At 33.4% G+C, this 1102507-nt stretch overlaps 7 protein-coding genes and 1 long non-coding RNA gene across 25 annotated transcripts; 5 read left to right on the top strand and 3 right to left on the bottom strand.

Annotated features, from left to right (window-relative positions):
* Window positions 1-2614: 2614 nt before the first annotated feature.
* Window positions 2615-136951, bottom strand: ncm (pre-mRNA-splicing factor nucampholin). Of its 2 annotated transcripts, XM_085810576.1 has the most exons (20): window positions 136823-136951; window positions 131924-131967; window positions 121940-122046; window positions 115824-115875; window positions 109863-110680; window positions 78787-78915; window positions 74621-74714; window positions 72363-72491; window positions 69525-69660; window positions 52717-52820; window positions 38330-38432; window positions 36897-36959; window positions 29219-29299; window positions 26310-26455; window positions 23193-23270; window positions 22899-23051; window positions 20297-20424; window positions 20044-20145; window positions 13200-13372; window positions 2615-2714 (listed from the first exon to the last, which is right to left on the bottom strand). In XM_085810576.1, the coding sequence occupies exons 2-20, from the start codon at window positions 131924-131926 to the stop codon at window positions 2677-2679; spliced, it is 2637 nt and encodes an 878-aa protein (XP_085666702.1). In that variant the 5' UTR covers window positions 131927-131967; window positions 136823-136951; the 3' UTR covers window positions 2615-2676. The 2 variants fall into 2 exon arrangements, with proteins under 2 accessions (XP_085666702.1, XP_085666703.1); XM_085810577.1 differs by lacking the exons at window positions 115824-115875; window positions 131924-131967; window positions 136823-136951.
* Window positions 136952-137325: 374 nt separating this feature from the next.
* Window positions 137326-250168, top strand: snama (something that sticks like glue). Of its 3 annotated transcripts, none has more exons than XM_085810573.1 (16): window positions 137326-137575; window positions 167759-168137; window positions 204604-204691; window positions 207653-207686; window positions 212388-212426; window positions 213272-213360; window positions 214214-214316; window positions 214424-214542; window positions 221522-221691; window positions 222582-223020; window positions 225843-226095; window positions 226214-226262; window positions 228951-229092; window positions 229812-230029; window positions 235418-235577; window positions 245921-250168. In XM_085810573.1, the coding sequence occupies exons 2-16, from the start codon at window positions 167972-167974 to the stop codon at window positions 249096-249098; spliced, it is 5247 nt and encodes a 1748-aa protein (XP_085666699.1). In that variant the 5' UTR covers window positions 137326-137575; window positions 167759-167971; the 3' UTR covers window positions 249099-250168. The 3 variants fall into 3 exon arrangements, with proteins under 3 accessions (XP_085666699.1, XP_085666700.1, XP_085666701.1); XM_085810574.1 differs by having other exon boundaries at window positions 229893-230029; XM_085810575.1 differs by lacking the exons at window positions 214214-214316; window positions 214424-214542.
* A 21816-nt stretch (window positions 250169-271984) lies between these two features.
* Window positions 271985-273100, bottom strand: LOC146998379 (zinc finger BED domain-containing protein 5-like). Its single transcript, XM_085809807.1, has 2 exons — window positions 272597-273100; window positions 271985-272506 (listed from the first exon to the last, which is right to left on the bottom strand). Exons 1-2 carry the CDS (start codon window positions 273098-273100, stop codon window positions 271985-271987), a joined length of 1026 nt encoding a protein of 341 aa, XP_085665933.1.
* Window positions 273101-305388: 32288 nt separating this feature from the next.
* SNF4Agamma (SNF4/AMP-activated protein kinase gamma subunit) lies at window positions 305389-865254 on the top strand. 12 transcript variants are annotated; one of them, XM_085810578.1, is made up of 20 exons: window positions 305389-305571; window positions 375599-375778; window positions 573630-573928; window positions 589197-589416; window positions 694596-694650; window positions 784678-784787; window positions 824573-824624; window positions 829684-829787; window positions 837237-837270; window positions 837539-837586; window positions 839760-839818; window positions 839949-839994; window positions 840125-840176; window positions 848502-848628; window positions 851073-851153; window positions 855607-855729; window positions 861519-861590; window positions 862565-862639; window positions 862728-862821; window positions 863898-865254. In XM_085810578.1, the coding sequence occupies exons 2-20, from the start codon at window positions 375623-375625 to the stop codon at window positions 863975-863977; spliced, it is 1887 nt and encodes a 628-aa protein (XP_085666704.1). In that variant the 5' UTR covers window positions 305389-305571; window positions 375599-375622; the 3' UTR covers window positions 863978-865254. The 12 variants fall into 12 exon arrangements, with proteins under 12 accessions (XP_085666704.1, XP_085666709.1, XP_085666706.1 ...); XM_085810580.1 differs by lacking the exon at window positions 305389-305571 and adding an exon at window positions 305629-305812; XM_085810579.1 differs by lacking the exon at window positions 305389-305571 and adding an exon at window positions 349719-350147.
* A 27452-nt stretch (window positions 865255-892706) lies between these two features.
* On the bottom strand, window positions 892707-1002423 carry LOC118180361 (polycomb complex protein BMI-1-A-like). Of its 2 annotated transcripts, none has more exons than XM_085810590.1 (12): window positions 1002365-1002423; window positions 1000804-1000909; window positions 1000586-1000720; window positions 983334-983430; window positions 975130-975185; window positions 972645-972692; window positions 968254-968365; window positions 966865-966910; window positions 964286-964318; window positions 948028-948123; window positions 922427-922507; window positions 892707-898502 (listed from the first exon to the last, which is right to left on the bottom strand). In XM_085810590.1, the coding sequence occupies exons 3-12, from the start codon at window positions 1000695-1000697 to the stop codon at window positions 897816-897818; spliced, it is 1368 nt and encodes a 455-aa protein (XP_085666716.1). In that variant the 5' UTR covers window positions 1000698-1000720; window positions 1000804-1000909; window positions 1002365-1002423; the 3' UTR covers window positions 892707-897815. The 2 variants fall into 2 exon arrangements, with proteins under 2 accessions (XP_085666716.1, XP_085666717.1); XM_085810591.1 differs by lacking the exon at window positions 1002365-1002423 and adding an exon at window positions 1002236-1002364.
* A 647-nt stretch (window positions 1002424-1003070) lies between these two features.
* LOC118179486 (splicing factor 45-like) lies at window positions 1003071-1078275 on the top strand. Of its 3 annotated transcripts, none has more exons than XM_085810592.1 (11): window positions 1003071-1003314; window positions 1016292-1016381; window positions 1016840-1016922; window positions 1023071-1023181; window positions 1023784-1024013; window positions 1046841-1046950; window positions 1069719-1069818; window positions 1073015-1073166; window positions 1073880-1074022; window positions 1077179-1077356; window positions 1078014-1078275. In XM_085810592.1, exons 2-11 carry the CDS (start codon window positions 1016312-1016314, stop codon window positions 1078109-1078111), a joined length of 1275 nt encoding a protein of 424 aa, XP_085666718.1. In that variant the 5' UTR covers window positions 1003071-1003314; window positions 1016292-1016311; the 3' UTR covers window positions 1078112-1078275. The 3 variants fall into 3 exon arrangements, with proteins under 3 accessions (XP_085666718.1, XP_085666719.1, XP_085666720.1); XM_085810593.1 differs by having other exon boundaries at window positions 1016840-1016913; XM_085810594.1 differs by lacking the exon at window positions 1016840-1016922 and having other exon boundaries at window positions 1003072-1003314.
* On the top strand, window positions 1032899-1038989 carry LOC146998380 (uncharacterized). The gene is made up of 3 exons (XR_015039404.1): window positions 1032899-1033234; window positions 1035768-1035857; window positions 1038857-1038989. It is a non-coding gene; the product is annotated as an uncharacterized LOC146998380 (long non-coding RNA).
* A 14558-nt stretch (window positions 1078276-1092833) lies between the features above and the next one.
* Window positions 1092834-1101953, top strand: LOC118195356 (uncharacterized). The gene is made up of 5 exons (XM_035366658.2): window positions 1092834-1092960; window positions 1093039-1093165; window positions 1097502-1097644; window positions 1099727-1099835; window positions 1101297-1101953. Exons 1-5 carry the CDS (start codon window positions 1092930-1092932, stop codon window positions 1101793-1101795), a joined length of 909 nt encoding a protein of 302 aa, XP_035222549.1. The 5' UTR covers window positions 1092834-1092929; the 3' UTR covers window positions 1101796-1101953.
* The last annotated feature ends 554 nt before the right edge of the window (window positions 1101954-1102507 follow it).

A 1102507-nucleotide genomic window follows, 5' to 3' on the forward strand; every position in this document is an offset into this window, starting at 1 on the left:
AAAGTTATAAACAAATCTTCATGAGCCAATTCCAAGCTCCGCCTTGATGGACCAAAAATGTTTTGTTAATTGCATACTGCATTATAGAACAAGGTGATAATGTCTTTCGTAGTTTTATTTAAAAATACAATAATAATATATACGGTACATTAGAATCAAAGTTCTTGTCAACGGATACCAATGCAGTTTGGTGCCAGCAACTAATGAACTGATACTTTTTCCTGCCTAGTTGGCGTTGTTTGAATCCAAAGTGCAAGGTCACCAAGTTTGGCACAATTGCCGTTTTTACATGTGCAGCAACTCGCACCAGTTATTTGAAAATGATTTTGAACTTAACACATGAGAAATATCTTCTTGCTTTTTGATGTTTCATCACAAGACATGAATTACGCAAAGTTGTAACCAGCAATAATAGACATACTTTTAAACGAGTAGAATATGATCATCAAAGATTATGGAATTCAGTTACAGATGAACAGATTGTGAATTATTATAGTAGAAAAGGGACTAAATTTAAATATATAATAGAAAAGGCTGTTTGGTGGGGAAGATTTTGGGAGAAGCTACAAATAAAAATTTGTATGAGGAAAACTACAGGAAAGGCTTTATTATGGCATGAAGAACTATAAACTACAATAACAGAAACTGAAGCTATCATTAATTTTCAGTTAATAACTTGTGTGCATAATGATCCTTTAGAACCATCTCCTCATTTTTTAGTAGGTAAAAGGCTGACATCTGTATCTATTCTAGCTAGATCTATCTAAAAAATTAGCTGCATCAAAAATGACATACTGAAATGGTACCTACATCACCATGGTCAACTGAATAATTTTTGGACCAAAGAATATCTACTACAATTAAAAGGTGCTCATTGTGTAACGTCTATCTATATGGAACATAAACTGAAAACTGATGTCATGTTAATACAAGACGACAAGTTGCTTTGCCATATGTGGTGGAAGAGGTAGAGAAAAAGGTTGTCAACAGAAATTTTTTCGTTTTCAATAAACTCTCTGCCACTGTCTTCACTATCGGAAGTGGTATTTTCTGGCTCTAGAACCATACTACAGATTTCACCGTCCATTAATTGATTGATGATTGGGCGTAATCTTTTTGACATAATCAAAAGTTCAAGCTTAATTTTTATAAAATTGCTCTAACAGTCTGCAAAAAATAATAAGCCGGATCCAATTAGAAGATTAAGGAACAGTGCAATCTGCAACATTAACTGAAATGCCTTAGAATCAGTAAAGATAATTTTAGCCTAGCTTATACTGTCCGTTATACATTAAATGCACATGCATAAAGCATACAAAAAAAAAAGTTTGTGGCTTTGAGGTCCGGATTATAGATTATTCCGGATAATGGACATCTAGATTATGGACTTTGTACTGTATAAACACCAAATATACACCATATATATTGAATTATCAGTACAGATGATAAACATCCTGGGAGTGTAATTTAACAACTGCCCCCCCCAGACAGCTTCACTATAATCAAAATGATTTTCTAAAATATATAAAGCTCTTGGTTTATCAATCGACAAACTTTTTTTAACCATAATGAAGATACTAATTCATAAGTCAAACAACAAAAATCAGCGTTATATTTACAAAATTTTCACAGGACTAGTTTCGATGGTTTTACCGAACCACCATCCTTAGCTGCAAAACCTCAAATGGAATCGAAATTTTTTCGTTTTCAATAAACTCTCTGTAACTGTCTTCACTACCGGAAGTAATATTTTCTGGCTCTAGAACCATACTACAGATTTTGCTGTCCATTAATTGATTGATGATTGGGCGTAATTTTTTTGACATAATCGAAAGTTCAAGCTTAATTTTTATAAAATTGCTCTAACAGTCTGCAAAAAACAATAAGCCAGATTCAATTAGAAGATTAAGGAACAGTGCAATCTGCAACATTAACTGAAATGCCTTATTTGCGGTTTTGCAGCTGAGGATGGTGGTTCGGTAAAACCATCAAAACTAGTCCTGTGAAAATTTTGTAAATATAACGCTGATTTTTGTTGTTTGACTTATGAATTAGTAATTATTCGGCGTGTTATTGTGTCTTAATCATAATGAAGATGTTTTATATATGATTTTTAGGTAAGAGGCTAAAAAGCAAATTAGACATTTGTATGGAAAGAAAAAAATGAGATTATTGGTGTTTAAAAATTCCAAATGGAAGACTAAAGTGAATTATTATAGTACTTGTACTAATGAACTTACAACACATACTCGTAACTTTTCTGTACATTATCCCATCTAGGAAAAAATTAGCAACAAATTTTAGTACATAAAAATATATACAACTCTGATATAGATGAATTTAAGAGTAATTTTCAAAATGGTGTAAGGAATGGCAATTTATATGAGTATCACAATGTTACAATTTTTCATTTAAGTACACATTTAATGCCACTTTTTCTGATAAATAAATTCTAGTTCTGTAAATTTAAAATTATTCAATATTTCTCATAATTTGTTATATATAATAATAATAATATTTAACATTTTTAAAATGTCATTTTTTTTTAGTAAAAGAAAATTTAAATAATGTAAGGGGTTTTTCTCCAATCTAAGGAAAAAGAAGTTCAACAAAGTTCAATAAAAAAATATTTCTTTTCACTTCTTAAGTCTATATACAAAATAAAAATTATACAGTTCATTTTTTCTTCTTCTGTGATTTCTTTTTTCTTTTACCTACAAACAGAATTAATAAAAATTTATAAATTATTAAAAAAATAAAATTATTTTCATTTTTTTCTTTTTAATATATTTTTCAAAATTAATTTCACTGTAAATTAAGCTACTCATAAGTTCAATATGACTAAAGTTGCTGCATAGTAACAGCAAATATAGCTATTAAATCCATGAATTCAGATTTCTAGCTACAGTTTCAATCACTGTTATTCGATTCATGCATATAGGATGCAGCTACCTTCAGTAACAGCAGGCGTGTAGCCAGGGTGGGGGTACCCTGGCAGCTCGGGCACCCTCCAGCTTTACCAGTACGTATACTGAAAAAAGTGCTAATTAATTTTCAATAGATAAGACTCAAGTTTTTAAATGCTTTCCAGCTTCCCCAAAAAATTCATGTGATTAATGCGGACCGAATGAATGGAACGAAGTCTACGATTTTCCATTTAGAAGTAAGATCAGGAAAAGTCATCCTTCCTCAGCAAACAAGTGGTGGGAAAATATTTCGAAGGTTAGGTGATACTTTCAAGTCGTAAAACTTTTGTTCTCTTACAGTTTTGACTACCCTTCCAGTTTTAAATACACGGATAGTTCATTTACTGCCAAGTAGTTTATTTTATTTTATTATTAGCCCAAAGAGGTAAATTGCCCAGAAGGGCTATTAATTTCATTTTGGCACTTTGCGTTGGTTCGCTATAAACGGCATGTTGCTTTTCAAATTGTTAAAATATTACATTAATTAAAATATTACCAAAATATTACAGTCCAGCATTATATTTAAAGAAATTAAATAATGAAGAATCTGTGAATGTACTTGTATGTATGCTTCTCGCATTGTGAAAAAATAAAGGTATTTAAAGACATCAAATTTTGAGGAACGTATGCCTTCATTTGAATATGAGCATCTGAAAGCCCCTATTTGGAGTTTAGAATTTGTTTTATTACCTATTTCATATTTTGTAAAACGTTAATGAATTTTTGATTTAACAAACTCATCGATTTCAAGGGAAATTCTAAAGATATGCTCTTTTTAATTTATTTTGTGGTATTGCTGTTGAATTTTATGGTGTAAGTGTGAAGAACATGATATTTAATAAATAAAGGTAACACATAAAACGTTAAAAAAAGGCCCTTTTGGGTGTAATATAAAATCTGAAAACTTTCACATTTAATTATTTTGTGTGCATCTGTGTTTGGAACAAATAATCAGATAATTTTTCAATTAAAAGGAAGCATAAAACAAGAGAATTTAAATAGAATGAAAAAGGTACGTAGCCCATTAGTGGGCAAAATGCTGAATAGTGGTAGTTTGACGTGGGTTAGAATATCAGGGAATGAGCTTTTATTGTTTTTCTCGTTTATAAGTTTTAAATACAATCCAGTTTCCCTTAGAAAGTCCTCCACAAATGGAATTGCATCCCTTCCCATAGACAGATAACCTTTGCATGCTTTTCCGTACTGATTTAAATAAACAGTAGCAAGTCTATATGAAATACTAATTATAATGATAAAAAATTGATATAATTGTAAGATCATATACATCATCGACATTAAGCCGAAACAACGAATCAACAACATCCCTTTCCAAGGGAAATAATTTTATTAGCATGGGCTTTTTTTTGCAAAAATCAATGTTCTACGCTATAGTTCTAACATGTTTAGAAAGAACAAATACATTTTACTTTTTGATCATAATAGTAATGCAAAACAGAAAAATAACATAAACAATATTAATATTAATGACTATCACTATTATCCTTGGGTGGGAATATGAAAATATTGTTCATTTTTTTTCTGGTTCATTTACATCAAAAAATTAGATTCACGGCCTAAAATTTTAAAGTGATAGTTATTCATTTTTAAATTCTATAGTGTAGAACATCGATTTTTGCAAATTTCTTAAAATTGGTTCTTTTTTTTTTTTTCCAGCTTTAAAGCTTCTATTGCTTTTTACGCAAAAAAGTAAAAATAACACAAAACCTTGGCACATACTCTTTGCTCTCTTCCTGTGAAGAATAAAGGCGTGTCGATGAATAGAACCGAGGCATTTTACTAAACTGCAGAAATCCCTATTAGAAGGTCCAATTAGCTCTTAGGGATAAACTATGAGGGATCTGGCCAATTTGATCAACAGAAAGTTAAAAGTAACGGATCATATCTAAACTTTTTGAAAGTTACTATGTTTTTCCTACAAATTTTGTTGTGTGTTGTGTTACCAGAAATAATGCTTTATCTTGTATTGAGTTAATATAAATCACTTAATATGGAAAAAGAAAGCATACATTAAGAAAAATGTGTTAACAAATTGAGTTTCTTTTCTCCAAATAACGAAGTGAACTCTACCAGAAGCATTTCTGTTGTGGAATAAGGTAAACAGTCTTTCCCCTTCAATTGAATATTCTGGCTATTATATAATTAAAACTATTATAATAATAGATATGATTATAATAAATAAAATGAATGTTTAATGAATTCAATATTCATGCAGTATGTGCTTTTGTGTGTTTAAATGCATTTATCTACACTGAAAATTTCGGTAAGTGGTAAAATTTTTCAATCTTTAATTACCTGCAGTTATGAACTGTATTCCAAACATTAGTTTAATTTGCAATAATCTTAATTTTATTTAACTATACTATTCAGAGATATCATACACATAGTTAATGCTTCCAAGTCGCACAGTTAGAAGAAATAATTATCACAATGAAATTATTTCTTTAATGTATGGTATTAAATGACTGAAAGTTATTTTAATTCTTATTTGAAGTTTTTCTTCCAAGAGCAACACTGATCACAAAGGAATGACTAGATTAAAATTTGCTACTAATGTCTTAACTTCACAGATTTTATAGAGCTGTAAAAGGAAAATGTCTTATCTGTATGCTGTGACATATTCCTTGCTCCTACATAAAAGAATTAAATTATTTAATCTTTTATGCTATATTAAGAATTCTACAGAATGTGAGAATCATTCATTTAGTGACAGGAGAAAAAGTACAACGGTCTCTTTCTAACTCTTTTACATTGAAGAATCAACTATAAATATGTTAACTTGTGCTGCTTCTGTCTATTAAAAATACTGAGTCAATATGTAATTTGACTTATTGCTTATGAAAAAGTTTAAATGTGAGCAAGCATATGTAAAGTGTTATTGAAGCTTTCATAAAATTCTAATCCATAAACAAATAAACTCAGAATTAAAATAAAAGTTTAGAAATAATTTTATACTTGTTAAGTTAGAATATAGCGCCACCTATTGGATAGGGAGAGAAACTCTCACTTGGCCATCTGGATTCGGCTAAGCAACATGCCAGAGCATGTATTAGATCTGAATAGTTAATTACTGTAAATAAATTAGTTAGTTCTTTTGCTATACAGTCCACTTATTAGTTTAGAATCATAGTACATGGTCAGCAGAACCGGAGAAATGAACAGCATGCTGGCATTAGATAGAAATAAAACTTCGTTAAAAGCGAAACTAACTAGGTTAGAAAATGTAGTGAAGGCGTATGATGATAGTTCGAATAAGAACAAAATTCAAATAAAGTATAGATCGCTACAAAGCATTCAAATGGATATTAGAAACTTGAGGATTAGATATATCGAAAGCGTTGATGAAAAAGATGTCACAGTTATTGATGAAGAAATCGCCGAAATGGAAGATAGAACTGAAGTTCTGGAGGAAAGAATTATGGAAATTCTATCATCTATCGCACATTCTGAAAATGAAAATGATTGTAATAAATTTGATCCTAAAGTACAAATACGTTTGCCAGAATTACCAATTCCTAAGTTTTCTGGTAAATATACCGAATGGAATAATTTTAAGCTTCAATTCGAAAACATCATAGCGAATAACACTCAACTTACAGAAGTTCAGAAACTCTACTATTTAAAGGCTGCATTAACAGATGAAGCAAAAAATCTTGAAACTGTTGATGATACTATTAATTCTCTATTTAAAGCTCTTCAAGATAGGTATGAAAATGAAAGAATATTAGTTGAGACGCATATAAAGTCAATAATGGATTTAAGTACTTTAACATTTGAATCGTCTAAAGGAATAAGATATGTAATAGATAATGTTACTAAAAACGTTAGGACTTTGAATGTTTTAAAATATGAGAAAAATAATTTATCGGATATTCTGTTATTAAATATCGTACTTCAGAAAATAAATTTCGAAACGCGCAAACAATTTGAACTAAGCATTAATGCTACGGAAGTTCCTACGTTTGATGAATTAATTTCGTTTTTAGAGAAAAGATGTCAGTTATTGGATAACATTAACCGTAGTATTAATAAAATGAAATATCCGTTAGAAAAAAGTTCGAAATCAAAGGCTCTGATGGTTAAAACCGATAGTGTTTCGATTTGTGTTATATGTAAAAATAATAATCATCCACTGCATAAATGTGATTCATTTTTAAAATTAAATCCAAATCAAAGATATGAAATAGTTAAAAGACATAAATTGTGTCTAAACTGTCTCAGTAACGAACATTTAATTGCAAATTACAATTCTAAGTTCAGGTGTTCGGAATGCCATAAAAAACACCATTCATTAATACATCGCCTGCTCAGAAATGGCGCCATCCAACATAAGTTAGACAAAACAAAAACGGAATCAGGGAGTGACGAAATTATAAACAAGAACGCAGATGTCTCTAATAAATATCAATCAAGTTGTCTTTTGACACGCAGAAAAACGACTTATTGGCGACTGCAATAATATATATTTGCAATTCCGAAGGAAAAAGAATCCCAGTTCGCGCAATACTTGATAACGGCAGCATAAGTTGTTTCTTGTGTGAAGGAGTTGCTAATTTGTTAAATTTAAAGAAGGAAAGAATTTTTGCATCTGTATCCGGAATTAATGAGAACGTTATAAATATTAATTATCAACTAGATGTACAGATTTCGAAAAAGGATTTAACATATGTAAGATCAGTTAATTGCTTGGTTATTTCTAAAATAACCAGTGTAACTCCATCAAGGAGTTTAGATGTACAGTCATTAAATATTCCCATTGATACTGAATTGGCGGATCCGCAATTTGGAACACCTAACAAAATAGATATGTTATTAGAGGCCGAATTGTTCTTTGAGATTTTAAAACAAGGAAAATTTCAATTAGAAAATCAACCGTTGATATTCCAAGAAACAGTTTTTTGGATATATCGCGTCTGGTGAGTCCAAAAGTGTAAATTATTGTGGTTTAGTTCTAAATAGTGAAGAAAGAGTTGAAGAAATTTTGCAAAGATTTTGGGAAGTTGAATCCATTGAAAATATCGAGGATGCTTTGAGTGAAGAAGAAAAATACTGTGAAGAACATTTCAAGCGTACTCACTATAGACAAAATCATGGAAGATATGTAGTTCAGTTACCCATAAGGGAAGGCGTAGAATTAGGAGAATCGAAAACGCTGGCTGAGAAAAGATTGCATCAAGTGTGGAATCGACTTGAAAGTGATTCGAATATGAAAACATTATATAAGAATTTTATTAAAGAATATAAGGATCTAAATCACATGGAAGAAGTTCAAGAAATTGAAACATCGACTTGCAGTTATCTTAGTCATCATGGAGCTTATCGGCCAGAGAAAGCCTCTACCAAGCTTCGCGTTGTGTTTAATGCATCCGCGGTTACTAGCAATGGAAAGTCACTGAACTCAATATTAATGAAAGGGAGAATACCTCAAGAAGATTTATTTTCTATTATTATTAGATTTCGAAAATACAACTATGCATTAAGAGCTGATGTTCAGAAGATGTACAGACAAATACTTATTGAACCATCTCAACAAAACCTGCAGTTGATCTTGTGGAAGGAATCAGTTGGTAGTCCTGTGCAGACTTACCGTCTAAGGACTGTAACATACGGAACAGCAAGTGCACCATTCCTTGCAACAAGGGTCCTGAAGCAGTTAGCAATGGATGAAGCGACAGACTTTCCTCATGCCTCAAGAGCCATACTGAAGGACTGTTACATGGACGACATTATTACTGGAGCTAATACGATGCAAGAAGCCAAGGAGTTGCAGACACAGTTGACCTGTCTTCTAGAACGTGGTGGAATGCAGTTACACAAATGGTGTTCAAACAATCCAGAATTATTGAAGAATAAAGAAAGTGCTACTCAGGATTACTCCTTTCAAGTTACCAGTAAGCCTTAGATTACAAAAGCCTTAGGAATGTCATGGAATACGTCTACAGACTGTTTTTCTTACGATTTAAAGGTACTTGACATTGAAGAAACTAGAACGAAAAGAGATGTCTTATCAATGATAGGTCGCCTCTTTGATCCGTTAGGTTTAATTGGACCTGTTACAACAAAAGCTAAAATATTCTACAAAACCTCTGGCTTCTAAAATTAAATTGGAATACACCTCTAACTAAAAATTACTCTGAAGAATGGAAGGCATTTCTGCATAGTCTAAAAATAGTCAATGATTATCGCATCTCCAGATTTGTTCTAACCAATACACCTCTAACTAAAAATTACTCTGAAGAATGGAAGGCATTTCTGCATAGTCTAAAAATAGTCAATGATTATCGCATCTCCAGATTTGTTCTAACCAAAGGATTACAACAAATAGAAATTATAGGATTCTGTGATAATTTAATAGGTTCTCTAACAGTTAAAGAATTGGATGACGCTGAGAAAATCATGATCAGGTATGTACAGTTCCAACATTTTAGAAAGGATATTTTATCTTTAAAAAATAAGAATTGTGTTTCTTCCAAAAGTAAGTTAAAATTTTTATGTCCATTTTTTAGATAATGATTCTCTTCTGAGAGTAGGAGGCAGACTTGCCAATAGTAATCTTAATTACAACCAAAAGTTTCCTTATATAATGCCAAAAGATAATATTATATAATGCCAAAATGCGCGTCGCGGCGCGCAATGAACTGGAAGTTGATCTGTCAACACTATCGTTATCTTCAGGGCAGATGTTTTTATTTTAGTCGGCTTATAATTCCTTACTAAATGTAGTATTTAATTTCGATGTACTCCGTCTTTGATATGATTTAAATCAAATTCCTCGTCATTATAAATATCACGAATACAAATCACATAGTTTTCTGGTTGCAATTTTCTAATTTCGGCTATAAGTAAGGTATGCTTTACGCATCCGCGCGTTAAAAGAAATGTTTAATAAAGTAAACAAATAAATATTAGGCTTCTTTTTTGGTAAATTTGGATACCCTTTAGATCATAATTGCTCATTATTTTATAAATTACGATTTCATATTTTTAGTTTTATAATTTCTGCATGCCATCTTACCAGATTTAAACTGATGATCTATAATCCGGAAAAATCGATAATCCGGAATCGCCGAAGTCCCGACGAGTCCGGATTAAAGACTTTTGACTGTACTATTTATTAAGGGGAAAATATGTGTTCCATTTTCTGTTTTAGAAACAAATTAAATCCATGGAATCCTATAAAGGTAATCGGTATTTTTGAGAACGATGAATATTTACTTAGCAGATCAAAATTGTCTACAATAAAAGATTATCGTTTTAAAAAAACAACTCGCAGTATTTAATGCATTCAAATTTCACAAAGATAAAATAGTTGAATGATACAGATAAAATAATTAAATTTTATATTTCAATAATATATTCCAATAAATCGTTTAAATGAAAATTGCTAATAGAAAAATTGTAAATGCCTCAGGATATTGACTAGAACATAAAAAGCACAAAATCGTATTCTGTAACTTAGCAGTCGTTTAACTCTTATCTTGCAGATGAAGCATTGCCTGAAATCCATTTTTTCAAATTAAAAATATTATTACTTATATTGAGATAAAAACTGTGAAATGAATCTATCATACAATAAGTTTTAAACAGTGTTTTCAGTATTCTTATGCTGTTATGAATACATTTGCTCTTCTCTGAATTATGATTAAATGGCTAAGTTTAAATATAAGTCTATTTGTACTTTATAGTTTCTTACGTTTTAGTGGCTAATAAATTTGCATTTTTGGTTACATTAAACTCATATAATCGAGTCTCCCTATATGATTTAGGTTGACGAAAATAATATTAGAGCTTTGCTGGACAAGATGAGCCATGCAGTATAAGGCATACCAGTATTTTTATCAGAGCTTTTTGTATATAATTGAAGCCCTAGGGCACATTGTGTGTTTAACCAAACCAGATGCTTATGTGCATAATCAGTGAAATGCGCAATGTAAGCATGATGCTATGATACTGCTGAATTCAATCATTTCATCTGATTTCATTGTAACAGCATATCATTATCTATCTCGTTTAAAAGGAATTACAGTTAAACTTTAGGGACGACCTGTTGATACTGTGGAAGCCTATAACATTGTCCAGGAAATAATTGAGTTTATATTTCTGAGCGAGAAAATGTAGATAAGAGTTTTGAAAGTATATTTGTTCATGGTGGACAAATTTGTAAACAATTAGATGTAGAGTTTCAAATACCACTCATCATTTGAAAGCAAGTCTATCAAAATAATGCTCATTGGGATTAGTGTTTAATACTTGACTTAATAAATACCGATCTTTACTTGATTATCTCATTTTCCATTAAAAATCTCAATTTTCAAATTTAGAAAAGAATGAATCATCCCTGTTTTGCATACAACTATCAGTTTGCGCTGATCGTGTAAATGAAATTGCTGTAAATGAATTGAAGGGTACATTAAAGATGATTTAACCTCATCGGAACTTCTAAAAGAAGCGACGAAACGTTGGCGATGGTATTATATGTCTATTCCCAAAGCAAAGCTTACAGACACACCAGTTTTGGCTTTAAAAGCTTCGAATAAAATCTTTTTACCAAATGCTGATGTGCTTTTGCACAGAGCAGCTGCTGATAACATCTTGCGAATGTGAACGTTCCCGAAGTGCTTTAAAATGGTTAGAAAATTATAATAGACATACTATGATGGAGATCGCAGAAATTCTTTGGCATTAATGCACATTCATTATAGCAAAGAAATATCAAATGACAAAGTTATTGATATATTTGCCAGTTTACAGCCATGTAAAATGAAATTCAGAAATATTTTAATTGCGGAACCAAAATGAAAGGACAGAAAAATGTTTGCTTTTTTAAAATTTTTATTTGCAAGTTAATTTCATGTCCAAAATAAATGATTATTTACAACTTTGATGGATTTAATTCAATATCTTTATTATTTATAATTATACAGAATAGAAATATGGATTTTATACATTTATTTATCTTTATAGTTGTATTATGAAACCAAAGTAAGATGAATTTCAAAATTCTTTTAATATTTTAATAATAATTTTTAATTAATCAAAAAATATTGAGTTAGGCATTTAATATGTTTGTAAGGTAATAATTTTAAATATGATAATTAAATGCAATATATCCATAATTATGTTATATAATTTTATTTATATTACGATAACTGCCATTAACATAATATATTAATCACAGAAAAATTACCTATATACTGTAATAGGTAAAACAATAACAATGATACATGCTCGGTTTCCAGAATTCTGGATTCTCCATTGAATGTTGCATCCACAAACCAGGGGGTGCAAATGGGAAGAGCCATAAATTCTAGCACTCTGAACCTTATTCTGTGATCTTAACTAATGTTTAATAACATACATTTCAACTGCTGCTTTTCCCTGAGTGTTTTCCCTTCCCAATAACATCACTTGACAACAGCTGATCATAGCTTAAATTTAATCAATTGATATGTTGCAAAAACAAAAATATCATAAAAATCAAGATCTTCATTCTACTTCAACTTATATTTAATAAAAATTCATGAAAAATGGTAAACTGCATGCACTTTTTAATAACAGTCTGAATTTTTTTTTTTTTTTTTTGGATATATCACCGTAAACTGTTAAGAAATGGGGAACAAGATATTTTTGGTTATAGACTTGGAGAAAGCTACAATGGACTGCTGATGGTTCTTTGCATTGTAATAACTTGGAGAGGATGTATTGTGTGATTAGAAAGACGTCATTTACAGACAGACATAGCCATAAATTCAGCACGTAACTTTATTCCTTGATAACAAATTCTTAGGACACATATTCTTTTTCATTGCACATCATTACTATGCACCTCACAATTTTATACAGATTATATTTTTAGAACAATGGGCAGTACCTAGCACAGGCTAAGCAAGTGAAGTAGCATCTTAACAGGAGGAGAGCAAAACACAAAAGTGCAATCCAATATGGCAGCCTATTTTAAAAGAAAAATTCAATTCTCAAACTTTTGATTTCAAGTTCCGAATTAGTTATGTCAAAGTTTCAATTTAGATTCAGCATTAGTTGTGTCATCAGCAATAGTACATCATATGTATGGGTTGATCTAAAAATGATGTAATCAAGAGAAATTTTGATGCATCGTAGATGCTAGGAGAGGGGTATAGAAAAATCTGAAGATATATATATAAAGATGTAAGTAATTTATTAGATATTTTTTTATTTTATATTTTACATACATACCAGTATTTTCTTCTGAATCTGAGTCAGAAGATGTGGATGAAGAGAATGATGATGAGGAGGAGGAGGATGAAGAGGAAGAGTCTGAGGAAGATGTTTTTTCAGATGGTTCAACAACGGGTACTAGAGGTAATGGATTTTTTGGTAAGTTTTTCAAGTGTTCCCGTAACTCATCACTGGAAAAAAAAAAAAAAAAAAAAAGGTGGAATGAATAATACACACCTAAATGCTTTTTCAAGTACCTCCTATTTACATAACTGTAAATAACTGTTAAGCAAAAAGGATGACAGGCTACACAGGAGTATACAAACAACATAACTATTTTATGATTTTTGATACAATATGATAAATTAACTACTACAGTCAAAAGTTGTTAATCCAGACTCGTCGGGGCTTCGGCAATTCCGGATTATCGATTTTTCCGGATTATAGATCATCAGCTTAAATCTGGTAGGATGGCATGCAGAAATTATAAAATTAAAAATATGAAACCATAATTTATGAAATAAAGAACAATTATGATATAAAAGGTATCAAAATTAAAAAAAAAAAAAAAAAAAAAAAAAATTATTTGTTTACTTTGTTAAACATTTCTTTCAATGTAAGTTGTTTAAGTTGCTTCGTTTTTCATGTGATAATACATTCTCTTTAATTCTATAAACAGACATAATTTCTTGTTCAGTTACAAAGTTCCACTGTTCAAGTCCTATAATTGCTGTGTCGAGAATACCGACAAATTTGTCAATCGAAATTTTTTCGTTTTCTATAACCTCTGTCACTTTCTTCGCTATCGGACGTGAATTATAATGACGAGGAATTTGATTTAAATCATATCAAAGACAGAGTACATCGAGATGAAATACTACATTTAGTAAGGAATTATAAGCCAAATAAAATAAAAACATCTGCCCTGAAGATAAGGATAGTGCTGACAGATCAACTTCCAATTCATTGCGCACCGCGGAGTTAAAGATAAACAAACGTTCAAGTTTAGATAAACAAAGGATATGCCTTTATCCATTTTTTGCAGCAATTCCACTTTTTGTTTAATGGACTTCGAAACATACTTTCGCTTTGTAGATCCTTTACATATTAGTAAATATATATCAGAAATTCTATTTGACATAATCGAAAGTTCAAGCTTACTTTTATAAAATTGCTCTAACAGTCTGCAAAAAATAATAAGCCAAATCCAATTCGAACAACGCAATCTGCAACATTAAGTGAATTAGATAATTTTAGCTTAGCTTATACCGTCCGTTATACATTAAACACGCATTCGTAAACGTATTTTGTGCACGCGTACACGCATATTCGCAGCCGTAAAGGTCTTACGCCCATGCGTCAAAGTGACGCATGCGCAGAAAGTTTGTAGCTTTGAGGTCCAGATTTTGGGTGTCCGAATTAACAACTTTTGACTGTAATTTGAATTCAAAAGCATTTTATTAATTTATCAAAAGGCAACCAGCAGACAAAATTTAACTCGGAGAACCTTCAGAGTGACCTTCATATATGCAATATTTCCAGGTTTTTAAAAAGTTTATATTTATTTTCGAAAACATGAAGCCAAATGGAAAAACAAAAGAATTTATAGATGAAAAGTACATTCCTTCCAAAATTTGGGATTTTACAAAGCATCATATCATACATTAATCTACCAATACGTAGAATTTATTAAAATTAATATTTATAGTGTTTTTATAGTCAGAAGTGGCTGAATTAGAAGAACTACGATTAGAAGAAATGCTCTCATATACAATTTCAGAATAGCCACTGACAATTTCCTAATGATGGCTATTATGTAATCAGATCTACAGAGTTATTTAGCATCGAATATTGGCTATTTTTGTCTGAGAAAATATTTAGATTTCGATTAAATGGTTAATTTGCCCCCCCCCCCAATGTCATTAGATTCACAGACTGCATGCCTCATCATCATGTACTGTTTTATGATGAGCTTTGTCTTCATTGAACAGGCTGATCAGTATCTTTTAGAAAATTAAAAAAATATTAGCTTAAAGAATCAGTACAAAATGAATTTTCCTCAAAATAATAATAATTAAGGATTTTAAAATTTTCTTGTTGAATAGGCAAAAAACAACATAAAATCACTGACAAACTGATCTCTCTAAGTAATATTCAGAATTCAGAATCTGCATTTATTTCAAGCTTATTATCACACAGATTTATCATTGGATGGTTTCAAGCCAGCAGGATTGACAAACAGCCTTTTCATGACCAAATTATCAGAAATTATTCCACATTATAATTTAAGGCAATTTAATAAATTCCAGGAAATAAAAATTCCACACAGAATGAAAAACAACAACAACCAAAGAAAAAAAAAAAAAATCTTTATTAAGAAAACAGGATCTTGAGCTTATGAGAAAACAAACAAAATAAATAAAATGGACTGCAGACTGGCATATGAAAAGTTGATGCATCAACATAAAGTTTTTCATCAATGGTCATCAACTAAAGATTCCTAGCCACTGATGCCAAAATTCAATGTTAATCAACAATAGGCATTGCTTTGTCTTGATGCTTTAGTTTTGAGTATCAAATGATACCACAACTGGATTTATCATCTATCATCAATCTATCAGTGCACTATAATTATTGTGATAATTTTATTGCAAGAAAAGAAAATATGAAATCCATAATATAGTAAAGAGAGAATAAACTGTGAAAACTAGGAAAAATTTTGTGACCTACGATATTAAAATAAAAATTTTTAGGAAAAATTAGAAACCTAGGATTTTTATTAATCTGAAAATCTGCAGAAAGGATAAAACATGACTTTAGAAGTCCACTTACTCAATGCACTTGCTTCAGTTACAGCCACTATCAATTAACAGAAAAGTCCAGCTTAAAACAAGGGGTATATATATATATATACATATATAAGCAAGAAAGTGATAGGTAGAGACTGGGAACTTTTCTTCTATCTCCCATTTTGTCTAGATATTACACTTTTGGACTAACTTCATTTATCAGAAAGCTATCATTTAGAAATCAGCAATTCCCAGATCTTGAATATATAAACATTAGAAATTCGAAGTTCTTTTTCAAGCAAGACAGCAGGATAACTTTTATATAAAAGAAACAAGAAAGCTTTTCGAGGACTAATAGTAGACACTTAAGCTTTTTATTATTATTTTTAAAATATTGTTTAATCCGCTCTTGATATCATCTTCCTTTACTAACTAAAACAGCATGAACTTCCTTCCTTACTGTAATGGAAGCAGACTATTCGACTAACTGAGAAACTGAAAAATCCAAAATCAAAATAATTCTCAAATGTGAGAAATAAGGCTTTTGCCATCAAATCACTGCAATACATAGACTCAAACCTACAGCAAAAATCGTCAGTAATCAACACACAAATAACCATTTTGACAACTTTGAAAACATGCATGTAAGGCATATTTTTTAAATTAACTATTTGTCAATTCGTAATTAACAATTAAATATTGGGTTTTAATGAAAGTTTCCCGCTACTGGAAATATCATCTGCACAAACAGCTTGCGTCGCCGTGTTTAATCATATTTTGTCAAAATATTTTTGGCATTTACCAGGAAAAGCCTTGGTTTAAAACACTGTGCTGTGAAATTTGCAAAAAAACATCATTATCATTAAGTTCAAGATGTCTGAAATGGAACTATCATGCTACGAGATTAGAACCATCATTTACTTCCAGTCTGTTACAAAAAGTTAGCCACAGAATGTCACCAAATCATGTGTAGGTTTAGGTACTAATGTTGTATCATATGACACTGTGAAGTTTTGGTACCGAAAGTTCAAAAACAACGACAATGACATTCAAGAATCAGAGCACTCTGGCCAGTCTGCGAGAACTTGTGGAAGAAGATCAGTATGCAACCACTTGAGAGCTTGCTATAAGGAGTTAGACATTAGTGCCATGTCTATTACTCATGCTATGCATTGCATAAACTTGATGTACACGTTCAATTGCTGAGCTGACTCAAGCTGATAAGGACAGACATGTTCAGGCCTGCACTAATCTGCTTGAATATTAATTCAAGGACAAAATTGTATTTAAGGCAATTTAATAAATTCCAGGAAATAAAAATTCCACACAGAATGAAAAACAACAACAACCAAAGAAAAAAAAAAAAAATCTTTATTAAGAAAACAGGATCTTGAGCTTATGAGAAAACAAACAAAATAAACAAAATAAATAAAATAATTCTGGACCGGATCATCACTTGCGATGAAAAGTGGATTTATTTTAACAACACAGGCTGAAAAGAGGTTTCACCGCAAAGCACAATTTGACTAACAAAAAGATCATGATTTGCATATGGTGGGATTGCCATAGTATTATCCACAAAGTATATCTGGAAAAAGGTAAAACCCTCAACAGTAAGGTGTACAGCAAGATGCTAGTCCGTGTTGATGATGCTATCAAGGAAAAACATCGAAATGAATTCCGGCGCAAAAAGGTAATGTTCCAGCAAGATAATGCAAGACCACATGTGTCTGCATTCACCAGACTCTATATGAACTCAAATGGATCTTTTGCTACACGCATCATACAGCTCCGACATCACTCCTTCGGACGTCTACTTTTTTTTCCCACTTTCAGCTACATCTTGCTGGTACTATCTTCCATTCTGCACAGGACATTTGCATTGAGGTGTATCTGCTTTTGGAGTAGCGGCTACCAAGTTTCTGAGCCGAAAGCGTTTGAAAAAGTACCGAACTGTTGACAAAAAAATCATAGGTTTGAGTAGATATTACTACCCGCAGTAAAGGTACTACTTTCACGTTTTTTTCTAACTTTAGTTAGAACATTTTTGGGCGGAAAAATTTCGTTACAACCACATAGTTCATTTTTAGTTAGATTTTTAATTACAAATTTAATGGTTACTTTTAATTAACCATTAAATTTAAGTAAGTTTAACTTAAATCCAAAAATATAAAACACTGATTAATTAAAAATATTTGTATATTATATGCATTTCAACTGAAAGTTTTATTTTTAATACTCAAACAGATACATTATTGAAGCAAATATTTTAAAGCATAAATAAGCATAGATGATATTATTAGAATTCTATAAACCATATATCTCTGAGATTTATGTAATCTGATTTATACATGGAAATAATAATAAAATAAATAAAGTAAATTTTATATAGAAACAAGAAATATACATATAATCATCATCAAAAATACTTATAATTCATTTAGTAAGTTGCATGCTTTGCAAGCTTACATTCTATATTAGATAATATTTTATAAGAGGCTCTTCATTTACCTACATGTTTACTTTTTCAATGAGAATAGCTTCAGGAGCTTTCATACTTAAATTTGGTGGAATTATAGTCTTTGTTTTTCCATTTAACTTTTTATTTTCTTACGACTTCTGTCCATGTGCATATCTGAGAAACTGTTTTAGCTTTAAAAAAGATTAAAGAACTGCACATATTAATTTCATGGAATGCATATTCCTGCATTTTCTACTAGTATGCAAAATGCCATATTTCTGAAAATTTTCAAAATTTTTCCATTAGCAGGTACACACTGGCATTCCTATTTGTTACAAGGAAAAAAAAAAAAAAAAAAAAAACCCATACACTAATCCCAACAAACAGAAACTACAAATATAACCCTCGAATTTTAGAACCACATAAATTACGGCCACTACTACTGACAGAGATGGCAGCATCACGAACTGCCATAATGCACACACAACTATATGTCAATTGCTAGATAAATACACCTTCATAAAATTCTGGGCTTGTTTACTTTGGTGATACTGCACTTGATTTTAGTTAAGGTCAGGTGGATAATATGATAGCACCGAAATGTTTCTCGTAGGATATATTTCAATCAGGGTTACTTTTTTTTGGCTATAAATCATCTAAACAGAATTCAGAAACATTACATTTAAAAGATGCTTCAAATAGTCCAAAACTAAAACCAGAAGGTTTACATTTAATTAAAAATCGAATTAAATAGCATTTGGCTTTTATAACATCTTTTTCGTAATCTTTTATGAAGAAATTTGATGTTTCTTTCGATTTTATAGCACTAATTTCTATATGCCTTTGAGAAAATAAGTATCATTTACAGTCATCTTTTATAATATGGTAACTGAAGAGTCTTTTTTGCTGATGCAAAGTACATGATTTGCATAAGCTTCATCTTTTAATACATCATAATTTTGCAGAATATGAATTTTAATTTCTGGCTTGGTAATTTTAACCTCTTCTCCTGAGATGGTATAATTCACAAACTTGAAAAAATTTCAATTTAATTATTAATTAACTTCATAATTACAAATTGCTAGAAACATGTGCTACATTTTCTCACTATAATATAACCAAACAAGCTTTTCACTCCAGAGTACTTGATTGAAAAGATAAGGATGGGAAGTTGCTAAACTACAACTGGTTACTCTTCAAATTAGAAAACCATCCCACTATAATTTTTTCAAAGAAAAACCAAAGTTTTTTTGACATTTTCCAAAGTTCATAGTTTCTAAGGAATTTCCATAAAAACTATGGAGAATTTGCAGTTGGAGTCTATATTAATACTTTTCAAAACTGAATATTATTATTATTTTTTTTTTTTTTTTTTTTTTTTGAATTGACAAATAAATAAATCATCTAAACAGGCAAGATTTTTCTCAATATTATCATAGTAAGATATTTCTTGACTGTTACAGTTAAAATATACTGGTTTTAAAAAATTCAGATCAAGTGAAAATTAAAATTTTTATTTGTATTGTTATTTTTTAATAGTTATAAATGCAATTTGAAAAATATGACACCAATTACAAAATTGATAAAGATAATAAATTATTTATTTACTTACGTTAAGCCTCCTAAACCAATAGATGTGAAAAAATTGACAGCAAATCTAGTATTATGAGGATGATCTCTTGGAAAAAGGCCATCAAAAGCTTCCTGGAGAGTTCTAGAGGAAATAAATATTTAATTAAAAATTTGGTACTCTTATTTATTAATAAAATGAACTTCATAAATGATAAACAATCATTAACTATGTTAAAACTTTTCATAAGCTAGTTTAAACTATAATTAATTAAAATTTTAATTAAAGTACTCACACATCTTTAACACGTGCATTTAAATTTGTAAGTCCCATATATTCACACAGTTCTTGAAATAAAATTTTAATAAATATTCGACTTGAAGATGTAGTATCCTCTTCATTTAATTTTATAATGGATAAAACCTATAAAAATGATGAAATTTTGCTTAGGTTACATACAAACTTACATGACAATTTGAAATTATAAGCATTTTTTATTGGGATTAATCTGATGGCAACAAAATTAAAATAGCTTATGAAACCATTTTAACTTTGTTGGTTCATGGAACACTGATAATTAAAAAGAATATTGCATAGATATATTCTCAATTTAACCCTCTGAGCATTATGGCCGGCTTTATCCGGTTATCAGAAGTTTTGCTACTTGGCATATATTAACTTACAGTTTAAGATATTTTGCTTTTTTACTTTCTTTAATAATGTAAATATCATTTTAATGAATGTAAGTTTATGAAAATACAGACTAAAATAAGTAATTAGTACAAACTCAATTAATAAATGCTGTTTAAATACAGGTCTTCATGACGGATCTAAAATCCTGTGCCACTCAGAGGATTAAGTACTAATAATAAGTAATGTTTGTCTTAATACATTTCTGTATTTTGACTTATTTTTAGCTTTTGTTCATACACAATAATATGTATATTACTTAAATACATAACACAGCTGCTAGCTAAAAATATATTAACACATTTATATTAAACAGGTAAAAACCATAATATATTAAGTCAGAACTTTTTATTGAATATTATGGATACATTTATAATAGTATATTAGCATTCATGTAGGTCACATTTTATTCTATTAACTGAAAGAATCATCTTATATGGTAGTCAGAAAGTATTATATAGTATTTAACTTTAAATGTTTTCCTATTACTTGACTGCTAACAAAAATTTAATGACTAAAATTCAAGTGAACATACTTAGTATCCTGCATGTAGACTGATGCAGATTCTGCCATATGACATATGTCTTCTGGAAAATTCTGTCCATTTGAGAAACGAAAAAATAATACACTGATATGTTTTCATACCTTTATTTATTGTACAGTATACTTTCCGCCATTGCTTATGACTTCTTACTAGTGCAATGGTAATTTGCAGATACCATTAAAAATTTTGCAGGGACAGAAACAAGTGATAATCAGAGCGTCCAAGGTCTAAGGAATATGGTGGATAAGGCAGAATTTCCCAGCCTAGTTCTCAGATTTTCTGATGAGTCACCAAATGAGCATGTGGTCTGGCATTATCATGATGAATTATTATGTGATTCATTATTATGAACACAGCCAGCCTCTTTTCTTTGAATACTTTGTTTAAATCGTCTTTACAGTATCTCTCTGAACTGAGACTTCTTTAGGTTTCAAAAGCTTGTAATGTACTGGTCCTTGGGCATCCCACCATATGCACATGCTCTTATTCAGGCTCAGACTTGGTTTAGAGGCAAAGGGGGCAGGTTGCCTGGCTCAAAGTATGCTCTTTTCATAACAATGTTTTCATTCATAATCAATTTTTCATTTTCAGTTATAATCTGGTCCAAAAAGTGTTCGTTTCTGCTCTCAGCAAGCAAAGATGTGCATATGATGATCTGATCATGCAAAATTTTTTCACTTAAGTCATGAGGCATCCATCCAAAATATATATAGACTAATCCTAATTTCCAATTATGGCTCAAAAAGGTTTGTTGAGCTGAATTAAGCTTTTCTGCAGTCTGCTGTGTTGTCAAAAAAGGATCTTGCTCTATCAAGATCTTGACAGTATTATCATGGATTAAAGATGGTAGTCCAGCCATGGCTTTTCATTAAGCTCAAAATCATCTGCTTCAAATTTTTCGAGCCATCTCCTGCACACTATATCCAAAACTGTATCTCCACTAAAAGCTGTCAATAAATTTTGACATGTTTTTGTAGCATTTCTTTTTGTTGGAATTCATACAAAATACAGTGTTGTAAATTAACTTTATTCATAGTCATGTCTACAAGATTGCATCTCATTTAATAATGACAAGATATTTTCCTTTCAATTAATTTAAAAGACTGGATATTTACAAATGCAGTAATAAAGAGAGACAGCCATATACGTTCAAATGAATACTTGCATGTACATTGAAACTTGAAATAACATTATTCGACAGATAGGCATGCAGTAACACTCAGAATAACACAGTTTGCTAAACAAATATTTAAAAAAATGCTAAATAAATGCTAAACAATTTAAGAATTTAAACATTTAAAGAATCTATAACAGATCATTGAATAGGCATTTCATTCAATGATAATGTAATGCACCACACAAAAGAACTTTTAGACTTTACTGGCAATGTATCAACTTTACCTGGCATGAGGACGACTGTTTAGATATGCATATGAAATTGATTAAAAAATTCTTATTAACATTTATGTACATGTATTATTTATAATGACCAGTAAAAAATAAAAATTTTTCAACTGTTAAAATATCAAAGGGAAAAAAAAATTATTTGACAAGAAACAAATACATTTTACTATAATAATAGTATCCTTGAACATTACTTCCCAGCAACAAAACATGTCAAACATTTTATTTAACTTTATAACTGATATATAAAAATTTTTACCATCCATGAAATGGCATCAGTGTAGAGTAAATGGGCAAAAAATTTTGCAACATTTCTCAATTTATTCGTCTCTAAGCGATGGATAGTCTTATATGAATTTTCAAAGATTTCTGTAAAAGGCTCGACGTACACCTTGTTTAATTGGCAGAAGCGCTGAAAAACAATCATAAGACAATTAACCATTTACAAGTTAAAATTATAAAAGAATTCTGAACACTATTTTATACAAATAATGGCTTGCTTTTGATTACTACTACCTACCAAAAAGAGAACTAAATACAACTTGTATCATACCTGTGCAAGTAATCCAAAAAATTTCTCATAAGTTCTTTGCTGGGCACAACAATCAAGAATCATGTAACACATTTCAAGCTAAAGCAAAATTTAAAATGTTAATAACTTATATGACAGAGACATAATTGATGCTTGACATAATGATGCAAATATTCATTTAACAAACATTAAAATGAAGTTGAAAATATTTTATGCAGAACATAGATATTACTTATAATGAAAAGTTAATAGTGCTATTTCTGTAAATGGTCAAGAAAAATCTAAATAATTGTGATTATAAACAATAAAAAGACCAAATTAAAGGATTTGAACAAAAGAACTAAATATAATAATTACAAGGGGCATGTCTCCCACATGGATTTGTGACAAAAAATTAGCTGTTAATATGGTAGCAATATAAATCAAATGTTTAAATTATTGATGATTTTGCTTATTAATTTATAATACTATCTTGAAATCCTCCCAATTTTGTTACAATTCTTAAACAAAACTACTTACTTACTTTTATATGAAAATGTGCATTAGATTTCTTTTTCACATCAGTCAGTCTTTGTTCATAAATTGATCAGTATGGAAATCTTTTCATAATAGAATTTCATAATAGCATTTTCATTTTTTTTGCACATGATGGGAATAACATTTTATATAATATCTTGCTGTTACATAATTATTTTAATTTTTAAATTGGATTAGGTTACTTATGAAAAAGCACACAAGAAAATTATGGTAAAGCATAATTATAAGCATCAGGAAAAGAATGCTTTTTGGGAGTATAAGAAAACACAATGTAGCCAGCCGATTCTTTTGCATAAAATCAGTGCCAAATTATCACTGTTTTACTGCTTTATTCAATGTTAAATCTTTTAAATTTTTGCTTTTATTAATCAAACTAAACATTAAAAACGAGGTTCTTCTTTTGATAATTTAAACTCCTATCTTCCTATTCTCCTAATACTAAGATATATAATATCAAATTCATCATTTTTCAGTGTCTTTTTTCTCCATTTTAAGAACTTTTGCTTTTGATTACCTATAACTTAACTGCATATGCTTCATTCCATTATGCATTATCTTATGCTTGCAATCAATTATGCACTTTTATTTTTAAAAGTATTACAGTACACTTAATAATTAAACAGTAACATAATACTTGAAATTTTATGAGAATGCAAAATCTATTTCAGATTACAATACCACAATACATGAAATGGTTTATAATTTTTTCTCCCAATAATGGCATTGGCCATTCCTAAGGCCAGAAATGGTGGCCATTTTATTGTGGAGGCACCTATAAGTGGCCATCATCACCTTCTATGAAGAGACAGACAATTTTACATTCATGCCTTCTCCGGGATTCAGACCCGGGAACTTCGGTATCTCAGTCAGGCTCCCCTAATCCATCTATCCGAGCAGCAATTTCTAAAAATACGAAAAATACTTTAATTCATATAAAAGTTTGCAAGGATAGCAAGGCGGGCTTGTTAATTATAAAAACTTGCTCAATTTCAACAAAAAACAGTTCTCAATAGTAGCCTGTTTTATACTTTACAAAGACTTAATCCTTTGCACTCTAGGCCTTTTTTCACTTGGGCGAACCAGCAATTCGAGATATTTTCCATCATATTTGGTGAATATCTTACAGCTAACTTAAGATGTTTTCATAGAAAACTAATAATTCTTTTTATGCTAGAAAATGGCTGGCTATTTCGCCCAATACAAACAGTATTATTTGCAGTATTTCTTCAGATTCTGTGCATGTTATCCATTCTGAATTCTCTTATCTCTTCTGTGGAATCACTGTCACTTTCACATTCATTACTTATAGTACCAACTTTTTGCCTTCTCACATCTCTTACTTCATTGCTATCTTCATCACTGTGTACCTCTTCTCTGTCATCAAGTATTCTATACATAGGCATAACTTCATTCTTCATCGAGGAAAAATTGAACTCATTTTCACTTGAACTAATTCCCTCATAATATTCCATGCTTACTGGGCTCAAGAACTTTGAAAATAATATTCCTAAAATGTCAAGTTTAAACTACTTGTCAAGATGTGGCCATAATTTAAATAAGGTATTTAAGATTAAAGATTGGAAATCATTTTATACATGCTTTGTTGAATACACTCATGAAGTGATACTGCCCAAACTAATATATAAATATCTCCACTACTTGAATTACCACGTCAAACCGAGAAGTGACTGTCAGTCACAGCATCAAATCAAGTGGTGACTGAGAGTCACCTCAAGCAACAAATCAAGCTATCTCTTGATGCAAAGGCTTAAGCAAAGCATTTTAAATGGCATAATTTTATATACAATATAACATTAAAATGGTTCTTTGATTAACTTTGCACTATCCCATGATTCTTGGTCACATACTTTTATATTTGTACTGATTTCTTTATAATCAGGTTTTCAAATGGCACAACAAAGGCTTCAAAAAATGCTATGATACTTTCATTAAACATTTTAAAATTGTGCTTTCTTTTGTTCTGTGATTGTAAATGTCTGGCTTGTGCACATGTGCACAAGTAAAGAAGAGCTTCAAAAACTAAAAATGGTAATCAATATATTGTAAGATTTACTACTAACACGCAACATATAATTTTGGCAAACATTTAAAGTGGTTATCTACAGTTCTTTCAATGAGGATATTAAACAATAACAGTTCTTTTATTCAGGCTCAAAAATGATATATGAATAGATGTCTATTATCTACCCATATAGTTGAGAAAAATATAAGGCAGGAGAACATACTTTGTTAAACTAATAAAAAAAGTTCTATTTTCATTCATATTAAAGACCTGTAATCCCTGGAGTCCAAGTTAACATCAATTTAGTCTCTAATAATCACTTGTCTTATTGGTAAAAATGCTTAAAAGCTAAAAAAAAAATTCAATAAAAGCAGAAATATAGAATTATGCTATTTAGGGTACTGAAAATTTACATTATTAATACCATTAACTATAAAATAATGTTATTGATACAGAAGATGAAATTTAATAAGACAGTCACTTTATTTGATAAAAAATATGATCTTCCACTGCATGAAAAATGAATTAATTATTTGATATTCAATAAATTTTAAATAGGAGGAGAAAACCAGACTTACTATTTGCCCTGGTTTCAATTCTAATTTCAGAAGTTTATGAGCACATTCTTCAAAATCTAAACTAGATTGTATGGTGAGATAAATTTTTCTTCTCAAACACACAATATTAGTTTCAGTCATGTCAATGATCTGTTGACTTTCATCATCTGTAAAAAAGATTCAGCACAATTAGCAAAAGAGCTAGTTTTAATTTTATAATAAAAAATGTACTTTTTATTATGCTTAAAAATATACAAAATGTTATAATAAAAGGTAAATTCTGGGTGGGTATATTACATGTAAACAAAACATAATGCCGAAAAAAGCATTTTACTTCTCTATTAGCACAGCTACCTTGGTGCAATTTAGCGATTTTTTATGGAAGAAAAAGAATGAAGATTTATAATTGAAAAAAAGAATATTACATAATATATATTTTACTTTTTAATTAAGTAGTTAAGTTCTTATCATTCACACCTCTCTTCAAAAAGTGTTCATGATGCAATACACTATGTCATCAAACAAGTTATGTGACAACCCATGACATCATCAAAATGCGTTTATGTAGCAAATCAGATATGCACAAGCGTGCACCAGATGCATGTTTTAGTATATGTGGATTTCTACCTTCTAAATTCAATGGTCATTTATTTCATTATTATATATCTCTGGAATGACTATATTTTTTCCCCTTATAACAAATCATAATGGGACTAGAGAGTTTACTGGCAGATGAAAGAGAAAGTGTAAGTCTGACTAATGAGAAAGCATATTTTTTTTTTAAAAAAGCAAAAACAGATTGCTGTATATGTGGGGAGTAAACCAGCAATCACAATGACAATTTTCTGCATGATGCTTAATTTGTGCAATACTCTTCTGCTTTTCTTAAGAGAAAACAGATTACTGCGCACATGAAGAGAACAGTGTGTGTGTGTGTGGGAGGGGGGAAATTACAAAAGATTGGATTAGATTATTCAAGTATGGCAAAGCACACAAGGGCTATCTGCCTAAAGGGAGGGATGCCTTTGTGGAGGACTTTCTAAGGGAACTGGCTCGTATACAAGTTACACATGGAGAAAACATGAAAACGCCCATGCAGCCAGCCCGTTCGCGGGATTCGAACCTCAGACTGAACTACCAGTGTTCAGCGTCTTTACCGCTCGGCTGCTGGTGGGCCGGAAACTACAAAAGAATTTCTTGAAAAAGCTAAGAATTTTATTATGAATATTGCTTGCTTTTCTTTATGTTTATCTTTCTATTGATTGATTGCTCTTTCTTGGAATTCTTAGTGCACTGCCATTTAATATACAGAAGGCTGTTCTCTTTTGTACATTAGCTTGGTGAAAAATCAGTCATCAACATCAGGAGATGATGCAGATAATCCGAAAGTACCAGTATTATTTCAAAAATCAGTTAACAAATCTACGAGTGGGTTTTTGTTTCTTTTTCTCTGGTGGAAACTTTTTGGTAATCACCTTAAAAAACAAATTTAAATCAACTGTTCCTTTTTGAGATTTTGCGGAAAAATATGGTATTCCTGCAGAAATTTTATCACCATTTCTTCTATCGCAGGCAAATCCCACAAGCACATATTTTAAAGTTGACAAACACAAAAGTATAACAGTTCAATTACAAAAATTGTTGAAATATGACAAAATGAATGCATACAAGAATGGCAGCACTGTTTGTTAAACTGATGAATTCTTATATGCATGATTATATGGTTACCAATATTTGACACATTGTGAAAATTTTATATTTCTATTAAGGTTATTCCATTAACACAATTGCAAGTACCATAAAAAGAATAATAGTAGTGAGTGCTTTTCATAGAAGAAAACATGCATGAATGCAATTAGAATTATAAGGATTTGTATTACCTATACAGTATCAAGTCTGAAATCTGCAGGTCCAATATCCTTAAGAACCTCTGAACTTAAATATATAAATATAATTAAATTAACAAGATAAATTCCGTTTTCCCCTTACCATATAGTTGAGAAAAATATAAGTCTAGGAAAAGAGAATATAATATTCAGCAAAAGAAGGCAAGTGTGGCATAAATATCATTTTACTCCCTACTAACCAAGATTCCCTGCAGGCATGTCTTTTTCAAACACCTGCTGGCTAGAGAGTGGTACCCTGGACAATTACAATGAATTGATTGACATATTAATGCTCATCAGGGTAATAATTTTAGAAATTGATTGTGATTGTGAGGGGGTTAGCATTTTTCTGTTAGACCTAAACAATAAGCTAAAATCTAGCCATGGCTACATATCACTTTACTAGTTTAAACTGATGATCTAAAATCCTGAATCACCAAGATTTAGGTGAATCCAAATCTCAGACTTTGTGCTGTAAATAGAAAAATCTATTATACAGCAGCATAGCAGTAAATTTAGTAAAGAATCTGAAAAAGAAGAAAACTATGTCAAATTAAGTTAGGTATTCATGGCAGCGTTTTTTATTAAGTTTGTGTTCAAAATTACTAAAAATATACTATTTTATTTTTATAACTGTCAAAAAATTAATTTTCATTCAAACAATAATAAATGATAGTACATATAATATGGAACTAGAAGTGTAACCTCCTTGAGGCTCTGGCAACCATTCTTCCGTGAAATACATGAACAAACAACAACAATATGTATACTGAATTTTTATTAAAAGTGTGAAAAATAAACTTGTAAGTAAGGTGTTAAAATGCTTTAATATTATTTGCTTTAATTATGCTTCTATTACCATTAGGCTGATACTCATGAGTTTTATTAAAACATAAATTAAACTCATGACTCAGATTTTATTACACAAAATTTTAAATGAGTTTTTCTAAAATCATTATGAAGACAAAAATCAATCTTGAACTTTGTTTCCTTTTAACAATACACAGAGCAAGGGGGGAAATAATTAATTTAATTTAATCTTACCTTTAGTTTCTTCATCCTCCTCCTCATCATCATCAGAATCATCACCAGATCCTTCTTCATCACTAGAGTCACCAAGTATTTCTAAAATACATAGGAAAACAAATTATTAGATCTAAATTAAACTTATACCCATTTACACACTTTTATACAAACATTTGCCAAAATAATTTTAACTGTTTTAATTTCCAATGAATGATAAATGCATACATGCAGCTATTTATATGGTATTTCAAGAAAAAGTAGCTTTCTCTACAGTATATCATTTTAATTTAAAAACAGGATATCGGAACTTACTTTCATTATATTGTTACGAAATGCCCAGCTGCGGTAAGATAGCTTAACTGCAAAGCAGGGTTAGGGTTGCTAGAAAGTGACAGAGAAAGGCAGTGTTATCAGATTTGGCACAAAATTGCCCATTTGGCAACAAAATTGGCAATATGCCATGGATGCAGCAAGAACATTCTAGCGGTTTCCTCAAGAATGCTCTCGAAGGTGGATAAAAAGCTATATATACCCTGCCTGTTTGTAGAGAGAGGAGTATATTGAGAAGTATGTTGAGTTCAGTAGCAGTGTTTTGAGTTCAGAGAATAGCTTGAAAACGACCAAACCCTGTTGGCAGCTCTGCTTTAGTGCTTTGCCATGAAGCTGTCTTCACCATTATAGCCTGAAGGTTGTGTTGCTGATTGTTTCTGCATGCTCATTATATTTTTTTGATGACTGTAAGCATGTCTTTGGAACTCTGCTGTGTAATACTGGTAAATAAATTGTCAAGTGTTGTCATCAATCGCTCCAAATCCACGAACCCGTAGAATGCAACAATATGAATATTAAAGGGAAAACTATGGAAGCTGTTCATAAATTTCTAAAAATTGTTTACATTTATTTTTGCATTGCATGCTAACAAGTGTCAATGTAATAATATGAAAGCTGAACTCATGATGCATTCCAATTTTATTGCAATGCATCATTAGAATGGTAACTCAAAAGGCTCTACCAAATATATAACTTTTCTTTCACAGTTGCTCTTCCAATTCGTTCATATACAGAAAACAAAAAATTCTGAACCAGGGTGCACATTTTTATGCGGCATTGGTAAGCTAATTAAAAATATAATTAGTTAATTTGTAGAGACATTAGGTATTTTTGGAAGCAAGCCAGATGAAAAATTAGCAATGCCTTTGCCGGGAATCAAACCGCAGACCTCTCAATTATGCGCTGAGCGTGCAAACCACTACACCACGAAGGCTCGTTAAGAAGGCAGGAGAAATACCTTATATACTACCTGTTTTAAAGGGCGACTGGAGTTTGTTAGGGCACCCAATGGCCTAATCATGGGTGAGGAGAATCATCATCCAACACCCTTTTAGTTTGGGTGCCACTGTAGAGACATTAGGTATTTTTGGAAGGAGGCAAGATGAAAAATTAGCAATGCCTTCGCCAGAATTCGAACCACAGACCCCTCAATTACGTGCTGAGTGTGCAAACCACTATACCACGAAGGCAGGAGAAATACCTTATAAATTGATTATAGCAAAATATATAGGGGCTACATTCCTCATGATGATGCCTTTATTAAGAAGGTTTTCTGTCAGTGTTCAGCATCTTAACAACTTGGCTAATTGTGAACTGACAACAAAATTAGAGCAAAACATACAAAATACAGGTGTATCTACTTAAAACATAAAAACAGATACCTCATGAATTACACAAAGTCCAATTCATGACATATGCATTAAATGGAAATCCTTACATGGTAAGCAGTCACTAAATTCAACAAATTTAATAACCATAATTGCTGATGGTTAAACTGATAGTCTCATCACTGACCACCAGTTTGACCCTTTTGGTAAACACTCTTCATTCAAAAGCTTTAGAAATTGGCTGAAACTACCAATTGAATGGTATGATTAAAAGATGGGGAAAAAAAAAAAAAAAAAAAAAAAAATTAGGGATGTATAAACAAGTCTTGCTCTGGAGCACTGTGGAGTATTTCAAATCAAGAAAATAGATTAACTTGATTTCTGTTTTCACATTGCATGAAGAGTTATTTTATTCAATGATTAAGAAAAAATTCTAAATTCAAAACAAAATAGTAGGAATTTATTCTTTAAAGCTTAATAAATAAATTACATACATGATTAAAATTTTATGTGAACAGAAATTATACTGAATGACAATACAGAAAATCTATTCATTAATCACAAAAAGTAGCACAAACAAAAATATAATATGACACACAGGCACGCACGTACCCCCCCCAAAAAAACCCCCCTCTATTTCAAATACAGAAACAGCTCAAGAAATGCCATACGCCGGATAAAAGAAAATTCTGGATAGTTCAGCATATAAAAATGCAATTCATAATACAAAAGCCAAATAAATGGCAAAAGCACTCTAAAATTTAAAAAAAAAAAAAAAAAAAAAAAAAAACAATCTTCTTAACTGTTAGCTCAAATACCAACTACATTTAAAATTATATAAAATTTTGAAAAATTGCATTTCAGACATTAAAAGGTGAGGTATTTTCATAGACTTTAAACATATGAAAGTAAAACATATTATCCATTTCTGAAATCCCATTGACCATGAAAGTTAGCAAACTTGGGGGTATTATCCCATTAGAAGTTTGAAAAAAAAAATATTCCTCTTTAGTTAGTCGAATAATAAAGAGATACAAATTACCGACAGAGCATACAAACAGCTTAAATCACTTCTCAGAAATTTCCCTTTCCCATTGCACTGTTCATTCATTTTCAAATAAAGTTGCATATCCTGCCCATTAACACACACTTCAAAATGCAAGGGGGAAAAAAAAAAAAAACAGAGAAATATGCATACACTTATAATTTAATGAAGAAATATAAAAAATACTTAAAATAAAAAGCAAAAAATTAAGAACGTAATGTTTATAATTCTAACTTGTGCATCAAATCCTGATGTGAATCCATAACTATTATTCAAGGTGGTAAATTGAGCTTTTTAAAACAAAATTTCTGAAGCTTTTAATTCAGAAATGATACATATATATTCAGGATCACCAATTATGTTTTTCATCAAAGTGAGGCAGTTATTTAAATATGCTATAATTTGAGGTGGTAATGTTTATGAAATGAAAAATTGTTTATTATGAAAAGTATATTCTGGTAAATTGGGTGCTGAGCTTTGAGTGCTTGTCTGTGCCTCAAATTATATAACACTTCTACAGAATACCATTTAGCTCCACTGCAATTACACAAACGTATTGGGTATTTTATTTGTAAGGAGAATAACTATTTTATTCAAAGCTTCTTTTCAGCCTATTCTTAAAGATCAGATTTAATAGCTGGGATGATAAAAATACCAAAATAGCAGATTTAATGGCCCATGACATAAAACCAACAGGTTATTCATTAAATCTCACTTAATGCTGTATTTAATGTTTAATTTTGAATGCAAGCGTGCATGCATTGTGTCGTATAGGTGTCGAATGTCACTTTGTGGTATGGAGTTCCATGCTTATTGCACTCGTTCTGCCAATACTGGGATGGTCAGTGATGGCTGTGGATTATGCTGGAGTAGTCGTCCAATGATATCTTATACATGCACAACTGGAGACAGATCTGGTATCTCGCAGGCCAAGGTAATATGTAAACACTCTGTAGAGCATGTTGTGTTACAACAGCAGTATAAGGGTGATTGTTATCTTGTTGGAAAGTTCCCCTTGAATGCTGTTTACAAATGGCAGCACTACAGGTTGAATTACCAGACTGGCATACAAATTCGCAGTTAGTGTGTTTGGGATAACCATAAGAGTACTCCTGCTGACATAGAAAACTGCTCCCCAGCCCATGACTCCAGGTGTAAGTCCAGTGTGTCTAGGCCACAGACAGTTTGGTTGTAGGTGTTCCCTTGGCCTCCTTCTGACCAACACACGGCCTTCATTGGCATCAAGGCAGAGCCTGATTTCATCAGAACATACAACAGAACATACAATTGATTTCATCAGAACATACCACTACTCCTTCCTCCAATGAGCTTTGATTTGACACCACTGGAGTAGCAAATGGCAATGGCTTGGAGTCAGTGGAAGGCAAATTACAAGGCACCTGGCTTGGAGCTGTTCTTGGAGTAACCGATTTGTAACAGTTCGCTGTGTCACTGTGGTACTACTCAAATTTCTGTTGCAGACACAGTACGATGCACTACAACTATATGCTGATCTTCCCTATCAGTAGTTTCACATGGCTGCCCAGAGCCCGGTCTTTTTAAAGCAATACCCTCATTTGACCACTGCTCCCAACAATCATGCAGAGCAGATATATTCTGGCCAAGTCTTTCTGCAATATCACGGAAAGAAAATCCACCTTCTCGTAGCCCTATTACATGACCTCGTTCAAACTCGGTGATTTTTGGATAATGGTTTCTTAGTCTTCTTATAGGCAATCTTGGCTGACATCAACTCAATACATCAAATTTCAGAGATAAAGAAGTCTCACAAACTTTGCAGCATGCATTTAAAGCAAACCTGATTTGGAAGTTCTGAATGGCGCTACTAGCGCCACACTTACCTGCGAAATTTGAATTGATGTCATCTTTCAAATATATAAATATGCCTACCAAATTTTGTTTATCTAACACAAGTCTTTCTTGACGTTGGGATTCTTTTTTTTCTGTCAGTGTATATTCTGCTGTATTCATATCTTAAAAAAAAAAAAATCTTGAATGTATTTACTTGAGTCTGTAGAAATAATTTACTTCAATGTACTTGAGTTAAATTGGCTGAGTACATTCAGAATTTTATTGCTTCCTTGTATGAGGTAAAGGAAATATTTTAATCACAAAAAATTCTGGGTATCATATTTCAATGAAAATATCCATTTTGACCACTATCAAATGCAATTTAAAGATGTTTTTGTGTGACATCTGTACATAAGGACAGAATAAATAATTTTTTTTCCCAAACGAATTACAAAAATGACTTAAAATGGATTCAGAAGAGTTAGTTTTTTTTTGTGGCATCTTTACATGTATCTCGCATAACTCAAACACGAGTAGCTTCAGAACGTTGAAACTGTGTGTATAGGACTGGTATAACATGCAGTTGTGCACCTCCTTTTTTGGTTGCAAGCAGCTGGACCAAAAGCATATACCCACTCTGTTACTCGGCTCATTGAGCTCAGTTTTTTATTCTTATATGTTGGTAAATTGTGCATTTTTTGTTTTAAAATGATTGAATTATGTTGTTTGTATCTTATACTTAAAGTTTTTATGCCTTTAGTTAATCTGCATGCAATAGTTGTTGAATAATTAACAATTAAAAAGTCTAGACTAGAAGAGATACACGCTAATGTGACAATCAAAATCGTAAAAATGATTTATATTATATGATGATGATGAATTTTGATTATGATTTTGATAATTAAAAAGTCGTTTAAATGTGGCTAAGCCTAATTCTTTTCTACCACAGCGGCCATATTTGTTTACATTTGAAACTTAGCAGAATAGCGAACTAAGTCTTTCTGCACATTCAGTGTCTTTTTGCAGAGTAGGACCAAAAGGAAACTTTTAGTTTTGTGCACCAAAAAATCTTCCTTCTTGTCCACTGGCCACATTGCTTGTTTTTTCTTAGAAACTCTGATTTTAAAAATTTTAGCCCAAAGGGGCAATTTCCCCAGAAGGGCTATTAATTTCGTTTTGGCATTTTGCATTGATTCACTTTTAAAACTGCTGAAAATAAAATTATCATGTGAACTCTGGCGATCGTGTGTTCGCAGTTGTCTGATCTGATACCTTTTCCTGGCAGGTCTTGTGATAATTGTTTATGTAAACAAATATTTAGAATTCGGAATGTAATGGATATTCTTTGCTTACTGGTTTTGTTTACTTTCTTTCTCGATAACCTGATTAATTATACTTGGATTATATATCAGTCTAATATATTTATGTATTGTTGTGAATAAAAATAAGAAAAACATGGACAACACGGTCTTCATGCGAGAATCACGTTTATTCTTTAGTGTGATATATTATTATTTTCTATGATATTGTTGTTGAAATAAATTTTAAGGTTTAAGTGCAAAGAACAATATACTTAATAAATAAAGGTAACACACAAAATGTTAAAAAAAGCCTCTTTGGGCATAATATAAAATCTGAGGGCTTTTAGATCCCCCCCCCCCAGTTGTTTTAACTGTATTTAGTGTTTTATATTTTTCAATTTTCAATACAGATATTTTGAGGTTTTATGTGTCTTCGTCTTGCCGCGAATTACGAACTGAATTAATTGAATGAGAAATACATCTCTAATAAAATTCGTTCGAGAAAATAAGTTTAAATGAAATGCAGCAAAATTCCATACAAGGAAGTCATGTGGTGTACACATCAGATTTTTTTTTCAAAGATAAGCCTGAAGAGAAACCTAAATACAATAGTTTGTAAAAACTATATTAATAGTTAATTAACAGTTTATAGTTGCGTTAATAGCTTTTAGAGAAGTAATGTAAAATTTAATTTTAAAATGTTCAATGTATTTAATTTATATTCAAAAACATCAATATACTCACTATAATTTAGTTTATATTCGGTATCTATCAACGTTCTTACCATTAACTGACACATGTCTATATATCTTGGATTGATGTCTTACTCAGACATCAATACAAACTTATAATACTTCATATATTTCTCAAAGAAAAACACATTATTATTTTGTTATTACTAATCTCGCTCATCTAGCAATAGTTAGCACAAGCCCATGACATTCATTGTGGCAAGGAGTCAAATGCACCTATCATTGGCAAGAGCATTGAGCACCATATAGGTGACAGCCCAACTTTAGCTCAGTTCTGCCCTCAATTTTGAGAGGCAGCATCCCAAGGAGATGGGTCCGAGGATCTCTCACACCTTTTCGTGTACCACCAACCTCTCCTGAGGACCACTGGAGGACATATTTAGAATGTCCGCGACATACAGACACTGTACATTTACAAATATCCATGCTTCTTCGGGATTTGAACGCGGCCCTCCAGTACAGCAGTTAGAGTCACTAACCACTATCCACTATCCACTGGGCAGCATAGTTTTTACGGAAGTAACTCAAAATTTTATTTCCAGAATAAAAAGTAACTCAAAATTCCTTATCGTTATTTCACAGCAGCTTAAAGAATTTCAAATTTTTTAACTACCTATATATGTGACTTTTACCTGCATAGGTCTAATTGATCCAAATTATTAATATTTATATAAATGAACCACACATCAGAATAATTTTTTTCATGTTTTTATACATTCAAACTGAAATAGCATAAGACTGTAGATATCTATGCAGCAAATGCTGTAGTAAGATATTTTTTCAGATGTTTTGCTACATATTTCATTCATAGTTTCAGGACACATCACCATAAACAAGTTTTAATTTCTCATGATAAATACTCTTTTAAACTATATTTATCAAAGAAAAATGAATGACTATGGTTGATACCTCAAGTCAAAACAACTTATATTTATATCTTTGAAATATTTACTAGAAAGTCTAAGGAACTTTAAATTAAAAAAGGGTGCTACATATATTGTCATGGCTGACTTCTTAAAGTTATTGAAGAAAAGGTCAATTATTCAAAATTTATTATTCAAACCATTATTCAAAATTTATATGAAGAGGAGAAGAAAGTTTCAGTAGTTTTATGTTATAATAGCCTACCTTTAACAACAGATTTATACTTTTCTTCATTTTCTTGATAATCAGGATCAAATTTGAAGACATCTGCAACACAAAAAAGAAGTAAATTTTTTAGGGGGAAATTAAATAATAATTTCAGATATAAAAAATACTTATGATTCTTTAATTTTTGAAAAACAAATATATAACCATAAAAACCAGCATATTTTTGCAAGAATTAAAATAAAAAGTAATAAAAACAATACTCATATCGAAAAGTAATAAATTCCTAATACTCAGAATTTAAAACCAAATAGATCAGTATGATTTTTTACAGAATATTTTCCCAAATAGTCATAGTCTGAACAGGTTCCTGGGTTGTTATTTCTGAAAATCATCATTAATTTTAATTTTAATTAAGAATAAATTATTTCCACTTGCATACTGATTAACTAATAAAGTAGGCAGTATGTTAATTAAAAATACATAACACAGATATAGATTTATTATTAGATACCATATAAACAATCAGTCTGCATTGGAGTACATAATATACAACTTTAGGAACACCTTTCATAGATTAAAGTAATGATGTAGAGTCATTAGGATTTTTTTTTAAACTGGAGGTGTGAAAAATGTGCAATGCCCTCGCTGGGACTCGAACCCTGGACCTCTCGAATATGTACCAAGTATGCTTCCAATTAACACTACAAAGGCATGTGGAAAGGATTAAGAAAATACCTTATATACTCCCCCTTTTAAAGAGCAACTAGGTATTAGGGAACCAATTGCCAAATTCTGGTGGTGATTAATTATCGTCCACCACCTTTTAGTTCAGGTGCCACTGTAGAATCATTAAGTTTTTCCTCTTGAATATATGTCAATTATGCTTCCAGTTACAACATAAATGCATGTGGAAAGGAGGAAGAAAATACCTTAAATTTGCTATATATCAAATAAATTAGATGTACTATAATATCGGTTAGAGATCAGCAAATAACATCAGTTAGAGATTTACCAGGAAATAAAAGAAAGAAAGAAAGAAATCATTATGAAGCAGTACAGTGCTTTTTAACCACTTGGTTTAGTGATGTACTATTTTAAGTTGAAAGATACAGTAAATGTATTCCAGAAGGTAATAAATACTTCTGATAATTGGCAATTTATCAGATCATTTGATAATAAATAGAAAATCTTATGTCTCTTGAAATAGAAGTCCTAGGTCACAAGATGACAAATATCCTGGTAGTACAATACAACTTAGCATGATGGGGGGGGATGGAAAAACTAAACTATAAGCATTTGTGTTATCAAAACATAAACTATAAGCCTTTCTGTTATCAAAACAAAATGCTATTAACATGAAATTATTCGTTCAACTTTTACAAGAATGTTATTAATCAGAAGATAAAGTTTTACATTTGGCAGAAAACATTACTTATTTTTCTTAATTATAAAATGAACAAGTAACTTACTTAGCATTTCTTGCCCATCCAATTCATCATCTAGATTAAGGAGATGGGTGTATTTATCCTCCTCTTCTACTAAATCTAGTTCCTTTGGAACTGTTTCAAAATCCTAGGTAACACATAAACATACTATAGTTGTTGAAGAAATAGTTCTAATTTGACAGTTATATTTATGACAGCAACATATGGAAAAAGTTAAAGACATGAAGTTTTAAGTTAAAACCATATAATTTATTTGCGGTACCATGTTTGTCCATTTTAACTTTTTTCTTTCTCTGTGCATCTGCCTCAATACTAGATGAAACAGATGATCTGTGTGCGGAAAAAAACAAAACATGCATTTTTTTCTTTTTGTGAATGAGTTTTTATCAATTTCTATGATTTTCTTGCATTCATCAATTCTGACATTAAGACAACAAGGAAGGGACACATATCTCTTTAATGAAATTATTCTAATCAACAATCAATGCTATGATTCATTTGATGCATGCTTTGCTTTACAAAACTCAATAGATGGTAACTCCTGACACAATAAGTAAATTAAGTGTACAGCAGTAATGAAAGGAATGAGTATCCAGCAAATAACACTTGTGTTTAGACACCTTTCCCTTTGCAATATGAATGAAAACTGCATAGTTTGAGTTATATTTCTCTCTTGAAGAAATAAGATAACCACTTTACCTTGTGACAAATTCTAATCTTCAGTCATAAAATGTATTATGGTTAAAAAAAAAAAGAAAGAAAGATTAAATGAAAAACATGAATATGCAAGCAATGGTTAAACAGATTCCTTTTATCAATAAAAAAAGCGAAACCAAACTACAGACAGCTACAGCTGAGAACATTTGAAAAAAAAAAAAAAAAAAAGGTATGGCTTTAACAAAAAAGGCACTGAAGAAGTAATTTTAAGTAGAAGAAGTAATTTTAAGTATTAAAGTAATATGACAACTTGCATTGCCGATTTACATATCAACCAGTTTTTATATCACCTACAACAAACAGTAGAAAAGGAATATTAAAAAATAATTTTTTGCATAAACTTGATGTACAAGTTCAATTGCCAGGCGTCGCATGAGCTGACTTAAGCAGATAAGGTTAGATGTGTTTGAGCCTACACTAACCTGCTCGAATATCAATGCAAGGACCAAATTCTGGACTGGACCATCATTTGCCATGAAAAGTGGATTTATTTTAACAACACAGGCTGAAAAGAGGTTTCGTTGCAAAAACACAATTTGACTAACAAAAAAGATCATGCTTTATATCTGGTGGGATTGCCGTAGTATTATCCACAAAGAGTATATAGAAAAAGGTAAAACCCTCAACAGTAAGGTGTACAGCGAGATGCTAGTCCATGCTGATGCTGCTATCAAAGATAAAAGTCGAAATGAGGCACAAAAAGGTAATGTTCCATCAAAATAAGAATAGCACCGATACAGACACATGTGTCGGGTGAGTCAAAGAAAGTCTATGTAAAGAAGGAAAGGCTCCATAGACGTAATGTGACCGTCGAACCTGTTTGAACTTCGACATCAACTTCGAGCTTTGGCGCTTTTTGGCAAAAGATATTTCACCCATGCACAAAATAATTATAGCAGATGTAGGAAAAGTTATGTGTGTCTAGACCTTTATCCGGGCTAAAAATAGCATTCAGTATTGAAAGTTAACCTGTGTCTTTTATGCAGGTAAACTTTTTTGAGACCAAATTTAGGAAAAAATAGAGTGTCTTATATGCTGTCAAATACGGTAATTTCCCTTTTCTATTCTAAAAATAATAACCTCTCTCTGCACTGCATCATTTCTAGAAAAATCGATGTCATATGACGTAGTTATCATGATGTAAGTGGAACTAAAACCCAACCAGCCAATAGTAATTTTAGAGCAATATTAACTGTCCAATCAGAATGCTTTGAAAACCAAAACTAACTCAGTCTGACTTGAGATTTCATCCTGAACACACTTGCTTTCCAAGCTTTGGCCTAGCTAGCTACACTGCTGTCTGTCTGCTCTGCTTTCTCGCTACAAAATTATCAAAAATGTAAGTCTTTTGGAACAAGCACATTTAATGTGCCGATTTGTGTGTAGCCACAACATGTTGCCGAAAATAAAACTGAAGATTTAATCTGCCTTCACCTCCAATTTCCTACTCATTACGGATACAACCGCTTGTATTTTATTCCTGCTCCTGTTTTTATTACATATATATATATATAAATACTTTTGGTGTGGCCGATTGCAACCAAAAATGGCAGTGCACAACTATATATTATAGCAGTCAAATATACAAAATTTCAAAGTTTTTAGGCTACTCATTTTTCAGTTATGCGAGGTACGTACGTACACACGCCATGAAAAAATCTCTTCTGAATCCATTTTAAATCAGTTTTATAATTCATTTGGGGAGGGCTTTTATTCTGTCCTTACACACAGATGTCATGCAAAAACATCTTTAAATTGTATTCGATGAAATTCGATAGCTGTCAAAATGAATATTTTCATTGAAATATGATACCTGGAATTTTTCGTGATTACAATTGAAAATACAATAACAAAAGGAAAAAAGTTTACTGAAAAAATGATTTTTTTTTTCCAGACTAACTGAGATTCCTGTATATCACTTCTAAACAGCTGTAGGGTAGGAAGTCCCATAATGGCTAATAACAATGCATAGAATCATGTTATATTGATGCTAATATGACACTTTCAGTCCTTAAGTGAAATGGTGGTGAGGTCATTTTGCTGTCACCTAGAGCAATCTCTATCTCTCTGTGTGTGGGAAGGGGTAACCATTTTTCTATCCAATGTAAACGATAAATGAAGCCCTAAAGTTCACACATCTACAGGTTATCTTATTAGATTTAAATTAATAACCAAAAATTCAGAACGACCTAAGTCCCGACGATTATTGGTCACGGTATCATGCAGGGTTTTATTTGATGTGTACTGTTAATTAGCCCTCAAACCCTAATTGTATAAACTTTGTGTTTAAACAAAATTTAGAACATAAACACCATCTCTTGTGCCAAAATATCAGCCAAAGCTTGTTGTGATGCATCAAAACAGAACAGTCAAATTTAAACCAAACACAGAACAGTATTTAAAGTCTAGCTTTATCAAAGCATCAAAATCAAATCCATAGCGATAGAACACAATGCTGATCAATTACAACTATCAGATTACATGGCAGGAAACTAAATTGTAGCATGCACATGAAGCCAGAAAAAAGCTATCTTAAAATCCAAAAGTAGCACTTTAAATACTAACTCATTTGCATTCTGGTGAGGAATACGGAATGGAGTAGTTATGGTAAAGACTGAAATCAGAAAACTAGTTAATTTAAATAATAAACTCACAATTGCATAAAAGTTACCATATTTTTTTTCCAATACTAGAAAAAATTTGTTACATTAACATGTAGCTTAAACATATTCAAACTGTTTTAACACTAATAAAGCAAGGTAAGTCTTTATAACACTTGAGAAGACTGAAAGGTTTTATCCACTACCTATTACAAGAATGCTTCAAAAATAGAGAAGTGGGCATTTTTATATACAGTGTTAATAGTAGAACTAATTAGTGTACCAAGAGAGAATTAGCATCTTTGATCTCTGCACATCGAGACAGATCCAAGTTTCTTTATCTGATGAAATTCTGACTAGTGGTTCGCAAATTACTTTTTTTTTTTTTTTTTTTTAAAGCTTAATTATTGATCTTAGTGTGTTACATCAGTTCTCACAGCGTAGTGTGTGTCATGGTGAGTGTGTTGACATCAGTTATTACAGTGTAGTGCTCATTAGTGCGTTATAGTGATCTGTTCTAATTGTGTTGTGCCTTCACTTTTGGATTACCTAATTCAACAGATGAAATACACAGAAGATAAACGACCAAGGATTTCCTCGCTGAAAAGAGCAATCCACATAGCAGTGTGACGTAGCAGTACGAATTAGGAACTTAAGACTCAGAATTTGGAAAAGTCTGCCGGATTGTACGTTTTCTATAACTTTTCTCACTAGTTCTTTAAACTTCGGTTTTCTCAGCTGAAACCAACAATTAACATAGTAGCGTGAGCTAATTAGTGATACAATGATAGTGTTGTGCGAATACAGTGTTCTACAGTGTGTGTGCAGTACTCAGCATTACTAGTGCTTAATAAATATTATTGTGTTTACTTCATAGAGAACAAAGGAAGCGCAGAAGAAGCCCTGCAATAAAGGTAGGATTGTTTTAATTATCCGGTAAACAAAATATTCGATAATCCTATGACCAATAATTAAGATTGCATTACATTTACACAATCGCAGTCACCTAAATAGCATTAGGGTAATAATAGCTGTTTAAAAATTATGATTTTGTGTTTTCAATTAGGAGCTGGTAAATTAGCTGCGTATTCATTCCTTAATCCTGTATACCACCCTCCTAAATATTAGCAGTTTTGCAAGGATTCGTTTCAGTGATCGTATCTTGTATATTTTCCTGTTGTATACATTTAACTACACTTATATTTGTGAGTGTTTATATATCAGTAAGTGCTAGTATCTTGTAAAATATATTTCTAGCTTAAAAATAATAATAATTAATTAAGTTTTTTCCTCTTAATGTGTGTTGTATAATTATATAATTCTGGCTTACAATAATTTAACTAATTAAGTATTTATGCTGATATTTTGTGTTATATACTTCTAGCTAATAATAATAATTTAATTGATTTAGTTTTTATACAGAGAATAGTTTCAGTGCTTGTATTCTGTGTGATATCATGTTTTATACTTTTATTATACGTCCCATAGACTTATTAATTGACCTTTACTAATTAAGCAGTGTACAGCTCTACTGCTACTGTATTAATTGAGCAGTGCGTTACCTGTCATATTTGATTGAGCAGAGTATTACTTGCATTACTTGTCACTTTCCCAGATTGAGCAGAGTATTCCCACTATCCTGATTGAGCAGTGTATGACCAGTGCTTATGTATACTCATACAACTTACATGCAACTTATCTAGTGGCATTTCTACACTGGTAAATACACCAAAATACTCCTTGATTGCTATACTCAACTTCATCATCACCCATATTCCTTCCAGCACAAACCAGCACTATGCCTGATGCAGAAGCGTCAGTGCGCCTTTGCAAATTTGATGCAGCAACGATCGTAGTAACTGAAAGTCTTAATTACGAACAAAAGATTAATATACTTTATGAGAAAGTCAAAGACATTGGCACCAGTACAAAAAGTAACAAGTACCTGTTAAGGACAGAGCAAAGAAAGAAACTCTTGACCATTTTAGAGGCCTTCTGGACTCTAGCCACCAGAGGACCTGCTGCCACTCCACCTCCAGCTAAAATCAACACAGGTGTTAATACTGATTCAGGACTCTCCTACTCTCCACCTCAACCAACAATACACCCAGCAGCAGCTCCGGTTATCGGGCGTTCCTACATGCAAGTGGCATCACATTCTACGAAACACACACTTCTTATTTACCCAAAAGAAGACTCGAACGCCACAAGGAAAGAACTAAAGGAACACCTGAATGCCAAATTCCCTCTCCCATCACTAGGTGTAAAAATACACTCAGTTAGAAATATCCAGAGGGAGGGGATTGCTGTTGACTGCGCCACCAAAAAGGATCTTACCCACCTCACAAAAACACTAGAAAGCAGGCAAGGCAAATAATTTGCCAAAACAAAATTGCCAGCAGTCAGACTACCTAGAGTCGCAATCCACGACATAAAATTAGACGTCATCAAGGAGGACATTGAACGGGCACTAAGCTCTGAATACAACCTTACCAGCAGCATTACAAAAATCTTATACCGGCTAAAAGATAAAGCAAATGGCGTCAAATGGGTGCTGGAATGTCAGCCATCAGCCTTCCACCGCATCATGCAACACCCCAGATTGTATCTTGGCTGGAGAATTGCGGAATTCTTCAAAATCAGACGATGCTTCCAGTGCCAGGAATTCGGGCACACGCAGCAAGACTGCAAGAACAAAGTCTACTGTGCTTACTGCTCCGGAAGCGACAACGTCAAGAACTGCAAATCCGGGATGGCCCCCTGCACCAACTGTGCAGACTATAACTACAGAAGTAATTACAAAATATCCTGCGCTCCCCCACCTATGATATCTCCTGTCCCACCTACAGGAGATACGTTGAAAGAATCAAACGCAGCACAACCTATGATTATAGCGGATATTCATCAATCTACGCCTACAGACCACAACAACCAAGTAACATTTAGCCCCATAAAATGCATCCAGATTAATCTGCAAACAGCGCAGGCAGTGACATCTCAAGCAGTCACTCATGCAACATCCCACGATGCAGATCTACTCCTGATACAGGAACCTTATTGTAGAGAGGGTCAAGTAGCAAGCCTTCCCATATCGTGGAAAGTCTATTAACGTAAAGCAGAAACTAATGAACAATCCCCCATAGCCGCAATAGCATGCATCAATCCATCCTGGTCTCTACTAGTCATCAAGCAAGAACGAGACTTTGTTGCCATCTTACTAACATTCAATAACACACAGTACATAATAGCTTCAATTTACTCTTCCCCAATGGACAGTATCACTGGCACCACTTCAAACATTCTTGACACCATACAACGATGCCCTTCAACCCCTCTGCTTCTTAGTGGTGATTTTAATGCACATAACACCATATGGGTATATGCAGATACTATGACGAAGGGACAGGAGCTCGACTTTCTGGCAGCCAATAACATTCATCTATTAAATAAACCCGATTTCCCACCTACATTTGATAATACCTATCATGTGGGCTGGCCAGATCTCACCCTCTGTTCAAGCAGCATCACAAACCTAGTGCAGGACTGGACTGTGGTCAATGATGAGAGCTGCTCCGATCACAAATACCTTCACTTTCTCATAAACTGTGACACGAAAATCCAGTCCTATGTAGGTACAGGCTTCCAGGCAACAAGATCTGCCCCCTCAGTCGCTCCTCCACACGCATCTTAAGTAATGAGGAAAACAAACTTGTGCTTCACAATAGCCCAGAAGGCATAGAGATTTTCACAGACCGACTACTTGAAAACCTTACAGCTGTTGGCTTTAGTTTTCCACATGCAAATTTTGATCGGAGGTCGATCAGCGGTAAGCTAACGTGGTTGCCGCTGATTGGCTGATGACGTCAAGATCGGTGGGTTGGCCGAGTATATATATATATGTACGCCGGTATTGGCAAATGCTTCTTGTTTCTTGTTCTCTTGTGTGATTATCAGTTAGCATTATGCTAGTTTGCTTTCAATCAAATGATTTTAAAATGTAAAGGCTACAGTGTTAGCTCTTTTAATTTATTTACGGAATAAAGCAAGAATTTTATTTAGTCTTAGCTTTATTTAAGGGAAGCAAAACATGCTTTGCCTTTATCACCACTGCCAACAGGGTTATGGGCCCAGCGCCAACAGCTAATCAGTCATCCAGTTTAACTCAGCATTAAAGGAATGTAGGTGAAGAGGGCCATTATCCACGAAAAGAAGCTGACCTATCTTAGAAGTTTGTTTAAGTCGTTGTGCTCACACTTAATTGAAGATGTCATTACTACCTGAAGGTTTTGAGTTGTTAAACCATGACAACTGGGATCGATGGAAAGTCGACATGAAAATGCTGTTACTGGATAGAAATTGTTGGAGCTTCATAGAGGACAAAGAAGAAGAATTAGATAAAAGTGCAACAAGGCGTGAAAAGCAGGAGTTCACACTGAGGGAGAACAGAGCCTTCACTACATTATATTACGGAATTAAAGCTGAGTTCAGGCCGCTGATACAAGAATGTTCAAGTGGTAAAGAAGCATGGGAAGTTCTACAGAAGCAATTCGAACCCAAAACAAGAGCAAGGATAATTCAGTTACTGGATGAATTTTTTAGTATTAGATATACGCTAAATGAAGAAATAGGATTATTCATCGCAAGAATAAGAATGACTGCAAAGAAGTTGGCTGAAGCTGGTCACAACTTGGCAGATCTTTTTAAAGGATTCCAGGCAATAAGGAGATTACCCCAGGAATACTCCGGCATTGTACAATTGATCTATAGGTGGAAGGACGAAGATTTTACGCTGGAAAGAATTGCTGAAGAGCTGGTAAGGGAAGAAAGCCGACTTCGCCAGGTAATTGCCGATTTAGAAGACAGCAAGGTAAGCGTGTTTAATACTATTAGTTTAAACGCAGGGAAAGATAAAGTTGAAAATAAAACTAAATCTAACAAAAAGATGGGGAATACGAGAATAGGACATTGTTTCAGATGTCATACATTTGGGTACTTAATCGCTCAATGTAAAGAAAATATAAGTAAAAGTCAGAAGTCTAAAATAGATGATAAAAATGGACAGTTTAAAGATAAAGAATTAATATTAGTAGAAAATTATGTACAGATAAAGGAGGTAATGCAGATAAATTTAATTGGGTCGTAGATACTGCAGCTACAACTCATTTCTGTAATAATAGAAATTTAATGACAAATTTTGAAGAAATAAACAATATACGTATGTCTTTAGCTGTAAGAAATTGTGAAAGTAAAGTACTAGGAAAGGGTACCGTCAAATTTGCAGTAAAAGTAGGCAATCGAATAAATTGGATTGAGTTAGATAATGTCTTATATAATCCAAATCTAAGAAGAAAATTATTATCGGGAGCAAGGTTAGAAAAGGCAGGTGCTCATTTTGTAATTTCAAAAGGGAAGATGTGGATATACTTTAATAATTGGGATAGAATATGCTACGTTAAGCGATATGACGGACTTTGTCATGTAAAACACGTACAGACAGATGGAACACGTACAGACATATATTATTATGTAGAGGGAACAGACACCCGTTTTAGATCCTATAATGATATTGAAAAGTATTGTGAGGCAAGAAATATTAAATATGAAAAAGATAAGTTCGATTTTAGTGGAAAAAACGAATACTCGGGGAAAGTTAATTTCGTAGAACAGGAGACTAGCTCTGTGTCTGAAGAGGCAAATTCTGTAGAAATAGTTATCCCACAAAATTTTAAAGAAGCACGAAAATCAGTAAATGCCGAAGAATGGGACAAGGCAATGAAAGAAGAAATCGACACAATAAAGAAAAGAAAGGTTTGGAAATTAGTCGAAAAGCCAGAAAATAAAACAATAATTGGAAACAAATGGGTCTATATGTTAAAAAGAAATGAAAAGAATCAAGTGGTTAGATACAAAGCACGTTTAGTAGCACAGGGATTCAGGCAAAAAAGAGGTGAAGATTTTGATGACGTTTACAGTCCTGTAGTAAATTTTTCAATCATAAGAATATTTTTCACTATCCTGATATGTTTATATGGATGGACTAATTGTCAGTTAGATGTAAAGAACGCATATTTATATGCAAATCTAAATGAGAAAATATATATGACCCAACCAGAGGAATTTATCGAAGAGAAAAATAAAGTGTGTTTATTACACAAGGCCATTTATGGTCTACATCAAAGCGGCTGTGAATGGTTTCAATATGCTAAAAAGAAATGAAAAGAATCAAGTGGTTAGATACAAAGCACGTTTAGTAGCACAGGGATTCAGGCAGAAAAGAGGTGAAGATTTTGATGACGTTTACAGTCCTGTAGTAAATTTTTCAATCATAAGAATATTTTTCACTATCCTGATATGTTTATATGGATGGACTAATTGTCAGTTAGATGTAAAAAACGCATATTTATATGCAAACCTAAATGAGAAAATATATATGACCCAACCAGAGGAATTTATCGAAGAGAAAAATAAAGTGTGTTTATTACACAAGGCCATTTATGGTCTACATCAAAGCGGCTGTGAATGGTTTTGTGAATTTGAAAGTACTTTAGAAAATCTACATTTTAAGAAAATACAATGGTGTAATTGTGTTTATAAGAGTTCAAATGTAATTCTCTTGTTATATGTAGATGATATTGTGATTTTTTGTAAAGATCAATATAGTATAGATAAAGTAATTTCACAGCTGAGTAAGTTTTTTGATCTTAAAGTATTAGGCAAAACTAAAACGTTACTTGGAATTGAATTCTTAGAGAATGAGAATGGGGTTTTTATACATCAGCAAAAATATATCGAAGAAATTTTTGAAAAATTTAAACATTTCCAGATACCAATAACTTTACTTCCCATAGCTAAGGGCACTATTCTTACAAAATTAGATTGTCCATCTACAAGTGCAGAAGTTGCAGAAATGCATACATTACCCTTTAGAAATCTGTTAGGATGTTTAGTTTTTATAGCTAACAGGACAAGGCCTGATATTACATATGCAGTGAATATCTTATCACAATTTCAGGAGAATCCTGGAATTAGGCATTGGAAAGCATTGTTGAAATTGCTTGGTTATCTCAATAGTACTAAATTATATAAGTTAAACTTATCGAAGATTAAACATCTAAATTTATATTGTTATTCAGATGCTGAATATGCAAGTAATAGAGATGACCGCGTGTCCATGGGAGGATTTATATTATATTTAGATGAAGTACCGGTAATCTGGAAAACTGTTAAACAAAAATGTGTAAGTTTATCAACCATGGAAGCGGAGTATATCGCTTTATCTGAAGCAGCGAAGGAATTAATGTGGACGAAAAATGTCTTACAAGATGAAATTTTAAAGTTTAATTTAAGAGCGTGTAAATTATTTTGTGATAACAAGCCTGCCATTGATTTTTCTAGATCGCCAATAGAAAATCGCCGAACTAAGCACATAGACGTAAAATATCACTTTGTTAGAAAACTAGTAAATGATGGAGTGTTTGACCTTGAATTTATCACCAGTAAATTAAATACTGTCAACTTATTTACAAAAGCAGCGACTGCTGTTAATTTAAGAAAGTTTTGTTTAGATGTTTTCAGTGTTTAAAGACAATAAGTGTTTTCGTATAATAGAATTGAACTATGAACTTCTGTGAAAGTTTTGTTTTTGTCTTTGCATGGGGAAAAGAGGGCCGTTTGTTGGCTTTAGTTTTCCACATGCAAATTTTGATCGGAGGTCAATCGGCGGTACGCTAACGTGGTTGCCGCTGATTGGCCGATGACGTCAAGATTGGCGGGTTGGCCGAGTATACATATATGTACGCCGGTATCGGCGAATGCTTCTTGTTTCTTGTTCTCTTGTGTGATTATCAGTTAGCATTATGCTAGTTTGCTTTCAATCAAATGATTTTAAAATGTAAAGGCTACAGTGTTAGCTCTTTTATTTTATTTACGGAATAAAGCAAGAATTTTATTTAGTTTAGTCTTAGCTTTATTTAAGGGAAGCAAAACATGCTTTGCCTTTATTCCCACTGCCAACCACAGCAGCCTGTAGTGAACTACTCCCCTCACGCGCAGCAAAGAAAATATAAGGAGTTAAATGGTGGACGAAAGAGCTCAGACAACAACGGCAAAAATGCAGAGCTATCAGACGCCGCATACGTACCACCACCAATGAAGATAGGAAAATCCAACTATTGGCGACATTACGCAAAGAGCACGCTCTTTACAAAAACAACATACTAGCGGCCAAAATTACCAGTTGGAGGAAATTTTGCACCAAAAACAGCAATCCGTATGGAATCCTCCACAAGCTAGCCTCAAGTGAAATATATCAGCCAGCTCAAATCTTCATGCAGCCACCAAATACAAGCAACGACAATCCAGTACAAAATACAGCCACCACAATCCTCAACGAAGTCTTCCCCACAGACAACGCGGAGGAAGATACACCAGCACGGAAAATTGTTCGCATGAATACCAACATCCCACCGACTCCACATGATATACCATTTAGTAACAAGGAAGTCAAGCAAATTTTCCGACACCTAGCCCTGAAAAAAGCCCCCGGTCCAGACGGCCTGAACTATAGCATCAAAGTTGCCTACAAAGCACGCCCCTCCTTTCTTCTACAAATTCTTTAATGAACTTTTTGACAAGCAAATATTCCCGCAGGCATTCAAGAAAGGACATGTTGTCCTATTCCTCAAAAAGAATAAAAGCCCGCAAGATCCGCGCTCTTTTCGCCCGATATGCCTTTTGCCAACCCTGGGCAAAATTTACGAGAAATTAATTGTTAACAGACTAAAATATCATCTCCATAGCAACAATCATCTCAGCCCCAGGCAGTATGGCTTTCACACTGGTCCGTCCACTACACATGCCCTCTGCAAAATTCATGAAACAATTCAACGCAATAGCACTACAGGTTTCCATACAGCTTTCATATCCATAGACCTCCAGAGTGCGTTTGACACACTCTGGTGGCCAGCGATAAGACAGGCCCTCCGAGACGCACAGTACCAACCTCTTCAGCGTTTTTAGTAGTTATCTAGAGAATCGTAGTCTTCTCATAGCCATCAACAACGACACTACCTTCAAAGTGCAAGAAAGAGGATGTCCTTAAGGCTCTTGTGCGAGACCAATTCTCTGGAATTTGACATTCAACGCTGTACTGGATGCAAACTGGCCACGACATACAAGTGTCATCGCCTACACAGACGACGCAGCTCTTCTTGTCAAAGGTCGCACTCGTGCGGAGCTCAAGAAAAACGGCACCGAAGTCTGCTCCCTCCTCGCCAATATCTGCAGCAACTTAAAGCTTACAATCTCTACCGCAAAGTCATCAGCAATATAATACCCAAAGCAGCTCCAACGCGCCGCCCCTGTATCAAACTACAAGGAGCCAACATAACGATTGTCCAAACGCTAAAATACCTAGGTGTAATCTGGGATAAAAAACTAACCTGGATCCCTCACATCCAAGAACTAAAGAACAAAACATCAGCTATAGCGAGAAAGGCGCGTGCATTCCGAGGTTGAAACTGGGGTCAGAATCATCATATTCAGAAGATCCTCTACCATGTGGTAGCTGAAAAAATAGTTTTGTATTCTGCTGCCGTATGGGCCCAATCGATGGGAGGACGAAAGATCAAACATCTTACATCTCTTCAATGACCATTCCCCCCTGAATCTCTGTAAAGTGTACCGCACCACAGCCACCAGCTCAGCGACAGTCCTTGGAGGGCTCATTCCACTCCACATATGGGCAGAACAAGAGGCAGTCTACACTACTTCATATACCTCTGCAAAGATGCAACATTTGGCAACATAACATACAGCCCTCTACAACTTCAAAGCCCAGGTAACACTCTTCACACTCATCCCACACGTAAAGGCACAGGAATAAGCATTAACATCTCACGGATACAGCCACTGTCAATGATGCGAGTTTCGAGGGATACACAAATATACACCGACGGCTCTAAGCAGGAAGATGGAGTAGGCAGCGCTTTTGCACACTATGACAAAGGAAGAATCATCCATGTATGGAAAGGATGCCTTGACTTAAACAACAGTGTGTTCCAGGTGGAGGTGCAGGCAATTATAAAGGCAGTACATTACACTTTCAATAATAATATAGAACGGGCGAAAATTTTCACAGACAGTATGTCAACACTTCTAGCACTAGATAATCACAACCACACCTCGCCCTTGATCATCAAATGACAACAACTTTTACAGCGCAACCCACAGAAACATCTCTCCTTAACATGGATCAAGGCACATGCAGAAAATGAAGGGAATGAAGCAGCTGATAGCCTGGCCAAGCAAGCAGCCACTGATCCAGAAGCTGAAAAAAATCATAATCCCAGCCCTTCCTTCCTACCTCAAAGGGCTATTACGGGGTCAAGGCCTAAATTTTTGGCAGGAAGACTGGACGCACTGCACAACTGGAAGACGTACATACAGCTACCTCCCGAAAGTCAGCACTGAACGCAACATTGCAATAGCTCCTCTTACGGCTCATATTACGGGACACGGCCCATTCCCGACCTAGTACTTCAATAGACATGGCATAACAACCACGGACATATGCCTTTTTCTCTATATGTATAATACTTTTTTTTTTTAAACCTATGAGCCTGTATTTTAATCCTATTATTTTGTAACTGTATTTTTGTATCTGTATATTTAATTTGTATTTTTATTTGAATTTTATTGTGAATATGCAAAATTACCATAGCAAATTGCAACAACAAATGTCAAAACGGTAAAATGAATGCAATCTGCCCTTGTATGGCCATGCAAATGCTCTTGTTAACATCCTAAAAAGCTCTCGAGGCGGCCTCTTGAGGCTTCAGGGTTCCTGGTTAGTGGAGGGTGCGGGACACATGCCTGTTTACCTCTGTTAGACATCCCCGTCCTCCGTTACCAACCAACCAACCAACCTGTTACATTAGCTTGGAACTTCATACAAAAACTTCAGATGGTTATAATATAAATAATAATAACAATGATAAAAATAAAGCAAGGTAAGCTTTTATAATGTATAAAAATACTGAAAATTATCACTTCCAAAGAAAAACAAAAGGAAAGAAAAGAAGAAAATATATTTACTTTAAAGCCATCCTTTTGAATTGCAAAGAATACTTCAATCATATAGCGAACACGGACATCAACTTGTCCTTGATGAAGAATATCTCGAACTCTATCACTTATTGCTATAAAATCAGTAACATAAGTCATAAGTGGAAGTTTATTTTATCAATCAAACAGCATGAAACACAGACTTTTCTAAAAAATAATTTAATATTTTAATACATTCAAATAATTCAATAAACTAATTTTATATTCATTTGCATAAAAAAATAATCACTCTATTTTTCTATAAATGCTTTCACAGCCTGAACTTATACATTAATTTATAAAATTTTATATTCATTGCTTAATTTTTAAATCAAGATTTTTCAGTTTTATCCTTACAGTTAGACATTTTTCTAAACTTAAGGTACTTTAGCTAACTTACCTAAAATAAATTAGCTAAAAGGACAAGTAGTTCAAAACTAATTCCAAAGAATTTGATGCAAAGTTACTTTACGTAATTTTGTTATGTGAATTCCATTTCAAGAAGTTTATAAACTTCACTAAAAAATAACATCAAAATAAATAAAGCTGAATATAAGATTTAGAATGAAAATAGAACAACATTAACTAGGAAAAGAAAGAAGATTAAGCAGAAATTAAGAATGTGAAAAGCAATAAATTACCCTTGAAATGGGGAAAGAAAGACAAGGAATCTGCCATAATTAGTCTCTTTGAACATTTAAATAGGTATAATAACAAACTGAATTTTACGCAAAATATTTTCACAGTTCTGATTCTTAAATGAAAATTAAGTTATTTTCTTAAATTTAAATTTATAAAGGTATTTGTAAAACGAAAAATTGTACATTTATGAGCACTATTAAGAGCAGAACTATTTAGTCTAAGGTAAATGTACAAAAACTTATTAAAATATCCCTGAATGCCGTTCAGCCTATAACAGGCACCAGCAACATTTCAACATATGATGGGTACTGTGATAAGGTCCAGCCTATAACAGGCACCAGCAACATTTCAACATATGATGGGTACTGTGATAAGGTCCATACTAGGAAAAAGTACTTTTATAAAAGGGCTGTTCAATAAGACCAAAATTATAAAAAATACAGAATACCTTTAATCGTCATCATTTACATGGTCTTTTTCAAAATAACTACCATGGCACGCAATGCATTTATCCCAACGTTCGGTCCACTTCTGAAAAACATGTAAAAGTCTGTTTTTTGAGAGCTTTTTCAAAACTGCCTCCGCAGCCTTTAAACATTCTTTGTTGCTTACAAAATGTTTGCCTCATAATGGTTTCTTAAGTTCAGGAAACAGCCAGAAATCACATGGAGCGAGATCAGGACTGTAGGGAGGGTGCGATAAAATCTCTATGTTGTTATGCTGCAAAACATCCTGTGCGCAACGAACAATATGTGGTCGAGCATTGCCATGATGCAATAGGAAGTTCATTTCGGAGCAATGGACATTTCCTTTGACCATGCTGTACCACTATTCGTAGGACATTAGCGTAGTACGAGCTGTTTATGGCATTGCCGGGCTCGACAGTGTGTAAATACACAATTCCTTCATAATAAAAAAAATTATGTTCATAACTTTCCCAGCGAATTTCACAGTTTTAGCTTTCTTGGGAGTAGGCGAAGATGGATGCTTCCATTCACTACTTTGTTGTTTCACAGTTGGGTCATAGCGATACAACCAAGCTTCATCTGCTGTGATGATATGCTTTAAGAAATTGTTGCCTTCTTGTTCCAGTCTTTCTTTACATTCTGTGCACTCAGGTGTCAACAATTTTGGAATCCTTCGCACACAAACACGTTTCAGTTGCAAATGTTCTGCCATGATTAAGTGAACACTTTCTTCAGAAATATTCAAGAGAGTATGCAGCTGACGTACTGTAATTCTGCGGTTCTCCTTAATGATAACCGCAAAGGAGAATCGCAGCTGTGTTAATCATTGTCTCTGTGACAGACATTGAAGACTGGAACAAGAAGGCGACAATTTCTTAAAACGCATCATCACAGCAGATGAAGCTTGGTTGTATCACTATGACCCAACTGTGAAACAACAAAGTAGTGAATGGAAGCATCCATCTTTGTCTACTTTGATGTTGAAAATTTACATGACAGACGTTGAAGGTCGTTCAATATCTTCCACATTTTGCCTGCCTTCCTTAAAAGCTTTATGCCAGTGAAAAACACTTGCCCTCGCTAATGCTTCATCATTAAAAGCTTCACGTATCATGTCCAAGGTCTCTGATGCTGATTTTTGCAGACGAACACAAAATTTAATCAATTTAATCACATAACGTTATTCTATCGATGCTTCCATTTTGACAACTGGCCACGTATTATAGGCTCCCGCAAACACGCTTCAGGTCAATCACGTGATATTCAGGAACACGAGCATTTACACGCCATTTATCGGTAGCTTTTGTTAATACAGATGACAGACTTTTTTTATGCCCCAGAAATTAACATTTCGATGAATGGTTTCGTTGCAGTAAAATTAGTCTTATAGAACAGCCTATGTACATCTCGACAATATCATTATTGCCATGCAAAAAATTGACCAACATGTTCAACATCTAGATGAAGTATTTTCTTTATTAAATGAAATTAGACTCAAAGCAAATGCCTTGAAATGCAGGTTTACCGCAAAGGAACATCAGTATCTTAAGTACAAAATTTCACAAAAAGGCATAAAAAACATTATCTGCCTCCAAACACAGCAAAAGAAGTAGCATCATTTTTGAGCATGTACTCATTTTATTGTTTGTTCAACTATTACTGGTTTTGAAAAGGTAAAAAAAAAAAAAAAAAATACATGGACTGCAGAAGTGAACACGGCATTTGAGCAACTGAAGCAAGCATTAACCAGTGCTCCAATACTGGAATTCTCGGAAGGGGATCAGAACTTGGAAATTGCTGCTGATGCTTTGGACTATGCAGCTGGTGCCATTCTATCTCAAAACGGCCGCCAGTAGCTTACATTGAACCCAATTCAAAGGAACTACACCGCAACAGAACGAGAAACTCTAGCCATTCTATCAGCAGTTTAAAAATTCTGAGTGTATTTTGGAAATGCCTTCAACAACATTTATTGAGACCATGCTGCCATCAGATATTTGTATTTAGGCAAAAATTTATCGCCAAAGCTCATACGATGGACTCTTAAATTACAAGAATATAATCTCATTATTAAACATACGCCAAGAAAAGAAAATGTCGTTGCTGATATACTATCAAGAATTTAGCTAGATGAGGAGGAGAACACGGTTAAATGTCCTATGTTAACCTCACAAATAACTGATTTCAACACAGTTATTTTTGAATTGAAAGCAGATCGAGAGTTTAAAAACATCTATGCTTAAAGATCCACAAAATTTTGAACATGTGGACATTAATGCAATAAGAAACAGAGCAGCACATTATCAAATTATCGATAAATTATTATTCCATATGATGGCAATTATGAAAATTATGAATTCAGACCAGTTTCTCCCAACTAGCTTAAGTATTCTACATAAGTTACATGATTCGCCTATTTCAGGCCACCTTGGAATCAGAAAAATGGTTCAGAATCTGCAAGGCGGTTTACCTTCTGCAATTACAGAAAGTTGTAAGTGCCTATGTCAGGTCCTGTTATATGTGTAAATTAATTAATGACATTAACCATAGCCTGGCCAGGTATCTAAACAGTATCAAAACTACCTTTCCTAATGAATTCGTAGGTAATGACTTGTTGGGTCCTTAGCTTAACATTAACCATAGCCTGGCCAGGTATCTAAACAGTATCAAAACTACCTTTCCTAATGAATTCGTAGGTAATGACTTGTTGGGTCCTTACCTTGAATTCAAATAAATAAAAATAGCTATCTCGATTATCATGCACCATTTTTTTAAATGGGTGGAGATAGTTTCCCTCAAAAGAACCTCCGCAAAAACTGTGTCTAACTCATTTTTAAATAAATATATATTAAAGTACGGGGCACCAGTAAAAGTAATTTCTGATAATGGCAAACAATTCATCAGATCCTTGTAAACTTATGCACAGACATATGGCATTTAAAGATGGTTTTGTATTGTCCACAGACTAACATAGCAGAATGAGTAAATAAAAATATAGTTAAAAATTATTCAAAGTTATGTAGAGAATTATCATAGTTGCTGAAAAGGCTACATCAATGGATTAACTTTTGCACTGAGAACAGCAAAACATGATAATACGGGCAAGACCACGCTGAATTATTTTTAGATAGAAAAATCAACTTTATTGGACAAATTATTTTTTGTGCAACAAAGAGAGACAGAGTTCAAACTGAGAGATATCCAACAAATAATCAGGCAATTAAAAGTTCAGATATTGCCAGGGAATTACCAAGCAGAAAATTTAGCACGATCAAAAGAGAAGGGAGATGGAATACAATGTAGGTTAAAAAGTATTAATAATAAAACATGCATTATCCACTGCTCCTGGTAATAAAATTACAAAGTTTGCTGAAAAATTTGAAGGACAATTCATGATAGAGAGAATAAAATATAACACTTTATATATAAAGGATAAAAATAGACAACAAAATGTGGCAAATATTGATCAAGTTAAGCCATACTATGAATGAAGTGATTTTCAAGTGCTAAAGGATCTTTTCCAAGAACCTGGAAGTGAACCAAGTAATAGCACTGCAAGAAACTTCATAACAGGTCATCCCAGAGAATAAAAGATTGGGAACTTTCACCCCAGATAAATGCCAGAAAAGAGCTAAAGTAGAAGCCAACAAGAAGAAAGGGCAGGCATCGCAAAAGAAAAGGAAACAACCTCCAAATGTTCTCGTAAAGCCAGCAAAACAAATTCCAAGTGAAGCAGAGAAAGGTCCGGCCCTGGCCAGCCAAGATTCTTTCAGAAGGAGTACTAGGTACAAGCACTTAGTTGAGTTCATCTCTTTGCCATAAATTAAAAAAATCAAACGCAAGAAGCTCCGTTCCTGCAAAGTTCCAGAGTTACAACCACGTGATATGACAAGGAGTTCGCAGTGCACAAAGAGGACAGACTTCCATTTCCCACAGACTAGGAGAAAGACTGGACATTTTGGTGCCAGAGGAACAAAAGAACCCCTGCTGCAAGCTAAAGGTCTGCCTTGAAGGAGAGTAAGAATCCAAAGTGTGAATTGTTTCCTTACTTGGTACGAGTTCTTTGAGAAAAGAATGTCGGAATGCATAAAGCAAAAAGTGAATTCTTTTCCCTCCTTCTTAACTGAAAATTCAGTTTAGTTTTATATCACATGCACAAAGTTGCTATGTAATTTAGTTTTTACCTCAAGCAAGGTCAAGCTATTAAAAGCAAGAAGCTTGTTTTTTTCCAGTTTATGATAATTTAATGTATTGTAATATTTTCTTATTTAACAAATATATATATTGGAGTGGCAACATCATATTTGTACTGTGTAACTGCTGCTGAGCAATGTCAGAAAATGTTTAAAAATGTTATTCTGAACATTTACCATTTTGTATAGGTGTGAAAATTTATCAAGAAAGAAATTGTAATAATAAGTTAGAGTGTGATTCTGTAATGGGTAGAACTGTATTTTAAATTATTCGCTTCCGATAAAATTTTTATTTTACCGAGAAGCTCATCTGTTATTTTATTAAATACCACTTCAAAAATGCTACAGTCATATAAAATTGGAGGTTCTACCATGATACTGGAAATTAGGAGTGTATTTATCAATTTCAATGGTGCTGGTCTCCTAATCCTAAAATAAAGCTGCTGAAATTTTGAGAACAAGTTTGTTTTTATTAATACCAGAAGATGTCAGAAGTCTACCATTTTAATGCCAGTTACTGAAGCTGATCATTCAAAGGTGATAATATATGTTTTATATAACTTGCGTTCCAGCAAAGAATTGTCAGAAGATGGTATTGCTGCTTTACGAAGAGAAGATAAACTTTTGGTTTACTTAAATAAGTGTTTATTGAATTTTAATATTTTACTTCAGAATTATACTTAAATGCCATAAGTTTTTGTTTAAAATAATTGACACTATAAATATTAAGCCTAAAATTATTGATATTTGTGATTACAAAAAGTATTTAAAAAATTACTATTTAGGATTTACTGATATTTATATTAATTTTTTTTTTTTTTTTTTTTTTTTTTTTTTTTTTTTTGTTTATGGAATAGTTGAATTTTTAATGCTGATAATTGACATGTGCAAATGAATTTTCAAGATTATGATTTATGCAAAATAAGGTAGAAACAAGTATTTAACATGGTGACGTCGGCGATGATATTTGTGTGTCTCACTGTGGGGCAGTGAGCGTATGTTGTTGTACAAATGTTAGGTTTATAATATTGAAATATGTCTTTTACAATCGAATTTTTATTAGTTACGCTTATAATATTACATTTAGTTAAGTTTATAGTACTGAACTGTACAGTTTATGGTATCAAATTTTTGTTAGTTATGTTTAGTTATATTCAAATAAAATATTCCTACTTCTTTCATTTAATATATGTTAAATTTTTATTATTTAAATTTGGAAGATTCAGGTGTGAACCTCGGGTGGTACACACCGCCTGATGGAGCATTCCTGTGTGAGCCACCGATGATATATGCCACCCAATAGAACATTCAAGTGTGAGCCACTGGTGGTAAACGCTGCTTGATGAGAGATTTGAGCATGAGCTACCAGTGGTACACGTTGACATAAACGTGTTAAGCTGAAGTCTGGGTTACTGCCATAGGAGAATGTGTTCTACCTTTCAGCCACATTGCAGTGGCGTAGCAAAGGGGGAGCAAGGGTGTGCATGATGCCCCAGGCGCCTCTCGTAGAGGGGCGCCAAATAGTCTCCAAAGAAGATTTTCCAGAAAATTTCAGTTTTTATTTTGATCGATTTCTGGAAAATATATTAAAAATTAACAAATAATAAATTAATTTTCTTAATTTGTCTGATAAAATGTGTAATAAAATGTTTGCAGTACATGAACCAAAACATTCTTTCGAACCACTTTATTTCTCCAAAGTAGAGATATATTTTAATTTTTTTAAACGAAATGCACATATATCTCCCCCTTTTTATTTTAAAATGATAACACGACCTTGTTCCGAATTTCTCAAACATATCCAGCTTCCAAAATACGATTCCATAATCTGGAAATGACATTTTGGAAAAGTCCTAACTCTTCCGCTACAATGGATTGCGTTTGACTCTCCTGTAAACGACTGATGGCCTTCCTGGCTACCGTTCAACTAAGTTATCTTGCTGAGACATCGTATGTTCACTGCTACGAAGCATTCAACGCATGTCAATTGTTTTTAATCTCCTATTACATATTAATACTGCAGGTCGCTCCTTACTCCTTATCTAAAACGCATAGTTTAAGATGTCAAAGACTAAATTTGCATATTCCCAACTTTGTAAATGTTATAATTTTCCTTTATAATCTCTTCTATTTATTTCATTTTGTTCAAAAAGGTTGTCAATTATATGGTTATTTCATACCGAACCCACAATATTCCCTAATTGTTTTGAGCAGTGAATGTGACGGCATGACGTTACTCCACAGTAGAAAAGAAAGGGAACCTAAAACTCCACTACAGATCTATAGAGAAAATGTTTTTCTAAACCTAAGAGTCGCACTTCAAATACTACTTACTATTTCATTATCAAATGCTAACTATGAACGTTCATTCAGCAAATTAAAATAAATTTTCACATATTTACAATCAACGATGGGACAAGATCCCCTAACTCATCAAGCATTTTTAAGTGTGGAAAGAGAAAAATTTGAAAGGATCGACTTAAGAAAAATGTATACATAGTAATTAATTGTATTCATGCATTATACTATTGATAATAAATATAAGTGACCGACCAAGTCGAGGTGCACGTGATTGAAGCGAAATGAGGGCAAATAAAAATTTTTAAGTTGGCTGGTGGTGTGCCTTACAATTTTAGATCTTTGGCACTCGAAGCACGAACGTGTCCAGTTGGCTATGTCCTTTCGCATGCTAGGCCATATGAAACGTTGCTGTATCAGTTTCCTCGAAGCCTTGATGCCAGGATGTGATAGAGGATGTAACTGACTAAAAATGGCATGGCAAAACCCGGAAGGAACATAAGGTCAAAATCTTGAATCCTGAACATCACAATAAAGTGATTTTCCAGGTGAGAACTGCATAAGTTGAGATAGGTGGAAGATTTGTAGTTCTGAATCCCGGTGTTGTTCATCCGCAAGGGCAGCAAAGTTTATTGGCGAAGGAACGGCTAGTTTTTCAATACGAGACAAAGCGTCTGCAACAATATTCTGCGAACCCTCAATATAACGGATATCTGTTGAAAATTGCCCTATGAAGTTTAGGTGTACCATTTGACGAGGAGAAGCTTTATCCGAATGCTGTTGAAAAGGATATCTTAAGGGTTTGTGACCTGTGAAGATCATGAAAACGCATCCCTTTAGCATATGTCGAAAATATTTGACAGCTTCATAAATTCCTAATAATTCGCGATCGTAAGTGCTGTATCTGGTTTGTGCTGGTGAGAGTTTTTTTAAAAATATATGAAAGTGGTCTCCGTAATTCTTGAGCTTTCTGTTGTAAAACTGCTCCTATACCTGTTGTTGATGCATCAATGTGTAGAAACATTAGGTAATTTTTTGGAAGCAGAAGAGATGAAAAATATGAAACGCCTTCACCAGGAATTGAGCCGCGGACCTCTGGAGTACCGGCACAGCATGCAGAACCACTACACAACGAACGCACCCTAGAAAAGCAGGAGAAATACCTTATATACTCCCCTTTTTAAAGGGCGACTAAAGTTTTTAGGGGACCCAATCGCCAAATTCTGGGTGTGGAGAATTCTCAACCCCTTTTAATTCAGGCGCTATTGTAGAGACATACTGATATTTGGAAGCAAGAGAGATTGAAAAATTAGCAACTGCCTTCCCCAGGAATTGAACCTCGGACCTCTGGAGTACCGGCTCAGCGTAAAGAACCACTACACCATGAAGGCACGCTAGGAAAGCGGGAGAAATACCTTATAAACCGTAGAGTGATAATGGTTTAGGTTCAGAAGGATACTGCAAATTCGTTGCATAAATTAAAACATTTTTGCATTTTTGGAACGCTTTGCGAGATTCTGTGGTCCAGGTTATAACACGTTTATCGTTTTTCTTTCTTCCAACCAAAAAAAGAATTTAGAGGTGCTTGTATGGTTGCTGCATGAGGTAAGAAATGTCGATAAAAATTGAGCATAGCAAGAAATCTTTTTAAGTCCTTCACTATAGATGGTTCGGGAATATCACGGATAGTGGTGACTCTATTTGTAAAGGTTCGAACGTCTTCAGTGGAAATTTCATGATCAAGAAATGATACTCTTGGTTGGCCAAAAACGCAATTGGGTGGATTAAGACTGACACCGTACCTTTGAAAACGTTCAAAAACTGTTCTCAAATGTGATAGGTGCTCTTGCTCTGAAGAGGAGGCGATTAAGACGTCATCAAAATAAGGTACACAAAAGTCGAGGCTGTTTAACACCTGATTCATGAAGTGTTGGAACGTTTGAGAAGCATTGCAAAAGCCGAAAGTCATGACCGGAAACTCAAATAGTCCAAAAGGCATAATAACTGCAGTTTTTGGAATATCAGCTAGGTTAATGGGCACTTGGTGATATGCCCGCTCAAGATCAAGGGTTGTAAAAATAGCTTTTCTCTCTAAAACTTGCATACAGTCTTGAATGTGCAGGACTGGCTAATGATCAGGAATTGTAGCTGCATTTAAGCGGCGATAATCGCCACTTACCATTGCATTTCCGAACTGGATGGAGCAAACTGGCCCATGAACTTTTTGAAGGATGGCAAATTCCCTGTTCCATCATGTACTGAAATTCCTTTTTAGCAGAAATTGGAAGTCTTGTAGTTTCAATATAATGTAGTCATCATGCTTGGGTTCGGAAATACAAATAACTGGGAGCATGATTGTAGGGAATTCTCTGAGAAGTTGATGCCATGGGGAGTTTCTCGAAATCAGTTTAATGCTCAAATCTTGACTATTGAGAATAACTCCCGGATAAGTTAAGTTGGTTGTGGAATCTATCAAACGGCGATTCTTAAGATCAACAAGCAAAGAAAACTTTTGTAAAAATTCAGTGCCAATAATAGGACTTGAAACAGTAGCAATAATGAATGGCCATTGGAAGTTGCGGTGCAATCCTACATCAAAATTTTGAATAGGAGTTCCATTTGCTACATAAAGTTGTAACTTGGTAAGGCATTTTTGTTCTTGAAAATGTGGTGGAACAACAGAAACATCAGCCTCAGTGTCTATAAGAAACCTTAAGCCCAAATTCTTCCCGATGACGAAAAGGCGTGCAAAATTCTGGCCATTGTCGTTCACGACTTTGAGCAACGGCCCTTCTCATTTCCCTGGTCATTATAACAACACAGAGGGTGGCATTTGTTTGCCTTGTTTCCAAATTTGTGGTGGTAAAAACAAATACTCAGAGGAGAGCTTTCTCATAATGTTTCCTCAGTGGGTTACGATGTGTATTTCGACCACATGATGTGGAGCGGTTGCGCTGAAAAGGTTCAGCTTGGATGGCTACTAACTGAGCAACCTGTTTGGACAAATCATCAATTTAAGCCTGTAACACCACAATACCTAGACCAGAAGCCTGCACTGCATGTATTTGCGCTGGAACGGCCAGTTCGTGAATTTTATCAGCGATTTCGGGAAGATTTTTAAGTGGCTCGCTGCTGGCCGCTAAAATGGTTTGCATGTTAGATGGGAGTCTATTCACCCATAATGTTTTAAGAATGTTATCCGTCAGGTTACCGGCGGCTAAGTCTGACATTTTATACAGCAATTGAGAAGTCCTTATTGATATGAGTAGTACAACTATAAATCGTGCAGCAGTTGCTTGATTTTAACTGTCTCGGATTCTTCATAAACAGAAATTAATTTTTTTAAAAGGATTTGTATTTGTCCGTCGTCGGTGGATTCAAAATTATTTCACGAGCTGATTGCAGTACCTCTGATTCTAAAGCGGCAATCACTGTATAAAATTGAGTTTTGTCGGCAGTAATGCAACACAATTTAAACTGTGCATCCAATTGAATGAACCATAACGATGGGTCTCAGCGACAAAAAGGCGGTGGCTTAACTGCCACTCGCGCCAATTGTGAAGCAGCATCGTTTTCAACCACTTTAGATCAATCAAATATGCAGAATAATAATATGTATAGAATATGCACAATAATATGTATAGAAAAATAATATGTATGTAGTGACACAGTTTCTTGGTTGAAATCAGAGAAATTGGCGGCTCAAATGCAGCAGAAGATACATATATCCGCTGAAATTATGACAGAAATATGTTGACTCACCGGAATGCAGCACAACGCCTGAAATTACAGGTGAAATATCTTACTTGCATCTCATCACAGTGGATAACTTACTGCTGCTCAGAATTTTGACAAACTCCATATTCGTGCAACATTGAAGGTTGCTATTCATAATAAACACGGGTCACCAATTATGGTAGTACAATTTTTTTAGACAGATCGTTAAATAATTATAACAATTGAATAGAATAAATATTTTTTTTTTTTGGTTGCTATGGGTTACCAGACTGGCAGAGTTGAGCTGTAGTAGGCAAGTTGCCACATATCTATTTATCTATAATGTATATTAAACTTTTGTTTAAAAATTGTACTTTTTAAAAACACTTATATAAATATGTAAAATAAATAACACCTCTTTAACCAAGGTCTAGATCATCGTATGTCTGATTTTTTCCGCCGACACAGATGCATTTCCGAATCCAAGGCTAGTGTAGTTAGGTAGTGACTATTCTTAATACAGTCAAAAGTCGTTAATCCGGACTCGTCGGAACTTCGGCGATTCCGGATTATCGGTTTTTCCGGATTATAGATCATCAGTTTAAATCTGGTAAGATGGCATGCAGAAATTCCAAAATTAAAAATATGAAATCGTAATTTATGAAATAAAGAACAATTATGATCTAAAGGGTATCAAAATTTGCAAAAAGAAAAAGCTTAATATTTATTTGTTTACTTTATTAAACATTTCTTTCGATGTAAGTTGTTTAAGTTTTGCTTCGTTTCATGTGATAATACTTTCTCTTTAATTCTATTAAACAGACATAATTTCTTGTTCAGTTACAAAGTTCCGCCGTTCAAGTCCTATAATTGCTGTGTCAAGAACACCGACTAATTTGTCAATCGAAATTTTTTTGTTTTCAATAACCTCTGTCACTTTCTTCGCTATCGGAAGCGAATTATAATGACGAGGCATTTGATTTAAATCATATCAAAGACGAGATGAAATACTACATTGAGTAAGCAATTATAAGCCAAATAAAATAAAAACATCTGCCCTTAAGATAAGGATAGTGCTGACAGATCAAACAAAGTTTAGATAAACAAACGTTAAAGTTTAGATAAATAAAGGATATGCTTTTATCCATATTTGCAGCAATTCCACTTTTTGTTTAATGGACTCCGAAAGATACTTTTGCTTTGTATATCCTTTACATATTAGTAAATATATATCGGAAATTCTATTTGACATAATCGAAAGTTCAAGCTTACTTTTATAAAATTGCTCTAACAGTCTGCAAAAAATAATAATCCGGATCCAATTCGAAGATTAAGGAACAACGCAATCTGCAACATTAACGAAAATAGATAATTAGATAATTTTAGCTTAGCTTATCCCGTCCGTTATACATAAAACGCGCATTCGTAAATGTATTTTGCGCACGCAAATTCGCAGCGGTAAAGGTCTCACGCGCATGCGTCAACGCGACGCATGCGCAGAAAGTTTGTAGCTTTGAGGTCCGGATTATAGATCATTCCGGATTATGGGTGTCCGAATTAACGACTTTTGACTGTATATTTTTGAGTATTTTATGGCAGATTCAGCATTTTATTATTATTTGCATTATTTTCTTATTACGAATATATTCTATATATTATATTACTGAAAGTTTTTTGTGGGGAGGGTGGCACCAAAAAGATTTTTTACCCCGGGTGCCAGTTATGGTTGCTACGCCACTGCCACATTGTCGCTATTAGTTTAAGTGTGCTATTTTACGGCCGTACCTAATATGTGCGTACGAGTATATGCCAGTTACCCTTAAAAGGAGCCAACTATATGAATAGATTCTGTGCAGCTTCGACTGAATAATTTTATTTAGTTAGCTTTATATTTTCTATTTTGAGTTAAAGCCCAAGTGGACCCTTCTTGTGCACCTGAGAGGGGTTATCTGTACATGCATTCTAAGTTGGAATAAAAGAGTAATTTAACCTTTTTTGGACTTCTTACTTGCACTACAACAACTCAGCATATAGTCGCTACATAGTTCTTCAGTATTTTAGCTTCCAAGGAATTCTATTTTAGCTAGGCAATTATAGTGTGATCAAAATGCCTTTTGGATTATTCAATGATATATTGTTTCAAAACACTTTAATAATAATAATACCTATTATTATCATTAAAAGGTTCTTCGCCAAGTTGTTTGTGAAGACATTAAGTCTCTGATATAAAGAATAAAACTGATTTTGCCATTGATTTAAAAATTAATAATTTTAACCTTAAAGAGAACAATTCAAGCAAACTGTACTTTGCTAAGAAACCTGAAGATACTCAGCCTTTACAACTCAATATAATATCTTCATCAGCTGCTCTTGTATTATTTATCACAGTTTTTACGTAGTTAACACAATCAATTACCTGTAAAAGTCTGTATGCTTAAATACACAATTCTACATTAATTCTCCTCCATCTTGAAAAGTCCTATACATCACAACATGTAAACAATGACATTTCAAAACATTTTACATTACAAATATGTACAGGGCTTGTACCCCCCCCTCCAAAAAAAACTCCTAAAGATATGTCATGCTTAAAAATTCAACAAAAAATCTATACATATAATAAAAGAAAGTCTGTCTGTGTGTGCGTCTTTCGTTCGGGCTGCGCATAAGCTAACAGACCCACAGCTACGAAATTTGGTACATAGGTGCATCTAGAAAAAAGGCAGTGCAACTAGAAGCGATTTTTTCGAAATTTGAATTTTTTTATTTTATGTTTTGTGACGAAATCGCGTCATTTTGAGACATAATGAGCTATAGAAAAACGAGATTACACACTCCATTTTCACATCGTCATGAAATGTAGGCACTTAGCTATTTTACAAACTTAAGATAAATTGCGTGTTTCAGTAAATCGATTAACTAAGAATTTATTTAACAAAGTGAGCTTAACACCTTTTCAACGAGATTTTTTCTAAAAAAGTTTATTTTTTTCTTTGATTTTTGGACATGTTAAACTTTTATCCTTGTGACAGCTTTTACAAAAAGAATTTCGGAAAAATAATAATATTTTATTATATATTTTAAAAAAAAATTAAAAAAATTTTTTTTTTTAAATGAAGCTTCCGAGTACACATCTTACATCTTTAAAAATGTGATTTTGGCAACAATTTTCCTTTCTTATTGTTGTTGATAGATTTTTGATGAAATCGCATCATTTTGAATAGTTTCATTCTTTTAGAAATATAGGTTTGGCAACAATTTTTCATCGTACTTCTTATGTCACTGTTTTTAAGAGACTGGCATAGTTCATTGTCACTTTTACTTCTTTGTACAAAGTAAAAAGGAAGTATTATAATCGCTAAAAGTTTCAGGCAGCATATTTCAAAGAAAATATCCATTTTGACCGCTATCGAATGCAATTTAATGATGTTTTTGCATGATATCCGTACATAAGAACAGAATAAAAGACTCGTTTCCTTCAAAAAAATTATAAAACTGCTTTAAAATTAATTCTGAAGAGAATTTTTCGTGGCGTCTGTACGTGCGTACGAACGTATCTCGCATAACTCAAAAACGAGCAACCTCAGAACGTTGAAATTTTGTATATAGGACTTCTATAACATGTAGATGTGCACCTCGTACTTTGGTTGCAATCGGCCGCACCAAACATATATAAATATATTTATATATATATCCACTCTATTACCCAGCTCAGTGATCTCAGTTTCTTTACACTTATATGTTGGTAAATTGTACATTTTTTGCTTTAAAAATGATTGAATTATGTTGTTTTTATCTTTCGGCTAAGGATTTTATGCCTTTAAGTAAATCCGTGTGTGATATTTTTAGAATTATCAGCAATTTTAAAGTTGTTTAATTGCCGCTAAGCCTTTTTTAATGGCGGCCATTGATGTTTACATTTGAAACAGGAGACTAGTGGATTTGTTGCCAATCTAGAGAAACTTAGCTTCGCAACAACAAAGATAACACATTCATTTATTATTGCCAATTAAATCATGCTTAATTCTTTCTGGAATCTTTTCGAGGAAATAGGTGTTTGAGATTTTCTTTTTTGTTTTGTTTGCTTAATTTCTTTTATACATCATTCTAGCTTTATTATAGTATTTGAATAGAACATGTGGCAACGATTAGATAATTCTATTCTTTAAATGATATAAATTTTGTGCATTATGTGTTATAATGTGAATGAAATATAATACTGTTGAGTGAATCTAGTGCCAGAGTGTCACTATGGTAAACAAAAATACTAGAGTGAATTTTAAAGAATGCATTTATTCTATTGTGGTTTATGCGCTGTCGGTGAAGTAGATTTAATTCAATCGAATAAGTTTAAATGAAATGCAAGAAAAAATGCGTATAATTTAATATTCCGTACAAGGAAGTCATGTGGTGTACACATCAGATTTTTTTTATATATATAATACTTTTTTTTTTTTTTTTTTTTTGATAAAGTTGTTCTGCAGAGTAAAATTCCATGCGGAATTTTTGTTTTTTGAGTTTCTTTCATGTTATTTTTTGCTTATTTTACTGTTTGTAAAATATTGAAAAGTTTTGCACGATTTTTTTTTTTTCAACGGAAAGTTGGTTAATTTTTTTATATGTAATATATTTTTTTAAAAATTTGTGTTTTTTTTCCAGAAGTTTTTTGCAGAGTAAAATTCTGTGCAGTTTTAAATTTAACATTTGGTGTTCCCTTCAGGCATTTTTACGGTACATTTAAAAGCCAGACAAAGGCTGGTAGCGTAGATGCTAGTAAAGTATAAAGTAAGTTTATTATTTTTTTCATAGTTATTTTCACATTCTTAAGGTTGTGTTTAAATATATTTTAACTTTAGATTTACAATAGTTCAAGGTGAGGCGACATTAAAAGTCCTTTTCGTTGCCATGCTAGTGGTATTAATTGTAAAGTTATTGAGAGTATCAAAGTACACTATTTAAAATCTTGGACAGCATATAATGGCCATATTGCCATGATTTTAAATAGTGACAGACAGAGAGACAAAAATGTGGAAATAAAAATTAAATGGACTTACAGAAAACTATTTAGCTGAGCAGATGCTGTCTCTCTCTCTGTCTGAAATTTCTGACCTTTTAAATGATAGTGTTTCACTTTATACAGCTGGAAATGCCCAGTCATGATTTGAAGAAAAGGAGAATGAAATTCTACACCTACTCTGGTTTCCACAATCACTAGACTTACCAATATTGAGTTACTAAGAGTTAGATTAGAAAACACAGTGAGAACTGAATACTCCAGCATCTGTTCAGAAAGTAGAGTGGTTTTGCATGAAGAAGGAAATAATATGTTAACTACCATCTTGAATTTGTATATGCCCATTCTTAATTGGATATAAATAGATTTAAGTGCCAAAGATTGTTCTATACAACGTGCAGATTTTCTCTTTCTTAAAGTGGTTACATGATTTTGCACAACTTCTCAGTGTACAGAACAAACTCTTACCTCTCATTCCTCTTGGTGTAAGCAATGTTAATTTTTGACCACACTCTTTTAATGTAGCAATAGCCACTTCAACAGAATCTTCTGTGGGGGTCTCTAGAAGATGAGTAACCATTTCCAAGATAAGAACTTCATGAGCCTAAAGAAAAATATTACAGCAGAAGTTTTTAAAATTGAATATTAATTATTATAACTGTTTAGCTACCAGTGGTCTGTTAGATTATTTAAAAAAAGTACTTAAATTAACTATTTTTCATAGTTTACATAATTCAATTACTTCAATTACTCTGTGGGACTGATTTTAAAAACAATTTGTTCAAGTGAAAAATAATTTATTATTATTTTTTGAAAATGCAACTTAAGGCCATATAAATTCTTGCCCCAAAAACCATTGCAGGTTTATTTATTTATTTATTTTTATTGTTCAGTTTGTTAAACTGCAATTCTAATTTGAAAGACAGAAAACATTTGCTAATTCAACAGCTCTAGAAAAAGGCAACACTCTGGAAACTAGTTGTTTACTATGCCATGGAAGATAAACTCACGTAATGGCAATACCTGCCAGGTTTGTGAGCAAGATAAATGACATGTTAGCGTAACATGTCATTTATCTTGCTCACAACACACATTATAATGGTTTAAAAATTTCAAGACTCTAAGATGTTTCTAATGAAAAAAAAAATTACAATTCTGACTGCAACTGAATTTAAGGTCAAGCTATTCTAAACAGATATACCAATTATACACAGCAAAAATCCTCAGAGGAAAAAAACTTCATTAAGACTAAAATCTACTAGTACTAAGCAATATAAGACTATTAAACATAATGCAAAGAAAAAGATAACCAATTTAAAAAGAATGTGAAAATTAAGAATCTCATTAACAGCAGAATTTTTAGAAATTCCTACCTATTTCCAGCCGAAAAGTTATTAAAAAATAATAAAATTCAAAATATTGCAACTACCAGAAAATAATAAAAATAAATAATAGAGGCAGTGAATTAGAGGTTTGGTTTAGTTTGTTAGATCACGGCAAAGCACTCGAGGCTATCTGCCTTAAGGGAGGGATGCCTTCATGGAGGACTTTCTAAGGAAAACTGGCTCATATACACGTTACACATGGGGAAAACCACAAAAACACCCATACCTCGGACTGAACTACCAATGTTCAGCGACGTTACCGCTCGGCCACTGGTGGGCCAGTGAATCAGAGATAAAATATTATAATTATATGCATCAGGCTCTTTTAAAGTTTTATATCTGAACAAGGCAACAGAAATTTCTCATGCTCTGACCAATGATACACACAAACAACACAAATGGTAAAAGAAATCTCTAATACAGGGTGTTATAATTAAAATGGTCACAAAAGGAAAGCTACTGGACCCATGTAAAGGAGTTCATGGGAACTGAGTCATAGGAATTCCGTGGAAGAAAAAATTAAAAAGCTCACCACCGGGGGGGGGATGGCGCTGTATACAATATTGTTAAACAAAATAAGACATGAAGACATAGTTTAAAATGTGTTTAATTGTTTCTGAAACCTGTTACAAAGCATGTTCAATGTGATGTCCACCATTTTCTGAAAGCAAGTTAAATCGTATTACTGCATTCTTAACAGCAGCTGTTGCTATATCAGGAGGAATGTTACGGACATGTTGGTGTATTGCATCTTTCAATACCAATAAATTTTAGATTATCACCAAAAATAGTGTTTTTGAGATAACGTCATAGCCAAAAGTCATAGGGGTTGAGATCTGGTGATCTGGTGAAAACTTTTGCCAAGAAGTAGGGAAGTGTTGGCCTATAATCCATCTGTTCATTCGTGAAAGTGACACATGTACCAATGTGCAGTGTGCTCCCATCTTGCATAAAAATCGTGGTGTCTAAAATGCCATGTTGCTGCAGTTCAGGTATCACAAAACGTCTCAACATTGACGTTAATCGAGCTGCAATCACAGTGTATATAACAGGTCCAGCTGTTGACTGCTCTTCAAACAAAAATGGTCCAATTATGAAAATCGCTGTCTTACCACACTAAATGGTGACTTTAGGAGAATGCAGTGGAACTGGGTAGATAACACCAGGGATTTGTTTGGTCCAAATCTTGCAGGTTATGGGCATTGACATCGCCATTTAGGTAAAAATGAACCTCATCTGTACACAAAATGTTCCACGGCCAATGCTTGTCCACTACCATCTGTCCAAGGACTTCCAAAGCGAAAGATTCTCTCGCAGCAGGATCGATAAGTTCAAGTTCTTGAACATGTTCGATTTTATATGGGTAACACTGCAGCACATTACGGACAATTTTAAACAATTGAAATGATTAAAAACGTTTTAAACCGATATCTTCATGTTACAGGGCCAAATTCAGGCTTAAAAACTTACAAATTAGCGATCCGTAAGAAAACGATTTCCAGAATGTGCGCACTTTTGTATCTCACATTTTCAAATTACCCAAGTGACGCACTCGACTTTTATCAGCTTTAATTGGTAATTTTGTTTAGGTCTATGTTTTTAAGGGTAAAGAACATGTTAAACCCATGTAATAAAAGGTTGAGTTAGAATCTGATCCTTATTTCGTTTAACAATATTGCATTCAGCGTCATTTCTTCCCTGGTGTTGAGTTTTTAAACTTTTTTCTATGGGAAATAAATTCCCATGAGCTCCTTCCTTTAGACGATTACCAAGTTTGATAACAGTTGGTCCAGTAGTTTTTCTTTTATGACCATTTTAAAGTGGAACTTTAAATATAACCACCCTGTATAAATATATCAGTAAACCATATTACTTTAAAACAGCAAAAACATATCTAATGCAATAAAAAATTAATACTTACCACTTCTTGATTTAACAAGTGAGCAAGAAAACGTGCAGCAGTCATACACACAGTTTTGTCATTTCTACGAAATCCTCTCTTGTACTGAATAATCAATCGTTTTAAAATAAGCTCACCAATTTCTGGAAACTAATAAAGAAAAAAATATAAAATGGTCCAAATTTTAACTGCTAGAGATGCTTTTGCAGCAACAATAAAAATTTTAAAAACCAAGCAAAAGAATATTTGAAAAACTGCTTTATCAACATTAGTCTTATCTTTTAATTTAAAATATATTTTTCTAAAATTAAAATAGTCTTCGGTAATTTAATAAAATATAATTTTAACAAAAATATTTTTCCTACAAACTAGCAAAATATGCAGTACAAAGTCATGGATCCGGACGTCCATAATCCGGAATGATCTATAATCCGGACCTCAAAAGCTACAAACTTTCTACGCATGCACGTTTAATGTATAACAAACGGTATAAGCTAGGCTAAAATTATCTATTTCAGTTAATGATGCAGATCGCGTTGTTCCTTAATCTTTTAATTGGATTTGGCTTATTATTTTTTTGCAGACTGTTAGAGCAATTTTATAAAAAATTAAGCTTGAACTTTCGATTATGTCAAAAAGAGTTTCCAATTCTGGAGCTGCCGAAGGATCTACAAAGCGAAAGCTTGTTTCTATGTCAATCAAACAAAAAGTGGAATTTCTGCAAAAAATGGATAAAGGCATGCAGAAAGTGACAGAGAGGTTAGTGAAAATGAAAAAATTTCGATTGACAAGTTAGTCGGCATTCTCGGCACAGCAATTACAGGACTTGAACAGTGGAACTTTGTAATTGAACACGAAATTATGTCTTTTGATAGAATTAAAGAGAAAGTATTAGCATATAAAATGAAGCAACTTAAAAAACTTACATTGAAAGAAATGCTTAACAAAGTAAACAAATAAATATTAAACTTTTTTTTTTTTGTAAATTTTGATACCCTTTAGATCATAATTGCTCTTTATTTCATAAATTATGGGTTCATATTTTTAATTTTATAATTTCTGCATGCCATCTTACCAGATTTAAATTGATGATCTATAATCCGGAAAAACCCCTAATCCGGAATCGCCTAAGTGCTGACGAGTACGGATTAAAGACTTTATACTGTAATTAAAAAATAAAATTGATAAAATAATACTAATAATCTCATTTAATTCTTTAATGAGTGTTTCATTCTGAGAAAATAGTTCAGAATAATCACATTTTAATTGAAAATAATTAAAATCTGAATAGTTCCTTCTTTGAAAATGATAATTTGAATACTTTCTGCTTCAACTCTTGACAAATTCATGAAAAGACTGCATATTTCTCAGCTATATATATTTACATAATTTACAATAGCAGAAAGTCACAAAATTTAATTCACAGCCTGATTTAGAGAAAGCAAAATGAGGCATATGCCTCAATCCCATAAATCCTTCTATAATATTTAAAATAAGTATAATAAAAAAAAATCAATTCTAAGTTTTAAAAATATGAAACTGGAAACAGAAACAAAATTTAAAATTTGTATTTTAGTTTTTTAGAGTCTTTTGTCAAAAATTCAACACTGTACTGCTGACTTGTACTATCACTCGCAACATATATCATTTGGTGAACTCTTGACTTGTAAACTAGCGTTTAACTTGCAAAACCAATTTCTGCTGCTTATATGACACTATACTTGAAGCTTATGATATCAAATGAATATGAGGATCTTTTGATTATTCTAAATATGTTCATATATTTGTTTATTAAATTGATGAGCAACTTAATTCCATTATCTTAGTTTTCAATCAACAATTTAATAAAGATTTGTAATAAAAGCATCAAGAATTTTTAGAGTCCAGCTTTCATGCTTGTTTATTTTAAGGCAAAAATAAGACCCTGGTTTAAAATGTTAAATACATGATACATAATACACTGAAGCCATGAGAATAAAACACAAAAATATAAAATGAACTTTTTATTTAAATAACTTTCAATGAAAAAATTGTAAATTATTTTACTTACAAGAAATATTTTATATAATTTGCATGGGTTATATCTACTATGTTGAAAAGAATTAATTGTGAAAGGGCCTCTAGTTTTGAAAACTAAGCCATGACCACAACCAGTCACAAGCACTAAGAGATTAATCACTATAATATTGAACAAGTCTTACACCAACACAAAATGCTTATTTTTAATCCAAAACTTTAAATATTATCATGTAAATAATTATTTATCATAAAATACTCACTTTTGTATTTATAATAGCAACAAGTGCAGCATACACACGGGTAAATGTTGGTGAAGCTGACTGTGCTTGCATTATAGCTCTCGCCAAAACACCTCTGAAAGAAAAAAAGAAATGGTCTTAGCATTACTTGATCGATCTTTAAAATGCAATAGATAACACTAGAGAACAATTTGTACCACAATTTCTGTTGAGTTTGATTTTTGAGCTGTTTTAGAGTTAAATACACATGCTTTTCCTACAGTGTCAAGTTTTTTTCCTGAATCTTATGTGAATGTGAACATTCTCCATGGCATACAGCAAGGATTATAGGAAGTACTACTGCTCTTCTATTGGCTGACATAAACCCTGTGATTAGCACCAGTTAAATAATGTGGTAGGAGACCAGTGACAGGTGCATACTTGTCTAAATTAGTTCAGTTATGCCTGAGATACTATAGTGAGATGTTGTGTATCACTCTGATATAGTGAAGTGCACTCCAAATTCTGAGTTATTGTTTTGGGACAAAATTTGGGACTATTCAAAAAAGCTTCAGAGCTGTTAGCATCAACACAGCATAAGAAAAAACTTGCTTGAAAAAGAAGCTCTTTTGCTCAAGAGAAAGTATGTTTCAGCAATACTTTCGAAGTAATGATGGGTTTGTATATTGGCATAATGTACAGGGTTTAATGGAAGAGTTGGGAATTTCAGCCTGTAACGCAACTAAATGGTGACTGTTCATTGATATGTCAAAGCGGAGCTTGAAGTGCATCCTCCTCCACAATGCAAATTTATTTCATGCAGCTTCAATAGGTCATTCAGTTCATTTGTGTGAAGAATATAAAGACATAAGAGATTGACTGATTTGATGCAATATCACATGCAACAATGGAGATCATCTGTGCTGACCTTCCTCTTTTGTCAACAATGCTATAGTAAGCATTCCTGTTTTTTGTGTATGTGGAAGCTCAAAAGAAGCATTGACTGCAGTCAAATTGGCTGCCAAGATCTGACCTGAAACCTAGTGATCAAACCAGTCTACAGCCACTTTTTGACAAAAAGGACTTTATATTTCCACCGTTGCATTGAAGTAATTCGTTAAAGCTTCGCCAACGAAAGGAGACTGTTTTAAGTCTCTTATCCTGGTATTTCCTAGAATGTCATTTGAAAAGATAAAACTGTGTTTAATGGTACACACATTCAGCAGCTCTTAAGATAAAAATTTCATTGGAACAATGACACAACTTCAAAAGAGTGCTTGGATGGCATTCAAAAATATTGTAAAAGACTTTATTAGAAATACATAAGCACAGAATTACAGCAAAATTATCCATCAACTTTTGGACAGCTTCAAAATGCTTGATCACAACACAAGCATCAGATTGCATTTTTTAGATAGCCATGAAAACTTCCTGAAAAATCTTGATGCAGTCAGTGATGAGAAGGGTGAGCAATTCTGTCAAGATTTTGTAAAAAGTCAGTCATGAAGGCATAGTACTAAGGTAGATGGTATGTACATTGCACGAAAAAAAAAAGGGGGGTACAGTTCTATATCTCTCATTCTACTGGGCCGATTGAAGAAATTCAAATCGAGTTTTTCATGTCTCGAAAGCATGACTTAGGATATATATTAGATTTATATATAGCATTATTCTAACATACCCATTTTGACACAAAATCCGACCTTTTTCTGAAATGACATGCCAATTTTTTTCCATATTTCGATTCTACGAGTCAAATTATGCCTAAATAATAAATTTTGTAAAATTTGGTGCAAAATTCACGGAGAAATTCAAAACTTTTATCTTGGCCCTTTTTTTTTCAGTTCACGCCAAGAATAATTTACTTGGCAACCTTCTTAATTTATAGCAATATATTTTTCATTGTAGACGAGTGGAAAAAAAATCATCCTTCATACTTTCTAATAATTTTAACAAAGGGCGTAAACCACATTTAGTGTTATTACAATTTGCCAGATGATGCCAAGTTTCAAAATGTGCCAATATGTAAATACATGTATATCTTACAAAATTTTGATAAAAAACTCCACTTTTTTGCAGGTGTGCCTAGAAACACATATACTTTAAGATGATATTAAAAATTCCATAGGTTACAATACAAAAACGTTTTCGAAAAATTTAAAAATACAAATTTAAAAAATTAAATCATAAAAAATGTGTGAATTATATTTAAGCCTAAATTTCGAATTTTGGAAGACGGAATCAAGTAAGTTTAATAAAAAAAAGAGACATTAATAAACATATATCAAATTGAACATGGAGGAGCTAAAATTTTGAGAGCTAATGTTTTGAAAACTACTCGTGTAATTTTTACAAAACTTGGCAGTTTGGTATAATTTGAGAATGGGAGATATAGAACTGTTCTCCACCTTTTTTACGCAGTGTACATATGATGGCTGAATATTGCTTGAGCATCAAGCAAGAATGTCCACAGATTTACCACTCCAGAAAAAGCCGTAAGCAAAAATGTTTAACTCAATATGTATGTTTACCATTTGGTAAAGAAACTTTTGTATTTGTATAATAAAATTTAACTTGCAGTAACTATATATAGCCTTTGTATGGAAAAAAAAATATTCTTTGTGATCAGTATATTAAGTTTTTCTCTTTTTCTTTATATGATTATTTTGTATGACTTTTGAAACAAACAGAGGGTATCCTGTAGCTTAAAAAAATTGATGTGATAGAAAAATACTGAGGTTATTTTTGGATTCAGAGGGCAAAATTTAGTCAAAAACAAGTGACAGAGCTAAGACAATGAAATTGCTGTTTCCCAGTATAATTATATAAATTCTGCATTATAAATTATTGTAAAGCTAGAGGAAAAATAATAAATATGAAATTAAAATCCAAATTTATTAACCACAGTGCAGAATAATGCAGTTTTTTGATAACATCAGTATATTTTAATATAATTACTTAAATATAAAAAAATACTAAAACTATTAAAAATTAGTTAACTGTAAAACAACACATTCACAAAATTTATTAGAAAATTTAAAAACTATAATATTAAAAATGTATATAAGGTAGATTAAAATTACACCTATTACAAATTATATTAATAAAACTGAAAAAGATAAAAAGAGGCAAAATAAGAAGTAAAATATTTTGAAATCAGAATTTCATGAAGAAATCTCTTAAAGCATAAGATACAAAACTCAATAGATGCCAGTAATAGCATTAAAGAAGAAAAGAGGGAAAAAATTTAATAACTGAAAGTAACACAAAAATAACTCTATTCTTCATAAAAATATATAGAAATCGATAGCAAAATATAATGTGAAAGTAAAACAATAGTAGTATGGAAAGCACAATAACTGTAACAAATTTCTTTGAAATACAACTTCTTCTTTGAATACTTGAATAACATTACTATATTTATTGATAAATGCTTTTTAATCTGCCAAGTTCTGCCTTCAACTCTTGTCATTAGGAACAACATACATTGCATTTTACTTTCTCTTTTGAATTTTCAAAATTTAAATTCATAAAATTAGAATGGCAAATACATGAATCGATATAATATATACTAGATATCTTAGAATAAAGTCATCAAATTACAGAAGTGCATTCTACTGCTGAAGAATAAAAAAAAGTATTATATGGACATATTGTTAAAAATACATAGCTTAAGAATTAAGAAGCACTGAAGATCTATGACAAGACAATAAAAAGGTTAAATGACTGGCCAATGCAAATTCAACATTGGCAATACAGTGCATTACAAAATTTTTGGTGGAATATAAAAAAATCTTTATTCTAAATTAAGTTGCAAATTGAAAATGGAAGGATTACAATAAATATTCAAACTGCAAACTATTAGCAATAGTACAAGCATTTGTCACGCAGAGGGATATATACATTCTAAAATGCCTATAGTGTTGTGGATTCATTTCATAGCATACTGCTACAGTTTATCTTGTGAAGTAACTGAATACATATAAACACTGGTTTTCAGCTTCCTGACACAAAATAATACAATGGCTTCAGTTCAGAAGAAGGAGTAGAACATTAGAGGAGATCACCTCCCAAATTTAACTATTTATTGATTTGTATTAATATCACAAATAATTTTATTCAATTTCTTAATTACAATCATATATATTTAATGAAAGTTTCATAATTGTAGCAGATCAGAGACTTATAATGAATAATACAGTTCTTACCTGCCCCTTATAATATTTTCTCTAAAAAGCTCTGGCACAATATTAGCAATGTTAGAACTGTTAACTTTGTTTGTCATTCCAACAATACTCTTCTTTAATGCTTCCCATGCTATTCTTTGGTATTCAGCACTAAAATGATATAAAAAAGAAAAATAAGTATTGCTTTTTTATATGGTTGCATGTGTACAGTTTTGTAATAAATTGAATGCACATAGAACCATGATAGCTTGATAAAATTTATTTTACAAAGAAACACTTCACAGTTTTGGAACTTTCCACAAAAATACTAAAACAGATCTCCACAGCATCATAGAATACAATTAGTATTTACACTTTAAACTACTAAGAACATTAAACACAATGCAATGCAAAGCACATGTAAGCAGCAAAGCTCACATGAAGATACTTCAATACTCCAAAATAACACAACAATTACTACTCAGAAACTGATGTTTTACCCAGTCTTAATTTTCTCTTGGCCACCGAGAGATTTCTAGCACCTTCCACATCTCAAAATTACTGAATGGCATATAAGAGACAGATATGATTACAGCTACATATAACATCAATTACAGTTATTCAATTACAATACCCATTACACTTGTACAGGGAACCAGACCAAAATGTCATCAAATGGTTGTTAAGTTGAGCAACAAAAATTAGCCACCAGTATCATCGGCAACTTGGCAATATCTTGCCAATTTAGCAAGATAGCCATTTAATCATAAAATTTCATATATAAAAAATCCTACAGTTTCCCATATAATTCCACTAAAATTATTACCAAATGTACAAAATTCATAACAATATTACAATACATTAAAAAGCAATGTTACAACATAAACCAAATCATGTTAAGTCAGGAAAACATGGAACAGCAAAAAGAACACTATTAGGTAAATATGCAGTGAAAAAATTTCAAAATTCCCCCTCCTCAAGAAACAGATACACATATCAATTAATTCTGAATAAAGGAAAACAAAATAGAAATTTATAATCAAATATTAACATTCAGACATCAGAAAAAATTATAAAATTTACAGTATACTTTAAGTAATATGGTAAATCTTGGGGTCATTATCTAATTTTAAAGGTATAAACTTCTAACAAAAGGTATTATATGGATGCTAAAGTTGAATAATCCTAAAAGAGGACCTGTTACCAAAGCACAAATTTTAATCAAATAATTGCTTGTAGTCACAAGTTTTAGACAAATAACTGTATGTAATGTATCTTTAATAATGTCACATGTGTGCATTTATAATTTTTGTAGCTAGTTTAAAAGTTCTGCTTAATAAAAATTAACTTCTTTCTTTAGTAAAGCTGAAGTGTCATTTATAGAAGTGAAAAGTGTCATATGTAAAAATCAAAAGTGAGTAAACATGTCCTTTCCAATTTCTTTTGCTATGGAATACTTAATTGTACTAGGACAGCAATAACTGAAATTTCAACAATCATCAACGGGTTTAATTTGATATTCATTGATATACAGAAATGCAACAGATATCAGGCAAATATCTGTTTATTTAACATAGTTAGGTGTCATCTATTCAGAATGCTCCCTTTGTTTTTTATTCAAAGCTTATTTTTCAGTTTTGCAAAATAACAAACACTTCAAACAAACACATTGTTTGGCACACGCTCTTTCGCAACACAAAAGATCTCTTATATATTCTCTATGTTATAAAAGTGCTGCTCATCAATTTCAAGAGCCTTTTTCAAATTTCAATAGAATAAATTTAACATTTGGCAGTCAAGTAGTCAAATGCATGGCTTAAAATCAAACTAATTCAATATCTTGGCAATATGATATCCACTGCATTCTTAGTGATGCATACATATACATATATGTGTAGTATGTATGTATATGTAAGATAGAATAAAATATGATGGCTATGCATCTAAATAATTGGCAATCTCAAAATTGATTATTCTAAACTTGATGCCCCCCCCCCCAAGTTCATTTGGTCTTCCAAATTCGAGATTTTTCCACGTTACATAACAACCTAAGATTAGCCAATCACAGCTTAACTATGTTTAAGTCATATTTTTAAAACTAGCATACATAAAAATTATTGTATTTAACTACGATTGAATAAATTTCTTGTCTGCAAAAATGATCAGATGTGAATTGCCATAAAATAAAAGTTTATTTCAAAATGGCCATGTCTGAAAGTTGTTGGTTTTATGCATCCATTTATCTAACTACGCCGACTTCAAGCTGCAGTGCATCAAAATATCCATCCTCAGCCATGATGATTGCCAGCCAAGGAATAAAATAGATCTAGAAGTAGAATGCACTATTATTAAACATAATTATAAAACAAATTTAAGAATAAAATCAGCTTTATCAAATTTATTGGGTAGCATTAAATATTTTACCCTTATAATAGTTGGACATAATTTGAAAGAACATTAGTGACGTTTTTATTACTAACTTATAGCTTTATGTTGATTTTTTCTTTTATGTCTCCTTTTGTCATGTACTTGCTCAGCTTAGAGCTTTAGTAAATAGCAAATAGATTTTATGTCAAATGGCATAGGTTAAAATGAGAAGTTAAATCATAATCAGCATGATTTGTTACAGAAGACTCGCTGTTACCACCGCTGCTGCTTGCCTAGAGAGGCCTGCTGATCAGAACAAACTTGAAAGCCTGATGTAGACACGGTACGCAAATTTTGAAAGTTAGTTGCCCTCTGCCTGTCTGAGAGAGTTATTGTCATAACTTCATGTTAAGTTTTCAGGGTTGTAACCCAGTTAAAATACTTTAAGGTTCCAATAAGCCACTAAAGCACCATAGGTGATAAGTTGTTTTGTATTATTTTTAGTCTCACTAGATGCAAAGAATTAAGTTTTACACTTAATTTTACATTTTTGTGCTATATCTTGTGACCACGATAAAGATTAATGAAAGGTAATAACTCTAATATGCAGAGACAACTTTTATGGGCGACCACTTAGTTCCAAATAATTAAATTAGCTAGTTATATACCCTTAGTCATTATAGATTTATATGGCCACTTTTAAATTTATTTTGAAAACATATTTTTTAAAAAAGCACTATTAAAACTGTAAGGCATATCTTAAATTTATAACAGTTATTTTAAGTTTATCATACTTTCCTATCTCTTCTAGCTTCAGCTTACAATTCCTTACCAGAGTGAGTTTTTAGAATCATGTTAAATGCAAATGAGTAGTAGAAAGTATTAAGTTCCACTGACTTCCGGAGAGAGAGTTAGAATTCCTGAATAGCACATGTTTGCCTTTTAGCTATGGCTTTTACTACACTTTGCCATATTACGTGCCTTTAGATAGCTTTGCTAGGTAATTTAATATTACGAGCCAACTAGGTTAGAATCTGTGTTAGCTTTGGTTAAATCTCTTTAGTTAGTCATTAGCTAGTTCTTATTTTTTATATTTTAAGTTAAGCCCAAGTGGAAGCTTTATTGTATGCCCTGAGAAAGGGGCCATCTGTGAATCTTTATTTTGAGCAATAAAGAGTAATTAATTCACTAGGTTTCTCAACACTTAGTTAATACGTAGATAAAAGGGAGGAACATTACATTGGCACCGAAAGTATTTTGACCAACCATGTCGTTACATAAAGGAAAATTTACGCTGACCCCTCCAACCTTTCAAATTCCTGTTTCATTGCAGAAACCATGCAAGCAGCTATGAAGCCAGCCACGACGTTTGATGGCAAAGGATCGGTGATGACCTTCCTAGAGTAGTTGGACCTGCATTTCACATTATATCCCGTAAATCAGCTGCAGAAAGTTACAATTGCTATGGCTAATTTAAAAGGCCAAGCCCTGAGTTGGTCTAAGTTCATTAGAAAATTCCTGTTGGGGGATCCAGGTTCCAAAACCTACACATGAGAACATCTTAAAAATGTGCTATTAAAAGTGTTTCCCTTATTTAGGGGTCTTTCAACCCGTGGCCTGCTGAAGGCATTTTAGTGGCCCACATTTGAATTTGAAGAAAAATTGAAGAATTTAAATTTCGATTTCAAGAAAAATTGCTTTGTCAGGTTTGTCGTAAGAAAAACTTTTTTTCTCTTATTCTTGATATTTAAAACATTTTATTGACATGCTTGATATTATTTGAAATAAAATTTTCTGAAAATGACGAATTTTTTTAAAAATTCAGTTTATCTTACATAATTTTAAAAATAAAAAATTTGACTATGCATAAAATCTCAATTCCATAAAAAGGGTAGGTTCTTATCTCTGTTGTAAAAGTGGTTAATTTCATTCGGTCTAAAGGATTTTATTACATGCAATTTCAACAGGTCTTGTGTGATTTGGAAGTTGAATATTGTGACATTGTGCATTACGCAGAAGTACATTGATTGTGGCGGGGAAATATGCTTCAGCGCCTGTTTTATTTGAAGAGTGAAGTTCAACAATTCATGGAATTTAAAGAGAAATCTCTTCATGAGTTCAGTGATGAGAAATGGTTGAGAGACTTTGCATTTCTTGTTAATATTACAGGTCATCTCAATGATTTGAACTTCTGCTTACTGGGGAAAGATCTACTTGTTCATAATCTTTATTACTTTGTGAAAGCTTTTTGAGACAAATTCAATCCTGTGGGAAAGTCAGTTGCTATATAAGAATTTCACTCACTTTCCAAAACTGATGGAGTGTGTGAAGAACTTAACAACATGAAATTAAAATAATTATGCATAATACATTTCAAATTTCAAAGAGGAATTTAAAAGCAGATTTTCCGATTTTCGTGAAAATGAAGTTTTTATGAGAATGTTCTCCTCGCCATTTTCAGTAGACGTTGGAAATGTTCCATCTGAAATTCAAATAGAATTTATAGATTTACAATGTGACTTTGTGGTAAAATGCAAGTTTCTTGAAAATCCTACATTAATTGATTTTATTCGAAATATGTGACCAAAGACAAGTATCCAGGAATTCGTAAACATGCACTCTTCATGTCTTCTAACTTTGACAGTAGCTACATATGTGAACAGCTTTTCAATGAAATGAAACTCGTAAAATCAAAAAACAAGAACACGGCTGACAGACAGACATTTGGAGACAACTTTACAAATTGCAACGACACAGATTAAAGCAGATATTGAAGCTTTAATCAAGCAAAAACAATGTCAACTTTTACATTAAAACTAAAGTAACTATCATTTCCTGCCCGTAATGTAAGTTCTTTTTTATTATTATTATTGTAAAAACATTTTGTAACATCATTCTGTACAATCATTTTTATACTTTTTTCTTTCATAGTTAAACAAAGTTGCTACTTTTTAATTCGATTTCCATTTGACTTTTTGGAACCAATGTATATATATATATATATATATTATTATAAGGTTGTAAGAACTAATAAAAAAAGACCAATTTAAGTCAAAATTTTGCACATTGTGCTGCAAAATTAAGGAAATTAGAAGATAAATTTTAGTAAGCACACCAAAAAGTTACCAAAAACTGTGGCTCCGAGAAAACTCCAACATAAGCATATTTAGTGACTATGAAAAGTGTGAAAGAGGAGAAAAAATATTTGAATATTTACAAGTTAAATTAATAGAAAAGCTAAATGCTAAACAAATTAGGAAATTTTAACACAGTAATTAACCATTTTCTGCTTCTTTATTTTAATATATTTTTTATATTTTACCTTGATCAATTGATTAGTATTTTACTGTGTTTTATAATCTACCTTTCTGATTAGCATATAGCCACTATCTTTATTTTACCTCATTTAATTGATTTGTTTTCCTACTGTGTTAAAATTTCCCAATTTGTTTAGCATTTAGCTTTTTTATTAATTTAACTTGTAAATATTCAAATATTTTTTCTCCTCTTTCACACTTTTCATAGTACTAACTATGCTTATGTTGGAGTTTTCTTGGAGCCACAGTTTTTGGTAAACTTTTAGCATGCTTACTAATATATATATATATATATATATATACACAAATGTGCAACACTATCTCTTTTCTTAGAATCAATTGTAGTCTTGCAAAACAAACCTCTTCTTTTTTATATAAATTTTCTGACTACACTATTTTTTTAACAGATATGTGGCCCACGGATCTTTGTGAATTAATTGATAAACCTCGGGCGTGAAAGGTTGAAGACCCCTACCTTAGTCAATGACCGAGCGAAGCTGAAGCCAGAACTTTCTAGTAAATATCAAACAAATATTGAAGATTTGACTAACTTTATCTTGAGAAAGATACAAATATTTAATTTATTGTATACAAAGAGGTTGGATAGCGAATTAATTGAAGTAATTTTGCTGCGTCTATGTCCATCGATTCAAGATTCCTGGAGGTAAGAAATCCATAGACTTTGGTAAACCTACTAAAGCTTGCCGTGAAATTCCAAAGCAAACGAACTGCTAAAATGTGCTTTCAGCAAATTTCTGCCAGTATTCGAGGTTTTAGCTTCAAAGTAAGCGGTATCCATATCGGCAAGCGGGGAAGATTGAAAAAGGAGATAACAAGAAGATGGGTCAGTCGAAAGCATTTGGAGATCACAAGAAGAAGCAACATAAGCAAGGAATGAAAAAAAAAAAAAAAGGATTTAAACTGATCAGGGTGTCCGAGAAGAAGGGCTGGTCACCTCTCAGAAATTATATTAAATACGGTAGTTGTAAAAAATTTATCATTACAGGAAATTCATATTTTATTGAACAACATCCCCTACTACGGCCTTACTTGACACTGGAGCACAATGCAGCTTTTTGTTGCAAGACTTCTTTAAAAGGAATTTTCGGTGTTACAGACTATTGAAAACCATGGGGCAGACAGTAATTGCCACCCAAGGAAAACAGAGTATCTGCATTGGAAAAGTAGGGTTGCATATGCAAATAAAGCACGAGACACAAAACATGAATTATCTGGTAGTGAAGGACCTACAATTTTCTTTATTTTTGGGGTCGACTTTCCATACACAGAAAGCACAAAATTAAATTTTAAGAACTTTACCTTATAGGTTCAGATGGATGCTGTAGAAGAAGAGGGGGCCATTCCAGACATGGACCTGAAACACATCCAACATGAGGAGAAAAAGAAAATCAAAATTTGGTAAGAAATTTTTGTAAATTTTTCACTGAGAAGCCAGGTTTCTATCAGCTGGTGCAGCATGAAAATAAGATCAGAAATGCCCCTCCCCCCCCAGTCCTGTCTAAGCCATATAGGTATGACCAGGTGAAGGAAGAAATTCTGGAACAGCATATTAAACAGGCACTGGCAAATGAAATAATTATTCCAAATAATAGCCCATAAGCAAGTCCGGTAGTTTTATGCAGAAAGAAAAACGGCCTCCCACCCTCAGATCTGAATTCATGGCGATTCGCCATTGATTACCCTAAATTAAATAGTATAACAAAATATCCCCCATATCCCCTGCTAATAACTGATGAGATAATAAGAAACAATGTGATCTAAGTATATGACTATGCTAGACCTAATGTCAGGATATTTTCAAATAACAGTAAAACTCGAGGTTGTCGAGAAAACAACTTTTATAATGAAGTCAGGCGTGTATGCCTTTTTGAGAATGCCATTTGGCTTATGCGGAGCTCTGGCTACATTCCAGGAAGTCATGGATATCGTATTAAGACCCGTCTTAGGCAAAAGTTCAGTCATCTACTTAGAAGACATAATAGTTACTAGTGAAACTATAGATGAACATGTTGAACATCTTGAGGAAGTTTTTTCATTATTAAATTAAGCCAGCCTCAAGGTGAATCTTAAGAAATGCAAATTAGCGGCAAAGGAACTTAGATATCTCTGGAATAAGATCTTAAAAAAAGGAATCAAAACTGATAATTTTAAAATCTTAGCAATCAGGAGTTATCCACCTCCTAATATAGCTAAAAAATTAGCATTTTTTTTTTGACATATGCTTGTATTATCGATCATTCATGAAAGACTTTACAAAGACAGTTGAACCCTTGCTGGTTCTCAAACGAAAAGAAAAAAGAAAAAAAAAAAAAAAGATTCATGTGGATCGCAGAGGCGAACACTGTGTTCGAAGAATTAAAGAACGCATTAATTAATGCCCCAGTTCATAAGTTCCTGGAAGGGGACCAGAGTTTCGAAATTGCAGAAGACACTTCTGATTTCGCAGTTGGCCCTGTCCTCTCCCAAAACGCGCAGCCATTTACCTACTTCAGTAAAACGCTGAATCAAACTCTCGCTGTCTTACTAGCAGTCCAGAAATTCTGAGTTTATTTTGGAAGCACCCCGGTAACAGTTGTCTGCTCAGATCATGTGGTAGTTGGTCACTTGTATTGGGGAAATCTTTCACCCTGGCTTATACATTGGACATTAAAGCTACATGAGTTTAACTCAAGATGAATCTTAAGAAATGCAAATTTGTGGCAAAGGAAGGCTATCTCGGGTATATGATCTTGAAAAAAGGAATCAAAACTGATATTTAAAATCTTTGTAATCAAGAGTTATCCACCTCCTAATATAGCTAAAAAACTAGCATCCTTTTTGGACATATGCTTGTATTATGGATCATTCATTAAAGACTTTGCAAAGACAGTTGAACCCTTGATGGTTCTCAAGCAAAAAAAAAAAAAGAAGACTCATGTGGATCGCAGAGGTGATCCACATGAATCTTCAAACTCAAACACTCTTTATCATCTGTGCCAGAAAATAAAAATAAAAAAAGTATTAAAACTCAAACACTCTTTATCATCTGTGCCAGAAAATAAAGTGACTAAGTTTGACCACAGGTTCAAAGGACCATTTGTCATCAAAAGAATTAAATTTATGACCTTTATATTTAAAGTCTACAAATGGCCAGGAAATAGTTGCTAATGTTGACCAAGTCAAACTGATTTTGAAATCCTAAAAGATCTCTTTCAGGATTGTAGAAGCGTGCCAAGAACTTCGGATGTTCAAACAACAAACTGGATTTCCCTAGCAGAGAAAAGGAAACAGGCACAATGTACAAATGAAAGGCCAGCAAAACAAATCCTGCTACAATGAGGTCCAGAACCAGCTGAAAAAAGAAAAAGTGCAATGAATGAAAAGCCAGTAAAGAAAGTCCCGCTGCAACAAGGTCCACAGCCAGCGGAAAAGAGAAAAAGTGCGACAAATGGAAGACCAATTAAACGAGTGGCACCACAGAGGGGTCCAGATGCAATGAAAGAAACCTTGGCAGACAGTAATCGTTATCCATTGACAACCACCCCAACGGAGATCGGAAAAGATCCAGGACAAAGAATTATCAGGGGTAAAAGGACAGCCGAGGTAGCATCCACACAGCTCCAACAGACAAGGAAGTCCAAAAGATTTAAAGACCTGTAGGAAAGGCATACCCCCCCCCCCAGGAAACCAAGCAAAAGGCCAAGAACCAGAATCTGTTAACCCACAAGAAAGTCAGCCCGATTCATCACCAAAGGGAAGAAAAGGAAAGAATTTCTGGCAGAAAATACAAGCCACCCGAGGAGGAAAATTAGAGCGCAGAACCTAGCATGTCCCACCTGGGAAGCATTCTGCCAGAAAAGAATGGACGATTAGAAAAATATAAGTGCAAATTTTCTTTCTTTTTTTTTTTTTTTTTTTAAATTTAGAATTAAAGTTCAATTTATATCATTTTGTTCAAAGTTGCTTTTCTCAAGTGAGAAGAAATGTTAAATGCTTTTAAAAGCAAGAATTTTGAATTCACAAGTTTGCGAGAAAGTATACTGTAAATATCTTTTAGTCGGAAAGACTTGAAATTACGTTGGAAACTGTTGTAAACTTGAATTTAATATTAAATTGTAGGAAAAGATTGTAAACTATGTACAGCAGCTGTGTAACCTGAGATGTATAATGAATTTAAAATTTTATATGTTTCATGTGAAAAAATGTTTGTGCTGAAAGTAAAATTTTAATTGTTGACTGTAAAAGTACTTAAAAGTTAAATTTTGTTTAAATGCAACACTTTGTTTAAATGAATGACTGGAGAGAAAGTATAAACTGAATTATGTATGTTAAAAGTTAGGCTCTCCAGCCAAAAGTTTAAATCATGCTCATTTTAGCACATTAGGCGCAGTTTTGTAAACAGGGAGCCCTTGAGATCTCGTGTGTCAAATTCTAATAACTCATAGATTCAAGTTAGTCGGGAGTGTTGTTCGTGGTAACACAACACTGAGACGCTCATTTCATAACAAAACAAATTTCTAGAGAGTTTAGGGGGAATGAAATAAAATGTATGTGAATGAAATCTGTTTGAGGGCCAAATAAATGCAATAAAATGTATTTAGAAGGGAAATTGGATATTTTTCTTAGAAACAAGTACTAATACTTTTTCCTTTCAGATATTTTGGAAAGGCCAAAGTATGTATCATAGTGATGTCAAGATCAAGAAGAGGTATATGCTGAGCAAGAATATCTGTAAAAATGATTTTATTTATCTTAAACTACATATAATGTATGATATTGACTCTTAAATGATATTAAAATAACTACACATTAAAAGCTATAAAACATTTGTATTTTGTAGCAACAACACTCAACAAAATACTTATACAACCTTTTAATTTGATGCTTTTCCAAACATTCTGACAAATCTATATCAATTTCCTTCTCTTTAAGCATCTTTTCTAACAATCAGAAATTTGTTTCAATATGCAAATTAATATTCCTACTACTTTCTCCATGTTTTATCTCCTAACTTGTCAATCTCTTGACTATGAACCTCTTATTTAACCTGTTCAGGACCAGCGTCGCATATACGCGACGCAACGATTCCACTTCTACCAGCCCAGCTTCCCGTATACGCGACACAACGATTCTACTCCTACGAGCCCCGCCTCGTGTATATGCGACATTAAAATGGAACGATTTGTTTGAATTTTTAAAAGCTGGTAAATGGAGCTAAGTGGTAATTGTTTTCACATAGGTTGATTCATACGGTATTTGACCTTCATGTACTGGCATTAGTGTCTGTTTTGTGCTTCTGGTTTTGAGAGATTTATTGAAATAAACAAACTGGAAATCACGGCTCTTTATAAGTGCGTCTGTGAATTAAAGGGGCACAGGCATTTTTGTTTATTTTGTTAGAATTTTTTTTTTCTATTTATTTTAAAACTCGACATAAGCTTTCTTAGTTAATTAAAAAGTAACATTACAATATTATAGAAGGGGAAAGACTATCAGCTTTCTCGACGCATAATGCATCTTGCTCACATTTCTCAGGAAAGAGCCAGTGTTTTTGTTTTTTTACTCAATTTAATAGGTCATTATATATAATGCCCCGAATAGTTATTATATATAATGACACAGGCATTATATTTTGTTATATAATGTATAATTTGACGTGATCAGTAATGGATATCCCGCCAGTGGGGGTCTTTCCTTGATCACTTTCTGGTCATCGTGGACACTTTTTTCAATTTAGAAAAACCGAAATTTTTCTAATATAAACCTGATGTCACACAGGGTTTGAGGATGAAATATTTCTGAGTGTCTTTTGAAGATGTTTTGGGACATGTGTTGGGGTTATATTCAGTTTCATTCCGTTAGCCATGGCTAAAAGACCTTACTTAAAAACTTAAAAATTTATCCAAAATAACCGCACGCTCCACCTTTCTGTCTAACTGGAAGACAGTTTCCGAAAATGTACGTTGACGGAAGAGGTAATAAAAGTAGGAGAAGATGCAATGTGTGCGCTAAAACCAAGGAAAAGCGAAATCAAACAACGTATTTTGAGTGCGAAATATGCAATGTAGGACTGTGTGTTGATCCTTGTTTTGAATTATTTGATACACAGCAGAATTTTTAAATTGGAATTTAATTACGTACAGATAACTCTTGTTCAGTTTTTTTTTTTTTTTTTTTTTTTTTATGTTTATAGTACTTATTTCTGTGTGTATAGTAATGATTTTAGTATTTTGCCTGTTTAATTAATTTCTATTAATGTGATATACAGTCAAACGTCGTTAATTCGGACTCGTCGGGATTTTAAGCGATTCCGTATTATCGATTTTTCCAGATTATAGATCATCAGTTTAAATCTGGTAAGATGGCATGCAGAAATTACAAAATTAAAAATATGAAAACGTAATTTATGAAATAAAGAGCAATTATGATCTAAAGGATATCAAAATTTACAAAAAAAAAAGTTTAATATTTATTTGTTTACTTTGTTAAACATTTCTTTCAACGCATGCATGCATAAAACACTACGCATAGTCGAAATTAGAAAATTGCAACCAGAAAACTATTTGATGTACACTCGTGATATTTATAATGATGAGGAATTTGATTTAAATCATATCATAGACGGAATACATCGAGATGAAATACTACATTTAGTACGGAATTATATGCTGAATAAAATAAAAACTTCTGTCCTGAAGATAAGGATAGTGCTGACAGATCAACTACCAGTTCATTGCGCGCCTCGATGTCCCCCCTCTCAGAGCAGCGTGAAATTGATAAAAAGATTTCGGAATGGTTAAGAAACAAAAGATATGCCTTTATCCATTTTTTGCAGTAATTCCACTTTTTGTTTAATGGACTACATATTAATTTTTGTCTAATGGATTACATAACATAATTTCGCTTTGTAGATCCTTTACATATTAGTAAATATGTATCTGAAATTCTATTTGACATAATCGAAAGTTCAAGCTTACTTTTATGAAATTGCTCTAACAGTCTGCAAAAAATAATAAGCCGGATCCAATTCGAACAACACAATCTGCAACATTAACTGAATTAGATAATTTTAGCTTAGCTTATACTTGTTGGCTTTAGTTTTCCACATGCAAATTTTGATCGGAGGTCAATTGGCGGTAAGCTAACGTGGTTGCCGTTGATTGACCGATGATGTCAAGATCGGAGGGTTGGCCGAGTATTATATATATGTACGCCGGTATCGGCGAATGACTTGTTCTCTTGTGTTATTATGAGTTAGCATAATGCTAGTTTGCTTTCAATCAAATGATTTTAAATGTAAAGGCTACAGTGTTAGCTCTTTTATTTTAATTTACGGAATAAAGCATGAATTTTATTTAGATTAGTCTTAGCTTTATTTAAGGGAAGCAAAATATGCTTTGCCTTTATCACCACTGCCAACAGGGTTATGGGCCCAGCGCCAACAGCTAATCGGTCATCCAGTTCAACTCAGCATTGAAGGAATGTAGTTGAAGAGGGCCGTTATCCACGAAAAGAAGCTGACCTGTCTTAGAAGTTTGTTCAAGTCGTTGTACTCACACTGAATTGAAGATGTCATTACTACCTGAAGGTTTTGAGCTGTTAAACCATGACAACTGAGATTGATGGAAAGTCGACATGAAAATGCTGTTACTGGGTGGAAATTGTTGGAGCTTCATAGAAGACAAAGAAGAAGAATTAGATAAAAGTGCAACAAGGCGTGAAAAGCACAATGAAAGAGAAGAGAGCCTTTTCACTACATTATATTATGGGCCGACCAGCGGCCGAGCGGTAAAGTCGCTGAACACTGGTAGTTCGGTCCGAGGTTCGAGTCCCGTGAACGGGCTGGCTGCATGGGTGTTTTCGTGGTTTTCCCCATGTGTAACGTGTATACGAGCAAGTTTCCCTTAGAAAGTCCTCCACGAAGGCATCCCTCCCCTTAGGCAGATAGCCCTAGTGTGCTTTGCCATAATCTCAATAAACCAAACCAACCATTATATTATGGAATTAAAGCTGAGTTCAGGCCGCTGATACAAGAATGTTCAAGTGGTAAAGAAGCATGGGAAGTTCTACAGAAGATATTCAAACCCAAAACAAGAGCAAGGATAATTCAGTTACTGGATGAATTTTTTAGTATTAGATACACGCTAAATGAAGAAATAGGATTATTCATCACAAGAATAAGAATGACTGCAAAGAAGTTGGCTGAAGCTGGTCACAACTTGGCAGATCTTTTTAAAGGATTCCAGGCAATAAGGAGATTACCCCAGGAATACTCCGGCATTGTACAATTGATCTATAGGTGGAAGGACGAAGATTTTACGCTGGAAAGAATTGCTGAAGAGCTGGTAAGGGAAGAAAGCCGACTTCGCCAGGTAATTGCCGATTTAGAAGACAGCAAGGTAAGCGTGTTTAATACTATTAGTTTAAACGCAGGGAAAGATAAAGTTGAAAATAAAACTAAATCTAACAAAAAGATGGGGAATACGAGAATAGGACATTGTTTCAGATGTCATAAATTTGGGCACTTAATCGCTCAATGTAAAGAAAATGTAAGTAAAAGTCAGAAGTTTAAAATAGATGATAAAAATGGACAGTTTAAAGATAAAGAATTAATATTAGTAGAAAATTATGTAACAACTACAGATAAAGGAGGTAATGCAGATAAATTTAATTGGGTCGTAGATACTGCAGCTACAACTCATTTCTGTAATAAAAGAAATTTAATGACAAATTTTGAAGAAATAAACAATATACGTATGTCTTTAGCTGCAAGAAATTGTGAAAGTAAAGTACTAGGAAAGGGTACCGTCAAATTTGCAGTAAAAGTAGGCAATCGAATAAATTGGATTGAGTTAGATAATGTCTTATATAATCCAAATCTAAGAAGAAAATTATTATCGGGAACAAGGTTAGAAAAGGCAGGTGCTCATTTTGTAATTTCAAAAGGGAAGATGTGGATATACTTTAAAAATTGGGATAGATTATGCTACGCTAAACGATATGACAGACTTTATCACGTAAAACCATTTAGATATGCAACAGGTAAAAGGGAAGCTGGTTACGGTACAGAAATTGGAAAGTTAAATAAAGTAGACGATGCAATGCTATGGCATCAGAGATTTAGCCACGTAAATTTTGATTATATCAAGAAAACTGAAAGGGTTACCAGAAATTGGAAAACCAATAGAGAGGTGTGAATCGTGTATTATTGTTAAATCTAGTAGAATAACTTTTAAAACTAATCCGAAGAGATCAGATAAACTATTGCAGTTGGTTTATTTAGACGTTTCTAGCCCACTACCAGTTCCATCTAAGGGTAGGAGTAAATATTTCCTTGCTATTGTAGATGACTATAGTAGATTAGTAACAGTGTATTGTATGAAAAATAAAAATGAATCGTTCTACAACTTTAAGAATTATCATAGGCAAATGGAAAGACTGACGAATAGAAAATTAATAAGTATACACACCGATAATGGTGGGGAATTCTGTAATAGGCAATTCGAAGGGTACTTAGCCAAAAATGGAATTAGTGTTGAACGCACGAATGTGTACACCCCAGAAGAGAACGGTGTGTGTGAACGTTTTGACCGAACGGCATTAGACGCAGTTAAAGCTATGCTTAGTGATGGTAAATTGGGAAAAAAAATGGTGGGCAGAAGCTCTTGGTTGTTTCGTACATACGTGGAACAGGGTATGTCATAAAAGCAACCGAACCCCTTATGAAATGTTTCTAAATAGAAACCCCAGTGTTGTTTATTTTAAAGTATTTGGTTGTAAAGCCTATGTTGGCGTGCCAAAACAGATTAGAAATAAATTACAAATGAGGTGCAAAGAAGGAATCATGGTAGGATATGCGAAGGAAACTAGGGGTTATAGGATATGGCTGCCAGAAGAACACAGATTAATAGAAAGCTGTAATGTGAAGTTCGATGAAAAACTGAATGCAGCAAATAGCATCCTGGAACAGAAATCAAAATCTAAATTTAAAAGACTAGAGGAATCTGAGCTATTAGCAGAATCAGATGAAGAACAGGAAATTCCTAGAGAAGAAATAAAGTTGTCAGATGACAAATCTACTCCGAAAGAAGTAACAGACTTAAACTGGCAAAGAAAAGCAGTTAAAAGGCCAGATGGAACACGTACAGACATATATTATTATGTAGAGGGAACAGACACCCGTTTTAGATCCTATAACGATATTGAAAAGTATTGTGAGGCAAGAAATATTAAATATGAAAAAGATAAGTTCGATTTTAGTGGAAAAAAACGAATACTCGGGGAAAGTTAATTTCGTAGAACAGTAGACTAGCTCCGTGTCTCAAGAGGCAAATTCCGTAGAAATAGTTATCCCAAAAAATTTTAAAGAAGCACGAAAATCAGTAAATGCCGAAGAATGGGATAAGGCAATGAAAGAAGAAATTGACACAATGAAAAAAAGGAAGGTTCGGGAATTAGTCGAAAAGCCAGAAAATAAAACTATGATAGGAAACAAATGGGTCTATACCAGTGGCAGCTTGTAATAAGCACTGTGGAACTGCAGCACCCCCTATTTCTACTTATTATTATTTTTAATATTTAATATAGTGTGCCCTTTAGTCTTTAATTCTTTCTTTATACCTTTACAATACATAATCCTTAAGCTTAATGTTGGTAGCCATCCCCTACTTTATGAAAAAGGTACGAAATTCTTTGATGGGAACTGCGCTCCACAGTTCCAGCGACGTGGTGTTTGGCTGTTCTGCACATGCGCACACAGAAAGCAGCACGCGAGCCGGGTAGAGAGAAGAGCACTGTCGCTCTTGCAGTGCCGAAATTCTGGCATGTTGTGGGAAACGTGGTTTCTTTATACTCCGCACGTGTGGTATTCTTCGAAAAGGTGGAACTTCACCATACGAACCATAAACAGAGTTGATGAAAATTTTCAACCTTTTAAAAATTGCCTTTCTGAAATTCAGTCAATGTCAAATGCAGATCAAACTATTGCAAAAGCAACACGAATTTTAAAATATCTAAATGATGATAATTTCAAGTTTTGGTTAGAGCTTTTTTATGAGATGCCTCATGGTGAAATAATATACAACTAAATGCAATCCAGAGGAATTAGTGTGTTTAAAGTTAACGAATATATAACATATTTCAAAACTGCTATTTTAAATTAAGAAACTCAAAATACTGGGAGATTTTTTCAAAGACACTGATGGCAGAAGCTAAGAAAATATGTGACTTTATACTATGTATTGATATAATGCACAGATATTCTTCCACTAAACACTGAGCAGCTGCTAAATTCTTAAACAAGAAATGCTTTGCTAGTTTTAGGAATGAGCATTCTACAGAAGAAATAGTACTGACCACTGAAGCATATCGAATGATTGACAAAGAAAAGCTTGAAACCGAACTAAAAGTATTCTATTGTAGGTCTGATATTCCTGAATGCTGCAAATTAATTGAGCTACTGAAATTTATTTTCGAAAATAACCTAGATGATGTTCTTAGTGAAATTATGAAACAGATAAAAATTCTCTTGAGAGTTTCCATGACTACACCAGAGGTAGAACGCTTCTTTTCAACATTGAAAAGAATGAAAAATTTTCTAAGAAGCACTAGGAATTCGGAAAGACTAAATGCGCTTGCATTGCTTTCAAAAAAGAAAAATTTCCTCAGTTGTCATCCAGAGATCAAGGAGAAAATTATTGATCTTTTCGCGCAAATTAAAACAAGAAAAATGGATTTCATTTTTAAATGAATAGACAAAGATTGAACTATAATAATTTTGGTTAAAGTAATTAGGCAGTGTTTAATTTTTTTCTTGCAAGTTTTCATGAAGTTTCAAAATTAATTTTCTTTTTATACATGTTTCTTTCCTTTTAGACAATTGTGCCCACCAGTGGCCGAGCGGTAAAGACTCTAAACATTGGTAGTTCCGTCCGAGGTTCGAATCCCGCAAATGGGCTGGCTGTATGGGCGTTTTCATGGTTTTCCCCATTGTAACGTGTATACGAGACAGTTCCCCTTAGAAAGTCCTCCACGAAGGCATCCCTCTAGGCAGATATCTCTCGTGTATCCTTTAGGCAGATAGCCCTCATGTGCTTTGCCATTAACTAAATAATCCAATCCAAACCTTTTAGACAATTTTTAAAGGTTACATTTTTTGGAACAGCACCCCCACTAATTTTAGCCACGAGCAGCCACTGGCCTATTCGCTAAAAAGAAATGAAAAGAATCAAGTGGTTAGATACAAAGCACGTTTAGTAGCACAGGGATTCAGGCAGAAAAGAGGTGAAGATTTTGATGACATTTACAGTCCTGTAGTAAATTTTTCAATCATAAGAATATTTTTCACTATCCTGGTATGTTTATATGGATGGACTAATTGTCAGTTAGATGTAAAGAACGTATATTTATATGCAAACCTAAATGAGAAAATATATATGACCCAACCAGAGGGATTTATCGAAGAGGAAAATAAAGTGTGTTTATTACACAAGGCCATTTACGGTCTACATCAAAGCGGCCGTGAATGGTTTTGTGAATTTGAAAGTACTTCAGAAAATCTACATTTTAAGAAAATACAATGGTGTAATTGTGTTTATAAGGGTTCAAATGTAATTCTCTTGTTATATGTCACTGATATTGTGATTTTTAATAAAGATCAATATAGTATAGATAAAGTAATTTCACAGCTGAGTAAGTTTTTTTAACTTAAAGTATTAGGCAAAACTAAAACGTTACTTGGAATTGAATTCTTAGAGAATGAGAATGGGGTTTTTATACATCAGCAAAAATATATCGAAGAAATTTTTGAAAAATTTAAACATTTCCAGATACCAATAACTTTACTTCCCATAGCTAAAGGCACTATTCTTACAAAATTAGATTGTCCATCTACAAGTGCAGAAATTGCAGAAATGTATACATTACCCTTTAGAAATCTGTTAGGATGTTTAGTTTTTGTAGCTAATAGGACAAGGCCTGATATTACATATGCAGTGAATGTAGTATGAATAATGTAGTTATTGCATAACAAATTCAAATATAAGCAGCAATAACGCAAAGATGAATAATTAAAAATTACCAGTGTTGGTAGCAGTGGCGGCTCGTGGCTAAAATTAGTGTGTGGGGGGGGCTGTTCCAAAAAAATTTAACCTTTGTTTTAAAATTCCCGAAAAGGAAACACATATGTATAAAAAGAAAATTTATTTGAAACTTCATGAAATCTTACAAGAAAAAAATTAACATTTTTTAATTACTTTAACCAAAATTGTTACAGTTCAAGCTTTGTCTATTCATTTAAAAATGAAATCCATTCTTCTTGTTTTAATTTGCGCGAAAAGATCAATAATTTTCTTCTTGATCTCTGAATGACAACTGAAGAATTTTTTCTTTATTGAAAGCAATGCAAGCGCATTTAGTCTTTCCGAATTCCTAGTGCTTCTTAGAAAAGTTTTCATTCTTTTCAATGTTGAAAAGCAGCATTCTGCCTCTGATGTAGTCATGGGAACTCTCAAGAGAATTTTTATCAGTTTCGTAATTTCACTAAGATCATTATCTAGATTATTTTCGGAGATAAATTTCAGCAGCTCAATTAATTTGCAGTATTCATGGATATCAGACCTACAATAGAATACTTTTAATCCAGTTTCAAGCTTTTCTTTGTCAATCATTGGATATGCTTCAGTGGTCAGTACTATTTCTTGCTTAACAATTTAGCAACCGCTAAATGTGTCGTGGAAGAATGTCTGTGCATTATATCAATACATAGTATAAAGTCACATATTTCCTTAGCTTCTGCCATCAGTGTCTTTGAAAAATTCTCACAGTACTTTGAGTTTCTTAATTCTAAAATTGCAGTTTTGAAATTTGTTATATATTTGTTAACTTTAAAAATTAATTTAACACACTAATTTCTCTGGATTACATTTAGTTGTGTATTATTTCAACATGAGGCATCTGATGAAAAAGATCTAACCAAAACTTGAAATTATCATCATTTAGATATTTTCAAATTCCTGTTGCTTTTGCAATAGTTTGATCAGTATTTGATGTTAATTGAATTTCAGTAACTTAATTTTTTAAAGGTTGCAAATTTTCATGAACTCTGTTTACGGCCCATATGATGAAGTTCTACCTTGTGGAGGAATACCACATGCACGGAGTAAAAAGAAATCATGTTTCCAACAACATGCCAGAATTTCGGCACTGCAAGAGTGACAGTGCTATTCTCTCTGCCCGGCTTGCATGCTGCTTTCTGTGTGCGCACGCGCAGAACAGCCATACACCACGGCGTTGGAACTGTGAAACGCGCAGTTCCAAAAGAATTAAAGACTAAAGGGCACACTATATAAAATATTACAAATAATAATAAGTGGAAATAGGGGGTGTTGCAGTTCCACAGTGCTTATTACGAGCCGCCACTGGTTGGTAGGAACTAATGCAGCGTAAGGCCAGAAATCTTAGTCTTACAACCCCAAAACCTTATTATAAAAACTATCTAAGTGATTTTCATTCTGGTGAGGATATGGAAAGGGAAAACTATAGCAAAAGCATTAAATTATAAACAACTACCTAATTTACATAATATAACTGTCATATCTTTGAAGAATAATTTTCTTTCTCTTTATGTATTTGGTTTTTTTCTTTAATATGCTTCCTCTTCATTTTAGAATTTTTGGATTTAATTAAAGATTTCTGTTATTCTAAAAAACTAAATGCATTTAGAATGTATAGGAAAAGGTGCTAATTTTATTTCTTCAGTAATATGGACATTCAAAATAAATATGAAATGATATATGGTATGGGCCGGTTACAAAGCCGGTATAGCACAATTTTTAGAATTTCGGTGACACAATCGAGCAACAAAATCTAGAAATGGCAAAATTTTAGAATTTAGAAAGGCACTAGGCAGCAGAATTTAGGATCCACAGGAGATTGCATCAGGTGAGAAATTGCAACAGCACTGTGTATGATGTGCAGAGCCGTAGCTAGGGTTTTCAGCACCCAGGAACAACTAAAGATTTTGTGCCCTCTTCTGCATGGCAAGAATGAAAAACATTTCATTCTAAAAACTTTGTAATATCAATTTGGCACCTCATGGATGCTGCATCCGAACATATGTTCCACCTTGCTCCACCCTATCTACACCACTGATGATGCACTGAGACATATAAGATGACTCTTAAATAGTTAGCTTTCATTTTCTTTATTAATGGAAAAATTCCCTTCTGTAAATGTCTGTCCATGTAATAAGATTGGAAGCATTTTTGATATTTTCCATGCTTGTGTCTAATGAAAAGTAGAGAAAACAAAGGGAAGATAAACATGTTAAAAAGACTCCTAATATCAGAAGTAAAACATTCAAATACAGTCAAAAGTCGTTAATTCGGACACCCATAATCCGGAATGATCTATAATCCGGACCTCAAAACTACAAACTTTCTGCGCATGCGTCGCGTTCACGCATGCGCACAGGCGTTTACGAGAGCGCGTAAGACCCTTACGGCTGCGAATATGTTTGTGCGCATGTGTAACGGAGTTAATGTGTAACGGAGTTATACGCTAAGCTAAAGTTATCTAATTCAGTTAATGTTGCAGATTGCTTTGTTCCTTAATCTTCGAATTGGATCCGGCTTATTATTTTTTGCAGACTGTTAGAGCAATTTTATAAAAGTAAGCTTGAACTTTCGCTTATGTCAAATAGAATTTCCGATATATATTTACTACAAAGCGAAAGTATGTTTTGAAATCCGAAATCTGTTCATCAATTTCACGCTGCTCTGCGGCAGAGAGGGGGGGCAGAAATGTCATTATTAGATTATGATAGATTAGAAAGATTATGTCAAATAGAATTTCCGATATATATTTACTAATATGTAATTTGTATCTACAAAGCGAAAGTATGTTTTGAAATCCGAAATCTGTTTATCAATTTCACGCAGGGGATTAGAAGTTGATCTGTCAGCACTATCCTTATCTTCAGGGCAGATGTTTTTATTTTATATGGTTTATAATTCCGTACTAAGTGTAGTATTTAATCTCGATGTACTCCGTCTTTGATATGATTTAAATCAAGTTCCTGGTCATTATAATTCGCTTCTGATAGTGAAGAAAGTGACCCAGAGGTTATTGAAAACGAAAACATTTCGATTGACAAATTAGTCGGTATTCTCAACACAGCAATTATAGGACTTGAACAGCGGAACTTTGTAACTAAACAAGAAATTATGTCTGTTTAATAGAATTAAAGAGAAAGTATTATCACATGAAACGAAGCAACTTACATTGAAGGAAATGTTTAATAAAGTAAACAAATAAATATTAAGCTTTTTCTTTTTGTAAATTTTGATACCCTGTATATCATAATTGTCCTCTTTTTCATAAATTACGGTTTCATATTTTTAATTTTGTAATTTCTGCATGCCATCCTACCAGATTTAAACTGATGATCTATAATCCGGAAAAATCGATAATCCGGAATCGCCGAAGTCCCGACGAGTCCGGATTAACGACTTTTGACTGTATTATGTTTTCATTGTTCTTCCGAAAATTCTCCAAAAAGTAAAAGTTCACCATAAACGTTCATTAAAATGCATCCATTATGTGTTAATTCTAAGAAGAAATTTTTCTGGAATCTTCTAGATTTGTGGGTCTATAAATCTTGCCTTTAAATCCTTCTAAACTTTCCAAGTTGCAATGCCTACAATTCTAAACAAAAATTACCCCTACCCATTCTGTAACAGGAAAAGCCAGAAATACAGGGTGTTTATACAGTCCCGGACCCATTTTGATGTTTAATAACTCTTAAAATAATAAAGATAGATTAAAATTAATAACATAAATGGTTAGATAGACTCAAAAAGTTTCATGACCCTTGTCAATGTACTTCCACATGTGCCCCCTTCGTAGCACGGAGAATATCAAGTCGATATTCAATTTCACGTTAGGTACCGGCAAGCATGTTGGCATCCACAGAGGCTATTGCGGTTGTAATTCTGGCTTTTAGGTCATCAATGTTGGACACTCTCCTGTAAACGTTGTCCTTTACAAATCCCCAAAGGAAAAGTCCATAACATTGCAATACAGTCAAAAGTCGTTAATTCGGACACCCATAATTCGGAATGATCTATAATCCGGACATCAAAACTAAAAACTTTCTGCGCATGCGCCGCGTTGACACATGCGCAAAGGCGTTCACGCGTGCGCGTAAGACCTTTTACGGCTGCGCATATGAGTGTGCGCAAGTGCAGAATACGTTTTCGCGTGCGCATTTTATGTATAATGGACGTATAAGCTAAATAATTATCTATTTCAGTTAATGTTGATGATTGCGTTGTTCCTTAATTTTCGAATTGCATCCGGCTTAGTATTTTTTGCAGACTGTAAGAGCAATTTTATAAAAGTAAGCTTAAACTTTCGATTATATCAAATAGAATTTCCGATATATATTTGTTAATATGTAAAGGATCTAAAGCGAAAGTATGTTTTGAAATCCGAAATCTGTTTATCATTTTCACGCTGCTCGGCGGCGGGCGCGTAATGAATTGGAAGTTGATTTGTCAGCACTATCCTTATCTTCAGCGCAGATGTTTTTACTTTATTTGGCTTATAATTCCTTACCAAATGTAGTATTTCATCTCGATATGCTCCGTCTTTGATATGATTTAAAACAAGTTCCTTGTCATTATAATTCGCTTCCGATAGCGAAGAAAAGTGACAGAGGTTATTGAAAACAAAAAAATTTCGATTGACAAATTAGTCGGTGTTCTTGACACAGCAATTATAGGACTTGAACGGCGGAACTTTGTAACTGAACAAGAAATTATGTCTGTTTAATAGAATTAAAGAGAAAGTATTATCACATGAAACGAAGCAAAACTTAAACAACTTACATCGAAAGAAATGTTTAATAAAGTAAACAAATAAATATTAAGCTTTTTCTTTTTGCAAATTTTGATACCCTTTAGATCATAATTGTTCTTTATTTCATAAATTACGATTTCATATTTTTAATTTTGGAATTTCTGCATGCCATCTTACCAGATTTAAACTGATGATCTATAATCCGGAAAAATCGATAATCCGGAATCGCCGAAGTCCCGACGAGTCCGGATTAACGACTTTTGACTGTAGTTGCCAAAAACAAAAGAGAGAAAAATGCAATTAATAAGCAGATGATGGAAAATGAAATTATCTGAAATTAACCACATGCGCAGATGATATTTACAAAAGTAAAGGTATTCAAACCTGAAAAGGAAAATATATAAGTTATTCCATCAATAAATGCCATAAGTTTGTTTATATCTTCATTATTTTATGAGTTATTAAACATCAAAATGGGTCCGGGACTTTATAAACACCTTGTATATTGAAAAAAAAAAAAATCAGAGGGAAAAAATGTAAAATTAATTTATAGAGAAAACTGAGGCATATTGAGACAATTACATGGGAAAAATTCTTACCATGAGAAAATTAAAGCAAAGGCATTTTTAATTAATTACTTAGCTATTTTGCTTTTGCTAAGAATTGCTTTGTAAACTGTGCTAAAGTGCAATTTATGCATTTATTGCTTTATTTTTCAAATTCAAAATATTGTATAATAAGTCACCAGAATGAAAAGTAATGTCAGTGAAAAAATAAAAATGTTTCATTTGAATGTTATTTCTTGAATACAATTTCAATATATGAGCATTACTTTAATGAAATCGATCAATGTTATAATGTTTTAAATAAATATCATCAAAAAATTCCCAGATTTCTAAATTTAAAATTTCTATAGAAACTGAGTTTAAAATTGCCAAAATGTTGATAAGTCGCCAAATTTGGAACCAATTAATAAAGAATTTACAATTCCAAAAGCAAAACAATGCTTAAAATTGTAAAAAGTTGTTGAGAAAAAATTAAATAATTTCGAAATGCTTATGTTTCACTTCTTGCTCAGAAACTTGAGTATCTCACTATTTATATTAGAAATAGGAATAAATTATAATCAATGAACCTATTCACCAGTTCAAAAGATAACTATATTTATCAATGAATTGACAAAAATATTTGTCCAAAATGTTAATTCACATTCAGAATGGAACTTGTGAAAACAAACAGAAATTTCAGATGATTAAAATTAGGGACCTCCTGTCGAATTTGACCGAAATTAAGGACTTTTAAGGACTGTACGATCCCTGTATTATATATATATGCATATGAAATAATAATAGCAAGGAAAAAGATGGAGCAGTATCGACGTGTATGTAGATCCATATTGAAAAATTCTGACTGCATATTATACTAATGTGTTGACTTCGCAGTATCTAACAAACTTGGCAGCTGAGGAAGTTTTAATTCCATTTTTATTTACAATTGATATTTGTGGCTATAATTCATTTGATACTCGAGTTGTGGCTACGCTTTTGATATTATTACAATAGGAAGCAGCATAGGGAAATTATGTCCAAGTAGACCAGAGACAGAAGCTGAAGTGCGTAGTTATGCAAGATGAAAGCACACAAAGAGAAAGGTTTTGGTTCGAGTTAAAAGTTTCAGTTCACAATTATTACGTCATCAGTGCTGTGCAGGCCATGCAAAAAGAAAAGATCTAGAAATGACATGATCGAGAGAAGTTATTACGAATTTTAGAACAGAGAGGAAGAATTAAGAGTTTCACTGTCAGTTATAATTTTGAATTACATATTTTTATCTTACATATTTATATAAAAGAAAAAGTAAAAAGCAGTTCAAAACTTGATCAAATCGTATACTGAAAGCAGCAACAAATAATGCAAAATAAATTTTAAAAATACTGCTATTCAGTTCACTTTTGAACTTGACTCTTCTGCTCCTCGACATTTTGGTCACACGTAACATATCTGACTTCAGTACTACTGTTTAACGTAAACCTTCATCGGTTTGCCTTCCACCACACTTCAAATCATGTCAACCAACAAAACAGAAGTTAGCTTCATTTTATTTCTTTGTTTTCCATGCACTTCAAGTTTGCTCCTCCAAATTACCTCTTGATCAAGAACTAAATTATTTAAAAGCAGTTGCTATTGACAGGAGCTTTTCACCCAACATTATTAACCATGCAGTTAAAACATTTTCATCGGAACATATCAAAAGGTGCAATCCTGTTTTGGGTGATTATAAGAATTCTGTTGTCAACACTTTCTTTCCGTCAATTAGCTATAAAATTGCACGCATTTTGCAGAAATTTAACTTTTGGGTTGTTTTCTCTCCTATAAATAAAATTCCTAGTCCCTTGCTTAAGGACTACGGATATGAATTCCTGGAGTATTTACAGGATTCCTTGCCAATGTGGTTTAGTTTACATTGGTCAAACAAAAAGAGCCTTAAAATTTCATGTTAAAGAACATAAGGCATGTTAGGAAAAAGGAAACATAGAAATCCGCTGTAGCTCAGCACTGATGGAATGAAAAATCACACTTTCCATTGTTCTGCTGCCGAAATTATTCAAAAAACATCCTCCATTGGTGATTTAGATTTTTTAGAAGCATTTCACATCCAAACAAACATTTCTGTTCTAGTTAATGACCTCAATTGCAATCCATCTTTACCTTCACCCTTTAAAGATATTTTGTTTTAGATGACAGCAGTAGCTTAACTTCTTTTCAACTTTTCTTTTCTTACCTCTATCCTTATCTTATAATCTTTCTATCCTTATCCCATCCTTTATTTGGTTCATTTGCACTTAAGTAGCCGAAGAAGATAGTTAAAAAAAAAACTATTGAAAGTAGTACTGCAAAAAATAAGAAAAAAATTTATGCTGATTCTTAATGTTGGACTTTTGTTTTTGATTGTTATTCAGCGTGATATTTAAACTAAATTAAGTGACAGAACATTTTATTTAAAACCATTCAGCAGCATATTTGATTTCTTTTCTTCTTTTAACCATTTGGTCTCGTATATAAATTGAATTTTTAATTAATTGAGATGTATTTTAATAAATTAAAGAGTTAAATTCCTATGGCATTCTACAGCAATAATAAACAATGTCAAAAAATGTAAGCAAACATTAGAAATCCACCAATTTGATTCATGTTTGTGACATTATTGCTCACAGTGGCTTATGGGTTAAGGGATAGAAGACAATGTGAATCTGAACCGATCCTGAAGGCGAAACTGCTTCATATCCCCGTTTCTCCCTAATACAAACGGTTGCTGTGCAAAAGAGTGTTGCATGTGAACGGGGCTTAAAAATCCAATAATTATAATTTTCAATCTGCAAGGACCGAGTCCAAAAAATATGTAGAACAGAAGCAATCATAAATATGAAAAAAAAAAAAAATAAATGGAAATTTGATCCAAAAAACATAAAACAAAAATAATAAATAAATAAAATGAAAAGTAAAAAAAAAGTTAAAATTTAAAGTCTGTAACTTTGGAACAACAAAAGTTTTGAAATGAAAAATATTAGAGCAACAAATAGTTTATAAATGAAAAAACATATTCAACATGTTTGAGTAGCTAAGCCTAAAATCTGGTAAGTAAGGAATTTAGATAAACAGGAACTTAAAATTATGAATTTAACTGATTAATACTAATTAATAACCGATTATTATTGAACATAATTAGAAAATCTCTAATGTAACATTAAATATTGTAAAACACAAATGAATAATTTCTAAAGGGAAAAAACATCGAATTACTTGGATTATTAAACTTAAAAGAAATCCAAAAGTATTCACCATAGAATTGAGTTTAGGTGAAGAATCAGCCGCTTCAGTTGAATGAGTGCTTACTTCAACGAATGGAATCAGCTGTAGTATTTAATACCAATTTTTTTTTTTTTTTTTTTTAATTTAACACCTTAAAATATTAAATATATATAAGATTCAAAATGATAGCCTAAATTAGCAATAGCCATGTAGTCCTTTAATTTACTTCACATATCTCTCCTTTTTATTCTAAAAGTACAAATTGTTCATATTAATTTTTGGAGACTGTGTCTTTTCATTTTAATCCACTTCATGCCAATTGATGTTAAGCAAAGTATTGCAGATATATTTTCACCAATCATATAAAAGAAACTTTTAATTATTTTCCTGAATGTGCACTTACCATTTGTCTCTGCACTTTCTAAGACGTGCTATTCATTTTTCTGCTGTTTAGGCCATTTTTATAGCTTATATAATAAGCTGTAAAAAATATAATCATTCATAGCACATCGGTATTGATGGCGTGCAAAAGATGAAAATGTTAGAATAAGAATTAGTTATCAAGGAATAAAATTACATGTTGAATTTATGGCCACATCTGTCTTCAAGTGTCATCCTTCTAACTATAGCATAAAGCCTCCAGATTCTAACATTTTAGCCTTAAAAGATGACAAAGGAATGCAGAGATCTCAGGTTTTAATGAAAGTTTCCAGCCAACGCAAATATTGTCTGTGCAAACAGTTCGCATTGGCATGTTTAATCATATTTTGTCAAATGATTTTTGGCATTTGAATGAAAGAGACTTTCTTTAGAACACTGTGCTGTGAAATTTGTACAAAAATATCATCATTAAGTACAAGGCATCTGAAAGGGAACTATCACACTATCAGATTAGAACTATAATTTACTTCCAGTTCTGTTGAAAAAAGTCAGCTACAAAACATCAACAAATCATGTGTACAACTTTATTAATGTTGTATCATATGACATTGTGAAGGTTTGGTACCAAAAGTTCAAAAACAAAGACTACGACATCCAAGATGCAGAGTGCATTGACCAGTCTACTGATATTGACGAGGCCTGCCTGCAAGAACTTACGGAAGAAGATTAGTATGCAACCACTCGAGAGCTTGCTAAGGGGTTAGATGCTAGTGCCATGTCTATTAGTCATGCTATATATTGCATTAACTTTATGTACAAGGACCAATTACTGGATGCCACATGAGCTGACTGCAGATAAGGACAGGTGTGTTTGGACCTGCACTGATCTGCTCGATTAAGAATGCAAGGACAAAATTCAGAACTGGATCATCATTTATGATAAAAAAGTGGATTTACTTCAACAACACAGGTCGAAAAGGAGATTAGTCTGCGCCTGGTGCCTGAAGAGCCCAATTGGCAGCGTTGCATGCTTTGTATCTGGTGGGGTTGCTGCAGTATTATTCATAAAGAGTACCTGGAAAAAGGTAAAACCCTTGACAGAGAGGTGCATAGCGACAAGGACAAAATTCAGAACTGGATCATCATTTATGATAAAAAAGTGGATTTACTTCAACAACACAGGTCGAAAAGGAGGTTAGTCTGCGCCTGGTGCCTGAAGAGCCCAATTGGCAGCGTTGCATGCTTTGTATCTGGTGGGATTGCTGCAGTATTATTCATAAAGAGTACCTGGAAAAAGGTAAAACCCTTGACAGAGAGGTGCATAGCGAGATGCTAGTCCATGTTGATGCTGTTATCAAGAAAAAATATCGACGTGAGTGAAAAAATATCGAAGTGAGTTCCGGCGAAAAAAGGTAATGTTCCATCAAGACAATGCAAGACCACATGGGTCTGCATTTACTGGCTGGACTCCGTAAAAATTCGAGTGGGATCTTTTGCCACTCCCACCACATAGCCCCGACATTGTTCCTTTTCCAACCTGCAGTATATCTTGCAGATGCTATCTTTTGCCACACCAACCATATAGCTTCGACATCGTTCCTTCGGACTTCTTTTTTCACACCTGCAGTATATCTTGGAGGTGCTATCTTCCATTCTATACAGGACGTCTGAAATGAGGTTAATCTGTTTTTGGACTTGCGGCCACCAAGTGCCTAAGCTGAAGGCTTTGAAAAACTACCAAAACGTTGGCAGAAAATCAGAGATTTGCATGGTGCACAGAAAATCAGATTGCATTACTATTTGCACTAAAGGTACTGGTTTCATTTTTTTCCTAACTTTATTAAGAACGTGTTTTGGCGGAATTTTTGTTACTTTTGTTAATTTTGTTTGTTAATTTTTGTTTTTTATCTAGATATAACACATTTTGCATACTAAACTTTACTGTTTAATGAAATGACAGAAATAAAAATAATTCTGTTCCCAACAAATGTGAACACTGAAACAACAAAAGATTGGATAAAGCTTGTACTTATGGGCTATTGCAACCACCTTCACAGAAGTTACCAAATTTTCAGAACGTGAGTAACTCTGGAATACCATGCACATAACTATTCTTCAGGCAACTGTGCTCATAAGAATCTTTTAATCAAGTAATGTCATTATTTTCATTCGTGTTCTATTTGTTGTATTCAAATTTCCAACAATTTTTATAAAAGAACCACGATATTTTTTCCCTTGAAAATATGCACTTCTAGAATATGCTAGCAATAGAAGAAACTGCATTAAAATTTCTGCAGGAATACAAAATTTTGTCATAAAATCTCTAAACAGAACAACAAGAGATTCATTTAGTAGACAGCCAGTGTTGCAGAAGTTTGTGCAATGCTTAGTCTCAGCAATTCTCGGATTTTTTTTTTTTTTTTTTTTTTTTTTTTTTGAAAGTGAAAACAGACTGCTGTGTACTTGAAGAAAAAAATAATGGAAAAAAATATAGAAAGATTTGGAGACAAACGTGTTTTATTTTTTGAATGTATCATGTAATCTTTATTAAATAATTAAAATTTCTACTTTAATTTGCTAAAGTATATTTTCTTTTCATATGTTGATAATATTTGCCATCTTATGATACATATTGATAGTTTGGAAATCCTTTTGAAAAAGTCATGAAACCACCAACGTGTACCCCATTAAATAACTTTTCACGTGTAAAATAGCAGCAAATTGTATCGAGGTGCTTGTGTTAATACATAAGTATCAATTATTTAACCATGTAATATAAGTAGTTGCTATTCCTTTCCCTTATATTTACATCACTAAACACGAATATTAGCAAAGAAAAGCATGCCTAAGGGTAACCTGCAACATGAGAACATACACAAGGTTCAGCATGGACTACTTTCACCTAATTATTTGGTTACATAATTAAAATTTGCATGTACATTTTCATGACTGCCTTGGGAAGAAAATGCTGGTATAGTTTCAAGTGCTGCAGTTTATTCCATTACATCCAGTTCTCAGTTAGACTATATTCTGAAAACTAAATGGTAGATTTTTCTTTCCCTCCTACTGTAAACCACGGATACTGCAGTGAGTACATGAGCATGACATACTAGCATAAAATTAATAATGCTAGAATTCTATAATAGGTGATTTTATAAATTAATTCTCAAAGTACATAGCACAGATTTTGTATCTGTTCTACATATTTCTGTTTTACATATTTTATATACAATACAATTTTGTAATTGTATTGTATACATGCTATTTCCCTCTCTTAGAAAAAAAAACTCTAAGAGAAACTATGCAAATTATATAGCATAGCAAATTAGGAAACAGATTTAAAAAATAAATAAATAATAAATACAATTTTACAAAAACTACTTACCTTCCTTTGTCTTTCATATTTTCTTGCATCATTCGCAATTTTGCGGGCGGAATATATGCACCTCCAGTTCGCATGTTCACATTCACAATTTTTTGTCGTTTCGAGAGAGGTTCTTCATTTTCCTCTTTCGAATCAGTTTTTCTTTTGTCTGAAGGAAGAGAATCAGATTCTGGAGGTTCTCTTTCATTATTCATATCATTTGCCTTTTCAGAATTCCATCTATCAGAATCTCCAATTCTTTTTCGAAAGGCAGAGTCATGAGAGTTTCTAGATTTAGACACTGGAAGGCTTTGTTCGTTTCTTTCATCTGAATCAGAATAATTTCTATCCCTTTTGTCTTTGGCAGTCCTTTCACTGTATTTTGATATTTTCCTTGAATCTTCAGAATTCCACCTATCTCTATCCTCAGGTCTTTTTTCTAAACGAAGATTTCCTGAACGTACAGGTTCACTCTCTGAATCAGAATAATCACTATTTCTTTTACTTTTCTCATGATTTCTATCCCTTCTATTTACTTTTTTTGAACTTCGATCCTCCCACCTATCATTATCTTTATTTTTTTCTCTTCTGTCACCAGAACTAGTAAACTCAGAATGCTTCTGAGATTCTCTACCTAATTTATTCCTAGGATTCGTTTTCTCAGAATAGTCTTTGTACTCATTTCTTTCATAATGTTTATCATTAATCTCTTTCTCTTTCTTTTTATTAGACTTTTCATCTGGTGTATCATAATAGTCTTTATACTCCTTTCTTTGATTTCTTTTATAGCGTTCCTCACTCATTTCTCTTTTTTTATTATGCTTTAAAGATTTTTTCTCCTAAAGAAAAGAAAAAAAATCAAAACTTGCTTTTTACTGTTCAGACTTATGAATGTAAATTTAATTAAATGCCTAAAAATTTATATCTTAACCAACTACACTACTGTTCCAAAAGAATAATGACTTGTGCAAACTTATCTGATATTTTAGGAAACAGAAAATAAAGATATAAATATCTGTTATGTGAAATTGAAATTGTAAAATTAAAAACAAATAAAAAATAACTATTAGCATATTTTGATTAATTTTAAAGAGAAATAATTTTTAAAAAAAGAGTGCTATTAAAATACATTCTCAATTCTACAACACATCAGTTTTCTTCCAGAACAGTTATATTTCTTTTGATAGTAAAAAGAAAATTTGTGCTTAAATTTAGTAATGCTTTTCTTTAAATACATGCTGTAAGATTTAATACATGAAAAAGTTTACAATAACTGAGTACTTTTGCTCAGACAAAACTGTGCTATAAATTAAGCAAAATTTTATAATTTGAATTATATACTGTATATTTTGAATAGTATTTATTTAAGAATAACATATCTTGTTTGTATAAATATTTATAACATTGAAAAAAAAAATGAAAAACTGATGCTACACAACATGCTTAAGAAAATAAAAGCCACATGAAGAATGCTTTAACAATAGGTGAAGTGATAGAAACTCGACAAATTAAAAGACTGAATAATACAATGTGAAATATTTAAAATAAAGCATAGAAATTTTCATAAAATTTATACTGAGAACATATAGCTAATTTTTAAAATCTGAAATTCTATGAATGAATTTTTCACAAAATGTTTGCTACTCTTACAGTTGTAGGTACTTTTCTGTTAAAAGGCTGAAATTCACCGAATACGGTAGCCTATTCATATCGCGTCATGAACAACTATGCAATAATAATAATAACGTTATATGCATATGGGTTTGCAACAGATTGAATGCACACAGGTCTGATGATAGGTTGATAAAATTTATATTATCAAATGAAACACTTCAGAAGATCTGGAATTTTCCACAAAGATAGTCGTACAACTCTTCACAATATCACAGTATAGAATTGGCGTTTCTGTGTGATGATCCCTTTCGGTGATGGATAGTAGTACCATACCCTTGGAGTCTGTATTCACCTGTCTATTTGGACTTCAGGATTCTTAAAATTTAAAAGGGCTTCAGTGGCTACCAGGCTCGTCATCAGGTGGTGGAGAGCCAGATGTCCTATATTATCTGACCGGATAGCTTTGAATAACAAATAAGGAGCCACGAATCCCCTCCTATAACCTTGGTGTTGTGCGACCCATGACTAGGATGAATGACACTGCGGTTATAGTGTCTTAATGGAGCCTCTAGAATGCCTGAGAACTTCTACAGTATTTAGCCTTACCCAGCAATAGGAAATATTGGGTGGACCTTTTTATCCTGCATTTCCTTTTCTAGTTTATATATGGCTGAAAATAACAATATAACTAGAAATTCAGCTTTTCAAGACAAAACCTCTGAGGTACACCTTTCTTCTCAAAAGAAGGAGACCTAGAGGAAATCAATCGAAGTAGCAGAAATGAAGCCTTCATCGACTGAGGTAGAAACGAGCTCTACTCAATCAACATCTGGAGAAGACAGGAAGCTATTAAAAGCATGACTGCCTCTTTAGATAAAATCAAAAAGAGAATGTCAGGAGTATTAAAAAAAAAAGTGCCCAAGAACTGAAAACTGCCAAAGGTACTTGGGTTGAAAAACCCAAGGGGAAATGTGAAAAAAAGCATTGAGTAAAATAAAGCCCCAAAGACAGCCAAAAGAGACAGACCTGAAGGTTATACCTTCAGGAAGGCTCTTAGGTGCTCAAGATGGCTGTACTAATTGAGGGACATACCTGAAAAACATTATCGGAGGAACTGAACTTCTGATAATGCTGACTACTTAAGGTATTGTCAACACTAAAGAGTTACACCTGAGCTCTATTAAGGGGGTATTATACTTTATAAACAAAGTGGATGATTTCAACAAATGGAACTAGGAAGCATTAGGTTTGGTGCAAAATGCTATTTAGCTGAGGTGGATGATACCTGACAAACTCAACCTGAAAAGAAAAGCTTGAAGAAAAATGGCAGGTCAAAGATGCATGGTCTATATGCAGCAGGAATTTTCTGCCATAGAAATAATGATGAAAATGTTTTAGGGCTTTAACTATGGCAAGTAACTCTTTCCTGGTAACCCTGTAATTCCTCTCCAGTATAGATAGACAACTTACTCTGGTATGCCATGCCACATTGTTGACCATTTATTTCCTGGGACAAAACAGTACTGACATTCATATTGCCCATCTGCATCAAGAATAAATGATTTGTCAAGCTAAGGATATGTCAGAATTGCAGCAGATGTTAAAGCTCCCTTCAGGTTGTTAAATGTATCCTCACATTCTTTTGCCAAGAGGAATATTTGCTTGCTCTCTGTCAGCTTACGAAGGGATTTTGTGAGGGAAGAAAAGTCCTTCAGAAATCTTATACAGTAGGTATAAAGCCCTAGGAAACTTCTCAGCTAATGGACATTTTGAAGTCTCCAGTCTTTAACAGCTGATGCTGTTTTTAGATTCATACCTTCGACTGAGATGACACGCCTGAGGTAAGTCATTTCCTGTCTGTATAGTTCACATTTAGCGAGACTCTACTGTAGAATGGCATCTTTCAGCTTCTAAAGCATCTTTCTATGAGTTTCTAGATGTTCTTCAAAATGCTTTCAGATGACGATGGTGATAATGGTGTCACCCAGGTATATCAGACAGGCTTTGTAGGAAAAACCTTTCAACATGATCTCCATCAGGTATTCAGATGTTGCCGGCATATTACATAATCCAAATGGCATCACCTTGAACAGTCAAAGTTCTTGCCCAGTAGTAAAAGCCATCTTTTCTCAGTTATCATGATGTATCTCTACCAGCCAATATCCACTCTTCAAATCAAGTGTGGAAAGACACCTACAGACTTTTTTAGTCAATTTCTGAATTCCCTGACTTCTTCCTTTTTTTTCAGGTTTCCCAGGTAGCATGGCAACCCCGGTTAAACTTAAAAAATACATATTCTTCAGCTGATAAATTACCAAAAAAAAAAAAAAAAAATACACATTTGGTTAAATACATAAATACATATCCTTTGCACAAGCATAAAGTATAAGAAATACATAAATACATATCCTTTGCACTAGCTACACTAGTTGTATTTCCATACTACCTTGTTCAACCAGTGATAGTCATTGCAAAATCTAGTTGAATCATCTTTCTTTCTTACCAGGACAATGGGAGAAGCCCAAGGACTAGCTGATGGTTCGATAACGTTGCTTTCTTGCATATTCATTAAAAGTTTTCCTACCTCCTCCTGTTTAGCAATTGACAGACATCTAGGATGCTGCTTTATTGATGGATGGATGGTCCTATGTATCAATTTTATGCTGTGTCAAACTGGTTTGACATATGTCAGAAAATGAGTATGAGAAAATATCTTGAAATTCTTGAATGACATGTTTGGCAGCATTCCCCTCTTTATCGCTTAGTTGTATATTCTGCAATATCTCCCATGTAATGCTCTCTGAAGACATGGATTCTGGAGGATTACTGTCATGTTTAACATTGGTCCCTGGAGTACATGGTACAACTACTTTACATTTTCTAACGATTTTTGCTTTATCACTGACACTGGCAACTCTCACCAGGATATCTATCATCGATAAGTCAATGAGTACTAAGGCTACTAGTACTCTTTGCGGGTTGTTACAGTTCTTGCGATATTCCAATACATTCTACCAAAAATTTCCGTTTTCAGCTATGGATCCCGGAAATAAAAATTCTGTTCTTGCTGGTACTGTGATATCATCTTGAGCTATGACTTGATGGACAGATTTAACTCCTTCCTCATTAATTCCGAATATGGTTATGTCCTCAGAGGCAGAATGCACCTTGTGACTTTTTTATAGTCCAAGGAAAAATTGTATTTCCTTAGAGTCCAATCTGAGTTTGCAAGGATCTGTAATATCTGCCACATATGCCATGCGATGGTAGGCAGCACTTCCAAATATGATGTTAATGTTTAATTTTCTGTCCATGTCGATTTTCTGCCCAGACACAGTCTGGGGGGTAACACAGGGCGCTGTCCAAATGAGTTCATCTTACAGTTCTTAAGCCAGAACTTTTCAGATGATAGAAACATTGGCTCCTGTATCAATGGTCATATTGCAAGGAATTCCATTGATATGTTCCATGATGATGAGTCCATTACTGCCACCACTCATTGCAGAAATATGAAGCACTTCGAAATGGGACTTTTCATTATCTAGCAATTTCTGTCCTGCGAGATGGCCATTAATTAGTTTCCCTCTTTCTCAATAGGCAAAGTCTTAACTTCTGTGCCCTGGGGTGTTCTGCAGTTCCGCCGTATGTGGCCTTCAGCACCACAGTTCGAACACTTTACAGTTCATTTCTGGCCACTCCCATTCCATCAGAGAGTAGGTGCTCTTAGCGACATTAGATAGTTTTTACCCGGCTACTGAGATATTTCTAGTACTTTCCGCTACTCAAACTTATTGGGAGGCAATATGAAGGTCGAATTATGATTACAGCTAATATAGTGATCAAGTACATTTATTCAATTACAATACCTACTACAGGGACTGGACCAAAATGTTGTCAAATGGTCACCACGTTTGGTGACTTTTTGTGATCTCTCACCAAATCTGGCAACAAAAATTAGTCAGCAACACTGTTGCCAGCTTAGCGATATCACGCCAAATTACTGTGATACCCAATTACACAATCTTATTGCCCCTGTATTCTTACTTTTTTGGCATAGCTTCTCTCTCTAGATTTTTTCCATGATACATCACACAGAAAAATACAACAATTTTACGTATAGTTGCAGTGAAATCATCTGTCTATGTATAAAATTCATAACAATAGATATCATGTTTATAGTGCGCAGCTTTTGTATTGCTTATATTAAACATTAAATATGAAATAGTTATTCTTTTCCTGAAGATTTATGCATCATCAAGATTGCTACCATCTGTTAGATTCCCCACCCATATTCATGTTTAGAGCGTTATATAGCACCATTTTAATAGAAAAGTACTCAATTTTATGATATAAAGAATTCCACCATACCTTTCGTATTTCATAATCCTCTCCAGTATCTTCATAATTGTTGTGCTTTTTACTGAAATTTAAAAAAAAAAAAAAAAATCTAAATATTAAGTGGGAGAAACTGATCAGTTATTGGTTGGTAAATCAGCATAAGAAATAAATACTGATCAGGAAAGCAAGAATTCATTTATCACAATAAGTAGCTAATTTAGGGTTGCCACTCAAACATGAGAATGAAATTCTCTGACTTTTCCAGGTTTTCCAGGTGTGTTTTAAGAAAATTCCAGTCTATCTGCGTAATGCACGTTGACTGTGCTGAGAGGTAAATTAATTACAGTACCACTTGAAAACACAAAATTTGCCAATTACATATGACAAAAACCACTTTCCCAAATCGCATTACTATTATAACTATAATCGTAGTTGTTTTCTCCACTGAAGATTGAGATTTCCAAGGAAAGTTGAAATGTTAGGAGTGATTATGAATAATATAATTAAACAATAATCGAAAATTAATTAATATATTAATTCAAATTAAAATCAAATTTATTGGTATTTATGTATTGTTAAATAAAATTTATGAACTGTAAAATAAAATTAATGTATTAAGCAGGCAACTAGTTTTCACAATAGCATCAAACCATAAAAGTTGCCAACTATTGTGCCAATCGGTCACACTTTTATCCACAGCTCTTAACAATAAACCATCAGTCTCTCTACACAATCAACCAAACAGCCACTACAGTGGAATTACTGCTTGTCCAAGCGAGAGAGACTGGGTTTGGCACGCTGTGAAGAAAATGGAACAAGCCAGGAGGGAGAAAGGAAGGTCTAGAGGGACGGAAAAATACACTTGCTTGGAATTTCCTTCAGTGATCTCAGAGTGTTCTTAGCTTCTCCCTTTTGCACTTGTTTAAATTTAGTTCTTTCCATCTCAAGATCGTTGTATCAGTCACAATTAATTATTGTCTAATACTTTTGTGTTTTTTGTTTGGTATTTTTGCTCATGGATTCCAAAGCATCATCGAATTCAAAAGGCAAGAACTTTTGAAGCTCGATCAAAGGAATTTTGCACAATGTTGTTACACTTTGTGATAATGAAGAAGATAAGGGTTCTGTATGTATCTTATTATCGCATGCTACTAAATGAGCTTCTGCTATCGCCGATGTATCAGAGAGCACCATCAGAAGAATTCGTAAAGAAGGCAACTGAAATGATCCCCCCAGTTTTCCTTCGCCTAAGAAGCGTACTGTAAAGAAAACGATAGAAAATGTGGCTTTTGATCTCGATGTAATAAGGAGAACTGTCCAGGAGTTTTATGTGATGGAGAAAAAGGTACCAACGGTTCCAAAATTATTGATAAAGTTAAAGGAAAAAATAAATTTTCCAAGAGAGAAAGAAACCCTACAAAAGATACTTCATGAAATCTGATTCCGTTGGAAAAATTGTAAAAATAAAAGAAAAGTCATCATGGAACGAAATGATATAGCACTTTCGCGAACGAGATATTTGAGAAATATTCACAGATTCAGAAAAGAGAAAAGGTTTCTTATTTTCATAGATGAAACTTGGATCGATAGTAATTTTACGGTTGGAAAATGTTGGCAGTTGGAGGAAGTATTCGGAGCTGTGGAGACGGGAGCAGCATCAAGGCGAATCATCGTTTTATGCCCAGGTGGGGAAATTGGATTTATTCCAAACACAAACTTAATTTATAAAGCTAATTGTAGCACAGGAGATTACCACGGGCAAATGAATTCGAATATATTTGAGAAATGGGCAACAGAAAAATTGATTCCGAATTTACCAAAGGATTCCGTTGTTGTAATAGACAATGCTCCCTACCATTCAGTGCAACTGAACAAGCCCCCAAATTCATCTCATAATAAGCAGAGTATAATGGATTGGCTTACTTCAAACAATATTGTGTACTCACCAAATATGTGAAAGATCGAACTGTTGAACATTGTTAAAGAACATTTGCCACCGAAAAAACATATAAATTTGATGTCATGTTAGAAGAACATGGATTCACAGCATTGAGACTGCCACCATATCACTGTGGCATAAATGCTATAGAGTATGTTTGGGCAGATATCAAACATTTTATTCGTGCACAAACATAACAGCAGATATAAACATGGAAAAACTCTTAAAGCTTACTGAACACACTATAGAAAATGTTACAATTGAAAAATGGAAGAACTATTGTGCACACGTAGAAAGTTTGGAAAACGCTTACTGGGAAAAAGATGGACTTGAAGAAATGTGCGACTCTTTAGTTATTTCCTTGGACGATGATGACGATTCAAAATGTTTTTTAGACAATTCGACAGAGAACGAAGGTTAAATTTCCAACTGAAATATTTTTATTATTGTTTTTGCATAATTGCTTAATGAAACCCAAAGTAAGAAATTCTTAAATTTTGTACTATTTTAAAGACTTCAATGCAAATAATTAATTTTTAATGCAAATAATTAGTGTAATTAATTTTTCAGACATGTTTACAGCAATTATTTTAGCTTACAATCGTTAAAATAAATTCTAAAAGTTTATTATAGATGTGTTTTTTATTCTGTGTGTGTGTATGTTATTCTCGTGATAATTTTAAACTGATTTTTGTTCAGTAATTTTCCATTTTATGCATCTCCCCTTTATACGTTGTTTGTTTTGATTTATTTTTGTCGGCATTTAAGCAAGAGACTCTTTGTATTGCACAACGGAACTCATCTGCAGCTACCCATCTTCCCCATTTTCACTCCGAGAAACAAATCAGAGCGATCAGTAAATCACGCGACCAGTCTCTTTCGGCTGGCAAAGCAGTATTTAAAACACTTTATTCTCATGCTTTGCAAAATGGCTTTCATTAATTTTTACTATTTTGTAGGTTATTCACTGTTACCGGAAACTCTGTTTAGAAAGGCAGAACACAAACTTCCAACAGGTGATTTTTCCAATCTAATACTGTTTCATCAGCCATATGCAATTGCTCATTTGCCCCTTTTAACACATGTTAATCCTTTCAACCAACTGTAAATAAAGTGACTAAAGTCAAAAGTCTTTAATCCAGACGTCCAGTCCATAATGCGGAATGATCTATAATCCGGACCTCAAAGCTACAAACTTTCTGCGCTTGCGTCAACGCATAATGCGTTAACGCATGCGCATAATACGTTTACGTATGCACGTTTAATGTATAACACACGGTATAAGCTAAGCTAAAATTATCTAATTATCTATTTGAGTTAATGTTGCAGATTGCGTTGTTCCTTAATCTTCTAATTGGATCCGGCTTGTTATTTTTTGCAGATTGTTAGAGCAATTTTATAAAAGTAAGCTTGAACTTTCGATTATGTCAAAAAGAATTTCCGATTCTGGAGCTACCAAAGGATCTACAAAGTGAAAGCATGTTTCAATGTCCATCAAACAAAAAGTGGAATTGCTGCAAAAAATGGATAAACACATATCCTTTGATTCTCTAACCATTCTGAAATATGTTTATCAATTTCACGCTGCTATGCAGGGGAGGGGGGGTTGACGCGGCTCACAACGAACTGGAAGTTGATCTGTCAGCACTATCCTTATCTTCAGGGCAGATGTTTTTATTTTATTTGGCTTACAATTCCTTACTAAATGTAGTATTTCATCTCGATGTACTCCATCTTTGATATGATTTAAATCAAATTCCTCGTCATTGTAAATATCACGAATACACATCAAATAGTTTTCTGGTTCCAATTTTCTAATTTCCACTATGCGTAATGTATGCTTTACCCATGCACACGTTGAAAGAAATGTTGAATAAAGTAAACAAATAAATATTAAGCTCCTTTTTTTTTTTTTTTTTTTTTTTTTTTTTTGTAAATTTTGTTACCCTTTAGATCATAATTGCTCTTTATTTCATAAATTATGGTTTCATATTTTTAATTTTATAATTTCTGCATGCCACTTTACCAGATTTAAACTGACGATCTATAATCCGGAATCGGCAAAGTCCCGAAGAGTCCGGATTAAAGACTTTTGACTGTATTTGTCTGTTTTATTTAAAGTTGAGTATAGTCACAAATGTGATTCTACTGCCCTTGAACTCATTTTCATCAAAATGCAGGAAAAACTATAGCGATAACAATTAATTTATATCTTTGATGACAAAAGGTGGATAATTGAGAATAAATAGGGATTATACCAGACAAAAGCAGAGATGTTATAATTGTGTTGCAAAGTCATGATTATCTCCAACCGGCGCTAAATCATGATTGGTGACAGTTTCACAGTCGATGAAATAATATGTAAGTAACAATTTTTTACTAGCACATTATTTCTTCAGTAAATCACAATCTTAATTCAATAATAAACATTATTTCAAAGTGTTGCAATTTAAGATTGTTAAATACAAAAAGCATAGCCAAAATTTTCAATATGATAATTTTTTTAACAACAGATATTTTTTAAATTACTAAAATTTAGAGTGGCACACATTTAAAAAAAATCCTTTAAATACAATTAATGAGAATTTATTAATAGTATTATTAATTAAAAAGTCTGATGTGTAACACCCCATGACTTCCTTGTAAGGAATATTAAATTATACGCATTTTTCCTACATTTTGTTTAAACTTATTTCCTTGAAATTCATTAGAGATATATTTCTCAGAATTTTCGGTCCACAAAACTGAAAGTTTACTTTTGGTTTCACTCGGCAAAAAGGCACTGAAGGCGTAGAAACTGACTTAATTTGCTGTGGATGCTATGCTGTGTCAATATATGGGATAACTAAATAACTTAAATGATAATTCCAGAATGGATTAAGCATGATTTCATTCACAATAATAAAAGATGATATTTTCATTGATGTGAAGCTTAGTTTCTGTAGACTGGCAACAAATATACTATTCTGCTAAGTTTCAAATGTAAATAAATATATAAAAACAATTAGGCTTAGCTACACTTAAACAACTTTTAAATTGCAGATAATTCTACAACTATTGCATGGAAGTTAATTAAAGGCACAAAATCCGTAACCAGAAGATAAGAACAACATAACTCAAGCTTTTTTAAAGCAAAAAAAAAAATGCATAATTTACCAACATAAAAGAACAAAAAAAACTGAGCTGAGTGAGCTGAGTAGCAGAGTGAGTATACATATATATATATATATAATTTATATATTTTTGGTGTGGCAATTGCCACCAAAAAGGGAGATGTACAAGTACATGCTATAGCAGTCCTATATACAAAATTGAAATGTTCTGAGGCTACTCGTTTTCAAGTTATGTCAGACACATACGTACGTACAAACACCATGAAAAAATCTCTTCTGAAGCCATTTTAAATTAGTTTTATAATTTGTTTTGAGAAAAAGAGTCCTTTATTCGGTCCTTACATACAGATGTCGTCCAAAAACATCATTAAATTGCCTTCAATAGTGGTCAAAATAGATATTTTCATTAAAATATAGTACCTGAAAGTTTTTGTGATTATAATATGTCCTTTACTTTGTACAAGGAAATAAAAATGGTACATAATTTAAAAGCAATTACATTAACAAATGTTTTAAATGCAACAAAAATAGGTCATTCCATTTGTTTAATTTCGAAAATCATAAAAATGTTCAACAGATGAATTTCACATTTCAATTGCATAACACATATATCAACTGTATAGTTTTACCTTTTAGCAATAAAAATTTACAATTCAAAAATATTCTGAAAATTGCCACTATAGAAATACTGAAATTTAAAGATAATAATATTAGGATATCACCATAAAAAAAGGTTAAATAATAGTTGCAATCTGAATTTCATTTATTATAAGGAATACAGATTTGATTTTCTTCCTAGGAAATATTATTAGTAATACAATTTATTCTGAATTATTCATTAAAACATATATAAAATACATGAGTGAAACTATCCCATTTTTAAAAAAAGGATAAGTCAATGGCTTAGTTTACAAAGAAAATAATAGATAATTTTGACAATTTACCATAACCATTAACTAAAAAAATGAACACTCACGATCATATCATCAGAGATCCAACACTGATTAATTCAACAACATCGGTTTGAACACTAATGCATTTACACAAATACAATTTTGAATTAACAATAAAAATTGCATTAATATATTACTTACTTTAATTTATCACTCCTGTGTTTATGTTTGTCATGTTTTTCTTCATGACACAGGTCATACTCACTTCCACTTTCATAAGATTTCCTCTTCTTTGAGGACTTTTTTACCTAATAAATAAATTGATTCAGCACTATTTATAAAGTTTATATACTTTTCATATATATTCAGCACTGATAGTTGAATAAAAATGTTTATATTGGCAGATTCATGAATCATAGTTATAAATAATTAGCAATTACAAAAGTTCCTTCTAATTCTTGCATTATAGAAATGTACCTTTACTTGTAACTGAAAGTTAAAGTTGTTAATTTCACTTACTTTCTGATATGAAATGCTACATAAATATGATTAGATATTTGGTATTTGTCAGTTACCAGGATATCACTTAACACTTTACCGACCGATCGCTTATTAATCAGCTTTTTATTGCCAATGCCTACTGGCCGACAACCTATTAATCGGCTTTTTATAGCAAACACCTACTGACCAACAACTCATTAATCGGCTTTCTTTCATCAATGCCCACCGATTGATAGCCTATTAATAATTTTTTTTGCCAACGCCTACCGACTGATAACGTATTAATCGCTTATTTCTCGGGGCTACCTAAAAATAGTCTATCAATCGGTAGTCATAGTGATAAACAATTGCTATTTGCTATATCATCTGCATTTTATTATTAGTATTGAGGTACATTGCTCACTTGCGTTCTGAGCATTGTTTCGTAACTCCACATTTTCACACCATTTAAAAAAATTTAACGCTTATGATGAATGAAAAAAATAGTGCTGAAGAGTTTTATTTAGAGGATTTATCAGATTCTCCTGACAGTTATTCAGGACAGGGAGAATTTGCGGCTGAGCGGCCGGTCGGATGTGCGTATGCTAGTGGTCGGTAAAGTGTTAACAAATGCTGGCATGGTATCCAACTACAGAAAGAAATAGAAACTTTCTTCATGAAAATTATATACAGTCAAAAGTCTTTAATCCAGACTCGTCGGAACTTCGGTGATTCCGGATTATCGGCTTTTCTGGATTATAGATCATCAGTTTGAATCTGGTAAGATGGCATGCAGAAATTATGAAATTAAAAATATGAAACCGTAATTTATGAAATAAAGAGCAATTATGATCTAAAAGGTATCAAAATTTACAAAAAAAAGCTTAATTTTTATTTGTTTACTTTATTAAACATTTCTTCCATCGTGCACATGCATAAAGCATACATTACGCATAGTCGAAATTAGAAAATTGCAACCAGAAAACTATTTGATGTGTATTCGTGATATTTATAATGACAAGGAATTTGATTTAAATCATATCAAAGATGTAGTACATCGAGATGAAATACTACATTTAGTAAGGAATTATAAGCCGAATAAAAAAAATCTGACCTGAAGATAAGGATAGTGCTGACAGATCAACTTCCAGTTCATTGTGCGCCGCGAGCAGAGCAGCAAAAAAATTGATAAACACATTTCGGACTGGTTAGAGAAACAAAGGCTATGCCTTTATCCATTTTTTGCAGCAATTCCACTTTTTGTTTGATGGACATCGAAACATTAGAAGATTAAGGAACAACGCAATATGCGACATTAACTGAAATAGATAATTAGATAATTTTAGCTTAGCTTATACTGTCCGTTATACATTAAAAGCGCATGTCTAAGCATATTATGCACATGAGACAGGTATTATGCACATGCGCAGAAAGTTGAAGTCCGGATTATAGATCATTCCAGATTATGGACGTCCGGATTAAAGACTTTTGACTGTATAGCTATTTCATGAAAAAAGTAACTATTTCAGAAAATGGAAAATAAATGTAAAAATTTACAAATAAAAGTACAAAATAGGTTTTGCCCATTAATTTCAGATTACACAGTATGTATAAAACTGTTAATTTCAATTAACACAAAAAATTGCATCTCCTCACACAATCAAACTAAATGAATCAAATTAAATAGAACTCCTCACCTAAATAATGATGACTAGTTCTGTTCACTTCTTTACTCTATATAGCCAAATTGTGTTCATTCCATAAAATTAATCAGCATTTAACAAAAAGCTAACATAAAACCTTAGAATGACAATTATTAGACTGATGCTCATTCCCACTCGTTCACAGTGGATCATTGCAAAGTTACACAGTTAGTGAAATAAACTGGTTCAAACACTTGCCACTTTGACACATCATTATTAACTGGCACCACATTAATGAAAAAGTATACTCCAGCATTTTTATATATACTCATTAAAAAATTAATAAACTCAATTTAAGTTTTTCCACCCTTGCAACTGCAACTAAAATTATTTTTATATACACGGTTTTTTACAACAATTCAAACTTTTAAACAACAATTCAAAACATGAGAACATTAACATTCTGGATTTTATAAGAGGGGGGATAGAAAAGAAAAAAACTGTCAGCTTGCACATCAATGCACGGCAATAACCTCTTACAGACAATCCTACACAACCACCTAAGAATGCAACCAGTATATCAGAAAACACAAATAAATACTACTGATAATGATTAATAGTCTCCAAGGCAACTACTTTCTAACACAACCAAGACCAAGATGACTACCAAGCATCTAATTTTAATATCAAAACTAAAATTTTTTTGCATTAATTTGCAACTGAACCCTTTGCAAATTATAAAATTTGTATAAAGATTAAATTCCAACAACAGCTAAATTACTTTATATCAAAAAAGTAATAAATTAGTTTTTATCATAATCCTCTCCCCATGTTCCACATAATTTCATTTGTATGGTACACTGCGCAAAAAAAGAGAGGGGGGCAGTTCTATATCTCCCATTCTACTGGGCCAATTGACGGAAATTCAAATTGTGCTTTCTGCAGTCGAAATGTACACCAAGATCTGACCTGAAACCTAGTGATTGAACCATTCTACAGCCGCTTTTTGACAAAAAGAATTTTATATTTCCACATCTGCATTGAAGCAATTCATTAAAGCCTTGCCAACTAAAGAAGGACTGTTTCAAGTCTCTTACTTTGGTATTTCCTAAACTGTCATTTGAAAAGATAAAACTGTGTTTAATGGTCCACATATTCAGAAACTCTTTAAAGATGAAAATTTTATTGGAACTATGACAGAACTTCAAAAGAGTGCTTGAATGGCATTAAAAAATACTGTCAAAGACTTTTTTGGAAATACATAAGCACAGAATTACAGCAAAATTATCCAGCAACTTTTGGACAGCTTCAAAATGCTTGATCACTACATAAGCAACAGATTGCATTTTTTAGATAGCCATGAAAACTTCCCGAAAAATCTTGGTGCAGTCAGTGATAAGAAGGGTGAGCAATTCTGTCAAGATTTTGTAAAAGTTCATGAAGGCATGGTACTAAGGTAGATGGCCTGCGTGATATTTTCATGGCCTGAATAGCAATTTAAAATTTAACTTTCTCAAGTTAAGAACTAAATTACTTGTTTAGAAGATTCTCATGAAAGCTGTCCTGTAGATCTTATGAGATCTATTCTAAGTCTTATAAGATCTCATCTGTTCTACTTATTAGAAGCTTGGGCACTGACTTTATATGATAAGGTGATGGTGGAGGTAATGGATTTCTAGTGCAAAGCTCTAAAGGCCATATGTGCCAAACACAGGTTATATGATAAGGAAGCTTTGGGGATTTTTGAAAGAAAGACATCACATTGTATACTTGGTCGGGTCCATGTGAATGGATCGTGGAGACAAAGATCTAATTTACAGTAATATAAGATCTATATTACTGTAAATTAGATTACTAATAATATTAGATATACTAACTAGACTTCCAGAATACATAGCCGTTACTAAGATTAACATGCGTTTTCACTAGCAAAATCATGCTCTAAAGAACCTTTTCATTCTAACAGTTTAAATACTTCATTTGCATCCTGGCAGCGAAATGCGAAGGGAAATATGAGAATTCAGGAAAGGTTCATAAATTAAAATAACTATTAGTAAAACTAAATAGGATCCTGCAATTTTACTGGATAATTTATTTCCCTGGTTCCAACCTGGCAAATCATTGTTTGTTATTAGACAATAACATTATAGACAACCTGATGTAGTAAAATTCCTCAAACTACAGAGACTTAAATAAGATGGTCATCTGGCCAGAATGATTAGGCAAAGCCCATGAGAATCAGACCTTGGAAACACCAGTGAGATGGAAAGATTGTGTTGAAAATGACCTAATTGTAAGTCGAAAACTGGAAAACAGTTGCCAAAAGCGAAGATGCTTGGAGAAGACTTCTGGAGAAGGTCAGGGCCCACACTGTGCTGCTGAGCTAATGAAGAAGAAGAGAAGAACCATACTACAGATTTTACAGTCTTTTAGTTGACTGATGATAGCGCACTGTCATTGTAATGGGAAAACTTATGTTAAATCATCTTTGTTTATAACCATGTTTCCACATTTCTTCACTAATTCCATTACATTAAAAATTTTACATTTTTCTTTTTTTCAATATCTGAAAATCTTCAAATTATCATAAATCTTAGCTAGTATCTGCTATACACTACTGCTGACATATAAGATTGGCGACTGAAGACAAGTTGTTGCATTCTATTGCACGCTGACAAAGTCAAGTCTAAATTTAGTTATTTATTACACTTATGCCTATTTCCTGCACACACTGAAAATTCATCTGAGTCCCAAATAAAATTAATTCTCACATATACTTAAGCCTTATCTTAGGCTGGTGCTACACATTTTGAGGGACCGGTGCAGTATCTGAGGGTCTGGGAAATTCTGCTATCAAGCACCTCCCTAAATTCTAAAAATTTTGCACCCCAGTACCTTCCCTCATCAGATTTTGCCACCTTTGAATTTTGTTGCTCGGTGCTTTTCTAAATTCTAAAAATTTTGCCTTCCCTAAATTCTATTGTCCAGTGCAGCTGCACCTGCTCTGGATCCGAGCCTGGGTTTATTTAAATAACAAATCAGTTATTTTCAATTCAAACAGCACTTAATGTCATCTTTTGGCCTATTAGTATCATTTATGATTTTTTGCATATTTTGTCAACACACTTAACACTTTGCAGTGGAGTTAGCTGAAGTCTGTAATCACCCAAAGCATTAATGTTAACATAAAAGGTTACCCTGCACTTTGGTATTCAATTATTAATATTTTTTAAAAAATATTGTTTAGATATCTCTACGCGAGACAATCCTTAAGCTGTCATGTGTTGACAATCACATGGTGATGAAAGCAAAAAAATAACAAACAATGATTTGCCAGGTTGGCACCACGGAAATAAATTATCCAGTTAAATTGCAAGATCCTATTTAGTTTTACTAATAGTTATTTTAATTTATGAACCTTTCCTGAATTCTCATATTTCCTTTTGCATTTCCCTGTCAGGATGCAAATGAAGTATTTAAACTGTTAGAATGAAAAGGTTATTTAGAGCATGATTTTGCTAGTGAAAACGCATGTTAATCTTAGTAACGGCTATGCATTCTGGAGGTCTAGTTAGTATATCATCGGTGTAGGTTCCAAGTCAGCTTGTTAGAATTAATTGAATTGTGTAGTCTAGCAATACATCGTCACCTTTTAAATTTATTACTACATTACATTATCATTATAAGTTCTCACCGCAAGTGGTCGGTGCTGTTTTGTATGCACGTAAGTTAGTGCCTTCTGTTAAACATTTTGTGATAAATAAAAAGGTCTTTTATGCCTTTTCCCTGTTGTGTTCATCTTCCCACCTCTGCAGGAATTACCAAGGTTTTAAAACTTCAGTAGATCTAGTTACGATTTCATGACAGAAAAACATATTAGATCTCAGAAAATCAACAGTTTCAATGTAGAATGCTTCAGTTTGAGATGTATGGATTCGGTCCTTCATCCTCGCGAGTGTAGGTTGCTCATCAGGAGCGCTTCGACTGCGACGAGTTAAACGAACGACGATGTCAATCTCTTGATGGATGTTAGCGCCCCTGCGGAGTTGCCTTCTATTAGGAAAAGCTGTGTTGGATTATTGCACGTGGATATTTTGGATACAAACGATAATGACTACTGGATTAATCTTCACAACGATTTGGAAGTCAAGATTGCTGCGATCAAGACTACGATTACGGAGTGCCAGAAGTTACGACCAGTTACGGATGCGGATACGACTACGGAACCACTTCAGAAAGCTCTACAAATGCTCCAGACTGCAGATATAAAAGGTAAGTGTAATCTTCCTTGTAATTCAGGCATTGCCTCCCAAAATGTTCTTACTCTTAAGAGAAAAAATAGTGATGTTAAGGTGAAACGTAAAATTAATACTAATTATAAGAAAACTGATGATGAAGGTTTTAAATTACTAACTAAAACTGCTAAGCTTCAAAAATTAGAAAAAGTACCTCTGAATGTAGAATGTAATATATTTAATGTGTTAAATGTTGATAATACTGAAATGGCTAGTAATGATACCCCCAGTCAACAGGCAATGCAGCAGCAGCCGACAAATACCCAGTCTCAGACTGTCCCACCCATAATGGTAAACCCGAGCAAATTTAAACATGAGGAATTTCTCAAAAATTTGGCTTTAATGACTGAATCTAAATTTCTCGGAAAAGTTAATGGTGAGCTGCTAAAAATTCTACCACGAACAGCTGAGGATCACAGAATGCTTAGTGCTCTATTTCAAGAAAATAGATCGAACATTATGTGACTAACGCGAACTATGCTCGACCCATTAAAGTAGTTTTCAGAGGATTGTCTAACACTACGAAAACTGATGACATAGCAAATGAACTGGCAGCCAAAGGATTCGCCATAAGCAAGGTGACTCAACTGACGAGATGGAGAACACGTGCCCCCATGCCATTATTTCTGGTGCAAGTGATGAAAAATGAAAAGTCTGATTAAATTTTTCATATTACTGAATTGCTACTGTTTGCTGTGACTGTGGAAAAGTACGTATCCAAGAACCAGGTGCCACAGTGCTATAATTGCCAAAAGTGGCACCATTCTTCGGAGAACTGCTTCTTCGCACCTAGATGTGTGAAATGCTTATTAGAACACAAGACTATGGACTGTCCAACTAAGGGACGCATTGAAGAGCCAAAATGCAGCAATTGTCAAAAAAATCATGTCGCATCGTATCGTGGATGCGAAAAGTTCCCTAAAAATAAGGGTAACCAACAGAAAAAAGATAGCACTGTAAAAAATGGAATCTCATATGCAGCTATGACAAGGACTCAAATTCCTAATTTTAAAGATAAAGCTAATATGCAAATCCCCAGCTCGGCTACTGCTGCAGCAAACCAATCAATTAAGAATAATGTACAATTCAATGTTGCTGATATTAGTAATGCTCTGAAAAATTTAAATGTTTCTAATGTAAACAGTGTTAAGCAAATCCCTTCTGAAAATAATGACTCCAGTTCTCCGCAGGAAAAAAATCAATGCTCAGAATTTGTAAATTTTGTTAAGAATGTAGCAGAATTTAATATTTTTGGAATTCATAACATAAATATAATGAATAATGTATTTAAAACTTTCATGCCTAAGCTGAGAGAATTAACGGATCCTGCGGATACACTGTTCTTATTTTTTGATATAGTTAATGAAATTCATAATGTATCAGTGTAGTCAAAGTATGTCTTTAACTATAATTACGTGGAATGCAAATGGATTGCTCCCGAAAGCTTACGAGCTCAAGGAGTTTATACATGAATTTGCCCCCAATATTCTACTCCTACAAGAACACATGCTTGGCCCTCAAAATTATTTTAGAGCCTGCAATTATGTCACGCACAGATGGGACAGATCAACTGTAGGCAGATATGCGCCTAGAGGTAATGCAGGAGGTGGATTACTTATTTTGATTAAGTGCTCCATTTCTCATTATGTCACACCATTACCACAGCTTTTAGCAATTGAAGCCCTAGCGCTATTACACTCCCCCCAAACACATCACGACCAATCACTATTATCTCCACCTATTTTCCTATACACACACCTACAAATACTGTTAAAACAGATTTGCAAACACTACTAAATATTAACAATCGAGTCATTATAGGTGGAGATTTCAACGCACACCACCACGAGTGGAATTGCTGGGATATTAATCAACATGGATGCATTATTAGTCAATTTGCCCAAGAGGCCAATATTAACCTAGCATTTCCAGATAAACCAACACACTGTGGGATTGGTAGACCATCGGTCATTGACTTTTTCATCCTAAAAAATATTAACTCACTGAGTTATATTGAAAGTTTGACTGAAATGTCATCTGACCACAATCCTGTGATAATGGAAACTAATACCAATGCCTACAGTACACCACACAAAAGAGCCCTTATTACAAACTGGGCAGGTTATGACAAAGCTCTAAACAACACCCAGTACCCAACACATACAGTACAAACGAGAGATGAGTTAGACGCCCTCACTGAAGAATTCACAGAAGAGCTGCATGATGCACTCGTTAAAAACAGCAAAACTGCAAGAGCAGACAAGAGATATAAAAACAGCAGAACTGCAAGAGCAGACAAGAGATATAAAAACAGTGACATCAGAGAACTGATTAGAAGAAGGAACCACACACGTAAGCAATGGCAAAAATTCAGATGTCCTTCTGATAAAATTTTATTAAACCAGCTAAATCAGCAAATCAGGACTCTAATAAAAAAACATGCACAACTTGACTGGGCCACACAATTAGAATCGCTTTCAGCGGATGATAATTCGATCTGGAATGCACTTTCTAAATTTAAGAGACACAACACCAATATTCCGCCCATTAACAGCCCCAATGGGATCGCATACACTGATTTTGAGAAAGCTGAGTCTATTGCAGAAAACTATGCTTCTCAATTTCGTACATACAACATCTCTCACCCACAAACAGAACACTTAGTCTTCCCCTCAATACACAATTCCAATCAAGAACACACACAAACAACACACCCTTAATCATGCCTTCAGAAGTTAGTAGTTATATCGAGAAGACGAAAAATCGTAAAAGTCCAGGACTGGATACAATTAGCAACAAAATGATAAAAGAAATGGGACCCAAGATGCTCTGTAAGTTTACGAAAATCATCAACATCATGCTTAAAATTCAGCACTTCCCGACCAATTGCACTGTATGTATTGGATGAGGTGGTCGAACTATATTTTATTTAATGCCGAAATGAAATCAGAAATTGGGATTCTTGACATTTTGTTATTAAAAAAATATCAGATGCATAAGCATAAACCATACAAAAAAAATTTTTTTTAAAGGTTACTAATGATTTGGAGGTCTGGATTTTAGATAATTCTGGATATAGGACGCACAGATTTCAGACTTTGCGCTGTACACGGAACTCATGGATATTCACATAATCAGACATTACTGAAATTAGTAAAAATTCTGAGAAATCTTTTCAGATGAGATTTCTGAAATTTAATTTATTGTGAATTCATTCAACAAGTAGAAGATTATTCCAAAAAATATACAACATTGTAAGATTATTTAATTCCCAGTCCATATTTCCTACTGGACAGATAAAAATATATTTTTAATACTTCTTGTTTTATGCTTTAATAACATGGATGAGGTTTCCTTATCCTAAAGCAAATTATTTCAGGTTTGACATAAGCTGAATACAGTTTTTGCTAAATAACATGCAGATGGAAAATAAGGGCATTTTCCTGTTTAGCTTATGCACCATGAGATATTGAATATATCAGTCGTTTCCATTTAAAAGCAAAATATGACTAGAAATATGAACAGCTAATCTAGCAATGCATTGTTCATTAAGTTCAGTAAGCTAAAATGATCCATTAATATTTATGAAAAAAATTGGCATGCATTTCAAATCACTAATCATCTTCTGCAGTATAACAAACTCTTACTTAAACATTCAATATTAATTATTCCAAATCCCAATTATTGAATAAATTTACCAGTTTTCAGAATAAATTTTACAGTATATTATTAAATGGTTAAAACAAAATTTTGCAATTATTTCATACCATTGTGAAATAAATGTCCTTCAGGTATTAACTTCAGTCAGCTTCTATTAAAGGGAGAAGAAAAATAAATTAGAATTTACATAATATATATATATAACCAAAAAAAAAAAAAATAAATAAAATAAAATATTTGGCTATTTTTAGCTAAAGTGAAGTATTAAGTGCACTCTAATCTAGCAATTCCATTGTTAGATAATGATTTTAATATCATAACATTACTTTATTCATTGTTAGCTTATGATGATCATATCCAGTTCACAATGCTAAGTCTGATTATTTTTTACGCAAAAACAGATTGCTGTGGGAAGAATAACAATAATGCATCATCACATAATATAGAATAATCACATAAAATACTATTCAATACTTATTTAATAATTAAAATTTGTATTTTAAATTGCTAAAGTATGTTTTTCTTTCTTTACATGTATGCTGATATTTTTTGCCTGATCAATTTTAATAGTTTGGAGACATTAAAAAAAAAAAAAAAAAAAAAAAAAAAAGGGGGGGGGGTCACCCAGAATTGCCAACATGCACCCAATACGTAATTTTTACCTATATATAGAGAAAGGGGAAAATGTTAAGATACAAGAACACAAAAATAATCGGAGACCTCATAATTAACATTCTAGGTTTGGTGATCTCCCCCTAAATTCCTCTGTTCTCCCAAATTCGAGTATCTTCTATCAGATGTTAACAACTTCAAATTAACCAATCACAGATTAGCTCTACTTATACTTCAGACTTAGTATAAATATCGTGGACGAGTTAATTACGATATTCTTCCCTTCCTTAACTGCTGCTCTGTCAACACCGCATCGCTTTACCTTTGCTTAAATGCCTATGTCATTTCTTTTAAAAGCCAATGTACATAGAAATTTATCCTATTTCATTATGATTCAGTCACAGAAATGTATCAGATTTCATTATGATTGGATAAATATCTACAGAGATAATTTTGTTCATCTTCCCAGCCTGCCACTCTGCCATCACGACTACGCTTCAAAATCATTCCATATATATTTGAAAGTACGTGGAATTAAATCCACAGCCCCGTAGTCAAGTTGTTTTTTCCACCTTTTCTACACGTACAGTTATAGAATGTTCTGGAAATATTTAAAGCAAACTGGATTGGCTGACGTCATTTCTTGGAAGCTACGCCTTTCCAGAGGCTTTCCAGAGGACTCGCAAAAGGAATATTGGGGCTTTTTCTTTAATGTCACGATGCAGTAAACTTCATACAAAAAATTATTAGTAATTCTTTTTATTTACTCCAGATATCTGATTTTGTAACTGCTATTTCTCCTGAATAATAATAAATGGATCCTGTTTTTTTTTAAACTTATCGTCTCATAATTTAAGCTACAACTAAAGTTGGTACATCATCCAGGTATAATGATTTAATAATTAAATCAAAATATTGGTGATTTAATAATCTGACAGGAGGAAAATGCATAGAAATTGAGAACAAATGAATATAAAAACATAATAAAAATGAAATAAAATAAATAAGTGAAAACTTTTGTTGACTTTTTCAAGGAATAGAAAACTTTTCAACTGAACCATGTTTCTGAATTACTTGTAGAGGATTATAAATCAAAAGATGTGACAAAATGAATTAAATTATTAATTAAAATAAATAAAGACTGTTAATTTTTTATAAAACAGATAAAGAATGGAATTTTAAAAATTGGTCAAATTAAGATCTGTGGTTCAAGAATAGTGTATAAATCTTAAACAGTACAAAATAATAAAGCATAATAAGCATCAACTGTCTCCACATCAATTTGGAAAAATATGGATGGAGGCATCAACAACCACTCTATTGTTTGTGCATGACACCCATTTTCGAGTTCTACAAATTCCACTTGTTCAAAGTCAGCATCTTACAATTTATCTGATTATATGCTTTCAATTGGTACAAATATTGTTTTACAGAAGTAAAATTTTCCTTCATGATATTCAATAAAAGTTTCACCAATTAATTTGGAACAGCAACCAAATAAACATTCATTTCTCTGAAAACTCATTTTGGTCGAAGAACATGCCCAATAGTTTTCTTTCTTCACTTGAAATGGCTTTCGTCTATTTCAATAATTTTATCACCTCTACAGATTTTCAAGATAAGCCAAGCAATTCAGCCTGTGGCACACATCTCATGCACGAAACTATTCCAGTCTGCAGTTGTATTGGTTCATCTTCAGTTGGAGTTCACAAAATTCAATAGACTGCATCGCCTAACACCAAAAATAGATGGACCCAACATCTACAAGGTAAAGGATTTTCAATTCTTTGAACCAATTTTTTGTTCTTAATCCTTTCTTCTCATTGTAGAATTGTTTCCTGCTGTGCCATTTTGCTGCATTTTTGATAAAATACAATTTCATTTCATGGTTCATAATTTTCTATCATGAATGATGCCTTTTCTTTAAAAAATAACTATTCCAAGCGATTAACAAATTGTTAATTCAAAGCATTATCTAAATAAATAAATAAGTAAAAAATTAAGTCAGTATTTCAATGCAAACTTTAAAATCTAGAACTATCTAAAGTGGCAATTAACAAACTGTTAGATCTATAGTTTTATCAAAAAATGGGGGGGGGACTAGTATTTCATCACTGACGTAAAAATCTAGAACTGTCTAAATCTGCATGCAGTCTAAATGCAGACACATTTAGAGAAATCTAAATTTATACACACTATGAATTTAGTAAATGGGTTTCTTTGCTAGATCTGGCTTTGCCTTCATATTTTCACTGCAGTTTCATATGGTCCCAAAAATAAAACTGAATATACTCAAGCAATGTAATTTATTATATTATTTACTGTATTGTTTCGCATCTGCCTATTTTAAATGAAATGTGAACTGCACACTAATCAATGTACTGTATACCACATTGTAACCTCATGTAATGTAATGTATCGTATTCTGTACTGTTTTATCATCTGCATAATTTAAATGCAATGTAAGTGCAGTGTTATGTGATGTAACTTCGCCTTTTAGGCAGCGCATTTTTATTGTAAGGAACATACATCAGCAAATTGTACACAGCATCACCATGCAAGATGTCTATGGTACTTAAGAGACAATCGTTACCTCAGTCTAAGTTACAAATGTCCGGTCCGACAGGATTTCTCAAAATTTCCTCTGAGCTGGTATTACTTCGCTTGGTTTGTCGTTAGGATGGAAGCCTTCTCAGAGGGTTTACCCTTTACCCTATTGAGCCCGTTTGGAGCATTATGGGCAGGGCCCTCCAACCAATACAGGATGTTTACGATCTAACACATCAGTTGGACAGAATTTGGCTCGATATCTCTCAGGAGGACATCTGCAACCTCTATCAACTGATGCCAAGTCAAATAACTGCTTGCATAAGGGCCAGAGGTGGACAAACGGGTTACTGACTTTTTCACTTTGTGAAGCTCTATCACTTCAATAAACCATCCAATTTTTCTCAAGCTGTAATCATTTTTTTCTGTACACGTGCATCACTTCTACCAATTTTCGTCCCATTCGGATAACTCCTTGGTGCGCTGTGTTTTTTGTCTAAGAGTGTATAAGTAACCATTTCCCGAAAAATAATATTTGCAAAAATGATCTTTTTGATAAGGTGTCATTGGTAAAAAGATATATTACTGAAGAAAAAATTAAACGTTGGTTGTCTGCAAATGTGGAAACAGACAAAAAATGGACGGAGTTATTCCTCTATTTTATCATAATTTTTTAAATAAAATTTTAAATTAAAAAGCATAATATTCAAATTATAGTTTTTTACAAATAGTTTTATAGTTACCAATAGTTAATAATAAATATATTTTTGTATATTTATAGACAAGTATATGAATGTATATAATAAAATATATCCTTTTTTGAATTATTGGTCTGCTTTTATAACTAAATTACAGTTCTTATTTCATTGCATTTGTCCCGCTTTGTCTTGATGAAAATGTGGTCACTTTAGTTTAAATGTCTCTTTGACAAAAAAAACTACTGTCAAATTGCATTCGTGGAAGAACTCAAAACACGAATGAAAGTTTTAATAATTGCATCTAGACATGCATACCAAAAATTGTCTGAGTGTCATTACATTAAAAGTAGGCTTATTAGATGTGATATGTTTTAATGATGGTGTACAGAGTAATGGAATTATTAGCAATACAACCTGGATTTTATATAGTAAGTCTTTGCGAAAATATATCGTGATAGAATTCATGAGGTGCATCTCGCTTACCAATAGCTTTTCAAGATTGCCAGAAAGATGCATAATTGAAAAAAAAAAAAAAAATTTAGATGCAGAAATGTCAATTCAAGATGATTATGGTACAGAAAAAGGAAGCACTTCTGCAGAGAACGCGGTAAATGCAAACATCGCCAAACAATTTTGGTTATATTAAAAATTTAATACCATTTTTTTTCTATGATATTCAAAACATTTTACTCATTAATTTTTAATATTTTTTCTTTTTAGTAAAATGTAAAATACTGCTTATTATTCTTAAATGATATGATTTTAACCATCGTGCAACATTTGAAAGAGTTTGGTGGAGTATTTTTTAAGAAAAGTGTACCAAATTAGCAAACTGTCACAGAAGATTCGTCAAAGGTAAGAAAATTAAACAACTGGTTTTTAAAAAAAATTACGCATTTAATTTATATTTTATGTGTTTTATATAACCTACAATCTGTGTATTGTCAATGAAAAAAGAATCCAGAGTATACGTTTATTTTAAGAAAAGTTACACTCTAATAACTTTTGTCTAGAAATAGTTACATTTCGCCAGTCGATATGTGACATGGCCCTTAAATTCAACAAACGCTAGTCCCTTTATACTGAAAACATAATAAATATCAATATTATTCAGAATAAAGAATAAACACTGAAATTTTTATAACATACTGGTGCGGTTTTTCAAGTTTCCATAAAAAAACGAGGTAAAAATTCCGTCAAATTAAAAATCGTAAAAATTTTACATAAACACACACATATTGGTTCACAGTTGCCAAATGACAAAAATTAATTTATCTCAAAAATCTCCTAAAACTATCTTGAAAAGTAATCTCCCAAAAGAATATTCTCTAATATGAAATATTTGCTAATTAATGTTCTCTAATGCTAATCTACAGGTTAACAATGCTCTCAGAAAGTTTTTTCTTTTCAGGGTTTCTTGCATGGAAGTTGGAATAGCAATATATTTTTCTTCTTTCAAAGTTCTGAGGCAAAAGCCGATCCGATAATTAATACCGTGAGTTAATAGGTTAATACAGAGTAAGTTCAAAGAGTAAATTATGTGTACTTTTAGTTGGAACTTCGTGGTTCAGTGAGCTATTACGAGGATCCAGGAACTTACAAGTAAAAGAACACAAAATTTATTCTTACTGTATCTGGCAACTTCGTAATCATATCCCAGGAATACACGTCTCATAACGAATGAAGACCCCGTAGTTGATAACTCTGCCAGAAGTGAGGCTGTGAATTTTTTTATTTTTGGTAATTTGCTTGGTGATTAATTTATCGTTGTGAAACTGATTTTTTGGCTGATCTACCGAGTCGTATAGAAGCTTGCTGTAATTTTCGTTGTAATGTAAAGGTGAAGAAATTTAAAAAACTGTTGGAGAAGTATTGACAAGAAAAGTGTTCTTCAATTAACAGGTCAGTAGTAATTTGGCGTTATCGTCACTATAGATTTGGCATTGTTTATTTCTGTTATGTTTAATTCGATTTAAACGCTAATGTTAGTTGAAATTCCTTGATGAAACATTGCAGTAGTGGACTAAATTTGATTTTTTTTAATAGTTTTTTTTTTTTTTTTTTAAATTTCATTCTTGCTCGTATAATACAGTTTTCTGTTTTAAATTATTTTGTAACTAGGGAGAGCTAAAAATCGTCTAAATTTTTAATCGTGTGGATAGTATTTACTAATCTGATATATTTGCTATGTAATATGTAATATATTTCTCGTTATATGCTAATGCCCAAAAAAAACTTTAGTTTTGAGTGCTTTTCTTTTTCCTCCTTGTTCCCATTTGCAGTGAGTTGGCAATTTATATTTCGGACAGGAAACTTTTTATTCATTTGATAACAAATTTATCGGACATTTCGTAGTTTAAATTTTAATCGCTCTTAGTTTTCACCTCAGTTTGTATAATAGTTTTCCATCTTATTACTGAAATTTCCTTTGTTTAAAAATTTAATTCCTTAACAGAAAATTTAGTATTTATCATGAAAACTTTTATTTTAATATGTGTTTGATAAATAAAGAAGCGCGCAGTTATATAGTAAGCCGAGCGAAGTTGCAGGAATATTATGATGGATATGTGGAATAATTCGGTTCCTGGTGTCTGGCCGTGAAAGGGGCGGAAGATGGAGACTGTACATATCGGTGATTTCAGTCCCAAAAGTCAATCCGACTATAATAAGTTTATAGCAGGTCCATCACATGAGGCATTTTCCTTGTTTAGGCATACTGTTGGGTTAAAAATGGAATAGTTTTATGTGATGATTATTTTGTCTTGCTGTTATGGCTGATAATGAGATATGTGTGTGAACTCAGCACAATGAATGTCACATGCACAGCTTCCATTTGCATTACTTGAAATATTACATATTAACATTACCAGGTGTTTCAAAGGAGCCTTCTGTTTTTTATATGCATATATGTAATCTCGTATATAAAATATCTTAAATTCGGGTTATGTGCAGTACCTGTTATGGAAACATCCCCCCTGTTTCCACTGTTTCATTGATGCAGCATGTCAGTATCTAGATTCCTAGATATTATTGTAAAAATATAAAACAATTGATAGGAGTTATGTAGTCGCTAACATTACAAATTTGACATTAAAGAAAAGAAAGTTTTACAAGTCACACAGTATCAGGTATTCAAAGCTGACCAGAATTGTAATTCTACAGATTTGTAATAATTGTTATGAAAATATTAGTCATAAGCTATGCTAATGCATCTAGTAGTGACTATAATTTTTCAGCAGTTATCAAGATATTTTTCATTTGATGAGATTCAGTGGCTGATCTTTGCAAAGAATTGGTATAGCTGCTAACTTCCTGTTTCTTGTTACTGCTTCCAAATTTCCTTTTAATTTTTACCCATTATGAAGTAAAATTCAATTACCTTTTTACCCCTGCAGTACACATTTGTAGAACTTTTTATGAGGATTCAGCTATTGCTTAATTTTTTTCAAGAATATATGATAAATTAGGTTAACCCACACAGTAGTCATATTCAATTATTAAATTCAAATGAAGTTTAATATTTGCTTTTAAATTTTATTTAAAATCAAAGTATGGTACATTATTGAGTTATCAATAATTATTTATTTTTCATTTTATTTAATAAGTTCGTTACATAAAAGCTTTTTATCTTTACTCAGAATTTTTCTTTAGTATAAAAGATGAAATTACACAAAAAATGAAAATTCAGAATATCTAATTAAATAATGTATAGAATTTCATTTTAAGTAATTTGGTTGTTAACTTTAATCTAGCATTATAAAAGGATTTTAAATCAATTTGGAATGGCATCATTGCATGACTGAAAAGTTTTATCATGTTTTCGAGGTTAACAGGTATGAATTAATGTCATAATTTATATGAGTATGAGAAGACTATATTTTTGTATTGGGTTAAAATAAGTACTGGAAGCTTTTCTTGAATATCATGTAGAAGTTATTTTGCATTTTTTTGTAAAGTAAAAATAGTTCTATGTTACAGATTGCCTTAACCTGATAATACATGAAAGGCAAATAATGAAATAGCAGCTATTTTATGCTGTGCATCAGTTACCAAATTTTAAATCTCCTTAGTAGACTAAATTTCTTTGAAGCATTTAATGTTATGAATATAACTCTCAAGGTTATTTGAAGGGGAAAGATGATTTGGTAGGGGTCACTACAATTCTGACTAAATTTCTTTGAAGCGTCATTTAATGTTATGAATATAACTCTCAAGGTTATTTGAAGGGGAAAGATGATTTGGTAGGGGTCACTACAATTCTGTCTGTTGATGAGACTTAAAGGGTTTCTTCATAAAGAACCCGTTGGTAAAAGTTAGTTTAGGGTACCCCTCAGCAAATTTTGGCGGTACATGGATACCGATTTTGTGCAATTCTTTGACTCGTTATTTTGGCTTGCAAAGCGCCGATTTTTGGAGCAAAAATTACCAAAATAACAAGACAAACAATTGCACAAACTCGGTATCCATGTGCACGACTTATTTTCACTTAAAAAAAATCCCCGAATTGCACAAAAATGGCATTGCGCACTTCTTTGACTTTATCCATGTACACGTCGACCTATTTTTACTTTAAAAAATCCCTGAATTGCACAAAAATGGCTTTGCACACTCTTTTAACTTTATCCATGTACACGTCGACCTATTTTCACTTTAAAAAAAATCCCAGAATTGCACAACCTTGCATTGCGCACTCCCTTTACTTTGTCCGGAGCTACTCTGATATGCGTCCTCAAGTCGCCAAATATTTTTGGCGAGAAACTTCATGCTGCCATATTACTATCTAAATTTTTTGTCTATATTTTGAACTTTTATTCTAAAATGTCTCCAAATACGCGGTTTTCGCACATGCAAAAACTACGTTTTGAACACACAATTTAACTAAAAATCCAAAACAAAAAATTTAGATAGCAAAAATGTAAAGTTTCTCACCAAAAATATTTGACAAGAATCCATGTACACAACGACATGCTTTAACTTAAAAAAACATCTACGAATGGCACGATGTAGGCAACAAACGAATCTACAAACTACGCACACCTCGCTTTAATAAATTAACATAACAACAATAAATTTTAAAGAATACCATGTACACAGCATCCTGTTTAAACTTTAAAAAAAAAAACTACAAATTGCACAATTTAGGCAAGGAAGGAATCTAAGATCTACGCACTCCTCGCTTTAATAAAATAACATAATAAATTTAAAATGATACCATGTACACAACGTTCTGTTTCAACTTTGAAAAACATTTACGAATTGCACAGTCTAGACACTAAACAACAAAATAAACTAAAATAAATTTCAAACAATTTTAAAAACAACAATAACGACAAAAATTCATGCTAAAGAACCAATGAACATAACATTTTACAAAATAAGAACAAGGATAAAATAAAATGCACTTACCATGAATTAATGCGTTTTTGAATAGCAGAAATATCAATTTCATACTGCCTTTAACATGCCGTCACGTAATCACTATCGTATTTACATGACAACCAGACACACTATCCAGAAAATTTATACTATGGTTCACAAATCCCTACTTCTATCATGCACTGCCATTAAAAATAATCTCCCAGACCCTTTTTCCACACTTCCAAATACCCACTACCCCTCAACAGGATAGCCACAATGATATTTCCTTTTGCCGAACTTCAATTCAACAACTACCATTTTATCTTTCCCTCCCATCTTCTCAGACACAGGCGAATCAACGAGCTCCAGCGAAAGTTTTTCAACGTCAACAGGGTTGCCATGGAACACGCAATCGTGCCAAAAACCAGCGCAGAACACATCTCCACATTTGGTGAAATTAGGGCGTATATTAGAGTTGTACCCTTTGTCCATGTACACATCGATATAGTTTCACTTAAAAAGTCAAAGGAGCTCCAAATTCTACAATATTGGGAAACAAACAATACATTTTAAATCAATCAATAAAATAACATAAAGAAGGAAAAACATGTTATACATTTAAGCACTACCAAAAGTAAATATTCACTTACCATGATTTTCAAGTTCGCTTCGTACACCCAGAGCCACGTAAAAATCAAAATATAAATCGTACTCAAATGACTTTTTTCAAACCAGGTACTCTTTCTGATCGAACGCTTCACATAGTGACCATCTGAAACTTTCTTCCTACAAACCCTTTCAAATCCATCTAAACGGTTTTTATGTTCAACTAGATGCATATAGTTCCTACATACAGGACACTTATAATGGCTACTTAAGTAAACCTTCATTTACACACCAGTCAATTAAAGCTCTTTTCCCCTTTTGCTCCAAATCGTACAGAAACTTCAAATTAATCTTACTACCTTCGGCCATTCTACCTTCTAAAGAATAAAAACACACATCACAAAAACGCTACAAAACATCCCATGATTCAAAATTTCCCAGAATCATGCACCCGATTACATCACAATAGGGTTTCCATAATATTAACTACTCAGGCTACCGTAAATGAAACAACTTGGTGATAAATCAAACAACACCTTCGCTATAATACAAGGGTTACCTTTATGTCTACTCTACCCAACCCGTTTGATGACAGTACTTTTTTTGTCACCAAGATCACCAGTGGTAATGGTTTTAAGGAATACACAGGTGAGTTTAGAAAGAAAACGTGATGTAGAGCGTAGTATATAAGTCAAATTTAATGTTTTAAACAATGTTTAGTGCGTAGTGTGATATGCGGGTTAACTTTAGCTAATAATTAGTTCATTAAACATATTGAGCACATGCAAATCAAATTTAGCATGTTAAACATGATAATTAGGACAATTAAATTTAATTAGGAGAAAAACATTTATTAAGCATATGCAGTTAACCCATTGTTGCATAATGTCCACTCTAGTGGACAAAGGTTAAAATTTTTACTTTTCTGTAAATGCCTTAACAGATTCCGTTCCCGTGTTTATTCATTGTATGTCATTAGAATTTTCAACTATCGGTAAAAGTTTACAATTGGGTGCCCCTTTTTTTTCGGCGATTCTTTTTGACACCAAGATCGGCGCCAGGAAGACACAATTTCAAGATGGCCGCTACACAAAACCTAAGTCAAAGAATTGCATAAACACCGTGTCCATGCACACATTGATCTGTTTTTACTTAAAAAACATCCCAGAATTGCACGAACTAGGCATTGCGAACTGCTTTAAATTTGACCATGTACACATCAATCAATTTTTATTTAAAAAAATCAGGAGGCTAAAGCAAAATTAAACTTATGGTAACCAGAAATGAGATTTCATCACCAAAATTTTAGAAAAAATTGTCGTTAATCGAAGGGGCACCCAATTCTAGGTACTTTTCCGTTTTGCCGGCGCAAACGATAAAGTCGCCAATAATGGTTTAACTGATGCCAGACGAAATATCTTCGCTGGTAACGAAATATCAGTTTCAAAACAAGTTGAAGCCATTTCTTATCAGATTGTTTCTTTCAATACTGGCATATAGAATTTTTACACGATATTTAAATTTTATCCCTTAAGACAGTTCACGGTAATAAGTCAATTAGAACGCAATTACACCGCTCATCCGAAGGCGAAATCAAGTGTTAAATTCATCAATTCTAATGAGAATGCACTAGCGAAGTAAAGCACTGCGGTTTTACATAATTTCTGAGTAAGCTATTCGTACGAATTGAAATAATTCTTGCATTTAAACTTGTATTCCAAATTAAGATTTAACTTGAAATTAATGTAGATAATTACTGAGCGAATTAGATTTTAGTAGCGTAGTTTACGTGAGATGAGATCACTTGGCGTCACGTGATACGAACCGGCGAATCAGGATTTTGAACCATGAAAGCATAGTAAATTCTTAAATTAATGTCTTTTTACAAATTTATTGGCTTTTTATAAAATTTTAAACCATATTAAAATGTTTATGCCTTCAAAATAAAAAAAAATTCTTAGAACTAACATTTTTTATGTGTATACTGTATGTTGTCGCCAACAAAGTCTGCTTGGCGAGATTTGTGCCGGCGAAACGGAAAAGTACCCAATTCTACACTAGAGCACATCTATCAATCATAGATGTCAACACAGCATCACTGAAAAAAAGGGAAGCACTTCCACAAAGGATCCATTAAATGTCAACATTGCCAAAAATAGCGATTAAAAGTCAAAGCTGGCAACCAGGCAAATTGAGCAACCTGGTTCTACAAGTGGCTTTGAGTAATTAGTCAAAGTTTGAATAAATCTTGAAAGATAACAAGATGTGTAATGTTTCTTCTAGTTTTATTTACAATGCTACTATAAAGGATTTGAATGTTATTAAAGATTCTTGGCATTTATTATGAAAAAGGCAGTTGTTTCAAAATAAAATATTTTAAGCTATCAGCAAGTAAATTAAAAAAAAAACAACTTTGAAAAATTGCTCGTGTAAAATTAATGTTTTAAATGTATTATTAAGTAATGAATATGTTTCATTTGTATGTCATTTAATTGCGATGCTAGTTCTCGTGTTACATAATACAGCGTGCGTCCTCCCAGCTTAATTATACACCGCTAAATGTCATTATTAAACTATTTATTTTACTTCTGTATGCTAAATATCTTATAACTTGACTGTACACCGCTAAAATCATTGCTTCCTTATGATAAACTAAACACCGCTAAATCAAAAATAAATCAAAGCCGTTGGCGAATAAATACGCACCGTCGCCAACGGATCCTTTGCGGAAGAAAACCTGAAAAAAGTATTGTTATTTGGAAAATGGCTGCTATTTTTGTTTCCAGATTAGTAAGATTTCTCGGTTGATCTTTACATTATGGTAACTTGGCGAAAATTTGGCAACCAACTCTCCTACAGCAACCTTCTATTTTTTTTTTCCCGCCGCCATTTTGTCTTCACGAAGTAAAGACCTGTTTCTTTTCTACTGAACACTTCTTCCAACAATCTACTAGCCGAATTACACTTATGCTAGAAATTTTATCAAACAAAACTGCTTAATCATGACAAATATTCACTGCAAAATTGGGAAAAAGTGCACAATACCATACTCCTTGCGCGTTTTTCAAAATAACACATACACATAAACCATGTACACGCCTACTTATTTTTACTTAAAAAAACATCCCAGAATTGCACAAAAATGGCATTGCGCACACTCTTCACTATATCCATGTACACTGCTTTTTTCTCATAAATTAGAAAAATTTCACGAAAATACATGACAATTTTCTCAATCTTTAAACCCGGTAAAAAGAACATATATGAAATTACCTGATCGCGAAAAAGTATTTGCCCTTTTCAAATATGAACATTTCCACATATAAAATAAATAAAATATCCAAAAACTTTTACCTCTAAATCATCTATTACATTATACACGTCACCAATGAATTCATACCGCAAGCATTACAAATACTTAGTATCAAATATTTAAATTATCTCCATGCACGTTTACTTCAACTTAAACGTATACCAAATTCCTACAAACATAAAATTCACAAAATAACTATCATTTAATTAAAATATCACTAAAACATGTACACGTCGACTTATTTTTACTTAAAAAAACATCCCAGAATTGCACAAAAATGGCATTGCGCACACTCTTCACTATATCCATGTACACTGCTTTTTTCTCATAAATTAGAAAAATTTCACGAAAATACATGATAATTTTCTCAATCTTTAAACCCGGTAAAAAGAACATATATGAAATTACCTGATCGCGAAAAAGTATTTACCCTTCCCAAATATGAACATTTCCACAGATAAAATAAATAAAATATCCAAAAACTTTTACCTCTAAATCATCTATTATATTATAAACGTCACCAACGAATTCATACCGCAACCATTACAAATACTTAGTGTCAGATATTTAAATTATTTCCATGCACGTTTACTTCAACTAAAACGTATACCAAATTCCTACAAACATAAAATTCACAAAATAACTATCATTTCATTAAAATATAATTAAATTCAAAAACAGTACTTAAAATATAAATGAGCACATACATTAAATTAATAAAAATTACCTTACAATCCTAATTACTTTAAACTAAATCATTGCTAATAACAATTTTCCCAATAATACCAAATTCCTTTCCACCTTACATTTAGAACAATGCATAAAAATAATATCCTCAAATAATTAAAAATACTAACTTACCTAATCTTCTTCAGAATCTTGATTACGTGTCCGATAAACTTTTCTTCTTTCTGTTTCAGGATCTTTAAAATCATACTTATATTTCACAGCAAGGTACCAGGTAAAATAAATAACTTAACATCTTTATTTCTATCTTGCACAACCTTAAACAAACATTTATTACTCCCCTTTTTAATACCACTAAATACCCATTTCGAATTCACTTTAGGGGCCCACCAGCGGCCGAGCGGTAAAGACGCTGAACACTGGTAGTTCGGTCTGAGGCTCGAATCCCGCGAACGGGCTGGCTGCATGGGCGTTTTCGTGGTTTTCCCCATGTGTAACGTGTATACGAGCCAGTTTCCCTTAGAAAGTCCTCCACGAAAGGCATCCCTCCCTTTAGGCAGATAGCCCTCGTGTGCTTTGCCATAATTAAATACACCACACCATCGAATTCACTTTAGTTACGGCCATGGGATCCAAAAATAAACCAAAACTGTTTCACACAACACAGAATAAAGCCAAATACAAAATTTCCAGATTTTTTCCCGATTTCCCCCCTTTTCCGATTAAAGAACCGTAATTCGTCCATTAATATCACATGACATATCCCATGATCTCTCATTTCCCTCACACAAAATAATGCATAATCGGAACTGAGTACTGCTCACATTATTACCAAAGTCCCAGGTAGTAACCTTTATCGCCTCCAAAATGTCGCCAAACTACCAGTTACCATATTGTAAAGATCAACCGATTTCTCTAGTAAACAGTATATAACATCGCTTAAAATTTCTTATACTGCCATTTTTTATTCATAATTAGTCATTTTAGACATATTACTTTAAATGCGAGTTTGAAAATTTGTTGAGAAACTAATTTTATTGAGATAAGGAAGCATTTTTTGTCCACTACAGTAGACGTAATGAATGCAAGCTAAAAGTTAAGGTAGTTTTACCCTGTCTACTGTAATGGACATCATGAACTAAATCTAATGCATTCTCATGGCTGGAACAATTTATTTTAAATTAATTTGATTTAAGCAAGCTATTAATTATATAATAAAACAAAGTGTATAAAAAAATAAAGTATGGCTAATCTTTGAAATATGGTAACAGGTAGTTTGGCGACATTTTGGTAAGGCGATAAAGGTTACTAGCTAGGACTTTAGCAGTGTACGTGGATAAAGTCAAGAGTGTGCGCAATGCCATTTTTGTGCAATTCTGGGATGTTTTTTTAAGTGAAAATAAGTCGACGTGTACCTGGATACCGTGTATGTGCAATTCTTAAAAATGCGGCAAGCAGTGGGCAATTCTGCACTTTCTTCCAATTTCGCACCTAATCTTAGTCATGATTAAGCACTTTTGTTCCATAAAATTTCTAGCATAAGCGTAATTCGGCTATGGGGAAAAATGTTGTGGAAACACTATTTAATAAAATTAAATTCAGGTTGGTAGAAATTCATGTTAAGCATATGTAAGTAAAGATTAGCGTAAAGCAATGTTCGAATTATTACTGAAATATATTAGTAATTCTGTTATCATAAAAGAGTAAACAATTTTTTATTTTTGTATCTAGCAATATTTCACTTCTTTTCTCAGACTGTTAGGGCCCTCCCTTTCTTTCAAAAACTATGCCATTTAGTAAATTTCCGGAAACATATCCTTTATTCTCTAATTGTGTTTAAAATTTCCAAGAATGGATATTGCCATTATGTTTAATAATATAGAAATAGGTATTCGAGGATGTGGCCTGATAGATTTTCCGCCTCTAGTGTAGAATTGGGTGCATCTTCGATTAACGACAATTTTTTAAAAATTTTGGCGATGAAAACCTCATTTCTGGTTACCATGATAGTTGTAACTTTGTTTTAGTTTCCTGATTTTATTTCAATGAAAATAGATTAATGTGTTCATGGACAAATTTAAAGCAGTGTGCAATGCCTAGTTTGTGCAATTCTAGGATGCTTTTTTAAGTGAAAACAAATCGGTGTGTACATGGACAGAGTTTGTGTAATTCTTTGACTTATTTTGGTTTTGTGTAGCGGCCATCTTGAAATCGTATCTTCCTGCCAAAAAAGAATCTCCAAAAAACAAGCTTTCATATAGCAAAGAAATAAAATAAAAACATTGCTATATAAATATTGCTCAACGTTTAATTGGCTTAAAATATTACTTAAATTCAAAATAAGTTTTGTAGGATATAATTATTTAACATTAAAACATAAGGCAGTAAATATCTCAGAAATTTTTGAAAACAGTGTATTTTTTAATAAAAATTGAAATATACAATTATAAAGAAACTTATGTACTTACATTCTTTTTAGTATTTAATCTGTTGTATATTGATAAGTACCATAAAAAAATCGGAATCCTAATTTAGATATAGATGGAAGAAATTTGCCGGTAAAAAAGGAGGAATGTCTAATACTTTTTTTACCGTTCTAGTGGTTATTTCTTCCTTGACCACAATACTGCGGTCCTCAAAATCTGCTCTTTTAGCGATCTTCATCTGTCATCTACATCTCTCGCACTTCATTGAAGAAGATCGAGTCAGGTTCCCTCCAAAAATTTAAAATAACCTCTGATTCTTGTAACAATTTATGAATAAATCTTTGATTAGGAAAGCCAGGTTGGCCAAAATAAGGTATCAAAGGACAATTTTGTTATTCCGATACCAATAATTCTTGGTGCTTAGCAATACAGTCAAAAGTCTTTAATCCGGACTCGTCGGGACTTCTGCGATTCCGGATTATCGGCTTTTCTGTATTATAGATCATCAGTTTAAATCTGGTAAAATGGCATGCAGAAATTATGAAATTCAAAATATGAAACCGTAATTTATGAAATAAAGAGCAATTATGATCTAAAAGGTATCAAAATTTACAAAAAAAGCTTAATTTTTATTTGTTTACTTTATTAAACATTTCTTCCATCGTGCACATGCATAAAGCATACATTACGCATAGTCGAAATTAGAAAATTGCAACCAGAAAACTATTTGATGTGTATTCGTGATATTTATAATGACAAGGAATTTGATTTAAATCATATCAAAGATGTAGTACATCGAGATGAAATACTACATTTAGTAAGGAATTATAAGCCGAATAAAAAAAATCTGACCTGAAGATAAGGATAGTGCTGACAGATCAACTTCCAGTTCATTGTGCGCCGCGAGCAGAGCAGCAAAAAAATTGATAAACACATTTCGGACTGGTTAGAGAAACAAAGGCTATGCCTTTATCCATTTTTTGCAGCAATTCCACTTTTTGTTTGATGGACATCAAAACATTAGAAGATTAAGGAACAACGCAATATGCGACATTAACTGAAATAGATAATTTTAGCTTAGCTTATACTGTCCGTTATACATTAAAAGCGCATGTCTAAGCATATTATGCACATGAGTAAAGGTATTATGCACATGCGCAGAAAGTTGAAGTCCGGATTATAGATCATTCCAGATTATGGACGTCCGGATTAAAGACTTTTGACTGTATAGCTATTTCATGAAAAAAGTAACTATTTCAGAAAATGGAAAATAAATGTAAAAATTTACAAATAAAAGTACAAAATAGGTTTTGCCCATTAATTTCAGATTACACAGTAAGTATAAAACTATTAATTTCAATTAACACAAAAAATTGCATCTCCTCACACAATCAAATTTTTTGCAGCAGTTCCACTTTTTGTTTGATGGACATTGAAACATGCTTTTGCTTTGTAGATCCTTTGGCAGCTCCAGAATCAATTTTTTTTTTTGACATAATTGAAAGGTCAAGCTTACTTTTTATAAAATTGCTCTTACAGTCTGCAAAAAATAATAAGCCAGAGAAGATTAAGGAACAACAGAATCTGCAACATTAACTGAAATAGATAATTTTAGCCTAGCTTATACTGTCCGTTATACATTAAACACGCATGCGTAAATGCATTAATGTGTTTACGCATGCACAAAAAGTTTGTAGCTTTGAGATCCGGATTAAAGACTTTGTACTGTATAGTGAAGTGTTATTTAATTGTAATATGTGTTTGTGGTTTTTTTTTTTTTTTTAACATGTTAGCTGTTGAAGCTTATATGATGCATCTCTTCACATGCATCAAGATTTTGTCTGCATTTTTTTTTAAATCACTTTCCGTTTTGATATATAAATATATATATATATGCATCAAGATTTTGTCTGCATTTTTGTTTTTAAATCATTTTCGGTTTTGTTATTTAAATATATATGTAACAAACTACTTGTAATGATAAATTCACGTGAGTGTACTTGGCATATGGAATATTTTTGCTTCCCGTGTCAATTGCAAAATAGCTCGAAACTGAGTAAGCAATACCCACCTGTTCTGTGGCATTCCCACAGATTTTGTCTGTGTGGTGATACATTATTTTCTATTAGTCTTGCACAAGTCACAGAACAAGAATTCCAAGCAGTCTGTTTGAAACATTTCCTAAGTGAATAACCCCTCTCCAATTCTTAAGTTATTGTATCTACACTTCAGGAAATTAGTGATCTATTTCAGCATACCAAGTGTACTATTAAGTCTCTTTGTGTATGCAAGCAACTACACATTGCATGCATATCCTATGTCAGAACTTGTATCGTGATTTAGGCAAAGTGATCAGTAATTAGATATCTTGCAGGTGACAAATAAACTCTTTGCTAGCTGTAGGGAATTTGTTAAGCTGTCTTATTGCATTGTCTATTTCTCCGTTTAATATTCCTGTGTGTTAAAATAGACCAACTTTTTAAAACCAGCTCAGGACAAGATAATTTTTGATAGAATTGTTTAAAGTGTGGTATTACTTCAAACTATTAACACATTTAGTGCATGTTTCAGTTGCCCTCATATAGCAGTAAAACCTCCCCCAAACAATCAAATGTTTTCAAGTTGTGATTATTTAATTATTGAATACTTTTATCACACAAACGTGTTTGTATAGTTGAATGGAGCTCCATTAATAAAATTCATGTTGACAAATAACAGTAAGTTACCTTACTATATACAAGGGGTGATCAAATGAAAAGGTACGTAACGGCGTAAAAACGTAATAGTTAAATATTTGCATATTCTGCCATGGGAGAACGTAGCGAGACATCCTGGGATGCAATTGGAATCTCTGACTGGGATGGGAGCATGCACTGGTGCCCGCAAGCGCAGGAGAGAGCAGAGCTCTTATCAAAAGCGGCGTCCAAATGATGCAGCAGTCCGTATAAGGACAGGATGGCGTTCGCGTTGCAAAATTCGACGACTGAAGAGCAGCGAGGTGTTATTCAATTTCTGACGGTGGAAGGTGAGAAACCGGCAGCTATTCATCGCCAGATGGTGACAGTTTACGGCAAGAAATTTGTCTGACAAGTCTGTCAGAAAATGGAGTGCCCATTTTCGTTTAGGCCGTGAGAGTGTGGGTGATGACCCGAGATCAGGCCAGGCAAACACTGTCATCGCGAGCGATCTCGACAAGGTGGACGACCTAGTGAGAAGTGATCAGGGTGTCACATTGCGAATGGTGAAAGTGGGTGTCAGCTATGGGACCATGTGGACACTTGTTCACGACAGGTTGCGATATTGGAAGGTGTGTGCCACTTGGGTTCCGAAGCAGCTCACCGACTAGCAAAAGGAACTGCGTATGGGGCTAGCACTGCAACATTTGTTTCGGTATCAGGAAGATCCAGCTTTCATGGAGCGGATCGTCACAGGTGATGAAACCTGGTGCCATCAGTACGAGCCAAGGACAAAGCGGGACAGCATGCAGTGGAAGCACGCATCGTCACCTCCCCCTAAAAAGTTCAAAGCCGTGCCGTCAGCAGGTAAGGTGTTGCTCACCGTCGTTTTCGACGTTCAAGGTTCGCTACTTGTGAAATTCCTCGAGCACAGAAAAACCATTAACTCCGGTGTGTACTGCGAGACACTTCGACACCTACGCAGGTCCATCAAGAAAAAAGACCAGGGCTGCTCACGTAGGGTGTGGTTCTGCTCCATGATAACGCGCGTCCACACATCTCCAGAGTCGCACACATGGAACTGGCCAAGTTCAAGTGGGAGACTTTGGACCATCCGCCCTACAGTCCGGACATGTCGCCCTGCGATTTCCATGTGTTTGGTCCACTGAAGAAACACCTGAAAGGGAAATGCTTCAACTCAGACGACGTACTCAAGGACGCTGTGAAGGACTGGGTCTCATCACGGCCACAGGAATTTTGGGAACAAGGAATCCTGCGGCTTTTTTATCAGTGGGATTTTTGTGCTCAGGCCTGTGGTGTATATTTTGAATAAAGTCTACATTTTTATCCACCGTGTCGTTTTGTACCTTTTCACTTGATCACCCCTTGTATGTCCTTAAGTAGTTTTAAATATATGAAAATTGTCTAGTATAATTTAATGGTGATTGTAAATTGTTTTTAACTTCTAATATTGCATGAACTATGTTTTATGTTAATGTCGTGCATTTATTAGCATGTGTAATTACCGGTATTGGGCCATTAGCATCTATTAAAATAGACTGAAGTATTTTAGTATGTAGAAGTATTTAAAAAGTTGATGCATTTGAAATGAAGGCATTTAGTAAAAGAAATTTTTAAAAAAATAGATATTCAGTGTCAAGACTAGATAAAGCAGTTAAAAGATTAATATAGTGTCTTCATTTGTATCTGGTAGCAGCTAACTGCTAATTAAGAAGTTGTATTCTGAGCTGTTAAATGCATACATTTTATTTTGATTTTATGAAATATGATTTCAACTTCAGCCTTGGTGGTTCAAGCCTCTCTCTACTAAATACCTATTTTTGCGACAAAATGCAAGATTAATTTCTTTTATTTCCGTGCTCTACAGGCCTGCAAAATTTGAATATTTTGAATTTTACTTGTGGAACTCAAAATTTGTTTTATTTAAAAATGTAGAACAAAAGTTTCATGAATCTTAAATAAAACTTGGATGAGAGATAATTCAAGCAGTCTGTAATTCTTAACCATTTCCTACTAGGAATTGTCCGCGCATGTGTGTATTAGCTAGATTGCTTTGAATGCGCAGGCTCAGTACTTTTTCTTTCAAGTCCATGCATACAGCTATTACAAAACAAAACAAAAAAAATTCCCTTTAAAATTTGAGAATGTCATTTTAAATTTAGGGATAATATCTATTGCTCGAACCCTAGTAATGTAATTTATTGATTCTTTAAGTATTGATAAGTTATTGGGATGTTTTTAATGTTTTTTCCCTGAACTATCTCTAAAATGCATGCTCTCACTGTAAAAAAGATAAAAAAAAATCAGTTATTAGAAGTGGCATAATCCACATAAAAAAAAGTTTATATAATTTAACATTCCTTCTGTGCAGTAATATTTTGCCTAAGGATTGCTTTTCTTATGTGGATTATAAAAGGGTGTGTAAAGAAAAACTTGGTAATAGTGTAAAGTTACTACTTTAACAGTGCACAGCAGTGCTATATTAGTAAGTGTACCTCAAAGATGGTTTTTACAAAAATACATCAAAGACCAAAAAAGGTTCCATTTTTAAAGAGTATGCATTTTGCAAAATTGAGAAAGACTGGAAAATCAGAAGAAACAGCGGAGAAATGTGCCTTGGAATGATGAAACAAAATATATTTTTTGAAATGGGAAACTGTTGACCATAATGGCCATCATGTAATCCAAAATAATCAAAAATCATTAAAGGTGGAGGTGTCAGTCCTTGGGGGGGGGGGTGCCAACTTGCATGAATTAGTGAGACTCCCAACTTTCAGGTACATTCCTGCTAACTGGTTTACAACATAATTCTCTGGCTTTCTGTTATTCCTAAAATTTCTCATGATTTTTATTAGTTCAGCTGGTGGCTTTGCAAATGCGGATAAGAGCAAGAGACTGACCTTAATTACAGAAGGGGAAAGTAAACGGCTGTGTCGGGGGATCCTAAGGGGAGATATATTTTAAAAGAAAAGTGTTTTTAGGTCTCATTCAGTACCAGTAGATCAGGAATAAAAACTTGAATGGACCTCTTCCCTGTTCTTCACCAAGTCAGTAACGTGTACAAGGATGCACACGGTACCGGAATGGAGACAAATTACATAGGATACGAAAAGTTTAGAAGTGCTCTTTTACGTATTTATTAAACAGCTTAATAATATTAGTATGCACTTTTTGGTTTATTAATAAATAAATAATATTAATAAACATGCTTTTTAATAAAATAATACATACACAATACATTTGGTTCCATTTATACATCCTATACATAGATATATATAACTTAAGGATTCGATATTTACTACATATAACAGTCCTTAGACGTGAAAAGGTTGAAAGCCATTTGGGTTGTGACTACTTTCTCAGGTACTCGGCTACTTCGCATACATGGAACATAGCATTCGAAATGAAAAACTCGATATTTACTACATATTCATGTTACAAATATCTGTCTTTTTACTCTTATGGCTTTAAAAAAAGATGTTATTTGTCTTACAGTTTATCATTCAATAATACATTTTCATTGTAAAAAAATGCATTCATTCGAAGAATTCAATTAGTATTTTCCTCTGTATAAAACTGAATGTAGAGAAGTTAGATGTTTAAACGACCCCCGCATTTTCTCAAGACCCCGAGCAAGATTATGCCCTCCTTGTCTGTCAGCTCTCCCACTGAAAAAAGGGGATTGTAAATTTACGACCTGACCGCATATAGGGGGATTTCGTTCAGCTCAGTATTTTGACCCAAAAGCATGATTCCTAGCAATGAAAATACTTGCTTTTTCTATTGATCATCCATTTTTCTCATTTATAAAGTTTCAAGAATTGTTACTGCCTTATATTTCAATCTAGATTTATCTGAAAGTGTTATGTGATCCAGTTTTTCATTTGAACATCAAATGCAGCTTGTGTAATGCACGTTAACCTGTGAGCATAAAGTAATTATCAGCATTTAGCATTACTAAAGTGGTTTGCAGCTTAGATTTGTGATCTTGGTAATATGAGTGAAAAAAGTAAACACTCTTGCAGTCTTAAAAAAATATGTGCAGATGCCTTTATTATTTCATTAAGAAAATGTCATATGTCCTTACTGTGTACTGGTTGACATTGCATTTTTACTTCCTTGTATTGTAATCGAGCAAAGTTCAGGATTTCATATTTCTTAGAAAACATCCAGGTAGACAGGCCACTTGAGAAAATGCAATTTAATGTGTTTGCATTGATGTTTTTGCATGACATCTGTATGTAAGAACAGAATAAAGGACTCTTTTTCCTCAAACAGGATTGTAAAACTAATTTAATTTGGATTCAGAAGAGATTTTTTTATGTCGTCTGTACATACATATGTATGTATCTCGCATAACTCAAAAACGAGTAGCATCAGCATTAATCAGAACATTGAAATTTTGTATATAGGACTGCTGTAGTATATAGTTGTGCACCAGTTTTTTTGGTTGCAATTGGCCGAACCAAAAGTTTGTATATATACACCTACTCAGTGAGCTCATTGTTTTCTTATATGTTGGTAAATTGTAGATTTGTTTCCTTTAAAAATGATTGAATTATGATCTTATCTTCTCGTTAAGGTTTTTATGCCTATCTGCCTATAATAGCTGTAGAATTATCAACAACTAGCAACTTCTCTGCCAGCCTTCGTCTGGCTGTTAATGTACCGGGAAAATGGCTGAAGGGAACACCAAACGTTAAATTTAAAAAATGCATGGAATTTTACTCTGCAGAACAACTTCATAAAAAAAATTATTACGTATAACAAAATTACAATAAAATAAGCAATATCCCTTAATACAAATATTAATTATCCTAATAAATAAGTTAACCAACTTTCCTTTGCAAAATCTTAAGAACTCAAATGGTATAAAGGAGGTTAAGAACTTTGTTTCCTAAAAAAAAAATCACTGAAAACTTTTCAGTATCTTTTCAGTAAAACAGTGAAATGAGCAATAAATAACATAAAAAAATACAAAAAACAAAAAATTTTGAAAAGCAAAGTATAATTAATGATATTTTATCTTATATTTTCAAGAGAAAAAAATTACAATGAAATAAGCTACATCCCTTAAGACAAATATTAAATATCCTAATAAATTAACCAACTTTCCATTAAAGAAAAATCATGCAGAAATTTTCAATATCTTACAAACAGTGAGATAAGCAAAAAATAACATGAAAGCAACTAAAAGAACATAAAATTCCGTGCAGAATTTTACTCTGCCGAACAACTTTATCGAAAAATCAATAAAAATGTACTATATATATAGAGAGAGAAATGACAATGAAATATGCCAATCTCTTAAACAGTGACATAAGAAATACAGTGAAAAATTGTTGTCAAACCCATATTTCTAAAAGAATGAAACAATTCAAAATGATGCAATTTCATTAAAAATCTATCAACAATAATACTGGAAAATTGTTGCCAAAATTACATTTTTAAAGATGTGAGAAGTGTACGCGGAAGCTTCATTTAAAAATTTTTTTAAAAATACAAAATATCATTTTTCCAAAATTCTTTTCGTAAAAGCAGTCGCAAGGATAAAAGTTTAATGTGTCCAAAAATCAAAGAAAAATAAACTTTTTTAGAAAAAATCCTGTTGAAAAGGTGTTAAGCTCTCTTTGTTAAATAAATTCGTATTTAATCGATTTATTGAAACACGAAATTTATTTTAAGTTCATAAAATAGCTAAGTGCCTACGTTTCATGACGATATGAAAGTAGAGTGTATAGAGTAAAATCTCGCTTTCCTATAGCTCATTATGTCTCAAAATGACACGATTTCGTCACAAAACATAAAATAAAAAAATTTCAAATTCGAATTTCGAAAAAGTCGCTTCGAGGTGAACTGGCTCTTGTCTAGATGCGCCTATGTACCAAATTTCGTAGCTGTGGGTCTATTAGCTTACATGCAGCGCTAATGAAAGACACATACAAACTCTTTTATTATATGTAGAGATTTAAAATTTTAAGTGTAGATAAGCCTATTTTTTACCATAGCAGCCATGTTTGTTTACATTTGAAAGCAGAATAGTGAATTAAGTCAATTTCTGCATCTTCAGTGTCCTTTTGTCGAGTTGGACCAAAAGTAAACTTAGTTTTGTGCACCGAAAAATCTGCGTTCTTGCCTGCTGGCCGAATTGCTTGTTTTTTTAAATGGAAACTAATTTTAATTGTAAATTTTTTGTTTTTCTATATCTTTCAATTTTTAATGAAGATATTTTGAGTTTTTATGTATTTTTCCCTTGCCACGATGTGAAAACTTGTAGTAATTGAATTAGAAGTACATCTAATGAAATTCAAGGAAATAAGTTTAAATGAAATGCATAAAAATTGTGGATAATTTAATATTCCGTACAAGGAAGTTGTGGTGTACACATCAAGTTTTTTTATTTTGTATAGTGGAACTTGTACGTATACAAAAGCAAAAGGACAGCTTAAGCTGGATTTACAAAAAAAAAAAAAAAAAAAAAGTTTTCTGTGGGCATGAAGGAAACATAAATTTTAAATTGTGGATTGAATTAAAATACTTCTTTCTGCCTTTTACATATTGATGCTGTAACACTAATATAGAAATGTCCAATTGTTGTTCTGAAATTAAATGTAGTTAATTTTAGGGGTCTCGCTTGGAAAGTTGATTTGATAGGCCTTGGCACAATTGAGTAATAAATATTGAAAAGTAGAAAATATGCATGTAGGGCTTAAGAGTATTATTGACATATGGAAGAAAAGAACTCAAGATTAGGATATATCCATTATCTATTAAATTTGTGTTAAAAAATGTGCAGCTTCATTACTAATAAACATAGACGAATTTATTGTTGATTATTTTTATCTTGAAATTAATTCTGAAATGGAAGAAAAAAACTTCATTACTAAAATGAAAGTTTTAAAGCATGCACATGCAGGTTATCCTTAGACAAATATTAATGTGGAATTCATGTTTTACATTGAAAAATAAGTGCTTTTAGAAGTAAGCTAAAAGTTTTAAAATACCTGATGTAAATGAAGAGGCAGCAACTATTTCAAGCAATTTTTTTAAATCATTAAATTTTTTGTACTATTGATGTTCTTAATGAGTTCTGCAGAAAAGAATTCCATTAATTAATATTTTGAAATAAACGGTTGGTGATTTTTTTAAAGGCATTTTATCAAATCCAGCTTTTGTTTTGTCTTTTCATTCTGTACAGCATGCGAGTTACAGCAGAATAAAATAAAAAAAGATACATAAAAGAGGATGATTGGATAACTTTGGCAGTAATTTGATAGAATTAGTTTTTCTATATTTTGCGTGAAAAATGTTTGACAGTAGCCCTGCACTACAGCTTTCTGCTGCCTTAACAGAGAAGGATTGGCCAACTTTGGCAGTAATTTGATACAATTAGTTCTTAATTGTGGATGGAAAATGTTTGGCAGTAGCCCTGCAATATAACTTTCTGCTGCCAGATGAACTACACTAAGACTTCAAATGGTGTCTTGCTGTATACCCCTATGTATCATGTTCTGCCATTTTTAAGAGCTCCATATCAGTTTCTTATTTTGTGTATGAACTGCAGAATATGGATCCACAGTGTTTCACTTTGAAAAGCTCAAAATCAGTTTTTTGGAATTCTTCTGTTTTAAGGATGGTTTGGGAATCAGACGTTTCCCCTTACCTTTTCTTGGTGTCAGTGTTTTCTTTGACTGCATTTAACAAAGTTGTGACTTTTAGGTTAGGCAATGTAACAAAAAAAGTTTCTTTAGTTTCCTCGCAAATACTGCAGAACATCTGAGGTGACAGAATGCGGCCAACATTTTTAAGAACAGGCTTTCAATAATCTCTGCAATTAAACCTTTACCTCCTTCTTCTTTCTTCTTATTATTTTATTTTCATTACTGCATCTTGTAGATGTATATTTGTCTCAGATGGTTGTTCCAATTTATAGTAGTAGTGACTGCCATTTTAAGTTCTTCCTTGCAAAGTTTTTGATGCCATTTCCTCAAGTAGATGCCAAAAGTATATTAATTTCATGACAGCAATAACTGGCAGTGTACTTGCTGCAATCCAGTAGCTGACTAGGATTCCCATTGATGCCATACTTTCGAACATGCACTGCTCTATTTAAGTAAAACTTTATTTCATGCAAATTGGCAGCATTCATTTACTTGGCGATATATTACTCTTGCAAGAAACTAATAGCATCACTTTCATTATTGGGTAGATCATATAGACCCATGATTGAACTGTGAACTCTTAGTGGGGGGAGACTGTTATGGGTTGAAGGGTGTTTTTAAAACTTAGTTATGTTATATGGTTGCAGTAGCAATTTATATTACGGTAACAAAGTTGACAACTATACTTCTTTGCAGCTTAATAGCGAAAAAGCTTTGAGATGAAGACTTATCTATGCATCGCGTATTTGATTAGATGTTTGTAAATGCTTCTACTGCAGCCGTATCTTTTTCTGATGCAACGTATTTTTACTTCCATGTATGAAGCATTATAATTGTGGGATATTTCAGTTATCAAATTTTATTGGAAATAAGCATTTTTACTTTTTTTTTTGCAGGACGTCTGTACACATGCAGATAGAATAAAGCACTATTCCAAAATATATTTTTTCCTGATGTCTTATATGTACTAATGTATGTATTTCGAATAATTTGAAAACAATTAGCCATAGAATATTGGAAATTTTGTATATGGGATTGCTATAACATCAAGTCAGCCTCTCATTTTTATTGTAGTCCGACAGCACCAATAATGTTTGTATATTTATATATGTATACTGATCTCCCATACGACCCAACTTTTATTTCTGTAATCCTTTATCATATTCATATACTTCTGATTAGTTTTAAATGATGATGATATTCATATTTTGGCAAGTTTCATAATTGTCGTTTGTAGTCATATACTTCCAGTTACAGAATTTTAAAGATGAAAGTATTAATGTTTGGCAGTGCCAAATAAAAAAAATTAATATTAGACAACAAAATATTTTATTTGTTGTTTTGTAGGTATAATCGTTTTTCTCAAGAGGTAAAGATAATTTATATTTTTAGTTATTTCTTTCACATCAACGATTCACTTTTTAACATAAAACCTATATCAAAACTTTCAATCATGTTTTTGAAATGCCTTTCGTTTTCTTTTCTTAGAAGTGTCGCACTAGTATGACATGTATAACACACATACATATAGGATTCACCATTGTGAAGAAAAACTGTTTTTCCCATTCTGTATCAAAATTGTATGTTTTGCTTTACTAAACACTTATTTCCAACATTGTAACCCCTTTTTTAAAATGTGACAGATTATTATTTTTACTACAAAATTACAAGTAGCATAAAATTGTCGAGTTGAATGCTTGAAGAACTTAGCGACTGCGGAGCATGGACATATTCAATGCAGCGAACATGCGTGAACCGATGAATCTGTAACCGACATTTGTACTTAAGCGTCACCGTTCGCTTCCAGTGAATGTATATGGGTGGTTGTCTGTACATTCATTGAATCATTTGCTTAAGTAAACGCAGTTGCATCAATAGTGAAAAGCCGATTCTGTGTCCCCGTTCCAAAAATATATTTCTTTTAGTCTGCATATCTTAGGTCTTAGAAAAGGCAGTTGCCCCAAAATGTCTTGGTGGTCCACTGGTCAATCGTGATCAACTTAACCCCTTCGAGCCGGGTAGCGAAAATGCGCGCTTATCGCAGAGGCCGGCAGTGTCTTACGCGTGCGTCTCTCCAGGGCCGGAGGCTTTTTTGCTACTAAGCCTAAATCCATGAAATTTCCGAAGTATCAACGCATTGTTTGATAATGCTCTATAGAGTATTTAAATGGCTTATGCTTTAGAGATATTTATTTATATATATATATATATATACTTACCTTATTTCTTGTTTAAATGCATATTTTACACATTTTATTTTAATTACTCACCATTTTATGACTTTTAACATTATAGATCTGAAAACTAAATATATTACTTAAAATTCTCTTTTTGTATGAAAAATTTGAAAACAGGGATCTATACACAGTCCTACGTTACATTCCTTGCACTCGTAATAACTAATTTGCCGTATTTGGAGGATTTTTCCAGGAATGTGAACAAACGAAGCATCGTCGTCTCATTTTCTTATCAGTCTCTTCCTAACAAAGTTTTGGAAAATGTCTTTCAATTAATCTTTCAGAATCAATATCTGAAATATTTTGCATCATTTCTGCTATTTCATGCTCTGTTAAACATTTTCGATGCTTCGACATTGCAACAATAAAAACAGAAAGAATTCACGTCTAACAAGATCTTATTATTTTCTAAAAACTGAACTGCAAACCGAAATACTCAACGCTTTAGCACATATAAAACTTCTACTTACAATAAACAACTACCAGGTGCAAATAAAGTGGGATTTAAAGAGAGGTCATAAATCATGCCATTCGGAAACATTTAGTTCCCCGTTTGTTTATATAATCAAAACCACTTGTATGTGAGTCATGCTTCTCTCATTTCGAGTAGAAGGTCTAATGTACATGTATCTGAAACCATATGGACATACGGTGCCATCTTGTGGCAGAAATTATAGTTTCTAAAACGTTCTAGGACACTGGCACAAATACGTGACAGTTGGTAGTAAATGGGAAAATGCTCTGGCACGCCTGCGTGTCGGCCGGGAGGTGAGTGTGTTCATTGCTGGCGCGTAGACGTGACAGTCGGCGCGAAGGGTTAATGTCTGCTCCTGGAGTAAAAGTTTAATTCAGGATATCAGTAGATTGATATATCAGATCTGATAAGGAAAAAAGGATCCTTACAGTTTACAAATTTATTGAATCAAATCACAAAAAGACTGATCAGCATTGTAACAGCTATCATGAGAAGTGAATAATAAGTCTAGCTTGAAAGAGTTGAGGAATAATTAGAATTATTACCTTCTCCAAATTTTTTTTCATTCAGTTTCACCATATGCTAATAATTTTAATGATAAATTACTTAAATGTAAAATTTGCAGATTAAACCTTCCCTTTCAAATTAGAAAATGACATTTTGTGATTTTTTTAATCAACCATTTTAGTGATCCTACTTCATTCTTATACTGGGCTTGGCTTTTTAAGTGTATTTCTCGTTTAATTTTTTTAGCACGATGGGTGGAAGTTCCTAAGTCCCGATTTTTCCATGTGCTACAAACTGTAGCTTTAGTTAAATGGGACTCCACATGTCAATTTGTCACTTTTTCAAATAATATTCACTTAAAATAAAAAAACTGCTCAGCATACAGATTAATTTTTGCCACTGAAAATTTCTACAGTAAAGAGTAGGGCAAAAGCATAAAATAATTTCATCACTAATCTGTTTTGTCCAATCAGAATGCATTTATTTCTCTCTAGGTATGTATAATAGCAAACTCCGGAAAGCAATGAGCAATGCACTAACGTAATGGGGGAAAGCAAGCAGGTTGAAAATGATTAAGGCGACATGTCAATGTCTGAATGGTCGGGCATTTTAGGCGACTGATACGAAAGAGTTAAGACTAACTATGGATACCAGGTTCTGGTGGTCTCAGACTCAGTTAGCATTTGGGTTGAATGCATGATCTGGAAACAGCTGACGTGCCCAGAATTTTTTTTAAGGAAAATGTAATGAATGACTAAATTTTAAAAAGAAAAGGAATTTTAAATTTCATTTACTAAATTTTTATCAAAACATACCTGAACAATAATATCGCAATTGGGGGGGAAACAAATTCACATTTATTTTCTATTTTTAAAGTTTTGAGGGGAAATTTACCATTTGGGACTAAGAGAATAAATAACAATTTAATCTCTTATTTAATAAATTTTTCTTCATAAACAAAAATACATACGTTTGTAAATAATTATAAACACATTTGATAGCATTTCAATTCTAATGAAGTGAAATTACTAGAAATTATCAACATCGTGGATAGTAGATACTCATTGGCGCCCACTGAGCGGTAAAGTCTTTGAACACTGGTAGTTTGGTCTGAGGTTCAAATCTCCTGAGCGGGCTGGTTGCATGGGCGTTTTCCCCATGTGTAACATGTATATGAGTCAGTTTCCTTTAAAAAGTCCTCCACGAAGGCATCCCTCCCCTTAGGCAGATAGCCCTAGTGTGCTTTGCTATAATTAAATAAACCAAACCAAAGTAGATACTTATTGGTCCATCACTTGTTAATTTTCAACTGTAGGGGGTGCTGTTCACCTATAAATATATTCTCAAACAATATGATTGTTCTTAAAGCGAAACGTTGTAAATTGTATTTATTTTTTGACAAATAGTAGAAAAGTTTACCGGATCTGTAGCTTCAGGTCTTTGAATGTGATTTATATCTTGTGAATTAATAAGCTGTATTTACAGATTTTCTGCTGCATTATTCATGTCCATTTGTAATAGAAATGAAAATAATATAAATTCTGATTTAAAATAATCAAAATCGTGACTATTTGTGATAATTGAAGAGTCTTCTTGGACCTGTAGAATTGCTTGGAAGATGCCTGCCATTTTGAGACCACTGTCCTAAGATATTGTGCATTTCAATTCTTGGAGACCTAGGTGTAATACTTGATACCCAGAGAAAAATAAGGCTGCATATAAAAGAAAAATAAATATTTTTTCACTATCCTTTTATACTTCAAAAGAATGTGGATTTTAACTTCTGCAACAGATTTATTTCAATTAAAATTTGTAAAAATTTTGGAGAAAAAATATGAAAAATGCTAATTGGAGATATCTGTAAAGTTCCTTTTATTCAATTTGGCTCCTTTCCGTCTCACACACAGACTTGCCAGCTAGTTCTCTAATGGAAAAGTACCTTCAGTTTTCATACAATTAAAGTTTTGCTATAGCTATATAAACTAACATCTAAGTGTACAGGAAATTGATCTGCACCACAGAGTTAATTCATTGTAAACTAATATTTTGTTTTCTTTAAATGATTTAAATATTTTAAGAAATGAAAGTTAACGGAAACAGTCAAAATTATACAAATTTAAAATGCTCAAAGGGTTAAGAAGGAAAAGTTGCTATCGTTGACAGTTATGTAAAAGTGGTTTTTTGAATAATTGGTACTTGACTGTTAACCGGTTTTTCTCAGAAAAGAGCTGTGAAATGGCTGTCTTAGAGCACTTTTAATGTTGGAAGAAACTATAGGATAGATTCATTTGATTAAAATTTGGTATTAACCTTTTGAAGACGGGATGGCCATTATAGTGGCCAGAGTCCTCTCTTTGAAAAGATGGGGTTGTCCACTTTAGTGGCCATGTCTTTTTCCCCCATTTTCCAGGCTGAAAAGTGGGGTGAAATGTCAAATTTGACGTCCCTAGGGTTTTAACCACTTATCTCTTTCAAAGGTCTTCCTTTCGTGACATAGATGCATCCCTCTGAGAATCCATTAAACTACACACAAGAATCATTGTTGCAAATATGAGGTGATTTCTTAAAGGGGGGAAAGCATTCGGTTCAAGATTCCCTGTCCTTTGGTAGTTTTTACTACTACGAAAACCCTGGCTTCAAAAGGTTAATTTTCACAAAATAAGTACATATATCCAATGATCTAGTAATTGCATTATGACCCATTTTAAGTTGCAGTGAGACAGTATGTTAAAACAGTACTAAAATATTTGTAATATAGTTCGACCACCTTATCTGCAACCATGAGTGCAAACATGCATGTGCCATTCAGAACGAATTATTCTCAAAATAGGGCGGAAGGATGGGGACTTTCTTTTCCTCCTCTCTTTCCCGCGAAGAGAAGATTTTTCATGTGACCTTTCCATGTTTAAAGTTTAGTTTTTATCTAAATAAAGAAGCTTACTTTTTAAATTTTTCACAAAAAAGTTTTATTACATTTATTTACTAGTAATAAGGAATTTTCTCTTAAGTTCTTGGTAAATTAGTTTCATTCAGTATTATAGTCAGTTATGTTATACAAGCAATCTAATAATGTACAAATATGAGATTTTATTCACCTGTTAACTTACTTGAAAGTCAGATCAATAGAAAAATTGATATCAAAATAGAAAGGTATGTTTATATTTTTATGCTTCACTAATCTAGATGATATAGCTTTTGAAAGGGGATTAAAGCAGATGTTTGTGAATTGTGTTAACTTTTAAAGGAATATTATTTCAGTAATTGCTTTTCATTATTTTAAAGCAGAATTATTTTTGTAGAAAAGTAGAGAAACAAAATGTGTAAATAAAGTATGAAACCTAAACAAGTACAGTACAAAGTCTGTAATCCAGACCTCAAAGCTACAAACTTTATGCGTATGCATAAACGCATAATGCGTTTACGTGTTTAATGTATAACGGATGGTATAAGCTAAGCTAAAGTTATCTAAGGCATTTCAGTTGATGTTGCAGATTGCGCTGTTCCTTAATCTTCTAATTGGATCCAGCTTATTATTTTTTGCAGACTCATAGAGCAATTTTATAAGATTAAGCTTGAACTTTCGATTATGTCAAAAGTTTCCAATTCTGGAGCTGTCAAAGGATCTACAAAACGAAAACATGTTTCGATGTCCATTAAACAAAAAGTGGAATTGCTGCAAAAATTGGATAAACGCTTATCTGTCTCAAAATTATGGGAGAAATATGGCATTGGAAAGTCCACTATATGACACAAGAAAAAGGAACTTTTTGAATATTTTGTGGAAGCATCTTAAACAACTTACATTAAAAGAAATGTTTAATACAGTAAACAAATAAATATTAAGCTTTTTTGTAAATTTTGATACCCTTTAGATCATAATTTTTCTTTATTTCATAAATTATGATTTCATATTTTTAATTGTTTAATTTCTGCATGCCATCTTACCAGATTTAAATTGATGATCTATAATTCGGAAAAACTCTTAATCCAGAATCGCCGAAGTCCCGACGAGTCCGAATTACAGACTTTGTATTGTAATAGATAATATTCTTGTTTAAGTGGTTAAGTTTAACTATTAGGTTTAACTAGCTCTTTTTGTGAGAAATATTTTGTCAGCAAGTAAAAAAAATATATTTAAAGAAAATTAAATTCTGTAGAGCAGTTTATTAAGAATTTGTTGTCAGTGTTAAATGATATTTGACATTTTGCTTATCAGTTACACCATTTGTAGTTCTGACGGTATTTACATGTTAAAAAGAAAATTGAAAATTTACCTGCAGCTGGTATGTTATGCAGTATTAGTGTGTCCATTATTAACATTGAAGTGTACAGAAAGTACACTCATGTCTATAAATTAAGGATAATGCAAAATCAGGCAAAGGAAGAGTTAAAAGCAAAACAAATTTGACTTATTTGTAAAGCCTATTTATTAAACAAAATGTAAAGAGCAAACAAAAATGCTATATGTTTGATATCCTAAAAAAAAAAATTACATGGTTGGTATAATTGTTAATATATTGTATGTCTCCCAGACGATGCAATACAGTCCGTACAACGCCTAGGCATTCTGAGTATCAAATTATCGATCTGATCTTGGGGGACTCAAAACACCACTCAAAAAGCAATGCCCTCCGAAGTTCCGGTAGACATGTAGGGCTGGCCAGTCCATACGGGTGATATCCTCCGAGTGAAGGCATTCGCTTACGATCTTACGACATTTGCATGGTGAGGATGGGCGTTGTCATCGATAAACACAAATTGTGCACCCCAAAACAAATGTACACGTTGTTCCAGGATGATGTCCCAATAGATTTGGTTTGTCATGGTTTCAATTTGAACATGCAGGTCAGTTCTGGAACCCAGAATAATTTCACCCAAAACGAGCATTCCTGCACCACCATAACAGTGCCGTTCAATGATGTTTTCTTGGTGGTAACGGGTACCTGGAGCTCTCCATATGAAAGTCCGTCGAGAATCAGACTGCAAGCTAAACCTGGACTCGTCGGAAAACATCACACAAGCCCACTGTTGCAGTATCCACAATGCATGCTCTCTACTCCAGGCTAACCACAGGCGACAGTGAGTTACAGTAAGTGGAACGCATCTGACAGGTCCATGAGCATATAGACCAATATGCCCTAAGCGTCTGTACACGGTCTCCCTTAAAATTGTTGTACCAGTGGCTGAAGAGAGCTGACAAGACAGGTCTGAGGCTGTGCTCTGCCTGTTTCTTTTGGCAGTAACTGCCAAATACCGGTCCTCATTCAGCATTGTAACTCTGGGTTGACCTGTGCTGTAACATCTACTTACATTACCATCATCTTGGAATCGTTGCCAAAGCTTGGAGATGACACTCGGTCAATTCCAAGTTCGTCTGATACTTCCAGTTGGGTACGCCCATATTCCAGACAGCCGATAATTCTACCACGTAAAAAATCATCCAAATGTGTCCTTTGTGTCATAACTATTCGGTTGTTGCACTGAAATGCTTATAAAGCGCCCGCGAACAATTTTACTTCTTTGCCTGTATTCTTTATATATATCTCTCTTACACTCTCGTCATTGTGACGTACCATCGGTGTCATCTGGTTACTTCCTGAAATTTGCATATGATTCTTGAAGATGTGTGTAGTGATTTTACAGGTGATATATTTATTTTAGAGTTCAATTTCCATGTGACTCCGAATTATCCTTAATTTATGAACATGAATGTATATATTGAGTTATACAAAAGTTTGCCTATCTTCCAGATTTGAAATGGATTTTTGATAAAATTGAAATTTAGTCTTTTTGAAAGTCAAAAGTTTCTTGTTAAATGCTTCAAATTATTTGGTATCGAATTTACCAGAAATTGCTTTAAAAAATTCATTCTTGCTTCATGTTTTAATAATATATTATCCAAGATTCAAAGCAAAATTGATTATTAGATTTATTTGTAATTAATCCAAGAAACAGGTTTCAAAAAGATATGTTAAATTGTCTGATTGTTAACATTTCTAACACGTTTTTTAAAATTTCTTTGTCGCTTAATCATCCTTTTTGTGATTTTTATGAATAAGATGTGCTTTTTAAATATGATGTTTCTAATGTAAGAGTACTAAAGTGTTCATTTTTTATAGGCCATAATAAAGGATTATAAATCTCATCTCGTCTCATGATCCATTGTGAAGCTGGAAACCTACATAAGTATGGGAGTATGAGCAGTCAACTTACCATGAAGCGTTGAGCTTCAAAGAGACTTGCATGCCCATAAGAAAAGCAGCTAGTCAACAGTCATCTCATTTGCCTCTGGACTGTTTTGTGATTTTATAGTGAATAGACTTTTTGTAAAAATGTCAGTTCATTATAAATTTAAAAGCAATTTGGATCATGATACTGTGACTTTTGATGGATTAAGTATATCTGTTGCGGACTTAAAAAAATCTATAATGCAACAGAAAAAGATAGGAAAGAGTTCTGATTTTGATCTACAAATTACTAATGCCCAAACCAAAGAAGGTGAGATTAAAAGACTATTCTGATGATTAATTCTCATGTAAAGATATCTAGTCTGTATATTGTTGAAAAACCAAGCAACAAATATATCAATGTTTTGTTGTTGCTTCAAAATAAACTTGAAAGTTACTGGGTATTTTTTTTTATTATTCTCTTACATTCGCAAAAATCATCACAGGTGGTGTTAAAGTTCTTGTTCCTTTAGTCAGAAGTTGTATATTGAAAAATATGGAATGCATATATATACTTCCTAGCATACGAAATTATTATTCCCCCTCTCTCTAAAACCTACTCTGAGCAGTATTGTCCATTTGCACAAAAAAGGGAGAGTATATGAACTTCAAGCAGTATTCAGTTCCCATAATGTATATTGCTAAGATAATGCTTTCCTTCTCCTTATATACAGGGTTCGTACGGTCTTTAAAAGTCCTTAATTTCGCCCAAAATCGGCAGAACGTCCTTAATTTTAATCATGTGAAATTTGTCTGTTTTTACAACTGCCATTGAGTGTGAATTAGCATTTTGGAGGTGATTCACTGATAAATGTGGTTTTCTTTTGAATGGGTTATAATTTGTTCCTATTTCTAATGTAAATGTGGGATACTCTAGTTTCTGAGCAGGAAATGAAACAAAAGCATTTCAAAATTATTTTACTTTTTCTAATGAAGAGATCTTGAACAACTTTTTGCTTTTGGATATGTGAATTCTTTTATCGAACGGCTCTAAATTTGGGGATTTATCAACATTTTGGTGATTTTTGAGATCAGTTTCTATAGTAAATTTTTAATTCCAAGATCTGGGAAATTTTTTAAGATTTTTTTTAAACATTGATAAATTTCATTAAAATAATAGTAATATATTGAAATTATATTTAAAAAATAACATTAAAATGTAACATTTTTATTTTTGCTGTCATATTATAAAGTTCTATTTTGGCCACTTATTATACAATGTTTTGAATCTGAAAAATAAACAAGATATAATGTTATAAAGCACAATTTACGAAACAGTTCTTAGCAAAAGCAAAATAGCTATGTGATTAATTAAAAATATCTTTTAAAAAATTTTCCATGATAAGAGTTTTCTCATGTTATTGTCTCAGAATATGCATCAGTTTTCTCTATAAAATTAATTTTACACATTTTTCCTTTGATTTTATTTTTTAAAAAATATTTCTGGCTGTTTGCTGTTACAAAATTGGTAGGGGTAATTTTGCTTCGAGACATTAGACATTACAACTTGAAGAAGGATGCAAGTTGGAAAGTTTAGAAGATTTGAAAGCAAAATTTATGGACCCACGATTCTAGAAAAATGTGACAAAATGAAAGATGTCTTGTCCATGGTGTTAACATGTAATGGATGTATTTTACAGAAAGTTTGCAATGAAGTTCTTACTTTTTGGAGATCATCTGGAAGAACAATGAAAACATAATATTTGAATGTTTTTCTTAATGTGTTCACCTTCTCTTTATTTTCTCTACTTTTCACTACATGGTAAATATTAAAAATGCTTCTAGTCTTATCACATGGACAGGCATTATAGAAAGGAATTTTTGATTAATAAAGAAATTAGAAACTGGCAATTTAAAAAATTAATCTAATATGTCTTAATGCATCATGCACTTGTCCTACCTGGTGCAATCACGTGGAACATTAAATTTATCTCTGTAGATCTAAAATTTTGCCGACTAGTGCCTTTCTAAATTCTGTTTTCAGTGCCTGCTTTAAATTCTAAAAGTTTTGCCATTTCTAGATTTTGTTGCTCAGTGTGTCACTTAATTTTAAGAATTCTGCCACACCAGCTCTGTAACCAGCCCTTAACTATATACATTTTGTATTTTTTCTAAATGTTCGTATTACTAAAGAAATAAAATTAGCAACTTTTTCTATACATCCTAAATCCATTTAGTTTTTTAAGAATAACAGAAATCTTTAATTAAATCCAAAAATTCTAAAATGAAAAGGAAGCTTGTTGAAGAAAGAGACCAAATATAATATTTACAAAGAAAGAAAATTATTCTTTAAATATATATGCAGTTATTATTATGTAAATTGCCTATTCATTTATAATTTCCCATTTCTATTTCCTCCCCAGAATGCAAATCACTTAGACATTTTTTAAACAGATTTTTGGTGTGTAAGGCAAAATGTGTTTTTATCTCCGCTTGCTTGCTGCATTATCGCTGCTGACATTTGACTTTATGACAGTAGAGTTACTGAGCCAGCTTAAATTAAAATTAAATTGTATAGTGTTTGACTAGTCCACATTTTTTGTTTGAATTTGACTGTTCTTGTTTAATTACGTCACTACAAGTTGCAATTGATTTGGTTGGCATAAGAACATGCTTTTAAGTTCTTTTTAAATAAGAGGCTTATTTAAACCTTTGCAGTTACTTTCAGACATAGCGATAATTTACTTGACGTATGTCACGGGGTTTGGACTATTTAACTTTTACCAGATCAAGTAAACCCTCATAGGTACATTGTGAAGAAGTTGACAAGCTAGGAGATAAAGCACGCAGAAATTAGTCAGAACAATAGTTTGCATATTGAGAGAAATTTCTAATTCTTAGAAAAGAATGCTTAAAGAAAAGGAAATCGATATAAATTATCCAAAATGTCTGGGCAGGTTTCAAATTAAAGACTCATAAGTATTTTGTTGAGTATTGTTGCTATAAAACATAAATCTTTTGTAGCTTTTAATGTATAATTATCCTAATATCGTTTAAGAAACAATGACATTAATTGCATGTATTTTAAACTGTGAAATTTTATTAGATTGTAATTTTAATAGGGCTTTTTAACAAACATTGTTAAAATAAAATTTAATATTTGTTAAATAAATAAAATTTAATAGTGGTCATGTAAATTCCATAATGACTAAGGTTATCTAACTGTATAATTATTTATAACTAGCTGCTAACCCTTAAAAATTGTCTCTACGTTTTAAAGCGAGTTATTGCCTTTCATTAATCCTTATCGTAGTACAAGATAAAACACAAAAATGTAAAAATTCATGTAAAACTTATTCTTCATATTTAGTGAAACCTGAAATAATACAAAGCAACTTAGTATCACCTGGTGCTTTAGGGCTTATTGAAACCTTTAAGTATATTAACTGGGTTACAATCCCTGGAAATCTACACGAAGCTACGACACTAACTGCATCAGACAGACCCCAACTAACTTTCAAAACATGCCAACCAGGCTTACATCAGGTCAGCAGCAGCAGTGTTCTGATCAGCAGGTCTCTCTCTCTAGGCAAGAGCAGTGGTCACAACAGCCAGTCTTTTGTTATAAATCATTCTGATTACGATTTTACTTCTCATTTTAACCTATGCCGCTTGACATAAAATCTACCTGCTATTTATTTAAACCTCCAGATTGAGCAAGTATATGTAACAAAATGAGACATTAAAAAATCAACATAAAACTAATTATTAGTAAAACATAAATAAAATGTCTCTTATCTTCTTTCAAATATGCCGAACTATTATAAGTGTAAAATATTTAATGCTATTTGAAAATTTCATAAAGTATATTTTATTCTCAAACTTAATAATTATGTTATGTTTAATAATAATGTAGCCTACTTAGATATATTTTATTTTTAGATGGTACAGTCAAAAGTCGTTAATCCGGACTCGTCGGGACTTCGGCGATTCCGGATTATAGATCATCAGTTTAAATCTCGTAAGATGGCATGCAGAAATTCTAAAATTAAAAATATGAAACCGTAATTTATGAAATAAAGAACAATTATGATCTAAAGGGTATCAAAATTTGCAAAAAGAAAAAGCTTAATATTTATTTGTTTACTTTATTAAACATTTCTTTCAATGTAAGTTGTTTAAGTTTTGCTTCGTTTCATGTGATAATACTTTCTCTTTAATTCTATTAAACAGACATAATTTCTTGTTCAGTTACAAAGTTCCGCTGTTCAAGTCCTATAATTGCTGTGTCGAGAACACCGACTAATTTGTCAATCGAAATTTTTCGTTTTCAATAACCTCTGTCACTTTTCTTCGATATCGGAAGCGAATTATAAGGACGAGGAACTTGTTTTAAATCATATCAAAGACGGAGCATATCGAGATGAAATACTACATTTGGTAAAGAAATTATAAGCCAAATAAAATAAAAACATCTGCGCTGAAGATAAGGATAGTGTTGACAGATCAACTTCCAATTCATTACGTCGCAGCGTTCCCCCCGCCGAGCAGCGTGAAATTGATAAACAGATTTTGGATTTCAAAACATACTTTCGCTTTAGATCCTTTACATATTAACAAATATATATCGGAAATTCTATTTGATATAAATCGAAAGTTTAAGCTTACTTTTATAAAATTGCTCTTACAGTCTGCAAAAAATAATAAGCCGGATCCAATTCGAAAATTAAGGAACAACGCAATCATCAACATTAACTGAAATAGATAATTTTACCTTATACGTCCATTATACATAAAACGCGCACGCGAAAACGTATTCTGCACTTGCGCACACTCATATGCGCAGTCATAAAAGATCTTATGCGCATCTGTCAACGCGGCGCATGCGCAGAAAGTTTTTAGTTTTGAGGTCCGGATTATAGATCATTCCGAATTATGGGTGTCCGAATTAACGACTTTTGACTGTATTACAAAAGTGAAGTTCAAGCATAGATAATATCAAACTAATTGAATTTATTAATTTGCTATTTGCTCATAGGTCCTTAATTTTTTCATTAATGGTCCTTTAAAGTACTTAATTTCCATGTGCAGAAATGTGTGCGAGCCCTGTTATTTACCATAGAGAAGTAGTAGCTTTTGAAGTAGCACCTTGTAAAGTTTCTCCTTTCAAAATGCTAAAAGATTGCTACTAAAATCTATTTTTTAAAGCTAAGTTATAACCAAAATGTGTGAAAGAAAATTTTAAATTGCTTACTTCCATAAGTTCAGTTTTACTCACCAGAAATTTTTTTAAAGCTTTTATACCTGAATATGTGTTGAGATTATAAAGTGCATTTAAATTCTTAAATGACTTCTCATATAACTAATATATAAATGGGTGAAGAAAACTCCCATATATTTGAATAATTTACTTTTCAAAATATACACAAAATTTTATTCTATTTTGCAATCATTTCATTTTTATTTATGCACAATATTTACACACTTTTCCTGTTTTATATTTCATGTATTCTTGCCATTTAATATGTCTTAATTGATGTTATTTAATTCTCCAAATATTTGCTGTGTAGTTAGTCTAAATGTTTTGTAAATTTCTTCCGTAGAAATTTTAATAAAAAGTCTGTTAGAACAAACACTATCACTCATATGTCTGTTTCGGACAAATAACTGTTCAAACCATTTTTCTGTCACTTTGATAGTTAAAAGAAAGATATGCAATTTTTCCTTCTGCAAAGTTACAAATTGTATGTTTTTCTGCTGGTCAGCTATTAGCATTGAAGAAAAGATCTCGAATAGGAGTTCTTTGTTGGTAATCACTAGGTGTGATGGAGTAACAGTTTTCTTATTGCATGGTAATTCAATAGTGATCTATGGTAGTTAGCTTTCTTATATCATATAACAAAGCAGAAAAACTGTACTAAACGTTTACTACTATGAAAGGCTTTTGTGTATTAACCTTAGAGGTTTTACTGTTGACATTTTTTCCATTTATAATTTCAATTTTTTCTGTGTCATTAGAACAAGGTGGATTTTTTAAGATCTTATCAACTATAGGATAACAGGGTTCGTAGTGGTCCTTATAAGTGCTTATAGTTCCTTATATTTGAAAATAAACTATAAAGGCCTTTATAGGTGCTTACTTTTTCTTTAAAGCCCTCCCCCCCTTTTTTTTTTAATGAAAGCGCTATTTTTCCCGGTACCAATGCCAAAACTAAATAAACAACTTTTCTTCCTAATATGGAATGTCAGATGGTCAATCATACTCCCGGAAATAGCTTTCCCCCCTTTCTCTGCATTAACATAACTTTTGGTGTGCACGAAGAGTACAGACAGGTGCCCGTCGCTCTATTGGTCAAAGAATTGCGAAAGCAGTAGAAAATTCCGGTACGTTCGGCATTCTTTTCTTCCCACCCAAATACTACACACGTTTGAATTTCTATCAAGATCTTAATAATTTGCATTCTCGTTCCGCTTGGTCAGTTCATATTCGTGTTTATTATCATCATTATGCTTATATTATGAGCATATGTATGAATGTTTATAATAACATAGTTGCAGTAACTGTTGAAGTATAGTAAACTTCTAAAAATGGTTGTGTTTTAACACAGATTAGCTTTCTAAGAAATAATATTCAGAATGGCTTAAATAAAGGGAAAGTAATCGAATAGTCAAAATAATTTCATTTTTTTGGCAATACATTATACAGTGCGAATATTGGGAGGTTCTCCCCTTTCTCCACAAAATCTCGAATATTGAAACTGTTACAGTTCGCTGCTTTTTTTTTTTTTTTTTTTTTTTTTTGTCACTTTCCAATCTGGATTGAATAGGACTAAAAGTTCTGCAGTCTACCAACCCAATGCTTGCTAAGCAGAATTTTTTTAGGTCCGTTGGTTTATTTTTATATGATGCACATATCAAAATGTTAAAACCATTTATTTAGCGGAAAAATCTAAAGAGCGGCTACAGTCTACTCCCTTCCGCTCCTCTTTTTCAAGTTATGCTCGTCTGTCCCAAAATTCGCCAATTTCCAAGTATGCGGGTTAGTTAAGCTTTTACTGTTAAAGGATGACTGCATGAAGCAAATTTCTGTCTTTTGATTTCAGAAATGTTCCTCTTTTTTACTTAAATTACTTTGCTTGCAATATCAGTTAAGGGAAAACTGATACACAATGAAAATTTAGAAAATGTTCAGAATTTAGATTTAAATTATTTAAATATCAATATGAGTGGAAAAATAAATTGTATTTATTATTAGGTTCCAAGCGAATACAATAAATATGCCTTATTATTATTTATTTTCTCTATTTTGAACTGAAATTTCATCATTAAATCTTGTAATATAGTTTAGTTCTGCATAGTTTTTTTTTCTCTCATTGAAAATTGTTCTGTAAATTGAACTGTTATTTAAAATCTAAAAAAAAAAAAAAAAGTAATTATTTTGCATGGTTGAGGTAATGCTTATTCTCTCTTAATAAATACTGCATTTTTCATATTTTAAATTACAAGTCTAATTTTTAAGGTTATGCAGTTGTGTATAATGTAATTAGACAGGTGCTTATTTTTTTCTTAAAATGTGCTTGAAAAGTGCTTATAAGTGCTTATTTTTTTAACTAAAATGTGGCTATGAACCCTGGATAATGATCAGCAAACAGTTTTCTGTGGATAAATGCTCCAAAATTAGCTGTTGACTATTGTTATATTAAATGTATTCTTATCTCGCCTAACAATGTTCTTGTTCTAGGAAAAAGTAGTCGGTAAAAAAAAATTCTATCTAAGACATGCATTTAAAACACTTGTTAGTTATAAGCCAAAAACAGAAGTGTTTCTCCCCCCCCCACACACACACACACAAAAAGTATCAAGCGCCAAAAACATGTTTGTTCTGTTAAGGAGAAAGTTCAGTTTTTGATTTGCTTATATGTATAATTTACAGCCACCAGCAATTAACAACAAACCTGAGATAGTTTCGATCTCCTCCCCCCCCTTCCAAACAGTGAGCTCTAGCTGTTTATGGGTATTAGCCACTACTAAAGTTTGGGAAGTGGTCTCTTTATTATGGAGGCACCTAATTAGGTGGCCACCATTGCCTTCTATGAAGAGATGGAGAAATTACATTTCCTCGGGCCCTTCAGCACTGCAGTCTATCATTAACCGCTTTTCCCGTTTGAGTAGCACTTTACTAGCTAAAGAGGAGTATTTGTATTGTATGTAATCTGTTGCATGCTGTTAACAGGATAAAGGTAAAATTGCAAAGATTTACCATTTTAATTAATGTAAAATTGAATATTAGAAGTAGGAACTGGAAAAAAGAATTTGAGATTAATTTAATGAACAAAGGCATGAGCATGTTTATCACATTGAAAACAAGTATTTTAAAAGAAATTAAAGGAAGAAGGGGCATAGCTACCAACTCTTTTAGCTTGTCATGTATCAGTAGTTCACAAAATCTCTTCATTTCTTTATTTTATTTTGTTTTCCCAGCAGAAAATTAAATTTATTTAAATTAATAAAACTTAAATAAATTGTAATAATTCTATTATCTCTCAATTAGACGTTTAGTATAATTTTAATTAAAATTTATTTTACCTGAATAATCTTAATCTACTGTAGACATCTGTAGAACTTTTATGAAGTCTCAACTAGTATTTAATTAGTTAATATCTGTATTTGATTTTTTCCAGCAATTTTTTATGGCCCATTACTAAGTTTATCCATATATTAATATGTATAATAATTTATTTTCATCATATTTAAAAGTACTGTAACTTTACTGTAAAACTTTCCTTCATAGCTATTCAGTATTTCCTCAGTATAAAAATGTAAGAAAATCAGGAAATGAATTAGTCTAAGAACATGAAATTCAATATATCTAATTAAATATTAATATATTTTACATCATTAATAGTTCAATAACCTGAATTCTGCATTATAAAGTAAATTTAAGTCGATTTGGATTTCTTTTGAAATGGTATCACACAGCACAAAATCCTTTGGATTTTCATATGTATGAATGAAAATGGAAGTAATGCTAGTAAATTTAAGAACTAGCAAAGAAAGTAAAAGGTAGTAGTAAACAAAAAACACATTAAATTAAAATATGTTTTTAGGTGTTCGATAAATTATGAATTAAATTTATCTTTAAAATAACTTGAAATAATATGGCTATGTTGAGAAAATATTAGTGAAAAGTAATGAAATAAATATTTGAATATGTGACATTAGGAACATTTTTCATTACTTAGAATAGTTTTGTAAATGATAACATAGTATTGATTATATGTTTTTCATTGTAAATATTATTTTAAAATAAATCTGAACTAGACTGAAAACTATATTTTTAGCAAACAATTATTAGTATTGAAGCATCTAATGAATAATTAGAAATACTTTTTTATATTTAAATTAAATGATCAGAATGTTGAAAAAGATTTTCTTTTAGATACATTTATTTAATGTGCGTGGTATATTAAAAAGTAAAAGTATATATTCATTGCTTTTAAATTGCTCAAAGAGTTCAAAAAAGTTTTAACTTGAAAAGTCAGACTTGCATCACATGTAATGGTAATACTGAGATCTCTGTTTTCCAAGCAGCATCAGTGATACATTAAAGATTTGAAACCTTGTGAAATGGCAGTACTTGTCATGCTCTGACTTTTAATGTCAGTATTGTAACTAACAAAACAGAAATACAGGATAGGCAGAAGAAAATATATATAAAAAAAAGGCCTAACATTTGTTAAGATTTGCAAGTTCATAATTGTTTTCCCAAATCATGAATTTTAATTGGAGTTAATGTGCTAAGATTTGTTAATGTTTATGTATAGAAGGATGAATAGTATAAACAACATAGCAAATTATGTCAATCTTTTCTCAAGTCAGGTAATTAATACATTGTAATATTAAACTGTTTGTCTTATTCTAAGTGCCATTTTAACCTTATTAAGCTGCTGTGTAAATGACCATCCTGTCTGTACTTTCAAAGCTAGAATTCTAGCAAGTAATAACAGAAAGAATATAAACTAAAATGGTTATTTGATGTGAAGTACCGAAAAAATTGAAAACATAACTCTCATTTTTTGTGAGCCTGACCGACAATTTAAATTATTTATGGATTGTAGTTCACAATCTAACAGCTTCGCCATCAAGTGACTGCTAGTGTAAATTTCATTCAAACTCATTTAACCAGGATGTATAGCACAGTGCTTAAAGGTAGGTAGCCACAGTGGATTTTTATCACAGGTTGAGATTGCCAACTCTACCTAGTTTTTCTATAGTTATTTAAACTCATTGCATTTATATATTCCGGCAGATTTTATGGAATAGTAGAAGTACAACAGATTCAGGTAAGAAATGTTAAAATTTTTATCTTGTAAGATTTTTTTAATATATATACAGTGGTGGCCAAAATTGTGTACACTTTTGGAAATTTTTGTTTTTGAACTTTGTATGCTTATAGAAAATGTTACGTTTCGCAAAATGCAAACTTGTATATATCATTTTAAAGAGAATTTATTACTGAATTCAATACAAAACACAAAATCCAATTATTTGCAATACAAAAAATGTTATATATACTTTAATATAAATAAAAAACACAGTTATAAAGTGGTTTGTAATGTCTATCTTTCCTGGCCAATCACTGTTCTTGTTCTGAGAACCAATCAAATGTTAGTAACTGCCAGTAGAAGCTGACATGTTTACACTTGAAACAATTCATTATTTTGTTTTGTTCTGTAGAAGGAGGACCTGTTCCTTATACACTGCAATTACAAGTAGGATTTTTTGTAAAATTTTTTAATATTTAGTCAAGAAGCAATGACATCAAATAAAAGAGTATATTGGACACCTAGAAAGATATGTAATATTATTGTGTTACGAGAAAGTGGTCTTTCCTATGCTGAAATTGCAAGACGGGTGGTTCAGCGACTACATCTGGAGTCCGAAAGTTTTGTTTACGATATCAGGAGACAAATTCAACAAAAAACAAAGAAGGAAAAGGCCGAAAAGGTGTACCACATTTATTGATGACAGAAGAATAAAAAGACTATGTCTCCAAGATAGAAAAATGTCATCAGCGACCATCAGAAGTGATCTGAATGATGCTGGTGTTCCTGTCAGTTCAAGAACAATCAGGAGAAGATTAACAGATGTTGGACTGAGAGGTAGAATTCCACGAAAAAAGCCTTATCTTAATTTTCAGCAACGAAAAAAAAAAAAAAGACTACAGTGGGCAAAGGAACACATTAATTGGACAGGTGATCAGTGGTCACAAGTTATATGGAGTGATGAAACTAAGATATCGTTATTCGGTAGTGATGGGCGAAAATATGTAAGATGTAGAATAGGAGAAGAGCTACATCCTGACTGCATTCAAGCAAATGTGAAGAACCCAGTTAGTGTTATGATTTGGTCATTCATGTCAGCAGATGGTATTGGTCGCCTGGCATTGACACTATTTCTAGAACCAAAACTTCTACCTTCCATCAGAGATCTCTTTTCCAACAATGCTTCGTTTATTTTTCAGCAGGATTTTTCTCCTTGCCACACGGTCAAAATATCGAAAGAGTGGTTTCGTACAAAGAGCATTAAATTGTTGTCACGGCCAGAAAACGGTTCTGACCTCAATCCTATCGAAAATTTGTAGCACCGTTTAAAAACTTGCCCGAAGGAGGCGCCCACCAAATAAAAGGGAACTAATTGAGACTATAATTGTTTCCTGGCGTCATGTAATAACGAAAGAAGAGCTTAAAACTCTTGTCAGCTCAATGAAACGCCGATGTGAAGCTGTAATCAAAAATAAAGGGTACCCTACTAAGTACTGATAACTCACTGCAATCATCAGTATCTAATGTATATCGATAATTATTATCGTTTAACTTTTTTGTATTGCAAATAATTGAATTTTGTGTTTTGTATTGAATTCAGTAATAAATTCTCTTTAAAATGATATATACAAGTTTGCATTTTGCGAAGCATAACATTTTGTATAAGCATGCAAAGTTCAAAAACATAAAAATTTCCAAAGTGTCCACAATTTTGGCCACCACTGTATGTACACTTCAGAATGTACAAGAGGTGACTTAAAACCTCTTGCTAGGTTTTTAAAACCCTGAATACCCTTGTCTTTACTATTATTAATTTTTACCATTATATTTTGTATGCAAACTTCGCACTCTCAAAAATTTAACACTTTAAGCACCTCACATATTTTTTAGGCAATCCCGTTCAGGCCACGTGCACTGCTTAAAAGTGCTTATATTGTAGGGCCAGAAAAAAGACTTAAGAAGAGTTGTCACATTTTGTAATAGCTATAATGAAGAACCGTTTTTATGTTTACCGTGTTTCAATGAAATCTATTAGTCCTGTAATGAATCAAAATTAAGTAAATTTTAAATAAATTTTTTGTAATTCCATAAAACAGTGTAAATTTTATAGTTATATATTATGTTACACGCTGTCAGCCACCGGCGGTCGACGTGGCCTAAACGGAAAGTCTAGTGTCAGCCACACATGGCTGACATGGCGCTCAACGTGTTAAACAACAAAATGTGCTCTGGTAGCAGTGGGCCTTTATCAATGTTTGCTTTCATTGGTATGGATATTTGTCACATGGGTAATGATTGTAGTGGGAGGGTTTTTTTTTTTGGTGTGTGTGTGTTGTCTGGTCATTGAAATTTTCTCATTCTTATATATATTAAACTGTAATATTAGTGTTTCTTTTGCATGCTTTCCTTGATGTAAAATATCTCTTATTTATTCTCCCTTTCCAGTTTGTTCTTTGAAATAATTTATTTTCCATTGTAAGTTTAAAAAGTAATTTTATGAAGCTAATATTTAATTCAAATGAAAACTTGTTTTCCTATCTGGCAAAATTAAGAATGATTTACACCATGCACAATTTTAGCTTACAAGTTAGAACCAGTCCTGGGGATAAATACTCTTCAGTATATACAGTCAAAAGTCTTTAATCCGGACTCGTCGGGACTTCGGCGATTCCGGATTATCGATTTTTCCAGATTATAGATCATCAGTTTAAATCTGGTAAGATGACATGCAGAAATTATAAAATTAAAAATATGAAATCGTAATTTGTGAAGTAAGAGCAATTATGATCTAAAGGGTATCAAAATTTGCAAAAAAAAGCTTAATATTTATTTGTTTAATTTATTAAACATTTCTTTCAACATGCGCATGCGTAAAGTAAAGTATACATTACGCATATTCGAAATTGGAAAAATGCAACCAGAAAACTACTTTATGTGTACTCGTGATATTTATAATGACGAGGAATTTGATTTAAATCATATCAAAGACGGAATACATCAAGATGAAATACTACATTTAGTAAGGAATTATAAAGTGAATAAAATAAAAACATCTGCCCTGAAGATAAGGGTAGTGCTGACAGATCAACTTCCAGTTCATTGTGTGCTGCAACATCCCCCCCCCCTCCCCGCAGAGCAACGTGAAATTGATAAACAGATTTTGGAATGATAAGAGAAACAAAGGACATGCTTTTATCCATTTTTTGCAGCAATTCCACTTTTTGTTTGATGGACATTGAAACATACTTTCGCTTTGGCAGCTCCAGCATCGGGAATTCTAGTTGACATAATCGAAAGTTCAAGCTTACTTTTAAAAAATTGCTCTACCAGTCTGCAAAAAATAAGCCGGATCCAATTCGAAGATTAAGGAACATCGCAATTTGCAACATTAACTGAAATAGATAATTTTAGCTTAGCTTATACCGTCCATTATACATTAAACACACATGCGTAAACGTATTATGCGCATGCGTTAACGCATTATGCGTTGACACATGCGCAGAAAGTTTGTAGCTTTAACACCTTTTGATTGTATTGTATATACAGGCTAGCTTCAGCTCTGAAGTGCATTGTTAAATAAGCATTCTAGGAAAGATGATATAGGAAATGGGAGGAACTTCGCACTTGTAGTGAAATGATATTGCTAATTAATTGTGATATCTAATGTTAAATATATATTTCCTTGCAGTTGTTACCTAATCTTGCAGAGGGCAATGATTTCTTAACCCAGTGTTACTCCCGCTTGGCTTACAAGGCCCGATCAATTTGTTAAAGCTATGTAAATCTACCCCTTAATACTGAAATGGACCCCACTCAGTCTAGCTGAGTTTAAGGTGACAAAGGGCACGTTTCCGGAATATTGTTTTACTCTGTTCAGAAAGAAAGACTGTTTTCCATTTCACTTACGCCCTGCGCAAGTAAACGTGTTTCTAATTTTGAGTTTGAAGACCATTGAGTTCGTAGTGCAGTATGGCTCAATTAACATATGGTGAAGCAATGGAATGCTTACGTACTTTGCTAGATGAATAGGTGAAGTATCGACTGATGACGAATGTATCGAAGATGATGATTTATTGTCTGATTGTGATGAAAGGTTTAGTGAGCATAATACGTCGTCTGATGAAGAGGACGCCACTGATTCTAATCCTGTTGATTTGTTTTATTGGAAAAGACAAAGAAAATTCAGAAGAAAACAAAATTTCCTCAAAATGTTTGAACTTTATCGGGAAATATTATTACAAAGCTGCCTGGAAATGTTGGAGAGGCAAAAAATGTAACTTGAGTCTCAAAGTTTATTTCTAGATGAAAATATCTTAAAAAGCTTTTATTTGGTTACTATATGTATGTGGTATGTATAAATCATCCCATGTGCATGTGAGAGATTATGCCGCATTGATGCAATGGGAATAGCTATATTTCATAGGATCATGTCCCATAAATGTTTTTTGTTTCTTATGAAATGCATAAGATTTTACGGTGTTAGAAACAGGCAAATGACAAAAGAAATGGGCAAACTTGCACCAATAAGGTATGTATTGTGCATAATTGTCAGAAGTTTTATAGAGCTGGATCTTATGTTTCGGTCGATGAAAAAGTGAAACCGTTTAGAGGACTTTATTTTGACAGTACATGCCAAAAGAGACAGCTAGGTATGGAATAAAGATTTTCGCAGTTGTTGATGCAAGAACTTTCTTTACAAGTAATTTAGAAGTTATACAGGTACTCAGCTGCAAGGTCCGTATCGTATAAATAAGTTAAAAAAGAAGCAAGTAAATAAGTCGGTCATCAATTGAAAAAGCAGCAGTCCTCAATAGGTTAACAGAAAAGTTAAATCCTAGGAGAAATGTAACAGTCGACAACTGGCAGACTAGCTAATAAACTTGCAAAATATCTCTTTCAGAAAGACATTACTCTAGTGGGCACCATAAGAAGAAAGAACAAGAGGGAAATGCCAAAAAAGTTTGTGAACTGCAAAAATTGCAAGATGTATTCATCCTTGTTTGCATTCCAAAAAGATGACTTTAGTGTTGTTCCTTAAAAAAAATTTTAACCTCTTATCTATAGTGCATAATGACGATGCTATTGACCAAACAGGTGAAGCATAAATAAAAACCTAAAATAACCTTTTGATTTGACAAAAGAAGCTGTGGACCAAGTGTCAGCAGCGTATTCAACTGCAAGAATCAGCAAAGGATGGCCAATGGTTCTGTTCTTTACACTGATAAATACTGCTGCAAGCAATACTTTATTATTACATCAATGCTCCAAACATCCATCCTTACAGCACGAGGAAATGCAGGACACAGCATAGTCAGTTTTTAGAGATCTTGTAACAGATTTGCTGAAACAACACACAGCAGAGAAGTGCACTGTACCATGTCTCCCTTGACTTAAGTTCAGTAAATCAAAAAGCTAAGATAAGTTGTATAAAATGTGAAAGAAATGTCTGTGGAAATCATTGTTTTTAATATGTGCCAATTGTAAATAAATTTGCTAAGTTTTTAAAAATTTCTGTACATATATTGAATAACATTAGAGCTCTTAACATTGTCTTAAATTATATTGTTAATAAATGCTTAATGTGGTATTTAATAAGGCATAAATATAATTCTATAAAATCCTAGATAAAAAAAGGGCTATATATATATATATATAATAAATCTATAAACAGGTCTCGCAGGCCTGGTGTGAGCACTTGTGTATGTATGATTAGCACGAGTAACTCTGGGTTAATATCTGCTTAGTGGAAAATATGTGAAATGTTTTTGTAATCATGAAAGACCATTTACATGTACTGATGCTATCACTCGGTTATAAAAGCAGGTTATTGCTAAAAATCTATGCTCCCTGTTAACTAGCTTAAGAGTATGAATGGCTGAGACTGAATCTGAGGTGTACAAGAATCGCCCTCCCTTTTTTTTTTTTTTTTTTTTTTTTTTAATTTAGTCTGAACTCTTAATGTGAAAGTATAATGCTGAGTATGTTGAAATAGGTTAATAAGTTTACAAACCTACTAATTGTGTTCGTTTTTTTTATTCAAAGTAAACCTCTAGTAGTTTACTCAGATAATTTTTCATATTATAAATTTCTCATATGCATCAATTTATAGCTGTTGCTTTTTATGTAATAGCTTTCCTTTATTGTTCATTGTTCTGTAGAACAAGTAGTTTTTTATTTAATTGATTGATATTGAGTTAAAATGCTTCCAGTTTGTAAATCTCTACACATCACAGACATGCAAACAGGAATACATCATGGACAATAGGAAAGGAAACATTTTGGTGTGCATGTTTGCAAATACTGACTAACATTGAACCATTTGCTTTTGTTTCACAATCCTTCATTATTTTTATGCTGAGTGTGATTTGAATAGCATATGTATATAATGTTCAGGATCAATTTTTGTGCAAAAGATGAGGATGCAGTGGTTATTGATGATGCAAGATGGAAAGAAACGATTTCAATCTTGCCATCATGAATCGATAAAATAGGACGAAATGTCGTAATGTTTTTCTCTGGGAGGGTGTAGAATCAATGTTTGTGAATGCAGAGTAGGTAGGTAATCTGTAGAATCTAATACTCTTCAAAGCATGGAAGGTGCAATTAGGCCTAATAAGCATCTCACATTGAAAGAAATGTATAAAATCACACTGGCATATGTATGGCAACTCTATAAGTCTGTGACTGATTAACATATAGGAAATTGTGTACAAACTAGTTATCAAAAATGTGAATAGAAAAACATGAAAGAAAAGGATATGGTTCGCACTTGATTTCCTAGCATGTTGTGCGGAAGTAGGTGCTGAGTATCTTAATGACATCATTATTGGTGGCAAGACATGGGTTTATCACCATACATCAAAATCCAAGCAACTGTGAATGAGAAGGCTCCATATGAATTTTTCAAAAGCTGAGAAATTCAAAATTTCAATTTCAACATAAAGGCTTCTGAGTTAACTTCGTGCTTCCTGGCATCATATTTAATGCTGATTTATATTGTTGGACTTTGAGATGTCATGTACGAGCAATTCAAAACAAACGAGAACGTGCTGCAAGTGGAATCTGTCTTCATGACGGTGCTGATTCTCACATAGGACTTCAAATAAAAAAACTACTCAATAGCTTCATTCAAAAGTTTAGGCCATCTACCATACAGCCTAGTCTTTGTACCCAGGGAATATCACTTATTCCTTTACCTGAAGAAGCAACTTGCAGGGCAAAGCTTCCATCACGATGATTAAATCAAAAATCTATTTGAAATGTGGTTTCAACAACAGGCTGTAAACTTCTGTTGTTAGCTACAAAACCTTGTATTCACACTAAACAGATGCTTGGGCCAATGGTCGCAATTTTATAAAAAGGTGTGCACCAATAAATAATTTGTACATTTTCTCGTTTAAAAGATTTTTTGAATGAGGATGAAGCACTGTCTTTACTTTTCAGAAACACCTTGTTTATTGGTAACTTTTAAATGTTTGAAATATTTTCTAAGATAGAGCAGCAGCCAGTAGGGAAGTAAGAGAATGTTATGTATTCAAGATGGAACCTCAGCTCAGTAAGATTTAATTTTATTCCCATTAGTTACTGTATTTCAGTTCCAAATTTGGAATTATAATTGGCTAAGCATTATGTAAAAATTATGTGCCAGAAATAAATTATGAAATGACATAGTTTAAAGAAATTATAAGCACTTAACTGTATTTAGAACTGATAGGAGGAATAAACAAAAAGGATGATTGATCATATGACAAAAGTCATTATGTCATATAGTGTCTTAAAGTAGTAGAATGTTGTGACTGTTTTTAAAATGCAAGATGGGTAAAAACGTGATTTTAAAGAAGAAAGTTATGTAAAGACTGAAGCAAGACAGTTTTACAAAGCATAATCATTTATTATGCTTTGTAAAGCATGTCATTCTGTGTCTCATTTTCTAGCATTTATTATTTAATAGGTTGGTTGTCAGTAGTATTTACATGCACTAGTTGAAAGAGCTAGCATTTTTTATTGTCATCACTTACTAAAGTATATATTCAGAGGGAAGAAAACTTATTTTCTGTTGTTAAAAAGCTAATTTAACACTTTTTTTTATTAGTCTGTGATAATCATTTTCAACAAATTTTCATTTATCGATTTTTTGTAAAAGGAAACTCGCATACAGTACTTTAAAGTCTATAATCCGGACCTCAAAGCTACAAACTTTCTGCACATGCGCATAATACCTTTATGCATGCTCGTTTAATGTGTAACGAACAGTATAAACTAGGCTAAAATTATCTATTTCAGTTAATGTTGCAGATTGTGTTGTTCCTTAATCTTCTAATTGGATCCACCTTATTATGTTTTGCAAACTGTTAGAGCAATTTTATAAAAACTGAGCTTGAACTTTCGATTATGTCAAAAAGAGTTTCCGATTCTGGAGCTGCCAAAGGATCTACAAAGCAAAAGCATGTTTCGATGTCCATCAAACAAAAAGTGGAATTATTGCAAAAAATGGATAAAGGCATGAAGAAAGTGACAGAGAGGTTAGTGAAAACGAAAAAATTTCGATTGACAAGTTAGTCAGTATACTCGGCATTTCAATTACAGGACTTGAACAGCGGAACTTTGTAAATGAACAAGAAATTATGTCTGTTTATAGAATTAAAGAGAAAGTATTGGCACATAAAACAAAACAACTTACATTGAAAGAAATGTTTAATAGAGTAAACAAATAAATATTAACCTTTTTTTTTTTTTTTTTTTTTGCAAATTTTGATACCCTTTAGGTCATAATTGCTCTTTATTTCATAAATTATGGTTTCATATTTTTAATTTTATAATTTCTGCATGCCAACTTAACAGATTTAAATTGATGATCTATAATCCAGGAAAACCCCTAATCCGGAATCGTCAAAGTCCTGACGAGTCCAGAATAAAGACTTTGCACTGTATTACATTTCTAGTTCCAGTATTAAATAGCATTAAAAGATAGTTGAATGAATATTTTAATTTTTTTCAATTTAGTAAGTTAAAAATGATAACAAATGTTATTCTTGAAAAGTTAGTTTACTATTCCATGCTGGTGACTGCCAACCTGTAGGTTGCAAGAGACATCAGTAGGCATTAGTATCCTTCAGTTTATTCTCTCAAACGTATTTTATTGTCTTGTGCCAATGACCTGCTGATTGACGTTCAACCTTTATAGATCTTTGGTGATTAGTTAACTTGATGGGTATCAGTGTCTTTCAGTTTAACCCCTTCCGGTAAAATGACGAGTCTAGCTCGTCATTGGTTTTTCATGCCATATCGCACAATGACGAGCTACACTTGTCATGTATACTGTTGAATATGATAATTAATTTAGTTTAAAATTTCTAGTGTACTGAATTTGGCAACACTTAATTTGTAACACTTTTATTAAGTAACTTAATAAAAATAAGTATGTATAATTAATTTAGTTTAAAATTTCTAGTGTACTGAATTTGGCAACACCTTTTTTACGTGTGGAAATATCACAGATCCCATCACATGTTGTTTACCGTTAGAATTTCTTGGTACAAGTCATGGCAGAATTGTTGTTAGTCTGTAAGATTTCATTCTTGTAAAAATTTAGTGTGAGCATCGGTCAATATATGTTTCTGTAAAGGAAAAACGCTACTTTTCCGTTTTGCCGGCGCAAACGATAGTTGTAGAGTGTTGACTTTCATGAAGTGTGTAAGATTTATTTATGGTTGGTGTGAAGAATTAACTTCAGTTAAATGGTGTGAAAGTTTTTTTCAATATTGTTCCAAAATTCAATATTTAAATATTTTTTATTTATGCATTTAAAATAAAAAAACCGGGGGGGTTCGTACTGGAAGGGGTTAATTTCATGTCATCTGCCTAAGTAAACTGTGCTGTTGCATATTATGGGTGATCTGTGATTGACTACAAGTAGCTATTAATGTATAGGTCAGCTGTGGCCTTTAATTTCAGTAGCCTTATATTTATTAATATATATCCCACTAAAGATGAATGCTGTGGATAGTCCCAGTGATCTTTGGTTTAATTTCATTTTAATAAAACAGTTTATTCCTTTGTGCCATATCATTCCACAGGTCATCAATGATCAACTGCATTGATGAGCAGTAATGTCCTTTGTTTTAATTTTATTTTAATAATTTCTAAATTTACTTCACTGTTCCACATTGGTGGCATTCCACGTGTAGGTCATTAATAGGGTAGTAGTAATTTTATAGACAGAAAGAAGGCAAATTTGCAGACTAAATGCTAGAAACTCAAAATGGTAGTCTCTCAACAGGTGGCATACCTTGTATTTGCATTTATGAGTTTTAATCACGTGATAGCCCCTCTTGACGCTTAATCAGAAATTATGTTATCCTGCTGTGGCACAAACTCTCAGACGATAGAATATCTATGAGGTTAACTTGAATAATTGGCCGGAATATTGCAGGGGGGGGAGAATACATGCCATGCTGTCCTCATTCATTACCTTGCTGAATTGTGATTATGATCTGTCAAAAATGGGCAGAAATTTCTGGCCATATCGAGAGACATCAGGACAGTGTTTGTACGAATAAAAAATATGGATGGCTATCAGCTTTATTTCATATTCGATTTTGGTCGTAAAATGGTAACTGTTGACAATTGTAAAATAAGACTCCTTCAATTGATAGATCAATTGAACAGCTTATTTATATCAATGGATATGTGTTGTCTATTATGTCAGTCATTCTTCAGGTAATGTTGCATAATTTAATATAATTTGGTAACTTAATAAAAGTATGTATGATTCTTTTATATTTATTTATGTAATGCTACTTTATCTATTGTTTAATATGGTAATGTTATCAGTTTCTACATTTTGATCATAGTTCACAGTGAGTCACATTTTGCCAGAATACCCTCAAAACTTTTGTGGTCTGAAATTTACTCAATCACAAAATCAATTACAAAATGAAAATTTTGTAATTGAGTATTTGCATTAGCATTTGGAGATGTGGAATTATATACCAGTAAAAAAAAAATTGGTGCAAATCTGTAAAATGTAAATCTGTAATCGTCTTAAGAATAGTTTTATTTAATAATCTCCCTAATTGATTTAATTTTAATATGTGTAGTTGGTAATTTTTTTAATGTATACTGCATTATTTTAATGATTTTCCTAATGACATGTTATACAAAATTGTTTGGATTGTTTTTCATAGTACATTTTATGTTAAAGTACATTATGTTTCTTGTGTGCATTTAAGTACTTCATTCTGGTGTTGAAATTTTTTAATAAATTTATTTCCAATTTTGTGTTTATCGGTCTGATGTGTAAAATAATTATATCTTTAATATTAGGTAGTTATTTGTAGAAGTTTCCTAACATTATTTTTTTATATCTTTTCCATTCATGATTTTAAAGTATTAAGAACTGTATTCAGATGCATCTTTAATTTGTTAAAAGTATTCTGATTGTTAATGGAAGTTTAAAATTCTATACAAGAATTAACTTCTTAATGGTTTTCATTCTATTTAGTGTCTTTTTACCAATGCAATTTTTAATAATAATTTTGCTGTGTTAGATATTTTAAATAAAAAAATTTTAATGTGTTATTTTTGAACTGTCAGTTGTTTATAATATATACAGTCAAAGCTCCTGTTAGCGGACCCTTTCGATTAGTGCGTTGCAAACTCGTAGCGTCATTGGGAGAAACACATGTGCAGACGGACGACTGTTTGCTCTACTGCGTTAGATTTCTGCTTACGGATGTTCGGTGGTCAATTGCATTCATTGCCACCAGATGTTTCTATATTTAACTTAACGGTATTTGGACTTAATTCGATACTTAAATTCAGTGTTATTGGAAATTTTTATTTCTGCTTATGAACTACGAAAGTAAAGCATGTTAGTAATTTTTAGTTAAGTAAGGTTATAATGCATATTATGAGCATCTCTAATTGCATAGAAGCTGAAGTAACTTAAAATTTTCTTTGCCTTTCTAAAAGAGTTAAATATTACTCAAATAATATATAATGAAAATTAAAATGTACTGTTACTGCAAAACAAATAAAATGTTGAACACATTTAAAAAATAGCTGGTACGTTAAAAATACTGAGCAACTGTAAAGAAATATTCACAAAATTGCCTATGCTTATATACTGCTGACTGCCACATGAGATTGTAAATTTTTTTACATAGAAATTCCATTTGTTTTAAAATGCATTATGTGCAGTTATATTTAATGCATAATCCATAATATATTATTTTTAATTTATAAATTTTAAATTCATCTCTTTATAGAAGTTATAAAGATAAGCTTTTTCTCTCACACATACATAAGGTAAAGAAAATATGAATATTTAATTTCTGCACTTCAGCTGGAGAGGACTGAATTTTAAAGCAATTATTATAATAAGTTTTTTAAAAAATGTTTAGGGTATTAATACTGTCTCATGTTAATTCGTAGTGAAGGTTTAGAACTGGAACATCCCATAGTTTCAGCACATGTAGGTACATTTACATAAAAGTGAAACAAAAACATATATATATACATGAAGTATGCTTTAAATTCATATTATAACTTTCTAAATAAATTCTTGTGGAAAAACTTAAATATATTTAATGCACATAATAATAGAAATAAATTATAAGACACAAATATGATCAAATTCGAACACAAAATTAAGGGATTCGAACTCATGGCACCAAAAGGCAAATCCTCTACTGTCAGCTTTACCACTAAGCTATCATTACATGCATGGGATTAGCAATTTTGGTTTATATAATAAAACTTATCAAGTAAGTGAATTCTTAAAACTAAATTTTTTGGTGTGCTGTAGTCTAAAAAGTTCACCAGAGTTTTTTCTTCAGCTTCTAGGGCATTTCTTACAAAAATATAATTTTAAAGTGGAGTTCCGATTGAAGTTAGATGGACTGCTAAAAATATATTCCAAGTGAAAGATGTGCTTACAAATATATGTTAACCATAAAGGTATATTGTTAAACAGAGAAATGCAAATTTACTATACTTTTAATGTAGTAGAATGTTTAAAAGGCTATCAAATTTAATTTATAAATAACATTATTAGGTTTTACCTGTTTCGAAAGAAAAAAAATCTTTAAATGCATTTTCCGATTTGCTATAGGAGTTTAATATAGTCTGACATTCATTTTCATTAAGAGTAAATGTGTTTGCAGAACTAGAAATTAATTTTTAGGACAAATTTTCTTTTTTCATGAACTTGGAATTATATTTTTTGTACCTGATTTTCTTGACAGTTATCACTGCTCTCTGCAAACTAGTACTGTAGTTGTAGTTATCTTATTCCCCCTTTTTTTAACTAAATCCAGTTGATTACTGTCTGTTTCAGCATGCAGATTTCTCACCGTGATGTTAATTCAGAAATAAGTATTTTTAGCGAAACGTTTTTTTTCCATGATCCAGCATTCATTGTTACTTCTGCTGCCATTATTTTTTGGTGACAACACCTAATTGTTCCTTTTTTACCACGTTACCCACAACTCTTCCGCAGACATATGGATAGAAGCTAAACTTTGTTGAACTTCATCCGTTTGTCACCGTACACCGACCGTATTGCAGATGTCAATCAAAGTGAATTCCCTCGCTGATTGGAGAACCGCATATGCACCACATTGCCTGGGCAGTAATGGAAATGGGCCTTGAGGCTCTTTTTCTTTTTTTCTATCAGAGTGCAGTGGTTTTTTTTATTATTATTTTGTAGTTAATGGATCCCAAGATAGAGAATCTGCCCATTAAAGGGCGAGTGTCCGTTAACTGAAGTTTGACTGTATATTTATGTATTCATAATTTCAACTATGTCCATTGCAATGACATTTTTTATTTAATTTGTGTGGGAAAATGTGTTGCCAAATTCTGTGATATGAGACTATAAGAGATCAGTTTATACACATTTTGTAGGTTGATTGCAAATTTGTGGAATAAATTGATTTTTGAAGATATTCAATTTGATTCCTTCTGATTACTTTTTCAATTAAAACTTAGTAATTAAGTCTGACATTTAGTGTGGAACAGTGTTCAGAAATTTATATAACTATGCCAAACATTTTTGTTTCAGACTGCAATTCCTTTTTTGGGCTGTGGTGTATTTTTATGCCACTAATAGCTCTAATATTAATGCTAGTTTTACGTTTGCCCTTGAATATTAAGCCAAGTTCTGTATTATGATTTTCTGATCTTATTTGAGCAGCATTTAATCTAATACCTGTAGTAACAAGTAAAATCTGCTTAATAATAATCATTATGCCATTCTTTAGCATTAGTTTTATAAAGTGTTTATAAGGATTTACGATATTAGAGCTATAAATCAATCCAAATGATCAGTTTTTATTGTTGACAGAAGTAGATGTGTATGTGTCAAGTATCAGTAGTTGCAGTTTTAAGTAATCTTTATTACAAGATAATTTTAGTGCTTAAATATAAGATTTACTCTTAATCAGAATGAAGTAAAACCTCTCTAAGATAATTATTAACAGTTCCATATGATGATAGTCGTATGAAGAAGTGATAGATAGCCTTAGAGGACATGATTAAAAAATTAACCAAAAAAGTAAAGTAGCTAGATTTTAAGTGTTTGTTGTAAAGCCAATATGCTAGGATAGAAATTAAAAAAAAAAAAAAAAACACCTGAATGTTTGATAATGATAAAAGGATTTTACCACGAAAAGTTAGGAAAGTTTATAAAGCTGCTGTTATGAGCTCTGTCAAATTCTGTAATAGATCCCTTTTCAATGGTACCTTAAGCGAGTTAAGGCTGACAGGACTTTACAAATGAAATATTGCGATAGTGCCATCAGGATTAACAGTATTTACAATGAAAACTCTTCCTCATGGAATGTCTGAAGAAGTAACTCCAAGACACACTTGGCAAATACAAGCACTTACAGCATCATTTCTGACCTACTGCAGAGGTAACACATCTCCAGAGCATCACCATAACATTCGCCATATGCAGATTTCAGTGAAACGAAGCACTATCAGATAGGTACAGCTAATTAATTCATCCAGATTCAGTAGAATAATCAGCCAAATTAAATGTTCTTGAATAGCATCGCATTCTTCATGCTTTTGGGTATTGCTGTGATAACATTGTCCCAAATGACTTTGTGAAGGCCGTGGCAGATCATATATATAAGGAACTGGTATAAAATGTTTTCTTTTTTAATCATTTAAAGTGTAACATTATGTTTGATATCAACTTTTTCTGATACGTTTCATGGTATGTGGCCATAACTTCCTATGTAATTAATTACATAATGTTTGTCTTCTTAATGGGTAACTGTTAATCCACTTATTTTGTTGAAACCGTTTATAGACACCATGTATAGGACAAATTATACATATATGTGTGTACACTGACAGTAGTAGGCTGAAAACTCTCCGAGCTGTTCTTATTTTTACTAGATGTCTTCATGTTTTGCAATAAGTTTGTTAGTCTGATACATGCTAAAAAAATAGTTTTTATTAAGCTAAGAAATTGTAGTAAAATTTCAATAATGTGAAACCTGAAAAGGAAAGTCTTAGTGGAAATAGTGTGTATGTTACGGTTAAATTAATGAATCTGACTAATCAATGGTTATTATTGTACGTTGAAATTTTGAATGTTGAACTGGTATAAGATGTAGTTGTACACCTCCCTTTTAGGTTGCAGTCGGCAGCACCAAAAGTATATAATATATACCCACTTTGTTACTCAGCTCAGTGAGTTCAGTTTTTTAATTGTTATATGTTGGTAAATGTGCATTGTTTGCTTTAAAAAGGATTTAAATCGTGTTGTTCGTATCTTCCAGTTAAGGTTTTTATGCGTTTCATTAATCTGCTGCAATAGTTGTAGAGTTATCAACAATTTAAAAGTTGTTTAAGTGTGGCTATGCTGATTTTTTTTTAACCATTGCAACATATTTGCTTACATTTGAAACTTAGCAGAATAGTGAATTAAGCCGTTCTGCACCTTCAATGTCTTTCTTAGTGTACCAAGTTAGACCAAAACAAAACTTAGTTTTATGTACTGTAAAATCTGTCTTCTTTCCTGCTGGCTGAATTGCTTTTTTCTGCTTAGAAACTAATTTTAATTGTAAGAATTGTTTAACTGTATTTAGTGTGTTTGTTTTTCTGTATCTTTAAATTGTTAATGAAGATATTTTGAGTTTTTATGTATTTTTGCCTTTTTGCAAAGTGAGAACTGAATTAATTGAGAAATATATCTCTAATGAAATTTGAGGAAATAAGTTTTAATGAAATGCAGAAAAAATTTATTTAATTTAATATTCTATATAAGGAAATCATGTGTACACATCAGATTTTTTTCAATTTTAAACATGCCCAAATGATTGTTAAAACATGACTTCATGAGTTCTAAATAATCTTCGATTGTGCTTAAATTACAGTAAAATTTGTGAAAATCTTAAGAGAACAAACACACATACCAAAAACTGGCAAAACAACTTTTGTCAAACTGGCAACAACACAAAAGCATCAAAACTGTCAAGCACAAGGTATTCATACAACAGAACTCGCACAAAGTGCAGATGTTCTATATCCAAAGTAAACAAACAACTGACATTGTCTAGATGTTTGCATGGGAAATTACCATTACACATGTACAGGGTAATCTTTTTTGAAGTGACAGTGTTTGTAGTCCCCTGTAGTGCGATCTAATAGCCGAAATGACACCAAACTTGGTATTTAGACTAATCAAGACATGGGGAAAAAGGATTCCGTGAAAAATAATTTAGTTAAAAAAATTTCCGCTAGAGAATTTTGTGGCACTGCTGTAGCTTAGAGAGAATTAGCATAAAACACGGGCATCAAAGAAAAATGCAAATGATGTGCAATGACAGTGCCAGTAATAGGGGCTATAAAAGCAGGTAGTAGACAGCTCTGACAAATAATTTCAGCTGAAGTAAACGAGCTCCAGTGGACATGCCAATCACGTTACCGGAACGTGCGTTACTGGTGAAGCTGTATTACATGAATCAATGTAATACATCCGCAGCTCTTCGGGAATTTCGAACCAGAAAAAAATTATGAAAGGGGCCTTTATCGCTGCATGGTCTTAAGAAAGTTATTAAGAAGTTCAAGGGGACCATTTGCGCTGGGAGAGGACGTAAACCAGTATCAGAAGATGCAATAACTGATGTGACAACTACAATTGTCGCAGGAAACTATTGCTGGTACTAGCAGCGCCCGGAGTGTAGCTCAACCATTGGACATGAATTATTCCAGGGTATAGAGAGTTTTTCGGCGCATTATTGGATTTTACCCCTACAAAATCAGCCGCTTGCACGAACTGAAACCAAGTGCAAGCGAGTAACATTTGCTCTATCATTTCTTGCCAGGGTAGAAATTGATGATGCTTTCAAATGGAACATTCTGTGGAAAGATAAGTGCCATTTTTATCTCAATGGGTCCGTAAACAGACAAAATAGCCAAATTTCCACACCCTGCACGAAATCTTTTTAAATTCCGCAAAAGTCACTGTTTGGTGTGGTTTCACAGCCGAATTCGTAATTGGAACATTCATTTTTGATACCATCACTCCGACAGGACTCCGAACGTGCATCTTTATGCAGGATGGGTGCTCCACACATTAGTAATAAGGTAAAGCAGCTGTTGTACCAAAACTTTACTGATGATACAGTCATAAGTCTCAGTTTTCCAGTTGCATTGCCGCCTCGTTCCCGACCTCAATCAATGTGATTTTTGGCTTTGGGGTTATTTGAAATCTCAAGTTTATGTTGGTTGAGTATCAAATTTGTCTATTTTAAAGGATAACATAACAAAGACAGGGCGGAATATTCCTCGTGATATGTTACATACAGCTTGGAGAACATTGTGCACAGAATGCACGGTGTTATTTCTGAGAACGGTGCTCACATTGAATGTGGTCTAATTCCTCACCGGGGAAGTTAATGTAGTAAATAAACATTAATAATTTAACTGTACGATTGTATGCCTTGATGTCACATGTCTTGATTAGTCTAAATACCAAGTTTGGTGCCATTTCAGCTATTAGATTGCGCTATAGGGCGCTCAAACACTGTCACTTTAAAAAAGATCACCCTGTATATTGGAAAGCCAAATGCTTTGAAAATTATTACATTGGCTAAATTTCATTAGTTATTATTAATATTAACCAGTAAATGTGATAATTGATTCACTTTACCTGTTTTAGTTGGTTATTAATTGCCACTTATTAATAATAACAGATTATATATCTGCTGTAAAATACTTGATGGTAGTAACATTTTTTCAAATCTCTGTCTGTGTGTTTACAAGTTTAATATTATTCCCAGCATCTTCATAGAGCATTCACTCATCTGTATTTAGGATGGCAGCGATGATGTTTTCAGGTTTCCAAAGGAGTGTATATTATTTATGCATGTAATGCAAGGTCTCCAAAAAATAGCACTTAAAATCTAGAGATCCAGATGGCTATAGTCTTTAGATATATGTCTGTCACCTAATAATAGTTACATCAGGAACCTCGTATTTGATCATTTTTGCTATGTTTCTTTAGGTGAAATCATGCCTTGTTTATGAAGAATACACAGTCAAAAAGGGGGATATAACCATACATTAAAATTTGGAATGTTTGAAAGAAACTGTTGTTCATGGTGTATTTGGTGGAATTGAGAAAAATGAAGCTCGCACGCACACACACAAAAAAAGAAAAAAAGAAAAACCCAAAATTGTGGTGTTAATATAAGTAATATTGATAAAAGTTTCTTCTGCAAGTTAGATGGTATGGAGCAACAATAAATTTGCATTTCTATACACAAAATTGGTAATTCCAGGATTATCATCAGTAAGCTCAAACAATCTGGTGTATTAATAAAAGATCTTTTGTATTAACATTGGCAAGACTGTGTGTTTTATGCTTTATAGGAGTGTTTCTAAAATTTTTCTCATCGTGAAACACTTTGTTTAAAATATTTAAGGAACATTAGAGTAAATTTAAGGTTTTAGTTATAATAAATGATAGACAGATATATGAACAAAATAAACATTTATTCCAATTTTTATATCATTTCCATAAGCAGTGTTTTCCAGTTTTTAATTTTCCATAAAGTGACATGCAAAACTAAATAAATGAAATAATAAAGTATTTTTCAATGATTTGTCAGATGCAGAATCAAATCCTTTTTTACATATGGATATTGTCACAGCATAATGTAAAAAATAACCCGTCTCGCACAAATACATTGTTGCAAAAGGAAGCAAAATATCAGTAGTTCATTTTGAAAAGTTCAAATATTCTTCTGACAGATGTGTATCCAAAATTCGTTTAACGTAGTTCTTTAAATTTTTTTATGCCGAAATCTTCATTTTTTCACAATCAGCCGTTCTTGTATCTATCAGCTTTACTTCCATCATGAAAGTATTTTGAATCTAAGAATTGTCTTTCTGATAATGTAGGAAATATTGACCAAGGGAAAGTCATGCAAATATTTCATTGTAAACTCTGTCTTTCTTTTTTAAACTTTTTTTCATTTAAAAATCATCTGAGGTAGGAAAACAAATTTATGCTCTTTTAATGAAAAAGTTCAGAATATCATCTTTCTCTGAAAGAAGTAATTTTACTTGTTTTAATAAAAATGGAAGTGGTTCTTCCTTGTAATTAGAATTTTTTCAAGGAACGCAATGTAGAAAATGCTGCTACTAGTATCAAACTGATAGTGTGACATGAAACAAAATATCACGGCAAAATAATAACTCATCAAACTTGCTTTTGGTTCCAAAGAACTTTTTCTTATTCCAGCAAACATGGCATAGCTGTCACAGTTGTCAGTCATACCCTACTTATTGGACAGAATTTGAGATATAGCAAGTCAAGAAAGGTACAGTTGCACATGTGTGAATATGGAGCTGAGTCAGAAAAATCAGTAACAAGATATCCGTTCATGTTAAAGTTCTAACATTTAATTTATACAAGTTTCATTGATGGCAAAATAGCTGGTCGCCTAGCAACAGAGGTTTTACTTATGCTATTTGCAACCATAAAACCATCATCTGAACACTTCTGGATGAAACAATATAGAAATGCAAACTAGTACAAACGAAATATGCCCCAAATTATATAGTTGACTATGAGTGGCTTGCCTTTTTGGGTGTGCATGCAAAGAGCTGTATTTGAACAGCATTTGTATCTCCCATAGTTTTCCTAGTTATGAATTCAGTAGGATGATATTTAAAATAATAAAATATTTTAAATTGCATAAGGGCCAATTCTTCTTGTTTTACTGGCAGACTTGGGTTTTTATAACACATCTCCTAGTTGACCACCAAATCTCCAAGTCTTTAATTTTTAGCCGTTACTAAGGAAAATATATAATAGCATTGAATGATATTTATTGAATTAATGAAACGTAAATTGTTGAGGTTCCGTTCTTCATCCGTAATGGTTTTATAATATTTTTCTATTATACTTATCAAGTTTTATTTGCATTAGTCGTATTTAAAAGTGTTTTGATACATAAAAACATTTGTGTATTTATGAATTTCTCACTATAAAAGTGTAATAATTTGTGTGTGTAAAATAAAAATATGTAAAGCAAACTTATATTTTTTAATTGGCTATTTCCTTTTATTCTGCATTTTAATTTGGGTGCTTTCTCTTTCTATCCTAAAAATACCAACTCTTCATACCATATCAATCCAAACTGTGTCATGCCAAAATTAATGCACATCATAGATCTTGCATAATGCTGTGATGCAGACACTTGAATGCATCATATACTTTCCCACTTGCCTGCATGAAAGTAACAAACACATTGTGGGGTGCATATTGTACTCATAATAATGTGTGTTAGATAATGTGTCTAAAGAACTATTATCCAGTAATAAAATTAGGTTAAATTTACAGCTATTCCAGCATTAAAAATTCTTATATTTATAGTCTTTCTTTAAAATAGGCATTTCGAGGTCATTGCAAGTGTCATCATTCTATCTGTTCTATCATACTTCTGTAGTGTATAACATCCATGCATATACATATATATACATATATGTATATTGGGCATTATAAAGTCAATTCAAGTCTATTTTGTCCAGCACGATAATATAAACATTTCACATGTGAAACGTGATAAAATGCTTCGTAGTAGTAGACTTCATGGGCTTATTAATTTTTATCTAATGATTCTCTGTTCTCACCAAAGATTTGGGTTAAATCATCTTGAAAGTTATTAATAATACATAATCTGTCATTTTTTCATTATCTTTAGAATTAATTGATTAGCTCAAATTCACATTGCATTGTGTCTAGCAATTTCACTTAATTTTTGTTTTGTAGTTGACGAATATAATCTTAATTAGAAATTATGATATTTTTGGCCATTTAAATAATGGTGTAGGATTAATTAACCTGTAAATTGTAATATGCATTCATAAGTAGATTGCTATTATAAATTTTAATACATCGAAGAAATGTTAATAATAGCATCACCTATAAGTTGCCAGTATAATTATCTGTAATACTTGTAATTGGTAGTTTTTAATACAGTTAAAAGTCGTTAATCCGGATTATCGATTTTTCCGGATTATAGATCATCAGTTTAAATCTTGCAAGATCGCATGCAGAAATTCTAAAATTAAAAATATGAAACCGTAATTTATGAAATAAAGAATAATTATGATCTAAAGGGTATCAAAATTTACAAAAAAAAAAAAAGAGCTTAATATGTATTTGTTTACTTTATTAAACATTTCTTTTAATGTAAGTTGTTTAAGTTGCTTTGTTTTATGTGATAATATTTTCTCTTTAATTCTATAAACAGACATAATTTCTTGTTCAATTACAAAGTTCCGCTGTTCAAGTCCCGTAATTGCTGTGCCGAGAATACCGACTAACTTGTCAATCGAAATTTTTTCGTTTTCACTAACCTCTCTGTCACCTTCTTCATGTCTTTATCCATTTTTTGCAGCAATTCCACTTTTTGTTTGATGGACAAACATACTTTCGTTTTGTAGATCCTTTGGGAGCTCCAGCATCGGAAATTCTATTTGACATAATCGAAAGTTCAAATTTACTTTTATAAAATTGCTCTTACACTCTAAAAAATAATAAGCCGGATCCAGTTTGAAGATTAAGGAACAACGCAATCATCAACATTAACTGAAATGGATAATTAGATAATTTTAGCTTATACCGTCCGTCATACATGAAACGCGCACGCGAAAACGTATTCTGCGCTTGCGCACACGCATATGCGCAGTCGTAACGGTCTTACGCGCACGCGTAAACGCCTATGCGCATGTGTCAACGCGGCACATGCGCAGAAAGTTTTTAGCTTTGAGGTCTGGATTATAGATCATTCCGGATTATGGGTGTCCGAATTAACGACTTTTGAGTGTATATATATCTTACTACTACTTATGCTATTCTTATCACTGCATGGGTATGAGGGTTTAAGTTTGGTAAATTCATATAGCATGAAGACAATTTATTAGCTGGTAGGTGTCACTGTTCAAACTAACGGGCAAATACTGGCTTGTAGAAATACATTGTTCGTATTTAACATATATCTAAAACAAGCATTGTATCAATGTTAACTATTATGTCATAATTATTACTTAGGTGATAGAAATTTGGTTTAAATAGTAGGTGTCAGATTAGCTGTGCTAGGTTGCTCTGTGGCCCAGTAGAGGTTAGAGTACATGAACATCTGTTTTACAAATTGTTTGATCATGCCCTTATTTATTTCCTCAGTTATTCTGCAACAGAATCGTTTGTTTTGCGATGTACATCACATTTTTTATCGCACATTCTGCTGTGCTGTTCTATTAATATTTTCTCAGCGTTTATTTCTGACAGTAGGTGTGATAAGGCCCTTATGAATATTATTTTCCTGCTTTTTAAAAATAGTAGATGAATTTTCCTTTTTAATTATATTCCTGACTCTACTTTCAGATGTTTGTCCGTGATAATATAAAATTTAAAATTATTATTAAAGTGGATGTCATCTGTTTATTCTTTAGCAGTTGTACATTATCAGAATTAAGCAATTGTCTTCAGTTTTGTTTCTTATGCTTAATTGTGGCATTTATTTTGCTTTATAATTTAATGGCAGAATTAAAAATACTTCTGCATTTTCTTTGAACAAACTTTTGAATGAAATTAATCAGTATTTGACCACATCAGTCATTTTTTTTAATTCTCTTTACAAGACAAATCATAGATTCACTGTACGAATTATCTAATTCTGTTGTAATAATTTGAATGTCCTAACTAAACACCATAGTTGTCTCATGAAAATTAAGAGAGAAGCATTTGTTATTATTTACCTCTATGAAGTATCTGTTTATCCTTAAGTACAGCTATAATCTAAGTATTAATTTTATATGTTAAAATGTGCTTTTAATGGAATTTTTTTTTCAAGAAATCCTGTTACAGGTGAAGTTTTGGGGAAGAGTAATATTTTAAGGAAAAACATTTGTAAAATGAACAGATACGTTATTTGTTATGTATAAAATTGTATAGAAAATGAGCTTCTATTATGCATTAATATGCTTTGGTCTTGCAAGTGCTTAAAATGTGTAATACAATATTTTCCACAAGCAACTAAAACTGGGAATCTTAAGTTATTGCTTTTATGCGATAAATAGCTCTAATGGTAATTTTTCTCTTTGTACATATTTTTTTCTTACTGATATTGGTAGAGAAAAATTTTTGAAATGAAAAACAAAAGTTTTTATTTTAATAGAAAAATTTATTAAATATATTCATTTAATGTAAAATTTATGTAAGTTTTTATAATTTCAAAGTAAAAATTTAGAAATAGCAGAATTTTAATATTTCCAATATAAGGAAAATTTTGAATCAAAATGATTATATTTTAATGCTAAGTAAAATTTATGTATTTATTAATTTTTTATAAGTTCTGGTACATTCCTGATTGGTTCTGGATTTACAAAGGTAGCACATGTCACTAATATAATGGTACCTTGGTATATATCATTATTCTTCCAGATATGTGGATTTACACCAAATGAACTTTTCCAATGATAAGTAAAGGGACAATAAGTTATCATTCTTTAAAAAAAAATCCTGTTATTATTATAACATTATTTAATGCTCAAATACAAATGAAGTGAAATATGTACTGTACATATAAATGAAAATTTGCTGCTATATTTGTTTATCTCTTATCTTCTATCAAGTCTGTGCTTGGACCTGGTTTAGGGTCAGCAAATTTGACCCTTACTAAAAATCTGTCCAAAGAGGTTTGCTTCTGATTTACCATCAGAGGCTGCTGTACATTTACTGTAGTGCTTTTGTGCAAAATTAGTTACAGCATTGTCTCTAAGCAAGGATAGTAAGCACAGTCAAACTCATTGAACATGAGTCATATTCCAAATAAAAGTTTCCCCTTCCAAACAGGACTTATTTAGAAACAGACTAGAACATGTAAAATAGTAGTATTGTACATGTAAAGTATCCTGTATTTTGTACATGTAATTCACTTCACATGTACAAAATACAGCTTTTTTTTTTTATTATTATTAATCTTTGATAGAAGAAACATGTTTTTATCAATTCTATTGTAATTATAAGAAAAGCAGAAATTATAATCTAAAACTAATGAAATTATTAGTTTTAAAACCATGGGATTGAGATGGACAGTTTCAAATGAGGAAAAACGATATTGTCACTTAAATTATTGTGCATTTACTACGATTTTTGTGTATCTTTTAGGCAGTTTTTCAGATGTCTTTTTGAGGAATTATGTACTGTGTTAATGTCCTTGCAAGCAGGAATGCTATAGCAACCTGAACTGTAAAAAGTGGAGGGAACAATATCTGACTTAATATTACTTAGGCAGATCAGTAAGATTTTTCCACTTTGTAGTCACTCTTGCATTATGTGGTTTAGCATTAATTTGCTAAGAAATCACATCAATTCTGTTGATTAATGCTAGTCCCTTGATTGTTAAAGACAATTTCAAACTATTCGAAACAGTAAATGTCTGCATTAATGGTTTATTTTCTAACAGTCAAGTTAAACCATGCTTTCTATACCCCACGCCATTCTGAGCAAAGCCTGCTTTCTCTTTTGAGCTAATCCACTATCTTTTTCTCCAGTCGCAAGCACCTCATGAAAGGCTCTACTCATTTCTTTTGAACAAAAGTGCAAATCCATGGATAATCCTTGCTCATGATTTCCAGCTGAATGTTCTCATGCAGTCAAAATGTTTGCATGAGAAACCTTTCATTTCAATTAATCTATGCGCTCTGAAGCTTTTTTTTTTTTTTTTTTTTCCTCTCTCTCTCTCTTCTTATTCTTGATTGCTAATACATAGGTTTAATATTATCAGCATCATTATCATTTTTCACCTTTCTCAATCTCTTACGTTTGGGCTGAACCAGATGATTAAAATTTATACTTTAAAACACATCTTTAACTTTCTTAATCCTTTCTTTAATTCACTGGTTGCAGCTTTGTGTCATTTTCACGCGAGTGAAACTTGTAAAGCATAATATCAAGAATGTATAGCGCATCATGAGATGTGATATACTTACTGATAAAATTAACTATAAATTTGAAATTTGGAGAGAAAATGCAGAATACAATAGAAGTTTAAAAAAATTCAATCACAAAATCACTTCAGTATTTTCTATATATACTTATGGCATGTAGTGTGTGTCCCATGTGTAGTTAATTCTTTTATCATTCTGAATCCAGTCTGATTTTCAGCTGGAAAAATGTCGCCTATAGTCTTCCTGCTCAGCTCAAAATTTTTTTTGTCTAATAGTATAATATATAATAGTAATAATAAGAGTCTAATAATAATACCAGAGCTTCTAATTATAGTTTATGGGCTAAATTTAAAGCGTATACAGCTTGATAAGTTGTTTTATGGGATTCAAATCAAATCATTTAAACTGTTTGTTTCCTTTGGTAATTTTGATATTTTCTGTACATGAAAGAAAAATTAAACTTTAAAATTTTTGTTCGTTATTAACATTAAAGATATCTTTAATGTTTGTATAGTAGTACTACTTGAAGTCATCATCAAAGATCGTATTTTTCCTTCTTCATCATCTTATATTTCTTCTTGAAAAAATGTCCATTGATAATATTTTTATGTATTAATATTTAATATTTTTGTTGTTGATAATATTTTTATTGATTGTAATAAAATGGCAAATTCTTGATGTGGGACTTCAATAATTCAATAACATCATTGAAGTGATCACGTTAAGTAATGACCGCTGTCGTATAGATCTTGATTTGATTACTTTTCTTCACATAATGAATTCAGATATGAAGTGCAGAATTTCTTTTTAGGCTTCTTTATCTGTTGTGTGCATTACTGTATGTTCTAAATATATTTAAACTTAAAAGAATAATTTTTATGCTTTATAAATTGTATTAAAATTTGTTTCTTACTTAAATTAATAGACTTATTTTAAAAAAATCGTGTGCTTAATTTTTTAACTGCAATTTCTACCTTTTTTTATTAGTTTATGACAATGATGAAATGTTAGTTCCTAAAAACACTTCTGTTATTGTGGCTCGAGTTCCGGTTGCTGCGGGAAACAAAAAAAGCTGGTAAGATATACTTATTTCTGATACTTTGTTTTTGTGGTCTTATCATTAAGTTTATTCAATGTGAAATTGTACAATGAGAAATTCATTATGTTGATATAACCAAGTATTTTTATGAAATTATGTGATATAATACAACAATTCAGAGAAGTCTAAGAGATACATTTTTCTGTTTTTCTCTTTTCATCAGTCAGACTTACTTGAAGAGAATTATTTTTGACAGTAGCACTGTGAGAAATGAAGGCTATACTTGAATACAGAAATTTTATTATTATGTTTTTTATTCCTTATAATTAAATATTTTTATTCCTGTATCTAAATCCATTTTACAAAATAACTGCAAATTACACTGCTTTTCCCCCTCTCAATAAAGCAGTTTATAGAATACATTTTACAAAAGAATAAAGTGTTCTCCCCTTTCAATTAAGTAGTTTATAGAAATCTATCAATACTTGCCATCCAAAAGTAAATATTTTGGATGGAAAATAACAAAACCTTAACCTGCAGATAAGAATTTAACTTTACGTTTTGGGAAAAAATTGTGTATGACTCAATATAAGTTAGAAATAGCAAATGAATATTACTGAGCCTATCTTTTTAGAAAACTAAGACTCCATCTTACAAGTCGCAGGATAAAGGAAAACTTGCATGAGAAGAAACTGAAGCTTCTGATAATTTGAAGGGGTTTTGCTAAAACATGCAAGAACAAATTAGCAGCAATATCTGCCATGTGTGCTCTTCAGAAATTCTCATTTTTTGCCCTACTCGCAAAGCCAGGTGATTAGAGAGTGGATTGCTCATGTGCATGTCGATTATGGGAAAACTGGATGTAAAACAGTAATGCTGGAAATGAATTTTTATGGAATTATTGTATTGTAAAATAATTATAGCATGAAGCAATTTATTCAAAGTTTCCAAGAAAAGTTTTTAAAAAAATATATATGAGCATAATATTTACACTGCTCGACATTGAAAATGCAACACCAAGAAGGAGTGGTCGGAAATATATGCAAAATGTAGAGTAGACGCACGTCACCGAGTTATGTGAATGATGTGAAATATGCAGCTCTCCGACGCACATGAAGTAAGATATAAGGGGAGGAGCGTGCAAAATGGGCAATATTCGTGTCGTTATTTCTGCCAGACGAATTATTGAAGAAAGTGGGTTTTTGTCCCGGAGGATACGTGTAATAGGAGAGAATGCCTGTCCGCCGTCAACGAAGGCACTTCCAGCAGATAGACAATTTTACGAGGGGTATGGTGATCAGACTGCGAAGTGCGGGTTGGTCCTTACGTCAAATCGCAGCTGATACCCACATGGATGCGAGCACGATGCATCGGCTATGGCAAACATGGTTGGAACAAGGAAATGTGGGAAGGAGGAGGGATGCAGGTGCAGCCAGAGTGAGGTCAGCACATGTGGATCAACGCATCTGCCAACAAGCGGCCCCGCAAGTCACTTGTACCACGATTCTGCAGCATGTGCAAGATACCCTGGATGTTGTTCCTGTGTCAATCAAAACCATTTCCCGTCGATTGGTTGAACGTGGCTTGCGTTCACGGTGTCCGTTAAGAAGACTGCCATTGGCCCCACAGCATAGACGCCAATGTTTAGAATGGTACTGGACTGGAGCGACGTGGATGACAGAACGGCGAAACGTCATGTTCTCAGATGAGTCACACTTCTGTTTATCCGTTGACAGTCGCCGCATGTGGCGTTGACGTGGAGACAGATCTAATACGGCAGCAACTGTAAAACGCCCCCATTGCGTGAATACGTGGCATAATGGTTTGGGGCGCTATTGCCTACAATTCCAGGTCACCTTTAGTTCGTATTCAGGGCACTATGATGGCCCAACGATTCTTGGATAATGTACTGCGGCCGGTGCCAATCCCCTACCTTCAAGGGCTGCCTAATGCAATTTTATTTAATATAAAATTCTAAAGCAGTTTTTCGAATCATTTCACATTTGGAACCATCTAAACCAGTCCTATCGAGTATTTCCTTTTTCGACTTTTTGTCTGAGAGTGGAAAACAGGCAGCCCCTTTCTGCCTTTCAACAAATTTTCTTTCTCATCAGCGATACTTCTGCAATGTTGCTGGCTCTTTTCATGGGCCATCAGATGGGAATACTAAGTTCTGCATTCTCAGCTTCCATGTCTCACAAAATGTTAAGAAAATAATAGTAAAAACTATCACCAAAGAAAATAGGGCCTGGAATAAATATTATTGAATGAATATTTATTTCTTGAATTTTATGAATATTTATTTCTTGGAGAGAACAAATTTTTGCTCTAGTAATGATTTCGTATTCATTAAGTGTTATGATTAATTAGCTTGTTAATGCATTATATTATATATCAGATTTTGTCATATTATATTTTTCATATGAAAAAAAGTTATGATGCAGATTTGATATTAAGAGTCTGGAAAATGGTTTCTACCTACGTATATTTTTTACATTTATACTTAAGAACAAGTTCTTTGAGTATCAGCATTGGTTTGTAATCCCTTCTATTCGCGGAAATGTTTGGCCTGACTAGAATTGCCGGTTTTGCTTTACCTTTTAACTCGAGTAAAGACGAAACACCTTCGTATTTACGCATTTTGATTAATTATTGTTCATTGAACGGGAGTTGATTTGTTCCCCTTGAAAAGTCAACTAATTTCCGATCAATGACAATGATTACATGTTTTTAATTTTTCCTTTTACAATTGAAATTTTGTTCTTCATGATGATTTAATTCCAGTCCCCGTTAAAACATTATTAACATTTTACTTTCAAGTTACTTCAAAACATCTTTCAAAATATAACTTACCAGTATGGATTCGCTCTTTTAAAATAATTCTACTTAATTAAACTTAGGAGATAATATAATCAATTAATCAATATTGATTAGGAAATAAATTTTATATATATATTGAGAAATTTTATTAATAATTATATTTAATTATTTTTACAGGGATAAACCTGATCTGCCTTTGCCAGTGGATGATGTAAGTATCGAATATTGAGAATTTATTGTATCGAGTTTTTCCATTTTTAAAAAAAAATTGTCGTTCTCCCTCTCCTAAGGCAAGGTTATAGCTCTTAGGTACAATCAGTCTGTGAGTGCTAGTGTTTTCTCTGTGGTAATTAACATCAATTTGTATGATTGGCAATAGAAATAGCATGTGAAAACAATTCCAGCATTGAGCATTTTATGAATATCGTTCAGGAAACTATGAAATTATAACAGCAGGGCAAAGTTTCAAAAGCTGTCCAGAAGCTTATAAATGTAAAGCAGTGTTAATTTCAGATGCAATTTTATTTTTAATTGTGTTCCAAAATCAGGTTGATGTTCATTTGTGTTAAAGAATGTCTTCAAACTGTAGATGAAAAAAATTTTGCTGTTAATACTAGAGGAGCTTCTAAGAACATAAGCTGTAACTTTGCTAGCAGACTTTTAGTTCCTTGCAGACAGAGAAAGGCAAACAGAGATACAGTAATTATTCCTCATACACGTAACAAGGATTATATACATCATTTAAATGTCTTCATTCAGTTTGTTGAGGATTTCCATCTGCAGGGGAAGGAACCATTTCATATGTCATGGTTTTATAGTATGAAAAGGAAAATGAAACATTATGTGAAAGTCTGAATGCAAATCTCTATAGCTGTCACTTGGTGATATTTCAGAAGTAAGATCTAAAATGTATATTGGACAAATGTTTAGTTATTTTGGGTAGGGGCTGAGGAATATAATTCAATACAAGTGTTATTAAACTCAGTGACACTTCTAAGGCAGTGATAAACATTTTCATTCCCAGTTTTCACTCAACCAACTTGCTACAGCCAGAGGGGGAAAAAAAACATACATCTTAATGATAAATGGTTTCTTATTTTACCAGGAAACAAGAAATAAAGGAGTTTGTTGGTATATTAAACTTTCAATTACTATTCATTAATTGAAATCCAGAGTTGCCAACTCTCCCGATTTCTGACCCTTCTCCCACCAATCCAATTTACAGTATGTTTCTCCCAACTTTCTCTTTTTCTTAAAATTTCACACAATTTTTATGTAGCTTTGTTATTTGCACCCCCCCCCCAAAAAAAAAAGTGGTTTTGTGCGACTGAAAGAACTTGGTTTTTCTCTAGATCACATATAAAAGAAAAAGTAGTTTCATCAGTGAGAAAATATGGCATGCTCCTGCTTTGTGAGTGAGAGCGTGTGTCCTAAGGCATAATGTTTCAATTCTCCGATGATCATCGAACGTCACTGCATGCCATCTGGCATATATTAGCCAATGGGCAGAAAACAAGATCAAAGTATTTTCATTCATCTTGTCGCTGAGGGGAGTGAGTGCATGTGCTTTTGAGAAATAGTTTTAAGAAATTACAATCTTTTGTTTTAGTTATGTCTGTGAAAAAATTTACTTTTCTAAAACCGTACACAGATGACTTTCCCTCTGTTTTTTCTTCAAGTAAGTGTAATACATTTGCAATGTGTACCCTTTTTTCACTGTGATTTTTCGATTTTGTACGGTGGAATAGCCAGTGTCTAAAACGTGCACAGGGCTGATCATAGTGGAAGGCAAGATGGTGCACAATACGTGGGCGGCAAAATGATTATCAAACATATATTCCTCTAAAAAAGGGGGGTCCAATTTTAATCTGTTACATGGGCACCTATCGGTCGGTACTGCACGTGCACACACAAAAACACAAGGGCAAAGTGAGTTCTATTGAAGAAAACGAAAAATTAAATTTTTCAACAAACAAACAAAGGACCATAAAATTATTAATGCAGAATGCCTGTTCTCTGCCTTTTTACTGGAGCACAACCTGCTCCTGAATGCATTGGATCATGCAGCAGCATTATTTAGAAAAGTGTTTCTAGATAGTGAAATCACTAAGAAATACTCAATTGCTAAGACCAAAACGGTTGCAATTTTTAAAGAAATGGGTATGAAAAATAAATTTTCAGTTATTGCATTAACCTTTTAAAGACGGGATGACCATTATAGTGGCCATAGAGTCCTCTCTTTGAAAAGACGGGGTTGTCCACTTTAGTGGCCATGTCTTTTTTCCCCCATTTTCCAGGCTGAAAAGTGGGGTTAAATGTCAAATTTGACTTTCCTAGGGTTTTAACCACTTATCTCTTTCAAAAGTCTTCCTTTTGCGACATAGATGCACCCCTCTGAGAATCCATTAAACTACACACAAGAATCTTTGTTGCAAATAGAAGGTGATTTCTTAAAGGGGGGAAAACATTCGGTTCAAAATTCCCCATCCTTTGGTAGCTTTTACTGCTACCAAAGCCCCGGTTAAAGCAGTTCCATTCTGCCTCTTTATGGATGGAAGCAAGAATATCGATTCAAAACTGTATCCAATTGTTGTTTCCTTTTTAATCCAATGTCTTCAGAAATTGAGTGTAGTTTACTTTATGTCCCTACTTTAGAAGGACATTTGACAGTAGAAGGACTTTAATGTATCATAGCTAATTATTAAAGAAGATGCAATTTCTCTGGCTACTTAGCACTTGGTGCTGATAATGTGGCAGTAATGATAGGCTTGAAGACTGGTGTTGCAGGCATTTTTTAAAAGGAAAATTCAGATTTGCAAATTATGAGGTGCACATGTCATCTCTTAAATTTAGTAGCTGGAAAAGGGCAAATAAGTGTGGATGAACACATTGTTGATATTTATTATTATCTTGAAAGGAGTTCTAAAAGGAAGGGCAATTTTAATTGGTATTTAAAAAAAAAAAATCAAAATGTACTTTTCTATGAATTCTTTGATCTTAATGCCATTTTTTAACACTAATGAATCATGATCATTATGTTGAAATTCTTCGATGCTTGTGTATCTCCATTGGTTGATACCAAGAAAAGTGCAAAAGCTTCAGTCAGTTTTGAATAAAATAATCTGGACTTTTAAGTCAGCCTACACTCCTGAAAGGAATATATCAATATATGAAAGCTTATTATTGTGGAAAGAAAGATTTGATTTCACTAATACATCCCTGCTAAACAATACCAATATGAAATTAAACTTTATAAATTAGATTATATATGTAACTCTATTGTTTATACAGGGAAAGAAAAATACTTAAAAGTAATTTCAGGATTATATGGGGAAAGATTTTTTAACTCTGTACTTGAAGAACTTTCTGGTCAAGGATACCTTTTAGGTATTTATCGTTTTTTCATTTCTCTATCATTGGCAGATCAATTTTTTTTAGACTTGGAACAAATACTTTTGGCGCACTGTAATGAGAAGAGAAAAAAAGAGGAATGCCTGAAAATTTTTCACTGCCCAAAATAAAAATTGGTGATTTGTTGGTTTTGGAGAAAAAGAATCTAAACTTAACTGCTTTCGAAGATAGATAGGAAGTACTAATTATTTTGACAATGCGGAATGCAAACAAATGTGAAAAGAAGATCAGACTACATGAAAATTCTATCCTGAAACCAGATTGCATTTTAGAATACAATAAAAATATGAGAAGAATAGACTTAAGTGATGCCATAATAAATCAATATCGGTCTTTCAGGAAAATTGTATTAAAAAAATAAACAGTATAAAAAATTGTTAATATCTTGGATATGGCTATTTTTAATGCTAAGATTCTTTAAAAAAAGTCAAAACAATCTTCCACTTCTTAACTATCGTCTTAACTTAGTTAATCAAATTATCTCACAGTTTTCCTCTAGAAACAGCAGTGTTAATGGTATACGAAAATCAACAAGAGCATTATAAGTCCTTTCAAACAAAATGAGAGTGCGATTTCAGGTTTTCATTTGTTTATATTCCCCTCAAAAATTCTTCAAAAAGCCAAATGAGCAATATGAATGCAAGGATAAGACACTGTGTGCAGGTCTGTGTTTTCAACTTTATCGCACATAATGTCAGATGTCACTAATAGGCAAGTAAATACTGAAAAAACAAAAGCGCAAAATTAAAACATTTAAACTAAAAGAAAAACCTAAGTATATGAAGTATGTAAATAAAATATATATATATATATATAAAACATATACTATATAGAAAATTGTTAAGCAATGTGTACATCTTTCTGTAATTTCATGGATTTAGACTTACTAGCATAAAACTAATAGTAGTAGGAAGCTTAGTAACGCGGGAAAATTGCTTGCAAAAATGCAGCTGGCCCTAGCAGTACGTCCTCATTTGTACCTTCTGTCCTTAAAAAAGGGTTAAGGAAAGTATTGAATATTATATTTCATCAGTCTGATTTTGTTTAGATGGTATTGATAATTTGCCGTAAGATGGGAAAGTTATAAATATGTTTGATGCTTATTATGTACTGATTAAATTCTTAACTATGAATTTATTTAATATTAAGATTTTATTTTAGTATTTAATGTATAATTTGTAACTGTTGTGAACACTGTACCTGTTGTTGCAAATTACACCAAATAATAAGTAGAGTTGGATTGCCATGAAGAATTAAAATGTCTTTTGCACTTACATTGTGTCAAAGTGCAAAACCATAGCAACTGATTTCTGTGAATTATAAAATTTAATCAGTTCTGCTACAAATTTTTACAGGTGTAGGATTTTAGTAATTTAAATAGAATTATTAGCCATGTGCCTGGGTTGTCTGTAAAAATTTTTAAAATAATTATTGCTTGAAATACTAATTGAAAGAAGATTAAAATAACAGTTAAGACTAATTAGCTGCTTTTTATTAATAGGATGATTTGGGACAAATACGTTATGACAGAATTGTTAAGGTAAGTTTTTCTAAATTTAATGTGATTTTAAAATAAATGCAATGTTTCATACATATTGAGTGACAGAAAATAAAATATAAATTCTTTGCCATGTATCATAGCATAGATACATGGCAAACCTTGCTTCCTAGAAAAAAATCTCATATTGCAACTCTTAGTAGTAGTGAACACAGTGTTTATCCCTTCCAATTAACTTATATTTTAGGCTTGATAATTTAATGTCAATATGTTTATCTAGTTCCAGCTAGGATAAAAACATTTTTTATACTTCAGATAGTATGTGTGCATACTTTTTATATCAATTTTTATTACCTGAAGAAAGATTTTTCGTACATTGATTAAGCAGTATTTTTTATAAATGTACTTTTTTCATTAGAATATCCTAATTGTAATTCTTCTAACTAGAGCTTCATATATATTTTATTAATATAATTTCTTCCCTGTCATGATGAGAAAATACAGGCTTAGTTTTTTCTACAACAGGCTAAAATAGATATATGCCTGATTGTAGTAATACAGATCTGAAAAATATGATTTTACATTTAATTTAATAAGCTCTAACAGGCACCAGTTTTATTTAATAATTTGAAAAATTTGCTGTTTTTGAAGAAGTCTTATGCAAATTAATTTTAACATTGTTCACTTGTAAACTCCTTTTGCATTTTTCGTTCCATTTCATTGAATAATTATAAATTGCATTTCTGTTTATGTTGGTTTTTTGTGGGATATTGTTGCTATTTTGAGGTAGAAATAAATACAATTGCTGCAATTAAAGAGCAAAATAAAAATAATCATATTTTTCTGCATTTTACGTAATTTTTACATTTTCTTGCCTCCACATTTAGAATGCTGATCTTGTCAATGCAAATGCAAGTGAAGACGATAAAGTAAAAGCAATGATTACACAGTCTAGTCAAGAATATGATCCTTCAAAGTAAGTGACATTTTACTAGTTTCTTTTCATTTATTGTGGTAAATCGTAACAATTTGAGAAAGGAGGAATCTGTATTTCTCCCAGTTTTTGTGAAATTGATTTTAATATAAATGGCTATTGCTATGTGATATCCCTGTTTTCGCTGCACTAAAGTTTGTGGTGTGGTGTGGTGTATTTAATTATAGCAAAGCACACGAGGGCTATCTGCCTAAGGGGAGGGATGCCTTCGTGGAGGACTTTCTAAGGCACTAAAGGTTGTAAGCTGCCATGAAAATATGAATACAATACCAATCCAGACTTCTGTTTATTTCTTCTATTCTTTTGCAGTGTAATTCAGATTTATGTTAAGAGGTGAAATCAAACATTAATTTTCACATGGAAGTAGTTTCATTAGAAAATTTGGGTTTGCATATAAATTTACTGGAGATGAAATACCTACCATAATTTTTATTGTAGCATATTTGATTTGCTGTATTTTTATGCAGATTGTTGCAGTCAGAATATGAACACTCATATATATATATATATATATAAATAAAGAAGTTGGACCTTTTGTGTTTGTTGTTGGTTTTCATGAAAACTGGTCAGTTAAATATTTAGAAAAATATGTGCTAGCTCATGCAGTTTTCCATGATTACTTCAGTTCTATATAGGTAGGCAAATGTACCATGCAAAAATTTACAACTGTTTAAATTTTGTTTCTCCAAATCCCAAAACAGTTTATCTGAAAATTTATTTTTTCATTTGGAATTATGTTAGTCTCTTTAATATTATTTCCATAAGGGAAGAATTTAATTTGTTTTCTAAATTATTCAAGCAACTCAGTTTTTTACATTTTCGTGCCCTAAATTAGATACGTGAAGAGCCGCAGTATGACAGGACCACTTCCCCCTACATATACATGTTACCGATGTGGCAAGCAGGGGCATTGGATTAAAAACTGCCCAACTAACAATGTAAGAAATTTTTCTTTTTTTATTTGATTATTTTTAGCATTTGGCATATTTTCGGAGACATAAATTGCTTAATACTTTTACGTTGATTTCTTTTTTATTTATTTTAGCCGGATGTGAAACGTAGTACAGGAATCCCTCGTAGTTTTATGGTTCCGGTAGATGGTCCTGAACATAAAGGGGCTCTTCTAACGAGCTCGGGAGATTATGCTGTTCCTTTAATTGATCAGTAAGTTAGCCTTGTTGGCCTCTTTGTTACATTTCTACTGATGTCAACAGGTATATTTTAATCTGTTACTGATCATGAAAAAAGCTGCCAGTCCTTCAGATGGGGGAGATGGTAGATTAAATGAAACCACTGTATTTTCTCCTGTACATTAATTTTATAAAATGTCAGTATCTGTGGTTTTTTTTTTTTTTTTTTCCCCAAATGTATGAAATCAAAGTCATAAAATAGTTCAAAATTTGTAATAATAGTAAACACTATTAAAAAAATAGGTTAAAATCTTTCAAATTTATGTCATTATTAAGTTATGATAGTTTTTCTGTAAAATTAGTACCTAAATGAAGTTGATTTTTGCCAGATTTTATATTTGTTATTAGTGTGCTTTTGTTCTAATATAAATCACTGTATTTTACTACCAATAAAGAGTATTTCTATGCAGCATTAAGTGTTAGGAAAGAATATAGAAATACCAAGGGAAAATTGGAAACTAATAAAATACATGTTAAAAAACTTATTTTGTGTTGTTTTAAATATACTAAATAGCCCCCTTGTTTTTTTATACAGCAGTTTTCTTCACGGGTCATATAAAGTAGAATAGGGGAGCTAATAAGAACAACAGATTTTAAATCAAAGCTATCAAATAGAAATTTAAAAAAATGTATGTCTTATGTAATTTTGGCAGTGTAACTTCTACTCCATGAAATTTTGTTACTTTCACAATACAGTTCTTACATTTGCTCTCCAGAATTTTATATTTAATCCCCTAAAGTTGTAGATGGTTTAAAAAAAAAAAAAAAAAAAAAAAAAAACTGTTCAAATTATTCAGTTCTCACTTTGTGACAAGGCAAAAATACATAAAAACTCAAAATATCTATATTAAAAATTGAAAGATGTAGAAAAACACCAAATACAGTTAAAACAATTTATACAATTAAAATTACAGTTTCTATGCTAAAAACAAGCAATTCGGCCAGTGAACAAGAAGACAGATTTTTGGTGCACAAAATTGGAAGTTTACTTTTGTTGTCACTCAGCAAAAAAACACTGAAGACATAGAAACTGAGTTAATGAAGACTACTTCATTGTTACAAAGCTTAGTTTCTTTAGACTGGCAACAAATCCACTGTTGTGCTAAGTTTCAAATGTAAACAAATATGTCTGCTATGGTAAAAGAAACTAGGCTTAGCCGCTCCTTAAACAATTTTTAAATTGTTGATAAATCTGCAACTATAACATGCAGGTTCTCATTAAACGCATAAAAACCTTAACCGAAAGATAAGAACAATATAATTCAATAATTTTTAAAGCAAAAAAAAAAAAACTGGGCAATTCATGAATATATAAGAATAAGAATTCTGAGCTCATGAAGCTGAGTAATAGAGTGGGTTTATATATATACTCTTTTGCAAAAAAAAAAAAAGAAGAAGAAGCACCGTGAAGGAAGTGGTTGTTTAGCTCGTACATGGATAATAAAATGATTAAAAAAATCAAGGTCATAGTGCCTGTTCACAGCTTACAATCACCCACTGAGTGTCAAATTAGTAGTTGGTCGAACTGCCCCTGGCGGCAATGTATGCTTGAATTCGTCAAGGCAAGAAGTGTTAGAGGTTTCTAATGTCATCCTGTGACACATTCTGCCAGTTGTCCCTCCAGATCTGCGATATTTTGGGGTGCACAAATTTGGCATCCTACCATGTCCCAGACATGCTCGATTGGTGAAAGGTCTGGTGATCTTGCTGGCCAAGGAAGAATATCAACCGCAGACAGTCCAGAGATATGCAAGCAATATGTGGCCTGACGTTATCTTGTTAGAAAATGGTCCCAGGATAACGTGCCATGAAGAGTAATGCAATCGGCCGCAGGATGGTGTCAACATATTGTTGAGCCGTTAAAGATATACGGAGGATGACTAAAGATGACCTGTTGTCATAAGAAATAGCATATCACACCAGAGGTCTGATTGGAACTCTGGCCTCCGTCCTCTCCAGACACGAACATGGTGGTCATCTGCTTCAAGAGTGAAGTGGGATTAATCGCTGAACACTATACGATGGCAGCCATGATGATCGGCTGCGACACCACTCCAGATGACTCCGCCGATGTTGTGGGGTTAACCCTCTGACTGCTCAATTTGTAGACCAAAATTGTGTGTAGTTTTTTTATTTCCCCCTATATTTTAAATCTCTCTATATATATTGGAGAATTTAAAAATGCACTTTTTCTTTCTAGAAAATATTTTTATATAGATTTTTATCATGAGAATTTTGAGTTGCCAGAAAAACCAATTTCAGATGTTATCACCAAAAAAAGATCTTTTTTAAATAAATTTCAAGCGAATTACAGTTAATTTATATATATTGCATAATGTAAAAAAGTAAAATGTATAAAATTTAAGAAAATATAAAGCGCTAAGGAAAAAATACCTTAGAAATTCAGTTTAGTAGAATAGAGTTCAAAAAAGGTTGAAGGCAAAGTCCAACTTCACAGTTTTTCCACCAGATTCAATAAATCTAATTAATAATTCAATAATTTAATTAAATAATTAAGATATCGCTGAATGTTTTCTAGCCGCCATTTCTGTAAGAAAAAAGCGCTAATACCACATGCCTTCAAATGCCGCAATTAGACAACTAACGATATCTGTTGGTCAAAACGTAACCTAAACGCTTAATACTCTATATAATTTATTTCAATGGTTAAACGGGAGGAAAAACGGGATGCGCTCCTCAATAAAGGAAGAAAAACATATGCCTGCGGAAATCACTGGATAAACAAATTTTAGCTACATTTGAGTTGTCCATGGAATTCATGGGAGCATCAGCCAGAGGGTTAAAGGCCTCTGTGAGGGTAACCCCGCCTCAGACAAGCACCGTGAGATGGTGTAAGGTACTACGGGAGGTATAGACGTGGCTGTAGTGCGTTGAATAGTCAACATTGATACCATTTGGGCAGTTCGGGTCTGGAAAACCATCCTCCTATCTTGCCTCACATTTATGCTCCTTGGCCTTCATTTTGTCAGCAATTTCCTTGTAGCTACCATTGCTGCCAACATCTTTGCACAGTCGTGTCTGTATGCTGCAGGTGGTAGCCTATTGCTCAGTATGACCACCCAGTTTGCAACCAGTTTACCAACCTTACAATGTGACCATGTTCGAAGTCGTTTAGTTGTCTTGTAGTTGTTTATTTGTCTTCGATATTCATTGTAATGGCATTTTTAGTTGCTTGTTTACAGAATTACATCGGCAGCAACAAAAATGATAAATTTTCAACCTTTGTTACTGGTTTTATACTTTGTGAATTGCACACTATGATCGTAATTCCTGTTCTTTTGCCTTGAAAGTTTGGTCATTTGCATGTTCAATCAAGATGTTTTTGTATACCAAATTTCGTCACAATCACAAAAGTCCTTCTTGGTGCTTCGATTTTTTTGTAAAAAAGTGTATAAGTATATATATGCATATACTTTTGGTGTGACTGGATTGCAACCAAAAAGGGAGATGAACAACTACACATTATAGCAGTCGTATACAAAAAAATTTCAATGTTCTGAGGCAACTCGTTTTTTTTATGCAAGATACGTATACAGACGCCTCGAAAAAAATTTTTCTGAATCCATTTCAAATCAGTTTTATAATTGGTTTGGGGAAAAAGTCTTTTATGCAATTGATAGCATTCAAAATGGGTATTTTTTCTGAAATATGATACTCAAAATTTTTTGTGATTACAATACTTCCTTTACTTTGTACAAAGAATTTAAAAAAAAAAAAGAATTACTTTTTGGTGGATTTAACTGAAATTTTAAAGTTTTTTAACATAATCAAAATACCACATTTCTTTCATGGGGTGCTTTTACATTTATCTTATTCTCTGTGAAAGTTAGTGGAGTTCCTGCTAAATTTCTGCCAGTCATTCTTGTGGAATACTGAGTTGCAGTTCTTTATTATAAAGCATTTGTTAGTCTCTCTGTTCACCAAATGGCAACTGCTGCAGAAGTATTCAACCTGCTTCTTCAAAAGGCTTTCTTTGGATGTTGTGTCGTGAATTTTTAAGTGTGTTCATGTTTTTTAAGTAATCTTTAATTAAGTATATTTATTTGAATTTCTTTAAATTTGAAAATGTAAAAAATGAAATTTTGTAAGTGTTACAAGCATCAGCGGCTTTTTTTTTTTTTTTTTCAATGGTAGGTTTTTGGAACTAAGACAGGTTGCTTTTCTTTTGAACTTTCTTTGAATGGGAATGACATCTGTTTAATGGCTTTTACTAGTGGTAGAACCGAGGGTAGCATAGTGTATTTTCGAATGTCTTTGCTAGGGGGTTTTTTGCCAATGGGCAGTGAAAGGAAGTCGTAAATTGGCTTTCTCGCTTTGGCATATTGCTATGATTGAATGAATCAGTTTCTTCTGGAATTGGCTGTTCTGTAAATTTCTGGCAATTTGATTCTTATCTGTTAGTTTTTCCATTGTTAGCTGGAGGGGGGGATCATTTGGTATTTCTCACACTGTTGGCTGCAGCTGGTCCAGAGTTTCTTTGCAGAATTGTCTTGATATTAATTCATTTGAAGTGGTGAAATTTCTCAGCTAAATAAGTGAAAGGTCTAGGGTTGATTTAAGTTAAATTTTACGAGACATGTTTTGACATATGGTCTCTAAGGGGCAGAGAAACTGAGATTTCTTTGGAATTTGCACGAGGTTAGAAGTCAGTGAGATTTGAGCAGCAGCACTGTAAAGTTTTATAAAAAGTGCATGGGGGGGTTCTTTTGTCCTGTGGCAGAGCTTGTCCTCTTGCAGGGGCCTGCGCCTGCAGTCTGGAGCGGTGTTTCTTTCGGCTTTTAGGTGATGAGAATTTTTTTCGTTGGAGCGATGACAAAGAGTAGTACACACAACTATTGCCTCGCCGCTTCTTAGCTATATAGTTTCCCGAGAAATTTAAGTAGACTTTTTGGGAGCTTTCCCGAAGAAGTATTTGTTATAGACAGAAGAGGTATCATGCACCCTTTGTTCTTGAAATCAGTAGACGCTTCCAAAGGTGTTCTTACTAGAAAACTGGTTTACCAACTTATTGGATTGGACACTAAAGATCCTTCTAATTTGGACAATTGTCTCCCACCTAATGAACATATTTAAGGAAGTTCCATGCAGTTTGAATAAGTATGTGTCTCTAGTATCCTGCTTTTGTAAGTCATAATAATAATGGACGCTTCAGAAAATGTTTGCCAGAAAAATGGTCTTTCCTTATTTCCAAGTGGATTGGTTCCTTCAGTCCGTAAAAATGGTCTCCCATAAGTGATTTATTTTCATTTGCTTTCTTTTAATAATTAGTTTAATTACTCAAGTATGAGCAGTCATTTTAATGATTTGATTTTTTAGTTTTGGGAGTAATTTACTGTAGAGAAATTCATTTGAAATTGAAAGGAATTGGTTGTGTCTTAATTAAAGTTTAAAATTATTGTGGCAAAAATATGTAAATCTTTAATTGTAATTTCATTTTTGTTAGAGATTTTTTTTTAAATAATTAAGTTTATGTATATAATCATTTGTTCTGTTAAAATGGGAATCTATTCTACAGTAATGACTTGAATGTAAAAATGAGAATTACTTACTGTTGTATGTAAGGGAGCTGATCAGTTACCCCGCTATCGGAATTAGATTTATTCAAGAAATTAATAAATATGTTGTTGTTATTCTTTTAAATTTTAATTGCATTTGTTTATTTTGTGTGTTAAATATTATGTTGAGAAGACATTGATCCTGAATGGTCCTTTGGATTCTTCACGCTGTTTAGCATTAGTACTCCTGTCTTTGAATATCTCTTGTATCTTTCTTGGCTAACGAAGTGTACAGTAAGTTGTTGAAGTATGACATCATTACAACCAACTAGATGCAACTCGTCTGTCTATCAGGTAGGTGAAAGCCTACCTGATAGACAGTAACCCAAGGCCTAAGTAACTAAAAGCCTAAGTAACCCAAGGCCTCAGTGCATGTTTGAAAAGTCTTTGCTGATTATGTCCTGCATTACATACCTAGTCTTGTAGTTAGGCTGCTTTCTGTCTTCCAGTTTGATATGCGTGTAATCTAAATTGATCTGTTTGCTACATTAAATGAATAGGTATGTGCAGGTTTCTTCATACAGGATGTTTAAAGAAAAGGGCTGCTGGCTTTTATATCTTTATTTACTGAAGTTCTATGCTTTTACATGTAAATTCACAAAGAATGGTCGATGGTATTAGAAAAAATTAACCAACAGTGATTTCCCCTAAGGCTAACAGTAAATTTATAATTAGTGCTGCTTTGCTTGATGTGAGTGAATGAAAGGATTATTGTTAAAAGAAGCAACTTTTGTCTTGTGATGTTTCTTTAAATTTTGTAGGGTGGAAAAAATTTTTATATCAAATTTTTCCCGTAATAAGATTTGTTAATTCCATCAATCTGCTTATGAATTTTTGCGGTTCTATCAGTCTGCTTATGAATTATTGCAGATAGATAGAAAACTTATATTCAACTTGTTAAAACAATATTTTATTATTTGGACATTTTGGTATGTATGGGACTGTATAAAAATGTGATTTAGATTCCCCCCTATCAAGTTCTGCTGGTTCTGTTAGCGGCATTGTAATAATCAATTATGTGTATCTCTTCTCAAAGCATTCTATTATTTTGGTTGTTAATAATATGATGTTTGCTTGAACTCAGCAGCTTTTATGTAGGATGGTATCCTTATTCATCAAGCTGTAGTTTTAACTATAATATTAGGGTAAACTGCCAGACATTACTTTTTGTTTTTATTCTCGGTGTATGCAGATTTTATAACAAATGCAGAATAATTATCAAAAGCATACTAAATGTGATATTAAAATATGGCTTTCTGTAATTCTGTTTGTCATTTTTACAGTTTAATTATAATATGTATGTAGTGCCATTTTGTTTTATTTTTATGTAATTTATATTTGTATGTAAGTATTTGTTCTTTCCTTCTTCCTATTTAGTCAAGCTTACAAAGAAGTAAAGAAGGAAAAACCTCCATTTGTTCCCCAAGAGGAACCAGCTACTGAGCCTGAAGCACAGATACCTGAGGAATTGCTCTGTATGGTGTGTAAAGACTTGCTCCAAGACGCTGTGCTCATCCCATGTTGTGGAAATAGTTTTTGTGATGAATGTAAGCCATTCTTTTACCTCAAAAACTTATGCTTTCCATTAGTCCCTTTTAAAATATTTATATATTTTTAGCAGCAATGATTATAGCTTTAAGGTTCTCAAAAGATTGTAAATATATGTGTGTAGTTTAATTTAAAATTCTGTGCTGTATATATTAGAAAAACTAATGCGAGTCGTAGGCTCTTCTACCTTTCTCCTTAAAATTATATTTTTGTTTATTGAGGTTCTTCTGTGATCTGGGAAACACTTTAAACTGGACTGCATTTTAATTTTTTGAGAAATTAATTCGCTGCATTTTAAGAATTTATTAGAAAGAATGTTTTATGTTATAAGTGTTATGCAAGTGCTTCACACTTTTTTTTTCCTCCCAATTGTTGTTACCTAATGATAATATCAAAAATTTAAAGCAAATTTCAACATTTTAACTCATTTATTATTTCTTGTAGGAGGGTATGCATTATGCCTTGTCAATATATCCAGAACAGTTGGGTTTTAGGGAATTTGCACTAATTTGTAATTTAAAAAAAAAAAAAAAAATTCTTGTTCAAATTTTATAGTAAAATTAAATGTAGGAACTAAATTAGATCTCATGAGTGTGTATATGAAATGTGCTTTGAAATTGCTATTCAGCTACACGTAAGCTATTTGATATGCTTTTCTGTATTAATGCCTGTGCTAATATTTAAAAAACTGGCACTGTTTTCAGATTATGGAAAATTGAGTTTTTTTAATAAAAAAAAAGTGTATTGCAAAATTACTGAATTACCATCATTTAGCTGTCAAATTTTTAGGTCTGTTAAGATTTGCCTTCTAGTACCAAATATACATTGTCTTTTATTATTAGTATTATTTGTAGTAAAATATATATATATATTATTATATTTTTATTAGGTGTGCGTCAAGTTCTTCTGGAATCTGACAATCATGAATGCCCTGTATGCCATGAGACAGAAGTGTCTCCAAACACATTAATTCCAAATCGTTTCTTAAGAACTGCAGTGCTCAACTTTAAAAATGAAACTGGTTATACACGGGTGAAAAAGGTTTTTGTTGCAAAGTCACCTCCTGGTGCATCACAGTCTGTAGATTCTCCACAGCCTTCTCCTGATTCAACTGTCGAGAATCAGCCGCAACAGCAGGCTGACACCGTGTCTGTAAATCAGTCTGAGAGTATTCCTCTTTCAGAAGAGAAAGAACAGTGTGATGATGTAAAAGAGAAAACAGATCCACCTGTTGAAAACGTTGATACAAGTTTACATTCTGTACCTGAAGGCAGTTTACATTCTGCACCTGAGGGCAGTCTGTCTCCTAAACAAAAGGCTGAGGAAGAGTATGTAGCTTTTTTGTTACTTTCGTAATAATTGTGTATGAATATTTTGCAATCAGTTTACTAAAGCTACTTTAAGTTTTCTATATAACAGTCATGGCTGAGCAGTCATAGTTTGAAGGTAAAAACTATGATGACACAGTTAACACTCTGAGCTTGAACAATTTTCAGTCTTTATTTCCACTCATATAAAACCATCTCAGTAGATATTTTGAATAATGATGTAATTAGCTCATCAGAGGTATTTATACCAAAGTAGGTGCGATTCTAGAGATAAGCTATGATTGGTTAATATTAGTTTTAGTTGCCCTTTTTCAGTAGTATTATATAACGTAGAAAGATCTCAAATTTGGGAGAATGGATGAATTTAGGGAGAGAGCATCAAATCTAGAATGTTAATTTTGAGATTGCCAATTATTTCTAAAGCAGCTATGTTAGATCTTACATATGTATTCGTTTCAGAATAGTCATCCTTAAAATTCTAATAATTTAAAAGGAAAGAGATGAATCTGCATGTTAGCTGCTACATTGTAAAATGATAAAAGAAATCAAAACATAAAAAAAAAGTGAATAAAATTCTTTTCCAGAAATACGAGAGCCTAATCTTTTTTCTCCAGGTAAAAGTATTCCAGGTACCAAACTGAATAAATACAAATTAAGGAAACTTTCAAAAACAAAATTGTTAAATGAAATTTATTTTTAAATGATACATAACTAAACAAATAACAAAGCAATTTTTTATTAATCTCCTCTGTTTATTGCTTCAAACAGAACTTGTCAAGGGAAAAGTGTTTTGAAGCATTCAAGTTGATTAATGAGTTCTGGATACATGTTTTATACCTCTGAACCATTTGGGACATAGAGTATTTTAAACTGAAATTTTGCTTTGTAGGTCTGAAATACTTAAGTTATTGGCATCGCTGCATGATTTATTGACATGTAAATTGAAAGTATCATTGTTCATAAATTTTAAGTCATTTTTCCACCCTGCTGATATTTTTATTCTGGTGTCTCTTTCAATACTTATACAATATATAGAATGTTAATGTATTTTTCTGCACCAATAAATAATTATTTAGATTTAATAAAATTAGTTGCCAAGTTTGCTTGAATGTAAATTTTATATTAATGTAATTTTCTAGTAAATTTATCATTATTTATTTAGTAGTAAGTACTAAAGTTCTGATTATAACAAAATATTAGTAAGAAAAAAAATTGGAGTTTTAAAAAGGTAAACTAATACAGCATAAAAGTCTTTAATTCGGACGTCCATAATCCGGAATGATCTATAATCTGCACCTCAAAGCTACAAACTTTATGCGCATGCATAAATGCATAATGCGTTTATGGATGCGCATAATACGTTTACGTGTGCACGTTTAATGTATTACGGACGGTATAAGCTAGGCTAAAATTATCTATTTCAGTTAATGTTGCAGATTGTGCTGTTCCTTAATTGGATCCGGCTTATTATTTTTTGCAGACTGTTAGAGCAATTTTATAAAAAATTAAGCTTGAACTTTCGATTATGTCAAAAAGAGTTTCCAATTCTGGAGCTGCCGAAGGATCTACAAAGCGAAAGCTTGTTTCTATGTCAATCAAACAAAAAGTGGAATTTCTGCAAAAAATGGATAAAGGCATGCAGAAAGTGACAGAGAGGTTAGTGAAAATGAAAAAATTTCGATTGACAAGTTAGTCGGTATTCTCGGCACAGCAATTACAGGACTTGAACAGTGGAACTTTGTAACTGAACAAGAAATTATGTCTGTTTATAGAATTAAAGAGAAAGTATTAGCAGAAAACAAAACAACTTACATTGAAAGAAATGTTTAATAAAGTAAACAAATAAATATTAAGTTTTTTGGTAAATTTTGATGCCCTTTAAATCATAATTGCTCTTTATTTCATAAATTATGGTTTCATATTTTAATTGTATAATTTCTGCATGCCATCTTACCAAATTTAAATTGATGATCTTTAATCCGGAATAAACCCTAATTCGGAATCGCCGAAGTCCCAACGAGTCCGGATTATGGACTTTGTACTGTAGCATTATGAGTCATATTTTAAATAGTTCTGTTACCCTTACGGATTTCAGATTGTATAAAGCAATATTAAACTGAGTTAATGTATGCATTTGTTACTTCTTCTGAATACTTAGATTTTAGTTTCAGGTACCAAATTATAATATCTATTTTGGATACCAAATTTTTGTGTGTGTTTATTTTGCTTTCTTTATCTAGATATGCACATTTGCATTAACAAGAATAGCATTAGAGAACTGCACAATATAAATTTTACGAAAGCAATAAAATAATTCAGTTTCTTCATGTTATTAGATTTGTTTCAAGGTCTGACATAAAGGTTTCGTAAATACCATTACTGAAAAACTGGATTAATTGAAAAAATGCAATTTTGCATTTTAAAATGTCTAATAAAATTGTAATGTCTCATTATTGAGAATGCTACAGCCATAGGATTTTTTCCTCTTGTGCAATATGGATACTTGAAAAAGTTAGTTATTGAAAGAGATGATAGTAATTAGATGTTGTCTGAAATGTTTCTGTATTTTAAAACTGAAATACTCGCCACCTGGAAGCCAACATGTAAACAAATTTTGTAAAACTTCCATGTAAGAATAAAATATTTTTATTAATTATTGAGTAAAAAATTTAAATTGCATTGTGTTTGCTTGTAAAGTAATGATATGCTTAAAAGAATTTAACCTATTCATTATGGATAGATAGTAAATTGATTATAGAAAATATGTGCATATTAAATTTTGTGTAGTCATATTAAATACCATCTAAAAATCCATGTTTTAGGCCTGAGGATACCCAGCCTGGAACCCCACTAGCTGATGAACCTCCAGTTGATGTGACAAGCCAGTCTTTACCAATACAAGCAATTGGTCAAGATTCATATCACTCAGAACAGTATGATTATTATCCTAGTTCTAAGCAAAGTCGCCATGATGCATACAATCGGTATAGGGAGGATTATTCACCGTCATCAGAACCGAGACCCATCAGCACTATAGAAACAATTACAAATATTCGTAAAACTAAATATGTTGGTGTAAGTATTCAGAAACAAAATACTCAATTTCCCAAATAAATTTATGCAGTTTGTTTATCTTCACACATTACAAATTGTTAATATCCTTTTAATTAAAAATTTTAAATCTGTGTTTTAGCGTTTGGCTCCAGTACGTCAGCAATTTCCGAATCAGAGACCACATCGTGGTAAGTTATATATATTTTTAATTTGCTCCCCCTTTTCGTAGAATGTTAATGTAATATAATTTTCTGTATCTGTTAGCCACTATTAAACAAGTAATACCAAAAACTGTACAAATAATTTGAAACGTATACCAATGAATTTTCTGTTTAAGATGAACAAAATTTAAACACCAATTTAAAATTAACCATAAATATTATTGTGCCAAAATTGTGATTTTCTTCTTGTGGAGGCATATAACATCAAATGTCTGCCTGCTTTCAAGATTATTTGGGATTTTCTCAGTATGAAAAGTGTAAGAAAATAAAAAAAAAAAATTAACCAAAAAGCATAAAATTTAGAATATCTAATTAAATGTTAATATATTTTACATCAGAATTGGATTACGAATAGTTTGCAATTCCTTTGAAATTGTGTCACCATGCAGCATGGAAACCTTTTGGTTTTTAAGATTTAAAGGTTGGCAGCTATGCCAAGAATGGCTAATAAAAGTATATCTAGATGCAAAAAGGTAGCAAACTTCCAGGGAAAGAATGATGGGATTTCATAAGCTCTGTGTGAAGTATATTATGTAAAATTTATCAAAAGTGCTTTTTGTGAGTAGTCAATCATAAAAAAATTTGTTGAAACACACCCACATAATATTTATGGGTAGTCATTCATAAATATTATGTGGGTGTTAAATGTTAATTCATAAATATTAAGGCACCAATGCACAATTTGGGGTGTCCCTAAACTTCGTGTACAAACTTGGGGAGGAGTAGAGAACATTGTTAGGAATCATAATCATATAGAAAAGCATGGGTGGAAATGGTTAGGTGGCGTATGTAGCTTTCTCATTTTAGATGCTGATTGCTAATTGGTTCGCGAACGCAGAGTTGATGAATATGCTGTTTATCTAAGGATTAGTTAATAGAAATGAACACATTGCTGCACGTTTTATATTGAAAAAGATATACAGTGAGGCACCAATCGAATCTCCATATGTTCCCTTGGATACATCAGCATCTTGCAGGATACCAGATAGCTGTGAATAGCACAAGCAATAGTATTAGAAGAGACACTGTTACATGCTGTGGAACAAAATCCCGAAATTATGTTGCCACTGAATTACCTTAGTCAACTGTCTGCTGTGTTCTGCACAGTGAGATTTTACATCTATATTATCATCAGAGGGTTCAGTTATTGCAGCTGGATCCATGACATGTCACATTTGCACAATGGTTTCTTCACCAAACTGCGGCCTGCCTGCAGTTGTCTAGTTCTGTTTTGTTCTGAAATGAAGCTAACTTTTCACATGAAGGATTTTTCAACAGGCACAATGTGTACATATGGGCCTTGGATAACCCATACTCAACCACATGCCGCACAACATCATTTCAATGATAATGTATGGAAAGGTATCGTGCAAAGTTTTGTATGCTCACCAATTTAAATTACTTGCAGTAATCAAAAGTGTATTTTATGCCATAGTTAACAGAACTTCCTAAATCACCTGTATGCAACATCCTTGGTTCAACTAAATGCAACAGTTTAATTTTATTGATATTATCTCAATATCTTATTCATACAAAGTTGATTTAGAGGGACTGTTGACAAGAAACGGACTTATTCTGAGCACTATCAACAATTTCATTTGGCAAGTATTTTTCATCCATTAGCGCCTCATGGTAAATGGTAAAAGAAATTCATATAATTTATACTTCCGAGAAAGTCAAACAGTTCAGAACTGTGAATAATTTGTTGTGTGACTAATAAAGGGGACTTTTGGGAGTTGGAAAAAAAAATTGGGAATTCAAGTTAGATTTTGAGTAAATTTTGCTTGGAAAACACCTAGGGCTGTGTGCAGATATGCATATATGTGTATATAACTTATGTAAAACCAACCAAAATTGAACTGTCACCATACATATTATGGTAATATTTTTTTAATTAAAAAAGTTGAAACTAATTAAACCACAAAACATTTATTTTTAGTCATTTGAGTTACTTTATAAAGTATCATATTTAATGGCCTATGGAGAATTAGGTAATGTAGAAACATATGAAAGTGTTCGTGAACTGTTATAATTCTTTTCATATGGCAATCATACCCCTTGTCCAAGATGAAAATATTCATGTAAATGGTATAACAGAAAACTGATTCTAAGACATATTACAAAGTTCAAGAGAAAATAAAAATGTATAATGTGTGAGTTATTTTTCATTATTCCAGATAAAAGTATTTAAGCATTTCTAAACTAGTTACAACTTTCTCCAAGTAGATTTTTAAATACTCAAAACAGCAAGAGTATTTATTTGTAAGGGTTAATAAGAGATCCAGAAAACAAAAATTGGTAGGGCAAATTATTTGTTGTTTAAAGGTTTGTAAAAAAGTAGTTTGAGAACAATATCAGACTTTGTCTTGTCAGAATTGAAGTGCACAGTAAACGATTTTAGCATTATATAAAAGAAGTTTGACATATTGAATATTTAGCAAAGTTAAAGAAATTTGATTTAGCAAAAAGTGAACTATAATTTTTTATTCATTTCACTGGTGGGGGTGCAATGACTATTAGTTCACATAATATAAAGCTCTATTATAATTCAGTTAAGTAATATTGCACTGATTGAGTACATTTCTTAATTTTTAAATATATTTAATACGAATTGTTGAAGTTAATTCCTTATATATGTTTATTCTTTTTATGCAGAGGAAAGATCTGATACATATACACATGAAAGGGACGATTATCATGGTAGATATGAAAGAAGACGGGGTGATAGAGGCTCTAGAACCTCTCATCAATCACATTATGACAGGTCTCCTCGGGAATCCAGATATCATATCTCAGAGTAAGGCTTCTTTATATTAATATTATTTAGTTAATTTGTTTCAAATTGTTATTTTTGCTTTAAACATACCATCTGTTAAATTTATTTTTAACTGCCTTTTCATATATTTATAATTAGAATAGAAATTTTATTGCTGGAAGAATTTTTAAAAAAGATTTTATGAACCTCTAATAACCCTCAAATTAAATTATTTTCTATTTTCTTTTATAATGATTGGATTATTTTTTATATTGAAATAAGCTAAATGTATGTTGACTTGCTTTATCTCAAGTTTATCTCAGAAACATATTACGTCATGCAAAAGCATAATATCATCAGAATTTGATTAATTTATAAAAGTTAACTCTCAAGACGTGTAATCTAAAAATGTGTATACTTTTAGATTATGCATGAAACAGTAATATGAATAATGAGCACATACTTAGTTATGTATTAATTATTTAAATTACTGTTACATATACTGACATTTTTTTAGAATGTTAACATAAATGCAAAATTTTCTTTAAGTTATTAATGTGATCCTAAATTGAGTTTTTTGTGCAGTTTGTGAAGTCGTATAAATGCTAGGCCACCAAATTTTTGCAGAATTGTATGGCAGACCTACTAGATTTGCCTTTTTCCCTTTTGCAGTAAAAATACTACGCTGTTTAAACGTAATCCAGATTTGTCATTTTATAGAACTTTTTAAGACTTGAATTTTTTAATTCTTTTTAATTTAGGGGACTTGATTATTCATCAAATGACTATGACCATCATGACACTCATTATAGTTCTCATTTACATGATGAAACTATTCCCAGGCATCAAGAAAGGTATAGAACTCCACCACTGCCAATTCCTCTTGCTCCTGCTGTTCCAACTCAAATTTATGCTGCACCCAGTGTTCCTCCACTTTTACCTACTCCTCAAGTATTTGCTCCTCAACCACCTCCTCCAGGTTTGTTAATGTTATTCTGTGTTTCCGTATTACCAGTTAACTAGAAATGTCGTGTAACATATGCAAGTATGATTGTAAACATTTATTGTACGAGGCGCATTCGGAAACTAAGTACTGTTTTGAAAAAAAAAAATAGTAAAACAATTTTTTCGAATCCAATTTTATTTTTACATGAAAATACATGTCTTAAACTATTTTGCAACATAGTTTCCGCCAATGATCAAACACTTGTCGTAGCAGTTGACCAGTTTTTGTATACCATCGTCAAAGAAACTTCCCACCAGTTTCGATAACCACGACTCCACAGCATTTTTCGTGTCATCGTCAGATCCAAAGCGCTTGCCACCAAGCTCGCACTTCATGTGCAGGAACAAGTGATAGTCGGACGGCGCCAAGTCTGAGCTGTACGGTGGGTGATCGAACTGCTCCCAATGAAACTGTCGAATTAACAATTGAGTGACACCAGCAGTATGGGGCCAAGCATTGTCATGGAGCAACACAATTCCTTTACTGAGCATTCCTCTTTGTTTGTTTTGAATGGCACGCCTTAGTTTTGTTAAAGTCTCACAATATCATGCCGCATTAATGGTTTCACCTCTGGGAAGAAATTCAGTAAGAAAAACGACTTTCCTATCCCAGAAGACAGTGCACGTGATTTTTTGTGATGTCATTGTCACTTTGAACTTTTGTTTTTTCGGAGAATGAGTGTGTCTCCACTCCATCGATTGTTGTTTCGATTCTGGTGTGAAATGACACACCTAAGTTTCATCACCTGTCACAATTTGGTTTAAAACGTTTTCTCCCTCATCACTGTACCGTGTGAGAAATGTCAGGGCACTACCAAGTCGCTTTGTTTTGTGAACATCAGTGAGCATTTTTGGAACCCATTGGGAACACAGTTTGCGATAATTCAAGCGGTCGGACACAATTTCGAACAAAACAGTACGTGAAATTTGTAGAAATGCCTCTGAAAGAGTTGTCGTTGTGAAGCATCTGTTCTCATGAATTGCTTCATCAACTTTCCTTACCAAATCATTCGGCTTGGACATTTGTTCGACCTGCATTAAACATTCTTACCCACTTTCGCACCATTCCATCACTTATCGCGTATTCACCGTAAACTTCTGTCACTTGACGATAAATTTCGGCTGGTTTAACATTCCTCGGGTTCAAAAATTTAATCACGGCACGAATCTCACAGTCAGTGGGAGAACTAATTGTCTTAAACATTTTGAATGTGCACAGCAAACTGAAAACACAACATAGAGCAACCAAAATGGCGACAATTGAAAGTCAGTGAACAAGAAAGACAGGTGCGCATGCACGGGGCGCCTACCACAGCGCTGCGACTGCTCTAGAATGAAACGGTACTTAGTTTCCGAATACGCTGCGTAGTTTAAAAGTATTGTAGGTCAATTAGAAGACATGAATTTCACATAGCAAATTAATCATTTTCTTTTCAAAAAAGACGCTTTTAAAAATACATGAAGAATTACGACTTTTACTAAAAAATTGTAAATTTTTCCTTTTTTAAACTTTTCCTTTGCCATTCTGAGCTTTCCTGCTGATAGGAAGGTTGACTCCCCTTTCTTCCAACTAAAAGGAACCCACCCCTTTACAAGGACACGTCAAATTGCAGCTTGACTGTTATTCATTTAAAATGAACTTTTTCGCATATGGTAACCTTTTTACACAGAGCTTTGTGGCAAAACTTCACTGCATTCAATTTTCAAGTTTTATTCTTTGCAAGGGTTAAGTAAGTTGACTTCAATTTCAGTTTCAGGCTGTTTCTTTAATCTTAGGCTATATCTGTAATTTTACAATTTGCTTTTTTCTTAGTAAAACTTTTTCATTGTTCACATGTTCTCTATTTGTATATTTTGAAAGCAAAACTTTTATAACGTGTTTTTGTAAAAATGTAAAATATTTCTATTTTCATTTTTGTGTTGGAAAGCTAAGACAAATAGGGAAGAGAGACAATTCAATGAGACTTCTAATTATACTAATTAATTGACTAATGATTAAGTATTGCGCTTCCAAGTCTCATTGAATAAGTCGGAACAAAATTTTTCTTAGCTCTCTTATTAATCGACCAAGTATGGAGCTTCAAAATACTTTTCTCTTGACAAGTTCTGTTATGAAGCTCCAAACAAGGGAGATTTTTGCAGAATTTCCTTCTTCTTTATTAATTACTTCATTCAGATCAGTTTCTTAGTATCTTATTTTGTTTTTATGTAGTTCATGTATTAATTTGCTTGGTAAAATTCATGTCTTCTAACTGATGAGTTGGATATACAATACTTTTAAACGTCAATTAAAATTTAGCAGCACTTTGAACTAATTTATTACTTTTAGTACTAGCGTACTTTCTTCCTTAACTGCTTCTTTCGTTGGCTACTTTTCTTCTCAGTAAACATTTATTGATATTTTTTAAATGATAATATAAACATAATTATACAAAAGCAATATTAATTATCATTTACATACTAAAATTAAATAAATTTCTGAGGAGTAGTACTGACTAAAATTATTGTAGTAATTATTATGATTATAAAAAATATTTATTATTATTTACATACTAAAATTAAATAAAATTTCTGAGGAGTAGTAATTCTGACTAAAATTACTGTAGTAATTTATTCCAACATTGTTTTCCATGTGAAAATTGTGAGGAATTTGTCATATTCTTATCAAATGTTTTTTCGTAAATTTTAGGATAGTAAATATTATATGGAATATCCTTTAAAAAATGTCTAAATTGCTAGCTTTTAAATGATTTATATATATGAATCTTAAGTAATTGTATAAATTGCTTATGTCTGATGGCTAACTATCTATATTAACACTTAAATGCTGAAGGGGCAAAAAAACCTTAGATTTTAAAAAATAAGATATGCTTGAAGACCTATACAGGGTATCAGTATCAGTAGCGGGTGCAGCCCGACCCGCCTAAACAAACAATTTGTCTTATGGTCATGACAGGCCATGCCCATTTCAACAAATGAAAAAATGAAACATAAAATATCTAAATGAGAATAATCATGTGTAAATAATAACGATAAGCATAAAAGTGAGGAAAAGGAACAAATACAAACATTTAGACAAGAGCAGACACTAAAGACAAAAACAAAAAAAGTGAATAACAAACACAAACAATGGTAACAACAAATTATTAAAATATACCAATTAGTGATGGCAATAAAATGCAAATATCATACACTGATTCCCACTGCCCGGCGCTCACCGTCAATAAATTTCATCACTGATATACATCACAGCTATACAGGGTGTATCAATACAGCAATGACTAACGTTCAGGAGAGCTGGATGATGGAAAGTTGCATAGCTATGCATGGTCGGAAAATCTTTCCTGGCGTGGTCCTGACAACATAAAAATCAAGAAAGGAAGGACATGAATGGGGTGAGAAAACATGTTTATTATTCAAAGTACAGGAACAATGCTGAGAATGCTTTGGCTGGTGTGTGCAACAGATGTCACTACACAAACTGAAGTATCAGATGACGCTGCATGTGGACATGGGGTTATTGCTATTGCGGTCACTGTGAAGCTTCGTTTCGGCTACTGAAAGAGTGGTAGTAGAATGGACATGGGGTTATTCTATTGCGGTCACTGTGAAGCTTCGTTTCGGCTACCGAAAGAGTGGTAGTAGAATGGAATGCTACAAAACCGGTGAACTCGCTGATATGCATCTACGCACCACAGCTGTGTTACATTTTCACAAGTCTGCTATAGTTGTTGATAGCAGTGGGATATATACAGCCTCCTTAACATAGCTCAACAAGAAAAGATCACATGGCGTGAAATCCGGAGATCTCTGTGGCCAGAAGTGTAGAGCCAAGTCTTGATTTCCCGTGCGATCTATCCATCACTGAGTAAGAGATTGATTTCAAAATCCTCAGACATCACGGTGCCAATGCAGCAGAGCTCCATCCTGTTTTAAATAAAAGTCATGTGAATCTTTGGTAAGCTGAGGGAAAAAACCCATTGTTCCAGCATGACGAAGTATGTTATATCATTGGCAGTGCTTTCTGCAAAAAGTAATATGCATGATACCACACAGAATACCCTTAGCTTTGCTGACTCAGTGTCATGTTGCAGTGTTGGAAGGGGATTGTTCGAACCCCATATGCAAACATTGTGTAGATTCACTAAGATGGAACATTGCTTCATTGCTAAAAATTAAATCTGGTTTGAAACATGTCATCCTCCATCATTTCTAGCATATCATCACAAAATTCAGTATGCTTATCATTCTCACTAATAGCTTAAATAAGTTGTAAGTGGTAGAGCTTGTACAGCAAACACTGTCTCAAAACAGACTTGGTTGTGGTATTCATGGTTCTTCTAGCTCTGTTAGTTGACTTTCTTGGACTACACACAAAACTGTCTTCTATTCGTCTAACGTCATCGTCTTACACACATGGACGGGCCAGGCTTTTTTCTTTGCAGAGACATCCAATTTCTTGAAATTGTGTAACCCAACATTTGTTGCTTTTCCTAGTGTGTGGGTTAATGTCGAATCAGAGTTTACAGTGCAGTGGTCGAATCCACTGCACTGTAACTGCCGACTCATGTCTTGTAAACTCGAGAATGCAGAGATCCTTATGCTGCATTTTAGCCATCTTGCTCACAACTGGTGCTGAAATGAAATTCCTGCATATTGGCACGAGTACCCTATCGGTCATTTATGCAACTATCACCTCATCAGAGGTAAACAAAACTTTGGGACTTCCTTTCCTTCATTATATACTAGACTGTTCATATCTATTTATACTTCATGAAATAAATAGTAATTGAATTGGGTCCATCTTTTTTTAATAGCCCTATATATGTTAGTTATATCTGGCTGATAAGCAAATGAGTGAGAAAATGCTGTTATTTGAAACTGAATTTTAATCTGTAGAATTTATTTCCCTACCTGAAAATTAGTCTTGCAATGATAAGCATAAAGATTATCATCATACGAATTCAGATATTCAGAAGCAATTTCTGTTTCTGTTTAGTTCCCATGACATATACATTTGTCATGGGAACTAAACAGAAACTTATATTGTACTAAGTAACTTGTATTTTCATAAATATTAACGGCAGCAATTAAAAGTTTGATTTTTGAAGGTATAAGTTATGATAAAGCTTATATATCTGCAGCTTTTAAAACTCATGGCTTAGAAAATGGCTTTCTAAAAAATTGTTGTGTATTCTCTTTAAGATATTTAATGTGTATTATAGTAAATGTTACGGTATTTATCTTACTGTGCCCAAGCCTTTTCCCCTCTAGAAAAAAGAAGCTAAAAGTACTCTTAAAATAAGTAAAAAATTGGAAAATTATTAGTTTTCCTTTTTATTAATTGAATTTTTTGCCTTAGGTGCCTCACCTATAGAAACATCTCACATGGCTGCTCAGCCTCCACCTCCTGGAGTTGGACCATTACTTCCACCTTCAGTTTCTGGTGATCCTACTTCATTCACTAATCGACCATATGATACTGAGGATCCTTTGAAAGAGACTAAAAAGATTGAAGAAAGGTAAAAATTAGCATAATTTTCAGGATATATACTTGGTTTTTGGAATTTATTTTAATTTTAAATCTAATAAAATCACATATAATTTTCATTTGCATAGCTTAGTAATTTACAGGCTAATTTGTAAATGTTTAGATGTATAAGTCTTTTGATGACTTCTAAATTCAAAATTTTAAGTGAATTATGCTTTATAAATTTCAAAATGATTATTCAGTAGCTTCAGTGTCGAGTTTAAAAACTTTAAAAAGTTAAAGTGAGGTTAAAACTGAGATAAAATACTTCCGTAATAAGTCAATGCACTGAACCATGTTTCAACATAAAATTTCAGGAGCTTTCTCAGGTGGTTCATCTGCTATACTTAGAATGAATCTAGTTTATCATATTTTATTCATTTTTGCAAATTTGCTGTACTCAGAATTGCCATCCAGAATTACAGAAAATTGCAAGGGAAGCTTTTGGTTGTGTCAAACTAGAATATTCCATTTCATTTTTATCCTTTAAAAAAATAAGTAAATCTACATGCTTTCAGATTTTCTATTATGCCCAAAGGGATGTTTTTTACCTTTTCATGATCTTGTTCTTTGCACTTAAACCATAAAATTCAGTTCAACAGCAATATCACAAAATATTTAAAAGAGCACATCTTTAGAATTTTCGATACACAGTCTCACATGCTGGGGATTTAATTTTTCCCCTCTTCAGTGTTGCCATTGCTGGCTTTGAAATTGTTGAGTATTTTAATCAGAAATCATAAATGCTTTACAAAATGTGAAATTAGACGAACAATAAATAAGGAATACAAAGCAAACAATTAAATAATAAACATAAACAAATTCGGGATTCCAGATGCCTATTCGGGTGGAGACGTACGTTATTCAAAATTTGATGGCTCTACGTAGCGTTGTGTTTCACAATGCGAGAAGCATATATACATTTATGCAAATTCTTCATTATATAATTTCTTTAAATGTAATGCAGGGGCTCTAATATTTAGTGGCAGCAATTTAAATAGTGATTCACCATTTATAGTGAATCAACGCAAAATGCGAAAACGAGATTATTAAGATACCTTTAATTAGATGACATAATAAGTTTTAACCCTGCAATATCAACTAGAAAAAAATCACCTTAATCCCACAGCTATTGCTAACTCATAGATTTCATTGTAGACTTCAATATGTACTGTTACCATCATAAGCATTATAATTTTTTCCAATATCTTCATGACTTATTTATTACAGATTATAAATTTCAAGATGATTATATGTAAGAAACAAAAGTTATCTGTTTTTATTTATTCAAAGTATCTATGTAAAGAAGTTAATGTGTTACCCAACAACATGTAAAATATGTTAATTCTAAGTTTATTTTAAGGTGAATCATGAAGTTTGTATTGGAATTGTCATGTAATTTGCTTCATCGAATTTCAACTGCAGAATTAACTGATTCTTCATTCTATATCATTGTTATAAATATTTTGTTCTCAATTTTAAACACAATACATGTAAAATAAACACTCTTATAAATTGAATCTATTTTGTATTCTAATAATGCATTTAAACTTTCTGTGGAATATAAAGCAAATTTAATATTCACAGATTATAATGTAGTTGTTTGTTGGCAGTACTTATTCTGGAAAGAACATTATGCTAAATTTGCGTTAATTGTTCATTAGTTTTGCTTTTTAATTTCATATAATGACCCATAAATCTCTCCTTTTAGCCTGGTAAAATGCTTCAATTTTACTTCCATATAGTGTATCTAATGGCTTCTGCCATGTAAATGGAATATACCCTTTAAAAAATTCCCCAAAGCTTTGGTGAAGCTAAGAATTGAAAACATTCCTACCAATTTTCTTTCTTCATTCATTACTAAATTTAGAGTATAAACAGCCAACAGAAAGAAGATCCTGGTTGTTCATATTTTTAAAGATTATATCGCTTTTCTACTGAAGTTTGGTTATTATTTCATGAAAATAATAATCTAGAGCAGCGATTCTCAGTCGGTGGTACATAAGAAAAAGTAGATGGTACACAAAGAAACAAAGTATTTTTAACATAAAATTAAAAAGTCTTATTAAAATGTAAAAATTTAATACCCCAACATCCTGTTTAAATTGTTTTCTCTAACTCTTTTAAATTTATGCAGTCTGAGCTTGTTCAAGGTCAATAGTCGCTCGTAGACTTTAGAAAAATAATCCATTTTTATTTTCACAAATATTTTTAGCCATAGACTAAAAAATTTGTCATAAATGATGTTTTTTAAAGGAGTAATAGAAATGTATGTTATATTTAAAAAGAAATAAAAAAAATAAGTTCCTGCGAAAAGATAATAGTATCTCATTAATTCTCTTAGAGTTGATTGCTTTATTAGCTTTTCCAAACTTTCATCGCCACTATTTCCAGATTCATGCTGCTCTTTCAAATAGAATAATTTTTTTACGTTAATTTGCTGTCTTGTCTTCTTGTTACTTTGTATTCCTTATTTTTCTACGCGATTTGCAAATATCATCATTTGTTTTTGAAGAATTCATAATATATTGTGCATTTAAATATTTTTAAAAAGTAATACAAAAACCTATATTTCAAAATGGAAAAATGACTAGGATAGCAGAAAAGGGACAATTCACAGGTGATGGATCCAGGATGAAAAGAAAAGAAAAATTGTTTATAGAAAATATAATGAATTTTATTTATCATTGGGGTTTATCAATGAAATGGACCCTTAACCTCAATGTGTTGTTTGCAGTAAACTGTTATCCAGTCAAAGCATTAAACCATCGTTTCTTAAAAGATCTTGGGCCCACCAGCGGCCGAGCGGTAAAGTCGCTGAACACTGGTAGTTCGGTCCGAGGTTCGAATCCCGCGAACGGGCTGGCTGCATGGGTGTTTTCGTGGTTTTCCCCATGTGTAACGTGTATACAAGCCAGTTTCCCTTAGAAAGTCCTCCACGAAAGGCATCCCTCCTCTTAGGCAGATAGCCCTAGTGTGCTTTGCCATAAATAAATACACCAACACCTTAAAAGATCTTGAATCTAAGCATGCTAATCTAAAGGAAAAATCTGAAGAATATTTTAAGAGGAAATTATCAGAGTTCAAATGTAGTAAACAAGTAATGAAAGGTTTTGTTAGTTCACGTGAGCAAGCTTTGGAAGCTATTTATACAGTAAGATTAAGAGTCGCCAAGACTAGGCAGGCTCTCACTATTGGAGAAAAACGTATATTTCCAGCAGCTAAAGGTATTGTTTTAACATTATTCAACGAAAAGGTGGCTGTGAACTTAATAATATTCCGTTATCAAATGATACAGTAAGTCTACAAATTCATGAAATGTCAAATTCCATAAAAGAGACACTTATTCAAAAAATAAAACAAAGTGAGTATTTCACATTGCAATCAGATGAAAGTACTGATATAACGAGCTTTGTTCAACGTTTTGAAGAAGATAAGCGAATTACCGAAGAGTATTTATGCAATTTATGTCTGAGAATGATATTCCTTGCCATTGCTGTATGCAGTGAGAGACCTCTAGTTTTAACAGGAAAAACATTCCAGTGTTATTTCTCAAATAAAGAAAGTAGCACCTGAAACTAAATTTACTTACTGAACCATTCATCGTAAAGCCTTTGTAGCCAAAACATTCCTGAAAACCTGAAAATCATTTTGAATCAAGCTGTGAAAATTGTAAATTTTATTAAAAGTCAGTTTTAAATTCAAAAATATTTATGATTTTATGGCAAGAGATGGGCAGTGAACATGAAATGCTTTTGTTACATTCCAAAGTGAGGTAGTTATCCAGGGGAGTCTTTTTGAACTTCAATCAGAAATTCAAATTTTCCTCTGCGATTCAAAATGTGAATTGCAAAAATTTTTATTTTGTGAATTATGGTTCACAGGTTTAGCATTATTTAGCTGTAATTTTTGGAATGTTAAATGAATTAAATTTAGGATAATAAGGACAAAGTGTTGGTTTCTTTACCATTAGAGATACAATAAATGCAGTGAGGAAAAAAAAAAAAAAAAACTCGAGCTAATGATCAAAGAATTGGATAATAAAAATATTAAGCTTTCCATCACTTTGTGAAAGTGTTCTAACCGAAAATAATTTGAAAATAAAAGAAGAATTAGCATCCCCATTAAAAATCAGTTTTTTTCATGGATAAATAAATAGTTTCAATATGTATTTTTTTTATGATTATGAAAAAGAAAATTGGATTAGAAATCAATTTTATTCAAATGTACCTGAAAATTTATCTTGTTAAGAAAAAGAAAAGTTGATAGAAATTTCCTGTGATCGAACTCTAACAGAAGATTTCAAAAATAGCACACTTGTTAATTTTTGTATGAACAAAAAAATAAATAAATAAAGATATTTCAAATAAAGCTACTAAAGTTTTATTGCCTTTTTGCACAACCTATTTCTGTAAACAATGATTTCTTCCATGTTATATTTGAAAAATAAATACAGAACAGAACTAAGAGTGGATCCTAATTTACGCTTAAAACTAAGTGAAATAACACCAGACATAAGGAAGTTGGACCTCTCTTAAATAGGCCCAAATTTCTCAGTAAATTTTGGAAAAGTATTATAACTTAAATTTTGATAATTAAAATGGTAACCAATTTTTAAGCTAATACTTTTTTATGTATGCATATTTTAATACAAATAGCCAATTGGTTGTGCAAATGGCAAAATATATATATGTATTTTAGTATTTTTCTTGAGAAATTGAAAAATAAATAATCATTGTCAAATGTAGTGGTGGTACAAAAATTCTTCAATTTTTGTTTAGATGGTACGCGTTAGTCAAAAGGTTGAGAACTGCTAATCTGGAGCATCAACTTGTAAACAGTGTGAGATTGAAGCTATCTGGAGACCTAGATAGACTGTTCTCTAAAGTGTCAATTTTGCTTCTCCTAAAGAAACAACGAATTATAAGTTTAACATTTTTTAAGAAATTATAAGATTATTTTGGGCGTATAAAACTTGGAGGCTTGTGTAGTAAACAGTCCTGACTAGTAAAAACGCACGGTCACTCCTTTCATGCTGTAAAACGCATTTGCTGATTTCAAATGCTTCATCAACATACATATTCAAGACCAATGATAGGAATATCGACTACTTTGTACTTTTTTATGAATATTTCAAAAGTATTTTTAAACTATATATGACTAGTTATATATAATGTTTAAGCATACTTGTAGCAGGTATTAAATCATCATGGCAAATGAAAATGTCATAAAACATGCTGTTTTTTGTTCATCCATTTTAATGAATATTTTAATTTGCGGTGTGGAAAAAAAATCTAATAAGTTAAGTTATTTTGCATTAAAAGTATTTTAATTAAATTCCATGTAAGAATAGCTGTTCTGTTATACAGTACAAAGTCCGAGCGTCCATTATCTGGAATGATCTAAAATCTGGACCTCAAAACCACCAACAAAGTTTTTCTCGTAGGCTTTACGTATATGCATTTGATTCTCCCCCGCATACACACAATAAAATACCTTGTTATTGAAGAAACAATCATTTTAGCATAAATTTGTACGAGTAGTGGTGTGGTGTATTTAATTATGGCAAAGCTCACTAGGGCTATCTGCCTAAGGGGAGGGATGCCTTCGTGGAGGACTTTCTAAGGGAAACTGGCTCGTATGCACGTTACACATGGGGAAACCCACGAAAACACCCATGCAGCCAGCCCGTTCGCGGGATTCGAACCTCGGACCGAACTACCAGTGTTCATCGACCTTACCGCTCGGCCGCTGGTGGGCCTTGTACCATGAGTAATTTGGCTCTGCTGCTGCGTATGTGCTTGGCACACATCTGAAACCGAAACATTCCACATAGGCACATCTTTGATCTGACGCCGAAGTGGCGAATCATTATTTATTATATTATACTTTCTTTTCATGCCCTCATGTTTATCAAAACATGACAACTTGAGTAATGACTCATGTAGCGATGCCTAAACAAGTTTGTTGTATTAGTAATTGAATAATAAAGGAGTATGGTAACCTTTTATGTTGCCGATGAGCATTTTTAATCGCCTGGCGATGATTACAGATTTAAGTTAAATGCACTAAAAAGTGTTCACGAGAAAAAATTTACCAAAAATTTCTTTCCATATGCTAAAAATAGATTTTGTTGATGATACTCATAGACCCAAAGATTACATTTAGGGCTATTTGAATTAAGAATAACTGATTTGTTGTTCACTTAAAACCCAGAACCAGCGCCAGGGCTCGCATGCCCTCACCGAGTTGCAGAATTTAGGACCCACAGACACTGCATCAGGCGGCAAGATATCTAGCGCCAGCCGTCAATAAGACTTAAGTATATGTGATTATTTATTTAGTCAGAACTCTGATAATCTTTAAGCATGTGCAAGAAATAGACATACTAATGCAATTCAGGCTAAATTGTTGTAGTGTGCGATAGAAGCAAGATAAAATTTAATGGAACAACTTGTCGTTAGTTGCCAAGCTCATGATGCATAGCCAAATGTGTATAGTGAAGGATAGCTAAATTTGATGATGATAGCCGCTAATTTTAAATGTTTTCGGATATTGTAAAGAAATGTGGAGAAGTAGTAATAAATGAAGATGATATAAAAGAAGTTTTTCATTGTGATGACAATGCTTCTCAATCATCAGTCAATTAATGAATGGCAAAATCTAGTATGGTTCTAGATCCAGAAAATACTGCTACTGATAGTGAAAAAAGTGGCAGAGAAGTTACAAAAAACGAGAAAATTTCGATTGACAAGTTAGTCCGAATTCCCCAAACAGCGGTTACAGGACTTCAACAATGTAACTGAACAAAAGATTGTCTGTCTACAAAATTAAAAAGAAAGTATTAGCACAAAAACGAAGCAACTTAAACAACTCACATTGAAAGAAATGTTTAATAAGGTAAACAACTAAATATTAAGTCCTTTTTTTTTTTGTAAATTTTGATACTCTTTAGATCATAAATACTTCATTATTTCATTAATAATGATTTCATATTTTTAATTTTATAATTTCTACATGCCATCTTAGTAGATTTAAACTGATGATCTAATATTCGGAATCGGCAAAGTCCCAACAAGTCTGGATGTCAGACTTTGTACTGTATACCATATTATCTTCTTTATTATTAAAATCTGTGCGTCTGTCTGTTTATGGCATTACCTCCTACGGAATGACATGGAGTTGAATTTCGAGAGTGGTAACCCCAAATTCTAAAAATTTGTGGGAAACCATTTTGACCATTCTCATCTTCGTATGATTTTAATTAGCAAAGATATTAATTAAAAAATGCTAATTTTCGCCCTCATTTTTCTGAGTGGCAACAGTCTCGCATGCTGGAGATAGAAATCTGTTTTATTTTTAGAAGTATTGCTACTGCTCGCTTTCAAATCATAGAATTTGTTAATAAAAAATTTCTGTGTTGTACAAAATATGAAATAAAAATAGTATTGCCCAACATTAAATATATTTATTATTCCAGATTCCAAAAATTTGTAGAAAGCCATTTCGACTGTTCCCATCTTTGTACGACTTAAATCAGCCGAGATATTAACACATCGTTCAATAAGTCCCAGGACTAACCGACAGATGGCGTAGTAATGTCAACTTGACTTCGTTGTCAACGTAACAGTCATGCAGTGTTTTGGGATGTGAGAGGCATAATTTAATCGACTACCTTCAAAAGGAAAAATCTATCAATAGTGCCTATTACAGTGAGTTATTGGTGCGACTGAAAGATGAAATCGCAAAAAAAAGACCACACATGAAGAAGAAAACAATCATCTTCTATCAAGATAATGCCCTGTGCCACAAGTCAATGCAAACACTGGTTACATTGAACAAGTTGAGCTTCACTCTTCTTCCCCACCCACCATACTCCCCAGATCTAGCCCCAATGACTACTGGCTGTTTGCTCATCTCAAAAAGATGCTTCAGGGGGAAAAGATTTGGCTCGAATGAGGAAGTCATCGCTGCCACTGAAGCTTATTTTGCTGACAAGGACAAATCGTTTTACAAGCATGGTATTGAAAAGTTAGAAAAGTGTTGGAGTGATTGCATAGCTCTTGATGGTGATTATGTTGATGAATGAATGTGAATTTTGTGAAATGGATGTTGTTTTCTTAGTTAGTCCTGGGACTTTTTGAACGATGTATTAAAAACTTTAAAAACACTCGTTTTTCTGAGTGGTAACAGTCTCTTTCGTTGGAGATAAAATTGCTTTATTTTGAAAAGTGTTACCTCGGCACGCTTTCAAATTGTTAATAAAAAATTGTAAGTTTTACAAAATATGAAATAACATATTATATGAGGTCATATTCTGATATTGAAGAGAGCACGTGATTGCGTGTGAAATCACTGTATGTCGAAAATTGTTCATTAATGTCAGCATTTTAAATAAATAGCTGCTGTTTTCAACTTGTTCAAATTAGTATAATTGACACAATATATTATTGCCACGTTAATTCTTTTGTTAATATTGAGAAAATGTTGCTATATTACATTAAATTTAAATCATGACATCATATGTATTTACCTCAAGTATCAAAAGTTTTTGTTTCCTGGTTCTACAATAAAAAAATTATTGGTGAATTGGCTGTTACTTAGAAGGAATGAACTAATTTCTTTTGTTTTGTAGTGTTTTCATATGTTTTCTTTTCAGGAGTATAGAGAACTTACAAATTTTGCTTTGGCTGCAGCCAGGTGATCTGGCGGGCTTGCCTTTGTAGTGCTTCCCTTTATTCATATTACTAAAGTAACCAAGATTAGACCCTTTTTTAGTGAAGCATGGAGCATTTTTTATTTTGCATCAGAAAGTTGCTAAGAGAAATAATTAGACAAAATTAGAAAAAAAATGTAATTAGTGAAGTATTTTTCTGAAGTTTATTATTACACTAACCAACTAGACTAAAAACTTTAGAACGATCAATCATCTTTTGTTATTGATAATCGTTCCATGCATGTGTACACAAGAAAATATCAATACTACTCCTCAACAAATACCTAATAATTACTTTCCATAAATTTAAGAAGATGGAGTTATTAAAATATGCAGAATATTCAGTTTTTGGAAGCACACCATTTCATACTACATATCATTATGAATTTGCATAGTTTTTGTAGCTATTGTTTCCTATTTCAACCTCTTTTTAGCTTCTTAGTGAGTAATACTCAACTATCTATTCTCTATCAACATCAATGAAAGCTGTGTTTGTGTTGTACTCTCATTTGCCCTTATGATCACCACTCAACATGGCAAATATGAAACTGCATGATGGGAGCCTGTTACGAGTACATGAAGGTTCTTTATTTAACTTTTATCTGTATTTATTAAGTTGTACTATAAACGTCCAAAGCCCTATTAATCATCAGAAGTACAAAGTGTGGTATGCTAATTGGATGTATTTTATTCACATTCATTAAATTAACCTTTTTTAGTCTTTAATAAAGTGAATTAAAAATAGCTTGCATTTCGCCAGATGGATAATTTATCTTTATTATACTGTTAAAGTATTGCATCATTTGGATTGATGGTCTGTATTTCCATGCTGAACGATTTGTTAGGTATAAAAGTATCCCAAAAATTATCACTATTTTATTTAAATTTCAGACATTACCAGTTTTAAAATGAATTGTGCACTGTATATATTTTATAAAAATTGATAAACAAAGTGAAGAGGAATTTTGTAAATCTTCTCATTTATTTGATAAAGAGAAAACTTAATACTGCGTGCTTGACTTTTTGAGAACATACAGATTTTGCATTCCCACACCCAAAGGCTTACCAGAAAAAACACTTGCACAATTCTCTTAATGGTGAGCTTTCAAGAAAAAAATTGAAGATGTTTATTTTTATATAATGTTAATCAGTCTTTCTTACAAGGAAAGGAATTTTTCATTTTTAAACTGATACATGTATTTTAGTTATCTGTATGAAATTTTTTCATTGTTGTATTTATACTTATTTTTTATTATTTTGAGCTATTTATGGAAAGTAATTATTAGGTATTTGTTGAGGAGTAGTATTGATATTTTCTTGTGTACACATGCATGGAACGATTATCAATAACAAAAGATGATTGATCGTTCTAAAGTTTTTAGTCTAGTTGGTTAGTGTAATAAAAATAACATACCAAAGAACCAGTATTGAAGATGCTAATTTTTTTCTGTAATATCTTTAAAATCTCGTGGCTATGTTTATTACTGCTGAGTTTTTAATTCATTTAAATTATTTTATAATGCTTATGTCATTGAAATTTCTTCCCCCTTCTTTGTTCATTTATTTGCTGTTTGTCAGATTCCATATGTTTTATACATTAGAACTTTTTTACTTCTTAGGAGCATTGACGACAGATTTGAAGCATTTCAAAGACAACTGGAAAAACGTGATCGAGAGAGAGAGTATTCTAGAGATCGTGGATCACGTAGCAGGAGTCTAAGTTCAGATAGAGAAAGATCTCGATCATCATCGAGGTCTCGTTCTTATTCTTCCAAATCATGGACCAGATCACCTTCACGAAGTTCGTCACGTTCACCCAGATCTAGATCACATACTCCTTTCTCCAGTAGATCTAGATCAAGATCGTATTCACCTTCAAGGTCTAGGTCTTGGTCAAAAGCTCGATCATATACTAGATCTCGCTCTCGTACTAGAACTGAATCTTCTAGATCTCGATCCAGATCTAGACCAGAATCAAGATTAAGACGCAGAGGTGTTTCTCGAGACAGACTGAGGTCACCTCGACCAAGAACACGTTCTCGTTCTTTTTCGCCTAAAGAATATCGACCTCCTTCTCACAGAGGTATGTCTTACTCAGGAAAACATAATTATACGCCTCCTCAGTATGGAGGAGGTGCATCATATCAGTCTCACTATGGCCCACCTCCATCACTACTTCCTCTGCCAGTTATGCGACCTCCAACTTTTGCAGCTCATCATATGCATTCTCTGCATCCACCTGCACAGCCTATTCACTCACGACCTATTGAACAGTACCCTGTTGAAAGACCACCAAAGTATCCTCCATCTTATAGTGATCAGTATCCGCCATATAATATGTATCAACCAAAATACCAGCATCAGAGATTTGAGCGAGATCCAAGAGGAATGAGGTATGATAAAAGGCAAGAGTATCAAAGACATCCTGAAGAGTTTTCTCACAGAATACCTGGTTTGGTTGGTGATAGATCACGTGAATACAAACCAAGATTCCGTCAGCCTAGGGATCAACAGAGAGGAAAAGAAATTAAAGAACTTCCTAAAGTACCAGAACCTGAAATTAAAATTGTGCATTCTAAAGACTCAGAAAATATAGCCAATAAAAAGAAAGAAGAAAAAGCTGTTTTAAAGCACAAAAAGCATCATCATCATCATAAGAATAAAGAACTAAAAAAGCAGGAAAATAAGATCCCAGTTATGATAGGTATTGAAAAACATGCTGAGGCTTCAAGAAACCTAATTAAAGTTGAAGTTGTTGAAAAAATAAATGAAAATAAACCTGTTTTGGAATCTTCTGCTAAAGTAGCAAAAAATGTTGAAAAAGTTAAAGACAAGAAACATAAGCATAAAAAGCATAAAGTTCCTGATCAACCAGGCAAAAAGAAAAAGTCTACTAAAAAAGAGAAATTGGAAGGGGCAGTAAACACGGATTCTGATCTTTCTACAAAAGTTAAGGTTAAAAAAAAGAAGAGTAAATTGAAAGCTGTTGCTGAAGAAAAAAATCCTCTTGACACCCAAGAACAGGTGTCATCTAAACCTGAGACTTCAGCTGCTGAAAATGAAAACTTGTCAAGTTCTAAAAGTGTGCCAGCTGAAGATTTACCAGCAAAAAGTAATGAGGATGAGTCTGTTAATGATACATTAAATTTATTTCCAGATGAAGCAGAGAGTGAAACAGTTATTTTAAATGCAGAAACCACATCTGTTGTAGATTCCAATGGTGAAGTTGTTTGTCAGCCTGGTGATAATGGAGAAATAATTGATACAGAAGAAATTGAAGTGGCTGTAAGTGAAGAAGAATTAGCTGAAAATGAAGAAAATGTCCTCCATGTTGATGTCCCTGGTCTTTCAAAATGGGAACGGGAAGAAATTGATGATGATTTTGTAACAAGGCCACAGCGAAAAAGTGCGGTTATTGTACCTAAAGATGAAAAAGGTGCATTATCCTCTGATATTATTCAACGAGCTGAACTAGTCATTCTTTCAAAACCTTTTAAACCTAGAATAGATACTAAAGAAAAAGATTCTAAGGATTCGAGTGAAGTATCTAGTCCTGAAACTGCTTCAAATAAGCATAAAGATGTTCCTGAATTGAAAAGTGTCGTAAATTCTGAACGATTGGCATCACCTACTTTACAGGTGACTATTTCTACAACCAAAGAGAAGCGTTCTGTTCATTCTAAACCTGAAGAAATTAGAAGTTCTAGAGATGGAAAGCAGAGGCAGTCAAGCCGCACAAAAGCAGAGCGAGCTAATCTCAGCAGCAAAGACGAGCATAAAGTTCATCGAACAATCACTGTACATTCATCAAAATCAGATGAAAAAGTTAAAGATAGGAAGAATAAAATATCAGATCGACAGGATAGGAGAGAAGTAAATTCAAGTAGCCGAAATTCATCTCGTGATCGAAGAGAGTATAGTCACAGAAATGAGAGAGAGAAGGAAAGCAGACGAGATGATATTGTGGATGAAGATATGCATATTCGAGAATCTAGAAAGCATAGGTTTGCTGAGCAAGAAAAGTACTCGAAAAATATGGATTACAGTCCCCATAGTGGGAGATCCGACCGAAGAAAACCATATAATGATTACATGTCGCAAGCTCGTAGCCGGCGGCATTATGAAAGAGATCCACCTCATTTGACAGAGAGATCCCGCAAACCTGGAACCTTCAAGAGGTCACATTCTAGAAGTTATGATTCTTCCGATAGTTATTATTCTAATAAAAGAAGACAAAATGATCAGCAGCGTATGGAACAGTCTGAAGATTACCATTCTCACAGAAGTAACAGAGAGCGACACCATACGAATTACAACGAAGTATCACACCGGAAACATTCCCCAGTGAAACCACCAGATAAGCATAATTCAAGTTCTGATCATTCCAAATCCCAACACAAAGATTTCCATGACGATTTAAAATTTGAGCCTGATTATGATGAATACAGTGATCCTGATGAGAAAATTATTGAGCATAAAGACAGGCCAAAACGAAAGAGCTTGTCTCCAGCTACAAGTCGCAAGCGACTAAAAACTGGAAAACTGTCCACAAATATTCCAGAATCAGCTATAAAAGAGGTACAAAAGACTGATAAATCTAGTTTAACTAGCAGTGCAAGTTCATCTGCTGCTAGTGAAAGTGACTCATCTGAATCAGATGATCAAAAGGGTAGTAAAAACAAGACCTCAGATACTGATCATAAGCAAAAGCACAAGAAATCTCGGCACAAGAAACATAAGAAGCATAAGCATAAACATAAAAAGAAGAAAAGTCACAAGTTAAAGCAAAGGGACTAGCATATTTTTCAATTTAAAGGGAAACTGTTAAGTTTGTTAGTTTTTTTTTGGCTTGATATGTCTAAATTTAAAAAAGCAAATTTGTCATTATATGATCTGCAGTTTGTTACAAAATTTTTTAGGAAGAGAAGGATAATCTGACATTTTCTGCAGTCTCATTTTTGTTCAAATGAACATTAGTTTGTTTTATACTTAGAATCCATTGCCAATGTTTTTTATACTTAAAATTTATTGTTAATGTATGTATTGCTTCCTCTCTGAAGAATGTTATTGCAAGAAATAAGGAATTCTGTTCTTGAACCACCACAAGCTGTGTTTTGTTTTCAGTGGCTAATCATAAACTTGCGACAAATTTTTGACATCATCCAATGGGTCAGGATCTCTTCTCACACCCTCTAATGAGGCAGAGAATGTTTTTCACTGTGGTAGTTGTACAGGCGAGATATGTGGAATTTGAAGAAGAGAAACGAGCATAATCCTTTCTCTCTCAATATCAGTAAAAATGCCAATTGGATATTTTTTATTGCAAAATGGTGTAAATATTTCCCTGTATAATAAAGCTATATTTAGTCCAGATTTACAATCCTGGCTTTTTTTGTGACCATATTAATGTGTATGGCTTTATTTATGCATACTTGATACTGTTTTACAATACAAATTATGTTTTCTTTGCTGATGCAGATAAGAGGAAAGAGACCACATTCATTTTTGCACTTGGAATTCCTAATAATACTGCTTCTTGTATAACATCTCTGGCAAAAAATGTCTCTCCCTTCATCAGAGGGTGTAAGAAGAAGTTCTTGAACCTGTCTCTGTAGCCAAAAGCAGGTAACTGTTGATAACATAAAAATAAGTATGGTCCAGCACAGTTATGTCCTATTCCTTGTCAACAATATTTTTAAGAAGGGAGTGACATCAAATATGTGACTGTAAGGGTGAACAAAATCACCTGTGTTAAAAATTTGCCTTCTCTTTTAAAAATTTGCAGATTTAAGATATATTTTTCATGTATGTATAAAACAACCTGTACATAAATTCAGCTCATTTGTATAATAAATGCATTATTCATATTTTGTGTAATTTTATTCTTATATTCCTGTTCACAAGGGAAAAAAGTGTTAAAATTGAAATGAAAAATAAAATGTCTGCTTTTTTCACTAAAAGTATAAATTACATTTTATAAGTTTTATATGGAACAAAGGATCATATTAAATTTTACACAAGAAGCAGAAAATATCAAATTTATTGTACACACCCACCTTTCCTTTCTCCAAAAATTTTAGGCTACTGTTTTGAGATTTAAAACTATGGCAGTCAGCCAGTGCTCACAAATCTGAAACAGTTGAAGTACTTAAATTCACCACAGAAGTGATGAGAAGTGAGTATTTCACTCCATCTAAATTCTGTCCTCCAAGGGCACTTGGGTCTCTTGCATCACACTTCTGATTTGACCCGCAGACTTTGCCATGAGTTGACCTCTGCTAAAATACCAAAATCCTGTGAACAACAATCATCACAATAACTGAATCAAGACTATCCCCACAGCTACTACAGAACATTACAAAATTTTGATGATTGTCTTCTTTTTAAAGCTTTGAATAACTGAAGTGGGTATTTGTTAGTGTGCAAAGCTTAATATCTCGAAATAAAGCATTAATTACTATTCCTGTGAAACATTTCATTGTAGAAATATTTTATTGTTAGTTAAGTTACTTAGATAAAATCACATTTGGAAGAATTTCTTATCAAAATTCATTTCAATTCATGTAAAAATAAAAGTCATTTGAAATATGCTTTTTTTTTATTGACTCAAAGTATGTAGAAATGATGATATAAATTTAAAATACTAATAGAAAAAGGAATTAATGAAAAGAAAAATTTTATAAATTGCTTAAGTTCAGATATTTATTAACTATTTAAAAATAAATGTGATCACATTTAAGACTAAAAATTTTTTCTGTAGGAGTCATTTTGATTGCCTTATGAAAACCTAACTTATGATATAGAGTCATATAAATTGATTTATGAATTTTACAATTGTAAATGTAAAATACTTGATGGCCAGATATATGCATATTTATTTTTTTATACATTTAAAGAAAAACCTAAATTGGTAACCAGTTCAAAGTAGAATTAGTTATTTTTAATATTTTATTATGTTAAATTAAGATGTAGAAATGAGAGGGGACTGTTATTCAAAAAGAGGTGCAGTATTTCTCAAATTAGAAGAAATACCCTGCGAAAATATATACAGACACTGCAACTTACGAATGAGTTTCAAACAGCCATTCATACCATAAATTTATTAACAAAGTATTACTAGATTTGATATGGATATCTCCTAAAATGCTATCAAATAAATATATTATAAATAAATACTTTACTATACCTTATTTACTTAGGTTGTCTTTAAGGCATGCGAGAATGAGGCGAGTGGATTTTTATATGGCTAGGAATAAGTCAATATATGACTCATTTTGAAGCCTCATTAATGAGAGAAATCATCATGAGAATGCTGTTATGAGAGGAATGAGTTATGGTAGTTTGATTACAAAAACCAATTTCTGAAGTGTATTTCTTGGGAAAATAAGTGTGTGAACAGATTTTCTTTCATCGTAGTAAGACGCTAGCACTGTTTGCCATCAAGTACAGCAAATTTTGCTCTTCTTTTTAATAAAGGAGGATATGACCTCTCTGAGGATAGGTTTGTTCATATCTGTTAGTAAGGTGAGGAGAATCTGTACTTTTAATTGGATAATTAGATTTTTGTACTCTCTTGTTTTATATATATTTTTGCAACTGTGATTGCAAAGAAAAAATGTCAATGTGATCTTTTTAATATTTTGCAACATCAGCTAATAAAAAAATATACTGTGAAACTATTATTCCTTAGCCACTAAGGTGAAATTAATCCATCTAAATAGCAAAGAAGGAAAAAAAATTACAAAACAAATTATTTCATTTAAAATAGACCATACATTATTTGTATGATAGTTTTATTGCATTTAAATAAAATGCTGTTTTAAAGAATACTATTGTGTGTTCATTAATTCTGTTTAAATAATCACTCAAGGAAGAAGAATCATACGCAACAAAATAATAAGCTCAAGGAGAGTACAGCTATTAATCAATTCCTACATAGCACAAGAGAAATATAAATTGCCAAACGATCGCAGTGTAAATTCTAAAATGCAATTGAGCTAATTCACTTTGAATCGTGCATCTAATTAATAACTCATCCTTGCTCTCTCAGCCATGTTTTAGTATAGTGTAACAAAAACTTTATAACTCAGCATGCACAAAAATTTTATCATCTGAAGAATTAACTGATCGTTTTTAACATTAATCCTTACCACATATTCTATTCAAATACTATAATAAATCTAAAATGATGCGTAAGAGAAATTAAACAAATAAAAAAGAAACACTTTTTCAGACGATGCAGCCCCGCTTACCTAATCTTTGAGATTTGCAAGAACTACCTGTTCTTTCTCCTAATAAACTTAAAATAACTTTACATATAAAATTCCATATCGTCATTTATTTTCAAAATCCGTAGAACTAAAAATCAGATGGTTGCCACTCTTACAGTGACAAAGTATGAAAAGAAAAATAACTGAGGGTGGGTTCTAACAATACTCCCACCTTTTGATTGATGACATATACTTAATCAATCAAAACAAAATATAAAAAAATGCTGTCCACATAAATATTAAGGTTAAATACAAGTGAACAAAAAAAAAAAAAAGTTCATAAATTTCTACTGTAAAATAACTCAATGTTCAGGTTAGAAATCTAGATGGAATTTTAATTTGTCGTCCACTTCTACTCACGACAGTCTTAATGTCCTTTGGTAAATCTGCAGCTGAATTATTTTTTGGTAGTTTTGAGACTAAACTGTCTTTATCCTGCATCTCAGTTTCATTTGCCTCATCTGACTCCAAAGATGAAGGTATTTTGAGAGGGAATATTCTCTGAATTGGTCGAACTAATTCTACAGACATGGTTTTGACACAAACTACTCGAATGTTGCCGTCTTTTCCGGGATATAGTTCAATCACTTTTGCTAGAGGCCACAACGGCTTGCGTTTGTCATCACATTCGATAATAACTATATCCCCGACTTTTATCTGTTGAGAAATCGGCACTGTAGATGGTCGTTGCACTAGCAGGCCGAGATATTCATTTCTAAATCTCTTTCTCCAAAGCTCTCGTAAATTCTGTGAATGTCTCAGTCTCTTGTCGAAATCAACTTTATCAAGATGATCCAAGTCAGGAACTCCAAAAACTGGAATTTCACCTAAAAACAAGGACGGTGTCAAAGGGATGAGAGCATCCGAGTCCTCTGACACATAAGTGAGTGGTCTGGCATTCACTAAATTAAATTAATTCACAGTTGCTTTGCAGTCGCACAGCACACTCATCAATTCTTCATAATTCAGACATGACTGGCCTAGGACTCGACGCAAAAGCTTCTTAATCATTTGAACAAGTCGTTCCCAAAAGCCACCCCACCATGGTGCTGCGGGTGGACTGAACTTCCAGTCGATCTTGTTTGTGGTGGCTTCTATCTCAATGGTATTCCAATTAATCGATCTCAAGAGATTATTGGATCCGACAAAATTGCTTCCCTTATCGCTATAAATTATCGATGGCCTCCCTCTACGGGCAATAAATCTTCTAAGACCAAGTAAACATCCTTGAGTTGAAAGGGACAAAATCAGTTCCAAATGGACCGCCCTGAAAACAGCACATGTGAAAAGTAAAATGCAAGCTTTTCTTTTATCCTTCAAAATTAATGGGCCAGCTAAATCAACGCCAACTATCTCGAAAACACGAGCCTCTCTAACTCTGTTTTCTGGTAGAGTAGCAGGCACAGTCTGTAGTCGTTAACCTCCATGCCTCCTGCACCTGACACATGCATATAAAGCTTTTCGAATCGTAGCTCTACTTTTCAGGATCGAAAACGTCTCTCTAAGTATTGACATCAGTACGTGAATTCCTGCATGAGACATAGAGAGATGTTTATCAATTATCAATTTCTCCACAATCTTATGATTCTTCGGAAGTAACATCGGATAAATAAAATTTTCATTGTCTTTCCTTTCAGTCAACCTAGACCTGACACGTAAAATGCCTTCGTCATCTTTGAACACACTTATTGACTTCAGCTTCTTAATATCATCAGATGAAAAAGAATCATGTTGAATAATCTTCACGAGATTTCTCAGCCCTTATCAATTCATAAACTTTTAACTCTCCTGATTCTCTTTCTTCTTTCCTCTTTCGGGTATTTCCTATGAATCTGTGTATCCACCCAATCATTCTAAGTATTTTCTTATACTTTGAAAAATAGCCAAAGAATTGTGAAGACATATCGCTAACATTGCTTAACGAAACTATAACTGCTTTACGTTTTTCAGTACTAACCTCTTCTTTATTATCCATTGGAATAGAACGAGGCCATTCTTCTTCTGGCAGTGCCAACCAAGGTGGGCCCTCCCACCATCTTGATTCAATGAGTTTCTGCACAGAACATCCTCTTGATGGTGTATCAGCTGGGTTTTCCGCACCTGGTACATGATGCTAATTTTCAGGATCCGATAGGATTCTAATTTCTGAAATTCTGTTATTCACAAAAGTGCTCCAAACTTCTACGTTCTTTATCCAGAATCAGTGGCGGCTCGTAATAAGCACTGTGGAACTGCAGCACTCCCAATTTCTACTTATTATTATTTTTAATATTTAATATAGTGTGCCCTTTAGTCTTTAATTCTTTCTTTATACTTTGACAATACATAATCCTTAAGCTTTATGTCAGTAGCCATTCCCCACTTTGTCAAAAAGGTACGAAAGTCTTTGGAACTGCGCGCTTCACAGTTACAGCGATGTGGTGTTTGGCTTTTCTGCGCATGCGCACACATAAAGCAGCACGCGAGCTGGGCAGAGAGAAGAGCACTGTCGCTCTTGCAGTGCCGAAATTCTGGCATGTTGTTCGAAAAGTGATTTCTTTTTACTCCGCGCGTGTGGTATTCCTCCACAAGGTGGAACTTCATCATACGGACCATAAACAGAGTTCATGAAAATTTGCAACCTTTTAAAAAATTGCCTTTCTGAAATTCAATCAGTGTCAAATGCAGAACAACAACAAATGAAACAACTGTTCCTATTGCAAAAGCAATAGGAATTTGAAATATCTAAATGATGATAATTTCAAGTTTGGGTTAGAGCTTTTTCTATCAGATGCCTCATGTTGAAATAATATACAATCAAATGCAACTCAGAGAAATTAGTGTGTTTAAAGTTAACGAATATATAACAAATTCCAAAACTGCTACCTTAGAATTAAGAAACTCAAAGTACTGTGAGAATTTTCTAAAGACACCGATGGCAGAAGAATAGAAGATGGAAATATGTGACTTTATACTATGAACTGATATAATGCAGAGATATTCTTCCATTAAACACTTAGCAGCTTCTAAATTGTTAAACAAGAAATGCTTCGCTAGTTTTTTTAGTTTTAGGAACATTTTACAGAAGAAATAGTACTGACCACTGAAGCATATCCAATGATTGACAAAGAAAAGCTTGAAACTGAACTAAAAGTATTCTATTGTAGGTCTGATATCCATGAATACTGCAAACTAAATGAGCTACTGAAATTTATCTTCGAAAATAATCTAGATGATGTTCTTAGTGGAATTACAAAACTGATAAAAATTCTCTTGAGAGTTCCCATGACTACATCAGAGGCAGAAGGCTGCTTTTCAACATTAAAAACTGTTCTAAGAAGCACTAGAATTCGGAAAGACTAAATGCGCTTGCGTTGCTTTCAATAAAGAAAAATCTCCTCAGTTGTCATCCAGAGAATCAAGGAGAAAATTATTGATTGTTTCGCGCAAAGTAAAACAAGAAGAATGGATTTCATTTTTAAATGAATAGACAAAGAGTGAACTGTAAAAATTTTGTTAAAGCAATTAAGAAATGGTTAATTTTTTTATTGTAAGGATTCCTGATGTTTCAAAATAAATTTTCTTTTTATACATGTTTGTTTCCTTTCAGACAATTTTAAAGCAAAGGTTAAATTTTTTTGGAACAGCACCTCCACTAAATTAGCCACGAGCCGCCACTGTCCAGAATAGTGCTGTTGAAGAATCGGTCTAGTAATATTCCTTTGAAACTTCGACCTTAAGGTTCTTCTTGACAAATGATGCTAATGGCACCCCAATAAGACAAGCAAGCAATTCAAGTCGTGGTATACTTATTTTTTTCAAGGGAGCCATTCGTGCTTTGGCTTGCACTAGGGTCACTTTGACTTCTTTAGTTTGACTTCTCAAATATACTGCACTTGCATAAGATCCCTCTGAGGCATCGGCAAACGTATGCAAACTAAAAGATTGTTCTTCTGTCAATGAAAGTAGTCTGGGAATCTTCACAGAGGATAACAAGGGCAACTCTTTGACCCACTTCAAGAATTTTCTTTTAATATCTTCAGGTACCTCTGCATCCCAGCTCAATTTAGTTTTCCAGCTTTTCTGCAAGTATAACTATAGAAGGAGTGTAAAAGGGCAGGTGAAACCTATTGGATCAAAAACTCTCTGTACAATTGATAGTACATTTCGTCTTGTCACTGAGAGATCAATTAAGTCGATATTAGGGATGTCACAAAACAATCTTCGGTGCTACTTTGGTAGACGGTTGCACGGATTTTTGGCGATTTACGTTGGCCGAATTGTTGGCGCGATTTTTACAAACGTCAGCCATCTTGAAAAACGCTGTTTTTACGCATAGTAAAGTATTCGAAACTTAAAAAATAAATAAATAAATATCGTTAAAAGTAATGGATTAATTTTTTGTTGAAAATGTCGTTTTTTAAGACGACAGGCAAGTGTAAATAAATACATTTACTATGAGTATAAAATACTAAAGTAAGGTTATTATTACTTTCATATAGCAAAGAAGAGAATAAAAACACCGCTATAAAAACATTGGGCCATCGTTTAATTAAATTAAAATATTACTGAAATTGAATATCGAATTAAAAACCATCATACCAACATTTAAAAGAATTAGAATATTATTAAATTCAAATACTTTAAAATACGTTATATAGAATATAATTAACATTAAAACATATGGACAATAATTATCTCAGCAATTTCTGAAAATAGTGTATTAATTTTTTTAACAAAAATTGAAGTATACAATTATAAAATAAAAGAAAAATATGTACTTACATTTTTTTGAGTGTTTAACCTGTTCTTTACTGATAAGTACCACAATAAAAAATAAGAATCATAATTTAGATAACATCTTTGAAGGAATTCGAAGATATAAATTAAATTTTAAAACGGCGCGGAAATGCACAAATTGTCAGTAACCAATCAGGGAGCTGATTACAGCTCGTTAATGCACAAATATTCTATAACCAATCAAAGAGTTTATTACATCACGGCTAGAATTCAAATTATTTAAAAATTCATACATAATAAAATAATTTTTTTAAAAATGCAAAAATAAATTGTATTTTATATTTAAGAGCCATAAATAATGTTTAAAACATTAGATTAAATTTATACATATTAAAACGAATTACTTTTAAAGTAAGGTGACGTCATTGATTACATCATCCACAACATAAAATTTCATAAAATATGATAAACAATAAAATTTTTATTTCAAATAAAAATGCAAAATTAAATTGATTTTTAATATTTAAAAGCCATAAATAATATTTTAAACACGGAATTTATGCACAATAAAACGCATTATTTTTAAATAAAATGACAACAAAGTATCGGTTACCATAAATAACTTATCCAGCAATGGGTTTACCATAAGTTGTATTACTCGCCAAAGGAAAATCGCCAAAACATCGCCAAAATCCGTGCAACCGTCTACCAAAGTAGCACCCAATCTTCATATTTATCCCACAGAAGACCAAGTACTTTCAATAATTCGCTGATTGTAGATTTTCTACTGTTTAGTTCTGTTTGTTCCCACCCTCTTAAGTCAAAGTTAGCACTTTTCATTAACTGAGTTGATTTTGCAATAAAGTATTCTGCTTCTTCATTCGAATTCACTGAAGTGACACAGTTGTCAACATAGAAGGAATTTTCAGTTTTGTAGGTACTTCCTTCAAAGATAGTTCACATTGGTCTAAATGAGAGTTAATCACTGCTCCTAAAAGAAACGAACTGCATTTTAGTCCGAAGACTACTCTGCAATGGCTAAATTTTCTTATTTCCTTTTGTTCCGAGTTTTCCACCATAGGAATCTTAGGAAATCACGATCAGATCTTTGATTTGATATTTGAAGAAAAGCTCTTTTGATATCTGAGATAATCCCTATTTTTCCTTGCCTAAATTCAAGAAGCAATCTAGGTATTAATTCAATTAAATTTTGACCTTTTGCTAAATAGTCATTAAGTGACAGGAAATCTTCTGCTTGCACGAAGCGTCAAATACAGGCCTTACTGCTGTTGTACAGTTATCTTTGAAGACCGGTCTGTGGGGAAGATAATGATTGTTAACTCATTCCTCTTCTTCTGTTACTTCTTCTATTACTCCGGATTCGAGCCATTCTTCGAACACTGCATTGTATGTTTCAAATTTATCTTTCAACACGAGCTTCTTTGTCGTGGAAATCAATCGCTTTTCAGCAACTTATCTGTTACTTGGTAAAGCTTCTTCATCGTTGATTCAAGGTAAACTGACTTCATAGCGACCATCCACCCTCTTCAGAGTCTTGTGAAAGTGATCCCACACTGCTTCTTCTAACTCTGAATCAGTTTTACTTTCTTTTGCATCTGTAATTCCCAGTGCTTCTAGCTTCCACAAGTTTTCTATGTCACTGCTGTGAGTCGACATCGACATTATTGTTGAAGACATGGACAAGGAGTTTCTTTCTGAAACGTTATATTTTATCTTTCCCATGATTGTCCATCCAAGTAGTAATTCCACGGCAGTCAACCCATTTTCTAATTTCTGAATTCTTCTGGTTAACAGAACACCTGTGACGTCAGCTCCAATAAGAACTTCTATTTTCAAATCCTTTTTTCCTACATCAGATGCATGGATATTTTTCTGCCTTAGTTCTTCTATCCATGGTCCAGGCTGTAAACTGACTACTGGTCCACAAATCTTCGACTGTTCCAACAAGATTAGTCGTCTAGAAATGCATTAAGTTCAACAGATAAACGTTCTAAAGTAACAAGTTTCGTTTTTATAAAATCTTCATCAGGAATTTCCTTTTCTAATTCCTGCAAAATTGCATTAATTGTTCTCGTAAAAGACGCTCTGACAGGTTTTCGTTTCTCAATTAACGATTCCATTTCAGTAAAAATAAATTCAATAAAGTCAAATGGAATTAAATTCGATATAACCAATAAAATTACCTTGACTTCTTTTACCGATCACTTCCGTCGTCACCAAAATTGTTCGAGATTTGCAAGAACTACTCGTTCTCCTTTCTCCTAATAAACTTAAAATAAAATAACTTTACATATAAAATTCTAAATCGTCATTTATTTTCAAAATGCGTAGAACTACAACAAAAATTAAATAGTTGCCACGCTTACAGTCACAAGCTATGAAAAGAAAAATAACAACTGAGGCTGGTTTCTAACACCTAATGCGCATGCGCTACTCGTAAACATTCTCTGACTGTCATGTCCGAGACAGACTGGCGACAATTTTTTTTTTCCTAATGCGAAAAACTTATTTCCTCAAATTTCATTAGAGGTATATTTCTCATTCAATTAATTCAGTTCTCGCTTTGCAGCAAGGCAAAAATGCTAAAACTCAAAATATTTTCATTAAAAATTGAAAGATATAGAAAAACGTAAAACACCAAGTACAGTTAAAACAGTTTTTACAATTAAAATTGCAATTTCTACGCAAAAAATTCAGATTTTTAAATGCATGAAACTAAAAGTTTCCTTTTGGTTCCACTCGGCAAAAAGACATTGACGATGCAGAAAGAATTAATTCACTATTCTGCTAAGTTTCAAATGTAAAGAAATATGGCTGTTATGTAAAAAAAAAAAAAAAAAAAAAAAAAAAAATCTGAAATTTTTCAGATTTTAAATTACGTCCAAAGGGGCGTTTTTTTAACGTTTTGAGTGTTACCTTTATTTATTAAATATCATGTTCTTTGCACTTAAACCATAAAATTCAGTTCAAGAGCAATATAGCAAAATAATGTTAAATTAAGCATATCTTTAGAATTTCCGATATACACAGTCTCGCGAGCTCGAGATAAAAGTATTTTTTTTTTTTTTTTTTTTATATATATATAAGGTTGCCATTTCTCGCTTTTAAAGCATTGAGTTTGTAAATCAAAAATTCGTTAAAGTTTTACAAAATATAAAATCTATAATAAAACAAATTCCAAATTTGGGATTTCAGATGCCCATATTCGCAGTAGGATTTCGTCATTCAAAATTCGATGGCTCTATGTACCATTGTTTTATCACAATGCGAGAAATAGACAATCATTTATGCAGATTTTTCATTATTAAACATTATAACTAAAAAAAAAAAAAAAAAAAAAAAAAAAAAAAAAAAAAACTAGGTGCCCTTAAACAACTTTTAATTTAATTTAGAAGTCAAACAAGAAAATTTTAAAAATATTACGCTGATTTTTGTTGTTTGACTTCTAAATTAATATTTCTTCGGCGTGCTTTTGTATCTTAACTTTTAAATTGTTGATAATTCTACAAATATTGCATACAGACTAAAGGCATGAAAATCTTAAGCGGAAGATACAAACAACATAATTCAATCATTTTTAAAGAAAAAAAAAGCACAATTTACCAACTTATAAAAATAAAAAAACTGAGCGGAGTAACAGAGTAGGTATGTGTATATATATATTTATATACTTTTTGGTGCGGCCGATTGCAACCAAAATGGGAGGTGCACATCTGCATGTTATAGCAGTCCTATAAACAAAATTTCAACGTTCTGAGTCTACTCGTTTTTGAGTTTTGCGAGATACTCGTACATACGCCACGGAAAAAAAAAATTCTTCTGAATACATTTTAAATCAGTTTTATAATTCCGTTTGGGCAGAGTCCTTTACTCTATCCTTACGTACAAATGTCCGCAAAAACATGGTTAAATTACATTCGATAGGAATCAAAATGGATATTTTCATTGCAATATGGTACTCAGAATTTTTCGTTATTACAATACTTCGTGCAGGGAAGTAAAAAGCAAAATAAAGTAATGCACATTATTGCAACAATAGTTAAAAACAACAGTTCAGTAGCAATACTATCAAATAAACCTAGGCGAAAAAAAAATTTCATTAAATCTTGTGGTGTAAGCTCTGTAGTTATAAGGTCAAGGCTTAATTTCTACGATTAGAAGTGCCGGAGCCCTATGGAAGACCGTCAGCAAAGAGGAGCAAGAGTAAATAAATAAATAAAATGACTATTAAACTCATTAATAATTTTTAAATTAAACAGTTAATTATTATCAAATTAATTAATAACTACTTAATTAATGTTTATAAATTGTTATTTAATCAATAATTATTAGATTATTAATTAATTGTAATTTAATTGATTATAAGATAATTAATTATTATTTATTGAAATAATTAAAGATTGAAGTAATTAAATAAAATGTAAAGAGATAAATTGAAATTTAATAAGCGATTTTTAATACAATTTTATTGTTTTTATTGTTAAAATAAAATTTTCGAGATAAAATTTCTACTGAAATTGTTATTCAGTTACATAAAAGAAGTGCAGCAGCCTTCTTATTCAGGGCTCTGGTGCGTTCCGGCTAGAATTATGATTTATTGCAAAAAGTAAGAAGCACCGGAACCGATATCCGGTGGGCTCCGGCCCAATTTAAACTCTGATCGTAGGGGTGGGGGGAAAACGTTCTTTTATCATCACAAAAATTATACTTAAAGTATAACTGATGAAAATTCCAGGGCGAAACAGAATGAGGGTATGAGTAGGTGGAAACAAAAAATGAGGGGAATGTTGGTGAGAGAGAACGTTCTGTTTGACCGCGGCTCTCTGCTGGTATAATTAAAGCCATCAAGCAGATGTGTGCCAGGGGTAAAACGAGTTTTGAATCTGACTCCTAAGGATGAATTAAAGTTGCTGGTTAAGTTTTTTCCCCCATTAGTGGATACTGTGGGAAGACGATGTATAGGACGTGCTTGAGCAGTTTTATCTCAGTATTTCACTCTTATTGTACTCGCTGTCACTTAAAGCACATTTAAGAACACATCCTTCCAGCGAGAAAACTAACTGTAAGCATCGATAGCAATATACTAGATACGATGGCATGGTGAGAAATTTACGCGTTCCTAAACAAACTCCCCCCAAATTTATTGCCCTTCTTAAAGGGAAAGGTTTCCGCATGTGAGTGAGGGGACTTCCGCATGAACGTCTCATGTTCTCACGAGTTCGTATTTCTAGGGAAATAGATCTGCAAGGTCAGTGTTAAAAATAAGTCACAAAAACAAAGGTAAGTGGACTGTAATTATCACTTATTTATTTTACATAACACTTTGAAATAGAAGGAATGCTGTGCACGTGACGACACAGCTCACATCACTCCAAGCACTGTAGCAATTAAAAAAAAAGAGTAGAATACAAATCACATAAATTATGAGTTGAAAGTTCGTTACCATAGCAACCAGAATTGAATCATCAGGCAGCAATGCCATCTATTGTTTCAAAGACATACTAGTAATTCGTTTGGTAACAAAAAATACTAAACATAGCCCCCCGGCCTTGAAACCTTCTAAGGGTTCGAAAAAGACAAATAGTTAAAGCATGCATAATAACATTAACAAAAAAATAATTAATTGAAAATATAACTAAATTTAAAGTTCAATAATATGAAAAAAGTCAATAGTTCATAGTTCATATTAGTCATGATTGGGGATAAGAAACAATTTAGTAACAGCTCGTTTGAAATCACCAGCGGCTGTATGGATTGTAGTCACTCGAACTTTTTATCACTACCTGGATAAATTAAGGCAATTCTTCCAATTTTCCATTGGTTTGGAGGCAGTTGTTCGTTTTTGATCAGAACTAAATCACCACATTTTAGATTTGGAGACGCACGAAACCACGTTGTTGAAGTGTTGTTAAATATTCTGCACACCATCGTTTCCAAAAATGTTGCACAGTCTGTTGAACAAGAGACCAACGTTCAAGTCGTGAAGATTTCATATCATTCAAGTCAGATTCCGGAATGGCAAGCAAAGGGGCTCCAATCATAAAATGACCTGGAGTCAATGCACTAAAGTCGTTTGAATCACTACACATCGCACAAAGAGGACGGGAATTCATACACGCTTCCACTTGTGTAAGCACTGTTAAAAATTCCTCGTAAGTTAGAAGTGTGGATCCTAATACTCGTTTAAGATGAAATTTCATGGATTTCACATTAGATTCCCACAAGCCACCGTAGTGAGGAGATGTCGGAGGATTAAATAACCAAGTTATACCTTCTGAGGTAAGGTAGTCACATAATTTCACTGCTTTTCTCAATGCGTGCTGCATTTTTATAAATTTCCTTCAGTTCCTTACTACCACCTTTGAAGTTAGTAGCACAGTCACTCGAAATTTTAGATGGTTTGCCTCGTCGGGCGATAAATCTTTTTGGAGCTGCTAAAAACGTTGAAGTTGATAGATCACTGACTAACTCCAAGTGTACAGCTTTTGTTGAGAAACACACAAAAATGGATACGTAACACTTGAAAGTTTTTGTTCTTCTCCCAGCTTGGGACTTAATAGAATATGGACCAGCATAATCAACACCGGTGACTGCAGAGGGTCTTGATGGTTGAACTCTGGGAGAGGGTAAATCACCCATTATCTGGTTCACAGTCTTGCCTCGATTTCTAATACAAGGAATACATCTGTGAATAATTTTTCTTACTACGCTTCTCACCGCAAGAATCCAAAACTGCATTCGTAAAGTGCTTATTAATAACTCTTGACTAGCATGCAAATAATTGACATGGTAATGAGTTACGATGAGATTAGTGACATGTCCTTCCTTTGGAAGCAAAATAGGATGTTTGCTATTTTCAGGAATGTTTGCATTTTTTAAGCGACCACCTACTCGAATGACGCCTTCTTCACCAAGGAAGGGAGTTAATTGTATTACTCGGCTGCTCACACCTTTTAATTCTCTCGATGTTTTTAAATAAGAGAGCTCTTGAGGAAAATATGATTCTTGGACATTTTTTATCACTGTTTTTGTAGCTAATCGAAGCTCATCGGTTGTCAGAAAACCTCTCAAACAATTTTCGGAGAAGTTTCGACAGTTGTAAATAAATCTTAGGCATAATGCAACTATACGACGTAATTTTGTCCAAGATGAATACCGTTTAAAAATGTCATTTTCCTTTACCGCACAAGATACTGAAATGCAAGTTTTTCTTTCTTCTCTACGAACTCCTTCATAATCTACATCAGCAAGATGTTCACTGTCAGGACATGGTTCGTAATCTTGTGAATATAACCAAGTAGGTCCAATGAACCATCGCTCACACTTCAGAAAATCTGCTGGAAACATTCCTCTTGTACCTGAATCAGCTGGGTTCCGCTTTCCATTGATATGGTTCCACCTTACATTAGGAATTGTGTTCTGTATTTTAGCAACGCGGTTAGCAACAAAGGGAACCCAACGATATGGTTCTGCAGAAATCCAGGACAGTACAACAGTTGAATCTGTCCAGGCGAAAACTTTACGTATAGGAAACTCTAAATGTTCTAACACTGATTTAAGCAAATTCACTAACAAAACTGCGGCACATAACTCTAATCGAGGTAATGATTGCACTTTCAGAGGGGCAACTCTTGTTTTTGATGTTAAGAGTGTTACTTTGATGTGCAAATTACGTGACATTGAACGCAAATAAATTGCTGCACACTAGCCTTTCTCGGAGGCATCACAAAAAGCACAGATATCAATATAGTTCACGTCAGGAATCAAAATAAATCTCGGTATTTTTAATTGTTGAATAAAATGTAAATCATTTCGGAAAATCTTCCATTTGTTAGCAATCTCATCACTAACAGGTTCATCCCACGATAAATGGAGTTTCCACATGTCTTGTATCAAGATTTTGACATAAATAATACAAGGAGCAAGCTATCCCAATGGGTCAAATATTTTCGCTAAATCAGAAAGGATATCTCTTTAAGAGTATTTAAACTTTTCACCAGAAATGGATACGGAAAAGTTAAAGTAGTCTTCACGGGGGTTCCAATTAATTCCTAAAACTTTGATTGAGCTATCGTCTTGAATTTTCATAGCCTCAGAATCATTTCTCAACTCCTGGGGTATATTCTCTAACACTGACAAGTCATTGGATGACCATTTACGCAGAAGTAATCCTCCACGTTCTAACATTTGCAAGAGTTGATTTACTAGATTTTTGCACTCTTCAGTGTTTTGAGCACCTACCAAACAATCATCTACAAAAAAGTTTTGAAGTACAGCCTTTTCTGCCCATCGTAGGCATGTTGGTATAAAGCACGAGTAGCCAAATATGGAGCCGAGGCAGTGCCGTATGTGACAGTATTAAGTCGAAATTCTTGAATAGGATCACTTGGACTGTCCCGCCAAAATATCCTTTGAAAGTTTCTATCCTCTTCATTAACTAGAATTTGTCTAAACATTTTCATATCAGCTGTGACAACTGCTGGGTAACATCTGAATTTGACCAAAACTGGAAACAGCTCTTGTTGTATTCTGGGACCTGTCATCAATATGTCGTTAAGAGATAGTCCTGATGAAGACTTACTAGTAGAATTAAATACCACACGTATTTTACTCGTAGAGCTAGATTCCTTAATTACTGCATGATGTGGCATGTAGTATGCCTGACTTGGGGACTCTGAACTACGGACTGGTTCCATGTGCCCGAGATCCAAGTATTCCTTCATGAAATGTTTATACATATCATATGTATCAGGAGATCTTAAGAGATTTTTCTCTAAAGATTTAAATCTTTGTAAAGCAAGATCTTTAGAATTACCCAACCTTGAAGGGTTATCTTTAAATAGAAGTTTCACTACATAACGACCATTTTGATCACGGAAGTGTGTTGTTTTAAAGAACTCTTCACATTTTTTATCTTCATTTGAAATACGTTTGACTTCCGCAATGGAGTCTAAAGACCAAAATCTTTCAACTAATTCGTTTGTATTCAACTGAAGATTATTCACTGTAAAAGTGTTAGTTAGATTCGAGTCATCAGTAATAGTGTTACCGGAAATGATCCAACACAACTGAGAACAAATTGCAAAGGGTAATGATTCTCCTCTCTTTATGATGTCTCCCTTAAGCATAGTAAAAAATACATTTACACCTAACAAAATATCTATAGGTTTTCTTTCATAGAACTTAGGATCAGCTAAGACTAGATCGTCAAAATGATTCGCAATTTTAGAAGGAAGCGACACGTTAGGCACATCTGAAGTTATCCTTGGATTCACGAATGCATATGTTCGAAATTTGAAATTTGACTCAAAGTGCGGGATAAAAATTAATTCCACTTCTCCACTTGTTACAGTGTTGAACGAACCAAGGCACGAAACTTCAATTTTTTGTTAAATCTACTAACTTTAGTTTTCTGACACACTCTTCACTTATAAAGCTGGCTTCACTGCCACAGTCTAGTAAAGACCTGCAAGGGATGGCTTTACCATTGGAATCACTAACTTTAATGAGAGCAGTACACAGTAATACACGTTTTGATTCACTTTCAGAATAACTAAATTGTCCTGTACATGTTGTGGCATTTGTAACGACTTCATTCTTTGGTAAGAACACTTCGGCTCACGAATGCGGGGGAGAGTGAGGACGTTTGTTTTGGTTTCTCATTTTCACTAGTTTTGATATTTCGATCAAAATGAAGAACAGTATGATGAGGTAACTTACACGTCATACATTTATGTAAACTACGACAGTTTTTCACTAAATGAGGCTGAGAAGATAAAAAATTGAAACAAAGTTTGTGTTTCTTAACAAATTCGATTCTTTTTTGGACACTTAAGTTTAAAAACTTACTACATTTGTGAAGAGAATGATCTTCATTGCACATTATACAACTGTTTTTACTCGACACTAAAGAAGTTTATTTGGAATTAGAAAATTTCCTAAAATCTTTAAATTGGTTTCTACTATTCTGAAGGGTTCTAGCATGGTCTTTTAGAAACTCGAGTAAATTATCTAAAGTACCTAATTCATCTTTTTTCAAAGTTCTTTCCCACCAAAATTTTATGTTTTTATCTAACTTCTCAGTTATCATATAAACAAAAAGAACATCAGAAAGATAAAAAAACTTCTAGCTTAAGAGATCTCAAAGAGCGTACACATTCATTCACTACATCAACACAATGTAAAATAGCTTGAGCTGAATCAGAAACATTTGGCAAATAAAACATTTTACGGATTAATGCATTAGTTAATTCTCTTTTATAAGAATAACGTTCCTGTAAAAGTTGCAACGCTATATCATAATTAGCATCAGAAATAGGAATTGACTCAATAATAGACAGAGCCTTTTTTTTACAAGAAGCCTTTAAATATTGAAACTTCTGACATTTAGAAATATTCGAATTGTTATCTACACTAGCCTTAAAAAGATCATAGAAACTAATCCACTCTTCTATATTTTCCCCTGTAAAGGTAGAAAGTTCTAATTTTGGTAATCGAACGTCAGACGAATTTACTTTTGCTACACTATTTGTTTCGATAACAGAGTCACTGGAAAGTTTCTGTAACTGTTTATTTATAGTTATCCATAATTCATCTAAAGTTTCTTGTATTGTTTGTTGTTCCGTAATGAATGTATCACAATCTTTTTCAGGACACAACAAAAATATTTCCTCATAAATAGAACGAAGCTCACTGTTAAAAGCATTTAGTTTCGTTTCGAACAACTTTACCTCTAAAATTTCTGCTTGTTCTAAATTCGAATTTACCTTGCCTTTAAACGTTGTTATATTGCTTTTTAGAACCTTCTTTTTAGTTAAAATTGGTTTCAAATCAGCCATTATGAATAACAATAAATATTATAATAACAACTCTAGCAAAAGAAGATGAAATATTGGAACGTACTCACCCCAATGTTGAGGTTTCTACGCTACACCATGCCACGGGAATATTTCACAAATCGAAACTGATTTCACCATAGATGCCACACGCATAATCCACAAATCGAATCGAAAGTACACATTATTAATCCACAAATCGAAAGTGATTTAACTTGCTAATATTTGAATAAATCACATCATATCCAAAGATCGCTAACTCTTCTCTCCGGTCGCTACGGACCAGGAATGTTAAGAATAAGTCACAAAAACAAAGGTAAGTGGACTGTAATTATCACTTATTTATTTTACATAACACTTTTAAATAGAAGGAATGCCGTGCACATGACGACACAGCTCACATCACTCCAAGCATTGTAGCAATTAAAAAAAACAAACAAAAAAGAGTAGAATTCAAATCACATAAATTATGAGTTGAAAGTTCGTTACCATAGCAACCAGAATTGAATCATCAGGCAGCAATGCCATCTATTGTTGCAAAGACACACTAGTAATTCGTTTGGTAACAAAAAAATACTAAACAGTCTGCTTACTGTTAAACTAAAACGTTAGGAATTCTATTTTTTTCTCTTTAAATTGTGGTTCAGTTTTATAAAAGGAAGTATCGGAGCTCATCTTATTTAGGGCTCCGGTGCGCTCCGGCTAAAATTGTAATTTATCTTAAAACTTGAGAAGTACCGGAGCCGCGCTCCGGCGCAATTTAAGCACTGTATAAGGTGTCATTTCTTTATGAATAAGTGCAATGCAAAATATTTTTGTATGGGATTGTCATTATAAACGTATGACAAACTTTATGTGGCATCGTAATACACACATAATTAATATGAAAAAATAACGTCATATACTAGACCGAGGTATAGAGAAAAATCAAGCAAGTCCCAATGATTATTAGAGAAAGGACCTATTCGTTGGCGCGTGAGAGGGAAGGTTGAATGTCGGAATTAAAGTTTTGGACGCACGTAATTCCTAATACAATTCGCGTCATCGACGCCAACAATGAAGGTGATGATATGCCGAGACCTGAGCTTCACACATGCAGATTTGAACATGAATTATGCACCTGTTAATCCAAATATTATGCCTACAGCTCTGGTCCTGGTGCCGATTCATATCTCCATTCCTTCTACGCGGACCATCGCCTATTGCAGCGGTTCTCAGCCTTCTGACTAATGCGTACCATCTAAACAGCAATTGAAGAACTTTGTACCACCACAACATTTGGCAATAGTTATTTTTCAATTTCTCAATAGAAATATTAAAAACTGTATACATTTTGCCATTCGCACAACCTATTGGCTATTTGTATTTAATATGCATACATAAAAATATTACATTAAAAATTAGTTACCATTTTAATTATCAAAATTTAAGTTATAATACTTTAATTCTAAAATTTAGTGTGAAATTTAGGCCTGTTTAAGAGAGATCAATTTCTTATGTCTGCTGTTATTTCACTTAGTTTCAACCGTAAATTAGGATCCACTTTTAGTTCTGTTCTGTATTTTATTTTTCAAATATAACATGGAAGAAAAATCCTTGTTCGCACAAATAGGTTGCACAGAAAAGCAATAACATCGTAATAGCTTTATTTGAAATGCCTTTAAATTCTTGTTTTCGGTTCAGTTAAAAGTTAAAAACTGAGTTATTTTTGAAATCTCCAGTTAAATTTCGATCACAGAAAATTTCTAACAATTGCTCTTTTCTTCATGAGATAAAATTTCAGGTACATTTGAACAAAATGGATTTCTAATCCAATTTTCTTTTCCATAATGCTCGGAAAAATACACGTTCAAATTATTTATCAATAAGAAAAAAAATTATTTGTAATGTCGGATAATTATTCTTTTATTTTCAAATTATTTTCAGTTAAAAAATTTCTAAAAGTGGTAAAAAAGTTTAAAATATTATTATCCAAATCTGTAATTAATAGATCCAGTTTTTTTATCATTGCATTGATTTTATCTCTAATGATAAACAAATTTTAACACTTTGTCCTCGTAATCCTAAATTTATATTCATTGAACTTTTCAAAAATATCAGCTAAATATGCTAAACGCGCCAACCGTAATTCACTAAATAAACAATTTTGCAATTCAAATTTTGAATCACGGAGGAAAATATGAGTTTCTGATCGAAGTTTAAAAAGACGATTTAAATTTATCTCTGGATAGCCACATTACTTCGAAACGTAACAAAAGCGTTTCATGTTCACTGCCCATCTCTTGGCATAAAATCGTAAATATTCTTGAATTTAATGCTCGGCATTTAATAAAATTACCAATTTTTACAGCTTGATTAAAAATAATTTTTAGGTTTTCGGGGATTGTATAGGCTACTAAAACTTCATGATGAATGGAGCATTGAGTAAATTTAGTTTCAGGTGCGACTTTCTATATTTGAGATATAACGCTGGAAAGTTTTCCTGTTAAAGCCCGAGCTCCGTCACTGCAATGTACTTATTCCAAAAAATATCATTATCAGACATAAAATTGTCAATTACTTTGAAAATTTCATTTGCAGTTGCTCTATCGTGAAGAGATTCACAAAATAAATACATTTCGGCAATTCGCTTATCATTTTCTAATAATTGAACAAATAAAGGCACAGTAACACGCCGAATTAGTAATTGAACAAAGTTCGTTATATCAGTACTTTTTCATCCAACAGCAATGCGAAATACTGTTTTATTTCTTGAATAAGTGTATCTTTTACGGAATTTGCCATTTCATGAATTCGCCGACTTATTGCATTATTTGATAACGGAATATTATTAAACTCATTAGCCATTTTTTCGTAGAATAATGTCAAAACGATATCTTTAGCTGCTGGCAATATAAGGTTTTCTCCAATAGTGTGAGCCTGCCCAGTCTTGGCAATTTCTTAGGCTTACTAGGTAACTAGCTCCCAAACTAGGTGACTAGCTTTTTCACTTAAAATAACAAAACCATTCATTACTTGTTTAGTGTTTTTGAACTCCGATAATTTCTTCTTAAAACAGTTTTCAGATTTATCCTTTAAATTATTGGCATGCTTAGATTCAAGAATTCTTTTAAGAAAAGATGGTTTCATACTTTGATTCAATAGTTCATCGCAAACAATACATTGAGGTTAAAGGTCCATTTTATCTCCAAGTAAACCCAAATGATAAATAACTTTCATTATATTTTCCATAAACAATTTTTCTTTTCTTCTCAGTATTCTTAGTGTTAGTAGATTGTCCTGGATCCATCACCTTTAAATCATGTTTCCGCTTAGTCAATCCTGAAACGAAACCTCTAGATAAAGTTCGAATCACTCATAATCCAAAATGAGATGCATGGCCTGGAGGATTTTACATAATTTTAATTAAACTTAATATTTACATATATAAAATGTAGCTAAAATGTCTGAATGGAATATTAAGGTTGAAAAAGCAAGAACTGAATATAGTTCCATCAAAGAATCTAAATCGAATTATATTGCGTAGTGCAGTGGCTTCCAACCTTTTTGTACCGGCGCCCCCCCTTTTAAAAAAAATTGGTGCGCCCCCTTTAAAAAACAAATTGTTGCGTCCTGTTAATTTATCTTAAAATCAAATTTCATAAATACTCAACTGATATTATAATTTATTTAATGGGCTACAAAATAATATACAATATTATGTAAAAATATAATATATTTATTATAAGAAATATAACAACAACAAAAAAAAAAAGAATATATAATTAATACTACTACAACATAAAAATTTAATGCGACGGTTGAGGTTTTTCAGCATAAATTTTCTCAAACTGTGGTATCATTGAAAAATCGCGGTTCTCAGTTCCTTTTCAATCATTAAGCGAGATCGATACTTTGATTTTAAGACAGCTACTGTAGAAAAACCAGTTTCACATAGGTAAGATGTTACAAATGGCAATAAAATTTCTAAAGCTTTGTTTGTCAAATTAGGAAAATCGTCCTTTACTCGTAGCCAAAACGTAACAATATTATTTTCATCTCGAAACATCTGCTTTAATGTACTATCACTAGATAAGTCAATTATCATTTCCTGCTCTGCTGTCGTAAGGCCAAAATCATCATATTTTTCAATCACAAATGGGTTTCTAATCCATTCATATTTAGACATGTCAAGATCTTTAAAGTACAACAAGAATTGCTTCCATAGACTGGTCAAATGATTATTAATAAGAACTTTACTTTCTTCTATTTCATCAGCAAGACAGGTAATTTTAAAAGTGGGAAACATGTCAAAGTTATTATTTTTCAAACTTATTATCCACAGTTCTAATTTTTTCATAAATGCAGTAATCTTGTCTTTCTGCGTAAAAGCATGAATTTGAGCCCCTTGCACTGATTTATTTAAAATACTGAGTCTTTGAAAAATATCAACTAAATACGCAAGTTTTACAAGGAATTTCGTGTCATAAAACAAGTGTGCTTCATCTCTATTATTATCACTAAGAAATATGGCGATCTCATCTTTTAGCTCAAACACCCTTTGAAGTACTTTGGCACGAGAAAGCCAACGTGCCTCGCAATAGTATAGAAGTGATCTATATTCTGAACCCATGTCATCACACAATTTTGCGAAAAGTCTTCTTCTTAATGGGCTATTTTTGATAAAATTTACAACTCTTGTAATAACTTCAAATACTGTTAGTACATCTTCACCCATATTTCTTGAAACAAGTGATTGTCTATGAATCATGCAATGCGTCCAAACTGCACGAGGAGCCACCTTTCGAACTAGTGCCTGTAGACCAGCATTTTTTCCTGCCATAGATGGAGCTCCATCTGTGCATAGTCCAACACAGTTCTCCCACAGAATGCCATTTTCATTAAAAAACTTATCAATGATTTTAAAAACTTCCCTTGCTGTAGTATTGAATTCAATAGGTTTACAGAATAACATGTCTTCTCTAACATCAGTTTCCACAACATATCTTACATATGTTATCAAGTGTGCATCCTTAAGAACATCGGTAACCTCATCTACTTGCAACGCGAAAGAAGATAGTTTTACTTTTTCTATTAATTGATCTCAAAGATCTTCGGATATATCGGATATTCGTCTTCCCACCATATTATCTGCAAGTGGAATGATTTTAAGTTGATCAGCATATGATTCACCGAGCATCGTTTCTATCATGTCAATAGCTGCAGGTAGCACCAAAGTTTCTCCTATTGAATGGGTTTTTTTGCATCTAGCAATTCTATGAGAAACTTTATATGACGCAAGCAATGCTTTTTGTGTTACAGACATGGTCTTTGAAAACATTTCTTGTTGTTTATTTAAATTCTCTAATTTTCTTTGGAAAAATTCTCTTGTCTTGCCAACGTGATCTGCATATACTTTTTCAAGATGTCGTTTTAATTTAGTTGGTTTCATGCTGTCTGAGGCCAAAGTATCCATACACAGCAAACACAATGGTCGTTCTTGGCCATTAATAACCTTATATGTAAATCCTAATGATAAGTACATTGGATCATATTTTCTATATTTAGGTTTACTATTTTGCGAAGATGTATTTCCGATATTTTCATCATCTTTTCTTTTGCCCTCTGCTTCTACTTCATTTAATTTTCTTTTCAAGCCAGTTACGTATTTATCCATCTAAAAGGGATATTATTTTAAATCAATGACTTTATATTAATTTAAAATACAATACAATTATATCAATATTTTCTTTTAAATTAAATATCAGTCTTAATTGGGATAATTTTTAAATGTAGAATTAAAAACATTTTTTGTCAAAATTAATTACTGGAATATAAACAACATAAAAATAACTTGCGCTCTTCTTACATAAACGTGAATTTTTCCAATAACAATATTCATATTACTCAATTAAAACGGTTACTGGTAAATTTACGAGAAAGTAAAAAAGCGCTAGTAGTGAAAAAATAGTATATTAACATTGGCCAGGATGTTATTTTATTGTTTCGGATGTTTATAACCCTGGCACTTCGCGTTCGTGCCGAAAAACTACCTCAACATTAAATTAACATTTCCTGGTTAATAAGGTACTATTATAACAGTTATGAAATTTACCTCAATGTTAATTTATTTAGAAGTTACTAAAACGAAGTGTTTCATTCTATATATCAACGTGGTTATCGCAAGCACTACTAACGAACTATAATTCTGTTCATAGAAAACAGAAACAATCAGATGCTTCTGTTTACTGAAGTTTGGCGCGAGTAAGCACGAGAATACCCGGAATATTGCGAGTGCTTATCTTTTGATTCCACGCCCCACCGGTGCTCGGCTCCAAACGTGAAAGCGAGATATTTCGTTCCAAGAAGAGTATGGATGGTGTAACAACAAAGTTCAAATGAATAAAGGTAAAAATATCTCTTACCTTTTCGAATCCGGGCGGCGAGTATTCCATCGACATGAAGATCGTCAAAACTGTAAACTAAATTTAAGGCACATCCTTCTATAGAGATTACAATAAAATTATTATTATTATTATTATATAGTACATATATACAGTCATAATTGATTTACACTTAACATCCATGATAATTAAACGCGCTTTCAGATACAAAGCGGTTCCAATTCTCCTACTGCGTAGCAGTTCGACTGTCTCCTCCTACGCAAATCGAGTTCAAAGATTTTTACTTAGGAATTAATTCTAAAGTTCGCTAGATGGCGCTGGGAGTTCAGAGTCCAGTTGTAACAGATGGGATGTTTTAGCATTTGTACCCGAAAAATTCGCGGCGAGGATTGTGGATTACGTATACTGCTGATTCATTTTTTTGACACCTATTCGACTTTTTTGGTTTGTATTCGAAAATGATATTTTGGAAACAGCTGCATGCCCCCCTTGCAACAGTCTCGCGCCTGGAAACCACTGGTGTAGTGCATCGAATTCTACCTTCAAGAAGAATAAAATTTCAAGTCACGTGTTCAGAAGGGGAAGGGTTAAGTAAGCCAATAGATGGACTTCTAACGCCATCTCTTGGCGATATCAAAGAATGTTCCTTAACACACTCCCCACCTGAACTCTGAGAAGAGTTCCTCTAACCTAAATTTTTAAAAAATATTTTTAACTTAACTAAGCAAACTTAACTAACTATATTCAATTTAATCATTAATAGGGGGGAAAAAAAGAAAAAAGAAAAATGCACAACAAAATCGTTAAAGTTCTTTTTTTTTTTTTTTAAAGTTCAAGAGGATATAGATGTTGAACAATACGGTCTTAACGTCCCATTACCAGTTATTAATTCGAATGATCGGACTTTATCATCACGTCCATAATAGTTTGTTTTTATTATCTCCTTCAATTAAAACAATATCTCCTTCCTTTAGTTCCGGTTGAAGTTACGGATTCTTCAAGAAATGGGCAGTTCTAAGATCTAATAAATATTGTTGCTTCCATTTGCAACACAACTGTTTTAACAGCAATTTTTGATAACGCTTTCTTTTTAACAGCGTTTCTCTTTCCGTTTCGCTACCGCTGATTCTAGCAAAAATCAAAGGATACTTCAAATCAGTTTGTTCAATGTTTTTAAGAAGCGCATTGGAGTCAAGGGTTGTGGCTCGTCATTGTCGTTGTAAACGTAACTTAGAGGTCATGAATTAAAAACTGACTCCACTTCGACAAGTAGTTTAGACATTTCTTCGAAAGTCAACAATGCTTTTCCTACGATTTTTCTTAAACATTCTTTAACAGATCTTAACTTTTATGAAAACGATACCCTGCTTTACCCACAATTCATGTAGTTGTCATCGAGTTACTATGCCATTCGTGAAGCTGCATGCTTGCTTTCTTAAGTATTTGGACCGATTCTAGATTCGTAGTTAATGCTTGATTGATCGTTTGTTGGCTTCCAATCACATCATCTTAGATATCTCCAAATATCTCCAAAGGGCAAAGTTTACGAATCGGTCGTACAAAAATTCCTGAAGAGGTTTTTACCTCTGCCATACGTGTACAACTATCTCTACTTGGAAACAATTTTGTGACTTTGCCTATTGGCCAGTTAGGTCTCTTTCGGTTATCTAGTTCAAATAGTACTACATCACCCGTCTGGATCACCTGAGTTCTCTTGATTTTTGAACGAGATTTGCCAAATATTCTTTTCGAAATCTATTTCTTAATTGATCTTTTATATTTTGGCATTTCCGGTATCTTTTTCGAAGTTTCTGGAAATTAATTTTCTCTAGATCAGGTATCCCAATTTCTTGGATGTCTTGAATAAAAGATGATGGAGTCAAAGGAATAAATTTGTCAGATTCTTCTGAAATATATGTAAGAGGTCGATTATTCATTACAGCTTTAACTTCACATAATACCGTTGAAAGGTCTTCAAAATTGAGTGATGATCTATCAAGTTTTCTTAGAAGAAGATTTTTTTACACTGCGAATGAGCCGTTCCCACCATCCACCCCACCCCGCAGCTGTTGGAGGAATGAACTTCCATTTAATGGGAGCTAGGTCTTCAGAATTTTTTATTTGACTCCAATTTAAAGATTTTAAAAGGTTGTAGGTACCCCTGTAGTTAGTTCCGTTGTCGCTGTGGATTGTTGAAATTCTTCCCCTTCTCGCTATAAATCTCCTGAGGGCATAGACGAAACCTTCTGTTGACAAAATAGTCACTAATTCCAAGTGTACGGTGCGATACACGGCTCATGTGAAAATGACAATCCATACCTTGGCTTTGTTCTTTAGAAAGAGAGGACCACATAAATCGATGCCCAGGACTTCAAAAACTTTCGAGTCTCTGACTCGGTCAAATGGAAGATGAATAGGCGGAGTGACAAACGGGTTTGAAGTAAATATTTTGTATCTCATGCATTTTGATAATTTACTTCGGATGTTACGCTTTGCAGAAATAATCCAAAAATTTTCTCGCAGGATGGAGCCAACAGTCTGGAGACCAGCATGGCAGTTCTTTAAATGGCAGTCTCGTATCAAACAATTTACTACGTGATGTTTTGATGGCAACAAAATTGGATATTTGAACGAAAATTCGTCATCACGTTCTAACTTGGTTTTCACTCGTATTATGTTATTTTGATCTTTCACAACAACAAGACCTTTGACAGAACCTGAGACATCACCAAAATCTTCTAACTGAATTCTTGACCAAAGGAACTTCTCTACCTCTTTCTTTTCTTCGATCGAGAGCTCAGATGAGAAAAAATGATTTCTATTTCTACATTTGGATATGAATATTTTCATCCAACAAATAATATTTACAAATCTGCAAAATTTCGAAATTCTCTCCTAATTCATAAATTGATCTACTTTTTGCACAGGTAAATAATGATATTGCAGTTTTCTTTCTTTCTGACATAACTAAATCTTCATTGGGAAACTGTTCCGATTTGGGCCAATTATTTTCTTCATCTTTTAACCATTTTGGTCCCTCCCACCATCTCGTCTCGATAAGATGTCTTGGACTACAACCACGAGATGGTAGGTCCGCCGGATTTAGATTACCTGGCACAAGACACCATTGGTATGATTCTGTGAGTTTGCATATTTCTCTGATTCTGTTACCCACAAAAGTACCCCAATGGTCATTTCTTCGTATCCATGCTATAACTGTTTAAGAGTCAGTCCAGTGATAAACTGGTACTGTAGGGACATTCAAAGCCTCACGAATATAGTTTACTAATCTGGCTCCCGAAACACAAGCAAGAAGCTCTAGACGCGGGATTGTCAAAAGTCTTTTTGGCGCAAGTCGAGATTTTGCTCTTAGAAGCTGTACCGAAATCCTATTATTATCTTCACAGCGCAGGAAAATTACTGTTGTATATGCATTCTGACTCGCGTCGCAAAAAACATGTATAGACCATTTTTCTTTATTTCCGTAACCTATACGTTTCTTTACCTTTAAGTTAGATAATTTTTTCAATTCACTATACTATTTCTGAAAGTCCTTTTGGATCTTATCTGGAAGCGGGGAATCCCATTCTGACTTAGCTGACTAGGCCTCCTGAATCATTAGCTTGGCTGGCAACAATGCTGGGACGAGAAAACCGATGGGATCGTAAACACCTTGTGTTATAGACAAGACCTTCCGTTTAGTAGGATTTTCTGTTTCAGCGTCAAATTCATTGCAGATCATTAAACAATCCTCCTTTCTATCCCATCTAATCCCCAAAACCGAAACTGGAGTTGTAAAATCACCTTTAAACAAACTTCTGTTCTCAGTTGATAACTTTTCTATTTCTTCTACCGAACCGAATTGCCGTAATCTCAAGTCCATCTTAGCTTCAGCCATAATTTCAGTTGACTTTGAGATAAATTCTTCTAATTCGGATGGACTGTCTACGGAGGTTACGCAGTTGTCGATATAGAAGGACTTCAAGAGTTTGTCAGTAACTGGTTTGAGTTGTTTTGGATACTTGTTCAAATGGTATCTTATACCGCGCTGAGTAAAAAAGGGCTACAATTAATTTAAATAATACTCTGTTATGTTGATAGACTTTAATTTTATTTGCCTTCTCCCACAATAAACATCTCAAAAATCGGCGATCTTGTTCCTTAACTTCAATTTGGAGGAAGGCTCTTCTAATGCCGGATACAACAGCAATAGCCTTCTCTCGGAATCTCAATAATATAGCGGGAATTTTTCTATCAAGTTTGGTCCTTTGAAGAGACAGTCATTTAGGGATGGTGCTCTTCCAACTTTGCACGAGGCGTCAAAAACTGGTCTTATAGACGTAGTAGCACTCTCTGGCTTAATAACCGGATGGTGGCACAAGTAATGACCTCCTACTTCTTCTAGTTCCTTTTTTGAGACTTCCTGTATGACATTCTCTTTTTGCCATTCTTTAAAGATTAGGTCATAATCTTCAAATTTACTTAACTTCTTCAGTCTTCCTGTAGTGCTAAACAACCTTCTTTCTGCTTCATTTCTATTTGAAGCAATGTTTAGGTTAATACCAGTCCATGTAAGACCAACACGGTAACGCCCGTCTTCACTTCTCGTAAGTTATTTGAGGAACAGATCATGGGCTAGCTCTTCTTCTTCGTTCTTAGACAACGTTTCAGCGGGATCATTAATTCCTATTGTTTCTAGCCGCCATAAATCTAGAATGTTAAGTTCTCTCAGAGATAAATTAGTCATCAATGTAGCTGTACCACTAGTCATGTAACCTTGGGATGAATTTTCTAACTCACTGCAAACTGTCCATCCAAGTTTTGTCTGAATTGCCGTTAGGCCATTGTTCAGCTGCTTGATTCGTCCTGTTAGGAGTTGACCATAAACATCCCTTCCAATTAAAATTTCTATTTCAGGACACCCAGTACCAATATCTGACATCCACAATCTATGTTTCTTAAGCTCTTCTAGAACAGACTCCTTTGGAATGCGTGGAATGTTCCCACATATCTTTTCTTAATCAAGGAATTCGGTTGTGATAACTGATTTGTGACCATTACCCGGTGCAATTAACTTAATTTTATATTTTCTATGAGGGTTAGCTTCTATTTCTTCACCTCCAAATACCGTGTGGGTAATCATTGCTGTAGTGAGAATCTTTCGCGGTGCTCTTTAAAATATAACTCCTTTGGGACCCACTGTTCAATAGTGCCTTAACCTTCTTAATTTTCTTATTATCCTTAATTAGTAATTCTAGTGTCATGAGAGCTACTTCTTTTGAACACTGCTGATTTGCAAGTGTGTTCTGGATATTCGCTAGGGGTTTACTTTTATCACTAATTTCTTTCTTTTTACCTATCTCAGGACAGAAAAGCTCTGTATGAAGTTTTGAGCAGACATGACAGTGTACAAAAACTTTACACATTTTGGTACGGTGGCCAAAGCGTAAACATTTCAGACAACAGTTCTTTTCGCTGACTTTCTTTATTTTTTCTTCCAGAGAGAACGATCTGGCTACTACGCAGTCCTTACTTTCATGCGACTTACCACAGAACAAACACGAAATATCTTTAGCAGCGAATAAACCAGCTGAAGTAGGTTATCCCTTTTCAGTATTTTCTCTTTTACTCTCTCTTTTGGGATAATACTTTCAAAGCCTGATCTGGCTAACTGTAATCTTTCTTCACCCGCTACCTCCCTCTTCAAAAAGTTCATTAACAACGTTAAACTCGACTTCGGAAAACTCGCTTCACTATCAGAATCTTTCTGTCCCCTAATATTGCATCTCTGCCATGCTCTTAAAATATCATCAGGTAAACAGGATTCTATCATGGGGTATAGCCAGGCTGAATTACTTTCTATATCAAGCGCCATGGATTCTAAAGACCTTAAATGTACTTCTACCTTGGTAAATAAGTCACACAATGATAATCTGTCTTTACCCCTAGCTTGAACATTTGCTGTAATTAATTTCAAAAATTCCCTGACATACACTTCGATAAGAATTTCTTTGTCCCCATAACGGTCTTGAAAAGCTCTCAAAGATTTTGAATAATTTTCTGAAGTTATCGGGTAACTTTCTAATAAATGCCTAGCACGAGTTCCAGGTTCTACAGCTTGTAGCAAATATTGGAACTTATCACAATCACCTAATTCTTTATCTTCATGTATCTTCTTAAACTGTGCCCAAAATGACAAATAATTAATTAACTGAGAATCAAAAGGTTTTACATTCAATTTAGGTAATTTATACCGTTTGACTTTAGAGTTACTACTTACTGACATCAGAATTACTAAAAAAACAGTGTCATTTGGAACTTTGTTTACATTTAGTAATTCATTAACTTTTCTTTCAATTGTGATGAATTCATCAGAATATTCCTCACAGCTTATAACTTCGGTTTCTAAATCATCTTCAGTGGCACTGCCCTTAATTAGTAAATCTAGTACCTCTGAATCATAAGATTTTAACTCAGCAGTTATCATTTGTAACTTCACAATTTTATCTTTTAATACAGCTTTATCTGCTTGAGCATTTTTACTAATTTCGTTCTTTAGAACTTTAACCGTTCTAGTGAAAGCACTGTGTGCCGTTGCACGTTTTTTCTTTATCATATCAACATTCATTTTTACTTTAAACTCCACTCAGATATTTTATCTTACATCTTAAAGTAATCCTTTTAACGTAATCTTATTTCCTCAATCCTTTATTGGTTTCTTACACATAAATTTGTTAATTACTTTTATTCAAAAATATAAAACTTATAATATATATTTTAAGTTGAAAATACTAAATATCTATTTTTATTCAACTTAAATATAAACATGCTTTCATTCAACAAAATGCATCTTCAGAAAGTAAACATATTTCAAGTACTTTCGTTTTCGAAAGCATAAATAACTAATTCTTCTTTAGGACAACACATCCTAATGGCGGACGCAAACTTTATTATATTACGTAATTGATCAACTGCTGTTGATTGAAGTTGTCAGAATCCACTGACGAATGAAGGTTCTACTTAAATAACTGATTTAAAAAACAAGAACAAAATTCATTTACCTTTTCAGATGCATTGTTGAATCTGACGTGATGTTTCAGCTGGCATTCTTCTTTACAAAAAAAAAAAAAAAAAAAAAAACCACAATTCTATTTCTTGACATCATATTTTATTTACATAAAACATTCAAAAAGAAAAAAATTAATATTTAAGTACATTTACTTGTACAGCCTCTCTTTTTCTCATGGTTGTACGAAACAATTTATCCCTCCATCACACGGATTCGAAAACGAAGTATTGTGGATTTGATGAATAAGCGAAATCGAAACTAATCAGCCAGAGCATTTCATAATTGAAATAAATGCTTATTTTGCTGTTAAAAGAAACAGCATATTTATTTTTTTAGTTTCCATTCTTGTTTGCAACATGTTACTTATTTTTACATAAAAATATAACAAAACTAAGAAATAAAGTTTACGCAACGCTTATCAACGAACGCTAGAAGTAACTACGTTTTTAGCTCGACTCGTTGTTCTCGTTGTTGCCACACGGCGAATCTTAATAACTATTCAAAACATTACATCATGTTTCCAGTTAGGAAATCTTAATAATTTTATGGAAACATTAAATTATGTTCCACTACATTACTCCCCCTCCAGTAACTGTGTTACGATTTAAGAGATTCTGGTAATGGAGTAATGTAGCGTAAGTTAACAGTAGAATTAAAAGTACTAAATACAATAAATAAATACAATTACATTTAAACATATTCAATAATAGAGGTTAGGAAAATATTCAACATTGTTACTAAAACGTAAAGGAAGTTTTATTAGTCGTCCACTTCGTGAGACTCGAGGTCGTTCATCATTGTTCTCAGATTTTAACAGAGTCTTGGGCTGGGTATCAGAAGTTTCTGGTTCCAGCCTTTGTTCACCTGATGTTAAACAATAGGTTGGCTTCAGCCTGTCAATCGAAATGTTTACTTCCTTACCTTTGATTTGTAACAAGAAGTATTTGTCCATTCTTTTAAGTACTTTGAAAGGTCCTTCATAACTAGGTTCTAATGGTTTCTTGACTCTATCAGTTCTTAGGAAAACATGAGTAAACACATTCAAATCTTTGTGGACAAAAACTTTAGGAATCATTTTTCGCTGTACCGCAGAGGGCTTGAACAATTCCATTTGTTTTTGCAATTTATGCAAAAATGTTTGAGGTGTTGTAAAAACTGTCGGTTTATCAAAAACTTCTCCAGGAAGTTTTATTGTTTTCCCGTAAACCATTTGTGCAATGGAATATCCAGAGTCTTCTTTTAAGGCTGCCCTAAGACCTAGAAGAATTGTTGGAATGGATTCGGACCACTTAATGGAATTATGACATTTAATAGCAGCTTTCAAAGTTCGATGAAATCTCTCAATTTTGCCGTTACACTGCGGATGATAAGAAGTTGTGTGTTGAATTCTGACTCCACATATAATTGCCAAGGTTCGAAACAGTTCAGAAGTAAACTGTGTTCCACGATCCGTAATAACTTGGTAAGGAACTCCAAAACGAGTGATCCAGTTTTCATAAAACGCTCTGGCAACGGTTTCTGCTGTTATATCACGCAAAGGAATGGCTTCCATCCAACCTGTATAACGATCAATGCAAGTTAAGCAATACACAAAATTATCAGATGGTGAATAAGGACCTATTAAGTCTATGTGAACTATAGTAAAACGTTCATCAGGCTGCTGATAAGTTCCTAATTCAGACTTTGTATGGCGTGAAACCTTATTTTTTGACAACCAATACAGGCACGACTCCATGTTTGTATATCGTTTTTGATATTTGGCCAAATAAATTTGGACGTCATTTCTTTAACGGTCGACTTGATTCCTGGATGAGCGAGGCCATGGATTTGTTGAAATATGTCCATTCTAAACTGCTTGGGTATAAATGGTCTAATGTTAGAAGAAGACGTATCACCCCACAGATTTTTACCAGATGGAAGTAAATAGCTTTTGAAAGTTAATGTTTTATTTTGAGCTTGTAAATCTTGTAATTCTATATCATTAACTTGTTTGTCAGCAATTTTATCATAATCAATGAGTGAAATAGAGACATCGGCTATTCTGGATAACTGATCTGCGACAATGTTTTCACTTCCACTAATATGGCATATATTAGTAGAAAATTGAGATATGTATTTCAATTGGCTCATTTGTCTTGGTGATGCCTTTTCGCTCTTTTGTCTGAAAGCATAAACTAGTGGTTTATGATCCGTAAAAATTTTGAAATCGCGACCTTCTTCTAACATATGTTTAAAATGTTTAATTGCAAGATATATTCCCAGTAACTCGCGATCATAAGTACTGTAATTTTTCTGAGTGCTATTTAATTTTTTTGAATAAAACGCTAAAGGTTTCCATGCTCTATTTTCAAAGTGTAGGAGAACTGCACCAATAGCCCAATCAGATGCATCCGTGCATAGTGACAAGGGCAAATCTGAATTGGGATAACTTAAAAGAGCTACGTTTGCCAAATCCTGTTTACATTTTTCAAAGTTAAATATAGCTTCATCTGACCATTTAATTTTTCTTCTGTCTGTTTTCTTAGCACCCTTTAGGTAGTCATAAAGTATTGCTTGTGTCTTAGCACCATCTTTCAGAAACGGTCGATAAAAATTAAGCATCCCTAAGAAAGTTCGCAAATCATGGATAGTCTCCGGTAATTTATAATTCAATATCGCTTCGACTTTTTCAGGTAGAGGACGAGATCCTTCTGGTGTTATAAGATATCCTAAAAATTCTAAGTTATCAACACCCATGATCGACTTAGAAATGTTGATTCTCAAACCGTATTTATTTAATCTATCGAAAACAAGTTCCAAGTGATGTCTGTGTTCTTCTTCTGAGGCAGAAGCAATTAATATGTCATCCAGATATGGAAAAGTAAAGTCCAAACCTTGAAATACTTCATGTATGAATCTTTGAAAAGTAGCTGGAGCATTTCGCAAACCGAAACTCATTGCATTAAATTCATAGAGGCCAAATGGCGTAATTATAGTGGTTTTCTGCTTGTCCTCTTCGGATATAGGAATTTGGAAATAGGCTTTGAAAAGATCAATTTTCGAAAATATTTTTTTTTGTCTTTTAAAATGTGGTTAAAATCAGTAATTCTAGGTATAGGGTATCTTTCAGGAATAGTTACAGCATTAAGTCTTCGATAGTCTCCACAGGAAGGAAAATTTCCATCTCTTTTAGAGACTAAGTGGAGAGGACTAGCCCATGGAGATGTAGACTGTCTTATTATATTGTTTTCCAACATATACTGAAATTCTTGTTTGGCAATCTGTAACTTTTTACTGTCGAGCTGCCTGGGCTTGGAATACACCGGTTGACCTTCAGTTAAAATGTGATGCTTAACACTGTGCTTAACATTTGTTATCAAAAGATTAGGTTTAGTAATATTCGGATACTTGGATAACAGATCATGATATTTTAACTTATCATGTACAAAACTTATATCATTCATTTTGGAGATGGATGTAATGTCACATTGAGTAGTAAGGTTAGTTACACCATCTATTAATCTTTTGTTGTTTAAATCAATTAATAACTTGAAATGGTCCAAAAAGTCTGCTCCGATTATGCCTTTATTAATTTTGGCAATAATGAATGGCCATCGAAAAGCTCGACGAAGGCCAAGATCAAGCGTTAAAAATTGTACCCCATAAGTGGGAATTTTTCAGTGCCATTGGCGGCATATAATTTGAAATCACTTTGAAGTTTATCTTTTTTTGTAGCAGGTAATAACGAAGCGTCTGCGCCGGAATCAATTAGAAAATGCAAACCCGTGTGTTTGTCAGTCACAAATATTCGGTGTTTGCGGCCATCCTGAACATAACCTGCAGCAAAATCAGCCGCTAATTCCACTGCTGGTTTAAGTTTTCCGGCTTTTTTTGACCCCAAGAGCAATTAGGTTGACACTTTTCAGGAATGCATTTTGAGCCAAACATGTAATGGTAATAACAATACTTTCCATTTGGATTAAATCGTTTACGTTTATTACTTCTACTTCGCTCTCTGTATCTATCGCTACTACGATTTCGAGACCGAGATTGGCGAGAAACACTTAAAGTTTCTATTTGTTTTTCCAGAGACGAAATTTTTAGCAGGAACTCATCGACCGAATTTAAATTTTTGCCAGAGGAATAAATTTCAGGCTTTGAATTCATTTCCATTATTTTGTCGGCCATTAAAGCTATTTTGTCTAACCCTTCATCGGAAACCAGTAAAATATTTTTATCGAGTCGGGCATTTTTCTAGCTACAATGTTTTGAGTACTTTATCTGAAACGCCATCAGTAGCGAGCGATCTCATTTTTTGAAGTAACTGACTGGGTTTCACATCCCCAAGGTCAAGGCCAGCGACTAAGCGTTTAATTCGCTTATTTTCGCTCTCTTTGAATGTGTTTAACAGTCTTTCTTTAACTAAAGCATATTTATTACCAGATGTTTTATCCGTAATTATATCCCAAATAATTTCAACATATTTTGGCTCTAGTTGAGAAACTACGTAATTAAATTTGGTACTATCAACAGTTATGGCATTAGTGTCGAATTGAGCTTCTATTTGAAGAAACAAAATTTCAGGCTTTTCTGGCCAAAAAGATGGAATTTTGACACTCACCTTGCAAGTTTCCAGCGTTGATGTTCCTTCCATAATCCAATGTTACGGTCACCAATCTTTTATTGTGGATTTGATGAATAAGCGAAATCGAACCTGATCAGCCAGAGCATTTCATAATTGAAATAAACGCTTATTTTGCTGTTAAAAGAAACAGCATATTAATTTTTTTTAGTTTCCATTCTTGTTTGCAACATGTTACTTATTTTTACACAAAAATATAACAAAACTTCTAAGAAATAAAGCTTACGCAACGCTTATCAACGAACGCTAGAAGTAACTACGTTTTTAGCTCGACTCGTTGTTGCCACACGGCGAATCTTAATAACTATTCAAAACATTACATCATGTTGCTACTTAGGAAATCTTAATAATTATATGGAAACATTAAATTATGTTCCACTACAGTATCTACTGGTTACAAAAAAGAAAAAAACAAGGTTTTAATTTCTCTCACAAGTGGAACCCCTGGCGCCCTCTAGTGAGGGAAAGAGACTTTAGATGAACATTTAACACTGATTTTTCCAAGCCCCAAAATGTTATTATTTATTTGGAAATCATATCTTCCCCTACAACTACATTGAAAGCTAAAGAAACATCATCATCCCCTTTTCGTCCATGTAGGCACCATCCGAAAATAGTTTCCACTGCAACAAGACTTTTGCTTAAGTATTTAGCGTGTCCCATTATTATGTTGTAATAATAATCTGCTCCAATCAGAATGGCAATGGGTTTTTTACAATCGGGAAAATCTGCGAGCATCAAATTCTTTAATTGATTGTTTTGCTTAATTTCTTCTGATTTAGGAGGAGGAATATCTGTACCTGATATATGATCAGTTACTAATAATTCAACTTCTATTCTAGAATGGGGAGATCTTCTATGTTCTAAAGTTAATTTAACTATGTCATAGTTTTTTTAGATGGGTGAGGTATTCCCAAAAGTGTAGACAGTCAATTTTTCTTTTCTTATGACTTCGAGGTTTAATCTGTCCGCTAACTCGCGAGCGCAAAAACTTTTCATACTTCCACTATCCAAGATAAGTCTGGCAAACACCTTTTCCTTAGCTGTTTTAACTTTTATTATGCAAGCCTGAAAAAAAAAATTGTGTTATTTACACTATGTGAAACGGCCGAAATAATTTCTTCTTTCTCTTCCTTAGTTTGTGTATCATTTCTCGAAATTGATATACTATCCTTTTTTTCATTTGGTGTATTTTTAACTATCAAACTGGATTTAAAACATATGGCTTCCGAATGTTTACCTTTGCAAATTTTACTAACTTTAGTTTGATGTTGCCGGCATTCTGAAATTTTGTGCTTAGGTGCAATACAAAGAAAACCCCGCGTTTGCTTCTTCAAAATCTCATGTTTCATAAATTCATTCAAAAAATCAAAATTCATAAATTACTTCTTGCTCTTCTCATTAACTGTGAAGCATAAACAGGACTCTGTGTCATGGTTTTGAAAACAAAAAATGCAGTTTCGATTTGATGTCACGGCTGCCATAAATTCATGTGTGGTGACAGTTTGTTTATGTTTAGGCGTCGTGGATATCTGTTAATAGTTTTCATTTCCGGTTTTGAATTGCATGGAAAGGATAAGGAATTAATTTTTTCTCAGGATTCTATTTCTAATCGGAGAAAGTCTCGAAATTTGTTTAAATCATAGGTTGAAGGATTTCCAGAATTTGTACGATGAAATGCTAACGTTATATCGTTCGGGACAATTTTCATAAAAATTGGAATAAACATGTTCGAATGTGTTTCTGGTTTCACACCGAATGCTAAAAGGCTTCTGACTTGAACGTTAATTGTATCATAAAGTTTTCGCAATTTTGCTACTTTATTTGAACTTTGAATGGGATTTAAATTTAAGAGGTTAGAAATGTGTGTATTGATAATAAGGTCACTTTGACCGAATCTGTTTTTAAGAATGTCTATAGCAGAGTCATAATTAGCCTCTGAAATTGAGAGACCCGCTATGGCTGATGCTGCATTTCCACATAAATAAGTTCTCAAACAATTAAATTTTTTGATATTCGAAAGCGTAACATTGTCATGAATAGTGACCTTGAATGAATTCAAAAAATTCACCCAATCGTTATAGTCTCCGGAAAATTTGTGAATTAAGAGTTTGGGCAATTTCACATTACCTTCAATCTGTCTTTTGGTTTCAACTTAAGTTCGTGTTGATATTTTGAGTATTGTATTTCTTTAAATATCGGTTGATTTTAGACTTCGTTATTATTATTTTATCGTTATATTCCATAGAAGTGTTAATATCTGACTCTAATTTTGATTCATCTTCAATCAAATTTTGTATTTTTTCATTTAAATCATGTAGTTTCGTTTCTTTACTGTTTAACAATTCCAAACAATTTTCTAACTCTTCTTGTTTTTCTTCTTTTAAATACTCATCTACATTTTAAATAATTTTGAGTTACAGAAGCACGTATATGTGCTCGATTCTTATTTAGTGTCTTCTGTTCCATTTTAATAAATTATCAAAGGAGACTTACCGTGAGCAGTCTTCGCTTACAAAGCTAACCCAAAAGACGGAAAACAGAAAATTTCAAATTAATCAGATTCTTTTTCGTTTCCCAGCGGACGCACCATTTGAAACGAAACTTCTAGATCAAGTTCGAATCACTCATAATAATCCAAAATGAGATGCATGACCTGGAGGGTTTTACATAATTTAATTAAACGTAACATTTACATATATACAATGTAGGCTAAAATGCCTGAATGGAATATTAAGGTTCAAAAAGCAAGAACTGGATAGTTCAATCAAAGAATCTAAATCGAATTATATTGCGTAGTGCATCGAATTCTACCTTCAAGAAGAATAAAATTTCAAGTCACGTGTTCAGAAGGGGAAGGGTTAAGTAAGCCGAACAGATGGACTTCTAACGCCATCTCTTGGCTATATCAAAGGATATTCCTTAAGAATCCTAACCGTTTTTTCATTTTGAAAAATCTAGGTTTGTTTTATTATTTTTTCACAAATATTTAAATGCGCAATATATTATTAGCTCTTCAGAAAGTAATGAGGATATTCTCAAACCGTGTAGAAAAGCAAGGTATACATAGGAACAAGGAGACAAAATACCTGCTGTTAAAGACTGTCGAAAATGTCTTCAACAAAATAGACATTTTTCAATCAAAATCGTAAAAAACAACCTTATATTTAGCGTAGGTATAATGAAACACTCAATCGATTTCGAGGGCAGCTAAAGGTCCCTCCTCATCAGGAGAAAGAAATACATAGAAAGAAGAAAATAGGAATCACAGAAACACGTGGTGCTTATCAGCACTGCACGTGGTTATAACTAGATTTTTAATCAGAGTTGCACTGGCCGCCTACTTTTACTGAGCCAGGCTGTCTGATCAAGCATAAAGAAATATTAGCGAAGTTAAAATAGGGAGCGAGGGGCAAATGCACATTACGCTCAAAATCTGAACTTCAAATAATGGAAAGCAACCACTGAACGGATTTTTATACCCTCTGGTAGTACCAAGTGCGAGGAGGTAACGCCATCTATCGGCAAAAATAATTGAATTAAGACAGTAGAATTTTAAAGGCATTAGGAAGGACTGGATTGGACTTCAAATCATTAACTAAACTTTCTAAATCTTTGTGAATGTGAAAAGCCTCATGAAAATCCAATTCGCCTATGGAAGAAGCCTTTTGGATGATTTTTGCAGACCCAAAATCAAAATTATGGTTAAAAGTCCAGCTATGATACGCTATTGAAGACTTGTTAATTTCCCCTTTTTTGACATAAGATTCATGTTCCTTGATACGAAACTTCAACGCTCTTTTTGTTTGGCCAATATATCTTAAACCACACTGACATGATATACTATAAATTCCCCAAGAATTCAAGACAGAAACGCAATCTTTTAGAATCGAAGGGTGAATTTTATTAATAGGGAAGAAACCGACTTGAAAATTGAATTTCTGGAGAATCCGTGCAATTTTATAGCTAACAGAAGGATAAAATGGAAGCACGACAAGGTCATTGATATTATTTCTAACAGTGGAATGTCTTCTTTGATGGGAATCTGAAAATTTTTTGACGGCTTTATCAATAATCACCGGAGAAAATCCACGGTCAATCGCAACTGCTCTCAAATAATTAAGTTCATTGGTAAGCAAAGATTCAGAGGAACAAACTTTTAGCGCGCGGAAAACATAATAGTAAAAAGAAGCCATTTTTTGCTTAGCAGGGTGGCATGACTTGGCATGGGGTGGTAAACAAACTGCAAAGGGTTTACGGTACACAGTGGTGCTAAAATCGGTTTCATTGCGGATTATAAGAATATCGAGGAAGGGGAGGGAATTGTTGGATTCAATTTCAAGAGTGAATTGGATGGCTGGATCAATTGAATTCATAATAGATAAAATCTCGGATAAAAGTGCGAAAGTGTCGTCAACATACCGAATCCAAAGACGAAAAGATAATTTATCAAATAATTTCATCTCAAAATAGTGCATATAAATGTCAGCAAGTACCGGACTGAGAGGATTACCCATAGCCAATCCTTCAACTTGACGAAAATATGCATTCTGGAAAACAAAGTGGGTTTGACTTAGAGAAACTTTAGTAAGCGAAACCAACTCATTAATTTCAGTATGTGTGAAGTGAAATTCCCGAAGCCTAGTTTCAAGACAATTTAGTGCTCCTTCGACCGGAACATTAGTAAGCACTAAATTGGGAAAGATTTATCCGAGATTCTATCTATTATGAATTCAATTGATCCAGCCATCCAATTCACTCTTGAAATTGAATCCAACAATTCCCTCCCCTTCCTCGATATTCTTAAAATCCGCAATGAAACCGATTTTAGCACCACTGTGTACCGTAAACCCTTTGCAGTTTGTTTACCACCCTATGCCAAGTCATGCCACCCTGTTAAGCAAAAAATGGCTTCTTTTTACTATTATGTTTTCCGCGCGCTAAAAGTTTGTTCCTCTGAATCTTTGCTTACCAATGAACTTAATTATTTGAGAGCAGTTGCGATTGACCGTGGATTTTCTCCCGTGATTATTGATAAAGCCGTCAAAAAATTTTCAGATTCCCATCAAAGAAGACATTCCACTGTTAGAAATAATATCAATGACCTTGTCGTGCTTCCAATTTATCCTTCTGTTAGCTATAAAATTGCACGGATTCTCCAGAAATTCAATTTTCAAGTCGGTTTCTCCCCTATTAATAAAATTCACCCTTCGATTCTAAAAGATTGCGTTTCTGTCTTGAATTCTTGGGGAATTTATAGTATATCATGTCAGTGTGGTTTAAGATATATTGGCCAAACAAAAAGAGCGTTGAAGTTTCGTATCAAGGAACATGAATCTTATGTCAAAAAAGGGGAAATTAACAAGTCTTCAATAGCGTATCATAGCTGGACTTTTAACCATAATTTTGATTTTGGGTCTGCAAAAATCATCCAAAAGGCTTCTTCCATAGGCGAATTGGATTTTCTTTAGGCTTTTCACATTCACAAAGATTTAGAAAGCTTAGTTAATGATTTGAAGTCCAATCCAGTCCTTCCTAATGCCTTTAAAATTCTACTGTCTTAATTCAATTATTTTTGCCGATAGATGGCGTTACCTCCTCGCACTTGGTACTACCAGAGGGTATAAAAATACGTTCAGTGGTTGCTTTCCATTATTTGAAGTTCAGATTTTGAGCGTAATGTGCATTTGCCCCTCGCTCCCTATTTTAACTTCGCTAATATTTCTTTGTGCTTGATCAGACAGCCTGGCTCAGTAAAAGTAGGCGGCCAGTGCAACTCTGATTAAAAATCTAGTTATAACCACGTGCAGTGCTGATAAGCACCACGTGTTTCTGTGATTCCTATTTTCTTCTTTCTATGTATTTCTTTCTCCTGATGAGGAGGGACCTTTAGCTGCCCTCGAAATCGATTGAGTGTTTCATTATACCTACGCTAAATATAAGGTTGTTTTTTACGATTTTGATTGTCACATTAGCGTGTTTCTCTTCTAGTATAGACATTTTTGTTTTTAACATTAGCAAAAGTAGTAAAGTTTAAAAAAAAAAAAAAAAAAACTTTTGACGTCGGCTGTAATTCTTTTAGTTTCATCTGTGATTTAGGCTAGATATATTGTGTTTTTGTAGCTACGTTTATTCTTGTGTTCATCGTAAGAATTATGAAAATAAAAGTGTTTTCTACAAAAAGTAATCTTCAAGTACTGTTTGATGATTTGTACCTATTAAGCTCCTCCCGAATTTTCGATCCTTTTGAAGGGAAAAGGGTAGGTGAAACAATTTTTCTAAAGTTTGAACTTTAGAAATTTCAAACTTTTTGAGATGAAAAATTTAGCTATAATTTTTCAACAGAGACAGCAAATTGACGTAAATAAATTAATTATATAATAGAACAATGTGAAAAGAATACAGCAATATAAGGCCAGAAATGGTTATGACATAAAGTACACATATGCTAATAAATCGATCAACTCTAAAAGAATTAATGAGATACTATTGTCTTTTATATCTTTTTATTGGAACTTATTTTTATTTTCTACTAAATACAACATCCATTTCTATTGCTCCTTTTAAAAACATAGTTTATCACAAATTTTGTTAGGTCTATGGCTAAAAAGAATATTTGGGAGACTAAAAACGGATTATTTTACTGAAGTCTATGAGCGGCTATTGACCTTGAACAAAGCTCAGATCGCATTAATTTACGAGTTTTAAGAGAAAAGCTTAAGCAGGATGTTGCGATATTTCATTTTTGAATTGAATAGTTAAAAATACTTTGTTTGCGTACCACCTATTTTTCTACTGCGTACCCAAACCACCAGTTGAGAAACCCTGGCCTAAGAACTAGAATCTAAGCTCTGAAGAGTGTCAATTTTAATTTATGTGTGTGGCCGTAGCGACGTGATTCATTCGGTTCTAAATCTTTAACCCAATGATGTGTAAATAACCCAACGCTGGCCAATCCATTCGAGTGATATCTTCACTTTTCAGTAGCTTCTGAATAGCAGGAGTCCGGTGTAGCCGTGCATTGTCATCCATAAAAATGAAGTCTGGTCCAATTGCACCTCGGAACAGACGCACATAGGGAAGGATCACCTCCTGACAATAGCGATCTCTGGTTACAGAACTTCTGTCGTAAACGTGGAGCGCTGTCCGCCCGTTCAGCATAATGCCTCCCCACACGAGATCTCCAGGACACCGTAATGGTCTCTTTCCGTAATGTTACTAAGATTTAACAGGGTCGTTACCTCTCTCCAAATAAGTTGGCGTTGAGAATCGCTTGGGGCACTAAAACGATTCTCATCCGTAAGGAGACCACAACTCCATTGATGAGATGCCTAGTTTTTGTGCTTCTTGCACCACTCTAAACGGTGGCCCCGATGGCCAACTTTCAAGGGGATGCAGTGTTCAGGACGGCGGGCGAATAGGCCATCTTTGTGAAGGTGCTTGGACACAGTAAACCACGACAATTGTCGCCGGTTGCTGAGCTGTGGAGCTTGCTGACTGGTTTTGAGCTCTTTTCGCCTGTAGAACGATATATCGGTTATCTGCTGCAGTTGTTGTCCTGCAGCGGCCACCACCCACCTTTCTAATAGCTATACCTATGGTTTTGAAGGCTTTCCAAGCCCGCGAAACGACACTTTTGTTGACTTCGAAATCTTCAGCCACACTGGTCTCACTACGCCCCTCCTCCAGCTTTCCGATCATTCTTCCACTCGTGAAGTCATCCAGATGATTTCTTCTAGCCATATTTCACTTGTACTTGCAGCGAATGTCTTTAATTGCGTCTTCGTCCTTCCTTTTATGGTAATCTCGAGTGGAGCGCACGCGTTTTGCGTACGATCACGTAGCCTGTGATGTTTTTTCCGGACATTTGCATATACATGACCTTTCTTCTGAATTGTGTGTTCTTTGTACCGATAGCAAGAACCCCTTTTCTGCAACTGCATGGTTATCTGATTAAAATTTGCATTGTTGCTTAAGTTTTGCACACCAGTGTAGTACATAACTCACATTCTTATGCAATATCACGGACACTATTATCCACATGTAAGTATTCATAATTAAAAAGATGCGTTTGCATATTCATGTACATGGTAAAGTACGTGATTCCTACCAACAGGACTCACCAACAGAATTATGGCTACAAGACATCTTGCTTACTCACCATGCTCCCCCCCGGGGGTCGACGTAGAGTACTCTGCGAAGTACTGGCTAGGATCTGTACCTAGACAGTCTCGGCCACGGGGGTATAAAATTTATGAACTTGGCGGTTCCCGATGGTCCATGGGGTGAGTATATACTTACTCTCTATGGGCCGGGAGGTGTTAATCCCCTCCACCAGGGTATTGGTAGCCAAATAGCAAACTGGACCATTGAGAGTCTGGTCATTGCTGTCCTTGGTATTCCATGTAAAGCCTAAGGAGAGGGCCATTCCGTGTAGTGCTGGCAGGTAGCCTCAATGACTGACTGTTGATTGTTGTTTTTGTTGTTGTTGGGCGATGACCAAGTTGTCATCGCCCACCTCACCGTGGTCTTGGTCCGGCCGGGACGGTGGTTCTGACTGGTCCGTGTTTAGCGGTGGGTTCGCTAAACGTTGAGCGTTTAGCAGAGGGAGCTGAATAATTTGCTGGATAACTCGGGGATGTGGGACCCCGGGCCCAGCAGGAGTGTCATAAGTCCTCTTTGTGTGACTACTTCTGGTATTTGTACCAGACCCCCGAATGTGATTGGGTTCACGCGCGGTGGTATAAATTCAGTTGGCAGTTACTCACCAGGCGCGACCAGCTCCTTGACTTAACGTCTTCTTACAGAAAAGACAATAATAGAAGCATAGTAAAAGAGCGTTTCGATTCGGTGCTAATGAAGCTCCGGAACCACTTCAAAAGAAATGCTGTAATTTCAACTAAATTGCCTTTGTAAATCCAGACACTTCACCAAGTAACTGTAAAGACCATCATGCATTCTCAATCAATCATCAATCTATCCAACTACATATTCACATCAATTTTTGCAGATTAAATTCTGTCATACGTATTATTTACCTGCAACATTACTAATTTCTGATTTTACATCCATATGACCAAAGAGCTATTAAACTTTGCCGCTTTTCATTAACTTCTGTCTTATTCATGTTACAAAATGTTAAAAATAAACACACACACACATATGTATATATGTTGTATTTTAAATACGTAGAAGGAAAAATCTGGTACTTTTTAGCATCTTTCGATATTCATAATGGCTGAGCAGACAGGAATGGTTGAATTTTAAAATGCGTAGATGGAAACATTGGAACTTTTAACAGTTTTCGATATAGCGTTATGGCTGAGAAGACCGTAGTGGCTGAAGGTAGGGCATGCAGGTAAAGTGGAAAAGCATGATGACGCATTTAGCACAACTGAGTTAAAGATTCACAATTTTTATTTTTTACACACATCAAATCATTGTTTTGCAGACAAGATATTTCTTAATTATAGTTGAATACAATAAGTTCCATTTTAAAGTATGACGTCAACTTAGGCAAATAAGCAGCAGCATCTTGCCAGCAGGGAAGCGTAAGCGAGAGAGAACGCAGCTGGTCAAAGGAAGAAGGGAGGGAGTCAAATAGTTTCAATTGGAGTTAGAAAAATTTTTGGTTTACAATTATTTAATTGGGCAGGAGATATCTGCATCAAGCGTTGCGTAACATGGAAGGATCTCGAATTTGGGAAAACAGATGAGTTTGGGGGAGAGCACCAAATCTAGGATATTAATTTTGAGGTTGCCAATTATTTTTTAACAGCTATCGTATTTTGTTATATCTTAAACACACACACACATGTATATATATATATATAATTGTTTCATAAGAATAAATTGAGTTTAATTAAAAAAATTAGAATTTAAATTTGTTTAAATTTAAATATATATATATATATATATATATATATATTAAATACAATAATAAGATCTTTCAGAAAGTTAGAGGAATTCCTATGGGAGCAAACAGTTCTACACAAATTTGTAACCTATTTTTTTTACATTTGAATATAAATTCCAACTCAGTTTAAATGAAAATGAATTAAAGCTATTTGCTCATACTTTTAGATACATAGATGATATTATAACTTTCAATAATAATTCTACTTTTGAGAAATTCAAAATTTACCCCAATAGTTTAACACTTAATAAAACGAATACGAATCAAGATACTATTGAATTCCTAGACCTGCAAATTATTAAACACAACAAAATTAAATTATTTGATAAAAGAAGGAATTTCCATTTTTCTACTATTAAACTAATTAATTGGAATTCTAATATCTCTAGAAAAGTAATAGAAAACACGTTTCATAGCCAAATTATCAGAATAAAAAATATATGTACTGAAAATGACGATTTAAAGGAAGAAATCATAAAACTAATTAATGTACAAGTTGATAACCAAGTACCACCAAAATTTATTAATTTATATATTAAAAAGGCAGGCCTTGACTTGACTTTATAATTTTTTGGCTCTTTTGGATATGATAACATTACCTTAAACCTTAACTGGAGGGTAATGAAGGATATAAAAGAGTAAAGAAATTATTGTAAATTTTTATTGTAAATATTTTGTAAATATGTATATTTAATCAATACTGGATTCTTTCCTTTTACTAATAAAGGGCCAACTCTTTTCAAAAGTCTCAATTATAGCCTGAATTGAGTGAAGATTTCAATCTTCTTCTAATTTTCCATACTTTAGCCAGTATTTAGTTACGTTTTGATATACCAATTAAATCAAGTTCATTAAATTTTAATATTTTCTTTCATCAAATTTAAGTTTTATTTAACTTCCTAAAGGAATTTTTGAGAAATTTCTGGGAATTTTTAGAGGTTTTTTAAGAACTTCATTTCAAAAAAATTTTGGGAAATTTTACTTTAAAACTTTAATATTAAAACATTTCAGTTTTTCTTAATTACTTTAATTTTTTTGCAATTTTCACACAAAATATCTTTCACTTAATTTTTTAACAATTTTCACAATTTTTCAACAGAACACACATTTCAAATTACAAACAGTTTACATTTTTTTCACGTACCACTTCACTTTAATTTCCTTCAAGCAAACATACATCTCTTGATTGGCTCAGTTACTTAACTCCCTAAATAATTGATATTGCTACCATTAGAATTTAAATTTAATTTAATTAATATTAATATTTACAAAAAATTTTTTACTATAACAAAGATAGCAGCTTGACACTCAACTTTACCTACATAAGCGCCATCTATATAATTTGAAGAACACACTTACTTCTCTTTCACAACACTTTTGCAGACCCCAACACTCATATAGTAGGTAAGTTAGAATTAAAACTTACTATTTACTTGCTTTAAGTATTTTTTTTAAAAAAATTTATGTAGTATCTAAGTATTTTCTAAATATGAAATTATTTTTAAATATATATTTATTTAAAAAATTGTGAATTAGTTCTTTTTGTTTTTTATTTCTTATTGGTTTATATGGATTATGTATAGTTCTTTTATAATTTCTTTTTATTGATATGCATATTCGTGTAGGGGAAGTTTCTGTAGTCAAGGATTTCTAAAATACATTGATTTCTAGATTTTTTTATTATTTTATAAAAAATTAATTTTTAAAAAATTTAATTTTTTAAGAAAAAGTTTAATTCTTGACTTTACTTGCTTGTTTCTCAAAAGACTTAATTAGTATTTTCCTTTTTGAACTTTAATTCTTTAATGTTAATACTTAAATGTTAATTTCTAAGAGTACCACTTTATTGGAATTACTTTTGGTTTTGACTTTTGCCCTTGCCTTCATGAATGACGAAACATGAATTGAATGATTAGAGAGCAAGGTTTGGAGGCAACTTTCCCTTGATAAGTCTGTCTCCTGCCTGCTCTACGATCATTCACATATGCATTTTTAAAAAAATTGTTTAATTTAATTTTAATTTATTAAATTACTAGATTTATTTTCATGGATAGATTTTACACTTGATTTACCTATGCTTCTGAATTTAAATGATATTGTAGATTAGTTCGAGAATTAAATCTTTTACATATTTTGCATATTTTTAAATTATTTTAAATTATTTTGGCTTTTTTCTTTTTTTAGAATTTAAATTTGCTTTTCTACTTTTTTACTTTTATACGTATTTGTTTAGAATTTAAATTTGTTTAAATATATATATATATATATGTCATAATAAAAGCACAAGGAAAAGACGGAACACTGTAGATGCGTGATTAGACCCATACTGAAGAAGAATTTTGATTGCGTAGTATTTAAAGAACTTGGCAGTCGAGGCAGTTTTAATTCCATTTTTATTTCCAATTGACATATGTGGCCACAGATCACTTGGCGCTCTAGTCGTGCCTTTCCACAGAAGATTTACATTTTAGATATTGTTGAAATAGAAAGCAAGCCAGCGAAATTCCATCTTAGCAAAGTAGAGAGCAAAAGCTGAAGTGCGTCGTTATGAAAGATGGAAGCACGCGAAGAGAAAAGTTTTGGTTTACAATTCGGTGATTGGTTGTCAAGAGGCATCTGTTACGGTTACGTAAGATCGCATGATTAATCTGAATGACGCAATGCAGATAAGTTATTACGATTTTAGAATAGAGAGGAAGAATTATGTTTATAGTTATATTATAATTCTGATTCATACATTTTTATCTTCCATATATATATATAGCGCGTTAGACTAAGTTTGCTTCTTTTCCCTTAACTTTCTCAAGTTATGATGACTCTTTTATTTCCCCTTTTCCTTAATATCTTTCATCTATTTTTTCCCCAATTCTGCTCACTATTTATGTTTATTGTGATATGAAACTGGTTGGCACTATAACAAAGGCACTCCGAAATAATTAATCCTCAAATCCTTAAATTTTGGACGTAGGTTTGGTTTTGGTTTAATTGATTATGGCAAAGGACACTGGGACTATCTACCTAAAGGGAGAGATGCCTTCGTGAAGGACTTTCTAAGGGAACTGGCTCGTATATACGTTACATATGAGGGAAAACGCCCGTACAGCCAGCGCGTTCGCCTGGAGTCAGAACTCCCAGTGTTCAGCGATTTTACAGTTCGGCCGCTGGTGGGCTTTTGGACGTAGAGACATGGAAATAAAATAAAAAAGGCTCGATAAAGAAACTTTTGCAAAGGAAAAGGAGTATATAGAAGGCCCTATGCGGTAAGGATCAATTCTGAGTCTCGAGTTAACAACAGCTCACTTCCACCATAAGAAACGGAACCTTCTCTCCTGCAGTAAGTTTCCAATTTTATAGTGTTACACTTTGAGAACTTGTGCAGTTCACATATGAATTCTAAAAAATCAATGTGATTTATTTCGCTGATCATATCGATTAATCATATCGATTCGGTTTTTTAAATTAAATTACGCACTTGATTTCACTGAGGTTAACCGCGTCTGCTTTCCAGCTTATAAGGTATTTCTCCCGCCTCCTTAGCATGCCTTCGTGATGTAGTGGTCAGCACGCTCGGCAAGTATTCGAGTGGTCCTGGTCCGTGGTGCGAGTTCCGGCAAGGGCATTTCTCATTGTCATCTCTCTTGCTCCGAATTAACCTAATGTCCCTACAGTGGTGCCCGAACTAACCAGGTGGGGATGGTGAATTATGATTCTTCACCACCAGGATTTGGTGATTAGGTCCTCTAAAACCCCAGTCGCCCTTTGGAAGGGGGAGTGTATGGGGTATTTCTTTCGCCCTCTTAGATGTGCCTTCGTAATGTAGTGGTCAGCACGCTCGACGCGAATTTGAGAGGCCCGTGGTTCGAGTCCCGGCGAAGGCGTTGCTCATTTTTCATATCTCCTTCTTTGAAATAATCCTAATGACTCTACAAACTTATGTTATATTCAGCCAGGAATCGCTTTAACTGTCCATTAGGTGGGAACCAATAGTCCAACTCAGAAGCATCTTTTATCTGTCCATTAGGTGGGAACCAATAGTCCAATTCAAAAGGATCTTTTTTCAATTCAATAACAGGTAGTTGAATATACACCAGTTTTAGCACAATCACGTGCATCATCGAAGCGGCGAGGCAGCATTTTATGCTGAATGTTTCGGAGAAAGGCTCTTGGAGATTAACCGGCGATTCAGGTGAAGAGAGAAAATCTGTGCTAAATTTTCTTGGTAGATTTTTCTCTATACATCTCAATGAGCTCTCAGTAAAAATGCTCTTTGTAGCTCGCGCACATTTCTTTAGACATCTCGCAGGAAAATGTTCCTTGCATCTCGCACAAAACTTTTAAACATCCCACAGAAAAAGAATTCTCTAGAGCAAAGAAAAACGCAACCCAAGTCCTCTTGCCTTGGCAACCGGCCGCACGGCAAAGCCGGCAGCAGGGCAAAACACCCCTCGTTCGCTTATTTTTTCTTTCACATCGCGGCTGCTCAAAATTCACTCAAATCAGACTCCGCTACAGCCATCACCGCAGCCCGCTTGGACAAGTCGCTCGCCCCGCAAAGGGGGAGCCCCGCAAAACTTTCTGCTTCTCCTTTTCCTTTTCGCTCAAAAATCTGAATCAGAATGATCTCTAGCCTAGTGCAAGCACCCAGGAAAACTCGGTTTCTCCGCCTCTATGAGTTCATAGGCTTTCAAAAAAATCATAAAATTAAATCTTACCAATCCCGGAATTTTATGTTATCTAAATTGAGAAAATGACACACCCATGACGAATCAAACACCAGAAAATCTGACAATGCAATCCGAAAAACATCTGTACTCACAACGTGAGAAAAAAAAAATAGACCCCCCAACTAACAAGCGAAACTAACTGTATGAGCATCCAATTACCTAACCCCCACTGTCTTGAAGTACGCAAAACTGCAAACTTTACAAAGCGACAGGAAGACAATTTCCGTTTCACACGCCATGAGTTAAAAGGACCCTACTGCCTCCAATGTTAGTAAAAGGCTATAACCAATAAACCAGATGTGTGTCCTCGCAACCGTCTCCCGCCTTTGTTACAATTCCTACTCAAGAATAACGAGTTAAATAGAGCCTTAAGAGCTTAAGAATACTTTTTTTTTTCAGATTAAAATACACATGAATATAAAAAATATTAGAGTAATAATAACTTAAAACACATATTAATAATTGAAATTCGCGACATAACACTTCATGTACATTCACTTTTCTTATTATATTTTTTATTTTTATATTATTTTTTATTTGTTTTTACAAAGTTTGCATTATTTATCTTATATTTTGTAATTTTCTAATGTTTATTTCAACTACTTTGAATTCTATTTCATAATGACAACTTCCAATGTTTAATTTTTACAAATAATATTGAACTCAAATGCATAAACACGAGGGTGTTGGGGGACGGTTACTCGAGCATTATCGAAATTTACTGCAGAAACTGCTTTTCACTCAAAATTAAATTGGCTAAAATGCTTAATAAGAATAAGTTCTTTGAATATCAGCATTGGTTCATAATCTCTTCTATTCACGGAAATATTTGGCCTGACTTGAATTGCAGGTTTGGCTTAGCCTTATTGCTCGAGTAAACACGAAACACCTTCGTATTTATTTATTAATTATTGTTCATTGAACGGGAGTTGGTTTGTTCCCCTTGAAAAGTCAACTAATTTCCGATCAGTGACAATGATTACATGCATTTAATTTAATTCTTACCTTTAATTTATTCCTTTTACAATTGAAATTTTGTTATTCATGAATTAATTCCAGTCCCCGTTAACACATTTTTAACATTTTAATTTCAAGTTACTTCAAAACATCTTTCAAAATATAACTTACTAGTATGGATTCACTCTTTTAAGATAATTCTACTATAATTAAACTTAGGAGATAATATAATCAATTAATCAATATTATTTAGTAAATAAATTATTATTAACTTACTTTGCAGCAATTGCGCAAGTAGTAGCAACTTGTTTTCGCACTAAATGAATTTAAGATCATACAACATTATGTATATATAATTGTTTCATAAGAAAAAAAAAATGGATTTAATTAAATAAATTTAATTTAAATTTGTATTTTAAATTAAATTTATTTAATTAAATTTTAACAAATTAACTTAATTAGTTCGAGAATTAAATCTTTTATATGTTTGCACATTTTTTAAAATTTTTAAAAATTATTTTGGCTTTAAATTTCCTTTTTTTTAATTTTGGCTTTAAATTTGCTTTTTTACTTTTATACGTGTTTGTTAAAATTTATTTGTTTAAATTATGCATATATATATATATATATAGTCACGAAACACATGCCTGCGGTGATTAGTCGCGCTTTGTTTTTAACCACGATATTTTGTGCGACGATGTTTGTAAATCTCCGAAGATTTTTCACCGTTTTATTCACTACCATAACGTTTTAGAACTGCGATATCTTTGCACAAATGCACAAATTTCATCATGGCGAAAAACACGGGATTGCGTCTGTCGTTGGCATTCTTCTTGAGTGTTATGGGAGTCAGTTGCACTCATACCATGAACAGCGAGTACAGCTACAACAGCCTCATGAGTACCTACAGAGGGGTGCTTTTGCTCAACAGTATCCACAGACGATTGTGGCTGACTCCTTTTCCCCACTTCTGTGTTATTCGCGGATGAGACACACTTCATCAAGGATGGTCGGTACAATTCACATAAATAGCCTTTATGGGAAAAGAATAGCTCTGCACTACACGGACATGCGCAGCACAACGCCAGTTTGCTGTTAGTGTTTGATTCGGCATTGTGAAGAACCACGGCATAGTCATATCTTTTGAACATTAGTTTGAACAAACGGTGTTATAAGTCTTTTCTGGAGGAAGTCGTGCTTGAACTGTAGACTGACTAACAGATCCAGTAGTCCCAGCGCCATGATATGTTTGTTGTCTTATCACACTTGTCTGACCTATTCAGAAGAAGTGCATGCATTTAATCGTGGAAAGGAGCTCAAAACTACATCTGTCGTTGGCATGGATCTTGAGCACTATATAGGTAATCGTAAGCTTCGCGTAGTTCCGTCCAAATTTTGAAGCAGAATCCCCAGAGAATGAATTCAGTGAATCTCCATTTCCACCTTCTCTACCATCAAAATACTTGAGAGGACATTCAGCTAGCTGTATTCTTTTAATACCCCCATGCTGCAAAGACACTGTACATTTGTAGAGCCTTGTTCGTTTAGAGAGCATAAAATGTAGACCCTACTGAAGACAAGATAGTGAATTATCGTTTTGTCTTGAAAAACAGATGACTGCCGACGAATATGTTATAACATGTCATTAAATATGTAATTTTATTGGAATGCAGGTTACTTTTAAATAAAAAGAAATAAAAACATTGTAATAGTTATTGGTAGTTTATTCAGGAGTACTTTTCATTTGTTATGTTCTTACTGCAATAGAGTTCTTTGAAATTAAATTATTTACATAATTTTCCCCTTTCGATTTTCTTACGATAAAATTAGTTAAAAAAAGGAGGGAGAGTATTTATGATAACTATATAAAATTATTTGGTCTGCTAACCATTGCGTTTTTAGTCAAATTAAATTGTATAATGGGATAAAAAATTACAATAAATGAAAAAAAAAAATCTGAAACCTTTCAGATATTATGTTAGGCACAAAGGGGCATTTTTTAACGTTTTGTGTTTTACCTTTATTTATTACATAATGTTCTGCAAAGACCATGATATTTAATAAACCTTAAACATGAACTTAAACCACAAAATTTACATGATATTTAATAAACCTTAACATGAAGATGATATTTAATAAACTTTAACCATGAACATGATATTTAATAAATCTTAACCATGAACTTAAACCACAGAATTTATTTCAACGGCAATATCGCAAAATATTTAAAAAGAGCATATCTTTAGAATTTCCGACATACAGTCTCGCAAGCTGTTCCCCTTTCGATTTTCAAAAATCTATTCTGGAATTTCCGTAAATATAGTCAAACGATCGAGCAATCTGCCTTCGGAGATAAATAAATAAATAAATAAATAAAAAAGCCTGCGGCGAGGTTTTTAACAGCGTTTTTGCTTTTGGCATCGAAGTCGTGGCAACCAGAGAACCTCACTTCAAATAATTTGTTTAGGTAAATTCGTTGCTGCTAGCTGGATCCGAGAATCTGCGGGATTAACATTTGCAATTTTAACATGATAACATGTTAACATGATATTTAATAAATCTTAACCATGAACTTAAACCACAAAATTTAGTTCAAAGGCAATATCACAAAATATTTAAAAATCTTTAGAATTTACGACATACAGTCTCGCGAACTAGAGATAATTTTTTTCCCTCGTACAGTGTTGTTACTGCTCACTTTGAAATCGTTGAGTTTGTTAATCAAAACTTCGTTAAAGTTTTACAAAATATGAAATAGTTAAAATATTCCAAATTTGGGCTTCTAGATGCCCATATTCGAGTGAAGGACAAATTGTCCCTACGTTGTTCAAAATTTGATGTCTCTAGGTGCCGTTGTTTTTTCACAGTGCGAGAAACATACATACATTCACGCAGATTCTTCATTATTTAATTTCTTTAAATATATTCCTGAGCTCTAATATTTGGTGGCAACACTTTGAAAAGTGAAACCTGTTTTATAAGGGACGACGTAAAATGCCAAAACGAAATTAATAGACTTTCTGGACAAATTGTCCCTTTGGGCTAGAAAGGAAAATATTTCAGTTATTTTTCAATTTTTTCATAACAACCGTTTAAGAGTTGAATGAGAAGACAATGATAGACACTTAAAAAGTTAAATAAAAATTATCGCCAGAAAATTAATTTAATTCACATTTATTATTTATTTTTCATTATATGAGAATAGGAACATTAAAGATATGAATGATTAGTTTGCATTGCATACTTCCATATAACGTATGTAAAATCAGAGGCTGGAGTTTAAAAAGTGAAAAAACAAATATTTAGATATGCGCAAATTTTCATTCATAAATCTATTCTGGAATTTCCGTAAATGCAGTCAAACGATCGAGCAATCTGTATTCGGAGATAAAGATATAAATAAAAAAAGCCCACGGCGAGATTTTTAACAGCGTTTTTGCTTTTGGCATCGAAGTCGTGGCAACCAGAGAGGCTCACTTCAAATAATCTGGTTAGGTAAAATCGTTGTTGCTAGCTGGATCCGAGAATCTGCGGGATTAACATTTGCAATTTTTTCTTGGTGAGCCTGCTTCGAAGTGTTATTAAAAAGGTGCTCTAAGATCAAGGAACCGTCTCTCATAGTGTAGAATTTAGTGACAGAGCGCCGCTGCGCCCCAACTCAGGTGGAAAGTTATTTACGTCGGGGTACCTTTTCAGCAACCGCCCTACTAGCCGCAAACGCAGCGCTGCTTGGATACGATACGCTGACGAGAGAGGTGAGTTCTTTTTTTGATTCTTTAAGCATGTAGGAATGAGTGGATGGCGGGAATGTTTCGGCAGCAACGCGCCGCCGGGAACTACGTTTTTAACACACGGTTCTAATAACTGTCATTGCAAATGTCTTGTTTCTTAGTTATTGACTTCGTAAACCTTTGGCTTTCCACTTAAATTTTAAATTTTTCGAACTGATCCAACGTCGGCATGCACAGCTAGTGCTGAGCTGAAGTGCAAGTGAAGGTAATGTGTCACTGAAGAAAAAATGATAAATACTTTTGTTTAACATTCTTAGAAAAAAATCACCATGATTCCCGGAATAACTACGGAGAATTAAAACATTTTCTGAACGATTTCTTGAAATATCAAAATGTTTGAAATTTATCTTTTCATGTCTTTAAATCTGTCTTAAATTTATCTTAGAATAAAATTCAGTTATTGTAGAGGGAAAGTAATGTGTTGTATCAAATGAAGCAAAATAGCATCTATTTCTAATACTAACCAAGTAACCAAGGCAACAAATCTCGAAATATTTAAGAAATTAATTATTTTAAATGTGAAAGGCTTTATTTTTTAATTCCGATAATATTAGAAAAACATTTTGTTTCAAAAGAATAAATTGAATTTATATACAAATTTAATTAATTCTTTGCGCCATTGCTGCAAGGAATGAAATTTAAATTTTAACAAACATGTGTATACGTAAAAAAGCAAATTTAAAGTTAAAATAATTAAAAAAATTTAAAGTTAAAATTTTAAAAAAATGTGCAAAGATATAAAAGTGAAAAATAAATACATTTTATGCTTATATTTATTAGCATATACAGTATTTCTTGCATAGATTAATTGTAATGTAGTTAGTTAGATATCGATCACATACAGGTTTAATTATAAACTCATAAATTCCTTTTGTATTTAATGAATTTTTTTAGCTCAAAAAGCTGCCAACCCGAATGGGCTTTTAGTCTCGAAATGTGATTTTGTGCCGTCCACTATAATTTGGTACTATTGTGAAGACCATCAGATTTTGAGTAACTTAGTCCTCCATCCGACGTGAGGTGCTCCTGGAAGCCCGAATTTTATATTTCATATTTTTTAAAACTTAAATGAATTTTTGATTAACAAACTCAGCGATTTCAAAGCGAGCAGTGACAACACTATACGGAATAAAACAATTTTATCTCCAGCGCGCGAGGCTCTGTATCGGAAATTCTAAAGATATGCTTAATTTAAAATTATTTTTCAGTACTGCTCTTGAACTCAATTTTATGGTTTAAGCGCGAAGAACGTGATATTTAATAAATAAAGGTAACAGACAGAATGTTAAAAAAACGCCCCTTTGGGCATAATTTAAAATCTGAAACCTTTCAGATTTTTATTTCTTTTTTTAATTTAGATTTTTATTTTTTATTTAGACTGAATATCGGAAATTCTAGAGATATGCTGTTTTTAAATATTTTATGATTTTGCGAGTGAAGTGAATTTTATGTGGCGTAAGTACGAAGAACGTGATATTTAATTAATAACTATATAAGGTATTTCTCGCACTTCCCTAGCGTGCCTTTGGTGTAGCGGTTCTGCATGCTGGGTCGGTATTACAGAGGTCCGTGGTTCGATTCCCGGCGAAGGCGCTTGCTTATTTTTCATCTTTCCTGCTTCCAAAAATATAAACCTAATGTCTCTACAGTGGCCCCCGAACTAAAAGGGTGTTGGATGATGATTCTCCTCACACAGGATTTGGCGATTGGGTCCCCTAAAAAACCCCAGTCGCTCTTTAAAAGGGGGAGTATATTTCTCCCGCCTTCGTGGTGTAGTGATTCTACACGCTGGGCCGGTATTTCAGAGGTCCGTGGTTCGATTCCCGGCGAAGGCGGTTGCTCATTTTTCATCTCTCCGGCTTTTCTCTACAACTGTAGTACACAAAACGTTAAAAAATGATAAAAAGACAAAAAAAAAAAAAAAAGTTTCCGAACCATCGTTTTAAGAAAACTAACATTGATATCATGAACTGACGAAAGACTAGGAGGAAAAAAAATCTATCCCAATACCTAAGACTGCATCGGGAACTCGAAACGTATACTGATGTGCTGCTTTTAAAATGTTTGTAATTTTGCTGTTGAATTGTATGTGGTGTAAGATTGCAGAAATTGATGCTTAGTAATAATTAAGCTAAAAAGATATGGGCTAGCACGAGTGAGTGCAACAACAGTTTGGTAGACTATGAGCTCAGTCAGAGTGTAAAAAAAATCTTAAACCCTTTTGGTTTAACCGTTACGACCATTAAAATCTGAGCCCTTACAGATTTCCTTTTTCATAATCCGCTGCTAGCCGTTGTGCAAGTATTATTCGCTTGTTTTTTTTTTTTTTTTTTTTTTTTAGGTCCAAAGGGATTTGAATCCCGAAGGACTATTAGTTTCGTTTTGGCATTTTGCGTCGGACGGATAAATGTTGGTTCACTTTTCAAACTGTTGCCATAAAATGTTAGAGTCCTGCATTATATTTGAAGAAATTAAATAATGAAAATCTGCGTAAATGTATGTATATTTCTCACATTGTCATAAAATAACGGTACATAGAGTCATCGAATTTTGAATAACGTAATCCTCCAACGAATATGAGCATGTGGAAGACCAAATTTGAAATTTGAAATTTGTTTTATGATCGATTTCCTATTTTTTAAAACTTTGACGAATTTTTGATTAACAAACTCAAGGATTTCAAAGCGAGCAATGGCAACGTTGTGCAGAAAAAACATTTTTATCTCCAGCCCGTGAGTCTCTGTATCGGAAATTCTAAAGATATGCTCGTTTTAAAACTATTTTGCGATATTGCTGTTGCATTGGATCTTATGGTTTAAGTGCGAGGAACATGATATTTAATAAAGAAAGGTAACACACAAAATGTTAAAAAACGCCCCTTTGGACGTAATTTAAAATCTGAAACATTTCAGATTTTTTTTTTTTTTAATTTATATTTGTATATCAAATGCTTAGTATTTTATTGGCAATCTGGTATAGAATATTTCAAAAATGGACTAAATATATAATTTATCGTCTCACTTTAATGTGCCATAGCTGGTCAAGTAGTGATTGAATTGAAGTTTAGATTTAAGACTCTCTCGAATAACACAAGAGAATTTACAGACATGAATACCGAAGATGAGCGGTAGAACAAGGTATTAAAAATAACCTTCTGATAAAAATCTACTCAGTATGCTACAATATGAAACACAGAAGAAAGTATCTAATCTTCAGTTTCAGAATTTATAAAGTTTAGGAAAGAAACGCTTCACCCACGTTTTTGCAAGCTTTTTTAAATTCATTCACAGTGTTTATTCAGTGTGGTCAAAACTTTGTCATCTATTTTTAAACTATTTTCTGATAAGCCACAGAGCTCAAATTTTTCATGGCATAGGGCATGTTTAATCTCTATATAAAGAATGCTGATCATTAAATAACGTTAAAAATTTCAGGCATTTGGCGTAAATTCATAAGCGATTAAATATTTCATTAGGGAGTAAGAGAAAAAATTTGAATATAATAGTATTTTTAAGTGGTACAGAGTAAGTAATAAGATTCAAATAATTCTATAATAAATGCCAAGTTTCTCTCTCCATGAAACGGTGTTTGGTACACCAGGGTACCTGAGCGACAATGTTCTACCCCTTGTAGAACAATTTGCGAATTTCGAATGGTATGATAAAAAAACCTAAAAAATATCTAAAGTAATGAAATGCGAAGTAAAAGCAGAAGTTGCTTTTATAAGCCAATAAAAGTATCGAAGTCTTTGAACGGTGTTGTGAGTTCCATAATTTATATTTGTTTAAGGATATTCCACAGCCGTTGTTTTCCTTTTATTTTAGACGGAGTTTTGTTTTTGTAGTTTGGCAACGGTAAGAAAGATTAGAATAACGTTATGGTTTCTTTGAGTGTGAAAGCGAATAAAGTTTGCCTTTCTTAAGCAAGAAAATGTAATTATTTATTTAAAATATTTCTTTTCAAGAGTTATGGAATGGAGTCAGTTTTAATTTAAAGGCGAGAACGACTGAATGGAATAATACTCAGGTAGATTCAACGCAAAAAAAAAAAAAAAAAAAAAAAAAAAAAACAGTTACAGCCATTTTTATAAAAATAATCAAGATGTGTGCTTAAAATGAGAAGGCAAAGAATGTAAAACTATATAAAAGTACAAAGGATAATTGCATGGGTAATTAATTTATGTCATCAAATAAAAACAAAAAGTAACCATGCAGTTAATTTGGTTTCTATGGAGATATTTTATTTATGATCATATATACCATTCTGCTTTATTCTTACAATTTCCTTTCTCTATTTATATTCTGTGTAGAGACATTATAGGTATTTTTTGGAAGCAGGGGAGATGAAAAACATGCAATGCTTTTGCCGGGAATCGAACCGCAGACCTTTCAATTACCACTACACTATGAATCAGACCACTACACCATTAATGCTCGCTAAGAAGGCGGGAGAAATACCTTATATCCGATTTATAATATATATATATATATATATATATGTGTGTGTGTGTGTGTGTAAAATATATCAAAGTACGAGGATTATTTTAAGAAATAATTGGCGACCTTAAAAATGACTATTCTAAATTTTGTGTTCTCCCTCTAAATTCATCTGGTCTCCCAAATACGAGATCTTTCCACAGCCAAACCCTGATGTATAGCAAGAGGAGAGGGATTAATAAATAAATAAACAAAATAAAGTTTAAAGAAACCGAAGCAGAATGAAGAAGAAATATAGTATGTCATAATGACATCGTAACCTTTAAACTGTGTTTTGAAACGAAGCCCAGTGAAGAACCGACGTTTTTCCCCCCTATTGCTTCAAACTGCAGCACATCATATATTCTTTTATATAGAAAATCGCCCAGTTAATATCCTTTTTATCATTTCTGTTTTAAAGACGATGAAGTAATTTTATTTTAATTACACCGCATAAATTTTTAAATTTTGGAATTTTCAAACAGTCGAAAAAAATCGAGATATTTTCGAAAATTCGCCAAAGGAATCAGTTTTTTGTCACCGCTCTAACAATAGTCTAAACAATGCAATAAAATGCTGTGATGTTTAGGTTTTTCGTTAACCGGTTATATGTGCAAAAAATTGTTTCAACGATGAATTTTAAAAAACTTGATGAAAGGGGAGAGGGGTGGGAGACCCCAAACCACCACCCCCGGAGTGCTGTCCCCCAATATTGTGATGGAAAATAGAAGTCCAACTTCTCTTTGGAGTAGGCTCTAGCAACCATTGTTCCATGCAATATGGACACTACAACAACAACCAACTTGTACGTCCACTCAGGGGAATAACTAGCTAGCAGACTAGCCCACAAACAAACTGGCAAGGACCTGTAGCATTTATTCTGATATTAAAAAATTTAGAAAAGCTTACAGCTAAATTCAACCATTACATATTGTTACGAATTTTGTACTTAGATAAGTAATTTTAGTGAAATTATAAGTACAATTTTTGTATAATGTAATATGAAAAATCTAGAGAGACAAAGTATGCCGGAAAAGTAAGGATACAGGGGCAAGTCTACTGAGTAAATGAGTATATCGGTAATTTGGCGAGATACCGCCAAGCTGGCAACGGTTTTGGCGACTAATATTTTGTCGTCAAATTTGGCTACAAATCGTCAAAAATCTACAAATTTGGCAACAATTTGGCGGCGTTTTGGTCCTCTCCCTGTATCACCGTAATAGATATTATAATAGAATAAATGTGGTTGATCACTATATTAGTTGTAACCATAATTCAATCCTCATACTGCCTTCCAGTAATTTCTAGAAGCAGAAATTACTAGAAATATCTCGACGGCCGGGGGAAAACCATATAAGGCCGGAGAGAACATCTGCTCTCAGTAGTGTTGTTAGCTGATAGCTGAGCGTGAGTTCTGAGTACTATCTCCGGTTTAGCTGCGCTTTGCATTGCGTTGTGTTTAATGTCCATACTAGTTTAAAATGTAACTACTCGATTGTACTCTGTGATATTGTGAAGAGTTGTACGACTATTTTTATGAAAAGTCCCAGATTTCTCATGTGTTTCTTTTGATAAGGTAAATTTTATCTACCTATCATCAGAGCTGGTGCATTCAATCTATTACGAACCCGTACGCACGCAACAATATGTATTAAATATTGAAAACGTAATCGTGAGCATGCTTGTTACGCTATTGACAATACCTAAAGAGAAAGAATCCGAGATTCTTCCACAATTCTTTACTGACCGTTAACCTCTCGAAAATATTATCTTGCCAATGGACTTTAAGTGCCTCTTTCTTGAAAGACGTTAGTCACAAACTTTCCTTCAATTCCTTTACCGAGGGAATGTTCTTCTCTGACTACCACAAGTTTTAAAAGATGCTCTCTTTCTCTCTCTCTCTCCTTTTTTTAAATTAATTTATTTATTTTACAAAATCTGTAATAGCTAATTTTGTTATTTGCACGCTACACCTGTTATCTTCTAACTGTTTACTCTTTCGTAACGAATTTTGCCTTGAAGTCGTTCATATACAGAAAAACTTGTTGAAAATTCGAAAAATGATACTTTCATTATTATTTAATTTCAAAAAATCAGTTATGGAACCTCATATTAGGCAAAACTTTGATTTTTCGTTAATCTTTTCATTTGAATTGAAAAATTTTATCTGGTGCATATCTCTCAGAATTTTATCTGTTCGGAAAATTCTTATCATATTTTGATTCGAATTTTGGAGTAACTTTCCCTTTATTTTTTTAATGAATGATAGATAAAACGTTTTTATTTTATTTTTTTCCAAAAAAAATCATATTAGAAGCCTAGAGATTGTAAAATTATTAGTTTTTTTTTATTTTTTTTTATTTATTTATTTTTATTTTTTTATTTTTATTTTTTATTATATATATATATATATATATATATATATATAAGCAGGAGACGTGAAATGCCCTCGCCGGGACAAGCACCTGGATTTCTCGAATACGCGCCGAGTGTGCTCTGTTACACCGCGAAGACATGCGGTAAGGAAAGAGAAAATACCTTCCCTTTTAAACGCTGACTGAGGAATAGGGAATTTAATTGCCAAATCCTGGTGGTGAGGAATTATCGTGTACCACCTTTTAGTTCGAGCGCCAATTTAGAGTCATTAGGTTATTTTGAACGTAAAATATGTGCAATGCTCTAGCTGGGACTCGAACCCTGAACCTCTCGATTACGCGTGGTGTATGCTTCCAATTATACTGCGGAGGTTTGCAGAAAGAACCTCATTAAGGTTAAGGACAATAATTTTGCCATTTCTGAAGTGTTTCTTTTTTTCCCCCTGCTTTTGTTTTAAACACATTTTAGAGAATTTTTGAGAGCTCGAATAAAGCTGTTCTCCTGTTAGTAACGTTCTATGTTTAAATACAGTGATATTGTGTGCCTGTTTTGCACGTGTAATTCAACGAAAGCCAATTTGGAGTACGAAATTCATACTGGAACTCTCAGACTCCACTGCCAGCGGGAAGGCGAATTTTGATGAAGAATTCATCATTATTCTTTTCACATCAGGTTAATGCATAGGACTATTTTTCTTGTCATCTCCTTCTGTTTAATGTAACTTCTTTAGGAATGCCATTCAGCTTTTTTCTAACCTTTCATAATTCTTCTACAAGTCGGTGTCCTTTGGCCTTTTCCGTCTAGGGCAGCGGTTCTCACATTGCCTCCTTATTCAGGAGGTCTTTCACATCTTCATATGTAAAAGGGAGTAGATCTTAATGAGGTCCGCACTGACCCCCATGGGGTTCAATAAAATTTTAAAGGAGGTTAATAATGGCCTAGGGGTTGATAGCCGAATATGCACGGGAAATTGTTCGGCATAATGAGATCCCATTGCCTTCAAAAAATGATTAATATCGTAAAAGTCATAATTAACTGTTTATTGATATAAAGTTCTGTCGTGTTGTAGGGAAGAAATTATATAAAATTATACAGAGTATTTTTACACATTTTTAGAACGGTTTCGGAGTTCTTTAATTAATGTTTAAAATGTAAAGAGTATTTTTTTAAATGTTCGATCTGATAGCCCTTTTTTTCTGGACTATAAGTCTGCATCGTGATTTCCATGACAAAATGGCTTAAAATTTGCAGGGGTATTTTTTTCTCTATTGCTCTTTCACTACTTTCGGGAGTTCGCCAATCGTGGTGAGTTTGTGCTTAGTAAGAGCTCTTTTCAAGAAACCAGAGGGATTATAACACTTCTAAATAAACTCGAGAAACTATTATCGGAAGAATTAAGTAAAAAACATCTAGAAGATTTAAATTCATCACAAAGAGTTGTTAATTGAATATCTTCAAGAGATTCTCCAAGATGAATATGCAATACCTGTATCATTCTTCATTTTTTTTCAAAGAATGCAGTGGTACTTTTCGAAGTGTGACTTTTTGTTTTGTCTTCATGAAGTTTTACTCTTTGAAAGTCACTGGGATTAAAAAAAATGGAGTTTCTTCCGTAAAATCGAATGTAAACCCTTTTCTTGATAGTACACTGTTTTGATTTTAACATATTTTCCTACTCTTTTCATTTTAAATTTATCAAAGTATGAGAATCTTGCGACCATCATAAAGCCCTTACTAAAACTTTATTTGTTCCCCCTAATTTTTTACTAAAACTTTTGAAGTCGTCTAGGTAAAAACCATGCTACACCAAGGTTTATAGTGTATTTCCATTTTTCTCCTGCTAAATAGTTTTCCTTCAGCGTTCTACAAATTGTTCTGCTTTGAACCACCTGCCTCGGCAAAAGCTGGTGAACATTGTGTTTCTTAACATTTTTAATTTTTAAATCGTGCTTTATGATTTCATTTATTGTTGCTACTGGTGTATTTAAAGACTTTGCAACTGATTTCAGCACCGGCGGATTTTCTGTCACTACTAAAGATTTAATTTTAGAAAAATTAGAAACAGTATGTACCTTTTTTGAGTATTCATTTGGGTTTTCTTTCCATTTATAAGTAATGACTGATGGTTTTTCCATTTCCGATCGTAATGTTACTTATTTTTCACTTAGAAATTTTAACACCATGAATTTCACAACGTTTTTGAATTATTGAATAGGAATATCTTTCGTCGGAAAGTTCAGAAATATATCCTTCAATCCAAAGCTTATTATTTACATGAAACATTTTGAAAGAAGAATAAAGTTAAAAGTAGCAGACGCTATTTCTCGTATGAAATAATAAGCTGTTTCCAAAAATTTTTATTTCCAAACATTTGCTTTTTTTTTTTTTTTTTTTTTTAGTAGTTCTTTATCGAAATCGTTTTATGATGTGCAAACATCCTCTGTATAAAGGAAAAAATAAATGGAAATTATTTAATGTATTTTAAAAATCAATAATACTTTTTTTAAATAATAAATATTTTATGCAAAAAGTGCAGTATAAAAAGAAGAATGCTGGAATACAAATATAAACACACACACAACACAAAAGTAAAAAAAATATATATATATACGAAGCGCGCAAAATTTTGTCAGAATGTATATTGTTATATGTTCGTCGCTTGCAAATTTAAGGGAAGAATTTAGCGTTCGCTTTCAAGTCAATTAAAATTTGAATGTGCCAGGATGGTTCATAGAACTGCTGATCTGCGATGCATATGATCTCGATACTACTGTGTGCGTACGTGTTCGTAGTGGATTGGATGCACACAGAACCGATGATTGCTTAATAAAATTTATTTTCCTCAAACAAACAATTTTCAGTTCTGGAACTTTCCACAGAAATACTCGTACAGCTATTATAAGTATCACAAAGCACAGTCGGTAGTTATATTTCAAACTACTAAGAGCGTTAAACACAACACAATGCAAAGCGCATCCAAATAGTTACGCCCTCACAAAAAGATATCGCAATACTACGAAATCGACTCTGACACCTTTACATTACGCTGCAGTGTAAATGATGCTGACTCTTCTTAGAAGGTGTTGCTACGGAGCAAAACGTACAGTATTTTATTTATCTTCCACGCGTATCTTTATATGCCCATTTCTCAAGATGTTGTCATTCCAGAAAACGTCAAATTTTTAATTTATGTTTGAAATTTAATCGATTTGTAGCTGGTTAAACTGAATGATTTAAAATCAATAAGAAAGCCTTCTTAATAATTAAACATCTTTATTTTATTTTTAATAATCTAGCTAATTGATGCAATTTTAAGTAAATTTAATGTAGTATAATATATCCAACGGTTAAATTTTATGAATAACTGCGAAATTATTTTAATTAATAAAAATGTTTTTAACGCGTTTTATTTTATGTGTAAATTATAAAGAAATCATTTCAGTTAAATTGTAATAGAAAATTACAGCTGAAAATTTGCATACTTGTTAAAACGAGAAGAGTTGAACACGTATTAATCTCGCATAATCTCGTTTGGAGATATAGTTCTGAAAATACTGTAAAACTTCAAACCTCAAAATTATGGAGAATGAGAGAATTTTATTTATTTTAAATAAAAAGTCTAATTAATGTAGCTTTCATTTTCATAAAATTCTCAAGCATTGCATTCCAGATTAAATAAGCTCTTACGTCGTATTCCCCCGATCTATTGATTCAGTATCTACAGTTCAAAGCGATTTAGAAGATAGAAGGGTGGAAGAAAAAAAAAACTGTAAGCTTTCGCGTGCACATGAAGCAAAAGTATTTATAACATAGCCAAAATGTGGCTAAACTTTATGTTTGTATTCTCAGGTTACAGAAAAACTTTCAGATTTAGAGCTAAACTTCGAAACTGATAGTAATAAATAGCTTGATGTGGAATCTCGGTTGTCAGCGGTCAGACTTTACTTGTCTTTGTTTCCGTATCCGTATTTTGCGTTTTGAATTTTCTTTCACTCTTGCTTCTAGTATTCACCGTAGTCTTATCAATAACGTGTTGTCACGGCTTTTCTGCTTTTAAAACTCTTATTTTGTACAACCCTCAGACCTCAGAATATAAGACTTCGCAATTGCAAATACTATAGTTTTGTTGCAAATGCTATAGTTTATTCTAAAGTAATAAACTATAGCATTTGCAAATACTATAGTTTATTACTTTAGAATAGACCAGTGTTTCTTAACCTTTCTAGCGAGTCGCACCCCATTGAATCTGAAAATATATCTCCCGCACCCCATTGAAAAATGTGTTTTAATTTTTTTAGTCTAGAAAAATACATTTTTTGCGAAACTTATTGTTTATTGAAAAACAATATACATTTTATATAAATACAAAACAATATTATTTTTATTAATGGCTAGTCTGTTGTTGTTTGTTCATTATTATACTGGCGAAGCGAGGTTCCTTTTTTGAAAGACATACGCTAAGTCACCACTTGCATTTAAGAGATTTCTCGCTTTAGATTTTATATGCAAAAGCGATGAAAATCCCATTTCGCACAAGTAGGTGGTAGCAAAGGGTAAGAGTAACTGCAGTGCTCCGTTCACCAATTCTGGATAACATTGTAACTGTGAACACTAGAACTGTTGCAATTCTAATTGTTCGAATTCCATTTGAAAATGTCCACTTGCTTGCATTTCAATAAGTTGATCTTTTTTCAGATCACTATCATCCATCAAATTTAAGTCAAATAGAAATGGATCCAGTTTCTATCTCTGAGTTTTGGTAAGTTTCTGAGTTTTGGTATTTCCGGTAGAAAAATATCCATTGAATGATTCTCTCAATCGTCTCAAATGTATTACAATGTCGGGTAATGTCGTCTCAAATGTATTGTATTCTTTTCATTTTTCGCAATAACAGAATCAAGCAAGGGAAAGTGTGAAAAATTCCCCTTTTCTACTCGACGTATCCAAATTTCTAATTTTGCGATAAATGAAGATAATTTTTCACTAGATATTATTATTATATTTATACCAAATCCTTGCATTGATAGATTCAATTCATTTAAATGGCTAAATATGTCTGTTACGCAGGCCAGCCTCAGCATTGCATCATTACTCTCAAATCTTTTACTAAATAACAATTTTGACTAGTCAGTAATTGAATAATTTCCTCACGCAATTCAAAAACTCTGTTAAGCATGCGACCCTAAGATAACCATCGTATTTCGGTGTGATATAGGAGCACGGTATGATCAGCACCGATTTCTTCGCAAAATGTACGAAAAATGCGATGATTAAGCGCTCGCCGTCGGATGTATTTTACTACATTTACTGCTGTAGTTAGATATTGTTTTAAACTTTCTGGCAATGCTTTCGACGCAAGTGCATGACGATGCAACATGCAATGCGTTATTATAACTTCCGGTAATTCTCTTTTCATGTGTGAAAAAAATCCTGAATTTTTGCCTAACATTGCTGGGGCTCCATCAGTGCATATTGAGCCAATCACATTCATTGGTAATTGATATTTAGTAAAAAAATCTTTGATGCGATTGAAAACATCAATTCCTCTCGTATTCACCTCCAGTGGCTCACAAAATAGAAATTCTTCTATCACCTCTTTTTCCTTCACATACCTGGCAAATACCAAAAGTTGGCTACAATTATCAACATCATTTGACTCATTCAGTTTCATGCTTATTTTTAGTGGACTGATTTTTATGCCTTCAATTACTGGCATTAAAATATCTTCAATGAGATCTTGTATTCACGATCGTATAATATCATTCGATAATGGAATCTGTTGGATTTTTTTATGTGCTTCCGAATCTAAAACTGTTTTAGCAATAATTAAAGCAACTCTTCAGCGATCGTGTGAGGTTTCTTTTTTTTTCCCATAAATATGCCACTTGATATGACGCTTCTAATAAAAGTTTTTGAATTGCTGGTCCGCACAATTTTAGGATAGTTCCACTGGTATCAAACCAAGCCTTCTTTGACTTCAAGCTGTTCATGCTATGCGCTTTTTCGCCACCATGCACATTGTTGAAATGCTCTAATAACTTTGATGGTTTGAGATTGCTGTTTGAAAATATTTTGGAACACAAGATGCATTGCGATCGTTGCATGCCATCTTTTTCGGTTGTGCAGGTAAATCCATAACCGGCATACTTATCATTCCATTGTCGTTTTTTTTTTTTTTTTTTTTTTTTTTTTTTTGACATAGTGGGCTTCACTATAATCGATTTAATTATTTAGAAATAATGTAATATAATATATATAATGTTCTTACATTTGTAATATCACTGAATTCTATTCGGCTTGAACGGGCAATTAAGAATCTATTAGTCTCAAGAGGTTTCTGGACAAGTCAGAATACACAATACACATGTCGCAGACACAATAGTTGACTCTAGCTAACACAGGCGCAGTAGATGCAGATACAAATCTGTGAATCGTAGATTTCATTGGAGTAGCACATGTTGAACTCAGCGCATGCGCAAGCTGGGATAACGTTCTCCGCTTGTATCGTCGTTTCGTGGCTATCGAGGTTTCTCGAAGGTCACGCTTGTATTCTCAAAAAGTTTTTTTTTTCTTTTCGCAGTCACCTAGCTGCCTGTTCGCGTTCATTTGTAGGGTTCCATGCCTTTTCGTAGCGTAGTGTATACGCCCATCGGCACCGGCTCTTTCCTGTGTCTTTTGCCGATAAGTGAGCTATGTACAAACCCTAGCGGGTCAGGCTTTGGTGGGTGGGAGGACCTAAGGTGAGTTTTTAATGATTTAGTGTTAGTAGTGGTACTAACGACACATGAGCATTTAAATTTTAATCTAAAGGAATTATTAAAAAATCGGGAAGGTCAACGACTGAAATAATAGGTGGCCTAAACATCTATTGTAACATTAATGGAAAAAATTAGTTTTAGTTGAAAAATTAGTACAAGATAAAAATATTGAGCGAAATATCAGGGTAGATTTAATCAAAAGATAAATGCTATTACTCTGATAATTTCAAAGAACATAAACATTTTATCTGTTGCATCAGTGAGCGTCCTAAGCTTGAGTAGGTGTTTTTTGATTATATTATTCATAATAGCAATTTTATTGGACCAAATATATCATTTAGCTCAGATACATTCTTAACGAGGCTTACAATGTCAGATACTTGGTTTTTATCCGTTGTATTAAGCATGGGATTTCTAGCACTATTATTAGCGTTGTTTTTTAACTTTAGATTTAACATTAGCAGAGCGAGTATCATCCTGATTAACATTAGGATGTGCAGCAGAAGATGACTGGGGAACCTTTTCGGTCGGTTTAGGGTAAAAATGCTCGGTTTGTCGTCTAGCCATTTCTTCAAAGGAAAGTCCATTTCTGATTTGGTTGTCTTTTCTTGGTTGAGAGGCCTTATTTTTGGGGAATCAGGGCATCCACGACAGGACACTGTGTGATTTTTAAAGTAGTTGCTGCACTTAGGATTTTCTATGCGTCCGGGCGTTGCGTAGTCCTTGGTTTTGTGTTCGATTGAACATTTTACACAGCGAGGTGTGAAGAAACGATTTTCAGAGGAATGGTGCCATCGCTGACGGTTAAAACATTGGGGCACTTGGTTTTTGGAGGTAAACTTTTCTACTTCCACAGAGAAAAGCAGAAGGTCCTTAAGGTGGAATATATTGTCAGAATTCTTGTTCCTAATGACTTAACCATGAATAACGGCATTGGAGTTCTTGTTCTTCTTCTGGTGAGCTGAGTCACTTTGGCTACTGCAAAACCTCTAGCATTCAAGGCGTTAATGATATTTTCTTTTTTGGCAGATGAAGCCATTCCTCTTATGACGAATTTAAAATTGGTCGATCCGTGCTTGGCATTAATTACATAATGCTCGATGTGCTTGCTTTTAAACAAGGTAGTGAGCTTCTGGGCTATGTGGTAGAATTTTGAGTAATTCCCCGTTTACCTCGTCTAAGAATTTTGCATCCGTAGTATTTGCGAGTTCTTTAAGAAAATCTTCGTGAGTTAATTCGCTTGGATTTACCATAATGGGGAACATCGCCTGCGGGCTGATGGTCGTCTGCTGCTGCATAGCTTGAGTATCAGCATTATTATCATCAGTGATCATTTTTTCATTTTACTGGTTTCAATAATTTTACTAACTTTTTTTAGTTTATCCTAGTTTCTAACTAGTTTTTTCTAGTTTAATGTTTTCTAGTTTTTAGTTTTAGTAGCCAAATGAAAGCCATCATTATCAGTCTTTTTAGGATAAGCACTTAATTTACGTTTACTATTTGCTTCAGAATTTTTTCCTTGCTTTTTACTTCCTTGTACGAAGTAAAAAGGAAGTATTGTAATCGCGAAACGTTTCAGACAGCATATTTCAACAAAATATCCATTTTGACCGCTTTCGAATACAATTTAACTATGTTTTTCCTTGACATCTGTACGTAAGGACAGAATAAACGACTCTCTTCCTCCAAAAAAATTATAAAACTACTTTAAAATGAATTCTGAAGAGAATTTTTCCTGGCATCTGTACGAACGTATGTACGTATCTCGCATAACTCAAAAACGAGTAGCCTCAGAACGTTGAAATTTTGTATATAGGACTGCTATAACATGTAGATATGCACCTCGTATTTTGGTTTCAATCGGCCGCACCAAACGTATATAAATATATTTATATATATATATATACCCACTTGGTTACCCGGCTCAGTGATCTCAGTTTCTTTACTCTTATATGTTTGTAAATTGTACATTTTTTGCTTTAAAAATGATTGAATTATGCTATTCTTATCTTCTGGTTAAGGCTTTTATGCCTTTAGTAAATCTGTATGCAATATTTTTAGAATTATCAACAATTCTAAAGTTGTTTAAGTGCCGCTAAGCCCAATAACTTTTTGATGGCGGCCATTGCATGTTTACATTTGAAACAGCAGAAGAGTGGATTTGTTGCCAGCTTCGCAACGGAACTAGAGAAACTTAGCTTCGCAGCAACAAAGATAACGCCTTCATTTATTATTGCGAATTCAATCATGCTTAATCCTTTCTGGAATTTTTTTGAGGAAATAAGTGTTTAGGATTTATTTCGTAATTTTTAATACAGATATTTTGAGTTTTTATGTATTTTTGCCTTGTCGCGAAGTGAGAACTGAATTAATTGAATGAGAAATACTCAATTGTCTGTAAAAAAGCTGTTTCTTTTTTTGTTTTGTTTGCTTAATTTCTTTTATACATCGTTCTATCTTTATTATAATATTAGAATAGAACATGTGGCAACGATAAGATAATTCTTTAAATGATATAAATTTTGTGCATTCTGAGTTATAATATGAAGTCAACTAAAATGCTTTTCATCTCTAATAATAGATGGCGCCACACGACGCCTCATTTGTTCAAAGTTTACTTACTCTACAGACAGAGGCGCAGGAGCCTCCGTCGCTAGTAATCTCTGAGTTCTAGCACAGCATGTGCACAAGAACATCCATATTATTGGGCACAACTTTCTCGATTCCTCAAGCATTTAAAAGTCAAGTATAATATATTGGTAAAGGCCGTTAATGATCGATTGCCTCTTGCTATGTGATAAGACATAGACATAGACATAGTTATAATATGAACGAAATATAATACTGTTAAGTGAACCTAGCGCCAGAGTGTCGCTATGGTAAACAAAGAGTGACTTTTAAAGAATGCATTTACTCTATTGTGGTTTATGCGCTGTCGGCGAAGTAGATTTAATTCAATCCAATAAAAATGAAATGCAAGAAAAAATGCGTATAATTTAATATTCCGTACAAGGAAGTCTTGTGGTGTACACATAAGATTTTTTTTTATTTAAGAGGAGGGTTAATGCCTGACGAAATAGGAAAATTGCACTTACCTCTTTGTTTCTCTGCTTCAGCTTTCAACTTCTGCAGTACTTTAATTATCGGGGCGGTAACAGTGTCCTCATCTGTAACAGAACGACGTTTCCGGTAATTCATGATAGAGGCTGGTAACGTCTCGATCTCATCTTCCAAATCCTTAAGTTTTTGTCGTTTAGTCTCCATTTTATAGTCCGTATTATCATTTTGCGTCAGTAATCCAGAAATAATGAGGGGCAAATCGACAGCTTTCACGAGGTTGAATTGCAGTTAGAAGGCGACTCGCGTCAACGTTGGGATAGCCATCGTTGCCGTTAGGTGTAGTAGCCAAAGAATATCTCTAAGGAGATATTCCTTAGATATTCTTTGCAGTAGCTTCCGGCTGTCTCTGACATAGTCGAGCAACCTACATCCACGGAGGATAAGGACTGAATGATTGCTCTTGAACTGAATTTTATGGTTTAAACCATAAAATTATTATTGCAAATTATATTATGTTTAATCCATTCTGGAATTATCATTTAAGTTATTAAATTATCCGATGTATTGACTGAGCATAGCGTTCACAACAAATTAAATCAGTTTCAATGTCTTTTTACTAAGTGAGACCAAAAGTAAGCCTTCAGTTTTGTGCACCGAAAAATCTGTACTCTCGCCCGTTTGTCGAATTGCTTGTTTTTGTGTAGAAACTGTAATTTTAATTGTAAAATTTTTTTTTCAATTTTTTTAATGTATTTGTTGTTTTATGTTTCTCTATAGCTTTAAATTTTTAATGAAGATATTTTGTGTTTTTATTATTTTTGCTTTGCCGCGAAGTGAGAACTGAATTAGTTGAATACGAAATACATCTTTAATGAAATTCGAGAAAATAATCTATGTATGAATCTACCTATGAACCTCTCTTTAGAGGATATTCGAGAACGTCCAGTGCCTTTCTGCAGGGTCAAGTTATTATGCCCTTCAATGTGGCTGGGTGACGCTTTTAATGCTAAGTCGTTTAAAAATTCCAAATTTAAGATTCGATTTAAAATACCTTTCTGTTTAATATTTGATGCTTATATAAGACTGGATAGCTCCTCCATACCGCAAAAGCTTTTTGTAAACTGCTTGCTGAATATCGTGATCCAAACATAATTTTTGAATTTTTCCGCACCTAGATCTTTGCCAGTCTCATGTAATTCTCGCTGATCTGGTGGCAAAAGTCATATAATTAATTAACCAAGAACTATTTCAAAATCTTTCATCTCATTAACGTGAATTTTCTAATGCTAATTTAAACACTGAGTTATGCAATGTTGCACTGCAACATTAGGAAATTTTTGTAGGAGTTTGATTGCATCTCTTAAATTTTTCTTTCTAATATTACACCAGCTCCATCGGAATAAAACACAATTAAACAATTTTTCTAAAAGCTTTCAGAAAATCAATAAAACTTAAGTCATTATTTATAGTGACATGTATATATCCAATAGTAGCACTTAGTGCCACATAAGAGAAACTAGAGGTTTGCAAATTAGGACACGAATTTATCAAATAGCTCACATTAGCCTTGTTGTTCCTTGTTGCTCACTACTGAGTGAGCAGTTAACTTTAACGCTTTGTGACAGTAAGGAAAGTGTGAATATCCTTTAGCCCAAAGGAGCGTTAGCCTAGAAGGGCTATTAATCGAAACGGCATTTTGCGTTGGTTCACTATAAACGGCGTATCACTTTTTAAATTCTTGCCGCCAAATATTATCGCCCTGTATTATACTGTATAATAATTAAAGAAATTAAATAATGAAGAATCTGCATGAGTGCATGTATATATGTTTCTCGCTCTGTGGAAAAAGAACGTTGCCTAGAGACATCAAATGTTGAATAACGCAGTCCTCCACTCGAATATGGGCATCTAAAAGCTCAAATTTGGAATTTGTTTTATTATCTATTTCATATATTGTAAAACTTTAAAGAATTTAAATTATAAACTCAAAGATTTCAAAGCGAGCAATGGCAAAACTGTACACGGAAAAAATTACCTTCAGGGCGCGAGACTGTGTACCGGAAATTCTAAAGATATGCTTTTTAAAATATTTTGTGATATTGCTTTGAATTTAATTTTATGTAGTTTAAGTGCAAAAAACGTAGTATTTAAAAATAAAGGTAACACACGAAACGCTAAAAAGATGCTCCCTTTGGGCGTAATATAAAATCTGAAAGCTTTCCGATTTTTTTTTAATTACTATTATTTTCTGCAATATCTAACAAATTTTTCAACAATGCATTAAACTGTGAACCGTGAGAAGTCGATATGTTTAAACGAAACTTAACTGCATCGCTTCACTGACGCTTCTTGATTTATGCAACTGGGACATTCATGTCAATTAAGTATTAACAACGCGTACATGCCCATATTATAAAATTGCAGGGGCACAAAAGAAATCCGTTATTTTTCTTTTTATATAAGCAAAGCTTCTTGCTGCCCAGTTTGTGATTGCGAATATCGTGGTTTCTATAGTTACCAGCAAACTGCTATGACAACAATGTGTACCGACTTCGCTTTAGACCCAATGAGTCGTCAAACTCCACATTCTTGGCCGAAGAATATTTTTTTTAATCTGAGATCAGAAGAACAATTATCGTGTAGCATTTCATATGTAGGGAAAATAATAATTTATTATTTGTTTGGTAATCTGCGAGTTAAAGGATAATTAATAAAATTTGATTTCTGTATTTTGTTTTAATAGCGGTAACTGTATATTATTTTTCATAAAATGTAAATTCTATATTCAATATTCTTTATTAAATTTAATAAAAATAGATGCAAATGTTTTCAAATCAATATGCAAAATAAATATTAATTTATTTTATAACATTTGAAGTAAATAAGTATATTAAAAATTAAGTTATTTTTTAATTGATAAATTATAACTTTTTGTTTTTATAAAAAATTAATAATTTTATTGATATCTATACTTACTCGCATGTGTTATTTAATTTCGATCGAATAATTTAAATAATTAAATAACTTTACTTAACTTACTAAATACTGAAATTAACGAAGCAAATTTTGAGTGGAATAACTCACATTGCTTTTACTTTTGTGTTATTGTTAAAACAACTGTGTAGAGTTTATTCCAGTTATTTTATGACAAGAACCTTCAGTGTTACTTCTCTCTTTCTGTTTTCTCGCCAGAACGCAAATTAGATCACGTGTATTTAAATGAGGGTTTGAGATTATTTAGACAGATTCCAGAGTCATGATCCGATCAACGGCAGTACATCAGCAGCACCTATTTAGATTTAGTTTTGCATTGAATTTCTATATTATGTTCTGTCCATAAATGTTGGCTGATGTTTGAGCACCAAGTGTACCTTCTGTTCATCTTACTTAGTTTTAAAATAAAGGATGTTTTACATCCTTCTCAAGTCTCTGTAACACTTTCGAAGACATAGCGATAAATTGCTTAGTAGAGACATTAGGTTAACTTGAACACGAAGAAGTGAAAAATGAGCAATGCTCTTGCCGGGACTCGAACCACGGACCTCTCGAATACGCGTCGAGCGTGCTGACCACTACATCACGAAGGCATGCTAAGAAGGCGGGAGAAATACCCTATAGCTTATATTCTTATTTAGCCACAAGTTACAATTAGTAAAAGGCTCATTCATTACAACTGTTATTGAATCAATAAACAGTTTATGTTCAAAGTGCTCGAAATAATGTGTCACATTTCATTTTAAGACATTTTAATTTAGTTTTAGTAATATAGGAGAAAGTGACTGTCTAGAGTTAGGTTGTTTTAAGCAGGAAATGCGGAAAAGGAGCAATGCTCTCGCCGGGACTAGAATCTTGACCTCTCGAATACACGCCGAGTGTGCTACCGTTACTGCTCATCTCTTGCCATTAGATCTTTAATATTTTTGAATTTAAAGTTCGACTTTTAATAAAATTTACAATTTTCACCGCTTGATTCAAAATGATTTTCAAGTTTTCGGGGATAGTTTAGGCTACTAAGGCTTTACGATGAATGAAGCAGTGAGTAAATTTAGTTTCAGGTGCGACATTCTTCATTTCAGAAATAACACTGGAATGTTTTTCCTTTTAAAATCAGAGCTCTGTCACTGCATACGGCAATGCACTTATTCCAAGGAATATTATTCTCAGGCATAAAATTGTCTATCAGTAATTTCATCTAATTGTAATGTTAAATACTCACTGTGTTTTATTTTTTGAATAAGGGTCTTTTATATGAATTTTGACATTTCATAAATTTGTCGACTTACTGTATTATTTGCTAACAGAATATTATTAAGTTCATAGCCGCCTTTTTGTTGAATAATGTTAAAACGTTATCTTTAGCCCTGCAGATAATATAAAGGTTTTTCCAATAGTGACAGCCTTCCCATCTTAGCAATTCTTAGGCTTACTGTGTAACTAGTTTCCAAAGGATTTTCACTTGAACCAAAAAAAAAAGGAAAAGCTTTCATTACCTGTTTACTACATTTGAACTCCGAGAATTTCCTCTTAAAATATTCTTCAGATTTATCCTTTAGATTAGCATGTTTAGGTTGAAGATGTCTTTAAAGAAACGATGATTTCATATTTTGATTGGATAATAGTTCACCGCAAACAATACATTGAGGTTGAGGGTCCATTTCATTGATAAACCTAAATGATAAACACAATTCATTATATTTTCTATAAACAATTTTTCTTCTCTTTTCATCCTGGATCCATCGCCTGTGAATTGTCACTTTTCTGCTTAGTCAATCCTAGCCGTTTTTCAGTTTTGAAAATATAGGTTTGTTTTATTATTTTTTTACAAATAGTTAAATGCGCAATATATTATGAATTCTTCAAAAACAAAGGACGATATTCGCAAATCTCGTAGAAAAATAAGGAATACAAAACAACAAGTAGATAAACCTGCTGTCGGAGACAGCAAATTGACGTAAAGAATGATTCTAATTAAAAGAGCAGTATGAATCCGGAAATGGTGGCGACGTAAAGTGTGGAAATGCTAATAAAGCGATCAACTCTAAAAGAATTAATGAGATACTATTATCTTTCTATAGGAACTTATTTTTATTTCCTATTAAATAGAACATTCATTTTTATTATTCGTTTGAAAAACATCATTTGTGACAAATATTTCAGGTCTATGGCTAAAAAGAATATTTGTGATTTCTAAAGTCTATGAGTGGCTATTAATCAGATTGCTCAGATTGCATAAATTTACGAGTGTTAGAGGAAAAATTTAAACAGGATGTTGGGGTTTCAAATTTTTCAATTTTAATAAGACTTTTGAATTTTAAGTACTTTTTTCTTCTCGTACTACCTACTTTTTCTTATGTACCACCAGTATTACGCGTACCACCGGTTGAGAATCGCTGGGCTAGATTGATTTGGATGATATGGTTGGGGAAAGTACGCAAATGCCATAAATGGCAGTCAAACCAGTGCAAAGTATTATTTGCCGACTATTGAAAGAATTTCATGAAAGACTGCATAACTTAAAAATTGCACTAATGGTTGTGAAAATTGTAATACCACGAAGGAATTATGTAAACTGAACGAAACTTACAGGAAATGTAAAATGAGGTAAAACATGCAAATCATTGGAATGAGAAGCGGCCGCTTGTTTCATGTACACTACCCTCCAACAGGAACAAGGGAACAGCATGTTTTTTGTGTCTGATTTGAGAATGAAGCAACATAGAAACAAAACATTTACAGGACATGTTCACTAAAGAGTTGTTAAATGAACGCAACATAGAATGTTTCTAAAGTTCAACACAAACATGAATTACAACTAAATATTACACTCTTGGCAGGGAAATCCAGTCTTAGAAAAACACTATTATCACAGTTTTTTTTAGGAAAAATGCGGTGGTCACATTACAAAAATGGGTTCTAATAAGGAATGTGTCCACCCCTAGCTACAATACATTGGCGGCAGCGATGTTCCATGCTGTCAATTAAGTTGACGTATTGCATACAGACCTGTATCGTGCAAGCATCTGCGCACTGAAGTAGCTGAGATTCTTGTTCCTGTTACCACTAAATGATCTGCCATGAGCTGAGGCACAGTAATGTTACTCCTCCTTCGGGCCGAAGGAGCTAAATAACGGTCTTTCGCAGGTTTTGTAACTCTAGGTCTGCCTGAAACATGTCTTCTAGACACAGAATCCTCGGATTCAAACTAATTAAATAGTCGGTGGAGCACACTACGAGAGACATTGAGACATTTAGCTGGTGACATTCCCATTTCCATCTATTGGATTGCCTGCCACCTCAAAGAATCGGGCATACTCTATATACTCTCCTGGATATTGTACACGAAATTGTAATAAGAACTGAAGATCAACACTTGTGAAAAATAATTACAATTTTTCGATTTTTTCCTCCAACTCCTATATAGTAGAGTCGCTCAAGCTCGACATAATGTGGACTGAGAGACTGTCGAGTTTCCAAAATAACGAATTTTACGGAATAAGGGTGTGTTTTTCAGAACACATAATATTTGCGATATTATTTGTATAACGTTTAAACTAAAAAACTCTAAAAATCGAATGTGAAAACTAGAGACAAATAATATATGAATTAAAAAAATCTGTTCTTACCCATTGATCTGTGGTCGGTGGTCGCACTGAAACAAGCGCGCGTCTAGGATTTTGAAACTTGCTGATATAGTAAGAAAAAACACTTAATTTTTTTTTCCGTGCGCATTTCCAATAAATGACGAAATTTACAAATTTAAAAAAAATGTATTTGAGAAATGTATTATATATAATTTTTTACATGATTTTACAAAGTAAATCGTCAGAAAGAATGAAAAAATAAACATTTATGTAATTTTTTTATAGCAGTGAAAACATAAGAAAGTAAGAAATAATGGCACATTGAGAAAACGGCAAAAATTACAGAAGAATAACCCTCAAATCTTTAAACAGAAGAGGAAAGGCATACGCATGAATAATAATTATATGTACTGTATGTAATATTTGCTCTGTTTGGCGTAGGGGTTCTCAATCGGTGGTACGCGTACCACTGGTGGTACGCAAGAGAAAAATAGGTGGTACGCAAAGAAGCAAAGTATTTTTAAGTATTAATTTCAAAAATAAAAACTCCAACATCCTGAGTTTTTTCTCTAACACTCGTAAATTTATGCGATCTGAACTTTGTTCAAGAATGGTGGTGGTAGTAGTACTTTGTAGTGGTGGTACTAAAGGTTTTCAATTTTTGTTTAGATGGTACGCGTTAGCCAAAATGTTGAGAACCGCTGGCTTAGAGATATCTTAAAAAAATTCCTAAAAAGTTGTCGAGTTATACGAAATGTCGAGTTTGCCTGACTATACTGTACAAGTATTCATTTCTATAAAATACAAGTAGTAACTATTGATTTTGCATATTTTTTCTCAAATTTAGTTCTGTCATGCATGTGAACTGCGAATTTAAACTTTACTGATAATTTTGTAATGGTGAGCTTTGAAAAACATGCTGTTCCTTAACTTTTGAAGAGCAGCGCCTATAAAGGACTGTAAAGTGGCGTTGAAATTTTTTATCGACCTCTGTTTGCGATAAACGTTTAATTAGTGGTCAATATGCCTAGTAAACAGCGGAAGGAGCCGCTGTTGACGAGTACAACCTGAATCACTCTCCGGTGTGAACCTCGACTCGTCTGAACAACTAACGGAGTTCGAACGAGGCCCGCATCGTCGGTATGCGAGAGGAAGGACTTTCATCTCGAGCAATCGCTACCCTCACGCAGCGGAATGCCATAACAGTGATGCATGTTTAGAAGAAATGGACACAGGAGAACCAAACAAGGCGAAATCATGCAGTGGGGCTTGAAATAACGCCACGGTATGGGACGACAGACAGCTCATCCGCATGGCTGTTACGGATGGTACATCGTCCTCTCGTCTGTTAGTACAACCGTTGGAGCACTGCTGCAAGTGTTGATTTGTCTAGCTCATGGTTTATCGGCGTCTTTTGATGCACGAATTGCGTGAAAGGTTTCCTCTACGCAGAATTTCCTTGTCGCTGAATCACAGACGCCTCCGACTGTAATGGGCACGGCTAGACAGTGAGTGAGTGAGCGCCACCAAGGAAGACCACTGACCTGCCCTTAGCCTCACAGTGAGATATCTTCCTGGCAGAAACCATCTACTCTCTGCTCCACCCTGCTCCGGGAACGCAGCCCAATAGAATAAGAGCCTCATAAAGTCTACATGTAAGCTTGGAAGTTGTACGGGGAAAGAGTATCCTGTTAGGAACTACTTAAAATTAAGCAAAGAAGCAATCAAAATACTGTTAAGAATCGCTGTTAGAATAGGCAGAAACTTGTGTTAGATAAAGTAAAGATAGGAGGACTCTGCCTGAAAAATTAACTGCCGTGGATTTTCTGGACTTGCTAAATGTCTACATGCGGGTGCTAATCCTGACACAATTGTTATATATTTATGGGGCTTTTGTAAAATCGTTGGTCCTGCATGGAGGAAAGACGTAACCTATTAAATTATTGCACATAGTAAACTAAAAAAAAAAAAAAAAGAGATTAAAAAATTATTAAAAAAAATCCTAGTGCCCAAACATAATTTAACGCAGATTACTTTCCATGTGCCTGACTCTTATGTAAGAACATTCAAAAGATTGTGTACCTGTTATCACTAAGATAACAAATTCCTGCATAATTTAGTTCTTTGTGCATACTTAAACTGTAGTTGTTTTACAAATTGAACCATTCACCTACATTTTCTTTCGTAGTACTTGTAGACAGGATAATACATACATAAGTACAAAACTGAATACTAAAGTGAAAAACTAACATGATGCTGAGTATAGAAATACAGAAAGCTGATCCCTAATGCCTGCATACATAACACTTAAAAATGCATACGTAATACATGACAACTAAAACTAAAACTGATAAACATAATACATAAAACTGCTCATTAAGTAATGCTATGTAGTCTAAATCCTAGCCAAGTACGAACTGACCTTCATAGTACATGCAGAGAAGGAATAAATACAGACTTGAGTACTTTAAAGTGAACATAAACAGAAAAGTACAGCACCATACTCAGTAAAACTGATATCTGATTCCAAACACTTAAATACATAATGCTGATACATAATTACAAAGAAAACCTTACCTACATTAATTACATAGTTATTTTTATCACCTAAGAACATGCACGTAATTTATAAAAAACATAATTAAGCACGTAATGCTGATCACTAGGGAAGAGATTCAAACATGCAATTGATCACATAAATACAGATATCTCTTCCCTAAAATTTACATAAAAAGTTGAATATTTATTAAAATTAAGAAGGCAAAAATGCCATACCAATAATAATATCATTCATAAACTTAAGTTGAGGTGATAACACAAGTTGACCTTGCCCTTCTTGAACCTACTTATCACAAACTTGTAATTTAAATACAAGATTAGTAAGTGTAGGAAAAACTCATTGCTGTTGAAGATTTTACTGGCTCAATCTGGTCTTGCGAGTCCTAGACCTGTACATCTTTCTGTGTCACTCAGGCTAAATCTATGCAGATAGGTCAGGAATGGGCCATGACCTGTATAAAACTGTGTCTGACTATCACTATTGCAATTTAATTGTGTGAGGTACCCTGTGGCAACATGTTGTTTTCTCCTATGAATCTCGCTACAATCTGGAGCACAATTTGGAAGAGTACGCATAAGGCCCATATCACACGACGTTTTTTTCACTCGAACAACTGTTTCGCACAATTGTTTTCAGTAGTTTGTAAGGATCCTAAGTTTTACTAACGTTTATTTTATTTTAAATCTTTACTATCACTTCTTATTTTCTACTTCCGGCCAGAATTAAAAGCTTTAACTTATTTATGCAAATTGTCTTGCTAACGCCAAGTACTTAAGTTGTGGCTTTTTGCCAAGCAAGAGGGAGGAAGGAGTTTTAGGAAGCAAGCCGCTTGCCATTGTAGTTTTACGAGTTTTCACTCTGTTGCTGGTTGCCGTCAAGGCCAGAGGTTTAGCCCTCTTGATAATTGCAGACGTATAGTAGTTTTAGCAACTCGGCGTACTACTTTCGTACCGTTCTTTAAATAAAGGCCAATCTTAGTGCGAGACACTTGTATACTAATTCAAAGTTAGTTTTTAGAGTTTTAGTTAGTAGTTTTTATATTCTTACGTTCAGACCACAAGTGGTTGGTCTCTGTATCCCGAAGTTCGGGAATACCTGTAAAGATAGAAAATAAAGGGTTTCGTATACCCTTCCTGCTTGTGTTGTCTATTTCACACCTTCCTGAACATAGCTTGAGTAAGCTCCCTGTTCTTATTCAGGACCATTCATGTTCCCAAAGCAAATCAAGAGGAATACAACTCCTGATAAGTTTACTATTGAAAGAAAGACGTGCGACGTTTTCCTTCCTTTCCAAAAAAATTGCAAGATGTTCATGTTCAACCAATCAGCTATCAGCTTGTTTGTAATGGGGAACCAATTTCCCCTGTGTTAACCCCAAAGAGATCTGTGGTGATTGGCTATTGTGACAAAGCAGAAAAAATTGTTCCAAACAGTTGTTCTTCCGAAACAAACTGCCGTATGATAGCAGCCTAAGACGTTACAGTGGGAATGTCTGCTCCTATAACCACAGTGTGCTATCCAGCGTCATACCGCGTAAACGCCTAACATCATGGTGTGGGGAGCTATTGGGTATAATTGTCGATACTATCTAATGCAGATTGCGCGCAACCTCAACAATGATGGTTCTATAAGGGAAATTGTGAAGTCAAAGGTCCTTCCCATTCTTCGACGCATTTCGGGTGCTGTATATCAGCTGTATATAATGCCCGTGCACATGTTTATCAGACTGCACAAGCCCTTCTTTAGAACACAACAGGTTTCGCTTTTTCCAGAGCTTCGGCGACTCGCTCGTACAGCTGGTAGGGAACACACTAAGACTGAAATCTGGCGTTAAGTCTAAGCCATATGGAATGCCATTCCCCAGGATTACATTCACAATCTATATGATTCAATGCCACGACGTATACAGGATCTCAACACTCAACGTGGCGGACATACAAAGTATTGATTTCCAGCTTTCGTTTTGTTTTTTCTCTTGTAAATGTGATCGTTTATTCATACCACTATCAGTTATATGTTGAATAAATTTCCTTCATTTCCGAGTATTCTTTCATGGTGTTGCATTAGTGTATAAAAGATTTGCTAAACATTATATCTGAATAAAATATTTCACGCTTAAAAATATTTTTGACTTAAAATAATTAATTTTTGCTTTTGAATAAATGATTTGTTTGATATTTTTTTTGTTTGGGGGGAGGAAGTTAGGGTAGTTTTTTTCCTTTGATTTTTGGCATGTATCTGTTATCCGAATTCTTCTGCTTCCATTCTTTTCAGATAATCAAGACAATATTGTAAAAGCCTAACTTCCTTATTGTAAAGCAAATTATATCAAAACATTTATCTTAGGGAAGAATTCGATACAGAAAATCTTTGTTTAGATAACCAGTTGACAGATTTCAAAAGCGAAGAGTGTTTGTCTATCTTTGATGGAAAAAAAAGGGGGCTGCGTATTTCCTTCTTTGGTATACTTTTCATCTTTGAGAAATTTTTCTGTCGGAAGATATCAAAGATATCATCAGGTTATATAATATTTATATTAGCCCTGTTGTTAACGCGCTGTCAGTCTCGGATAAAATAAATATTGAACCACCTAGGTAGTAGTTTCTGGACGATATGAAAGATAGCGTGGAGAGAGGAGAATAATTTTTTCGCTCTCGAACTAAATATTAAAAGACAGAAGTTTGCTTGCTAGAGTACGGCAAAACACAGTACAGCTATCTGTCTAAAGTGCTTTTCTTGTTTCTGAGGGAAAGCAACCCTTATGTATGCTATACAAGGGATAAACCACGAGAACACGCATGCAACAAACCCATATACTAGGATTCAAAGGCGGGTCAGATTAGCTGTATTCCGCAATCTTATCCACTTGGCTACTGGTGGAACCTATAGGATGAGAATAACCTATAGATGAATTAGTTGCAAATAGCAAATGTTCCGCCCATTTATATGTGAATTTTCCCTCTATTTAACCTAAATCTGCCATATAAATCTGATAGTAACATAACCCTAAACCCTACAGGCTCGAGCCTAAGATTCGAGATTTTAGAAGATCTCAAAACTATTCTATAGTTCGTTATAATCCTATTTTCTCTTTATAGACACAACGAAAATGAGCATTGGTTGATTTATGAAAGAGTGTTGTCTGTAGGTTCTCCTAACACTTTAAACTCTTACATTTTTACCAGTAAATTGGTATTATTTTTGCCAATAATTTGGTAAATATCATATATCAGTACGAGTCTTTTTAATTTCGTCACTGGTGTGTTAGAATGACGCTTGTAAAATTTATGTAAACTTAAAAATTTGGTATATATTTTGTAAGCAAAGACTTTACATTATTCTGTGATCAAATATTATCGTTACCAATGATAAAAATTGATGCTAAAACACTTTCTTATGAAACAGGTGGCCCTATATATCACCAAAGTTACACTGAAATTAATGATTTATGAACTTGTAAAGCAAAACAGAATTTTAAGTACGAAAATGCAGTCTTAAGAATGCTTAGAAGGATCGTTTGAAAGAAAGCTGAATTGTTTATTCTGAATTTTTGCAACATCTTTTCGGCCCTGATTTCAAAAACCAGAAAGACGAATATTACGGAATTTTTAATAAATCTTCTAAAATCATAGTTATGAAGAAAATTTTGGAAATAATTAAATTGAGTATGTATAACATCAAAACAGGTGTTTTTGTTGCTGTTACCAATCTCACTTGTCTGAAAAAGGTCAGCACAAGCCCACGACATTCATCGTGACAAGGAGTCAAATGCAACTGCCACTAGCAACAGCCTTGAATACTATGGGTGGCAGCCTGGTTTTAGATCCATTCTGCCTCCAAGTCTGACTTCCACCTCTCTTCATTTACCACCAATCTCTCGGGAGAGACTTTCGGCTCTCCGTATATTTAGACACTATACATTTACAAACGCCATGCCACACAGACATTATACATTTACAAGTATCAATGCCTTATCCGGGATTCGAACCCGGGCCTTTCGATATGGCAATCAGCGTCGCTAACCACTATCCCGGCTATAATAGGTGCTGGTAAATTATACATGCAATACCCATTCGTAAAATTTCCCAGGTCCCGAAATTTATTGCTCTGTAATCAGTTAAGGAAATTCTTTTATTTTTAATAAAAATCGAAATCGTTGTATAGCATGCGGAGTTCACTCTGACGAATAAATAATTTATAGAGATTGAAAAAAGGGGGGCTGGAGTATTTTAATTGCAAAAAAAAACTATAATAAGATAAAAATACATAAAAATAACATACGATTTCCTAATATTAAAAGATTAAGAATTTTTTCTCTTTCTATTTAAATGCTCAACCGTACATTTTCAGTAAATGTTTTCGAAAGAAAAAAATACCTGTAGATTACCGGTAAGCAGATTTTAATTGGCAATTTAACCGAGTTACCGATAATTGAAAAGTAGGTAAAATTACCATCTCTAATTTGTACGCCTAGAGATAAGAATGCGTTTTTGCGTCTTATCTCTTATGCCTTATCACGGCTGTACTTTAATTCTCTTTCTTCAGGTCTAAGTTTTAAGAGCTTTTCTTTTGCGCATCTTTAATTTTGCTTACAATTTCTATAGACATTTCTGAGAATGTCAGCGCTTCTGCTTAGTTACAGGCACTTGTTCTTTGATTGGTTATTTACTAGTGTAATTTTCTGTAGTTAATGACGTAGATGTTCAATAAAACAAATGGTTCTTTTATAGTCTTTCAGTTTAATTAGCGAATTATTTCAGATACCATCAATGCAGTATTTTGCGTCGAAAGTTAAAACTCATTCAGCCCGTTGCTTTAACAGTCTTAAACTCAAATCCTAAAGTGAGAAAAGTTAGGGCGGAACATGTTGAGATAATTTGTAAAATTAAATAAAAAAATTTCCAAACTAATACGAATAACAATTTATCCTAAATTCAAAAGCTAAATTTTTAAAATCGGTGATATAATCTGTAAAGTTTAACTCTGTTGGGTATCATCCCACTTTAAACACTGGGTAGACGTTAAGCGACTTATCGCTAAGTACCCCAGATACTTAAGAAGATTGTAAAAGACCCTTTTTTAAAACTGAATAAGATGAAACAGAAGACACTCTTGGTGCTCGCAACTCCGCCAGCATTTATGGCCAGAACTTAAAAGTAATAAGTCAAATGTAAAGCTAAATTTAAAAAGATTAATAGTCAAAGGCTGCACAGGGAAATTTAACGCGATGATGGCTCAGAATTTCACCCGCGTGAATTCAACTATCGGCAATTATAATGCCCGAAGACAGGAACTCTTGTCTAAAATAGCAACCCTAGTAATGTGGTCAAGAGTGGCAGAACACGCTCTAGCTTAACAATCTAAAAACACTTAATTGCAAGCGAACTAATTTTCATTCTGGCGGGAAAAGGGAAAGAGATAAGTGATATTACAACTTCAAAACATAAACTAGCTAGCTATTCAAATTCAAAGTACCTAACAAATCTGTAACAGTCTATAACGGAAATCTACAAGAGCATAATGCATAACTTGATACTGCATTCAGACACTATACATTTACAAACTAAATGAAATCAGTTTTCATGGGAATCCGTGTATTAATTCCTTCTAAAAAATGCCTACCAGCAGCCGAGCAACGCTGGTAGCTTGGTCCGAGTTCGAATCTCGGCTAACGGGTTGGCTGCATGGGCGTTTCCGTGGTTTTCCCAAAGTGTAATGCGAGCCATTTTTCCTTAAAAAGTCTTCCGCGAAGACATCAATCCTCTTAGACAGATAGCCATCGTGTGATTTGCCATAATCAAATAAACTAAACCAAACTTTCGACGAAATATTACATTAAAAAAATCTTATCATATTTTTTTATAATGTTAATTCTTTTAATTTTTCGTCTCTCAACTTGCCAGAGAATAACCACTAAGCACCTACAGTACGATCTGGAAAATGGTTTCGCTGCCAAGAAGCTTTCGTGGATTTTTCTCTATGTAACGTGAATACGAATCCGGCTTCTTTAGAAAATCCTCCACGAAGGCATTCCACCCTTTATGCAGACAGTCCAAGTATACTTTGTCATATAACGAGCTAATGAATCCAAATCCATTAATTTTCCCTACAGTTGTCTACTCTGACAATTTATTAATAACTAATATTGTAACTTTACTTCTTAGCCATTTTTAAACGTATTTTCACCTAACGATGCTTTGATAAGAGTTAGTTTTCGTGCTGAGAAAAGTCTTTTCGAGAGGTTGGTGGTAGAGATAGAGGGGTGGGCTCCTTCAAAATTGATTGCGGACCCGAGCTAATTCGCACTGTCATCTGTGCGAATTAGCTTCGTGTCGTTGTGAAGGCTGTTGCCAACGGCAGGCGCTAACTTGCACTACTTGCCAAGAGGAATTCCGTGGGCTTGGGCTGACTGTAGATCAGACAAATGAGCATTAGCAACAACAATTCTGAAGATCAAAAGTAATGAGTGTTGGTTGACTTGAAGTGAGTCTGACACAGTTGGATGCTCCAGAGCTGATTTTTCCTCAAAGATTCATATTGTGAACCTAGAACAGAATTTTGAGCATAGGAACAAGTTGATGAAAAAATACAATCATTACCTCATATACCAATTACTCAGATTTTTACCAATCGATATTAACTGCTGCAGGCTGTTACTGAAAGGCAGAGTTTGGGTTGAAATACCAAACTTGAAACTAATAAATAACATCAGAAAGCAAAAATATATATATATATATCGTTTATGCTTTCAACTTAAGTAAACCATTTTTATAAACACTGTTTTAACCTTGTGAGGGACTCACAGTGATAATAATTCATTCGGCGACTATTTGACAACAGGATGGCCAAGTTAAAAAACATGTTAACATCAAAGCATATCAGAAATCTATCGTAAACTTCATGGCAAGTTTCCAGATTACTGCAACGTTTTCTATAAATAGCAGACGAAAAAAATTAGCAGCATGTGCTTCATTATGTATGAAAATGCACCTCTAACTGAAAAATAAGCATGCGCTGTTCAATAATATTTCAAGGACAAAGCGATGGGCAGTTTTGTTTTGTACAGAAATTAAAAAAGTAGATCAGGAAAGTTATGAAGTATATTGTTATCATAAAAACAATATTTTCATTCAGGAACTTGTTTCGTAAGACGTCTCATCTGTTTAGTTATTCTTTTTCTTTTTACATTTGCTTTCTTTTTCTTTGTCTTATTCATAAATATGCATAGAATTTAGTCACATGTGGCTTATTTGCATGCATTCAAGACTTTTGCAAAATAAAACAATTTAGTTCTTTCCGCATGTTAAATTTTTCTCCCCCCTTTTTTCCTTTTACTTTAGTATCTTTGTAGTACTTTTTGATATTGTATTTTAACTTTTATTGGACGATGCAGTAAACTCCTTAATCTAAATTAAAAAGCCTTTTAGTTGAATTAATTAAAAACGTGATACCATAGAATATTCATAATTTGAAAGAAAGGGAGATACTTCCGGTTTTACTCTAAGCAGAATTTTCCATAAATGAAATACAGAAGTGATGAGTATTTACAAATTTGATTACTTGTATTTGATTAAGCTTCTTTAAATTTCGTCACTTCGGTATTTATAATTTGTATAGTCTGTTAGGATTTTTGGAAAGAGAGAATGCCCTTCCCGAAAGCTGAGTCATGGATCGTCTAATTGCTGACTGAACGTCTAAATCATTTACAATACAGAAACACTCAGGAGATTATTCCTTACATTCTCCCACAGGATGACTCAGAACGGCTGAAAGGAGGAGTGAGGAAAGCTAGAAGTTCCAGTTTGATTCCAGTGTAAACATAGGTATGACGATTTTTCGTCTTTCACATTTTATTTTGGATTCCATTTTAGAGATTATTAATATTTTCGTAATGAGGAACGGGAAAAATCGGCAGTGCTTTTGCCGGGATTCGGACCACGAAGCTTGCAAATATTAACTAAACACGTTAGCCACTTACGTAAGGAGCATACACAAAAGTGAATGTGATAATCTCTTAGAAGTTTATTTTTCCATAAGTCTGCATCGTAATCATAGATTATCATTATTATGCGAGTGTACCTTGTTAACAAGTTTCGCGAATTTTGGTGATCACGAAGGAAATATTGAGTGAAGCCTGAGACCTGATGTTATGATGAAGAGAAATGGGGTTTTGACATACAACGACGCTATAAGAAACTTTCCCGAGAAACGCGCTTCTTCCAACACTAGTGTAAACAGGACGTTTCTAGCCGAAATAGTTCACCTCAGGGATCTGTTTCCCATACATACCCGAGACATTTAATGTAACTGGAAAAAATGTTTTGCCGCCAGTTTTGTCTCGCGCAGGAAAGGAAGGAAAGAATATATTTCTGGGAAATCAACCACATTTGCAAATATTTCTGGAAATGTTTCTTCGATGCGCATTTGAGGGTAGCTAGCACATGTGATAGCGACATAAAGGTATGGGAATAATATTTCTTGTCCAAACAGCTGAAATTGCTGCCTGTTCCGTCTTACAGATAGCTTCTCTGCTCAGGTCTTCGCAGCGACCCAGTTGGATCCGCTACATATTTATGACTTTGAACTATGATGACGACAGACTTTGATGACAACGACTATAGACTATAACGAAATGTCAAAATTTTATTCATGGGCTGTTATTAGTCAGCGACATATTACCTTATGTAAAGCACATAATGTACAAAGAGGGAAAAGATTGTTCTAGGAAAGGTTTTATTTATTTTTTTAGCCCAAAGGGCGTTACAGCAGAAGGATTATTAATTTCATTTTGGGATTTTGAGGTCATTCACTATAAATGTCGGTCCTCTTTTCAAATTGTTACCACCAAATATTATCGCTCTGTGTTACATTTAAAGAAATTAAATAATGAAGAATCTGCATAAATGTATGTATGTTTCTCGCATTGTGATAAAACGACGGTACCTAGAGCCATCAAATTTTGAATAATGTATGTTTTCACCCTAATATGGGCATCTGGAAACCCAAATTTGGAATTTGTTTTATTATCTATTTCATATTTTGTAAAACTTTAACGAATTTTTGAGTACCAAACTCAGCGATGTAAAAGAGAGCAGTGGCAACACTCTACGGGAGGGGGGGGGAACCTTTTTATCTCCAGTCCTCGGAACTGTGTATCAGAAATTCTAAAGATATGCTCATTTAAAAATTATTTTGCGACATTGCTGTTGAACTGAATTTTATGGTATAAGTGCAAAGAACATGATATTTAATAAATAAAGTTAACACACAAAACGTTGAAAAAACTCCCCTTTGGACGTAATTTAAATTCTGAAACCAGTCAATTTTTTTTATATCTTTTTTCTGATTATGTTGTAAGGATCTTAAGTTTTACTAACGTTTATTTTATTTTAAATCTTTACTATCACTTCTTATTTTCTACTTCCGGCCAGAATTAAAAGCTTTAACTTATTTATGCAAATTTGTCTGGCGAACGCCAAGTACTTAAGTTGTGGCTTTTTGCCAAGCGAGAGAGAGGAAGGAGTTAGTCGAAGCAGGCCGCTTGCCTTAGCAGTTTTACTCGGTTGCTGGTTGCCTTCCAGGCCAGAGGTTTAATCCTCTTAATAATTTTAAACGTATTGTAGTGTTAACAGTTCTCTGTACTACATACGGCTTCCTGTTAATATACGGCCAATCTTCCACGTAGGCCCTTGTTTATTATTCCAAATTTAAGTTAGAGTTTAGTTAGTATTTTTATATTCTTACGTTCAGACCACAAGTAGTTGGTCTCTGTATTCCGAGGTACGGAAATTATTGTAAAGAGTGAAAAATAAAGGTTTCGTATACCCTTCCTGTGTATCTTGTCTACTTCCCACATTTATTGGACATAGCTTTAGTAAGCTCCCTGTTCAGAGTCAGGTTCATGAATGTTCCCCAAGCAAGTAAGGCGGAACACTGAACCTGATAATGTTACTTAGGCAGTCTGTCTGTTCTACCGGTGCGCGTCGTTGACTATAGTGGCTAGCAGGTGTTTCTTTGAGAAATGGCATTATTTCGTTTGGAAACCTTGTATCAATGGCGGTCGGTGGGTCAAATTAGATGACATTTTTCATGTAGTGTATGCATATATATTTGTTTTCTGCTGTTTTAAACACTCTAGTGAAATCAGTCTTTCAATAATTTGAATTATCACAGATAATTTTGAAGCATTTATTATGCATAATAAGCATAAAACTAAAGATTAATAAAGGGCAAGGGTAGCAAGGACAGGTTATTGAAAAACGCTTTCAAAAGAATTTAATTCATTTTCCGAGCCTTAACTGCGCATGTAAAATTAAAATGAGAAAAAATAAAATCGATGTCAAAAATCTGGGGGGGGGGATTTAAAAAAATTAAATGATAATAATAATAATAAAAAGAAAGAAAGGAAATCTGAAAGCTTTCAGATTTTATATTACACCCAAAAGGGCGTTTTTCTAGCGTTTTGTATTTTACCTTTATTTATTAAATATCATTATCTTCGCACTTAAACCATATAAAATTCAGTTCAACAGTAAAAAATATTTAAAAACAGCATATCTTTAAAATATCCGATACACAGTCTCGTTCGTTGGAAATAAAAATGTTTGTTTTCAGTGCAGTGTTACCATTGCTCGCTTTGAAATCGTCGAGCTTTGAAATAGGTAATAAAACAAATTCGAAATTCAAAATTCGGGCTTCCATGTGTCCATGTTTCCTTAGAGAATTATGTTATTCAAAATTTGATGACTCTAGGACTGAGTTGAAATTTGATGTTGTTTTTTCACAATGCGAGAAATATTTATGCATTCATGCAGAATCTTCATTATTTAGTTTCTATAAATGTAATACAGGGTTATAATATCTGGTGGCAACAGTTAGAAAAAGTGAATCATCGCAGAAAGTGAAACGACGCAAAATGCCGTTTTGAAAATATAGCTCTTTGGGTCTAACGCCCCTTTGGGTTAATAACTAGTATCTTATATTAGAAAAGGCGAAGAGGAAAATAAATGTGTGTGGCGTGGGCGCAGTCAACGGATCAATGTTCACGCTTGAGTTAACATTTGCCGTACTTTTTCTTTCGTCGTTTCGTCGTACTATTTATATTTGGGATGTAAATTGTTGAAAGTATCTGTATGATGTAAACAAGCTCCGAAACTTCGATTAATTGTTTTGATCTCCTTGCTTGTTTATTCACAAAGTTTACACTAACTGTTGACTATACTAACTTAGTATTTGAAAATACTAGAAAATATCAAAATGTTTAACTTAATTATTCTTTGTTTCGAAGCTGCGAATGGCAATGATTTTCTCTAAAATGGAATTCTAAGTTTTGAAACTTTGGAACCAGGTAAGGCGTGATTTTTGTATATTTAAAATTGTGAAGTTCAAGTTTACAATTAATGCAATCAGTAACATGTTTCAGAGTCATTAGGTTATATCCATGCCGCAGACATGAAAAATATGCAATGATTCCGGGATTCGAATTCAGAATTTCCCGATTACGCGTCAGACGTGCTTCCAATTAAACACGAAGGCACGCGGAAAGGAAGGAGAAAATACTTTTAATGTTATGAGGTCTTATTATGATGTTATAAGGTTTAATGTCTTATCATGATGATTGCAGTCTGCGAACTCTTTTGATGTTAGTTTTACGATACTATAAGATGAATGAGCTTTCAGGCATAAGTTGCCTACTTTAAGTATTGCTTGCTTTAGTTATTATTTATTGTTACTTATAATTTCCAGAATTAACAGCGACATCAGCATCTTGGTTAATATGATTCAGAAAGGCAAAGAGAAAAAAAAATTGTGTGTGGCAAGGGCACACTCATCCGATCTTTTATGTTTACATATACAGTGTTTTCGAAAATTAGAGTAATCTAAAACAGTCTGAGAGAGATCATTTAGCAATAAAAAAAATTCAGTTCTCTCCCTGCTGTCTATAAGTTAACGTGAACATTAAGCAGCCAAAAAATTAAGTTCTCTAGGAGACCTCGCCGAGTTAATATCAATATTAACACATCAAAAATATTATTAGGGACAGACCGTTCAGGGTTGAAAACAAGGGTTGAACGTTGGACTTATACAGGTAAGTTGATTGGTCATTTTAGTTTAAAACATTATTCGATTTGTTAGAGAATTGGTAGATTACTAGTATTCAAGACTTCTCAAACTATATAATTTTAAGATTCCAATATTCAAGTTTAAACTGCTTTAAATGTAACCGAATGTGTTATTGTTTATCAAGTGCCTTAAAAAATCCTTCGGTCTTAAAAAAATCGATACCTGTCAAAACGAATATTTTCGTTGAAATATGGTACCCGAAATTTTTCGTGATTACAAATTAGAGCTTTCTATTTTTACTTTACAAGGAAGTAAAAATAGAAAGCTCTAATTTGCATGTAGGTATATCTTAAGAAATTATGTACTGACCAAATGATGTTTTCTTTCGTGAAAGGAAAAATAATTCAATTGCATACAAAATAATGACAGGCCGTTATTATAGCTAATTACAATTCATTAATACTCGGGTATATTTTGAAATATAATTTCAAAGTATACCAGGGTATTAATAATCTGATGATTTTGCACTAACCCTTCTTGCACTCCTCAAAATTAGAGTAACACTGATATGTGAAGCTCGTTGTTGTTGCCGGGAAAATTAGAGAGAGAGAGAAATAAAAGGATGGTATCTTCTTGCGCAATCCTTCACATCTGCTTGGACGTTCGTAGCTCTGACACAATCTACCTTTGTATATCTTTTCTTGCCAAAGAATCCACTGGAATGCTTCAGAATGTAGTTTAAAATATATATCGTTACGTAATCAGTTTGTGAATTTTAACCAATTCTAAAAAGCTAGATTTTAACGAATTTGCCACTCTAATTTATTTCTTTAGTGACAAGTGTATCAATTTTTTTTAACTTTCTGAAATAGCATTTATTGGACATCTTCCCGTTATTGTGCATGATTGGCATAAAGCCACATCGCAGGAAGTTCTGAACTACACTGTATATTTAAACAGTTGTTACAAACCCGCAAACGATGTTCTCACAGAACTGCTGATGTTTTACGTTGAATGTTAAAAGTTTCCTTGGAACTGCTAGCTTAGCAATTTTTTATAACAATTGGAAAAAACTAATTAATTTTTTTGAAGGCGCGAAAATTTTAGAAGTTTGCCGTTTGCTCACTATTATTCAATGTTCGCCACTGAATACTGAATTTAATTTACTCAGGTAGCCTAAATTTAAGGCAAACAACTTTATGTTGATTACAGGTGACTTGTCAAGCCATATAACTTGTTAATCTTCAGAATGTGACACGAAAATGAATTTTACAGCACAAGCATATTTTTTATTCTAATACCTTTGAGTCATGAATTTGCTTGATGCTTTATCTCCCAGTTTCATCGCATTTCGTAAATAATATAGTAGGTGACAAAACTTTTTTTCGAAGTCTGAGTGCACGGACGTAAAGGTTTATTATATTTTGAAGAATATAACACAAACCTCAGTTACTTGCTGCACGAAAAGTCCGATTCGGCTTTGTTTATGCCATTGTTTGACTGAAAACTTCGTCTCAGCAAAGAATTATGAAGGAATGAAAATGAATGAAATTTTGTTGAAAATTTTTTGGAAAATAATTTTTTTTTTTCCGTAAAATAAGCTTTTATTTAAAAAAATTAGTGAATTAAAGTTAGACAAATAATTTACCACGTAATTAAACGGGAACAGGGAACTAAATTATTCTCTTTAAAACTTTATAAGGTATTTCTCCCGCCTTCGTAGTGTAATGGTCAGCACACTTGGCGCGTATTCAAGAGGTCCGTGGTTCGAGTCCCGGCGAGGGCATTGCTTATTTTTTAAGTCTCCTGCTTTCAAAATACCTAACGTCTCTACAACTTCATCTATAATTTTATATCCAGAATAATTAAAAGCATCTGCACCCTTGATAAAGGTATAAAGTTAATGCCTTGTACTTTTAACAATGCAATTTGATTAATGGATTTCGTTATTTGTGTACCCATACTTTTGTTATTCTTGATATAAAATTGTAGATGAACTTTGTAAAGAGAATAATTTAATATCTTGTTCAAACTTAAATACACGATAAATTATTTTTCTAGTTTTAGTTCATTAATTTGTTAAATAAAAGCTTATTTTATAGATTTTTTAAAAAATTTTCACCATTTTAGTCTCAATGACACGTTGTGAATCAAATTAATCAAATGAAAAATTATTTTTCGGAAATGAATAATTCCTTTTACTTTCAACAATTCTGTTGCATCAAATGGTCGAAAAGATTCAGTGATGTTTCCTCCAACGACAACAACAACAAAGTAATGAGGGGGGGGGGAGAGAAAGAAAAAGAAAAAAAGAAAACTGAAATTACGGTGAAATTTTATACAAAACTTTTTTTCTGCTCTATTCGATGGTGCAAACAGTGAAACTCTGAGATTTTTTTAATTTGTTTTGTTAAGCGAAGATATGGGCAAAAAATCGTTTTAACATTAAATTTAAAAAAAAAAAAATCTAAATCGAATTTAAAAAAATCGCTTCACTCGCATTGTATTCTCATTCCCAAACAATGCGTGTACAAAATGAACTCTGTAGCTTATAGGGAAGCAATTTAAAAATCAATGATAAACTTTTGGCTATGGCGACAAAAACCATGAATGGGATACACAATGCACAAATTTATTTTTAAAAAAATAAAGTACGGCGGAAGATTAGGATTATACTTGTCAACTTCTGCTGCACGATCCTGACTGACAACAAATGAAGCCCATTTTCATTTACAGTGGTTTTCTGCCTCTAGTAAATTTTGCCGCCGAATTTTACTCCTCTTAAATTTCTCCGTCCGGTGCTGATTGTTCAAAATAATGTAATATGATATTTTTACAAAGGTTACTGGCACGGTTGCGGTCGAGTTGGGAATAAAAAATAGAAAAATAATTTATCATGCAATTAATATAGCAACAAGAGAAAAATAATTTAACATGCAATTAAATAGCAACAAGAAAATGCAAGAGATTAAATAATTATATCTTCTTGCCATTTAATTGCATGATAAATTATGTTTATATTTTTAATATGAACTCTGTGTATCATAATCGTAATACTTTGCACTTTGCACTACTGAGAGAGCTTCCGACCTAAGGTGATACCTAACGGAAAAAGCCCTTCCGGTGGAAATTTTTTATTGAAAAGATTCTTTTCACAGAGTGTTTACAATGAATATTTTTGCATGATTGTGATAGTTTTACATGCCAGTGAAAATTATTTACAGTCTTCTTTGCATTTGCATGCTACGGTAGTTCAATGTTTCAGATGATCAATGTTACATTAGTTCAATGTTTCAGCTGATACTGGTTGAGGTCTTGATTGATTGATGAGAGGGTCTTGGTTGATTGATATAAACATCAGCTATAGTTTCAGTTTAGATCTTAGGCCAAATATTATAGTGCTTTTACTAAGTGATTATTGAATTAAGTTAATTTTGATATATACGAAATAAATACTAAAAATAAATAAAAAATTCCATTGCTTGATATTAGAATCCAAAAAAAGAAATTAGTCGATGAAAATAACTGTTGAGGTTATTTGTTAAGATTGATACAGTATTCTATTGTTTTTGAAAGTTTATTATATAAAGCAGGTTGTTTTAATAAATGTTGGGTCTATTCTTTCCAGTACTGATTTGAAGGTTTATTTAAGTGATGCTCTTTTGTATATTCACATTCAAAAGCATAATAGTCGGGACTTCCTATTTTACCACAATTGCAAATGTCAGTATCTTTGAGCTTGAATCTTTTTAAATATGTTAGAAATGGACCACGTCCAGTTAAAAATGTTGTAATAGCAAAGGACGATGATATCAATTTAGTTGAAACATTTGGTATAAATTTTAAAGTTCTTTGTCCTGTTTTAACATTAGTCTGTATTGATTGTTACTGTAATAATAGGTCTTTGAATGTGATATGTTTAAGATGTGGTTTTGGAAAGGGTATTGTAAATTCTGGTAGATTTAATCCTACTGCTGCTTGATTAGCAAGATAATCTACTAGTTCATTACCTGGTATACCTGTATGGGCTGAAACCCAATTTAGCATTGATCTCAGTACTATTGAAATATTAATTAAAAGTTTTTGAATTTCGTAGACTATAGGATTTCTGCAATAAATACCACTTATAGCTTCAAAGCTGGGTAAAAAATCTCTGTAGATATTAACTGGGCTATTAAATCTATTAGATAAGTTTATTGCTTTTTTAGAGCTATTAATTCAGATTGGAAGATTGAATTGTTATTATGTAGTCTTCTTCTCCATTTATAGATCGCTAGATTATCCCTATATATACATATACCAGAGCCTGTACCTGTTTTAGATCCGTCTGTGAATATAGAAATGCCAGTTGATAATATTGTTGTAAAGTGCGTATTAATATTTTCTTGAAGATTATTTATGCTTGGATGACAAGAGGGGAAAAAAAGAAGGGAAGAAGGGGGAAAATGGGGACGCTAGAAGAAAGGGAGAGCCTTTTCTTATGATTTGTTCGGGGTGGATTAAATATCTAACTTTCTCTGCATTCAGTTTTATAGATAGGAAAATGGAGCAAAGTTGTTGCATGGCAAAAAATGCTGTTTTGTATGACGAAAATTTTTTACTGGAAGATGACATCAAAACACTTTTTTTAAAAGGGCAGAGATAGAAAGACACATGTTTGTTTACGTCAATGAATTTTTGTTGTAAGTATATTGAGTATAGTTTGTATGTTGAATATTATGTTGTTTCAATATAGAATGCATGGGAAATACTCTTTACTAAAATGGCCTTTAATCATTTCAGATCTAAGGACCATTTTTCAAATTACAAGACCATTAAGGATCGTCAATATTTGGTTAATTTTGTAATGCCATGTAAACATTTAATTGTTTTTATTTTAAAAAAATATATGAGCAACTTATAAAGGAAATAAACATCTCTCAGTTAATGTGAGAGAAAAAGAACAATCACAAGTTACAAATGCCAATACACGATGAAAACAATAAGTTTTTTCCCCCAAACCGAGTTTGTATCGGAAAATGAAGATTTCTGTATTTCGAGACTGTAACATATCCATGAAAATATACGAATTTGATTCGAATAATAATTTATATGCATTCTGACCGTCAGAAAAATTTCCTAATTCTAATTTCAGTTTTCCGAAATTTATTTAAATACGCTTAACACTAGTCTTATAAATTACTTAAGTTGAACGTTCGTTTAATTCCTCTTGGGGTTGAAAATACACTTGCATGCAAATTTCTGCCATAAGCCAACTCCTTTTAAGATGGCCGTCAGTAAAGTATTATTTTTTAGCCCTCTGCGAAATTAAGAAGAAAAATATCAGACAAGAGATTCTTCGTCTGTGTGTGTGTTGACATTCAAGGAGACTTGAAAACACCTTTCTTTTAAAAAAATATATCCCCTTATAATCTCTAGCACACCCGTTTTTATTCCCCTTCGTAATTTACATGGAGGTAAGAAAGTACTTTTCTACCTCTATAGTAATTTCTGATATTTTTACGTACTTCCCCGGAACGACAACACTGGCACGTTTCGTCGATGGAACACTGGGAATAAAGTACTCCAAAGTTTAATCCGTGTGCTGCAGTACAGCTTACGTTATTTCTTGCAATCAAATTTTGAAAAGGCACTCTGATAGGCTTTATATGCACTGAAATGTGATAAAGTAGTCATTATGTTTATCATACTTTCCTTGTCCGATTTCGAGCAGAATGGAAACGTTATGATCCGGTCGATCTTTACATTTGATTTCTCGTATACATACCACACTTCATATACTTAACTCTTACACTATTGAACGAAATGTTTTCTGCTATCATCCCATATATTTACAAAACAAGTATTGCGGAAATTGGCAGTTTTCTGCATCAAGCTTGTAACAGAAGTAAACAACAATAACTTCGACTGAAGCTTGCTTTCACTGCAGCAAGATTTTAAATTTAATTTATTCTACGAATATTTCTTATTTTTTACAGAACGTTGAATGTCTCTAGAAAGATAAAACAAGTTATCATTCTTTTCTTTTCGAACCTTTTAGGGGAAAAAAAAGAAAAAAAAAAAAGATTTACTCATTTTTTATCGTGCCGATGAAACATCCTATTGTACTTCTGCTCTTTCAGTTGGCGAGAGCGCCGAATCGTTTTCTGTGCTTAAAATACGCCTACCTATCCACCTTTATAGCCATAACAACAGAAGCCACTACAGAAACTCGCTCCAGAGTGTTCTTGCTGTTCACGGTCGCCAGAGAGGATGAGAGAATTAAATAAACAAACCTGACGCTTTGGAACTTCCTCAAATGTACTTGCAAAACCGGATCTTTAGAGGTTATTCATAGATTGCATGTGAATTAAATTGACTGTCAAGATACCCCGATCGGAACCTCCCCACCGAACGCCCAGCTTCTTGTGAAGCGGTTTTTATTTCTTCCCGCAAGATGCAGAAAGGCAAAAAAAAAAAAAAAAAAAAAAAAAAAAAAAATCCTGAAAGGTGGAAGACATCTCTTTATCATCAATACAAACAGACATTTACTTGCGTGAGCTACGTTATCTGAACCTCTGTTTTGTCTACATAAATCCATGCACATCTGAAATGCAGTAAATCCTAGATTTAAACTGGACGTTTGGTTATCGAAGATGCAGGAGAGACAGAGTAATTTGCATTAGTGGTGAGCAAAATTCTCGATCGCTCTTTGCGAAGTAATCGTTAATTTAAGTTTTGTGTATGCAAAAATACTGATAATCATTACACTTATACTCGCATATCTTATTCTACTTCCTCAGTTTTGCTCTGGATGTATTCTTCATATTCAATGAGCTGTAAACTTTGCACCTAGAGCGGAAAGAAGAAAATATTTTGGCAGTATATTATATTCAATTATAATCTCTAAGCTCAAAACAGTTGTAGTTTTTATTAAAGCAGTTAAAAGTGTTGATAAAATGGGAATTATTTTAACAAAATATACTTAAAAAAACTCAGTTAAATTCATTTAAAAGTTAAGAAAAAAGTTTTTAGTTATAACACTTTTTCTCATTTGGTTTTAAGAATAAAAAAGTGAAGTTGCCAACAAAGACGTTCTTAAAATCAAATTTTCAAGTTAAATGAATTAAATGTAAGAGTTCTTTCGCACGTAATATTTGCAATATCACTTCTGCTGTTCCACAAAATTATGTTAATGAGCCATTGTAATTCTTGCATTAGTAGAATACATTTTTCAGTAGTTAATTTTTATTAGCCCAACGGGCAATTTGCCCAGAAGGACTATTACTCGTAATTTCGTTTCGGCATTTTGCGTCGATTCACTATAAACGGCGAATCACCTTTTAAATTGTTGCCACAAAATATTAGAGCCTTGTATTTTAGTTAAAGATGTTAAACAATGAAGAATTTGCATAAATGTATGTATGTTTCTCGCATTGTCATAAAACAACGGTATCTAAAATCATCAGATTTTAAGTAGCGTACGTCTCCACCCGAATATGGGCATCTGAAGCCCAAATCTGGAATTTTGAATTTGTGTTATTAATTAATTTATTATTGTTTTGAACTTGTTTGTCATTTTTATTTCTTTCTTTATTTATTTTTAAAATTTGGTGCTCTTAACTTGGCACGTAACTTGAAAAAAAATGTATGGTATTTTATTTTATACTGTTTTTAGTTCAAAGAAGGCAGAGGGTAAAATAAAGAAAGAAAAAATCACTGCTTCTGAATATAGAAAATTTAGAATTTTAGTATACCAAAGAAATATGAGACGTCACTTTGTAGAGTCATTAGGTTTATTGGAAGCAGGGGAGATGAAAAATGAGCAATCGCCGGGAATCGAACCACGGACCTCTCGAATGTGCGCCTAGTGTGCTGACCACTACACTACGAAGGCATGCTAAGAAGGCGAGAGAAATACCTTATATACTCCCCTTTTTAAAGGGCGAATGGGGTTTTTAGGGAATCAGTCGCCAAATCTTGGGTGTGGAGAATCATCATCCACCACCCTTCCCTTTTAGTTCGGGAGCGACTGTAGAGACATGTTATTTTTTGAAACAAGAAGAGGTGAAAAATGAGCAACGCCTTCGCCGGGAATCTAACCACAGACCTCTGGAATACGCGCCCAGCGTGCAGACCACTACACTACGAAGGCCTGCTAAGAAGTCGGGAGAAATACCTTATAACTTCTTTTTGTAGGTCTTCTGATCTATCCGATGATGTGAGATTACATTCCATTCATCTGTTTAAATTTCCATTTGATTTAATAATCCGATATCGTCTTCGCTTAAATCGTCTTCTAATAATGATTTATACAATCTTTGATTTAAAAATCCGTCATTGTATAAGGTTCTGACTTGTGTAATACAAACTTTAAAAGTTCCTTATATCCTACTAGACAGTCAAGCAAGTCCTCCTTCTGAAGAAAAGCCCTGTGAAGGTTTTAAATAACCTTTTCATTAAAACTTAAACTTAACATAAGGCACTCAATGAAATTATGCCACTTGCGGATGTTAAATAACACAAAATTGAAAATACAATTTAAAATGAATATGTTTAAAATGAAATTTACGTAACTAAACGTTGGCTCAAAACTTGTAATGGCGCGATTTAACTTCGGCTTGAAAAATGACTAATGTTGGAATGCTAACTGGCAGAGCCCTGTGAGAGAAAAATTAAAGGCGAGAGTTGTTACCTTAAGCTTCGTATATAAAGCATTCAAAAACCCTCGCCTCGCCGTTAACTCATTTGCATATTGGTGAGAGCTAACGAAAAGGAGAAATAGTACAAATATTCGGATTTGTTAATTAACATAAAATAAAATTTATAATTATGATAATAATTATAAATTTTATTTTATTATTATAATTATTATTATTTTTATAATTTTATTATCATAATAATTTAATTATTATATTATTATTATAATAATAGTAACCTCATTATAATTTAAAACGTTGGAGAATGTTTTTTAAAATTTAATAAATAATGATGGCAATTTAAAAAAAAAAAAAAAAGTTCTTTGGAATGTGACATATCAATAATCGATAGAAAAGCACCTTGAAATTAAAATAACTATTATAAAATTAAGATATACCTTACAAACTGATCAAACAAATGAAAGAGCTAAATAAAACCACGTGATAGGGTAAAACAACAAATGCTTTAGTTGCATAACTAACGCATTTGCTGCTAGCCGTAGCAGTCTACAACTGTAGGCATACTATGTTTATTTCCTGACTATATTTGTTTTGGAAATATACATAAAACTATAATACGATCTGTAATAAAACTGCCTTACATGTCGAGATTTCGGATATAGACAATGCTTTTCTCTAAAATCATGTATAAAAAATACGGTTCTGGAACAATGCACCTAATTAAAAAATTGTATCCCTTAAGCGTCAAAATTTATCCCTGTGAGCCCGGCAAGGGCCGAAAGATAAGAGTCCTGAACACTGGTAGTTCGGTTTGGTTTGTTTTGTTTAATAAACGGTAAAACACGCAAGTGGAAGACTTTCAAAAGGAAAAATGGCTCGTATACACATTACATATGGAGAAAACCACGAAAACGCCCATGGAGGCAGTCCGTTTACCTGGAATCGAATTCAGAGCGGAACTACCAGTGTTCAGCGACTTTACCGCTCAGTCGCTGGTTGTCTCACTCGTAGTTCAACTAAGGTTCAAAATCTCAGCGAACGGGTTGGTAGCGTGAGAGTTTTTATGAGTAACGTAAATACGAGTCAATTTTCCTTAAAAATCCCTCCATCAAGGCATCCCTTTCCCACAGGCAGATAGCCCTCAAGTCTCTTTACCTTAATTAATTAACTTAACTCAGTCTATCCGTCTGAGTAAAGGGAATCTTCATAGTCGGGCTTCTTGTATATTTTTTTATTTCTCTTTGTTACCAGAGACCTTAGTAATACTCCTCGGAATCTCACCCTGAAGCATCAGTAAAATGCTGTAATGTGTTTTATTTGATTTCTGATCTTCAGGTGTGTATATAACTGGCAAAAAATCACATACGGCAGATTTAACTAATATGCGACGTGTTCTCGTAGATGAGCAATTTGCTCAGACATAAAATGGCAAGTTAAATAAATAAATAAAAAGCAATCTAAAAACTTCAGGTTACAGCGTAATACCTCAAAGAAGAGTTTACTATTAAAATTTCAAAATGTTAAAAATTATAAAAAAATATAAAATCTGAAAGCTTTTACATTACGCCCGAAGGGGGTGTTTTTTAACGCTTTGTGTGTTACCTTTATTTATTAAATATCATGTTCTTCGCACGTAAACCACATAAAATTCAGTTCAACGGTAATATCCCAAAATATTTAAAAACAGCATATCTTTTCTCGCGCGCTGGAGATATTTTTTTTTTTTTTTTTTCTGTACAGCGTTGCCGTTGCTCGCTTTGAAATCATTGAGTATGTTAATCAAAAATTCGTTGTTACAGAATGGAAAGAGATAATAAAACAAATTGGAAATTCAAAATTCAGGCTTCCAGATGTCCATGTTCGGGTTGAGGATTACATTATTCAAAATTTGATGGCTCTAGGTACCGATGTTTTTCACAATACGAGAAACAGACCTGCATTCATGCACATTCTCCTTTATTTAATTTCTTTTAAAATAATACAGGACGATAATATGTGGTGGTAATTGTTTAAAACATGAATCAGCCTTTTACATAATTCAATACAAAATTTCGTTTCGAGACTAATAGCCCTTTTGAGCTAACTCTTCTTTGAGCTAAAAATAAAACCATAGCAGTTAGGTAACACATCGTGTTAGAAATATCTTTCGTTAATTAAAAAAAAGCTGCAAATATTTATAAAAATTATTAGTTAATATATTATGAATTAAGTGCATTTTAATTGAAATCAGTTAAATAAAGTAAAAAAGTTTGATGTGTACACCACATGATTTCCTTGTACGGAATATAAAATTATACGCATTTTTTCTTGCATTTTATTTAAACTTATTGGATTTAATTAAATCTACTTCGCCGACAGCGCATAAACCACAATAAAATAAATGCATTCTTTAAAATTCACTCTAGTATTTGTTTACCATAGCGACACTTTGGCGCTAGATTCACTTAACAGTATTATATTTCGTTCATATTATAACTCATAAATTTATATTATTTAAAGAATAGAATTATCTAATCATTGCCACATGTTCTATTCAAATACTATAATAAAGCTAGAACGATGTATAAAAGAAATTAAGCAAACAAAACAAAAAAGAAACAGTTTTTCACAGACGATTGAGTATTTCTCATTGAATTAATTCAGTTCTCAGTTCGCGAGAAGGCAAAAATACATAAAAAATCAAAATATATATGTGTTAAAAATTACGAAGTAAATCTTAAACACTTATTTCCTCGAAAAAATTCCAGAAAGGATTAAGCATGATTTAATTGGCAATAATAAATGAAGACGTTTTCTTTGTTGTTTCGAAGCTAAGTTTCTCTAGACTGGCAACAAATCCACTAGTCTGCTGTTTCAAATGTAAACAATAAATGGCCGCCATCAAAAAAAATTCTTAGTGGCACCTAAACAACTTTAAAATTGTTGATAATTCTAAAAATATTGCATACATATTTACTAAAGGCATAAAAACCTCAAGCGGAAGATAAAAACAACATAATTCAATCATTTTTAAAGCAATAAATGTACAATTTACAAACATATAAGAGTAAAGAAACTGAGATCACTGGGCCGGATAACAGAGTGGATATATATATAAATATATTTATATACGTTTGGTGCGGCCGATTGCAACCAAAATACGAGGTGCACATCTACATGTTATAGCCGTCCTATATACAAAATTTCAACGTTCTTTGAGGCTACTCGTTTTTGAGTTATGCGAGATACATACGTTCGTACAGACGCCACGAAAAATTCTCTTCAGAATTAATTTTAAAGCAGTTTTATAATTTTCTTGGAGTAAACGAGTCTTTTATTCTGTTCTTACGTACAGATATCACGCAAAAACATCGTTAAATTGCATTCGATAGCGGTCAAAATGGATATTTTCGTTGAAATATGCTGCCTGAAACCTTTCGCGGTTACAATACTTCCTTTTTTTTACTTCCTAGGAAGTAAAAAGGAAAATGTAAAATAAAATTTAAATAATTAAAACGTACGCTTGTTTTTAAATTGCTCCGTTTGTTAATCAATAATAAATTGATTAAACTTGAAAGTTAAAATTAATAATTTTACTTTTTACCGAATGGCAACATGCCTGGAATCCATAAAATGTGAATGAAGGTAACAGAGTGTGGAAGATAAAGTTTTCAGTCTTCAGCTCAGTGGCAATATTTGTCAAGGGCTGCTTCTGGGTTCTTTCGGTTATTCTGTTAATGTAAAATTTGAAATTTCAATTTTTGTAAAATGTATTACCTCTTTAAATATCAAATGAAAATTTAGATGTCAAAATATAAATAGGTAAAATTTTATTAAAAATCTGCCTAAAATTACGATGCAGGAAAAGCAAAATATTCCAGTGTGTGGAAACAATAAACAAAGTAGCAGTAAAGAAGATAAAATTAAGTCAAATTTAAAATAAAAAAATTGCTTAACAGAATCAGTTAGAATAAATATTCTATCTGAGGAATTTATAGAGAGAGGAGAAGTTATTAATTCCTATTATATAATACGATATGAAAAAAAAAATAGAATTTTCACACACGTTCGCGTTAATTTCTCGGCCAATGCTGTCAATTAAAATCTTCAATCATCTGTGATTTGATAAGATAGTTAACACAGCTTTAAGACTTCGTACTGAAAGCTTAAATATAACGAGCTAGTTTCCAGTATCTACTCATTCGTTAACAAGTGAAAAGAAAGCTGAAAGGCAGTCATCTAATTCTGTTCTTAGTCTCTTTATCAGTGTTAAAGATGCGTAACGATCGTTTCTTTTAATTGTGGAAATAATCCTTTTATCCTATGCAACAAGTGGGGTTTCTAGAGAAGTGAACAATGGTTGAAAAATTGAGAAAAATTAGAATTAGCACTAGATGAGATAAAATAAGGACAGTGTATGCAGTTATAAGAAATAAAAATAATGACGTAATGCTGCTAGAGATGGCGTACATAATATTAGGGGGAGTACATAATATCCCCTTGTTTGTTCTTGCGAAGGATATTTCCAGAGTACCAGGAATTTAGGTATATTTTATTTTTAATTTCATCAATTTTCATCAATGTTACAATGCAGTTTTTCAACGTAATTCTTATTTAATTGAATACACTTATAGAGCCACTACGTTTTTTGGGGCAGGAGAGTGAAAAATCACAGTTCCCTGGCCGGGACTCGAACCCTGGATCTCTCAAATACCCCTCAAGTATGCTTCCAATTACACCACGAAGGCATGCGGAAAGAAGGGAGAAAATACCTTATATACTCCCCCTTTTAAAGGGCGACTGAGAATTAGGGGACCTAATCACCAAATCATAGTGGTGAGGAATTATCTTCCACCATATTTTTTTTTAGTTCGGGTGCCACTGTAGAGTCTTTTGGCTTTTTTGAAGCAAAAGATGTGAAAAATGGGCAATGCCCTCGCAGGGCTTGAATTCTGGACCTCTTGAATACGCGTCGAGTATGCTGCCAATTACACCATGAAGTCTTGCGGAAAGAAGGGAGAAAATACCTTATACGTTTATCACAACGAAAAAGTTTTTTTTAGTCCGTCTTTAAAGAACATTTTCTGTGTCTTCTCAATCTACCTATTTATGATTAAACTCTCAAATCGGACACCTAATAATTTTTCAAATGTGCGAACAGAATATTCCTCACAAGCGTTGAACGGTTTCTGAAGTTTTCACTCTCTCTTTTCAAAAGAAGAAAATTATTGCTCATCGCATCTTCTACGGTTGCAAAAACAAAGCCGCAAAAGATGCGCCTGTAAAGTCAAACAACTGAATGAGACTAAACAATATACCACGTGATAACTGCATAAACATGTCAAGACTTGTCTCTGGCCGATAACATTGCCTTATAAGTTCCAGGAATTGAACTAGAGCTTAGTTACTAGAAATCTGGAAATACCCTGCGCACATATTATGATAGAAAAATTCTGCGCAACTTAAAAAATTGACGAAGCGATCGATCATGATGAAACTTGACATGAACAAAGAGGTGATAAAAATGAAAATATGATTATGAAAATAGATATAAGCCAATCCATTTACAGAGACTGTTCACACGTTTTTTAGGCGATATTCATTGTATTTACAAGGAATATTTTACCTAAAGTTTTTGTGTTCTAAATGTTCCATTTGATAATCCTTATTCTTCACTATCTTTCTACGCCGTAATTTTCAAGATAACTAAACCTTCTTCCTTGTACGAAGTAAAAAGGAAGTATTGTAATCGCGAAAAGTTTCAGGCAGCATATTTTCAACGAAAATATCCATTTTTATCGCTATCGAATGCAATTTAACGATGTTTTTGCGTGACATCTGTACGTAAAGACAGAATAAAAGCCTCTTTTCCACAAAAAAAAAAAAAAAAAAAAAAAAAAAAAAAAAATTATAAAACTGCTTTAAAATGAATTCTGAAGAGAATTTTTCGTGGCGTCTTTACGAACTTGTACGTATCTCGCATAACTCAAAAACGAGTAGCCTCAGAGCGTTGAAATTTTGTATATAGGACTGCAATAACATGTAGATGTGCACGTCGTATTGTGGTTGCAGTCGGCCGCGCCAAACGTATCTAAATATTATTTATACATATATCCACTCTTTTACTCGGCTCAGTGATTTCAGTTTCTTTACTCTTATATGTTTGTAAATTGTATAATTTTTGCTTTAAAAATGATTGAGTTATGTTGTTCTTATCTTCTGGTTAAACTTTTTAGGCCTTTCGTAAATCTGGAAACAATATTTATACAATTATCAACAATTGAAAAGCTGTTTAAGTGCGGTTAAGTTTTAAATAACATGGCGGACATATTTGTTTACATTTGAAACAGCAGAAAGGTAGATTTGTTGCCAATCTGGAGAGAATAAGCTTCGCAACAACAAAAATAACGCCTTCATTTGATTATTGCGAATTAAATCATGCTTAATCCTTTCTGGAATTTTTTTCGAGGAAATAAGTGTTTAAAGTTTACTTCGTAATTTTTAATACAGATATTTTGAGTTTTTATGTATTTTTGCCTTGTCGCGAAGTGAGAACTGAATTAATTCAATGAGAAATACTGAATCGTCTGTGAAAAAATGTTTCTTTTTGTTTTGTTTGCTTAATTTCTTTATACATTGTTTTAGATTTATTATAGTGTTTGAACAGAACATGTGGCAACGATTAGATAATTCTTACGATGATATAAATTTTGTGCATTCTTAGTTACAAATGAATGAAATGTAATGCTTTTAAGTAAACCTAGGGCCAGAGTGTCGCTGTGGTAAACAAATATAGTGAATTTTAAAGAGTGCATTTATTCTATTGTGGTTTATGCGCTATCGACTAAGTAGATTTAATTCAATCCAATAAGTTTAAATGAAATGCAAGAAAAAATGCGTATAATTTAATATTCCGTATAAGGAAGTCATGTGATGTACACATCAGATTTTTTAGTATTAAAAATCTTAGAAGAAATAAAAGAGGTATTTTATCCCTTTTCTCTTGAAAAACTTTCCGAAGTCCAAGGAGGATTGTAGGTCGACGCTTGGCAATCCGCTATTCAAAAGTCCAAAAATCCCTGTACGATATGTCTAGAAGATTTGGTAGAGATATGAGTGAAGGGTATGGCCTTGATACCTGTTTCTGGTTTCATTTTTTTTTTCAGCAAATTAACAGTGGAATTTGACTTGGGGCTGCTTGCTTTGTCTTCATACAGTTCTACTGATTGATAGCATTGTGGATAAAGAGAAGGTATTTCATATTTGAAAACTGAGTATAAAATATGTTCCTGATAATATGTGGAGCTGACCTTAACAGTTTTCTGCACTGTCTTTAATTTTTATTTGTCTTTATATCCAGGGGCGTAGCTAGAGGGGGGCAAGGGGGGCATCTGTTCCCGGGCGCAGAACCCAAGGGGCGCCAAACTGATGTTACGACATTTTAGAATTAAATGTTTTCCATCCTTGGCAAGCAGTAGGGGGCGCGAAATCTTCAGTTGTCCCTGAGCGCTGAAAACCCTAGCTACGACTCTGTTTATATCAATAGCCAACAACAATCATAAATCCCTTTGAAAAAGATTCTTTGAATCATGTTCTAAGATTTTTTTTCTTCTCTTTGATGATAATAAATGCATCTCTTTTTTATTGCGGTCGTTTAAATATACCCAAGATTCATCTATTGCGACAACATTTTTCGTTTTTTATTCGAATAATTGCGTTTCTTATAGAGAATTCTGCAGCGCGTTTTGCTTTTGGCGATATGTCGTAGAGAAAGACAACGCACACTACGTTTTTTTCCCTCATTCCTTTTTAAGATTCAAATCAACATTAATAACTTTGTTTAGAGTTGACGACACTGAGCATTTTAATGATTATTCAACTGTCCTTTGACTTCGTGGATTTTCGCTTAACACTAAAACGTCTTTGCAACATTCGAAACATTCCGGTTTTTCCTTGGATATACATTTTGTACAATTTTTCTCCTTTAAGCCAAACTCTGAATTTTTTTCCCTTTCCTTATTGACATTATTATCTACCATTGCTTTAGATACCAAAAAATCATTGTCTTCACAGCAGATTTTAATAATTAAATACGAATAATTTTCTTCGTAAATAGCACAAACATAACTTTCTGTGTATTTCTTCTTTAAAAGTGCCATTTGGCATGAAAACAAAATTTTCAAGAAGCGGATGATAATTTACACTTTGAGAAATATAACTGCAGTTAAAAAAATTTCCAGGCAGGCGATTTTTTTTTTATAGAGCAAAGTCGTCTAAAAAATGTGCAAACAGTCTCTGTAAGCAGGCGTAGGTCCAAAATTGTTGCTATAATTACGATGTACAGCATCCTCCAGTGGCAATACATGAAGATATTTGGTCTAGTATGTACTTATTTTAAATATCAAATATAGTCCTGAAGAATTTGATGTCAGGTGTTTTGTTACTGCACAGCAAGGTCACACATGTTTTGAGATGGCTGTAACTGGAGTCCTAACATATCTCACATACGAAAGGTTGAAGAATTGGAAGGTCAAGGAAGGAAGCGACAACACGCAGACGGCCTTTTTTGCATACGTTTTTCGTGCAGGAAGGTGCACTGGAAAAAAATTTTTTTTCTATATCTCCCGTTCTACTGGGCCAATTGAGGAAATTTAAATTGCGTTTTTTATGTCTCGAAAACGCGACGTAGGGGTTATATATTAGGTTTATATAAAGTATCGTTCTAACATAGGTATTTGGATACAAAATAGGACTTTCTCTGAAGTAACATGCCAATTTTTTCCATATTTCGACTCAAATTATGCCTAAATGTTAAATTTTATAAAATTTGGTGCGAAATTTACGGAGAAACTCAACTATTTCTCTTAGCGTATTTTTTCAGGTTTTTCGCCAAGAATTTACATGGCGAAGTTCTTAAGTTATAGCAACCTATTTTCCTTTTCTTTTTTTCATTTAGACGAGCGAAAAAAGAGTCATCGTTCCTACTTTCAAATTATTTTAACAAAGTGCGTAAATTACATTTTCGTTATTATCGCTTTCAACAAATATGCCAAATTTAAAAATGCGCCAGTATATGGATTCACGTATATCTTAGAAAATTTTGAATAAAAAAGCTCTAATTTTTTGCAGGTGTGCCTAGAAGTACATCTACTTTAAGACGATGTTAAAAATTTTATAGGTTATAATACAAAAATTTTTCGAAAAATTTATAAAAATAATTTTAAAATACAAATTTTAAAAATAAATCATAAGAAATGTGCGAATCTTATTTGGATTAAGCCTAAATTTTGAATTCTGGAAGAAGGACTCAAGTAAGTTTAATAAAAAAGAGCTATTAATAAATATATATCAAATTCAATTAACATTGAGGAGCTATAATTTTGAGAGCTATTGTTTTGAAACTACTCCTGCGATATTTATAAAACTATTACTTTGGTATAATTTGAGTCGTAGAATCGAAATATGGAAAAAAATTGCCATGTTATTTCAGTAAAAGTCCCATTTTGTGTCAAAATGCCTATATTAGAACAACGCTATATATAAATGTAATACATATTCTAAGTTGCGCTTTCGAGACATGAAAAACGCAAGTTGAATTTCGTCAATCCGCCCTGTAAAACGAGAGACAGTAGAACGATAGATCTCTTTTTTAGTCCAAAGGAGCTTTGTCCCTGAAGGACTATTGTTTTCGTTTTGCAATTTTGCCTTGGTTCACTATAAATGTCCGTTTCACTTTTCAAGCTGTTGCCACCAAATGCTAGAGTCCTGCATTGTATTTGACGAAATTAAATAATGTAAAATCTGCATAAATGTCTCGCATTATGATAAAACAACAGTACATAGAGCCATCGAATTTTGAATGACGTAATCAGTCTACGAATATGGGCACGTGGAAGACCAAATTTGAAATTTGGAATTTGCTTTATTAGTGATTTCATATTTTGTAAAATTTAACGAATGAGTAACAAACTCGACGATTTAAAAGCTAGCAATGGCAACTTTGTACAGAAGAAACATTTTTATCTCCAGCGCGCGAGACTGTGTATGGGAAATTCTAAAAATATGCTCAATTGAAAACTATTTTGCGATATTGCTCTTGAACTGAATTTTATAGTCTAAATGCGCGATATTTAATAAATAAAGGTAACAGACAAAATGTAAAAAAAAAACGCCCCTTTTTACGTAATTTAAAATTTGAAACCTTTCAGATTTTTTATTAGTCCAAAGGGGTTTAGCTCTGAAGGACTATTTTTTTTCCCGCAGTATACATTATTATTATCTTGCTGAAATACGATCCTACGGGTGAAACAGCAGCATTGGAAGTACGAAAGATTACAGGATGTGATTGAGGTTAGAAATATACTATACTGTTCATTCACGAACCGATTCAAAGAACCGATACTGTTTACTGAGCGAGTGAACGTTGACTCCTCAAAACAGAACAATAGCTGATTTAAGGTTCACTCAATGAAAGCTCTTGTTGGAAGTGTGCCTGGAAAATTCGTTTCCCATTTTAAAGAAAGCATATTTATCTTCCAGTGTTAAAAGTTATTTTTATTTATGCCATTTTATAAATTTTTGAAATGGTTTTTAATTTATAATTTTATTGTTAGTTCTGCATAAGACAGAGGTTTTAGGGAATCTCAAAACTAAAGTTGAAAGAAGTTTAGGGAGTTTGCGGTTTGACCGAGGCGATTCTTCCGATCGCAATGGTAGACCGTATGTAAGCAAAATTAACAGATCATTGAAATTAATCTATCATTTTAACAATTTTATGTCTACAGTATTATTTTCAGACGAAAGCAAATTCATTTCAACTCCTTGCAATGGACTGATCTCAGTTTGGTGAAAGTTCAGGATATAGATTGTAGAGTTCTTCACTCTTTTTGTACTGAAATGAACGTTGAAGAACCTAGTGAACTTGTTAGCTACTTTGGTTACTTGTTAGCTACTTCGCTGAGTTCAAACGACCAAAACGTAGACTCTTGAAGGGTTAACCCTTTATTTAACTCAAAATAAGATGAACAGTCGGCCCCTTTCTTCGGGCTTACAACAACAGGCATTCTTCACTTGGACTTAAACTCAAAAATAAGAAATAACAGCTAACTTAGAACTAACCAAAAGAGACTTAGCCGAAACTAACACAAATCTAACGTAGTTGGCCCTTAATTTAAACTAGCCGGCGAATATTAAAAGGCACGTAATATACGGCCAAGCGTAACCGCTTCTAGAGAGACTTAGCCCGAAGGCAAACGCGCGCTACTCCGGATTCCTAGCTCTCTCGTGCGAAGTAATGACTTGTGACTTACTTTTTTCTGGTCATTAACTACTAAAGAGTTTTCGCCAGTAGATCGCATTAAAATGCACTAGGCAAAGATATTTACAAATAAATGATACTAGGGAAGTACCAACACCCGTCGGCGAAGAAAATTCAGCTGCGTGAGCAGGCATATCTTAATACTTATGAAAGTAGGCGTTCATCATAAAAATTGTGCAGTGATAAGCAATGGCATTAAATTGAAGCATGCAGGCAGGTGCAGTAAGTTATATGGCAAATGCAGATGGTGAGTTCAATATAGCTAGTAAGAGTGCAGGATAGGCAGTAGTCACACATCATGAAAATAGCGCGAAGACAGTTTGAAGCTGTGAATGGCATAAGAGTTCAAAGTCTTTCAGAAGTATGCAGTAGCTAGAGAGGCCGTCAAAAGTTCGTAGAATCATACGATGAAGTAAAAACTCATACAAAATAATTTAAAAATGAAATAGTAACATAAAAATCTTGAATAAAAAAATTTCTTGATTAACATAAGTATAAGATGCAACACAAATAATAGTATTGCGTGCGTACGGGTTCGTTATGAAATGAATGCACAAGTCCGATGAAAAATGAACAAAAATTTATTATTATCACAACAAAAATGCTTACATTTTCTCAAATTATCATGCAGTATTACAATATCTCACAGTAGTTATCTTTTAACTACTCTGTCCAATAGAACGTAATTCAAAATAGCTAAAGAACGCTAATCCGCGAATTCGCTACAATCAACAAGAGCAGTTTTCTAAACAACAACAAACTAAGCAACTACTACAAACTGAGATGTTTTCCTCCTTTTATAAGACTTTAAAATCACGCGCTAGAATTTTCCAGTACTTTCTCGAAATCAAAAAGAAATATTTATTTATTTAATGCACGCGCTCTTGTATTTTCAATTTTCCGGCTTAGCTTTCTTTTAATATTCGTCACGCGCTGCACTGCGCGAGAAATAAAACCAATTAATTTATAATTGAACTAATATTAGCTTTTTAAATACCAAATTCGTAACACTGCCCCTTCCCAAGGACTGCACGTCCCGGGCAGTACAATCCCTGGACAGGAAGCTAAACTTATAACTGTGGCATAAATGCATTAATAAGCATTACATTACAATAATAAACAACATGAACAATAAATGCAATACATAAAACAAATCAAATGCTATCAAATTCAAATCAAATACTAAATGCAAATCAAATACTAAATACAAATCAAATCAAAGACACATTTAAAAACAAAATGGACCATGGTCTTATACTATTTACAATTATTTACATTATGTACTATGGCCATAGTAATGTGCTAACCGGTCGTAATGAACGACTTTAGGTTTAGAGTTCGAAGACTTACGAATCCGAACCACGACGTCATTCAGCCTGTTTAGGACTGTGTACGGGCCATCCCAAGGTGATTGTAATTTCGGACAAAGTCCTTTCCGTCGAGTCGGATTCCACAACCACACCTTGTCTCCTTCGTGGAATTGATGTTCAGTAGCTCTTATGTCGTATCGGGTCTTCATCTTCTCCGTCGCCAAGTTGACTCGCTCTCGTGCAAAGTTGTGCATCACTTCAAACCGAGCCTGGAGATCTTGAATATATTCCTCAGACGATGAAGGAGCATCCGGAGGGCGGCCAAACAATAGATCACAAGGCAGACGAAGATCACGACCGAAGAGCATTTGTGATGGAGAATAGCCGGTAGTCTCGTGGACAGCACTGCGGTAAGCCAGTAAAAAGAGTGGTAATTTCTTGTCCCAGTCCTGTTGGTTTCTGGAAACCACTAATGAGAGGTTATTAAGGATGGTTCGATTGAACCTCTCTACAATGCCGTCCGACTGGGGATGCAATGGCGTCGTTTGAGTTTTGTCAATGCCGAGTAGTTTGCATAGTTCTTTGATTACTGCCGAGGCAAAATTCCTTCCCTGATCGGAATGTAACTGAAGAGGCACTCCGAACCTGGAAATCCAGTGCTGTATCATTACCTCAGCTACTGTGACAGCCTCTTGATCAGGAACAGGGTACGCTTCAGGCCACTTGGTGAAATAATCAATGACAACGAGTATGTATTTGTTGCCATCAGCAGTTCGTGGCAGAGGTCCTAAGATGTCAAAGGCGATATGTTCAAAAGGCGCCCCTACGTTGTAACGTTTCAGCTTGCCTTGGCTGCGTCTCTTCGGTCCTTTCCGACCTGCACAGGCATCGCAGGATCGGCACCACTTTTGCACGTCATCCTTTGCATTATTCCAGTAAAAGCGCTCACGAACTCTCTGTAAGGTCTTCATTATTCCAAAGTGACCTCCCGTAGGGCTGTTATGTAGTTCTTTCAGGACATCAGGAATGCGGGATCTTGGAAGTATCAGCTGCCATCGGAACGTCTTCCCATCATCCGATTCAAATTTCCGGTATAAGACGCCGTTTCGAATGTGAAGTGAATCCCAGAGTGCCCAATACTGTTTGGTTGTAGGACTACAGATAGAAATGTCCTGCCAGGTAGGTTTTCTGGTTCATGACTCCATTAAATCAATTATCGGTTTAATGTCGCGGTCTTCCAGCTGGTCTTTCCTGACTTCATCATCACTCCACGGTTCTCGATCAGCCGATGTTGATGTTGTAATTTGTCTTGCGACTGGAGTCAGCAGCTCGTATTTCGCTTCCACCCTGGAACAATATCGGCAGCTTTCTTGGCAAGGTCTTCTAGACAGGGCGTCGGCGTTTCCGTGTGATGATCCCTTACGATGACGGATAGTGATGTCATATTCTTGGAGTCTCTGTATCCACCTGGCTATTTGACCCTCAGGATTCTTGAAATTTAAAAGCCAGGTCAATGATGCATGATCGGTGCGGAGCAGGAATTTTCTGCCATATAGATAGTGATGGAACTGTTCTACGGCTTTGACTATGGCGAGCAACTCTTTCCTGGTGACACAATAATTCCTCTCCGGTTTAGACAGGCACTTGCTCCAGTACGCCACTACACGTTCTTGGCCGTCTATTTCTTGGGACAAAACAGCACCGACACTTTCATTGCTCGCGTCGGTGTCAAGAATAAATGGTCGGTCGAGCTGAGGATATGTCAGGATTGGAGCAGATGTTAAAGCCTCCTTTAAGTTGTTAAATGCATCCTCGCATTCTTTTGTCCACAAGAATCTTTGCTTGCTCTCTGTCAGCTTGTGAAGGGGTCTTGCGATGGAAGAAAAGTCCTTCACGAATCTCCTATAGTAGGTGCAAAGCCCTAGGAAGCTTCTCAGCTGATGGACATTTTCAGGACGTTTCCAGGATTTAACCGCTGATACCTTTTCAGGATCCGTGCGCACACCTTCTGCAGAGATGACATGTCCCAGGTAAGTCACTTCCTTTCGGAACAATTTGCATTTAGCGGGACTCAGCTTCAGATTGGCTTCTTTCAGTTTCTGAAGCACCTTCCTAAGATTTTCTAAATGTTCTTCAAAACTCTTTCCGACGATGATGATGTCGTCCAGGTATATCAGGCAGGCTTCGTAGGAAAGACCTTTCAAAACAGTCTCCATAAGACGTTCGAATGTTGCCGGCGCATTACACAGTCCAAACGGCATCACCTTGAATTGCCAAAGCCCTTGTCCCGTAGTAAATGCCGTCTTTTCTCGATCTTCAGGCTGTATTTCTACCTGCCAATACCCACTCTTTAAATCAAGTGTTGAGAACCACTTGCTTCCAGAAAGAGTGTCTAGAATGTCGTCAATTCTAGGAAGAGGGTAACTGTCTTTCTTCGTAACCTCATTCAACCGGCGATAGTCAACGCAAAATCTTGTTGAGCCGTCTTTCTTTCTGACGAGAACGATGGGAGATGCCCATGGACTCGCTGAAGCCTCGATGACATCGCCTTCTTCCATATCTTTTAACAGTGTTCGCACCTCTTCCTGTTTAGCAAACGGTAGACGTCTTGGATGTTGCTTGATCGGGGGATGATCGCCGGTATCTATTCTATGTTGTGTCAAACTAGGTCGACCCACGTCAGAAGACGAGTGGGAGAAAACAACTTGAAGATCTTTGATGACGCGATCGGCAGCATTCTTCTCTTCATCGTTCAATTGCGCATTCTGCAATAACTCCGATGTAATGCTCTCTGATGAGGACACGGATTCTTGGATATTGCTCTTTCTTTCAACGCTGGTTACTGGAGTACATGCTGCAACCACGTCGCCTTTCTTAATAACTCTCGCCTTCTCAGTTACATTGGCAACTCTCACCGGGATAACCATTCTCGATAGGTCGACGAGTGTTGAGGCTACTAGTACTCCTTTCGGGCTATTACAGTTATTGGGATATTCTATGATGCCGTAGCGGAAATCTCTGTTTTCGGCTATAGATCCAGGGAGTAAAATTTCTGTTCTTGCCGGTATTGTGATATTGTCTTGTGCTATGATTCTGTGGACAGATTTAACTTCTTCATTATTAATTCCAAATAACGTTATGTCCTCAGACGCAGAATGCAATTCGTTATTTTTAAAGTCCAAGGAAAAATTGTATTTCCTTAGAAAGTCCAATCCGAGTATGCAAGAATCAGTGATCTCTGCTACATATGCCGTGTGATGGTAAGCGGCACTTCCAAACGTGATGTTAACATTTACTTTCCCATTGATGTCGATCTTCTCACCGGACACAGTCTGTAGGGTAACGCAGGGCGGCGTCCAGCTAAGTTTGCTTTCCAGTTGTTGAGCCAAATCTTTTCGGATGATGGTAACGTTGGCTCCTGTGTCTATCGTCATATTGCAGGGGACTCCGTTAATATGTCCTATTATGAAAAGTCCATTACTGCCGCCTCTCACTGCAGAAATCTGAAGCGCTTTAAACTGGGGCTTTTCATTATCTGGCAACCTCCGCCCCGCGAGATGGCCACTAATTAGTTTCCCTGCTGCTTGTTAGAAGCGGTCTTAACATCCGTACCCTGGGGTATTCTGCAGTTTCGTCGTATGTGTCCTTCAGCACCGCAGTTCCAGCACTTAACGGTCGGTTTCTTCTCACCAATATTCCGTCTCAAGGCGTTCAGTTGTCTAGTTAAATCGTCTAGACGAGCGGTGACTTGATCCCCTGGCTCCTGGACTTGAGCAGCTCTGACTGGGTGGCGGTCTCGACGAGTGGCTTGCTGGGCTGTCTCGAATTTCATGGCGTACACTAGAGCGCTTTTTAAATCTTTTACATCCGCCATTCGTAGAGCTTTTTGTATTTCAGTATCCCGGATGCCATCGATGAAATATTGCAGGGACAGGATTTCCCTTGTTTCTGTCGGGCACTCCGAAAAGGCGTGATGTGACAGCCTTTCAACATCCGTGGCGAGCTCCTGAAGTGATTCAGTGGGCTTCTGTTGACGGGATTTTAATTGAAGCCTGCTGTAGTCTTTTAAACATTTCTCGCCAAAGCGCAGCTCCAAGGCGCCGGACAGAGCTTCAAAATCTAACCTTTTGTTTTCGGGAAGAGTCTGAAGGATATCCGCTGCGTCGGCTCTTAAAGAAGCGGCGAGATGACAGGCCTTAGCTTGGGAATCCCATCCATTCGCATCCGCAACGATAGAAAACTGGGTCTTGTACACTTGCCAGGATGTCTTCCCATCATATGTGGATAGCTTCAGAAATGGACGAGCAGGCATCGGTAAGAATTTAAAATCATCATTCTTGCTTCCTGCCGTCGCTACGAATTTCTTTAAAGTTTCAATTTCTTTGGCAACTGCAGAAACTCTCTGATCAATTTGTTGTTCGACTTGGTGTTGGACGGCACAAACTATTCCTTCAATTCGTTCCTCCACAGCCGAAACTCTCCCTTCTATATGTTCTTTTACAGAAGAAACTTTTTTTTCTATTTCTTCTTTCACCGAAGAAACTCTTTCTTCAATTTGATCTTTTACGAAAGAAACTTTTTCTTCAATTTGTCCAACTTTATTTTCAACTGTGTCAATTCTGCCTTCCATAGCTTCAAATTTATTTTCTATTATGCAGGTAATTTCTCTTTTCATTTCTTCTTGACATGCTTCAATCTTTTCTTGACCAGCTTGAACGGCTTTCATTTCGTCCTTAACGGATTCCTGGCCCAATTTCATTTCTTCTTTAAATGAGGCAAAGGCTGATATTAACTGCCTTAATTGCTCTTCCATCGCTCTTGTTATTGGCATTCAAATCCCACCGCTGCCACCAAAAATTATTGCGTGCGTACGGGTTCGTTATGAAATGAATGCACAAGTCCGATGAAAAATGAACAAAAATTTATTATTATCACAACAAAAATGCTTAAATTTTCTCAAATTATCATGCAGTATTACAATATCTCACAGTAGTTATCTTTTAACTACTCAAATGTCCAATAGAACGTAATTCAAAATAGCTAAAGAACGCTAATCCGCGAATTCGCTACAATCAACAAGAGCAGTTTTCTAAACAACAACAAACTAAGCAACTACTACAAACTGAGATGTTTTCCTCCTTTTATAAGATTTTAAAATCACGCGCTAGAATTTTCCAGTACTTTCTCGAAATCAAAAAGAAATATTTATTTATTTAATGCACGCGCTCTTGTATTTTCAATTTTCCGGCTTAGCTTTCTTTTAATATTCGTCACGCGCTGCACTGCGCGAGAAATAAAACCAATTAATTTATAATTGAACTAATATTAGCTTTTTAAATACCAAATTCGTAACAATAGGATAGAGTCCAATTTCAGTGTTCAAGCAAATTTTAAAATTAAAATTTACAAGTTACCACCATGACGAATTGTGATGAATTTCCTTGGGCGTTTGACAGTGTATTCAATGGTTGGATTATAATCCAACATTTGTTTAATTGCGTTATACTGACTATGCTTCATCTTTTCGAAGAAATTGTGAGCTGTCATGAGTATAAAGTTATGCACAGATGGAATATCCAGGTCGTAATGAATTATAGAGTTTCTCACGTACCAAGGTGCATTCACAATGCTACGTAGAATTTTATTTTGAAAAATATCCAGTTTTTATGCGCTCAATTTTATTGGCAATTGCCCAGGCCGGCAATCCATATAGCATGATCGCTCGAATTAGAGATATGTAAAGCATTTTCTTTATTTTTAGACTGATCTTTGATATTTTGCCGATAATAAGATAAATTGCCATGTAGGCTGCATTTGCTTTGTTTAAGATGTAAAAAATATGATCTTTGAAGTTGAGAGACTTATCTATGTAAACACCTAAATATTTATAGAAATTAACTACAGGGATTAGAGTTCTATCTAAGTAGATATCAGTGTTGACTCTTAATCTTGTTTTGTATCTCCGATAGAGCACAATACAACATTTAGAGGCGTTGAGCTTAATTTTCCAAGTCTTGCACCAGTGATTGATCATATTGAGATGCATTTGTAAATTACTTACAGCGAGCTGGGGATTTCTGGATTCAGTCAGTACTACAGTGTCGTCAGCGTATTTGAGTATTTTCGTGTTGAATGGGTGCGGGAAATCATTGATATAAACATTATAGAGCCGGGGGGAAAGAACGGACCCTTGCGGAACCCCGCTATGAATTGTTTTTCTGACAGATAAGTCTCGCGAAGTAAGTTGAACTTTCCTTAACTACGCCTTCTAACTCATTTGCATTTAAAACTATTCCAAAAACTTATTCTGGTCGTAAATGGGAAACAAAAATTGATAAGAAAGGTTATCCAAATTAAAATAATTAGTATAAAATTCAAATATACATTACAAGCTTTAGCAGCTGTATCTTGGCAATTTTTGTATGTACTAGAATTGCCATGTCATTTTAAAGCAATTTAATACGCATGGTAATACGCGGTTGTAGATCAGTAAATGATGGTGTAAACACACTGCCCATTTATTATAAAAAGGACAAAAAAATGCATTTCCGTTTTCCCGGGGAGAAGTTTTTCTCAGAGTGTAAATGTTTAAATTTGGATATCGACTTTTACTTTGAAAAGAACATCAGTCAACAACTGTCTGTAGCTAATTTATCAGAGGCGGTCCCATATTCTGAACAATACTGAACAGTTCATTTCTTTGAATCATACTGAAAATATATTGGTATCAGATATAAAATATGAGGCACACTACCTGAATTACTTTTATTACCTTTTTTATCCCAAAGGAGCGTCAGCTCAGAAAGGCTGTTAGTCTCGATACGGGATTTTGCGTTGAATCACTGTAAAAGGCTGATTCACTTTTCAAATTGTTGTCACCAAATATTATCACCCTGTATTATTTTAAAAGAAATTAAATAAAGGAGAATGTGCATGAAGGTTGATACGTTTCTCGCATTGTGAAAAACCGACGGTACCTAGAGCCATCAAATTTTGAATAACGTAGTCCTCCACCAGAACATGAGCACCTGGAAGTCCGAAATTTGAATTCGACTTTCGAATTTTTTTTTATTATCTATTTCATATTTTGTAAAAGTATAATGAATTTTTGATTAACAATCTCAACGATTTTAAAGCAAGGAACAGCAACACTGCACAGAAGAAAACATTTTTATATCCAGCGCGCGAAACTGTCTATCGAAAATTCTAAAGGTATGCTGTTTTTAAATATTTTTTGATGTTGCTGTTGAATTGAATTTTATGTGGTTTAAGGTACATGATACTTAATGTATAAAGGTAACAAAAAAAAAAAAAAAAAAAAAAAGTTAAAAAAAACGCACCTTTGGACTTAATACAAAATTTGAAAGCTTTCAGATTTTTAGTCCAAAGGGACAATTTTCCCAGAAGGACTGTTAATTTCGCTTTGGCATTTTGCGTTGGTTCACTATAAATGTCCGTTTCACTTTTCAAACTGTTGCCACCAAATATTATCGCCCTGTATTACATTTAAAGAAATTAAATAATGAAGAATCTGCATAAATGTATGTATCTTTTTCGCATTGTGATAAAACAACGGTACCTAGAGCCATCCAGTTTTCAATAACGTAATCCTCCTGCGCATATGGGCATCTGGAAGCCCAAATTTAAAATTTGGAATTTATTTTATTATCGATTTCATATTTTGTAAAACTTTAGTGAATTTTTGAGTAACAAAGCGAACAATGGCAACGTTGTACAGAAAAAAAAACATTTTTTTTCTCCACCGCTCGAGACTGTGTATCGGAAATTCTAAAGATATGCTCAATTTAAAATTATTTTGCAATAGTGCTCTTGAACTGAATTTTAAAGTTTAAGAGCGAAGAACGTGATATTTAATAAATAAAGGTAACACACAAAGTGTTAAAAAAAATGGTCCTTTGGACGTAATTTAAAATCTGAAACCTTTCAAGTTTTAGTTTATTTTATTATTATTATTATTATTATTTATTTTTTTTAATTAAGCCTAACGGGGGCAGTAGCGTGAAGGTCAAAACGGCATTTTGTGGCTTTCACTACAAGCTGCGAATCACTTTTTAAATTGCTCGCACCAAATGTTATCGCCCTGAATTTCGAATTTGTTTTATTATCTATTTCACATTTTGTAAAATTTTAACGAATTTTTGATTAACAAACTCAACGATTTCAAAGCGAGCAATGGCAACACTGGACGAAAAAGAAAAAAAAATTATCTTCAGTGCTCGAGGTTGCCTATCGGAAATTCTAAAGATACGCTGTTTTTAAATATTTTGTGATATTGCTGTTGAATTCACCGGCCAGTCAGAGTTTTCACAATGCTCTTCGCTAAAATCTAATATTTACATCGAAGAAAACACGGCTCGAACAACAATATTTTGCATTTATTTTCAAGTTTTGCTTTTTATAGTACTAGAACTTTATTTCGCTTCTTAGCGAAGCGTGTAACAGGGTTGTATTCACCAGCTATCCGCCAGCGCCTTAAGGCAAAATTTCCATGATTAATTGTTAAAGCAGCATTCCGCCACATGCCATATATGTACTTACGTGTTCCAAATTCCAAGCTGTTGAATAGAATTTTTTGAGATTTAAGTGTGTAGAATATGATATTTAATGAATAAAGGTAACACACAAAACGTAAAAAAAAAAAAAAAAAAAAAAAAAAAAAACCTTTTTGGGCATAATGTAAAATCTTTTTTCCTTGAAGAAAGGTTAACCAACTTCTTACGTAATGATAGCTATGTTATTGACATCATTTTAAGCACGCACATTCGTATCGATCAACTAACTACATTCAGACAATAGGGTTGTTAACGCTGAAAGGCTCTTAAGTGTTGGTAACGGTTCCCTGACATGTAACAGTATTATCGCTGTAAACGAAAAAGTGACGTTATTAATAGAAATGTACTATAACGTTGGTTAGAGTGAAGGGCAATATTTTCCCATGGCGATATTTATCTACTCTTTAATGGTAAAATGCCAGAAATGTGCAGGAACCGTATGTGTTTTACATAACAAGCTAGATATAAGCTGAATTTTATTATCAGAAAATGGAAAAGGGATGAAATCTTGTTCCTGAATAGTAAATTAATTAATAAAATTTTAAAAATTAAATTTTTAACTTAAAATTTGCGTATGCGAATCATATTTTCATGCCATTAATTTAGATATACTTTTAAATACCCCTTTAATGTTAAACACTTAATACCTTTGTTATTTTGAAAGTTTCAAAAGCATAAGCTTTCATAAATGTGTTATTTAATGCAAAATTTGTTGCAACTTATAATTATTCACATTTAAGTAAACCAATAAATATTGCAAAACATCCAAAACCTTCTTTGTGCTTTCGATTTAAAATTTTCTCGTGTTGATTGTATTTCATATTACTTACTTACATTTTAACGATTGAAATTTATTATGTTTACCATGATAATTTGGTTAGAAAATATTGTTTCATTTTATAAGGAAGTGTTTATCTGTGTGTCTTTGTAAAAAAAGATCCGAGCCGTGTATAACCATACACGGCTCGGATCTTTTTGCAACGTACTTTGCAACGTTCATTCATTGCCTTCAGAATACATATTTTTTCCAATTGAAATTTTGGGAGGCATAGTTGCAGTATTAGAAATGTATTATAACATCTCAATATTTTTCGCAGCTGTCGAAGAATGTAAATAAAATCTTATTAGTTCATAAAGTTTAATTATTTAGTCTATAGAGCCATTAGGATATTTCGAAACAGGAGACGAAAAAAATGAGCAGTGGCCTCACGGAGACTCGAACCCTGGACCTCTCGAATACGCGCCGAGTGTGCTACCGTTACACCACGAAGGCATGCTGGAAGGAGGACGAAATTCCTTATATACTTTCCCTTTTAAAGAGGATTGAAGATTAGGGGACCTAGTCTCCAAATCTTGGTGGTGGCGAATTATCGTCAACCACGTTTTTAGTTAGGGCACCACTGTAGAGTCATTAGGTTATTTTGAAACAGGAGACGTGAAAAGTGAGGAATGGCCTCACCGAGATTTGAGTCTGGACCTCTGGAATACTCGCTGAGTATACTACCGTTACACCATTAATGGATGCTGGAAGGAGGGAGAAAATGCCTTATAAATATTTTAATTTAAATCAAGCTTTATTTTATTAATTTGTGTTTAATTATTATTATAATTTTTGAGTTAAGAATTATTATTATTTTAATTTCGTTGTATGCATTTAATTAATATTTGCCTGTTATTTAATTCATAAATGCTGACAATGAAACAGTTTCCTAATTTTACTAATTTAAAAGTTGCGTTCGCCCCCCCTTCTTTAACCAAAACTGAGTCTACAATGACCCTTGTAAAAGGTAATTTTTTTTTCTCAAGCTTTCATAAATTCATATTAAATGTCTTACTATTGAAGTCCAAGAAACTAAGAAATACGTTCAGACATTCACAAATTTTACTAACTAGTTCGTAATATATCAGAGGGGCTATTTTATCAGTTGTGCAGAAAGGCCTCCAGTATTTTATTCCTCCATCTGATTATTTTCAGAAATAAAACAGAAATGTTGAAAAATAGTTTGAATGTACATTCAAACCTCTAAACCACTGTGCATTAGATTTTACCTTCAACACACTACAGAAACTTTTCTTCTGCTTTCCAATCTAATCTTTCCTAAGTTGTCAGTATTTTGAATACAGTCACGTCAATGGCTAGTTTTCTATAACTCACGCTAAAATTTTTCAATCAAGTCTAAATACAAAGCATTAATGCTAGGTTAAGAAATACTGTTGTATCTAAAGAAAGAAGGTATTCTGGTCCTTATATTATTTAATTAATATAAATTTTTAAGTAAAGCATTTTGTCTTTCTTTCAGGTGGAAGCCTCACCCATTTCATGCATGTGTATTTCAGTACAACGCCATCTAATGAAGGAGTATTCTCCGATGAGTCTTCAGCTTGAACAGCTGCTTCCCCTGGCCGAGGAGGACGAGGACGATGAAGACCATAAGATTTTGTCTTTCGAACTCGACACTGTCGATGGACCTGCTAGAAGGGTAAGTACAATATTCCTTTGCCAGGATTTCTGAACGTTTGGAGATGAAAAGCATTTTACGTTATCCGATTGATATCCTCAAAGTAAAGAAATACGCCAGTATTACCATATTTTCTCCCAAGGTTTGCTGCAATGTTTGCTTTTCTCGATCAAGATCAACCAGTGTTGTGACATTTACGTCTATCTCCAAAGCAAGTGTTTCCCCAGTTTTGTGAGTAAAGTGACGTCTCTGAGCAGATAGATAAGATACGTCACTGTCTCAAGCGTCGGAAAGAGAAAGGTTTGACCTTGAAAGATGGTTTGAACTTGGCTGTTAATGACTTTGCCTTCTCCCTTTCCTCGTCATTTTCATTTGTTCAGAAAAACACAGGTCTACTGCCTGAAACCTTTCACAAGAAGAAATTATGGAATCACTGCTACATCTAAAAATTGTTGCTTTCCTGTTGTATCATTCTCAGTGTATGCAATTTATCCCATACAATTACTGCGATACTGGCGATACTGGGAAATTGAAAATTTTATTTCTAGTACAGGTTCGTGGGTTTCATATCACATCGAATATTACGAATATTGCAATAGGTACTGCATTTTATCGTGATCAAATACTGAATAATTATGCAAGTAAACACAATAGCATTTCATGGCTGTTAATTCACTATTCTAAACCAATATATAAAAGAAGCTTCTATGTTTAATGGCACGAGTCACTTTGGAATTATGCAATGAACACAAGCATAAGCACTTGATGGAATTCCAATTTAAAGTACAGACGCCTTTTAGTGTCCATTCTGTTCTATTCTATTGTCTACTGCTGTAGAGATACACGATGAAATTTTCAATTCATTGAAATATATTTATTTATTTATTGTTGATTAAAATTTGTTATATTCTGTAAGGAAGAGGTACGCTAATAATTCAGCTTAAATTTCTTAAAAATTGAAATGAGCCGGGAGGAAGAGAAAATTTAAAACTGGGAAATGAGAACTACCATCCTTTACTCTCCTTTATTACTATGATACTTCCTCTTTTTATACATATACTAGCAGCTTCACTGCCAGCCTTCGTCTGGCTTTTAAATGTACCGGAAAAATGGCTGAAGGAAACACCAAACGTTAAATTTAAAAACTGCGTAGAATTTTACTCTGCAGAACAACTTCATAAAGAAAAGTTATTTCGCATAAAATTACAATGAAATAAGCAATATCCCTTAATACAAATATTAATTATCCTAATAAATAAATTAACTAACTTCTCTTTGCAAAATCTTAAGAACTCAAATGGTATAAAATAGGTTAAGAACTTTGTTTCCTAAAAAAAATCACTCAAAACTTTTCAATATCTTAAAAACAGTGAAATGAGCAATAAATAACATAAAAGAATACAAAAAACAAAAAATTCTGAAAAGCAAAGTATAATTAATGATATTTTATCTTATATTTTCAAGAGAAAAAAAAATTACAATGAAATAAGCTATATTCCTTAATACAAATATTAATTATCCTAATAAAAAGATTAACCAATTTTCCGTTGAAGGAAAAAAAATCATGCAAAACTTTTCAATATCTTACAAACAGTGAAAGAAGCAAAAAATAATATGAAAGAAACTCAAAAAACAAAAAATTCCGCGCACAATTTTACTCTGCAGAACTTTATAAAAAAAATCAATAAAAATGTATTATATATATAAAAAATGACAATGAAATATGCCAATCTCTTAAAAACAGTGACACAAGAAATACGATGGAAAATTGTTGCCAAACCCATATTTCTAAAAGAAAAACTATTAAAAATGATGCGATTTCATCAAAAATCTATTAACAACAATAAGAAAGGAAAATTGTTGCCAAAATCATATTTTTAAAGATGCGAGATGTGAGAAATGTACTCGGAAGCTTCATTTAAAAATTTTTTAAAAATACAAAATATTATCATTTTTCCAAATTTCTTTTTGTAAAAGCAATCGCAAGGATGAAAGTTTAACGTGTCGAAAAATCAAAGAAAAATAAACTGTACATTTTTAAAAATAAACTTTTTTAGAAAAAATCCCGTTAAAAAAGGTGTTAAGCTCACTTTGTTAAATAAATTCGTATTTATTCGATTTATTGAAACACGAAATTTATTTTAAGTTTGTAAAATAGCTAAGTGACTACGTTTCATGACGATGTGAAAATGAAGTGTGTAGAGTAAAATCTCGCTTTCCTATAGCCCATTATGTCTCAAAATGACGCGATTTCGTCACAAAACCTAAAATAAAAAAAAATTCGAATTCGAATTTCAAAAAAATCGCTTCGAGGTGCACTGGATCTTGTCTAGATGCACCTATGCACCAAATTTCGTAGCCATGAGTCTATTAGCTTACGCGCAGCGCAAACGGAAGACATACACAGACTTTTTCTTTTATTATATGTAGATATATATATATATATATATATATATATTAAATTGTTACTTATATATAGCTTTTACACGTATTATTGGAATTATGTTCTTTTAAAATGTTGAATATTTTCTTCATTTAGAGAGCATGCGGCCGACGGACCGCAAGAAAAAAGCAATTTTATTCAGCTGGCGCGTATATTAGTCGTAAATTTGTTAGTATTTATTATGTCATGGACTTCCAGGAAAGGTTAAAATTTTAATGGAGTCAAATTTTACATTATTTAACTTGCGTTAAAAACAAACGTAAGTAATGCCCCAGAAAATCTACAAATGGAGCTAATTATTTACACCGACATAAATCATATTCAGAAACTGAAGATATGCCGGGTGGCCATAATTAAACTGACAGTGCTCACAGTGTTCTGTAGTGCGATCTGTTTGCAAGAATGACGCCACATTTTGTAGGAAGATTAAACAAGACGGGGGACGAAGGATTCCGCGAAAAAACAAATTAGTTCCAAAAGTCACCGCTAGGGGAATATTTGGCGCTGTGTAATAGAAAATAGAGTGTTAACAAATGCAAATCAATACGGAAATTACCTTTTATTTTGCATTCAAATGAGGTTCAATGTGGCTGCCGTTGTTGTGGACCACATATTGCATTCTGTGCACAGTATGCACAACAGCAGAAAGTAACATGAGTGCAGGAATCTCCCGTACAGTCCGTGATATGTTATCCTTCAACGTAGCCAGGTCCTGGACCACTCCTTGATAGACCTTGGACTTAACCTTTTGAGGCCGGGGCTATGGTAGCAGTAAAAGCTACCAAAGGACGGGGAATCTTGAACCGAATGCTTTCCCCCTTTAAGAAATCACTTCCTATTTGCAACAAAGATTCTTGTGTGTAGTTTAATGGATTCTCAGAGGGGTGCATCTATGTCGCAAAAGGAAGACCTTTGAAAGAGATAAGTGGTTAAAACCCCAGGAACGTCAAATTTGGAATTTCACACTACTTTTCAGCCTGGAAAATGGGGGAAAAAGACATGGCCACTAAAGTGGAGAACCCCGTCCTTTCAAAGAGAGGACTCTATGGCCACTATAATGGCCATCCCGTCTTCAAAAGGTTAAGGTAACCCCATAGCCAGAAGTCGCATGTGGTAAGATCAGGCGACCCAAGGTGGCCATGCAGTTGGAAAGTAGCGGCTAATGACTCTTTCTCTTGTGAATTTCTGTCGTAGCATCTGTTGCACCCGTACAGCAACGTGTGGAGGGGCTCCATCTTGCATGAAAATGATTTCCCCCAGGCATGACAAAGCTGTTCAACATGTGGCGATATTTCTCTCCGGTAACAGAACAGGTTTCCGGTCCTGTCGGTGTAGTGTTCTCATAGAAGAATGGACCTACGATAAATTCCGCTGTGAACCCACACCAAACAGTTACCTTTGGTGAATGTAAGGGAATTGCTGTGACTGCATGTGGTGGTTTGTCATCCCAAATTCGGCAGTTCCGGGTATTCACAGTTCTATTCAGGTAAAAGTGGGCCTCGTCTCCCCATAAGATTTTCCACAGCCAAGCATCATCCACCTCCATTCTGGCAAGAAAGGTGAGAGCAAAAGTCAATCGCTTATCATGGTCGGGGTACAGTAATTCCTGTACACGGCTGATCTTGTACGAATAGAAGTTGATAATCTTTCGTAAGATTTTCCATACCATAAAAGAATTTGACCAGTAACGCACGCTCGACTAAAGAAGGAGACATTGCACATAAACTTTCAATCCGATTGGTTCGAAACGTAACACATTGCCTTTTAAAACCCCAGCAGGTGGCACTGTGCGAATGGATGTAACGTGAAATTTGAATAAAGAACTTCTTCTGCTCAGCGTACGTGATATTGCAGATCACGAGACTTTATCGGTGTTTATGTAGATTTTACGCTTTTTTAAAAGTGTTGCCATATTTCACTTGAACTAAATCAGAAAATGTGCATAATAAAAGGTAATTTTATTCCGTATTAGTTTGCATTTATTATTACACTCTATTTTCTATTACACAGCGCCAAATATTCCCCTAGCGGTGACTTTTGTAACTAATTTGTTTTTTGAGGAATCTTTCGTCCCCCGTCTTCTTTAATCTTCCTACAAAATGTGACGTTATTCTCGCAAATAGATCGCGCTACAGAACACTGTGAGCACTGTCAGTTTAATTATGGCCACCCGGTAGATTTGGTGAAATTTGTTTTCGCATTTTCAAAGGACGAACATCCTCAGTTAGGAATTTTTCCAATAAGAATGATAGCTTTATGGGGGAGTTCATTTATATGTGAATGGTTTCTCTTTCGCATTGAAAATTAATAAATTTAAAAAAAAAAAAAAGAAGCGAAACTGATTGTCCGTTCAGTATCTACAATTCCTAAAGGAGATGGGTTATAGCAATTTTCTCCAAGCTTACGCACTTTATTAAAATCGAAACATTATCAGGTGTTGTAGCTGAAAGTTGTAAGAAATAGGGAAGTTTAATAATTATTTATTACATATCTTTTTACATTTATACATTTATACGAGTACATATCTTTTTTGTATACGTCGAAGAAAAATGTTTTTAACATTACATTGTCATTATTTATTTTCAAATTTTGTTCCACTCGGAAAGCTTTCGTAATTTGTTTGTTTTTAGTTTAAGTGAGTTATTTAGTAGTTTATTCAACATATTAGAATTATCTGAAATGCATTTCCGTCTGAAAATTTAATATTTAGCTGTTATCACGTTTGAATTACAAAAGTATAACCATCAGAAATTTCTTCTAGATACCAGCCTTTAGTTTTTAGATTTGTAAATATAAATTGGATTTTTTTTCGTCATTACTGTTGCTGTTTATATATGTTTTGAATTTTTTGTTTCATTAGAAAAACGTTTTCGTTTTGGTTTTTAAAAAAAAAAAAAAAAAAAAAAAAATTGGCCAGTCAACTGCTGTTAGATTGTGCATTCGGCCAACATGCAGTTTGAGTCTGAAATAACTGCATTAGAGGAAGGATCTTAATGAAACAAGGGGGCCCACCAGCGGCCGAGCGGTAAAGTCGCTGAACACTGGTAGTTCGGTCCGAGGTTCGAATCCCGCGAACGGGCTGGCTGCATGGGCGTTTTCGTGGTTTTCCCCATGTGTAACGTGTATACGAGCCAGTTTCCCTTAGAAAGTCCTCCACGAAGGCATCCCTCCCCTTAGGTAGATAGCCCTCGAGGCTTTGCCATAATCACACACACACTTAATGAAACACTGTATGAATATGACAATTTTGGCAAATAGTTAATATCACCGTTATGCGAAAAGAGATTGCTTGGATAAATATTCGGCACTGTATATAAATCCCACCAGCGTCCGAGCGGTAACGTCGCTGAACACTGGTAGTTCGGTCCGAGGTTCGAATGCCGCGAACGGGCCGGTTGCATGGGTGTTTTCGTGGTTTTCCCCATGTGTAACGTGTATACGAGACAGTTTCCCTTAAAACATCCTCCACGAAGGCATCCATCCCTTAAGGCAGATAGCCCTTGAGTGCTTTGCCGTAATCTAATAAACAAAACCATTAAATTTATACTAAAACGTTCCTATATAACATACCGGCATCAATTCAAATTAAATACGTGCTTTCTTAATGATGTCAGCACATTTTTGTCGGAGACCATTATGACCATTATGTTTTTTTTTATCATCTATATAATGGAATTACGTATAACTGGACGTTTTATTATCTGTTATTGCTGGGTCTAATATATAAATAAATTTAACTTTACGTATACAAAACCAGAAGAAATTCCAGTAGACTTTAACATCCAATACACGTGTTTTTTTTTTTTTTTTTTTTTTTTTTTTCAGGGGTGGGCAACTACAAAAATTCCAAAATTCGATTACTAAAAGCAAACGAACAAATATCATAGTACCCTTGCATAATCAAACTCAAACTGCATGCGGGCTGAATGATCTAAAAACAGCTGACGGACCAGAATTGTTTTAATAAAATGAAAATTTGTGATCAATAAAATAAAAAATATTTAAACAAAATTTTAAATTTTGCTTGCTGAATGTTTATCAAGAGATACCTGGACAATAATAATAACGCAAAGGGAAAATAATCAGATTTAGTATATATATTTTCTATCTGAAATCTAAAGTTTGGTATCTGTAGGACATTTTTATAGGTTATACTTTGTAATTCAAACATGTTGACAGCTAAATATTAATATTGCAGACCGTAATTTATTTCAAATAATTCTATTATTTTTAATTGATTATTAAATAACTTACTTTAAATAAAAATAAACAAATTCTCAAAACTTCTTAAGTGGGATTAAACGTGACTACAAATAATGACAATTTAACTGCTTTCTCATCTTATTTATTAAATTTTTCTTCGACACGTAAATTAAAATACACATGTTTGTATGTAAATACAAAACTTTTTGTATAATATCTGTGGACTGGAAAAAACTACTAGAAATTATCTTCATCACGGATTACTGATGCCATCAGTCAGTCAGCTTCTTTTCTTATAAATTTTGAGCTGTGAAAAAATACTTTCATACATAAATGTATTTCCAAACAAAGTGATTATTCATAGTTCAAAAGTTCGTAATTGTGCTTACTTATTTTTTCACAAGTGGGATTGAAAATTAATTAAATCTGTACCATCCAGTCTTTGAATAAGATTTATATCACATTGTAAATTACTTAAGTTTTCCGTCAATACAAATATTGTTTATTCAACAGTTCGCGTTGACGTGAACAATTTTTGGCATTTGAAAAAGACCTGCTTTAGAACACTGTGCTGTGAAATTTGCACAAAAAAAAAAAAAAAAAAAAAAAAAACATTATCATTAAGTACAAGGTATCTGAAATGGAACTATCACGCTACTAGATTAGAACCATCATTTACTTCTAGTTCTGTTGCAAAAAGTCAGCTACATAATGTTATCAAACCATGCGTACAGCTTTAAGTACTAATGTTGTATCATATGAAGATTTAGTACCGAAAGTTAAAAAACAAGGACTATGACATTCAAGAAGCAGGAGCGCTCTGGCCCGCCTGCTGATGTTGATGAGGCCATCATGCGAGAAATTGTGGAAAAAGATCAGTATGTAACCACTCGAGAGCTTGCTAAGGAGTTAGATGTTAGTGCCATGTTCACTAGTTGCGCTATGCATCGCATAAAGTGGATGTACAAGTTCAATCGCTGGGTGCCGCATGAGCTGACTTAGAGCAGATAAGCACAAACGTGTTCGGGCCTGCACTAATCTGCTCGAATACCAACAAAAAGATAAAATTCTGGACAGGGTCGTCACTTGTGATCAAAAGTGGGTTTATTTCAACAACACAGGCCGAAAAGCGGGTTGGTCTGCGCTCGGTAAGCCCGTCAGAAGCGTCACAAAGGGCAATTTGTCTAACAAAAATGGCATGCTTTGTATTTAGTGGGATTGCCGTGATGTTATCCACAGAGAGTATCTGGAAAAGGTAAAACCCTTTACAGTAAGGTGTACAGCGAAATGCTAGTCCGTTTGACGTTGCTATCAAGGAAAAACGTCGAAGTGAGATCCGGTGCAAAAACGTAATGTTCCATCAAGATAACAAGGCCACATGAGTCTGCATTCACCGCCGGCTGGACTCTGTACGGACTCGAAAGGGATCTTTTGCCACACCCACCATATTGCCCCGACATCGCTCCTTTCGGACTTCTACCTTTTTCCACACCAGCAGCTACATCCTGTTTGTGCTATCTTGCATCCTACACAGGACGTCCGACATGAGATTGATTTGTTTTTGGACTCGCGCCCACCAAGTTTCTCTGCCGAAGGCTTTGAAAACTACCAAAACTTAAGCAGAAAATCATAGATTTGGGTGGTGTTTACTACCCATATTAAAGGTAGTGCTTTCATGTTTTTTTCCCCTAACTTTATTAAGAATGTTTTAAGGTAAAAAACTTTCGTTGCATTGATAAAGATTTTAGTGGGTTATTAGTGTCTAACGGTAATGAAAATAATGTAAACTCAGATATAGAAAAAATAAAATCTTGAAATCTTTGCAACATATATATAATTCATATGGATTTAAGGGCAGCATAAAATTGCATCATGGATCAACGGGAGCCCCATGCGATCGAAATCGGGAGCCTCATGCGATTTGCGGTCCTCCAATTTTAGATTCTTGCCTTAGACCACTGTATCTTACCGGTACAGCAGTGCTTCAGGTAGAGCAATGAATTTACGGGAGAAATTTACGGGGAATTTAATTTAAGGCAGAATTTTCGGGAGGCAGAATTTTTAGAAGACCCGGTGGCTCAGGGGCTAGAGCATCGGTGAACAGCTTCACGAGTCCGGGGCTCGAGCCCTGGGAGTTGGCTAACCTTTTGTGCCTTGAATGGATCGATAAAATGAGTACCAAGCTCGCCTGTGACAAGCTGACCACTTATCCAGAGTATATGCTCCTGCCCACGGTCAAGAAAGCAGGGCCCATGGTCAAACACATGTAAGGGCACTGCAGGCCATAGGTCACTAAAGGCTTTTGAGCCACTGAGTTTAGTTTTAAAATTCTTAGAATGCCTCCCAGGCGGGAAAGTGTTTAGTGACTCTGCATGCCGTACCGAAGGACCTGGGTTCAAATCCTTGAGAAGGCATGAATGTAATTTGTCCTTCCCTTCATAGGAGGCAATGGTGGTCCACATATTAGGTTCATCGATAGTAAATAGAATAAGGCTTCCGGCCTTAGTAGTGGCCAAAAGAAAAAAAAAAAAAAAGTTTTAGAGTTTAGGGAAACTTCGAGTGACAGAATTTAGGGATAGCAAAATTTTTTGTATTTAGGGGAGGCACCGATCAGCAGATTTTATAGGTGGCAAAGTTTTTGAATTTAGAGAGGCATCTGGCAGCAGAATTTAGTACCACAGGAGATTGCAGCGAATGGTAAAATGTGTATCGACGACCCTGATTAGCATCTGAACCTTTTATGAGCAGCTTCTAATGATTACTGAGACTAGGGCCGTCGCTAAAAATCTGCGGCGGTAATTAGAGGCAGCAAAATACTATTTAGCTTTTAGAAAGGTACTGAGCGCCAGAATTTTAGGAATCTAAAAAAATTGTACTGGACATCAAAATGTTTAGCGCCGACCATAACTGAGATTTTTGTTATTGCTTTATTTTTTTTAATAAAATTTCTGGCATTAAAAAATTGAGATCATATGAAGGCTGAGTATATAAATATTAGGTCTCAAATGAATGTATCTATTTGGTGCTGCCATCTAGGGAGCATTTAGTGAAACTCATGCTAAAGTATTTCTGTTTGCGTTTTTTAAGATAAATAATTTAGTAGTCATAATTATACTACTCTTAATTTATTCTAATAATCAACTTATTATTTATTAATATCATCATAAACAATTTATTTTGCGTATCTTACAGAGTTCTAAAAATCAGCAGTATCGAGAACGTGAACGTAAAGTTTTTAATGGGAGACGTTCCACAGCAAATTTAGAAACATTTTAACTTTCACTGCAGTTTAAACCGAGAAAAAGAGGCCTTTAAAGTGAATTTATGAAACAAATTTATTTTCATTTGTTGTTAAATATGTAAATTATTAAATTCATTACACGAATCACTCTTAACACTGCTCGCATATGTTACATCAAAATAAACTAATTACCAAGATGTTCCTTTCAATTGTTATTACTTTTGTGGGTTCTTTTGCGATATTCAAGAGTCATCATCGGCACATGCGAAGATAAAGGAGAAACGATGAATTAATATACTCTGATTATATAATATTACACCGTCCGGATGAAGAACTGCTGACATTAAAAAAAAAGTTATTTTCTACGTTATTTCTAACATTAAAAAAATTATCTTAAATAAATTAGAAATTAATATTTCAATAAATATTACACACCAAACACTATAAGATATAAATTTTAAAAAATTAAACGTCGCTATGATAGAGCCCATTAGTCATGTAGCCGTCTCATGAACGAAAGCGTTGCCCAGGTTGAACCACAGAGGGTAACAGATTTGACATATACGGAAAATGAGAAGTAGTATTGCAGTTTCTATGGTGAACACCCCTGGGGAGGATGTGAAGGATCACCCATTCCTTTTCTTCTCCCATGAGCTTCCCGAAAGGCCTTTCAGCTCGATAGTATTAGTGCTTCCATGCTGTAAAAGCACTATGCACTTAAAAACATCCATGCCCTCTCTAGTAATCAAACACCTTACTCAGAAGTGTGGTAGCATGTTCCCCTACCACAATGTCAACAAAGCGGCATATTTTTAAATTTATTCAGTGATAAATAACTCCAGGATTTCCTGCGACCATCATCTTTCGTTTGAATCACGTATATTAAATAACAAAAGTAAATAAAAAATATGATAAATAAAAAGGAATGATAGGTTAAAAAAAGAATAAACTCATAATAGAAATGAAAATTAAAATAAATTGTAAACTAAGCTTTTATTTAGAACTTATAAAATAATTAATGAACTAAAAGGAGAAAAATAATTTATCATCTAATCTAATGAGAGTAAGGTATTAAATTATATGAATGAGTTAAATAGAAGCTTATAAAAGTACGGCCAGTTTTTAAAAATTTCTAGAAAGTCTCCTAATTAATACTTCTTGATCATTCTTGTTTTGAAAGAGTTTGATTTAAGGCCTTTGAAAATTTCATGTCCCTATAAGAGTTATATTTTTGGCTGTTAGAGTTTGAAAGTCCTTTAAAGAATATATTACGTACCACCATAAAAATTAGTGAAATCAGCTTTTAAACTGAAATGCTGAGAAAAATACATAACAATTTATGAAATGGGAAAAACAAAAAAATGGACAATATTTCATTGCGAATACGTTTAAACACTTAGTCCTTAAAGTATGTTTTTTTTTTTTTTTTTTTTTTTTAAAAAGTCCAAAGGGATTTGAATCCCGAAGGACTATTAGTTTCGTTTTGGCATTTTGCGTCGGACTCATAAATGTCGGTTCACTTTTCAAACTGTTGCCACAAAATGTTAGAGTCCTGCATTATATTTGAAGAAATTAAATAATGAAAAATCTGCATAAATGTATGTATATTTCTCGTATTGTGATAAAACAACGGTACATAGAGTCATCGAATTTTGAATAACGTAATCCTCCAACGAATATGAGCATGTGGAAGACCAAATTTGAAATTTGAAATTTGTTTTATGATCGATTTCCTATTTTTTAAAACTTTGACTAATTTTTGATTAACAAACTCAAGGATTTCAAAGCGAGCAATGGCAACGTTGTGCAGAAAAAACATTTTTATCTCCAGCGCGTGAATCTCTGTATCGGAAATTCTAAAGATATGCTCGTTTTAAAACTATTTTGCGATATTGCTGTTGCACTGGATCTTATGGTTTAAGTGCGAGGAACATGATATTTAATAAAGAAAGGTAACACACAAAATGTTAAAAAACGCCCCTTTGGACGTAATTTAAAATCTGAAACATTTCAGATTTTGTTTTTTAAATTTTTTTTTTAATTAGTTCAAGGGGAAGCCATTTGCCCAGAAGGACTATTAATTTCGCTTTGGCATTTTGCGTTGGTTCACTATAATTGTCGGTTCACTTTTCAAATTGTTGCCAATATTAGAGCCCTGATTATATTTAAAGAAATTAAATAATGAAGGATCTGCATAAATGCATGTATGTTTCTCGCATTGCGATCAAACAACGGTACAAAGAGCTATCGAATTTTGAATGACGTACATTACCACCCGAATATGGGGATCTGGAAGCCCGAATTTGGAATTTGGAGTTTGTTTTATTATTTATTTTTTGTTTTGTAAAACTTTAACGAATTTTTGATTAAAAAACTCAACGATTTCAAAGCGTGCAATGGCAACACTGTACGGGAAAAAAAAAAAAAAAATTTCCAGCGCGCGAGACTGTGTATCGGAAATTCTAAAGATATGCTCATTTTAAAATTATTTTGTGATATTGCTGTTGCACTGAATTTTAAGTGCGAAGAACATGATATTTAACAAACAAAGGTAACACACAAAATGTTTAAAAAAAGAGCCTCGTTAGACGTAATATAAAAGCTGAAACCTTTCAGATTTTATTCCTTCTGCATTCTCGCCCCGTTATCAGGCTTTAGATGTTAATTTTTTTCGTCGCGCGGTACTGAGCTGTGGCACTTCGGCTGAGAAGCTGCTATACGAGAGCAACAAAAATAGTGCAACATTAATGACATCATAACCTTGAAACTGTGTTTAATGAAACTGTGTTTCCCAGCAATGCGAACGGAAAAAAACGATACTGCTCCATCTGTTTCACATTCTAGGATATTTTTCTAATGCAAAAAATCGTCCAGATGGTACCTTTGTATCATTCTTGTTTTAAAAGAATATTTTATAATCTGTAAAAATTGAAAATTTTATAACCGATGCATTTTAGAATTTTAAAATCATGGATGTCAAATAGTGAGAAACATCGAGCGATTTTTCTAAAATTCGCCAAACAAATTCTAAATTACGTTCGAAACTTTATACAAATTTCACTTATTTATTTTTTCCCCCTTACTCCATCTGACGGTACAAAAGTTTGTTCGTTAAACGAAGATATGTGCGAAAAATCGTTTCAATATCAAAATTTTTAAAAATATAAGTCGAGTTTTGGAAAACTCGCTTCACCGCATTGTATTGTTATCCATAAACAGCGTATGTACAAAATTTGAATTCCATAGTTTAATCAGGAAGTAGTTTAAAAACTGATTACAAACTTATCATTATCGTGACAAACATCATAAGTGCACTGAAGAAGAGCTTATAATAAATAGCGAACAACATTTTCAATCACAGATGGTTATTATTTCTTTTATGAAAAATTTAAATGAAAATAAAAAAAATTGAAAGGAAAATTTTAAAGTTTATTTTTGCAAAATCTATTCGAAATGAACATTATTGACTTTAACAATGTGCATAATATAAACCAACCTGTTTATGGTTTATAAGTGTTTTCATACATGCTCCGTCCCAATTAGTTCGGATAAACAGAATTCTTCTACGTGCTGTCTCATATTAATATACTCTAGTGCAAAACTTTGAATTTATGCAACATTAATTACCTTAAGACACTTCCAGTGATATAAAAGCCCCCCCCCCCCTAAATGATGAGGATTATGTTTACTCGTGGACAAATAAATTTATTATAAAGTACAAAGTTCGAAATCCGGACATACAATATCCGGAATTATCTAATATCCGGACGCCCAGCCAGTAAATAAATAAATTAATTAATTTTAAAAATCAGCCCCCCCCCCATTTATAAGATCTAAGAATGGGGAGTATAATACTCAACGAAAGGAAGCAGGTGTGCAGTAAATGCGACTTTCCTTTCGGAGTGACCGAGATTCCTGCATGTCAAGCGTCGCATTGTAGCCAATAACGAAACAGGGACATGGAAAAGTGGACGGAGCACCAAGACTTAACGTGTGAATTTACAGGTTTCGCTCCGCCGCACTACATTTTTAGTACAACATTTATCACAGGGCTTATTGCTCCTCGTCTCGGAAGCCAGCTCAGCAAGGAATCCACAACGCAATATGCAGCGTTCTCACCTTTCTTCTGCTGAGCGACCCCTTCGGGCTGTCGGTCTCCGTCATGCATTCTGCATTTCTTTATAAACAATTATAATTTATTTTAAAATACCAGCTGATATTTTAATAATGCCTTGGAGTCTATTTTCATAGCGGATCCTTTTGGATGCGTGTATAAATATTTCATTTCATTACTTTGGGCATATTACTGTTCTGCCGTATGCCATGAGCTTTTTCGAGATTTTTCAATCTTGATATTTTCACACTCGGGATATATATATCTTCTGGTGCGGCTGGCTGCCTGGCTTTGCAGTGGTTTTCTTTTGTGTGTTGGCAGCTAAATGTATAATGCTTGGGATCACCCCTTTCCTCGCATATGCATATAGCTGTTTTGCTTAGGTTTCGAGCAAAATAGTATGTGGGAAAAGGGCCGTGTCCCGTTATGAATAGATTTATTAAGAAATTATATGAAATAGTGTCATGCGAGGGGAACGTAATACATGTTATACACTTTTCTTCCTTCCTATGTTTCATTTCCTTCCTTTTCCTGATCTGAAGTGTTTTTTTTTTTTTTTTTTTTTTCCTTAAGGAGTTCTTCATATGTATTCTTGGGAGTAGTATCTCTAGAGTAGGCAGTGATTCATTCCGTGCTGCTTCTTTGGCTAGTGTATAGCCCTGAGTGTATCTGCTGTAGCCAGTAACGATGCCTTGCTTGACATTGTACCGATATTGGGCAGGATCACACTTCCCATCCCCCCGTGAGTCATTTTAGGGGCGAGGGGGGCAGGGCTGCCTCTACGCATTTGCCGCTCAGTGGAATCTTTGCGAGTTCTGAATTCTGCTGCCCAGTATCTCCTCGAATTCTAAAAATTTTGCCATAATTTCTGCTGCTTGGTGCTACTCTATATTCTAAAGTTTTCGTTGCTGGCTGCAACCGCATCGTTTCCAGCGCCAACCCTATTTAGTGGTTAGTATTCTTCTGTCTGGCCTAAGTGATATGCGAAGCCTCAATGTTACCATATCTGCACGTCATCATACTAGATTTAAACTGATGATTTTGCCGCTCAGACGATGTAGTGGATAGGGGAGCCTACTGCGACAGCGAAGAGCCCGGGTTCGAACTCCGGGGAAGGCGTGGATGTTTGTAAATGTATAGTGTCATTGCGGCATGGGGGCACTCTAAATATATGGCGAGCTGAAAGTCTTCTTGTGTGATTTGGTGATAGGAGACCCTCGGAGCAGCTCACATGGTGCTCTCCCTCAAAATTGGGATGGAAGTAGAAGTCGAACCTCCTTGAGGCTCTGGCAACCATTCTTCCATGAAATATACAGACAAGACAACAACAACAATTGATCATCTTTAAATCGGGAAATTTCCGAAATCTGAAACCGCCGGAAGTCTCGATGATTCCGGATTTCGGACTTTGCACTGTATATTAAAATATTTTTCAAAAGAGTTAATTCTGATTATAAAAACAATTAAAAATCGTATAGCAAGCTTATTAAAAGGATAAGTATAGTGGTGTAGAAATCTGAAAATTACCTCAGAAAATTCAACGTTATTTAAGATACGTGAAAATGTATAGTTTACATAAACTTGAACAGTGTAGAGACATGTCATTTTTATTATAGCAGTAAAGTCATAAAAGAAACATACAAAATTATAAAAAGGGATAAATCATTTTCTGTCCATTATCTTGGATAGGAATAGTAACTATGAGGTATGATCGCAACAGCTTGAAATGCAGGCATCGCAATGTTTTCGAAGCTTCAATTCAATTATGAGAAAATGTAATTTCAATGATGACATAGTCAGTGGTAACCTAATCATGGCAAATCATTCAAACTCCATTTCAGTTTTGATCAAGAATAAATACTCTGAGGTTTTTCTGTGGAACTAAATTAGCCTTCTCTAAAAAGTTCTCTAGGAATATATTTATTCATGCGTTTACAAAAGCGGCTGTTGGAGAGGGGGGTCGGTAGCTGCAGCTTATACTGTAAAGATATTTTTCTTCAATTTTAATGCTGAAAAAAGAAAAGAACGAAAATAAAATTCTGTGTCAGCTCAGTAAAATGCTTTATGAATTTCTCGTTACTTTAACTTTCTTTGCCTAAGTCAGAATTTCATACCAGGAGTTATATAAAAATGGTAGATATGACCTTAAAAAAAGTATGCAAAAATGTTGTATTGCATGTCCATGCTACTGTTTCGAAGTTAAAAAATGGTTCAGATATTAATTTTCGTTTTCAGCAACCGTTTGAATGCTGTAACTATTTGTGTCATTGGGTCATGTCTGAAGAGGAAAATAAATTCAAATACAATAGAACATCTTTACTAGTTATCTTTTTCTCCCTCCTTTCTGCATGCCTTCATGGTGTAACAGTTAGCGCACTCGGCGTGTATTCGAGAGTTTAAGGTTTGAGTCCTGTCGAAGGCATTGCACATTTTTCACGTCTTCCTGCTTCAAAATAACCTATTATCTCTTCGGTGGCGCCCAAAGTAAAAAAGATGGTAGATGATGATTCTTCACCACCAGGATTTGGAGACTGGGTCCTCTAATCCCCAGTCGCCCTTTAAAAGAGGGAGCATATAAGGTACCGGAGGCGCAGCCCGACCCACCTAACTAAAAAGTTGGTCTTATAGTTATAACAGACCACGCTCAGGAGTATATAAAGTTACCAATATCCAATTCTTACGCTCAAGAGTGTTTAAGGTTACCAGCATCGGGAGAAGCCTAGTCCACCTAACCGTCTCAAGGATGGTTTTATGATTGTAACGGGCCCCACCTGGTCCAGCCGCGAACAAAGGTAATTAAATATAATTGAATATTAATAAAAAAGGTGTGTATTTTCTCCCTCCTTTCTGCATGCCTTGGTGGTGTAACGGTTAGCACACTCGGCGCGTGTTCGAGAGGTCCAGGTTCGAGTCCCGGCGAGGGCATCGCATATTTTTCGTCTCCCATAACAGAAGAAAAACCTAATGTCGCTACAACTTAATTTGAACGTCGTTTGAAAATAATTCAGGTTTTATGCAACAATGTCTCAAATTATGCTAATCTCTGACATTCTGAACATGCTGTAGAACACTGATTCCCAACGAGGTTGCTACTGATTTGTGAGGGTCGATCATATTTTAAAGGGGGTCAAACATGATCAAGGGGTGAATTAGGGGTTTGATAGCCAAATATGCTTTTGTAAATACTCCTCATACTCAAGATCTCGTTGATTATTTAAAAAAATTATTAAAAACTAAATAATTAATAGTATTGTGGGGTCTTTTAGAACATTTTGATGTCAGGAAACTGAAGAAATACGCTTTGCCTTCGCCTGGATTCGAACTCTGGACCTCCCGAATACGCGTCCAGCGTGCTTCCAGATAAATCACGAAGCCATGCGGAAAGGATGCGGAAAATATTTTATTTACTCCCTTTTTTAAAGGGCGACTGGGGATTAGAAGACCCAATCACCACATCCTAGTGGTGATGGATTATCGCCCACCACCTTTTATGTTAGTTCTGGTACCTCTTGTAGAGTAATTGAGAATTTTTCGATGTCAGGAAATTGAAAAAATTCGCAGTGCCCTTGCCGGGATTAGAACTCCGAACCTCTCGAGTACGCGTCGAGTGTGCTTGCAGTTGCACCACAAAGGCTTACAGAAAGCAAGGGGGAAAATACCTTATAGTTTATTGATATAAAGCTGCGTTATATAGTGAGAAAGAAATTATATAAAATAAATATAAGTGGGAAAATACACTAAAACTATTTAATATATTTTTAAATCAATATTTCTATAAACAATATAATTATTTTATGCGATAAGTGCAATATAAAAAAGTAAAGCTCAAGAACACGAGAAAACACAATTTAAAAAATACAAAGAACACAAAACTAGATTGGAAAACAATAAGTAGGTTGAATATTTTTGAACTTATCTTTAAGTTATTTATGTTCAATTATTTGTGATAGGATTATGTTAAATAATTTATTTTATTCAGAAAAATGTAAGAGGGTCGATGAAGAAGGCTATCTGTCCTAAGGGGAGGTTTGCCTTCGTCAAGGACTTTTTAAGGGAAACTGGCTCGTATGCACGTTACGCTTGGGAAACGGTTGGGAAAAAAAGCACGAAAACGCCCATGCAGCCAGCCCGAACTACCAATGTCCAGCCACTTTACCGCCTGGCCACTGATGGGCCCTCCTTTAAATTGGGAGCGATGCAAAAAAAAAAGATTGGCAATCCCTACTCTACAGCAAATATTATGGTTTTTTACTTTAGAATAGGCATTTCAGGGTTAATTTTCCTACCCGGCTTACGTCGCAACCATGATAACGGCATGGATCTTATAAGAAATAGACCAACCCAATTGGGTTTTCGCCCTTGCCCTGGTGCATTCCCGGCTATCACCTTGACCACATTCGGAGGAGTAGGGACGACTTGCAGACACTTAACAATAGTTGGCTATTGCAGCGCGTAAGATTTTCAAGAAAAAGCTGAGCGCCTCATTTCACAAATTAGAATTTTTAGATATTCTTATTTTTGAAACTGAGATTGATTTTTAAAAATTTAGCATATTTATCAAGCATAATTAATGTTCTAAATAATTATAAAGCTGTTGTATGCTTTCAGGTCTGGATATTTTTTTTTAGCTTTTCCTATGCTGTAAGGAAATTTTTATCTACTTCTTTTAAAAAATAATATTTTAAATCTGAACTAATAAAAAAATTCAAACAAACAATTTTCTCTTACAATTTTTATACTTTTTTTGGTGTAAATAAGTAAAAAATACTAAAATCCAAAAAATAGATTTTTGAATTTTGTTTAAACTTCTTAATTGTACTGCTTTTTTAAAATTATATCTGAATATTATAGCACAATATTCTACAAAGGAGTTTTATTTCAATAATATTTCATAATACATCATAATGATAAACACTTTTGACACTTTAATAATTTTATGCATTTATTCTAATGTTAAAAATTGTATTTAACTGTAATAATTAATTGTGCTAGTATTTTATACTGATTATTGTTTTAAATTTATTTCTAGTTCTTCATAAGTTTTCTTATTTATTGTGAATTTATTTTATTAGCCCAAAGGGGTGGCAGCTTAGAAAAGCTATTAGTTTCGAAACGGCATTTTGTTTTGTTTCACTATAAATGTCCGTTTCACTTTGCAAACTGTTGCCACAAAATATTATCGCCCTATATTATATTTAAAGAAATTAAATAATGAAGAATCTGCATGTATGTTCCTTTCGCACTGTGAAACAACGGAATTTAGAGCCATCAAATTTTGAATAACATAACCCTCTACCCGAACATGGGCACGTGGACGGTCTAATTTCGAATTTATTTTAATCCATTTCATATTTTATAACTTTAACGAAGTTTTGATTAACAAACTCAACGAGTTCAAAGCCAGCAATGGCAACTCTGTGTAGAAAATAACATTTTTATCTCCAGCGCGGAAATTCTAAAAATATGCCATTTTCAAATATTTTGTGATATTGCTCTTGAATTGAATTTTATGTGGTTTACTTGCGAAGAACATGATATTTAATAAATAAAGGTAACACACAAAACGTTACAAAAAACGCTCCTTTGGGCGTAATATAAAATCAAATCTGAGTGCTTCCATAGTTTATCTTTTTTTTTCCCCTGATTGCACTCAGAAAAATTTATGCTCCGAATTTTATGAATTACTAAAATAAATAATCATCTTGTAATGTTAATAATTAATGATCATATAATCAAATAAATGATCGTTTTGTTATGTTATAATAATTTTAAAAACTACTGCCTGAAAATGCTGTTAAAATCAAAGAAAATTATCAGATCTTGCTTAACTTTACCTTATATGTTTCAAAGCATCATGTGCTATCAATATTTTTTAATTTTACTTTAATTGTACAAAAAAATAAGTTCATAAGTTTTGCGTTTAGAATTTTTACCGTTGTACTAAAGTAAAGAAATTTATACAAGAATTACGCTTGAAAAAAATGCGCAAAAATGCAGTAAAAAGTGCTTTGAGATATATTAAATCTTATTTGCAAAAACTGTGACTTTCATAATCTCATCACTTATACAACGTATCACATTTAATAATTAAAAACAGTTATGTGATACAAACGCCATAGATTTCCGTGTTAACGTAAGCCAGATCGTTTTTACTCATTCTTGCGGACTTGTGGGTGACGCACGATCCGCTCCTGGGATAGTCTCTCTATTATAAGGTCCTTGGATAACGGTGGTTGGTCGCGTCTCCTAATTGTTTTTCTTCCCCACTTCATTTCCGTTTAGTGTGTTTCGCTTCGTGAAAATAGCGCAAATAAAGAAAAAGTGAAGACTGATCTGAAATAGAGTCTCAAACGAGGTGCAAAAAATATGCTTCACATTAATAACGACACGCGAAATGAAGGAAGGTGAAAAGCTCTTGAAGTGTCTACTTTAAAATAATAGACTATAGCCAAAAAAGAAAACAACAGCGATACAGCGTTAACCAGTAGCAATAGTCTTTATCTGATAAAGTTTTATAAAGGAGAGAGAAATATCAGTGCCGATAAGTTTTTAAAGAAAATCAATTAACTAATTTCAACAGTTATTACAAATAACAGCTGTATTTTCTATCAATTTTAGTCCACTTGCTAATCATCCTGGAAAATTAACGTAGGTAGGTAGCGTAGGTTTCATCATAAAGATGAAAATATTGATTCAGTTACTGATTCGCGGATATGCAGGCTAGGCAATATACATAGCTAGAGTTAAGTGACAATTACATACATATTAAGCTCACACGCACATCTACGTAACGCGCAACAGATGGCACGGTAACAAAAATCTTCAAACTGGGTTCAAGGAAAGTCAAAATGCACGATAATTCCAACCGCCTGGAATTCCTACTTTTTTTATGCTTCTTCTTTTCTACTAAGGCAATCCGCCGTAGTTGAATATAAAGGCAGTGGCATCTTTAAAGTGAAACAGAGAGGAAGCAGTTAGTATCTCTCGGGATATCTATATTAAGAATGAATGCAAATTAAGTTTCTGGCTCGTTAAAACAATGACAAACATATTCGGATCTGCGCCAACAAGAAAATAGCAACGAATGAAAATGTACTGTCTAACCCAACTCCTCTGAGAAAGAGTAAAATATTAAGTGCGACTTGAACACAGTAAAATTTCCGAAAGACCACCGATTCCTGACGATTTTGCTTTCTGTGAAAGTGACCGTGTTTAAGAAGATAACATTAAAATAAATGAAATAAATGAAAATTCTATCAAAAAAGTGAAATAAATAACAAATATTAAAAAAAAAAAAAATCTGAAAAATTTCATATTTTATATTACCCTCAAAGGAGCGTAATTTTTTCATTTACATGCACATACACTTTTTGAGAGGATTTGGGCTACTGTTCCTTTGAGGTAAAAATATTTATAAACAGCTTGTCTCTAGAATTTCCGATAGACGGTCTCGTGCGCTGGAGATAAGAATATTTTCTCCGTACCATGTTGTCATTTTTCGCTTTGAAATCCTTTAGTTCGTTACTCAAAAATTCGTTAAAGTTTTACAAAATCTTGAATACACACTAAAGCAAATCCGAAATTCAAAATTCGAGCTTCCAGATTTCCATATTCGGGTGGAAGACTAGGTTATTCAAATTGTGATGGCTCTAGATACCACGGTTTTTTTCACAATGCGAGAAACATGCATACATTCATGCAAATTCTTCATTATTTAATTTCTTTAAATATAGATAATGTTTGGTGGCAAATTTGAAAAGTAATTTAGACTTTTAAAGTGATTCAACGCAAAATCTTGTTTTGAGACTAATAGCCCTTCTGGGCTAATGCTCCTCTGGGCTATTCTTTTTTTTTTTTTTTTTTTTTTTTTTTTTTTTTTTTTTTTTTTAAGAGTATTTTCTTATGGTGAATATTGATTGGAAGGATTATTGATTGAAAGGAAAACTACTGAAATAAAAGGGCGATTTACCGATTAATAAATGTCGTTATGCTGATAATATTATGCAGAGTAGATGTGGCAAAACAAGAAGTCTTAAGAAGTGTTTATTTTCTCAAATACTTTAAGTGGCTAATATTTTAAAATTGCATTCGCTATTACAACAACAGTTTTAAATAAAATTTAGAAAAATGAAAAATTCGATCTATGTGCAAAATCTTCCTTCCCCCATAAAAAAAAAAAAAAAAAAAAGAGAAAAAGAAAGCAAATTTTGTTTTGTAATTTCAATAACACTCGGTATTTGTAAAATGAAATTTGCTTACTTGATTCCCGTCTTTGCTTCACTTTGTAAAGTTATTTGAGCTCCAAGAATAAATCAACCATCTCAGTATTTCCTGAATTAAAACTTCATTTTTATAACTTAGTTAATCGAATTTAGAGCTTAAAAATGACTGGCATACCATTCAAGGTTTAAAAATGACTGGCAAGTTTATTTCAGACATAATGACTTTGGGATATCGGGATATGTATAGGTATCGTGCCCTCTTCGAAACTCTTGCACTCTTGCAGAATATCATTTATCTTTCAGAATCAACTGTAAAAAGAAAATCCAGCTAGAGAAGTTTTGAATTTAAGAGCAATTTTCGTCTTTTTCAGTGCGTGCCTCAGAAATGCGTGTAATCGATAGCACATCCAGCTAGTAAGCGAAAGTCTGGAATTCGAATCCCAGCGAAGTCACAGCTGGTTTTTCGTGGTTTTTTCTTTGAAAATGCCTAAATGACTCTGCAAGTGGCACATGAATAAAATGTGATGGACGACAGACAATGCGTTACCTTTTAGACTGGAACGCTTTCTTCCCCACCATCCTTTAAGTGGGGAAGAATATAAGGCATTTCCTTCTTCCGCACTGTGTGCCTTCATAATGATCTAGGATATACAAATATAAAGACACAATAAACAAAATGAAAAATACGAGGAGGTATAAACATGCAATGAGAACAGAACCCGAAACTATATACAAATGTATATAAATACATCAGCAACAGAAAAATACATCATAACGCTAAAGCATCAAATAGCAATATCAAAGAAGGATAAATAACACATGTATCGAAGTGTTTGAGAATCTCGTTATTTGAGACGTTCACATCTCTTAATCTTTTATTAACATTGGTAACTGTTGTAACTAATCTACCAAAGCGCTCCGCGCAGGCATGAAAAGAAAAAAAAAAAAAAAGTATAAACAGTTCAGGAATGTAATTATTTAAAGTGGATTATGTCGCAAGCAACTCGGTAAGATAATTTATATTACACACAAATATATATTTAAAATTTATGCTCCCGAAAGGTATGAAAAAAATATTCTTTCTGATTGAAAGACATTCTTTAATATGTTTAGCAAGTGAATATATTTTAGTCTAACGAGATTAACACATTTTCGAATAAATGTTTTTGCGCTGTCGATCAAGTTAGGAATTAACGTTTTTAGGAAAGAGTATTACCCTTACCAATGCTTATTTATGTTTTTAGAAATACTGGTTACTTTTAGAAATGGTCATATTTAAGAAATGGTGATTCATTGTATTTTAAAAGTTTAGTGGATGATGATTAAAATGCTTTGCGTTTGTTGTTTATCCCGAGTCAAAAACTCAGCCGCATGGATAGACCTGATGAACTAGGAGGCAATTAATACTAGAGATGAACAGAATCGCTCATTTATAGTATCGGATCAAAACGATTCGCTCACTGAAATGAATTGGTTCTGTTTTATGACTAATCGCTCACGAATAATAAGCCTGATGAAAAAAATTCGGAACGAAGGGAGAATCAAGAGCGGTTAGCGAGGCTGGAGCGATGAGCGAAAATAATCGAAAGAGGAGGGGGATCGGAAGAATTTACTCAATCAAACGCTACCTCCCTGAACTGATTTCTTTTATTTGTAGTTTTGAGATTCCCTATATCCCCCTTTCTACACAGAATTTTTTTTTTCCAAAAATTTGGGAAACTATAAAAATTGAACTCTTTTTTATAAGGAAGGATAAACATTCTTTTCTTCCCTAAAATGGATATCGACTTTCCTGGCACACTTCCAACGACAGCTCCATTATTTTCCAGCCAATCAGGCGTAAGCTCGCTTAATAAAGTGAAATAGTTCATGAACGAAGAGCTGGTGTGTATTCCTGGCAAGCTTCCAACAAGAGTTCTCTGTGAACTGTAAAAGAGCTTCGACTCCGCTTTCCGGAAGCGGAATAGTAAATTCACTCAGAAAATGAATCGGTTCTTTGAAACAGTTCCGGAGCATTTCGTCCAGCTCTAATTAATGCACTTGTTTCCGATCTTAAGCAGTAAATGAGACAGTACTTCTTTCCTTAGCGTCTTCCCAGTTTTGGTCAAAGATTTGGAATCTAAGAAACTTTCTTACTTATTTTCCTTACTACCAAGCTATGTAGAGCTTTCTTGCTTAAGGTAGTCCAGCGTGTTCGAAAATTTAAAAGCTGTTGGCCTGAAAGTTGATGGCTTTGAAGCGTGCTTTTGCATTTCATCTCATACATATTATTATTACACATACCCATGCTTTACCTACAATTCGAACCCAGTCCTTCTGAATGAAAGGAGGTTACGCTTCCAGTGGAATAAGATATCCGATAATAAAATGTTGAAATTTAAAACATAGCACAATTGACTCTAAAAAAATGGGTTTGAATTGCGTAATATAGCTTACACACGGTCTTTTGAATAAGCGTACTATAAAATTTGTAAATTTGCAGCAGTTTGAAAAATTATATAAAATATAAAAATAACTTTATAAGGATCTTACGTTTTACTAACGTTTATTTTATTTTAAAACTTTACTGTCCTCTCTTATTTTTCACTTCCGGCCAGAATAAACGCGTTAGTTTTATTTATGCAAATTGTGCTTGCAAACTCTTAAGTATTTAGTTGTGGCTTTTCGCCAAGAAGAGTTAGAGAGAGAAAGTGAGACTTCTCGCCACTTCACTTCACGCGCGTTTCAAGACCAGACAGAGGTTTAGTCCTCTTGTTATTGAAGACGTATTGTAGCTTTCCCGAATTCTGCGTACTACATACGTAAAAAAAAAAAAAAAAAAATAGTTTAAAAGACCAATGTTAGTATTACTAGTCTGTGTAAAATATTTGAGTTTAACTCTTACTTAAATTTAGTTAGATTGTAGTTCTTATTTTCTTACGTTCAGGCCACAAGTCCTGGTCTTTGTATCCCGAAGTGCAGGAGCACCTGTAAATTGTGGAGAATAAAGGGTAATTAAACCCTTCCTTTCTTTGTCATCTCTTCTACCTTCTACAATTGAAAAGGACATAGTTTTCAGTAAACTCACTGTTCTACTCAGGACACTTACATGTTAGCAAAACAGATAAGAAGAAATAATAGTCCTGATAACTTAATATATTAATTATAGTATGACGAAACACGCATTTAATTTATTTTATTATATATATCATAAAATTTTCGAAGATAGTTGTTACGTTTTTCTTTTTTGACACCAGTTGTTAAGAAATTTTCTTCCTTCACATTTTTACGGGGTTCGTGTGGATTTGGAGTGAATAACGACGACACTACTTAATGAAATATCGAAACACACTTTGTTTAGCCAATATTAATCAGGACAGCTCCAAAGTCACTTTTTACAGTCGTCGAAGATCTTCTATAAACACTCTGGAACAATCAGCGACACACCCTTCACACTGTCAGGCAATAACGGTGGAGACAGCTTCTCTGCAAAGCACTGGAGTACAGCTCCCGACTCTGCTCGGTCGTTCTCGGAACTCCATGTACTCTCGAGACTCTCCACGCTACAACTCGCGATGCACTCGAGGGCACACAGAGCACAGCTCCCGACTCTTCGGTTCAGTCGTTCCCGGAGCTCAACACGCTCTCTCGGCGATGCACTAACCGCGATATACGAAGAGACTCTTTTGATGCACTCGACGACCCACTCGCCACTCGCTGCCTGGCTGTCAACTCGATCGACTCCGCACGGACTGACTCGCTAGACGAGAAACAAACTATCTCGCACTCTATGAGGCACACTGACTGACTGCGGATCAGCAGGGTTTATACAGCTTCCGGCTTGTGTTCGAGAACATTCTGGGCTAAACAGGTAAGAATTCGTTGAAGAAAGGTCTCCATCCGTCCACGGCATATCGCCAATTTTGTCACCAAATGTCGCCAAATGGGTGATTTCTCACCAAATATGGCAACCCTGCCTTCTTTGCTAATTTATGGCAACCCTAAAACTGCTTTGCGGGGAAGCCATCTTACCGCGCCTGTACATTTCGTAACAATATTAATTATAGTATGATTGAACACGCATTTAATTTATTTTATCATAAATTACATAAAAATTTCGAAGATGTCATCATACTTGTAGATTTTACTTGACACCATTGATAATAATAGATGGTTCAGGTTTAGTTGATTACGGCAAAGCACACTAGAGCTATCTGCCTATGGGGAGGGATGCCTTCGGGCAGCACCTTCTAAGGAAAACTGGCTTGTATACACGTTATACATGGGGAAAACTACGAAAAAACCAAGGCAGCTAGCCCGTTCGCCTACATACGAACCCAAGTCGGAAATACCAGTGTTCAGCGATTTTACTGCTAGACCGCTGGTGGGCCTTGCTAATGACGGCAGCATAAAGAAATGTCTCAACATAAAATTAGTAGTATTTTATTATATAATTTCTCCTGTTTCTAGAATTATGGGGAGCTCGGATGCTATCAGCCTCTTGCTGAAATTCCTGAAAACATCCTGTTCGTCCACATTTTCATTAAACCAGTAAACTGAGCATTACAGTTTAACATTATCTCTTTTTTCCCCTTTTGGGGTGGTGGAATTACTACGATATTATAAATCTAAGCAATGGTAAGTTCGTTTTCGAATTGTACTAGAATTCCTCAGAGAAAGCTTCAAGAAAAATTATGAAGAAAATGTTAACTTGCTTAAATTTTTACTAAAGATTTATAAATGTAACTGTTCTTTCAAGATTGCATTATGAATATGAATGTCCATACTGCATGTAATGAACTTTTTATGATGATTATAATGATTCATTCAATAAGTTAGAGTTAACGACACTATAATATCAATTGCGCTATCCTTTACCATCATAAAGCAACCATATTGCCATGGTTTTTCTTATAAATGCATAAAATATTATAACTTCCAAATAACAGTTTAATTTATTTCCTGTAAGTTAATAGTTTGTTTGTTAATCATTCACAGTATAAAGGAGCTCTTTCTGAATTATCTCTGTTTATTGGTTAACTAGGTGTACATCTGTGCATTAATTACCTGTGTAGGATGTCTTTCATCAGTCAAAAATTACTACACCAAAAGAAAAACCTCACTTTTCTCCATTCACGATTTGAGTTTACAAATACGCGAATTCATGAATAAGTACATGCTTCGTATTTTGTTCATGACTTCCTTAATCTGATAAGACTAAAAATATTTACAAAAACAACGAGTCATTGTTTGAAAGCCTCAAGTCGAGTGACTTTAAGCAAATATTTTTTCTTGCGTATAGTGGCGCAATTATAATATTGGGAAATCATTCTGAAGTTATGAAACCGATCAAAGGAAAAATATTTATATTTTATATGAGCATACTTGTGTTGGCGTAATTATAACATTGGGAAATCATTCTGAAGTAATGAAACTTGTTAAAGAAAGAGTCTTTATATTTTACACGCGCGTGAACCAAAATTATTTTGTACTTGTAAAAGTGCATTCATTTTCCCTGAGATATAAATAGGGTCAAATTCTTGACAGCTTAATTTTGTGTAATGGATCAGTAAATAATAATATTACAGTAAACAATAATGAATGGGAAAGTGTATTGCAATGAAGGTGCAAGAAATCTGTACACATCAAACGAAGACTTTTATTTTGGTAAAAAATCGTCTCTCCCCTTTCACCTACTTTATGCAATTAGTCTGATGTGTACAGAATTAAAGACCTGCCTTTAGCTCTTTAAGTTAGATTGTGAAATGAAAATGTCATATTCGCTTTAAAAAAAAGTCCAAGGTAACAACTGCGGGCTAAGAATGGGCTCCGAAATGGTTTAGAGTTGTATTTGGAAAACCAAGCGAGGCTAGTATGCAGTAAATGCCACTGATATACTCGAAGACACAATTTTTATTTGAGACATTATTTTATTGCTTTATTAGATGTGAGAAGGGACTGAATACACAACACGAAATTCAGACATCTGAAAGCAAAATACTCTATCATAAATGGCTAGAAATATATATGTAAATCAACTTTATAATTTAATTTAGTGATAACTAGTAATAGTTTAATTCCTCGTTTTCAATTTGGGTATTTCATGTCTGTATTCAAAGGACTGGCGTCATTTCTAAACTAATCTATGTCACATGGCCTGCGCAACGCTAATGACGTAGCTAATTCGGAACTTGGAATTCAAAATTTCGAGAACTAAATCTTTCTCTTAACCCTTTAACTGTCAAGTTATTTTGATGATTTGGGTACACAAATTGTCAAATTTTTTTATTGGAAAAACCAAATGTTTAGTACCAAATAAAATATACTTAAGTAGTCAAAAATTGATATTTTGAAGTACATGGGTAAAATTTTTAAAGTTTTGTAGCCACTGCATATTTGCTTGAGGCGGCTGCCAATCAACATGACGAGCATTATTTTCTAAAAATGAAAAAAATTAATTATTTTCTAAAAAATAAATAAATGAAAAAAAATAAATAAATAAAAGTAAATACCTTTTAGTAGTTCAGTAATTCAGTCTTGTGTGGTACAACTGGAAAAACTTTTCCAAGCACAAACCAACTCCACAATCACTACACCGGAGTCGTGTTTCCTTCCTTATCTTTTTCCCATTTTTATCCTTTTTCGAACAACACACTTTGCACTGTCTTGTAGGCTCACGTTTTACAGGAGTAGGAGAAATATGAGAAATAAAATGTCGTTCAGTAAGACGGGCAGGGTTATCCCTTGTAGAGGTCTGCCAACATTCTTTTGTCCAGAAGCTGCATCATCATATTTATGTAAAAGCTCTTCTACAACTTGGATTCGAAATTTTTAAAATGTAATACGTTTCTCAACTACATTTTTATAGAGCAAATATCAGTTCCAAAGTACCTTGTCTAGTAAATGTAAAAATATCTTTTTATAATATTTTTCTGACGTTTTCGGATTGTTGGATGAAAGGATATTTCCTAATCACAGTGATCTACACCACCCATAGTTAGACAGTAGTCAGAAACAATCTTCGGCTTGAGTATATCTTCATTTTTTTTATTTTATTTTTTTTTTTTATTTTTGAGGCTGACCATGGAAGTATCATAAATACTGCTCATCAAACACAGATTCTTCATCTTCGGTTGAAGAATCTAAATCATCTATATAACGTTTCAAAGAACTGGATGCCATTTTACAACAAAAAGATCCCGTGCACTTTGAACCAAAGAACTTATAACCTCCAACCTTTGAAATCTTCTTCAGTAAAGTGCTGTCATCTATTGAAATGAGCGCACATTAACTTTACCCGAGATACAGTCGGGTTTGACAAAGAGATGAAGCCGAAATAAACATCTCCTGATATATATTCGGGTATGACAATACGATGCACTCAAAAAAAATTACCCCGAGAAATACTCGGGCGTGACATTTTCGAACACCAGTGCTGTGCCCGAGATAATCTCGGGCATGACAGTTAAAAGGTTAATAAGCAACCTAAACCAAAACCTTCTCTTGGTGACCCTCTATCTTGGATAATTCCGCACTTTAGCCTCTACCTCTGTTGCTGCTTGGACGCTATTTCGCTGTGCTCTCTCCCTATGCCAACAGTATAAAAAATGTAAGCGTTCTTGAACAGTCGCAATTGGAGTGCCAAGTAAATTATGGCCGCAAATATCAGTTGAAATAAAAATTAATATTCCATCGTACCCGTTCCCCAGTCATAACGGATTCAACATTTTAACGCTTTACGCAATCAGAATTCTTTTTTATTCTTTAGTATTCTACATTCTATTCTGTCTTTTGTTCTATGCTATCTAGTTCTACGCCATCAACATTACTACATCCTTTTCATCACAATGTTGCTGTGTCTTTTTCTATTTTCATCACACACACACACACACACATATATATGTATCTAAAATATTACGCTCAAAGGTGGTGCTTTTTTTTTTTTTTTTTTTTTTTTCATTAACACGCACGTTTCGAGAGCATTTAGGCTAATGTCCGTTTGGACTAAAAATATTTAAAAACAGCATATCTTTAGAATTTCCGATAGACAGCCTCGTGCGCTGGGGATGATTTTTTTCGTACAGCGTTGCCACTTCTTGGTTTGAAACTGTTGAGTTATTAATCAAAAATTCGTTAAAGTTTTTACAAAATATGAAACAAATAATAAAACAAATTCGAAATTCAATTTCGTGCTTCTAGGTGCCCATGTTCGTTTGGAGGACTAAGTTATTCAAAATTTGATGGCTGTGGGTACCGTTGTTTTTTCCCAGCGCGAGAAACCTTCATACATTCATGCAGATTCTTCATTATTTAGTTTCTTTAAAAATAATACATTGTAACATTTGGTGGCAACAATTTGAAAAGTGATACAGACATTTAGATTGAGCCGACGCAAAAAGGCGTTTCGAGACTAATAGCCATTCTGGTCCTTTGGGCTGATTTTGTAAAACTTGACGGATTGGCAGATCTTCCTAAGAGGTCTCCAGTGTTCAATAAAGCAATATCTATAACTGAAAATTTTTAACACTGTCTACAGTTATTTACATGGCTGTTGCGAGTTTAGTTTCTAATTTATGTCCAGAAATATTATAGATTTTTAGGCGTTTTCGTAGGTGTTTTTTGTTAGGAAGGGCATATTGTAATAGGAGCTTGTAGCAGAACTGAATTCAATAAAGCTTCCGAAAAAACGTTTCGTATCAGTGCCTCTTAAAGAATCCATCCGAAATTTTTATGCCGTGGATCCTTTATAGCTGGAAAATATCTTTCAGTTCTAATTTCAAAAGAAAATGATTATTAGCCATCTCTACCATTAAATTTGACGTAGAATGTCTTAATTATACAGAATTTGATTTTGGACATAATTTTCAAAGGGCTGCTTGGCAGCACTTGATCCATTTTTATTTTACTGATGCAAGCAAGATAAGCCATTTTCTTGGCTGCTTAAAATAGACGCTAACTTTCGTTACTGTATTAAAAAAACTTTAAATATGGATAAAAAAGAAAGCGACGTAAGACTATAGTTATCATATCTCTAATAATATTAAATGATTACATACACCAAAGGTGGGCAATATGAAGTTCAATAGAAGGCGTATATTAAAAGAGTTCAGGAAAACTGAAGAGCGACAAGTAGATATTTATATCATTTTAGCGTAAGTAGTAAAACAATTTTTAAATAGGAAGAAATCGTCCAAATAATGTAAAAATGATATATTTCTTTTAAAACTGATGTGATTATTTAGCATAAAACGCAATTTTATTGCTCTTGCCATCTATTTAGGAAAGTATATTTCTATGAAACCACAAATTTTGAACTTCTTAAACGATGCTGGGAATGTTTTGTACCATACATTTGTCCACTTTATGCAATCTATTTATACGCATGTTGCTTTTGTGCGATGCATTTTTTTTAGATAGAAAATTAGCATTTTCTTCAGATTTCCGTTTTTTTTTTCCTAGCCCAAAGGAGCGTTAGTCCAGTAGCGCTATTTGTCTGAAAACGGGATTTTGCGTTGAATAACTATAAAAGTCTGAAACACTTTTTAAAATATTGTTGCCAAATATTATAGCCCTGCATTATATTTAAAGAAATTAATAATGAAAAATCTGCATTAATGTATGCATGTTTCTCGCATTGTGAAAAAACGACGGTATCAAAATTTAGAGCCATCAAAATTTCAATAACGTAATCATCCACTCGAACATGGGCGAATTTTGAATTTTTGTCTTTATTGTCTATGTCATATTTTGTAAAACTTTAAAGAATTTTTTTATTAATAAATTCAACGATTCCAAAGCGAGCAATGGCAACACTATACCCCCCCCCCAAAAAAAAATATCCCTAACGCGTGAGATTGTCAATCGGAAATTCTAAAGATATGCTGCGTTTAAATATATTTTTAGCCGAAATTAGCCCAAATGCTCTCGAAACGTGTGCGTAAATGAAGAGGGGGAATGCCCCTTTGCTCGGAATGTTTTCCGACAATCTTGTTATATTTGTAATCGACTTTAATAAGAATAAAAGACACTACGGTCTTTACTGTAAAAAGCATTTAATCTGAGTAAAGAATAATGCAATGATTTGAAGAAGGAAAAGAACAGAGGCTTTTAATTTACTCTTATTTCTAAAATACATAAGGCAAGAGAAACTGAAAGGAATAAACTGAAATTCAATATATTATAGTTATATAAAATAAACTAGCACATTTGCAAGGATTTTACATAAAAATAATAGTTTAGTTTCACACTTAACTAATTTTAGTGATAAATTCTAAAACTAAATAATTTAACTAACTCATTAAGTGCAAATTGTGTCATCGCATACATTTTATCTTTTCCGCTGCAAGTTACAAATAAACATGTTCGTAATGCCATTCCGAAAGATTTAATGCTGCGTACATCATCAATATTACGTATTGCACGTATAAACTTGCTTTTTCGCTGTCTCATTAATCCTTGGATATCACATTTGTTCCAAAATGAGATGTCCTTGAATATAAGATCCCCTTTACTTTGTCGGATAAATTTTAGAAAATAAAAATGTAGCTGATTATTTTATGAGCATATGATTCTCATTAGAATTCAGTTGTTTATGATTAGAATTAAAGGCAAACTACTGATTAAATACATTATTTTACTCTGGTATAGAAAGAAAAATTAGGAAACATTGATAACACAGGGCGCCCACGAAGGTCCATGAACAAGTTTACTCGATTTTTGTGACCACTCTGTAAGAGGTAATATTGTTTTGTGGTGTCATTACACTTATATCAATTTTTTCCGTAACAGTTTGTCTTGCTTTATTTAATATGAACATAAAGTGCACTTAAAATTTTTTCCTTGAGCAATTTGTTTTGGTTTAATATGAACATAAAGCGAAGATTTGAGAATCCGAAAATCCTCATGTAACCAGGGAGTTGAAGCAGAACATAACGAAAGTAAACGTGCGGTGAGGTATGCTGCATGAAAAGATTTTAGGACTATTTTCTTCCAAAAACATACAACAACACCTGAGTTCACCTTGATACATTGATTAAATAAATATGTTTTCCCCACAGCTGAAGACCGTTAACCAGAGCAACCAATAGTGCGCATGTCGAGATTGTCGAGACTTGTGTCACTTGTCATAAAAACTTTGAACTTTACTTGTGAAAGTGCGATAAGAATCAAAGATATAAGTTACTTCATTCCCAAGCAACCATTTTGAAGTTATTCGGGGACTTTGTGGGTACATCATTACCTTGAAGAGATATTATATGATTTTTGATGAAGCAGGAGGCGTGAAAAATGTGCAATGCCCTCGCCAGGACTCGAATCCTGGACCTCTCGAATACGCGTCGAGTATGTATCCAATTTTTAAACCCGTTTCCATTACTGCGTTGCGAATGCGGTTCTCCAATCAGCCAGCGCATTCACTTTGATTGACATCTGTAATTCGGTCGGTGTGCGGTAACGGACAACAGACCATGGACCTTAAGGTCCATGCAACGGACGGATGAAGTTCAACGATGTTCAACTTCAATCCGTGTGTCTGCGGTAGCGTTGGGGTCACGTGGTAAAAAAGGAGCAATCATATGTAGTCACCAAAAAATAATGGCGACAGAAGTAGTTATGAACGCTGGATCAAGGAAAGAATGTTTCGCTAAAAAATACTTATTTCAGAATTAACAGTATAGCGAGAAATCTGCAGAAAAAGACAGCAATCTACTAAATTTAGTTTAAAAAATAAATAAATAAATAAATAAATAAATAAATAAATCTGAAATTTTTCAGATTTTAAATTACGTCCAAAGGGGCGTTTTTTTAACGTTTTGAGTGTTACCTTTATTTATTAAATATCATGTTCTTTGCACTTAAACCATAAAATTCAGTTCAAGAGCAATATCGCAAAATAATGTTAAATTAAGCATATCTTTAGAATTTCCGATATACACAGTCTCGCGAGCTGGAGATAAAAGTACTTTTTTTTCTATATAACGCTGCCATTTCTCGCTTTTAAAGCATTGAGTTTGTAAATCAAAAATTCGTTAAAGTTTTACAAAATATAAAATCTATAATAAAACAAATTCTAAATTTGGGATTTCAGATGCCCATATTCGCAGTAGGATTTCGTCATTCAAAATTCGATGGCTCTATGTACCATTGTTATATCACAATGCGAGAAATAGACAATCATTTATGCAGATTTTTCATTATTTAATTTCTTCAAATATAATGCAGGACTCTAACATTTTGTGGCAACAGTTTGAAAAGTGAACCGACGTTTATGAGTCCGACGCAAAATGCCAAAACGAAAGCAATAGTCCTTCGGGACTGAAATCCCTTTGGACTAAAAAGAAAGAAAAGAAAGAAAAAACTACAACTACAGAACTAGTTCGTATACAACAGTGATAACCGTGAAGAAAATCAGGGGTAAACAATATAATTCCAAGTCTATGAAATAGCAAACTTTGTCCTGATAATTATTTCCCAGTCCTACTTCTGCATATACAATTATTTCTAATGAAAATAAACGTCTGACTGTATCAAAATGCTATAACAAATCAGATAAAGCATTAAAAGATCTTTTTTCTTCTGTAACAGGTAAAAAAAAAAAAAAAAAAAAAAAAAAAAAAACTAATAATGTGATTTATAAATTTAAATTTGATAGCCTTTTAAAGTATTCTACTGCATTAAAAAGTATGTTAAATTTGCATTTCTCTATTTTTAAATATGCTTTTTAGGCTAACATATATTTGTAAGCACATCTTTCACTTTCAAGCACATCCCTTTTTGTATAACCTATTTGTGTTAACAGAGATTTTTTTTCCATGTCATGCTTGCAAATTAAACGCAGAACAAAATTAAAAGTGAATCCTAATTTACGGTTTAAGTTAAGTGAAATAAGACCAGACATAAAGAAATTGATCTGTCTTAAACAGACCCAAATTTCACACTAAATGTTAGAATTAAAGTACTATAACTTCAACTTTCATAATTAAAATGGTAACCAATTTTTAATCTTATATTTTTTATGTGTTCATCTTTAATACAAATACCCAATAGGTTGTACAAATAGAAAATATATTTTTTAAAAATATTTCTATTGAGAAATTGAAAAATAATCATCGTAAAATATAGTGGTGGTATACTAAAATTTTATAGTTTTTGTTTAGATGGTACGCGTTAGTCAAAAGGTTGAGAACCGCTGATTTATAGTATTGCTTTAACATTGGTATACTAATACAAAATCGGACTTTTTATGAATTTTTCGATATTTCCATTGACTTTTTCCATATTTCGTTTCTGCTACTCAAGTTATGCCAAAGTGCTAAGTTTTGTAAAAGTCGCAAGTTTTTAAAAAATTAGCTCTCAAAATTTTATCTTTTCGATGTTAATTCAAAAAATTTGGTATATATTTATTAATATCTCTAATTTTTTTATTTCTCTAATTCTCTAAACTTACTTGATTCCTTCTTTCACAGTTCGAAATTAAGGTTCAATCCAATTAAAATTCGCAGATATTTTCTGATTTATTTTTTTAATTTGTATTTTAAAATGATTTTTATAAATTTTTGTTCAATTATAACCTATAAAATTTTACGATCAGCTTAAAGTAGATGTATTTCTAGGCATACCTGCAAAAATTAGAGTTTTTTATTCAGTTTCCCAAGATATGCCTGAATTTATGTATAGGCCAGTTTTGAAATTTGGCATATTTGTTATAAACTATAATAGCGCCAAATGTAGTTTACACCAGCGGTTCTCAACCTTTCGACTAACGCGTAGCATCTAAACAAAAATTGAAAACTTTTAGTACCACCACTACCACGACCATTCTTGAACAAAGCTCAGATCCCATAAATTTACAAGTCAGTCAGGATGTAGGGGGTTTTATTTTTTGAATTTAATCGTTAAAAATACTTTGCTTCTTTACATACCACCTATTTTTCTCTTGCGTACCACCAGTGGTACGCGTACCACCGGTTGAGAACCCCTGGTTTACGCTTTGTTAAAATTATTTGAAAAAAAATGAAAGATGCACCTTCTTCCCCCCGCTCGTGCACAACGAAAGGGAATGAAAATAGGTAACCATAAATTAAAAATTTCGTCATCTGAATTTATTTGGCACAAACTCAAAAAAGTGCGCCAAGATAAATTTTTACCAAATTTAATATTTGGATATAATTTGAGTCGTAGAATAGAAATACGGAAAAAAGATAGGCATGTTATCTCAGGAAAAGTTCAATTTTATGTCAAAATACCTACGTTAAAACAATGCTATGTAAAAATATAATATATATACAAAAAAATATATCAAATTTAACTTGCGGTTTACAAAATTTAACTTAAAAAACGCAAGTTAAATTTCGTCAGTCCGCCCAGTAGAATGGGAGATATAGAACTGCCCCATTTCTTTTGAACAGAGTGTACATAAATTTGGTTTTTTGTAATGACAAAATGCATTTAGACAATCCAATGACCTTCAGCAAAAATTTATTTCAGCTTTTGTCAGATTCGTGAAAAGCAAACAACCTACACGCAGTTTTTACTTTGGAGCAAATAAATCAAAACCAAATCAGCCATTTCTAAAGAAAGAGAATGCTATCAAAAGCAAGCAGAGTTAGTTACCCCTTCCATATTTATTTTTAGTAAAATTGTTTGAAGTTTATCTTCAGAAATATCCACATTTAGAAACCTATTACGATAACATACTCATCGAAACTGTTTGCTTGAGATCTTCGTGGATCTTGGTTCCGATGACAACAAAGCAATCGTCATCGCTATTTATAAGCCAGAGATGGTTTACTCTTTCGGTGGGTGATATAATATGTGTCATTCTGCACAAGGACGAGAGACGTAATATCAACAGAGTTCTGGCTGTACCTATCGGTGGTTGCTATAGGAACCTGTTCTGTGAATCTTATTCGAAAAACTGACCTATTTTGATTCTTTCTCGGAAAGTTATCAAATTCAGTAGCATATGGAGAAAAGACCCAAAATGTAGCGGTAAACATGGAGTTTGGTAAGCAAAGTAAGAATAACATAGTAAGCATTGAGATCCTACCTCCATGGTAGTAAGAGCCATTACTTCTGGCCAGCCCTTACTGCATTCGATGCCCTGGGCAGAAATCTTTTCGGCCTGCCCTATAAACCGAAAACGAGAATTATAATACCATGTTTCAAAGTTATTTTTTGGTGTTCTGAAAGAACCTTGATTATTCGGTGCGGCGACCCTTTGCACTTGGCACTCTGGAGGGTCACCCTATCCCTACCTTAAAAAGCCGCTTTTTATAACCTAGACCAGGGCTTCGTAACTTTTTTCAGTCGCGACCCCTTTTTATCACTGAGATTGTTTCGCGACCCCAGGACCCCATAATATTTAGCAAAATTTTAACCCCCATGAGCATTGCTCAAATCCGACATACGCGTGAGTGAAACCTTCAATTTTTTTCACTTGTACTGTAATATACTATTGCAGTTTTAGGTCATTAACTTTAATTTCTAATTTTAAGACATAGAACAATGTGACAATTTTAAATAAGTAACAGACGAAATGTCAGCGTCACGTGCAAAATAAGTAAAATGAACGTTTGTATTACAAAAAGAATGCTTCGAAACGTTTTCGTTTTTTCTTTGTCTGTACTGTCTTGTCGTTATCTGTTATCGGATAAATTGTGTAAAAATATTTGGTGATTGGAAAATTATTCTAATATGATAAAGAAATATAAAACTGCTAAAATTTTTGGCGACCCCCCAATTTAAGAAACTGACCTAGACTATAGTCCAGTCGGGTTATCATATATAACGACGCCTAAAGCTAGGAGGAACTTCTCGAGAAATGATCTTCTCTTATCGTTTCCATTGGAGGGTTTCTAGTCGAAATATGTTTCGCTGGCACCTTATAAGGTATTTCTCCCACTTTCCTAGCTTGCCTTCGTGGTGTAGTGGTTCTGCACGCTGGGCCGGTATTCCCGATGTACGTGGTTCGATTCCCGGCGAAGGCGATTCCTAATTTTTCATCTCTCCGGCCTCCCAAAAAATCCTAATGTCTCTACAGTGGCGGCTGAGCTAAAAGGGTGGTGGATGAGGATTTTTCTCCGACCAGGATTTGGCGTTCGAGCCCCCTAAAACCCCAGTCGCCCTTTAAAAAGGGGAATATATAAGGTATTTCTCCCGCTTTCCTAGCGTGCCTTCGTAGTGTAGTGGTCAGCACACTGAGCCGGTATTTCAGAGGTCCGTGGTTCGATTCCAGGCGAAGGCGTTGCTAATTTTTTAATCTCTCTTGTTCCAATATTAACCTAATGTCTCTACAGCCTATGCCCCGGTTTTACATTTTACAGGACATTTTACACAGGACATTTTGGAACTGAACCGAAAAATTTTCCACCTATAGCTCAGCTCTGTTCCTCGTAGGACTTCTCCAAAGGACAGGTTTACGGTACTCCAAAAATGAAAATTCAGAGAATTTTTTTTTTTTTTTTTTTTTTTCGAAGCACTGTGAAAGGCAGCTTTTAGACGTGATACCAGTTTTACTTTAGAATAGACACTTCAAGGTCATTCATCTATGTTTCATAACCATAGTAACAACTGCTACGGGGTGGGGAATAAGGTCAGATCCTCTAATTTGCTAAAATTCTGTAACTCTCTCTGAGCAGTGGTAACGACACGCATTAGGATCGCAAATGAGAAGAAGGTCGCCATGACCTTGAAGTGCCTGTTTTACTGAAACAGATCATAGATGTCAAGGGGAGAATCCCACTTCTCAAGAAAATTTTAAAAAGGTATTTCTAGACTTATTTTTTCTAAAGACAGCGTGGGACAAGACAATTTTGGCGACTATCGTCTTGCTTGTGTTATTACAACAAACAATTACTATGCTTAATTTTTTTTTTTTTTTTTTTGCAGTTGTTGCAATGAAACCATCTAAATAGTCCTCATGATTGCAAACGATTTCGATTTTCTGTAAAACGAAGCGATTAACGATACTAATGCGTAGTTCGAAAGGCGAGCATAACACTTGACGATTCTTGTTCTAACGCTATTTTTGTTTCGACGAGTTTGCATCAGTCTAATTTTGATCTTGATTTGGTATTCAAAAATACATGACGATATCTTTCGTTTATATGTAATGAAAACACCAAAATATATCACAGTAATACAGACACATCGCAACGGCGAACCTACAGTTACATAATGTAAACACACAGAATTCTTTCGGCGCAACAGCGCCCTCTATACTATCAAAAGTTCGAACAATGGTTATTTTATAGAATATGATTATTGGTGACGTTTAATGTCATCTCAGAAACACTGTCCACTTGTAGAAGTGGTAGTTATGAGGTGTTCCATTATATTCATTAATAAAATGTACTGCTATTAGTCCCAAGCCGAGTTTAGTATATAAAGTATTTTCTCCCTCCTTTCCGCATGCCTTCAGAGTGTAATTGAAAGTATTGAAAAGTGTATTCGAGCCGTCCGGGGTTCGAGTTTCAGAGAGGGCACTGCAAATTTTTCACGTCTCCTGCTTGAAAAACCCTAATGACTCTACAAGTGGCGCCCGAACTAAAAGGTGAGAGACGATAATTCGTCACCACCAGGATTTGACGATTGAGTCCCCCAATCCCCAGTGGCTCTTTAAAAGGGAAGTATACAACGTATTTTCTCCCTCCTTTCCGCATGCCTTCGTGGTGTAACTGAAAACATACTGGACGCGTATTCAAGAGATCCAGGATTCGAGTCTCGGCGAGGGCAGTGCACATATTTCACGTCATGCAGGGAAAAAAAAAAAAAAAAAAAACAAATGACTACTCAAGCTATTAAAGTTATGGATTTGAAAGAAACATGATCGTTCTGAATTGGAGAATAAAATCTCGTTTCTCAAATACAATATCTTTTCTCAAATACAACATTTCATTGAATAATTTCTTATCAGATAATTAAGTACTCTTCATGAAAACATTTTTCCGTTAAGTCTATAATTTCAGTACCACAAAAAGGGCTTCGAGTCTACACATTTAAAATATGTGTGATAAAATGCTTTGATATAGCTACCAATTTTTCTCTAGCAATTTACGTCAATTTATTAATAAAAACATTAGCCGCCCTCACCGGTATAGTGGTTAGTGATACTGACTGCCGTAACGATAGGTACGGGTTCTAATCTCAGAAACAGCATGGATATTTGTAAATGTATAGTATCTGTGCGGCATGGCGGCACTGAAAGTACTAGCCAGTCAAGCCTTTTTGAGTGGTTTGGTGACGGGGAAAGAGAGGCCGGATGACACTCGGAACGTCCTCTGGGGTGAAGGAAAAAAAGTTAAATTTAGAATCCAAGAAATTAAAAATTAACTGTTATCGTAAAAAATGTTAAACCTTGTCTCGGCTTAAGCAAGTTAGTGAAAACTTATTCAGATGTGCAACGTTTAATTAAGGAGTTATTTTGTCTTCTTATTACTCTACCTCCTTTTCATTTTATTCATCACTATTCCCCAAACATACACACAAAGCAACGCGTTTATACACAGTCCAGTCACATTAATGTGACCACCACGTACTTTCCATGTCAGAGTTAAATAACCAATCACAGAAGGCAGGTGGCAGCACAGTGCAGTTGAGCGTATATAAAGGGTGTGTGAGGGCTTCGGAAAACATTTCAATCGTTGGCGTAATGCAGAAACGAAGCGATTTATCCGACTTCCAAAAGGGCATGATCATTGGCTTTCGGGCCAAGGGTGGAAGCATTTCCGAAACGGCTGAGTTTGTGAACTGTTCGCGTGCCGCCGTGGTAAAAGTGTACCGTGAATGGCAAAATGGGACTGTCCAAAATCAGCGACGTGGCAAATGTGGTGCACCACGGGCCATAGATGACAGAAGCGAACGACGGTTGCGGAGATGCGTTCGGGCAGATAGACGGGCTACCGTTGAGCAACTGACCACCAAAATGAACCAAGGGGCTACCAAAAGTGTCTCCCAAAGTACTATTCAGCGAACATTGCTGCGTCTGGGCCTCCGAAGCAGACGCCTGGTTCGTGCACCTATGCTGACTGCTGTTCATCGACGGCGAAGGCTAGAATTTGCACGCCAGTACAGCAGCTGGACGTCCACTGAGTGGCGACAGGTTGCGTTTTCGGATGAATCGCGTTTTATGCAAGGAGGTTAGAATAGAAGGAGGGAAGGTTCAACTCAAACGGTGAAGCTTGGCGGCCATCTTCCTGTTATCACCGCGACTTGTGCAAGGAAGTCTGTCATTGCAACATTTTTTCTTTTCTTTTTGAAGCATGTCAGCTTGTATTGCATATGGATGCACATTTAGATTCTCGAAAAAAATTCCGGGCATTATTTTTAACACGTAAGTATTAATTTTCTTTTTTTATGTAATATGACAACTATGTCAAAAAATATCACAATGTCATGTGGTTTTCTTTCCAGATGTGAAAAAAGGACTTAAAATAGGTTATTTAATATAACTATAATCAAAATATATTAAATACATTTTAATGTTTCTGTTTATAGCTGGTATCTTCGTTCCTTAAGATACAATGCTATATGGTAGGATTTAAATTTTATAATTTGAACGTTTTAGTTAATTCGTTTTAGAACATTCATGAAAAGTAAGAAATCAATTGTTACTATTTTTATTAATTGTAAAGGTGTTAAATAAAGCAATGCTTTTCTTTATATATTAATTATTATTCATTTTTTTAAGTTAAGATAAACTGTTCTGTTGTTAAAATTTTTTTGCATGAACTTACAAATTTCTGGGCAGTATAGTGATAAAATTAAGCAAAATATTTACACAATTGAACATGGGGAAAGATGTATCCAAAAACTTATATTTCTGTGTATTTCTGTAATTCAACTTAATTAAAGGCAGTTTCTTTGAGATTAATAAATATGAAATGCGCATAAACTGAAATCAATGAATTCACATAAATCTGTTTTATTTTATTAAGATTTATTTTCTAACCTAAGCAAATCCGTGAAATATGCAGAAACATCATTTTTTAAAGGCTTTAATGTTATGCGCATGCATTTAGATTTCGAACTATTTCTTAATAATTTACTGTACATAGTAAATTATGGATATCATCTTTATTACTTTAAAACAAAAATTCAACAATAGCGAGGGATTTCATTATAAATTTAACATATTTTTACTGGAAAATAAATGCACGGAACAGGTTAGAAACACGTACATGTCACTGCCGTAATGCAATGTTTTGAAGTCACAAACATGGACGCCGCTTGTTCGGCGAAGTTTCATTCCCCGATAGTGGAGGAAACCGTGAACCCTCCCTCCTTCTATTCTAACCTCCTTGGTTTTATGCTCCATCGGACAGATTGACGTTGGCGTATAAAACGCGATTCGTAATCTAGCGCAGCTGGCCACGGCATTAGAGTCGGCATGGCTCAACATCCCAGAGAACACCTTCAGGGACCTATGTGACTCTCTTCCTGCACGTCTCGCAGCAGTCCGCTCTGCGAAAGGTGGTTATTCTGGCTTTTGACAGATGGTCACATTAATGTGACTGGACTGTGTATAAGAGAACGCAGTTGTGGTAAGCTTATTCTGACTTGTCAAGACTGAAGTAGTTAGCTTTAAGGCAAATTAGTCTGTTATTCTACTCCTTCCTCATTATATTGGGGATGATGAAAAGATACCTGAAAAGCTTGGAGAGGGGGACTTATTCAATACATACTGGTATAAAGAAACTGCCAAAGCTAGTGCTTCTAAATTGAAAGAAAGAGTATTTGTTGGGACTTAGATCCGGAGCAGTAATGGATGACGATGTCTTTGTTGACTTATCTAATGCCTCTGGAGCTAGGAGTACAAAAGGCTTTCATTTAGGTTTACTGAAAACTGCAGGGTAATCACAAATCTGACATCATAAAGGATGGGGTTGAGAAATAGTTTTACTGAAAACCAAAAATTCTGCTGTGGAATACAAAAATTTCCTGCGTTTACACTGTTTTTTTCCTTTCTTTCTTTCTCATTCTGTCTTTCCTTTAACTTGAGTGGAATAAATTTTATTATAATTCTGTGCATAAAATTCTGCCCTGGCAAAACTAACAAATTTAAAACATATATATATATATATATAAAAGCAGCTCTTGGCAACTGCAAAATAAAAGACCGATTTTTTACCTTCCACTGTCCACGCCTGTTGCGCTTACTCAGAGCGTTGCCATTCGGCAAGGGATAAAATCTTTGTCTTTCAAAATTGAATCAGTTTGTTACTGATTGAGTTATTTAAAAGACATAAAAGAATTCGTTAATTATTTAAAGCTTTTTTTTATTTTTCTAATAATGTATTTAATTGGTGTAAATTAAAAAAAAAAACTTTATTTAATAATACATATAAAATAAATAAATAAATACATGAAAAATCTGAAAGCTTTCAGATTTTATATTACGCCCAAAGGGGCCTTCTTTTAACGTTTTGTGTTTTACCCGTTATTAAATATCATGTTATTCGCATTTAAACCATAAAATTCAATTCAACAGCAATATCAAAAAATATTTAAAAACAGCATATCTTTAGAATTACCGATACACAATCCCGCGCGCTAAGATTACCCCCCCCCCACACACACAAACACGTACAAACACAAACACAGTGTTGTCATTGTTCGCTTTGAAATCGTTGAGTTTGTTAATCAAAATTCGTTAAAGTTTTACAAAATATAAAATAGATAATAAAACAAATTGTAAATTCGGGCTTCCAGATGCCCATATTCGAATGGAGGACTACGTTATTCAAAATTGTATGGCTCTAGGTACCGAGATCATCAAAATGTTAAATCACGCTGCGAGAATGATGCATCCATCCATGCAGATTCTTCATTATTTAATTTCTGTAACTATAATGCAGAGCTCTAATATTTGGTGGCAACAATTTGAAAAATGAAACGCCGTTTTATAGTGGACTACGCAAAATACCAAAACGAAATTAATAAATTCTGCGCAAATTGCCCCTTAGTTCTATTGATAATTTATGTAACATTTGTAACCAAGCTGTAATTAACAAAAGATATGTCAATGCCGTATGTTACGTAATTGTTACAGCATGTTTTTAAAATGTTTATATTTTGCATTTTTTTTAAAATTAAACATTTTTAGTGGTATACTCTTTTTTGAGGCATTACACAGTAATCTGAAGTTGCCAAGCGCCATTTTGTTTTTGGCTCTCTTCCCACAAGTGCGTACTATCTTTGAGTTCAAGGAGGATAAGGGGATAGGGAACTAGTTTTACGTTTGATTGGGGGGGGGAGAAAGGTTCTTTTTATTAACCAATGAATTTTACGCCGTAATGGAAAAATGGAAAGTGTTCGAGGAGTTTCTAGCAAAAATGCGCTTCTAGCGAAATCATTTCTCTTACAACTCGTTCGAAGTTGAGAAATTACCACAAATCGCATGCGCAACGTAACAGAAACATAAAATCACGTCGGTATTTGATATTTAATGTTACATCAGTTTACGTATCAAGTTTACGTATGTCTTAAGATTTATATCGCATCCACCTTATACCATTAATTTATGACGCAAGGGCTACCAAAATATTATGCTTTCTTACCTTTTGCTTTACATCAAAAAGTAAGAAATGTTGTTCTAAAGCTGTACAACGTCATTCACATTGGAAAAAAAATTCGAGGTCATGTGGTCATCAGGTATTGCGAGATTCATGAAAGCGATTACATAATTATCTTACAAACAAAGTTACGTGAGAGAAATCCGGAATACCGGTCAATAGCCCAAACAACACTCCGCTAGTCACGTGACTGCACTAGCCCAATGAATGTGCTCTTACTTATTTGAGTGAAATTGTATTTATGCTGTTTCTTTTCACTTTTATCGCCAAATTGGCGACAAGATTATTAGAAAATCGCTCCATCTCGTTTTTGTACTATCATTCTGATCTCTAGCGAAGTTAACTTTCCACGGGAAAAGAGGAAAAATCTTGTTTTCATGTTATTTTTCTCTATAATTTACTTTCCTTTATTTTTCCAACATTTTTGAATAGAATGCCACTATCTGCGGGAGAGAAATATATATCCACTATCTGCGGGAGAGAAATATATATATATGCGTGCCACTTTTAGATTTTCCACTTCCAATGGGATTTTTACGAAAATAGCACATTTTTTATTTCTTTATTTTTTATGTAAGTCTGAATAATGGACATTTAAAAAACAATATGATAAATAAAATAAACGTGCAAACTAGGATTTTATTGCCAAAGAACGTTTTTAGAGGTTCATTCAGTTAGGTTTATAAGGTATATCTCCCACCTTCTTAACATGCCTTCGCGGTGTAGTTGTCAGTACGCTCGGTGCGTATTCGAGAAGTCTGTCGTTCGAGTCCCGGTGAGGGCATTGCTCATTTTTCACATCTCCTGCTTTCAAAAAATTACCTTAAAAACAATTTATTTGTACCTGAGCTTATGAAAGTGATAGCTGGCTATTGAGTGACATAAGTATTCCTACTACAGCTTTGATCATGTTCTTAATGCGTTACTTGGGGATAACCTTTCTCTCCCCCCAAGGGAGAGAAAGGTTATCCCCAAGTGGATGATGCAATGTAGAAGAATAAAGCTTTTCATTCTGGATAATAAAGAATTTCTTAGCTTACTAAACAGTCGCTTTATTTGCAGTCAGATACATCGAATTTATCATTACAGAGTCAAATACGTCGAATCATCATTGCGTAGTGGTCGATTTACGTAACTGAAGGCCCAAGGAAAATTTCAAATGGAAGTCTTGTCTTCTAATTTTTTTCGAGGTACCTGATATCGCTGAATTGCGTAACGGATTTCAAGAAATGCCTAACAGTTCAACATTGTTTCGTTTACAGTTATTTCACTTTAAATGAAAACTTGAAACTTTTTCAAAATTTGAAACTTTTCTCATTTAAAGTTAATTGAATGAAAAAAGATTCACACTTTTATGCTTTTCTTTTCATGGTTTCGGTTTATAAAAATTTTATGTTTACCAAAAGTGCTAATTATGTGGAATATATGCCTACTTCCCTTCTCCGACACAGAGAGAAGGAGACAGAAATTTGGGGGGGGGGGGATTAACAATTCCTAAAATATTTCTTCTTCTTTTTATAAAATATAGGATGGGGGACGGTGGACGGTGGGCACTTGGCGTCCACCAGAGTTAAGCAGGTGTATGCCCTTTGTCCTCCAGTAGCCAGAATTTATTGAAGAATTTAAATAAGTCTCACTGCCATACCAGAGCTAGATATTAATACAATATTTTGGAGACAGAGGATGTAAGAAATGTATTGCAATACTAGAATATAAAACTAGCTAGCGCGTTGCGCAGCTGCACCATAGGTCCGTGGTTCGATCCCCGGGCTGGCAAGGTTAACTTAGCCTTTCATTCCTTAAATGGGTCGATAAAATGAATACCAAGTTCGCTTGGGGACTAAACACCGGGGGGTCCTGCGACAAGCTGACCACTTGCCCAGGGCATATGCTGATGCACTCCGGGGCCCAAAGATCAAGAAAGCAGAAAGAGAGCACTGCAGACCGTGCCCCACTAGGTCTGTTGCGCCACTGAGTTTAGTTTAGAATATAAAAGAGAACATTAAATATAAACTATAATTATAAATAACTACAGATATAAATGTAAGTAAAATACACATAAAGCATATAACGTAAAATATAAATAAAAAAAATTCAAAACACGTTTTCATGAGATACATCTTTGAGTGTCCGTGGCAACTACAACTTGAGAAGAGTGTGGACTATTCGCTGGTCTACTGACAATTACAATAATAAAGTCCAAAGAAGGGTTAAATTACCCTTTTATTTTAACTTGAGAATATTTACAGACGGCCCTTCTCGGGTTTACAGAAAAACCTTCACTTGGGCTTAATCTTAAAGTAGAAAATTAGAAACTAAATTAATTCTCATTAAAACTTAGCCGAAGCTGTACAGAAATAAGTAACCGAGTTGGCCCTTATTTAAACCTCACCGGCAAATACTAACAGGCACGTGAGGATACGGCCGAACGTAGTAAAATCGGCTTAAAGCAATGACGTGGCGAGAAGGCAGAACACACTCTACTGGGAACTTCTGAGCTCTTCTACGGAAGTGACTGAAACTTCCCATTAAATACTGATTCTTCCTCATTTACATAAAACGCGATACTAAAAGCTCATTCTGGCAGGAAATTCTAGGTGGGAATTAAGAAGATATAGGAACGTTGTTTTAAAATTAAAAGTAACTATTAATTTTTATTTTTAATTTAAGTAATTTAATTTAAGTAAACCCCTGTGGGGTTCCATCCTTTTATCTAACAGCTAAATGTGGAGAACCTAATGAACAGCTCGCGAATAATCGCTTTAGTTCGGGAACAGAGACGTAAACTCGAGAATGGTTAATTACCCTTTATTTCTCAAAATAAGAATTTAACAGTCGGCTCCTTTCTCAACTTCGTACAGTAAAGCCTCCACTCGGGCTTGAACTCAAATTAATCAGAAACAAAACTTAACTAATGCTTAACTAAAAAGACATAACCGAAGCTATCAAAATTCTAAGTAGTTGGCCCCTAAATGTCGAATAAGCTAGCGAAGCTGTCAAAAGGGCCAGCCAGTGATACGGCCGAGCGTAGTTACAGCTTGGAGAGACTTAGCCAAAAGGCGAACGTGCGCAAGTCAGAAACTCTGAGGCTGTCTCTCGAAGTTAGTGGAACTTAAATACCACTGTTCCTCATTTGCATTAAACGCGATTCAAAAAAACACAATCTGGTTGGAAATTGTAAGCTGAAATTAGGAAGAACAGAAAAGTAGCTTTAACTAAAATTAAATGTTAGAAACTTAGGATAAACCTTACACTCCTATAACATAAATATTACTAAACAGCTGTATACGGAAACCAAAAGCTTGTTCTTAGTTCAATACAATTTCTGAATTCAATTGCAGCTTACTCGGTGTTTATCAGGTGTGCTTATGCTGAGTCATATACGCATATTTCGCGTAGATGAGATGATACTACATGAGAAACCCAGATTTTACCCAGAGAAATATCTTGTTCTGTGAGCAAACACAGGACAGAAAAAATACATAAAGGATAAAAAAAACTTATAAAAGAGGAAGCTGGGAAAAATGCCCCATCTGTTCTTTTCTAAATCAGGCTCTGAATTGTATCACTTATACACTTTTATGCCCATGCATACTTTTCCTACTATATGCTTGTAGAGACATTAGGTATTTTTTGGAAGCAGGCAAGATGAAAAATTAGCAGCGCCTTCGCCGGGAACTCTCAATTACGCGCTTAGCGTGCAGACCATTACACCACGAAGGCTCGTTAAGAAGGCTGGAGAAATACCTTATAATGCATTAAAATAATACTGAAATCAAGTTGCCAAGAAATAGAACTGGACAAAATGGCACAATCTTTGAACAGAAATACGCACCTAAAAATATTCTAATGCGAGGATGTATTATAATTTTAAGCATATTTTACAAAGAAAGCGTGTAAGCTCTTTATTTTCTGTGTGTAATTTATAATTATCTTCCTATTATCTTTTTAATGATGTGAAACATACTAGGGTTTTATATATCTCTCATCGTTTACCTTCTGTTGCGTAATTTAGAAATGTTCACTCGCGCAGAACATCACAGAGTTCAGTCACTCAGAATAAAACTATAAATACATAGATGTATGAGGTACGTTAATTCCACTTTGCACAACGATAGTCAAGTGTTCATTTTCCTTTTAAATTTAATTTGCATTTCCCAAAAGCATGCACGCTGACGTTCTGTTAAACATCCTTGTTCAGTTCATGAATTGTCACTCAGCCTCCACTAAATCATAAAGCCATATTTACAACCACAGAATAACTGCGCATAGCGCGTTCTTTTACACCGCCTTTTATTGCTCAAAATTCCCTCATATTCACTGAGATAATCATTCACGAATACGCTTTCTTTATCCGCGAATCTATGGATGATTTCTTCAGGTATATATTTGCAAAATAAATGAAGCATCTTCGAAAGATACAAAACGTCAGATCATGAAGAAATTACCTGAGCATCTAACACCTGGGATGCCAGTGTCTCAAATTACGAACACTCAAGTCGGCAAAATAGGATTTTCACAAGTCTTTTGAAGTAAAATATGCCACGTAATTAACATTCGGGGACTTTCGGGAATAGTATTTTACATTGCTTAACTTTCATTCCGAGCGTTATGGGTTTATCCCTAAAATGTCAAAGTTCCCAAAAAGGCTGTATAATAATCTGTATCTTCTTGATTATAATTTCAAAAAGGACCTTTCACTTTGTGCACGGATTTTTTTTTGGCCTAATATGCATCCAACTCAAAATCGGATTTATCAGGATCAGGGAGAGATTTTCATGTGTAACATAGTATATGAGAGACCATCTTTGGAATATAGAATTTTACGTCCATAACGCTCAAAGGGTTGACGAACAATTGGCGGCAAATGACTTACAGCAATGGTCTCAAACATAAACTGCATGTAGGCCAAATGCACTACCTAAAATCCACTGATGGTCCAGAAGTTTTTTTTTTTTTTTTTCCAAAAAATTTTTTTTTTTCTAACAAAGTAAAAAATATTCATAATACATTTTTAATTTCGCTTACTAAATATTTATTAAAGCATAGATAAACAATAATAATAATTTCCCAAAAGAAAAACATTCAAATTTATTTTTTATCTGAATGTTTGGCACTTGTAAGATGCTTTTGTAGGTTATACTTTGTAATTCAAATGTATTAACAACTAAAAATTAAGTTATTATACTGATTTTCTTTTAAGTAATTCTAACGTGTTTAATTAATCATTTAATATCTTACTTGAATTTAAACTAAAAATAAATAAATTATCAAAATTTTATAATTTTTCAAAGAAAATTTATTTGCACAGTGAAACAAAATTAGGTAATAATATAAATACAATATGTTCTTTAAATTTTTCTTCGACGCATAAATAAAAATGTTTATAAGTTACTAGTTATAAATTTATTTATTTATTACTACAGCTTGAAACTTGATGACCTTTAGGTCATTAGCGGAGTTTCGTCTGTCTCCCAAGCAGTTTCTTTTGTTCATTTAAAAGTTAAATAAAAAGATTATTTTAACCTTCTTAAGACATAGTCATTTGTTTTCCATTTTAGCGGTGATTCTCTTTCAGTCCAGTAAGGTCTGCAGAACATTGACGCAAGCCTATATACATAGCAAAACCCTACATATTAAATACAATAATTAAAAAAAAAGAGGGACAGTTATATCCCGTTCTCTACTGGGCCGATTGACAAATGTAACTTGCGTCATTGTCTGGAAAGCGCTACTTAGGAAATATATTGGATTTATACATAGAATTGTTCTAACATAAATATTTTGACAAAAAATCGGACTTTTTCTGAAATAACATACCAGTTTTTTTTTCCGTATTTCGATTCGACGCTCAAATGATGCCAAAGTGACAAGCTTCGTAAAAATCGCATAAGTAGCTTTTAAAAATTTAGCTCTCAAAATTTTAGTTCCTCAGTGTAAATTCAGTTTGGTATATAGTTATTAATTTCTCTCTCTCTTTTATTGAACTTAATTCCTTCTGTCACAATTGGAAATTTAGTTTCAATCCAAATAAAATTCGTCGATATTCTTTGATTTGTTTTTAAATTTTGTATCTTTTAGTAATTTTTATAAATATTTCTAAAACGTTTTTCAATTATAACCTACAAAATTTTTACTATACCCTCAAAGTAGATGTATTTCTGGGTATACCAGCACAAAATTATAGTTTTTTTTTATTCAAAATTTCCAATGATATACATGAATTTATATATTGAAGCATTGTGAAATTTGGCATTTTTGTTATAAGTGGTAATAACGCAAATGCGCTTTACGCACTGAATTAAAATTATTTCAAAAAATTAACAACGAACTTTTTTTTCCGCTCCCGCACAATGAAAATAGGAAAAGAAAAGTTAATTTTAACTTTTAAGTAAAGTAAGTTACTTTACTTAAAGTAAGTTACTTTTAACTTCAGTTACTTAAGTTACTTTAAGTATGTATAAATCAGAATTTCGCTGAATTCTGAAGTGAATTATTCTTGGCGCAAACTGAAAAAAGTGCGCCAAGAAAAAGTTTTTAAATTTCTCGGTAAGTTTCTCACCAAATTTTGTGAAATTTAATATTTGGACATAATCTGAATCGTAGAATCGAAATATATAAAAAATTCGGTATGTCATTTTAAAAAAAGGCCGATTTTGTAACAAAGTACCTGTATTAGGACAATGCTATATATAATACATATCATAAGTCGCGGTTTCGAGATATGAAAAAAGCAAGTTAAATTCGGTCAATCGGTCCAGTAGAACGAGAGATATAGAAACTGGCCCCCCCCCTTTTTTTGCGCAGAATGCATATATTAAATTATATTGAATTGTTATTTTAAATAACTTGCCTGCAGAATTTCATTAAATAGTGTAATAAATTCTTTAAAATAAATAACTTGTGTAAATACTGAATGATTTGCCGATTTATTGTTTACTGCAGTTACGTATAGCTTACCGTTTTATTTGTAACACTTGGCAACAAATCGCACTTTCTTAAGCCCGAATTGCGCCAACGCCGGTTTCTCTCGCCAAGGCGGCTATAGAAGGCAAGGATCGAAAAATGCATGTGTGAAACAAATGGGATAGCATTCCTTGAACATTCCGTGATCCCAATCCAAGGAAGTTTTTTTCTTCGTGCAAGTACAGAACTTTTAAGAATCTCCAAGTCAGTACAGCATAATGATCTTGATAATGTCATCATGTATGTGTTGTTTGTTACATGTGGATATTTAAATATTCAGACACCGATTTTCTGTACTTAATTGCAAAATAAAAAAAGAAATACATGAAATATCAAAAGTAGCATAATGAATTAAAATTGCAATGCTCGTTTAAGGTAACCATTACCCGTCCTTTCTAATTGAAATTTTTATAAATTTGTAAGCTGCTATGTATACGTAAGCAAATTAATATAACGATTATAATTATTCTCTTCAATTATTTATTAGACTAACCAAATAACAAGTAATATAAAAAAATTAAATTCCAACTTAGGTCAATTAAGAAAAATTTTGACAAATTTTTTTTAAAATACGATTTTTTAAAATTAAAAACTAATAACTATTTTAATATGTGAAAAAATGTATTAACATCAAGTGTTACCCACTACAAGTTAAAAAAATGTATTTGAACTTGAGTGAATGAATAAAAAGTATTTTATTAACGATTGAAAATTAATTAATTAAATAAAAAAAATGTAAAGGTCATGTAAATGTAAATGTAAAAGTCTTAGATCAACAAAAATATTTAAAAATTCAAAAAATAAATAAATAAATAAAATAAAATAAAATGCAAACAAGAATTTTAAAAATTAAAAAAATTAATATGTAAAAATTTAATATGAATTTTTTTTAATTTAAAATAAAAAAAATAATATGTAAAAAACTGTATTAACATCAAGTATCATCCACTACAAGTTTAAAAAATGTATTTGAACTTAAGTGGATGAATAAAAGTATTTTATTAACGACTGAAAATTTGAATAAGATATAGAGAGAGTGGGAGCTAAATAGCAGGAATTAAAAAAGATAATGAAAGACAGAAAATAGAAAAAAAAAACCTAATTAACAACGGTCATCAGTAGAATCCCTCATTTCTTTGAAGTGAAAATACTAGAGTGAAAAGCTACGGGAATTCAGAATTTAATAGCTAAATAAGGTAAGATGAAAGAAGATAAATCACGCATACTAATAAAATTTTGATGTCTATAACGAAATTTTCCTCTGATCGTTTATTCAAAACAAACAAACGAAGGTTAAAAAAAAAAAAAAAAAAAAAAAAAACCTAGAAAACTTCAAGTGCTAAAAGAACCATTGCCATTCCACGCACCATAATATCTTTAATTCCTGTTTTGGTGTACTATTATAACAAATTAAGGGATTTAAAACAATAGACATCCTTTTTTATAGTACTAGTAGTATAAATTATAATTTTTCAAAAATTAATAAATATAATTTGATTAATAATGAAAATAACTAATGGTATAAATATTTGCGTAAACTGCCTCATACTGTTTAAAGAAATTAAATAATGAAAAATCTGCATAAATGTATGTATATTTCTCGCATTGTGATAAAACAACGGTACATAGAGCCATCGAATTTTGAATGACGTAATCCTCCTACGAATATGGGCATGTGGAAGACCATATTTGAAATTTGTTTTATTATCTATTTCATATTTTGTAAATTTTTAACGAATTTTTTATTAACAAACTCAAGGATTTCAAAGCGAACAATGGCAACACTCTACGGAAAAAAAAAAAAAAAAAAAACCTTTTTATCTCCAGCGCGCGGAACTGTGTATCGGAAATTCTAAAGATAGGCTCATTTTAAAATTATTTTGCGACATTGCTATTGAACTGAATTCTATGGTTTAAGTGCAAAGAACATGCTATTTAATAAATAAAAGTAACACACAAAACGTTAGAAAAAGCCCCTTTGGACGTAATTTAAAATCTGAAGTCTTTCAGATTTTCTTTTTATATACATATATTTGGTTCATAATTTTTAAAAATTTACACTATTAGAATAAATAATTATTTTCACTATTGGTAAGAAACGTTTATAAAAACTGTCTTTATTACTAGCTGAAGATTGTTTCTGATGCCACGTGTTACACAACTTAGCAATAACAATTAATGAATTTGCTGCATTTGCTGATAGAAGTTATATTTCTACATCCCTTTAAACAATACGATTAAAAGGCATTCAGTTTAAAAATAAAAAAAAAACTGCGTATAGAAAGTCGTTCGATGCACTTCAACCTGCTGTCAACAACATGTCTGTTCCGTTTGCTTGGTTTTGTAATGACGAATCAATGGAAGCACCTTGGAAATTGCTTCGTAGCTTCAATTCGCCCTTCGTTGCGGTCGGAAGAGGCGATGTTTAAGGGAGTTTTCCCGTTATGTTGCATAATCTCCCTTCGAGACAACCTTGTTCCAGTTTGGCGCGCTCCTCGAACAGTCAGTGAGCAACTTATTGATTCCGGCAACCCTGGCTCTTCACACCCTCCCAGAATAGCGAGGCCGCGGGAAAGGACGATTGTTGTGAATCACGCTGGAACTTGCGCTGTTGTTGATCAATCGTTGGACTCACGTGCATGAAGAAACGAGAGTTGAGTGAACGTCGGACACACTTTGGGACATACCTTTCAAATAGTGATAAGTATAGGCGGAAGACTACGTAACTTACAGCAGACATTGTTCGAATAGGACGACGGTCTGTGGAAAGGACGCCACATCCCCTCGTCCCCTAATACGAAAAAGTGAGTCTCGTTTCTTGTTTATGAATCGAAATCTTACCATGCTCTTTCCCAGTGTTTCTCGATTGTGTTAACAATGTAATCCATTTGCCAAAGTAATTCTGCATCTCAAGTTTGTAGTTCGTATTGTTTTTAATTTTTTGCGTTTAAGTTAGTTTGTTGCTGCTGGGGAATAAAGTTTTCAGGACAAAAAACATCTTTTTTTGCCGTCAGTGTTTTCGATTCTTGATGTCATATTACTTTGAAGCACGATTTTATTTTTCACTGTAAAACCAAAAGTTCAGAAGAGATTGACTATTTTTTTTCACTTTTGAATTCCAAAATAAAGTACTTTGTTAAGTTTAATTATTTGTTAAATGGAATGCAAAATATTTACCAATATTTATTATTCAATATATACCCAATATTTATTTTGCATTTTGATTGAAATATTTATTTTGCTTAATAAAGTACTTTTCAAAATTAAATAACATAAAGATTAAAATGTATGTACAGAAGTTTAAGGAAAAGTATAGAAAATAACGATACTTTGGTTATTGCACAATTTAAGGCTTTAAAACGGCATAGGCCTTTTTTTTTTTTTTTTTTTTTTTTGGAAGTCATTCGAGAAATCTACTGTATTGAATTTTCTCTTAAGTTTGATGTATAATGTTTCTGTTTAATGTTATTTAACTTCTGTTTCTTCTTCTGCACTCAAAACAAGCTTGTAAAGATAAAATGAAAGATTGATAAAGGATTTAGCTGACTTTTGACCTTGAAAATGTCGGACGGTGGTATAAATAGATATGAGTGTATGTTTGGGTTTGTCAGGCTAAATAATGAGATTTTGTACTTCTGTGATAATATAGATGTTGACTAAAACTTTTAAAACAACTCTGCTGTTTTCTTTCCAGTGATTAAATGGGGAATTTGCTGATACATAAATTAATGCGAACTATTTTTCCTTATGAAGTCCTTTACGAAAACGCCTTTAGCTATGAACCTTGGTTCTTTTGCTAATACTGGAGTAAATTAATTTAACGAGCGCTGTGATATATGGATACGTTCTAAAAATCTCCGATTTCGGTGCGCATTTTTTATAACAATAATAATCTTTCAAATTCCTTCTAAGTGAAGTTTTTCATATTGTGAAATTACGAATTGCCAAATCCGAAAGGTAGCATAAAACCTGATTCAAAGGTTCTTAGAAATAAAAGTTATTTAAAACCTAATAGGAATGAAAACATGTTTTAAAAAATAATATTGTATTTAAAATACCAGTTATAAAAAGTAAAATCAAAATTATACAGCTTAGCAATTTTCCTCCTGTTTTTACTTCCTTGTACGAAGTAAAGGATCACGAAATTGTAATCATTCGAAATTGTATTGTAATCACGAAAATTCCGGATACCATATTCCAACGAAAATATCCATTTTGACCGCTATCGAATGCAATGTAACGATGTTTACGCGTGACATCTGTACGTAAGGACTGAATAAAGGACTCTTTTTTTTTCCCAAACGAATTATAAATGTGATTTAAAATGGATTCCGTAGAGATTTTTCGTGGCGTCTGTACGTACGTACGTATTTATCTCTCATAACTCAAAAAGGAGTAGTTGAAATTTAGTATTTAGGACTGCTATAACATGTAGTTGAGGACCTTCCATTTTGGTTGCAATCGGCCACACCTTTATTTCCTAAACAGTATTGATTAATTGATTATATATATATATATATATATATATATAATAATTTATTTCCTAATCAGTATTGATTAATTGATTATATTATCTCCTAAGTTTAATTAAAGTAGAATTATTTTAAAAGTGTGCATCCATACTGGTAAGTTATATTTTGAAAGATGTTTTGAAGTAATTTGAAAGCAAAATGTTATATATATATGTAAGAAAAATAAAGAATATATAAAAGATTAAATTAGCAATGTAAATTTCCCTTCTCGATTTCTAAAAATAGTAAGCCCTCTCTGCACTGCGTCATTTCGAGAAAAATCTATGTCATATGATTTTTACGTAATTATGATGATGTAAATGAAACCTAAACTCAACCAGCCAATAGTAATTTTAGAGCAATATTAATTATCTAAGGTTTAATCCTAGTATCCGGTGCATACGGGATTTGGCTTCTTTTGGCGACTTTATGATGAGCAGTAAAAACGAAACATATATGATGAGTAGTAAACGAGTTATTCAAAGAATATATATAGTTATACATAGTATATAGTATGTATGTAGTGATAATATATAGTGTATAGTATATACATAGACGTTCTTTGGGTCATTTTTGGTGTTGGCGATAATTTTCAAAATCGCGCCAAGGCTGCACCGTATGCATATTTCACAAGTGCACATCAGCGTAGCCACTGAGGGAGGGGTTTCGAAAATGGACCAATGAGCAGCTATTGCTCTTGTGACGCTAAATCTTCGTGCAAGTGAGCGTATGTTGTTTACGTTTTAATTTGTATTTATCTCGCAATTATAAATATATGGCGTAATAGTAGAAAATCTTGTAGCGCTTTTATCTTTTGAGTTTGATTAATCATTGACATTTCACTTTCGAGATTTTTATCACGCGTTAATATTAGGATTGATATTCACGGCATATTGTGTGGATTATGAGAATGCAAGTGTATATTTTTTTAATTGAGCTGAGAATGACTGAAAGTGTTACAATGAATCTAGTGTTTTCTTATTTCAGTGCTTGGATTCTTTTGATTTTTAAAGTGTAAGATTCCGAACACATATGATTTGATTATATCCATCGTTAACATTAAAAATTATATGTGAATAAATTGAATATACTGGTTGTGAATACGATAAATTCACTCTGTTTGATGAGTATTTCTTGTGTAGGCACTACATTTAAGAGTGAGCATTTATTAAATGTGAAATTTAACGCACTAAATGTACACGAATGCAAATTAGTAAAGTTCATTTTGAATAAAATTCTGCATTGGTTATTATTATTGTAGAACATCTTTTTCATATAGACTGCAATAAAAAGTTCTGACTTCTATTTACTTATATATTTGGTGTAAATATTTTTCTCATACGCATAGTTTTATGTAAAGATTGCATTTGGGCTCAGATGTTTATCACATATTTCTTTCTTCATCTTATTTACCACTTATTAAGTAATATTTCCCATCGATATTTTTGCGAAGTATCCGACGTGTGTTTATTTCAACCAGGTAGAGAAATCTTCATAATTTCCTATATTTGATCTAACTTCGCAATGAAAAGTTTCAGAAGCAATCGACGATGTTTTAATTATTTTGTACAGAAAATTGCGTGGCAGAATACTTTTAACCATCTTCCTTAAATCTTAAAGCACGCGAAAGGTCATGTGACTTGACAGAAATATTACTGGATGCTCATTGGTCCGCTCTTGAAGCCACTCCCTCGGTGGCTACACAGATGTGCACTTCTGAAATATGCGCACCGTATACTAGGATTTTACTATTATCCAATCAAAATGCTTTGAGAACTGCAGTCTGTCTGCTCGTTCTTTCTTATTGCAAATTTATCTAAAATGTAAAATCTCTTGGAATAGGCACAGTTAATATGTCGACTTGATTGTCGCCGCAACATGTTTGCTAAAATAAAAAATGAAGATTTTAGTTGTTTTCGCGCAGAAACTCCAATTTTAATTGTAAAAATTTGGTGTTTTATGTTTTTCTATACCTTTAAATTTTTAATGAAGATATTTTGAGTTTTTATGTATTTTTGACTTGCCACGAAGTGAGAACTGAATTCGAGGAAAAAAGTGTTTCGTAGTAGCAGCAAATATTGTCGCCATTCTGTCGAGGCCAGAGGAGAATGTTTACGAGTAGCGCATGCGCATTAAATAAGCGACGCTGAATCGTCTGTCAAAAACTGCTTTAACCCAGAAGGGTATTAATATCGTTTTGACATTTTGCACCGAAAACTTGTTTGCATCGAAAATGCCAAACCATCGTTTCACTTTTCAAATTGTTGCCATCAAATATTATCGCCCTGTGTTATATTTAGAAAAATTAAATAATGAAGAATCTGCATAAATGTATGTATGTTTCTCGCATTGTCATAAAACAGCGGCACCTAAAGCCATCAAATTTTGAATAACGTAATGCTCCACCGAATTATGGGCATCTGGAAGCCCTAACTTGTAATTTGTTTTATTATCGATTTCATATTTTGTAACACCTTAACGAATATTTGAACGAAACTCAACGATTTCAAAGCGAGCAATGGCAACACCGAACGGGGTTTAAAAAGAAAAAAAAATCTCCAGCACGCGGGACATTGTATCCGAAATTTTAAAGATACGCTCATTTTAATTGAATTTTTATGGTTTCAGTGTGAAGAACATGATGATATTTAATAAATAAAGGTAACACACGTAAAAAAAAAAAAAAAAAAAAAAAAAAAAAAAAAAAAAAAACTTTGGGCGTTATTTAAAATCTTTAAAGTTTTCACATTTTTTTAAAAATTATTATTTGTTGAATTTCTTTTATACATCGTTTTAGATTTATTATAGTATTCGAATATAACATGTGGCGACGATTAGATAATTCTTCAGATGATATAATTTTTGTGCATTCTGAGTTATAAAATGAATGAGATGTAACGCAGTTAGTGAATCTAGCGCCAGAGTATCGCTATGGTAAATAAATATAGTGAATTTTAAAGAGTGCATTTATTCTATTGTGGTTTATGCGCTATCAACGAAGTAGATTTAATTCAATAAGTTTAAATGAAATGCAGGAAGAAGTGCGTTATTCCGTACAAGGAAATCATGTGGTGTACACATCAGATATTTTATGTCTTGGATTCATATTGTGTATTGTAAGTAAAGGATTTACTAGATAATGCAGTTGAGCGAATTTAATTTAAAATATTGTCTGGCTAATTAATTTATGGGAATGCTATTTCTGTTTCTAAGAAAATGGAACAAAGCTCAGCAAATCATAGCGACATTTTTATCAGTTATCGTAGTCATAACTGCAATGCATTTTGCTTTTTAGAGTGGGTTAAGAACTACTAAATCATATTCTTTTTGACATAATTAATTATTTTGTAATAAACATTTCAGTTATAATGAGAAAAATGAAGAAAATGTTTTAGATAATTGGTTACGTTAATTAATTATTTGTCAGAAATCAGATCATTCTAAATGTTCACGTTTTCCTTCAACGTTTTTCTTTCGTACCAAGTTATTTCAAAATTCGTTACGCATAAACGTTTTATTCATTCGCATGTATTTGATAATGATTAAATTGCCCTTTCTTTCAATAGTCTATTTAAAAAAGCATTTGCATTGCGTGAATTGATTATAGTTATAGAATGAGCAGGAGTTTCACCTGATATAGTTTGGTCCCGAATTTAAAGCATTTGTCCCGAATTTTCCCGAAAAACTGTAGTGTGAGAGCGTGTAACCTCTACAAACCATATAAAGTAAAAGTTTAAATGCATATATTTATTTAAGTATTGTAGATTGCGAACTGAGAGTACAAACGTTTAAAGAGACACGCGTCATATCGCCTGCATAAGCAAGGAATTCCCCATCTAGCGTTTGTTTACCTTAAAAAAAATTGTAGTGGGAGAGTTTTAATTTCTCATTCCTTTATTTCTCTTCCTCAGATACCCAACATACACGGAATTTATGCTCCCAGCTCATAGTTGCAGTTCAGATTTTCACTTAAAGACAGCACTGCAATTTTTAATTGATGTATTTGTAAGATCCTCTGTGTGCTTTTAGTTACAGTTGAATGTGAAGAATCTTAAGAACTAGTAAGCAAATAATCGCTTGAGTTCGTGAGACAATTAAAGCTTGGAAGGAGCTAAAATACCCTTTATTATGCAAATAAGATTTAACAGAACTCCGTCTTGGAGTTTTACAATAAAGCCGACACTAGGGCTTAAACTTAGAAAACTAAGAATTAAAACTAAATTAATCTTAACTAAAAAGATGTAGCCGAAGCTATGAAGATTCTAGCGGAGTTGGCCCCTTAACGCTAATTGACTGCGAAGCTATTAAGGGCCTAAAGTATGGCCGAGCGTAACAATAGCTTAAGAGAGAGTAGCCTAAAAAAGGCGGACGCGTGCTAGCCAGAATCTCTGGTTCTTTCTAAGACAGTAGAACTTCGCAGTTAAATATCGCTCTTCCTCCATTTGCATACAAACATGATTCAAAAACTACGTTCTGGCCGGAAGTGGTAAGTTGAAATTAAGAAGCGATATTAAAGGAACTTTAACTCAAAATTTAACTGTTAATAAAAGTAACATTATCCTTACATATTAATTCAATTATGATATGAATTTATAATATATACATATATTTTTTATTTATCAACGGTGCATTATATATATTAGTATGTATCATCCTCTAACACACACGGCATCTAAAAAGAATTCTCTTGTTATTTGCTGAAATTTCATTGTAGATATATCCATCTAAATCACCTATATTTTGTCACGCTTAGATCGTAAAATTTTTACTCCATCGTCATTTTGATTTTGTGTAAAGATTTAAATTTTTTTTTTTTTTTTTTAAATCTGCTCGAAACGATGACAATTCCTGTTTGGAGATGTATTTTTTATTTATCAGTAGGGCATTACATACGTGCTAAGGGTATGTTTTATTGCATCTTAATTTAATATATTATTTATTTTTCAGATGATTTTTTTAGTAATGTTTTTCAGTAATTTTAGTTTTTTTTAGTAATAATTTTGTTTAAGAATGAATACTGCGTTTTAATTTATTCTTTTTTTATTAAAAAATATAATTTATGTGTTTTATATATATATATATTGACCTACATACTACCTCCACCACAATAACAGTAATAATAAAATAATTTATTTGTAAAAAATATTATATATTTCGAACTTCAAAATCTGGTCACCTTATGTTGATTGTAAAAGGTTATTTATTTGTTTATTTAATACTGTATTGTCTGTTTTTCACCGAATGCAAATTTTCAAATTATTGCTTGGTTTCAAGCTAAAATAATAAAAGGTTTCGTATTTAAAATTATTTACTCGCCACGTTCTGAAAACTGAAAGCTTTCAGATTTTATATTCCGCCCAGAGGGGCGTGGTGTTTTTTTTTTTTTTTTTTTTTAACGTTTTGTGTGTTAACATTATTTATTAAATATAATTTTCTTCGCATTCTTTCTTCGTTTCTTTCGGAGAACATTATCCCTGCTTGCGCATGCGCTGATTTCAATATGTGCTATTCCAATGGAATCTACGGATTCACAGATTTGTATCTGCATCTACTGCGCCTGTGTTAGGTTGAGTCAAGTTGAGTCAACTATTGTGTCTGCGACATGTGTATTGTGTATTCTGACTTGTCCAGAAACCTCTTGAGACTAATACATTCTTAATTGCTCGTTCAAACCGAATAGGATTCAATGATATTACAAACGTAAGAACATTATATATATTATATTATATTATTTCTAAATAATTAAATCGATTATAGTGAACCCCACTATGTCAAAAAAAGACAATGGAACGATAAGTATGCCGGTTATGGATTTACCTGCACAACCGAAAAAGATGGCACGCAGCGGCCGCAATGCATCTTGTGTTCCAAAATATTTTCAAACAGCAATCTCAAACCATCAAAGTTATTAAGAGTATTTCAACAATCTGCATGGTGGCGAAAAAGCGCATAGCATGAACAGCTTGAAGTCAAAGAAGGCTCGGTTTGATACCAGTGGAACTATCCTAAAATTGTGCGGACCAGCAATTCAAAAACCTTTATTAGAAGCTCATATCAAGTGGCATATTTATGTGGGAAAAAAAAACTCACACGATCGCTGAAGAGTTGATTAAAACTTCTGCTTTAATTATTGCTAAAACAGTTTTAGATTCGGAAGCACATAAAAAAATCCAACAGATTCCATTATCGAATGATATTATACGATCGTGAATACAAGATCTCATTGAAGATATTTTAATGCCAGTAATTGAAGGCATAAAAATCAGTCCACTAAAAATAAGCATGAAACTGAATGAGTCAAATGATGTTGATAATTGTAGCCAACTTTTGGTATTTGCCAGGTATGTGAAGGAAAAAGAGGTGATAGAAGGATTTCTATTTTGTGAGCCACTGGAGGTGAATACGAGAGGAATTGATGTTTTCAATCGCATCAAAGATTTTTTTACTAAATATCAATTACCAATGAATGTGATTGGCTCAATATGCACTGATGGAGCCCCAGCAATGTTAGGCAAAAATTCAGGATTTTTTTCACACATGAAAAGAGAATTACCGGAAGTTATAATAACGCACTGCATGTTGCATCGTTATGCACTTGCGTCGAAAGCATTGCCAGAAAGTTTAAAACAACATCTAACTACAGCTGTAAATGTAGTAAAATACATCCGAGGGCGAGCGCTTAATTATCGCATTTTTCGTGCATTTTGCGAAGAAATCGGTGCTGATCATACCGTGCTCCTATATCACACCGAAATACGATGGTTATCTAAGGGTCGCATGCTTAGCAGAGTTTTTGAATTGCGTGAGGAAATTATTCAATTACTGACTAGTCAAAACTGTTATTTAGTAAAAGATTTTGAGGGTAATGATGCAGTGCTGAGGCTGGCCTGCTTAGCAGATATATTTAGCCATTTAAATGAATTGACTCTATCAGTGCAAGGATTTGGTATAAATATAATAATATCTAGTGAAAAATTATCTTCATTTATCGCAAAATTAGAAATTTGGATACGTCTAGTAGAAAAGGGGAATTTTGCAAACTTTCCCTTGCTTGATTCTGTTATTGCGAAAAATGAAAAGAATGCAATTATACCCGACATTGTAATACATTTGAGACGATTGAGCGAATCATTCAATGGATATTTTTCTACCGGAAATATTACCAAAACTCAGAGATGGATACTGGATCCATTTCTATTTGGTTTAAATTTGATGGATGATAGTGATCTGAAAAAAGATCAACTTATTGAAATGCGAGCAAGTGGACATGTTCAAATGGAATTCGAACAATTAGAATTGCAACAGTTCTGGTGTTCACAGTTACAACGTTATCCAGAGTTGGCGAACGGAGCACTGCAGTTCCTCTTACCCTTTGCTACCACCTACTTGTGCGAAATGGGATTTTCATCGCTTTTGCATATAAAAACTAAAACGAGAAATCGCTTAAATGCAAGTGATGACGACTTACGCGTATGTCTTTCAAAAAAGGAACCTCGCTTCGCCAGTATAATAATGAACAAACAACAGACTAGTCATTAATAAAAATAATATTGTTTTGCATTTATATAAAATGTACAATGTTTTTCAATAATCAATAAGTTTCGCAAAAAAATCTATTTTTCTAGACTAAAAAAATTAAAACACATTTTTCAATGGGGTGCGGAGATATATTTTCAGATTCCTTGGGGTGCGACTCGCTAGAAAGGTTAAGAAACACTGCTATAGAGCAATGTATTTTTTACCTCATTTGTTAGCATTAACTAAATCTGCTAAAATATTTTTTTTTCTATTTAAGGGGATTATTATATTATGTTTCGAGAAGTATGACAAATAAATAAAGCTAAATTTATCGTTTATTTGCATCTGATTATATTTCTGATTTTCTATCATTAATGATTTTTCAGTTTGTGGCCCTTGATTTATTCCAGGTTTTGGCCTAGTGTAATCGCTTGACGCATTTACCGAAGTGTTTAAATTTTTCGTGAACCAACAGATTTCGAAGACAGCTGAGCTATTTTCTGATTTTTTCCACTGAAAATAAATATCTCAATCTTTCTGTAATTAACAGAGTTCTGTTAATTAAAAAATTATTAAAGTTTTTTACATGTAGCATATAATAATTTACGTTATTTTATTATTATACATAAAATGTTATTATTAACGTTAATTTATTATTATTCATAAAATTTTATATCAATTAATTAATTACAAGATAATTTTATATAAATTATATAAATATAATTATTAGATTTTTTTATTAGATTATTTATTATATTCATAAAGTGATAAAATTTGTTTTTCCTCTTTCATGTACGTAAAAAGATGCTTTATTATGAGTCTGTTTATGACTTATCGATTTATTTTCTTCTTTTATATAAAGTTTACACTTTTATTTTCTTTTCGTATTTCGCATTTTTACTTCCTTGTACGAAATAAAGGAAGTATTGTAATCACGAAAAATTCCGATACCGTATTTCAAGGAAAATATCCATTTTGACCGCTATCAAATGCAGTTTAACGATTTTTTTGCATGACATTTGTACGTAAGGACAGAATAAAGAGCTCTTTTTCCGCAAGCGAATTATAAAACTGATTTTAAAAGGATTCAAATTTTTTTTTTTTTTTTTTTTTTTTTTTTGGTGGTGTCTGTTTGTACGTATCTCGCATAACTCAAAAACGAGTAGTCTGAGAAATTTTGTATATAGGACTGCTATAACATGTAGTTGTGAATCTCCCTTTCTGGTTGCAATCAGCCGCCCCAAAATTATATAAATATATTTATATGCCCACTCTGTTATTCGCCTCAGTGAGCTCAATTTTTTTTATTCTTATATATAGGTAAATTTTGCATTTTGTGCTTTAAAAACGATTGAATTATTTTGTTCTTTTCTTCCGATTAAGGTTTTTTATTCCTTTAGTTAATCTGCATGCAGTAGTTATAGAATTATCAACAATTTAAGAATGGTTTAAGTGCGGCTAAGCCTAATTTTTCGTACCATAGCAGTCATACTTGTTTACATTTGAAACTTAGCAGAATAGTGAATTAAGTCTTACTGCACCTTCAGTGTCCTTTTGCGAAGTAAGACCAAAAGGAAACTTTCAGTTTTGTGCACCTAAAAATCTGCTTTCTTGCATGCTGGCCGAATTGCTTGCTTTTGCATAGAAGTCTACTTTTAATTGTAATTTTTTAAAACTGTTTTAACTGTATTTGGTGTATTATGTTTTTTTACATTTTTACATTTTTTAATGAAGATATTTTGAGTTTTTGTGTATTTTTGCTTTGCTGCAAAGTGAGAACTGAATTAATTGAATGAGAAATATATCTCTAATGAAATTCGAGGAAATAAGTTTAAATGAAATGCAGGAAAAAATGCTTGTAATTTAATATTCCGTACAAGGAAGTCATGTGGTGTATACATAAATTTTTTTGTTTGTATTTGTGTTGGCATTATTAATAACTATTACTTTCTGTCTGCTTCTGTTTATTATTGCTATTATTATTACTGCAAAAAATAAGTGCTGAAAACTAAAGGCATTGAAAACTTTGCAAATTATTATATTTGTTGTGAAATCGATGGAGATCTATTGCATACAAATCACTTTGACTACTCCGTTGAGCTTAGTAGTTCAGAGGAGCTTAGACACAGAAGCTCCTTGTGTAGACAAAATGCTATCAGGAGACATGTCTGCGAGGGAGACTTGCTCGGAGGTATGTCTCCTGATGTAGACGGGGCATAAGTAGCAAAGCAATACGTATTTTCGATTTTGCTCCTCAGCAGAGCAAGAGAATAATAATAAGTGCATTTTTTTTGGTTATACATATATGCCTGCATTACAAGAGTTTTGCAATTCTTTCTGCAAACGAAACGCTGTTTTAAAAGTAATTCTATTCTGCGATTTAATATAAAAATATCATGTTTAGAGAAGTAGCTTTAATAGATACTGCATTATTTCTGATTAAACTTTTATTGTAGTGATTCTGCATTTTTCTACGAAAATGTGTTAAAAGTTCTAAGTAAACTACCACTTCTGATTTGTCACGTACAGTCGATGTGTTGTTTTCAGTCACGATTTTAAATTCATATACTAGTTTAAATAACAAAATTTGAAAAGTTTTGAATCATAATATATTTTTTCACGAAACGTTTAATAAAGTATCATTTCCGTTTTATCAATATTAGCCAAAATTTTAATATGTTATTCCTATGGATCTAAAAGTCTTAAATACTAAAATTCAAAAGCTTTGGATTATATTTTAATATTATTTTTCATTAAAAATCTGTTATGGGCTTCAATTAAAGTACGACTTGCGGTTGTCCGCTAAAAACTGTTATAGGCTTCAAATAACGTACCATTTCCGGTTGTCCAGTTTTACCCTAAATCTAAAATCAACTCTTTATTAGAATGTAGAAAGCATTAATACAGCATAAAATAGAAGCCTAAGTTTTATATAAGAGGCGTCGTGGACAAAAAAATTGTCACGCGCATACAGATAAAGACAGCGTTGTAAAAATAGTAGAAACATGTTGTTGGGAGCCAAATTTGTGCTTATTCACTGAAAATTTACCATCGAATTTTCGGACCGAAAACATTGTCTCTCTTACCTATATAGGTTGCCTATATAGGTAAGATGTATAGATAAGATATATAGGTAAGATATATATATTACCTCTCTTACCTATATACCTATATAGGTCTTATATATAGGTTGGTGGGAGGTAGAGAAGTTTCATTGCACAGATGTGGTCACAATGAGAGACTGTAATATGCATAATAATAACAGTACTGTTTAAAAATTGAGGCTTCAAAATCTAGCACTTCATACTTCATATAGTATTTTCATACAAAGTTTAATTTTCTATAACTGAAATTCACGTTCTAGTATTTTTGTACTGTCTCATTTAGATTTTTTCTCATTTTGCGCTTGGAGTATTTACCAAAAAGTATCATTCATTAATTAAATAATTATTTTGAGTTTTTATAAAAGTATTTTAAATTTCTGTGATTCTACGCTGAAAAATTCAGAAAGAATAAAAAAATGCTTAAACCTGTTTACTCAAGGTTTAAATAGTAATAATACTTTTTTTTTTCTCTGGAATAAACTGCGTTGAAGTCTCTCTTGGCAACCATCTGTCACAGACGATTACCTCCGAAAATTATCAGTACATATTGCTTAGCATATATAAATAAACACTGATAATCTCTTCTGGGTGATCATTTCTACAGAAGACAAAAATCGCCTGAGATTGTCGACTGTCGTCTTAGGGAAGTTTCACTGTACTTTAAAAATTTCGTTATATCAAACAGGAATTGAATTAAATGAATTATTACATAAAGTTCGAAAACGTAAATTGATTTTCATAAACGCTTTTAATTGAGACCATTGCCAGGTAAATAGTTAATTTACCTTTTTTTTTTTTTTTTTTTTTGCTGCTTTCGAGATTTATTCGAGAGAGAGACTGGCCTGCCAAGAATTGAAAAATTTCTCAGAATTTCACTGAGAAAAATTTCTCTGTTGGGTTTTGTAATTCTAATTGAGATAAAACCGTTAAGAGTTTATTTTCAAAACATGTGATACATAAACTCTTCAGCAATTTTGTTTACTTCTGTGTTTTGTAAACTTGTGTAAATCAATTCAGCTGTCAGATTCTTTCATTTGATTGGTCAGTCGGCCTTGTTTCTGAGGAAATAGGCTACCTCAACTGTCAAATAATAAAATGTAAAACGATAATGAAATGAATTCCCATTGTGTTGTATACTGCTCTTGTTTGGCCAACTTAGGCAAAGAATCTAGAAATCAATTGTAAGCCATGTGGACTGCAACAAATGTATCGTGATCTTGAAAAACGTTTATGTCCCATTTCAGGCTATTTTCAGACGTGCGTTTTTAAAAATTGTGCCATTTCAGTCTCTGATGTTGGGGTGGGTAGAAGCGATTCCCATTTCAGGGTCAATGCAAAATCCGGCAGCGCGATAGGTTGGTGTGGTTTAGTTTATTACGGCAAAGCGTACCAGGGCTATTTGCACAAGGAAAAAAGGATACCTTCCTGGAGGATTTTCAAAAGGTAGCGGCGGTAGATCACGTGACTGTGATGTATTTATAAAGTGGTATCACAATGACTTTTCCGCCTTTAAACTTTAGATATTACTTAAATAAAATATTAATGCCATTCGTGATTATACCTAATACAGAAACTAAGATGTTTTTAAAATTTGACTACGCTATAGTATTACTATTTTTTATGGAACAGAATTCTTAATCTTGAAAACTCCATATTGAAAGGAAAAATTATATCGGAGCAGAAAAATGAAGCTTTTGAGGATTTGGTTAGCATTAAATGTGGATTAAAAATATGATGTTCTAAAGAAGCATGAAAATCGCGAGTTGTGCTATTGTCACGGTTTTTAATAAAATAAATTTATTATTTTATTGTCTTTCAAACATGTAACTTTCATTGTAGAAAAGAGTTGGTAGGGAAATGCTAGGGATTTCCATCTATACGGGAACGGATTTTTTAGGACTATCTGCTTAACAGAGCTACTATATGGTATTCAAAGAAAGAATACGTTCTTTATGCTCCTTAATCTCCCATCTCCCCTCCCCGACTAAAATGAAAATTTAAAAATAGAAAAGCTGAAATGGTACGATTTTTTAATCCAGAACACCCGCGGAAGTAAAAAAGATCCTCATATGGCAATTTCTGAGAGACAGAATCGGTAAAGCCCGATATACGTATATGACATTATTCTATATAAGGATTTAAAAATCTTTTTGACAAACAGTTGATATTTTTAGTAGTTTACTGAAATTCATGACAGCTATGGAATAACAGCTCTGAGAAATTTGACCACAGACAGACCAAAGAACGACCAAGGAATCAATCATCTATTCTACCGGGAAAACTGGGGGGGGGACTTAATTTTGCCTGCGTTGTAGTGCAGTAGCACAATGAACCCTTTGCCTAATAAAATTAAAGTTCAAGCACCGGCACCTGGGGGTGGGGGAAGGAAAGCACTTTCGATTTTAGCAGGCAAGTCATGTACCTTTCTATAGGTGACCGAAGTCACCTTTGGCTTAAAACAAAAAAGTTCAACTCTTGCCTTTGAAAGCGAAAGAGTTTCTTTTATGATTCAGAAATCAATCATTTTGTTAAAAAAATATAGTCTCCTTCCGTCGAAAGAAAGTTGAAAAAAACAATCAGTCTTTTTTTTAGTCGAAGAGGACTTTGTCCCTGAGGGACTATTGTTTTCGTTTGCGATTTTGCATCGAATCACTCTGAATGTCCGTTTCAAACTGTTGCCACCAAATATTATCGACCTGTATTATATTTGAAGAAATTAAATAATGAAGAATCTGCATAAATGTATGTATGTTTCTCGCATTGTAAGAAAACAACGGTACGTAGAGCCATCGAATTTTGAATGACGTAATCCTACTGCGAATATGAGCAACTGGAAGCCCGAATTTGGAATTTGTTTTATTATCGATTTCATATTTTGCAAAACTTTAACGAATATTTGATTAACAAACTCAAGGATTTCAAAGTCAGCAATGGCAACGTTATACAAAAAATACATTTTTATCTCCAAGGGGGGAGACTGTATTCTAAAGATATGCTTAGTTTCAAAATATTTTGCAATATTGCTCTTGAACTAAAGTTTATGGTTTAAGTGCGAACAACATGATATTTAATAAATAAAGGTAACACACAAAATGTTAAGAAACACCCTCTTGGACGTAATTTAAAATCTAAATTTTTTTTTTTTTTTTTTGACTTAGTGCCCTTTGGTAAAAGTTAAAAGCAATATGTAATGTATCTGGATACTATACTGAAGTGTCCATATAAGTTACTGATCTGAAGAAACTGCTTAAACTGCACTTGTGGCAAATACATTTCAACAACAAAATTGCAAAAATTTTAGCATAGCAGCATATATTTAGAATTCCCGATGCAGTATTAAATGCTGGCATACATTTATGTATATTTTTCTGTCTTTTCTCAGTTCATCATATTAATGCTCAGTTTTCTTAGTAAGATGGCTTGCTCATTTTTTGTTTTTTATCACTAACGTTTTGTGTGTTTAATTAAATATCACGTTCTTCGCAATTACCACCACGTGCAATTCCAGTCAATAGCAAAATCATAAAATATTTAAAAACACCCTTTCTTTAGAATTTTTATAGACAATCTCAGGTGCTGGAGATAAAATGTTTCATTCCGTACAGTGATGCCACTGTCGCTTTAAATCGTTGAGTTTGTTAATCAAAAATTCATCGAAGTTTTACAAAATATGAAATAAAACAAACTTGAATACTTTCAGATTTTATATTACACCAAAAGGAGAGGGTTTTTTTTTTTTTTTTTTTTTTTTTTTTTTTCATTTACACATACATACACGTTTTGAGAGCATTAGGTTTAAAAATATTTCAAAACAGCATATCTTTAGAATTTCCGATATAGTATCTCGCGAGCTGGAGATAAAAATATTTTATTCCGCACAGTGTGTTGCCACTGCTTGCTTTGAAATTATTGAGTTTCTTAATCAAAAATTCGTTAGTGTTTAAAAATTATAAAATAGATAATAAAACAAAATTCGAAATTCAAGATTCGGGCCCATGCTCGAGTGAAGGACTACGTTATTCAAAATTTGATGCTCTAGGTATCGTTCTTTTTTAACAGTGTGGGAAAAATACATACATTCATGCAGATTTTTCATTATTTAATTTCTTTAAAAATCATACAGGTCGGTAATATTTGGTGGCAACAGTTTGAAAAGTGATATAGCCGTTTATAATGTTTCATCGCAAAATGCCGTTTTGAGACTAACAACACTTTGGGCTAATAAAATTCGAAATTCAAATTTTGGGCTTCTTGGTATATATGTTCAAGTGGAGGATTACGTTATTCAAAATTAGATGGCCCTATGTACCGTCGTTTTTTTAACATTGCTGGAAACATTATAGCTACATGTATACTTCATTATTTAATTTCTTTAAAATAATACAGGGCGATAATTGGTGGCAACAATTTGAAAATGATTATAGTGGACTACGCAAAATGCCGTTTCGGGACTATATCCCATTCGGGCTAATGCCATTTTAGGCTAAAAAGCATAAAATATGAAATCTAACTTTTTATACGTTCCCCGTTCCCTATTTAAAATAATGGTATATCCACTTTAGAAACTATAACACAAAATTTTGATTCTGTACGACTAAAACTAAATGCGATATTCAATTTCAAAGTTTACCATTTTTAACATAATTTTCAACTTGCCTGGAGGGATCGGTTAATAAATAAATTAAAATAATTCGAGGTAAATTTTTTCTTCCCTGAAAAGCCATTCAGTAATATTCTTTAGTGATTTATTAATGCACATTGTTCTTTCATATATAATTTTGTTACAAATTGTGTACTGAAATAATTATGACACAAGTTATTTATAAATTTCGAAACATTATAAATACCTTATTAATATTATAATGCAATTTTATGCATGCCGACAGTTCGCCGTTGAATTTGTGTATGGACTCAGAATATGATACTCAGATTTAAAACTAAATATCTCGGTAACTCTTTGTTGTACTGGAGTAACAAAGTTTTATAATGAACATAGTATTTTAATAAATATATTAACAGAGAGGAGCAGGGAAACATAAAAAGAGATAATTTTTGCAATTTTTGCACAATTGTTTTTCTTTTTTTTTTCTTTTTTTTTGTGTGTGTGTGTTATAGTCAATGTCAGTTTATGCTACACCAAACTTAAAAATCTGTGCAAATATTGAATTTTTTATTCCTTTTACGTTTTTTCCTGATATCAATATTTACCTTTATTAAAGATTTTATAGATTTCACCTTGAGAAAAAAATTCTTCGCCAGAGGCTTGGTCTTCATAAACAGGAATAACCTAATTTTCACAAGCATTATTTGTTCTTAGAAAATATCGTATTTACTTAGCACTCGGAAAACATTTATCATTTTACTGTTAACAAACGCTGAATTAATTTTGAAAGGCTGACACTAGATTTCATTTTTAAGCACTCGTAGGAAATCTATTATTCGATTTTTTTTTAACATTTTTAACTTGCTGTTCAGTTATGACGTTGCACTTATTAAATCACCGTATATGCTAGATTAAATTTCGAAGAATAGATTTTGACTTAAAACATTTAAAACTTTTAACACGATTTGTTGATTCCAAGTCGCGCTCATAGATTGACGGAGCCGAAGATATCTTGAAGATTATAATATGAAGGCATTAATTAACTAATTCGCTTTCACAGTTGTAGCCACAATTTAGATGATAACACTTCTGTGAAGAACAGACACAATTTGATGATTTAAAACACTTTTTTTTCTTCTAAACGTTTAAAAAAATGGCTGTACACTTCATTTTCACTTACGTTAGCACTTTTGGACTTGCAGATACTCGATATACATTGTGAATTTCCGTTACATATGGAAGTTTGAAGAGATGGTTGGTTATTGCAGACAATTCTACTGGAATTCCAATGCACAGGACAATGTGTCCTGTCGACTCAGTTGTAATATATTCAGGAGCAGAAAGTTTGATTGCGTAGAAGTCTTGATCCATAATGACTAGGAAATTGGAGGCGAAGGCAGAATAAATCTTCGGTTTTATTTTCAGCAACATGCTGCCGTCTACACTCAAGTCGGCACATTACATGTGTCTGTTCCAAAAGGCTTACATTTTTTATAACTTTATAGCAAGAAAGCAGCAGCAGACAGACAGCAGTCTAGCGAGGCCGAAGCGTGGAAAGCAAGTACGTAATGTTCAGAATGAAATCTTAAGTCAAACTGAGTTAGTTGTTTTCAAAGCATTTTGCTTGGGCAGTTAAAATTGCTGTAAAATTACTATTGACTGGTTGTTAATTCCATTTACATCATCATAATTACGTAAGAATCATATGACATAGAAAATAGTCTCGAAATGACGCAGTGCGGGAGTTACTATTTTCAAAATAGAAAAGGCAAATTAATTTACGCTGCTAATTTAATCTTTTACATATTCTTTATTTATATATTTTATGTTTTTTATTTTTACTAAAAGAAAATTGAGAGTCAAATAAACATTGTATTGTGTGTATCCCTTTTGGGAAAAGGTGATAAAGGAAGTTTTTAGCAGATCATGAAGTATCTTTGAACTGCGATTATGCAGCATTGAATAATCTCCATTACCTGACGTGTACCTTGACGTATTCCAATCTTTTGAGTAAAAATCTAATTTCTGAAACACATCGTAAAAATAATTTTATGACTCTGATACTTAATTAAATTTCCCAGTCAATGAAAAAGCTAACTTCAATGAATGATTATGTAAGGTGTTAGGAAAGCAGTTATTAAAAAATGTACTGGTCGGAGATGTCTTGTGGCGACAAGTTATTGAGCTTAGCTTTATGAGCACTTATATTACGCGCATACATTACTGAATGCAATAAAAATAAAATACTCTCAGTGCAGTTTTTCTTTGCGAACTTACACTGGGTATTAATTACAAAACTTCCATCCTCTTTTCCGAGTTAACTGCTTGCGAAGCAACGTAAAGATTGCGTTATAAACAATTAACCATTGTGTAGTTAAAAGGTATTGGATGATAACTAATATTTATTGTTCATTCATGTCAAGGAATATGGAAATTTATAGTTGAAAGATGGTCGCTTTTTTTTTTTTAAGTGTCTGCATGTTAGGTTTTTCAGGTTGGCAATGCTTTTTTTTTTTTTTGTATCAGTTCTGGCGATCACATTTTATGGTAAGTGTTTATATCGAAGATTACTGGCAATGCCATGGTTTGTCTTATGAGCGTTATTTTGTTCAATATTCATTCTAAACATGCATTTTCAGCCAAGGTAAAGTGCTTCAGAAAAATATTTTTAATACCGTGGGTAGAAGGCTTCTATAAACGTAAAATATGGTTTTATAAGGCCCTTTTTGAGCAACAACTGCAATTAAAAATAATCATTATGTTTTCATAAATTAAATATGAAAAGTTTCCGTGAAAAGTCTACAGAGGTATTCGAGAACGGATTTATTGTATCATTTCCTTTTTCAGTTCCTATTATTGACTAAAATTCAAGAATTTTTTACCGATAAAAAAATAAAATTTGAGGTTTTAGACGATTAACGTTTTCGTATTGCGTTAATCAGCAATTCTTATATTTCTAGTTGGTTTGTATTAATTATACATATTTTAGCATGCAGAAGTATGATAACATTTTTATTTTCACAAGTTTATTAAAATAATGAATGTTTTATTTATTAAAACATTTTCCATGAGTATTGTATAAAATTTTAGACTTTATATTTGCAAAATTTACCTACCATATTGTATAAGGTATTTCTCCCACCTTCCTAGCGTGCCTTCGTGGTGTAAAGGTCAGCACACTGAGCCGGTATTTCAGAGGTCCGTGGTTCGATTTCCGGCGAAGGCGTTTGCTAATTTTTCATCTTGCTTGCTTCCAAACAATCCTAATGTCTCTACAGTGGCGCCCGAACTAAAAGGGTTGTGGATGATGACTCTCCACGCGTAGAATTTGGTGATTGGGTCCCCTAAAAACCCCAGTCGTCCTTTAAAAAAGGGGAGTATATAAGGTATTTCTCCTGCTTTCCTAGCGTGCCTTCGTGGTTTAGTGGTTCTGCACGCTGGGCCGGTATTCCAGAGGTCCGTGGTTCGATTCCCGGCGAAGGCAGTTTTTCATCTCTCTTCCAAAAATATACCTAATGTCTTTACAATTGAAGAATTCTTTTTTCCTAAACTTCTGTGATTAAAGTTTAAAGAAATATAGCCTACATACTGACAGGGTACAATCTAATATGAATTCCCGGAAAAAACGTATGCTGCATTTCAAATCTTCAGTATTGCCGCATCACCGGCCTTGAAATCTGCCACCTAATTGTTGTTAAATGGGAAAATATCAGTTTCTCAACAGTTGTCACAGATATTGCGAGCACCCGAGAAACTTCCAAATAGGCAGGATTATTAAAGCACGTTTATCTTTAGTCTCGTTTACAGAAACAGCAAAATGTCTTAAATTTGCAAAAAGTACGTTATCAGCCGTTATAACAACATACATAAAAAAACATGACAAAATGGCATCTTCAAAAAGAGCAGTGGATGAAAGACAAAGTTGACTGACAAGGATAGACAAATGTTGAAGCGTATAGTGGCCCGAAAGCATAAGCAGTCGCTATCCCAGATAACATCCGAAATGAACGTTCATTTCACTTAATCCTATTTCAACTAAAACTAGCGAAAAGGAACTCCATGCTGGGAATATTACCGCAGAGGGCAATTTGCAAACAGCTGGTGAACATTATGTAAGGTTTTCAAGCGACATTAATGGTGCAGAACTCACCAAAACTGGTCTCCAAATGAAAAGTAATCTGGTTTGACCTAACCAGCATTCACCCTATTTCAGACCATTGGGTGCATTTATGTCTGAGAACACCAAATGAAGCGTTTATGCGTGCCTGTCATCTCTTGGTGAGCACAAAGGTGGCTCCCTTTTAATATTGGGTGTGATATCGTGGGGCGATCATGGTCTACTTGTTATTCTTCATATGAAGATTCAGAGCTGATCCCTGTCGGGGCATTCTGGCAGATCATGTTAGTCCTTTTGTCTTACTTTATTCCTTGGAGAGTAACCGCATTTCTAAGACGATAACATTCTTATCCACGCTGTCCAAACCTGGTATGTCAAACCTGGTTCGGGGAGCATGATGATGCAGTAGATGCATCTGGCCTCTCCAGCTTCTTGACTTGAACATAATGAAGCAGTGGCGGCGAAACTTTTTGGGCCGTTTGCCATTCCGCTTATTAAATTAGAATTATTCATAAGTTACCTCAAAATGCTTAGATCTGAAAACTGGAATCTATTTAACAATGAATGTATTAAAACTCATCGGCAATCTGCAATAAATTTGAATTCGTTTAGCAAACATTAGCTGCTTCTACTTTGGCATATTCTTTGCTATGTAACAAGTAATATGATTGGCCCAAGCAATTGAAACGTCCCAAATTTGTTTCAATAAACATGCATATCATGTCTATGGCGATGTATGAAAATCTTATATCTAGGCTTAGGCCCCATGCCAGTGGCATTCATTATGCGATCAGTAAGTAAGTGAAACGTTCAAGAACAGACTAAAACATTTATTTAAATTACATAGTATCATTTCATTGCGATTATTGATTAAGGAAGTAATATTTTAGTCGCATGCCGGCTGATGAACCTCGGCGTACCATTGGTTCGCCATCATTGTTATAGAGCATTTGGAGTCAAAAAATTCGATTGTCGCTTCCAGTTACACGTTTGAAATTGAGAGACTGATGTGCAGAAGGAATAGCGTCATATTCCATTAAATGTTCTATCCCAGATAGCATGCAGTGTGGACGTCCATCAAAAGATGGTCCAAACCCTGTTAATGAAGGCTTTCTCGTATTTTACACGTGTTCGTATCTCATCTGTATATACGCGTCTAGTCAAACTATCTAACATTCCTATCATAAGGAAAATTGAGTTTTATAAGTTATATTTTAGTTATATGCATCAGTGTAGTAAGTAAGCGGAACGAACATATGTGCTGTAAGTAAACGAACGTTTACTAGGAAAATTGAACAGAAAAGTGTTAGGGTTTGTATTATAAGCATTTATTCTGTTAATAAATTAATTTAAAAATAGATGTTTCTGACGTCATGTAATACGTGCATCAGTTTAAGGAGTATTCTCTCTTTCTCATCGCAAATAAACTCAGAATTTTCAGTTTTTAGTCCGAAGGGGCTTTGTCCCTGAAGGACTATTGTTTTCGTTTTGCGATTTTGCGTTGAATCACTATAAGTGTCCGTTTAATTTTTCAAACTGTTGCCATCAACTGTCCTGTATTATATTTTAAGAAATTAAATGATGAAAAATCTGCATAAATGTCTATTTCTTGCATTGTGGTGAAACAATGGTACATAGAGCCATCGAATTTTGAATGACGTAATCCTCCTGCGAACATGGGCATGTGGAAGACCAAATTTGAAATTTGTAACTAAACTATTTGTAACTTCTAAAACTTTAACGAATTTTTGATTAACAGGATTTCAAAGCGAGCAATGGCAACACTCTACGGGAAATAAAAAAAAAAAGTCTATCTTCAGCGCGCGGAACTGTGTATCGGAAATTCTAAAGATAGGCTCATTTTAAAATTATTTTTTGACATTGTTATTGAAGTGAATTTTGTGGTTTAAGTGCGAAGAACATGATATTTAATAAATGAAGGTGACACACAAAACGTTGAAAAAATGCCTCTTTGGATGTAATTTAAAATCTGAAACATTTCAGATTTTTTTTTATTGTTGTAACCACAACAAGGTGCTCGCCGAATTTCTGCATCATTGAAATATGCCCTACCAGGGAAAAAGGTGTTCGTTCTCTGTGTTAGATTATAAAAATGCGGAATTTCATTGTTGACACTAGTAACACTTTTTTTTTTTTTTTTTTTTCAAATTCAGGACTTTTTTCATGACTTATGGACAGTCATAAAATTACTAGTTTTCTTCCTAAGTTTTAATACTGTGATCTTGGTTCCACGATTTTATTTGTGTACAATCTACAGTATTCTTTTATGTCCTTTACCCGTTTCGACTCAAGAGAAAAAGTTATTCTGACTGTCTTCAACAGCGTGTCTTTAACTTAGCTTTCTTGTCATATGCTCCAAGCTACGTGGCAAAAATCGATAAAGATGGAAACTCGATGCTTTCAAAAGGTGGGACAAACTGCCTCCGTTTGTTTCCGCTGTTTCTTTTCATAAGTAAAACTCACCTTTGCTTCAACTAAAAATGACTGGCACATTTGTTTTTTTATTATTTCTACAATCTTTTGTTGTGGAGGTGGAGGGATAATTCTTGGTGTATTGCATTTTAACTTAGAATCATTATTACTATTGTTATTTCCTTCCACCAAACTATATGCATTGGTAAAGAATGTAATGTTTTCTGCCCAAAAATTCGATAGTGAGTTTTCAGTAAAGAAGCGTGAATTAGGGCCCCCAAAGCACGTTTTTACTATTTTGCGTCGAATCACTTTTCAATTTCTTGCCATCAAATATTATCAATCTGTATTATATTTAAAGAAACTAAATAATGAAGAATCTACATGAATGTATGTATGTTTCTCACACTGTGAAAAAACAACGGTAACTAGAGTCCTAAAATTTTGAATAGCATAGACTCCCCGGAACACCTGGAGCCTGAACTTGGAATTTGTTTTATTGTCTATTTCATATTTTATGAAACTTTAACGAATTTTTGATTAAAAATTCAACAATTTCAAAGCGAGTAATGGCAATACTGTAGGGAATAAAACATTTTTATCCCCAACGCGCGAGACTGTCGATCGAAAATTCTAAAAATATGCGATTTTTAAATATTTTTAGCACAATGTGGCGTTAGCCCAAATCTCTCGAAACGTGTATGTGTCTTGAAATGAAGAACACACCCGTTTGGGCGTAATATGAAATCCAAAAGCTTTCAGATTTTTTTTAAATCTTTTGCAATGCAATTTTCTGCTATTCTAGAGATTTAAAATGAAAGGGATTTTAATGGATACAGAACCCCTGTGTATGAAAAAAAAGTGTGTGAAATGCAGTGAGGTTTCAATGTAAGTTTTTGCATGCAATGGGTTAAAACATTTTATACATGCATTGGGGTTCTATGTTCATGTTATTATCTCTTATTTTGCAGCTGGACTGTTAATATGGACCGACTATGTCGAGATAGAAGTAGTATAGATAAAGCAAAAATATGTGGAAGCTATTTTGGAAAATTCTCGAGTGACCTGTTAAATCTCCAGTAGAATTACAAACTATCATAAATAGTGTGTACATAATTTTAAGAACCAATTTAAAAATACTGCTAGCCGCAAATACTGCATCTGTGCTGTTCAATGCTGTGCTATTCAAAACACATTCCTTGTGCGTTAATAAGCATATTTTAGCGCCCATACAACGTTTAGAAGCATTTCTGGAAGCCTTTTTTTGGGGGGGGGGACTGCATATGAAACACGAGTGACTTCTTCTTCGTGAAATAAGCCAAACGATTCCCTTTCAGTTTTAATTTAAGTTTAGAAAACAGAAAACAGTCAGTAGCTAACAAGTCTGGTTAGATTAGGAAGGTGATGAAGTGTGGTAATTTCTCAGGAGGCCCCAAACTGGGGACAGCCACTGACTGATGTCATTTCTTATTGTCAGTCTAGAGAGATCATCTATCTAGTAGTTGATATTACAGATGAACGGTGTGAATGCATTAATGTAAAATCGTTAATACTAATGGACAAATAAAATTTTTATTGACCTTAATTTTTTTTTTTTTTTTACTTCTAAGGCGTTGCTTTTTCCGAATATTACCAGATGTCTGACCTTATAAGCCATTTCAATCCTTAAACCCTCTCCAACATTACCTACTCATCTTGAGTCGAAGCCTAGTAATGAGTCGTTTCAATTCTGCTAAAACTGGGGTCAAGTATAGCTTTAAGCGTAGTAATCTGTCTTGTAGTCTGTATTGCAGGTGAATGCCGCGAAAATGCTTGCACGTAAACTCCAAAACCGCGTCTCAGAAATATGTTCCTGGGAATGAAATTCCTAGAGCTAATTCTTTATCAACTGGCGTTTAAAACCATCATCAACGTTTCCCGAGTGTGGAGCTTGTAGTCTATTCAGATTAAAATGTCCTTCTCTGAAATCATAACTGTGGTGCAGTTTATTCAAGTTATGTATGCGAACATTACAAGTTCAAGATGCATACGATCAAACAGTAGAATATGACGGACTTTTACAGGTTTATTCTTAGTGTGAATTGAACAGTCAATTGCCTCAGTCATGATCACAGTTTTCGGGATCTTTTTTAAATAATTTGGACCACGGAAGAATATTTGAACGGTCTTGTATACATCATTGTAAGTTTGCTTTCAACATCATGCCTTAAATTTTAGCATAATTTAATATTTACTTGCCGCTCCTTGTTCGACATGACTGTGTCGGGTTGCTGCTGTTGCTACTGCAATTTTTTATTGGAATGTTGCATCATTTTAGAATTCACTTCTAAAAAAGAGAAACTTTATTTAATATGGCGTTTATAAATGATGCAATTTCATTTTGAGCCTCATGTTACGTCTTAATTTAGGAATATATCGTGCTAACTCATCATCTTAGAAAGCAAATTTATTGTTATTTCCGTTATGAAAAATAAAAAATGTGTTGAAAGTTGTACATGTGTATTATTAGTTACGAATAAATCAGCAACAGCAATATAAGGAAAAATAGTGAACTGTAGAATGCATTTAGATGAATCTTTATCATTTACGATTATGGGTAACAAATATTAAAAAAAAAAAGGGTTGGGGGAGAAACATTTGCAGGAATGAAGTAACTTCTAATGTTATGAATTAAAATCCAGAACAGCATCGTGCTTCATTAAGCCTAATGCCAGGTCTTTTTGAAGGTATAAAAGAGAAGCATAACAAAGCGCATATAACGGAACTTCGCTACTAATCGTGGTGGATTTCATTCATTCAAAGTTCACGCAAAGCTAAAATATAAAAATACCTGGCGAACTGTCCCGCCGATATTGCTACTGAATAATTGCCATAAATGGGATTTGTCAAAATTAAGAACTATTATCATCATTAAATATTTCATGTGAACTAAATTGAATTTGTGGCTGTAATTTTTCAATGTAACGTACGTTCTAGAAAAGGAAAGTCTGACAACAAAGTTTATAGATTGATTTTCGCCTGAAGATAACGAACGCATCTGTCTATTGCATCATTTCCCACCACAATAAATTACTCTTGACTGTGAAACGAACAGCAACTTTTAAATGAAGAGCAGCCATCAATCTCGCTTACATTCATAAGTTAAGATAGCTGGCTTCATGTATTCAGCTCTCTCAAAGTATATTATAAATTTTGATGTATTACTTTATCGTAATGCAGAGGATTAATGTAAAATATTTAATGGTAATGGACAGAGAATTGCTGAAAAAATTTTATGAATCTTACAAATTTTTGACTTGTAAGGCATTGCTTTTCCCGAATATCACAAATGTGTGACTGTGTAATCCATTTTAGTCCACACTCGCTCTCCAACACTGGCTACTCCACATGAGTAGAATCAATAGTACTGAATCGTTTCAATTCTAATCAAACTGGGGGCAAATATAGCTTTAACCCCTTGACATACAAGTAAGAGAGGGGGGAACGTACAAAACAAGATATTTGCCTGTTGAGAGAGGGGGAAAACATACAAAACAGGATATTTGTCTGTTGAGAGAGAAGAAAACATACAAAACAGGATATTTGTCTGTTGAGAGAGGGGAAAACATACAAAACAGGATATTTGTCTGTTGAGAGAGGGGAAAACATACAAAACAGGATATTTGTCTGTTGAGAGAGGGGAAAACATACAAAACAGGATCACGGCACGACTGCAGCAGTTAAAGAACCTAATAATATGCTGCGCGGCGTTCGCCGAAGAAAGTTCTTCACGTTTCGGAGAAGTCAAAGTGTACAATGACATCTGGAATAAAAGACATCTTCCAGACGTCAATGCATGTCAAGGGTTAAGCATGGTAATTGAGGAGTCTCGGCAAAATGTGACCGATGGGCGGCGGCTGCAGGCTGGTCTGCCTTTCAGGTAATTTTGCGTTGAGGCAGCGAAAAATTATGCTTTGAAAATGAGTTTTTTACATAGAGAATATATCTTTCACCGTAAATTTAATTGAGTACACTAAGCGTGTCCAACTCGAAGGCAACACGTAGTCCTTACTTAGAGTCTGGCAATGCTGCTAGTATTTTATAAACAAGAAGAAAACTTGTTGGAATATTTTTAATGGATATGATTCCTTAACTTCTTTGAACATGGGCCTTTAAGACCGAAATGAACCAATAAAGGATATTTCACAGGATGACAGTATTCGAAGTTAAATTGAAGTTTTGTCACCCTATCATTAAGTGGAACAATTTGATTAAATCTGTGGTTTAAGTCATATGAACGCGTGGTAATATTTTTATCAGAAAACTTTGCAAATAGATTTCAAGGTTTCAGAAAACACCTGTCTCTTTTCTGTATAATTATTACTCTATTTTTGTGTTGGCGTCAAGCTAACATATCAACTTGCACCTGAGATCATAGAAGTTGCATAAGAAAAAGGATTTAAGGGGAGTTTTTTTTTTTTTTTTTTTTTTTTTTTTTTTTTTTTTTTTTTTTTGGTAAGTTGTACCTAAATAAAGAACAATTGCAATCGAAATGTTCAAAAATGTTCCCTGTTCATGATACATTCTTTTCGAAAGCGTGTGTATTTTGATCAGCTTTTCACTTTTATGAAACGTCCAGAAATAAAATGAAAAAAATTGTATAGATTGAATATATTCTTGAATATAATCCTTAAATATATTCTTTGTAATTGCTATAACGTACACCAGGACATACATGAAAGTATTACTATTAAAAACACCACCCTATTTTTCACATTAAAACACAGTCAAATCGTTCTATATGTTTTCCCTAATAAATGATTTTTGGATTAAAACATAAATGGAGTTTTATCGAACTCAATAATGGTATCTTATATTATGATCAGTAAGAAATTCCGTATACGGTCTTTCGTATATTTCTGTCAGGCATCGTAGTCCCTAGCATATAATTGTTGAATTGTATTTTTTGTTGTTTTTGTTGTGCTGTGCGGCCCAGGAACTTCGATGTGGTGTACATCTATTCTCTTTTCCATTAACACGTAGTGGTACAAATTCCAGACGTTATAATTAACACGAATTGATGTTAATATATGTGGAATGTAGTTTATAGGTTCCCGACACTGTTGTATATAAGAATAATAAACAGAATGAATGGAGAATTTTCAATGAAATAGGTTGGAACTCTCGAATACGCGCCGAGTGTGCTACCTTTACACCACGAAGGTGTACTGGAAGGAAGGAGAAAATACCTTACATACTCCTCTTTTTAAAGGGCAACTGCGGATTAGGAGACCCAATTTCCAAATCCTGGTGGTGACCTACCTTAGAGTCATTAGGTTATTTTGAAGCAGAAGACATGAAAAATGAGTAATGCCCTTGCCTGGACTCGAACCTTAACCTCTCAAATACGTACCGAGCGTGCTACCATTACACCACGAAAACATGCTGGAAGGAGGAAGAATAAAACTTTAATTGGTAATGATTACTTGTAAGATTACTTCTAAGTTTTATCAAAGGTAACGCTATCCAGGTTAGTTCTTCTATCCTATCCTGATTGTGTTGAATTAAGTAAACCAGAATATTCATAAAATCAACGGAATAAAACGTTAATAAAGGCAACTAACTATTAGACTGAAAGGATTACGTAACTGCAATAAATATGCCTAATGTGTACAGATGTAGTTAGTTTCTGATTAAAATCCATGTTATGCCATCTTTTTTAGAAATTTAGCATACATTAAATATTTACTTTTTCGTTCTTAACAAATGGAATGAAACTAGGCTGTCAGGAATTCATTTAAATTCAAGACTATGTTTTCAAGATCAGGTTATGCAATGTGCAATTTTACTTTTGAAGCTGATAGCTTTAAATATATATTTTAAGTGGCAATATTTCTTCCATGTTTCTATTTAACCGAGAACGTTATCTCGTTCTTTCGCAAGTCGCCCTTTTTTGTATTCACATTTCGTCTTCAGACTTGTGTAAACAGGTTTGCTTCATTTGTTATGTTCTGATTCTGAAATCTTTCTACGAAACCTTTTAGGAGGCGAAACTTGTTTAACTTTTTCTGGCCCACGGACACTTTGTCTCTGACGGGTAGACGGTGTCTTCATTGAGCAGACCGAGACGTCCATTAAATATACAGACTACAGATAAAGACACTACCGAAGAAATCAAAGAATGATTAACTGAAGAACATAACAGTTATTGAAATTTGTTTTTGTAACACATTAACTAACTTTATCTATCACTTAATCTTATTTTCTCAGAGCATTAACTTCTACATAGATTAAATGCGAAATATTTTAAAAAATCAATACAGCAAATCTCTTTACTGATATATGTTTTGATAAAAATATATTTTACGTTTCGTGTTCCCAGAAATTTAAAATAGCTTTAAAGTTATAAATATTTGAAAGCTAGAAGTGGGATTAATCATAAATTTTCTTGAATACTTCATGTAATAATATATTTATTGAATAATAAAATTTTGAATCTGTGTAATGAAAAAGAAATTTAAGAGTACAGCCTTTAAAAATGCACTTATATTTATTAAATTGTGATAAAAGAAGTTCAATTAAAACTCTCAAATCTTGTTCGTTCTTTTCAATACAATTTAATAAAACATATTTGGCGAATAGCTCAAATTTTTAAAATTTTCTCAGAATAATTTTGAATGAGAGCATCTGTAGAGTGGATGGAGGATTATTTAAAGAGTTAACACAAGTAAACACTGAATATGGAACACTAAATTCTTTCCAGAAAATGAAAGATCGGTATGAGGTGATTTTGTTGATCCAGGTCAGCTGAAATTGAAAAAAAAAGTGTTCTGATTTTTTAATAAATGCTTTCTATTGGGCGTCAAGAAAATTAATCTTTCTGAAGTTTTGAGTTAAAATGTTTATTGGATTTTGGATTAGAAGTGGAAAGGTTCGAATGGTCCGAAAAATAGCAAAGTTTCGAGTTTTCAAAAGATTCATGGGATTCGAATATCCTATCCCTACTTCAAGAGGTGAACAGAAAATTGGTCAAATTGTTCAAATATATGTATTAAAAGAAGGAGAAAATGATGGTCAATATACAGGTTTGTGAAAAAATGATTATACCTCCGTAGAATATATAATTCTTAACTGCGTGCAATTTGTTATACATAGTAAATATCTTTAAATTTTTTATAATTTACTTTTATTTTATATATTTAGAGCCAAAACACAAAGCAAAGGATAATTTTACAGCTTTTTGGATGAAAATATAGGCAAACATTGTTAGAATATGGGTGTGTTTAGAAGAAAGAGGAATATATATTATTCTTTTAATATAGTAGAGCCTGGATTATCCGAACCTTGGTTGCTCAAAACCACAATTATCCGAATCAAGTAAAGTGGAAAATAAAAAATTTTGCGAGAGTAGACTTAAGGGTTGTTTTGACTAGGCAAGGCAGAGCTAGGCCTTTTTTTTGTGACATACCCATCTGCAGACATGGGTGTTTTACACATGCGCATTTATGCATTGATATATGCTCGGGCATCTCAAGTAGCTAACACATTCTGACCATGTACTATGTCACATATTCTGACCATGAACTCATGCGTATAACTTTGCAGCTCGTAGTTTGTGCCTAACTTGCGCATCTTGAATATATTTCATAAGATTTTTTATAACTTGTTTCTATGACGTGTAATCTTATCACGTGTTTCGAATTCCAACTAAAGTTTTCCTTTACATTTTGAGAGATTTTCTGATAAAGCTCTTTTTCCTGTCGGGTATTAGTGCATATGCTATACTACCATTTAATATTCCTCTACTAAACTACCCAAATCTACATGTAAGGTACCCAAATCAACGTGTGGATTCTCTTTGCAGCTCTTTTGATTGTTACGATTGTTGTCATGAAACAATGTGTCTTTTTTCTTTCCTGTTATTATTATTTATTTCCTTATAGTTATCGTTATTGTTAATTACAATTCTAACTAATTAATCAAAGTAAAACAAAACTGCTGCTGTCCCAATGGGTTCTGCCAGGGCCACTGGTTGAATTGATCTCCTCTTTGCATCTCTATCTGCAAAATCTTGCATTCTTTCCATAAATGATAAATGCATTCTTTACACAAACATATTTTAATGAAGACACAAACGGGTTACAGAATATTTACATAATGGGAAAAGGTTTAAATTTTGGCACGACGCAGCGTGCGACTTCTGCGTTCCGAGTTCTCGTGTGATCTCTGAGCGAGAGTTCATAGTTCGCGATGACGTCACTCAGGCATCGGATCTCAGCAAGAGTTGAGTTGCAACACCAGTCTTCCCTTTCTAATACTAAAGTTGAGAATCCTGTTGTTGTTGTAGTTGTTACTGATCCTGTTGTTGTAGTTGTTACTAGTTAGCCATTAGGCTAGACCAGATCCATGAGTCCAGAGCCGTCAATAAATCCAAAACGAAGAAAACGTCAATAATTCAAAACGAATCCTGCCTGTGGCTTTGTTATCGCATAAGAGAAAGCTAGTAAAATTGGTAAAAATAGTTAAATCATCGGTACTGTCTGGTTTCAGTGTGGATACTTGATTCCATGAAGAGATGACTTTAAATTTTGAGCAGAGCCGCCCGGACGGTATAGTGGTTAGGAGAGCCTGACTGCGATACCGAAGGGTTCGAATCCCTGGAGAAAACATGGATGTACAATTGTCTGTCCCTTCATAGGAGGTAACGTTGGCCGCCTATTAGGTGCCTCCACTGTAAAATGGCCGCCACTTCTGGCCTTAGGAGTGGCCAGTGCCTTTATAGGCAAGTACCCGCCATTGAGGGTGGGGGGAATTGGGCTGATGGTACTCTGACTGCAAAATCATAAATCCTGTAAAACAACCCATTGGATACTAATTCAGAAGTCAAACAACAAAAATCAGCGTTATACCTACAAAATTTTCACAGGACTAGTTTCGATGGTTTTACCGAACCATCATCTTCAGCTGCAAAACCGCAAATGAACAAGATAGGAAATAATGATTAGATAAGATAAGAAAGCCTGAACAAGAATAAGCAAGTGGCGCCATCTGTTGGCGAAACCAGAACTAAAACATAATTTCTCTAAAAGCCGAAGGCAAATTTGGATTGGAATTAGGATCGTTAACTAGAACAGAAAGATTTTTATGAATGTGAAATGCCTCTAGAAAATCCAGTTCTCCAATGGAAGATGTTTTTTGAATAATTTTGGCAGCAGAAAAATTGAAAGAGTGATTTTCGGACCAACAATGTTGAGCAACAGAAGACTTCTGTGTTTCCTTTTTTCTAACATATGCCTCATGTTCTTTGACGCGAAATTTTAAGGCTCTCTTAGTTTGGCCAATGTAAATTAAACCACACTGGCAAGGAATCCTATAAATACCCCAGGAATTCATATCCGGAATGGGGTCCTTGAGTATAGAAGCTGGAATTTTATTGATGGGAGAATAAACAACCCGAAAGTTAAATTTCTGCAAAATATGTGCAACTTTATAGCTAATTGATGGAAAGAAGGGAATGACAACAGAATTTTTATAATCTCCTAAAACAAGATTGTGCCTTTTAGTGTGTTGAGATGAGAATTTTTTAACTGCTTGATTAATAATGTTGGGTGGAAAGCCCCTGTCAATAGCTATTGCTTTTAAATACTTTAGTTCTTCATCAAGGGCTAGTTTGGAGGAGCAAACTTGGAGAGCACGGAAAACATAGGAATAAAATGAAGCTATTTTTTGTTTAGTCGGATGACATGATTTAAAGTGTGGTGGAAGGCAAACCGATGAAGGTTTACGGTAAACCGTAGTACTGAAGTTGGATGTGTTACGTGTGACCAGAATGTCGAGAAACGGAAGAGAATTGCAAGTCTCAAGTTCAAAAGTGAACTGAATAGCAGGATCAATAGAATTCATTGTTGAAAGAACTTTATTTAAATCATCTTTATTACCTTCAAACAGGGTAAAAGTATCGTCTACGTAGCGGAACCATGCCGGGAAGTTTAAAGTTTCAAACAATTTTGATTCATAATAATGCATGTAGATATCAGCCAGGATGGGACTGAGGGGGCTTCCCATGGCTAATCCCTCAGTTTGCTTGTAATATTTATAACCCATTGGATATCATTAAAAACTTTTGGTATAGAAGGCACCTTTTACTGTAACCTGCTTGTTTGCATCCCGTAAATGAATTATAATTTCTGTTTCGGCTACGTTAGAAGTATAAATATGTTCTGTTTTCAAAATTGGTTCATTTTGAGTTTCATCTATTTTTTGCGTCGTTCAGTTTCGTTTTTAATAAATTTCCAAGTAGTGCTCTAGAATTTGCATTAACACGAATATCCCGAGATGAGGGGTGATTCTGACTGTACATAGTCTCCTCCCAGATTTTGCAATAAGGGTGAAATTTAACTTACATAAATTTCGTAAAAAGAATCCTGGAAAAACTTAAAACATACGACTACTACTGAAAGCAGCTATTAGAGCCGGAATGGTCATTATTAAAAAAAATCATGTGGGCGGCTAACTGTTTGTGATTGTCTGTGCGGAAATGTCACTTGTTCTTAATTAGTTACTCCTGTTAGAAAATTTCATGCAGTTTCACCTTGACCGTGAGGAAATGTCATTTGTGCGGAAGTTTCACATCACTATTAAGGCATAATGAAAATAACTCGCCACTGGTATGTTTCTTGAGAGTAAATCTGAGAAATATGAACAGGAAATGAGCGGAAACTTATTGCGGTTATGTAATAGTGTGAGTTATTAATTCGCATATGATGAACAAACAGTTTTTGAACAGCCTAGACCAGACGCCAGCCAGTACAGCGAGTTTTTGAGTGACGAAGTGCTTGAAGGCGAAAAAAGCTGTACAAATAATGTCGAAAAGAGTCTCTTCAGAGCATCCGGGAGAGTTTATGGAAGGGTTTTAACTACTGAAAGTTGGAAAGAAACTGATGAGTAGAAATATGGAGTATTTTTGTCATCGGATGAAGTTATCAACTTTCTAATATTTAAAAATTAAGAATTTTATCGGATCTACTTTTTGCATTAATTATACGTTTTCGAATTTTAGTATCTACTTTTTACGTAGTTAATTTTGGAAGTACATGTGTAATTTGCATAATTATCTTTGAATGAGAAATACCTCCCAAGACTTCTCTAATTCTTATTTCTTAATAATTTGTGTAAGCTGATGAATTAATTGGAAGTCTTTTAGCTATCTTTATTGCATCTGAGTTTGTAGCAATGGTCTCATTACTTGTGTTGGTATTATTGGATCCTTCTTCATTAAATGTAGCAGATGAGCAACTGAGATAACCTGGCTATTCGCGTTTAATTAATGTTGCTAGGTAACAGAAAACCTCATACGTTTAACTTTGCCTTTGCTAATAAAATAACTTTTACAATTGCAAGTAATTTAATAATTTTAATTAGTTTATCGCTTTCTTAGGAAATTCAGAGTATCCTCGACCACTTTAGAACGAGGGCTTTTCAAACATTTAAAATTAGTGTTATATAAATGAACATAAAAGTACATGTGCCATGATGTACCAAAGAGGTTTCATTAAACATCCATTTAAATATGTTGTGTACAAATTGTATCATGAAAACAATGTAATGTAAGTACCATTAATGCTACAGGTACACCTTGCGTCCCCCCCAAAAAAGTTATATATCTCCCTTTTTACTGGGCCGATCGACAAAATTAGCTTGTGTTTTTCATGTCTGGAAAGCTCGACTTCGGATGTATATTAGATTTATATATAGCTTTGTTCTAAGAGGTATTTTGACACAAAATCAGATTTTTTTCTGAAATGCTATACCTATTTTTTTATATATATATTTCGGTTCTACGACTCAAATTATGCCAACGTACCAAGTTTTATAAATATCGCACGAGTGGTTTTTTAAAAAATTAGCTCTCAAAATTTTAGCTCCTCAATGTTAATTGAATTTCGTATATATCTATTAATATCTCTCTTTTTTATTATTAAACTTACTACTGGATTCCTTCTTTCATAACTCAACGTCCACCAGCGGCTGAGCGGTAAAGACGCTGAGCACTGGTAGTTCGGTCCGAGGTTCGAATCCCGCGAACGGGCTGGCTGCACGGGCGTGTTTGTGACTTTCCACATATGTAACGTGTATACGAACCAGTTTCCCTTAGAGAGTCCTCCACGAAGGCATCCCTTCCTTTAGGCAGATAGCCATCGTCTGCTTTGCCATAATTAAATAATCCAATCTTTCATAATTCAAACCTTAGGTTCAATTCAAATCTAATTCGCGGCTTTTTTTTATTTGTTTTCAAAATTTGTAACTTTTGTTTTTTTTTACAAATTTTTATAAATTTTTCGAAAATATTTTTGAATTATTCCTTTAAAATTTGTGACTTTATCTTAGAGTAGATGTATCTGCAAAAAATTAAAATTTTCTTATTCAAAATTTCCGAAGATATACGTGAATTTATACACTGCCCTCCAACAGCATGTTAAGGAACAGCATGTTTTTTGTGTCTAATTTGAGAATGTATAGAGTCTTACTCTCTTGTTCCACATAAACTAGAGTAGATCCTAAAGTGACCTGGCGAATTCTCGCATAGACGTGAAGAAAACTACTGACTTAAGAAGAAGGGTAAAAAAAACAACCCTTTAAATTAATTCAAAACAGTTAACAGAAAAGGCACGGTCTTCGTGCGTTACAAAGGCACCGTCTAACTTGCGGTGAAAACTAAAACGTAGAATATAATTTTAAGTCAAACTAAAAGAAATACTGCAAGGTAGCACTTAAGTTACGCCTACCAGGTGGACTCACAGAAAACCTAAACCGGCGTGATGATTAATCCGATATGGCCTAGAGACTTACTAGCGTAACAGCGAAACAACAACGAAACATGCACTAGCGAAACATGCGCTGAATAATCTCAGAGATTCACTCGTTTAAATAAGCACTTCACTTAACTTTAAATTTACATCCTGGCGAGAGAATGTGAGGGGAAGTTTAGAAGTTTCGAAAAAGGTATCTACTTAAAACAAATTTGTTATGCAAAATAAGGAAAACCCTACAAATGAAGTAACATAGAAACAAAAAATTTACAGGACATGTTCACTAAACAGTTCTTTAATGAATGCGATATACAATGTTTTTAAAGTTCAACACAAGCTTGAATTACAACAAAACATTACACCCTTGGCAGAGAAATCCAGTCTTGGAGAAACAGTATATCATAGTTTTTTGAGGAAAAATGGAGTGGTACTATTAAAAAAATGGGTTTTCATAAGGAGTGTTTCCACCCCTAGCTGCAATACATTGACGGCAGCGTTCCATGCTGTCAATTAAGTTGTCGGTCAGTAAAATGGGAAATAACGACCAGACACGGAGTAATCCTTATTCAAGCTCTTCTAACGACCTTGGAGGAGGACTAAAAGCATTAACTTGTCTCCCAAGGTAGTCCCAAAGATGCTCTATCGAATTCAGGTCTGGAAATTGAGCTGGCCGTTTCATTCGCTCCATAACGTGACCCTCAGAATATTCTTCAGGAACCCGAGTTCGGTGCGGTCGCGCATTGTCTTCCATCAGAAGAAATTCAGGACCAATAGCAGAGGCATATGGGCAGACATATTGATCAAAGATCTCGTTTCGATATCTCACACCGGTCAAAGTTCCTCCACGGAACGCATGCAGGTCAGTGTGACCACCAAGAGAGGCCCAGCCCAAACCATTATACCACCACTTCTGTAACTGTGTCTTTCCACAATGTGGGATTGGTTGTATCTGCTGCATTGCTCCCTCCAGATCAGGTGACAACCTGAATCACTCTCCGGTGTGAGGTACTCTCCGTTGGAGGGTAGTGTTTCATGTACACTACCCTCCAAAAGTTAAGGAACAGCATATTTTTTGTGTCTGATCTGAGAATGAAGCAACATAGAAACAAAACATTTACAGGACATGTTCACTAAAGAGTTGTTAAATGAACGCAACATAGAATGTTTCTAAAGTTCGACACAAACATGAATTACAACTAAATATTACACCCTTGGCAGAGAAATCCAATCTTGGAGAAACAGTATATCATAGTTTTTTGAGGAAAAATGGAGTGGTACTATTAAAAAAATGGGTTTTCATAAGGAGTGTTTCCACCCCTAGCTGCAATACATTGACGGCAGCGATGTTCCATGCTGTCAATTAAGTTGTCGGTCAGTAAAATGAGAAATAACGACCAGACACGGAGTAATCCTTATTCAAGCTCTTCTAACGACCTTGGAGGAGGACTAAAAGCATTAACCTGTCTCCCAAGGTAGTCCCAAAGATGCTCTATCGGATTCAGGTCTGGAAATTGAGCTGGCCGTTTCATTCGCTCCATAACGTGACCGTCAAAATATTTTTCAGCAACCTGAGCTCGGTGAGGTCGCACATTGTCGTCCGTCAGATGAAATCCAGGACAAATAGTAGCGACATATGGGCGGATATATTGATCAAGGATCTCGTCTCGATATCTCACACCGGTCAAAGACCCTCCATGGAACGCATGCAGGTCACTGTGGCCACCAAGAAAGATCCCAGCCCAAACCATTATTGCACCACCTCTGTAACTGTGTCTTTCCACAATGTGGGATTGGTTGTGACTCGTCTGTGAAGAGAGCAGACACCCATTGTTGACTGGTCCAGGAGACGTGTTCTCTTGCTCAGCATAAACGTGCACCTCTCTGCCCTCGGGTCAAGGGGACACAAACAGCTGGTCGTTTTGCATGCAGACCTGTATTGTGTAGGCGTCTGTACACTGTAGTAGCTGAGATTCTTGTTCCTGTTGCCACTAAATAATCTGCTATGAACTGAGGTAGAGTAATGTTACTCCTCCTTCGGGCCGAAAGAGCTAAATAACCGTCTCCCGCTGGTGTTGTAATTCTAGGTCTGCCTGGAACATGTCTTCTAGACACAGAATCCTCGGCTTCAAGCTGATTTCATAGTCGGTGAACCGCATTTCGAGAGACATTGAGATGTCTAGCAATATCAGCTTGTGACATCCTCATTTCCATGCATCTCTATTCATTCCATTCCATCATCAAGATCATTGCCAATGATCTTGTTCTTCCTCTGATATCGTTCCAGATATAACGAATCAGAGGATGCAAAATATTGCTGAAATATTAAGGAGGCGAGGGTAATTCAGTTTGCAGATTTTTTCCAACCGAACAACACGCAGAATGCTATTGAACTCTCGACTAGAGAGACCCTCGTTAGCAAGGTCCTCACGTCACGGGACTATACTTCACTACAATAATTATTCTATTCTATCTGTAAATTATATATATATTTGTAGAGTTTCTGGAAATTCTAATAAATATGTTTTGAGTGTAAAAAATGCAGCGAGTATATGCAACCTCACAAATGTACTAAACCATTAATTATATGGAGTCAGAAGCGTTACCTGCCGCCGGTTACTCACAGTGGTGACCAAGGACTGACAACTGCATTAACAAGCTAAGCTATCATGAACTCTTCCGACAGCTATACGGCAAATCGTCCGAAGGAAGCTTCTTTAACTGCATCTTCACGTAATTGCTGAATCATCTGAAAATTCAACTGCACACCGAAACTCTCCATACAGATATTGCGATAAAAACTTGTAATACTAAGAAAGACCGCTTATATAGCCTGATTTAACGCAGCGATAATAAAGGAAATATCAAGCTGCTGTCTTCGCAAAGCGGACATTAAATCCATCTTCTTCAGCATTCTCTGACAACAGTCCTGACGCGGATCGTTAATGCCGAGATTCTTCACACATGGACCTTATAAGAGGTCCCTTTTCTATAAGGTCCATATATTCACGATGCTTCCGTTTTCCCCGGAAAATCCGAAAAAAAGGCATCTATCTTCGCTAAAGGTTTTCTTCAAGACAGAAGCGTCTAATTCTCACTTTCAACAGTGTTTGTGATAGTATGACAACTGTCTAGTGATTTTGTCGTATAGCATCGTATCTTCAGTGATTTGTGTGTGTTTACCGTGTGCTTTATATTCAACTGTGTTTCTTCAAAAAATATATTTTCCGCAAGTGCTCGCTGTTTCACCGAACCAGTAACGCACTATTTGCCGTCAATGACAAAGCAGATTTTTATACATTTTTTTTAGTACTTTAGGCTAAAATTTGAGGTTTGAATTTCCTTTGTATTTCTTCGAATTTTTCGGTATCAAGCTATACCTAACATCCACGTTTACACCTAGAATTACAACACCAGCTCCTGGAACCTAACATCCACGTTCTTTCTCAATACACGTATTTGTGAAACAGTCTCGGTGTTTATTATTTTCAAGTGCACTTACTTTTACTTCAGCATTATTTTTGATTAAGATATTTGTATGTCATTCTTAATTTTAAGATTAAGATATTTTTATATCACTTTTAATTTTAGTGAATATCTGAGTGACAAATGAAATATGAAAATCTCCGAAGAATAAATCAGCAGAAACTTCAGTTGGGGGGGGGGGGAGGGAAAAAAAAACATTAAGCGTGTGCCTTTTTTCTTCCTTGATAAGCTTCTTTTAAAAAAAAGTGTACAGATATGTTTGTAATCATGCTTGTAATCAAAATATCGTTTGAATAACTTCAGTTTTTCTTAGAAGGCAATCCAACTTTTCTTTTTTTAATTACTCATGCTCTTCAAAGGACAATACTTTCTTTCCAGGAATGCCTCTTGTTTATTTTCTAAATTTTTGGTATGCTTTTCATACCTTGTTGAAACGGAAACTGCAGTTTATTGCGGGCATTCGTCATCATCTGGTTTCTGAACATGATCTGGGGTGTATTTGTTGTGGAATTGCACACCGAAAACGCCAATGATGCTTCGGAAATTTTCTGGCTTCAACACAACAAACGGCATTTGGAAGGCGTCCAATTGGTGGAGGATCTTGATTGGCTGTGAAGTTTCCCAGATGGAAAATTCAGACTAGCAGGTGGTTTGTTTTATTCAACAAGTCAGCCTTCATTAAGCTGTAAGTTTTGAGCGAACAGCTGATGTCAGCTGCTTTTTATTTATTTATTTATTCCCCCCTCCCCTCAGAGAAAAAAGCTATAATCCTCGTATTTCCTGTAAGTGTAGTGCTTTGCTCGTTAGGTGAAAAATCTTTAAATAACTGTTCTGTAGTGTAGTTTGGCAAATAATTTATTAGAAGTCATCGATCAAAAATGAACATCTTGTTAAAAATTTATAAACAAACAGTGGAAATTTCTTCTTCGAACTCAGGATTGCATTTAAAAAAATTAACATTTAAAAAGAGACTTATATTTTTTATTTACTTATTTTTAAAGGATTTAATCATTTTCTTTTTAGCCCTAGGGGGCAATTTTCCCTGAAGGGCTATTTATTGTGTTTTGGCATTTTTCGTTGGTTTACTATAGTTTCCTTTTTCAAATTGTTGTCACCAAATATTAGAGCCCTACATTATAATTAAAGAAATTAAATAAAGAAGAATCTGCATGAAAGTATGTATGTTTCTCGTACTGTGAAAAAACAAAGTTACCTAGAGACATCAAATTTTAATTGACGTTGTCTTCCACTTGAATATGGGAATCTAGAAGCCCAAATTTGGAATTTCTTTTATTATCTATTTCATATTTTGTAAAGCATTTATGAGTTTTTGATTAAGGAACTCAACGATTTCAAAGCGAGCGATGGAAACACTGTACGGGAGGGGGGAGAAAAAAATACCTCCAGCGCGCGAGACTGTGTATCGAAAATTCTAAAGATATGCTCTTTTAAATATTTTTCGATATTGCTATTGAATTGAATTTTATGGTTTAAGTGCAAAGAACATGATATTTAATAAATAAAGGTAACACACAAGACGTTAAAAAACGCCCCTTTGGGCGTAATGTAAAATATGAAAGCTTTTGTATTAAAAAAAAATTTTACATTGCTCGTGGTAACTGCAGATACTTTCATAAGAACTACAAAGAATAACAGTTTTCTCATGCTTGACCTGCAGTATCGCATCAGTTACCATAGTTTGCTAGTAATGTATTATGTTTTATTGCTTCACAGTTTTTAGCGCTAATTTCGAAAGAATCATAAAGAATTAAAACACGGAAGAAGTTTGAAGCTGTAAGCTAGTTAAATTCAAGTCAAAATTACCAGGTACTCTTTTGTTATCAGGACCGGGTTCCGAAATATATGCATGTATGTGTGTGTATATATATTACGTGTATTAAGTACGAATGTATGTGTATATATATTACGTGTATTAAGTACGAATGTATGTGTGTGTGTATATATACACATATATGAACATACATACAAACAAACATATGTTCATACATTTTTTAATCCGGTCCCGATAACAAAACAGTACCGATTACTAAACTGAAAGAAAAGTGAATTTTCATCGGGAATTTCATAAAATATCAAGCATTTGATTTTGTCACACAAAACAGTCTTAAGAATATGAAACATTTCTAGTGTTATTATCAACTTAAACGTGGAATTTATTGGCGAGCAAGATAAAATGCAACGAAAGATTATTCGAAGGCTTTAAGGAAACCAGCAGGAGTATGAAATTTCTTACTCAACACCCCCTCAAAAAAAAAAAAAAAAAAAAAAAAAAAAAATCGAAACCAGACGTTTTGTTTTGTTAGGGCGTAGCCCGGTCCACCTTGCAAAACAAAGTTTGCCCTATGACCATATACGGGCTACGCCAGTACAAAAATCACCACACAACTATACAAATACACGAATCACACAATGTCAATCGCTTCTTTTTAGCCCAAGGGGGCAATTTTCTCTGAAGGGCTATTAATTGTGTTTTGGCATTTTTCGTTCGTTCTCTATAGTTTCCTTTTTCAAATTGTTGTCACCAAATATTAGAGCCCTACATTATAATTAAAGAAATTAAATAAAGAAGAATCTGCATGGTTGATGGGGATGCAATAGTATAAAAATTTTATTACGTACAGGGTGAGCCATGATATAGCAGCTCGCCTTCAATACTGGTTCTCCGGAAGCGGGCTACTTTTTCACGGGCCACCTTGTATATATTTTTTCTCAGATTACACTGATAAGGAATCAGTTTCTAACTTCAAAGGTAAATAGGAAATATTATGCGTATTAGAATATGTCCGATTCTAAGCTCAGTCTTTAAGCTGAGACTAACAAATGCAAATTTATCTAAACGATAAATTCGATGTCTAGGTGGTGGATGTCTGAGGTCGCTTCGAATACTAAAGACAGATGGCACTATAGTCACTGCATTTAAGCAGCTATAGCTATTATAACTACAGGGGATTTCTTCGCACTAGATTATTTTAGGAAACCTTATTTTCGGCAGGTCCTAATATGGGAGAAATTTCAACAACTGGAAAGCGCTAACAGTGTGCATTAGCGAAGTGCCAGTATCTGAGGTATTATAGCATGTGGAATGACAACACTGTGTTATGACAAGACAATTTTATTTTCCGAGCTCCGTGCCTACTTGCAGTGAAAACAACAAAATTTATTTTAAAATATTAAACTGCTAATAATAGAGTGATCCATATGCTAACTTTTAATTATTTATTAGGGGGGAAACAAAGCAATGCAGAAAAATTGTACACGTACATCATTTTTCGACGTAGTTCGCATGACGTGTAATGCTCGTATTCCGGGCATGCACGAATATGTGTGTAAGTGTATGGATACCTCAAGTGTATGGATACCTCGTGAGAATATGTGTGTAAGTGTATGGATACCTCGTGAGATTTCTTTTGGTTGCGATTAGACCATTCGTACACCAGTTTTTATCGCGTCAGTATGCTTGTTTTCTAACACCTTTTTTTAGCCATCGGAACTCATGAAATTCGTTGAGGTGATACCCAGTGAATAAAGTGGATGTGTGAGACATTTAAATTTCATGTTTGCTGTAATGGTTAAACCGGCAGTAAGTGGTTGAGCATTACACCTGAAGTTAGAAGTCTACCATTTATTCTTGATTGCAAGACGAAGGTGATTTTTGAAGATGACCTGCATACGAAGAACTGGTCACTCATCTTTATTCTCTTTTCCAAGCAACTTTCTATATCATCCATTTTGCATCACAGAAGAGAATAAGCGTGACTTTTCCTACTGATGGTATTCTTCGCAAAAGTGACGTCACTTTTAAATTTCCCACACCACTCGTGTGCTTAGTGTAGGACACAAATAAATCACCGTATTTCGCTGTCATTCTGCGATTGAAGTTCAGTTGCTTTAATATCTTCACTGCTCAAAAACGCGTCACAGATTGCTGCTCTAACGGGATGCATATCAACAATGGAGCTGCCAATCTTTGCACTGATATTAGGGTAAGGGTGTTGTCGATGGACCGGCTCCTTCATTGAGCCATCTCCATTATTTTCTAATTATTGGTGTGTGGGTGACAGTAGGCGCTACTTATTGACTGTTTAGTATACTACATGAAGCTTGAAAACCGCCTTCTTGATTGGGAATTGATCCATGCTCAAACAAGGTTGCTTTACAAGAAAATAAGATTTTTGTATTTCTAATTTATCGATGTAAAGAAAATATAGATATCAGTAAGACATTAATATTGTTTTAGTTGTTACTGATAACATTTAAAACTGTGTTCAGTCGGCGTTATTTTCTTGTACTAACAATGGCTGTATGCTTTGTTATAATCGAAATCACGGAATTATTACATACCGACTACTAGTTGCCTTCAATGAGCCAGCCTGCGATTCTATGAATGGGCTGCTGACCCAACCATGGAAACCATACTGAGGCTAGTAACTTTTTCAAGATGAAGAATTATATGTCACTATATCTGTTTTTGTAAAATGCTCTCAGGAGTAATTAAATCTATAATTATATAATGATCTTATTTTCTTTTTTGCTATAAAATAGTTAAAAGCTGTTAATCTAATTTTAATTTGAACCGGAGTGTCCCTAATTCGTGTATAAAATGAATAATTTATTAACATTATCCTAATGATTTTCATTACTTGTGTAATTTATGGCTATTTGTAGTTTTAAAATTGTATCTGCATAATAAATAGAATAAGGAACATGCACAGTGTAGGTATTAAAATCAGAAAATTACCAAGTTCAACGGTAGGGTAGCGTAATTCTAAATGTTGTTGCAAGTACTTTCAACAATACGCACTTGTTAGTTACTTTAAAAGAGTTGAGCCAACAAAAGCCAGACATTAAATTTATGATATACTATATATATTTTTACGATCTGATTTTTTTGTCAAACATCTCTGATTTTGATGTTAGTTAACCTTTTAAAATTGGAGCCATCATCCAAATCGACTTCAAACTTCTGAACCGAGAAGAGAGTTAAAGGCTAAACTTCCATTGGTTTCAGTAAATAGGCCTATCAGTTCCAAAGAAGATTTATGGTTCTGTGTTACCTATTATGATGACTTCAAGGAAGACATGATTTTGGTGTCTATCTTGTAAAGTGTTAGTTCATGAGAAGTGTACTGGTGTAGAAAGGAGATCAAAATGTATTATTGTGAAAAATGCAACCGAACTCATCAAGAACGAACAATTGTAGTAATTTGCATACGATTTATAACCTAATATTAATAGCAGGCTTAATAATTATTTTATACTATTTGAAAGTTTTCAAGTTATGTTTATTGTTCTTTCTGTACTAGCCTAACTGCAAATTACCGTCAAATTCTTATTTTCTCTAAACTATTTCTAATAAACGAAATTCAATGCATATTTCGTAGTTTCTCGCATTAGGCTTAATTTATGATTATAAAGACTAAACTCAAATCCAACTCCTGATTCCTTGTGAATAATGCAAAGCAATCAGTATTTTTCAGTGTATTTTGGACTGTGTTAGTTTCTAAACAGCGTTTTATATGCTCATAATAGTTTATAAAGTATTTGTTCCACCTTCTTGGCGTGCGTTTGTGGTGTGGTGGTCTGCATACTGGGCCGGTGTTCCAGAGGTCCGCGGTTCGATTCCTGGCGAAAGCGTTGTTAATTTTTCATTTTTCCTGCTTCCAAAAATATACCTAATGTCTCTACAAGTTCTAAACATTTGATTGACTTGTATTAAAATGAAACTGTATTAAAAAGAAAATAGCTACATATAAACTCCATTCATATAAACTCCAGGGTTCGTACGGTCCTTAAGAGTCCTTAGATATTTTGGAATCGATTTTTGGTCCTTAAAAGTCCTTAGATATTTTGGAATCGATTTTTGGTCCTTAAAAGTCCTTAATTTTGGCCAAAATCAGCAGAAGGTCCTTAATTTTAATCATCTGAAATTTCTGTGTCTTTTTACAATTGCCATTTTGAGTGTGAATTAGCATTTTGGAGGAATATTTTCGGCGATTCACAGGCGTAATGGTTATCTTTTGAATGGGTTTATGGGTTATAATTTGTTTCTATTTCTAATATAATTGATGGGTTACTCGAGTTTCTAAGTAAGAAGTGAGATATAAGCATTTCGAAATTCATTTTTTCTAATAAAGTGTTCTTAAACAGCTTTTCGCTTTTGGTGATGTGAATTCTTTTATTAAACGGTTGTAAATTTGGCGACTTATCAACATTTTGGCGATTTTAAGATCAGTTTCTATAGAAAATTTTTAATTCCGAGATCTGCGAATTTTTAGACGATTTTTTTTAAAGCATCCTAACATTGATAAATTTCATTAAAATAATGATAATATATTGAAATTATATTTAAAAAATAACATTAAAATAAAACATTTTAAAATTTCGCTGTCATATTATAAAATTTCATTTTGGCAACTTATTATACAGTTAAAAGTCTTTAATCCGGACTCGTCGGGACTTCGGCGATTCCGGATTATCGATTTTTCCGGATTATAGATCATCAGTTTAAATCTGGTAAGATGGCATGCAGAAATTATAAAATTAAAAATATGAAACCGTAATTTATAAAATAATGAGCAATTATGATCTAAAGGGTATCAAAATTTACCAAAAAAGAAGCCTAATATTTATTTGTTTACTTTATTAAACATTTCTTTCAACGCGCGGATGCGTAAAGCATACCTTACGCACAGCCGAAATTAGAAAATTGCAACCAGAAAACTATTTGATTTGTATTCGTGATATTTATAATGACGAGGAATTTGATTTAAATCATATCAAAGACGGAGTACATCGAAATTAAATACTACATTTAGTAAGGAATTATAAGCCGAATAAAATAAAAACATCTGCCCTGAAGATAACGATAGTGTTGACAAATCAACTTTCAGTTCATTGCGCACCGCGACGTCCTCCCCCCCCCCCGTGCAGAGCAGCGTGAAATTGATAAACAGATTTCGGAACGGTTAGATAAACAAAGAATATGCCTTTATCCATTTTTTGTAGCAATTCGTTTTTTGTTTGATGGACATCGAAACATACTTTTGTTTTCTAGATCCTTTGGGAGCTCCAGCATCGGAAATTCTATTTGACATAATCGAAAGTTCAAGCTTACTTTTAGAAAATTGCTCTTACAGTCTGCAAAAAATAGTAAGCCGGATCCAATTCGAAGATTAAGGAACAACGCAATCATCAACATTAACTGAAATAGATAATTAGATAATTTTAGATTATACCGTCCATTATATATTAAACGCGCACGCGAAAACGTATTCTTCACTTGCGCAGACGCATATGCGCAGTCGAAAATGTCTTGCGCGCACGAGTAAAACGCCTATGCGCATGCGTCAATGCGGCGCATGCGCAGAAAGATTTTAGCTTTGAGGTCCGGATTATAGATCATTTCGGATTATGGGTGTCCGAATTAACGACTTTTGACTGTACAATATTTTGACTCTGAAAAATAAAGAAGGTATAATGCTGTAAAGCACAATTTACGAAATGGGTCTTAGCAAAAGCAAATTAGCTATGTAATTAGTTAAAAATATCTTCATTTTAACTTTTTCATAGTAAAAGTTTTTCCCATGTAATTGTCTCGGAATATTCAAAATTCTCAGTATATGTATCTGTTTTCTCCATAAAATAAATTTTACACTTTCTCCCTCCTTTTTTTGTTTCTAAAATATTTCTGGTTTTTTGCTGTTACTGAATTGGTAGGGATAATTTTTCTTTAGTACTTTGGAAAGTTTAGAAGGATTTGAAGGCAAGATTTATAGAACCACGATTCTAGAAGAGTCGAGAAATATGTGACAAAATTAAAAATGTCTCCATGGTATCAACACGTAATGGATGTATTTTACTGAAAGTTTGCTATGAATTTCTCACTTTTTGGAGAACGTCTGGAAGACCAATGAAAACATAATATTTGAATGTTTTACTCCTGATACTAGAACCATTTTCTTAACATGTTTATCTTCCTTTTATTTTCTCTACTTTTCACTAGACACAAGCATAGAAAGTATTAAAAATGCTTCTAACCTTGTCACATGGGCAGGCATTATAGAAAGGGATTTTTTTATTAATAAAGAAATTGAAAACTTACAATTTAAAAGATTCATCTAATATGTTTTAATGCATCATACACAGAGCTGGCACTAGGCATTTTCCCACTTGATGCAATCTCTGTGGAGCCTAAATTCTGCTTCTAATGCCTGCTGTAAATTCTAAAAGTTTTGTCATTTCCAGATTTTATCATTCGGTGTGTCACTAAATTCTAAAAATTTTGCCACAGTGGCTCTGTAACCGGCCTTTACCATATATATTTCTTCTGAATGTTTATATTACGAAAGAAATAAAATTAGCATTTTCTATGCATTCAATGTTTTTTAGAATAACGGAAATCTTTAATTAAATCCAAAAATTCTAAAATGAAAAGGAAACGTGTTAAAGAAAGAAAATAATAAAGACAAAGAAAATTATTCTTCAAAGAAAATGTGCAGTTATTATGTAAATTACCCAATTGTTTATGATTTCAGCCTTTACTATAATTTCCCATTTCTATTTCCTCATATGATAGAGTTACTGAGCCAGATTAAATTAAAATTAAATTGTATAATCTTTGACACTTTTAGTTTGAATTTGACTGTTCTTGTTTAATTACGTCACCGTGAGCTGTAAATGATTTTGTTAGCATCAGAACATGCCTTTGTATTCTAAGTTCTTTTTATATAAGAGGCTTATTTAAACCTTTGTCTGACCAGATCAAGTAAACCCTCATAGGTACATTGTGGAGAGGTTGACAAGTTAGGAGAAAAGCAGTTAGGTTGATGCAGAAACTAGCGAGAGCATTGGTTTGCATTTTGAGACAAATCTCTAATTATTAGAAAAGATGCTTAAAAAGAAGGAAATCGATATAAACTAGCCAAAATGTTTGGGAAGGCTTCAAATTAAAATGACGGATAAATATTTTGTTGAGTGTTGTTGCTACAAAACATTTATGTTTTGCTATTTATGTTTATGCTACAAAACATAAATGTTTTGTAGCTTTTAATGTGTAATTATCCTAATATCGTTTAAGAATCAATGTTATAAATTACATGTATTTTAAACTGTGAAATTTGATTAGTTTTTGATTTTAATAGAGCTTTTTTAACAAATATTGTTAAAAAATAAAATTTAATTGTGGCCATGTAAATCCATAATGACTAAGGTTATCTAATTACCTAATTTAATTATTTATAACTAACTGCTTACCCTTAAAAATTATCTCTAAGTATTAAAGCGAGTTATTGCCTTTCATTAATACTCACTGTGGTCACAAGATAAAACACAAAAACGTAAAAATTCAAGTAAAACTTATTCTTTGCATCTAGTGAGACTTAAAATAATACAAATCTACTTATCACCTCCGGTTCTTTAATGGTTTATTGGAACCTTAAAGTATATTAACTGGGTTACAACCCCTGAAACTCTACACGAAGCTACGACACTAACTGCATCAAACAGAGCCCGACTAACTTTCAACCCTTGCGAAGCTACATCAGGACATCTGCCTACATCAGGCCTTTCAGGTTTGTTCTAATGAGCCGGTCTCTCTCTAGACAAGCAGCAGCAGTAACAACATTCAGTCTTTTGTTCTGAATCATGCTGATTATGATCTTACTTCTCATTTTAACCTATGACGTTTGACATAAAATCTACTTGCTATTTACTCAACCTCTAGACTGACCAAGTACGTGACAAAATGAGACAGACATTTAAAAAAAAATCAACATAAAGCTAACTGTGAGTAAAACGTAAATGTCACTTATCTTCTTTCAAATATGTCCATCTGTTGTAAGTGTAAAATATTTAATGCTACTTGATAAATTGCATAAAGTTTATTTTATTCTCAAACTTATTAATAATTATGTTAATTAATTCATGTTTAGTAATAATGCAGACTACTTAGAGATCTATTTTATTTTTAGGATGGTATCACAAAAGTGAAATTCAGGCATAGATAATATTTTTAATTGAATTTATTCAGTTCCCATTTGCTCATAGGTCCTTAATTTTTTCATTAATGGTCCTTAAAAGTCCTTAAAAGTACTTAATTTTCGTGTGCAGAAATGTGTACGAACCCTGAACTCCCCGGCCTTAAGAAAGCAACCCGTTTCCTTCATTGGGCCAGTGGCGCCTATTTTTATTTTTCTAATATTTATTGAACATTTCATAATTATAACGTCTATTCTTAGATATGTATAGTATGGAAAGTAATAGTTGCATTAATATGAAACAGAACTGTAAAGTTGCTAAATCTGACGATTTTAAGGATCATTTTGTAAAGGTGGCCCATCGATAGCAACCTTTCCCTACTGTTTTCTTGAGTTATGCTGGAGCGTATTACAACTTGTTGGTCAGTCTGTTAGCCACAAAGAAAACGGCTCTTACAAATCACTTATACAATGTTTCGAAAATTTATTACATTTTTAAAGTTTTTCATTTGAAACACACAAGAAAAATAATGTGTTTCATTCTCAAGATTTCCCAAAAAGTAATAAGCTTGTTTACTGGAATGATTTTAAGTAGGTACTATTTGCTTCAGGGAAGTCATAAGTTCGTTTCTTTGTGATGTGGGATATTAGAATCGTTCAAAATAATACCTTCTGTCTTCATTAGATAATGGAAAATATTCATTGGTGTATGCATGTTATGGGTAAATTACATAGGAAAGTTTCGAATAATATGAAGTGAACTTATCTTAGTCCATTTCTTAATCATGCAAATATTTCTCAACTGATTTTAAATGAAAATAATACAAAGTTTTGCCATCTAATACAGTATATTCTCAATTATCCACGGAATTGGGTGGCGAGGCCGCCGCGGATAACAAAAATCGCGGATAATCCGGAAAAAGCTAAAATCGGTTATAGCAAAAGAGAAAACAGTCATTCCAACTTTGAAAAATCGTTTTATGTACAATAAAACGTAAAATAAACAGCAGGAAATGTTTAACTAACGCTTAATATTTTAGTATATCACTCAAAACTAACCTAAAATGCATTTTGTTAATGAAAACAGAAAAGTGCTTTGTACTAATGAGAGGCGTCAAGATACGCAGAAAAATTAATACATATGTACTGTTTTAATACTGTAATGTATTATGTAATTACAAAAGCATAACTGTAAAACTACACCTTTTTGAAGAAACCAGTCATTTGTATTTGCTTCTTGCTTTGGAAGAATTTTCTCTTGATCCGTGATTGCATTTTTCGTAGCATAAGTTTCTCGGCCAACTCCGCGTCGCCTTGTTCTTCCAAATAGCTCAGCAGTCCGTCGACTTGTTGCAAAGCCGCTTCGTGAGTCTTCCGCATATGCACAATGGGCTCTTCTTCGCCTTCACTTCGCTCTCCTTCATTCTCGGTCTCTCCCCTTGCTTTCTTCACAATTTCGTCATCTGTCAAGCGTTCGAAGCCAGGTTCGTTGATGTCACACTCCAACCAGTCGTTAATGTTTTCAGCATCGACGTTCTCACCACCCGGAACTGTTTTCACCATATCGACAAGAGTTGCCGTGGGCGTGTCTACATCTTCATTCTCTTCTTCACAACTCAAAGGGGTTAAGTGATTGTTGGCTTCAACATTAGGCATGAGTTTTCTCCATGATTTTATGAGAGTTGACGGTTTCACTGAGTCCTATGCAGATGCAATATCGTAGATGCTGTCCGAGATTGTGTAGTGTTTCCAAAACTTTTTCAGATCATAACCTTCTTCAATTTTGGTCATTAGCAGTTGGTTCGGTATGTTCTCTTCATTGTTGCAATGACTCCTTGGTCCATGGGTTGGATTAGCGCAGTAACGTTTGGGGGGAGAAACTTTGCAAAAATTTGTCCATCAGAAGACTTTAGCACGCTTGTTGCTGGGTGAGAAGGTGCGTTGTCGATGAATAGCACAACAGGTTTTTCGACTTAAGATGTTTACGCACTTGAGGAACAAAGATTTTTTCGAACCATTCTTGAAAAATGTTTCGTTTCATCCATTCTTTTTTTTTTTTTTTTTTTTTTGTTGTTGTTGTTAAAGTAATCAACGGGCAAATTTTCTATCCTTGCGCCTTTGAAAGATCTCGGTTTTTTTACTTTCCAATGACAACAAGTCTAAGTTTATGTCCACCGGTAGCGATACTGCAAGACATGATAGTGATCCTTTCCTTGCTGCTTTTATGACCCGCCGCTTTACTTTCACTTTCAAATGCTTAAGTGCGAGTGGGAAGACATTTCCACAAAAGTCTCGATTCGCCGCCATTGTACATTTGTTCAAAAGATAGCTCTTTTAAAACAAATTCTTCAAATTCATGGTGGAAATCGTCGGCTGCTTGTTGGTCACCACTAAGTTTCTCCCCATGAAGTCCAATTTCTCGAATTCCATGTCGCTGCTTAAAACGAGTCAACCAGCCAGAAGACGCATCAAAATTTCCTTTCAGGCCTAACAACTCAAAAAAAATTTTTGCCTTCGCCGCAATGATAGGACCATTTACAGGAGTACCCTCTTTTCAAACTTAGCTAACTACTCTGTCAATGCAGTGTCTAGCTTATCAACGGTAGAACCCTTTATAGTTTTTCGCATTTTCATTGCGGAAGCACTGTCCGACATTTATGCAAAGTTCACCAGTTTGTCTTTTTGCTTTAGAATATCATGATGCACTGTTGTTTCCGCGATTCCGTAATCCAATTCCATCTGCTGTCTTGTAGCGCCATTTGCTACTTTGGAAATTAATTCTAGTTTTTGCGCAATCGTCAACAACCTTCTTACGTTTTCCTGACATTTTAAATCGGTAACGAAGAACACAAAACCAAAAAGCACAAGCACTGAACACAATAAAGATAAGAAATTAACTCCGGCTGGTTCGCAAAGACTATCAGGCTTTAACTAACAATGGCGAGTGGGAGGAAGTGAACGTGTCAGTAAGATTAAGACGAGAGAGGGCGGTGGAGCGGGCACTGCAAGGGTGAGTAAGAAAACACTTACTCATCAGAGGGGAAGGTTCCGAGAAGGCCTGGTATATTTTTGCTGTAAATAAGCACGATGTTAGCAAATTTAACGTTTCGCTCAGTTTTGTGAACATTTTTATTTTCTTTGCTTTACGCCTGTGGGAGGAAAATAATAATAATAATAATAATAAAATTCTGAAATGTTTCAGATTTTAAATTACGTCCAAAGGGGCGTTTTTTAACATTTTGTGTGTTACCTTTCTTTATTAAATATCATGTTCCTCGCACTTAAACCATAAGATCCAGTGCAACAGCAATATCGCAAAATAGTTTTAAAACGAGCATATCTTTAGAATTTCCGATACAGAGACTCACGCGCTGGAGATAAAAATGTTTTTTCTGCACAACGTTGCCATTGCTCGCTTTGAAATCCTTGAGTTTGTTAATCAAAAATTCGTCAAAGTTTTAAAAAATAGGAAATCGATCATAAAACAAATTTCAAATTTCAAATTTGGTCTTCCACATGCTCATATTCGTTGGAGGATTACGTTATTCAAAATTCGATGACTCTATGTACCGTTATTTTATAACAATGTGAGAAATATACGTACATTTACGCAGATTTTCATTATTTAATTTCTTCAAATATAATGCAGGACTCTAACATTTTATGGCAACAGTTTGAAAAGTGAACCGACATTTATCCGTCCGACGCAAAATGCCAAAACGAAACTAATAGTCCTTCGGGATTCAAATCCCTTTGGACTAAAAAACCCTTTTTGCGGCAGGCGCAGATAATCGGGAGTCTACTGTTAAAACCAAATTTTTTAGAAGAAAGGGAGAGTGAACGATTGGAATCTTTAAATTGTTAAATTGGTAGTCATTCTGGCAACACTAATTTTTTTCATATAGTAAAACGCTTTAGAATATTCTCAGACTGAAGTTACGTAATTGCCGTAGTCATCACAATTCAGAAAAAAGTGTTAGAGGTGCGAAACTGAATAAGAAAAACATTTTTCGCAATTCTCTCTCCGTTATGTTTGGACTATTCTGAAGACAATTAGCTCTATCCAAAATGGATGAGGCTGATGTAGCAAAATGTAAAGCAAGCGAAATAGGTGAAGCTTACGATGCTGTCACAGTTTGATGCCAGTACATTACTTCCTTTTGAAACTGTAAGACATTTATATTAAGGAAAAAAAAAATCAAAACCCCTGTGGCTCATAACACACATTAATAATAGTCACAGAACCAACTTCTGTGGACCAGTGTCGTCGAAGTAGAAATTCCATTTAGTTATCTGTACGCTGTAAATGGTACGTATATTCAGTTGTTATATAGTATATAACAAATACGATTCGCTGTTTTGATAATAAATGCTAAATACATTTCTACCCCGAAATGTTCATAAACTAAATTTCAATAAAATCTTTAGAGATATTAATATGTCAATCATATTAATTATTATGATCTATATTTTAGTGTTAAGTATAGTCAGATGAGTTCTTTATTTAAAAATCGTAAAAATAACCGGTTTTTGAAACGTTCTTTACGTTTCCAGGTATGGAATATCTGTAAGTAGGTCAGATTATGATGTGATTTGGGTTTGAATTAATATTTATATATTTCTTTTGTAAACTGCTTAGTGCATGCTTCGAATTTTATTACTCCCCCCCGCCAATATTTTTTGACCATTTTTTCATTCGGATTTTTTAAATTCTTTAAATGATTTCAAATGAATTGATTATCATTTTCAGCTTCACTTTCAGGCACACCTTAGGCCTTAAAAGTTGTGGTGCAGTTTAAACCATATCCATTAGGATTTTAAATTCTTGTCTTATATTACAGATTTTTAAAAGTTTTACATTTGATTTTAAATCAAATGTAAAACTTTTGTGCACTCAGCAAAATCACGAGATTTTTTTTTCTTTTATTGGTGGGCACGAGCCATTAAACTGTGCCAAACCAGATATAGAGTATTTCCGTTTTTAGATCTGTTCAAATGGTTTTCTGGCGTTATAATTAGGCAGTTCTTTAAGTAAATTAGATGATTTTTTGTTTATCGAGAATGCACTAACGTTAAAACTTAAAAGTATTTAGCCTGAAAGGAGGTAATGGAGATAATTAATTAAAATTTGTGTTGCCACTTCATTCAGTATCAGAGCTGTTTGTACAACGTGTTTTCGCTTCATAAAGTGTATCATATATTATTATTTTATTAAGCCGTAAAACAATAAAATTATTAATACAACATATTAAATTTTTTAACTTAGAACTTGTAACAAATCAATGATGTTCATAGCAAAACTTTGTTAAAATCATTAATGTTAATGAAATTAATCATTATATTGATAAAAAAATCTATTTTTGACAAACATTCGTCTACATTATCAATATAATAACTTTTAAGAAATATGTATTGTGCTGTATTCGTATCATTTTATAATTTTTTAGATCCTATTATAAGTTTAATATTATTTAACCTATTAAAAATTATAAGTTTAATATTATTTAACGTATTAAAAATTATAAGTTTAATATTATTTAACCTAGGTAGAATACCTTATTATTAAAGTTTAACTGTGCATCTTAAAGAAAAACTTTTTTTTTTTTTTTTTGTATTCTTAAATAAATTCTATGCCAGATTAAAGAATTATTCCCTTTTCTTTCTGCTTTTAAAAAGAAAAGTTTTATACGAATTTATTACGAATTTTACGAGGTAAGTTAGAATAATTTGTGACTGTGTTTTCAGTTTTCCAAGCTTCCATTTACTTTAATGTTTTGAACCAAAAAAGAAGGGAAAAAGTAAATTAATAAATAAAAATAAAAAGTCCTTGTAACGGCTGAGGCAAGGGGAGAAAAAAGCTTGAAAAAGAGGATCTAAAAATAAGAATACTTGCTTAAAATATCAAGTTCAAGGTCGTTTAATAAAGGAAATCCACTTGCAAATTGTGAAGGGTAAGGAAGCTGATTCTTTCTATCTTTATACGTGTTACCGGGAAAGTATGAAATTCGGCAGTCTGTAAAATACCTAGGCATTTTATAGAATGTCGAAAACTGGCCGGCCACTATAGGAAACGACTGAATATTTCGTACATTGTCTAGGCATTCTTATAGAATACCAAATGACAAATCTCCGATCCAAACTTCTCTTCGGCCAGTTGCTAAGTCCCGTGAAAGAGGCCAAGGGTGTATCAAATAAATGTGTAAAACAAAGTGCCAAAATATGAAATGTCTTTGCTTGGAAAAAAGTGAAGTGTAATTCAAAATGACATTCAAGATTACCACGTTGCAACAAGTTAAATTAAAATTTTTACTTTTTTGTGAAAAAAAATACATTTTTTTATATTTTCTTTTTTTAATGTAGGAATTTTTTGTAAAGTTAATTTAATGGCCCTGTTTTACTTATTATGAGAAATAAAATTAATTGAAATTCAGCATTTTTCTGTAATGAAATAGAGAAATATAATCAAGAAATATGTAGTAGAGTATTTGTAAGAAAACTAATGTTGGCTTGTCAACTACAGACGATATCCCGACACACTGTACGAAACAAAATCAAGTACAGACTTCAAATTCATAATCACGATAACTTTAATCGAAAATACGATTTTTTTTTTTTTCCTCCGAGATCACAGGTGTTTAGTTTAAATGTGTCGTCAAGAGGACGTCTTTCATTCAAAAGGATCTGAAATATTGATTTATTAGAGATTAAAGTAATGTTTTTATCCTTAACATATTTTATGAAAATATGACAAATTGCTTTGTTCTGTAATGCAAGCAAAATTCTTTTGTATAGCCCGAGCGATGCATTTGCAGTGGAATATTTAACGCTGAAAATAATGCTTCTTTGAAATACCGATTTATAACTGTTCGATTTCCTGCGGCAGCGCCCGAAAGAGAAAATATCGATTTGTTTGTGGCTCTGAACTTGACCCAGGGAGGATACTTTCCACCCCCATTTCGTAGGATCGACTATTCCCAGGGCCAACAGCCTTCTCATGACCTAGATATTCCGACAGGGGCCTTCATTCGTCGACAGCCCTACCCCATCCATAAGCGCCAGCCATTCATAAATGGAAGGAATTTTCGCTTTGCGCAGTGGTACTGAATATCTCAAGAGTCAGCGAGAAGGCCGTGTTCCTCATTCTAATTTATTGCATCATCTTGCCATGGAGCGAGGCATAAACCCGGAAATTGGTATACGTAGTTGAAGCACTTCAATTTAAAGGAACTAATTCAAGTGCTATGTTTCAAGTTTAGTTTCACTAAATTTAACAATGAGACTCATTTTCTTGGTATTTTATGGGACTATTAAAAGATACTGGAAAATAGAAAAGTAAATGATTTTTTTTAAGCGGAAATGAACAAAATTATTATTATTATTATCGTTTTGTGCTTTTTTGAACGCAAAAGAAAATTTCATAACTCAGATATTTAGAGCTTGAGTGTTTGTTATATTCTAAAGATTATGTCTTTAGACGCTGCAATGGTGTGTTGATTTGTCATTTTGTACAAGCCTCCCCTTTGAACACTCGTCTAGAATTTAATTCTGTTGAGATATTGTTCCTCAAATTGTTTAAATACACAAGCTGTGTTATTCACATTTCTCGGATAAAGGTTTAGCCATGAACCAAAAGGCACTGCCTGTTTTATCTGAATATTTTTCTCCGAATATAGTTTAATCTTTTTTGCATTAGCTTTGCCCTTCCATAACTACTGCCTGAGTTTTCTGATAATTGCTAAATTAATTTCCTCATCATACTTGTTTTTGACTAGACTAAAGATACCAAAATGAAAGTCAACCTGAAAGGTTAGTTTGTTTCAATTAGAGATGGACGATCCGCTCTGGAATCGATTCAAAGAACCGATTCATTTTACTGATCAGCTCTCCGGCGAAAACGGAAGGCAGTTCTTTAACAGTTCAACGAAAGCTGTTGCCTTGATTTCCCTAATGTAAACACTAGCAGGCTTTCCTTCATTATTTACCGGAAACGTCTCTGCTGTTTTTGATGTGTGTATGTGTGTTATGTATATATATGCTTGCTTGTGTTCCATCTAGTAATCATAAAACAAAACAGTAAATAAACCGACGCGCCTGTTTGTAAAATGGATGTCCCCCCCCCATCAGGCAGTGCTATAAGGTATTTTCTCCCCTCCTTCCAGTATGCCTTCGTGGTGTAACGGTTAACACACTCGGCGCGTATTCGAGAGGCCCAGATTCGAGTCCCAGCGAGTCTCCTGTTTAAAATAACCTAATTTCTCTACAGCATTGCCCGGATTAAAAGCTGGCGGATGATGGTTCTTCATCACCAGGATTTGGCGATTAGGTCCCCTAATCCCCAGTCGTCCTAATTTCTCCCTCCTTCCAGCATGCCTTTGTGGTATAACGGTTAGCGCACTCGGCGCGTATTCGAGAGGTCCAGGTTCGAGTCCCGGCGAGGGCACTGCACATTTTCCCCATCTTCTGCTTTAAAAATAACCTAATGACTGCACTGGTCTGGAAACGTAGAACTGGGTCTTTTGGAGTCCCGATTATTCGCACTTTTCATCGCTCCTGCTCTAGCTGCGGTTTTGATTCCAATCGCTATTTCAAATCTGGATCCTGTGGAGTCTTGATTATTTCCTCTTTTCGCTTCCTCGGATATTTTCCTTTGAGTTTCATTTCGATTCTTTGAATACTGTGTCATAGCTAAGTGTATTAGGTTAATATTACTATGATATTTATGTAAAATAATAAATTATGTTTTTATTTATTTGCTTATTTTACAAACGTTTTGTAACAAAGAGCGGTGGAATTCTCTTTAATCTTCTTTAGAATTAGTATGTATTTATAAACACTAAATTTTTCCATCCAATGTATTGTTTCAAGATTACAGAACAAAATGTGAATCCTACAGGGTAGAAGAACCTCGAGCAGTATTTGTTATCATTTTGTCAAATTAGACAGACCCCCCCCCCAAAAAAAATGCCGGTATTGTCGGTAGATAATTTCTTGTTCTTTGGAATCTGTCTCCAGTCTAAAAATTTTTTACATTGCTTTTTGCAGCAGCAATAAAATATCAATTATAGTAATAAAATAATGTAATATTTAATAAAAAAGTGAGTTTAGTTTTCATTATTTTTTAGCTTTTAGCATTTTGTAATTCCAGAATTTTATTGTTATTCTGGGCAGAAAGGAGTTTTTAGGAAATCTGAAAAGTACAGTTGAAGGAAATCAGTCTAGGGAGTGAGCGGTTTGGTTGAGTCAATTCCAGCGATCCCACTCCTTTTTCAATTCTTTCTGCTTTCCCCTCATCTTTGCACACCGCTCTTGTTCCATGTGTGTTCCGAACGCATTCATCAAGATCATTGTTAATGAGTGGTAAGTTGTTACACTTCAGTGAGCGAACGGTTCCCTATCTGATTCCTTAAAGAAGTGGTTTTGCCCATCTCTAGTCTCAACTGTTTGCACGTGTTTGCTTTTCTAACTAACGTTTGCCTTTCGACTTGAAGTTCCAAAATAATATATATAGGTATTAGAGATTTTTGTACCATTGTGTAATTCTTTCTAATTGAAATGTAAATGCCATATGGCCATCTCAAAAAATTCCTCCTTTTTTGATAGTCATTGTTGATTAACATACGCTGTGATCTGGAGTTATTTAAAATTTTCTAAATTTATTTATTATTTTTAAAACTTTTTTGCTTATAACGCATCGTTTCGAAAAGTGTTGTTATGACTTATTTAACGTGTGTGGCAATAACATCAGATCACATCCGCGAATTTTTTCCGGGTGAGGAGCATCTGTCTTTGACACGGGGGTCGGGTTCTAGAGTCCTCTTTCTCCAAATCCTTCGGTTTAGGGAAGACCCCAAACCCCTTGGAGGGGCCTTACGGTTCGCTGGGCCGGAATGCTGCAAAGACACAATACATTTACGACATCGAAGTCTACCTTGGGACATGAACCTATGTTCCACGATCGGCAGCCAGTACCTTTAACCATTATACCGATCAAGGTGGCATTTGAAAGAATTTTTCTACTTATAAACATTCACTGGACCATAAAGCGGAGCAATGTGAATGCGGAGTAAATGAAAGCTGTAGTATTCACACAATATGACTGTAATGTACGGTGTACCTGTATGGTTTCATTACAATTTCATTAAAATGTAATGTAAAATGCTTATAAAAAGTCTAATTTATCTATAAAAATGTTGCAAAATGATTTTCGAGTTGGGAAGTTAGAGTTATTATTCACTTTTATTAGTAAAATCAACTTCATTACTTTACTTTCAACTGACGTTTATGAACTATTAATGTCTGCGACGCAAATCATTTTGTCCTTATTGGCAAATGTCACGTCACCGTGATTTGTCTGCCTTTACCTACATTGAGTCTTCTTTGTATCGGGCGATTAGGATCAGAAACAAGGTGATAAATTACGAGTTAAGTGGGTGTCTGTTTCCGAATTGCATTCTGAAACCTGCCTCAGAAACCCAAACACCCAGTTCTGATAACTGGTTGAATGTTTTAAAATTTAAAGAGAGGGTTCCTTTTTGTGTGTGTATCAAGACAGTCGTAAATGAGGGGAAAAGCGGTGGAAAACTATATTTTTTGTGTTCTTCAGCTTTTAAAACCTGTAAGACTGTTCTAGTAGTCTTTAACCTTTTCTAATGAGACAGAAATTATACTTAACGTTTAGTTTTGTGTTAAATCCGTTAGCTTCTTGATATTTCCGATCATTTCGAAATGAAACGTTATAATGAAACATTTTGAAAATATGAAACATCTTGAACACCGATTATTCGTGTGGTCAGTGCCAAAGTTCTGTGACTAATACTTTAAGGAACCGAAAACGTTTGGACTATTTGGGAGAAATTCATGATTTTTATTGCAGTGAATTTTATTACTGAGGCTTGAAAGAGAGTAAGGAAGGTAAGACTTAACTTTATTCTGCTTTATCGTTCAAAACAGTTTTCCTTAATAGCCCTAAATAATTAATAAATAATAAAAGGATATATCGATCATAATGTCTCTATGTTTGGCGCCGAAAATGTTTCCTCTCAATGCGCCAAATACAGTAAAACTGGCTCTGACCATATAAGTCTGTGCAGTCTCTGAGTGCAAGCCTTTTTTTTCACAAAGCTGAACCAAACCACGGCTTAAATTCGAGTAGAGCCCATATTTATTTTATTTTCTTAGTTTTCGAATGAAAAAGGTGTTTCCAACAAAAGCCCCAATAAAATGAGCTGGGATAGTATTATTTTTTTGTTTAGTTACTAATTTTAATTAATTATTTATTTTTTCATTACGTTTCATTTAATTGAAATTATTGATTGTTTATTTTTGTTTATTATTATGTTTTATTTTTATTTATTTATTTTCTTTTTCGTCTTTTCTGACGGCCTTTCCTAGGTTCCAGCAGTCTTAATTTTAAAAGTTAAATTATGACCTAAACAAATGTAAATCAACAAATGACCGCAAATCGAAAATTCTACAAAACAATAACATTAATTAAAATCCTTATTTATTTAATTTAGTGCATTTTATTGGTAAAGCATGCTTTTACCAATAAAATGCACTAAATAAATAAATAAGGATTTAAATAGCACAGTTGTACCAAAATTTAACCAATTAAGTGCAAAAATTTACATAAATCATAGGACTACAGACATTCAGTTGCTCCTGGAAAACCAATGAACCGTGACTTGTAACCTAATGGTAGCACCGGAAAATTTAAATCAGGCACAGACAACCTTTTCTGGCTGCGGGTCCAGCGCAGCCAAAATGTGTATATTAGAAGAGTTTGGGATTAGTGATAATTTCATTTTAGAACACCCTTTCTAGGTGAATAATAAGATAAATTTTATTGAGAAAATAATTACTATATGCTCTAAATTGACTCTAACTAAACTAACTAAACTGGGCGGCACAAACAGCCCTTAGAGAGCTATGGCCTGCAGTGCCCTGATATTTACTTTCTAGCCCGTGGACCCCGCGGTGCATGAGCATATAGCCTGGACAAGGGGTAAACTTGTCCAGGCTATACGCGTAGGGAAGTTAATCAGCGTAGTCTATATATGGGGGGATCGAGCCTCGGACCTGTAGTGCTGCTGCGCTACGCGCTAGCCACTGCGCCACCGGGCCTCAAACTTTAAACGTTAGAATTAAAATTCTAATAAGATAATCAAATAATTAACTCTAATTACTTATTTCAATAATTAAATAATTAGGTCTAATTATTTATTCCAATAATTAAATAATTATAATTATTTATTCCAATAATTATATAATTCATTCTAAATATTTATTCAGATAATTAAATAATTAATTCTAAATATTTATCCTGATAAATTAAATAATTAATTATAATTGCTATAAAAACAAACATAACTGAATGAACTTTATTTTCCTTTTCAATATCAATGGCTTCCCTGATGCTGAACTTGTGACGTAAATTTAATCAAGTCTGACTTATAATAAATAAGTTGTCTTAAGACAAATATAAGCATCTGAATTTTCGAGTGTATTCATTACTGCAACTTTTGTTGTCAAGCAAAAGTGTTTTTGTTAGTATTTATTTTCGATTTATTTTTTTATGTATTCTTTAGGTGATCATTTCATATTTATGTTTTATAATTTATTTATATATATATTATTATTTAATTTCGTAGCTTAAGTGGGTCACTTGAAATTATGAAATGGGTCATTCGGTGACCCGCGGGTTCTGATTTAGACAGTTTTTATGCGTTTTCAAAATAAAAGTACATAATCATTTGTGGAGTTTTCTTGTGAATTTAGCATAAAAATGAAAATCTCTTTCGAGGATGTATATATTTTGAGTATTAAAACACTGAAATTAATTAAAAAGAAAATAGATGCCTTTTCCACTCTTTCTACCCCCTCGCCCCAAATTCAGCTAATTATGCTATATTTATATAGACGATAAAATTCAAGGAAAATCAAAATTATATAACAGCTGCTTTTCTAGACACATTGTCATTCTGTTTGTGGTTATCTAAATTGAAAAAATATAGATTACGGTTTGTGTGTCTGTGCCATCTGTTGATGCACGAGAACGCTATTCAAATGATAGAAAAAAGGTTATTGAACCCGAAACACATAGGAAGGTAAAGATAATTATTATCAGTGAAATAATATTTCAGATTAAATGATTCTAAACAGTTGTTTGATTTTCTCATTTGAAAATCATTTATCTCGTCAGAATGAAATGATTAAAATTATGTATTTTAATGTTTAATTATTTATACAAACATGAAAAGGGGTTACATCTAACGTAGTGAAGATGAGAAGTAATTTTTTTATGTCTTATTTTATTCCCTTGTATGTTATTATGATATTAATATATTCCCTCCATGATTTAAATTGAAATCATGGACCAATATTGAAATATTTTCCTTCCATGATTTAAATGAATAAATTCCCCTTCTCATTTTATGAATCTGTTACTGTTTTAAAATTGTGATACGGAAATTTAAAGAAAACATGCATCCTCAAACTTGATAAATTAATCTGCGTAAGGAAGCTGTAATTAGAAACTAAGAAAATTTTATAGTGTTTTCTAAACAATAGTTTATCTTCTTTTTTGTTCGGATGCTGAATAAATAAGTTTGAGAAACGGATATAATCTATTACATAGAAAATTCATTTGATTAATATTGCATGATCGAAATATTCCCTTGATTATCGTATTTCCCATTGTGACTTGTTTCCCATTATTTTCCATACGACTGAATTTTTGCAAAATGAGCTACTACTTCAAAGTAAGTTCATATCGAAACATATAACTTTAAAATTGGGCCCATCAGCGACCGAGCGGTAAAATCCCTGAACACCGGTAGTTCTGACCTGGGTTCGATACCAGGTGTGAATGGGCTGGCTGCATGCGCATTTTCGTAGTTTTCCCCATGTGTAATGTGTGTACCAACGAGTGTTCCTTTATAAATTCTTCCACGAAAAGCATCCCTCCCTCTAGGCAGATAGCCCTTGTATGCCTTGCAATAATCTACTAAACCAAAAACTTTAAAATTGCTAAATGAACTGATTCACAAAAATCGTCTTTATTGTTGAAGTTGTTAGACTAAGAAAGGAGCTCGAGCTTGCTTGCTTTTTTTTTTCTCCGATCACGAGGGATAAATTACTCGCTATCAAGAGACATTTGTTTCTGCATTACGAATTGCTATGCCAGTTATGTGTGTTCCTTCCATTTCCTTTTTCAAAAACCAAGAGTTGAATGAGAAACAATTTAGTAGGATCATTTGTAAAGATTAAACTCAATGACATCTGCGCTATTCACGAAAGCGTTCCAACATTTGCCTGTTTTTCAGAGCGCCAGCTGATTTTTTTGTCATGTCACGAGTACAATTTACGCTGCATATAGAGTGGGTAGCTCCTCCATTAGCTGCAAAAGCCGAAACGCATTGCAGTTTTTCGTTTGCTTTGAATGTATGTGTGTAGAGAGAAAGATCGAAATAAAAATGTGTACGCAACATAACAAACATTATGAATTACGAGACAGACTTGCAGCGTTTAAAAATTAATGCAGGCTTAAGTATATGTAAGAAACGCAGATGTCTTAGTTTCAGTTAACATCATATCAAATGCCCCAGATTTATAAAAGAAAGAAAGTTCGTGTATATAAGCTATCCAAAGGAAATTTGTAATAGTTACAAAATTTATGCAGAGGCAAGACAAAAATTGAGAGATTTATTAGTACGGCACTAATTAAGCCACATTATAGCTATCGTACGTGTTTAATTTCAAGAGATATCAACTTCACTGTACCAGTATAAAGTAATTATAGTCACAGGACACCGACTTTCGTAAGCCAGTATGGCAAAAGACATCGTCCTGTTTACGATGGGAGCTTAAATATCTGATGCTATTCTGATCATGTGCGTTACTACGTTTGTGGTTTCATCATGGACAGCAAACTGGAATGAAGAGCGAACGCAAATTTCTGCTTCAAACCGGGTAAATTTGCCACTGAGATGCTTTAAATGATTTGGTAGATTTACGTGATGAGTCATTTGAACGGTGCGAGAACTTCAGTAACGGAAGTAACTTCACTGGATGACAAAGACACATCAGGTAGACCTTCAACGAGCTCAATCCCTTAAAAATGTCAAAACCAGTCGCTAACTTACGCATGATGTCGGAGAACAATTCGTAACACTGGTGTCATTGTCATTATGCCACATGAAAGAGTCCAAACAATCCTCACAGTGATTTGAACATGTGCTGTATTGCTTCCAGGCTGCTAACCAAGAATCAGAAGAAATAACATCAATACGATGAAGTCAAACACTTAATCGTATTGGAGGGGTCCTTAGACTCCATGACCTAAACCGGGACGGGTTCGCAACTCGATCAAGAGCGTGCTCATCCTCGTTTGCGACATTGTGCATTGGCGATTCTTTCCCAGGGGCCAAACCGTCGGTAGCGAGTTCTACTGCCAGATTTTAAAACATTGGAGGGAAAGCATTCGATGAAAGCGACCATTTCTGTTGCACACGAAACATTGTATGGTGCACCACGACAATGCATTCTGTCATCGAACTCTCCTCATCTGTAGTTTCTCGCCGAAAACAATACAGTTCGATTTTCGCATCCATACTATTGCAGTTTTGACTGCTGCGGATATCGCTGTGTTTCCGAAGATTCGCTGTTATGACAGCTTTGCGGAAGTTAAACACAAATCGCAGAAAATACTTGGTACGTTCGTAAAACTTCTGCACGTATTCAATAAGTGTTAGGAACCCTAGGATCGTTATATTACTATCTAAGGGGGACTATATTGAAAGTGACAACTACTGAATAAATCCAACCGAATAAAATACTTCCTTATAAGCAGAAGTCTAGAAATCGTCTTGCTAGTCCCGGAATCTTTTTATACCGCCTTATACATGTCACTGCCAAAGTTGGACAACGGTAAATCTTAGAAGTTACCAGTAAGACCCTTGCAGCTTTCTCCCTAAATGTTTCTCTTTATAAGTGAATTCAAATTTTCGTAGAATGAACCCGTTGACTTTCATGAATACATCTTCTTACGTCTTTTATATTTTTAGCTTATTATTAAACTGAACGTATTTAAAAATACCGACACCAAAATGAGTTTCAATAAATTAATCCTGCTAGATACACCATTGCAATTAGGACGTTAGTTAGCTATAAGTATTTGTGGTTATTTTGTTGGTAAAATAAACACTATATATATACTCTTTATTTACTATATAACTCTCTGTTTATTTTGTTGGTAAAATAAATACTATATATAGTTTTTACTCTATATAACTATTATATTCTTCATTCTATTCCATAAAATATCAAGGTATCCTTCTGTTCCTGAAAGAATCATCAACGTACTTCCATACGTAGTTTGCCGTAATATTTTCTTATCATAGAATTGACGTTCAAATTGTTTTGCTTGAGAGTTGAAACTAAGTCTTCATTAAAAATGACACTCTTTATGTAGAAATTACGAACAAATAAGCACTAATGCTTGCATAAATCTATAATCCTGCTAATCTTGTGGATTCTTATGACAACTGTAACATTATATCAATGTTAATAATTCGATAAACTGTTTAAAGTAGGATGGGGATTAAAACTATCTGTTCTTGAGGAAAACATCTGTATTGTAAAAAAAGAAATACTTGGTACGTTCGTAATGTATTATTTTTTAATATGAGAGCGTAAACAAGGCACAGAAGGCATTGACTGGCGTAGTATGTTTACTTTGCGGTGTATGCTTTCTGACCCTAGCCCATACGATCCATCATTGTCAACCAGCGTGATCTTAGTTTAAGAACTGTTTCCTCCCTTTTCAAATCTGACCTCTTTTCTGCGAATCAAACATTTATGCACGGGTATTGTGATAGATAAGTAGTGCAGGTAAGTGTCACTAAATTCTTCTGAGATTGAAAAAATGAGAAATTTCTGGCATTCAAGATTAACCGATATGTACATCTTGTTGATTACTGAGTAAATTTACCGCCTTTTATTACTAGTTTCTTTTGTTTCTGGATGCAATACACGGAATCCTCTCTGACAAAAACCACTGGTGGTTCCAAATGATTTGGGTCATCTTAGGGAGGTCATGTTGAATGCTCTTATTTATTTATGCTCTCAAAAATATTAGTCACTTTCAAAGATGATTGATCGTCTTAGGGAGTTGATGGCCTCAATGGGATTCGCTCCTTATATTTGATTATACAATTAAAATTTGAAGAATTCAGATTTGAACCGCATGGGTTCAGTTATACATGCCCCTCCCCCCGATAATAATCGTCAGTCCAGTAAATCGAACAAAACTTCTCTCAATTCTTCGTTATCTTAGTGACCTTAGCCTTAAATTATTTGCAATCCTGTCCTGTGGACATACTGAAGCATTACCATACGTTTAGCGCTCTTAGAAGCATCACCTGCATGACAGTCGGAAAAAAACCTGTAGTAATGCAGGTTATTTGTCGGCATAACAGCGTCACTTGGAACTTGGAATCTTAAATTAGAATAAGTCTGATCACAAGATGCTGTTAGTTTTGTCGGAATGATCCGTAAGAAGCAGGGAAATGTCATAACCTTTTCAAAGAAACTTACGGCCTGTATTATGTGCTTTTACTATTGGAAGGTCCGGGTTCATAATGATTTCCGTAAATAACTAGGCTAGATGAGCAGAAAAACGATTGAAATGTCATTTGACTCGATGTGATTAACATTTCTTATAGGTAATATAAACAGCTTAACATAACACAGGGAGATATATGCTGAAATTCTTTTTAACACCTAAAGAATACGGAAGTTTTATATGTCAAAATATTTTTATTTTTTAATCACTTGTATTCTCAATATAATCATTATTTCATTATAATCATTTTATTCAATATAATCACTTGGTTGGCAAACGTAACTAGAAGTCATTATTATTTTTATAACCCGACGAATAAGTTGGGGGGTGTATTTTTTTTAGCTTAAAGATCGACTAATTCACTGGGAAATACGATAAAAATCCGGATATGCATTATTTATTTGTATGCAGTTTTATTGTAAAATCCTGTATAATAATGTGGGTTTAATCTGTTATATAAATTGATAATCACAATCATTGATTGTCGAGTTCTGTAAGAAGACCATCTCCACAGAAGACCAAAATTATCCGGAACTGTAGGTGGTTTTTTCAAAGAGAGTTTTTTATATATCAAAATGCTATTCATTGATACAGAAATTCGGATTATTCCGATTTTCATAATTAATCCGATCCGATTTTCATAATTAATATTGTCACAATTTGATTTGTACATGTAAATACAGTTCAGTCACTGCAAACGCAGCCTTAGTTGCCATTCTTTGTATTCTAGGAGGGGTGGCTGCATATTAGTTATTTGTATCGCCAGACATTTTGCCACTCGGTGCAATTTCTGCAATTAAAAAAAGTTTGCAGCCTGATGCCGCCGTAAATTCCAAAAATATTTGCCTTAATTTTAATGTCCAGTGCTTGTTTTAAATTTTACGAATTTTGCCAAGAATTCGTATAGTAGAATTTACGAATCCTATTAAATTTTTGCTCGGAGAATCTCTAAATTCTAAAAAAATGGCCCCTAGTCCGGGCACATGAGTTGTACCTACTGTGGTTTTGGCCCTGTTTATATCCTTGTTTTATATTTAATAGATTTATTTGGAAAATCAGTACAAATCCTCACCCGCTAAAATCTTGTGAAATTCTGATGGCTTCGAAGTTGTTAGTGTAAATATTAGGATGCGATATTTTTAAGAAACTTCTGGATTATACCGTGGACGATTATACATTTCTCCCCTTTCAATACAATTTTATTTCCTTAAATATAAACTTTCTCAGTCGAGCTCTAACTTCTACAACCCTTTAATTTTACGTTATTTACATGAATGCAAATTGCGGCTCCCAATTCTCGTAATATCCGCTTTCGAAGAATACTTTCTGCACTTGAAAATATTTTATACATTTAATTTATTTTCAGGAGCAGAGTGCATATTTTCAAGTGCAGATTTTATATACGATTACGCGTTTTTCTGTTTCATTTTGTGTAAGCTAATTTACAAATGATTTAATGATCTGGAAATTTTATTTACTTTTTAAATCCCGTAGTCTTGTAATTCAACTATTGCTACAAGATGGCGCCACCAATCATCGAAGTAATTTAATGGACGAAAAGTCCATGAGCTAACACGATTAAATAACACGAAATCTGTTGCCAACCGATTCTTTTTCGTATCCCTTCTGTTCTTACTTGTTGAAGTTAAACATATTACACTGGATTCCCACTGCTAACTGTGCATTGTCTCACTGCTAACTGTGCATTGTCTCAAAAGTCTTCCAGACTAGAGCTTGAAGCAGACGTGAAATTTGTTCTATTCGTGTTTGTTTCTAGAAGGAACTCACTGTTTTTAATACAGTTTTATTATTATGATTAAAAAAATGTAGACGGCTCTGTGTGTTCGCTTACGCGTCAAACTATTACGCTACCAGCGTATCACGGACTCTAAAGAGACTGCTATATTCTAAAGTATTCATTTATTTAATAAAACATTACTCAGGTACATAACATACAATTAATCTTCAATAAACCTAACTACAGAAACATATTTTCCTAATTCTCTGAATTGCCCTGCTGTCACTCTCATGAAACCAAACTAACAACAATTATTAGTGGCCAAAAAGTAAAAGTAATAAGTATTGTAAAATTATAAGTAAAAAATTAAAGGAAAGTGAGTACAAAATACAAACTACATTGTTTTGAAATCCAACACTATGCAAGAAACTCATCTCCGATGTTGTAAGAAATAATAGCATTAGGTCCTACAAAAATCATTCCTGGTGATTGAAATTTTTTGAATATCATTAATGAAATATGATAGAACGGCTCTGAAAAGACAAAGCCATAGATTTTTATGCGTTCGAGAAATTCTGGACGCCGTGTTTCTGGAACAGCTGGCAAAAGACCGATAAGATAAAGTGAGGATGGAGATGAGAGAATAAGGAATGAATTACTGATGTATCTAGGCGAGTTGTTGACTAGTCAAAAACCACGAAACCGAAAAATGTAGAAATCAACAAACTGAGTCGGCTGTGGTGTGTGATGACGTCATAGCTTTGCGCACATGGACCTGATAAAAACGGTAATAAGTACAGAAAATAACAGTTTTATCTCCAGTGCGGAAATTCTAAAGATATGCTGTTTTCAAATATATGTGGTTTACGGGCGAAGAACATGATATTCAATAAATATAGGTAACACACAAAACTTTTAAAAAAAGGTTTCTTTTGGGCGTAATATAAAATCTGAGTGCTTCTAGATTTTTTTTTTTTATCTTTTTTCTTTCCCTTCATTACGCTCAGAAAATTTTATACTCCGAAATTTATGAATTATTAAAATAACTAATCCACTTTAATGTTAATAATTTAATGATCATATAATCTAATAAATATGATCGTTTCGTAATGTTATTATAGTTTGAAAAATCACTGCCTGAAAATGTTCATTAAATTTTTAAAAAAAATTATCAGATCTTGTTTAATTTTACTTTATTTATTTCAAAGCATCACGTACTATCAATCTTATTTAATTTTACTTTATTTTTACGCAAAATTAAGTTCATAAATTTTGTGCTTAGAGTTTTTACCGTTTTACCAAAGTAAAGATGTTTGTACAAGGATTACGCGTGAAAACAATGCGCGAAATGCAGTAAAAAGTGCTTTAATGAGATACATTAAATCCTATTTGGAAAAGCTGTGGCTTTCATAATCTCATCACTATACAACGTATCACATTTAATAATTAAAAAGCGTTATGTGATACAAACGCCATAGGTTTCAGTGTTATAGTAAACCAGATCGTCCCTACTCTGTCTTGCCGGCATGTCGGTGATGTGCTCCCCTCCCACTGGGTTAGTCTATCTCTTATAAGGTCCATGTTTGCGCAGCATTCTCTGTATGTCAGAAAAAATATCAACATTGTTGGGGGGGGGATTCACCCCTAATTTTTCCAAGAAAGAGAAGTGGGGGGAAAGGAAAATCTGGATACATTTTACTAAAATTTTAATTAAATCCCATTTTGAATGTCTTACTAAAAGTTAATGGTCTCAGAAAAACTGCATGCGGGGCGGATGCACGACCTAAAAAGAGATGTAGGACCAAAAATTTTTTTAATAAAATGAAAAGCTTTATTAATAAAATAAAACATAAATTAAAAATGTTGCCTACTAAATATTTATCAAAACTTACATAAACGATAATAGTAATATAAAAAAATTCAAATTTATATCTGTTTTCTATCTGAAATCTAAAGTTTAATACTTGTAAGACATTTTTTTGGTTACACTTTGTAATTCAAATATATTGACAAGTAAAGATTAAACTGTTAGACTGATATTCCTTTTAAATAATTCTAAAATGTTACTAAAAACAAACAAAACTGAAAACAAACAAATAAATTATTTACTAAACTGAAAACAAACAAATTAAGAAAATTAAGTTTTCAGAGAAAATTTACCATGTGGAACAAAACTTGAGAATAAATATTGACATCGTAGTCTTTTTTTTCTTCGCCATTAAATTTTAAAACTGTTTCGGGTACTCGCTTAAATTGCATAAGTTCGAGACCAATTCTGTACACCATTCTTTTAAAAACCTCTGAAAATTTGTTTTTACGATATGCAGGAACATTTTTGAATAATCCGAACTTTTTGGTTATCCAAACATAGTTCGCACGATTTAAACTCAAATAACCTTAAAAACGAATTTTAATAATAATTATTTTTTTACATTTCTGCATTATTAATTAACATTATCTGCTTCCAACATTATTATTTTTTAACATCATCATCATCTTTGTATATATGTGAGGTAAAATTTTAATTTGTAATAGCCCCTGAAATATCTTTTTTAAAATTTATTTCCCATTTCTATGGTTAATTAAATAAATTCTTATGAAGCATTTTAGAGTTCGTCATTCGAAAATTAATAACTTTCATCTGATTCTTACGTAACGCAAGTACTTACATAATGGCAGAAGTTAAATGAAGTCTGTTAGTGGATGATAGTCAAACAAGAATTTACATAAGGCAATAGTAATAAAGCGATACTATATCAATTTATTGAGAAATGAAACATTTTCAGTGTTATTAATTGTAGCCATGAATAATATAATCTTGTTCTTCTTACATTTGTTTTCGCCTAGAGATCAAGCCTTTTGCATTTTGCCCTTTTTAAGTCGCAATCATAATATTTCCATACATCTCCTTAGGCACATAGCCCTCGAATCTTTGCTGTAACCACATAAACCAAACTATTGATACTTAATCCTCGCATATGTGCTGTTAGAAGTAAGTGGGGTTCTCTCAGGAGTGACCTTTTCCAAGTGGCTGCACTTAATGGAGAGACTATAGTTAATGTTTGAGTTTATCCAAGTAATTGAATTTATTTTTGTTGTTGTATTATATTTTTAAGTTTGTTACTTATTAAAAATTTCACATTGTTCTATGTCTTAAAATTTAACATGAAAGTTATGAACTAAAACTGCACTAGTATATTACAATACAAGTGAAGAAACGAGCTGTTTCACTTATGCGTGTGTCGGATTTGCGCGATGCTTATGGGGCCTCACAAATTTTAGTAAATATTATGGGATCCCCACACTAAAAGGTTTAAGAAGCCCTGCCTTGGACTATGCATATGCAGAAAAGAATGTTACCAGGTAATCGTTGATCACAATTCAGCGATTTTTAAAGTATGCTCGAACTTGCGTGTGTTTGTTTTTTATACACTCTCGGGCATAGCGTTGCGTGGGCACCGCCATGCACGGATAATCTGCATCGGATAGTCGAGAGAACATTGTATTCGCGTTTTCACGAAACTTCGCTATACTTTGGAAGATATTGTTCTCAGAAGCGGGATCATTACTGCCTTTTAAAAATTAAACAGTTTATAGAAGAAGAAAACCAAACACGTATAAGGTATTTTCTCTTTCCTTCCAGAATGCCTTCGTGGTGTAACGGTAACACAATCGGCGCGTATTCCAGAGGTCCAGGTTCGAGGCCCGGCGAGGGCATTGCACAGTTTTCACGTCTCTTGCTTCAAAATAACCTAATGACTCTACAAATTATATTCTCATTTTATAACTAAAAGAAACTTAACGTAACTTCTTTAAGAAACGTAATTTCCTTAAAATGACATCTTTCAATTTAAAATTTTAATATCTGTTATCAGAAAGGACTTTTCTGCATGTATTTTGATAACTCCTTTAAAAAGCTCTTTTAAAACTCTTTAAAGCTAGTTTAGAAATTTTATAAAATATATTAATTGCGTAAAATATCCTCTATTGTCCGAGAATTTGGTTGAATGGCTTGCAGTGAATGCACTAAATACATAATGTTGAAAAATTTACACCCATTTTCCAGGAACAATTGATTGTAGTTCTTGTTTCGAAAGCAAACTTCATCATTGTTTGTGGTTCTGAAATAAAACTGAAGCTTGCTCAAGACTTCTATTAGACTGAATCTTTGCTAATATGCCTTTCAATGTTCACAGACAGCACTTCTAAATTGTAAAATTTTGTTCTTCATCTGTGCGTTTTTTCATTTGTCTCAGCTTACTGACTGACTGGGACTAAAAGGATGTTTGATTTCATTGAATAGCCTGCCTAATTCATTTGAAAGAAGCAAATAAGTATTCTTCGTTTGTTAACGAAGAATATTCAAAACTCATGGCAGAATTCAAAACTCATGGCAGAATTCAAAACTCATGGCAGAATTCGCATACTTTCCCTCAATTGTTTGAATACTGGAGCGGAATAATCAAATTCGTTTCTCAATTGTCGATTTTCTAAAAGTAGTTTTTAATCTCGCCGAAAATTTTGATTTTCTTTGTTTCTTCTTAGAAAATACTCATCCTTCACTAGTAATAAATTTCTTCCAAGCTTTATAGTTATTTGCTTTAGTTTCTCTTGATTTTTAAATTAAAATGGTGCCTTATGGGATAGCAACATACTCATTAGCTAAAGTCCTAAAAAAAAACACCGATAAATATTTGAGAATCAGATTTCGGCTCTAAACATCTTTTATAAATATTCGATTAAATTATTACAATATGTTTTTTTGTTCTCTGTTTATCTTTTTTTTCTTCCCCCCCCCCGTGAAGAACGTTTTAAGGGAAACTGGCTCGTATACACCTTAAACATGGGGAAAAGGCAATAAAACGCTGGGGCAGCCAGCCCTTTCGCTGGACTGGAACTCCAGACCGAACTACCACTATTCAGCGAGTTTTAGCGCTCGACCGCTGGTGGGCCTATTCATCTACATTGACAATTATATCTTTTCTGTTTTAAAAGCCAATTTATGAGCAATAGTTTGCACATACAGATCATCTAATTTATGTATCAAAGCATCTAAGTAACAATTTATGTATACAGATAATCAACTTTATGTACCAAAGCATCTCTAAGAAACAATTTATGTATACTAAGCATCTGTATACAACTTATATATACAAAATATCATCTAAATTTCAATTACAGATTCGTGATTTAATTCATTACCGCTTTGAGAGCATCGTTTATTGTATTCATATCACTTGATTTTTAATTTGATGTTTTTCACAATTCTTTAGCTTCGTAGTTTCTACCTAGCTGTAATATTTCATAATGTAGTGCACCGAAAACTATAAAGTTTATGTCTTATGAGCAAGTGATTGCCTCATTTCATTGATTTTTTAAGTTTAATCTTTACGATTTGCGCAACTAGTTATACATGCTGTGCTGGTGCAAAGTGGCTGTTGCAAATATTCTACTTGTTCTTTGAAGAAACATTGACAAGAATTCTTACGCGTCTTAAAATAGAAATTCCATTTGCATGAGTTTTCATATTAGGTGTAGTCCACTTTTGAAGGGAATGCCTTTGTTGTTTGTGCACTGGTACGCTTATCTTTGATGGAGTTACCGAGTTTCTATCGACGTCTATTCAACCGCAAGAATTTCGGTTCACTGGTGCATGCTAATAGTTACTGTAGTCAGTCACGACGTGTCCTGCACAATGATAGAATTAGCCGTATGGGAACATGACGGTAAAAACAGGACGGGCCAAGGAGGCATCGGAGGTAGGTGAGAGGAGGTGACCATGCGTCACAAAGGGAGAAATACCAAGGAGAGGCTGGTGTCGCGCAGTCTGACAAGTGTCTGTTCGTGACATATACATGTATAAAACAATACACAGAAAGTAAAAATAAAATAAAATAATTTACAGAGTACATAAATACACAAATAAGGTACAAAATAAAATACAAATCCAATCAAAATAAATATTTACATATGTACAAAGTGTTCGTGCGCTATCATAATTAAGTAGGGAAATTTGCATTCTTCGTGATATGTGCAGCGTACGGTCTTATTTTATAGTCCTCTTGCAAAGGTATATAATCAAACGTGTTGAATTGAGCAAGGTACGGGCAATTGACAGCTCTATCGAAGAAACTGCTGTTGGTGCTGTGAAGAAATTTGTCAACATGCTCAGTTTTTAGGTCTCTGTGAAGCGTGTCATTTAGAGACAAAGTAGTGTGCGTTTGACATTAAACGCAGGGCTTTGTTTTGGAGAATTTGCAATTTATTTATATCTCTATGTGTGGCCGCCGCCCTCGCTGGGGACGCGTACGATAAAATAGGACGTATAACCGCCGTATATAAATGTCTCTTTTTAGAGAGGTTTAACTTTGAGTTTTTGCCGATAATAGAAGAAACACTAGTAAGTGCAGCTATGGCCTTACTTCTGGCTTTAGTCACATGGTCTTTCCAACTGAGTTTATTATTCATGACGACACCAAGATAAACAGCCTTATTTACAATAGGCACATCTATGTCAAAAAGTTTTAAAGTCACATATAAAGGGGTTCTAGGAGTCTTCTTACGGATAATGAGTAACTGCAATTTCTGCGCATTGATAGCAATACGCCATTTTGTGCACCAATGTTCCACTGCGGGGATGATGCTCTGAAATTTAGAAACCGCTATTTCGGCTCTGAGGAAAGTCGTAGCTAACGCAGTATCGTCTGCGTAGCATTCAGGAAAGTGTTGTTGTCCATGTTATACTTTGGGAAATCTGCGACGTAAAACAAATAAAGGATAGGTCCAAAATTGACCCCTGAGCCACGCCGGCATTTAAACGTTGACGTTCAGATTTGTCACTACCAATACTGACATAGAATTTTCTGTCCTTAATAAAGGAATAGATTAAAAGTATGAGGTCTCTATCCAAATCAGCAGATATGAGCTTAAAAATGAGCCCCTCATGCCAGGCGCGGTCGAAGGCCTTCGCCACCGAAGCAGGTCGTTTCGACGCCAACGTTTCGACGCCGGGGTTGTTCGACGCCGTACGTTTCGACGCAGGGGCAGTTCGACGCCATATTTTTTTTCGTATTTTTATTTATTTTTATAATAAATATGAAGTAATATAAATAAGTAATATGACTGATTTTTATTTATTGAATTAGCGATTGTTTGCATGCATATTTAAAATAAATATATGTGTGTATATGTGTGAAAGTGTTCTATATTTTTGTTTGTGTCCCAGATTAGTGAGAAGCCCCCTCGCCAGCGTCTAGTCACCGGGACATGAGGGAGGTTTTTTTTTTTATTTATTTATTTCCCAAAACAGCATCAAAAAGGCAAAATACACAAATGGTAAATAAACATATGGTTACAAAGTAGTTATATTATATTGCAGACAAATATAATTACAGATAAATAAGATTACACATAAATAAGATTACATCACAGAACTGTTATTATACTAATCCATTGCAAAATTATGCGGCACACCTTTCAGGTATTCCATTATTTCTCGATTTTCAAAATCTTCAACTATTACTTTAATTCTCATATCAGCTCGCAGATACCTATTCCGCTTGTGCGGCGGTTCATCTCCACGTACAAATTATTCATAACATTAATCAATTGATTTTTGAATACGCCTGAGACCATCTATGAATTCCCATAATGTGGGATATGAAACACCAAATGATGATGCCACCAAATTTATTTGAATGATGATGCAAACTTATTCTAAAAATAAATAAAAATACGAAAAGTATGGCGTAAAACAAAAGCAAAAAAAGTATGGCGTCGAACCGTTGGCGTCGAAACGTTGGCGTCAAACTGACCTGTACCGTTCGCAACGTCCAGCATGAGTAAAAGGCCCGTTTCCACTACTGCGTATGCGTTGCGGTGCGTATGCGTTTCTCCAATCAGCGAGCGAATTCACTTTGATTGACATCTGCAATCCGGTCGGTGTGCGGTGACGGATGACATACGGATGGAGTTCAACAATGTTCAACTTCTATCCGTATGTCTGCGGTTGCGTTGGGGTCACGTGGTGAAAAAGGAGCAATCAGGCAAAGAATCTGTAAGGAGATTCAAAGATTCTTTGAATCAGGTGCAGTGACTAAAAATTAATGGCGGCAGAAGTAGCGATGAACGCTAGCTAATAGGGAAAGAATGTTTTGCTAAAAAATACTTATTTCTGAATTAACATTATAGCGAGAAATCTGCGTGCTGAAAATGACAGCAATCAGCTGAATTTAGTTTAAAATGATAAGAAAAACAAGATAACTGCAACTACAGTACTTGTTCGTTCAAGAAAATCAGCGGCAAAAATTATCATTCCAAGTCCATGAAATAGCAAAATTTGTTCTGATAATCATTTTTTAGTTCTGCATACTCATTTAGCTTTAATGAAAATGAATGTCTGACTATATCAAACTGCTATAGCAAATTAGATATGATTAAAAGATTTGCTATTTTTTTCTTTTGAAACAGGTAAAAACTAAAAACGTTAATTATAAATTAAATTTGATAGCCTTTTAAATACTCCAGTTCATTGAAGAGTATGTTAAATTTGTATTTCCCTTTATAAATATATCTTTTTGGATAACATATATTTGTAAACACATGAAATATATTTTTAGCAGCCCGTTTAACTTCAATCGGAACGCCACTTTAAAAGATAATGATTTTTCCAAAAAAATGTACTAGAAGCTGAAGAACAAACTCTGGTGAATTTTTCAGACAATAGCAAAGTGAAATAGGACCAAAAAACTTAAGTTTTAAGAATTGATTTACTTGATGATGTATATAACCCAATCCTAGCATAGTGGTAAAGCTGATGGTAACGATGTCCACCTTTTGGAGTCGTGAGTTCGAATCCCATACGCTTTTTGCACCATGTCTGCAACTTTCTTACCTTTTTATTCCAATTTGATCTATATTCGTGTTTTATAATTTATTTCTATTATTATATGCATTAAATATATTGTTTTATTTATGCTCTTATTTATTTAAATTTTTCTCGCAAAAAAGTTTGAAAATTATATAATACTAATTTAAAGCATATCCTGTACATATATATTTGAATTTAACAAACATTCTCTATTCGTAAAAAGCAAATTTAAAGTTAATTAAATTTAAATGAAATTTAATGCAAACAAAGAAATGATTAATTATTGCTGTGCAAGTATCAAAATCCATGAATAAATATATAATTCCAAAAATTTATTAATCCTTAAAAAATTTATAAAAATGCATAAGTGAATAATGGGATAGATTATTAATCCTAAAAAAATTATAAAAATGCATAAGTGAATAATAGGATAGATTATTAATCCTAAAAAATTTATAAAAATGCATAAATGAATAATAGGATAGATTTAATCCTAAAAAACTTATAAAAATGCATAAGTGAATAATAGGATAAATAAATTTTTGGAATTATATATTTATTCATGGATTTTGATACTTGCACTTGATTTACATATGCTCTCAGAATTTAAATGATATTGTATATTAGTTCGCAGCAATAATTAATCCTTTATCTGTTTGCATTAAATTTCATTTAAATTTAATTAACTTTTAATTTTTACGAATAGAAAATGTTTGTTAAATTCAAATTTCATTCCTTGCAGCAATGGCGCAAGAGAATTATTTAAATTTAATTTATTTTGAAACCCTGCAGATATATATATATATATTTTCGTTTCACTTTTATGTGAATGTATATACATGTGCTCAGACTTTGGGATGTTTACGACTCTAAACTTTCATTCCAATTAACATGAGACAGTATTAATGCCCTAAACATTTTTTAACAAAAAATTACTATAATAATTGCTTTTAAATTCAGTCCTCTCCTGCAGAAGCGCAGGAATTAATTAATTAAATATTTCCATTTTCTTTACGTAATGTGTGTATATATAAAGAGAAAAATCTTATTTTTATAACTTCTTGTATAAAAAGAGATATGAATTAAAAATGTTTAAATTAAAAATAATATTTTATGGATTATGTATAAAATATAACTGCCCATAGTGCATTTTAAAACAAACGAGATTTCTAATAAATTATCCAGCTATGACCCTGAAGTCAGCGGTATACAAGCATAGCAAATTTTGCTTAAATATTGTGAACCTTTCCTTACAGTTGCTCTGTACTATTAAAGTACCAACTATTTTTTAATCCCTTTAACTTTTTTATTTTATGTTATTTATTTTTTTACTTTTTCACTAACAGTACATTTTAGTTTTAATAATATATATATTATTTCATAATATTTAAGGCTTCTAGAAACACAAAATTTTTTTAAAAATTTATTTCAGCTTCTATGGAATTCGTGATGTTCATAATATGCATTATAACCTTACTTATCTAAAATTCCATATCAAATCCAAAACAAACAATACTCGCTTAAGCGGGAAAAATTCAGATGTTCAGCGTCGTAACTCGCGAACTGCTTGCGCCAAAATATTACAGTGACACCTAGCGGCGGAAAATGAAAATATTTTGCGCATACGCAGCAGTGGAAACGCTTGTACGGATGCCGTAGGCGTGTCTTCAATTGACGCAATGCGTTCGTACGCAGTAGTGGAAACGAGCCTTAAGTCAACACTTTGATTCTTGTGCAGGGCGTCACCTGTGAATTCCACAAGCCGAACAAGTTGTTTCGTAGTCGAGAGGCCTTTTCTGAACCCGAATTGTTCGGGTGGGAGTCTAGACATGAAGGGGTCTAGACGTTTGAGAATTATGCGCTCAAATATTTTCCCAAGTCGGGGAAGTAAGCTGATGGGATGGTATCCGTTCGGACGAGTAGCATCTTTTCCAGGCTTATTCAGCAGAATAACTTTGGCAATTTTCCACTTGTCAGGAAAATAATTATGCATTAAACAGGCATTCAGAATACTTGCATATTTAGAGATGATATTCAAAGGCAAGTACTTAATAGCAACGTTCGTGATCGAATCATATCCGGGGGCTTTTCTATTTTTCAGCCGCTTAATGATTTCTTTAATTTCCTTGGGTGAGGTGAAATTCGTGCAGTTGTGCGCCCCGGGGCCGCTGATCCAATCTTTGATAAAATAGCGTACATCGTACGCAAAAGTAAGATCACTAGGATCAGAATTTGGCATAAACTGATCAGCCAAATGTTTAGCCGTAATAGAAGCCTTATCCTTGTTGGTAAGTGCTATGCAATTTCCATTATAGATGGGTTTGTTGCACTGTGTCTTGTGTCGTAGGTTTCTAGCAAAAGTCCAAAAAGCATTATCCGGCTCATTAAAATTAAGCATTTTCTCATTCCACGCGTCTACGCGGTGAATCTGAATATCCTTTTTGATTTCTCGATTTAACTTATTAAGCTCCTTTTTAACACGAGGGTCCCAGAAGATGTGATATCTTTTGCGCAGGCTGTTCCTATTTTTAATTTTATCACGGATAGTGTGCGGTAATAAATCCGGATGCTGATCAGCGGGAATTTTTCTCGTAGCAGAATTGTAAGCACTTAGGATCGTATTAGTCAAGGCATCAATTGTATTATCAATATCCCTTGTATTTTTGAGACATGAAAAGATCGGGCCGCTATTTATCAAGCAATCATTATAAACATTCCAGTCTGTACGAAAATTGTACTTTTCATCCAAGCATTGGTTAGTACCAAGCGTAGCAATAACTGGTAGATGGTCGAAAGTTAACTCGACCTTAACATCTAGGTACATAGGTATTGAGGTAGTGGTAAGGAGAATATCAAGAATGTCTCCTTTCCTCGTATTTTCGGGTGCATAGGTATACTCTGAGGGAGCATAGAAGTAGATCGGATGATTATTAATGAACTCCAAGAGAGTTTCTCCGTTACGGTTCGTTCTTCTGCAACCCCATTCAGTGTTTTTGGAATTTAAATCGCCCGCCAGTATCACATTTTTATCATTGGGAAGCAATTTTGTGAGGAAATTCTCGTCAATTGCATTCTGAGGTGAGTTATATAAAACAGTGAAGTACACAGCACCGTACAATGGCAGTAAGATAGAAACAGTGAGCTCTTCTAGTCCATTAATGCGGTAATCTGCGATATGACATGACTGTAATGAGTTTTTAACATAAATGGCCACTCCTTCTCCGCGATGGCTAAGCCGATCACAGCGTAGCACCTGTAATTTGCAATCTTCAGACTAAAGCACGGAGTAGGAAAAGTCTCTGTAACCATAGCAACATCGATATCATACGTCAACAAGAAGTTATGTAACTCCATAATTTTATTAAGCAAGCTGTGTGCATTCCAGTTCATGACTTTTATGGGGGGCTCTTTTAATCTTATTTGGGCTCATTATCATTAGTATTTTTATTAGAAGTTTCTGGATTATTTCTATTTAATTCTTTAACTTGCTGGGTAAGTTGTAAGAAACCCGCCCTTTTAATTATGCTGACTAATTTTGTTAAGTCAGAGAAGACTTTTTTTGGCGTCGTTGTGATAGCTTCGGAATAGATACCAGTCGATATCGCCTGAGCGTTACCCTCTATGATTCTGCTAGAGAACTTTGGGTTTTCTGCTTTTTCAGATTTATTTTTGGGGTATTTCTCACACCCTTTAAAGCTTGATGTATGATTTCCATTGCAGTTGGCACAGCAAAGGGGTTTATCTGGGTTATTTCTATCAGGGCGCTTCTTGATGTAATGTGGGCCGCTGCATCTGACGCATTTAGTTTTATAATTGCAATAATCTTGAGTATGGTTTAAACCCTGACAGCGAAAACACTGTATTGGGCCTTGTCTTCCTTTGTATTCGACGATTTTAACAATTAAATCTCCTATATGTTTTTCGTGATATATTTTTCGTGATTGTTCATTTTTGGGAAGCGTGACAAGAAACAGGGGGAGCTTTTGGATTTCTCCTCCTCTACGTCTCGACATTTGCTTAATATCCATGATTTTATAACTCTTACTTACTAGTTCTGATTTTATTTCCTCAATAGGGGTGGAAAGTAAGAGGCCATTAATGACCACTTTCAGATTTTTATTCTCAGGGAGGATGTAAGAATGGTGTTCTATTTTTAATTCCTTTAACATTTTCACTATGCCTCGATAACTATCGGGATTCGTGGTTATGACTTTGATTCCTTCGCGGATTCTGTTACCCACGAATTCAAATTGTTTTTGGCGAAACATCTTGCATAATTCAGACCAAACAAATCTATTTTCTTTTAATACAATGGGCGGTAGTCTAGAATTTTGTCTGATTTGTTGTGTCGCATCATGATTATTGCTGTTCTGCTGATCGTCAGCAGTATTCGTATCCATGTTTTCATTTTCAGTTGGATTATTATCCGTTTGTTCTTGACTGTTTTGTTCAGTGTTATTTGTGTCATAAGTATCATTTACCTTATCCTGATTTGTCATAACAGCCGGAGAAATTATTTGAGTATAGGTGTTCAGTTTGATTTTTCTTGAAACCTACACGGGAATTTTTTGTGCGTACTGTCTGATCGCCTCGTCGGCGTAGTTACTGTAGAAACGCATGCTCGTAATTTTAAGATTGTATAGAAACTGATTAGACACTAAAAAAGGCAAATGGCATAAAGGGGAAAACGTAACCGCCCAGACGGGAAAGTGGTTAGTGATTCTCTTTATTCGTATCGAAGTGCCCGGTTTCAAATCCCATAGAGTAATGTAATTTATGCGTCCCTTGATAGGAGGCGATGCTGGCCCACTTATAAGGTACATACTTAATAAAGAGACCTCCGATTCCGGCTTTAGTAGTGACCAACGCCTATAAACAGCTAGAACCCGCCATTTGGAATATCTATATGAATAATCGTTTTTTCGTATATATACGTAATGAAAGCACGTTTAGAAGTACTGATGTAGGTACACTGAGACGTAGAAACGTACCAGTGCTGTTAGGCATAGAACGTAGATCCATATTGAAGAGAAAGAATTCTGATTGCGTAGAATATTGAAATGTCGATCCACAATGAATGAGCAATTGGGCAGTCCAGGCAGATTAAATCTTCATTTTTATTTCAATTGACATTGTGGCCACAAACTACTTGGCACTCTAATTGGGCCTATTAATGAACACTTTCAATTTTGAATACTATTGCGATAGAAAGAAGCTAAAAAGCATTATTGTTGGAAACTAGGTAGAAGCTAAAGTGCGCACTTATCTAATATGGAGGATCACCAGGAGGAAAGTTTCGGATTAACTCTCTTAGCGTTACGGTTTTTTTCCCCTAAAATTTAAAATTTTCTCAAAATGTCACGAATAAATAGTATTTTCTTGATTATAATTTAAAAACTTTTTATCTTGTACACTGATGCCATTTCTTCCAATACACATTCAACTCGAAATCGGATGTATTAGAATCTGGCAAAAATGTTCATATATAATGAGTTAGAAAAACCATCCTTGTGTACGGAATTTTACGATTATAACGATTAAAGGGTTTAAGTTAGAAGGTTTCAGTTCTCGAAATTTTGAGTTTAGGTTCCGAATCACCGAATCAGCGGCGTTACGCAATCCATGCGACATAGATTGATCTAGAAATGATGTAATCCAGGAATGTTATTAATTTACTTTTTAGAGTAAAGACGAAATACCCAAATTAAAAAAAGAGGAACTAAGAGGCTACTACTAAATTAAATTATTAAATTGATTTACATATTTTTATCTTAAAAATACTTTAGCTTCTGCCTATCTTCCAGCAATAACGCTTTTTCGCTGTGCTGTCTTCCTATCGCAATAGTATTCAAAGTTGTAAGTATTCTTAAATAGACACAATGATGATAGATAAAAGTTCTACTGTACATATATTCCTTTTATATATATCAAAAACGGAATTACAATAATATATTAATCTGGGAATAAAAGTTATCTTACCATAAAAAGTCACTTTTAGTAATTATGTTGCAAATATATAGCATGGAAAAAAGAAGCACTTGGAAAGCGGACCGCAGTTTCCCTTCCAGAAGCATAAAAAAGATTAAAATCCCTCACTTGATATGTGTGCGTTTTGTATGGGAATAAGGAGGTTAAATTAATTCAATTGTAAGGAAAGGAAAAGGGAAAAGAAGTTGGTTTTCATATTATTCTTTTAAAGAATTCAATAGCAATGTCGTGCATTTTTGATTTTCTGTTTTTGGGCGAATAGATTTGTGTTCCTGATTTTTTATTTTTGAGTGAAAAAAAGTAAATTAGAGTAATTTATTAATCTGGAATAAAAGCTATCTTGTCATTAAAAGTCACTTTTAGTAATTTTGTCGCAAATATAGCATGGAAAAAAGAAGCACTTAAAAAGCAAACTTTAGTTTCGTTTCCAGAAGCATAAAAAGGATTAAAATCCTCTAGTCATCCTATGTTTTCTTAGGCATTTGACGTTAAATCATTTAGTTGTAAGAAATGGAAAAGGAAAAAGAAGTGGAATTTTGTAATATTCTTTTAAAGAATTTAACAACAATGTGATTCATTCTTGATTTTTTATTTCTGGGCGAATAGACTATGACGTAACTTTTGACTTTGACGTTTGCTAACTACCATTAAGATAAATTAAAGTAATAAATAAAGAAAAAAAATCTGAGGGCCTTCAGATTTTTATATTACACCCAAAGGTTTGTTTTTCTAACTTTTTGTGTGTTACATTTATTTGTTAAATATCATGTTCGTCGCACTGAAACCGTAAAATTCAGTTCAATAGGAACATCACGAAGCAATTTTAAAAGAGCATATCTTAATTTCCGATACACAGTCTCGCGCGCTGGAGATAAAAATGTTTTTTCTTTTTTTCCTGTATAGTGTTGCCATTGGTCGCCTTTAAATCGTTGAGTTTGTTAATCAAAAATTCTTTAAAGTTTTACAAAATATGAAATTGGTAATAAAACAAATTACAAATTAGGGCTTCCAGATACCCATATTCGGTGTAGGATTACGTTATTCAAAATTGGATGGCTCTAGGTACCGTTGTTTTATCACAATGCGAGAAATATACATACATTTATGTAGGCTCTTCATTATTTAATTTCTTTAAATATAACACAGGACGATAATATTTGGTGGCAACAATTTGAAAAGTGAAACGGTCATTTAAAGTTTTCAACGCAAAATGCCGAAATGAAATTAATAGCCCTTTTGACCCTTTGGGCTAAAAAAAGAAAAGAGGTTATGCAACTCGCTTTCATATTTTAGAGTCTCGCTTTTTTGGAAAGTATAAACTAATTCCAGACTAAAGCTGAAGCTAAGCGACTTATTGCCATGTAAGAAGAGAGAGAACGTAAGAAGGGTGTAAAAGTTTCTTTTATTAAAACTCAGTAAATTAATAAACGGCACTTCATGTGCTTGCAAAACCAGCCAGTATTTACGGTAAAACTAAGGTAAGTCGTAAGTTAGCGAAAGGCTACACAGAATGAAAAACGCTCAAGTTGGCAAAAACGTATGCCATCGTCACAAGCTGGCAAGAATAACGGAAAGCCGCAGACGGACAGGTATCGTAAAAATTCAACCAGCCACGTGGCCTCAGCAGACGGAACACGCCCCTGGTTAAACAATCTAAAACCTTCCTTAATACCATCTCTTTCTACCTTATTTGAACACGTGCGTACTAAAATTAGCATTCTGGCGGGAAAACGGAAACGAGAATGAAGCCACTGAACATAAAATAACTGGTTAGATAAAAATCCATATAATATATCCATAATATATCCATATGATATATCCATAATATATCCATCAAAACCTACTTTCTGTCATCTTGTTTTAACAGTTGAATCATTTCGAATTGTCAAAAGAGCTTTTACAAGTAGGCACAAGTTTGTCTTAGTGGGTTCCCCTCTCTATCAGTTAAAGCTCAGCACGAACAATGCATGAATAGTAAATGTATTCTTTTACATGCTGAACTGAACAATAGATGAAGCGTTGTTAAGTTCCAGGTAGTTCAACGCTGAAGTTATGTGGAACTTTCACTGCTTCGTCAGTAGCAACGCTCTAGTTATGTGTCTTTCACTGCCTTCGCTGCATTCTTCACAGCTAATGTAGTAACTAATATATTCCTCTTAGCAAGACCAAAACCAACCTTCTAAACTTCCACCAAAACATCCTTCTAAAATAAACTGTTTAGAATTCTTTGCTAATAAATTGCCTTCTTAGTTTTATTAGTATTTAAAGGTCATCTATCTTTACTATTGACCTTTAAAACAAGCAGCAGTAAAGTTCAAAGTGAATTTCTGTATATTGTTAGCTCATATTTAAGGAATTCTTATTATTAACTCACTTTTATAAGTTAGTGTCTTGGGATTATGCGATGAAAGGAATATTTAAATTTATTCGTGTCCAAACGATAAAAAAACTGCCACTTTACTATGCAAATGCTTTAATTAAATGTAAACGTTTATATTCTGCGCTGTGCTTTGCCCTAGAAGTGGGGCGTAATATAATTTTGACTTGTTGGTTATTCTAAACACGTTTTTAAGAATTCTGGCTCGCTTTGGATTGGTTCAGAAATATTTTTTTGTCCTTCATTTCCCGTGTTTATTTATTAATATTGAGTAGGTGGTCAGAAATGCTTTAAACTGAGTTTTCTGAATGTAAAATGCTGTTTGCTGCACGAACACTTAGATAAATTAAAGCCATTGCATCGAAACGCCCTTTCGAAAACGTTTTATTTAGTATTAGTATTTCATTTATACATTACGGTATGTATTTTACTGTTTTTTTGTAGGTATGAGAGTTGTACTAGAGTTGAATTTAGAAAAATTTAGCTTTTTATGTTAATAATTAGTAACATGTATGTTATTATAGATTAAATATTATTTCTCACCGACTACTGAATATTCTCGAGAAAAGAATTAGCTCAGAATTATTTGTTTTTAAACACCGGATGTACATTGCATTTCAAAATCATGTTTCAAGTAAAAACTAGGAGGAGGGGAGGGTATTGGTATTTTGCTGTAGTATAAAAGAGAATTTTGCTGCATTTTTCAAATTAAAAAATAACTCGCTTATTTAATTTGTTTAACTAGTTGTTTCATGTTTTGAATCTTTACTGTCACTTCTCTCTTTCCGTTTTCCCATCAGAATGTAAATTAGATTCCGCGTATTTAAGTGCAGGTTTGAGTTGTGAAGTCAGAGCGCGTTTTGACTAAAGTGAAGGCCACTTTACTAGGTTTGCTATTCTAAGATAAGAGTTCTATGTTTCTCACTGTGCGTTATAACTGCCGATAGTATTTCACGCCGGTGAAGCCAACTTCGCTATGAAATTACTCTGCGTAGCGTTTGGCTGTTAGCTATTTAGATTTACACTTAATTTCTACCTTGAGTTCTAGCCATACATGCTGGTTGATTTGTAAGCACCAGATGTGTTTTCTGTTGATCTTATTTAGTTTTAAAATACACCCTTCTCAGGTCTCAGTGATACTTTTGAAGACATAGCGATAGGTCCTTACAGTCTTACTGAGGTTAAGTCAAGTTACATTTAGTGAAAAGGCCATACAAACTCAATTAATGCTCTGAAATAATTATAAATCATTCAGTTTTATAAAAGTTGTTAATGATGTAAATATTTTCCTGCTGCAAATAACTAGCACTGTTCAAAAGGTTCAAGTTCGCAATTATTATATTCAGAAATATTGAAGACAACAGTGCTGCTGCCTAAGTGGTTTTTTTTTTTTTTTTTTTTTTTTTTTTTTTTTTTTTTTTTAATCATTCTACACTGCTAAAGCAGAAACTTAAAGGGGAGAAACAAAAATTTTTCTCTCTTAATATGTATAAAAGGTTCTATGGTATTCCTCCCGCCTTCTTAGCATGCCTTCGGGGTGTAATGGTCAGCACACTCGGCACGTAATGGAGAGGTCCGTGGTTAGAGTCCCGGCAAGGACTTTTTTCAATATCTCCCACTTCGAAATAACCTAATGTCTCTATAAGGTATTTATTATTATTATTATTATTATTATTATTATTATTATTATTATTATACAGGGGCTCCGTTGCCTTGCAATCTAGCAGACTGCCTTACACGGATTAAAGCCTCTGCCTCCGGAAGCTATCTACTACCCGCTCCACCACAACCGGGGTGGGTGGCAGTTCAGACGGCAATTACTGAGTCTTAAAACAAAGAGATGCATGGGCAAAAAAGGCCAGTGTGCAACAGAGGTTTCAATACATAGTCTGAATTTACAAGTATTTCTTCTAATACATACGTCATACATTTATCACAGCTTATTTACAATCAGTCCTTTGCGACATACTTCAGTCATTAATATTGATTTCAGACATGCAATTTTACACAGTTCTATAAAAATTCCTGTGACCAGGGTTACAGTTACTGTTTTCAGAAAAACAAATAGTCTACATAAACATACATCTTAGATATACAATTATGAGACATTTTTTATTCAGACAATTATATACAAATAAGGTATTTATTAAAAAAATTCAAGTAATTATATAAAAGTAAGGTATTTATTAAAAAATTCCCAAAGATCTTATTTTAAGAACTTCGGGATTACTCTTTGCAGTTTAGTGAACAAAGAGATATCTTCGCCTAAGCTCGCCTGAAGAGTTTATATTTTAACACCTTATCAAATGCCCCAGTATTACTGTAACGACCTGGATTTCAGTAGAGACTCGGACTCCAAACTACCCAAACTTCTCTGCATACAGGTATTTTTTTAACGAAGTTAGTTATCAGAATATTTTAACCAGCTCCGGATAATGTTTGTTCAAGGATAAGATTGTTTAATTGAATACGACAAAGTTGGCTGTCTGCTTAAGAAAAGAGATTTGTTCTAGTGGGAATAATTATTTACTTTGACAGGAGTGGAATTTCAAGCTTTTTTTTTTCGCATTCACTTCCACTAGGCTACCTAAGCAATTTAGTATTCTTTCCTGGTTTAATTCAAAGTTAAGATATGTCTATAAAACTGATGCAAGATAGGTTCAAGCATTGCTTGTAACTTTTACATATGAGGAACTATATCATAATATAAGATGTGATCATGTTTGCCATACATGGGATCCTAGGAGAGTTTATGTATACTAACGGTTACAAAGGTTGTTCAGATATTTCTTGAACGAATTTTGATTAAACAAATAACTGAAATTAATGAAACATATAAAAATTAATTGGCAGTAGCTTTTACAGTAAGGAAAAAAAAAAATAGTCAAAATTTATACGAGCTCAAATTTGCTGATGAAAATATATTATGCCCGCGAGTCTTCGTTTTTGTAGTTCCTGCAGGGAAATGTTTTTACTTTTTCAATACAAAAACGGTATAAGAATCTTCGAGTCAAGATAGCCAAGGGTACGATAATGTAATATTTTTCATAAGAAAGGAGAAAATTGATAGTTGCTGGTTTCTGCAGGAAACAGAATGCCAAATGGTTATCTAAAACCAATACATACTTTAAAGGCTATTCAAAAACCAAGTCTATACTTTCAAAAAAGGCCTCACCTTACTCAGTCTGTTTAAAAATATGTGTAATGTTATGAACCAGTCATGTACATGTAAACAGTTGAAATGGATGATATTGATAACGATTATTATATTCAATCTGTACTACGGTTGTTGTGAAATGCTGCAAAATCCATGCATGTAGTTTTTTATCCTCTTTTATGTATCTATTTTATTATTTGTCTTCTTATGTTTAGCTCTCTCTATTTTTTCCAATAAAATTTCCCATGGAGTGACATTTAACTCCGCATGGCTCAACCTAGGGCGGTTGTCATCTTGGCGTGTACAGTAACCAATATCATCATCTTTTAATGTGTGACTTTTCTGTAGGTTAATTATTTATTGTCTTCTTTCGGGGCATGTTTCAGATCGCAAGACCAGATATGCTGTCTTTTACCAAAACCATTTAACGCGTGAAAAATAGGAATTAAAGGAATTGTAGATGAAATATAGCTATATTTGAAACGTCGCAACAGAAGGCAATCGATTTATTATTAAAAAGGGTAACCTTGTAAACTTGGGTTCTGAAGTCGTAATTAAGTTTCTATGAAAAACTTATCATAGTAGCCGGGAAAGAACTACAGCTAAGAAGAGTAGAACAAAGCATAAAAATAAATTCTATGTATTTTTTCTGTATTTAAGAAAGCAATCCTGCTTCTTTATCCACACAACGTTGAACTCCATTAAGACAAATCCGAGTCACAGGTAAAAAATTATGACTAAGTTTCTTTAAAAAAAGTGGAAATGGAGACCGGTATAAAGTGTGGACTCTTTTGACATATTTTGGCAAAGTCTTGTGATGTGGCATCGATGGGCAACTGTACTTGTTAGAAATGATAGTTTCTACGTGTCGTCTAAAGGCAATTGACGACTACGGGAAGGAAGCATAAGAGAAGGAGGATGAAATTATCATGGTAAAATTTAAAAAGTGCCCTTTAAACATGGAAATGAAGATACAGATTGATTGATAGCTTGTACGGATCCAGGCTATTTCAAATATTAACTACTGGAACCATAAGAACAGTCAAACATCTTATCGTACTGTCGTAATTACCATGCGGAAAAACACAAACTCAGAAGATTTAAAGTAAACCTGTAGGATTCTCCACTGTACTTCTAAGTTACAGTTAATCGCTTGAGTTCGTGAGATAGAAAACAGCAAGTGAGAAGGGTGAAATAACCCTTTATTATCCCAACTAAAGTGTAATAAAACTCCGTCTTGGAGTTGTACAATAAAGCCAACACTCGGGCTTCAACTTAACAGACTAAGAAATAAACTAAACTAATCTTAACTAAAAAGATATAGCCAAAGCTATCAAAATTCTAACAGAGTTGGCCCCTTAACGCTAATTGACTGCGAAGCTATCAAGGGCCCAAGTACGGCCGAGCGTAATAATAGCTTACGAGAAAGTAGCCTAAAAAGGCGGACGCGTGCTAGACAGAATATCTGGTATCTCTCTCACTAAGACAGAAGAACTTCGCGATTAAATACCGCTCTTCCTCATTAGCATTCAAACATGATTTTATAACTACGTTCTGGCCGAAAGTGGTTAGCGATAGGAAAGAAAGTATAATTCAAAATTTAACTGTTAATAAAATTAACATAATCCTTACAAACCTTTCATTTGCTGGTCAGCTGCACGATTACGCAACTTATGTAATAAGAGAAAATCATGCGGGAATTCAGAAACACATGCTCAATAAAAATTTGTCGAGTTCCTCACTCCTTTTGTTTAAGATGAACGCCGTGGAACCCAGTGAACTGTGTGGCGACTTAAAATAACTAAAGATGTAGACCCAAGAAGGGTTAACCTACATTTTTATTTCACTCAAAAATAAGATTAACAGTCGACCGCTTTCTCGGGCTTACAACAAAGCCTCTAGTCGGGCTTGAACTCAGAACGAGAAATAAGAAACTAAACTATAACTAACCAAATAGAGACTTAGCCGAAGCTAAACACAAGTATCTAACCTAGTTGGCCCTCTAATTTAAACTAGCCGGCGGATATCAAAAGGCACGTAATAATACGGCCAAGCGTAACAGCTTCAAGAAATACTTAGCCCGAAGGCAAATACGCGCTACTCAGGATTCCTAGCTCTCTCTCACGACGTAAGTTGAACCTTCCTTAAGTACTTTTTCTAACTCATTTGCATTCAACGTGATTCTAAAACCCCATTCTGCTAGGGAGTTGTAAGTGGATACAAGAACTGATAGGAAAGAGACTTTAAAATTAAAAAAAAAATGTTATAAAATTAAAATATACCTGACAAATTAAAATATTAAATTTCATTGTAAAGCGCCTGTAAGCTGTCAGGATCTCAGACTTTCACGAGAAATAACGGCTAGCAAACTTAAAGCCGAATTAAGTAACTTATTTTATTTAACTAATTTTTTACTGCTTCTGAATTAAGTAACTTGTTACTGCAGGGAGAAATAATAATTAAAAAGTCCAAAGAAAAGTGCAAATGCCGATAAGATAACAGTTGAAATTGTAGATTCAAGTTCTTATAGTGATTCTGAAGAGGTATGGTCTTTTAATGATTCTAAAACAGAAGAAAAGAACACTCTTAAAACGTCTAGTGAATCCTTCCCCCCCACACCAGTTGCTTTATCTCACCCAGTAGTATTTTTACCAACAGATACTAACGTAACTGTAAATTCTACACCAGTCTGTACCTCCTCTTATAATACAACTTGTATTTCACCAGTTCCAGAAACATTAGCTTCACCAACAAATGGTCAAGTAGAACAGGCAGAACATTTAACTATTTTGCTTGATATTATTACTTCTGTAAAAGATAATTCAATGCCATCTACAAGTCCTTGTTTGGGGTCTGTTAATTATTCTCATCTGCCATTCATTTCAACAGACACTACATATTGTTCACCAGTATCTAATGCATTCCAAGAACAGATTGGATTATTAAGTAATAATCAGCATTCTTATTCTAATGGGTTTGACTTTTTCCTTTATTGCAAATAACTGAAAGTGAACAACAAAAAGGGGAAGGATTTAGAACAAAAAGAAAATAAAAATAGTTCATTGCTTGATGTAATATCACTAGACTGATATTTACTTAAACTAGTTTTCATTCATTGAATTATTAAATCACCTCATCATGACGGAATATCAACTGTTACTGTGTAGCGTTGCGCGCCTCCAACTTGCACGCAACCAAGAGGTGACTGTTGAAACTGGATAAAAGACAGAGTCTTGTTAAGGGTTTAAGTCCCTTTTTATTCAACGTAATAAATTACAAGTGCGTGCTCTTGACGCTCACAAACTACGCCAACTCGGCGGTCAAATAAAAATAATAACCTGAAAAGAAACTAAAGACAAGACTCTAACTACGAGGCTCTCTAAAAGTAACTAACCTCACCGCGTTTTACAATACCGCTGCTAATTCAGCAAACTTGAAGATCACGTTGAACGATTAACAATACTTCCAGGCAAGCACACAGGCCGAAACGCGGGGTTCTTCAATTTCTGGCTAACTACCTCCGCGCTCGTGAAGTAAGAACAGCACACCTCGAACTCGTTTCCTTTCTATTTAACTCAGAATACTTCCGATGATAATTTGAATCCTTGCGCGTTCTACTAAAATTTACATACTCTGGCATTGGCAGTTCCAGGGGAAAGTAAGGCTTGACAGGAAAGGTAGTTTAAACTTAAAATAAATGTTAGTTAAAATAAATATAAACCCTACATTTGCCGCTGCCAGAATTTGGAAAACTTGGAAGCAGGTCCTACAAACGACCTGTTGTAAGTTTCTATAATTCTGAACTAACTCTCGAGAACCTCGTTTACACAAAAAAATCTTATGTAACAAATTGTATACTAAATTTCTGTGTATACTTATAACTCTCTTTTCTTACAGCAACTTTTCCTGGACTTCATCAATCAATCTTGGTCTTTTCCTTCCAGCATCTGGAAGGAATAAGTATCAGTATCTTTCTAAATACATTATAATTTACACTTTCTTGACACAATAAATTTTTGTTTTTAAACGATTCGTTTTCCTTAGTTATTGCTTAATTCACATTCATTCAATTTTTCAAGCATTAATTTAACTTTACCCTGGCTCTCCACCATGTGTGGTGTCAAACGGGAATATTCGTGTTTTAGTCTTACAACACTTCCCCTAACCACCATGATTTGTTAGAATTCAACGACCAAATAGACACACCTTACTCGACATTCTACAACTCGATGAGCTATTTTAACATTCTTAAAAATTCAAGTGTAGGTGGAGAACCCTACAAAACACATTCATTCTAACTTCCCCCTCATTCATCTTTAAACATGCAGGCTTTCGCTCTAAAGCATGACTTTATCTACAGTTTAATACTTAAATTTTGAATTCATTGCTTTTGAGCATTTTACTTTTAGCATCTAAAATTTTATGCTTCTAGACTAAATTCTACTTTTACATAACATTCAAGTATTTACGTACATTTACAAAATTTTAATACATATGATTTTTACAATTTACCATAAAATGAATAAGAGAAATAAATTTTTACTTTACTCATTCTTCGCCAAGCTGGCGGCATTGAAACTAAAATTCTTATTAATACAAGAATACGAAGTTATTTTTATCTTCGGCCAAATTTTGGCTTTAACATAACAGAATTAGTCTTTCGACCAACAGAAAATGCTTGTTCTTAGCTTTTATACTTAAAGAATATAATACTTTTGCCTTAGCTAAATAAAGTAAAACAAAACTAAGTCTCAACCGAGACATATTGACTTTCGTCAAAACATAGAACTTCGTACTTATGCATAACATTTTGGAGCAAAAGAGAAAAAAAATTTATAGAAGATTTTAACTTATCTTTGAGTTTTCGATGATTGGAACTCCGTCATTCTTTTCTGGCAATATTGTTCCCAAGTTATAGGTTTCATGGACGTCAATCTTCTCCTTACTGACCTCCGAGTGTCGTCCACATTAGTTTTTCTTTTGCGTCCTTTGCATGCTGGCCTCTTGGCGGAGTAATCGTCGGGCTGTTGTCGTTTTCGTTTTTCCATGGGACGGCTGGTCTTGACGTCCTCCGGCCTGGAGTCCTTCTTGAATTTCTTCTGTTGTTCCTGGTATTTTTGTTCCTCCTGTTGCCGTTTCAGTTTCCGGAACGGCGGCCTTGCTGGCACCTGACTCTCTGGCCCTGGGCGCGTTCTCCTTGATGTATAATTTCTCCTGCGATCCGTTGTAGGTGGTGTTTTGCTCTTTACCACGGTTTCTTTACGCGGTGCATCTGTATTCTTGTTTTTCTTAAATGCTGGAGTTTGAAAGTTTTTATTTTTTCTTTTTGGTACCGTCGTCCGGGTTGTAGAAGGGCTAGGTCTCTCTTCAGTTCTCTGCTTCTTGGGTGGTGGAACAGTTGTTGTTATTTCTGGACCTTCTACTTCGCTTAGACTTGAGTCCTGCAAGAAACTTTTAAGGATTTCAAAATGATTTGGATTATAGTATTTTTTCACCTGGTCGGGACTTGCTTTACAGATCTCCCCTCTCTCGTTCTTAAGATATAATACGACTCCTTTGATTTCCTGAATTACATAGGGGCCTTCAAATTTTGGAGCTAGCTTTGCCGTAAAATTGTCTGGGGCACTTGATAAAGAAAATTTCCGCTTCAATACTTTATCCCCAACTTTAAAATCTGTTTCACGGCGTTTTCTATCATAATATGCTTTTTGCTTATTTCTTGCCGTATCCGAGCTTTTAAGCGCCTGATCAATCAGTTTTTGCACATCTTTCTGTTTAAACTCTTGCTCTCTTTGTTGCACAAAGAATAATTTATCTAAAGGCGTAATTAACTTTCTGCCTAAAAATAATTCTGCTGGGGTTTTTCCCGTAGTATCGTGATTTGCCGTTCTTAAAGCATAAGCTAATTCATTTATGTAGCCATCCCAGCGCTTGTGATCTGTGCTCACGTAACTGCGAATTATTTTTACTATGTTTTTATTCACTCTTTCTGCTATGTTTCCCTGTGGTCTATACGGAACCATTTTGATATGGCGTATGCCAAGTCCATTGCATATGTTTTCAAATATTTGACTAATGAATTGTTTTCCGTTATCGCTAATGACTTTTATCGGTGCACCGTATTTTAAAATGTATCTGTGTAAGAATGCATCTGTGACTGTTTTGGCTGACGCGCGTTTAAGTGGAACAATTTCTGTCCATTTTGAAAAATGATCTACTATTACTAAAAGAAAACGATTTTTATTTAACTCGCTCTGGGGGAAGGGACCAAGAAGATCTATGCCTAAAATTTCATTCGGAAATGTAGCGCGAATGCTATTTAAGTACCCGGCCGGGCTGTAATTAATATCATTTATTAACTGACATTGATTGCAGGACCTGACATACGCCGTTACTATTTTGTATAATTGCGGGAAATATAACCGCCTCGCGTACCCTTTTTAAAGTCTTTGTGACCCCTAAATGACCCGCTGTTTTCGCGTCGTGTAATTCCTTCAAAATGCTTAATCGAAGCGAGGCTGGGATGACTGGTTTGTACTCAAGATTTTCGTTTGTTGTTTTCGTATAAAATAATAAATTATCTATTATTTCATAGTTTTCTGCTCTATTTATTATCGCATCGATATCTGTGTGCTCAAAGCTTTTGAGGTCTTTCAAATATGCATAGATATTTCCAAATTCAGGATCAGCTTTCAGTTCAGTGATAATCGTATCTCTAGAATCTAAAATTTTTGAAGTCAACACAGCGCATTTAAGTTCATTTCCTTCATCGTCCAGTTTTATACGAGAAAGTGCGTCAGCTACATTGTTTTCCTCACCCGGTTTATATTTTATTCTGATATTATATTCTTGGAGTTTTAAAGCCCATCTTATTAACCTGGGCGTTAGGTTTTTCCCCGAGTAAAGTCTACCAACAGCCGCATGATCCGAAAAGACTGTTACTGGCGCTTTGCCGAAATAAACTCGAAATTTGTGTACAGCCATTAATACGGCTAATGTTTCTCTTTCTGTAGCTGTATAATTACTTTGTGTCTGATTCAACGTTTTACTAAAAAATGCCAGAGGATGGCTATTTTGCATAAGAACCGCACCCACCGCATATTCTGACGCATCTGCTGCAATTTCCAGGTTTTCGTCCCCCTCCGGGAATTTTAAAACAGGGGCATTGATGAGCGCTTCTTTTAATCTTTCAAAAGCTGTATTTGCTTCCGCTGTCCACGTAAATTTACCTCTCTTTCTTTTGATTACTAAGAGTGGTTCAACAATATTAGCGAAATCTTTTATGAAAGACCGATAGTAAGAACATAACCCAAGGAAAGAAGAAAGTTTCTTGGCGGTGTTGGGCGGTGGGAAATTCTTGATAGCTTTTATTTTTGAATCTTGCGTTTCTATACCCTTTTGCGAAATTTTATAACCGAGATATTTAAGTTCTTTAGTTGCGAACTTGCATTTTGAGGCGTTAATTGTAAGACCGGCCTCTTTTAATAATTTAAAAACTTGTTCTAGATCATTAATGTGTTGTTCCAACGTACTACTCGTTATAATTATATCATCTAGATAAATTAAAGTTGATTTTCCTAGGACAGGCTTTAGAACAATGTCCATAGCTCTCTGGAATGTTGATGGGCCCCCACACAACCCAAAGGGCATGCGTAAAAATGCATAAGTGCCCGATTTTGTTATAAACGCGGTTTTATGTACGTCTTCGGGTCTCATAGCTATTTGATAGTAGCCAGACGTTAAGTCCAAAGTAGACATGTATCTTGTCGATTTGATCTGTCTAATAATTTCCTCTATAACCGGCAAAGGGTAAACTGGAAATTTAGTAATACTATTTAGTTTTCTGTAATCGATAGCAAACCTCCAAGCCCTTCTATCCGAAGGAGGAAACTCGTTCTTTTTCCTTTTTCCTACATAGTACGACTGGACTCGCGTACTCACTATTTATGGGCGTTATTATTTTATTCTTTAACATCTCCTGAATATGTTCTTCGATGATTATGTCTTTTTGTTTGTCGTACCGATAAGGTTTAGTCCTACAAGGTTTTTCGGCAGTTAATTGTATCTTATGCGTAACTATTTGACAATTTCCCGGCTTTTCTGAAAACAAGTTAGAAAAATTACTCACCACTTGCTGTATTGCTTGCCTTTCATGGTCATTCAGATGGCTAAGGTCCACTTGCGGTTTCTCTACAGGTTCCACCACCCTCTGGTCCATCTCCAGCACCACGGAACTGTCTTGAAAATTCAATTTGGCCCTCGCGGCCCTTAAATCTCCATACCTGAAATAAGAGGATTTTGCAGATTCTTCACTACAAAAATTAATACTTTGTGGCTTTCCTCTTTTACCTGTATGTTTAATGATAATTTCCCGATGCAGTGACATGTTTTTCCTTGCGCCGCTATAATTTCCGTATTTTTGTTTTAAATAATCGTACCCTATAAAAATTCTTTTTGAAGAAATTTTCGCTCATAAAATTCCCTTCTGCTCCTGTATCGATGAGGGCTTCTACTGGTACATCGCCAACCAGGACTTGTATAATTGGTAGATGTGAGTTTTTTACGATGACCGTATTTAAATGTCTTTTTGAGGGTTTTTTTAAAACTTCCGGGGTCTGGACCCTCCCTTTCACAGGCCCCTCTACTCGTTTAAAGCTTTCCTTTCAATCTGTGCCTTCTGGGTACGCGGATGTTTATTTTCGAATTTTCTTTTTGGGCCTTGACCTTCGAGTTTCGATGAGTTAGCTTGATAGCTCTTTCCCCCATAAGACCGATTTCCATTTCTGGTTTCCACATTTGAAGATTTCCTTCGGGTACTTTGAGAATACGTTGCCCCTCTAGCTTTTTCCGCTATTCTGCGATTTTGAAACTTCACCGCCAATTCGAAGAGCTCCTGCAATGTGCTTGGGTTTCTAATTTCGAAGTAGTCTTGAACAGCGGGTAACAATCTTGGTAAGATTATTTCAATAATCTCCGCATCGGGTTTCTTCCCATACAGCATATCCGTCAGCTTAATTTTTCGTAGAATAAAGTCCGACAACTCTTCTATATCTCGTTGATAGAAACTATATATATAGTTCGGCTTCCAGCCTTGCTCGATCTTTCACTATGGGGAAGGCCTTTACTAACGATTTTTTGAAATTTTCAAATGTATATGTCTGGCTCCAAATTCCCCTAATAAATATTTGCCTATATTTTTCCACCATAGCGCGGCCTGTCCTCTTAGTGTGGATGTGGCGATGGCAACTTTTTGTCTTTCAGGCACAGGGGAGAGCTGAAAGTGATTTTCTAGGCCTTCTAGAAATATCGCCACCTAATTTTTTCCGTCGAAATATACATTTGGCTTGATTTACGCTCTCAAGGTCTGGACCAGGTATCCAAATCCTTCCAATTGGCTTGTCATTTCTTGGTGTTGTCCAGCGGCTTCCATCCAATTTTCGGCTTATTCAGTTCGATAAGTGTTCGGGCGCCAATGTAGCGTTGCGCGCCTCCAACTTGCACGCAACCAAGAGGTGACTGTTGAAACTGGATAAAAGACAGAGTCTTGTTAAGGGTTTAAGTCCCTTTTTATTCAACGTAATAAATTGCAAGTGCGTGCTCTTGACGCTCACAAACTACGCCAACTCGGCGGTCAAATAAAAATAATAACCTGAAAAGAAACTAAAGACAAGACTCTAACTACGAGGCTCTCTAAAAGTAACTAACCTCACCGCGTTTTACAATACCGCTGCTAATTCAGCAAACTTGAAGATCACGTTGAACGATTAACAATACTTCCAGGCAAGCACACAGGCCGAAACGCGGGGTTCTTCAATTTCTGGCTAACTACCTCCGCGCTCGTGAAGTAAGAACAGCACACCTCGAACTCGTTTCCTTTCTATTTAACTCAGAATACTTCCGATGATAATTTGAATCCTTGCGCGTTCTACTAAAATTTACATACTCTGGCATTGGCAGTTCCAGGGGAAAGTAAGGCTTGACAGGAAAGGTAGTTTAAACTTAAAATAAATGTTAGTTAAAATAAATATAAACCCTACAACTGTATGTTGATAAACAGATAAAAGTTTATTTTTCATTCATTTTTTTGTAATTTTCATGTTGGGTAAGTTTTTTTGTAAATTTGAGATTTATATATTAATGGCTTTCCTCATATTTTCCTCTTAAGAATAATCTTGTTTGAAGTATGTGCTCTTGATGTTCATGCAGTTTTAAAATTATGTATCTAATAGATAGATAGAAGTACTGAGAGTACCTATTTTGCACAAATAGCAAGCAGGTATCGCTTCCCCATGTTATTTTCTCTAAGAGAAAACATTAACCAGTATTATTACATTTCTACTGAGATTTTTAGTGTTGCATTACTGTTTGTACACTTTTCAATTCGACATCTGAGAACAAGGCATTGTATTTTTGGACACATTTGTGATAGTGAGTGGCGTGTATTGTTCATGTGTTTACACCTGTCTGCCTCATGCATACTTTCCATTCACAGCAACATTACGCATTTGTTTTTCATTTTACTTACTAATGTGCTCTTAATCTTTTACAGAGTGCAATCGGTGATCTGACTTTGTTATTTCTTACAATTATAAGAGATGCCCCAAGACGAAAGTAGAAGTATAATATAAGTAATGAAACAAACTCATTAATTCACTCAAAACCTACAAGTTTAGAGGAACAGCTACCAAAAGGAAAACTTATAAATAATATTTGTTACATAATTCATTGTTTTCTTGCATTAAAATCGTTCAAAAATGTGCGAACATTCTCTATAGTTATAATATTTATATAATATTTATCAGTGCATATCTAAGTTTTATAATCCAAATTAAAGGAGGCTAATATTTAAATTTGTGTAATTTTTTTGTAAATGTTTGAACGCTTATTAATTTTTATTCAATTGCTGATAGGTCGCATCTGCACGATAGCTAGTATCGCAAATGATTTAAATTGGGCATTTGATACATTCTCTTTGAATGATGTTTCCATTTCTCAGAGTATTTCCGGTTTTGCCACCTTATCTTTGATAAGACGTCATAAGGAAATTGCAGTGGCAGAAGCTCCGATAAAAGCTACAATTATTCAATGTTTACTCTTTCCCCTGTGCGTCTATGTAATCGGGAGATTTTCATCAAGATATCAGTTGACATTCCGACAATAGTGAGGAGGGACTTTCTGCAGAATGTAAATAATAGATTGAAAATAAAGTGCTTATAAGTTTTTCTTAGGTATACGCCGAAAATTGATTACATTTTAATGCTTCCTCTAAAGAAACAAACAAAAAATAATAATAAATAATCATCACTTGCATGGAATAAAGAACGAAATAGAACCAAAACTTAATAAAATTCACACGAAACCATCAAGGTCAAAGTAATTTTAAAATGATATAAAAATCTTAAATGGTAAATCGATGATGGGATTAATAATAAACGAAGTTTCATTCATCGTGGTTCTTTATCAAGGGAATAGAGTAAGATAAATAAAAACTTTTTAGCCATTTTTCTGAACTGAATTTAGCCATTTTTCTATGCCTATTTTCACTTTTTGATGCAGATCTGAAATATGAAAAAAGGGCACATGTTTATTATTTTCTTCATATCTCTTTACTGTGTACGTGATATTTAATTTACATAAATATCTGCTGTCCAGTGAAAGTTTAAATGTACTGCGAAAGTTCATTTTGCATGCCGCGAGAATGTCATGCATTGTAAATGGTTGAAAAAAGTACGCAAAACATTCAGTTTTGGGTTTATACTGTAAGTTACTTCTGCTTCAACTGAAAACTTGGATATGCTTCATAGGAAATTGAGGGATTTGAGCTACTTATGCAGGGAGTTTTTCAATTCTTTACATTTTGAGACCTCCTTGACTAACAACGCTCGAATGGATTTGATGCTGTTGATTCGTGGGACTGAATACTGGTAATTGATTTGAGTTTCGGCGGCTGGATAGAATGCTGCAATATGTTTTCTAGCTTTCTTTTCTTAACTTATGTAATTTAAAAATGCAATTACGTAATTAAAGTAATATTATTTATCTTTGCTAAGGCAGCTCTTGATAAGAAAATCAGCTCTTCTCCCATGCCTTAGACAAAGAAGACAGCAAACAGTTTAAATTAATGCTACAACGCTGTAACGACTTCCTTTATTGCATCAGGTTTTTACATCTCGTATTATTTTCTGAACATAACGTGTTCGTAATTTTGGAACCTAATCTTTTAATTGTATACTTTGAATCACTTTGTAAGGTATTTTATGTAATGTTAATTAACCAGTTTTTATGATTTAGGCCTTTACTATAGCTTCTTCTTTCCGTATTCCTCACCAGAATTCAACTTTTAGCTGAGAGTTTTGAATGTTAAAATTAGAGTTCTGACTATCGCATCTGGCTGTTTTTTTTTCTTTCTCCAGCGCTGCTTAAAGTTACATTCCGGCTTTAGCGTCTTGCTAGCGGATGTTTTAAAATACGCGTCAGTAATTATATGAGCCAGCCTAAATGTGTGGTCTTAGATACGTTATATAGGTTTGAACTAAACTTTAGTTGTGTGTTTTGTTAATTTAAATACCCATAAGTAGTGGAAGTTTTATCTGTAGCACAAGTTGTGTCTATTCAATTTAAGACTAAATAATAAAATTATTTAAAACTTCTTCAGTATTTTGCGACTTGTTTCCCACTCAGCGATAACTCTGTATCGTCTAATAAAGTCTGCAGGACTTTATTGCAAGTTTCCAGTCACAGTAGAACTCTACAGCGTTTGTAATTCGTCCTGTCTGTCATCAGGACTACTCCATTCGTGTTTTACCACATTTATTTCTATGAAAATTTTACATCTTTCTTTGAATAAGCTTTTCTTGAAATTTGCGTATTTCTTCAGTTGCATGTGGTCATGTGCAAACCCTTTTATCTCTAGTTTGAATCACTGTAACTTTTCATTATCATCGGAATCTCTGCTTTTGTAACGGTAATGGGTTGTTCATACTAGGGTTTATCTGAACTAACGGAGACGTTTGGTCTAGCGGACACTGCTCCACTGAGTCGACAGAAACAGTTTTTCTTCAGTTGCAAAATCTGAACTTCACGTATGGCGGAGATAGTCGATATATGGAACTGACTCTTTCAGCTCAGATCACCCACTGTGTCTTTAAAAGATAGCAAAGTTAAGAACTTAGAAATCTGGTTTTTTCTTTAACTAAGGTAAGTACACGGATGTCATTCATAATCTATAATCGACTGTATACTTTTCACTGCTATTTCTTAAAACTTGTCCAGTGACCGGTCATTAATATCTTTATCGAAAAGTCCGCCTTGCTTTTTAGTTACGCGATTTCATTTAACGTGAGTTATCTGTTTGTTTGCTGTTTAGATCAAATTTTGATATTAATTTGTGATCCTTTAGGGACCTGATATTTGTGATATTATCTTCACGTTTGTTCGCGTTTGTGTTTGCAGTATTCCAGTTGCATTCTGGTGAAGACTAAGGAAAAAAGAGGTTATAGCAAATGTTCAAATCATAATAATTTGTAAATTCACATGAAATCCTACATATTTGCCATATTATAACTTACGAAGGAGGTCGTTATAAGAAAAGTAGTCAAACAATTAATTTATTTTAGCACACGTATTAGAAGGCAATAACACGCTGAGTGGCCTATAAAGTAAGATAATAATTTCTTTAGCTACCATTTTTGAAGTGAGGAACTTATGCGTAAAAAAAGAAGTTTTAAGTAAAAAGCGTTTTAAATCCATATTAGTATACATATACTAATAAAATGTACTAATACGCTTAAAATTTGCTATAATTAGAGGTCATATTCTCCCCTTGATTACATTTAGCTATTTTCCTTCTTTATTTCCTTCTTTAATCTGTTTTTTCCTCTGGAAATTTTTGTCATATACTGTATAGGACGCCGGATTTGCTAATTTGTTTTTCTTCCAACTCTGAAAATGCCTTTTAATACAGGGTGATTATAAATGAATGTTGCAGTTTTAAAAATTAATAATAAATCGATGTATTACTTTATACGGGCAAACTTTGCAGCATAAGCAGCCGAAATTGTCCAAGTTTTTGATGCACAATCCTTCAGTATGTGCACCCTTGGTCACGCGACACACATCTACACGGTAATCAAATTCTTATTCTCGGTGAAGCATGTCGAACACTGGTAGTTCGGTCCGAGGTTCGAATCCCGCGAACGGGTTGGCTGCATGGGCGTTTTCGTGGTTTCCCCCATGTGTAACGTGTATACGAGCCAGTTCCCCTTAAAAAGTCCTCCACGAAGGCATCCCTTCCCTTAGGCAGATAGACCTCGAGGCTTTGCCATAATTACACAAACAAACAAACAACAACAACAACAACAACAACAACAACAACAAAAAAAACAGTGAAGCATGTCCGATGTGACGGTCTACAGTGCATATTTTATCCGACCACAAAACTACCTGAAACGGGCATTGGCAGCATATAAACTCGGACTTTAACACTCTTGTAAAGAAAGAAATCGCATGGTGTTAAATCCGGTGAATGGGGTGGCCAGGGGAGAAGGCTGTTGTCTGCTGTTGTAGCACGTCCATTTAAGCGTTGGTGAAGATCACGATTAAGGAGCTCTTGTACATTCCTATTAAAATGGGGCGGAACACCGTTTAGTTGCAAAATGTAAGCAGCATAATTGCCGCTCAGCTAGGGTAACAACCAAGTTTCCAGCATATCTAGAAATGAGCCGCCGGCCATAATTTCTTGTTCGAAGAAAAACGGGACATGCACATTGTTGCGTGATACCGCACAGAAAACGTGCATGAAACTGACGCTGCACTAAAATCACAGATCTGGGCACCTCAAAACGGAGCACACAGAAAGCGCGTCATCTTGGAAACTGACGCTGCAGCTGCGCAGTAAGCATGGAAAGCAAATAGCAGATAGCACATGAGAAACTTGGACAGTTGCCATTAATTACGGTGTAGGTTTTACACGGTTAAGGTACATGGATTTATTATTAATTTTTAAAACCGAACCATTCATTTATAAACACCCTGTATGTAAGCACCAGGATGACTGTAAACTATTTTAAGGACGTCTGGTAACCTTATAAAACTTCTGCTGAATTGTATAGCACCGTTACGCCCATAAATTTATTGTCAAAACATTTACTTTGCAATTTAACTTTTATAGAATACCATTGAAGTTATTGCTTGTGTTTTGTATTCTCCTGTGTAAGCATTTCAATAATAAATTTAGTAATAGGATTTCATATACACATGCTTAAAATATAAATATTACTTTTTTTGGCCTCTTCCGGACTTATTTCTGCATTTTTTCGCAATTGCTGAAGCTTGTTGATGTTTGCACTAGCTGTCTGGACTAACAGATTATGCACCAACCACGCATCTTACATTTGCGTGGCTGCTTCATATATTTGAATAGCAGTGAAAGTTTACCGCAGTTCTTGCGCTTTGCAAAATATTGGCATTTTCTGCGAATAACTATCCTGCCGTAATTTTGCAGAGTTTTCTGCGATATCTTTCGACATCTACGGTTTTTAATTGCCCATTATACTAATATTTGATTACATCGGTTTTATTTGAAAACCGATGTAATCAAATATTAATATAGTATTGGGCAACTAAAAACCGTTAGCTTTACCTCTTAATCTGTAAAAAATATAATATAAAATATTTTCGTCTTAAATTATTTCCTAATATATTTTCTGCCCTTCAAACGATCTTTAATTTTTTTTTTTTTTTTTTAATTCTGCCTACTTCGCAAAGTCTCCAGTATCTTCTCTTCTAATTAACACATATATATAAAAAAAGCTTGTTGTGTAAAGCTAAAAACATGCTGTATTAAATAAAGCAATTTAAACAAAATCTGAAAACTTTGAGATTTTATATTACACCCTAAGGGGTGTTTTTTTAACGTTTTGTATGTTACTTTTTTTTATTAAATATCATATTCTTCGCACTTAAACCATAAATTCAATTAAACAGCAATATAAAAAATATTTAAAAGAGCATATCTTTAGAATTTCTGATACAACAGTATCGAGCGATGGAGATACATCAACCCCCGTACAGTGTTGCAATTGCTTGCTTTGAAATCATTCAGTTTCTTAATGAAAAATTCATAAATGCTTTACAAAATATGTAATAAAATAAATTCCAAATTCTAAATTTGGGCTTTCAGATGCCCATATTCGGGTGGAGACTTACGTTATTAAACATTTGATGGCTTTAGGTACCGTTGTTTTATCACAATGCGAGAAACATATATATATATTTATGCAGCTACTTCATTGCTTAATTTCTTTAAAGATAAGACAGGGCTCTAATATTTGGTGGAACAATTTAAAAAGTGATTCGCCGTTTGCCGTTTATAGTGAATAAACGCAAAATGCCTAAACGAAATTAACAGCTTTTCTGGGTAAATTAGCCCTTTAGGTTTATAAAAAAAAAAAAAAAAAAAAAAAAAAAAAACACCCGACCTCTGAAGGGTTTCAGATTTTAAATTACGTCCAAAGAGGCGTTTTTTTTAACGTTTTGTGTGTTATCTTTATTTATTAAATATCATGTTCTACGTACTCAAACCATAAAATTCAGTTCAACAGCAATATCGCAAAATAATTTAAAAATGAGCATAGCTTTAGAATTTCCGATACAGAGTCTCGCGCACTGGAGATAAAAACTTTTTTTTTTCTTTTAATTTTGCCATTGCTCGCTTCGAAATCATTAAGTTTGTTAATAAAAAATTCGTTAAAGTGTTGCCCCCCCCAAAAAAAGATCGATAATAAAACAAATACCAAATTCCAAATTGGGGCTTCCACATGCCCATATGCTATGGAAGATTATGTTATTCAAATTTTGATGGTTCTAAGTACCGTCGTTTTGTCACAATGCGAGAAACATACATACATTCAAGCAGATTCTTCATTATTTAATTTCCTTAAATATAATACAGGACGATGATATTTGGTGGCAACAATTTGAAAAGTGAAACCACGCTTAACGTGAATCGATACAAAATGGCGAAACGAAATTAATAGTGCTTCTGGGCAAATTGCTTCCTTGGACTTTTTTTTTTTATCGAAAGTGGCTATGAGTGAAATTTGAAGTCAAAATTCTACGCTGACCATCCCTCTTATGAGGTCAAAAACTTTAAGTACTTGGAACACACAATTAGTCAAAATTAAGCAAAATGTATGTTTACATTGGCATAAATTTTGTATAAAATTCTATCCATTTCAAGGATGATGTGTCAGACACAGGTCCCTCTTTTATGTTTGGTCAATAGATTTTATTGAAAATCTACGCCTGAATGATTGCTTTTGTGCCTAATTTCAAAATTTACCCTGACATGTTTCCCTTCCACTTACACGATTAATTATTGTCTTCACCAATCCTTCTTACTCTTTTTAATCGAATTTAGTAAAATTGCAACTGCTGCATAGCAAATATTTTCTGAAATTTCATCTTTCGAAAATTTGACACCACTGAATCATTAACTCAACAGGAAATCAGGGAGTGGCTGTGTAGGCAAATGTCAGATACAGTAGGAGTAACATGAACCACTTTTCTGCAAAACTCCTTGAGTTATATTCCTAAGAAAAAATTCGAAATAACAGCTAGTTGGTAAGGCGATGTATGGGCCGGCTGCGCATGCGTTCCCGGCACGTGGTCCCGGGATTGCTGCTATTGCTATGGTAACAAGATCACAAAGATCTCTCTTCATTTCTCTATCGGAAGCGACACAGAAAGCGAATATGGCCAGGACTCTGCAGGTATTATTTTGGTATTTTAGTCATTTATCTCTAATAAGTTTTGCGCGCTAATTATTAAAGTTTTATAAATCAAAGGGTATGAAAGAAGAAAGAAATATCTTTCACGATGAGTTGTTTGTTGCCTATGCAACAAGTAGTTTACTCTGGGTACTAATAAAATACAAGATATCATTATTTTAAGTTGAAATATGTAATACCTTATATACCCGCGTTTAAGTCGAGATATTTTGGACAAAAAAAGGACTTCAAAGTGGGGGGTCGACTTATACGCGGAGCCATAAAAAATTAAAAGAATCGGAAGTTCAAAAATTTCTTTATATAATGCAGTTATTTTCTTCTCGCACTCAAATTGGACGACTTATCAAATAAGTCACTTACTTGAAGTAATTTCATGACTTAAATTATGTGACGAACTAATCACAGAGTTTGATACTTTAACTAGAGTAAGTTTCGATTAAACCAAAGAATTTTCGGTCCCCGACAACCGATCAATATCGAGCAATAAAAAAGTTTCGCCAACACGCCAAGAAAAGAGAAATGCAGATAGTTTTTACGTACGTATCTTTATAATAATACGTATAAGTCTTTATAATAGTTATTGTTCATTCATGAAATACTTTTGTTAACAGGCGTACACGTCAAAATTTAAAAAAATAGTCCCCGCAATAACTGAACAGTTTTGAATACTTCTTTTAACTTTTAAAAAGGGAAAATGCAGATAGATTTTACTTACGCGAATCTTTTCCGAAACAAATTCTAGAAGGTTCCTATATACGATCATTTTTCCCCAATTATCCCAATATGTATGATGACGAGCCAATGACGACAGAAGTGTTCTATGAAATGTTTGGTGAATCTGACCATGAATCGGACGTTGAAGGATTTTGATTTTGTTTATTTACCAAGGTATTTTTTATCGAACATTTTTTTTTTTCTCAGATGATTTTGAATAAATGTAGTACTTAAAAAAAAATTTTCGAAGTTTCTCGATCGATTTCGGAAGTGGGGGGGGGCGACTTATACGCGGGTTTCTTATTTTCTACGAATTTTTTATGTCGAAGTGGGGGGGGGTCGACTTATACGCGGTATCGACTTATATGCGAGTATATACGGTAGTTAGTTACTAAATTTTTTTGATAGCTTGGTTATATAACAATGGTTTTCAACATAAACTATAATAAAATATATTTTAGAAAATATGAATTAGCTTGTTTTTCTAATTAATTGTTTTTAAAACTTCAGAATGTTTTTTTTTAACTACTGAAAGAGTTGACAACAATTTTCTGGTTTTACTATAAGTGATATTATGTAATGGGTATTAAAGTTTTTCCGTTGCAAATTTTTTACCCCTAATGGTATTTTGACACCGTGAAATCTAACCATATTGACGGCAGTAAGTGTATATATTATGTCATCATTGCGTAAAATATGTGCATATATTGTGCAGATTTAAATAATTATTGCTTAATTAAGGTTTAATTTTTCTGTCACAATTCTTAGTCGCTCACTGCTAATGTAAAATAACGATATGTACATGTATTAAAATAAAGAGGTAAATTAAATTTCATATTTAATAACAATGTTAACTGAAATCATAAAACGGAATTTAATTTAAATTAAAAAAGTATTTATTTATTTTTTAATTTTAGACAGCATTTCGCATTTACTACTTTTAATAAATGTTGAAAAATCAGATAATAATAAAATAAGTTCAAAACTGTTATTTTTTTAAACTGAGATTAATACATAAATGTCATTTATTCGAACAGTTCTTGAATAAATTAAAAAAGTAATAGTCAGCCAAATTTTTCTGTCTGACTTCTGAGTGATTGTAGTAAATTAGGAAAATTGCGCATAATTAAGTAATTTCTGCTCTCTTTCTGTGAAATAAATGGTTTTATTTTGTTATATATGTATGTGTAAAGTACTTGTAGATATTATGATTATTAAAATGATTTTTATTACATAAGGCTAGTAAAAGTATTTAAATGTTAAAATAGCAAGTACATACAATATTAAATAATCGATCAATAACTAATTCCTTTAATTAGTTTAGGAAATGTCCGTATGAAGAGTTTGAAAAAAGAGGAATTATAAATGGAGTTGGTTTATACACTCACTCAAATTGTCAGAAAAATGTAATAATCTGGTACTTATTATTCTAACTTCCGTCATTTGACTAATTATTTAAATTTAATTGGAAATTATGATAGGCTAATGGAAAGCTTTCCGTTTAGAACTTTTTATAGAGTGTCTTAAACCAAAGCCGCCCGAATTTATCTTGAATGTGAATTATTTTCCCTCCAACTTCTGATCTAACGATGGACGAGGAAATAATATAATAATCTAACATTTGTAACTCTAGACGCCACTTAATATGATCACGTTTCTTCACGGGTGTTTTGATAGCATAAACCGAATGATAACATTGAAGACGAGAAAAAATATATTCCTTATAGTTAATATAAATTTAATTAATTTAATGGAAATACTATGGAAATATATAAATGCATACTCTTCGAGAAATTTAATTAAAAATTTAATATATATATTTATTCATGATGAGTATTTACCTTTAATGAAGGACTGCCTCCAGCTATTATGCAAAAGTTCGCTTACAGACGTTTTATATTCTTATTAAAAGGAAACGCCTCCTTTATCTCAACACAAGTAGAAAATTTCTTATCAGTTTCATCGTCATATTCTTCAGAAGTTATCTTGCATTATTATGTTTGAATGTATTTGTGAAAATGATTAGCTCTGTCACCAAAGCTGCAACTTGGAGCTTTTTCATCAATATCTTCTCAGTTTTCAGGTTTATCACAATTCCTGTTAGTTGTAGATATACTGCTTTATGATCTTCCTCTATTTCATCACTTATGTTATCATAAGTGAAGTTTTTCATTTTTTATTCTCTAAGACGCAGTTCCAAGGTGTTATTTAGCAGATGTAGAGTGGACTAAGAAGCTTAGTTTTATTTGCTAACTTATTCGCACATACATCCCTAGTCTATATGTTATGGAGGATTCTATTCATCTCGTTGCCATAATATCGTTTCCTAGCTGTCGTAATCCTTTGATTACTCTGTAAATATTCTTTCATTTCTAGCCATAGTAATCCCTTGATTATTCTATAAATATCCTTCCATAATTCTCCTAGTAATCCCTGGATCACTCTGTTGAATTATGGATTTGGTGTTTGCTGGAAGAATACAACTTTAGCACTTTAGGGAGACTCATTTGCTGAAAGGACACTTTAAGCACTTTATTTCAGCACTTTAAGGACCATCTATGTTGACCATTATGCAGCTGTCATTCAAAAGAAAAGTATCCTTCAGTTCATTTTCCCATTTCAAAATTTATTTATCAGAAATTGCTGACCATATCTATGCCTTTGAAATGTAGTTTTGCGATTTCGTTTTGTAGTTGTATACAAATGGATAATTGTTGTATAAGGTATTTCTCCCACCTTTTTGGCGTGCCTTCGTGGAGTAGTGGTTCTGCACGCTGTGCCGGTATTCCAGAGGTCCGTGGTTCGATTCCGGGCGAAGAGGCGTTTGCTAATTTTTCATCTTGCCTGCTTCCAGAAATATCTAATGTTTCTACAGTGGCGACCGAACTAAAAGGATGGTGGATGATGATTTCTCTCCACCCAGGATTTGGCAATTGGATCCCCTAAAAACCCCTGTCGCCCTTTAAATGGGAGTATATAAGGTATTTTTCCCACCTTCTTGGCGTGCCTTCGTGGTGCAGTGGTTTTGCACGCTGCACTGGTATTCCAGAGGTCATTGGTTCGATTCCCGGCTAAGGCGATTGCTCATTTTTCATCTTGCCTGCTTCCAAAAAATACTTAATGTCTGTACAGTTGTATGCGTTCTTAAATACTACAGTTCGATAACAGTTTCCGAATAACATTACAGTGGAAACTCGAGATACGAGTTTAATTCGTTTCAGCACTGAGTTCGTATAACGAATTTTTCCGTATCTAGAAACAAATTTCCCCATTGAAAATAATGGAAATCCAGTTACTCCGTTCCGTACCCCAAAAATATCAACATAAAAATAAATTTTTCTAATAAATAACACTGGTAAATAATACAACCGTAGTCTACCTTTATGATAACTTCCGACACCGACCTTAACTGTTTCTTGTTAATACACACCTGCAACAGCTTCTCAGCAGCTTCTAGGAGTTTTGGACGGTGCTTCGAAGTAACGGTAACTCCTTTGCCTACACCAAGTTTCTTAATTTCTTCCTTCTGCTCCAGAACAGTGCAAATCGTCGATGACGTAAGACCGCCAGTCTTCGCAATTCCGTCACTCTTACACCACGCTTATGTTTATTTATGATTTCATTCTGAATTTCAACGGCCATAGCTTCCTTATTTTTCTTTGCAGCACTATTTGAAGCAACAATCTTCTTGGGAGGAGGCATCGTGAAATAATTATTTTCACGTTAAATGTGATAAATAATTAACTCACAAGCGCACAAACACGTAGATCAAAGAACACTGAGTGGTCTGACCAGGGGATTCCCCGAGTCGAGCCGGATCAGAAAATGGCGCCAGGCATACCAACAGCCTGGCTCATTGCTCGTTACTCGAGTCAATGTTCGTATTTAGAGACAAATGTTTCGCCCATACTTTCCTCTATGTCGAATTTCTGTTATATAGAAGAACTCGTATCTCGAGGTTCCACTGTAATCTTGATCAAGGTGCCATCATTGCACATGAAAAGCTCGCATTCGACTAGAAAAAAACGTTGCAACCGACTTATTGGTAGGTTGTGATAGACAAGTTGGCGACAGAACTCAGTCAGTCATGATTTATATGGTGACTTGCCATATAAATCCATTGTAAAGCCATTGTAAAGAAATTTTTAACTGAGTGCTTTTTTTAAAAATAAATATTGTAATCATTATTTTTAATTATGGAAAAACATTATTTTATTGTTTAAAATTTGTGATATCCCAGCTAAATTAGTAGTCCTTCAAAGCTAGAATACTTAAGAACTATGTAGCGAATTATCTCAGACTTCTCGTGCGTAAATGACAAGTCCAAAGAAAGTTTAAAATTACTCTTTATTCCAACTCAAAAATGATTAACAGACAGCTCCTTCTTAGCCTTACAGTAAGCCTCCACTTGGGCTTAAGATCGAAAATAAGAACCTGATCTAATACTAACAAAACTAAAACCAGCCGAAGCTGCACAGAAATAATTATCAGAATTGGCCCTTATTAAAGATTACTGGCGAATACTAGCAGGCACGTAACAATATGGCTGAATTCGTGGTGAGATTAGACTTTTTAAGCAAAACTTGGCCAGAAGGCAGACACGCCTAAGCTGTCCTAGTGAGAAGACCGAGACTTCAACTTAAACACTGGTTTCTGCCTCATTTTACATAAAGCGTAATCCTTAAAACTCGTTCTGGTAGGGAAACAAGAAGATAAAGGAAAGGCTTGTTCCAAAATAAAAATAGCTATTAAAAATTAAAATAAACCCATACAAGTTAAGAGGAAAATTGTACCAAAAATAAAAAGAAATGCCTGATTTGTTCATGAATAAAATAAATTCTTTGTTTAATTTAAATTTAATTTTTTGTTTTTATTAAACTAGTAAGGATTGGAGTTTATTTTCGCCCCTTTTAGTACCAAAATGCCTGAAAATCGAAAGAGGAAAATTACTCCGTTAATGCTATATTCGAAGAGACGCTTTAATGATAAATATAGGACATCAAAAACATACATGAAGACTCATTGATACTATCATATTATGTATCTTAAAGGACTTATCAATTTCAAAAATATTCTTTTTTATTAACTACTTTACGTACATTTTGCGTTTTTACCATAAATCGAAAGTTTCTAAATCATATGCTGAAATAAACAAGGAGGAAAATTACACTAGGGAGAGAAACATTTGAGTAAATACGGTAAATATGTACTAAATGATTGTTTGCTGGTTTTGTTCAAATTTTTTTAGTTTTTTTTTCCTTTTAAAAATATTTCTTCTTTAAAAAAACAAAATTGTCATGTGCTGTGTTCTAGAATATCCATCTTATTTAATAAATCATTGATGTAAAAAAAAAAAAAAAAAAAAAAAAAAAAAAAAAAAAAAAAAAAAATGAATGGCAAGTTAAATGGTCGTTAACCGCACGCATAATTTCGTAATCATTTATTGATCCAGTTACAGTTAGAATTTTACGTTTCCCGTTTCTTCCTGTATATTTTCTACTTATTGCTTCAACTTAAAAGGAAACTACTGCTATTACCAGAAATTAAATAGCTTTTTTGTTATGTCTTTGTCATGGGAATGCACATATCTAGCTGACGTACTAAATTCTTTTCAGTAATTAATTAATTTTTTATTTTTGCACCGACGACGGAGTGGACAGTCAGCTGGGGTACTAACGTGCTGGTTGTTGAGAGCGCCGTTGTTTTTTAGCTCCGTTCCAGTTTTGATGGACAGTCACCCAGGGAGATGGATTCCAGGATATTTTACCGCTGGAGAGACTTTCGGCTGATTGTAATTAATTGCCGCCATGCTTCAAAGACAGTTATTTTTTACTGAATATTTATAAACCTGTTTTCTAGAATATCGCAAAGTAATTATACAGTTTTTTAGTCCAAAGGGGCTTTGTCCCTGAAGTAATATTGTTTTCGATTTGCGATTTTGCGTTGAATCACTATAAATGTCCGTTTCACTTTTCAAACTGTTGCCACCAAATGTTAGAGTGTTAGCATTATATTTGAAGAAATTAAATAATGAAAAATCTTCATAAATGTATGTCTATTTCTTGCATTGTGATAAAACAACGGTACATAGAGCCATCGAATTTTGAATACGTAATTCTATTACGAATATGGGCATGTGGAAGACCAAATTTGAAATTTGGAATTTGTTTTATTATCGATTTCATATTTTGTAAAACTTTAACGAATTTTTGATTAACAAACTCAAGGATTTCAAAGCGAGCAACGGCAACACTCTACAAGAGGGGGGGAAAAAAAAGATTTTTTTTTTTTTTTTTTTTTTTTTTTTTTTTTTAATCTCTAGCACGCGGAACTGTGTATCGGAAATTCTAAAGATAGGCTCATTTAAAATTATGCAACATTGCTATTGAACTGCATTTTATGGTTTAAGTGCAAAGAACATGATATTTAATAAATAAAGGTAACACACGTAACGTTAAAAAAAAAAAGCCTCTTTGGACGTAATTTAAAATCTGAAACCTTTCAGAATTTATATACCTATATATATATATCTTTGATTTAATGTTTTAAATTTCTGCCGTTTTTGTATAAAAAGCAAAAGTTAAAAAAACGTAATCCCTAACGTGTGTTTAAAATAAATAATAAAAAAAATACTGTTAGTATTTTTTCTGAAATGTATCCTTTTAAATATTACTTCCACGCAGATAGCAATTAAATCAAATGAATTATTAAATAAGATCCCCCAAATGATTTATTTAACTCCTTTTTATGAATGTTTCTGTTGATATTGTTGACAAATGAACAATTAATGCTCTTTAATGAAATGGAACATTAATCACATGGTATAAACAATTTGCAGCTTTCTTTTTTCTCGAATTTCAGACTTTTGTTATCTTTTTCTTTCCGTCCGCTCTTAGGGGTAAAAGTTGAATTTAATGTAGATCCGGTTATTTCTTTTTGCTCGTAGAACCTTCCAAAATCGCCGTATTTTGAACGTGCTAATCGTACCCTCCAGAATCTTTTTCTGTAAATTGTTTGTTTACGTTTACATCATATTTACCGCTTTGAACATTTATTGATGTGCATGCTCACTCTCTTGTATTTTGGAATATTATTTCACTGCCGTATGTCCTTATAGAATTCGTATGTAAGGGACATTGCCAAGTTGGAAAGAAAGGATAAGAATAAAGGAATTAGACATTTTTTTCACTTAAAATAACTGCAGAAACCGTGTGTGATGCATATTCCATGGGATGTTTCATGCGTGATACAGATCTTCCGCGCCAGAGAAGCGAAGCCTCCATCACGGTCCATGGTCGTAATTTCGAACACCTTTTTTTTTTATGACGATCATTGTCTGTTTTTGTTCTTATTTCTGCTGTACTAAGCATAATAAACATGTTTTCTCGCCGCCCTGTTAGTGTCTTTCCTTTCTTATGATTTGTATCGTCACTCCCGCGTCAGGAAAACATTTCGACCATGCATTGCCGTATGATTTTCCGTCGTCTAGGTATACTCTATCGCTTCTGAAAGTTTGTAACCGAGTTTGAAAAACCCTGAATATATATATATATATATTTCTGTTCATTATGTATACAAAGTTTGCGCATTCAGTTGACATGATTAAAAACGAAGTTGTTGGGGGCGCATATAAGCATTCTCTACCGCGCCACGCGCATAGAGAAAATTCCGTACTTGTGATTGGACATACGTTCAGGTGACATCATTTTCTCTTCGCGTAATGACGTTTAGACGGGGTTCTTACGGTTTTGTTTTCGTTAAATAACGCTATGAGTGACTAGGAAGTGTGAAAATTAGCGTTTATTTTCTTTGAAACGAAAAAATTTAGCTGTAGCTTTCTGCTGATGGCTTCCCGTTTCACGGAATAATAAATTTATAAAATCTCTCAAAAACGCTATTAATATCAGAAGCAACCTTAAGTGCTTAGATTATATAAATAGCTGAATGAATTCAGTGCAAAAACTGAAGCTCTACAATCTCGATCCAACTGTAAAGGCATTGTGTGCTAGTAAGTGTTTTATTATTATTGCAATTTTGTGGCATTCTGTTTTTTTCACATTGCAGAAAATATTACGTTGTTTTCATATTAATGTCCATGTCATTCTAATATATCTGTTGCCTTAAATTAAAGAAAAAAGTGCATTCAGTACTGTAGCTGAATTTAATACACGTGTAGAAGAAAAACAAAACTTCCTTTTCTGACAAATACTAATTTTATGCAAAGGTACAAAAGATGTTACACATTAAAAATGGGCAATAATTATAAAGTGATATTATTCAATTTAAAATACGTATCTCTATTTCTGTTGTCCAAATCTATATTAGTCTAACTTCAAAAATAAATGTTACTTTTTCAGACTATAATAAATATTGCATATTTGTGTAATGTTAGGTCCCTACGTCGTTTTCGCTATTTCCGAAAATTTGACTTGTCTCATGCTTTTCCAGATTGCATTAGCAGAGAATGGATTTATAATGAACATGAAATAATTAATTATTAATCACAATGCCTTTAATATGAAAGGTTTTAAATTAAGAATACATTTATTAAAAATCTTTGCACTTAATATTAATACATATTTACGGAGTTAGCATAAGAAGAAATAATACTTTTTCTCTCTGGGAGGGGGGAATCACTACTTTTTTATATGTTAAATTCACCGCACTACAGTGAAACACGTTGTAAGAAGTGTAATACTATAACAATAAATAAATAAATAATAAAACGCACGTAATAATCTTTTTTGTACTGCTATCATAATGTAAACAAACGGTATGTTGGTGTACCCTCGAGCCAAGCAAAGTCAAGGCGTTCCTAAGCGTAGAGGAAATTATGTCACCGGAAGCCATACCTGCTTTTATTTTCTAGTCCAAATTTTTATGAATGATGACTACCCCAATCACGAGGAGAGATTTTCCCTTTGCACGTGGCGCGGCATAGAATGTTTATATGCGTCGGGGGCATTTTACTCAAGTAAGAACATACTTCTACTTAATATGTTGCGATTTTGAAATTTATTTTAAACTTGACGGAACGGCCACTTTCTAACTGAATTCTATACAGTGCTTTTACTTAAATTCATCTCACTTAAATACAGTTTAACTTGGCTTGAACTCATCTTGCTAAAATACTTTTTTGGCATTAAAATACTTACTTGAGTAAAAGACTTATTTTATGGACATGGGTGTATATTCGAAACTGCGCGAAACCAAAGTAAATAATTATCCGAAACAGTGATGTGATTTCAATGATAATTCTCGAAAACGGAGGCTTAGGCAAAGCTAATAAATAACCGAAATAGGGGCGTAATCAAACAAATCTTTTCCGAAACAACAGCGTAACCAAGAAGATAAGTATCTGAAACAGAGGCATAATTAATCAGAAAAACATCCGAAACATTAACACATCTAGCAAATAAATACTTGCTTAATCCAACTGGTAAATATCTAACAAGGGCTTAACAACTGGTAAATAGGGGCGTAATCAAACAAATCTTTTCCGAAACAACAGCGTAACCAAGAAGATAAGTATCTGAAACAGAGGCATAATTAATCAGAAAAACATCCGAAACATTAACACATCTAGCAAATAAATACTTGCTTAATCCAACTGGTAAATATCTAACAAGGGCATCAGCAAGCAAATGAATATCCGAAACAAGCCTATAAATGTGCGAAATAATGGCATAATGAAGCAAATAAGTATCCGAAACATGTTACACCGCTGCAATAGCCGTAACCAAGCAAATAATTATCTAAAACATGGACAAAGCCAAGGAAATAAATATCCGAAATAGCGGCGTAAGTAAAACAAATTGTTATCTAAATTAGCAGCATAAACTAAACTCAGTGGCGTAGCAGCCCTAATGGGCCAAGGTCTGCAGTGCCCGAAATCTGCTTGAATCAACAGCATAGTTAGTGGATGAAAATAATTATCCAAAACAAGGACATGTGGAGAAGTGTTAATAGAATACTTTTACTTTGTTTTACAAGATTGTTTATTTATTTTTGTCTAATGCTAATGTTTCTTAATATAGCCTTTATATTCTTTGTTTGAAGGAGGAAAAAAAGTCTTTGGCTACGCAAGAAGAATACTATATTAGTATTCTTAATAACATATATTGTTAATTACCTTAGAACTTAAATACTAAGAGCTGGTGTGTGTGTAATGAATGAAGATTGATGATTGGTATATTTTGAGTGATATTTCGTTAGACAACACCTTATTTCCTGGGTTACGAATAATTTATTAAACCACGCTTCCTCTTGTCTTTACTTAGCGTAAGACGATAACTTACACGGTAAAATTTCAAGCATATTTAACCGGAAAACAAATTATCTTTTACGCTGGATATACGGGTAAGAAGTTCGTTAAGCTGCTGTGGAAAATGAGAATAATAATTTTTCTACTTGCTTGTCTTGACTGAATTTTCGTCTAGTAATGCCCAGCTCTTCATGGTGCACCTTTTGTTATCTTAATTGCAAGATACTACCTTATCTTTTACATTGCAAACATTTAACTGAAGTAGAATAATAATATACCATATTTACTCGCATATTTCTTCCTCGCGTATTCCTCCCGATAGCTTTTAGCACAAAGTTCTGGATTTTTTAAAAATATTCTTGTAATTTTCTCCTTCCTCAAGACGTTCATAAAGGCGAGCTTCCCCAAATTTTAAAATAAATTTGTTCACGTAGTGGTCGGGTTCGTCTTAATAATTGATGTTTTTGTAGATCTTGGGTACATGGACTCAGATTGATGAAGCAGTAATAGTGAAGAGCTTTAAGATAATGAGGATATCTAATACTTTTGATAGTTTTGAAGATCATTGCACGTGAGAACACATACTGAATGGTGATGAAGACGATGACAATTGTGATGATGGTGACGACTGGAAAAGTGTAGCTAATGGCACAAGCAAGCATTTCCAGCAGCACTAAATGATTGATTCGTCTTGAGAACAAAAGTGGACAACAATAAGAGCGGACGAAAATCAAGATACGAGGAGTAGAAATAAATATGTTTTGTTAGATATTGTAAATGTTAATACAGTAAGCTGCTGTTAACACGAATATCAAGGGAGGGAAGAAAGAGTTCATATTAAAGAACTCTTGTTAACTGTGGATTCAATTTTCCCTTTATGAATAGGTTTTTCTACACATTAACCTTTTATATACTGTAAGATCAAGAAATTCATCGCTACTGGGACCGAAAATTTTGTTCTTGTTAATCGAGTGTTCGCTTAAGTGAGTTCGTGTTAAGGAGATTTTATCTACGAATACTTTTCATTTATTATATGCTCAGCCGTGTCTTTCGGAAATTGAATTATTAGCATAATTTACCTCTCTGGATTTTTGCACGGTAAAATTAGTAAAAACAAAAAGGGGACCAATACGGCAATAAATACGGTGTAATGTATCATTTATTATATGTAATTAGTATAATCCTGAAAAGGGATAAAATCGCTCGCATCTTTTATCCGTATAAAAATTATCCGAAGTTGGTTGTTAAGGTTTCATTTATTTTTATTTATAGTTACTTTAATTTGTGAGCCTTTTTTTTTTTTTCCTTTCCTCGCCAGTATGTAAATGAGTTAGGGGGAACGAGAGTTTATATACTGTTGGAGCGAAAGCTTAACAGGCGTTATTTCGCTGTTGCGAGTGCACATTGCTAATTCCTCCAGCTATTAACCTTAAACATCGGCTTGCCGCCGAATTACTCTTCTGCCTGTGTAGGTTTTGAGTCAACCTGTTAGCTTTAAATCGAATTGTGTAGTCTTGTGCTACTCCTACCTTTAATTTAGTGTTACTTAACTTTTAAGTTCTTATCGCAAGTGGTAGGTGTTTGTCAGCACGCAAGTTCGTGCCCGTGTTCAATAAAAGGGTCTTTACACCCTTCCCCTGGTTGTTTCCATCTTCAGACTTGTGCGAGAATTCACAAGGATTAACACTTAGGTAGATCTAGTTTCATTTTATGATATCTAAAAAGACTAGATCGTTCAGATTTGGGTCACGTGACGTAGCTGTATGCATGGATGGGTGTTTGCCGTTTGAAGTCCAACTCGAAGCTCTTGTTTTCACAGTGAGACTGAGCACAGAGAATTTGGCACTTTTCTATTAACATTAAAAAAATCTAATTAGATGACTGAAAATCTAATATAGTCTAGAATAGAAAAGTAATCGAATCTAGATGACCGAAATCTAACTAAATGGCAGCAATTCTTAAATACATAAAACGCTTCAAGAACAATTATTGTTTTATAAATAATGAATATAATATATATAATGTTTAATGGGCGCAATGCCGAAGCTGTGTGCTATGCCCAATTTGTGGAATTTTCTGATATTAAGTAAAAGCAAATCGCTGTGTACATTAAGAGAACGAGGTACGCAGCGATTAGTTAAAATAAGTTCAGAGAATAGCACAAATTCTGCACTGTGTCTGTTAAACATTATATATGTTATCATTGCACACCTGTTCACGACGTGATATTAATAGCAGGGTTGTGAAGTCGGTAGAGAAAATGACCGACTCCGACTCCTGGAATTTTAATGACTCTGACTCCGACTCCCTTATATATATACATGTAAACATATACGCATGGGTTACAGCTTATTTTTAATATAAAAGAAGTAATAGATGCTACAGAAAAAAATTGATTGCATAGAAAATTATTTATATTAATTAGCATTTATTATGAAATAGAAAAACTAGCATTAGTTATTTCTAAGAAACAGAATAGCTTTGGCAAGATCTTCTTTGTTGGAGGCCCATAGATCAGGTTTGATAAACTTCAGAGCTGAGAAGAGTCTTTCCACACTAACTTGAGTAGGAGGAAGAGCTGTTACTGTTAGGGCTACTTCTTTTAACTTTTCAGGATAGATTTTTATAAGTTCTAAGAGAGGTGTCGTGCAAGCGCAATCATGTTTGTCTATTTCTTCAAAGGCCGTGTAGAAATCTTGTTTTTATTTTTTCATATTTATATCTAAAGGCTCTTGGTTCTTTATTTTCATTCGCTTTGCCTTAACCTTTTCACTATTATCCAAAAATATTTCTTAAAATTTAATTCACCACTGGAAGAGGAGGATAGAGACTCAATTGCAATGTCTGCAGTTTGACGAGAATAATTTTCTTCTTAATGAAAGTTCATAGATGACTTTCTTTGAATTTTCCAAGAAAATTCGGTGTTTTGGATTTACATATATTGAACCCAGCAGGATCCCATTGTCTAGCAAACTAGTTTCTCTTTTCTTTATTGAAGAAATGATTCCCTCTGCAATAAACCCTTCATATCAGAAAGAACAAACATCCCATTCTTCCAATCTCTCCTCCTGTCAATTCTTCAGGTTACAGCTTTTTTGTGGCTATATACGGTGTAGAAAGAAGAGTTTCTAATTCTGCAAAATCATTCCACAGTCTTTCTGTTAGGGAAGCATTAGGATTATCTACTTCTTCTAAAAAAGTTCTTAATTCTAAAAATTCATTATCATCAAATATGTACTTCTTATCGCGTTGTTCGATCAATAATCGCTCCTTTTCCTGGTCGCTTCCTAAGAATGGCATCAGTTTTAGGAGTTCTTGCTGCTATTGCTACTTACCTAAATTTACCAGTGAGATTTGTAACTAAATGAATCAGTTTAATTGTTAATGGCAAATAGTACATCCATCCTTACATTTATTTATGAATATGTCAATAAAATAGAAAATAACTATTTATTAATGTATACGATTCTTAAATAAAAATAATAACCCAGCTTGTCATTAATTTTTTTTTTTTCAATTCATTTTAGTTTCATTTCAAATTCAAACTGTCCAACAAAAACTGGAGTTAGAGTCGGAGTCGACCTGTTTTTAGCGACTCTAGTTCCAACTCCTTTTACACCAAAATCTGCCCGACTCCGATTCTGACTCCATGACTCCGATTCCGACTCCACAGCCCTGATTAATAGGCTACCACATTTGGAGATTGGCGCACCGTTAGCAGAAAGTACTGAGAATTCTTAGGAAATGTGGAAGTCCCCCTTCCCTGTTAGATCTGGTCATAAGGTGTCACGTCCTCGGTAGGGGGGGAAATAAAAAAAAAAGTGTTGAGTATATTAAGTTACATTTCATTTATTTGATAGTAGCTGTGAAAAGAAAAAGTTGTCGGAACACAGACGGAATTTCTAATAGAAATTATCCGAAACTGGTTGCGGGCTTCCGTTGCTCATCAATAGAATCCGTGTTGACGCGAAAAGGAGAATTTATATCCAGTTGAAGCTCATGTCTTGATAATAATTAAATCTTAAATAAAAAGGGATCTATATTTAGTATTTTTAACACCTCATCCATTTTGCTGCATTCTTCATTTTAATATGTTGCTCCGCCTAAATTATTACGTTTCTGGAAATGAATGATTAAATAATGAAGTTTCTGAAATATTAACATATAGTAATCATAATACATGAAATTAGTAATCTTCCGATATATCCAACATATTAAAAAAATGCAAAAAATTATTTAATTTGGATATGAATTTTATATTCCGGTTAAAGAGAGACAGAGAGAGAAATAAATAAATAAACGAGAAAAATCTCATTAAATTCTGTCTTGTAGTTTTTATTCCTTTTTAATGTTCGGATAACCCTCGTATAATATCGTTGTCAAATTCTGCAGAGCTGAATCATGTTTCTCCCTGATATGAACAAGGGCGTCGTGTTCTAAAAGCTAATAAAAACGGGTATTTTGAACTTTCCACTGGAGCTTCAACTGTTTTCATATGTCTCCGCTGAACGTCAAAAATCGATGATTCAAAATGTGGTGTGTGTTTGGTAGATGTGTGTAAATTTTGAAATTAATATTTCTTTTAGTCGAAAGACTATTAAAAATATAATTAATAAACAGTTTAACTTTTATATTTCCTTTTACGAAGTAAAGGAATTATTCCGAAAAATTCCAGGTATCATATTTCAACGAAAATATCAATTTGACCGCCATCGAATACAAATTAACGATGTTTTTGTGTGACATCTGTGTGTAAGAACAGAATAAGGGACTCTGTGATGTAGCCGTTCCTCAATAGACACTAATGCCGGCTAGCTTTAAAAAGATTTATTAACAGAGCACACAGGAACGGTTACAAACAAAAGAAATATACATAAAAAATGAAACATATACCAAATGGAACATCAAACATTGAGAATAACATAACATAGTAAGCTATCATCATGGCGGCTGGAGGTCGACTGACGTTTTTTCATATCGCCACGAGATGGCGTTTAAATAAAATAGTTCGGTTACAGTTCATGAGTTCATGGCGTGAATAAAATAGTTCAGTTACACTTAAATAGGTCTGTTACATCCTCCCCCTCTGACTTCGTAGACGTCTCGGCAAGAAGTCAGGAACTGACCTTTGTCTACTTTGTGCAGCGGGCGGAGAATCAAATGAATGGGCTCCAGTTTGACAAGCAGTAGATTTTGCGTCACCAGCACCTTCTGCAACAGGTGCAGATTCGGGCGGTATTACACGTTTCGGGCGTCCTCTTTTCTTTAAGGGAACCACTGAAATTACACGAGCTGAGTTTTGCTTATTTCGATCTTGATATGGTTTCAAGGCTGAAACATGATACTTGCCGAGAATTTTGTCTGGTGCATGAGGATCGGCAATATCATAAGTGGTTGGAGATCTTGTAGTCACTATTACATAAGGACCATCTCTCTTGGGCATGAATTTAGCAGTTTTCTTCAGTGGACCTTTGATGATTGGGTGGAGGGTGACCCAAACTTTATCTCCAGGAACAAATTTCGGTGTTTCTCTTCGTTTTTTGTCAGCATATCGTTTCTGTTTATCTTGATGCAATTCGACTCTTTCTCGTACCTGTTGTACATTTCTTGCAAAACGTTTCAAATATGGAGTAATTTCGGGAACAAAATTATCGTTCTCAATTACGGCTTTTATATCATGCTTTACATCATCTAAGGTTCGTAACTCTCGTGCAAATTGAAGAAAAGAAGCAGAATGTCCAGTTGAATCACATTTGGCTGTATTCAAAGCAAACCTTATTAATGGCAGTTTATCCTTCCATGACTGATGGTCGTTACCAACAAGTATTGCTAAACGTGGTTTCAGATCTCTATTCTTCCTTTCAACTGGGTTAGATTGTGGGTGATAGACAGGAGTAAGACTTTGATCAATGTTCAAGATATAGCATAGTTGTTGCATAACAGCACTAGTAAACTGGGTACCATTATCACTTATTATTTTCCTGGGTAACCCGAATCGAAGGGCGACTTCCTCCAAAAGAATAGTGGCACATTCTCTGGCCGTGGCTTCCTTTAAAGCAAATAGTTCTGTCCACTTCGTAGCACAGTCCTGCACAATAAATATCCATTTTTCACCAGACGGTGTTTCAGGAAGGGGACCGAAAAGATCAATTGACAAGGTTTCAAAACGTTGAGCATAGACTGGAATTTGAAGTAAGCCAGATGGCTTTTGATTAGTGGTTTCTCCCCCTACTTTGAAGACAGTGTGATGTTTGTTAAGCAATGCATCAGTTGCAAGCCGTTGGGCTGTAGTTAATTGTTGTCCTTCATTTTCTCGTAGTTCGCAGTTGTTTACAACAACTGGGGTTTCTTCCAGTACTTGGGATTGATGAGGTTTCACGAAGCTATATTTTCTTCGAGGTTCATCAGAAAAGTTCCACTTATTTTCAGCAAGATTTAAAACAATTTTAGCTTTTTGAAGAAAGTCAATTCCTAACAGAGTCGAACTATTTTTGGCATCAGGCAATACAAGGAGCGGAGTTTTGAACTCTCTGCCTTCGAGAAGAATGATTTGTTCGGTGCGAAGTACCTCTTTTTCAGATACCAAACCATCAGCGAAAGACACCTCTAGTGTTGTCTTTTCAAATACTGCATCTTGTTTCTGCAGAATATGATAGAGGGATTCACTTGCAATTGAGTGACTAGCACCAGTGTCGGCGAAAGCTGTACCGGAAACACCACCAATACTAATTGGAAATACAGCAGTCCGAGTGGAAGATAAACTGGATTGGATTTGGATAGTGCCAAAATTTGATGAATTTGAAGTCTTTGGGGGGTTACAGTCTGGACATTTAGACTTGATAAAACCAGTTTTTCCGCACCCATAGCATGTTAAAGGAGGTCGCTTTTCCTCTGTTTGTTGCTGAACACGATTTGAAAAGGTTTTATGAGTTCCCTGTATGTCACTTGTTCGATTTTCTACTTTGTGTTTGGATGGATTAGTCGATTTGTAAGAATAGTTCCGCCTGCCAGGAAGTTCAGTTTTATAGTTCGTATTTTTAACACGTACAGCTTCATAATCATCCAATTTCTGTACTAATTCAGATGAACTCGTTATTTTTCCCCAAGTATCAATAAAATGCTCCTTAACGTCACTACTGACTCTTCTTTTAAGCTGATCCGTCAGGACCAAGTCTTTGAGTGATTCAAAGTCTGTAACATCGAGACTATGAAGCCACTCTTCGAGATAATTGTTTAATTCGTAAGTAAAATCTTTCCATAAAGACCCAGGGTGTTTTTGGTGTGTAGTAAGTTTAATGCGAAATGATTCAGCATTTAATTTGAATCTTTGTAGCAGAATCTTCTTGATGTAAGAATAATCTTCTAATTTGTCTTTTGGTTCTCTTAAAATAATTTGCGAAATGTCTATAGGCAGAAGAGGTAGGAGATGAGTGATGTAATCTATTTGTTTTATATTAACTTTCTCACATTGTCTTTCAAAAATTTGCAGGTAGGTTGCAATGTCAGAAGTTCCTGTAAATTTAGGGATTAGGTGTTGAATATTTGTTCCAATAGCTGCATTTGAAGCAAAGGCGGCATAGTTAGGGTTTGAGCTAGCAGCTGCCAGGTTTAATTTTAAACGTTCCAATTCTAATAAAAGTTCTTGTTCTTTTCTTTGACGTGTCTCCAGATCGTTGCTTTCACGTTGTTTTTGTTGTCTAGTTTCGATTAAAGTTTCCAGAAGATTCCTGGTAAAAGCCTCATCATAAGTGTCAGAATTGACAATAAGATCTTTAAGATCTATTACTCGCATAGTGTCGTTTACAGTGAAACCCAGTTCTGCAGCGAGAGTTTTTAAATCCTCTTTTCGTGCTTTGGCAAGGTAAGCCATAATTATATGAGAGGTCAGGGGGGAGGGAAAAAATGCAGTTGAATTTGTTGTTATTTCGATTTTATTCACAATACAGTATTTTAGAATTAATAATTATACCTTTAAGTAAAATGTATATACCTCTAATAAACAGCATGCATGAATGTAAACAATGTTACTCGTACATTTATATACCACTATTAAACAGTATTTATAAATGTAAACAATAATACTCACAAAGTTTATTATTTCGAAGTCGTAAAAATATCATAAAATGCCCTCATAAATTCAACTTGTATCAAGAAAATAACATATAATAAATTGCTCAAAAATTGTTTACTACTTAGCAAAACATACAAAAACATAGATAAATGTCTTACCATAAGCTTTGATATTTAAGCTGAATTCTTCGAAATCTTAATCTTAACAAAATATTAAGCTGATTAAGCAACACACACTTAGTAACTCTTTTACTTTATTTAAATAGTCATTCGATTTTATTCATAATTATTTTCTTTCGCTTCAAGAAATATTTTCAAGACATGCATTCATTAATCGTATTTTCTTAAAGTATTATACTATAATCATTTTCTCAAAATGTTCGTCGAAAGATAAATCAACAAGTACAATATTTTACTTTATGTAGAATAAAACATTTAATAAGGAACAACAGCACTCAAAGGAAATAAAAATAATAAAAGATTTGACGTAAATACATCATAAATCATCGCTAGTCTAAACATTTCCGCGGGGGGAAAACATCTGCTGCTGTAAATCAGAAGCGAAATTCTAATAAATTCCAATGAACAACGTCCATAAATATATTCAAACTTTAACATCAAAACATGTATTCAGTGAAACAATATTATTCACAAACTAATTTACTATGCGAATTAACATTTTAAAATAACAAATTACAATTCAAGAAATAACGTTTGGTTAACAGAAAGCTGTTTGCTTTCGTTTAATACTCTTATGTAGTATCAATAAATGAGATTTCAGTAAAGAATTTACATTTGCTTTAAGAAGCAGCTTATAATAAATAATCAGTTTAAAAGAACTTTAAACTCAGATTAAACGATAATGTAAACGAAACTTATCTTTTCCGTTGAAATTGTCCAGTTGATGATTCGATGTGCTAGCAGCACGGTATGACAATTTTAATTCCAGAATTGGTTTCCAGAATATTTGACCAGTAGTCCACACCTGAAAAGAAACTGAGCCGATCTCCAGCAACTAAAAGTTAAATTCGGGAGTAAGAGCTTGTTAAAGCCAAACAGAAATTCTAAACATTTTGTTGCGCCATTTTGGATTCAAATTTAGTTGGGCGCCAATGTGATGTAGCCGTTCCTCAATAGACACTAATGCCGGCTAGCTTTAAAAAGATTTATTAACAGAGCACACAGGAACGGTTACAAACAAAAGAAATATACATAAAAAATGAAACATATACCAAATGGAACATCAAACATTGAGAATAACATAACATAGTAAGCTATCATCATGGCGGCTGGAGGTCGACTGACGTTTTTTCATATCGCCACGAGATGGCGTTTAAATAAAATAGTTCGGTTACAGTTCATGAGTTCATGGCGTGAATAAAATAATTCAGTTACACTTAAATAGGTCTGTTACAACTCTTTTTTTCCCCAAACGAATTATAAAACTGATTTAAAATGGATTCAGAAGAGATTTTTTCGTAGCGCCTGTACGTAAGAACGTATGTATGCATGTATCTCAAATATTAATTCAAGATACAAGTAGCCTCAGAAGGTTGAAATTTTGTGTATAAGACTGCTATAATATGTACTTGTGCTCCTGCCTTTTTGGTTCCTATCGGCCGCCCAAAAGTATATTAATATATATACACACGCACGCACTATGTTAGTCGGCTAAGTGAGCTCAGTGGTTTTTATTATTATTATTATTATTATTATTATTATTATCTTTTCTTTTTATCTTCCGGTTAAGGTTTTTTTTGCCTTTAGTTAATCCGCATGCAATAGTTGTAGAATTATCAACAATTTAAAAGCTGTTTAATTGCGGCTAATCCTAATTTTTTCTTATCATGGCAGCCATATTTGTTTAAATTTAAAACTTAACATAATAGGGAATTCAATCTCTGCACCTTCAATGTCTTTTTGCGGAGTGGAACCAAAATTAAACTCAGTTTTGGGCACCGAAAAATCTGCCTTGTTGCCTGCTGGCCGAATGGCTTATTTTTGCGTAGAAACTCCAGTTTTAATTGTAAAAATTTGTTTATTGTTTTAACTGCATTTGGTGTTGTATTTTTTTTTCTCTATATTTTTCAATTTTTAATGAAGACATTTTGAGGTTTTATGTATTTTAGCCTTGTCGCGGAATGCAAACAGAATTAATTGAATGAGAAATAGATCTCTAATAAAATTCGAAAGTGTTTCGTATTAGCAGCAAATGTTGTCGCCAGTCTGTCTCGGACAGAGGAGAATGTTTACGAGTAACATGTGGGTACACATCGCACTTTGTTAGTGTAATTTTAGAGATTTCAGATTTCCTCTCAACATCACTCTTTAAATTCAAGTTGCTGTTTCGCCCAATTTTGAGTTTCGCATTGGCTTATTTTCTTTTCCTGTTTGATTCGTTGATTTACTAAAACTTCCAAAATATTTATAAAAGTTTTATCTCTTTTATACGAACGAAATACGGCTTTACGGAAATGAATACGAGTGCGAATTTTTAAATGTGTTAACTATTTTTTATTTGTGGTCGTCATCATCTACTATCTTCACTTTTATCATCTATGTTCTGCTGATGAATTAGTAACGTTACCGGATCGTACTGAAAGTTTTGCAGTTTTATTAGACCAAGTCATTCTTGATGGAATAATTTAAGAGGAAGCAGTAAAACTTCGTAAATGCGAAGGAAACGTGAAGATAAAATATTCCTTAATATTAATCTATACTCCAGTATGGTCATTGTTACAAATGGCCACATTGGAGTATTGAAATATACTGCATTGCTGTTAGTGACTGGACATCTTTGATGGGACATTAAGATCGCTTGTAATAGGGGGACTGGAAAGTAATGTCGTTTCTGTGCATGTCGACAACAACATGCTAAGGGCAGAAGTGGAAGCAAATCCATGCCAAACACTCTTAACCAACCTTGGTCGACCATCCAAGAACATTTAAAGCAGAATGGAAAAATAAGCAAAGCAGGTGTTTGAATCCCCCGTAATCTGTCCGAAAAGAACAAGCCAACCTATCCATCCCATGCAACGTATTGCTTCAACGGCACCATACAGAACCGTTTTTTGATCGTTTGATTAGTGGAGACAAAAAAATAAGTCCTATATGATAATCCAAAACTCAAAAGGCAGTTTTAATAGAGGTTACAAAGGGTTTGCATCCCGAAAAGGCGCTTCTGGGTGTTTGATGGAGTATTCGCGGAATTGTTCATTTTGAATTGCTGAAACCTGGAAAAACTGTTAATGTAGACCTTTATGTGAATAACTGGATCGAGTGAACCAATCTTTAATCGAAAATTATCTGGCGATTGTCAACGGAAAATGCGTCATTCTGCAACACGACAATGCAAGACCGCACTGTGCAAGACGAACACTGGAAAAATGTAATGAATTTGGGTGGGAGGTACTGCCTCACCCACTATATTCGCCCGATATCGCACCCTCGGATTTCCATTTATTCCGATCCCTACAACATTGTCTTAGTGACAAAAAATTTGAAAATTTGGATGTTGCCCAAAATGCCATCTCAAGATATTTTACTCAAAAACCAATTGATTTTTATCGGTCTGGGATGGAAATCGACATACTAGATGGCAAAAGTTTGCTGATAACGAGGGTGATTATATTATTGATTAAAAATGAAAACTTGTTACAAATTTATTCGTTTGAATTTAATGTAAGAAAGCGACATTACTTTCCGGTCCCCCTATTCCATTACTATAGTTTATTTCTAACTTTAAGGGGCGCTTCATAACAACCTCTCAATTCATTTGGGGCTGACAAGCTATATTCTCATCACTGCGCAGTCTTTTGTTTTTCACACTCAATCTGAAATCATATTTCAAATTATTTTTTATCCGTGCGTGCCAGCCAGTGGCCGATTATCTTCATGTGCTTTCTCATTTACAAATCGGCATCTTAAAAATTTTCTCTTGGTATAAGTTAAAAGCTGAAAGATTGGTGATTTAAAAAAAATTAAAAGCTGAAAGCTTGGTACAGTTAAAAGCTGGGTAGGGTACGAACTGCGCCAAATTTGATCGAAAACCACCGTCCCCCTCTTTTCTAATCCACGAACTGCGCGACGTTTCCTGTCCCCCATTTCTTTCCAAGAAGATTGGGTGCTACAAAAAGTCGTTTATCGCCATTAATGGGACATTCTATTGAGACTGTAAGCCTTTATTTTCGTTTATCAATATTGTAAAAATTGTGCATACAAAACAAATACTAATTTAAAATCTGGCGTGTGCTTAAGTAAAAATGAATTTCTTTTACACTCATTCTAAAGTTTTATGATGCTTAAAAGAATGATGAGCCAGATCTTTTTTGTTCTCTATAAGAATAAAAAACTTTCCAGGTTGTAGATTTTTGTCGCTGATATATACATATATATAAGTTTTGAATAATAAAATTGTTAGATTAATGACATACACAAAGCTGATACACAATCAACCTATTAAATATCGAATTTGTAGCGCACTTTAATAAGTTTCTTGTCTAGATAAATATTAACAAATCTTCTTAGATAGCAGAATGCTTTTAACTTTCAAATTTACCATTTTAGGTAAACAGTTCTAATTTAATTTTAAAAATTCTCTTTATTAAATCTAAAAATTGGACTTCTTAAGTCGTTCTAAATTCACACTAATATTATTGCAATATATTCCCGTATTAAGCTTTCCATTTTTAATCATTGAAGTTATTTTAAGGTTATTTAACTTTGTTACAAATTCCATATTTTAATACTAGAAACGTTTAAATATTTATTCTGTTTTCCACTTTGGCATACATTTAATTTCTAATAAACATTTAATTAATAAATTAATAATTATGAGCGTCAGCAGAATTTTCATAATTAAAAAAAAAAAAAAAATATCAAACTCCCTTATATTCATATCCTGGGATTTTCAGTTCCCTTTTAATCCATTCCTTTTTCATATATTGTTTCACTATAATCAAGTTTTCATGTATGTAGAATTTATATACTTTGTATTGTATATATGCCAATTTATATTTAAAGGATAATTTTTACAAATTCTTGCATCACAATAGAAGATGTTTCTAACACTTTGGCAAAGATTAATCTTGAGCATGTAGCTTATATTCCAACCTAGTTTCAGGCTGAATTATTTGTAAAATTAATTACTTGAAATTATTTGTTAACAAAGATGGTCGCTAAATCACGCTAATAATATTTTTAGCTGTTGTAATTTATAATGCAACTAGTTCATGTGATTTATAATATAATTCATTTATAATTTTTTCAGCAGTATTGAAATTAATAGCACATACTGATAATGATATACATTTAGATTACAATGATTTAGATTGCCATTGCCCTCTTCACTCATGCTTTTATGCTACATTCCTAATAATGGCATACAGGTAAGTTTAACTCATTCACCAAACATATAGATCTCTAATTCAGCCCACTCTTGTTATTACGTGTGCTGTATGTCCTACTTTCTTTAATATATTGTTCAGCCTAATTTCAAAAGGTCTTGCGGAAAAGTCATTAAACATTGGTAGTTCGACCCGAGTTTCGAGTCCCAGTGATCCCCCAGCTCTTTCTTTTCTTATATTTATTTACTGTGTATAAATGTAGCATAAAAATTTCAGTTCATGAAGTAAAAATACTTTTTTAATTTATTCTTTAAAAATATTGCTGAAATTTTCACCTTTAGCTTAGCATATCTTTTTATAAATCCCTCTAATAAGAAAAAATAAGGAAAGAAATTAGCTCAGTTTCGGTGATTGATACCTCGGTGCAAATTATATGTAACATTTTTCCAAAAGCATAGAGTTTATATGGATATCAATAAATTAAGGATTATTTCTCCATCTAATTTTCTTAACATGTTTATTCCAGAATTTTCTTTTCACACTGTAGCGCTTAACTTTATGAGTTTTCTATAATCATTCAATTTCTCTAGCCATGGCAACTTTGCATACCTTCTGACAAGTAGTTATATTTTTAACCACTGTATTTTAATTCCTGTTGGCTATCAGTATTCACTTGTTTCACAAGTGCAACTTTTATTTTATACGCAAATCTACGTAAAATAGCATTAAAACTTCACTTATGCGGAACTCCTGATCGATTGCTGGTTTTAGATTGAATGAAATTAAGCTTAATGTTACTGTTAATTAGCTTGTTATCAATTTAATTGTATGTTTCTAACTAATTATATGTTCAGATATTTCCAAGTATATTGCACAAACTTTTGCATCCTAATTTTTAGTTTTTGGTTAAAAAATAAAGCTTTTATTTATTGAGAGGCCTGATTGTTTATATTAATTTGCAGTATTGTTTATCTAATTCCTTTCTTCTAGATAAATTTTAGAAAAAACTTCTTAGCATAATAATTTAAATTTATTCACAGTTTATACGTCAGTGTTCCAAATGCATAGTAATATTGTTATAATAGATTTTATGCTAAGCTTTTTTAAAATTTAACTAAATTTAATTTCTGCAAGCATTTACATGATTACTTTAACAAAAAATATTTTTAGCAAACTTTAACACACTTGGATATGGAATAATTTTTTGCACTCTATTAAATTTTCTGGTCTAGTTCAGACATCTTGACTATTATTGATGTACTTTATTAAAATATAATTTGTATGCGTTATAATTATTTAATTTATGATATTATTATAATAAATGAAAGATGTTTGTAATGCTAATATGTATGTTTACCAATACCTTTTATTTTCTTTGTTAGCTCTCGCGTTTATTACTGTTATTCAAGTAATTAGTCTGCTTGTTAGATTTATTTATTTTTATTTTCCTCTTGGCTACAATTGGCTTCGAAAAGTTAAATTGTAACCCTGTAGGCAGCAGGGGGAAAGAAATTTTGATTGGCGCAGTTGGACGATAGCTCGACCCGGGGGGAATTTTCATTAGCGCAGTTGGAGTACACCCAAAAGCTGATTGTGAATCAGACAACGATTGCTTCAAATTAAATTATTCAGAATTCCTACACCCCCCCGGCCCAAAAAAGAGAATTGTCTGAATTCGATCTTGTTTAAAAACAGTATTTCAATAATTAATGATGTTATTCTTCTCTATTTTAATTGAAAGAACATTTAATTACATAGAAACATATCTTCCTAATTAAAAGTAAAATACGTAAGTTTTTAAATTATGTATTTTTAAAAGTAACAATTTATTCAGCTCGATTGGCATTTTCAATATAATGCACTGCTTTAAAAATTGCAAACTGGCTCAAAATCTATCTGATATTTTACTATTTAAAGATTGCCATTTAATTTTAATTTATGGTTATAAACAAATATGAATGAATTGAAATGAATAAAAAACTACTTTTTAGTGTGTGTTACGGTAGTTAATTGCTATTTATAATTGATATCATTTTAATAATATATCAAGCATACTGTTTATTGCAAATCCTTTTGTATCTGGCATCCTTGGATATATCAGCCTCCAGTTCGATATTTCTGTATTAAATCTGCAGCCAGTATTATTTGGTAAATATTAAAATTCATAAGAAATAATGGATAATATTCAAAGAGGGAGCGTCCTTTCATTTGGACCTCCTATCTTGTAAAATCAAAAGAACAAAAATCTGGATTTATCTTTTGGAAAATCAGTTCAAGTCGTAATATCTTGAAGTTCCTTTCAGTTGTCGGAATAATTTAATTTTATACTGCGTAATTTAAGGTAGAAATGGAGCACACTAAATAAAAATAAAGATTAAAAATAGGAATTAGATGAAGCGTCTTTCGCAGGGAATAATGTTACACGGTTGTGAGAGAAAACTGAATGGGCAATAATTGCCCTTGAGAGGTCTATTTTATAGTAACAGACTATACACTATAATGCCTATAACGTGAGACTAAAAGGACCGTGCGTGTAGGGTAGAACTGAATACTATAAGCAGTTACAGCTTTAGCTAAATTAATCGAAATGGGCGGAATAGCAATAGCTGAATGGGGGTGAAAGATACGGGATTTTTCACGGTACCACTGATTCAGTCATTACACATACGTACATACATGTTATTCTTTTCGTAATTTTCAATTTGTATTTATAATTAATAAATCTTTTAAAAAGAGATTCAAAGAGCGACAAAATTATATTTTAAAATATTGTTTAGAAATGCGTTTATCATCTCTTTTGTATTTAAGAAAGATATTTCCCTCTTTACTCAAATTCACTGTATTCAGGTCGATAAAACTATCAGGACTTGTATTTCTCCTAATCTGCTTGGCGAACATGACGTGTCCTGACTAGACTGTGAGTTTGATTATAAACTATGTCCTATGGAGTGCAGGAGAGACGACAAGATGAGAAGGGTTTAATTACCCTTTATTTTCCACAATATTACTGGCGCTCCCGCACTGCGGGATATAAAGACCAACCACTTGTGGTCTGAATGTAAAAATATGCGAACTACTAGCTAACTAAAAATAAGAGTTAACTTTGAAAACTTTACACAAATGACTGACACTAAGACTGGCCTTTTAAATTCTTACGTATGTAGTACTAGTCCTACGCATATAAACCCAGCGGCCGTTGGAACAAATGTAACAGTTAGTCTCCCGTCAGTTTTTACGAAATGAGGGGGGAGGGGGAGGAAAAAAAACTCTGAAAAACCAAGCTTCTTTGCAATGTGTGAAGTGTTTTTGAGGAGCCGGCGGGCTTTATTTCGCATGCTAGTGAAAGCGTTTTGTATATTGATATCAGGCAGTACTCATGTTTTCTTTTATCCTTAAATGAAATGAGAATAGGATTCGAGTACTATCCAATATTCAAAGCTGGTGCCGTTACCTAGGCAACAGCTACTTCAAGTTGTCACAAACGTAGCGTGTTTCTCCTTCCTGTTCACTGATTCAGTGATTCACCGGTGTTATTGGATTATCCATGATTATTAGTTTAATTAGTTTCTCTATCACATTTCAGAAAAATGCTACTTTTGCGAGTGCATTCTGAGGGAATATTCTCTCTCGTTCGGGCGTCATGAAAAGGCATTCTGAGGCATCATGAAAAGGCATTCTGAGGCATCATGAAAAGGCAGCTAGCTAACTGATATAGAGTGGCTATCAAATTTTTATGGACCACGGCTTTAATGAAGACAACTTCTCCTCACAGGCGCTTAAAAGTCCGTCAGCTAATAAAAATGAATGAAATTGCAACAACTGTAGTGGTAATTTTTTTTTCTTTCATCTATTGTCGTAATGTAAGTAGTTAACACATTAATCCAACAGTTGGTCCAAATGTCGGCGAAGACACGGTTGATTTTTCAAATTTCATGCTATGAAAAGTCTACATCTGTTTTCCTGCTGTGAAAAGCCTACATCTATTTGATATTTCCTACGTTTATTTTGAGAATCGTAATTTTAAAATTTGTTAAAATCGTTAAATGCAAGATGCTTTTTAAATTTCTAAGCTTCTTTCTTTCTTATTGAAAATTAATGAAACCAGGATATTTTATACGTTTTTGAAAAACATCGTTGTAAATATATTTATTTCTACGCTAAAAATAAATTATTTTTTATTCACGAAAGATTTTTAATGGAAAAGAAAAATAATTGTGAAAAACTGCGTAAAAGGGCGAAATATTTGTTTTAATTATTTTGTAAAGAATAGTTATTTTAATATAAAATATAGTTGTAGAGAGGTGCATAAGTCTCCATTCACGAAATAACGTAATGAATTTTTACATGTAGCGTTACTTATCATAATTTATATAAAAATTATTATTATTTTGATAATTAATTTATCAAGTATTTAAATCACCATCAACTTTTATTTTTTACTGTAGTGTGCTATAAAGCTTACGCCCTCTCCCCAAGAAAAAGTATTATTACTTTCTCATGAGGGAGTTAAAAAGGATAAAAAGCATTAAGTAATGGGGCTTCTGGAATTTCTGCAGTCAGGCGAAAATTTACATATAGATTTGATTTAATAGCAGTTGACTTATTTAACGGAACTTTTAAATGTTATGCTAAAGATCTATAAAAGTTTCTTTAAAATTGTGTTATTTTAAATGATTTCTTTTAAGGAATGTTATTTTACATTTAAGCGTCTTTTACATTTGATTTTACCTTGTATTTGATGTGCTTGAAAGAGTGTTATCTTACATTTTAACATACTTTGAATCATATTCATGAAATCAGTTATCTGTGTGTGGATGTATGTAAAATTGGATTTTATATATAGTACATGAAATTTGTTTTCATGCATGGCTATGGTTAATTATATTTAGGAAATTTCTCGAACTGCTTAGTTAAAGCTGGTATTAGTGAAAAGCACTCAAACTTTATTATTGATATCCAATGCAACAGAAGCGAAGTACATCTACTATCTACAGAAAATATTTTTTTTTTCCATTGAGAATTTAAAAGGAAAATTCGGTACTCTTCTGTTATTGTGACCCGGATTCAGAAACATATGTATGCATATATGTACACCCTGCACAAAAAAAGGAGGGCAGTTCTATTATCTCCGGATCTACTGGGCCTATTGACGAAATTTAATTAGCGTTTTTCATGCCTCGAAAGTGCAGCTTAGGATATATATTATATTTTTATATAGCATCGTTAGAACGTAGATATTTTGACACAAAATCGGACTTTTTCGGAAATGACAGTTCTATTTTTTCCATGTAAATGCTTTGTAAAATCTGGTTAGAAACTTATCGAGAAATTTTAAAATTTATCTTGGCGGACTTTCTTCAGTCTGCACCAAGAATAATTCACTTGGCGAAATTCTTAATTTATGGTAACCTAGTTTCCTTTTCCTTTCATTGGGCACGAGCGGAATAAAAGATGCGTCGTTCAACTTTGAATAATTTTAACAACGTGCACAAACCACATTTGCCGTTATTATCGCTTACAACAAATATGCTGAATTTCAAAACGCGCTAATATATGGATTCACATATATCTTTGAAAATTTTGAGTAAAATATTCAAATTTTTTTGCAAGTGTGCCTACATATATTCTAACATGATGGCAAAACTTTTATAGATTATAATTCAAAAACACTTTCGAAAAATTTATAAAAATTAATTTTAAAAACAAATCGGAAATTAGCTGCGAATTTTATTTGAATGGAACTTAAATTTCGAACTATGAAAGAAGGAATCTAATAAAAAAAAGAGTTATTAATAAATACGTATCAAATTCAATTAACATTGAGGAGCTAAAATTTTGAGAGCTAATTTTTTAAAAACTACTTGTGCGATTTTTTTGACACCTCGGCATAATTTGAGTCATAGAATGGAAATATGAGGAAAAAACTATGTTGACTAGCCTAGTAAGTCTAGTTTAACGAGTAGCGGATTTATTTTAGTGGCGTCTCATCTTAGGGACATAGTGTATGTTTATTATTTTTTAACATTAATTAGTGATCCGGTGGTTTTATGGAACAAAACCCCTCCCCGATTGCGACTTGCGCAACGCCATAAATCTGCTTTTATGTTTGACGTACCTGGTAGCGACTGAAAAAAGTGTGTGTAAGGTGTTCGCCTGAATTCTTTTTCTTATAAATTTCTCTTTTTTAGTTTCATCCAGTGAAAAAATAATCTTAAATAATACGTGCTTTCAAAGAAAGTCGTCATGAATAAAGGTATTAATTGTGAAACGTTCGAAATGCTTCTTTAGGCAGGTTAAGGTACACCATTTAAATAAATGTTCTTGTGTTGCGTATCCGTTTGCAGTTCCATACGTTCCAAGTTCGCTTAATGCCGATTGAGAATGTGGTAGGTAATCACATTAGAATGCAATTACAATTTTTGGATATCAAGAAATCTGTTCCTGAAGATTGCTAATAAAATTGAAGTTGGTGCCGCCGCTGTTTATCCACACAAAATTGCAGAATCTGTAGAGGCATTAGGTTTTTTCGAAACAGAACAGATGAAAAATGAGCAATGCCCTCTCCGGGATTCGAACCATGGACCTCTCTAATACGTGTCGAGCGTGCTGACCACTGCGCAACAAAAGTATGCTAAGAAGGCAGGAAAAATTCCTTATATAATCCCTCTTTTTAAAGTGCGACTGGGGTTTTAGGGGACTCGATCGCCAAAGTCTGATGGTGAAGAATCATCATTCACCACCTTTTATTTAAGTTTTTGATATGAATATGAGATTACTCCAATTTCAGTTTAATTCCAAAATCTGTAATGCTTCAAGAGTATCATTTATTAGCATTTAATTTTGTCTTTAAGACTATGCTCTGCTCATTTAGTAAACTAGTAAGCCCGCGATTCTTTAACGAATTGAATAATGTTTTAAATTAAAATGACTAACCAACGTACATGTGCCCTGTCGAACGTTCAACCCTTGTTTTCAATTCCCATTGATCTGCCCTGAAATATTTTTTTAATGTTTAATATTTATGTTAAATTATCGAGTACACGGAGAGAACTGAAATTTTTTTATTGTTCATTGATCTCTCTCAGATTTTGATTGCTGTCATTTCTAAAACATTACTTGTAAACATAAACATTCACATGTTAAGTGCATCCAAGCTAAACACATTTTTTTCTGTTCGCCTTTTTAAATCATATTAAACCAAAATGCTGATGTCACTGCTAACGCTGAAAGTAATTGACGCCTTGAAGTTCATTCGTCACATAATATCTTAAAACTAACCTCAAAACAGTTTGCAGAATGCAAATCATAAAATTAGATCATAATAATAAGATCATTATACTATTCCATTAATTGTATCGGCATCTTAAAATTCACAAATTTAAATGTATAAAAATAATATCTTAGCTGTTTTCCAAACAAAAGTTTTAAAATTTAAGATACCATTTTAAATTGCTTTACAAATCGTTTATTCTCAGCTTCAAAGCAAAGAATAATTAAATTAAACATTTTGATATTTGTCAATGTTTGCAGATACCGAGTGAGTATTTTTGTATGTTAATAGTTCATATAAACTTTGTAAATAAACATGCTAGAAATTTGGAACCCTTTTTACGACTCCAGGCAGTAACAATTTCTACCCGTAAAAAGATATTCGGAGCAGATCCAGATATCTTCTGGCCGAGCAGTCTCTGAACACTGGTAGCTCGGTTCGAGGTTCGAATTCCGCGAACGGGCTGGCTGCATGGAAGTTTTCGTGGTTTTCCCCATGTGTAACGTTACACGAGCCAGTTTTCCTTAGAAAGTTCTCCTTGAAGGCATCCCTTCCTTTCGTGTATTGCCTTAGGGAGGCACATGTAAATAATAAAAATAAATACGTTGTCTTACATCAGAACAAGGCCCGCGAAATTCATCTGCACCAAACAGTTTATATATATATATATATATATATATATATATATGTTTGCGTGTGTGTGTGTGATATTTTTAATGTGTAGTCGTGAATGATGACGCATTTAACTCCACTGAGCTTGAAGTATCACAATATTTATTTTCACGCATATAAAACCATCTTAGTAGATATTTATCCAATCATAATGAATTACAGTGATTTCTTATTTACAATTACACAGGTTAATGTGGGCGACATCATTTCAGACGGATAAGCAGAGCTGTGGGTAGATTTTAACATTGTCGAAGCTAGGAAAGGAATGACATAGTTTCTTGTGCCAAGAGTGTTTATACTAAGCATATGCAGAAAGTACTATAAGCTATGAATGGTTAATCTTAGGTTGTTATATAACAGAGAAGGATCTCGAATTTGGGAGAACAAATGGATTTAGGGGAAGAGCAGCAAATTTAAAATCTTTAATTTTAAGGTCACCACTTATTTTTAAAGGGGCTATCGTATTTTCTTATATCTTGCATAAAATTAGTTGTCATGTTTTAATGTGTAGATGAAGGAATCCGGTACTTTAATTTCTGGCCTCCAAAGACACTTTATTGCGTAGCTGGAAGGATGAATGCATAAACCAAAAATTTCCAAATAAGGCCATTTTGAAACAATTTTATTGCACGATAATTCACATCAGATCGTCTTTCTGTAGATAAGATATTTTTCAATCATAGTTGAATGCAATAATTTCCATGTACACGGATTTTAAAGTACGACGTCATCTTAAGGCAAATAAGCGGCAGCGTAGATGAGGAGCGTCTTGGCAGGAGGAAAGCGTCTATGAAGACTGGTTGAAATATTGCTTTCATATTTTTTTATCTTACACATATATATATGCGATAGATATATGCGAATATATATATGCGATATATATATATATAATTGTGCCAAAAGAAAAACTTACACAAAGTAATTAGTGTGCGTAACAGCAAGATTTCAAAAAGTGTCTTTTAAAGAATTTAATATTCTTAACGTCAATTTAACCGGTAGCTATTATATTCTCTAAGCCATTTTGTCGTAAATATCTGAAATATGTTTTTCATTTTTTTTGGAATTTTTACTAACTAAATATGAGAACTGTTTTTTTAATAATCGCTCTAAATACGTAAGAGAGATAAATAAAAATATTAATTACTTTAGCCTTTTTTCGTTGCTGTTGGTTATTACACTTTAAGCACGGATTATCATTCTTCGATTATTTATTAACTGCCGTTCATTTTTCTATCTATGAAGACTGGAGGGTGCATCAGGCAGATGCCCCCCATCAACCAATTATGAGTAAATGTTATTAAAAATAACTGAGTTCGTAGCAACATAAAATTCATTTTTTCATTTATGGAACTGACGTTTTAATGCTCGATTAATTTCATAAATATAAAAACATAGATGAAGCCATGTGTATAAAAACAAGAAGTAACGGTTAAGAAGGGGGAACGGAAATGGAGACAGCAAGTCGAGAATTTTAAATATTTTGAATGCTCTCATAAAATTTTATAATTTTTTTAATATATGTTTTTCTTGCAAGTAATTTAAAATAAATAAATAAAAAGGCGGTGCTAGAAGCATTTTAGTATCTTTTCCTCTATTTGACGAACAAATAAAACTTAAAATTCAGTTTTCGTGTCTTAAAAGGTATGAATATTCTAATATCAAATCAGATTTTTATAGCTTCTAACTTAGTGTCCACAATTTCAGTAGAGCGCGATTTACAGCTGTTCCCCCAAATTATTAAGATTGAAGAAATGAGTGATTGATAAGTTACAAAATACGTTCCAAGCGAGAATAGGCCGCGACATGGTAGAATACTGTAATGCAAATACGCAGAGTTTAAAAAAAAAAAAAAAAAAAAAAAAAAAAAAAAAAAACACCACTGCCTTCCAATCACGAAAAATGAATTTCAAGTACCAATATGAATACGGAGGCGACTTTACGTTGCTATGCAATATGCAATGAACGTTATTTTTATTATTCTGTTAGCCCTTGAAATTACGCACGATATTGTTCTGTTCAAACATAGTATTTTGTTGTTAATGGCATATCATGTCTTGAAGATTGTACTTAAATATCTGCTTCTTTTAATCTCATAAGTACGAGAGAAAGAGAATGTATAATGAATGTGTGGTATACTTTACTTTTACGGTACATATTTTGCTTGTATGATGTTTTTTTGCTGCGTGCAAATATCAGTTCAGTGTTATTGTTTTTATCTTCTGCAAATATCGCATGTTTGAAAAAAAATTACAGGATTTGGGCGATTAGTGGTTTGATTAGTGGCCTTCTAAATCATGAGCAATTGTAACTCTGAACTTCAGCTTTTTTTGTTAATAATCTACGAAAAGCTTAGTAAATACTATCAGCATAACAATGAAGGGATTTTTTTATAGCAGGAGACGTGAAAAATGTGCAATACCCTCGCCAGGACTCGAACCTGGACTTCTCGAAATGTGCCGAGTGTGCTACCGTTACACCACAAGGCATGCTGGAAGGAGGATACCTTATACATTAACAATCAAACAACATAAATTAACAATCAATTATTAATTGTAACCAGGCAGTTGCCGGACTTTCTAAACAGAGTAAAATTAATTTTTACTAGCAGCAAGGTTCTGAGAATCCTTGCAGTTGAAAATATCAAAGCATTCTGTGCACTTGCTCCGTTTGGCACATTTTGCAGACTGAATTGCCATACCCCTATAATTTTCCTCTTGTACTGCAAATTCGCCATAGTGGAAGACGACGTCAGAGGAATTCCGAAATCATGATCAGCCTGAAATTGAGAGGCTTGAGTGAGAGACATTCTGCACATCGCCCAGCTTCTCTGGTTCTGGTAGTGAAGCTGCAGCTTAAGTACAGTAACTTCCCGACTCATATAAATTCGCAGTTATATAAGTGTGCCAAAGCAGTAATATTCAATCTGAAATCTTCGCCTTGGAAATAAGGGCTCTGTAAGCAGCTGCTCTTTTCTCCCGATCTGTAAGTCTTGAATTCAAACAATAGTCGCATAAATGGTTTAATCACTTTTATATTATCATTAAGATAATTGCTGTTCATTTGCCTTTAAATGGATTTGGAATGTAAATGTTAAAATGTATTACTAGTAATACATTTTAAAAAGGAGGCGGCTGAAATTATTTTTAAAAGAGAAATTGAAAATAATTCGTATGCATAAGGGCAGGAAATATATATAATAAATATATCGGAATGTAAATCGATCTTCAACAGTGAATATGAAATTGAAGGATAAAGCTTGCATTGTTTATAGCATGATCATTTGTCGATGCTTTCACGTATTCAGCTATAATAGTTTTGGAATTATAAGCCCGAAAAGGGTCATTATTTTTGTATAGAATGCAGATTTATAAACTGTAACTTCGTTCAAAAGTTTTAACGTTAATAAATAAATATTTTATGCTTTAAATTACAATTTATTAGGCTTTTCAGATTAAACACTAATCTGGTAAAAGCTCCGTATCGCATTATCTTAAAAAGCTAAGTATAATGCAATACAATCCATGCTTAAAGAAGTGCCGCAGCTATTTGTGCCTGAAGTTGAATATTGTAAGAATTGATTTTCAGTTACAATAAATTAACTTTTTTTTTATCTTCCTTTGTATCGTTTTGTTTTAGTTTTCATACCGCTGATAATCAGTCACACAATTCTCATCTCGTCTCATCCATTCTGTCACTTTCTTATAGGATCTTCCCATCTTGGTCCTCCCGACCATCATCGCAGAGGACTACGATACAAAGATGGTTCTACCCGAGGATCGTGATATGGAACGGGAACGAATCCGGTCCTTGTCTGGAGGTGCCAAAGCATCCTCTTCTGGGTCGAGTCGAGAATCATCGTCGAGTTCCATCACGGGACGATTTCGTCGCCAATCTGGTGATGATGCGCACAATAAGAAGACAGGCACAGCTCTCTTTGACGCCTTTCGGCCGAGGTCGAAATCAGATAGCAAAAGTAAAAGGCCCACATTTATGTCTTCTCTCAGGTATCTTTTTAATATCAGTAATCATTCATTCATTAGCAGTACTGAGATTCTGGTTTGAAATTTGATATATATGCTTTATAAAACTGTGCTCAAATTCCAATGTACTGAGCATCGGAAAATATGTTCTTCATGATAACCATCGTTATTATTGAAATTTTTACCATTTTTATCGCACATTCGTTCGTATTTCCAATGTCTTGGAAGGGATCATTCAAACCTCTTTTTTACATTTTGCAAGTGACTTACTTGTATGTAACAATGTCTTCTGATGACGTTTTGCGTTCCTCGTATTTTTTGGTTGGGAATTTTTGTGTTCCTGTATTTTCTTTCTTATATTATAGTTACAACCTAAAATTTATATATTTAAAAAATATCACTGATTTTAAAACTATATTAAATTATTTTTTCACATTGCTCCCTTATATTTATTTCATATGACTTCGTCCTTATTACATGATATAGCACAATTATGTTAAAATATGATATAGCTTTTACTGTATAGATGATAATACGTGATATAGCTTAATACACGATTTAGCTTTTTCCAGTACACTTTTAGTTATCAGTTTTATTAGTAAATGTTTTTGTAATCAGTGAGATTTGATTATGCCGATTAATTGCCAACGCTGATTCGGCTGTCGTCATTTTCGTCATCATTGACTCTCTTTAAAATTTCATTCACACCCAGAGAGTCAATACCGAGCCTGGCTTTGCTTTTAGTATTTAATCTTCGAAAGTATATCATTTATATTTAAAAGATGCTTGGAAATTATAAAATCAGTTTCTTACTTTAGCCAATTTAGTGCTATGTTAATTAGTTAATGAAAAAGAATTTAGAATAAAAATTTGTATTTTGATTATTATATATTAATATAAATTCACTTATTGAAGTTCTTCACTTACTGAAGTGGAAAGTGAAACTGTAAAAGGTACCAACATTTCATCGTTCTGAACTCTTCTAAAACTGTCTTATGGAGGGTTTCCTATTTATTTATTTATATACTAGAAAAGCCCGGCGGTCATACGGAATGACCGCTGTTTTAGATATTATAAATTGTAATTAAAATGATTTGTGCAAAGGTGTCTGCTAATTCAAACTGAATTACCCAGGGCAGGCGGCGAGGACGCTCCTTTGCTTACTGCCCACCGGAGTTTCCTCCGTCTCTTGCTTAATTGCTTAAAGTAGAGTGCAATGAAGGAAACCACTGGCGGTACATTTCTTAAGAGCCACCGCTAGCTCAATAAATAAAGGTGATTTAAATAATAAAATGTTAATTCACATGTCAAAGATCTGTTTGTGTACAGCATTTCTTGTGTAGATCTTTCCACCATTTTTAAACTCGCCTTGCTTTTAAGCTCGCCATCATTTTTAAGCTCGAGCATATATTATTTTTAATTTTACGTCCGTTCGTTCACGAAATCTTGAACAGGCAACATGAAGTTGACCGTGTCCAAATGTGGGCTCAGGTAAAAAAATGCCAACACGCTTAAGCGTTTGGACCTGAGACTTATGTTCATAGCAAAGGCAAGTTTTACACGAAATTGTCTACGTCTCAATTGAAATGGCAACCCTGTGCCGTGGTAACTTCACCCCATTGGCTAGTATGGTTACGCAAGCAACCAATAAACTATCGGCGACAAACAGACACTTAAGCCGCATATATATATGGGGTGAAGTAACATCATCTCCTCCGAAACGGCTGGCTCCCTGGCTTAGCGAAGCACACCGTTGGATTCCGCATGTCCGTGGCACGCAATTTTGACCATTCGCGTCTTCGTGGGACTTTAGTTAGCCGAGATATTAATTAAAAACTAATTTTTCTTAATATTCTTAATTAATTAATTAAAAACATTTCCCACTTTCTTTCTTGGGTTTTCCCTATTACAAGGATTTGGCTACGTGCCAAATTTTTTTCTCTCGAATATCTGCGGAACGGCCCTGAGTTGCAATTTGAGACACGTATCCTCGAATTTTAAAAAATTCTCGGTATCCATCGATACCGTTCTCATCTCCGTACGACTTTAATGGCCAAGATATTAATTAAAAACTGCGGAAAATTTCATTTCCGCGCTCATTTTTCCGAGTGGCAACAATAAACTATCGGCGACAAACACTTAAACCGCTTATATATATAAAGATTTATTGTTGCCCATTTGTCGCTGCATTAAAATCTTGCCATGGGTTTGTGCTTTTTTATTTAATGTACGAGAGCGGTCTTTAGACCATATAGATGAAAACTCTGGGAATTTTCTATGCACTTAATTTAGATTTACAGCATTTTAAGTTTTAATGAAGTTTAAGAAATATGCGTAGTTATCTATATGGAATTACTCCTTACACCAGTACTTACATAAGCAAGGGTTTTCTGTATATTGATCTCGATTATTATTAATGCCGGATTATCTGTGCATCGTCCCTCATATAAGCTCTCAGACTGGTATTTAAAGGAGAGAAAACTTGTGAAAGCTTAGTGTTAATCCATGGGTAGTAAAACTAATCTCTGATCTGTCTGAAGTTGAACGGTTCTTGTAAGAATATCAAGTCTCGTTGAAGTTATTTTTGATGTTTTTAAGGGTTTGAAAATTTAAATGAAGAACACACAGAAATACAAACAGAAAAAGGTGCCAGCGATTTCATGATACCAAGATATGAAGGCGTTGTTTCAAGAGCAGTGTTCTCAAACTCGAACTGCATGTGGTCCGCATGCAATATTTGAAAGCAGCTTACAAACTAGGTTTCTCCCCCCGTCCCCACAAAATAGAGGTTATTTTTAAACAAAACAAAATGTTTTTAATGTAATTAAAAATTAATTAATTTTAATGTTTTTAATATAATTAAACAAAATGGAATTAAATTTTGACATCGTCTGATATTTACACTAATTTATGTTATTAACCTTTTTTAATTCAAACATATTGACTGCTAAATATTAAATTCTGAGAGTGATATTTATTTCAAATAGTTCTAATGTGTTGTATAAAACATTAAATAATTTATTTTTTCTTTAACTAGAAATAAACAACTTATTGAAACTTTCCAAACGGGAAAAATTTCGGAATAAATAATGAGGACCTATTCTCTTTCTTTTCTTTATTAAAGTTTTCTTTGACGGATATAGAAAAAATATGCATATTTGTATATAAATAGTTAGTTATAAACTTCTTTATTTCTTGCTACAACTTTCAGTTACAACAACACCTCATGATGTTTCGATTTTGCTAAAGTGTATAAAAATTATTAAATAATATCTGTTCATCACAAATTGTAGATGCTCATCAGTTAATCTTTATATATATATATATATATATATATATATATATATATATACTGTTTCATTTTCGACTCGTGAAAAACAAGATTTTCACACATGACTGTACTTCCAAACAAAGCGATTATTTTTATTGCACAGATTTGTAACTAAAGGCAAGTACGAAAAACATTAATCAAATCATCAAAATCAAAATATCTTCAAAAATTTTCAAATATTTCAAAATATCTGCAAATATTCGGGAATATTTATACCACAATGTAAATCAATTAGCTCCATTTGTAGAAACCCGCGAACCGCCAGTTTGACACCAGAGTGCAAGGTAGGCGCCAGAAACGATGCAAATGTTGCAGACGAACTTGGTGTTAATATTTAGGGGCGGCAAGATTTTTAGAATTTAGACAAGCACCGAGCAGCAAAATTTAGGGATGGCCAAATTTTTATAATTTCGGGGAGACTCTGGGAAGCCATCACACCCTAGATACTGAGGGTTCTAGGGTTTGTTGACCGGGCATCAGAATTTAGGACCCACCAGCCGGTAAAAATCCCTAGCGCTGGCGCTGCAATTTTGTTGCAGAACACGCTTCAAGTCAAAATGGACCATAACATACATTAAAATATGAATATATATTAAAATCGCCTATATAAATACTTTAAAAAAAATCTCATTGTTTATATTTAGAAACTACTATGCACGTTATGTTAGCAAACTGTGTACCATATGCCGATTCTAGAGATAAAAATTGCGAGAGACCAGTGTCGCCATCTATTGGCTAAATATTGATACTGTTAAATTGAAAACTAATACCTTATTCTTAGTCACATGAAGGTAAGAAAAAATTACTTCCATGCTTAGTCACGAAAAATGAAATCGTCGGTATTTTATTTGTACTTCTTTCAAAAAATAAATCAGTTAGGACTTTTGCACTTTGGAAATACATTTAATACGTGAACAGTTTTTTTTTTTTTTTTCCCACAATGGAAAATTAATAAGAAGAGAACACGACTGACCGACGAGCATCTGCAATCCAATCCGCGATGAAGATAATTTCTAGTTTTTTCTCTCCAAGGATGCTAACTTTATCAGAATCGAAACGTCATCAAGTGTCAGGATATGATAGGAAATAAAGAAGTATTATTTACATTGAGATATATGTATTTTATTTATGCATCGAAGAAACATTGAATCAATAAAATAAAGATACTAGTAGAAGAAGAGGATGGAGAAAGGTAGTCATTATTTATTCTCAAGTTTTGTATTATGGAAAATTTTCTTACAAAACTTTAAAAGTTTTCATAACTTATTTATTTTTAGTAAAATAAGTTATTTGATGATTAATTAAACATGTTAGAATTATTTGAAATAAATGTCAGTTTGAAAATTTAATTTTTAGTTTTTAGTAATAAAGTATAACCAACAAAAATATCATGTATTATTATTATTGTTTATGTATGTCTTGATAAATTTTTAGTGAGCGAAATTTAAAATTTATATAAAATATTTTTTTTATTTTGTTACTAACATTTTTTTCATTTTTTTAAAAAAAGTTTTTAGATCGTAATGCATGGGGGTCAAATGCACGATATGAAAATAACTGACGGGCCATTTTTTTAACAAAATTAAAATTTCAAATAAAAGATATTTTAAATAAATTTCACTCACTAAATATTTATTAAAACATATGTTACCGACAATGTATGAAAGTCGGCATTCTATAGAATAATTAAGCATTTTAGAATATCGAAAACTGGCTGGAAATGTATGAAACGATTAACATTTCGGACATTCTCTAGGCGTTCTGTAGAATGCCGCGAATGACCAAACCGGCAATGCGACTCCGATTCGTGGGATTTGTCCCTGAAGGACTATTGTTTTCGTTTTGCGATTTTGCGTCGATTCACTACAAGTGGCAAATCACTTTTCAAACTGTTGCCACCAAATGTTAGAGTCCTGTGTTATATTTAAAGAAATTAAATAATGAAAAATCTGCATAAAAGTATGTGTATTTCTCTCATTTTGATAAAACAACGGTACATAGAGACATCAAATTTTAATTGAGGTTGTCCTGCACTTAAATATGCGCGCCTAGAAGCCCAAATTTGGAATTTCTTTTATTATCTATTTCATACGTTGTAAAGCATTTATGAGTTTTTGATTAAGAAACTCAACTATATCAAAGCGAACAATGGAAACACTGTAGGGGGGGGAGACAAAAATTATCTCCAGCGCTCTAGACTGTGTATCCAAAATTCTAAAGATATGCTCATTTAAAAATTATTTTTCGATATTGCTATTGAATTGAATTTTATGGTTTAAGTGCAAAGAACGTGATATTTAATAAATAAAGGTAACACACAAGAAGTTAAAAATCGTCCCTTTGGGCGTAATGTAAAATATGAAAGCTTTCGTATTTTTTAAAATTTTTACATTGCTCGTGGTAATTGCAGATACTTTCATAAGAACTACTAAGAATAACAGTTTTCTCATGCTTGACCTGCAGCAGAGAAGAATGTGATATTTAATAAATAAATGTAACACACAAAATGTTAAAAAAAAAAAAAAAAAAAAAAAAAAAAAAAAAAAAAAAAAAAAACGCCTCTTTAGACGTAATTTAAAATCTGAAACATTTCAGTTCCCCCCCCCCCAGAATTAATTCGGAACTTTGGATAGTTCATTGTCGAATCGCTTTTGCACATCTATTTACTATGAGTCCTTCTCTAACACATCTTGCTCGTTTATTTTCGTGCAACACAGTAAAAGACTAATTTTTGCTTGCTTAGAACTGCTCCTTGCTTAGAACTGCTCAGGATTGAAGATATTCCCTGACCACGAAATTTCTCTCTGGTCAGTTGCAGCTGCTCAGTTCAGCAGATGGCGGCCAAGGATTCGTCAAGCGTATGTGTAAAACAAAGTGCCAAAATATGTGAAATGTCTTTCAGTGAAAAAATAATGAAGTGTTTTTCAAAACGATATTCAAGCCTATCATGTTGCCATAAGTAGGATAATTTTAATTTATTTTTTATATGAAAATTTTGTTTTCCTTATAATAAAAAAGGTATATAGTTTCTTTTGTACAACTTCATTTATCTTTTAATATTCTCAATAAATGTTTTTAGTGGCATTCTTTCATTATTTTTCCAAAATAACATTTATATTTTTCAAGAATGCATATCCTTTAAATAATAACCTTATCGTGATATCCGAGGTTCTAATCCCGCGAACGGGCTGGCTGCATGGGTGTTTTCGTGGTTTTCCCCATGTGTAACGTGTATACGAGCCAGTTTCCCTTAGAAAGTCCTCCACGAAGGCATCCCTCCCTTTAGGCAGATAGCCCTAGTGTGCTTTGCCATAATTAAATACACCACACCACCTTATCGTGATGTTTTCGCCTACCAGCAGCCGAGCGATAAAGTCTTTGAACACTGGTAGTTCGGACCGAAGTTCGAATCTCGCGAACGGGCTGGCTGCATGGGCGTTTGTAACTGGGCTGGCTGCATGGGCTGCATGGCCATGTGTAACGAGCCATTTCCCTTAGAAAGTCCTCCAGGAAGGCATCCCTTCCTTCCCTGTAGTGCCGTAGGACGGGACACGTAAATAATAATAATAATCATGACCTTTTTTTCATTTTTTGTCTAAATAGCATTTGTTATTCTATAGAATGCCTAGGTCAGCGGTTCTCAATCTTTTGACTAACGCGTACCATCTAAACAAAAATTGAAAAACTTTAGTACCACCACTACATTTTACAATGATCGTTTTTCAGATTCTTAATAGAAGTATTAAAAAAGATATTTTGCCATTTGCACAACCTACTGGCTACTTGTATTAAATATGCACACATAAAAATATTAGATAAAAAATTGAAATAGATAATATTTTAGTTACCAAAATTTAAGTTATAATACTTTAATTCTAAAATTTAGCGTGAAATTTGAGTCTGTTTAAGAGAGATCAATTTCTTTATGTGTGGTCGTATTTCACTTAACTTTAACTGTAAATTAGGATCCACTTTTAATTTTGTTCTGTATTTGTTTTTCAAATAAGACGTGGAGGAAAATCCTTATTCACACAAATATACTGTGCTAAAAGGCAATAAAATTTAATAGCTTTATTTGAAACGTCTTTAAATCAGCGGTTCTCAACCTTTCGACTAACGCGTACCATTTAAGCAAAAATTGAAGACCTTTAGTACCACCATTACAAAGTACTACCAGCACCGCCAATCTTGAACAAAGCTCAGATCGCCTAAATTTACGAGTGTTAAGAGAAAAAACTCAACCAGGATGTTGGGGTTTTAATTTTTGAATTTAATAATTAAAAATATTTTGCTCCTTTGCATTCCACATATTTTTCTCTTGCGTACCACCGGCTGAGATCCCCTGGCGTAGGTATTATGTATGATGTCTAGGGAAAGTGTGTAATAATTTTCATATTTGCCTAAGAACGCCAGGCATTTTATAAAATGCCTAGGTATTCTATAGAATGCCAGTATATCATATATTGCCGGTAATGTATACATATACAATAATAATGCCTCCCAACTGCCATACTGGTTAGTGACTCTGACTGCCGTACCGAAGGGCCCGCGTTCGAATCCAGGAGAACGCATAGGTTTTTGTAAATGTGTAGTGTCTGTGCCGCATGGGGGCACTCAAAATACGCAGCGGGTTCACTTGAGAGGTTGGTGGTAAACTTAGGAGATAATATAATCAATTAATCAAAATTATTTAGTAAATAAATTATTATTAACTTACTTTGCAACAATAGCGCAAGTAGTAGTAACTTGTTTTTGCACTAAATGAATTTAAGATCATACAACATTTGATATAGCTTTATATGTAAATATATATAAATTTCTGTATTTACTATCGGCTCAGCAGCGGTCGAACGGTGAAGTAGCTGAATACTAGTAATTTCGACCTGGTTTCGACTCCAGGCAAACGTGCTGCCTGCATGTCGCTTTCGTGGTTTTTCCTATATGTAACGTACATACGAGCCCGTTTCCCTTAGAAAGTCCTTCGTGGATGCATAGCCATAGTTTTTTTTTTTTTTTTAGTGGCAGGGCGCTTTATTTAATAGCCATTAGCTTTGCGCCGCGCTACAAGAGCCGGAAGTGGTGGCCATTTCATTATGGAAGTACCTAATGAAAGGGCGGACAGCCTCAATTACAACCATGCCTTCTCCGGCATTCCAACCCGGGCCCATCGCTACGGCAGTCAGGGTTACTAAAAACTGTATTAGCTAGGCGGCTGATAACCCTAGTGAGCTTTACCGTAATCTCAATAAATTCAAACTCAGCTTTTTTTCCAGTCATAGCTTGACGATATTTAGATTCTGATAAAGCTTGTAGCCTTGGAGATGAATTACTAGAAGAAATTAGCTTCATCACGGATCACGGATCTTTCAAGTTGTAACCATCTCGAGAAAGATATACTGTTTGCTGTTAATATATAAATCACGTTCTGGCAAAAATAAGACACAATCATACCTCGGAAATCGATGGTTGAAAATTAGAAAAAATGTAGAAGTATTTGTCAATGACATTGATGAATTAGTGGAAGATTAGCCAGAAGCTTATCGACTGCATTTTTTGTTGCAGCAAGAGATTATGGAGGCGATTTCGTCCGGGGAGGATGAAATACAAACAGCCTTCATAAAAGCGCAGCCTTCCAGTGAAATAAGGGAGATGATGAAAGCATGGGAAATTGTTGTATTCTTCATTAAAAAGCATCACCAGTAGCTATGGGCGCTGCAAATGTATTGTACTATAATACCATGCCTCATTTTTCCCAAATTTTGAAGCGTGGGCAATAACAAATGTACCTATTCTAATATCAAATGTCTTTAGACATCTTTCTTGTAAAAGAAGATTTATTGCAAATAATAAATTTTTCTATTAATATAAGTATTTTTTCCCGAATTATTGTATTTTACATTGATTCCTATGAAAAACACTGTTTCGCTCTACAAATAAGATTCGAGAACAACTTATGTTCCTTAAGCGAGGCGGTACTGTATTATTAAATTTATAATATATTCAACCAATAATGTTTACAAACATTTGCAACTTTCTTGTTAGTAATAAAAGTTGTTTCTGTGTGTAAAATCTTCTGTTTGTTTTATTCTTTAACATTTTCACACTTCCGTTAGTAATCCTACGCATTAAGCACCAGCGGCTCAACTAAAAGAGAGAGCCTACCATCTTTTTTTTCTCTCACGCGCCTACAACAGTAAAGTTACTGTGTTGGAAATTAAGGGCCGATCAATTAAGACGTATGACGCACTGTATAAAATTTATACGATAGGAAATAAATGTGTTGTGATAGAGAGATATTAATATTGGATCGATACTTACTGTCTAGGAGTATGATGTCTGTGAATTTACGTCCGAGGTGGCTGTCTATCAATAACTAATCCGATTTATGAAAAACTTTAAAATTTAATGGAAACATGAATAGTTGCTACAAATCCAAACTGATTACATGCGTACAAAGAAATACGCTCATGTCCATAAATTAAGGATAATGCAAAATCAGGCAAAGGAAGAGTTAGAAGCAAAACAAATTTGACTTATTTGTAAAGCTTATTTATTAAACAAAAGGTAAAGAGCAAAAAAATATGCTATATGTTTGATATTATTAAAAAAATTAGCGATTTTTTCTCCCTGGAGCAAATTACAAAAAAAAAACCTATTTACAAAAAACCAATATTACATGGTTGGTATGATTGTCAATACATTGTATGTCTCCCAGACGATGCAATACAGTCCGTACAACGCCTAGGCATGCTGAGTATCAAATTATCGATCTGATCTTGGGGGATATTACACCACTCAAAAAACAATGCTCTCCGAAGTTCCGGTAGACATGTAGGAGGTGGTTGACGGGCTGAAACTTGTCGGCCAAGCATGTCCCACACGTGCTCTACTGGATTCAAGTCCGGTGAGAATGCTGGCCAGTCCATAAGGGTGATATCCTCCGATTGAAGGCATTCGCTTACGATGTTTGCACGGTGAGGACGGGCGTTGTCATCCATAAACACAAATTGTGCGCCCATGGCTCCCCGAAACAAACGTGCATGTTGTACCAGAATGACGTCCCGATAGATTTGGCTTGTCGTGGTTCCAATTTGAACATGCAGGTCAGTTCAGGAACCCAGAATAATTCCACCCCAAACGAGCACTCCTGCACCACTGTAAGGGTGTCGTTCAATGATGTTTTCTTGGTGGTAACGGTTACCTGGAGCTCTCCATATGAAAGTCCGGCGAGTATCAGACTGCAAACTAAACCTGGACTCGTCGGAAAACATCACACAAGCCCATTGTAGCGGTGTCCACAATGGATGCTCTCTACTCCAGGCTAACCGCAGGCGACAGTGAGTTGCAGTAAGTGGAACGCATCTGACAGGTCTACGAGCATATAGACCAATCTGCCCTAAGCGTCTGTACACGGTCTGCCTTGAAATTGTCGTACCAGTGGCTGAAGAGACAGGTCTGAGGCTGTGCTCCGCCTGTTTCTTTTGGCAGTAACTCTCAAATACCGGTCCTCATTCGGCGTTGCAACTCTGGGGCGACCTGTGCTGTAACGTCTACTCACATTATAATCATCTTGGAATCGTTGCTAAAGCTTGGAGATGACACTCTGGGCAATTCCAAGTTCTTCTGATGCTTCCAGTTGGGTACGCCCACATTCCAGACGGCCGATAATTCTACCACGTAAAAAATCATCCAAATGCGTCCTTTGTGTCATAACTATTCGGTTATTGCACTGAAATGCTTATAAAGCTCCTGCGAACAATTTTACTTCTTTGCCTGTATTCCTTATATATTACTCTCTTACACTCTCGTCATTGTGACGTACCATCGGTGTCATCTGGTTACTTCCTGAAATTTGCATATGATTCTTGAAGATGTGTGTAGTGATTTGACAGGTGATATATTTATTTTAAAGTTCGATTTTCGCGTGACTCCGAATTATCCTTAATTTATGGACATGAGTGTAGATAAGATTACTTACAGATGAAGAGAAGTAACCTTCTTTTACATGCAAAAATCTATCAATTGCGTCATCGTCTTTTAATAGAAAAATTGTTTGTGTTCTTTCATCGAGGAAAGAAAGTGTTTCGCAGCTTGCCGCGTCATCCGATTATTGTAGACGATGCCATCTTACATTAAAGCAAGTGATTAATATGTGCTATAAGTTCAACAAGCTACTTTGCCAAAAAGTTATTATGGTTCTTGAAAGTCACTAGTTCTTTCAAAGCGACTTAACAAATAATACAACCTAATTTCTGCTAACAGGTACATGGAACGTAAGAGGTATGAGGCAACAAAAAACGTCTTTAGATTAAATGCATTCAAAGCTTAAATTTTTATGTCCTTTTAACAATATTTTTTGGGTGAGGCTGGTTCCAAGTTTATTTTTCCGACATCGAACCATCGCGTAAGAGTACAGCGAAAGAGTGGAATACAAGTTATTAGTTCACGCTTCTTCTATGATGGCAGTATTTACTTTGAAGATAGTATTGAAGACAGCTTTCGCTTGTGAATTAGCGCAACACGCATGGCGTACAGAGACTTCAGACATCCACAATATTAGCATGTTCGGTTTCTTGGCTTGGGTGACAAACTTCAGTAGTGGGCAATCTATCCACCGAGAATCGACGTGAATAAACCTTCGCATTTTTGCTATTTCTCAATGATGATGCGGTATCAAACGAAAATACGTTAGGTAGTAGATAGTAATAAACCAGATGTCGAATAGTCGACCAGATACAGAGTATAATCTTGCGTTACTGGGTCTGTCTTTCAGAATTCTTGAGCACTCAACCAAATGTGGGTACGTTGCAGCGCCGAGACGTTAACGACAAATAGGTTATCACTTATTGTTCTTGTTGGCTGCTCGCTTGCTTAACTTGTACAACATCCAATAACTTTGATTGCTACTATGCTCATCACAAAGGCTGACTATCGACCTGAACTTCTGGAACAAATGCCTGTGGTGCGTTCGTTCATTGCATTCTATCCAAATGACTTACATATTCGGTGATTTGATGCAGCAGCTGATATGCCCACTGTAAAGTTCTATAACAAACAACCGCAAACAAGATGCTTTTATACTAACATTTCTCTTCGATAATGGACTAGGTGTGATTGCTATGTGTGCACAACTTGCCTGTATTAGTGCAGGTCAAGGATTATTCTAAATCTTTGTTTCTTAGTGTGAGTGCTTCAAATGGAACGTCGAAAACGGCAAGAACTTTTTGCTTACCTACCTCCTTTCTGTTGTGTATATTTTTCCATTAAACACATTTAATACATAGGCAAAGCACAAACTAAGATTAAACACACAAATGGTTTGCAAGCAGTACAATAACGAACAGTAACCATCTGTTACACGCGAATTGTAATACAGTCTTCTGTGATCTTGATTATGAAATGTCTAGGTTGCTATCCTGCCATATAAAGGGTGTTTGTTTTTAAACTGACACCATTCAGAGTCATCTGTATAGCTCAGTCTATCTACTGGAATGGCACCAAATTTGGTAGGGTGACTGGCAATGACGGGGAAAAATTTCATTAAAAAATAGTTTCGAAAGTTTAAGTTAAAAGGATAAAATGTTGCTCTGCTTTAAGCTACACACCTGAGAATTAAATTAATTATAAAGAATAAATATTAGTGCAACACCACTTTGCTGCAGAAAATAAGTTACACAACTTCGTCGGCGAAGGCTTAGACTTCTTACAATGTGACCACCTTCTCGTAGATCACATATTACATCCTATACACATTATTCTAGACGGTAGAATGTAACATATCGCTAGGAATGCTCAACAGAGCCGTGATATATACTGTCCTTTAAGGCCATCGAGGTCAGGAACCCTTCAAAACAGACTTTGAACTTCAAATAACCCCACTAGAAAAAGTCACTGATCCGGAAAGGAGGCGGCTATGCAAGAGGCAAAAAGGTTTTACAACCTTTTCTTCTGTAAAGTGAGTAGTGTCTTGCCTTATCACACGTTATGCTTTGCTGGTGTAATTAATTGACTGGTCTTCGCTATACACTACTGCCGATTTAACTGGCGGCTAAAAGCACACTGTTCCGCTAAATTTTGACACGTTGCGGAAGTTTACTCTAAATTATCAGAGTTTAGTTATTTGTTATATTTTCATGATTATTATGAAAGATAGTATTTTATGTTTGGAATGTTCGAAGTCCTATTTCTCCCTATGAAATCTAGGAACGCATGTACATATACATAAATAATACAATAAACATGGAACAAGTTTTAGGTGAAGTAATGATTTCAAAAGCTTTTTGGTCAGCTAATTATTAAATTTGGAAAAAAAAAGTTGCGAAGAAAAATGGATTTGCAACATTTCTGTCATTTCAAAGAACACATTTCATTGCACAGTCCTATTCAAATGATAGCATTGATAAATTTTCAGTATGCCAGCTAACTATGAAATTAAAAAAAATTATCTCAGTTAAAAAAAAGTCTCAGTTTGAGTAAAAAAATATTATGGTAAGCCTAGTCAGAGTTCTTGGAAGAATACACCAAGAATCGGATTATTAATAGGTAAGATAATGCAATCAATAATAACCTGCGGAATGAGATATTTTGTTTGTGATAACAGTAAACATGTAACATATGGGATATAAGGGAATGAAATATCAAAAAAGGAAGAAGGGGAAACCTACATTGGAAAATAAGTGTAAAATAAGGTTAAATTAATTGGTTATGTCAAAGTACTCAAAGGTTATTTTTGCCTAGAATGAGAGATGCCTTCACGGAAAATATGAATTCAAATAAGTTAAGAGCTGTTAAGATAATAGTATGAGATGGAATATCAAACGAAAATGCATTAGGAAATAAATGTGAAATAAAGTTAATTGATTACTGCACGTTACAGAAACCTACAGCAAAGGCAATTCAAACACATAAAAAATCAGGAGTGAAATAGGAATAATGTATATTTTCTCATATGCTTTTTACATCCCGAGTAAGAAAATTCTCGCATATCCGGGCTTATCTCACTAAAATATCAGTAATTCTTAATCCAAACAGTACTAAATATTTATCTTTTGACCTATGAACAGTGGTTGATTGCGCGTGGGTGGACGTCGCTATTCGTCGCCAAGGGACGTTAAGTTACCATGCTGAAAAAATGTCTACTGCGCATGCATGAAGCATAAGCTGTTCTAAGGGAAAACTTGTAAAATTATGGTGCCACAATCGCTGTACCAATGAGTACAGCAACTGTAGCACCAGTCGAAATGGCATTTAGTGTTTTTTCCTTATCTTTATGCAATGAATTACTGACGCTGCTGTCATTTACGTAACGAAGCTTTTGCATTTTCAAATTTTACCTACGTTTCATGCAAATTTTAAGTTGTATAGATTAGATTAGCGCCACATTTCCCCCTATCGACAACTTTTGGAAATTTTTTTTTTCCCACGGAATCTTTACTCCCGTGTCAGTCGCCCTGCCAAATTTGTTAGCATTTCAGCTCTTATATAGAGTTACAGATGGCTTTGAGTAATGTCAATTTTTAAAAACAAATCTCATACTTTAACAACAATTAATAATGTTCAATAGGTTTTCCTGGTGCGTTGGATAATCAAGACTCTAATGTATTTGATTTGTTTAACTTTTTTTTTTTCGGTATTTTTCCCCTGTATATTTTGAGAACTCATGATTTTTAATCTAAAAGCTCTTTTTTGAGCCATATTACAACGAAAGCACATTGTAGTAATGTTGTTTGTAGGAGTGCTTCTCCAGTTATCTATCTATACCTCGTTAAAGCGAAATCCAGTTTCGCCTACATGTGGTATTTTTCAGTCCATTCCTGATTCAGAAGGTTAAATTATGTATACTCCTTTTTTCCCTTATTTCTTCAATTAAGTATAAGTGTTAATAATATAAAAGGAAATAAAATTTTATTGTAATGTTAAATTCTATTATTTTTACACTTTTCCCGTTTCTTTCAATTTCAGGTCCAGCATGATGTCACCCACGGGTACAATTTCTCGCTCGACCGTAGTTAGTCCAACCTCACCTCTCGCCACCCATAGCATACCTCCTCCACAGAACAACCTTTTATTCGAACCACACAGGCCTAGATCCGGGTCAGACAGCCGTGGAGCGGTGTCGAAAATGTTCGAAATGCTAAGACACAGATCACAGTCAGTCACATCAGACCTAAAAAATAAATCAGTGAGTTTATTTTTTAATTTCTTTCCAAATATTTATTTATATTACTACGACTTTTCGAGAAATGATAACGGTAATGCTAATGTAAAATTAAAAAAAAATCTTGCTGCATAACTATTTCTCGTAACTTAAATTTTGTTTTGAAATGTTACAAAGTCTGTTAATGAAACACAGTATATTGCAGTTTTGTTGGTTGCCATGAGAACTGCAGCTGACCATCATAGCCTTCAGTTAGATTTCGAACCTATGAAAGTTACCTACTGTGTGCCAAACCTAGCGAAGTTACAAGATGTTAAATCTAATTCCAATAAATATTCTGAATTTAATGTAAGCATATTTTTGCAACATTAAGACTTGAGATACAAGGTCCAAAATAAGATTTTTGAGATTTTTGAATATCTATTCGTGATTCACTGATGAAGTCTCTTGATACTCAACTGAGTATCAAGTTTTCTTCATTGATGAAATCCCTTGATACTCAAGAGACTTCATCAGTGAAGTCTCTTGACTACTCTAGAAGCAGATGTTACTTTTTTGCCACTTGTGTAACGTTGCCCCATTCTGCTTTAAATTGATGTACCAGGCATCCCTTTTATACTTTAGATGCTTTTATAAGGTACAAAATGCCTTCCAGTTATAAGCAATTAGAAAAATAGTCGTCTGGGTTGTCCTTATCATCACAGTTGCAACAGTCTGTAATTCAAAGGGCAAGTCTAAACAGGTCAAAGGAAGTTTTTTCAGGCAGTCTAAACAGTTCAAAGGGCGAACTGATTTAAATGTGGAACATCTATCATAATCCATCACGAGCACCATCTAAGATGCAACAAATGCATGTGCACGAGAGGACATTTTGGGAGGCGGGAAAAAATTGGTCTAAATTATAGAATTAATGTAAAGTTAATTGACAAGGAGGGCGAAAAGTGGTATTGAATGGGATGGAAAAATTTCTGCAGCCGGATTCTGCTGTAGTCTAGTACAGTGTTTCTCAACTAGATTTACTCCAAGGACTGGTAAAATATTTCGGTACATTCTCGCGGACCGATAAGTTTAATAATTCGACCCATTGGCACAATTTTTTAGACAGATAGCTGGATATTTTGTGGATCGGCAAATATTTCTTGCGGACCGGTGCCGGTCCACGGATTGGCGGCTGAGAAACATTGGTCTAGTACATAGAGAATGAGGGAAAGAAGAATTCTTATGAAAGGAAGAAGTCTACAGCTACCCAAGAAACATGAAAAAAAACCTTTATTAGTTGGGGATTGGGCTAGCCATTTAATTGAAGTACACATTGTATGCGATATAGAATGGGCATATGCACAGCATTTAAAGGAACTAGCCGCTTGAGCTGCTAACCGCCTGAAGTAGTTTCTATAAGAAAGAAAATATGTATAATAACAATAATAATGAGTTACTTCATGAGGTGCAGCTAGTAAATAATAATAAGACATGAACAGCGTTTATTTATTTATTTTTTTTTTTGGTTGTTGTTTATTATTTACTAAACGCAATACAGGGTTTATTGTTTATTATTTACTAAACAGTTAACTTGTTTAACTAAACATGAACTAAACAGTTAATTTGCTTCTAAAAATTAACTTATCACTTAATGACTTTAGTTCAAATCTCGTCCTTCCTAACGCTTTTAAAATTATATTAACTTAAATTTTTCAATTTTCGTCACTATTTCTGCCGACAGATGGCGCTACGTTCTCTTTCGCTTTAGCCCTTTTGCGTGTAAATACAACCGTGGCTTTCCTCAAAGTATCAAAATATTCTTCATTTTACACAATACAGATAGTTCCACGTTATGCGCCCTTGTCGCATCATTCAGTGGAGGCGGGCACACTGCAGCCTTGTGCGGTATTGGTGGCGATATTGGACCAGTCAGTCGGCCAGTTCTTTCGGTGCAGATTTCTTTGATGCTGATAAAGAGGGATTTGTACCTGTTTGCCCTCGAAATCGGCAGAGTCTTGATTAAAATTTACGCCACACACAAGGTTGTTGTTTTGCTAATTTTGTTTTACTTTGGTGTGCTTCTTTTCTGACTTGAAACGGATAACGTAAGGTATGCCAAATTTTGAATTTAAATTTCTTGGTCAACTTTTTGCCGTACGGATGTCAAACTTTTTATATTTTACTTTTCATAGCATTCAAAATTTTCCTAAATTTAAGGGCGGAAAGAAAGTATGAAAATTTGGATTTCATAACATTGACTTCTTAAATTTAACAAAGTCAAATCATGAATATTTGCATTATATGAAACGTTTTGTAACTGAAAGTATATGTCCATGACATAACATTTGCGAAAATAAAGGTAAAGTAAGGATTTTCATAGAAATGGTGTACATGCAGCATACATAAATGACGTTTTCGAAAATATTACTTTTTATACCAAACAAAAATATTGCTTTCAGTGCTACTTAATGTAGATCATTTTTAGATGATATAATTATGATTTTTATTTCTTTAAATCAGTGTTTCCGATCCATTTACATACAGTTGTTAAAATTTACCGTAATTTACGTTACATATCAAAAGAAAAGAACCCAGAGAGTAAGATTTCTAGATAAAAGAACGTTGTATAATAACAAAATACTATAAATAAATATATATATTTGCTGTTAATTGTTGTTCCTCGACACTTCTAAAAGGGAAATACATATAAATGAATTAATATTTATAAATTTATATTTGTAAATATTCAGTAAAACAAAACAAAAACCAATCTTTAACGTTTCGCCGTGCGTAAAAAATTGCCTCGTTATACACTTATTTTTAAATTTTAGGTTGGTACCCACAATTTAGGAAATGCTGCGTTAAATAGTGATTCTACTATGTGCTTCGAGCTTTAAAATTTCTTGAATAAGAGGCAGAATTATATGGAGAATCTCTTAAATTCTGGAGGAAGATCCTATTGTGAAAATATTTAACGTACTCTGGATGGTTGAAAAAAAGAAATTCTGTGCCGTTGCAGTCTAAATTTAAGAACTTAGTAGCGAATGCGTCTTCCTTAAGAATACTGTGCGTACTAGGGTGTAGAACTTTTTAGCTAATTATGTGTCAGTTATTCCTTACATTTTATTAACAGTAACTTTTAAATTAAATTCTATCTTATTTTTTATTGGCACTTCACGAAATTTTACACAAACTGAATGGCTATCGGCATAATTTAAAAATAAGATATTAATCTTAATCATGAACCTAGTAGAATCTGATCTGCGTTGCTAATGCCTTGTCAGCGTATGTTGTCAGCAGCAATCGTAAAGAAGATGCCGCGTGGTATTTGTTGTATTTGTCAAGTTGTTAAGAAATTCGTACATCAGTATCTAACCTAGATGTTGTAGGTTAGGTTATTAATTTAGCTGTAGGTTAGTATTGTAGGCTATTATTATGAGTAATCGAAAGCAAGGTGTGTTTCAGCAAACTACAGGATGTTTCAGCAAATCGGTTACAAACTTAGATTAGAGCACACCTAGCCGATGGAAAATCACATTGCAGTGCATAATCGAAAAGGCTTTCCTGGCGCGGTAACGACAACACAACGCACAAGAAAGGAAGAACGTGTACCGGGTGAGGAAACATGTGTATTACGTTTAGTACAGCAGAAACCAAGAAATAAAAACAAAACTAGACAACGATCGTCATCAAAGAAGGTGTTCGAAATTACGAACCAGGACCCTGAAGCAGGTCACATGAAAATCTGATGTTCTCCGCCACATGAAGATCTGATGTTCTGGGAAATACCTTGAGCATATCCTGGACTTCCCCAGCAGCTGCCACGATGCGTGCAACAAGTTTCTCGGCACTTCTAGGGTTTCCGTACACCAATGTCTTGACGTATCCCCCCCCCCCGCAGAGAGGAAGTAGTCAATGCAAGTGAAGTCTGGCGATTTTGCTGGCAAGTTCACCGGATCAACCCTGCCGATCCCATATTGGGGGTACGTTTCGAACGTAATTTTCGAATACCTTCTTTGTTGACGATAGTCTGTTTTTGTTTTTATTTCTTGGTTTTCGTCAAATATTGTACCCCTGTTCGTGGCCTTCCTTTCTTGTGCTTTGTATCGTCGCTATCGCACCAGGTAAGCGTTTCTGACCATACAATTGCTGTGTGTTTTTCCATCGTCAATGTGTACTCTATCTAATCCTGAAAGTCTGTGATCGATTTGTTGAAACACTGTATATTGTTAAGATTTTTACGAGTTTTATTTTACGTTATCTTTCTTTCTTTTCTTCTTCCCCCTCCCCAAATTGAACCTTTACAAACAGCAGTATCTGTATTGTTGCCATAGAAATTCTGTTCTATTTTAAGAAATGTATTAATATAAAGATTTGAAATCAATATTTAGGAAAATAAAACTCATAGCTATGTATTCTGAATAACAACGTCCTTTTGTGTGCGTATTTATGCTTGTATTGAATTTCATCTGTTTGAAATGATACTACGGGTATCAGCGAGCCCTCACATAAATGGGATGTAAAGTAATAAACTTGTTTGCGTGTTTTTACCCTTGAATGCTGTGATTTTTTTTTTTTTTTTTTTTTATTATTATTATTATTTGTTTTTCTTGCGCTCTTGTCAGCTAGTTCATTTATTTCCTCGCGAAGCCTACGGAATGTGATGCGTTTCTGGAATTTTTTCCTCCCTTTTCTTTCGCATAAGCTATATTATGTCCATTGTTATGCTTGTCATTCGGAATGTAAACATCGTTGAAATTTGTTTACTTCCTTTGGGAAGTCAAATAAATCTTCTATTGTCTGTTTTAGCAGTAAAATATGTAGCTGGTCAGTGTTTTATTTTACTTTATGTTATTTTTTGAAAATATTGTCTATCTATCTCGTTATGTGTGGAGGTGGAGGGGATGTGAAGGTGTTTTTATTATCATGAAGTAGCAGCTGTTCAACTTTAAAGTTGATTTTTTTTGTTGTTGTTGCTGGATCTGTTAATTGATATGTTTGGTATATTTTATTTCTGTAACTAGTATTGATTTCGTTCATTTGACCGATTAATCAAACTACATTCGAAAGATCAGATTCCACAAATATAGTTACTGCGCTATACCATTCTTTCTGTAGACTTCGAGTGTCTTAACCTTAATCAATCAACAAACCAACACTTCATCCTGAATCGATATTTATTTACATTTTGTAGCAACTGAAAGAATTTTCTTCGCCCCAGACATACATAATAAAAGCAATCTGATAATTTTAAAAGTGTTGGAAATAATTTAAAATATTAGGTCTGAGACTTTGTTTTAATAGCTGGTATGGTTACTTCAAATCTTTATGAGATTTGTAGGAATGTAGTTGTATGTAATGAATATTAACCAGCTTCCCAAATAGGAACGTAAGTAAAATTATTTAAATTGATTATTTTGAGATCTAACGCAATAACTCACTTTATTTACAGTTTGAAAGGAAGAAAGATGATTTTCAAAGTTAATGAGTTAAAAAAAAAAAGGGTTACGCATCGTGTCCACAAAATCCTTATGCGACATTTAATTTTCCAACTGTTGGTTATAGACATACATATACACTGCATTCTCGATTATCCGAACTAATATCGGGGGAAGCAGATCACGGGTAACTGAAAAATATGAATAATTCCAATTCTTCGTTTTCATGCATTTTGTGTCTGTTTAATGCTTTAAAAAATCAGTAGTTTTACTTTGTTTTTGAAAACGTTTTGAAACGTAAATATTTGTCGAATTTTACTGCGTATTTTCTGAAATGTTATTTATGGCATTCGATTTAGCAGAGGCCATAGCTATTTGGGAACTTTATAGCCTTCGCTTATATTTTCAGTATCTGTTCTTTATCTGTTTTGGTCTTTTGACATTTGAAACGATGTCTGCATCGCTCAAGCATTGGAAGCCCAGTTCAGTCAAATCGCCATCGAACCATTCTTCGATGTTTTCTTGATCGCCATTTAACCTACACATAGTACAAATACGAAAGAAACTAAAAAATCTCTGTGATTAACCGAAACGGTGCCTTCGATTATGCACACGCAGAACGAATTGTACGAGATAGTCATTGAAACTAAACTTAAAGACGCAATTCAGTAGTTTCCAGAGGATGCTCGGTCTTGCGCGAGTTTGCTTCTTATCCATTCTTGCGCATAGCGTTGAACGTGCGTGAGTGAGCATCGCCAGCACGGATAATCCACCTCCGGATAATTTAGAGTACACTGTACATGCAACTACAAAATTTTAAAATGCTCTAATATTTATGTTTTGGCATTTATAAATCTACAAAATCAGTTTTGTAAAAATTACGAGATCTATTTTTTTTATGCATTCCCCTTAGTCTATACTCATTTTTGGTAAAAGTTTAGGGTTATTATAAATATTAAAACACAAAACGTTTGACTGCCGTTTCCGACAAAGGTTAACGGAGTTATTCAGTTTTAACACTGGGATTTTTAACATTGTTTTTAGCTTTCGTTGAGGAACTCGTTAAAAAAATAAATTAGAATATTTCGAGTTGAGTTTTTTCCCTTAATATCATTCAGTGATATTTTATTTGTTATTTATTATTGTGTAACATTATTTGATTTATAATCTTGTTGCATATAGTATGCCTAAAGGATTTTCACACATGTAATTTATAAGTTCTCGATTTCTAAAAGTATGTTATTAAAATTCAAATGCTTTTTTTATTGCTTAGAACCATATATGATAATAATCACCAAACATATAGCTACAAATATTTTTAATTTATGCAAATAATGTAATGATTTTGAGTTGAATATATACCGATATTGAAACCTGCCACTATTTTCTAGAAAACGAATTTTTTAAGATACTGTAAGTAAGCTCTAGTTAGATCAATACTTTCCACGATAGCCTGCCTACATAACCATGCTTGTCACTTACTCTGTTATTATCTGAAACCTTCGTCTAAATAGAGATATCATTTTTAGTTGCGTACCAATGCAAATATTTCGTACTTCAACATGTGTGTGCCCCCTGAAAATATGATCTCGAAGTTTAAAATTCAGTACATCGGTCAATTTTTTTTTTTTTTCATGTACGGGAAACAATTTTTTTGTATTTTGTTAATTTTTGTTTAAAGAGAAGTTATCCTACATAACAGCAAACTTTTGCTAAATATAACAATAGTCACCGCGAGGATAGCGTGAAAAAACAGATTTCCTAGCTTTTAAAGAATTCATTTTTAAAATTTTAAAAGGATAAAACATGAGTATTTTATTTACTTAAAACAAATTTGCTATTGGACTCGTATATTTACGACGAATGGTCGCGGAAATAAAAGTCGCTTAAAGATTTTTATGGAGGCGGTGTGTCTTGTTATTTATTATTTAATGAAAATACACGAATGTCCCGAAGTTATGTTGCCCTTCATACTTAAATCAATATAATAGCAATCAAGACTATATAAATCGATTCAAATTTATCCATGGACGCAACGTTAAAACAGGGAAATTCTTTTCAAGGCTTAATTTTTGCTAAAAAACAAAAAATCTTTTTTATTATGTTTAGCAACAAAATTTAATGCAATTGTGTGTGATACAAAGATTACTCATTTTCAAACACGTATATATTTGAGTTATTCTTTGCAATTATGATATAATTATGTTATCATAATTATAAGGTGTTGGAAATAAAGTCGTGAAAGTTAAAAACAAGAATAAAGCTATACTTTACATATGGATACAAACCGATGGGATATATATATATATTGTCATAAAATGTACAGGCGCGGTAAGATGGCTTCCCCGTAAAGCAGTTTTGGGGTTGCCATAAAATAGCAAGGGAAGGCAAGGTTGCCACATTTGGCGAGAAATCGCCCATTTGGCGAACAAAATTGGCTATATACCATGGACGCATGGAGAACCTTCTGGAACAAATTCTTATCAGTTTAGCCCAGAATGTTCTCGAACACAAGCCGAAAGCTGTATAAACCCTGCTGGTTCGCAGTCAGTAAGTGTGCTTCATCGAGAGGGCGAGTGAGAGTGCCTTGTCGAGTGCGAGATAGTCAGTATCGAGTGAGTGCCTCGTCGAGAGGGCGAGTCAGAGTGTGTCTCGTCTAGAGAGCTGATAGTCAGTCATTGAGTGTGTGTGCCTCGTCTAGCGAGCTAATAGTGAGTCATTGAGCGAGTGTCTCGAAGTCTAGCGCCGAGGTGGTCGTCGAGTGCATCGAGAGAGTCTTTTAGTGCATCGTCGAGTTTTGTCTTAGACTGTGCTGAGTCGAGAGCTATACTCTTGTGTATCGTCGAGTGCATCGTGTGGAGAGTCTCGAGAGTACGTGGAGTTCCGAGAACAACCAAGCAGAGTTGGGAGCTGTACTCGGGTGCTTTGCAGTGAAGCTGTCTCCACCGTTATTCCCTGACAGTGTCAAGGCTGTGTCACTGATTGTTCCAACGTGTTTATAGTAGATCTCCGACGACTGTAAAAAATATTATTAGAGCTGTCCTGATTAACATTGGCTAAATAAAGTGTGTTTCGATACTTCATGAAGTGTCGTCGTTATTCACTCCAAATCCACAAACCCCGTACGAACGTGAACGAAGAAAATAACGCAACAACTGGTGTCAGAAAAGGAAAAACGTAACAATATATATATAAAGAAATATAAAAAGAAATGTAAAAATAGGCTAAATCTTTAATAAAAATTTGATGAAATCTTTTTACGGTTTTTTTGATCTCAAATGGACCAGGAGAACGAAACATATTAATCGACTTCTATGAAGTTTTAATTCATTTTCCCCTGATGAGTTCTGAATTGGAGTTTCAATGAAAAGAGATTAATTTTTATTTGTATAATTTTGTATATTTTCCCTTTTGCATTTTTATTTTTCGAATTTGTTCTACCATGAATTCTTTCTTTAATTGGATTTGTTTTGATACTGTGTTAAACCTCTTACACACGGTTGAAATTATTATATTATAGATGAATTGCCTTCATTTTATTCCAATTTAATAATAAATTTATATGCTTTAAGTTTATATATATTATAGTCTGTTACTTTAAGCACTTTGAGGTCGTAACGACTCTCCCTTCATTTATGATCGTCATGTGTGTCGTCATCACTGCCCAGAGCGCGTTAGGAGATTTTAGCAAATTAGAGAATTCGACTCCCTCCCCCCGCAGCGTTCGTTACCATGGTATGTTGCATAGTTCTCTTTTTTTGGGGGGAGGGGGAGAACTGAAGAACATCGAAGTGCCTATTCTAAAGTAACTGACTACAGAACAGTAGTCTGCAATATTAGGCCACAAACTTTTCCAATTGCATTAAATACACAAGCACGACAAAGACTGGAGCATTGTTTGTGAACAATTTCTTTCGTTGCTAAACGCGCTGCCCATGAACCAAAAGGAGCTCCTGCTTCTATAGCAACCTGATTAATAACTGCTCGTATTTAACTCGTTTTCGCATATGTTTGTGGCGGAAATCAAGAGACTTTTCGATAAATTAGATGTAACTTAAAGTTTTGTAGATTTCGTAGTAACAGAACTTAAGAATAATAGTCACTAGTGCTTGGTTGTTATCATCTCAGCTATTGAGCCATTGTGTATTCAAGAATCTCTGCATCGACTGGAAAAAGTTGCAGTCTTTAAGGCAATTTCTAAATGACAGACTGGCCTACGAAACCAATTCCCCAGTCTTCGTTCACAACCTTATTAAGTCTTCTCGCTGTACTTTTCTACTTGAGAACGTCTTTACAGTTGAGCTTTTCTGGTCATATTGACGTTGAGAAGGGCATATGTATCGACGAACAAATGGTAGTATACCATTACCATACTACTACCATATCTAGTATGCCATGTCTGTGTTATTAGTGTTGTTCGACAACAGCTCAAGATAAACAGCTTCTCGCATAATCCCCTAAAACTGACAGGAAGATCTTATGCAATTATAAACCTAGTTTAGAGGTTAAATATACTTTTTTCATTAGTCCAATCATTGTTTGTGAGGCCTAGTATTATTATAGAACCCAATTCCATTTTTCTCGCGTTTCATAGTGCTGTAATTCTTCATATTGGTGGTGTAAAAAAATAAACTCATAAATGATCTAAATTCCTATCTTATTATCTTTATCGAGTTGACTGAGATGTGAGATTTTACTCATGTTGGTTAAACTCATCTCTACATCACCATGGGTCCTTCACAAACGTCTTCAATACGTCTATGTTTATAGTTGCAGGTCTTCCAGATTTAGCATGGTCTGATAAATCGAAAATTCTTTCTCAAATTCATTTGAAACTACTGAAGCATTAACGATATGATATAAAGTTAAGGTACATACTGATGATATTTCTGATAATGCTACTCCAACGAAACTCCGTACAGGGGTGCGGCAGATGTGTTGCTCGTTCACTTTCCCATTGGTTGGCATTTTAAGTCCACGCATTTTCACAGTCCTGCTTTCTTTTTCAGTGGTAACTGCACTTCTGCGGTTGAAGAAGAAAGTTCTATATTTAAATTTTCGAAACTAGTTCTTCAAATTTATGAATATTACGCTGATTTTTGTTGGCTTAGCACCACCAATAATTGCTACTCTGTGTGTTGTTTTAACTCAGATCATCTTCAAAGGTTCAATTTTTGAAATCACCTATAGCGCTTTCTTTCTAAAATAGGATGATAGTCAAACTAGCCTTAGGCCTAGTACGTACGCCTTTACTGAATTCCGACCCAATTTAATCTTCGAACACAGAGGGAAACCGCCCAGATGGTATTCTTAAGGAATTCCATCAAACTGTCTGTGTCTATACTCAGACTGCTTCATTAGTATCCCAAGATATTCCCAAGATCTTAAGTGTCTCGTTTGAGTCATTGATTTTATGTGGATGGATCTCGAACTCTTCTTTTTCCCGTTTTCTCATCAGCTCAGGATCATTAAATACCCATTTACGCAAGTTCATATTTGCTGCACTCATAATTTCTTTAGCTTTTCGCGATAAGCTTAGAGCCTCATCTATACTGTCCTGTCCAGTAATAAAATCATCAACATAAACACAAGAATTCAATATTTCAAATACATCTGGCTGCTCATCTCGATATTTTCTAATGTGTTCTTTAATTGTTGCAGCCAACAAAAACGGACTTAACTTATTCCAAAATTTACGCGCTTGAATCTATATGTCGCTAGTTTTAGATCATTTAATTGTGTGTTTTCCACAAACAGGAATCGCACTGCGTCTTGATCCTTTTCTGCCAAAGTAATCTGCAAAAATACTTTTTCTACATCCGCTGAAACTGCAACAATTAGCAGATGGAACATATTAGGATTTAAATTTGTCCCTATCCATAGACAATCGTTCAATGCCCGAACTCATGTGAGCTGTCATCAAACACTATTCTAGTCTTCGTTGAAGCACTGGTTTCTCTAAATACCGGTTGGTGTGGTAGGTAAAACACTGGTTTACCGAGAGGTATATTTCCATCTGACACTCTCTTAATGATACCTTGCTTGAGATAATCATCTAATATTTCACTATATGTAGAAAACAGTGTTTTGTCATAATTCATTCACTTTGCAAGAGTTTTTAATCTATTTTCGGCTACTCGGTAATTATCAGCTAATTCCCTCCAGTCCCATTTCCAAGGTAAAGTAACTTCGACCAGCTTTAAAACAAATTGTCTTATTAAATATTTCCAATGCTTTGTCTTCCTCATGACAATAAGGATCATCTTTAATTCCTAATGATTCTAGTTCGAAAAACATTTTCAATTCACTGTCCGAATTATCATTTATTAACCCACAATACGACAAATTATTTCTCCGTAAATCATTTACATTTCCACTAACTGTATATCCAAACACACTATTTTGTAATATCAAGCCTGTGTTAGGAACATAGGTTTTACCTGCTCGTAACATATCATAAAAAACTTCCGCGCCGAGCAACAGGTTTACTTTCTCTGGTATATAAAATTCCGGATCCGCTAAATTCACCTTCTCAGGAATCGCAAGGTTACTAACATCGATAAACTTTGCGGGAGTTAAACCTGGTATTCTTGGAATTACCAAAACCTCTAGTTTCCTTTTATACGTTTGTTCCTGATTACATATAAAGGCAACTGCTTTTCTTTTTATCGTAGTTGAAATACCTGATATACTGCAAACCGAAATATTTGTCTTTTCCCTTTTTAAATTAAGTATGTCCGCTAATTCAGTGGTACAAAAACAAGAAACACTTCCACTATCACATAACGCTTTCACCTTAATTAAACTTCCATCATTAATTTCAATGAATACAAAGGCAGTAGATAAAATCACCTTTTTCCCACTGTTAGTACCCGTAGCGGCTGTAAAGGTTTCGTTTTGAGTTTTAGCTTGAAATGCAGGTGCATATACACTGTTGTGCAAAAATTAAGGACGAAGTCGAAAAATTAGCATATCAGCTGAACGAAGAGGCAGAGCAGACAGAAAGACCAATCAGGAGATTAAGTAAGGTGATGTACGGTAGCACATGCGCAGATATGCTGGTAGACGTAATGGGGGAGTGTCTGAGTAATATAAAGCATGTTGTCGGTGTAAGATCAGTATTTCTGGCAAAGAGATTGCACGCCGTATAGCAGTTAAAATCACACCGAGTTGCTGCCTCAGCGAGAAATAACGAATAATCAATCTGTTAGACGACATCTGGATGCTTTTACCCGAGGTCGAATCATTGGGAAGTTGGAGGAAGGCCGCAGTGTGACAAGTGTGGCTGCAGAGTTCGGAATTGCTCACAGCATCGTTTCACGACTTTGGATACAACTTCAAACTACAGGAACAGCTATCTGGGGGTTTAGTAGTGGTCGTCCACGAGGAACCACACCCGCAGATGACCGGTATATTGCCATACAGGCCAGAAGAAACAGGCGGCAGACAGCGGGAGAAATCGCTAGACACACGACACAGGCGACTGGACGACCGATATCGCGTTTTACCGTGGCCAGAATACTGCTCGGTGGTGGTCTGTTTGCACGATTCCCTGTACGGTGTGTACCTCTAACGCCTGCCCATCGGAGAAGGCGTTCTCTGTGGTGCCGGGAACACCGGAGTTGGAGAGACAATGAATGGGGACGAGTACTCTTTACAGATGAGAGCAGATTCAGTCTGAGTAGCGATTCTCATCGCATACTCATCTGGAGAGAGCGGAGAAGCCGCAATCATCCCTCGAACACCATTGAAAGAGACAGGTATGGAGGTGGCGGTGTTCTCGTTTGGGGAGGCATCATGCTTGGTAGTCGTACAGACCTTCACATCTTCGACGCAGGTTCAGTCAACGGGACCCCTTAATGTAACGAGATTCTTCTTCCATATGTGCGTCTTTTTAGAGGCGCTATGGGTCCGCAGTTCCTTTTCATGGACGACAATGCACCATGTCATTGCACAGTAGCTGCCGAACAGCTCTTAGAGAGTGAGGATATTGAACGTATGGATTGGCCGGCACGACCTCCGGATCTCAATCCCATCGAGCATGTATGGGATTTTCTAGGCAGACGCTTGGCAGCTCGTACCTTACCACCAGTAACGATTCCGGAGCTTCGATTGGCGCTGCGAGACGAATGGGCAGCAACAACTCATTTACATCCTCATTCTCAGCATGGGCAGACGCTGTGAAACCTGCCTAGCAGTCACGGGAGATCATATCCCCTATTAAAGACCGGATGTTTCTTGCTGGACACCCATCACAGGGATGTTTCGACCTTCAGTCGCATTGCGCTCCATGCTACTTTTTCAATAAAGCTTCTTTTTATCCCTCTGATTTTTCTTTTAGTAAGTGTTGCTTACATTACTCATGTCCTTACGTATTGGGGATCTTACGGTAATAAATGTGTTGATTTGGAAAGCTTTTGTACAAAGTTATATTGAAAAAACCGTCTCCTTAATTTTTGCACACCAGTATACATTTAACGCATTGCTGTTTTTATCACCCAACTCCTGATCTGAAGTGTCTGCTCTTTCTACTGTGGTGCCAACGGAATTATTTTCGTTTTGATAACACAAGAGAAAGCTATGTTTTTTCTTACACTTCTTGCACAAGTAATTAGAACGGCAATTTCTCACACCGTGCAAATTAAAACAACAAAAACATAAATTCTGTTTTTTCACAAATTTTACCCTTTATTTTACACTTAATTTCTGAAATTAAAAAGCTTGTGATTGCTCAAATTACATAACCTACACGAATTCTCCATATGTTTTTCATTTGCATTGGAAACGACAGCGGTAACTCTATGTGTAACTTTTTTTGTGTTAGTCACACTATTTGAAGCGTTGAGAGTTCTTGCATGATCTTTAAGAAATTCTATATGATCTGTTAAATTAGGCAAATTCTCTTTCTCTAATTTTCTTTCTCACCATATTTTGGTGTTAGGATTTAATTTTTGCCCTAAAATGTATGCAAATACATTGGAAGAAAAACCGTTAACACTCTGATTTAAAACTTCTAATGATCTCACGCATTCATTTGTAATGTCAATTAAGTTTAATATTGCTGACGCAGACTCATTTTGCATAGGATGCATATTCATAAATCGTCTCAGATGAGCATACACTTGTTCACGGTGATTAGAGAACCTTTCTTCTAGTAATGAAAAGGCTAATTTATAATTAGAGTCAACTATAGATATTGACTGCACAATACGATAAGCATTTCCTCTTAGCGCAGATTTTAAGTACTGTAATTTGACTGCATCTGTTAAATTAGGATTTGAGTCAACATTGGCTAAAAAGATATCTTTAAGTGAAAGCCACTCATGTAAGTTACCCGAAAACGTTGGCAAATTAATTTTGGGTAATTTAACATTGTTCTCAGTATTCGTGCAAACCGAAGGCTCCGATTTAATTTCTTTGGAAAGTTTAGCTAATTTACGATTTAATTCGACTTCTACATCTAACAGAATATCGTCAATCTCTTCTTTCTCTTTTACATAAGCATCAATACTTTCTTCCGTACATAACCCGAACAAAGAATCGAAATTAGAATTTATTTCTGTGTCAAACACTTTAAATTTATTCCTTAGTACTTCCAAGTCACTTCCTTGGACATTTTCGTCCGCAATTTTTTGTTTTAACTTTGTTAACTGTGTTTTCAATGTACGTTTTTTCGTTAATACCTCCTTTAGTGACATTTTAATTAGCAAAAGTCAATAAACAAATAAAGAGCTTCAAAAAGGAGAAGGGTACCTACCTTTTGTTTCTACAGAACTTCAGTCTAAAAGTATCCAATGTAATTCTTCATTTCACAAACCGAAAGTAATATCACAGTCTCATAAACTTCATTAGCTGCTCTGGCTCGACGGACCACAAAACTTGAATTGACTTATTCTATTTCCCGTCGATAGCTATATATCATAATAAAATAACACCACACACATTACACAGTTTCAATACATTTATTTTTTATAGCGACTCTCTGGCGCTAGGTTTCACCTTACAGCGTAACATATGAATCGCAACTTCGAATGTACCACAAAAATCAAGTTTCTCACAGAATACATTTCAGTGCCAATTCCGGCGGCGCATGCGCCATTAGCCAAGATTCCGCTCTGGCGCCAAGCATTTCTCAGCTAATACAAAACACCGATTGCGATATCGAAGGGCCCGTGTTCGAATCCCGGAGAATGCTTAGATGTAAATTTTGTGTCCCCTCTCAGGAAGTAATGGTAGCCGCCGATTAGGTGCCTCCAAAATAAAATTACTACCACTTCTAGCCTTAGTAGTAGCGAAAGCCTAAAAAGGGCTAGTGCCCGGGGGGGCTGGAACCAGAGGCAAGCCACACTATGTGAATAAAGTCAGGGTGTTACTGAAAACTTTGAACGCACTTCTAATTTCTTGACTGGGAAAATTTTAGATATTAAAAGCAAATTAGAAATTCCTAGTCTGAGTGATACAGGTCCTTCTTCTGCAGAAGCAAAGCAATTTTTCGGTAGGGATGGTAATGAAAAGCCTAAAGCAATAGATGGCGTGGAAACGAAATAAACCGAGTGCCATGTATCGAGCAAAAAAATTAATGAAAGGGAAAAACTGAAAGCTCTGGGAAAATTTAAATTCTAATTAATGCCACTAGCTAGTAGGTATATTTTTGTGAGTAGGGAAAGAAAGCTTCAAGGAAATCAAATTCAACAAATGAATTAGTTTATTCGAATAATTTTTACAGGGCTGAAGTCAAAATTGTGGTTAAAGTAACGACTATGATGAGCTATTGCAGATTCAAAAATTATTTTAAAAAACATTTCTCCTTTTCTAACACAGGATTTATGCCCTTTCGAGCAAAAGAGTGTACAGAAAAACACACAGGATTTCGCTTGTAGATCTATCCCCCCCCCAAAAAAAACCTATTCTTATAACATTAAAATTTGATTTATTCAGACTTCGATTACGTCGCAATCCACTTACTTACCTGACTCGCTTGTTCTATTCTTTCATGACGAAGTAAAATTAAACGTGTTGTTAATTCATTGCTTTCTTTTAAATTTTTAGTTAAGCTTAAATTGGATAAGGTGCATTGCTCTGTTAATTTTATTTTATTTTATTTTATTTTATTTTTCAAGAGAAGAAAACAATATGTCTAAGTAGATTGGATTTAAAGATTTGTGTATTTTTTTCGTCGACTCTTAGCAGAATGCAAATTAGGATAAATTGAAACAGCGAGCGTTACTGTTATTTAGGTAGAATGGATTGGCAACGATTCAGTTTCTGTTTACATAGCACTTCACTGAGCCATTTGAAACTGCAGGGTGATAGCTGTCCTGACTCCCAGTGAGTGTTTAATTTATCAATTAACAGTTCTAGATTGACGAGAATTAGCCGAATAGAAACTGAAGATTAAATTGTAATTGTCAAAATTAATTTTGTTAGTTATACTACGCAAGCTGCGGTGAATAGTTTTTGCGTGTTTTGAGTTTTAGTTTGTACTCTCTTCAGTCCGCAATAAACATTAGGTTGGAGTTTTATTTTTGTGCTCCATCTTAAATGCTAGTGCAACTGTTAGTTAAATTTAAGACAATGATAGCTTGTCCTGATATTGCCGGGATGCTAAGATTAAAGTTTAAATTAAGATACATGCCAAAACTTTTTTAAAGATGATAGAAATTAATTTCTTTGTTTAATTTTGATGCAATAAAAATAAAAACAGTATTACGCATTTGGTTCTGGAGTTCTAGACAGAAGTAAAAAATAATCTCATTGTTAAATTTTATCGAAAAAAATTCGGATGACTTCCTTTAACGGCCTATTAAACTATACGCATTTTTTGCCGCACTTCATTTAAACTTATTTCCTGAAATTTTTCGAAGTTATTTAACCGATCCCTCAAGGCAAGTTGAAAATGACATCAAAAGTTGCAAATTTTGAAATTAAATATCCCAGTAAATGTTTGTCATACAGGAATCAAACTTCTTATATTTTTATTCTTTCATAACGAGTGTATAACTTTCCTAAATATAATTATAGTAATCGGGAGACCGCATTAAAAGTTAGATTTCATTATTTGTCGAAAATTATTATTATTATTATTTAAATTTGGCATTATAAAAACATGAAAAATTTCGTCATTTAAAACACTTCTTTAATTGGATGTATATGATTACGACCGGCGATTGCGAAAGTAAAAGCCGAGGGTAAGGACGTATGGGTGTGGGTATATATATATACGTATATCGATTATTATAAAAAAGGGAGGTGCAGATTTAGATGTTACAGCAATCCCGTACACAAAATTTCAACGTTCTACGGCTAATCTTTTTGAGTTGTGCTAGATACATATATACTTACGTTATAAGGTATTTCTCCCGTCTTCTTAGCATGCCTTCGTGGTGTAGTGGTCAGCACAATCGGCGCGTATTTCGAGAAGTTCGTGGTTCGATTCCCGGCGAAGGCGTTGCTTATTTTTCATGTCTCGTGCTACGAAATAACCTAACGTCTCTACAGTGGCGTCCGAACTAACCACCAGGATATGGCGAATCGTTTCCCTAATCCTCAGTCGTCCATTAAAAGGGGGAGTATATAATGTATTTCTCCCGCCTTCTTAGCATGCCTTCGTGGTGTAGTGGCAGGCATACTCGGCGCGTGTTTTAGAGGTCCGTGGGTTTAGATGAACAGAGAGATAGTGGTCCAAGGGGAGGGAGATATTCGGATATATTTTTTGTAATTTTTTTTGTATGATGACATTTAGTTAATTTTTTTACAGATTTGTAGAGAATTTTGGATTCTACTGGTTGGATTGGTTTTTAAATTCATTTCTTTGGGGCCTTTGTGGATTTGGATCTAAATTTCGTACTTTTTATCCATAACTGGTTACTTTTCTGCAGCATATTGCGCGTAAATAATATTAGGATAATTTTACTTTAAAATAAAAATTTGTGATACTGTAATATACTTACGAATATGTATACAGAGAGAGAGAGAGATATCACGAGAAAAAAAAAATCCCCTTTAAATCCATTTTTAGTCCATTTTACAATCCTTTTTAGATAAAAAGAGTCCTTTAATCTGTCCGTTCGTATGGGAGAGGGAACGTCGAAATTGATTAGGGAACAGTCAAAATGGATATTTCTGTTGAGATGTGATACTCAAAATTTAAATTATTTAAAGTTTTCGAATATATGGATGAGCTGCTATCGTAATCGAGGTTACTTATACTACTGTTGCTTATTAAATAGTAAGATGATGCTACTTCTTAAGTTTATTATATAGAAATTGCAGAACATTGCGACAAAGAAATGGAAGACCATGACAACAAAAATAAATAAGTAAGTAAAAAAATTCCGGACGACACTTTCAAGAAAATTCAAAGGAAAATAAAATACATTGCAAACGGATTTGGTTTTGTTACCTTTCAGCATTTTATTCTTAATTTTAGTACGTGGCAATGTATTTCTATTGAAATATGACTTTAGCAAAACAGTTCGGATTCTTAAACTCCTGTACGAAAACTTCTTTAGGAGTATGTAAAGAAACATAAAATTGATATTGTGCTACCCTATGCTCTAGCGATATTGTTATTCAGTGGAATCTTGAATCACGAACACATTTTCGATACGAAAAATGTCTTGGATGATAAACGATGTTTCGAAATACGAACAAGTTCGCAACAAGTAATACTCAATGCAATTAATGCAGTGGACGAAACGTGTTCAGAGTGCAAAGGTACTGAGTACCGGCTTTATCAACGTAATAATATTTTTTAAGTCCAGAGGCTTAAAACGTATTATTACCTTCATAAAGCCGTGGTATAAATAAAGCGGTATTTTAAGGGGGTTACTTTCTCCTTTCTGCATGCCTTCCTGGTGTAACGGTACAGCACACTTGGCGGGTATTCGTAAGGTCCAGGTTCGAGTGCGGGCATTGCTCTTTTCATGTTTCCTACTTGAAAAATCTTAATGATTCTACAGTGGCGCCCGAACTAAAAGGTGGTGAATGATGATTCTTCACCACCAATTGGTACCCTAATCCCCAGACGCCCTTTAAAAGAGGGGGATTATATAAGGTATTTTCTCCCTCCTTCGTGATGTAACGGTAGCACACTCGACACGTACAGAGAGGTCCAGGTTCGAGTCCCAGCGAAGGCACTGCTTACTTTTCGCGTTTCCTACTTCAAAAATCCTAATCACTCTACAGTATAAACAAGTAAGCCGTGGTATAAATATTTGCACTGCCAATGTCTTCCTTTAGGAACGTTTTAAACATAGGCCAAAATAAACACAATTGAACAAATTGTTAATGGGAAAACGGCCTGGCAATTCTCAAGTAGAGGCAAGCTGTGTTAAGAGAAATAGAGGGGGAAAATATAGGGGGTAGACGTAAGCTATCTCATGCTTTTATGAAATGCGATTTCCTTAATATTTTGCAAATTTGGTTCCTTTACCTTTTTTTCGTACACCTTCGGCTTTCTTTCGTTAGAGATACGGTAAAATGTTATTCAAGTCTTCCTGTGTTTTAGTATGTTTAGTATTGTGTTAAATATTTATATTAATACTACGTACGCTTTAGATTTAACAGATTCTATCATTTTTGTATTATGCACTTGCATACAAATTATTCTCTTTATTCAATCATTTCGGATCCGAGAACAAGTTAATTCATTTTATATTAAATCTTATGGAAAATACTGTTCGTGTCTGCGAATATTTCGAGTGACGAACCTCTTTCAGGAACGAATAAAGTTCGTGAACCAAAATGTCACTGCATCTATAATTTTTATCTGAAATATCTACGGATTTCGGTTTTATCCGAGTTTTCATTCACTTGAAACACTGGTCCTCATAATTTCGCACTTTTCGAGCATTGTAATGTAATTTTTAAAACAACAGTTTATTTGCATTTTATAAATAACTGCATGAAGTTGCTTTAGGAGCCCCCCCCCAAAAAAAAAGGAAAGAAAAGAAGTCTTATAAAAGAATAATACAAATCTTGAAATAATAATAAATAAATGTATAAAATTACAAAAAAACTTTGAAATATGTGTTTCGGATCCAAGGAAAATTAGCATCTGACTCATCATTAGATCCTTAGTTGCATTTTGGGTTGATTCACTGTGATTATTGTGTTATTTGGGTATATTTAATTAATTAGGCATATTTCTTCTAGGGCGTAGGCATATTTCTTCGTCAGTTTACTTACTACACTTGCAATCTTCAAAATTTTTTAACTGAACGGAATGAATATATTTTGTTAGATAATTACTACATGTTTATAATAAGAAAACGTAGGAAACTAGTAAAATAAATTACAAAAGTGAAACATTTATTCCCAGTATTAAAAGCATTAATTAGCATGCTTAGCTATTTTTTTCCCTGCTCAATATTCTTCCCAGTATTTATGTATTTTTTGCCTACGCACAACTCTCAAGTGATCGATTCAACCTTTACGGTAGCTTTTGCTGCATAGGCCGCTTAGCAACAATATGCCCAACTTACCGTCCGTTCTTCTGATAATACTCTCCGGCTGGCACGTGACTAGTGCGATATGCACGCCCCCTCGCGGCCGATTTTAGTTAATGTACATGTGCCGGGAATCCGTATCAGCTGGGGCGAGCAGGAAAATTTTTCGAGGCGAGAGGAGAAAATTTTTGCACCGCAAAACGATCATGAATCGAATGAAATAGAAGAAAAGCGAGCGCCCCTTGCGGAATGTCACGTAATGATAATTCTACGCCGATATTTGTTACCAATCTGAGGGCGCTAATTGGTTTCATTTTTATTGGTCTTTGAGAATATTAATATTATGTATGAGAATTTTTGCATGTTCGGGGAGAACGGATAAATTTTTTGACAGGCCGTCAGAATTTATTTAATGTAACTACTTTAGGAACTATTTTTTTATGTGTGCAAAGAAAAATATTAAAAAAGAGGAAATTATCGCGTTTCTAGAAATAAATTGTGCTCTGCATACACAGTAGCAGGTGTCGAATTTTGTAAATATGAGTGGTGGGTATCGTCGGAGTGCTCGAAGCCAGTCTTTGGATTCCCAAAGGATAGCATCACAGCTGCAATGGCTTTGGAAGGTAAGAGCTTTCGATTTTTCTTTCGATCTGATACTCTTAACGGATACTTTACGAATACTGTCCTTAGTGCACCCCTCAAGGACACATGCACTCGTGTCCTGGAATGTCTTGACCCTTCGAGCGCTTTTAACTACTTCGATCTAAAATCCGGTTGCGCGTTTTGAAAAGTCATTTTAATTGGTTTTAAGTTTTAATTTCCTTTATAAATGTGTTCCTTGTTTTAGAAATTTTAAATTTACATTTGTGTTGCAAAAATGAGATTCTGAATTGTAATTTTTTTTGGGAGGGACGTCAATATAATTCGCATTTTTTCTTCGCTTCTTGAGTAGCACTTTTATATTTGAAGTATTTTATTCCTGGGAAGTTTTTTAAAAGGGGGCTAAATTTAAAATTCTGAAATTTATTTTTCGTGTGAATTCAAAATATTTATATGTTACAGAAAATTTTCATGTCAGGTATTAAAATGTTTTGTTTATTTTCTTTTTAATGAAGCTGATTTCAAAAAATATTCCAGTCAACTATTTGATCTTATTCTTCAATTAAGTTTCCCACTATATCCTTCCGATTTCCAGATTTGGTTTCCTGTTTTCTATGCTGCAGTTAATTACAGTTGATCTCTGCATGACGCCTCTGGGAGAAGGCGGATTTGAGGTCCGTGCTGTTTCGGAAATCCGCATATTACTGGGGTACTTTAAAAATAACAGCCTGTTACAGACCAAATGTGGCATTAAATATAAATAAATATAATATCAGTTGATTAATCGATTAATATAATGGACATTATATTCTCTTAAGAAAAGATGTTATTAAAACATACAGAAGAGGATATTACATTATATATTGCAGTGTATTTATGGATAAGTAAGTTAAAGCCCGAGCTATTCAAATTGTTGCCACCAAATATTATCGCCCTATATTATATTTAAAGTAATTAAATAATGAAGAATCTGCATAAATGTATGTATGTTTCTCGCATTGTGATAAAACAACGGTATCTAGAGCCATCCAATTTTGAATGACGTAATCCTACTGCGAATTTGAATTCGTTTTATTCTGTTTCCAGTGTACCTTTATGTGTAAATAAAGCCTCAAAATACAGTTTATTGAGATATTTTATTGTACCAAATTTTTAAAGATACGAAGACGAATTGGTAAGTAACTCTTGCTGTCTTTGCTACTTTTAGATGTGAATTTCTATAGGTTTAATTTTAATGTAACACATGCATAATCGGTCATGTTATTTTTATCGTTATTATTCGAAAGGAAGAAAGTACTAGAAATGATAATAAACGTACAAGAATACTAAAAAAGTGTCACTGTGCAGATACACTAAATAAAATAGTGCTGTTATTATTAGTAACGGTACTAACGACAACTGTCGTTAGTGTCGACTTTCAGACCTTTTATTTCATCGTCTGTGAGCGATAAGAAATTATAATGCACTAGCTAGTAGTTAAGGATGGGACGGGAATTCGACAATGTTCAATAAATTAGTGCTGTAATAAGTTTTACAAGCGTAATCAGGAGTGCATAGATGGCAATATTTCAAGTTTTACTAAATTGTAAGTTATTGTATCTCACTCAAGTCCGTAATTATCGCTCAGACCAGGAAGTTTCGCAAATTTAAGTCAGGTATAAATAATTTGAACATAATCAATTGTATAAATAATTTGAACATAATAAATTCTTAAGGATGGTTATGTCCCATTTCAGGCTTTCCCATCTTTCCTATTTTTTCAAATGGACTCATTTCAGCCTCTCTCTCTATAGACAGACAAAAAAAAAAAAAAAAAAAAAAAAAAAAATCTTATTGCAGCCTTTCCATTCAGGATCCACACTAAAGTCAATAAGTGACTGCGAAGTATGCAAGACGTCAAAATGTCTGTCCGCTTTTTAAAACTCGTATTTAAATATTGTTTGAATACAACATTAATGCCCTTGGCATCGATAACCAATATTAATAATATACATTTTTATGAAATAATTACGCTTGGTAAAGTATGTATTATCGTTTTATCGAACGCTTACACCTCCCTCCCATGTAAAAAAATGAATCTCCCCATTACTATAAGCAACTATAAGCAAGAGGGATATAGAAAGAAAGCCCGAAAAGACACGAATGTTTGGTGTTTTCTATTTAAACACCTGCAGAAAAAAAGCAAAATTCTGAAGCGGGGACGTCTTTTTGTTGCCGCCTCCAGAAATCTTGAAGTGGAAAAGACTGAAATGAGCCATTAATTACTCTTAACATCAGCTGACGCTGTTGTGGAATAGAAATTTTTTGTCATTTATAGCTCTCGTGTTTATTTTCAAGCTAGATTTGTTGAGAAGAAAGTGTTCAATCGGTTGTGAGCTTCCTGTCGGAGTGCTGATCTTGCGAACTAATTACGAGTGAATTTCATTTTAAATACTTAAATATATAACCTGTAAAAAATAAACTCTTGCTATTTTAAGCCTTAAGGGTATAAGCTACAGTAAATATTCCAATGTCTTAAGACTTAATAATAATCTGCAGTTAATAAACTTATGTGCATAATTTGCAGTAAATAAAATAGTGCCTTTATTGAGTTTTATGCATACTAGTTTTAAAGTAAATAAGCTTGCACATTTGTTAAAATTTGTAAAACAAATAATTTGAAAACCTTAATTTTAATTTTTAATAATATGTATCTCAATTGATATAAATTAAAAATCAGTACTGGAGTCGGGAGGATTTAAATCGACATAATTCCGTACCAGCTACAGTATATAATGGCATTAGAATGATCTTTTATTAACTGAAATAATGCTTCAGATGTTAATAAAAGTTATGTATATATTTGATGTTACAAATTATATGTATTGAAAGTTATCTTAGTTAGATTATTCAAACAAAATTAAACTGAAAGATCAGGGGCAAAGAGCATCGTTTACTTTGGGGTTGACAATCATTTGTGATCACCGTTGTGGGACAATGCACTAAACTTAGTTACCGTTTTAAATTATATTTATGAATATCAGTGTCTTCAAGATTATTGGTCAGGTTTAGGATCTTAGATGTCAACCATTTTGTTACGAATACTGAGAAATACTGTATAAAATAAATCTTAAAATTGAATTCAATTATAGAATAAACCAGTAATGTTCAATCAGTTGACCGCCAGTGTGGAACACGTCAATAAGTTCAGACATATTTTGAAGTTAAAATTAAATGTGAAGATACTGTCCACTGTTCGGTTGGTCTCTTATGACCTGCAATCCTGCAGGATAAATGTTACGTAGTGTTAACCATTAGGTTACCACTGTGAGATCATGTAATAAAATTAGATAGTTATTTAAATCAAACTGAAGCACACCGATGTCCATTAAGTCTGTCAGTCAGATGCTCGTCATTTTCCGCTGGCTGCTGGTGAGCTACAGTTAGAGGGTCACTTGGAGTCAAATACCGATGTTGGGCAACTGTTAATTTAGATAAGAGTTTTGAATTAAAATTATATGCAATTACAGTTGTATCCGATAAGGTTATTGGCTACCAACAGCTATAGCGCTATCGTCATCCTTAGGTCACTGCCTAGAGGCTGACAATCACTATTCTGCATTGGTAATAAGTGAATCGTGACTGTAGAACGACGAAGTAAATTTAAATAGATCTGTAAATTGAAATGAAAGTGGAGCATTGCCTGGAAACTTTGTTAGTCTTCGCTGGCCAGCAGGTTGAGAGTCAGTGAAAGTCAATTCATATGTGACCAGTGGGGAGCAGAGGAGTAAATTTGAATGAATTAAAAAAGTAAAAGTAAACTGAAGGAAGTCGATGCGTATGAATCTGTTAGTCATTGATGACCTTTCGTCATTTTCTACACAAGAATATGAGCTGCTACAGGAAGTGAAAGCAATGAAACTACTGCGTATGTATGTAAACAGCACCATGTGAACAATAACAGCATGTTAATGAACTGAAAGAGGGAAAACGAGATTTGAAAAGAAAAAATATGAATAACAATCAAATCAAGATGTACTTCTAGATATCCTTTTTGAATGATGGATGGCACTTCACCGTGAGGCATTAGCAGCTGTTCTCAAAAACATTTGAATTGTCCGATAGGTAGGTAAATCATTTAATTCTGTGTTCGTGTGTTCGTAAACGTCTATCAGATAGAAATTTCTTTTCTCTTTCCTCGTATTATCTGGTTTTGAAATGCGCACGTACTGCCGATTTGCTGAACTGAAATTATGCATTCATTGTTTCGTGATAGTCGATGGCAGATAGCTCTGGAGTGATTTGCTGTAAAACGTAACCTAATATTTAGTGATAAATTACAACTGAAGGTCATTTATTACATGAGTAATAACCATTACAGTTTTCCTCATAGAGCAATAATAATTTTCTTGAAGCATCTTCTATACAATCTCTCGTTAGAATATTGCGTAACGTGACCACTATTTATTGACATTAAATCATGGCTTAACATTCTGCATTAGAGATTTTTTTATTTTAACTAATGTTTCGAAATAGTTTGCTTGCTGAACTCTGAATTTGTCATGAAAGGATCAATGGCACAGAGTAAAAGAACGGAAAATGTATGTATAAGTTGATCGATTACAGTAATATTCAAAGCACGGCGAAGACAATCTCTTCGAAGTATTTATTGATTTCAGTTCGCGGATATATATATATATATATATAATATATATATGTAATTAGAACACTCTTTATATACCATATCCAAGGAACAGAAAGTTAATTAAAACCATGAATATTTCTAGCATTTTTTGGACATTTTTCGTTGATTCACTATAAACGGCAAATCACTTTTTAAATTGTTGCCACCAAATATTAGAGCCCTGTTTTATATTTAAAGAAATTAAATAATGAAGAATCTCCATAAATGTATGTATGTTTTTCGCATTGTGATAAAACAACGGTACCTAGAGCCATCCAATTTTGAATAACATAATTTTCCACCGAATATGGGCATCTGGAAGCCCTAGTTTGGAATTTGAAATTTGTTTTATAATCGATTTCATATTTCGTAACACTTCAACGAATTTTTGATTAAGGTACTCAACGATTTCAAAGCGAGCAATGGCAAAACTGTATGGGAGTCGAAGGCAAAAATGTCTCCAGCTCGCGAGACTGTGTATCTTAAATTCTAAAAATATGCTCATTTTAAAATTATTTTGCGATATGGCTGTGGAATTTAATTTTATGGTTTAAGTGTGAAGAACAGGATATTTATTTATAAATATATAAAGATATTTAATAAATAAAGGTAACACACAAAACTTTAAAAAAAAGTCGCCCCTTTGGACGTAATTTAAAATCTGAAACCTTTCAGATTTTTTTTTCATTACTTTTGCCTGTTGATTTAAAACATGTCTGTACATTTAATTTATTTTGACTATATAACGACTTGTTTTTAATCCATGATTTAACAATGCTTATATATTCTATATTATTTTCAAGTAAATTACAGGCTTGTGATCATAATTTTCCATGAACGTCATTCAACTTTGGAGAGAAAGCAGTGTGTATATGTGTGTGTGTACTGAAATTTGAAAGCAATTTCGATAGAAAGCGCGAGCAGCTGATTGACCTAAGGAAATAATTGACCAAAATGGAACATTTACCTCTGGTTCTATTATTAAAGGGTTTAAACATGAAATGTAGAAGTTTTTGAAATAGCACTTTCGTACTATCGTGTAGTATGTATTCAGCTGAGCATACACTTTTATACACACGCATGTGTATATATAAACATTAGTATAATACTTTTGTAACGAAGAAAGTTTCCATGGTTTTCCTTATGTACCTAACCTAAATAAAAGCGATTTCTTCTCCTAGAAAGTTCTTTCATTGTTGTAATTGCTTACATCGTTGATAATTCTTATGATTTTCGCTGTAATTAAGCAATCTTTGACTTAATGCTTCCACGCACACTTGCAGAAAAGGATTTTACCAGCTTCATACGAATTCTGTTAACCATCTTGTGGTATTTTACTAATTTTATTCTACTTGTTTTTATTTCTTGTTGTTCCTTGATGCATTTTTTTATAACTGAACTAAACTATTGTTCTTGTGACTAATCTTGCGTGTCTGAATCAGAGTACGACCCCGAAATTCGTCGTGGCGAAGAATCAAAATTGAGCCTGTTGTTGGCAAGAGCCTTGAGCACCATGCAGGTGACAGAACGACTTTGCTCAGTTCCCCCAACTTCTGAAGGAGAGCACCCCGGGCTGAATGGGTCCGAGGGTCTCCCACTCCTCTTCCCTTAAAACCAACCTCTCGAGAGGAATTTCAGCAGATCGCATTTCCCCCCCCCATGCCGCACAGTCACTATACATTTAAAAACATCCATGCCTTCTCCAGAATTCAAACCCGGGCCCTTCATTCAGTAGTCAGAAAATACTAACCACTGTCCCAGTTGGGCGGCGAACCAGAATATTAATGGCATAACATGGTTATGTCTAGTTTATGTATAAATGGTTATGTATCAGATGATGTATGAATACTGTATTGTAATATATTACTATATTTGAATGAATTTCGAAGAAGTCAGTTACAGTTAGTACTTTTAATACCATTCTTTTTATTGACTTAGCGTACTTTTATATTATTTATCCTTACATTATTGCTACCCTACATCAGAAAATTCTAATGCTGAACAAGACTAAGAGACCAAATACACGAGGGAGAGAAAGAATAAAATAGAAAATAGGTATATTCAGTATGCGTTTTTTTAAAAACTATTTCAGATGAATATGTACGACATATAGATTGGTGAACACGTGTTACATTATAGATATTTAGTTTACGTGCAGATGTTAATACATACAGGTATTTACGACACACGTTTTATTTTATCACATGCAGGCATTAAGGACAAATATTAATTCTATAAACTTTAGTAGATGTTAGAACCCAGCCTCAGTTGTTATCTTTCTTTCATAGTTTGTCACTGTAAGAGTGGCAACCGTGTGAGCTTTGTTGTAGTTTGTTGTAGTTTTACGGAGTTTGAAAATAAATATAACGCATTAGAATTAAAGTTATTTTATTTTAAGTTTCTTAGGAGAAAGGAGAACGGTTAGTTCTTGCAAATCTCGAACAGTAGGAAACAATTACATACTTTATGTAGCTTTACATATCTTTGTTTACTCTGCGACTCTTCCTAAACCTTAACAAGCAGTGGTCATGCGATTTATGTATGATTATGATGATATTGTTGCGTTATTTTCTTCCTTTGTTACGTTCGTTACGGGGTTTGTGCGGATTTGGAGTGAATAATGACAACACTACTTGATGAAATATCCAAACGCACTTTATTTAGCCAATATTAATCAGGACAGCTCCAAAATCACGTTTAACAGTCGCCGAAGAACTACTATACACACGCTGACACAATCAGCGACACAGCCTTCACACTATCAGGCTATAACGGTGGAGACAGCTTCACTGCAAAGCACCAGAGTACAGCTCCCGACTCTGCTCGGTCTTTCTCGGAACTCCACGTACTCTCGAGACTCTCCACGCTACGACTCGCGATGCAATCGACGACACACAGAGCACAGGTCCCGACTCTTCGGTTCAGTCTTTCCCGGAGTTCAACACACTCTCTCGACGATGCACTAACCGCGATACACTAAGAGACTCTTTCGATGCACTCGACGACCCACTCGGCACTCGCTAGCTGGCTGTCAACTCGATCGTCTCCGCACGTTCTAACTAGATGAGACACACTAACTATCTCGCACTGACTCTCCGCGTACCAGCAGGGTTTATATAATTTTTGGCTTGTGTTCGAGAACATTCTGAGCTAAACCGGTAAGAATGCGTTCCAGATGGTTCTCCATCCGTCCATGGCAAATCGCCAATTTTGTCGCAAAACGGGCAATTTCTCGCCAAATGTGGTAACCCTTCCGTGTCTTGACATTTTATAGTAACCCTAAAGCTGCTTTGCGGAGAAGCTATCTTACCGCGCCTGGACATTTCGTAACAATATTAATAATTATTTGTTAAGTTTTAGTGCAGTAAAAATAAAAATATGTTTTCAGTTTTAGGAACGCATACGCTAGAAAAAATTAATATTATTTTATACTATTTCAGAGGAGAATGAGTTCAGTGTCTTGATAAATAAAAGAATGATATTAAATTTTTATTAATTTAACGAAAAAATAAAATTCCTTCACAGTCATTTATTATCGTGAATTCGTGTGTAGCGTATAGAAGGGAAGGGGGAAGACAATTATCTGAATTTTTCAAACATCCAGATGGACTGTTTTGATTCCAGTTTATGAGAATATTTATAGTTCTGCTGTATGTATGCAAATTAGTTTATTTAAAACGAGGTATTCCAGGCGGATATTTGCAAACTATTCATATATAAGTGCGTTTCAACTTATATAAGATCCATATATAAGTGGATATTTGCAGATCCGTAGAAGTGCGTTTTCTACGGGATCACTGAAATGTAAAAATTAAATTCATGTCCCACCCCGGAAAAAAAAAAAAAAAAAAAAAAAAAACTTGTTATGTTATCACTGACTTCATTCCCCTAAGACCTTAAGTGTGCTACGAGAATTTAGAGCTTTGCAAGTTAAAGGAATTTTCCTGATTACAAATATTCACAGCCTGCTTTGAAATGCGAAATTGTGTCGAACGGCTTAAAATGCTTTAATTCCATATTTGCATAGTAGCTCGAGTGTTCCAGGCAATACATTTTCTGTATTTCTTTTATAAAGAGTGCGCTGTCACCCTTTAACAGCTATATTCAGTTACTGAAGTTCACATTTGCGACATGACATTTTCATCATCCTTTTGAGCAGAGGAGTGGTATTGAAGTCAAATATGTAATTGGAATTTTCATGTCACACAAGGATATCTGCTGTGATACATGCATACATAAAACATTATATGAGTTTTTATTTGCATTGAAGATGGAAATCGGTTAATTAATTAAACGTAATTTAAATTTTCTTAAAATTGCTTAATTAATTAGACGTATTATAAGAAAGTTAAAATGAATAGAAGTAAAATTAAAATTACTTATCTGGGATACTTGGCTGAAGGACTCAACTTCAAAGATCCAAAGAAATTAGCTAGCATTCTGAGTTGCCGATGAATTTGAAACGTCTCGATATCCGAATATTTACAAGTGAAAATGTTCAACATCTTAATCTTTTATAGACTAAGACTTAAGGGAAGAAACTAGGGGCGAAATGCTGTAACTGGAAGTCAATATTGAATCCTACGATTTCATAGGACTTACTCAATTCATTCAACTGTTCTTTGGTTGCCTTCGTAGTTTTTCGCTAGGAAATTTTGCATATATTCTTGGAAGATTGTCATGCAGCTTTTTTAGCTGGATTCTACTATAGATCAAATGTTTGATTCAGCTACAATTTTGCAGTGTTCAGTTACGTCAAAATAGCTTAGATTTTACTGTCTTTTAACATCAGAAAGTGTGTGAAGTATCTTAAGTGTGTTATAAGGTATTTCTCCAGCCTTCCTAGCGTGCCTTCGTGGTGTAGTGGTTCTGCACGCTGGGCCGGTATTCCAGAGGTCCGTGGTTCGATTCCCGGCGAAGGCGGTTGCTAATTTTTTATCTTGCTTGCTTCCAAAAATAACCTGATGTCTCTACAAAGTGAACCCAAACTCTATAACAGTATGAAACAAAAGAAGATATAGTGCTTTAGTGTCTGCAAGCGGTTTTTGTGGTTGAAATTAAATTCTCCGAGTTAGAGATGTTTGTTACCCAATTGTTTCGGGTTTCTCATACGTAATAAAACTAACTGAGAAAAATTAAGGCCTCTCTTTCTAAAATTAAACACTATGCAGAAAATCAAAACAAAAGGCCATTTGGACAGAAAAAAGTAAGACAAAAATTGTTTTTTGGTAAAGAAATATGCATTTGCATCACCAAAATGCTAAATTATACATTTTTAACACAGAAAAGAACGTCTACAACTAGTGTTACCACTATTTAGAAATATGCGCTGCTCAAAACAGTTAGGGGATATTATGATTTTATATGCAAGCTGCGAATGTGGAAATGTTTTAGTGACTGATATAGGACGTAGAGGTGTTTTAAAGAAAGAGAAAAGAAAAAGAAGCAAAATGAACAAGGAATAATTAGACTTTACTTACGATATGTGGCAGTAGACAAAAATGCACAATTTGCGCATATTATACAAACAAATAAAAAAATGCGATTTATCGGATGCAAGTGAATTTTAATAAGAGGTGTGGTTTCTCCTGACCGAAAGCCATGTTGCACACCTACAAGGCACGGAATCAATAAGGGACTGGGGTATTCTTTTCCACTCCTGTAGAAGAGACCTTTCAAACTGCTGAATTGTTTCTGAGGGAGATAAGCGACTAGCAGCCCTTCTGTCTAGAATATACGAAACGTGTTCTATTGGGTTCATCTCTGGAGAACATGCTTGCAAATCCATTCGAAGGATTTCTTTATCGAAAGGAAATTTCGAAGGATTACTTCGTCGAAAGGAAATTGTCCACTAGCTGAATAGAATGTGTCCTGGTGTTTATCATCCATGAGAATGAATACATTCTCAATTGCTGAAGCAGTGTAAAGTTACACAATACGTCTGACAATCTCATTCCTATAGCTTTAAGTCGTCAGTATTGCATTCCTAATAATGTGCAGGTCGCCGCGGCCATTGATAGAGATATCGGTCCAGATCACTCTGCCTTCGCCAAATCGGACACATTCATGCACAAATGCAGGCGTATTCCGCGTACCAGGTTTTCTCCAGATGAGAATTCACCTATTGTTAGGTTGTACAATAAAACGGACTCGTCCGTGAAGAGCCAGTACCTCCTACATACATGTATGTAGGAGGTACTGGAAGAGCACCAGTCATCTCATTCCCATCGGAGATACTCCGCTGCCCACTTGCAGGCAGCATGTGGTTCTGTGTCAGCAAAACACAAACTATAGGTTTTTGAGTATACAAACCCACATGGCGGAACTGCTCGGTTTCGAACTGTTTGATCGAAACTACTGATCCTCACTTTGTGTTTTTGCCTCTGTACAACCTTGTCCCCATCTTCAGTGAACATTTCTAGTTACCTTAAACCGATTCCTTAGCCTGGAAATGTCAGTTTGAGAAACTCCTAATGCTTCCGCTAGAACGGCTTGTGTTTGATGCTTCAGTAAACTACTAATGGCCTTACAGGCTACCAAATCATCTATGTTATCTTACTGAGACATTGTGTTAATTGTTACAAAGAATTCTACGTGTGTCAGCTATTTTTAATCTCCTCCTACAAAGGGAATGCTGTCGGTCGCTTTTCACTCCTTATCTAAAACGTTACAGACAAAATTTGCATATTCTCAACTTTCTAAATTTATAATTTTCCCTTTTAATCTCTTCTATTTCATTTTATTAAAAAGTTACCGATTATATAGTTATTTCATACCGAAATCACAATAACCCATTATTGTTTTGAGCAGTGTTTATATATGTATATATAAGAAATGTAGAGCCAATTTATGTTTTTTAAAAAAATGTTTTGTAATTATATATATTAGCGCTAGCGCCCGCACACTCATCCCCACAAAGGAAATATCGTGTTACATAAACAAACAAAATTTTGTAAGACACATTTTGTAAAACATTGTGCAATAAAATAGGGTTAGGAGTTAACACCCACACAGTATTGCATACATATAATTTCATCGTCTGCCTTAGTAATGAGATCCATTAATTTTTGTGTGGCAGTACGATATTTTGGAATTGTAAATAATAACTTACTGTTATTAGATAAGTTTTAGTGAAGAACTCTCTTCTAAATGCCAATGTGATTGTTCATCCCCAAATGTAATGATTAATTATCTACCTCTTTATTTAGCTTTCCTTGTGGGCATCATACTTTTAAAATATGATTTACGTATTGTCAAATGAGTCAAATAAAAATCTGGCCATATTCCATTCGTAAATTAACAATATAATTTCACGCAATTTGGTTTAAATTCCACAAAGAATATACTAAATACTAATACATGATTTATGATTAGAATTAACAAGAAAGAGAAAGCAGAGTGTAGAAACAATATATGAAATATAAAGAACACTCGCAGACAGAACAAAAATGAAATTATTTCTTTTAATTTAAATTTCAACATACCTACAGTTCTTCCGAGTCTTTTGTATACTATCGAATGACGTCAATGAATTGCGTCGCTCAGAATAATTGATAGCAGAATTCTGAATGCATGCCTGGTATTAGCTCACGTGAATAAGCAGAAAACAAATCTAACATTATTCTGCGACAAAATCTTGACTGTTTGTTATGAATGAAAGAGAAATGCTAGAAGTCAAAGTAGCGGGCTTGCCGAAAGTTTCACTTTCAGACTTTTATTTATATGTAATGTACACTCTGCACGCACACACATACAAAAATGGGGGGGGGGGACAGTTCTACTGGGCCGATATGGCTTGATTTATGGGTTTATTGTCTTTGATACCTATCAAGTTATATAAATAATAAGTTAATTTTTTTTTTCAAAAAACGTATTCAAAATGTACTATAAAGAAGTATTTGAATCATTTAATTTTTAGTCACAAAAATGTTTATAAAAAATTTCTCATTTCATATTAGCACAGTATCTCAAATAATAAAAAAAGGGGAGTCAGTTTGAATAAAGAATTTTTAGCATTTAAAAACGTTTCTATTTATCTACAAGATGTGAGACACACGTCTGAGGATATCTGAAAGCAATTAAATTAATTTCAGTTTAATGAAATGTAGAGAACAGGTCTAAAAGTAAGAGATTAACAAAGAAGAAACGCATGAGGATAAAAAAATTTTTAATTTCGAAAGGCAAATTTTATTTTAATGTGGTTGTCAATATTTTAAATACAAAATTAAGAGATGGATTGAAAGAATAATACAAATCCGAAAAAATTTCATTTTTGAAACCTAAAGCTCTGTTAGAATTGAAAAATAGAGAAATCATTAAGAAATTTGTAAAAATAGAAGACATCCATAAAGATATTAGTGCATTAGAAATGCAGTTATAATTTATGCGCATTCTCAGAACAGAAATAGAAAAGTTTCAACACATTAAACTTTAGTTGACTTAGTTGGGAGAAAATATTAAAACAATGCATTCTGAAAGAGGTAATTTATTTATGTTATATTTGTGGCTCCGATTTACCGTACAGATTAGGGAAAGGGACTTCTCTCACAAATGAAATATTGAAAATATATTTGAGAAATAATATGATGCAAGTTCAGTTGTAAAATTGTAGAACATTGAATTTTAAATGGCTAATGAAATGCAAGAATTAATAAATAATTTTTTCAAAAATAAAATTGAGAAGACACAAATTTAAATAAATCGAATTTTTTAAGTTGTTTTGTCCATTATTTTTATCACACATATTAGTCAGCTACAAAATTATATTAATTACCACAAAATTATAAAACAGCAGGTGGCAGATCAAAAGCATTGGGGGGGGAATAAAGTTGTAGCGGATGTATCTTTAATATAAAATTTAAATATTCAAAACCACTTTGTTAATGAATTTTCTGACATGTTTTTATGTGGACAATAAAATATTTATCTTACAGGAAGAACTTACATTCATTTTTCCCCCCTAAGCTGTTGAAAACTTCAGATCCGTAAACTAAGTAAATCTTGATGCGTTAATTTCATTCTGTATGTCTATCGTTGGACCAGTTTTATAAGTTATCCAACTGCTTATTTCTTTGTACAATGATACATTTTCTGGCGAAAGAAAGATTTCGTAAACTAGGATCCTAAAAAGCAGACTCCAATAAAGTTTATATGAAATTATCTATTATTGTGAAAACATTCACAATATGAAAATACAATGGACAAAACATTTTATTTAATTGCATTCAGAGAGCACTGAAGGAACGTGATTTAAATGATAAAATATTACTTATCACATCATTTTCATAGTAAAAATAGTTATTTAAAAAACTGTAATTTCATAGTAAAAATAGTTTCATTTTTAGCCTAAAAGGGCGTTAGCTGAGAAGGGCTATTAGTCTGGAAACGGCATTTTGTTTTGAATCACTATAAACGGCTGTATCATTTTTCAGTTTGTTGCCACCAAATATTATCGCCGTGTATTATATTTAAAGAAATTAAATAATGAAAAATCTGCATGAATGTATGTATGTTTCTCGCACTGTGAAAAAACAACAATACCTAGAGTTATCTAATTTTGAATAACGAAGTTCTCCACCCGAATATGGGAACCTGGAAACCCGAATCTTGAATTTCGAATTTTTGTTTTATTACCCGTTTCATTTCCACCCCCATTTCATGTTTTCTAAATTTTTCAGTAAGAAACTCAACGATTTCAAAGTGAGCTGTGGCAACACATTGTTCCGAATAAAATATATTTTTATCTTCAGCGTGCGAGACTAAAACAGATTGTCTATCGGAAATTCTTATGATATAAAGGAGCGTTTGCACAAAAATCGGCGTGATATAAAATCTGAAATCTTTCAGATTTTTTCCTTAAATAAATAATCTGTTAAATGCATTTTTGCCTTCTTCTGAATTTGCTTAATTTGGTTCTTCTGAGATTGCCGGGTGACTGATCGCCCAGTCTATGCAAACAACTGTAGATACAGAAGATTTAAACAAACCTTTTTATTTAAACTTTAAAATTATTCTTGGCTTGTTTCTGGAATTTTAAGCAAAGTAAAATTTTAATTTGAAATTAAATAGTAGCTGAATTTAAGTGTTTTAAAATGCAGAACCTACAAGCATTTCCGATAATAAAGAAGCTCAAACAGTTAACTCTTCGAGCAATTCGGCTGGCTGAAGGATAATGTCGAATAACATTATTTTCAGATCTTGGCAAGAGAATAGTAGAACGGTCAACTTAGCTGCCGTCGAACTTTCAAGAACTATGTTCTTATATACGGCAAAATATTGTTACGGATCTTGTACATAGATAGATGATTTATATGTGAAATTATTGTATTTTTTCTGTGTAAAGTAACATGAAAAATCTAGAGAGTCAAGCTATGCTGGAAAAGTAAGAATACAGGGGCAAGTCTATTTAATATTGAGTAAATGGGTATCTCGGTAATTTGGCAAGATATCGCCAAGGTGGTAAAGGTTTTGGCGACTAATTTTTGTCTCCAGGTTTAGCGACAAATCTATAAAAGTCGCGAACTTGGCGACATTTTTGGCCGATCTCTGTATCACCGTAACAGATATTGTAATTGAATGAATGTAATTGATCACGTATGTATTAGCTGTAGCCGTAGTTCGACCCTAATATTGCCTTTCAGTAATTTCGAGCAGTAGAAAGTACTAGAAGTATCTCGACGGCTGGATGAAAACTAATGTCAAAGAGAGCATCTGTTCTCAGTTGTTGTTGTTGTTAACTGTTAGCTCAGCGTGAATTCCGAGTCTGTTTAACATCGCCCTGATTTTGCATTGCTTTGTGTTTAACGTCCTGAAGAGTTCGAAGTGTTACTACTGATTGTACTGTGTGATACTGTGAAGATTTATGAGTATTTGCGTGGAAAGTTCCAGAACTCTGATAAATTCTATGAACCTATCATTGGACGTGTGTGCATTCAATCTATTACGAATCCGTACGCACGCAACAGTATGAATTTAGGAAAAATCTAAAATACGAGAATTATTATATACTTTACCTAGGCGTTGTATAAAATACCTAGGCATTCTATATATAGAATGACAAATGTACTTTAGGCAAAGTATGAAAAAAAAGTGGACTAAAATACTAAACTTTGCAGACATAATTTGTTCATTACATTTATCACTTGCAGAAATATCTTTTTCAAATTCTTTAGCATCTTTTAACTGAATTTCGAATTTTGAATTCAACATTTTCAACGTGTTTTCTCTTTCGAGAATTGTTTCATTCATCTCCTGCAAATCACCAATGGTTGTGTTTTCGACATTTTCTGATAACAAAGTTTTTTTTTCGTAATTAATTTCCCAAATGCTATTGCGTTCATTCGTACGTTTCTGTTTCAGTTTTTCAATAACTTCGATGTTTAGAATTGAGTAATCACAATGTTGAAACTCAGTTTTTTTTTTTTTTCCCCAAAGAAAAAAAAAAGGAATTGCTTACCTGTTTACAGGTAATCCATCTGCTAATCTTCGAGATTCTAATCCAAAAGTCCCTTGGTGGAGACACCACTAAAATACTAAATATGTCATCATTGGACTGTTATTTGATAAAGTAATGAAAGTGTGCCATTAAAATTTTTTTTATTTAAAACAGATAAAGAAAAATTAAAGTTGAAACAAAATTTATGCCTTTAAATTTCATATAAAAAATAAAAAATTAAAATTATCCTATTTGTTACAACATGGTAGACTAGAATCATATTTTGAATTCACTTCATTACTTTTTTCACGCAAAGACATTTCATATTTCGGCATTTATACACTTGACGAATCCTTGGCCACTTCCATTGGATTAAGCGGGTGCAAATGACGTGAAAGGAATTTCCTGTCAGGAAATACCTTCAATTCTCTGTTTTTAGAACACAAAATAAGCTGTGATCTCGTGTATACTTGTTTTAAAATTTTTGCAGAATTTCGAATTCAGTAAAAAGTATCCTCTATCTCATTCATTGCGACTGCCAATATATTGCACTAATTATTACATGCCTTCTTCTAGGCGTTGTATATAATATGGAGATGTATTTCCTATTTTGCCCGTTTGTCATTTGGTATTTTATAAAATGCGTAAGCAGTGTATGAAACGTTTAAACATTTAATGCATTACCAGGCAGTTTTCGGCATTCTGTAAAATGTCTAGATATTCTGTAGAATGCTGGATTTCGTATACTTTGACATATGTATGTTAACATTTGCATCTTGATGAGAGCTAACGAAGAACAAAAATAATACTAAAGCTTAAATCATACGATAATGGGCTAATTAAAATTAAATATTTTATCATGAATTGAATTTCTTAGCAGATAACTCGTTCGTGTCCCACTCATCTGTCGGCAAAGACTCATCAGTATTCTACTGTAATAGATAACGACATATTGTAGCTAAGTGTGATAAGGCCTGTTTCCAATTCAAGTATGTAATAAATTATCAATGTAATAAATTGATAATTTATTACATTATTATTATTAAGTTAAATTATCAATGTAATAAATTGATAATTTATTACATATAGGTGGACAGACAAAATATGGCATCAACAGCATAGAGCAGTGGGATATGCAATATGAGATATAATTAATTCGAAGGCGGCGCCTTAGAAACATTACTATCAGGTACATTTTCGTGTTTGTCATGGTGTTTCCGAATGGTTAGATACACTTACTGCAGGATAGTGAATATTGAAATGTTATTAAGGCTCTAATTATCGTATTAGAGATTTCAGGAGCAAGATATTGGTTTATTTGTAAGGTTCACGTTAATTAACTCATTATTTTATCTGTACTTTCACTTCAACTTTAGTCAGTTTTTAGCAGTATGCAAATGAGATACATGTTTTTAACAGCAGAGTTCTTAAAAGTTGGGGAGAGAGCTCTGGCAGCGGCGCTGACCGTTGTGATATTTCCTAGCTCAGGTCTGAGAGTTATTTTAGACTGCGCTAGCCGAGTTTATTCGCGCAATTCGTTTAGTTTGTGCCACCACTTGATAGGATTTTACTTTATGAATCTCCAGCTTTAAATTACTTTAAAGTTTAATTAACATTTTATGTTGCCTTAAGTTCCGCGAGCTGCGGAGATTCCTTTGTAAGCAATAGCCATGAATTTGCTAAGTTTTAAATAAAAGGGCTGTTTAAACGTTCTTCTGGGTTGGAGTTACTTTACTATACGGGGCTAAGTCGCCTGGCGGTCTCAAGGACCAAGTTTAAGTTAAAAAAGCAGAGGTACCCTACTACGTTTCCTCTCGCAGTCCCTAGATTTTAGCTATGAAGCATATGTAGTATGAATTTAAAAGAACAATTTGCAAATAAAAGCCTCTAGAGGTGAGTGTACACCAACTGAGAAATACTTTTAATCAACCTGGAAATATTTAAGAAAATGTATTCCATGCCACGTCTAATTGTGATTGTTATAAAGGCGAAATGGTTTCAGAGCGTAGTTATATAGTTGCCTGTTTAGGCTCCGTTGAGACGGTGGTATAAATGTCATGCTTCGTTTCTAGGTAACCAAACCTTGCTTCGTCACAAAAACTGGTTTAGGGGTTTTGGCATAAAGTTCGAAGTTTTAAACCTTATGCCGACTTGTTATCAAAGCGAACGCGCGAAACCTACTGTAGGGGAAAACAGAGCGAGAAAACTGTAGACACATCCACGCTTGCGCAAATGTAGCTTCTTTATTTCCGCTGTCTCGCAGGTGTGAACGGAACTTCCGCATTTTATGCCTTATGACTATGCCTCTATGATATTTATACCATCGTTTGAACGGAGCCTAATAATTTTCTTATTATTACGCTCCGTTCAAACGGTGCCTAATAATAAGGCCTTATAATTCTAGTTATTATAATGCCATTCTAATAATTTTCTTATATATTATAAAATTCTAACTTTTTGATTTGTTATAACCTCTCAAACCTTCTTTTGAATTTGGTTGTGAAGTTTTACTTGATCTGAAGCTAATAACCCCGTTAGATCTGTAGCGAATTATCACAGTCTGAAGTGGCTACAAGTCGGGAGAAGGTTTTTCATATAACCATTTATTTAACACAGAATTTAGAACATAAACGTTGTTTCTTATGCTAATAATATCAGCCATAGCTTATGGTGTTAAGACTAAACAGAACAGTAAAAATTTTAAGTTAAAAGTGGAACAGTGATCAAGGAATACACAATTTAAATACTCGAAGCTGGCTCAGTACTTCTAACGGAGCTTAAAAATCAAATTGTCCGCAGCGATATAACGCAAAGCCGAATAATTACAATTATTAGAGCTGGCAGGAACTAAACGTAGCGTACACGCGCAAGCAGAAACTAGTTCCGTCTTAAACTCCCCAAACCTGAGTTTAAATACTTTCTACTTCATTTGCGTTCTGGTGAGGAAAACGAAAAGGAGAAGTTATAGTACAGATCCCAAATCATAATAACTGGTTAATTTAAACTAATAACCTGATTATTCTCATAGATTTATGATTTATTATAGCCATTATACTAACTTAAAGGTAGTAAAACGCTTATAATAAATCACTCCGAAGGGCGTCATATCAAAATTAGTCTATTTCATATGTTTAGACAAATCACGCATGCATTAGATAGCAAGAAAACTGCAAGTAAAATCGTTTATCCATTTATAATCAAATTGAAACTTTTATTAATCAATAATCATAAAACAATACTTTGTCCTGCGTTAAAAACTTAAGAAAGTTTACCTATTTATAATTTAATATTAGTCATTTACAGACACATTCAAGTTTCGAGAGCATTTGGGCTAACGCCGCATTGGACTAAAAATATTTAAAACAACGTATCTTTAGAATTTCCGATAGACAATTTCGCGCGCTGGAGGTAAAAATGTTTTATTCCCTACAGTGTTGTTCACACTGCTCGCTTTGAAATCGTCGAATTTTTTAATATAAAATGCGTTAAAGTTTTATGAAATATGAAACAGACAGTAAAACAGATTTAAATCCCAAATTCGGGCTTCCAGGTGCCCATGTTCGAGTGGAGGACTAAGTTATTCAAAATTTGATGACTCTAGGTACCCTCGTTTTTTCACAATACGAGAAACATACATGCATTGATGTAGATTCTTCATTATTTATTTCTCCCTCCTTCCAGCATGCCTTCGCGGTGTAAAGTTAGCACAGTCGATGCATGTTCGAGAGGTCCAGGTTTGAGTCCCGGCGAGGACATTGCGTATTTTTCATGTGTTCTGCAACAAAAATCCTAATTACTCCACACTTTAAACACAATACAGGGTGATAATATTTGGTGGTAACAGTTTGAAAAGTAATACAGCCGTTTATAGTGATTCGACGCAAAATGCCGTTTCGAGAATAACAGTCCTACTGGGCTGACTCCTGTTTGGGCTAATACTTTTTATTTAATTAATTATTTTAATAGTTTTAATTTCATCAAATGCCGCATTAACTATTTCGCTGTAAGAATTCGACCGAAGAAAATGTTCGCCAAATGAGAGCTCGCGTGACTTTTATGCTGTAAAATGAGCAAATAAAGCATAAAAAATTAAATAAAGTTGAGGTAAAACAACTTATGCAATGCGTTAACCGTTACGAAATTGTAAAAATGCTAGGAAAATAAAGAACAGAATAGCTTGGGCGTAACATGAATTAGCATTTACACAAATTCGGGAAACGTACTTCCCAGTAAAAAAAGCTAAAGAATTTCACATGCAAAGAGAACTTTTTTTTAAATATGCGAGTCAAAAATAGCAAAAAAATTTATAACGATATGTTTGTTATGAGTAAGAGATAATTTCTTATGTACTTTTTATGCTGTTTCGTGCCTTTCCAATGACAGGAGTGATTGCCCTCATACATCAAAACATTACAGAGATTTTAAATACACAGTATCTCATCAGAATTGCAAAGCATCTTGAATTACTAATTTTATGCGCCATCATATACACCAGCAGAAGATTTGCAGTTTACTCAGATAACCATGAATAGAAATTAACATGTGGATATCCTGAGAAAGTTTCTGGTATCCACGCAAAACAACCTATCACACGGTTATATCCGCGAGATAAGGCCATATTGAAAAAGAAAAGGCATGATTAATTTCTCATTTACTTTCTGAAATACTATTGACTTCACACAAATTAATTTACATTTTTATTTTAATGTTGGGAAGGGAATGCGACATGCAGTTAAACGCTTCATGGGCAGGCGCTAAAGATAAAGCGTTACATTTCTGTGGACTTAGCACCACAGAAAGCGTTACTTAGCACCACAGAAATGTAACCTTGTCAGTTGTTTTTTGAGAATTTTTTACAGTTTAAGTTATTCTCCAATTATAAGCATTTATTATAATATGTAATTAGTAATCATTTGTCACATGTATTATTAATTATCATCATTTTTAACATGTGATATCTAGTAATATGTTTTAATATGTAGCATGATTTAATAATAAGTCTTGATATGTTTTAATATGTAATTTGTTTTGAGTAATTATAAGTTTAAAGTAAATTTATTATGCTACAAGAGATAATGTGTTGTAATATGTAGTGTTGAATGCTGTTTTTCTTTTATCTTGGAAATTGCTACAGCATTTACTATGGCATGAGTTACATTTGGTTGTATATTTGGTATGATTCTTTATTTAAAATAGGATAATTGTTTCCCCTTGTTGTGATGTCTTCATTCTGAATTGTTGTGTCATTTAATTCACAGTAGTTGTCTTTTGATTATTTATTGATAAACAATAACAGCATGATTGAAACAAAATTATGAAATATCATACGCGGCACAGTGCCGGATCTATACCATCTTACCATATCTTCGTTCCTGTGTGTTCTAACTGTATTTTCCCTCCGCCGCGGGAAAAGCAAACATCAGTTTATCCCGTTAGGGAATTTTAGTTGGAACATCCTCCGGCCCGCGACGAAGGCATTTATCATAAATTCAAAATCTTACAATAAAATAGTACATCTTATATTTTACAAAACTTATAGCATATAACATAGCGTGAATACTTTGTATATAAAGGACATTTTCATCGTGCTAACTACCACAAGCTAAATGCTAATAGAAAAGAAAACAATTATCATCAAACAATAACTAACACAAGTAACAAATTTCTGTTACTAAAGAAATACTAAATACCCCTTGCTCATGGTGACTGCTTCTTCTAACATGTCAAATACTTAGTTTCAATTTTGTGTACTTATTAGTAGTTGTACTTTGTGACTGGTATATGCTCTGATTTGTAGACAAATTCATCTGCAATCGGTCTGCCTCTCTTACAATCTGTTTCGACATGGTCATACTTTTTTTTTATGGTGGAAAATTTATATAGCACATTTATGGTACTACTAAATGTTGTTTATGTAACGATGAGATTAACAAAATGCATACATGTTCTTGCTCTTATTTAGTTCTTATTTAGTTTTATTTGACTTCAGAGTTTATGTGTATAACCTAATTGTTCGAATCTTTTCTTATATATTGTTTATTTCAATAATTTTAACATTGTTTGACTAGAATTATGCTTATCCATGAATATCTGGTGTATTCCTGATGTTTGATACTGCAACTTTTTATAATGTGTATTGATTTGTAACAAGTATTGTGTTTTTAAAATGTATTAGGTTATGATCTGTCTTTTGTATTTACAATGATAATATGTAACATGTAATTATATTAAGCGCTATGTAACAATATGTTATATGTTTTGCGTAATTTAATGTAATTAGTAAGTTTTATATGAAATAAGTAATATTGTATGTATTTGAACCAGTATTGTGTATCTTTGCGTATATCTCTTACTTGCATTAATAACCAGGTTTTGAATACAAATGTAATAATGTGTTATAATATGTAGTGTTGACTATTGCGCTTATAATTACGTTAATTTAGCGATTGACTTTCTTCGTACATCCCTTCATATATCTGGCGCGAACTTTCCGTATTTACACTATGTTTCTATCTTACTGCTAAATATTCTTGTTTAAATCTGTACATAATCAAATTTTGTTTTGGCTTATATGAACCAGTGAATATCTGGAATGACATACCTACTAAATAATACAATTGTACTTTTAGTAATTGTAACATCTGATTTCTTATAAACGATATTACATTTTTTCATTCAAAAGCAACAGCATAAAGTGTGCTTAGTTGTATCTGAAGTAATCTTTTGTTCAACGTCATGAATATTTGTCTCTCAATATTATGCTATCTGTTCTTGTGTAGATTAACATATAATTGTACTCATAGTTATTTCTCCTGGCACAATTATAACCAAGTATGGAAACATAATGTTTGTTCAATATTGTGTATATCCGGTGTGATCTTCTTACATTCATTGTTACAATTATATGATAGCCGTTAATTGTACTGGAATCAACAAACTTCTTGATTGAACTTTTGGATTTTATTACTATGATTTAGTACAAATTCCAGTACCTCTGAGTCATGTGACTTGAATCTTGCATGAACTGCACAATACTTTGCTTTCGATAAAACATTTAGTACTGGTTTATGTAACATAAATTATGTTCATTTACACTTAAATTTGGTCTCTAGAGAACAGATTTGATTCTTTCATGACTATATACTTCATTTCAATAGCGTGAAGATTCTGAACAGGGTATGCATCCTTAATGTTCATTTACTTGTGTTTTTCTATTATATATGCCTGACATTTATCTAACTATGATCTTCTACTTTAAAAGTTTTGCATTTATTTTTACCATGTTACCATGTTTGTTACTGTAGGCGGCTGTCAATTCATGTCTTAACTATTCTGGAAAATCTTATTATAATAACTTCAGATGTATTTCTTAAAAATATGGAATATACCCAGACAACTCTGTATTTTATTCAAATGTAAATTTGAAATTTTGACTTTGACAATTAATGCCCGACTTATCTGTTTCGGCCCCGACCTCAGGTTCTGGCCAGTAGATGGTTTTACCTCTGAGTAAGATATTCCGTTTGTTGCCTTTAGGCTAACTTAGGTTGGAAGTTGCTCAGTAGGTCAGTGTTCTTCAACGAACCGGGAATGCACACATTAGGTGCGAATGTAATTGGAATGCAATGCGATCTCCTAGATAACGCCAGGCACGAAACCGTTATAGCGATGCATAATGTCCCAATCACATTATGTTTCCCCTACGAGGGACTGGACGTCGAAAGGGTCAGTTCTCAGAACCTGCACATTTCCAGAAAACCCACGTAGCTAGGTTACTACACTCATGCCCATAAATTAAGGATAATTCGGAGTCACGCGGAACTCGAACTCTGAAATAAATATATCATCTGTAAAATCACTAAACACATCTTCAAGAATCATATGCAAATTTCAAGAAGTAACCAGATGACACTGATGGTACGTCACAATGACGAGGGTGTAAGAGAGTGATATATAAGGAATACAGGCAAAGAAGTAAAATTGTTCGCAGGCGCTTTATAAGCATTTCAGTGCAATAACCTAATAGTTATGACACAAGACGCATTTGGATGATTTTTTACGTGGTCTGGAATGTCCGTCTGGAATGTGGGCGTACCCAACTGGAAGTATCAGACGAACTTGGAATTGCCCAGAGTGTCATCTCCAGGCTTTGGCAACGATACCAAGATGATGGTAATGTGAGTAGACGTTACAGCACAGGTCGCCCCAGAGTTACAACGCCGAGTGAGGACCGGTATTTGGCAGTTACTGCCAAAAGAAACAGGCGGAGCACAGCCTCAGACCTGTCTCGTCAGCTCTCTTCAGGCCCTGATACGACAATTTCAAGGCAGACCGTTTACAGACGCTTAGGGCAGATTGGTCTATATGCTCGTAGACCTGTCAGATGCGTTCCACTTACTGCAACTCACTGTCGCCTGCGGTTAGCCTGGAGTATGCATTGTGGACACCGCAACAGTGGGCTTGTGTGATATTTTCCGACGAGTCCAGGTTTAGCTTGCAGTCTGATTCTCGCCGGACTTTTATATGGAGAGCTCCAGGTACCCATTACCATCAAGAAAACATCATTGAACGACACCGTTACGGTGGTGCAGGAGTGCTCGTGTGGGGTGGAATTATTCTGGGTTCCAGACCTGACAAGTTCAAATTGGAACCATGACAAGCCAAATCTATCGGGACGTCATTCTGGAACAACATGTACGTTTGTTTCGGGGCGCCATGGGCGCACAATTTGTGTTTATGGATGACAACGGCCGTCCTCACCGTTCAAACATCGTAAGCGAATGCCTTCAATCGGAGGATATCACCCGTATGGACTGGCCAACATTCTCACCGGATTTGAATCCAGTAGAGAATGTGTGGGACATGCTTGGCCGACGAGTTGCAGCTCGTCAACCTCCTCCTACATGTCTACCGGAACATCGGAGAGCATTGCTTTTTGAGTGGTGTGATACTCAGCATGCCTAGGCGTTGTACGGACTGTATTGCATCGTCTGGGAGACATACAATTTATTAACAATCATACCAACCATATAATATTGTTTTTTTGTAAATAGATTTTTTTTTTTTTAATTTGCTCCAGGGAGAAAAAATCGCTAATTTTTTTAATAATATCAAACATATAGCATTTTTTTTCTCTTTAACTTTTGTTTAATAAATAAGCTTTACAAATAAGTCAAATTTGTTTTGCTTCTAACTCTTCCTTTGCCTGATTTTGCTTTATGGACATGACATCCTTACTTTATGGACATGAGTATAATTTCACTTACTACAAAGACTTGAATGCCAATACTTGGCATACAATTATCGGTCAAATTGGGATCACGTGATCCTTCAGAAGCAGAACTTTCGTCTGATTGGTTGATCTCTACCCGAGACAGAGCTGCATCCGAAACATTTTTGGCGATGTCGATGTTTAAAAAAATCCCGCTTAGCCGGTACATCTTTTCCGCAGCTAGGCGGGACTTAGCTTTCAGCGGAGCTGTTTTTTCTAGGAACCCTCCCGTTTAAGCTAGTGCTACCAGAATCTCCTTTCTCGGAAAAGTCCCTTCTAGCAGGGACCGTCGCTAAATTTGATAACCTCTTAATGAACCAGTCACTAAGGCTACTAACGCTTAGCCACCAAACACAAATGCGACTATCATGATGCTACAGTTTGAAATAGGGTTCGCTCGATTTTATGCCATTCCTGTTTTCAGTACATTCTAGGCATCACTTGCAGCCACATACGTCTCTCAAAGATATCCGAAACAATGGGCGCCTAGCAAAAATTGCCCGGTGCTACTGACAGTGTCGAAGCACACATGCGGAGACTACAAAGCAGCAGCACACAGTCTTCCCTAGTTCGTCATCTAAAGAGAGCTCACCAGCGGCCGAGCGGTAAAATCGCTGAACCCTGATAGTTCCCACCTGGGTTCAAATCCAGGCTAACGGGCTGGCTGCATGGGCGTTTTCGTGGTTTTCCCCATGTGTAACGTATGTAAGTTTCCCTTAAAAAGTCCTCCATGAAGGTGTCCCTCCTTTTACGCACACTAGGACAGATAGCCCTAGTGTGCTTCGTCATCCAAATTAACGCGATTCTGCAATTCGTAATAGCTATGAACATAAAATATCTGTTTCCCTAATTCGTCAATGCGACGGAGTTGTTGATATCCACCTCAACGGTCAGCTATTCTCTCTTCACTTCCTTGAATTACATATTCGGCCTAATCCTGCCGCTTTCCGTTAAAATTTCTCGGAAGAATAATTCTTAGTCTCGATATGCCACAATTCTTTCCTATGCTCTCTACCCAGTATTGCACAAGAGAATTACTGATAGCGTGTAAAATTACTGATGGCTTTGACGTCATTTAACTTTGCCGTTTCTGCATAAAGAACAGCGAGTAAAGGTAATTTCAATAATTTATAGTTCTAAAATCTCTTCTATTATCGCATTTCGGAGGAAAACTGCTGGTGCATACGATTTGTAAATGCGCTACATCGCAAATCATTTGAATAGCCTGCCATGATCTGCAAGTTTAGGGCTGCTTAAGAAGTGTTATTTTTGATGTTGCGATTTTAATTGTCAGTGTAGGTCAAAAAATCTTTTTACGTATACTAACGTACGATAAAACTTCGTATAGAGAAATTTGCAATAAAAGAAATATTAGCTTAAACTGGTTTTTCCACAGGACAAAGGTTAATCACACAATTCAAAAATATAAAAGATTTAGTTTCGAAAACAAACAACTCTTCATCTGAATGTTTAATCCCTCAGTAAAACAGATTTAATGAATTAAATCATATTTCCCCCAAGAGAAGCCTGCTCTATTTTTAATGTCTAGGTTCGTTACCGTTGTTTTGTTGTTTACATTTGTTTCATCGCAACCAGGTAAATGTTTTTACCTATTTTATTAATTATTTTCGAGTTTTTAAAATTCAGTACTTTATTGATCTGTGACACTACCGCTGTATGTTTAACACTGATCCAGGCTTTGACCATAAGAGGAATGAAGTAAGATTAAAGAAACCCACTTGTTTAAAATCACTCTCAAGTGCTGCTTGTAAAGAATAGGAAACTTAACCAATAAAAACAGAATTTAACAGTATGTCACCATAATAATAAAGGATTTGTCTGAAACGAAGCATTGAAAAAATTCCCATATTCAAATTAAGCGTAGCCAACAAAAGATAAAAAATAAATATTCCTAAAAATAAAAAAGAACAAATCCCTATTAAATAAGCAATCATGTCGCACAGCATACAAAACTACACGCCTTAGACAATTGTTCAGCTACACCTTTCTCACTAAACGTAGGTCTTTTCTTTTATTTTCTATCTGAATATTTTGATAGAATTATTTTTTTCATTTTCCTCATTTGTTTTCCTCATTTGTTTTAACATTCGCTGGCTCATTATCATTTTTTTATGGGGAGGAGGAAAGGGAAGAGAACTGTTTGTTTATACGTTACCTTGCAGTAGAGTTCCAAAAGCTGTAATTAAGCATATTTTTCTGTTTGTATTCTCTATATATATTACACTGGTGTGCAAAATTTAAGCAACAATGTAAATTTTAATCAGATAGCCATTAAATTGTAGAAAAGGGGCTCTTGCATTCAGTACAATGAACACGCACTTCAGTAGAAAGGTCATGTGTATGCAAATGTCAAGAAAAAAACGTCACAGGCTACGTGAGCGTACGCAAAACGCGTACGGTCGGCACGCTCAACTCGAGACTATCATAAAAGGAAGGATGGACACGCATTTAAAGACATTCGCTGCAATTGCAAGGAGTTCTGTAGTGAAATAAAAAAAAAAAAAAATTATTATTGGCTAGAAGAAATGATCTGGATGACTTCACACGTGGAAGAATGATCGAAAATCTGGAGTAGGGGCGAAGTGTTACCAGTATAGCAGAAGAGTTCGGAATCAACAAAAGTGTCGTTTCGCGCGCTTGGAAAGCCTTACAAACCATAGGTACGGCTGTTAGAAGGGTTGGTGATGGCCGCCCAAGGAAAACAACTGCAGTGGATGACCGATATATTGTCCTGCAGGCGAAAAGAGCCCGAAACCAGTCACCACACTCCATAGTTCAACAACTGCGTACAACAATGGGGTGACGTGACAAGTGTCGCGGTTTACTGTGTCCAGACACCTTCACAAAGGTGGCTTATTCGCCTGCCGTCCTAAACGCTGCATCCCTTCGAAAGTTGGCAATCGGCGTCACCGTTTACAGTGGTGCAAGAAGCGCAAAAACCGGGCATCTCATCAATCGAGTCGTATCCTCCTTAAGGATGACAGTCGTTTTAGTGCCACAAGCGATTCTCAACACAAATTGATTTGGAGAGAGATCGGGATACGGTTTAATCTCAGTAACATCAAGGAAAGAGACCGTTACGGTGTCCTGAAGATCTCGTCTGGAGAGGCATTATGCTGAACGGTCGGACAGAGCTCCACGTTTTCGACAGAAGTTCTGTCACCGGAGATCGCTATTGTCAGGAGGTGATCTTTCCCCATGTGCGTCTGTTCCGAGGTGCCATTGAAGCAGATTTCGTTTTTATGGATAACAATGCACGGCCACACCAGACTCCTGCTATTCAGAAGCTACTGAAAAGAGAAGATATTACTCGAATGGATTGGCCAGCGTGCTGCCCTGATTTAAATCCCGTAGAACATGCGTTGGATACTTTGGGGAGATGCCTTGTGGCACGATTACATCCTCCGCGGAACAGTTGCTGATTGCAGAATTGGCACTCTTACCTCAAAATCTGTTAGACAATCTGGTGTTGAGTATGGAGAGACCGTTCCGAAGCAACCGTTGCAGTAAGGGGAGGGCATATCCCATAGTAAGGAACATTTGCTTGTTATTCTTCCTCTTGTCGTGTATAACGATACTATGAGTTCAATAAAGCCTATTTTTGTTTGATTTCATACTGTATGCATATTATTCATTTTTAGCGCAATTATGCTTTCGTCATCGTTTAAATACAAAATGCTGTCTCTTAATTCTGAATTTCATGTCTCTCAGAGGATTTCTCGTGGAGTTATGCAAAAAAGAACACCTGTTGCTTAAGTTTTGCACACCAGTGTACTATATATATATATATAGGTTTTTAACTCTTTGAGGGGCAGGAAAAGGCAATTAACTTTTTCAGCAAAACTCTTCTTTTATTTGCTATATCAGGTGTTACAATGAAATTATTTGCGACAGTTGCACATATTTTGTCCAAGACGCGTGAACATAATGACCACTTATGGTAGTTAGTATCAGTGACCACCGCCCACAGAACACATCCCTACAAATCAGTCTGTATGGTACTCGTGGAAAACAGTTTTTCTTTTTCAAGCAGAGTGAAACTTTGCATGTGCTGCATTCCCCCACTGTTCTTACAGGCCTTTTTCTTGGTGCTGCAGAGTGCACATCGTCGTGATGTTGTCTTCGATGGCTGATGCTTATTTTCTTAAAGACAATTGCTGCATCAACTACTGGCTTATGTTTCTTGATTGCATCTAGTGAGCTAAGAGGAACTTCAGAACGGTCAGTTTTGAAAACCACTCATACGAATAAGTAAGACGTTCAATAGAAAAGGTGGTTACTGTAGGTAACACTGCCCTTCAAAAAGTTAATGGGGTTGGTTTAGGTTAGTTGATTTGATTACGACAAAGCACTCAAGGACTGCCTGCCTAAGGGAAGGGATGCTTTCTTCGAGAACCTTTTAAGGAAAACTGTTTCGTATCAGCCTAACACATGAGGAAACGCCTATGCAGACAGCCATTTATCGGGGTTCGAACCACACGGACTGAACTAGGAATCTTCAGCGATTTTGCCGCTCTGCCACTGGTGGGCGCTTCTATTGAGGTACCTAATAATGTGAAACTGTGAATTTAATAATATGAAGAATTATCGCATGCCGCTTTGCGTGCTTTTGTGGTTAACAAGCCCAGCTAGTATTTAGAAGATACGTGGTTTGAAAAAGCCTGCTATTCTAAATGTTAATGGCAGAAACATATCAATAACATAATTATAAAATTATGTTTTGATTTCAAAGAAGAGAGGAACTCAGTTCTAGTACTCGAAGAGAATTCAATGCCTGAAACTTTGCTGGTTTATCAAGCGTTCAAATCCTTGCTGTATTGGTTATTTGATGAATTTTGAGTGTTTCTGCCCGTGCAATGTAATGCAATCGGTTTTCCTTTGAAAGTTTTGTATACAGGCAGTACTTTCAGTAGGCAGATAGACATTGTGCCTTTGTTATAATTAAATAATGCAATTTAAACTGAAAACTAGAGGTTTAAAATAGGAAAGGAAATTATTGAGCGATATCTGCTTAATTTAATTAGAGAATATAGTTTCTAAAATTGCTGTTCCTTGAACATCGGCTCAAAATATTGGCCTTCATTCTTTATATATCAGTGTTGAGGACAAGCAACAGATTACCCATCTGGACTGAAACTATGACCCATATATATTGCAGTATGAAAAAACGGCGGTACCTAGAGCCATCCAATTTTCAATAACGTAATCGTCCATAGGAATATGGGCTCCCGGAAGCCCGAATCTTGAATGTCGAATTTGTTTTATTATCTATTTCATATTTGTTAAACTTTATCGAATTTCTGATTAAGAAACTCGGCGTTTTCAAAGCGAGCGGTGGCAACATGTGCGGAATAAAATATTTTTATCTCCAGCGCGCGAAACTGTCTGTCGGAAATTCTAATGGTATGCTAATTTTAAATATTTTTAGCCCAAAGGAGCGTTAGATCAAATGCTTGCAACGTGCATGTATGTGTAGTAAAAGGGGGGGGGGAAACGCCACCACCTTTGGGCGTGATATAAAATCTGAATGCTTTCATTTTTTTTTTTATTCCAAAGGGGCTTTGTCACTGAAAGACAATTGTTTTCGTTTTGCGTTGGTTCACTATAAATGCCCGTTTCACTTTTCAAACTTTTGCTACCAAATGTTAGAGTCCTGCATTATATTTGGAGAAATTAAATAATGGAAAATCTGCATAAATGTATGTCTATTTCTGGCATTGTGATAAAACAACGGTACCTAGAGCCATCGAATTTTGAATGACGTAATCTTCTTACGAATATGGGCATGTGGAAGCCCAAATTTGAAATTTGTTTTATTATCGATTTCATATTTTGTAAAACTTTAACGAATTTTTGATTAACAAACACAAGGATTTCAAAGCGAGCCATGGCAACGTTGTGCAGAAAAACATTTTTATCTCCAGCGCGCGAGTATCTGTGTCGGAAATTCTAAAGATATACTCATTTTAAAACTATTTTGCAATATTTGCTGCTAAACTGAATTTTATGGTTTAAATCGAAGAATGTGATATTTCATTAATAAAGGTAACAGACAAAATGTAAAAAAAAAACGCCTCTTTGAAAGTAATTTAAAATCTGAAACCTTTCAGATTTTTTTAAAATTTTATTTATTTATTTTTATTTTTATTTTGTAAAAATTACCTAAGCACTGGCGGATCTCCAAAGTATTCTATATCCAGTAGTGCTTCAGACGGCGTTAATCGTATCCTGAGAAAGGGCACATCGAATCAGGCTCTTATAACTTAAGATTAATGCCGACCAGCAAGCATGCCGAATCGGCCTTAAAATTTTCTGAAATACATATCTAGTTCTTTACTTAAGCAGTTATTCGTTCGCTTTGTTGACACAGCCGAAACAAAGTAAATTCTATTACTAGGTTGTCGAATTCATTTTTGAACGTTTACATTTGTTTCTTTTCGATAGCTATTATTGGATTTCATCGCACACGCACGCATACATACGTATATACATCCACGCAAGTCACACACATACTCTCTCTTTCTCTCAGGCATGTATTCTTTCCGTGCCGAATTATTTCCAATCGCAAATGGAGGGGATTTCATGTTCCCCTCCCTATTCGCATTGTGCTGACGATTACAATTTACGTGGGAGGATTATTATTATCTCCAAACATCTTTATGACTCTGCATATTTTTTAGCTTTTATTCCTCCCCTCCTCTTGTTGGACGAAGAATGGGCCTTTTGTATATTACGTCATAAATGTTTCCAAACTGACTGTTGGAAATTTAATACGGTGAATATATTTTTCTTCAATTCTACGATAAATTTTTGTTTGCGTAAGATATGAAAAACACCAAACTAAAATTGCAGAGTAATTTTTGTGTTGGTATTTCCTTAAGTGCAGTAATAGTAAATGTTACGAGATTACATTTGTCGAACTTAATAATTAAAAAGCAAAAATAATACTTAACGTGTCTGATAGTTAGGTTTAAACTAAAAAGAAGGCTGAGTTTTCAAGAGGATTAGTCTTTTTTTCTTTTTTTAGGAATTAGTCTGTTGATGATTTTGTGGAAAAAGACTAAAAGACTAATTCTCTTTGAAAAGTCGACCTTCTTACATGGAAGTAACAATAACTAATTTTCTTTTGGTATAAATTTTTAATACACATCAAACGTTTTTATTATGATTTTGTATGGTTTTTATTATGACTTGCATTTACAGATTAAAACTTCTACTTAGTATTATATCTCAATTTTCTAAAGAATTAACTTTTAACTGAGGCTTATTTTGCATTTTTATCTCTGCATTTCCTAGAAGATATTCAAAATTAAAAATTAATAATTAAATTTATAGATATACATATGTAAGATTAAAAATATGAAGGAAAATTATTAAAAAATTACTTACTTAAGTGGAACAAATTAATTTACAAATTTAAATTCGTAATTTCAATGAAGTACAACTCCTTTTCAAAGATATGCTTGCTGCATCATTTTGCATCATTATTTCTCTGCAATGCGAAATTTCTTGCCTAATCGCTGTGCAAGATTCAAACAAAGAAGAACTTTTAAATACACTCATGTCCATAAATTAAGGATAATGCAAAATCAGGCAAAGGAAGAGTTAGAAGCACAGCAAATTTGACTTATTTGTAAAGCTTATTTATTAAACAAAAGGTAAAGAGCAAACAAACAAACAAAAAAAAAAAAAAAAAGATGCTATATGTTTGATATTATTAAAAAAATTAACGATTTTTTTCTCCCTGGAGCAAATTACAAAAAAAAAACCTATTTACAAAAAACCAATATTACATGGTTGGTATGATTGTTAATACATTGTATGTCTCCCAGACGATGCAATACAGTCCGTACAACGCCTAGGCATGCTGAGTATCAAATTATCGATCTGATCTTGGGGGATATTACACCACTCAAAAAGCAATGCTCTCCGAAGTTCCGGTAGACATCTAGGAGGAGATTGACGGGCTGCAACTCGTCGGCCAAGCATGTCCCACACGTGCTCTACTGGATTCAAGTCCGGTGAGAATGCTGGCCAGTCCATACGGGTGATTCCTCCGATTGAAGGCATTCGCTTACGATGTTTGTACGGTGAGGACGGGTGTTGTTATCCATAAACACAAATTGTGCGCCCACGGCGCCCCGAAACAAACGTACATGTTGTTCCAGAATGACGTTGGTGGTAACGGGTACCTGGAGCTCTTCATATGAAAGTCCGGCGAGAATCAGACTGCCAGCTAAACCTGGTCTCGTCGGAAAACATCACACGAGCCCTCTGTTGCGGTGTCCACAATGCATACTCCAGGCTAACCGCAGGCGACAGTGAGTTGCAGTAACTGGAACGCATCTGACAGGTCTACGAGCATATAGACCAATCTGCCCTAAGCGTCTGTACACGGTCTGCCTTGAAATTGTCGTACCAGTGGCTGAAGAGACAGGTCTGAGGCTGTGCTCCGCCTGTTTCTTTTGGCAGTAACTGTCAAATACCGGTCCTCATTCGGCGTTGCAACTCTGGGGCGACCTGTGCTGTAACGTCTACTCACATTATCATCATCTTGGAATCGTTGCTAAAGCCTGGAGATGACACTCTGGGCAATTCCAAGTTCGTCTGATGCTTCCAGTTCGGTACGCCCACATTCCAGACGGCCGATAATTCTACCACGTAAAAAATCATCCAAATGCGCCCTTTGTGTCATAACTATTCGGTTATTGCACTGAAATGCTTATAAAGCTCCTGCGAACAATTTTACTTCTTTGCCTGTATTCCTTATATATCACTCTCTTACACTCTCGTCATTGTGACGTACCATCGGTGTCATCTGGTTACATCCTGAAATTTGCATATGATTCTTGAAGATGTGTGTAGTGATTTTACAGGTGATATATTTATTTTAGAGTTCGATTTCCGCGTGACTCCGAATTATCCTTAATTTATGGACATGAGTGTACTTCAGCTGCTTAATACGCGTCACTTTCTTGGCTGCTGTCGTCTGCCTAAACTCTATCCACCATCAGTTTTTGGTCTGTTGTCTTAAAAATGTAATTGCGTTTTATGTAAAATTATGGAGAGCAGATTGCACCCATTGTGCTACGTGATGTATTCCGAATGTGTTTCCAAAGAATTATCTACGTCCTGAAAATAAAATGATGATTTTAACCATCAATCTAGTTGTGATTTTCCCTCCAGTCGTCTACTACGCAGCAATTTCCTGCTATCTTCTAACTGTGTGAGAGCTTCCCTGCTCTGGCCAAGTAAGACAAATAATTGGTGTATTCCCGACTTCTTATCGTACCATTGCCTATTAATTAAAGTTTTGTATATTAACTTAAAGCTACATAAAATTCAATCCAACAGCAAAATCATAAAATATTTAAAAACAGTATATCTTTAGAATTTCGGATAGACAGTCTCCCGTGCTGAAAATAGAAACGTTTTATTAGATATAGTGTTGGAACTGCTCGCTTTTAAATGAGTTTGTTAATCAAAAATTCATTAAGTTTTTTAAAGTGTGAAATAGATCAGAAAAAATGTATAATGCCATTCTATGAAAATACTGAATATTTTTCATTAGCTAGATTATGAATTAATGCATTTTTATCATTTAAATCAATCCAATTCAAAAGTAAGAAATGAATATTAAGAAACTGCATCTATTGCTTTCAAATAGATAATCTGTTAATTCACAAGCACAGAAGGGCTAATTTCGTTTTGGCATTTTGTGTCGAAAATTTTAAAAGACACTTTTCAAATTGTTGCCACCAAATATTATTGCCCTGTTTTATATTTAAAGAAATTAAATAATGAAGATTCTACATAAATGTAAATATGCTTCTCGCATTGTGATAAAACCGACGGTACGAGCCATCAGATTTTGAATAACGTACTCCACCCGAAAATGGGCATCTGAAAGCCCAAATTTGGAATTTGTTTTATTATCGATTTCATCTTTTGTAAAACATTTATGAGTTTTTGATTAAGAAATTCAAGGTTTTCAAAGCGAGCAATGGCAGCACTGTACGGGGGGGGGGAGATTTTAATCTCCAGCGCGCGAGACTGCATCGGAAATTCTAAAGATATGCTCTTTTTAAATTATTTTGCGATATTGGCTGTTGAATTGAATTTTATGGAAGAATATGATACTTAATAAATAATGGTAACACACAAAACGGTACAAAAATTTCCCTTTGGGCGTGATATAAAATCTGAAAGCTTTTTTTATAACTTTTTTAATCTGTTTTACATTTTTTTATTTCAATGTGTAATTATGTAGTAGTTTATCATATTATATAAAATTTCAAAGAAATCTAGAAGCGCATATTTCGCATTTTTTTAAAAAGTTAGATGTTGAAAAGGCGGCATCGCGAGGGAATGATGTTTTATTACCTAAATTGTCATTGTTGAAATTCCTTCAATGTTTGAAAGTGAAAGAGATTTCAGTCTCTCGGAATAATTTATCGCGATAATTATCCAGACAACCGGAAACTGCAGAGAGAGCGCTCACTGTTTTGTTCCGGGTCCTGTGTGGTATTCGGATATGTCTCAGATTCTTTTCCTGTATCCAATCTAGCGAACTGTAAATTACCCTTTAAAAGAAATTTCTTTTAGTAATTGTCAGTGCTTCGTAATTTAGTGTATGAAAAGTCTAGTGTAGTGTATATAGTCTTTACAAATGATCATCATCTAAGCTTTTAATATGGGTTTTTAAACAATAGACTGTTGAATTCTCTTTGTATCAGGATGAGCTATTTTCTGTTGTGCCTTCGTCGAAGATTTTCTGGTGGAACCTAAGTCATATGTTGTGCAACAACATTATGGGCATTCCCCGTTCCGTGAACTTAATCACACTACAGGTTCACCCCCCCCCCCTTTGGGGCACATCGTAGTGGTTCAACCTCCACTATTACCTCTCCAGAGGAGCGGCGCACCACCTGGAAATAGATTGATCTCCAGGCAGAACTGGTCGTCAATCGCTACCTGGCAGTTGCATGGGCGAGCCCGTCGCAGAAGGACGTTACCCAGCAAACCGGGGGAAACACCCCCCGGCTACAGATCCAACCACTCAGAACATGCCTAACCCCTAGGCCGGCCAATAAGTGCCCTTACCCAGGACCTTCAGAACCACTAAGTTCATAAATTTTATACCCCCATGGCCGAGACTACCTAGATACAGATCCTAGCCAGTAGCTTCGCAGATTTCTCTACGTCGACCCCCGGGGGGCATGTGTTGTGCATAGGAACACGGCAGGAACTGACTTGTATTCATGTGTTGCATTTGAAAAAGGTTACGAAAATTCTATGTGCCCAGCCCATTTAGTTGCCGAGAGCTGAACCAAAAGAAATATTGGAGACCAATAATATAGTTATTGACAGACATAATTATGTTATTGACAGATAGTCATTGTTCATATAGTTATTGACAGACAGATAGTCATTGACATTTGTGGGGGGGGGGGGGCAGGAGAATATATTTTAATAAATAATCTTTGTTGTAACTTGTTACTTTTTTTTTTTTTTTTTTTTTTTTTTAGATTTTTTTAGTTAAAGAAAATGTTTCAATTAGAAATTTCCTCCTAAAAATCAAAATCTGTATAAGCATTCAAATTTCGTGTAATTTTACTGTAGTGTCTCACAAAATTTCTTATTCTGATAAGTTTAATTTCTTAAATGGGAATCACGGGTCTCCGATTAACCATTTAAGAAGTATTTAGTCTTGCAATCCTTTTGAAACACCCTGTATTACACAAAAATGTTAAGTGGTAAATTACCTTAAACTATATTATGCATTTTACTGTGCACTTTCTATCTCTGTTTGAAGGCTGACTACTGCCTAAGTCCAGAAGACTTAGGCCTAGAGCCCTAGTTCTTACAAGGTCCGAAATTATTTTAAAATTCCTAAATAAATATCGTGTTAATTCTACCTTATAAAAGTAAGGAAAATGTGTGTTGGAGGTGCTGGAATTCGTTTTGTTTTGAGCTCCAAGATTGTCTTGATTGGGCTCCATTTCTGTACTGCAATTATGAAAATAAGAGATGCTGACATTTCTACCTAATCCTTGAGAGGAGGAGGGGGGATATACATATATGTATATAAAATTATATATATATATACATGTCATGATTTTAAAATGCATAGATGAAAATATTGGACTTTTAAGCGTTTTCAATATTGCGTCATGGCTGAGAAGACAGTAGTGGCTAACGAGAGGACTGACATGATGACGCAAATCCAAGACAACATAACTTAAAGAATCGCAATCTTTTATTTTTTACGCACATATAAAATCATCCTTTTGCAGACAAGATATTTCTTAATCGTAGTTGAATACAATAATTTCCATGTACACAAGTTTTAAAGTACGACGTCATCTTAGGCAGATAAGCAGTAGCGTAGAATAGCAGCGTCTTGCCAGCAGGGAAGCGTAAGTGAAAGAGAACGCTGCAGTTCAAAGGAAGAAGGGAGAAAGTCGATAGTTTCAGTTCGAGTTAGAGAAAGTTTTGGTTTACAATTTAGTGATTGGGCAGGAGATACCGGCATTAAACGTTACATAACATAGAAAGATCTCGAATACAGGAGAACAGATGAATTTAGGTTGAGAGCATAAAATCTAGAATCGTTAATTTTGAGGTCGTCAATTATTTTTAAAGCAGCTACCATACTTTTTTATATCTTACATATATAGACGGAACACCGAAGGTATGGATTCAATTACCTGGCATGCTTTCAGAGACTGTCCGGAGGGGCGCCACTCCCTCCGATTAATTCACGTGGACCTTACATGTAGCCATTATCCATCGCTTAGCCTTGAGCGGGGCCAATGACCCCTCCGGACAGCCCTTAATATCTACCAAGGTCACAGACAAGACAGTATCAGTATGATCCCTGCCAAGCCTGAACCTACCACCGAATATACCGTGGTTTTAATCTATACCTCCATGGTGAAGACAGATTATTTACCCACGGAACCGGTGGACACAAATTCAGCCAGTGGTCTGGAAGAACCTCGGGTCTCCTCATAAAAAATGGCCGGTTCCGGAAATTCCTACCAGTCGATCCGGAGGGATGGGTTGTCCAACATCGATAGCCTATGCCAGCCAAGGCCGAAACCCAAGTCGACATAGTTTCCAGCGGGCGCCACGAGGAGGCTGATGCTGAACTGAAAAAGACGAGATCAAGTTTTCTTGTCTCCATTCCCTCAACCCCTGCCTCTCAGACGAACGCCGGGTCTCCTACCGCAAGCGGTCGGTTCTAGATATTCATCCTCAGGGTCAGGTGCAGGCGTCCGCCCCTAAGATCAAACCATGGAGGTAAGAAAGGCCTTCCTACCTCCATGGATCAAACACCAGGTCTCCCCCGTAAGCGGTCGGTTCTGGATATTTGTCCTCGGGTTCGAACGCCACCCGCCATACATATATAGACAATAATTGATTATATGATCTTAAAATAGTTTTTCTTCTTTTAGAGTTTATCAGATTTTCATTAATTTAATTTTTAACGTTTTACCATGTTCTTAGATTTACTTTTATTAATACCTTTTTACATGCTTTAACTCGTGCTTTAAATATTTTTACCTCACTAGCGTTAAAGCTTACGATTTTTCTTTATATTCGTAGGAGATAATTTACTTCTTGTTTTATTATATGTGCAAAGGCTGTTCGCACATTTCTTAGACGATTTTTATTCTAATTACAGAAATATTTTACTGAATTTTTTTTATTTTTATTTCAAATGTTCTGTTTGATAACCCTTATTCTTCACTATCTTTATACACCGTAATTTTCAAGATATAAAGAGATATTTTATCCCATCGCTCTTGAACAGCTTTCCAAAGTCTAAGGAGGTTGTAGGTCGACGTCTGGACAACCCGCTTTTAAAAAGTCTAAAAGCGCAAAAATACACTAGTGATAGAACAGGAGATTTAGTAGAGATATGAGTAAAGTCCTTGATAACCGTTTCTTGTTCCATTTTTTTTACAGGAAATTAACCGTAGATTTTGAGGCGTCGCTGCTTGCTTTGTCTTAATGCAGTTCTACTGATTGATCACACTGTGTAAAAAGAGGAGGTATTTTATATTTGAAAATTGGGTATAATATATGTTTTTCATAATATGTGCAGTTGATCTTAACATTTTTCTACACACTCTTTATTTTTAATTTGTTGTTATATGAAAAACCAGCAACAATCATAAATCCCGTAGAAAAATTTTCTTTAGATTCCTTGAACCATGTGTTAAGATTTAATTACCATTTATCACTTTGTTTGCATTTGATACTGAGCATTTTAATGATTTTGCAGCTGTCCTTAGAATTGGCGGATTTTTTTTAACATTTAAGATCTTATAAGGTATTTCTCCCGCCTTCTTAGCGAGCCTTCGTGGTGGAGTGGTCTGCACACATAGCGCGTAGTTGAAGGGTCCGCGGTTCGATTCTCGGCGAAAGCGTTGCATATTTTTCATCTTGCCTGCTTTCAAAAAATATCTAATGTCTCTACAATCTTACTTTTGCAACATTTGGAAGATTCTGGTTTTTTTTTTTTTTTTTTTTTTTTTTTTTTTTTTTTTCTTCCCCTTGGATACGTATTTGAAACAATTTTTTTCACTTGAAGCTAAATTTTGACGTTTTTTACTTTTGTGTTGACATTACCTATCGCAGCTTCATATATCGAAAACCCACGAATAATTTTTTTCGAAAAGCGCAAACAAACGTAGCCTTCCATCCATTGCTTCTTTAAAAGCGAAATTTTGTGTGAGCTCAAAAATAGCCAAGTAGCAGATGATAATTTATACTTTCAAAAATATAGTTGTAGTTAAAAAAATTTCAAGCAAAATAATTTTTTTTTTACAGCAAAGTAAAATCGTATAAAATGTGTGCGAACGGCGATATAAAATGATGCGATGAAAAAGAGACGTAGCAATATTGATGACGTAGAAGGTAGCTCCATACTGAAGAGGAAACTTGGCAGCCGGGTAAGATTAAATATTCATTTTTATTTCAATTGTCATTTGCAGCCACAATTTACTTGGTGCTGTAATTGAGCCTATCCAAAAATATTTGCATTTTTGATACTGTTAGGATAGGAAGAGAACAAAGAGAAGTAGCTTGTTAATAGAGACACGGAAGCTAAAGTACGCAGTTATCCAATATGGAAGCTAGCGAAAAAAAGGTTTTGGTTCTCGAAATTTTGAGTTTAGGTTCCGAATTAGCTACGTCATCAACGTTACGCAAGCCATGTAAGTACACTGATTTAGAAATAACGCAGTCCAGAATAATTATTACTACCTTTATTATAGATAGGAAATACCCAACTTAAAAATGAGGAATTAAGAGGCTATTGTAGGCATGATTAGAGTGCCATGTGAATTCTGGTTGCAAATATCAGTCGAAATAAAGTTGAATATTTAATCTTCTTTGGTTGCCATGTTTACTGTGCATTACGAATTCAACGTTCTACATTATGCACCATCGACAATTGCGAACTGTAGCTTCTATCTCTGAGCTGCTTGGTCGCTTTTTCATTCTGCTCTGTTTCTATTACAACAGTATCAAAAATGTAAATATTCTGGAAAGAGGCACGATTCAAGTGCGAAAAGAATTGTGGCCACATTTATCAATTGAAATAAAAATGAATATTTAATCGCACTCGGTTGTCAAGTTTGGTAGTTATTACGAAGTTAATATTTTAGCATTCTACGCAATCAGAATTCTTTCTCTTCAGTATGGATCTACGTTCTAAGCTATCTGTGTGCTACGCCATCAACATTGCTACCTCGTTTTCATCACACATATACACATACGCTGGCCAATGAAATTAGAAACCCAAGATCAATATTTTATTGGGCAACCTTTTGCTCAGTTAACTGCTCTGATTCGTTTGGGCATCGAGTCTACATGCTTCTAGAGTGCAATTTACGTCCATAGAATACCATGCATTGTCTATGCAACTTTTTAGATCTTGTAAATTAGACGGAAGAGGAAAGTGCTGTCGGATGCGTCTTTCCACCATAGCCCACACATTTTCTGTGAGGTTAAGATCCGGGCTATGCGGTGCCCAGGGAAGGTGTTGGATGTCAGACTGATGTTCACCGAACTAATTTTGAAAATTCCTGCCACGATGTGTAGTTACATTATCGTCCATGAAGTATCCGTCGCCATCAGGGTAAAAATGCAGCATTGCAGGGTGCACTTGATCTGCCCGTATATCCAGGTATCTCATGGCTGCATGTCTACCCTCGAGGAACACCAGGGCAGCACTTCCATGCCAGCAGAACATGCCCCATATCGTGATACTCCCACCAGACCCTTGCACAGTGCAAGTAAAGCAAGATGGATTCATGGCTTCATGGGGTTCTCAACAAATTGCGACGTCTTCCATCAGTGCAAAATAAGGTGTAGCGTTATTCATCCGACCATTTTACCCGTTCCCAATCATAACATGTCCAGTGTCTTCTTTCCCGACGCCACTGCAAACGAATCCTTGTATGTCGGGCAAAAATGAGTGGTCTTCTCACAGGCAGACTAAGCATTCCTATCCTCTGCAATTCTTTGCGCATGGTTCGAGCTGAAATCTGTTGGGAAGAGCCTTGGTTGGCGATCACTGTCAGTTGAAGGGCAGGTGGAAAACTATGCTTGAACCACAGTTACATCTTCTAGAGAAGGACTGTGGGTTCTGATTCCAGCTTTTGAAAAACCTTTGATGTGGCTGCTTTTGAGAACCCAATGAGATTTGCTATCTTCGAAATCGAGGCCCCTGCTAAACGGGCACTAACAGTAAGCCCTTTTTCAAATGTTCTATCGTTGAAAGATCTATCGTTTTTCCCATTTTACTTCATTCATCGTGAAACGCACGCTTACACCTTACTTATACTAGCATTCTACCGACGTGTAACCAACGTCATAAAAAAATTTGCATACTACATTCCTAGCACGCATTCAAATGAAAATCTCAAAGGTTTCTATTTCACTGGCCAGTGTGTGCATATCAACGAAAAAGTATCATAATTTATTTTATTTAGTGTCTGTACTTTAAAAAGTTTAAAGTAGTTTAAAAAAACGTGCTCTTCGTCAAAGCAGCAAAACATCAGTTCGAATGGTGCACGTGTATATAGTATTGTTGCGTTTTTCTTCTGACACTGTTGCGTTTTTCTCTTTCTTCACGTTCGTACGGGGTTAATCAGATAGCTCCAAAATCACTTTTACAGTCGTCGAAGAACTACTATAAACACGCTGACACTATCAGCGACACAGTCTTCACACTATCAGGTTATAACGGTCGAGGCAGCCTCACTGCAAAGCACCCGAGCACAGCTCCCAACTCTGCTTGGTCGTTCTCGGAACTCCACGTACTCTCGAGACTCTCCACGCGATGCACTCGACGATACACAAGAGTATAGCTCTCGACACAGCACAGTCTAAGACAAAACTCGACGATGCACTCGACGACCAACTCGACGCTAGACTTCGTGACACTTGCTCAATGAGTGACTATCAGCTCGCTAGACGAGGCACATACACTGACTGACTGCGGACCAGCAGGGTTTATATAGCTTTCGGCTTCTGTTCGAGAATATTCTGGGGTAAACCGGTAAGAATTCGTTCCAGAAAGTTCTCCATCTGTCCATGGTATATCGCCAATTTTGTCGCCAAATGGGCGATTTATCGCCAAATTTGGCAACCAGCTTTTCCTTACCATTTTATGACAACCCTAGAACTGCTTTGCGGGGAAGCCATCTTACCGCGCCTTTACATTTCGTAACAGTATTATAACGGGAAGTCAAAAGCTGCGCAAGTCTGGGCCAAAGAATATGTATTGTTAAGAAGGAAAGCTTCGCAGCAGCAGAAGTGGCTCCCTCCGAACAACTGCGCATGTGTGAAATATCTGTCGCCAAAAAGCGCCAAAGCTCGAAGCTGATGTCGAAGTTCGAACAGGTTTGATGGTCGCGTTTATCAAGAGTTTAAAGCTGTGTGACTCCATTTTTTTTTCTACATATTGACAGATATAAAATCAGACATCAAACTGCGATATGGATAATACAAGTTCAACTATTAAAGCAAAAAAGCACGAAAATTCGAGTTTAAATTATCGCGAAAAGTCGAAGAACGATTCATCTTAACCCGTGTTCCTGAACTTCCTGTACACGTGGCGAGGGTGGAAAGTCTCGGCCATCTACATCACAAAGGGGGAAATTCTCGCCAACAGGTTCCGTCGCCAAATTTCTTGGCTAATTGTCCCTCTTCTTTCTAGCGGCGTCGAAGACAAACTGGTTTACATTACGTTATGGAGCCTTCCCTTCTTTACATAGACTTTCTTTGTCTGGGCTGTTGTATTTCACCATATGGTACGGTCCATTCTCGCCTTATATGCATCTGATAACTTGTGAATCACTTTCACTGAAATCGTGAATACTGATTTAACAGATAGAGAAGTATGATTATGTTTTAAACAAGGCAATATGCAGCTTCCAGGAGTTAGATTTTTGTTAAGTTTTTTGTTGCTTTATTTCGCTAGAAATTTGTGGAATAGATCGTTGTTTTCTAGCGCATAAGAACAAATGAATCGCAGCTTGAAGTAATCGATTACTTTAAGCTGCGATTTAATGTTTAATTATTTATACAATCGATTAATCGATAATCAGTTTTTTATCTGTATTTTTATCATCGATCGATATTAAGCTTATTTTTTTCCGCAATTTAAAAAAAAAAAAAAAAAAAATTCTTTCTGATTTCTCTGATGTCCGTATGACAATATCATGTGATTTTTGCGAGCTAAAATACAGGCAGAAAGTCATGTGATTCTTAGCTGTTTTCTCTTTCGTAATTTCGGCCATGTTCCGGGTTTGGAGATGCGTGCCTCCCAATGAAAATGAAGAAAATAGCGTCATCGTTTTATACTTTTTTATTTCATTCAGATGATTGGTTCTAGTTGACCATTAAAAACACGGAAGCTTCTCGTTTAAGAGAAGGGCAATCTTTTGTTCAGGTCTTAATCTGCGGCATTTTAACTGGACAAGGAAATTCCAATCTTCAAGGTCACTCAGAGTAACCTTTTCGCGAATGTATCCATCATTCTACTCATAAATGAGGGCAGAACCATATGGAAATCGCGGGGGAGTTAAGAGATTACGAACAAAATATCGTGTTTTTCTGTTGTTGTAACTAAAATTTCTTATAGCTTTTATTAGCTTGAAAAAGTTGTCATCCCTTTTATGAATACCACTCAAGCAGATGAATCATTGTTTCGGTAATAATCAAGATATTACCGAAATAATTAATTCAGATACCGGTTAATTCAGATACTTTGTTGAATTAATTATGATTTAAGTGACTTAATTATGACTTGTAAAATTAAGCACTTATTTTTAATACATTAATTCATTACAGAATTGTAATTTATCAAGTTAGTAATGCTTACGAAATCTTGGATTCAATGTTTAATTAATTAAATATTGAATTTAATATAGTCTATTAGAACTCCAAACTGGGGAAAGCGAATTATTGCGCGCTAGTTACGTTTAATAAGGTTTGTATCAATTGGTAATAACGCAAACAAAGTAATGAAGAAATAACAATAAATTTATGGCATTAATAACTATTGATGATCATAGTAAGGTTATATTTACATACAGTGAGCTGTCTTATTGTAGTGATATGAGCTGGCTCAAAAGGCTTGGTCAGTGGATCGAATCCCGGAGAAGGCATGGATATTTGTAAGTCTCTATCGTACCTTTGTGGCAGGGGGGCACTTAATATAGTGTCGGACCTAAGCAAATTTTTACTGTCGCGTGTTAAGCTAACAACAGTTGAAATTCTTGGTGCTCTTGGCCACAATGAAATCGTGTACTTGTTATGTTACTATAAGGCAAACGAGATAAGTCATTCATATACAATAAAAACAAATTATGGGATGGGATTTAATGGATTAATTGGATGGAATTTAAATGCTGCCCTGGACGGTTCGCAGGCTGACTAATTCTAGTACTTTTGGATTCGAATTCGAGAAGTGTATAAGATACAGACTTTTGATAGTGCACTTATAAGCGACACGGGAGCACTCTAGATTTGTTGATTCAAAAGTCCTCTCGAGAGGGTTAATGGTAGAGAGCATAAGAAGGTAAACCTGGTATGTTTTGCCTTTAAAATGTGAAAGTCCTTTAAATGTCCTTTAAATTTGTCTATCCTTTAAAATGTGAAAGTGATCTTTAGCCTTATTGCCTCTGTTGAAACTTAAACTATACAATAAGTTTTATAATTAAAATGATTGTCGTTGTATGGTAAATGTTAAACGATGTAAAAGTTTGTCTGCGCGCGCAGGTGCTTGGCTTAAACCACGCAAACATTTTATAGACAATAAATAGTTAATAAACATTTTATTTATAACCTTTTCTAATATACAGGGGCGTAGCTAGGACAACTGAAGAATTTGTGCCCCATTCTGTGTGCCAAGAATGGAAAACATTTTATTCAAAATTTCGTAGCCTTATTGCCTGACTATTTATGATTTTCTCATATCAACAAAATTTACTGTAACTTAAGTGTATTTTTTTAATGAGGGTGATGATCTGGGACACAGGGCTTAAATCTGGGAATGATCTGCCTCGCTGCTAAGCGCAGTTGCAGTGGTTACTTCAGGAATCTGATTCCCTCATGAATCTTGATTTGGTTTATTTGATTATGGGAAAGCACTCGAGGGCTATCTATATCTAAGAGGAGGATTGCCTTCGTGGAGGATTTTCTAAAGGCCGGTTTACACTTCTCCGAGTGACTTTCGGCGAGCCCCTCACTCTGATAGATTGCTTACACCAATCAGAGCCTCCGTTTGTTTGCAAAATAGATACCGACGTGCAATTTGCTGTGCTTCAAGTTTGCGAAGCATTTTCCAACGAATTAATTTCTGTTTTAGGGGGGAAAAAGAAATCAAAACGTGACTGTGTAGCTTGCCGTGATGAATTGGGAGCATTAAATCAGCTTTTAAATTAACTTCGGGGCAAGGATATCCAAAGTTACAATAACTTCATCAGAATGAGGGAAAGATAATTTGAAACTTTATTGGAAATGGTCACTCCACTTATACCTACCCCCCCAAAAAAAAACGTTCTTTCGAAATGCTCTGCCAGCAAAATTCGCTTCGGTTTTTGGGGACGGGTGACTCCCACAGTTCTCTGCAATATTTATTTCGAGTGTCAAAATGCACAATCAGCATATTCCAGAAGTGTTTGAGGCCATTTTCTGTGTATGGGGTTGAGCGAAAATGATTAATCTTTTGCTTGAACTCTCCAACACCCTCAAATTTTAACATGATAATAATAGCCTTATACACCATCTCTCGGCGACTTTTATTTTAATACTTCCGACTGATTTTTGTAAATAAAATCTAATTTTTGGTAAAAAATTAGATTTTATTTACCGAACCGAACCGAACCAAATAAAAACCGAACAAAAAAACTATAAAACAAAATTTCAAAATTTTAGATTATATTTTATTAGATGTAATTGACCATGAGTAGAAATTGGTCTTTCGAAATTTATATCAACAAAATAAAATAAATGTTTCTCCTTTCTTTCTTTCTTTTTTTTTTTTTTTTTTTTTAATTGAAAACTGTATTTTATTGGGTAGTTGAATTATTTTATTAGGTAGTTTAATAGCATATAATTTAATTGTTTTTGATTAAAGAAAATTCAGAAATAAACATAGACACATGTTTAAAATAAGTATTTTGAATCCCATACCCTAATTTAATTTTCTTCTATGTTTTTTCTACAATATCAAAACCCGAAATTCATTTTGATCAGTAGTTACATCCACGTTATATTTAGGTATTAGTAAATAAACAATGGTCGTAGTATTCAGGTAGTGAAGTATCCCATAATACTTCACAAGATATGCATTAAAAAATGCCATAGTTAGATTATCGCTCCATCTCGGCATTTTCGATATGACGAAAATATTGGACAAGACATCTGTACGAACACTCCTCGGCTCAGGCAAGGCGTCGTCTTGCAATGCAGGTACCCGCGCAGAGCGCTACCCCGTGAATAACATTGTAGCCGATTTTCTAACACATGAAAGTTCGAAATATTTTTAAACACGGTCCATAAAAGTACTTGGAAATGAGCGAGAATAAAAAATCACATAAGAGTTCAGTAAAGATGTGAAACAAAATCTGAAACAGTCTTTGTAGCCGAACGAATCCAATAGCTAAGCCGGTCGAGACGCTTGGAAGTGAAGAGATGTGCAAGGTAAGTACGCAAAAGAAATGCCTTTTATCACCAAAATCAGTGCCTCACAATTAACATGTATTATAAACATAGACAAATAAGTACAACAGATAATATATACTAGACACAAAAGTACTGCTAAATATAGGTACACAGAATAACGCACAATAAGAGTAAAGAATTTTTTTTGGCATATTTTTTTTAAGTAAATATATACACTATTTACAAAATTTAAGGGAGGTGCCTGAGCACCGCACGAGGCCGTTTCTTATTCACATTGCTGACAATGTCATAGTAAAGAATAGGGATAGTGGGATTATGCACATTGTTAATGATATCATAAAATTTTTTTGCCAGTTTGGCAAAATACACATGAATTTCAGAGACTTTGAGCTCACGGTGTATGGCCGTGTTTCTTATGAACCAGCGGCCTTTAGCCACTTCGCGGAGAACAACATTTTGTAACACTTGAATCTTTTTAATAGCCGTAGGGCAGGCATATCCCCAAACAGGAAGCACGGGCCGCAAAATGGTCTTATAGATCAGCAACATGCATTCTAGAGATAACGCCGAGTTCCGAGCAATTAAGGGGGAAAGTGTACTTTTATGTACTCGAAACTTAGAGATAATATGTGTAATGTGTGGGGTCTATGTGAGTTGGTCATCTAAAATAACGCCAAGGTAGTGAGTATGCTTAGTCTAGGGGATTAATTCTCCAAACATTTGGAGCTGAACATCCATGTTGATGCCCTTTTTTCTTCTGGTGAACAGGATGGCATCCGATTTTTGTACATTAATTTGTATCTTCCAGGCCATTAGCCAGGATTCCAGTGCATGAATGTGGTCTTGTGTTGTAATGACTGATCTAAAAGATGCACTTTGTAAAAGAATCGCAGTGTCATCTTCATAGAGTGCGAGTGTTGTGTAAGGTGTCTGTGGGATGTCATTCGTGTAAAGATTGAATAAAAGGGGCCCGAGAAGGGATCCCTGAGGGACCTCAGCCTGGGTAGGTCTGGGGGTGGATATTGTGTTGTTGACACGAACGACAAATTGTCGACCTAAAAGGTAAGAACGTAAGATGTTGGTGATGTAGCCTGGTATTTCCAGGTTAATGAGTTTGTGGAGTAAACCCCCAAGCCAGACACGATCGAACGCCTTGGCCACATCGAGAAACAGAGCAGCGGTGATAGATTTTTCTTGCATGCCCTTGGAAATTAACTCCGTTACATGGTACAATTGGTGAACAGTGGAGTGTGTCCTTCGAAAACCTTGCTGCTCATTGATCAGGATATTATTCTCTACCACAGGCTTGAGTAATCTTTCTAGTATAATATGCTCAGCGACTTTACTGAGCGATGGCAAGAGGCTGATGGGCCTCTATGATACCGGGTCGTCTGGAGGCTTACCTTTTCTTCAAAAGAGGTGAAATGACTGCAATCTTCCAGCTTGATGGGAAGTAGCTTTAGCATGTAGTTTAGGAGTTTGGTAAGTTTGAGCAACATATGCAGACCCATCTTTTTTAGCATCTTTTTAGATACTTAATCGAGGCAGGGCTCTTTCTGGTCTTCAGTTTCTCGATGTAGTCATAGACCTCCTCAAGCTGGACTGGAGGAGTGTTGTTTGCGTAGGGTTGTGCTGGGAAGTTGGAGAGTGTTTGCATGACCAAATTTTCTGTGAGTGGGTGTGAAATGTTGTTAGCGCAGAACTGAGTAGCATAGTGATCGGCCAGCGACTCAGCTTTCTCAGTCTCTGTGTAAGCGATTCCGTTAGAGCCATTTAAGGGCGGAATGTTGGTGTAGCATCTTATAAGTTTGGAGGTAGTCTTCCAAACAGAGTTATCTTCCCCAGATAGCGATGATAGGTGGTTAGCCCAGTCTTTTTCAGCATATTGTTGTGTCAGGAACCTGACTTGCCGATTCAGCTGATTCAGCAGAGCTTTGTCCGGAGGGTAGCGGGATCGCTGCCACTGTCTCCTAGCAGCATTTCTTCTTTTGATTGGGCTTGTCAGTACTTTACTTCACTTTTTGGGACGGCTGAAGGCACAAGTGCTGTTTTGCTGCAGGGCAGTTTGCATATCTGCAGTGAATGTTATAATTAAGTCATCTAACTCACACTCGTCTGTGGTGTTGTTTAAGGCTTTGGTATAAGCAGACCAATTAGTAATAGAGGCCTTACTGAATGGTGTGTTACGAACAGAAACATCAAGCTCAATGAGAACTGAGTTATGATCCGAGGAAAGTTCACTCAGAGTTTCAACATGTCTCGAGGCACAGCCTCTTAACATGAAGAAGTCCAGTACTGATGCTGAAGCATGATCTAACGTGTTGGGGTTTGTGGAGCTGCGATGGTAAAACCGGCCGCCTGGGCAAATCGGAGTGTTACACGTCCTAGGAAAGTGTCGTTTCTGCACTTCCACTCGCGATGGTATGCGTTAAAATCTCCTCCGAAGATGATTCTATTGTTAAGAACGGATAAGGCTTCAAAATCTTGCAAAATAATCCTTCGTGGTCTATGGTTACCTGATACATAGGAGGAGGTAAGAGTGATTGGTGGTGAGGTGAATGGAGTGATTGTGATAGCTAAGGCTTCTAGGACTAAAAGCTGTGGCAATGTATTGTGGTAATGAGCGATGGAGCGCTTAATTAGGATAATAAGGCCCCCTCCAGGACATTGACTAGTTCTTCTTCTGTCCCATCTGTATTGAGCATAGTTAGCAATATTGAAGGAGTAAGTAGGACTAAGCTTGTGTTTCTCTAGGAATAAGACATCAGGACTGTACTGATTTATAAATTTTTAAATTCTGTAATTTTGGCAACAGACCATTTGCGTTCCATGTCACAATTTTAAGCATACTCTACATGATTAGCTGCGTTTTCCTAACCCGTTGACATCTTCGAGGACTAAATACAGAATATAAATTTTCTCCATATAAGTACCAGCATTTTTGAGCTGGGGCATATGCTTTTTAAATATTTGAATTATAAGAGAAATATTAGTGCCTATTTCATTTTCGAATTCATTCATAACAGTAAATAAAGATGAAATTTCAGATAACTGATTACTAATGTTAGAGACAAGGTCTAGGGGTGGAATTAACACGAACAGGTGCAACAGACCATTTGCGTTCCATGTCACAATGGTGACCGCGGACAAATTCTCATTATTCGTGCGAACACTCCTCGAATAGATTTTCAACTGGTTCAAAGTAGAAACGGACTCGCTGACTTATCTCCCTTTCATTTCTATTCGGATGAAATGAACATTAATATTGTCAAAGTAGTCGTAGCGAGGGGCTCGCTGCGGGTCGCTCGGACAGGCGTAAACTGGCTTTAAAAGAAACTGGCTGGTATGCACGTTACGCATGGGAAAAACCATGTAAACGCCCGTTGGTTGAGATTCGAACCCGGGACGCGTAATGGCAAACCGCACATTGAGTTGATCAATGTTAACGAATTTCGCTTAGTGCGTATGCTCAGTGGCGTGCCATTGGCGTGGAAATAAATAAATACTGGCGACTAAGTATAAGCAACCCTGCACAAGTCTTTTCGTCATGTAGATCTTATCGACTGTTTACAATACTATGCAAATTTGTTTCTGTTTATTGCATTTACTTCTGTTTCATTTTAGTTTGGTTTATTTTGTGCATAAACATTACATTTAATATCAGTTATTTATAATAATGTCTTTTACTTTAATTCAGTGATTTAAACTGGATTTCTTCCTTAATTTGTTAAAATATATACGAATGAAACGTATGGCAAATACTCGATCGCTTTTATTCCTCAGAAGTATAATCAATAAATATTCAGCTATTATATTTTGCAATGTTTCCTGTTTTGTAATCCTTCTTAAACGAAAATTTGCTAATATACAATCGGTATGTACACTAAGTTTTTTATTCGCCCGATACTCAGTAAATGTGAAACATGATTAGGATAATTATAGAAACCACAATTATTCTTAACGTTCTGATTTCGATTTTCAGACTTTCCGATTCTGAAGTACGAGATGAGTTTTTTATATTTTTGTATTTATAGAATTTTAAAATAATACAAGAATTTTAATTGTTTCTTGCGGCTTCAAATTATAAATAATACGGCTTAGGCGATTTCTACTGGCATATTTTGCAAGTTAAAAAATGCGCTTGGTATTTTTATTTTTAGATGAATTTAATTTTTCACTAAGTTGTCATAAAAATTTTTACAGAAATTTTGAAACAAAACAGGAAGTATACAATTTGTAAAAAAGGAAAATTCGACTTGATTTTTTTTAATTACGTGCCTACCAAAAAGAGAAATATTTAAAATGACAAATAACTTTAGTTATCTATATTAGAAATTGTTTACATTGCTCTAAGAAATAAAACTAGCACTGTTATTTCTACTCTCTGAATATTATTATGCAAAGTATTTTTGCGTGTTATAAACTTTTGAAGCATGGATCCATCAAGCATATCCACCTAGACACTCTTCACAGCAAATGCGAATCCCTTTGTGTATTTTCTTTTGCTTTTTATTTTTCTTGGAGCAACACACTGTTCTCGAGATATTTTTTTTTTCTTTTCTTTTCTCTTTTTTAAAATTAGGATTCGGTGGTATATAACTGGACTAAGGCCTTTTAACGTAACGAATACAACCCATGTTAGCATTTTAGCAGATTACACGTAAATTTACTATGAAACGGACCCTGCACATGCAGAGCCATCTAGAGTCGAAATAAAAAATACTAAGACAATTTACCCTGTGCAGAGAAACAGCGATATTCGTATTGAAATCCAGGGAGGAAAAATATTCGTCCGAGTTTTTTACGAGAACTGTGGGAGCGGAAGAACTTGATAAACCCGTTCAAATTGTGGGAGCCGTATGGGAAGGGTTAATAGAACTAATCAGTATGTTACATGTTTAATTATTAATACTGCATCTGGGAGGCTCGGAGTTCGAATCCTGGCTAAGGCTTCGCGCATTTTTCTTGTTTGCTGCTTCGATAAACCAATTACTCCACAATCCTGTTTTTTCTCAAAATGTTTCGCATTTAATCTTGAATATGAAGGAAACCAGAATACGCTTCGTATTATTTATTATTGCCTGTCAGTGTGTGAATGGTTAAATCCGCTGAACACTACAAGTTCGATTCCACTTTAAAACATGATGAATGGGCTGGCTGCATAGGTCTTTGTATGGATCCCCGCCCCCCGTGTGTAACATGAATATGAGCTAGTGTCTTTTAGAAAGTCCTCTACGAAATCATTCCTTTTCTTAGGCAGGTAACCTTCGCGTGCTCTTCTGTAATCAAATAATCTACCCTGTATTCATTAGTGTTTATGATTTGTCAATGTGTGGAAAGTTCTCTTATCTCCTATCTGCTGGAATTCACAGAAAATTTTGCTTCAGCTTCAGCTGATAAACTTCGCAGTGAAAATTTTAATGGCTTCCGGTAATTTCATACTTCAGAGGTCATACTGTAGGAAGTATGAGACCATGACTTTGTAAGTTTTCATTTAGTTTCATTAACCAGTTATTACTTTTCTGTCTTTCTCGGTTCTCATTTTCCTGCTAGAATGTAAATTTACAGCTCGCGTGTATTCAAATGAGGTAGAAAGGAGGTAATATTTAAAGAAAGGTTTTATAGTGTAGCATGCTCCGCCTGCTGAAGGCACGTTGTTAATTTGATCCGCTTAAGAGTAGTATTCTGCGTCATTGCATTATTCTCGCCATTAGCCTTGTCACGCCGACCATAGGTCAGAAATAACTAGGGCATTCTCTGGATGTGTAACCGTTAGGCTAACTTACGATTACTTAGTTAAATAAAATTCATTGACTTAAGCCATAAATGCTGGCTATTTTGTAAGCACCAGTGGTGTGTTATGTTAACTTCTGTTGTTGTTGTTTGTTATCTTGTCCGAGGAATCAGTGCAGAGGAGTCAAATAGAAACGAAAATATCCAGAACAGCCGCAGCAACATCAGTAACATCAGCACTGAGGAGCTTGGCAAAAATAGCAGGACAGTCGAAGAGATGGTCTGGAGAAATTTGGATACCAGTACAGTGAGGACAGTTATTATAATTTCGCTGGCCATCAGGGGATATCTTCATTCCTTTGAAGTGTTTTATCCAGAGTCTGGCTATGGTAGTGGAAATGACACGATTACAATTTAGGGCAGAAATGGAATTCTTCATTGATTGGAAGTCTTCGGCTGGCTGTTGCGTTAGCATCGGTAAAGGTTAAGCTGTTGGGAAACTGAGAACTATTTCAAGCGTCTTTGGCAAGGCCCATCACCTTGCTCATTTCCGTAAATATCAACATGCGCTGGTATCCACTGCAGTGTACACGTCCTTTGGGCTGCAGTGATTTTGTTCATGAGCATGATAATGTCCAGGGTAAGCTTGTAAGGATCTTAAGTTTTACTAACGTTTATTTTATTTTAAATCTTTACTTCTTATTTTCTACTTCCGGCCAGAATTATAAGCGTTAAGGTTTTTATGCAAAGTTTGTCTGGCGAACGCCAAGTATTTAAGTTGTGGCTTTTTGCCAAGCGAAAAAGAGGAAGCAGTGAGTCGAAGCAGGCCGCTTACCTTAGAAGTTACGCAGTTGCTTGTTGCCTTCCAGGCCAGAGGTTTTAATCCTCTTGATAAATTTTAAACGTATTGTAGTGTTCACAGTTCTCTGTACTACATACGCTTCCTGTTAATATAAGGCCAATCTTCCACGTTTATTATTCTAAAGTTAAATTAGAGTTTAGTTTTATTTTTATACTTTTACGTTTTGACCCCAAGTAGCGGGTCGGTGTATTCCGAAGTACGGAAGTCATTGTAAATAGAGAAAAATAAAGGGTTTTGTATACCCTTCTTGTGTATCCTGTTTACTTCCCACAGTTTTGAACATAGCTTTAGTAAGCTCTCTGTTCCGAGTCAGGTCCTTGCATGTTCCCGAAGAAGGTTAGAAGGAACATTGAACCTGATAGTGGCGCCCAACGAAGAAGAATAACCATGGCCGAGTTTCAAGAAGAACCTGTGCTGCCTGCAGAAACGGCTCAGAATCCAGAAATGCCAGCTGCCGCCCTGGAAGGATTTGGTTACATCGTCCAGACCATGCGCGCTTCGATGAAACCAGAAGCAACATTTAATGGAAACTCACCGGTAACCAGTTTTTTGGAAAAATTGGATGACCACTTTATGCTCTACCCCGTGCACGAGTTTCAAAAAGTTACCTTAGCTACCAGCGCTTTGAGGGGCCAAGCGCTTAACTGGTTCAAATGTATAGGCAGAAGTCTCTTGGGTCAAGCAGGAAGTCCCACCTATACTTACGAGAATTTCAAGACTGCCCTACTAAAAGCCTTCCCTGTTGTAAGGGATCGTGCGAAATTAGAAACGGAACTTTTCAGTATATATCAACAAAGAATCGAAAACCTCTCAAGCTTTATTTTAAGAAAAATTCACGTCTTCAAACTCTTGTGTGGAAGCCGTCCGGATCCTGAAATAATTCAAGTGATTTTGCCGAGGTTACTGCCCCAAGTGCAAGACTTTATTGAATTAAGAAATCCGACTACACTGGAAAAGTTATTTGAGCTATCAATCCAGTTTGAAAGTAGAAGAACGGCGGACGTCGAAAGAAGACGCCAATACCAACAGCGAAACCAATTTGGTACGCCAAGACTACAGCAAACTCAAGCACACGGCTACGGAGGCAAAGCGAATCAGTGGGCAAGGAAACCCGAGCATTCAAAAACAGCCGGCGACGTCGACAGTTCAATAGCAACCCAGGAAAAAAGTCTCAAGGCCAGGGGAAAAAGAAGGAAAGCACGGAAATGAAAAATAATTTAAACTAAAACGGATTTCTGCTGACGGGAGGGTGCGGAAATCCGAAGGCCACGAAAACCCCTCTTCCTACAAGTTAAATACAGTAATGGTGAAAAATTTGACTCTTCCGAAGATTGAAGTGTTGGTGAATAATATCCCAGCCACCGCACTCCTGGATACCGGCGCGCAGTGTTCCTGTGTGGCAGAAGATTTTTTTAGGAAGTATTTTCGGAAATACCGCAGATATAATTCGGATAATACGACAGTGTTAGCGGCGCAAGGAGAACTATGTAAGTGCATAGGTAAAGTACCTCTGTATATCCGTATCAAGGACGAACGAGTAAAGGTGATGTTTTTTATAGTAAAGAATCTGCAAGCACATATAATCTTAGGGATAGATTTTCTTTCAGGCGCACAAGCAACACTGGATTTTAATGAAGCGTCCCTTAAGCTGACAATGAAACCAGTTCATGCAGAAAAGGCTGAACCGCCGATGTTAAAACTTGACCACCTCCCTAATGACGAGCAAGGAAGAATACGACAAGTGGTAAGTGAATTTGTTTCGTTATTTAGTGATATTCCAGGATTTACTCAGGTTACTAACCATAGTATTGACACCGGAGATGCAATGCCAGTTCGCCAAAAACCATACCGGTATGATAAGAATAAGGAAAAAATTATAGAATGGCATATTACCGATATGCTACGTAAAAAGATCATAACACCCATCTCAAGTAGTTATGCTAGCCCGGTGGTGTTATGTAAGAAAAATAATGACTATCCTTTGACGCATCCAAAAAGGTGGAGATTCGCTATTGATTACCGTAAATTAAACTCCATAACTAAATATCCGGTATATCCGTTACCGATCATTGAAGAAATTCTAAGGAACATAAAATCAACCAAATTTATGACGACTTTAGACTTAACGACTGGTTATTTTCAAATAGGGGTTAGGCCTGAGGACGTGCCTAAGACTGCTTTTATAACCAAGTCTGGCACTTATGCATTTTTGCGTATGCCGTTTGGCCTTTCAGGGGCCCCGGCAACATTTCAGCGATGCATGGACATTGTGTTAAGACCTGTTCTTGGAAAGTCCACATTTATCTATTTAGACGATATCATTATTACTAGTGATAATCTCGACCAACATGTACAGGATTTAAGACAGGTGTTTTCTTTATTAAATGAGGCCGGTCTAAAAGTTAATGTCGAAAAGTGCAAATTTGCAGTCCCTGAATTAAAATATTTAGGTTACAAAATATCTCAAAAAGGAATCGAGACAGACGAATCAAAAATAATTGCTGTACAAAAGTATCCGACTCCAACCACGGCGAAGAAGCTCTCTTCTTTTCTAGGACTTTGTTCATATTATAGGTCCTTTATAAAAAATTTTGCAGCTATTGCTGAACCATTGTTAAAATTAAAAAGGAGAAAGGCAAGATTCTCGTGGACGGCCGAAGCCAATAGTGCTTTCGAAAAATTAAAACAAGCATTAACGCAAGCCCCTGTGTTGAAATTTCCTGAAAAGGATGAAAATTTAGAAATTTCAGCGGATGCTTCGGATTATGCGGTAGGAGCGGTACTTTCGCAAAATCAGCAGCCCGTGGCATTTTTTAGCCGAACTTTAAATCAAACACAAAGAAACTATTCCGCGACCGAGAGAGAGGCACTTGCAGTTCTGTTAGCAGTGCAAAAGTTCCCAGTCTATTTTGGAAAGGCGCCGATAACAGTGTACTCTGATCATGCGGCGGTAACTAGATTGTACTCAGGGAAAAATTTATCCCCAAGGTTAATAAGATGGGCACTCAAGCTGCAAGAATATAATCTGGTAATCAAGCATACCCCCGAAAAGGAAAATATCGTAGCAGATGCCCTATCAAGAATTAAAATAGATGAACAAGGTAATACCGTAAAGGTGGCAATGCTCACAGCATGTACAATAAATTCCCGAGAAACTGTAATAACCGAACTGGGTAAGGATCCTGAGTTTGAAAGTATTTATGAGTATTTAAAGGATCCTGAAAATTTTAGCCACCAAGATATTGTGGCGATAAGAAATAGGGCGGCCCATTACGAACTAATAGATGGTCTATTATTCTATACAAAAACTACGAATTCCAACAACGAATTTCGACCTGTTATCCCAGCTAGTCTTAGATTAAATATCCTGTAGGAGCTCCATGACAGCCCTTTAGCTTCTCATGCTGGTATTCGAAAAACTATTCAACGCGTACGCGAGGCAGTCTACTTTCCTGAACTGCAAAAGTTAACAAGGGCGCATGTCCAGTCCTGCCCAACATGTCAAGCAGTTAATTATATTAATTTCCGTCCGGCCGGGTTTCTAAATAGTATTAAATCCGAATTTCCAAATGAAATAATTGGCATCGATTTATTGGGCCCTTTCCCAAAAAGTCAGTTAAATAAAAGTCGCTATCTCCTTGTTATGGTTGATCATTTTAGTAAATGGACCGAAATTGTTCCCTTAAAACGAGCCTCCGCGAAATTAGTTACTGATTCTATTTTAAATAAATATATTTTAAAATACGGGGCGCCCCTAAAAGTTATATCGGATAATGGTCCTCAATTTGTAAGTAATATATTTGAAGACATGTGCCAAAAACTGGGCATACGTCATTTAAAAATGGTCCCGTATCGGCCGCAATCAAATATAGCGGAACGGGTCAATAGAAATATAGTGAAAATTATCCGTAGTTATGTTAAAAATTTTCATAAAAGCTGGGATAACTATGTAATTTCCTTTCGCCCTTAGGACCGCAAAACATGATACAACGGGCAAAACTCCTGCTGAGTTATTTCTAGGCAGAAAGATTATAACGCCGTTAGATAAATTATTTTATGTGCAACAAAGAGCCCCAGAATTTAAAATGGGTGATATAGAAAAACTAATTAAGGAAGCAAAGAAGAATACGGAAGTAGCACAAAGAAAACAGAAGCTCTATTATGATTTGAAACGACGGGGAGTAACTTATAAAGTAGGGGATGAAGTTTTAAAAATTAAGCATTCACTTTCTTCAGCACCAGAAGATAAGACTGCTAAATTTTTTCCACGATTTGAAGGACCATATGTTATAGAAAAAATAACTCACGCTGTAGTAGTGTTAAAAGCCAGAAATGGTGAAACCTGCTCCGCAAACATTGATCAAATCAAACCCTACTTCGATCGTAATAAAATGCAAATATTTTCAGATCTTTTGCAGGATCCGGCACGGCAGACACCGCAGGCACAAGCTCCAGAGGTGGAAAAACGACAAGTACAAGGGCAAGCCAGTAAGAGGCAGGAGCAAGTGAAAAGAAAATTTCCCCGCGGAAAAATTGAAGGGAGCAAGAAAAAGAAGCCGTTCCACCGTCCAGAAAAGAGAGTTCACGAACACCCCCAGAATGAAGAAGGGAGAAGGACGACGTATGTGAAGAGAACCAGGAGAAATGACGGCAACTATAACCCGGCTCAAAAACGGAAGATCTACTCATCCGACAGGACTCTCCGCAGCAGATGTCGCCGAACTGCGGAAGGGCCATCAGCAGCGGAGGAAAAGTTACAAGGAAAATTAGAACGGCCAGCAACGAGGTCCAAGCAGGAACACGACAGAAGTTTCCCGGTTCCGCCAAGACCAGCTGCCATCAAACGGCCAAGACCACAATCAGAGGAGAAAAAGAAGGTATTCAAGGGTGACCGAACTGGTGGAAAAAGGAAGCTTCCAGAGGAAGGCACTGAAGGGCGAGCCCGTACAAGAAGGAGGATAAATCAAACGACTATCTGCAATACCTTTAAAGACTGGGCCCAGAAAAGGATGTCCGAATATCACAAAGATAAGTAAAATTTTATGTTACTTTGCAAACTTAAGTTAATCTTTCATTCTTACTGCAAGTGGCAGATTTCAAGAAGTTTTACCTCATGCGAGGTCTACCTTTATCGCCAAAAGGGCGAGAAATCAGTTGTTACCGATTTTGGTATTATGTTTTTCAATTACTCGCGCGTAAAACTAAAGTTGATGTATAATAGCGTTGTGTAAAGACTTAAATATTGTAAAAAGTTATTGTATAAATTTTATTTAAAACATTCTAGCAAGAAAGAAGTTTTAGTCTGAAAGACTTTTTGAAATGTAGTATTTCAATGTAGAAAGAATTGGCACTTGCTTTGAAAAGAATAGAAGTTAACAATGTACTACTAATGTATGTTTTCAAATGTGTAAAACTAACGGCATGTTGATATGTTCTTATATACAATGTGAACTGTTATTTTAAATGTTAAGAAATACCGTGATATGGTAAAAGTGAATGTTAAAAATTTTTTTTTTATTCGTGTGACTGTAAAAAGGCTAAAGCATGGCGAATATGTGTTAAAGGTTGAATGATGTAGTTAGGCTCTCTGACGCTACACTTTAGAGTTAGCCACTTTTAGAATAGTACCTCAGGGTTTAGAGTTGAAATTAGGGTGTGTTAAGAGGTCTTGTTATGTTGAATTTTAACACGTTAGTGTTTTGATTGTAGGAGGAAGTGTGGAACACGTAGACAGAAACACGTTCGTGTTTGGTGTTCTTTTACAACACATGTCAGAGAGCACGGGGAGAGATAATTAAAATAGTCATGAATGAAATAAGAATATTAAGTGAAATATAATTATACATGTTACTTGCCATTTTCATTGTGTAACATTTCATTAAACTAGTTTTCCTTCCAGATCTCTGGAAGGAACCAGATTTGAATAAGAGCTCCAGTTTAGATGCAGTACAGATGAAAAAAAAAAAAAAAAAAAAATTGTGTATCCTGGGAGTTGCTGTTGTAAAAACAAATTTCTTTCTTTTAAATTTCTAGTTTCTAGCGAAAAATATTTGTAAAAGATTGGCCTCGCGTTAGATTCTAGAGCTAAAAGTTTTCAACAAGGTCGTTTTAGACCTCAGTTTCAAACTAATTAACTCTGGCGGGAAGTATGTAAGGATCTTAAGTTTTACTAACGTTTATTTTATTTTAAATCTTTACTATCACTTCTTATTTTCTACTTCCGGCCAGAATTATAAGCGTTAAGGTTTTTATGCAAAGTTTGTCTGGCGAACGCCAAGTATTTAAGTTGTGGCTTTTTGCCAAGCGAAAAAGAGGAAGCAGTGAGTCGAAGCAGGCCGCTTACCTTAGAAGTTACGCAGTTGCTTGTTGCCTTCCAGGCCAGAGGTTTTAATCCTCTTGATAAATTTTAAACGTATTGTAGTGTTCACAGTTCTCTGTACTACATACGCTTCCTGTTAATATAAGGCCAATCTTCCACGTTTACTATTCTAAAGTTAAATTAGAGTTTAGTTTTATTTTTATACTTTTACGTTTTGACCCCAAGTAGCGGGTCGATGTATTCCGAAGTACGGAAGTCATTGTAAATAGAGAAAAATAAAGGGTTTTGTATACCCTTCTTGTGTATCCTGTTTACTTCCCACAGTTTTGAACATAGCTTTAGTAAGCTCTCTGTTACGAGTCAGGTCCTTGCATGTTCCCGAAGAAGGTTAGAAGGAACATTGACCCTGATAAGCTGAGAGTTGCCCCTTAGGGTGGCTTGGAGCGCAGATTTAGAATCAGAGAATAATAAGAGGCCTCTAGGATTTTGGATTGCCTTGGAAGGGTAGATATCTAAAACCTTTTTGATAGGCTAATTTCTAATTAAGTGAAATAAAAGGGTGCTTTACGCGCTTTATCAGTCTCTTTGATACTTTACAAGAAACAGTCATAATTCATTTAAGGTCTTAGAAGTTTCATAAATTTGATGATACCAAAAAAATAAATAAATAAAAAGAAACTTTAAGTAAAAAAGCAAGCAGTTTCTAAATATTATTCCAGTTGTTTGGAAACTCTTTCTGAATGATCACTACTGTTTTTGATCAATTAAGATTTTTATTACTTGTGATTTATTTATTGGTCCAAAGGGTCTTTGTACCTGAAGGACTATTGTTTTCGTTTTGCGATTTTGCGTTGAATCACTCTGAATGTACGTTCCACTTTTCAAACTGTTGCCACCAAATAGTATCACCCTGTATTATATTTGAAGAAATTAAATAATGAAGAATCTGCATAAATGTATGCATGTTTCTTGCATAGTGATAAAACAACGGTACCTAGAGCCATCCAATTTTGAATGACGTAATGCTACTGAAAATATGGGCATCTGGAAGACCAAATTTGAAATTTGGAATATGTTTTATGATCGGTTTCATATTTTGTAAAACTTTTACGAATTTTTGATTAACAAACTCAACCATTTAAAAGCGAGCAATGGCAACACTCTACCGGAAGGGGGAAAAAAACCTTTTTATCTCCAGCACGCGAAACTGTGTATGGGAAATTCTAAAAATAGGCTCATTTTAAAATTATTTTGCGACATTGCTGTTGAACTGAATTTTATGGTTTAAGTGCAAAATGCATGATATTAAATAAATAAAGGTAACACACAAAACGTTAAAAAAAAAGTGTCTTTGGACGTAATTTAAAATCTGAAGCCTTTCAGATTTCCCCCCCCTTTTTATTTATTTATTTATTTATTTTTATGGATGGAAGATTGCAGTCCTTCATTTTTTCCTGTCTTTCTCTCTCCCACCACTTTCGAATCATGGTGTTAGAAGTAAGAGATCTGCTTCGAGTTGCTTGAGGGAAGTAGTAACTTATTAATACGCAAGATAGAATCCTTTGTAAAATTTGTTAATGGAAGAATGATGAGATATAAATACATTCATTCAGCTGTTATGGAATTGGTTCATTCATTTCAAGATGTTTTTCACGTTGTTCCGAAGGCGACTTTGTGTAATCTTACAAAGAAACTCGGATACGATTTCTCAGAAACCTTCTAATGGCGGTCTGTAAGCGTCGTTCTTTTGTTTCGTTCTCTTTGAATAACAGAAATATAATCTTATCTTTGTATGCCTGCACAATAAGAAATAAATCTACAGCTAATTTCGAGTTTTCTTAGCGTATACTCAAATGCGAAGTTGTCTGAATCCGTGTTGAATTTTTCATTTTATGGTACTCGAAAGTCTTTCAATTAGAAGGCATCTTTATGAATTTCATCTCTCTCTACATATTGTGTTTAGGTCTAGTAAATCATATTAGAATCTTCGAACTGCTTGCGTAATCATAGCGTGTGATTATATTATATGTTACAGTTAAGAATCTCCTTTGGTAATGGCGAACAAACAGTTAACATCCTTAACCAGTTGAAATGTTGCTCTGCTATTCAAATTTCGGTAGGGATTCAACGATGGAAATAAATTTTCACGTTTGAATTTATAAGAAATTTTATATATTCCAACAACGTAATTTGACATTTTACTTTTCGAAATGTATATTAATCAATATTCTTTTTTTTCATTCAAAACAAATAAATTTCAGTATCAGTTGAAATAATACGCATACGAACGTTTAGTAAATTTATGACTCATATCGCAGATCGTAAAATTCCGAACTCTGTATTAAAAACTGGACTGAATTGCGCCGAATGATTGGTGGGGGGATTTATTGCAATTCATTACAAATTATCGCCATGTAAAGTATACGCTTATTCGATAAAGAAAAGGCTTAATTATTCAAGATATAGGTTAGACATTTATTTTTCTGGATCGCTTATGCAGGTGAATTATCTGAGTTGTCAATAGTTCGTGTTTCGCCAGAGTGTGAAATCCACGGAATGGAAAGGGGAGGGGACTGAAAGCTTTCAGATTTTATATTATGCCCAACCGGGTTTTTTTTTTTTTTTTTTAATCCAAAGGCGCTTTTTCTCTGAAGGACTATTGCTTTCGTTTTGTGATTTTGCGTTGAATCAGTATAAATGTCCGTTTCGCTTTTCAAATTGTTGCCACCAAATGTTGGAGTCCTGCTTTATATTTGAAGAAATTAAATAATGAAAAATATGCATAAATGTATGTCTATTTCTCGCATTTTGATAAAACAACGGTACCTAGAGCCATCGAATTTTGAATAACATAATCCTCCTACCAGTATGGGCATGTGGAAGAACAAATTTGAAATTTGGAATTTGTTTTATGATCGATTTCATATTTTCTAAAACTTTAAAGAATTTTTGAGTAACAAACTCAACGATTTAGAAGCGAGCAATGGCAACACTCTACGGGAAAAACTCCAGCGCGCGGAACTGTGTATCGGAAATTCTAAAGATATGCTCATTTTAAAATTATTTTGCGACGTTGCTATTGAACTGAGTTTTATGGTTTAAGTGCAAAGAACATGATATTTAATAAATAAAGGTATTACATAAAACGTTAAAAAAATGCCTCTTTGGACGTAATTTAAAATCTGATTTTTTTTATATATTTATTCTAATATGTTTATGTGTGTATCTGTTGACGGAGTTCATATAGACGGTATTATTATTTAAAATTTTATTTTTATTTTCATTTTATTTATATTTATGTATTTATTTATTTTATTTACAGTCACACGCGTTTCCAGAGCGTTTAAGCTAATGCCTCGTATTTAAAAACAGCATATGATCAGAATATCCGATAGAGGGTCTAGCGCGCTGGAGATAAAAATATTTTATTCCCTAGTGTGCTCGCTAATGCTCGCTCTGAAGTTGTTGAATTTTTTAATCAAAAACTGGTTAAAGTTTTACAAAATATGAAACAGACAATAAACCAAATTCCGGCTTCCAGGTATCCATGTTCGGGTGGAGGACTATGTTATTCAGAATTTGATGGCTCTAGGTATCGTTGGTTTTTCATGCGAGAAACATACATACATTCATAATGTATTCTGTCCTTACGTACGAATGTCACGCAAAAATATCGTTAAATTGCATTCGACAGCGATCAAAATGGACATTTTCTTTGAAATACGATGCCTGAAGTTTTTCGCGATTACAATACTTTCTTTTTACTTCGTACAAGGAAGTAAAAAATCAACTTAAGTATAATGAATATTTTATTATCGGGATCCTACGAAGGCAACACAAAAATTAAGATATTTTTGGGAAACCTTTCGTACTCACAGAAGTCAGACAATTTCCATAAAGTTCTCTATTTTATTTTAAGAAACTCTGTAATCGGATATGCATATCTAAGATAAATAGTTAAAAGGATTAAAATCAAAGAAATAAATCTTGCAAAAACTTTGTTCAAACACATTTGCACTCTAAGCATAGTAGCTTATGTTGACTACATTTTTGAGAAATGTGATTTTCCTAACATTGAAAAGCTGTCTCCCCCCCCCAAAAAAAATACAGATAAACAAAAGCAATCCCGGATCCGGAATCCGGTATAAATATAATACAGAGCAATAATAATTGGTGGCAAAAATTTGAAAGGTGATGCGCCGTTTACAGTGATTCGACGCAAAATGCTGTTTCAAGACTAACAGCTCTTCTGGGCTAACTCCTAGCTGGGCTAATAAACGTATTAAAGGGAATATTCTCAAGTTTTCGTTCTATGTGTACATTTAAACACAATTATTTTACATTTTTATGCATCATGAAGTTATTTCTGAAGGGGTTATATATATTTGTGAGAACCGGAATTGATTCGATAAGTAAAATATTTTTTTCCTATTACTGAAATAAATTTGTATATTTTTTAGCTCACATCGAAAACGTTTTTCGTAAAAGCGATAAACTTTCTGCCCTGTCTCATTCATTTTCATTTCATCTTTAAGAAAATCTATGATTCAAAATAAACAGATCATTGGCTCCGTTAGACTGTGCTTATCCTATTTATCTAAGATAACTGACAAGAGTGTTTGAAAAAGATAGTGACACCTGCTCGTGGTTCTTCTGCAATTCAGGTGGGAATTTTCGTAGCACTGCCTCCTGCAGAGTTATCCGAATCCGGGATTGCTTTTGTTTATCTGTAATTTTTTTTTCGGGGGGGGGGGAGACAGCTTTTCAATGTTAGGAAAATTGCATTTCTCAAAAATGTAGTCAACATAAGCTACTATGCTTAGAGTGCAAATGTGTTTGAACAAAGTTTTTGCAAGATTTATTTCTTTGATTTTAATCCTTTTAACTATTTATCTTAAATATGCATATCCGATTACAGAGTTTCTTAAAATAAAATAGAGAACTTTATGGAAATTGTCTGACTTCTGTGAGTACGAAATGTCTCTTAAAAATATCTTAATTTTTGTGTTGCCTTCGTAGGATCCCGATAATAAAATATTCATTATACTTAAGTTGGTTTTTTACTTCCTTGTACGAAGTAAAAAGAAAGTATTGTAATCGCGAAAAACTTCAGGCATCGTATTTCAAAGAAAATGTCCATTTTGATCGCTGTCGAATGCAATTTAACGATATTTTTGCGTGACATTCGTATGTAAGGACAGAATAAAGGATTCTTTTCCCCCAAAAAAATTATAAAACTAATTTAAAATGAATTCTTAAGAGAATGTTTCGTGTCGTCTGTGCGTATATACGTATCTTGCATAACTCAAAATTGAACGTTGAATAACGTTGAAATTTTGTATATAGGACTGCTATGACATGTAGATGTGCACCTCGTATTTTGATTGCAATCAACCGCACCAAAAGTATATACTGGTTAAGATTTTTATGCCTTTAGTTAACCTGCATGCAATAATTATGAAATTATCAACAATTTAAAAGTTTTTTAATTGCGTCTAAGCCTAATTTTTTATTACCATGGCCGCCATATTTGTTTACATTTGAAACATCAGAATAGTGGATTTGTTGCCAACCTAGAGAAACTAAGTTTCGCAACAACAAAGTAACGTTTTCTTTTACTATTGTGAATTAAATTATGCTATAAGGTATTTCTTTCGCCTTCCTTGGCGTGCCTTCGTAGTGTAGTGGTTCAGCACGCTGGGCCGGTATTCCAGAGGTCCGTGGTTCGATTCCCGGCGAAAGCGGTTGCTAATTTTTCATCTCTTCTATTTCGAAAAAAATATTAATGTCTCTACAATGTTTAATTCTGGAATTATCATTTAAGTTATTAGGTTGTTTTTGCGTTGAATTTGAATTGTAAAAAATTGTTTTTTAATTCTTTTAACTGTACTTGGTGTTTTATGTTTTTCTATCTTTCAAATTTTAATTGAAATTTATTTATACTTGGTGTTCTTTGAATTTTTATGTATTTTTGCCTTGCCGCAAAGTGAATTAATTAGTATCACATACGCATTAGGTAAGCAGCGCTGAATCGTCTGCGAAAAACTGTTTCTTTTTTATTTGTTTAATTTCGTTTATATATCGTTTTAGATTTATTATAGTATTTGAATAGAACTTGTGTTAATTCTTCAGATGATAAAATTTTTGTGCACTCTGAGTTATAAAATGAATGAGATGTAATGCTGTTAAGGGAACCTAGCGCCGAAGTGTCACTATGGTAAATAAATATAGTGAACTTTTAAAGAGTGCATTTATTCTATTGGAGTTTATGCGCTATTCACGAAGTAGATTTAATTCAAAATTCGTTAACTGTTAATTCAATATGTTGAAATGAAATGCTAGAAAATTGCGTATAATTTAATATTCGGTACAAGGAACTCATGGAGTGTACACATGAGATTTAAAGAAAAAAAATATCTGTACTTTTGCTTGCAAAATTTGTGGAGGTTTACTTTATTAGTATTTTTCTTAAATAAACATATCGATGGAAAATTTGCGATGATGAATACTGTTTTATACTAAGAACCATTGATCGCTATGAAAGGGCATCTTCTGTTTTGAAGTTATCAGTTTTTAGCGATTTAATTAACTATAAATTTATTTGTTGTGAGATGTCTTAAATTAAATCGATATTAGGTATGTAAAAATTGGTTTAAATCCCAAGTTGCTCTTAGATGTGAGAAAAATGGTCGGACTATGCGCTTCCGAAACGTGGTCAAGAGGCTTACCTCCACTAGATTTCTTATAGGAGCAGCTATACTAAAGATAAGGTGGAAAAGTGATAGCGCAACTCAGATCTACAGAAGAATGACGTCAGTATTTTTTTTAATAACTCCACGGGCAGGATCTATACGTATGCAAATGAATCTTCTTGTTTATAACTAATTTGGTTATAGTGAATAGTTTACTAATTGGAATTTTTATTCCTTTATGATCATAGAAAAACATTTTTGTTTATTATTATCATTTTAGTAGAAATGTTCTCATCTACAATGTTGGGGTTATTTTCATAAACTACTGTACATAATTTTAAGGACTCTTCTAAAAGGTAGTTTCTCCCTTCTTTCCGCATGATAATAGCATTCTTTGTGGTGTAATTGGAAGCAAACTTGACGCGTATTCGAGAGGTTCAGGGTTTGAGCCCGCCGAGGGCATTGCACATTTTCCATTAATTACTCTACAAGTGGCGTCCGAATAAAATGGTGGCGGACGATAATTCGTGACCGGCAGGATTTGGCGATTGAGTTCCTTAATCCCAAGTCGTCCTTTAAAAGGGGGAGTATATAAGGTTAGATGATATTTTCTCCCTCTTTCAAGCATGTCTTCGTGGTGTAACAGTAGCACACTCGCCGCGTATTCGAGAGGTCCAGATTCGAGCCCTGGCGAGGACATTTACACATTTTTCACATTTCCTGCTTAAAAAAATCATAATGACTCTACAAAGTATTTTCTCCTTACTCTCCGCGTGTCTTCTCGTTGTAATTCAAAGCATACTCGACACGCGTCCAGCGTTTGAGTACCGACAAAGGCATTTGCATATTTTTTACGTCTTCTGCTTCAAAAAAGCCTAATATTTCTACAAGTTTATATGTAGATGAATTCAAATGTAAACATCATATCTAAGAGATTAAATACCCATAGCCCATCTGTTTGGAAAACGCTAACAGATAATGGAGCTACATTTATGTAGAATAAACTGTAGTTCAAGTGATTAATGTCAGGTACTGAATAAGGAAACCAAACAAATTAGTAATTGCCAAGAAAAAACTGAGAAATCTGTTCAGTCAACTAACTATATTCCGATTCCCTCATAAAGAAACTAGCGCCGAAGTGTCTTAATTAATTTTTAACATTCAATAAAAATCGAAACATTACTAAATTTTCAAAAAGAGATTAATTTAATCACCAGTTAAATTTGGATGCCTCTATCAAGAAGCTTTGTATAAATGAATTTTCCCTCCTAAATTTAATGCGTTTTTGCTTTTCTTATTAATCGTTAGAAGTTATTTACAGTGATTTTGGGTTCGTACCGTAATATATTTTATAGTATTATTTAGTGTAATGATTAATACTGTATCTAAATCGGTATGGGACTTTATGGCATCGTATGATGCGTGAATACATTGACGAACAAGATTTAGTTTATTTTCTTTTCTTCTATGGGAAAAGATTTCATTTCTTGTAAAACTTGATCTTATGAATTCAAATCTTTATTCAAATCTTAAACAAATCTTGAATTTCAGAATCATAAATTTAACAGTAATGTAATGGATTAAAAATATTATTAATACAGTGGAAACCTCGAGATACAAGTTTCATTCGTTCCAGCATTGAGCTCGTGTAGCAAATTTCTCGTATCTAGAAACAAACGTCCCATTGAAAATAATGGAAATCTAGTTAATCCGTTCCGCACCACCAAAAATTTCATTACCATCTTATCTTCAGCCGACCTGGTGTCATTCGGAGAAGGTCCTAGTACAGATTCTTAGCCTTAGCGCAAATGATAGCTTCCGATACCGAATCGCCTTTTAACTGCTTCTCGTTAATCCACACCAGCAACAGCTTCTCAACATCTAGGAGTTTTGGATGGTGCTTGTGAATTACGGTAACTTCTATGGTTAGATCAAGTTTCTTAATTTCTTCGTTCTTCTTCAGAATAGTGCAGATCGTCGATGTCGAATGGCCGAAGTCTTCGCCAATTCTGTCACTCTTAAATCACGCTTAGGTTTATCTATGATTTCTTTCTTAATTTCAACGGCCATGGCTTCCTTCTTTTTGTTTGCAGCACTATCTGAGGCAACAGTCTTCTTGGGAGGCATTGTGAAATAATTATTTTCACGTTAAATTCAAAAAAACAATTAACTCACACGCCCACAAAAATGTAGATCGAAACCACTGAGTGATCTGACGAGGGTATTCCCTGAGTCGAGCCGGGTCGGAAAACGCGCCCCGCATACCAACGCCTGGCTTGTTGCTCGTATTTAGAGATGAATTTTTCGCTCATACTTTCCTCGTATCTCCGATTTCTCGTATATAGAGGTGCTCGTATCTTGAGGTTTCACTGTAGATGTACGTGTAATTTAGTTGTTATTCACATCACAGATTTAAAGACACATTTTAAAAGTACAACTTGGTACTCTTCGTAATCAACGATTCATGGGTCATGAATGGAAGAGTAACAAAGCACCTGAATTAAACCATAACCAGATTAGCAGTATGAAACAGCTTGGAAGCACGTGTATGCTAATGTGGGTGATATACAGCCGATTGGTCTTAGTGACCTTACGAAAGGAATAATGCACATGTAACTGGTTTGTTAGGGTAACTACCGTATTTACACACTCATGTTCTCTCCTTTTTTTCACTATTTTTTTCGTACGAAAATCGCGAAGGGAAATTATGCGAGTAATTTAATTTCTGGAGGATGCGGTTACAGTAAAAACACAACAAATGAAAAACATTCGTGAACAAATTGTAGAGTCTCATCTTCTTTGGAAGCATAAACTAATTTAAGACTCAAGCTGAAACTTAAGCGACTTATCGATATGTTCAGTAAGAGGACAGAGAAATCAAGAAGGGTGGGAAAGACCATTTTATTAAAACTTGCTTGTACTTACAGAACGAGTCAGCATTATTGCCTAGATCAAAATGTAATGAATTTAAATTAAAAGTAAGTTAAGTCGTAAATTAGCAAAAGGCTACACATGATGAATAAAACGCAAGTTGGCTCAAACCTAATACTGGCGTGACAAGCCCTAATTGTAAGAATAACGCAACGCCATAGACAACAACGGAAGAGATTCAATTAGTAACGGGGCCTTCAGCAGGCGGGACACGCTTTGTTTAAACAATCTAAATCCTTCCTTTAAATACTATCTCTTTCTAGACTATGAGCGAACTAAAATGTACATTCTGGCAGGAAAACGGAAAGCGAGAATGACAGTAAAAATTTAGAACATAAAATAACTGGTTACTTAAAAATAAATAAATCTTTACAAAACTACAGATAACTACCACAATAGTATTTATTTGAAAGAAACTTACATCTAAAAAAGAATATGTAGTCATGGTAACATTACCAGTATGTAATATCTCCGTTCCTACGTCCCGTGTCTTGAATGTAGCCTACTCATATTGTTGTCCACTGCTACTCTCTAAGCCTTAAATCATTTACTGTTGCTGTGTGATCTGCTACAGCCTGCAAGTCGTTGGCATTGTCACTGTTGTCATCGTCTTTATAGCTGTTCACTGTGTTTTCCCATATGCATTGATTTGATCATCGTGAGCATTAGATACCCTCGTTTTCTTGAAGCTCTTCGCTATTATTGCTTCATAAGTCAGAAACCATGTACTCAAAATCCATGAGAATATTAAATAGTAAGATGAAAACACATGGACGAATCCATTTTAAAATTTAGGGAAACTCGCTTTCCGAATGAGTAAGGGTAAAATTACGTGAATACAGTAGAAATCCAATTATCCGAATCAGTTGGGACCGGACTATCAAAAATTCGTATAAGATTTTTTTCCGAAGAAAGGGTCTACGTACACAGTAATGTACTATATGTTGAAAATGGAAGAAAAAAATTTTTTTAAAGAAAAAGAGGTTTTAATTAGTTAATGAAAAGGCAACACTTTTACGTGCATGGATTTGATACCCATGGTCTGACGAATCACACAACATTCATTCTGCTGTATCCTTAGCACTCACTTCTCAAAATTCATGAATTTTTCAAAAGAATGTTTCTTAATTCCTCAAGTGGCACGTCATCATCATCTTCTCCAGTCTCTTCTCTTTCCTTTTCTTGAGCTTCTTTTTCCTTTTTCTCATTTTCCTTCTGTTATTCAGTTGATTCTAAAAAATTCTGAAATTCTGAAAGTGATTCGCATAATCTACAATTCGGATCGTCGGAATTCGGAAATTTGGAGTTGTACTGTGCTTAAAAAAAAAAAAAAAAAAAAAAAAAAAAATGTCAGAACCTTGCGCATTTAGAAACCCATAATTACTAGACATTGCCAACGTCATTGGTGACTTATATGGGTTTTCAGTCACCAGTGTAAGGCAACGTAGCGTTGTTGTAGTAGCAACATTTGTCACAGCTTTGAATGTTAAATATTTAGTAGCGTAGCGTTATAAGGTATTTTCTCCCTCCTTCCAGCATGCCTGCGTGGTGTAACGGTAGCACACTTGGCTCGTGTTCGAGAGGTCCAAATTCGAGTTCCGGCGAGAGCATTGCTCATCTTTCATGTACTCCTGTATCAAAATAACCTAATGACTCTACAGTGTAACACAACGTAACGCTCCAGTGTTTTGAAAAGAGTGTGCTAAAGGTTTTCTAATATCAAAAGTGTGACGTTCCATCGACTCTAATCTTGATAATATTAATAGCATTACGATCTTTCGCTTTCTAAGAATTCCAGTTTCCTATTTTCAGTAGAAATTTATACATTTTTCTTCCAGATTGTATGACTAAGTCGCAGAAGCATCAATTGTCGCCTAATAATTTGTATTTCCTGATGATTTATTCTCTTTATTCATGTGTCACAGAACCAAAAATATAAATTTCTGGAAACCAACGTTACCAGTTCTTTTTAAATATAAACAAATCATCCTTTGGTCATTTTTTTAATTCACTGTGGCTGAGCTCTTCTGCTGCACATTAGGTATCGAAATGCAAAGTTCGGAAATTTCAGCATTTTCTTTCTTCCTCTTTATTTCTTTTTTTTTTTTAACTGTACATTAATTTGAATTACTGTTAATTATGAGATAACCATGCTTCATATTAAATAACAAAATATTTGTTTAAGAGTAAGCTTGTTTAAGATGACCTCGGTTTTATTCGACATGCTTTGTCATTTGCAAACTTACTGCAAAGGTAAAAAAAAGAACTGACTTCCTTAATCTTCCTTAATCAAAATTCCCTTCAAATAGTTGATTGAATTCAAAATTTACTTGAAGATAATTTTTAATTATCAAAATCATTTATTTGATAGGTCTAACAGGAAACTCCTCTGTTAAAGCATAAATAAACACCATTTCGTATAATTAAGAATATACTATTCTAAACAAAATGTCGTTTAATCCATTAATGCCTGCTCTTATAAGTTCTTGCGGATATTCCTGGAAGAGAATGCAGGTTCTGGCAATTATTCCAACCTCCCCCTTCTCTTGCCTAGGTTAATACTTTGATGGAGAAGTGGAGGCTATTAATAGAGCCTCCACTTCTCCATCAAAGTATGATAAGAGAAAGAATTTCTAAGAATATATTAAAAAGAAAACGGTTGTGTGGGATATATTCTTTTTAATTCCACGTCAGTATATAAGGATCAGCATAAATAGAACTTAACTGTAAATTAACCTTAATCTGACATTAACAGGAATGGCTGTGAAATTGCGGTTGATGCTATCTCATGTTGGTAAACTGCGTAATTTTTCTTTAAAAGTGATTGAATTATTATGTTCTTATTTTCCGGTTAAGGTTTTTATGCTTTAGTTAATCTGCATGCAATAATTGTAGAATTATCAACAATTTAAAAGTTGTTTAAGCGCGGCTAAACCTAATTTTCGTTTACCATAGCAACCATATTTGTTTACATTTGAAACTTAGTAGAATAGTGAATTCAGTTTTTGCACCTTCAGTGTCGTTTTGCCGAGTGGGACCAAAATTAAACACTCATTTTTGGGCACCGAGAAATGTGCCTTGTTGCCTACTGGCTGAAGTGTTTGTTTTTTTGCGTAGAAAGTATAATTTTAAATGTAAAAATTGTTGTTTGATTGTTTTAACTGTATTTGGTGTTTTATTATTTTTTTTTTCCTATGTTTTTGAATTTTTGGTGAATATATTTTGAAGTTTTATGTATTTTTGACTTACCGTGAACTGAGAACAGAATTAATTCAATGAGAAATATATCTCTAATGAAATTCTAAGAAATAAGTTTAAATGAAATGCAGCAAAAAGTGCGTATAATTTAATATTCCGTATTAGGAAATCATGTGGTGGCCACATCAGATTTTCTATTTTATCTGCTAGTGAAATAAAAAACGGAGTTTTAGTGTAAAGGTAAACATTTAGGAAAATTTAATAATAAGGAGGGGATAATCACTGTCATACATATCCACCTAATTCCCTGTTCAGGAGAATACATTTCAATTTAGCAAGTTGAAAGTTTCGATGTTATGCCTTAGTTATCTTGCTAGCTGCACGACGCTGTGCTTTGATTTGAAAGTATTATAATACATCATGATATAATATAATAATAAATCTTCAAGGTTTCAGATTTTAAATTACGTCCAAAAAGGCTTTTTTTTTTTTTTTTTTTTTTTTTTTTTTTTTTTTTTTTTTTTAACGTTTTGTGTGTTACCTTTATGTATTAAATATCACGTTCTTTGCACTCAAACCATAAAATTCAGTTCAATAGGAATATGGCAAAATAATTTTAAAATGAGCCTATCTTTAGAATTTCCGATACACAGTACCGCGCGCTGGAGATAAAAAGGTCTTTTTTTCCTAGAGTGTTGCCATTGCTCGCTTTTAAATCGTTGAGTTTGTTACTCAGAAATTCGTTAAAGTTTTAAAAAATATGAAATCGATCATAAAACAAATTCCAAATTTCAAATTTGGGCTTCCACATGCCCATATTCGTAGGAGGATTACGTCATTCAAAATTCGATGGCTCTATGCACGTTGTTTTATCACAATACGAGAAATATACATACATTTATGCAGAGTTTTCATTATTTAATTTCTTCAAATATTATGCGGGACTAACATTTCGTATCAACAGTTTGAAAAGTGAAACGTTCGTATATTTATAGTGAACCAACGCAAAATCGCAAAACGAAAGCAATAGTCCTTCAGGGACAAAGCTCCTTTGGACTAAAACGAAAAGAAAAGAAAATCTGAAAGTTTCAGATTTTAAATTACGTGCAAAGGGGAGGGGTTTTTTTTTAATATGTTTTGAGTGTTACCTTTATTTATTAAATATCATGTAACCATAAAATTCAGTTAAACAGCAATATCGCAAAATAATTTTAAAACGAGCATATCTTTGCTGGAATTGAGTTTATTTCAAAAACAGTTAACTGTTAATAAGTTGAATATTAAAAATAGTAGACATCAATCATGTCATCTTTGGCAACGTGAACTGCAAAAATGTTTTGATTTGTGTTTAAAATTAGTGGTAATGAGTTCACAAAGAGGTATTTGGACTTCAGGACATGTGAAGGTAAAATGAAGATGTTTTCATATCCGTTTAGACTGATGCCATTGATGCTTGTCATGATATGTCAGAGACGAAACTAATCGAGATTCAAAATTGCTTTGACATGTAGAGAAGTTTCGTGGAACATAATTTGGTATGTATTATATGTATCAAATGCCTAATCGTCTCGAAATAATCGCTTTGATTAATTTCGCTTTGTGGTGTTAGCTGGAGTAGCTGATTTATAAGCTAAAAATTCAAAAGACAAAACTAAAGTCTGTTATGAACACATAATTATGTTATTAGAATTCTCTTACATTAAGTGCTCGAGATGTCAAATCTGATTCAGCGTTGCGTCTGACGAAGGAAATAAAATTTCTGTGATGTATAATATTATGTTTCACTTGTTATTAGTGTAAATTTGTTTATATGATTTTACTGTAAATATCTAAATATATTTCTAATGTTTCTGCTTTCATTTTGTTTGGAAAGTGCGGCAATATACCATTATGCAAATTTGACATATATAAATTTACAGTCTATGCCTACATTTTTTCGCATTTACTATATTTCCTGCGGAACACACGTTAACTCCTAGCCCGTGAGTTGTGTGCATAACTTAAAAATGGCCTTTCACACGAAAAGGTTGGATAATCCAGGTACACAACATGTGCCGAACGACATTCCTCAGAGATGCATCCATGTTTCTCAAAGTAGGTAGTCAATTTTTAATATTCGCACTGATTGATACACTCATGCTAAAAAAAGGTTTACATTTGATCCATTATCTCAACAACTGTTGGACATATTATAATTAAATTTGGCATAGATATAGGTTGACATACTGCAAAAAAATGTGTCGTACAACAGTCGTAGTACACACGCATGATCGTACGAAAACCTCGTCGGCGCAGGAAAGCCTAAAACAGAGGCTGTAAGATCGAACAAAAAAGGAAGCTGATAAAGATATGATCCCCTCTTACAGTCATACAGTTCTCACAACATGACTTCATATTGGAAATGAGATAGTTTATGAGTTCAAGTGACAAATGGTTTCACTCCTGCAGAAATGCCGTTTTCAACACCTGGAGATTGCTGGGAAGCGGAAGGCAAATTGCAATTGCCAATCCAAGGATGTCCCACATATATTTTGTAAGTTTAGATCTATATATATGTAAAATATAAAAAATACGATGGCTTTGCTCTACGCGAACACGCAACCTTTAATTAATTTTCTGGAATTTAGGATCTTCCCCCTAGACCAGTACCTTCTAGAACTTGCTAACCTATTACGTAACCGCTTCTATAAATACTGAGTACGCGCCATTTTTCAGTCAGATTGCTTCCTAATCCCGCTGCTACAAGACTCTGCGCTGCCCTGTCCATCTTTTCTTCCTTTGTTAGAATTAGTTATGAAGCATAAAGTTTAAATTCAATCATACTTAGTTAAAACTACTAAGGATATGTAATTTAAAGAGTGTTATCTAAAAGGAAAATGATCTGCTAATTGGAGTGAATAAAAATATAAGATTGAAAACTAAATCAATTTGTGTCGTCTTTGGATATCCTCCTTATCACTCTGCATAAAGCCATGCCTAAACTTTGATGCCGAGATTCGTCACGTCTGCCAAAATATCACATATATGCTGGTCATTTCATCTGGCTAATCTCTTCATTTTGCCGGAAATCATCCAGCAGATTAATTCGATGTGGATTAGCGTTGTCGTCCATAAAAACGAGCTGATGGCCAGCAAAAATTAACTGATGGCCTTAAAAAGGCGAACATAGGGTTCTACGATCTCTTTCCTGCAATTGGATGCAATCGCTCAGGCTCTGTCAAAGACATGAATGTCTATGCACCTGTTCAACATGATACCAGCCCAAACCATCATACATTCGCTTTCATACTGGTTGAAATTAAACGACATGTCCCTGTTTCTATCCAGATGAAGGTACCTTGAGATTAAGTGGTTAGGCCGAATCATAATTTATTTGTAAAGAGGACAGTCTTCCCACAGATACTTGCTCCAAAGTTGATGTTCTTCATCGCGCTAAACGGGCTGTCTTGTGTGGGACGCAAACAGCAGAAGTTTATGCAAACAGGAAAGATCTTAAAATCTTATATTCGCTTTATAAAAGGTAGCCCTCATTTTATGTGGACGTCCACATTGGGCTAATCTGTTGGGTGATTTTCTAGAAAGTGATAATATCAACTGTATAAAATTGTTAGCTAGATCTCCAGATCTAAATCCTATAGAACAATCGGAGACTTGGGTAGCAATAATAAATACACTGAGTGTTGATCGTGAGCACGAATTATGTTACTATCCAACATTGATCATGGACGCCACTCTCGATCACGAGCTTAAATGGGAAATTATATAAGTAGGAAAGTGAACGTGAAATGCACGAGAAATTATGTAAGTAGAACGTAGTTGTTGGAAAACATGATTTTTATTTCTGCCATTTTAGGCAGTGCACGATACTGCATAGTACGATTTCAATGTTGTTTTGCTGACGGTTTTCACTTATATTGGAAAACAATACACTGTAGGTGAAAAGTACAGTTAATTATTAGCCCAAAGAGCGTTAGCCCAGAAGGGCTATTAATTTTGTTTTCGCATTTTGCGTTGATTCACTTTTGAAACTGTTGCCATTAAGTATTACGGCCCTGTATTATATTTAAAGAAATTAAATAATGAAATTGAATAACGTGATCTTCCACCAAATATGGGCATTTGGACTTTGCTTTATTATCGATTTCATATTGTTACAGACATTAAATAATTTTTAATTAACAAACTCAACGATTTCAAAGCGAACAATGGCAACACTGTACGAAAAAAAAATTTTTTTTTCTTTTACAGCGCGCGAGACTGTGTATCGGAAATTCTAAAGATATGCTCATTTTAAAATTATTTTGCGATATTGCTGTTGAATTGAATTTTATGGTTTAAGAGCGAAGAACATGATATTTAATAAATTAAGGTAACTCAGAAAAAGAAAACCTTGGGCGTCATGTAATATCTTAAAGCTTTTATATTTTTTTAATTTAATTTTGCTACAATGAGTGAACAGTACGTTTAATTATTTATTTAATTTTGCTACAATGCATATTTATTTAACGTTGCCAGTTTACCATGCACAGTTTATCAATTAACCTATATCGGCTTTTCTGTATGTGTATGCATATTACATAAATATGTTTAAATTTATATGTATCCATATTAAATAAATATGATGTTGAATTCGCAAATATGAGGTTTCCACTGTATGGAAAAGTGTGGGGAAGGAAAAAGGCAGTATACAGACAGGGAGGGAAAAAGTCGGTATACTTACAGTCGGAGAAAAGGAACTCTGACATTAAACAAAACAGTTGATATGAACAGTTGCCTGCACGAAACTTGTCATTTAAGCAACAATATCATAAAAAAAGTCTATTATTTCATTGTTCTTTATGTCTTCTTTGAATTTGCTACTTTTTGTTTTTTAGCTCGATTCTGATATAATGTTCATGGATTGTCGTATGTGATACCGGTCTCCTTCATTGATTGACTCACGTGCCACTGTTGTAACCTACATTTTCGCACTAGACTTTTCTCAAGTTTGTTATACACACATTCAAACTCATACGTGTGTACTAACAATCACAAAAAAAATAGATAGTGTCGATAAGTGCGAAAATAATGGAAAGGAAGCTGAAACCAAAAGTAAAAGTGGCGAATAAATCTTCCCTTTCCGGGAGTGGAGACGGATGCGCATATTTTTTCCCTTGTATCATCAGTGAAGTTATGTGCTGGTAGATAAGTGTTTGTCGTAAACATTTTGATAAGTCTGTTTCATAATATTTGACGCAATTGATAAAGACGTCATAGGTGAGAATTACCTTTGGTAAAATTCCATAAAGTAAACTTCTTGTATAGAAGTACTGCATAGTGAAATAAATTAAGAGGGAATTAATTAGTAATCCCAAAACTAATTAGAAGAGAATAACAACAATGTAAAAATTAAAATTAAGGGAAAACGTTTCGTTTATTTGATTATTCCAAAGCACTCGAGGACTGTCTGCTTAAGAGAAGGGATGCCTTCGTGAAGGACCTAAGTGCTCGTACACATGAAAGAGGACTGGGTTAAAGTGAACTGGCTCGTAAACCTAAGGAAACTGGCTAAATTGTCCTAAGAGAACTGGCTTGAAAATACGCAAACGCCCACGCAACCAGTCCGTTCACCAGGATTCGAACGCCGAGAACTACCAGTGTTCAGTTAGCTCCGGCCGCTGCTAGGCCTCTTAAAGAAAAAGAGCAATCTTTTCGATTTCGAGGGCGATCTGCTCTTAATAAGGGCCGTTCCCACTGGGGTTTATTTGTGCTAACGGAGTCAGTTTCATGTGTCGACCTGCTCCGCTATACCTGCAGTTCACAACTTGTTGCCCTGTGGGAAAAAACTGGTTTTGGAGATGGGTCCGTTACGTCAGTGGTCTTCCTTAGCTCAGGTAAACCCCAGTTGGAACAGCCCTTAATAAGGAAACATTTGCTCCAAAAAGAGATACACCTTCCACGCACCCACACACACACACACACAAAAAGAGGAGAACAGTTCTATATCTTTCGTTCTATTCGACCAATAGACAAAATTTAACTTTCATGTTTCCTTTCTCGAGCGTACGAGTGAGGATATATATTGGATTTACATATAGCATTATTTTAACATAGGTATTTGTACAGAAAATCGGACTTTTTCTGACATGACGAAATCAGATATTTCCATATTTTGATTCGACGCCTCAAATTTGTGCTTAAATGACGCACTTTTTTTTTTTTTTTTTTTTTTTTTTTCCCCCCAGTATGCACCATGAATAATTTACGTGGCGAAATTTTTAATTTATGGTAACTAATTTTCCTTTCCCTTTTACTGTGCATGAGCGGAATAAAAGGTGCATCTTTAATTCTTTCAAAGAATTTTAACGAAGTGCTTAAAACGTATTTAGCGTTATTATCGCTTATAACAAATATGCCAAATTTGAAAACGCACCAAAATATAAGTTCACACATATCTTTGGAAATTTTGAATAAAAAGTTCTAATTTTTTGCAAATACGACTAGAAATACATCTGTTTTAAGAAGATGGCAAAAATTTTCATGGGTTATATATCAATTTTTTTTTTCGAAAATGTTTTAAAAAATTACTAAAAAATACAAATTTTAAAAACAAATGAGAAAATAGCTGCGAATTTTATATGGATTAAGCCAAAATTTCGAATTGTGAAAGAAGGAATTCAATAAATTTAGTAAAAAAAAGATATTAATAATACATACCATATTCAATTAACATTGAGAGCGTAAATTTTGAGAGTGAATTGTTTAAAAACTAATCATGGGATTTTTTACGAAACTTGACAGTTTGCTATAATTTCAGTCGTAGAATCGGTGAAAAAAATTAGAATGTCATTTCAGAAAACGTCCGATTTTGTTTCAGAATACATAAGTTAGAAAAACGCTATATCTAAATCTAATATATATCCTAAGTCGCGCTTTCGAGATAGGAAACATGCATGTTAAATTTCATCAATCGGCCCAGTAGAACGAGAGATATACAACTGCTCAACCCCCTTTTTTTATGCAATGTCGCAGTGCCCATCGCCTTTGAAATATGTGAAATTTGAAATGAACTCCAATCTAAGGTTACCCTTTTATGTAATTTTATAATCCCTGGATTAAGTATTTCCATTTTTTAAGCTTTATTTTTCATCTTTCAAAATTAAATAATTTCATAACTTAAACAAGTGATCCCAGTATATTTATATGCAAAAACAGTAGGCTGGAAGATTTCCGTTCTGAAAATAATCTTTTAAGTACGAACGTTCATTAAAAGGATTATGTGGATTAAAAGTAAGTGCTACCGAAAGTGAAAGCATTAAAAATATCAGTAAATTATAAATAAAACATGAGGGAATTTTTACCATCTAAAATGGCGGAAGAATTCTCTTTTAGCCGCTTCTGGGTTCTGACATGTCGATTAATCATAGATCAATTTCGATTAATTACAAATGGATTCTATATATGTTTTAAATAAAAAGTAAGTTTATAAAAAAATTTTTGAATATGTTTTGTTTCCTGTTGAATATAATATTATTATTGTCAAAAATGATGAATGCAAAAACTATCCCTTTCCTCCTTTTATTTTCAATTAGGGAGGGGGCAGGGAGGATGTTCTTTGGTGGTGAAATGGCATGACATGGTCTCCTAAATGTCAAAATAAGCTTGATAGTTACGGTCTTCCAATCTTTAAGTCTTAATTCTCCTTAAAAGTATATATGAATTTAATCATCTAGAATACTACATAATAATAAAAAAATTGCTGCTGGAAGTTTTTAATCGCCAACACTGAACTCTCTAATAAAACTTTGTAGAACATTAGGTGCTTATTTATTATTCCGTCGACCGTGAAACTCATGCCAAGTAGTGCGATTTAGTGCCAATTATGGATAATCGTAACATAACAGCACACACATAACGTATGCGCTTTCGTTTGATTTAACCCGACTGATTCTCAGAAAGCCATCTTTTGTCTAAACTTAACAAAATAGTAGAAATCGATGAAAGCTTTTTTACGAAGCCCCAAAATGAAGAAGGTCGAATTCTTACGTTTTTAAATAAAGAGGTAGCAGTTTTTCAAAACTCCGCTATTTTTATAATTAGGCTTCAAAATTTTCCCTTATTAGATGAACCCCTCTTTTGATGTAATTATTTTATCTCTGATGATGTGGAGTTAAAGGCCTAGCCTAGCGCACTCCGTAAATTAACTTCCTTGATCCTTGATCCTTGAGGAACGATTGGCGGAACTCTGGCGGAATATCCGCCAGCTTTCCTTGTTCGATGGAGCTAACGTTGAGGTCGACGGGATAATACATAAATACCGAATTTTTTATTCACGAGATTTCTAAAATAGCACTTCTTTGCCAAATATAATTAGGTTTGTATATTTTCAATTTCCTATTTATATCGGCCCAACAGCGGTCAAGTCATTAAACTGCTGACCTTTGGTAGTTCGATTCGGGCTTTAATCCAGGTGAATGGAGTGGTTGCATGGAGGTTTTCCTAGTTTTCTCTATGTGAACCAGTTTCCCTTGAAAAATCCTCCACGAAGGATACTTTGCCATATTTCTAAATAACCCTATTTACAACTGATTTACCAGCTAATTTTTTGTCATTATAGGTTTCTAAATGAGCAAAAGCATTTGCAGTTTTCTGTGTACTGCTTTATTTCGGATAATTTCAATGTTTCGTCCAAAACACTTCCTCAGTTTTCAGCAAAACTGCAGTCTGCACTTACTTAACTTGTTAAGCATTAAACCTGTTTTGTCTCCGTTTTCGTTAAGCCAGTCGATATCTGGCGTCCGGAGATTTATGCAGAATTTCCGGACGCCAGAATTTCAAAATATAATTTTTGAAACTGTGAATCGTTAGTCAACAGTGACTACTGCGGCCTGAACGAAAGATATACAGTCAGTCAGCGATCGGTGACTTTTACGGCTTTTAACATGAACATGCTAAACTTTTAAAGTGTTTCGAGAGGGTGAGAAAAATAAAGCTGATTCTTTACAGTCAAACAGAAAAATGTTAATGCATCCGAACACGTTTGGAGAACTTTTTTAAAAAGCATACTGTACAAACGCTTGAAAATCAAATTTACAACTACAGCAACCAAAAAAAAAAGGGGGGGGGCAGAAAGAGAGAGAGCTCAGTGTTTATTTGTTTACTTTATGAAATATTTCTTTTAATGTAAATTGTTTAATTTGTTTCGTTTTTTGTGCTAATACTTTCTCTTTAATTCTGAATAAAGATAATCAGTGAAGAATAGGGAATCTCCACATATTTTGCTATGAAAAAGTACCAAATTCGCAAGCGTAAGGAAAAGGGGGAGGGAAGAATTGGTGATTTAGTGATCCAGGCTTTAAATCATTCCGGATAATGGACGTCCGGATTTCGGACTGTTTACTGTATATGTATGTTTTAAGTGACGAAATTGTACGCAAAGATCAGTTGTGAGAAAAATTAATTTTAAGTTCAAATTATTATTATTTTTACTAAAAGGAAACGTAGTAACATGCCTAAAACTTAGCACATTTATAACGTATACTATCCTCCTGATCACATTCAGCCATTTCTCTTCTTTTAGGGATTCTGTATATTATTTTGGTAATTTTACCTCAAGCAGTAAATGACAACCAGATTCGCTAATTTGTTCTTTACCCAGCTGTGAAAATTCCTTTAAGCACCAGGATAAATATTCCTGTTTTAAACATCTAATAATCCTTTAAAACCTCTTATGAAGTGTATGACAACCTGTAAATTTAGGCTTCATTGTTCAACAAAATTGCCTTTTGGGCTATATTTTCACAATAATATCTTTGAAGCTCTTCTTCCTATGAAAACATTTTAGTGTAAAATTTTGATGAAACAGTAACAGTTTCATGTTACACATGGTTAATTATGTTCATTATGTTCTTTGGCTGTCCTTTGGATTTACTCCTGCATTTGTAAAAGTTATTGTAGTTTGCTAAAATTTGCACTAGCAGTTAGGATTAAGAGAAATTAGTTCCTTTATATTTAAATAGTGATGGAACGTTGCTGCAAGATTTGAATTCTGTTTACTTTACAAATAATTGGAATTTGCTACGAATATCGTTTGTACAGTAATTTTGCAGCTTATCTCTAAAGACATGAGTTAATTTTCCGTAACTTCTTTCGAAGCCTAGAACCGACACTCTTTTGAATTTGCCTATTATATCCATATTTGATTCATCTATTTTTAAAATGTTATTATAATCTGATAACCTTACTGAAAATAAAATTTTTTGTAAAACAATACTGTAAATATAATTTAAAAAATGTGTTCTTTAAATTAGTTTCTAGCTGCTATTCTTACTTCATAAAATCTTTATAGTTTCTCTTTTAATCACATTCTTATACAGTTATTTGCTACATTTCAGAAAATAATTTTTATTTATTTGTTTTCAGAAACTTGGTACAAATTCTACATCAAATTCATCATCAGGGAAGGCTGTTACACCAGGTAAGACAATTTTTCTAGCAGTTTCTTGAACTATCGAATAGTGTTCTGTTACGCCAAGAGATGGCGCCACCAGCAAGAACTTCAGGAGTAGAACGCATATAATTAAAATGATTTTTGTTAAAAGCTTAATCCAAAGAACTTACGGTGGGATTCAAGGTCCTAATTATAAATTATTTGCATATCATAATTTGATTCAATATTAATCTTTCTGTTACGGAAAATTAGGCCTCCGTTATATTTTGTCAGACGCACTGTAGAAAAGGTGCTGAAAAATATCGGCTATTTTGAATAAATTTATTGCTGGGTATCAAATTGTTTAAGAAAATTTAATTAGTAACTTTTGGAAACACATATGGTCCCAGAAACTCCTCAAAGACGAAGTAGTGTTAAAGAAGAAAATAATGTGTGATAGCTTTTCGCATAAAATTGGCGCACAATCAAATTTGCCTGTTTTTTATATAATTTCTGCGATGTTTTTCTAAATTTAAGTACTTATTTATTTATTCAAAAGGGGCTCTTTGTCGCGAAAAGGGATTTTGCATCGGTTCACTGTAAACGCCGTATAATTTTTTAAATTGCCGATACGAAATATTATCGCCCTAATTTTAAAGAAATTAAATAATGCAGAATCTGCATGTATGTATGTATGTATGTTCCTCGCACTGTAAAAAAACTGCGGGACCTAGAGCCATCAAATTTTGAATAACGTAATCCTCCACCCGGACATGTGCACCTGGAAGCAAAAATTGTGAATTTTTAATTTCGTATTTTGCAAAATTTAAATGAATTTCTGATTAACAAACTCAACGATTTTAAAGCGAGCAGTGTCAACACTGTTCGAAATAAAGCATTTTCATCTCCAGTGCGCGAGACTGTTGCCATTAAAAAATGTAAGATATTTATCTTTTAATTTTAATTAGTAATATAAAATGTATATGGCAACCTCTAACAGGAATTCTCAGGAATTCTAAAGATACGCGGTTTTTATATATTTTGTGATTCTGTTGTTGAATTGAATAAATGAAATTAATAATAAAAATGAAAAAATATATATATTAGCCATCTTACTAAGAAAACTGAATAATGATGTGATAAACTGAGGAAAGACTGAAAGCAATATTAAAGTGTATGCCAACATTTAACGCTGCATCGAGAATCCTGAACATAATGAAGCTTTTAAAATTTTATGATTTTGTTGTTGAATTGTGCGAAGTTCTAAGAAAATAGTCCTTAATAATAAAGCTTACAAATTAAAAAAAATAAATTAATTTTTTTATACATTTTGTTTGTTACTTTTATTTATTAAATATCACGTTCTTCAACAGCCTATCTTCAGAATTTCTGATACACAGTCTCGCGCGCTGGAAATAAAAAGGCTTTTTTCCGTACAGTATTGCAACAGCTCGCTTTGAAATCGTTTTGTTAATCAAAAATTCGCTAAAAGTTTTACAAAATATGAAATCGATAATAAAACAAATTCAGGCTTCCAAGTGCCCATATTCGAGTGGAGAGTGGAGGTTTAAGTTATTCAAAATTTGATGGCCCTAGATACCGTTGTTTTTTCACAATGCGAAAAACATACGTACATTCATGCAAATTCTTCATTATTTAATTTCTTTAAATACACTCATGTCCAAAATTATCTTAACATACCCCAAAATGATGATATTCAATGAAATATCGAATCAATGTGATCCGTATTTGCAGGGAATGTGTGAAAACCAAGCCTAATTAGCATTATCCAATCAAAAGTAATCAAACGGTTTGTGATATGCAAATCTAGGCATTATGTCATCCAAGGGTGAATCAAGCGCTTTGCGCAAACTGAATATTTGAGTGAATTTCTGCAACATAGCGTTTGATTTCAGTGTGTAGGGACTCAAAGTGGTTTGTTATGGCTTCGAAGTATCATTTGGAAGAATCTGTAAAGTGGTGAATTATCGGCCGTTTAGAAGCAGGGCAGTCAATCATGGAAACAGCCACATGTCTGAATATTTCAAGACAGACAGTCTCTAAGCTATGGAAACAGTTTCAAAATGATGGAAGTGTTCAGAAACGAATGACAACTGCTTCTGAAGATCGGTATCTGGCATTAACTGCCCGTTGTAACAGAAAGGCTACTGCTCGCCAGTTAAGTTCAGAGCTTGCAGCTGCCACTGGAACTGTTGCATCACAGCAAACAATATACAGAAGGCTTAATGAAAAAGGCCTTTATGCCAGAAAGCCAAGGGTTGTGTTTTACTGTCTTCACAGAAAAAGAGGGATCGTTTTAATTGGTGTAAAGAACATCAAAACTTGGACTGAACATCAATGGTCCCATGTTCTCTTTACTGATGAGTCGCGGTTTAGTTTAACTGGTGATTCTAAACGTGTTTACATCTGGAGGGAGTCAGGAACACGAAATGATCCCTCGAACATTGTGGAACGTGACTGTTTCGATAGTGGAGGTGTGATGGTATGGGGTGGAATAATGATCGATGGACGTACGCCCCTACACGTGTTCAGCAGTGGATCTGTGACAGGCCAGATATATCGAGATGAGGTCTTAGATCCTTATGTAAGACTTTTCAGGGGTGCATATGGACCTGACTTTTTATTTATGGATGATAATGCCCGTCCACATCGAGCAAACCTCGTTGATGAATTCCTTGAAAGTGAAGACATTAAGCGAATACCTTGGCCACCAAACTCTCCTGACCTTAACCCGATAGAGAACTTATGGGACTACCTTGGAAGAGCAATTGCACGTATACATCCTCCTCCTAGAGATATAAATGCTCTGAAGACGGCATTGCTGGAAGAGTGGAGATTAATTCCCCAAACTGTGGTTAACAACGTTATTTCCAGCCTTAAAACACATTGTGATATGTGTGTACAAGTCAGGGGAGATCGTATTCCATATTAAATTCGTAAGACTTAATTCTTTTTCTGAATCATTCCTTTTTTTCTTAACTCTCTTTGTCACACTTTATTACCATTTTTATTGTTTCATGCTACAATTTTATATCATATGAGGTGATCTTCAATTTTTTCTTTTGCATTTATGTGTCATCATGTTATGTATGATTCCACGAAAATTCATTAAATTATTAGTCTCCGAGAAATCCGTGAATTTATGCATGTAAACATAATTTTGGACATGAGTGTATATAACAGGGCGATAATATTTGGTAGCAACATTTTGAGAAGTGATTCAGAATTTTAAAGTAATCCAACGCAAGATACCTTTTCGTGACTAATAGCCTTTCTGGAATAACGCTCTTTTGGTTTAAAAAGGGGGGAGTTACTACGGGAACAGCAGCAGTCTGGTAGACTGCGAGCTCATCGAAAGAGTGAAACCTTAACAAACGGTTTTTTGGTCGACCGTTAAAACCTAAAATCTCCCCCCCCTCCCTGTTTGTTCATGCATAATTATTCTTGTTTCTTGTTTTTGCGAAAAGTAAAACATTTAATTAAAAGTTAATATTTTATTGATACAATAAAGCCCTTTATTAAAATTTACTGCAGCAGTTGAGGTTAGGGCCAAAGAAGCGACTACAAATTACCAGATCCTCGTTTTCTGAAAGGGTCTCTTTCAGCAACGCCTGCTTGGTTTAAATAAAATCTCAAGGAGCCTGACTCGGGCAGCAGTTACTTTTTATACATAGAGTTTACAAGCTAAAATAATTAACAACAACAGGAAAAAAAATGAGAAGCCAAGTTAAAATACTTAACATGTGGAAAAATTATATCCGTAAAATGTTTCGTATTATAAAATTTACTTTTGTCGTGAAATATAACCCGATTATTTGGTTTGTCGTTGTCAGTTTTAATTATAGTATTTTTCTATTATTCTGTAAAATAGCCCTTTTTAAATTTTAAGCAAATATGCATAATTTTTCTAATAAAATATAATTATTCATGGAGTTGATTTTCTTATTTTTCTAAATGATAATCATTACCAGAGCTAACACATCGTAATCGCTACCTCGGCGCACAGATTCTGTTTCCGTCACTGATATCCATATACGTTACTGGAAAGCATTGACTAAACACATTTAATATGCTGTTTGTTTATCAATTAATTGCATTTGATGATTAATAACGAAGAAGACAATTCTTAAACAACTTTAAATGGTTAAATTAAAAGTCTTATTTCTAAGAAATTTTTCCTTTGTTAGCCCAGAAGGGCTATTAATTTCGTTTTCGCATTTTGGGGCGTTTCACTTTTCAAATTATTGCCTCCAAATATCATCCATCGCCCCTGTATTATATTTCAAGAAATTAAATAATGAGTAATCTGTAAAAATGTATGTATGTTTCTCGCATTGTAATCAGAATAAGTGATCATCTGGAAGCCCGAATTTGGAATTTGTTTTAGTATATATAAACGAACTAAATCCTTAGAAAATAATGAACTACGTGGAATCAAATTTCTACCCAAAACCAAAAGTGCGTATGAAATATCTTCACAGTTAAATTAAGAGGATTATGGGGACGTATTTAAGCTGCTATCTTAATTTCGTTTTGGCAATTTGGGTTGAAAACATTAAATGTCGGTTCACTTGTAGGGTTTATATTTATTTTAACTAACATTTATTTTAAGTTTAAGCTATCTTTCCTGTCAAGCCTTTACTTTCCCCTAGAATTGCCAATGCCAGAGTATGTAAATCGTAGTAGAACGCGCAGAGTATTCAAAGATAGTTACAATTATAGAGCCTCGTAGATAGTGACTTCGTTAGTTATGCATCCTGTTATTTATTTTTAGTTGTACTTTTCTATTTTTGTTTAACCGCCGGATCGGCGTAGTTTGTGAGCGTCAAGTGAACGCAACTGTAATTTCTAAAGTGAAATAAAAAGGGAGTTAAACCCTTCTTAAGAGTCTGTGTAATTTCCAGTTCATAGCAGTCACTACTACTATTGCTGACAAGTTGGGGCCTCCCAACATCACACACTTTTCAAATTATTGCCACCAGATATTAGAGCCATGCGTTAAAGAAATTAAAAAATGAAGAATCTGCATTAATGCATGTACGTGTCCCGCATTGTGATAAAACAACGGTACCTAAAGCCATCCAATTTTGAATAACGTAATCTTTCACCGAAAATGGGTATCTGGAAGCCCTAATTTGTAATTTGTTTTATTATTTATTTCATATTTTATAAAATTTTAACGAATTTATGAGTAGCAAACTCTACGATTTAAAAGCGAGCAATAGCAACACTCTATTTGGGGGGGACCTTTTTATCTCCAGCGCGTGGAACTTATGCTCATTTTAAAATTATTTTGCGACATTGCTGTTGAACTGAAGGTAACACACAAAAGGTTAAAAAAAAAAAAAACCGCCTCTTTTGACGTAGTATGCTTTATATATTAATTTATTCATTTCTACGGACCTTTCCATATTCCGTGTCTCTTGTAACTATAGTCTCTTGTAACTATGTCTACATTTTCCCTGTGTAGAAAAGGGATGTATTACTAGTTATCCTCATTGAATTGAATCCTTTTAATGGAATCCCCTGATGTGAAACATCGAAGATGTCTTTCAAACTGAGAATAATATTGCTTACGTCAGTCAGCTTTGTTGATACTACCCCTTCAAACGCACGCGCACCATAAGAAGAGTGAAAGAGTAATTTTCCCACTGGCAGTTTCTGATAACAAATGTAATATGTCATCACAGTGGCAACTTCGGAAGTTATTTCGAAATTAATTTCACTGAATGTTTCCCTTGCAGTTTCGATGCTCTCAAAAAGGGCTTTCTGGAACATTTTCAAAATCGAAGGATCGAATGTCAGTTTCATCAATTCTTTTCCTTTATTTTTATTCGAATTAAATTAACTCTTCGTTCGTATTATTTTTTAGTTTTAGTTTGAAGCTCTGTGTGAAGTTTAGTTTGTAGCTCTGAAGAATTAAATTAACTCTTCATTCGTATTATTTTTTAGTTTTAGTTTGAAGCTGCAGAACTGTATTGTTAATTTAAAATTGAGGAAGTTAGTATTTTTACAAACATTCGAGAAGCTAGCAGTGCTTACAAGATCATTGTTAGCAAATGGCGGACAAATATTCATCCACACTTCCTTATTATTATTATTATTATTATTATTATTATTATTATTCCATAAAACGTTAGTCTGAATTGGTTATTATTCTCGAAACGAGATTTTCCTTCGTCCACTATCAATGGCGAATCACTTTTCAAATGGTTGCCACTAAATATTATCATCCTGTATTATTTTAAAAAAATTAAATAATATAAGATCTGCATGTATGTAAGTTCCTTGCACTGTCAAAAAAACATGTTTCCTAGTGTCATCAAATTTTGAATAACGTAGTCTTTCACTCAAACATGTGCACATGTGTTTATATTTCACATTTTATAAAAATTTTAATGAAGTTTTGATTAATAAATTCAATGAGTTGAAAGCAACAAGTGGCAATACTGTGCGGAATAAAACATTACTATCTCCAACGCGCGAAACTGTCTGTCGGAAATTCTAAAGATACGCTGTTTTTAAATATTTTGTGATTTTGCTGTTGAAATGATTTTTATGCGGCGTAAGTGCAAAGAATGGAATATCTAATAAATCAACTTAACAGACAAAACGTTAATAATTAAAGCACGAAAAGGGAAAAAAAATTAAGCCTTCTTACTAAGGAAACGGAACATTGATATGATGAAGTGGGAAAAAACTCAAAAAAAATAGAAAAATATTATTTTAGAGCTGAAATTGCAAGACAGGCGGGTGGTTCAGTGACTACATCTGGAGTCCGAAAGTTTTGTTTACGATACCTGGAGACAAATTCAATTAAAAAAAAAAAAAGAATGAAAAGGCCGAAAAAGGTGCACCACATCTATTCATGACAGATGAATAAAAAGACTATGTCTCCAAGATAGAAAAATGTCATCAGAAGTGATCTCAATAATGCTGGTGTTTCTGTCAGTTCAAGAACAATCAGGAGAAGATTAACAGACGTTGGACTGAGAGGTAGAATTCCACGAAAAAAGCCTTATCTTAATTTTCAGCAACGAAAAAAAAAAAAAAAAAAAAGACTACAGTGGGCAAAGGAACACATTAATTGGACAGATGATCAATGGTCACAAGTTATATGGAGTGATGAAACTAAGATATCATTATTCGGTAGTAATGGGCGAAAATATGTAAGACGTAGAATAGGAGAAGAGCTACATCCTGACTGCATTTAAGCAACTGTGAAGAACCCAGTTAGTGTTATGATTTGATTATGCATGTCAGCAGATGGTATTGGTCGCCTTCGTGTCATCGATGGGACACTGAATGCCAGAAAATACATTGACAGTATTCTAGAACCAAAACTTCTACCTTCCATCAAAGATCTCTTTCCCAACAATGCTTCGTTTATTTTTCAGCAGGATTCTGCTCCTTGCCACACGGCCAAAATATCGAAAGAGTGGTTTCGTACAAAGAGCATTAAATTCTTGTCATGGCCAGGAAACAGTCCTGACCTCAATCCTATCGAAAATTTGTGACACCGTTTGAAAACTCTTGTCCGAATGAGGCGCCCAATAAATAAAAGGGAACTAATTGAGGCTATAATTGTTTCCTGGCATCATGTAATAACGAAAGAAGAGCTTAAAACTCTTGTCAGCTCAATGAAACATTCGATGTGAAGCTGTAATCAAAAATAAAGGGTACCCTACTAAGTACTGATAACTCACTGCAATCATCACTATCTAATGTATATCGATAACTATTATCGTTTAACTTTTTTTGTATTGCAAATAATTGAATTTTGTGTTTTGTATTGAATTCAGTAATACATTCTCTTTAAAATTATATATACAAGTTTGCATTTTGTGAAACGTAACGTTTTCTATAAGCATACAAAGTTCAAAAACAAAAATTTCCAAAAGTGTCCACAATTTTGGCCACCACTGTATATATATATATATATATATATATATATATATATATATAATTTATATATATATAAGGTGAAGCTATTAATTTCCAGGACTGCTCTAATAACACCAGAACAGATGATGTGAAAAACGTAACCTTTTAATATGTTTCGAAGTAATCCCCATCTGCCGTAATACACTTCTGTGCTCGGCTGTATAAGTTGTGGTAACAACTTTTAAAGTCTTCTTTCGGAAGGCTCTTCAATGTCGACGTCACATTTTTCTTGATGGCTTCAACGTCCACAAAGACATCCTTTGATCACAGTTTTGAGTTTGGGAATGTTCGATCGTACTCTCCTGACGTGTTCCCCGCAGACTTCTTTTTGTTTCCCAAACTCAAAACTGTGATCAAAGCAATACGCTTTGTGGATGTTCAAGACAGCGAGAATAACGTGACGTCGACATTGAAGACCCTTCCGAAAGAGGACTTTAAAAGTTGTTTCTACAACTTACACAGCTGAGCACAAAAGTCTTTGCCGTAGTTAAGTAAACCTTAAGTGTGATAAAATATTTTTTTTAAAGCTGGTGGTTTTTGCTTGGAGCAATGACTGACGCAACTCGGAGTTTGGTGCTTAAAAGTTTGGTGGTCTGCTTTCTCCATTCTGTCAACCTACACGGAGTGAGAAGTTTATTTAAAATCTTTGGTATCCGTATAAACTAACTAACAAATTTGGTATTCTCTCAATATTTTATGGACAATACTGAAAAACAAAGAAGCATTGAAGGGAAGATTTAACCATAGCTTATCAGATACTGGTGGTGGTGGTGGTGGGAAGAAGATACTGCAACGAAATTAATTCATTGTTAAAAAGACGCAGCAGATATGACATAATTATTCAGTTTTGTCTATGGAAGAAGCGGGACAATAGGTGATGAAGTAATAGAGAAAGGAGCAAAGAAACAGACAAATCTTCTGTCAGAATTTAATTTTGAAGTATGTGCTGGCGATGCTAGCAATGAATATTTTCACGTTGGCAGACAAAATTTTAGCGGAGAAAGGCAAAAAATGCACCGGAGCAAAATTTTTAAAATTTGTGAAGATTTGATCTGAAGATCAAGATGCATGCCTTCACAGATTTTCCCTGAAAAACACAAAAGATCTTGATCACAGAAGATGTCTTCATAGAACATCAGATAAATTTTTAGCCCAGTAAGGTTATTTGTCTCAAAACGGCGAATTATTTTTTTGAATTGTTGTCACCAAATGTTATTTCCCTGTATTATATTTAAAGAAATTAAAAAATGAAGAATCTGCATGAATGTATGTATTTTCTCGCATTGTAAAAAAACGACGGTACCTAGAGCCATAAAATTTTGAATAACGTAGTCCTCCACCCGAATCTGGAATTTCGAGTTTGTTTTATTCTCTATTTCATATTTTTTAAACTTTAAAGAATTTTTGATTAACAAACTCAACGATTTCAAAGCGAGCAGTGGCAACACTGTAGGGGGGGCGGAAATTATCTCCAGCGCCCGAGACTATCTATCGAAAATTCTAAAGATATGCTGTTTTTAAATATTTTCTGTTATTGCTGTTGAATTAAGTTTTATATCGTTTAAGTGCGTAGAACATGATATTTAATAAATAAAGACACAAAAAGTTAAAAAAAAGCCCCTTTGGGCTTAATGTAAAATTTGAAAGCTTTCAGATTTTTATTTATTAATTTATTTATATTATTATTGTTTGTTTGTTGAAGGGATTAAAATATTCGACGAAGTGGCAAGGAAAAACATCACAATTCTTCGTGTAATAGGTAAAACTGTACATTCCATGCAATTGATGGGATTATAAAATTATATTAATAATCCTTCGTCTTCTTTGGTTACATTATTTGAATAAGTTAAAACACAGGATAGCTATCTACCGGAGCGAAGATATGCTTTGATGGAGGACTTTCTAAAGGAGGCTTGCTTGTATTCACATATGGGAAAAGCCACAAAAACGAACTTTGCAGCCAGCTCGTTCGTCTGAGATCGAACTCCCAGCATTCAACGGTTTTAATCGCTCGGCTACTAATGGGGCGACGGCTTCTCAGCACTGCAAGCTACAGGAATCTGAAACTAGTGGCAAGCTACAGGGTATAAAGGATCTGGAAAGTGCCTTACGGATCATTTGTACTTCAAGGAGGTTTAATCGGTGTCAAGAAGGGCAGATTGTAAAAAAATTGACATTTATATTAGATTGTGCTCGGAAACACATTTTCAAACAAGCACCAGAAAATAATAGAAATATGCAAAACTAAACATCTTGAAAACAGATACTGCTCAAAACAATGGAAGTCAAATTTATAGTACTTATATACGTTAGGCTGAAACGTTAGGCTGTATAAAAGAGATTAAAAATATTCGTACTGATAATCCTACTGATTCTCTGAGAATTCTGTTCCTACTGATACTCTGAGAGATTACATCTTGAGAGATTATTCTTACTGACAAAGATATTCCAGAATAAATATAAAATTAAAAAAAAAAAAAGTCTGAAAGCTTTCAGATTTTAAATTTTTTTTTAACGTATTTTGTGTTACCTTTATTTATTAATTATAATGCTTCTCGCACTTAAACCATAAAATTCAGTTCAACAGCAATATCGGGAAATAATTTTAAAATAAGCGTATCTTTAGACTTTCGGATACATGGTCGCGCGCGCTGAAGATAAATAAAAGAAAGATTTCTTTCTTTCTTTTTTATTTATTTATTTTTTTTTCCTACGGTGTTGCCAGTGCTCGCTTTGAAATCCTTGTTTGTTAATCAAAAATTCGTTAAAGTTTTACAAAATATGAAATCGATAATAAAACAAATTCCAAATTTCAGCTTTCAGATGCCCATATTTGCAGAAGAATTACGTTATTCAAAATTTGATGGCTCTAGGTACTGTTGTTTTATCACAATGCGAGAAACATGCATACATTCATGCAGAATTATTCACATATAATTACAATACATTCTGATTGTATGTCAGTTCTTCAAGCACTCTCTGACCCCGAGCAGCAAAATTTAAATATTCAAGTTATTAAAAAATTGGTGATATAATTTGAGGTAAGGCATCAATTGAATTTTAATTGGGTTAAAGCCCATATTGGTTGTATGGGCAATGAGAGGGCGGATGTCTTAGCAAATGAGGCAACAATGAGTAATGATATTGAAACTGTCGATGTACAAGCCTCCAGGAGAAAATGCATTAACATTATGAAGTGTGACATTGTAGATAAATAGCGGACTCAATGGGAAAACTCTGCTAAGGAAAATATGAATATTAACAATGACATTGACTTGAATCAGTTAATTACAGGTCATGGAAGATTTCCCTTTTATCTGAAAAGATTCCATGTTCAAGATAATGATTTATGTAAAGTATGTACAAAAGTAGGAGACAATGTCCACTTTATTACAGAATGTAAGTTAACCAGATGCATTGATGGAGCGAACATAGATTTTATGAAAAATGGTTTACTTAGGGCAAGAGGAATAGCGCGTAAGATTATAAAGATCATTAACAACAATAAAGAAGCCATTGGCATTGTGTGATTCGTCTATTTGTATAGTTGTGTGGTGATTTTTGTACTGGCGTAGCCCGCATATGGTCATAGGGCAAACTTTGTTTTGCAAGGTGGACCGGGCTACGCCCTAACAAAACAAAACAAAACATTCATGCACATTCTTCATTATTTAATTTCTTTAAATATAATACATGTCTCTACTATTTGGTGGCAACTGTTTGAAAAGTGAATAAACGCAAAATGCCAAAGCGAAATTAATAGCCTTTCTGGGCTATTTCTGGGCTACCCTTTGGGGTACAAATGCCCTTTGGGGTACAAAAAAACATTATTCTAACAAAGAATATTTCAAATGCAAAATAGTAAGTAAATTTAGAAAAACCTTCGAATATACGTATCTAGTAGGGGATCTTTTAACGCTTACTGCAATAAAATATAAAACAGAAGATAAAACAATTAGTGAATACTCTTTTAGTAGGAGTAACTGAGAATGAACTTGCTGAATATTATGGAGAGCAGCTAATTTAATTAAATGCATAAACAAGATCTTTTGGATACGATTGGTAAATATTAAGTATACATAAAATAAACATTTTTAATGCTTAACAATTATCTTTAATTTAAATTCAAGTTTATTCATAATGCATTTTGAGTAAGGTAAAAAACAATTAAAACAAAATTTGGCTGTTGTCATGGTGTTTGAATACATCGGATATTATTCAGATTCGTTATGCCCGGGTTCGACTGTAAGTATGGAATTTGTTTCCGGGGGGGGGGAAGGAGAGAGCTACCTTTTTATATACTAGAATATAGTAAACTATTAAATACAAATAGTAAGAACAAAACTCTAACTATACCTAAACTTTGCGATTTAGCTGTGTTCAGTATTTCTAAAGCAGATTCTTGCGAATAAAAACAATTATTTAAAAATTAATGGAAACAGAGGATTAATAAACAACTTATATAACTATAATAATAATAATAATAATAATAATAATAATAATAATAATAATATAACTTCATGGCTTCAGAAAAAATGAAATTGGAATCTAAGAGTATTGTGTAAATATTTCATTATCTAAATATTACTTAATAAGTCATTTTCTGGCCGCCGATATTCCTGGAAAAGTTGAATCTTTTATCATCCCGCGGAATCGTCTCGTTTCCTCTTATTGGCGACAATGCCTCTCATGCTCTCATGCATCTATTTGGCGACAGTGGCTCTCCTGTTTGGCGTCTTTTTTATCTTCCACTCAGCGGTAAGCGTTTTCGTCTGTTAGGTACCGCAAAACGTTTATTGCGGATATGTTTGTGTTTATGCCGTGTCTGGTGTTCCAGATAGTGGCCTAATTTTTCCTTTCACTCGGTTTTTGTTAGGAGTTCTTATATGTTTTTTATTCTCACGAATGTGTTTTTCCCGCGTGTGAATTTTCTACTTCTTTTATTACAGTTATTATTTTTCAACAGGACTGCAACCCTAACCGGCTGTTGGATCTAGTGAGTGAATCGAAGTCGTCTCTCAGACACAAGCATGCGTTTTGTTTGCTGACCTGTCGTTTCGCGGTCTGGCCTTAAGGGTGTTAATTTCGGAGAACCGGATCATTTATTCATCGAACGGGCTATTTCGTGAAGTAGTTTGCGGGCGAATCGAAGTTGAGATCCGTCTGGAATGTTTCTTTAAAAAGTGCAGAGACTCTATATCGGGCGTTAATCGTTATTGAGCTTAGTGCTAAATTTTGTTGAATCTGTTCACAATTTGAGACATGTATATTAGGATAAGACAGGAGTAAAATTATATAGCGCTGAATATTACATTTGTATCTTCGTGAATAATTCTTGAAATGGCTAGCCATCACCCGCCTGCGTTCATGAAACCACCCCATGTGCCCTTCTTAACATCAGAGAAAGGGAGGCTATTCAAGCTGCAGTTGAGGAGGCGGCACACTAGTGGTACCGAGGAGAGACCTTCGAGGTCAAAAGAAAGAAAAGGTAGGCCTTTTATGTTTGAACCGATCTCTTTCTTTTTTGGTTATTTTGCCGGCTCGCCAGTTACCATAAGCAAGACTACTTAACATTCTTTTACCTGAATTCGATCCTCGATGGCGGAATGGGTCAGCTGCATGGTTTTTTCCCCTTTTGTAACACATAATGCGTGCTAATTTGTCTTACAAGAGCCCGACATAAATTCATTATTCTTAAAGCAACCACTTCTAAAAAAATTGTCATACTGTTATTTACTTCTTTAAATTATTTTATAGTGTAACAACAAATTAATTTATAATATAATATTAATTTATAAATATTGAATTAATGAACCGAAATTCATTGAAATTCACTCTACTAAAGGTATGTAATAAAATATTTTTACTACTTAATTTGGCTATATTAATTCTAGGTTTCTAAAAATGCATTAAGTTAACGGAAATGCTACATTCAAAATGAATTCTTTGTAGTCTATTTAATTTGGGTATAATATCTCAAGATTTCTAAAAAAATCCATTACTTAACGTAACTACTTCATCATAGTTCATCTCTTTAATCTCGCTAATTGAATTAAAACTCGACTACAATTTTGGCCTTAACTAATATTGTCAGTTTGATATCATCAAACTTACTTCAATAAAAGACGAAACACCTTCGCATTTATTAATTATTGTTTATTGAACGGGGATTGGTTTGTTCCCCTTGAAAATCTACCAATTTCCAATCAATGACGATAATTACTTGGTTTATTAATTTTCATATCAAAAGTTTGCATTTGTATTTTTCATGATTTAAATTAAAGTTCCTTTAAAATATTATTTTCGGGATTAAATTTCATACTTCATTTAGATACATTCTATTAAATTTATATTAGGAGATGATATAATCAATTTTACTTTGGTAAAAAAATTAATTTGTAATATATAATATATTAATAATTTAATATTATTTAATTTATAATATATTCATTTATAATTCAAATTAATTTATAGTATAATAATGAAACGTGCCCATTCCGTCACGTGGAATCGAGTCCAGGACGTAAGTATGAGTAACATTGTATAATACCGTTTGGGGATTTAAAGGGGACGAAAAAGTGATGCAGATTTGCGTTATATGAAACAAAGCATACGTACAAAATCAACTAAAGATTTATAAAGCTATACTGATTTATAATCTTTTAAATATGTCTACTAAAAGCAGTACTTGATGACCGAAGGTATGAAGGTATTGCGTAACATTTTAATAGTATTTCATGATCTTTGATTTATTATTCATGCAGGTAAAATAAACAGTTAACAAAAGCATTGGCATACGTCATCAAAAAGGTGAAGTTGTTCATACCAGAGTGTCTATTCAACAAAAATATTTGATACTAAATTTTACGAAAATAAATTACTTAATCTGTAATGTTAGTGGCGAATTTTTAATTTGTTTTTGTTTTTGTTTCGCCCATTTAGGACATTTTATAATATATTAAATCGTAAATGAACATATTTTCTCTCCTTTCCACTGTTAAAGCACAGTTATTGAAAAATATTTTCTCTGTGGCAAAATAGCCTCATCTTCTATGTTTCTCCTAGCAGTTTCTTAATTTCTGCGCTTTGAATTCCTCCCCCCCCCCGAAAAAAAAAGTTTGCTTATGTTTTCTTATCACGTTTGTATACATTTTAGAGTTAAGCATCTGTGAAGTTATATTTTTGAATTCTACGCTTTATTCAGTGAAAGTCCTGCATTTAGAAAAAACAACTCTTATTATTAAGAAACACAGCTCTTATTATTCGGTTAACAATATGTGTTCCTATACGCTTTTAAAAGCAAAATATTAGAATTAATTCAGAATTAGAGAGAGCCAAAAAAGTATTTTGCTTTTTTACTGTTCTTTTTACATATTGAAATTATTTACATGACGTTTGCACGGAGTGATTTTTAATCTTCCCGAGTAATTTTTTAGTTAGTATATGTTGAAAATTTAATATTAATAAGTTTTTTTTTCCGGGTGGGGTAGGCATTTGCTTTTTTTTGGGGGGGGGGTGACATTTTACTGACGTTCTAGCTTTAAATTAATCAAATGGCAACTGTACAATAGCGGCATAGTGATACCGCATTGTAAGAATCTCGTGTGATCCGCCAACGAGTCGTACCGGTATTTTCTCAGCATCTCTAGGCCAATATGGCCAAGCGATTAATGCCACATTATATAATAAAAAGGGTGCTGTTTATTATCTTTTTTAATATATAATGTGGCTGTAACTTTTCTGGAAATGGATCCATTTTTACTCGATAGTTTTTTCCGGGATTGATCAAGTTCCTATTACTAAATGCTTTATTTTTATGCTTTTACAATTTTTTTGATTTATTTTTTATTTTTAAGATTTTATTCTGTGTAGCATCAATATCAATCCAAACCTTTTGTCATAAAATCACCGCCATAAAAGTTATCCCTTGCTTTAGCACATAGCCCCCCCCCCAAAAAAAAAATTCTAGAAATATAAAAGTTAGCTGTAACAACGGCTAAACAAACTTTAAGTATCAACAGTATGTATTTCTCTCAAAAGAACACTGTAATTTTGTTGAAAACAAATAAATTTAAACAAAAGTCTGAAAACTTTCAGATTTTATATTAAGCTCAAAAGAGCGCCCCCCCCCCGGATTTAAACACAGTTGCATGTTTTGAGAGCATTTGGGTTGATATCCCTTTGGGCTAAAAATATTTAAAAACAGCGCGCATCGTTAGAATTTCCGATAGACAGTCACGCGCGCTGGAGATAAAAATGTTTTTTTTTTCCATACAGTGTTGCCATTGCTCGCTTTGAAATCAAAAATTCGTTTGTTAATCAAAAATTCGTTAACGTTTTCCAAATATGAAGTAGATAATAAAACAGATTCCAAATTTGGGCTTCCAAGTGCTCATATTCGGGTGCAGGAATACGTTATTCAAAATTTGATGGCTGTAGGTACCGCTTTTTTTTTTTTTTTTTCAAAACGCGAGAAACATACGTACATTCATTCATACAGATTCTTTATTATTTAATTTCTTTAAATATAATACGGAACGATAATACTTGGTGGCAGCAATTTGAAAAGTTATACAGCCTTTTTATGGCGATTCGATGCAAAACTTTTGAGTCTAATAGCCCTTTTGGGCTAAAAATAACTAAGAGCAAAATTATGAGAACATTTGAGACATTATTAGACGTTATAAGTTACCTCCTGTACAAATACTTAAGGCGGGCTTTAAGCTATTTTTAAATTATGATTATAAACATTATACAACATTATAAACTATTTTTAAATAATGATTGTTATTTTTTCTTATACTAAGGTTGGCTAACTGCTTGTTTATAAGTAGTAAACGTCTTTATTTTTTTAATTTTGTATTTAAATCAACGCACATTTAATACCGTTAAGTTTTTTTTTACTCGACTTGGAACTCCGACTCTTGAGTTGGAAACGTGCTCCCTCATTCGAATATTTTTCCTCCTTATAACTCTCCTCCTCTCCCAACATAGCGGATATTTTCGCGGCTTTTAAAGTAGAAAAGCGATTCCTTCCTGCGACTGGGGGGAAATCGAGCTGAAGTATCTCATATCCACTTTTCCATCCCAAAGAATTACTCTTTCCTAGTACTAAAACTGCATTCTCAGTTTAGTTTTTATTTTGAATCGAATCAAATAAAAACTTATTTCAGTGTAATTCAGTATTTTATTAATTCGATATAAGAGTAATATTCTTTTCCGAGAGTAGTTTTAGTTTTCTGTAAGAAATGAAAGTTATTTATTGCGACTTACTGAGTGGCATTGTGCTTTTGTGGATTTTGCCTCGTCTCTTATCAAACCAAGGCAAAATGTGTAAAATGGTAAAGGATAGCGGAATCTTCAAGATTTAATGGAAGACTGTGAAAACACAGACTAAACTAAATAAAATTTTAGATTTCCGATTTAGCTCAGGAGCTAATTAAATAGTAATCTATCAAAAGTAACATCTCGTATAACAAAAGCCAACTATTTTACACGGTACAACTGTTCTTTAAAATGAAAAGGCTGAAGTGCAGCTCTAAAGATAAATGAATGACGCGTTTCTATTCTTCAACTCAAAGTTAGTCTACTCAGAAGCATTCTAAATATGCTAATACAGTGAATATGCTAATACAAAAGAAATTACCTGCGCAGATAGAGTGGAAACGCCTTCAACAAACATAATTTGTTCCCGAGTCTTACTCATAATGCGAAACATGCGTTAAGCCAAATAATGCTTTCCATAGGAACCACTGTAAAATAGAATAATGCGTTTCATTACGAAAGAAATATATAATATAGTTTATGATTTGTAATACATCTTTTTTTAACCTAAGTTGTATAAAGACACTTGATTTAGCCTGGGCTTCAAAATTTGGCGAAAATGACACTGTATTATGGTTAAATAAATTTGTAACGCGTTATGGTGGTGATATTTCGCAAAGTTCCATGTAACAGTTAACCATGCTTTCAGCATCTCCTTTATTTCACTAAAGTTGCTTTGCTAAGGATGTTATCCTCCTTCTTCCCCTGACGAAATAACCTCTACAGCTTCTTAGTCTGACACAGAATATAGCTGCATAAGCTTTTTGGTGGTCAGCTCCTAGATGTGTTCTTTCACTAGCTCATCGGTGTAATTGCTATCCACCTTTAGCCCTATAATCTTAAACAGGGACACAATCTCGTTGATTACAGGCTCCACAGGCACTTATTCAAATCCCTGAGTCACGTTCAGCAATGCTGTCTGGCCAAAGTTTCTTCCATACAGATATAAGGGTTATCTTGGTTACCCCTTCCCATACCTTGTCGATCTTTATGATGCAGGAAATGAAAGTGGTTTTTCCAAAACTTTTTGAAATTGAGATTGGTTTCTTCAGTTACCTTAACAGCATGCTTGAAGACTACTTTAGTACAGAGTTTTTTTTTTTTTTTTTTCAAATATGAAATGAAGTGCTGGTCCATTTGCTGCAGAAAGAAGTGCTGAAAAGCAGAAACTGGATTTTGGTTAGTGTAAATTCTTCAAGAAAGTCATCGCTTAGCCCTGGAGGACATGCAGGAGCGTTTTCCACAGCAAGGAGTGGCAAACTGATCTTCAGCTGATATTTTTTTTTACAGAAGGACCAAACACTTCATTGATACAATTTATAAAAAAGCCGATGTCACCCAAGCCTTGTTTGTGGGCCTCCAGGCACATTAGCCTTCTCTGGACTTTATCTTTCTGTAAGGCTCGCAGATTGTCCGAATGGTAAACGAGCAGCTGTTTAATTTTTATATCATCACTTACATTTTCACAATACAGCAGCTTGAGATCGTCTTTCATTCGCTTGTGATCCTGCAATGCCATTTCTCTGATGTAATATAAGTTCGCTTCGGCATCTTTACCATATCATTTACCTTTCGCGGCAGAAGACCCGCAGAATTCACTAGCCTCTTAAAATATGCCGATTAAGTTTGCGGGCTGCCATTACATCTGGGCTGCTGCTGCTCCGTGTCTCAGCGCTGTAGATGCCGGTTCTTCTTTCATACTTTTCGAACTACTCACTGCTTGCCTTGAATGATACTTTGTTGTCCGTTGATGATCCTCGCGTCTTCTTTAATAAGGATGACAAATATGAGTTTTGCCTTCTCACTAATTACCTTTTCGTTAGTAGTGTCGTCTTGCATTTCCTTCTCATTGATTCATATGACAAGCATTTTTTCAACATTATCGAAGCATTCTTTCAACACCATCATATTTCAACACCGTGGCGAATAAATTCTTGTGACAGCCTTTGAAACATCAATCTCCTTCATCTTATCCTGGTTTTTGAGGACAAAGCAAATCGTTGATGTAGACCAGGGTTTCTTAAATTGTGGGTTGCGACTCCCTAGGAGGTCACGGTACAAGCAGCAGGGGATTGTTAAACATTTTAGCAGTTTTGATATTTCTTTAGCTTATTATAATAATTTTACAGTTACCAAATATTTTTACACAATGTATCTGAAAAAAAAAAATAAAGATAAGAGAATACAGACAAAGAAAAAAACGAAAACGTTTCGACGCTTTCTTTTTATAATATAAACGTTCATTTTCCTTGCTTTGCACGTAACGCTCTCATTTCGTCCGTTACTTATTTAAAATTTTCACATTGTTCTATGCCTTAAAAGAAATTAGTTACTGACCTAAAACTGCAATAGTATATTACAGTAGAAGTGAAAAAATTGACCGTTTCACTCACGCGTTTGTCGGATTTGCGCAATACTTATGGGGTCCCACAAAATCTTTGTAAATATTATGGCGTCCTGGGGGTCGCGAAAAAATCTCAGTTATAAAAAGGGATCGCTAGTGAAAAAAGTTTAAGAAACCCTGATGTAGACCAATTATATATACCGATTAACCACGCTCACACCTCGTTTTCGCTTCTTAATGCTTTGGCGCAGGACTCGGTGATTTGGCTGTGCGGCACTTTCTTTGCGAGCAAACGTGTAAGCAGGCTTGAACTTTGTACTAAAAAATTACACAATACAATAATGTATCTGAATGTCGCTCTCATAAGCGATAGTAAGATGCTAGCTGAAGGAGCGCTAAACGCGGACTGATAGCCGAGATGCAGGCAGGATCCTGCGTGTTAAGTCACGTCACTCGTTCTGCGAAACTTGGCTCTTTAAGGGTGTCATTCTTTGACATTTTGTTTTGCTCATTATGCGAATCGCTTGTTATGGGAGATGCTTGTTAATTGGCTTGATTGTAATTGGTCTTGAAGAAAGGAGACGGAAGTGTGTGCATACATACACTTGAGTTTTTATATTTTAAATTAATGAAGAAGAAAATTCGTATCAAAATTATTTAAGAATATTTATGCCTTATTTAGTATGTTACGTATCTGTATTAGTTTTACTAATAAAACGAGAGGGCAAGTATATAATTATTTTGAAAACAGCCTTTTTTAGTCTTTAATTTTTAACCCTCCAGGAATTCTTTAGATAAAAAGTGCACTTACCATTAATGATACTGCAGCGTGACTGGTTAAATTATTTAATAAACTAGGGAAAAAATAGGCTAATGAGCTCTTGAATAAAAAAGAATTGTTTTGTTAAAGAGTTTACTTTTTCAACTAAACTGTCCTTTCCCCCAATCTTGTTTATTTCTCTTATGTACGGAAAATATTACTATAACGTAGTTTTGCGATCTTTCCCCGCTTTTGTTTGTTTCTTTTATATATAGAAAATACTAACTGTAACAGTTTGGCTATACAGCTATATACAATAGAATAATTTGGGATTAATTTTTGTTTGAGAGTACAAGGTTGACGACTTCTGATGAAATATTTCTTTAGTGGAAGTTATATACAGTGGCTCACATTTGTTTTTGGACACTTGTATTTTTTAAAATTTATTTGCATAGTGCATTTATTGCACTATTTATTTCCAATCTTCTACTAAACATTGAGACACAGACACCAAATATTTTTCTAACATAATGTTTTTTCTCTATTTTAAGCCTTGCTTTTTGTAAAATGAGTATCATCAAAATCTTTCTTCTAATAAAATAATTTGTTCAAAAAGTGTTAATCCGTAACTCGCATAAGAACTCAGACACTCGAAACTTTTGTTCAGGTATTTTAACAGTTTAAATTACTTGTTATAATTTTTTTGTTATAAATGAAAATATATCGGAATAAAAAAATTCTGAAAGCTTTCAGATTTTACATTACGCCCAAAGGGACATTTTTTTCCAACTTTGTTTTGGTTACCTTTATTTATTAAATATATGTTCTGAGCACTTAAACCATAAAAATCAATTCAAGAGCAATCTCACAAAATAATTTTAAAATAAGTTATATCTTTAGAATTCCCGATACACAGTCTCGCACGCTGGAGATAATTTTCCCCCCGTACGGTGTTGGCATTGCTCGCTTTGAAATCATTGAGTTTGTTAATCAAAAATTCGTTAAAGTTTTGCAAAATATGAAATAGATAATAAAACAAATTCCAAATTTGGGCTTTCAGATGCCCATATTGGGTGGAAACGTACGTTATTCAAAATTTTATGGCTCTAGGTACCGTCGTTTTATGACAATTCGAGAAACATAGATGCATTTATGCAGATTCTTCATAATTTAATTTCTTTAAATATAATACAAGGCTGTAATATTTTGTGGCAACAGTTTGGAAAGTGAACCGACCGTTTTCAACGCAAAATGTCAAAACGAAATTAATAGCCTTTCTGGGCTGACGCCCTTTAGGCTAATAATTATCATCTGCATTTGGAAATCACTATTTGTTTTAAAAGTTTCATATCTGCAATAAGCATGGCAGGACGCTACAAATTAACAACGTTTTCTGTTAGAAATTTAACTGTTTGTCATTTTTAATAACATAAAGTACTCAAAACATCCAAATAAGTCTTGATGTAAAACGTTCAGTTACCTTTGATGTTATAAAATTATGGAAATTCCTTGGAACGTTGAAAATTCACTGAAGTGTGGACACATTCAATTCTAATACGAAGGAGGTGGAGGATCAGAAATGTCACAAAATTTAAGGATCGTTCAAAAAATCAAACAAAACCCTCAATGCTACAAAATTTAGAGCGGAGTTAGACGAAGAGTTTGCAATAAAAGATAACTCTGAAACTGTTAGAAGAATCATTAGAGAATAAGAATACAATGTACGATCAGCAAGAAGGAAATTTTTCATCAACAAGGAAAATACGTCTGGCATTCGCAAAATCTATGGTAAGCAAAGACTCGTCACATTAAAACAGTGTTATTTATTTGTAAATAAGTCACAATTTAATACATTTAATGGATAAACGAACGCTGTGTGGTGAAAGCCGAATAAAAAATTTAACCCGAATATCTCATTGTCTACTGTTAAAAAGAAAGTAGAAGTTTGGCGGTGTTTTGCTGCTTCCTGGGATAAGAAATAGTTTGTATGGAAAATGTAGGATTGAGTATAAATTTATAAATATTCTCTTAATGGAAACTTGAAACATGTGCGAGAGACTTCGAATGCAAAAACATTCAAGTTCTGTCAGTATTACGATTCTAACAATGCAGCCCTAAATGTTCGTTTGCGGTTATTATACAACTGTCTTGAAATTGTAAAAATTCCCCCATATTTATTCTCTGATCTTAAATACTATCAAACAGATATAAAGTGAATTGGTAAAAGACTAGGGAAGCAAGACATTTCTTCAAAAGCTTCACGAAAAGCAGTTCTTCCTGAGGATTAGTGCTAAATGGAACATTCTTACGCGAAAAAAAGTAATTGTTTCCATGCCAAACTGCATGACAAGTGTAATTTTAGCTAAAATAGTCCCCCCCCCACACACACAAAAAAAATCTGAATCAAAAACAAACTATTCGGCTGCTGTTGCTGCATACAAAAAATCATCGCAAAATCAAACGCTTTGTTTTTCATTTCTAAAATCTTTGAGGAGAAATATAATGAGCTTTTTTATAACTTTCTGTAGTTCAATTAGGATTTACTTTTCTGAGGATAAGGTTTAGAAGAATTGAATTCTTTTCCTCCCCGCCACGCTAATGGCATCCTAATGAAAGCTTCAGGTTACAATCAAGACCTAGTTAGGGATAAAAGTTGTTGCAGACTAAAAAATAAATAAATAATAATAAAAAAATAAAAAGAAACCTTTCAGAAGTATTACATACCTTCGAGATTGTGAAATACTGTGAAAATTTAATTCTTTTTGCAATTTTTCTTTTTCTTTCAACGAAATATTTCAATAAAATTTTTTTGTAATATCAGTTAGGAGGTAAGGAATATTAAGATTAAAAAATTACTGAATGGAACATTAACTTTGGAAATGAAAATTACGTATAGTATATTAAAGGACGGATTCCGATATCTTCAGACAGATTCTTTGTCTTGCCATTTTATGTACGGTCCAGTTCCAACACTTAACCCTCATTTTTTTTTTTTTTTTTTTTTTTTTTTTTCCCTTAAATTAAATCGAAAGTTTAAAAGAACTTTTCTAAATTTTCCTGAACTGATATTTATTTTTTTTTTCCCTGATAATTCTTCAACAATTAATCGTTTTCCTGAATTTTTTATTTCTTAACATTGTACGAACCCTAAGGAAGAACTGTTATTTCTATTTGTATATATTGTCTCATTTTAACAATTTTCATCATAATGCAGCTGCGCTGCTTTTTAGTTTTATTATCATTATTTATTAAAGTTTTGAAGCTAACTTCGTGATTAGCCGTTCATATTAATAGAGAATATGTTCATTTTGATTTCAATTGCAATAGAATACTTTTACTCATTTTTTAGTTATATGTATAAATTTATGTAAAAAATAATATTTCAGTACTTGTTATAAAGTGAACTGAATTTCAATAAAAATAATGTAGGAAAAATTAATATGTGCCTTTCTTGGTTAAAACATTTTCTTTTTAAATTCGAAATATTCCATAAGTGAAATTTTTTTGGATGCCGCTGAAATATTTATCTTATATTTCCTTTTCAATGAATAAGCTGAATTTAGATATTATATTTGAGCTATTTAAGATATCCAAACGTTACATATCCTTTTGTATTTTCGTAAATTCAATAGTTTGATCTTTAGTGGTTCTCTGTGTCTTTATTCTTCCTCGCAATGCCCACGCTTAAACACGTAGTTTAAAGAAATTGTAATTTATTTTACTAGAGTTGTATTTATTATGTGTGTATAATATTGATGTGAAGGAAATATGAGCTATTTCACATTTTTATGTTTTAAAACATTGGTTTCAAACTTGTCGGCCCGGCAAATAGTACATTTCAGGTAATGCATTTGTTCAAAAGATTTCAAGATTTTAGTTATTTGAAGTCGCGAGTTTGCATTATTTAGCCAAAAGGAGCATTAGCTCATAAGGGCTATTAGTCTCGAAATGAGATTTGAATTACTGTAAAAGGCTGAATCACTTCTAAATTTGTTGCCACCAAATATTATCGCCCTGTATTATTTTAAAGAAATTAAATAAAGGATAATATGCACGAATGTAGGTATGTTTCTTGCACTGTGAAAAATCGATGGTGCCTAAGAGCCATCAAATTTTGAATGACGTAATCCTCCAACCGAACATGGGGACTTGGAAGCCCGAATTTTGAATTTCGAATTTGTTTTGTTATCTAGTTCACATTTTCTAAAACTTTAACGAATTTTTGATCAGCAAACTCAGCGATTTCAAAGCGAGCAATGGCAACACTGTACGGGGGGGGAGGGGGTATCTCAAGTGAGCGAGACTGTCTATTAGAAATTCTAAAGATATGCTGTTTTTAAATATTTTGTGATATTGCTGTTGAATTGAATTTTATATGGCTTAAGTACGAACAGCATGATGTTTAATAAATAAAGGTAACACACAAAACGTTAAAAAAAGACCCTTTGGGCATAATATAAAATCTGAAAACTTTCAGATTTTTTTTTATTTGTTATTATTATTGTTATTTTTTATCGTTTCATTAACGTTCATGAGTAACGCACCAGAAAATCATATAATAAAATTAATTAATATTTTTAATGCGATATAAATCTTATTTCGAGATCTGAAGGTATTGATTTTATGAACTTGTACTCTTTCTTACTAGTCAAATATATAAGCTCTGTTACGAACTGTTGCATCTGCAATCCGTTATAATGATAATTTCTGTCCTAAGCTATATATTTAATGATTATTTAAACATTTTATTAGAATTTCTTGAAATAAATGCCACTCCGAAAATTTGATATTTAGCTGTCAGTATGATTTAATTTCAAGGGTAATCAATAAAAATGTCTTGCAGACACAAAATTTTAGATTTTAAATAGAAAAAATAAATTTAAAAAAATTTGAAATCTTTCAGACTTTTAAACGTTTTGTGTGTTAGCTTTATTTAAAAAATATCATTTCTTCGCACTTAAGCCACATAAAATTCAATTTAACATGAATATCGCAAAATATTTAAAAGTAGCATATGTTTAGAATTTCCGATACACAATCTCGCGTGCTGTTTTTTCCCGTTCAGTGTTCGCTTTGAAATCGTTGAGGTTTTTAATCAAAAATTCGTTGAAATTTTACAAAATTTGAAATAGATAATAACACAAATTGGAAATTCAAAATGCGGTTTTCCAAGTGCCCATGTTCGATTGGAGGACTACGTTATTCAAAATTGGATCGCTCTGGGTATCGTATATTTTCACAATGCAAGAAACATTCATGCAATAATGCAATGTAGATTCTTCATTATTAAGTTTATTTAAATATAATACATGGCGATAGTATTTGGTGGCAACAGTTTGAAAAGTAGATCAACACAGAAAGTTAAACGACGCAAAGTGCCATTTTGTGACTAAAGCTCTTTGGGTCTGATTGCCTTTTGGGCTAATAAATTTGGATTTTTTCCTTAAGTTATTATTATGATCGTTTATGTATATTTTGATAAGCATTTAGTATGCAAAATTTAAAGTTTAGTGTAAAATATTTTTTTGGAGGGAAGATTCATTTCGTTTAAAAAAATTCAGGCATAGCTGTTTTCAGATTGCGCTTTCGGCCGCATGCAATTTGAGTTTGAAACGATTGATGCGCTGCTCATTGCATTTTAAAGCGCTTAATGTATTACGTAAGCAAAGGCTAACGGCTTTAAAATATTATTTTTACATTAAATATCCATCCATCAAAACCACATGATTGCGTATCACTAACATTGACTCGTATTTTTCAATATAAATATGGATTTAAAAAATTCATTTTCTTTACCGGAATTTTATTCCAACATTTATTTATGATTCTTATAAGGTTTAGCATTAATATGCTTATTTATTTTTAATCCTGCTTTGTTAAAATACATTCATATATATTCTCTACAGAATCTTTGCGTAATTTGCCGAAAATATCTGAAGCCCAAATTTTGCAGTTTTCAGATTTTATCATTTGAAGGTTGCACATTTTAGATTTTATTATTTGAAGGTATGCGCTCGAGATTATAATAACTTTTTTTTTAAAAAAAAAAGGACCCAGTGAAAAAATATCGAAATTTATAAATGGCGACATCCCCCGTATCCCCCCTGCACAAATTGATCAGCGCATTAAAAAACCATAAATGGCGTTGGAACGATACATGTATGACGAAAATTGCCAGCGTGTAAAATTTACAAAGAAAAAGTAAAGGACCAATGACAACTCGCGGGAGAATGGGGGGGGGGAACTTTTATTGGAATGAGATACATTCATGGATCTTACATTCCGATGACCTCAGAGACCACGTGACTTATGTACAGCTAATGTAAACCAACAAGGTCAATCTTCCTCCACTTCTCCAATAGAATGTATCAAGTTTTCAACGTGTAGAACTTTTCAACATAGAGTCAGTCATCTGTTGTAACTTTGCAGTTTCATGGCCACAGCGATTTCTCGGCCTCATTTCGATCCATTTCTGTTTCTGTAGTTATCTGAAATGTAAGGTGTATACGTCATATCCACGAAATTGTCAGAATTGAAAGACGCCATAACACGTGAAGTTATATTGATTCCTCCTGCGATGCTACATTGTCGTTATTGTTGTCAACAATGCTTACAGTGCCTTATCATTTGCGAAGGTGAGCACGTTCAAAACTTGCAATTTCAATAAAAGTTATTTTCCCGTTTCTTTGGGGGGTCCTTTCCTGTGCTTTTCTTTGTAGACGTTTTATGCCGGCAATTTCCGTCATACGTGTATCTTTCCTACGACATTTATGGTTCAATGCTCTGATTAACTTGCACAGGGAAAAAGTGGGCGTTGCCAGTAGAATTTTTTTCACTTTCACTTTCACCTTAACCGTGACAGCTGTATTATTTTTAAATCATAAAAATTCGAGCGCATACCTTCAAATAACAGTATCTGAAATTTCATTTTGATTGGTTGAGCGGATAAGCCGCTAGGTATTCATCTATCGGGAAAAGTTTTTTTTTGTAAACCTGTAATTTACAAATTCAGTACTTGCTAATTTACGTATATCTTTAAGTATTCTATTAGATGTAACTGAGATGTGTATAAAATACTACCTGTTCATTTGTGGGTTTGTGAAGTAAGGTGCTACAAATAAAGTAAAAATTAATTACTTTATGCTGTTCTATTTTAATAATAAAATAGTTTCTTATTTTGTTTCGTAAAAAATTACTAGACTCTGGCAAAGTAAAAATCTCCGAAGTCATTGGTAAGTGATTCGTAATTTTCCTCTGCCTTTTTCGAAATGCATTGGTATTAACACTTTGCTATTCTTAGTTTTTAACACATTGTCCGCACTTTGTATTTTATCTGATTTTCTATCCACGCCATTTGAATTATCTGTCAGGAAATACGACAATGAAATGCGTAACTGAAGTGCGGTATGGTATAGTACATATTCGCGTGTGACGTACATTTGATGTATTTGATTGTCACCCACCGATTTTGTTTGTCATATGAACACGACTAAATATTTACCGTTGCCAACACTTTTGTATTGTTTACAATAATCTCATTGTTGGTCACCGATATCTTACAAGTTGTAGGTGGAAAGGCCATTGTTTATCTCTGATTTATCATTTGAATTAAGCCGCACCGTCACAGTATGACTTAAATCAAACTGGTGAAAGCAGCAGTAGCAAGGGAACATATTTTACTGATAACACATTGAAGAAAAAAGTGTTTCTATTCAAAGACGTTGAAGAGTAGATTGACTTCGATTTTGTAAACCATATTTTCTGATATAAGATTTTGAAATCATAACTGATCGATGTGTTATGAAATAAAATTCTTAGATTTCATGTTACATGCTAATATTGATGGTTCAAGCCTCAGTAGCGCAGGAGGTAGCGCGTCAATCTCAGTCTCGTAATATTAATGGTTCAACCTACTTAATTCTAAAAATTCATTTTTTCTTGTTTATAGATTGTCTACTTAGGGGTGAATTTCTAAGACTGCTAATCAATGGCAATTCGAAAGGGATTCGAGACCCGGAGATTGGGCTAGCTGCATGGGTATTTTCATGGTTATCTTTGCGTATGTAACGTGAATATTCCGTAGAAATTTCTTCACGAAGACCCTTCCCATAGGTATCCAGTCTCGTTTTTGGATAGTTATAGTTATTCATTTATTGGCCGAGTTAAAAAAAATAGTGAAAGCGATGATTATTGCACCGAAGTTTTTCACTTATCAGTAAAACGAGGCTTTTGGAAATTTGCCTTGTTTCATTAAGAAATGAAGTAGATGTAAAACAGAAAATACTACTTTTCGACAAAGAATACTTACTATGTTGATAACTAATAGGACTCAAATAATACAAATATATATTTCGCGCAATATGCTGCTAAAAAACAAATTAATTATGGACAAAAAGTAATAAATTTCGAACTAAAGAAATGAATGACATGAAATTTAAAACCGGTATAATCCGGAAATCTTCTAATAAAAAAGTAAATAAACCCATCAACTCAATGTTTTTAAACCAGAAGAAATCTCTAAAACAATAGAAATACATAAAAAAGAAGAAAAGGAAAGTGAAAAAGAATATAATTAAAATCTGATTCAACGTTATCAAGAGGATGTAGATCAGATTCTATTGAACCCCATTTCCTAGGAAAACCACTGTCCAAAACTCATCCAAAATTAGCTGATGAGCCATTTTAAATTACTTAAGTATAATAGTTTATCCGAAAATTCTGAATGCTTCCTAATACACAGCCACGTTCCTTTCATATGAAGTGAAAATACATAATCACTAAGCCCAAAACTAATATGTGTACATCTAAATCTTAAATAATGAAAATTTGTTGAATATGTGTATATACGTTATGCTGAAAGAAATTGGCACCAGATTTTTACCAGCCTCTTTTATCATCCAAATAAAAATTTATTTTTGCCATTTTGACTAATGGTCTTAATGCTATCAAATCACACATGTAAGCTGAACATATGGCGCTTTCTATATTGCCAACCTCAAAATCATATTGTTTCATAATGGAAACAAGCACATAATTATTTGGGTTTACTCAAAATGGAATAAAATAGTGTCAAGACAATCCCGTGCGTTCTAAGCGAATTATCATAACTAGATGAAGAAAAAGGAAATTAACAAGATAGAGTATTCTGCAAACCTTATTAAACTGAACAGCGAATTATCGCCTAAGTTTGAAACAAATGACCAATCCTTAAGAAGGCTACATTAACCTTTTTATTTAACTCTTATATGAACTAAAGACACTACTTATTCAACAGATGAACCTCTATTACTTGCGGGTATATAAATTAAAATTAAGTTAAATTCAAATATAGCCTACTCATTCTGAGACTACACACAACAGATTACTTAAGCTGGCTCAGATTAATTAACGACGCGTATTTTAAACGTCAGCTAGTAAGCTGGAATAACTTTGGCAAAGCTGGCGATAGAACGCTAACTGCAACGCGAAGCTGAAACTCTACATATAACTCTCAGACCTTTGCCTTAAGTACATAGCAATTAATTGCATTTTGGTGAGGAAAGAAGTAAAGGCTCAAGTTATAGTAACTGGTTAATGTACTTAAATCCTATAAAGATAATTAGGCAATGAATATTCCTTTATAAATAATTACCTATGGTTGAGGTTAAAACAAATTAATAGCCATTTTATAATTTAATTCATGTCAATCCATGATATAGTTCGTAAATGGTACAAAATTCTTCGTAAAACGTTGAACATCGTTGGCATAGTATTGAAGAAGATACCGTACATTATGTGTTTGAATGTACCTTCATGAAAGATGAGAGAGATCTCGATAAGAGCTACACTGGTGTGCAAAAATTAAGGACGAGACGGTTTTTTTCAATATAACTTTGTACAAAAGCTTTTCAAATCAACACATTTAATACCGTAAGATCCCCAATACGTAAGGACATGAGTAATGTAAGCAACACTCACTAAAAGAGAAATCAGAGGGATAAAAAGAAGCTTTATTGAAAAAGTAGCATGGAGCACTAAGCGACTGAAGGCCGAAACATCCCTGTGATGGGTGTCCAGCAAGAAACATCCGGTCTTTAATAGGGGATATGATCTCCCCTGACTGCTAGGCAGGTTTCACAGCGTCTGCCCATGCTGAGAATGAGGGTGTCAATGAGTTGTTGAGGCATTGCTGCCCATTCGTCTTGCAGCGCCAATCGAAGCTCCGGAATCGTTACTGGTGGTAAGGTACGAGCTGCCAAGCGTCTGCCTAGAAAATCCCATACATGCTCGATGGGATTGAGATCCGGAGGTCGTGCCGGCCAATCCATACGTTCAATATCCTCACTCTCTAAGAGCTGTTCGGCAGCTACTGTGCAATGACATGGTGCATTGTCGTCCATGAAAAGGAACTGCGGACCCATAGCGCCTCTAAAAAGACGCACATATGGAAGAAGAATCTCGTTACATTAAGGGGTCCCGTTGACTGAACCTGCGTCGAAGATGTGAAGGTCTGTACGACTACCAAGCATGATGCCTCCCCAAACGAGAACACCGCCACCTCCATACCTGTCTCTTTCAATGGTGTTCGAGGGATGATTGCGGCTTCTCCGCTCTCTCCAAATGAGTATGCGATGAGAATCGCTACTCAGACTGAATCTGCTCTCATCTGTAAAGAGTACTCGTCCCCATTCATTGTCTCTCCGATTCCGGTGTTCCCGGCACCACAGAGAACGCCTTCTGAGATGGGCAGGCGTTAGAGGTACACACCGTACAGGGCATCGTGCAAACAGACCACCACCGTGCAGTCTTCTGGCCACGGTAAAACGCGATATCGGTCGTCCAGTCGCCTGTGTCGTGTGTCTAGCGATTTCTCCCGCTGTCTGCCGCCTGTTTCTTTTGGCCTGTAAGGCAATATACTGGTCATCTGCGGGTGTGGTTCCTCGTGGACCACCCCGGATAGCTGTTCCTGTAGTTTGAAATTGTCTCCAAAGTCGTGAAACGATGCTGTGAGCAATTCCGAACTCTGCAGCCACACTTGTCACACTGCGGTCTTCCTCCAACTTCCCAATGATTCGACCTCGGGTAAAAGCATCCAGATGTCGTCTAACCGCCATTTCTCACTGAGGCAGCAACTCGGTGTGATTTTAACTGCTATACGGGGTGCAATCTCTTTGCCAGAAATACTGATCTTACACCGACAACATGCTTTATACTACTCAGACACTCCCCCATTACGTCTACCAGCATATCTGCGCATGTGCTACCGTACATCACCTTACTTAATCTCCTGATTGGTCTTTCTGTCTGCTCTGCCTCTTCGTTCAGCTGATATGCTAATTTTTCGACTTCGTCCTTAATTTTTGCACACCAGTGTATTTTCGAAGAAAACGTGAAGAAAATATAAAGGATTTAAAGTAAATTTAATTTTATTAAAAGTGTATCTATATGAATTGGCACCATACTTGTTAAGAATGTAGAAAATGTTACATCCCGAAATAGCAACTTTCGAATTTAAATTCTAACAAGTTTTATAATTTTATGTAAAAAGACTGCCCGTTTTGATTTATTATTTCGTTTTTATCTCTTCAAGGGTAAGCATAATAGGTATATTAAGTTTTCGTTTGTGTGTAATATTCTTTGACGAACGGGTGTCATGTTGCTGTACATATTTTGAGGTTTAAGTATATCTGTTATGTCGTGGAGCAAAACAATTTTACTTTAAACCTGACTGCCACTGGCTCCGACATAGCAATGTGAATATTCTACATCTAAAATTTTAAACACCATTCCAGAATTTTAAATGTTTATTTAATAGAATTCTATTCATATATTTGCAAGTTATACACTATAAACACAATAACAAAGTTTGAACTTATCTGCACCAGCGTGAATAAGCCTGGCATAATATTCTGAACTCGACGCAACTTTAGGAGGAAAATTACCGCAAATTCAAACACAAGGTTTCATCCCTTCCAACGCAGCTAATTTTCTAAATATATTTTACTAATATCTGCAGCGGACAGCGGATTCATTTCATTCACCCAAAACTCAAATGTGGTGACACAATAGTATCGCAAAAGACGCAAAAAAACATCGACTCAAAATCAAAATATCTAAAAACTATAGAATATCATCCGCTGTTGCCATTTCAGCACTGCCAAGTTTTTCTTCCTGCAGCTGTTGCCAGACTTATCCTCGCTGTATAATGAGAGGTACAACAATATCTAAGGATTTTAAGGTTTAATAAAATAAATAATATTTTGTTTCAAGCTGCTAGGAAGCTTATGATTGTGATTCTTTCTGATAGAGGCTTTATTTATGAGTTCAATTAAGATCGTAATTGCTTCGTATTAGGCTGGAGCAGTTGGATATCTCCGATAATTATTAGTTTTCTTTTCGATGTAGAGGCAAAGGACTTAATATTTCGAATAATTGTATTAGAAATCGGATATTTTGTGGAATATTAATTCTTTTTCCAAAGTTAACTCTCTCTCTCTTTTTTTAAGTTGCTGTACTTTTAAGACTTTATCTTGGATTCCTCCTAGCTTAAGATGACCAGATTTTAACATTGGTAAAAGCGGGACACCATTTACCGGGGGGGGGCGAATCTTTATAAAAAATTTTGTCTATATGAAGCAACACAAATTTTCCATAGAACGTAAAAATAGTATTGTAGTCTATTTTTTTTTATTTTTTTTTTATTTCAACATAAGTACAATTTACAATACATTAAAAATTTACGTATACTATTATTTTATTCTTTGGCATATTTCTCATTTGAGTGAATTCTTTTAGAAGATTGCTTTTGTTTTTTGTTGAATAACTTTTTACAACTTCTGATGTACAAGATCTGAAGGAGTGATCGTGATTATTAGCATGAAAAGATATAAGTCCTACTGCTAATCCTAATTTCATTTCTTCGTCTCCATAAATTGTTTTCCGAAAGAATTCCTGCATTTTGAAGGAAGATGCAGTAGTATTTAAATATCTTTTATGTTTCTGGGTCTCCGAGTGCTTTGAAATATCATTCTTCCCAGCCGGGCGAAATAGAAAATTCACCATTACATTTTTCACATTTAGCGCGTAATCGCTTTTAGTTTTTTTAACAAAAGGAAATTCACTTCTTAGATCATCTTTGAATTTTCATCTTCTGTTCTTACTTATTATGTTAAAAATCTAAAGAAGTACTATAAATTTATAAATTGTATAATAAATTTTTATCTATATATATTGCTTAAAAACACAGTAAATAGGTACATAATTACATGAACAAATTTTATTCTTAGTTTAAAAATTAAATTAATTTGTATGTTATAAAGTAACTTTATTTTCAAAATTATTTTAATTTTAATCCTATATTTCTGTCTAAATAATAACATTACTACCTTGTATTATTTTTTCTCTGAATTCGCCGTAACGGAAGTCGTAAGCATCACTTTCAAGGCCGACGCTAGACCTTTTGCCGCCACTATAAAATATAAATAATAAGAGTACTTTCTGCTAAATTCAAGAAAATTTATGTGTTTATGAAATAAATAAATAAATTACGTACCTAAATTACCTGAATAGCTGATTTGTTGACATCACTTGTTTAACTAGCATTAGCACTCAGTGCGAGGGGTATCGTCTGAGAGACAGTTGCAAAATGTTTTCGTCATTGCCAATGCCAAAAAATGCCATTAAGTCCAAACAATGTTGGTCGAATTCTAACAGCTGATCAACAATGCGAACTTTGATAAGCAGTTCTCAATAATCAGTTGTCAACAATTATTTGTTATTATTAAAATTTAAGATTATAAAATTAACAAAAATAATATAAGACTCGTATCCTGGCGAAGTAGCCTCAATGGCCGCCAAAAAACGGTATTCTCCCGCCGTTCCCTAGCTTGTAGTGCATTCTTTCCAAAAATTGAGACATTTTTAAAACGCCGCGGGACAAATTGTTCAAAATCGTGGGACATCTGGTCACCTTATCCTAGCTCCTGGCTGAGTGTTGTTAAGATTCAAGCAATATTTCAATTCCTGCAAAGGAATGTTGCTGGTATTGCGCCATACTTTAATAACTTGGGGAATTTATATTGAATATATTTCATCATTCAGACTTTATCATTGCGACACGACATGCACTAGACACCCACCAGCTGTAGAGCGCAGATTGTGAAGATTAAGTGTAACTATGCAAACGCTTCATAATTTTTGCTTGGCTAGACGAGAGTTGCCAGCAAGATAAGCATAGTCGGAGCGTGCCAGATGTATCTGTGAGTCTGCCAAATATGCGCCAGAAATATCTTACACAAATTACATAATTTTCCCGCCTTTCACGGAGAATGCAGTTGCATACTTGCACGATTTGAAACTCTTATTTCATGATGTAGTGGTTTCAATGCCCCTGTTACCCGTGACCAGTAGCACATTATGTGCTGGAAAAGAAAACGGGTTTTAAGGGAAGAAAGAGTAAAGGTTAAACGGTCTGCCTTTGAAATAGGGGACGTCTTCAAAGTGTTGTTTCTAGAGAACTATTTCTTTGGACGAGCAGATCTTTATCTGGACTTAATTTGTTTAAACGAAAGTGCAATAACCTTATATTAGCAAAAATGAATAAAATGAAACCGCAAAATAAAAAGCAATTTGATTCTTCCTGTTTTAATTAAACGCTTGAAATATTTTATTACTATAACTCCCCTTCTCAATCCGTTAAAAATAATTTTTCTTTAAAAAAAATAATGTGAAATATTTATTTCAGTCTATTGATGATGCGTAAACTAAAAAGAAATTCTTAATTTTATGAATCAAATATTGCTAAACATAAAACTGCAAGAAATAATACATATATTTCCCTTTTCGCGTATATTTAATCGAATGTATCGATATTAATTTTTCTTACTCCTGAAATGAATGAGTAATAGAAAATGTTCACATTTAAGCAATTTTTCAATTATGATAGCATCTTCAGTTAAAGGAAATAGATTTTTGTGCGTAAATGTCCATAAAGATTTATAAAAATGAATCGTAGAAAGAAGAGAAAGGACGTGCAATTACAGATTAGCATATCATTCATTGCGTGTAATTTTTTTATTTGTAGCTGTATTGACAGTGTCTAATAAATCTTAGTTTTCAAAGCATTCTGAAAAAAAAGCTCATATATTTACAGTAGAAGTCCCGATAATTTTGGAAGTTCCGGACTTTAACGATGCCAGAATCGGATTAAAATTGTACAATGCCGTAAAAGGACTTTTTATTTATTTATTTATTATTATTATTGAACTGAGTTTCATAATGAATTCTTGCCAAACATGTTCCTATATTTACGTTTGAAGTTTTGAATAAAGTCATAATCTGTAGTTTGGATCAAGGCCGTTAACTTTGGTAGTGTATATATATCCAGCTTTATAAAATCCAACTTCCTTTAAAAGAAGTTATCAGGCATCAAAACATCTTGGTGACCAGTCGACTATATAACTGTTCACATATTGTATGCGTTTGCATTCTTTAGTATTTGTAAAATACTGATTGCGAAAGATTTTAAACCTGTATAGGGATTTCTGTTTGAAATATGTAGGAAAAGTTACATCCAGTAGGTGCTTTCATCGTGGAGGCAAACTATATGATATAGCTTTTGAATTGTAATTGACACCGTTCATTGTAAGTTAACCCGATCTAAAGAGCACTTTTCTTCCATTGAAAGTTAGCAAAGTTATAAAGCTTAGAAATCTTCTTGGCAACATAAATTATAACTAAAATTTAGATATACTGATCGTGAATTATCGCTAAGTAAAATCTGAAACTTGAAAAGGATGTCAAAGACCCTTTATTTAACACTAAATAAGAACAGAAGGCATACCTGGTGCTTACAAATCAGCCAACCATTTGTGGCGATGTAGTCACTCATATGTAAAATTTAAATGAAATAAGCTATTAGCCTTCGAGGCTAATAGCTTATTTCATTTAAATTATTTCACTTAATCTGAAGTTGGTTCAACTGAACCGATGCGAGATACGGTATCGGCGATTATAATGCAAGGCCAAAAACTATAAATCTTATCTAGCAACCTAGTTACGTGACGTCGAGAGGCAGAACACACTTTGTCTTTCATTTTAAACTCCTCACCACACGTGAACTAATTTGCATTCTGGCGGGAAAACGGAAGAGAGAAGTGACAGTAAGGATCCCAAACACAAAATAACTGGTTAATTAACATAAAGGAGCCTTATAAAGTACAGGATTTTGTAATATTCATTTGCAGATTGAAGCATCACTTCATGTTGCATCGATTATAAAAAAACTCAATCTCAGTTTGTGAGAGAATCGTGGAAAGCCTCCTTCAGTTTTATGACCATCCACATATCTAAACTTGTGATGCTGTGATTTTTTTATTAGAGCTACTGGAAATCATGATATACAGAGATCACTCACAGTTTTGATAGACGCTGTGGCATATATTAATGGCACTAAAAGAAAAATTATTTCTGCAGTTCGTATATGTTTCCGCTCATTTGCAGGCAGGGCTAATAATAGCTGCTACAGTCAACATTGCTATGAGGTAATACTGAATATCGAACCAATTTTTCTTTCCTTTTTCAAAAAGGCATATAGAATAAATAAATTAGTGTTTAATGAATAGATTAATCATGAACATGGTTTGCATCCAAAGATTTATTGAAGAGGTGTCTTTTTGGGAAGGGGAGTACAAGAATAAAATTGATCCTACATTTTTCAGATAGATGGAACTGATTCATTTAATAATGGAAGACACAGTAAAATATCATTCATAAATAAGAAAAATTATTCATCCAGCAATATACATGGAATGAGAAAAATTGAGATCACACAACATTTATTAATTTGCATTTTGCGAGCATAGTACAGTACTTCTGTCCATCTTGAGCTCCAGTTGCTCGTCGACTTTTAAAGGGTTTAAATTTGCACATTTTCGTTTTAGTAAACTCTATCGTTTACTAAAACGAAAAGTAAAAGTAATTTAGTAAACTAGTAAAAGTATTTTAGTAAACTCTATAGAGCGCCAACTCTATCGTTGAAAATCTAAACTAATTGTGTAATATATTTTTACCCTCTTTTCCGCATGCTTTTATAGTGTAACTTTTAAGTGTACTCGGTGCGGTGCGTATTCGAGATTCATTCGGGCATTATTCGATGCGAATCATATTTGAGTCCTGGCGAGGGCACTGCACATTTTTCACGTCTCTTGCTCCCCCCCCCCAAGTAAAAAGACCTAATGACTTTACAAATGTACCTCAACCCCCCTCCCCGGGGAAAAAGTTTCTTCTGTAAGTCTTTAGGTGCAAAGCATATTCTGACATACCAACTAGTGATGTTATATAATTTTTTAAAATGTGTCACATTTATAAAACATCCTGTACTTCTTTTATGGATGAAACAACATCTGAAGGATGAATAATTTGTAATTATGGAGTTTGCATAATGTAAATATTTCCTAAAAAACTCTTCTGAGGTTTTATCCATTTTTCTGACAAATTACAGTACTAAAATTATTATGCATTACAAATTCGTCGATGTATAAATTGTTTAAACGCTTGCTGACTTTAGAACCACGATCTTCTCAAGAATATTAAAAAAAAAAAAAAAAAAAAAAAAAAAAAAAAAATTGGTTATTAAAAAAAAAAAAGCAAGAACCTAGGAGAATATATATATATATATATATAGAGAGAGAGAGAGAGAGAATGGGGTGAGTAAAATATATTATAAAGAATATTTTGGCAAAAGTTAATGCTGCTTGCATATAAAGTAAGTAAAAAAGGGTATGCATGTAAATAAAGTTTGCATATAAAAGAAGAGGTTGCTGCAAACATGTCATATACTGTGAATCCGCTGCGTTATTTAGGATCTCTACCAATAAACATGCAGTGAATTATGTAATATTTTTTTGTAAAATAGTTTCGGGCGTGAGTTGTAAATATTTGTTTATAATTTCGATGTGCTTGAGCTGAAAGCTAAGCTTATGTTGGAACCTTACCAGCAGCAATGTAAATAGTTTCTAAATATATAATAATTGGAAAAGAGCAGCCTCATTCTTCCAGTTTAGTCTGATTAAGGTATTGCCTAAAATGTGGGAGTTTATTTATGTTACGAAAGATATTCCAACATTTTTAAGCGACTTTGAAGTAACTGAAATTAAAAAAGAGTAAAAATTAATTGGCAACAGCTTTTATTCTAAGAAATTGATTATCTTTTGCTGCAGTCAAAATGCTGTATGTAAATAAGTTTTCTGCAGATCGCTTGCGTTTTTACGCTTTCCGAAGAAAAATGTTTAGTTTTCAATCAAAAATTGATGTAAGATTCATTTAATAATGGAAGACACAGTAAAAATATCATTCATAAATAAGAAAAATTCAACATTCACATCTTTTGATAGGAAATAGAACGCCCTATGGTTATTCAAAAATATCTGATGTGGACATCTCATAACTTCCTTGTACGGCCTATTAAATTATACACTTTTTTGGTGCACTTCATTTAAACTTATTTCCTCGAATTTTAGAGAGATATTTCTCATTCAGTCAGTCATTGTGCGACAAGAAAAAAATGCATAAAATCTCGTAATAACTTCATTAAAAATTTTAAAATACAGAAAAACCTAAAACGCTAAAAACAGTTAAAATAACAATTTTTACAATTAAAATTAAAGTTTCTACAATAAGACAAGCAATCTGACCAACGGGCAAGAAGACTAAATTTTCGATGCACAAAATTGAAAGGTAACTTTCGGCCTCACTGGAAAAAGATACTAAAGTTGGTGCAGCAACGTATTTAATTCGCTGTTCTACTAAGAATTTTAAATTTAAACAAATGGCGGCATTGATAAGCGTATCGTCCCTTTAAACTTTTAAATTGTTGATAATTCTACTACTTTTGCATGCAGATTACAACATAAAGGCATAAAAACCGTAACCGAAACATAAGAACAACATAATTCAACATCTTTTAAAGCGAAAAATGCACAATTTACTAATCTATAAGAATAAAAATACTGAGCTCACTGAGCCGGATAACAAAGTGGGTGTATATATAAATATATTTATATACGTTTGGTGCGGCCGATTGCAACCAAAATACGAGGTGCACATCTATATGTTATATCAGTCCTATATACAAAATTTCAACGTTCTGAGGCTACTCGTTTTTAAGTTATGCGAGATACGTACGTACGTACGCACATACGTTCGTACAGACGCCACGAAAAATTCTCTTAAGATTAATTTTAAAGCAGTTTTATAATTTTTTTGGAGGAAACGAGTCTTTTATTTTCTCTTTACGTACAGATATCACGCAAAAAAAAAACGTTAAATTGCATATATATGTATGTATGTATGTTATAATTTCGAAGCACAGTCGCGATGGCTGAGTGGTAGGGCGAGAGGAAGAAGTTGATATTAAACAAAGTTCAGCCAATTAATTATCTTTATTTCCAGATTTCCAGGCACACTAGAATAATTCCTCGTAGGCAGCATACTCTTTAATCATGCAATTACGGTAATTTCTTTTACGCGTTGGTTTTTTAAAAAGAATGACACGGGCATTTTTAAGAAGCGAAGCGAGAAGATGTTAGCAATGTAGAAGCTAGCAGAACGATGACGTAATTAGCTCACCAGAGGTATTTACACCAAAGTAGGTGCTATTCTAGAAACTAGCTATGATTGGTTAATATTAGTTTTAGTTGCCCTTTTCCAGTAGCGTAACATAACGTAGAAAGATCTCGAATTTGGGAGAACAGGTGAATTTAGAGGGAGAGCAACCGAATCTAGAATGTTAATTTTGAGGTCGCCAACTATTTTTAAAGCAGCTATCGCATTTTGTTATATCTTATATGTCTGTATGTATATATGTTTGGTGCCTCCCGATTGAAAAAAAAAAAAAAAAAAAAAAAAAAAGAACTGCTCTTTTATATGTTATAGCAATCTCATATACGAAATTTCAACGTTCTACGGCTACACTTTTTGAGTTCTGCAAAAACTCCGAGTATGCGAGATACGTTTGTCGTGTCTCGCATAACGCTACAAACGTACGTATACAGACGTAAGGAAAAAGCGTCTTTTGAATCCATTTTAAATCCGTTTTAAAATTCGTTTTGGAAAAAAGAGTCCTTTATTCTGTCCGTACGTACGGACGAAAAACATCGTTCATATGCATTCAAGAGCGTTTAAAATGGATAATTTCGTTGAAATATGATACCCGAAATTTTTCGCAATTACAATACTTCTTTTAATTTGTACAAGAAAGTATAAAGTCTGAGTACTTCAAACATAATTTCAAAAACTAAGTCTGCAGTCTTAAAAGGCAATCTAGCAACTCAAGATGCTATATCGTCTGCTTTTTTTTTATTTTTTTTTTTATATAATAACCCTCCCTTTTTTTCCTTCTAAGTAAAATAATAAAGATTTAATTTCAATAAACATATTATTATTTTTTTTTTCTACTTATTACGTGCTCCACCCTTAGGCACTACACGGAAAAGTAGGGATGCCCCGTGGAGATAAACTGGCTCGTATCCACATTATACATGGGGAAAACCACGAAAACGCCCATGCACGCAGCCCATTCGCCGGGACTAGAACCCCGGACCGAACTACCAATGAAATATAGTACTCACCATCGTCTTAATAGACATGCGTAATACCAGGTGTAGAATCATTTACAAACATTATTTATTGCGTAAAAAATGTAAGTTTGTGGTGACTGTAGATGAGGCGTGGCTTATATTTGATTCACTATGACAAAAAGTGATATACTGCTGTAAAAGTGAGAGAAAGGTTCGAAAAGTTGGTTTCAGTAAGTTCAAGAAAGTTTCATTTAAAAGGATATATGACCAAGGTGGTTTTCCATCCGAAAAACATCAAAATTATTAAGATTAACAAAAATTTAACGATAAAATGTGCATATTACCAAAACAAAGCTTAGAACTCCTGTATTAAAATAAACTTCACTTCCATCAATATAAAGCACGAGTCACCTATCAACATCTACTCTTAAATTTTAGAAAGAAATGAAAAGGTTACTGATATAAAATATGTAACCCTTTCCATATATTTCAGCCGAGTATATTATTGCAGCGCCAGTGGAATGCTATGCTTTAAAATGTAAAGAAATCCTCTATACGTTAGCCAATCAGAACTGGATTTGGATTACGCCAAAGTATACGAGGGCTGCTTGCCTAAAGATAGTAATACCTTCACGGAGAAGCTTTGCCCAGTAGCCGAGCGGTTACAGTCTGCTAAGTACTGGTAGTTCGCCTTAGGTTTCATCTCCAGGCTACTGGAGTGGCTGCATGGCTGGTTTTTGTAGGTTTTCGATATGTAACATAAATACGAGCTAGTTTCTCTCAGAAAGTTCTCCATGATGGTATCCCTTCCTTTAAGGAGATAACCCTCGTGGCTTTATCATATTCAAATAACCGAAACCTCGTGGAGGATGTTTTAATACGTTAAGCGTAATGTCAGTCCGCTGTGACTGTATGTTTGTTTTTGTCCAGGTCACGTCGAATACTGTTTACTGAAGGAACAAAACTTTAAAAAAATATATTCTTTTATCAAATCTAGCTCGTATTTCATAAAAGTTGGATATCTTCTATAAAATTCTTGGCAGATATCCCGCCATCAGCGTATCGGAAAGGTAAGATATCGTGGGTGAACAGAAAAGAAAATAAATGGTTTATGTGATTACAGTAAAGCCTCGAGTCTATCTGCCTAAGAGGAGAGATGCCTTTGTGGAGAACTTTCTGAGGCAACTGGCTTGTATATTTTACGGTGAAACACTGAAATCTGGAGAATGTCGACTTTTACCGGTGAATGTCAACATTCACATAGTCTCTTGGTGTATGTCCGAAATATTTTCCAAATACTCTTATTTCTGACTTACACCGGTCAATGTCGACATTCACCATGTACTAATGGTGAATGTTAAACATATAACAATATTATATTTTCATCTCCGTAATTCAGTCGCGAATAAACGCACTCGATACTTGAAATAAGAACTTAAGAACATGAGAACCTAAAACACACAATACATTCAAAATGAGAAAGGAAAATAATAGAAGTTAGAAACTTACTTAACTATACAGTACGTTCTAAATGAGAAAATAAAATAACAGTAATAAAAAACTTACTAAGTTATGTGATTCAAATCTTATTTATTGCAACAACTTACACTGTTATGGCACTTTATAACCTCTCTTTTCAACTTTCACCAGAGCATATCTGGATTGTCGACATACACCGGTGAGGGTCCGAATATACAAGAATGTAGTGCAATATTCGATCTTTCACCGACGTATTTGGTGAATGTTGACGTTCTCCGGTGAAAGTCGACATTTTCTAATTTCGGTCTTTCACAGTAACATATATACGTTACAGGTGGGGGTAAACCAGGAAGATGCCCATTCAGCCAGCCCGTTCGCGGGATTCGAACCTCGGATGAAACTACCCAATGTTCAGTAACTTTATCACTCGACCGCTGGAGCGCCTCATGCACATAAGGAAAACCATTAAAATTCTAATGCAGCTGCCCATTCGGCCGCTGGGTAGGTTTCAAAAACAATTATGGATTATTAAAAGTAGCACAAGAGAATTGGGAAAAGGGTTTGGTTTATTGGATTATGACAAAGCACACGGAAACTATCTGCCGAACGGGAGGGGGATGCCTCCATGGAAGACTTTCTCAGGGAAACTGGCTTGCATCCATGTTATATATGCGAAACACCACGAAAACTCCCATGTAGCCAGGCCGTTTGCCTAGAATCGAATCCAGCTCGAAGCTACCAGTGTTCAGTGATTTTACCGCTCGCCCGCTGGTGGGCCAACGAACGGTGGGATTGGGAAGAATCGACAGCTTCTTGGTCTGATATCTTTCTCCTCAATTGACTTAAGTCTTTGTATTCACCTGTTTTGAGATCTAAACCTTCTTTGTACCATGGAACACAATAACATTTTTGAATAAAAAATTATTTAAAAAGATGGGAAATGATAAAACTAATGTTCATCGACTTTATTGCTTAGCCTTTGGTGAGCTTGAGGACTGAGAAACTTTTCTTTTGGTAAATTAAGAAATTGTGATTTTGACTCATAATTAAGAGAAAGGGCTATCAGACTTGCACCAAAACGCAGATGCAGTTCTTTCGTTGCCATTTGTGCAGCTCAGTTTTGGTGACAAATCGTCAGCGTGTTTCAAAGGATTTCCGAGTTCTATTGTCGTGTTTAGAAAATAATTTTATTTCCTGTTTAGTGTGTACCGGTTTTGTGAAATTTTATTTCTAGAATTCACATTATTTTCATGAATACTAAAAAACTTCCTAAAGGAAAAATGAAATAATTTCAGTTTCATGAAAGCAATCTTTAATATCTCTTTTGACTTGTTTAATGTTTTTGTCGGTTTCATCATATTGTTATCCCTATATTACGTCAGTTAATTGACTTGGTTGCCCTTCAGTAACTTGTTTCAAGGTTAAAGTCTGTATGAAGACTTTTCACCTTGAAACCGATGCATATCAAAAACGTTTCCACCCCTTGCTGGAAAATATGAATAATTATAACTACGATTCCACAGTTTATAATAGGATCGTTACATATGGGCGTAAATTATGCGTGTGTTTTGTAGAGATTGTTAAACACAAGAAATTTATCATTGGTAAACTGATCACGTATTAATTCCATCGATCAATGATCGAACCGAAGTAGATTAAAAAAAAATGGAGTCTCGGCTAGGTTTATGGCCTTAGATTTTTAGGAAGGTGTGAATAGTTCTGCAGTTGCAAAATTAAATTCTTTGATTCACGTAATTAAAATTTATTAATATTCTGATAATTCTATGGGGCTCTACTTTTTTTCATGGGTAGAAAAGGTAAAATTTAATGGAATATCGCGAAATAAAACGAGAAAATTAGCGAAACATTTGGCAGAAATTTCTTGGCTCATGCATAGTACTAGTATTTGATTAACCAGCATTACGTTATACCTTAATTAAACTGATATTAACCTTCATAAAACGCCAGTCACATTCCGATAAAATAATTACATGAAACTAATTATTTAAGTGGACGACATTTTGTAAATAATATTTATTATCTACAAAATAATATTTAAATAATATTAAAGGTATTCTGCTTTTGTGCAGAACCTTCTGCCCTGTAGCACATTAACAAATTTAGAAAAGGTTTTTTTTTTTTAGTCCAGAGGGATTTGAATCCCGAAGGACTATTAGTTTCGTTTTGGCATTTTGCGTCGGACTCATAAATGTCGGTTCACTTTTCAAACTGTTGCCATAAAATGTTAGAGTCCTGCATTATATTTGAAGAAATTAAATAATGAAAATCTGCGTAAATGTATGTATATTTCTCACATTGTCATAAAATAACGGTACATAGAGTCATCGAATTTTGAATAACGTAATCCTCCAACGAATATGAGCATGTGGAAGACCAAATTTGAAATTTGTTTTATGATCGATTTCCTATTTTTTAAAACTTTGACGAATTTTTGATTAACAAACTCAAGGATTTCAAAGCGAGCAATGGCAACGTTGTGCAGAAAAAACATTTTTATCTCCAGCGCGTGAGTCTCTGTATCGGAAATTCTAAAGATATGCTCGTTTTAAAACTATTTTGCGATATTGCTGTTGCACTGGATCTTATGGTTTAAGTGCGAGGAACATGATATTTAATAAAGAAAGGTAACACACAAAATGTTAAAAAACGCCCCTTTGGACGTAATTTAAAATCTGAAACATTTCAGTTTTTTTTTTTTTTTTTTTTCCCCGTTATCCGTATTGTCTGTATAAATGTTAACAAACACTGAATGGCAACTTTATGTTACGTAAAATAGCAACTGTTTCGCGTCTGGTAAAAATCTGGTATTCTTTCCTTAACGTGACGTTCTTTCAGAATCAATTTATATGAATGAAATTCACATTGGTTTATGCTCTTCTTTGAAGATTAGAAAACCTCTTTTTTCTTCTTTGAAGTTTAACAAATCTGATGTGGACACCACACGGCTTCCTTGTATGGCCTATTAAATTATACACATTTTTTGCTGCATATTTAATGCATATTTAAATTTATTCCCTAGAATTTCTTAGATATATATTTCTCATTCATCTCAATCACTTTGCAGCTAAGTAAAAATACATAAAAACTGAAAACAGCTTCATTAAAAATAGTAAAATACAGAAAAAACATAAAACACCAAATATAGTTAAAACAGTTAAAAAAATTTTTTTTACAATTAAAGTTAGGTTTTCTATGCAGGAAAAAGCAATTCGGTCAGCGGGAAAGAAGGCAGGTTTTGCGGTGCACAAAATTGAAAGTTTACTTTTGCTCCCACTCGGCAAAAAGACATTGAAGGTGCAGAAACTGACTTGATTCACTATTCTACCGAGCTTCAATTGTAAACAAATAGCAGTTCATCAGGTTTAACTCACCACTTGCTTTTTTAAATTGTTGATAATTCTACAACTATTGCATGCAAATTAACTAAAGTATAAAAACCACATAATTCAATCACTTTTAAAGAAACCAACCAATTTACCAACATATAAGACAAAAAAAAAATTAAGCTCACCAAGCCAGGTAACAGAGTGAGATAATCATTACAAAACAGTTTTTTAAAGTAACATAATATAATCATGCCTATTATTTTCGCGCATTAACCTGCTGAAAAATTATCAGTATAGACATAAAGTAAGAAATTTCGAACCAATTTTACACAAAGACAAAATTTAAATTCATAAGTAATGAATTTCAAAAATCCATTAACTATAAAAATGAATTCAATAAATGTTAAAACTAAGATACTTCCAACAAGTTAAGCCCTAATTCAAAAAAATAATTAAATTTAAAGAATATGAAGATTAAAAAGAATATAAAAGAAGAGGAATTCAATCAACTTCAGTGCCACTTCTTTAAGAGGAGGAACATTGAAATCAATTAAAATCTCTCTTCTATAAAAAAATCCTTGCTTTGAATAAAGTTCTCTTTGTTTCAGTGTAAAATTTTGATATGAATTTACATTGTTTTTTCTTTGCTTTGAGGAGGGGCCAGAATTTTTCGGTGAACTAATATAATTAAAATACATTGGAATGGTTCATCAGCTAATTCTGGATACAGAAAAGCTAAGATCTTTTATAGAAGAGAGATTTTAATTGATTTCAGTGTTCCTGCTCCTGAAGATGTGGCATTGAAGTTGATTGAATTCCTCTTCTTTTATATTCTTTAAATGTCATTAATTTTTTGAATTAGAGTTCTATTTGTTAGAAGTATTGTAAATTTAACATTTATTAAATTCCTTTTACAATTATAGGATTGTTTTTATATTTATTACATATGAATTTAAATTTTTGGTCATTATGTAAAATTGGTTCCAAATTTCTTACTTTATATATACATATATATATATATATGATTGGTGCAGCCGATTGCAACGAAAAAGGGAGGTGCACAACTGCATGTTATAGCAGTCCCATATACAAAATTCGAGTTATGCGAGATACATACATATATACTTCATACGTACGTACAGACATCAAGAAAAAATGTCTTCTGAATCCATTTTACAATTCTGTTTCGCAAAAATAGTCCTTTATTCTTTCCGAATCTATAGATGTATTGCAAAAACATCGTTCATGTGGTTTCACAGAGCAGTTGAAATGGATATTTTCGTTGAAATATGATCCCTAAATTTTTCGCGATTACAATAGTTCCTTTACTTCATACAAGGAAGTAAAAAGACTAATCGTCGTTCTCTGAAAGACAGATAATTCTTAGTCTAGAACTTAAATTGATTAAGATCACATATATAAACTACATGCGCTTTATAGAAATGTGTGGCTGACTAATAAGTTCGAGGCTTTTCATTTTTAGTGTTATGCTCAATTTTCCTTCAACGAATGGACGGAGCTCGTTTAACACTTCTGAGATTCAAGGCTAAAAATTCTGGTTTAGTTTTTGGGGTAGGAATACTCTACAGTATATTTCATCATGTAAATTGTAATGAAATTTTATTATTTAGTAATTTAATTATTATGAACTTTGAAATTATTTAAATACGAAAAATAATCCTGGAATTTTACTGGAAGGTAAAAAGGATCGAGCAAAGGTATTTGAATGTTTCTTTATAAAGTATTTATCCCTCCTTCTTGGCATGCCTTCGTGGAGTGGTGGTCTGCACGCTGAGCACGTATTCCAGAGGTCCGTGGTTCGATTCCGGGCGAAGGCATTGCACATATTTCATCAAGGCTGTTGCTTTCAAAAAATCTTAATGTCTCTACAGTGGCATACGAACTAAAAGGGTGGCGGATGATGATCCTCCACAACCAGGATTTGGCTACTCGGTCCCCTAAAAGCCCCAGTCTTCTTTTAAAAGGGGGAGTGTGTATGGTATTTCTCCCGCCTTCTTGGCATGCCTTCGTGGTGTAGTGGTCTACACGCTGGGCGCGTATTCCAGAGGTCTGTGATTCGATTCCCGTCGAAGGCGTTGCACATTTTTCATTAAGTCTGTTGCTTCCGAAAAATCCTATTGTCTCTACAACTTTATTTTTATGATCGTGGAGAAACTTGGTTTTCTGAAAATTCTTTGGAGAAACTGTAAATTACTACCATCTTGATGATTGTATTTGTGCATAAAAAATTCGCGAATGATCAGTTAACACGTTTTAAGACTTGGACTGGTTGATAAATGCGACGCTTTTCGTTTTCAAACAGCAAGGCTTTTCGCAACCAGTGGACAAACTTGTTAAGCAATATAGGTTAAAATTTTGCGACTCAGGATTCGAAGTTTTCGCCGAAACATTTATTACACTATCGATTAGTTTAATTAATATAAATATTAAAATGATTTAAAGGGGGAAATTAATTGAACCATTGTAACAGAAATTAAAAATTTGCAAAAAAAACTCGCATAGTGGAATATTCGAATTTATTTGGAAATCGCCAAAAAATTTTAATTTTTGATGACATTTGAGTAGTGATGAATTAATTTCCTGTTAAGGATTGAATTTGTTAAATGTCACTTTAAAACCTGCAGCTGCTTCTCGATTTACTATGAAATTAAATCACTTGAAAATACTGTTAAGTTGGAATTAAATCTAGGACCAGTAGTGGCTGGGCGACAATAGCGTTGGTATTTTGACAAAATAAGAGCGATTTCTGCGAATGGACTGGCTTTTGGCGACCGTGAGAAAACCCATGAAAACTTCAATGTTCATCATGCGGAACGTGAATACGAAACAATTTCTCTGAAAACGTCCTCCGTGATTTTATGCCTCCCTTCAGGCAGATAGTCATCGTATGCTTACTTTGCTCTAATCGGAAATAAATCTTCCACCAGATCTGCTGAACATATAAGGACGATTCTTAAAACGCTTTATCGCAACTAACTTAAGTATGTGTTAGCTGATGGTGATTGATTATAAATGAGCATCTAAAAATACGTAGAGTCCCTCAAACTCGACATAATGTGGATTGAGAGACTGTCGAGTTGCCGAAAAGTCCAGTTAGGGGTGGGTTTTCAGAAATCTTAATATTTAACTGTACTCTAGACATTTGTAGCACAATACTGGACAAGGAAAAGTACAGCATACATTTAAATTAATGTTGATTTTAATGTCAAGTTCTAGCATATAGGAGTCATAAAAAAGAACAAATACTCCTAAGATAATTGAGTAAAAAAAACTTACATACAAAAATGAAGTAAAATTATTGGTAGTCCTTTGTAGAAAAATATCGTCTGATGATAGATTATCTCTCTCACACTCATTCCGTCGTCGTGCAGCTTCATCCCTTAGACAACGGAAGAACGAAATGTCCATACTAGATTTACCTTACTTCTCCATGTAACGGAGCATTCCTTCACTATAGGTCATCATTTTAGCTTATCCATTTAGCATCTCTTCGTTTTCTGATTCAACTTCATTTTTATCCATATTGTCTTTCACCAATGCAACTATTACTGCATTTCCTTAAATTTCTCATTTTTCACCTTGTCCCATCCATTCTTCAACATCACCATCAGTAACTTTTTTGCAGCCTGGAAATTTCTTAAGTAAGTCACCTATTTCACAATTTTCTGTCTCTTTTCTGTTTTCCTGAAATTCTTTCGTAGATGGTCCAGCAACTTTCTCCAGGAACGAACGAGGCTTATCTGCTCGATTTCTCTCAAAGAACGAGCTATTCACGCAACATATCTAATTTCTTCAGTTTCGCGATCATATCACACCCTTTCTCATGGCTAGGACAAGAGATGAAAGAAGATTACTTTTGTATTTTCTTGTCAATGCCTCCAAAACACTCTGATCCATCGGCTGCCTCTCTGAAGTTACGTTAGGAGGGAGAAAAATGGCTCTTATATCTTCATCTTGTAACAGTTTTGTATCAGAGTGGGATGAGGCATTGTCTAGAATGAGAATCGCCTTCATTGGTAGATTTTTTTTAATTTTAAAAACTTTTCCACCGATGGAACGAATTGCTGATTAAACCAATCATTAAATATCGCTCCACTCATCCATGCATTTGACTAATTTCGGTACCAAACAGGAAGATTATTATTGGTTTCGGTCCCATTGGTGTGCTTTTTTACGTTTTAAACGCCCGGGGATTTTTGATCCGCCTATAAGGCCTTATTTGAGCTCATGGCTGCCTGTTGCATTGCTGCATGCCAAAATTGTGACTCTCTCCTTGCTGCTATTCTTCCAGGTGCCGATTTTTCTTCCCTGAACGCCAGCATTTTCGAAGGTAGCATTCGAAAAATTCAGACCAGTCTCATCATAATTATAAATTAGGTATACCCTTCTTTTCATTTAATTTGCGGAAATTATCCTTGAATATTGCAGCATTTTCCAAGTTAGCAGATAACTTTTCCAAACAAACGTTTAATTGCCTGATGCCGTACCGCTTTTTCTGTCTGTCGAGCTAGCCAGCACTAGCAGTAAATCTAGACTCGACTTCATGAAATTCATCAAAAAATTTCTTTCTCTTGTAAAATGGTTCTGAAATGGGTGTTCCCTTGGCTACCTGAACTACAAATAAAGCTCCTCGCTCACTTTTTCGTGTTCACCACCTTTTAATACTTTTTCTATCCTTTAAACTATCCGTATATGCTTTTTTCACACACTAAAACTCGATTTCGGACCTCTTCTTTTTACACCTCATTAATGTAGTTCGTCCAGCACCTAAATCCATAGTAATTTTGTTTACACTTTCCCTTTTGTCTAGTCTCTTTAAGGCGTTTAGTTTCATTTCCATTGTTCACTTTCTTTTCTTTCCGAACGACATTTTCACTTCACAGAATATCAAAAGTTCTCAAAAATATGTTAACACTTATACGCCTGGATGTGAAGGAACGAGGAACGATACCCGCAATGAACTAGTGTGACTTTAGTTTGCAATAAGGTGCAGTCACAAAACTTCAGATCTAATGTTCCGTAGCAATAGAAAGGAATCTCAGCCCGCAGCCAGTTGCTGTCTTACCTACGTACCTTATAAAGAAGCAAACAGCGTAGCCAAGTATTAAAACATATCGTGACACTTTTAGGCAGATCCAGGATTAATGAATGGCACAATGCGAAAACGGCAAGAATTACAGAAAAAGAACACTCAAATCTTTGAACAAAACAGGAAAGTCATACGCATAAATAATAATTATATATACTGTATGTAATACTTACTGTGTTTGTCTTAGAAATATCTTTAAAAAATTGTCGAGTTATACGGAATGTTGAGATATCGGGGGTCGAGTTTGCGGGATTCTACTGTACATGAGTAAGCTTTTACGATGGCCTGATATTTCTTGGATCCACTATATATTACGTCGCCTGATTGCGAGTCCAAATAAACAAGAAGATGCATTTTAATAAGAGCCGTATTTGTGCTGTGTATATCAAAGAGTAAAGCTGTTCAAGAGGTAAAAACTTGCATCAAAAACAATCAATCAGAATTCTTAGAAACAAAATATTATGTCGGCGGAGGGAGGGGGAAATCGCGTTATATTGAATCAAACGATAGTATACAACGCAGTCTGTTTTCTTCTTGAAGTTGATTGAGTGGGAACATAACTGTATTCCCCCCTCGACTTCGGCTTTAAATTAAAATTTTAATATAGCAGTTGTGATGAATTTCGCGTCTGTCCATTCTATCTGTTTAGATTTCTTTATATTAAAATCGTCTACAAGGAAAAAGAATCATGTCATTATTAAGAAGTACATTCTCCAGAAACAGACGGATATTAAAATCTAACAGCATTTCCTGTCGCTTGGCAACATGGGTGGATCTGAGCCATTACTAATTTATTTTTTCACGAGGAAGTATAAAATCTAGTTTCAAATAAATTTCTTGGAAAAGGCGTTGAGAAAAAAATTTCGAGTAATATTTAAAAACAAGCGAAGCATTGATTCAGAAGTCAAACAACAAAAATCAGCGTTAATTCACAAAATTTTCACAGGACTAGTTTCGATGGTTTTACCGAACCATCATCTTCAGCTGCAAAACCGCAAATGAACAAGATAGGAAATAATGTTTAGATAAGATAAGAAAGCCTGGACAAGAATAAGCAAGTGGCGCCATCTGTTGGCGAAACCAGAACTAAAACATAATTTCTCTAAAAGCCGAAGGCAAATTTGGATTGGAATTAGGATCGTTAACTAGAACAGAAAGATTTTTATGAATGTGAAATGCCTCTAGAAAATCCAGTTCTCCAATGGAAGATGTTTTTTGAATAATAGTTTAGTGACACCATCGATGTAAGTGTTCTTATCCATGACGACTATCGGCCACCTTTGTCGGCCTTTGAAAGCGAGAGAAAGAGCTACAATGCGCGAGATTCATTCTAACCCGGATATTGTCATTTCACTAACTCTTAAACGAAGGACCATATAATCCGATCCCTAAAGATCCTTCACCTTCGGACTTATCCAAAATAAAAACTGCGATCAAATCTTCGCAAATCATTTCAAGCAACTTAAAACATTCGCTTATCCCATCTGTTGCGAATTGTGCCAGATTATATGCTCTTCCCAAAATTCATAAAAGTGGTATTCCTTTCCGCCCTATTGTATCAAATTTAGGTACTGCCTCGTATCCATTAGCTAAATATTTAGTTTCTAGATTTTCCACTCTATTAGACAATAACATTTACACCATAAAAAAATTCAATAGAGTTTGTAAAAAAGGTTAAAAACATTTCTCCTCGTAATTTACTCATGGTTTCTTTTGATGTAAAATCATTATTCACCAATGTCCCAGTGGAGGGTGCATTAAGATGTCTAGAAACCAGACTTCGCGAATTTCATTTCTCTTGCATCGAAATTGATGAGCTAATTTCTCTCACTCAACTCTGTTTGAAACAAACACATTTTGTTTTCCAAAATAAATATTACAAGCAAACTGAGGGATTAGCCATGGGAAGCCCCCTCAGTCCCATCCTGGCTGATATCTACATGCATTATTATGAATCAAAATTGTTTGAAACTTTAAACTTCCCGGCATGGTTCCGCTACGTAGACGATACTTTTACCCTGTTTGAAGGTAATAAAGATGATTTAAATAGAGTTCTTTCAACAATGAATTCTATTGATCCTGCTATTCAGTTCACTTTTGAACTTGAGACTTGCAATTCTCTTCCGTTTCTCGACATTCTGGTCACACGTAACACATCCAACTTCAGTACTACAGTTTACCGTAAACCTTCATCGGTTTGCCTTCCACCACACTTTAAATCATGTCATCCGACTAAACAAAAGTTAGCTTCATTTTATTCCTATGTTTTCCGTGCTCTTCAAGTTTGCTCCTCCAAACTAGCCCTTGATGAAGAACTAAATTATTTAAAAGCAATAGCTATTGACAGGGGCTTTTCACCCAACATTATTAATCAAGCAGTTAAAAAATTCTCATCTCAACACACTAAAAGCCACACTCTTATTTTAGGAGATTATAAAAATTCTGTTGTCATTCCCTTCTTTCCATCAATTAGCTATAAAGTTGCACATATTTTGCAGAAATTTAACTTTCGGGTTGTTTACTCTCCCATCAATAAAATTCCAACTTCTATACTCAAGGACCCCATTCCGGATATGAATTCCTGGGGTATTTATAGGATTCCTTGCCAGTGCGGTTTAATTTACATTGGCCAAACTAAGAGAGCCTTAAAATTTCGCGTCAAAGAACATGAGGCATATGTTAGAAAAAAGGAAACACAGAAGTCTTCTGTTGCTCAACATTGTTGGTCCGAAAATCACACTTTCAATTTTTCTGCTGCCAAAATTATTCAAAAAACATCTTCCATTGGAGAACTGGATTTTCTAGAGGCATTTCACATTCATAAAAATCTTTCTGTTCTAGTTAACGATCCTAATTCCAATCCAAATTTGCCTTCGGCTTTTAGAGAAATTATGTTTTAGTTCTGGTTTCGCCAACAGATGGTGCCACTTGCTTATTCTTGTCCAGGCTTTCTTATCTTATCTAAACATTATTTCCTATCTTGTTCATTTGCGGTTTTGCAGCTGAAGATGATGGTTCGGTAAAACCATCGAAACTAGTCCTGTGAAAATTTTGTGAATTAACGCTGATTTTTGTTGTTTGACTTCTGAATCAGTATTTATTCGGCGTGTTATTGTGTCTTAAGCGAAGCATTCTTTGGATGGGTATAGGGGGGGTAAAACAGTTCGTTGTCGGTAAACCTTTAAAGAAGGAAATAAAATGCAGGAAATAAGACAGACGACGCTGATTATTTTCCAGCTGTTTTAGATTAATTCCATTGTGCTGAAAATTATAAACAAGAAAAAAGGAAACGCAGTGAATTAAAATGAATGTCAAACACACGTTTCATTTACTTGTTTCATATTTTTAAAACATTTCATATTTTATTGAATGAATGAGAAAATAAATGCGAAAATTCATATTAAGGAATCTTTTGGCAAGTTACGCCTGACAGACATTAGGGATTTTAAGTAGGTATTTAGCGAAATACACCAAACTTTTCGTATATAAATGTGAGAAATGTTATGTCATGATATTCCCGAATCCCTTACTGTGTGACGTATGCATTGCGTCAGCATGTGTTTCCCCATGGACCTTATATAAGACCTTTCTTATAAGGTCCATGGTGTTTCCCGCCTTCGGGAGAAGACGAGGACTAGCGGGCGAGCGGATCAGACGTCGTTTGATCGATCGCTCGTATATTATTTCATTAATTCTAATCCTAATGTAATCTATGTTTGTGAATAGTAATAAATGTGTGTTATCAACTATGGTCGTTGCCTTTCCCCACATAAATGATGGAAATATGTAATATATATATATAAAGATAAAAAAATATGCAAATATAGTAAATTATAATTTAAATTAGCAATAGTCCTTTAATGCTTAATTTGGGTATTTGCCTTCTGTATTTTAAAAATACTAATACCTATTTCTGCACTGCGTCATCTCGAAACTAATCCATGTCATATGATTCTTGCACAACGCTGATGACGTAAATGGAACTAAAACGCAAACAGCCAATAATAATATTATTAATTACCCGATCAAATGCATTGAAAGACTAAACTCTTTTATTCTGAATTAAGATTTCATTCTGAACGCAAAACACTTGCTTTCTGCACTTCGGCCTAGATAGACTGCTGCTTCTTTTTTTACCGCAAAGCTATCCAAAATATAAATGCTCTTGAAAATGCTCAAATTGTGTGCCAATTTATTTGTAGCCGCAAAATGTTTACTGAAACCAAAATGAATATTTAATCATCCTCGGCTCTTAAGTTGCTGTTCATTACAGATCAATATCTACGCTATCGATGTTTCTACATTATTGATCTGTAATGTATATATATGTTGTAATAGATATATATATGTGTGTGTGTGTGTGTGTAAGGAAAAAGAATAGGAAAACAAACTTGTAATTTTAATTAGCAGCAGCCACTTTAATCCTCCATTTTGATTCGGGTACTTCCCCTTTCTGTCATAAAAATAGTAACTGCTTATGATATATTATTCTAAACTATGTCATTTCCAAATTAATTTGCATCATATGATATTACGTAAAGGTATCTCATAGGCAATGAGATTAAAGGCTTCAGCTGAAACGTCGCCTGATTGTGTTCGCAAATCAATAAAATGAATTTTTAGTAAGAGACTTTTATTATTATTATTATTACGGCGTATTTGCCAAAGGGAGGGATGCTCCGTGGAGAGGAGTTTTAAGAGAAAATGCCTCGTAACCACGTTGCACTTGGGAAAACATGCAGGCAGCTTGTTCGTCGGGATTCGAGACCTGATTCAGTTCAGCGACTTTACCGCTCGGCCAAGTAACACATATGTATATGTCAAAGCTGTTCAGAAGGTGAACACTTACATTAAAAACAATCGGTCGGCCAATGTTTAGACCCCTCTCTCTCTTTCTCTCTCTCACTCATATCTGAATGCGTCACTTTTTCGCTTTGTTTCGCTCCATGAAATTTCCTGCTGCTTGCCATCTTCAAAAAATATATTTCACTAATCAGTCAAATACAGTCTAACTAATCTTCACTAACATATTAAATATATCGTTGTGAATATTCTTTTAAAACAGCGCGCTCTAAGGCCTGTATAACTTGTTCTGGCTTAATGAAAACTGTGTGTCAACCTCGAATACAAAGAAATAAATTAATTCAGCCCCGTCTGCAAGTCTGCTTCTTTATGTATCTATTTACGCAATAAATCATCTCGAAGATAATATATTACATGTATAAAAGATATATAAAAGAATATATAAAATATATACATATATAAAAGAAATATGGGATTGTATTTAAAATCAGCAAAATACATATTTAATCATATATTCGAGGGATATCAGATATAAACAGGAATTTGTCAGCTAAACTTTATTTATTGAATGCAGTGGAACGACTTACATAATACGTTTTTTACGTGATCACCTGCCTCTGCAATCCATTTATCCAGTTTCCATGAAGTTTCTTAATTAAAAAAGAGTTAAGTCTTTTAACTGCATGTTGACCCATTCTTGGCAACGTCCATACTTTTCTCATTAGACCCGAATTTCTTCCTTTCAAAATTTCTTAATTTATGATTATCTTTATCTTATGCTTTCATATTACTAACACTTATTTAAACTGACTTGAATTATTTCTCCTATAGTGGTTAGCGCATCAACGCCAGTCAGCTTATCTTCATTTGGTTGAGGTTCTTTGGTCAGCGAGAATATAGTACAGTCAAACCCCGTCATAAGGAACTTCAGGAAACCAGATGTTTGGTTGCTATATCTAATCCGATGAGAAAAATGGATTATCTCCTCCAAATTTTTAAAATTGGAGTGATGGATAAAGAAAAAACTGATTAATATTATTGCATCTATCAAAAGAAGAGACTAATAAGTCTAATGAAAAAATATTCAGATTTGATTGTGATTACTAATGCGCGCAGCTATTAAATTCTTTGTTCTTCACCCTTTTCCAGTCTTTCGAAAGTGTCCGCCAAATTCATTAGACTTTATCTGAAGCATTTGTAGAGATATTTGTGAGATTATGTCTTCTTTGAATGGCGAAACGCTTCAACTATGCTTCTTCAACACCTCTATACTCCATCTGTCTCAATGTTTCATCGAATTTCATGAGTAGAATCGTTTTTTTTTTCCTATTTTATCATAATCGATTTTTTTTCGTATGATACCATCTGTGGTTTTGGATGAATTATATTTCTGTCAGATATTAATTTCGCTGCATCTATTCTGTATTCCCGAGTATTCTCCCTGTCTTCAAATCAGAAGCTTTAGATTTACGACTCTACAGATGAATTTTGAGTCTTTCATTAGAGATGGAATATATGGGAAAGGGATTCTTATATCCTAAAGGTGGAAGATTTTTAACGGTTAAACAATTCGTTCATTAAAACTTGCAGAAATTCTGTAATAAATATGAAATTTTTTTTAAAATGTCTCAATCTAAGTTATTCATATAGTTTGTTATATTACCGTTTATATATTTTATAGTTTGTTATATCGTTCTTGCAGTTTGTTAAATGATACAAGCTTGAGTCCTACTCTCTTCTAGATTGAGGCAGATACAAATCAGGAAACTGATTTTTAAATCTGGAATAAGGCTGAATGTTGTTACCTTCGTTAGTCAAAAATGTAATCGTAGTTCGCTGCATAGCTGTGTTATAAACCTCCTGCTCCGACATATTGATTATAACCAACAGCGGTGATTGAAAGAGAAACTAGCACAAGCTGAAAGATATATGTAGCTTGCCCACTGGGGCATGATTACATTGAATCCTTTATAAGAATGGAATTACCTGTTTATATTTGAATGAATCTTATTCTTCAGGAAAATACTAAATAAATGGGTAATAGCATGATGAGTCGTCCGATTCTAGTGGATAATTTATATGGCAAAGCGCTCCAAGACTGACTGCCTTAGGAAGGTTATTTTCTGAAAAACTTAAAGTGGTTTGTATTCATGTTGCATGCAGGAAATATATTTCTAATTATTGCAGAAATTGTAAATTTTCGTGTAACTAGGTAGAAATTTAACATTACTTAATCAATTAAGTATTTAATTTAAAAATATTTTTCATCACTTTTTCGTTGTTAATTTTTTTTAAGATATTAAGCAAATTTCTCTTCTGGTTTACATATTTCGGTTCTCTTTTAAATCCTTTTTCTAACTGTTAGCATTAATATATATATTATTACTGCTATTAAAGGACTATAATAATACATACCTTATAAACTTGTTCAAACAATATTGAAACTTTGACTACATCAAAGTAATAACAAACACAAAATCAAAAATTCGTAAAAACAAATGAAGTCCACACCCTACACATCAACTCACATTAATGACGATCGCACTATTAGTTGTGCCACCACACTGAAACTTTCAAAACTATATACGTAAACAGTATGTATCTAATTAGATACACTATGCCAGTAAGCTAAAATTTATGATTTGATTTATATGATTAAATATGCGTATGTTGCCAAATGGCAGCTACATGCATTTAAGGCCTAAGCTTCTAGGGCAATAGCTTTCAGATGTGAAATCACGCACACCTGCGTTATTTTCGTGGCATCATGATGTCACTTGAAATGTCTTCAGGTGGTGTGCTATAAATATAAAAAGAGGGGGGGGGGGAAGCAGCGAATATGTATTAAAAAAAAAGAGATGCGCTTTTATATTTCTTTATGAAAGGGTGGGCGGGGATGAAAATAGCGCAGTGAAATATGGAAAGGTGGAATTGCTAGAATTTCTAATTCGTTTATTCTCTGTTCTGCAGGATGTGTTTGCTAATTATCCGATATGAAAGGAAGAATTGATGTCATTCTGACTGATGAGATATATCAGTCAATAAAAAGTGAGTTTTTCGCTCAAGCGTCGATACGAATAAAAACTTAACGTCTGGTATAATGAAAAACACAAGAATAAATTTAAAAAATAAATCTTTTGAGAACTATAAAAAGAGCAACTTTTCAGTTTTATTCAAATTTACATACTATATATGAAAGACCTTTGCGGAAGTTGGCGTCAATTGTTAAGGGACAAAACCCTCAGATTACGTTCTTCAGATTTCTTACGGTTTTTTAAAGAAAAGCAAGTCACAGCTTGTCATATTCTCATCCTTTGAAATCGAATATTTGTGACCTGATTTAATCATGGTTGAATCAGACGCAGACGTAGTGATTAATGATGGCTTATCCGCAATTAAGAACTCGAGAGTTTGGTTTGGTTTATGTGATTATGGCAAAGCATTGGAAGGCCATCTCCGTAGAAAAATTTCTAAGGGAAAAGGCGGATTATACGTTAAATATGGGAGAAAACAATAAAAACTCCCTTACAACCCAATTATCAATAAATCGCAGTCACTAGCGATTGCGATTTTACCGCTCAGCCGGTTCACAGAATTAAATATAGTAGTGATAATAAAGTGCATTACATAAAATAAGATATTAGTTAAATATAGTAGTAAATATAGTAGTAGTACAAACAGTGGTGCAATATAGTGTCTCATCCATCTGTGCTTGTAATATTAGTTGTGGAAAGAGGGTTTTGGGTGCGGTTGGGCTTCAATTTGACATCATATTGCTACTCGTTCTCTCTTAGCTCACGTTTTAGTTTATTTTTGTCTTTAATTTGAAAAGCTTTCATTACGTTGTAATAAATTGAGGTACCTTCTTCGGTGGTTTCTGAATCAAGAGTGAGACTTCAGGACATTCTTATTGTAAATAAAACATTTTAAGTTTTGTGTAATTCTGTATCTTAGAGCGACCTGTTCATTTCATGTTTTAAAATCAGATTTTCAAAGAAGATTGTCAAGATTATTTTCTTAGGCAAGAATTCCATTTTGGAATGTTTCGAAAATAAGGAGCTTCAGCAATGACTGAGTAGTTGCGACCGCTAAATACTGAGAATTCCGTTCCGGGTTCAATTCCAGGGAAAAGGGCTGGTTAATTGTTTGGTTTTCGTAGTTAACCTCATGTATAACGTGAATACGAGCCAATTACAAAAAGTTTTCCGTAAAAGCGTCCCTACCATTAGACTAGATAACCCTGGTGTGCTTTGACATATTCAAATAACCTAACCTCCTAAAATAACGAGCCAACCAGCGACCGAGCAGTAAAGTCGCTGAACACTGGTAGTTTGGTCCGAGATTTGAATCTAGCAAACCGGGTTGGCTGTATGGGTTTTCGTGGTTTTTCCCCTGTGTAACAAGAATACGAAGCAGTTTTCCTTAGAAAGTCCCCCGTTAAGGCATCCCTCCCCTTAGGCAGATAATCTTCGAATGCTTTGCCTTAACCAAGTAAATCAAAACCAAAAACTAAAATAACGCTGAAGTGCTTCTGTTTAGAGATGTAAAAGTTTCGGTGCAGACAAAAAATTCCGTCCTGATCTCGGAAGGGGCGCGGAAGGGAGGAACAGTAAATTTCGTTGTAGTATTTTTCGAAAGAGCATATTTCTCAGCAATATTATATTTCAACCGTCGGTATAATAAAAATAGTGAACATTGTGTAACAGGTCCTTTTAAATCTACGATAAATTTCGTTTTTTAAACAACAAAGAGATTGAAATTTTAGCCTTTGAATTGTATGAAACAGTATATATTTTAAATATTACGGTCTATGCTCCAAAACTGATGGCGTACCTTTGATAATCGTACAAAATGAGTTTTTTTAAGTAGCATTTACCAATTTGTTTTTCTCGAGTTTCTTTGCGTCATTTTGTGATGTAACACACTTACCCTGAGTCGTCAGTATCATCCAAATGATTTTATCTTAGGAGCATCTTTGAATGTCCCAAATTCTATTTGAACATACTTGAAGCCTGACATTTCCGTAAAAGCATTCTGTTTTTATATTTTATCTGAATCGTAGTATTTTGATATCATATCATATAAGCTAGGCGTTGATATATTCAAGGTTGAAAGATGGCATTCTTGGATGTTTTTATCTTGGCGGGAATTAAACTTCGATGTTTTTTTTTATTTGTATACGTTCTTTATCGGCGATTTTTGGATTGTCATTGAATGGCTTAACGTGCAGAATGTCCTTTTTTTTTAATGAAAATATGTGATAGCTGATGTTTTTATCGTTAGTTCTTAGAAACGTGGAATAATTTCGAATGCAGTTGTACAAAATATGAAATCAAAAATAGCACTGGCAAATATTAAATGTATTATTATTATGTAAGATCATATTCTGACGTTGAAGAAAGACGCGATAGCGTGTGACGTCACTGTATGTATTTTTTTTTAATGTCAGCATTTTAAATAAGCATTTGCTGGTGACAGCTTTTTTGTTTCAGGTTACGAGTCGGATAATTGACATGATATGTTATTGCCACCTTAATTCTTTTTTTGGCTTTGAGAAAAAATTGTTATATTACATTAAATTTAAATCATAACATCTTACGGATATCTGAAGTGTCCAAAGTTTTTGTTTCGTGGTTTGGCAACAAGAAAATTATTTGCGAATTGGTTGTTGCCTGGAAAGAATGAATCGATTTCATTAATATTCAAATGTTTTTATTCATTTTCTTTTCAGGTGTACATAGAACTTGTAAATGTTGCTTTGGCCGCAGCCCGCTAGTTTTTCTTTTTACTTCCTTGTACGAAGTAAAAAGGATTGTAATCGCGAAAAGTTTCAGGCAGCATATTTCAACGAAAATATCCATTTTGACCGCTATCGAATGAAATTTAACTATGCTTTTGCGTGATATCTGTACGTAAGGACAGAATAAAGACTCTTTTCCTCCAAAAAAATTATAAAACTGCTTTAAAGTGAATTCTGAAGAGAATTTTTCGTGGCGTCTGTACGAACGTATATACGTACGTACGTATCTCGCATAACTCAAAAACGAGTAGCCTCAGAACGTAGAAATTTTGTATATAATACTGCTAATACATGTAAGATGTGCACCTCGTATTTTGGTTGCAATAAGCCCCACCAAACGTATATAAATATATTTATATATATATCCACTCTGTTACCCGGCTCAGTGATCTCAGTTTCTTTACTCTTATATGTTTGTAAATTGTACATTTTTTGCTTTAAAAATGGTTGAATTATGTTGTTCTTATCTTCCGGTTAAGGTTTTTATGCCTTTAGTAAATCTGTATGCAATATTTTTAGAATTATCAACAATTTTAAAATTGTTTAAGTGCCGCTAAGCCTAATAATGTTTTTGATGGCGGCCATTGATTGTTTACATTCGAAAAAACAGAATAGTGGATTTGTTGCCATCTTCGCAACGGTAGGGTACGAACTGCGCCAAATTTCATCGAAGATCCCCGTCCCCCTCTTTTCTAATCCACGAACTGCGCGACGTTTCCTGTCCATTATTTCTTTCCCGAGAAGATTGGGTGCTACAAAAAGTCATTTCTCGCCATTAATGAGACATTCTATTGAGACTGCGAGCCTTTATTTTCGTTTATCAATATTGTAAAAATTGTGCATACAAAACAAATACTAATTTAAAATCTGGCGTGTGCTTAAGTAAAAATGAATTTCTTTTACACTCATTCTAAAGTTTTATGATGCTTAAAAGAATGATGAGCCAGATCTTTTTTGTTCTCTATAAGAATAAAAAACTTTCCAGGTTGTAGATTTTTGTCGCTGATATATACATATATATAAGTTTTGAATAATAAAATTGTTAGATTAATGACATACACAAAGCTGATACACAATCAACCTATTAAATATCGAATTTGTAGCGCACTTTAATAAGTTTCTTGTCTAGATAAATATTAACAAATCTTCTTAGATAGCAGAATGCTTTTAACTTTCAAATTTACCATTTTAGGTAAACAGTTCTAATTTAATTTTAAAAATTCTCTTTATTAAATCTAAAAATTGGACTTCTTAAGTCGTTCTAAATTCACACTAATATTATTGCAATATATTCCCGTATTAAGCTTTCCATTTTTAATCATTGAAGTTATTTTAAGGTTATTTAACTTTGTTACAAATTCCATATTTTAATACTAGAAACGTTTAAATATTTATTCTGTTTTCCACTTTGGCATACATTTAATTTCTAATAAACATTTAATTAATAAATTAATAATTATGAGCGTCAGCAGAATTTTCATAATTAACCAAAAAAAAAAATCAAACTCCCTTATATTCATATCCTGGGATTTTCACTTCCTTTTTAATCCATTCCTTTTTCACATATTGTTGCACTATACTCAAGTTTTCATGTATGTAGAATTTATATACTTTGTATTGTATTTATGCCAATTTATATTTAAAGGATGATTTTTACAAATTCTTGCATCACAATAGAAGATATTTCTAACTGGCAAAGATTAATCTTCAGCATGTAGCTTATATTCCAACCTAGTTTCAGGCTGAATTATTTGTAAAATTAATTACTTGAAATTATTTGTTAACAAAGATGGTCGCTAAATCACGCTAATAATATTTCTAACTGTTGTAATTTATAATGCAATAGTTCATGTGATTTATAATATAATTCATTTATAATTTTTTCAGCAGTATTGAAATTAATAGCACATACTGATAATGATATACATTTAGATTACAATGATTTAGATTGCCATTGCCCTCTTCACTCATGCTTTTATGCTACATTCCTAATAATGGCATACAGGTAAGTTTAACTCATTCACCAAACATTTAGATCTCTAATTCAGCCCACTCTTATTCTTATGTGTGCTGTATCTTCTATTTTCTTGAATATATTGTTTAGCCTAATTTCAAAACGTCTTGCGGAAATGTCGCTAAACATTGGTAGTTCGACCCGAGTTTCTAGTCCCAGTGATCCCCCAGCTCTTTCTTTCTTTTTTTCTTTTTTTTTTTTTTTAATCCCGAAGGACTATTAGTTTCGTTTTGGCATTTTGCGTCGGACTCATAAATGTCGGTTCACTTTTCAAACTGTTGCCACAAAATGTTCCTAATATGAGTCCTGCATTATATTTGAAGAAATTAAATAATGAAAAATCTGCATAAATGTATGTATATTTCTCGTATTGTGATAAAACAACGGTACATAGAGTCATTTGAATAACGTAATCCTCCAACGAATATGAGCATGTGGAAGACCAAATTTGAAATTTGAAATTTGTTTTATGATCGATTTCCTATTTTTTAAAACTTTGACGAATTTTTGATTAACAAACTCAAGGATTTCAAAGCGAGCAATGGCAACGTTGTGCAGAAAAAACATTTTTATCTCCAGCGCGTGAGTCTCTGTATCGGAAATTCTAAAGATATGCTCGTTTTAAAACTATTTTGCGATATTGCTGTTGCACTGGATCTTATGGTTTAAGTGCGAGGAACATGATATTTAATAAAGAAAGGTAACACACAAAATGTTAAAAAACGCCCCTTTGGACGTAATTTAAAATCTGAAACATTTCAGATTTTTTTTTTTTTTTTTTTTTTTTTTTTTTTTTTTTTTTATTATTATTTTGTATTTATTTACTGTGTAAAAATGTAGCCTAAAAATTTCAGTTCATGAAGTAAAAATACTTTTTAAATTTATTCTTTAAAAGTATTGCAAAAATTTTCATCTTTGCATGTCTTTTTACAAATCCCTCTAATAAGAAAAAATAAGGGAAGAAATTAACTCGGTATCGGTGATTGATGCCTCGGTGCAAATTATATGTAACATTTTTCCAAAAGCATAGAGTTTATATGGATATCAATAAATTAGGGATTATTTCTCCATCTAATTTTTTTAACATGTTTATTCCAAAATTTCCTTTTCACACTGTAGCGCTTAACTTTATTTGTTTTCTATAATCATTCAATTTCTCTAGCCATGGCAATTTTGCATACCTTCTGACAAGTAGTTATATTTTTAATCACTGTATTTTAATTCCTGTTGGCTATCAGTACATTATTCACTTGTTTCACAAGTGCAACCTTTATTTTATACGCAAATCTACGTAAAATAGCATTAAAACTTCAGGTATGCGGAGCTCCTGATCGATTGCTTGTTTTAGATTGAATGAAATTAAGCTTAATGTTACTGTTAATTAGCTTGTTATTAATTTAATTATACATTTCTAATTAATTATATGTTCAGATATTTCCAAGTATATTACTCAAACTTTTGCATCCAATTTTTAATTTTTGGTTAAAAAATAAACTTTTATTTATTGAGAGGCCTGATTGTTTATATTAATTTGCAGTATTGTTTATCTAATTCCTTTCTTCTAGTTAAATTTTAGAAAAAACTTCTTAGCATAATAATTTAAATTTATTTACAGTTTATACGTCAGTGTTCCAAATGCATAGTAATGTTGTTATAATAGATTTTATCCTAAGCTTTTTTTAAATTTAACTAAATTTAATTTCTGCAAGCATTTACATGATTACTTTAATTAACAAAAAATATTTTTAGCAAACTTTAACACACTTGGATATGGAATAATTTTTTGCACTCTATTAAATTTTCTGGTCTAGTTCAGACATCTTGACTATTATTGATGTAATTTATTAAAATATAATTTGTATGCGTTATAATTATTTAATTTATGATATTATTATAATAAATGAAAGATGTTTGTAATGCTAATATGTATGTTTACCAATACCTTTTATTTTCTTTGTTAGCTCTTGCATTTATCACTGTTATTCAAGTAATTAGCCTTCTTGTTAGATATTTTTTAATTGTTCTTGTGATATGTAATTCTATTTATTTATTTTCATTTTCCTCTTGGCTACAATTGGCTTCGAAAAGTTAAATTGTAAACTTGTAGGCAGTAGGGGGAAGAAATTTTGATTGGCGCAGTTGGACTATAGCTCGACCCTGGGGGGGGGATTTTCATTAGCGCAGTTGGAGTGCAGCCTTCGCAACAACAAAGATAACGCCTTCATTTATTATTGCAAATTAAATCATGCTTAATCTTTTCTGGAATTTTTTCGAGGAAATAAGTGTTTAAGATTTACTTCGTAAATTTTAATACAGATATTTTGAATTTTTATGTATTTTTGCCTTGTCGCGAAGTGAGAACTGAATTAATTGAATGAGAAATACTCAGTCATCTGTGGAAAACTATTTCTTTTTTGTTTTGTTTGCTTAATTTCTTTTATGCATCGTTCTAGCTTTATTACAGTATTTGAATAGAACATGTGGCAAGGATTAGATAACTCTTTAAATGATATAAATTTTGTGCATTCTGAGTTATAATATGAACGAAATATAATACTGTTAAGTGAACCTAGCGCCGGAGTGTCGCTATGGTAAACAAATAAAGTGAATTTTAAAGAATGCATTTTTTCTATTGTGGTTTATGCGCTGTTCGGCAAAGTAGATTTAATTCAATCCAGTAAGTGCAAATGAAATGGAAGAAAAAATGCGTATAATTTAATTTTCCGTACAAGGAAGTCATGTGGTGTACACATCAGATTTTTTTAATATGTTTCTGATACTTTAAATGCGCTTTTATTAGTTTTGAAATCTTAACCTAATTTTATTACGTTTTTATCCTCCGGATAATGTGGTTTCATTATTCATAACACAAGATCGAGATATGGAAGTTACCTGTAATTTAAACTAAGAGAAGGAAGAGCTGTAGAGAGATAGAAGGTTAATAATGAAAGGATAGCTGTTGTTGAAAAGAATATAATAAAACCTCGTTTAATCGAATTTTGATGAAAAGAAATCTAGTTTAATCAAAATAGTGGACGGAAATTGCTTTGGGTAATTGAACAATGGTCAATCATGTAACTATGATTGTGCTGAAAAATAATTATTAAATAACCACCATTTAATAAAATACAAAAAAATCTGAACATTTTCAGATTTTATATTACGATAAATAAATTTCGTTCTCCCCGTACATTGTTGCCATAGCTCGCTTTGAAATTGTTGAGTTTGTTAATAAAAAATTCGTTAACGTTTTCCAAATATGAAGTAGATAATAAAACAGATTCCAAATTCGGGCTTTCAGGTGCTCATATTCTGGTGCAGGAATACGTTATTCATAGTTTGATGGCTGTAGGTACCGTTGTTTTATCACTGTGCGAGAAACATACATATATTTATGCAGATTCTTCACTATTTAATTTCTTTAAATATAACACAGAGCGATAATATTTGGTGGCAACAATTTGAAAAGTGAAACTCCACAAAATGCCAAAACGAAATTAATAGCCCTTCTGGGCTAACGCCCTTTGGGCTAATAACTGTTTTTGTAATTGCAGATCCGCATAACTTCTTTTTATGTGACTTAAATGAAAATAAAAGTTTAGAAGTGAAATTTTTATGTTTCAAATATTTTACGACAGTGTTATTTCAAAACACTGATTTTGCCGAAAATAAGGTATACAGAAACCAAACTTTTTCTTTAAATGGAAAATAAAATCGTAGTGATGATAAGAAAGAACGATTTTAGAAAAGGAACAACCAGTGATTCTAGGTGTCATATTGGTAATTCATAATATGGAATCTCAGTTATGTTGATTACCTTCTCCTTCTTTTTTTTTTGGACTGGAAATAATTTTGGGAGGGGTTTGCAGGAAACATTTTCCTGCTAACGCTTTTCGAAATTATTTTTGGCTGTGCGAAGAGTTAAAAGGAAGCAAATAAACTTTTAAGAGGTAAACAACTTGACTGTAACAACACATTTTAAACTGGTAGCTGTTTTTTACAAAGTATGTACTTAAGCTGTTGCTTTTAGATTGTTCATTAACTCTTTACAAAATAACACGATTTGCTTTCTAGACTGAATAATTTTCTGATATAATTTTTTTTTTAGAATTTATGTTATTTTATGTTATTATATCCTCTTAAGTACTACTTGAAATTCCCTTGTTGCGTAAATTTTAGTTTTCTATCCAAATTTGAAGTTCGGAAATTTTTATAATACTTCTCTGCTGTTAAATATAGACGTAAACCACTAAGAAGAAAGTTTTGGGGATCTTTTTCCTGCCCTCTCTTGAAGCTGTTCATAGAATTTTCATTTCTGGTTGTTCGAACTGTAGAGGGAAAACCATAGAAAATAAAAGTTGTGAAGCTTTTAAAATATGAAAACATTGAATCCATCAAAATGCGGCAGACTTCACTACTTTTCGAAACTTTTATCTTCGCCATCATCGTCGATTATTGCTACCAGCCCTATATTTCTTGCATCCTTTTATTTTCAACGAGAAGTGTTTTGGAAAAGATATTATTCAAGTATTTTCTGCATGGACGATAAAACTAATTCAACAGAATGTTCTAAAAATTTAGATACTGGGGAGGGGATGTACGACTGACATAAAATTAATAAACTGACGTATCAGATAGCGATTTGCACACTGTTACGTCAGGTTATCATCGAGGTGAATTTTTCTTTTGAATCAAGAATAAATTTTAGTTCATATTTTATTTTCACCGATAGATGGTGCTGTTAGTATCATACTATAAAGAATAGGTGAGAAAAATTAAGATTATGAAGCATTTGCGTGCATATTACGGTATTATTTATGTACATTCCTAAATCTTCAGTTCCGCATCTTTTATAGCATTTAAATTGAGGCATTTTTGTGATAGTAATAACAGTGCAGCACCATCTGTCGCTAAAACGTTTAACTAAAAAAAGTGTTTTATGTCCCCCCCCCCGAAAAAAAAGTGTGTCCGAAACTAGAAACTTTAGTTTTACATTCACTTAGTATCCCAGTTAATAAACTTCCCAAAGGTCGAATTCAAAAGTTTTATGGAAAGGTAATAAAATTTATGCCACGCAAAAGTAAAAGGGAGCAATTGAGTTTGAAAAAGATGTTTAAGGTTGATCATGTAGGCGTAGAAATTAATTTTATCTGCAGTAACTGGAAAGTGTTTGAAGAAAATCGGAATTTCTAACTTGATTCATGATTTTCTGATTTTATCATTCTGGGAAGATTCTGAAAATGACGATATGAACATACAGCTTATGAAAGGAAACTGATGCATTAAAGCAAAAATTAAAAAATATATTGATATTTTAATTTAGTACTTGCGTATTATCGCAACAACTTTAGCAGAAGCCGCCAAATTACCAGAATGCGCCAAACTCTGGCAACCATGCTTGTAAATATTTTTCAAGCACGCGTAAGTTGTAACAATCTTGCAGTCGAACAACGTCACCATTTCCATTAAGCATTCTTTTTGTTGTTCTTTTTTGTTCCAAGTTCCAACGATTTTCGTATACAAATTCGCGATACTCTTTCTTTTTTCCACCTTTCTTGTAACTGAGACTCAATTAAAAAATATTCGGTCATGGAATTTGCCAGCAACGGAAGAAACTGCAATAAAATTTCTGCAGGAATACACTACTTTTATCGCAAAAAAGCTAAAGAGACATTATATTTAACATTAAATTTAATTTAATGTTGCTGTTTAATCGGTGGTCTTCGATACTTGTTGGCAGGCACCAATAAATAGCCTATTGGTGATTTAATTAAAATTATGTTTTCAATTTTTATTAAATTCAGGTTATCACCTTTGAGCTGAAGGTTGGATTCATTGAATGTATTTAACTAATCTGTTAGACAAGCTATATCTCCCTTTTTTTTCCCCCCCAAGTCAGCTTTTAAATTAGCATTTTTGCATTCCAAAAACTGTAGCACTGAGTTAAAGAGCTTTGAAAAACAGCTCAAATAAGTTCTTTTTCATAGCCAACAAACTTCTGCATAAAGAAGCAGTTCACTGAAAACTTTTCGCTTTCAATACAGTTATCCAAATAATCTCTCATTCAAAATACTTACCTTTGATTTTATTATCTACTCTGATGATGAGAGTAACTCTGTGAACTATGTAAAGCATTTACTCAGATTTTTCCTGCTGGAAGCTGCCAATGAATAACACAGGATATGGTTAATGTATGTGTTACTTCTGCTTCCAAATGTATTTTAAAACCATTGTCGCGTCCAGCAGCGTGAATAGCAACTAACAGTATTTTATTCATGAAAATTTCTTTGTGATTAAAATAAAATATTTCCTATTGTGAAATAATAATAGTTCTTTGGTATTTCGTTTGTAAAGTTCGAACAAATAATAGAAGGTTTCTTATTCCTAATAAAGTCACACAAAAGCTAGAAGTAAAGCTTCATTCCCTGACAAAGTTGACGCATCCAGTTGTATTGAAAAATGAGATGGCTGTAAAAAATTGTATCGAGATTTTTTTAATGTTTTCAGTCATATCATCGATTCTTCTTTGAACTCAAACGGACTTTTTTTTTATGATCTTGATTGCTGTCTTGTGTAGCGTAGTCCGTGATGCTTCTTTTAAAGCTGGTACAACCAGTTCTCCTTTAATAGTATGCGCGGCTTCATTGATCTTAGTAAAGAAGTATTATAAGAAGCAGGCAACTCGTTGGCATTTTGTTTGGGTGCTGTTGACTAGAGATTTCTCAGTGTGGGCTGTTTTATAGACTTCTATTTGAATCTTTGAAAATAGTGTTAATCTTTCTGCTTTTTATTTAGACGGATTTTGACAGATACTTTTGGAGTCTGGAAAGCTTCCTAGCTTCATCTGAGAAAACGTTATGACGTATTAGGCTCAGGAACATATTATTTGGAAGAAGAACGGAGGAAACTATATTTCAAAATAATTTTCACTATTTTGTTTGCATTTTTTCTTATAGTCAGACATGGTAATTATTGAAACAAAATGGAAAGACAGTTGCATTAAAGGGAGGTAGTGGAAGTTGTTTTTCAATTTGAGAATAGTCACACTAATTTTTTTTTCATAAAAGAAATCCTTTACCTAGTTTTATTTTTAAACGCTTATGAAATATTTTCCTCAAAAAACTTCAACTGAAATTCTACGGCTCTTTAAAACGCCAAAAAAGTCAGTTTGTGTCAAACTATAAAAATAATTAATAGCATTATTTTTTAGTCCAAAGAGGCAATTTGCCCAAAATGTCTGTTAATTTCGTTTTGCCATTTTGCATTGATTCACTATAAGCGCTGTTTCACTTTTCAAATTGTTGCCACCAAATATTGTCGCTCTGTATTATGTTTAAAGAAATTAAGTAATGAAGAATCTGCATAAGTGTATGTATGTTTCTCGCATTGTGATAAAACAACGGGACTTAGAGCCAAACTTTGAATAACACAATCCTCCTGCGAATATGGGCATCTGGAAGCCGAAATTTGGAACTTGTTATCAAGTTAATATTTTGTAAAACTTGAACGAATTTTTGATAAACAAACTCAAGGATTTCAAAGCGAGCAATGACAACGTTGTACAGGGGGGGGGAACACATCTCCAGCGCGCGAGACTGTGTATCGAAAATTCTAAAGATATGCTCAAATTATTTTGCGATATTGCTCTTGAACTGAATTTTATAATTTAAGTGCGAAGAACATGATATTTAATAAATAAAGGTAACACACAAATTGTTTAAAAAAAAAAAAAAAAAAAAAAAAAAACCGCCCCTTTGAACGTAATTTAAAATCTGAAAGCTTTCAGATTTTTTTTTGTTTACATTTTTCAATTTTTTAATTATTATTTTTTATAAATAAGTTTATTTTTCTCTTAAAATAAGTAGTAGTTTTTTTTTTATCTATTTATGTAACCAAATGCATACTCATTTTTAACAAATTTTATAAAAAGTTTTTCAAAATTTATTTAACCCTTTATACTTCTTTAAAAATGTTATATATAATATTATTTAAAATAAGTCTTTTGTAACATTTTAACGACACCTTTTTTTCCCCCGTTAGTGTAACTGTGCAGTAAAAAAAGTGTGAAAAAATTGTGAGTCAAAAATTGCTGTGAGTCAAAAAATTGTGAAAAATAAATGACATTTCTTTTAATGATCTTTTAATTTTCTATCAGAAATTCACAAAAATGTACAGATTTAAAAGTACACCCAAATATTATAATTTAGTCTTTAAATAACCAAATCTCTATTCAATTTATACTAGCTCACTAGCGGGCCTAGCACTAAAGTAGTTGAACACTGCTAGTTTGACTTGGGTTCGATTCCAGGTGAACGAGTTAGCTGCGTGGACGTTTTCATGGTTTTCCTTATGCGTAACGCGGATCGAAGTCAATTTCTCTTAGAAAGCCCTCCATGAAGGCATCCCTCTTCATAGCCCTCGCGTGCTTTGCCATAATCAAATAAATCAACCAAATCGATTCATACTGGGTATGTTTTGTATAATAACTTGATAAAAATAGGTATAAAGACAGCTAAGACTTAAGTATTATTTTTTTATTATCCTTAAAAACAGTGAAGTTCTGATATTCCATTTTCACTGCTAACAGATTCATCTCATATGAATAAAGTATTACCTTAATCGCATGTCAATTATTTCGTGTTTTCAGGTTGTTTATAAACAGGTTGCGGATATAAAATGTGCAGTGATTTTTAAACGCTCTTTCAAATTTGTTTTCATGTCTTCTAATCTTTTGAAGACAGATTTTAATACTACTAACTTTCATAAAGCCTTTAAACTTTAAATATATATAACATATGATGGCAATATACATCATATGTATGATAATGTAATAATTAAATGTACTGCTTGTCTTCTTTGATGTTAGGGAGTGAGTTCAAACTAGACGCAAAAATGGTGCTTTTCAATTTAAACTGTCTTTGGCTCGGCGTTCATTGACCAACTCCTAAGAAAATCAGGCTGTAAATTAGGCAACCAACAGATCATGTTACCGCTGCAGATGTAGCGTTATAAATACGTTGCGAAACGAAAGTTCTAGAACAAGAGGTAAACAAATTGTCCTCCACTCGCCAAATTCAGATACCAGGATGCCTAAACATAAACAACGGCATGTCTCTCGATAAAGGAAAAGAGAGATTTTCCTTTATGAAGGACTAGTATTCCTTCTAATAATAATAGCACAAAATGTTTTGGAAGCAGGCAAGATGAAAAATCAGCAATGCCTTCGCCGGTAATCGAACCGTGGACCTCTGAATTACGTGCTGAGTGTGCTGACTACAACACCACGAAGGCTCGCTAAGAAGGCGGGAGAAATACCTTATAAAATTACTTAATTCATTATTCAGTGTAAGCAAGCAGATAAACGATATTTTACTGAAAATATAGGCGGCAAGAAGACTTGAAAGCTACTATATAAACAATATTTTTTCACCCCTAACGATTATTATGGCATATTTCAACATTGCCTGTAGCTTTAGTCTTCTCCTTAGAACACTCCAACGTCTGCTTTGAGAATTCCTGGTTCATTGAGGCTTACAGAATTAATAGAAAATCAATTGTGTAGTTCAGAATTCTGCATTCAGTTGAAATTATCAATTTGCGTTGAAATTGTTTCAGAAAACGTATTATTATTTGTTGGAATTTAATCTGTGCATAGTAGTTGATAAATATTTCCTTACATGAAGACCGCTTGAATTTTGAATAGTTTAACTTAGTTCTTTAAACGGGTTCGTCTTTAATACTTTCGCCTCAGATGTCATATGTTATTCGACTCACAATGAAAATCTGTGTTTGGAGTATAGAAGAATGAATTACACTTTTCATAACTCTCTTACTAAGCAATCATATCGCTGTAAAAATGTGTTTATTATTAGATACAAGCGAGTAAAGTCTCAGAGAATTTTAAAACTGCATGAGAAGTACAAATTGACTCAAAAAATGTAAATCCGAACTGAATGATACGTCAAGGGTTTAAGACTAGAATAAACAAGTCTAGATGATTGTTTTGAAACAACAAACACTATTTCAGTTTCTCACATTTGCTGTTCTAAAAAATTCTAAATGATTCTGCAGTAGCGCCTGAACTAAAATGTGGAGAACAATAATTTGTCACATCCAGGATTTGGTAATCTGCTTCTCGCCTTCCCAATCGTCCTTTTGAAAAGAAGAGAATGTTCTCCCTCCTTCGTGGTGTAATAAGAAGCATGTCTGACTAGCATTCGGGAGGTTATGAGTTCGAATTCTCTTGAGTACCTTGCATATTTTTCATTGTTTGCTGATTCTACAAACTTAATGACTCTAAAATTTTTTAGTCGAATTTTGAAAAGCACGCGAGTGATATTTGCCTAAGGGAAGGGAAGCCTTCGTGTGGAACGTTTTGAGAAAAATGGTTTATATTCACAGTATACATCGATTATACATGAAGAAAACTCCGAAATGTCTATGCAGCCAGTTTCGTCGAGATTCTAGCTATATTACTATCGTTCTTACATCTGATAGGCGACTAACGCTAATTTGCACATTTTGATGAATGATTTGATTGTATTGTATGTATAGCTCGAATCTGGAAGTATTGGTAACAGACTACTCCCTCTTCAGTCACCTGCGTGCGTCTTTAAAAGGTGCTTGCTACGTTGATGAATGGCATTTTCATGCTTTGCGTGCTTTGCTTGATGGTATTTGTAGAGCCAATCTTAAGTCTATGTAACATACTAATCGTGCAACATACATTGACCTATGCTACTATGCAACTCTTCTCACAGCTGAAGATCTACTCTTCAAGTTGTGCATTACTTCTGTCCTAAGTAACTTAGTTCTTTAAATGGGTACTTTTATGCGAAATATTATTTATTCTCAGCATTGCAGCAGATTACTTCTTTTCTCCTATTACTATGTAAGTCGATGTCTTATTTTTCATTTAACGGGAGGAATAAAATAAGTTGCAAGTATTTTCTTCCGTTCATTTTTTAATTACGCATTTCATCATTTACTCCACCCTTCGTCGATGTTTTGTCGATGATCTTAAAAGCATTTCCTGTATTTTTTTCAGCTTCTATTTATTGCAACTTCGAAAGATATTCGGTTTAGCCTTTCGCCAGCTCGCCACTCATGAAACGGTTTGAAAAAAAGGTTTTCGTTTGAATGTTGCAGGCCTAAAAATAGCTGTTCTTTTCAGCTTCTCTTATACGCCTACAAAAGATCGAGCGGAAGATAGTATTTTCTTGTGTGGGACAATTTAGCAAAATGAATGAATCGTTAATTTTTTTATCTGTGTAAGTAAGACTGAATTGCACTTATGGGAAATAAGAGCCGTATTGGCTAAAATTAGATTCGCTGAATGAGTAATTTTATTGCAAAATGCAGTTTTGCAACTCATTTCTCCCTAATGTGCTATTTTAGGCGAAATATTAAGCCGAGACTTTACGATCTGGATTGCGACGCTAATCTTATTTTAGGCGAAATATTAGGCCGAGATTTTTTAAGAGTAAATAGTAATAGTAATTATATAAAAGAATTATATATATATACAGTGGATGGACAAAAATATGGAAACACCTTGTGAAATGCATGTTTGAAAAGAAAGATTGATTTTAATGAAATATGTAGGTGGCGCTGGCGTTTTTGACTACTGACGCCATCTATACAACTTCGTAAATGTGCTAAACAGTTCAGTTGTTGTCGGAGTACTGTTATGTGAGGTTGTTATTGCATTATGTCAGAGTTAACAGACTTCGAACGTGGGCAAATTGTTGGAGCACGTATGGTAGGTGCTTCCTTAAGCAGGGTAGCCGAGGTGTTTAGTGTTTCAAGAGGTACTGTATCGAAGATTTATTCCGCATATTTGAAAAGCGGAAAAACATCATCTGCTAAATCACAGCGCGGACGAAAGTGTGTCCTGAGTGATCGTGACAGACGATCATTAAGGGCAATTGTGACGAAAAATAAGAAGACCACAGCTGCAAAAGTTACTGCTGAAATGAATGTTGTGTTACTGAACCCTGTGAGTACCAAAACAATTAGAAGGGAGCTTCATAAACAGGGAATTGCTGGCCGTGCTGCAATTGAGAAGCCACTCATCAGTGATGCTAATGCCCGTAACAGGAAAAGGTGGTGTTTAAGTCATAAAGCCTGGACTATAGAGCAGTGGAATCGAGTAATATGGTCTGACGAGTCTTCTTTCACATTGTTTCCCACTTCTGGCCGAGTTTACGTCTGGAGAACGCCATGTCAAGCCTATAATACAGACTGCTTGTTGCCAAGAGTGAAACATGGCGGGGGTTCTGTTATGGTTTGGGCAGCCATATCGTGGTTCTCTGCTAGCCCCATGATAATTGTGTCAGGGCACATGACTGCCAAGACTTATGTGAACATTTTGGCCGATCAAGTTCATACCATGTTACAAACTTTGTTCCCCGATGGTGATGGTGTCTTCCAAGACGACAAAGCCCCTGTTCACACAGCTCACATTCTCCAGGACTGGTTTTCTGAGCACGAGGATGAGTTGTCCCATCTCCCCTGGCCACCACAGTCACCAGACCTGAATATTATCGAACCTTTGTGGTCTACATTGGAACGGAAAGTGCGTTCTCGTTATCCACCGCCAACATCGTTATCTGAACTTGCCATCGTTTTGCAGGAAGAATGGTATAATATTCCCTTGGCAAACATACAGGAACTGTATTTATCCATTCCGAGAAGACTGCAAGCTGTTTTGGATGCCAACGGGTTTCCTACACCATATTAAGCAAAGAAACATGTTTTTTTTAAAGGTGTTTCCATATTTTTGTCCAACCCCTGTATGTAATAATAAAATTCCACAGTCAAGAACACGCTTAAAATTCTAACTGTATGTTCTTTTCATTTTTAATGGCGACGGTCTTTTACTTGAAAGTACGTGGAATTAAATGCACAGCCCCGTAGTCAAGTTGTTTTTCCCGCCTTTTCTTCACATACAGTTATAGAATAGAATTAGAATTAGTTATAGAATGTTATGGAGATTTTTAAAGCGAACTGGAATGGCTGACGAGGCTGACGTCATTTCTTGGAAGCTCTGCCTTTCCAGAGGCTATAAAAGGACTCGCAAAGGAATATCGGGGTCTTTTCTTTAATGTAACGATGCAGTAAACTTCATACAAAAAGTTATTAGTAATTCTTTTTTATTTACTCCGGAAATGTAATTTTTGTAACTGCTATTTCGCCTGACCAATAATAAATAGATTCTGTTTTTTAAACTTATCGCCTGATAATTTAAGCTACGACTACATCTATATGATTCTTCACCAATATATTTATTCTGGACAAAAGCTGGTACATCACATATATATAGTGATTTTTAACGAGTTCAGCTAGTGTCATTTATTTAATAGAAATATTTAATATTTCTAATTAGACATTTAATGAATTAAATGCATTTTTATTTAAATTACTGAGATTTGAAACTAGAAAAAATATTTAGAACTGCCTTTATTGTTTTTAAATAGCGTAGTTTATTACTTAATAAGAGGCAGATTAAATTTGAAAGTTAAATATCTTACGCTTGAATGAAAGGCAAAACGCTGTCACGAGGAAATTAAAAGTATTTTATTTCAGGCAGTGGCAACACATTGCTTTTAAATGCAGTAGAATTTCAATTATCCGAATCAGTTGGAACCGGACAACATTCGGATAATCAGAAATTCGGATAACTTTTTCCGAAGAAAGGAGTCTACGTACTCTTTAATTAATTACTGTATGTTGAAAATGGGGGAAAAAACTATTTTTAAAGAAAAAGATGTTTAAATTAATTAAAATGTTCGGGTGAAAGACTCCGGGCTTACGTACTTGTTACACACACTTTTACGTACATGTTATATAGCGTACTGTGCTGTGCTTACGAGGCTGAACGTCACTGCTTGCTGAACATGTCGGTCAAAGTAAGTTATTCGACTGTCTTATCCGTTTTCGGGCAGCCAAGTCGCGTATCCGGTTGACAATGAGAAGTTGCATGTGGTCACATTCGGGCTGACGCTATTTCCACTTCAACGCAGTTCGCACCTGTCCCGTGTCTGTTTCAACTTGTCGACTAATGTAACAAATGTAAACCAACCAACATGTGTTTTGTCGACACATGTTGGTTGTAACTAATGTAAAACAACCAACATGTGTCGACAAAACACATGTTGGTTGGTTTACATTAGTTACATTGTTGAAATGACATAAACATAAAACTTACATGATATTTTATGTGTCAAATATCATATATCATGTAAGTTTTATGTTTATGTCATATCAACAATGTAACTAATGTAAACCAACCAACATGTAAACCAATATCACTCTGAAAAAAATAGCCCCTGTACTGCCATGTACACCTTTTGTGAAGTATCAATAAACTCCCGTTGCGCCCTTATGGGGCCCCAGGGAGTTGTAGCGTCTAGATAGGGGAGGGCGTGGGACATATGCCTGTTTACCTCTGTTAGACGCCAGGCGTCCCCGTCCTCCGTCACCTGTCAACTTCGACATTAAGGTCATCTTCTTCCTCAACACTTTCTTCTCTCACGCTTGCAATAAGTTCGTCATCATTTAGAATTTGAAACCCCATGGTCTGCTGAATCACACATCATCTGTTCTGCTGTATCCTTAACCACTAACTTCTGAACATCCAAGAATTTTCAAAAGAATGTTTCTTAATTCATTCCTCAAGTGACACGTCATCCTCATCTTCTCCTGTCTCTTCCCTTTCCTTTCCTTGAGCTTCTTTTTCTCCTTTTCCTTCTCTTCAACTGATATCGCAATCCCAGTAGGTTTCTGTCTTAATTTTTTTTTTTTTTTTTTTTTTTTTTTTTTTTTTTTTTAATTCTGAAAGCGATTTGGATAGTCGGAGTTTGGATAATTGGGGTTGTACTGTAGCTGAGTTCGTTGATTAAAACTGAAAGATAAATATCTTACATTTTGCCAAATAACAACAGTCTGGTGTGCTTGAGATAAAAATGTTTTTCGAACTGTATTGCCACGGCTTGTTTTTAAATTAAAAAGCTTGTTGATCAAAAGTATATTATATTCGTACAAAGTATGAAAGAAATAAAAAAAAAAAAAAAAAAAAGAAAAGAAAAGAAAAGAATTGGAAATTCAGGCTTCGAGGTGGAGATGTTCGGATGAAAGATTAACGTATGTTCAAAATGTAGTGGCTCAAGATGCCACCGTTTTTGATTCAATGAGAGAAACATACATACATACATACATACATATAAATACATACAAATTCTTCATACCTCTGTGGTAGAGATTATTTGAATGGAATTGGTTTCTTAAATAATTTGTTTCAATTAAAAAAAATTCTGTTATTGTACGTATCTTAGGAATAGCCATTTTTAGATATTTCCTCCCCTACCCAGTTTTTTTTGACATGAAAAACCTCTAAAATTAAAAACATTTAAATTAAAAAATAATAATTTCAGTTCGAAGATCCATTTTATATGATGCACGCTTTACCGGACTTCTAATCATTAATCATCACAGATACTTTTACTATAATTTTCAGTAAAAAAACAAAATAACAAGTAAAATTTAAATTTACAAAAACCCCTGACGGATCTCTGACTATTAATTCTCGAAATCCCAGGAGTTCGAAGCCCACATTTTATACATATCAATGCTTTGTAGAATTCTATAGTCTGTTTCTTTAAAATACGTAGTTCAACGTCGTAGTGACCCTTCCCTCATCTCTACGATCGTAACTTATGCTGACGTCATCACACAGAGGGAATTGAAAGATTTCAGCAAATTAGTGGATTCGACCTTTCTTCCGTAGCAGTCGTTACTATGGTTATGAGTCTTGGCTTGAGGGGAAGAAATGGTCTTGAAGTACTTATTATAAAGCTGGAATTCCCTACCTTTTTCTTGCATCGATTCCTTTTAAAGGAATAGTTTTCTTCATTGACCCCCTTGCCATTTTCTCTGTAATATATAGCATACAACAATTTTTATTTCATTTTTTCATATATTTTTCATTTATTTTTATTTTTAACTATTGTTCTGTGTGAATACTATAATAATCATTATTTATTTTTGAAAGCAATTGTTATTAATTGTCTATCATCGTGTCGGGGAATTATTTCCATTTGTGAATTTCTTTAAGATTTAAATTCAGATTTTATAAACATTGATGAGAAAACTTAAAATTGGAATGGGGATTTTGTTCAGAAATGCGAAATGACGAAACACGATACTCATGAATTGATGGTGATTGTATGGAGAGACCCTTTTTAAACAATTAAAACAAGAGAATCAACAAAGATTCTCTTGTTTTCATTGTTTAAATTTACTTTTTATTAATTAAGCATTTTAGTTACCAATTCTAGTGCATGGGCGCAAAAGCCTGGTGACGAACGAATAAAAAAATCGAATTATACTGTCAAATGTATAAGGCAGATTTATCGAGGGCGTCTCACTCTTCTTTTACTCATGACATGAAATTATAGATAAATTTTTTAAAGAGAATTATTTAGTCTCTTGTTTCTGTTAGATTATATCATAAATTATTTTTCTCTTTTTAGTTTTTTGATTATTTTATGGGTTTTGAATAAAAGCTTTTTTTACGAAAACTTTTATTTATTATTTCAAATTAAAAGAAATATGGAAATCTTTGCTCACTATTTATCTGACCGCATTATTATAGTCATTACAGTTAAACAATTTACTGTGATATGTGTAAACAAATATGGTGTATGTGTGTAAACAAATAAACAAATATGACTGCTATGGTAAAAAAATTAGGCATAGCCGCACTTGAACAACTTTTAAATTGTTGATATTTCTACAACTATTGCATGCAGATTAACTAAAGGCACAAAAACCTTAACCGGAAGATAAAAACAACATATTTCAATCACTTTTAAAGCAAAAAATGCACAATTTACAAAAATAAAAGAAAAAAAACTCAGCTCATTGAGCCGAGAAAGAGGAAAAGCAAAGCATCCCTAAAGGGGAAAATAACTAGATTCGAAACTTTTGTGCAAACTGCAAATAATGATGTGGACTTAGTTGAACTTAAAGTTAAACTAAAGAACATTCAAGCTCTTCAAAAGAAAGTTGATGAACTACGAAGTGCGTGCTACGCACAAAGTGAAATGAAAGATGATGATCTGACCAAAATTGATGACGACTTAAACCAATGTGATGATCGTCTGGAAAAATTGGAGGTAAGAATTGAAATTCTCATTAATTCTTACAATAACTTAAATTCTGCAAAAGCAGTAAATGTTACTGAAAGTAATGTAGATGAAAATTTTCAAATCAAAACTAAAATCCCAGCGTTAGTTTTGCCTGAATTTTCAGGAAAATATGAAGAATTTAGTTCATTTAAAACTCAATTTGATGATTTAATTAAAAATAATGTTCAGCTGAGTCATTCACAGAAATTATATTATCTAAGATCTTGTCTTACTAATGATGCTAAGCATTTAGGTAGTAACTTTGATAATTTTGAATCTTTGTACAATGCTTTAGAATCTCGCTATGATAATGAACGTCTGATTGTTGACATTCATGTGCAGAATATTTTAAATTTTGAAAAGATTCAATCCGAAAATGCGAAAGATATCAGAAGTATGATTGATTGTATACAAAAGAATTTACGCGCTTTGAAAGTATTAAAATATGAACAGAACAAGTTATGTGATGTTTTTCTAATAAATATTCTTCTTCAAAAACTAGATAAAGAATCTAGAAAAAATTTTGAATTATCTCACAAATCGAAAGTAGTTCCAACATTTGACGAGTTTATTAGATTTTTGGAACAGCGTGAATCAGTTTTGTTATCTATAAATAGAAATATTACACCCGGAAGTAAGGTTAATATAAACAAGAATTCCACTCCTTCCCATAAATCGAAGGTTCTTTTGACAAATGAAAATAAAAATAAAAACTGTGTAGTGTGTAGGAGCTTTCATCCTATTTTCCTTTGCGATACATTCTTAAAGTTAAGTGTTCATGAAAGATTAAAATTAATTCGTTCACATAAACTCTGCGAATTATGTCTAAGGCAAAATCATAAGAAAAGTCAGTGTCTCTCGAAATTTAAATGCGCTTGCGGGGAAAAACACAATAAATTAATGGTGGCGTGGCAAATGCGGTCAAGAGCAGGAGACTGACGTTAATTACGGAAGGGGAAAGTAAACGGCTGTGTCAGGGATCATAAGGGGAGATATATTTTTTTTTAAAAAGTGTTTTTTGGCTAGTTTATACATTCAAAGGAAAATACAAGTTACTCACTGAACTTCGCACATTAGTCTGAATAACCTTTAAACCCGATGAACAGTACATTTGTGTGACAAGGCGAGCTTTCTGACTGTACAATCTGTTTTACATTTAACGAGCTTGTGCCGAATAAGTTTATTCGCTATTTTATGTAATTTCTGCAATATTTTGTAATTCTTTTATTTTTTCATTTAAATTTTATATTTTTAAAGATAATTTCTTTTTATTCACAAATATTTATATTTTATTTTTCTAATAAGTGAAACATTTAATTAAATTCTGATATTTTGTTTTCATAAGATAAAGTACGAAGCCTTTGTTAAAATTTTCATAGCTCACTGTAGTTCAGTGACCGTATTTTAATGTGCCATTTTATTCGCGAGTCCATTCATCCGATTTGAAACTTGGGAATGAATTAACAAATCGATCTTTCCATTCAATTGGTCCTATCGACTTGAATACAGTGAGCCTGAGTAAACGGGAAGTATCTTTCGTAAATATAAAAACCATTATAAGCGCATTTCTAAATAATAATTTTAAAATATAATTTTCACAGCTGTTTGACGCTGCTTTCATTTCTTAATTATAAATATAAATATATGTACTGAAAATTACGAAGAGAATAACACATACGTATCTGTTATTACGAGAATAAGTATTGCTAATGTATGCGATAGGGCTTGAAAACTAATTTTGATTCACCTTTCTTTTCTTTATGAATGACGAATATCTGTTTGCCATACACGTGATCAAATAGGGAATAAGTGTTTAATCCGTAAGATTATAAGTGTTGATTAACATTTCATATAACTACTTTTAATTGAGGCTTTCTAAGAGCAACCCCCTTAATTTTGACTCGCAGCTTTTAATTTTAGACTAGGATATGAGCATAGAATCTACCTTTAAACAATGGGATTTTTTTTTTAAAACACTGTGGCATGACAGTGCCTAGTAATAATAGTTTTAGCGTCACTAAGAATCATTTTCTGGATTCTCATATTGATTTTTTTTCCAAAAGATATTAAAAGCTGCAATTGACGAGTATGAGCAATGCATAATACATACATATATAACGTAAGCATACCATAAAGAAAAATGAACCCCAACAAAAGCTGATCGACTGCTATTAAACTCTGAAGAGGGGTTTATCAGAGGGAAAATGACAATTAAAATCAATTAAAATTCCATTTAATTGATTTTAATTATTTATTTACTGTATCGATTTATTATTAATTCTAATGGATTGGAATATTTGAATATGAATTAGCTGAATATTTAAGAAAAATATTATGACTGCGAGAATAGGGAAAAAAAAAAACATTTTTTGAATATTTACTTTCTTATAGAATGCAGATAAATTCATTTTTACTCAATGAAAATCAAAATTTAGTAGCTAATTAATCTGTCCTGTATCGAGCACTTTAGTTCAGTGATCCGTATTAATGTGCGCTTTTTTTTAAAAAAAATTAAATGTTTCAAGAATAATTAGAAAAGGGCATAACTCTCTTCTTACCCTTAAATTCTTCAATAAAAAAAACTGCATTTTTCTAAATATAATTCAAAGCATGAAAAATAAGGTACATAAACAGTTTGGAAATGGAACTAGCATTGAGATTCTCTTTAAGAAATATGGTGAAGCTTAGCAGAAAGTCTACGAAGTGAAGTAATTCCGTAGAATATTTTCTCTTTATGATTAAATTGCACTCAATTATACTTTATAAACGACATGTAAATACTATTTAATGTATATGTGTGGATGTGTGTGTGTGTAGCTCACTAGCGGCTGAGCTGTAAAACCTGGCAGGTCGATCCGGGGTTCGAATCCGGATAGATGGGGATGGCTGTATTGGCGTTTTCGAGGTTTTCCCCACGTGTAACGTGCATAAGAGTCAGTTTTGTTTAGAAAGTTCTCCACGAGGCACCCTTACCCTTAGGCAAATAACAGTCGAATGCTTTGCTATAATCAAAGAAACCAGACCAAACAATAGATATAAGTAGCTTAAAAACTGCTATATTTTACGTATACTTATCAAGTAATATTTCAATATATATAATGATTAAAAGAAAGGAAAAGTAGGATCCTAACTGATTGTATATAATGTAATTCCTATGAAGGCCCTAACAATTCTTTCTCACTTAAAGTCGTAACCCAAAAAGAGAACAAATTAAACTTCAGATACGTATACAATACTGAATCTAATACAAAAAATACAAAATATAAAAATAAATTATATATGTACGAAACCTAACTAACCATTTATATTGATATTACGTAAATATACGTATGGTAATGAACATTGTATAATAACGATATTTTATACCTTGTTCTATATTTGGTTCCATTTATATATATTTATATATATTTATACATAGATATATATAATTTAAGGATTCCATTTAAGGATTATAGTAGTAGTTAATACTACTACATATAAAACACAAAAGTGCATCAATAATGTATCTTTCAGTATTATTTAACTTCCTTCTTAAGAATTTTCTGCATTATAGTTTGCGTTATTTTATTCTAAGTCTCAAATAAAAACAACTATTATTTATATGTCATTAGAAAATTAACCAAAAAGCAGCGACCACAATATAATTGAGAAACAGTCCTTAGCCGTGAAAAGGTTGAAAGCCATTCTATTATGACTATTATCTCACATACTCAGCTACTTCGCATACATGGAACATAGCATTCGAAATGAAAAACTCAATATTTACTACAAATTCATTCGTGTAACAAATATATGTCTTTCTACACCTATGGCTTTGAAAAAAGATGTTATTTATCTTACAGTTTATCATTAAGTAATACATTTTCATTGTACAAAATTGCATTCATTCGAAGAATTCAATTTGTATTTTCCTCTGTATAAAACTGAATGTAGAGAAGTTAGATGTTTAAACGACCCCCAAGACCCCGAGCAAGATTACTCCCTACTTTTCAGCCCCCCTGTGAAAAAAGGGGTTCTAAATTTACGACCTGACCGCATATAAGGGTATTTCAAATTAATATGCATGGATAATGAAGGTCATTCGAAGACTCCTTGTTGCTCGGTGACGCCACTTTAGACAAAACAGAAGTGAGCTCGATGCCGCCGCTGGAAAAGGTGACTCAGAATTGAAAGCGTTGAGTGTTTTAAGTAACAAGAATAAACAAAAAAGAAAAAGTGTACTTTTTTCTACTGCAGAGATTTATGTCCGTGACGCCAATAATCGAAGAATAAAAATCTGTGCGATTTTAGACAGCGCATCTAATATATGTGTTCTTACAGATAAAATAAGTGAATGCTTAGGAATAAAAAGGGAGAAAATTAAAATGCCTGTTACAAGTCTTAATGGATCAATTCAAAATATTAAATGGAAGGTGAATACATTTATTTCAAATGAAGAATGTACCTTTAATGAACCAGTTGAATTCTTGATTGTAAATAAGATAACAGGACTAACTCCGTGTACTACGTTAGATATTTCGAAGGTAGAAATTCCACAGTTTTTAAATTTAGCTGATAAATCATTTTATGAAGCTTCAGAGGTACATGCCCTTATAAGTGCTGATTTATTTTTTAAGGTTTTGAAAAATAATACGTATAAAATAAATGATGATTTATTGTTTAAAGAGTCTGAATTCGGATGGATCGCATGCGGGAAGCTTAACGAAATGCAATCTTCTTATCAGGGACATTGTTTTCTTGTGCAAAATGACTCTCTTCAAAATACTTTAAAACTTTTCTTTGATTTAGAGGGACTTGGTATTCGTGATGATCCAGTTTTGCATGAAAAGGATCAGGCAATGGAAATTTTTAATGACACCGTTGAATTTAAAAATGGACGTTATGTAGTACAACTACCTTTTAGGAAACATTATGAAGAATTATCTGATAATTATTCCTTGGCGCGGCAGCGTTTTCAGAATTTGTGGAGAAGATTTAGTCATGATCCTGAGTTACATCAACAATACCGTGAAATTATTTGTGATTATTTAAAAAAAGGCATAATTAGCATCGTAAATCCTGATACAAAAGAAAATGCTTTAAACAAGCCTATATATTATTTGCCTCATCAGGCTGTGCGGAAAGAAAGTAGTTTAACGTCGAAAACTAGGATCGTCTTTGATGCGGGTAGTCATCAAAATAATGAACTTTCTTTAAATGACTGCTTGTGGCCAGGGGTTAACTTAAATCCAAATCTTTTGGATTTACTAATTAATTTCAGATTGAACAAAATTGCATTTTGTTCAGATGTTAAACAAGCTTTTCTGCAGATATGCCTCTCTGATGAACATAAGGATGCAGTTCGTTTTCTTTGGAGTAGTGATGATCCAAGTGTTGATAAAAGGCCCAATTTACAGATTTACCGTTTCAATCGAGTAAATTTCGGGGTCAGTTCGAGCCCATTCCTGTTAGCAGCTACTATTAGACATCATATTAAAAAATACAAGGAAGATTTTCCCGAAACAGTTGAAATTTTAAACCAGTGTTTTTATGTAGATGATCTCATTTCTGGAAGCGAGGATTTTGAAGAAGCACTTGAAGTATCTAAAAATGCCAAGAAAATTATGGAAGAGGCTGGAATGGTTCTCAGGAAGTGGATTAGCAATAATGCTGAATTAATGGAGCAATGGAAGAATGAAGAATTCGATACCTATCCTGCAGACGCTACTGTCAGCTTGGGCGCACACCAAACTAAAATCTTGGGACTTTCTTGGAAGACGCACGAAGATTATTTAACTATGGATACTAAAAATCTTTTGGAATTTCTTTCTATGGACAAAAATACGAAACGCTTCTTACTTCAAGCAATAGGGAAGATATTTGATCCTTTAGGATTAATTTCGCCTTTCACCATTCGAGTTAAATGCCTCATCCAAGATCTCTGGAATGAAAAATGTAGTGGGATGAACCTTTACCAAAAGAAATTGAAAAGGAATGGAAGAAGTGGTGTGCTGAACTTCATCACTTAGAAAATTTGAAAATACCTAGGTTGGTTAATGATTCTGCATCAAAGGAAGATACTGTTGAAATACACAGTTTTTGCGACGCAAGTAAAAAGGCATATGGCGCTGCCATATATTTGAAGGTGAAGACACTCAGTGGAATATCGGTGAAACTCCTAACTTCAAAAAGTCGTGTGGCTCCATTAAACGGTGTAACCTTACCAAGATTAGAACTATTGGGTGCTCTAGTTGCAGCTCGTCTTAGTTCTAAGGTAAAGAGAATCGTGAATCTGAAAAGATCTTCTGTTGAATACCATTGGACAGATTCCAAGATTGCACTTTTTTGGATAAAGGGTGCAAAAACCCGATGGAAGCAATTTGTGTCAAACCGAGTGAACGAAATCACCAGCTTGACAGATCCCAACTCTTGGCATCACTGTGCAGGTAAAGAAAATCCTGCCGATCTTCTCTCACGTGGAATGTATGCTGATTCCTTGGTGACAGATTCTAGATGGTGGACAGGTCCAGAATTCTTGATGCAGCCTGTCAGTTTCAAGAACTTGCAACCATTTATTCCTGAGATTGAAACCATCGAACAAGTCGAAAAAGAAACTTTGCGGCGAGAAAGGAAAATTCCTTTTGAAGATGAGACTTGTAAAGAGACAGCCCTGCTAAATGACAGCTCTCAACATTTTATTGTGGACGACCTCTTAGAACTTTCAAACAATTATTATAAAATTAACCATGTTTTGTCTTATATTTTCAGGTTTATTTTCAATTGCAGGAATAAGGTAAAAAACACAGGACCACTGTCAGTGGAGGAGGTAAGAGAAGCCGAAGAAGTGTTGATTAAGCATGAACAACGAGTTCTCCTTGAAGGAAAGAAACTGCCAAGTAATATTTCGAATTTATTTCCGTTTTTTGATGACAAAGGAATAGTACGTGTAGGAGGAAGGCTGAAGAATGCTTCAGTGCCATATTCTCAAAGACATCCTCCTATTTTACCTAAGGGTTCAAGATTAAGTAAAATTTATTTTGAAAGTTTACACAGGAAATTATTTCATGTTGGACCACAAGGTCTGCTAAATGCAGTGCGCTTGAAATTTTGGCCTTTAGGTGGCCGTAGTCTCGCACGTAAAACAGTACATCAATGTGTAACGTGCTTTAAATGTAAGCCCACTCTTTCTTCACAAATTATGGGTAATTTGCCTAGTGAAAGAGTTAATGTTTCAGCTCCATTTTCTATTACAGGTATTGATTTATGTGGCCCTTATTTAGTGAAATTTAAAAATCAACGTAAAGGTATTCTGAATAAATTGTATATTTGTATTTTTATATGTTTCGCAACAAAAGCCATCCATCTTGAGACATTAACAGATTTGACTTCTGATGCTTTAATTGCAACACTTAAACGTTTTACAAGTAGACGTGGCAAATGTTTCAAAATTTATACTGACAATGCTACTAACTTTGTTGGAGCGAATTCAAAATTGAAAAAATTTTATAAACTCATTAATTTCCCAGACAAAGAATTAGCTAATCATTTTTCGCAAGAAAATATAGATTGGAATTTTATTCCACCCAAATCGCCTCACTTCGGTGGACTTTGGGAAGCTGGGATAAAATCGGTGAAGTACCATCTTAAACGTACGATTGGCAATTTTCATTTCACTTACGAAGAATTCGAAACGATTGTCATTCAGATAGAAGGAATATTAAATTCGCGACCGCTTACTCCTCTTTCTAGTGATTCAGAAAGTTTCGAAGTTCTGACGCCAGGTCATTTCTTGATAGGGCGACCTATAACAGCAATTTCTGAGCCGTTTTTAACGGATTTAAAGGAAAACCGCTTAAGTCGTTGGCAAAAAACTACAAAAACTATACAACTTATTTGGAAAAGATGGAAGTCTGATTACTTGAATACTTTACAATCTAGATCAAAATGGATGGTTGAAAAAAATGATCTGATGATCGGCCAAATGGTTTTGATTAAAGAAGATTTTCTGCCAATTAACAATTGGCTTTTAGGGCGAATAACATCATTGTACCACGGTTCTGATGGAAAAGTCCGTGTTGTAAAAGTTCGTACCAAAACAGGGGACTTTAAAAGGACAATTAATAAAATAGCTGTATTGCCTATTGAAGTTTAGCAAGTTGTGAATTATGTTACTCAGTTGTTAGTAATTATACTGAAAATTATTTTTCTCAATAATTTTGTATTCATGTTTTGTTCACTTATTTTATATTTTTCTATACATATTTTATTGTTTACATGAATAACTGAAACTTTAATACTGGTATTTCATAATTAAATGTTAAGTTCTTGCATGTGAACATAGCAAGGCCGGGCGGGATGTTGGCGCATTTTACGCCAACGAATCTCGCCAAATTATCGCCTCTTACGATTGAGGCAACAGACTTGAAGAAGAAATCTAACCGGTCTGACGTGAGCAATTACTTGTAACCGAAGCTCACAATTAAATTGTATTTTGCTTCACTGTAAATATTTGTATATGATGTTTTTCTAAATAAAATAATTAAAAACGAAGCAGTGAAGCTGGTCCGTCGATAAAAAATAACCTTTAAGAAAAATAAGTTTATTCAGTATGTATATATATATATATATATACTTTTGGTGTGGCCGACGGCAACTAAAAAGGGAGGTGCACAACTACATGATACAGCAGTTCTGTATACAAAATTTCAGCGTTCTTAGGCACCTCGTTTTTGAGTTCAGATTCATACATACTTGCGTAAGTACAGACGCCACGAAAAAAAAAACCTATTCTGAATCCATTTTAAATCAGTTTTATAATTCGTTTGGGAGAAAACAGTCCTTTATTCTGTTCTAACGTATACATATCACACTAAAACATCGTTAAATTGCATTCGATAGCGGTCAAAATAAATATTTTCGGCTTCAAAATGTATTATTCCTGTTTTCAAGAAAGCCTTTATTGTCAGGCTGTGGGGAAATTTTAGAGTAATTCAAAATGCACATTAACTTTTTAGTGTTTCAATTAATTAAGTAGCTCCAGTTCTGAACTGTAATTAAGGATCTGTGGATAGTTGCTGTATAACTGAATGCTTGTAAAAGGTTAAACAACAGATTTGCACAAATCCTGAACAAGATATCTTTTATGTTCGTTGTTCATATTTATTTTTAATGAAATTTTAATGTTCTGTAAATAGAGAATGCGCTGAAAATTTCTCTGTAAGATCTTAGATGCCAAAACTTGCTTGTGGAGTCTCATTATTAGCTGAAAAAGACAGAACATTTCTCAGTCATTATTAGCTGAGAAAGAACATTTACTTAGTGCAAATTTCTATTAATTTTTCGTTTATCTTAAAAATGCTTAAGAGGATAGGAAAATAAATGTTTTTCTTTTTTTTTTCTCTCTCAGGTGCCTTGCTGCGACGTCATTCTATTGATCCCGACCGTCGACGATCATCCGGAAATCATAATTCCGGGAAATCCGTAGACGAACCTCATACTGCTCTCATACACAGGGGGGTGAGTAGAACTTTTATCTTTCTTTCTTTCTTTCTTTCCTAGAATCAGCATGATTTTGATGGAGATCGTTTCGATTTCTCAATGTAATGAATGTCACAAAAGTGTAGGGATAAAGGAAATATAGGTTAAAAAAATAAACTGCGTATTCCCCCTCTCATATAGAAGATAAAAGTGTTGTTATTTTGTTGGAAATTTGATAGAAAGCACTTAAAACTTTGAATGTTTATTGCTTATCTTCTTCTTAATTCAAGTAATCAGAATTTTTGTGCTAATTTCTTTTGGGGGAGGAGAGATTTTTACATTTTAACGCAGATTTATTACAATAAACTTTTTACAGTAGATTTCGCTTTTATAGACAAAATTAATATTCGAATATAAATGAAATTTTTAGCTATTGAGGAAGTTTCGGGGATTCATTGCCTGATTGTTGATATTTTCGTAACGGCCGCCCTAAAGTAAACTGCCATATATTTATTTTAAAAGTTGGGAAAACCAGGAAAACTCTGTATTGACCAGACCGTTTAGTTGCTAGAGTAGAAATCAGGGCTGAATTGTCCCTTCATTGGCAACTTTGCCATCTTTTGGACTGAAACAACTTCAAAACGAAATATTTTCTGCATTGCTGCTATTGGAAACTTTTCAGATATTTCGTTATCAGCTCATGATCAAATATTGAAAATATACAATAGAGAGAAAATAATTGTCGTCTCAATAATTGGAGCCAATAAATCTTGGTTGTACACGCTACTCTTATTGCCTCTTTGGAGGAGGTGAAAAAGAGATTATTCTCCTCCGCCTTTACATCAACTACTGAATTTATTTAATTTCAAAGCCAATGTAATGCCGAAACAGATTAGATTTCCAGTAACAGGAACCTTTCTTAATTGCTTTGGTGCTCAGTTCTAATTTGAAACAATATGGATTTCCTAATAACTTGAGTCAGTTATCTCCTCGGTGCTTTCTAAAGATAAACATGCGATGCGAGTTATCAAATTACGAGGGTATCTGTGTATTACTAAGAGAAATTTATTGATGTCTTGGACGGAGAAATGCAAATATCAAATAATATGTCAAAAGCGATTCGCTCGTCGAAAAATGCGTAAATTAATAATAAAATGAAAAAAAGACTTTTGCGCTAAAGTGTTTCAGTGATAATGAAAATTTTTCAGTATGTTTTAGCGTTGATTTTGCATTATATTAGATTTATTCTGATGCAGAGTGAAACATAGATTTTGTATCGTAACAAAGCTAATCTTAAGATTCTGAACGCTTAAATTATACTGTACAAGACCTGAAGCAAGACGGCATATTGATGAAACCACCAGTTTCTTTTTTCTGGATCATTATGTCATTTTTCTCTTTGATGGAAACAATTCCAGACAACTGGCACAGTTATTCGGAGACCCGCTCCAAGTCATCTTGGGAGTGCAGGCATTCTTTAGTGACTTCCAGCAAATCACCGCATCTATGGACGAATGTAATCTTTGAATGACCATTCTGTAAGCAGTGGCTACCATAGCAATGGGAAGGTCGATGTTTGCCGTTGTTAATAGCCATGGCTCAAATATCAAAGTACTGTATGCCTGGGCGCCATGACTCTTTATTCTTTTGAGCTCTGTGACCGGAAGTACACGATTAACTCTTCTGGTCGCAGAGCAGATTACGTGGTGTCATAAGAATGTAAATTAGAAGCGCTATATTCTAATGTGCTGATTTTAATCGATGGCCCAAAGTATGTCGTAGTATCAGATAATAAACTGTAAGAGGCTGATGGGAACGAGAAATATAACAATTTATCTAATAACATTATTAAGTACCGTGCGTTTATTCTGGCATTGAATTGGATTTTCTTCGGAATATGGAACTAGCTTGCATGTCTTACGAAGCGTACTAATAAGATGGAAAATTCGTACGAGACTTCCTAGATCTAATGGACGAGTTCTTTGAGAACAAAGTGTGACTGATAGGTATAATGGCTAGCGTATGTTATGTTACGGACTGCGACCTCACTGAAAGTATTTGGGATACCTTTGGAAGGTCACAATGTTTCAATACCCTTGGTCTTTGCCTTTCAACTTCTCTCTTCAGAAGCTTCAACCTACGTTTCTGCAAAAATGCTAGTTATTGTCATTTGCTGTCATGGATCACGTGATTGACGGGATGAAGCGTCGATGCCAAGCTTGTGTCAAAAGCAGAAGAGATCACATCCTGTGCTGATGCTTATCTTAGATTGCTTATAACTTTACTCCTGATAGTCTAAGGAGGTATTAAACCCTTAAAATATTAGAAAAACATTATATACAGATTTCCTTTAATATTACTTTACTCATGAATAAATAATTCAATTGATTAACTTCGTGTTAAATTCAGAGTCAGCTAAGTATGCATTTTCGCGATATGTTGATATTTAACTTTTGGTAAAGATTTGTTTATTATCTTCTTATTTAATTTTAATGCCTATTATCGTAACTTCCCTTGTGTACTTATTAGAACACAACTTGGAAGAACATATCATTTGATATCAGAGATCATGAAAGTTAGCAACTACAGCATTAAATCATGTTTATTATTAATGATTTATATAAAATCGTGTAATAATTAGATTGTGCTTCATAGATAATAGCATTTTCAGGCGTCTTAACGTTATCTAACAACTTAATCACAGTTTAAATTGTAAAGTTTCATCCTTTTGGATGCGCTTTCTAAAGCATGTGCAAAAGGAGCCTGCTCAAAAGCGCAATAATGTTTACTCATGGAAATCCTCGTCTAGAGATTTTTAGAAATTATATAGTTTTACCATTTCATTCCTTCAGCAACAAAATAATTATATATATGCATATAGTTTTATAGTAATTCTGTATTAATGAGGGCAGTATACTGGTATGGAAGTTACTACGTTTAGCAGAGCAATCATGTGTTTTCTTTATATTTACGAACTCGTGTTGGATTTCGATGTGTTTGTTCGTTTAGTCTCGCGTTATTAATTAAGAGAAATCATGCTATCCTTTGGCTGTTGACAAACTCAGGTGAAACGTTTTACTTCTTTGTTTGAAATGACATAAGATATATATGATCGCAGTTACATTATTATTCAAGAGCCGTGTATTACTGACTTGTATTACTTGAGAAAGTGATGCCATAGAAGCGCGGAGAAGTTTTTGAGTGAGTAGAGCCATTTTCATTCAAATTGCAATATATCTGCATGTGATATTATCCAGTTGCGTGTTCGCATAGAGCAAAGCCATCGTATTTTTTTATATTTTACATGCATAATAAAAGCTTTTTTTTTTTTTCCTCCTTCGGAAATATAGCTTTAAAAAATAAATAAAACAAATGAATGCTCAGAATAAAATAAAATAAATGCAATTGCAAAGAACGTAGTGGCTTGTAGCTGAAAATTGCTAATTTCGAAACGTGTATTACAGCCATCCTTTGTACTTCCGAGTTTTTATTTATTTATTTATTTATTGTTATTAATTCTAGAGCGATGCGCTCTATCCTTCAGAGATCAGAATCTCCCGAGATGGTGTAATGAGGCATGAAGAAACTGTTGGCTCGATGCCAAGTTTAGTATTTAGGTGACGAAACCTCGTTTCCTTCCTGTCTGCCACTGATGGAGTGCTGTTCTCTACTCGCTCTTCTTCCTCTTTTTCGGGTCTTCCCAGCATCCCGCGGAAGTGAAAATTTCCGCTGCGAGGAGATTTCACTCTCTATCGTAATCGGAAGAGCTTGAGAAACTGATGCCATAGAAGGGTGTTTTGTATTAAGTTGGCTGTTGAGAAATTAATTTCGTTTCCCTTAAATTTCCCCTAAATTATATATCGACCATTTGTTCAATACTTTTTGCCATCTTTCTGGTAGTTGCCTCATTCCACGCCCATAAAAAGTTCTGATCAAGAAACTGATCCAAGTGATTTTTGTGATCACTTAAATCAAATGCTTCAGTGTTGTTTAAAAAATTTTGTAAAGATAGCAACAAGTATAATAATGCAGAACTGCCGAATATGGTGGGTGTGGTAGCACATTCTATTCAAGATGTAGTAACTTCCGATAGCTACCAGATTTGTGTTCGATTTGGCATTACCTTAATGAAGCACTACACCTTTTTTTATTGATGGTATCACTCAGTTTGTCCAGCTGATGACAGTACACTTTCGAATCAGTTGTAGAATTGTCTAGTCGAACTTTCGCCCCCTTAAGATTCCCGCCATATAGAGAGCACTTTTTAAAATGAATATCGGCTTTCGGAATGCTTTGAACGGACTATCTCTTTTACTCCATGATCGCTTGCATTCCATATTATTGTAAATAATGCATTGTTCCTCGTTAGTTGTGATTCGCTTCAAAAACGGATAATTTTCTTAACGTTTCAGAAGCAAATCACATACGCAACACGTCAGAGCAAATCTTTCTTTAAGAGCGTATGAAACTCAATATAGCAAGCTCTGAAACGAAACTTAAGTCGTTTCATGGGATTATAAATAGTTGAATTCTACAAATTTAACCTTTCAGCGATTTTTCGTGCTTTTATTTAGCGGTTTATTTCAATGAGTATCTTTATTTTGCCCTCATCAGCTTCAATTATCTTCTACATCGTAATGTACCTTCAATATCAAAAATTTTGCGAACCAGTTTGAAAACTGATGTTCTATCGACACATTTTCTGCAAATATATCACACAAAAGAACTCTACGGTTTCATGATAAATTTGTTGAGGGATAACTAGTACATATTCCTTACTCGTAAATATCAGTCGTTAATTTTATGAACTAGATATGCATATGAAAGAGGAATTCGATAAGTAGTACAGAAAAATGAAATCTTGCAGAAATCTTACTCTGCTGGAATAATTATCCTTTATTTGTGGCAAAAATTTCTTCATTATACAATACATTTGTTTTGAATATACTTATGACAGCTATGTGATGTTTATGTGTTCGAGTATTGCGTCAAAGCGTTTTTAAGTATCTGATCCACAGTAAAATCTGACTAACCTTGCTAAGCAAGTGTGACAGTTTACCTAAAAAAATAGTTTAAGTATATCGCTTTTCATACAAGTAACTTTTAAGTCAATATTTAATAATTAATTAATTTTATAGTTAATTTCATACAAGTATCTTTTTAACTTTATACTTTTAAGAAGATCTTTTAATGAGGTAGTTTCTCCCTCCTTTCTGCATGACTTCGTGGTGTAACGGTAGCGCGGTATTTGAGAGTTCCAGGTTAAGAGTCCCGGTCACATTTTTCACATGTGCTTCGAAATAATCTAATGACTCTACACTTTCATGTAATACTTGTTGTTCTTGTGACTAATCTCATTTGTTTGACCTAGTCAGAATAAGGCTATGGAGTTGATTGTGGTAAGGAGTACAACATTATGTCTGTCGCTGGCAAGAGCCTTGGGCACCATATAGGTAAAAGTACGATTTTACCCATTTCCCTCTCAATTTTCAGGGTATTGGTGCGGTTCGAAGGTCTCCCACCCTTCCTCTATTGCAAAACTACACGAGAGAATATTTCGGCTCTTTATATATTTAGCGTGGCCCTATGCCCCAAAGACACTATGCATTTACAACAGCCATGTCGTCTCCGAGATTCGAACCCAGGCCCTTCGGTATACGTGAGCACCACCCACCTACCATAGCAGTTAATTGGTATAGCCCGCGTCCCCCTTGTCTAGAGCACCCCAAGGTGGTATGGGGAAGGGTGAGGCGCCATACGAACCCCTCACACCAGTCACCGATTTAAAATACAGTGCCATACATGAGCCTTGACAGATAGTACATTGCCATACTATAATACTTCGGTTCATACAGCATGTTACAATTGAGGTACTCTGCGCAGAAAAAACAGAAATGGGACAGTTCTATATCTCCCGTTCTACTGGGCCGATTGACAAAATTCAAATTCCGTTTTTCATGCCTCAAAAGCGCGACTAAACAGTAAATATATTAGACATATATTAGATTTATATATAGCATTGTTCTAACATAGGTATTTTGACACAAAATCGAACTTTTTCTGAAATAGCATACCAATTTTTTTCCGTATTTCTCCGCCTTAAATTATGCCTAGATATTAAATTTTGTAAAATTTGGTGCTAAATTTACGGAGAAATTGAAACATTTATCTTGGCACAATTTTTTTCAATTTTCGCCAAGAACTTGGCGAACTTCTTAATATGTAGCAACCAATTTTCCTTTCTCTTCTATTATGCTGAAGCGGGAAAAAAGGCACCTCATTGCCACTATTGTTTTAACCAGTTTCAAATGGACTTGCCAAATAATTACTAATGGCTATGATTATTAACTTCTGTCCTTAGCTTCTCTCTCTTCTTCTTCTTTCAATTTACGTGGTAGACGGGTATTCAAAATTTTTTAACGAATCATTATTCAAGAAGAAAATTCATGCTTTATAGACAAGCCAGATGCAATAATTATCTGGTCTGGTAATAGAGAATTTGCCGTGGCGAGAAAAATAACGCATGGCAGAAGCTTCGCGTAAAAATCATCTTGGTGAATTTTTTTGATTGACCAAGAATTAAATTCACAAGGAATTTTTTGCTTGTAAGACGAGGTAGTAGATTTTATGTTCTAGCAAAGTAAATAGATTCAAATTCTAAAAAGAATTCATTAAGTTGGGCTAAAAGAAGTTTCATTGGGGAATGAATAGTTATTGCCCTTTTGTACAATGCAGTTATTAAGTTTCTGACTGCGTAGAAAAGTGTTATTTTTATAAATTATTGCATTATTTGTTAGATTGGGAGTTTTTAATTTACTTTCTCTCCTTGAAAGTGTTATGTAGTTAAAGAGTTAAATGTAAATAATTAAATCATTAGAAAGACGAATGAAAGAACGGAGGATCATTCTAACAGCTGAATTCTTTATGAAAACTTCCAGAAATTCTGTGAATGTGCTAAGAAATATATTGCCTTAGAAGAGGAGAATACACGTAAGAAAGCTAAATAAATAAAATAAAGTTGTTTTATTTAGTTAACTCATTTTTAATTAATTATTTAGATAATTTAATCTTGAAATTTCGTAAATTTACTGTTTAGAAGAAATTTGCACAATGCAGAAACTCACTTGGTCACTTGCTCTGTATGTAATATGGTTCATCGTAAAGGTTTAGCTTGTTAATATCCAGCAGTTTTTCTATGCGTTGTAAGTAATAACACCTATGCAATTTCTCAGAACCAGACAAATGAAATGCGCATGCGAATAGCTTAGAAGCATCCAGACACAAAAAACAATCCCATACCAATAAGTAGTTGTAACGCATTTCCAGCATTAAAACAAAACAAAGCAAGCACACACACCGCGAGGTGTGTTTGCTCTTCCATGAACTTTGCCCATGAACGACGAGCTACTTACTCTACTGATATGCGACTTGCGTGTTATAGCTTCGTCTTAATAATCTATACTATGAAGGTGAGTGCAGATAATTACGATAGTAAATCGTCTGTTAAGTTAGCAACGATGGAAATGAGACAAGAAAAACGGGATTTCTTTCTTCCTTTTTTTTAATAGCATCTGTTCTTTAGCTATGTTCGGTAAAATTGTGTGGCCTTCGCAATTTTTTCCCCTCCTCTTTCCCTTTGTGACAACTTATGTCTAGCTGAAATTACAGTGAGAAGCGTTCACGTCCACACACCATGTCACCGCATACGTTTTCATCAGGATATTAATTTTATAGTGGGGGGATGCTAAATTTCATGGAATAGTTACGAGATAAATCATGAGATTTTGTGAAATTTCGGTGGCCTGGACTTCGTACTAATTATTTCGCTTACATCCCCCACCCACATAAATAAAACACAACAAAATATTACGTACATAGGAATTATAGAAGTAATAACGTAAATAAGTATTATGCAGTGCTTACTACCGAATAAAACGTATTTAAGACAACCACTCACGGTTCCATATGATTTCGGCCTTCTGTGGAGATGGTCGTCTCAAATAACTGATGTCCAATACCTATATTTCTCTATTTTATCCGAAATACTTTTGTCTCTCGAAGTGGTTGTTTTGGGTGTTGAAGTGGTCACCACAAGAGTATTCATAGTGTTATAAGGTATTTCTCCCTCCTTTTTAGCGTGACTTCTTGTTGTAGTGGTCAGCACACTCGGCGCATATTCGAGAGGTCCGTGGTTCGAGTCCCGGTGACGGCATTGCTCATTTTTCATGTCTTCTGGTTCGAAATAACTGAATGTCTCTACAAATCAGTCAAATTCTAATCGTACAATTTATACCGTTATAAAATCATGATTTCCATTTAAGTTGACGACGATTGGATGTACTATAATGTATACTATAACCAAGGGTGGCCATGGCATGGTTCGCGTGTCACGTGCGTCTCTTATGCAAATAAAATATGTCCATAAAATGTGGTAAACTAAAACTACCCAGTGTCCAAAGGAAAATAGTTAATTTATTTCATTTCTTTTTACAAAGTTATAAGGAAACGTATCAATGTTCAAATGTAATTATTTTATTTAATTTTTTGTTAGCTAAAAAACTTAATAATGTTATTAAAAATCATAAATAATAAGTAAAAATAAATTACCCTACTGATTCTATCTAAGCCAAAGATTTCATGTACTGCTAGTTATGTAGCGATGTCCAGTTGACTGCTAGTTATGTAGCGATGCTTGTAACTTTTTTTTTGACAGTAACGTGCTGCAAGATTTCCCCGAGATCATGAGATTTTCTTTAAAAATATGTGCTGATAATTCAGTCATACGGGAATATCCCAGACTCAGAGTACATAAGACAGGTGGTTTAAAGTCTTCACTTCATGTTTCATCTATAATATATGTTCTAAGTCTGTTGGAGGTTCACTGTCATCATTTTCATTGGCTGTAGAAGTAGGCATGATGACAGTATAAAAATTCGATAAAAAAAAAAAATCTGAATATTTTGGTCAGTTAAACGTGTCGATAGTATGGAAACACTGTAAAGGAATAAAACCCGTTGATTCTTTAAAGTAAAATGATATTGTCAATAGAGTTTACCAGAGTGACCAACTACCATGACTACTGGTGCTTTATGTCTGTAGAAAAGAAAAAAATCTCATTCGTTTCTTTTGTCACAAATGCGAAAAATTATAGCTGAAAGATGATCAAAATGGAGAGCATATACGACATAAATAATGAATTAAAAAATGAAATTTAGGCGGACGATTTGTAATGGCTATGATCGCTTCCGTAAACGAACTAAACATACGTCTAAAATGGCAACTGATAAATGGAGTTTCAAAGAAGGATACTGAAACTGCAGCGATCCCATATTCACAGTAAGAAATGAATTCATTCTTCAACACTTTTTGTTTTGGACAAAGCAATGTAAAGAATGAAAACTGCGCAACATTGATTGCCATTTTACTAGATGGTTTTGAAACGATTTCTGCATTTCAGAAATCACCGACGGCATTTCCCAATATAGGCTAGAAGTTTTCAAATGTTGAGCATTGTTGAGAAATTTTACTTAAGCCGTACAACTGACATGTCTGTGAGAGTTAAGAAAGTTTAAAACAGTTGTCAAATGTTTGCCATTTTTGCCGTTCTTCCCTCCTATAAATTGATGATTAAGTAGTGTAATTAGCTTAATTCAGTCCTAAATAAAATATTACGTGAGATCAGTATGTCGCAAGTTGTGTTATTTAACACATATCACTTTTGTGTTTGATTTCGCTCAAATTTCATGGGATTTTATTTAATGCCCGAAGTATAATTTCTACGAATGATTACGGTGGGTACGGTAATGATTTAGAAGCAGGAAGCTAGGACATCAAAATGTACTTATGATTCTAAATTATCTATGATAATTCTGTGCATGTAATTTTAAAACATTGGATTTGTTATCAGAAACCCTGGACGTAGGGGAAATGACAACTTCTTCAGAAGACGGAGTAATTCGTCCCGTGTTTTATTCCGGGATGTTGAATGGAAGGCGACACGAAGTTTTCAAAACCCTTACGCGTAATGTAAATACGTGCCGATTTTCTGTAGATAATCTTTCATTACCTTTCCTTTAGGTAACTTTATTGTATTTTGCCTTAATCAAGTAATCTGCTCAGTGTATCCTTTGGGAAATGTTTATCTGTAATAACAGGATACAGCAAACAACCGACTAACTTGCAGCTACTTTTGTAAGTTACAACTCTTTGGGGCCTTTGTATTAAAACAAGCTACAGAAAAGAGTACATCTAAATCAGAGAGAATATTTTAGATTGGAGTCAACAACAAGCGGTTTGTGTCATGTTTAGAAGGAACTGAGATTTTAGTTTAAAGAATGGCCTGAGCGTTTAACACGGTTAAATGCTTGTAGTTCGTCCCGGTTTTGATTTCCAACAAATGGACTTGTTGTTTTTCGTTGTTTTTTCTATCAGCAACGAAAACACGAATCATTTTCATGCAGGCATCTCTCTTACAGTAGCTTTCGAGAGCTTTGCCATAATCAAGTAACCAGTTTAAAGAGAGATTTTTGGCGTGTTTACATATGGAGAAAAATAGGAAATCAAATACCTTCCTTTGACTACAGATAATATTATTATTACAATCATAACATATAATGTGGTATAGGAGAGCACTCTGCTAAATAAAATTCATCGTATCAATAAGAACTTGACACGTATTCGGTAAAAGCCTTTCGCCTGTTCACTTTGTGACCTTAAAGGAGTAAGTAGTCTTAAATACCCGCATAAGGCATATTAGGGATGCATCTGACTCTGATTTTATTTTCATATATGATTAAATTCTTTTACGCAGATGTTATAATGACTTTTCTGAGTTTAAAAAGTGATCAGGTGTATTATTAAATTCAAAAATTTTAATTTGCTTTCATGTCATTTAATTTTTGAAAAATATGGTCTGTTTTCTCATTTCTCCGAGATTTAACAATAAATATAGCATTTAAACTTCAAACGAATTATTTTCAACTCATCATTCGTTACGAAGTTATATATTGATGTGTTATTTACTAACTAATGTTCGATGGGAAGACGAAAAATTCCATTCGGTTTCACCAAACAGTTTCAGAAGTTATTTTTTCTTAGATGTGAAGTTAATTTTTGGCACCAGTGTATTTTTAATCCTGTTATGCTTTCACTTGCTTTAGGTGAATTCATACAAATTTCTCTAATATTCTCAAAAACGACTTGTATTGTTTTAAAATTTTAAACTACGTTTTACTTTGTCTTGTAATCCACCAGGTGGCAGTACCACTTCTGTCGTCTGGTGTTCTACTGCTGCATGGACCGCAGATCTCTGAAAAGGATGCGGCGAATCTCGTTTTCTACGGATTTCTGCGAATGGATCGTTAACGGATCCCTAGAAAACAGAGACCGCTTTTGACAATGTTAAATCCCACTAACAGTGGCGTGATTTTTTGCGTTGCTCTTTGACACTTCGGAATGTTTTCGGGACGTTGGATTCGAAATGAATAAGCTGCGAAAAAAGCCTGCTTCTGGCTACTGGTTGGTGAAGAAACGGTCTGAAAGCGTAAGTTAATCCTCCCATTCTTTATTTTTGCGGTAAACCAAAATCTCGGCACTGATGCTTTATGCCATATAATTTATGGTTCCAAATTTCATTTTTGAAGGAAGTTTCAGAGTCCACTTTCTTAATCGATGATATCCGTGATATTTTTAGAATTTATTCAGGCAGTACTATTAATTACAAATCTACGTATCATACCAAAAAGTATTTAAAAAAAAATGTGCAACTGACTGTTACCGGAATCGTATCGATAAATGCAAAAGTTCTGTGCTAACATGTAAGTAAAATATGGTTTAATTGAATAATTCTATTTTTCCATTCCAAAAATTATTTTAGGTTTTGAAATGCACTTGGTATAGAACGCATTTTAATATTAAAAATAATTTTATTCAACTAATAGTTGCAAGTAACGTAGGTCCGAGAGTATTAACAGTTGCATTAAAACAATTTGTTAAATGTCCTATTTTCTGTCAATATTTTTAGAATAGTAGCAATAACTAGTAATATGTCAACGTAAAAACCACTTCAATTCTAATTGCATAGATTTTTCATTCAACCAAAATTAACAATCGAAATAATATTAACTTTAATAATATAATAAAACGTAAATGCTGCAAATTGAGCTCTATCAGGTATGATGGAAAGGTCAGACTGTTTTTATTCTGTCAAAAAATGAATGGAATTTCACTTTTGTATTAATTAATATATTCCAACGGCTTGTATTATATATATCGTGAAATGAAGACTAGTGTATAAATAACTTTGCATTTTGTATATTTGATTTTCTCCGTTGTAATAACCATAGTTCAATTAAAATAGCATTAAACGTATGTTGATGCAAAATAAATATGGCGATAATATTTTCAGAATAGGGTAACATACTTGTATAATTAACAAGCATCTATACCTGCGGTTATATAAAATAGGTGTCTAGAGATAGCTTTTTTAAATGTCTGCGAAGTTTCTTTATCAAAGGATTCAAAATATACAACTCCGCAGAGCTACATAAAAAATGCTTCAATTGGGAAAGAACATAAAACGCATATAATGAGTTTTAATTTCAACAATTGCAAGTACCCATGGGCTGAAAATACAAGGAAATTAGTAAGCCGTACGGCCATCATTCTCGTTGACACAATTACATGAGTGTGTAGTAATTCAATCAGTGTTCGAATTTTACTTTGCGGTGTTGTTTCTTGCATGATATTCACCAAAATTTGCAGATCATCCTCATGGTTGAAGAGCACTTATTCCATGGCCAGCCATTGTTGAACAAATTCCCGATTGAGAGATAGGTGAGACATTGCATGAATACACTGCAAAGAATGCCGCTTCTGTAAATGCGACCATGCCTTAATGGTACTGACAAATGTTATTTTGCACATTCTTAAGATACAGTAATATAACGTACTGCAGAACCTCGTTAACATACCCTTTATACATATTAGAGATGAGCAGTTGGTGACGAGCTGTTTGATCTCAACAAAGGTAGAAGGATCAGTTGATTGCAAGTCGTTTTCAGATGTTAACTCAGTGATCATAAATGCTGAGAAAGAATTAGATGGAAACAAAAACACTATTTCTTATTTCAGATATCCAAGCGTTTACGACGATGGCTTAGAGTTAGTGGAAGTTTTCGTATTGGGCGCAAACCTTTCATTATTAATGGCCAAGAAATTGTTTTCATGAATGTTTGAGCATTGAAATCGCTCAATACGTCCTGCAGATTGTTGCATATTTTACTGATGTCAAATGCGTTGATCTGCACTTTCGTCTTGAAGCGCCCGTAACGGACACGATACATTATTTTGTTCAGACACATAACGTTATTTTGTTCTGTTTCTACAAATTCGACCTACTCTTACTGCTACAATACAAAAGAAAATCGACTACCTAGCTATTTATCTTATTTCCAAGGAAACTCTAACACATTATGAAAAGCGTTTCAAATCCATTTTCATCCCTTTCTCTTTATTCTTATATAGAACAGCCTAAAATATCAAGTTCAGTGTTCTTGAGAATGTCTCATAAGTTAGAATAGAGTCAGAGTTTTTCCTTTTGGATTAGGCTTTCAAAGTATATTATATAACTGAAAGCTTCAGAAGTTTCTGTAACTTACTTGTTTAAACATATCCTGAAATTTGCATAGTGTTGAGATAAAATTATTACGATGCTTTATTTTATTAGTCCAAAGGGATTTGAATCCCGAAGGACTATTAGTTTCGTTTTGGCATTTTGCGTCGGACGGATAAATGTCGGTTCACTTTTCAAACTGTTGCCATAAAATGTTAGAGTCCTGCATTATATTTGAAGAAATTAAATAATGAAAATCTGCGTAAATGTATGTATATTTCTCACATTGTCATAAAATAACGGTACATAGAGTCATCGAATTTTGAATAACGTAATCCTCCAACGAATATGAACATGTGGAAGACCAAATTTGAAATTTGTTTCATGATCGATTTCCTATTTTTTAAAACTTTGACGAATTTTTGATTAACAAACTCAAGGATTTCAAAGCGAGCAATGGCAACGTTGTGCAGAAAAAACATTTTTATCTCCAGCGCGTGAGTCTCTGTATCGGAAATTCTAAAGATATGCTCGTTTTAAAACTATTTTGCGATATTGCTGTTGCACTGGATCTTATGGTTTAAGTGCGAGGAACATGATATTTAATAAAGAAAGGTAACACACAAAATGTTAAAAAACGCCCCTTTGGACGTAATTTAAAATCTGAAACATTTCAGATTTTTTTTTTTATTTATTTATTTTATTTTTATTTATTTATTTATTTATTTTTTTCTGTAAATCTGATTTTATTTATTTCGGAGTAATGTAGAATGTTTTTTCTAAAACTTTCTTTCTCGAGACATTTGTGTTGAGGCCGTAATATAATAAAGCAATTTTACATTACACATACTTTACGAAATTTTGATCTTCTTTAAATGTTTAGCTTATATATATGTATAGAGAAGAGGGACGAACTTTACCGGGAGATCAAGTTCCAGTTCATGCATGTGTTCGTTTTCTGCCGTAATTAATAAATAGACAATAGCAAAATAAATTAACTGAGAAATACGCTGAAGCTACAAGTTGCACGATATATTTCACCAGCAGGAGTAAAGAAAATTATCGTTTGGCTGCTACCCAAAATTCTAACAAAAGTATTCGTGTCTCTTACCCCTACAATTCCTCTTTTGCCTGTCCTCCTCTTTTCAGGTGCTTCAAGAGTGCCTGAGAATTAATAAGGAGTTTTCCCTTAATGGCTTAATGTGGCATCCATTATGAAATTTTTACCTCCTTATTTTATCAAATTTGGAATTCTTTATTGCTATTTTCCAGAAGTTCGAGGATCTTCTTTTAAGCAATAAAAAACCCATTTATTCACTGTCGTCTTTTTTTTTATTCTGTCTGAAATGTGTGTTATAGTGAGTAAAATTATCCTTTCCTCATTCTTTTCAACCTCTTTGCTTCTGTTAAGTAAACATAAGCAGTTCTGTATATGACCTAGAAGAATGTAGATTAATTAGGTAGGTAATAATATAACGTTAAAGTTATGTGCTTTTTAAATCCCATTTCTGGGCTAAAAGCAAGGCTGGACAATAGCATTTAGTTTGCAGAAATTAGATTGTAGATTGCACAAATTATTCGTAAAAATCATTTTAATTTTTAATTCAATTATAGTTTACTTTAAAACGAAATTGATAAATATAGATTTACTTATTTTTTAATAGGACATGCCCAATTAATTTAAATATTTTAACGATTATTTATCAACTTCGAGAAAGTGAATTTTAAAATAGCAGATACATTAGAACTCACCGATATCAAAGAAGCTGTGAATTATCTATCAAAGTTTCATGTAATTTATGGATTAAAACTGAAATATATAAATAATATATTTTACTTATCCATGAATTTCTAAACTATTTACAATGTATTTTACTGATCCATTAATTTCTAAACTATTTACAATGTATTTTACTTATCCATTAATTTCTAAACTATTTACAAAGTATTTTACTTATCCATTAATTTCTAAACTATTTATATTGCAGTAAGTATATATAAATGAATTCATATGCTTTAAATAAGGTAAGCGTAACAGAGATTGGGAAGGTTTAGTGCAGGGGTTGGCAACGCAGTGCCCCTGAAGCGATTTTAAATTGCCCGCGGTTCAAATATCTAAATTCTATATATTTGGCTAACAAACACTCGTAATGAATAATTTTAGAACAAAAACAAACAAAAAAAAATTGTTTGCTTTATCTTCCCCATCTTAATATTTGTACGGATTGTGGTTGATGACAAAAGGTGGTAGATGATGATTCTTCACCACCAGGATTTGGAAATTGGGACGCCTAATCCCCAGTCGCTCTTTAACAGCGGCGGTATATATAAGGTACTTTCTCTGTCCTTTCTGCATGCCTTTGTTATGTAACGGTTAGCACACTCGGCGCGTATTCAAGAGATCCAGGTTCGAGTCCCGGCGAGGGCATTGCTCATTTTTCGTGTCTCCTACTTCAAAATAACCTAATGACTTTACAGTGGCGCCTGAACTAAAAGGTGATGGATGATAATTCTTCACCACCAGGATTTGGCGATTGGGTTCTCTAAACCCCAGTCGCCCTTTAAAACAGAGCGTATATAAGGTATTTTTCCCTCTGCGTTCTGCTTACCTTCGTGTGTAACGGTTAACATTCTCGGAGTGTATTCGAGAGGTCAAGGTTCGAGTCAAGGCTCGCTAGGGCATTGCTCATTTTTCTTCTTTCATACTCTACAGAATAAAGGGCTCAGTTTTTAAAAACTTGTCAATCCTAAATATAATATGTGAGCCAAAGTAACTTGGCATCAACGATACCATTAATAAGAGTGTGAAGTTGCTGTGAAAGGAGGATGTATTTTTAGTTTTGAAGGTTTTGACCTTGATATATCTCCTCTTGTAAAGATCACAGCAAAAGGTTTTTTAACGTTTCTTTAAATTTTCCAATTAAAGAACTAGACCTTAGCGAATGCATGCGCTTTTATAATAATGTAGGAGCTGCACTGAAGTCTGATTTACAGACGTAGAACATATAGGCATGTGACTTTGTTGTGCGTGCATGTGATGAATAAAAGTAAGCAGTAATGCTGAGCTCTTTAACACAGCGACTAAAATAGCACAAAGCGTGGAGAAGGTGTTACTGACGTGAACAATGGTCTGTCTGTCAGATAGTAAATTACGTTCGTGCTGTCCTCTGGGAATTTCAAGGTAATGAATATATGTAACAGCGCAGATAATGAGACAGGGTGTAAACCTTTCGCTTGCATGTGAGTACTTTCAGTCATCTCTGTTAAGAGACCGACTAGTGTAATTTCTTCTGAACTTGGTAGAACTGATGTTTTGTTTATAGATGTTAATTTCAAAAAGTTTTAATGAAGCATCTCAGAAAATACTCAAGATTAAAAATTTTAATGTTTACTAATTTATAAATACTAAAAAAGTGTAACAGTTTGAAATTTTAGTCCATTGCAGCTTGTAAAGATATATTTCCCACAGCGTAAGTCGCAAAATGTAAGAAAATTATTTTTTTAATTATAATAGTTATTTAAAATCAAAATTAATTTGTAATATTAATCAATTAATAATATATATATATATAATGTTGTATGATCTTAAATTCATTTAGTGCGAAAACAAGTTACTACTACTTGCACAATTGCTGCAAAGTAAGTTAATCATAATTTATTTACTAAATAATATTGATGAATTGATCATATTATCTTATATATATATATATATATAGCTTATTAAAATATTTTTATTACACTAGAAATCTAAACTACTTATACTTAAAGCACTAAATCAGATTTATTCCGATAATTCATAACATTAAGAGATATAAAAAAAGTTTCTACTAATAAATTATATATATATATATATGTGTGTGTGTGTGTAAGATAAAAAATATGTAAATCAGGTTTATAATTTAATTTACTAATAGCCTTTTAATTCCAATTTTTAATATGGTTATTTCTTCATTATTCTAAACTGATTAATAACATTTCTGGACTACGTTATTTCTAGATCAATCTATGTCGCATAGCTTGCGTAACGCTGATGATGTAACTTATTCGAAATTTGAACTCAAAATTTTGAGTACTGATACCTTTCCAAACCAAACCAAAACCCTTCCTTTTGGCGATTTTCCATATTGGATAAATGCGCACTTTAGCTTCTCCCTCTGTGCTGCTTGTACACAATTTTGCTGTGCTCTCTTCCCATCGCAACAGTGTCAAAAATAATACTGTTCTGGAAATAGGCATAATTAGAGGGCTAAGTGAGTTGTGGCGACAGATGTCAATTTAAATAAAAAGGGAATTTAATCCGCCTCGACTGCCAACTTTCATATTTACCAAGAATTCAACATTTTACAGAATATCTTTATCCTCTTTCAGTATGCTATCTACGTACTACGTCATCAACATTTGCTACGTCTTTTACTTCTCTTTCATTATACACAGACATGTATGTGTATTGAAAACAAATTTGGAGAAATGCTGAAGTAGGAACACTGCGTAGAAACTTAGTAAATTTGTTAGGCATAGAACGTAGATCCTGAAAAGGAAGAAGTCGAGCCGGAGTGAATTTCATTTTTATTTACATTTGTGGCCACAGTTAATTTGGCACTCTATTCGTGCCCATTCAAGAATATTTACGTTTTGAATACGTAAGGAAGAGAGCACAACGGCGTCCAAGCAGGACAGAGGGTGAAGCTAAAAGCATGCAATTATCCAGTATGGCAATCTGTTAAGAGAAAGGTTTGGGTTTAAGTTAGAAAAGTTTCAGTTCTCAGAGCTTAGGTTCCCAGTTAGCTACGTCATTACCGTCACGCAAGTTTTGTGACATAGATTAATCTAGAATTGGCGCAGTTCAGAAATGGTATTATTTTTAAAATACAGCCTAATTACAAAATACACAAATTAAAAATGAGAAATTAGAAATACCCAAATTAAAAAATGAGAAGTTAAGAAACTACTAATAATTAAAATTATAAAGCTAGCTGATTTATGTATTTTTATCTTACACACGCACACGCACACACACACACACACACGCATATATATATATATAGGTAGGTAGATATTTCTTAATTTAAGATAGTTTTTTCTCTCTCTATGTATAATGCTGCGCTATCGCTGCTGAGATTAAAAATTTAATTTAAAAGAGACTTTACAAATGATTAGATGATCTCCTAGGAAATGTGACGGAAAGTTTAGATAGTATAAGTTTACTAATGTGTAAATCAAAATTTATAATTGGTAATTAATAAAAGCTAAATAAAGAAAAAGTAAATTTGAACAATTAAAATTGTTGTTAATTCCACAGAAAGATCCTGATATTTCAAGGAAGTTAGGGTGACATTAAAATAGTTACCTTAAGACATAATTTAATAACAGTATGACAAAATTATTTATTAAATTTCCTTATGTTTTCGAGTCAATGTTCCAAATGCAATTGCGATTTACTTTGTACGAAAGATATTTAATACATTCCTTGAAAGCTAGCTAATTTTGAGAAATTTGTCTTTTAGAATTTAAACAAAAGCATAGACTCAGGATGGAAAGATTAGCTATGTTATCTGTCATGTTAAAAGTTTTTAAGAATATGTAATTATATAATTTCGTTACATAATGTAAATATTTTGTGCCTTAATATTAATAATTTATCGGGTATGATTTGGTTGTCGTGATTATAATGTGATGGTAATTAAATATATTGATGATATTATCACGTAATACAAGTCCCATAAGTTTCGGAAAAATTCTTTAAAGTACATCTCAAATTAGTCTCTTTCCACATGTTTTGATTTTTGCGATTAGTTATTGTCGGAAAACAACTGAGTTCCGAATAGTCACGTAGTGTTAATTTTTTTGACATAGAAATGCCTGTGTTGAAGTAACACTTAACAGACTTATTAAGAGCAGAAACATGCCGGAAATGTGTCTCGCCGCAAGCACAGAGTGAAGTATAAAAATCGTTAAAAGCAGGGGCATCAGACTTTTTGCAGCCGTACTAACTTAGTGATATGAAGTGTAATTAATATGCGTGTGTGCAACTGGAATGATAGTGCATTTTCGAGCGACGAAGCAGGTAAGTTGTGATTTGATATGCGATAAAAGTACTACTCATTCTACTAGATCGAGTGAAACTCATTTTCGCAGTTTTATATGCAGGAAAAGTTAATTTAATATGCAGTATGCTATAGTGGTAGAATTGCGTATAATAGGCAGAATCGGTTAAAAATCAACGGCCACGTTATTTTAATTATAGTTTTTGACAGAGGTAAAAAATATATGTATCTTTTTCTTATTTTAATGGCAAAAACACTACGATCAGTAGATGGAAATTGATGCTGAAATATCATTAAAAGTTATGAGGCTATACCAGATGCAGTTTTCTCAAATTCATTTGATTATATGATATTTTTTTACTTATTTTATGTTGTGTGCGATTGTGTTTGTATGCTTTTGTTATTTTACAAGCTTATTATATGATTCATATAATTCTAAGACTAATACAAGTATAAGACTTGTGTTTTCCAAAATGGTGTCTCAAGAATGGCCTAGCAATAAAACCTCTGAATACTTGTAGTTCTCTGGGGTTGAAATCTTGCTGAACGGGCTGGTTGCATGGGAGTCTTCGTGGTTTTCCCATTTTTAAAGTGAATACAAGCCACTGTCTCTTACAAAAGCCCCTACCAACAGCCAAGCGGTAAAATCGCCGAACACTGGTAGTTCGACTAGGGTTCAAATCTTGGCGAACGCGCTGTCTTCGTGGGAGTTTTCGTAGCTTTCCTAATGTATAAAGTGGATAAGACCTAGTTTCACCTAAAAAGTTCCCAACGAAGTATCATCAGAGTCGAACTAGTATAAGCATACAGCAATTTTATTCATTAGTCGTTCGTGTTATGTTGTTATTTCAATTGGCCGGATATTCTGCAGCTTAATACATTCATTTTGGAATCACCAATACCCATCTGTCGTGTAGCCATCTCACCACCCAGTTCACCAAAGAGAACAGTTGATTTTACACCCAAGAGAAACGGGAATTTCCGTCCCAATGTAGATGGAGAACAGCCTACGGAATGTATCCTTGAGTCTTCTTCTCCATGTTTCCTTACCACCAAACCTCTCGAAAACAAATTCGGAACACATTGCAGCCACAAGAAGGAGAATTTCGGTCTCAGTTTAGATGCAGAGCGCCCTATAGGACTTTTCCGAGGGTCTGCTACACCTATCCCCTTACCACCAAATCTGTCGAGAACACATTTGGCTCGCCAGTATTTTAAGTTTGTGAAGCACAGATACTGTGCCCTTAATCCAAACTGTTCCTGGGATTCGATCCATGTCCCAAAACTATGGTGGCCAGCAGCGTTAATCGTTATACCGATCAGGGCGGCAGTCGTCCCTTTGTTTTTGAAGAAACACGACACTGCGTATTATATACAGATGTACTAACAGACTGAAGAAAAAAAGGGGGGATTACTTCTATTTAAAATTTTAATTTTGAATTACATTATTCAGTGGTACAAACCCGAAATTAGCATTGTTCACGTGTTTAAGCAAAATACATTTAAATAGTGTGTTTCTTCAAAATATGTTAGCTAATAAATTATCTAAATTGCAAACATTTTGCTATACTTTGTCAAAGCATGTATAATTTGAAATTTTATTCTTTCTGTTCATTTTCACCCTGCTGAAGTTAAACACAGGCTAACAACATCAATGACATTGGTTTAGACGACAAGAAATAGAATTATCAGTTTCAGTATGGATTACGGTTATAACTGAACTGTAGATCATTTGGACGAAAAGGCAGAAAGAAAAGGTCGATTTTCTTTTTCGTAAAATATAACATTTTCCAAAAACTGCCACTTTTATTGTAAATTATATGTTGTCAAGAATGGCAATGGAATACTAAACAGATTTAAAATTCAGTGAATTGTAGCTTTGGTTTCTTTTACCATAATTAATTAAAAAACCACTAACAACTTTTTAAAGTCTGTAAAATTTTGTAGGTAAATTACGCACGGAAACTTAAACAAACATCTCTTTTGTAAAAATTGTAAAACATATGGGAAGAGGAAATTTAAATAGACTATACATATAAAGTTTATTCTTTTTAGCTATCATGTATTGTAACCAAACTTTAGATAGACTGACAGCGCATTCTCTCTAAGTCTAAAAATTAACGACAGAGATTTGAAGAGGTTTAAACAAACCTTTTTATTAAATCAGAAATTGAACATAAATGCACAACTGGTGCTTATAATTCAACCAACCACTTGTAGCAATGTAACGTGAAGTTCAAATTTAAAATAAGCTAGTAGTCAAAGACTCCACAATTCAATTTAATGGGAAGTTGGCTCACAAACATAACCGGCATAGCTATTCGGTTGTTATAATGTGAGAACAAAGACTACAGATCTTATACGAGTTAGCCGCAACTTAGTAAAGTGGCTCTGAGAGGCAGAACATGCTCTGCCTTACAATCTAAAACCCGAGTTTAAATACACGTGAACTAATTTACATTTCGGCATGGAAACGGAAAGAAGTGAGAGTACAGGTCTAAATCATGATAACTGGCTAATTAAAATAATAAAAACTCTACATACATACTTAGCTATAAAAGAAGTTCCTGTGTCATTTTTAGCGCAAAGGGCCAATGTCAAAAGGAGTGGCAATTTGTGGCGTTTCACTTTTCAAATAGTTGCCACCAAATATTTTCGCCCTGTATTATATTTAAAGAAATTAAATAATGAAGAATGTGCATAAATGTATGTATATTTCTCGCGTTGTAATAAAACAACGGTATCTAAAGCCATCAGATTTTGAATAACGTAATCTTCCACCCAAATATGGGCATCTGGAAGCCCAATTTTGGAATTTGCTTTATTAACTTTAACGAATTTTTGATTAAAAAAACTCAACAATTTGAAAAAAGCAATACCAGTCCCTTTCTTTTTGAAAACCCATCCCTCAGTGGCGATACTGATGTGCACTTCTGAAACATGCTCCCCGGATATGCACTGCATCTTCACACTTTTCAACAATCTCTTTTTTTCACCTCCATAATGATTCTAACAATTTTCCTTGTTGCTTGACTCTTCTTATTAACTCTGTTAAAACTCATTGTTAATGAATTTACAAAAGTTTATGCGAAAAAGTACAAAATCACTTGAAAATTTATAGCGTCGGTTGCTTGCTGAATAGTAGCAACAGGTGTAATGACGCTTATGAGCACTCGTAGCATTGTCTCGAAAGATGTAAATAAATGTATTTCAAGCCGTCGTGACTCATCGAACTTGAGTCATATTCAAAACAAATGTCGCATACCAAATAAAACTTTTCGCGGCGAAACAGGATGTATATCAAATTAGATACATTTCAAAGCGGGTGTATACCGAGGCTCCACTGTACTTTACAAATCATATATGGTTCGACCATTTGATCAAGTTTGGCCGCTTACGTATCCTGCTCCCAAGCTCAGCTTTACTGAACACGAAGCTCTTAAAATTTTCAAAAAGTATGTATTTAAGTAAAATTTAATAGGTAAAAGTTAGGAATTACTGAGACAGTTTACATAAAACAGGAATATGCAACAGTTACTTTGAATCATGCATGTGCTTAGAATCACTATCTTTATGATTCTTTTCTTAGTACTTGTCTGAGAAGTGACATTTCATGCCTAACAATAATCGCTTTGCGTATGTTCTTGGAACTCGGGAAGAGCCTTGTGCTCAGCCGAGTGAAAAAGAGATTTTTGCTTTATGTTCAGGAAATATTCTCGCTACGAACAATTTGTTTTGTTTGTTTAACAGAAGTTATTTATTTCATGTCATATTTTATTGATTTATCGTTTTAGAATCAGTGCGGGAGTATTTATAGAATATTTAACATGGTACCCAAGTCAAAAATATCTGTTTTGTACAGTAGATTTTTGATGAAAGTAATTTTTATATACTTGAAAAAGCAGTGAGTTAATTTTCCGTTTGAGAAAAGGCAAAAGTTTTTTCGACATCGTTTTATGAGTTATTTCTGTAAGCAAGAGATACTATATTGTGTTTTCTTACATTCTTTGTAAAAATGTGCGTTAAAATATTTTTTTCGACGAATAGGAAAATTTGATTACGATCTGCATTAATACTTTCAATGCAAATTACAGTTCAAATATGTAATTTTATGCCATATATATTCTAAGACCATCCCCCAAAGAAAAGAAGGAACAAGAAAGAGTTATTCGTTTTGTAAAGAAATTTTGTAAGCGAATACCTTTCGATCCAACATGTGGATGATTAAATTTGACGATTAATGCATGAGTAGCTGCAGCTATAGAGCATCGCAATCGAACTTCCGGATGGTGTAAATAAAAGAGAAGAAATTCCATCTTTAGGGCATAAATTCCATTTAATTCCGTCTACTGAGCTTCGACTGTGTTGCAAGCAAGTTCGCTCACAGTATGAGCATATGTCACCAGTTCAGAGAGGATGTACAATGAGTCTAAAAGAAAATCTGTATGATCAAACCAGAGGATTGCCTCACATTTGGGTGGAAGACCCTCAGTGTCCCACTCTCGCTCGAAATTAGGGCGGAAATGCATAGTTAGTGCGGTAGGATATACCTGTATAACCAGTAGTGAAATTCTGGTGTCCTGCCATTTCTACTTGTACTTGACATTTAGACAAAGAGATGTAGTCGTTTGATGACGTTGGCAGAAATGGTTGAACTGTGGCAAAGCACAGTGTTAAGAAGGTAAATATCGATCTTAGAGGATGACTAATCATGAGACTGAGCGAATGGAGAGTAGCTTTCGTAACTCTTGATTCGTTATCATCAATGATTGACCATGTAACTGAGACACCAGTGACATAAGAATCATTGATAGGTAACTCAGATAACGAGGAGTACGCTCGAGATGCCCTTTGTGCTGATTATCCATCACCTGTGCACCCGCGAAGTGCCTATGCAGTGTTGCCGGATTCTTCCGACCTGGAATCTCGCTGGCTAAAGCAAAATTGTTTGCGTGATTGAATTCTGCTTCGAATTGAACTGCAATGACCAGCGAAGAGATTTCTAGAGACGGCCAGGACAGTGGAGTACTGGCCTGACTGAAGGTGTCTAGAGATGACCAAGACATCAGTGGAGTACTGACCTAACTGTTGGCTATCGCATAGCCTGACAGGAAGGAGTTTTAGATCTTGGGTGCAGTTTCATTTGATAGTCGGAGTTCTTTGGTTGCCATCAGTGAATGATGGTTCGTTGACGATATTATGACGTTGTTAGTATTCTACGCCCCATCGCGTTGCTCTTATTTTGCAAGAATCTAGGCATGCATTTCAACAGGATAAAGTTCAGCCATATACTGCAGCCATTTCTACTGATTTTCTTCATGCTTGGTCAATACCTTCTTGGCCGCTAGGTCCTTAGATCTCATCCATTTCGGGTCTGATGAACAGTCGCCTCCGACCGTCCCAGAATGTTGCCGATCTAACCAGACAGTTGGGATAAATTTGGGAAGAAATCCCGCAAAGCGTAATCCGTTAGTCTGTGAGACAGTACTAATCCGAGTAACATCTTGCATGACGACTAGAGGGTGGGCCAATACATTATTAATTTATTTGCTATATGTAGCTGTATCTGCTGAATAAAACGTTCAGGTCCTCTGAAATTTTGAAAGTTTCTCTTGCTATTCTTATAACATCTACTGAGTTTTTATGTTTCGAATTGGAATGCCTCCTCCTTGATGCTTATTTTTATTAATTTATTTCTGTTATTGTTTACCCCATAAATATGCATTTATATGTATAAAAATGCATTCCTTTGGTTTTTTTAGATAAATCAATATGACAATCATAAATAGATTGATCTCCGATATCATCTTTTTTCATATATAAAAGGTAACAGCTGTTTTTATTTCAGCTTTGAGTCAATGCTAAAGCCGGGCCGAAATTGTAATCGAAATCACCCGAGTGTGATTTATTACGTTGCAGTGGTGTTATGTCTTTTCGTGTTAGTATAATATTGATGTCCGTGATAGTAATGTCTGAATTCAGTAAACATAATTTATTTTATCTGATTACACTTGAATGTTGTTGTTATTTTTAGATATGTCCGATTTCCAAAGATTTCCACATCGACTTCCAAAGGACAAGTACGACTAAAGTATTTTGGGAGTTCTAAGCATTTTAAAGGAAATGAGAACTTTTGAGAATTGGACAAGTACAAAGAATTCATTGTAAAAAATTAAGCCTCCATGACTCATGAAAATCTCAAGTAATGCTGCAATCATAGTTTAAAAAACTATTTAGCATACTTATTTTTTAAAAATATGCATTCATCGTGGAGGAGAATATTCAGCCATGCTTATATAGAAATGAAATTCTTAACACTATTTCTATGGTATTCACATAGAAAATATGTCCTCCTTTTCCAGTTGAAATCAGTGTTCTTTCTCCATCTTGAAAAGCTCTCCTTTTTTATGTTTTCTAAATTTTATGTAGAATTTATTTCGGTTATTTAAGGTACATGGATTTTGTTTTTTAATTCCTGTTTTTAAAGCGTATAGTGAGAAGATTTTCACACTAATGAAAATTTGATGGCCAAGAAGCAGAAAGGATTTAATAGAGTCAGTGAAATCAGTCTGGTGCACACACAACAGTTTTAAGCCATGATGTTCTTTCCGTAATAATTTCTTACATAATATCAAAGAAAGGCTGGAGTGACACAATTTTTAATGTTATCACCCGCAACACTCGCAGAAAGAGAAAGCTTGAAGTGATCGGAATTGTGGTTACCTCAATCTTCAGGAAGCCTAAAGTGGGAAAAGTTGAAATGAGACATCACGACCAATGTTTTCTGTAATGTGCAAAAATTATTTCATTATTTTTCTGCTCTTAAAGTGGGTTTTATGGAACACAGTTATACTGCGGGAGTTTATAAAATGTTCGTCTAATTACATGGGAATTTTTTTTCGGATATTAATTAGATTACGATTGCGATGTAATTTTCTGGTATATACATGGGAAATTTTTTGCGGATATTAATTAGATTACGATTGCGATGCATTTGTATGTTATATTAGATATAATTGTATATTATATTAAGTCGAAATATGTTAGACATGCTTTCGCAGAGTAAAAGCGTTTGTTTTCTGTGGTTTCTACCGAGTATGCATAGAGTATGCATTCTTAATGGAGCATTTTGTTTTGGATTCTCTTTTGTGGCTATGTTTAAGCGCAACCGCTTTCTGAGCACTGGTGCTTATTTCAAGAGGCACCACACCCTTCATTATTGATTCATTGCTCATTTGACAAATGTCCTGAGTGCAAGAACAACTTTACCATTTGTTCTCTGTTCCCAGTAAAGTGGTATTTGATGGAAAAGTATCTGCCTTGCATTGCATTGAATCTAACGTATCATTATTTTGAGAAATGAATTCCAACTACAAATATATGAATGCTAATTTTTGTGCAAAAATATAATACTCCGATGTACCTGCAAATAAGTAGCTGTATTAATAGTGCTGTAGCTATTTTTGGCTGACAGTTTTTACGACAATAACGCGCTTCTGTGGATCGGAAATTCAGAAAAGAACGGTATCAGAAATGGTTACTACAATATCATCGAACAAATTCCATATTCATTTATCGATTAACAAGCGAAAGCAAGTATTATGCATAATCTTGAAAAATAAACAGTGCAACTAATGTAGGTATTTCATAATGATTTAAATAAATTAATAAAAATGACATTTGTTGTTCTTGACTATAAACTTCAAAAGGCCTGTGATTTAAGAGTATTTAATCAGAACAGCACTCAGCAAGAAGAAAATCCAAGAAATACTTGGATTTTCTTCTTGCTGAGTGCTATTCTGATTAAATATGGCACCAATACCTCTGCAGTTTCGATTAGTTATCTATCACGATCTCTTTAGTCACGAAATCCTAGACAGAAGCAATCGTAGAAAATACCGATTAATGCAGCCTGAAAATTAGGGGGAAAAATAATTTTTATCCTATTTTTAATAATTGTTTTTGTGCCGTTTAGAAGGGAAAGTGGTTTGTGACTCTGATTGCCGTACCGAAGGGCCCGGGTTCGAATCCCAGATAAGGCATGGATGTAAATCTCCTTGCATAGAAGGCAACGGTGGCTCACCCAATAGGTGCCTTTATAATAAAGTGACTGCCACTTTCGGCCTTAGTAGTGGCCAACGCCTATAATGGCTAGTGCTTGAGATTTGGGGAAAATTATTAGCCCACAGGGCGTTAACCCAGAAGGGCTATTAATTTCGTTTTGGCATTTTGCGTCGAAAACTTTAAACCTCCGTTTCACTTTCCAGATTGTCGCCACCAAATATTATCGCCCTGTGTTATATTTAAAGAAATTAAATGATGAAGAATTAAATGTATATATTTCTCGCATTGTGATAAAACGACGGTACCTAGAACTATAAAATTTTGAATAATGTAATCCACTACCGAATAGGTGCATCTGGAAGCCCTAATTTCGAATTTATTTTATTATCTATTTCATATTTTGATTCAAGAACAGAAGGGGAATTTCGAATTTTTGATTAACAAACTCAACTATTTCAAAGAGAGCAATGGCAACACTGTACCAGAAGGAAAGTGCAACTACTGAAAATACACCTGTTTAAATAAGTGGAAAGGTTCAATGAAGTCGACTTAATAGATTCTAGTCCTCAAAGAAACTGACTTCAAAACATTAACATTTAACGAACTTAATTCAAAGTTATTTCCCCCTCCCCAAGATCTTTAACTAAAATGTAGTAAACACTGTATGATGCAAAATTAGTAGAACTGTAAAGATGTTCATAATCATATTGAAATCGGCGATGAACATGCAACACGTTTTTCATGTATCAGCTTGTTATCTTCATTTACTACCTCATTATCGGGGCTCATTAAGAAACACAGTACTCATTATCAGAATGCCTCGAAACATATTTTAACCTTTGTGTAGCTGGTATGATTGGGATATGAAAGTAATTATGATCTAATTTCTTTTTTAATTGCAAAATATTCCATGATCGTTTCATATTCATTTCGTAAAAATTAATTCGTATATCGTATTTCTTTTGGGCTATGATCTCTATTTTTAATTCTGCATATTTCATTTGGGTCAATTTAAAGTTATTAACCAATTTTAATTGTACTATACGTTACGCTATTTGTTTCTTTAATCTTTAACTGAAATTACGATTGGCTGAAGTTTGGATTAACTGAAATTACGATTTTGTATGTGAACTTATAAGTATTAAGAGCATGGGCTCTTTTTATTATTAACTGAAATTTGAATATATTTGAATTATTAACTGAAATTAAGATTTTAATTCAGTATTTAGATTAATTCAGTAACGATATGTATTAGAGCATTGGCGTTCGGATGGTAAAAAAAGCGCCAAATCGTTTCTAGGGTTAAGTAAGAGTTTAAAGCTAATTTTGGTAGTAAAAGAATTTGATAATACATTGTTTTGTAAAGTGGTCAATATATATATATATATATTATTCAGTGTGTTTGACTCTAAATAAATTATAAATTTACTTGCATTTTTGATAAATGTAGTACTATCTGTTCAAATTAATACAGTTTTATCTGTTCAAATGATCATAAAAGTGCTAGATTTGCCATCTTATCAAACAGCCGAAATCATCTCCTCCTTCTGTCGTTTGCTTGCTAAAAAATTTCGAAGTCTTTTGCAAAACTTATGTTAGTAACATCTGTTAGTCTTAAGATACGTTTGTATTGAATTTTCATATGCTTGTATTTAGCTCATTCAACGGGGCCCATTAGCAGGCGAGTGGTCTGCTGGCGGGATGGCTGCATGAGCATTACCGTGGCTTTCCTCGTGTGTAACGTGTATACGAGCCAGTTTCTCACAGGAAAGTCCTCCACGAAGGCATCTCTCCTCTTAGGCATATAGTCCTCGTGTGCTTTGCCAAAATCAAATAAACCTAAACATTTGTCAAAAGTTTGTCATCGTTTTTTAAACTACTTCATGATAAGCTAGCGAGTTTAAATTTTGTACGCATATTGTCTGTGAATGACAATATAATGCAGTGAAGCGATTTTTTTTTAAATCGATTTATTTACATTCTTTTAAATTTAATGTTGGAAAATGGTTTTCTGCACATATCTCCGTTTAATGATCAGACTAAAAGTCTCAAAATTTTATTATTTACATCATCAGGTAGAGAAGGGGAAAATACTTTTAAGCTTTTTTGAAATTGTTAACATAATTTTTGCTTTTGGAAGGAAGTTTCGGAAATTGGTCGATGTTTTCTACCGTTTGATGTCCATGATTTGAAAATTTCAACATCGAAGTCGATTACAAAAGTTTTGGAATTTTTACAGATTGTGGAACAAACTCTTCGCCTTCCTTTAAAACAAAAATGAGAGGAATTAATTGCATAATTGAGCGATTTTTCTACATTTTTTTAAAAATATGCTACACTATAAAACAGAAGGGGAAGTATCAGTTCATCCTTGGACATTGCGTGGAAATATAGTTCCATAGTTAAGAAGTCATTACGCCATTACGTCATTTATTTCCCGAAAAATGGTTTATTTATTTTATTTATCTTACGTCCTTTGTTGCAAAGTATAACTTTAAAAAAAATTAAGTTGTAGTTAGTGCAGAAGTCTTCTGCCGTTTTACGTATAAATGCTGTGTCTGCCCCCTTTTTTATAAATGGATTTTGCATTTAAATTTACTTCACGATAAAAAAATGTTATTAAAAAATGTTACAATTGATTAACTTTTAAAATTTATTGTAATGAAACCTACCGCGTCATTTTTAATTTTTTGCATAATTTTCTCTGCATTTCTTTTGAAAAGTTCATTTTCATAATTTTATTGTCGTGCATAATTTTATATTCTTTTACGGGACTTTAAATTCTAACGTCCAAAAATGTATCTGTAATTCTAACGTCAAAAAAAATCTTATCTGTAAAAAATCTTGAAATTTTCAAAGGCTATGAAACAAATCTTCCATCCTCTTTAAAAATAACAGTTATAAGGTATTTCTCCCGCCTTCTTTGCATGCCTTCGTGGTGTAATGGTCACATGCTCGGCGCGTATTCGAGAGGTCCGAGGTTCGAATCTCAGAGAGGGCACTGCTCATTTTTCATGTCTCCAGCTTCAAAAAAATTTTAATGTTCTCTACAGTGGCGCCCGAACTAAAAGGGTTGTGGATGATGATTCTTCACACCCAGGATTTAGTGATTGGGTTCCCTAATCCCCAGTCGCCCTTTAAAAAGGGGAGTATATAAAGTATTTCTCCTGCCTTCTTAGCATGCCTTCGTGGTGTAGTGGTCAGCACACTTGGCGCATATTCGAGAGGTCGGAGGTTCGAGTCCCGGCGGGGGCATTGCTCATTTTTCATATCTCCCGCTTCCAAAATAACTTAACCGTTTGACTGCTACGCGGTGCAAAAGCGCTGCGTTCATTTGTCTCGAAAACAGCGACGCAGTTAGTTATTTTAGAATGCACTCGTGTTACAAAGTACGCGTGAGGTCAGTTAGTTATTTTAGAATGCACTCGTGTTACAAAGTACGCGTGAGGTCAGACTACGTACGTTCACACCCACGGAGCTACAAAGACACAGTTGTGTCTTTCACAGTTGTGTCTTCAGTGTTGCTCGAAGTTCAGTGCGCTGCGAGTTTCAGCGCTGCTCGAAAACCGCGACGCGGGAGACAAATGAACGCAGCACTTTTGCGCCGCGTAGCAGTCAAACGGTTAATGTCTCTACACAGTGATTAAAAAAAAAGTGTGATGCTGACACCACATGACTTCCTTGTACGGCCTCTCAAATTATACTCATTTTTTGTTGCATTTCAATTAAACTTATTTCCTCGAATTTCATTAGAGATATATTTCTCATTTAATTAATTCAGTTCTCACTTCACGGCAAGGCAAAGATGCATAAAACCTCAAAGTATCTTCATTAAAAATGGAAAAATGGAAAACACTAAGTACAGTTAAAACAATTAAAGAACACAATTTTTACAGTTAAATTTCGAGCTTCTACGCAAAAACAAACAGTTCGGCCAGCGGGTAAAAAAGCAGATTTTTCGGTGCACAAAACTGGAAGTTTACTTTTGGTCCCAGTCGGCAGAAAGATACTGAAGGTGCAGAAACTCACTTATTCACTGTTATGCTAAGTTTCAAATGTAAACAAATGTGACCGCTCTTTCAGGCTTAGTCGCACTTAAACAACTTTTAAATTCTTGAGAATTCTACTGTCATTGCACATAGATTAACTTAAAAGCATGGCAACCTTAACCGAAACTTAAGAACAACATAATTCAAACATTTTAAAAGCAAAAAATGCAAATTGAATTAGATAGCGGTCAAAATGGATATTTTCACTGAAATATGATACCCGGAGGTTTTTTCAATTACAGTATTTTCTTTACTTCGTATAAGGAAGTAAATATTAATTAGGCAACTTTCTAGAAATTTCTTAAAACTAGCAGCGTTTGTATAAGCTTTTATTTAACTCGCTTGTGCTATTTGTCACTGTACATGGCTGTACATGGGCGCAAAAGCCTGGTGACGAACGAATAACGAAATCGAATAATCGAATTATACAGTCAAATGTATAAAGCAGATTTAACAAGGGTATCCCACTCTTTTATCACTCGTGATATGAAATTATAGATGAACTTCTAAAGAGAATTATTAATCTCTTGTTCCTGTTAAACTATATAAATTATTTTTCTCCTTTTAGTTCATTGATTATGAGTTTTAAATAAAATCTTATTTTATGAAAACTTTTATTTTTTAATTTTTTTATATTTCAAATTAAAAGAAACATGGAAATCTTCACTCCCTATTTATCTGATCGCATTATTACAGTCATTACTGTTAAACAATTAACTGTGATACCTGCATTATTACAGTTGACTGTTTCTCTATTTTGCTTTTAATGTATTATGCATACATGTGACACCTTGGTAGCATGTGCAATGTTGCATGTAACCCATTGGTAGAGAAAAACAACAATTTTCCTCCTCAAACTTTTTTTAAAACCCTTTGCATTCTTTCACTTTTCATTCGAGTCTGTTGCCATTTGGAAAAATGTAAGATAATTAATCTGTCTGTTATTAATCAACAAAAACAGTGTATGCATACCTTAAAAATATTATTTTTTTAGTTTTTAATCTGACTGATTTAGGTAATAAAAATGCATTTAATTCATGATATGTCTAATTAAAAACATTAAATATTTTTATAAGATTACATTACATAATTTTTCACTTTTTTAAATATGCAGAAGATATATTACTTTCCCAAGTCAGAAAGTTCTCCCCGATAATCTATACAGATAAACTATATTAAATTTAAAAAGAGCTCTTTTGGGCGTTCGTTAAAATCTAAACCCTTTCATTTTTTTTTTCAAACTATTGTTAGATGAAACAGTCTTATTTCTACAAATTAATTCTTTTGGTCTCATTCTTTATGATAATCTTGGTTATTTATTTAAGACGCGGAATGCTGCGAGTTCGAACGTAGGTAAACGTGATGGCTGGTTATTGATTGTGAAACGTGATTACGTGTCATTTTCTCTTCGAAAGTCCTCCACGAAGGCATCCCTTTCCTTTTATCTGATAGCCCTCTGTGCTTTGCCATATTCAAACAATTAGACCAGTCTGGCAACTAGAAATTATTGCTAGTTCACTTGTGAGAAATATCTGCATTTCTGTGTTGAATAATTTTTTTTTTAAATTTATGATTTTTATGTTCTGGAGCTTGAATATCATTGGGTTGATTTGAAGTCTTGATTTAATTGTTTAGCTTAAAACTCTTTCAGATATTAAACTAAAATCAGATTATAATAAAAAGCTTTTGATTTTTAATATTTCTAAGTATATATTTTTATTTAAAAAATTAAACTGTTCTTGATATGTTAGACTGTAATCAGAAATTGTTAGGCTGCAATTTGTCACCTTTCCTTTATTTACACAGTTCCTACAGATGTGTCAAGATAATTAGACTGTAGAAAAATTAAATTAGAGTTTTCTGTAGGTAATTTAAATTATTATTATTATTTTACCTTTTATCCGTTAGTTCTGTGTCCTTTAACGGGTTATCCCGGCATAACATTGACGGTAACGAATAGTTCCTGTCGGTCAGTACATCTACACAATTAGTATTTCCTTTCTTTTTTTAGACTACATTTTTATAGTTGCGTATTGCGTTGACTTTAACTCCATACTTTTAAAAAAGTAAATTAATTACTTTATTTTCCGGCGTATAAGACGCACCCCGTATTTTGTACACATTTTTGAAGGATAAAACTTTATCACTGCTCATTATAATGAATTTACAGTATTTTAAGTATCAAATAATACAAATATAAAGTAATACTTTCTGCAAATACCCAGTCTATCTGAGAAAGAACACCTTTTAATCTCCTTTGTGAAAAACCCAAGCACTCATCTCCAGAGCTAAGTGAAGAGTCTCTTGAAACTTCTTCTAAATCAGCATCTGAATCCTCATTCAACAAATTGTCCTCTGTACCATCCAGTGCATTACTAATGCCACACTTTTTAAAATGATTTAACCACTGTCTCTGTTTTCACAGCATCTCATGAAGCTTTGACCCAGTCACAAACGACGTATTGCATAAGACGCAGCATCGGCGTATAAGACACACTCTGTTTTTCAGACCTAATTTCAAAGGGAAAAAAAAAAAAAAAAGAGTCTTTATACGCCTGCAAATACGGTAAATGCAGTGAACTTAATTGCTGAGAATATAGTCAAAAGTCGTTAATTCGGAAACCCATAATCCGGAATGATCTAGAACCCGGACCTCAAAGCTACAAACTTTCTGCGCATGCGCGGCTTTGGCGCATGCACGTAAGAACTTAATGGCTGCTAATATGAGTGTGCGCAAAATACGTTTACGAATGCGCGTTTGATGTATAACGGACGGTACAAGCTAAGCTAAAATTATCTAATTCAGTTAATGTTTCGAATTGCGTTGTTCCTTAATCTTCGAATTGGATTCGGCTTATTATTTTTTGCAGACTGTTAAAGCAATTTTATAAAAGTAAGCTTGAACTTTCGATTATGTCAAATAGAATTTCTGATATATATTTACTAATATGTAAAGGATCTACAAAGCGAAAGTATGTTTCAAAGTCCATTAAACAAAAAGTGGAATTGCTGCAAAAAAATGGATAAAGACATATCCTTTGTTTATCTAAAATTTAACGTTTGTTTATCTTTAACGCCGCGGCGCGCAATGAATTGGAAGTTGAACGTCCTTATCTTCAGGGCAGATGTTTTTATTTTATTTGGTTTATAATTCCTTACTAATGTAGTATTTCATCTCGATGTACTCCATCTTTGATATGATTTAGATCAAATTCCTCGTCATTATAATTCGCTTCCGATAGCGAAGAAAGTGACAAAGGTTATTGAAAACTAAAAAATTTCGATTGACAAATTAGTCGGTATTCTCGGCACAGGAATAGGGCTTGAACAGCGGAACTTTGTAACTGAACAAGAAATTATGTCTGTTTATAGAATTAAAGAGAATGTATTATCACATAAAAAATGAAGCAACTTAAACAACTTACCTTGAAAGAAATGTTTAATAAAGTAAGCAAATAAATATTAAGCTTTTTTTTTTTTTTTTTTTTTGTAAATTTTGATACCCTTTAAATCATAATTGTTCTTTATTTCATAAATTACTGTTTAATATTTTTAATTTTATAATTTCTGCATGCTATCTTACCAGATTTAAACTGATGATCTATAATCCGGAATCGCCGAAGTCCCGACGAGTCCGGATTAACGACTTTTGACTGTAAAAAGTCTTTATTTATTTGATTTTTACAATCCCTTCTGGTGGCATCATCTAATCAAAGGGAAGTTGAAATATTGTATTTAGCGGTGTATATTCGATTATGATTAGAATTTAAAGACGTGAGATATCAAATGACCTACAATGGTCTCAGAATTAATATTTTTAATAAAAGATTCCGCCTTAGAACTACGGAAAACAAGCAATGTTGAAATACTGTGTTAAAGCTTGCGGAAAAATGAGGGAAATTTTTTTTCCCACTCTAGAGAAGTTAAGACGACTTTTCGTGAATACAAGCAACGGCTAGCAGATGCAATTCTGTTAGGGCATTTTTTCGCCTAGCACCATTAGTCTGTTCTGTGATACAACGGACTTTGCTATAGGAAGTGCTGTAAATCAATTTAATAAGAATAGAGCTGTTTTGATTTTTCTCTCGCAGGTTATTTCATACTGATAAATTCTGTAACAGACATGATGTAACTTGCCACATTCACTTCTATAAGAGATTTTAGGTCTGTGTTTTAAGATCTTCTATTTTATATCTTGACTGATCACAAACCTTTTTTTTATACTCGCTTTTTAGTCTGAGAAAATATTTTCGCACCAAAATATTCACCGGATTTAGTTTCGCAATATGCATCTGATACACGGTATGGTACATTAACAGTACCGGTATTGTAATAACATAATAACATACACCGTCTTTCGAATAACCTCAACAAACCCTTTCATAATTGTAAAGCGACCCCCTAACGAATTTGATGGATTGATATTTCGTATGTTGATATTATCAGTTTTCTCAGATTTTCATTAGTACATCAAACTATCTTTTTCTTTGATATGCTATATTTATGTATAACTCGTTTTCATCACAGTTTTCCGAATCAGTAGAATTTTGTTACGTTCTTTACGATGATTGACCAATTTACTCGCACATCAGAAACTATTCCCATCGTGGGAACTAAAAGGAAAACAGCGGATTGAGCCGTGTCTGGCTCAGTTTCCAAATTTGGCGATGTACCTCATCAACTAATTATTGATAGAGGTCAGCGTCATTGAGGTGTAATTAAGAAACTGTCCAATCTTCTGTATAGCAAAATTAACAACAACTGCTTTCAATACAAAAGACAACGGAATGATGCAAAGACCAAATGAGTGAAAGTGCAATTAACATCCTTCAACTAACCTGTTAGGACTGTGTTCTTAAGAACGATTTGAAAGCCATTATTCCCAAAAGTTTTATACAGTATCCTTACTGTTGCCAGGCGATTTCTTGGAGCTCACAACTAAGACTTAAAAGACGTGAAGAAGCTGCCACCTTTCCTATTACTTCACCCACACGCAACCAAAGATATCTGTCATTCCACAGTTGCCAGAGTGCTTTTATGTGTTTATGTAGAAGCTGGAAACATTGCAACCACTATACGAAGATCCTAACTCATTCTTCGCAAAATGATTCTGGCCACATAATCTAGTTTTCCAAAAGAATTTCATATATTGTTACTCTGTGCTGTTACTTTCATATGCTGTGAATTAGAAGCGTGTTAATCTAATTGAAGGGATTTATTTTTGGAAATTTCAATAAATGTAATAATAATTCAGTTTATTCTTTAATTTTAAAGAACATAAGATGCGTTGTCAATTTATGAAACATCAAAGACGAGTCACAATATGAGTATTATTCTGCCGATTGGTATGAGTAAGGGTTTTAAAATTTGATTGCGTGTTTTAGTTTAATTTTCAGAGTAATGTTTTTTATTGTCTTTGCTGCTTTCCAGGATGAAATGGAATAACATAATTTCTTAGTTATTATTAAAGTGAGAAAAAAATGAATCTAGGATATATTTAGCGTATTTTTAACTCACTGATACGAAATTAGTAATAGATACAATTATTGTAAGAAAAAAATCGTCTGCATGGATGTCCCTCAGAAGATAAGGTTGAGGAAGACAGGGGAGAAATAAATAATTGTTGAATTAAACACTGAAAAAGAGACAAATAAATAAAAAAGAGAGTGTGAAAAGTGAAAGTTTTGAACTTTAATCTTCACCACAAAATAACGAAAATGTCATTGTTCCACGTGCGGCCGTATGGAGAGGATAATGTGAGTCCATGATAAATTCAATCATGTGGTACTCGAAAGACAATAGAGTGAATATAAATAGATGACGAAAGCATGATTATTGTGTTAGAAGAAATTGAAGCAGCTTTATAAAGCAGACCGCTTCTGGAAGACGGAAAGGATATTAATAAAACTTTGACTTCTATCAGACTTTCCAATTGGATGAGAGCTTGTAGCATTGTCATCGGGAATTGAATATATACAGATCTACAACTCAAATGTACTTATGACAAAATCTTATGTATATGTTTTGCAAAGAAGCGACCAAGAGACTATTTGCTACAGCTAAGAACACGTCATTAAGACTAATAATATTTGTATCAACGTTTTCGAAGAAAATATAAGACACCATGTATTTGTGGATTTCTGAACTGAGGTTCAAGTAGAACACGTCATTTTTAAAGAATTTTCATATAACACGAGAGCTTGCATTCAATATATTGAAAGAAGCACTTAACGATACAGCTGATTGTTTTCTCTGTCCGTTGAGCAAATTGACAAGGACGTTGAGCAAGAAGAAATAAGAAGTCCTCTTCTATAAAATGAACGAATCTTTTTCGTAAATGAATATGTATAGTAGAGTAAGCATATTTCTGTTTTGATTGTTAAAAATGAACGAAGCAAAGGAAGTATTGTAATGACGAAAAATTCCCGGTATCATATTTCAACGAAAATATCCATATTGACGGCTGCAATTTAACGATGTTTTTGCGTGGCATCTGTACGTTAGGGCAGAATAAAAGCATAAAAGCCTTTTTTTCCCAAAAAGAATTATAAAACTTATTTAAAATGAATTGAGATTTTTTTAGAAGAAATTGTTTTTTCAATTGTTTTAACTGTATTTGGTGTTTTTAGATAGTTAATGATATTTTTAGTTACCTCCAGTATGCTGATGTCGCGGAAAAGTTATGCAAAGGCCTGCATACAGTTCAGAAGTTAATGGAGTTTACTCGAAGTGTTAATAAACCAGAGGCGTAGCTAGGGTTTCAGCGCCCGGGGACAACTGAAGATCTTGCGCCCCTTTCTGTATGCCAAGAATGAAAAATGTTTCATTCTAAAATTTCGTAACATCAGTTTGGCGCCCCTGTTTGGTTCCCGCGCCGGGAACAGATGCCCCACCTTAACTACGCCACTGTAATGAACTCTGAACTTTCAATGTAAATTACATTCTTTGCCAGTTCGATGGCTCCTGAGCCTGCACTTACTAAGTATTTTTCACGTATTTTTACTATTTTATTACAAATTAAAGTCTTTTTTTTTTACTCTTAATGTTTACATTTAATTAATTTTCTTTTTTGCATATGTTCAAAATTTTCGTCAGGTAACTTTTTGTCATAATTCGAAACTTCAAATTTTTCTACAAGGGGTAGTGCCTCGTAGCATAGGTAGTTAGGTACCCTAGTGTCTCAAACACCGTTACATCGAGAGGGGAATGCGAACAAATGTGATAGCGAAGTGTTGTGCTTGAATTTTCGTTTCAGAGCATATAGATAGATCACGCAGTATAAGGAAATAGGGAAAAAAATTGGTATGTTATTTCAGAAAAGTCCGATTTTGTGTCAAAATACCTATATTAGAACAATGCTATATATGAATCTAATACATATCATAAGTCGCGCTTTCGAGACATGAAAAGCGCAAGTTTAATTTCATCAATCGGCCCAGTAGAACGCGAGATTTAGAACTGTCCTCCCCTTTTTTTTCACAGTGTGCATAATTAATTCTTTTAGTATATCCAAAAGTAGTAATACCTTGTGACATTTTGATGAGTTAGACCAAAGAGAACTCATCACCTCTAACAACTTTATTATTATTTAATGGTGCATTTATACTTTTTTTTAGAAACATGTCCATGTTGTGTATTGTCAAGGCCTGATTAAGATAGCTTGAGGCAAAGTGCTTTGATACAGGGTTAATTTTCAATTGGAGATTTGAGGTTGGTGATTTTTGGCAACTATTACAAAAACGGCTTTGAGAAATAAAATATTGTGGTTTACTTCACTATTGGAAAGAGCAAGCTTGTAACTAATAATGCTCAAATGCTGCCAAAGTCGTTAAGCAATCTCGTTACCTCGATGAAGATTAATCTAAAATAGTATTATAAAGAACTGTAGGAGGATTTTGAATTGAGATCCTCTGAAATTTATCACATTAAGCTTGTGCCTCTTTAAGTCTAAGCTGTAATCAGACCCTTGATTATGAGTATTCTGTTAATGATAATTTCGATTTTTATTAGTGTTCCTTTAGCAAGTCCTTTTTAACAAAGCTTTTTCATTTACAGCTTCCCCCACATGCTGATCCACTTTGTGATAAAATAGACATAGAAGATTTAGGTAAATACATCTTTATATGTCTGTTGCACTGTTGCAAATTGCCTACTGTAAATTAATATGAATTTTATTTATGCCATATATATACTAGGAAATAATTATAAACATTTTAACAGGGTAAAAAATGTTTTTTTATTTCTTAAAATAGCATTTTGTAAAACATTATTTTTGTTCTGAAGCACTGGAATGTCAAGCAGAAATATTATTTTAGAATAATAATTGTTTATTTGTCTGTGTTTATTTGTCATTATTTTTTAATTAAACTCTTCCCTTAATTTATTTGTCAAGAAGCATTATATAACAAATAGTATAATAAAATATTACCTAACTAACTATTAATAACTATTAATTTCTAACGAACTATTAATAACTATTAATTATCACTTTATTTTTTACTTTGCTGTAATATTGTAATATTTTACTGTGTTATTATCTGTGTATATACTATGCTGTTTTAAAATCAATTTGAAGTTTAAAAAATAATCAATTTGATTAGTGGTGTCTAATTATCTATGCATGTCTATACATAATTTAAAATTTCTCATCGAGTTTAAAAATTGAAATGTTTCCATATTTATTTATTACTGTAGTTATTATTATCATTATTTCTTGCAAATCTTTATATATTTCCTAACTTTATCATATTAGGCTAGCTGTGAATACAATTACACAAAATGTAACTATTTAGTTTTTTAGTAGCTGAATTTAAATTTCAAATTATTTTTCTCATTTTGTATTTTTTTCCTTTTTTGTAAATTTAGAGAAAAGATAATCAGTTCCTTTAAGAAATTCCTTCCCTGCACCTTGCAACAATTAGTGCATCTTATCACACCATAGTAATTTCAAATACTATGTCATTTTGTAGATCAGATTACTGTATTATTTTATATGGCATATTTGTGTATCTGTTATGTAAATGAAATATATATATGTATTTGTATGTATATATGTATTTGCAAAAATATTCATTAAGTGGAATTAAAGAAGGTGTTTTTTTTTTTAAAGTTTATGCAACTTAAAATTTTGCTGAAAGAAAATAAGTATGAAAAATTGCAGCATCATTGGTGTATTAAGTGTAATGTATTAAAAAAAATTAGTGTAATGTGTAAATGTTAATAAATGTTATTAATAAGTAATGTGTAAATGTTAACAATCTGAAAAATTCAGTTGCTGAGCCAGAATTTTTACACAGAAATTTGAAAAATTAATAAATGGTTTTAACTATACATCTATACATTGCCCATAAAATCATGTCATGGAGGTAAGAATGAAAGGAGGGACCAACTCTGTACTATGACTTAAGCAGGGTGCCCTGGCTTTGGTCTCCAGATGGGGTGTTTTTTGCTTACATCCAAAGCTTTCTTGACAGTGCTTTGATAGTATTTGCTCACATGACAGTTCCACACAAATCGAAAAGGCAGACACTTCCACATGAAAGAAACGTTCATTGTCGGATGGATAATAACAATTTGTATAGTTTAATAACATTTACCCAAAAATCACATCTTGGTTATTTTTCAGTAACTCAAACAGCGATTTTGATTATGAATTTGTTTTATAAAATTCTAAGCTGTTGGACTACAAAAATATAAATTTTAGCAAAAATATTTTGCATAAAGAATGAAAAATACCTTACAGTACATTTAAAATTGTATACGCCTTTCGATACCCTTGATAAAGTATTCGCTACTTTTATTTTCTGTTCCAAACACCAAAATGTTTTAAATAAAATACATTTTTTTAAAAATATAGTGAATTCGCAGAAATTAAAGATTTGCATACACCAAAAATGAAAAACATGATATATATATGGGTATTTATGCATATGCTTGCAAAAAGCATTTTTCTGCCTTTAACAAAATGCGTAAATATCTTTTAAATTATTTATAAATGTATTTGGAAATAAAGGATTTATTCATTCATAAACTCCTGTAAAAGTTACTGTGAAGAAATCTAGTTATTAAATATATCTAAATTTATAATGACTATAAATAATATCTAAATATATAATAACTTTAACATGTAATTGTAAACATAAATTGAAATTCTGTTGAAATATGTTTATAAAGCTATTTTAGCAAGAATTGTTTGTACTGGAAAGCAATCTGTTAAAAGGTATTGTAAAGCAAATTCTATGAGGTGTGTATTTAAGTAATGAAGAAGAGTCTTTAGAATATATATTGTTGAAATTGAGGGTAAAAAAAAAAAAAAATATGATAAGTATTAAAAGACTAATTTCCTTGCATTTTATAATAACTCAGTTACAATTTTAAATAATATTTTAAAAAAATGCTTATTGTATTCCCTTTCAGAAATATTCATAGAAAGTTAAGTACATGGAATTCAGCCCCAATATTTAACATATTTCACTATTAAAATAAAAGGTACTGTAATTTGAAATGAACCGAATAGAGCATTAATTATAATTTAACTCAGATTTTAGATTTAACCCTTTGAAGGGCACAGGTATATAATATATACCAGTTGTTTGTCAATTTTTTAACCTCCGAAAAAATGCTAATTTTTCTACACCAAAAGCTATAATCGTAAGTTTCTAGTGTTTCCTTTCAATTCTAAATGGTAGCATCACCCTATGAATGCTCAATATTTTGCAGTTATGAAATTAATATACCTCTTTGCAAGGTATCATGTTGGTGGATTGATAAATTCTATTGGAGGGAAAGAAAAGATTCAAAACCTGCAAATATATGACGTACACATGCTGAATCTTATATATTTACTTCATTTTTGTCAGAAATGATAATTAACAGAAGTTTATTTATACGATTTTAAAACCGGTATATAATATATACCGGCGCCCACACTGAGGGTACCAAGCCAATAGATGGCAGCACCAGTCTTCTCCTTTTATACTCTGTGACATGACAGAATTTCTTTATTGTTATAACAGTTTATGATGTAATAATTTTTCATGATTAATTTATAAGTCGTTTAGGATTCAGTATTATGTTCATGGAGGAATGGGGAGTTTATTGACTCTGCGCTAGGACTGAATACAAGTAGTTTCATTTATTCTTTGTGTACTCAGCTCGAGTTTCATTCGTCTGTGTTTAGCTAAAATTTTTATTTCAGCACTTATCTCTTTCCCAAGAGAAAGACTCATCAATTTCAAAATTGCCATCTGGGGTCAAAACTTTACACAATTGTGGGGGTTAAATGTGGAATGTTAGCCCCCAAAAGACACCCGTTGCTTCGTGTTTTCCAAAATCCTAGAATGGAAGGAAAATGAAAGAGGTGATTGACAACTAATTTGTCATTCGGGGGTCACGCCTTCTTCCTTTTGTGAGATGTGATAAGATCACACAAAGGGAAAGCTCACTTAAAATGGAAATGTACTTAAGGTCCATCTCACCCGAAGTTGCGAGCTCTCCGTCGCTCTTCCTTCACAAAAACTGCTGGTTTGAAAGCATGCTTTTATTCTTTAGGGAAATTCTTTGTTAATTTCAGATGAAAGTAGCACAAGAGAAATCTGCGCTCTCGTTGATACAAATAGGTTGTTTCCGAAATAAATTCTCACAGTTGGTGAAAGGAGGAAAAATATTTCTAAGGCCCGTTTTAAATGCAAACTAAAATTTATCCAAAAGTTGAAAATGAGCCCCTATGCAGCCAAAGGGGTTGAAAATCAGAATAAGAGCTTTGAGGTGTATCAAATAATAAAATTGTTGAATGGCGTTTCTTTCTGAACAAAAAGATACATTACAACCTATATTTACAAAAAATAAAAAAGGGACCCTTACGGTCCTTGATGATCTAAAGTGTGTGTGCGTGGAGAGGGGGGCGGGGGCGATTCTTCCTATCATAGTATGAAGCATGGTTGTTTTTTCACATATTATATAAAGTATAAAATACAACTTCAAAAATGCAACATACTTTCTCAGCTGAGTCGGTCATAGTGCTTCATTTTTCAATTTTTTTTAATTTTCGGCTGAGTTACATCTGCTTGTAATATTATACTAGTTCAGTTACAGCATGATACGATTTACACATGCAGTGTTATATTTGCTAAATTTTTTTATAAATCAATATTGAATTTAAATCAAGTTGAAAAGCTTTTTACCCATATTTTACATAAGTATGGTCAGCTGGGTTGCGTCATCAAAGTGCATAAAAAAACATAAATTTTATTTTTAAAATTTTAAATTTCTGCCAAAATTTAAAAAAAAATTGTCTTTAGACTTACATAACTGTATTCAAGCACTCATCACTACAGATGCACATCAAAAGTACCCAAAATTAATTTTAAAAACAAAGATTAACAGTTGGCAGCTACCTGGAAAAAAATGTCCTAGAGGGGCGCCGGTATAAAATATATACCGGCTCTCAAAATTCAGGATTTCGCTCTAGATTTTTTTTAAAGTCTCAATTTTCTATCCTTAGGGTCCATAAGTTATCGTTCATGCAAAATTTTACCACAGTTTAAATTATTTTATATACCGCCCCTCAAAGGGTTAAAAGATGCCTCAGAAGCTAAAAAAATCGTGTCATATTTGAGAAAGTATTTTAGAAAGAAGTTCTGTAAATAGGAAAGAAATAATGCATAATTTTAATATTAATAATACAATAAGCTTTGATCTTAATTTTTGTAATCCTTAACCGAATAAAATTGAATTACCTTAATTTTTTTTTAAATATAATTAACGAAAATTTGTAAAAATACTTCATTCAAATTAAACTGTTCTGGGAAGAAGGTATAGCATTTAATTTTGTTCAGAATGAAATGTTGTTTAAAAATGTATTCTTTTCACATACATAGTTTGAATGTTTTGGTCTCCACATGGGGCTCACCACTGCTTCAAAGCAGTGCATGACGAAAAACAGTTGGGATCCTTCTCTTACTTCCTACCTCCATGAATCGTGCATATTAAGTTTTTTTAATTTTGACTAAGTTTATATTTGTGTAATTGCTTGAATTATAATATTTTCAAACTGATATAATTTAACTGCATGTAAAAGTATAACATATCAGAGCATAATACTATTTTTGTCATTCATGTACTTCATTTACTTTTAATTTCTGTTTTCCCTAAATTTTTTTCCATAGGTGAAGATGAAAATCTAGTTTTTGTCAAATTTTTTAAATGTTATCGATGTTATGATGTTATTCCAATTAGTGCCAAACTTGTAGTATTTGATACACAATTGCTGGTAAGTTGAATTTAATTATGGTTTTGGTTAATAATTAGATTTTAAACTGTGCTGATGGAAACAAAATATATATATACATATAAAATACATAATAATATTTTATTATAATAATAATAAGTTTTTAATATTGCATAATATATTGTTCAAGTGTTTGTTGTTTAATTCTTAACTTTTCCTAGTATTTGGCAAAACCATATTTTATTTTTAAGCTAATTTCTTATCCATATATGTATATATATATGTGTGTGTGTATATACATATTGTTGTTAGTATATACTAGGGCTGACCAAACTTTAAAACGATGGGAGCCGCATGATAGATTGTATGAATGCTCGAGAGCTGGAAGTCCAAATTTATGTCGTTTTAAAAATAATGAGATTGTTTTTTGAATATGAAGAAACTTTTTAAATAAATTAATGAATATGTCATTAACATGATTACATATAAATATGAATCTTATATCTACTGTTTTGTGTTCAGAAAAGTTAAAGCCACTGCTTCTTTGTGGGTGCATCGATCTACACGTTTTGAAGTAACTCTGGCTGTACCAGCATCCCTCAAACTTGCCAGATTTCCTTGTTCCAACCAGCATCATCATAGCTGAAGCACTGTGGACACGTTCAGGTGTGTGTCAGCTGAGATTTGCCATATGGGCCAATCTGCCCTTCTCATTCGGATCACCATGCCCCTAGTAAAATCGTCAGTCCGCTGGAACTGCCTCCATTGTTAGTCTCTGCTATTACACGCATCCTTTGAGAGAAGAATACATTTTTTATGAGGATTTCTTTGGCAGGGCACAGAAATGGGACATTCTGTAGGTTCCTTCTCTTATATCTTCTTCAACGTGCTCTGAAGAACTGCGCATTTCACATCATTCACATAACTCGGTGACGTGCGTCTATCCTGAAATTTGCATAATTTTCTTGTCACTTCTTCTGGGTGTTGCATTTTCAATGTGGTGTTGCATTTTCAATGTTGAGTAGTGTATTTGAGAAAATTAGAAATCATTACTTAAAAGAAAATAGATTTTTTTTTTTTTTTTTTTTAAATTCATGAGCAGCCTTGAGTAAATGAGTAAAATATAAATTAAATGATACATGTCAATGCGTACTGCAGAGAAACTCTTATTCGAGAAAAAATATTTATTTAAAAATAAGCTATTAACTTGTTTAGGCTTTTGCTTAGAAAGTAAATTTGTTTATACACACAATTAACATAAAGACCAACATACTGATATCATTGGAATCTTTGAATAATAACTAAAAAAATCATTAAACACCTTTTCCCAAAACTTTGAAATAACTACTTTTGCTGATGGCCAAATTACCCCTGCCCCCCCCCCAAAAAAAAAGATCGTAATTTCAGTGGCATTTGAATAATCAGTACCTCTCATAACGGCCCTGGCTGATGCAGTATTTCAGCCTGGAGTCCAACGGAATCTGTCAGAATATTTTAGTAATCAGTGCACTGTGCATCATTGAAAATTCTGGAAACTATCCATCGAACCATCCCAATAATTTAGGATATCGACCAGTGATTTTCAACCATTTTTTGTCTCAGCACACTTTTAACGATTTCAAAATTTGGCATCACGCAAAGAAAAAGATAAGTGTAAAAGTTGTTTACTTACCTAATAATACACTGTGTAAAATAGTTTGATATTAATTTTGAATGTAAAATAATATGTACTACAAAAACAGCAGTATGTTTATTAAGGGATTAATTACAAGTTAATAATAAAAATACCTTCAATGAGAAATTTGAGCTTGATGTTTTTTATAATTTCATTTATATTTGGTCATAAAAATAATAAGACTACTTTCATATTGTCTTCTACATTTAACAGTCTCGCTCTTTTTTTCGTTTTTATGTTAGTTAATACTGAAATCCAAATTCACACAAATAAGATGTAGAAAACTGTAATAATATTTTTAAAGCATTTTTGGCCATCATGGGATAATTGCATCTAATTTTTATTCAAAATAAATTAATTCATTCTTCCGAATATTTTAAAATTAAATCTCGATTGTTAGAAAGCAAAATTAGTTCTTCCTATTCGTTCAAATTTAATGCAAATGCAGAAGCATTCGGCACCAAATACCAAAACTGAGTACCAAAATTGGCGCGCTTCTTGATGTCTTAAAAACCGAATTTCTCCAATTCTAATGTGTACCATATACTAGGATTAAACCCATTATAATTTTTACTCTGTACATTTCTAAAATTTGGTGGCACACACATGGGCCATAATGAAGTTCAGGTGCATCATTCAAAATTCTCAAAACTATCTCTCTAATCATCTTGATAATTTTGGGCATAGATAAGTTCATTAGCATCATTGAAAATTCTCAAAACCACTTCTTGAATTGTTACGATAACTCTGGGCATACATAACCTATTGCTAATAAATCTAGTAGTTCATGGAGGGCTATATAAACACTTCGTCAAGCACGTTCATGGAGGGCTATATAAACACTTCGTCAAGCACATATTCCATTTTTTTACCAGCTGAACTCTTCAACCTAGCAGTTTAATTTCGAGCTGTTTTTGATATACATGGCAAATTAAAAATAATATTATAGAAAGAAAACATACCTGTCACTACTATATTGAATTTATTTCACAAATGTAGATATAACATGAACATGTAACTTTTCATATTTCTATGGACATGCACACATGTGTGATGTGGAGGCCTTTTGTTACAGGGCAGACATCTGTACAATAGTTTAGTTCCTAAGGCTTTTGCCAAATAGGTGTATGGATCCACCATATTCTAAGTATTGGATCTATAAAGGTGGTCAAATGACTTACTGTCTCATCTTGATTTTCTAATTAAAATAACTTGGAAGAAAGTTTTAAATAGATTATTGTCACCTAACGGTTACATAGTATAACTTTCTAAACTAGTCTAGTAACTTTCCTAGTTTAGCACTAGTATAGTAACTATGTAGCCATAATTCAACATTTGGTTACCTAACCTGTGTACAGAAAATAAATTTTAAATGAAGCTTGAATTGCAGTCTGTAGGCAGAGGATACTTTAGAAAAAAAAAAAAAAAAAAAAAAGACCAGACTTTAAAAATAAATGTTTACAGGAGCAAAATTTCACATTATTGACAGAAATTTGTAGTGATCAAACAGTGGATCATTTTACAAATTTTTGTATGGCTACTATGCTTTTAGTAAAGATGTATCAGACATACATGATGATTGATAATTAGTAAGACAAAAAAGTTTCCACAGAATTAAAAGAAGTTTAATGCTGGCATCAGAGATGGGGCAACCGGTGCAGCTGCAGAGTGGCAGTACTAAGGGGTGAAAAATTTTAGATATGCCGGGTAGAAAAATGCCTCTAACATAGTGCATTATTTACTGGCGGCTCTAACCTAATGCAGCAAAATGCTCAAACCTAGTGTGAAGTAGAAAGAAAGAAGGTCATCAAGCAAGAAATTGTAAAACACTAGGAAATATCACAAGCTGAAGAGATTTCGCCAATATCAATATGTCGACTTTGACAGAAACTTTGGAGAAGAGAGACGTTTGTGCTCTGTTGATCCCTCATTGCTTGATGCAATGTTATTGATATGAAGATTTGATTATTAAGGTGAAAGATCCCCTATCTTGAATAACAGTGTTTGATAAAATGGGAATTAAACATTTTGACTAAAATTTAAATCATTGTTGATTCAGTGATTCTTCCCACTACTCCAAATATTTCAGCATACAACAACCATAGGTGAAATAAATTATGATCTCTGCTTCGGATTACTAAGGAATTATTATGAAAGATAAGAGTTTCATGTGGGAAAAGTGTTCTTTAAGCATATTATTGTGAAATCAATGAAGCAGAGTCATAAAAATGCCTGACTTGCTTAGGGATAGGAAATTAATTTTGAAGGAGTTCCGCAGAAGATGGAGACAAGTCTCCTAACCAAGTAAAAAGCTGAATGTTTACTCCATCAGAAATAAAACCCCCATAAAATTCTTACATAGATTAAAAGAGCTCTATGTGGATTGCAAGAAGAAACAGATTTCTTCCAGCAGTTACTCACACCATTCGAGGACTGACTAAAGTAGTATTCTGCAATGAATAACAAATCTTCCAGGTGGATCACAACTGTTGTGAACAATGGGACCACTCAGGAATGTCAGCAGATACTGCATGAAGTAAAATTAACTTGAGACAGAAATATTAGGGAGAATAAATAAATAAAAATAAATGAAGTAAAATTAACTTGAGACAAAAATATTAGGGATAATAAATAAATAAAAATATTAGCATTGACTTTTAGATTAACTTCATAATAGTGTATTCCGATGACCATTACCTGTTCAAAAAGTAACATAATCAGAATGGTAATTACTAGAAATGGAATTATTTGTAATTTCACATATTTGTTGCTCTGATAAAAAGCCAGCAGTGGACAGATTGAAATCTATCAAATATTTACATACATAATATCAGAAATTAAATTAGTGATTAATAAAGAAATGTGGTACTGCATGATTTCTATTTCAAATTCCATTTGTATTAAGAAATTAAACGATGTTTATTCAGAACAAGTCACACTTCAGATGGCAAAGGATCGCAAGTAGTTCGCGAGCAGTTAAGGTGTCGGAAAGCGCAGTTTGACTATGTCTGGTATATACTACTTTACTGTGAGACCAAAGTTCTATACTATATAACTTTGGAGAAGAGAGACATTTGTGTTCTGTTGATCCCTCATTGCTTGATGCAACATTATTGATATGAAGATTTGATGATTAAAATGAAAGATCTCTGTCTGGAATAACAATATTTGATAAAATGGGAATTAAACATTTTGACTAAAATTTAAATCGTGTCTGGTATATACTAACAACTGTAGGATATAGTATATATATTGTTGCTGAACTCAAGAACTTCAAGTAGAAGTTCAACATGGAAAAAAAATTTGAAAGGTATACTATTAAGTATTTTTGCAGAAATATGATACATTTTGTTGATCATTTCTGTAAATAGGAAGAATTCATCGGAATTATCACAGTATGTTATCATTGTGCATCTACAATGGGTTCTTAGATAAAGAGTCAATCAAATATGCAGAAACAGAACCAGCACATTTCATGCAATTTTATCAAGACTTCAATATCAAGTATTGTCTCATTCTACAAGAAAAAGTCTGCTTTGAATAATACATAGCCACTTTAATTTATAATTTTAAGACATAGAACAATATGAAAAGTAACAGATGAAATGATAGCGTCACCTGCAAAGCAAGGAAAATGAACATTTATATTATAAAAAGAATGCATCAAAACGCTTTCGTTTTTTTCTTTGTTTGTATTGCCTTATCTTTATCTATTTTCAGATACATTGTGTAAAAATATTTGGTGATTGTAAAATTATTATAATAAGTTAAAGAAATATCAAAACTGCTAAAATTTTTGGCGACCCACAGTTTAAGAAACCCTGCTGTAGTGAATATATGCTAATTTCTTTCATTCAGTAACCCCCCCCCCCCAAAAAAAATTGAAAAATTGCTTGTTCCCTCTCTTTATACGTGCTTTTATTTCGATGACTACCAAATGCACATTAATGCCATATTTGCCATAGGATGGTAAGGATGTATATTGGGTAATGATTTAGTATGCAATCTATGACTTTTAATTAGCTATTTATTTCTTAGATGGCATCACTAAAATGCTACTGTTAAATATTAAAGCAGATATAAATAATTAAGAATATATAAATGAAAATCATTACACTAATTATTTCAAATTAAATGGAATAAAAATTTCATTAAATTATTAAAATCCCATTTAAGTTTTACAAAACTGGCAGGATTTATGCAAGGTTCTTCCAAATTTACAAAACAAAAAGTAGTGGCATTTTCAAAGGCCATTTTAATGAGTCATTCAGCCATATACATTATGAGATATGAAAATAAATATAAATAATTGAGAATATTTGAATGAAAGTGATTCCATTAATTTAATAATCCATTAAATTTTAATTTCAGTAACTTTCACGTTTAAATGTATGATAAAGTGATTGGAAAAAAAAATGGTTAAAACAATAATCAATGTTATTGGCAGTGTGTAAAAAATAAATAAATAAAAGCAGTAGATCACATACTATATCATTATTTTACATTAATACTTTATTAAAGCAGTGGTCTCAAATTCATAGGTACATATTATGTATTTGTTCCAAACATGGTGCTAATATTTATTAATATAAGCACCTATTAATATATATTTTTGCTTATATTAATATATAATTTTAAAACCAAGACTATTATATATATTTTTATAAATATTCAATAACTGAAATTTAAAATTTCTTCTGTTATTAGAACAAAGTGCATTAGCCCAGAAGGGCTGTTAATTTCATTTTGGCATTTTGCCTGGATTCATTTTCTGCTTTAATTAACTTTTCAAACTGTTGCCACCAAATATTCCAGCCCTGTATTATATTTAAAGAAATTAAATAATGAAGAATCTTCATAAATGTGTGTTTCTCACATTGTGATAAAACAATGGTACCTAGAGCCATCAAATTTTTAACATAATCCTCCACTGAATATGCGCATCTGGAAGCCCAAATTTTATTAACTTATTTATTATTATTGGTATTATTGGTTTTATTAACAAATTTTTGATTAAAAACTCAACAATTTCAAAGCAAGCAATATCAGCACTGTATGGGGGGGGGGACATTTCTATCTCCAGCGGGCGAGACTGTGTATCGGAAATTCTAAAGACATTCCCTTTTTAAATTATTATGTGGTATTGCTGTTGAATTGAATTTTATGGTTTAAGTGTGAAGAGCGTGATATTTAATAAATAAAGGTAGCACACAAAACGTTAAAAAAAACACCCCTTTGGGTGTAAAGTATTCAAAATTTTTTTTATTTATTTTTATTTTCTTGTAAATGTTTATACATTTTTTAAAAGTACTTTGGCCTGTCATCTGCTTTCATATCAGCCGAACTTGCAGTTTGAGTTTGGGATCACTGCAGTCCTAACTGTTTAAATTTAATTAAAATGTTCTTCAGATTCTATTAGATTGACAAGTGAGTTATTGCTTAATCTAATGAAGCTATGAATGTTATTGCCTCATCTAATACAGCAGAAGTCCTGTTAAGTTTTAAATAACCTTTTTATTTAACATGAGTTTAAACCGAAGGCACCACTTATGCATACAAACAAAACTTCAAAATATATAGCTGCAGATTATTTTTATAGCATCTATCTGTTATTTTAAAGCTAGCAGTAAATATGAACTTGTTATATGATTTTTGTATTAGAATATACTAGTTAAAAAAGACATTTTTGTACACTACAGATGTTTTTAAAAATGCTTTGAAAATTATTTATTAAATAAAAGTTTGTGTTCTAACAGATTCTAGTGCCATATAGCTATACATTTTTGTCATATTAATAAAAAAATCTGCCTTTTCAGGTAAAGAAAGCTTTCTTTGCTCTAGTTCATAATGGTAAGCATATGTTGTTTCAGTTAATAAGCAATGAGCACATTCTGTTAAACTGTGTTAAGTTATTAGGCTGGAATTGTTGAATTTTCCCTTTCCTTGCCCAGTGCCTCTAATCATCTTTATTTTTTTGCAAAATTTGAATGTGAATTTCATTTTTATAAGCACTAGCAAATATGGAGTTTCATAAAATCTTTTATTATTAATATTGAATAATTTTAATTTTTAGAAATTTTGTAAGTATATTTTTTTAATTATTTGCTTTCTTTATTAGGCGTTCGAGCTGCTCCATTATGGGACTCGGCAACACAGTCTTTCGTAGGTAAGGATATCAAAATAGTTAAATCTGTCACTGGGTGTATGGAAAATAATGCTGCCTTCTTCATTCATGCAAAACAATATTCCCTATGTCATGCTCTTTTTGCATAAATATAGTAGTGAAACATTATTATCTAATGAAACTGTGTATATAAAACAATTATTTACAATGATATGTATATGTATAAATCTGGAACATCATTTTTTCTGTTTTTAAAATTTTTTATGTATAATAAAGAATAAAAATTTGAAAACCAAGAAAAAATTCAAAATAATTAGTCAAATATTTTGAAAAGAAATACTTGTATATATTTAATTATGTGGTTATTTTCTTCCCCATACATCTAACAAATTCTTAATTTTAATATTCATTTCAAAAGTGAATGTTATGTGTAAGTTTTTGGGTTTTTATTTTAATCTTATATCCATTTCACCCTATTTCCAAAAGAGACCTTAATATTTTATACTTTACAGCAGTGGTGCCCAACCTTTGGCAAGCACATTTCCAAAACATCAACATTTTTGTTAAACATATTTCCAATCTTATGTGATACATCTGAAATATTAATTTCGGCAAATGGGTTTGAGATGAATAATAATATTGGTTGAACTTTATGGAAATCAGAGAAGCAGAGTTCAAAATTATTTTTCAGTGCATTTAGGTTTTCTGAGTATTTCTTTGTTTCAATTGCCTTGTGGTTTAATGTGGCTTAATAAATTCTGAAAATAGGTGAATTTTTTTTCTTTCATGTGATTTATCCACAAATTTAACTTTATCTGGAAAGCAGTTACAGTCCCAGTCAATTGAAAAAGGTTTTTTTTTTTTTTTTTTTTTTTCTTTTCCCTGGATATCTTCGTTCAGTTTAGCTGTTATATCCCTGAGAAAATACAAATCAGATAACCAGTTATTATCGTACAATTCTTTATAACTTTTGTTTCTGGATTCCAAAAACTGCTTTATTGGCGAAAGAAGTTCTACAAATCGGTGAAGTATTTTTCCCATTCTGAGCCATCTAACATCGGAATGAAGCAGTAAGATTCCATGTTCGCTATCAAGTTCATCAGTCAGCAATCAATTATTTTATAACATCTTGCAAGATATCTCTTATGACTATAAATGCTTACCATGTTTTAACAATTAAGAAATATAAATTAATGGTTATTTTTAAAATATTTTTTGTTTATAATACCTAATCGGGCTAGCGAGCAGGCACAAAACGATCGGCGAGCACAAGGTTGGGCACCGCTGCTTTAAGGTATGGTATATTCATACCTGCAGAAAAGTTATAGTAGTGTAATCATGAGTTACAATGAACCATGTAAAAAACAGTGAATGTTATGTGTAAAATAATATTCCATAACACAAAAATATATAAAATTAAGCAAAAAAGCAACTTTAGATTGGAATAGATTCTTGACTGAGGATACTTTTATTTTTCACAGTTTGCAAATTTTAGTGAGTTTTGTTTAAAATTTCTGCCAATCTAAGGTTGCTTTAATTATTATTATTTTGTTTGGATGGGAGTTAGTTTTAAATTTTGCACTGATATGTTTCTCTTTCGATCAGATACAAAAGTGTGGTCAAGTTTAATTAATGAATACTCATATTACGAAATTTTCAATATTAAATGAATAAAAAGTGTACTGTAGGCTTAACATTTTATCATAAAATTACACCATATTTCCTAGTTTTTGTCTCGCATATGTAAAATTTAAAGATTCTAATGTTTTTTGTAATCATCCAGATATAACACACGAGTAAGAGAATACTGTGCTCTATTATTTTTTCCTTAAAATGTATCTTACTATTTTTGTGAAAGCGTATATTTGTGTATGGTATTCATGTGCAGATATTTAAAATAACTGAAAAACTGAAAGTAAATTGCCGCAAAAATATATCTTAAACAATAAATAGTAACAGAAATGTAGAATGTGCATAAGAAGTATTTATCCTTACTGGAATTTATATAATGTATAGAAATATTTGTTTTTTAACTCTGCCCATTTTTAAAATTAAAATATGTAATATTTCAAGAAAAAAATTTTGTACCAAACATTAATATTCTAAATTTGTGCTCTAATAATTATTGAAAATAAAATCTTGATTTCATTTCTTATTATTTTAATCAATTTATTTCAATAGATATTTTTCTAAGCATTGTTTCTTTTGAATTTAGGAATGCTTACAATAACAGATTTCATCAATATACTAAGAACATATTATAAATCTCCTTTTGTAAGTATTATGTAAAGTAATTGTTTTATTATATGAATTAAAAATATTAAAATTTCAAGGATCATTGTTTACTTATTATCTTTTTCATTTATATTCAACATTTAAAAAGGACCATTTAATTTTTGTATAGGTTCAAATGGAAGAACTTGAAGAACACAAATTAGAAACATGGCGAAGTAAATTTTCAAATTTTTTTTTTCTTTCCACGTTTATTATTATTATTATTATTATTATTATTATTATTGAAAATTTTTAGTAACATTTTAAAGAAAATTCTAATTGGATATGCTTTTTTTTATTTGGCAGATGTTTTAAAAGAAAAAACAAAGCCTTTGGTAAGCATAGGACCAGATGCCAGGTACATTTAACAAATTCTATTACATATATACTAAAAATTTTTCAATTCAGAATTGTTCAATAAATTTAGGAATGCAAAAATCTGAAGTGTAAAAAATGTTACATGTTATGTTAAATGTTAAATTGTATTAACTGAGTTAGTCTTAACCTTATTCACCTTATAATGCTTTCAAGTATTAAATAATGCTTTTAAGTAATCCAGTGCATTCAGGGTAGTAGGATAATAAATATATTTAAGTAATAAAATTAATTAGCTAGTAAGAGTGTGTTACTTTATAAACTATTTAAAATTCTTGATTTATCACATTATGCAGATTATGAAAGTTACTTCTTGAAGTTAATGGAAAGTTAAACCCAAGTCTCAGTCCACTATAAATCCCTGCTTTCTATAGATGTCACAAGGTGACATTAACACTTCAGGATTACGAAAGCAGATACATACAAGGAGGAATATGGATTGAACCATCACTGAAAATGTTTGTATGTTAGTTGAAGCAGCATTTCTACTTCAAAATAACAATGATCTGTTCTAAAGAAAGCTAGGGAATGTTACATAGATTTTGTGGAAGCTTTAAATGAATAAGCTGTGCTATGCAGAACTGTATTAAAGTTGATACATAAGTTGTAGATAGAAGTGGAAGGGACACTAGAATTTCACCACTGGTCATATAAGTATAATCTCTTTGCACTAGCTGTGCAGTTATGCCCCAATTTTGACAGAGAACTCCCTGGTGAAAGGGGCAGTTCAAGGATTCCCCACCCCTCTTCTCCTACCATTAACCACTTAAAACGACTTTTGGTTCGTCATGTATTTTAAATGTGCTCTTGTCGCACAGACATCTAATGCTTACAAAAAAATACCTGTGTTTTCTGTGTGATTCGAATCTTGGCCCATTGGTACAGCAATCAGTGTCACTAACCGCTATATTGGCATTCCAGCATAGGACATTAGTTGGCGCTGACATGCCTGGTGTAGGACATCTTGCGACTGTTCAGAATGATGCTATTCATACTATGTGATTCATCTCAAACTTATAGGAGAGTAGCCAAGGCTGGCTGTGCTGCTGAGTTAAGAGGCTCACATAATAAATCCAAGCCATTGAGTATGATGGCATTCATTATTTGGAGTGTTATTTTTGTTACGTAATAAGTGAATAATTTTACAATTTAAAGGTAGACCTAAATTGCAGAACACTGGAAAAAATATCACAGATTATTAAAAACCCACTGGGAATGTGCTTATTTATTTGTTATAAAAATATTTATATGTACTGTGTATATGAGTTGTTGTGACTCATCTCGCATGTTTGATAGTAACATCAGAACATCCCATAAAATTCATTGTGGCAAGGAGTGCAAGATTGTGTCTGCTGTTGGCCTTCAGCACCATATAGGTGACAGTACGATTTTGTTCAGTTATGCCTCCAATTTTGATGGAGTATATAATAAATATAATCACAATAATTTCTTTCAGAATTGGTATATAGACTGAAAGTCTTTTCTTTCAGTTCAGATGAATCTTTCTAGTCTTTTATTGAAAGTAAAAGACTTTGCTGTCCTGACTTTCTTGCATATCTGCCTTTGACTGTTTCGAGAAATTCTCTGAAGTTGGTCCTGATAGTAGTGCACTAAACTGTCAGTAAACTGATATGCCACTCTGTTTACCTCGATTTATTTTTGAGGTACAAGTGAAATTGTTCTCAGAACAAACATTTAAACAAAGGTGTGTTAAACTTTGAATTCGTGTGTTTAATTGATATGGGGCATCATTTGCAATTATCACCTAGACCCTCAAAGTGGAGCCAGGCCCGGACAAAAAGATTCCACTCTCCATTCTCTAAAAACTGTTTATGAGCTAAGTATTTTGGTTGGACTTTTTCAAATCAAGGTAGTCTGCAAAACAGGCTACCTTGATTTGAAAACATTTTGGTTAAAATTTATGACTCTCTTAAGAGTGATAAAGTTAAGAGTTATGACACTCTTTGGAGTGATAAAGTAGTAGGGATACAACATCAGTTCTTCATTTGCATTAGCTAAGGCTTGTATATACGAGGCTGAATCACCAACTTTTCCATCTTGGCGAGAAAGGGAAAGTGCTGCAAGTTTTGGCATGCCTATCGCAGACACTGGCTTGAATGTCTACTTTTTTTTTTTTTTTTAAGAATGACTTTATAGACGCGGGAGATTCCACACATATAAACTTTTTGAATAATTTATTAGTTTTTGAATAGTATAAAGACCTTTTCATTTCAATAAAAATTTCACGTATATTTTGCAAAACATATTCAAAATAACTTATGCTTTAGGTCAAGGTTTCTTAAACTTTTTGGTGTAGGGACCCATAATATTTACGAAAATTTTGGGGGACCCTCCATAAGCATTGCACAGATCTGACACACGTGAGTGAAACTATCAGTTTCTTCACTTGTGATGTAATATACTGTTGAAGTTTTAGGTCACTAACTTTAATTTTGAAAGTCAAAAGTCATTAATCCGGACTCGTCGGGACTTCGATTTCGGATTATCAATTTTTCCGGATTATAAATCATCAGTTTAAATCTGGTAAGATGGCATGCAGAAATTATAAAATTAAAAATATGAAACCGTAATTTATGAAATAAAGACCAATTATGATCTAAAGGGTATCAGAATTTACAAAAAAAAAAAAAAAAAAAGCTTAATATGTATTTGTTTACTTTATTAAACATTTCTTTCAATGCAAGTTGTTTATAAGTTGCTTCGTTTTTTATGTGATAATACTTTCTCTTTAATTCTATAAACAGACATAATTTCTTGTTCAGTTACAAAGTTCCGCTTTTCAAGTCCTATAATTGCTGTGTCAAGAATACCGATTAATTTGTCAATCGAAATTTTTTCGTTTTCAGTAACATTTGTGTCACTTTCTTCGCTATCGGAAGCGAATTATAATGACGAGGAATTTGATTTAAATCATATCAAAGACGGAGTACATCGAGATGAAATACTACATTTAGTAAGGAATTATAAGCCAAATAAAATAAAAACATCTGCTGACAGGATAGTGCTGACAGATCAACTTCCAATTCATCGTGTGCCAAGGCGTTTTATGATATTAAATTCTTTTGAAGTATTGAATTCATGAAATGATTTTGACTTGGCCTTTGAAATTCATCACTACAGGCAAATTTATTTTATTGTTTTGCATGCATTAAAAACACCTCAATTATTTTATGAAAAACACACATGCAGAGTTTAACAGATTTAATGTGCTTATCTGAATTTTCTGCATTCATTTGTAAATTTTTACTCTGTTGCCAAATTGAATAATACCATAATTACAAATATATAGTACTTACACAATCCTTGCAAATATTGAAAGCAAATTACATGTATTTTGTCCCACAGTATTCAATTTATTATATTGACTTTAGACCACAATGTCAAAATTCTTGAAATTATTTTAACCAAGAAATGATTGTGGGAATCATGCGTAAACAACTCATCTAACTTTTCAACAATAGTGTTTATAAAATAAGCAAAAAAATTAGAAGTAATGTCAACGATATTCAAACTCATTATGTTACATATATCTTTGGCAAACATTAAGATTTTACCCTGCGTTTTGAAATATTTAAACCATGCTTTGTGGCAGTGAAATTTACTGTTGGATTCTAAATTAATTACAGGATATAGTTCTGTAAAAGTTGTGAAAAATACAGGACTAGGAGATAATTTTATAATTTTAGGTTTCAGGTGGTAACTCTGTTATTAGATTACATATATTTCACCTGTCTTACAAAAAAAAAAACACATAGCATAAGGCAAAGTATGTAATAATAAAATACTTTTATTAATTAAATATATGATGAGTTTTCAAAGCTTACCAACTGACTACCTTACCTAAGTCAGTTATTAATAATGTAACTTAAGATTAAATGCTATATAATTAATAAATTTTGTTAACTATTGTGATATTGTATTTCATAAAGTTTTCTGTCATAAGTTACTTGAGTTTGTCGTAAATATTTTCATAAAAAGTAAAATTAAAAATTTTACGGTGATTTTAAAATGTTTTATGGATTTTACACAAAATAAATACGAGTCTTATCAGGGCCAGCTCCAAGCATAGGTGACATAGGGAGCTGCTTATTGCACAGATTTTTGGAGAACACTGGGTAACTTATTTTTGCTTTTGATACAGGGTTCGTATGGTCTTTAAGAGTCCTTAAAGTTCTTAGGTTTTTTTAGAATCGTTTTTTGGTCCTTTAAAATCCTTAATTTCAGTCAAAATGGTCAGCAAGTCCTTAATTTTAATTATCTGAAATTTCTATCTGTTTCTTCGGCTGCCATTTTGAGTGTGAATTAGTATTCTGAAGGAATATTTTTGGCGATTCATTGATTATCTTTTGGCCCACCAGCGGCCGAGCGGTAAAGTCTCTGAACACTGGTAGTTCGGTCCGAGGTTTGAATCCTGTGAACGGGCTGGCTGCATGGGTGTTTTCATGGTTTTCCCTATGTGTAACGTGTATACGAGCCAGTTTCCCTTAGAAAATCCTCCACGAAGACATCCCTCCCCTTAGGCAGATAGCCCTAGTGTGCTTTGGCGTAATTAAATACACACACACATTGATTATCTTTTTAATGAGCTCATGGGTTATAATTTGTTCGTATTTCTAATATAAGTGGGATGCTCGAGTTTCTGGGCACGAAGTGAAGAAGCATTTCGAAGTTATTTCATTTTTTTAGTGAAGAATTCTTAAACAACTTTTTGCTTTTGGGGATGTGAATTGTTTTATTAAACGGTTCTAAATTTGGCGACTTATCAACATTTTGGAGATTTTTAAAATCAATTTTTGTAGAAAATTTTTAATTCAGAGATCTGGAAATTTGTCTACAACTTTTTTTAAAAAATATTATAACATTGATAAATTTCATTAAAATAATGGTAATATATTGAAATTATAAATAAGAAATAACATTAAAATAAAACATTTTTAGTTTTCATTATTATATTATTAAATTACTTTCCATTTTGGCAACATATTATACAGTATTTTGAATAAACTGAAAAAATAAGGTAATAAATACTATAAAGCACAATTTAGAAAACAATTCTTATCAAAAGCAAAATAGCTATGTAATTAATTAAAAATATCTTCTTTTTAATTTTTTTATGGTAAGGGTTTTTCCTGTGATTATTCAGAATTCTTAGAATATGCATCAGTTTCCTCCATAAAATTAATTTTACACCTTTTTCCCCTGATTTTTTTTTTCCCCAAAATATTTCTGGCTTTTTGCTATTACAGAATTGATAGAGGTAATTTTTCTTTAGCATTTTAGAATTCCAAACTTGGAAAGTTTAGAAAGATTCTAAAAGATTTCAGAAAAGTGTGACAAAAGGAAAAATATCTTCATGATATTAACACGTAATGGATGTATTTTATAAAAAAGTTTGTGGTTAATTTCTTACTTTTAGGATAATTTTTGCAAGAACAACAAATATTTGAATGTTTTACTTCTGCTACTAGAAGTTTTTTCTTAACATGCTTATCTTCCCTTTATTTTTTCTCCTTTACACTAGCATGGAAAATATTAAAAATGCTTCTAATCTTATCACATGGACAGGCATTTATAGAAAGCAATTTTTCTATTAATAAAAAAATTGAAAACTGACAGTTTAAAGGATTCATCTTTTATGTCTCACTGTATCATACAAGGGCTGGCGCTAGGTATTTTCCTATCTGAAGCAATGTCTGTGGATCCTAAATTCTGCTGCCTAGAGCCTTCCTAAATTCTGCTTCCAGTGCCTGTTCTTAATTCTAAAAATTTTACCGTTTCTAGATTTTGTTGCTCTATGTGTCACCACATTGGCTCTATAGCCAGCCCTTACCATATATTATTTCATATTTATTCTGAATGTCCATATTACAAAAGAAATAAAATTAGCAGCTTTTTCTGAATGCGTTTAGTTTTTTATAATAACAGAAATCTTTAATTAAATCCAAAAATTCTAAAATGAAGAGGAAACATATTGAAGAAAGGAACTGAATACATAAAAAGAAAGAAAATTATTCTTCAAAGATATGTACAGTTGTTATTATGTAAATTAACCAGTTGTTTATAATTTCAGACTTTACTATAACTTCCCTTTTCATTTTCTCACCAGAATGCAAATCAGTTAGATAGTTTTTAAAATGAGGTTTGGGGATTGTAAGACAGAGTATGCTTCTAGCCTCCACTTGCACACTAGCCTGCACTGCATTAGTTTCTGCCAGCACTGATAATTTGTAATTATTCATTTTTGCATTATTGCAGCCAACATTTGAATTTGTTATGAAGATGGAGTTGCTGTGCAAGCTTAGATTAAAATTAAATTTTGTAGTCCTTGACTACTAGTTCACATTTTTAGTTTGAATTTGACTGTTCCTGTTTAATTACATCACCACTAGCTGTAGTTGATTTTGTTAGCATAAGAACATGCCTTTATGTTCTGTATTCTTTTTGATAAGAGGTTTATTTAAGCCTTTATCTGATGTGTAACGTGTATATGAGCCAGTCTTCCTTAAAAAGTCTTCCACGAAGGCATCCATCCCTTTAGGCAGATAGCCCTTGAGGCTTAGCTGTAATCACATAAACCAAACCAAACTAAACCTTTTTCTGACTTTGTAGTTACTTTCAGACACAGTGATAGTTTGTTTATGTTTCTAGGAGTTTTGGACTTTTTACCTTTTACCAGATCAAGTAAAACCTCACTGTTACATTGTTGAAAGACTGTCAAGCTAGGAGAGGAAGCACACATAAATTGATGAGAACATTGGTTTGTGTATTGAAACAAATTTCTAATTGTTAGAAAAGAGGCTTAAAAGGAGGAGATTGGTATAAATTCAGTGGCGTAGCTAGGGTGGGGCAAGGAGGGACATCTGTCCCCAGGCGCAGCATTCAGGGGGCGCCAAATTGATGTTATGAAATTTTAGAATGAAATGTTTTCCGTTCTCGGCACAGAGAAAGGGGCACAAAATCTTCAGTTGTCCCCGGGCGCTGAAAACCCTAGCTACGCTTCTGTATAAATTATACAAAATGTCTGGGAAGGCTTCAAATTAAAAAGAAGCATAAAATATTTGTTGTATGTTGTTGCTACAAAACATTCCAAGTATAGTTTAAGAATCATTGTCATAAATTATATGTATTTAAAACTGTGAAATGTTATTAGATTATTTTATAGTGCTTTTTTTAACAAATATTTTTTAAAAACAAGTTTTAATTTAGTAGTGGCCATGTAAATCTATAATGACTAACTGTATCAAACTACCTAATTTAATTATTTGTAACTAACTGCTCACCTTTAAAAACTATCTCTGCATATTAAAGTGGGTTATTGCATTTCATTAAGAAGATTTCATTACTCTGGTCACAAGATATAGCACAAAAATGTAAAATTAATGTAAAACTTTGCATCTAGTGAGATTTAAGATAATACAAAGCAACTTATCACTTCTGGGGCTTTAGTGGCTTATTAACTGGATTCTTAGAGTATATTAACTGGGCTAGTATAAACTCTACACGAAGCTATGACGCGAACTACATGAGACAGACAGAGCACAACTAACTTTCAGAACTTGCCAACTGTGCCTACATCATGCTTTCAGGTTTGTTCTGATCAGCAAGATCCTCTCTCTATATAAGCAGCAGTGGTAGCAACAATCAGTCTTTTGTTATGAATCATGCTGGTTATGATTTTACTTCGCATTTTAACCTATGCTATTTACTAAATCTCTAGATTGAGAAAGTACATGACAAATTGAGACATGAAAGAAAAAATCAGCATAAAGCTATGTTAGTAAACCATAAATAAAATGTCACTAATATTCTTCCAAATATGTCCAGTTATTATAAGTGTAAAATATTTACTTGATAAATTTTTTAAAGTTGATTTTATTCTCAAATTTGTTTTATAATTATGTTTATTAAATTATAATAATGCATCCTACTTAGGCTCTATTTCATTCTTAAGATGGTATTACAAAAGTGAAGTTCAGTCATACATAATATTTTTAATTGAATTTATTCAGTTCCCATTTGCTGATAGGTCTTTAATTTTTTTCATTAATCGTCCTGAAAAGTACTTAATTTCCATGTGCAGAAATGTGTACGAGCTCTGTAATGATTTCTAAATAAAGGTCAATTTTGATTTTAATTATTAATATACGAGTAGTTTATTATATAAGGTGTCAATTTGATCATTTAAGTCACCAAAAAATGCTGGAGCTGGGTCTAATTGTAATTACACTGCAAAACTTTCTTTAAAAATATGCAGATATCTGTTATTTATTTTATCGTTTTTCTTTAGCTTATTAGATGCCATTAAAACTTTAATACAAAATAAAGTGCATCGATTACCTGTGATAGATCCTTGTACTGGAAATGTCCTGTATGTGATCACTCATAAACGAATCCTGAAGTTCCTTTTCCTCTATGTAAGTAGTGTTAATTACATCCTTTTCTCAATCAGTCTTGAAAAGAATAAGAAAATACAACCATGTATAGTTTGCATATTGTGTTAAATATTTAGTAATATGTTGCATTTGTTAAGTAAATGTGTTTACTGCTTAAACCTCTTTAAGTTATCAACTACACCTTAACAGACAAACCTAAAAATAGTAATAGGTTGGTATTAAAAATATGTCTTCAAAGCTTTTGTGTTGAGCTGTACAAGCAAAGAATCAGGCCTACCAACATCAGAGCAGTAAAATTGCTGAATACTGATAGTTTCAACGTGGGTTTGAATCCAGGCGAATGGGCTGGCTGCATGGATAATTTTGTGATTTTCACCATGTGCAACATGTATATGAGTCAGTTTTTTTAAGAATGTTTTCCACAAAGGCATTCTTTCCCTTAGGTAGGCAGGTAGCCTTAGTTTGCTTTGCCATAATGAACTAAACCAAACCAAACAAGCAATGAATCATTGGAATGCTGTACTTGTAAAATTTTCATATATAATTTGTGCAGAGTATGTCCAACCTTGGCAGTCAATTATGCTTCATATTACTTTAGTATCAATTGAAATTTTATTCAGGCTGAAAAGTTTAAACAACTTTTAGTTACCAACATATTTTTCTGTATTTTCCCTGAGTGTGCTGAGAGCCAGTTTTTGCATTTTATGATGTGTGTCACATACATGCTTTTGAATGCCTTTCTTAGTTTTGTGTAGGAATATGATAAGCTTAGCTTGTTACATATGAAATGCATAAAATTTTTAAGATCATGTTTTATTTTACATCCACAGGAAATAATATTGTTTGCTTTGGCAGTGAATAACCTTAAAACAATCTCTTTCATGAAAATTCTACATATTTTTTGTATTATTGGAAATAATTTTCTGTTAATTTTTATACAGCTTTTGTCCATCAATCATGAGATTTATTAATAGCTTTCAGTGTAAAGAAAAATGTCATCATAATTGAAATTCCATGCTGTCAAACTGAGCAAAGAATAGAAATACAGTTTTGCTGTAAAGCAGGAATTGTTCCTGATTTTTAAAAAACAAATTGGGACTGAAAAGAAAACTTGGTGATTTTCTTATGATCTGAGACAAAATGGCAGTCATCTGCTTGGGCTGGATAAGGTTCACCATGGCCACAGAAATTTCAGTTTTCGAAATCTTGATTAAAGACCATATTGGTGAGCTTATTTATTGAAAATGGCAAATGTACGAAAAATTTATGTCTGATAAACAAACAAGGAACTTCATATTTCATAAAGAAGGCTTTTCTGTTTTGACAACTCTTTCTATTTTGAGAGGATGCAATTTTCTTTGCCTAGTGAACTCATTATTTTAAATAATGTAAATATAATACATATTTCTATATATTAGTATTATACATTTTTATTTTTAACTGTTAAAAGTGACTTTCATAGATTATCTAAAAGTGTGCTGTTTAAAATAAATATATCATTTTAGAATGAACAAACAAGTTTTCTTATATTAGTAATTTAAACAATATACAAAAATTTGAAAACAAATTGTTTTAAATTTTTACATTACATTATCGATTTCTTTTCTCATGCAGTCAGAATGTGGACAAGAGGCACTGAGAAGGTTGTTGCATTTTAGAATTAAATCTTTTGTTGTGAGGAATTCGCAAAGTGATGAAGTATTTCTGAGAACATAATTTAATTGTATTGAATGTTGCCAGTAGACATGTTTAACACTATTGCCTCCATAGATCAAAATCATCTGGAAACAGTCTTCTTATAGATTCTCCACAATATTTAAGTCACAAATGCTCTTTTTGTATCTAAATGCTGTTTTAACTGTTTTGAAATATGAAGATGATTCTTTTTCTATATATGCATTTTCAGTAGGAATGAAGAGTTAGTTATTTAGTAGAAATGGAGAGTTAGTGTATTTATTAAGCATATTAGTAATGCCCATTTATGGCAAATAATCATTGTTGATTCTGTAGAGTCGTAATGTTTTGTAAAACATTAAAGAAATTTTGGTTGTTATGCTTTTGATAGCTGTTATCTTTACTTATATTTTGCTACTGATGTGATAAAATTCATATACGTGGGTTATTTCTCAGTCCTGTGGCTTATGTAAATTCACAGTGTACTGAATTTCTCAAGCACCAAGCTAAAAGGGGGGATATATATATATATAAAACACACCATCTCAGTTTTAGGCTTTTTCATTCTTAATAAGGACACAAAAGTATTAGAAACAAGACAAGTGTAATACACTCTAAATTGTAATTATGCTTTGAAATGTTTGTTCGATTGCACTTTTCTGTTAACCCTAATATTAAAACATTTAATTTGAATATACATGTTATAATTTATTATTATTTAAAGGTGATGATTTATTTTTAATCTGTATATATGTACAAAAAGTGTTAATTTTATGTATTTCCCCCCCCAGTACCATGAATTGCCTCATCCAAGTTATATGAATAAAAAATTAGGTGATCTGAAAATTGGTACCTATGATCAAATAGCTACAGTAAGTAAAATGATGATAATTTTTTAATTAATAGGAAAATATAAATAAATGCAATAGATAAAATCATAGTAAATCAAGGAGCAACAAATTAAGTTCTAATTTATTTTTTAAATTAATGTGTTCATGCATTAAGTAAGTTATGACTAATTACATAACACAATATATGTGTAAAATATTCATATATTTATTTTATTAGTTTATATATTATTGGGTTGACAAGAAAGTAATTTTGTTTTGCACAGATAGATAGTGTCACTTATCACAAAATGATAAGTGTCCTGTCGGCTAAGTGTCCGTGTCGCCTAAGTGTCCTGTCGGCTAACTGTCCTTGTCAGCTAAGTGTCATGTCGGCTAAGTGTCCCTGTTGGCTAAATGTCTTGTTGGCTAAGTGTCTGCAACCGGGATTAATCATTTACCAGCATTCATCATTTTATCTTCCACTCCCTTGAAGAATGATAGATCAAGGTTCCACTTTATACCAATTAATAGAGAATCCTGCATTACATGATTAAAATTTTAAAAACAATGCAGAATTTTGCATTGCATTATTGAAAATTATTTTTCTCATACATCATTAAAAGCCTAATGTTAATGTAATAGTTCAGAATCAGAAGTCTTATAGATCTTGTATTAGAAGAGAAAAAGGTTAACCATCTATCTCCATCAATTATTTTTAGCATAGTTCAAATAAATTCTTCTAATTCATTTTATGTTTGCTTGAGGTAGCAGTTAATGTTAATTGGTCATGGTACAGTTTTTTCAGTTACATATTTATACCACAATTCCTCCTTTTTTACAAGCTCCCTGTGCATCACAAATGTACAAATTGGCAGGGGCTTGAAAAAAGTAAGTTAATTAAAGCATTAAATATTACACGCATAAACAAAATGAATTAAAACAGAGAACAGCAGTCTGAACTTCACAAAAATAAGTAAGTTGATTAGCCAAGTCATGCCAAGTTTTTTCCAAGTCCTTCTGCAAGCATAATCTAAGGCCATCAAAGGCAGGACAGAAAAATATTAAACGTTCCACATCTTGAAGTACATTTTTTGACACTCGCATAAATTATCTTGGATTGAAATAAAACAGGTAACTTGCAAATTTATTGTGACCAGATAAAAAATGAGCTATTTTAAAATTAATGAAGAAGAAAGACTCGGAATGAGTTTTATGGTAAGTAGAAGGAAAGGAATTTTTTGTGCCCTGAGAATTATAAGATGAAATATATTCATTCCATTTAGATTAAAACTTGTCATAATAAAAGAACTTCCAAATAACTCTTTGGAATGCTAATATTGATATCAATGGGTAGATTTAAAGCATCTTTAGCTAAGAAATAACTTTTTCATTTTCATAGAATCTACGATGACCGTGCACATAAACAAAATGGATATCAATTCCCATTTCTGTTTGAACTAACAGCTAACAGAGTTTTTATTACTAGTTTGTTGCTGCTAGTTAAACTGTTTCAAAGGTGAAGATATAAAAGAGAATTGGAACATATGAGCTACTTTGAGGATGCTGTCCCATTATACTTGATCCACTTGATGACAAGATAATTGCAGAGAAGTTCTGCTTGAGAAACTGTGCATTCATTTTGAATACAGTTTTAGACAAATACGAAATTAGCAAACCTCAGATTGGTCTTCAAAAAGAACAGATGCTAGACTAACCTTACTGTTTATTTTATTGCCATCTGTAAAGGAAACTATATGAAAATACTTTTCAGTAGTCTCTTTATAGTGCAGATATTTATCTGGATAAAAAATATCGGGGAAGAGCACATTTCCATTAATGAAGTCTTCTAAAGTATCAATTGCCAATGCCTCAAAAATATTATTCTTCAATTCAGTTTCGAAATCAATAGGAAGAACACTTGCAAGAACAAAAGTAGCGTCATAACTTAGTGTTCTGTAACTGCGAATAATATTGGGTCATATAAAAAGTCTGTGTTTTTTTGCCACTAGATGGTATTGATGTCTATACATATGGCAGCACTCACCTGATTGTCTCAAACGATCATGTGCTTAAAAAGTGACATTCAGCTTTCATTGTTTGTGAAGATAGTTTTCTAATTTGTTGGTTGTGTCAAAAGTTATATTGATTTGAAAATGAGGGAAATATCTAAAGAAATACAATATGTGATGCTTTTTTTTCTATAAAAAAGGTAAAAACGCTTCAAAAACAAGCCGAAAATTTTGTAAAGTGTACAGTGAGAATGCTCTGATTGAATGAAGGACCCAGCAGTGGTTTGCTTGATTCCATTCCTGAAATTTCGATGTTGAGATTGGAAGGGAATTGTCCATAATGACCCGATGCAACCTGGCAAAATGATCAATTCGGCCCTGTACTGCACTCAAGTTGACTGTTTGAATGAAGCAGTCCAGAAAGGGTAACCAGACTTGTCCAACAGTAAAGGGGTTGTGTTTCATGAAGACAATGTGTGGCTATATACATTTTTGATGACTCGGAGCAAACTGATGAAACTTGGTTGGGAAGTTTTGATTGGGAAGCCCGGACTTTGCACCATCTGACTGTCATTTGTTTCAGTCTCTGCAAAACTCTCTTGATGGCAAAAAATTGGCTGACTGAAGTGCTGCTGAAAATTCCTTGGCCACGTTTTTCTATGATAAACCACAGACGTTCTACAACGATGGGATTATGAAGCTACCCGAAAAATGGGCAAAGGTCATAGATAATAATGGTCAATATGTAGTTGATTAAAACTGATTTTCAATAAAGAAAATTTTTGTTAAAAAATGTACCAAAATGTGCGGAGACTTTTTATGTGACCCAATACGAAGAATTCTCAGTTGAATGTTACTCAGATTTCTTTTGTTAATAATCTTTGCAAGAATATGTTCCCAGGCATGACAGCCATAGGAAATTAATGCATAATACACTGCTTATGCATCAGTTTCTTGCCTTTGTAGCTTAATTTTTTTCACATTTAGTAGAAAGGAATTTGATGTCTTTTCTAACATAATTGTTTATTTCATTTATGTTATTTTACACATAGCCTCTACCAAAGTTTAAACTCTGAAGTGGTAGTACTTTTTATATTGCTAAGGCATGAAATCTGTTGTCTGAAAAAATGAAGTTTATTTTAAAAATAACAGAAAATGTGTTAAAAATATCATAACCTCTGAAAAATATTATGTACGTGAAGTGGTTATAATCTGAGAGGCACAGGTAATGACTGCTAATTAAGATGTCATCTCTATCACTTTCAAAACTATGATTAGAAGCATTCTTTTTTAAATTTGCTTTCTACGCTAAATGGTATGTTGTCTCAAATACAATGTGGACTATACTTTTCTTAAACTTTTCAACAGAAATCTCATTTAGAAATAGCTTGATGAAAATATGGCTGCTAGTATATATTTCTGTGTATAAGCGGAGAATGTTAAGAACTTTTCCTAAAGCTAAATTATGGGGGTCAACTTATGTAGGAATCCATTTATGTATGGCTTATATACAGATTATATATGAATACTGAAAAAATACAGATACATATCTGTTAGCCAGGCACAAGTGATAAATCGACAAATATGGCATTTTTAAATTCTTTAGATTTATGAAAAAAATGTATTTTAAATGAAATTGTGTTATTTGGTTTATGAAGAGTTGTTTTATTTTCAGAACTAGGTAATTTGATGGTTTGTTGCATTGTCGACAAAATGAAAAATCTGAAGTTACGGAAATTTGCTCTCAGCTCATCAAAAAAGGAACTTGAAGTCATTTTCTCTTCATGCTCCTTTTTTGATTTTGGTATCTTGTCTAATTCAAAGTATTTTTTCCTTTCCTCTCAAACTTGTTTTCTACTAATAGAGAAATTCTGAGCAGCCATACTGCTGTTAGAATTTTCAGCAAATGCAATTACCTGAGTTTAATATTTGTCATATAAGAATTTCTTTTCCTGCTCATCTTTCAGACAAAAAATTAAATGGCACAGAAAATAAGACTAGCACAGATACCACAGATCATATACAAGACAACAAATGAATGGGAAAAGTGTGCTAGCTTTAGATAGGTAACCTACCCAAGTTAAAACTACCCGAGTTGGCACCTGGCGTTTTACTTTACAGCAATTTGGTTGGAAAATATTTCATCGCTTAGCAATATTTTCCCCCTCATGACAACAGGTTTGAATATGACAATATTTTTTGTTTTTCCCTTATATAAAGGTTTTGAATTTTGGGTAAATGTTTGAAGAATAAATGCACGCTCAGCTTATTGTCGAAAATATATGGTAGTTAAAGCATATGATGGTTATCACAAATATGGATAAAATATTCTACTCTACATTGCGATTTCATTGATTTTCATTTGTGAATTACTGTAAGTTATGAATTCATGTCATAATCATTCACTTTATAATTCTTTTGTTATTTTTGAATGTATTTTAGGGGCATTTTTAATTTTTTTCATATCATATTTTAATTTTTTTTAGGCTAAAACTAGCACTCCTGTCATTACAGCACTGAATGAGTTTGTGGACAGACGTGTTTCTGCTTTACCTGTGGTTGATGATCAGGGGAAAGTTGTAGATATATATGCAAAATTTGATGTGATTGTAAGTATTTTCAGGAGTTTAACTGTGCATAAAATTATTTTCAGCAGTATGAAAACTCTCATGTAAATTGAAGACAAATGTTATTGATATACAAAGAAGTCAATTGCTCTTACCATCGGAGAAACATAGTGCATAGTTGTAGGACTAGGCTTTCTGCTGCCGGTGCTGTCCCTGTGGCTCCTATAATCTACCAGCCTTTAAAAATTTTTTGCTGCTCCTAAATGCAACCACTTTGGTTACACCGGCTTACATCCATACTCCATGTAGTTGTTAGGTACATTTTTCTGAAATAACTGCACTTGCCTTTTGATACAATAAAGGATTTTGCTCTTCAATAGCATGTCCCATATATAACAAAGGTAAATTTTACTTTTATTACCTTTTGATGAAAATAATAAAAGAAAATTTAAATTGGACTAATCATTGAAAATGAATTTTAAAAAATAAAAGATTATTATAGTGACAACTAGGATTTCTTCCAGGAAACTTGTATGTATATTTTGATATGCTAGAGTTACTTAAGATGGACTAAATTTTCATCTTGCTTTTTTAAATCCAAATTATTTTCTTGATTGGCTATTTATTTATTTTTATAGTTCTTCTTATATTTTTTAATCACAAAATACATAAACTAATGATAATAGGATGATATTGATATCATGAAATATTTCCATGCAGATGATAATGAATGTAATTAACTCATGCTATTGTTTTTGTGTAAGTACATCCATTCAACTTTATTTAAATGAGCTTTAAAATTTTATTATGTGTTGTTATATTATGTTATAAAAGTGTTTTTAGTTATCATAATGTGAATTCTTTTTCCCTGAGTGTATGATGAAACTTATTTCAGGACTAAGTTATGCAAAATACAATTTTCTTTGCAATTCCTTTTCAACACATGACATAGTGAAACATAAATTGTCTAGTTTTTAAATACGGGAAATGCTTGGTTACAAACTTAATTCATTCCTAAAGATAGCTTGTCGTTCAAAATATTTGTAAACTGAAACAATTTTTTATAGGAATTAATGTAAAATGAATTAATTTGTTTTTGGATCCTAAGAGATTGCTTAGAAAAAAGTACTTTGTATGCAAATTCTTAGTTCAAAATCAATATAATTTATTAAATCTAATATATAAACAATATTAACATAGTATTTAACACAATACTAAATATATTAAAAATGGAAAAACTTAAAGTAAATTGAATTAAATTTACCGTATCTCTGGAGGAAAGTTGATAGTGTAACTAGAAAACACTGAACAAGACAAAGAGGCAAAATATTATTGTTTGAAAGTAGAACACTATTCCTTTAAAATATCAGGTAGCTACTATCTTTCAGGTCCCTCCCCCTTAACACCGCTCACCTCTACTTAAGAACTAATTAAATTAAAAATTTGTACAGTTTTTTTTTTTTTTTTCCTCTCTATGTTTAAAAATGTTCCCAAAGCAAGACATAGCATTGTCATTGAAAATATTTATCACTGCATACTTTGTCAGGGCAATGATATTCTATGATCCTTTGCACTTTACCCCATTTTGCTGAAATTTCACAGATCAGATAACCAGGAACATTTTCCTTTCTGTTATCTTAAGATATCTCTTCTACTGCATTAACTGCATTTTTGGAGTGTAATTTGTTGCTGGCTTACTTGTTCATATCTTAAGACACATCATCCAAGACATTTTTTTTTTTTTTTTTTTTTTTGAAAAATTTGTTTGGGAGCCTATTTATTCATGATCCAAGGCAATTTGTGAACCAAAGTTCTACTGTATTATTTCAGGTTTTTGTGTATTCATGCAAATTTAGGTGAGGAAAAGTTAAGTGATGTATTTTCAATATTGATCTTTAATAAGACATACTTGTTTTAATTAAAATATTAATATACCAAATAAACTATTTACTTGCTTAATTGTAAAAAGCATATTTAAAATTATTATGTTAAGTTTCAGTCTTTTGTGTTATTATTTTTATTTATTTTTCAAGTTATGGTTTCAATGGAAGACAATGTTTATATTTACTATATATTATATTTACATAAACATTAAGAAGTTGTGTAACAGTTGGTAATGATGATAGTTGATAAAAAAATTTCTGTAGATGCAAAATCAAAGTGAAAATGACTGGATCAATTTTCAACCAAAAAGTAAAGTCGATAAATATTTGTGTAATGAAAATTTTTATATTTGTAAATTTGTGATTTACATCATCATTTTAAAATTAAATTATTTTATTGCAATGAAGAAGTCTCATACCAATATTTAGATTGATGAAGTCTTCTTTGATTTAATTTTGAAACAGTCATAGTTAAAAAAAAAAAAAATCCCTATAATAGGTTTAGGGTCAAATTCAGCTTTTTCAAGAACCCTTAACTCTGAAGAAATTCTAGAAATGTTCCACAGTGAAACTTATCAGCCTTACTTCTTTATCAGAGTTTGATGTCAAAAGTATAATTTCTTCTTATGTGTTCACACGAAAGAAAAAGAAATATTTCTTTTAAATGTGGCCTCTCCCCCCTCCAAAAAAAACCTTTTTCATATAGTTTGATCAGATTATCTGAGCTTTTTCTATATATAGGTATACATACAAGATATCTTATAATTCTGAAATTTTTTTAAAAAGTGATATGAAATCGAAAAGAGTAATTTTCACACAAAGATTTAGAATAGAGGCAGATTTTATTGGCATAAAAATAGAATGAGAAAATTTAAGGTTATGCAACATTTTTACGTTTACGTACGTAAGCGTATTAGAATACTTCTGATTAATTATGAGCTTTCATCTGCAGTGATAGTGCAGCCATCTAGTAATGAAAATTTGAATAAAATGTGTAAATTGCTAGAGATCACACAAAATTAAGAAAGTCGTGTGTGTTTTCCTCACAAGTTGCAATCTAAATGTATCACTAGAAAAGTGAAACCATTAACCTTTTAACTGTCATGCCCGAGATTCTCGCGGGCACAGCACTGGTGTTCGAAAATGTCACGCCCGAGTATTTCTCGGGGTAATTTTTCTTTTTGAGTGCATCGTATTGTCATACCCGAATATATATCGGGAGATGTTTATTTCGGCTACATTTGGTTTTTCCAATAAAAAAATTTGACAATTTGTGTACCAAAATCATCAAAATAACTTGACAGTTAAAGGGTTAAGGAGTGTGAGATGACATGATAGAAGTGATAACTAGTTTAATAATGTCGCTACTTGATATTACATAAGTTATAATTTCACAAATAGTGTTGGAGAGTTTAAGCAATTTGCACGGTGTCTGTCATCAAAGTTTAACTGGTGAACAGTTCTGCAGCTTCTCTGATATACTCTTTAACCGTAACAAATCAGAGGACATAAAATAAAACAGAAAAAACAAAGAAGGATGATTAATTCAATCTGAAAAATGTACCAAACAGAGTAAGTAAAACATAATGCTCTGAACTCTCAAACAGAAAAATTTTTGCTGCCAGCAAAACTTTTGCACAATGTGAAAACAAATACTTACTTTCAGAAGCTATCTAATCACTGCTTCTGTGCATTTAAAATATTAATTACTAATTTTTTGTTGATGTTGTTAGGAGTATTATGATATGAAGCTCATTGAGATTTATAATAAAATGTGTTTGAATTTAATGTTGCAGCTGTACATGCAACCCAAACAACTCGCAACAAAACCGCCAGTTACCCCGCTGTGACAAGATATCTTAGAATTCTGAAATGTTTTTAAAAAGTGATATGAAATCGAAAAGAGTAATTTTCATACAAAGACTTGGAATAGAGGTACATTTGATTGGCGTAAAAATAGAATGAGAAAATTTTAGCTTTAAACCACATTCTGATAAGCAAATTGTATTGATTCCTTAAAACGGGTTCGTAGATTTAAGGATACCGTATATAATCACACAGAACCAAAATAAGGTTAGGTAGATAAATTGCATTTTTATTTTAACCTGCTGCCATATACTGTAATCAAAAACTAAACACTAGATTTCTGGAGGCTGAAAAAAATATATTTGGCTTTTCGGGGTTTTATATACAAGGCGTATTCGGAAACTAAGTACTGTTTTGAAAAAAAAAAAAAAAAAAAAAAGTAAAACAATTTTTTCGGATCCAATTTTATTTTTACATGAAAATACATGTCTTAAACTATTTTTCAACATAGTTTCTCCCAATGATCAAACGCTTGTCATAGTGGGTGACCAGTATACCATTTTGTATACCATTGTCAAAGAAACTTCCCGCCAGTTTCGATAACCACGACTCCACAGCATTTTTCGTGTCATTGTCAGATCCAAAGCGTTTGCCACCAAGCTCGCACTTCATGTGCAGGAACAAGTGATACTCGGACGGCGCCAAGTCCGGGCTGACGGCGGGTGATCGAACTGCTCCCAATGAAACTGTCGAATTAACGATTGAGTGACACCAGCAGTATGGGGCCGAGCATTGTCATGGAGCAACGCAATTCCTTTACTGAGCATTCCTCTTCGTTTGTTTTGAATGGCATGCCTTAGTTTTGTGAAAGTCTCACAATATCGTGCCGCATTAATGGTTTCACCTCTGGGAAGAAATTCAGTAAGCAAAACGCCTTTCCTATACCAGAAGATAGTGCACATGATTTTTTGTGATGACATTGTCACTTTGAGCTTTTGTTTTTTCGGAGAATGAGTGTGTCTCCACTCCATTGATTGTTGTTTCGATTCTATTGTGAATTGACACACCCAAGTTTCATCACCTGTCACAATTTGGTTTAAAAAGTTTTCTCCCTCATCACTGTACCTCGTGAGAAATGCCAGGCCACTACCAAGTCGCTTTGTTTTGTGAACATCAGTGAGCATTTTTGGAATCCATCGGGAACACAATTTGTGATAATTCAAGCAGTCAGACACAATTTCAATCAAAACAGTACATGAAATTTGTGGAAATGCCTCTGAAAGAGTTGTCATTGTGAAGCGTCTGTTCTCATGAATTTGTTTCATCAACTTTCCTTACCAAATCATCGGTGACAACAGAAGGCCGACCACTCCGAGCCTCGGCGTGGACATTTGTTCGACCTGCATTAAACATTCTTACCCACTTTCTCACCATTCCATCACTTATCGCGTATTCACCGTAAACTTCTGTCACTTGACGATAAATTTCGGCCGGTTTAACATTCCTCGCATTCAAAAATTTAATCATGGCATGAATCTCGCAATCAGCGGGAAAACTTATTGTCTTAAACTTATTGTCTTATTTTAAATGTGCACAGCAAACTGAAAACACAACATAGAGCAACCAAAATGGCGACAATTGAAAGTCAGTGAACAAGAAAAACTATTGCGCATGCGCGGGACGCCTACCACAGCGCTGCGACGGCGCTAGAATAAAACAGTACTTAGTTTCCAAATACGCTACGTATATATATATGAGATTTTAATTTTTTTTAAAACCTATCCCATATCTGGCTTCTTGTTTCTCAATTCAAAACATGCCACAGCCTGATTTTGAAGAAGTCTGTAATTTTCTTATTCTTTCAGTCTTACTCTATTCTACATTTGTTCGTTCTCCACTTTTTTTTTTTTTTTTTTTTTTTTAAATTGAAGCTCTATCAGTTAAATGCTAATATTTCTTGCTATGTGTTTTTTCCTGCATTTTCCAATGTTTTGTAAAACAATGAATTTTAAACATTCAACTATTTGCCTAAATATGTATGTTATATTTAATTAACTAGATTAAAAGATGCTTGCATGCTTACTGTAATTAAAAATGTAAAATTTATGTATTTCTCAATACTTTTTTTATTCCTTTAAATAGAATTTAGCTGCAGAAAAAACATATAATAACCTTGACATTACAGTGAAGAAAGCTCTTGAGCACAGAGACCAGGTAAATCATTTTCATCATAAACATTTTCAGGCAAGTCATGTTTACTATTTATTTTGGTAGAAGAAACAAAACAAAATGGAAATGTAAAAATTATTTTTATATGCTTATGCACTTACTTTCTTTTTATATAAAATTACAGTATGTTTCTTTATAAAAAAAATCAGAAGGAAAATATTGATATGTGCTTTTTGAAATTTATTTTCATTAATTTTTCCCTTAAGAAAATCGAAATCTAATATTTTTTATTTAATATCTGAAACTCGCAAAATCCCTAAATTATACCATATTTGCTGCATTTTTACTGTTGTTTTAGAAAATGAAATCTCTTATTTAATATCTATTCAATCTAATATTTATTCATAGGCCATATTTAGCCAATAAATAATATTGCATACATGCAGTTTACCAATATTAATTTGGATTTGAAGTAGGAAACAGAATCTGTAATTTATACCATTAGCTGGGAAAATTTTAATTCTAGTGACGTATATATCTCACGCTTACTGCTGCATTGATTTTGATAAGTGTACTTTTTATCTGCATGTCAGCAAATGCAAAATTCCAGTATTCATTGGCTAAATGATGGATGTATAGTTTCAAGAAAAGAGTAAAAGAGATATATCATCTTTCACCAAAATTTTAATTTTGGTAAGAAGATAACAGTAATAAAAATGGATGGAACAAAGTTGGAATTCGTCAGAATCTGATGTTGTCTCTGGGCTTCACATATTGTGTATAGAGCTAGACAAATTTACTCCCTTTCAACTAACATCAAAGTGCCAAAAATGCAGTTTGCTATTAATTTAAAATTGGTGTGTTTATTTACATTGGTGGGTTCCCACCTCCAATTAGATATATACATAAGTGTTTATTTATTTAAAATTTTCTGCATTCAAAATATTATAGAGTAATAGAAGTACAAGAGCAGAATAATATGAATTTGCAATTAATGTTATTTTCATTACTTTCCACAGTACTTTGAAGGTGTACTCAAGTGCACATTAAATGATACATTTTCTGCTGTTTTAGAAAGGATAGTAAAAGCAGAGGTATGCAGTTTTTTTTTTTTTTTTTAAAGTTTTTCTTAATATAATATGTTGAAAAACAATACTGTTAATACTTGACCATTTCTTTTAGGTACATCGCCTTGTTGTTGTGGACAATGAAGATAATGTGATAGGGATGATCTCACTCTCTGATATTTTATCATATCTTGTTCTACGTCATACAGGTATGTTGTTATCTAACATTAGTAGATTATTATCCAAGTTAATAATTTTATTTATTCTGCAAAGTTTGTAAATTGTAAAGTATGGAAAGATTATAAAGTTTTAATTTTTTGTAATTATTTACATAATGCAAGCAACGTGGTTTTAGATTTTCAAAATACAGATTATTCTAAAAATCTGGCCACTTTATAAAAATCATATAAAATCAACACATTAGCACAGGTACAGGTAGAATCTAATCCGGCACCTCTATAATATCATGTGATTGAGGTATTGTTGAATCTAGCTAGCTGTTAAGCTTTCGTCACAATTTTGATGGAGAACAAACACCCTGGGGACTGTCCAAGGGTCACCTGCCCTTCTTTCTTTACTACCAATCTCAAGAGGATTTTAGATGTAAGTTTGGCTTGCCCTGTATTTTGAGTACTTTAGATGTAAGTTTGGCTTGCCATGTACTTTGAGTACCCTTATGCTGCACAAGCACTATAAGCTTACAAAAATTCATGCCTGTAGGATTAGAACCCGAGCCATGAGTATGGCAGTGAGCTAGCTGGGCAGCGACACATTAGGACATCAAAGTGCAGTCTGCACACAAAGTTCAATCACAGAAGAATACTTTCTGGGCTAATTTTAGTTTAGATTTTCATTAATAGATGGCACTGTTGATGTCATGCTATGGAAAAAGAAAATTAAGAAGATGTGTCATCAGGTGTTTGTTTGCATTTGTGAGCATATTAGACTATCACTAATAATGTAGCAATCCATCCTAAGCTGTCACTTGCATATTTTCACAAAACTGAAGGTGCCTTTTTGTCAATGAAAGTTTGAAATAGGTCAAAAGTATCTACAAAATTTACATATCAGACTGCAATTTAAGTGCAAATTGTAGTCTGATGTGTAAATGTGTGGATTTTACAATAATTTTTAAAATGTGATCAGATTTATGGAATATTTTGCAAGTGAATGCTTTTGCACATATTTAGGATTTTCCTCCTCTGTATAATTTGAAAGAAAACAAGACTAATACTTTGAAATTTTACCTTTTTGTGATTTTAATAACACTTTTCTCCCCTTGCAGAAGAAAAAAATTATGATTCTTCAGAAAAAGAAAGTTCAGATGCTCAAGCAAATGAAAATGGTGCTGCAGCAGATGAATAAATGGATGTTACAAGTCTTGCTATTAAACTAAATTTCAAACTGCAGCTTGGAGAGAAGTACTTCATTTTTAGTTGCAAGATGAGTCTGTGAGGATGACAAAATCACAAATTCTTTTAGTAGCTCATTATCTACATTGAGCGTGGCTCAAAAACAGCAAATGTACTTCTTTGAATTTTATGGTGGATCATATTTTGAAATTACAGAAAAGTAAAATATTTGAAATTTTACTTTTGTATGTTGGGATAAAAAAGACAGCACAATATTTTGTGCATATTCAGTTTGAAAATTATCCAGAATTGTAGTTTTTTAATGAAATTAACGTTTGTAAAGTAGTTAGGTATATCAGTGTAAGAGCTACTAATGTTGTTGCTCTTTTTCTTCTTAAAAACAGCATACATGTATATAACATTGGAGGCATTTTATGAGGCATTCCCTAATATTCTGCATTTCAATTCAAATTCTTCTATCGAATAAATTTTAATGTTTGGAAAACATGAGCACAGAAAGCTCTTATATATATTGCAATGAATTAAATGTTGTACAGTTTGTAAAATATTTAAAAGCTGATTTTTCGTCTGCTCCACAGTATTAATTTACAAAATAAAATTGTGAGCAATTTATATAATTTTTGACTCGCATTCAGTGCCATGTTGTATGTAATATATTGCCATTTTTTAAAATACGAGTCTATCGCTTCTTTTAAAATAACATTTTTTAAAGAAAATATTCATTTCATGCAAAATATATAATGTATTATTTTATACTCTTAACTTTTTATTTTTCTTAGGCTTGCTTGACCTATGCAATTATATTGTTGCAAATGCTTAAGATAGGTAATGTTTGGTGAACATATGAAATGGGAATGATAAAAAACATGTTGAATATAATAAATACAATAAAAGATATGCTGAATAATAGTAAAATAATTTTGTGGAATTTCTAATGTCAAAAACTTGATGTAATTTCTTGAAAAAAATAAGGAAAACTAAGCCTGAAAGGAATATTTTCCCTATCTGACATAATGCTTATATATATATATATTTAAGAAAAAATACAGTTGATATCAAGAGACTGATAATGCATTACTGTTTTAAAAGAACAGTTTACAAGTTATTCAAAAACAGTTTTAAAACTTGTACATTCCAGACATAAAACTTGTACGAGTTAAGAGTATAAAATCAATATTTTGATGATTTATGAATCTGCACTCATTTTTTAAAATTATATCACTGTAATCTTGATTTTTTTTCTAATAAATATTATGATTATAGAAGTAATCATTTTTAGTCTTTTTTTTTTTTTTTTTTTTTTTTTGTGTGTGTGTGTGTGTGTGTGTGTGTGTGTGTGTAATGCAAGCAGTATTGAATGTTTTTGTTTCTAGTGTTGATCAGTTAATTGGTTTTAAAAATTATATATATGACAGCTGTGAAAATTTTTTTAAATTGTATAAGTCAATTTAAGATATGGTCTGGAGTTCACTGTTACCTGTAATTTAATAGCTGCATTTGATTTCTTCAAAAAGTTTTTTATTTAATTTTCTTTATTCACATGGAAAATTATTTTATACCAATTTGTATTTACACCTGCGCAAATTATTTTATCTAATTTTGTTTCCACAGCTTTGTACATTGCAAAAATAAATTAATTTATGTATCAAAACAGAATATTTTAAGAAAATGTGCTAGTTTTTTTCCCCCCTTATTTACAGATGCACGAAAATGAATATGATTAAACAAAATAGAAATGAATAAAAGGAAGTATACTGGAATATAAATAAAATGTTTTTTCAAAGGGAAGACTTAATATACATTATTATTGAAAATGCTAAATTAGCAACACTAGAATAATAACCATATGTAAAAAGCATTGCTTATTAATATCTGATATACATATTTAAATTTCATATTACATTTTGAGACCACATTTGAAGGACTTGCTCTTTATGATCGTTAAAATAGCTTTGTAAAGTAGCATCATGTTAATAAGTATAAAATACAAACAGCAATTATCAGATAAATTTATTCATTCTGTTATCTGAAACTGAATAAAAATATAAGTTTAGGGAAAGTTTATTTCCTGTTCCCATTTTGAATATCATTAAATTTGTAATTATATGTGTACCATCATCCACCAAAAAAATTCAAACTGTTAGAAAAAAATGGAGAATTAAAAATTTTTTTAGTCTAGAGGAACTACACACTTCTGAAGCTCTAAATCAAATTAATGGTTCACTGAAAAAAATTAACATCTCATATTGTAAAATATGACTGTTCTGCCAATTAAGAGATAAGTCTTCCATCTGTTAGAAATTCATTCTTCTCTTTAGAAATGTTACTACTATATTATAGTATTCTTCTTTTTAGAAATGTAACTCCTTTTAGTTAGTAGTTTAATTAGTTGAAAATAGTTTAATAAAAGTTGTAGTTTTAATTAAAGAGTTTAATTTGAAATACCATAGAAATAATATTTATTATAAATTTCTTTTGCGAAATGAACAGTTTTTCCAGAATTTGAAATTCCATTTAAAAAAATCCTACCTTCTTATTTGAATGCTTAAGATTGGAGTCGGTAACCTATTTTTTACTATGGAAAATAAAAATTTTAAAAATCATTAAGAGTGCACAGCTTAATCTTTGAATAAAAAAAAGTCTAATAACTTATTTAATTCTTATGTTTTAGATTATGCATATTTATATAAAAATCATACATACATTTAATAACTAAGAAATCAAAATTTAAAGTAGGTGTATGAAATAACACAAAATAAAATAAAATTACAAGTTATGATTGTTAAATTTAATATGAAAAAGTTTAATATGAAATTTGACCATGTAATTCTGCAAGGATACACCTGGAATTAGCTGCTCTCTGCTAAATGTGCTTCTGTAATTTTGTTTCAATATTTTGATTTCAAATATTATATATTTGGAAAGTCACAATTGTAAGAATTTGCCTAAATGAATATCGGCATACATTTTCTTGAAATAGGGAAGATATTTTTATTGGTTAAATTCTAGACATAATTGGTAAAAGACATGATATCATTATACTGTGCTTCCGAAATAAGATTATTCTGCTAGTTCATTATTTATAATTCTAGACATTCAGTATTACAGAGTTCGTACACATTTCTGCACACGGAAATTAAGTACTTTTAAGGACCATTAATGAAAAAAATTAAGGACCTATGAGCAAATAAGAACTGAATAAATTTAATTAAAAATGTTATCTATGCCTGAATTTTACTTTTGAAATACCATTCTAAAAATAAAATAGATCCATAAGTAGGACACATTATTATTAAACATAAATTAATTAACATTATTATTAATAAGTTTGAGAATAAAATAAACTTTATGCAGTTTATCAAGTAGCATTAAATATTTTGCACTTATAATAGTTGGACATATTTGAAAGAAGATAAGTGACATTTACGTTTTACTAACAGTTAGCTTTATGTTGATTTTTTTATGTCTCATTTTGTGACATACTTTAAGGTCTAGAGGTTTACTAAATAGCAGCTACATTTTACGTTAAGCGTCACAGGTTAAAATGAGAAGTAAGGTCATAATCATCATGATTTATAACAAAAGACTGAATGTTGTCACCACTGCTGCTTGTCTAGAGAGAGACCTGCTGATTAGAACAAACGTGAAAGGCCTGATGTAGGCACAGTTGGCAAGTTTTGAAAGTTAGTTGGGCTTTGTTTGATGCAGTTAGTGTCGTAGCTTCATGTAGAGTTCCAGGTTCCAGGGGTTGTAACCCAGTTAATATACTTTAAGGTTTCAATAAGCCACTAAAGCACCAGAGGTGATAGGTTGTTTTGTATTATTTTAAGTCTTACTAGATGCAAAGAATAAATTTTACTTGAATTTTTTGTGTTTTATCTTGTGACCATGGTGAGGATTAATGAAAGGCAATAACTCGCTTTAATATGCAGAGATAATTTTTTAAGGGTAAGCAGTTGGTTATAAATAATTAAATTAGGTAGTTAGATAACCTTCATAATGGATTTACATGATCACTATTAAATTTTATTTCTTTTTTAACAATATTTGTTAAAAAAGTCATATTAAAATCAAAATCTAATAAAATTGTGCTGTTTAAAATATATGTAAATTATGACATCAATTCGTAAGCAATATTAGGATAACTACACATTAAAATCAGGGTTCGTATGTTCATTAAGAGTCCTTAAAAGTCCTTAGATTTTTTGGAATCGATTTTTGGTCATTAAAAGTCTGTAAAGAATGCTCCTCCTGAACTCTCTACTAGAAAGATCTATGATGCTCTCGATTAGAGATCACACTACGAGGACTATAATTCATTTTTAATTCATATTTTAAAGAACTGTGAATGGCAACAACTTAACGAAGTAATACGCATGCGTAAAGAGAAGAGAATTCTGGTCAGACACCAGTGAGAGAGAGTGCTGGGAAACTCCGCTAGCGAGCTGAGGTATGGGGACTAAATTTGACCAGTGATGATGAGTGCTCTTCTTCGTTAACGTCTCTGATTGTGTCACCAACTCGGATATGTACTCAAGTTTTCTAAATGTATTAATTAAATGTTGTATCTGTGGTATGTGCTGTAATTAAAGTGATGCATCACCAATACCAGTGTTGATTCCGTTCCCACTGAAGCATCCACGACATCACAAGTCCTTAATTTTGGCCAAATTCGGCAGAAGGTCCTTAATTTTAATCATCTGAAATTTCTGTCTGTTTTTACGACTGTCATTTTGAGTGTGAATTAGCATTTTAAGAAATATTTTTGGTGATTCACTGCCGTATATATGGTTATCTTTCGAATGGGTTGTTTCTGTTTCTAATATAAATAAATGATGGGATATTAGAGTTTCTAAGCAAGAAGTGAAACATAAGCTTTTCAAAATTCATTTTTTTTTTAGTAAAGAGCTATTAAACAACTTTTCATTTTTGAGTATGTGAATTCTTTTATTAAGCAGGTTCTAAATTTGTCGACTTTTCAACATTTTGACGATTTTAAGATGTTTCTATAGAAACATTTTAATTCCGAGATCTGAAAATTTTTTGACGATTTTTTAAAACATCATAACATTGATAAATTTCATTAAAATAATGGTAATATATTGAAATTATATTTAAAAAATAACATTAAAATAAACATTTTAATTTTTCGCTGTCATATTATAAAGTTTCATTTTGGCAACTTATTATACAATATTTTGAATCTGAAAAATAAACAAGGTATTATGCTAGAAAGCACAATTTATGAAACAGCTCTTAGCAAAAGCAAAATTAGCTATGTAATTAATTAAAAATGTCTTGTTTTTAAATTTTTTCATAGCAAGAGATTTTCCCATGTAATTGTCTCAGAATATTCAAAATTCTCAGAATGTGCATCAGTTTTCTCTATAAAATTAATTTTATACTTTTTTCCTCCTTTTTTTTCCAAAATATTTCTGGCTTTTTGCTGTTACAGAAATGGTAAGGATAATTTTTCTTTAGGATTTTAGACATTGCAGCTTGGAAAGTTTAGAAGGATTTGAAGGCAAGAGGCATATTTAAACCTTTTTCTGATATTGTAGTTAATTTCAGACATAGCGATAATATACTTCACGTCTGTTGAGGGTTTTGGACTATTTAACTTTTACCAGATCAATTAAACCCTCATAAGTACATTGTGGAGAGGTTGACAAGTTAGGAGATAAAGCACACAGAAACTAGTGAGAGCATTGGTTTGCGTATTGAGACAAATCTCTAATTGTTAGAAAAGATGCTTAAAAGAGAAGAAAATCGATATAAACTAGCCAAAATGTCTGAGAAGGCTTCATATTAAAATGACGGATAAATATTTTGTTGACAGTTATTGTTACAAAACATAAATGTTTTGTAGCTTTTAATGTGTAATTATCTTAATATCATTTAAGAATCTGTGCCATAAATTATATGTATTTTAAACTGTGAAATTTTATGAGATTTTGATTTTAATAGGGCTTTTTTAACAAATATTGTTAAAAAATAAGATTTAATAGTGGTCATGTAAATCCGTAATGACTAAAGTTATGAAACTACCTAATTTAATTATTTATAACTAACTGCTTACCCTTAAAAATTATCTCTGCATATTAAAGCGAGTTATTGCCTTTCATTAATACTCACTGTGGTCACAAGACAAAATATAAAAATGTAAAAATTCAAGTAAACATATTCTATGCATCTGCTGAGACTTAAAATAATACAAAACAACTTATCACCTGTGGTGCTTTAATGGCTTATTGGAACCTTAAAACCTTAAAGTATATTAACTGGGTTATACAACCCCTGGAACTGTATACCTGTTTGACATAAAATCTACCTGCTTATTTAATGAACCTCTAGACTGACCAAGTATGTGACAAAATGAGACATATTTAAAAAAAAAAAAAAAAAAAATCAACATAAAGCTAATTGTTAGCAAAACGTAAATGTCACTTATCTTCTTTCAAATAGGACCAACTATTTATTATAAGTGTAAAATATTTAATGCTACTTGATAAATTGCATAAAGTTTATTTTATTCTCAAACTTATTAACAATTATGTTAATTAATTCATGTTTTGTAATAATGCGTACTACATAGGGATCTATTTTATTTGCAGGATGGTATTACAAAAGTTAACTTCTGGCATAGATAATATTTTCAATTGAATTTATTCAGTTCCCATTTGCTCATAGGTCCTTAATTTTTTTCATTAGTGATCCTTAAAAGTACTTAATTTCCGTGTGCAGAAATGTGTACGAACCCTGTTAGAAGCTACAAAACATTTATGTCTTGCAACAACAACACTCAACAAAATATTTATGCGTCATTTTAATTTGAAGCCTTCTCAGACATATTGGCTAATTTTTATCGATTTCCTTCTCTTTAAGCATGTTTGCTAACAATTAGAATTTTGTCTTAATATGCAAACCAATATTCTGACTAGTTTCTGCATGCTTTATCTGCTAACTTGTCAACCTCTCCACAATATATCTGTGAGGGTTTACTTGATCTGGTAAAAGTTAATTACAGTACAAAGTCCGAAATTCGGACGTCTAATATTCGGAATGATCTAAAATCCGGACCTCAAAACCACCACCAACGTTTTTCTCGTAGGCTTTACACATGCGCATTTGATTCCCCTCTCTGTTCACAATAAAACATCTGGAGAGTCGCGGTTCCTAATTTCACTTCAACACCAAATAAAATACCTTTTTATTAAAGAAACAATCATTTTAGCATAAATGTATACGATCTGTAATTTGGCTCCGTTGCTCCATGTCTGCTTGGAACACATCTCAAACCGAAACATTCCACATAGATACATCGGTGATCTCACGCCAACCTGGAAAATCATTATTTATTATACAGTCAAAACTCTTTAATCCGGACTCGTTGGGACTTCGGCGATTCCGGATTATAGATCATCAGTTTAAATCTGGTAAGATGGTATGCAGAAATTATAAAATTAAAAATATGAAACCGTAATTTATGTAATAAAGAGCAATTATGATCTAAAGGGTATCAAAATTTACAAAAAAAAAAAAAAGGAGCTTAATATTTATTTGTTTACTTTATTAAACATTTCTTTCAATGCGCACATGCGTAGAGAATACCTTACGCATAGCCGAAATTAGAAAATTGCAACCAGAAAACTATTTGATGTGTATTCGTGATATTTATAATGACGAGGAATTTGATTTAAATCATATCAAAGACGGAGTACATCGAGATGAAATACTACATTTAGTAAGGAATTATAAGCCAAATAAAATACAAACATCTGCCCTGAAGATAAGGATAGTGCTGACAGATGAACTTCCAGTTCATTGTGTGCCGCATCGCCCCCCCCCCGCAGAGCAGCGTGAAATTTATAAATATATTTCGGAATGATTAGAGAATCAAAGAATACGCCTGTATTCATTTTTTGCAGCAATTCCACTTTTTGTTTGATGGACATCGAAACATGCTTTCGCTTTGTAGATCCTTTGGCAGCTCCAGAATCGGAAATTCTTTTTGACATAATCGAAAATTCAAGCTTACTTTTATAAAATTGTTCTAACAGTTTGCAAAAAATAAGCCGAATTCAATTAGAAAATTAAGTAACAACGCTATCTGCAACATTAACTTAAATAGATAGTTAGATAATTTTAGCTTAGCTTCTACCGTCCGCTATACATTAAACGCGCATGCGTAAACGTATTATGCGCATGCGTTAACGCATTATGCATTGACGCATGCGCAGAAAGTTTGTAGGTCCGGATTAAAGACTTTTAACTGTACTTTCCTTTCGGCATGTTTATCAAAACATGACAAGTTGAGTAACGACTCATGTAGAGATGCCTAAACAATTTTTTTTTTTTTTTTTTTTTTTTTTTTTTTTTTTTTTTTTTAATGTTAGTAATTCAATAATAAAGGAGTATGGAAACCTTTTATGTTGACATTACGCTTGGCGATGATTACAGATTTAAGTTAAATGCGCTAAAAAATATTGACGAGGAAAAATTTATCAAAAATTTCTTTCCATATGCTAAAAATAGATTTTGTTGGTGATACTCATGCATAGACCAAAGATTACATTTAGGGCTATTTGAATTAAGAATAACTGATTTTTTATTCACCAGCGCCAGGGTTCGTATGGCGGCAACGAGTCTCAGAATTTAGAACCCACAGAGACTGCATCAGGCGGTAAGATATCTAGCGCCGGCCCACAATAAGGCTTAAGTATATGTGAGAATTTATTCAGAACTCTGATTTATGTAGTATATGTGGGAATTTATTTATTCAGAACTTTGATTTATGTAGTATATGTGGGAATTTATTCATTCAGAACTCTGAATCTTAAGCATGTGCAAGAAATAGACATAAGTATAATAAATAACTATTACAATTCAGGCTTAATTGTCTCAGCGCGCGATAGAAGCAAGATAAAATTTAACGGAACAATTTATCGTTAATCGCCAAGCTCATAATGCATAGCCAAATATGTATAGTGAAGGATAGCCAAATTTGATGATGGTAGCCGCTAATTTTAAATGTTTTTGGATATTGCAAAACAAAGGTGAAATTTTCCAATTAACGGATTTTTGTAAAGAAATGTGGAGAAGTAATAAATGAAGATGATATAAAAAGATTTGGTACTTTTCCGTTTCGCTGGCGCAAATCTCGCCAAGCCAACTTTATTGGCGAAAACATACAGTAAACACATAAAAAATGTTAACAAATATTGGTTCTACGATTTTGTTATTTTGAAGGCATAAACATTTTAATTTAGCTTAAAATTTTGTAAAAATCCAATAAATAAAGACAATAAATTTGTAAAAAGATATTAATTTAAGAATTTACTATACTTACAGGGTTCAACATCCTGATTCGCCGGTTTATATCATGTGATCTGATGTCACGTAAATTACGCTACAAAAATCCAATTCTCTCGGTAATTATCTACATTAATTTCTCAGTAATTATCTAAATTTTTTAACATTACTTTTTACTAGTTGTTTTGGAATGCAAGTGTAAATGCAAAAATTATTTCAATTCGTACGAATAGCTTACTCAGAAATTATGTAAAACCGCAGCGCTTTACTTCGCTGGTGCATTCTCATTAGAATTGATAAATTTAACCCTTTACTTTGCCTTTTCTATATTTTCGCCTTCGGCGTAAAAGGCTACCAGCGAGGATATTCCGTTTGGAATCAGTTGTACTATTATTGGCGACTTTATCGCAAAACGGAAAAGTACCAAAGTTTTTCATTGTGATAACAATGCTTCTCAGTCATCAATCAATTAATGAATGGTGAAATCTGTAGTATGGTTCTAGGTTTAGAAAATACCGCTACCGATAGTAAAGAAAGTGTCAGAGAAGTTACTGAAACGAGAAAATTTCGGTTAACAAGTTAGTCGGAATTCTGGAAACGGCAGTTAAAGGACTTCAATGTAACTAAATTAGAGATTAGGTAAATCTACAGAATTAAAGAGAATGTATTAGCATAAAAAACGAAGCAACTTAAGGGGTCATACCTTCCTTACTAAACAACTTAAATGTTTAATAAGGTAAACAAATAAATATTAAGCTCCCCCCCTTTTTTTTTTTTTTGTAAATTTTGATACCCTTTAGATCACAAATACTTCATTATTTCATATATCATGATTTCATATTTTTAATTTTATAATTTCTACATGCCATCTTATTAGGTTTAAACTGATGATCTAATATCCGGAATCGCCGAAGTCCCAACGAGTCCGGATTTCGGACTTTGTACTGTAGTTCCAAACAAGGAGGTTAGAATAAACTTATTCTAACCTTGGTTCCCATCTCCCCGACAGAAGTGAAGCAAATTATCGCTATGTCTGAAAGTAACTATAATATCAGAAGTTCTGTTTTAATAAGCCTCTTATTTAAACAGAACTTAGAACATAAAGGCATGTTCTGATGCTAACAAAATCAATTACAGCTCATGGTGACATTATTAAACAAGAACAGTCAAGTTCAAACTAAAACTGTAGACTAGTCAAAGTTTATACAATTTAATTTTAATTTAAGCTGGCTCAGTAACTCATGATAAGAGTTATAGAAACGTGAAATTACGGTAACGGTTGAAATCATAAACAACTGGGTAATTTACATAATAACTGTGCAGCATATCTTTGAAGAATAATTTTCTTCATGTATTCACTTTCTTTCTTCTACAGGTTTCCTTTTCATTTTATAATTTTTGGATTTAATTAACGATTTCTGTTATTCTAAAATAAAATTTAAAAGAAAAAAAAAAAAGTGCATTTAGAATGTATAGAAAAGCGGCTAATTTTCTTTCTTTAGTAATATGAATATTCAGAAGAAATTGAAATATATTTGGAAAGGTCCAGTTACAGAGCTGGTGTGGCAGAATATTTAAAATTTAGCGACACACCGAGCAACAAAATCTAGAAATGGCAAAACTTTTAGAATTTAGAGCAGACATTGAAGTAGAATTTAGAAAGGCACTAGGCAGCAGAAAGGATGCACAAAGATTGCATCAGAAGGGAAAATGCCTAGTGCCAGCTCGGTGTATGATGCATTTAGACATATTAGATGAATCTTTTAAATTGTAAGTTTTCAATTTTTTTTTTTTTTTTATTAATAAAAGAATTCCTTTCTATAACACCTGCAAATGTGATAAGATTATAAGCATTTTTGATCTTTTCCGTAGTTGTGTCTAGTGAAAAGTAGAGGAAATAAAGGGAAGATAAACATGTTAAGAAAAAGATTCTAGTATCAGAAGTAAAACATATAAATATTATGTTTTCATTGTTTTTCCAGACGTTCTGCAAAAAGTAAGAAATTAATCACAAACTTTCTGTAAAACACATCCATTACGTGTTAATACCATGGAGACATTTTTTATTTTGTCACGTATGTCTGGAATCTTCTAGAATCGTAGGTCTATAAATCGTTTGTTTTCAAATTCTTTTAAACTTTCTTAGCTGCAATGTCTAAAATTCTAAAGAAAAATTATCCCTACGAATTCTGTAACAGCAAAAAGCCAGAAATATTTGGGAAATAAAAGAAAGGAGAAAGTGTAAAAATAATTTTATAGAGAAAACTGACGCATATTTTGAGAATTCTGAATATTCTGATACGAATGCATGGGAAAAAATCTTCTATGGAAAAAAAAAATTAAAAAGAAGACATTTTTAATTAATTACATAGCTAATTTTGATTTTGCTAAGAACTGTTTTGTAAACTGTGCTTTATACATACATTTTTCTATACATTATACCTGGTTTATTTTTCAGACTCAAAATATTGTATAATAAGCTGCCAAAATGAAACATTATTATATAACAGCGAAAAATAAAAATGTTTTATTTTAATGTTATTTTTTATATATATAATTTCAATATATTACCATTATTTTAATGAAATTTATCAACGTTACAATGTTTTAAAATCAATTGTCGAAAAATTCCCAGATCTCAGAATTAAAAACTTTGTATAGAAACTGATCTTAAAATCGCCCAAATCTTGATAAGTCGCCAAATTCAGAACCGTTTAATAAAAGCGAAATGTTGTTTAAGAGCTCTTCATTAGAAAAAATTAATTCCGAAATGCTTATGTTTCACTTCTTACTTAGAAACTCCAGTACCCCACCATTTATATTAGAAATAGGAACAAATTATAACTCATGAACACATTCAAAAGACAACCATATATATACCAGTGAATCGCCAAATATATTCCTCCAAAATGATAATTCACACTTAAAATGGCAGTCGTAAAAACAGACATTTCTGATGAATAAAATTAAGGACCTTCTGTCGATTTTGGCCAAAATTAAGGGCCAAAAGTCGATTCCTAAAATTTTAAGGACCGTACGAACCCTGTATTATTAAACTGAAAATACACTAGTGCGCAAAACTTAAACAGTAAAATCATTTTTCAATGTATACAGAATTGTTGAAAAGGGCCTTTTGCGATCAGTACAATGAAAATCCAGCTCAGTAGAAAGGTGATGCATATGCAAATATCAGCACTCTCTGATGGCAGAAGGTACGTCAGGACACGCAATATGCAAGGAATCAGCGCGCACAGTGCAAGGTAACTTGAAAAGAAGGTAAGGTGCTTTTCCAAATGAGAGTAAGATTGTATGTGCAGTTATGGTGTTAAGAAAACATCCGGATGCCTTCACACATGAACCTGGTACAATGATTAGCAGGCCTTGAGGATGGGTGTAGTTTGACACCTGTTACCCAAAAGTTTGGAACTGATAAAAGTGTTATTCCATGAGCTTGAAAAGCCTTCCAAACAATAGGTATAGATGTAGAAAGGTTGGTGGTTGTCGGCTAAGAAAACAACGGTGACTCATGACCAATATATCATTCTGCAGGCAAAAAGAGATTAAAACCAGAAAGTGACCAGCATTGCTCAGCAGTTGCGCATGGCAGACATGGTGTCTCAATCTATTGTAGCCAGATGACTTCATAAAGGTGGCGTATTTGCCTGCCATCCTGAATGCTGCATACCATTGACAGCAGCCCATCGTTGGCACAATTAACAGTTGCACAGAGAATACAAATGCTGGACACCTTATCAATGGAGTCATGTTCTCTTTACCGATGAGACTCATTTCAATCTGACAAATGATTCTTGGGATTAGTTCATATGGAGAGAGTTAGAGATACTTTTCCACTCTACTAAAATCAGGGAGAAAGACCGTTGTGACGATCCTGGTGTGCTTGTATGGGGAGGCATTTTGATAAATGGATGAAGGAATTTCCACACTTTCTACAGAAGTTCACTTACTGGAGATCATTACTATGATGAAATTATCCTTCGCTGTGTGTACCTTTTTCTGGGATGCCATTGGTCTCGACTTACGTTTTTATGGATGACAATGCATGGCCACACAGGACTCATGCTGTTGAGGATATGCTGGAAAGACAAGATATTCACAGAATGGATTGACAGCATGCTTTCCTGATTAAAATATCATTGAGGATGTATAGGATACTTTTGGGAGATGACTAGCAGCATAATTTTACCCTTTGGAGAACATCAGACAAGTGATACAGATGTACAGACAGAAAGTGCAATGCAACCATTGTAGTTTAGGGAGGTTGTTTGATTTTTCTCCTCCCTCTTGGCCAGACAACTTTTTTTATGAATGCCATTTTGTCAATAAAGTGTTTTCTATTTGCTGCATATTCTACACACCCTCCTTATTTATTTGCTACTATACTTTCCTCGTCCTTCAAGGACTACATTATGCCTCTGTGTTATTAATCTCATGTCTTACTGTTATTTTTTTGCTGAATTACGGCCAAAATCAGAAAAGTTGCTTAAGTTTTGCACACTTGTATATTTAAAAATTATAGCAGACACATTACCTTTAGCTGACCATACATACCGCTGAATGCGATAGTACCGTTTTTTTAAATTTCCCATCCTCCGATTATTTAGACAAAATGCCATGTTTTTAATGAAAGCTACAAATACACCGGGTGGCCATAATTAAACTGACAGTGCTCACAGTGTTCTGTAGCGCGATCTATTTGCGAGAATGACGTCACATTTTGTAGGAAGATTAAACAAGACGGAGGACGAAGGATTCCGCGAAAAAACAAATTAGTTCCAAAAGTCATCGCTAGGGGAATATTTGGCGCTGTGTAATAGAAAATAGAGTGTTAACAAATGCAAATTAATACGGAATAAAACTACCTTTTATTATGCACATTTTCTGATTTAGTTCAAGTACAATATGGCAACACTTTTAAAAAAGCGTAAAATCTACATAAACACCGATAAAGTCTCGTGATCTGCAATATCACGTACGCTGAGCAGAAGAAGAACTTTTTTATTCAAATTTCACCTTACATCCATTCGTACAGTGCCAGCTGCTTGGGTTTTAAAAGGCAATGTGTTACGTTATGAATCAATCGGATTGAAAGTTTTTGTGCAATGTCTCCTTCTTTAGTCAAGCGTGCGTTACTGGACAAATTCTTTTACCTCAACTACTGCAACGCGTCAACCGCTCTTCGTGCTTTTAGAACGCACAAAAAAATGCGTAAAGGTGACGGTCCTGTGTCAGTTAATGGGCTAAAAGCAATGGTTGCGACGTTTGAAAAAACAGGTTCTCTGAAGGTTCAGTCAGGCAGAGGACGAAAACCTGTACCATAGGATACAATCGAAGCAGTTGCCACGGCGATTGTCGACAGAGCACCAGACAATATTGCTGCCGCCTCTAGCGCTCGTGGAGTAGCTCGGAATATGGATATGCCTTACAGTACGGTATGGAAAATCTTACGAAAGATTATCAACTTCTATCCGTACAAGATCAGCCGTGTACAGGAGTTATTGTGCCCCGATCATGATAAGCGATTCACTTTTGCTCTCACCTTTCTTGCCAAAATGGAGATGGATGATGTTTGGCCATGGAAAATCTTATGGGAAGACGAGGCCCACTTTTACCTGAATGGAACTGTGAATACCCAGAACTGCCGAATTTGGGATGACAAATCACCACATGCAGTCACAGCAATTCCCTTACATTCACCAAAGGCAACTGTTTGGTGTGGGTTCACAGCGGAATTTATCCTAGGTCCATTCTTCTATGAGAACATTACCCCATGCGACTTCTGGCTATGGGGTTACCTTAAGTCCAAGGTCTATCAAGGAGTGGACCAGGACCTGGCTACGTTGAAGGATAACATATCACGGACTGTACGGGAGATTCCTGCAGACATGTTACTTTCTGCTGTTGTGCATACTGTGCACAGAATGCAATATGTGGTCCACAACAACGGCAGCCACATTGAACCTCATTTGAATGCAAAATAAAAGGTAATTTTTGTATTGATTTGCATTTGTTAACACTCTATTTTCTATTACACAGCGCCAAATATTCCCCTAGCGGTGACTTTTGGAACTAATTTGTTTTTTCGTGGAATCCTTCGTCCCCCGTCTTGTTTAATCTTCCTACAAAATGTGGCGTCATTCTCGCAAATAGATCGCGCTACAGAACACTGGGAGCACTGTCAGTTTAATTATGGTCAACCGGTATTTTTACTAAACAATTAAAAATTATTGTAAGCTGTAAGATTAACATAATTATCTATAAAATTACAATCTCTTTTATCATTTGCACTTCTGCAGCTGAAGATTTTATATTTAAACCTTAAAAAATAGTCCCGGAAATTTATGAATGTTATATCAATTCTTGTTGCTTTTAACTCCCCCGCCCACCAGCGGCCAAGCGGTAACATCGCTGAACACTGGTAGTTTGGTTCGAGGTTCGAATCCCGCGAACGGGCTGGCTGCATGGGTGTTTTCGTGGTTTTCCCCATGTGTAACGTGTATACGAGCCTATTACCCTTAAAAAGTCCTCCACGAAGGCATCCCTTCCTTAAGGCAGATAGCCCTCGAGTGCTTTGCCGTAATCTAATAAACCAAACCAAACTTTTAACTCCTGCAATAATTTTATGTTTTTTAACTCGAAAACAGATCTTTCGAAATACCAGGTGGTTATAATTAGACTTTCCCTACAAACGGCATCCTACGGAGCAAACGAGTGAACGGAATGCATCGAAATTTTGAAATTTTGTATATAGGCTATACACAAGATGTGGTCACAAAATTTCAAAAAATAAATTTTAGATTCAAAATGTCTGTGCTAGAGGGTGCCTTTTTGGGAAAAACATAAACTTTAACAAAATAAACGACCAAAACGGAATACAGAAACAATATTAACAATTGAGAACAAGAATGATGAGTAATAAAATGCAAAACCGTGAAAAGATGTCAGTTGTAAGAGAAAAATGTCGAGTTTTGTACGCTTGGGAAGAAGAGAAAGCCGATGTTTTCGGTCTCTTAAGTTGAATGTGCGTTATTGGTGAGGTTGTTTTACGAAAACAAGGGGAATGCTTCTGCTGCAGTTGGTGAATTTCGTCGTAGAAAAAACCTACGGCGTTTACCAATGTCTACTAAAGGTATCCGGGCTATGATTAAGAGATTTGAAGAGACAGGGAAATTAGGAGTTCAACCTGGAAGAGGCCGTAAATGTGTCACACTCGTAATTGTTGATGCCATCAAGACAGCTGTTGACGCACAGTCACAGACATCAGAGCTTGGAGGCAGTAGCGCGTGTGCATTCTCGATAGACAGGCTATTCTTACAGCACCCAGTGCTTAAATTGCGCCGGAGCACGGTTCTGGTACTTCTCAATTTTTAAGATAAATTACAATTCTAACCCTAAAAATAAGATGAGCTCTGGTACTTCTTTTTATAAAACTGAGTCACAATTTCAAGGAAAAAAATTTAGAATTCCTAACGTTTTAGTTCAACAATAAGCAGACCTTGCAATACTCTATTTCCCTACAAATACGAACTTATGAGAACATGAGACGTTTAACTAAAGTGCCCTCACTCACATGCAGAAACCTTTATCTTTACATTGTTATCGATGGTTACAGTTAGTTATCTTCGCAGGAAGGAAAATTTGTGTTCTTAAACATACGTTAAGTGACAGCGAGTACAATAAGAGTGAAATACTGAGTTAAACTGCTCAAGAACGTCCTATACATCACCTACTACAATCAGAGCTAAAATTGGGCCGGGTCCGAGGCTTCTTAGTTTTTGTAATAAATCATAATTCTAGTCGGAATGCACTGGAGCCCTAAATAAGAAGGCTGCAGCACTTCTTTGTTTAATTGAATAACGATTTCAGTAAAAATTTTATTTTTAGCAATAAAATTATATTAAAAATGGCTTAGTAAATTTAATTTATATCTTTACATTTAATTACTTTAATCTTTAATTATTTCAATAAATTATAATTAATTAGCTAATAATTATCAATTAAATTATATAATAATTATTGATTAAATAACAATTTATAAACATTAATTAAATAGCTATTAATTAATTTGATAACAATTAACCATTTAATTTTAAAATTATTGAGGAGTTTAATAGTCCTTTTATTTATTTACTTTTGCTCCTCTTTGCTGACGGTCTTTCATAGGGCTCCGGCACTTTTGATTTTAGAAATTAAGCTCTGACGGCACCGTCCGAAAAGTATTCAGAAACATAATGCACTACTACCCATGCAAGATCTGCCATACCCAGGAGCTGCTTGATAGGAAAAAGCCACAACGTTTCTCATTCGCAGTCAGTTTTGTTGATCTGTCATGGCCTTGGAAGATTCTGTGGAGCGATGAGGCTCATTTCTATCTCAATGGGACAGTCAACACACAGATTTGCCGCATTTGAGCTATGGAACATCCGCGGATCCACACTGAAATTCCTTTAGTCTCCAAAGGTCTTTTGGGTGGATTCACAGTGACAATCATCCTTGAGCCATTCTTCTTTAAGGATAACAGTGAACGTGGGCCTGTCACATGTTCCATTAAGGGCCGTCAGTACCATGACATGATGCAGACGATTGTTGTGCAGCAACTACAGCAAAGCCAGGCCCTTACATCACCAATTTTGTGTTCTTAAACATACGTTAAGTGACAGCGAGTACAATAAGAGTGAAATACCGAGTTAAACTGCTCAAGAATGTCCTATACATCACCGACTACAATCAGAGCTAAAATTGGGCTGGGTCCGAGTCTTCTTAGTTTTTGTAATGAATCATAATTCTAGTCGGAACGCACTGGAGCCCTAAATAAGAAGGCTGCAGCACTTCTTTGTTTAATTGAATAACGATTTCAGTAAAAATTTTATTTTTAGCAATAAAATTATATTAAAAATGGCTTAGTAAATTTAATTTATATCTTTACATTTAATTACTTTAATTATTTCAATAAATAATAATTAATTAGCTAATAATTATCAATTAAATTATATAATAATTATTGATTAAATAACAATTATAAACATTAATTAAATAGCTATTAATTAATTTGATAACAATTAGCCATTTAACTTTAAAATTATTAATGAGTTTAATAGTCCTTTTATTTATTTACTTTTGCTCCTCTTTGCTGACGGTCTTTCATAGGGCTCCGGCACTTTTGATTTTAGAAATTAAGCCCTGACGGCACCGTCCGAAAAGTATTCAGAAACATAATGCACTACTTCCTATGCAAGATCTGCTTGATAGGAAAAAGCCACAACGTTTCTCATTCGCAGTCAGTTTTGTTGATCTGTCATGGCCTTGGAAGATTCTGTGGAGCGATGAGGCTCATTTCTATTTCAATGGGACAGTCAACACACAGATTTGCCGCATTTGAGCCATGGAACATCCGTGGATCCACACTGAAATTCCCCTAGTCTCCAAAGGTCTTTTGGGTGGATTCACAGTGACAATCATCCTTGAGCCATTCTTCTTTAAGGATAACAGTGAATGTGGGCCTGTCACTTGTTCCATTAAAGGCCGTCGGTACCATGACATGATGCAGACGATTGTTGTGCAGCAACTACAGCAAAGCCAGGTCCTTACATCACCCATTTTCATGCAGGATGGTACACCCCCACATATCCATGAGTCCATGAAGGCGCTATTGCTCCAACACTTCAGAGAGAGAACGTGTTATTAGTTGCTTCTTTCCTAATCCATGGCCACCACGTTTGGCGGATCTAACTCCATGCGAGATGTTGAATGATTTAAAGAACTCTATAACGCTTCATGTGCGAAGCCTCACAACTGAAATTTTGCAGGTGGTCATGCGGAGCATCTTTCCGTACATCGTGCTGGACACGATTAACAACTGCTCCTCTTGTGCAATTTCATCCTAATCTGTACTTATTTCTGCAAACTGAACTATTTTGTATCCCCCTTACCTTTACTTAATGTGGATGTGGCTCGATGACAAGGTGATCAGAAACTAGTCAATAAATGTAATATTGTTTCTATATTCTGTTTTGGTAGTTTGTGATAAAATTCCTGTTTTTCCCGAAAAGACAACCTCTGGTGGATATTTTGGAACTAAAAAGTTTTTCGAAATTCTGTGAACGCATCTCGTGTACAGCCTATATGCAAAATTTTGTTGCATTCCGTTCACCCGTTTGCGCTCTAGAATGCCGTTTATAGAGGAAGTTTAATTATAACCATCGGGTATATTTCCGATTTTCAAAATTTTGATAAGGTAAAAATTAAACAATGCGAGTAATTCAGACTACGAACCTTCAGAATTTAAAACTTTCTTTTTAAATCACCGAATTCAAATTTTCCAATTAGCCATAATTTATGAGTAAGTTTCTAATTTTGTTTCAAAATAATGTTATTTTACATATGTAAGCTACTTGAATTAATTACCTTGATTTTCTTCAAAATTTCTCAGAGTCTAACAGAAGCAAATTAACATTTGCTAGTTAATTTTTCTTTATATGTTTTCATTATATATATATCTTACAGTAGCATTTTACATGCTCTTAATTTATAGCTCATTTCCTAGCCAAAAGTTATGGTTAAGTTACATCTCAATGTTTTTAAACTTTCTAAGTTCACTAATTGGTTTTTCCGAAATAACTTCCCTTTATGTTTAAAGAATTTTCAAGCACTAGGTTGTTTATGTGTTTTCCAAATTCAAATTATGAAGTGTTAGTCTATAATTTGAGATTTACAAAAGATGCTTTTCTTAATTTGACAACCTTGTTTTCAAGAAGATAGAAAAATCTTATAATTTTTATCTGCTGCCTATACATAAGTAGGGGTAAGTAAATTTTGCTATCCAAAATTCTGTGAGCTTTCAGTGAATAATCATGAAATTAGGGTCCCTACAACATTTTTACAATAATGTTTCTATGTGTGCGATGATTTTTTAATCATATCTCATAAAATAAAATCCAGAAATTTTTATTACAGATCTTACTATTTATTGAAACAACAAATTAGATTTTATTTACAAATGATCAGTTGGAAGTAATACTTTCGTTTCAAAACATGGAAATTGCAGCAGATCATGTGCTGGCCATATTAGATTTTTTTATTACACAGGTTATCATAAATTAAGGCAAAATCACAAAAATCACGATTACTGAAAAAGTTACATGTAGAATTTTATGAAACTTACCCACAATATACAGCACATAGTAAGGTATCAAATAACATAAAAAGAAATTATCAGACAATTATGGTAGTATAGAAATTAGCACATGTATAAAATGAACAAATCAAAGGTGTCAGTTTGCTATAAGAAAAGTACCTTCAATATGGAATATGGTCGCTTCTAAAAGCAACACAGCTCATACAGCGATGTGTGATACTTCCATTTATACGCTCTATCAGTTCCATAGGAAGCGAGAGCCATTGCTCTTGCAAAGCAGTTGCAAGCGCGGCAAGGGTCTGAGGAGACGGATTGAGAGCAGCTAGACGCATCCCAAACGTGATCGATAGGATTCAAGTCCGGGGATCGAGCTGGCCACTCCATGCGCATAATTGTTTCCTGTTGAAGATAATCATCTATGATGCGAGCCCTGTGTGGTCTTGCGTTGTCGTCCTGTAACAGGAAAGCATCACCTATTGCCCTGGCATATGGACGCACATAAGCATGAAGGATGTCATCTCTATAAACCGGAGCATTCACGGTTTCCCTTGGAAAAACATGGAAATTTGTGCGTCCACCCAAAGAGATGCCACCCCACACAGACACTTCCTCTTCCATTTGTATCTCTTTCACGGATGTTTGACAGATGATAACGGGTTCCAGGTTCTCTCGACTAAACCTGGACTTATCCGTAAAAAGAATAGCTCTCCATTGATCAGGCGTCCAGTAGACATGTTGTCGTGCCTACTGCAAACGGTCCCTCCTATGGCATGATGTGAGCGGCACCAAACGGCTGGTCGTCTTGCATATAGACTACCTTCGTGAAGCCTTCTACGCACAGTTGACGTTGACACTAACCTTCCAGTGGCTGCAGCAAGGGAGGATCTAAGAAGAGTCAGAGTAGTGGTTCCATTCCTGCGTGCACATAATGTCAAATATGGGCCATCGGCGCTCGTCGTAGCAGTTGGCTGAACCTCCTAGATGCCGAATCTGTGGTTTGAAATTGCCCCCAAAGTCTATGAACCACAGAAGGACTCACATTTACCATCTGGCCACTTCTGTTTGACTTTGTCCTGCCTCTATTGTCCTAATGGCTCTCCATCGTAGTTTTGCAGGCAAATGATACCTGGAGGTCATTCTTACGAATTGGCTATCTCAGATTTCTGATGTCACTATGACAGTGAAATATGTGGGCTTATTCTCAAACATGGACTTTTATGCTCCTCGTAGATGACGTATTCCGACTGCAGCGCCACTAATTTGCATATTGCAGTTTATTCAGCTACTCTTACTTGCCTACATATTCAAATTTTACACGATTTGTCTTATTTTTGAGGAGTTATCGCTATTTTTCCGTAATTTATGATAACCAGTGTAGTTGTCTTCATGAAGACTAATGTGAAAAGATGGTAAGTATCTTAAGGACATAGTGAAGAACTAAATTTTTATTCCTTAGTCTCTTTTATTAGCCAAAGTTCCTCTTTGTTCCTAATACTCCACTGAAGGAACAAAAGCACAATTTTGTGTACTGAAATTTTAGTCTTAGGAGTCAGAACCATTCTTATCAGACCTACATAAATACATTAGTATTTTTGGAACTTATGCACAAGTTTTATATTTTCAGGCAGTTCACTCATACCTACAGCATAAGGAAAAATAGATTAATATATAGTCATTTCTAGTCTAGAAGGACTGCTTTTAAGGCTTTTTTTTTAGATCTCAGCAATATATTGTTACATATGGCTTTATTAGAAAAATCAATCCAAGCGTATAAAACAGCTCAAGTATCACACACGAACAACGATAAATAATAAAAATGAGCAAACATTTATAAAGTAAGAATCAGAATAAATGAACATGGGATGGGAACAAAATAAAAATTTAAACAACAAGGAACGGAACACAAGAGGTGTAGTCTTTACAAAGAGTGCATGAATGCTCTGGCATTCCAATATAGTTTACTTATCTCACCACGTTTTTGAGACTTTATCTAGTTCTGGGCACGTTAGGAAGATGCTCTGCATTCATGATGCCAGAATTGCAAATTTAGCATATACTAGATGGAAGGATGCCAATTTTATTAAGATGATGTGCCATGCAATTGTGACCTATTTGCAGTCTATTCCCACAGCCTCTTTATGGGGTTTTTGACAAAACTTTTTCAATTTTTCTTGAATGTTAGCCTAGGATTTGCCTGTTGATTTTGCTGCTTGGTCAGATTTAAGAATATCCATTAATTTCTCAAAAATATGCTTTTTAAGTAACTCTGGAGGAAGTGGTTTGTTGTCTTGTAGCGCAAGTGTTCCTATCTTGGCAAATGAGTCTGCTTTTTCGTTACCATCGATACACACATGTGAAGGGATCAATTGAAAAACGACTGTTTTGTTCTGTTTATAAAGTTCAAAGTTTGTCTTATTTCTGAGATAATGTGGGTATCTGTGTCATGATAGCCTGGATGACTGCTTTGGAATCGAATAAAATAACTGATTTAGAGAAACAATCGATCTTTATCCTGAGGTTTTTCCAGAGCCAGTGAGATTGCAAGGACCTCTGCATCGCTGGTGGTAAAAATGTAATGTAACAACATATAATAGAATTCTTATACTAACTCCAGCTGTATATAATTCCATTTTGCATCTTTTCATCCTTTAAGCTTTGATGCCAATATCTCAGCTTGAGTAGAGAGCCATGGTTAAGAAGACAGCCACACTGAATTCTGGTATAAAGCAATATAATGTATCAGAAAAATTCATACCACAAAATAATTAAGTCACTTATATTTCTGTAATAAAGCCACTGTTGATCAGTTTAATTTGTATTCCTTCTTAATTAAAAAAACCCATAGGTTTACCTGTTTGCATATGACAAAGGATGTTCTAATGCAGATTTAAAATGGCTTGTATTTTAACACAAGTAAATGATTACTGTGCAAAAAGTTTCATACTGTTTTAAGGAAAAAAAATCGCACAAACCTTCTTAACTTCCTGTTATTCTAGTGACTACTAATGTACTCTGGACTAATACACCTTTTGAAACATTATGCAATGCTTACAACCACAAAAATTATAATGTAAATATTCCATATAAATTTAATCAGACTATAACTAAGATTTCAGTTTTATAATTGAGCAAATCTTTTATTTACAATGCAATCATCATATAGTGTACATAAATGACATATACAATGGAAGTAAATTTTAGTACAAAAATATACTTTCAATAAATAGTACAATAAAAATGCATGTAAAAGGGATTAAATGGAACAAGTACATAACCAGCAGTAACTTGAAGCACATGCAAAAAATTTCACTGATGATACTGCTAATTTTTGTACCTTATCCTGAGGTGGGGGAAAAACAGGAACTTCTTTGGTAATGAGTACATATGCAAATTAATACAGAATACTGAAATGGGAGAATTCATACATACATAGTATTATTTAATTAGATGCCTACATATTTATTTAACTGAACATAAAATATTACCCTCCTCAATAAGAAGGAGGCAATTAATCTGAGCATTGATTCAAAAAAAGCTTTATTCAAAAAAACTATTAGAAGCAAAATATTAAAAAAAAAAAAATCTTTTGAATACACAAAAGAAATGCTAAACTATCAATTTAATTCTAATATACATGTAATGCATTATTTCTAAAATATAATCTTTTTTTTCCGATACTCAGAACTCTGGTATCCGTTTTGATTTTGCGATCCACATATTTAACAAAGCAAGAAACTAAGACTACTAATATCAGAAAAAATGCAATGGCTACATTGTGTGGTAATAAATTGCTTAAAAGTTTAGTTCTTATGAATTTTAGATGAGCAGAAAAATTTTGAATAAAGCTTTTCCAAGATATGTCAGGTTGCAATAAAAATGAATAAAAAATAAATAGCTGCTTCAGAAAAAGACCAGTATTTTTACAAAATTTAATAATTAAATATTTCATTAAAGATAATACACGTCATTATATACAACCATAAGAACACCCAATTTTTAAACCAGGGATGCACATAGTCAGTAAAGACAGAACAAGACTATTAATTTTTAAAGAAGGGGGGGGGACTGGTATGGTAATTAGGAGACCATTATTTTACCGTTAATGGTATATTTAATTTGATGTAATTCTGAATTAAAACCCCAGTACTTTGCTTCATTAATTTCATCCATCTTTTACCAGGTATGTTTAAGTAATATTTATATGTAAACTACTTATAAAAATATACAGTGGACTTGTGGGAATAGACCTTTCATTCTTTAAGAAATTGCCACAAGACTTCATGATGAGGTATTTAATCATCCCTGCTTTAAAAACAAAATCACACTTTTACATTTACTTATTGTCAAATACAAAAATGAATAAAGTTCATTAAAATTGCCATACAAAAATTGACAGAAAAAGGTATGAAAATATGAACACTGGAAAAATTTGTAGATGCAAATACATATATATAAAATGAGTGTTTTACAGATATTGAGCAATATTATTGCTGAAAATGACTCAGCTTTCCATTAAATTACTAAATAGGAGACAATTAAAAAATTTATAAAATATCACTGAAAACATGCAGTAATAAAAGTTGCTGTAGCAAATGATGCAATGAATGCATGATAAAAATCAACTGGCTTCTGTGAAAAATTAACAAATAAATAACAAAATAATGACAGTTAATTTACTGCTCCACAGTTTAGGATACAATGGAAATTTCTTATTTGTAAGCAGAACCAAGAAAGAAACCAATTTCATGCTATGCATAAATTCTGAAATAGATTGTTATCAGTGGTACTTAATACTTTTACTCTTGTAACCATATTAACACAAAAAGCAGAAAAACTTAAGTCTAAAGACAGCAGAATCTTATAATGAAAATATTCATTTACACAACAATGACTGTTTTAAAACAATCTATGTGCAGAGGTTTCAAAATTAGGTATTACATTATCAACTACATATTATATGGCACAGTGGATATTCAATAATAGAAATATGGCACACCCATACCAGAATAGCAGTACTGAAACTCAGCGCTTAAGCTTCAAAATGATTACCAAATAACTCCGGCTGCCAGATAGAGCCCCCCCCTCAAACTACAGTCTAGGAATGAAGACTATAACACTCAACAAAAAGTAGGTACGCTATAAATATGATTTTCTCCCCAAAAACTGAGATTCTTGCACATCACCCGCTGGCTAGGTAATCACATGTTGACGACGTTATATTCATGTCGTCCACGATCACACATTCGGCCTTTGAGTGTTTGTGGGGGATCAGCATTCTATCTAACCTAAACAATAAATGAAGCCTCATTAACCCTCTAAGTTGCAAGGCCGTATGTATACGGCCTAGAATATTTTTTGTGATATCTGTAAGAATGTAGATATACATGCATATTAAAATATGTCAAAGAAATTAAGGCAATATATCAAAAGAAAACAAATCCAGGTATGAAATACCAGGAGAATTTTTACTTTAATATTAAAAAAAATTGTTCTCATAGTAGTAGCGAAAACCCTGGCCGCTCAGAGGGTTAATGGCATATCTTCTTAGTAGATTTAAACTGAGGATAAAAAATCCATAATTGCCAAAGCCCCACTGATTCCCGATCTCAGACTTTGTACTTTATGATTCCATTAATATTCAAAAATAGAGACAGATTTGGATGCATGACACTTTGACAAAGGTTACTGATCAATAAAAGATTCAGATACTTTCACGTAATGCAGAACTACTACAATCTTATAACATAATATGAAAATAATTTGGCATACATTATTAATTAGGATTTAAAATTACTGAACTTCTGAAAAGTGTAATTGTCAAAATTTCAAACATGCTGAAAAGTAAAAGGAATGTTTTCTAATCACAGTGCTATAAATGAAGTTCCCAGGTTACAGATAACCCAACTTATTTAAAGCTCCGCATTTAGGAATAGGCTACCAAAGTTTGCTGAAAGTATAATTTTCATTTAAATAACTGAAATTAATAAGAACTGGTGTCTTTGATGCACATAAATAAACCCATGTGATGCGAATGGTTTACCGGTACACCTTTACATGCTAGCATCTAGTCTCAATGTTTACTTTCATTTATGTAAAGCGTAACTTTAATATGAAATATCTGATTTCATGAATCATCTTATTCTTATGACCATATCTCCAAATCAAAACAAATTCTGACTTTCTAAAATCATTTTTAGGTTTATGTTAACTAGCTTTTTGCCTAAACTGACTGCTTTCTGTAAGATATTTCAATGACTTACCTTCTGGAAGTATAAAAAGTCTATTAAATGCTATAAAATTAATTTTAATACTAAGCTTCAGCAATACTAGGTTAAGTTTATTGAAAATATCCTTAAAAAGCTTCTTTCTTTTATCACCTATCTAAATGTTATATGTGAAATTGTTTTAAAGTTCTTTTTGGATTAAAGAGCAAAATAATTTCTTCAAAATTATTTAAGTACAGGGCTAACATGCCTGTAATTACAATATTACACTGCATTATTTTTATTGAATACAAATTACTATATGATTAATCTATATCAGTGGTTCTCAATGTTTTCTGCCCCATGCCCTCATTCACTATTGCTAGAAGATCATTCCTACCCCTTCCTTTCCAAACTTGAAAATTACATATCAACATTTATTTAGATTGTTTTCTGACATGTTTTATAAGTTAAACAACAAAATGCATAAAAAATATTGATAAATACCAAAATTTGAATAATATTTTTTTTTTTTGGATATTTATAAATAAACTAAATACACAACAGCTAAATAAAAGGTTGATAACATCCCCTGTAAAACTAAGAAATCCCCCTCCGAGTTGAGAACCCCTGTTACATATGCTGTTCACCAAGGATTCTATTCTTAATACCTGCTCAAGAACTTATTTTACTTGTAACCCAGGGGCAACATAAACATATCAAGGAAGAAAAAATTAAACATTTTTCACCAATTTGTTAAAAAAAATTAAGAGTCTATAAAATATAAAATACCCTTAAATTTTCCAGTCCAGCTGGACATTTAAGGAGACCAGACAAGTAGGAAATTCATAACAGAAATATGAATTAAAAAGTAGCAACTAATTGGAAATACAGTGAACTCTCTCATGATAAGTATCTTTGAATGTGACTTGTATTTCTGAGAATACAAACAAACAATTTTACTAATAGTTACACTATTTTCTAACAAGACTACTAGATGATCTTCAAATAAATATGTAATAAGACAATCATAAAAATTTCTTCTTCACTATTATACTAAAACATTTTTACACGCTAAATAAAGAGTTAAGTTTCCAATTTTTAATAAAACATCAATTAATCATTAAGTTTTTCCTTCTTCCGTGTTATTCTATTTATGATACAAGGTTCATTCAGATGTCACGATACAGCATTTTTAAATGATTTAATCTAATTCTGAATTATTTACACTATTTTCTCCCATTTCCAGACTTCAAGATAATGACTTTATAATACATCAGTGATTAAATTATGCCACTGCAGTTCCTTTTTGCTTAAGTAGCAATCTGCAAATATGCAAGAGATTTTCCAATTTAAACTTTTAATCTTAGACAAACTGATTACGATATCTGGGGGGAAGTAAAAATATCATATATATGATTAAAAGGTATTGAACATGCTATCACATTATTTTTAAAAGCTAAAACAGTTTAAAAAACATAATTCAATCACTGTTAAAGCATAAAATGCACAATTTACCAACATAAAAGAATAAAAAAAACTGAATGAGCGGGGTAAGAGAGAGAGAGTGTGTACATATGTATAAAGTTTGAGTACATTTGGAAAAAGGATTTCTGATTATCCTATCTAAGGAAAGGGTGTAGTAAAGAAATTAATGGTGTAAAAATAAGTAAGCCTTTTGTATGGTAATCCTAAACAAATAAGAAAAATCGAGATTTTAAAAATTAAAGTCAACAAAAACCATAAAAGCAGCAGTGAAAAATGAACACATGAATCTCTGTAGACATAAAGGCAAAACATACGCAAAACAAAATATTAATCTCCCTTATTTATCACTTCAAACAGAACTTGTCAAGGGGGTAAGTGTTTGAAGCACTACAGTCGGTCAATTAACAAGTTCACTATGTATTTATTATACACATTTGGTGCGGCTGATTGCAACCAAAAATGGAGGTGCACAGCTACAGGATATAGCAGGCACTAGTTTTTTAGTTTTGCAATATATATGTATATATATGTACATAAATCATAAAAAAATCTCTTCTGAATCCATCTTACAATCCGTTTTGGAAAAAGAAGACCTTTATTTTGTCCGTATGTACAGATATTACACAAAAACATCATTCAAAATAGATATTTCTGTTGAAATATGACACACCCAATTTTTTTATTACATCACTTTATTAACTTCATACAAGGGAGTGAGTGATTAATTCAAAGAGAAACTCAAACTGATAAATTTCATTGAATGAATAGATTAATAAGCAGTGAGTATGACAGATATTACTGCAAACAATTAATGTTTTGTACAGTCAAAAGTCGTTAATTCGGACACCCATAATCCGGACCTCAAAGCTAAAAACTTTCTGCGCATGTGGCGCGTTGACACATGCGCATAGGCGTTTACGCGTGCGAGTAAGAGCTCTTACAAACTGCGCATTTGCGTGTGCGCAAGCGCAGAATACGTTTTCGCATGCGCGTTTTATGTATAAGGAACGGTATAAGCTAAAATTATTTATTTCAGTTAATGTTGATGATTGCGTTGTTCCTTAATTTTTGAATTGGATGCGGCTTATTATTTCTTGCAGACTGTAAGAGCAATACTATAAAAGTAAACTTGAACTTTCAATTATGTCAAATAGAATTTCCGAATCTGGAGCTCCCAAAGGATCATACAAAACGAAAGTATGTTTCGAGGTCCATCAAACAAAAAATGGATAAAGACATGAAGAATGTGACAGAGAGGTTAGTGAAAACGAAAAAATTTCGATTGACGAGTTAGTCGGTATTCTCGGCACAGCAATTAACGGGACTTGAACAGCGGAACTTTGTAACTGAACAAAAAATTATGTCTGTTTATAGAATTAAAGAGAAAGTATTATCACATAAAACGAAGCAACTAAAACAACTTACATTGAAAGAAATGTTTAATAAAGTAAACAAATAAATATTAAGCTTTTTTTTTGTAAATTTTGATACCCTTTAGATCATAATTGTTCTTTATTTCATAAATTATGGTTTCATATTTTTAATTTTAGAATTTCTGCATGCCATGTTACGCGATTTAAACTGATGATGTATAATCCGGAATCGCCGAAGTCCCGTCGAGTCCGGATTAACGACTTTTGACTGTACCTTTCTTTGCTTTACACGATATACTTCCTGCATTAAAAAATATTATTCACATATAGCATTTAAAAATATTAATAAGATATATTTTCTGCAATATTATTTGCTAATTATCATCAATTAAATGATAATTTTTATTAACAGAATTTAAAATCTTATTTAAATTCTGATTACCTGATTATTCTTATTTACCCTACTTCAGGTTAAAAAGCCATAAACTTGGTAAATCTATTATGTAACAGTCAATATTTACAAGAATATGATCCCAGCAGAAACCAAAATCTGTGGAACTATCATCAAACTTTTCAAAGAGAGTTCACTGTACTTACTTTTAATTTCTCTTAATAGTAGTTCTAACTTAAATTTGTAGTATTTCATCTTAAAAATACATTTATTTGAGTTACAATAAATTTCAATAGCATTAATTTAAGCTTAAAGGAAAACATGACAATATGTCAGTGACTTAGAATACTACCATCTTTGTACATCAAAATATACACATGTAGGAATGACCAAAAAATATTTTGTTATGCAGCAACAAATTTACAAACTTTATAACTTATATTGATTAGAAATAACCTGATAGCATCAAAAATCTTAATCTGAACTTTTGACACTTGTTTCCCCTAGAACACAATACTTGATAAATTTTTCTTGGTAAATTTTATTTAATAAAGGGGAAACATCCAAATTAACAGACATTGACAATATAGAAATGGCAATCATAGAATGAAAACTTAGTGTATTTCATTACCCCCTAAATGGTAATTTAGTTAAGTACAAAAATAAGTACAACTGCACATGGCCTATTTTCAAATTTTGTTTATGTGTGCTGTTCCAGAAAAAAAGAAAGAAAATTCAAGATAAAATTAATGTTTAATTTGAGCAATACATTGCATAAAGATGACTATAAATATATTTCTACAATTAAAAATATAAATAAAGAAAAAATTGGAATTTTTTAGATACAAATTTAGCAAATCAATAAAAATATTTTGCCTTTCACTTCATGTCAAGTCCATTTACCTCAAGATTATTTTACCCACAATTAGTTTACAAATCTGCCTAAAGGGGCAGTACATATTCAAAATAGTCAAGCTTAGCTTGATTAGTTTATTTGTGTCATTGAATATTTACTGCCCCTTCTAGGCAGATTTACAAACTAATTGTGGGTAAAATAATCTTGAGGTAACGGACTTGACATGAAGTGGGAGGCAAATTAAAATTCGTTAAATTTATATCTAAAAAATTTCAAAGGACCTTTTTTTTATTTTAAATTGTAGAAATATAATTATAGTCATCTTTATGCAATGCACTGCTCAAATATATTAATTTATCTTGAATTTCCTTTCTTTTCTTCTGGGGCAGCATATGTAAGGAAAATTGGAAAATGGACCATATAATTAGTGGTTATAACAATAGCTTATAGGAAAATTCTTATCACAGAAGAGGCAAAAAAAAAAAGTCTACACTTTTAAATTTTACAACAAATAATGAGCAAGCACATTTCAAGATAAACTGTATGTTTCCTACCACAAAATTAAACGGGGAAAAATCAAATCTCAATTTAGCCACTTATTGATTTAATATGACTGAAAAATTATTCAAATATGAAAGAACACAAGAGATAATGCTAGTTTCAAAATGATTATACTTTTAATCATTTCATAATTAATGAACTTAATAATTAGGTTATATTCTTCAGCAATACTTTTTTCTCGCTAGCAGCACTGCTGATGTGACATTGCAAGCAACCTGAGATCAAGTGACAAACACTGGTTTTTAGTAATAACCCAACATTCATGCAGTTATGGAGATTCTTATCACACTTGAACCTACAGAATCACTAAAAACTGATTTCAAATGCAACAGAAAAATTACAACAACATGAGTCTTAGGATGGCAGATGTTCAAAATGGCAAAACTGTTCCACTTATTAAACTAGGGTATTCTGACCCAAAGAATAACTAAACAATTCATTCCATTAAAGAGGAAGGGAGGAAATATATAGTATAAACTTGTACGAAACATATATGAAAATACATCATAAAGTTAATACTTCTCCCAAAGGACAAAGCTGTTTCAGCCAAATGTTCAAGTAAGCATTCAAAATTATACAGTCAAAAGTCGTTAATTTGGACACCCACAATCCGGAATGATCTATAACCCGGACCTCAAAGCTACAAACTTTCTGCACATGCACGTAAGATCTTTACAGCTGCGCATATGCGTGTGCACGTGCGCATAATACGTTTAATGTATAACGGACAGTATAAGCTAAAATTGTCTAATTATCTATTGCAGTTAATGTAGCAGATTGCTATGTTCCTTTATCTTCGAATTGGATCCGGCTTATTATTTTTTGCAGACTGTTAGAGCAATTTTATAAAAGTAAGTTGGAACTTTCAATTATATCAAATAGAATTTCTGATGCTGGATCTACAAAGGAAAAGCATCTTTCGATGTCCATCAAACAAAAAGTGGAATTGCTGCAAAAAACGGATAAAGGCTCCTTTGTTTCTCTAACCATTCCGAAATCTGTTTATCAATTTCACGTTACTCTGCGGCGAGGGGGGGGGGGAAACGCCGCGGCGCGCAATAAATTGGAAGTTGATCTGTCAGCACTATCCTTATCTTCAGGGGAGATGTTTTTATTTTATTTGGCATATAATTCCTTACTAAATGTAGTATTTCATCTCGATGTACTCTGTCTTTGATATGATTTAAATCAAATTCCTCGTCATTATAATTCGCTTCCGATAGTGAAGAAAGTGACACGTAGGCTATTGAAAACGAAAAAATTTCGATTGACAAATTAGTCGGGATTCTCGACACAGCAATTATAGGACTTGAACAGCGGCACTTTGTAACTGAACAAGAAATTATGACTGTTTATAGAATTAAAGAGAAAGTATTATCACATAAAACGAAGCAACTTACATTGAAAGAAATGTTTAATAAAGTAAACAAGTAAATATTTTGTAAATTTTGATACCCTTTAGATCATAATTGTTCTTTATTTCATAAATTACGGTTTCATATTTTTAATTTTATAATTTCTGCATGCCATCTTACCAGATTTAAACTGAAGACCTATAATCCGGAATCACCGAAGTCCCAACGAGTCCGGATTAACGACTTTTGACTGTATTATTAAGCCATTAAAGCAGAGGGTAAGTGGAATGTTACACACCAATTAATACAGTAAGACCTGTTAAGAAGTTCAGAGGGTTAAGAACTGCATTGAGCAGGAAGATTTATTACAAGCTAACTAAAGCAATAAGATATTTTTGAATAATTTAACCACCAACAGTTAAACTCAATTTACAAATTCTTACAATCATTTATAATAAATTTATTATGAAAGACATGCTATAGTTTTGGTAAAACTAACTTGCTTTAGAAGAAGTCTTCTTAACTCAATAGGCTACTGCAGTTAATTTTCTGTGGCATAGGATTGGTCAGTCAGTAGACTAAAATACACATTAATACCCGTGTTAACGATTTTACTGATTAAATCACTGACATAACATGTTCAAAACAGTTCAACCGGAAAACAAAAATGGTTGAAACTTCTGACCTAAGGAGACATTCCATTACGTATCATAGTAATTGAATGGTAAGACATCGGTCATTTGATTAATACTTGACAGATTATATATCTTTAAAAGAAATAAATTTTTGAAAATAAAAGTTTTATGCATATCTTTTTAAAATGTACTCACCAGAAAAATTTCACACATTTACATACTTTTGGTGTCAGGGACTTAACACATAGGAATTTCATACTTGTTATAAAAGTAAATTTGTACCTCAGGAAACCATTAAAAAAAAGAGGATTATACTTCAATATTCATTTGCAAATACACCTAATATTACATGATTAATGAAATCCCCAGAACATTCATTTTTAATAGGAAAACAATTTTAATAAATTTTTGAACTTTATAATATTTAGTCCCATTTTAAAGAACAAGTAGGAAACCTAAATGGAAATTTACACATGAAAAAAGGTGGCAGATTTTCAGAATGGGTCAAGAGAACTTCTGTGTTACCATTTTATTTCGCAACTGGATGACACCATTAGCATTTGCACCATTAATACTGTTTACATTGAACAAAGAATGTCTGCCAACATACTTTGAAGATTTCCGCCTTGTACGAGCATTACCATAGATGTGCTGAACAATGTTCATATCAAATTTGACTTTTTTTTTGCTATGAAAACCATTTACAGAAGTTAAATTTTTCGATGGTATTTTGTGTTGATGAGATGACTGAGATAAATTTTCAGCTGGCAGCTGATTCTTTTCTGAAAATGAATCTAAACTGTTTATCACTGGTAAATTTCTGGTGGAATTCAGCAAAGCAGCAGTTTTTTTCATAACACTTTTAGACTTAGAATCAGAAACCTTTATATTATATAGTTTAACACTACAGTTATTTTGCAATGCAGCACAATTTGGCTTGTTCAATTTAATATCATTTGGTTCTTCAGCCATCTGTGGAGATGGAGGAGGAGAAAGAGATGAATGAGCTGCTGCGATAGATGGGGTAGGAGAAACTACAGTCACATTTGCTTTAATTGAAGCAATAGCTGATGGATCTATTTTTGGCTTTGGAGAAACAACTTCAGTCTTTCTAGACTCTTCACTGTCAGCTTTCAATGGTTCTTTATCTGACAATTGGTATATTTTATAAAATAACCTGAGAGGGCCATTCTAAAATGAGAAAACTGGCATTAAAGAAATATTTGCATTACAAAATACAAAGTAATCATAAAATTTTAAGTAAAAATTTTCACTGATATACCATATAGCAATTAGTAAAATTTATGTATTAAAAAAGAGACTAAAATAATTAAATGGCTTTGTACATTTTTAATATCTATTCAGGTGACAAAAAAAATTTGCTAAAAGTAAAAAAATTAAACTATTAACTCAATTTGTTTCATACTGAATAGTCCCATATAAAGCTTTCTCTCCCTCAATAAATACTGTTATTTTCAGTTTTGCTTTATTAATAAATGTTAAATTAATAACATTAAACACACATTTAAATTGTGGTTCATATCTCCCAATAGGCAGTTCAACTTGCCACTCAGTCAATAACAAAAAAGGTAGAAAGAGAATGTGTATTGAAATGATAAAGCTTTTCTAAAACTATCATACTCTCTTGCTTTTTGCGACATCTGTCACTAATTCCAAAAATATTACTCTATAACAAAAATGAATTTTCCATACATAAATTAAAGATCTTCGAATGGCAGTAGTTACCGGTGACCAAACAAAAGCCCATTGGATGAAAGCGCACGCGACTAAAGCCCACACTGGGATAATTGCCCATGCGACTAATACCCACATCGATGAAAGCGCATGCTGATAAAAGCCCACACTGATATATATGCTACGTTAAAAATAATATTTTTCCCCTTTTTTCTTCAGCTTCACAAAGCAGATTCATGAATAAAGATAAAAATTAAATTAATAACAAATAACTGAACAATAAATTTAAGTAGCAGAACACATTTCATTTTGGGCTCCAATAAATTAAAATCCTATATGCATATAGAACAGAGAGTCAATCAAAATAATATAATTAAAAACATATATATGTATGTATAACTTCATTTTTATATTTACGCGACAAATGGAAGTGCCCTCGTATAAGTCCGACAAAGGGAGGTGAAAGGGAATACTGGCCACACTTCTGCTTTTAATTCTACAAAATTATAAGGGGTATAAAATGGATGTAAATTTTCGTCATATATAGAGAATAATTTAACACTGCAGAAAATTTTGCATATAATGAATTTAATATGGAGAATTAAAGCCAAACTTTCATTTTAACGAAAAAAAAAAGTACCGTACTCTATTATGATTAAGAAAACATTTGTGTGTGCTATCACAAACACTGTTTTAATGGTGAATTAACAGCACGATTTCAAATAATCTAATTAAACTTTGACAACTTGGATTTTACATAAATTAATTTCATTCCCACTTGAAATTTCATTTTTAATCATAATACTTATTACTCGTAAAATTAAAAAAGTCATAGATATTTTGGATTTCCTGAAAATGTGTGTTGTTTTTAAGTGGGCATTCATATTGTGGGCTATTGTCATGCAGTTTTCCAACTGGCCGCTGGCTATTCCAGGCGGGAAATTATTGTGTTCCTTTTCTTTTGCCCCCAACTGTGTAAAAAAGCAGTTAACCCATTAACAAGCCCGCCCCTTAGAATGAAATGCATTGAAAATGGCCGTGTTGTCAGTCAACAAACCCCTCCCCCCCAAAAAAAAAACGCTTTCGTTTTCTGAAATCTCTCTAAGATGGCCCAGCCTAGGGCATATGTTTGCTTCCCCTTAGTGTGATGGATAAGCCATAAAATTGCCTCCTCACTATTGAATGGCAAGAAGTACTTGTTGCATTTAGTTTCATCTTTCCTCTTTCTTTGTACTTGTAGCTTGTGTAGACTTGTTTCTTTCAATATGTGACGTCGGACTTTTCCGAAATCTTTTTAGAATTTTAGCTTCCAAGCTTGTAAATTTTCACTTATTCGACATGTTTTATTGGGCAGCATTTTAAGAAAGATCATTATTTATTTTGTTACACATTTTTTTATTATTTACTTATCTATTTTATTTAGTTTTAGTAGGCCAATTTATTTTGGGAAATTAAATTTTAATCCATTCTTTTACGACTCAGTTTTCATCACATTACAAGTCCATATATATTTACAATGAGAGTACAATATTTATATTTTAGCTCTGAATTTTTTCCACAAGTTGTTTGTTAACAGTTGAGCTCATCCTCATAAACACTTGATCTTTTCAGCATGGAATTGGCAAGCAATAATCTTCCTAATGTTTTTCGGGATTTTATAGCATTTTCTAGAATTTTGGTAGTTTTCTACAAATATTTTGGTAAGTTTAGCTATTATACAGTTACTAATGTGGAATTTAAAACCAAAAATGTATTCCTTCGTCGATTTGAGAGATTGCATTTCGAATTTAAAAGGAAGTTTAAATGAATTTGATACAATCTTGCCACAAACTAAAAAGAATTATTTCTCTGTGTTGAATGAATTTTCTCACTTTTCAGCATTTTATACATTAAATGCATAAAGCAGACACGCACAAAAATCCTTTTGATTCTTATGGTTTCAGTTAAATGAATTGTAAAATATATATATATATATATTTTAACTTTCGAAATGTATTTGCTCGTTTATGCATAAATTTCAGATCGTGGGACTTACAAATTATATGACTAAATTGCAGTATTTATGCTAATAACTGAAATTATAGTACTGAAATGACATAGAATATAAGAATAATTACAGTCAATTTAAATAAATATCTATCCTATTGTAATCTATTTAAATAAATTTCTATTTTCATTTAAAATTTGCCATTATTAGCACCTTCCGCAGTTTTATGCAATCATAGGATTTTCCGAATTCTGTTAGGTCCTTAACATAATTTCAAGGCCTAATAGAAAAGTGATAATATGGAAAGACTATGTCTTAAGTACCAATAGTTATGTATTTGTAATTAAATAATTAAATAAAAATAAATATTGAATACCAGCCGCTTTTTTATTTATTTTTAGTCGTATAACAAAAGTTAAACAAGAATACTATTACATCTAAGAATTATTTAGTAAATTATTTTGCTAATTTTATATGAATGAGGAAACAGGGTAAAAATGTTTTAATGATTGAATTCACCGTTAAAAATTAAACAAACCCTAAAATTCCTTTTTCCCAAAACTGCATAAAATGTTTTGATTAAATATGATTTGAATGAGTTTGCCAATTCTGTTTTTAGTGATATAAATTAGAATATAAATTATTATTAGTAATAATTTTTATATTATAATTTAGCAGAATATTGTTTACCGTTAAAAATTATATCTAAAAGAATTAAATTTTGTAAAAGAATAAAAAATATAATTAACTGTTTCATTTTGTCCTTTATGCATCTATTTATATAAAAATGGAATCTGGCTAGGGAATTTACGACTTGTATATGAACTAAAAATTGGTATCTTGACAAAACTTGTCAGAGCATATAAAGCGTATATTCTGTGATTTTAGTGTATTAATCATACTTCTGTATATGTAAATGCAGTTTATAATTACCAGCATAAGTATCATAATGGATTTTATTAAAACAATGAAAAGTGAATGCATTATCATAACATTATCAAACTACGGCTCTTTATCCCGTTAAGCATTGCTTGGGTCGTAAGCAACACAAGTTTTATTTTTGAACTATTATTCCAAATAAAACAGGAAGTGTTAAACAATATGAATTTTAAACAGTTTTACTTTTTTATATGCATAGCAACATTAAGTAGCTTTAAATTGTACTTCATTTCTGAAACTTCTGCGGTACTATTTTTAGAACAGATCAAGGACTTTAAAACTATTTGCTTGTACAAAAACTGTACTTAAAGCCTACAGCTTATTTTAAATAAATTTCGTATACTGAATACGGCTCCCCTGAAAAGCGCTGTTTTCGATCTTATTTGTTTTAGATTTCAGATTAAAAGAAAATAATCAGTTCTGTTTCTCAGAGACGGGATTCCTGCCTGTTTGTTTTTCGTGGTTTTCTACACGTGTAACCCAGTTTCCCACTGAAAGGGCTCCACGAAGGCCCATAGCTCTCGTAAACTTTGTTATATTTAAATAACCTTAACCCTCATACTACGACAAGACAACTATCACACTAAATTAGGGTAGAAGATTTCGAAACGAGATTTTAAATAAGACTCCGGATCTCCACTGGCAGAGCATCTAAAATCGCTAAGCACAGCTAGCTCAACACGGGTTCAAATCCTGGTCAACGAGCTGGCTGCATGGAAGTTTTCTTGGCTTTTTTTAGAAGTAGAACGAGAATATAAGTCAGATCTTCTTAGAAAGTTTCCTTCCTCTTGGGCAGATAAACAATTGCATGCTTCGTCGTAATCCAAATACATTAAACCTGCCTGTATTGATAGCTATCATTCTATCTTTGTAAAGAAATATTAAGGTAAAAACAGGTAAATATCAAATTTGCTTTAGACTGCAAATATTTTTAAGCAATGGACATTTTAAGCAGCAGAGCTTTTTACTGGACTCATGAACAACTGAAAATTGCTGCCCAGCTGGTTTAAGTGTGGGAGAGGCAAAAAAAAAAAAAAAAAAAAAAAAAAAAAAAAAAAGTTTTAAATGAAATAATTGCTGCAAAATGCATGAAGTATAAGTAGTTATATAAATAATTAAAAATATGCAAAATTTCTTCTGATGACCTCTTTCAAACAGCATAATATTTCTGCAAAGGAGTAGCACACATTTAGTTCACTCATGGTATTTGGAGCTATGAACAGAAGGTCAATTTGGGGCTATGAACAGAAGATTTTTATACTACTTCCTGATAAGCTATCGAGTTCAAATTTTGTAAACATATTAACTTCAGATGATAATACAATATGGTAAAACAAATTTTATAAAATTCCATTAAATTCTTTAAAAATTTAATGTTGACACGATTTTTGCACATACTTTCATTTGCAAGACAATCTACAAATGTCAAAACTTTAACATTTGCACTGACGTAAAACATTCTTTTAATTGAAATTTGTATGATATTTTTAACATAACTTCTGATTTCTGAGTGAAAAGTCAGAAAATGTTTTCAATTATTTGAGGCATTTATTGGGAGTAAAAAATTTTTTATTCATTTTTGAAAAATGATTTTTCAATTGAAAATTTTCATTGAAAATAAGTATTAAGAATAAGAAGAGAAAATTTAAAAAGTTTTATAACATAAGCTTTTATTCAAAACTTATAAAATTCTTAATAAGCCAAAGGCAAAAAATAATTTATGGCATATTTTAATGGGAACAAGAGATTAATTAAACTTCTTTACGATATTCAATTAATACCAAGAATTATAAAAGTGCAGACACTTAAATAACGAAATCAAAATCAAACAGTCGATTTCCAATGTCAAAAATATATATAGGGCGCGACTTTTTTTATTATTCATGATATAAATTTTTAAATGAATTTTGTAAAGAATATTATTTAATCTCTTATTCCTATTAATCTATATAATAAATTACGGTACTCTTCTGTTATCGGGATCGGATTAAAAAATGTATGTATGTATGCATGTATATAAGGATGTATGTGTTCATGTATGCGTCTATATATACATACGAGCGTATATATGTGTTTACACACATATTAATACACAGACACATGCACATGACGTGCATACATACATTCCTGAATCCCTTCCGATAGCAGAACAATACCTAAATCACTTTTCTTTTTAAAATTTATTAATCATTTGAGTTATAAATAAAAGCTTATTCTATAAAAATCTCCTTTTAGTATTTTTTTTTTTTTTTTTAATTTCTTAAACAGCGTCTAAAACAGAAATTCTTATTACTTCAGAACCAGTGTAAGGTCGCCATTATCGTAAAACATCAAGAAGAGTTCTTGATCGTAAAACTTCCCGTGCTATTGAGGGTCATTCATTAACTATTGTCATCAGGGTTGGAGGGACTCTAGACGGGTCAATCCATTTTCAAGGAGATATTTAAAATGACAATATTACGGGAGAAACCATTACGGAGCTTGCATAAAAGAATGAGAAAAATCCGGGTCAAACCGTTAAAGAGAGGAGAGCCTTGCTTAATTGCTTTATCCCCTATCGAACTTGGGTTGCCAAAGAACGGCCTCAGAAGAGAAGGGGTGGCAGGAGAGCAATCAATGGTTGGTCAGGAATAAATTAAAGTGGATTTTAAATGTTTTTTGTTAGTTACTAGAAAATAACAATATTTGAAATTCCGCTTGTAACTAAGTTAACCCCTTTCTTGCATTTCTTTAGTCTAATTCTTGAATAACTTTTTATCTAAGGATTTAGTTAGAATTTCAATTATTTTAAAAATTTCACTAACTTGAAAACAAAAGGAATTACTTATTTCTTAACGACTTTTAAAGGGATAATTTACTGTTTTTGCAGTAAAACTGAAGAGTGGAAAAATATGCTAGTTCCTGATTCGATAGTGTCTCTAACAACTTTTTGATGAGCTAATTAAACATGTCTGTTATATCGAAGCAAAGCCATTGTTTAAAAGTAAAACTACTGAACTATTTCTAAAAAAATTAAACTATTACATATATTAAAATTTACGTAAAAGTAATATTTTTCATTTTATCTTTCAGACGGTTGCGTTTTCAGCCATACGAAAGTTAAAATGAAAAATATGAAACCATATAAAAGTTAAACTATTTGAATAATTTTAATAACGAAGTTTTCTGAACTCAAGAACAAGAGGATTTAAGAACCATTAGCCCAGCGTTGTAAGAAAAGTAATCTTGCACATTAAAAATAATTTTTATTTCAATAAAAAATATTATGTTACTCGATTAACTGTAAACGCTTAAAAAACAGTCCATTTTACTTTACCATAATTTTTTATATACAGAAACGTTATTTTAACGTATATTATATACGTTTACGCATACGCGTTTAATGTATAACGGACGGTATAAGCTAAGCTAAAATTATCTAATTCAGTTAATGTTGCAGATTGCGTTGTTCTTAATCTTCGAATTGGATCCGGCTTATTATTTTTTGCAGACTGTTAGAGCAATTTTATAAAACTAAGCTTGAACTTTCGATTATGTCAAATAGAATTTCCGATATATATTTACAAATATGTAAAGGATCTACAAAGCGAAAGTATGTTCGAAGTCCATTAAACAGAAAGTGGAATTGCTGCAAGAAATGGATAAAGGCCTATCCTTTGATTATGGAATCATTCCGAAATATGTTTATCAATTTCACGCTGCTCTGCGGGGGAGGGAATTGATGCGGCGCGCAATGAATTGGAAGTTGATCTGTCAGCACTATCCTTATCTTTGGGGCAGATGTTTTTATTTTATTTGGCTTATAATTCCTTACTAAATGTAGTATTTCATCTTGATGTACTCCGTCTTTGATATGATTTAAATCAAGTTCCTCGTCATTATAATTCGCTTCCGATAGTGAAGAAAGTGACACAGAGCTTATTGAAAACGAAAAAATTTCGAATGACAAATTAGTCGGTATTCTCAACACAGCAATTATAAGACAGCAGAACTTTGTAACTGAACAAGAAATTATGTCTGTTTAATAGAATTAAAGAGAAAGTATTATCACATGAAACAAAGCAACTTAAACAACTTACATTGAAAGAAATGTTTAATAAAGTAAACAAATAAATGCGCTTTTTCTTTTTGTAAATTTTGATACCCTTTAGATCATAATTGTTCTTTATTTCATAAATTACGGTTTCATATTTTTAATTTTATAATTTCTGCATGCCATCTTACCAGATTTAAACTGATGATCTATAATCCGGAATCGCCGAAGTCCCGACGAGTCCGGATTAACAACTTTTGACTGTATAACAGAAGCGTGACAAATTATCTGTATATTCAGTCACTATTAAAAACTAATTCTGTCTAGACTATGGGTCCTCAATCAGAAGGAATAGCCCTAAGGGGAATTTCAGTTTCAGAGAGTTATTTAGTCAACCTTTTCTTTACGTATTAAGTATTTAGATTTAGTTTATGAAAAAAGCACTTTTACAGAAATTTTGGTATTTACTAACATGTTTTATACTTGTTTAATTTACATTAAAAAATAATCCATATTTAAACGAATGCATATGTACTTTTCAAGTTTTGGGAAGGAGAGGTTAATTTTATTAACAGTTAAAATTTTGAGTTAAAGTTCCTTTCCTATCGATTCTTAACTTCCACTTACTACTTCCGGTCAGAACGCAGTTTTAGAATCATGTCTGAATACATAATGAGGAAGAGCGGTATTTAACTGCGAAGTTCTTCGGTCTTAGTGAGAGAGATACCAGGTATTCTGGCTGCACACGTCCGCCCTTTTAGGCTACTCCCTCGTAAGCTATTATCACGCTTGGCCGTACTTTAGGCCCTTGATAGCTTTGCAGTTTATTAACGTTAAGGGGCCAACTCTGTTAGAATTTTGATAGCTTTGGCTATACCTCTTTAGTTTAGATTAGTTTAGTATTATTCTTAGTCTCTTAAGTTCAAAGCCCAAGTGTCGGCTTTACTGTACACTCCAAGACAGAGTTTTGTTAAATTTTAGTTGGAATAATAAAGGGTTAGTTTATCCTTTTATCTTGTTGTTTCCTGTCACACGAACTCAAGCGATTATTCGCTTATCAGTTCTTAAGATTCTTCACTTCCAACAGTAACTTAGAACTACACAGTGAGAAACTCTACACCTCTATTTAATTTATTACCTTGAAATGTTAAGTTTATTAGTTGTGCTGATACTTTAGCAACTCAATATTTTGTCGATTGAGTTGTTAAAGTATCAACACAGCAATTTAAGTATGGTTGTACTGATATTTTAGCAACTCATTCGTCAATACTGAGAAGCTAAAGTATCAGCACATCTATACAATAATATTTAAATGTAAGCAGTAAACATAAATATGCAGAATGAAGTAAGCTTTGTAAACAATTTCATAGTGCTAACTTAATTTTGATAGTTAACACTGATGTAAACAGATCATGTTTGCAAACACGCTCTAAAAGAACATCATCTACATCACGCCTTAATCTACTGCAATATGTAATGTCCTGAAACATGATGCCTGTACCCATTACAATAAATAATGCCATAAAACATGTACCTGTACAACTATGTATTGATATATATATATCATGTAATGTAAATGCATTTTACTTGATCTAATTTAACGCTCGGAGGTGGCAGAACTTGCAGTGTTGGCTGGAGTCACAATTTCATCATGACTTGAAAATGCCGGAAAGTTGTTATTTTTCTAGTCAGTGTGTAGAGCTAATGTCTACTTACTTCAGGTAAATATTTGGTGGCCCTTTCACCCATTAACGTAATATAACACCGCGAGTAGTGTTATGTTAAGCACAAGGTGTACTCTTATAAATAGTTGGATAAAAGGTTTCAACCTTTATCCTTAATTTGTTGTTACTGAACATTATATGTGAGCACGGCAAAGCCTCGAGGGCTATCTGCCTGAGGAGAGGGATGCCTTAATGAAAGACTTTCTAAGAGAAACTGGCTTGTATACAAATTACACATGGGGAAAACTACGAAAATGCCCATGCAGCCAGCCCGTCCACGGGATTCGAAACTCGGACTGAACTACCAGTGTTCCGTGACTTTACCGCTCGGCGGACTCTGTTGACTAGTGAGAAGTCACTAGCAATCTTACAGAAGGTCATTGACAATTTGTATGTTCCCGTGAACGATGAGACCTTATAACTTGTTTGTTAGCTCTATTCTTGAAGCTAACGTTAAAACATAAAATTAAATAAAATTCTACATTTTACTGGGGTTAGTTTCATAAAAAAATTTCTATTGATTTCAAAAGAGAAAACAATTTTGAGCATTTGTTGAGATAGCAGTATGCATAACAACTCACATATATTACATTCTAAACGTGAAAACATTTTTTTGATTGGTAGAAAGTATCTCATATTATTTTATTCTGAGCAGAATAATGAATTTTAGACATGTTCAAGTGGTGTGTTTTTACAAAGATGTACACTGCTCAAAAAAAAAAAAAAAAAAAAAAAAAAAAAAAAAAAAAGGGACAGTGCTATATCTCCCGTTCTACTGGGCCGATTGACAAAATTCAAACTGCGTTTTTCATGTCTCGAAAGCGCGACTTGGGATATATATTAGATTTATATATAGCACTATTCTAACATAGGTATTTTGACACAAAATCGGACTTTTTCTGAAATAACATACCAATTTTTTTCCATATTTCGATTCTACGACTCAAATTATGCCAGAATACCAAGTTTTGTAAAAATCGCACGACTAGTTTTTAAAATATTAGCTCCTCAATGTTAATTGAATTTGGCAAATATTTATTAATATCTCTTTTTTTATTAAACTTTTTTGATTTTTTCTCTCACATTTCGAAATTTAGGTTCATTCCAAATAAAATTTACCCATTTTTTGTGTTTTATTTTTTAAATTTCTATTTTTAAATAATTTTTATAAATTTTTCGAAAAAAATTTTGAATTATAACCTATAAAATTTTTACCATCATCATAAAGTAGGTGTATTTTTAAGCATATCTGCAAAAAATTAGACTTTTTTATTCAAAATTTTCTAAGATATACACGAATTTACATATTTTCGCGTTTTGAAATTTGGCATGTTTTTTTTGAGCGATAATAGCGCCAAATGTGGTCTATGGATTTTTGTTACACTGAATTGCCACAGCTATTTTTAACCTTTAATTTCAAGTAAAATTTTACGGAGAATTAATTATATGATTTTTTCCTCTCAATAAGGCGTAATAAATATTTATTAATACTATATGAAAATCTATTTTTTAAATTATAGATGATATTATTCAAATTTTTAACAATTTTTTAAAATTTCTCTCTTTCTTCCTTTTTTTAAAAAAATAAGAGTACATTTTTCTAAGAGTAAATTTTTACCTTCGGCGTTTTATCGTCTGCTACTTTACTTCGTTTAAATCCAATTGTCTAAAACTGAGAATTTTCGTTTAATGTTTATTTGAATTTTATGACATTAACTGCATAATTTATTTCTAAACAAACTGTTGCTTTTGAAGTGGCTGAAAGAGCGGCAGATACTACCATCCATATTTTTAAAGCACAGTATATTTTTATAGAAACATAAGATTTAGAATAATCATTTATATAAGTCAAATTATGATATAAACATACAACCCTCTAGAGACTGAATTAGTGGAAGTTCAATGGTTATGTAGAAATGATCTGCAGCTACTTAATGGCTGGATAAGTCAGCAGCTTCTGTGGACAAGTAAGAACAATTATATAAATGACACACAACATTCTGGATTCAATTAACAACGAGGATACGATGTTTATTAAATGAATTTAAGAAGTTTTAACACATAAAAAAACCAACTCATTTTTTATCCTAAAATGTATTTTTGTTCGCAGTGTATTTTCATTATATCCTTAAAATTCAAATTTGGAATGTAATTGTCAAGAACTGAATCCTAATCATCAGTAATATAATAAGTAATCATTACGGTTATTAATAATCCTTCTTATAAAGTAATTGCAAATATTTCAAAAAACTTTGTCTGGATGCAAATATTTTTCTATGCAAAATTTTTAATTTTATATTAATCAAGATTGCACACGATATTATTTATTTGCACTTCAATTTTTACCGTCAGCTCTAGTAGAAGTTACAAATCAATTATATTTAATTAAGGATTGGATTAGATTATTTAATTATGGCAAAGCACACGAGGGCTATAAGCCTAAATGGAGGGAAGACTTCGTGGAAGACTTTCTAAGGTAAACTGGCTCGTAGACACGTTACACATGGGGAAAACCACGAAAACGCCCAAGCAGCCGGCCCGTTCGCGGGATTCGAACTTCAGACCGAACTACCAGTGCTCAGCGTCTTAACCGCTCGGCCGCTGGTGGGCTATTTAATTAAGGAATGACCATCTAAATTTAGAAACAGCGTACCGTAACAGCAATTCAATTATTGGCGCCGTATCTTTCATGTTACTCCCGATTGCCAAGCTACATGATTTTTAATGTAGTGGTGTGTATTTAATTATGGCAAAGCAAACTAGGGCTATCTGCCTAAGGAGAGGGATGCCTTTCGTGGAGGACTTTCTAAGAGAAACTGGCTCGTATACACGTTACAGATGGGGAAAACCACGAAAACACCCATGCAGCCAGCCCGTTCGCGGGATTCGAACCTCGGACCGAACTACCAGTGTTCAGCGACTTTACCGCTCGGCCGCTGGTGGGCCCCATGTTTTTTAATGAGTATTCGGGTTTTGCTAGTAACTTCATTTGGAAATCGCGCTTAAACTAGGTTAGTTGGTTATTTGAACATAGAAAGAACATGGGAGCTATTTGGTTAAGATGCTTTCATAGAGAACCTAGAAAACTACGAAAACCAACCATGCAGCCTGGGTTAGACTTCGCAACAAACAATTAGTATTTAACAATCTTCAAATGCTAGGCAACTGGTGAGGCTCCAATTAAATCTCCAATTTAATATTTTATTTGTAAATATTTAAAATATTGTTATATACTTAGACACAAAAAACAGAATTTAAGTTTTGTTAACTCGTTAATAAACTACCAAGCTGTAGTGCAAATGAATATTCAATTTCTTTTGCAATAATTGTATTCACTTAATATTCTTGGAATATGAGCTAAAGAAGGAACGTTCTCAGAAGATTAAAGAAGTGTTTAAATCTAGTGATATAAGGTTTGTTTTAGAAGCTCAGGATCAAAACGATTCTGCAATTGCCCCAATAGTTGACTTGTAAATGGCTGTGAATTAAGCAGATGACTTTTAATCTTACGTTTTCAGTCAGACAACGTATTCCAAATGTTTTGTATTGCATGATAATGCATCTTTTCATTATTCAATAACCAGTCGGAGAACCACCTGTGTTCCGAAAATAAGTATGTGTACTCAATCTTCCTGCATGTTTTTCAAATTTGTCTTCTTGTGATTTTTTTCTTTCCCCCAAACTAAAGTTGCCTCTCAAAGGACAGTTTTTTGATATTGAAGAGACAAAAGGAGTATGACATCTACTTTTAGAGGCATGTCAAAAACAAATCTCTATCTATTTTTATTACACTCTGATTACTTTACTAACATACAGTGAATATATACTAAATCTTTTACTTCAGCTTAAGTAATTCGGAATTTTTGTCGGAATTCTTGTCGGAACTAGGACTTAGAAGATAAGTCAAATTAAATATTTCGATAACCCAATAAATTCAAGGTCGAATTTCAAAATTTTATTTTCGAAGGAAGGGGAAATTTTTTCAGTTTTGGTCCATTATCCTAAGTATATTTGCTTCGATTCTTTATTTTTCCATAAAAGGGAAAAATTTACGTATGGTATACATATAACGCATAGCTTCAAATAAAAATTTAATAATATACGGAGTGGTTATAATTAAAGTTCCACATTGAAACGGTCATAAAACGAAAACTACTGGATCAAATGTTATCAAGCTTGGTAGTCGTGTAAAGGAGGTCATAAGAATTTATTTTCCGGGAAAAAAAGGAAGTTCGAAACCTCACCACCAGGGAAGAAATGGCGCTGTATACAATATTGTTAAACGAAATATGGGTCGGAATCTAACTTAACCTTTTGTTACACGGGTTTAATATGTTGTATATATACCCTTAAGAAACTTTGAAGTAAGCAAATTACCATTTAAAGGCGTTAAATTTGATAAACGTTGAGTGCGCCATCCGTGTAAGTGAGAAATTCGTCCGTGAAAACCACGAATTAGCGATTAGAAAATGTGAGATCGCAAATCACTTGCACAAGTCCGTACAATCTGGAAATCATTTTCTTACAGATCGCTAATTTGTAATTTTTGAAGCCTGAATTCGGCCCTAAAACATAAAGATACTGATTCAAAACGCTTTTAATCGATTTGGGCCGAAGAAATCCCTCATGTTATCTAATTAGCTCCATTGCATTCTCCTACTGCATTCGATTGCATAACAGTCATTCCACACCGTTTAGTGTTGAATGACAGCTACTTTTATAACTGAACCATTTTTCTCTGAAGAGCAGTCGACAGCTGGAGCACTGTGTTTGCAGCCCACTTAGAGTCAATGTTAAAATGTTTCGTGATACATGAACTGCAGTAACATGGCATTTTAGATACTACGATTTTTATGCAGGGCTGGGTCCCACCTGACGTGTGTCGCACAGTTACTTAGGCAACATTTCACGAATGAACGTCTTATAGGCCAATACTTCCCCTCTTCCCACCAGTCCTCAACCTCTGTGACTTTTAGCTATGGGGTTTTCTCAAAAGCACTGTTTATGGTGATAATCTAAACAATTTGGCAGAAATGAAAAATGTGATACACTGACATGTCCGTAACATTCCTCCTGATATGCTAATGCTGCTGTTGAGAATGCAGTAACGGGATTTAAATTGCTTTCGGAAAATGCTGGACGCTACATTGAACATGCTTTGTAACACGTTTCGGAAAATATTAAACATATTTTAAACAGATGTTTTCGTGTCTTATTTCATTTATCAATCTTGTATACAGCGCCATTTTCCCCCTGATGGTGAGTTTTTGAACTCTTTTTTTATTTTCCGCGGAAAATAAATTCCCGTAACCTCCTTTACACGATTCCCAAGTTTGATAATATTTGGTACGGTAATTTTCCTTTTATGACCATTTCAAATTTGAACTTTACTTATAACCACCATGTAAATTAAACTTTAAAAATTTGACAGTTTGGTTCAGGTCCCAGCTTTAAATATTATATATATATAAATATAAACTTTTATATTAATTCTCTTAAAAAGAATGTTTTAAGAAGCTAATTTTTCTCTCGCGTTATAGATTGTATAAAAAAACGTGTTCTTTAATATGATTTAGATTGTTTCAGCCGATATAAGAATCGGGTCACTCGGTGGTACAGAATAAACCCTGCTGGACTGTTATATTTCTTTGTCATTTAGCAAAAATCTTTTAATTAAAATATTTATCCTTTGGACTTCGCTTTAAACTTTATTTATAGTTAAAATGACTAGAAAATGAAAAGCTGTCTTCAGCTGAAACGCAATTCATGTAATTGATATTTTTAAAAATTGACAAGAATGCAAAATTTATGGAAGTCTAGCAATCGAAAAATCTTAATTTTCTTGTGTGTGCACTGAAAATAACTGTAGAAGGAAAGAAGAAAATTAGGGAGAAAAGTAAGCAAAAATTTGCAGGGAAATTTGGCTGTCAGACGTACCAAGATGTTTCAAAAAGTTGGACGCTTTTGAATATACTTTCAGGATATTTCAAAGAATTTAGGTGTTTAAAGAAAAAACACTTGGACGTGTACACCAGCAAATACCATCAATTGAGCTTGTGGTTAACAGAAAAGACAAAAACGATATCATTGCAGATTAAAGTGAAGAGCGACTGGTTTTAGACTATATGGTTGTATAAATTTAAATTACGTTATAGAACATCATATCGTATCATAAATTGAGAATTCTATGATTTTCTCATTCGAATTATTTGAATATTCAGGAGTTTATCCAGTGATGTATGTGGATGTCACCTAAAGACGTTTTTTTTTTTTTTTTTCTCCTGATGAAACAGCGGCCGAGCGGTAAAGTCGCTGAACGCTGGTAGTTCTGTCCGAGGTCCGAATCCCGCGAACGGGCTGGCTGCATGGGCATTTTCGTGGTTTTCCCCATGTGTAACGTGTATGCGAGCCAGTTTCCCTTAGAAAGTCCTCCACGAAGGCATCCCTCCCCTTAGGCAGATAGCCCTAGTGTGCTTTGTCATAATTAAATAAACCAAAACCTCTTTATGAAACCAGTCTTTCCTTTCATCTCATACCTTCAAAATGTTTAGCCTCTAAAGACTGATAAAGGCTCTGACCAAATATTGATGAAATGGATTGAATTGGATTATTAAGTTACGTCAAAGCAGGGCTATCTGCCTAAAAGGAAGGATGCCTTTGTGAAGAACTTTCTAAGGGAAACCAGCTGGCATACACGGTACACATGAGAAAATACACGAAAACGCCCATGCAACCAGCCCGTTTACCGGGATTCGAACCCCGGAGTGAACTACCAGTGTTCAGCGACTTTACCGCTCGGCCATTTGTGGGCCTTTATGAAATGGAAGGCGATAACTTTATTTAAAATGATTGTCAAAAATATCAAGATATTTCGAAAATTTGGATGCTTTTTAATATAGTTGCGAAATGCCTAAAGAAAAAGAGCAAGAATAAAGTAGAATGCCTGAACAAAAAGAGAAGAAAAAATAAATTTTTGGGTAAAATTTAGTATTTGTATTTTTTTTTTAAATTTAAAACTTTTTAATCTTATGATAGTTGATTCTTACGATTTCAAAAATAAAATATTTGACTAAAATATGAATAATATTTAAGAAGCCAAATGTAGGATAAAATTGTGTAAAGCAATGGGCACAATGATAAAACTGTTTAAAGCAGTGTATGCAATTCATCCTAAGTTAAAATGTCGGTTATACATCTCTCTTATTTATATATATCTTTTCTGAACGGAACATTGAAAGGCGTGTTAATTGTGCTTTACTGTATTTTCTCTTTTAATATATGCAGTTTTCAAACGCATCGTAGTCCGGGTTACAAAGTATTCCTCCGAAAGAAACGCAATTCAAATAAATAAAATCAAATTCTGGAAAATTTATAATAATAAATATATTAAAAATGCTCAATTCGAAGGAATTAATAGAAAATTTTAAAGCAATTATCTGAAGAGACAATGCAACACAAACAATTAAAAGTATAAAAATTTAAAAATTACCTAAAATAATAACTATGACAAAAAATATATATAAAGAAAACTATTTGAAAAAAATAAACGCTGAACCTTTATTTACGCAGTTCGAATAGGTAAATAGAAAATTTTAAAACAGTTATTCGAAAAAAACCATGCAACTTAAACAATTAAAATGGAATTCGAAAAAGAAAAAATTAACTTAAAATAATAAGTTATAATTAAAAATATAATATAAAGAATATTATTTGGAAAAAAGGAACGATGGTGACTTTTTTTCCTCTCACGGAAGGAAACTAGGTTGCCATATGATAATAAGAAGTTCGCCAAGTGAACTATTCTTGGCGCAAACTGACAAAAAAGTGCCAACATAAATTTGTGAATTTCTCCGTAAATTTCGCTCCAAAATTTACAAAATTTCATATTTAGGCGTAATTTGAGTCGTAGAATCCAAATATGTAAAAAAATTGGTATGTTATTTCAGAAAAAGTCCGATTTTGTGTCAAAATACCTATGTTAGAATAGTGCTATATATAAATCTAATATATATCCTAAGTCGCACTTTCGAGACATGAAGAATGCAATTTGAATTTTGTCAATCGGCCCAGTAGATCGGGAGATATAGGACTGTCCCATTTTTTTTTTTGAGCAGTGTACATGTTTTATTAAAAATACAGTGAGCCCTCTACACTGTTCACGGCTTTAAAGGATTTTGGTTGTAGATATGGTGGTCTTAGAAATGTGATACTCGCTGGCAATGTTTATGTTCACAAAAAATACAGGTCTTTTTCACGCCAATAGATATAATTCACTATAATTATTTTTTAATAGATAGTAGGGAAGCACTTCCGCAAAGGATCCGTTAAATGTAAACGTCACCAAAAATGGCGATAAACATTCAAAGCTGGTAACCTGGCTAATTGGCAACCTGGTTCGCTTTTAGAAACAGAATATTTGCCATGTGTTCGGGGCTTCGTTTTGCCGCTTGCTAGAGGTGCGTCAGTACCGGGTTAGGTGGTGAAAATCGCCGGAGGTGGGGGTGTGTGTGTGAATATAATATGGCTTTTTAGAATACTATGGCTGTGTTCTTACGTAATTTTTAAAAGACTATATAAACACGCATAACCACAGGGCTCCTGAAATATTATGATTAACGTGGTTAAGTTTAAATTAAGTTTTTATTTTTGTTCCTGTTATTTTTACCTAAAGTAATAAGAATTAAATCAATTTTCATGCTTAAAAATTTGATATATTTTTAATGCATTTTTAAAAATTAATTTTCAGAGGATGCTAGGTGTTTATATACAATAGATGATTAGAATGAAAAAAAAAAAAATATTGGTTCTCTGAGATGACAAAATACTTTTATGTATTCCCAGGGTCATCAAAGTTAGTAAAGTACTGCTTTGAGTAATTAATCAAAGTTTGAATGAATCTTGAAAGATAACAAGATGTATAATGTTTATTCTAGTTTTATTTACAATGCTACTTTAAAGGATTTGAATATTATTGAAGATACTTGGCATTGTCAAATTTATTATGAAAAAGACAGTTGTTTCAAAATAAAATATTTTAAGCTATCAGCAAGTAAATTCAAAAAACAACTTTGAAAAATTGCTTGTGTAAAACGAATGTTTTAAATGTATTATTTAGTAATGAATCCATTAATCTATTAAATGTACAGTAGCACTAATTATTAAACATAATTTTGAGAATATCGACAAGCAAAGCACTTAATGAAAAAGACCCTTTTTACTAAAAACATTAGTATTCTGTATGAATGACAGAGAATATATATAATGAATACCATGGCCAAATACCTATATAAAGAAAAAGAAACAAACAAACAAACAAACAAAAAAAAAAAAAAAAAAAAAGAGTAGTATTCTCTACTTTGAAACTTGCAAAAGTAATCCTGCTATGCAACACATAGTTAATTTCTGATTACATGATATTGCAAGCATTTTCTTCAGATTTTTCCTAAAATTGATATTGAATACTGGTAGTTTGATCTGGTTTCATATCATGGTTAAAAGGGCTGGCTGCATGGTTGATTTTTCTAGTTTACCTCATATGTAATGCAAATACAAGCCAGTTTCCCTTAGAAAGTTGTTCAAAACGGCATCTTTCTTCAGGTCCATAGCCGGTATTCATTGCCATATTCGAATAACCTAAACTTTCCTTCATATTCTACATTGACATGATGTATCTGTTGTAAGCAGGACAATGATCATTCCACCTCTATCAGTGTAGCAGGAGTGTATTTAAAAAATGTCAGAATCATGGGATTCATAACAAAATCGACCATGTTTTAATCTTGAAAACTTCATAAATTTTCCAGATTTTCTTACGTCATGGGCTTCACTAACAAGATATTCATACTTTTGTTCAAGTTCATAAGCAGTTGAGCATTACAATTCTGAATACTGGTAGTTTGACCAAAGTTTGAATCTTCAGTATTCAGTATCTTGGGCCATTACACTGTCATGCCCCCTAAAGTTATTACTGCTTGGCATAATAACAATCTCACTTGACCATGTTACCCACTTTGTCAAAATTAACATATCAGCTGCAGTCTCTCCAAAGACTCTCATTATAAACAGGGTTCATAGCCACATTTTAGTTAAAAAAATAAGCACCTATAAGCACTTTTCAAGCACATTTTAAGAAAAAAATAAGCATCTGCCTAATTACATCATACACAACTGCATAACCTTAAAAATTAGACTTGTAATTTAAAATATGAGAAATGAAGTACTTATTAAGAGAGAATAAGCATTACCTCAACCATGGAAAATAATTACTTTTTTTGTTTTGTTTTTAATTTTAAATAATAGTTCAATTTACAGAACTAGTTTACAATAAGAGGAAAAAAAAAAAAAAAAAAAAAAAAAAAAAAAAAAAACTATGAAGAACTAAACTATATTACAAGATTTAATGATGAAATTTCAGTTCAAAATAGAGAAAATAAATAATAATAAGGCATATTTATTGTATTCGCTTGGAACCTAATAATAAATACAATTTATTTTTCCACTCATATTGATATTTAAATAATTTAAATCTAAATTCTGAACATTTTCTAAATTTTCATTGTATAACAGTTTTTTCTTAACAGATATTGCAAGTAAAGTAATTTAAGTAAAAAAGAGGAACATTTCTGAAATCAGAAGACAGAAATTTGCTTCATGCAGTCATCTTTATCAGTAAAAGCTTAACTAACCAGCATACTTGGAAATTGGCGAATATTCGGACAGTCGAGCGTAACTTGAAGGACCGGAGGGGGGTAGACTGTGGCCGCTTTTTAGATTTCTCCGCTAAATAAATGCTTTTGACATTTCAATATGTGCATCAAATAAAAATAAACCAACCGAACTAAAAAATATTCCGCTTAGCAAGCACAGTAAAACTCTTTTAAGTGCTCATAAACAAATCTCGGACTGAACATCAAAATTAATTATCTCTGCAAAATATCGCAAACGTTATTGCGCAATACGTGTGCCGTAATTCTTCCCTACGTGATATTATGCAATTGGAATCAACAACTGTTGGTATTGGGAGAAAAAAGAATTAAATAACTGGAGTGTTTTTCATTCTAATTTTCAACAGATGGCGTTAAATTTCCAGAATAGAATCATTCTTCGCTTGGGTTGGTAGACCGCAGAGCTTTTAGTCCTATTCAATCCAGATTGGAAAGTGACCCCCCGCCCCAAAAAAAGGTCCGTTGCTTGTTTTGCAGCGAACTGTAACAGTTTCAATATTCAAGATTTTGCGGAGAATGAGGAGACCTCCCAACCTTCGTACTGTATAATGTATTGGCCAAAAAAATGAAACTATTTTGACTATTCGATTACTTTCCCTTTATTTAAGCCATTCTGAATATTATTCCTTAGAAAGCTAATATGTGTTAAAACACAACCATTTTTGGAAGTTTACTATACTTCAGCAGTTACTGCAACTATGTTATTATAAACATTCATACATATGCTCATAATGTAAGCATAATGATCATAATAAACACGATTATGAACTGACCAAGCAGAACGAGAATGCAAATCTTTTTAAGATCTTGATAGAAATTCAAACATGTGTAGTATTTGGGTGGGAGGAAAAGAATGCCGAATGTAGCGGAATTTTCTACTGCTTTCGCAATTCTTTGACCAAAGAACGATGGGCACTTGTCTGTACTCTTTGTGCACACCAAAGGTTATGTTAATGCAGAGAAAGGGGGAAAAGCTATTTCCGGGAGTATGACTCACCATCTGACATTCCATATTAGGAAGAAAAGTTGTTTATTTAGTTTCGGCTTTGGCACTACAGGGAAAAATAGCGCGTTCATTTAAAAAAAAAAAAAAAAAAAAGGCTTTAAAGAAAAAGTAAGCACCTATAAGGGCCTTTATATTTTATTTTCAAATATAAGGACTTATAAGCACTTATAAGGACCGCTACGAACCCTGATAAAAGAGATTTAAAAAGATCTTAGAATACAAATATATAACTGATATCCATATGTCTTGAACAAATATACAGCAAATGCCAGACAAATTATTAAAAAAATTACAATTTGAAACATTAATACTAATTTTCTATTACTATACATAATACTATTAAAGAATGATGAATTTATATAATATGTATACTTAGAATTTATATAATATGAACTTTGAATCTGATGACTCTATAAATATATATTTATGTAGTTACAATATTTTATTAGATGTTATTATATTCTTTGTAATCTTACAATCTCTAATAAAATTCTACATATTTATTACTATAGTTTGAGGTGATTGTACTTGAATTTGTAGATATGTTGACGTCTAAGAGTTGTTCTATCCCCCCCAAATAAATAAATAAAATGAAAATTAAAAAGACTATTCCAATTTGCTGTAGTTGAAAGATTAAAAGGTTACATTTGGAATTCATTTTCCGACAGGGTCTCAGCTGACAGTTTTAATTTATTCAGAAATCTAAAAGAAAATATCTCTAGAAAAATCGCCAAATTATAATTGTTACATTTCAAAACAGCCTTCAATGAGAAATATGTTTAAACTGATAAGCTCAGCCTAAAGTAAAGAATAAAATATCTCATAGCCAAGTTTTCTTTGTGCTCAAGTGTTTTACTATTGTTCTAAACTAAAAAGGAACTAAAGGAAAAACCAAAAAGAAATAAAATAAAGTTCAAGTGTTTTTAATTAAAAAGTTAATAGTTTTACAAATGAGACATAATTATATTTAATCTCAACCATTTAAAAATAGCATGTGAGAAACTCCACAATGATAATTTTCATTTTCACATACACATACCAAAGTTAAATAGATAAATAATAAAATGCAATTTCAGATTTAGCATCGAAACGTTATAGCTAATCACTTAATCAGAGAGTAGAAAATTTGCTTTCAACCTAATAAATTAAATAAAGTAGTGATAAAATATACTAACAGACATATTTGAGACATTAAAATTCAAAACTCCATTTATAATAATTAAAATTATAAATACACGGTTTAGTAACAAAAAGGCAAAAGTCCCTTTTGATTACGTGCGCTTTTATCAGTGTGGGCTTTCATCAATGTGTGCTTTCATTGCTGCAGGTATTTGTCGCGTGGGCAATTATCATAGTGGGCTTTTGTCACGTGCGCTTTCGTCCAGTGGGCTTTTGTCTGGGAACTGTAGTTGCCATATAGCAATGATGAAAACAGTAACCACCAAAAACTGAACTTTCATCACAGGCATTTCTAATAATAAGTACATCTGTAAACCTTGCAAAATTATCTTCTGTGACACCCAATTTCTTTACATTTGCATACCTTGGGATTCACTGTAAAGCAAGAAATATTCATTCAAATATTGGGTAACCCAAAAGCTGGTTAACATTAAAAAATTCACGGAATAATGTAAGTAGTATGCACTGATAGACTTGTGATACTACAACGACCAACTGCCACTCTGCACACAGGCAGGGTTTATATAGCTTTTCTGGCTTGTGTTTGAGAACATTCTGGGCTAAATCAGTAAGAATTAGTTCTAGAAGTTTCTCCAACTGTCCATGGCATATTGCCAATTTTGTCATCAAAAGGGCGATTTCTTGCCAGATGTGGCAACCCTACACCGGCTTTGCGGGGAAGCCATTTCCCTGTGCCTGGACATTTCGTAACATTGCCCCCTCCCAAGGACTGCACGTCCCCAGCAGTACAATCCTTGGTCAGAAGCCAAATTTAATACACACAAAACATAATAAAACAAATATTCATACTATGTATACTGCGCAAAAAAAAAAAGGGGAGTGGCAGTTCTTTCTCTCCTGTTCTACTGGGTCGATTCACGAAATTCAAATTGCGCTTTTCATGTCTTGAAACAGCAACTTTCTTATATATATTAGATCAGTGCTCCGCAACCTTTTCTCACATGCGACGCACAAAAAATCTTTCTGGAATTTCGTGGCACACCAAAGAGTTCCGAGTTATCAAGGAAGTGCCGAAAAAATTCAAATGCTGACACACTTACAATCACACACACAACCACACAACAGTGAAATATATAAAAACATTTAAAATAGACATTATTAAGGGAAAAAAAAAATGTCATTGTGTATTGAATACATGATAAAAAATTGCAAAATGTCAAATACATGTATTTGATTGCGGCACACCTATATCCCACTCATGGCACACCAGTTGCGAAGCACTGTATTAGATAATATATATTAGATTTATAGATAGCACTATTCTAACATAGGTATTTTGACACAAAATCGGACTTTTTCTGAAATGACATGCCAATTTTTTTCCATATTCCTATGACTCAAATTATGCCTAGATATTAAATTGTGGAAAACTATCGACATAAACTTGAATATTTTCAAAATAGCAGAATTCAACTATCAAAAATGGCCGAAGTCTTGTTAAAATTATTAAAGATTATCTTTCATGCCTTATGAAGAAAATGGCATATTATCACATGGAAGCTGTTTTAAATTAAAAATATAACTTTTTACCTAAAGTCAAAATTCAATTTTAATTTAGAAACTGTTTCAGAAAAAGAACACAATTTTTTATTGTGCAAAATACAAGAAGAGAGAAAGTTTACCAAATTAATCAAACACCATACTGATAATTATATAAGAAGTATCCACAAAAAATTAGAATTCTCTTTGAAGGAGAAGAAATAAAAAGGATAATAAAAATAATATTTATAATTCCTTATATCAGGATCTGAAGCAAAATAAAAGACATAATTTACACACAAACAGAGAAACAAATCAGGGAACATACCCTTTTCCAGGAATAAATGTATGCTAAATCTATCAGTGTATATTCATCCTTTAAAAAATCGTGCATGTATAATATTTCAACCTGAAATTAATATTTTTATATAAAATTATTTTAATTTCATGAAATAAAATAAGTTTTGTAACAAATTCTTAAGTATACAATACACAAAATATCTAAAAATTGAGGCACATTATTTATTTAAGATATGAAAAGAAGACCAATTCTGAAATTGACAATTTTATTCACATTTAAATATGAATAGGAAGAATTATCTAAATAATGAAAGCAGATTATTTTGTTAAAAATATTTTACATGACATTAAGAGAGAAAATACCCTGTAAATATTCAGGTAATATTTACAACTAATTTTTATGAATTTACATGGCCTGAATAAAAAGCAATACATCAAAGAGAAGACTTTATTACCACAGAACCAACCATGTGTGATCCCTTGATATAATCACCTGCTATGTCTATCACCATCTGCCAAGTTACTGGATGATGCTGTATGCCATCAGCACCTGCATTTCTGATGACGCACTGTTTTTGCATTTTTACCAAGAAATAATATTCACAGAGACTCACATGGGTATGATGAAAATCCTGGTAACTTCCACTGACACTTTTGCAATGAAATCTGTGATAGCATTTGCATTATGACAACAAACATTTTCATGGAAAGGATGCTATTCATCACCTATGCCATTACTTCCTCTTGAGTGCTGGATGAAGACAATGTCTCAGGTAAGGAATCCCATCCTCCTGTATAACTAAGTGTATGTCACAATGCAAGCACAATCAGATCTTTCAACAGTAATGAAGGGAAGTACTGGAATTTCCACCACATTTACCTGGTATGAGCCTGAGTAATTAGGATCAGTTTGCTCAAATGAAAGAACTATTTGACTACTTTTTATCCAATCCATGCATAAATTATTAGTTCTCCCTAAATTATTATCCTAAATGGCATTAGCCCAGATGGGCTATCAATTTCACTTTAATATTTTGCGTCGAAATTTTTAATTTCTTTTTCACTTTTTTAGTTGTTGCCACCAAATACTATCACCCTGTGTTATATTTAAAGAAATTAAATAATGAAGAATCTGCTTAAACGTATGCATGTTTCCCACATTGTAATAAAACAATGGTAGCTAAAAGCCATCAAATTTTGAATAACATAATCTTCCACCGAATATGAGCATCTGAAAGTCTAATTTGGAATTTGAAATTTGTTTTATTATCGGTTTCATATTTTGTAACATTTCAACAAATTCAAAGTGAACAATGGCAAAACTGTATGGGGGGGGGAAATTATCTCCAGCATGTGAGACTGCGTACCAGAAATTCTAGATAGGATCATTTAAAAATTATTTTGCGATACTGCCGTTGAATTGAATTTTATAGTTTAAATGCAAAGAACATGATATTTAATAAATAAAAGTAACACACAAAATGTTAAAAAAAAGCCCCTTTGGGCTTAATGTAAAATCTCAAAGCTTTCAGACTTTTCTTTGCATTTTTTTTAATCTTTTCCTCTATACCATAAATATTATGCAAAACAAATAATAAAAGTTATTATGAGTAATGCATTAAAAGTATCAATTTTAATAAATAAAACTATAATAATGCAACATTACAGAAACAGAAATAAGTCATTATGATTTTATAAAAAAAAATATGCTTAATACAGAATTTTTTTATTGTACATACATACAGATATACACTCTTCTTCACAATTTTATTGTTTAGTGAATTTCTTTCAGAACAAATATATGTGTGTAGAGAGACAGACAAAATTGAAGAACATTTAATTAAATACCATTGATGGCATGCAAAATGTTGCAAAAATTAGTTAGTTTATTTATAAAAGAATGATATAATTACAATGCATAGAATGTACACTGCAAGGGGGAAAAGAGAGAGAAAGAAAGAAAAGGGGGGACAGTTCTATATCTCCCGTTCTACTGAGCCGACTGATGAGATTCAGCTTGCGCTTTTCATGTCTTGAAAGTGAGACTTAGGATATGTATTTGATTTATACAGGGTTCATAGCCACATTTTAGTTAAAACAATAAGCACATGTCTAATTACATTATACACTACTGCATAACCTTAAAAGAAAAATTAGACTTGCAATTTAAAATATGAGAAATTCAGTATTTATTAAGAGAGAATGAACATTACTCATCCATGGAAAACAATTACATTCTTTTTTTTAAAATTTTAAATAAGTTGTGAGGTTGCGTTACACTTATTGCATTATTGAACTCAAAATACATTTATTACAATTACGAGAAGCTCTTTACAAATATATATAATTCTTGAATAGTATAGAACAGTTATTAAATTTAATTATAGTCCTCGTGACGTAAGGAGCCAGCCAGTGAGGGTCTTTGGTCTTCAAGAGTATTCTAGGTCTGTCTAGCCGAGAGTTCAGGAGCTTTCTTGCATGCTGTTCTGATGGAAAAAAACTGCAGACAGAATTACCCAATCCTCAATTTTTCAGTAGTATTTTACATCCTCTGATTCTGATCTGGAATGATATCAGTGGAAAAGCAAGATCATCAGTTCATCACCCGTTCTGAAATCAAGAAGCTTTACCTACAGACACAGTGCAGAACACTAAAATCTCTTGACACTAGTTGTGAAGTTATGTCTCTTGCACTGTCAACCAGAATGAATTATTGCAACTGCAACGCCAGACTATGTTGTCTAGCACATTATAAAAGGCTTGGAAACAGTCACTTTCGGGGACTGTGCACACGATTTTCTCATCTCTATGTGGTTTGCCGCAATACCAAACAGATAAAATTTATGAAAGTGCAACATTAACTAATCAATTTTAAAAGTTAAAATACCTAACAAAAGCAGTAGGAATATTTGGACTATCTCTGTTTCTGAAACACATCGCAAAAGAAAATTTTGTTATAAACAAAAGGTAAACAATAAACTTTAGAACCGAAATTGGTAGATACATTAAAATGGCAACCTAGGAGTATCAAAAACATACGTTAATATCTCTTTTGTTCAAAGCTTCAAAAAGAACTTGTCAAGGGAAAAGTGTTCTGAAGCTTCAAACCTAGTTGATTAACTAGACAGGCTAAAACAAGTTTCGTTCAAACTTTGAACGGCAAATCGAATTTAAATTCTTTAAGGCTAATCAATCAAGTTATAAGGTACTTTACTTTTTTTTTAACTCTACCTGTACTTCATATATATATATATCTCTGTGTGTGTGTAAAATATGAAACAAAATTATTAAACTTAATTGGAACCAAATGGCAACATACCTTTGAATTCACAAACTTTAATAAAACACATCCTGGCTTCAAAGATATGCGATGCGGGTCAAACAGCGGGCGAGTGGTTAAAAAAAAAAAAAAAAAAAAAAAGAGAAAGCTGAACACTTGTACTTCAAATCCTGAAAACGGGCTGGCTGAATGAGCGTTTTCATGGTTTTCCCCATGTATATACATGCCAGTTTCCCTTAGAAAGTCCTCCAGGAAGGAATTCCCGTCTTAGGCAGACAGTCTTCAAGACTTTGCCATAATTAAACAAAACAAACCAAAACAATCAAAGACATGCGTTGCACCTGTTAAACTTAGAATACACAGTCACCTATTATACAGAGAGAAAAATGTCTACTTGGCCATCTGGATTCGGCTAAGCAATATGCCAGAGCATGCTATAGTACTGAATGCAGCACTATTAATAAAGTTGTAGCTTTTTTTTTAATACAGTCCACTCATTAGATTCGAATTGCAAAAACATAGTACATTGGCCCTCAAATCAAAGTAAATAAAATGCTGGCAATGGATAGAAATAAAACAGCGTTAAAAGTGAAACAAACTAGGTTAGAAGAGCTAGTTAAGGAATATAATGGTAGTATGAATAAAAACGATATTCAAATAAAGCATAGGACACTTCAAAGTATCCAAATGGACATTAGAAATTAAAAATTAGATATTTCGAAAGGTTTGATGAAAGAGAAGATGTCACACCCATTGATGAAGAAATTGCTGAAATGGGAAGAAAAAATGGAAGTACTGAAGGTTCTTCCATGCAAATTCTATAATCTATTGTACAACCTGAACATGAAAGTGATTGTAGTACATATGATTCTAAAGTCTAAATATGTTTGCTAGAATTACCAATTTCTAAATGTTCTGGTAAATATACCACATGGAAAATTTTAACTTGCAATTCAAAAACATTCTTACAAATAAAACTCAACAGAAGTTCAAGAAATCTACAACTTAAAGGCTTCATTAAGTGGTGCAGAAAAAAAAAAAAAAAAAAAATCTTGATATTGTTGATGACACTTTCAGTTCTGTATTCAATGCTCTTCAAGATAGATATGAAAATAGAGGAATCTAAATTGAGATGAATCATAAAGTTAATAATGCATTTACATAGTTTAATTTTTTAAAAATATTATAAGAGGACACGATACGTAACAGATAATGTTATTAAAAATGTTAGGGCTTTAATTTTTTTAAAGTTTGAGAGAAATAATTTATCGGACATTCTGTTATTAATATTGTATGTCAGAAATTAAGATTATGAAATGCACAAAGTTGAACTAAGCGTAAATGCTGCAGACGTTCCTATGTTTGATTAATTATTTTTTTCTTAGTGAAAAGATGTCACTTATTAGATCAGACTAACCGTAATACTAGTGAAATATCCATAAGAAAAAATTTCAAAATCAAAGGCTCTGATGGTTAAAACTGATAGTACTCAGAGCTGTGTGATATACTATAAAAATCACAATTATCCACTACATAAATGGTGATTCATTTTTTAATTATATCCAAATCAAAGATATGAAATGGATTAAAAAAAATGTGTTTGAACCATCTTGGACAGGAACATTTAATCCCAAAATGTAATTTTAAATTCAGACTGCCATAAAAACCTCATTCATTAATTCATAGGCTACTCAGGAAATATGGCATCCACAAACAGTAAGACAAAACAAAAAACAAACATGCGATGAGAAATGAGATTATAAACAAGAATGCATATGATTCTCATTAAAAATCAATTAAGCTGTCTTTTTGACACCCAGAAAAAAATGTGTTTTGGGACTGCAATCCTATATGTTTGTTATTCAGGAAGAAAAAGTAGAGTTCAGGCTACCCTTGATAACAGCAGCATGAGCTGCTTTCTAACAGAAAGTGTTGCCAATTCGTTAAATATAAAGAAAGAATTTATGCATCTGTATCCTAAATATTTATTATGAACTGGATGTATAGATTTTAAATAAGGATTTAACATATATAAGATCAATTAACTGTTTGGTATTTCTAAAATTACAATGTAACCCAATCAAGGAGATTAGATGTGCATTCATTAAATATTCCCACTAACATCCAATTAGCTCATTCTCACTCCCTAGCAAAATAGATGTGTTACTAAGGGTTGAACTGTTCTTTAAGATTTTAAAACTAGGAAAATTTCAATTAGAAAATCAACCATTGATATTCAAGAAACAGATTTTGGATATATCAGGGCTGGTTCATGCAAAAGTAACTCAGATTATTGTGGCTTAGTTCTGAATAGCAAAGAAGAGCCTGACAAAATTTTGCAAAGATTTTGAAAAGTTGAATCCACTGAAAATAGCAAGGATGTTTTGAATGATGAAAATTTCAAGCACACTCACTATAGACAAAACGATGAAGATATGTAGTTCAATTACCCATTAGAAAAAATGTGGAATTAGGAGAATCGAAAATGCTTGCTGAGAAAAGACTGCATCAAGTGTGGAACTGACTAGAAAGCAATTTGAATATAAAGACCTTATACAAGAATTTTATGAATGAGTATAAGGATTTAAAATGTATGGAAGAAGTTCAAAAATTGAAACATTAACCTTCAATTATCTCAATCATCACAGAATTTATCACTCAGAGAAAACATCTTCCAAGCTTACAATTATGTTTAATGCATCAGTGGCTACTAATAGAAAATCATTTCGTTCAATATTAATGAAATGACTCGCACCACAAGAAGATTCATTTTCTATTATTATTAGATTTCAAAAGTATAACTATGTACTAGGAGCTGATGTTCAGAAGATGTATATATAAACACTTATTGAACCATCTCAAAGAAACCTGCAGTAGATCTTATGAAAAGAAAGAATTGGTATTCCTGTGCAGACCGTCTGATGACTGTAACACAGATGCACTATTTCTTGCAACAAGGATCCTGAAGTAGTTAGCAATGAGTGAAGTGAATGAATGCCTCAAGAGCTATACTGAAAGACTGTTATGTAGATCAGGGGTTCTCAACCAGTGGCATGCACAGAAGCAAAATATTTTTAACTATTAAATTCAAAAATCAAAACCCCAACATCCTGACTGAGTTTTTTCTCTAACACTCGTAAATTTGTGCGATCTGAGCTTTGTTCAAGAGTGGCGGTGGTAACAGTACTTTGTAGTGGTGGTAGGTTTTTAATTTTTGTTTAGATGGTACACGTTAGTCAAAAGGTTAAGAACCGCTATGTAGATTATATTATCACTGGAGCTAATATGCTGCAAGAAGCCAAGGAGTTGCAATTACACAAATGGTGCTTATATAACGAACTATTGACGAATAGAAAAAGTGCAACTCAGGATTATTCTCTCCAAGCTACTAATAGATAACCGACATTGAAGAATCAGTAACGAAAAGAGATGTCTTATTATATTAGCAATAGGTTGCGTCTTTCATACATTAGGTTTAACAGGACCTGTTATGGCAAAAGCTACAATATTTTTACAAAAACTTCTAAAAATAAATTGGAATACACCGGAACCTGTTTTTCTGTGGTCTTTTTTTTTTTTTTTTTTTTTGTGATTATGTGGTTTCTATTAACTGCATAAAAAACTTTTTAGTCGTGTTGAGAAAACTATTTTTTATAACTACACTCAAACCTGTTTTTAAGCGGTGAATAAGGACCACATAATCACACACACACACACACACACACACACACAAAAAAAAAAAGACCACACACAAACAGGTTTGAGCACACACCTTCGGCTCTTAAAAACAAACTGGAATATACCTCTTCCTAAACAGGACTTTAAAGAATAGAAGGCATTTCTGCATAGTTTTAAAACAGTCAATGAATCACATCCCTACATTTGTTCTAACCAATGGAAGTAGAAATAACAGGATTTTGCAATGCTAGTTAGAAAGCCTATGATGCTGCAGTTTATGTGAAATGTATGTCATCGAATAACTGTTCATGCAGATTTCTGTGCAGCAAGCCTCATGTTTCACCTTTGAACAGGCATGAAAGTGCAAGTTGGCAAAAAAAGCTGAACAACGCGCGGACACAAAATTACACAAAAACTAATTGCGCACGCGTGACCTCAAAACACACACACACACACACACACACACACACACACACACACACACACACACACACACACACACACACACACACACACACAAAAAAAAAAAAAAAAAAAATTAATAAAATATCAACCTTTTAATATAAAAAGTATTAAACATATACATATAATTAAACTAAAATAATACTTGTACTTACTATTTTGCTATTAATTTTATCTTCCACTTGTTAAAAAAAACAATAAATAACAATAAAAAACAAAAAAACAATAAATCACCAAGAGATTGTAATGAAATAACCTTCTTTAAGATTCTCTTTATGTAACTTAATTTAACAAATGATACATGAATACTGTACACAACATTACAGAACACTAATATACATATTTATGTTATATATTACTGCCCATTTTCATACAATGACAAGTTTTAAAGATAAAATATATATATATATATAAATGTAGTACTACTTTCGTAGGCAGTTGCATGGATTTTTGGCGGTATACGTTGGCGCGATTTTTACAATCGTCAGCCATCTTGAAAAACACTGTTTTTACATAGTAAAGTATTCAAAACTTGAAAACAAAAAACAAAAAAAAAAAAAAAAAAAAAAAAATCGTTAAAAGTAATGGATTAATTTTTTGTTGAAAATGTCGTTTTTTAAGATATGATATTATATATACAGTTTCGGAGACTAATCTGTATGCAAAACAAACAAATAATCATTCCTTTAATGTCACAGAAAGTAAAAAATCTCGAGATGATGCCAGTTAAAGACATACAACAGAAAACCTACAACCATTTGAAAATTATGCAATACAGTCAAAAATCGTTAATCCGGACTCGTCGATTCCGGATTATAAATCATCAGTTTAAATCTCATAAGATGGCACGCAGAAATTCTAAAATTAAAAATATGAAACCGTAATTTATGAAATAAAGAACAATTATGATCTAAAGGGTATCAAAATGTAGAGAAAAAAAGCTTAATAATTATTTGTTTACTTTATTAAACATTTCTTTCAATGTAAGTTGTTTAAGTTGCTTCGTTTTATGAGATAATACTTTCTCTTTAATTCTATAAACAGACATAATTTCTTGTTCAGTTACAAAGTTCAGCTGTTCAAGTCCCGTAATTGCTGTGCCGAGAATACCGACTAACTTGTCAATCGAAATTTTTTCATTTTCACTAACCTCTCTGTCACCTTCTTCATGTCTTTATCCATTTTTTGCAGCAATTCCACTTTTTGTTTGATGGACATCGGAACATACTTTCGTTTTCTAGATCCTTTGGGAGCTCCAGTATCGGAAATTCTATTTGACATAATCGAAAGTTCAAGTTTACTTTTATAAAATTGCTCTTACAGTCCGTGAAAAATAATAAGCCAGAAATAATTCGAAGATTAAGGAACAATGCAATCATCAACATTAACTGAAATAGATAATTTTAGCTTATACCGTCCGTTATACATAAAACGTGCACGCAAAAACGTATTCTGTGCTTGCGCACACACATATGCGCAGCCATAAAGGTCTTACGCGCACGCGTAAGCGCCTATGTGCATGTGTCAATGCGGCGCATGCGCAGAAAGTTTTTAGCTTTGAGGTCCGGATTATAGATCATTCCGGATTATGGGTGTCCGAATTAACGACTTTTGACTGTATTATATTTTGTCTTGACGGCTTTCCCAATTTTGATTGCTAATTGCCTATTGAGTAAGTAAGCAAAATTTTTGTAAAATTTAGAAGTGTATTGGACCGTGTTCCTTTTACAGTCAAAAGTCTTTAATCCGGACTCATCAAGACTTCGGCGATTCCGGATTATAGATCATCAGTTTAAATCTGGTAAAATGGCATGCAGAAATTATAAAATTAAAAATATGAAACCGTAATTTATAAAATAATGAGCAATTATGATCTAAAGGGTATCAAAATTTACAAAAAAAAAAAAAGCTTAATATTTATTTGTTTACTTTATTAAACATTTCTTTCAATGCGCACATGCGTAGAGAATACCTTACGCATAGCCGAAATTAGAAAATTGCAACCAGAAAACTATTTGATTTGTATTCGTGATATTTATAATGACGAGGAATGTGATTTAAATCATATCAAAGACGGAGTACATCGAGATTAAATACTACATTTAGTAAGAAATTATAAGCCGAGAATAAAATAAAAACATCTGCCCTGAAGATAACGATAGTGTCGACAGATCAACTTCCAGTTCATTGTGAGCCGTGACGTCCCCCCCCGCGCAGAGCAGCGTGAAATTGATAAATAGATTTCGGAACGGTTATATAAACAAAGGATATACCTTTATCCATTTTTTGTAGCAATTCGTTTTTTTGTTTGATGGACATTGAAACATACTTTCGTTTTCTAGATCCTTTGGGAGCTCCAGCATCGGAAATTCTATTTGACATAATCGAAAGTTTACTTTTATAAAATTGCTCTTACAGTCTGCAAAAAATAGTAAGCCAGATCCAATTCGAAGATTAAGGAACAACGTAATCATCAACATTAACAGAAATAGATAATTAGATAATTTTAGCTTATACCGTCCGTTATACGTTAATCGCGAACGCGAAAACATATTCTGCGCTTGCGCAGTCGTAAATGTCTTGTGCGCACGCGTAAAACGCCTATGAGCATGCGTCAACGCGGCGCATGCGCAGAAAGATTTTAGCTTTGAGGTCCGGATTATGGGTGTCTGTATTAACGACTTTTGACTGTACTAGGATAGCCTGTAAATAAAATCCAAACAATATCTGAAAATTTTTATTTTACTCGTGATCATATTAATGATATCTCTTAAGTGTTACATTTTTCCGGCGGACATTTTTGAGAGTGGTCCAATATGGGTTAAACAAAAGCTTTTGTTTAATCCATAGCAATAGTTATAATAATTTAATTTTGTTATTCTAATCAGATAAAATAAGATGCTTAAGTTGTTATGTTACAACATTTGTTATACGATACTTTTATATTTTCTAAGAATACTCCTTTCTGTTAATAATGTGAGGTTAAGTTGCTTATATAATGCAGATAAACATTCAAAAGTTAAAGTAAGATTTTCTGAAAGAAAATGGCTCCCATATCGACATTTAAAAAAACGAAAAAGAAGAAAGAAATATATCATGGCAGTTATGAATTTCAGTCGCTAGGACCTAAATTCAGCAGAATTACACATACCTGGTAAACTTCACCAACAGTGGATACCTAAAGCTTAGAAACAGGTTGTTTTCTTAATGTCAGGCGAAAAATAAATAATTTAAATATGGCCCACGGTCACTTTCTGATAAGCACACAATTTATTTTAGTAAATTAATCTTGTTTTTAACGGTAATACTTTCGTAGACAGTTGCATGGATTTTTGGCGATTTACGTTGGCGTGATTTTTACAATCGTCAGCCATCTTGAAAAACACTGTTTTTACACATAGTAAAGTATTCGAAACTTGGAAAAAAAAAAAAAAAAAAAAAAAAAAAAAAAAATCGTTAAAAGTAATGGATTAATTTTTTGTTGAAAATGTCGTTTTTTAAGATGACAGGCAAGTGTAAATATTTATTCGCTCCCGATTTTGTGCTATTGGAACTCTTCTTTTACTATACCTGATTAGAGTGCATGCTGTTGTAACAGCAGGCCGGCATTGCTGTTGCCTGTTGCTGCATTCTCTGCCATCCGCTCCACCATGGATCGAATGATTGATTTTATTGCCGCTGAGATTACCAACTTAGAATGCGTCGAAGAAGCTGATGGATCTCTCTCATCTAAAGATGCACGAGACCTTAAATTCCTTCGTTGTCTCAAACTTTTCATCCACAGAGAATTGAACGTTGATCGTTTTTCTACTTCTCTTCCCAAACCAAACATCCCTGCTCCTAAGGTTAATGACAATGATTCTTCAATAACTGGAATCAACAAAACTAATGCCAGACGAGCCAGCAGCCCAGCACGCTCAGATGAAGAGCAGTTGAAAAAATATAAAGCATCGGATGAAGACAGCTCCGACACGGACTCAGATCCTAAAGGAGATATCACTAGAAGACCAAGAAAACCCTCTTGAAAGCCTACCCTGACGGATTCCTCTGATTCGACCACGGAAACAACTTCTGATAATATGGATATGGCCCCAGACGTACAGGTCACAGATCTAGCTACCAAAACACCAAAAAATAACGTCATGGACACATCTCCCAGTCCGCAACCAATGCTGACGCTACCATCGGCCAATCCTGGCACGAGCTCAAGAAAACCACCGCCTATCATTGGTTAAAGATGAAAGATTCAAATTTTCAGAAGTTAAAGCACTCCTCATCGGTTACAATCTGCAGGCTGAAAAGGATTACTTTGGTAAATTAATTCAGAGTGGATTTAAAATCCAATCCAAATCCCCTACACTTTATAAACAAATCATACAGGTCTTCAAAGACAAAGGCATTCTGTACCACTGCTTCGAATTGCCTGAAAACAAATATGTTAAGGCTGTTATTAGACATCTCCCTAATGACATGGACAGAAGTGAAACTGCTGAGTGTTTAACTCAAAAAGGTTATAGCATCATCAGAGTGAATCAGCTTAAAGGAAGACGAGACGGAGAAGTCATAAATATGCCTCTCTTCTTGATCACCCTGGATCGTAAAGAAAAAAGTAAAAATATCTTCAATGAAGAATTCATCCTAGGAATGAGGATTAAAGTGGAAAGATACCGAGCTGGACCCCTGCAGTGTTTCCGCTGCCAGGGGTTTCACCATGCTCAGACACATCATAATGAACCTTGGCGTGTTAAGTGTGGAGACGCTCATCAATCGTTTTTATGTAAAAAAGACAAGAATACTCCCCCTACGTGTGCGAATTGTAAGATGACTGGACACACTGCAAACTTTCGGTTGTGAAAAGTTTCCAAAGCCTAAAGCTCACGTTCAGCCATCATTTTATGCAGATTGAGTAATTAGTAACAAATCCTACTCGCAAACCTTAGCCAGCGGACTTGCCCCTGAAGCGGTTAGTGAAGCTAAAACCATTCTACACGAACTTAAAAACTTTGTCGCTATTATTCAAAATTCTGGACTTTCCTGCTCTTCAAGCAACTAACCCAAGAAAAGAACGCTCTACCTCAAGAAAATGTGATCTCAGATAATGGGTCAACACACTAATAATGCAAATTTAATCCACTTCATGGTGTGGAATTCAAATAGTCTCCACAATAAAATCTCAGAACTCCAAGAATTTCTGTATGAGCACGATATTGACTTCGCGCTCATTACTGAGACACAATTGAGGCGGAGGTGTCGTCATCTATGTGAAGAGAAATCTACCATCTTGCCTTGTTAAAGAGTGTAAAGACTTTGGTTGCGGACTGATTACAGTGTGCATTACCCTTCCGGTGGAGAAAAATATTTCTTTCAGTGCTTTTTATAATCCACCGCATAATGTGTTAACTACTAGGCTTAGTCCTTCCTCCTGATACTCCTACAATCCTGGCAGGAGACCTAAATGCTAAGAGCATCGCATGGAATTGTCGTAAAGGAAATACAAACAGTAAAACTCTACAAAATTACATCTTAAGCCATCCTGTTGTTATTTACACACCGGACGAATACACTTATCGCCCGGAAAGAATAGAGTATTCCGACATTCTGGATATTGTCTTGTCCACCACAACTATCCCTATCACGCTTGAAGTATTGCACGAACTATCCTCAGATCACTTACTGATCATTGCTACTTGAGTGAACAAAAATAATACTGCTTCCACTAGGAAAATTACTGACTGGCAGCGCTATGAACTCTTCATGAAAGACAGTGTTCTTGATATCAGAAATTTGAACTGTGTTGATAACATCGACTCTGCAGTATTCTCATTTACCTCTAAAATTCAAAGTGCTATTGAAAATGCTAGTGATACAGTTGTAAATACAAACACGCTCTTCCGATTGCCGCCTAAAATACGTCAAATGATGAGGCATAGAAATTGCCTCAGAAAAATTTACAACCTTACCTGGGATCTTGTCGCCAAAAGGGCAATAAATCGCCTAAACCGGGACATCAAAACTGCTGTGAAGCAACACAAGGACGAACTTTGGAGTGAAAAAATGTGCAACTTAGATTTCTGTGACGGATCTCTTTGGACTTTAATAAAAAACCTCAAAGCAAATTTTGTTACCAATTATCCCATCTTCCAAAACGGAGTTGTTGCCCTTTCAAACAAAGATAAAGAAAATATTTTCGCCTCGCATTTGGGACTACAATTTACGCCAAATGATTGGCCTGTGAACAAAAACTTTTGAACTTTGCACCCTTACTTATGTGAAAGATTGTCTAAATGCCCAAAATAAATGTGTAGAGGACACGAAATATTCCCAAATTTGCTACCCCTGTAGAAGTGTCTCATATTATTAAAAAACTCAAATCACGCAAAGTTCCCGGAAATGATGGCATTTCTAATACTGCAGTTAAAATGTTACCTCCCTGTGCAGTAGCGAATTTCACTAGCATTTTAAATGCGTGTTTATTTACCTCCTACTTTCCACAGCAGTGGAAAAGTGCAAAAATTATTTTAATTCCTAAACCTGGAAAGGACCACACCAAACCAGATGGCTATTGACCTATTAGTCTCCTGCCTGTGCTCGGAAAAATTTATGAGCGCATTATTCTCTCATGTATGCAATCCTATCTAAACATGTTGCCTCCACAACAATTCGTTTTCTGCCAGCACCTTTCTATTACGAAGCAATTGTTACGCATTACTGACTTTTGTGGCTCTGCTTTGCATAACAAAGTGTTGCTCTCATGTTGGACGTGGCGAAAGCCTTCAAACCGCATCTGGCATGAGGGGCTCATATCTAAATTAATTACTGCTAACGTTGACCGAGAAATGATCCTGACAATTCACTCTTTCATTACAAATCGGACTTTTAGTGTTTGTGTGAACGATGCTGTCTCCTCGTCAAGAAATATCCACAGCGGTATTCCGCAAGGGTCAATTCTAGGACCATATATGTATCTGTTTTATGCTGCTGACTTTCCTCAAGCATCTCAGAATAACGCTATTTTGGCCTGTTATGCAGATGATAGTGCCCTGGCAGTAAAGTCTGTTAATATGAATCACACCATCAAAAAACTAGAAGATGTCATTCCTAGCATTGAAAGATGGTGCGCGCAATGGAAAGTCCAAATAACGCAGCCAAATCTCCAATTCTCCTTATACGCAGAAGAAAAAGGAACACACCTGTCAAAAGAGAACTTTATCTATTTAACGAAATTGTTCCTATTGTTCTCCATGCCAAGTACCTCGGAATGATTATAAATGATCGCTTAACGTGGACTAACCATATAAATTACGTCAGGGATAAGGCTTTAAAAATTATCAAATGTCTCTTCCCAATTGTTAGTAAATACTCCACTCTCAACTTAAGAAAAAAGCGGCTCATCTACATGTCTACGATCAGACCAATCATGACTTACGCCTCCCCCCGCCTGGGCTACCCTCACCAAAACTGACCTCAACAAATTACGTGTTGTGCAGAACCACTATCTCAGGATTATCACAAATGCTCATTATTTCGTGACAATTAAGTGCCTACAAGAGGATCTCAAGATCGACCCCTTAGATAAGTTCATTGCAAAGCAAAATCAGGATTTTTTCAGAGAAGCCCAGGACTGCAATCATATGCGTCAATTTAACCTCTTTGAATATGAAATATTGCACGAAGACAGGCACCTTAGACCATTTACTGCATTTATCCTTAATGAAAATCGGAACTTTCCAACCTAAGTTTTTACCCTGTGTTTACTTGTAATACTGAAACGCTTAAAATTAAGCAGCCACTATCGGGGTCAAGGTACGGGAGGGTGACCTCCCACGTGATTACGAACTCAAGTCTTCTACTGCTTATTGTAGATCTCTCACTGCTCCTATTGGTTTCAAATTTATTTTATTTTATTTATTTCAACTTCTAGTTTACTGGAAAAATATGTTTTTTATGTCGCTGCAATTGAATATTTTGTAAATAGCAAATTTTTCATGATTTTCGTACACACGTCTCAACAGCCAATCAGAAGACCTCTACTAAGAGATATCTTTGACTGCTTCTGCTGGACTCCCCGCGTAATTTTACTTTGTAAATACGTATTTTATTTTTCTATATAGTCTATCTAATTGTGAGAAAAATGCACTTTGATGTGTCTATGCACTGAATACTTGTAAAAATGCACACTGTTCCTGAAACTTGGACCAGCATCTAACAGACGCCGCTGTAGTCACGCACACTTTCACTTTGTATCCTGTCCTCTGGACACACTCATGCATTCACCATACCTGCAGTGTACTTATTAATTCATGACAGCCGGTATACAGCTTGCTATCTGCAAGCTTCACACGGCAATAGTGGGAAAAGGAAAGGAAATAGTAATCTTAATTACAATGAAAAATTTCCTTATGAATGCCAAAAGATCATGTAGTTACTAGATCAATTTTTTAGCATTACCACATTAAATATTTGCATTTCAATGCACAAGCTTTATAGCATCAGGTTCACAGTAAATTTTGGGTAATTAATAATCAAGATATAGCTAAAAGGTCACACACGAATGTGTAACATATTTTAAAATTTACTTGGTGAAAGAGTAAATTCAGGCTTTATATTTAATACTTGTGGAGTTGAATTTTCTGGTTCATTTCTCATCAAATACAAAAATCAGAGAAAAGGTAATTAAACAAAAGTGTGCATTGTTATATTCATACCTTTAGCTATTAAAGCAGTGCATTTAGAGGTAATTGATTTAACCCTTTGACGTGCAGTGGTGGCACCCTGAAACCACCAATTTTTGAATTTTTTTCTCCACTTCTTTCTGAAATTTTTGAGTGAAAATCGATTGATTACTGATCTTTTACCTCTAAATAATACAAAATGACTGCAGAATCATATATGTTTTAGGTCTTAGTACTTCAAATCGGATGCCTTCTAAAATTCATTTTTAATGAGACAAAATAAGTTCCTTTTATTAATATAAAAAATTTTAAATCTCAAAAGTTATTCATTGCGCATCATGATTTCTATCATAAACAATAAAAAATAGCGATAATCAAACTGCATATATAGAAAAAATCCTCTATATGTATGGCAATTGCTTTGTAGTTTCAGGGCGCGACCACTGCCCCGCTTTGTGGTTTCAGAGCACTGCTGCTCTTCACAATGGCGTTTGCTTGCTTCTCAAACAGGAATGTTTATTTTTACCCGACATTAGATAAGGGGTTTTGAAACCACAGAGTTACTTTATTAAGCAATACATGCACCTGCCCAGAAAAAGGTCTTTCTTTTCTAGACTTTTCTCTGACCTCAACACACTTGCTCCTTAAGCTAGCATTGTGATTTCATAAATTATTTAATGTGGCTTAAATTTAATGCAAATATACTTTGCTATAATTAAAAATAGAGATTGCTTAAAGTTTTGTTTAAATTAAAAATATTTTCTGAATATTTTGGGACGAAATATGAATAAAATAAGTATGAATGGGAAACGAATGATCCGTAACAAAGCCAAAAAGACCAACCCCCCATTAATATAAAAAACCACAAATTTCATGTGCCAGATGAAAAGAAACTAAATAACGCTGGACATATACCAGTGAAATTTAGATATAGGCAGACATTTTGTAGCAGAAGGAAGAAATCTCATAGAAGATACATGTGCAAAATGTGCAATGTGGGTCTATGCATGTACCAAGAAGACAAAACATGCTTCGAATAATGTCACAAAAAAATTTTTGCCTTTGGAAAAAAAAAAAAAAAAAACCCACCCACTGAGGTTTTTTTTTTAAATTCTTATTTTACCGAGACTTTTTATCCATTTAGCCAAACGTCCTTATTATGTAGGTACTTATATTTTCACTGCTACAGAAAAATTACATAAATGTTTATTTTTAAATTTTTTTTGATGATTTACTTTGTAAAATAATGTAAAAAAATTATATATAATGCAATTCTTAGATAATTTTTTTTCTAAATTCGTAAATTTCGTCATTTATTGGAAATGTGCACAGAGAAAGGTAAGTTTTCCCCCCCTACTACCTTAAGTAAGTTTCAAAGTCCTAGACGCGCGGTGGTTTCACAGTGCGACCACCAGGGTACATTTTTTTAAATTCATATATTCTTTGTCTCTATGATCATAATATTCAATTTCTACAGTTTTTAGTTAAAAAAATTATAAAAATAATATCGCACGTGTCAAAGGGTTAACCACAGATGCATTACTTGCTACTAATAAAAGATTTATTGCTAGACATAGAAAATGAAATATCATAATGTCAGATAATGGTACTAATATGGTTGGTGCAATATTGGAACTGAAAAAAATTGCATAGCTTAGTCCTTAAATTTAATTCTGATAAAGCAGATTTCTTAACATCTGAGGGTATAAATTGGAAACTGATTCCACTTAGGGCAACAAATTTTGGTAGTGTATGGGAAGCAGGTATTAAGTCATTTAAATAACATCTTCAGCGTAGAATTTGGCAGTTATAAATTGACTTTAGAAGAAATTTGGACTTTTGTAATACAGATTGAAGGTATTCCAAATTCTTATCCAATTTTACCTTTATCAACAGATGCAAATGATCTTGAGGACTTAATACAGTAAGTCACTTTTCAGTGGATACTCCATTACTTTTCCCGAATCTGATTTGTCTCATCTTAGAGATAACAGACTTTCTAAATGGCAGATTATTACAAAATTCATTCATATTACATTAGCAAACTGATTATTTAAATCATCTCCAATAATGCACCAAATGGTTTATTAATAAGGAAAATTTAAAGGATATAATCTTTTCCCATTTAAATGGTCTTTAGCTAGAATTGTAGAAATTTATCTGGTAAAACTAATAAAAGCTGGTGTTGTTAAAGTGAAAACATCAAATGGTGTGTATATATTTGTGTATTAGTAAAATTTGTTTACTCTCTATCCAGGATAACAACAATGCTAGTTTTACATTATTGTGTTCTTATTGAAAACTGTGCGTTATATTGAAATGGAACTGTTTTAGAGAGCAAGTAAGATTTTAACATAATGAATATAGTGAATTTATGTTATTTTAGCAAGGTGAATTTATGTTCTTACAATGTTTATATCACTTTATACTGTATTTCAAAATTATATGTTTATATATTTTAAATTACCTACCAGCTAACATATTTGGACTGAAGAATTAGTTGTTCTTGAAATTGTTAAATGATTTATAATTTACATACTGAACTTTGGAATTTCAACAAGCAGTGCCATATTAATACAGTGCCACCTATTGTAGAGAGAGGGAAAAATTCTTACTTGGCCATCTGGATTCGGCTAAGAAACATGCTAGAGTGTACTAGTAGGGTATGCAGTAATTACTGTTAATAAAGTTGTTAGTTTTCTTTTTATACAGTCCACTCAGTTTAGAACTATAGAAACATAGTACAGTACCATTTTTTGTCACTGTAGCATATTGCATCACTCTTTACAAGGCCCTACTGGGTTAGTGATTAGAGATGCCGATTGCCATACCGAAAGGCCCCAGTTTGAATCCCGGAGAAGGCATGGGGTACTCAAAATACGCGGTGAGCCGAAAGTCCTCTTGAGAGGTTGATGGTAGGGGAAGAGCGGTGGGAGACCCTCGGACTTATCGTCTCCGAGGTGCTTTCCATCAAAATTGGGGGCGGAACTAAGCAAAGTTGTATGGTCACCTGTATGCTACTCACGCTCTTCCCAACAACAGGTGTAATCTTGTACTACTAGCCATCAGGGCTGTGGAGTTGGTAGGGAAAATGACTGACTCCTGGAATTTTAATGACTCCGACTCCCTCATATACATATATGTAAACATACACACACGTGTTACAGCTTATTTTTTAATATAAAAAAAGTAACGGATGGCTACAGGGAAAAAAAAAATTATAGCACAGCAAATTATTTATATTAATTAGCATTAATTATGAAATGGAAAAACTCGCATTAGTTATTTCTACGAAACAGTATAGCTTTGGCAAGATCTTGTTTGTTGGAGGACCATTGATTTGATTTGATTTGATAAAGCTGAGAACTTTCCACACTGACTGGAGTAGGAGGAAGAGCTGCTATTGTAAGGGTTGCTTCTTTTAACTTTTCAGGATAGATTTTTTTACAAGTTCTAAAAGAGGCGTCTTGCAAGAGCAATCATATTTCTCTATTTCTTCAAAGGCCACATAGAAATCTTGTTTGTATTTTTTCATCTAAAAGCTCTTGGTTCTTTATTTTCATTCGCTTTGCTTTAGCCTTTTTAATGTTATCCAAAAATATTTCTCAAAATTTAATTCATCACTGAAAGAGGATAATAGACTCGCAGTGTCTGTAGTTTGACTGTTCTGATTTGAATCCTCCAATTTTTCTGAAAATAAGTTCATTCTTATTGAAAGTTCATAGATGGTTTTCTTTGCCTTCTTAATTTGTTCGTCATCGAACAAAATTCGGTGTTCTGGATCTACATATATTGAGCCCAGCAAGGTCTCATTGTCTAGCAAACTAATTTCTCTTTTTTTCATTGAAGAAATGATTTCTTCTGCAATAAACCTTCCATTTCACAAAGAACAAACATCACATTCTTCCATTCTCACTCTCTATTAATTCTTCAGTTTGTAGCTTTTTTGTGGCTATATACAGTGTAGAAAGAAGAGTTTTCAATAGTTTTTCTGGTTAGTGAAACATTAGAGTTATCTACATCTTCTAAAAAAGTTCTTAATTCCAACAACCTCTATTTGCTCTTTTTCCTGCTTGCTTCCTAAGAATTGCATCAATTTTGGGAGTTCTTGTTGCTATTTCTGCTTACCTACATTCACCAGTGAGATTTGAAACTGAATGAAGTAACTAAATGAATCAGTTTAATCATTAATGGCAAATATCACATCCATCCTCCCACCTTATATTTATTTATTAATATGTCAATAAAATAGAAAATAACTATTTATTTGTGAAAAATAATAACTCAGCTTGTCATTATTATTTTTTTAATTCACTTTAATTTCATTTCAAATTCAAACTGTCCAACAAAAATTGGAGTTGGGAGTCAACCTGTTTTTAGTAACTCGAGCTCCGACTCCTTTTACCCCCAAATCTGCCCAACTTCGATTTCGATTCCACGGCCCTGCACGCCCCGACAAATTTTGTGGGCTTGTTCTCATGTTACTATCAGACAAGTGAGATAAGCCACAACACATAGATGGAATTCTGGATTTGTGACATCAACATTTAATAAATCATTATAAGATGTGCACTCTACATTTTCTGGCTTCATAAAAAAAGAGAAAAATTTTGCCATCAATTTTTTAAATACTGGAATGTATTAAATGAAGCATTGGTTTTTTTGTTTCAAATAATTTAATATATGTGTTGAACTCTGGTAATACTGCTGAATATAATGCCATATGCAATAAAGTTTTGTTTTGCGTAACAAATAACCCATTTAGCATTCTTTTTTTCCGAGCTAAAGCATCCTTTGTGAGTTGTTGGGAATGCAAGCAAGAATACACCCCTTCAACAATTTTTTTCTGAGCTGCAGAAATATTTCTTTTATTGTATACAGTTTCAACATAAGAAAAATAATCCCCTTTATCAGTTTTATCCAATTAGTGAAAATAAAATGCAATAAGAGCATCCCACAGATCTTTGATTTTTTCTGAAACACATAAAATGTACACCCACCTATGGTCTGGTCTCTTCAAGGGCTTAAGTTTTTTAATGGCAAGGGATTCACAGATTTTGAAAAAAAATTTCTCTTTTACTGCAGCTTTTCATATCAAAATAGATGTCATCAAACAAATCTTCTAAGTATCTATCAAAACACGAAGCAAATTTTTTTTGTACAGTTATTAGCTGTGTGACATGTGTCACCATCAATATCTAATAAGTGAGGTGCTTTGTTTGATCGTAGTCTGGTTTCAACACCCTTTTTTTTTCCATGCATGGTGTTACATGAGTCCATTAATACACTAATTAAGTTTGCCCATGGAATATTATTATCTTCAATAGTATTAACAACTGCTTTAAAAACAGCTTCTGAATTGCAAGATTCCATCTTTAGAGATGCAAAATGATGAACTACAACTTCATTTTGATTGTTGTCATAAAACATAACTACAACTTCCTTTCTCACCAATTTCCCGAAAACGAACTACAACTTCATTTCTCACCAATATTGCCAGTATACTTTCTTGAGCATTGCTAGTACTTTCATCCAAATTTAGAGAAAATGGAGTCTCCTTTAAAGTTTTAATGATATTTTCCTTAATAGTTTTTGCGAGCCCATATTTCATTTTATAACATGCAGTAGTCCTGGACATTTCCAACGAGTTTAGTGCCGTCTGATCGCGGCTCAACTGTTTGCAGCAGAGTTCAATTAAATTGGGAGCTACATTGAAAGAAAGAGAATTCTCGGCGATAAACGAAGTTATTAATACCTCTTGGCGTGCTTTTTTTGTCACTATATCCAATGGCCGAGCATTAATCTCCAGTAAGTCATCAGTATTTTTTGAATTAGCATAATTACTTACAGTCATTGAATGTCTAATGCACTTTGAATATTTTATGTGCGTCACAGTTTTAGAATGATTTGTGAAAGCCTTGAATCCTTCCCCACCATACTTCAGCAGTGAGTTACAAAAAACACAATATGCTTGTCCAGCAACATTTATTTTCTTGCACCATGTGCCGATGGTATCCCTATTACCATCTCTCCGTTCAATCCAATTCCACCTAAATGCATTCCGGACACCTTCTTCTAATTGTATAATATCACTATTTATTTATATTGAGAAATTTCATAGTGAAATTCTCTTGCGTACATAAATAAAAAAAATATTTCAATAAACGAAACGAAAAATTTACACGTGCATCAATAAATGAAACGAAAATTTTACACAGCGGAGAAAAAAAAGTTGAGAAGCGATCAATGACAAATAGCTAATAGGGCGAAAAATCCCCTTTCTCTACTTATTGGCGCCACGCCAGGAGAGGTAAGACCTTTGAACCAAGAGTCACATGATCGCACATCTGGTCGAACGAAGTCTCTCCCTTTTTTTTTCTGCTGCGCCTACTTGCCGAAAAGAATCCAGAAGAGAATGTCCGAGAACCGGGGGAATGAGTCATAACTCGCAATAAGGAAAGAACAAAAAAGAAGTTTTTTCCCTATTTTCACGCATTATCACTGCCTTTGGAGAAAGAAAGGAAAAGTTTTCACCACACACACTGACCTTGCGTTTTCTGCTTTCAAAGCAAACAAAATTACCCAGATCAAAATAAATAATTCATTATTATTCCTACTTCCTTATTCCGGGGATCGAAGTTCAAAATCCCCGGAATTCCGGGGTTTCTCCGGAGCACAAACACCCCTGCTATATAGATATATTTCAGAATAAAGAGGAAATAACCAAATTTTGATTTGATGTTTTAAACTGTATTTTTGTTTTAATGTGTTCTATATGCAGCGTTAACCATGAGGCCGATTATTATCGGCCAAGAGGGTTGTAGCACATTCATACATTGCATTACATACATACACATTTTGATATTCACAAGCTCTATTTCTTATACCTGACAATCAAGCAGAGACTACAAAAACAGCAGTTAATAAACATTTATACAAATGAAAAGAATAAATAATGCAATATTTGTTTGAAGAAGTTCATTTTACTTTAGAAATCACAGTTTATTTTCCCTCCTATAATCCAAAGGGAGTAATTAGTTTATGCAGATTAATAATGAGAATAAACAATTATCATGCAGATATTCCTGCACTATAGTGGTATTTACAGTATATATTATTCTAATATACCACACCAATAACATATAACAATATATATATTAAAGTTGAGAAGTTAATGTCTTATTTACGTAATAATAATTTTATTAAAATTAGATAATGAAAATCAAATATATGGAAAAAAAAAAAAAAAAAAAAAAAAAAAAAAAAAAAAAAAAAAGAAGAAGAAGAAACTTATAAATACAGAACAAAGTCGAGATCCGAACTCGTCGGAACTTGTGCGATTCTGGATTTTTTAGATCATCAGTTTAAATCTAATAAGATGGCATGTAGAAATAATAAAATTAAAAATATGAAATTATAATTTTTGAAATAATGAAGCATTTATGTTCTAAAGGGTATCAAAATTTAGGAAAAAAAAGCTTAATATTTATTTATCTACTTTATCAAACATTTCTTTCAAGTTGTTTAAATTGCTTCATTTTTTTTTTTTTTTGTGCTAATACTTTCTCTTTAATTCTATAGACAGACATAATTTCTTGTTCAGTTACATAGCTCCATTGTTGAAGTCCTGTATTACTGTGTCTAGGATTCTGACTAACTCGACAATCAAAATTTTTTTATTTTCATTAACCTCTCTGTCACTTTTTTCACCATTGGTAGTGGTATTTTCTGGATCTAGAACCATCCAATTACAGATTTCACCATCCGTTAATTGATTGATAAATGAGGAGCATTGTCATCACAATGAAAAACTCTTTTTATATCATCTTAATTTATTACTGCTTCTCCACATTTCTTTACAAAATTTCTCCTTTGGTTTACAATAACCGAAAACCTTCAGATTTGCGACTATCATCATCATAACAGCTATCGTTCACTATACATATTTGGCTATGTATCATGAGATTGGCGACTAAAGACAAGCTGTCCTGCAAACTTTTATCTTGTTTCTATTGCGCACTGAGACAATTAAGCCTGAATTGTATTTAGTTATTTATTATACTTATGCCTATTCCTTTGCACATGCTTAAAACTTATCTGAGTCCCGAATAAATAAATTCCCACATATACTTATCGAGGGCAGGCACCAGAAATCTTACTGCCTGATGCAGTCTCTGCGGATCCTAAATTCTGCCGCTTGATGCCCCATACGAGCTCTGGCGCTAGGTATATGTGAATAATAAATTAGTTAATGTTAATTCAAATGGCAGTAAATGTATTCTTCTTCTATAAGTATCATTAACAAAATCAATTAATCCCATACAGAAAGATATTTTTGTTAAATTTTATTGTAACATTTCTTAGTGCATTTAACTTAAATCTGTAATCATCACCAATCATAATGTCAACATAAAAGGTTACCATACTCTTTTATTCAATTACTAACATAAAAAATTGTTTAGGTATTGTTACATGAGTCATTACTCAAGTTGTCATGTGTTGATGAAAGCAAAATATAATAAATAATGATTTGCCAGGTTGGGTCAGGAATATAAAATATTAGTAGGCGTAAAATCAAGGGTGTTTATAAGGTATTTCTCCCGCCTTCCTAGCGTGCCTTCGTGATGTAGTGGTTCTGAATGTTGGGCCAGTATTCCAGAGGTCCGTGGTTTGATTTACCGGCGAAGGCGTTTGCTTATTTTTCATCTCTCCAGCTTTTCCAATTAACCTAATGACTCTACAGTGGCACCTGATCTAAAAGGGTGTTGGATGATGATTTTCCTCATGCAGGATTTGGTGATTGGGTTCCCTAAAAACCCAGTCGCCCTTTAAAAGGGGGAGTAAATAAGGTATTTCTTCCGCCTTCCTAGTGTGCCTTCGTGGTGTAGTGGTTCTGCATGCTGGGTTGGCATTCCAGAGGTCTGTGGTGAGATTCCTGGCGAAGGCGATTGCTCATCTTTCATTTTGCCTGCTTCAAAAAATATCTAATGTTTCTACAGTTTTTCTACGTAGAATGCTTTAGTTTGAGATATAGTATGCCAAACAGATATACAGCTATGGAGCCAAATTATTGATCATACAAATTTATGTTAAAATGATTGTTTCTTCAATAACGAGATATTTTATTTAGTGCCGAAGTGAAATTAAGAATTGGGACTTTCCATGTTTTATTATTGGGGGGGGGGGATCAAATGCACATCGTAGCACTAACACACACACAAAAAAGTTGGTGGTGGCTTTGAGGTCCGGATGTTAAACCATTCCGGATACTGGACATCCGGATCTCGGACTTTGTACTGTATTAAATAAGCACAAATACTAATGGTGATTTGAAAATAATTTCACAATGAAAAATTATCAAATGGATTCAAAAGCATGAAATGTTTAATTTTAAAAGTTGCTTAAATTAACTAACGTTTATCAGAATAGTGATTATGAGGTAAAAAGAAAGAGAATCTGAAATACTTCATTTAAGAAGAAGACTATGTTTTCACATTTCTAATAAATACTCGTTGCCAGGTCAAAATATATGCTTACTTTTTCATTTTGATTTAAACCATATTTTGCACGAAGTAGCTTTTTTAGATGATATACAGTTATAGCACCAGGACAACGGAGATATCGGCGATGCGTCTGAGGGAGAAATAAATATACAAATAAAACAACACAGCTAAATCTTGAATTATATTTCTATATAGATGAACATAATATATACTTAGAATAACTCTTTGAATATTTAAAGTAAATTTTACTGTACTTAAGCTTTTCAAATGTTAAATTCTGAAAGAAATACAAGTTATATTATGTTAATTTACAACTTCTAGTAGTTCCCATTAAAAAAAATTGTAAATGGATTAAGCACACAACACACAGGGAAAGAAGAGGAGAAACATTATATTCTACAAAATTTCCACTTATTACAGTACAAACATTCTGTCCCTTATTATACACATCCAGGGTTCGTACACATTTCTGCACACGGAAATTAAGTACTTTTAAGGACCATTAATGAAAAAAATTAAGGACCTATGAGCAAATGGAAACTGAATAAATTCAATTAAAAATATTATTCTATGCCTGAATTTCCCTTTTGTAATACCATCCTAAAAATAAAATAGATCCCCAAGTAGTATGCATTATTACTAAACATGAATTAACTAACATAATTATTAATAAAGTTTATCAAGTAGCATTAAATATTTTACACTTATAATAGTAGGACACATTTAAAAGAAGATAAGTGACATTTACGTTTTACTAATAGTTAGCTTTATGCTTTTTTTTTTTTTAAATGTCTAATTTTGTCACATACTTAGTCAGTCTAGAGATTTAGCAAATAGTAGGGAGATTTTATGTCAAACGACATATGTTAAAATGAGAAGTGAGATGATAATCAGCATGATTCATAACAAAAGACTGAATGTTGTCCCTCTGCTGCTTGTCTATAGAGAGACCTGCTGATTGGAACACACCTGAAATGCCTGATGTAGGCACAGTTAGCAAGTGTTGAAGTTAGCCAAGCTCTGCTTAATGCAGTTAATGTCATAGCTTTGTGTAGAGTTCCAGGGGTTGTAACCCAGTTAATATACTTTTAGGTTCCAATAAGCCATTAAAGCGCCAGAGGTGATAAGTTGTTTTATATAAGTCTCAGTAGATGCAAAGAATAAGTTTTACTTGATGGTGTTGATGGTTATTTGATGGGTGATGGTTACTTAATGGGTTCTCCACACAAAGGATTTCGCGTTTGGATTCCCTAAAAACCCCAGTCGCCATTTAAAAGGGGGAGTATATTTCTCCCACCTTCTTGGCGACCCTTCGTGGTGTAATGGTTTGCACACTGGTAGCGGTATTCCAGAGGTCCGTGGTTCGATTCCTGGCGAAGGCGTTGTTAATTTTTTATCTTTCCTGCTTTCAAAAATACCTCATGTCTCTACAAGCCCCAAACATTTTAGCTAGTTTATATCGATTTTCTTCTCTTTAATTATCGATCTTTTCTGACAATAATTAGAAATTCGTCTCTATATGCAAACCAATGTTCTTGCTAGTTTCTGTGTGCTTTATCTCCTAACTTGTCAACCTCTCCACAATGTATCTATGAGGATTTACTTGATTTGGTAAAAGTTAAATAGTCCCTCTTCCCCAATAGACATGAAGCAAATTATCACTGTATATGAAAGTAACTACAATATCAGACAAAAAACTTAAAATATAAAGGCATGTTCTGATGCTAACAAAGTCAACTACAGCTCACGGTGACGTAATTAAACAAGAACAGTCAAATTCAAACTAAAAATGTGGACTAGTGGTCAAAGATAATACAATTTAATTTAAATTTAATATGGCTCAGTAACTCTATCATATGAGGAAACAGAAATGGGAAATTATAGTAAAGGCTGAAATGATAATTAATTGGGTAATTTACATAATAATAACTGCACATATCTTTAAAGAATAATTTTCTTTATGTATTCGGTTTCTTACTTCAACGTGTTTCCTTTTAATTTTAGAATTTTTGGATTTAATTAAGGATTTCTGTTATTCTAAAAAACACTGAATGCATTTAGAATGTACAGAAAAAGCAGCTAATTTAATTTTTTAGTAATATGAACAGAGTAGGTGTGGCAGAATTTTTAGAATTTAGTGACACAGAGAACAACAAAATCTAGAAATGGCAAAACTTTTAGAATTTAGAGCAGGCATTAGAAGCAGAATTTAGGATACACAGAGATTGCATCAGGTGGGAAAATGCATAGCACCAGCTCTGTGTGCGATGCATTTAGACACATTAGATGAATATTTTAAATTGTAAGTTTTAAATTTCTTTATTAATAAAAAAATCTCTTTCTATAAGGCCTGCCCAAGTGATAAGATTAGAAGCATTTTTGATATTTTCCATGCTTTTGTCTACTGAAAAGATAAGCATATTAAGAAAAAAGATTTTAGTATCAGGAGTAAAACATTCAAATGTTATGTTTCCATTGTTCTTGCAGACGTTCTCCAAAAAGTAAGAAATTAATCACAAACTTTCTGTAAAACACATCCATTACGTGTTAATACCATGGAGACATTTTTCATTTTGTCACATATTTATCAAATCTCTAGAATCGTGGGCGTATAAATCTAGTTTTTAAAACCTTCTAAACTTTGAATGCAGCAATGTCAAAAATACTAAAGAAAAATTATCCCGACCAATTCTGTAACAGCAAAAAGCTAGAAACATTTTGAAAAAACAAAAGGAAGGAAAAAGTGTAAAATTAATTTTATAGAGAAACTGATGCATATTCTTTTTAAATATAATTCTAATATATTCCCATTATTTTAATGAAATTTATCAATGTTATGATGTTTTAAAAAAAAATCGCCGAAAAATTCTCAGATCTCGGAATTAAAAATTTTCTATAGAAACTGATCTTAAAATCGCCAAAATGTTGACAAGTTGTCAAATTTAGAGCCATTTAATAAAAGAATTCACAACCCCAAAAGTGAAAAGTTGTTTAAGAGCACTTTATTAGAAGGAATGAATTTCGAAATGCTTATGTTTCACTTCTTGCTTAGAAAATCGAGTATCCCATTATTTATGTTAGAAATAAAAACAAATTATAACCCATGAACCTATTCAAAAGATAACCATATATGTCAGTGAATTGCCAAAAATATTTCACCAAAATGCTAATTCACACTCAAAATGGCAGTCGTTAAAACAGACATTTCTGATGAATAAAATTAAGGACCAAAAGTCGATTCCTAAAATTTTAAGGACCGTACGAACCCTGTATTATTAAACTGTAAATACACTAGTGCACAAAACTTAAACAGTAAAATCATTTTTCAATGTATACAGAATTGTTGAAAAGGGCCTTTTGCGATCGGTACAATGAAAATCCAGCTCAGTAGAAAGAATCGATTTCAAAAAATTTAAGGACTTTTAAGAACCGTACGAACCCCAACATCACTAAAATTGTTCACACTGAATTTTTTAATACAAAATTATTGTAACTTGACAAATTTAGACAAAATTAGTGTAACTTGGGTATTACATAAAAAAAAAAAAAAAATCACCAATAATCAGTTTGATTTAAAAAATAAAACATAAAATCTACATTAGTTTTTCTCAAATATTCACTACAGGATGCAAACTGTTTTCGTTGAAATATTCATTCACTACTGATGTTTATGTATCGTTTGCTTCATTTTATTGTTGCAAACAGCGTACATTTCTTTTGTTTTTCTTCCTTTAGTTTTGAACTTTATGTGTGGCAACAAGATAATTGATTGATAGAATTGTGTTTGTGACAGCCATGTAGAATGGTTCGCTTTTTTTGTATCAATTATTTTGCATTGCTGACATCTTATTTATAATTAGTGTAATGAAATAAAAGTGAAGGAATACAGTCCATATGTTAAGTGATTATTGTTTGTGAAACATATTAAGTAAAGATAATTTATAATTGGTCAAAAGTCTAACCAGAGTGGTAGTGAAGATAGTGACTGTCCTAAGCGCATTGTAACAACGCAAATATGCACATGGTTGGTGAAAAATTACTCCACTTTGTGAGGTAAGAGGATTTTGAACATTTATATTCTACTAAAAATTCGTTTATAACTGATTTTAAGAACAATGTTGTAATACAGCATAGAAGTGTTTCGATTTCGTTTTAATAATAGTGTTAAGTGATTTAAGAACAATTTCTGTTTTTGAATTGATCAATTATGAGTGAACTTACTATTATTTTACTTTTAAAACAAAAAGAGCTGTTTTACTAATTATGCAGAGAAAATTAATTTATAGAACTAGAGGAATGTGTCAAATTATTGAAACAAAAAGAAAGAGTTAAGGAAGCTTGATTCTGAAATCGAAAGTTTAATTACAGATACTAAAGAATTAGAAAATGAAATAGATAATGTTTAGGAGTACACAGATAAAATTTATTTGTGGAAATTTAAAGGTGAAAAAATATTAAAAAATCAAAATAGCAAAAATAATTCTAATAGTGTAATTTCAGAACAGGTTCTTGACAATATTAAATTACCCAAGTTAACATTACCGACTTTTGGTGGTAATATTACAGAATGGATAGCTTTTAAAGATCTTTTCAGTGCTTGTGTAAGAAATAATACAAATTTATCTAATGCTAAAAAATTGCAGTATTTGGAGGCTTCGTTGAAAGGTGAAGCATATCGCATTATTTAAACCACTTAAATTTCAGACTGTAATTTTCAAATAGCATGGAATCTGTTAGACGAAAGATATTCAAATAAGAGAGAACAAATTTTTGCATATATTAAACGTTTTCTAAGCTTACCAACTATTCAAAATGAATCAGCATTTGCTACTTTAAATTTAGTTGACAATATTAATGAAGTAATTCATTCTTTAGAAGTATTGAATCAAACCATTGATAATTTTGGTGACACTTTAATGACTTATTTAATTTTGCAAAAATTAGACCCTTCTACAAAATTATGGTGGGAACGTCAGTTAAAATGTAATGACATACTTGCCAACCTATGACACTCAAAAATCAGGAGATTTTTTTAAGAAATCAGGAGATTTTTCACAATGTTTAAAAAGACTTTTTAAATGATAAAAATACAGTTTTTAATAATGAATTAACTTTAAATAGTAACTAATTCTTAAATGCAAGCAACAAAAAAATACCTTACACATAAAAAACATTTTTATTACTTGCATCGTTTAAGGAAAAAAAAAAAAAAAAAAAAAAAAAAAGACACTTTAGTTTTCGTACAAATGTGGCAAATTTTGCTTTCTTTAAGAAAGAAACTTCATAATTTTGTAAACAGCAATTGCCACGTAGGCCTGTTTTCGCTAATAAAAGTTTTTCGAATGTGTCATCACTAATATTAGATCTAAATTTAGTCCTCGTTTTCGCAACACTGAGAATCCTCTCACACTCTGCATTACTATAGGGAACTGTCAAGATGGTAACACAATTCTAGACAGTTCACTATATTTTACAGTTCCATCAGCACCTTTCACTTTTCCAATTAAACTCCACTGGGTGTCAATCCTAGCTTATTTTATAACTTCATCCAAGTTTTCTAATTGTAAACTGCTGTTATGCAGCTGTTACAATTCGAAAACTTGAATGAAGACTTGGATGGATTGTTTCAATTTTTCCTTCCTTTTAGAACTCCTTTCAAGATAATAATAAATATCAACAATGTGTTCATCCACATTTATGGGTAAAGAAGCTGCCCCTTTTTCAGCTGCTAAATTTAAGAGGTGACAGGTGCACCTCATAATCTGAATTTTCCTTTTCTTAAGATGCCTGCAACACCAGTCTTCCAAGCCTACCAATACTGGTGCATTATCGGCACCAAGTGCTAAGCAATTATCCAGAGGGCCTGCATTTTCTTTTAAAGTTTTAATAATTAGCTGTGCTATATTAAAGCCTGTCAAATGTCCTTCTAAAGTAGGAACATAAAGTAAACTGCACTCAATTTCTGAAGACTCTGGATCAAAAAAAGAAACAATTGGATACAGTTTTGAATCGGTATTATTACTTCCATCCGTAGAGAGGGAGAAAGGAGCTGTTTTAATGCTATCAATAACTGAAGATTTATTTTTCAATCCCATTTCTTTAACAATTGATCCTGTTTTGATTCTTGGACCTTGAGTATTTTTTAGCGATTTCACTATCGGGAAACATTTTTCTAAATAAAGCTGCAGCGTGATCCGATGCATTCAGTGGCAGGATGTGCTCCAGTAAAAAGGCAGAGAACAGACATTCTGCATTAATAACTTTTTGGTCCTTTGTTTCCGAAGAAAAATTTAATTTTCCGTTTTTTTAAAAACAACTCATGTTATCCTTGTGTACGTACATGTTTGAGAACATCCGCCTTTCCACCATGCGAAATCGAAAAATCACAACGACGGGTGGTACACATCGCAAATTTATTACATTTCTTTGAGGAAATAATGGAATGAAAGTCAACTGTGTACGATTTTTGAAACGTACACGAGTATTTCACTTTCTCGCAGATGTAGCAAAAGATGATAATTTCTAAAACTATTTCCCTAAGGCACGTGTACTCACACAACTCTGGACAAAATGAAAGAAATAACTAAAGCACGTCCAAATAACAACTTACTTTGTCCTCATTGGCTAATATATGCCAGCTGACACGCAGTGGAGCTCGAAGCCCATTGGAGAACTGGAGAACGACGTTTCTGGATACGTATAATGCTGTCACTCACAAAGCAGAAGCTATCTGATTAGCAAGGTTTTGTTTTAGATATAATGTAGAATAATTCAATTGCTTTCAGACATCCAAAAGCACTTTGTTTTTATTCATATAACAAAGTATTAAGCCAAGTTTCATAAAAGTCGTGAGAAATTTTAAGAATAAGAAAAAGACGGGAGAAATATATCGTAAATCGGGTTGGCGGGAGAGCGGTCGAAAAGCGGGAGTCTCCCGCTTAAATCGGGAGAGTTGGCAACTCTGTAATGAGATTCCAAAACTTATGACTTTAATTGAAACCCTAAAAAACTATGCAAGAACACTTCAAAATAGCAAATCAAAAAGTAATAAGGTACCTAAATCTGTGTTTCAAAATAAGAATAATGTTCTGGTTGCTACTTTGGGTTGTGGTTATTGTAAAGATCATAGTTTAGCCAAATGTTCGAAATTTCTAAATTTATCGGTTCAGCAAAGAATAGAATTTGTAAAATCTAATCGTTACTGTTTTAATTATCTAATATGCACTTTCTCAAAAAATGCTAGAGTTTAAATACATGTCAACATTGCTTTAACAAGCATCACAGTAGTTTGCACATTGTAAATAATTCAAAAAATAAAACTCAGTGAAACAGTATATCTCCGCCTACACAATCTATCCCTAAAAGAGATGAATTAACGAGTCCTAAGGATGTTTCAGCCACAGTTAGTGCCTCTCATTATGATTCAAATGCAAAAAGTAATCACACCAGTCACATTTTATTGTGTACTGCTTAATAAAAGTTCAAAATTCTGAGCAACAATTTGTGTACATGTTTATGTGACACTGGATCTCAGAGATAATTTATTTCAAGGGATTGTGTGAAGAAATTAGGATTACGAGTGAAAGAATAATTTCATTTCTGTATCATGTCCAGGAGAATTTAATACTATAAGTAATGGGGAAGTTGATTTAGTATTCACTTCTCATTTTAAAAGTGATATTCGTGTAGCAACATCAGCATTTGTACTGGACAAGGTGACAGATAACATTCCCTATGTATCTTTGCCATCAATCATCTTCGATAACTTCAGTGATTTACAATTAGCTGGTCCATTATTTTACAAGTCACAACCACTTGACATTTTATTTGGAGTAAATGTATTTCTGCATTTAATGACGGGAGAAATTGTCAAACGTGGTCCTGATCTACCATTTGCTCTAAATTCGAGGTTGAGATGGATAATTTTGGGTACTACAAATTTTGAATCTACAAATTTTGAGCCAGTATATGTAAATCATTTGAATACAAACACAGATGAGTTAGTAAATTCTTTCTGGGAGTTAGAAAAGTTTCCAAATGTACAACCTTTAACAAATGAAGAAAAACTTTGTGAAGAACGTTTTAAAAACTCGCATTTTAGAGACACATCAGGTCGTTATTCAATTGCATTACCATTCAAACATAATAGAGATATTCTAGGTGACTCCCGTGAAATGGCACACAGAAGATTTCAATACTTGGAGAAGAGGCTGTTATCTACGTAAGATATTTACAACCAGTATATTCAGTTTATGAAAGAGTACTTTTCACTAGAACACGTAGAATTAGTGCCAGACTTAGATTATGAATTAGAGAATAAACACTATTATATCCCACATCACTTCGTGTTGAAGGACTCTAGCTTAACAACAAAATTGAGAGTTGTTTTCGATGCGAGTGCTAAAACAACCACAGATGTTTCTTTAAATGATATGCTAATGATAGGCCCAAAAATACAAGATGACTTAATTTGTATTTTACTAAGATTTAGACTTCATAAGAATGCAATAACTGCTGATATTATAATGATGTACAGACAGATAAAGGTTCATGAAAAAGATAGAGATTTTCACACAATATTATGGAGATAGCCCATATAAATAAATACAAGTTTGTCATTTGAAAACAGTTACATATGGAACTGCAGCTGCTCTATATCTTGCGACCAAAGTTTTGAGTCAGTTAGCGATTGATGAAGGATTGAGCTTTCCAAAGGCAAAAAATATAGTTTTAAAAGAGATTTTTATGTTGATGATATGTTAACTAGTGTAAAAGATAGCTCGGAAGGTATTGCATTGATAGATGAATTGCAACAACTGCTAAAAAGGGGTGGCTTTGAGCTTCATAAATGGTTGACAAGTGAACCGTCATTGTTAAAAACCTCTGGCTTAACAAACACAGATAGTGACAATATTCATCCTGTAATAGAAGACAAAACATTGAAAGTTCTGGGACTGGAATGGCATCCGGACAATGATGAATTCAAATGTAATGTCGGTGTAATAAGAGTATCAAAGTTTTCCGACTAAAAGGATTATTTTGTCATTCGTAGCAAAGCTATTTGATCCATTGGGGTGGATAGCTCCGTCTGTAATTCTCACTAAACTGAACCTTCAGCCATTGTGGAAATTACAATTATCATGGGATGATCTTGTAACAGAAAAAATTGATCGAAATTGGAGAAATCTATGTAGAGAAGTTAAACTTTTGAATTCTATAAATGTACCTAGGAAAATTCTGCTACCTGATTATTTTCGATGTGAACTTCACGGATTTATTTATTTATATCAAAACTTGCAATAACTCTGACATTAATGTTAAACTTGTAACAGCTAAAACTCGTGTAGCACCATTAAAATCTATTACGATTCCAAGACTGGAATTATGTGCAGCAGTGTTATTGGAATGATTGATTCAGTCTATAAAAGCTTTATTAGTTATAAATTTTGATTTAGTGCAAGCTTGGAGTGATTCACAAATTGTGTTGTCATGGCTAAGGTCAGATCCTAAAAAATGGCAAGTATTCGTATCCAATAGAGTTTCTGAAATACAATCCATCTTAACACCTGAAAACTGGAGTTATGTTGACGGAAAAGAAAATCCAGCTGATTGTGCTTCACGTGGGTTATTTCCTGCAGAACTATTATCTCATCAATTGTGGTAGAATGGTCCTTCTTGGTTAAAGTGCAGTGAGATTGCCTTGTCTAAAAATATTCTTATAGATGAAGAGGCATTACCAGGTGCATGTAAAACAGTCTCATTTGTCGTTTCTGAACCTGTACAGGAACTTGCTATTATATCAAATATATCTTCATTTTCAAAGTTCTGGGATTCAATCTTAATATCCAAGTAAATATGTAACGCATATTTGCTTGGATATTAAGATTCATATCGAATTCTAAAGTAGCATATCTAGAAAGAAATGAGTCTTTTTTATCTAGTAATGAAATTCAAGCTGCAACTTTCTGTATTGTCCGAATAATACAGCGATTTCACTTTTTTAAAGAAATTCAATGTTTGAAGTTGGGAAAGGACTAACCTACAAACAGCAACCTCCTTAGCTTGTGTCTAATTTTAGATGACAACAAAGTGTTACGTGTAGGATGAAGACTGAAAAATGCGCAAATATCAAAAAATGAAAAACATCCAATCTTATTACCTTCAAAATACAATCTGATAGAAATCATAATTAACAATATCATGTCAAATATCTGCAATTAGCACCACAACTTCTTCTATCTTTAATTAGACAGCAATTTTGGATCACAGCTGCTACATCTGCTATCCAAAAAGTAGTAAGATCTTGTATCACGTGTGGCAAACTTAAGAGCTAAAACAGCAAGTCAAATAATGGCTGATCTACCGGAATCTAGAGTAACACAATCGCGACCATTTCATCGAACTGGAATAGATTTTTCTGGACCGTTCATGATTAAACACCGTGTAGGACGTGGACCAAAATCATTTAAATGTTACGTATGCTTATTTGTATGTTTTGTAATCAAGGCAGTAGAAGTGGTAGAAGATTTGTCAATAAAGGCATTTTTAAGTGCATTGAAACGATTTATTGCAACAAGAGGGCTCAGATCATAGAGTCAGAGTTGTTAGTATTAATACTGGTCATGGTGTCATAAAACGACCAGTCGTGAAATTGTATCCTCTTCCTATTCAGACTAAAAACTATGAACCACTTTGCATATAATATTTTGTATTATTTTTCTTATGCTTATCTTTTATTACAGACAAAGAAGTTTCAAAATGCTCCAACTGTTGAAATCCCACAACGAGAGCCAGGATGTTTATGTGAGTATCGTTTCCTTCATTTTATTGTTGCAAACAGCGTAAATTTCTTTTGTTTTTCTTCCTTTAGTTTTGAACTTTATGTGTGGCAACAAGATAATTGATTGATAGAATTGTGTTAGTGACAGCCATGTAGAATGGCTCACCTTTTTTGTATCAATTATTTTGCACTACTGACATCTTATTTAAAATTAGTGTAATGAAATAAAAGTGAAGGAATACAGTCCATGTGTTAAATGATTATTGTTTGTGAAACATATTAAGTAAGATCAACTGATGTAAAACTAACTGTTTTCGTTCAGTGAAATTACTACGTTGGCAAGTTTTAATCTGTATTTTAAATCTATATTTCCAGGATCAGAAACTATGTTTGACAATTTATCATTTTCTCTTTAAGTATCATTTATCCCATTGCAGAAGAGCTATATAGAAGTATGAATTTGTAGAAATTTTAATTCTCTTCACTTTTTGTCTTAGTTTTAATAATATTATTCTTTAATATTAATTTATTCAGAAAAATTTTGGAATGTTTTATGGTGTTTAGAATTCAGAGAATTTTCACATTTGATTGATTATATCCAGAACTAATGAATAGATTTTAATGAAATCTGGTATAAATATAGATTGTTATAACACACACACACACACACACACACACACACAAAAAAAAAAAAAAAAAAAAAAAAAAAAAAAAAAAAAAACGCATAAAAGGTGCAAGCTTAATCATGTATAAAGCTCATCAGTGCAGGAAGGTATAAAACAGAGTTTACAGGATAATGCAAAAATGGAGCCTAATAGGTAGTACCACCCATCCAACAATCATATAGCTCTAATAATGTGACTTCATACGGGAAATGAAGCAGTTTATGAGTCAGTATGGCATAAAATCTCACTCTTGCAGCGACACTGTTTTGCAGACCTGGAAAGGGAAAGGTTGTCAGGACAATTGTTCCTTCTAACTGCCTTGGAAAACATCCAGAAATTCCACGTGGGAACAGGGAGCTTATTCAAGCTATATTTGTATGTGCATGGAATAGCCAATCAAGTCAAGAAGGGTTAACTTTACCCTTTATTTCTTACAGCGTACAGGTGTTCCTGCACTTCAGGATGCAGAGACCAACACTTTTGGTCTAAAATGTAAAAAATAAGAAATATTCACTTAATAACTAACTTAAGTAAATAAGAATTAAACTTAATGGCATTACAGAGACTATTAACATGAAGACTGGCCTTTTGAACCTGCGTAAGTAGTGAGCTAGATGCAAATATTACAATACGCCTATTATATCAGCAGGAACTAAGTTCTGGCCTAAAAGCAGACACAAACTGATTGAAAGGCATGTGCACAGCAGGGAAGCAGGAAGGCTCTCTCTCACTTGGCTAGAAGCCACTTCTTAAATACCATTTATAGTTGCAAACTCATTAGCATAAAAATCCTACTTGCACTTATTCTGGCTGGAAACAGACAATAACAGAAGATAGCCAAAAATAAAATAAACATTAGTAAAACTTAAAATCCTTATAAGGTGAGATGCAGCTGCACTCTTATGCTCTACAGCAGCAGTTCTAAACCTATTTCATCCGATGTACTCTTTTCACTACTGCTAGATCATTCCCTCCTTCCTTTTCAAAACTCATAATATACATATACACATTTGTTTTACATTATTTTTTAAGTGATTTATAAAGTTAACAGCAAAATGGATAGAAAATGTTGATAAATACCAAATTTGAATGAAAGTAGTTTCTTATATCCATAAGCTAAAACTAAATATTTCACCATTTACGGAAGGGTATTCCATGTGCGCATTCCCTAGGAACATCTTTAAGAGTCAGATGTCCCACCTACGCATCACTGGAGAACGCACTTAAGGAATTGGTGATGCCTATACGCATGTTATGCTGAAACACTTATCAAAAACCACTAGATGGTGTTCTGTGTCTAAATTTTTTTGAACTTAATATAGTTTTAGGATCTTGATCTTCAGTTAGATACCATTCTGCCTAACATTGGTGTCAGCTGTTGGGAAAGCATAATGTAAAGAAACACAGTTTCAGGTCTTTAACTCGCCATTTGCATTTCTGATATCCCTTCGAATCCTTTTTTTTTTTTTTTGTTTTGTTTTTTGTAGGGGGAGCTACTATGAAGGGTCTTTTAGTGTTATTATGTGGGGTTCTATTATGCTTTGAATTGCTTTCATTGCTTATATTTTGCATACTTCCTTTTTTTTATTTTGGAAAGTTTTTTATTTCAAATTATTACGGTGAGCAACCATTATTTATCATAGGAAAGATACACTTGCACGATAAATGAGCCAATTAGTGGCATAGATGAGAGTGATATTTCTAGTGATTCTTGTACGGACATTTTGTCAGAGACTTAACTCACTGAGTGTCTGCCTTCTACTTACCATTAAAGATTTTGTTACTTCTTCTTGCAAACAGTCTTGAATTTTTTAAAATTAATTTTAAAGTTTATTAATGTATTCTGTAAATTAAAATTTTGGAATAATTTGAATAGTGTTTCCAAAAATTATATCTCAAAGTAAGCAATTTTTTAATATATTTTTATGTAAAGGAAAAAGACAATTAAATGCTAAATGTAACACATATGATAGCTTAAGTAATAATCTAAAATAGCACCATAAATTACAACTTAAACTTTTTTGTGTGCGATTCCCCCCCCTAAATTTAGGCTTAGCGATGCAAAACCCCCTCCTGTGGGATAATTCCTTTTGATTCCCATCTGTCCCAAGGGAACACCTTAAACAAAGGTGCACCATTTCAAAAGCGTTAGATGTAAAATAAAAGACCTACTGCATTCCTTGCTTGAGACTATGGATTCCCCTCCTGCCCTGGTTAAGAACTGTTCTACAGGGTTTAGGTGTGGAGCTCTGGTTGGTCAACCCATTCAGTTACTATCCTCACGTTCCAGAAAATCATCCACCGCATTAGCTTAGTGCGGATAAGCATTTCATCCGTAAAAATGAACTGATGGCAACTGCATCCCTGAAAAGCAGAACAGAGGACTCTTAAGATCTGGGCCTCTAGTTCTCTCCAGAAGTTAGGCTGAACTGGAACCAATCTCTGAAGAGATAAGCCTCCAGTGATGCTTGATCCAAAGACAGTGGTCAGTGCATCATGTTAAACAAGCTCTCTTATGTACAGATAGGAGTGGAATGCAGACAGCAGATTTATTTGCGAGCAGATGAAATCTCAGGGTTCTATGTTTTTTTTTTTTTTTTCCCCCTTCAGAGGCTTAGCAGGATTAGTTAATTTTTAAAAATAAAAAACATGCATTCACATAAGGAGAATCAGGTGAACAATATTTTTTTGTAAAGTGAATATATTAACTAAGTAGACTGGTTAGTTAGATCTTAACACTCTATAGAACATTCTTTGGAGAGTAGTTGCAACTTGCCCTTCCTTTCCCAAATCTCTCTAAGATTTGAAAACACTGCTGTTGCTGCAGTGGGACTGACTGTTCAAGCATGAAGTCACACTGGAAAAGATACATGACTATTAGATGAGATCCTACCCCTGTTTAGTCTCTCAATTTTTTCTCTTTTGCAATCTCAGCTTTAGCTTTCCCTGCATTAAAGAGCCTTATGCAAGTGCACCAAGATTGCTGGATGGTATATATTTTTGTATTATATTAAATTACTGCCATACCAAATTTCATCAAAAACTATTCATCAGCTCTCCCCAAGTGAGAAATGACCATCAATCAACCAAATGTGAAAATTCAGTTAATTTTTAAACACCAGTGCATAATATCAGTTCTAACTGCCCCCTAAAAAACTGAAATTCTACAGGACCTAAGAATTTAAATTTGAGGCGGGCAGCAGCACATGAGCATAAGAACGCAACAAAGAACCGTACAAAAAGTTCACTGCATATTACTAAAATGGGGGTTTAAAATCAAAAACTTTAAAGCTCGAAGATATAACAAACTGAAACACTACAAGCAACCGATATGAGTATCACATGTGCTGCTATAAATTAATCATTTCTTTGAAATTTGCTCTTTTCATATACACTGCTGGCCACCCAAATTGCAACACGAATAAAGACAAGAGATATCACAACAAAATTTATTTAGTAGATAACATGTTGACCAAGTATCAAATGATTAAATTTATAGACTTCTGTAAAGTGTGGTTCCTTCCCGAATCAGTAGCCAGAGTAGCCACCATTGTTGGAGATCACTGCTGCAACACGCCTCAGCATTGATTCAAAGTGACTTTGGATGTGTTCTTGGGGTACAGCAGACCAAGCAGCTTCCACATGTTGCCAAAGTTGATCTCGTGTGGCAGTTTGGGATGTAATCTGGGTCAATTATTCAGCAACCACAGGCCACATTTTCTATCGGCGAAAGATCCAGAGAGTGAGCCAGCCAGGAAAGCAGTTCAATCTGCCGATTGACGAAGAACCCTAAGACAATGTGTGCCACGTGTGGTCTCGCATTATCCTGTTGAAATATGGCTGTGGGCAAGCCCTGAAGGTAAGGAAGGACAACTGGCTCCAACACCTCGGAGATGTAGTGCTGGCCTGTTTAAAGTACCGACAATGTGTATTAGATGAGTACAAGAGCGATATTCAATACCACTCATACCATAATACTCGGTGCAGGACCAGTGTGGCGGTGCATAACGCAGCTGTTCAGCATCATCTCTCCACGGTGTCTCCAGACTCGAGTTCGAGCATCGTGGTGTTGCAGACAGAAGCATGACTCGTCAATAAAGACAATTTCATTCTATTCTGCCGTCCATGTCCTTCTTTCATCGCACCATTGGCGGCTGAGATGTCTGTGATTCTGCATCAAGGGTAGACGAAGCAATAGACGTTTTGCGGATAGACCACTCTGCTGTAAACGGCGTCGAATGGTACACGCAGACACTGGATGATGCGTTACAGACTGAATGTGCTGTGCTATGTTTACTACGACTACTGATTTCCCTGAAAGATAATCCACACTCTCGGTAAGCCACTGTCCTTCTTCTGTCGAACTCGGATACTTGATCAAACGATGATCGCTGTTTTTACGAGGCATAACTGATCTTTTTTTTTTTTTTTTTTTAAACAAGAAAAACACGACTGCCGAACATGAAACCATCCAAAACTCCAAGCTTTAAACAGCACTTTGAAGTGGCGCCAAAGGCGTGCGTGATGTGCTGAAATTCTAATCATTTGCATATCTCACCTCCGCTAATGCACGTTGTAAATTTCATGTTATTTGCATGCTCCCTTCAGTGTGTTGCATTTACGGTGGCCAGCAGTGTACTCCCCCCCATCTTTGAATTTTAAGGATCACTAAACTAAAACAAATCTCATTTAGTATCTATGGAGTTTAAGAACAGGCCAGGTAAACACAAGATAAAATTATTGTGCCTCCACTAATAAATGAAAAACATCCTGGATGTTATAATTCTTGAGATTTACACATCCTCTCTTAGAAAAAAGAAATATTTATGAAAAATGTGTTTACTTACTTTGTCATCAGTTTCATTATTAGGATGTAAACCCTATAAAAATGTATAAAATTTCAGTTAAAGAGTGCTCATCACATGAAATATAAAATTTCAATGATTAAATAACATAATTTAATCAGTTAAAAATAATAATTCTCATACTTTTAGATTTACAGATAAATTACAAATATAATGTACCAATGTTTGGCCTTTAGAAGTTGTTATGCATATGAACAGGTCAAAAAATTCAATTCAATAACTTTTGAGTCATTCTATATATGTTTATATATTCCTACACTCTTCGACACCCTTTAACTCTTTCGCATCGAAATCGCCCGTAGCGCCCGTTCATTCAGGCAACGGCAAACTGCCCCAACGCCTCGTTTATTTTCTACCTAGTTCTTTATCCTCCACGTTAGTGTATGGCTCATTGGTTTCGCGAGTTGTTAAAAGACATGTCAATCATTCTTTTGAAGCAAATAAAGGAGAAATACGGAAAGCTATTGACATTCGCAGGTGCAATACGGCCCTAAGGTGAAACTGCACACAATGGATGAATGGATGAAACCGCAGAAGGGGGAAAGGAAAACTATTCCAAGACTCGTAAACACGGGCGTTTTCGATGTTTGTTGAAAACAGATTTGGTCGTCTCTCGATGCGAAAGAGTTAAATAGTATTAAGAGAAAAAACATGTCAGATTAAATAGAAAATCTGAATTATTTCACCATGAAGCAGTAACAGATTTTATAAATGAAAGGAGAAAAAGTGACAAAAATATTGCTAACAAAACAAAAGGCTAATGCTGAAATTCTGAAACATGATGTATAATCAGAAATTAAAAACTGCTCATGTGCAGTAAATTCAATAACATACCAATCTAAGCAATGGCTAACTCTCAACTAACTATGGCTCCTCGTAGCCTCTACAGCCAATAGCAGGAGAAAATTAACAGTAGAACTTTCAAGAAAAACCAATCTTGAGGTTTTCTAATAATTTTCAGATTGTCACCAAGTTCTAAGAGATGCTTTCAGTCTGTATTTCCAATGCTCTATTCATATAACTATTTTCACAATTCCAATGTTAAATCACTTAGAATTAAAAATTTTATGAACAAAAATACTTAAACACATACAAATAAAATAAGTACTCATAAATTAAAAATTACTCAAAATAAAGGACAATAAAAATTTAATAAAAGTGTTATGTAATTATTCAAGTATTGTTGTAAACTGGAGGTTGTTGAAATGCTAATTACATGAAAGCAAAATATGCATAAATATAAAAAAGAAATATTTGAAGATACGAATGATGCAACCATCAGAAGAAATCAAGAAATACAACACCCAACAAACATATAAAATTATATATGGGGAGATACAAATATTGACGAATTGCATAGTTTATGTGTTATTGGCAATGTATGAAAAACAGATATTCTATATATAGCCTAGCGTTTTTTTGCCAAACATCAAATATTCAATTTATTACTATATGTACATTCTTTATGTGCTTTTTTTGTGTACATTTCGTAGAATTATAAATGCTATTTACCCAAAGTATTTAAGAGTCATGAAAAGGTTTGGACTAAGAAGACAAAGAAAAACAAGACAGTATTAACACCTTATTTAACAGGAGAAATCAGTTCATTTTGGTCTTCCACTAGCATCACATCCATAACAATTTAACAAGCAATGGTCCTGGGTTTCCTTCTCAGTAGTCATCTTGCCTTTTCCCTCACTCAGAAAAAAACACTGAAACAAAGGCTGAAATGCAAATTGCAAATTTTCTGCCTAAGGCTAGCTTTAAAGTCACATGCCTCGTCAACTTTAGAAGCATCATTAGCAGTATTTTACACTTTCCCTGTTTCTCATTTGGCATCACACAGAATGCCTGGGAAGTGTATAAAATATTATTAATTTTTGCAATCTAATGGCAAGCACTTGCCTATTTAGCACTGACCACTTCTAATGCCAGAAGTGGTGGTCATTTTACTGTGGAAGCAACCTAACTTCCCATGAGGGGACAGACAGTTACAACCATGCCTTCTCTGGGATTCGAGCCTGGGCTCTTATATACAGCAGTAAGCGCCCCTAACCACTATACGGTCTAGGCAATACATAAAATATTACCTTGGATGTCCAATCTTTGGCACTTTAAACAAAGCCTGCTTTTTATACATTGCTGGTAGCATACACCAGGGAAACTGAAATTAACTATGCAATTAAGATACCAATGAGAGTTTTTATTACAAATCTCTAATCACGCTACAATATTCAGAATATTAGAACAATAAAATTTTATTACTTTTTGTTACTATAGCATAATTCAACACAAACACAGCTATTAATATGGAATACAGATTTATAATTCTATTACAAATATAAATTTGGCAATTTTGATGCCACAAAGTAATGTCATTTCTGTTTCAAAATCTAAAATAAATCAGATGCTAAAAATGAATTTTGCAATTAATTTGACAAGAATAGAAATTATGATTTTAAGATCTGAAGACTTTGCAAAGATGAAATATAGTGCTTCAGATTAACTTTATAGAAGTCCAATTGTTAAAATAAAATATAAATAAATAAGATAAAACTTACTTCAGAATATATATTTGGATGCAATGTTAAGGGCATTGGTAAATTTCTACAAAAAAGAAATAAAACTATGAGCTGATTTTCACTTTATTAAACAATATTTGAAAAATAAATATAATAATGTATTTGCATCTGTGCTTGTTTACTTCCGATATCCGATTCCTTCCGATATAGAACAAAATTTAGAAACAAGAATGATACAATACTTTGGTATTGTCGTAACCACGTAGGTGCAATTTTTTTTAGGATTAAAATAATTGGTTATTTCAAATAAAAAAAGTTATTTATGTCATATCATCAAGCATGTCACTAGGTACATATTTTAGTCTATTTTATCCCAGAAAACAATTTATGAAACTACATAGAAATGTTATCTCCCGCATGTAATTATTACAGCGTACCAGTGTCTTACCGGCCATTTTTACCTCTTATGAGCAAAATTCAATGCTTGTTGATTCTTTACTACAGTACATAAATCTGACTGCTGTAATAAACGGAAGATGATTATTCTTAAATCAATTACCACTTTGAATGCCAATGTTTTCGTTACACTTCTTCACGCTGCATTTCAAAAATACAATATCATTAAATGTCAATCTAAACATTCCCACTTTTGTAGTGAAATATTATATTCCCACAAAAATTTCACAAACTTTTTTTCACTTGCAAGCAAATTTCACAAGCACGTATTTCCAAATTCAGCTGAAAAATATCGCTATTTGTCTTGATAGCTTCTAATACAAGTAAAACAGCATGTATGAAAATGGTGATGTTGCTTATTCAAACTTACAGTTACTGATATGGTTACTTGAAGAATTATTACATGCATAATTGCCACAGTTTGGCCACTTCTACCAGGATGGTTACAATAGCACCAAAGTAATATAGAAATTACTTTTCATGATATAATGTATATTAAAGGGAAAATATGCATAAAACTGAAATATATTATAATAAAATTTTTTAAATATTAATCATAATACAGTCATCAAATATTAATCTGGAAGTTATGGAAAATTTTACTTAAAATTTCATCAAACTTCAGCAATAATTATAGATTTTTATTTTTTACATTTATTTATTTATTTTTGATAGGAGAACCAGTAAGAAACAGAGTGCTTGTAATTTTTTTTTTTTTATTTAATGCTATTTCTTACATAAATATTATTCAATTAATAAATTTCTGCAATATTCCATTAGAAATTAAAGATAATAATCCACTAAAAAGGCAAAATATAAAGAAAGAATTCTAGTTTAGTTGATATAACTGCCAATACATAGCTGTGTAATCTTTTTTTATTATTATAATGAAAAATATAAAAAAACAGAAAATATAAATAAATGAGAGATCAGAATGGGACAAAAGACTCTTTTAACATGACTACAACTTACAAAGGGCAATATTCAATTGAAACACTAATGATATCTTCTGGGGAAAAAATCATACGATCACAGCCCCAAACATCACCCCTCTTTTCACTTGAAGTTGGAATGGATCCTTGAACTAGAAAAGATTGTGGGAAAAAGTTATAATTTCATAACATAGGCAATTAAAGTGAAAGTAATTTTATAATAAACCATAGATTATATATTGTAAATATTCTATTAAAATAACTATTATGAAAAAATTATTCAGTACATCTTCAAAAACTTATACATATTGTTGCTTGCGTACGGGTTCGTAATGGATTGAATGCAGAAGTCCAAAAGAAAGTTTATAAAATTTACTCTTATCATAAGAAATATTACAGGACACTGGAACTTTCCCCAGATATATTCAAATAAGTGTATCACACAATATAATCAGTAGTTACACTTCAAACTACTAACAACGTTAAAATACAGTGCAATGCAAAAAGAAAGAGAAAGCCAATTCAGATATCTCTGTTTTCGTGGAACTAAACAACTAAGATGTCTCTCTCCAGCTTTCTATAGCTTTCAATTGGTCGTGAAAAATTTCTAGCAATTTCTGCATCTCGAGATTTATAGAAAGCAATAAGAGACTATAAGTACGGTTACAGCTAACATAGTGTTCAATTACATTTATTAAATTTAAATATACGTTACCGAGATAACCTTTTATTCAATGTTAAATGCACATGCTTCTGTGTTTTTACTTTCCCCGGCAGAGCTTTCTCTTAAAATTTGTCTCGCACTGCACTGGGAAAAACAACAGTTTTAATTATAATTCCACTAAAAATATCTAATTAAATACAAAATTTGTAACAATATAAACAATGTTGATAAAATATAATAAAATTTATTTAGCTGCTTAATTTTTCATTATTCACAACTGCAACAATTATAAATTAAACTGGTACAGCCTCTATGGTTAATTTAAAAAAGAAAACATGACATTTTCCCTTAAAATGGTATTTAAGGCTTTGCTGGGGGGATTTCATATGCTGCAATTAATTCAAAGGAAAAGTTGCCAGAAATCATTTTCAAGATTTTGCTTTAAACAACTTTAAAATATGCAAGTAATTTTAATGTCAAATTATAGCAGTAACTTGTTTAGAAAAGTAAGCTTTCCTGTAACAGCTTTAAAAAAAAAATGCTTGTTCTTATTCCAATACCATCCATAGGTTACTTTACTTAATCACTTATGATTTTTTTAGTGGTTCTATGGCCTCTATTACACAGAAATGGAAACTATTTGCTTTTTCAGGGTCTTGGACAATCGCTAAACAGTGGTTCTCAAACTCTTCTGAATCGCAGAGCCTTTTGTCAATTAAAATTTTTTCCATGACACCCTACCCTAAGTAAAAGTGAGACTAATCGTAAGAGACAAAAATAAAAAAAAACTTGGTCATTTTTACTATTTTTGTTTTACTTTATTAATATTAAGTTAATAATTAATGTGACAGACAAGCCTGCAAATCACTGCACATTTTCTTAAATCATGAAATTAAACTGGACATGGCCACCCTCCTTTTGTTGTCCATGTTGGTTTTTACTCTATACTTGCTTTTTATTACAGAAACTGCCGAAACCCCAGCTTTGCCCAAATATGGAATTAAAATCCATCGAGTCTTGTCAATAGAAGGAGATATTCATCTTTTATTGAAATCCAAAATTCTGTCATTTCCATGCTGGCAAATTTTGCTTTCAAACTGTTGTCGCAACATAACTTGATAAGATTATCTTTTTCAACGGAAGTAAATTCAGATGGAGCAATAGTGTTAAATGGATCTTGAATTCATTCAAAACTATCGAAATTTTTATTTTGAAAATATTTCTTAAACACGATAATTAGCTGAGATAAGTGCCCCTCTAATATGGTTTATATATCTTGAGTAAGATCAATTCATTTGATGCCAAAAATTGCTGCAATAATAAAAAAACAATCTTTGCCTCAATTTTCTTCTCCACAGTGTGAGTTTATTATTATTATTATAAAAGCTGATATTTTATTCATTGACTTCAAAAGGTGTATGTTTTTTCTATACAGAGAAATTAAGGGAATCAAGCTTTTCAAAAATGTCCCATAAATTTGCCAGTTTCATTAAAAAATCAGCATCAGCAAAATCTTCTGCATCTTGGAATTCTTCCTCTTTAAAGAAAACAAAAATTTCCTTCAGGTATTAATATTAATACCTTGGCAAACTCTACAGAAATGGCTCATTGGTGTCAAAGATTCCAAAGTGAGACTAACAATTTTAACGTGAGCAAATGCTGCAGGAATACACAAGTGTAAACTTTTCGTAATCAGAAAAAATACACGATCTCGAGCATTTAAAGGAGTAAAGATTTACACCGTTATATAGCATGCAAATAAAATAGCATGGATGACATAAGCCTCAATGAATTATTGGTTTCAAAATCATTTTGAGGCTTGGACACATTTGAATTTGGTTGGTTTACCTGATGACATGAAAATTGTCCTGATTGTAGGCAACTGTTCGGCTTGCACTTCACTTAAAAGTTTTAGTGAAAGATAACGTACCCGTATTATTGTATGTCCTCCAAATTGTATGTCTATCATTCAGCCTATGGATATCGGAATAGTGCGTGCACTGAAATGCAAATATGAAGTAGAATTTTTAAAATGCATGTTAAATTTCTTGAATAATGACAAGACTATTCAAGAATTTCTGAAATACTTTAGCATAAAATCTCTTGTGTGGAGCATCGCAAAATCGTGGGAGGATGTGTGTCCAGATAATTTTAAAAATGCTTGCCATATTTCATGGTGAGGATGATGAAGATTATAGGCGCTAATTTGAAAGCTTTTGAATATCAGAAAAGAAAAGTGAAATTTACCAGTTAGTGAACTTTGTAAAGAAATGTGGAGAAGCAGTAATAAATGAAGATGATAATAACAGAAGTTTTTCCTTCCGATGACAATGCCCCAATCGTCAATCAATCAATGGATGACGAAATCTGTAATAAGTTCTAGATCAAGAAAATACTGTTACCGATAGTGAAGAAAGTAAGAGAGAAGTTATTGAAAATGAAAAAATTTTGATTGACAAGTTAGTTGGAATTCTCGACATAGCAAGTACAGGACTTCAAAAATGGAACTTTGTAACTGAACAAGAAATTATGTCTGTCTACAGAATTAAAAAGAAAGTATTAACACAAAAAATGAAGCAATTTACACAACTTGAAATGTTTAATAAAATAGACAAATAAATATTAATCTTTTTTTTCTAAATTTTGATGACGTGATTTGATTTGAAATTTTGATTTTTGAAATAATGAAGGTCATAAATGCTTCATTATTTCAAAAAATACAGTTTCATATTTTTAAACTTGTAAATTCTACATGCCATCTTACTAGATTTAAAATGATGATCTAATAGCAAAAACCTCAAATCCAGAATCGCCGTAGTCTCGAAGAGTCCAGATCTCAGACTTTGTACTGTATAGGCCTATGTGTGTTATCAATGTCCAAATCAAATTTCCTCAAAATCTGTCTATAATTTTCAGAAGATAATCAACCAAATGTTAAAATTTATCTTAATATTAAACTCTAGGGTACATCTAAACAGGACATTTGGTAAAGAAAACTTAAAAGTACCATGTAAAATACATTATGATATTAAGATCACACAGTTACAATGAACAGAATATGATGAAAAAATACATATTCCTCTTACTAAATAATTAAGAATCTGTATGTATGTTCCTCATACTGTGGAAAAATGGCAGCCATAGAGCCACCAACTTTTGAACATGCACTATTTCCTCCATCTAAACATGGGCACTTCAAAAACTGAATTTGAATTCAAAGAAAAAAAAAAAAAAATCTCATGTTTTGTGCAAATTTAATGAAATTTTGTTTAACAATCTCTGTGATTTACAAGACATGTTAGCATCAGAGTGAAACACAAACTTTCATATAGAATCTACAAATCTATCACAGTTTTTTTACAGTTTTATTTATCTCTGAACACACCTTAGAGTACTCCACAGAGACATTATATACTTATTTTTTTCCAATATCTGTAAATCAAACTCTTTAGCAATATATAATTCAAATTTCAGTGATATTAAGGTAAAGAATTAAATTTACACAATGATTCAGGTTTTCCTGTCTAGTAATTAAAAATCACTGACCATGATGATATCATTAAATGTATATAGGATATTTTTCATTCAATACTTCATTACTCAGAAAATTAAGTTTATAGTACCAGATTAGAAAAGCCCTCTGCAGTCTACATTTCTGATACAAAAATAATCCAAGACGATGCCAATATATGTAAACTAACTTTTCATTATCAAGAAACAACTTTTGCATGCAACATGCAAAAGTTGCTATACATATTTGAACTTACCAAAGGCATTCTGCTGTGAATAAAAATCTCGCCGTCTTTTCATTTCATCTGAAAAGTTAAATAACAGCAAATAATTCAGCTAAACAAAGTTACTAATTTTTACACTCATTTTCAGTTAACAGCATAACAGGCCAATTTTAAAAGTGACAAATACTTGATACTGATAGCAACTCTGAGAAATTATATATTTATTAGATTTAAAAAAAATAATAGTTAGAAATATATATTAAGTACCTTAATTACATCCGAATGTTATGATATGTCTTTTGTATACTGCAATATGCTTGTAATAGCTGAGAAATGGATATACACTCAAACCTCATTACAAGATCACCCTGCTTATAAGTATCATAATTTAAAAGTCCTAACTGAATAAATACAACTTTAATGCATACAATATCAGATAGTACTCGATTAACAAGCAGAAGGCATGCCCATTAAAGAGTTCCATTACTTCTCAGAAAATTTTCCTGATATAAAAAAAAAAAAAAAAAAAAAAAAAAAAAAAAAAAAAAACATAGTTATTTGTTACTTTTATTTATTTATATATTACTATTAATTTTTTAAGTAATTCTCTCTGGACTCCCACTTAACCTCTGTTGAAAAAACAAGTGGAATGGAATCTACTTCACTCTGTTCTATCAATGTGCGATTTTGAAATATTCTTAGAATCTAAATACTGTCCTAATTGAAAACAAACCATGTAACTTACACTGAATAATATGGATTTTGTTTTCAGTTTTCATCAGCTTCAAATAAGAAAAACTAACAAAGGACAGCTATTGAATACATATTTGCACATAAAAAACTTGACATAACATTTATAATGGTTTACAGATTTCCTTGCATAAAATTCTAATGGCATATACAAAGTGTAATTGCTATCAGTAACAAAAGGAAAACACAAAACGCTTTTTCTTTTATTTTTATGAATGCACAGGAAAAACTTCAGCTATGGATAAAATATGTAACAGTTGAAAATGCTCCAATACAGTCTCATTCAATGGCAGAAAAATCATTGCCAAATAGAAAGCTATTCAAAGAAATTTTGAACTTTATTTTATGAGCATAAATACGAATAAAATTTATGAAACTTGCAATGATGACTTTAACATGAATTAAAAAAAAAAAAAAAAAAAAAAAAAAAAAAAAAAGAAAATAGAAAATACAACCAATTCCTTCATGAAAATAGCTTTTTGTTTGTTACACTGGATGATTTTGTTAATAACTATGTAAATATTGTAATCTCCCTCCTTCCTGTTTTGAAATTCAGATACAGTCAAAAGTCTTTAATCAGGATGTCCATAATCTGGAATGATTTATATCCGGACCTCAAAGCTACAAACTTTCTGCGCATGCGTTTTACGCATACGCATTTAATGTATAACGGACGGTATAAGGTAAGCTAAAATTATCTATTTCAGTTAATGTTGCAGATTGCGTTGTTCCTTAATCTTCTAATTGGATTCGGCTTATTATTTTTTGCAGACTGTTAGAGCAATTTTATAAAAGTAAGCATGAACTTTCGATTATGTCAAAAAGAATTTTCGATTCTGGAGCTGCCAAAGGATCTACAAAGCGAAAGTATGTTTCGATGTCCATCAAACAACAAGTGGAATTGCGGCAAAAAATGGATAAAGCCATATCCTTTGTTCCTCTAAACATTCCGAAATCTGTTTATCAATTTCATGCTGCCGTGCGGGGGAAGGGGGGAACATTGTGGCACGGCGCGCAATGAACTGGAAGTTGATTTGTCAGCACTATCCTTATCTTCACAGCAGATGTTTTTATTTTATTTGGCTTATAATTCCTTACTAAATGTAGTATTTCATCGGGATGTACTCCGTCTTTGATATGATTTAAATCAAATTCCTCAATTTAAATATCATCAATACACATCAAATAGTTTTTTGGTTGCAATTTTCTAATTTCGACTATGCGTAATGTATGCTTTACGCATGCGCACGTTGAAAGAAATGTTTAATAAAGTAAACAAATAAATATTAGGTTTTTTTTGTAAATTTTGATACCCTTTAGATCATAATTGCTCTTTATTTCATAAATTACGGTTTCATATTTTTAATTTTATAATTTCTGCATACCATCTTACCAGATTTAAACTGATGATCTATAATCCGGAATTGCCGAAGTCCCAACGAGTCTGGATTATAGACTTTTGACTGTATTATATTATGCTTACTATATTACTTATAATGAGACACACAAAATGATTAGACATAAACTATTAGCTGTAATTTGTTTTTCTTTGATCAAAAGTAAACAAAGTTGCACCCTAAGTGAAAGATTTTCAGGAACAGTTTTAAAGCGAGGCAACCTAAGGATATTTCAGTAAGTATTTATAAGCTAAAAGAAAAAATTCTAAAGGAATGTGAAAGTAATTTCACTATTAATCAACATACACAACTGCATTTTGTGCAGTTGTGTATGTTGATTAATAGTGAAATTGCATTTGATACACACTTACTTTTAAACAATCCTGGAACTAATTTATAAACTATATCTTGTAGAGTCTGGTCTGACCTTAAAAAGAAAAATATATGAAATTAGTATGCACAGTTTTAAAAAAGAATATAAACAAATAAAAACACATATAATAATATTTATGTCAACATTTTACCATAATATCCAATAATTGTAAAAACAGTATGTTTCTTGATATTTCTTTTTCACAGATTTGAGCAAGCATAATCTTCTTTGTTAAAAAATGGGGTACACATCTTTTCCAAATGATCATTTATTGTACTTTATGGAATATTTACTCTGCCTGATAGTTCCTGAACTGTATAACATGGATTATCACTGAAAGCCTCTTTTAATGGGTCCTTGTTTACGAAGGACTGCATTCCACAGCAGGCATTATTTTCAAGGCTGTAATTTAAATACTTCAGCTTCTCAAACTACCTTTCAACTGTGACACCATACACAGCATACATTTTAAGAGCTCTCTGACTAGCAATTTTCCCTTTCTTAAAATAAAATAATAAATTTTTAATAAAATTAAATTTAAATTAATAATATTTTCTTTTATTCATAGTGCTACAATAAAAAAAGTATGTCGCAACACATGCTAGAATTATATAATGTGAGCAAGAAAAGGCTATATTTAAATTTCCACTCTGATCGAAATCTCAAATAACAAAATAATTAAAAGAAAACCAACTTTAATTTGAAAAATCGCTGAACTTTCCAAATGATCCAGTACAGTCAGAGATTTAGAATCACTGGGACTTCTCAGTTTAAATACAGATAGTACAATGACAAAAAAAGTGTAAAATTAGAAAATACAGTAGTATCTCTCAATAAGGCTGTGTTCAGATGGGGGCATAAGTGGTTAAAGCGGAGCTGCGTTGCCAAGGCAACCAGTCTGTGCTACGTCACATAATTTCGTTTAAGGCTCATGGCACAAGGTTCCAAGTTTTCAACTTTATGCCGAGTTTGGAATAAGCATTGATCAACAGAGCCAAGCTAAAACGAAGCGGCTTTCTTTAGACGATTTGGCTATCACATCGAAGGAGACATTTTTTTTAATATGGAGCACATGGTATCAGAACGAAATAACGAGTTGATCTCGCAAGAAATCTACGTTTTTGATATGCATTTTTTAATGACTTTTCACAAATTGAAAAATATGGATGAAATTCGTAAAGCGAAAGTTACGCTAAAGATCGCACACGCTATGTATGATCCTGTAGATGATTAGACCCCATCCATTATTTTTCATTTTATTCTGAAAATTTTTAAAAAAATGCATGCTTGCAAAAATTTTATTTTTTTGTGTAAATTATTACTATTACTTTCTTTCTGTTTATTATTTTTTTATAAATTATTACTATCATTTTCTTCTTGCTTAATTATTTTTGTATTTAAGAATAAATTTATTGACAAAGCTGGAAATATTGCTTCAAATGATGATTTTCTTTGCAAACAAACTTCATGAATTAATTTTACTAAAACATCAAATCAATATCAAGAATCTGCTGTTTTTTTTTTTAACAGTAAAAATATTACTTTAAAAAAAAAAAGAAAAAACTATTTTCACTTATTTAAGAATAGTAACAATAATCAATTCAATGGTGTAAACTTATTATAAGTAATAAAAAATTAATCTTTTGAAAAAATGCTCTTATGAATTCCAAGAAGGAAAAAATGTAGTGAAATATCCTTAAAACAACAGTCAAGACAGTTTTGTCTCCTGTTGATGTTCTGTTCTGTTTTTTAATTACGTTCTCCATGAAAGGGATTTACTTTTAATGAAATTGAATAGCACACATAATTCATAACATGGACTATAATTTAATGAATACAGTACACTCGGACCTCAAAGCTACAAACTTTCTGTGCATGCATAAACACATGATGCGCTTATGCATGTGCGTTTAATGTATAACGGACAGTATAAGCTGGGCTAAAATTATCTAATTATCTATTTCAGTTAACATTGCAGATTGCGTTGTTCCTTAATCCTAATTGGATCCGGTTTATTATTTTTTGCACACTGTTAGAGCAATTTTATAAAAGTACGCTTGAACTTTCGATTATGTCAAAAAAAATTTCCGATTCTAGAGCTGCCAAAGGACCTACAAAGCGAAAGCATGTTTCAATGTACATCAAACAAAAAGTGGAATTGCTGCAAAAAAATGGATAAAGGCATATCCTTTGGTTCTCTAACCATTCCGAAATCTGTTTATCAATTTCATGCTGCTCTGCGGAGGATTGAGGGGAGGGCGTCGCGGCGCCCAATGAACTGGAAGTTGATCTGTCAGCACTATCCTCATCTTCAGGGCAGATGTTTTTATTTTATTCGGCTTATAATTCCTGACTAAATATAGTATTTCATTGGGATGTACTCCGTCTTTGATATGATTTAAATCAAATTCCTCGTCATTATAAATATCACAAATACACATCAAATAGTTTTCTGGTTGCAATTTTCTAATTTCGACTATGTGTAATGTATGCTTTACACATGCACGCTTTGAAAAAAAAAAATGTTTAATAAAGTAAACAAATAAATATTAAGCTTTTTTTTTGTAAATTTTGATACCCTTTAGATCATAATTGATCTTTATTTTATAAATTATGGTTTTATATTTTTAATTTATAATTTCTGCATGCCATCTTACTAGATTTAAATTGATGATCTATAATCTGTAAAACCCCCTGATCCAGAATCGCTAGTCAGGAATAATTATAAGCCGAATAAAGTCCCGATTAAAGACTTTGTACTGTAGTATTTGTTATTATTATCTGCTCTTTATTACTATCATTTGAATGTAATTTGAATCAATAAATTCATGCTCTTTCTCTGGTACCTAAAATTTATCAATGTGAAATTACTTTTGAGATATTGGTCATAAATAGAAATGACAGCATATGTTGAAATTAAACTCTTTTGGGTGCTTTAATATGCATGTCTGCCAGAAAGTTAAGAATTGCCATAATTTGTCAGCAAATGAAAAATCATTAAAAGTAATTACTTCTGACAACAGACGTGGATGAAACTTACATCTATGATATCTCACAGCAGAGCAGAGTTTAATTTGAATTACTCAAGTGATATAAACATACCAGTTTGCAGAATTACACAAAAAAATTCCTGAAAGTTAGTGCTTACTTTGTACTGTAGTCTCGAGTGTAACCCCCTTTTTTTCAGAAAAAGCATATGAAATTCAGGGGTGCGGCTTATACATGCAAATTATTAGAAATAGATGTATACAAACAGCAAAATGTATTTAACCTTTTAACTGTCATGCCCGAGATTGCAATGGTGTTCGAAAATGTCACGCCCGAGTATTTCTCGGGGTAAATTTTTTTTTAGTGCATCGTATTGTCATACCCGAATATATATCGGGAGATGTTTATTTCGGCTACATTTGGTTTTTCCAATAAAAAATTGACAATTTGTGTACCCAAAACATCAAAATAACTTGACAGTTAAAGGGTTAATGATTGAGTATAAAATACATTGTTCGGTGGTGAACGTTTCACAGTATTGTACTAGTTGTAGTTGCTGGTCATGGTGTGGGATACTAGTACTAGTGATAATTGATACAGGTAGTGCAGCCAACTACTGTAGTGATCGACAGTGAATAAGAAGTGCTAAGCACAGAAAACATGTTCCTTTTCATTGAAAATAAAATAAAAAATAATAATAATAAAAAAAATGTATGACAAGTACTGTTTTCTGCTTAACTGCTTTCACACCTGCAAAATGGAAAAATATTAGATATAGACTATCTGTCACTTATAGTCAAGATTTTTTTTTAATTAGGCATATTTAGAATATCGTATTTCTCCTAAGAGAAATTGAAGAAGGTTTTATGTGTACAAATATGCATGTGCATGTTTATAGTATAGACAGTACTACACTACAAGGCAGAAATATTCCATACTGCTTTGCACAGAAATATGTGCCAACCAAGTATTGGTCTTTCAAAAAAAAAAAAAAAAAAAAAAAAAAAAAAAACTAGACCATTTTGTTCTTTTTTTACGTTTTTCTGTTGGCTTTTGGCTTATAAAAAGGGCAGATAAAAGAGCATTCTGTTGAACCAGTAAAACCATGACACAAAATAATGAAAACAAGCAGAGCGAGCGCGGGAAATAAATTGAGCTGGAAAACAATGAGCAACTCTCATTGGCCACAGCTTAGACCCCTGTCTAGCAGCTGTGAACTGAACTCCCGTATTTTATGCCCTTATGACTGCCTCTATGCCACTGTCTGAACACAGCTTAAGAAACACTCTGGACGAGAAAATTTATCCCTAAAATAGAGACATCCCTTCTTCAGAGGGTACATACTAAAAAAAAAAAAAAAAAAAAAAAAAAAAAAAATAAAAATCCAAGCTGTATCAAGAAATGAATAAATTATACATAAATAAGTAATTTAGTCACAAGCATTCATTTGAATTTGAAATTTATGAAAAATGAAAATTTTCAATTAAAAAAGTTTGCAAAAATGTATGAAACGAAATGAAAGTGAAATTTATTGAAAATAATCTGTTATACAAGGTTTGTTTGAAAGTCTCTGCAAGCAATTTTCTCACGTGGATATTAAAAAACCACTAATGATCTTCCTGTCACCAACTAAAGTCCTTCACTGTCACCAACAGTTATCACGATTTTTTTTTTTAATTGGAAGGCGTATTTTAAGGCATCTGTACAGTTTTTTATGTCACTCTCTTTACCTGGCTCTTCATCTTCCTTACTATTTTCAAGCCACTGTTGTTAAAGCTAACAGTCAAAATTAATGATTTTTGTGTTATCATTAGTGTCCTTAATACACACGTTTTCATAAATTTCCAAATATTCTTACATTTGAGCACTGCCACCAATTTTGACAAGTTCAAATGATTCATTTGCTTTATTACAATTTTCCCTGAGGGCATTTGAAACTAGAATTTCAAAACCTGCTTTCTTAAAACAGTGCATAACACAACTTTATGATATGGATTTAACAGCTTTTGTTATCCACTGAAAGGCACTCAAAACATTGACACATTTTGCAATCTGATTGCTGTTTCCACAAGCAGCTTGATAAAGCAGTAAAAACATTTTTCTGTAATGAGCCTTAAAGCTTCTAATAATACCTTGGTCCAAGTGCTGTGATACTGATGTTGCATTAGGTGACATAAACTCTAACTTCACTGATCTCAGTTTTTGATTTAGTGGGTGGGCTGGCAAATTGTCAAGAAATAGCAGAATTCTATTTTTTTTTTTCCTGAGACATAGTTTCATCAAGGGCAATCAACCATTCCGACATTATACTTTGTGTCATTCATGACATTTTATTGTGAAGCCAGAAGACCGACAGAGTTTTTAGATTGATGTGTTTGAGGCAGCTTGATTTGTTGGCCTTTCCAAGTACAACTGATTGCTCAAACAATCCTTTCATGCTACAACAAAACAGCATAGTGAGATGTTTCCTTGGAGCTTTCACAACCAAAACACTATTATCCTTTAAAGCAGTTTTATTAGATAAAATTTAATACAATTTTCCAGTTTCATCTGCATAATACATGTTTTTGCCTTATATCCCTCACAAATTTCATTTGGCTTTTTTATCCAGGCTGTTACATGTTGTATACCTACAGATTTTTATTCATCAAAAATAGTCTTCAAAGTATCATTATGTCTGTGCTTGAATTTGCCTAACCAACCATTTGATGCTTTGAATTTCTATAGTACCAGACTTTCTGAAACTTATTTTGCCTTTTCATTCAATAACATGCCACTTACAGGAATATCATTTGCTCTTCCAAAATAAAACCAATTGAACACTACCATATCAATTTCACATGTTTCACTTTTTTTAAAATTTGTCTTGGAATGTTCATTTGGATATACACCTAACTTACTTGTAGAGATACATTTCACATAACTTACTTGGTTTTTAATTATTCCATTTCCCCCCCCCCCCTAAATCTCTTAAACTAAGCTTTTCAGTTTCTACTACATAAATTACATCAAATTTTTGTTTTAATGTTAATTACTTCCTCTTTGAAGTTATGTTAGATAAGCCAAGTAAAAATAACTCTCAAGTACAAAACTACACCTCTTTTGCTTTCCAACCCTAGCAAGAACTTAGAATGATAGAGGTTTTCATCCTATCCTATTGATAGACAGATCCTTTTGCTTGGCAAGTGGTCCAGTCATCTCACCACCTTTTCTTTCCCACTGGTTCCTATCCCCTGGTCTTCCCTTACAACTAACTAACCCTGTTTTTTTCCTCCCTGCTAAGAGCTGTAGCAAGAATAACTGATTTTGAATTCTATTTATAGGAAACATCCTTTTAATTGCACCACAACTAGCTTTTTCCTAAGGTATTGCTTCCCTTTTCCCAACTGAAAAAATGTTTTCAAAATAGAGGGATTAATTTCTCATTTTATTGTTCCTTAGTCACAAGACTAAGTTAGTAAAAGTCACAAAACTTTTACTGAGCACAAACTTGCTTTTGAAACCTAAAAAGATTACTAACAAAGAGCACTTCTATTTTCATTTATTTCTCTACCTCTGTTTTATTTTTGAAACCTTTTCAATGACCCTTAATAAAAGATAAATACACTGAGGTCCCTATTCAAAGGGACCGAGACCAACAGAATTACTCTTTAAATAGAAGTGCTCCTTACAGGAGGTGCTACCGTAGTTACTTATGAAATAATGAAGCATTTATGACTTTAAGATAATTGAAATCTTTAGTAAAGCTCAATATTTATTAGTTTGTTATAATAAACATTTTCTTTCAATATAAGTTGTTTAAGCTTTCCATTTTTTTTGTGCTAATACTTTCTCATTAATTTTATACACTTTTTTCTATTTACAGAGTTCCAATGTTCAAGCCCTGTAACTGCCATTGTCATGAATTCTCATTGAACTGTCAATTGAAAACTATTCATTCTCAGAAATCTCTTTGTCACTTCCTTCATCATTGGATCATATACTAGATTTTACCATCCATTAATTGATTGGGGCATAGTCTTTGCAATGGAAAATTTCTGTTTGTGGAGAAGTTATAATAAATGAAGATGCTGTATATTCATTTATTATCACTTCTACACAAATTCCATTAATTGGAAAACTTTGCCTTCTACAGTATTCCAGATCTCTTCCTAAATGATGTTGTTATACCTACTTTTGAAATCTTTTTTTATGCCCAAATTGCACCTATACCATTTCTCTTACTAGATTTGCTATAAAAAGCAAATACCAAATATGTTTTCACATTGTAGATGCTGCTACAGCTCCAGAATTAGAAACTCTTTTCTATACGATCGAAGAATGACTTTGAGATAGTTAAAATAATAAAAAGCAGAACAAACCATAAAGGATGAGCTCAATTTGCAATGCTAACTTAGGTTCTTCGGAATGTAATCCTTTCTCGCTTCCCTGCTACTATGACAACAAAAGAAAGCCAGTATAAGGAACATCCCACTTCAAAGAAATATATCTTGTTAGACCAGATAGAAAAATTTTACCCTTCCTCCACAATCACTCAAGGGCTGTAAGCATTGTCATGGCCCCTATGTCAATCAATCTATTGTCATTGGCCACGATGTGATTCTCTAGCTATTTGAAATAGATTTATCTCACTTAGTTGGAAGAATTGCTTCTATGGCATAACTTTTTGGAAGGAGGGATATTAAATTTGCCATTTCTAGATTAAAAAAGGAGGGGAGAAGAAATGAAAAGAAAAATTTCTGGTGATACAAATATTAGATCATTCTAGATATTTGACATCCTGATTTTGGACGGAATAGGAAATTTGATTTGAATTAGGAATAGGAAATTGAATTTTGATTTGGACATCGGAATAGGAAAAGTTTAAAAAATTTGAATAGGATAAGAACATACTTCTGCCAATGCAGAATATAATAGCAATATGGATTATTTATTTACGCTTATATAAATGGCAACAGTAATTAAAAACAGTGAAATTTTGTTAGTTTACTTAAAATGATCAACTACTAATTACAGCTTTTGAATACTTCAGAATTCTTTACAATGTTCTCACTCACAAAGCACCCTGCTATATACACAAATAATTAAACATCATAATTACATTACAATCATCTATACAATTTTTCATTTAGAAATAATGTGCAATTCCATCCCATTTTTCCATACCTTTAGTGGCATATTTTTATCATATTACAAATTAAAAGCAATATTTACCTAATATTAACTAAAGGGCGAGTCTTATGCACCTGGACTTCACACGTAGGACAAAATTTGTTAGTCTGTAAATACCGTACAATACAGGTCCGACAAACTGGAAAAAAGTAAGTTTTTAAAAATACAAACAGAGAAACTTTTTAATAGCATCTCAGATAAACAATTTTTGAAATGAACTCGTAATAACAGCATATTAATTCCGATCATTAAAATTTAAATATTTTTATTTTCAGATTACTTATTTCATAGAACATACAATATTAAGTTCCAACAAATTACAGTATTTCATTAACATAGCATTAATGTCAGTAACATTATGAATGTATTCTTTCGAACTATTTCTTAAATTTCATTCTTTACATAGCATTCAACTTCATACAGACTATGGGGTTTTTCCCTTTACCCCACATTTGTTCAATGCTTTGATTTCTCCTCCTAGTGCATGAGCAATAACATCTCATCTCTGTGCAACTTCAAAAAAGAATTCTTCCCTTCTGTTTTTACAAGTCTGTGTACACTGTTTAGTCATCGTTGAGATTAATGTTATTCTAACGCTATGTACATATTTTGATTTATTAAAAGAATTATTTTTTTATAAATGGGTGTTAAGCAGTTACATAGATTTATTTTTTTGAATATGCATGTAAACAATTCACTACTTGCAACAAGTAAGATAACAATAATTCATTACATAATAAAAACACAGCTTTATGATATCATCAGCATTCATGGCAAATTTCATCCCATACAGGATGATTCAGAATTAATGGAACAAACTTTACGGAGATGGTAAAGCAAGCTTTAACAAAACACTTTTGTACACGAACGTATGGATGCAGGTGATGTCTTGGGGCACGAGGTCAGGAAATACGACATGGAAGGAGACATAAATTGTTTAATTTGTAAATTACCGACTAGTTCCTCTTTAGGTACCTTCATATCAACACAACCACTCTTGCACAATTTGGCGACTTTTTGCAAATAGAAAGGTAAAAGTTACTTCTCGGGAACAAGTTGGTGGTTTTCCTGACTTTTAAAAATTTCCAAGCTATCGATATTTATCATAAATCGACAAACATTATGAACATATATATATTTAAAAAAACTTGAACAATTTAAAATACAAATTTAAATTATGAAATAAGGATTATAAGATTAAAAAAACATTTCTTTGCAAAATTGCTTTGTAATTTTATGCTCTGACCTGCCTGTGCAACACTGTTTCAGTAAAAAAAAAAAAAAAAAAAAAAAAAAACCTAAAACTAAAAACCTGGCACCGTGCACAATTTCATCACTATTAATAGTCTATTTGTCAAACATATCTCATTATTCCTCCCTTTAGTGATTTGCAATAAAAATATATTATATTCCTGCAGAAATTTTACTGCAATTTCTTCCACTGCTGGCAAATTCCACAAATGAATATTTAAAAAAAAAGGGGGGGGGGAGGAAGGATATGATTTGTCTTTAAAAACCATAGGAACCTGGAACAAAAAGAATGCGAAAATGGCAATGTCATTTGACTGAAAGACTGTTACTAATTTACATACATTTTCTTCTCTAAATTCATTTACTTCATAATAAAGAAGTTAACATTTCTGCTAGTCTTTATTTCATCTGCTAAACTGTTATTATTTTCAATAATATTCCTTAAAACAATTTTTCTTTTGATTTATATAATGACTTTTTTTAAAAATAATTTTATCTTTGAATTTTCTGATTTAGTTGGAAGATTTTTATTGTTCTAAAAATCTGCAGAAAGAGTTCCTAATCTTATTTCTTCTTATATCAGTATTGGGAATAACTCCAAAAATGTTCTGAAGTGATATATGGCACATTGATATAAAACAAAATTTTAAATTATCTGTTATTAATATCTTTATAAACAAAGCAGTCCATTTCTTTCCATAGAAGCTTCCAAGTGCAACATATTTGAAATCATTTTTGCTATTACCCCTGATTGTTCATATAATATATAATAATAATACAAGGAAGAGAGGAGAGAAAAAGAAAGAGAAGAAATGTGTCAAGAAAATCTTCTGGGATTAAAATAGTAGAGGAAAAAATTCAAAAATAACTTTGGTTCCATAGCTTTTTCCAAAAATCATCTAAACAGTAGAAGAAATTTATCACAATCTTCTGTAAAACACTTGGGTACTTTTCCGTTTTGCCGGCGCAAATGATAAAGTCGCCAACAATGGTACAACTGATGCCAAACAGAATATATTCGCTGGTAACCTTTTACGCCTCATTTCCAAAACAAGTCGTAGCCCCATTTCTTATCAGATTGATTGTTTCTTTCAATACTGGCATACAATTACATAGAATTTTTACAAGATAGTTAAATTTTATACCCTAAGACCATTCGCGGTAATTAAGCCAATTAGAGTGCAATCACACCGCTCACCCGAAAATAAAGAAAAGGCAAAATCAAGAGTTAAATTCATCAATTCTAATGAGAATGTACTAGCGAAGTAAAGCACTGCGATTTTACATAATTTCTGTGTAAGCTATTCGTACGAATTGAAATAATTCTTGCATTTAAACTTGTATCCCAAATTAAGATTTAACTTGAAATTGATGTAGATAATTACTGAATTAGATTTTTATAGCGTAGTTTATGTGATATGAGATCACTTGGAGTCACGTGATACGAATCGGCGAATCAGGATGTTGAACCATGAAAGCATAGTAAATTCTTAAATTAATGCCTTTTGACAAAATTTTAAACCATATTAAAATGTTTATGCCTTCAAAATAAAAAATTCTTAGAACTAATGTTTGTTAACATTTTTTATGTGTATACTGTATGTTGTCGCCAACAAAGTCTGCTTGGCCAGATTTGCGCCGGCAAAACGGAAAAGTACCAATACTTGTATTGTGTCATTATGAACACAATTTTTATTTTGTCACGGGCTTTTTCTGGATTGGTATGCAAAAATTGTGATCTAGTGTTTTTATATTAATAAACATATTTATATGCATTATTAAATCTTGGTAAAACCTTTCCAGATATGTGGCATCTACAGAAAAACTGCCTCAACAGCCAACTCATCTTTCATACTTGCCAACATATTACCAGAAAATTTTTGAGAAAAATTATTTAGAAAGAAAAAGGGTAAAGTTAATTTTAACAGAGAAAGCTGACACATTATCTGAATATTATGAAGCAGTTACCTGTGAAAAAGCTCTTATAGGGGAAAAAAAAAAAAAAAAAAAAAAAAAAAAAAAAAAAGATAAATGATACATATTTTAAAATATCTACAGCAGCATTTTTGTAAAATCTAAAAATGTAATTTCAAAATTATTCTGTCATATTTATTATCACATTTCATTTCGTGACCTATAAATAACTTCTTCTAAAATTATGTGTGCACCACATGACTTCTTTGTATGGCCTATTAAATTATACAAATTTTTTTGCTTGATTTAAATTTATTTCCTTGAATTTTAAAGATAGATTTTTCATTCAATTAATTCAGTTCTCACTTCGCGGGAAAGCAAAGATACATAAAACCTTAAAATATCTTTAATGAAAAACCTCAAAATACAGAAGAATATAAAGCACCAAATACAGTTAAAAACAGTTCAAAAAATTTTAACTTCAAATTAGACTTTGTATGCAAAAACAAGCAATTCGGCCAGCAGGCAGGAAGACAGATTTTTTGGTGCACAAAAAATGAAAGTTTACGTCTGATCCTACTCATAAAAAAGACATTGAAGTTGGTGCACAAACTGACTTTATTTACTGTTCTACTAAGAGTTTCAAATGTAAACAAATGACACCCTTGTTAGACTTAGTACCACTTAAACATTTAAATTGTTTTACAACTTGCACCGCCAAAAATCGCCAAGGGCCACCCATAAATATAATTTTGAGATATACTATTCTTAAAAAAAAAAAAAAAAAAAAAAAAAAAAGCTATCACTGATATTTACACAAAGCAGTAAAGTATTCCTCCATTTATGCTGAAAAAAAGCATTGAATTGCATGCATAAATTCGGTATCACGTGCAAATCATACCTTTACCACTGTTACATCTAAACTCCGGACTATTAGTACCATTACATCAAAACTCGAGAATAATCCTACGGAAGAACGCAGTTAGAACTCTGAACCTGAATTCAAATGACTATTAGATGGAGAGCAAGTAATTTTTATGTAACCTAATAATTGTATATAAAATGTATAAATGTATCTAAATATGATCTGTTTGTATCATACAGAAGTGCCAGTCTTTATGCAAAAGCTTCAAATTTAGATATTTAATCGAATAAGAATTTGGAATGGAACAAGCTCGGCTCCCGGGTGAAAGAAAAGGTAAGCGATTTCTTTTTACCTTTCAGAATTCTATTGAGAGATACAACATTTTTTGGCATCCCTGCCGGGACGCCAGAGCTAAGAATAAGAATTTAAATTAAGACAATATAGATTTAGAATGCTATTATTGATTACTTTTTTGAATTTTTGAACTGTTAAGAACATGTCTGATGAGATTTTAAATAAGTTAAAAAAGAAGCGCGCAGCTCTCCGAACATTAGTAACCAACTCGCTTAAAGATTTGGAATCGCAGCTTTCGGAAATTGATCTGAAAATTCATGATTTGGAAATTAAAGAATAATTTCGAATCACTTAAAAGTGTCAATACAGAATTAGCACCTCTTTTTAAAGTCGAAGAATTTGACGCTGAATTCCAAAAATCAGAAGAATATCGTCAAAAGGTCGTTAAATGCAGTTTCCATACCTCCAAAAGAATCGACGAATTAAAATGCAAATCTACTGAAACGGTAGTAAATAACCAGTTCAGTACCGACAGTCAAAACGAAACAAAACATAACGAGTCTGTCCGAATTTAATTACTTAAGTTAACTTTAACAAAATTCTACGGAGACAGGCTAACCTTTTGGAAATAGTTTCGAGTCTGCCATTCATTAAAATGATTCATTAGATAAAATAGACAAATTCAATTATTTGAAAGCTCATTTAGGTGGTTCTGCTTTAAATACAGTCGAAGGATCACCGATTACTGCTGCTAATTATGATTCCGCAATTGATATTCTAAAAGAAAGATTTGCGAAAACAGATGTGCTCATTTAAACTCATATAAATAACATTTTGAACACTAAACCGTTGAAAATCTCAAATGATGTTCGCGCCTTTAGAAAATTTTATGACAACATTTCTATCAAATTACGATTTTTAGAAAATTTGGGTCAGTCTCTCGAGAATTTATTAAGTGTGTTATGTCCAATAATTCTGAAATCACTTCCCCAAGATATTTTGCTCGAGATTAACAGAATGAATAATGCAAGTGCGTATTGTAATATTAAAAGCCTGTAATTGATTATAGCTCAATGTTTAGATTCACGCGAAAGGGTGGAAGTCATAAATAAGAATTCAGAGCATTCTACAGCAAATAGTAGGCGCTGCCAGTCTGCGTATGCAGTCCAGAAAATAAATACTCGTCATTTCAGCGATGGAAAGAGCAATAAATTGGAAACAAAAGCTTCTTCTGCTTCTGATTTAGTGTCTACGGGTATTAAAGAAAATTGATTAAGGCATGCATTTTTTTGCGGAGATTTTTCCCATTCAAGCCATACATGTCCTATTGCCCAGAAAGTAACAAATGACGAAAAGGTTGAAATACTACGCAAAAATGGCACTTGTTTTAGGTTTACAAAATAAGGGTCACAACAGCAAATCTTGTGATTCTAACATTTCTAACATTCTAACATTGTCACTCTAACCATTCTACGATTATGTGTAAAAGAATTAATTCCGAGAGTAAAAAAAGGAACGATCAAAAACTGTCCAGGAAGTTGAAAATAAAGTACTTTTCGAATCAAAGCAACTGTTCTGAAGTTTATTTACAAACTTTGGTCATAGGGGTAGCTAGGAAAACCTTAAAGGGTTATTTAAGACTGCTAATAGATATCGGAAGTCAGAGCACGTACATAAGTCAATATGCTGGTAAAACGCTGAAATTAGAAAAGATAGGAACTGACGGAATTAAACATGGGTTATTTGGAGGTTGGAAGTTTTGGAAGATCATAATCGTTATCAAATAGATTTAACTAGTTTAGATGGAAAGTAAAGGTGTAAAATCAAAGCACTAGACCAGAGGAAAATTTGTTTGTCACTACCTAAGATCAAAGACGAAAAGTTGATTAAAGTAATGGAAAAAAGGGGAATCCTTATCAACGAAAATGATGAGAATGGAAATCTCTGTCTGTTTCAAGAAAATCCGGAGGAGATTCATATGCTGTTAGGAGCGGACACAGCGGCACAATAGTTCACTGAAAGAATTGAATATTTTGCGGGGGATTACGTAGCTTTTGAGACCAAGTTAGGCTGGACTTTAATGGGCAAGATTAAAGAAAATGCGAATACGTCGAGTTCCTTGTCCGTTCTTTCTTTATCTTTACATGTTTCAGATACAAATTCGTCCAATCTTTGGCATTTAGACACCTTGGAGATTTCAAGTGGGGAAAACAAAATGAAAAGTGTCTTGGAAGAAGAAACCCGAAAACACTTCTTAAAAAGTGTAAAACAAGATAGCTCAGGGAGTACCCTTACCCTTTATTTTAGATAAATCCGTCTTATCCAGTAACTGCGCTATGGCAGAAAGACACCTCTTCAAAACCGAAAGTAAATTAATTAACACACGCAGAAGAAAAGATTACACAGAAATATTTGATGAGTGGGAAGTGAAGGACATTATTGAGGTAGTAACTGAGGAAGGAATGCACTACTTGTCACACAGACCTGTAATAAAGAAGTCTAGTGAAACTACAAAAATACGGCCTGTTTTCAATGCATCTGCACGTTCTAAGAATTCACCTTCTCTCAATGATTGTTTGAGTAAAGGACCAAATTTAATAGAAATTATTCCACATATATTGAATCGTTTTCGAAAATATCACATAGGAGTGTCATCTGACATCGAAAAGGCCTTTTGTCAAATCAAAATAGCAGAAATGGATAGAGATTTTTTAAGGTTTCTATGGTTCAATAGTCAACATAAGTTTGAAATTTACAGACATAACCTAGTTGTTTTTGGAATTACATCAAGTCCGGTTCTGCTAGCCACTACATTTAGTTACTTTTTGACTAAAATTTGTCCCAGAATAGTTTGTAGAAACTTCTAATATTTTGAAGGATTCATTTTACCTCGATAATTCGTTTATTAGCTTAAATCTCGTAGATGAAGCCGAAAATTTCATTCAAGAAGCAAGATTGATTTTGGCTTCAGGGCATTTCAATTTGAGATGCTGGTGATCAAATTTTCGCATTGACATGATCGATGAGATAGAGAACAAGACAAAAGTTGTCCCAGTATTAGGATGAGATTTAGAAAAAGATAGTTTGAGTTGCAAGATCGAAGAAACATTTAACTTGAGGGAACCTATTACGAAAAGAAAAGTTTTGTCAATTACCCAGAAAATTTTTGATCCCCTTGGACTGCATCAATAACTGTAATTCCGAAACTAATTTTGCAAAAAACTTGGAACCAGAAGATTAAGTGGGATGAAGATCTTCCTCTTCCCCCTAAGTGAGCAGTTTGGGAGTTGGTTGAACCAATTGCCTCTGTTATCTCAGACTGAAATTCCTCGTTGGTTAAATATTGATTATGAAAACGAAGATACCGTAATGCTCCACGTTTATTCGGATGCTAGTAAAAGAGCCTATGCCACATGGGCATTTTTAAGAGCTGAAACCATTGAAGGTGTAAAGGTTCAGTTAGTAAGCACGAGAAGTCGAATAGCCCCAATTAAAGAACTTAAGATTCCACGTCTTGAACTTCTCTCCTGTCTGATAGGTGCCAGGCTTGCCAAAACAGTTCTATCAGATTTGAAGCTTAACAATTGTAGAACAGTGTTCTAGAGTGATTCTTCTACAGCTTTGGGGTGGATATGAAGAGATCAAGCATGGGGTACATTTGTTCACAATCGAGTACACAAAATAAGATCGCTTACCGGAATATCTGACTGGAGGCATGTACCTGGAAGTTTAAATTCAGCGGATCTCTCATCGAGGGGATGCAATATTGAGTAATTGCAGAAATCGGCATGGTGTGAGGGTCCATCGTGGCTTTACCTACTAGAAGACGAGCGGCCCCAGGTAGAAGAAAAGCCTGATGAAGAACTTATAAACAAAGAAAAAAGGAAAATGATTCTGACTCTTCTAGATCATGAAGACAATTTGGACTGGTAATACAAATACTTCTCTTCATATCGAAAAACCGTGAGGATGATCACTTGGATTTTCAGGTTTTATCACAATTTAAAGAACAAAGATAAAAACCTAACTCCTGATGTCTCAGTTGATGAATTGGAGAATGCTGAAAAGGCATTTTGTAGATTGGTACAGAAAGAATCATTTACAGGCATAAAAGATCCTGCTATTCATGCGCTGAGACCAATCGTAGAACAAAATGGAATTTTAAGAGCCAAAACGAACGTCCTACAGCGTCAAGATGATGAAAATTTCCGATATCCTATCATTTTACCTTCAAAACACCTTCTTGTTGAGAGACTAACTTACGAGAAACATCTAGAACTCCAGCATGCTGGTGTCAGCACTTTAATGACAAATCTTAAGAGAAAACTTTTGGATATTAAAATCCAGGAAAAGTATTCGAAATATTATCAGAAAATGTGCAAGATGTAAAAGATTTGTTACACAAAGAATGGAAGTCAAGCCAGGATTTCCACCTGAAGATCGAGTCAGAGAAGGGGCGACTTTTGAAGTCGTCAGTGTAGACCTAGCAGGTCCTCTCTATCTCTTAGAGGGGACTAAAGCATGGACAGTCTTGCATACATAAGCCAATCACCTCAAACTAGTTACTTCTCTATCTACAGAAACTTTCATCCAATCTTTACATAGATTCATTGCCAGAAGAGGTAGACCTTATGTGATATATTCCGACAACGGAACTAATTCTGTAGGGAGTAACAGTGTTCTTAAGAAAGTTAATTGGAACGCCATATGTTCAACTGCTTCTATCCAAAGCATACGATAGAAGCTCAACCCTCCGACAGCCGCCTGGTGGAGAGGTTGGTGGGAGAGGCTTGTGCGAATGGTGAAAGAAAATTTAAGAAGAGCATTAGGTCGAACATCCTTAAATTATAAAGAATTATATACAGTCAAAAGTCATTAATTCGGACATCCATAATCCGGACCTCAAAGCTACAATGAGCGTAAGACCTTTACGGCTGCGAATATGCGTGTGCGCATGCCCAAAATATGTTTACGCATGCACGTTTAATGTGTAACGGATGGTATAAGCTAAGCTAAAATTATCTAATTCAGTTAATGTTGCAGATTGCGTTGTTTCTTAATCTTCGAATTGGATCCGGCTTATTATTTTTTGCAATCTGTTAGAGCAATTTTATAAAAGTAAGCTTGAACTTTCGATTATGTCAAATAGAATTTCCGATATATATTTACAAATATGTAAAGGATCTACAAAGCGGAAGTATGTTTCCAAGTCCATTAAACAAAAAGTGGAATTGCTGCGAAAAATGGATAAAGGCATATCCTTTTTTTATCTAACCATTCTGAAATCTGTTTATCAATTTCACGCGGGGGGGGGGGGGGGGGGGGGGAGCCGCAGCGCACAATGAATTGGAAGTTGATCTGTCAGCACTATCCTTATCTTCAGGGCAGATGTTTTTATTTTATTTGGCTTATAATTACTTACTAAACGTAGTATTTCATCTCAATGTACTCCGTCTTTGATATGATTTAAATCAAATTCCTCATCATTATAATTCGCTTCCGATAGCGAAGAAAGTAAACAAATAAATATTAAGCTTTTTTTTTTTGTAAATGTTGATACCCTTTAGATCATAATTGTTCTTTATTTCATAAATTACGGTTTCATATTTTTAATTTTATAATTTCTGCAAGCCATCTTACCAGATTTAAACTGATGGTCTATAATCCGGAATCGCCAATGTCCCGACGAGTACGGATTAACGACTTTTGACTCTACTATATTCTGTGACTGTGAACAAGTGATTAATTCGCGACTTATCACATACGCATCAGAGGATAATCTAGATCCATCACCACTGACACCTATGATGTTCCTCCAAGAATTGCCGTCATCAGGAATTCCTGATATGGACTACGTAGATTCCAAAGAACTAAACTGCCGAGCCAAATAACGACAGAGAATAAGACATGATCTACGAAACAGATTTCGTAATGAATATCTTTGTCAGTTGAGACAAAAGGCAATAAAGAAGAGGAAATTTCAACAGTTGCAAGTAGGCGATGTCGTTCTGTTGGAAGACAGCCAGAGACGATGCATACATTGGCCTTTAGCCAAGATATGGAACTCTGCTTCGTCCAGTGGCCCGGCTTTTCCTGTTAGATTTCTACTTCCGAATCCATTCCCTGACAGAGCATCTCGAGATAGAAACGACCATGCAACTGGTCAGACTGCTAGTATTCCAGAACCTACCTCAAGTCCTTGAGTGATGACCAGAGCTGGACGAGTTGTTTGGCCTCCTCATCGACTGGACCTGTGTGTATTGAGTTCCTCCGCATCGTCAGATCTCAATGGTGGGAGGTGATATTACATCTAAACTATGGACTATCAGCGCCACCACATCTAAACTCCGGACTATCAGCACCATTACATCAAAACTCGACAATAATCATACGAAAGAACACAGTTAGAACTCTGAACCCGAACGACTGTTAGATGGAGAGCGTGTAATTTTTATGTAACCTAATAATTGTATATAAAATGTATAAATGTATCTAAATATAATCTGTTTATATCATACAGAAATGTCAGTTGTTATGCAAAAGCTTCGAATTTAGATATTTCATCGAAGAATTTGGAATGGAACAAGCTCGGCTCTGGGGTGAAAGAAAAAGTAAGAAATTTCTCTTTACCTCTTAGAATTCTATTGAGAGACACAACAGGCATCATCAAGCAGATCAAGGACATGGAAGTCAAACACGACGGTAAAAGTTTACAACTGGGTGTCCCTTGTTTATAGGCGATTCTTTTTTTGACACCAAGATCGGCGCCAAGAAGGCACAATTTCAAGATGGACGCTACACAAAACCAAAATAAGAAGTCAAAGAATTGCACAAACTCTGTCTCCATGTACACATTGATCTTTTTTCACTTAAAAAAAAATCCCAGAATTGCACAAACTAGGCATTCCGTACCACCTTAAATTTGTCCATGTACACATCAATCTATTTTCATTAAAAAAAAAATCAGGAAGTTAAAACAAAGTTAAAACTATCGTGGTAACCAGAAATGAGGTTTCATTGCCAAAATTTAAAAAAAAAAAAAATTGTCGCTAATCAAAGGGACACCCAATTCTACACTAGAGCCAACACGACTTCTATTTTCATCACTTACAAATAACGTTTAAAAAAAATCATTTTACATTACACCCAAAAGGGAATTTTTTTAACCTTTTGTGTGTTACCTTTATTTATTAAACATTTTTTGAACCTAAACTATAAAATTCAATTCAACAGCAATATCACAAAATAATTTTAAAATGAACATATTTTTAGAATTTTCAATACAATCTTGCGCGTGGAAGATAAAAGTGTCTCCCCCCCCCCGTACAGCTTTGCCATTGCTTGTTTTGAAATCATTGAGTTTGTTAACCAAAAATTCCTTGAAGTATTACAAAATATGAAATCAATAATAAAACAAATTTCAAATTCCAAATTAAGGCTTCCAGATATCAATACTTGGTGGGAGATTACATTATTCAAAATTTAATAGCTCTAGGTACCATTGCTTTGGGCAGAAATATACATACATTTATGCAGAAAAATACATACATTTATAGAAAAATGCACACATTTATAGATTCTTCATTATTCAGTTTCTTTAAATATAACACAGGGCTCTAATATTTGGTGGAAACAATTTGAAAAGAGAACAAACATTTAAAGTTTTTAACGCAAAATGCCAAAACAAAATTAATAGCCCTTGTGGGGTAAAAAATATATATATATATAAGATAATACTTGACCGACAGAAAACATCTCAAAAACCTATTAACACCAGTTATTAAAAAAATACACTGGTTATCATAAATTAAGGAAAAATCACAATTACTGAAAGAAAAATCACAATTACTGAAAAAGTTACATGTAGAATTTATTGAAACTTACCCACAATATACAACACATAGTAAGGTATCAAATAATATAAAAAGAAATTACCAGACAAATATGGCAGTATAGAAATTAGCACATGTATAAAATGAACAAATCGAAGGTGTCAGCTTGCTATAGGAAAAGTACCTTCAATATGGAATATGATGGCCTCTAGAAGCAATATAGCACATACAGCAATGTGTGATGCTTTCAATTATGTGGTCTATCAGTTCCATAGGAAGCGAGAGCCATTGCTGTTGCAAAGCAAATGCAAGTGCGACAAGGGTTTGAAGGGGCGGATTGAGAGCAGTTAGACATCTCCCTAAAGCATCCCAAACATGTTCGGGGATCGAGCTAGCCACTCCATGCGCATAATTTTTTCCTGTTGAAGATAATCATCTATGATGCAAGCCCTGTGTGGTCTTGCGTTGTCGTCCTGTAACAGGAAAGCATCACCTATTGCCCCGGCATATGGGCGCACATAAACACCAAGGATGGTGTCTCTATAAATCTGAGCATTCACGGTTCCGCTTGGAAAGACATGGAGGTCTATGCATCCACTCAAAGAGATGCCACCCCAAACACAGACACTGCCCCTTCCATATGCATCTCTTTCACGGATGATAACGGGTTCTAGGTTCTCTCCATATCAAATAACGCCTACTTTCGCTTTCTAGACTAGACTCATCTGTAAAGAGAACTGCCCTCCATTGATCAGGTGTCCAGTGGACATGTTGTCGTGCCCACTGAAAACGGTCCCTCCTATGGCGTGACATGAGCGGCACACAAATGGCTGGTCGTCTCGCATACAGACCACCTTTGTGAAGCTTTCTATGCTCAGTTGACGTTGACACGAACCTTCCGGTGGCTGCAGCAAGGGAAGATCTAAGAAGAGTAGTGGTTCCATTGCTGCGTGCACATAATGTCAAATATGGGCCATCGGCACTTGTCGTAGCAGTTGGCCATCCTTGGCTGAACCTCCTAGATGCCGGATCTGTGGTTTGAAATTGCCCCCAAAGTCTATGAACCACAGAAGGACTCACATTTACCATCTGGCCACTTCTGTTTGACTTTGTCCTGCCTCTATTGTCCTAATGGCTCTCCATCGTAGTTCTGCAGGCAAATGATACCTGGAGGTCATAGTTACGAATTGGCTATCTTAGATTTCTGATGTCCCTTTAAATTTAAATGAAAAATCATTTGGTTGCCCCAGTAAGCAATGCAGAATTCTACAAAAAATGTATTCACCTCGCAACCCATGGACGGTTGCACTACCATCTATATCAGTGGTGGTAGTAATGCATGCGGTTCTAAAATTCAAGGGTCACGTTTACGGTTTCTGTTTGTTGTGATTAATATGTGGAGTTTGCCTGTTAACGAAAGAGAAAGTGTTGCATTTTTTCAGAAATATGGTGTTTTGCCTACTAGTACAGGAAATAGAAAAGCACATTCCATGCAATTCTCTGATGTTTGTTTAAGTTTGTACATAGGTCGATGTGTACATACGAGAGCAGTGGTAGTTTGCTCTGCAATACTGAGAATTCAGAAATTCTTCAATTTTTTTTAAAATTTAAAACAGATTGCTGTACACATGGACAGAAGAATGAGAAAAAGTGTTTTATTATGGAGATTAATAACATTTTTATTTTACTGAATTTGCTGCTGTTTTATGTAGGTTTCTGCATTTTCCCTTTAATTTACTGTCATTTTATGAAATTTTCAGCAAACCATTTTTTAAAATGGCTAATTCTTAATGTGTTAGGGGTGCTACTTTGGTAGACGGTTGCACGGATTTTGGTGAGCGATACGATTTATGGTAAACCCATTGCTAGACAAGTTATTTATGGTAACCAATCGTCATTTTATTATGCATAAATTCCGTGTTTCAAACATTATTTATGGCTTCTAAATATTAAAAATCAGTTTAATTTTGCATTTTTATTTGAAATAAAAATTTTATTGTTTATAATATTTTATGTTGTGGATAATGTAATAAACGACGTCACATTATTTTAAAATTGGTTTTAATATCTATAAATTTAATCTAATGTTTTAAATTTTATTTATGGCTGTTAAATATTAAAATACAATTTAATTTTGCATTTTTTTAAAAGTATTTTATTATGTATGAATATTTAAATAATTTTAATTCTATTTGTGATGTAATCAGCTCCCTGATTGGTTACAAAATATTTGTGCATTAACGAGCTGTAATCAGCTCCCTGATTGGTTACTGAATATTTGTGCATTACTGCGCCATTTTAAAATTTTATTATTCATCTCTTCGAATTCCTTAGATTACATTTTTCAAATTAAAAAGTTTTTTTTCTTGGTGGTACTTATCAATATATATACGACAGGTTAAATACTCAAAAAATGTAATTACATATTTTTCTTTTAATAGATTGTATACTTCAATTTTTATTAAAAAATTAATACACTGTTTTAAAAAATTGCCAAGATATTTATTGCCACATGTTTTAATGTTAAATAATTATGTCCTATAAAACTTATTTTGAAGGATTTGAATTCAAGTAATATTTTAATTCTTTTAAACATTGGTATGATGTTTTTAATTCAATATTCAAGTCAAGTAATATTTTAATTCTTTTTAAAAGTTTTTTTAAAAGTTGGTATGCTGCTTTTAATTCGATATTAATTTAAGTAATATTTTAACCCAATTAAAACATTGGCGCAATGTTTTTATTCTATTTCTTCGCTATATGAAAGTAATAATAAACTTACTTTAGTATTTTATACTCAAAGTAAATGTATTTGGTTGATCTTTACAATATGGTAACTGGTAGTTTGGCGACATTTTGGAGGCGATAAAGGTTACTACCTGGGACTTTGGTAATAATGTGAGCAGTACTCAGTTCCGATTACGCATTATTTTGTGTGAGGGAAATGAGAGATCATGGGATATGTCATGTGATATTAATGGACGAATTACGGTTCTTTAATCGGAAAAGGGGAGAAATCGGGAAAAAAATCTGGAAATTTTGTATTTGGCTTTATTCTGTGTTGTGTGAAACAGTGTTGGTTAATTTTTGGATTCCATGGCCGTAACTAAAGTGAATTCGAAATGGGTATTTAGTGGTATTGAAAAGAGAAGTAATAAATGTTTGTTTAAGGTTGTGCGAGATAGAAATAAAGATGTTTTATTAAGTTATTTATTTTACCTGGTACCTTGCTGTGAAATATAAGTATTATTTTAAAGATCCTGAAACAGAAAGAAGAAAAGTTTATCGGACAAGTAATCAAGATTCTGAAGAAGATTAGGTAAGTTAGTATTTTTAATTACTTGAGGATATTATTTTTATGCATTGTTCTAAATGTAAGGTGGAAAGGAATTTGGTATTATTGGGAAAATTGTTATTAGCAATGATTTAGTTTAAAGTAATTAGGATTGTAAGGTAATTTTTATTAATTTAATGTATGTGCTCATTTATATTTTAAGTACTGTTTTTGAATTTAATTATATTTTAATGAAATGATAGTTATTTTGTGAATTTTATGTTTGTAGGAATTTGGTATACGTTTTAGTTGAAGTAAACGTGCATGGAAATAATTTAAATATTTGACACTAAGTATTTGTAATGCTTGCGGTATGAATTCGTTGGTGACATTTATAATATAATAGATGATTTAGAGGTAAAAGTTTTTGGATATTTTATTTATTTTATATGTGGAAATGTTCATATTTGGAAGGGGTAAATACTTTTTCGCGATCAGGTAATTTCATATATGTTCTTTTTACCGGCTTTAAAGATTGAGAAAATTGTCATGTATTTTCGTGAAATTTTTCTAATTTATGAGAAAAAAAGCAGTGTACATGGATATAGTGAAGAGTGTGCACAATGCCATTTTTGTGCAATTCTGGGATGTTTTTTTAAGTAAAAATAAGTCGACGTGTACATGGTTTAGTGATATTTTAATTAAATGATAGTTATTTTGTGAATTTTATGTTTGTAGGAATTTGGTATACGTTTAAGTTGAAGTAAACGTGCATGGAAATAATTTAAATATTTGACACTAAGTATTTGTAAAGTTTGCAGTATGAATTCGTTGGTGACGTGTATAATGTAATAGATGATTTAGAGGTAAAAGTTTTTGGATATTTTATTTATTTTATATGTGGAAATGTTCATATTTGGAAAGGGTAAATACTTTTTCGCGATCAGGTAATTTCATATATGTTCTTTTTACCGGGTTTAAAGATTCAGAAAATTATCATGTATTTTCGTGAAATTTTTCTAATTTATGAGAAAAAAGCAGTATACATGGATATAGTGAAGAGTGTGCGCAGTGCCATTTTTGTGCAATTCTGGGATGTTTTTTTAAGTAAAAATAAGTCGGCGTGTACATGGTTTATGTGTATGTGTTATTTTGAAAAACGCGTAAGGAGTATGGTATTGTGCACTTATTCCCAATTTTGCAGTGAATATTTGTCATGATTAAGCAGTTTTGTTTGATAAAATTTCTAGCATAAGTGTAATTCGGCTACTAGATTGTTGGAAGAAGTGTTCAGTAGATAAAAAGAAAAGAAACATGTCTTTACGGCGGCGGGGAAAAAAAATAGAGAGTTGGTTGCCAAATTTTCGCCAAGTTACCTTTATTTACATTTGCCAGCCATCTTAAAAAACGACATTTTCAACAAAAAATTAATGCATTAATTTTAACAGTATTTATTTTTTTAAAGTTTCGAATACTTTACTATGTGTAAAACATGTAAAAACAGCGTTTTTCAAGATGGTTGACAATTGTAAAATCCACGCCATCAATTGCGCCAACGTAAATCACCAAAAATCCGTGCAAACGTCTATCAAAGTAGCACCATGTTAGGTTGTGAAAATTAGTTGCCAATGAGTGAATTCTATGGGAAAGGAAGGGCGGATAATGTGAGATTACACATTTTTGTTTAACTCAATGAAAAGTAATTATATGGTCATCAAGTTTTACCAGTTTTTCCTATGGAAAATGCATCAAATTTTAACGAAACAATGGAACATATGGATCATATAAAACAAAGTAACAGTGAATGTTTTATTTTGAAAGCATAAAAGATTATATAGTTAGAATAATGTTGAATACAACTTACATGAATGAAGGCATTCAATAATAGTTGTGGCATCAATGTAATATCCTTTACATAAAACACATGTCAAAAGCTTATTAAGATCTGCTACTTTAATTTTTCCAGAGCTTTGCATAGCGACTTCCTGGTAGGTGCATACTAAAAATACAAAGGAATGCTTACAAATATGTACAGCAATGAGAAAATTTTAAAATAAATTAAAATTTTATGTATACACTTACAAGTTGCATTTGTTAACCTGCCACTTCAATTATCATGACAACTGATAAGCTCAAAGAAACAGACTAACCACTTTAAGGCAGTTTATATTGACATCATGATTCATACCTAAAAAAAAAATCACATGGAATAACATAAATTTATCATCTTAAAAAAGGCCTAGATGTAATAAAAGTAAAAATTAAAATTTCAGAGACAATGTTTATGCATGACAAAATTCGGGCATGATATGATAGCGTTTACAGTCATTGAGGTTCAGTCAAAATTCATTCTTTTTCTAAATATTTACGATTCAAACCACATATAATTATAACTACATTCATAAAAAAATTTGCAATACAATAAATGTAGAACATATATAAACCTATAAGTGCAATCACGGCATACACACAACCCCCCCAAAAAGGGGGGGGATGAAAACGTATTGCTGCATACAACGCTTGATATTTGTACAGCAGTTAGTTTTCAACAAAAGAAGTCTTACTGAATACAATTAATCCCCTTTTCACTTTCATTTAGATAAATATTTTCTCATATTCTTGGTATTTCAAAGTGACACATAAATTTTATTTGGGCTTTCAATATTTGGCTACATGTTAAGTACAATTAAAAAATTCAGAGCTGTGAAGATAGTTACTTCGCATGAAATCGATGCCAAAATATATGTAAAGTTTAAAATAGAATTCAATAACAATTTCTAACTCTCTTTAATCAAGCCTTAAAAATACAAATCTTTAAGGCTATTCTTTATACAGAAATATTAAACACCAAACTAAGGTACTCTTTTGCCAACTTTTAAAGTCATCTTTCATTTACACACCACTGCACATGAACAAACTGTAGTGTTAATTTTTGAAATTGATTCAGATATTTAGAAATTATTTACCTGTTGTATACATTTATTTACACTGTGATAAGCCTGCAAAGAGTTAATAACATATCACAGTAATATTAGATTGGTATGTAATAATAACCCTTATACTGGAAATTTAATTGCCTTCTTTTCTCTTTAAATACTTAAAAAAAGAATTAAAGGAGAAGCATCTGATTATTTAATACAAATTTGAATATTAAATATAGGGAAAATCTGAAGATTAATTTCTAATGAGATAAAAACAAACGAATTTATGCAAAGTTTTCTGCACATTTTGCACCGCGAATTTGATTAAAAATGCTTTAATGAGATATTTTAAATAAAGTTTATTAAGAAATATATATATATATATATATTGCACAAAACATGGAGCATAATTAATGACGATTTCTAAAAGAGCTCCAGAAAATATCTAATGTTTTCACAAGAAATGACATTTCAACACCATGCCTCAAGTATAGAAAATTCTATTGTTGTTAACATTTCAAGTTGCTGGTACAAGTTAACCGGTTCATAAAACTTGCAAAATTATAAATAAATAAGAGCTATACTGTTCTTACACAATCAGTATTTATGCATTTCAAACGTAAAATCACACAATACAGAATTCATGGATTTTGCATATGTAATTGTCATTTAAATCAGCTTACACTACACGATACATAATTAGAGTAAAACAAAGAACCTACTGTCAAACCTTTAATCTTAACCGACGCCATAAAATCATAACCGCTATCACCATTCAAATATCACGTGATAACAAAATCGACGATTACGATGTCAAACACTGATTGCTTTTAAAATAGTTTTTGGCCTTTTTAATAATATTTTTTTGTGTGTTTATTTATAAATAGTTCATTCAATTACAAATAATTTTCATCATTTCTAAAAATTTACAGCCGCGGAAATATGTTATATTTTCTCATCACGGTATAATAAATTACTGAGGATGACTACAAATTAGTAATACAAACTAGAAGCTAGTCAAATGACTGTGAAAAACACAGAAATATAAACTTCCGTAATAGCCGTAATTAAATAGTAGAGAAGGAAATGTAATCTGTCATTCAAATTAATGAAGAATATATAAACTATGGTTAAAATATTTTATTATTAATAAAATCTTTTGTAGTTTTATAACGTTCGTCCTTACACTTGTTTTTGAAACATCTGGGAGACACTGTTTATAGTAAATGAACACAGCCTCCTCCCCTTTTGACTACACGCATGGACTCAATCATATTTTTAGGAAATTTATACTTTTCCTCTTCTTTCTATGGGTCCTTTTTTATTTTTTTTCCTACGTTACTTTTTAATTTTATTTTATCCCATTTTTTCTTCCTGGGCTTTTGAACTCGTATAAAGAGTACGAAAGACTTAGCGACTGCAAAACAAGACTTGTGTCTACCTTATCTGTCCGTTTGTTGGTCGTGTGTTTTTTTAAACTTGTCGTTAGTATGTAAAATTGAATGTTTTTTTTTTTTTATTTTGTTGCGCAGTTTGATATATGAACATGATCTTATTATTTTGATGTGCAAAACTGTAGCTGAAAGAACATCCGAAATTTATTTTTGATATTGGAAATTTATATATTGAACTCGTAATTGTAAAAGTGCTGCTGATCTTCAACATTGCAGTTGTAAGTGCATAAGATTCACTTATTAATTTTTATATAATATTGGATTATGATTTCTATTTGTTTATTAATGTGTATATTTGCGAGTCTGAGTCTGAAGAGTATAGAACAATTATTGATCACTAAATATTAGAATCAACGCTCAGGAATAGAGATATTAAGCTCTTTTAAGAGACATTATATACTGATACAATACACTTGGAATCTTCTATACTGATTTCATTAGTCAGCAATGTTTTGTAAAGATCCTTTGGATTTCTATTTATGCCTATTATTAGTTTAAATTTGAAACTTCCGTAAATTTTTTGGACCGAGAATGTTGTAATATATCCCCCCTCGTGTTTGTGTAATAATTTTATAAGCAATAAAAATGAATTACTACATTTTATTAGTGATATATATTAGTGTATTAGGAGATTCAAATTTATGTTCCATAAATTTCTGGGAGAACTATAGTATTATTGAAAAAAGAAAATTTTATGCCATCATTTGCAGTACCTTTTGACTGATTTTCACTGTATATCATATTTACTTGAAAATAAAACCTCCTAGATTTGCTCTGTTTTTTTTGGTTTTCTTATGCAGCGGATCCATTGGCGGCGATGCGTATTTATTCGCCAAGCTCACCTACGGCTAATCAGCCATGATTTTAGCGGTGCATGGTTAAGTTCCAAGATATTTATTGTATAAAATAGCTTAAAAATAATGTTAATTTTAAAATTAATAACAAATAAATCAAAAGTACTTAAGTTTTCTTCAGATGACTAGGAATCATTGATTTGTATGAGAAATTTGTGTTTTTTATTTTTGAATGCAATTATAATCCAAATTATGCAGAATTATTACATGGACAATGAGTTGGGTAGAGTAGCCTTTAAGGTACCCCTTGTATTATGGCGAAGTTGTTGTTTGATTTATCGCCAAGTTGTTGTTTCATGTATGGTAGCCTGAGTAGTTGAATGTTATGGAAACCCTATTGTGATGTATTCAGGTGCATGATTCTGGGAAATTTTGAATCATGAGATGTTTTCTAAGCGTTTTTGTGGTGTGTGTTGGTTTGATTCTTTAGACGGTAGAATGGCCGAATGTAATAAGATTAATTTGAAGTTTCTGTACGATTTGGAGCGAAAGGGAAAAAGAGCGTTAATTGACTGGTGTGTAAATGAAGGTTTACTTAGTAGCCATTATAAGTGTCCTGTACGTAGAAAGGATATGCATTTAGTTGAACGTAAAAACCTTTTAGATGCATTTGAATAGGTTTGTAGGAAGAAAGGTTCAGACTGTCACTATGTGAAGTGTTCGATCAGAAAGAGTACCGGGTTTGAAAAAAGTAATTTGAGTATGATTAATACTTTGATTTTTACGTGGCTCTGGGTGTGCGAAGTGAACTCGAAAATCATGGTAAGTGAATACAGTCACAAGTCGTTAATCCAGACTCGTCGGGACTTTGGCGATTCCGGATAATCGATTTTTCCGGATTATAGATCATCAGTTTAAATCTCGTAAGATGGCATGCAGAAATTCTAAAATTAAAAATATGAAACCGTAATTTATGAAATAAAGAACAATTATGATCTAAAGGGTATCAAAATTTACAAAAAAAAAAAAAAAAAAAAAAAAAACTTAATACAGTCAAAAGTCGTTAATTCGGACACCCATAATTCGGAATGATCTATAATCCGGACCTCAAAACTAAAAACTTTCTGCGCATGCGCCTCGTTGACACATGCGCATGGGCATTTATGCGTGCGCGTAAGACCTTTTATGACTGCGCATATGAGTGTGCACAAGTGCAGAATACGTTTTCGCGTGCGTGTTTTATGTATAATGGACGTATAAGCTAAAATTATCTAATTATCTATTTCAGTTAATGTTAATGATTTCGTTGTTCCTTAATTTTCGAATTGGATCCGGCTTATTATTTTTTGCAGACTGTAAGAGCAATTTTATAAAAGTAAGCTTAAACTTTCGATTATATCAAGTAGAATTTCCGATATATATTTGTTAATATGTAAAGGATCTAAAGTGAAAGTATGTTTTGAAATCCGAAATCTGTTTATCAATTTCACGCTGCTCGGCGAGGGAACGCCGCGGCGAGTGCATAATGAATTGGAAGTTGATCTGTCAGCACTATCCTTATCTTCAGCACAGATGTTTTTATTTTATTTGGCTTATAATTCCTTACCAAATGTAGTATTTCATCTCGATATGCTCCATCTTTGATATGATTTAAAACAAGTTCCTTGTCATTATAATTCGCTTCCGATAGCGAAGAAATGTGACAGAGGTTATTGAAAACGAAAAAATTTCAATTGACAAATTAGTCAGTGTTCTTGACACAGCAATTATAGGACTTGAACAGCGGAACTTTGTAACTGAACAAGAAATTATGTCTGTTTAATAGAATTAAAGAGAAAGTATTATCACATGAAACGAAGCAAAACTTAAACAACTTACATTGAAAGAAATGTTTAATAAAGTAAACAAATAAATATTAAGCTTTTTCTTTTTGCAAATTTTGATACCCTTTAGATCATAATTGTTCTTTATTTCATAAATTACGGTTTCATATTTTTAATTTTAGAATTTCTGCATGCCATCTAACGAGATTTAAACTGATGATCTATAATCCGGAAAAATCGATAATCCGGAATCGCCGAAGTCCCGGCGAGTCCGGATTAACGACTTTTGACTGTATTTATTTGTTTACTTTATTAAACTTTCAATGTAAGTTGTTTAAAATGCTTCGTTTTATGTGATAATACTTTCTGTTTAATTCTATAAACAGACATAATTTCTTGTTCAGTTACAAAGTTCCACTGTTCAAGTCCTGTAATTGCTGTGCCGAGAACACCGACTAACTTGTCAATCGAAATTTTTTCGTTTTCACTAACCTCTCTGTCACCTTCTTCATGTCTTTATCCATTTTTTGCAGCAATTCCACATTTTATTTATTGGACATCGAAACATACTTTCGTTTTGTAGATCCTTTGGGAGCACCAGCATCGGAAATACTATTTGACAAAATCGAAAGTTCAAGTTTACTTTTATAAAATTGCTCTTACAGTCTGCAAAAAATAATAAGCCTGATCTACTTCGAAGATTAAGGAACAACGCTATCAACATTAACTGAAATAGATAATTACATAATTTTAGCTTATACCATCCGTTATACATTAAACGCGCACGCGAAAATGTATTCTGCGTTTGCGCACACGCATATGCGCAGTCGTAAAGGTCTTACACGCACGCGTAAACGCCTATGCGCATGTGTAAACACGGCGCATGCGCAGAAAGTTTTTAGCTTTGAGGTCGGGATTATGGGTGTCCGAATTAACGACTTTTGACTGTATTTACTTTTGGTAGTGCTTAAATGTATAACATGTTTTTCCTTCTTTATGTTATTTTATTGTTTGGTTTAAAATGTATTTTATTGAGATTATGTATTTTTTGTTTGCCTATATTGTAGAATTTGGTGCTCCTTTGACTTTTTAAGTGAAAATATATCGATGTGTACATGGACAAAGTAAAGGGAGTACGCAATGCAAGTTTGTGCGATTCGGGGATTTTTTTAAAAGTGAAAATAGGTTGACATGTACATAGATAAAGTCAAAGGAGTGCGCAATGCCATTTTTGTGCAATTCGGGTATTTTTTTTAAGTGAAAATAAATCAATGTGTACATGGATACTGAGTTTGTGCAATTGTTTGTCTTGTTATTTTGGCTTAACGAGTCAAAGAATTGCATGAAATTGGTATCCATGTACCGCCAAAAATTGCCAAGTTTCGCCGAGGTATACCCTAAACTATACTTTTACCCAATGAGTTATATAATTAATTTTCAAATCAATTCGGCTCAAAGAGAATTAGATAATTTATAGTTTATACATGAAGGTTCTATTTCGCAGTGTTCTTGACATATATGTTTTTTTACACATACATTTTTTGATTTTCTGTCTTTTTTCTCTTGAGCACATGTAACATCTCCGGTAACATAGCTTTCTTTTCTTTGTTTGCAAATCTTCAAGAGAATCTTCATTGTATTCCTTGTGTTTCTGTTGTGATTTCAAATGAGGATCTAAAAGTGCAAAGGCCAAATCTGAAGTGCCTCCTATTCCTGAACTTCTTTGGTGGACTTTTAGTAGATAAAAGCAAGATCCTTGAATTTATGCCGGCAATATTTAATAACAAAAAAATATGCCCATCAGTTTGATATTCTGGACACAGAATAAGTGCCACCCATTTCGTCGACAATATCAACTGCTCCTTTTGTCATGTTATAAAACGTAATTACTTCAGATTTCTTCAAATCTCCCGTTCTTTCATCAATATGGTCATCATTGTGCATAGTTGACAAAAGGTTAACACATTTGTTCTTCTCAGCCATATAAGAAAGTAGCATTATATCCTTTTGAAACCACAAGAGAGTTGAGTGCTGTTCTCTATTCTTATTCAACACAAATTCAGGTGGGATAATCTTCTTATTCTTGCATATTGTTCCAACAATAGAAATTTTATTTTTCTGTAAGAAATTGGCCAATTCATAACTGGTATACCAACTGTCTGTGGTAATGTTTCTTCCAGAATTGTATAATAGAGCTAGGATGCGTTTTCCTTTTTCACAAGAACTATTGACTTTCTTGTATGGCCCATCTGGCTGCTGACCTGAGTAATTTCCATGTTGAAAGTATAGAAGGTTCTAAAATCAACCACAGTAAATATCTTTATACCATATCACAGATTTCTTAGGCATATACTGCCAGAAGGAGCATCGTCCTCAAAAAGGTTCTAGCTTTTCGTCCAAAGTCATGTATTCCCCTACATGAATATAATTTCTGACAATTCTGAACAAAATTTTCAAACAAATCTCTTATTGGAGCTAATTTATCACTCTTTCTTCCGAAATCATCGAATTGTAAGACACGAAGAATGAAAAGAAAACGATTATAGTTTATTTGTTTTACGAAAAATATCCAATCCTGTTCCATCAGTCACCCATAATTCTCTAGCATTTACACAGGAGGATTTGTGCAATCCAGCTAGATATAAGAGTCTTAAAAAAGCAAGAAACACTTCTATCTCCATAGGTTTTGCGTCTCTTTTACGTTCTTTCCCGAAATATTTTTTACATAAATATATTAGAGCATCTCACAATCATTTCAATCATTGTGATATCAAATACAGTACAAAGTCCGTAATCCGGACGTCCATTATTCGGAATGATCTATAATCCGAACCTCAAAGGCCACAAACTTTTTTTTTGTATGCTTTATGCATGCGCATAAAGAATGTGTGAGCATACATTACGCATGTGCGTAATGTATGCGCATACTGTGGTTGATTTTTTTTTTCCAACAATCTGCTAGCCGAATTACGCTTATGCTGGAACTTTTATGGAACAAAAGTGGTTAATCATGACGAAGATTAGGTGGGAAATTGGGAGAAAGTGCAGAATCGCAAATTGCTTGCCGCAAATTTTTAAGAATTCCACATACACGGTATCCATGTACAGGTCGACCTATTTTCACTTAAAAAAAATCCAAGAATTGCACAAAAATGGCATTGCGCACACTCTTGATTTTATCCATGTATACTGCTTAAGTCCTAGCTAGTAACCTTTATCGCCTTATCAAAATGTCGCCAAACTACCTGTTACCATATTCCAAAGATTAGCCTCATTTTCTTCTGAATGATGCAGCCATACGCATGAAAAAGGCAGATGGAACACTTCTCAAAATGTTGTATCTGAAATGAGTTGTAAATGCTTTGCGTGAAAAGTTCATGAATTGTTGCCAGACGTTGACAAACCTATTTGTATTCTAAGAAAGATCTTTTTAAAAGTCTTTAATCCGGACCTCAAACTTACAAACTTTCTGTGCATTCATCAATGCATAATGCGTTAACGCATGCGCATATGCATTTACTCATGCACGTAATACGTTTACGCAGGCGAGTTTAATGTATAACGGACGGTATAAGCTAAGCTAAAATAATCTCATTATCTATTTCAATTAATGTTGCAGATTGCATTGTTCCTTAATCTGCTGATTGGATCCGGCTTATTATTTTTTGCAGACTGTTAGAGCAATTTTATAAAACTAAGCTTGAACTTTCGATTATGTAAAAAATAATTTCCGATTCTGGAGCTACCAAAGGATCTACAAAGCGAAAGCATGTTTCAATGTCCATCAAACAAAAAGTGGAATTGCTGCAAAAAATGGATAAAGGCATATCCTTTGATTCTCTAACCGTTCCAAAATATGTTTATCAAATTCACCCTGCTCCGTGATGGGGGGTGGGAGGGGGACATGGCACGCAATGAACTGGAAGTTGATCTGTCAGCACTATCCTTATCTTCAGGACAGATGTTTTTATTTTATTCGGCTTATAATTTCCTTACTAAATGTAGTATTTCATCTCGATGTACTCCATCTTTGATATGGTTTAAATCAAATTCCTTGTCATTATAAATAACACAAATACACATCAAATAGTTTTCTGGTTGCAATTTTCTTATTTCAACTATGTGTAATGTATGCTTTACGCATGTGTGCATTCTGAGAAATGTTTAATAAAGTAAACAAATGAATACAGTCAAAAGTCGTTAATTCGGACACCCATAATTCGGAATGATCTATAATCCGGACATCAAAACTATCTGCGCATGCACCACGTTGACACATGCGCAGAGGCGTTCACGCATGCGCGTAAGACCTTTGACGACTGCGCATATGAGTGTGCGCATGTGCAGAATACATTTTCGCGTGCGCATTTTATGTATAATGGATGTATAAGCTAAAATTATCTAATTATCTATTTCAGTTAATGTTGATGATTGCGTTGTTCCTTAATTTTTGAATTGCATCCGGCTTATTATTTTTTGCAGACTGTAAGAGCAATTTTATAAAAGTAAGCTTAAACTTTCGATTATATCAAATAGAATTTCCGATATATATTTGTTAATATGTAAAGGATCTAAAGCGAAAGTATGTTTTGAAATCCGAAATCTGTTTATCAATTTCACGCTGCTCCGCGGCGGGCGCCTAATGAATTGGAAGTTGATTTGTCAGCACTATCCTTATCTTCAGCGCAGATGTTTTTATTTTATTTGGCTTATAATTCCTTACCAAATGTAGTATTTCATCTCGATATGCTCCGTCTTTGATATGATTTAAAACAAGTTCCTCGTCATTATAATTCGCTTCCGATAGCGAAGAAAAGTGACAGAGGTTATTGAAAACAAAAAAAATTTCGATTGACAAATTAGTCGGTGTTCTTGACACAGCAATTATAGGGCTTGAACAGCGGAACTTTGTAACTGAACAAGAAATTATGTCTGTTTAATAGAGTTAAAGAGAAAGTATTATCACATGAAACGAAGCAAAACTTAAACAACTTACATTGAAAGAAATGTTTAATAAAGTAAACAAATAAATATTAAGCTTTTTCTTTTTGCAAATTTTGATACCCTTTAGATCATAATTGTTCTTTATTTCATAAATTACGGTTTCATATTTTTTATTTTAGAATTTCTGCATGCCATCTTACAAGATTTAAACTGATGATCTGTAATCCGGAAAAACCAATAATCCGGAATCGCCGAAGTCCCGACGAGTCCGGATTAACGACTTTTGACTGTATTAAGCTTTTTTTTTGTAAATTTTGATACCCTTTAGATCATAATTGATCTTTATTTTATAAATTATGGTTTCATATTTTTAATTTTATAATTTCTGCATGCCATCTTACCAGATTTAAACTGATGATCTGTAATCCGGAAAAACCAATAATCTGGAATCGCCGAAGTCCCGTCGAGTTCGGATTAAAGACTTTTGACTGTATTAGTTTTGACAAAGTGGATAACATGATCAAGTGAGATTGTTATTATACCAAGCAGTAATAACTTTAGGGGGAATGACAGTATGATGGCCCAAGATACTGAATACTGAAAATTCAAACTTGAGCCAAATTACCAGTATTCAACAATTGTATTGCTCAACTGCTTGTGAACTTGAACAAAAGTATGAATATCTTGTTAGTGAAACCCATGACTGAAGAAAATCAGGAAAATTTATGAAGTTTTCAAGATTAAAACATGGTCGATTTTGTTATGAATCCCATGATTCTGACATTTTTTAAATACACTCCTGCTACACTGATAGAGGTGGAATGATCATTGTCCTGCTTACAACAGATACATCATGTCAATGTAGAATATGAAGGAAAGTTTAGGTTATTCGAATATGGCAATGAATACCGGCTATGGACCTGAAGAAAGATGCCGTTTTGCAGCCAGCCCTTTAACCATGATATGAAACTAGATCAAACTACCAGTAGTCAATGGTCTTAACCAGTTGTAGGAAAAATCTGAAGAAAATGCTTGCAATATCATGTAATCAGAAATTAACTATGTGTTGCATAGCAGGATTACTTTTTCAAGTGTCGAGGTAGAGAATACTTTTTTTTTTTTTTTTTTTGTTTCTTTTTCTTTATATAGGTATTTGTCCATGGTATTCATTACATATATTCTCTGTCATTCACACAGAATACAGTCAAAAGTCTATAATCCGGACTCGTTGGAACTTCGGAGATTGCGGATTATCGGTTTTTCTGGATTATAGATCATCAGTTTAAATCTGGTAAGATGGCATGCAGAAATTATAAAATTAAAAATATGAAACTGTAATTTATGAAATAAAGAGCAATTATGAACTAAAGGGTGTCAAAATTTACAAAAAAAAAAAAAAAAAAAAAAAAAAAAAAAGGCTTAATATTTATTTGTTTACTTTATTAAACATTTCTTTCAACACGCGCATGTGTAAAGCATACATTACGCATAGTCGAAATTAGAAAATTGCAACCAGAAAACTATTTGATGTGTATTCATGATATTTATAATGACGAGGAATTTGATTTAAATCATATCAAAGACGGAGTACATCGTGATGAAATACTACATTTAGTTAGGAATTATAAGCCAAATAAAATAAAAACATCTGCCCTGGAGATAAGGATAGTGCTGACAGATCAACTTCCAGTTCATTCCCCCCCCCCGCATTGTTCCCCCTTCCCCGCACAGGAGCACGAAATTAATAAACAGATTTTGGAATGGTTAGAGAAACAAAGGATATGCCTTCATCCATTTTTTGCAGCAATTCCACTTTTTGTTTGATGGACACCGAAACATGCTTTCGCTTTGTAGATCCTTTGGCAGCTCCAGAATCGGAAATTATTTTTTACATAATCGAAAGTTCAAGCTTACTTTTATAAAATTGCTCTAACAGTCTGCAAAAAATAATAAGCCCGATCCAATCAGCATATTAAGGAACAATGCAATCTGCAACATTAAGTGAAATAGATAATTAGATAATTTTAGCTTAGCTTATACCATCCGTTATACATTAAACTTGCATGCGTAAACGTATTATGCGCATGCGTAAATGCATATGCGCATGTGTAAATGCGTTATGTGTTTATGCATGCGCAGAAAGTTTGTGTCTTTGAGACCCGAATTATAGATCATTCTGGGTTATGGACGTCCGGACTAAAGACTTTTGACTGTACTAAGATTTTTAGTAAAAAGCGTCTTTTTCATTAAGTGCTTTGCATGTCGATATTCTCAAAATTATGTTTAATAATTAGTGCTACTGTACATATAATAGATTAATGGATTCATTACTATATAACACATTTAAAACATTCATTTTACACAAGCAATTTTTCAAAGTTGTTTTTTAAAATTTACTTGCTGATAGCTTAAAATATTTTATTTTGTAACAACTGCCTTTTTTATAATAAATTTGACAATGCCAAGAATTTTCAATAATATTCAAATCCTTTAAAGTAGCATTGTAAATAAAACTAGAATAAACATTATACATCTTTTATCTTTCAAGAATCATTCAAACTTTGATTAATTACTCAAAGTGGTGGTTTATTAACTTTGATGACCCTGGAAATACATAAAAGTATTTTGTTATCTCAGAAACCAATAATAATTTTTATTTCATTCTAGTCATCTATTGTATATAAACACCTAACATCCTCTGAAATGTAATTGTTAAAATGCTTTAAAAATATATCAAATTTTTAAGCACGAAAACTGATTAAATTCTTATTATTTTAGGTAAAAATAACAGTAATAAAAATAAAAACTTTTTTTAACGTATATTATAGTGGCCCACGTTAATCATAATATTTTAGGAGCCCTATGGTTCTGTGTGTTTAAAGTCTTTTAAAAATTACGTAAGAACAGAGCCATACTATTCTAAACAGCTGTGTTATATTCACCCCCCCATCCAATTTTCACCACCTCATCGGGTAGTGACGCACTGGTAGCCAGCGGCAAAATGGAGTCTCGAGCAGACGAGAAATATTGTCTAAAAGCAAACCAGGTTTCTACCTCTCGCTGGGTTACCAGCTTTGAACTTTATCGCCATTTTTGGCAATGTTTACATTTAACGGATCCTTTGCGGAAGTGCTTCCTTTTTTTGTTCTAAAATTTGATATGTGTTTTTCTCATGAATATGTATGTCCAGAGAATATCAGCGACTTGTGGATATCGGCTGTGCAAGAAAATTTGGTGAAAGTGCAGAATCGCCCACTGCAATCAAAGAATTGCACAAACTTTGTGTCCATGTGCACATCAATCTGTTTTTACTTAAAAAAAATCCTAGAATTGCACAACTAGGCATAGCGCACTGCCTTAAATTTGTCCATGTACACAACAATCTATTTTCATTTAAATAAAATCTGGAAGCTACAACAAAGTTAAAACTATCATGATAACCAGAAGTGAGGTTTCATCACCAAAATTAAAAAAAAAAAAAAAAAAAAAAAAAAAAAAAATTGTCGCTAGTCGAAGGGGCACCCAATTCTACACTAGAGCTGCCAAATGAAATATTGCACCAAGGTGGTTGCATTAATACATAACTATCAATATAATTTTATCAATCCTGTTATTGGTTGGCTTAGCACATTGTTGAATGATTATGGGGCAGTGTGAAATGACAAAATAAACATTAATATGGCACTGACCATAACGAATTAAATTCTTATTTAATTGAGTTTATTCGGTGGCACCAGTGTCCTAAAATGCATATATTTTCAGATATTTTTAATTATACGCAGTTTCATGCCTCTGAGTGAAATTCAGTAACGGATTTTTTTTTCCTTCATGATTTCTTTGGCAAGTTGTTTATTTTATATTGAAAATTTCTGATTTTAAGAATATCTGTTATGTTATTTCCCTTGGATGTTTTTTGAACACAACCATACTGTAAAATATTATGGCAATTATTTTTATTTTTCGAATTTTTTGTCAGATTGTCCGCTTTTGGCGGCAGCTGAATTCAGTTCTGATAACTGAGCAGTAGTGGAATTTTATAAAAAAATTAAAAGATTAATAAAATTTCAAATGCAAGAAATAGCAGCTAAGAATCAGGCATTAGTTTGCTTCCTGGTCTGCAGGCCATAGTTCATAAAAATTTTAATGGACTTTGAAAATACAGGATAAAGAGAATGTCAGTTTGCGTTGGCTTTTCTGTGATTGTATTAGACTGTCATAAAATTCAGCAGTTAGAAGGAAAAAGTTCAGTCTGACCTTGGCCGATAGTTAAGAAGAGTTTATTCTTGTTAGCAAGATGAAAACAATCATGATGTACATAAATCCATTTTAATATTTAGGAGACTTTGTTCTCCGAATGCATTAATGAAAAGAAAAATTGGGGATTATTTTTTAATTTTCAGAATTTGGCACTAAAAGGCGAGGAAGTATTATATTTCATTCAGGGTTGACAAGCTGCTTGGAAAACTGTAAAAGGTCGGGGAATTTGAAAATTGACCCCAAAAAAGTCAAGGAATTCAAATATTTTAGTTTAAATCTGGAAAAGTTAGGAAATTTCATACTGCAATCCCAACATTGGATGTTCGTGCCAATGTAGTGTTTCTTGGCGAATTGTGCATCGCATGAGCATCATTCGGAAAGTTGGTGTAGAGTCAATTTTCGCAGCACCAATCAAAATTATTAGAGTCTTCTAGCAAACATTATTACTGAAGAATATATAAATTGTGATGCCAGTTTAATGGCAACTTGTGGGCTTCCTGAATACCTAAAATATATAGAAAGCATCAATGTGTACAAATCAAGGGAGTGCGCAATACCTAGTTTGTGCAATTCTCTGATGTTTTTTTAAGTGAAAATAGGTTGATGTGTACATGGATAAAGTCAAGGGAGTGCACAGTGCTGTTTTTGTGCAATTCTAGAAATTTTTTTAAGTGAAAATAGGTCGATGTGTACATAGATACTGAGTTTGTGCAATTCTTTGTCTTTTTATTTTAGCTTTTACACAAGCCAAAATTACAAGTCAAAAAATTGCGCAAACTTGGTATCCATGTACCGCCAAAGATCACCAAGGGGTACCCGTAAATATTCTTTTAACAACAAATCCTGAAATGGGAACATTTTATTTAAATGTGGAAATGTTCAGTATAACATGTGGTCATTTTAGTTTATATGTTTCTGGAAAATCATCATTCAATTGATATCCAGTGTTTTGGTTACTTACAGTATGCTATAGTTTTATTTCAGCTGTTATTTCCTTGACTTTTGGCTTCTTAATGTGTTAAATGTATTAAAAATAAGCACTAACGTTAAGCACCAATTCATAAATTCAGCAGAAGAAAGTACAACTTTGCCTAATGATCTACAAAATAATGTGATTGTTGGTTATTTCAAATTTTATCCATGATAATTAAAAAAAAATGTTTGATTAATTTCAAAACAAAAACCTTTTTTTAGTAATTAAAAAAATTAATATACTCATTTTTAATAAAAAGTGTTAGCACTTAATTTGTTCTTTATTGAATAAAATTTGTATAATATTTTACTTGATTTAATAAGTTTTTTAAAAGTAATTTTAATTGAATTATTGAATAATATAAATTAAATTATTGAATTTAAAATTTAACTCTTTCTTTATAGTTGCTGGTTAAGGATTAGGTATGTCTTTGTATGATGGCTTGGGACTGGACTCAAAAGAGAAAGTACAGAGGGATCCTAAACCCGACCTTGGTAAATATATTCTAGTTCCAAGTTAAGGCTGTGATAAAAAAATTGAAGATAAGCCTAATCTGTTTCATGATTTAATAAATCAGTTCATGTAAATAGTAATTTTCTTTAGTTGTTGCTGTTAGTGTAGTGGGAAAATTAATAACAATATGAAATTTATATGTAAGAATTTTTATATTGTTTAGCAGAACTTTTAACTATATTTTTGATTTTTTAAATAACATTTGTGTATTTTTTTTTTTTTTTTTTTGACAATTGTGCTTGCATGCCAAATTTTATATTCAGTTTTCTTATAACATACTGTATAACTTTTAAACTTTTAACATGAATTCTTAAATAGTGCACTAGCGTCACTTCTTATCTTTCTAATAATGTTTATTCTGTTTTTGTGCTTTAAAATGTTTAAATGATTTTATTCTTGTGATTTTTAACGTGTATTTTATACTTAATTCCGCTTTCAGTGGGTTGGTCCTCTGGAATTAAGCTTCTTCAGTCACAGTTGCAGCTGAAAAAAGCTGCTTTGACACAAGCTAAGGTATACAATGTAAATAATGATTTTACTCTTGAAATTTTTCCTTTCTTTGAAATACTTTTCATACATTTAATATTCCTCATCTTTTTGTTGTATAAAGTAATGGAATTAAAGAAGTTTTAGAACTCTTTAATATCAAGATAATTAGATTGATTATGCACAATAACCAAAGTTTTTTTATCTTATCTTATTTTTATAGTATAAGAGAACCAGTTTTATCCCCCAATAAACTTTAAATCGGATTTTAAAAAAGTAATCTGTTTTAATTTAAACCATTTCTTTCAAATTTAAATTGAGATGAAATGTTGGTAACTGTCAGAAGAAAAGAAAATTCCACTGAGGGAATTTTAATGACAATTTACTTAAAAAGAGAAGGGAAAAAAGGGAAGGCAACAACATTATATTCAGATGAAACTTATATTGTGTAAATTCTCTTTTTCCCACCCCAAGTCATTTTCACAAAAATTTTTCTGATTAATATTCATTTGATCTGAACTATTTTAATATTTTAAAGAGGCATGTACAGCATTTAATGAAGCCTTAACTAATGGTTAATACACTGACGGCAAAATTAAAGGAAAAATGATAAAAAGGTGCTTTATGTTAACTCTATTAAGTTAATCAACAAAAGGTAGCAAGCTGGTAGCTCAAAGTCAGTGTTATCATGTTGTTCAATGAGACTTACCTGCAGTATATCTAAGTATGCAAATTTTTGTGACTGTTGTTTTGGAAATGACCAAATGAACAGATTGCTTCAAATTCTTATTTCAAGGAGAATGCAAGTAGTTGGATAAAGTTTTTGTGTGGAGAAAGTGAGACGTGCACTTGATAAAACATCTGATGGATTGTAAAAATTGTGTGCATTTAGGAGAAGGGAAGCAGGATATATCCTGATGCAGGTCTGTAAATACCCAAAAGTCAAAAGCACCACGCCAAGAATCTGAAATGGATTTTAAAGACTATGGGGATATATGCAGACAACTAGGTCAAGTTCGAAAACACATCACAAAAGACCCTTGGGATGGTATTTGACAGGAAATGCACTAGAGTACAAGGAAATAAATAACTGACATAAGTTCAGCTTGTTGTTCACTGCAGCTACAGGAACTCAACTTCCAGATATATTATGAATGATAAGCTAAATAAAACAGGGCTGTATGCAAGAAAATGCATGATTTGTGTTCCACTAATTTGGGCTGCAAAATGTGCCCATTTGTAATTGAGCAGAGATCATCTTGAGTACTATGGACTGGTACCAAGTTTTCTTTACTGATGAGTCTTGTTTTTGTCTGGAGTGGTTCCAGACATGCTACTGTTCAAATGCACTAGGATGATGATTTGCATCATTGTGATACTTATGTAGCACTCTTTAGGAGCTTCAAGGGGCTGTTAATTTTGCATGTACTGTGTATTCCGGCATATAACGAGCACATATAATTTCAAACTACAATTTTTAATTTTTAGGTATATTCATCATATAACATCATGCACCATTTTCTTTACGAAGAAACCTCAATGATACTTGTGCACTTTCGAAGTCACTCATTCAAAGATTTTTCTCAGGCATTCAAATAATGATATATTGAATCGACAAGCGAGAAGGGGAAATGCTTGAGGGAGTAAATAATTCTGTGAAGAAAGTAAGTTGTATTCAATGCAAATGTACACAAAAATGTTATTCTGGGGTTTCAAGAAAAGCGCAGGACATAATTTTGAGAAGAACAGCCCTATTGACCCGAATAAATTCTCATAATTAGGAGTCAGATGTTTTCTCTTTCTGTAGTCATTTGAAGCCAGAATTTTGAAGTGAACATCGAAGGCTTTAGTACACATTTGCATTAGCTGAAATACAGTTGTTTAAGTGTTCCTTTTAGTATGGTAAATATGGCTCCTTGCAAACAAAATAGCACAGTGCTGGTTTTAAATATGAAGTCATTCAGTTTATGGAAGAAAATGGAAAGCAAGAACGTTTAATGTTGGTGAAAGAGGGAGCGGATGATGATTATTTATATATGGATCAGAGTGACAATGACAGTGAAGGTGAAACAAAATTTGATAATGTAGAGAAAATAATGAATATGTTAAAAATAAACCTTAACTAAGCAAGAAAGTTTAATAGTGCTTAAAATGAAAACCTTATGACCAAGTAAAGTCCTGGCTTTGAAATTTGGTTTAAAAAAGCAGTAGAAAATGAAGGATTTATAAGTAATTTTCATCTTCTAATTGGCAGCATGTCTAGCTGGCAATCTAGAGTTCAAATTCTAGGAAGAGTGCATTTTACTTCCTACGGTGTCTTGGCATCCAAAAGTGTTATGTAGTCTCACTGGCACCTGAAAATAAATGTGATGGATGATAATTATAATTTTGCCATCACCATGATCTGACTGACTTTATTTCACTTCCCAGGCTCTAGTCATGCTTTAAATTGGGATAAATGTAAGCAATTTTTACCTTCCTCACCATATGTTCTCATGGTTAAGTGGTACCATGTTTGGCTAGCAGTCGGAAGATTTTTAAGTTTGAATCCCAGCAAGTGCATAGCTCTGAAAAAACTTAGTAACCCTAGAAACCTAACAAATTGAGGTGGAGGATGATTCATTGTCAGGGATTTGGCGAGCTGTGTCTCATCCCTTTCCTAAGTTTTTTCTTAAGTGGGGGGAAAATATAAGAAATTACCATCTTCTCCTGTGCATGCTCTTGTAATGTAACTGATAGCATATTCAGCTAGCAGTTGGAAGATAAAGTTTGAAGTCTGATGAGGGCATAGATAATTTTGCTCATCTCTTATTCTGAATAACCCAGTAGCTCTACACAATAGTTAAATTGAACAAGAAAGTATATTTCTGTAGGGTTAAGATGCAGATTATTAAAAATTTATAGAAGTGAGAAAAAATTTCAAGGAAAGAGAACATTTTAAAAATAAATTGCAACATGAAACTTGATTTAGTTCTAAAGTTAATAAAATATATTTTGTATTTCTCTATTTCTGAAGTGCACATTTCCTCCATATGAATGTCTCTCAAAACAGTATTTATCTTAGAATCGACATAGAATTAAAGCTTTTTTTTTAAATTTTCACATGCCTTATGCAACATGTAAAGCCTTTGTTTTATTCTTATGCACTTAAATTTATCGTCATTGCTTCCTTTGGATATAAAGGTGTTATGGGATAGCTAAAATAAAAATGGCTCGCACACGAAAGGAGAAAATTCTGAATACCAATAAACTCTAAGACTGAAGAAGTAATGAATAGCATATTGATTAGGTAATAGTTAATTAAACTATTATACTAGTGTTATTGCACCAGAAATTCTTATAAATATAATTTTGAGTATTGTTACGTACATGTGGCTTCATAATGGATTGAATGCACACAGAACCGATGGTAGTTTGATGGAATTTACTTTCCCCAAACAAACACTTTTTACAGTTCTGGAACTTTTCACAGAAATACTTGTACATATCTTCTCAGTATGACAACACAAACAGTAGTTACTACTTCAAACTACAAAGAACATTAAACACAAGACAATATAAAAGGCCTGAAATGTGTTAAGTTCACATAGTTATCTATCAATACTGAGTTAGATTCTGGCGAGATGGCCATGTGCCTCAGTGTACCTGCCTGTGTAACGTTATTTTTCTGGTGAAGCTTCATATTCTTGAGATTTTTCATGTTATATTTATACAAGAGATACTAAAAATTTACACTTAATTTCACTAAAATGATTTACATATATAAAAAATTCATAGCAGTATATTTTAGCATTTTATTGCATTTATATTATTTTTTTAATATCCTTTTCTTCTGTGGAACTGTACTGAAATTAAGGAGTGGATTTTAATGGATAGCATCTTAGAATTGTTTAAGTCAGGATTATGAGAGTTCAAAGTTGCATAAAGTGTGTATATGTAGAAGGGGGGGAGAATATGATGATTTTGCATATTTAATAATCTTGGTTTTAAGTAAATAAACAAATGTGTTAACAAAGTTAGTTTTTAAAGTGACACATGTAAGTTTACAAGTTCAGTCATTATTTTGAATTTCATTCTGTTATAATTTTATGTTTATCTTATAAAGGTATTTTTCTAGAAATTATAGCCTCTTAATTGTTTCATAAAACAATTCTTGCTTACATTCTTAACTGCATCCTTTAGGAATGTACGAGTACTTCAGTTTATTTATAACTGTTTTCATTTGGATAAATACACTAACTGCCTGAGAAAATGATACATCAGGAAAAAGTAAATACATTGTTTTGCATATTTTTGTGAAAGTGCACATGATAAACTTGCAGTTTATGAGCATATAAACAGCATCCAAAGGCATCATTTTTGATAGTATCATGGCTCTCATATGTGATTTTTTTTCTGCTGTTTCTGCTCGTGAACAAATAAAGTAATGCCTTTAAGGTGTAATCACAGTGTCAACAAATGAATAAATTCACAAAGAGCTCTATAATGCTGAATGGTCCTTCTGCTGTATTGTGGAATAACAGGTTGATGCTGTGGGCTGCATTTGGTGGCAATTGAAACTAGAAAGAAATATGTAGGGCTGTATGTAAGCTGCCCAGAGCAATGAAACAAGCGTCATAACATATGACATCACTTGTACATGACACATGGTTCACGACTGGAAATACTTTGTTAAGTGTGCAGAATGTTTCCACCACACAAATATCAACACTTACAATTTCACTATGATTAGCTGAAGCAAATTTAGTGTCCTGCAAATCATTGTGATTTAATTTCATTGTTAGCAAGCCATCATTTTGCATGTTTGCAGTGGTGTCACAGCAGAATGAAGCCTTTACCATTTTCAAATGATACATATCCCATCATTGTGGAATAATGGTGTGGGCTGCCATTAGTGTTGATGAGTATTTATTTCGAATGCACATTACAGGCATATTAATAAGATAACAGACAATGCTCATAGGTGCTCTCTTGGCCAACACAATCACCGGTCTCTCATCAGCTGGGCACTTGTGGAATATGGTTACACATCGATAGAATATTTTCCTTCTTCTGCAGAACAAAATGAGCCATGGGATTATATCACTAAACTATGATGCCACAGGACATGATTTAGATGCTCATTGCTTTAATGCAGTGATGTATTCAGGAAAATACTGGAGCTGTAGCATCTTTTCTTTTTGATTCCCTATATATCTAAGTGTTTTATTAACCCAAAGGAGCATTAGCTCAGAAGGGCTATTAGTCTCGAAATGGAATTTCACTGTAAAAGGCTGAATTAGTTTTCAAATTGTTGCCACCAAATTTTATTGCCCTGTAATTTTAAAAGAAATTAAATAAAGGAGAATGTGCATGAATGTAGGTATATTTCTCACATTGTGAAAAAAGAATGGTATATAAAGCCATAAGATTTGAATAATGTAATCTTCCACCCGAACATAGGCACCTGGAATCCCGAATTTTGGATTTCGAGTTTGTTTATTAGCAATTTCACATTTTGTAAAACTTTAAAGAATTTTTGATTAACAAACTCAACAATTTCAAAGCGAACAGTGGCTACACTGTATGGGGTGGGGAAATCTCCAGTGAGTGAGACGTCTATCAGAAATTCTAATGATATGTTGTTTTTAAATATTTTGTCATATTGCTGTTGAATTGAATTTTATGTGGTTCAAGTGTAAAGAAGATGATATTTAATAAATAAAAGTAACACATAAAACATTACAAAAAAGCCCCTTTGTGTGTAAGATAAAATCTAAAGGCTTTCAGATTTTTTTATCTTTTTTTATTAAAAGTGTGTGAAAATTAAATCATTTGTCCTTAATTATATATATATATGTGTGTATGTATATATTAATCGTTAATTATATATATATATATATATATATGTAAAGCTAACTCTGTTTCCAGTCATTCTGTACCACTGTACTTGAATTATGCAGTTGTTATTGTATATCTGAAATTTAGTTAACTAGTTTCTGAAAATAATCATAAAGACCTAATTCTATTTTTTATACTAATATATACACATATATGAAATGACTAAATAATTTTTGAAAAGTCTAGATTACTTCTTTCAGAGGGAATATAAAAATTTATTATTTATATGATTAAAAATTATCAAGTCATTATTATCAAAATCCCATGCATCAAGTAACTTTATACTTCTTTTCTTTCTAAAAAGAGAGAGCAGATGAAAAAAGGTGGTGCTGTTTTACCACCTGTTGTTGATCTGAAATCTAGAAAAGATGATGTAGATGAAATGCAGACTCCTATTCTTGGTCTGGGACCAAAGGTAATGTAACATGTTTATGTAAATGAATGATATATTAAATAAATTTAATACAAAGCATAGCTTTTAAAATTACCTAAAATTTATATCTTATAAAAAATTCAAATAAACTTATATGTTTTAAGAAACTAGGTTACTGATTTGTATTGTCATTTTAAGATGTATATTTCTAGCATATACATAAATTATTTGAAAATCAGTATTTTTGAACTAATATTATCATCATTTATTATGTGAATTATGCTGTGTAAGATAGTATTATAATATGATAAAAATGTGGCAATAGATTCTGTTTTTCAGGAAATTCATATAACTAGCTCCATATATTAACGTGCATTCCGTATAATGAAGTCATTATCAATTTATTCTATATTGATGCATTAGTTTCTTGAATTGAAGTAAAAATAATCAGTAGCTGATTACCTTATGTTAACTATCCTATTAAGAGACTATACAAAAATTCTTTTGGAAAAAGGGCTATTCTTACTATTAATTGTAGCGAAAAGTTCAAGTCTGTAATTATAATTTTATGATTTCTCGAACAGACCTCAGAGCAGCTTCTTTTTTCTCCTCTGATAAGTGATTGTTCTTTATATATATTACAGGAAAGCAAAGGGAATACTACATTGTTAGGTGGTGATTGGGATATTCGTCAAGAGTACGAACCTTTATGGCCAAATGATTATGAAAAAATTATGAGAGACAGAGCTGATAGAGAAAAAAGAATTAGAGATCGTGAAAGGGATCGAGAAAGGGACAGAGATAGAGATAGAGATAGAGACAGAGACTATGACAGAGATTATAATGATGAAAAACCAAGCAGACGAAATGACAGGTAAGTTGGCACCTTTCGGATAAGAAAATTTTTTAATGGAACATAAGAGTAAAATATTTTATTTATGTTAATTTCATTAAAAATATTTCTAAATTTATGTAAAATTTCAATTGTATAATTTCAGTCTTTTGAAATTGTGGCATTATTTATTAATAACAACATTTAAGTTATTAATAACAACCAATGTAAAATTATTGAATAAAGTTTAGCACTGTATTCATAATTTTGTTATAATTTTTTAAATGTAATGTATTATTTCATGTTATTGCTTACAGTGTAATTATAACTTAAAATAATTAGTATGTAATTCTTTGACCACATTTCATAATCAAATACTTTGATAGAGTCATTTTACTTATTCTCATTACTTATTCTTATTCTCATTATAGTCATTTTACTTATTCTCTCCTTTCCCCTCCTCAACAAAGTTCTTTACGTACGAATTTTCTGATCTAAATTGTTCCTTCTTTAAAATAGTCGTTATGTTTTGTTTATCTGCTCCCCCACTGAAATGTTGTAGACTCTTAGGCAACTAATTTTTCAGCAAGCTAATGCACAAAAAGCTACAGCCATTTCGAAATTGGTACTGCACTAAGAATTTCATATGAGAGCAGTTAATCAATCAAATTAAAGAAAGCAAGAAATATCAGTACTAATACACCTACCTTTTTTAAGAAATATTTCCTTTTTGTGTTTTTTTTTTTTCCCCCACATAGCCAGTGATCTGTTTTCACATTAAAAAGAAAATCGGAGAATTGCAAAAACTTTTGCCTTGCGCATCGGCCAAAAGAGAAGACATGCACGTGCAGTGCTTAAATTGCGCCGTAGCCCACTGGAACTCGGCTCCGGTGCTTCTCAATTTTTAAGATAAATTACAATTTTAGCCGGTACTTCTTTTTATAAAACTGAATCACAATTTAAAGGGAACAAAATTTAGAATTCCTAACGTTTTAGTTTAACAATAAGCAGACTTTGCAATACTCTATTTCCCTAGAAATACGAACTCATGAGAACATGAGACGTTCAAGTAAAGTCCCCTCACTCGCATGCGGAAACCTTTCCCTTTAAAAAAAGCAATAAATTTAGGGGAGTTTGTTTAGGAACGCCTAAATTTCTTGCCATGCCATTGTATCTAGCGTATTGTTTATCGATGCTTACAGTTAGTTATCCTCGCAGACAGTGACAGCGAGTAGAATAAGGGGGAAATACTGAGATAAACTGCTCAAGCACGTTCTATACATCGCCTTCCCACAGTATCCACTAATGAGGGGTAAGGGTAACCAGCAACTTTACATTTAGGAGTCCGATTCAAGACTCATTTACCCCTGACACCCATCTGCTTGATGGCTATAATTATATTAACAGAGAGCCGCGGTCAAAGAGAACATTCTCTCTCACCAAGATTCCCCTCATTTTTTATTTCCACCCACTCATACCCTCATTCTGTTTCGCTTTGGAATTTTCATTAGCTATACTTTAAGTATATTTAATTTTTGTGATGATAAAAGAACTTCCCCCTCCCCTACGATCAGAACTGAAATTGGTCCGGAACCCACCGGATTTCGGTTCCGATGCTTCTTAGTTTTGTAATAAATTATAATTCTTGCCGGAACGCACCGGAGCCCTGAATAAGAAGGCTGCCGCACTTCTTTTATGTAGTTAAATAACAATTTCAGTAGAAATTTTATCTTGAAAATTTTATTTTAACAATAAAATTATATTAAAAATCGCGTATTAAATATCAATTAATCTCTTTACATTTTATTTAATTTTAATTAGTTAATTACTTCAATCTTTAATTATTTCAATAAATAATAATTAATTATCTAATAATCAATTAAATCATAATTAATTAATTATCTAATAATTATCAATTAAATTATAATTAATCAATTATATAATACTTATTGATTAAATAACAATTTATAAACATTAATTAAATAGCTATTAATTAATTTGATAATAATTAACACTTAATTTTAAAATTATTAAAGAGTTTAACAGTAATTTTATTTATATATTTACTCTTGTTCCTCTCTGCTGACGGTCTTCCATAGGGCTACGGCACTTCTAATCTTAGAAATTAAGCCCTGGCTACATGCATATCTGGGTTGCCACATAAATACTTTTTGATGAGATAATGGGTTGCCATGTAACTATTTTGGCGACACAGTGCTTTGTCTCAAAGCGTTTTTGCGACTTTTCGGCAGAGGGTCTGTAGGTAATCAGAAAGTACCATATTTTTGTGCCATTTTATATAACTGAAATTATGATTAATTTTTTTAACTAATCATATTTATAATTTTTTAATTAATCCTTAAAGTCCTATTTTTGTTCATCACAGTTTATTATAATTTATAAAAACCAATATGTTATAAAAGCAAAGATGTAATATTTTTTGAAGAATGGGTATACAAGTTGATCTAGAAGTTCCTGTTCACTAGCTCTATGGTTATGTGTAGTATGCAGTATCAAGAGTATACAGATATTAAAGACCATGACTAAGCTGTATGATTAGTTAGATAGTTCAAAATTCTGTGTAGAATGTGTGGAACATCAGTACCGGTAATTCTGAAAACAATGACACAATTTTGTTATGACATTTTTCATATTTGTTCTAGTGACATATTTATTCTGACTGCCAAAGGAAAGAATTATTGTATTATGTATACAGTCAAAAGTCGTTAATCCGGACTCGTCGGGACTTCGGCGATTCCGGATAATCGATTTTTCCGGATTATAGATCATCAGTTTAAATCTCGTAAGATGGCATGCAGAAATTCTAAAATTAAAAGTATGAAACCGTAATTTATGAAATAAAGAACAATTATGATCTAAAGCATATCAAAATTTACAAAAAAAAAAAAAAAAAAAAAAAAAAAAAAGAGCTTAATATTTATTTGTTTACTTTATTAAACATTTCTTTCAATGTAAGTTGTTTAAGTTGCTTTGTTTTATGTGATAACACTTTCTCTTTAATTCTATAAACAGACATAATTTTGTGTTCAGTTACAAAGTTCCGCTGTTCAAGTCCCGTAATTGCTGTGCCGAGAATACCGACTAACTTGTCAATCGAAATTTTTTCGTTTTCACTAACCTCTCTGTCACCTTCTTCATGTCTTTATCCATTTTTTGCAGCAATTCCACATTTTATTTATTGGACATCGGAACATACTTTCGTTTTGTAGATCCTTTGGGAGCACCAGCATCGGAAATTCTATTTGACAAAATCGAAAGTTCAAGTTTACTTTTATAAAATTGCTCTAACAGTCTGCAAAAAATAATAAGCCTGATCTACTTCGAAGATTAAGGAACAACGCAATCAACATTAACTGAAATAGATAATTACATAATTTTAGCTTATACCATCCGTTATACATTAAACACGCACGCGAAAACGTATTCTGCGCTTGCGCACACGCATATGTGCAGTCGTAAAGGTCTAAATGTTGGCTTTAGTTTTCCACATGCAAATTTTGATCGAAGGTCGATCGGTGGTAAGCTAACGTGGTTGCCGCTGATTGGCCGATGACATCAAGATTGGCAGGTTGGCCGAGTATAATATATATGTACGCCGGTATCGGCGAATCGTGTTTTTTTTTTTTTTTTTTTTTTTTTTTTTTGCTCTCTTGTGTGATTATCAGTTAGCATTTTGCTAGTTTGCTTTCAATCAAATGATTTTAAAATGTAAAGTAATGTTTAAAATGTATTACCTCTTTTATTTTATTTATGGAATAAAGCAAGAATTTTATTTAGTTTAGTCTTAGCTTTATTTAAGGGAAGCAAAACATGCTTTGCCTTTATCACCACTGACAACAGGGTTATGGGCCCAGTGCCAACAGCTAATCAGTCATCCAGTTCAACTCAGCATTGAAGGAATGTAGGTGAAGAGGGCCATTATCCACGAAAAGAAGCTGACCTGTCTTAGAAGTTTGTTCAAGTCGTTGTGCTCACACTTAATTGAAGATGTCATTACTACCTGAAGGTTTTGAGTTGTTAAACATGACAACTGGGATCGATGGAAAGTCGACATGAAAATGCTGTTACTGGATAGAAATTGTTGGAGCTTCATAGAGGACAAAGAAGAAGAATTAGATAAAAGTGCAACAAGGCGTGAAAAGCAGGAGTTCACACTGAGGGAGAACAGAGCCTTCACTACATTATATTACGGAATTAAAACTGAGTTCAGGCCGCTGATACAAGAATGTTCAAGTGGTAAAGAAGCGTGGGAAGTTCTACAGAAGCAATTCGAACCCAAAACAAGAGCAAGGATAATTCAGTTACTGGATGAATTTTTTAGTATTAGATATACGCCAAATGAAGAAATAGGATTATTTATTCATCGCAAGAATAAGAATGACTACAAAGAAGTTGGCTGAAGCTGGTCACAACTTGGCAGATCTTTTTAAAGGATTCCAGGCAATAAGGAGATTACCCCAGGAATACTCCGGCATTGTACAGTTGATCTATAGGTGGAAGGACGAAGATTTTATGCTGGAAAGAATTGCTGAAGAGCTGGTAAGGGAAGAAAGCCGACTTCGCCAGGTAATTGCCGATTTAGAAGACAGCAAGGTAAGCGTGTTTAATACTATTAGTTTAAACGCAGGGAAAGATAAAGTTGAAAATAAAATTAAATCTAAGAAAAAAATGGGGAATATGAGAATAGGTCCATGTTTCAGATGTCATAAACTTGGGCACTTAATTGCTCAATGTAAAGAAAATGTAAGTAAAAATCAGAAGTTTAAAATAGACGATAAAAATGGACAGTTTAAAGATAAAGAATTAATGTTAGTAGAAAATTATGTAACAACTACAGATAAAGGAGGTAACGCAGATAAATTTAATTGGGTCGTAGATACTGCAGCTACAACTCATTTCTGTAATAATAGAAATTTAATGACAAATTTCGAAGAAATAAACGATATACGTATGTCTTTAGCTGTAGGAAATTGTGAAAGTAAAGTACTATTAAAGGGTACTGTCAAATTTGCAGTAAAAGTAGGCAATCGAATAAATTGGATTGAGTTAGATAATGTGTTATATAATCCAAATCTAAGAAGAAATTTATTATCGGGAGCAAGGTTAGAAAAGGCTGGTGCTCATTTTGTGATTTCAAAAGGGAAGATGTGGATATACTTTAATAATTGGGATAGATTATGCTACGCTAAACGATATGACGGACTTTATCACGTAAAACCATTTAGATATGCAACAGGTAAAAGGGAAGCTGGTTACGGTATAGAAATTGAAAAGTTAAATAAAATAGACGATGCAATGCTATGGCATCAGAAATTTAGCCACTTAAATTGATTGATTATATTAAGAAAGCTAGTAAGAATCAAAGCGTGAAAGGGTTACCAGAAATTGAAAAACCAACAGAGAGGTGTAAATGGTGTATTATTGCTAAATCTAGTAAAATAACTTTTAAATCTGTTCCGAAGAGATCAGATAAACCATTGCAGTTGGTTTATTTAGACGTTTGTGGCCCACTACCAGTTCCATCTAAGGGTGGGAGTAAATATTTTCTTGCTATTGTAGATGACTATAGTGGATTAGTAACAGTGTATTGTATGAAAAATAAAAACGAATCGTTCTACAACTTTAAGAATTATCATAGGCAAATGGAAAGACTGGCGAATAGAAAATTAATAAGTATACGCACCGATAATGGTGGGGAATTCTGTAACAGGCAATTCGAAGGTTACTTAGCCAAAAATGGAATTAGTGTTAAACGCACGAACGCGTACACCCCAGAAGAGAACGGTGTGTGTGAACGTTTTAACCGAATGGCATTAGACACAGTTAAAGCTATGCTTAATGACAGTAAAATGGGAAAAGAATGGTGGGCAGAAGCTCTTGGTTGTTTCGTACATACGTGGAACAGAGTATGTCATAAAAGCAACCGAACCCCTTATGAAATGTTCCTAAATAGAAAACCCAGTGTTGTTTATTTTAAAGTATTTGGTTGTAAAGCCTATGTTGGCGTGCCAAAACAGATTAGGAATAAATTAAAAATGAGGTGTAAAGAAGGAATCATGGTAGGATATGCGAAGGAAACTAGGGGTTATAGGATATGGCTGCCAGAAGAACGCAAATTAATAGAAACCTGTAATGTGAAGTTTGATGAAAAACTGTATGCAGCAAATGGCATCCTGGAACAGAAATCAAAACCTAAATTTAAAAGACTAGAGGAATCTGAGCAATTAGCAGAATCAGATGAAGAACAGGAAATTTCTAGAGAAGAAATAAAGTTGTCAGATGACAAATCTACTCCGAAAGAAGTATCAGACTTAAACTGGCAAAGAAAAGCAGTTAAAAGGCCAGATGGAACATGTACAGACATATATTATTATGTAGAGGGAACAGACACCCGTTTTAGATCCTATAATGATATTGAAAAGTAATGTGAGGCAAGAAATATTAAATATGAAAAAGATAAGTACAGACATATATTATTATGTAGAGGGAACAGACACCCGTTTTAGATCCTATAATGATATTGAAAAGTATTGTGAGGCAAGAAATATTAAATATGAAAAAGATAAGTTTGATTTTAGTGGAAAAAACGAATACTCGGGGAAAGTTAATTTCGTAGAACAGGAGACTAGCTCTGTGTCTGAAGAGGCAAATTCCGTAGAAATAGTTATCCCTTGAAAATTTTAAAGAAGCACGAAAATCAGTAAATGCCGAAGAATGGGATAAGGCAATGAAAGAAGAAATCGACACAATAAAGAAAAGAAAGGTTTGGGAATTAGTGGAAAAGCCAGAAAATAAAACTATAATAGGAAACAAATGGGTCTATACACTAAAAAGAAATGAAAAGAATCAAGTGGTTAGATACAAAGCACGCTTAGTAGCACAGGGATTCAGGCAGAAAAGAGGTGAAGATTTTGATGACGTTTACAGTCCTGTAGTAAATTTTTCAATCATAAGAATATTTTTCACTATACTAGTATGTTTATGTGGATAGACTAATTGTCAGTTAGATGTAAAGAATGCATATTTATATGCAAACCTAAATGAGAAAATATATATGACCCAACCAGAGGGATTTATCGAAGAGGAAAATAAAGTGTGTTTATTACACAAGGCCATTTACGGTCTACATCAAAGCGGCCGTGAATGGTTTTGTGAATTTGAAAGTACTTTAGAAAATCTACATTTTAAGAAAATACAATGGTGTAATTGTGTTTATAAGGGTTCAAATGTAATTCTCTTGTTATATGTAGATGATATTGTGATTTTTAGTAAAGATCAATATAGTATACCCCCATAGCACAAAACATCCTCAGGATGTCCTATTTAAGTCGCAATATCCCGGGACATACTTAGGATGTCCTAAGGAGGTTGATTCTCAGATGTCCTGAGGAGATCGTAATTTAACATCCTGAGGATGTCTTATTTAAGTCGCTATGTCCCGGGATATGACAGGATGTCCTGAAGATGTTGATTCTCAGATGTCCTGAGGAGTTCACCAATTTCACATCCTGAGGACATTCATTCTGCATTGTCCGGAGGACTTTCGTTGTCAAACATTTTGAGGATATTTGTTCTCAAATTTACCAGTTTTAATTTTTTGACATTGCACATCTGAAACTTGCACATTATTTTATTTTTCATATGTATTTTACTAAGTTGTTTCTAAATGCTGTACATTAAAAATATTGATATGATTGCTGATTTATTCTTGTTATTTTGTTATTAATTTTAACTGCTATTTTTTCTGACGTTTTTAAAAATTTATTTAGTTATGGAAAAGATTTTTTTCAATGGATTAGCATTTTCTAGAATATTTGCAAAATTCTAAATAACATATTTTTTTAATAAAAAATGTATAAATTACATGTATAATTACTTACAGATTACAAACCCTACTACAAATATAGGTAAAATTAGATATATATATATTTAATTACGGAAACGAATTTTTTTTTAAATTTGGGTATAGAGACATTAGGTATTTTTTTGGAAGCAGGAAACATGAAAAATTAGCAACTGCCTTCGCAGGGAATAGAAGGATGGACCTCTGGAATACCGGCCCAGTGTGCAGAACCACTACACCACGAAGACACGCTAGGTGTGGTGGTGGTGTATTTAATTATGGCAAAGCACACTAGGGCTATCTGCCTAAGGGGAGGGATGTCTTCGTGGAAGACTTTCTAAGGGAAAGTGGCTCATATACACGTTACACGTGGGGAAAACCACGAAAACACCCATGCAGCCAGCCTGTTCGCGGGATTCGAACCTCGGATTGCACTACCAGGGTTCAGCGACTTTACCGCTCGGCCGCTGGTGGGCCGAAGACACGCTAGGAAAGTGGGAGAAATACCTTATATTACTTCTCTTTTTAAAGGCCGACTTTTTTTTAAAGGGGATCCAATCACTAAATCCTGGGTGTGGATATACCTCATCCAACACCTTTTTAGTTCGGGCGCCACTGTAGAGACATTAAGATTTTTTGGGGAAGCCGTGGAGATGAAAAATTAGCAACCGCCTTCGCCGTGAATCGAACCACGGACCTCTGAAATACCGGCCCAGCGTGCAGAACTATTACACCACGAAGGCACGCTAGGAAAGCGGGAGAAATACCTCATAAGGAAAATTTTTTTCCTCTAATTACAGGACAGAAAATGTTTTTCAATCGCGCGATCTGTTATTGATATTGAATTACAGTCGTGCGATAATTTCGCAGTAAAGATACATCTCTGATGACTATCCAAGATTCTAGAAACTTTGGTCTTATATAGAGATGGTTGTCTTATAAAAATAATGCTTAATATCAATATTTATTTATAATCTCAGAACTATTGGTCACTTTCAGAAGTGGTCGTTTGAGAGGCGATATTCTATATATTTATTTACTGATACTCTCAGATTCCAAAATTTGTTTATATTCTCAGAAATATTGGATGGAAGGTGGTCGTCCCATGCATGCAAAATTTTACATTTCATTAAAAATGAATTCGGCGTTATTTAACTATTTCCCTATTAATTAATTAATTAGATAAAGAAAAAATTAGGAAATAGTACTGTTTATTACGGAATAATGTAGGAAGTTCTACAGAACTATATTCTTTCGCTTCATTGCACATTGTATCCGGCAAACTACTAGTTCCTCGTATTCTTCCGCAAATCCGTAAACATCTGTCTGATTTGAAACGAAATCCAAAATGGTTGCGCCATGAGGTTAACTTGTATGGATATTTTTTGTTGCATGAAAGGTAAGTTCAGTTGCAATACTTGTATGTTTACTTTTTTTGCTTTTCGAATTTATGTTATTTATGTCATTTTGACAGTTAAATGTTTCACAGCTTTATGAATTGTTACTATTCTGTCGTGAATTACGTGTATCTCAATGGCTGGCTGTCTTTTCAAATATCTAATTTGCCCTGCTATCCAAATGTTTATGACTGAATTTTTTTTAGTCTAGTTTATGCATTCAGTTTCAAAATAATATGTGTGATCAGATTGCTTATTATTTTATTGCAGCAATAAATTTATGTTAAATAGTTTGAACAATTGTATAAAAATAAGAGTTTGCATTGTTTTGTCCAAAATATGTATGGTTGAAACATTATCTTAATCTAGTTTGTAATTCAAGTTTTTTTGGGGGTACTGTTCTGTACCAGAATCGGAAATGTATGAACCTGTGTTCGTAAGTATGTGCATAGATATGTATATGTAGACACACAAACATACAAATATACAAGCATACATAAATACATTTCTGAACCCGGTCCTGATAACAGAACAGTACCTTTTTTTAATCTTTTTTGAATATTTTATAAAAGGATTAAGCATTTTTCAAACTGCATATCATTTTAAGATTCGACTTGCAGGAAGACAAAATATGGTCATTCAATCAAATGCTTATGAATGCTTTTATCATTTTCTCATAAATATTGTTTGCATTTTTATTGTATTTTAGATACTTTAGTTATGTAAAGTGAACATGAGAATATTAGGAAAGCTGAAGAATATGAATAGCTACCATAATACATGTATTTTTTCATTGAGCCCATTGTTTTAGGAACCAATGCACCATTATTATATGCTGGCTTATTTTATAGTTATATGCAGTTTAATTTTATGTTCATGTTACTGTAGTATTGTCATTATAGTAAAAGTATTGATAATTTTTGTTGAATCTTGCAAGTTGCCTAACATTCAGAATTATTACTACCGAATTTTACTGATAGGTTTTTTCGAGTTGACATAATCTGTCTGATAAATAAAATAAACTGGTGTTTAAATTATATGCATTTCTCTTAATGTTTCATTGAAAGTGAGATGGAAATATAAATGCTATCCAGAAAAGTGAATTCTTTTTGCCTGAAATAACAAATTGTGCTAAATGATTAATGTTTATATCATTTTAGAAATGTCAATATTAAAGTTTCTCCTCCTTCTCTTCTTTGATTTTGAAATAATTTATAATAAAATAATATATGCATAAGTGTAATTAATGTAAAGTGTCATTCAATAATATAATTTATTTTTACTGATATTTTTATATTTCTTATCTGGGTTTTCTTTTGGTGTTAGAAGGAGGAAAAGACTGTAATGTTTTAATTAAGGAAATAATTAAAACATTACAGTTTTTTAAATAACACAGTTACAGTAATGTTTATTGAAGCAATCAGTACTGTGTGATTGCCAGTGATTGAATAATGTTAAAATGCATTGTTCATAAGGAAATCTTTTGTGTTATAGATTTTATTTTGACACAAGCTGAAATTTGAATTATTGGAAGCACTTCGAAAACCCGAATTATTTCCTGAATCATTAATCAGGCCAATATATAACATACAAATTTTCATACAAAATTATTTCTTTGAGCATATAGAGCTCATTTAATTTTATTATTTGTACAAATTTTAGACAAAAGTAGCATGTAACAGTTAAAGATTTATTGAAGCCTACTTGTTACTTGTGGTAACAAAGAAGTGTGAAAGATATTGCCACATTAGCGAACATGACGATCATTGATGCTTAGTTTAGAAATTTAATAATATATTGAGAAATGCTGGGAACTTTCAGAAGTAGACATTTCGGAAATGATGGGCTTGATAAGAAATTTACATGGTTTTATTATTTATTCTTTAGTTAAGAATGGATTTTAGATGTTCATGTGAAAGAATTCTCTTTAGTTATATGTGAAAGAATTGTTAAAGTTTGGCATTTAAAAAAATGAATTAATAATATGCAATTATCTTTTTATTATACATATATTACTATATATTTCTAATGTGCTATGTAAATGTCAGTGCTAAACAATTGAGATACTATTTTCAGGGCAATGTTTTCTTATACATGAAAAATTCTGATACTTTCTTATCATCTGCCCTCACAGCTTCAACTTATGCTAAAACAGCAAGAGTATGCACACAATAATAGCAAACTATGAATATGCATACCACACACATGTATTTACATGCTTTATATTTAATCTTTATTTCTGAATAGTATTCCATTGGATGAAAAATATGTGAATATTGACCCAATATATATATTTTTGTGTGTGTGCATCCTAAAATTTCTTGTTTCTTATAAAGTGCTTATTTGAATTACTACTTGTGAACAGAGCAGTAGATATGAACCGTAAACTAACCATTTTGCCAATTTTCACAGCTTTGCAGATAGTCAGAAAGCACCAAAATTTGTAATAATGTTAAGTTTAAATGATGTTCTATACTTTTGTGTTAATTTTTCTAGTCTATTAATTCTATTACTGTGTTATCAAACTTTCTGCAGGAATTTCAACTGGTTAAGATGTTATTACCATGTGGAGAAGAATTTGGTTTTCAAGCTAGAAAAAATTGCAGCTGAAGGATTTTGTAGAAGGTCAGTCAAACTGGTTTTAGTTAATTATAATTTAATTTTGGGTGAAGAATTCTCAAATTTATTTATCATAAGTGTCTAAAGGTCTTCTAAATTAAATTCTGCTTGTTTTTGAAATTTTTTATGACATTCATTCTTTGATTATTATTATTATTTTTTTTTTAATTTACTAACTTATGTCCAGGCACATAATGTTGCATTTAATGTCATACCTTAAATACTGTAAAATGTTAAAATAATACATTTCACTTAAAAATGTGGTTGTGACAGTAAATTTTCTGTTACATTTAATCATATGTATAAACATTGGTATACATCATTTTTCAATAATCTGTATATTATTTTGTGCATTTCATTTACATGCAAGATCTGGCATATGACTTGCTTTTCAAACTGATAACATGGTGTAATAATGTAATCTAATGGTTAAAGTTTACTATGGAACAGGCCAAATTTAATAAATTATTCTTTGATAGAAATTTATTCATGTGTTCAGTGTGTCCCATCTCTTTAAATTGCTAAAGTAAATTTTATGTACTTGCATTTAGGAATTTTGACTGTATCAGAGTAATTTTGTTTCAGTTATTATAACATGCAAGGGAAAAAATTCATTCATAGCTCCGTATTTAAAATTAGTTAATTAAAGTCCTTAATAAAGAGGGACGTTTTGTTGTTTTTAATGTCGATAGAGTTTAATTCAAAAATATGCCACATTAAGGGTTACTTTTTAACCTAATTTAAAATTTTCATTACTTTAACATGTCCAATAATTGTTATTTTAACTCCGATATTGTAATAATATCAAAATTCCTTACTTTTTGATAGGTAATCCAAATGTAAAACAAGAAAAGAAAAAATTAAAATCTAGAAGTATATTTATTTCATACCTCTAACAAATAAAAACAACGCAAGCACTTTTTACTGTCTATCTGCATAGTGTGGCATGTCCCGTAAGACTGAGATTTGTATGGTCAAATCCATGTTTCAGTTAAAGGAAAATGCATGCACAGTCTTCTGATTTTCCCATCGATTAAGGATTCTGTATATACTAGCATAAGAAATATATTAGTTAATGCAGTGTTATACATCAATATTTATAGACAATTATTGTGGCTATGTTTATTATAATTTTGTTCACTGTAATGGCTGGAGTGCCTAAACCATCATGCTGTGTAAACAAAACTCAAATCTTCATCTCTGCATACTGCTCCACTAGTGTTTAAACCACTGAAATGGTGATTATGGTAAAACATCTTTGGTAAAAATTTACTCTACTGTAACCCTTGGCGAATCGTTTCTTTTTTTTATATCAAGATCGTCACCTGAGAGGATCGGCACCAATTTCAAGGTGGCCGCTACACAAAACCAAAATAAGAAGTCAAAGACATACACAAACTCTGTCCATGTACACATCGACCTATTAAAACAGAGAACTGCACAAACTGGGCATTATGCACTGCCTTAACTTTGTCCATGTACACATTGATCTATTTTCACTTTAAGAAAATCAGAAAGTTAAAAATATCATAGTTACCAGAAAATATTCACCACTGTCTTAACACACAGACAACCAAAAATACACAAACAGAGAGGAATAAGTTACCAAAAATACATATTTCCTAACATAAAAACATTAAACAACAAATCTTCTAACAAAAATTAACACACAGAGACAAAAAAATAAATGAAACGTCATTTTTTTCACGTACCTTTTTTTTCACATGCATATGTTTAGGCTTCCCACCACCATCCTCCAGGTAAGCAATTCAATTCAATTTTTCGTCTCTTAGTCACCTCAGACATACTCAAACGATGGTACCCACACCAAAATAATAAATAGCATGTTCAAAATACAAGACCATACCACTTCCGTGCAACCAAACACAGCAATTGAAAAGAATGGTAAGAACCAAAAACCTGGGACCGTACAAAAGGTTTACTATTAAAAAAAGTAGCTCAAAACTAAATTTATCACAACAAGTTGGCAATATTTGAAATAACTCCTTTTTATTGACAAAAAAAAAAGTTTTTTTTTTTTTCTAAAGGCTACTTTCGCCAACATTATCAACATTAGGGTTACCGAAAAACTTATTTGACGCAATGGGCTTCCACATTTCACAAACAACCACTTTGCGATTTTTTTTCAGACAGAAACCAAGGTGTACCATACAGTAAAGATTAGCCACATCTTCATTTACTACTGTTACAAGTACTTCTTTGGTAAATTTCTGTGGTTAAATTCAAAAGTTTAAAATTGCATTAACATGATCAGATTCAGAGTCATAGTTAGGGTTTTCAGCGTTCAGGGACAACTGAAGATTTCGCGCCCCCTACTGCTTGCCAAGGATGGAAAACATTTAATTCTAAAATGTTCTAACATCAGTTTGGCGCCCCTTGGATTCTGCGCCCGGGGACAGATGCCCCTCCTTCCCCCCCTCTAGCTACGCCCCTGATCAGATTTTATTTTCTGCACGTAGCTAACAATTACTTATGTGTTGTCAGATAAATGTTACCAGATGCAGTTAATTATTTTTTACTTGCCAATCTCATGAGACAAGTTTTTTTTGCTCCTGCAAGACTTTACTTTGTGTTGCAAAATAAATTCATTCTCATTCTGTTTGGACTTGCCTACACATTAAATTTAAAATAGTTTTATGAATAGGTAAGATGTGATTATCATAATTTTGTTTCTCTCTTTATCTTGGCAATTTTATATGTTGATTCAGTATCCAGGTTACCTACCAGTGGCTGATTGATAAAACTGCTCATATGTTCAGCTGGTGGTTTGAGTTTATTTTCTGACATAAAAAATTTTAAAAGGCATCCCCCATGTTTATTTTACTATAATCGAAAAATCAAATAATTGCTACTCTGTTTATAGGTATTAAATGTTAAAATATTTTAAATGCTTCCTTTAATTTGCATTCTAATAGTCATTTGTTTAAATTTAATTATGAATTATATTCACATATAGTAATTGTAAGTGTTTTTTTTTATTTTAGGTGCTGTGAAAGGCAATGACAGAGATCCAATTTATCAAGAGTTCTTATATACATAAGAATACATGGATATAAGATTGTTTTTCATGAATTCAAATAAAATGTGATAAATTGGATTAATAAAAACTATTTTGAATTTTGAAAAGTGTTTTTCCTCTGTTAATCATAATATAATGCCATAAATTTCTGAATGTGTTTATTTTTCATCCAAATAAATAGCTTTACAAAAATTTGTCATATTAATAGATATTGCATAATTTAGCATTATTATAAATATTTATTATAGCAGATTTAGCTGAACTACTTTTTAGTCTCTCTGCAGATGAAGTCACAAAGGTAAGTGGTTAGATATTTTTCTGTATTCCCTATTAAGTAATTTTATCTGGTAAATTACCATTACTTATATACTAAAGGTGAAAGAATAAGCTTTCCTTGAAGATACAAAAATTTGCAGATATTTCAAAAAATTGGTATACGTAAAAAAGTTCTTAAATTGCCACATATGCGAAACTGAAAATGTTATATATGAAATAGTTCAGAAATATAAATATTTTCACTATTTTTTAACTATAATTCACTGCATTTGTTATATATAATCACAATTTAAGGTAGCAGTGCTTTTCTCACTGTGATTTCTCATGTATTTTGATTCATAAATACACATACATAAATCCACGTATTTTGATTTCTCTTTTGAGACCGAATAAAAAATGAACTAAACATTCTCATTGACATTGAGAGTTGAATAAAAGCTCACCTCAAAATAAAATGAATTAATAAATTTATGGAAAATTTTACATAGCATATATTGAGCAGAAAGAGTAAACTGAATATACTTAATGGAATTAATAATTGGTAGAGTTGATTGCAGAATAAAATGCCTTAATTGCATGGTAAACAGTAGATCTTTTGAAGTTTTTCTATGTTGCGTAAAATGCAGATTTAAATTTTTGATATTGATTGTCATATAAATGGCAATTACTGTTTTATTTTGCTCTGAAATGAATGGTTAGTAATAAAATTCTGGATGAGACAACCTTTAACATGCGCTAGAATTTACAAAGTTTAATTTGGTGCTGATTTCAACGGGTAAATTTCATTTTACTGAATTTTGCATAAAATAATACCAATGAACCATTGCAAATTATTTTCAGAACTTTTTTTTTTAATCTAAAAGGGCTATTAGTTTTGAAATGTGACTTCATATCGTCAGTCGTAAACTTGTTTCGCTTTTCATTCAAGTCTTGCCATTTGGCAAAATTTAACATATTTACCTTTAAAACCTAATATATTATTGACTAACAAGCCAAGCTATTTAAAAGCATTACACACAGTTCTTAACAATGCTTTTTTAAATTTTTAATCTGATTGATTTAAAATGCATTTAATTCATGATATATCTAATTGAAAACATTTTAATATTTCTACATAATTACATGATACATTTCTTCATTTTTCAAATATATAAAAGATATATAACTTTCTGGTGTCAGTATCTTATAAAATGTTTTGCTATTTCCACTGCCCCATCTGTATTGATAATCTATGCATTCATAAACTTTTAGCCTCTTTAAGTGACTGCTAAAATCTGAGGCCTTTCAGATTTTTTTTTTTTAATTGTATGAGCAGAAAGATAGAATTTTAGAAGAGCTTCTTGAGTTACCTTTTGAATGATATAAAGAATTGTTAACATAATGTCAAATTTTTACAACTAAATATTAAATATATAAAAAAGCCTGCAGCATTCTCATGTTACGAAAACATATTTATTTATTCTGAGGCTAGGAATTGATTTAGTTTTAAAAATACAATTTATTCCTTTTAACAATTTCCCAACAATGTCATCAAAACACTATAAATTCCTTACATGTTTTAAAGAAAGATGATTCATTTATGTAAAGATTATTAAATGGCAAATTTTATTATTCAATTTTTAATACAAATTAACTGAAATTAGAAACTGATTTTGTAAAACAATTTAATTATGAATAATTCAATTTGGGGGCTATTGGATGTTTAAAAATGATCAAAAGATTTTTAATATCTTAAAAATAAAAGCAAAATTTTCAGTTTTAATATTTTGTATTAATAATTCATTTTAATTTCCTTGCTCAGTTTTAATACATTCACAAATTCAGATTTAAAAACAAAATAAGTTGTATAAATATTTTCAACATTTCTGATTTTTCCATAGTAACCATAGGAGAAGGATTTAAGACTATCTGTGTAAAAAAAGTAGGTTTTAGATCATCACACCTTCACATACTTTCACTGGAATTTTCCTCTGTATATATACTGGGATGTGACACTAAGCAGTTGAGAGTATGTATTTAAGAGGTTAAAGGGATATTGTAACTAGTGTTTCAAATCCTGATAACATCCCATACGCTGTCGGTGGGACGTAGATAGGATGTCCTAAGGATATACTGGGATGTGACATTAAGCGCTCAGGAGGATGAGTTTAGGAGGAAATTGGGATATTACGGGATGTCCTGAGGATGTAGTAAGTAGGACTTTAAATCCTAATAACATCCCATATGTTGTCGATGGGACATAGATAGGATGTTTTTAGGATATAATGGGATGTGCTTAGGAGGTTTGTGGGATATCCCGGGATGTCCTGAGGATGTAGTAAGTAGGAGTTCATATCCTAATAACATCCCGCACGCTGTCGATGGGACTTGGTTAGGATGTCCTGAGGATATCCCGGGATGTGACATTAAGCACTCGGGAGGAGGTGTTTAGGAGGTTCGCGGGATGTCCTGAGGATGTGCGCATATCCCGCGAGCAACATCCTTGGGATATCCCAAGGATGTTTTTGTGCTATGTGATAGATAAAATAATTTCACAGCTGAGTAAGTTTTTTGATCTTAAAGTATTAGGCAAAACTAAAACATTACTTGGAATTGAATTCTTAGAGAATGAAAATGGGTTTTTTGTACATCAGCAAAAATATATCGAAGAAATTTTTGAAAAATTTAAACATTTCCAGATACCAATAACTTCACTTCCCATAGCTAAGGGCACTATTCTTACAAAATTAGATTGTCCATCTACAAGTGCAGAAGTTGCGGAAATGCATACATTACACTTTAGAAATCTGTTAGGATGTTTAGTTTTTGTAGCTAACAGGACAAGGCCTGATATTTCATATGCAGTGAATAAATATCTTATCACAATTTCAGGAGAATCCTGGAATTAGGCATTGGGAAGCATTGTTAAAATTGCTTGGTTATCTCAATAGTACTAAATTATATAAGTTAAACTTATTGAAGATTAAACATCTAAATTTATATTGTTATTCAGATGCTGATTATGCAAGTAATAGAGATGACCGCGTGTCCATGGGAGGATTTATATTATATTTAGATGAAGTACCGGTAATCTCGAAATCTGTTAAACAAAAATGTGTAAGTTTATCAACCATGGAAGAGGAGTATATCGCCTTATCTGAAGCAGTGAAGGAATTAATGTGGACGAAAAATGTCTTACAAGATGAAATTTTAAAGTTTAATTTAAGAGTGTGTAAACTATTTTGTGATAACAAGTCTGCCATTGATTTTTCTAGATCGCCAATAGAAAATCGCCGAACTAAGCACATAGACGTAAAATATCACTTTGTTAGAAGACTAGTAAATGATGTTAGTGTTTGACCTTGAATTTATCACCAGTAAATTAAATACTGCCGACTTATTTACAAAAGCAGTGACTGCTGTTAATTTAAGAAAATTTTGTTTAGATGTTTTCAGTGTTTAAAGAAAATAAGTGTTTTCGTATAATAGAATTGAACTATGAACTTCCGTGAAAGTTTTGTTTTTGTCTTTGCATGGGGAAAAGAGGGCCGTTTGTTGGCTTTAGTTTTCCACATGCAAATTTTGATCGGAGGTCGATTGGCGCTGAGCTAACGTGGTTGCCACTGATTGGCCGATGACGTCAAGATCGGCGGGTTGGCCGAGTATAATATATATGTACGCTGGTATCGGCGAATCTTGTTTTTTTTTGTTCTCTTGTGTGATTATCAGTTAGCATTATGCTAGTTTGCTTTCAATCAAATGATTTTAAAATGTAAAGGCTACAGTGTTAGCTCTTTTATTTTATTTACGGAATAAAGCAAGAATTTTATTTAGTTTAGTCGTAGCTTTATTTAAGGGAAACAAAACATGCTTTGCCTTTATCACCACTGACAACAACGCGCACGCGTAAACGCCTATGCGCATGTGTCAACGCGGCGCATGCGCAGAAAGTTTTTAGCTTTGAGGTCCGGATTATGGGTGTCCAAATTAACGACTTTTGACTGTATTATATATATATATATATATAACTTTAATAAAGAGGTTCTGCATACCTTCTTGTTATTACAGTCATAAACCAGAAGTTAAGTGCTTCTAAATGTGTGACCCTAGTCCTGTAGTCCAGACTGCAATTTTCATCTTTCAGCCTCTTTAAATGTACCTGAAGGGACCTTGGTTCTAGTTTGATATAAAGAAGACTGCTTCTTTATATATGTAATAATAAGAGGAGATTCAGATACATGTAATCACAGCTGATAAAATATTGTTTTCTTTATTCTTAAGAAGTACATTCTTAACATACATCGTAATGGGCACAATCTGCTTGCCCATTCTTCACCACACTTGTATCTTTTTACATTGTTATAATTATATGATTCATAAAAAAGATGTTAGTGGCTACATGTGAGAAGACAGCAAGCAAAAGCTGGAATGTATGTATAAATATAATTCATAATAATTTATAATAATAAAACATTTCACATACCATCTCCAAGGGACACAGTTTTCTTATTATGAATTATTGGTTTATTACTTTGCAGCTTTAGTGCAAGTCATAGGCTTTTTAATTTTTAGATACTTTTATTTTGAATATACTATATATATGTATATATATATTTTCCCCTTGACAAGTCGATTAATCTGCAATCAATGACAATGGCTACTTTTTCAATACTTAAAATTTTTACTTTGGATTTTGATATTTTTGCGATTGAGGATTTTTCTTTACAGATTTTAAAGCAATGTTTTTAAAGCAATAGATGTCTAGAAAATGTTAATTTAAAATACTAATTAAAATACTGACTAAACATTTTTTTAATAATTCATTTTTAATAACGTAGCGGCACGCAATGAACTGGACGTTGATCTGTCAGCACTATCCTTATCTTCAGGGCAGATGTTTTTATTTTATTCGGCTTATAATTCCTTACTAAATGTAGTATTTCATCTCGATGTACTCTGTCTTTGATATGATTTAACCTTTTAACTGTCATGCCCGAGATTATCTCGGGTACAGCACTGGTGTTTGAAAATGTCACGCCCGAGTATTTCTCGGGGTAATTTTTTTTTTGAGTGCATTGTATTGTCATACGCGATTATATATCGGGAGATGTTTATTTCGGCTACATTTGGTTTTGCCAATAAAAAAATTTGACAATTTGTGTACCCAAATCATCAAAATAACTTGACAGTTAAAGGGTTAAATCAAATTCCTCGTCATTATAAATAACCTGAATACACATCAAATAGTTTTCTGGTTGCAATTTTCTAATTTCGACTAGGCGTAATGCATGCTTTACGCATGCACGCGTTTAAAGAAATGTTTAATAAAGTAAACAAATAAATATTGAGCTTTTTTTTTTTGTAAATTTTGATACCTGTTAGATCATAATTGCTCTTTATTTTATAAATTACGGTTTCATATTTTTAATTTTATAATTTCTGCATGCGATCTTACCAGATTTAAACTGATGATCTATAATCCGGAATCACCGAAGTCCCGACGAGTCCGGATTAAAGACTTTTGACTGTATTCTATATGAATGATAGAGAATATATGTAATGAATACCATGGACAAATAGCTATATAAAGAAAAAGAAACAAACAAAAAAAAAAGTATTCTCTACCTCGACACTTGAAAAAGTAATCCTGCTATGCAACACATAGTTATTTCTGATTACACGATATTGCAAGTATTTTCTTCAGATTTTTCCTACAACTGGTTAAGACTACTGACTACTGGTAGTTGGATCTGGTTTCATATCATGTTTAAAGGGCTGGCTGCTATACTATATCATGTACAGTAAGACCCCGCTTAACGCTGGGGATACGTTCCATCAAAGTAGAGCGTAATGCGAAACAGCGCTAAACGAGGCTATATTTACATGTAAATATTGGGGTTAGGGGAAGATGGCTAGGAAATTGGTTAGGTATTAAATTTAAAAAGTATGTTTTTTTAATAAAAATAAAACCAAACATTTAATTCTTAAAGCCCAAATTAATACCACATTATTATTTCTTGCAAAAATAAAAACAAAATATAAATAACAAAACGAATATTCTTAAAAAAAAACAAATAAAATTCTAAGTCAGTCATATTTAGTTAGCCTTCCGCGTTTTCAGTGTTCTGCCTTTTTGTGACAAAAGCATCTAATGTTGTTTGCCTTTTTCTTTTGCATTGTTCTCTTTAAAGTTCTTCATAAATGGATAGAGCATCTCTAACACCATGCCTTACTTTTGAGCTCCTGTCAAAATTCGAATCATTTTCAATGAATTGATCCATTATTTCAGTTATGGTAGACAAACTCCTTTTTACAAACGCCATCGAAAGTTCTTTTTGCTCTTCTTCTGAATCACTGCTGTCAACATTTTTGTTTTCTTCTTGTTCAGTTAATTCCTTGAGCTCATCATTAGAAAGACTAGCTGCTGTTTCTTGAATTATTTCTTCGACATTTTCCACATTTACCCCTTCAAAATATGTCTGTACAATACCGCACCAAACAAGAAATACAAGTACATTCTTTCGGATATGTATTTGAAACCTATCGCTGCATAATATTTCGGAGAATCCCCGTATGCTGCGAGCGATTTCGTGGAATCCCCGGGTTGAAATAAAAGAGCACTAAACCGAAACAGCGTTAAGCAGGGTCTTACTGTATGTAGCAAAGATAACTAGGAAAATCTCTATACATGGACACAGGGGAAAGAAAGCAAATGCATATAAAAATTATTAATTAGGTATATCATGAATTAAATGCATTTTTATTATGCACTGGATGTTCCCATGTTGACCAGAACTATTTCCCGTCGATTGGTTGAACATGGCCTGCATTCATGGCGTCTGTTAAGAAGACTGCCATTGACCCCACAGCATAGATGCCAATGTTTAGAATGGTGCCGGACTGGAGCGATGTGGATGACAGAATGGCAAAACGTCGTGTTCTCAGATGAGTCACGCTTCTGTTTACCCAGTGACAGTCGCCACATGTCGACGTGGAGACAGATCTAATCCGGTAGTAAGTGTGGAACACCCCACCGCACGAAAACGTGGCATAATGGTTTGGGGCGCTATTGCCTATGATTCCAGGTCACCTCTAGTTCGTATTCAGGGCACTATGTTGGCCCAACGATACTTGGATAATGTACTGCGGCGGGTGGCAATCCCCTACCTTCAGGGGCTGCCTGATGAAATTTTTCAGCAGTATAACACCCGACCACACAGTGCTCGCATCTGCCAACATGCTGTGCAAGGTATACAGATGCTTCCCTGGCCACCATACTCTCCTGACCTGTCACCAATCGAACATGTGATTGGATGCCATTTGCAGACTCTGCCCCTGCCTTGTTCGTAAGACGAACTGTGGCAAATGTTTGAAAGGGAATGGAGAGCCATCTCTCAGGACACCATACACACTCTTTTTGACTCTATGCCTAGACGTGTTTCTTCGTACATCGCTGTCCGCTGTGGTCCTACATTTTACTGCACCGACGCTGTTCTCGCTCTGTATTCTGACTATCATTTTGAAATAAAGGTCACTTATTACTGCTTGCTCTGTCTCTGTCTTTTTTCCAAATTTCATCACTTTCTGATCACTCCTTCTTGGTGTTGCATTTTCAATGTTGAGCAGTGTATATTCTTGTAATTGATGTATAAAATGTAGTTTAATATTATCTTATGAAAATAATTTTCTTCAAGGTATAATAGACGAGATCGTTATGAGAGAAATCGGGATTTTGATAGAAGTAATAGAGAGCTTGATAGGCCACCAAGAGATGATGATTATGAAGATGAGCGACCAAGACGAGGTTTGAAATTGAAATATATATGTTTTTATAACTATTGTTATGAGAAAGGGTATTTGCTATTGTAATTTATGTGAAGGGCAGTATTTATTGTTTTTATTACATTATCATAGTACAGTCCTTAAACGTTGTTAATTTCAGCCTAAGTTTACAAAATATCCTAATTTTCTCATCTGACATTTTTGTCCATTTTATATGACTGCCATTCTGAAAGTGAATTAGCATTTTGAAACGTGGATTTTTAAAATTTGATTTTATGATGGCACCGCAGCTCATAAGATAGCCACTGTAAATTAGTATTGTAACTAATGAGAAACAATGAATTAATTACCTTGTAACAAAAGGTTCAGATTACTTGGTTGGTGGGTTGGTTGTTCAACCTTTCAAAAAGGTGTCAACAAGAATATGGATTATCTCGTTGACAAAAAGTTACTTGAACTTTGACCTTGACCTTATGATAAGTCTTTCAGCCTACTGTGATGAAACATGATCTTTAAGAAGATTAAACTGTGAATGTAGCCGAAAGACATAAATAGAGCTCTTAACAATGGGAAGAATGTTCTGAAAATATTTACCGGCCATTTTTCTGGCCAGATTTCATGTTTAAAGGAATATAGTTGAAGATACTGACAAATTAGCAGATAATTTAGCAGAGATGTAGGAAAATAATTAAGAAAGAAAGAAATGCAAATAAGCTAAAATATCCTAAAAAAAAACTGATATTATAAAGACACAAATATTTTGAAGCATTGTGGATGTTTTATATTTTTTTGATAAATATAGTAATGTATAATAAATTTTAATATAGTAATTGTTTTAATATCTTTTTAAAACCACTGCAATAAATTTTATGTGCAATTGCTTATTATTTTAAACTGCAGAATTTCTGTAGATTTTGATTTTAACAGTGTCTTATTCATAACAAATATTTTTACAAAAGTAAAGTCATATTTAATAGTGACCATGTAAATGTCCTTTAACCCTTTCCGGCACGCTACATTTTAAAATTGGAATTTCGATAAAAAAAAGTAGGCAGTCTATTATGCCTAGAGGAATACACATGTAAAATTTTGTGAAGATAGCACTTATCGTTTTAATTTTGCGGTTGTGCCCGAAGCAGGTACACTGATTGAATAGAGCTTCGAAAAGAGTGCTGAAACGAACATTGCTGGAAAGTGCGTAATGAGTAAGAGATTTTGCCTACAATTAAAAAACACTCCCCTGCAACTCTACACCCCCCTAAAAGGGCTCTTTTTTTGGGTATATGATGATTACATGCGTATGAATGAAAAAAAAAAACGTAAATTGGGTGTATGATATTTACATTTCATATTTACACTTTAGTCTATTTTTTTCATGGTGGTACTTTTCGAAGAAAGTGACACCACCTTTGAAAAGGCACAACCCAATATTGTATGTTTTGCACATGTACCAGGATCCATATCAGATTCACTATCTGAAGCAATTTGTGTAGAACTTTCATTGCTTCAGAAATGGTCATCTCTCTCTGATCCGTTTGGAAAATAATTAAAAATCTGAAAAAACAAACTAATATATCTACAATTAGAAATTATAAACTGTGAAATAAAATTAAATAAACATCTACAACTCAAAACTACTAAACATAGCACTAGCGAAACTTTGAACGGAAGCGAAAGAGAAAAAGAGAACTGCTGTAATGAAAAACCAAACAGCTAACTGATAAAATTACCCTTGACTTTCAGAAAATCACCCCAACAATTTGCTAGTTAATAACCAAACGTCCCCTTCCCCCCCAAAAAAAAAAGAGAGAGAGAGAGGGAAAAGAAAAAAGAGAAAAACTGGAAATGAAACACAGATGTGTACCCACCTTTCTGTTGTCAATGAATTGAATGACGAGATGCGGAGAAACAAAGAATAAAGTCTCTCAGTTGTCCTAGTGTCTTGGTGTGCCCTGTCTGGGCACACCTCGGGTTCGCCATTCGATTTTAGGCAAGATTTCAAGGTAAAAATTTAAAACTAATATAGAATAAGGAGATTACCATGCAGCCCCCAAAAAAATAACATTGAAATTTCTTTCCAAATAATTCTTTTTATATCCTAAAAAAATCTGGAAGATTTCTTTGAAAAATGAGGGTCTTAACCTTTTAACTGTCATGCCCGAAATAATCTCCACAGTACTGGTATTCCAAAATGTCACGCCCGAGTATTACTCGGGCTAACTTTTTTTGAGTGCATCCATTGTATTGTTATACCCGAATATATATCGTGAGAAGTTTATTTCGGCTTCAGTTCAACAGATGGCAGCATTTTACTGAAGGTTTCAAAGGGTAGAGGTTAAAGTTCAAAGTGCGCAGCATTTTTTGAATTTTTTGACCGCGAGGCAAACATTTCATTTCTGAAATAATAAAAAAAAAATTGACAATTTATGCATCATAATATATCAAATCATCAAAATATCTTGACAGTTAAAAGGTTAAAAAACTAAACATAGCTAAAATATATGGACTGGTTTGTGTTGAGCTACCATCTACTATAAATAAAGAAGGTTCAGAGTAACCTATAGTAAACATCTAAATCCTTTTTCATTCAATTTTTCTGTGCGTACAGAAGGAAATTTTTAGGTGTGCCCAGACTGGGCGCACTGTGCCGCAAAGTGTTAAAATATGTGTGTACTTAGACCAAGTAAAATTTCTAGAAAAGTGCAGGAGTTTCCACAGATTAGTCATGTGATTCATTAGCTGGAGTTGAAGTGGATGGTTTGATCAAGTTTGTTGTCTTTTATTGGCTTCCCCAGGATTGCTATACTCAGAATAAATGTCCAGATGTATGGAAGTTTGAAGGTTAGGTCTGTGTCACAGTATGATTTTGTGGTGATATTAAACATTTTTCTAATATTGAGGCTGTTTTCATGCTGGGGTATGGTTATGATTCTGGTCTTGTCCCATTTGATTAGTGAATGTGGATACTAGGAGAATTATTTAATGGAACATGTGATGTTTTCGTTGATGAAATAATTTGCAGAGAGTTTGTAGGTATCATTTTATATTTGGCAAATCTCGGTTGATACACTGAAACCATAGATAAAAGTAGAATAATGTTTTCAAATGACCTGTCTGCTTCATCAAATGGAAACTTAATACATCGGGCCAACATCTATGAAACTATCTGTAAGAATTGCCAGATATAAAAAAGATATTTACAAACATTCTGTGAGCCATTTCTTTACTGAAAATAGTACATCTTTGATCAAATACGTCTCCGAACATCCAAACGCCATAATTGAATGGGACAAGGCTAAAAAATCTTTGGCAAACTGTGGCATAAAAGCAGCTTCAAAACTAGAGAAGTGCTTGAAATCATCACTAAACCATGCTACAACAGAGGCCTTCCCTTCAACCTTCCATATATATGGATATTGATTTAATTCAGTTATTGAAGGTTCCAAAACAACGTTTTTAGGAAAAAATGTAGAAGTTTTTTTCTCATCAATTCTATATGTTTTTTGGGGTGTTGAATCCAAATTTTAAGTTTGCCACTTCACCAGAGGTATGTGGTCGGTAGATTCCTCACTTTATGGCAAATTGTACTATTATTCTCCTTGCTACATCTGCAAATGGTAAATGAAATTTGAACATTTTCAGTGAATTTAATCACTACATAAGTGCCTCAGAATCTGGTTCATTATAATACAATCTCCTGTTCTACAGAAATTTCAGGCTCCAGTAATTTATTAGCTAATATCATGAGCAATGTAGGATCAGAAAGCACGTCTCATCACAAGGTGATTAATCCGACGTCATTGTCCTTCTTCACTTTGCAAGAGGAGTACAATGCATATGTAGACAAACTGTGCAATAATTGCATTGAGATTGTCTGCACTAAGAAGCTGGAAAAACAACTTATTCCACATTACACTCTTGAAGAAATTAAAACTGTACTAGAAAAGCTGTAGGAAGCTGAAAATTTCAAATCCCAACATAGCTGCCAGAACTTCTTCAGCCACAAAAGAATCAGAAAACCCAACAGCATTTAACCCTCATATAGCAACTTCAACCATCCAATCATCACTTCAGTTATACAGGCCCTCAAAAGACTGCTGCTTCAACTGGCACTCGTAATTTACGCAAAAGGTGAACAAACATGAGCAGCTGCGAGCTGAACTCCCAAACATTGACCAATTCATTATCTGAGAATCCAAGCCATGATAGGGAGACCTATTCAAATACAAGGTTTTCTTCTGGAATGTAACAGAATAGAAGACATTAAGAAGCTGTAAATGAAGCTCAAAGGAGAGGTATCAACACTTGTGCAAACCAAGCTCCCTGCAAAAAGTCTGCCCAGGTGCACAGTTCATGACGTCAACCCCAGACTACAAAAATCAGACACAGAAAATCTTTTCTCTGAACGTAACATAACCAACGTTAATGCTAGGGTATAAGGTATTTCTCCCACCTTCTTGACATGCTTACGTGGTGTAGTGGTTCTGCACATTGAGGCGGTATTCCAGAGGTACGCGTTTCGATTCCCGGTGAAGGCGTTGCATATTTATCATTCTCTCCGGCTTTTCCAATTAACCTAATTTCTCTACAGTGGCGCCCGAATTAAAAGGATGGTGGATGATGATTTCTCCCTACCCAGGATTTGGTGACTGTGTCCCCTAAAAATCCCAATCACCCTTTAAAAGGGGGAATATATAAGGTATTTCTCCCACCTTCTTGACGTGTCTTCATGGTGTAGTGATTCTGCACACTGGGCCGGTATTCCAGAGGTTTGCGATTCGATTCCCGGCTAAGGTGTTGCATATTTTTCAATCTCTTCAGCTTTTCCAATTAACCTAATGTCTCTCCAAGGGTATTTACAGATTGACAACAAAAACGGTAGCATCCAGTGAATCATCGAATGTCAGCCTGCAGCATTCAGCAACATCATGCAGCAATGCCATATTTTCTTTGGCTGGTATGCATACTGTGTCACAGTGTCCTTTGGCACCAAAAGGTACTACAGCTGTCAAGAATTCAGGCATATGTAAGAGACATGCAATAAGTGAACTACTGCTCATACTGCTCTGGCCAATACAAGGTAAGACAAATGCAGAGTAACACAGCCAAGTTGCATCAACTGCTCAGGTAACAATCACTGAACAGGCAGCTTCCTCTCAACAGACCATCCATCTTTCTACCATATCCTGCACTACATGCTATAGGAATATTGTGTAGTATAGTTTATCATAGTGTAGTAATATTATCACTACAACAAATCCTGAAATTGATTATATTAGAAGCATCCAAATAAATGTGCAATAGGCGAATGCAAATAGAGCACTTGCAGTTTTGTATGCAATTGAAAAATCGAGATGTAATCTTAGTGCAAGAGCCATATCATAAAAACTGCAAAGTTTCCGGCTTTCCTCTACACTGCAACATCTTTGAGTGCATCAACAATGCCCCAGTTTTAAACACCAAGGGCAGCCGCTCATCATCATTGCAGAATGGGATTGTGTAGCTGTACTTTTGGAATTGAAAGAAATAGATACTGCTCTCATTTTCATAGACAATCTTAATGCAGTATGCTCAGCCCCTTTGAAAATCTATGCAAGGGACTACAATGCGTACGGTGCAAGCTAAGGATATGCAGTTAACTGTCAGAAAATTCAACAGCTTAAGGATTACATAGCTGTCAATAATCTGGCCCTGCATAATACCGTTGGAGGCTCATCATCACATGTCACACATAATGGTAGAATTTGGTCAGGTCTTACCATCTCCATGCAGCAAGCCAACAACTTCATTTAAGACTGGGAAGTATATGAAACATTTCTCCAATCATAACTACATCAACTTAACAATAAATCGTGCAGTTTTCCCAACCATAGTCTAATACTACTATCAGGTTCAATGTTCCGTCTAACCTTCTTCGGGAACATGCAAGGACCTGACTCGGAACAGAGAGCTTACTAAAGCTATGTTCAGCAATTGTGGGAAGTAGACAGGATACACAAGAAGGGTATACAAAACCCTTTATTTTTCTCTATTTACAATAACTTCCGTACTTCGGAATACACAGACCCGCTACTTGGGGTCTAACGTAAAAATATAAAAATAGAACTAAACTCTAATTTAACTTTAAAATAATAAACGTGGAAGATTGGCCTTATATTAACAGGAAGCCGTATGTAGTACAGATAACTGTGAACACTACAATACGTTTAAAATTTATCAAGAGGATTAAAACCTCTAGCCTGGAAGGCAACCAGCAACTGCGTAAAACTTCTAAGGTAAGCGGCCTGCTTCGACTAACTGCTTCCTCCCTCTCGCTTGGCAAAAAGCCACAACTTAAATACTTGGCGTTCGCCAGACAAACTTTGCATAAAAACATTAACGCTTATAATTCTGGCCGGAAGTAGAAAATAAGAAGTGATAACATAACATAACAATAGGGCGCTTCCTTCTTATGAAAAGAAGGAAAGGAGTTTAGGCAAAATTGCCCATTACTCTTCCGCCATTTGATCATTTAAGTTAAGGGATTTAAATGGTAAGTCCTGTAAAAGGTAAATAATAAATAGATAAGATCTCAAACTGACACCAAATCTATAGTATCAGCAAAAGATCCCATCTCTAAGTTCAAGGTGTCGGCTGGATCGTAAAAACTTCCCTATTGGATGGAAAACCGATTCAATCCCTCCCAAACCACCAAACGCAATTCTTGACCAAACAAGAGTGCGATGGAGAGTCAAATAAATAAATAAATAAGGAGAGCAGAGGTGCATTCTCAAGCCAAATGGCCAGGTAGTGTATAAAGATTTGATATCATTATATTCCAAAACACAGCTATGAGAGGGAAATCCCTGCATAGTTTCTTTTCAAAAAAAAAAAAAAAAAAAAAAAAAAAAAAGAACTCATAGGGCGTCTCAAAGCTTGTTTCTTGTGGTTCCATATTCACCTTACCTGTAGGTGTTTAGTATACATCAGAAACCCTATTATGCCAGAGAGCCCTTTGTATAAAAGGGCTTGATCAAAGGTAATATAGGGAAACCCAAGGAATTTGTTTCTAGGGACAGAGAACACCGGACATCGTCCCAAAAAGTGAAAAGATGTTTCCTCTTCTTCTCCACAAGCTGGGCAGAGAGGAGATTCAACAAGACCACATTTGTGGAGATGCTTAGCTAGATAAGCATGTCCAGTAACAATTTGAATTACCTGGCGTAAGTTAGTTCTACTGAGGTGTATGAGTTTACCTGAAAAGTTAAGTGTACTGAGCACCAATTTAGAATGAGCACAGTCTGGAAGTTTAGACCATATATCATCATGTTTGTTCTTTATCCAGCTTCTTACTTCTTTTTTAACCGTTTGATATGAAACTGGGTAAAATGGTTCTGGGCCAGACATGGGGAGTTGCGAAGCATCTTTAGCTACTTTATCAGCTAGTTCATTTCCAGCAAAATCACAATGACCTGGGACCCAGACTAAACTAATGGTATTATGGGCCTGAGCCAGAGAATTGAGATCTTGAGTACAGTTCAAAACACAGTTTTGTAACTTGACACGATTAGCCAGGGCAAGGATGGCTGATTGGCTGTCAGAGAGAATATATATATACTTATCAACTGTATTTTTAGCTAAGAGCTCCTTGGCGACCATATTGATCGCCAGAACCTCGGCTTGGAAAACAGTTGTAAATTTACCAAGGTATAGATGAAATCTAATGAAATCTTCTTCAGATCCCTTGGTCCTTATAATAGCTCCAGCTCCAGTGAAGTTGGATTTTGATCCATCTGTGTAACATTCAATTGAGCCTGTTGGAATTAGGTCAATTAGAGATTCTATCTCATTCCTTTTTGGTATATGAGTTGAGAATAGTTTATCTGGAACTATTGTTTTAGTAATTGCATCTTTGGGCATATAGATTATAGGGATCTCATTGCCCAAGTCCAGGCATATGTCAATGTGGCTTTTCAGGTGGCTTTTATGACCAAAACCTGTCCTTTGGCACCATGTGCCATTTTTATTCAATCTATACATGGCTTTAATTGCTTCTCCGCTCAAGAATAATTTCAAGGGTGGAATTTGCAGTAAAAATTCTAATGCAGCAGTAGGGGTACTATTTAAAGCCCCACTAATGCTTAGGCAAGCAAGTCTTTGCACCTTTTGTAAAATGTTTAAATACGAGCTTTTGTTAATAACATTAATCCAGACCACGCATCCATAAGAAAGCATTGGCCGGACAATGGCAGTATAAATCCATAGAGTAGATTTTGGGTTAAGGCCCCATTGTTTACCAATGATTCGCCTACAAAGTACTAGAACATTTGTGGCTGTTTGTGCCTTTTCTTTTATATGGGTGATCCATGTAAGTTTACTATCCAGGTAACATCCTAGGTATTTAACGCATTCCTTACGCCTATTATCTGGTGACCCAGATATAAATCTGCCAGTTTCCATTTGCTTCTCCACGTGAAAACTATGACCTCAGATTTTTCAGCAGAGAAAGAAAGGCCATTTGTATCACCCCAGTGTGAAACTTTATTTAAGATCTGCTGAGCTTGATTATGTAGGGTTCCGATATCGAAACCCTGTAATAACACAATAAGGTCATCTGCATAAGCCTGTGACATGCCAGGTTCCTCCCGTAGAAGTACTAAGAGTGAGTCGAAAACCAGGTTCCACAGGAACGGAGAAAGAATACCACCCTGCGGACACCCTTTAGTAATATCTCTCTTTACTTCATAGTCAGCGAGACTAACACAGATATTCCTGTTTTTAATCATGAAGATGACCCATCTAGTTATCATAGGGTGAATATGACTTCCAGTAAGGGCCTTATGTATTTTCTCGAAACCGATGTTATCAAAGGCTCCTACAATATCCAGTAGAATCCCAATGGCAAAGTGTCCGTCTATAATTGTCTTTTCTATTCTCCACACGAGTTGGTGTAAGGCCGACTCAGTGGAGAAGCCAGGCCTAAAACCGTGTTGGTGTAAGCCAAAGATATGTTTCAGATTATTATCTGACTGGAGGTGCCAGAAAATCAATCGCTCCAACAGCTTAAGCTGGAAGGATGTTAGCGTGATCATTCTAAAAGAGTTTGGTTTCTCATATGTATCTTTTCCTGGTTTAGGAAGAAACACACCTCGTGAAGTTCTCCAAACCTTAGGAACATATCCTAAAATCAAACTGGACCTGAATATGTCCACGAGAATGTGACCAAAAATATCCCAGCCTTTCTGAAGCAGAATTGGGTAAATGCCATCGTTCCCTGGAGATTTAAAGGGAAGAAATACATCAAGGGCCGCTTTAGCCTTTTCAAAATTCACAATTGTCTTAGCAAAATCCAGATCTAATGGATTATGAAGTAGTTCCAATGGATTTTCCTGGGGGTCAGAGGTGACACTTCTGTCCCCTAGATGAAAATTCAACATGGTCGAAAGTGTATCCAAAGGGTTTATAGTATAACTGCCATCAGGTCGCATAACCGATGAGAGTTGAGACTCCTGAGATCTTTTAAGAATCTTATGTACTCTGGCAGTCTCATGGTAGGACAGAATATCTGTGCAGAACGATCTCCATGAGTTGTATTTAGTTTTCCTGATTTCACTTTTAAATTTCCTTTGTAGAATTTTGAAGTTAGACCAGTTAACTTCAGATTTATTTCTGACAGCTTTCCTGTGCGCTCTCCGAACCTCTAGGCGGAGGCTTTCAAGCTCCTTGGTCCACCAAACTCTCTTGCTAGGAGAGTACTTCCTTCGTTTGAGAGGGCATGATGCGTGATAAGATTCAATAATGATATTTGTCAAGTTGTTTGCTTGAATATCAAGCTCCTCGACTGTACAATTATTGTCTAAAACCTGAAGGTTAATAACATTAGAAACCAGGAAATCCTTATAAAGGTCCCAATTTGTGTTTTTAATGTTTCTGAAATATTCAACTGGAATTTCATCTCTAATACAAAATTGTATAAGGCGATGGTCAGAAAGTGAGGGATTGTCACTTACATGCCAATTCTCAATAAGGTTATAAATATCAGATGAAGTTAATGTGAGGTCAATGACTTCTTCTCTTCTTCTGTTAACAAAGGTGGGGCGATTTCCCCTATTTACCCAAGTTAGGTTGGTATTCATTATAAATTCCATGAGTTTTTCTCCTCTAGGATTAGTATCAGAACTGCCCCATGACAGGTGGTGAGCGTTAACATCACCACCAATAACCATAGGAATATTGTTTATTTCACAGAAGCTCACAAGATCTATAAATTCTTGCGGAATGTTAAGGTCATAAGCCATGTAAACTGAGCAAAAACAAATGTTTCCTCTCAGTGAACTGTTTATGTCCTTAATTACAATAGCAGTTAAGTCCTCTGATGTAAATTGGGATAATTTCATAGCCTTTATATTTTTAGAAATGTAAATGCTAGTTCTAGGTCTTTTATCAGGTCCCTCTGTCGAAAAGAAGTGCGTGTTCATGGGCCTACCAAAGATTTTACCCTTGTACACCCAAGGTTCTTGAATTAATGCAACAAAAGTGTCTTGCTTACCTAATTGAGCAGCTTAATTATATGAAGCTGCTCTGCTATGTTGCAAGTTTAACTGACTAACCTTAACCATTAAAACAGGTTAAATGAAAGAAAAGAACTTACCCTGAAGGATTTTAGGAGAGACTTAGTTAAAAGCCGCATCCTTAGCATACTACTTCAAAGGAAGTAGTGACAAGGGAGACCTATTCAGGTGTCTTCTCCAGAGCCTCCAAAGAAAGCTCTGGTTCCGACTCCTTTTCGGTCTCCCTTTCTTTCGTCAACTGTTTCTTTGGAGGATCCCTGGGCGAAGGAATTGATTTCTCCTGTTGCCTTGGTTCCTTCAACTGTACACAGCCACGGGCACCACAAAAAAGTTTGAAATTCTGGGCCTCCAGATAATCCATAAGTTCATGTTCTACTCCCAGCACCAAGGTATTACCTCCGTCTCCAGGGATAACTGCCTTGATGGCGATCTTCTTAACATCAAGGCCCTTGTTGCAGGCATCAAGGAGCTTGATGTTATCTTTTGGTGACCTGTTTCCAGGAAACCAAGCGAAAAACCTCTTCATGGGGGGTCTGTCTCCGGCAGCCATAGCATGATAACCTGGATGGTTTTCTTCAGGGCCGGGTAGATCATTAATTAAAGTCTTCAGGACGTCCACAGTCTCCTGGTCCTCACATGCAATGTTGAGGCCATTCGGCTGCAGGACTGTCTTGTGGACCCTGCAGGTGATGATAGAGCCATCTATAATTCGATCATCAATTATAGAGGTGATGAAATCTGAATCCACCGATGTTATGTCTCTGGAATCATCCTTGCAGACGATTCGCAGAGTGATTGCCTTTCTTGCAGCTTGACTATATATAGCCGTCGTTTCTTGAGGGCCATTTCCGGGGTGTCACCAGCAATGTGTTCTCTCTTACGAGACTCTTCATTGCTTGGATGGTTCTTCCTCACCGGTTTGGAGGTTGCTCCAGAGGTCCCAGCTTTATCTGTTTTCTCTTTTGCTCCCTTCTCCCCAGAGATCGAGATTCCTTCCATGGCCCTCTCCAGTCGTTTCCGCTCTTTCTGGCATTGCCTTTTTTCTCTTCTTTTATTTACAACCTCCATCATTGGTGACTGGTCATCCGCTTGCGCATCTGGCACAGTACTTCTGACAGAGGAGTCAGTATCCATCCCCACTGGGTTCAAGGCGTCCGTGTCCGAAGGCACATTCACCCTTTCACCAGCGGTTCTGGTTTCTGTAGTCCTAAAGAGAAGAGCGTCCGCACCCGAGGGTACATTCACTCCCTCAGAAGGAATTACAGTGGTTATAGTGGGGATTTCAGAAGATGCGTTTTTATCTAATTTTGTATTACAAGCATCCATTTTGGTATAAGATTGAAGGAAGGGGGAGAAAAATTCCTTCCGATTTTCTAAGAGCCAGTTTGGAGGGGCTAGCCCCAGATTCAGCAGCCAGTAGTGACCTCGGAAGAGCCCCCCGCTCTGCCATGCAGGACCCCACCCAGGCACCACCTGGAACTACAAGGCAGGCGAGATTATACACCAGCTGATAGAGCAGCCAGGACATGCTGGTTAGGCTGCCCCGGGCTCCTGTACTATCTGGCGGTCTGAGACGCAAAACTCAGCTTTTCTCCTGTATCCTCTACATGGCTGCTTCCTCCAAGACCCCTCCTCTCCAGATCAAAGGTCCTCGGAATTTCAAATCCTCCCCACAATCGCCGGTTTTCCCAGGGAAGAGCGGTCCGTTGGGTCGTCATAAGATTACTCATCATCAGACCGAACCTCATCCCACTGAACCCCAGTATGCCACAGAACTTTGTGACAGTTACCCATTTAGCACTCCCCAGGGGGCACGTGTGACTTAAGGATAATCACTGACGCGGGTAACATTACCCCCCAAAAATATAAAAAGTATAAAAATAAAACTAAACTCTAATTTAACTTTAGAATAATAAACGTGGAAGATTGGCCTTATATTAACAGGAAGGCGTATGTAGTACAGATAACTGAGAACACTACAATACGTTTAAAAGTTATCAAGAGGATTAAAACCTCTGGCCTGGAAGGCAACAAGGAACTGCGTAACATCTAAGGTAAGCGGCCTGCTTCGAACTCACTGCTTCCTCTCTCTCGCTTGGCAAAAAGCCACAACTTACATACTTGGCGTTCGCCAGACAACTTTGCATAAAAACCTTAACGCTTATAATTCTGGCCGGAAGTAGAAAATAAGAAGTGATAGTAAAGATTTAAAATAAAATAAACGTTAGTAAAACTTAAGATCCTTACATACTTCCCGCCAGAGTTAATTAGTTTAAAACTGAGGTCTAAAACGACCTTGTTGAAAACTTTTAGCTCTAGAATCTAACGCGAGGCCAATCTTTTACAAACATTTTTCGCTAGAAACTAGAAATTTAAAAGAAAGAAATTTGTTTTTACAATAGCAGCTCCCAGGACACAATTTTTTTCATCCGTACTGCATCTAAACAGGAACTTTTATTCAAATCTGGTTCCTTCCAGAGATCTGGAAGGAAAACTAGTTTAATGAAATGTTACACAATGAAATGGCAAGTAACATGTATAATTATATTTCTCTTAACATTCTTATTTCATTCATAACTATTTTAGTTATCTCTCCCCGTGCTCTCTGGCATGGATTGTAAAAGAACACCAAACACGAATGTGTTTATGTCTATGTGTTCAACACTTCCTCCTACAATCAAAACACTAACGTGTTAAAATTCAACATACCAAGACCTCGTAACACACCCTAATTTCAACTCTAAACCCTGAGGTACTATTCTGAAAGTGGCTAACTCTGAAGTGTAGCGTCAGAGAGCCTAACTACATCATTCAACCTTTAACACATATTCACCATGATTTCGTCTTTTTACAGTCACACGAATAAAAAAAAAAAAATTTAACATTACTTTCACTTTTACCATATCACGGTATTTCTTAACATTTAAAATAACAGTTCACATTGTATATAAGAACATATTAACATGCCGTTAATTTTACACATTTGAAAACATACATTAGTAGTACATTGTTAACTTCTATTCTTTTCAAAGCAAGTGCCAATTCTTTCTACATTGAAATAATACATTTCAAAAAGTTTTCCAGACTAAAACTTCTTTCTTGCCAGAATGATTTAAATGATATTTATACAATAACTTTTTACAATATTTAAGTCTTTACAAAACGCTATTATACATCAACTTTAGTTTTACGCGCGAGTAATTGAAAAAACATAATACCAAAATCGGTAACATCTCATTTCTCGCCCTTTTGGTGATAAAGGTAGACCTCGCATGAGGTAAACTTCTTGAAATCTGCCACTTGCAGTAAGAATGAAAGATTAACTTAAGTTTGCAAAGTAACATAAAATTTTACTTATCTTTGTGATATTCGGCCATTCTTTTCTGGGCCCAGTCTTGGAAAGTAGTTTGATTTATCCTCCTTCTTGTACGGGCTCGCCCTTCAGTGCCTTCCTCTAGAAACTTTCTTTTTTCTCCAGTTCTGTCACCCTTGAATACCTTCTTTTTCGCCTCAGCTTGTGGTCTTGGCCGTTTGATGGCAGCTGGTCTTGGCGGAACCGGGAAACTTCTTTCGCGTTCCTGCTTGGACCTCGTTGCTGGCCGTTCAAATTTTCCTTGTAACTTTTCCTCTGTCGCTGGTGGCCCTTCCACAGTTCGGCGACATTTGCTGCGGAGAGTCCTGTCGGATGAGTAGATCTTCCGTTTTAGAGCCGGGTTATAGTTGCCGTCATTTCTCCTGGTTCTCTTTGCATACGTCATCCTTCTCCCTTCTTCATTCTGGGGGTGTTCGTTAGCTCTCTTTTCTGGACGGTGAAACGGCTTCTTTTTCTTGCCACCTTCAGTTTTTCCACGGGGAAACTTTCTTTTCACTTGCTCCTGCCTCTTAATGGCTTGCCCTTGTACTTGTCGTTTTTCCACCTCTGGAGCTTGTGTCTGCCGTGCCGGATCCTGCAAAAGATCTGAAAATATTTCCATTTTATTACGATAATAGTAGGGTTTGATTTGATCAATGTTTGCGGAGCAGGTTTCAACATTTCTGGCTTTTAACACTACTACAGCGTGAGTTATTTTTTCTATAACATATGGTCCTTCAAATCGTGGAAAAAATTTGGCAGTTTTATCTTCTGGTGCTGAAGAAAGTGAATGCTTAATTTTTAAAACTTCATCCCCTACTTTATAAGTTACTCCCTGTCGTTTCAAATCATAATAGAGCTTCTGTTTTCTTTGTGCTACTTCCGTATTCTTTATTGCTTCTTTTATTAGTTTTTCTATATCATCCATCTTAAATTCTGGAGCTCTTTGTTGCACATAAAATAATTTATCTAACGGCATTATAATCTTTCTGCCTAGAAATAACTCAGCAGGAGTTTTGCCCGTTGTATCATGTTTTGCGGTCCTAAGGGCGAAAGCAAATTCATTGACATAGTTATTCCAGCTTTTATGAAAATTTTTAACATTACTACGGATAATTTTCACTATATTTCTATTGACCCGTTCCGCTATATTTGATTGCGGCCGATACGGGACCATTTTTAAATGACGTATGCCGAGTTTTTGGCACATGTCTTCAAATATATTACTTACAAATTGAGGACCATTATCCGATATAACTTTTAGGGGTGCCCCGTATTTTAAAATATATTTATTTAAAATAGAATCAGTAACTAATTTCGCGGAGACTCGTTTTAAGGGAACAATTTCGGTCCATTTACTAAAATGATCAACCATAACAAGGAGATAGCGACTTTTATTTAACTGACGTTTTGGGAAAGGGCCCAATAAATCGATGCCAATTATTTCATTTGGAAATTCGGATTTAATACTATTTAGAAACCCGGCCGGGCGGAAATTAATATAATTAACTGCTTGACATGTTGGGCAGGACTGGACATACGCCCTTGTTAACTTTTGCAGTTCAGGAAAATAGACTGCCTCGCGTACGCGTTGGATAGTTTTTCGAATACCAGCATGAGAAGCTAAAGGGCTGTCGTGGAGCTCCTGCAGGATATTTAATCTAAGACTAGCTGGGATAACAGGTCGAAATTCGTTGTTGGCATTCGTAGTTTTTGTATAGAATAATAGACCATCTATTAGTTCGTAATGGGCCACCCTATTTCTTATCGCCACAATATCTTGGTGGCTAAAATTTTCAGGATCCTTTAAATACTCATAAATGCTTCCAAACTCAGGATCTTTACCCAGTTCGGTTATTACAGTTTCTCAGGAATTTATTGTACATGCTGTGAGCATTGCCACCTTTACAGTATTACCTCGTTCATCTATTTTAATTCTTGATAGGGCATCTGCTACGATATTTTCCTTTCCGGGGGTATGCTTGATTACCAGATTATATTCTTGTAGCTTGAGTGCCCATCTTATTAACCTTGGGGATAAGTTTTTCCCTGAGTACAATCTAGTTACCGCCGCATGATCAGAGTACACTGTTATCGGCGCCTTTCCAAAATAGACTCGGAACTTTTGCACTGCTAACAGAACTGCAAGTGCCTCTCTCTCGGTCGCGGAATAGTTTCTTTGTGTTTGATTTAAAGTTCGGCTAAAAAATGTCACGGGCTGCTGATTTTGCGAAAGTACCGCTCCTACCGCATAATCCGAAGCATCCGCTGAAATTTCTAAATTCTCATCCATCATTCATCTCATTCACCAGGAAATTTCAACACAGGGGCTTGCGTTAATGCTTGTTTTAATTTTTCGAAAGCACTATTGGCTTCGGCCGTCCACGAGAATCTTGCCTTTTTCCTTTTTAATTTTAACAATGGCTCAGCAATAGCTGCAAAATTTTTTATAAAGGACCTATAATATGAACAAAGTCCTAGGAAAGAAGATAGCTTCTTCGCCGTGTTTGGAGTCGGATACTTTTGTACAGCGATTATTTTTGATTCGTCTGTCTCTATTCCTTTCTGAGATATCTTGTAACCTAAATATTTTAATTCAGGGGCTGCAAATTTGCACTTTTCGACATTAACTTTTAGACCGGCCTCATTTAATAAAGAAAACACCTGTCTTAAATCCTGTACATGTTGGTCGAGATTATCACTAGTAATAATGATATCATCTAAATAGATAAATGTGGACTTTCCAAGAACAGGTCTTAACACAATGTCCATACATTGCTGAAATGTTGCCGGGGCCCCTGAAAGGCCGAACGGCATACGCAAAAATGCATAAGTGCCAGACTTGGTTATAAAAGCAGTCTTAGGCACGTCCTCAGGCCTAACCCCTATTTGAAAATAACCAGTCGTTAAGTCTAAAGTTGTCATATATTTGGTGGATGTTATGTTCCTTAGAATTTCTTCAATTATAGGTAACGGATATACCGGATATTTAGTTATGGAGTTTAATTTACGGTAATCGATTGCGAATCTCCACCTTTTTGGATGCGTCAAAGGATAGTCATTATTTTTCTTACATAAAACCACCGGGATAGCATAACTACTTGAGATGGGCGTTATGATCTTTTTACGTAGCATATCGGTGATATGCCATTCTATATTTTTTTCCTCATTCTTATCATACCAGTATGCTTTTTGGCGAACTGGCATTGAATCTCCGGTGTCAATACTATGGTTAGTAACCTGAGTAAATCCTGGAATGTCACTAAATAACGAAGCAAATTCACTTACCACTTGTCGGATTCTTCCTTGCTCGTCATTAGGCAGGTGGTCAAGATTTAACATCGGCGGTTCAGCCTTTTCTGCGCGAACTGGTTTCATTGTCAGCTTAAGGGACGCTTCATTAAAATCCAGCGTTGTGTGTGCGTCTGAAAGAAAATCTATTCCTAAAATTATATGTGCTTGCAGATTCTTTACTATAAAAAATATCACCTTTACTTGTTCGTCCTTGATACGGATATATAGCGGTACTTTACCTATACACTTACATAATTCTCCTTGCGCCGCTAACACTGTCGTATTATCCGAATTATATATGCGGTATTTCTGAAAATACTTTCTAAAAAAATCTTCTGCCACACAGGAACACTGCGCGCCTGTATCCAGGAGTGCGGTGGCTGGGATATTATTCACCAACACTTCAATCTTCGGAAGAGTCAAATTTTTCACCATTACTGTATTTAACTTGAAGGAAGAGGGGTTTTCTTGGCCTTCCGATTTCCGCACCCTCTCGTCAGCAGAAATCCATTTTAGTTTAACTTATTTTTCATTTCCGTGCTTTCCTTCTTTTTCCCCTGGCCTTGAGACTTTTTTTCTGGATTGCTATTGAACTGTCGACGTTCCCCGGCTGTTCGCTTTGCTTCCGTAGCCGTGTGCTTGAGTTTGCTGTAGTCTTGGCACACCAAATTGGTTTCGCTGTTGATATTGGCGTCTTCTTTCGATGTCCGCCGTTCTTCTACTTTCAAACTGGATTGCTAGCTGAAATAACTTTTCCAGTGTAGTCGGATTTCTTAATTCAATAAAGTCTTGCACTTGGGGCAGTAACCTCGGCAAAATCACTTGAATTATCTCAGGATCCGGACGGTTTCCATACAAGAGTTTGAAGACGTGAATTTTTCTTAAAATAAAGCTTGAGACATTTTCGATTCTTTGTTGATATATACTAAAAAGTTCCGTTTCTAATTTCGCACGATCCCTTACGACAGGGAAGGCTTTTACTAGGGCAGTCGTGAAATTCTCGTAAGTATAGGTGGGACTTCCTGCTTGACCCAAGAGACTTCTGCCTATACATTTGAACCAGTTAAGCGCTTGGCCTCTCAAAGCGCTGGTAGCTAAGGTAACTTTTTGAAATTCGTGCACGGGGTAGAGCATGAAGTGGTCATCCAATTTTTTCAAAAAACTGGTTACCGGTGAATTTCCATTAAATGTTGCTTCTGGTTTCATCGAAGCGCGCATGGTCTGGACGATGTAACCAAATCCTTCCAGGGCGGCAGCTGGCATTTCTGGATTCTGAGCCGCTTCTGCAGGCAGCACAGGTTCTTCTTGAAACTCGGCCATGGTTATTCTTCTTCGTTGGGCGCCACTATCAGGTTCAATGTTCCGTCTAACCTTCTTCGGGAACATGCAAGGACCTGACTCGGAACAGAGAGCTTACTAAAGGTATGTTCAGCAATTGTGGGAAGTAGACAGGATACACAAGAAGGGTATACAAAACCCTTTATTTTTCTCTATTTACAATAACTTCCGTACTTCGGAATACACAGACCCGCTACTTGGGGTCTAACGTAAAAATATAAAAATAGAACTAAACTCTAATTTAACTTTAAAATAATAAACGTGGAAGATTGGCCTTATATTAACAGGAAGCCGTATGTAGTACAGATAACTGTGAACACTACAATACGTTTAAAATTTATCAAGAGGATTAAAACCTCTAGCCTGGAAGGCAACCAGCAACTGCGTAAAACTTCTAAGGTAAGCGGCCTGCTTCGACTAACTGCTTCCTCCCTCTCGCTTGGCAAAAAGCCACAACTTAAATACTTGGCGTTCGCCAGACAAACTTTGCATAAAAACATTAACGCTTATAATTCTGGCCGGAAGTAGAAAATAAGAAGTGATAGTAAAGATTTAAAATAAAATAAACGTTAGTAAAACTTAAGATCCTTACACTACAACCTCAGAAGTAGCAAAATTAACATCTTCAGGAAACTCATTTGACAAAATCTTTCTACAATAATAGCAGATCTACAGGTAAGTACAAGAGTGAAGCCCTACATGTATTCACAATACAACTGTTTAGTATATTATGCAATACATTTGAGGAAATACTCCCAAGTAGATAAATAATGAAACTATACACTCTTAGTTGGTGGACCAAGGATATATCTGCATGTAGCAAAATAAATACAGAGCGCTACATCATAAATTCAAAACAGAGACGACTGAATATTCCAACTACTACTTTAGAATAATTTAGAAACGAAAGAGCAGTCTGCAAAAGAATGATCATCAGTGCTAAGATACAAAGCTGGAGAGACTTCTGCACTTAAAATAGAGATTCATATGGCATTTTGTACAAAATTGCTACCAACAAAGTCTACAAGCCTTGCAGTTCCATCTTCAAGAATCCACATGGACAATAATGCAACAAATGACATAATAAAAACATTCAACAGTAATCCTGTTTGCAGTCTCCCTGGTGGACTGCCCTTCAGAAGCCACAGCAAAGTAACAATTCAAACAATATAGAAGTCAGCACTACACATGGTAAAGAATTCACAAAAGGAGAAATACAGCAGATCTTCGAGAACCTTAATTTAAAGAAAACATCTGGTCCACATGACATAAATTATGCAATAATCAAAATTATTTATAAAAGTTTTCTTAATTTTTCTCAACAAACTTCTGCAGGCTGGCATCTTCCCCACTGATTTCAAAGTTGAGCAAGTCATATTCTCCCTTAAATACAACAAAGGTCCTAGTAGCCCAGATTCCTCCTGTCCAATGTACCTGCATTCAATGCTAGGAAAAGTGTTTTTTCATATACTTTTCCTAGTGGTTATGCTTCAGGCAATGTAGTTTTTCATAATCATGAGTGTATGTGTGGTAGATTTCCCTTCTCTAAAGCTGTACTGGTGTTCATTGATTATACAATTCATTGAGTACAGCTTTAGAGAAGGGAAATCTACCACACATACACTCATGATTATGAAAAACTACATCATGGAGATCATGCACAATGACTACCACTCAATCATCCTCAGTCTTGATCTTAAGAGTGCTTTGAAAACATTGTGGTGGCCAGCTATTAAACATTCACTGAAACAAGGAAGATACCCTGAAAACATACATCAAGCCTTAACAAGTTACCTCTTGAACCATGAGCAGATCATCATGCGTAACAATGCCGTCATACAATGCAAAGAGGCACAAGGATCATATGCTGGTCTAGTCTTATGGAATCTGACCTTCAATTAACTACTACCTATCCTGAGCACACACAAGTAATAGCTTATACAGATGATGTTGCCTTCATAGTCCAGGAGAAATCCAGAAACAAGCTGAAGATACATGGAACTCAGAACTCTCTGCAGTGCCTTGAAATTGACCATCTCAGAAGGCAAATCAGAAGACCTTATAATTCCCAAAAAGGGACTTGAGCAACATTGTAATCAACAAGAACAGGATTAAAACCATGAAAGAATTAAAATACATGAGATTAAAGACTGACTTATATTCTCCATATTAAGGAACACAAGCAACATACTAGATTAAGACACAATAACACACCGAATAAATACTAATTCAGAAGACAAACAACAAAAATCAGCATTATATTTACAAAATTTTGTAAATATAATGCTGATTTTTGTTGTTTGTCTTCTGAATTAACATACTAGATGTATTGTGCAAAATCTCTGACTATTCCAAAAAAGGAATCAGGGACTAAATTTGCACATTCAAAAGACTCTAGTCAACTATCGTAGAAAGAATGGTTATATATGCTGTTTAAGTGTGGGTCCAGCCGATGCAAGAGAGAATAGTAAAACATCTCAGCATCCAATGCTTATTTGCAGTAAACATCACAAGGGCATTTCTCACAACAGCAAATACATCGATTAATGTCCTGGCAGGTCTAACACCATTGCATGTTTGTATTAAGCAAGAAGTAATCTAATCAGTATTTCATCTTCACACTCCCTTAAGCTTTTTTGATTAGTGGCATTATCCAAACAATTATGTAATGCAAGCGATGATGCTATGTGTTTACCCAGCATTTTAAAGGCAAGGTTAAACATATATTTTCACCTTCATAACACCCCCAGAAACAATACTATGGCTGTATACCTGGAAGGCCTGCATATGAAAAACAAAAGTTGGCAGATTACTAGTTCTTCAACATGGACAAGAAACCTTATGTGTATAGAAGCAGTGACTAAGCAATAATAACACTGTGTTTGAGGCAGGATAGCTATTTCCAGAGCTATCCAGTATGTCACTCAGTGAAACCCACTGCACATTACCATCCTTACAGACAGCATGTGGGTATTTCTGTCAGTTCGCAACCATCACCACACATACCCTATAGTTACATAAATCCAGAGACTGAAATAGAGGCATCAACATCATAACATCATGCTCTCCTGGGGGAAAGTGTATGGTGGGGTGAGTGGAAATGAAATTACTGACAGATTAGCTAAGGAAGCAGCATCATGAAATATTCATTATCCCCAGCCAGTAGTTTGGCCATGCTCATACTTGAAGACGCAACTGAAATGCAAGGCATAAAGCAAATGGCAAACAGAGTGGGATGAATGTGAACAAGGCCATTGCATGTACTACTACATTATAAAGTAAACATCAATATTATAAAGTAAACATTATAAGTAAACATCAAACACAACATTACTTCCCATTCAACATTAACAAGATTTATTACTGCACATATCCTTTTCTGAATATTTTAATAGACACAGCATCAGTAACACTAACCTGTATGTCTGTGGAGAAATTGGTACCGTAGACTATCATCTTACCATCTGCCCACTTACCAGAAGACACCACCTTAAAATCCCTACTAACAATACAGAAGCTTTGTGGAACATCTGATGGGACAAATCGCCGAGATTATCGACAAGCTTGCAAAACTTGAACCTATGCCTCGTTATATAATTTTATTTTTTTAAACTTATTTTACCTTTTTTTTTGAGGGGGGTAATAGGAACAGTGCCTAGAATAAGAATTAAATATTCATTTAGTTTGTTTCTAAAAGTCTCTGTGTTACTACTGTATTTGGATGTTGCACAATATACATTTGCAAATTTCTGACAGTGTTGTCTTTGTAATGTGTACTGCTTTAAAATAATATGAATGTATGAAATAATATAATAATCATGTAAGTTATGTAATTATGTACTGAGCCACAATGGCTACAATATCTTACAATGTTATTTGATATATCTTAATGCTAGGTATATGGGAATGCGAGACAATACCACGTAATTTCTTGGTAGAATGATGGTGTCTCCATCAACTATGAAAACTTCTGTGCTTTTATCTGTGTTTAAATGTGGTTCCAGGGTGTTCACCCAGAGTATTTTATGCCATTTTTAAATTTATGTTTAATGTTTTTTGTTTAATTTGTGTACTGAACCTTCACTTATTTACGAGAAAAGGAACTGCAGGTTCCATTCATTAAAAATCATTTATTAGTATTGTGCTTTTAAAATGTATCTGAATTAGAATGATATATGTATATTCATAACCAGTGATATTTTTTATGTTTTTACTTTTCATATTAACTTTGAAATTTGAATTTTTTAAAAATTTAGTTCCAAATTCTGGTGCTGCTATAGCCCCGCCACCTTCTTTATTGGAATCCACAGAGAAAAAGGAATCAGTGCCTATTCCAACCACTCCTTTTGCCACTGGGTATTTAATGTTGTCTTTTTTATATTTTGGATGTGTTGATCACATTAATTTTTTAAAAATATTATTTGCTCCTTAATAGTATAACATGCCATTTCAGTGCTATAACAGCTTCAAAAGAAAGCTTAAATCAACAGATATTACATCATCTACTCTTTAGTAGTTACTTTAGATGGTCCCATGGGGACCAACAAGATTACTTTGATGTCTTTTTTACCAAGAATAGTATTCCTTAAGATACTGGCTCAATTATACAAAAATAATTCTGTGAAATACTGTAAAAAATAAACTAACTAATGTGTATCAAATAAAAAAAATTAATAAATTGCTGTTACAAATTGCATATCGATCATAACAATCTTACCAGAAACAAAATATGGCATATAATGAACTATGAAACAATTTTTAACAGCGCTAATATATACCTAACAAACTAAAAGTTAACAAATAACAGCATGGTGGTGTTATAGTATTGTTATGAATTTGGTATTCAAAAAGCTTATGTTAGTTGAATGATAAATTAAATGGTTTTATTTCTCGCGCAGTGCAGCGAGTGACAAATATTAAAAGAAAGCTAAGCCGGAAAATTGAAAATACAAGAGCGCGTGCATTAAATAAATAAATATGTCTTTTTGATTTCGAGAAAATACCAGAAAATTCTAGCGCGTGATTTTAAAATCTTATAAAAGGAGGAAAACATCTCAGTTCGTGGTAGTTGCTTAGTTTGTTGTTGTTTAGAAAACTGCTGTTGTTGATTGTAGCGAATTCGCGGATTAGCTTTCTTTAGCTGTTTTGAATTAAGCTCTTTTGAATGTTTGAGTAGTTAAAAGGTAACTACTGTGATATATTGTGATACTGCACGATTATTTGAGGACATTTAATCATATTTGTTGTTAGAATAATAATTTTTTGTTCGTTTTTCATCGGATTTGTGCATTTATTTCGTAACGAACCCGTACGCAATCGAACCCACGCTCGGAGAACCGGACTGCGAATATTTTTAAAGTTTCCATTTCTTTGGCAACTCTCTCTTCAATTTGTTGTTGGACGGCCGAAACTCTTCCTTCGACTCGTTGCTCCACAGCCGACACTCTATCTTCTATTTCATCTTTGACAGAAGAAACCTTTTCTTCAATTTGCCCGACTTTATTTTCGACAGCTCCTATTCTGTCTTCCATAGCCTCAAATTTACTTTCTATTACGCAGGTTATTTCTCTTTTCATTTCGTCTTGACCTGCTTCAATCTTTTCATGTACAGCTTTTATATCTTCCTTAAAAGTTACTTGACCAGCTTCCAACTTTTCGTGAACGACTTCCATTTCCTTTTTAACGGATTCCATTTCCTTTTTAATGGATTCTTCCATCTTTTTCTGACCAGCATCCATCTTTTCTTTCATTTCTTCTTTAAATGCAGCAAAAGCACTGATGAGCTACCTCAATTGCTCCTCCATCGCTCTTGTTATTGGCATTCAAATCCTACTTCTGACAAAAAAAAATTGTTGCTTGCGTACGGGTTTGTTACGAAATGAATGCACAAGTCCGATGAAAAATGAAAAAAAAATTTTATTATAACAACAAATATGATTAAATGTCCTCAAATAATCGTGCAGTATCACAATATATCACAGTAGTTATCTTTTAACTACTCAAACGTTCAAAAGAACTTAATTCAAAACAGCTAAAGAAAGCTAATCCGCGAATTCGCTACAATCAACAAGAGCAGTTTTCTAAACAACAACAAACTAAGCAACTACCACGAACTGAGATGTTTTCCTCCTTTTATAAGATTTTAAAATCATGCGCTAGAATTTTCTGGTACTTTCTCGAAATCAAAAAGACATATTTATTTATTTAATGCACGCGCTCTTGTATTTTCAATTTTCCGGCTTAGCTTTCTTTTAATATTCGTCACGTGCTGCACTGCGCGAGAAATAAAACCATTTAATTTATAATTGAACTAACATAAGTTTTTTTTTTTTTTTAACATAATACCAAATTCGTAACACTATTCATAATACATAACACTATATTACATTATGTAATGAAATTCTATGGACTTTTATGCCTTCTTACCATTTCATTTCATGGTTTAATTGGAAACACATCTGTCTAGCAAAGGTAAAGTCCAGAGTTTGAATCCTGTCAAGGGCATTGCTCGTTTTCCCCAATTCCTCCTTCAAAATAAACCTAATGACTGTATAAGATTAAACAAAAAGTTTTAAATTATTCTAAGAGCATACAGGAGAAAACGTTATCATGACTGATAATAATCATAAGAATTTTGTAACAGCAATAACGGCCACTGTATAAAAATATAATGAAACAGTAATGAAATCACATGTACAATATTGTAAAATTCACAGTGCATATTAATATTATTTTACAAAGGTAATAATTCTTAAACTGTAACAATTACAAAGGGGTGATAAACTAAGTATACTGTAGTGCAGTGTAAGATAATATATATTAAAACAAGTAAGCTATAACAGGTAAGCTGATAACAAGTAAGCTAATAACTTTCTTATGATTAGTAGCAATAAGTATTCAAATAATACTGAATATTAGTAATATAGCAAATAAAAAGGCAATGAAGTAATGATAATAAACAGTGAAATTAGTAAGTATAAACTGATGACACATATATGCAAAATTTATGCTACAATTGACCATAGTAAGTACGGAGTGTAAAGTTTTCTAGTTTATTAATGCATTGCATAATTTTGGAGTTCATTCTTGAAATTAGTTTTAAAAATTTTAGATATGATTTTTATTTTCAGAGCGAAGAATTTAATAGGCTGATATGTTTGTATATATATTGCATTCTTTTTTATTGCTCTTCTAGTAGAATGACTGTTTGATAACATAAATATTGACAAGTATTTGTCGTAGAAAATGGACAGTCCAAATAGTGTCACAGCTATTTAAAATATATGAATTCCAACTGATCTAAACACATACTAATAACTGTCATTAAAATAATTTATAAATATTTTATAATGTATATTCAGCATTATAATACAATTCTAGGACTTTACTAAGAGTAATATCCTTTGCTATTTTAAATAACATATTTTTATAGGATTTGTTTAATTTAGTTCATTATATATTTGGTTTCATTCTGGGCTGACAAAAATAGTACAATTTGACGTTTTATGTGTGTAATATGAATGTTGTAATGTATTGTTATTTTTAATTGTAGAAGTTCTGTTGCTGCTAGAATTATGGCTAAGTATGGTTTTAAAGAGGGCCAAGGCTTAGGGAAAAAAGAACAGGGCATGAGCCAAGCCTTACAAGTTGAAAAGACAAGTAAAAGAGGAGGCAAAATTATACATGAAAAAGATCTTCCAAAGTGTAAGCGTGTGCATTAAAATTTGCTATATTATAATAGTACTTGAATTGCCATGCTAAAAATAAAATTAATCAGAATATTGTAAAAGCAATGTAAATCTAATTTGTGATAATTTAATTTTAATGTGTCATCAAATTTTATACTTATGTATCTATTTCAAAATTGTGTTTTAAATTACTCGTAATTCCATAGAGGGTAAAATACTGAATATGCTTTCTATAGAATTTATTTGTATAGAAGTAAAGAATTAATTTATAGAGGTTTTATATAATTAATGTTTTGCCATTTAGGGTAAAAAAGGAAAGATTTATAAAATTTTATATATTTATTTGGAAGAGTAATATGGCAATATAAATTTAAAATTAGGCAAAAGAGATGTTTAATTTGCATAAATTAAAAAAAAAATCCGAATTGTAACTGAGCTCTGTTCAATATATACACCAATCTAAGTTAGTGTCTTTTTTTTCCGTGGGGGGGCTGATTTAAAATTTTTATGTATTTATTTCAGTTGTTTTAACTTTACATAATCTCTTTGAATTGGAAGTCATAAGCCAATTGAGCCATTAATTAAAATTGATTTATTATTTAAATGCTGAAAATTTAATTTCATGAAAAAATTTTGGTCATTTTAGTTAATGCTTTTTTATTTGGTTTCTCTATGATATAATTAATTTGATTTGCATGTAAGTATAATTTCTTGGTTTTTGTATTTCAGTTACTGAAGCTCAACCTCCATCACCGCCTCAATTTCAGCCACCTCCACCACCTCAGCCAGCCGCAAATTCTCCTGCATCCAATTCACAAGTAGATTCCATCACAGAAATAATGAAATCTCCTTCAAAAGTTGTCTTATTACGGGTAACTCATCTACCTCTTATTTAAAAATGGGATTATTTAGTCTGTTTGATCAGGACTATAAATATTAGACTGTTAACTATCTTTTCTGTGGTAAAATTCTTGTGTTATATGTTTAAAGTTGAACTTATATTGCTAATCATGTGTGCAGATTATGGATGAGTTCATAATAATAATCATGAGGAAATTAAAATGTGTTCTTGCCATAGACCTGAACAGCATGAATGGTAATGACATAAATTTGCCAAACTGTATTCAAGTTTTGGTCTGGAGAATCTCCTATCTTTTCTTCTACTGCCAGTTTCTGAAGAGAACTTTAAGACTTTTGAATATTTTTAAACTTTGACGAATCTTGCATGCCCTCTTTCCAGGCCTCTGCTAACATTTGCCTAACCAGGGTGACTTGAACTCGTTTAAAAAAAGGGGGGGATTCTCAAAATTTCTTATGCATTGACCACCTTTTTATCATTAAAAAAATTCATTTGCTGCTACCTAAGCAATGCTGCATTATAGAAAACCGTATTCTCATAGGTAGCATTACCATTTTGTAGTATAGAGAAATGCCTAACAATTATAGTACAGCAGTATAGTAACATTATGTAACAGAGTATTTGTTGTTTTTATCAATGATCAGTGAATGATTGCCAAGTTTGAAGGCATTTAATTGAAGTAAAAACAAAACCATAACCAGAATCAAGTAATAAAATTTGTAAAATATTTTTGTTTTGGTGAGAAATTGTACTCTCCCAGGATTCAAAATGAGTATAATTTTCACCACTAAAGTGAAACTATTGCAACTTTCCAAGAAAAGGATATTTTGCTTTTCATCCAGATTTGCAAAAATGAGTATCAGATAAAAGTATAAAAGCCATATGGAGATGCATTGTGAAAAATTCTCCCCCCCCAAAAAAAATTCCATCATGTCAGCAACTGCTTTATTGCTTCAAAAATCACATTCCTGACAGTGGTAAGATTTACATACTGCTAATCAGACAAGCTTTGTGGCCATCTAAAAAGTCATTGAAAAAATTCATCTCAGTAAGAATTTATAACTTTGGAAATAAAGTAAAATTCTATTAAAGTTTTTTGTTTGTTTGTTGATTTTTTGTTGTTGTTTTCCTTTGGTGTGACATCTAAACTTAGTGAAATTTTTTCCTTCATCAGTGACAAAACCGACAAAAGTAATAATGCACATTATCAAAATATTTAATATGGATAATAAATCTAGCATAATATTATAAGACCTTCCTTGCTTTCTAAGCAAGACAACAACAATATAGTTTTGAAAATTTCTTTAATAATTGGAGAAATGTTTAGATGTTTATATTTTTCATTATTTCCACGTAGTTTTTCCTTTAATTGTAAATTATTAGTCCAAAGGGGCATTAGTCCAGAAGGGCTATTGGTCTCAAAACAGCATTTTGCATCAAATTACTATAAACGGCTGTATCACTTTTCAAACTGTTGCCACCAAATATTATCGCCCTGTACTATATTTAAAGAAATTAAACATTGAAGAATCTGCATGAATATATGTATGTTTCTTGCATTGTGGAAGAAACTATACTTAGAGACATCAAACTTTAAATAACATATTCCTCCACCCAAATATAGGTACCTGAAAGCCTGAATCTTGAATTTTGAATTTGTTTTATTATATCTTTCTTATTTTTTAAGCTTAAATGATTTTCAATTACGAAACTAAACGATTTCAAAGCGAGCAGTGGCAACGTATTGTACGGAATAAAATATTTTCATCTTTAGACTATTGTAAAATAGACAAGACTATCTATTGGAAATTCTAAAAAAATATGCTGTAAAAAATATGCCTGACACAAAATTGAACTTTTTATGAAATAACATACCATTTTTTTTTTCTTATATCGATTCTACAAATGGAATTATGCCAAAACACCAAGTTTTGTAAAAATCACACAAGTAGTTATTAAAAAGTTAGTTCGCAAAATTTTAGCTCCGCCATGTTAATTGAATTTGGTATATACTTATCTCTTTTTTTTTTGTTAAACATATTTGAGTCTTCCTTTCACATTCCAAAATTTAGGTTCATTCCAAGTAAAATTCTCCCATTTTTTATAATTTTTTTAAATTCATATTTTAATATAATTTGTATAAATTTTTCAAAAAAATGTGAATTATAACCTATAAAATTTTTACCATCATCTTAAAATAGATGTATTTCTAAGCATACCTGTAAAAAGTTGGAATTTTTTATTCAAAATTCTCTGAGATATATGTGAATTGGCACATTTTGAAATTTGGCATATTTGTTATAAGTGATAATAACGCTAAATGTGATTTATGCACTTTGTTTAAAATTATTTGAAAGAATGAACAATAACGTTTTCTCTGCTCGTAATACAATGAAAAAAAGGAAAGGTAAATAGGTTGCTGTAAATTAAGAAGTTCGCCAAGTGAATAATTCTTGGTGCAAGGTGAAAAAAAAAATGCGCAAAGGTAAATTTTTAAATTTCCTCATAAGTATCTCACCAAAAATTACAAAATTTAATATTTAGGCATAATGAGTCATAGAATCAAATGGGAAAAATGGGTGGGTTATTTCAGAAAAAGTCTAATTTTGTGTCAAAATACTTATGTTAGAACAATGATATATACAAATCTAATATATATTCGAAGTTGCACTTTTGAGACAGGGAAAATGCAAGTTAAATTTCGACAGTTGGTTCAGTAGAATGGGAAATATAGAATTGTCCTTTTTTTTTGTGCAAGGTGGACCTTTGGACGTAATATAAAATCTGAAAGTATTTATTTTTTTAAAAAAAATCTTTTATTAATTTTATGTACCTTACATATGAGTTAATAATATAAAATAAATAATATTTGAGGTTATAATATAAAAATCTGAAATTTTTTACCTAGTTAACAGGTAGAAAATATGAAACTTTTTCAAATAACTATCTGGAATTTGTTTATATATGGATTCATAGGACATATTGCTTTTGCTGATGTGTTATGATGAATAAATCTTTATTATTTGAAAATAATGTGCAATATAATTTGTGCTGACCAAACAGTTATTTATAAAATTATTTTATTTATAAAATTAAAGTTCTGTTTTCTGTTGCTTGAATGTATTGCTGTGTTGCCTGATCTAAATGTATTGTTTCTTATGCCCTAAAGAACATGGTTGGCCCTGGTGAAGTTGATGAAGATTTAGAGCCTGAAACCAAAGAAGAATGTAGTAAATATGGTGAAGTTGTTAAATGCATAATTTTTGAAATCCCTGGTGGGAATGTTCCTGAAGAAGAGTCTGTAAGGATATTTATCGAGTTCAAGCGTCTTGAGTCAGCTATAAAAGGTATTGTAATCTTATTCTCACGATTTGCAGTATAATTAAAATATTAGAAAAATATTCTCATTGAAAGGACATATAAGTCTGAAAAGCTGGTAATATTGATAAATTTTTAAATTTTAAATGCAGTTAAATATTGAAATATTATGAAATTTTAGGTAATGTTAACCAACATATGTAGTATAAAAACTATTCTATAATGGCTGGCTAAATATAGGTATAAGCAATATGTGACAGAAATGCTATAGTATACCATGTTAATGTCAGCACATGGTTAAAATTAAAACACTAATAATAAAATATTCTGTCAGTGCTCAAATAGAAATAAATTTTGTTTAAATTCATGTGCTATTTCAATTTGGGTTATTTTGAAAATTGGAAAAAATGGGCACTTTTAAATTTTTTTTGTGCGATTTAAAACATTTTTGCAATTGGAAGTAAGGTAGCTCTTATAGACATGTTATATGTATATACTCTTTTGAAGCTGCATGAAAATATCTTCATGACCTTGAAAGTTCCGTTAATGTGTCTGGAATTATTTAATATATTTTTGTAAAGTGGAATATAATTATATATTTATTTTTGCTGCTAACATTTAGTATAAAATATATGTATTAAATTTTGTGTAGTACAATTTTTGTTTTTCGTTTTTTTCCTTTTTAGCTGTTGTGGACTTAAATGGGCGTTATTTTGGAGGAAGAGTTGTAAAAGCTGGTTTCTACGATGTCGATAAATTTCAAAGGCTCGAACTTGCTGATTAAAAATAAAACATGTAAAAATTATAAATTTGACACTTTAGATATCATATGAAGTCATATTGTATGTATTGTGAACTCTGTATTTGGTGACATATTTCATCATATTGCATTTTATTTTATATGTTGACATGAAATATTGTGTATAATAAACAGACACATTAAAATTGCTTTTGTTTATGAATTTTGTATTTGCACATACAATTAAGAAAAGTTTTCTCTGCCAATATTTTTTTGAAATATTCATGATTTTGCTACTCACTATATATATGATTTGTGGATTTATTACATATAGTAAATTATAGCAGTCGAAATGCTGGTTATTATGGTAATTACAGTTGTGAAATTATATTTCCATCCATAAAAGTTCACACAAGTAGGAAAATTCTGTATTGGTTAGAAGTTTCATACTTATATTTTCATTACTAATTTTTTTTTTTTTGCAAAGTATAATATATGTATGAATGTAAAAACACTAACATATGAATGTAATTTTAACCAAAAATATAACTTAAAAATCTTTCAATCTATTTCATAAAGGTGGATGAAAAGTCGATAAAATTATTTAAACAAATTTGTAATAAACATATTAAGTTACAAATTGAGACAAAATTCTGAGACTGATGTTTTTATTAGTCACTTGCATAATCCTAAATTAACTCAAAGAAGTGAATTTTAGTAATGCAATAAGACTTTTAAAATTTGCTTGGAATTTTAAAATTTGTCAGCAGAAGTATGAAACACTGATAAAAGTAAATGGATGACTTAAAAAATGTTTCACAGTTCGACACAACGTGTGCAAATGCTTGTATGAGTATTAGCATTCCTTTTTTCAGTATGTGAATAAATATTATTGTTATGAACATTTGATTCTTTTGATTTGTTATACATTATTTGTATGTAATAGATTCGTCTGCATTGAAAAACTTTTTGTCCTTCTTGACACATTTTGATGTTTCTTGAAGGTTTTTCCTTTGCTAAATTCAAACATGGCTTTTATTACATCATGGCATTACAAACATGGCAACATGGATTAGTCTGTGATGGCTTTTATTTTTGGCTTATATTTCAAAATTTTTAAATTTGACTGTTTCCTGTTTCTAAGATGAATTTTTAGAAAGAATCAAATACGTTATAAAGTAAAACTGCCATGGAGCTTATATTGAATAAATTAAATTATATGACAGCTCAAGTTTAGTTATCAGTTTTTCATGGATAATTTTATCTACAGTCAAAATTAATAAAACAACAATCTTTATTTTTATTTAATGTAGGCATTATGATTAATGGTACTTGTATAACTAATTATAATGATAAATTTTTCATTAGAATAATTATGTTATTTCTTATTAGAATAATTATGTTAATTAGAATAATTATGTTATTTGTAGTTACAAATATTTTTGTGTATTCATGTAATTAAATAAGTGGCCAGATAAGTGAATTCGCATATGAGTGTGATTTATGTAACTTTGATGGGAATGTGAAAAATTAAGTATGAAATGTTGCCTGTGGAAGTTTTTAATTTTTGTTATTATGCTATTAATTAATTTTACTATTATAATTCTGTTTATTATTATAATGGTGTGTGAAAAATAGAGATTTGTATTTTAATTTAAATTGTCTTGAATAAAGATTATTCACAAATTGATATATCATCACCCATATACATCGAAGGGCCATTACATTATGATCACCCTGTTAATAACGTGTAGGACCACCTTTAGCCCTCAAAATTGCCAGCACCTGGTGTGGCATTGACTCCATAAGGTGCTGATACATGGTCTGAGGTATCTGGTACCAAGTGCTCACCAACTGGTCCTGCACATTGTGGGGGGGGGGTTTAGTGTGGCAGTACAAATTCAGTTTTCCAGATGGGATCACAAATCCTCTATTGAATTAATGTCAGGTGAATTTTTAGGCCAAGACATGACTTAAAAGTCAATGAAATGTTTCTTGAAACACTCCCTGATGGTTCGACACTTATGACATGGCACATTATGCTGTTGGTAAACACCATCCCCTGCCGAAAATACTGTTATTCATGAACCTGGTCTGCAACAGTGTTCATGTAGAACACAGGCATCAGGGATTGTTCTATGAGGATTATGGGTCCTAATGTCCTCCATGAAAAGATTTGCCCTCACAATAATACACCCGCCACCAGCTTGTCTCTGTGCATCCGGTAGCCAGGGTTTCATTAGGAAATCAGCTTATTAGCACACACCTGTCGATGTGACGAATCGGAAAACATAATTCGTCGGACCATGCAACTTTCCTCTATTCTTCTATTGTCCAATTCTGATGTTTCTTGGCCATTTGTATCTGGCCAGTTACAGATGCAACGTGCAATTAAATGGCCATGATGTGCCATCAGTACAGGGACATGCTTTGGTCTCCAATTCCGATCCAATTTTGGTCCAATTCCGATGCTTCTTGGCCATTTGTATCTGGCCAGTTACAGATGCAACGTGCAATTAATTGGCCATGATGTGCCATGGGACATGCTTTGGTCTACAGTCTACAGTACAGGGACATGCTTTGGTCTCCGGCTGCATAGAGCCATACGCAGCAAGGTATGCTGCACAGTTTATTGAGAAACACTGTCTGGGTTACCATTGTTGTAGTTTTTCGGTCATGGTGAACAATGCTTAGCGATCTCCACACTCCTCTGGATTTAATGCGCTGTCAACAACACAGTGCAGGCCATCCCCTTGTCATTTCACCATCTATTCACTGCTTTCAATATGTGCTCACAGCAACTGCACATGAACAGTCCACTAAAAGCGCCGTTTCTGATGTTAATGTTCCTTGTCGCCGAGCCATAACGATTTGACCTTTATCGAAGTTTGATAAATTAGCTGCTTTTTCCATTATGTTGCTAATTGCGCTATATTTGGAAAGACAATGCATAGCCACTTTATATACTCCAGCCATGCATGTGCAATGGTTTTGTTCCTGGAAGAGCCCATTTTTATAGATGGAGGGTCGTCATAATGTAATGGCTCTTTGGTGTATATTGTTGCATGCGTATGGGTTCGTAATAAATTGAATGCCCAAGTCCGATGAAATTTGAGTAAAGATTATTCTTACCACAACAAATAAAAAAAAAATGCATAACTTTCCTTAGAGATATTCGTACAATATTGCAGTATCTCACAGTAGTTATCTTTTAAACAACTAAAACTTCCAACAGAACTTAATTCAAAACAGAGAAAGCTAATTTAATTTCACCGTGAATTCGCTACAGTAAACAACAGTTATCCAAACAACAACTGAATTGAGATGTTTTCCTCCAGCTTTTATAAGCTTTTTAAATGTGCATGAGAAGCTTCTGGTAATTTCTCGAGTTTTCTGGAAAATAAAAGAGTACAATTGCAAGATATCAATTTATTAAATGCGTGTGCTCCTGTATTTTAACTTTACTGCCATAGCTTTGTCTTCAAATAAGTTAACAATATATTGCATAAAGCTGCTAGGAAGTAAGTTTCTGGTTATGCAGTTTATGTAAAAATGCAATTGCTTATTTTTCTTTCAGTCAGTCAGTTAGATGTTATTTTGCATCTAAAGTGCTTTTTGGTCTGAAATTAATTTAAATGCAACATTTCCTTTCAAGCTAACAAGTCATTTTCTAAAGATAATCATTTGATAATCTTTGCTGTCAGATGTAAAATTTTTTCCTGAAACTATGTCTGCTTACTGTTGGATTTTTTCGTAATGTTTTATAAAATAAAATGAGTAATTCATTCATTGTTAAAGCATAACAATTTAATTTTCTGATAAATACTAACTTTCATCATGGAATTGCAAAAGAGAAATTGGCAGTATGTGTCTTGTGAAGCAAATCAAAAGACAAACCAAAAATTAGTACATTTTAATGTTTGTATGTGTACAAGAAATTTATTAATCAGAAGTCAGATTACTGTAGGTCAGGTAATTGTTTTCCGTTACCAGTCAAATCGATCACAAAGTTAAACCACAAGGCTAAATTTCATGAGATTTAATTGTAAATTATTTAGTGGAGAGATCATTCATTAGTTTCCATATACCCAAGGAACAGTTGTTGGATTTCTAAAAATTAATTAATTGTGATAAACCAATATCTTTTGTGTAAAATTTCATTTTTACTATGCTGTGGTATGTTAAAAAAACACTACTTATGGACTTGGATAAAAAAGCAGCCATAGGGAAAGTTGGAATCTAGTCCCTTCTTATATTTTTAGTATGTCTTCTATTTAAACAAATTTTTCAAAATTAATCCTTATACATTTCTTTAGAATATTTATAATACATTACTAACATAGAAGCAAAAGGCCTTTGCATAGTAGTAAGGATAAAATTTGAAAACCAAACCTTTTACACACATTTCGACTCGCCATATATTTATAGTGCCTCCATGTTACAAAAACTATACATTTACAAACATCTATGCCTTCTCTAGATGATGGTAACAAGTCCAATGAAATTCGAATTCGTGACTTTCGGTACCGCAGTTGGCTCCCAAACCACTATACCTTCTAAAAGGCGAGATACCCGTTTACTTATTGTTAAATGGACTTCCTCCTGTATTCGTATTTTTCCAGCATAGTTTGTCTCTCTAAATTTTTCATGCTACATTACACAGAAAAATACAGCAGTTTCACATATAATTGCACTAAAATCATCTGCCTGTGTACAAAATTTGTAATTCTGTCCCGCTCCGAAAGACTGCACATCCCGAGCAGTACAATCCGTGGACAGGAAGCCATACTTACAACTAAGGCAAATCAATGCAGCAGTGCAATACTTAAAAATTTCAATAAATAATATAAAACAAATGAAATACTACATCAATAAATGAGTGCAAAATTTAGAAACAAATGGGACCATGGTCTTGGTGTACTATTTACATTAATATACACTATGGGGACCACATAGACCTTCGGATCCGAACTACGACATCATTCAGCTTGCTTAGAACTGCGTAAAGACCATCCCAAGGTGACTGTAGTTTAGGAGAGAGTCATTTCCGTCGAATCGGATTCCACAACCACACCTTCGCACCTTTGTTGAATTGATTTCCGGTAGGTGTCTTGTCTTCTTCTCTGTCGCCAAGTTGACTCGCTCTCTTGCAAAATTATGCATCATTTCAAATCGTGACTGGAGATAATGGATGTACTCCTCAGGCAATGGAGGTAGGAGGGCGACCAGAAAAGAGATCACAAGGCAGACTAAGGTCACGATTGAACAACATCAGGCATGTGGCTCCAGGACAGTAAGAACGCAGTTAACTTCGGTTTGATTAAACCTGTCTACCACACCATCTAACTGGGGATGGTTCGATTAAACCTGTCTACCATGCCGTCTAACTGGGGATATAAAGGTGTTTGCGTTTTGTCAATACCGAGTAGCTAGCAGAGTCCTTTAATTACAGCCAATGCAAAATTTCTTTCTTGATTGCAATTTAACTGAACCTAGAAATCCAATTCTGTTGTCATTTACCTTTGACAGCCTTTTGATCAGGTTCAAGCAACTTGGTAATGTAATCAGTGACAATGACGATGTATTTGTTACCATCAACAGTTTGTGGCAGAGGTCCCAGGATGTCAAAGGCAATATGTTCAAAAAGCGCTCCTACATTGTAATGTTGCAGATTCCCTTGTCTCTGCTTCTTTGTTCCTTTCCAACCTGCACAGGCATCACAAGATTGGCAGTATTGCATATCAGACCTATCATTACTCCAGTAGAAGCATTCTCGAACTCTATGCAAAATTTTCATTATTTCGAAATGGCCTCTTGTTAGACTGGTATGTGATTCTTTAAGAAAGTCTGGTATCTTGGAATTATCAGCTGCCATCAGAATGCCTTTCCATCATCTGACTCGAACTTCCGGTACAAGACGCCGTTTCGCACATAGAGTGAATCCCAGAAAGCCCAATATTGATTTGTCGTAGGACTATAAATTGAAATGTCCTACCAAGTAGGTTTCCTGTTTGAAGACTCTATTAATTCAGTTGCAAGTTTAATGTCTCCATCTTCCAACTGTTCTTTCCTGAGTCCTTCGCCACTCTATGGGTCTCAATCAGCCGATGTTGAAGATTGTGACCGGGCTAAGCAATTTGCATTCGGCGTTGACCCTGTAACAATATTGGAAGCATCTTCTAGAATAGGGCATCGGCGTTTCCATCTCATGATCCTTTTTGTTGATGGATAGTTATGTCATATTCCTGGAGTCTCTGTATCCACTTGGCTATTTGGCTTTCGGCATTTTTGAATTTTAAAAACCACATCAAAGATGGATGTCTGTGAGCAGCAGGAATTTTCTACCTTAGAGATAATGATGGAAATGTTCTATAGCTTTAACTATGGCAAGAAACTCTTTCCTGGTGGCACAATAATTCTTGTCCGGTGTAGATAGACACTTACACCAGTAAGCCACAACACTTTCTTGATCAGACAAAACAGCACCTACACTCACTGCTTGCATCTGTGTCAAGAATGAATGGTTTGTTGAGCTGAGTATATGTCTGGATTGAAGTATATGTTAGAGCTTCCTTCAAGGTGTTAAATGCATCCTCCCATTCCTTTGTCCACAAGAACTTTTGCTTGCTTTCTGTCAGTTTATGAAGGGGGCCTTGCGATGGAAGAAGTCCTTCACGAATCTCCTATTGTAGATGCAAAGCCCAGAAACTGCTGATACTTTTTCTGGGTCTGTACACACACCTTCGGAAGAGATGACATGTCTGAGGTAAGTTACTACCTGTCTGGACAATTTACATTTGGCAGAACTTAACTATAGATAGGCTTCTTTGTTTCTGAAGTACCTTTCTAAGATTTTCTAAATGTTCCTAAAAATCTTGGCGTCATCTAGGTATATTAGACAGGTTTAGGAAAGACCTCTCAACACGGTCTCCACTAGGCGTTCAAATGTTGCTGGCGCATTACATAGTCCAAACGGCATCACCTTGAATTGCTCCTTGTCTGGTAGTAAATGCCGTCTTTTCTCGGTCATCAGGATATATCTTTAGCTGTCAATATCGACTCTTCAGATCAAGCGTCGAAAACCTCTTGCTTCCAGAAAGAATGTTCAGAATGTCGCTCAGTATAGGAATAGGGTAGCTGTCTTCCTAACCTCGTTGAACCGGCGATAATCAACGCAAAATCTATTTGAACCGGCTTTCTTTCTGACCAGAACGATGGGAGATGTTCATGGACTAGCTGAAGGCTCGATGACGTCATTTTCTTGCATGTCCTTTAGAAGTTTTCCTACCTCTTGCTGTTTAATAATTGGTAGACGTCTTAGATGTTGCTCACTTGGTGGATAATAACCGTTATCAATTCTATGCTGTATCAAACTCGTTCGACCTACGTCAGAAGACAAGCGGGAGAAAACTTCTCGAATGAACATTCGGCAGTACTTTGTCTTCATTATTTTAATCGCGCATTCTGCAGTAACTCCGATTATAGGGTCTCCGAAGACACAGAGATTGGAGGACTAGTGGGTTAAGTGGAGTACATGCTTCAACCAATTACCTTTCGTAATGATTTTCGGTTTATCATTGGTGTTGGCAATTTTCACCGGGATAATTCTTCTCGATAAGTCGATTGCCGATGATACTAGTATTCCTCGCGGGGTGCCATATTCTTGGGATATTCCAATGTACCGTACTGGGAAATTTTTGTTTTCGGCTATGGAACCGGGACGTAAAAGTTATGTTCTTGCTGGTACTGTGATATCGTCTTGAGCTACGGATTTGATGGACAGATTTAACTCATCTATTTTAATTTCATCATTAGATGAAAATTCAGATTTAATTTAGATTCAATTAATTAATTCAGATTAAATAATTCAGATTTAATTAATACAGATTTAATTTCATCATTAGTTCCGAATAGGGCTATATCTTCAGAGGCAGAATGCAGTTCGTTGTTTTCCAAGGAAAGGAAAAATTGTATTTCCTTAGAAAGTGCAATCCGAGTATACAAGGATCCTCATATACCGTGTGATGATAGGTGGCACTTCTAAATGTGATGATAACTTCCAAACGTTACGTGCTTTCTTTTCTGTCGAGGTCGATCTTCTCGGCGGACACAGTCTGGAGGGTAACGCAGGGCGGCGTCTAGATTAGTTTAACTTCCACTTGTTGAGCTAAATCTTTTCTGATGATGGTAATGTTGGTTCCTGTATCGATGGTCATATTGCAGGGAACTCCGTTGATATGTCCATTACTGCCGCCACTCATCGCAGAAATCTGAAGCACTTTGAAATGGGGCTTCTCATTATCTGGCAACCTCCGCCCCTTGAGATGGCAACTACTTAGTTTCCCTCCTTCTGGATCCAGGGCACGGAACTCCAGGGTACGGAAGCTAACACTGCTCCCTCCTTCTGGATGGGAGCGGTGTTAGCTTCCGTGTCCTGGAGTGTTCCGAAGTTTCTTTGTATGTGGCCCTTAGCACTGTACTTCCAGCACTTTAAGGTCCGTTTCTTGTCACTCCTGTTTCGTCTCAAGGAATTAACTTCTCTGGTTAAATCGTCCAGACGAGCAGTCACTTCATTCACTGGCTCCTGGATTTGAGCAGCTCTAATTAGGTGTCAGTCTTTAGGAGTTGCCTGCTGGGCTACCTCGAATTTCATGACATACACTAGAGCATTTTTCAAATCTTTGAATTCCGCCATTCACAGGCCTTTCTGTATTTCAGGATCTTGGATGTCTTCGATGAAGTACTGCAAGGACAGGAATTCCCTTGTTTCTGTCGGGTACTTTGAAAAGGCGTGATGAGAAAACCTTTCAGCATCCGTGACAAGTTCTTGGAGTGTTTCCATGGCCCTCTGTTGACGCTATTTTAGTCGAAGTCTGCTGTAAACTTTCAAACACTTCGATCCAAAACAGAGCTCCAGATAGAGCTTCGAAGTCTATCTGGCCTATCTATATAGCCTCTGGTTTGCATGTAGAGTTTGAAAGATATCCGCTGCGTCTGCTCTTAGAGAAGCGGCTGCTCTCAAAGAAGTGGCAAGATGACAGGCCTTAGCTTGGGAATCCCAACCATTTGTGTCTGACAATATAGCATATTGTCTTATACACTTGCCAGGAGGTCTTCCCATCATATGTAGATAGCTCCAGATATGGGCAAGAAGGCATCAGTATAATTGAGAATCAGAATTGTGTCCTGCTGTCGCTGTGATTTTTTTTAATGTGGCAACTACTTTGGTAAATTCTGCAGAAATCCTATCATCAATTTGTTGTTGGATTTGTTGTTGGATGGCAAAAGCTATTCCTTCCATTCTTTGCTCCACAGCAGAAATTCTCTTTTCGATTTGTTCTTTCACAGAAGAAACTCTTCAGTGTGTCCAACCTTATTTTCAACAGCGCCTAATCTGTCTTACATGGTCTCAAATTTGTTTTCTATTATGCAGATAATTTCTGTTTTCATTTCGTCTTGACCTGCTTTAGTCTTTTCTTGAACGAGTCTTTCATCTCTTTTTTAACAAGTTCTTCCATCTTTTTATGAACAGCTTTCATATCTCCTTTAACGTAATTTTGACGCGCTTTTATCTCTCCTTTAACAGATTCTTGAGCCGCTTACTTCTTTCCTTTCAATGCAGCGGAGGCTGCCAGCACCTGTCTTAATTGCTCCTTCAACGCTCTTCTCACTGACGTTCAATCCTACTTCTAACATCAAAACTGTTACGTGCGTACGGGCTCGCAACAGGTGTTCACAGTATCACAGAGTGAAATCAGTAGTTACGCTTCAATTTATTAAGAACGTTGAACACAATGCAATGCAAAGCGCATTTAAAGAGAAATATAATCCAGAAAAATTCTCCGATCTCATGCTGAACTAACAACTCGCAACAATAATAACGACAAAAACTAAAAGGAAATGCCCTTTCCGGCCTTATATAGTTTTCAACCGGCCGCCGAGATATTTCTAGCGCTCTGTTTCTCGAAATTACTGGAAAGCAATATGAGGCTCGAATTACGTTTGCAACTAATACAGTGATGAATTAAATTTATTCAATTAAAATACTTATTACGGTGACACAGAAAACGGACCTAAATGTCGCCAAGTTTGGCGAATTAAAGCATTTGTCAGCTTGGCAAGATCTCTCCAAATTACCGAGATATCTATTTCTAAATGTTAAATGTATTTGCTCCCGTATTCTAACTTTTTTTTAGATTTTCTGGGTTACATTACACAGAAAAATACAATTTCACATATTAAGTGCCCTAAAATATTCATCTATGTACCAAATGCGCAACATTGCATATATTTTTATTATTATATATTACATGATATATATATATATATATATATATATATATATATATTACTTATGTATATTATTATGCATTACATATTATTATGTATTACATCACATATACACCGAAGGGCAATTACCTTATGACCACCCTGTTAATAACGTATAGGACTACCTTTAGCCCTCCAAACTGCTAGCACTCGGCATGGCATTGACTCCATAAGGTGCTGATACATGGTCTGAGGTATCTGGTATCAAGCGCTCATCCAACTGGCCCTGCAATTCCGGCCCATTGCGAGGGGTTAGCGTGGCAGCACGAATTTGGTTTTCCAGGTGGGACAAATAATGCTTTATTGGATTAATGTCAGGTGAATTTGGAGTCCAAGACATGACTTGAAAGTCATTGGAAAGTTCCTCGAACGACTCCCTGACCATTCGACGCTTATGACATTGTGCATTATCCTGTTGGTAAACATCATACCCCCCGGAAATACTGTTGTCATAAATGGGTGAACCTGGTCTGCAACTATGCTCATGTAGCGTACAGACGCATTGTTCTATGAGGATTACGGGTCCATGAAAACATTGACCACACCATAATGCCGCCGCCACCAGCTGTGCATCCAGGAGCCAGGGTTTCGTTAGGCAATCGGCGTATACGCACACGTCCGCTGATGCGATGGACCAGAAAACTGGATCATGCAACTTTCTTTCATTCTTCTAATGTCCAATTCCGATGTTTTTTGGTTCATTGCAGTCTCAGCTGGCCATGACGTGGCGTCAGTGCACGGACATACTCGGCCTTCGGCTGCGTAGGCCCATACGCAGGAATTTACGCTACACAGTGTGTTGAGAAACGCTGTCTGGGTCGCCACGGTTGTAGCTGGTGGTGATTTCAGCTGTTGTAGCTCTTCGGTCATGGCGAACAATGCATAGCAATCTCCATTGTCCTCTGGAATCAATGCGCTGTCGACGACACACTACTAGTCAGCGACTTGTCGTTTCACCATCCATACTTTTGATATGTGCTTACAACAACCGCACGTGAACAGCCCAGTAAACGCGCCTTTTCTGATATTAATATTCCCAGTTGTCGAGCCATAACGATGTGACCTTTATCAAAGTCTTATAAATGAGCTGCTTTACCCATCATGTCGCTAATCACGCTGCGTTTGGAGTTCCGAGTTCCAATTTATTGCCGCGATTAGCATGCGGTATGCTTGCTTTGTTCCGGCTGTCTTTCTTAATATTGCTTCTTTGGAATTCCACTTCCAATTCCCGCTGTTTGCCCATATTAGCATGAAAAGTTCATGCTGTGTTCCGACTGTCAGAACTTGTGCCATAGAAGGATTCTTCAAGTAGAATGATTGCAGCACTGTAAGTCCAGGAGGAGAGGATAGAAGAGAGCGGAGGGGCGTGACCAGTTTGTCACTTGGACTTGTCTATGACATCGCGTCGGCTGGACAGCATTTCAAAGTTTGATGCTGTAAATAACATTTTTATGCATCTGAGAGGTTAAAAATATCATAAATAGTAACTTTACATAGCACAAATTATGTCTTAATGCATTAATATTAGAATTCAATATTCTAAGTCCACTGCAAATGGCAGAGTAAGTCGTAGTAGTTGAGATGAAGTAGTCACATGATATTTGAGGGCGGTCGCTCAGTCGTGAAGCCAAAAAAGTGTAAGAACGAACTTGCGGCTCTAAATGAGTTTAAATACAATTTCAAAGCATTTCGTAGAAGTAACAGAACTTGGAAACATGAAATATAAAGCACAAGATATACATATATACAGCACAGAATCCAGTAGTAAACTACAAGCGTTCAATTTTAGTGATCACGTGGGCAACTTGAGTGGTCATCCGTTCGCAATGTTGCTAGGAATGAGAGTAACTCAGACAGTTCTACATAAATGTAACTATTATCTGCATGGTGCAATTTACTTGGAGAGAGAGTCATGTGGGGTGGTCACCCACCCAGGTCGGAGCTCAGCAAGTTGCTGCTTAATTATGAGTCGTAAATATAAATTTTAGAAGGCGAAATTGACACATTGAATTGAAATTTAAGTGGGAAAATTCTGATTTGTACTTAACAGGAAAGTAGTCTACAGCCTGAGATATTTATCTTCACTTCGTAGTGAAATGAATTAAAGTAACTTAAGTGCTCGCAGTCCTTTGAGTTAGTGTCTTTTATAGGTTCAATCCTTAAGTTTTGGTGGAGGAGATTATTCCGTACGTAAAAATGAGAGTTGGTGAAAATACGCAAGAATCTACTTTGCACAACTTATGGTTTATGCAGATTCGAATCAGTGGATGCTGCCCCTGCCGAAGAAGCATAAGTCATAATAGGTCGGATAATAGCTAAGTAATCAGTCTCTTTTTTTCCTAAACCCAACTTTGAATATTTGCCCATGGTGGGATAGAGGCGTTTATGAACCTTCATGGCCTTATTTCTCACATTTTAAATGATAAGGAGTTCATGTAAGTTTATGACTGAGTATCATGCTTAAGTATTTGGCCTCCTTCACAACCGGTACATGTTCACTGAAGAGCAATAAATGCGTCTTAAGTGGTGCATTCCGTTTTTTTTTTTCTTATAAGTAAGAGCTGGGATTTCTGGGTATTTATACGCACTTTCCAGCGCTTGCACCAGTCTTCAATTGAATGAATATGTTGCTGAAGTTTTTGAATAGCATAACTGATGTTAGGAGACTTTACTGCCAAGGCAGTATCAACAGCTTAGCATGCCAACATAGAATTATTGTAACAATCAAATTTTGGAAAATCGGAAACATAAAATAACGGAGCTCTGGGGGACACCAGCATTAATATTTAATTCTGTAGAAAGAGCATCACCTACAGACACTTTGAATGAGCCGTCGGAAACAAATGGTAGAGAATCATAATAATTTCTCCTGTGAAATCCAGGTTGATAAGTTTAGAAATAAGACCTTCATGCCAGACGCGTCAAATGCTCTTGCCACGTCTAGCATGAGCATTGCAACGTTAAGTTTGGAACGTGCACCTGCGAATTCCGTAATCTTGATAAGCTTTTTTGCGGTGTAGAAGTTTTCTCGGAAACCGAATTGTTCCGGAGTTTAGAAGGAAGAGGTAATGCTTCATTCTATTAAGTAAGTTTCGTTCATACACTTTGCCTAGTCCCGGTATTAAACTAAATTGCCCTAAACCCATCGGGCTTGGCATGGTCTTTATCAGGTTTCGGAATGAGAATTATTTTAGCTTCTTTCCATCGTTAAAGTAAGACAGAGTCAGGAAGGCATTGAGGATGCTAGCAATTTTACATATCACATTATTCGGGAGATTATCGATATCTTTATTCGAAATGTTGTCAATACCAGGAGCTTTTCTCTTGTTGAGTTTCTTAATAATTTCTTAAATTTAAGCTTGTGTAATCAGAGTAACGATGTTGTTTGCAGTTTGAGTCTCTAGCCAATGACGAACTTTGTTGAGCCTACGTAATTCAAAATCAGGATCTGCCGGCCAATCGTTTGTCTTTAATTAGAGTTCTAAATGATCGGCGAATATGTTAGCCTTATCTTGATTAGAAATTCCAACACAATTATAATAGCAGATAGGGCGATTGCTAGTAAATGTGGTTTTTAAATACTTAATTAGTGCTAAAAAAGAACTTATCTTTCAGATCCAGATTTAGTAACTTATCTTGCCAAAATTCTTTGTGTTCTTTGATGAGATTCTTAATATTTCTATTTAGTTGGTTAATGTCACGCTTTAAGGCTGGGGTCAATGTAGGATGTAAAAGTTTTCTGTTTTCATTACGCTGCCTGATCAATCGCCGACTTGCAGGGAGACTGTGTATATTTTTATCACGATTTGTAACGACATCACTGGTCTCCGTGATAGCATTTTTATTAGTGCCAGTGAGCAAATCAACTGAAGCATCAATTCCCGGTACTGTTCTTAAGTTATATAAATTTGGTACGTTATTTTTGAAAAGATTTTTCAAATAAAAGACAGTCCGGGATTGTTTTGTTCACAGGGGTATCCGGTTTGAACATGCCAAGAATTCCAATAACAGACAGACAGTCTGAACCCATATCAGGTTTCACATCAAGTAGCATGGGAATAATCGCTGTAGATAAGACGATATTAAGTATGTCTGAATGTTCTATCCTGCTAGGTCGATAAGTATGCTCGGAAGGAGCGTGAATAACCACAGGATGATTGGTGATGTACTATTTGGCAGAGACACAAACGAATGTTTTATTGTAAGAGTTACGGATAGAGTTCCACACAAACAATTGGCCCAAATTTGGTCGAGTCTCCACTGCTGGTTGAATGGTAGCCAACTCTCGCAGTTGACGGGATAATATGTAAGTACCCGAAGAACTTTTAAAAACACAGCAGCGAACATGTTTGAAAATATTATTCTGTGTATAGTGTAATTTGCCGCGCGGGAGGAAGCTTTTTCGAATAGAAGCATGAACTGTAAGCAAATGTTTTCAGGCAAATGACATTTCCTATAAAATAAGGCGTGGCAACAAAGTTATTCCTCGGTTACTTTTCGTTGTGTAACTTAATAGTCCCCTTGCATCATCGGTATGAGGCCGTTGGCTTTGACGTTACTGTGTGGTAAGAAAGTTTTCGTTTGTTTCGGTTACTTTCCGTTGTTTCGTGAGGTAACATAGTGAACTTCTTTTGTAATTATAGGTTTCCTCTCTTTAATTAGTGGTGAGGACTGTATCCCAGAAATCTTGAAATGTTCCCCCTTAAGAGTTTCTTTAAGCACTTATAAAGACTTAGCAGAAACAGAGGACGATCTCCACGAAATATGCAAGTAAGATCGACAAACTTTGTATAAAACTTTTTGTAGTAGTAGGTTTGCCAAATTCAAATCATGTAGAGTAGTAAACTTAAATCATGTAGCAGTAAGTTTACCAAATTTAGATCTGAAATTTAATGTCTGTATTTTCCTGAAGCTATGCGTCGATAATGCTATGAGAAAGTGTTGCGCGCGTTCTTATAGCTTTGGGATGGACAGGTTTTGAGTAGTGAACGTTCGATACTAAAATTTAACGAGACTAAGCCCAGAAGAATGCCAATATTCTTGAGACGGAAGGGTATTAAAGTATTTCAAGCTCTGAATATTATAGTAATAAAAAAAGTTACATAGAAGGAATATTTAAAAATTTTTATGTGAACTCTCCTTAAGTAAATCATTGGTAATTTTATTTAAGCTTGATATGTTAAACAATTTGTCAAAATTTCATGGGAAATTGTCAATTTAATTGCTAATAAATAGCTGTACTGTATTTTGTAGCAAAGAAAGTGAGTGCAGCTTAAAAAGATTTGTATGCACTTTCAAATGTTGTAACTTTAAAATCTCTAAAGTTCTAATTTAATGATCATTTGGTTCTTCCTTTAAATGAAATATAATTTCAAAATTACTTCATAAGTTATTGAAGTAGTGATTTTCAAGAATGTTCTGTGTCAATATGATGTAAATCTTACACGCTGAAAATGAGCGTGTGAAAAGGCCTAGATATGAATACTGCCAGCACGAATGACCTTTAAAAGTATAAAAATCTATTTTAGTGTGAACTCGGCAGAAAAAAGTTTTTGCTTTAATTTTTTTAAGTGTTGCTACCAGTTTATTGATTGTAGTGCACAGAGAATTCGAATCTCCCAAGTTTTTAAGGATTAGGTTTTATTGAAATTTGTTCGAGCAATAAGCCCAATTTGGTTGAATTTTCAGAAATGCCAAGAGTGTATTGAATGAGAAAAGAATGCATTAATTCATGATTGATTTTGCTACCAAAACTTCTACAACAGTTGTAAAATACGTACAGTACATGGAACTCATTGACACTGAATCAAACTGCTGAATAGTTTAAAACCTCTTGGTTCCTGCTTTTCGATATTCTTAAATAAGTGGTTTGTATATTGTATAACTAACATCAATCGTACAGAAACGGTACTTATAAAGTTGTTTTCTGTCGCGGTACTTGTAGTCTAAACCTGGAAAGTGCTTTTAACTATAGCTCATGACTGGTCTTCTAAACCAAGCGACGATATTTGCAATGGATCTAACTAACGCGTAGGCTCTTCAAAGCAGTAGTTCCTGAAATAACTTAATTCGACGGTTTCAAGTTATCTTAAACTCTTCATATTCTCCAAGAAATTAACAAATGCCAGTTATTTAGCCTTCTTTCTGCCTTTAAGGGGTCTTCTAAGAATGGTTTTAAGAATTGACAGGTGTCTGTGCTTCTTTTTTACTTTCCTACGTTCCATTTTTCTCGAAGTTAATTTCTATTGGGCAAACTTAAATTCTGCTTTTTCAAATGCTCGATAAGACAGACGTGTGTGGATTTTGCACAGGTGTTTTTTGCGTGACTGCCCAAGTCTTAAGTCCAGCAGCAGAGCGTTAAAATCTCTAAACACTGGTTGTTCGGTCCGAGGTTCGAATCACGCGAAAGGGTTGGATGCACGGGCGTTTTCGTGGTTTTCTCAATGTGTAAACGAGGCAGTTTCCCTTAGAAAGTCATCCACGAAAGCTTCCCTTAGGGAGATAGCCCTCCAAGGTTCGCCGTAATCGCAAACCAAACCGAAAGTCCCATCTTTCGCAAAAATTCCTTTCCTGATGGGTTGTAATGTGACATTATGCCCATTTTTGAGCATTTTATTCAAAGATTAAAAATGTTTAAGTGTAATTTTATTGCCATCAAAAATGTAGTGCTACAGGCACTCGTACAGCCCCAAACTTTTGCCTCCATGTCTCTTCACTTGCGATTCAGTATTGTTTTTGCCATCCATTTGGTTTCCTCCATCCCCCAAAATATAGCGTCTACGTCCATCTACAAATGTAATAAAATTCCAAAAATCGAAGCTTTTTAATGGTTCTCTAATTATTCAGCCATGAAAGTTTCTCTGAAATTACTAGTGGTTCTTTTATTGAGCGTTTCTTAAATGTTTCTTGGCCTTCAATTTGACTGTTCTGCTGTTAGTCCCATTTCTAACGATTCTCATTTCTTAGAGTTCAGTGAAATTCCTTATGCAGAGTTTGTTTTGCAGTATTTTGAAATACATTATGAGCAATACATTCGCTTACATTCAACAGTTCACCTATTTTTCTTCCAGTTTTCCAACAGTTCCCATGAAAATTCCCTCTTTGGTCGAAAAATTTCTGGACACATGTTAATAAAGTAGTTTAGTTACCTTTTTACATTCAAAATTCTTCCAAGCGTTTTACAAGATTTTTAAAACTATTTGGCTACCACCTGCATGTTCAGAACTTTGAGAATACTTTAATTTCATGCTTAAAGACATCTGTAATATAAAGTTCTCGTATTATTAGTTATATAAGTAAGATTTATCGTGTCATTTATGCACAATATAGTTTCGGAGTAAACATTTCTATGCTGAATGTACGAGTTTCTTATTGCACAATACTTTAAGTCCATCCCATATGAAAATAATTTCAGGTTAACTTGCATTAATAGAATCATTACATCTAACAAACATTGCCCGCAGAAATGCTAATATATTGGAAAATTCGTTGAAATCGGTTAATTTCAGTATTGAGGTTCAATCTCGGCTCTCGGAGCACCTTTGAACCTGCCAATTAAGTAAAATTCGCAAGGTGAACATTTTTGTGCGAGTGTGGAATGCGATTAAATTTTGCCCATATGAACTAGAATGTTTCATTTTCTAAAATTTCTGTACCAGAGAAAGTTTCAATGGCGAAACTCGCGTAAAATTCTAAAACTTCTGAAGTTTGTATCCAAGCTTCGAAACGCATGAATAGTTTGGAAATTTGAAGGTTCCATTCAATCGAAAATAAATTATGCGGTTAAAATTATAGTACTATTCTATTTACCAGAAACTATTTAATGGTTCTAAATTTTAAAATTTTCAATTAGTGCATGATTTGGTGTTGGTGACGAATTGAAACATTGTCACGTGCTGCGTGTCTGCTGAAAATGGAAATGAGTTATAGAGAAAAGTTAATAAAAGTGATTAAAATTCTCGTACATTAAGCCTCGCATTACGAGACTTAAAAGCAGATCCCTTAAGTTATTTTTCTTTGCTCGTATGGCGTTATGCGATTCATTGGTGAATGATCAAGCTAGAACTGTTATTCTTCATATCTGTGAAGATAATTACCTCGAACTTCTGTTCGATTTTAAGTCTGTTCTCTTTCACAACATGCAACCGAAGTTGAAGTACGCTGGAAATTCGTATGATCCAGCAGTGAAGAAATTGTTTTGCATAAATGAAAGGAATAATTAACCCATTGCAATTGGATGTGCCCATCAAGGGGAAACATCTAGCATACCATTTAGATGTTTATTATCATGGCACATCAGAACTGTATAGGGTAAACTTGATGTAGCACAACTTTCTGAAAATGCATGTTACTTTCCTGAATTTATAAAATCAAAATATGGTTTATACAGAAATTTATAATAGCAAAGGGTGTAAATGCTTTGAGGTTCAGGTGTCTGAACTAAATTCCCCCCCCCAAATGAGTTTTTTGTAGATTTGTTTAATCTCTGTAGGGTGTTGTATAGCTTGAAAAGCTAAACAAATCTTGCATAGCAGCTTAAAAGTTAACAAATGCAGTTCGTCTAAACATAGACAAATCTGGGGTAAACTTAAATCCTTAATGAATATTTCGAAATTTTAGCAAATTGGTGATCTTCACTCGTTAGGTTTGCAAGAAGGTTGCATGTAAAAGGTTAATTGTTTAGAGTAGCATTTTACTGGAAATCTCTAGAATTCTACCACTCGACCACTGAATTTTAAAGGAAGAGAAAAATGGTGATTGTAAGCCTGCTACAGCAATACCGTCAGTTAAGATTATGGAAAGCGAATTAATGGATGTACCAACATTGCAGTCTTTCGGAGGAATTGCATGCGAAGAAATCTTGGCTTGATCGTTTCAAAGTTTGCTTTTTGTTCTGCCTTGTAATTACGGGCCATTGGTACAACAGTATTAAAGTATCTTCGCAATCCATTGACTGCCTGTTATCTTCCTCAAGAACGAAAAAAATATTAAAGCTGAAGACTAGGTTTCAGGATTTGATTTTGCCAGGAAAGTTTTAGTTAATCAAATTACATGATTAAACGATTACTCTTTTATCCCTATTTATTCTAATTCCTCTATTTTTCAGTGCTCAACTGGCATTCATACAGTGTGTTACTCAAGCTGCGGAAACATGCAACAGAGAGTTATCCACGGCATTGGAGCTAAGTGTGATTAACAACAGAGTATTTTTGCAAGAGCTTTGTGTGCCTAGATCAAGTTGGTGGAGACGTGAGTATCTTGGCTTTCGAAGCTCTTAAACATTACCGGAACATCTTTAAATAAAAAACCAGTTTTTACGAATATCTTTAGCCTGCAAAATTGACTTAACTTGCCCTCTTAATCAGTATTCGAGAGGACAAGTTTGATATTTCATTTAACATGTTAAGCGCGAAGTCTGTTTTGTCTTCCTTTCTTGTGTAGCCCGCAATGTCTAATTTTAGATGCTGGCAGCCGAAGATCTTATAAATATATATTTTAAACTGTAGATTGTCTGTGAAATAGCTGAACAGTACAGTGACTGACTTGTTGTAGAAAGTAAATGTCGGTCAGACTGACATGGCGCTTAACATGTTGCGATATCCTCGTTACTGCTGCGTTTTATTTTGAAATTTATGACATTTACTGTGCATACTGTTTACATGACACCTATTCGAATTATAATGGATAAATCAATAACTTAAAACGTTAATGTTCTTCCTCATACTAGTAAGATAGATTTCTGAAATGCAGAGACAAAGCTTATGCAATTTCCAAGGATTTAATTTGCCAGCATTTCATAATCCAGACTATGAAATGTAGCAATGTTAAGTTCGCCAAGTATTTTCTGAACCTGTTGTGTTTACAAGTGTTCTCACTGCTGTAGTACTATAGTTACGACTCCAATTCTGGATAACATGGGACAGTGAAATTTACCACTTAATGCATCAAAATTTCTTGTATCATTATTTATTAATTTGAATATCGTAATGGTACGTTTCCTGTGTAACGATATATTGGACAGATTTAATTTTTCATCCTGCTTTTAAAGAAAATGCGTTAGTGTCATCACTTACAGCTTGATATAAGTGTTTGCAGACTTAAGTAATGTTAAGTGCTGGTAACATTTTAAAGTGCGAAATATTCACTCAGCTTTTGATAGGGTTAAGACCTCTGAACACTGAGCTGAGACTCTTATTCGAATTACTGTGAGTCGCATGGATATATCTTGCTGTAGTTTTCTTAACTTGCAGTTAAAGAAGTACTCGTGATGTTTACTAGCTTCGTAGAGGATGCGTATGCATAGATTCTGAAATAAACAATTTCAAATTGGTTTTTGACCGTTTACTGTTTCAATATAAAATTATATGCAATTTTGGCTGAAATTGTTTCCACGAGGGGTTACGACCTTTAGATTCACGGGAGGTTTAGTTCATTGAAAAGTTATTGACTTTATTTCTTGGTGGAAAATGCTACTGTCTTTTGGAAGAATTCCATTTTATAAAATTTATTCGATCCTAATTTTCCAATTTGAGCACTTCTAAGAAATAGCGGCACTCTTAAGCTGTAACTTCCAATCTTAATATTAAGTGGTAATACAACTTAATATCCTCTAACAAATAGTAACTGAAGCATAAAATGTAGAAACTAACAATCGAAGTTTTGCTAAAGGTTTACTTGCGTAACAAAAGTAATGTAACAATTTCCGGAAAGTGATTATGTTAGTTTTTTCTGAACTTCTAAGTACGCAATCTTGGTTATGTATCTAAATATATTAAAAATACTCGAAAATGACTTCAGTTTGATCTTCTGAAGGTTAGGTGACTATGTCCCGTCACTCTGGTCATGTCTTTTCCAAGATTCCCATTAAACGCCCCTTATAGCATATTACAACCATTTCCTTATTTTAAGGGTTATGCCAAACCTTCAGTGTTCTCCACTATCTTCAGAATGGTTCAAACGTCCAATTATGTTACCTTGCCTGGTTCATATAAACTAGAACTCTACTTACGACTGAATATTTATTAATATATTCTGTAAATTGAGTAAAACTTGATTACCGTGTTAAGTATATTAAAGTGGTAAATTTTTAATTCTACATGTTTTTATGAAGCCTTTAGATCTTGATTAACAAATGAACGTTTAAAAGCAATTTTTATCACATTCCCGATTAGGATGTATTTTATGAATATAGGATTAACGATTAAGTAATCGTAGTAAAAGTAGAAAATCGATTCTTCGATTGTTTGGTAGCTTTGATTAAAACGTCATTCTACTCGTATGTGGAATATACTTGCGAATAATTTTAATGATTATTACCTTTTTATTTTACAGGATATCTAGATAATTCACCGTGTATTAATCGACAAAACTTTAGTTCCTGTTTTGCTTCAGATTCTATCGGCTCTCTTGGGAATACGCAACAGCTTCCACTTAGATGCACGTAAGTTTCTCCTATATTGTTACCTGAATTAAAGCGGAAGCATTTTTTAGATTTAAAGAGCTTGTATTTGTCGTATGGAAACTGTTTATCTAAATGCTCTGCCAAAATACCATACCTATTTAAGTATTATTCTTAGTGATATTTCACTTCAGGTAACTGACTCGTTTTCAGTCTCCGGATTCAAATTTTAATAGGTGATGTTCTTTAAGTGTCGCTTAGTATTTCCTCGCCTTAATTTTGCTGTTGTCACAGTTAAAAAGCAGATCAATGAAATTTTCATACATTGATAGTTATCCCATTCTTGAATTACTTTTCCAAACCAATGCGATTTGAGATATTCCGAATCGCACGCCTGTGAAATGATGCAGAACGTTTCCAATAGTAAAATGTCTGGAACAAATTTCGCAATTGTCGAATACCATAGCCTTTTGCATAAAGAGTTGAACAAAGCCTTTGGTAAAGAGGCCTCATTTAATCGAGCTGTAGCATTAAACGGAATTTTTTGAAAACCAGTATTCCAGGGAAACCTCAAAGCAGAACATTATAAGATCAATACCTATACTGCATATATTGAGGGAGCTCATCCCTCGATTTATTGATATTCAATACATTAAACTTTAGCAAAACCTTGTACCTCAAGGTAAGCCTACATTTTAAGCAAAAATAGATCGGTAAATTAAACGAATTAAATAGTCCGTCCTACTACAATTTTAAATTCAGAACATCTAATTTATTAAAATTAGACTTCATACTACAAAACAAAGATATTGTAACATAAATGACAATTTTACGTTAAATTGCTTTTAAATATTAAATGCCTCATTGCAGTTCTTACTAGTTTTAAGAAAGCTGATTGCTTCTCTGGGGTATATGAATTAACTTTTACCTTGTGCACCTTTAGAAAAATCGAACACTAGGGAATGCAAATCGGATGTCAGCCTATAAGGCATAAAATGAGATCGTTAGATTTAGAATTTTCCTCTTGAACGTAAAGGTGGTAATCTTCAAAGCGCTGTTTTTCTCTTGCCTAGAAAAACAAAATCCCGATTCGATATTTGGAAAAAAAAAATAAAAAAATTTAAAAATTAAAAAAAAAAGAAAAGCGACAAAGGAGTAATCAACTGAGGGCCATTTTACGTTCCCACTAAAGCTCTTAAAATATAAAATTGAAACTTCAGTTCTGATTTAAAAATTTATGGAATGAGGGGTTAAAAACTGATTATTATGCAATAGAAAAATAAAACTAAACTCGTGTAATGTAATTTCTGATATGTTTATTTTGGGTGGAGGGGTAAAGTTAGATTTCAAGAATCCTATATTTTCACTCAACAGGTACTTAAAGTTGCTAATTTAGTGCTTCAAATCCTGGTCCAGAATGAGCAGTTGTTAAACTGACTTCGAGCTTTAAAATGCAGAATTATTTCCGAGTAATATTTCATGTACTGTCACTTTTTTCTTTAGAGTCCGCGATGAAGTAACTACTTGTATCTCGAATATAACTTTGGAAAACTGTGATGGCTTAGCTGCGGTCATATTCATGCGTCTCCTGGCTTTGGCTACAGACGACGATTTCATATGTTCGACTATTGGTGATCAATCTAAACTGAACACTTACTACGAAACGCAAGGTGCTGAGAACATGGCTGTAGCTGGGTATTTCTCCCAAAATAGACTGGGTCTAGTTGCACAATTTGACTTAAATACAGAATCATCAGCCACTGAACTGCCGTTGAAGAATCTAGATTTAAAAGATATTGAAGATTCAGACAGCCCTGTCTTCTACGGGCCAGTACCAGGAAAGATAACTGACGAAGATATCGATAATTTTCTACATATCGAGCATCATGTTTCGGAAGAAACTAAGACATTCAGTGAATGCATTGGTGACGATGAAACTCAATGCGAAGCCTATTTGCCTGACCTAGCAGCTCTGCCTAATTTAGATGTTGTCGTGTCGTAGACGCTCCTATAGAAAGCAAGTCTGAATGATTTATGAGGTATTGACTAGGTGGTGTAAAAATTTTTAAATGCTTCGTATTTAAGTGTGTTCCCTACTGAACTAAAATCCTTAATGTTAAGTCTTTTGTAAAACTGTACTAATAAACAATTAGCAGTTTCTGTTTTGCTACTTTATTTACATTGTAGTTTAAAACATTCAGATTATCTCGGGAATCCGAAATGTTTAAGTTCCTTTAACACTTAAAATTTTATATTTTCCGGATTGGGACTAAACAATGACATTACTATAATAAGACGTTAAACTTGGACTTTCTTTGTAAATAAAGAATCTTGTTTGCGTTACGCTTTCAATCGGGGATTAGATTTTTTACTGCAGCAACTAGGTTACACGATTTTGTAACAATACCCAATTTTTACATTGCTGTGAAATATCTCTAGTTCTTGTCAAGGCAGTGAAGACAGCTAGAGTTACTGTGGACATGAATGCAACAGTTTAAGATTACAAAGGTGTTAAGGATTTAAAAGCAGAATTTTTTAAAGCCAGGATAAATGGATATAAACGCAACAGTGTCTATGAATGCAGATTGTGTTAAAATGGCGGACTAATAGCAATCATGTTTTGATCCGTCCTAGAAGTTCAACACCGGTTAACATTTTCCCTTAAGAACTATTAATAGGAAAGAATACCCCATTACTTTGGGTGCTATACTTAC

This window comes from Stegodyphus dumicola, chromosome 2 (genome assembly GCF_044657685.1).
Source record: "Stegodyphus dumicola isolate Sdum_Otavi_A_Nest chromosome 2, ASM4465768v1".
NCBI lineage: Eukaryota > Metazoa > Arthropoda > Arachnida > Araneae > Eresidae > Stegodyphus > Stegodyphus dumicola.

Bases quoted from the DNA above. Each gene is read 5' to 3' on its own strand.
- LOC118195356 (XM_035366658.2), top strand. From the start codon at position 1,092,930: ATGAGGCCGTTGGCTTTGACGTTACTGTGTG. The intron at 1,092,961-1,093,038 runs GTAAGAAAGTTT...TTGTAATTATAG, and splicing joins GGCTTTGACGTTACTGTGTG to GTTTCCTCTCTTTAATTAGT. The intron at 1,093,166-1,097,501 runs GTAAGATCGACA...TCTATTTTTCAG, and splicing joins GATCTCCACGAAATATGCAA to TGCTCAACTGGCATTCATAC.
- LOC118179486 (XM_085810592.1), top strand. From the start codon at position 1,016,312: ATGTCTTTGTATGATGGCTTGGGACTGGACTCAAAAGAGAAAGTACAG. The intron at 1,016,382-1,016,839 runs GTAAATATATTC...TTCCGCTTTCAG, and splicing joins GGATCCTAAACCCGACCTTG to TGGGTTGGTCCTCTGGAATT. The intron at 1,077,357-1,078,013 runs GTATTGTAATCT...TTTCCTTTTTAG, and splicing joins TCTTGAGTCAGCTATAAAAG to CTGTTGTGGACTTAAATGGG.
- snama (XM_085810573.1), top strand. From the start codon at position 167,972: ATGTCAGTTCATTATAAATTTAAAAGCAATTTGGATCATGATACTGTG. The intron at 229,093-229,811 runs GTAAGGCTTCTT...TTTTTAATTTAG, and splicing joins TCCAGATATCATATCTCAGA to GGGACTTGATTATTCATCAA. The intron at 230,030-235,417 runs GTTTGTTAATGT...TTTTTGCCTTAG, and splicing joins TCCTCAACCACCTCCTCCAG to GTGCCTCACCTATAGAAACA.
- LOC146998379 (XM_085809807.1), bottom strand. From the start codon at position 273,100: ATGTTATTCTGTAAACCTATTGAATTCAATACTACAGCAAGGGAAGTT. The intron at 272,507-272,596 runs GTAAAACTTGCG...GCTTTTACGCAG, and splicing joins TTTATGACACGAAATTCCTT to AAAGACAAGATTACTGCATT.
- LOC118180361 (XM_085810590.1), bottom strand. From the start codon at position 1,000,697: ATGCAAAGCTCTGGAAAAATTAAAGTAGCAGATCTTAATAAGCTTTTG. The intron at 968,366-972,644 runs GTAAGTTCAAAT...AATCTTTTCTAG, and splicing joins TTCACAGCAGAATGCCTTTG to TTCAAGGATCCATTCCAACT. The intron at 964,319-966,864 runs GTAAGTTTTATC...ACATTTTTATAG, and splicing joins ATCCAAATATATATTCTGAA to GGTTTACATCCTAATAATGA.
- SNF4Agamma (XM_085810578.1), top strand. From the start codon at position 375,623: ATGTGTATTTCAGTACAACGCCATCTAATGAAGGAGTATTCTCCGATG. The intron at 573,929-589,196 runs GTATCTTTTTAA...TTTCAATTTCAG, and splicing joins ACATTTATGTCTTCTCTCAG to GTCCAGCATGATGTCACCCA. The intron at 839,819-839,948 runs GTAAGTATTATG...ATTTTTGTATAG, and splicing joins CATATTATAAATCTCCTTTT to GTTCAAATGGAAGAACTTGA.
- ncm (XM_085810576.1), bottom strand. The intron at 72,492-74,620 runs GTGAGTATTTTA...TTTCTTTATTAG, and splicing joins TTGCTATTATAAATACAAAA to TTTCCAGAAATTGGTGAGCT. The intron at 20,146-20,296 runs GTGAGTACTTTA...TATTTCCTCTAG, and splicing joins AATGCACGTGTTAAAGATGT to AACTCTCCAGGAAGCTTTTG.